The following is a 1153433-nucleotide window of genomic DNA, read 5'->3' on the forward strand; positions in this document are numbered from 1 at the left end:
ACCCCAAAGGCTGGACCTGCTTCCTCTTGAACCAAGGACAGAACCGTGAGTTCCAAAGGCAAATTGGATAGCCTTCTGTTAAGTTACAGGACCGGGCCACAGGAATTAGGAGATTCTGCTGCTGCGGCAATTTTCACGTGATTATGCATTTGTCGCAATTGCCACATAATCAGCAGATTTTAACAAGAAAGCTCAAACAGATCAAACGTTACAACAAACATGGCAATTTGGGTTCCTGCGCACTGGAAGGCTTTCCGCAAAGGTTGACTGGTCATCTTTAGTTGGTTATTGCTGTATTTGGATGCAAAATGTGTCCTACTTAAGGTAAACTCTTTTCTTTGACACTGTACCCAAGTGTAAAATGACAAAATAGTAAAGTAATACTTTCACAAAATGTGCTGCATTATGCCGCATAATTTGCCTTTTCTTTCCACATAAATTAGGCAACCCTGCTGCATAATTTGGTACTCTTTTGCTGCATAATTCAAGTGACCCTGGATATAGGCTAACAAAAAGCTTCAGGAAGCTCACCTTCCTGAAGGGCCAGGCTCCAACTGGACTTGCCCTGGACTAGTTTGTGGCTTCCGCTGGAGTGAGGCCTGACTCCCAAATGGTGTCCCTATGTTCCTGGGGCCCTTGGAGAAGTGTCAGAGTTTACTTCTCTTGCGTAACCCTAAAATCTGCAAGGGCAATCGGATGATGGTGTGTTGCTGCTGGGCCAATTCAGGTTGCTCCCTATCAGAACATTTCCATAGTAGCAAAACCGACTCAGTGGGACGTCGTGGAGAAGCTATCAAGCTTTGTGGAGCTGTTCAGCTACAGCGTACAGCCGTACCCCGCTGGAGGAATCAGAGCTCCAAAAAAGTGACTAAATCCGAAGGTAGAAATCTTTATAGTGAGAAGGCACCAAATGTATCCAATAGACGAGAGACCTACCTTAGGCGTGAATTTTTAATTTCGTCCACTCTGAGTTTTCAGCGGAAAGTCAACAGATTCACTAGGACTTGGTCCGGTGGCTATCCAGCCTTGGGAACCCATTTCTACCACTGTCTGCTGCCTTGCCCCGCTGAGTACCTTCAACTTCCACTTCAGAGACTACGTTATAAGGTAAAACTAAATGGGACGAAATAGGTTACTGTATCCAACCTGTGCTCCATCTCAGTAGGCCGCAACTATTGAATTTGGCTCAGTCCAGTGTGAATAGATACCGCAGTTGGCAGCTTATAGTGCTAGGAAATTCTCCTTTCGTCCAAAGTTTGTTGTTTTGGTGTCTATTTAAAGATAAAACGATATATCATTTTTATAAATTGAAGCATAATGTTTACTGTACTGTGTTTCTGATTTATTAACTGTTGTGTTACAGATAACTGCTTTATACTGGTTTACCTTTTAGTTAAGTCGGATTGCTCTGTGCAACAGCTACCCATGACTGAGGTAATGTTTAAATTAAAGTAACCTAACTGAACCTAATACAGAATAGTAACATTATTACTTGGTGAGGGAGTCTCAACCACTTCAACTAATAATCCACTTTTCGAACAGTATGGTTTTACTTTGTGTTCATTTTGTGGTTATGTCTGCAGGATGGCCTCATGTCAATTTGGATGTCATGAGGGAGCAGACTGGCACATTTCCGGGGCTTCCGCTGTAGGTCCCTGGTGTTCACTACATTTCATTCTACTGTTTTTTCAGATAAGGCACCGGGCTCCATGTTTCTCTATCGTCAGGAGGGTGAGGGCTCCTGTTGCACACAGCAGAAGAAATATCACTTCCGTGTGGATGGCACATCAGACTGGCAAGAATCTTGAAGCAGTTGTAGAAACATGAGCCGGCGAGTAAATACTATTGTCAAAACAAACAGCATGAGAAACTGAGATGCTAGGGTCTGTGTAGTGAGCAACTTGTTGCCCAGTAGAGTATGAAGATTGGTGGCTGACCCAGAGAAGATGGGGGGAGCAAAGGGCTGAGTGCTAAGCTGCTACTTACTATCCTATGTATCTGTAGCCTAATTTTGGGGTGGTGGGTATGTTGGTGCATTCCTGCTAGAGGTGACTGGGGCAATGGAGGGTAGTAGAATAGCTGCAGGTCCTAGGTAGTCATTTACCATAATCAAGAGGTCTAGAACCTACTGTGTGTGACTGATGTTCTAGTGTACACAAGAGACTAACATCCCAACAACTCCCTTTCTTTAAGGCACACTCCTGTTCACCATGTTCTCTATAGCTCCCCCCTGTGGTGGTATTTTTACTGCAATATCCCCTTAAGGAAATGTTTCTTTCTTTGTAACATCATCTTTTGTATATGTTAATTCTGTTCAATAACAGCCTCCAATACTCCCCACCCCAACATTGCAATTGAACCAGTTTTCATTCCAGCTCTTTTCTTATTGTTTCAGACATTCAATCTCATCCCTTTAAGCCCTGGTAGCTATTGATTATACCATTCTACTTTTGCACATTGGGTCTCACTTTTTACACAGACTATTTCCTGCCTCTATCCCTACACCCTCTATCATTTTCAAGGGACACTGACCCTAGTGACTCTCTTAGTAACAGTTACAACAGACTGTCACACATAGGCATCTGGTCTCCTCTTTGACAGTTCCTCTTGCCTCGGCTTCCCTGCACTTTTCTGTTGTAGTAAAAAAAGAGGGAAACAGGTTGTAGGGGGAATCACAAGACTATTTGAATTGGAATACCATATGGGGGAGATGGAAAACGGATTTTAGCTTGGGACAAAAAAGGAGAACGACTCCAACAAGGACCACAAAAGTTAACTGAACTGATGCAAAAGCTGCAAGTTGGGAGAGTGGCAGGCTGAGCGCAACTCCTGCCCAGATACATTTGTAAATAGAGATGTTCTCAAAGTAGCAAGAACACATGCTTATTAGGAGTAACATGTTGTGCCTTTCTAAACATAATACAATCAGCCAGTAGAACATGTAATAGCATATTTGACGGAAAACCTTATATCAAAGTCTGTTTTTAAGGAAAGGGGAAGCATAATATTGTACTTGTATAATTAAATTGTATTTCAGTAGAAAATAGATCCTGCTTCTTAAAGGCCTACAGTACGCTGTCCTATTCCATCACGCTCAGCAAGAAGTTGGACATTATTATTTTTTTTAGCTCACTAAGCAAGGATTGTGAAAACTGGAACTTTTCAAGAAGGTAGTTTGATTAAAAAAAATGTTTTCCTTTTTTGCATTTGGTCAACTAGTTAAGGAGGTGCTCTGAAACCCTGAATAAAAGGGCCAAATGGATTCCTAGATATGTTTTCGTGGATGCCATCCAACATCGCAGAGTAGGGTCCAGACTTGAATGGTCATAGTAAAGAAAGGAACTTAAGTAGGTACTTGGGAGGGGGATTAGGAGGAGGACTCAAACAAAATGCTGACTTGTTTGTTCAGCACCATCTTTGAAACTTTTTTATTTTAGAGCATTTAATGAGGCACTTTCAGGCCCTACTACTCAAAAGCTGCCGTCTTCACTAACTAGAAAAAACGAGCATGATGTGGAAAAATTCTATATTTTTATGTAAACTATAACCTTATATATTTTAGTCAAACATGTTTGGGCGCAATTCGCGCTATTCCTTGGGAAAAGCAGAGCGGAAATCAAAGGAAAAAATAGACTTTCATGATGTCTAATCAATAGCCTTAACTGACATTTAAGTCTGTGATTCAACCACATTTGGTGCTGCTCTGTAACAACAAAATCCAAACAACTGAATTCCATTTTCAGTTTTCCATACTGGTATCTCGTCCCTACACGAGAAAAAAAAGAAAAGAAAAATAGTCTACATACTCTTTTGCCTTTTGTTTGTAGAAATCATTTATGACCTCTTGTAATCGTGAACTCTCAGACTGAATAAATCCTTCTAATTCAACGTTATCCAGAGCTCCAATCTCATCTTCATCAAATTGTTCGTAGAACTGAAAAAAAGTGCATAACCTCATATTAGAAATGCAATCTGCTAGACTTTGAAACATACAAATAAACTAAATTACAGCATTTATTGTTACCAAAACCACTCCATAAATGTTCAGATACCAGGGTTAATCAATTCCAGTCATTACAAGAGTAACGGTATGAGACGCACAGTTAAAGCATCCACAACCTGGACGAGAACAAGCATTTACAATGCAACGGTATCGCCTTTACAAAGTTAGAGCTATTGGCATTGTAAATGACAAAATTGTTATTTATGTGTTGGTTTTGAAAACAGATAAATAAATGGCATTGTCATTTACAATGCCAATAGCTTAATCTCTCACAAATGCGAGACCTAGTAGTAGAGTGAGTAATAGTGAGTAGTAGAGAGTGCGTAGTAGAGTAGTAGACTGAGTACTAGAGAGTGATTGAGTAGTAGAGAGATCGAGGGAGAGGAGAGGGGAAGAGAGAAAGGATTGGACAGGAGAATGGTGGGTGAGTGGGGAGGCCATTGTCCAAAGTGTATGAATGAAGCATGGTGTGCGAAAGAATTGCCTTTTACACAGAGCACAATTGGGCATTACATTTGTATCAATTATGCAGCTTTACTGATAACCCTGCGTGATACATAAATGATAAGACGTGGAAATCGTTTTTCTGTGCATATCTCTTTTTTTCCCTCACACATGTAAAGTGTCTTTTTGTTTTGAGCCTATTAAAATCTTTGCAACAATCACACTTCAGAATCACAAAAAAACTACGAGCTTCATTTGAACTTTTCTTACTGCTGAAATATTGCGAAATATTTTTCAAATTTATTTTGCAAGCATTTTCAGTTTTACCTACCCCTTTTACGCACCTTGACGGCTTGCTCTATTGTAACTGTCATTTCATTTATATAGCGCGTATTACTTGTGACGTCGAAGTGCTTTCAATAATGGTTTGATTTCTGTGGACAATAAATTACATCTGCTCAGCACTGTAGTTTACTCTATAGATGGCACGCAGCTTGTTTTAGGGTGCAAGTATGCTGCATTTAGTACCACACTGTGAGGGCTTCTAATGAGCCAAATTTACCTTTAAAATAGGACGTTTACAGTTCACAGGCAGGTAAAGGTCAATAGACACCAGGATGCACCAATGTGGTATCATATGCTGGTGGGCCGCTTTAATACCCCAGAGTCAAAACAGCCATGGGGTTTTAAGGCACTTTAAATATGTGAAGAATTCTGAAATTGTCTACTTATGTTTTCAATAAATGTCGGAGCCGAACTTGTATGTTTAATATTAGACATACCTGAACGTATTTGCTCAGTAGATGGCTAAACGCGGGCCCTTACCGGAAGTTTAAACAGGATTTCATTTGTAAAATATCCTGCAATTGCCAAGCATGCGCAAACACTTATCAAACTACCTTGGGCCTATTTCCACTCGGAGGAGGATGGGGTGTGCAATTGTTTTAATTGCAGAAATTACATTCTGGCACCACAAATTATACACCTAAGCCCCTTGCCGGGTTGCGATTTGTATTTGAACAAAGAACACAAGCTAGTGATTTAGTTCGTTAATAAACACCCGTTTATTTTTGGGGAGCCCCTGAATATTGGTTGATGGGTGGCGTTCACTTGTCGAAACATATCTCAGAGCCGCCCTGGGATTACTGGCCCGTTCCCGTAAATCTGCCAGACAGCTTGCGCTACACCACAGCACCTGGGGGCTGCTAGTGTGCACAAACGCCACAACTGAGTGAGCAAGTGTGATTCAATGTGTTAAATTACCCGAGTGAGCAACTCAGTGGCTACTGAGTGAGTGGCTGAGTGTATGAGAGGGTGAATGGTTGAGAGTGAGTGCATGAGACAATGAGTGCATAGTAGAATAAGTATATGAGCGAGTGATTAAGTGACCCTGAAACGCAAGGCTATTGCCAGACAGCGCAACCGCTCCAATAGTGCCCACAATTACGCTAATAGCCTCGTGGCGCTTTCAGTCGCAATAAAACTTTCCCACAGGCGCGTCACAATCCCAATGTGCACCGCAAGTAAATGCATAAGGTGAGAGGGGAATGCAGCAGAGAAATCAAGTTTCACTCCCCTTACCCCTCCATCCCACCCGGTCAGGGATGTATGACGTTACAACGCATGCTTTTATCACGCATGCCTTTACAACGCGGTTTTTACAACGCATGCCTTTACAACGCATAGTGCTTTGGGGTGCTGAATAGTGAATAGTTTAATTTACTATTCCAACTCCAGTCCCCGTGGATACTAGGGAAGGTGTTGGATAGTACATTAAACCTATTCCCTCTCCTAGAGCGCCCCCCAGCGCAATGCGTTGTAATGGTTTGCGTTGTAAAAGTTGCGTCGTAATGGTAGTGCATTGTAAAAGTTTTGTAAAGGTTGTTTACCCCCGGTCAGATCATAAACTGCGTGCATCAGGGCAGAGTGGAGGCAGCTGTTTCACCCGGCAGAGGGGGCGGTAGAGGCCTCATTCGGTAAAATGGAGCAGGAAGCTCCCTCCTGTCACACGCAACGTCCCCAACAAATGTCCAAGTGAAAGAGATTGGGTTACGGGTAGTAAGGGCGGGGAAGGGTTCACTGAGGGCTGTATTGAATCACGTCTGAGAGAGGGGGGTGCATAGTTATTTCAATTGCAGAGTTTAAAAGTTTTAATGCGGATGAAAGCGTGTAGTGCGCTGGAGTGTGAGAAGCAGGCAGCGTCTCGGAGGGTGCCGTGAGGGTGGGGGAGGGACAGTGAAGGCTGACGCGAGTGCACCAGTGCGGAGGGGAGTGCTGGAGGGCGAGTGTGTTCCAGTGAGGGCAGTAGTGTGTTCTGGAGTGGGAGTGTGTTCCAGTGAGGGGTTTAATGAGTGCTGGAGGGTGTGTTCCAGTGAGGGTCGTAGTGAGTTCTGGAGTAGGTAAATGAGTTCTAGAGTGAGAGGGCGATGCAGTGAGATGGTAGTGAGTACTGGTGGGTAAGTGAGTCGCGGTAAGAGTGTGACTGCGGCCTCACTTGACCACGATCGCGTTCACTGGCGCTGTGTTACACTGAGCAAAGTGCAGCAGAGCACAAGTGAATGCGGCTGATTTTGGGATTCCGGTCTGGCGCGCACAGCTGGCGCAGGCCCGGTAAAGACGCCTGTAACGCACAGAACATGTGTGTATAGTGCAGGTTCTGCATTCCGCACACACGTGGCGTTGTTTGCTATACGTACATTCTAGCGTGCAGAATATTGGGTACACGAGGGGTAGTCACTGCTATAGAGCAACGAAGCTGCGCAGGCGTGGAGGACACGTGGATTACATGCCATGTATACACTGCCACGACTGTATACAAGTAACAGAAAATGTACTGCTGTGTTCTACTATGGGCGACGGCGTCAGAACATGTTAGTGCACACAGTACTCAGCGCCAGAGGCTCGCTGGGCCGCGCCTTGTGCACAAGCCATGCAGAGTGAGCTAGAATAGCTCAGGATGACAACAGTATCCCTCGGGTACCGCATACTTTGTGGCACAGTACTGGGCGCTGCACGCCGTATGTACTCACCACCACAGTTTACTATAGGCTTGCTAGCCAGGACATTGTGCACACGCGATGCAAGGTGAGCTAAAATGCACATATGATGTATGCTGTATTTCTCGTGGTCCACTATAGACAGAACCAGTGCTCAGTTTGTAAAAAGAATATGTGCCAGGGCTCTCTGTTCTGCCAATGATAGTAACAACATAACTACTAACCATCACACAAGTCAGACTCTTTCAGGCCCCCAAAGCTATAAGAATGGCTTGGGCAGCAGGTAATAGTCATGTCTAATGTATATTGAATTAATAATTAACTAAATTAGACTGACTGTGGCCACAAGCGCCGGTGTTGACAATCAAGTGCCGGTGCCGAGCACCGGAAACCACCGGCTCAAATTAAGCACCGGACGGGACCCAGCAGTTAATGTTAATGTTAAACATCATTTATTGAGCGCTCGTACGCCCGGAGGCTTCATGGCGCTGTAGGAAGGAACAGGGCGCGTCAGTCAAATAGTAGAGAGAAACAGCTCAATGATGTGCCTGAGAAAAGAGCCAGGTCTTCAGAAGATGTCTGAAACTGAGGAGATTATCACTCTGTTTTAGGTGAGGGGGAGAGAGTTCCAGAAGGCAGCTGCAAGGTGGTCGAAGCAGCTGCCTCCGAGGCGCTTCCTCTTGTATGGAGGAACAATCAGGAGGGATTTATGAATGGACGGGAGGTTGCGGGAAGGGCTGTATCTTTTGAATAGGTCCCTAATGAATTGGGGGCCAATATCATGTAGAGACTTGAATAAAATGCAGCCCGCTTTGAAGGCCACGCGTTGCTCAACCGGCAACCAATGTAGCTGTTTCAGGCCAAGTCTGACTGATTGCCTCCTAGGGATGTTCAAAAGAAGTCTGGCTGCTTGGTTCTGAACCAGCTGGAGGCGTCTAAGCTCTCCCTTCTGGAGCCCAAGGTAGAAACTGTTGGAGAAGTCCAGTCTGGACAGGACCAGGGAAATGACGATCTGAGTGAGGGCGGCATAAGAGAAGAAACAGGCAATTTTTTAAATTTTCTCCAGCTGGAAAAAACTGGAGGACACGACAGCTCCCACCTGTTTTTTTAAGGAGAGATCCTCACTGATGAAAATACCCAGGCTCTTGACCGAGGATGACTTAGATGGAGGGGCACCCATGCAGCAGGGCCAGAAGCTGGGATTCCAACTATGTATACTCTGTCCAGGCAAGACCAGTTCTGTCTTGCCTGGGTTAAGTTTCAAATGATTGCAGCTCATCCAACTCAGAATGTGGGACATGGTGTTCTAAAATTCTACCACTGAGTCCTTGGTGTTAAGAGGAAAGATGAGCTGCAAATCATCTGCATAGTTGAAGATGGTTACCTTTGCGTTTCTGAGGGAGAACAAAAGGGGGCGCAGGTACAAATTAAAAAGCAGGGGAGATAACGAAGAACCTTGAGGTACTCCGCAAAAGGTGGATATGGTAGGAGCCGTAAAAGAGCCCAGTCTAACCGATTGAGTTCGGCCAGTGATGAATGGGCGGATCCAGCTCAGCGCAGGACCCCTGAGGCCTGCCTGCTCGACACGGTCGACCAAGATGGTATAGTCGACCGTGTCGAACGCGGCAGAGAGGTCCAGCAGCACCAGAGCCTGGTGGATCCCTTCGTCCACATTCCGCCTCAAGGTATTCTGCACTGAAAGAATGACTGCTTCAGTCGAATGGCAAGGGCGGAAGTCAGCCTGGTTAGGTGCAAGGTACTCTGATTTTTCCAGAAAAGTGGAAATACTATCGCAGACATGAGACTCCAGAAGTTTGGCACAGTATGGCAACAAAGATATAGGTCTGTAGTTGAGAGGATCTAGTGGGTTGGCTCCTGTCTTCTTTATAAGGGGGATAAGGAGGGCTTTTTTTTAAATTGTTTGGGACTTTCCCTTGTGTAAGTGATCCATTTAACAAGGGAAGTAAGCCCTCAGGGATGTGGGTACCCACTTCTTTCAGAATGTGAGGGGGGCAGATGTCATCGGGGGAGCCGGATTTAACCTTGGTAAGGAGTTTGGATAAATTGACACTGTCAATAGGGGGATATGAGTCCAAGGTAGCAGGATTATGAAAGATGTACACGTACTATGAAAGATGCACACGTACTCCACTCAAGAGACTTGCAACGCTGCGTTGTGCACACGCAATGCCAGGTGAGCTACAATGCGCACAAGATGTTGATGGCACTCAGCTGTGCACAGGGTACTCAGTGCCAGAGTTTGTGCCTACGCGCGTAAGGGTTTGGGTCGAGAAATGGTCACGCGGGTCCTTAAGGGAGGTAGGCACACTGGATGTATCTGTGTACACCGTGCACTGCACAATTCTGTGCACACCGATGCCAAGTGCCAGACACTTAAAGGACGTGCTGACCGGTTTCACAAACGTGTGGTCTTCGGTGCTGAATGAGGCAAACAGTGTTCTTCCAAGAGCAGGGTATATGTTGTTGCACAGGGCAACTTGGTACCCACCAGCGCAGCAGGAGTGCAGGTTACATATGTGCAGGCCAGGAATATCGACCTGCACTGGGTGGCACATTGAAGGTACACACACTAAGTACGCAGGAAGCCTCCAGGGAAAGCCCATGCGAGCGTGTGGCTTGCGCCTACCCCCCGCCCCTCGCAGTTGATTGGGGGGCAGGCGAGAAGACGGGAGGGGGAGAGGAAGAGGACGGACGGCGGAGAGAGGGAGAGGAGAAGGAAAGAGAGAGAGAGGAGACTGGAGCGGGGAAAGGAAGGGGGGAGATGAGAGAAGGAACCGAGGGAATGAGGGGAAATGCAAACAAGAGATGACTTTTGTCTTTTAGCCCGTCCCTTTCAGACTGGGTGCCCCGACTTCCTGCTGTGGTAAAAGGTTCCTTATCTTCTTTATGGGGCCATCTGGACCCATAAAGAAAATAAGAAACCTTTTACGCCAGCAGGAAGTCAAGGAACCAAATCTGAAAAGGACGTGGCTAAAAGAGAAAGAAGAACGTCACTAGGACCTCTTTTCCAATGGCTGGCCACCGCTTTGCATGAACGGTGACGCCAGCCAATGGAGAAGAGGGGCGGGCCTTAACCTTGCTAGTAGAAAATACCCTATATCATTAAATCTCGCCAGCTCTACTGCACATGTCTGCGCAGTCTTTCGCAGGCCGAGACCTAAAAAGGGGCTCATCTGCTAACCATACTTCAACACACTTAATTTTCATGTATCTACATTTACAGCATTCAGGAATACACACTTGTCAAGTGTAAGAAAACATAGTCCCTCGTTTGACATACCTTCATTTATTAAAGAAAATCTAACCAGTGGAAGAGACTCAATTAAGATGGAGCTGTGGTAATAATGGAAGACGGTCAGTTTGAACAGGAAAACTTTGTATTGAAGAGTGCATAAATGATTACTCTAAATTCCGCCAACACATATAAAGTTGACACTGGACAATAGTAGCAGTAGCGGTTATGGGTAATGACTTCACAAGTTAAGCATTGCCCTGATACTCCTGGCCAGGGACTGGTGTTGGCTGAATAGCTTTGTACGTAGACCAAGTGGATGCCTTGCACATTATATCTATGAGTACATGTCATTGGTGATGCAGCAGAATCTGCCTTACAACCCCCCCAACCCCCAAAAGAGGACAAAGAATAATGAATCCTTTGCATGTTGGGAGAAAAAGGAGCATATCTGGCTTGAATAACTTGTGTGAAATGTAATACATAAGCACAAAGTGACCCAATTATAAAACAAGCATTTACAATGCAACGGTCTCGCCTTTGCAAAAGTTAGAGCTATTGGCATTGTAAATGACAACATTTTTATTTATGTGTTGGTTTTGAAAACAGATACATAAATGGCAATCATTTACAATATATATCACAAAAAGTAGGGAAGGGTCCAAGGGGAAAGTTATATTTCAAGACCACTAAAACCAGCCGGACCCCCAGTACAACATATAGCAAAAACAGAGACTAGTAGTGGACTATAATCAATAAAGACTGAGTAAGTAGACAGAAGCAAGCACATAAGTGTTAGACAACTGATGTGTGCACATGAAAGGAAATGAATCCCATCAGCCCACCCATATGGCGGAGCCTGCAAGCACAGAAGTGTTAGACAACTGATGTGTGCACATGAAAGGAAATGAATCCCATCAGCCCACCCATATGGCGGAGCAACAGTCTCGCCTTTGCAAAAGTTAGAGCTATTGGCATTGTAAATGACAACATTTTTATTTATGTGTTGGTTTTGAAAACAGATAAATAAATGGTAGTCATTTACAATGCCAATAGCTTAATCTCTTGCAAAGGTGAGACCTATTGCATTTGCACCCACACACACACAGCTGTGCACACACACAGAGCCCCGCACACACACGGAGCCCCACACACACGGAGCCCCACACACACACAGAGCCCCACACACACGGAGCCCCACACACACACAGAGCCCCACACACACACACAGAGCCCCACACACACACAGAGCCCCACACACACACTGAGCCACACACACACACAGAGCCACACACACACACTGAGCCACACACACACACACACACACACACTGAGCCACACACACACACACACACTGAGCCACACACACACACACACACTGAGCCACACACACACACACACTGAGCCACACACACACACACACTGAGCCACACACACACACACACTGAGACACACACACAAAGAGCCACACACACACACAGCCACACACAGAGCCACACACACACACACACACACACACACACACACACACACACACACACACACACACACAGTACAACATGGCTAAAACAATCACATTGACAAAGCCAATAGTTCTTATGTCGGTGAGGCCTACTGGCTTTGCCAATGTTTTTTTTCTGCTGGGACAAGAGATTGCGCCCGCACAGCCAGAGCCAGTCGACCCCCATCAGCGTGCCGGCTCCCCGGCGACACACCCACAGCCACCCTCTGCCCAGCCAGATGGGTCTGCCGGCCCGCCGAACACTCACCGACTCTTCTTCCTCTGCAACGCCACCCGCCAGTGCTTCCTGCGCACGGGTTTGCACAGGTTTACTAACTGAAGAGGAAGACGCGAAAACATGTTTCTAACACAGCCTGCAGCTATCAATATAGTTCTCCGTCCTTGCCACTTTTCCAGGGTAGCCGTTGGGTGACGCTCAAATGAGGAAGGAGCCGGGGGTCCCTAGAAGCCGCAGATGGAACGTGCATTCACAGCAAGTCCTCGTCGTCAGTTGTTTGCTGCTCTGGGGTACCCTGGGCACAACAGCGTGCCCTCTACCCAGGTGGTTCCTATAATGTGAGTCTTCAGAAAACAGGGAAGCTCGTCAGTTAGTCGCATGTGCTGTGCACAACAAAAGAGCTCGAGCCTGGGGTGCCCTACAACGGCCACGACCCAGACCTGCCTGGCTGAGTGCACTTATGTCCTGTGCTGCCATGGCACTCCCGGCCCCTGGGCCCCTATCCCACTCGCTGTCTCACAGCCCATCTCTGGTGCTGTCTGCGCCCACTGGGTAAATCCGGCCTCCACCCACGCCCACCTCTGAAAGGCTTTCCTGTCCTCCCCTACCTCCTTCTGCTCTGCCCTACCCCTAACTCTCCTCGCGTGGACATTATAGTATTGCAATGGCATTTATCTAGCGCTTACTACCGCTGAGGAGGCGGGACGTTGACGCGCTTAGATATTAGAAGTTTCACTGAATGTGAGCGAGTGTACAGAGTTAACAGGATATTTTTCACATTCATATTTTGATGCGGGGTACCTCTCCCGTCCCCCAGAATGGTTAAAATGACGGCAAAATCCGTCTGAAAGTGAGATAGTTGGAAACCGCCCCCTGAACCCGGCTCATCAAAGTCAGCGGCCTGCAAGAGTGAGTTGCTATTCGCTGATGATGCATTGTGTGTTCTGTGAGATATCTTATCTTATTGCTGGCCCCACCGCAGCGCTCAAGTCTATATGCAGGCACAGGTTCCCACTGCCAGGCGACGGGCCGACGGTGCCGCCCGCCGCCTCTGTTTGTTCTTTTCTCGGCCTCAGTTTGGGACAAGTACCGCAGTCGCCATGATGTACACTTTTCTCTCTTGACTTCCTGCTGGCGTAAAAGTTTTCTTATCTTCTTTAAGGGGCCATCTGTTGGCCCCATAAAGAAGATAAGAAAGCTTTTACGCCAGCAGGAAGTCAAGTCAGCCAGTCTGAAAAGGACGGGGCTTAAAGAGAAAGTAATATGTCATGGGGACCTCTTCTCCAATGGCTGGCCACCGTTTAGGAGGCCAGCCAATGGAGAAGAGGGGCGGGGCTTAACCCTCACTAGTGAAACTCACTCTAAAACATAAAATCTCGCGAGCTCGACTGCGCATGTGCGCAGTACGCTACGCAAGGCCTAAAAGGACACAGCAAAGGGCCGGGGAGGGGCAAGCCTCAGTAGCTAAGAGGTTATGGAAAGTTGAACTAATGCCTTCACTTGCTCCGAATATTTCAAACAAAACTCACCTCTAATTAGAACTTAGTGATATGAAGTTTGCATTTCATGATAAAATTGAGATCACTTCTTGCACTAGATGATGGGACGTGTAGATGAATGTGCGTATGAAGGTTTTCATATGGATTTTTCCAATAACTTTTTTACAAAGGTTTAGAGAATCCATAGTTTGAGTACAACACATGTTTTATGCAAGCAATTAATTTATTTTTATTAGCGATGTATCAAAAACGATTATTAAGTGACCCAGGAGGGGTTGCCTTTTGACGAAGTACCATTTGAGAGTGCACAGGACTGACAAGTGTAATGTTCATTGCTATCATATCGGACAAATATTCTGAATGAATTTGTGTAATTATATATGCATTTTATTAAAAATCAATTTTCACAAGAAGAGCGGGGTTACACAAAATTAGGTTCAGAGAATAATAATCTTGTTCGTGGGGAAGACAAAATGCACATTCAAAATAAAGTAAAGAAAACAATTACAGCATGGTTTCTTACCAAACTAAAATGATAACAATTAAAACGACTGTTTGAAAGAAGACCAACCAACAAAATTGAGAAAACGTTCAAATCTCAGATAACAGGTGCTGCACACTATCATACAGATGCTGTGGCAAAGACATGGTTGGGTATATAAACTGATGATCCGATCTGAACAAAGAACACAATTCAATCTCCCTGAAAGGGCGTGGGTGAAGGAAAACAATGTTTCCCCGGCAAAACAGCCTAACAGAAGTCCCAAAGATACTTGCTTTCATAAAGCAATCTGCTTGTGGTTCATGAGGCCACCAGCATGATTCAAATGGAATGCACCCAAGTATACATACCTAAAAGCTCTAGGGATCAACAGATTACCCTCAGCGATGCAGAAGAAGGGTGTACAACTAATCCTTAAATTTGGTGCAGGATGCTTGTAGGCTATGCCTTGGGCCAATAAAAAACTTGAAATTAAAGTCTATGCTTTAACCATATGGTACTAATCCGGATTGTGGTGCAAGGTCTCCTCTGTCTGAGCTTGTCCAAAATTGGCCTAGAAATAAGTAATCGCTATGATAATTGTAGCACAGTTTAAAACGCAAAAAGAGAGTAGGTAAAATTCACATTGTTTTAAGAAGTCAGCTTTCTGGAAAGTCACAATTTGTGGAGAGTGACTGTGAGTGGAAGAACGTTAACAGAGAAATGAGTCCTTCCGGTCGGCACTGACAAGGTTCTTTCAAAGACCCTTCTGCATCTTCACATTTTTCCTTTAGGTGACCGTGGTCAAAGGAAATTTTACATCAAGAATCCCAGGTCAGGGATAGATTATGCGGTGGCTGAGTTGACAAGATCGCTTAATCAGCTAATGATCTTCGAAGAGATCCGCATGCCCATCTTGACAACACAGGAAGGAGCCACGGATTGCAACATTGGAAACCGTTTGTGGTTCATCTACTATGATCAATGGCAGCACTTTACATTGTTGACCCACACTGGAAAACTAACATTATCAATAACAATCCCACACTGTAATGTACACATAGGCATCCAGAACAGTTTACTAGTTAAAGCCACTGAGGAAATACGACACTGCCGTTTCTAAGTTGCGCTCATTAAGATTTGTATATATTTCATGAAGAAAAACAAATAAAGTAAGCAGATAGGTAGTACACCTCAAAATGGAAAAATCCAACTGTTGCTTCGGGACAGACATGGTAACCTTTGCCCAAAGATGCTACGCGTTGTGGCGAAGCCAGGGTACCAAAGGCCTTAATGCAAGCAAGGAAAATGGACCCCTTACCCTTGATAGGTAGCAAATGACAGCAGTACTTAGGGTGCATTTGTTCTCTTACACCCCTGGCTCTTGCATCATTAATAGCTACACCTCACGCTATGTAGCCGTAGCTGAAAGGCATTTGATATTTAAGCTTCAATATGCAGAAGAATTTCATAAAGTAGAATACCGGTATCACTCGTATGGATTCCAGGGAAAACTGGCCAGTTTACAAATTCAGTTAGATGATTTGATAGAGATCCAGGATCACAGATAACATACTTTTGTTCTCCTTCCTCAGATCTGCATTAATATTTATAAGCTTTGAAAAGAATCACAAACTTACTATGGTGGAGATAAGCGCAAGAGTGGAAAGGAGTAGGATCAGTATCAAAATAACCATCATAATGTAATTGTCTTTCCATGGATGCGTAGCCTACCTGTGGATTGGTTCATCAGCCAGAAACATCAGCTGATTTCCAGGCAACTGCTCCTCACGTCATTAACATTGGGCAGTGCTGTGCTTGTCTGGTGTAATTTGAATTTCCATTGAAGAATATACCCTAGAAAGATATAACTATATTACCCAGCGGCAGTCACCACTGGAAAGCTATAGTTTGGATTATGTTTCCAAAGGATATATATATTTTTTGGTATGCTAATGACGTTCGTGCACTTTGGCAAACCTTCAATAATCTTTCCAAAAAAGAAAACTGTCTCATCCACCTCAGGCCCTTCCTGAAATGTTTCAGGGCGATTCGTCAAACGGGGGCAGAGCAAAAAGAGGGTGTCAATTTTCAAAAGAAAATTAGACACTGCTACAGCCAAACGGCTAAATGAATACAATTACTCCAAATTTGCCTGAAAGCTATGTGGAAGGGTTCCCCCACCCACCCGCCCTACCCCCTACACCCCCCCAACACAAATTATTGTAAAAATATTTTTGGAGGTGTCGGGGAGGTTGGCCGGGGGGCTCGGGTACCGGCAGGGCTTTGAGCGCAGGCTAGGGCCAGACCCTGCGGCCAACCCACAAGATGAATGTCTTTTTGTAAGGAAAAAAAAAAAGACTACAAATTCACTTAAAAAACAAAGGTTAAAGTGAGTCACGTCACTAGGTCATGCTCATGCCATGCACAGCTTAAACCCTCATATATTACACCACTCAGGACATGTTCAATGACTGCACTGATAAAAGCCCTAAAGATGGCTGAAATTATATACTTGATAACGCTGTGCATGGTAAAGACACGAGTTAAAGTGATTTTGGGGCATAAATTGTTGAAAAGGAATGTCAGGAATACAAATCCCAAGAACACTATGTACCAAACCTTAAAGTGCATTTTTGTTCATTTTGATTTCTTGGAAGTGAATTGCTGTTACGGAGGGCCTCCACGTTTTTAACCAATGCCAAAGGGTTCAAGTTTCATTTTAAGTTCCTCCATTTCACTGGCTGTGTACATGGTTATCATGTTGTCTGCTTAAATATAATATATATGGCATGTGATTCCTTTGAAGATCACGTTCTAAATGTCTATAGTACGCACAAATGAGCAGCCCACATAAACCAAGAGGCATCATTAATTATGATCTGAGACAGTAGGTGTTGCTGTTAACCATCGACCCTCATGTTTTTGCTGACAAGAAATAATTTGCCATTCTAGTGCCCTAACTGCAGCATCTGCTGATCCTAAAGAAAATTTAGCTGCTTCAATTGATGTCTTTCAGTCAGTCAATGCATAAGGCAATTGAAAATTGGAGTAAAAAACCACACAAGCCTTTGGCTAAAGTTATGTTAAAAGTTATGTTAAAAGAAATTTCTTAAGCGCACTAACACCGATTGGTTTCTTGGCGCTGTCAGTGATAGAGGGAGTGACCAGGGAGACAGGTGGCCGAGATTTATTGGAATGCTTGCTGGAAAAGCCAGGTCTTTAAGGCTTTCCTGAATGACAGAAGGTCAGAGCGGGATCTCCAGAGGAAAGGTGTTCCACAGCCGTGGAGCCAGTGAGCCGAATCTGCAACCGCCCGCACGTTTGCGCTTAAAAGATGGTATCTGAAGAAGGCCTTGATTGACCGAGCGCAGATTTCTAGCCGGGGCATACTTTATAATAAGTCTCTCAATGAATTTGGGACATTTGCGGTGTAGGGCTTTAAAAATCATGCAGCCTGCCTTGAAGGTACTGCGCTGAGCCACAGGGAGCCACTGGAGTTTTTCAGGAGTGGAGTGGCAGGTTGCCACCTGGGCTGATTTAAAATTAGTCTAGCTGCATGGTTCTGCACCATCTGGAGGCGTTTCAGAAGGTACAGAGGCAAGCCCAGATAGATCCAGTTCGCATAGTCTAAATGGGAGATCACAGTGGCGATCACCACCTGTGTCAGGGCCTCCCGAGTGAGAAGACGGCGGACCTTCCGAATTTTCCTCAGTTGGAAAAAGCCTTTAGAGACTACCTGACCAACTTGTGCTTTGAGAGATAAGTCACTGTTCACAATGACTCCCAGTGTCCTTGCTGAGGTAGAGGGAGTCGGTGCTTGGCCCATTTCTGGCGGCCACTAATGCGGGCCCCAATATTTAGCACTGTCACCTGTGAGGATCAGCTCCGTTTTTCCTGGGTTCAATTTCAGGTGGTTTTGGTCCATCCATGCTTGAATGAACCTCAAGGTGGATAGAAAGGTGGATATAGAGGCGTCAGAGTTATCCATTGTGAACAGTAATTGCAGGTCGTCCGCATAGTTGAGCACCGTCACCTGTCTATCTCTAAGAGCTTGAATGAGTGGAAAGATGTAGAGATTAAACAGGTGAGGTGACAGGGAAGAGCCCTTGGGAACACCACATGTGATGGTCTGAGTGGTGCCCATCAGGTCACCCATGCGGACTGCCCGAGTAAGGCCCTCAAGGAAGGACTTCAGCCAGCTGGCTGCCGTGCCCCGGATGCCGGCCCGAGTGACACTGTCGATCAAGATGGTATGGTCGACCGTGTCGAACGCGGCAGATAAATCCAGGAGCATCAGAGCCTGAGGGGAACGTTTGTCTGCACAGTCACGGAGCGAGTCGAGTACCGAGACTACTTCTGCCTCAGTCGAGTGAGCGGGGCGGAAGCCCGCCTGGTGTGGGTCGAGGCACTCCGCTTCTTCTATGAAGTTGGAAAGGCATTTGACCACATGGGCCTCCAATACCTTTGCCAGGAATGGCAATAGGGAGATCGGTCGATAATTTGCATTACAGGTAGGATCCGCGCCAGTTTTTTTCAGGAGCGGTACAACCGTAGCTACCTTAAATGCACGGGGAACCAAGCCGGAAGTCAATGAGTCATTTAGAAGGGTACGTGCGGTGGCCGGGATGACCGAGAGGCATTCTTTTAAAATATAGGGCGGGCACTTATCCGAAGGGGCACCAGATTTCACTCTCACCAGCAACTCCTGAAATTGAGTCGGACTAATGAGAGGAAAGCTATTTAATAAGCAGATAGGATTAGACCTAGTAGAGGCATCTAAAATGGGGTGTGGGTTTTGTGGGATAGTAGGTTTTATAGTTGCAATCTTCTCAATGAAGAAGAGATTCAAGGAGTCACAGAGCGCCTGGGACGGTGCTGCTTTTGGATGGACATTGTCTAGACTTGTTAACTTATTGAGAGTAGCAAAGATGTCTTTTAATCTATTCGTGTAGTTGATGATGCGGGAGGAGAAATAAGCCGCTTTAGTGGCTAAGACATTTTTCATATACTCTTTTCCTGGCCTTAGTGTAACTGACTTTAAGATCCGGGGCATAGCTGCGAGTCAGTGGCGTTCAAGTTGGCGCAAGGCCAATTTCTTGGCTTTGAGGTCCGGTGAGAACCATTTTTGTGCATCCGCACGTCGGGCCAATTTGACCTTTTTAAATGGGGCGTGGATGTCGCTAGCTGCTTGCAGCCATTCAGAGATATTGGTTTCCGCTGTGTTAATATCGGGATGGTAAGATGGAGTGGACATAGCCAGTGTGTGTAAGAATTCCGATCTATCTAAGGAGGTCCATTTTCTTGCATGCCCCCCTGCTGTCACGGCGGTAGGTCTTTTAAAGGCATGAACAAGGTTAAATCTAAGAAGAAAGTGGTCCGACCAAACACACAGGGTGGTACCGGGTGATGTGATCAGTTGGGAATTAGACCAGACCTGGTCCAGCACATGGCCCTTACAATGAGTGGGTGAATGCAGATGTTGTGCAAAATTCAGGTTGGTAAGGAGCTCGGTGAGTTTACGAGAGTGGGGACCCTGCAACAGGTCGTTGAACCAATAATTAAAATCCCCAATCAGGAGAATCCTGGCATGCTCTACGACCAAATTGGCGATAAGTTCACTAAACATAAGAGGAAAATTCGTCATATTTATTGGGGGCCTATACAATAAAACACACACCACTGTAGCGTGAGACATTTCTAATTTTAGAACTAAGTTTTCGGTATCTGGGAGATTCAAGCCAGTCAGGGCAGTGATTTTTAAGTTAGAGCGGAATATAGCCGCAACCCCCCCGCCCTGTTTGCCCGATCCACGGTCAGCATGGATGATACAATAATTCGGCGGGAGAGCTGCGATTATATCTGGGGCCGAGTCAGGGGTCAACCAGGTCTCCGTCAGAAGCAAGATATCTGGATTGTCCATTTCCAACAAAAGAAAGAGGTCCAGCTGGTGTTTGACCATCGATCGAGTGTTCAGATAACATATGGACAAAGGTGGAGACTGTGAACCAGGCTCCAGCCGGTTGAGAGAACCAGAGGACGACTGGTTGAAGTTGTCTATGGGGGGAGAGAGATTAGCTGAAATCCCCAGTCTGTGGCTCCGGTTACGTGAGTCCCAAGGCAGGGAGCCCAGGCCATTGTTAAAGGTCAGCAAGTCCTCGCGAGCATAAGAGATCAAGCCGTCAGCGTGCCCAGTCCCGGGGCCCGGCAGGGCGGGGACGGGCGCAGGCGGGCTTGCCTTTGGCGCACCATCGGCGAGCCGCTGGCACGCCCGCTGCGCCCTTCCACTGCGCTCCCTAGGTAGAGTGGCCATTTTATACCCACGAGGGCGGGAGGGGCCGAGCACTAGACCGCTCACCTACTCCTCGCCCAAGATGTCAGCGTGTGAGGCGTCTAAGGCGATAATCCAGCCAGTGCCTAATCTGCTGCAATCGGGCGATTTGCGGGTCAGAGAGCGGAGAAACCACCCAGATGCTCCTTCAATCGAGCACAGGATCGTGGTGACTTAAGTTCAGGTCAGTGAGTAATTTAAAAAAAAAACAAGCGGCGCAGTGAAGATAAAAACTATTTTTTAACTTGCAAAGCACACACTTCTCTTGACCCGGCTTCCGCCTCAGGACACACACACTATCAATCAGCAAGTAAGAAAGAACCCGCATTTCCTCCAAAAGGAATACTATCATTATTCAAAATAATATACTCTTGCTCGTTCTGCATCAATGGTCAAGCCCAGATATTGGGCAGGTGTTGGAACTGATTTGTCTGGATTGTGGTGAAGTCCAGGGTCTTCTAAGACACTTGCTGCCATCGTAAAATCTTGTAAGACTTTTTTGAAATAGGAAGGCTTCGATTCCCTTTCTTCTACCATACAATAAAACTAATGCCATGCATTTGGAGAACGCCATTGGTGTATACCTTTGACCTAATGGAAGAACTTTGCAATGGAAATGGTTGTTCCTCGCAATCTCAGCCACTGTATTTGTTTTAGAATGTGAATATCTGAATCCATAATCTGAATCCATAATACTGGTAGCACACATCCAACCCCATTGATAGATTTGGGTGAAGTGTGGGGTAGTCGTGGCATTTTGCATTTTTTGTCTCTTCGTCCAGTGTTTTCAGGGGCAGAATGAAGATGTACTGCTTCTTTGGTCCCCGAATGTTGACAAATGAAACTTTGTATAAGGCATGAAATCTTACTCACTCAAAGCATAAATACTTTTCCCCTAGTTCTCTGACAAATAACCAATCTAACGACTTTCCAATAAATAATCTCTACAAAACAGCAACCAACTATGGGTATCACTAGTAAACAGGATTACAGCAGTTATAACCTGGATGGAATACAATGAAGTGATGGATAAGCAGGCAGAAGGAGTAGGATAAAAGTGCTTGACAAACTCTGACACCATGCACACCTATTTCCTAACGTGTAAAATGAAGAGAGCATGTTCTGAAAGCATTTCAACCGTGTGCGATACATTCCAGTGCAGTGTGGGCAGGAGGCTTCTTCAAATGTGTGTGAACCACAAGACTAAACATATGTCAATAATGACGTGCCACTTTTCTGTACATGCTTCAACTTACAATGTTATATTTAGCAAATCTAGAAAATTGAGGATTCAAGCTCTGAAATAATCAAAAGTGACACTGCTGTTCCCCTCTGAACGAACCCAATCTTTATTTCCAGCAGTTTAATGCTGTGAAGTTGCAGCTTTAGAGACTCAAAACTATAGTAAAGAAATAAAGGAAATACAATCACTAGTCAGGTTAATGCCTCTCCTTCGTGGATTTCGACCTCCTGTTCCTAGCCTCACAATTCTAGATCAGACCACTGTTGTTTAGAAAAGGCTGTCAAAAAGGGTCACGTCGGGATGAAACTCAAAAATGTCCTCCTTGAGGAGGGGAAGAAATATGGGAGGAGGGTACCAGAAGAGCTCCAAAAATTCAATTGGAAGAGAGCAAGTTGTGAGTGTGCCAAATATGCACTGAAAAAAAAGCGAAAGTGTAAAAAGGGAAAACAGGAGAAGGAAACACAGACTCTTCATTCTGTATGCACAAGAAACAAGCATTTACAAAGCCAATAGGTGATGCCTATTCACGACCTTTTGGCATTGTCAATGTTTTTTTTTCCTTATTTTAGACATGTTGCACAGCTGCTATGCAACATGGCTTAAAGTAAATAAAAACAAAGCGCTAAAGCGAGGCCAGAAATCACCATGTAATAGCACTTTTTTGTTTAATCCAGGTTGTACAACATCTGTGCTCTGTGCAATATCTCTAAAAACATTATCAAAGCCAAATAACTGCAAGAACTACTTGGCTTTGTTGATGTTGTTTCCGGTGGACGAGAGGGCCACACAGGGTATGGTGGAGGTGGAAAGCAGGAAAGGGGGGCGTATGGTCGGAGGAGAAAGACACACGAGGTGGGGATTGGGAAGGGAGTTGGTAGAAGACAAGGAAAGGATGAAGGAGGGTGGCAGGGCACAAAGGAACAATTTGCCATCCTAGCGAGAAAGGCGGAAGCAGAAGGAGGTCAGTGCAAGACTACAGATGGCGGGAAGTGGGAGAGAGTCAGGAAAAGCAGAGACAGCAGAGGGAGGGTGGATGGGCCACAGAAACATGCAATCTTAGAAAGAGCATGTCTAAAAGTTAAAAAGAAGTATATCAGGAAACGTGTGGCCATTTGAAGGACACTGGCCACAGATCGGAAATTACAGTTATTCCGTGCTCCACTGCAGGGACAGATTCAGTTCTAGTGTGAAGTATGCTGGTGGGGGAACTCACCATTTTAATGGAAGGTGGGGGCCTCTATGAAAATGAGACACATAGCTTTCATGATGAACCAGGACTAAAATCAAGTGACCTTTCCCTCTCCATCAAGGAATCTCCCTTGTTAACTTAGAAGTGAGCAGTAATTCAAATAAATGTTGGTAATACAAAAAATAGACGAGAACTGCAAAAGCAAAACAGCCCTATTACCAGAACGATTACCTCAGCGAGGCACACCTTACACACAAAATATGTTCTTGAATCAGAATCCAGAAAGTACTGATCAATCCCCACTGTTTTCTTCACAGACTTCTAAAACTGCACGGTTACCTATGAAAGTTGTAGTAAAAAGAACTGATGATGAATGGACTGCTGAATAATGCACATTCACCCCCACTCACAGATCTGGGATTAATCCATCAATTTTTTGCTCACTGCACCGCCCCAGTTTGGACCAAGCCATACGCAAATCAGTCTTGACCCTGCTACTCATTTCCAGCCTGAACTTCCAAGCCAGGTCATCCCTGGACTGAAAACAAGCATCCTAGGACTGGTTTCAAGGTATTGCCCTTCATCAGACGTGCTAGCTTAAATCAAGTGGCACAGTACCCATGTACCAAAAAAAGATGTATTCAACCCATGTCTGTGACTGGGGGTGAATGTTTAATTGGCTCAGCATTCAGTCCATCATCTGTTCTTTTTGGTTTTGTCACCCTAAGTGGGAAGGGTATGCCTAGACTTGGGTCCTGTGCTCGCCACCCCATCCAGATTCAAGCCAGACTGGCTGGTGAGGGGGGGTAACCCCAAAACCGGTCCCAGGATGCTTGTTTCTGGTCCAGGAAGGACCTGGCATGGCAGTCCGGGCAGGACTGTTCCCATGGTGAGCAAGGCCAAGACTGATTTGCATATGGCTGGGTCTAAACTGAAATGACAGAGTGCAAAAAAACTATTGATTTAACCCAGATCTGTGACTGAGGGTAAATGTTCGATTGGCTCAGCATTCCGTCCATCATCTGTTCTTTGTTCTTTTTACTTTTATCAAAGTTCTAGTAGCAGCTTAGTCCCTTGTGGGGTGCGCCAAGGGTAACCGCTTAGACTGCAGTTTGCATTTTCAGAACACAATATAACACTAAGCATATGTTCTTATCTGATGTTGTAGTTACTAAGAAAAGCACTTTCCAAAACAGACACAGACATTCAGGCTTATATATGAGATTGAATGGAGTACCCATCATTTTTAGAAGCGAGGGCATTAACGGTCCGATCAGGTGACATAAATGTTTTAATTGGGCAATTTGAATAGATCTCCAGGACATTTTTATAACTGGAACAAAAAGTAAGGTTGTTTTTTTGTTTTCTTCCAACAGGTCTTTATGACAGTGAAATTAAATGTCAGTGAGGATAGTTGCAGACTTGACAAGCAAGTTATTTACCTTTGGTAATGCTCCTTCTGGTAGAAACTTTTTCTAACCGCAGATTCCTCACCCTTTGAATATTCCTCAAGAGTCAGATTGGATCTGGAAATTTTTCATGGTACCTCTGCGAGCCGGAGGGGGGAGTTGTGTAGCTCCCGGCTGATGCCAGTCTGCTCCAGAAGTGACGTGCTGAGTCTATTTATTTTTACATTTTTTATTTATTAGTCTTTATTTCGACCAACCTGATCATAAAAGACCAGAAGTGCGGAGTCAATTTACGCACCACCCCAGCGGAATGAAAGCTGCTTCGAGAATATCCACGCCCCCAGACACACGGCCCAAAACGAATTGATAGACCAGTGTGCACAATCCTAGACTTTGGTCTTCTGATTAAGATTACCAGCCACATATTGCTCACCTTTCAAATAGATACTGAAATAGTACCAATGGGAGGTGGGCTGTGAATGGACTCAAACCAGGTAGTCCTGCAGAACAGAGTGGGCAAAGTGCCCATCATAGTGGATTTGGCTATTCAGACAATAGTGTTTCTTGAATGTATGGAGAGCCTGAAGCTCATTCACACGCAATGCTGAGGTGATGGCACTTGGGGACGCAGTTTTAATGGTGAGAAGCCGCAAAGGACAGCTGTGGAGCGGCTCGAATGGAGTACGCATTAAATATTAAAGGACAAGATTGAGGTCCTATTGGGGTATAGCAAACGGAAATGGGGGAAATGTGTTGTAAAATATCAAAAAATCACATCACAACTGGTGATATATACAAAGAGAGCTGATCAGAAAACTGTAAGAAGGCAGAGAGGAAAGAAAGATAACCCTGAAATGTGCCCAGATCAAGGCCTTGCGGGAGAGAGTCAGAACAAATAACCAAACAGACAGTTTGGCCTGGAGGGAGTCCACTGGTCAGTGTCGCACCAAACCACAAATTCGTCCCAACGGCAGGCGTACACAGTTGTTGTTGAGGGATGCCTGGTTGCCAAGCTGACATCAACCCCCTCCAGAGAAAGGGCGAAGGTGTTCAGCTGCCTCTGCTCAAACTCCACGCACAAAAGGTGTAGGATGCGAAGGCCCACGTGCAGAACCCTGTCCTTTTGTCGCGACAGCATGTGCTCCCAGAGTAGCAGCCTGAACAGAGAACATACAATCAAGCCTAGAAGTTCTGGATACTAAGCTCCCTGCGCCCAATCTAGCACCACTAGGATGACTTGGGCCCAGTCTGTCCTGATCGTCTTGAGAACTTGAGGTAGGAGTGGCATTGGTGGAAAGTCATACAGGAGTCCGGAGTTGCACTTGAAGCAGAAATCATCTCATATCAAGAGGTGCCTTGGAAACTCCAACTCGCAGAAGTGCTGACATTGACAGTTTGCATTGGTGGTGAACCGATCTAACCAAGGCTCTCTCCATTCGTTGAAGAGACTTTGCGCTACCTCCCAGTGTAACTGCCACTTGTGCCCCGCTAGGCAACGATGGCTGTGTTTGCACACCCTGGTGTTCAGTAAACCCACCAGGTGGTTCTCCACCAGGAAGATACTGTGGTAGTCCAGCCATCTCCAGATGCACAAGGCCTCCTGGCACAGGGTTTGCGATAGTGACCCCGCCCTCCTGTTTGTTGCAGTACCACCAGGCAGTGGTGTAGTCCGTGAGCACCTGATCCAGCCTCTTTTTGATGGAAAGCAGGGAGGCTTTTAGCCCCAAGCGGAAGGCTCTCCGCTCCCGAAGATTGACATGGAGTGGGAATTCTGTTGGAGACCAGAGGCCTCTGATCCCCACTCCTCCCACGTGGCTGGTCCAACCCTGAAGCGACACATCGGTCACCATGGTGCCCTCTAGGTGGAAGAGCGGTCTGCCACTGACCCAATCGCTGTCCAATAGCCACCAATACAGATCTTGTGCAGTCTCCTCTGAAATCTGAACATGGTTGGCGAGGTTCCTTTGAAATTGGGCCCATGTGGACTTCCAATCCCACTGTAGAGCTTGCATTAGCCACTAGGTGTGCTTGACCAACAGGATGAGGAGACTACTATGTAGAAAGGCATCCTGCAGAGCCAACGCCACCATCCAGTTTCTAAGGTCAAGAGCAGACGACAGGGGCTGTGTGAGCATTTTGAATTTCTCCTTGAGAGGAAGGCACAGAGATGGTGAGGATCTAAAATAGGTCAAAGACCTTGGTCATTCTGCACCAATGAATAGCAGGAATAACAACCACACCCTACTTCTGGCACCGGCACCCTCTCGACATCTCCTTTAGCTTGCGCTTACTGTAAAATGGAGATGATCCTCCAATCACTGCGGACAGGTGGGACCTGCCAAGCCTCTGCGTACAACTGGGTCCTTCCAATGCAATTGCCTGTCAACCCCGATCGAATCAGTGGATTCTGCTTCCCACTGGACAGCAGTGACTCTGTAAGGCAGAGGTCTTCAAACTGGAGGGTGGGCCTCTCGGGGAGGTGGCAGGGGCTTAATTGATCCCAGGGGGGTGTGGGCGCCATACTCCAGCCAAGAAGGCATCAAGTTGATAACAGTGCTTTGTTTTACGAGATTCAAATGAGCTACAGTAACACCACTGTGTAATGGGCAATCACTAAAATGTTGTCACATATCCTGGCTGGGAGTAGGTAGGTGTCAAAAGGGAAGGTACTCCAAATATCCCCCACCCCTTCCCTTTCAATTTCGAATAATCACACTGTGGATATTTTGGCACTTTAGTAAGGCCTGGCTGACCGGAATAGCATGTTTGTCACTCCTGTATTTGACTGCATTTTAAAAAGAGTAACAGAACGTAACTTCAATGTTTAAATATGTTTAGACATATTTAAACATTGCCAATTTAATAGAATAATTGTGAAAAAAGAAAAGGGCTAGATTTTTTTTTCCTAACAAAGGGGTGCGGATTTAAAGAGTTTGTAGAGCACTGCTATAAGAATACGCTAAATAGATTTGGCTGGTGGGGCTGCGGGCAAGAAGGGGCATTGAACTCGGCGCCACGCTGAACTTAATGCATTTGAATTAATGGAAAAATGAAAACTGAGAAACCACATTGAAGGAAACCAATTTTAAGTTAAGACAGTGTTATGGCAACGCAAATAAATCAAAAAGTAAAGGAAACAAACTAAAGGAACGATAATTTTAAGGAAAAATCCAACATTAAATTAAACTGTGGTGGAGTTTAGGACTAGGGAGAAGGTATTGCGTTCAGGGATGAGTATTGTTTAGGGGTAATCAGGGTCTTTTAGAAATCAGGAATCTGTAGAGTTCATGGATCGAAAAGGGATTTTAGGGTTCAGAGATGGGTGATATTTGGGGTGGTTAGGAGCTTTTAGGGTTCATGGATGAGTGGAGGTTAGGGGTGTTTAGGGCTTTTAAGGTTCAGTGATGGGCAGAGGTTAGGTCTGGTGAAGTTTTTAAGGCTCAGTATTGGGTGGTGAGGATTTTTCAGCATTCAGGAATGAGTGGAATTTACATGTAGGAAGGTTTTTTATGGTTCAGAAATGAGTAGAGTATAGGGGTGGTGAGGGGGCATTAGTGGTCATGGATAGGTGGCATTTAAGGGCAGTGAGGGTTTTTATGGTTCAGGGATGGGTGGAATTTGGATGTGGTGAGGAGTTTTAGGGAGGTCATGGGTGGTTGAGGTTTTGGCATAGAAAGGGCTTTTTAGGGTTCATGAATGGGTGGAGTGTATGGGTAGTGAGGGGTATTATGATTCAGGAATGGGTGGAGTTTAGGGGTAAAAAAGGCTTTTAGGCTTTCAAGATGCATGTAGTGTAGCAGAGATAGACGGTGTTGTGAGGGGTCAAGGGTGGTGAGGGATCGAAAAAGACGATATAAAAGATATAAATCCGAAATAAAGTCCCCAGAAGTAAAGCGCTGGCATAAATACCATCAACAATCAGTTTCAGAAAGTAAGAACAGCAACCACTGTACTTACACCTTAAAAACAAGCACTGGCAAAGTCAATAGGTCTTGCCTATGCAAGAGCTATTGGCTTTGGCAATGTGTTTTAGCCACGTTGTACAGCAGTGTGGCTACTGTTCAGCATGGCTAAAAGTGGGTTGAGTGGGGTAGATTGGAGTAAGGTAGATTGGGACAAAGCAGAGCGGGTAGATTGGACTAGATTGGGGTGGAGTGGGGTAGATTGGTGTGCAGTGGGCTAGATTGGGGTGGAATAAGGTAGACCGGAGTGAGTTAGAGTGTAATGGAGTAGAGTGGGGTATATTAGAGTTGAGTGGGGTAGATTAGAGTGGAGTGGGGTAGATTAGAGTTGAATGGGGTAGATTGGTGTAGTAGATTAGTGGGTAGATTGACTCGGTGGATTCGAGATGAGTGGGAAAGAGTTGAGTGGGGTGGACTGGGGTAGATTAGAGTGGAGTAGATTGGGGTAGACTGGAATGGATAGGAGTGGAGTATGGTAGATTGTAGTGGTATGGGACAGATTGTAGGGGAATGGGACAGAATGTAGTGGAGCGGGGTAGAGTGGGGTAGCTTGGAGTGGGATAGATTAGGGTGGAGTGGTGTGGAGTATATTGGGTGGATTTGGAGTAGGGTAGATTAGAATGAAGTGGAGTAGATTGAAGCAGGGTAGTTTGGTGTGGGGTATTTGGGGTGGGTAGAGTGCAGACGGAGAGGGTAGATGTTGGGGGATTGGAGTGGGGTAGCTTGTGGTAGAGTGCAGTGGGTTAGATTAGGGTAGAGTGGAGTGGGGTAGGTTGGAGTAGAGTGAGATGGATTTGGGTAGAGTTGAGTAGAGCGTCGTAGATTGGAGACGTTTTTGGTAGATTGAAGTGGGGCAGTTTAGAGTGGGGTAGATTGGAGTGGGACTGATGGGAGTGGAGTACTTTGGAGTGGAGTAGATCACAGTAAATTGGAATGGGCCGGAATGGGTTAGTGCGGGGTGGGGTAGACTGGATTAGATTGGGTGATTTGAGTGAGGTGTAGTGGGTTAGACTAGATTAGAATGGGGTAGATTGGAGGGAAGTGGTGTGGTAGATTGGGTGGATTGGGGTTGAATATGAAATATTGAAGTGAGGTAGACTGGAGCGGAGTGGGGTAGATTATAGTGGTATGGTATATATTGGAATGGAATGGAGATTGGAGTGAGCTTAATTGGAGTGGGGTAGATTGGAGTGGAGTAAATTGACTGAGGTAGACAGGGTGGAGTAGACTAGGGAGGAGGTAGATTGGAGCAGAGTGGGGTAGATTTGAGGGTGTGTGATAGATTGGGGTAAAGTAGAGTGGGGTAGATTGTAGTGGGGTTAATAGGGTTGTACTGAGTGGAGTGGGGTAAATTGCAGTGGGATAGATTGGGGGACAGTGGATTGGGATAGAGGGGAGTGGGATAGATTGGATCGTAGTGGAGTGGATGGGGATAGATTGGAGTGAGCTAGCTTGGAGTTAGGGTAGAGGGGTGTGAAGTGGGTCAAGTGGTGTTGAGGGGAGGGGCATAAAGAAGAGGGGAGTGGTGTGGAGTAGAGTGGTGTGTTGTGTCATGGAGTGAATGGCGTGGAGTGGGGTGAAGTGGATTAGTGTAGAGTCGAATGGCATGCTCAGCTATCATGTTCCAGGTTACTGCTCTTTTATGTCGTATACACTTCCCTTGTACATCTATTGTTATAACTATTTAAATTCATACTGGATGTTTCCCTGTAGTATACTCCACCGCATTGGTTGCTGACACTCCAAACTTTCCAGAGCGGTGAAGTATTATGCTAGATGTGCATTAAGGTATGTTATATAGACCCATTGTATACATCTTACAACTTGAATTAGTGACTTTAAATGAAATAAGTTTACATTTTCCTAGCACAATATGCACATGTCTATAATTATATATATACATGTTTACAATCCTTTTTTCCTCTCTAAATATCTGAAATCTCTGCTCTCTGCTCTCCTTTTCTTTCCATGACAAGTGAATTCAAAGTATGGTCATTTCATTAGGGTCCAGTTTTTTTTTACTTACTACCCACCTTTTATTTGTGCTTTTCTTTTCTTGTTATCACCTTTTTTGTATTTTTAATTCTCTTCTCCTTATTCTCTTTCCTGTTAAGGACCATTCTTGTCCGATAGTTACAATGTTACTTATCATTACTGTAATGGTGTCACATGGTTAAGGCCAATTCGCTGATTTCTCCATAATCACTATAAGGTTCATATTAACGATAATCCCCGCTTATAGGGGCTGTCTGTTTTACCATAGGGCTCACATCAAGAAAGCTCCTTTATTTAAGGATGCCCTGTCATTCGGATATGAATGAGTCAGTCACTCATTACCATTACAACATGGCCCCCGCTTTTGCTAGCGTTTCCCTCGGTGCACTTATCCTTTAGTGCCTACAACACACGTTTTTGGGATAGTAATAAGAGATTTAGTGTCCTTATATTTTATACGACGGTCCTTTTACCATATCTTAAACGGTTCCTCCAATCAGGTTTAATACTTGATGTTTCTTCATCGACTTTGAATTCCGTAATTAACGTTATCGACTTCTAATTGCGTAATTATCTTCACATTATTTTTAATATTGATTCTTGGGATGTTTAATCGCTCACTTGGTTCGTTTAGAATTTTTTCCTAAATACAGTGACTAAGTTACGTGAACATATTATTTTAATATGGCCGCCAGCAATACTTGGTGTCATATACGTCCGTATACTGTTCCAATATGGCCACCACAATTATCCATCTCTGGAACGTTACATACACGAATTTTAAATATGGATATAACGATACACAAGTATCCGCCTGGGCATAGTATACGCCGTTTGGAGGTCGTTTTTTTTATGTGTCACCAACAAATACAACAATATTTCGATGTCATTCCTGGACTGACTATTATCAGATATAGTCCATTACACCGTTCTAAGATGGCCGCCGCACGCTGTTTTTCGTAATCAGACTCAATACCACTATTACACAGGTGAACGCAATGAAACAATCTTATGGGGTATAAATACGAGCACAGACATGGTTGTTCTCCATCAGGCGCTATACGGACTGAGGGGATACCACGGCTAGGCTTCCATTTCCGGCTGTTACTCTCTTCACGGTAAGACAGCTTGTATAACGCCGGTTTTCCCTGTTACAACATGATCATGATTTACTTTCGTTAGTGGGAATATTCTTTAATTATACTTGTGTTCTTGAATTTAACTTAACTATTGACATAGTGTCTTTAGGAGCAGGTTTCGTACCCTTTATTTACTTAGACCTTTCATTTCATTGGCTACCCCATGTTTTTGGAGAGCTTTTTGCTCATCCGTCTACATTACATGCTGGTCTCTATGAGTTTTTAGAAAATAACTCACAAATGTACACAAATGGCAAACTATGCACAAGTGGTCTGGCGTTTATCACGAGCACTATTCCGACTTGGATTTTTTTTAGTATGGTCACTATACTTGGGGAACAAGGAACTACCCGTACTATTTACAAGCCTCCCTCCTCCGAAGCAATGCTATTTAAAATGTGCACCCATCTTATCATATTTGGAACTATATCTTATAATACTGCTCTCTTTCCCTTTCTGTTTCATACTTAGAATCTCGGTGGAGAAGTAATGAGAGACCTCTAAATACATTTGTACTCGATACTTGAAGGTTCTATTGGAAATTTTCAGGTGACTTCTCATTTTTTACCCAACCCTACTTGTTTTACATATTCTATGACTCTAATATCTATATCTTACATCGGTGCTTTATCTTTCTTTGTTTAGTTTTAGGTGCACACCTCATGATTGGTGCATCTCATCTATACTTGCTTGTATTTGGATCAATATTGCTCTTATTTTATCGGTGATAGTTTGATTTAGGTAAGCCACAGTTTCCAAGCGAAGATCTGTAATCCATAAGTGATAGGCACAATACATGTATTACAATAGTGATTTGCTTCTTTGGAGCAATTTTCCCACAAGAAAACCGTCATCAATAGTTTTAGGTAGTTCAGCGAGTATAATACATATCATATCTGGATTTCTTATATGCTCTTTTTTCCCTCCTTTCCTCTTATAGTATAATTTCTAGCCCAGTTTAAAGTTCTGGCTAGAACTGTCATTGTGATGGCGGGTGTCTCATCGGTGTGCACGTAATCCCCATCTAAGTATTTAAATAAGGGGAAAATTACAATAGTGGCAATTTTTGTATCAGGTGCATTTCTATGAAGGTTCCGCCATCTACTATGTACTGGCATGCCATAGAGTATTTCAGAGTGGAGGGGCATGGATTGGCATGTGGTAATGAAGTGTTGTACATTGGAAGGGCACAGAGTGGAGTCAAGTGTTGGTAGAGTGGAGTGGTGCAGAGTAGAGTGTTGGACAATGGAGGGGTATAAAGTGGAGTGGCCATTACAGACAACACATTTCCAATTGAGATGACCATTACGTTTGCACAGATATACAGTTTTACTGCTCACAAACAATGTGTGGAAATGACATCACCTAATGTACTGATGTGTTTTGATCATATTCAAATATTTGTTTCTACCACACTTCAGAATTTTAAAAAAATGTGCTTCATTTGTACTTTCTTGATTCTGATATATTCTGAAACATCAGCACAGTTCATCTTTGTTGTGTGCTAGAAAAAAAACACCCTACACCCTCTCCTCACACATGGGATTGTCACTCAAGTTCTCTCACTTTGAAGTCCGAAAAAGAAAAGTAAACACCAAGCTACCTCGACATCTGACCCTTGTCTGTTAATGCACAGCAAATGTGACAACGGAAAAGAACACGATTTAAAGGCTTGCTTACAGAAAACGAGTGCCCAGAAGGATACAGTAAACAAGGGATGCTCTTGGGAGGGACTAACTCAAGCTGGACAGGCAAAAGCAAATAAATGCAATTCAAACCACAAACTAATGGTAAGCAATGAGCAAAATGTATTCCCAGGAAAGCTTTCCGAATGCCCTGAAGATGTCGTTAGAAAACCAGACAGTGGCACAATCTGGTAAGCTTCGACCCAATAAGAATGCAAATGCCAATTTCGAACCAAAAGACGTTCTATGAATTGGTTTCTATGAAATGGTAAGTGCCATTCAGTCTGCAAATTTCCATTTAGGAAAATGGTTTCTCAGTAATTGTATCGCCCGTGAAATCGTTTGTCTATGCAATCACATACAATCCGCTGACCTTGGTCATAGGGGCAGTGGGCAACACGGGCTCTCCTGCAAAACTGCTGAATTCCCTGCTGAAGAAGACCAGACTGACTGTAATGAATGCCTCGTCCAAAGCCATGGAATGAAAGCTGAAATTGTTGATGCCAAGGCCAGGTAGAAAGGCCTAAAGAGCGAGCAGTATCCCTACTCTCCCTGAAAGTTAAAGAGTAGAAGCCTAGTTCCATAGCAAGTGAGTCCTATTGAACGACATGTCCACCATGGAGGACTGGATGTGGCCCGAGAATCCAGTCGATCATAGCCATGCATGACGATGAATGGCAACACTGATGCCGATAACCCTCCCGATGTAGTCGGTAGGATCTTGCCACAACGAACTGTGAACTTGGACGCATCACAACCATACTATATGATAGAACAGGGCCAAGGTCTTCAGGAACGCCTGGGAGGACTTGCACCACTGAGTCCCAAAAGGCATGAGTATTGTGGTCCAGCAAACAGGAGACGTTAATGGACTGCAGGGCCAAACTGGCTGAGGAGAAAAAGCTTTTTTCAAAAGTCTCTTCGCTCTTTGATTCCCCATCAGGGGAGTGGAAGTGAAACTGTTCTGATTGGTCCGGTAAGTGGAAGTTTTCACCACAAGACTCTCTATAGAAGGGTGCTGTGCCAAAAAGGCTGGGTCACCTTGAGTAGGACAATGGCGTCTGGCAATTGCTAGTTAACAGGCAGTCCGGTACAAGGCTTAGCCCAAACACCAAGTAGGGTTTCTGTTAAGGCCTCATTACAGGGGAAGAGAGGCTCAGACGCAGTACGGCCAGGCTGTAGGACTTCCATCAGTATGTTTATTTTCACCTAGATGGCAGAGAGGTGGAGGTCCAGGCATTCCGCTGTCCCCAAACTTGACAATGGTGTAGGATGCACATTCTTCCGTGGCCGGGCCAAGAAGGGAGAAAAAGGGCTTACTCTGGGGAAGTATAGAGCCCTCTATCATGTTGCAAGCCCACATTCAAATTGCCATCGGCATAAGGCTGAGGAAAAATATCACCCTGGTCATAATTGTTATCTGTCTCTGTTCCAAAAAGGGAGTGCAATTACACAGAGGGCTAGACGATACAAACACAATGCATAGACCAAACCTCATACACATTCGGCTACCACACACCCTCACACCACTGAACACAAACGCCAACTAAAGCTCATTAACACTCGCTCAGCAGTACTCCACACACTAGACATTGCAGACCTTGTCATCTACCAGAAGCATGATGACTTAATCCCAGAAACAATCTTCACACTAAACATCCTCGCTCTCCATATTCTTTGCACAGGCTACAGCATGCACTATGTGAACTGTGCACATAGGAAGGAGGTCTTGCTGCCATCCAGATGGCATCTTGGTGCAGCATGGTATCCATTCAATGGACCCACACCACCCTGGGAGTGACGTCAATCTCCCAGACGTCACAAGCCTGGGGAAAATAAATAAAACATGGCACACCCTCCTCAACCTTATCAGCACACACTCAGTGTAGTACAGCACTTCACGCAATCAACATACTCAAAAGGTCACAAACTCAATCTTATCAACATCTCCAACAATCCAATGGAAACCACCTATACCCCTAAGCAGAAACGGCCAACACACCATACCTATTTCACCTAATATTTTAAATCATCTACACGTCGGACACCAACACCTTTCTCCAAACCAGTTTGTTCCCATGGGCACCTACAGGTCTCAAAAGATCCCCATTATCTGCAGAGTCTCCCAGGCTTCCATATTCTCTCCCATCTCTTTTTCAACTCCAAACTGGAGCCCCTTGGGGCTCTTATTTCAGATAGCAGCATAACAATTCACCAAAAGGCAGAAAACACACAACTCTTCTTTACAGTCTCCTTCGCTCCAGACATCAATGCCTCAGACACTGCCTGCACCTCCTCCAGACCACAATGTCCAGTGCCTACCTGAAGCTTAACCCCACCAAGACAGGTTGGGGGGAGGGGTTTCCCGTTTGTCCTCATGTGACTGATTTTTCTCTTTTTTCCAACACAAAGTGCCCTCCTGTCTCGGAACTCCAGAATTTCTATTCTGCTGTTTATTTCTTTTCTCTGCTGGTACCTGCTGCCTGTGCTAGGTAAGTCAAAGCATGGTACAGGTGGGAAAGGGCAGCAGCCTTGTGTTATCAACAGTAAGACTCCATACTGACAATATGTAAGCATATATTTCAAAGCTTCTGCACCAGTGTTCCCCTTATGACGCTGATGTTATTTCCACTTTTAAAGGAAACACTGTTTTTCTTGACAATCTTATTGTTCTTTATATACTCTGACTTTGTTTCTGGAAATTGCTGCAGGTTTTTGTACTGATCAGCCTGATCCAAAGGCAATCGTGATTAAAACTGTTTGAATAGACAAGGCAAACTTAAATGATGTGGACTTGGTGGGCTTTGAGAATTCTGAGAATTCGGACAGGAAAACAGATAGTTTACCATAATACAACTAGTTGTCTACCAATGTGCACTCTCTAGATTCTTCATGTTATTTCAGCCTTAAAACTGCTAGCGGAAAACAATACTAGAAGTCTCTGCAGGCGTTGAAGAGTATGGTCTGCTGCCCTGAATACAATTATGAACTAAAAAAATATCTAAAATGGGTTTGCTTCAGAGGTGATACTGGATAATATCGCAATGAGTTTAATTACAGAGCCTAGAAAACAATGCCCATCTCAGTGTTCAATCTCATAATGGGAGGAGTATGAAAATATGTGGAACTGTAGTAAATGAATGTCGCATGGAGCTGCACACTTCAGAACATCATTAGAATTGAACAAAAAACACCCAAGTTACTAATTTAAATAGAAATTATAAGAAATAGAGTACTGAGGACAAGGGTGATATTTTTGTGAGCCACTGTTTTTGGAAGGTCTAAGATATGATTTGGTTCCTCTTTGGCTCCAAAGGATGAGATAAAACTGGAATCAGAACTACTTGAGTAAGTTGTAATAGGTGAATAACAGGACTCTGAACTGAACTTTGAAGTGCTTTCCATAAAAACCTCTTCAAAACTAATAAATATTACCCCAGAAAACCAAATCCTAATTGAAAATACAAATTAAGCAAAGATCACGAGCCCACTCATTACAACGATTTGAGAAAGAGACCGGGTGCGGTGCCCTGTCTCTTTCTCAAATCATCAGAATGCTGCCATGCTGGCTAGGTACTGGTAAGCATTTCCAATGCAAGAAATCTTGCATTTAGGCAAGTTTGTGCTATTGCCATTGTAAATAGCAATGCTTTTATTTATGTTTTGGTTTTTAAAACATAAAAAAAGCATTGTCATTTACACTGCTAATAGCTGAAACTCTCGCAAATTCGAGACCGAAGGCAGGCGAAGCACTGAAACGCCGGAGCTGGCATGGTTGCAGCTGCTCTGCTGCTGCCTTTGCGATCTGGCGCCACGTCTGCCTCACGGCTCCTTCTTCTAGCCCACTCTGCTGCTGCTAATACACGCGGCTGCCCTCCGTGATTTCACCCAAAGCAAAGAGTCCGTGGCATCACTCCCAGCAACATCGTAAAAAACATCACATGGTTATTTTGTGATGTTGCTGGGAGCGATGCCGCCAACACTTCAGTTTGGGTGTAATCATGGATGAGAGAACGTTATGCAGCTGCCATGATTGTATGTTTAAAAAAAAAAAAACAATTAGTGGGGCGAGCAGCGCACACCAAAATGCGCCGGCGCCATGATTGAATGTAAAAATAAATAACAAGCACTGGCGTTGCCAATAGGTCTCGCAGTAGGAAAGTTGGAGCTATTGGTTTTGTAAATGAGAAAGCCCTTTATGTTTTTAAACTGAAAACAAAAATAAAAGGCATTGTTATTTGCAATTGTAATAGCTCCAACTTTCCTACTGCGAGACCTATTAGCAACGCCAGTGCTTGTTTAACTTGTTCACTGGGAGAAGGATGAGGTCCCAGCACTTGAGGCCACCACGCCGATGTCCAAACCGACGTCACCCTGTGCTCAGGAAAAGACTATCATTACCCATCCAATCATGTGGTTTGTTTACTTTCCCTTGGTCTCGCTGGAATAGACAGGAAGAACAATTGTTACTTACCTGTAAACAGGTGGTTCTCCAGTATTGGTGTCTTTCATAGATTCACATGCTTGAATATTCCCCGTCGTCGGAGTGGGAGTCCCACGGTAAATAAAATAGCAATAAATACTAAATATATAATAATATATAATAATATATATATACATAATAAGGAAAAACACAAAAAATGCATACAAAAAGCATCTGGTACCTAACCAAAAAGTTCCCCATAGGAATGCATGGGGATAAAGAAGTTCCAATGCAGCCTATCCTTGTCATTATGTTAGTCCAAACTGCAGCCAATCAGGCGTCAGCAGCCCTCTAGAACCTTCTCCTCAGAGCTCAAGCCCTCAGATTTTCGTAGCACAAGAGTGACCACAGAGTCCATGAGGAGAAGAGAGCCTCTGAGGGGAGGATGGGAGGGTCGCATGTGAATCTATGAAAGACACCAATACTGGAGAACCACCTGTTTACAGGTAAGTAACAATTGTTCTTCTCCAGTATTTGGGTGTCTTTCATAGATTCACATGCTTGAATATAGAATAGTAAGCAGTCTGTATCCGAACACAAAGTTTCCAGGATGCAATGTATACACCAAAGGTTGGAATCAACAGGTATAAACCCATGCCATAGAAGTTATACAACTATATGTATACATAGAGAAGACATGCATAAAACTGGAAACCATAGGAGGAGGGTAGAACAGAGGCTCACCTTATTGAAAAAGATTACGGAGCACAGCTTGCCCCACTGCGGTATCTCCTTCAGCCATGGCACCCAGATTGTAGTGCTTTGTGAACGTGTGCCTGCTGGACCACGTGGCTGCTCTGCAAATCTGATGCAATGGAACTCCGGCAAAGAGTGCAGTCGAAGAGGCTACAGATCTGGTAGAGTGGGCTCTTACTGTAGACTGTAAAGGCTTTCCCGCTTTCTGATGGCAGAAAGCAATCGCCGAAGCCACCCAGCGGGCTACTGTAGGTTTGGTGACTGGTCGCCCTTTTTGAAAACGGCCATAGGCCACGAAGAGCTGATCCGATTTTCGGAACTGGGCTGTTCTGCTGATGTAGAACTTTAAACATCTTTTAATGTCCAAAGAGTGCAAGCGTTGTTCCACAGGAGATTGCGGGTTAGCAAAGAAAGACTTCAGTATAACAGGCTCATTAATATGGAAGTCTGACGGCACTTTCGGAAGGAAAGTAGGGTTAGTGCGTAAGAGCACAGACTCCGGTTTAAACTGCAGAAATGGTTGCTTGATCGTGAAAGCATGCATATCACTCACTCGACGTGAAGACGTCAGAGCAAGTAAAAGCGCAACCTTCCAGGTGACATACTTGAGGTCCGCTTTATGGATTGGCTCAAACGGTGCAGTCATTAATTGTGAAAGGACAATGTTGAGGCGCCACTCGGGAGGGGGACGCCGAACTGGAGGAAAAGTCCGAAGAAGTCCTTTGAAGAATTGACGTATCAACCTGGATGAGCATAAGGAGGCGGAGCCATCATGGCGGAAGCGTGATATTGCCGCCAGAAAGACCCTTAAAGTAGCATGTGACAAACCCGACTGAGCCAGATGGAGAAAGAAAGGGAGGAGCTCAGCGGGCGTGGCACGCAAAGGATGTACTCCGGCGTCTGCACACCAGTGGCAAAAGCGCTTCCATTTCAACTTATAAGTCTTTATAGTTGATGGAGCCCTGGCCTGAGCGAGGATGTTACGACACTCCTGAGGAATGATTAGATGTGCAAATTCACAGTGCTCAGGTTCCAGGCTGACAAGCTCAGGGAAGAGGGGTCCGGATGGTAGATTTGACCCCTGTTCAGGGAGAGAAGATCCATTCGAGGATGAAGAAGAATGGGTTTGCATTGAGACAGGAGTAGCAGCTCCGAGAACCACGCTTGTCGTGGCCACCTGGGAGCAATCAGAAGGATGTGGCAGGGTTCTCTCCGCATTTTCCAAAGTACTCGAGGCACCAGAGGGATCGGAGGAAAAGCGTAGGCGAAGAGATTCGACCAATCCATCAAAAGGGCATTGCCTTGGGATCCTTTGTGGGGATGCCAGCTTGCGTAAGCGTGGCATTTGCGGTTCTCTGGAGTCGCAAAGAGGTCGATTTCCGGGAATCCCCAACGGTGAAAGACCATATCGAGTGTTGGCTGGTGGAGTTCCCACTCGTGGTTGGATGATCGGGACCTGCTTAGGGAATCCGCCAGGAGGTTGGACAACCCCGGAAGATGAACTGCGGTGATTTGGATTTGATGATTGATGGACCAGTCCCAAATCGCCCCTGCCAGGCGGGATAACACCGGAGACTTTGTTCCGCCCTGCTTGTTTATATAATGCATGCAGGTCGTGTTGTCCGTCTGTATGAGAACTGACTCTCCCTGCAGCACTGGTTGAAATGATTTCAGGGCCAAAAAGATAGCCATAAGCTCCAACTTGTTGATGTGCCAGGTCTTTTGATGCAAAGTCCATTTCCCTTTGACGGACAGGTCTTGGAGGTGAGCTCCCCAGCCCTCCAGGGAGGCATCCGTCGTTAGTGTCAGATCTGGGGTGTTGGACAGAAAAGACGTGCCTGCCGCTAGCTGGTGTGGTTGTGCCCACCATTTGAGCGCCTTCTTCATGGGAATGGTGATGGACACCTGATCGTTGAAGGAACCGGTGACTTGACGCCACTGCTTGTCCAGAGCCTGTTGGATAGGTCGTGCTCGTAGTCGGCAATGAGGAACAAGAGCGATGCACGACGAAGCCATCCCCAGAAAGGACTTCAACAAACGGACTGAAACGCACTTCTTTGCTAGAAGTAGCGAAACTAGTCGGAGAATCCTTTGCTGACGTTCCCGGGAGACAAATGCCTTGGCTAGTTTGGTGTCCAGCGTTGCTCCTAGGAAATCCTTGCAAGTTGTTGGCTGCAATTGAGATTTCTCCAGATTGATGGACAGACCCAAGGAGCGGAATACTGTCTGACAAACTGCAGTATGGTGTAGAAGTTGTGCGCGGGATTGAGATTTCAGGAGGCAATCGTCGAGATATGGGAATATCTGTATGCCTTGGAGACGAAGAAAAGCCATGACCGGAGCCAACATTTTTGTAAAGACTCGGGGGGCCGAACGGAGGCCAAATGGAAGGACCCTGAATTGGAAATGAAGGTGCCCCACCTTGCAGCGCAGGAACTTGCGATGACCCGCTAGAATTGGGACATGGAAGTAAGCGTCACGGAGATCGATGGTAGTCATGAAATCTCCGACTGAGAGCAAACGCAAGATCTCTGTAAGCGTTAGCATACGGAAGGTCTGGTCCTTGAGATAATGATTGAGTGCTCTCAAGTCCAGTATTGGTCTCCATTCTCCGTTCTTTTTGATGACAAGGAAAAAACGGGAATAAAACCCCTTCCCTCTCTGAGACTTTAACACAACTTCCACCGCACCTTTTTGAATGAGAAGGCGAACTTGATGAAATAGTTCTTTGAGGTGCGGAGGTGGCGGTCCGGAAGGTGGCGTTGGAGGAGGTACCTCGACAAATTCCAATGCATGGCCTCTCTTCACAATGTCGAGTGCCCAACGGTCCGTAGTAATGGAGGACCATTGAGAACCAAACAGAGAGATTTGACCTCCAATTCTCCGTTCGATAGACAAGTCATTGACGTTTGTTGGATTGTCCTCTGAAATTAGACTTCCCTCTGTAAGTTCTGGCAGGTTGCTGACGGGAAGACTGCTGGCGGTTACCGGTGAAACGTTGGTTACCTTGGTTGAAGGACCGATATTGACTGCTTCCTCCACGAAAAGTAGATGTAGTGCCACGTCCTCGAGCACCCCGAAAGGGCTGCTTCTTAAACTGAAGGGTACCCAAAGCACGTGCAGTGTCCGTGTCCTTTTTAATGGATTGTAGCGCTTCATCAATATGCGCTCCAAACAATGACTCGCCGTCATATGGCATATCTAGGATTCTTGCCTGAACTTCCTGTCGAAACGAAGTTGAGCGTAACCAACCCTGGCGACGCAGGACGGCCGCTCCAGCGAGTTGGCGAAAACCAGTGCAGGCTACATCCACTGCACAATCAATAAGTTCTTCTGCCGTCCTTTCTCCTTCTTGCAGAATTTTCTGTGCTTCTGCCTTGGAAGCATCCGGGAGTAACGCCACATAGGCGGACATGTCAGCCCAAGCCTGACGGTCATAACGACCTAATATGGCCATTGCGTTAGCTACTCGAACCGTTGTAGAGGACATGGAGGAAAATTTTCGCCCAATAGCATCTAGGCGACGGCCCCCACGGTCCGGAGGAGCAGTGATTGTAGACGCCGGATTCTTTGAACCTCGTTGAGCTGCCTGCGTGACGACAGAGTCGGGCTTAGGTTGACCTGTAAGGCATGCTGGAGATCCTACAGGAGCTTTGTATTTCTTCTCTAACCTCTGCAGTTGTGCTGGCAGAGAGTTTGGCGTCTTCATTAATTTCTCCCCTTCAGACCAGATGAAGTCTATAATCGGGACTGTGTGGATCTGTTTCAAGGGCTGGTTCTTGAAATCGTATAGGAAGCAATCTTCCTCTCGGTGTGCTCGTGGCAATTTGAATCGCTGTGCCGCCCTGTCCATTAACTGGTGGAAGCCTGCGATGTCTACTGGAGGAGAATCCGCTGTTGGCACCTGAGAAGGAGATGGTGTTTGAGCACGATAGTCATCCCACTCCGCTAAATGTTCTTCACCATCCTCATCTACTTCAGAAACTTCACCATCCTCACGCTCTGGAGGATTCTCATCATCATCATCCTCTGGATAAATGGTAGTGTGAACACGAACTGATGTAGTTCGGTGAACAGTTACAGGCGACGCTGGTTGAGGAGGAGCCAGAACCGGGTCAGAAACTGGATTCAGCACCGATGGAACAGCTGTAACCTGTGGCGTTGGTGGGAAACGCCGATTGTAATCTTCCAACATACTTTGGAGGTTCGATATCATTGATATAGGCAACATCGCAGTTGGAACTTGAGGGTGATTTGTTTGATGTTGGCCATACTGATCTTCCTCGTCGTTACTGAATTCTTGGCACTTAATATTCAGATCCGAAAGACTGTGCGCTTGGTCATCAGACTCTTGATCAGAATCAGTAGCAAACAGCGGAGATGGAGGATTAATCATCTCTTGCTCAGTAAAAGTCTCGAACTGTGGTTTGCTGGACTGTAAAGGCAATAGAGGCATTGTAGCAAATGAAGAGGCCGGCGTTGAAATTGTGTCTTGCGTACGCGTCGACGGCATGACATCAGTCGACTTCTGCGATGGAATGGACTTGGAAGCCATCGTCGACGAGGAGACCGTCGACGGAGCAATCTTCATTGGTATCGTCGGAGCCATCGTCGATGGAGCCTTCACTTTCAATGTCTTCGTCGACGGAGTCGTCGTCGACGGAGCGGTCGTCGACGGAGTGGTCGTCGACGGAGTGGTCGTCGACGGGGCGGTCGTCGACGGAGCGGTCGTCGACGGAGCAGATGGCACAGGCCCCCTCGTCGACGGGACAGACGTCGACGGTGCGCTCATCGTCGAGGGCGTCGACAGAGTCGGAGTCTTCAAACTTCTAGTCGACGACGACCGGGTCGTCGACGAGTGGACTTTCTTCGTCGACGAAGATGAAATAGGAATCAAAGAAGACACGGTCTTGGAGCTGAGAACCACTCTCATCGACGACGATCCAGAGGCCAGCGTCGTCGTGACCGTCGTCGTCGATTTGGAACCAGAGACAGCCATTCTCGTCGACGGAGCTGGGACTACCGTCGTCGACGAAGTTTCCGTTTTCTTCACAGAAACACTGGATTTTGAAGCAGAAGGAGCCTGAGAGCTATGTCTCGTGGGCCCAGACGTGGTAGGTAAAGGTGAAGACACCGCAGGGGCCAAAGCGAGGGAAACTTTCCTCTTTTTAAGAAATGGTGAAGGCACCTCCTGCACACTACCACGTTTAGAAGCTGCTTTAGAACGGCCTGACCCAAGACTTTCAGCATCAGAAAGTACATTGTCCTTGTCCTTTAGCCTTTGAAGCCAGACAAGTAAACGGCCTTCTCTGTCCTTTTGAGTTTTCTCTGAGAATTTTCTACAGAGTTTACAGGTGCCTACTTCATGGTCCGGGTAAAGGCAGTAAATACACTTACTGTGTGGGTCATCATGAAATAATCTCAGCTTTCCACAGGAGGAACAAGCTCTGAAGAGAGACTTCTTACTTGAAGACATTTTGTGAGAACTGGAACACTTGAAGAAGAAAAACTGAGCAGAGCTCAGGGAGACTCCCTTACACACGACGTGCGGTAGAAAATCTGAGGGCTTGAGCTCTGAGGAGAAGGTTCTAGAGGGCTGCTGACGCCTGATTGGCTGCAGTTTGGACTAACATAATGACAAGGATAGGCTGCATTGGAACTTCTTTATCCCCATGCATTCCTATGGGGAACTTTTTGGTTAGGTACCAGATGCTTTTTGTATGCATTTTTTGGGTTTTTCCTTATTATGTATATATATATTATTATATATTATTATATATTTAGTATTTATTGCTATTTTATTTACTGTGGGACTCCCACTCCGACGACGGGGAATATTCAAGCATGTGAATCTATGAAAGACACCCAAATACTGGAGAATAAATAATACCAGCCGTGTAAACGCAAGTTATTTTACTGCCTGGAGATCCATTTGTGTCAACCACCCAAATATTGACAGCTAGTCACGTTTTAAAGCTAGCCACAACAGAGGCCGGCGGGCCCAAAAATGTACATGGTAAGCCGAGCAGAGAGTCTGGCTTGACTCTAAGTGTCCTTGCACGAGTATTATTTATAAAGTGCATTTCTTTAACATGAGGCAGCTCTGACATTAATAAGTCACATAATGGGCTAATTGAAAGGTAATTATTAAATGTGAAAACGGGGGATTGGAGAAACATAATGGCCTAAAATCACACAGTTTCGTAAAGCGGAAAGTGGCGAAGCCGAGATTCACCCTCAGGTTTTCTGGTTTCAACTTAATTGTTTGGGCACTCATTAACATGGGCTGTGTTTTGTTATTTGTCGGCACAAACGCTGCCCTTATGCAGACGAAAGTTTTACATAATGATGGTAATGAGAACATAAATTATGTAAATCTTTTATATAACTGTTTTTATCCAGGGATGGTAATCAACATAATACAGACATTCTAATCGTCTGTCCCGTGGCCTATTTTAATGCCAGTATATGCACGAAGGGCCCTGCTGCCCAGTGCGTGGCCAGAGTACTTCGAAGGTCGAAACACGTGGCTTCAATCGCCACGTGCAGAGATGCCACTGGTTCTCAGGGGCAACAGGAACTGACTTTTGGCCAGACTCCTGATGTCACGTATTTTCTTTCCACCACGGGCGGAGACAGGCTGCATTGTGGTTTCACAGTGATGAATGGGAAGAAACCCGCAGCTGCTGGAACCAGAACTTCCTGTTTCTATAAACAGAGCACGAATTAGGCCGATTTTTGCATCCAACAAGCTGGAGGCAAGAATCTCTGGGCTTCTCGTTTCCTAATATTCCCTTACATGCTGTGTTGGACTTTGTTTTGAGAGCACAGACGTAGCTGAAACCGTGAAATACGGATGGTGTAACTTTACAAATAACCATTTGCAAGAGTGTATTCCAGGCGCATCATTTGTCTCACCCGAACCGTCACATCCCGTTTTCCTTTGTAAAAGCGATAACAGTGCGGCCTCAGAAATCTGTCAGCATGCAAGCAGTGCGAGGAAAGGCATGAGCCGGCTTGGAACGCGCACAGAATTGTTAGGACTTTGAGAAGCAATCTTGCATTTCTGATCAGAACAGCAAGTGCCACAGCACGCGCTCTAGGGCGCCGGAGACCTCGGTCTTGACTTTAACTGCAGCTTTGGAGACTCACAGCTGATAATTAGCAGATGCAGACTGCATAAGTCGATGCAGTTACTTTGCACAGCTGGAGATGAAGTGACGCAGCCGCGGGCCCTTACTCAGGCCGAGTAAATGCTCCCGGCCTCCCAGTGTGTGTGTGGTAGTAACTGGGACACAATGGGGGTCCAACTCCCCTGAACCCCGGTGCCTCTGCACCCATTGCTCTTTGTATAGCCGCGCTTCTGTGGTGGTGGCGATTCTAGACATCACAAACATTTGTTTCCTCTACACGACTTAATTTGAAAATGAGTCCCTGAATACCCGCACACCCCTGGCACCTACTTTTTAAGCCACACACACTACTAACATTTGAAACGTGGAAAAATACCAATATGGGTGTCTAGCTGAAGAACTCACAGGCTCATAAAACCATTGCGCCGATTACCCATAGCCAACTCACCCTCATGTATGCAACCCTGGAATGGCAACCCTGGAAAACAAGACGGAGGGAAGGCAGAGAAGGGGAGGGGGGAGGAAAAATGCGACACGGTGTGAAGCAGCAGGGGCCTTTGAAGTGAAGCTAAGCTTCACTTCAAAGGTGTGGGAGGAGTGCTGCTACGGCCTGGGGGAAGCTGGCTGGGGAGGGGGAGGAGAAATGCAAGTAAGGCTGTGTTTGCGGGGAGAGAGAGGGGAGGTGCTGGAGCTGGGGAGCGGGAGATCAGGAAGGCGGACAGCATTGTGGTGTGTCGAGGAAGGAGCCAAAAGGTTATTTTGTAAACAACGGTCATTGCCGTGAGTGGTGGCTCTGGAGACCGATGCTTCAACTGCGGAAACCTGTCTTTGAGCAGGAGTTCGAACACTGGAACGTCCAGTCAGACGTTCATTGTTCTGTGGTCGATAAATGAATTACAAGTCACCTAACAATGTAACCCCTACGACTGCGCGCCTGGATACCCCGAGGAGTAAAGGCGGGCTTTACAGAAATGTGAACTATTAATTGAGTTAGCTTATCAGTACGGTTTACATCTACAACCCCCTTAATTACCAAGTATGACCTGTTATGTCTGATAATCGCATGCATGCATATTATTTTGCTCGCATAGGTTTTATTCAACAAAATGAGCATTGTTATTTTCTGCGGTATTTCGGTTGTTATTCGGGAGTGGACTGTAGTTCTTGTTACATTATACATATATACAACCTGCCTCACTGGAAGAATCGATTTGTTTAAATGTACGCGAGTTCTGGCACAGCAGCAAGAGCGAGATTCGAACCCATGTCTCCACGCATAAGAAAAACAAGCAAATGTTAAATAGCCCAACATTTTGAAAGGAGTACATGACACTCAAAATCATATGGTTCCAAAGCTTGAGTCACTCGAGGGAAGGGACCAGATGTTGTTAGCGGGAGATCAGGAAGGCGGACAGCACTGTGGTGTGTCGAGGAAGGAGCCAAAAGGTTATTTTGTAAACAATTGTCATCGACGTGAGTGGTGGCTCTGGAGACCGATGCTTCAACTGCGGAAACCTGTCTTTGAGCAGGAGTTCGAACACTGACTAACAATGTCTGATAATCGCATGTGTGCGTATTATTTCGCTCGCATATGTTTTAATTAAAAAAAAGCGCATTGTTATTTTCTGCGGTATTTCGGTTGTTATTCGGGAGTGGACTGTTGTTATAGTTACATTATAAATATATACAACCTGCCTCACTGGAAGAAGCGATTTGTTAAAATTTACGCAAGTTCTGGCACAGCAGCAAGAGCGAGATTCGAACCCATGCCTCCAAGCATAAGAACAAGCGGCAGGGAAAGCGTTTGCTTTCACTGCCGATTGAAACGAGCGGTTAATTGCGGTATTTCGGTTGTTATTCAGGAGTGGACTGTTGTTATAGTTACATTATAAATATATACAACCTGCCTCACTGGAAGAAGCGATTTGTTAAAATGTATGCAAGTTCTGGCACAGCAGCAAGAGCGAGATTCGATCCCATGCCTCCAAGCATAAGAACAAGCGGCAGAGAAAGCGTTTGCTTTCACTGCCATTGAAACAAGAGCGGTTAATTAGGGGAGGAGAAGCCACAGAGCGCACGCTGGGCGAAGCCCTTTGATGTGCTGTGCGGCCGTGAATGCGCGTGCTTGTTTGGTCACGTGATCTTAATGAAAACCGCAGCGCAAGAAGCCCTTGGTTTGCCGAGGATTTCGAGCTCTTGAATTCTCGCTCCGCTCAATGCGCTTGCGCGCATTGATAGGTCGCGAGACCTAAAAACAAGTTAAGCGAGCTGCATGCCCATCCCGGGAGTGGTGGGTGTGGCCCCATTGTACAAGCGCAAACACAAACAAAAAGCGGCCCTCATTGCTAAAGCTCGCGTCCCACCAGTGGTGTTTACATTAATTAATCAAAGAGTTCTTGCTAAGGGCTAATACAAGCTATACAGTAAAGACACAGTAAAAGGTCTAGTCCTGATGGGAGGTTACAAATGAAGACAAGACAGTACTAAGGAGGCACCAACAAGCCTATTAATGAATCAGAAGCCAGCGTTTACGAAGGACAATGGCACAAGCCAATGAAAAATATGGGCGGAGAGTGGCCGAGCTTCAAGTCCATACTCCAACACAGCATGCCTCTCAGCGCATGCGCTGGCCAGGCTCGACCTAGAAAAACATTTCCATATATACATGGATCTTATATAATGTTCTAAATTACGTTGTCCTTTCCTATCAAAATGAGTTCATTTTAGATTCACTGTAATTCAATGAGCCGGTAAAGATGACCAGTGACCATACTTGTTAACTTCACCCAGCATTCAAAATCTGATGTGTACAATCCACTTTAAGGGTTTTCCCTTCCTAAAGACTATGAAAAAAGTTCTCACCTTCTCAAACCTTTCATCTAGTAAGGTCAATTGGTCATTTCTTTTCATGACAGAGGAGGTCATAGAGTACTCTGTAAAGCGGCTTCTGGTTTCCTCTTGCAAAAACAGAAACTCCTTTGGTGGTCCATTGGCAGATTCCCCTTCTCCTTCCTCTGACAAAGGACCATCAGAGTCAAAATCTTCATCGCTAGTGCTGCCCTCCTCGTCATCCTCCATGTCCTCCCAGCCATCATCATAACCACCAAAACAAGCCCTGCCAAAAAATATATACCAGTTACTTGATCATTAACATTCATTCCATGGCTCAAATGACTGAGTAACATTAAGGAACAGTACATTTCTTCATGCTCACAAGGTTAATCTTAAAAGCTAAATTAAACAAGAGTCAAGTGTAGTCATACTTCAATCGGAATAACTGAAAACTGTGGGAGGCCGAAGAATAATTCTATGCAAAATCAAGAGGTAAATTCTTAAGGCTTAACACACGATTCAGGCCTAAGAGCTTAATACTGGAAGGATGACACACCTGCCACCACCTCCATCTTGCTCTCCTTCCACAAGGTCATTGGCTTTGATAACAAAGTCATCCTCAAGTTGATTTTCAGGATCATCAAAGTCAAAGTCGTCATCAAGAGCTGCAACAATATCTGGGTCCATGTCGAGCCGAGGCCCTAAATGAAAGAAAACGGTGAGATTCACAAAAGAGTATTAACATCTGGTGCAGAAGCGTATAAGTAAACCTATGAATTACAAATTACAAGGTCATTATTAGACGGGCAAAAGGTGATGCTTTCACTATCAGCTACATACATAGGACATATAAAAAAAAGAGAAATAGGCATATGCAATACAGTAACTTACAAATAATCTGTTTAGCAAGGACATTATGAAATTAAAACTTCTAATGAAAACTCCAAGTGTTCACATTTGGTACAACTATATATTTTCAAAGGAGGAGTACATTAAATCTCTCATAGAGAAAGAATATTAAATTTAACTTGTGAGTTTTTTTTCTTTGCAACCATAAACTTTTCCATGCATAGTCTCAGACTATGCATCATTATACTACTTTGGAGTTCTAGATGAAATCACCAGTCAGTGTTTGTTCATTTTTCACTGGACACTTTCTCTGTGAGTTTAAATAACCACTTTATATGTAAGATGACTGGCCATTTTTCAAACGTGATTGATACCCACTTTCTGTGCACTGCTTTTCTCAGTGGGAGGATTTGAATTTAGAAGAAAATTGAACTTGGGTTGGCAGTGGCTTACCACCTTGGCCCCCAAAGTTGAATGTAGGTACTGAAGTAAGTAATGTGTTCTTTATCTGGACATCTCGGAGAATGTGCACAGTGTTAGGGTGTTGCACTCCAGGCAGCAGAACCTCTGCAGGACTTTTCTGCATCAGGCTGGGACCAGGCCTGTATTTCATGAACACTTTGCTGCTTTGTTCTGTGAGCGATGAGGCTCAAGACTGCCATGTGAGGATATGAGCTGCCCCTGATCACTGAAACACTTGCACAAGGAATAGCTGACTGAGGGGAAGCATGGAAGGTAACCTGAGGACCCCCAGGAGTCATAAAACCCCCACAACTCGTTAGTCTACAACGTTCCATCATGCCTATTCCTTAGTGTGACCATCTACACTCATTCACAGTCTGAGACAGAAGTAGAGGTCTAACATCTTTACACCCCCATTTTGGGGTCATGTACCATCACCTGGAGCCAGTCATTCTGGTTTTCAAACTGTCTGAACCATGGTTCTCGCCACTGCTGCTCCAGAGATATCAAGGTTGAACGTTGTGGTTGGTCACTAATCCTAAACTCCAGTTGCCAGCTGGTACTGGTGAGCCTTGGGATTCAGTAGGTATTCCATGTCTGCCCCACCACTGAAAAATCTGCTTGTGCACCTGCCCTTTATCAGCATTCATTTAATTTAAGATTGCCACCAGTTGGAAAGAAATAGTAAGGGTTGATCCCAATGCAACATTTCTATCACACTGAAGACATTGAAATAAACTGGGTATTTAGCTGCTCTTAAAAAACATGAATAGTGTGCAACCTGGACAGCAGTGACTGGATCCCTGGTAACCCTGTAAGCTGGACACACAGATTCTTGGCAGATTAAAAACTTGACCACCGGCTTTATTAGGGGGATTGGTTTTATGAGATGCCGGCGCTATAAAATAATTTCAGTGGAAACTGAGCAGTTAAGGCTTTTTCCCAACTGACACTACTGAGACAACACATCACAACAAAATTACTACAATGTTTCTTCTGTTCAGGACTTTGTCCTATAGATACCTATAGATAATTAACAGACCAGTATAAGGAATGTCCACCCTTTTCATTGGAATAACAGTAGCGAGGTGACAATCGCAAATGGAAATTAACATTTGCATTGTAGCATTTGTGTAGCACTTCCGTACTCCTAACGTGGTAACAAAGTGCTTTCTTCACGGATGACTACATTACTACTATAATTGCTATTTGAATGAGTAAAATGCTTATTATAATGAGGGAGTTGGAGGTGTCGTTCAATCAAGTGAGAGAGAACTTGTAACAGCGTGTTTTATATGTTGAGCAATGAACAGAATATAAGCCTTTAATGTTTGATAAGTAATTTTATTTTTATTTAGTCTAGGGCAATCCATTTTTAGGGTAAATTCCCAAGTTGCCTCGCTTTTCTTTCTGCTAGTAATTTCTGGGATCGTTTTGCTAGATTAACACATTGAGGGGATATACTTATTTGCATTGAGTTGGAAAAGTATTAACCCCTTATTTGGAGCGGAGGCATTTCTTTTCCATTCTTTTCTTGTATAAGGTGCAGTTACCTCTTAAGTTAGTGCCACTGAGATTCTATAGATAGTACAAGTTAATTAACTAGGGGATTCGGTGTGTTACATTGGATGCTCATAATTAAGAGGTTGAGCTCACTGAGCTAGATGAGCGCCGTGTTTCTTTAGAGAGCACTGATTAATTTATGGGACGATTTGTAAGGTTCGCTTGTATTCAATGAGAAGCCTATTCGTTACAAGAAGGTGGTGTTCGATTTAACACAATATAATGATTAAATAGATATGATGTCATTGCTGTTTGCATCCTGGGGTAAGCCTTCTCTGCTTGCTAGCAGTACCTTGAGGGTGTCACATATCCTATGGAAATAATTTGGTTACTGAATTGGAATGAAACAATTTTAGGCCTCATAATCACCTTATTATTTTAGTCTGTTATCTGTAAACATTACGAATGCTTAGAAACAAGCTAGGTTAAGGTAGTAAGAATACACTGTTCGCAAAGATATTGCTAAAGCATTGTGTGACAGAGCACTGCCATTTACAGACCACACATTTCCATTAAAGTGACCACTATATTTGCACAGACTTTACTGATAAAACTATACAGCCCAATGATAATGTGTGAAAATCTGCATCACAAAGTGTACTGATTTGTTTTGAGAGCATTACAATATTTATTTCCACCACACTTCAAGATACTTTTTAAAATGTATTATATTTGTGCTTTCCTAACTACGGATACATTTTGAAATATTTGTACGATTCATTTATCGGCATTTATATTTTTATTGTGTGCTAGGAAAAAAATCCTGCAGTCTTTCCTTACATTCCCAGTACCCGCACAATTGCCACATAAATCCTCTCGCTATGCAGTTGGAGCAGGAACAATGAGCTCCAAGCTCTCTTTAAAAGGAATAAACAGCTATTTGTCAGAAAACAAAGCCTGACATTTGACCTTTGTTATTGAACACAAGGCAAATATGACAGATAAAAAAAAAAGTTTAAAGGTCTCTTTATTGCTCATTGACTGAACTCCAGCGTAGTTATTTTGGGGGGTGCTTCAGCACGCCCCAATCCCCTACTTCCAGTGTATATTGATTGTGAAACCAAGGAAGAGGGCTGTTAAAGTTCTGCTATTGGTAAACAGCACTGACCAAAATAAACAAGCTTGTAGACAAAACATTCTTTCTCATAGGCAGGGGTGATTGATGAACTGGTAGTGCCAGTGAGAAGGAGAATCATTAATTCAGAAAGATGGGAGGAAGGAAACCTTATAAAAGAAATACAGCACATCTACTGCTTCCTGAACTAGCATACATGGGAGACGGCTGGAAACAAATGCACTCATAGTGTCTCATAAAAATGAAAGAAAAAGAAAGAGTTCCCAGAAAGTAAGCACTCTTGGAAGAATACAAGGAGCTAGTCACGGAGGTAGTAAGCAGGCTTCACCACAGGAGGGACAAAAACCATGCTGGACTGCCTAAAACAAATAAATAGAAAGCAAGCAAATGTGAGTTACAAAACAAAACGCAAATGGTATGCAGTAGGCTGAACGTATTTCTAGGTAAGCTTTCAGCATGTCCCCAATACGTCTTTGCACTAGACACGCTGTCCGGTAGGCTTCGACCTTTTTACTGCAACAGAACCCCAGGTTGCCTTGATAAGGACAACATGAGTGAATTTAGCTCATGCAGTTTGTTGTGCTTGGAATCAAGAGCCTTCTTAACTGCCAAGACCACATGCAACCTCCAGAAAAGTTATTTGATAAAAGCATACCCGCTCAAGATTTAACACTCATTTAATATTAATAATAGCAAGGCAAAATGCACTTGAGGTTGTAATTAAGGGGGAAACAATATAATGAGAAATACGGCATGTGAAGGAGGATATGTTATTCTTGTGCACATTGTAAAATAAATATATATGGGAGTGTATAAAACTAAAAGTTAGTACAATGGAACATTAATAGTTTCCAAGACATTGCCTGCAGTGGTATGGGTGGAATTTAAGCGCTGATCTATCAGTGCTAAAGCTTTGGTGACATGGGTTTAAAGTACTAAAATGGTACCAATATATTTGCTGGAAGAAAAGGTTACTTACTTGAGAGATGCATTTAGCTACAGATTCCTCTCTTAATTAATGAGTCGCAGAGCAGTACCCCCACCCACTTGAAGCTGTCACTGAGTAGTGCTAGTTAACTCCAATTGGGCAAAGTCCCTATCTCTGCATGCCCGAGACCTGAGGCTGGAGTGCTTTGCAAAATCATGGAAGGGCGACCAAATAGCTTCCTAGCAGATGGCTGTAAGCAGAACACCTCCAGATAGAGCTATGGAAAGAGTCACAGCCCTGGTAAAATGACTATGAACCCTTAGCCAGGACTCCAAAGATTATGATACACAGAATGACCCAACACTGCATGATGTGCTTGGAACCCATCTTGACAATCTTGCCTCCAGCAAAGCAAACAGAGAGGACTGACCACTCTTTCCTGTCCAGTGCGGTCAATCCAGTAGGACAGCGCATGTCTGGGGTCCAGTTTATGCAGCTGGTCATCCTAGGAAAAGTCCTTTTCTTGCTCCTTCTAACTGCTATTCATATGGAGCCACATAACAGGATTTTGCAAGCCAGAAAGCATTTTCCAACTAGCAAAATGCCTTGGAAAGATTGCATGCTTGCATTGTGTGTTGCATCACCTGTGATTCTGCCAACTGCTGGCTTTGCAACTGCAGAATTTAACGATACATCAGGTCCCAGTTTCTTTTTTTTTTGATTTCAGGAAAATGTTATTGATAAAGAAGCGATAAAGAACAAATGGAACGAAATACAATACAAGTGATACAATTGGATCAAGAGAAATATACAATCAGGGGCCTAACTTGAGAATTAAGCAAAATAAATGCATGTAAAAGTAGCCTGTTATAAAGTATAGAATTCGATTAGGTAAAAGCTACTATCAAAGCACTTAAACGTATCACTATCAAATCTGGAGATGGGGGCAGGGGAGGAAAATGAATAAAAGAAAAGAGGAAAGAAGAGGGAGAGCAATAGAAAAGATGAAAAAGAGAAGAGGACAGGAAAGAGAAAAAAAGAAGAAGAAAAAAAGAAGAAAAAAGAGGATGGATTCCCACAGGACCAACCCAACCTAGAAAATTATAAGACAACAATTAGACAGACATATCAAAAAGAAACTGAGGAACCAGCCCTTTTGAGGACAACTCCATATAATCATCCAAAGCTTTCCAAACCCCACTAGAAATAGATGGAGAGAGGTGAGCTTGATCCACCGAAGTGTGAGCACTGCGTAAAAAGGAGACCCAAGCCCACCAGGTATGATAGAATACCAAAGAGAAGGACTTCCACTCCATAAGAATAATTTTCACCGCAACAGTCAGGAGAAGATCCATCAATTGTAAGTCCAATGGATCTAATGGGAGAGGAGTGGGGGCAGCCAGTGGGCCCAATAAAACTAAAGGGAAAGAAAGTTGGAACTCAATACCAAAAATAAGAGAGAGATGTTTATGGATGAGGTTCCAAAAAGGTTGAAGCAAGGAGCAACCAAAAAACATATGATGAAAATCGCCTGCCAACAAACCACAACTCCAGCATGTAAATGTAAATGTATTGCGATTTATATAGCGCACGTATCACCCGCAGGCATCAAGGCGCTTGCCTTGGGAACCCGTCCTGGTATTCCCCTGTGAGATAACCCCAGCAGGGTATCCACAAGGTGAAAGCCAGGCATCCCGCCGCGAGGGGCCGTAGTGGAGATTAAGCAAGCTATTGCCCAGAGTCGCAGAGTGTGAACCCATGAGTCGAGTAGGCACCGGAACGAGAATTATCGAGTCCGTGGAATTTTTTGAGCCCAAGACCCGCCGAGGCGGGGAATTGAACCCTGGTCCAGGACCGATCTCAGCTTCCGGGTCTGCTGCCTCTAACCCCTGAGCCACACTTCTCCATAAGTTGTCATCTTTACGATTTAGCGAATGAAGACGCACAGGCGTCCAATGAAGGAGATTTATAGAAAAGAACTTAGACTGCATTAAGGATGGTGCGATTTTATTACGAAGAGAGAATTTACCAATTAATTGCCAAGTATCCGAGGAAATATGAGCAGTAATGGCATGATCAAAATGATGTAACCATTTTTGTTGAGCAACCGTTTGTACGGGGAGTGAGGCAGATGACAAAAATTTATACATTTTGGAGGCGACGTGACCAGATTTAACCCAGATATGAAAAAGTGAGACGGTAGAAGAGGTAGGATGAAGACGAACTTTAGCAAGGGCCACTTTAATTTTAAGAAAAGTATAGAAATCAAGATTTGTTAAAGAATGTTTTTGGGCCAAGGTGGAAGAAGGTAATGGCTCATCAGAGGCATCATATAGATGTTTAACAAGAGAGACACCTTTGTCAGCCCAATAGGACATGAGGTTGGGAGTAATGTTGAGTTTAATTTTGGAATTCCGCCAGATAGATGACCACCGAGTTTTATGTAAAGGTATTGCCACCTTCTTGTCTATCCTCCTGACCGCAGCAATTGTATCAATAATGATAGATCGAGAGAACAGGATATGTAAAGTAGATGCAGTGCAAAAAGAGGCAGTAGGCAAGGGGGCTGCTAATTCTTGTTCTATGAGCAACCAAGAGGGAACATGAAGAGATGGAGGAGAAAACCATAAAGCACCTTGAGAGGCCCAGAAGGCAGTTTGGTATTTTTCCCAATCAGGAAAATTGCAACCACCCATATCACAGGGACGACGCAAAAATTTGTATGCAAGTCTAGCACGTTTGTCATTCCACAAAAATGTAGATGTTAGAACATCGATTTCGCGAAAAAAGGAGTCCGATAATTTTACCGGAAGCATGGATGAAACAAAATTCATAATCGGCGTGATCATCATTTTGAGAGTCTGGAGGCGACCCCACCATGAAATATGTTTGAAACCATGTATCCAAAAGACAACGCACTTTAAGGAGAGTCTGGGATTCATTATAGGCAGTGGTGGCATAGAGAGTAGAACAAAAATAAATCCCTAAGTATAGCCACTTAAAGCCCGCTGAGCCCATATGAGAAGGAAAACAATAGGCATTCAGAGGAAACATTTCCGTCTTATCTTTATTTAGGGTATAACCTGAAACCGATGAGAAGAGGGAAATGGTATTTGAGATAGCAGGGATTGCCAAGGCGATATCATCCGAAAAAATAAGAACATCATCTGCGTATGCAGCAGTTTTAATACAGTGAGGTCCGAAAGAAAAACCTTTAATATCAGGGTGTAACTCAATCAATCGAAGAAGAGGATCAATAGATAATAAAAACAAAAGTGGGGATAAAGGACACCCCTGTCTCGTGCCTTGACGAAGATTGAAAAACGACGACGTAGCGCCATTAACTCTAATGTTAGCTTTAGGTTGAGAATATAAGGACATTATCATATTTATGAAAGAGTCGCCACGGTTGTGTGCGCATAGAACAGCACGAAGAAATGGCCAAGAGACCTTGTCGAAGGCCTTTTCCGCATCAAGGGCCAAGGCCGCGGCAGGAAGTTGAGATCGCTTAGCAGCACCGAGAATATGACAGAAAGTGCGTATATTGTCTCGTGCAAGACGACCTTTTACAAAACCAGTTTGAGAAGGATGAACAAGATGGGGGATAAAGGATTCCAATCTTTTGGCTAGTATTTTAGCAAAAATCTTAGCTTCCATGTTGAGGAGAGAAATAGGACGGAAGTTTTTGGGATCAGAATGATCTTTCCCTTCTTTCGGGATCACTACTATAGTAGCTTCAGCAGCCGTACCAGAAACAGACCCATCCTTAACAAAAGAGTCAAAGACAGATTGCAATTTGGGGACAAGCGCAGGGAAAAAAGTTTTATAAAATAAAATTGGATAACCATCAGGGCCTGGAGCCTTGCCAGAACGAGTAGCTTTAATTGCAGAAACGATTTCCTCGGGGGAAATAGGCTTATTTAAAAGAGTACGATAGTCATCAGAGACCGACTGAATCGGCACAGATTTTAAAAAATCCTGACATTGGTCAAAAGAGGATTGATTAGAAGGAGTATACAATTTATTATAAAAATCACGAAAAACTTCAAGTATTTCCCCTGTTTGTAATTTTTTAGAACCCGTATGGTCAGTAATAGAAGAGATCTGCAAGGACTTAAAAGAGAAATCCTGAAATTTTAATGTAGCAGCTAAAATCTTCCCAGCTCGATTTTTTAGCAACAACTCCTTGGATTTTTGTGCTTGGACACCAATATGGGCTCTTTTAGTAACAATAGTATTATATTTGTATTTTAGTTGTTTTATGAGCTGTAAACAAGATGAATCCTTAGATTGCCTAAAGGTGGTTTCAAGATTTTTAATTTGGGATGATAAATCTGTAAGCTCCTTTTTAATATCAGCATTCCGTTTGGACATACATTTAATGACTTGACCACGGAAAGTGCATTTAAATGAGTCCCATAGAACGATTGGGGAAGAGACAGAGCCTTCGTTTTCATGGAAAAAAGTATCTATAAATTTAGAAATTCATCAACCTGAGAAGCATCATGTAAAACTTCGGTATTCAATCTCCATGAACGAGCGCGCGATTTAGGAGCAAAGGATGATAGCGTAAAAGTGACCGCAGCGTGATCAGAAATCAAAATAGGATGTATAAGCGGAGAAGAAGAAGATGAAACAAGAGAAGAATGAACCAGGAGATAATCAATATGAGAGAAGGAAGAGTGAGGTGAAAAGAAGAAAGAAAAATCACTACCAGTGGGATTATGAAAACGCCATATATCTTGAAGATGAGTAAAGGAACACATGTTAAGCATTTGTTTGTGAGATTTAGGAGGACGAAACTGAAATGCAGAGTTCCTATCTAAAAGAGGATCCATCGGTAGATTAAAATCTCCGCACACAATAAGATTGCCAGAGTGAGGGGTGTCATTTAGTTTTTTGGTAACCGATTTCCAAAAGGTCGGATCGTCAACGTTAGGAGCATAGATATTCATCACATACAGTTCATGCTGTCCATCCGACAATCTAGATAACAGCCATCGACCCTCAGTATCATGCTCAGACGAAAGTATAGATAAACCAGAATTTTTTGAAATTAACGTAATAACTCCATTTCGTTTACCAGAGGCATCAGAACAGCAAACATCCGAAACCCATTCTTTCCTCAAAAACAACGCTTCTCTGTTAGTGACCTTGGTCTCTTGAAAAAGAACCAGGTCAGAAGACAGAGATTTACAGTAATCCAAGACTTTCGACCTCTTCACCGGATGATTCAAACCCTTAACATTAAGGGATAATACATTTAAACCCGGCATGGAAATGCATAATAACAAAGAAAAGACGACATGGATGACAGAAAAAGAACCAACCACACAAATATAAAAAGCCTACCAACAATCATAAGAAACACGAAGGGAGAATTCATGTGGGGAATCCAAGATAGAGAGAAAGAAAGAAAAGAAGAAAAGAAAGGAGGGAAAGAAGAAGCAGGAGGGGAGGCCTAAAAAAGACCAACATCATACTAGGGAGAACGTGGAAAGGCGAGGAAGGGACCCGTACTAGGAGGAAAAGTAAGTGATAACAATAGCCCCAAAACTATATCAAACTGATAGCAGTAAAATAGGAACTGGTAACAATCAAAAGTAGCAACGCAAAGCAGCATAATGATGTAAATAGTCATAATGTAACTAAGAAATTTGTACAATCACATTTAGTTATCAAAGTAGTATTAAGAGACATATCTATAGTAATTAATACTATCAGACAAACTAATAAGAAAAACAAAAGCATGAGGTAAATCATGAACATTAGATGAATGCATGACGCTCAATATGTATATCCTAAAAATAAATACTTAGTTAATGAACAAACAATAACTGTATATAATAGCAATATGTAGCTGAAGTGGAAAAAGTAGGAACATATAAATATGTAAGAAAGGAAAGGCAGAAAAATAGCAAAATAGAAAGAAAAAAGAAAGATATAAAAAGACACTTATCAGAAAAAGCACGGCAACTATTAAAAAGATAAGCATCAGGAAAAGAGAAAAGTGACTTGAAATAAACATTTAGAGAAAGTAAAGACAAGAAGAGCTGAAGACAATCTAAAGAGGAAAAATAAACGTCATGACTGTACAAGAAAATAGAACGGAGAAAAGGCAAGAAGCGGAGTAAAATAGAAGAACAAGAAACCAGTAGAGAGATAAGAAGGAATAATAATGGAAAGAGACCCATAGAAAAAAAACGAACCAGTATAAATCCAAGGAAGAAGGATAGAACAGAAAGCCATGTGGACACAAGAAGAACCGAAAAATTCCATTAACAGTCTCAGAGGTTAAGACCGATAAATAAGCACAACAGGAGAGAGGAGAAAACTAGGCATACAGAAAAACACATTCAGACGAAAGAAGGAGACAGTTCAAGTGCCCGAGGCACCAGGAGTCTGCGATGTCGCTTTCTGAATCTCCATCTCTATCTCCAACTGGTTGTCCAGGAATGTAGTTAAATCAGCCGGCTCATCGAAAATTCTAGAACGTCCTTTATAAGTAATGCGGAACTTCGATGGTCCAGAAAACGAAAAGGGAATACCCATCTCAGAAAAACGTTTCCGAAGATTAAGGAAGCCCTTTCTCCTTATGACCGTATCTCTGGCAAAGTCCTGAGAAATTGAGATTAGATGACCGTCCCAGAAGACTTGTTTAGCTTTCCGCATATGAGAGAGAATCGGTTCAGTGTGCTGATGTCGTAATGGCTTAAAAATGATTGCTCTTGGCTGGGTTGCAGATTTGGAACTAAACGTTGGAACACGATGTGCTCTTTCTATCTCAAACTCTCTGTGGAATGAGATTTGTAAGGTGTCCGGAATCCAATGAGATAAGAACTCTATCATAGATGAAGATGATTTCTCTGAATCTTCCGGCAAACCAAAAATGCGTAGGTTAGATCTGCGATTACGGTCCTCCTGCTCAGTAAGATCTCTTCGCAATGCCGCCATTAAGCGCTCCAAGTGGTTGAGGGATCTGGAATGTTTCTGCATACCATCCTCTGCACAACTAATTCATGATTCCGTAGCAGATACACGAAGAGAGAGGGCTTTAAAGTCATTCCCGATAGCAGACACTTCCACTTGCAGTAAATCTGTATTAGTTTTTGTTGACTGCGCAATATCATGCACTTCATTCAGGCGCATTAATATTGTGTCCAGCGTGGAAGTAGTGTCTGACTGAGCAGACTCAGGCGTAGGAGACACTGACTTAAGCCTTTTCAATGACGTGCCAACATCTTTTGAGTCTTTGTTGGTCGAGGAACGACCCATATTTGCAGCCATGAAGGAGCAGCCACCAAGAAAAAATATATAACCACTTGAGGGGAAGAGGAGAGCAAAAACTGCGCAGTCTGTATAAAAAAAAAAAGATATAGCACACTGAGCTCAATGGGCCCTAATTAAGTAGTAGCGGCGGACTTATATGCAGGGCAAGCAGGTAGCAGAGTGATGATATAGCCACAATTAGAACAGGAGGGCACAGCAATGAGGTCGTAGGAAAAAGAACTACACCGAAATAAGATAATTGCACTGAGAAAAAACAGCGCGTGGGCAACCTAATTTCCAGCCAAGCAGCAATAAAATGACAGAAAAAAGGAAAAAATATTACCAATTGTAGGCATCATAGAAGAAACATCCTGGACAGCCACCACGACCTGCAACAATGTATCAAACCGGCACTTCTGAGGAGAAGATGCCGAGTGTGCAGGAGCGGGAAAATGGCGGCCGTCTATGAGGAACCGAGCGTCTCTGGGTCGTGAAAGAGAAATCCTTCAGCCGGTGACCAAAACGTCAGGAAAACATCATGAAGCAGCTCCTGGCATGTTCCGCTGCTGAAGGCTGCCTTTTCCGAACACAGGGGCAGTCAAGGAACGGAGAAATGAGCCAGACGGGACACTCTCACCCCGGAGCTCAAGCGCGACCCGCCATGCTGAAGCGGCGCGCAAGCCACGCCCCCAGGCCCCAGTTTCTTTTAAATTTTCTAATGTATTCTGGAGAATAACTGTATTTTTGTTCTTAGTCGAAAGTGCAAATATCAGTCACTGTCTATACGAAGTAACTCAGTACATTTAAATGATAGGAGTTAATGACAAGTATACTTATCACTGCATGAATGCATGAAGATCACCACCTTTAAGAACTACTTGAACACTTGATTCATCATAGCGCACAAAGTTCCTACAACAGTTCACAGAGAACTGCTAAGGGTGGCAAAAGTAATCAGATGCCGATTATGTGTTTTCAGGTTTAAATGCAATTGATGCGATGGTCAAGCATTTTGGCTACAGGTTCTGATTTTCTGACATACATGCTTCCACTTTCAAAAGTCAATGATTCAATCCACAGTTTATGAAAGCTCAACCTATTCCCTTTCCGAATTATATCCCTGCATTTATGGTGGCCAGAAAAATGCTTAGAATGTACATATTTCCTTATGAATGCATTTCACACACTCACTTTACTTGCTCTGGTTATTTTCTGTGCACGATGTACTGCTTACTCCTGAGTCACATGTTGCAGAGATGCTTTCCTCATCGCATTAGAGGACTAGAAGTCAACTTTCACAATGACTACCGAAGCAGTGGTCCATAGCCCTTCTGAGTAGGCCATAAAACAAACAGTAATAAATAGAACCAATGAGTGGGGGTACAGGAGACAGACCATGCCTAGGTACGTGAAATCAGACCGATCTGCTGGAAAGGCTTTGGTTAGCCACATGACATACAATACAGCTCAGGCAAAGAAAACCTCAGTACAATCACTGCTCAATGAACGCTAGAACAAGCACAGACACAGGCCTCATGGAACTGTATTACCTTTTTGAATAATTTTGCGGTTTCCTGCACACCTAGGACAGATAACCCAACCGATGACCCATGTTAGGCAGTGGATCAAAATTAAGGCTCCCAGTTTTCCGTTTTTACTGATTTTTAAAGATAAATACAGACAGAAATCCATTTATTTTCTTGTATGTATTTATTTTAAATGTGGAGAAACCTGTAAATTAGGTGCTTTTTGAGTGATTCTAAATACACTTTGCTATGGCTACCAGGCCAATAACCATGTGGATTGATAGGTAAGAGTGTTAAAAAAGAAAGGAATTTTAGCAAAGAGGCTTAAGCAGCAGTAAATATGCACAAGGCTGAAACAAAAATGTGCATATTTTCATATAATTGCATTGACTGATCTTCTGCGGGTGCTCATATTACTAAAACCTGGCAGGCATTCAAGCATGACTCCATATTTATTGGGTAAATAAATGCAGAAATATACCAGTTTCAGCTTTTTTCACAAAACCCATAATAAATATGGATAAATACAGATAAAGTTGTCAAAAAATAAATATGAATAAGTACAGACGGAAATATCAAAAAAATAAATACCATATAACTGGGAGCCCTAATCAAAATACACGAACCAACTCAGAAGAGACAACCCAGAACACATTAAACATAGGTTGTGATTTTCAGACCCGCTCTGTGCACAGCCTCTAAAGAACATTGTCCGCACTAAGCGCGGTGAAGGGATAAGTATTAATCCCTATGTCACAAAGGAAACTTTTCATTCTGTATCCTCAAAGGCACAGACTCATAGTTTGCCAAGAGCTAAGTGAGAAAATAACTGGTGAGCTCTTACTGGCAAACTTTCATGCGAGGGCTGGTATCTACTGGAAGTTCGAGCTGAAGTGCAGTGCTGGAATTTGAAATGGGATATGTTAGGGCTGCATGTGGGTTGAAAAAGTGGTTTAAAAGCAGCGGAAGTAGAGTACTTGGACAAGGTTTCTTTTTATCTAGATGCATCAACGAGATTCTTAAAAGAGTGGTGAGTGAACAAAGGCATAACTTACAGCTTCGATTTATCTGGGTTCATACACCTGTATTTACAGCTGAGGGCACTGTATCAACTGATATTGCGTACAACTGAGTTTTGTCAATCTGGATTACAGCAGCATCATATCTGGTTCTAGATGAACATTCTTGAGGGTTCAACAGTTCTTCAAAGTCTAGCAGTTTTTTTTAAAGGCTTGGATCACAACTGTTCTGCTGACATATTGACTGAGAGTTTCCTGCCCATGTCTTGATGTCTAGACAAGTAGACCATCAAATTTGATGGTCTAGTGTTTGGTAAAATGTTTAACCGTTTGAACGAAGGATAAATTATGAACTAAAGATTTTATTTCATCATTATAAACAACTCTTCTGATTGATAAATGAGACAAGGCTGAACTGTTTATTTGGATTTACCGAACAAAGAACACACAAATTGATGTTGGCAACTAATTTAGAAAGTCTTCGTGTTTCACCTGCAAAATAGAGGTCTACCATGTAAGCCTTAGAACTTATCAACAGTTGTGACAAGACTATCATAACTGTTTGCCACTGTATCTCTCAACAGAATTTGAAAGGAATGTTAGTAGTTTAGTTAGGTCTGCTTGTAGATTAGTTTACATATATGCCAGTGTAGTTCTTGTTAGACCATTCCGGGCCCCTTTACATAGTTTGCAGCAGAGTCCAAAATTATGGTGCCATAGTAGTGCAGCACAAGAACCTTAGAAGGAGGTTGTGTTTAAATGGGTTGTGAACTTTTGGTGCCTGTGGGATTTGGACAACTGTATATGGCCTGTTAGGGAGGGAGAGGTGTGCGCCTATGTGCAGCAGAGGAGATGGACACTTGGATAACGAATATCCTTGTTGACTGCCGGCTAATTCTAATGCTAGTGTTAGTGCTACAACGTGGGTTCCCAGAGTAGAAGGTTGGGGTATGAGTTTGTATTGGTATATGAATAGATAGCTTGTTCTCCTTAAGCTTGAAGGCTTAGTTGTATGGGGCTATTCTAAGACCTGGGTTAATTTACACATTTTACAAAAATATGGCAATTAAAACTGCAGAACTGCTTGCCTGTAATGTAAGGTGTATTAGGACGTTTGCGGTTCATACTGTAAAGAAATTAATTGTTCATCGTGTTATTTTATTGGTTTGTACCCATTCATTTTATTTTAGTGTTGAAGATTGCCAATCTGACCCGAGCAGAGAAGAGGCATATCTAACCTTGCAAGTGTACAAATTATTGTTTCCGTTCTTTGCGCCATAAAGTATTAACTTTAGGCAGGCTTTACTGTACAGCCTCACAATGCACTGTGTGATACTCTGTCCATTATTTTGAAAATGTGCTGTAAGGAAACAGCAATAAAAGTTGCATTGATAATTGATGATTCTCAGGACTAACACTGAAACTGGCACAAGCATATAACAGACTTTATTATAGTTGGTCTCTGCACGCAAGAACACTTGGTATAATATTTACAATTCATACTTAAATTACAATGTGCGATGGAGTACCTGATATTGGAGCTGCCTTATTCAACAAGCCCACATTTTCCTCAAACTCTGATGCAAACACCGAAGAGGGCAAATTAATTGAAGGAGCCTGGAAAAAGAGAAATTTCTCAGATACAAATTGCAAATGGAAACAGCCATTTCATTATTTAATTATTTAAAAAACATCTCACAGCGTGGTATGGTTCAAAGTCTCAGCAACTGGCCTGCTTTACTCCCAATGTTTTTTTAGCAGCAAAGGTTTATTGATTTTATTGTAGGAGATACTAGCAAATGAGGATCAAACACCTTCAATACAGATTAAATCTGGGATCATTTCACCCAGTAGAATCTAATTAGAGGATACAAACTACGACATCCAAATTTCAAAATACAGCACAGAAGGCCCCTCATTGTTTTTAAAGTATTCCTATATTGGTATGCTCGGACACCTTCCAAGACAATATGGTTGGTCTTCCAAGAGGAGACATCCTTATGGCCAAACTTTATCATCTGTGTTTTTCTTTGAAGATATTTAGCATTAATTATGTGTATGATAATGGTCAAGACCACTCAAATCTGCAGATTGCCAGGTAGGGTTTCGTAGAATAAAACAGTCATTAGCAACAGTAAATAGTGGGAAACTAATATTACTACATTTCCAGTAAATACATTTTGCCTTCTTCTGTAACACTGGGATATGTGTCACTTGCAGAATAAAGCATAGGAGTGCCAGTAAGCAGGTCTTTGGAAGTCTACGATCAGCAATGGGAGTTATTTATAAACTGCGACAGAGAGCACCCTGGAATCACACATCCTCATCAAAATGGCTATCAATAGGAAAAGGGTCATCTGCACAACAATTCATTTTGTAACCCCAAAGGGCCTACTTTTCCTAGTGAATGTAAACATTACTCTAGTGCTTCTCTGTGTCCCATGCAATGGCAGAGGGGGGGGAAGGAGGATGATTCTCCTATGTCCTGGACCCTGCTCTATGGAGCTAGCTCCCTTTGTCCATAATTATACTCCAAGAATTCCAACCCTTTGGTTGGCATTGCCAAACTACTTTGTAGACTTTCAGCCGTATTGTTGTATCATTTAGGGCCTTCAAATTGTCTTACCCTGTAAAGATCCTAAACTGGCCAAGCACTAATGTGTAAGTAATGGTAATTGTCTATAGTACAAAATGTTCATCACAGTAAAGAAATCCACAAACCCAAAGATAAAAAAGAATGAATTACTACTAATGCTTTGCATGCTTGCTCCGCTCTGCTATAGAGGCACACCGCTCGACTCAATAGTGCACCTGGAAGAGCAGGGCCACACACATGTCATTGCAGACCTGCACTCAATAGGAGAAGCCTACCGGGATCTGAACAACCTCCTCTTCCACCTCTCCACTCTCAGTTGAGATTGTCCGACTCTGTGGACGAGGCACGCCAGATGGAACCAGTTCGTGGGGACCGACCTCCTTGAGATGCTGCAGGTAGTCATACTCGTCATCAAAGAAGACACCAAACTTCCTTTGCTCCTCTTGCCTCTTCTCAGCTTCAGCCTTGTGATGCAGACAAAGATGTGTACCAAATTAAATACTGTTTATGTTAAGACAACATTTAAATGCATTTCTTCTTCATATTTAATGATTTCTAACAATCTTTTACAGTGACCATGGAGAAATTTGTCAACCTAGAAATATGGCATCTTAAACGGGTATTTATGCAGGTCCAGTATTTTTGTCCAACACACATCGCAAAGGTAATCGCCTCCAATGTTTTGGGCGCAACTGAAGTTGTGGGTTTGGTGCTTCTGAAAGACAATGCTAAGATATGTAAGAAAGCTGTTCACTCTCCACACTTCTGGAAATCAGCGGGATGTCTGCCACGAGTGTGAAATCTATTTTGACTAATTTTTGCAACACAAAGTAAATGAAAAGGAACACACAAATATAAAAAAAACTGCCACATTTCAATAAATATCATTCCTCTAAAAAAAAATCATATTTTACAATTAGTATGCTGCATGCTATTTTAGATTTCGCTCTGCAAAGTAACAATAGAACTTCATAATGAAAGAGTATCACTGACCAACATCGAGACTCTATGGCAAGCCCAGAACTATAACTTTATCTGCATTCGATTAGACCATTGTATGTGTGACTTTTTCGTTCAGGACGTTTTCTGTTCTGGTGACTGGAAACTCGACCAATAGGGCTTTAGTTCACTGAGCTGTCCGGTCTTACAGCCATGGAAACAAAGGGTTAAACATGTCGACGCAAGGTTGCCAAAGAGTATTTGTAAAGTATGAACCAAGACGTTGAAATCCAATAAAAAGGTTTAATTGGTGAAGAGAAAGGCACAGAGCATCCAGGAAGGAGGAGAGCAGGATCAAACTGCCAAACAGGGAATCTGGAACATAGAACCAGGGAGGCTCACGCAGGAGCCAGGTTCTAGTTCCAACAAGGAAATAAATAAATAATCAGGAACATCACAGAAGGGAAATAATAGAATGCAACACATCTCCCTCCTATAAAACAAGCAGAGCTGTACAGAGAAGGGAAATATTAGGACAGGAACCTAGAAGGTAAAACAACAGGTCTGGCATTGGTTTTGACTCTATGAGCCACAGACTGAGAATGTGGAACGTTGTTACTGTCATGATGAGTAGGACTCTGAGCAGAACATTTGTCATGAGGAAGTATCTGAACAGGACCAGGAGGAACAGGCTTACACTTGGCAACCTTTCTAACGTTCCAGGCTCTGCCATCTTGAGTAATGACAGAGTTTCTGAAAACTTTAACAATCTTAATGGGATTGCTGAACTTAGAGAGACCTTTGAGAGTGAACCCAGGTTTCTTGATCTTGACCCACTCACCCACAACAAAATCAGGAACTCTCACATTCATTTTGCGGTCAAACAAAGTTTTCATAGTGTTCTGCTTGGTTACAACACGATTGGCCACTTGCGAAATATCCAAGTGATCAACCTTAACATCTAGCTTCTTAACCCACCAAGGACAGATATCGGAACTAGGAGTTCTCCCTCTTAGAAGTTGGAAAGGACTGACCTCCGTGACAGCATGTGGGGTGATGCGATACATCCAGAGTCTTTCCCTTACCACATCCTTCCAAGACTCTCCCGAAGAACAAGCAAGCTCCACAGCATTTTTAAGGACACGATTGAACCTCTCAACCTGGCCATTTTCCCTAGGTTCATACAATGAGGTAGTGTGATGCTTGATGCCACAGGAGACAAGAAAATCCTCCATGTCTTGGGAGACAAGTTGGACGCCGTTATCAGTAACTAGGATTTCAGGAGAACCCTCTCTAGCGAAAACTTCCCTAAGGAAGGAAATAATAACTGAGGTGGTGGCACAGGAGACAAATTTAACTTCCGGCCATTTGGTGTGGTAGTCAACTAAAACCAAAGCAAAACGAGCACACTCAGGAAGGCGATGGAAAGGACCAGAGATGTCAAAAGCTAGTTTTTGCCAGGGATGATCAGGCCAAGGAACAGGACTTAGGGGGGCAGAGGACACCTTAAGCATCTTATCACTATTGACACAATCCACACAGTCACGGACAGTTCTGTCTACCATCTTGTCAAGGCCTGGCCACCAAAAGTTGGTCCTAATGAGACGTTTCATAGAAGACATCCCAATATGAGACCTATGGGCCAAAGAAAGAATCTTGTTGTACAAAGAAGCAGGAGGAATCATTTTCCCAGCCTTAAACAAAATCCTACCCACAGCCTCAATCTCAGACGAAACTTGACAAAAAGGGGCAAATTCAGGTAACACAGATTTATCCTTGGGCCAACCTTTTTCCAAACAGTCAAAAATAAATGAGAAAATAGGATCTTTCTCAACTTCCGACATCCAGTCAATCTCAGAGATACCCCTGAAATCACTAGAAACATAGTCATTGACCACAGAAACAATATCAATTTCACGATTATCTGGGTTGGAACCAACATCAGGGCAAGGCAACCTGGAGAGGAAATCCGCCGTGACATTACTCCTACCAGGAACATACAAAACCTCAAAATCATACTCCTGCAACTTTGAAGATAAGCGTGCAATGCGAGCAGTTGAGTTCCAACCTCCCCCAGGAGACAAAATTCCAACCAAGGGCTTGTGGTCAGTTTTAAGAATGAATCTGTTGCCCCAAACATAATTGCGAAAATGCTCCACAGCCCATGTGCAGGCTAACAACTCCCTTTCGATGACCGCATACCTCCTCTCAGTGAGAGATAGGGTCCTAGATGCAAAGGCAACACACCATTCTTCTTTGCCAGAAACCTGACCTAACACAGCTCCAAGGCCATAACAACTGGCATCCACGGTGATAATGCACTTCTTGTTAAGAGAGAAGGATCTCAAAGTGGGAGCATTGATGATATCTTCTTTGATAGAAGAAAAGGCAGACTCCTGTCTTTCAGACCACACAAAGTCTGAGGACTTCCTGGTAAGCTCCCTGAGGGGTTCCATTTTCGTGGCAAAATTGCGAATGAACTTACTATAGTACTCGCATAAGCCGGCAAAGGAAAGCAATTTCTCCTTGTTATCAGGAGAAGGGGCTTTTACAATGGCATCAACAAGGGAACGCTTGGGAACAACACCGTCAGCAGACAAGGTGTGACCCAAGTATTCGACACTCTTACAAAATAATTTACACTTGTTAAATTTGAGGGTAAGACCAGCATCACATAACTTGTTGCACACATCCTTAAGATGGAGACGATGATCATCCACATTCTTTGAAAAAAATGAGGATATCATCCTGGAAACACTTTACGAAGGAGCTAACCTCTTTAAAAATATGGTGCATGGCCCTCTGAAACACCGAAGCGGCGGAGGCTAGGCCAAAAGGCATCCGCTTGAATTGAAAAAGGCCAAACGGAGTGATGAAAGCGGTAAAATGCTTTGCATCATCAGTCAATTCGATTTGGTGATAAGCGGAACGCAAATCAAGGGTAGAAAAAATGCAAGCACCATCCAACAAACATACCATTTCGTTTATATTAGGGAGAGGGTGACAATCAGTGATTAAGTTGGCATTGAGAGCCCTTAGGTCCACACATAACCTGATACTTTTATCGGGTTTTTGAGCCAAAACGATGGGCGAAACCCATTCAGAGGACTCCACTTCCTCAATGACACCTCCAAGGATCATGTCGTCCAATAAGATCTTGAGTTTGATAGAGGGGCCTTTTTATCGACCCTGGTAGCCTGAAGGCCCTACATGGCCCTGCGTGATAGAAATCTGAAAACATGCTAAAATAACTAGCTTTCCTCATTAGTAAATAAAGGCCCCAGGGCTCACTATGCTTAAGGCTTAAAAACACACGTTTCTGTGCATTGAACTGAACAAGGTAAAATTAGGCCTTCAAAGATTAGTTAGTTTCATTGCCAGCTTCAAGACGAACACACACACACACAGACGGGTGCCCGTTGGTACAGCTTCCTGAAACCCTTGCTAACGTTATATTTTGAAACATAGCTTGCACAAGTATAAGCAGCAATTTCTAGCAATAAACAGCATCTATCAGGGGAATTCACACTTTCAAAGATGTAGAAATGTGCGTGACAGAAAAATGTCCTTTTTTAGTAATGTACAACATGTAACCATTGTGGTTAGAAAGATGTTCCGGAAATGTTCTCTTTCAAAAGTACAAAATGTTCTCTTTCAAAAGTACAAAATGTTCTCTTTCAAAAGTACAAAATGTTCTCTTTCAAAAGTACAAAATGTTCTCTTTCAAAGGTACAAGACGTTCTGTCCTAAAAATGTACGGAACATGATGTACTGAAAACATTTCCTTCCGGTGTAAACCACCTGGACTGAAAGGGCGTAGGTCAGCGTCATCATAGAACCCTAGTTCCTCAATTTTGGGTATATCAGGCCCAAACGTCAAATCTGAAGCCAGAGCTCTGCTGATGCGACCTTTGCATGCAAGCTCTCCGGCTAGCCGATTGTCTGACTTGGGACTTCAAATCCTCTCTCTCAGGTGGTAGACTTCCTAAGCCAGATAATACTTTGTCTTTTTAAATCTCTGTCCTTGCTCTGTATTTTCCATTCACACCCAATTCCTTGCATTTTTAGGTTCCCTTAAACTACTAGGCCCTGCTGGTATAGTCTTCATAGTTAAAGTGCTTCAAGGCACTAGACTTTATAGAGTGTTCTGCTTTCCCTAACTAATTTCTATTATGCCTTTAAAAAGATCCCAGTCCTTTTTGCACCTTGGATCTCTTTAGAATGTTAAACTTGCTTGGGTAATTCTCTTCAGAAAAGCACCTTTGTAGGCGCTATGGTTTCTTTGAATGTATTCTGAATGTGAACTTGCGTTTTGTTTTAACCCTGACAGATTAAAGTCAGACTTTCAAACATTTCATTGCTCAGGCTGATCAATTAATAAATGCGTTTTCTGATGTACTTAAGACTTAACAAATAAAATGCCACTTTACATGTGATCTTTGTCATCTCATATCATTGCTCCTTGTTCCTCAGTGAAGTGTGCGTCGGTGACCTGTGACCACGGCTCATGACCACAGCAGGGTTGTTCGTAGGTTGTGACTCGTGACCACACCCCAGAGGGCTTTCCTTCCCCCTCAACAGCTGGCGCCCAACGTAAAATCGTACTACGTACTGTTTGCAGCGGATCCGGTGCACATCCACGACAGGTCCCTGAGGGGTCCGGGCTCCGCTCCTTTGCGGCAGAGACCACGGGTAAGACAAGGTTTTTTTTCCCTTGAATCTCCTGGGTCTCTGCTGCCTGAGGGTGCGACTGACTCTTTTTGGACTGTCTCTGGCTGACACCTGTCCCCTGCAGCACTATCTCTAGTCACGATTTGAACCCTCTCTCTCTCTGTCTTTGCGAGGTCACGATTTGTCACTTTCTTGTCAGAGGCCAGTATAGGCTTTTCTGCTGCATATTGGTTCATAACTGTTGTGCCTTCAAGGTTGGTGGTTTTCCTGTTTTGCACTCTTGTTTGCCCTGCCGGTTCCGGTCCGGAGGGAATGATTATAGCATCAATGGTTCTAGGTTTTTGATCCCTCGACAGTTAAGGTCTGTGCGCAGGGTGTCCCCCGGAGCCTCTGTGTCCGGGGTCGGAGTTTGAGTCTCCCCTTCTACAGTTCAAATCTGTGGGCAGGTTTATGATCCCTCTCCAGTTCAAGTCTGTGTGCAGGGTGTCCCCCGGAGCCTCTGTGTCCGGGGTCGGAGTTGAAGGCTCCCCTAGTTCTCCATTGTTGCATTATGGTTTGACGTACAATTGCATTTTGTTCTTTGCCATGTTCTAGGTTGATACCACATTACTACTTTGCATATAGTATTTTCTTTTTTATTATTATTTTTTTCTCTCAAAACTGTTTATTGCCTATTTACATAGCATTTTGTGCTCTTCCTCTGTTCTGGTCTGTTCAGTTCTCATCTTCGCACTTCCTTGTTGCCCATTCTTCTCTCCTGCGCCCTTCCTCTGCCACTTGTGCCCCTACGTTCTCATCCATGAGGGCTGCCTTCACGCCCTTCCATTGTTTACTTTCTTCTCCTCACGATTTATTTTAGCAAGGTTTGGGTGTCCATATCTTTTGTTCAGTTCCACTTTTAGTCTGCTTTACTGACTGGCTTTGTCAGTTGCTGCCGTGTTCTCTCGTTCCGCGAAGGTACAGAAAGAGGAAGTAACTTGTGGTATTTTCAGATTCCCCCCTCCTTTCTCGCCCATTCTTGCACACTGTGGTGCTCCACCGTGTTTAGTGAGATTTAATATCTAGGTCCTTTGTACTGTACTTTCAGTTTTTATGACGCATCTTTTTATATCTTTTTGATTTGTCTTTGAATATGTTGTCATGGTTGATATTTATTTTTTGCCTTGCTGTTTGATTTGTCTTTGAAAGTATTGTCATGGTGGATATTTGTTTTTGTTCCATGTAAACTGTCCATTGCTTTGCTCTGTGTAGTAGTTGTGCTTTGATGGTGCTTCTCTGTGCGTCCAGTGACATAGCGTCTCAGTCCTAGTTGCACCATCTCCCACAGCCGCCAGGTGCCCTACCTGGCCTTCCCTTTCCCATTGCTGTCTGGGTTGTATCTCCCTTTCCTTATTGCAGCCCTGCTAGGTAGGTGGCTAGCCGTCTAAAGATACGCACTGACGTTGCTTCTCCTTGCCTCTGGAATAACGAGGGTCTTTGTCTATCATTAGCCATAGCGACTGATTGCCAAAAAGGGGGGACGTGTATCCAAGTATTCCTCCTAGCCCCTTGACGTCCTCATCACATCCTCTATATCCGTGATGTCCAACACCACCCCACGTACTATAAATTGCTCTATCCATCTGGTACATGACGTCCCTATATCAGTCCATAACACCACTTTTAACACGTTAACAGAGCTTGATAACAAGAGCCGAGAGAGACTAGCCACTGCTTGGGAACTTCTGGGGTTCATCTTCACTGCAACACCCAGGTTCACATCTATACACTTTCCTTGACTGACATATTTGCTGCTACACATACATTATTCGGCCCATTATCTCCAGACACCATTTGCCCTGCCCTACTTTGGCCTGGCAACTCAGCCAACTCGTCTACCTCTGACGCACTATCCACGTCCCACTCCACTCATTCGATCCATTCCGGTCACTCAGACGGCTCAAACTCCACTGTCATCATTGATGGGGAAGACTCAGATTCATCAGATTCTACGCAGTCTGTTGTAAGTCCACCCATTCGTCACCACCAAGACAAATAGCCCCATGCGGACGCTTCAGGCAGAGAAAGGAACACTAGATCGATTCCCCAACTTTCCCAACATCTAGGGTAAAGATACAAGCAGGGCACACCCAAGCAAGCGAATAGCATTTCTCCTCACAGGCTCACAGTGAACAACATAGATACTAGTGTCCCTATGAATAAGATACTGAGTTCTACTAAATATAAGAATACCTACTGACTTTGACATATATTTTATCTTAAAATTGAAAATTGGGAAAGACTGCTAGTTCTATCAAGCTTTTGAACAAAATACCCATGTCAGTCTAAGATTGCCTATGCGAGTTGTGGCAGCCAGCTCCACTACCCTGGTTGCGCTGCTGCACAGAATCAAGAATTATAAGACGGTATATACCTCTGTGTCATTAAGGGTGTAGAAGAGGGACCTATACAAGATCTCAATTACAGCAACTAAGAAGGAAGAGTATAGGCAGAGAGTGTCACACCATAGACCCCCATTAAAAGATTATCCTGCATTTATACATTTAACTGGGGGGGGTTTAACATGGAATGCTTCTAGGTGGGCAATAAATAGCAGCTAAAGCTTCAATGACCCTAGCACCAAGGAAATAGTATGAGGAATAAGGCTCCCAATGCTGCATGATTTATTACTCTAAAATAAGCTTCACAAACATTGGCAAATTCAAAACATTACGCGTTTGGAATATACCAATCTTTTATATCAAATATATGCGTTTCAATTTTGATATACATACATTAATTCAACAAAGCACTAAATAGGTTTTAATTTCGTAAATTGAACTGCATACTGGAGAGCTACCAGTAGCTCAAGAGCTACTGGTTGGAGAAGCTTGTTGCAATCACAAAGCAGTGGTGGTTGACATGAGCATGTAGTGTGTTTTTCATTGTAGGTTACATTTTTAAGTAGTTCCATTGATTTAAGATATTATTCTTTGCATTTTGAATGAGTCTGATTTGCACTCTAGAAATGTGCATGTAAATGCCAAGACTTTGCCAGATGCCCAGTGTAATGTTGAAAACAGTTCTTCTACCATATAAATGAGGTATTTTCTCTATAACGTGCACATCTATTTATGTCATAAATTTGCAAAGCACCCCCTCAAATAAAAGCCGCCTTGGTTTAGTGCCACAGGACCATGACAGTTCACCCTTTCATTGCATTTGTATGTGCTTTAAAATTGTAAATTCGTGCACGGTTAAAATTTCCGCATTTAGGGATTTCTGACTGATTGCTATTGAACTTTTAAATAGTCATTCTAAACTAATAGGTTGTCATGATAGCAGCACCTGTCAGTCAAATGACGGCAGTCAACATACCGCCTGCGCTGCTACAACAGCTCACCATGCAATACATCCAGGCCCCATTACAGCCTGCCATAATATACTTAGAGACCCAGCCACAACAATATGCACAATACGTTCAGGCCCAACGACAGCCAGCTGATCAGTACATACAGCCACAGCCCCCAGTACCATACATAGCAGCACAGCATGCCTACAGAAATGACCAACAAAATTATTATATAAATAACAGAAAGAATGCCACCAGAAAATCAGGTATACAGGGAAGAGTAAATGGAATGGTACAACTGAGGCTCCAATCACAGCCAACACAGCGCACTTGTTATTATTGCCACAGAATAGGTCACATGCAAAGACAGTGCCGCAATAGGCTTCGAGACCAAAGCCAGCAACTTATGAGTCCAGCCCAACAAGGACTAAGCCCCTATGGCCCCTATGAATGTGGCCCAAGTCCAACAATAGTTCCTGTGAATGCACGTTCCCATGCAACAGCAACAATAGACACCTATACACAAAATAATGCCCCAAAAAGGAAAAAATGCTGCAGCACCAAGGTACTAAGTACGAAATAATTTATTCGTACCAGTATCCGAATTCAGTCCCAGTTTAAGTAGGCAAGCAATGGTCTGAATTCAGGAACAGATCGGGGAGGGTGTTACAACAGGGCACTGACAGTTGATGTTCGCCATTACAAAATAGGGTTTTTGAAATTTTGGCTTGCTTTCAAGTTGAATGATGCCACTAGCCTTAGAGCAATGTAGATGTCGGAGCAGATAATAATAAAATAGAAAAATCTCCCACAATTTCTTATGCACAGAAATAGTGAGAGAATAGGGGGATAAAATTATGGAATGGAATATACGGCGTTTACTCAGCATGCACGACATACAGAGAACATGAGCCTGTGTTTAATGTGATGTTAAATATTCTGGTCAGCATAGCCTACAATTAAAAAAGCACATGTTTTTAGATGTTACAAGGTGACAGAAGAGTTAACAGGTTTTGTTTCAGGCTGCCGTTGGAAGTAGCCAACCACAGATTCTGGGCGTTGAGCCAGGCAGGAAATACATTTCCTGTGGTCTGTAACGAGAGGTTTTAGGCAGTTGGAACATCGATGATCGCAGGATCACACAAAATGAGAAATATACACTTATGTATATATAAAAATATATATATATGTGCATAACAGAAGTAATATGTAGGTATATTAATAATTTTATTTCTAGGTTCTTCAAAATTGCATGAAATATGTACTTATACTGTACGGCGACTGTGCTAAAATGCTTTTAAGCAGTACATGAGCCAGGGACTAAAATACTGATTGTGCATTGAGAAAGACAAAAGGCTAACAAAATATTTGAGGCTTACTGGATTTGGCAAGGCTTGTTTATTTTCATGTTGCAAAGAAATGGTACGTCCCTGATTCAGGTAGTTTAGTGAAATGTTTTAGCATTTCGGTTTATGAGCCTGGGGCAGGTTATGAACAGGTGTCACTGTGACAGAGATTTTCAAATATGTTTTACGTAGAGACAAGCTATAGCCCAACATTTTTTTAAGTTCCTTTTTTTAGATAATGGATTCTTCTTTAAAGTAACTTATACAAAAAGGCAATATAATTCCCAGATTCTTTCCTTCATTTTGGAGTTCCCTCCATACCCCAGCTAGCCAACACACAACATACAGCAGTGAATAGCACCACTATTGCCAGGCCGGTTGAAGTACAGTTGCAGACTTCAGATGGTTGTACATATTTTTTACCTGCTTTAAAAGTTTAAATACCCTGGAATTATGACAGTATCATGTTTTAGGTGTTTAGTGTATTTTCTTTTTTTAAGTAATGAATGTTCCAAGGTTTCACAAAATTATTATTTATGCATCAACACAAGTGAAAAATCTTCTGAAATAATGAAAAATATTAAAAATAACAAAAGTTTGTATACACTAACATGCACTGCGAAGTTTCTTTCAAAGTCAGGTTTCCAGGAAGTGGGGCCACATCAGTTCTGGGCTTCGACATATGAATAATGGAACACAGATCTTGGCCCAAAGACTTTTGGAAATAATAGACTACTAACCAGCAGCTGTCCCCATTGCCAAGAGGAAAGAAATAACAGAACAGACTTCAGGGTCAACTCTACAAATCAGAGAAGATTGACTTGTTTCCATTTGACTGTCCAAAAGGAAGAAGGCGGTGACAGCTTGGTCGTTTATGGATTCAGACGTAACCACAACACCTGCCGCACAGAAGTGTCCTATCTAAAGTTATGTATTTTGTATTATAATATTTTGCAATACTGGCAGAAGTGGAATTAGATAGATTGAATTGGTTTTGTTTAAATTGTGTTAATAGGAAGACTTGTATTGCTCATATCTTTGAAGTTGCCAATAGCAACAAAGTCACTTCCAATATATCTGTTAGCACATGGAGTAAATAGCCCTTGCAAGCATGCAGAAAGGTTCAACACCCCCTCTACCAGCACAGTTAGCACCCCAGAATAAGTGTATTTGCAACATGTGTCCTCATCGCCCTCCTCTGATGGAAGTAATAATGCAATAATAAGAAATAGTGCCCAAGCAGCTAGACAGCATCCTGCTCACGATGTCAGATGACAACAATAGGTAGACAGAAGACTAAGGCACTGTTACATGACTCATACACTCCCCATGCAGGGAGAACAGATAGCTTTTCTCACCTAGGAAGATACGACCACAGACTATAGAACACCTCCTGCAGGATACACATTCTAATGTCAGATTATTGAGACCACTGTCTCTAAAGTGTTTATACATAGAACAGGGAGGGACAACTCCTCCACCTCAATGATGCATGAGGTCATCACTGACACATGCAGAATAGAAGTGAAAGCACAAGGCTTTTTTAGATGACTGTTCATGGTATGGCCCATTGTGTAGTTTTTTGCAGCATCAATAGGTTTATGATAGCAGGGCATCTGTTAGACTATCATTGCTCCATCCGCCACACCCTACATTGCCCATAACAGATTAGAACGGCGCTGTTGTTATTCGCAAAAAGTTACGCCCATGGCAAAATTCAGTGCCCGAGGTCAGTTAAGGTATAAAGAAGCGCTCTTAGGGCAACATAGGGTAGACTAGGATTATAAAATAAGATAGACAGGCTGTCCACTTAGGGTGTATAAAGGGCAGCATAGGGTAGACTAGGATTATAAAATAAGATAGACAGGTTGTCCACTTAGGGTGTATAAAATAAAAATGTCCAAAAGCATGAACTGATTTCAAACTAAAAGACACCTCTTCTCTCTTTTCTAGAATGGCATGTTACCTGTGGGGCGACACTCAAATTAAAAACAGCAGTTTTTTTCAGACAATAAATATGGCATCTCTGACCGAATCGACTTTTTCTGGGCCTGCAGAGAATGGCTCTATCTCCAACAGCCCTAACGAAGAAGCAGCCTGAGCTCACTAGGACATTGCACCAAGTCTCCATGATGGTTCCACCAGCAAATATCTCCAACATCGATGCCCATCTCTGGCTCTGTTATCTGGCTCCACGGACAATGGCAGTGTGCTGAGTTCTAAGGGTGGACAGTGTTCAAAGTCCCACCAAAGGAGGTTTGCCAGTTGAGCAGAGTCCAGTTCTTTTCCCTTTACCATCAATGTGATGCTCCAGACTAAGGCTGAAGGACTCTGGCTTCGAAATACCAAGAGGAGAGTATGCCTTTGGATAAGGAGTGAGCTGTACATTACTAACAACGAAGAACATGGCTCAACTGACCAATGCCATCAACAACTTGAACAAGATAGAAAAGAAATGGATTGCTGGAGGAGATGCCATAGTAGAGAGCCACAGATTTGTTGAACTTTGACTGGATACCTTTGTGGCAGTTCTAAAAAGTTTATTTTTTGCTGTTTCTTTTTGTGTTGCATCCCGCAGATGAGTGCCATTGTAGGAAAAGAAAGTTAGCACCAAGATAGTGGGGACAAACTACACTAGCATAGGTATTTACAGGTAGCTGAGTATGAGGACAAAGATCGTGTTCATTGGGATGGGACTGGAATACGAATGGAGATGAGCGAGTTAGCAGTACCTAGCACCCACTATGGAATACAAATAGCTCCTCCACTTCTCCCAGGTAGAGACTGTCTGAGTAAGAGCCCAACAGCAGCCCAATATGAACGCCTGCTTAATGAGCAAGATGCAGAGTATGCGAAAATACTCATTAGGCCAAATGAAGACAAAGCCAATGAAATAGATCAACAACAAGGTAGCTTTAAGTGTGATGTTAATGACATGCCCTGGATACCGCCACTGGCTGAAGGGTCACAGAGATACTCAGTTAAAGGAGTGTTCATAGAATGAACAAGAGCAGGGAGATGATAGAGGGGCCTTTTTATCGACCCTGGTAGCCTGAAGGCCCTACATGGCCCTGCGTGATAGAAATCTGAAAACATGCTAAAATAACTAGCTTTCCTCATTAGTAAATAAAGGCCCCAGGGCTCACTATGCTTAAGGCTTAAAAACACACGTTTCTGTGCATTGAACTGAACAAGGTAAAATTAGGCCTTCAAAGATTAGTTTCATTGCCAGCTTCAAGACGAACACACACACACACAGACGGGTGCCCGTTGGTACAGCTTCCTGAAACCCTTGCTAACGTTATATTTTGAAACATAGCTTGCACAAGTATAAGCAGCAATTTCTAGCAATAAACAGCATCTATCAGGGGAATTCACACTTTCAAAGATGTAGAAATGTGCGTGACAGAAAAATGTCCTTTTTTAGTAATGTACAACATGTAACCATTGTGGTTAGAAAGATGTTCCGGAAATGTTCTCTTTCAAAAGTACAAAATGTTCTCTTTCAAAAGTACAAAATGTTCTCTTTCAAAAGTACAAAATGTTCTCTTTCAAAAGTACAAAATGTTCTCTTTCAAAGGTACAAGACGTTCTGTCCTAAAAATGTACGGAACATGATGTACTGAAAACATTTCCTTCCGGTGTAAACCACCTGGACTGAAAGGGCGTAGGTCAGCGTCATCATAGAACCCTAGTTCCTCAATTTTGGGTATATCAGGCCCAAACGTCAAATCTGAAGCCAGAGCTCTGCTGATGCGACCTTTGCATGCAAGCTCTCCGGCTAGCCGATTGTCTGACTTGGGACTTCAAATCCTCTCTCTCAGGTGGTAGACTTCCTAAGCCAGATAATACTTTGTCTTTTTAAATCTCTGTCCTTGCTCTGTATTTTCCATTCACACCCAATTCCTTGCATTTTTAGGTTCCCTTAAACTACTAGGCCCTGCTGGTATAGTCTTCATAGTTAAAGTGCTTCAAGGCACTAGACTTTATAGAGTGTTCTGCTTTCCCTAACTAATTTCTATTATGCCTTTAAAAAGATCCCAGTCCTTTTTGCACCTTGGATCTCTTTAGAATGTTAAACTTGCTTGGGTAATTCTCTTCAGAAAAGCACCTTTGTAGGCGCTATGGTTTCTTTGAATGTATTCTGAATGTGAACTTGCGTTTTGTTTTAACCCTGACAGATTAAAGTCAGACTTTCAAACATTTCATTGCTCAGGCTGATCAATTAATAAATGCGTTTTCTGATGTACTTAAGACTTAACAAATAAAATGCCACTTTACATGTGATCTTTGTCATCTCATATCATTGCTCCTTGTTCCTCAGTGAAGTGTGCGTCGGTGACCTGTGACCACGGCTCATGACCACAGCAGGGTTGTTCGTAGGTTGTGACTCGTGACCACACCCCAGAGGGCTTTCCTTCCCCCTCAACAAGTTCAGCTCTTATACTGATGAGTACACCCCTCAACTTTTGTTTGACTGGGATGGCACCATTTTTAACTTTGATCCTATGGGAAAAACCTCTAAGTTTGCCAAGTTTCTCAGAAAAAACTTGAGGAAATAGCAAAGGGAGGTCTTTCTCGAAATCACAGACATTCCTGGAAGATTCAGAAGCAATCATACTATCATCAGACAGAAGAGTACCAGTAGTACAGGAAGCAGTGTTGTCCAAAGGTGCAGCCTCGCAAGTAATGGCAACCACAGAGATAGGGTCTTTGTTCCTGGGATTTAAGGTAATACCAAGTCTGAATTGATCCCTCCAGCCCAGAACATTCACACCTTTGATAGCAATGTACATTTTGATCCAAGCACTATTTCCCCTAAACTCAATAAGGACTTCTTTATAACCAACAATATTAATGTAGGATTCATCAAAGTTTTGTGCAACAATATCAGGCTCACATAAGCTAGTTAGATCAACAAGGCTACCAAAAACTTCATTGCAATATAACTTGGTAATAATGGTCCAGGGAGAGCCTGAATCAGCCATAAGTTTGAGCTCCTTTCCTAAAATACTAACAATACAGTCTGGAGAACTTAAAGTTTCTGCAGATTTAGTATCAGTCATATTGCGGATGGAAACAACAATACCATGTTCCAGGTCTTGGGATGACGATATACCTTGTGACACAGTAGAAATTTTGCCTTTAGAGGAAAAGGAAGACTCCTTTCTCGTACTAGTGTCTTTGCACATTTTTGAAAAATGACCAACACGTCCACACTTAGTGCATTCTTTTCCAATAGCAGGACAACGAGAATACGAAGCAATGTGGTTGGGATTACCACATCTAAAGCAATAATAATTTTTAGAATTAGACTGAGTTCTCGTATTAGCATTAGGCTTGCTATTGGAAGATGAGGAGGAAACAGCATTAACATTACCCTCATCAATGCTAGAAGAAGATTTGCTAACAGTACCAGAGGAGGCTTTACTTTCTAGAGTTTTCATCCAGCGCTCAGATTGTTCAAGCGCTTTGGAGGTACTGATAGTCACTTCTAAACTGGGATCACCCAGGATCCAAAGCTGTTCTTGAACTTTTTTACTTCTCACATGTACAATAATCTGGTCCCTGAGCATTTCGTCAGTCATTAACCCAAAATTGCAATGTAGTGACAAAGCTCGAAGAGCAGTAAGGAAGTCATCAAAACTTTCACTTTCTTCTTGAGCTCTAGTATAAAATTTATACCTGTTTAATGCAACACTAGTATTGGGTTTGAATCTATTTTCAATACGTAACAATGCTTCATCATAAACATTGTGATCACCTCCAGAACGCATAGGTGGAAGAGTTCTGAATACATTTTGACCCTCTGAACCTAAACAGTGGAGAAAAATATTTTTTTTCCTTTCAGCAGACATACGTTCACCATCAATGGCCTTTAAATAGGTAATAAACTCTTCTTTCCATCGTGACCACGGAATAGATGGTTCACCTTTAGTCTGTAGAAACTTGCTAGGAGGATCAAATTGCATGGTAAAATAGTATGGTTACACTAACTAAATGTAGTAACTATATATTATAGAATAGTATAAGTAAGTCTTAAAAATAACACAAATAGCAATTGTTTTCCAAAGAAAAAAATGTAAGATGTCAAAAATGAGAAAGTTTAAATGAAGTTGATGTCCAAAAAACGTGAAAAGTTGCTAAAAGTTAAGTAGAGCAAAGGTTTCACAGTCTAGTAAAATTTTGAAGACACGAGTCTTTCCTGAAGGTAGATTAAATACGAATCTTACAATGCCAAAGTACCAACCAGTTTGTAGAGAAGTTGCTTGCTGAGTGCGTAGAGGTACAGAGAAGAACAGGATAGCTGCCGTATAGTTCAGAAACCAGGACAGCAGAAGCGTGTCAGGAATAAACGCTCCCAGCTGAAGCGTGTCAGGTATCAAACGCTCCCAGCTCAAACGCTCCCAGCTTCCGCTAGCGCGGACTTCCTCTTGCACTACACTGCGCGGACAGCAAGACTGGCGTCATACAGGGCCGACGTTACGAGGCTCTGAACGCTGCTTTGTGACGTGGGGCAAGAAGAAAACAAGGCGCATCAGCGTTAAAAACAAGGTGACGCGTTGAGCGCGCTGCGTTGGCTGAAAGAATGCTGGTTGGTGGTTATGGCAACCAGAAGCGCGTGACGTCGTCGAAGAAATGGTGGTTATGGTAACGGCAGTGGCAGATCTCGGCAAATTAGAAGAAACGTAGAAAATTCATAAAATCTGAAGAGTACATACCAGGAAGCTGGCGATCGGACGCTTAAGTAGAGAACTTTTTAAACAGCGGTCCGAAAATGTAGAAAACGAAGAGGTAGGCCGGTTCGTTTTTTTGAAGAGGAATATTTCGCACCTGTGCCTTGTAATGCTGCAGAAATGTTCCTCAGGTTCTCCAATCGTCGCCAATTTGTAAAGTATGAACCAAGACGTTGAAATCCAATAAAAAGGTTTAATTGGTGAAGAGAAAGGCACAGAGCATCCAGGAAGGAGGAGAGCAGGATCAAACTGCCAAACAGGGAATCTGGAACATAGAACCAGGGAGGCTCACGCAGGAGCCAGGTTCTAGTTCCAACAAGGAAATAAATAAATAATCAGGAACATCACAGAAGGGAAATAATAGAATGCAACAGTATTTTAATTTCGCAACTATCTATCTCGTTGACTGGAACATCAAGAGATTGTAAAGTGTAGTAGAAATGTCTGACGAATCACCAAGTCCAAGAGTAAGTTTCACCCTAGGTTATTATTGGCTATAGGTCCGATCTTATAGAAAATAAGTGCCTAGCTCGTAGCACCTTAAAAAGGGTTGTATCATAGGTCACTACCTGAATGTGTTAGAGCAGTCTGGTTTTCTTTGAAGCTTACAACTGAACTGCTTTTTTTAACGTATATGTAAATAAAAATTATATTCTTCTTTAAAGATACATCAGTGACTGCTCATCAAGTTTATGGAGTGTTATGTTCTTTGTAATTCTGCTTCTACGTTTCTAACCTCAGCTGATTTTTTTAGCTACTTGTGGAGAGTCAACTTTTCAAAGGGAGTAACTTGGTTATCCAACTGGAGTGCCACAGTATTGCCGCCTTGGGATATATGCAGGAAAGGTCAGTACCCGCACAGATTAATGCCATGTAACCCCCTATAGCGGGGTCTCCAACTTTGTCCATAATTAACAGCACAGAGGTCAAATCCCTTACTGTTGTTAAACAATACTCAAGGGAAGTGGTAGACTTGATGGTCCCGAAAGTTTTTATCACTCAAAATCCCTTTAACCCCAAAGAAAATTGCAAAGACATGCACAATGTGCAAAAAAAAGCTCCTGATTTTGAACTGATATTGCAATTATGTTCTCATGTTTTGTAAATCATTCATTCTTTTTAGATCTGCAATTAAAAAACAATGGTATATTGTCCCCCAGGATTCAAACATGCACAGTCTTTGAGGGATATTGCTAAGAAATAGATCACTGAAAGACTATCTCCAGTAGTCCTTGACATCGAATTTTTCCATTACTGTTAGCATCTAAAACCACATATCAGCTCATTAATTAATTCCTATGGAGTGGTTCTTCATTAAGGTGTATGGCTGTATTCAACTCCATCCCTTTGTTTAAAGAACCAGGAGTACAGTTTTCTTTCACATCATTTCAATGTTTTTTTTTAAACAACTTTATATTTAACACTATAAAAAGACAAGCTTTACAGACCACATACCTATTATTATTGAGTTCTTGTATAGCGCTTAACTACCCATTAGGTTTCCCAGTGCTTAGAGGACAGGCAAGACAGCTTAGGAAGGATACTTAAAATAACCAGGTTTTCACTCCTTGCAGAAGGTGATTAGAGAGGTGCAACATTTCAGAGACTCCGGGGCAGTGTTCCATAACTTGGGGGCCAGAGACGAAAAGAAGCAGCCATCCACTTGGGTGTGCCTAACTATGAGCTTTACAGAGAGATTAGTTGCTTGAACACAAAGGGTGGGGGGGAGGGGGGGCCTGGTAGGGGGTGGCAGATTTTGCAAGTACTTCGGTCCCAAGTGAGAGTTGATTTTACTCATGTGGCAATGTGCCTTGAAATTAATATGCTTGTCCACTATGAGCCAAATAAAGTCATGGAGGATTCCAGACACAGAAGAATGACGGCAGAGTTCTGACCCACCTGGTGGTGTTTGATCATGGTGTTGCCTTCTCCTAAATATAAGATTTTACGGTAATCTAACGTGGACAGAATCCTGGCTTGGATGACGGTTCTTTGGGAAGAGAAGGATCCACAAGATCTGTTTAAGCCACTTCATAATGGCATAACACGAGGAGGCTACCTTAGCTGCCTGCGGCTTCATGGACAGAGTGGAGTCTAACCAGAAGTCAAGTTTCTTCACATTTAGGGTAAGTACGGGAAAAGCCCCCAGCTAGGTAGGCCAAGGTTGAGGCCCCTAGAGGTGGGGATTCTTATCCAATACCATAGCCTCGGTCTTATCACCATTCAACTTTAAAGAGTTGAAGTTCATCCAAGTGGAGACAAGGCTGAGGCAGGAATTGAGGTCTTCCGAGGTAGCGTCTCGTACGGACAATAGACAGAAAATAATCTGGGTGTCGTCCGCATATGAAAAGAGGGCAAGAACACAGCTTTCCGCTAGGTCTGCCAAAAGGCGGACACAAATGTAGAAAAGCATAGGGCTGAGGGCAGATTCCTGCGGGACTCTGGAAATACGTGAATGTGTGCTAGACGCCACATTTCCTGAAAAGACCTGAAGCTTGCGAAGGAGGATAACCAGGCCAATGCAGTGCCCTGGAAGCCAAATTGTGCAAGCCTTTCAATGAGAATGTTGTGAGGCAGTGCTGAGAGCCGTACTGACGTCTAGTAAAATAAATGCAGTTCTGCCACCCATCTCCAGGAGCCGTCTGAGGTGTTTCTCTGACGCCAAGTACCGCAGATTCAGTGCTATGCTCAGCTCTGAATCCTGACAGGGAGGGATGAAGGGCATTCTGGGCTTCCACTAATGAGGTGAGTTGGGTGTTGACATGCTTCTCCTGTATCTTGGAGAGAATGGGCAGCAGAGAGACGGGTTTAAATGGGAGCACTATTGCATGCTTTCAGCTTTAGGTATAAGCCCCTCGCATAGGGAAGAGTTCAGCAGTTCAATCAGAAGAGAGATGAGGTGAGGACTCCAAGTGCTCACCTTGGCTGGGAGAAGAAGATTGAGTGGGGGACCTGATTTGATGGACTGTGATCGGTCCAGAAATCGCAATGAGTCTAGGGGAGGTAAGGAGGCACAACTAGGCACAATTAATTTTGCATTCACCTGTCCATATAGGGAAATAAAATGCTAGGAAAGAGTAAGCAGGAGGAAACAATACAATAGTCAAATGCGAACAACAGATTTTCTGTGAGCTAAACTCTACTGCCAGTTGGAAACTCAAACTAGGGAAAAGGAGGTACCATATTTTAGAGACAGGGCCCTGGGTTCGAGAAAGGGGAGATGGGGCAAGGTTAGCATTCACTGAGACCCACCAATGAAGGCAGAGTCAGTCAGATGAGATAAACCTCATCAAATGTTTCGGTCCCCAATTAGGGTCAATGTCCCTTAATATAGTCCTATAGTGGGGTTCAGACCTAGATGTTTTTATTGTATGTTCTCCAATTTTAGGAGAGATCTTGCCCATGACAATGATGGACCCTTAGCTATCTCCCACCAGTGGCTCAGTGTGAATTGAGCCTCCCTACAAAAACATGGGGATGAAAAAGCCTATAGGGTATGCATAATGTTTGCTTCATCATATGCTTTCAATGTTTCAACTGCAACGATCCTGGGTTTAGATTTTAGTCATGCTGCTTTTAAGTTTCCTGGATTGTATGGATAGGTGTGGATGAGGAGGGGTGCTGTGCTCTTTGATTATCACAGGCAAATTTGAGGGCTACTGCTGTAACAGTCAATGATTTTCTTCTGTTTTACTCCACTGTTCCTCTCAGATTGGCTTTGGATATTCTAGGTGGCACAAGTAGTTGCTTACTTTTGATAATGTCGTGTGGCCCCTAGACTGGCTTTTATTCATTATACGTTCTAGCCATAACTTAATTTTGCTTGCGGTCACTCATCATTCCTGGATGTCGACCGGACAGTCTTTTAAACTCCTCCCTTCTTCCTCTAACATTTTCCTAATTTCTTGCATACTCCATACAGTGAAACTACGTATCAGTCCCTTCACACAATGCAACAGAAGTCTTGTATTGCTGTATAGGATGTTTCCAGTCAATTCTTTTTGTACCGTCCCTTCCTTCTCTTCAGTTCACATAAGGGACCTCAGTACTAGCATATTTGGAAAGCAGGAAGGAAGGAAAAGATTTATTAAATATTATTTAAGCACTTTTTTCACAGCTAGCCACGTTACTTAAATACCTCGTGTCCTTCCGTGTCACCACTACCAGCTCCGTTTGTTCTCAGACTGTTAGCGGATGGGGCCATTTAGCCTTGAACGCAACTAACTCACTTCAGCAGCTGGGCGTTAGAATTAATAGCAGTGAGGAGAGTAAATGTGTTTTTGTCAAAATGGATCAAGGAAGGAAAAAAGATTGCGTAACCACTAGTAATACAGTGATTTCAAAGGGTGACTGCTTCTAGGTGATGTGTGCTAATTATTTTATGTTAGGGTAAGTAAATGCTGCCTATTAGGTTTTCATTTAGTAGTTTGAGGCACATGAGAGGCACTTCTATGACACAGAGACTTTAGGTGGAGGTACGTTAAAATTTCTAGTGTTGCAACACAGGACTGTGCTCGTACCACAATTTCTGCTCCATTTCGATGGTGAAGGATTCATAGTGGAAAATACAGCGATACTCATATTTCCATTGCCTCAAGCTTATCAGGAATGTTCTGAAAGCAACTTTATCTCTTTTGGTATAATGTAAAGTACCTCTTCCTTATGGTTCCTTTTTATCCTGCAAACACTACATTCGGAGAGTCAGTACCATAAGCAAAGAGAAAAGTGCAGCAGATCCCTGCTGGAGGCTAGGAGGAAATCGAGAATATGAGGTGGAAAAACAGACAAAGAGGATTATAAGCAAGAAAGCTTATACTTTAGTCTATTATGAGAAATAACGACTGTTCACATCATGTCCTATGCCTTCTTCCGAATTTCTCACCTAGCACAGCAACAGAGGTTGTCTTTGGTGAAATTCAGCAAGACAAGCTTAATGAGGCACAGTGCCAGACAAAAAACAACATACAGTGTTGCTGTGAGCTTTCAAATGCCAGGAATCTTCTCTGAAGTTCATTTTAACAATGACATTCGTCAAATTAATTAAGGTTACCCTTATACACAAGACTAGGGCACTCTAACACCCTCATCCCAAATGAGATCAAGATCATAAGTCTCGCTGAGATCAAGATCATGAGTCTCGCTGAGATTAAAGCTGACTTTGTGACATACAAGAGGTTATTAAAAGCAGCCCAGGGGTCTGTGAGAGAGTAGTGAAGAACTGCTGTAGGCAAGAGTAGCAATGGTCTTGTCTCCTGAGACTACAAATAGCCATATCCAGTTCTGTAACCAGATTGAAAGCAAAGTAGTTCACCAAGGGTAGCTGATTCTCTTAGCAGGCAGACTTTTCTTTATTTCACTGAACTCTACAATTGTGACGGAGAGACTTGTTAAAAATAATGAGAATTTTCATCAAAGAGGCTACTTGCATCCAAAATCATTTCATGAGACTGGAGTAACAGATATTTTCACTTCCATGTTCAAAACTCCGAAGACTGCAACAATATCCTGAATGGTTTTCAGCCTCCAGTGGTTAATTGAAATGGGTCCCTAATTCTATGTAAAACAACTGGGCTGCAAAGATCCCACATACGTCTACCTGGTCAAATCCTTTCAGTCTTTCTGTCCTCTTATCACAGGCTGTTGACCTGCTCTCTTGCGGAGCCAAGACCTGGCCTGCAAACTTATATGATAGTGTTGGAATGCACAGCAATATCAATAAGGCTGAAATATTATCTTATTACAAACTGAGAGCTTGATGCAGTAGCTACCTCGGGTTTTAAAAGTTAATGTCTTAGCAAAAAGCTAACAATCTATATAACAAAATCTACGATAATCCAACAATTAAGACAGCTGAAATCGACGTTTGCAATACATAGAGTAAATCTGGAATGAGTAAAATTATTTGACTATTTGGGCATACGTTTTAACGAGAAAATGACCTACACAAGTACTATCATCCGTTTTTTCAACAACTTTGCTGTACGATCTCTTGAACCTGCCATTAAAGTAATAAAGCAAAGGCAATCCCAGCTGGGTTTTACGGGTGAAACTATCAGGTTATAGGAAGGCTGAGAACCACAAAGTAGCAGAGAATAAATTCCTACATTGGCTGATACATCTAGGCAGGGTCCTTGGTGGCAGGCCTTAACAGCGAGTTGGGTCTCCGGGGGCACTGCATCATCAACTCTCATCAAGCCCATCCTGTACTTGGTCATGCTTCAGACGCACAAGACCTTGTATCATTATAAAGACGTGCTCCTGGATATTCCTGCAATCCACGACCACATAAAGATCTATTGGCTAGTCAATGAAGCCACAACCCTAGCCAATATTTGTGTACAGATTTCTGGACCAACCAAAGCTCAATGTCCACTAAGAGTTACAAAACTGCCAAAATGTGGCATCTGGTCGACGTGCAATTATTCGGCATCATCAACGAGCTGCTCACTCTATTCATACTCTCTCACCAAGTCAATCCCAATATTTGAACCAAATAGAAGTTTATTATTCCAGGAAGAAAAACGGCAGCAGGTTTTAAAATTCAGACTTGAAACCCTCCCAGTTTTGTCTTACACAAACAAACGGTCGAAAGACCAGAGATGAATGTAAGTGTAATCATGGTGGCTGAGAGAGAGTTTTCCACTTTCTGCTCATTTACTGCCTCTATGCAAAGGAACATTTTTAGACCATCATTTTTAATCCAAAATAACAGAAGATACAGCAAGGCTCTGTTACTTTGCCTACAGACAGACTCAGAAGACGTGTATAAAAAAAGTGGTGTTTTACATTGTCCGTGCTTGGAAGCAGACTAGATCTAGTCACAGTTATTAACTGGGGCCAATAACACTTTCCCGCTGCTTTTATATGATCCACACGGAAGTACTGGAAAAAATATTTATGGCCTTTTTCTCTATCTTTGTTTTAGACAAATATGAAATATTTTTGAAGCTTTCTCTATTCTTTTAATGTTGCTCTATTTTTATTTCGATTCGGCTTATATGTATGGACTTGAGCTGAAATAAATAAATGGAATGAACATACGGGGTAGAGCAGAGATAGAGTTGTGGAATGAAGGGGGTCATCCATGATATTCAATGACATGAATAAGCAAGACCTAGCAATACAGAAAATTTCCAGCTCTTCCTTTCTAATTCTGCAGTAACTATTGCAAGAGCTCACCAAACTGATAGTTGATCTCATTAAGTAAGCAACTGCAGTAGAATCATCAATAGGTTTGTACAGTACTACCGAAAAGGAACCTCTTGAAGCAAAACAAATTTGTGGAATTAGCTATGAAATCATGAAAAAGGACCTGGAGGAACACTTTCGAGATGTGTTTAAAAAACTCCTACAAGTAAATAATGATTCCAAGTTAATCCTTGAAAAAAACTCATTGCTTATTTTCAGCCTATCCAAAGGAAAAAGCAAAAAAGGCCTCTAGATACTTGCACTAGATTTCATTCCGAGATTCTGACAACAGGCAAACAACTGCGATGACACAATAATTACATTCCATCATATATCACAAGCTACTATGTCATGAAGAAGGGAGTTGAAGGATAGTACAACGCAACGGATAAAAGAAAAAAGTCCGTAAAGATTGGGGTTTTATTTTAGCCTATTCTTTGAACATAGAAATATCAGTTGCGCCCATTTCTATATAGAGACAAGGAAACTCTTTGGCAGGAACGCTTCCTCACCACAGTCTTAGGAGCATATTGTACCTGGCCCCAGCTAAATTAGGAAGGTTGCTGGAGATGCCTGCTACTGGTGTAAACATATGAAGGCAGACATAAGACGTGGTAAAGCGAGGAGCCCAAAGAAGATACAGAACAAAGAAAAGGATACTTGAAGACCGATTCAAGATGATGTAACACATTTACACTACCTAATCATGATGGAAAGCAGCTCCAAGCGAGGGGTGCTTCATCAGTCTGCCACCAAACTCCCAAAATTGGATTTGTTGTTGTTTTTTAGATTGTCGAGATGTATTTTAAAGTACTACTTTAGACTACATATTCGATTGAAAATTTACTTAATTATGTCTGATTAACAACGAGTTGGCTTTAATTTCTTTCTATTGAAGGTGTCGGACTTCAGCGGGGTTTGGAGTTGGTGGGAAGGAAACCTGTGAAATGACTATGCTGTCAATTTGGAGGTGCTGTGTGCCATTTTTTGTGGGTCACATGGATACTTCATTTGAATTTGAACTTTAAGAGAAAGGTGGGGTCATGTTAGGAATTGAGACATCTTGGGATAAAAACGTATAGCCTTACTACTTTAAGATCAATACTATGAGTAGTTCCCAAACTTTTTTTAAAACCACAACTTTTGCGACTCACCTACCTTTGATGGACAGGAGGCTGGGCAGTTTTTGATTGTAACTAAAGCATCATATGGTGGTGCATTGTCATTTACACTCAGCACGCTTTGCACTGAAATGGAAACTAACTTTGCACACACAGTTTTACTGGCAAACCTATATAGCACACAAATGATACAGTGTGAAAATCGACTTTCTTGGAATATTTGTCATTTGTGCATCACCAAGTAAAGTGTCTTGATTTGTTCTGCCCTATTAAAATCGGAATGCATACAGTTCATTTACAGGCATTTACATTTCGTTGTGTGTTGCAAAAAAAAAAATATATATATATATATATATATATATATAGTCTTTCTTTTCACACTCCTTGTTCTCCAGCAAGATTATCACATCTTTCACTTTAAAATATCCTCTCACTTTGCAGTCAGAGAAAGAAAAGAAAAGCCCAACCCACATCAAAAGAATAAGCACCACCGTGTTTGAAGCAGCTGCAAATGTGATAGGATAAACACAAAACGTAAAGGCATTTTTATTTATTGCGTAGACCTTCCAGACTCACTAAAAACTGTCTCTCAACCCAAAGTTTGGGAAAAGCTGCTATAGTGCCAGTTCAAGTAGCAGCAGATATTGTAATGGGTCTTCGGTTTATAATAGTACCTCTTCCATAAGGCAAAGAATTATGGAGGAGTGGGGTCAAACTAACTAAACTCCACAAATGATGGCTGCTTATAAAGTATGTAGAGTTTACTGCATCAGCGGAAAGATGATAATTGGATGAGGACTATTTTGTAAATTCTCCCACTGATTATTCAGTGCTTAACTCCTCTAATAAAACCCTGAGCGATGCTAGCAGGGTCGGCTCCTCATCTAAGGCGGAGGAGCATCGGTCTATTGCTGTCAGAGTAGGACAAATAAAATGATAATAACATTTTATTATCATAGCTACGGGGCTGGGTTAGGGTGGGGTTGGTGTCAGAGCCTGGGGAGAAGTGGTTTGCACACTCTTTAGGCGCGCAAGACGGTTTGGCCGGCCATCATACGCACTTTGCATGTTCCCCACCAGGCTGTAATACACAGCCTGGTGGGGAAACATGCACAGGCTTTCAAGGCCCCTATCAGAGCACCGAACCATGGCACGCAGACCATTCACAATGCTGCTTTGCATCGTTGTGATTGGCTTAGGGGAGCCTGTGAGCTTTCTCCTTCTGGGTTAAAGCAACAACAGAGGAGGGACGGCGGCAGCTGTGAGGAGGAAAGTGTTTTTATTTTTTATATTTTGACCCCTGCCCAACCACCCCCGTTCCCTGCCAGCCGCCACTGGATGTAACCGTCTTTTATTACCTCACAGAATTATGCATAACTTAACCTGTTGAGGTGACGCCTGAAGATGCCGCAAAGAACTTAATGCCAAGGTACAGGTAGAATGTTAAGTTCCACATGTACAAAACACTGGTTGCAAATTGCGGCTAGTATTTTTGCAACCAGTATGGAATTTGAACTAACCAATGTAAAGATAAATCTGTTCACAAAATTACGTATCGTAGTCGCACGCATTTTGGCCTACGTGATCCATATTCAAGAGGTAGATCGCAAATTGTGACTCGCTACAATGGGTGGCCATTAAAGTAATGGTGGCCTACTGGGGTCAACAGACCACCATATCGGTCATCGCTTTTAATTTTATTTAATTTTTTTATGCAGCCCATTTTCCTTGAAGGAAACAGCTGCATTTAAAAAACAATTTGAAAGAATTTAAAACTTGTTTGAGAGGAGACAGTGGTTCCAGAGACACTGCCTACTCCTCAGCAAACTTTTTTTTTACATTCACTAAGCAGAAGGGTTCCCAAGGGAACACCTTATCATTTATGCCTCCAAGTTGGAAGACGGTAAAACTTCAATGGTTTGCAACTAATTTTCGGTTGCAAAAAACAGTGATTTGAAAGGGGTGTTCCATTCAAATCGATGTTTAGAAATAGTCTCAAACTATGGCCCTTCGAAATACCAATTTGCTTCCCCTTCTAGGCCTAATTTGTAATTCTGTAACTTAATCGCGAAATGGTCTTAAAACATTGCAAAAAGCCTTTCTGAAGTCACAAACTCCAAACCCCAGTGTTTGCAACCACAAAAATGCTTTGTGCATACAGCCTAATACCATTTTCGTAATTTTATCTTCAAAGCCAAAAAGCTATTGGTGACCTTGCTCTATAAAGGACTACAATAAAAAAGGCTACAAATACCCTATTACTAAACTGAAAGGTTATGCAAATGCATGTAAAATAGAATTTTAGATTTTGTGTGGTGTTATGCACGGCGAAACAGACTATGGACCTCTAAGGAGCAAAACAAAATGGCAGTGGGAAGGCATTTAGTGCAAGAAAAAAAGGAGAGGAAGAAAAGAAAAAAAAAGTATTTTTCACCCACCACCCCTTTAAGAGACGACGAAATCCTCCATTTAATACAGATTTGAAAAAACAGGCCTTCAGGCAATTTTCCAACATGAAAGACATTCATTAGGTAGGGTCCTGCAACTTTGGAAAGTAGTGCAATTCAAAACATCTTTGGAAATGGGTTTCTACAGAAAGTCTCTTCAGAAGGGGTATCCACTAGATTTTTTTCTACAAGAATACTTTGATCTGAAAAGCATTATAATCACATTTGGTAGTGCAAGGAACATTATATTATAACATCTTGAGATCTCTAGATTATATGGCTCTACCTAGCTCCACCCACATTGCAAAATATCAATGATAGCTAAAACACACCTTTTCAGTAGGCAGCAGGACTCTCTGAGGCGCAGTTTCATCGGCAGCCAATGGATCTCTCTGGCTCCTGTGTACTAGATGGAAGGTTACAGCCTTCTTCTTCTCTATGAATGGTTTCTTCCGGCGATGAGGCTACAAAAGAAAAAGTGCTAGGTTCATTTTCTTATATGAATTATTTATGTACATTGGCAGTCAATGTACAGAATCCAGTGAAAGCAAGACATTGACTCCACAAACCTAGATTATTTGCATTTTCCAAATAAATATCTTGCTTCTCTCTTCTTTTACCCACTATCTATACAACATTGAGGCATCTAGGAACAGAGGGTAGACACAATGTACATCCTCATACAAAACAACCCATAGCAAGTCACTGCAAACCTTCAATAAACCTTTCCTTTCATAAAATAATAAAATACAATTCTAAAATGTAATGCAAAAACATAAGCCAAAGCTCCTTAAATACGCTGTCTTTTCTTTTTGTTCCCTAATAGCATCATGCCGGAGTTTTGTTTTAGCTCATATGTGGTGTGTAAGAGGTCTCCGACTTGACTGGTCCCCCCAATGCAAACAAGAGGCTGAAACACAAGTAGATTGTTATGTTATGTTATTTAGTTTTATAAGGCGCCCAGCTACCCAAGGGTTTCCCGGTGCCACCTGAAAAAAGGTCTGCGAACATACGAAAGATGGAAACCTATTGATTAAAAAGCCAGGTTTTCAACATCCTACGAAACTGCCCAAAGCTAGGCTCATTCCTTAAAGGCAGAGGGAGAGAAATTCCACAAAGTAGGCCCCAAATAAGAAAAGGATCGACCGCCTACCCTGGATAATCTATACCTTGGGACCACAAATTTTGTCTGCTTGGCTGAGCAAAGAGGACAAGGAGGGACATACAATTGAGCAATGGATCTCAAATATTGAGGGGCCTTACCTATTTTAAACCTATACATATAGGTTAAGGTCTTAAATTTAATGCGATTCTCCACTTTCAACCAGTTTAGATCGCGCAAGGAACTAGAAACAGAAGAAAATTTAGGAATCTGGCAGAGCAGGCGAGCAGCAGCATTTTGGACAATATGTAATTTATAAATAACCTCCTTATTGGCTCCAAGAAAAAGGATGTTGCCGTAGTCCAGGCGAGAGGTGACATCCAATTCAGGAGGCCAGTGTTGGGAGCCCCAGAATTCTTTATTTTTCCCTTGGATAAGCACCTCTGTCTTCTCCCCATTAAGCTTAAGTGAATTGACTTGGATCCACTGCATGATTTTACTCAATCCATCTTGAAGAGAAGAGGGCCCGAAGGCTCCTTTGGCAGAAAGGGAGAAGACTATTTGGGTGTCATCAGCATAGGAAAAAAATGACAGTCCTGCCTCCTCAGCAATGTCAGCCAATGGTTTACCATACATGTTAAACAATAAAGGGCTGAGAATCTGGCCCTGTGGCACTCCGTAAGGGGAGGCATGGACTTTAGAGACTGCTTTAGAAGAGGAAACCTGAAATGTACGACCAGACAAAAATTGCGCTATCCATCTCAAAGCAACTCCAGTCACACCAATGGATCGAAGTGTTTGCAAGAGCACAGTATGGGACACCGTGTCAAATGCGGCGCTCAGATCTAATAGTATGAGTGCCACAGTGTCCCAACGTCCAAATGACTACGCAACATTTCACTCACTACCAGAAGTGTGGTTTCTGTAGAGTACCCTTCTCTAAACCCTGATTGAGATGGGTGTAAGAGCTTATGGGATTCCACATAGTGAGTTAGTTGCGAATTCACATGTTTCTCCAATAACTTGGAGAAAACTGGGAGCAGGGAAATGGGTCGAAAATTGGAAAGTTGGGCTGGGTCAGCATTAGGTTTCTTTAACAGTGGAAGAACCATTGCATGCTTCCATTCAGGAGGAATCAGGGCTTTGCCTATGGAGGCATTGAGTAGCCCCTTAATCTGCTCTAGAACAGGTAAGTCCATTTTTTGCAGTATAGTAATAGGAAGCGGGTCCTGAGGGGAACCTGATTTAACACTTTTAAAAACACGATTAAAAGAAATCGTGTCAAACAGAGTCCATTGTTCAAGTTTATTCATGCTGGTCTCCTCCTGAACCTCTAACTGAATTCCAGGATTTGATAAAACAGTAGTGACCATGCATTGTTGTGAAGTAAAAGTCATAGAGATATTTAATCTGGAATAGATCTGCTCCACTTGATCAAGAAACAATATTGCAAGCTCCTTACATTGCGATTCTAATAGAATTGGTTGTGGAGCTTGACAAACAGCACCAGAAAGTTCCTTAACCAAGTTAAACAGGACTTTAGGGCAATTTTGAGCATTTGAAATAGTAGTGCTTACATACTCGGCCCGGGCAGTATTACAGAGAGATTGATGTTCTCTGAATGACTGTTTATATATCACTGTAGATTCTAATGCTTTACACTTACTCTTCACTTTTTGTGAGGTAGATGAGAAACAGGGGGCCAGAGGACGATGGTTTTTTACTTTCTGGGAAGACAGAGGGAGACATATCAACTGAATTAGAAATCCAGTTCATAATAGTCCCTAAGTCAGTCATCGAGGTTCGATTAATGGAGGGCATGGTTTCCATTGAATGATGGTTAAAAAGATCAATATCAAGTTTACTCCAATTTCTAGAATTACATTTATTCCCCAAGTTGGGTAAAATTTGATTAGTCTGCTCTACCATAAGCCTAAATGGGACTATAAAATGATCAGACCAAATGACAGGGAGAGCTGAAACTCAGCGCAAGCTGAGTAGATTGGAAAAAACTGGATCTAATAAATGTCCCGTTACATGAGTCGGTCCTGAGTTAGTCAGCACACAATTCATAGCCGCTAGATCAGAAGTTAAAGATATACTAGCGGGGCAAGACAGATCATCAAATGAATGTTTAAGTCACCTAAAATAATAAAATTAGCTGCACTAAGTAAATGGGGAGTGGCCAAGTCAGGAAGAGTAGAGGCCCACAGGCCAGCAGGGCCTGGTGGACGATAAAGTATTCCTGAGAAGGTAAACTGAGGGCAAGTTTAAATGACATAGCCTCACTATCTTTCCAGTGTAGATTTTCAAATTTGCAAGTATACAGATTTTTTAAAATTATAGTCAACCCACCACCTATTTTACCTTCACGATCTCTTCTAACTATAGAATAGCCAGCTGGAAGTGCAGCCGCTACATCAGGGCCGGAGCTTTCATGGAGCCATGTTTCCGTTAAAATGGTGGCATTTGGGTGTTCATTATTAAAAGGTCAAATATATCAGCTTTATGTTTTGGAAGTGAGCGACAGTTAACACTAAAAAAAGTAAATTCTACATCCTTAGGGAAAGAATTCCTGGCAATACAGTTAGTCTCACGTCTGTTGGTATAAATTGAGTTATTAAAATCAGGCTGACCTTTAGTGGTTGGAAGGGACAATGTAAAATCGCATCACATTTATTGCAATTTCCAGACGCACTATCCATAGAAAAGGGGTGCAGCAAAGTACAATCCATGTGAGAGTCAACATAAAGGTCTAACAGTTGTTTAGAAGAATAAATATAAGGTGTTGGTGGAATTTGAGCAGGGCTTATGGCCCCTAGGCCCGTACTGGGCGGACAGGAGCAGACGGGCTTGCCTTTGGCACGCCTCCGGCGCGCGTCCGCTGCACGTCCGCCCCGAGTCCATTAAATAGATAAATGGGAGGGGCGTGCAAGAGGCATCTAAAAACTGGAGCGCTAACCGCTCAAGACGCGTGGCTCCTACCAATGGTGTCAGGTAGTGGTGTAGAAGCAAGGCATTTAACACACTCCAAACAAGTATTAAAAAAGACCCTTTAATCACCCCAAATTCCTAACACAGTATTCACAATTTCAATAAAAATTAAAAAGAACCTATTTCAGCACACTCGTAATTAGATAGCAGACCTGTCAGGCGCTGCGCGTCGTCCCGAGTCCATTAAATAGATTAATGGGCGGTCAGCGTGCAAGAGGCGTCTAAAAACTGGAGCGCTAACCGCTCAAGACGGGTGGCTCCTACCAATGGCGTCAGGTAGTGTAGAAGAAAGGAGTTTAACACACTCCAAACAAGTATTAAAAAAGACCCTCCAATCGCCCCAAATTCCTAACACAGTATCCACAATTTCAATAAAAATTAAAAAGAGCCTATTTCAGCACACTCGTTTAATGATAATGCTCGATCAATACTACTTAACTATGGATGCTACTGCAATTGTCCCATTAGAGAAGTACTCCAGTGTATAAGTACATAAAGTAATTATGAAAACACTATTGCAGTTAGGTACCATCAATAGTTAAAAATGGTATGTGCAAGCATCGCCGATCACATTCTTGTATTTCGTATATTCAAGGTTTTGCCTAACACATAAGAAAAGCAAATGGAGCTGCCTGTTAGCCTGTATAAAGGGCATGCCTGACACTTCAGAAAGCTATGCTCCTTTTAGAAGAGGTTCAGATACAATTGCATCTCCGTGGCAGGCTGCTGAAATGGAGATGCCTATCGAAAAATAACAAGTATTGGAAATGCAATAGGGTTCGCATTTGGAAAGTTTGAGCTATTGGTCTTATAAATGATTTTTTTTAATTTATGTGTTATTTTTTCAAATAGTTAAATTAATAGCTTTGTCATTTTCAAAGCCAATAGTTATAACTTTCTCAAATGTGACACCTATAGCATTTGTAATGCAACATGTTTTGTATTTACGTGACTTAGATGTATTGATATTACAAATAACAAAGCTTTTAATTTTTTTTAAATAATTAATACTAAAATAATTTATTTAATTTGTAATGGCAATAGCATAAATTTTTGTAAATAACTTTTGTGAAGATTATGTTCAGTGTTTTTTATTGTGATGAAAATCCAAGAACAGAAGTGAAATATTAACATCTTTTTGTGATTTGTAATAAAGCATGAAAACGGCTTGAAACATTGAAAGAACATATTTGAATCAGTGATGCTGTGGTGGTGTCGAGTGATGCTGTGGTGGTGCCGAGTGATGCTGTGGTGGCGCCGAGTGATGCTGTGGTGGCGCCGAGTGATGCTGTGGTGGCGCCGAGTGATGCTGTGGTGGCGCCGAGTGATGCTGTGGTGGCGCCGAGTGATGCTGTGGTGGCGCCGAGTGATGCTGTGGTTGCGCCGAGTGATGCTGTGGTTGCGCCGAGTGATGCTGTGGTTGCGCCGAGTGATGCTGTGGTGGTGCCGAGTAATGCTGTGGTTACGCCGAGTGATGCTGTGGTTGTGCTGAGTGATGCTGGAGTAGCGCTGAGTGATGATGTGGTGCTGTGGTGGTGCTGAGTGATGCTGGGGTGATGCTGAGTGATGATGTGGTTATGGTGAGTGGTACTGAGTGATGCTGGGGTGGTGCTGAGTGACGCTGTGGTGTTGCTGGCGTTCGACGGGTCGCTTCTGACTAAAACTCTGCAGACAAAGGCTCAGCTCATAATTCCTGTGAAAAGGTGAGTGAGTAAGTAAGGGATGGGTGGGTGGATGGATGAGTGAAATGATGGATGGATTGATGAATTGATAAATGAAAGGGTGGATTGATGAATTGATAACTGAAAGGGTGGATTGATGAATTGAGTGAAAGGGTGGATGAAAGGTTGGATGGGTGAGTGAAAGGGCGGGTAGATGGACAAAAGGATGGATAGATGAGTGAAGGAGTGAAAGGGTGGGTGGATGAGAGAAAGGATGGATGGATGGATGAGTGAGAGGATAGATGAGTGATAGGTTCAATAGATGGATTCATGAGTGGATTAGTAGGTTGTTGGGTGGATGGAAGGATGGATGGCTAAGTGAAAGGGGAATGGAGCGAGAAAGGGACTATGGGTGAATGGATGACTGAGCGGGTGAATGGGTGGAAAAATGAGTGACTGGGTGGATGAATGAGTAAGTGAAAGGATGGCTGAATAGGTAAATGGCTGGATGGATGAGTGTATGGATGGACAGGGTGAAAGGGTGGATGAGTGGATGGATAATGGATGGATGAGTAAACGGGTGGATGGAGGGATGGATGAGTGAATTGATGGATGTAAGGCTACGTGATGGATAGGTTTATAAATGGTTGAATATGGACAAGGATGGGCACACAGATGGAAGGACAGAATGAATGCTGGACGATTAAATGATGGACGAAAGAATGATTACACATTGTAAGCCCCATTATCTTCAGCAACATTTCCTACACATTGACTTTCACATTTATATGAGTGATTGTCTCTATATAATGTGTGTTGTAACGCACTCCAACACTCAGTCCTACATACTTGGTATGAGTACCACTATAGAAGAAATTAAATACCCATGAGAGACGGTCTATGTGAAGATGAGGGGGCGCCATTGGAGGATGGTAGCAAGGCCAGACTGGCCGGACCATGCCTCAGGCTTTTTCTCTAGGAGCTGGAAAGGTGGGGTGGGGGCAGCGGTTTTGTTACCACAAAAAGACCTGCACATTTGCTTAAAGCTGCACTCATACTGAAAAAACACGATGTGCACAATTGTCTCAACCTAATATAAACTTATTTTCACTTGTACTTAAGTGGTTCTCTATTTACTTACTTATATACTATTGCGCAACCTCCTCTGATGTGTCTGTAAAACTTACCTTTTGTCCTGAATTTTGACTTCCGGTCCTGAATTTTTGTCCTGAATTTTGACCCTTTGTCCTGAATTTTTACACTCACTGTCCTGAATTTGCACCCATGCCAGTTGGTCACCCTAAAGCTAGCTATAAGTTCAAGATCTTGAGTACCATGCATAGGGGTGTTCTGAAGTGTCCTCCTCATCATATGCGAGCAAGATCCCTTGCATGGACAAATTTGTCAACAAAAATACTTATTATTAAACCATGTGGGATGGGCCATTGTCGTACAATGCCCACATCTATGGAACACCTTCAGCCCAGCCCTTAAATTTTAAACCAACTACCCCATCTTTAATAGAATACTGAAATTCTTTACTTTATAGGAGCATTCAAATAAATGCTGGACGCACGCTAATTCAATAGAACATAAGCTGCCACACTCCGCCAAGACAATGCACGCAATCCAGTCCCGATGCGGTCACCGTGCATGCTTCTGTCTCACGGCCACTATGAAATAGAACACATCGAACTCCACTTCTCCCATTGCTGGACAACCCACCACCCATATCCACGCTACCCAGACTACATGCTGTTGTGTGTGCCATCACTAAGAGAGCAATATAGTAATCAGAAGGCAACATATTTAACCAACATCAAATTTCAAAACAAAAAAACAAAGGCTGCGGGCAGATCTCTGCAATAGGCACACTAACCAATTGAGAGGCCCTTCCCGACTCATGGCTGTAACCTGTAAATTGGCAAAATAAGCACACGGTGTTAGCAGACACATGATGACCTGGGCTATCTTGCTATTGGTCTGAACGGTGGCCTACGGATTGCACACATTTCTCTCAAGCAGGTGCACAGCACACTCAGCTAGCTCACAAGTATGTCATTAAAGGCAAAAGGCATTCTAAAATATTCATCTAAGCCAATAGCACACGAGTAGACGCAAACAAATAACAGCTAAACTGAATCAGAAGTAAAACAATTTGTAAATCATACCCCAAACAAACCGAGAAACAAAACAATCTGTAAACCGTACGCAAGACAAACCAATGACAGTGAGTAAACATACGGAAAGTGTGAACTTTCAACGAGTGTATACATAAATCACAGGCATCTCTCTGGTTTCAGAGGTGAGCATTAATCACAAAAGTTCACAAAAAGGAAGTGGATAAACAACTGAGATGACAACTGAGATGAAACTCCAGGAAACAGCAGTAACTCAGTAATTACACTGCCACCTGCCAAGCTACCCTTCCTTCCCTTCACAGCACAAAAGCCGTCTCCCCGGACGAACTCATCACTGGCGATGTGTATTTCGTTTAATTAATCTTCTAAAATGCCACAGTATAAACGTTTACGCATTAAACGGGAAGCGTTTGTACCCAGGGCTTTAAGTGGGATGAAAAGGTGTGTGGGAGGGTCGGAGGGGGTTCTCTAAAAGGGGAGTGGCCTATATCGTTATAGGCCGCGTGGCTTAAAAACGTAAAGTACATTTCTGGGATTCCCACTGTATGGTACCCAAGCAGTATTTTGCTTAGTCTGCGCCTTCTATTATTGCATCCAGATATAATAACACAGAAACTGACATACAATAAATAAAGGTGACACGGCCTGGCGGCCGTGAAACTGAAAGTACGGCCGGCCGGCCGTGAATAATTAGGGGATGAGAAATGCGCTGGGAGGAGAAATGCAGAGCGCACGCATTACCACGTCAAAGGCTGGGCTGCCTTTGATGTGGTAATGAGAGGCAGGCAGGCAGGCGGCTGGTGGCATTGTGCACGCGCTTTTTAGGGCTTGCGCTTGCGCAATGACCTAAAAAGCACATGCACTGCATGGAATCGCCAGTGGTTAAACTCTGGATAAGCCACTATAGAGCTTCGCCAGCTATGCGCAAGCGCATTAGCAGGCGAGCCCTAAAAATGTTGTCCTGTGGAGTAGTCTCTGCACTTTAGTAACACAGGCTAAAGCATCTTCTTTTTTAATTTCTGTAATTTTTTATTGTATATAAAAAAATATATATTTACATGGAGCATACATGTTCACATTTTTTATTAGGTAAAATAGCCTATTTTGTGAATCAATCAGTATTTGTATAGCGTAGCCTATCACGCCATGGGGTATCTAGACGCTGAGGAGTGGGGAGCCTTAACAAAGAGCCAGGTCTTGAGTCACTTCCTGAAGTCGGCAAGTGAGACGGAGGTTTGGAAGTGAAGCGGGATGTCGTTCCTGGACTTGGTGGCAAGGTAAAAGAAGGAGCAATGCCTGCTGCCGCTCCGCCGGATGTGGGAGACGAGTGCAATGGCAAGTGAGGTGGGTCAGAGTTGTCTGGTCGGCTGGTGGAGAGTCAGGCAGTGGTTGATGTAGGAGAGGAGACACAGGATAGACAATCACTGGGCCACCATTCAAATGAGATACAAAAAGGATCAAGAAGCATGAACAGCAAAAGAAGCATAATTAAGTATACTCAACATTTACAATATCTAATACATATTCATGGTACTAGATTTGAACATGCAAAAAAAGGTACTTCACTCAAGGTACAAGTAACCAGACATGAAACGTCTCCTGAAAATTTGGTTTGGTTCTGTGGTACTTGAGAGAAGAGGCTCTGGAATGCCATTAAACAGATGGTAAATTAGAACAAAAGTGTACTGTACCAAAAGAAGCAGAGGGATCTATCTCTATATCGTGGATATATCTGTGACTGCAAAGGATAACTGATTACTAAAACCCTTGTCTAAACCAATACTTGACATCGGAACTGCGGATACAAATGACCGAGGGGAAGCACATTGGAGGACAACTCCGGGAACAGTTGACACAATGGGACAGTGGTGGCTCAACACAGCAATCCAATTTTGAAAGAAAAGCAAACCAATAAAAATCGATTACATGAAATCCCTCGGAATACAATATCTTCTGATTGCTAATCTCTGGTGAAGTGCATTCCTTTGTAAGCAAATGTGAAATGTAAGAGGTGGTTCTAAAGTTCCAAATGCAAGCCAAAGCTAGCATTCATTTTTCTGGGTACAAATTTAGCTATTGTGTACCAATGTGGGGATACTACCACAGAAGGCATTGCAATGAATACGAGAGGACAAAGAGCATGCAGCTACACTGAAAGTCACTTGAACAGGGACTCAAATAGTGCAATTGTTGAATGCCACCAAGATGTTTAGGGTCTGCTTGACACGCTTCAGTGACTAGGAAGTTATTTATTTCCATTGTCTGGAATTCTAGTGGACAGTTTCACACCTTTGCCACCACCAGCTTCCCTGATGATTAAATATTGGTATGAGTCCTACCACTACACAACGCAGCGTCACACCCAGAACAGGTCAATTCCTATTTGCTTTCCTTTCCAAATGCTTTTTTATCATTATAAAGCACTTCAGATTGTTCGTTTTTAATCATTGATTAAGTGAATCAAAGTATTTGAGAGATTTAGTTTAAATACAACTACAAACATAGAGCAATGCAAACTAACGGGAATGTTACACTGCTTCTTACATTGCATTACTTGGATACACTTGTCTAAATTAAACAATTATAAGGTAGATAAGAGAAATGCGAATTCCATCCTCCTCTTTAATTCTTGGCAGCTGATGTGACCCTTTTCATGACTCCAAAAAACACCTTTCCTCTAGTTTCAATTTTCAGACCATTTATTTACTTTGCACAGAAACAGTTGTGTTCTCACAAGTGTTTTGTCCAGAACTTAGACTTCAACATAAGCCTCAAGATAACTGAATGATCCAAACAGAATTACATCATGTATCCAAATTGGAAATGGCAAAAGTCAGGATTGTGGCGCATAAATGATTTGCCTCCATAAGAATTGTCAAGGCACAGGGATATTTTACTGCAAACCTACAAAATGGTTAGGAGGCTTGGTACACTTAGCCAGAACTAATAGTATATAATCTTGTGTTTTCACTGAACAACTGCATTAACGGCTTCATTTTAGTAGTTATCCCATAGGCTTCACCTAAAAATCCAATGCATCTGATCTGCATAATTTCCATTTTTATACCTGACCACATTAAGCTTTGGTTGCAATACACAGTCACCCCACTTAGACGTGCATCTCTAGTAAAAAAAAAAAAAAGGCATGTGAAATTGTTAGTAATTGTTTTCAAGTTGATAAGACACTTCCCTCACAGGAAGGGCCAATGCAGAAATCTCTCCACTTCCTCCAGAAGACAATATGGAAAATGTTCTCTGTAGTGACTACTGGCTGACCTACAATCTACGTCTACTACAGAGGTCTTCAAACTGTTCCGCGACACCTGGGGTGGGAGTAGGGTTCATGGCATCATTTACAGTGGAGTGCAAACTTACTTAGCTGCTACATCAATTGGCCATAAAGTACAGGCAGACATAGGAAATGAGCAGTGCACCAGTGCTGATGAACAAAAATAGACCGGAAGAGCGACCTGGTTTGTTTGGAGCGTTTGAGGTGAGTGGGGAGGAGAAGATGCCTGAACAGGCCTTGCATGGTATCCCATATAGAGCAGCCCAGCACGAGAACGTTTGGGGGCTTCTGTGTAATGGCACATAGGACGAAAGCAAGGAAAGAAGAGCTCCACGTCATGAATAGAGGCCTTCTTGTCTAAATTGATACTAGATGTTGGCGGAGAGTCTACTGAAAAGTTTCTAAAAAGGAACGCATTGACAGCCTACAGGGGGTGCTATGAGTGAAGGCCCAAGGAAGAGGGTCAGATCTCTTATTTTGATATCATGCTATTTATAGTGCTCAGAAAGGAAAGTGAAAGAGCATTTAGTACTGTACAAAACAAGAGCTATTGAGGGACATAGGTAGAGCCTTCTGGCGCCTCGCACTGAACACCCAAGGGAGCGGGGGAGCTCTTATTTAACAATATAGATTACTTATAGTAGTTTTTAAAAAGCATAAGAGTGGTATGCAGTGCCATATAAAAAGTTTACTAAGCAACCTAGTGATTAGAAGAGAAGGTAGAAGTGCAGTAATCTATTAAATGTGAAACAAGTTATTAAGGACCAGAGATATAGCCAGAGGGGCTTCAGAGAAACGGCCCAGAATAGGTGGTGATGTGAAAGGGCTATTTTATTTTTAAATAACATTTGGTATTTACAGCTCTTAAAAATGGCAGAAGTGAAATATGTAGAACTATATTATTACTGGAAGAATTAAAAAAGAAAGGACTTGAGACATTGCTTCACAAGAAAAAGTCTGTCCATGCAACTAAATTTAGTAAAATCTACTGGAAGAAAGCTGGAATCCTTCAGTAATAAATACTCCTACCTGCTTAGCTCTGTGCACATCGAAGAGAAGGAGCGCCACAGTACTAATTCATTTATGCAAATCTGATAAAAGTTGTAATAACTTTGTTGTGTTCCTTAAATTTTTGAAGTGTGTTCTTGTACTATCTTCTGTTTTCTAAGTTGGTGCATCCACAGATAGTGTGATTATCCGTTTTTTTCGCCAGAGGGACACATTTGAATAAAGTAGTGTTGCTGTTTTGTGTTCGGATATGAGAATGGCTGTATGTCTCTGGTACAGTAGTAACGCACCACTCTACTGCTCACAACTTCTCACTGACTCGGAATGTTTTCTTGCACAGAAACTTGCTTAACAACTCCCCTTGTATGTGCTCCAGGTGACTTTTGGTGCCGTTGCATCGAAACGAACATCCGCTGTAGGACATAGACAGTTTAACACGAGCGACTACCTTCCCATCTTCAGGCACCCGTTATATATTTGATTACGTTTCGTGAGGTAAGAGAGAGGCCTTTTTAACTGCACCCTGGGTTTAGGTAGGATGCCTCCTGTCACTTCGAGATAAATCCTGGTGGGCACGTTGGGCGTTTCTGCATTTGGACAGAGAGCGCCTTCCGCAAGCTGGATGAATTGTATGGCACGTGGCGTAAACCTGCAACGCTTAAGTCCAGCTACAACCTACCAATGCACAAGATGACTAATACAGATCTTAGCAGGATCCTGAAAAGCCAAGAGATCCAAAAGGCTTTGCGTGCACCAAACAAAAAGATCAAACGCAGAGTTCTTAAGAAGAATCCTCTTAAGAATTTGAGAATGATGGTAAAACTGAACCCGTATGCAAAGACTGTACGCCGCAATGCAATCCTGCGTCATCTTCCCAAACCAACACCAGACAAAACTGAGAAGCCTGAAGTTGTCAAAGTACCCAAGGAAGACAAAAAACCCAAGGAAGCCAAAAAGTCCACAGATCCCAAGAAGAAAGTCAAGGGGAAACCCTCCAAATGAGCCTGGGACAGTGTTTCTAAACAATGGTTCAAACTGGCTGTAAAACAGGTCTAGCCATAATAAAGTGCTTAAACTTCAAAAAAAAAAAAAAAAAAAAAAAAAATCCACGTAGTCAAACATGACCAGAGTCTCTCACATGTTTAGGATGATCTCCAGCTGGTCAACTGTTTTTATTCATCATGAATAGATGGGGGAATGCCAAACTTCCCTTTAGACTTTATATAGCAAGTATAAAAAATATTTCAACCAGCTTATTCATTTTTGACACACAAAACAAAAGAATCAAAGACTATATGCAACTAGGGGCAAAAAAGCAATAATTCCGAAACTACACAATGTTACCCCATAATTAAGAAAAAAATATTAGATTGACAATAATGAACTGTTCACTAGTATAAAATAAGAAGGGGGAATGGATGTGTACACCCTAAATGTTAACACACAAAACATATAAACTAAGGACGATCTAACTTCAAAGAATTATTGAGAAGCCCAAAATTCATAACCAAATTATGATACAGCAGATGAAATAATTATGAGAAAATCAAGACTCCCAGTTCTTTAAGTAACCCCCCTCCCTTGCCACAGAGAGTGACAGAGGGTGAGTCTTCTGTACATGAGGAGTTGAGGTACCCAAGGCTGAGGGTCACTAAGTATATGTGCAGCCCATGTTAAACAGTGTACACTTTAGAGATACCTGTCATCTTTGTCTCCATGCACGTACAGAGTGTACCATTCCGTAATTATATATCTCCGCACATCAAGGAGCTTCACTGGCTTCCAGTGGCTAAAATAGAGTTTAAGGCCTTGACATTAGCATTCCGGTCAATACACGATAACTGCCCTAGTTACTTAAAACAAGCCTTGTGTAGCTATAAGCAGACCCAACTGCTGAGATCTAATGCACAAAATCTCCTCTGCACTCCTCAATTTAGAAGAGCTCGGATGGAGGGGGGCAGATCTTTCACGGTTAAGGCTTCTAAACTGTGGAACTCCTTGCTTAACAATATCCGGCATATTGTTTCAGAGCCATTTTTCACGAAAGCTGTGAAAACATGGCTCTTCAGCCGTGGTTAGTATGACCAGGGTGTTTTTCTCTGTTTAGACCTTCCTCTGCCTGCCGCCAATTGCTTTAGTGCCGGGACACCTCTGTGTGAGGTAGCTGGTTGCGCTTTATAAATGTCTCTATTATTATTATTATTACTGCTCGCTATTCCCCCCTCCGACCCCCCACCCCCACGAGCAATAGGTAGTCTAGGTGTCTGTCTGAGAGAAAGACTTCTCCCGTTAGTATCACAGCATGCACCCCATCATCAAGGAAGCATACATATGGGTTCAGATTGGAATTGAACTGTACCTGTGGAAAAACATATTCAATGGTTTAATAGGCCCGATTTTTTTAATGTTGAATCAGATCTGGGTGACTGGCTGATTTGCCACAACCAACACTGCTTCAACATATAAAATGGTCCTATGAGCAAGAACTAATTTTCACAAATGACTTCAAATGGAAGCTTGGTTCACAAAACCAAAGGAAGTCTAGGAAAAGGGGCAGAAAACTTTCTTGACTTCCCATCAGGACTGGACTTGATGACTGAGGACAACAGCATAATTTTGCTGTGATGTGAAAGAGAACAAGGAAAACAGCTCTTCCAGCTGAGCCCAAGAACAGCAAGGGCCAGCTGTTTCAAATGCTGGTATGAGAACTGCTCACAAACCAGCTCCTATCGTACATCATAGGGTAACAACACAAGCATTCTTTGACTCCACCATGCCAATGCACAGAGCAGAAAAACCAGGGGCCAGAGCTATCAAATATTTAAGCAGTCAGAAACACACGGAATAGGTGTTATTTATTTAGTTATACATATTACGTCGCCTATCGACTTCCCTGCTCCAACCCCGCATCACCGCGTTTACCTGTGCCGGCCTCCGCTGTGTTAACCTACTCCGAAAATGGGTTTTTGACTGGATATTAATTCAGTATTAGGAAGGGGCATGTTTTGGGTGTCCCTTCTAAATACCAAATCATAACAGATATATCAATGGTTTGTGAGTGGACTTATGGTTGCTAACCAATTGACTCCCAACTTAGGGTGGTAACTCATTCACAAAAGGGAAGGGGGGGGGGCCTTTGAGAATTGTGGGAAACTTTTTGTGGCAGCTGTAGGCAGTGGCCATGGGAGACCACTGTACAAAGGACACTCACGATGAAAGGTTGAATATATTTTGTATCCAAGAGTACAGTCACTTCACTCCCAGAAGCTGATGTTTCAATAGCTACCGTAAAGTTTAGATGTTAAAAGGACAGACAGCCTATTTGAAGAAAGACAAACTCGTTTTTAAGCTTTCTGACATCATAAGACGCTTTCTTAGGAGTACTGGAGGTTCTTAAATGATAAGGGTTGACTTCATGGCTTCCCAAGTAATAACTTGAAAACTCTCTTGATTTTAGTGAACAACTCGATATGTATTTCTACTACAGCCTAGTTTCAGGGCTCTCCTTTCTATATTGTCTGTTGTTGCTTTCTGTGCGAAATATTTAGGAACACTCAAGTTTGTGTGCCAGCCTGGTGCTCTTGGAACTTGAGACTTACACAATAGAACCATTATCATATACTGCTAAATTAATGTAACACCGATTCTTAACCTGAGGTCTGTGGACTGATTGAGGTCCGTAAAGGTTACTCAGGGTCTCCACAAATGGTCAGAAAATTAAATATACACATATTAAGGTGTATATAAATGAAGAAGCTACATTTTAAGTAGCAGATGTGTAAACTTTTTGTAAATGTGAAGGAAACTGGAGGCTAAAAATTGAGTTAGTATCCACAGATTGATTTGTGGGAGCAGTGAAAGTGCAGCCAACAGAATATGTTGGAAGATGAATGGCAATTCAAATTTAGAAAATCTCTATATTTCCCATTAAAATTAAAATTCTGATTTTATATTTGTGTATTTAATAAAATATTTCCTCACTAATGTATTTGTCTGAATGCTTATTTCCGTATTTTTTGTGCACAGTTTGTGTTTCAAATCACTGAAAATGCTTATGCCAGGGGTCCCCAGTAATGACTCAGGGTCCTCAGATTTCAATAGCGATTTATTGGGGGGTTACCAGGTTCCAGTTATGATTAAGTGGGAGTCCACAGAAGTTAAATTGGTAAGAACCACAGATTTACTGAGCGCTGCTTAATGTTGACAGAAAAATATGAAGTTCACACTTAGGACACCAGGAATGACCATCTGGTCTCTGCCTGTGTGACCATGGGTAACATCCAACAATTAAACTAACTTCTGCATGATGGTAAGCTAACAGCTATTATATTGTGATATTTAAGTGTACTTCGATATGATGCTATGGTAGACGCACGGGCCACCAGGCAGAGCTAAGCCATAATATCACTAAACACTGCAAGGAGAACACCGTGTCACCAGATACAGGCAGAGTAATTAACCAGCATTTAAATTACAGACCGGTGTATGGAGTCACTACAGTTAGGTAGGCCGTTATTGTCACTGATATTAATAAAAAGTTTGAACTTTCTGATTTGATAGTACCAATCGAAGTAACATACCCAATCCTCTCAATTTGTTGGCTATCCAATTATGAAACAACCTGATGTTTTTGGAGAGTGATCTCACCAGCAATGGCACCACCTGCAGCTTGTGCTGCACTTGTTTGAGTAAGGGTGCATCACAGAGGTGGTGTAATCCTTGAAGATGAACTGGAGAACAAGGGTGAAAGGTAATTAGTTTTCTTTTCACTGTCTTTACACACGTCTAACTTGCTGATGATCGCAAATGCACTGGTAAATAGGTCCTTTTACCAAGTTTATTCGTAAAAGATGGTTATGCTAGCCCATTAGCAGGGGGCACTGGCATTTGCATCTGATAGACTATCTCTGCCCTTTAACCACTGAGCCACCTGGTAATTGCCTGCAGCAAAAGAGGCAGAATTCTAAGGACAAAATTTTATTTTGCATATCATAACTCTGTGCTTTGGCACCAAAAAATAGAATCTCATGGTCTATTTTTTTCAACCAACATCGGATACATTGTGGGTGCTGCAGTTTTACTTTTAACAGTTTCATTATGGGATCAAAACCCCAGCATGCAAAGTGTTGTTGGCTAAAATTGGCTGGATGTTTTACAAATGACATGAAGTCAATTCCCAGTTCTCCTTTAATATGTTGCAAAGTCACTTGTATTTCAAAAACTGCTTGCCTCATACGTAAACTCAAAAGCAAACTCTGCTCATATATTTTGCGAGGCACACTCTTTCACTCACATCATGCATAAAGCAAGCATTGGCAATGTGGATTGCTTTTTTTCTTATGTAGAGTGGAAAGTTTTATACTGAGCTTCATAATACAGTAAAGGTAAACATGTACAGCCACAGCACAACTTTGCCTAACACAAACAATAAGTAAAGTGCATCTGGCAGCAGCACAAAGAAAATCACATGATTCTCTCATACATACAGGCAATGCACAGATAACTAACGCACTAGCGAATGAGAGGAGTTCCAAGACTTATATAATTTTAAAAAACAGACAAACATACAGGAAGAACAACATTCCTGCAAGAAACAACTGAATCTGTTACAGAATTACCATACATTCATGTACTCATAGGATGATGAATGCTCACCTACCCAGAATGGTATGCTTCATTTGTGAGTTCTATATCTTGCACTGAGAAGCATTCAAGTGTACTAGTGTCGAGTGATTTTAAAGTTTCGCAGTTATGGGTTCCTCACTTTGGGTGAGGTTATGTCACTTATGCCGACTTTTATGAATTCCTTTAGCTAAACTGTCAGATATTATAGATTTTATGTAGGTGATAGTTGTTTTACTGGGATCTCCCTACTGCGATTTATAACATGAGGAGACCCTTCATCTCTCATCCATCAACATGGTTTAGTGCTTGAATATTGCCCCATTAGGCTAAGGTGTCTTTCCCAGGAATTCAGGTATCTTACAAATATTGTGAAATAAAGCCTGCTTTATAGAGCATGCCCATCAGCCTAAGAAGGAGTAAGGGTAACGTCTTGCAGCAGGCTATTGGTGAGAATGTAAGTATGAAGCATCTGTCCCAGGTTAAGTCAATGTAATGTCAGCCTACAATATGAAACAGACCATGAGACAGTCCATGCTGCCAAGCCACACTAGCAGCTCACTGGGTGTGGACATCGAAAGTGCAGAGGTATTGAGACCACGAACCATACGCCCAACACCAAAGCATCTCCTCCCTCACTGCCATTGCCAATAGTGCAGTCTGGTGTGACAATTTTATTAGGGACTCATGAGGAACAAAAATACAAGGGATAAATACAACAAATTGCACAAAGAACAGAAACAATTGCTCTGGACAATTAAACAAAATAGGCTAGAAGAGTGGATTAAAATATATGAACTAACAAAACCTCATAAACAACGGCAACTTTGGCAATATATAGCTAAACTGGATAATAACAAGGTAATCCGGAGTAATGCTGTTCACGCTGACGCATGGGTGAGACATGTAGACGTAACATACATGGTCAAGGAAGAATGCACTCAAAGTGGAAGCGCCACAATGCACATAGAGAGCACTCAAAACAACTCAGAATATTTAAACCACATAAACATAGCCATGCTCAAAGATCAGGATGTAAAGGCTGTGGACAAAGTGATAAAAAAAGATAAGGAAAGACGGGGCACCAGGATCCAGCGGTCTCCCGGCTACAATGTTTAAGGACGACCCAAATTACTGGGGGAGTGTCCTATCTGGACTATACATCGAATGCCGATTGCACGGCAAGGTGCAAGACTCGTGGCGCGGGTCAATTCTACATCCCATATTCAAGAAGGGTGATAACACAGACCCAAAAAACTATAGACTAATAGCCCTTTTGGGCATTGAAGGGAAGGCGTACGCAAGTACCCTGCTGACAGAATTAACTAGAAGGGTCGAAAAAAATGATATTCTCCCTTTCTACCAAACTGGGATTCGTAAAGGCTGTTCGACTATAGACAACATCACAGCAATATCCTATTTGGGCCAGCAAGCTAACCGCAGGGAAACAAAACCAGTGTATGCCTGCTTTATAGATTATTCAGCAGCGTTTGATGGAGTATCACGCGACAAGCTTTGGATTAAATTGCGCAACTGGCAAATTCCTTCTGACCTTTTTTTTTTTTTTTTTTGGAAACCTTTATTGTGCATAAACAGCAGACAAAATACGGGCCTACAACCACCTGGCCGGCCACAAAATTATGAGCACTATAGCGAGCAATACGGTACATCGGCAGTAAGGCAACATTATAAAGCACTGTATTAAGCCTGACACCAGAAAGGCTGTCAGGACTCTCAGGTGCACAACATAAAACTGAGCGAAGCTCTTGATTCGTTTGACTCTTTTTGTTTATATTTAAACCATTAAATTTTCATTTTGCAAACATTTTTTTTTTTTTTTTTTTTTTTACAAACAATTTCTTTTTCAAAAAAATTCACAGCGTGCATTATTACAAATCATTACAAGTCATAGTCAAAACATAAAGACTACATAAAACTTGAATAAAGATGCTTATTATGAACACATAAGAACCCAATGCATTTCGGGACCCTTGGTGGCCCCTTCGTCAGGGGTCTGTTGAAAAAACAAATATAAACAAAAAATTAGTATAAAGCAAACTATTGCTTTAATGTTTATAAGTGACTCAGTCGTTTTTAACTATTAAATGGTTTTCCTGTCTCTGTATTTGAGATCTAGGTCTTTTTAGGTTGTATCATTACTAAACTTTTCACTGAAATAAGAACAGTCTGTATTGTGGCTAAACTCCACATGATCAATTTGAACTCATTATTCGTTAGACTAGTTGCTGTGACTACATACCGTGTTCAGCGGGTTACTTGGAACAAAAAGAGATGTTCCTATGTATAAGGAAAGATGACATTTAAAGACATTTTTTAGTATTTAAACTTAGCATGTTTAACTAAATTCGAAACAAAAAAGAGAATGGACTAATTTTAAATGATTACCTGCGAGCCGTTGCGTACTGCGTTGGTCTCGCTTTACTTGCCAGTTGGTATGAATAAGTGCTAAGGAAGAAAAAATAAAATAACGAAATTGCAGTCTCATTCCTTAAAGCCCCAAAGGTATTATTTACCCGGCGTTTTTTTAAAAAAGTGCAAGTTACCTGCTCTATCTGTAAAGTTTCAGAAATTCTTCTCCTTGTTCGGTAAACTTCTCCAACCTATAAAAGGTTGAGAATATTGCTTTAACTTTACGAACTTCAAGTCAGATTGGTCATCCTAACGCTAAGGGAAGGAGAGGTTTGCAGTTTACCTGCGGTCCTAGGCTGTGGCGCTTCGGTCCCGCACAGTCGGTCTTGGTTGTAATTAAACTGTGGAAAAACCACAGAATTTGTTAGTCTAGTTACCGTTTAGCAATCACCTTCCTATTTGGCGTTTCTGTATCCCCGTGTAGCGGGGCTTACCTTAGTTGTGTTCTGCACTAGCCTTCACTCGTTCAACTCTGGCGTGTTCGCAATCGCCATTGAGATTTAGTCCCTTTTCTAATTCTTAGGTGTCTAAAGGTTTCCCTGACACTGAAAACGGACTGGAGTTTTATTGCTTTGCTCAATTGAAAGCATTTTGGGGCAGCCATATTGAAGTGTTATTAAAAAACGGTCCAATTGCATCTACGCTATTTCGAATTTTAAAATAATTCGAAACTATTTTTGACTGTGGGTAGTTTAGTTGGAACATTAAGCTACATAACTACTAAATTCTCGTGACCCATGAGCAAACACAAAATGAATAAAAAATAGCAATACTTATATACGGCGTTTAAACCAAGAAACACTATTTGAAACATGTCTCAATAAATTGTCATTTGCAATCCCATTATACAATACCTGCCTATTTACAATCTTTATTTTGGTGGATTATAGTGTGCAAACTAGTATGAATTTATGTCAAATCTAATTTGTGTTGTTTAAAATTAATTTGAGTGATCATAAATGAAATGAGTGCTTCTGAGGATTACTGTATTACATTATCACTGAGGCGTGTATCGGAATTCACTAGGGAGACAGGGTCGTCCATCAGTTCATGTTTTTTACAGAAAACATGCCATCTCAATTTTATCGTTGAGCCCAAATGGGGCCAAAGTCTGCAATTTACGGATCCAGTAGGCTTCTCGCTGGAGAAGAATCTTTGCATTATCGAATCCCAATCTCTGTGGAACTTGTTCTATTATTTGGAATCTTAGTTGCGCTATCGTATGTCTTGCTTCCGTCCAGTGTTGCGCCAAAGGTGATGTGATGTTTTTTGAACGTATTCTGCTCTTGTGTTCCGTTAATCTCACTTTGAGCTTCCTATCAGTTTTCCCTATGTAGAGAAGTCCGCATGGACATTTGATAGCGTATATAACATGTTCTGAATTACATGTTGTGTCATGTTTTAGTTGAATTTTCTCTCCCGTTCTGGGATGTAGTAAGGTAGTACCCAAAATGATGTTATTGCAATTTTTGCAATTGTAACATTTCATTGTTCCTTTGAATGATGTTCGCTCCTCAGTGGTTGCAACCAACTTGCTCGGTTTATTCAGCATCTCTTTTAAATTTTGTGCCCTTTTATAGGCAAACAATGGTTGTTCTTGAAACAATGAACCAAAATCCTTTTCTATTTGTAGTATCTCCCATCTCTTTTTAATTATTTTCTTGATTTGCCAAGATGATGTGGAGTATTTCGACACAAATGCCATTCTTGTATTCGCGTTCTTTTGCTTCTTTGTTAATAATTCGCTTCTGGGGATGGTCTTTATCTTCTCTACATGTGCCTCCAAGAGTTTCTTTGGATAACCTCTGTCCAAATATCTTTGTTTTTGCTCATTAATACTTTTGTCGCATGTTTCTGGATCAGATGTGATCCTCTTGATTCGCATAAATTGCGACACTGGCAGGTTGTTGATCAAATTAGCTGGATGAAAACTCCCATAAAGTAGGGCGTTGTTCTTGTCTGTTGGTTTTTTGTATACCCTTGTGTGTATGGAACTTTCTTGTATTTCCACTAGAACATCTAGGAAAGGCAATGCTTCCGTACTTATATTGTGCGTGAACTGGATGCGAGCATCAATGCTATTGAGTTTTTGGATGTTCTCCATTAATTTCTTTTCTGAATCTTTCCAAAGTATAAAGATATCATCTATATATCTTTTATAGTGTACCAGTCCTTCCTGCCATTCTGGTTTGGTCAAAATGTGATTGTCCTCAAATTTAGCCATGAAAATGTTGGCATAAATACAAGCTCCGGGAAAACCCATTGCTGTTCCATTCAGCTGTAAATAATAATCATTTTGCCATGTGAAATAGCTATTTTCTAAACAGAATTCCAATAGCTTGAGAATCATGCACTTCACTTCTTCTGATTTTTCTCCTTTCAGAAGTGCCCATTCCATGGCTTCTAGGCCTTGCTGGTGTGGTATTGATGTATATAGGGATGTTACATCTATAGTACAAATTATCCACTGTGTAGCGTCTTGTGAATCGATTGTTTGAAGATTCCTTAAAAAATCTGAAGTATCTTCCAAATACGTTGACCAATTTTGTATGAACGACTGCATATGGGTGTCTATGAATATTCCCAAATTTTCAAAAATTGAGGAGCAACCTGAGACTATTGGTCTGAGGGGTGGATTTTGGAGACTTTTGTGTATTTTGGGTAAAAAATATATCCGTGGTCTCCTTGGATACAATTGTCTCAAATAGCGTTTTGTTCTAGTGTTGATCCAGCATAACTCTTCTGCTTTATTTAGAATTTCATCTAAAGCGTGTGCTATTTCGTTAGTAGGATCTCTGTCAAGCTTTGTGTATGTGGTTGTGTCACTTACATGTTCAGTTCCTTTCAATACATAGAACGAGGAGTCCATAATGACTAGACCCCCTCCTTTGTCCGCCTTCTGGATTACAATAGTTGGATTCTTCGCTAAGGTTTGCAGTGCACTGTATTCAGCTTTTGTCAGATTCTTTAGTTTTCAGTGTCAGGGAAACCTTTAGACACCTAAGAATTAGAAAAGGGACTAAATCTCAATGGCGAATGGAGTTTAGCCACAATACAGACTGTTCTTATTTCAGTGAAAAGTTTAGTAATGATACAACCTAAAAAGACCTAGATCTCAAATACAGAGACAGGAAAACCATTTAATAGTTAAAAACGACTGAGTCACTTATAAACATTAAAGCAATAGTTTGCTTTATACTAATTTTTTGTTTATATTTGTTTTTTCAACAGACCCCTGACGAAGGGGCCACCAAGGGTCCCGAAATGCATTGGGTTCTTATGTGTTCATAATAAGCATCTTTATTCAAGTTTTATGTAGTCTTTATGTTTTGACTATGACTTGTAATGATTTGTAATAATGCACGCTGTGAATTTTTTTGAAAAAGAAATTGTTTGTAAAAAAAAAAAAAAAAAAAAAAAAAAAAAATGTTTGCAAAATGAAAATTTAATGGTTTAAATATAAACAAAAAGAGTCAAACGAATCAAGAGCTTCGCTCAGTTTTATGTTGTGCACCTGAGAGTCCTGACAGCCTTTCTGGTGTCAGGCTTAATACAGTTCTATTAGGTGTGGCAGGCATCAATCATAGGTAGCACACAATTATTGTTAAAACGCCCCTACAATTTGAATACTGTGTGCAGTACCCACACACATACATTTTCACTTATCACTCTGCAAAACGGTGGGCACTAGCACCATAGAAAATGTCTTTCGACTCGATATCTGGAATCACGGAAAATAGAGCAAACATCAAAATATACACGACGGATGAAGCAGATCAAATATACCAATTGATAAAGGAAACGAAAACCTTTGATGCAAAAAGTGGCTCAGTCACACAACAACTTAAACAATTGGAGTATCTAACAAAACGTGAATTGAACCAACGACTACACGCTTCAACATTAATCCAATATCATCGCGTGAGACGGATTCCAAGAGGCCTCAGGCTCGCCATCAGACCAATGCTATACAGATTGAATAATAATCCTCAATTTATGGAGAAATGGTACTGTATCCTCAATAAATGCTCACTAGACTTGATCTTGTTACTAGTGGAAGAGCTTTCAAGAATTATCAAAGAACTAGAGGAAGAAATATACAATGTCAAAAAAGAGTTGTCATCTAGAATGGAAGTCGAACCGTGGAACAAATTCTTAGCGGATTTAGACATCAAGTTAGATAAATATGGCAAAGAGATACAGGAGACGAAATTGCGAAAATTCAAACGCGACACAATCGACTACAAGCTCAACGAAGCTTATACTTGGGCTGAAGTTTATGCGAAAAGGAGATACACAAATAGGAAACAGCAACCCACTACATCAGATGAAAGTGGAGTATCTGATAGTGATACTAGCACTACGAGACAACCTTTGCAGAAACAACAAGCAACTCCTTCAACATCAACAGAAGGTGCAAGTGGCACCAATCTAACCTCGGATTCTTTTTTAGTGGAGGGCCAACTGCCCAGCAAACCACCAGATCCAACAGCGCAGACACAAGCGGAAAGAAAACGAGAAGAGGAAAAGGAAAAGGAGGGCATAAGGAAAGCAAGTCTCAGGAGCCAAGCCAAAGCCTCGTGATCAATATATCTCAATATCCTCTGACACAGTTTGAAGTAAACTTACTCAATAAAGGCACAGGTTTTGTGAGAACATATCAAACAAATGAGCTTGAAACAGAGATAGCATTCTTTAAGTTCATGCGCCTGATTAGGCTTAAGCACTTTTTTACTGTGGTGAATCCAATCCAAACTGAGGAAAATGATGATACTAAATTCAAACCCAAGAGCACTTTTGTAGCCCCAATATCGCACAAGACATTGGATACTTTTGAGACACTAGTCAAGGCTGACTTAAGTAAAATTCACTTCAAGAGCAAACTAAAGAATCTGACAAAAGCTGAATACAGTGCACTGCAAACCTTAGCGAAGAATCCAACTATTGTAATCCAGAAGGCGGACAAAGGAGGGGGTCTAGTCATTATGGACTCCTCGTTCTATGTATTGAAAGGAACTGAACATGTAAGTGACACAACCACATACACAAAGCTTGACAGAGATCCTACTAACGAAATAGCACACGCTTTAGATGAAATTCTAAATAAAGCAGAAGAGTTATGCTGGATCAACACTAGAACAAAACGCTATTTGAGACAATTGTATCCAAGGAGACCACGGATATATTTTTTACCCAAAATACACAAAAGTCTCCAAAATCCACCCCTCAGACCAATAGTCTCAGGTTGCTCCTCAATTTTTGAAAATTTGGGAATATTCATAGACACCCATATGCAGTCGTTCATACAAAATTGGTCAACGTATTTGGAAGATACTTCAGATTTTTTAAGGAATCTTCAAACAATCGATTCACAAGACGCTACACAGTGGATAATTTGTACTATAGATGTAACATCCCTATATACATCAATACCACACCAGCAAGGCCTAGAAGCCATGGAATGGGCACTTCTGAAAGGAGAAAAATCAGAAGAAGTGAAGTGCATGATTCTCAAGCTATTGGAATTCTGTTTAGAAAATAGCTATTTCACATGGCAAAATGATTATTATTTACAGCTGAATGGAACAGCAATGGGTTTTCCCGGAGCTTGTATTTATGCCAACATTTTCATGGCTAAATTTGAGGACAATCACATTTTGACCAAACCAGAATGGCAGGAAGGACTGGTACACTATAAAAGATATATAGATGATATCTTTATACTTTGGAAAGATTCAGAAAAGAAATTAATGGAGAACATCCAAAAACTCAATAGCATTGATGCTCGCATCCAGTTCACGCACAATATAAGTACGGAAGCATTGCCTTTCCTAGATGTTCTAGTGGAAATACAAGAAAGTTCCATACACACAAGGGTATACAAAAAACCAACAGACAAGAACAACGCCCTACTTTATGGGAGTTTTCATCCAGCTAATTTGATCAACAACCTGCCAGTGTCGCAATTTATGCGAATCAAGAGGATCACATCTGATCCAGAAACATGCGACAAAAGTATTAATGAGCAAAAACAAAGATATTTGGACAGAGGTTATCCAAAGAAACTCTTGGAGGCACATGTAGAGAAGATAAAGACCATCCCCAGAAGCGAATTATTAACAAAGAAGCAAAAGAACGCGAATACAAGAATGGCATTTGTGTCGAAATACTCCACATCATCTTGGCAAATCAAGAAAATAATTAAAAAGAGATGGGAGATACTACAAATAGAAAAGGATTTTGGTTCATTGTTTCAAGAACAACCATTGTTTGCCTATAAAAGGGCACAAAATTTAAAAGAGATGCTGAATAAACCGAGCAAGTTGGTTGCAACCACTGAGGAGCGAACATCATTCAAAGGAACAATGAAATGTTACAATTGCAAAAATTGCAATAACATCATTTTGGGTACTACCTTACTACATCCCAGAACGGGAGAGAAAATTCAACTAAAACATGACACAACATGTAATTCAGAACATGTTATATACGCTATCAAATGTCCATGCGGACTTCTCTACATAGGGAAAACTGATAGGAAGCTCAAAGTGAGATTAACGGAACACAAGAGCAGAATACGTTCAAAAAACATCACATCACCTTTGGCGCAACACTGGACGGAAGCAAGACATACGATAGCGCAACTAAGATTCCAAATAATAGAACAAGTTCCACAGAGATTGGGATTCGATAATGCAAAGATTCTTCTCCAGCGAGAAGCCTACTGGATCCGTAAATTGCAGACTTTGGCCCCATTTGGGCTCAACGATAAAATTGAGATGGCATGTTTTCTGTAAAAAACATGAACTGATGGACGACCCTGTCTCCCTAGTGAATTCCGATACACGCCTCAGTGATAATGTAATACAGTAATCCTCAGAAGCACTCATTTCATTTATGATCACTCAAATTAATTTTAAACAACACAAATTAGATTTTACATAAATTCATACTAGTTTGCACACTATAATCCACCAAAATAAAGATTGTAAATAGGCAGGTATTGTATAATGGGATTGCAAATGACAATTTATTGAGACATGTTTCAAATAGTGTTTCTTGGTTTAAACGCCGTATATAAGTATTGCTATTTTTTATTCATTTTGTGTTTGCTCATGGGTCACGAGAATTTAGTAGTTATGTAGCTTAATGTTCCAACTAAACTACCCACAGTCAAAAATAGTTTCGAATTATTTTAAAATTCGAAATAGCGTAGATGCAATTGGACCGTTTTTTAATAACACTTCAATATGGCTGCCCCAAAATGCTTTCAATTGAGCAAAGCAATAAAACTCCAGTCCGTTTTCAGTGTCAGGGAAACCTTTAGACACCTAAGAATTAGAAAAGGGACTAAATCTCAATGGCGATTGCGAACACGCCAGAGTTGAACGAGTGAAGGCTAGTGCAGAACACAACTAAGGTAAGCCCCGCTACACGGGGATACAGAAACGCCAAATAGGAAGGTGATTGCTAAACGGTAACTAGACTAACAAATTCTGTGGTTTTTCCACAGTTTAATTACAACCAAGACCGACTGTGCGGGACCGAAGCGCCACAGCCTAGGACCGCAGGTAAACTGCAAACCTCTCCTTCCCTTAGCGTTAGGATGACCAATCTGACTTGAAGTTCGTAAAGTTAAAGCAATATTCTCAACCTTTTATAGGTTGGAGAAGTTTACCGAACAAGGAGAAGAATTTCTGAAACTTTACAGATAGAGCAGGTAACTTGCACTTTTTTAAAAAAACGCCGGGTAAATAATACCTTTGGGGCTTTAAGGAATGAGACTGCAATTTCGTTATTTTATTTTTTCTTCCTTAGCACTTATTCATACCAACTGGCAAGTAAAGCGAGACCAACGCAGTACGCAACGGCTCGCAGGTAATCATTTAAAATTAGTCCATTCTCTTTTTTGTTTCGAATTTAGTTAAACATGCTAAGTTTAAATACTAAAAAATGTCTTTAAATGTCATCTTTCCTTATACATAGGAACATCTCTTTTTGTTCCAAGTAACCCGCTGAACACGGTATGTAGTCACAGCAACTAGTCTAACGAATAATGAGTTCAAATTGATCATGTGGAGTTTAGCCACAATACAGACTGTTCTTATTTCAGTGAAAAGTTTAGTAATGATACAACCTAAAAAGACCTAGATCTCAAATACAGAGACAGGAAAACCATTTAATAGTTAAAAACGACTGAGTCACTTATAAACATTAAAGCAATAGTTTGCTTTATACTAATTTTTTGTTTATATTTGTTTTTTCAACAGACCCCTGACGAAGGGGCCACCAAGGGTCCCGAAATGCATTGGGTTCTTATGTGTTCATAATAAGCATCTTTATTCAAGTTTTATGTAGTCTTTATGTTTTGACTATGACTTGTAATGATTTGTAATAATGCACGCTGTGAATTTTTTTGAAAAAGAAATTGTTTGTAAAAAAAAAATGTTTGCAAAATGAAAATTTAATGGTTTAAATATAAACAAAAAGAGTCAAACGAATCAAGAGCTTCGCTCAGTTTTATGTTGTGCACCTGAGAGTCCTGACAGCCTTTCTGGTGTCAGGCTTAATACAGTTCTATTAGGTGTGGCAGGCATCAATCATAGGTAGCACACAATTATTGTTAAAACGCCCCTACAATTTGAATACTGTGTGCAGTACCCACACACATACATTTAACATTATAAAGCAAGCATAAAGCATTACACTGGATCAAATTATACCGCCGACATTAGGAGGATTGAGGTTAATTTTAAAGGTATATAAAACACGTAAGTAAGAATGAAGTCCAGGATAGCCATAGTTCAGTCCAGCACAGTACAAAAGTAATAGGCAACGGTAAGCAGGCGAGTTTCATGAGGCACAGGAATTTTCATTCAGAACAGCAGCGTCGCAGAGGAAATGGCAGGAGAGACAAGCAAACAATGCGACGAGAGCAAACGCGAACTCACCCAGCTTCAATCCAAACTATAGCCCCAAGGACAAAATAGGACAGAGAAGACAAAGAAAAAGAAGATAAGGCACCATAGAAACGAAAATATTAAACATATAAACCCCCCCACCCTACACGCATGCAGAGGCTACGGCCTACCCCCCCCCCCTTGCAGTGTGTCTGTCGCCCATTACAGTACCCGAAATATAGAAATAAGAGAAGAGTAAAGGAAGTAAGGAAAGAAAAGGGGAACCATCATAGAAAGCCTGAGGAGGGCCAATTATAAATATTCCCAGACAATCCGGCCGTGCAGTCCACCACCGCCCCGTAAATTCTAAAAGCAGTATCAACATCGGTAAAATATGAGAAGGGGCGAGGCATATAAATTCGCACATTTCAACATATATTCGCAAGTGTTCCATTCCGAATCCCCGCCAACCTTTCAGTCCCGGTCACAAAACTCAGTATATCAGCCTTGGCCAGAGCGCGAGAGTCCCCCCAGACTCGGCAACCGAGGGGGTCCAGTTCCACATAGAACCTGAAAGCAAAATGGCCGCCGTCGATGAGGAAGAGGGAAGTGGGGGCAAAATGGACGTCCGTAAGCAGTAGCCGAGCAGCAAACAAGCAGAAAAAGTACCCCCGAACACCAAATTCGAAATCCAGTCCAAAGCTGAAGAAAGGGCACTCGGGAGGCATTAAACGCAAGGGGATACATATGTAGCGACAATGAAGGTCGGGAGCACAACACCAGTCCCAGAAACAAAGTTCCAAGTTCCGCAAAAGACTGCAACAATGTATCCCCATCAAAGTCACCGAGCTGCCCTGTGCTGGAATCGCGGCATCGGGAAACAATCGCCACCTCACCTTCAGTGGCCGGCTCTGCATTCTCCTCCGTGTCTACTGGGAAGGTCGATCCCATACCGTGCCAAAAATCAGCCACACAATCCCGCTTCAGCTGTTGCGCTGCTCCGTCCATCCGATCCCCAAGCCGTACGGAGAGTGATCGCCATTCCGCCCTAAGCTCGACGAGCGCATCAACGATATCTCGGCATGTCAGCTCCTTCTGAGCGTGAGGCTGTCGTTCTGTGCTCGTGGGAGTTGCAATGGAGCCTCCAGTTCACCGTCGGGCAGAGAGATGATACCAGGGGCGAGATCACCTTCGGCGCTGTAGAAGGGGCAGCCGCCATTTCGGTCGTCCAGGGGGGGTTGCACACCAGGAGGAAGCCAACCAGCCCCAGGGAGCTTAGGGTCCAGTCGTGTTAGGCAAGCGAAGCAGGAGTGGTGCACCGGGGGGGGACACTACCGCCACGCAGCAAGCAGGGGACAAGCCATGGGGCGACCCGCCCAATGGCCGCCGCGGGTCAGCCTCAGCGTCGGCCAGGGGAGCGAAATCTGAACCAAACACCGCTCCTCAACACTTCGGTCCCCCGAGACGGGGCTCTCGGGTGCAGCGCTGAAATTCCGTCCCAAGCCCCCAGTACCGGCTCCAAGAAACAGGGAAGATCTCACTCCCAGGGTCTCAGCTGGCGGCAGCCGTCCTGAGGGTCCGCGACGGCAGGGAGCGGCGCCGGTCTCAAAGCGCGGCCGTGGAGCCCAATGCCCGGCACGGCGCTATCTCCGGGAATCCGGCAGGCAGGGACTCCGGAGGAACACCCAGAGTGTCTGTGCGGTCGTGGCTACATTCCGCAGCGGTTCAATCACGGATTCGTGGGCAGGATGTGGGTGCAGAACGCACAAGCTTGCGGAGCCGGGAATCGAGCGTCCGTTCAGGTCGCCATCTTGGCTCCTCCCCCCCTTCTGACCTTCTTGATGATATTATATCTCATAGTAATACCTTGATCAGAGTTAAATTGGTTAACAACATCACAACCAAAAAGTGTTTTACAAATCGGGGCTTAAAACAGGGATGCGTACTTGCCCCTACCCTTTTTAATTTATACACCGCAGACCTGGGTAAGACGATACAAAACGCAAACCTAGCAGTCCCAAAAATTGGGGACAGTAAAATTCTAATTCTACAATACGCGGATGATCCGGTGGTGATGGACCATACGAAAATAGGCTTACAAAAGGCCCTTAATGCTCTAAACGACTACAACCAACAATGAACTAAAGATAAACGCGGGAAAGACCAAAGTTGTGATCTTTGGGAATTGCAAAAGAAAAACAGCCCTAAAATGGCAATTGGGAAAGGATGCAATAACGGTCTCAAAGTTCTACAACTATCTTGGGTCTTGGTTGAGCGACACAGGAAAAGCTAGATTGCACTTACACAAAATGGAATCAAAGGTGGAATCAACAATGTATGCTTTGTGCAAATTACAAGAGAACATTTTGAGCCCCACCACAATTCCAATTAGAAAGGTAAAGCAAGCAAAAATAAGGGCAGTGGCAGGATACGCCCATCAGGCTTTCCCATGCAAAATGTGTACAATGATGGATAAAGCACACTGCCGCGCATATAAACGTGTCTTCAAACTACCAAAATACACACGTAACAGCGGGATTCGTTTAGAATTTGGCCTGGTGCACCAGAGCAAAGAATGCCTAGGAGCACATGCTAAATACTATTTTTCTGTACTTAGAGCGCCGGAAGGGAGCTTGAAGAGCAGGCTAAAACCCATTTACGATGGCTCACCTAATCCATGTCAGGCTTACCTGCAGGAAGCAGTAAAAGTATTGGGTCTGGCAACACAAAATTGGAGCCAGGAAGCCATAACTTATCCAATTGTCAAAAAGGCAATAAACAAACATTGCTATCAAATGTCAAGAGAAAAAGATCTAACAAATTTGGAAAAAGGAAGATGCCAATCGGGGATGATAGCCACCTACAGGGAACACAAACTTCAGCCCTATTTAAATCAAGCATTCGGGAGAAAGGCCCTTAAAAACATCCAGTGGGCCAGACTGGTATCACTCCCAATAAAAAAGCTAAATCCGGGTTGGAAAATCTTGGAAAATAAAATTCAATGTAGAATATCCGATTTTAAAACAGAATCACTGCCACATCTGATGTGCTGTTGCACAGGTCTCTTACAATCCCGGCGGACGTTTCTAAAACCTATATGGTTACGTAAAGGTGTTCGAGCGACAAAGGAAGCAGTTACAGTTATATTCGCTTGCACAGCAACAACAGACCTTGCCAGAATTGGGAGATACATGCAGGAAGTTCGCTCTAAATTGGAGAAAGCGGATGAATCAGATAATTTGCACAAACAAAACTCTTGATCAGTAATAATAAGTCATACTGCGGCGATAAGACCTTCATAGACTTAATGATCTTTTTAACTTTTATACCTTTTTACGATTTTCTATAGAAAGAATTGTGGTATCCTATGTATTTTAAAGAGTGATATAATATAAATGGTTTTAAGTAACTGTACAATAAATTGAATTGCATTGAAATTGAATTGCTTGAATATTGCCCCATTAGGCTAAGGTGTCTTTCCCAGGAATTCAGGTATCTTACAAATATTGTGAAATAAAGCCTGCTTTATAGAGCATGCCCATCAGCCTAAGAAGGAGTAAGAGTAACGTCTTGCAGCAGACTATTGATGAGAATGTAAGTATGAAGCATCTGTCCCGGGTTAAGTCAATGTAATTTCAGCCTACACTATGAAACAGACCATGAGACAGTCCATGCTACCAAGCCACACTAGTAGCTCACTGGGTGTGGACATCGAAAGTGCAGAGGTATTGAGACCACGAACCATACGCCCAAAAACAAAGCATCTCCTCCCTCACTGCCATTGCCAATAGTGCAGTCTGGTGTGACAATTTTAGTAGGGACTCATGAGGGCCACCAGGGGTGGAAAGAATCTCATTGCCTACTCTATAAGCCTGATTTTAATAGATGGAGCAAAATTATAGGATATTAAACCATACCAGAGTTTGTTGTAAAATGTGCATCCTGAACTATTTCAGGGTGCTCTCAAGTGTGGTGATCATGGAAAAGGAGGCACTGTGTAGAAAAGTAATTACCTAGAGTCACGTTGTTTGGTCAAGCTTGGAGGCAGGCACTGAAACCGTGTTTCCTTTTTATGCACTGTGCAATTCAGATCATCAATGCATGTCACATGCTTTGCTCCTCCTCCCCTGATGAAATGTTACTGGTGACCCAACAGGCAAGTCGGTTGTCTTATGCCCGTCATAAATAGCCTTTACTTTTGTCGTAGATAGAGCAAACCTACGACTATTAAAATATATAAAAAGAGGGTTTTTTGAACAGTGCACATCCTGAACTAAATTATTCCAAGTTGCTCTCAAAAGTGTAATAGAAAATTAAGCAGAGGGGAAAAAGTAACTTCCCTGGGTCACACAGTTTCATCAAGCTGGCAAAGTGTGACTGTAACCAGGGTCTCTGGGTCAGGGCCCGCAATTAGTTTTGTCCCGGGTCCAATAGAATCTTCTTACTAGTTTGGGCATGTTAGGAAAGGGCATTCAAATTATCATTTGTTTTCCACAAGATAGATAAACAGCAATGGAAAAACCCTCTTCACTAAACAGCTACAACTTGAGCAGAAGCATTTCAAGCATTCAATCTGTGGAGAATGGGTGCAGCTAGAGATCCATCAGCACAAGCAGGCACAAATTGGGCAACCGCAGTGCAAGCTTTATTTCCTCACAGATAGTGACAGCACGACTGTACATTCCCTCTCTCTCAGAAGGCAGCAAGTGCAATCTTCCATTTGCTCAGAAAATATACAGCATCACTCACAGAACATAAACGTTTAAGGCATAACTGACATATAAGTTACACACATCTCTGAAACAGGGGCTTAACTCAATGGATGGAATGTATAGATAGAGGACTGAGTGAATATGAATTGACGCCATTCTCACTTGGGTGATATTCCACGCCAGACCTGCTGTCTCTCACACCTGCTTTTCATTCTTTGTTTTTCAACGTATTGAGAAATTGCAGTAAGATCGATAGTAGGTCATTTTTATTTGGGAAGCTTCGCCAAAGCCTTCGCAAGTAACTATGCTCTCCAAACAGGCACAGAGCTGTCAACCTCTTCGAAAAGGTTTTAAATGCGCGTGGATCAGGCTGTGTGCATCCCAGTATAGGTGTTTCACCTGTTCAAAACGTTGAGGTCCACCAGTACTCAGCAGAGTCAAAGGGATACATCTGGATATTTGAGTGTGGAGTGGGCACATGCACGGCGAAGCCTTTAAAGGTAGGCCAGTAAAAAAATGATAACATGAACGTCACTCCATACAACCAAAACGACACACAATAGAGTGGCGGAAACTAACCCACGTCTGTGGAGTGCTGGCCAGACATGCTGCACCCGTCAGCCTAAAACAACTGCACGGACTTCAATACCCTTAGGACTTAACGTCCAAAGAAGCCCAATTTGGAGCTGGGGTACCAATCTCGAGCCTCGGAATCGGTTTAATATCCTGTGATTCTGGGCAAATCACTCAACCTCCCCAAACCTAACCATAATATGAACGTGTAGTTGTGTAATGTAACTCAGCAGTGCGGTACGTGCAACGCAAACATCTCACCATGGTGCTATATGGCACACGTGATCACGCGCAGCTCCCTTTAGCGTAGTCGTAGACGAGAGTCAAGCAGATACAGGCTAATGCACCGTTTCCACAATTTCCACGAGTGTTTTCACCTGCCAGGCGCCGCCATAATGGGACCTACCACCTGACCATCAGGATTTAGAGGGTGGCAGGCCGACAGATTTTCCAGAGGCTCCTTGAATACATAAAAACTGCGAATGCACACCGCATCCATGGTAAACTATGAAAGAAACGCACAAATGTAATAAAAAAGAGAAATACTTCGCTGCTAATGCGAAATCACCATATCAAGATTTAGTTCACCCCTGCAATGGGATGGTTTGGGCCACACACCAAATACAGTCAGGCACAGTCAGCTTGCAAGGCCAACGAATGGGTGAGCAGAAGCTTCTGTTCCTCCCACGCACCTTGGTGATGTCATAGTTCAAACAAAGAACTAGTGCGCTAACCTAATTTACCGCAGAGTGATCAAAGTGAGAGGGCCAGGAACGACGCCATGCTACTAGAAGAGAAGTAGAGGTTTTCCGATTTCATATGAAATAGTTTGCAGGCTGCCACCGGTACTTTTTTTTTTTACCGGCCTGTATTTTTAAGTCATGGCGGGTAAGAATGTTAAAATGTAATGAAACCCGATATTTTTTTTCACGTGAAAAACAAACAACGAAATCAGTTAAAAGTATTTGGGAGACGTCTAAATAGTTTAGACATCATAATTAGAGCAAAAAGAGGGATAACTTGTTATAAATGAATCTTGACAATTTTACATCAATTTCTTTTCAGCAGCTCTTGGCTGTGGCCTGCGGACTGAATAAACCCGGAAGTGAACACCTAACAGTCTTCCCTAACCAGCAAAATGTACACACATATCTGGTATGTTTTTTTTTCCTGATAAATGTAGCAACCCTATCTGCAGAGCATGAACATGCATGCCAAAAGACCCAATGCCATAAAAAAAAATCAGTTTTATATAGCACAAGCTCGACCTAAAGGATATTGGAGTGCTTTACATGAGCACCAGTTACATTATGTAAAAGTGCCCCCGCTGGTAAATAAATACACCGTAGACGAGTACTGGTAAGTTTGTAGGATTTATTCTCGGAGCGCCGGAGAAACGCTCTCACTCACTCGGTTCCGGCCGCTAACTAAAATGGCCGCCCTTCCGGTTCCGGTTGCAGCTCTGCGTCAACCACTAGACCGTCACCACATATCTCCCCCTTTATCACCCTCAACACTTAGTAATATTAACATAAGAACAGTCTTACTTGACGCTCATAGTAAAATCCTCGAACTTCTTAGGAACTCTTACAACTCTGCCTGTTCTCGTTCTCACCGTCCCTTTCTCATTCAGTCCATCGCTTACTCTGTGGGAAGTCTCCTGCCAACACCTCTCATGGTTACTTCCTTGCTCAAGTTCTCGATGACTCTTGTTCATCTCCCTCCTGCTTTCCTTTCGGGACGCCTCTTCTCCTGTTCCTTTGTCTTCACCTTCCCTGATGTTATCGTGCTCACTCTCAGTTCTCGACTCTTCCTCCCTTCCTTCACTACCTTGCTCTTCCGCGCCTTCTTCGGGGTATAGTTCTCCTTCCGTTGCCGTCTCCCATTTTAGAATCTTGTTACATTTCGCCATCCGGTCTTGTGACCACACTTTCCCGTCGCTTAACAGTGCTGATCTGGCGTATGGTTCAACGACCTTGAGGGGTGGTGTGAACTTGCTTTCTCCTTTCCTTTTCATTGTCGCTACTTTCACCCTCACCCAGTCTCCCTTCTCCAAGGTCACTCCTTGCACATTACGCCGTTTGTTGTAATGCTCTGCATATACCTCCTGTGCTTTCTCTATGTTCCTTCTCACCACTGCTGGGGACCATTTGCTTTGTACTACCATGTGCCTCCATGCTAAATTGTCCTTGGTGAAAGGTTCTCTTCCTCTCAACACTTTGAAGGGACTGTATCCAGTGCTCCCCGGGGTGATGCGGTATGCCCACAACATTTTGGGCAGTTCCTTTTCCCAGTCTTGACCCGCACTGATTGCTGCTTGGATAGTTCCCATAATCACTCTGTTGAAGCGTTCTGCCAATCCATTCCCGGCCGGGTGGTAGATGGGGGTATGTTTTACCACTATCCCGTTCCGGGCCATAAACGCCTCCCATTTGGCTGACACGAACTGCGGTCCATTATCGCAGGTTATCACTTTGGGGATCCCTTCTTTTACGAAGATCGCATTCAGGAAGGATAGTACGGCCTCCATGTCTACTGTCTCTTTTACCTCCACTTCCGGCCACTTTGAGTACCTGTCTACAATCACTATGGCGTACTTCTGCACACCCTCGATGTTGAGTATGGGGCCTATAATGTCAATGGATACCATTTCCCAGGGACTGCCAGGCGTTGGAAATTTCCCCAAGGTTGGCCTTATCAAGGTTTGGGATTTGTCTGCTCGGGCACACGATTCGCACATACTTCTCAACTTGGGCGTCTATCGCAGGCCACCAGTATGCCTGCTTCGCCAATGCCTTAGTTTTTGTAATTCCTTGATGTCCTTCGTGCAGAATCGCCAACAGGTGTTCCACCAACTTCTGGGGAGGAATTACTTTGTCCCCCCTCAACAAGAACGTGGGATTCTCCCCGATTGATAGTTCTTCTCTAACTTCCCAGTATTTCCTCATCTGGCTGTCTAGGTGTCTTTTGTCTGGCCACCCATGTGTCACATACCCTTTGATTGCCTCCAGGGTCTCATCTTGGCTGTATGCCTCAGCCCATTCCTGCTCGCTAATGACTTGTTCCAGGTCTTGCATTGTCGCCACCATATATCCTTCCCATCCGGGAGGTTTCTGTTCATCCGCTCCCTCCTTGGCGGCCGCTCTGCTTAAGAAGTCCGCAACCCTGTTCCTGGGGCCCGGTATGTACTCCACCTCATACACGTAGTCCAACAATCTTAGCGTCATCTTTGCTATTTGAGGTGCGGCGTGTGCGTTTCCGTTGGAGGTGAGCACCTTTATCAGGGGTTTGTGATCTGTCCGTACCAGGAACTTAGCTCCCCATAGGAATTGCCTGACTCGTTCCATTGCCCATACCACAGCCAACATCTCCTTTTCAACTACACAGAATTTTTCTTCATTGGGCGCTAAGGATCTGGATGCAAAACAGACCGTGGAGACATCTCCTGCGCTTGATTTCTGCATCAGCACTGCCCCCAGCCCTCTGTCGCTGGCGTCCGTGGTTAGTATAGATGCTGCTGATTGGTCAAACCCCTTGAGCGGTATCGCCTCGCTCATCTCCTTTTTCGGAGCATCAAACTCCTCTTGTTCTTCCGTATCCCATTTGAACCTGCTTTTCTCTTTCAGCAGATGTCGGAGGTGGTGGGTTTTTGTTGCAAAGTGCAAGATGAACTTGCTGTAAAATTCTGCCATTCCTAGGAATGACCTGACATCTTCCTTTCTTGAGGGGGCTGGTGCATCTCTTATTGCCTCCATGTTGGCTCTTTTCGGCTCAATACCTTTCTCACTGATTTCATGTCCTAGGTAGGTCACTGATTGCACTCCAAACTTGCATTTCCCCCATTCGGCTGTGAGTCCGTTGTTCTTCAGTATTTCCAGTACTACGTGTAACTTGTCGTTGTGATCTGGTTTTAACTTCCCCATTATGAGTATATCGTCCTGGAAGTACTGTACGCCTTCCACCTTATGGAACATTTTGTGCATCCGTTTTTGGAAGACTACGTCAGCTGACGCCAGTCCAAACGGCATCCTCAAAAATTTGTAGCACCCGAAGGATGTGAGGTGGCTGCATGTGGGGTGCAATGCTACCTGATGGTATGCCGAGGATAGGTCCACCGTGGAAAACCACTTTATTCCTTTTGTTTTCGTGAGCATCTTGTTAATGCGTGGTAGTGGGAACTTGTCAACCAGTATGTTCTTGTTGAGCTCTCTGAGATCCACGCACAACCTCACCTTCTCATTGGGTTTTTGTGCCACCACTAAGGGTGATAGCCATTCCGCACTTTCAATGGCTTTTATTATGCCACTCTTCTCCAGTCTTTCTAACTCTTCTTGTACCGCTTCACGACATCGGAACAGAATGTTTCTGGCCTTGTGGCTCACGGGGCTGGCTCCTTCCTTCAAGTGTATCATGTGCGTGAATTTTGTTCATTTTCCTATGTTTCCACTAAATACCTCCGGGTACTGTCATTTCCACGCTTCTCCCTCATAGCTTTGTTTCGTGTCCGTCAGCATTACCTTCTCTACTCCTCCCGGATTGAGCTTTATGCCTAAGACCCCTTGGTCTTTCCATCCGAGCACCGAAGGCCCTTTTTCGGACACATATAGCTTGTATTCGGCTTGGCGTCCTCTGAATTCGAACATTAAAGGACAATATCCCACCATGGGTATCCTTTGTCCCGTGTAGGTGGCAGGCCTCACGTCCATGGGATGTAGTCCCTTCTTTATTACCTCTTGGAATTCTTCTTCCCACATCTTCCTTTGCACGATCGTGACGGGCGATCCTGAGTCTGCCACTATGTCTATCAACACTCCTCCTATGTTCATCTTTAACACTGGTTTGCTGGAACCTTTGCACTCCACATCTAGCACTTGGTCCTCTATATAGAGAACTTCTTCACCGTACTCTTCTCCACCTTGCGCCTCCTCTTCGTCTGCGCTACCTTGGTCGATATACTTGACCGCAGCTCCTCTGGGCTTCTGTCTGCATACTTTTACGTAATGGCCAAATATTCCGCAGTACGCACATTTGGCTTTGAAAGCTGGACACACTTTGTAATTTCCTGCATGTGAGATGCTTCCGCACCGGTAGCAACTTGCTTTCTTCTCCCAACTCGTTTTCTGCGTTACTCCAGTACTCTGCTGTTTTCTCTTCGAGTATTGGTTTCTGGGTGGTCCTGATTGTTTGGGTTTGTCTCCTTTATTATTCACCATCACTCTAAATACTGTCTGTTTGCTACTCGTGTCCTTCATGGCTGCCTCCGCACATCTTTTGGACTATTCAGCCTTCTTCACCAAGGCCCATACCTCCTTGAGTGGCGCATCCCCGTTAACCCACAGTTTTTCTTGTACTGCAGTGTTGGATGTATGCATGATGATTTGATCTCTCACCAGTTTGTTGTGTAGTGTTCCGAACTTGCATGTTAAGGCTAACTTCTGTAGCGCTGCTACATATTCGTCGATAGTCTCGCCGCTTTCTTTGGAAGAAGTTGCATCGGTCTATGACCACACACACGACTGGCCGATAGTGAGCAACTAGATCTTCTATTGCGTGTTGGAACACGTCCGTGTCCGTCGCTGGCCTTGTTACCTTCACTATGTTATTGTATACTCTTATGCCTTCCGGCCCTAGATTGTGCAGGAGTATCTTCTTACTTCGAGGGCTGGAGTAGTCTGCTTCACTCTCTTCCTCTAGTGCCGACAAAAAGTTGAGAAAGTACCTCTTCCAGTCTTCCCACGGCATTGTTGGTTCGCCTCTCTTTGGCAGGAACGGCACCATGCTGGTGAGTGATGTGGAGGGTGCGGCCATCCTTTCGTTGCCCCTTGGCTCCGCTTGGGCTTGGCCGCTGTTGCTAGGCGGGCTTCCTGGTGCTTGCCTTTCCTCTCTTCCTCTCACCAGGGTCGGGCTGCCGTCGTCACTGCCTGATGCCCCTCGGGATTCCAGGTTTGCTTACCTCCTTTCTCTTGCCTATGTCTTTTTCGCTCTCCTTGGACCTGTCCGCCCGTTTCGCGCCTTTGCTCCTCTCGTTGTGGGGTTGTCTGTGGCGGTGCCCCGGCTCTCCCTTGACTCTGGGGTATAGTGCGTCGCTTAGCGCTTGGTTGCCCTCTTTCCAGTGCTGCCCTGGCTTCCTGTGTCCGGTCGTTGCGTGGGCTTATCTTTTCCCTCGTGCACCCCGCTGTCGCTATGTCCGTGCTGCTTGGCGCCTCACCCTTGTGCGATGGCTGCCCTGGCCTGGTGTGCTGCACACATGCCTGAGTCCTCTCCCGTGTGGCCTGGCGTGGTGCTTTCCCTCTGCTGCGCTCCGAGATATGTATTGCACCGTGGGCTCTTTTACTTGTTTATTGTTTTTTTTTTCTCAAGGGTCCTCGCTGTTTCTTGAATCCCGCCTCGTCGCCATTTGTAAAAGTGCCCCCGCCGGTAAATAAATACACCGTAGACGAGTACTGGTAAGTTTGAAGGATTTATTCTCGGAGCGCCGGAGAAACGCTCTCGCTCACTCGGGTCCGGCCTCTAACTAAAATGGCCGCCCTTCCGGTTCCGGTTGCAGCTCTGCGTCAACCACTAGACCGTCACCACACATTATACAAGGACACATTCATTGTTGGTCAGCAGAGGGAGATTAATGAACTGTCCAGAATCACATGTTGAGCCGACGCCGGTACTCAACCCTGGTTCCCCAACTTCAAAGTCAGCAGCTCTGGCCGTTATGCTAATGGAAGAGATTCAGACGGGAGACTCCCTATTCTGGAACCGAAAATGGCTTTATTGTGGTTGTCTCCTGGCCGAAATTTCCTCTGCTCCAATAGAAGTCAATGGGGTAAACACAATCTCCTGATTTTTTTTAAATCTCCCCCTTTCTTCTACTAAAATGTTGGCATATATGCGAATCAGGTGGAAGACTCGTGATTTTGTAAGCCAAAAATGGCTTTATTTTAGCTCTCTCCCACCTGAAATTGGCTTTGTTTCAATAGCGACAAAATAGAAGGGGATTCCCCAAGGGGTTCTTTTTTAGGATGCTGGCAGTAAAAAATGGGGGTAAGAACAATGTAATAGAAAGAGAGAACTACCCTGCCAGGGGGTGATTATATGGTCCCTTCAGTGAGATCCAGAGAGGAAAGGGGAGGGTGACATAAATAAATGCTTCGGAGCCAATGATATATCAAACACATTCAGAGCAAATTAAGAAAAAGTGAAAAAGTTTTTTGTTTTTTTTACCTCATATATAAAAAAATAATAAACTTTTTTCAATAGCGTTCAATAGGGAAAATAGATTCCCCCAGGTTTTGTTTTCAGAATCTCCTACTTTCCTGTTCTTAAATGTTGGCATGTATGCATACAGGAATTAAGCATTTAAGGTCTATCCTAGAAACATTCTTTAACTGTGCTGTTAAAGATCTATTGTAAATAATAGCGGTGCTTACAGTGGGTTTTGGCCAGCTCATTGCTCACAATTGGATAGCTTTCCTGTCAACCTAATTTGATTGCTTTTATTCACTGGCTTTCCTTTCATCTTCCTTTGTTTGTCATCTCCTCCGTTTCCTCACTGTAGCATCTTTACCATACTTTATATCATAGGACCTGTTTCTTTCACTACTCACATTCAGGGAACAACTTTTTAGGTTGATACTACCAGACAGCCCAGCTGTCTGTTGCAATAGACATAATGTATTGTATTGCAACATGTATATAGTGCTTACTACCCCTGTTTGGGGTGCTGAAGTGCTTGCATGCATGGGCAGCACGCTACACTGTAAAGGATGTGTAGCAGGAAGATTTGTTTTTTATCCTATATGAGAAGTGTTTCCATGTTGTGGTTGATGACCACTGAGGTGTGTTTATCGTGTTGTAGGATTCAGCCTTTAGCAGTGTAATCGATGAAGAAGTGTGAGAGACAACCTTCAGTTTATTGGTTGTTGGTTTTCATTAACGTTGCAGCTTTGACCAACTCGACAGGTTCTTTTATGGTATTTCTTATTTTTATAGGCCACTTAGCTACTGCACTGGGCTGACCTTCTGAGACACGTTGTTCGAAGTTTAAAGTTTCTGGTGCTAAGTAGGCAAAGGTTGGAGGAAGACATGGATCAGACATCTGCTGTGTGAGACTTTTTTTTGGTAAATCTGTTTTATTGATTTTACGTTTTTGATACAAACAGTACTTGCATACAAGCAGTACCTGACTTTGGCGTGTATCTTGGGTATGGTACATGTAAATTCGCATGTCTCAGTTGCACTATCAAGACAGTAGAAATATTATAAAAACACAAGCTTTTTGCGTGCAGTGCTGTGTGGGACTTTGTTACTGTCTTCCCATATCTGTTTGCCATCGAGAGATGTCAAAAGCGGTCGTAGTTAGTTAATTGTGGATTAAAGTAAAATCCTCCATTGGCCAGCGGCATATGGCGGATCTCCTCAGTTACTCCATGTCTGGTAATGTTTTGGGTTTACCAAGAACATAGAGGGGCTTGGTGCCCACCTATTGCTTACTGTTGGTTGACTTTACTCTTACATACCTACAGAACCAATCCAGGCAGGAGACTCAAAAATGTTAAACCACAAAGGGCATAATTTTAGCTGTCTTCCACCTGATATTGCCTTTGCTTCACTGTATGGTAATAGGGAAAATTAAGTCCTGTTATTTTTTCAAAATCTCTGACTTTCGGGGGGCGTGGCTTGGCCAGCTACAATGGCGGTCGTGCTTTAGGCTCGCTCCGACCAGCCATCTCATATCCTGCTTAATATCCTGCCCCTGGACGTCTAGGCGCACAAATTGACTATCGGAGGCGCTGCTGCTCAGCTGTGTGGCCCCTCCGACAGCGTTGGATGCCCGTGTGGAGCGGTGGTGCAGCCCGAGGTGGAGTGACGGCCTGGCAGGAGACGGAGGCCGGCGTGACAGAGGTGGTGTTGCGGCGGAGCGTGGCGCCCCCTATATCCAGGTGCCGGGGGTGGCCCGCTCCCCGCTGTGACATCGGCACCGGAGGGAGTTGAGCGATGCCACCGGTAAGCCCTAGGACGGGTGGATTTGATGTGGCCAGCCAGCAGAGACTGTATTTAGGTTCAGGCGGCCCTGTGGGACGCGGCGGCATTCTTTGTCATTCTGGGCCGGTGGTGGTGAGTCCCCATTACCCGACATAGGAGGTGGCCCGCTCCTCCCCTGCAAGAGTGCCATTGAGGTAGTCGAGTGACGCCTGCTTGAGTGCAGCGAGCCGGCTGGGACAGCTATCCTAGGCCGGGAGGCCGTGAGGGGTGCGGCGGCCATTGGGTTCCCAGTCCGGGCCGGCCCGCAGTGTACCCATTCCTGGCACGGGGATAGCCCGCCCCTCCCCTGGAGCAGCAGCGCAGGAGGGTGCCAAGCGACGCCGCCTGGAGGCCCACAGATGAGCGGATTGGGGGCGGCTGCTAGCGGCGACAAATATCCTGGGCTGGGTGCTCCTGAGGGATGCAGCAGACATCTTCTCTGGCCCGGCCCGCAGCGGTGAGTTCACTGAATCCTGGCGTGGGGCTGTGGGCAGGGGGAGCCACGGAGGTGAGAGCGCCCTCCCCCCACCCCTGAAGAAGATCCTTCAGGGCGGCAGTGACCTTGGACCCAGTGAGCTCGGTGGTCAATTCGGTCCGCGGTGGCAGCGAAGCTGGGGCCGCAGGGACATAATACCGTGTTGTGTGCAACCTGGTCCTGGTGGTATCTCCTGGGAGGTGGCGACCCTGCAGCGGTACTAAGAAGGGCCAACTGTGTGAGTCGGTGGTCAGTGTGGGCCACGGAGCAGGGAGGAGGGGTGTGACCCCCCGGCAGTGAGGTGGGGTTGCTCCTCCAGTGGCCTGGGATCCTTGAGACAGCCACAGACACATCGGGGTCCACAAGGGGGAAATTACTGATCTGGTAGCCGCCTTGTTTGATCCCTGTGCTGCTGTGTACGGTTGGCCTGCCGGGCTGGTGACCCCTGCACTAGACGGAGCACGATACTTCAGGATGACCCGTGATAAAGGAGATAGTGGCAATGCCAAACAGGGCACCCTTGACAAATACACCGGTGCGGGGGCTGCTGCTGGGACTGCGGGATCGCAGAGCCAGGTCCCTGATAGCGCGGCGCTCATGGTTGCCATTACCCAATCCCGAGACATGCTGGATGCCAAGATCAGGGCCGTGGGGTCCGATGTCACCCTGTTGCAACAAGACCTGCGGAATGCAGTAGAGCGCATTGCTGAAACTGAGACCCGCATCTCTGAGGTGGAGGACAACGTCACAACCCTAAAGAAGAAAGTCGCTGCTATGGAAAAGGTACAAAAGGGTCTGGCCCTGCGGGTCGAGGATGCGGAGGGGCGAGCCAGACAGAACAACCTGCGCTTCGTGGGATTTCCGGAGGGATGCGAAGGGGACAGCGTGGAGCGCTTCTTGACCCTGTGGCTGGAGGTGTGGCTCCCCTCGGATGTGCTTTCACACTGCTTTGTTATAGAACGGGCCCACCGCGCCCTTATGCAGAAACCTCCCCCGGGAGCCGCCCACGGCCAATCATCGCCAAATTCATGAACTATATGGACCAGGACACTATCCTGCGGCAGACCAGAGATAAGTCCTCCCTCACCTGTGACAATGCCTCTATACTTATTTTTCCAGATTACACACGCATGGTGCAGCAGCAGCGACAATCTTTCATGGCGGCCAAGGCACGTCTTCGGGACCTTCAGCTCCAATATGCGCTGCTGTACCCCGCTCGGTTGAGGGTTATCTATCGGTCCCACACGATGTTCTTTGATTCTCCGGAAGAAGTCTTTAAATGGATGAATGAAACTGTGGGAGTGCGACCCCACATGCCAAGGGGCATGGACTCAGAATCCTCGTCAAGTGATGCGGCCCGTGGGGGTCCCGGGGCCAGAAGGGAGGAAGTAGGAGGTCCTGGTCCAGGCGTAGATCCAGGTCAGGCTCTGCTCTCTGCCAAAATGGCACGTCGCTGAAGAAACAGCTGTTGGAAAAATTACTTTGTAACCTTCTTGCCTAGGCATTCAGATAGGCCTGTTCGAACTTAAGGCTGGATCCCGCTCATGTAGTCGTGGACGGGACAGGCTGGCCCCCACCAACAGTTGTGGGTATTTCCTTGGGATCCATTGGAGGGGGTGGTGTTTGTCCCCCGGTTGGGGACTTGGCCATGACCCGACCGCGACAGGTACTTCCATGTTTGGGAGGTATGGGGTGAGGGATGCGGGGGGACTGGGGAAGCAGGGAGTTAGGGGGGTTGTTTGATTGTGTATTTGTGCTGTTTGATTGCCTAGATTCATGTGCGCTGAGACGGGGAGGCACCAGCGGGGCGGACAGGGACTCTTCATCATGTCTGACACAGAGGGAGGAGGGCGGGTAGCCCCTGGTTCATTGCGCGTGATTAGTTGGAATATGCGCGGGGCGCTGGATAAAGTGAAGAGAGGGGCCATTCTGCGCTATGCTAAGAGAGCTGGGGCTGACGTGCTTTTGCTTCAGGCAACACACCTAATGGGCACGAAGGCTATATGTTTGCAGCGGTTCGGGTTCAACCAGGTTTACCACTGCGGGTTCACAAGGGGCTTGCGGGGTGTCGCAATTCTGATACATCGTAGGGTCCCCTGCACACATGAGAAGCTCTGGTCGGATGCACATGGTAGATATATCATCATACAGGGCAGGATTGGAGGCGATGTATTGACGATCAGTAGTGTGTATGCTCCACCGCCACTACAGTGGCCTTTGGTGGAACGGCTCCTGACGCTATGCGGGGCCATGCCAGATACCTTGTCCATAGTGGGAGGGGACTGGAATGATGTGATGGAGCTGGGGCTTGACAGATGGAGGAGTGGGGGATTCCTATGTTGGGAGGCTCATCTACCAAACTCCATTCCCTGACTGTGGGTCCTGACTGGGTGGATGTTTGGAGGCACATGAATGGACTTCGCAGGGAGTACACTTATTTCTCCGCAGTTCATGATTCTTTTTCCAGGCTGGATTATATCTTTGTTCCCAGGGGGCTCACCTACAGAATAATGTCGACTGCTATATTGCCTAGAGCCCTATCCGATCATTCCCCTGTAGCACTTACGATCCAGATAGGTCCGGGACAGCAGCCGCTTCGGTGGCGAATGTCGGGTGGCGCCTCCAGGGGGAAGAGTACAGGGAACACCTGACTAAGGCAATAGCGGACTATCTTGTGACTAATGTTAGGTCCGTGGACTCTCCCACAAGTCTTTGCGAGGCTTTGAAACCGACGTTGCGGGGTGTTGATATCTCTTGGTGCGTGGCGGCGAGGAAGGAGCGGCACCAGGACTTGGTGCGCCGGGAGGCTGATATAGAGGCGTTAGATCGCAGGGGTCGGGAAGCAGGTGGAGGTCCAGCGAGGAGACAGTTAATACTGGCCCAGCAGCAATACACCACGATGGATGAGGCGCATCAGGCCTGGCTGGCTACGCTCAGTCGGGTGTATCAATGGGGAGATAAATCTAGTAAGATGCTCCACCACCTGTGTCAGGGCACCCTACATGCCCATCCGCTGCCTCAAGTCCTCGACCTGGGGGGGGGCGCCTATTGTTGAGCCCTCGGCTCTCGCTAGGAGCTTTGCGGCGTATTATGAGGGCTTGAATGCACTCCAGGAATGTCTCCCAGAAGAGACTATCCAAAAGTTTATAGATGATCTCCCCCCGGGCTGTCTCGGACGCGGTCCGGGAGCAGTTGGATAGACCCCTGTCAGACAACGAATTGAGTAGAGCCTTGGGGGAGCTACGCCCTGGGAAGGCTCCGGGCCCAAACGGCTTCCTGAGTGAATTTTTTAAACATTTTTTCATGCAGTTGGGTCCCCACTTTAAACCGGTGGTTAAGGAGGCACAGGAAAGCGGCTCACTCCCCCCGGATTGGAGGCACGCGGAGGTGGTAGTGTTTCTTAAACCGGGTAGGCCTCCGGAGCGGCATGAGTCGTATCGCCCTATATCCCTCCTTAACATTGAGGCCAAGGTGTTGGCTAAGGCTCTGGCTAACAGGCTTAGATCGCATATCACAGACCTGGTGCATCCGGATCAGGCCGGATTCATGCCTCAGAGGGAAACCCGCCATAACATCAGACGAGCACATGTTGCGATATCGTCCTGGAGACAGCTTGGAGGGCCAGCAGCTTTACTACTAGCAGATATGGATAGGGCATTTGATTCCCTGAGTTGGGTGTATTTGTTCGCTCTGCTGCAATGCCTTAACTTTGGCCCGCGTTTCATGGCCTACTTGCGGCTGCTGTATACAGATCTTACAGCATCTGTGCGGGTGGGGAGGGGCAATATCTCGCTCCGTTAGGATCCAACGGGGCATGCGTCAGGGGTGCCCCCTCTCCCCCTATCTGTTCGCTCTTGCCATGGAGCCGTTGGTGGCGTGGGTGCGCCTTGATGCTCAGCTCAAGGGCTTCAGATGGGCACCCGGTATTACAGATAAGATAGCGTTGTATGCCGACGTTGTCTTGTTCTTACTTACTGATTTAGATAGGTCGGGACCGAGATTGCTAGGAATCTTGCAGATCTTCGGAAAGACCTCTGGGCTCTACATGAACCCAAGCAGATCTACACTATGGGTCCTGGACAATAGATATGGGGTGGGGGACTGGGCTTCGGCTCTTCAACTCGCATCTGGGGGGATGAAATATCTGGGGGTCTATCTCTCAGCTTCACCAATTGTGTCTCGGGAGCTGAATTTAGCCTTTGTATGGGAACGCACACGAGAGGATCTCAGGGCGTGGTCTTGCATGCCCCTGACGAACTACGGTAGATCAGCTATTTTTAAAATGGTTGCGCTCCCTCGTCTTCTATATCAATTACAGAATCACCCCTATTTGCTTTCACCACGCTGGTTCCAACAGGTCAATTCGGCTTTGGGTGGGTTTCTTTGGGAGGGGGGGCAGTCCGGGTAGCCCTGCGCACAGGTTTCCTCTCCACATACACCGGGGGGCTTGCGTCGTCTGATGTCCTTTAATATTATCAGGCGGCACACTTGCTGGTGTTTAACAAGTGGTGGTACGGAGATAGAGGATATCCGCCATATGAGGTAGAGCGACACTTTATGGGCACTAGGTCATTACACACGCTACTGAACTCCGCGCCATTGCGACTGTGCCTTCCCTCGGCCACGCAGGTGGTATTTCATGTCAGGCGGCAGACTCAGCATAGGATGGGGTGGTGGAATGTTTTGACCTGGAGACGCCTCTTTGGGGTAACGGCCGGTTGCCTCAGCTGGAGGCGCTGCAGGGTTTCCAGGTTTGGGACTCTATAGGAATATCGTCCCTAGGAGACGTGATGGCAGACCTGACACTTAAATCCTTTCAAGAGCTAAGAGATGAGTATGGGATGCCGTGGTCCCAATTCTTCAAGTACTTGCAGTTTAGAAATGCGCTGACACCTCATCTGATAGGTCTGGAGTCCCTTCCCGAATTTAGTCCAATAGAGGCAAAGGTGTTTATGGGTGCACTGCCAGACCGCAAGATCTCTCGCATATACCAGACGCTGGTCCATCATTGCTCCACTGATCTACAGCGGCTCCGGACGGCATGGGAAGGGGATGTGGGCGATCTGGACGAAGATGACTGGGCAGAGGCTCTGGCAAGTCCGTGTGGAGCGCCATATTCATACGCTTACGGCTAGTACAATTTAAATACCTACATCGTGTGTATTTTACCAGAGTGCGACTGTGGAGGGCAGGAATGATAGGCTCCCCCGAGTGTCTCCGGTGTGGGACACATGAGGGCACACTTTTACACACAGTCTGGGACTGTCTTGCACAGCATACATTTTGGAGGGGAGTGTTCTCCTGTCTGTCAGAGGTGTTGGCTTGGGAGCTTCCGTATACACCGAGACTGGCATTGCTGCATGTACTGGAGGGTATCGGGGGCAATAGATACAAACGCCATTTGTTACTGCTGGGTCTTTCGCTGGCGAAGAGGGATGTAGCCAGGACTTGGAAGGAGACTTGGTCTTCGCCGCTGGCTGCGTGGCGATCTGGGATGGACTTTTGCATGGGGCTTGAGATGGCGATTTTTGTTGCCAGGAGATGCCCCCGTAAGCATTTTAAGATCTGGAAAAGGTGGGCTGACTATCGGGGGCTGGAGCTTGACCCGCCGCCGGAGGAGGCCTCTCTTGTACCTGTCTGAATTGGACTGGAGATAGTGATTTGTAGGGTGCTGGACGGACTCAATGTACCACATTGGTCATGTAATCCTTTAGTTGGAATGGCATATACGCAATTGGGGGGTGGCGGGGTGGGGAGTTGTTTTTGTATATAAAAGTCAACAGCATTATTGTTACTGCATTGATGTGTGCAGCAGTCTCCGGCTCACAGAGCTATGAAATGTATGAGACCTGTGACAAATAAAATCTGTTTAAAAAAAAAAAATCTCTGACTTTCGTCTTTTAAAATGTCGCCAGCCATGAATGCTTTACTGGTACTCTAAATGTCCTTCTTCTCATTTCCTTATCTTCTTATTCGATTGCTTGCCTTGTCTATCTTGTCTATTTCTCTCCAGGAGCATTGCCAATTTACTTGCACCCTTCTACTACACACTTTTTGAGACTAATGTTTTCATTTGTCTTCCATGAGAGTGCACATGTTTTCCAGCTATCTCTCTAGTGTGCTTCTCTTCCCCCTCTGCGCAGCTCTTTCTCACCTGTGTGCTACTACACCACCCCCTCCACGATGCACTTCTCCCACCTGCAGTGCTTCCTCACTGGTGTGAGATCTAGGTTCATGTGAGCGAATTAATCTCAAATGCAAGATTTCTGAAAGGGGAAGGAACAAACCAGCAATTCACCACATAAGAGGCCCTGAAAATGCAGCTTTCCTCAAACATACTTTATTTTTTATATTCACTAAGAGGAAGGGTTCCACTGGGGGACCCTTTCTTTTTTCAAATTTATTACCACACCAACTTGGGAGTCTGTAACATTTTAATGCTTTGTGACCGAGTTAAGATCAATAATCATTTATACATTAGGGAACATAATCAGTATTTGGAATGAATACCCAAAACACTCTCTTCCAAATACCAAATTGTTATTCATTTCTAAACATATTAATAATTTCTGGGAAAGTTTTCCAAAGCGCTATATTTGTTTAGTACTTAAGAAAAAGGGTGATTGTGTTCCCAAATGCCCTGATTTACCGATGTAAAAGAGTTTGTGTTCGCTAATGGCCTTTGTGCATCTGTCCCTTTATAATTATTTATACACACGTTTATAAACAATGCACTATCAACTGTATCTCAGTTGGTTTTGATTATATCAAAATTATAAAAAAATATCTATTTTCTAATTCTGTATGACATAGGAAATCTATTGATGCAAGCCAGACATCTCTAGCCTTGGCAGGCTGGACAGCAAAACTCTCTGAACAGGATCTTTCTCAGATTTTAAGAAGTATTTTTTCAAAATATGGTAATACCCTCTATTCTCCCTTGTACATCGCCATATGCCTATGAAAGGTTGACCACCGCTTTATTCCTCTGGCAGGTTAGGATCATCCACTGAATATTTGTGGGGATTTTAACTGACTACTGTATAAAAGAAACACAATTTTAGAAAATGCTGGTTACCAACATGTGCCCCAATTAAGAGTCTCAATTTTAAGGCTAGGTGAGATCTTTGATCTCTTAGATAATTTGCGATATTTTAAAAGAAGTGATCGATCATATACAGTCAATTCATGCCCACATAACCAATGTTGCCTCACTAATATGTTCTTTGTTGAAAAATAACTTTGAATGCATGCAGAAATGTATGAATATCCAAAAGTTTCATCTGATCATGTTAGACCTGGCACCTTGGCGTGAGTCTCCCTTCCACTTTTTGCTGATGTGCCTCCGATGTTTTGCTGGTTTTCCGATACTCAGGGCACTGCGCCACGGCTGATCCGTGCCGCAGTGCAAGTGCTCCCTACTGTAAATTGTACATACGATTGGTATCCATGATTGGTGCATTGGATTTACTGTTAGTCCCTAGTAAAGCGCACGAGAGAGTGCCGGGGCTTGTAGATGCCAATACTGCTGGTGGGCCTGCAGCGCTGGTTGCGCCACCCACCGAAGCAGCCGTAAAGATGTGTCTGGGAACTGCGACCGCAGAACCCGCGTGCGGTCTCGTACTGTCACGCTAGCTGGGCAAGTGTCCCCACTTGCCAGCACCGACCCTTCCCTTGAATACATATTAGTCACCCCTATGGTAGGCCTGCGGGCAGGGTGCGTTGTAGGTGCAAGGTAGGACAAGCCCTGATGTGCGTGGCATGTCCTAGTAGTGACTTACAACGAAGACCGTATTTCACTACTGAAGGCTACCTGCTCCATTAGGCCAGACTGAGCTGCGAGGGTTATTACACCCTATAATCCCCACAGGCTCAAGGAGCATGGTAGTGAGTCATGTTTAGTATGCCTGAACTCAGGATAATGAGATATTTCTTGTAGTCAAGTTTATTTCAGTGTCCTGGGTTTGCAAATGCTACTTTTTAGAAAGTTAGCATTTGCTTGCTTAACCATTTCAGCCGCCTCTGCTGGTGTGTATCTGACTGTCTGGGATGTGTGAGTGACAGGGCTGGAGGGATGACGGGTGGTGAATGCGCAGATTACACCTTAGTGGGAGGTAGGAGTGCCTCTTGACTCGAGCTGTCACTGTGCTCGACCTCCACAATGCTGGCTCCACCCTCCTGGGGAGCGGCGGATGACTCTGCCGGCACCTGGCCCAAGAAGGGCGAAGCCCCCATCAACAAGGTACTCTGGCCACTCCTGTCCAGACAATGCTGGCTCCACCTCCTGTGGGGCGTCTGATGCGCCTGCCCCTCACACTGAAAGCAGAAGCCGGAGTACACCCGCCGGGGTACTCCAGAACTGAGAGTGGCTATGCAAAGGCCCCCCTGGCCTGCGAGAACAAAAGAATTGGCCTATAAAAGAAGGAGCCCTGCTCCTTGAAAATTAGATCCGGTTTGGGCCACAGAAAGACTCTGCCCTACGAGAAGGACCGTGAGAGACAAGGAAGGGTGCTGACTCTTGCCTGTGTCTGGTGCCTTGCTGCTGAAGGAGAGGAAGACAATAAGACTACGAAAAGACTGTTGTGCTACTTGTGCCAAACTCTGCAAAGAGATCTCCAAGGGCTTGCAACTGAACTTGCCCCCTGACCAGCGTCCCAGGACCAGTGGACGCTACCCCCTTGGAAAGCGACTGCGGGTGCTGACCATCGCCGCAGCACCGACGGAGGAATCTCCTCTAAGGCATCAACATCCTCCCGACCACCGTGACCGGGGCCTAAAGCAACAGCAGAAGCAAAGTGAGGACCAGCCGCCGCTGGCCCGAACACCGTGACCGCAACTGCACCGGGAGCCCGAGAGCAAAGCAAAGGAGGACCCGTCCGGTCCGAGCTATCGAGGTGACGGCATAGCGAGCCATCACTCACCTGCAAAGACGGACAGTTGCCCTACGAGAATCCGCAAGGTCGGTAAGCCTGCCCGACAGCCCAGCTGTGAGCCCACAGCTGCACCGACATTTGGCTGGGTACGTCCTGCACTTGGGGACCGTACTGCCACTTGTCACCACCGCACAGCCGCCGCCTCCAGGGTCGGAGCGGACGACGAGGAAAGGACCCTGCCGCCACAGAACACCGCTGCCCCGGACGACCAGTGACCTGCTCGGCCGAAGAGCCGCAACGATCAGCGACCCCGGGAAGGCAACGCGACGTGGGACAGATCCCCTGGAAGCCGCCGGCTCCACAAGAACATTGAGTAACCCCGGCCTACGGGCCTCAAGAGAACTTCCATAAGAACTGTGGTAACCCGAATTAAGTAACCTGCAACCGTCTTCATAAAGTTATTGACTGTATTCATAAGCCTGCTTAAAATCTATATAAAGATATATATTTTTACAAGAATACAGTCTGGTCTCGTTGTGTGGTGGGTTGGTTGTAAAGGTGTACTGTTGCAAGTGTTTAACCCTATGTGCCCCAAAGATTAGCCTACGACTGCTTAAGCCACACTACCTAGAGGGTAAGCAGAGGTTGTCTGGAAGGTAACCCTCAGCCCTGACGAGGAAGAGAGAGTCCCTGCTTGTCGCTAGTGTTACACTGCGCCAACTAGAGCCTCCCCCTTCCTACATTGGACGCAGCGGTGAGGATCTCGAATTTACACTTGCGATAGTTATACCTGAGCTTCTGACCACTACACAAGGATTACGGTACAGTTACTAAACCACAGACTTTGCTTTTTGAAAGAAGATTCCGAGCGCAGAAACCATGCCTGGCACAAAGAGCCTGGATGGAGCGGAGTCCACGACCTCCGAGGTGTTGGAGATAGAATGGGACGCCGCAAAGCTGGACAAATACTCAAAGATGGAGCTGATGTTTTTCTGTAGGAAACTAAAGATTCCGCACGCTGGTTGCAAAAACAAGCCGGAGCTCTACAAGGCCCTGAAAGCCTGGGTGGAGTCCAGAAAGACCCCGGAAGAGCAAGACGTCCTCGCCGAGCAGAATACGACGGAGGAGCAGAATGCACTTGGGGATCTGATCGATCTCGAGAGGCAAGACAGCGAGCACAGCTTTGGTAAAGGCCTGTCGCCAGAGGAGCTGGTGGACAGGAAGGAAACCCGGAATCACAAAAGAAAGTTGGCAGAATTGAAAATCCAGCTGGAGCTGGAAACCAAAAGAATGGCGCTGGAAGAGCGAAAGCATCAGATGGATTATGAAATCAAGATGAGGGAGATAAGTCTCAAGGAGAGAGACTTGGATCGGCCTCCCTCTGGTGGCAGCACATCGCCAGTGCAGGTAGAGTCAAGAGTGCACATCCCGAAGGACGTAGTTAAGGAGTTCTTTAAGGGGTGAGGAAATATAATTTTTGATCGAGTAGTGTTCCCCAGCGCGTACCCCACCGTCTCCATGTACTAGCTTGCAGTGCATGTGATTTCCCTCCTGTGTCAGCTATGAAGACGCAAATACATTTGCGTCCATCTTTAACATGTCCTCTTTCAGGTCCGCCATGAACGGATTGAATATTCAGTTCCTATATATGCCGTGCCACCGTCTTTTTGTGGTACACTTTACACGTTTTTCAGCTCTGGCGAAGTAGGCCCTGATTCTGCCATTAAACCTTTTTCCTGCTTCCCGACTCTGAGGGCCTCAACCCAGGCTGCCCCTGTACCAGTCACCCCTGCCTTGCTCCTTGCGCGGCTCCAGCCCAGCCTTCTGCCTGCCAAGACTGTATTCAACCTTCGAATTATCTGCTCCACTCCTCGAAAATACATTCCTGTCTCGTAGCTCAAGTAAACATCCTCCCAGCTGCAGGAGCATTGGGCCCGGTCCTTCTGTCTCCGTGCAAGTAATTCCTAGACTCTGTTGCCATGGTAGGCCCATGCCCCCTCACCCCGCATGCCGACACGTAGACACATATACACGCACTCACAACCAGTATAGAGTAGTCTCTGCCCGAGAGACCTTTTCCCTTCCAGATACTACAGTTCCTTAAACATATGATATCAGATACGATTTGGGATTAGGTTGATCTGACATCCCAGACTTATGTCTACACTTGTAGTGCTAAAAGTCAAGTCCCCTTCACCCTCCGGTTACACGTCAGACTCACGTCAAGCTGCTGCGCGCGCATCTCTGCCACATATTCTTGCTGACATTGCAATATACTCCTATGTATCCACCCATTTGTGACCTCATGATAAATGACGTCTCTAGTACACGCCTTCATACACGCCTATTGTAACGCCTTTTCTATGACGTATTCATGTTTTATCTTTCTTTTTCCAGCTATTACGCCTACTGCATATTCGCTATTGTAATGCATTGACTATATATATGAACTTCTGTAAATAATATGTTGTCTGTCTGCCCCTTCCCGAACCTATGTGGTGACGGAATGGTATGCCACCTTGGCTCGAGCCAATAACCCAATTCCTTTTACAGGAATAAAACCCTTTTGAGTTAACCTCAATATCCCGGATTTTGCCTCTTATTTATCTGAGTTATTCTTATTGATTATTGATTCTAAATTATGCATAGGTAATTGATTTTACCACAGTTCTGGCGCCCGAATAGGGACCCCTCCCCCACCCCACGCGCCGGAGGTGCGTTGCAGGCCTAGCCCCCTTCCACAGCCGGACGGACAACTACGCGTACCCGCAGGATTTCCTGTATCTCCCTCAGGCCAACGGAGGTGACTGAGGCTGCGATCGCCACCCAGACGAGGCGGTGAGGAGTGCGGAGGATCCCGACCTGAGCCTAGCTGAGAGAGCAAGATCCGAGGTATACGGAGGCCCACCAGGTTCCGAAGTTCCGAAGTATCTGCGTCACGAGTCGAGTCCGAATCCAGTACGAGCCCAGTCCAGTCCAGGGTTTCCGAGGCCTTCTGTTTCCGTGCTTCCTGGTGAGTACCGTTGCTAGGAACGCATCCTGACGTGCGCATTAGTTTGTGCCGGTCAAGACAGGTTCGGGTACACGAGCCTGGTCTGCACTGTTTAGCAGTGTATCTATACTGTTTAGCAGTATATCTAGTTTGCATCTGTAAAAGGTGTTTCTGTGCCGTTTAGCGGTACATCCTGTTTCACGTGGTTGGTAGGTTTTCATTGTAATTAATTAATGTGGTTCGTTCTTGAAATGTTTTAATGTGTCATTCAAATGTCGTGGTGTGAGTGAATGTTCGATCCTCGTTATTGTGCTTACACGTGTTTTATGTGTAGTGTGTTCATGTTCATATCTGAGTAAGAACCAAGTAGCCAGATTTCAGAATGCCGTTGTTCTCCAAACTAAGACAAATAAAAACCCGAAAAGGGGTTCTAGAAGAAGCTGTTCCCATTCCACCTAGGGATACTCCAGGGTACTTTATGTACCATAAGCACGGCCTAGATGCCGTTTTATTTCTCGACTTATGGGTGGATTACACTAAAGAACTGTCAGAGAATCAGAGATGGCCCGCTGCTGGGACATGGGATGCAGATTGCATCATGAGAGTAGAAGAAGCTTTATGGAAAAAGAAAGCCAGACAGTCACAGAAGGATGCCATCGAGTTATGGCGTAAAGAATCGCATAGGCGTACAGAAAAAGCTCACAGACTAGAAGAAAAGAGTAAGGAGGAGTCTGACAAGACCCGAGAAAATGCATTAGTTGAGGAAGGTATCAGAGTAAATTTAGAACAAGTAGACAGACAGCGAAATACTCTTATGAATGGCATGTTCCCCATCCTGTCAAAGGGCTTGCCAAAGGCCTCTCCGGAAGTACCGAAGGACCTACCACCTCCATTGCTCCCGACTAAAACACACCAGAAGACAGCAAAGGACATTTTCCTCTCCTCCTATCTAGACGATGTAGCTCCCGCATATGTTAATACCGCATTGCCACAAGTGCCTGCGCCTAACGGTCAGAACGATTATGCTCTTCCTCCCCCACAACAAGCCGCTCCTCCCCCGAATCCTCCTGGTCTTCCAGTTTTCCCTCCACCTCCTACTTCCCTTGATACGGACCCGACTAACCCCTTCGGAGCCGGCGCCTTAGGAGGCGCGTCCGGAGGAGCGATAGGTTTCCAGACCCCGCCATCCACCCATCGCATGAGCTTTAGAGAGCTAGCGCAACAGCGTACACCTAGAACAGATATTACAATTCATGGAGATCGCCTTGCAGACTGTAGATATGATCCTGTACCTGGTAGAAAGAATGACGAGAGAATGTTACTCGCATCAATACGTTTACGGCGAGTCACGAACTTCTTAATGACATTACCTGGAATGACAGAATACTTGGATCGAATATATAAGTTTGTACAGACAGGAGTAGGGCCTGACAGTATTAAGGAGGCCATGACCTATCAGAAAGTGGATACTAAAGCCAAGATATTGCGGTTTCTCATAAACTGCTTCATTAGAGAAGTGGATAGGCCGGGTATGAACCCGGAAGACGTAAAAGCACTCCACAGATGGGGTCAGAATATAGCAGATGGACAGCATGACAAAGAGGCCTGTGTAGATAATATGTACCGAAGAATCAGAACTGCAATTAATAAGATGCATGAGAGAAGACAGCCCGTACCGGAAGTAGATTCCGACAAACATGAATCCACGGAGGAGGAGCCAGAGGAGGAAGCCGAGACACCGGAACACACACAATTGCCGGCCAGGGAAATGATAGCTTATGTAGGTAAAGGAAGACCATTTAATAATTCAATGCGCCCAGTGCGCCCAGAAAGTAAAAGGTTATATCAGGAAGCCATGTATAATCCTAGAACACCCGAACACTTATTCCAAGCCACTGACAGAATACTTCAAGAGCGAATGGGGTACCATGTACTCGATTCTATGGATGAACAAGAATTAGCCAGGTCAGCCGTGCAATGGGCTGACAGCTCTGAGAAATATGGTGATGATGCGTTAGCACATACGTTCTTGAACTTGACACCGAGTGAACAGCGTTTAGCTGGTATGTACATGATACAACATCTGCTCTTGTTGTATAAAAGCCAACATTCCGATCCAGGTCCTCTGCCTGACATATTAATAGAACTGGTCACGAACAGATGGAAAGGTCTAAGTACTGATCTAATTAAAGTAATTCTAGAACACCGCCACAAGTATAGTACATTTTTATGTCCGCAAATCAACTCAGCACCCGTCATGGAACGAAAAACCATGTATTATATGGATAGACAGAATCCGTTGCGAGAAGTGCACCCCGTACAGAACGCAGACAGCACGCTTAGACGCGTGTTTGTGTATACACCTGTAACTAAAATTGAATTGTTGGAAATGAAGAAACTAGTACCCAGTCACGATAAAGATCCCGCAGGGTTTCACCGCGAAATAAAAGATATGTTATTAATGGGCGATTACACTTATCCCGATCTTATGAAAATACTGAAAGTATTACTACCTCCAGGAATATACGAGAAACTCAAAGAAAAAGAGTGGGCGGTGGGAGACACAAAGATTGATTGGGCTGCATTACAAAATGAAGAAGATACCCGAGTGCCAGGCCTAGGGCTTGGAGACAAAGTTAAAGTGTTACCAGGTTTATTAGTACAAGTGTTGCCACGTTTATTGAGTACGAAAAAGGAAGATTGGGGTGCAATCTCAGCATGCAAACAGAAACCTGATGAAGACACTAGTGATTTCTATACACGATTCGAGAAATGTTTTGGTATTAATAGCGGTCTGAAAGCAAGTAGCGAGTCATATCCACATCTTTTTGTAACGAAATTAGTCGAGAATTCCTTGCCCCAGGTTAAGAATAGAGTACTGAAAGTAGAAAGCACTTGGCAAGCTAATACTCCTTCACAAATGTTACAAATGTTACAGTACCACCAGAACAGACTTAGAGAAGAACAAGAACATGAACAGAGACGTATGAAAGATACAAAAATGAAAATGTTAGTTGCTCAGTCGGTTCCTGCCGACGGTCAGAAAAAGGGTGCGACCCATCCCAGTAATTCAACAGTTCCTGTAAAGGGTGTATGTAATTATTGCAAACAGCCAGGTCATTATATAAACGATTGTGCAGTTCTGAAACATAATATCGCCACGGGTAAGACCAAAGAGAGGCCCCGTCCTCCTAGACAAGATCAGCCCTTACAACAAGTGCCCCAGAACATACAACATATTGCACCCATGTCAGCCTCCACACAGACCGTAGCGGTACCACAACAACAGCCCATTACCGCAACACAAAACACAACACAGCAGATGTACCAGTATGCGCAGAACGATTACCCTGATTACCAGCGATACACATGAAATAGCCTGGAGAGGGAATTCCGCTTGCCTCTTATTGAAGTTCCTGTAGATCAAAATGGTCCCTATGTACATAGTCAAGTATTAGGGAAAGACAGAAAGTTTCTCATTGATACAGGGGCAAGCAGAACTACGATAAGCCACAACGAAGTACCAGGGGCACCCCTCTCAGGCTCACAGAACGTGTCCCTTGGGTTTTCAGGAAAACCCATTATTAATGAAGTATCACAACCCCTCCCTCTTGCAGTAGGTCCTCTGACACGGACTACAGATTTATTGCTCACGAAATCATGTCCAGAAAACCTGTTAGGCATAAAAACATTGAAAGCTCTAGGAGCTATTATATGCTGTTCTCCGGAGGGAGTACGATTGTTTTTGCGAGATTTCAAAGGCCATTATGTATTGAGAGATATGGATCCCCGACTACAGAACGTCCCTGCACACTTGTGGGCACAGGGCCCCACTGATGTAGGTTGCATGCACATTACCCCATATCGAGTCACACTCAAGGCAGGAGTGGTATTACCACGAATTCGGCAATACAAGTTACCCCCAGATGCTGTAGTGGCTTTACTGAGAATCATTGACGAGCTCATTGCACAAGGAGTGGTTGTGGAAACTGACTCCAATGTGTGTAATTCCCCTATCATTCCTGTTCTTAAACGTACTGACCCAAATGCTCCACCTGTTTATCGATTAGTTATTGATCTGCGCGAATTGAATAAATGTATTGTACCGCAGTACCCCGTGGTCCCAGATATCTCTTCATTACTGACTGCTATTGATTCAGAAGCGACGTTCTTCACTGTAATTGACCTCAAGAACGCCTTCTTCAGTGTCCCTATTGATCCGGAAAGCCAATATTTGTTCGGATTCAGTTTAAATGGACGATCTTTCAAATTTGCCCGCGCACCTCAAGGATTCACAGAAAGCCCCAGCATCTATAGTCAAGCATTGAAAAAGCAACTCGACAGTATCCACATGCCAGTTCACACTGCCCTGCTTCAATATGTCGATGATCTGCTGATCACCGCTCGAAGCGAACCCGAATGTGAAAATGCTTCACTGACGGTTTTGAACTTCCTGGCCGACAAGGGACACAAGGTGTCTCCTTCGAAGCTACAATTCTGTGTTCAGCAAGTTGTGTACCTGGGTCACTTGCTGTCCAAAGTGGGGAGGCAGCTCACACCTGATCGCATTCAGTTAATTATAAATATGGCACCACCCAGGACACAAAAGGAAGTACGGGCTTTCATAGGCCTAACTTCATACTGCAGACAATGGATTCCCCAATATGCATTTCTAGCGAAACCACTCATTCAGTTAACGACACAGGAGGCAGCGACTTCGACTGTCCTCCCTTGGACTCAGGAACATACCCAAGCTTTTGAAGACTTGAAGAAAGCCTTATGTCAAGCACCTGTTTTAGCAACACCATGTTACAGTAAGCCTTTTACACTTTTTGTCACAGAACGTGAGGGTACTGCCTTGTCAGTCCTCACTCAGGAACAAGCAGGTTCACACAAGCCTTGTGCTTACTTTTCTAGCACATTAGATCCAGTAGCCCAGGCCCTTCCGGCGTGTTTGAAATCAGTTGCAGCAACAGCTTTAGCAATCAGACAGAGTGATTCCATTGTGTTAGGACATCCATTGACAGTACAGGTTCCACATGCCGTGGAAGTCCTTTTAAATCGAACTCAGACCCAACACCTGACCATAGCAAGATTGACAGGTTACGAACTGACGTTGTTTCAACCACACATCGAAATCAGACGTTGCAGCACATTAAATCCTGCCACGTTATTACCACTAAATGGAGTAGATCCATTGGCACATGATTGTATTGAAGTTATTACTATCACAACAAAACCCAGACAAGACTTGACAGATGTTCCGTTACCAGATCCAGACCTGACACTTTATGTGGATGGTTCCTGTATGAGAACAAGGACAGGTGAATTAGTGGCAGCCTACGCTGTCACTACAGACACGGAAATCGTTGAAACCAATTGTATTGACACTTTGTCAGCTCAAGCAGCAGAGCTTATTGCTCTGACACAAGCATGTATTCAAGCCAGAAATAAGAAAGTCAACATATATACTGATTCACGTTATGCATTCGGAGTCGTTCACGACTTTGGAGTCCTCTGGCGAGAGAGAGGTTATTTAACTTCTCATGGGGCCAACATCCAACACGGTCCCCTCATTCAAGCCCTGTTAGATGCAATACATCTACCCACTGCAATATCTATCATGAAATGTAAGGCACATACCAAGGTTACTGATATCATCTCCCAGGGTAACGACCTGGCAGACCGAACAGCAAAACAAACTGCTCAGAACCGGACTCATGTAACTGATCAGACACAATTAGTGTTACCATCGCACTGCATGACAGTCAGGGATCCCGCACATGATGTGATCGACATACAGTCACATGCAACACCAGATGAAATTAAGGAATGGACTAAACTAGGAGGGATCCAAACAGACCAGGGTTGGATGACAAAGGGAAAATCTACATGGTTTCTCCCCGACTCTATGGTACAAGTCATCATTAACACGATACATAGTCCCGCACACCTAGGAGAGAAAGCAATGCTAGACAGTATTCAACACATATGGTCGAATAAAAACTTACGGGCAGCAGCCAAACAGAAAGTACGTACTTGCATGATTTGTGGTCAGTTCAATCCAGGTAAAAGCATCCCCGTAGAACAAGGTGGATTTCAGCCTCCCGAACACCCTTTTGAAATACTCCAGATGGATTATATCCAGATGGAACGCTGTCGAGGATTCAAGTATGTCCTCGTAGTCGTATGTGCTCTTTCCCGATGGATAGAAGCATACCCAGTTCCTGATTACACTGCTCCGACCACTGCCAAGCAGCTGGTTCGTGAATACTTCCCACGGTATGGTTTGCCCCGCATCGTGTACTCAGATAATGGCCAGCCATTCTCATCCGAGCTTGTGAAACACATTACACTTCTGTTAGGTTATCAGTGGAAGTTCCATTGTGTCCGGCATCCTGAGGCAGCAGGTCTCGTGGAGCGCCATAATCAGACTTTAAAAATCCGACTTTCCAAGATCTGTAGAGAGAAGGGTGTGGACTGGATAGTTGCCTTGCCGGTCGCCCTCTTCTATATGAGGATGGTGGTCCATTCCCGATCTGGACTATCCCCGTACGAAGTGGTTTTTGGTAGACCACCGAATATGTGGGGGACGCCTATTCCACGAAAAATAACTGATGTTGATTGTCTTATGCTGACAGATTACCTTGCCTCCTTGATGTCTGCACTACAATCTTGTCGTTCACAGGTAGCTGCAGCCTTTCCCGACAACACCGAGGTGAAGCCCCACGAGGTGGTCCCGGGTGACTACGTGTTCACCCGCAACTTTGATCGGAGAAGTCCATTGGAGCCCCGCTGGCAAGCCCCGAAATTGGTTCTGCTCACGACGAGGACAGCTGTAAAGATAGAGGGCAGGAAGGGATGGCTGCATTCCAGCCACATTAAAAAGTTTTACGGACTTCCTTCGGACTTGGTCTCTAAGCCCTGCCCTCCTACACAAACTGACTCAGACTCAAAACTCCCTTTGGTTGAAAAATCCGCTTCTGAAGAATACAGAACGAAATTACGATCTAGCAAGTCAGACAGTTTAATTGTTTAAGTCCTCCCCTAGGTGAATCGGTTAAATTAGTTTCTGACATGTATCCCCTAGATCGAGATAGAGAGAGAGATAGACAAAGACAACATAAGAAGAATGCATATTGTAAATCACTTCGCAGTCGCTGTATAGTGACACTACTTATTATGTTTTTCTTAAGTCTGCTGGTTATTACTGCTAGTGTTTTATTGCACATATATTATCCTATATTCAAGCGTGCACAATCTGCTTATAATGTTACTGCCGAACATTCTTTTAGTGAATTACCCCCACATGAGTTATCCTATAGACTTGCGCTGCGCAATAACACTTTCATTAGTATGTTACATCACTCCCATCAGACTACCAATACTACAAACTGTTGGATATGTGGTCGACTCCCTCCCTACCAAGAAAACAATGGAGTTCTGCCCCTTTTTCCGTACCCGTTCACTCACAATGGCACATGTGGTGCATGGTTCAAAATACTCAATTCCCTGGTTTCTGATGCTGTTATCTTCGAAGGTAACTGGGTTTGGGGAAACCTGAACTTAGTCTTGCTTAAAGTATGCTACCCTGACAAGGAGGGACTCCCCGTAGATACTGGAACTGATCTAGAGAATGAAGTATATGGATTAGGTAATTACACAGTTACATTCATGATTTTATCTGTTGAATCTGAAGCTGCTCCTGTTCTACCTGCTATGGCAGTATTGCCAGTTACTGGTGAACTCTGTGTTCGTAAGAATGGTTCCGTACACTTAGGTCATAGTAAATGTACTACTGTGGTCGATTTCAGTGATTATGGTAGATCCACATTTAGGGCTTTACGTCATTCCTATTTTGTTTGCGGCCATACTGCATATGTCCGTTTACCTCTAGATTGGGATGGTACTTGTTACATTGCATTCCTTCTGCCGCCTGTTTTCCTAGCCCCTCCTGACTACCATAGAAACACTAATCTGGTTAAGCATAGACTCCGAAGAGATCTCCCGCTTGTTGATTATACTGAAACCACATGGGAACAATATACAGATTTTAACAAGGGTTTCTTCCCCTACCTAAGTACTGTTTCTAATAGTAAACTAATCCGTAGATTAACCAGAACCCTCGAAGCAGTGGTACTTGAGACCACTTCAGCCCTAGGTAACTTAACGGAGGAGCAGTCCGCTATGCGGGTTGTTGTTCTTCAAAATCGTCTCGTTATTGACGTCATCCTGGCAGATAGGGGTGGAGCTTGTAAGGTCATCGGGTCAAGTTGCTGTGTTTTCATTCCAAATAACGCGCCAACCGTGTACAAAGCTATTACACGTCTCCATAAAATTGCAAGTTTAATACATCAGACTCCAGGCACCTGGACTTGGTCTGGTTGGTTCTGGACAACGTTATCAGCCTGGGGGTGGAAGATCCTATCCCTCCTAGGTATTGGCCTTCTCATAATACTCAGTTGTTGCCTGTGTCTCCAATGTGGACCGGCGATTTGCGGCCTGTGTGCCACTTCATGTATTCCACATCCAAGTTCCTATTCAAAACACGAAAAGAAAGAAGAGCAAATGATGTTAAGTGAACAAGTTGATCAATTGATGAGAATTGATGTATCATGAAGGGTCCGTGGGGAACAAGGAGGGAATGAGGAAATATAATTTTTGATCGAGTAGTGTTCCCCAGCGCGTACCCCACCGTCTCCATGTACTAGCTTGCAGTGCATGTGATTTCCCTCCTGTGTCAGCTATGAAGACGCAAATACATTTGCGTCCATCTTTAACATGTCCTCTTTCAGATCCGCCATGAACGGATTGAATATTCAGTTCCTATATATGCCGTGCCACCGTCTTTTTGTGGTACACTTTACACGTTTTTCAGCTCTGGCGAAGTAGGCCCTGATTCTGCCATTAAACCTTTTTCCTGCTTCCCGACTCTGAGGGCCTCAACCCAGGCTGCCCCTGTACCAGTCACCCCTGCCTTGCTCCTTGCGCGGCTCCAGCCCAGCCTTCTGCCTGCCAAGACTGTATTCAACCTTCGAATTATCTGCTCCACTCCTCGAAAATACATTCCTGTCTCGTAGCTCAAGTAAACATCCTCCCAGCTGCAGGAGCATTGGGCCCGGTCCTTCTGTCTCCGTGCAAGTAATTCCTAGACTCTGTTGCCATGGTAGGCCCATGCCCCCTCACCCCGCATGCCGACACGTAGACACATATACACGCACTCACAACCAGTATAGAGTAGTCTCTGCCCGAGAGACCTTTTCCCTTCCAGATACTACAGTTCCTTAAACATATGATATCAGATACGATTTGGGATTAGGTTGATCTGACATCCCAGACTTATGTCTACACTTGTAGTGCTAAAAGTCAAGTCCCCTTCACCCTCCGGTTACACGTCAGACTCACGTCAAGCTGCTGCGCGCGCATCTCTGCCACATATTCTTGCTGACATTGCAATATACTCCTATGTATCCACCCATTTGTGACCTCATGATAAATGACGTCTCTAGTACACGCCTTCATACACGCCTATTGTAACGCCTTTTCTATGACGTATTCATGTTTTATCTTTCTTTTTCCAGCTATTACGCCTACTGCATATTCGCTATTGTAATGCATTGACTATATATATGAACTTCTGTAAATAATATGTTGTCTGTCTGCCCCTTCCCGAACCTATGTGGTGACGGAATGGTATGCCACCTTGGCTCGAGCCAATAACCCAATTCCTTTTACAGGAATAAAACCCTTTTGAGTTAACCTCAATATCCCGGATTTTGCCTCTTATTTATCTGAGTTATTCTTATTGATTATTGATTCTAAATTATGCATAGGTAATTGATTTTACCACAGGGGGATGACATAGGACAGTGGTTTAGGGCATACGAGGTAGCCATGTCCTACCACCGGATCCCTGACAAGGATTGGGGAGCGGGGTTGTGGGGAAGGTTCCTTAGCGAAGGGAGAGATACCTTGCTAGATTTGCCCGTTGAGAATCAGAGATCCTATGCCCACATGAAAGAAGCTTTATTAAACAGGTACGGGCTTACCCCTGAAATGTATAGACAGAAGTTTAGGGGATGTACTAAGCGGCCTGGGAATATGTATGTGGAGTATGTGACTTACTTTTGCAGAGCACTGGATGGTTGGGTGAAAGGTAACAAAGTGAATGATTTTCAAGGTCTCTTTGATTTAATTGCATGGGAGCACTTGTCTGATCACTGTTTTCCTGAGTTACGCCAACACCTGATCGATAGCAAGCTGTCCAACCCGAGGAAGCTTGCTGAGGAGGCGGACCGCTGGCTCAGCACCAGGGTCCACAAGGGTCCCGTGGGAGATTCCGCCAAGAGTGGGCAGGGTCCCCAGCAGAAGAGTGGGGGGGACAAAGGGGGAAAACAGAAAGGGTTCCAAAAAGGCCCCCAAAGTAGTTCCCAAGGGAATCCGCAGCAGGGTTCTCAGCCTCCCCCACCCCCGAAGCAGAATGGGGCCCCGACAGGTAAACCTGTTCCAAAGGGGCCCTTCAATTGTTTCAAATGTGGCGAGCCTGGGCACATATCCAGTGACCCCAAGTGTCGCCTATTTGGAAAACCTGCACCCACTGGTGCTCCGCCCCGACAAGTGACTAGCGTTCACCTGGGAGAAGAAATGATGGTCCCGGGGGGTGGAGATCCCGTTCACATGACCCTGGTCTCGCTAGGAGACAGTGAGATGATCCCGACGAACTACCTGCCCTCTAACACTAAGAAATATGGGCAGGTGGTGATCATCAATGGTAAGGAAGCTGAGGCTCTTAGAGACACAGGAGCCAGTGTGACTGCAGTGAGGCAGCACCTGGTGTCTCAAGAGCAGGTTGTACCCCATGCCTACTGTAGGGTTATCAACGCTGATAATTCAGAGAGTCAGTGTCCGATGGCTCAAGTTCCCTTCGAGTGGGGGGGGGGTCTCTGGTACTCTGCAGGTCTGTGTAAGAAAAACCATGCCTGTTGACTGTTTGCTAGGGAACGACTTGGAGCACTCCCCTTGGGAAAAGGTGGAGAAAGCGACTCACCTGCGGATGGTGGGTCTGCCTGACTGGGCGTGCGTGACCACCCGGTCGATGGCAGCCAGTAAGGGTGATCGAGAGGTCCTGGGGCCTGATGGAGAGGCCCAGGAACCGGCTTTAGGGAGAAGGCGCAGGGGGCGCGGGAAACCGGCCCCTGAAGTTCCTACGGTCCAGGAGGAGGCAGACCTTGAGGGGGATGCCCTGGAGCCTACAGGGGAACAGATCGCCGAACTGGGGGACCTGCCTGAGCTGACCCATTGGCAGCAAGAAGGAGGACCCTCCAGGGAGGAATTCTGCAGGGAGCAGAAAGAATGCCCTTCTCTCGTGGGTATGCGGCAGCAGGCTGCAGACCAGGCCAATGGTGTTCAGGCCAAAACACATTACGTATACTGGGAGAACGACCTCCTGTATTCGGAGCCTAAGGCTGCTGAACCTGGGTCAGCCCGTGTGCTGGTGGTACCCCAGAAGTTCAGAGCCTTCCTACTGGGTCTGGCTCACGATGTGCCTTTAGCAGGACATTTAGGGATGGACAAGACCTATGACAGGCTTGTCACCCACTTCTACTGGCCTCAAATGCATAAAAGCTCAGACGCTTATTGCAGAACCTGTCCGACTTGCCAGGCAAGTGGGAAGACGGGAGGGAAGAACAAGGCTCCCCTCCAACCCTTCCCTGTGGTCGGTACGCCATTCCAGCGAGTGGGTATTGACATCGTTGGGCCTCTGGACCCCAAGACAGCCATGGGCAACAGGTTCATCCTGGTCTTGGTGGACCATGCCACCCAGTACCCTGAAGCCATCCCTCTGAGGACAGTGACGGCTCCCGTGGTGGGGCGTGCACTGATGGGAATTTTCTCACGAGTAGGATTCCCTCTAGAGGTGGTGAGCGACAGGGGGACCAATTTCATATCGAAATATATGAAGTCCCTTTGGCAGGAGTGTGGCGTAACGTACAAGTTCACCACACCCTACCATCCCCAAGGTAACGGGTTGGTTGAAAGATTCAACCGAACCCTCAAAGGCATGATAATGGGCCTGGAAGGTCCGATGAGGCGTAAGTGGGACGTCCTCTTGCCATGCCTGCTGTTTGCATATCGCGAGGTACCACAGAAGTCCCTAGGGTTCAGCCCCTTTGAACTGCTGTACGGTCACCCCGTGAGAGGACCACTGAGTTTGGTAAAGGAAGGCTGGGAGCAATCTCCCAGGAAACCTCCCCAGAATGTATATAGCTACATGCTGGCCTTCAGAAACCAGACCAGACGCTTCAGACAACTTGCCGAGGCAAATCTGGAAGCGAGCCAGGAAGAAATGAAGCGGTGGTACGATCAGAATGCCACTCTGGTCGAGCTTCAGCCTGGACAGGAGGTGTATGTCTTGGCCCCAGTGGAGCCCTGTGCCCTTCAAGATAAGTGGACAGGACCATTTGAGGTTGTGGAGCGCAAGAGCCCCGTGACATACTTGGTGGACATGAAGACGCCCAGGAACCCTTTGCGGGTCCTACATGTCAACCGCCTCAAGCCCCACTTGCGAAGGTCCGAAGTGGGCATGTTGTTGGCAACCGATGACGGAATGGAGGAGGAGTCGGAGCCTCTTCCTGACCTCTTGGTGGCCTGTGAGAAGGATGGGTCTGTGGATGGAGTTAACCTCTCACCCTCCCTGACCGCCGAACAACAGGAGGACTGCCGCCAGTTGCTGGGACAGTTTCCAGACCTGTTCTCCCTGGTTCCGAGTGTCACAGATTGGTGCGTCCATGATGTGGACACTGGAGACAGCTTACCGGTGAAGCACAAGGCTTACCGGGTAACTGACAGGGTCCGGGCCTGCATCAAGGAGGAGGTCTCCAAGATGCTTGCCCTCGGGGTGGTTGAGTCTTCCAGCAGTCCTTGGTCCAGCCCCGTGGTCTTGGTTCCGAAGGCTGCTGCGCCGGGAGCCACACCCGAACTCCGGTTCTGTGTGGACTACAGAGGACTCAATTCAGTCACGAAGACTGACGCGCACCCCATCCCCAGAGCTGACGAGCTCATTGATCGGCTAGGGGCTGCCCGGTTTCTCAGCACGTTTGATTTGACGTCTGGGTACTGGCAGATCGCCTTGACCGATGGGGCAAAGGAGAGGTCGGCATTCTCTACACCAGATGGGCATTTCCAGTTCCGGGTTATGCCATTTGGAATGAAGAATGCCCCTGCCACCTTTCAGAGATTGGTCAACCAGGTGTTGGCTGGACTGGACGAGTTCAGTGCCGCCTACCTGGATAACATCGCGGTGTTCAGCGGCACCTGGCCCGAACACCTGCGACACCTCTGGGAAGTGTTGATGGCCCTGCGCAGAGCAGGCCTCACAATCAAGGCAAGCAAGTGCCAGATTGGGCAGGGTTCAGTGGTGTACTTGGGACACCAAGTTGGGAGTGGCAAGGTAGCCCCCTTGCAGCCCCAAATCGAAACCATCCTGGCTTGGGAACCCCCCAAGACCCAGAATGCAGTAAGAGCCTTCCTGGGGCTCACTGGGTATTACAGGAGGTTTGTCAAGGGCTATGGCACGATCGTGACCCCCTTGACAGAGCTGACTTCGAAAAAGCAGCCCAGGAATGTGATTTGGACTGACACCTGTCAGAAGGCTTTCGACACCCTGAAGACTGCCATGTGCACGGCGCCCGTGCTCCTGGCCCCAGATTTCTCCAAGGAGTTCATTGTGCAAACAGACGCTTCAGAGCATGGTGTAGGGGCTGTTCTTTCACAGATGACTGAGGAGGGCTTTGACCAACCCGTAGCCTTCATAAGTCGGAGGTTACTTCCACGGGAAAGTAGGTGGAGTGCAATAGAGCGTGAAGCATTTGCTGTGGTCTGGGCGCTGAAGAAGCTAAGACCCTACTTGTTTGGGTCTCACTTCCGAGTTCAGACGGACCACAGGCCCCTCAGATGGTTGATGCAAATGAGGGGTGAGAACCCGAAACTGTTGAGGTGGTCCATTTCTCTACAGAGTATGGACTTTACGGTGGAACACCGCCCTGGCACCGATCACGCCAACGCTGACGGTCTGTCCAGATTTTTCCGCCTTAGTGATGTGGAACTCCCTGGGGAAGGGTAGTTCCCCCCACATTTCAGCTGGAGGGGACACATGTTAGACCTGGCACCTTGGCGTGAGTCTCCCTTCCACTTTTTGCTGATGTGCCTCCGATGTTTTGCTGGTTTTCCGATACTCAGGGCACTGCGCCACGGCTGATCCGTGCCGCAGTGCAAGTGCTCCCTACTGTAAATTGTACATACGATTGGTATCCATGATTGGTGCATTGGATTTACTGTTAGTCCCTAGTAAAGCGCACGAGAGAGTGCCGGGGCTTGTAGATGCCAATACTGCTGGTGGGCCTGCAGCGCTGGTTGCGCCACCCACCGAAGCAGCCGTAAAGATGTGTCTGGGAACTGCGACCGCAGAACCCGCGTGCGGTCTCGTACTGTCACGCTAGCTGGGCAAGTGTCCCCACTTGCCAGCACCGACCCTTCCCTTGAATACATATTAGTCACCCCTATGGTAGGCCTGCGGGCAGGGTGCGTTGTAGGTGCAAGGTAGGACAAGCCCTGATGTGCGTGGCATGTCCTAGTAGTGACTTACAACGAAGACCGTATTTCACTACTGAAGGCTACCTGCTCCATTAGGCCAGACTGAGCTGCGAGGGTTATTACACCCTATAATCCCCACAGGCTCAAGGAGCATGGTAGTGAGTCATGTTTAGTATGCCTGAACTCAGGATAATGAGATATTTCTTGTAGTCAAGTTTATTTCAGTGTCCTGGGTTTGCAAATGCTACTTTTTAGAAAGTTAGCATTTGCTTGCTTAACCATTTCAGCCGCCTCTGCTGGTGTGTATCTGACTGTCTGGGATGTGTGAGTGACAGGGCTGGAGGGATGACGGGTGGTGAATGCGCAGATTACACCTTAGTGGGAGGTAGGAGTCCCTCTTGACTCGAGCTGTCACTGTGCTCGACCTTCACAATGCTGGCTCCACCCTCCTGGGGAGCGGCGGATGACTCTGCCGGCACCTGGCCCAAGAAGGGCGAAGCCCCCATCAACAAGGTACTCTGGCCACTCCTGTCCGGACAATGCTGGCTCCACCTCCTGTGGGGCGTCTGATGCGCCTGCCCCTCACACTGAAAGCAGAAGCCGGAGTACACCCGCGGGGGTACTCCAGAACTGAGAGTGGCTATGCAAAGGCCCCCCTGGCCTGCTAGAACAAAAGAATTGGCCTATAAAAGAAGGAGCCCTGCTCCTTGAAAATTAGATCCGGTTTGGGCCACAGAAAGACTCTGCCCTACGAGAAGGACCGTGAGAGACAAGGAAGGGTGCTGACTCTTGCCTGTGTCTGGTGCCTTGCTGCTGAAGGAGAGGAAGACAATAAGACTACGAAAAGACTGTTGTGCTACTTGTGCCAAACTCTGCAAAGAGATCTCCAAGGGCTTGCAACTGAACTTGCCCCCTGACCAGCGTCCCAGGACCAGTGGACGCTACCCCCTTGGAAAGCGACTGCGGGTGCTGACCATCGCCGCAGCACCGACGGAGGAATCTCCTCTAAGGCATCAACATCCTCCCGACCACCGTGACCGGGGCCCAAAGCAACAGCAGAAGCAAAGTGAGGACCAGCCGCCGCTGGCCCGAACACCGTGACCGCAACTGCACCGGGAGCCCGAGAGCAAAGCAAAGGAGGACCCGTCCGGTCCGAGCTATCGAGGTGACGGCATAGCGAGCCATCACTCACCTGCAAAGACGGACAGTTGCCCTACGAGAATCCGCAAGGTCGGTAAGCCTGCCCGACAGCCCAGCTGTGAGCCCACAGCTGCACCGACATTTGGCTGGGTACGTCCTGCACTTGGGGACCGTACTGCCACTTGTCACCACCGCACAGCCGCCGCCTCCAGGGTCGGAGCGGACGACGAGGAAAGGACCCTGCCGCCACAGAACACCGCTGCCCCGGACGACCAGTGACCTGCTCGGCCGAAGAGCCGCAACGATCAGCGACCCCGGGAAGGCAACGCGACGTGGGACAGATCCCCTGGAAGCCGCCGGCTCCACAAGAACATTGAGTAACCCCGGCCTACGGGCCTCAAGAGAACTTCCATAAGAACTGTGGTAACCCGAATTAAGTAACCTGCAACCGTCTTCATAAAGTTATTGACTGTATTCATAAGCCTGCTTAAAATCTATATAAAGATATATATTTTTACAAGAATACAGTCTGGTCTCGTTGTGTGGTGGGTTGGTTGTAAAGGTGTACTGTTGCAAGTGTTTAACCCTATGTGCCCCAAAGATCAGCCTACGACTGCTTAAGCCACACTACCTAGAGGGTAAGCAGAGGTTGTCTGGAAGGTAACCCTCAGCCCTGACGAGGAAGAGAGAGTCCCTGCTTGTCGCTAGTGTTACACTGCGCCAACTAGAGCCTCCCCCTTCCTACAGATCACAATCCATTTTCCTTGCTTTTAGGGTCAAAAATATGCAGAGACCTCGCTCCAGATGGATCTCCAGTTGAGTTCTGTTAGTCAACCCAACTATATTCAGATAATGCAAGGAATGATTTTATATCCCATACAATTGGCGCAGCACCGTATATAGTTTAGGATGCCTTTAAAGTTGGGGTCAGAGGCGTAACGCTAACTTATTTGATTACAAAAGAAATTAACTTGCAAAAAGCAAACTAATAATGAATATCAACAACTAACAGAGCTGGAACGTAAAAAAGTATTGCTGGTTGAGGTTAAAGGAGAGCCAGCTTAGTAATAAAATATCTTAAACTCCCTTTGGATAGAAGTTGATGAGACCTCCCAGGTTTAAAATGTTTCTGTCGGTGTCCATGCTGAAAATATTTAATTTCATAAAGTTAACAACCCTGAATGACCACCATCTACTTCTGGTTTTGTATCTATTTATAATTTCAGTTTTGTTAAAATGCAGTAAGGGAGTTTCCTTGGGTCACAGAATCCAGCGGTTACAAAAAAAGTATGTTTTAAAATAGTGAGATCTGCACGTTGTCTCTGGAATGCATGGCTATACCATTTTTAAAATCATGAAGATTAACAGATATGCACCTTTTAGGCATTGCAGGGCCCTTCCTGGAATTTTTAATAATTGTTACCTTGAAATGTTGAAAAGAAGCTTGGATTACACACCAAAGAAAGCTTGTGCAGGTGTTCCCGGATAATATATTTGTCTCCCATTCAAGATGAGGTTCAGTTGCTTAAAAATACTTGCTAGAATGTGTATTATCAAATTATTGTGAATTATTGCATGTATTTTTATTGATGTTTTAACTTTCATAATAAAAAAATAGCTAGGTTTAGTGAACTTTGAAAATTTGGAAAGCACTTCCAATCACGTGGGTGAGCAATGACCCTATATCAGGGATCAGTGTCAGGAAAGTAGGCTGAGTATGCAGCATGAGCAGTTCCTGTTTACAGTCTATGTGAGCTTTAGAAAGATCATTGTAGTTTACTACCATCAACAATTTGGGGTTTTACTTCAGCCTACAGTCATAACAAACAAATGTGGACTCAGTACTCATATAGAAACTACCATCCTTGTCTTCATTAATCTTGAAAAAGCCATAGGCCAGTGAGCCGCAGGAGGCCAAACATGGCTGTTGTTGCTTGTTACATACAATATTGTGTCTAACTGTAGTTCTTGTATCCAGTTGCACATAACTGAGTGATGCACTTGTAGATGTTTCGGTGTCTGCTTTCCAGTTTTTACTCCTTCATATTTTCTGGGATTCGTGTCCCTAACCATGGTCTGCTGAACACATATGACACCACACATATTTCCCCATTAAATTATCGCAGCAATATAGTGAGTTATTTGATGATTTGATTTTATGTATATAAAGAGCATACAAATGTCCAGAGGCGTCTTGGTGCTGCACCCATCAGAGACCAGAGAAATAAAAGAGAACATCGAGAAGTTAATCTTGCCGACACAGTCAGGTTTTTAATGCTTTACTAAAGCTGATGAGAGGTAGCTTTTTTAAATTCCAGTGGCAAGCGATTCCAGTTTTGAGTTATACAGAGGTTGCTACTCCTGCCACCCCAAGAAGTCATTTTATGCTTGGAGACTATTCTATCTTTATCAGAGCTGGAACACAAAGACCTGCCTGGTACATATCATCTGAATTTGTCTTTAAGATACCCTGGTCCAAAGCCATACAGCCTTATAGGCCGTGCAGAGTCCCTTGAAGGTGATCCTTTTCCTTACCGGCAACCAGTGTAAACTACAAATCTCTGACGAGGCTGAGACAAATCTGTGGACCTTCATCAACACTCGCGCCGCTTTTATTCAGCGATTTTTGGGTAGATTGGGATAGAGCCCGATTGCAGTAATCTATCCAGGATAGTACCAGTGCGATGACTACAGTTTTAAGCAAGTAAATGAGAAGAAATGGGCAATTTTCCTTATCATTCTGAGAGTAAAGAACGCACTGGAAGGAACTTTGTTTGCCTGCTCTTTATTTGTCAACCGGTCATCAAGCATAACTCTTAGGTTTTTAACCTTCTGAACTGGATTTTGAAGGGGACCAAGTTCCCAGAGGCCACCATTTAGGGGGCCAAAATGTCGGATTATTTCAGAACAAAATGACTTCTGTTTTGGAGGGAAATTAAGTTTTACACAGTTTTGGTCCATCCAAGAGCCCACTGTCTATGCAGCTGTTGAAAATATTGGTCATATCTGGGCCTTTGTTTGATGAGGAGACCACGATCTGAGTATCGTCAGTATAGGAAACCAACGAACACCCAAATGATTTTATAAGTGCCACTAAAGGGGTAACGTAAAGATTAAAAAGAGTTGGGCTTAAGGATAAGACCTGAGGGACCCCGCATGGCAGCGTAAAAGGTTCAAAAGTAAAATCTTTGTGAGAGACTGATTGAGTCCGTTGTGTCAAGAATGAACTCAATAGATGGATGGCTGACCCCTGAATTCCCAGGTACAGGAAACGGCTAATCAGAAGAGCATGATTGACCGTGTCAAAAGCTGCTGAGAGATCTAATAGGACAAGGGTGGCTTTGCCCCTGCATCCACTACAGCCCTAATCTCTTTGGTGGCCACCATCAAAGCAGACTCCATATTAAAACCCATACGGAAACAGCATTGGGTTTTGTCCAGGAGAGCATTGCTTTCCACAAAAGCAGCCAGTTGACAATTCATTAATTTCTCAAGCAGTTGTGCGGAAAAAGGGAGTCTTTAAATGTGCCTATAGTTATTTAGGTCCTGTTCATCTAAATTCAGTTTCTTGAGCTGCAGGATTATTGAGTCCACCTTCCACTGTTTAGGGAAAGATCCCGAGCTAAACATAGTGTTAAAGATTTTTGTCAGCACAGGTGCTATCACCTCTAGGACCAGATGCAAAATATTCGGTGGACAGGGGTCCAATGGTGAACCAGATTGTGATGTGTGGATATAGTCTAAATGACTTGTTCCACTGATACTGGGGCTAATTCTGTGAAAGTGGATTTGTCTTGGGAAGCTATAGTGTCTTCATGGTTTGTCTGACTCTGAGACCTACTCACAGTAAAACTGTTAAAGATAAGCTCAAATTTCTGTTGAAAGAAACTTGCCAGGGAGTCACAGAGTGACTGACTCCTTTCTGTGGATGTATGGGTTCCTGGAACTGACAGTTTATTCACCGTCTGGAACAGTGCCTTAGAGGAATTCATGGAGGTTTTTATTTGTTCTGTAAAAGAACGCAGTCTTTGCTTTAATGACAAGCTTTTTATAATGAGAAATGCAAGATTCGTTTTTGTCTCTCTCTAAAGCATTGTAATCTTTCCTCCATGATCGCTCTTGTCTGTGACATTTTTGCTTTGCAATTCTCAGGGAGTTATTAAACCACAGAGCTGTGGGATTGTACCGTTTGGCCTTTGTAGGTTTAAGGGGAGCTAATGTAATAACCTATGTCCGAAGCCAACTTGTATAGTTATCCACCATTAGCTCTGGGTGTATGCTAACTTCTGGCTGCTAGTTGGCTAAGAAGGACCTTAAATTCGGGTCGGTGACCTTATGCCAGGCCTGAGAAAGAACCAGTCTATTAGTTAATTTAGAATGTACAGAATTATTTGAAAGCAAAAAGACCCAGAGGATGGCCTTTTGATCCGAGCATATTAATGGTAATATAGAGGGAATGGAAAGAAACGGGAGATTGAGATTTAATGGCCCCAAATCTTCTTTAAACAGATATGAAATCAGCAACAACAAGGGAAACTTAAATTGAAAAAAAAAAACACTTACCTTGTACTCGCCGCATCACCAACTCGGCGATGCGGCAAGTGCAAGGTAAGGGTTTTTCTTTTTTTTTTATTTAATTTTTCCTCGTCACAATCTGTTGACTCACTCCCCACCTGCCCAACCGCTCTTCTCTGCACGGGCCGCTTCTGTATGGAATCCTGTAGAACTTTGTAGTCTTCATTCTATACTAAGTCGCTGAGCTGAAGTAAACAAAACAAGAGTCAGGACATACACATCATTCACCAAACAAAGACTATCAATCACTCAAACTATTTTATTGTTTACTTAATTAAAACCATAACAATATGCCAATAGTCTCAGTACAATACACCATTGAAATATAGCATGAAAAGATTACAATTAAAATACTTGTTGCAGATGTGCCGTTAAAAACTCAGATAGGGGGATATATAAAATAAATACATTTAAAAAATCACGATGAATTAAAAGTGCACATGTGGATCATAAATACACAGGGTATACTGGATAAATAAACTATATGGGACATTGATAATAAAAAGGAGGGGGGAGTGGCTTGGACGCCGGCCAAGATGGCGGCGTAGACCGGGAGCTCCGGCATCGTTCCTCGCCCACATCAAATTTGGGACAGTTTATCCGCGACTTCAGTCACAATGAAACGTGTCCCGCGAACCGGAACGTGAGGAGAGCCTAGTGCCCTCATTGTTTCCCGGCTTCGCGTTTCTACACAGCAGCAGTGAGGGAGTTCCATTTTCGCGGCTGCAGCCGCCATTTTGTGCGCCGGCCGCGATTTTCGGAGGCAGCCGGCTTATATGCTTACAAGCTCATTTACTTCCTCCTCGCTCAGCAGAAGACCCTTGCTACACGGACCACTTCTGGTGAGCCTCCTTCAGCTGTGAATTATTTTCTGAGGCGCTCTCTCTCTCGCGCTTCTCTCACTATTGATTTTGGGCGCCATTTCGCGATTACTGCGCTTCTCCTCACCACCCACCTGCTTCACTTCTTTGCCTTCCTGCATCACAGCTATAAATGAACTAAAATGATCTCTTGCAACGCTTTCCAGCATCTACTTCACCCTTTTGCTGTGCCATGCATTTAAGTACTGCGTCAGAAGGTTCTACTTTAAGGGCTGCCTTCGGGGAGTCAAGCCACGCTCATTGTGCATTTCTATACAGTTTTTCTCATACATGTTCTTGCCTGGAGGATTGACATTGTACTTTTATGAGCTCTTGCAAAGCTGGGTGTGGCTATATTTAATCCTGCTGCTTTCCTTCTCCTACGCATTGTCATCATCAATCATTGCATTTTGTCTCATGACTCATTTGAGTTGCTCTCTCAAACAGACATGATCTTCTTCCCGGCCTAATACCTGCTATTTTGCTGCGTGTTTCTCCCTCTTCTGACCATGGCTTCATGTTGAGACTTTTTATCATTGCTCTTCATGCGCTCTTCATTGTCAGGAGGATTCCATACTGTATATTGACTTTTTGTCTTCACTTTCATTACTCTGGCTGCCTTACATGGGGAAACTTCGCACTTTGAAACTCACCAATTTACCGAAGTTACCTGTTGGTTCTGATTCTGACTCACCTACCCAGGAAATGGAAGAAGGAAAGTCTTCGAAGTCAGACTCTGCCCATGGGGCTATTCCTAAGGCTCCAAATGGAGGGAAGATGCAACCTTCCTTAACCTCATCCAAGCGTCTAAAGAAAGATCCGCCGTCCCCTGGGAGTAACACTTCATCTTCCTCTATGGATCTCATCCTGGAAGAACTGCGGGCCTTCAAGCCATTTATGGAAGCAACCACAAAAAATATGCAGGCCATGCAAGAGAAATGGACATTTCTGGACTCACGTGTCACGATCTTAGAGCAATCCTCGGATTCTTTACATTCTGCTAGCTCCCGCATTCCTTCAATAGAGGCTGAGATCCTTCAGCTCAGGCGTCAAACAGAGGATTTGGAAAATAGAAATCGCAGGAACAACCTACGCTTATATGGTCTTCCGGAACTCACAGAGGGGTCTAACCCTACCATCTTCTTTCAATCTTTCCTTGCGAAGATCCTAGACACTCCGGCCTTATCCTCCATTAACATCCAGCGAGCTCACCGACTCGGCCCTAAGGTAGCTTCCAAGCCTAGGGGTGTTATTATGCTGTTCCTGCAGTACACCGACCTCTTGCAGGTCCTTTCAGCCGCCAAGCTCAAAAAGCAGATCATTTGGGAAGCTGAGATCCTTCAGCTCAGGCGTCAAACAGAGGATTTGGAAAATAGAAATCGCAGGAACAACCTACGCTTATATGGTCTTCCGGAACTCACAGAGGGGTCTAACCCTACCATCTTCTTTCAATCTTTCCTTGCGAAGATCCTAGACACTCCGGCCTTATCCTCCATTAACATCCAGCGAGCTCACCGACTCGGCCCTAAGGTAGCTTCCAAGCCTAGGGGTGTTATTATGCTGTTCCTGCAGTACACCGACCTCTTGCAGGTCCTTTCAGCCGCCAAGCTCAAAAAGCAGATCATTTGGGAAGGCCACCGCCTTGATCTCTCGCAGGATGTCTCCAAGGCCACCGCAGATCGGAGGAAAAAGTTTTTAGACCTACGACCGCAGTTAAGAGCCCTCAATGCTAGATATGGTCTCTTACATCCTTGTCTCTTCAAGGTCACCTATAAAGACAGAACAACCACGTACGAAGATCCTGCGGCCTTGCAAGCTTTCCTTCGCCAGCAGAGTCCAGATGTCATGGACACCTCCAAGCCTGGATGAGAGGCTTTGTTGTTCATTGCCTTATTGATTTCACCACATTGTGGTTCTGCTTTTCTTCTTTGACGTTGCTTGATCTGTTTTCCTTACTGTTTTTGCTAAAATGATTGTTTTACCTCCCTACTGTTTTTATTTTCTATGCATTTCATCTCAGCTCGTGTTTTGTTGTAGACCCTTGTATTTTCCCTAATGTTTCTCTCATTTCTTCAGATATGTCCCTCTTCATCTTCATCCTGATGTCTCCTACTGTTTTCTTATCTTGTCCACTGGATTTATGGAACTAGAGGTTCGATGTCGGCTCTGGTTGTTGTCGTCGTCGTCTCCCGCCACCACCATCCCCATCCCTGTTCTGGATTTTTTCTGTTTTCGTAAGTATGTCTTTCAGTCGTTCGTTTCGGACTTGTACTGTCTCTTTGTTTATTTTTGTCTCTGTCCTCTTTCTCTCTCTCTTACTCTTGGACTCTCTCTTGCATCTTTTCTGGTCTCTCCTTCTTTCTTCTTTTCTCCCTTTTCAGACTCAGTCTTTCCTCTTCTTTCTCAAACTCACTCATATCTCTATAACAGTCTTTCTAATTTTTCCTCATATCTTCATTTCTCCTCTTCATTTTCTCTCATCCTTCTTTCTTCGTCACTATTTTTCCATTTTCCTCAATTTTTTCCATTGTATTTCTTATGCATTAATAAGCATGTTGCACTCAGTTGTTTTTCTAAACTGTTCCGTTCCGTGTAACGACATGGAACGTTAAGGGATTAAATAATCCCATTAAAAGACAGAGGGTTCTCTCACATTTGGCAAGACTTAAAACTGACGTTGCCCTCCTTCAGGTGACTCATCTTGCTGAGCCGGAGGCTCTGAAACTCAAGCGTTGTTGGGTGGGTCATGTTGTTTGCTCTCCTACGACATCTAGAAAGAATGGTGTTGTAATTTTGTTGCATAAAAAGTTAAACTTTTCCTCGATTACTCATGAATGTGATGTTGATGGCCGTTGGCTTATTGTTACTTTACTCATAGATAACATCCCACTCACCCTTTTTAATGTGTATGCTCCTACTGGGATCGATAGATCCTTTTGGCCTTCTATCTCTACCAAGCTGTCTTTCCTTTCTGGGGATTACATACTTTTCGGTGGAGACTGTAATCAGATTGTTGACCCCTTCCTTGACCGCCACTCAAAAGTACATTTTGTCCCCTCTAGAATGCACACTCAGTTTGTAAAATTTTTTCAAAACAATGCTTTAGTAGATATTTGGAGATTGTGTAATCCTGATGTTAGAGAATATTGCTTTTTCCCCCCTCCTCACCAATCCCAATCCCGCATTGACCACATCTTTCTTAGTAAATCCCTGTCCCAACACGCTATCCATTCTGAAATTGGCTCCATCTTACTTTCCGACCATGCCCCAGTTTTTGTAGATCTTGATCTACTCCCATTCTCTCCCCACCCCGGCAGATGGCGATTTAATAATGCTTTGCTTTTGGAACCCACCTTTTGTACCGAATTCACTGCCTTTGCCAAGGAATTTTTTCTATTAAATCAAACCCCTGACTCCCCTTTTGTTGCGGTTTGGGATTCATTTAAAGCTGCTTCTAGAGGTTTTATTATTAATTTTGTGTCTTGACGAAAGAAACTTCAAGAGGCCAAATCGAAGAAAATTTTGGCTGATATTAAAGCTTTAGAACTTGCCTATTATGCATCTAAATCTGATTCTTCCCTTAAAGCACTTATTGCAGCGAACATCTCCTTTAACAAATTCACAACCGACGCTGCTTCTAATATTCTGCTAAAATGTAATTCCAGATATTATGGAGGTAAGAATAAAATGGGGAAGCTTCTCGCCAATTATTTAAAGATTCGTAAGGAATGCACAAAAATTCAATCTATTAAAACTTCTTCCGGCGAATCCACATTTAAGGATAAAGATATCCTCACTGAATTTGTCAAATTTTACGATACCCTTTATAACCCAGAACGGGTTCCAACATCTGATGATCTCCTCTCTTACTTTCATTCTCTCCCATCTCCCTCGGTCTCACATGTCGACTTCCACACCCTGGAACAGGACATTTCGCTTTCTGAAATCTCCCATGTTGTATCTAAACTTCGTCATGGCAAATCTCCAGCCCCTGATGGGTTTACTATCGAATTCTACAGCCACTTTGCTTCTCTTCTTCTTCCTAAACTTTTACTCTTATTTCAATCTTTCTCTGATGCCGGTTCCTCTAGCGGTTCTTTTCAACAAGCTTTAATTTGCTTAATTCCCAAGGAGGATAAGGATCACTCCTTATGCAAAAATTACAGACCAATATCTTTGGTTAACACTGATTATAAAATTCTAGCGAAGATATTAGTTTTACGCATGGACCCCCTTTTACCGGATCTAATTGGCCCAGAACAATCTGGTTTTGTCAAGGGGCGTCTTTCCTCCGATAACTCTCGGGTTTTTCTTAACATACTTAGTAAGGCTTCTACTTTGACTCTTCCTTTCGCAGCTATCTCCCTAGATGCGGAGAAAGCGTTTGATAGGATTGGGTGGGATTTTATGTTTCAGGCTTTACGTTGGATTGGCATCCCTCCCAAATTCATTTCTATTATCTCTTTACTTTACTCCGATCCTCAAGCTTCTATTTTTGTTAACGAAATGTCCTCCGACTATTGTTCCTTACATAGAGGTGTTCAACAAGGTGGCCCCTTATCTCCCTTACTTTTTGTTTTAGCCTTAGAACCCTTCCTTACTAAAATTCGCTTAGATGACACTATCTCTGGTTTTCAATTTGGTCCCCAACAAGTCAAACTCTTGGTTTATGCCGATAATATTCATTTTTTATTGCTCCGATCCTATTACCTCTATTCCTTCTTTTCTTCAGCAGGTCTCTTCCTTCTCTACAGTTTCTGGTTACCGCTTGAACGCCGACAAATGTGAAATCTTGCCTTTGAATCCTCTTTGCCAGAAACATCTTTTTTCATCTACAGGTTTCTCATGGCAACCATCTAAAATCAAATATCTAGGGGTGGTTTGGTTTGCTCCTCTATTATCTGATACTATCAAACTAAACTTTGATTATATTTACAAAAAATGGACACGGCTATCACTCGTTGGCACCCGCTATTTTTGTCCTGGTGGGGTTGGCTTAACTCTATAAAGATGATGTTATCCCCCTTGCTTCTCTGTACTATTTCCATGTTCCCTCTACACATTCCTATTTCTTTCTTTAAAAAGGTTGATTCTTTATTACTGAAATTTTTATGGAACGGTAAACGCCCTCCAATAGCTCCTGCCTCCCTGCGAAGGGACAAAGCTCAATCTGGAGTTTGTTTTCCTGATTTTAAACAATATCACCAAGCTTTTTCCTTAAAGCAATCAATTCGCTGGTTTTCGTCTAATTTGCCTCATTATCCTCCTGTCTGGCTAAGTATGGAATCCTCTTTCATTTCCACTTTTACCTTCAGTGAATTCTTGTCCTTTACGTCTCCTTTAACTCGTTTTTGCACGCCTATTATTTCGCATTCTCGCAATCTTCTCTCTCCCTACTTATCTTCATCTTATCCCTTCCTCCTTACCACTCATGAACAACCGATCTGGAACAATTCACTTCTTAAAATCCGCAACCGCACCATTTATTGGAAAACTTGGCACTCCCGAGGAATATATTGGATTTCTCAACTACTTTCTCAAGATACACCTCTCTCCTTCCAGGAACTTCGATCCCTTTTCTCTTTGCCTGCTTCTGCCTGATCACAATACACTGCCCTCTATCCAGTCTTGATCTCTTATCTTCAATCTCTTTCACCTTCCAACGATATTCCTTTAGACCGCAGATCCACTTCCTTTTTACTGGAAACTTCTCCTTCTGCATCCGCTCTGTATAATTCTTTCCGTTTTACCGATGATAGATTGAAATCTCGCATTGAACTTGCCTGGGAGTTGGACTTTTCTCAGAGTTGGCCTGTACTTTTTTGGGATAAAATTTGGACTAAACTTCAGAAGACCTCTAGAGCTGCTAACACTACCCAAACTTTATACTTCATTTATCACAGAACTTTATTTACTCCACTTGCTTTATCCCGTTTTTCACCAGATACTCCCTCTACCTGCTGGTCTTGCCCTTGCCCCTCTGCTTATCTCAAGCATATGCTGTTTGATTGCCCTCCTACTTCCCAGTTCTGGCAGCTAGTTTGGCAGCGAATACAAACAAATTCCAGTTTCAGGTTCCCTTTTCACCTTCACAAGTTTTTCTAGGCTCCCTTTCATCGGACCTTCCTTATTCTCCCAACCAATACCCTCTACTCGACCTTTTCATTGCTGTAGCTTTTCATATCATCACTTCAAACTGGAAGCAGGCTGCAAATATTTCCTATCAGTCTTGGTGGAATGCAGTCTGTTTTAACCATCGTCTGGATACCAATTATATATCTCCCATCTCCCTAGCTGTCAAACGTGACCTGATTTGGCTTCCTTTGATAACATATCTTTCTTCCTCTGCTCCTGCACATCCCTCTCCTGATTCTGCAACAGTTGAAGTACATAAACCTCCATGATTTTCTTATTACCTGTTTTCTTTTTATTTGATTGCTATAATTATTTAGTCTCAATATAATGTATTTCACTTATTTTATTTATATTCATATGTTATGTTCATAATTCCTCATGCTTGTAATGCTTACTTTTTATGAAATTGTTATTGTATTGCTTTTTTCATACATCTACTTATTGTAACTCTTCTCACCCCCCCTTCTCCCCCCCCTTCTTTCCTCAATAAATCAAACTTAAAAAAATAAATTAAAAGGAGACAAACCTTGGTCTACGCTAGCCGTACTTAGTGCTTTCACGCAATGAATTACATTTTTTAATAAATTACAGTTAAGCTGTGTCTCGTTTGGATCGAGACATTTTAGTATTGCAGTTCTACAAGAAGGAATGCCTCTTATGTTAAATAGTTTCTTCAGCAATTTACGGCGGTGTAGACTTAGAGCAATGCAAATGCATATTAGTTAAATAGAATCCTAATTTTCCCTTGTCGCAATCTGTCGACTCCCTCTCTCCCCAACCGCCTCACCCCTCTTACCTCCACGGGCCGCTCCTGGATGGAATCCTGTAGAACTTTGCAGTATTCATTCTATACTAAGTCGCTGAGCTGAAGTAAACAAAACAAGAGTCGGGACATGCACATATTTCCCCAGACAAAGACTATTACTGCTGAAAGCTTCCAACGTGCCACTCACAATTGTAGAATAGCAAAGACCTCCCATGCTGAGTTGTAATCAAGGCCTTTCAAGGCATTCTCTCCTACTCAACAATTGCAAAGCAGAGCTACCCAGCTGATCACTTACAAAATATTCAGGCCCAAGAAATGGATCAGTGATGCTACATAACTACTGTCATATATCAACAGCAACCAATAAAAAAGAGTAGGGATTTTGCCAACTGCAGATACAGTCTTTCTGAAGCTCATGAATGCTCAGCTACTTAGGTGGAATGCAACGCATGTCACAGAAGAAAACATTTCAAGAAAGTGCTGATCCAGACACGTTGATCAATCCAATTCTTTTACGGAATCCCGAACCTCCATGAGAGAACAGAATGTTGATGACTCACAAAGGTGACAACACCAGGTGAGAGAAATAACAACAAAGTCTATCTTCAATAGCCTTCTCATTGAAGATGACATCACAGAACTGATATTGGCTGTTGACATTGCTAATATAACTTGTTATTTCTTAAATGAAATGGCAACTGCTATTAGTGTGACAACAGACACCAAATTTGACACCATGCCAAGCAAAATTTCTCTGCAGCCCACACATGACCAGATTTATGCACTGTTGAGACATTGAATTCACTGAAATGACATGGCTTATTTTTGAACTGTTCAGTGTCTTATTCATATTGAAGAGATGACAGATTACCCTGTGCATGGACAAAAGAAGCAGAGCAGCGGCTCAACACCCCAGGAGCATACACACGACTAGGTTGACTCCGGCTAAAATCGATTACTTGAGTCATTTCCTCAAAGGGGTGCAGGTCTTCTTCAGGTTTGACCAGGAACATCATAACTAAAAGCTAGTGTAGTTGTCTAGATTTATCACAACTTTTGCAATTCACAGGGACCTTTTCAGGCAAAAGGGTCTGAGGTTCAGTGTACAATCTACTGCCAAAATGCTTTCAGAAAGAAAAACACAAAGTGGATTTCCCGTTGCCTAAGTGACAGTCTTAGCATCCTGATATTTGGCATGTCCCAGCAAGAATATGAAAAAAACCCTATGATAATCTGCTAGGCTCCCACAGTTTCACTAAATCCAAAATGGCAATCCCACAAGCCAAAAACTACTCTCAGGCAGTGTTATGAGTCTCTGCCCATTTGCATTTGCTAGTGTACGGGAAGTCTCTTCCAGACATTATTACCCATCAGTCTTCCATTGATATTTTCTTTTAAGAGAATATAAACAAGCAATACAGTGTAGAGGTATATAAAAACAGCACAGCTGGTCTAGATATAATCATCAAACCATTCTTGGCAACCCCAAGAAAAGCTACTGGATATAGAGAGGAGGTTTACACCTCCAGAACTATCTATTTCGTTTTAGTATAAACCTGTGAAGGATCCAAACTCTACCGACCTCACCGATTTCCCATTGCCTAACTCCATTGTAAAATCATCTACAACTAAAGAGCATCTGCATTATGAGGATCAGCATGCACACCCACTGGTTTTGGATGAAGGGACTATAATTAATTCCATTGCTAATGACCAATACTTTCTGCAGTAATGGATTCCCACCTTTGGATGAACCTGGAATGGTAAAGATGATGAACGGAGGATGTGCTCCTCAGGAATAGAGATTCTTTTGTATTATGCATGATGGGTCTTGTGAGAAAATTGATTATTAGTTGGGGAGGATGGTAGTCCACCACAAGTAATATTGTCACTATTCTTGTTAGGTTTAGTAAAGCTTTGAGTTATTAGAACCAGAACTCAAACACTGGTAGATATGTTACAGAGTAGACAGGTTTAACTTAAAATGTGTAAAGCTTTTAGAAGTACCAAAACAGTTATAAAGTCGAAAATACAACACAACAAATATCCCACTCCAATTTTTAAAAATATAAATTTTATTGAATAAATTGACCTTAAAAAGACAAACATTCAGTTAAGGGGAACTGGAGAAATGATTTTTTAAAGTTTTAAATTAAAAAGTGCCATAAAGCATGAAGTGCCAATCGTGGACAACTGGGCGTGCTAGACTGTGACAAGGGTATGGTTTAAAGCTGACCGCAAAGGAGTACAGAGACCAAGTTTGTCCCAGTCTACATTTTACCTTCTGTCTTAGTCTCTGAAATGGAAGTCAAATATTCTCAGCGGGGAAAAGCAGCAGGCTGTGCCCAAGATGAATTTCATAAGGCCAGGTAGACATTGGACAAAGTCCTAGTGAAAACGCTGACTTTTGCCAGCAAAGCTATAAGTGGTGAACAGTCAAAGTTTGTGTCTAAAGAAGGTCCGAATACTCCTGGCGCCTTTGCCCGTGAAGATTTCTGCCTTCAGACTGACTCATTTTTTTAAAATATAGAATTCCTCCAACGAGGCAGGGCTGCTAATTGTAGACGAATGGGTGCTCTACAGGGCCATATACCTTCTATGCAGAGACCTGCTGAAATGGATTTGATGCTGCGGAAAAGCTCAGAACCAGAGCAAACTGAATCTTTGGCTCAGCCACAACACACCTTCGTCAGATTGCCTTGGCAGGTTTGTCCCAGTCTTCTGTCGGGTTTCCAGACAAAATGTCTTGAAAAAGTTTTTAAGTCTCATGTTTTATTGTAAGACAGGAGGACAACAGTTTGACGCCAGCCAAGGGTTCCAGATCCTCAGTAACAGGACTTGAGGTTTAGGACTCACCCCAACATAACCCAACAGCAGGGTCCTGTGCATTTCCAGTTGAAACTGGCCCACTGGGCTCTTTTGGGAAAGAGGGCTTCTTGCAGCTTTTTGTCCCTGTATCTTAACAGGAGGTCAACCAACTCAGTTTTGGAGTCCACTCTAAGTCCTGGGTGCAGGTGACAACAGGTCCAGCCCTTAGGGTTCTTCTCACAAATTACAGCAGCAGGTGGAGTCCTTCTTCTGTCTTCCATAGGTCCAGTAGTGTTCTGATGAGGGTGTCCAGGGATGCCACATTTCTACCTGGCCCTTCTCTAACCAACAGGGAAAAAAAGTTTCCAGGGGTTACCCTACCCACTTTCGCCGGAGTTTCTATGTGCTCTGCTGCAAACAATTCCAGAATGCCCATCTCTAACTAGATCCAACATAGCAGAACGGTTCTTTCCCTGTGCAGAACACCTATGTCCACCACAGAGGTGCGGCAAGGGAAATAAGCCAACTCTCCCCTCTGATCACTCAAAACTGGTTCTGGGCGCACCTCTTCTCCCACTGTGATTGGTGCATAGCTGGCTACGAGGACAATGAGTGTGGGGGGCAGGCGTGAGCTACATCTGCCTGTGACAGGGCAAGCTCTTTGAAGATTAGTAAGCTGCTGGACAGACTTTAGGCCAGAGGTCTTCAATCTATGGGGCGTGACCCCTAAGGGGGGCATGGAGTCCTGGGAACAGGGTTGTGCATCCCCAGCTTCACTTGTCCTTAGCCAACCAAAGCGTTTGCTTTCCTTTTGGAAAAAGACAGTGGGAGGGCTGATTTAGATCATTATCAGTTACTTGCCTGAATGAAATGCAAATGTGCACTGTGAGTTACTCTATAAGGCAGCGCAAAGTCACCCTAAATGGCTTTGCATGGCCTCATAGATATGGAGTCAGACATAGCAGGGCAAGTCACTGCGTTGCCTTACTCTGTGTCAAGGAGGTGTTCCATAGGCTTTGCGTGGGGTTTCCATGCAACACCCATGGATTATGATGCTGCCCATATTTACAAAATCGCGTAAACCTTGGGCAGGTCCAAAAACGGACGCCTCCGCAGCAGAGGTGTAACAAGGGGAAATGTTTTCATTTCTCCTCATTTTTAGGTCTCGCTGAGCCAGCGCATGTGCTGCTCTGCAAGACATTTAGTTGTGTGCTTACGGTCACGAGCGCGTGCACGCACACAGCCGCCAGCTTTCTTATTTCTTCCTCATACATTTTTTTGTAATCAGAATTACAGGATGTTGAACCGAGGCCGACAAAAGAACCTGGTTCCTCTAAGTACAAAAGGCAGCTCTGGCCATTAGGTCACTTCTTGTCCCGAGCACTTACCCCCATGCCGTGGCAGACCAACACTCCAGCACTGGGTGAGTAATATGTTTACTGAGCTGGCGTGTGTTGCCGTTAGTGCTGTGTCTCAACCAGTTCCTGTGTTTCTGTCACAGAATTTCAATTCAATTCAATTCAAATGATTTATATAGCGCGCTACATACCCAGAGGGTCTCAAGGCGCTTGGAGAAGGGTGGGGAATTACTTGTCGAATATCCAGGTTTTAAGTTGCTTTCTGAATGCTAGGTGGTTCTGAGTGAGGCGAAGGTGAGTGGGAAGTGAGTTCCAGGTTTTGGCTGCCAGGTAGGAGAAGGATCTTCCTCCCATGGTGGTTTTGTTGATGCGAGGTACAGCAGCAAGGGCTTGGTGGGAGGAGCGTAGCTGGCGGGAGGGGGTGTAGAAGGAAAGTCGTGTGTTGAGGCATTCGGGTCCAAGTTCGTAAAGTGCTTTGTGTGCGTGGGTTAGGAGGCGGAATGTTATCCTCTTATTGACGGGGAGCCAGTGGAGGTTTTTCAGGTGACCAGAAATGTGGTCTTTACGCGGAATGTCTAGTATGAGTCTGGCTGATGCGTTCTGGATGCGTTGGAGTTTTTTCTGAAGTTTTGCGGTGGTACCGGCGTATAGGGTGTTTCCGTAGTCCAAGCGGCTTGTAACCAGTGCGTGGGTGACTGTTTTTCTAGTTTCGGTGGGGATCCAGCGAAATGTTTTTTTGAGCATGTGAAGGATGTTGAAGCAAGATGATGAAACGGCGTTGACCTGTCTGGTCTTCGAGAGTGAGGAGTCCAGAATGACGCCCAGGTTCCGTGCGTGGTCCGTCGTGATGGGTGCTTTTCCAAGGGACTCCGGCCACCACGAGTCGTCCCAGGCGGAGGGGGAGGTACCTAGGATAAGGACTTCTGTTTTGTCGGAATTCAGTTTCAGACGGCTGAGCTTCATCCACTCGGCTACTTCTCTCATTCCTTTATGTAAGTTTATTTTGGCGGTGTTAGGGTCTTTGGTGAGTGAGAGGATCAGTTGAGTGTCATCAGCGTAGGAGATGATGTTGAGGTTGTGTTGGCGTGCGATGGCCGCGAGGGGGCTCATGTATACGTTGAAGAGGGTGGGGCTGAGTGAAGATCCTTGTGGCACGCCGCAGATGACTTCAGTGGCCTCTGACTTGAATGGTGGGAGGCGGACTCTCTGGGTTCCTCCGGCAAGAAACGAGGTGATCCATTCCAGTGCTTTTCCTTGGATTCCTATGTTTCTGAGGCGTTGTAACAGGGTGCTATGACAGACTGTGTCGAAGGGTGCGGAGAGGTCGAGGAGGATGAGGGCTACTGTGTCTCCATTGTCCAGTAGAGTTCGAATGTCGTCTGTTGCTGCGATGAGTGCGGTCTCAGTGCTGTGTTTGGCTCGGAAGCCAGACTGTGAGGAGTCTAGGGATTTGTTGGTTTCGAGGAAGGCGGCGAGCTGGTTGTTGACAGCTTTCTCGATGACTTTGGCCGGGAATGGAAGGAGCGAGATGGGGTGGTAGTTTTTGAGTTCGGTGGGGTCAGCTGTGGGTTTTTTCAGAAGGGCGCTGAGTTCGGCGTGTTTCCAGCTTTCCGGGAAGGTGGCGGAGTTAAGGGAGCAGTTGATTACATCTCGGAGGTGGGGTGCGATGACGGAGTCAGCTTTGTTGAAGATGTGGTGAGGGCATGGGTCTGTGGGGGATCCTGAATGGATGGAGTTTATCAGGCGGATGGTGTCCTCAGTAGAGATTGGGTTCCAGTCATTAAGGATGTTCAAGGGAGGTGGGGGTACGGCAGAAGGTAGGGTGGGTTGGTCTCCAGGATGGTTGTCAAAGCTGTTGTGGATGTCTGCTATTTTGTCGTGGAAGAACGAAGCTAGGGAGTCGCAAAGGGCTTGAGAGGGAGTGATGTCGTTGGAGTTGGCAGTGGGGTTGGTAAACTCTTTGACGATGTTGAATAATTCCTCCGCACTGACCCTTCCCCGCGCCACCACCACCACTCCACTCCCCCCGTTACGTTACTTCTCACTCCATGTGTTCTCACCTCCTCCACTTTCAGCTCACGCCACTGGCTTTGACAAAGCTTTGAGCGGACTATGCCGTCGAATGTTCCCCATTAGAAAGGAGTTTATCCATCACCACCGTTAGACTATCGGGAAAGCTGCTGACAGGCCAAGCACTCAATGCGTGCAAGGCATCAGTGTTTGAAACCGACCTAATTACTGTGCATTGAGCTGGGTGAGCGCGTAATGGATGAGAGCGCGCCCACGTAAATTGATACATCGTCCAAGGGATTCTGCGATCAATCATAGTATCAATCATAGTATTTGTAAAGCGCACTACTTACCCGTGAGGGTCTCAAGGTGCTGGGCGGGGGAACCTGCTACTGTTCGAAGAGCCAGGTCTTGAGAATTCTTCTGAAGGTCAGAAGGTCTTCGGTCTGTCGTAGGCGAATGGGGAGTGTGTTTCATGTTTTGGCGGTGAGGTGGGAGAATGATCTGCCGCCGGCGGTCACTCTTGGGATGCGGGGGACGGTGGCGAGGGCGCGGTCTGTGGAGCGGAGCTGGCGGGTGGCGGTGTAAAGGCTGAGTCGGCTATTGATGTACGTTGGTCCGGTGTTGTGGATTGCCCTGTGTGTGTGAGTGAGGAGTTTGAAGGTTATCCTATTGTTGACAGGGAGCCAGTGCAGGCCTCTCAAGTGGGGTGTGATGTGGCTGCGGCGAGGGATGTCGAGGATCAGGCGTGTGGAGGCGTTCTGGATGCGTTGAAGCCGTTTCCGTATTACAGTCTTTGCTGACGAAAGCCTGGGTGACTGTCCTTCTCGTTTCGGTGGGGATCCACTTGAAGATCCTACGAAGTATGCAGAGGGTGTTAAAGCAGGAGGAGGAGACGGCGTTGGCCTGCTTTGTCATGGAGAGGGTAGAGCGAGGATGACCCCTAGGATGCGTGCGTGGTTGGTGGGTGTAGGTGGTGTTCCTAGTGCAGTCGGCCACCAGGAGTTGTCCCAGGCCGAGGGGGTGGACCCGAGGATGAGGACCTCCGTCTTGTCCGAGTTCAGCTTCAGTCGGCTGTTCCTCATCCAGTCGGCGACTGTCTTCATTCCTTCGTGGAGGTTGGTTTTGGCGGTCCTTGGTGAGGGAGAGGATCAGCTGGGTGTCGTCGGCATAGGAGATGATGTTGAGGTTGTGCCGTTGTGCGACTTTTGTGAGCAGTGCCATGTAAACGTTGTACAACGTTGGGCTGAGGGATGAGCCTTGGGGTACGCCGCAGATGATCCCAGTGGCTTTGGAGCGGAAGGGGGGGGGAGGCAGACGCTCTGTGTTCTGCCGGAGAGGAAGGAGGAGGTCCAGTCCAGGGCCTTCTCTTGGATTCCGGCGTCGTAGAGGCGTGTTTGTAGTGTGCAGTGGCAGACCGTGTCGAAGGCGGCTGATAGGTCCAGGAGGATGAGGGCCGTGGTTTCTCCATTGTCGAGCAGGGTCCTGATGTCATCGGTGGCGGCGATGAGGGCAGTTTTGGTGCGGTGATTGCTGCGGAACCTGGACTGGGACGGGTCCAGGATGCTGTTTTCCTTAAGGAAGCTGGTCAGTTGTTTGTTGACGGCCTTTTCGATGACCTTCACGGGGAACGGGAGCAGAGAGATGGGTCGGAAGTTCTTGAGGTCCTTGGGGTCCGCCTTGGGTTTCTTGAGTAGGGAGTTGATCTCTGCGTGTTTCCAGCTCTCCGTGAAGGTCGCTGTCTCGAAGGAGATGTTGATGGTTTTCCGGAGATCGGGTGCGATGGTGCTGCAGCCTTTGTTGAAGATGTGGTGTGGGCAGGGGTCTTCCGGGGATCTGGAGTGGATGGTGTTCATGATCTTGATGGTGTCATCGTCGTTGGTGTTGGTCCAGGCGAGCAGACGGTTGGTGCTGGTGGTGGTTGTGGGAGCGGGGGTCTCAGTTGTTGCCGGGGTGGTGACGGCGTTGAAGCTGTCGTGGATGTCTGCGATCTTGCGATGGAAGAAGGTGGCCAGCAAATCCCGCAGGTCTTGCGAAGGTGGGATGTCATTGGTGTTGGAGCTGGGGTTTGAGAGTTCCTTCACAATGCCATTTAAGAGCACGTCTGATCTCTTGTTTCTACTGCCTCTCATGGCCTCTCTTATCTCTACCTCTAACTTGCTAGCTTGTCATATGGCGTTGTGGCCGTAAACTCTTTATACGATTCTTTAACTAAAACTGCTCATCTTTTTATCGCCGTCAGAATGATGAAAGGGAGAGTCATTTTCCAGGCCTTGAACAGGAGACTCGCGGCGTGGGGATATTCTACAGCTGTAGCTTATGTAAATTATTTGCTTCTGTATATTGCAATGTTGTGGTGCCAGTTTATCACTTCCTTAGCTCCTCTACTCTCTCTTTGTCATCTTCGCGCTCTTCTCTAGCTCTCCTTACCTAGTTTCTCCATTCCCTCTTCTTTTTCTGGCGAAGAGTAGCACGCTTGCACTCATGCACGCAAACACATGCCACCGGCTATTGCACAACGGCAAATAAAAAGATAATTCTCGTCCACAAGTTCAGCTCCTGAATCCGTGCAGTCCTCCTTATATTTTCTCATGTCTATACTTGCACTGGATTCCCTAAATGTCTGGAACCACCGGAAACAGAGCACAGCCTGCCTGGACCCTGGACAGCTGGCGACGAGGTGAGCGCGCACAGGCAATATCCCAGTTGGCACTTTCACACTTATTGCCACAAACTTCAGATGGAAATTCTGGGTCACACTTCAGGCCATACTGTTGGCTGCCACAAAAGTACTGATAACACAGGCAAGAGACGGGGCAGAGCCTGACTACACACTTCATGCTTCTCAGCACAAGTCCTATCAGTGACATGGATGCACACTTTGCCCTCTCCAGTTAGTCCTGAATAGAAACTAGTTGTAGGCCCATGCTTGCCAAGAAGCTGGTGAGTCCTAATACATTTACACAATGGCTACATGAGCTGATGGCTGATGAGGACTTGCTCACATTCTGTTACTGCAAAGGAGTTAAGAGCACTCACAGTTTAACAAATTCACTTCAATCTCTTTTCTGGTAGACAGACTTAGACAGAGCTTAATTTGTAAAAGAATGAGCTCTGGTGCCCAAAGCTTTCCTTACAGTCCCGCAGCCAGCGCTATTGAATGCAAGCGAGCCTAATCTATACTCTCCATACACACCTTGGGGGATATTCTCAAGGAAGTGTTGGAGAGAGGCGTTTCCTCTCTCCGCCACTTCGGAATAGCATGGCTGCACCATATTCACAAGTACATGGTGCAGCCTTGCTATTCCCCCTGCAATGGCACTAAGTTTCAGAACTTAGCGCCAACACAGGCACCCTTGCACCAGAGTGCAAGGGTATCTGCAAGCAGGGAGGTTTGTTTATGTACAGGAAGGTGTCCCTTCCTGCACATAAACCTAAAATGCCAGTTTGTAACTTACATGTGTGCTGCTTCATGCAAAATTTGCATATAGCCATGTCTGAACTGGGGTGGCAGAGTGGGCTAAAGAACGGTGATGGATTAAACCCAGATCTTTTGACTGGGTGTGAGTGTTTGATTGATTCAGTTGCTCCGTCCATCACCACCCCCTTTTGTACCGCTTTTGGCCGCCATAAGTGTGGCAGGGTATGCTCAGACATGAGTCCCTTGCTCACTTTGCCACTGGATTCAAGCAAGCCAGGCCGAAGACGGCTGGAATGCCTGAAACCGGTCCTCGGAAGCTTGTTTCCGGTCCAGGGAAGACATGGCTTGGCAGTTCGGGCTGGAATGTTCCAATGCGGCACAGGGTCAGACTGATTTGCATATAGCCATGTCTGAACTGGGGTGGCAGAGTGGGCTAAAGAACGGTGATGGATTAAACCCAGATCTTTTGACTGGGTGTGAGTGTTTGATTGATTCAGATGCTCCGTCCATCACCACCCCCTTTTGTACCGCTTCATGCAAAATAGCATTTTTAAACCAGCATTGGCATAGCCAATAGTTCTCGCCTTTCGGACTCTATACGTTTTTAGCCATGCAACATTTGATGTTGTTGCAACAAGGATATTGTGCTGCATAACTAAATACTTATAAGGTCCCAGAAGCGAGACCTATTGGCTATACCAATGCTTGTTTCCTCTTTCCATGTGTGCTGCATTCTGCAGCTCACATAGAAAGAGGAAAACTCCTTTCTGGATTGTTTTTGTGAAGAACTGTGCCCCATTCTGTACAAAAGCAATACTGCCTATGTTGGTGCAAAGCAGCAATTTGTGTGGCAATGCAAGGGAAAAGGATAGGAATGCACCGTATATGATATATACGGTGCATTCTTGCCCTTTCCCATAGGGGAATAGGGCATAGGGCAGCGCAGCAAGCAGATTTGCGGCACTGCCCTACACCAATTCCTCATAAATGAGGCCCCTTGTTTTTAGCTACATCTTTGACTATGCTCCCACACTCACTGAAATATTATTTCCCCACCGTAATAATATTTTGCTGTGGAGATTGGGGGCGTTTATGGTTGTCGATGATGAGGAGAACCAGGTTCTAGAAATATTTGTCAGAAGGGGGTCCTTATGCCTAAAAAGGTCTTACAAGGGGGTCTTGGTATCAAAAAGTTTGAAGACCTCTGCTTTAGGCAGATAAAGATGATTTAAAAAAAGTATCTTTTGGAAAATATTTGTTACAAATCCGACTTTACCAATGAATTGAGTGTGTAGAAAATATTTTTAAAAGCCCAAGAATTTACTTTTTTTCTGGTTCCCAGGTGGAGATAACTTTATTTCTTTAAAAATGTTTCTAAATTTTTTCCTATACAACAGCCAACCCTGCTACAGGGAAAATAGCTTTTAGTTCATTGTCGCTGTAAGGACATATTTAATATTAAACCATCCCATTTTCTACTTCCAAATATCGTGCACCCCTGTCTTATGGGCATTTAAGGCCTACTTAGGGGGTGACTTATTACCATTTAAAAGGCCTGTTTAAAGCTATTTTGACAGATCAGATCGATTTTACAGTTTTAAACCTGCACAGAGAGGTTACTGGGGGCAAGCCGGCAGTCATGTTTTGCATCATCACTTTATATTTCACTCACAGGCCCTGGTTGCACTTTGTACCACATACCAGGGATTTATAGGTAAGCTAAATATGCCAGTTAGGAGTATACTAATTGGATATGTGTTCAAGAGTCAGAGCACATACACTGCAAATTTGACAGCAGTGTACAGAGTCCAAAAACCAGCAATAGATCGAAAAAAGGGGTGGGTAATCACACAACAAGGGGCATTTTCCTACAAGTGTGTTTACCATCAATTTAGCCTTCTGCTGAGAGGCACCAACTTTCTTCTTCCAAGTCACAGGAGAAACAAGTTGTGAAACATTCACATCAAAGTCACTGAAGTATTTCTACCACCAAGAGGCTGACTCACCCATAAGTATAGTTTTCTTTTCAGATTCAACTGATAAATGAAATGTTTTCTGTGGGAACTATTTCAATTTTAATTAGGGGTTACTGTGCTCATGTCGGACCAAAATTAGCATTTTACCTCTTCTGGCCTCTGCCTTACTACTAAACAAAAAAAGTGAAAACCCCCTTTAGCTCTTGACCTTCAGGGTATATAGACATAATAGTCAAAGGCTTACTTGGACGTTGTGTGGGGTAGAATCCCTAAATTCAGTTAAGTATGTAAATAACAATAATTCATTGTCCAGTCAGTACTTTTACTTTGGCAAGACAACGCGCTTTAATCTCTACATTGAGCTAAATGCTACACAAAGATTACAGGGATCCAAATAATGCACTATTATACAAGAATTTACAGTCTGGGGTGACTCAGCCAATACTATGTTTAGGCTGCACCCAGACTCTTATAAGCAAGGGTATTGTTATCATTTAATCAGTGTGTGATAGAAAAACTCAAAGTACGCCTCGAGGGGGCCTGACTGGTGCGACACACCTATGTACGGGGCGCGACACAGTAACGTGTCGCGCCACACAGTTTGGAAAGCTGTGGTCTAGACCGAACTGCCAAGCCATGTCTCCCATGGACCGGAATTAAGCATCCTAGGACCGGTTTCTGGCTATCAGCCAGGATAGCTTGACTCCAGTGGCGTAGTGAGCACGGGACCCACGTCTGGGCATACCCTTCCCACATAGGGTGAACAGTAAAACACACGTGACAGTGTAAACTGCACACAAAGGCACTGCAATGGAAAGCCTGAAATATGGTTAAAGGGCTACTTAAATGGGTGGCACAATCAGTGCTGTAGGCCCACTAGAAGCATTTAATTTATGGACCCTGGCTACATGTATTACCACTTTGCTAGGGACTTATACGTAATTTAAATATGCCAGTTGGGGGTGAACTAATATTACAATGTTTAGGGGAGAGCACAAGAACTTTATCACTGTCTAGCAGTGGTAAAGTGTGCAGGGGCTTAATATCAGCAAAAAATAAGGTCAAAGAAGTGGAGGAGGAAGGAGAAAAGTGGAGGAGGAAGGCAAAAAGTTGGGGGGGAAGACCACCCCAAGGCTATCCGGTCTAGCCAGCTGGGTCTAGTGGCTTAGTAGACCAATGTGTTTGACCTAATGGTCACAGGTTCAAATTCCAGCGGGTCCACTCAGCCTTTCATCCTTCGGAGGTCGATAAAATGAGTACCGTTGAGTTCTGTTATTCAGCGCCTTGATACCCTTGGGTGATACATGCGCTTTACAAATATACTTTATGTTATATAACATACCTTAATATGAAATGCCATATTTCAATAATCAATTGCAAATTTCTTTTATGCCTGATTGAAAACCACTAATGCCTGAACATTAGTGCATACTTACTCGCATTTAAAATTAGTTTGCATGTAGTTATCATATATATTGCACTCTATACATTATAGCTGAACTACTCTAATAAGCGTAGAATCATTGTGAAGTTGGCCCATCGAAGTGAAGATTTCAGAATGGAGTCAGCTACTGCGTACAATACATGTATCTTTTCCATCAAGGTCTTCTCGCATTTTTCCAACAAAGAAAGCCTAGCACCTGCTCATTAGTGTCTATCTCTAGGTTTCATTCTAGTCACATGTTCTCATTTCCATTCACTTGCATTAAGAAAAAGTATATAAATGTAGCACCAAAATATATGAATTTTGCATTACTAATTAGAGGTGAAGCTCTGCTCCATTGATAAGGCAACTGCCCTACTTATTTTGAATGTTTGTTGGCTATTTTTCCATTAAATGCATGTTGGCTAGCAAAAAATGTAGGATGGCACTTTAGGTTAGGCTAGGCTAGCGAAAACTGTAGGGTGTAAAACAAAAGCTTTACAGTTTACTATGTATTAACAGTGAATAGGGACGCTAGCCCAAAAACGTAATAGTTGCACCCCTGTTGCAGGGTGAATATTAAAAGGTGAACAGATAAGGACACCTTTAGTAAGAAACTGGGTTATTAGTGGAGGGTGGTGGACGCCAAACTCAGGCAACAACCACAAGCCTTGTCAGGGTGAACTACAGAAGACACAAAATGAACTTGTGCTTAACCTTAAAAAAACTGCAAACACACGGGGTTGTATGGTCAAGATGGTAAACAATAGCTTTAAGTATCTTGGGATACATGTGACGTCGGACCCCGACGAGTTCCGGGCGCTTAATCTCCAGCCACCGCTGCACAGGCTGAGACGTGACATTCGGCACTGGAAGACGTTGCCAGGGCTCATCACTTGATCTAGTGATCTCCAAAGCTGACTCTATTCAGCTTGAATCGATTCTTCCTTGTGACTGGTCCAACCATCACATAATCACTTTCCATATCAAGGAAGTAGCGAAATTACTCTCCATTCAACCTAAGAGAACAAAATTCTGGAGGAGGAACCTAGATAACTCAATCCTTCCACACTCACAACCGCCAGCCACATCCTCTCGCCACCGCTAGAAGGATTAGATAATATACAGGAGTTGACCAATCACTACTTTAATTCTATGAACATGGTACTTGACAATATAGCACCCCTTCAAATGAAAAGAGTCACCACAAAAGATTCAAACCATTGGTACGATGGTAAGCTAAATGAAGACCAGCTGCCCTCCTCAAATTACTAAGGACCACCAGAAACTCATACTACAGAAAGATTAGACGCTCAAAAGCTGACTACATTAGTAAACAATTAGACCAAGCTAAGAATCGCCCCCAAAAACTTTTTGACATAATCAAGACTCAATTAAAGGGGGTATCCCACTCCCCCCAAGCCAGTCCGGAAACACTCCCCAATTGAGGAGTTTGCCGCCTTTTTCACCACAAAGACTGAGAATTTAAAGATAGACCTACGTAACGACCCACTATCCCACACCCACACACACTCTACTATCACGCTGACCACACCTGTGACCCCGCCTAACTGTTCTCCAAAGCTCGACCTCAAGAACAATGCTTCCTGGGCCACCTTCAATCTCTGCAGCAAAGAAGCTTCTTGAATACGCTCATGGCTTTGAATCCCTCTAACCATTTCACAAACCCTCTCCCAGCTACCCACTTAAAGACCTTCTTGCCACAGCTAGTGCCCCTATGGACCAGGATTATAAACGCCTCTCTTTTGCAAGGAACCATCCCCGACATCCTCAAAGCTGGTCAGGTAACCGCCATTCTAAGGAAAGTTACAGCTGACCCGTCAGACCTGAACAACTATCGCCCCATTTCCAATATTTCAACCCTGGCGAAATTGCTCGAAAAATGCGCCCACATGCAGCTCAGTAACTATATGGACCACTTCAATCTGCTAGATCAATTCCAATCAGGCTTTCGATCTGGGCATAGTACCGAATCAGCCATGACCCACATCTTAGATGACGCCCTACAAATACGGGACCAAAATAAAGCCTGTTTGCTAATCCTACTTGACTTATCCTCAGCCTTCGATACAGTGAAACACAGCAACGTACTAAAACTCTTAAATCATAGAATGGGCTTATCTGGAACAGTGTTAAACTGGTTTGCTTCCTTCCTTCAAGACAGAACGCAGAGATTCACGATCAACCAATCCTTATCTAACCCCACCCCAGTCTCTTTGGAAGTTTCCCAGGGATCTTCCCTCTCCCCTACACTCTTCATTTTATTTATGGAACCACTCACTGAGCTTCTCAACTCCTCAAATATCCAATATCACATGTACGCTGATGACACACAGCTCTACATTAAGGTTGACACTATTGAAGACATCAAATCCCTTAACTCAACGCTCCAAAAAACACAGATTTGGCTGGCAACCAACCATCTAAAACTTAACACACTAAAAACAGAATTCCTCCTCATCGCTCCCCCCAAACAAACAGACACGATCGGCGATTGGATGCAGCACCTAACTGCACTAGTTGGTCAACCCCGCATTATTGATTCTGCGAAATCCTTAGGAATAACTCTGGACAATAATCTAAACATGCAGAAACACATCAGCGCTGCAACTAAAGGAGCCAATTTTCAGATGAACACCCTGAGTAAACTGAAACCATTTATACCCGCGAAGGACTTTAAACAGGCAGTCCAAGCGCTAGAAATTCCTAGAGTGGAATATGGAAGTGTCACTCTCTGTGGCCTTCCCAGATTAACAACCGCTCCGCTAAGTGCCTCAATCAATACAGCCGCTAGACTCATCACAGGCTCCAGAAGAAATTGCCATATTTCTACCGACCGTCGTGCCCTCAGCTGGTTACCTTTTGAGGCCAGAATCCACCTGAAAATCGCCTGTATGACTCATAAAGCATTGCACTAAAAAACACCAAGATACCTAGCGGAGAAAATAGTACTATCGGGTGTAGAAAAACAACTAGGTGTTCTGTTAACGTTCTACTTAAATCACAACGTTTCTCCAAGAAAAAAACCTACAATCGAACCTTCTCGGGAATGGCCCCCAGGATTTGGAACGCCTTACCCACAGAAACTAGACTGATTCAGTCCGCTGCTTTCTTCAAAAAAAGAAGTGAAAGCGATCCTGTTAGGTAGATTCACCTGAACTTTTTGATATGTATACTTGTTGATATGTGCTAGTCGCTAACTTTTACCAGGAATGTATTTGCTGAAGTCATTATATTCGTATGTAATCGTCAAATCACCTTTTTGTGCCTTGGAAAGTGTTCTGATACCCGCAAGGGTCTTGTTCGCGCTATACAAAACTGTCAAAATAAAAAATAAAATAAAGACATGCTCCCTGAATCGTCCCCCTTAAAAGACCGACTACTGACTGACTTTTTGTATAAAAAAGCAATCTCCCTCACGTACCGGAAAATCATTAATAACCAGACAGACCCCCTGACACGACTACAAGTGACTTGGCAGGCGGAGGTCGGGGACATAGACGACTCAGACTGGCAGGACGCCATAGCATAACCACGGGAGGTAACGATCTCCTCCAAACAGCGCATCATACAATTAAAAATACTAAATAGGACCTACTATACAAGAGTGACGCTACATAAGATCGGCAGGGCCTCAGACCAGTATTGCTTACCCAACTGTGAAGAAGTGGGCACATTCTATCACACTTTTTGGGAGTGCCCGGGGATCACATCGTACTGGAAAGCAGCAATGGAACCATCACTGAAGTTAGTGGAAGCATAGTTCCGCTCTCTCCCAAGTGATGCCTGATGAACATATGGGAGCCTACAGACCTCAACCATGTAGACAGACAATGGGTAATAATGGGGATGATGGTAGCAAAACGGAACATCGCTCAGTACTGGGGAGCAGCGCAGACACCAACTATCACAGGCTGGTGTAACAATATGGATATGATCATGCTTGCTGAAAAAGCTACGTATGTCCATAGGGTATGTCCCAGGAAATGGGGGAGAGTGTGGGGCAAATGGAATGTATACAGAGGTTATATATGTACTCCCCCGGTCATAGACCATGAATCAGACGATGAGATGTAGTGAATACGAATGTGTAATTTGTCCATCACTATACACTGCAATGCCCAATGAGAAGTTCTCAAAATATTCTTATCTCTATGTGGAATGTTTTACAAATTCTGTGCTAAATACAATAAAATGTTTTTTTTTAAACTGCAAACAAACAATAATAAAGTGAAAACATACCACATAAAAGTTTCCAAACCAATTAAGAAAAATAGAGTTAATTTTAATAAATAAACTGATACCAGAATGAAAAAAATCCAATCCAAAATCTACTCCGTAGAACCAAAGATATTAACTTTTAAAGTTTATAGTAAAATAGAACAAAACCACAAAGCACCAACTGTGGATATCTTTTTGCGCTGGACCAGGAAAAAGTCATAAGTTAAGACCGACTGTAATGGTGTGCAGACCAGATATAAGGACCAAGCCAGTCCCGCTGAGAGTTGTACTTTATGTCCTTGATGGGAGGCTTTGTGTTGCTCGGCGTCGATTCCAATCAGGAACTACATGGTGTTGAGATGCAAAGACTTGCATTGAGTTGCATAGTGCTGAGTTGGTTTCAATCAGGAGCTGTGAGATCTGCGATTCAAGTGTCCGGCGTTGGTTCTGATGAGGCCACCAGTCTGGAGCTGCTAGGGGCTGTGAGGCAGTACTCTGCATCGAGCTGAGTCGGATTTGTTGGAATCTAGAGATAAGCAGCGAGGGGTACACTCTGATGTCAGCCAAGGGTCCAGGACCTGAGGGGCACCTCTTGAGGATCAGGATTCACCAATTTCTAAAAGTGGCATTTTCAGAATTGTAACTTAAAACCCAATTTCACCATTAAAAACGATTTTAAATTGCAATTCTTTTGAGTGTAAGCAACATAGCTCTATCTGTTCCCAATACAAAATTATCACTTATTAAATGTAATAAGATAAGCCGTTGTTAGCCAATGGGAGAGTTCAACCTTACAATAGTGAAAGACAACTTTAGGAGTTTTTCACTTCCAGGACATGTAAAACTTAAGTACACATGTTCTACTTTTTAAGTGAAATGCCCCCTGCCCTATGCGTGGTTAGGGCCTACCTATAGGTGACTTATAAATATAAAAAGGAAGATTTAGGCCTGCCAAAGGTTTTATTTTGTCAAGTCGAAATGGCAGGTTAACCTGCACTACAGGTTGCGGAAGCCCGCACCCTGCCAGGACCGTCACTCAGCCTTTATATCAGAACCCTGCATACCATTGGGAAGGCACCCTTCCTCCCGCAGATCCCCGAGTCCGTTCCAAGTACAAACTGTGTTGTCACAGGCTTACAGTCACTTTTGTCCTGATGATGATCCCAATTATTCCTTGAAAGGGATCGAAACGCCCTCGACTTCTTAAAAACAGCGTACACAAGAATAATTATATTGCAATGTTACGTTAGTAGCCATATATCAAGCTTGTCACACTATGAATACTTATGAACAAGCTCTCCTTCTGTTTCGCCGGCTTGTTTCAAATTTTGTTTTCTTTATGATTTATGTGTTTAAATTGTCACCTTACCACCTTGTCACACCTTATATGAATTGCTTTGTATACAGGACTGTATCCTACTGGATATTGCAACTGTCCATAGACAGAAAATTTATTCATTTATATTAAATTGTCTTTCCGGCTGGGTGGACTGTATAGAATCTATTGCGTTCTATATTTACTTTTTGAATCTTTTTCTTGACAACGACCTCTGTTCATTACAAAAAGCAGGGCCACTAATAGCATTTAATTTACAGACCCTGGGTACATTTTAATAGCATGGGGAGTAGTTCTGTGAGCCCTCACCAATTTTCTCAATTCCTCCTTCCAAGATAAACCATTAGCTAATGATAATAGAATGTTATCCATTATAAGACGATTTATCCTGTCCACCATCCCATTAGCTTGTGGTCTATATAAAGCTACTTTATCATGAGTAATTCCCCATCTTGACATAAACTCTTTCATTTCCCTTGATACAAATTGTAGACCATTGTCTGACACAATGGTTTTTGGAACCCCTTCTTCTAGAAAAATCTCTTCTAAAAACTCTGTTACAGTTTTTGTGTTAATAGCACTAGGGGCCAGATGTAGGTGGCCATTTACCGACCGGTAACAGCCGATTTCGGCAGTTACCAACCGGTAAATGGTCATTTGTGATGTAGGGGTCCTATTTTACCGATTCGGTAAATTTACCGAATCGGTAAAATACCGAATCAGTGTTTTTACCGATTCGGTAACTTGGAGATGTAGGTGGGACTCTTCTGAGTCCCACAGGCCTTACAGAATCGGTATTTTACCACCCAATCCAATTGGGTGGTAAAATACAGAATCCAGGTGCACATGTGTGCATGCACACCTGTGCCATGTGACAGACAGACATGCCCTTAGGGCACGTCTGTGTGCCACATTTCACACGTGCCTAAATTCGGGGTGCTAGAGGGTGTCAAAGTGACATCCCCTGCACCCTTGCAACATTCTGTATTTACCAAATCGGTAAATACCTAATCGGTAATGCCCATTGATTCCTATGGGCTTCAATGCCCATAGGAATCAATGGGCGTTACCGATTCGGTATTTACAGAATCGGTAAATACCGAATCAGAACGATTCAGTATTTACCGAATCTGAAATACCTACATCACCCCCCCCTCCATTTTACCACTTCTTAAATACCGAATCGGTATGATTCGGTATTTATGAAGTGGTAAAATGAATTTACCTACATCGGGCCCTAGATGTTTTATATACAAACCACTTTGTGTGGTAATCTGCAAGAACAAAAATGAATCTATTGGCACTACCTAACTTGTTTATAGGACCTAAAAAATCCATTGCTAGTTTTTCCCAAGGTCTGACTGGCAACTCAACACACTTAAGCGGAGGTTCTCTTAATGTTTTCCCCTTATCACTGTTTGCACATGCATAACAATGTTTAATAACATCTTCTACCATGCTATCTAGTTTTGGCCACAGTAAGCTTGTCTAATTCTCCTTTTCGTCATGCTCCTACCAGGATGTCCCTCGTGAGCTAATTCAATGATCTGACTCCAAAGACTTATTGGAGGTACAATGCGATCTCTTTTCATTATTTTACTATCATTTATGCTCAATTCTTCCTTAATGTTCCAATACTCTTTTATATCCTCATTGGAACTTACACAGGTTTCCCATCCATTCCTAATATATTCTTTTATCTTCACTAGGACAGGATCACTTTCCATCGCAACAGCCCATATTTCCTTCCTCAATGCTGCACATTCATGAATTCTACTTTCTTCATTTTCATTAATCCCAAAATCCTCAACTTCAGTAATTTCATTTCTTGTAGGGAGACGAGATAGACAATCTGCTACTACATTTTTTAGTCCCTTTAAATCAGGGGTCTCCAAACCGGTCCTGGAGGGCCGGATCCATGCCAGATTTTTAAAATGACAACATGTATCTCAATGGGGATATCCCAAAAATCTGGCATGGATCCGGCCCTCCAGGACCGGTTTGGAGACCCCTGCTTTAAATATTCTACTTCAAAGTTGTATTCTAAAACAGACAACAACCATCTCGAAATCCTAGGGGTAACACCACCTTTAAGACCTCTTCCTCCCTTGAATAGATGTATTAGTGGTTTGTGATCTGTCCTAACCTTGAATGGCAAATCCCAATTGGTTGGTTGCTAAAGATCGTTTATGGGTAGATCACCATGCCATTAAGGAGACGGTTTCTGAAAAACAAAAAGATACTGAAAAATATTACAATTTGAGGAAAGGTGTGAAAATACCGAATATCAGTGTTGGAGATTGGGTTGTTACCAAGAAAAGTGGTGTGATCACGAAAGGGAACAGTAAGCTTTCTATCCCCTTAAAGGTGATTGAAGTAAAGAGAAATGTGGTGGTGTTAGAGAATGGGACAGTTTGGAGTATTGGTAATATTTGCAAAGTTTCCGATGTACAATAATATAATTGTTATTTATTGACTGTTCAATTGTCATCACTAAATTGTTTCTGTTTTATTTTATGTTGTCATCTTCAAAATGTCATTTCTTTAATTCTTTATAAGGGGGGAGAAATGTAGGGTTAATGTAACAACAGAATGTTATGAATACATGATGCACTGATTGGCTTGTGAATTGGAATGTCTAGACAGAGTACAGAATGTATTATCTCAAAGATTCTGTAAGGACATTACTGTTGGCAGAACTGAAGAAGAAACTGCTGTGCTGAGGATTTCCCTTTATCCAGAATAAACTACTATTGATTCTTCAATCTGGAGGTGTGATTCTTACATACATGTAGTAGTATTTACTAAGGACTTACAAGTAAATTAAATGTGCCAGTTATGTGTAGTTCAATTTTACTGTGTTTGAAGGAGAAAGAATAAGTACTTTAGCACTGGTTAGCAGTGGTAAAGTGCAGAGTCCTAAAGCCAACAAAAACATACGTAGCAAACAGGAGGTGTGAGGACAAAACCTTTGGGAGAAAACCACGCCAAGGACGCCAAGTCGAACACCTTTTTATTAGAGAACCCAGATGTCTTACATTTTGTGTGTTTGGCTTGCAAGATCAAATCAAAATGTTTAGAGATAATTTCTTTGTCTAACTTGAAAGTGTGTTTGTTGCAGGGAAAGGAAAGGGTTCATCGGCCTCATGTGACTGTCCATAGTACAGTAGGCGATGTCAAAGAGACAAGTTAGTCGGTGAAATTAGAGCCTTGCAGGCTCAGAAGTTCATGTCGATGCAACCTTTGTAGCTGGGCCGGTGGCAGAGGAAACCTGGGATGACAGGCCATCACCATCACTCTTCAGCTCGTCCTTGGCTACTTGTTGTCTACCAATACAGCAGCGCTGGTTCTCCCTTTCTTGACGCAGAAGTGATCAGAGATAGGAAAGGAGAAGGGCTCCCAGGTGGAGTAAATAATCTTGGGCCATGCCGTGAAGTTGCAGCAATGCTCCCCTCGTCCCAAGCAGCAGGTCCTTTCAGCAAGCTCAAAGAATCAGAAATATTAATGTTTCTACGACTTGGAGGAGGTTCTCAGCATGCAGAGCCGATTATTTCCTTATCCTCAAGTTGAACTAAGATCAAGCATTTTGTCTCTGTGCAAGGTTTTATTCCGGACTCTTAAAGTTGGTCAACAAGAGAATTCTCTCTCCTGTCAATTCCTGGCACAGAGAGCGTCACGAAGAGGTGCAATACATGTTGACTCTCTAGGTCAGCTTATATTCAAGGCAGTGAGCACTGGTGCCAAACCAACAAGTCATTCATATCTCATGCAACATTCTCGTGGGATGTATGTTCCCTTCATTCAGGTCTCATCTAATAGGTTGTTGCTGGAGGTTGCAGTTGATTTTCTTGAGCTGGACACATTAATGTGGGCTGGGCGCAGAGCATTTCTTTAGCTCTACATGAGCTAAATCATCATAATCCTGTACTCTTCTTTTGCGTAGGTATTTCTTCCTGCAGGACAGATTTAGTCCTGATTAAACCAGAGGGCTCAAACCTAAAGGGGATACACTCTGCTCCTTCTCTACGCTACACATGCAGGTGCAGGGACAGGGAGGTGCAACACAGGGACATGGAGGGGGTCAAAGGTGAGACAACTACTGGAAAGGTCTACAGCTGCCTCGAAGGCAAACTAGAGGTTGGGGTTCGGTACATACATAAAGACCTCGAGGCAGGGCTGCCCCAATCTTTCATGTATAGGAAATGGCATAATGAAACTTGAGGGGTCCCATTGCAAAGTACATGGAGGGCCCCCCCACTCCGGATTTAATCAGGATGCGTTTATTGCTCATACCAACAAAAAATAAAAATACAAGAGTAACATACACACTAAATCCTCTCAAATAAAAACTGTGTAGGTTGTACTACTTGCTTTAGTCCTAGTTGCCCCTGGAGGAGATATCCAGAGATTTTGTGATATGGTTGCCTTCCTCCTGGTGCTATATTAGTTCATTGGTAGTGGGGACTTCTGAAGGACACAACACTATCACCTGAAAGGCCTGCATACTGTTTTAGATTTAGCCACCGTTTTCATCAAGATCACTGTTGAAAGCCTCATATGTAGTGAACCAGAAGATATCCTGTTATCACTCTCAGTCAGACAAGTAAGATCATTTTAACCATCTCCCATACCCAACATAGTGATCTATGATCTGATTGCATACCAGTGACAGAGTTTACATACAATTATCACAAATGTTCTCCTTGTTGTTAACATTTTTGCACTTCTGTTTATCTGCAGCTCAGTTACCATTTTCAGGGCTAGCTACAGTACACCACCTATGCTGAAAGCTCAATAAAAACACAGCGTCTAGCTAGACATATTATTTTGATAAAAGAATAACAGTTAATACCACTTTAAACTCTCACTATTCTAGTGTCTGTGTTTTCAGGGAAGATGTCATGTCACTTTGGTTACCTGTTTATAGCGTAGAGTCGCACTGTCTGAGACTCAATGCCCTAGCTTTAGTTTATGAGTTTCTACATCTCCGGTAACATGGTGTTTTCATGCACTCTCAGTGTTTTGGTCTGCCTGTTTCAGTGTAGCATATACAAAAATAATCTGTTAACACTACTAGCATCATAGTAACAGTAATGAAAACTTGCTGGAGCCAACAGATTGTGGATTTTTGAAGATCCAGCAGGCACAGAACATCAGGAAATTAATCTGCCTTATTATGTTCCAAAGAATGATGAATTGAGTAAACATTACACATTGTTAGGTGGTAGATTTAACGTATCACATAGTGATAATTAGGCTTTCCGGTTTTCAGTTTCTATATGTTGTGAATTCGGGTGGGCTTTTTTCAGTGTTTTCCATTATTTCCAAAAATGGTAAAAAATCTGTGGTTATCAGTGTTTACTCCCTTTAGCTCCAGAGAAATTGGTGGGCATGTTTTTTCGGTGCTTATAAAGAATGTCTTATTTCCTTCCTTCGTTCATTCCTATTTCTCTTCTCTGTACCTTTTCCTTGAACTTTACTTTCCAAGTAACTTTTCATTATTTCCCACACCTCGCTGCCAGTCTCATTTCCAAGCACTCAAACTATACTTTTCAGCAGTTCAGTCATATCCTATGTCCAGGTATCACATGACAGCGACTTGTTTGCACCCCCTTTAAGATCTGATTTCAGCAAAAAAGGTAATAATGAGGTGAACATTTAACACCTTCCTGCTGCTCAATTCTTCAGACAAATGACAAAGCTAGACTAAATAAAGACTTCTACTTGGGAGAGGAGATATATATTGTGGGATGCTTGGACCTCTGTTAATGCTAACCAGTGTCACATTGCCCTACCAGGTAGGACTGGGCAAATAAATGTGATAGTACTGTCTAATTCAGGTGTGTTCCTGCTCTATATGGTCATCAGAGAGACATCTGCAAGGTATTAATATGCAGATAGTTAACTATACTGTCTTTTAAAAAATATATTTAATTATTGGCATTTTTGTATATTGACAGGTACATAAGTGAAAGAGCATATGGGGCGCAAACTGATCAAGCCTGCACATTATTTTAGGTAAACAAAATCCCTCAGTACATTTCTAATCAGCCAGCCTGTTGCTCTCAAAAAGTAATGCACTATTATATATCTCAGTACTCTTTTTTACATAATGCTATCGGGGAGTCGCAATAATAGGCAAGTTACATACACAGTGGAAGAGAATTAAAACAGCTATGCAGCATGCAAAGTAGATTACACGTTAACCAATATGACATCCAGTGGTTCTATAAGTAAAGTACAATTTTAGGTTCTGTACCAATCCATATTAACTATACAGTCTTCGATGACAGCAAACTCTACTACTAAACAGCTGCGGTAGTACAGAACCGTCATGACCTGTATAGTGCCTTAGGTTCTTCACCTGTACAATTCACAATATGAATGAAGTTTATTTTATGGTCTTGGGCCATGCTTTTGGGATTTTGTATTTATTTGAAAGCAAGCAGAGGTACCGCTAGGAACTGATTTTTACTAAGCATGTGGGATTTGTTTTTTATTTTTTTATTTTAAACTGTGCGGGGGACTCTTCCCTTTCCAAGCATGTGTAAGGACTGCCCAAAGCACTTTACCTTTGTGTTCTATGCAGAATTCACGGTCCTACTGCATCTTTTATCTTGGGGAAAGGAACACCCACAGTTCAATATGATTTAATTAAATAAAGCACCTTAGTGTGTACAGCGGATTGTGTCAAATGTTAGGTCTTCTTTCGACACCAAAGGTTCCAGGCTTCATTTTGAAATGGTGGCACTAGGAATTACAATTTTACTTGGTGATTCTAGGGATACATCATTAACATGCAGGCTCAGAACAGGTCCAAGTTTCAACAAAACCGAGGCACAGACCTCTTTGGGCCTATTCTTGTTAGCACAAGACGTGCATGATCTGGTCCTTGTTCCCTTGTATGATGGTACGCAGACTCTATGTGCCTGCTTTTCAGATCATTGCATTGTAAATCTAAGGCCAGGAGTGTTAGTAACAGTGTTTTATGGGAAAACACGGATTCTAAATGCATCTATATGCACAATTTAGATTTAGATCTAATTGTTACAATCTAGATCCAGAGCTTTTTAAAAAAAAAGCTCCTTTCTGTTCTCAGTAGAGGGGGATTAATGCATAGTGGTGCATCTTGTCCCGTAAGGAGACCCTGACATAGGTCAGCTGTGAACCGGTTGAGCACTACACAGCAGAATTCAGTGATGAACAGTCGGCTAAAGCCATAAGTGCACAGCAAGAACAGCTAGGGCTTTCTGTCTGATCTCTGTAGTAGTGGAGGTTCAGCTTCCACTGTACCAGGTGTGGCCGCTTCGGAGTCTGAAGTTGGAAGAGAGGTTGGGGGATCAGGTGTCAATGGCAGGGATACCAAGCCTACGGAGTGCCCTCAAGCGTTCGACTCAGATGCCACATTCGAACTCAGACGCCTCAAGTTTAGTGTAAAGGTACTTATACATTGCTGTAGCATCTTGACAAAGTTTCTGTGCCTAGTCTCGAGGGAAAGGCCTTTGGGATGGTTACTGGGTTCCGATCTGAGAACTCCAACAACTGCCAAGAGGTGAATTCTAAGCACTTCATTTAATCTCCTGGGTTCCTTCTCTCTTGAGCACCACGTTGGATTTGAACATTTGCGTATGATGTCAGGTGTTGAAGTCCACCAATTCCATATCTTCAACTTTCTTTTGTTACCAAAGATCTGGAGCAGAACCTGGTCTCCAAAGAGGAAGTCTGGAAATACTCAATATCACAAACACGTTTGGTGGATAAACAGCACTAACACAGAAGAGGAAGGGCTACAGCATGATGCTCAACATTAGCTATGTATGGTAACATTGAGGCCCAGTATGCTCAGCTGTTCCCTAATAAGTGCCTACCCAGTAAGTTGAATTTGATGCATGAATTTGCAGATGATGGAGCCATGGGAGAGCAGTGACACTAACGGCATTGAGGCCCATAAGACAGTGCTGCAGATGTATCACATGCTTACATACTTCTCTTGAAAGCTCAAGAGGGCATTGAATTGGTTTTGCTTTACCCTCCACTATAAGAATTGGGTAGATTCTGTAACTCTTCCTCACCAGAATATGAAATTAGACCTCCTGATGCCATTGCAGCTAAAATGCCCTTGGTGAAAAGACGGAAAATGTGTTGGCTCATGAGCAACTTTAATCCATCACCTTTTGAGTGTTGTGATTCAGCCTGTCAGATCTAGGTGTCAGACAAATTATGTTCTGCACCAGAATCACCTGGAATAGACCCTACTCCTGTTCCACTACACTCTTCTGTGTGAATCAATTTACCAGTCCTCTAACAGTAGTGGAACATTAGATGGTGACATTGGCCATCTTACGTATGCAAGGTGGGCATTTTGCTGACTTCTGATGTGTCGCTATTTCAAACACCCACTGGTCCCTTAGACTTTCCCTCAACCACCGTGAAATGTTAACATATTTAACCTGCGGGTGCATCATGTCGGGATTGGCAGCGCCTTGACACCCTTCCGGGTGAGTAGCGCGCTATACAAATGCCATGATTGATTGATTGATTGATGTAGTCATTAATTACTTCAGGATGGTGCTCTGGATCTGGCTTTTCCTAAAGCAGCTTACCATCCTCTGGTGAAGGAGTGGTAACCGGGCCTCTGTGACTGGATTGCTGAGACCGTTGTGTGGATGAACCTGCAGGCAGAAGGCCTAGGTCCATAAAAGTCCTGAACAGGGAGAGATGTTGTGAAAAGAGGCAGGTTGCACTGATCAGCTATGCTTAGCAACACTACCCATCTGCATCAAAAAGATATATCAGAGTTAAGGGGAAGACGCAGAATCTGCATGGGATGGCAACATGAAAAATAATAAAGGTGAATTATGATTACATATTTTGCATGGGATCAGACCTCTTTCAGAGCGCATGATCAGTGATCAACGTTGGTCAATTGGTAAGGATTAAAAAACATACAGTGCACAGAAAGGTTATGTCAAATGGTGAGATTCACACACATTTCACCTCATTTGAGCATCAGAATCTCTTTACAGTCTTCTGGTGCAACAGTATGGTTGGGGAAAAATAAGTAGGTGGTATGGCACAGCTATACCTTGCAACACTAACCTTCAGAAATCTTCTCTAGACCTTCCTTTTCAAAAACCACTTGTCTGACAACATGAAGAATCCACGTGGGATGCCAACATGAAATATAAAATGGGGATCTTTGACAACAGTGTGTTCAAGAGATTAATTTTTTTTGGAGATCATGGCCAGCACGTTGGCGAGTGGTACACATTAGTATTGAAGAGACACTAATTCAGTTTTGGGTTGTTCGTTTCAGCGCTTAACATTTTAAAAAACAGGCTTCAACAGATTTTCCCTTGCAGCAAGGACACATCAGTACTGCTCAGGTGGTATAATGAGGGAGACTAATGTCTTCAGTACCACTTAAGTTCTTACTAGCACAAGAGTTATGTGGGACTTTGTTGCATCCAAGGTTTTTTGAAGGTACCTTTAGTTTAGCTGAATACATAATTAACTAGACAGTGCCCTCAATCACATCTACTCTCAATGGTATGATAGGATAATGGAAACTTCCTAAAACCACAAATTACTGTTCTCTTAGAATCACTATGCATGGTTTGTTTAGCTTAGCTTCTGAAAGGGAATTTGTACATTGGCAGAAACTGCCTACAAGAGCTTCTGGGTATCAACACGCCGAAGAAAAATCCAGCCAGTAGCATCTTCTTTGGAAACAAGACCTTGGCAGTTGCTCTCAAGAAAGGACCATCAAGAATATTTTTTCTGAAGTCCTGTCTCAGTCTTGGCTGTGCCATACTGTGACTAGACTCCATGCATCATATCTATGACCGCCATTACCTTTAAGACTTAGGATCCAATAACTCGGATAGAGGACTGTTCCTCCTTGGAAGGAAAGAGCACATCTCCGTGAATGACTGAACAAATAGAAAGCTTTCGTGGCCATAGCATTGATGGCACCCACCTGCTTTATGCCATCAGGTGTGTATGCTTACTCTCTTTCTCCTCAGTGGCCACCGAGGAGACACCGTGGGTTACAGGAAGCAGACACACAGCTTGTCAATCAAAGCAGGCCTGTAGGCAATAGGGCTCAATCGAGACCTTGTATTTTACTCTTGGTGTAGAAGAGCAGGCTTTGATTGAGATGTAAGAAACCGTGACGTACGAGTTCAAGAGAGGACTCAAACAAACAAACTGATGCTTGCAGAGCAGTGGCTCTCCCTGGGGTATCAAATCCAAAAGAATGAATTAATGAATCATAGGAGAGTAAATGTATAGTATTTATCCAAGGCAGATATCTCCATACAGCAGGTATGAAAAACGTAGACCCAAGTCAGTACCTTTAAGTATCTTAAAGTTTAGGTAGATATGGTGGCCTTCAGTTCGGAACTGCCACGAGCCTGGGCGGCCCCGCCTTACTCCCCCTGTAGGGTCCCCCAATGCCCATCAGTGGCGCGGAGCGGGGCGAAATCTGAACTCTCGGCGGTCTGCCCGTCCTGGGCCGCCATCTTATCTGCGCGGCGCGGTGAGCACTCTAACGGCCAGCGGCCACACGAAGACCTCGCCAGCTACACGGTTATTGGAGAGTCGTGCCCGGCCACATGGTCAATTGCGGTGTGCTGGAAGACCGATCCCCTGGTTGTTGCCTGCCTTGTTACCTGCCTAGACCTGTCCTAACAACCCATTCTGTTCTGCCTGCACGGCCTACATATTGCAGACACTCTGAACGCCGTGTGCCTTGAATGTCGGTTGCCCCATTGCAGTTCTACTTTGCGCATCCGCGCTAGGCCTCTACACTTGCCTCCCGCCTGATTAATTAGCTGCGGCCAACGGCGGGCTTACCCTCGACTGTCATGGGGAAAAGAGATCCTAACCAGCGTAAACTCAGTTTCGATAAAACCCCCCTGCTTAACAGTGATGCTACCATGGGCGCCACGTCGGAAGCGGTGCCACCCACTCAGCTAGACAACGCCACGACACTGGTTGCAACCATGATGTCCGAAATGAGAGCTGGGTTCAAGGCACTAGACAATAGATTCGATACGCTGGAACAAAAACTCGCGGACATGGGCTCCAAAGTACAGACCCATGATCGCTGTCTAGATGTGGCTGAAGCCCGCATTTCGGATATGGAAGACTCGGGCTCTAAAACACTGAAACGTCATGATAGAGTTGAGAAGATCTTGAAGGAGGTGGCCATTAAAAATGAGGACTTAGAGGCGCGCGGACAACGCAATAACATTCGCATTTTGGGTGTGGCGGAATCGACCCAAACCGGCCGGATGGACGTCTTTGTAGGAAAACTTCTCATTGACCTGTTCGGAAGGGACCAATTTACTCAGGGGTTTGTGGTGGAAAGGGCGCACCAATCACTGGGACCACGACCGCAGCCGGGCCTTCCGCCACGCCCCATCATCGCCAGGATCATGAACTTCAGAGACCGAGAGAAAGGTGAAATTCGATGGAAAGGCGACTCAATGTCATTCTACCCTGACTTCACCGCCATGGTCCAGGAGGCAAGACGGAAGTACACCGGGGTAAAGGCCACACTGTGAAATCTGGGTCTGAAATACGATATGCTTTACCCCGCCCGCCTAAGGGTGGAAGTGGCTGGCTGGGCCCGCATCTTTGACTCCCCATCGGAATTGCAGGAGTTTTGTCACACCTATAAGGCCAAAGGTTCCCACAGCTTGAACAACTCCAGGGCGCCGTCACCAGCACAGGGAGACACTCAACAAAGCGTGGATCTGTTCACTGATGCTGGGCATTTCTGACATTTGTTCTCTTAGTTTTGCTCACGCTCTCACATTGTGGTCCATAAGCGTTGCTGCGGGTGACTCACTGGATTGACTACTCCACAATAGTGATTTGATAGCCCGGATGTCGAGGCGTCGCTACCCCCCCTGGCGATCGCCGTTTTGACTGGGGAATTTCTTGTTTTTTGTCTTATGGAGGTTTCTACTGCAACTGTGCTTCCACTGTTCATGATGTTATATCTTTCCTCCGCACGGGGTGGAATGGTCCTCTTTGGGTTTTGCAAGAGGCTGGGTGGAGGGAGGGAATGGGTTTTTGTTGGGTTTTGTTTTGTTTACAGGTGTCCAAAAGTCTATACAGTCACTGTTTCGATACTAACCGGTTCATGCTACAGGTCATTTAGCCCCACTTTACCCCCATGGCCACATTAGGATTACAGTCGGGCCCCTCGGAATTGTCAATAATGACCTGGAATGTTAGGAGTCTGAACAACGACAGAAAGTGCAAACAGGTATTGAACTATATAGCCAGGCACAAAATAGATATTGTCTTCCTACAGAAGACTCATCTGACCACTGACTCCGCTACTAGGGTGGCCAGAAGTTGGGGCACGCATCGCTTCTTTGCTAACTACAACAGATACTCCAGGGGGGTGGCAATTTACGTCCACAAGCGGCTCCCATTTAAACCGCACCACACTGTCCTCGATAAGGATGGCAGATATGTCATTGTTACGGGAACCCTGATGGGACATAGGATCACACTCGTTGGGATATATGGCCCTAAAACAGACACTCCCGCTTTCTTCAATGACATTCTGGTACACTTATTAAACTCGGACCCCGGCCTACTACTGATGGGCGGTGATTTTAATCTACTCTTCGATCCGCCAAGGGACAGCACGGCGACTACCCCAGACGCGCGACCCCACTCACGCCCAGTCCTACGTGACATCTGCACGCAATTTTCCCTAGTGGACATCGAGGCGTTACTGCACACTTCTACACCGGCCTTTTCCCACTATTCGGGGTTTCAGGACACCTGGACCAGAATTGACTATTGGCTGCTATCCCCGGAGGTGGTTGGGTGGGTGACGGACCTACTTACACTCCCGTGCACGCTATCCGATCATTCTCCCATAGTGCTTCGGTTAAGGATCCCGCGGGAGGGGGGTTATGAAAGGAAGTGGCGCTTTCCTGGGAAGGCTTTACTGGATCCAGTTTTCACAGAGGAACTCAGGGAGACCATAGTTGACTATTTTGACTCAAACACGGGCTCAGTAGACACCTGGGCTGTTCTCTGGGAGGGGTTTAAGGCAACCATCAGGGGTGTATGCATTGCTAAACACACTGGAATGCTTCGTGATGTACGGGCCTACTCTCTCACGCATAGAGCGCGACATAGTGGCGCTGGATATGGCACAGCTTCTTCAACACACAGAGGAAAGGGAACGCAGGCGCTTACAATTGGTGGTGGAATTTAGGGAAGAGGCAGAACGAGAGCTCCGATTCTTGACCAGATCGTATGCGGCCAGACAATATGGGGAGGGTGATAGACCTGGCAGACTACTAGCACACCTACTCAGTCCCCCCCATTCCTCTTCCTACATCACAGAGCTTAAAGGACAGACAGGAGACATGGTACGCACAACGCCTGAGATCTGTGACACCTTTCTATCCTACTACACCAATCTCTACACCTCCACACTGTCTGACGATGCTGCTGAGAGAGGGGATTATCTGAATGAGATTGCAATGGTGTACTTAGATAAATAGATGACAGATTTTTTGGCAGATCCCATAATAGCGGATAGTGTAGAGGAGGCCATTGACTCTATGAAGAACTCTTCAGCCCCGGGGCTGGATGGGTTTTCAGCCGATTTCTACAAGGCTTACAAGGATCTGCTAGTTCCCCAATTGGTGGAAATGTACGCCGAGGCGCTCGAAACTGGTTGTCTGCCCCCCACTCTGAGAGAGGCAGTCATTGTGCTATTGCCTAAGTCGGGCAGACGCTACACTCTGCGAATCCTACCGCCCACTGTCCCTACTGAATCCTGATTATAAGATCCTAGCGAAAGTTCTCGCCATGCGCCTCTCGCTCTTGATGGAATCCATAGTTTTGCCTGCCCAATCAGGCTTTATCCCTCACCGCTCCACGTCCCTCAACCTCCGCACCCTATTTTCCGTCCTGCACCAGGTAGACCCCGACACACAGGCGGCTGCGATACTATTGGATGCCGAAAAGGTGTTTGACTCCTTAGAGTGGCCTTATCTAATGTCTGTGATGCGCCGCATGGGAATCCCGGAATGCTTGGTCAACACAGTTGAATTATTGTATACTCTGCCCGTCGCTCGGCTGCGCTTAAATGGTACACTCACTGCCCAGTTCCGACTGGCGCGCGGTACGAGACAGGGCTGCCCCCTATCCACACTGTTATACATTCTGGCAATGGACCCATTGGTCGGTCATTTCCAGGAGAGGCACTTACATCGCGGCCTCCAATTTCGCACAGGCCCACTTCTTGTCTCGCTATATGCGAACGATACCATCCGCTATGTCAGACAACCACAAACCAACCTGGAGCCATTACTCCTAGAAATCACACGATTTGGCAAATATTCTGGCCTTCGTATTAACTGGCACAAATCGGTCATATTCCCGCTAACACCCAGTACTGTCTAATGGCCCAACTCTTTCCCCCTTGCGTGGTGCCGAGATTCCGTGAAATATTTAGGCATCCATATACATTTGGAGATGGATTCCATTCTCAGATTGAATTACGGTACTGCACTGACAGCCCTGGAGGGGCAGGTTGAAAGATGGAATAGACTCCCACTGTCCATGGCTGGCCGCGTCGCTATCATCAAAATGATAGTTTTACCTAGGTTTCTATACCTGTTCAACAATATACCCATACCCCTCATCAAGGTTTTCTTCACGCAGCTCCGTTCTTTGCTCCCGACACTGGTGTGGGGCAACAAGACCCCACGGGTGGCATGGCGCATGCTAACGCTCCCATATGAACGGGGTGGACTGGGCGTCCCTGACTTTTATCTTTACTTTCTGGTGACGCAGTGCTCATACGCATGCCCATGGTTTCATCCTGACGCCAGAATCCCATATCTGAAGCCAGAGGCCGATTTGGTGTTGCCGGGTTCACTATCTACCACACTCCCGTCAGGCTTCCCGAGAGATCCGAAGGATATCCAGATGGTTTCGGCTACGTGCTGGGTGTGGGGGAGACTGGGCCGCCTGGTCGACCTCCCGCAACTGTATTCCCAGGCCCTTCCGCTGCCGAACGCCACTTGGCTCCCGATAACTGGGGAAGCGGTGGTGCGTCAAACGCTGACCAAGTTCCACATAACCTCGATCGGGGATTTATTCCCGGAAGGGCACGCATTCACACTGACGGAGGATCACCGTTTTACCAAGAGGACATTCATGGACTCTTTTGTCCTTACCAGACTACTCTCCTTACTACGCGCTTCCTTCTCCTCGTTTCCCCTCCCCCCTGAGGAGATGACACCCCTCACTTTTATCATTCAACACCCATCGAGCGCGCACCTGGTCTCCAAATTGTACCGAATGTGCTGCGACCTCCTTCCCTCTCGAGATCAGGTTGTACGTGCTGCCTGGGAGGCAGACTTGGGATATTCCATCTCAGATGACCAATGGCTGTGGTGCTGCAGAGCGACCAAAAACGTATCTATCAACAACAAACACAAACTTTTGCATTTCAAGTTTCTGCGTAGGCTGTACTTTACACCAGGGCGACTCCACAGGATAGACTCATCACGATCTCACACCTGTCCCAAATGCGGTGGCCAATTCGCAGATTTTGCTCACCTTTCATGGACCTGTCCTAAGTTACATGACTATTGGTCCCAAGTACACACAACACTCAGTTCCATGCTCCACTTAACCCTGGCCCCAATACCGGAAATCGCTCTGCTGGGATATGTGGCGGAATTTCCAAAGGCAGTGCGCAGACTAGCGGCGCTGGGCTTTCTACAGGCCAAACGAGAAGTTGCGCTGAGATGGTGCGACCGGCGACCCCCACTACACAGCTCCTGGCTCCGGAGAATGGCACATTGCAACCTCAACAGTACTGAATACTCGGAAATGGTCCCTACCGCATCGAGGCCGGTCGACATCTGGGGCCCATACCGTGCATATATAGCTAGCACCGTTGAGAGTACTTAACATGCCCCTGCACCCGAGATGGCCACGGAGGGTATTGGATGAGGGGTAGGGATATGCCCTGTTGTTGGCCACTTGATAGATGCACACTTGGTGGGATCTCCCCCGCTCCCCTTTGGTCAGGTGCCTCGTTGACAGGGAAATTGCTCTGTATAAGTGTACGATTGGTAATGCTGAGTGGGAGTGCTGCCCTAAGTGATCACAGTTGATATCGTCCCCTGACGTGGATTTTTATCCCTATCTTGGCCGCACAAGTTGAGTATGGTTGGTAAATTGTACAATTAACGACTGTGACTAGACACGGTACATACTGCGTTACGAACATTAATGCGGTGGGGGGCACAGTGTTGAAGTGGTTTTCTTCTTTCTTACAAGACCGAAGGCAGGAAGTCTGGATCCCACCTTTCTCCTCCCTCATGCCTCCCACGGAGGTGGGTGTGCCACAGGGCTCTATTCTGAGCCCATTATTATTTAATCTCTACATGGCCCCTCTCGCCCTGCTGGCCGAAGCGGCTGGAGCCATGATTATATCCTACGCTGACGACACCCAGCTTCTGTTCACTTGTAAGAAGGGAGAGGCTCTGGATGGCGACAAAATAAGGAACTGTTTAAGACAGGTCTTTTCCTGGTTTAGCCACAACCAGCTTCAGTGCAACTCCGCTAAATCCGAAATAATTCTTTTTGGAGTCTCGGACCAGGATGCCTGGAGACAGTGGTGGCCACCTGATATGTCCCCCCCCGCAGACCTCGGTGGGAGTAGCCAAAAACTTAGGGGTCAAACTGGACAACACATTGAACATGAAGACCCAAGTTCAAGCTGTGGTGGGCACCTGTTACGGAACCCTGAAAATGCTCCGGAGATTTCTTCCCCTTCTGTCCCTCTCCCACAGAAGGACCGTGGTCCAGGCCCTTATCACCTCCAGGCTGGATTACGCTAATGCCTCTATTTGGGTCTCCCAGAACACCTCCTCGGAAAACTCCAGGTCGTGCAGAACTCGGCCGCAAGAGCCATCCTTATGCTGGGCCCCAGAGTCCATATCTCGCCTCACCTAAAGGAACTGCACTGGCTTCCCATCCGACACAGAATCAAGTTCAAAGCCCTATCCATCGCCTTCAAGGCCTTACACGGTTTTGGGGCCACCTATCTTAGGAAAAGAGTGAGCTACTACATACCTGGTAGAGCACTCAGATCATCTCACCAACATAGACTGAGTGTGCCTAAATTCAACTGGGTCCGCTTGGGAGGGCGCTCCTTCCAAGTCCAGGTCGCGAACCTATGGAATGAACTTCCTATAACAATCAGGCAAGCCCCTGATATCCTGCACTTCAGAAAACTACTGAAGACATGGTTGTTCCAGTAGTAACTCAGACTCTCCCCCGCACCTGTGCTTCCTCCTATTCGCTCTGTCCGCTAGCGCCGGGACACTCAACTGAGTAGCTGTGCGCTCTATAAGTATGTTAAAATAAATAAATAAATAAATGCCAAACGCCACCGGGCCTCCGGGCTGTCGGTAACGAGGCTGTGTCATCCCATCGCACACCTTGTCGTTGCCAATACTGTCATGCTGCCGGCTCCCGGGTTGTAGGCGCAAAAGCGGTGTACCGTATGAAATATGCAATAAACAGTTGAACATCAAAAAAAAAAAAAAAGTTTAGGTAGATATGAAAACTAACACCGTAACCATAATCAAATTCCTTTATTCTGCAATCCCAGAATGTGGGCTTGAGGTGCCTGTCATTGGGTGTATTTATAGGAAGACTTAGAACACAGCCTGGATGAAAAGCTGGATCTAACAACTAACCCTTGCACTGAACTAGGGATTTAAAACAACAGATGCTGCAGAACTTTGAAAGAGTTCAACGTTTTGTAGAAAGAATTGTGCCTGACTGAAATAATTATGCAGTGGCTGTACAACCCTTAAAACAAAAAACAGATGCCCTCTAGAGGTATCAATATAAGTAAACAGCAACTCAAAGGTGATATAAGCATTGACAATGCCAATAGGTCTGACTTTAAAGGAATATTGTATGGTAATATGAAGCATTACAAGTAAATAGCATGGGAATAAATATGTATTTGCGTTGAAGCACAGAACTATAGAATAATATTGGTGTAGGTTAAAGTTCAGGTGAGAGTTGCATTGTCAAGCCAGGTCTAAATATCCATTTAGGTTAATGACTGACCACCTCCCATCTGTGCTGCTGCCAGAGAAAACGCCATAAATTATCTAGTTAGCGAAGACACTTTAACAGCATTACAATGGCATGTTTTTGTTCTTGGAAGCTCAGGCAGCTGGATTAAAAAAACAAACTATCCCAATTGTATGGAGGACAAGCCCTTTTTTGTGGAAGCACACAACTACTGCCTAATCAAAACATTTACTCCTCATTCCCAACATGTTGGTGAAGTCAATGCTCCTCTCTGATGATGCTCACATAATTGTCTGGTGACCGCTGTACAGTCAAGCCAGACTATAATAAAAGACCTGTAAATTCAGAAAAGCACCTTGAGATTTCCAAATTCGTTACAGAAAAGAAGAATTCTGAACTGTGCAATTCTTTGCATTGATTGTTTCTTGTAGCATATTAGATTTGTTTGTTTTACAAACAACAAGAAAAAATGCAAAAGTAAAAAAAATAATGGTTTTGTAATCTCCATGTATTGAAGAAACTGAGCTTGACGAAGAGAGATTCTATGTGTGGATAAAAGTCTACACCACATGCAGGCTTCACTGTTCCAATCTTCTAAACTAGAAAGTCAGATCATGACTTGTGTTACTTCCTCGCTGCAAGACTGTGTGCGCTTTTGTGCTGGGATTTGAGAGGTATTGTCAGAAGTTACTCTATTTCAGACTTCAAAATCTACCCAATGAAAAAAATAATTAATCAATATGAACCCAGGCCAGGAATAGAACACAGGCCTATTATTTTGCATTATTATGCCAAACTATAAACAGCATGCAATCTATAGTAAACATGGCATCTCCTTTCACTTGCTATAGGTTAGTCTGCTAAGCAAAGCGTTTACGTAAAATAGAACATTAATACAATCAGTGTGGGGTGGCCAGCTCCTCTACCCAAGCCTTTAATGTCAACACTACATAGGATTAATGACCTACAGTTAGTCATCTAGTCTGCCGTTCTGAGTTAATGTGAAATGAAAATGTGTGAAATGCCTCCTACAGTTAAATTGTCACTAGGCCCTGATCACCGGTAATGCTGGCTGATCAAGAGACATAGGGACCTAGAAAAGTCGGGTTTAGCATTTGCTTTTAAAAGTAACCAGTTTTGATTGCTGCTTAGACTTGTAGGAGTCTGGTCAGAAATAGACCCCAATCTCTAGCCTTCTGCAATGGAGCGTTCACAGGGCACTTAGGATAGATAATTGCCTTTGCAATATTTTAATGATATTCTGTGGGGCCATACGTTCCTTGCACTTAAACAGACATCTAATCTACCATAATATCCATGAGGCAAACATTTAAATGCCAATCTGGCTGAGAATACATGTTTCCTTCTTGCTAAGGCACGCTGCCAACCAGACTTCCTCATTTTGTGCCATCTGATCATCAGCACTCTTTGCTCCTTAATGCCTGGCTGTAGGTCGTTTCTGTAGTCTATCCTTGAATTTATGACAATTTCACTGAGAATGGCTCTAAGCCTAGCTGGAACATTTAATATTATTTTCAACACATTAGCTAAAAAGAACAAGTTACTTACCTTTGTTAAGGATCTTTCTTGTGGATATAGTTATGGATCTGCAGAATCCTCACTCGTGAAATATCCTGCAGGCGCCAGACTGGACCCAGAATAGTTGAGACAGTTCTCTTGCGGCGGGAGGTGGCACCTGGCTCCATCTTAAGGCCAGGTTACCCCCTGAACATGACATGGCCAGTGCCTTAAAGGGCAACTCTGGCATCACGACGGCAGTTACTCATCCATTTCTGCCACACCCTCAGAGATGGACACTAAGTCAACAATACTGACAAAATGTTAAGACAGTGTATCAAAATCTAAATTGGGATCTTATTATTCTACCTAACGCCATCCTCAGAACATGAAGGCACGCAGGATTAGTGAGTAATCTGCAGGTTCATACTCTATCCACCGGAAACATTTTTCCCTAATCCCCTTATCCATGGTTTGCTCTGTCAGTGCCTTAGAGAGTGACTGAAGACACCGACCAGCCTTATTACTGAAGGGCAACCATCATCGCAGCACTCTGAACGATCTATTGGTTCTTATTCGATTGTTAAGTCCTTTCCACAGTGAGTGTGTTAGCCTGCTACCACAGAGAGGCCAGCACTGCCTTTGTTAGACAGGGAATTAATTAAGGCTCCTGTCGCTAGATACTGAAACCCATACTTGCCTCAGCTACACTCCAGACTCCAAACTTGGAAGACTGATCACTCATCTACATGGTGAGTTCCAATTCTTCGCCCTTCATCCTTATCCACTTCACAGTAAATTTTCCCTCCCTCGCCTGGTTTCATTTGATACAGGGTGCATAATCCTTATGAATTGGAAGACGTATACATCCAGTGATCAGCGCCTATGACAAGGGCTTGAGTGCCCTTAGGTAAGCACCTACCCTCTTTTTATTATCTTGTAGTAGCCCTAACAACTCACACTGCGTTAATCAATATTCATCTTAACAGTCCCCAGAATTCCTTGTCCTGAAGATACCCCCATATCCATAGTGGGGTCGAAATACCGTCGACAACCATTAAGGATTGTCTTGAGAACACTGGAAAAAACCTCGGTCCTAGATCTGAAAATATTTAATCAGAATCCTAGAAGACATCCTTTTGCATTCCAATAAATTGTCCTTTACTCTACAGTCACTTCATGATTTTAAACTATACGTTGGTTATGGTTAGTTCACTGGGGTCACAAACGTCACTTGTTTCTATTCTTCATATGCATTTCAAATAGAAGTGTTTTTTTATAAAGATCGTGTATTTTGAAATAAATATATAGATTACTAATTTCGGCTGAAGTGGGTACTAATTGCATAAACCAGTTTAGCTACTTTTTACTGTGTTAGGTAACTACCTTTAATGTGGAAGTAGTTTAGACATTCTAACTACTGTATTCTCTTTGTTAAAGCTCATGAGAGAGTATTTGCAAAAAATCAAGATACTTGCAGCATTGTTAAACGTTTCCTTAAAAGAAGTTCTTTGTGAACAATTGTTTCAGCTTAATAGCTATACCCAGTTCACAGTTGCTCATGTTTTTTATATACCCATTTTTATGAAGCCTGCCAGGTAAGTGACCAACAACGTGATATTGTGAATCTGTGCCCAAGCTTCAAGGTTTCGTGGCACAGAGAGCATGAGCTCATGCCGCCCTGTCTGTTGACGTACCAAATCATATTCTATTGTCTGTGAGGGCATGAAGTGACTGATCACAATGTATCGGTCAGTTTAGTGGATTGCCTGAAGTTTGACCAAGTTGATATGACATGTTGGCTCCACTGGAGATCAGGCTTCTCTTATCTCCAAATACTCCAGATGTAAGCCCCACACTAGAGTGAAGGCATCTATCTCCACTATGGCCACTGCTGATGGGTGGCGAAAGGGTCCCCTCCTGAAGAGAATCCCTGTCCACTGACCACAAATGAAGATCGTTTGTAGCCTCTGAGGAACTCTGAGCATTTGTCAGTTCACCTTAATGCTGAACCCCGTGGGATTGGAGACTTCCCTGGTGGACGCGCATGCGCCATCAGGCATGTGTGACCAACAAAATGCAGAAAGCTAGGAGGCCCAATAGACAAAGGACCGTTCGTCGTGAAACACTAGGATTATAGCCTGAATGCCCTGAAACCTATGGGGAGCTGGGAAGACCATGAGACACGTGTCCAACACTGCTCCAATGAAGAGGAGGCATTGTGCTGGTTGTATGTGCAACACAGACAGGTTGTCTGATTACTATAAGCTGAATGGAAGGGCGAACGTGGCCCTCAGGTGGACCAAAATCAGCTGTGGTGATTCTGCTTTCAGCAGCCAATCATCCAAGTATGAGAATGCATGTATGCTCACCTTGCAAAGATGTGCCACGAGCACTACATGTGATGGAGCAAGGATTCGCACGTAACGCGACTTGCTCTCTTCATGAACCTCGCAAAAATCATAACTGTACTAACTCTGATTGTTTGTCATTTATTTGTATTTCCCCAACACACGGGTGTCCCTAGGAGGCTTGCCTATGTGTTTTTTCATCATAATCAAGCTTGCACATTAATAAAAAGGCCGCTTTGCAGAAATTCAGTCTGCGCATGCGTCGGTCATACCCATGTGACGTGACGCACTCGCAATCTGGAGGGAAAAGTTCGCACATGCGCAGTGATGTTAAAATGGCCGCTTGTCACTAATCATGCTTCATGCTATCTTAAGCCGCTTTTGTCTATGCATCTTTTCTGCACTAACTCTTAATGCTATAAGTATTATAAAATAAGGGATTAAGAGTAGTTGGTCATGGTGTACAGTGTATTCATTTTATTCTGTGTTATTAATTTGTTTTCGCTTACTTTTCATGTACCGCGTAAATGAGGGCCTTGAACTAGGGATGGGATCCATCTTGATGCTGACGTATCACACATCACATGACCTAAGATCTGGGACGTGCAGCAATGGAACCTGACCAGATTGGCCATTGAAAAGGGGACTGTCCTTTCCAGGCGCACCTTTGCCCTTGAAGACTTTCTATTTTTATTCTGAAATGCGCAACAATGTTGCAAACCTTTTCTTCTCTATTGTACTTTCCCACACGTAGGCCTGGGAACCAGGTGTTAGGGGGAGGGATAATGTCACGTGCAGTATAGGTGGTACCTATGACCAAACCACCTCCCTTGACCAATCAGAAGATGGGACTTTGTCATTTTGCAACATTTATGGGTGGTCTTGGGGATCTAAACTTGTATAAATAGCCTAGCTTAGCTTAGAGAAATTGTCCGACTTGTCCGACTAGCAGACCTGTCACTGACCCTACGAACTCTATAGGTGCCTGATACAGAGTGCTGCGGAGCATTCTGCCTGAAACTTTCCACAAACTCCAAGAGGTGGAAATTAGTCCTAAGTGCTAAGCGAAGCACTTTGCTGGGAGATTCGAAAACCCAATCGGGGTTATTGGCGGATTCCGTGCAGAAGAGGGGGTAACGCTGGCGTTGCATCCGATGCTGTAAGGGGTTGGTCGTGCCTTGGTGAACCCAGTCCTGACCCAGACCTGAGGGGTATCCTGTCCTGACTGTCCATGAGCTGTACCTGCTCACCTTCTGGTATTTCCTGAATCCTTGAGGGTCCTTGTCCCGTTCTTTCCCAACTGACCCGTGGCCAGGGTTAGTCCTCATTCTCACTTAGGTAACTATTGACATAGGTGTCTGTCTGTACTTACTCTCAACTTTCCTCCTCTGATTAAAGCAATCTTGCCTGTGATATTCTCCATATCTCTTTTGAATGTAATTCTATGCAATTGATTATTAGTAAATTGTTCCACTTTTACCCTTCCTATAGGACATTGCTAAACCCGACTGTTTATCTAGATTGTTCCACTTATTCCCTTTCCCTTAGTATGGTTGCCGTGAAGTTAGAAAGATAGCATAAGGTTTAGGAAATAGTAAAATTATTTGGTCACACATAAGTTTTTCCTCACGTCCTTGCCCTAGATTAAACTGTATTAAATAAGTGTTCCTTATGACTCATGCCCTATAGTGTTCCCTTTTACTCTATGATACTCACTTTGATCCAGAGTTACATTCTGGTCCTAATACTAATCATTGATGTATTGCTTTGCATTTGCCTGCTTGTAATGGCATTTTCGTCCTAAACTTTTACTATATAAAACTCTTAAAACCAACAAGGTGTCTGTGGTCATTAGACATTAAAGAAATATTAAAGGTATTAAATGTGTAAATCAGAATTTTCTCCCTTTTAGGAAAACCCTTATCACCTGTCCACTGCTAGCTCCTGATCTGTCAAGAGTAATGTGCCTGTGGTAAGTCAGGTACATGAATAGTATGTGGTGTAAGAGTCACCCAACCGATTACTCATAAGAGCGTGCGTGAAATCGCCTGGTTCACCCCAGTATAAAACGTTAACATTGGAAATAATCACGCAAAGGGCCCAGTGCGTGGAAAAGTTTGGTGAGCCGGGTGACCCGCGCGCTCTATCAGTAATTTCTGGTAGCAGAGGATGGTTAGGACTAGTAAGATAGGTAGATAAGATAGTTAAGAAAATAGACCGTGAAAAATAAATGTGCTGCTAAAATTGTTTTTATTATTGATTATGTTACTTAATATTTTATTGCGCAACTGTTTTTGAAATATTTTTAATTGTTTTAAGATAAATTATATATATGTATTGCTGCTAAATATTATATGTTTTATTAACCAATTGTGTGTGCTTGTTGAGTGTTGTCTGAAATCCCCGGGGAATTGTATAACGGATGGTGAGTAGAATCCATCGCGTTCTGAGGTCATTTGTAGGGAGGAAAGGTTAGTGCATGGTTCAAGTGGAACTGGAAGCGCTAATTAGGTCTTTTCCAGAAAACTGTATGAATGAAAGTAACGGGATTCTGATAGAAACCTTGGTCTGATATCACCTAGTAAGGGTCACACTAAGGGAGTAATAGAGTCATCGGAGCTTGTATGATAGCAAAGGGAAACGCTGACGAACCCCAGGCTTAGTATATATCCCGAGAAGAAGTGGATGAGACTGGGTAATAGCAGGTTTTCTAATGCTTGCGTGAGGGTAGGCAAGAGAAGTCTATCCGAAGTGTATGAAAAGTAGACAGAAGTGGTTTACTTGCAGTAAAAGAAGAACTTTCTATCTCTTTAGAACACTCCTACACAATGGCGAATGTTATACATTGTTGACTAAAATTAACAATAGCACCTTAGAGAAAATACAAAGTTTCCGTTACCTTGTGAAGGAGGGAGACAGTCGAAGGGCTGCTCTGACGTCACTTCGTGCCGCGCTGGTATTGGTTAAACCAGCGGGTGTGTAGTGAAGCCGAAATTGTAAGGGAGGGGTGAGTGCCTGAGCGTGAGAACGCGTCTCGCGAAAAGGCCGCACACCCATTGGTCGAGAACTTTTGCAACCTCTGCACTGATTGGTTGTTGAGAAATTGGAGTCGCGCTAGCATTGGAAGCACAAACGAAGTAAACATTTTCCGCACCGAGCTTATAGGTTGTTACAAGCGGTGTATGTGGTACCCTGATTTTCTGCCTGATCCGCAAAATCTAGGGTGTCATAAAGAGTTGATGAGCAAAGGCAGACCTCACAACATGTACGGAGGAAAGAGAAAAATGTCATTTGTCAGCAAAATAAAGAATTTCTTCAAAACTGACAAACCCGTACGGACTAGGGAAGGTGTGATCATTCCTCCGCCAAATACTCCAGCCTCTTTCATGATGTTAGAGAAAGGGTATCATACCTGTGTATGGTTAGAGAACTGGGTAAAGTACACTGCGGAGGATGGAGTTCTAGCCTTTCCCATTGATGGTACTTTTAACGGGAGAATCCTATTTAACCTGAGGACCCGAATGAATGAATTACATCCCAGACCTAGATTAACCCAGTATGAAGCTTTAGAGGAATGGGAAATTGAAGCTCTAGAGCGAGACAGACCCCGGATGGACAAGGGAGTGACCCGCTGGTATCCAAAAATGGTAAAAGAAACCAAGGAGCAGAAATTGAAACAGTGGAGACAAAATATGATGGTAGAAGGGTTATTCCCCATGTTCGGAGCTAATGAAATGGCGGGAGGGAAGAAATGTACTGAGAAAACCAGACACATGATGCCCCTGGGTGAATCGGAAGATGAATTTTTAGAGGACTTATTTATGAAAGGTCCCCCACCTTATAATGAAGACACCAGATCTCAGAGCTCAACTACTCCATTGAGACCTTCAGGAAGAAGAAGTACTAGTGAAGCCGATTCCACAGGGATAGAACAGAGAAGAGCGGGAGGAGAGGGATTTGGTAGACCTGACCCCGTGGTCCCGAATTACAACCCTTTTGGTGAAGGACTAGTTTTGTCCACTCCATCAGCTCCGAATCTATATCCTTCTCTAGTACCCCAAATGATACAGGATCCCCCCATGAATCGAGTATTACACAAGCAGGAAAGGGATGCCCTGAGAGGACAGCGGAATGATCTCATACATGCCATAGCTCAGATAAATCCAAATCCTGAAGCCCTGACGATTCCAGTAACCATTGGTCCAGTTTTTCCCCTATATGGGGACAGAATGAATACTCCTAAAACTCCAGTCATAACACCGATGATGCCCCCGCCCAGAAAGGAACCACTCATTATTGATGACCAAGCAAGTGAATGTGAGTCCATGGCTTCCTTGATGGATCTGCCTAACAGGGAGCAGGGACCTAGTATGTCTCGAACTGGAACTCAGACTGGGAACAAAGACGTACTAATAGAGTCTTCATCAGGAATTCAGAGGGCGACAGTGGTAACTCCCGAGGAAATAGAAAGATGGACCCGAGAATTAGAAAAGGGAACCCCTCATCCAAAACCACTAGATATTTATAAGCTAAGAATAGAGCTAGAGGAACTAAGCGCAGGAAATGTGGGTTTAGAACGATTGAATGTCCGGGAGGAAGATGAGTTGTTGTTCATGTGCAAACACCTTACTAGGAACGCAAAAATATACTATGACAAATTAATGGACACGGCAGTATGTATGGGAATAGATATCAGCAGATCCAAAGTGCTACAGAAATCCTACAGAGTAGAATTTTCAGACAAAGATCTAGAAAACCTGAATACCGCAGGGAAGAAGACACAGATTAAAGAACTGATAAACTTAGCACAGAAATGGGGAGATCTAGACAAGTGGAAAGCCAGATGGGCAAAGAAAAAGGAGGATAGCAAGGAGAGACCACGGACTGCTGAGTACGTCTTACAAGAAGCTGACAAACCAGAAAAATTATGTCCCATGAGGGAAGTCCCAGGGGGAAAATATGTCCATGTCCCTTGGTCCAGACAAGATATAGTGTCATTTACAAATGACTTTCCAAAATTACGGGAGAAACCAGTCGATTGGTACCGACAGGTCGAACGCTTCATAAAAGTTCAGAAATGTCTTCTGAAAGACCTGGATGGTTTTTTCGACATTGTGGTCCCTGTAGATTTGTGGACCGACTGCAAAATTGAAATTGATTGGCCTAGCGAAGAATATGCGAGAGACGAGATAACAGGAGCTCCCGCACCTGAAGTAATGAGGAAGTATGAGCAAGTCATACAGTACCTCAAGAAGAAGGTGCCCGCAAAAGAAACTGATTGGACCCGCATAGATAGAACTACCCAAGAGCGTGATGAATCAGTCCACTCCTATTATGAAAGGTTATTGCAGGTCTTCAAAACTTACAGTGGAATTGATAATGTGGACCTGAAGGACATGACACATTTCTGTTATCGATTCGTGTTAGGATTGAGACCTGAAATATCCCAGTGGATTAGGGATAACAAAATCAGTTGGCAAGGGAAACCCATTGATGATGTTCTCAAATATGCCAAATACTGCGAAGATGAGATCGAGAACAAAAAGAAAGCCCTAAAGGAAAAGGTCATGTGGGCTCAGGTGAAATTAGCTGAACAACAAGAAAAACAGTTAAGTAAAATGACTAACAGTAATAATGCTCCAAATCCGAATGCTGGGGGTGGAGGCAGGCCCCGGGTAAAGATGAGTAGGGAAGAGGCTATGGAAAAATTCCCCTGTCACGGATGTGGTCACATGGGACATTGGAGAGATAAATGTCCGCAATTACAGGCTGGTAATGCCCCCGTAAATGGTTTAAATCCACAGGTGCAGAAAGAGGGGATCCGAAAGACCCAACAGCAGGTAAATCAACCCCCGGTGCCACGCGCACCTAGACAGAATTATAGGAATCAGGGTCAACAGAATGAAAGGGTCGAAGTGTGGGAAGGAGAGAATGAAAGAAATGCACCCATTCCACAGTACCTGTTAAATGATACTTTTCTCTGCGATGATCAATACTGACGGGGCCTGAGAGGGGAGGACAAGGAGTGCGTGCTTGGTGCCTCCTTGCCGGTAGACCAGACTGGACCATACATTGAAGGAAAGGTTGAAGGGACAGATGTCACCTTTCTGTTGGACACTGGTGCTACCCGTTCCACTGTGAGAACAGCGGACGTTCCTAACCTACCCCTCTCGGGAGAAGCTATCCAAGTAGTGGGAGTTTCAAATCAGATAATCAGTACTCCGGTAACAGAACCTATGGAAATTTCCATAGGAAATTTCAAGGAAATGCACAGATTTGTGGTCTGTGATTCCAGTCCTGTAAACCTATTAGGACGAGATTTGCTATGCAAAATGCGTTGCACCATCTTTTGCTCACCAAATGGTGTTGAAATCCAGACCCCAGATGAAGATGGCCTATATAAATTGATGTTACTAAGGCCCGACACAGACATTAAGCCCATGTCAATTGAAAGTCTACCTGAAGAACTGCAATCGAGCGTAACACCTGAAGTTTGGGATTTTACTGGAAAAGATGTAGGCTTAATGGCAAATGTAGACCCAATTAAAATAACTATAAAAGCAAATGCTGTATACCCAAATACCAAACAGTATAAAATGAGTGCAGAAGTGAAAGAAGGAGTCGCAAAAGAGTTAAACAGATTGCTCAAAGCAAACATCATTCAGGAAGTGATGAGTAGTCCCTGTAATTCACCCATACTTGGAATTAAGAAGCCTAGCGGAAAGTATAGGGTAGTGCAGGACCTGCGCAAGGTAAACCAAATTGTAGTACCCTGCTGTCCCATAGTGCCTAACCCCGCAGTAATACTGTATCAAATTCCTTGGGAGGCGGAATGGTTCACTGTCATAGACTTGTGCCATGCGTTCTTTTCCATCCCATTGCATCCAGAAAGCAAATTCCTTTTCAGTTTTGAATTCAACAGCCAGGTCTATGTCTGGAATCGTGTCCCCCAGGGGTACACCGAAAGTCCATCGATTTTCAACCAGATCCTAAAGAAATGTCTTGAATCCTTAGTACTGCCTAAAGAGTCTGTCCTGGTACAGTACATAGATGACCTACTGGTGGCATCTAGAAGTCAAGACAACTGTGTCACTGATACCATTGCCTTGCTGAATCACCTAGGAAAGGGAGGACATAAGGTCTCACCAGACAAATTACAGTTCTGCAAAACCTCAGTAAAATATCTGGGACACCAGATAGAGAAAGGGATCAGGAAAGTCACTACAGAAAGAATTAAAATAATTCGAGAAATGTCACTACCAGTAACACAGAAAGAAGTAAGAATGTTCCTAGGAGTTGTTGGGTACTGCAGACAATGGATCGTGGGTTTCGCAGCCATAGCTAAACCCTTGATTAACATGACAAAGAAAGGAGCGGAAGACCCAGTTTGTTGGAATGATGAATGCATGACTGCTTGGGTAACATTGCGAAATTGTCTGTGCACAGCTCCTGCATTAGGAATGCCTGACTATTCCAAGAACTTTGAATTGTTCTGTGACACGAGAGACAATTGTGCGCTCTCGGTCTTAACCCAGGAACATGGTCTGATTAGACGTCCCGTGGCCTACTTTTCGGCCGCCCTAGATCCAGTGGCTGCTGGATTACCTGGGTGCCTGAAAGCAGTAGCTGCTACCTGTACAAGCCTAGAGCAGAGTGAGAACATTGTGATGGGACATCCTGTCACTGTATTTGTTCCACATTCAGTTGTAATCTTGCTCACCCGAACCAAGACTCAGTATCTCACCCCTAGTCGGCTGACTAAGTATGAGAGGATTCTCATTGGTGCAGAAAATGTAGTAATTTCCCGATGTAACGTCCTGAACCCTGCCACTCTATTACCCCTTCCTATTGATGTAGAGGCAGGAGGTGAAATTGACCATAACTGCATAGACTTGACTGAATTTAGCACTAAACCCCGTCCTGATATCAGAGAAGTGGCCTTAGTTGATGAAGACCTCAAAATGTTTGTGGATGGTTCATGCTTGAGACATGAGAATGGAGGTTTGAGTGCTGCCTATGCTGTAGTCACATTGGAAAAGACCCTGGAAGCTTCCTATCTTTGGGAAGTTAAATCTGCTCAAGTAGCGGAGCTCATTGCCCTGACAAGAGCTTGTAAAATTGGGAAAAACAAAAGGGTAACCGTTTATACTGACAGTCAGTACTGTTACGGGGTTGTTCATGACTTCGGCCAGCTCTGGTTGCAAAGAGAATTCATGACTTCCTCAGGTTCTCCTATCCGTAATGGAAAACCAGTACAAAACTTACTAGAAGCCATCCAATTGCCCAAAGAATTGGCTGTGGTCAAGTGTGCGGCTCACCGATCTGGAAATGACGAGGTGACAGCCGGAAACAGATATGCTGACCAAATTGCCCAGTACTGCGCCCGACACAAAATGTCCCTCCTAATTAAATTATGGGGAGGTGAAAGCAGCTGCCAACTGATGTTGTTTGAAAGATTGGGAACATGGGATGAATTGAGAGAATTACAACAGACATCAGACAAGAAAGAAAGGGACATGTGGAGGCAGGATGAATGTCAGCCCAGGAAAGGAGATGGTGTTGTGGTCCACAAGACTGGTAGGCCTGTACTACCTGAACGACTGGTTACCGCAATGGCACGGATAATACATGAACCAACACATATTGGGAGGGATGCCATGTGCCGAATGTTTGAAAAGGTGTTCTACAGTTCAAAATTCAGGAGCACAGCGGACAAACTTTGTCAGAGGTGTTTAGTGTGTCAACAGTTCAATGCAGGAAAGAAGACAGTAGTGGAACAAAGTACCATTGGGAGAGCAGAAGGTCCCTTCATAAGGATGCAGGCAGACTTCATAAAACTGCCCCTGTGCAAGGGATATCAATATGTCCTGGTCATAGTTTGCTTGTTTTCCCGGTGGGTGGAGGCTTATCCAACCAAGAAGAATGATGCCCTGACTGTAGCTAAATTATTACTTAGGGAACTGATACCACGCTTTGGAATTCCTGAGACAATTGAAACAGACCAAGGTTGACATTTTTCAAACGAAGTCCTAAAAGAACTCTGCAAAGCATTCAAAATGGAGCAAAGACTGCACTGTGCCTATCATCCAGAGGCTTCTGGAATAGTCGAGCAGATAAACGGCACTCTCAAGTCCAGGTTGGCAAAACTGTGTGACACCACAAAAATGAACTGGATAGAAGCTTTGCCCATGGTGCTGATGAGCTTGAGAAGTATTCCAAACAGAAAGACAGGCTTGAGCCCCCATGAAGTGCTGATGGGAAGAATGATGCGACAGGCATGGGTACCTGGACACAAACTGCTAAGTATTTCTGATGATATGGTGCTAGAATACTGCAGGCAGTTGGGTGACCAAGTGCGTTCTATCTCTCACCAGATTGGAGAGACTGCTGTCGAATGGCCTACCACCCCAGCACACAAGCTGAAACCAGGTGATTGGGTGGTGTTGAAGAAACATACCCGGAAGAGTTGCCTTAAACCGAAGTGGGGCAAGCCTCGACAAGTGATCCTTGTCACCACAACTGCTGTGAAGTGTGCTGGTGTACCAAAGTGGATCCATGCAAGTCACACGAAGAAGGTGACTGGAGAAAACGCGACTGAAGCCGAAGGTGGTCCAGCAGAGGAGACTCCAGAAGAGGGTCCGGATCCCGCTGACATCGAACTACCAGGCACAAGTCAAGAAGTTGAATGGTTTCCTGTTGATGACCAGGTTCTTGATCCAATAAGAACCCGAAAATACTCTTACCTAGGTAGTGAGTGGGACAGTGCAGGTGAGTCAGAACAAGAAGGAGAAGGTCAGATCATCAAAGCCATCATAAAATCTGATCAGGGACTAGGCCAAGTAGGGACAGAACAAGTCATCGACACTCCTCCTCCTGAGCCAGAGGAGACTGGAAAGGGACAGATAGTAGTCAAAGCAGAAGTTCATGCGGAAGAAAATCAAGAGATCGAAGAGCATGAACCAGGCCAGTTAGTAATAGATGAACGTGTTCAGGAAGAAGAGTCCAGTGAATCACTGACAAACGAAGATCAAAAACAATCTACCCCTGAACTAGGTCAGAGTAAGGACCAGGCAGAAGAAATAGATAAAAGACCTGGAACTAGTCAGACAGGTAGGGAAAAGGACACTGCTGAAGCAATAGTGCGACAAAGAAGAAAAAGCAAAAGGGTTCACGAGGAAGAGCAAGTTTCCTCGACTACAAACAGGATCGAAAAGAAGGATGAACCCCGATATGTAAAAAGACTAAGAATAAGAATAAAAACAGTCGAAGAAAAACTAAAGGACCAACAACGGGCTGAAAGTGAAAGGAAAGAAGCCCGAGGAAAGTCCATCCGAAAGGGCGGCAGAGTAAAGAAACAGAACAAACTGTATCGGAGCCCTGAGTGGACCTATCTGGTGTTGGAAGAAATTGATGAGCCCGAAGCTTGTGGCAAGAGCGACGAAGGGTCCATTGCTGATCGGAGTTCTGACGAAGACCCTCCTTGAGGTGAAGCGAAGTAAAAACCTCAGCTGAGAAGAAACGAAGAGGGGTTGAGAAAGCCACCTGTAAGATAAAATGTCTGATTCAAATGTCACTGGAAGGTCCAGATTTAGCTGTTGCAAGACATGCTGTAAAATATGCATCTGTAGTGTAGTGGTACTAGTAATAATATGGATAGGATTAACAGTGTTTATCCCTTTTATGATAAGCAAAGACCCTAACATGTATCCTACAGACTTGACGACACAAGACGCAGAAGTTGTACATACTGAAGAAACACCACGAAGTGTAGAAAGACATGACAATGCAATGAGTCTGAGACATACACGACCTGACTTAGAAGCATCAGATGAGGGAGAACTACATTATCCCCAAATGAAGAACAGGACACACTTAAATGTTTTCGCAAACCTTTTAGTGCACTATGTAGAAGCTATGGAAATAGAAGATTGCTATGTCTGCATGATGCTACCTACTTCAGTAGCTGAAGGCGTGACATATCACCATTTACCCCTGACCTATGGAATTTCCTGTAGTATTTTAGCTAGTTTATTTTATAGAAGCACTTTACAGTATTATTACTCAAACACTGACGTTATCTTTTCAGAACTTCCTATTAGAGGGAATCTGAACCTTGTACATACCCTTGGTGGAGTGACTCGCTACATGGGGGAATATTTCCTGACCATAGGTGACATAGATCTGAATGAAGCTCGTAGAGACAACTTGACGTGTGCCTTACATGCACAAGAGAAAATGTTCTTGAAAATGGCAGAGAAGAGAAGGGAAAAGTTTCAGAAAAAGGCAAATGACGAACAGAACAGAACCCCTAGATGGGCAGAAAACATGGATAACACCTCACAAAGCAAAGTTACTCCTGCTCTGTTGCTGGATTTTGAACGGAAAGGGAAACTCTGTCTTCATAGGGAAAAGACTAGTTATTATAACAATGTATTCATTGGTTCCAGCGAGTGTGAACATAATTACAAGGTAATTGGAGGTTGGGGTTTCAAAAATGGGTCAGAACCTGTGTTTCCAGGAATTTATTATATATGTGGAAACAAGGCTTATTTCAAATTGCTGGATCACTGGTATGGAAGCTGCTACTTTGGCATTGTCTTTCCAAAAATATACCATGTGAACAATGCAGCTGGAAGCAATGAGATTACTAATGGCTTAGTGCGTAGAAAACGTGAAAGTGTAGGAGAAATTATAGGTGATATTTTTAGCGCACTGATACCTGGAATGGGGGTAGCTCTGAATACTCATAGAATCTGCAAATTATCTACAGTAGTGGATCGGTTATCCACTGACACTGCTGCTGGATTTCTGATGATCAATACCGAAATGGTTGCGATCAGATCAATGGTTTTACAGAATCGCCTTGCTCTTGATACCTTATTGGCAAAAGAGGGCGGAGTCTGCAGGATGCTGAGGGCACAACATTGTTGCACTTACATTCCTGATAAAAGTGTTGAAATTAAGAAGTATATAAGAAACATTACTAATTTGGAAAAAGAGCTCAAACCATTAGAGGTTGACAGTGCCTGGAAGAGACTGACTGATGGTCTCTCCTCTGTAGGTAGTTGGTTCTCTAACTTAGGAAAAAGCCTTTTATGGAAAATACTGATGCCAATAGTTGGAATAGGTGTGATTGTTCTGATCATATTCATCTGTTGCAAATGCCAGAAATGCAGAAAATATGTAGTGAATAAAAGAGGAAAGCGAAAAGCTGAAGACTTAGAATTAGAAGAATTAAGAAACCAGATATATAAGAAAATAAAGAACAATCATACACACAGAGAGGCGGAGAGAAAACTCAACAATAAGTTCATTGAGGTTGAGATGGATGAATTTGATGAATGAAGTTGGCATCTGTTTTCATGCGTAGTGATGATAGTAAATATCATCAAAGAGGGGATTGATGGAGCAAGGATTCGCACGTAACGCGACTTGCTCTCTTCATGAACCTCGCAAAAATCATAACTGTACTAACTCTGATTGTTTGTCATTTATTTGTATTTCCCCAACACACGGGTGTCCCTAGGAGGCTTGCCTATGTGTTTTTTCATCATAATCAAGCTTGCACATTAATAAAAAGGCCGCTTTGCAGAAATTCAGTCTGCGCATGCGTCGGTCATACCCATGTGACGTGACGCACTCGCAATCTGGAGGGAAAAGTTCGCACATGCGCAGTGATGTTAAAATGGCCGCTTGTCACTAATCATGCTTCATGCTATCTTAAGCCGCTTTTGTCTATGCATCTTTTCTGCACTAACTCTTAATGCTATAAGTATTATAAAATAAGGGATTAAGAGTAGTTGGTCATGGTGTACAGTGTATTCATTTTATTCTGTGTTATTAATTTGTTTTCGCTTACTTTTCATGTACCACGTAAATGAGGGCCTTGAACTAGGGATGGGATCCATCTTGATGCTGACGTATCACACATCACATGACCTAAGATCTGGGACGTGCAGCAATGGAACCTGACCAGATTGGCCATTGAAAAGGGGACTGTCCATTCCAGGCGCACCTTTGCCCTTGAAGACTTTCTATTTTTATTCTGAAATGCGCAACAATGTTGCAAACCTTTTCTTCTCTATTGTACTTTCCCACACGTAGGCCTGGGAACCAGGTGTTAGGGGGAGGGATAATGTCACGTGCAGTATAGGTGGTACCTATGACCAAACCACCTCCCTTGACCAATCAGAAGATGGGACTTTGTCATTTTGCAACATTTATGGGTGGTCTTGGGGATCTAAACTTGTATAAATAGCCTAGCTTAGCTTAGAGAAATTGTCCGACTTGTCCGACTAGCAGACCTGTCACTGACCCTACGAACTCTATAGGTGCCTGATACAGAGTGCTGCGGAGCATTCTGCCTGAAACTTTCCACAAACTCCAAGAGGTGGAAATTAGTCCTAAGTGCTAAGCGAAGCACTTTGCTGGGAGATTCGAAAACCCAATCGGGGTTATTGGCGGATTCCGTGCAGAAGAGGGGGTAACGCTGGCGTTGCATCCGATGCTGTAAGGGGTTGGTCGTGCCTTGGTGAACCCAGTCCTGACCCAGACCTGAGGGGTATCCTGTCCTGACTGTCCATGAGCTGTACCTGCTCACCTTCTGGTATTTCCTGAATCCTTGAGGGTCCTTGTCCCGTTCTTTCCCAACTGACCCGTGGCCAGGGTTAGTCCTCATTCTCACTTAGGTCACTATTGACATAGGTGTCTGTCTGTACTTACTCTCAACTTTCCTCCTCTGATTAAAGCAATCTTGCCTGTGATATTCTCCATATCTCTTTTGAATGTAATTCTATGCAATTGATTATTAGTAAATTGTTCCACTTTTACCCTTCCTATAGGACATTGCTAAACCCGACTGTTTATCTAGATTGTTCCACTTATTCCCTTTCCCTTAGTATGGTTGCCGTGAAGTTAGAAAGATAGCATAAGGTTTAGGAAATAGTAAAATTATTTGGTCACACATTAGTTTTTCCTCACGTCCTTGCCCTAGATTAAACTGTATTAAATAAGTGTTCCTTATGACTCATGCCCTATAGTGTTCCCTTTTACTCTATGATACTCACTTTGATCCAGAGTTACATTCTGGTCCTAATACTAATCATTGATGTATTGCTTTGCATTTGCCTGCTTGTAATGGCATTTTCGTCCTAAACTTTTACTATATAAAACTCTTAAAACCAACAAGGTGTCTGTGGTCATTAGACATTAAAGAAATATTAAAGGTATTAAATGTGTAAATCAGAATTTTCTCCCTTTTAGGAAAACCCTTATCACCTGTCCACTGCTAGCTCCTGATCTGTCAAGAGTAATGTGCCTGTGGTAAGTCAGGTACATGAATAGTATGTGGTGTAAGAGTCACCCAACCGATTACTCATAAGAGCGTGCGTGAAATCGCCTGGTTCACCCCAGTATAAAACGTTAACATTGGAAATAATCACGCAAAGGGCCCAGTGCGTGGAAAAGTTTGGTGAGCCGGGTGACCCGCGCGCTCTATCACATGGACTTAGGAAAAGGCTCAAAGTGCTGAAATCAACCAGAGTAGGATGTACACAAACTGGAGGTAGGTGAACGCCTCACAAAGAGCAGGTACCTCTTGTCGACTCCAAGGTCAGCATTTGGAAAATCGGTGTCCCAAAAATTTGAGGCACAACATCCAGTTCTCCCAGTTCCACAACCAAAAGGACCTGGGCAAGCAACAGTTTCTTGAATTACCCTATGCAAAGGAAAGCATTGAAAGACCGAAAACCGAAAATTGGACAAAGTCCACCACGAGAACACAGGAGTAACATCCCTGCCAGATCTCATAATCTGGAACCAGCTTCACAGCCCCTTTGCTTAAAAGGGCCAGACTTTCTATTGGGGGATGCTAGTGTGGTCATCTGAAGTAATAGCGGACCAGAGGGATGGGGGTGTTAGCTCGTGGAAAGGGAGGGCAATCCCTTCTCAGTGATCTGTAGGACCCACTGGTCCATAGTAATGGCTTTCCAAGCTCCTAGGTGGTTTGATACCTTCCCTCTTCCGGTTTTGTGGATGCTGAAGGGGATGAGGAGGAAGAAGATGGCGGGGTGGTGCTGGCTGAGTCGGTACTGGAGTTCATCATGTCCTATGTATTGGTGGAGAAAATGGTAAGCCTAAATTTGGACTGAATAGTAGGATTGACATTAGAGGAATGGCAGTAGCCTCTAAATTTGCTGTATTTCCAATGAAACATAGAACAAGCTGCCTACCCCAGCTTAAAGCACTCCATGGCTGAGTCAGCTTTTTCCCCGAAGAAACCGGAGCCATTAAAAGGCATTTCCATCAAATTTGCATTGACATTCAATGAAAAATCTGTAGAAAAAAGCCAGGCACAGTGATAGATAGTCAACAATGACCCACATGACTGTGCCCCAATCTACAAAGTTCTGCCTGAGTGTAGGATTTGCTTCGCCACATCCTGTTCGCTCAAAACAACCTTAGCAGTGGTCCCAGAGGTGGTCTGGAAGGCTCGGACAGCAATCTTGTCCATCTCCTAGAATGCATCAGAATTCTTTGCCAAAAGGAAGGTCGCATTGGTGGATTTGAGCGAAAGACTCTCTGGAAAAAATGCACCTGACAGGTTACTGCAGGGCAACCGATGGATTGTCCCATGTAACAAGCATATGCTGCATGAGTGCCTAATTAAATGGGTTCATTAAATGAGTGCCCCCTAAATCAGGTCGGTGCTCTACAGGTTAGGGAGCAGAATGAAATTAGGCCATCTGTGACAGACCTGAGTGCAGCAAATACCAGTACATCCTTGTCTATAAGCAAGGGGGTAGTACAGAACAACCACAGAAAGGATGCCGCAATAACTCGACTGGTCCTGGAACATACAAATCAGACTTATGTCCCACCAATAATAAATCTACCACCTGCTTCTACCCCTTATGTAGTGGTTCTCGCAGGAGTACCAGTTCTAAGAGAGGGCCTAACGGAAACTCATCAAGAACTGAAGAATAAATGTGTCCATTGGCTAGTGAATCATAGTAACCAAGGCTATGAGATTTCTGATGAGATTAAAACAACTAGAAGGGTGGGCTGGCTAGGCGACCAACAAAAGGACATACAAGGAGATTGCATATTAATCAATTTTAGAAATCCCCAAATAACCCAAAGTGTTTTAGACACAGAGTATGGGAGGAATAAGGGCAGCATTTTACTACTTCATTTAAGATTTTTTTACCCACCGTCCAGGCGCCATCAATTCGACTATCCCCAGGGGAAGGGTAGGAGAACTATATTTAATAACCTTTTACCACTTCAACGAGGACCCCAATGGCATAACCAACAACATTTGTATATCCCTACTGAAAACAGATTCATCCATCTAGAAGGTGTGGACTGACTGATTGGAGTCAGCCAACCCAATGAGGTGAACAAATCCCCTACTTCCCTAGAGCAGGTGAAAAAGGATAAAAGGCCACACCCCCGCTGTAAGGAGGGTCCTGCTAGTAGGAGCATGAGCGGCTCCATTAGTAGTACCAATCCTGATGGAACTCGAGTCCAGTCAGAAAATTCTGAACCCCCTTCTATCATAGAGTCATTTGAGGGGGTTGCTAGTGGTCGGACAAAAGCTCCTTCAAAGTCGCACACTCTAGAGAGGAATGAAATAATGCACATGATGGGCTGGTAACACAGATTTTGTCCTGGATTGTCTATCGCTAGGTGAGTTAAAATTGCTATGAACCTTGCTGGTATTGACCTGTCTAAGTTCCAAGCTCACTCTCTCAGGAGTGCTATGGCCAGCAAGTCATTCTGGTCTGGTGGCAAGTTGGATGCTATCTTTAAGTCTGCTGATTGGTCTAATGCCTATACTTTCGCATATCATTATTGTAAACCAATTGAACATGTTTCTGATGCAGTTATTCAGGGCTACCAACATGCATAATGTAGCCTCCTGTCTTGTAATGAAATTGCGATTCTCCTATTAACATGACGAGAGAATCTGGATTTCATTAAAGACACAGAGGCTAACATTATCCCTCCCGTCCCTCCCTGAGGGTAATTGTGAATTATTATTTAATCTGGTTTACCATTTTTTGATGCTTTCTTACCCTTATGTTTTGTTCATGCTTCTTATGAAAAACTTTTCTGTTCTTTTCGTTGATTTACTTTGTTTTCAATTTCAGACAATTCTAATTGATGAACCTACTTGGAATTCAAGATGGTCTACAATTCTTCATTCAAGTTCAAGCTTCGTTCTTCTGTTTCAACTTCTCCTGTCACTCGAGGCATTTAAAAGAGGCTGATCTCCCTTGGCACCTGGCCTTTATGGTTACTATGATGTCATCTAATTCTTATTCTTACCTTTGTGATGTAAGCGGCTGTGTTTGTGAGCTGCATTAAAAGATTAATGCATAATGTTAGCCTCCGTGTCTTTAATGAAATCCAGATTCTCTCGTCATGTTAATAGGAGAATCGCAATTGTCGCACCCATAAACAACAAGTTGGATGACCCAGATTGGGCATCCTTTATTAACCAATTTGAGGTCTGCGTGTTCCAGGAAAAGTGAGCTCGCGGGGAGGTAACCAACCCTGGCTATGCCACCTTTAGTATTCCAGCTTTATCAGGGGGTGTAGGGAGACAGTCTGGGGGGCTTATTACTTGGATAGGTGTACACCTAGGTTGTAAGGCTGTGCAAATAGAAACAGGTTATTTGGACATTTTATGTGTCCAACTCCTGTTCCCCTCTAAGCCTTCTATTGTCCTAATAAATTTATACTCAAGGCTGACCCCCAAGGGTAAAGAGTCTAACAGGGTAGAGATTCTATCCGCGTTTTTGTGTTCTATGGACACAAACCAAATGGTTATTGTAGGCGGGGATTTCAATTGCCAGTTTAAGCCTCTTGAGGGACTGATCCTTGAAAATATACAGGATGAGGATCGCTGCCTGGCAATTCCAGAATCTAGATGCCTGACAGTTAAGAAATGGTCCCCCTTGGTAATTCAGATGAACAGCCTCGTCTTAAATCATTCATTAAAAGAGTGTATTGGAAGATCGTGTTTGGATTCATCAAATGGTTATACGTTTTATAGCAAGGATCGTGGGTTTTATTAGACTATATCTTAATTGATTCAAACTCCTGGGATAGGATGATTGATTTTAAAATAATAACAAGACTAGATAGTGATCATCATGCCCTAGCAATAGAATTAAAAGCATTAAAAAAACACTATGCCTCCTCTTACAATCCTATCGATTCGGGGCTAACTATCTCAAACTGTAGGAGGAGAGTAAGGTGGACCAATTTTCTTCGGTCACAGGATAGGATGAGTAACCTGTGTTAGAAGAGGCGGAGGCCCATTTTCCACCATGCAGGGCCGACTTGGATCTGGAAGCAGTTGAGATGAACTTCTCCAAGTTAAGGGAAGTTTCATTGGATTTTTTTTATCCAAACAAGCCCATTAAACCGGCCAGGCCACCATTCCATCTGTGGTATAATAGCCAATGTCGCAAGGCCAAAAGGGCACTTGTAATATCCATTAACCCTTTCGATGCTGATGACGAGCTCAGCTCGTCATCACCCACGGGTGTCATGTGCTGATGACGAGCTGAGCTCGTCATGCAAACAGCAAAATGGTAAATCCCAGCACAGGAGGGGGAAAACGCCTAGCAGCCAAGAGGTTAAAACTAACAACTGCCCCAATATAAAAACCCCAAGAAAGGCATATAAACTGGCCTTTCAAGAAGCTAAACAGCAATGGGAAAGGGAAAATTGGGTCACTCTGAAAATTGCTCTGGGGGATAGAGATAGGAGGACATTCTGGGGTATAGTTAATACAGGTTCCTCCACCCCCAAAACAGCGGTTGAAACTAACCTGGATGAGGAGGTATGGCAGGAGCATTTGGAAACTCTTTACGCCGAGGAAAATAAGTCAGTTGGTGATTGAAGGGTCTGCTGTACGAAAGCAGATCGCCCTGTAAGCAGTGAAGATTCAGATTCCGTCATTGATAGTCGTTTAAGTACACATATAAGCCTAAAGGAAATTGAGGGAGCACTGCTAAAAATATCACTGGGTAAAGCTCCAGGTTTGGATAAGATCCCAGGGGACCTTTATAGGAGTGAACGGACCATCTGGATTCCATACTTCTGTGTCCTCTTCAACGCCATACTGCAGGACATGAAGATACCCTACAGCTGGTTAGGAGCGGAGATAATACTAATTTTTAAAAAAGGATCCGCATAAAGTGAAATGGGAGGATGATGTTGGTGACCTGGATGAGGCAAACTGGAATGCCGCAATGGCATCGCCTAGAGAAGCGGGAATTTCAGCAAGATTCCGACTGATACAATTCAAGATACTACACCGAGTGTACTACACACGCACCACCCTACACAAATTCCAAAGGGCAGATCACCCGTATTGCTTACGAAACTGTGGGGAGGAGGGAACGCTGTTCCATACCCTGTGGTCCTGTCCGAACATAATAGATTACTGGAAGCGAGTGGCACGCACGGTCGCCCAGACGCTACAACTCCCGTTCACTCCTGATCCTAGAATTTGTCTGCTAAATGTATGGGGCCCGACCAACCTGACACTGCAAGGGAGGCAATGGGTGGTTATAGGAATGATGCTAGCGAAGCGAGATATAGCGCAAAAATGGGGGGCGCCAGAGACGCCGACTTTGACACAATGGTGCAGAAACATGGATATGCTCATGGTGGTGGAGCGGGCGGTATATCAGCAGAGGGCAAATCCGCGTAAATGGAACAAAATATGGCTGCCATGGAACGCCTACAGGGGGGAGCCTTGTGAACCACTACCGGAAGAGGAAGACGTAGATAGTTCAGAGGAGGAAGATGATGAAGAGTAAATATGGAAGTGCGGGAGGGACAGGATGGTATGGGTGCGGGCTGCTTCGGTCCTCCCACGCCCGTCTGGCGTAGAAGATGGTAAGATTCCCTGTGGGTGGTGAAAATGGCCCGCTGGCCTGACATAACTAGAATGATGATGTATACTTAACATGCTTCAGTACGACCAAGCTATACACCTGAATGTTATTTGTTGTTTAATTTAAAAAAAAAGAAAATGTTGCGATTCTGATAGAATGTGGCGAAATGTTGACGCCGCACCTCTCAAAGACTGAACTGCTGAGTATGTTTACTTGATGCAACAATAAAAACAAATTAAAAAAAAAAAAAAAAAGGATCCGCATTATTACCAATTAATTACAGACCTATTAGCTTAATTAATATTTCCCAAAAATTATTTGCACGTGTTCTCCTGGCCAGGTTACAATCCTGGATCTAAGAAAAAGAGGGACTGTCCCCCCTCCAGGCAGGGTTCAAGGAAAAGTTGTCAACCCTGGACCAAGTACTAAGACTCCAGCTTTTGTACTGGAAGACAATCTGCCTTCAGGGGGTAGTTTATATTTAATTTTTGTAGACCTAAGGTCGGCATTTTTACCTGGTGCCACTGGAAAAATTATGGTCAGTTCTATAGAGAGGACATGCTTGATGTTTTGTCAGTACAGGGTGCTGCCAAACTCCCTTGGTTTGCGCATATTAAACATTTACTGACCAATATGGGCATGGGTGATTGCTGGTCTGAACCAGATCGTGCTTGCCTTCAAACCACAGGGAAACAAATGATGGTCTGTTATGGAGAGTATAGAAGGGCTCAACTCTATTCCTGCCCCAAAACGGGCAAATTATCTCTGGCTTTTCTAGAAGTTAAGGATAACGCCCGCTTTGAGTCAATATTAGATCTCATTAATCCGGTTAAGGCAAGAAAGCTCTTTTTACAATTTAGGTTTGGGGTCCTTCCGCTTCGATGCTTCAAGGCTAAGTGGAGCAACCATCAAAGGGTACAGTGTCCTGCGTGTGATTTTCCTGAAGAATCAGTGCTACATGTTTTTTTAGCTGTTCTGGCTACTATAGGGCAAGGAAACGCTGGTTGATTCAGATTTGTAGGAATATTGGTAGCCGCCACTGTCTTGAAGTATTCCGGATATTGAAGTCTGATCTCAGCACCTTGATTGTGTACTCAGTTGCCGGATTTTGTTCTCTATGTGGTGCACTAGAAGGACGTTATTAAAATCATCCAAGTAGGTTTAGGTCTTGCAATAAGAACTCAATGTACTTTTAATAATCTAGTATTGTGTTGCCCATGACTAAGTCTAGTTGTTCTTTGGACCCAGCTCTTTTTAATGAATATTCTCTGGTTTTAAATTAAATTATTTATTTATTTATAGTACTATGCACTTTCCGATATGAACTGTTTTCATCGCCTAGCTACAACACCTTAGATCAGTGGTTCCCAAACTTTTTTGACCCGTGGCTCCCTTGCCCTAATTGGCAGTTGGCCGTGGCTCCCCCCCATTTTTTTACCGGTGGGTGGGGATATAAGCCCGACCTCGGGAGTAAATCCTGTTGCAGTCTGACTGCCCCCTCTGTCCATGCCTCCTTTCTTCGTGCCCTGAGACTCCCCCTTCTATCCATGCCTGCTCCCTTCGTGCCCGGAGACTGCCCCTTTCCTCCATGCCTGCTCCCTTTGTGCCCTTAGACTGCCCCTTTCCTCCATGCATTCTCCCTTTGTGCCCTGAGATTGCCCCTTCCCTCCATGCCTGCTCCCTTCGTGCCCTGAGACTGCCCCTTCCCTCCATGCCTGCTCCCTTTGTGCCCTGAGACTGCCCCTTTCCTCCATGCCTGCTCCCTTTGTGCCCTTAGACTGCCCCTTTCCTCCATGCCTGCTCCCTTCGTGCCCTGAGACTGCCCCTTTCCTCCATGCCTGCTCCCTTTGTGCCCTGAGACTGCCCCTTTCCTCCATGCCTGCTCCCTTTGTGCCCTGAGACTGCTATATACATTTACTCCTGCGTATAGGTGAATATACCAACCTCGCCCCTCCCCAAGTAACATCAGTCCATTTTTTTTTTATGTCAATGGGTACCCCACACTGTACAATGGTTCTGTTCATCACTTCATGCCACGGGCATAGCTATCAGTAGTGCAGCAGATGAAGTGGCACCAGGGCTCATGTATGTTATACTTAGGTGTGGAATGAAAAGCGGGTAATGCACCAAGGATTTGGAACAATATCCCCATATCCATCTGGACAGCCCGCACACTACATCGTCATGCAGTAACAGACCACCAACCGTCTACCCCTCCTATCAAATGTTGACCGAGTCTTTGGCTTTGGCCCTGTACAGAGGTCTGCAGACATTTGGCTAAGTTTGTGCTGTATTAATACCACATACATACAGGCATAATACACTAATCAAACAAAATTGGGGAATTTTCTTAAATATAGAAGACTTGGAGAGACCTTGACCAAACCCTCTGCCCACTGATTATAATGAAGTATTTCCTCTAAATAGAACTTCAAAATATATGTACCTATTTTATCAAGGTTATGATTTAGACTTTTTATGTTTTTCTGCTATCTTCATCAAGAAGGTTGCTTCTTGCAAAGGAGCTTCGGCAATAGTCAATCGCTGGCACCTCCTGTGATGTCATTGTCTGTGATGTCACAATGTAAGCAAATCAGAGGAGCTTCACTCATTTCCCCCCAGAAGCCTTGGGCCCTTCAGCCGTGACTGGATCCTGGGGTCCAAGGCCAGAGAGGCTTCCTCCTTGATGCTTTACGGGATATTATTAGAAATACAGCAGGAGGAGAAGCTGAATTACCAAGATTATATTAGACAAAACAGCATGAAGCAGACTCCAGGTGTCAGTGGGGGCGAACCATTTTTTCTTATTCAGATAATCAAGTAGACATGTCCATGAAAGAAAAAAAGCCTCTGCTTGGATTTATGGTTGAATATAGGCACTGAGATATTCTATTCGAAGGACTATAGAAGATTAGCAGACAAATCACTTGAGAAAACCAGCTTCAATAATATGCAGCTAACCGCTCTGAACAGCATGTTAAGCATCTAATTACACGAGCTGCGCACCCTACAGCAGTTGTACCACACTACATATCCCAGCATACAGCTCTTCAAAGCAGCTGTGATTCAGACAGTCATCAGCATCTCCTTCTGAGGACCGACCTCGTTCCTTTCACAGCCGGTGCTGCAATCACAGCCCGCCACCGATGTGGCGACCAGTAAGAGGACAAAGCTGACCCTCAGCAGCCCCTCAGCTCCTTACACGTCAAGAGAGGTCTGTGCTCGCGTAGCAGTGAAGGGACCTGACGGGTGCTCCACCAGCACAATGGTTCCTGGTTGTCCGGAGACAGACGGCTGTCCGCTCGGGTCTGTGATTTCAGGCGGCACACAGCTGAGGCAGGAGATCACGCTTCACTGTGAGGGGCACGTTCTTCAAACAAATGCCAGATAAATACGCATGCCTACATCTTCTCAGACAGCAGTAGGGAGCAGAACCAGGTAGCATTTATCCACTGTGATGGTGAAAGGAATGTGCTGTAACAGTGCACTAGACATGCACTCTGAAGAGCATGCATCCTGGTGTGAGACTGAATGCCTCGTGCACACCGGTAACGGTGCACACACACACACACACTGTTCTTCTTGTTAGAGCGCACACACAACCACACCCCAGCACTTCACAGGTCGTTAAAAGACCATTTGCATGTTAATGAGGCCTTGCTGTTGTTTCACCCCTTCCAAGAGCCCCTGCAGCTCCCCCTTTCTTTCCATTCCTGTTTCCTTAAAGCGGCGGATCTGACACAATTATGCAGGTGTCATTTCTAAATTTCTAGCGCTGCCACTGCAATTTCCCACATCGCGGCGCCCCTGGCAACTGATAACGGCGCACCGGGGCGCCGCGGCGCACAGTTTGGGAACCACGGCCTTAGATGGACATTTTTTATCATTATGTATGAAGGTAGCCAGATTATACATTTAGGTATTGTGTATCTCATATGTTCCATATTATCACTTGTTTCCTAGTGTGTGTGCTATATTTGATTTTAGGAGATGTACTTTTTTAGGTCACATTGACCTAAATAAAGTTTTTCTGAACTGAACTAATAAAATGGAAACCACGGCTCAGAAGCTGAAGAGGCTGTCAGGAGAATCTCTGAAAAGGGGTTTGCCTTATAGTCCTCCAAGAAGAGGCACAATCAAGAACCTCTGCAGCCTTTTTTAAGACGTGTGTGAAATGCGCTGCATCCTCCTCTGACAGACGTCCTGAAGGCTACTCCAAGTCCACCCCTGGCTAGGCATTGAGCCCACTAGTATTCTTGAGGGAAAGCTTCTGCCCAAGAAGGAAGGAACAAATTGGCCACTTCACTATTGTCATTGTCATCCTGACTAACTATCTCCCATATTTGCATGTGGTCTGCATCAGGGCCAAAAAGGCAGGCCCGGACTGGCCGTTGCGGGCACCGGGCAATCCCCTGGTGCGCCGCAAGGGTGGGGGCTGGTTTTGGGCCCTGGGGGCCGTTTTTGCAGCATAGCTGCAAATTCGGCCCTGTAACAAAATCGGCCGAAAACCGGCCCCGGCAATGAGCTCGGTCGCACCCCCAGTGGGCCTTCCGAGCACTTTGCCAGGGCCGGTTTTGGTTTTCAGTCCGGCCCTGCAAAAAGGTAGCCCACTATGTTAAAATACTCTGCTTTAGGCAATCGCCTGTAATAAGTCTCCTCCCTGTACTGGGATTTTTCTTTAAAGCTCTGCGTCTGTCTCCTAGAGTGTAAAAGAATAGACTTGGTCTTTGGAATTGGCTCCGAAGCAAGCACAAGTTTGAAGATCGCCCTGGGGCTGAGATCGGTGGGGGCACCAATGGCGGGGTTGTGTCACCCAGGCCAGATTGACATCCAAAGGAAGGGGTCAACTGGAACTGAGGGAGGGTCCCCCAGCAGAAGTCTAGTCAGAGGCATCAAGGATTTCATAGGGCCCAAAGGGTGTGCCAGGGACAACTGGAACAAGGTGGAAGAGCGCAAAATTGGCTAGAGAAAAGATTGGTGCAAAGCAACTGAAACTCCTGGTATGCCAAGAGCGATCATGTGCCTGGTGCTGGAGCGAGGTTCAGAGGTGCAGGCGATACCAGGGTGATATCCACTAATTCAGATTCTGGTGAGGACTTTAGAGCTGGAGTCTGGGAATGAAGTTTCAGACCCAGAGACCTACTACTGAAGCGGAATCGGTGTCTGGACACTGTGTAATCTGCCTTATGGGACTTCCTGTTCTCCTATACGTCTTCTCCTCGACTACAATTTCTCCTGCTTCAAAGACTACTTGTTGAGGGTGTAGAATGGGATGTAGAGCGGGTACTTGAGAGGGACCTGGAGTGAGAATGACACTGAGTCCAGCGGCAGACCCACATCCGTGTCATAAAGAGTTTTGCCTCCTGCTCCTTAGTGGCTTTATGAGTGAATGTGGCCACACTGACTGCACAAGTCATGCTTAGGCCCTAAGAACCACAGGCAGAACTCATGAGGATTCAGAACAGACATCGTTCCATGAAAGGAACGACAGGGTTCAAAACCTCACTTAGTGCCTAAAGATATCCTGCCAGGAAAGCACCACCTACTGGAAGAGGAGAAGTGTTGCAACTGTTCAAGACTCCATCTGGCGCCCTCGATGAGAGTCAAGAGGCCAGGAATCTGCAGGTAGAAGTATCCGTCAGAAAGTCTGTGTATTCTACTTTGGCCTGCACAGAAAGGTTGTCATCTTGCCCTATCCCATCTTTTTTCAACCATATCTTTATATAAAATGAACGAGCCAAACAGTTGAGATAACCATAAAAGAGGGCTTTGACTGAGTAATAGTGTTATAATTCATCTGGAAATTAATTTGGTCCACTACTGGAGTATTTTGTATTGTGGCCTATTTCCCTTAACCTTAGACAGAACATGCCTATCATCAGCCTATGACTGAAACTTTAAATTTTGCTTCCTTTTGTACCTCTTGTAAAAGTTATCAAATAACATGTAAAGCGCTCTGATACCTTCAGGTCTAGCTAGCGCTATATAAAACTCAAAATTATGATAATAATGTTAAAGAGTGGATTTAACTAGATGTTAAACAGGTACAGAGCTCAAGTGAATCCTGAAGCAAGCCCTTTTTTAATTGCTGAAGAAGCGAATTAAATGTACCTAGTGTGACAGGCCGTTATCACAAAAGAATCGTGGTTGTTCTCCTCGCTAGGGCTGACCCATCTCACAGAAGTCAACACTGGTGATTCACTGGTCTGTTATTCTCCTCGCTAGGGCTGACCCATCTCACAGAAGTCAACACTGGTGATTCACTGGTCTGTTAATGCCTCGGGTGCACATGTACAGAGCATCACGAAGAAATTTGATAGAGATTTGTGGAGAGAAATAATTATGCATATTTTCCCAACAGTTTTATTGAGGTAATTGTTTTTCAACATACAGTTAAAATACCTAAACATTTTCTAAGGCACTTTTAGAATTGTGCACAGCAAAAAGTATCTTAATATATGTATTACTATTCATATCACATTTTTTGTTTATTAAATAAGGTTAACACAACATACACATTAATAAAACACAGTTACATTATAAAAAAGATAATACCGATTTTCTTTTAGATAACAGTGGGAAAACTATATACAGTTTATGTGTACCCATATACATATACACACATGGTAAGTTGCAGTACAGATGTAGAGCAAAAGATATTGTCTTATATTTACCAATGTACACTAACGGTGGGAGTTATTTACACTTTGCAAGCACTCACCTTTCTGTGAAATGCCTACAGCATCACATGGGAAGAATCACAGATCAAGGCATCATGTCCCCATTTCATCTCAGATGCCACTCTCACTGCCCGCTGAAGAAAGAGAGGCGTGGCCTACATTGCTTACTACAGCTGCACAATCAAATATTTAAAAGTGAATTTAAACTGAATTTGCTGCTATGAACATCATGTGCGCAGAATGCAGGGTGAGAATGTGAATCTCAACTGTGCTTTTATTTTCCACTCCTACTAAAAATGTGGACGCTGAATGAGCCAGCATGGTCAGTGTTCGCGCCGTTCCTGAAGTACTTTGTGTTTCTGAAAGAGCTGCTGCAGTGTGGTGGTATTTCCCACCAGCCATTGATTTGTAGGACGCCATGTTTACTTCATCCTGAAAAGGTTCGGATTTCATTTCTGTTTACTATTACTAATGCAGCAGGGAACTGAAAGGCATTTCTCAATCACCAGATCTCAGAATCCCAACATGTATGGCTCTCTTGGTTGTCTAGAAAATGATTCTACTGGCATTCACAATATACAATGCTAGCGCAAAAAAAAAAAAATACATTCTTGATACATGAAATAAAAATACTCCAAACTAAATAGGCATGTGGCACACAAACGTTGGCTTTCTCAAACATTTGGTCTACAGGGCCCTGTTATCTCCAGTCATCTTTTGCTTTCTAATTTTGCCCCTCCAACAGTACAGCAAAATGAAACATTTTTAGAATTTAAAGAAAAAGCCCGACTGGAATGTTCAGAACATCTGTAATATTTACCATGTGGGCATAAGCAAAACTCTTCAAAACAAAAAATATTAAAACAATAAAATGTACACAAATTAAATAACTTAAACTACCCTTGCATGTCCATCTCCCTGTTCTGCTTTGTTGATTGCCATTTAACGTGCACATGAATGAGTAAATGTGCATTTAACTCTTCTTTGGGGAAAGAAAGCTCATTTCAGGCATCATCACAATGGTACAGGACCAGAGACGGTGGTGAGCAGCAGCGACTCACTGCCATCTGCATAGGTTGTTTCTTCACCCAAACCCAAGATATGACACTGAATACTGGCACTGAACTTACTTGGGAATGTCTATAAAAGCACATCAAAACGCACCAATAAAAATGTGGTACAAAAGATACGTGTTGGCATTGGGAAAAGTAAAAAAACGATGCTGACTGAAATAGGAAACCCAAAACAAAATCTTCAAAATAGGGAAAAGCTGGAACAACTAACAAAGGATATACCAATGATAACCAATGGATTAATTTGTATTAAAATTACACTTATTATTTATGGCAAACGGCTCTATTACCAAAGTTGATTATGTGTACATTAGCCCTTTTTAGGTCCAGATTCGACTACTCAAACATTTAGTGTCCACCTTCTTTTAAAAAATGTTTTTTTTTTAATTAAATTACAATTTGCGTTTATATTGGTCAAAATGCTTTAAAGAATGCCATATACGTGACATGTCCTGTTAGTCATGCATTTGGATTCCGTATCGGTTATGCTGTCAAAGTCTACAACACCAATACAAGTCATTAGGTCCTTGTTCGTTCTCTGCATTCTGCTCTGGGGAACTAACCAGCATTATAGACACTGTTTACAGTTTGTAGCCTGATAGGGGTGTCTTAGATTTTGTGACTGTAGCCAACATTTTTTTTGCCCGACAAAAATATTTCTTTATTTTACTTCGGGGGTGCAAGTACAGAAGTTTGACTCAGTCCATCAAGCAAATACATGCTTCTATAGTTGTACAAATAAAAGTATCAACATGTTTCTAAACTAAGCCGATTTCACCTCACTGTCCTCTCGGACATTTGTAGAACAGAGTGTTCTGTGTCAAACCATACTGCACTGCTAAGAGCAAGACATGAAACCAAGCCCCACTGAGTATTCAAAGCACTTGAAACAAGCCTTGGTGTCAAAGGCTGGGCGTCAGCATGATCTGCTAATGGGAAGGCCATTGGAGCGGGATCCTATTGTTAGTATTCGTTCCTTTGGGAACACGTAATCTATGAACATTCAAAACTGTCGCAAAATAAACTCCTATAATCCTCTAAGTGCCCTTTAGCGAAAAGGACATTAGATCTTACAATCAGACACTAGTTACATAAAGCAGCAATTGGCAACATCATGACTGTTCCACTTGGGCGGCATGTATCTTTTTCGATGACGTGTGAATTGACGAATGAGCAGAAGTCCTATTTTTTGTATTTTTTCTTTCTTTCTTAAATAACTTCTGTGCTTGTCTACGAGCCACTGTCAGCAACGTAACGAAAGAAATCTGCACGTTCAGGGAGGCAATAATGTAAAACTTAAAACATGTTTTCACACAGCAGAATGTCCTTAGCTGCGATTGATTGTCAGGGTCTGTAATCTCTGGCCCTTTTGCCAGAGGTTTAAGAAACTAGAACTACATGTAACAAATACCCTGTAAAAATGCCTACTTGAGCGCGTTTTTCCACTATGTATTCTTTGCTGTTCGGCCCTCCTTCTCACAACCAGCCATGGCTCGCCCCCCCCTCCACTGGAGGGGTTTTACATGTTGTGAGAAGTTGTGCACAACGCCACACAAACTACATTCTTAAGCTCACCGAGCACCAAAGACTTCTTTCTGTGCTTACAGTTATTCATTTTTCCAGCTGCCGGAAATTAGGTTGCTTTTTTTATACTTCTGTTTAAAGCACTTGAACATATGTTTAAAACACACACCACACATAGTTCACCTTGTTTACACCCACCTTTGCCCCAACGTGTAGAGGTGTATTTGCAAACAAATTATTCACAGCCTGAGCGCGGAGAGTACTAGTAGTTGGCCCTATTTTCAGCTGAAGAACAGTGCCAACCACAAGAGGGCGCCAGAGGAGCAGCAAAGAACCGGTACATACAGTGAGAAAACATTGGCAAGGAAGAGAAGTGCATCTATCTATACAAGTAGAATAAATACATTGCCCGCACCTGGTTCCCTTCCCTGTATCTAGAAGGAAAGGAAGGGCCGAGTCATTCGCCCTGAAACAGCCTCGGCGTTGCACAGTGTGCAAACGCATTGTTTTAACACAACATTGACAAAAGAAATGGCCCACGACAATTCCTTTCTAAACCCAGTGCCCGCTTTAAAGATTGTGCAGCGCGAACTAAGCAGCTCTTCCAAACAAGGCAAATTAACATAATTGTTTCTAGAACATTTTGGAAGTGTTTAATTTACAGCCTACATCTCTACTTCTCGAATCAATATACTAGGGAGAAATGCAGACGCTTACTTATATGGCAAATCTGAACTGCTACATGGAGCTGTGTATTTTATTGATATGCAAACGCGTGACCATACTACAGTCACTGATGCAGGCTTTACTTCCAGTTCTCTGAGCAGCCTGTTAGCATCTCCACCTCTTTCTGCCATGGGTTCAACCCTTCAACCTATAAATCCACTTTTATAAACCATGTCCCAAGCAAAGCATTCAGTAATGCTTGCAATTCACGACTTATGCCACCATTTTAAAATCCACGTTTGTCCTCTTAAGTTCCTGACGATACCAGTATATATTCTATTTACTTAAATAAAATCACAATTACTGGCGAGCATAAATTACTACATTGAAGCAATCTTTCAGATACATTTCGAGAGGGTGGGGATTAAAGCGGCGAGCCTGTAGGCCCGCTTAAAGGCCTGAAGGCGTGTTATGGCGGGTTGCGCCCTAACTAACCAAAATCTAAACTTTTCGAAGCTCTGCTGATTCCTGGGATTTGCAAAAATCCCTGTGAACCTCCAAACACGAGCTGCTGGAAACCATGCTACCTCCCTCCGTGTGACGTCGTCACTCGTCTCCTCCCCAGCGGGACCGTGTGTGTTGGCCGGTCTCGAGAATTGTACAAGGCCGATAGGACTGGGCATCTGTCAGCGTCTGCACTATATGATATTACCCTGGAGCCCTTTCAAGGTCTGACACCGCAGTTCTTAAAATACCGTGCAAAAACGTCATTTTTTACAATAATAAACATTTGCAGCGACAGTGGAGTTTGGCACAGTTTGAAGAGACAGCAGTGCGTGGTGGAAATAAAGCAGTATTTGCGCCCTAATAACAGCCGGAGGATATTTGTTGCAGTTCACTGAACCAATCCAATGTTTTGGTCAACTTGGTGTAGGCCCTGAATTCTAACTGTTGGACTTTAACACTTTGCATACAGGACACAGAGAAGACATGGACAATAAATCACAGGTCCTGCTCACGTGGCAGCGGTTCTATCAACAGAGGACCAGCCTGCAGTGGACATGTGGATACAGAGGCCTACACCTCACCAGAAACCATACCCAATAGCCACTTTCCGCTTTTACTACGTAAAAATGTGGAAGTATCTTCAAGATGCTAACCTTGCTGTGCTAAGCGTGGGCACCACAAGAACATCTGTGGAGAAGGTGAAAGGTTGGGAGTTTTTGGAAAACCATGAACTTGTTTCTAAGCGCTTACCTATGCTTTTATTCTCCCTCTGGAACAATCTGCATGGGAGAATGATAACCTGTCGACACGTGAGCTGCTGCGGATACTTTCATGCATCGCCGCACTAAGCTGAGCTTCATGTCATGTACCGCGAGATGTCTCACCTGAACCTCCATTTTATCATTACCTACTGCAGTCTGACCAGCTTTCGATCGCGATAACGTTAGCTTGTGCAAAGACAGCCTTGGAAGCATCACCACAAGCAATCCTACTCTTCAATCTTCTCCACTTTCATGATCCAATAAAAAATTCACCTCTTGTACAGTCTTTTATAATCCACGCCATTGTAACAGGCTGGGACTGGCGAAGTTAGACTCTCTCGAAAGAAAAAGGTTGCAAATTCAATGTAGTGTTTTCATACCAAGGGCATTTTTAACCGAAAGGTGCAATGCATCCAATCCCTGCTTGATACTTTTACTAGCTTTGCAACCGCGGACAAGTAGGGGTTCCTTTCATTGCACCACCCACTGGAAACGATGGGGTGCGAGTAGGGGTGAGACTGAGGCGTTGTTTTCAACAGGAATGATTTCTCCACAGAACAACCCATCCCGCAAACAGCAGCGGGTTGCATTATTTGTTTTCAAGCATGTGCTGCCAGTCACCTACCCACTGGCTGCAAAGCATGGTCATGTAGGAAGAAAGGCCATTTTACATCCAGCGCTCTCGTGCTTCAGAATGCGGCCAGGGCACATGTGGCTAGTGGTCCTTGCAGGCTCATCAAGATCTGCCAGCTCAGATCTCTAGTGGAATCTTTGTCACAGGAGAAAAGAGATGGGAACCAGTTTGAAGGCAGATCACAGATAGACTATAGTGCAGATTTATATTACTTGAAGAGCAAATCGTCTGCCCGGTTAATGATAAACGGGTGGGCCAATGATCATATCTTCCCCTATAAAGAAGCGATGCCTAACCCAAAGCCCAGAAATGCAATATTGAAATTTAGAGTCGGCCTGAACCCATGTAACATCAATTGGAAGATAAAATCACTTATGTCGAATGACCAAGGTCTGTGCTCTTGTGGCCTGCAAGTAAAATGTAGTAGTCAACATATCTTGTTGGATAGTTTGTGGTTTTTAGAAGAACAGAAAAATATTTTAAAACCTATTTTTATTGTTTATAAAAGTTTCGGTAGGGACCAAGCACTTAGCTTATTGACACATATGAGATTTTTAAATGTAGCATGTGCAATAGGAATATTTTTAATTGCAATACAGGAGTCATTGAAGGAAATGGTATAGTTTGAAACGAATAGTTCTTAGAAATTCGATCTCACCCATGATCTGTGGATTACTCTAGATTCTGTATAAATGTATAGCTAATGTATAAGCAACTCCTTGCTGCCTAGGTGAAGAACTAAGAGTTTTATATACCTGGGTCTCCCATTGTATACTTTAGTAGGTTTTTATTATGTATTATATTGTTTTATGGTGAAACTGTTGGGATAAATCATATTTTAATTGTTTGTAATGTGCTACTTTTTATGGCTAAATATGCCAACTAAAAATATTTTAAAAAGTGAAGTTGTTTGTTCCCTACAAAAAGCAAAAAGTGTGCACAGTAGCTTCACGCAGTAATGTCAGAATTGTAAACAAAGTGCCCGTATGGGCTTGCTCACTGCTTTCTTACATGTGGTTTCAATTTTGTTCCATGCTCATAGGAGCTATAAACTGTACAAGTAGTGAAGGACTTGGAAATGTAACCTAAAATAAATTTTGGAGTTCTAAGAGCAACATTTTGGAGTTCTAAGAGCAAAATGCGCATGCACAGTACATAAACCTTTGATTGCAAAATCTTTGTTTAGACCTTGACGTCTTTTTGATAACAACACTCAATATTGGGAACCCGAAAAATAAACCTGCTTCCCTTCCACAGTGCATAGCCCTTTTTTGAGCCTGCGGCCCGATGCATGTGGCATTGATGCGCACTGCGGCTTGAGACTGAGGTGGATACCTGTTCATCAATAAGTGCTTTAACAGAAGGCCAGTTTTTTCCTTAACAGAACACATTTGTTGATCTGTCGCGTGCTGCATGTTTCTTTGAGGCCCATAGCGCCCTTTATAATAACTTTGCACATGCATTTAAGCAAGAACTCACTATCACTCACTACCAACTTACTGTTGTTTCAAGAATATCAAACATGGCAGACATTCTGCAATTATTTCAAGGCTGTCGATGAACAATTGTTGGCCTTCTGTAATACTTTAACTGTAGCTAAGGAAAGGGTCGAAGGACAGGACCACTGACCTGTGTTATGTTTAGACAGAGATAAAAGTCAGATTGTCAATGCAGTTAGTCTTAGCTCTGAGTTGTGCATACCATGAAAAATTCAGCAAATCAAACATGGACCACCTCCATGATTGCGATACACACCGAATTGTTCTGTTGTTACGAAGTCTCCTTCGTCGCTTGCTCCTAACACAATCTTCTCCGTATGACAGTAAGCTTGTGGTGCAGTGAAGCCCAGCAGATATGGCGCAACCAGTCTTATAAGCTTCATAATGAGGATTCTGGCGATCCACTTACCAAAATGTGAGACCTCGTGTTTAGGAATTAAAAGCAAAAAGTTGAGGCTACAACACCCAGTACTAGCACTGTGTTCACTGGCACCACGCAGGGATACTCAACAAATTCTACTGACGTACTGAGGCCACAAACAAGCAGTAGTACTGTGTTACGGGCAATAAACAACAGCTGTTTGATGCACATATATTGCACTACTTAAAATCCTTGATTGTCTGCAGTTTTAGGTTATACAAAATTAAATGCCTCCTTAAAACATAAAATGCTTTCTTGGAGCAATTTTCATCCAGAGGCTGCCGCCTCTCTCATTTGGGCCAACAGTTTGAGAGGTCCTTTGACTCCAAAGGATTCGTTGTGTAGGCGACAATCTTAATCTCCAGGCCTACAAGATGAAGCCTACTGGACTGTCCAGGGTCTGCTCCCAGCACCATACCCTTGCAAAAAGTCTTGTCCATGTAACGGTCTGCATGATCTTTCCAAATGATCAAGCGGCAGGGGTGGACGCACAAAGATCACGGTGAACTAGCCGTTTCACTTTATTCGGAAAATAATCATCTGCCCTTCAAATTCCGGAGGATCTCCTCTTCAAGTAAGGTCAACGGCATCCGATTCCCTATTAATTACAGATTAAGACGTAGTATATACACACAAGGTGTTGTTTAAGATCCAGTGCAACCTCAAGGCTTTAGGAAATATGATTTCCAGACCATGCTGGGCAGTACTTGATAATAATTCTGCAAGACGTTATGGGCGGTGAAACCTGCAAAAATAAATAAACAGAATTACAATTTGAGTTTATAAACGTATAGTTACACCAACGGCAAGACACTTGTTCTTTATACTTTTATAACTAGATTTCTAGAATGTTTTGTTTACTCAGAAGAATATCATGCCTTCTAACTTTAATAAATGAGATCAAGTAAAGCCCCTTTTTTTTAAAATCGGGAAAACATTATGGAATTTTGCTCTGGATTTGAACTTCCCAGCCACGCTCTCATTTCTTTAAGTTATGCTAACTCGGGCACCTTTCCACGCGCCTTCTCTACTTTGTCAATTGCTTTAAATCAGTTGAACTTAATCACAGTTCGTGGTGGGGAGTGAACTTTACACTCGGGAATAGATTTTTATCCACAGGTTTCATGTTTAAAATGAACGTTTTTGTGCTCAAATGGGTCGTCAATCTCTGCAAAGTAGCTGCTGGTCATTTTTGTCTTTTTGCCTCATTTCTATTTTCAGTATCTTTCTTTTGCATCTCATTCAATGAAAGTGCACTGGCTTGAAAATGGCTTTAATTGAGAGCCTTATATACGGATATTGTAAAACACATTTAATCTAAATATTTATTGTCTAAATATGTAGTCTGTATATCTTGATAATGGTTACTTTCAGACCCAGTTACTGACAATACCTTTAAAAATAATTAATACTCTAGTTCAGAATTGTTTAACATGCAGGAAAACATTAGCAATATAAAGGAAAATGCTACTTACCAGTATGCATCTGTTCTTGACATGTAGAGCTGATGTTCTACTCAAGTGGCAGCTTCTTCAACGCGAACGGAAGGTTTCTCAACGCGAGCAGTAATGTGCGACCGCCCGCGTTGAGAAATATCACCAGGAGGTGGTCTGGAATACGATTTTCCCTGCTCGCCAACCTAACGTTGGTGAGCACAAGTGAGGAATAAACTTCGCTCAATAGAGCAGAGTTTTACGGAACTACGCATGCTACATGGAGCGGGAGAGGGAAAAACTCTGTGAGTGGAGTGGAACTCCATGCCCAGGCCTAGTGGAAACATGAGGAATGGCTGAAATACAAAGAGCTTGTAGGAACTGAGAGACCAAGTATTCTGTTTGCACAACACTGGAGGCCTACTTTTTGTTTCTCTCCATCTTCTTTCGAATCATGATTGTACTGGTTCCAGTAAACATTTAAAATCTGATACAAAGTATTAGTGGGATACCTCACCGTTGCTGCTGCTGGCTCCTTGCAGCCGTTCCTTCAACTTCACGACTTGCGGTACCCGCTCCGCGGGTCCCGCTGCGCTGCTCCTTTCCAAGGGACACCTGGACTGTGATTGTGGGCGAACTGACAGCTAGCTGGGCTGCGAGTGCTTGGGGTCCGGACTTCGTTTCCCAGAAGCCCCAGTTCACCCCGCCTCCCGTCACCTGGCCACTCTCCCTGCTAGCCTAGTCCCGCCTCCACATTTAAAAAGGTGTTTGGAAGCTGCTTTCTTTGGGATACCTCACCGTTGCTGCTGCTGGCTCCTTGCAGCCGTTCCTTCAACTTCACGACTTGCGGTACCCGCTCCGCGGGTCCCGCTGCGCTGCTCCTTTCCGAGGGACACCTGGACTGTGATTGTGGGCGAACTGACAGCTAGCTGGGCTGCGAGCGCTTGGGGTCCGGACTTCGTTTCCCAGAAGCCCCGGTTCACCCCGCCTCCCGTCACCTGGCCGCTCTCCCTGCTAGCCTAGTCCCGCCTCTACTCTTCAGCCCTGTATTTAAGTCAAGTGTAATCCCCGCGGCGCGGGAGCGTCCCGGGAGAAGCCCGGGACAAGTGCGGGCCCTCTGTGGCCCTCAGAGGCCCGGAGAGACTGGACTGGGCATTGCCCCCTGGCCGACAGTTATTCCTGTGCCATTGTAATTGAGCTTACATTGCTTGACTATTAATAGCTGCTACTTCCCGCTAAAATGTCGCTTGCTCCGCCAAATTCTGATTCGGCTATGTCTGATAAGCAAGGGGGTTTGTTAAACAGAACTTTGGACAATTACTTTACAAAACCTGTTGCTGACATTTCCAAGGGAGCCACCTTAGATGAGCGACGAGCGGAACGCCGTCGTTCCGTAGAAATCATGAAAAACAGGCCAGTGATTACTCCATCCCAACCTGCTATTTCAAATGACGAGGGCTGTCAGAATGTTAATGATAGTGTACTTTTGCTGGAAAGCCAGTCACTAGCATTTAAAGATACCATTCTTATACATAACACTTGCCCCACACCGATTACAAATGGTCCCCCCTCTATCAACCATACCAGTACTCCTAACACAACAAAGCCACTGATTGCCCCTGCTCCTATTCTAGGCAAAACAACACGACATAGGGCTAAAAAAATAATGCCTACGCCTAGAATTTATGGTCCACCCCCGAACAAAAAACGGCGGAAAAGGGGGGATTCACAACAAATAAAGTTGAGCCACTCCGACTTTGGTAAAAAGACAAAGACTTCTGTTGAAAATGCTAAGGATTTAATAGCCACAACAGAAGGAACTAGTACTTTACCTCTGCCCCTACCCAATATGCCTATAGATATGGTGGCTAACCTAGATACCAGTGTGACTGACAATATGCCCCAAGTAGTCCAGGAACTCGCTACATTGCATAGTATAGAGAGCTTAATTAGAAGCTATTCAATAGCAATCCTAGAGAGACTGAACAAAGTGGAGGATAGATTAGGGAAAATGGAACGGGAATTAGGAAACAAGGGAGCTGCCATTAAGCCAGTTGTAAGTAATGTCACACAAATCACTGCATTGCCAATTCAATCTATTATAACTGCCCCAACTTCTGCTCCAAATACGAACCCATCTACCTCGAAACCCCCTGAAAGGAATATGCTACTTACCAGTATGCATCTGTTCTTGGCATGAAGGGCTGCTGACATTCATATCTGTGCATAGATCGCCGCCTAGTGTTGGGTCCGGATGATTGCACATTGTTGTCCTGGAAGAGTCTTCGAGGTATCACGAGATAGGTGGCTCCTCCCCTGGACTACAGTGCGCATGGGCATCCTCTCCATCCCCAGATTGTTTTTCGCCATTGTGGCAGAGATGGAGTGTAATACTGAAAATGATGACCATGCCTGAAAATGCTTCTGAGAGCTGCAGCTGCGACAGGCACCGGGGAGGAGGGTGGGCGATATGAATGTCAGCAGCCCTTCATGCCAAGAACAGATGCATACTGGTAAGTAGCATATTCCGTTCGAGGCATGAGGGCTGCTGAATTCATATCTGTGCATAGAATAAATAGCAGTCCCCTCCTTACTGGCGGGTGCCCGTGCTAGCTGCAGCAGTCTGAAAGAGAGTTCTGAGAACAGCCTGACCTACAGCGGCTTGCTGTTTGGAGTGTACATCTACGCAGTAGTGTTTGGTAAATGTATGTATGGTGGTCCATGTGGCTGCTCTACATATGTCCTCTAGAGGAATATTACCCAGGAACGCCATGGAAGCCCCTAACTTGCGTGTGGAATGCGCTCTTGGGGGAACTGTTAATGTGCGTTTAGCTTTTTGATGACAGATCTGGATACATTTAACAATCCACCTGGCTATACCTGACTTTGAGATAGGGTTGCCTTTATGTTGTGGAGAGAATGCAATGAAGAGTTGTTTAGTCTTCCGAAAGTCTTTTGTCCTGTCAATGTAATACAGGAGAGCTCTTCTGACATCTAAGGTGTGCAGTGCTCTGTCTGCCACCGAATCTGGATTAGGGAAGAAAACTGGCAGTTCTATATTTTGGTTAAGGTGGAACTGCGAAACCACCTTTGGCAGGAATTTTGGGTTTGTGCGGAGCACCACTCTATTTGCATGAATTTGCAGGTAAGGTTCCTGAATCGTGAGAGCTTGCAGTTCACTGACCCTTCGTAGCGATGTAATAGCTACTAGGAAGGCCACCTTCCAGGTGAGGAACTGTATTTCACAGGAATGGAGCGGCTCAAAGGGCAGCCCCATGAGTCGAGTGAGAACGACATTTAAGTTCCAGACAGGTGAAGGGGGGTGTCTAGGAGGGATCACCCTTTTAAGTCCTTCTAGGAAGGCTTTAATGGCTGGTACTCTGAAAACTGAAACGTGCTGCCTGTTCTGCAGGTAAGCGGCTATGGCCGCCAGATGGATCCTGATGGAACTGTACGCCAGGTTGCATTGGTACAGATGCAACAAGTAACAGATGATGTTTTGTGTAGACGCGTCCAACGGATCAATGTTGTTGTTGGAGCAGTAAATAACGAACCGCTTCCATTTGGCTGCATAGCAGGCCCTGGTAGTCGGTCGTCTTGCCTCCTTGATGATGTGCATGCATTCTGGAGGCAAATTAAGGTACCCAAACTCTATGACCTCAGGAGCCAAATCGCAAGGTTCAACTGATGGGGATCTGGGTGCTGAATGTCGCCATGGCTCTGCGTGAGGAGCGCTGGGAGTGAGGCGCAGCCGCTGATGAGGCACCACTGAAAGTTCCAGGAACGTGGTGTACCAAGCCTGCCGTGCCCATGTTGGAGCAACCAGGATGAGTGTCATTGAGTGTTGTCGCAGTTTGCGCGCCACCAGAGGTATGAGGGGGGCTGGCGGAAAAGCGTACGCAAATCTGCCTGACCAGTTCATCCATATCGCATTGCCCTGAGACTGCGGGTGTGGGAACCTGGCGGCGAAGCTTGGGCATTTCGCGTTCTCGCTTGTGGCGAAGAGGTCGATGTCCGGATGACCCCACTGTTGGAAGTACGGGCGGAGAACAGACGGGTGGATCTCCCACTCGTGCATCTGATGACTGTGCCTGCTGAGCAGGTCCGCCATCTGGTTGTCGACACCCGGGAGATGCTCCGCCAAGAGGAAGATGTTCCGTTGAATGGCCCACTTCCATATGCTCTGGGCTAGGTGAGACAGCTGGGGGGAGTGCGTGCCTCCCTGCTTCTGGATGTAATACATGGCGGTCATGTTGTCCGTCCGGACTAACACGACCTTGCTGCACAGGTGCAGCTTGAACGCCTTCAGTGCCATGAAGATTGCCATGAGTTCCAACACATTGATATGCATCCGTTGCTGTTGTGCAGTCCATAGTCTCGGCACTGTGTGGTGGAGGACATTCGCTCCCCAACCCTGGAGAGATGCGTCCGTCGTCAGTACTATTTGTGGGACAGGCTCTTGGAACGGTCGGCCCCTGCAAAGGTTTTGTGGGTTCCACCAATGCAGAGAGTTGTAAGCCCGACCGGTCACCAACACTAGGTCCTGTAGACGACCATGAGCCTGATTCCACTGACGGGCTAAGCATTCTTGAAGGGGTCGCATGTGCAGCCTCGCGTGCGGGACAATGAATATGCAGGATGCCATCATGCCGATCAGTTGCATGAAAACTTGCGCCGGGAGGGCCCGCTGAGGCTGGAACCTCCGGATGAGCGCTTGCATGCTGTTGACCCTGGCTGTGTTGGGCTGCGCCATGGCTGACTGGGTGTTTATCGTCGCCCCTAGGTACTGCTGGACATGGGATGGCTGCAGGTGAGACTTTGCATAGTTGAGAGAGAAGCCCAGACTGTGAAGGAGATGAATAGTTCGTGACATGTCTTGGCCGCACTGCTCGGCAGATTTGGCCTGCACGAGCCAGTCGTCCAGGTAGGGGTACACGTGAACCCCTTCTCTGCGAAGGTGTGCTGCCACAGTCGCTAAGCACTTGGTGAAAACTCTGGGAGCAGTAGTGACCCCGAACGGCAGAACTTTGAATTGGTAATGCTGACCGTTGATGGTGAACCTGAGATACTTTTTGTGACTTGGGTGAATGGGAATGTGGAAATACGCATCCTTGAGGTCCAGGGTGGCCAGGAAGTCGCCCTGACAGAGCAGTGGCTGGACTTGTTGTAAAGTTAGCATGTGAAAGTGCTCTGAAAGGATGTACTGGTTGAGGGGTCTGAGGTCTAGAATGGGCCTGAGGGACCCGTCCTTTTTTGGAATCAAGAAGTACAGGGAGTAAACCCCCGCACCCCTTTCGTTGGCAGGCACGAGTTCTATGGCTCCTTTTTGCAGCATGGAGAGTACTTCTTGCTGCAATAAGAGCGAGTGCTCTGCGGACATAGGACGGCTCCTTGTGGGTATGTTGGGGGGGGTGGAGGTCAGCTCTAGACAATAGCCGTAACGGATAAGTTGTCTCACCCACCTGTCTGTTGTGATGTTGTTCCAGAGTGGCAGGAACTGTTGGAGTCTCCCCCCGACGGGTGTTAGATGGTCGGGGGGCAGTGACATGAAGTCACTGTTTGTTGGGAGTGGAGGACCTGGCGTTGTTATTGCCGCGGCCTCTCCCTTTGGCATTGTTCCCACGGTAACCACCTCTGGTGTTCTTATTGTATGTAGATTGCGTGTTGCCCTTGGCGTACTGCGAATGCTGTTGAGCCGGTCCTCTTGTTGCTCCCCTGTTACTGGAGCGACGAAAGGAATTGCCCCGAAACTGCTGTGACTGGAGAGCCCCCATAGATTTTGCGGTCTCAGAGTCTTTCTTCATCTTCTCAAGTGTAGTGTCAACTTCGGGGCCAAACAGGAAGTCCGGATTAACCGGCTGATTGAGGAGAGTTGTTTGGACCTCAGCTTTAAACCCTGAGATGCGCAGCCATGCATGGCGGCGAAGCATCACGCTAGTATTGACTGCCCTCGCCGCAGTGTCTGCTACATCCAGTGCGCATTTGATGGACGCATTGGAGACTTGTTTACCCTCTTGAATAACCATCTCAGCTGCCTCTCTGTACATGTCAGGCATGTGCTGCATCAATTGTTCTAGGGTGTCGTAGTGCGCCCTGTCGTACCTAGCCAACAGGGCTTGTGTATTGGCTATTCTCCAAATGTTAGCGGCCTGCGCCGCCACACGCTTCCCAGATGCCTCAAAGATCTTTGACTCTTTGTCCGGAGGGGGAGCGTCACCAGTGGATTGAGAATTAGCTCGTTTGCGCGCATTAGCCACCACAAGGGAGTCCAATGGGAGCTGGCCTTTGATGTAGGTTGGGTCCACTGGAGCAGGCCTATATTTCTTGTCGATCCGGGGATTGATAACCCTGGCTTTAGTAGGCTCCTTGAAAATGGCAGGGGCATGCTTGAGGACTCCTTTAAGCATAGGCAAAGTCTTGGTGGTACGTTCAGAAATGGAGAAGGTATCAAACAAGAAGTCCTCTTCCACTGGCTCAGCATGCATCTCGATGTCATGGTTGAGGGCAGCACGCTCTAGCAAGGCATTGAACGCAGTAGTGTCCTCAGTTGGTGAAGGTTTCACGACGTAGGACTGAGAGTCTGGAGCGGTGTGGGGGTCATCAGGGTCATCGCCTTGATCTCCTGCTCCAGACCATTGATTGGAGACCTCTTGATCAGTGTCAGTATTATAGGAGAAGCCCATTTGACGAAAGTCTGCATTTATGTCCTCCTCACTCTGTGTAGGAGAGTGAACACCATGGTGTGAGTAGTCCTGTTCCACAAGGACCGGAGAGGTGGTGGAGACCCTCTTTTGTTTGAGGGGAATCTTGTAACCCTCCAAGGGACGGTCAGGCGCAAGCTTCCGTTTGAGGACGGTAAGCTTGCCCGACTCCGAGTCAATATACATTTTTGCCTGGTCGTCATAAGAAGGTTCCTGATAGACGAGCCGTGCCTGGGAGGACACTGTCTCAGTTGACACCTGTAGTTGCTTCGGACGGGCTGTGGGCGGAAGGCCAAACTTAAGCGGCGTCGAGGCCGCGTGCTTCGATCCCGAAGCGCCTGTTCCGGTTTTTTTCGACGCCTGAATAGGCCTCTCACTGGACCGCGCCGAATCGAGCTCCCGGCGCGGTGCGCCTCCATCCTTGGGCGTCGACGACAAAGTCGGGGCGTCCTTGACAGTGGCTTCGACCCTTTTAGCCAGCCCAGCCTTGAGACCCGAGAGGGGCGGCTGCAAGTCCTTTTTCAGCGTAGGTTCCTTGCCCTTCCCGCCATCTTTTGCCGATGACGCGGGCGCCGAGGCGACGCTCTTGTTGACTGTGCCCGGCTTCGAAGGCCCAGCTTTGGCGCCGACAGAAATCTTCGGCGCCGAAGGAGCGTCGACAGCCTTCGAGGAGGTCTTCGACGTCGAACCGACCACCATCTTGAGCAGTTTCGGTTTCGATTTCGGCTCAGTCTGTTTCGGTTTCGATTTTGCAGAATCGACCGATGGCTCCTTCGAAAGGGTCTTAGCCTGGCCATGACGCGGGGCTGTAGACCTCGAGGATGGATCTTGGCTAAGGCCTTTTGGCGACGCCTCGACCGGAGCCGGAGTGGGCTGATTAGCAATGGTAGACCCCGTGGGCGGACTCGGTTCTCCACCGGAGTCGTCATCAACGGCCGCGAGGGCCTGATAGTCGTCCCCTACCTCGACGACGTTCGTGTCAAGGGCGAAGTCCTCATCTGGGTCGTCCACCTCGAAATTGGAGTCGTGTTCCGACGCCGGTTCCGACATCTCCTCGGGAGCGTCGTCTTCAACCTCTTCATCGTCTTGGAAGAGTTCATCGTCCCCGGCATCGAAGATGTTTTCAGGCGCTGGAGTTGACCGCTGGGCCGACTGCCTCGCCGCGCGTCGAAGTTTGATAGTTTTCTTCGAGCGGAACCTGGAGCAGGCGAAACATTTGGACTCGTCGTGGTCGGGGGACAAACAGGTATTGCACACAGGGTGTACATCCAAGTTCGAATATTTTGAATTACAAACGGGGCACCGCTTAAACGGCGTCCTTTCCATCGTCGATGTAGTCGGGGCCTGTGTAGTCGAGAGAATCTTCTTTCAACGCCGATCGAAGAACCGAAAGGGCCAGGCACCGAACGATACAATACCGACGCGAAGAAGGCCTTTTGGCCTTAGAAATCGAAAGAGTATAAGTTATTTAACTGGAGTTAAGATTAGACATCCGAACCCAATGGCGGAAAAAAACAATCTGGGGATGGAGAGGATGCCCATGCGCACTGTAGTCCAGGGGAGGAGCCACCTATCTCGTGATACCTCGAAGACTCTTCCAGGACAACAATGTGCAATCATCCGGACCCAACACTAGGCGGCGATCTATGCACAGATATGAATTCAGCAGCCCTCATGCCTCGAACATAAGATCACTAAACAACACAACCCACCTCCCAAGCAGCCACAAGATAAACCCGATCAGATTCCGGCTGTTCCAGCCAGTAATCCACCTAAGGTCCTGGCAAGCTCTTTAGCGGGGAGACCAACAAGGGTGCTGGATGGTACTAGCAACAATTGGGGGGGACTTTAACGGGTTCCACTCCCAGAACTCCGCCGGAGGCAGTACCTTTTGTTGTAGTTCTTACAGGGGTGCCTGTGTTGGAACCAAATAAGCGGGAGGGTTTTGCACAACTGAAGAACAAGATTATGCATTGGCTGAGTCTATTTAGGCCAATCATAAATAACATCAGTGGCGATATTGGTAACGTTCGCCGTCTTCAGTGGCTGGGGGGTAGACCCAAGGACATCGAGGGTGATGTGGTGGTAGTAAACTTCAGGGACCCAAATCCTGTCCAATATATATTAAACTGGCCACCAGGTAGCACCAACAACCTTATAATTCCCAGACCACTGACATATTTTTATCCAAGATCAGTGGTGTTTCCAGCCCAACATCAACCACCCCAGTTTATAACAACAAAAACCCATCTGAATACCTATCCCTCGACTGCACAGAGTGTTAGGAACCCTCAATATGTGCCCTATCCCACGTTTACCCCAGATCCTTATGGGTGGAATTATGTACCAGCTAGACCCAATAATGCAAATAATAGGAGAATGGATCATCTAAAACCATTCACACCTCTGGAGACCACAAATAGATTTGACATATTCAGTGGCCTAGATGATTGTGATTGATGTTTTTTGAGTTTGGGGGTGAGGAAAGCAGAACACACACCCCTAGTGTAAAGGGTGTTGATAATGGAGTGGAAGTGTTGGGGAACACTGGGCTTTCACCTTTGCTCAATCTGGTCGCGAGGGATGGAATCATGCAGGGGGAGGACAGTAGAATTTCAACAACTGGGGAAGTACCATTGGTGACCCATTCTGTGACCCCAGTTAGAACAAGGGAGCCATTAAAATTGACCCCCGAGATCCTAGCTGGAACAAGAGAGCCTGTAAAATTAGTTTCCTGGAATATAGCAGGAGTCGCAAAAAACTTAAGAGACCCAGAATGGGCAAGTTTCATAGATGGTTTTGACTTTTGTTTGTTACAGGAAACTTGGGCAGTAGTTACACCACACAGACTTGGGTATAAGTCCTTCGGAATAGGTGCTATCCCATCTAGAGGTGGAAGGCCCTCGGGTGGTTTATTAATTTGGGTGAAAGTAAACCTAAGGGTGCAAATAGAGGTGCTGGATACAAATTCCCTTGACATCTTAGCCTTAAAAATAACCACACACGAAGGGAAAATTCTTTTTCTAATAAATGTCTACAACAGACCAACACCTTCATAAAGAGACTCACTAACATTGTCGAAATTATACTGTTTTTTAAGTATACTAGATGGTAGGGAGGATCATGTCATTTTGGCCGGTGATCTAAACTGTAATTATGAACCTATCTTGGGTCTTTGCGATATCTTTGAAGAGGAAGACCAAGCCAACAAAATTCCTGCCTTGGAGAATGCGAAACCTGTAAAATGCTCGGTTTTGGCACTCCAAATAACAAAATTATGCATGGAGTATGGCCTCAGGGCTTGTAACTGACGGTTTCCGTCTAACAGCTTGAAAAGACCAACTTTTAGTAGGAATAAATGCAGAAGTAATTTGGATTTTGTGATCGCTTCTATACCCATCTGGCCGAATATTCTAGACTTTGAGGTTAAGGACAGGCTAGAAAGCGACCACTTCCAGTAAGTCTTTTGATGGAAGTCTCCTTGTTTGAAGGAGCAACTCCCCTTCACCCAGTAGATGGCAGTAATGGTGATAATATTGAGATCCACATTAGCAACAACAGACGTGCACTTAAATGGCCATTTATATTAGACCATGGTGAGATTATCGCAGAAATATACACTCTTTTTGCAGAGACCTTTAGTTCATACATAGGTCCCACGGTAGAGGAGGTTAACCCAATCCATTTTCTGTCACTACACAATTTTTTTTTAATGAATTACAAATTCTAGTTACTAAAATGCCCAAGAAGAACCAACAGAAGACACAGAATCTGTCCCATAGCAAACCTTGGTATGGCAGAACCTGTAGAGAATCCAAAAGGGCTCTTTTATCAGCAATTAAATCTAAGTCCCCTTCGGACATACAAACAGCAAGGAATAACTATAAGTTAGCACAAAAGGCTTCTAAAATAGCCCGGGAGGAGGAAAAATGGGCCGATATGTTGCTGGCGGCTAAAACAGGTGATAACGCAGGTTTCTGGAGGCTAGTTGCCAACGGGAACCATGTAGGGAGAGTGGCCAAGGACATCTACCTGGATGAGCTAACATGGACTAATCATTTTACTAGTCTTTATAAAAAATATGACGATGCTCACATGGATTTAGAAGTCCTACGCTACGAGCACCCCACAGACTGCCTGGATTTTACATTAGGCGAAACTGAGCTGGCAATTAGCCAAATAAAGTCTGGCAAAGCACCAGGTTAAGACAAGATCCCAGGGGATTTATATAAGCACGACCTAAAAGTATGGGCACCATACATAAACCTTTTGTGTAACAAGTTAACCCTTACTTTAGATTTCCCCGAAAGCTGGAGGAGAGCTGAAATTGTTTTAATTTTTAAAAAAGGGGATAGGATGGATCCCTCTAATTATCGGCCAATCAGCCTGATGGACATCCTCCAGAAAATTTATTCACGTCACATTTTACTTCGTGTCAGTGATTGGATGAAGGGAAATGCAATTTTAACCAAATTCCAAGCTGGTTTCCGATGTAAAGTAAGCACAATCGATCAGATATTTAGATTCAGTTGCCTTTATTGGAAATATGTATTAATTAAAAAGGGTCATTTATATGTTGCTTTCGTTGACTTGAGGGCAGCATTTGATTTAGTGCCACGTAATCTTTTATGGAAAACGTTGAGTGCAGTAGGGTTACCAATCAGCTTACTTGTTCAGATAAAAGAGCTACACGAAGGGAATTTTGCGAAAATTCGATGGGGTCCAAGTGGGGAACTAACTCAAAAAATCCCTATCGAGCGTGGTGTCCGCCAAGGCTGTGTACTGGCCCCCACGCTTTTTTCCCTTTTCGTGAACGACATCCCGTCCCATCTAGAGGAATGCAAAAATGACTCTCCAAAACTGAACGGAGAAAGGGTAACATCTTTACTATTCGCTGATGATACTATTCTGATTTCCCAAACTAAGAAAGGTCTCCAGGCACTACTGAATTCTTTTAGCGAATACTGTAGTAAGAAAGGACTGGAGATAAATGGGAAAAAGACCAAATGTATGGCCCTAAATCCAACAAAAACCGACAAAGGCTGTTTATTATTGGAAGGAGTAAAACTAGATTCGGTCTCCCAATTCTCATATTTGGGGGTTACATTAGACTCCAAATTTTCATGGAGAGCACAAATGGAAAAAAGCAAAGTGGCATTCGCTCAGAATGTAAAGCCAATTCTTAGGAAGCAAAGTCTAAGCACCAGCAAAGCTGTGTCTCCGGCGATTGAACTCTTCAAATTTAAGGTACAACCAGCAGTGCTATATGGCGCAGAAATATGGGGACCAGAGTCTAAGGACACCTTTAGTGTCCTGGATAATAATTTCATGAGAAGCCTGGTAAGGGCCTCAAGAGGCACTCCTCTAGTGCCCCTTCAATTAGACCTAAACATCAAAAGAACCGATCACTACACCATAATTCGGCCACTGATGTTATGGGTCAGACTATGGCGGGTGCCCGAATTACACGACTACAGGGACGGGCTAAAAGAAATTATGGAGTTAGATAATTCAAAAACTATCCCATGGCTAAAGCACGTTAAAACCTGGTTTAGTAAAATAGGCCTAAAACACTTTTGGGAGAGTCCAGAGCAACGGCCGCCCAACCCGAAACTAATTGTAAAAAGGGCTTTCTGGAGCTTTATTGTTAACATGATATCAAGTTCCTCAACTGCCAGGACCCTAGTAACAAATTTTCTTAGCTTTAAAGATGAGCCTTTTTTTGAGACCTTTATGGATGAGATAGAGCCCCCTTCTTGCCAAAACTCTATTCCTAAAATTAAGGTATGGGAACCTTTTATTAAAAACAACTTTGGCACGTTGGGCCAAGAGGCCTAATGACCCATCCTTAGTGATTGATGAAATCTGCTCCATGTGCGAATACCATCAGATTGAAAATCTGTTTCACATTTTCTTCTTTTGTCCTGCTTACGTATTGGCCAGGAAAAGATGGATAAAACCACTATGTCTATTGTTGGGTGTGAGATCATGTACACAGGCTTTGAGAATTCTTACAAATAACACAAGCCAAACAATAATATTCAGTGTCAGTAGATTCTTACATTCAATCTTTTTCCTTAGGAAAAAAAAAGGGACAACAGTTGTAAAGAAAGTTCATCCATGAAAATATGAATAATCTAGTAACTAGTGGGGGTTTCTTTTTCCTTTCTTAGTACCACATTGACGTCTGTGCTTCGATTTAATCTTACTATGAAATGTATTTTATCCGATGGTTTTTATGTAATAATGTTCTTAATGTAATGTTTGTGTTGTGACTCTTTTATGGCAACTATGCCGAAATAAAGAACTTTGAATTGAATTAGTGGTTATGATTAACATGTACATGAATTTATTTATACAAAACCTCCATTATTTGAATGGAACTGGTCTGCTTGATTTTATATATGAATATATTATGGAAAAATATTCTCAATTATGCATATACAATTTGTGAATTTGTATTTGATGACTGTGTAGGCAGAGCAGAAGAGTCCATTGGGAGTCAGTGAAAGGGAGATTCTGATATCAATGTCAAATTGTTGTTAAAGTGGTGTGTCCTGTTCCAGTGGCCTGATCTTAAGTAGACAAAGGTAGATTTGAGACAGTCCCCGGAAAAGCTACTAAAATGCAAATTATAGCCCTAATGGGAAAATCTACAGAGTCTGCATATTCTTACTTGTCACTAGATAAAATACAGTCTCTTTATGTAAGAAGAGGAACAATGACACGGAGCAGGCTGAAAGGAGGAGTCTGTGTGCAGAACATCTCAACAGCTTTCTACTCAGATGCCTTTCAGGTCAAAAGATAAGCAATGTACAGTACCTTGTAAACTGTCGACTTTCTTCGTGTACTTCCATTTCTGTGCTTTTAAACTCATTCAGTTCTTTTCGTATGGCAGCCTAAAGAAGAGAATCAGAAAGCAATGGTTAGAGTACTCCCAGTAATTCAGTGTTCAGATACTCAAAGATGGGCTTCTGTTGTGTGTTTTTTGTTGATGTTCAAATCGGATGCTTAGTAAAATGGCACGTGAACCAGTAGTCCATATTTATCCATCTTTTTGAGAAAATCTAGGTATTTTTATTTAATTTTTTTTACAGTTTTATACTGCACAAACTTGGCTCAACACATTGATTGGATCGTTTTACAAGATTACCTTTCAGATGATCAGAGTTTTCAAAGGATGGTGAGCCAAAGCCAGGACTCGCACTTTGTCCCCAAGTTCCAAAGTCAGCAACTATGGTCGTAGGCCCAAACTCATTACTGCAGAGCAAATAACTTCTCATAATACAACTATGGTATCAGATTTTTTTTAAATAAATTGAACCTTACATATAATGATGTATAATAGAAAAAGTACGGAGAGATCAATCAACTTTTTTATTTTTGTACAAGGCACAATCAATTACCCTGTCGTTTACAAATTTCTTACATCTAACTATACATAATTCTATAAAATACACGTCATAGGACGGTGCTATATACAAAGAAAATCAAATACATATACATCAGTTAATTGTTCTTTACACTTTGTCAAGTGTGAGGGTAGCTATAAGTAGATGTCCTAATTGCATTAGGTTTTTGATTTAAATTGATTGTGGGAGGTACCCGTGTCAGGGGTGGGGTTGGGTGTTTGGTTTTTTCATTTTACAAAACTAGGAGGAGTCTTATCATTTTTGAATTTTTCCTTATAGTAAGGGCGCCCAAAGATAAAAAGGATAAGAGGTGTGATACCTCAGGCGCATAGGTGACGTCCTCAGAGTGTATTACTCAGAATAAGGAGTGTACATCTATTCTAGTTATATTTAGGGTTTTTGTAAATGTTGTATATATTGTGTACATGTATTGTTCTACATATGTGGTTGTGATTTATATGTGACTTTTTGTCTCAATATATGTTTTGTATACACTAAGTCTGATGTATATGTATCTCGCATACAAAGAGCACTCAAATTGTAACATATGACGTCAATTTGCTAAATTTGTTGATTCTTCCCCTTAAATTTGGTGGAATCATTTTCAGAACCACCACTTCCAAAACCGAATGCCCTTTTCTTAATGTCTCAGTATTACCTTGGTGGAGATCGAGGATTTAAAATGCAGGTGACAAAACCATACTAGAAGTGATACAGCTGGCCATCTTCTAGGGTACAGTTCAGCCACTTAAATGGAAGATGTACTTTTTACCACTGTGAAACTGTAGTTAATACTTCATTTCTACTTTTTTCAGTACCTTAGGCAGCTGAGGCAGAGCAATCTGTACTTCTTATAGAAAAGGTATACAGTTTGTCCTTATGTGGGCTCTAAATCTCCTGTGTCATTGTCTTCTATTTCCTCAACGGCTGTTTATCACTTTACAACCTGGAATGATGTTTTGTCTTGATTGCACGTCTGCATCGGAATTGAAAACTATTTTACACAACCACTGTTCCATCATGGCTTCCTGTGTGATATGTGTCCTTATCGCAGAGAATTTTTTTTTCAAAACGTCTAAAGTGAGGCATCTTGACCACCTAACAAAACAAAAGCACGCCCTATACCTTTTTTTAGGTCTCGCGACCTATCGATGTGCGCAAGCGCATCGAGCGGAGCGAGAATTCAAGTGGCGAAAACATCTTCAAACCAAAGGGCTTTCAGCCCCGCGGTTTTCATGCAGTTCCCGTGTACATGCAGGCGCATCGCATGCAAGCCCAGCCTCTCGCAAGCCCAGCCTCAGCACCTCCCCCCTCCCACACCAGCACCTCCCCTCTCTCTCCACGCAATCACAGCCTTTCCCTAGCAGCACTCCTCCCACACCAGCACCTCCCCTCTCTCTCCACGCAATCACAGCCTTGCCCTAGCAGCACTCCTCCCCCCTCCCACACCAGCACCTCCCCTCTCTCTCCACGCAATCACAGCCTTGCCCTAGCAGCACTCCTCCCCCCTCCCACACCAGCACCTCCCCTCTCTCTCCACGCAATCACAGCCTTGCCGTCTGGTTTACTTTCATTTCACCACATGCTTTCAAGTCCGGCCTTTCACCCTTCCGTGGTTGATAAACTGTCTGCCACTGAGCTAGCTGGCCTTCTCTGCCTTCCCCTCCGTCTTGTTGTATATTTTTGTTGTACTGTCGATCATTCCATCTGACTCCGTGTTAGATCTTTCTCTCGTGTTTTGTTTGTATCGTACTGCTCGTCCCCCCCCGTTTTCTCACTGAATCCTTTTCTTTAGCGCCATCTTCTTCTCTGTTTCTTCTGTCTCTATCTAACTCATTCTCCCCTCCTCTATCTCGCTCTCTTTGCCCCTTTAATTTGTCTCCACTTTTTTGTAACACTTTATATTCTTCACCTTTCTCTCCCGCTGTCCCTCGTTATGCTTATGCCTCCGTTGCTTGCTTCCTCATTCTCTCCCATGCCATTCTCTCCTCGTCCCTGTTATGTTTCACTTTGCCCCTCTTTCTCCTACTCATATTCTATTCGCCCCTTCTTAAATTGTCTCCCATCTCCCGACCTCTGGTTCTCTCTCACGTAAACACACCTAATATTTCCGTTTCTCTCCCTCGCTCTCGCATAACCTATCCTTGTCCCTCGCCTATGCCTAAAGCAGACACATGAGGGCGGGGGATGTGTTCTGTAATCAACTGCTGAGGAGCGCTGTCCCATTCCGTGGGCTTGCTTTAAGTGTCGCGTTGCTCTGCCCACGTTTGAATTGGGGGTTGTAGTTAGAAATGGATATGTGCGAGCCCAAAATTAAGCGGCGAGCCGAGAGTTTGAGGAGTCAATGTGACCATGCACGAGCCGAGCCCTGAAAATGGTTGGCGCGTAAACAACAACAAACACTATGATAAAGAAAAACTTTTTTTTTTTTTAAGCGTCTTTAACATATAGAAGCTTTTAATCATAGAAGATCAGATTATTGCAGTTGCCACGCAACACCACTCACACACACACGCAAGCCCACTATCACCCATGCAATGCCACACTCACCGAAGCAACGCCACTCACCCAAGCAACACCACTCACACACGCAACGCCACTCATCCACGCAACGCCACTCATCCACGCAACGCCACTCATCCACGCACCGCCACTCACCCACGCACCGCCACTCACCCACGCAACACCACTCACCCGCGCAACGCCACTCACCCACGCAACGCCACTCACCCACGCAACGCCACTCACCCACGCAATGCCACTCACCCACGCAACGCCACTCACCCACGCAACTCCACTCATCCACGCAACGCCACTCATCCACGCAACGCCACTCACACATGCAACGCCACTCATCCACACAACGCCACTCACACATGCAACGCCACTCACACATGCAACGCCACTCACCCACGCAACGCCACTCGCTCACGCAACGCCACTCACTCACTCACGCAAAGCCACTCACACCCACGCAGTGCCACTTTCACCCACACAGCACCACTTTCAGACACGCAACACCACTCACACACACGCAAGCCCACTATCACCCATGCAATGCCACACTCACCCAAGCAACGCCACTCACCCAAGCAACACCACTCATCCACGCAACGCCACTCATCCACGCGACGCCACTCATCCACGCGACGCCACTCATCCACGCGACGCCACTCATCCACGCGACGCCACTCATCCACGCGACGCCACTCATCCACGCGACGCCACTCATCCACGCGACGCCACTCATCCACGCACCGCCACTCATCCACGCACCGCCACTCATCCACGCACCGCCACTCATCCACGCACCGCCACTCATCCACGCACCGCCACTCACCCACGCAATGCCACTCACCCACGCAACGCCACTCATCCACGCAACGCCACTCATCCACGCGACGCCACTCATCCACGCGACGCCACTCATCCACGCACCGCCACTCATCCACGCACCGCCACTCATCCACGCACCGCCACTCATCCACGCACCGCCACTCACCCACGCAACGCCACTCACCCATGCAACGCCACTCATCCACACAACGCCACTCACGCAAATCCACTCACACCCACGCAGTGCCACTTTTACCCACACAGCACCACTTTCAGACACACAACGCCACTCACACCCACGCAAGCCCACTCTCGCACACGCAACGCCACACTCACCCATGCAATGCCACTCACACACGCAACGCAACTCACACACACAACGCCACTCACACACACAACACCACTCACACACACAACACCACTCACACAACGCCACTCTCACAACGCCACTCACACAACGCCACTCACACAACGCCACTCACACACACAACGCCACTCACACACACAACGCCACTCACACACACAACGCCACTCACACACGCCACTCACACACACAACGCCACTCACACACACACAACGCCACTCACACACACACAACGCCACTCACACACACAACGCCACTTACCCACGCAACGCCACTCACCCACGCAACGCCACTCACCCACGCAACGCCACTCACACACGCAACGCCACTCACCCACGCAACGCCACTCACCCACGCAACGCCACTCACCCACGCAATGCCACTCACCCACGCAACAACACTCACACATGCGACGCCACTCACCCACGCAACGCCACTCACTCAAAGCCACTCACACCCACGCAGTGCCACTTTCACCCATACTGTGCAGTGTACAATAGGTCTCGCAGTAGGAAAGTTGGAGCTATTGGTTTTGTAAATGACAAAGCCATTTATGTTTTTAAAATGAAAACAAAAATAAAAGGCATTGTTATTTGCAATTGTAATAGCTCCAACTTTCCTACTGCAAGACCTATTGGCAACGCCAGTGCTTGTTCTTGTTGCCAACTTTTCATTCAATGACTCATCTTTGTTTTTCAGGAAGGGGTTTACTACACCATCTCATGCCACACAATGCATTCCAGGCCTGTCCTTCATCCTTCGCAGAAAATCCTGACAGCAGCAAGTAGGATACTAGTCCGGTTTTGGAAGACCCTAGGAGTGTGCCTAATGGAGGAGTACCTCTTTGTCATGCTCCTGGCACCGCTACTCAGTTGCTATTAATGAGCCGTGGTCGTCAATACTGTGTGTCGTCCATTCATCCAGACACTTTCCATCAGATCAGGCCCTATCCTATGATTTGCTGGATGCCCCTGAAGGTGGTCCTGGCATTCACGCTTCTTAATGGCTGGATGGAGCCACAGGCTTGGTGAGGGGGGAGCTGGAGCCCACCACCGGCATTTCCATTAATAGTACATTTGGTGGTCTTCTGCTACATGGGTATCATTTCATTTTGCAGTGACTGGCTCCCTAGCATTTACTGCTTCAGGCCTTCAACGATATTTACCTAAACTGGTGTAATCATGTTCTTATCACAGTCACCATAAGCAATGATATTCTTTCTTGGAGGAAAAAACATCTATTCATTAGAATCCCGACACTGCAAGTGCCAAAGGGTCCCGAAAAATAATGAATTCGACCAAATTCTTTCTTGACATATGTGGCAACATCACTGCTGCCAACAAACCATTTTGTTAAACCACAGGTTATATTTGCCTGCATATTCCTTAAAAATTAGGAATCTGGAGCCATTATGAATTGCTCTTAATAGTGATGATTGACTAAAATTCCTGGAAACCTACTTTAAACTCATCTACTTTTTTATTATTTGGAATAACCTCATCAACTTGAAAGAAAAAGCTGGACATGTTCCACTTAAGCATTCTTTGAAAAAGTTATGCCCCAACAGTGAACGGTTCAGTGCCTAACTAGTAGGCAAACACGTAAGGTTGCTAGCACCACAACACCTGCACAACTCCAGCTTAAGACGGCTCACCCTAGTGTGTGTGCTATGTATGTCCATTAGCTCTCTTCAGTGAAATAGATCTGCAATTGCTAAATATGTGAAGTTGCATAAAACACAGTCAGTGGAGTTTGCAGACTACATTTGAGTGATTATCTCTTAAGGATTAAGAGTTTGAGCGTTTTCCTCAAACGTGTGAGGCCAGGCACGAAGGAGAGCTCAACAAGAAACCAGTGTCAAATGTGTTGGGGTATGACTGGAAAACAGTTGTTCGAGGGTATGGTCCTACTTGACTTTTTGGGTTTTGACAAAGTATCTTCTAAAGCATTTAAGGTTCAGTTTTTCTGCCTGATCACGGAGGATGTTGTGCTGAATCGTACTATAAATCAGGCAAACTGTCTTGAGACCAGATTGTCCCTCAGCTGGACACTTTAGTCCAATATTCTGCCATCTTGGGGCATTTCACAGCAAGATGTAGGAAGTCAGCATCCTCGTCCAGACAGTGTACACAACTTGCATTAGTTTACCAGTTGAATTTAGCTGATACAAGGGGTGTTCTATGACTATGGTAGAGAAATTTGATGCAAGCTAGTCTTAGTCTGTGTTCTGGGGATAACATTCTAATCTAGCCACAGCAGTACTTAGCCTTACATAATGCCCTAAGTCAATGATATGTGAACATGTCCATAGCGAAGGTAGCAACCCTATCCACAATTGCAGCATATTGAAGGAAATGTCCTTCTGGGAATGAATTGCAAATCGTGGTCACACCCCAGGCAGGGAGCAGGGAGGTTTGTTCACTGGTGAGTTGCTTAATGGGATAATGTTCCAACAATTGTTCTGGAGTATATAGTATGGGACATGAAGAGCGTTTCCTTATTGCGTCCCACGCCAGTTGGGTAGTGAGCCTTGAGATTATTTCTGATCAGCTTCAGCGAGGAGCCAAAGAAGTTTGCTCTGGTGCTGAGAAGGGAGGAATGGCTCTTTTCTGCTGGTGCTGTTGCCCAGTTATCAACATGCAGCTGGAAGGAAAATAAATAAATACATTCATTCAGAGGTTGAGTCTACAGTAATGCCTCGGCAACTATCACTCTGGTACCCCTGTCAGTTGTGGAAACACAGGACATCTTGTGAGGATATCAAGTTGAGGTATAATCTATTTTCCAGGCCAATATACTTAAACGCCTTAAGACACTGCCAGAAGCCAGATGTGTCAGTTGCATGCCCTTGATTGAGGAAAAAAGAGACTGCAAAGCTTGGATTATTTTTTAATCATTTACAAATTACACCATACAATTAGAAAAACCTACGTTTACTTGCTCATTAAAAAAATAAGATCAATTTAATAACAAGGACAATAATAGATTTTGGGAACTATAATGCACTTCTGATTAGAAAAGAAATATAAAACCAAAAAACAACGCAATATTTCAAACTGTACATAGGTCCTTGCCTTATCTGCTGGAGTCAGTCTTGCCCAGGGCTTGTCTGCACGGCGATCATAATCCAGGGAATCAGTCACCTCCACATATTCATTGAACCTTAAAATTCTTCTAGCCACCAATTCTGCCACTGAAGGTCTCAGACTGAGCTGTGAGCAGATGGAAGGGAAAAAGATAAAGGTCACCAGTGAAGAAGATTGAAAGCGGTGCTGTGGGCTGGATTCACAAAGAGCCATGATGATCAAATGTTGGAAATCTGTTAAATTTGGTTTCTCCTAACTTTGGAGCAGATTTATAACTTTTTAGCCGTTCATAGTTTTACAAGAGCACTCTAATGTAAACAAATGTTGAGATTGTAGAGTTTCCACCAGGTGAAAAATTCTGCTGGTGTAACTGAAAAGCATACACGCAGAAGCGCTCGGTAGTCAGCATCTATCAGCAAGCGGTACATGAATAACGAGTTTGTGAATAATCGACTAAGTCACCTCAGGAAGGTAACATTTCACTGATATTTATTTTGTAAAACTTAATTAGTTATGCTTTGATACCATGTTTGCTTTATACTATCTTGATCATGTAAAACGCTCTGATACCTCTGGGTCTAGCCAGCGCTATATAAAACTTTAAAAAATAAATTAAACACATAAATACGTTTGCCAGGTGCTGATCTTGAGCAACTAAATTACTCCTTTTGAGTGCAATGGATTGCCCATCGGTCCGTTCTGCCTACTCTCTCTGAAGCAAATAATATCTTTCACGTTTCAAACAATAAACATGTAGGAACTGTAGAGTAACTTTCTGAACAAAACGCAGAAAACCGGTTAGGGTATAATATAACTAAAGATAGGTGTCAAATGCAGTGTTCATGATTTGGATGTTGAAGATCTCCTTAAGGAAATGCGGAGAGGGCATTAATGGCCGGCTGTAATATTTCCAGCTTGAGCCATGTGGTCTCTAGAACTTAAATCTAACATTACAACTACACCAGGGTATGGTTTTTATGAGATGCCCATACGACATTTATAAACGAGGTTGTCACTGAAAATGCATACAGATCCTTAATTGAGAACTTCTCAAAACAGTGGCATAACACGAAATGATGGGGCCCCTCCCAGCAGAATGTAAGGAGGGGCCTGGCCACTAAGTCTGCCTTACCTCAGATATTCATGGACCCTGGACTGAATAGGGGGGTCGTGAAGGGTTGAGGGCGCCGTGAAGGGTTGAGGGGGCCCGGAAGGATTGAGCATGCCCGTGAAGAGAAATACCTATCTAAACAACTTTGAAAATTAAAGGTGTGTTCTTAGGGCTGGTGAATACTCGGCCACTGCAGGACCGGTACACCTCTATTCCTATCACTACTGCTGTGGCATCAAGAGAATCTGCCCCCCCCCCCCCCAGCATGTCCCTACTAAGATTATGATTATTTTTCACCATCATTGGATCATATCCTTTCTCTGCCCCTCCCACTTCTTTCTGAGTTCACTTCCTATACAAGATTCTGCTACTTACAGAATCAGCCCTGTTGTGAGCCCCCCCCCAAAAAAAAATAGCCATTAAAGACACCATAAAACATTAAAAAATGTATGTCCACACAACACCCTCGAATAAAAACTGTCCCATAGTACCTTTTTAAAAAGGAAAAGTAAGTGCCGTGAACTAACAGGACCCTTTCTACACCCACCCACATAGAGTCTACTGTTTGCAATGTAGTCTTGTGTATGAGTGTAGTTCAGCGATTTGCACGTATTGAACACACTATCAATGTCTTGTGCAGAAAAGACTCTTACAACTACAATTTCATAGTTTAAAAACATCACCCAATGAAATATAAATCAATGCAAATAAATCATCTCTTTATCCCAAACGAAACAAGGGTATTTGTGGTCTCATTCGGTGACAATACAGATTAAACAGGTTACTCATTTACTGGCATTGAACACTTTAAATAATGAAAAATCCTCAGTCTGGACTAAAGTCAACAATACCCAGGTGAGGAGGGAGTAGGCGTCTTAACCACATGACTCAATAAAACAATGAGGAGGACATTTAAGCCGACTGGACGCATGATATCATTTAAACTGCTCTTTTTCTGCATGATTTTACAATGCAGTAACTAAAATTATTTGTTTTCGTCGTTTTCTATAACGAAGTTTTCACACATTTATATTTTCTCTCAAAAAGTGTCATGTTTAGTTTTTGCTCGTCTTTTAAAGTGTAAATGTAATTCCCGCTCAATCAAATACTGAAAGCAAATGAGTAACTACCATCTAAGTGACTCTTATAATCGCAGATGCTAACGACTATCTGAAAATAAAAACAATATCTGCTTTGAAAAATAAGGAAGTCAATCACGCGTTACTAAAAAACATGTGGCAATTACCTTTCTCGTCAGCCTGCGTTTCAGTTCTCTCCTGGCTTCTTGTTCCTCCTCCTCGTTCTTTTCTGTGATAAGAGAAGAAATGTTTACCAGTGGCTCCCATGTCTACTGCAGTTAGCGCCCCAAGAGCTCAGAAGCTCGAAGCACCCTGGAAATTTGAAGGAAGTAGCCACAGGTAAGGGGAGCTGCGCACATTGGACATGGTATATCCACCTCTGAGTTAAGGCAATGGAGATTGACGTCAAGGCTGACCGGAGAAGACGGAACAGTGCTGAGCATCTAATGGCACAATCAGGCTCATTACCCCCAGGTCCCTTATGTCCTCGGCCCATTAAGAACTTATGGAGATAACCATCTTCTAGACAGAAAATAAAAACAAGAGGAATGCTGGGATATCCCTACTGCCCCTCCCCCCCGGGAGTATAAAGGTAGGATCTACCCAGCAGCCCTCCTGTTCTTTTTTTCTGTCTTCGACAGAATGGCTGATGGATGCTGTTGATGTTAGGGGCTGCACCGGCTCCTGCTGGGCTTGAGTGGCGTGCAGTCCTCTTCTTGCTCCTCCTGCCCGGCTGCCTGGCTTCACGGGCAGGGGTGAGGTTCCTGATGTGTCTCCCCCCCGGCCTGCCGGGCTTGCTGGAGGGGATTGACTTCTTTACTGCCGTTGTTTCGGTTTTCCGGCCCTTTGCGGCTGGTGCGCCGCCTCCCGGTTCCTTCTGGGTCACCTTGCGCGTCTCCCCGAGCCTGGCCGGGTGGGAGACGCGCTGCGCTGGATGGTCGATTCCGGATCCGGCTGTTGGTGTGTGGGGGCCTTGCTGGTGCTGCTCAGGCCCCCGCTCCGGGTGAGTCCCGCTTTTGCAGTGTTTTTCCTCTGTTCTGATGTTTGTTGAGGATCGTTGCTTGCCTGGAGCGCTTGTGTTCATACCTCCTGCCTTGGATGTCTCGAGGCTGCCGCTGCTGCTGTGGCCTGCCTGGGAGCGTGGTGCTCGGTCTCCGGCTGCAGTGCCCTGGCTTCCCCCGGAGGGTGCTCGGAGGCGGCATTTCTTGTTCCGATATTTCCATGTGGTGCCTGTGTTTTTGTCGCGTTACAGCACTTGCTGCCAACTTTGGTGCTGGGGCATTGGTTCTACATCCTGTGTTTTGCTGTTTACCATGTGATGTTTTTTCCCTCAGTCGAGCGTTTTTGGCATTTTGACAGGGTTTACTGTGTAATGTCACTCTCTGCTCCCGACGTCTGTGTGATGTTGGCCTGTGGCTTTCTGTCCAGGGTGCGCACTGTACAGATGATATGCTTTGTACTGCCTCACTTATGTGGCTATGCACTGTTGGGAGCGCGTTTACTGCTACAGTTGCATGTCAGCTGGGCCGGTGCTCTGTCCCTTACTCTCATCTGAGGGGGGGGGGGTGCTACCTACCTCTGTGGTGGGGCTGCTCTGTCCCTGACGCTCTGCCTGTCGTGCCCTTTCGGATTGGTCTGACGACTTGGCGGTGGGTGGTTCTGGTCTCGGCGGGGGAGCTCTTCCTCCGGTGTTTCTCGGCGGATCTCCTTTTCTCGGGGTTCCTTCCGAATTGGCAGGGTTCCTCGGAGTCTGGGAGTGGTTGTGTTCTGTAGGCTGCCTCTGCCGTCTTTGGTGCTGCCACCCTTGGTTCGTGCCTCCCTTCGACTCGCCACGCTTCTTGGTGGGGCGCTGGGCTTTGGGTCTCGGTTTCTGGGGTGCTTTCCTGGGCCCGGGTCTGGAGGGGTGTGTGCGCTGCTGCCTGCCGTGGTGGCTGGTTGGGCTGTTCTTTGGCCCCTGTTTTGTTCTGGATCTGGTGGCTCTGTGGTCCTCTTCCCTTCTGGGTGTGCGGTTTCCTTTGGCCTTCCTGTGCACTTGTTGTGCGGGGGTCTGTGTGAGTAGCTGTGCGGGGTGCTTTCCTTGTTCTCATTGCTGCCTGTTCCGCTGCGGCTGGGTGTGGGTGCCTTCTCCTTGTTGTGGGCTCCTCACTGCCGTGATGCTGCTCGTCCGCCTCCTGGGTTGCCTTGGCTGGCGCTTCCTTTTGCTGTGTTGGTGGGCGCTTTGCCCTCTGTCGGTCCTCCGGTCCCCTGTGCGGCGTTTGGTTGGCCTCCGCTCTGGCGGTTTTGCGCCTCTGTTTGGTGTCGGGGCTTGCTTGTGGGCTCTGTGCTGCCTTCCCTTTTGGGGTTTCCTGCTGCTGCTGTTTCAGGGGTCCGCGCTACCTTCGGCTGGCCCCGGTTCTCCGGTGGTGGACGTTCAGTGGGTCTGTTCCCTTGGTTCTCTTCTTAGAGGGTTCCCCTGCTCTTGGCGCCTCTGGGGGTGTTTGCCCTTTCTGTTTCTGGCTTGGGTTCCGGTCGCCTCTGTGGTGGCTGGTTCTTTTTGCTGCTCCTGCCTTTGCTTGCTCGTGGGTTCCCTGTGTGGTTGGGGTTTCCCTGCCTGCTGGTTTGCGCCTTGGCCTCTGGTGCTCTGGTGCCGGTGTCTCTTCTTTTTATGCTTCGGCGGCCTGTTTGGGTTGCCTTCTGCTCCGGGCTCTCTGCCCCGTCTGGTGGTGGGTCGTTGTTCCTGCTTCTTGGGCCACTGCGCGGTGGGTCCTGTGGGCTCCCCTCGTTCAGGTTGGCCTGCCGTCCTGTTCTTCCTCGGTGGTCTTGCCTCCTCTGCGAGCTGGCTGTTGTGGCCTCTGCCCTGCTTGGGGATCCTGGTTCTTCCCTTCCGGGTTCCTGGTCCTATCCCTCCTTTGCCTTGGCTGCGCCTGGTTCCTCTCGTGGGTGCCGTTGGTTCTTTGGGGTGCTCTCTCCCCTCTGCCTCTGCTTGGGTGGCTTATGCTGCCTTGGGTCCGGCTGTTCTGTTCCTCCCGGCCTGCGCCTGTTGTCGGGCGTGGTGGGGGCCTGCTTGGTCCTTCTGGTGCTGTGGCCTTCCCTTTGCTGGGTTCTGCTGTTTCCTGGCATCCCCTCCTCTGTCTGCTGTGCTGTCTGCCTGGGGCCTCCTGGTGGCTGCAGGGTCCTGTCATGCCTCCTATTCTCGGGGTTGGTGTGTTGTTCCCACGCTCCACTGTCTGCTCGGTAGCTTGGTCTGGCCTGGTGGGTTTCTGCCTGGCCTCCTGGAGCTGCGGGGTGCGCTTGGCTTCTTCCTTTGGTTTTCTTCCCTGTCTCTTCTGGTTTTGGTGATGGTGCGGGGTGGCCGTTGTTGTTGCCTCTCCTGGGCCTGTGGGTTTTTTGCTCGCTGGATGTCTGCTGGGTCTGCCTCCCGGCCTGCCGGGCTTGCTGGGCGGCATGGCTTCCTCCTGGCCGGTGTTCCGGTTTCTCGGCCCTTTGGGGCAGGGGCGCCGCCTCCCCGTTTCTTCCGGGTCGCTCTGCGCGTCTCCCCGTTGCTTGGCCGTGTGGGAGGCACGCTGCGCTGGTTGCTGTGGCCTGTGTTTGCTTCTGCTTGGCTTTCGGCCGTGGCTTTCTGTGGTGGCCTGTTGCCTTGGGCTTCCTCCCTGTTGGCTCCTGTTCTGGGCTGGTCTGCCTTCTGTTTGTGCGTCCTGCTCTGGGTTGCCTGGTTGTGCTCTTTCTGCGGTCCTGGGCTGCCTGGTGGTGTCTCTTCTGGGAGTTTCATGGGTGGATTGGCACTTCTTTGCGGGTGCCCTGTCTGCCTGTGGGGTGGCTGGTCCCTGTGTCGTGGGGTTCCGGTTGCTTGTGGGTGTGGTGTGTTCCGGTCTGGTTCTTGTTTCTGGCCGTCACGCTGTTGCCTTCTTGTTTTCCCTTCTTGCCTCTTCTGGGGTTCGTTGGGGCTTCGGCGGGGCTGTGGGCTCTCGGGCCTGTGCTCGGTTGGGGTCTTGCCCTCTTTGTCCTTCCCTTGTTTTGGGTTGGTTCTGCGGGTTGCTTTGGCTTCGGCTTTGGCTTCCTGTCTGTATCCTTGGTTGCGGCTTTCGCCGTGCGGGGTTCGTCCCCTGTGCTTGCCCTGCCTTGGGTCTTGCCGGGCTGTGGGATGTGGTTTGCTTGTGCTTTCCTCCCTGGCTGCGGTTGCTTCTGTGTGGTCCTCTGGGGTGGTTTTGCCTCTGTCTCTCTGGCCTCTGGGTTTCTGCCCCGGTCCTTTGCTTGGGCTGGTTGGGGTCTTTGTGCCTGGCCTTTTTCTGGTTTGGCTTGGCTTTGGTTGTTGTGTCCTTCGTGGTTCCCTTGCTGTTGTCTTGGGTCCTCCGGGTCCTTGGCCCGTCCGGTTGCACTCCTGCTTTGGTGTTCAGGTTTGCCTTCTTCGGGCTGTTGATTCCTGCTCCCGTTTCCTCCGCTTTGGCTGGAGTTCTGTTTTGGGGTTCCTGGGGTTCCTTCGGTTCCCTTTCCTCTTTTTCCGGGTCTCTTTGTCCTGGTTGGTTGCCCTTGTTGGTTCTTCCTGCTCGGGTTTCCTGGAGGTGCTGGTTCCCTTTGCCTTGTGTCCTCGTCTTGCGGGACCGGGTGGCTTGGCTTCCTGGGGTTTGCTCTTCGTTCCCTGGTGTCTGGGGTTTCTCTCTTTCCCTGGCCTTGGGCTCGGTCTTGCCTTCCGGGTCGGGTTCTGGTGGGCTTCCGCTGTTCTTCTTTGTTGGGCCTTTGGTTCCTCTGGTCCGCTTGTCTCCTGCCTGTTCTGGCGTGGGTTGTCTTCTTCTGCCCGTTTCTGGCTTTTTGGCCAGGTGGCTCTTGGCCTTTCTCTTTGTTTGGCCTCTTTTCTGCTGTTGTCTCCTTGCCTGTGGTGGCTTGGGTGTCTGTGCTCTCCCTGTCGCTGGTTGGCTGTCGGGTGTTCCTGCGGTGGGCTGGTTGGCCTCTGTGGTGGCCGGTCTGGTCGTCTGGCTGTGCACCCTTGCTCTTGTTGGGTGTCTGCTGGTCTGGTGGGGGTTCCTCTTGTCGGGGGCTCTGCCTGGGGTTTCCCCGGTTCTTCCTTTTTCCTTCTGCGGTTGCTGCCTTGGTGTGGTTTCCTGGGTTGGCTTCTGTTGGGTTGGGAAGGCCGGCTTTTTCTGCTTTGGTATTTCTCCATAAGTTCTGAATGGGCCGAGGACATAAGGGACCTGGGGGTAATGCTCTATTACTTACCGGTAATCTTCATTACTCCTGGTCCCGTTGTCCTCGGCCCATTCATACGCCCCTCCCTCCCTCCCGGGCGGCCGGCCTTCCTGTCTGGGCTTGTTTGTACAGGAGGGCTGCTGGGTAGATCCTACCTTTATACTCCCGGGGGGAGGGGCAGTAGGGATATCCCAGCATTCCTCTTGTTTTTATTTTCTGTCTAGAAGATGGTTATCTCCATAAGTTCTGAATGGGCCGAGGACAACGGGACCAGGAGTAATGAAGATTACCGGTAAGTAATAGAGCAATACCAAGCCTTTCCCCTTCTAAGGGGACCTGCATGCATACATCTTCCGAATACTGAACAAGGAAGGTAATAGCAGCTTTCAAATTTGAGTGTCACACAATTTAGGAAGATGCACAAAATATGCTGACAATTTTTCCCAGGACTCTGCCAACAAGTAGCATGCAGCAACTTGGAAACACCAATCCATGAGCAAGAATACTGTGATAATCAATCAAGTCCACAAAGAAACAAATCAATTCAGTGACACTGCAAAAACGATTTAGAACAGCGAATGAAACGAGAAACCAGGTTAGGACAGAAATCTCACGTTTTCAACAACAAACAAGCATTTGCAATGCAATAGGTCTCGCATTAGGAAAGTTTGAGCTATTGGTATTGTAAATGACACATTTTTTATTTATGAGTTAGTTTTGAAAATAGCGAAATTAAGAGCTTTGTCATGTACAATGCCAATAGTTTTAACTTTTGCAAATGTGACACCTATAGCATTTGTAATGCAATATGGGTTGTATTTACGTGACTTAGATGTATTGATATTACAAATAACAATGGCTTTTAATGTTTTAAATAATTAATACTTGAATAAAAGTTATTGTAATTTATAATGGCAATAGCTCAAACTTATGTAAATAACTTGTGAAGATTATGTTCAGTGTATTTTATTGTGACGAAAATCCAAGAACAGAAGTGAAATATTAACATCTTTTTGTGACATTCGTAATAAAGCTTGAAACATTGAGAGAACATATTTGAACCAGTTGTTGTTGAATGGTTGCACAGATTGCTGCTGTGGTGGCGCTGAGTGATGTTGTGGTGGCGACGAGTGATGCTGTGGCGTTCAGTGATGCTGTGGTAGCGCATAGTGATATTGTGGGGCACCTGGTGATGCTGTGGTGGTGCTGAGTGATGCTGTGGTGATGCGATAGATAGAGTGAGTGCGATAGATAGAGGGAGGGCGATAGAGGGAGGGCGATAGATAGAGGGAGGGCGATAGATAGAGGGAGGGCGATAAAGGGAGGGAGGGCGATAGATATAGAGTGAGGGCGATAGATAGATAGATCGAGATAGCTAGAGTGAGGGAGATAGATAGATAGAGTGAGGGAGATAGATAGTGAGGGCGATAGATAGATAGATAGTGAGTGAGGGCAATAGACAGATAGAGTGAGGGCGATAGACAGATAGAGTGAGGGAGATAGATAGAGTGAGGGCGATATAGATAGAATGTGGGTGATAGACAGAGTCAGGGCGATAGATAGATAGATAGAGTGAGGTCGATAGATAGATAGATAGATAGATAGATAGATAGATAGATAGATAAGAGTGTGGGCGATAGATAGAGTGAGGGCGATAGATAGAGAGTGAGGGCGATAGAGTGAGGGAGATAGATAGATAGAATGAGGGCGATAGAGTGAGGGCGATAGATAGAGTGAGGGCGACAGATAGAGAGTGAGGGGGATAGATAGAATGAGGGCGATAGATAGATAGATAGATCGAGATAGCTAGAGTGAGGGCGATAGATAGAGTGAGGCGATAGACAGATAGAGTAAGAGCGATAGATAGAGTGAGGGCGATAGAGTGAGGGCGATAGACAGATAGTGAGGGCGATAGATAGATAGATAGATAGATAGATAGATAGATAGATAGATAGATAGATAGATAGATAAAGAGTGAGGGCGATAGACAGATAGAGTGAGGGTGATAGATAGAGTGAGGGCGCTTTGGGCACTATACAAATGACGACAGAAGAATAACATCTACCAGTGCATTATATGGAGTACGTTTTATTTACATGAAGCAAAACGCAGCTGTGGCTTAAAAAGTGAGCCTAAATGTGTTATAGAACCGAAAGCTAATCTAAGCACTTTGCGAATATGTATAGTGAAATAGGCCACGAAAGTCAAGTGAGACTGCACAGGGCATGACAATTGTGAGAAACTGTATATTTACACAAGGTGGTTGATACTTTAATGCAGTGAGTGAATATAGGGGCAGCAATAGTGAAGCAGCCCGGAGGCATAGCGCGCCTTGCGTGGTAGTATGGAAGTTAGAAGAAGCATTGGCATTAGAGAAGTAGCATGGCTGCTAGTGTGCCAGTGTGCTGTCCGTGCCATGTGGCTTTTCAAGCAGTCATGTTTGCCACTGCTTATGCCCCTTGTTACTTGCCATGATTTTATATAACGTGGACAGCATGGAGCCGAAAATGCTCACAGCAACGTTGTAAGTAATATTCATATTGTTGCAGGTAGCCCTAGCGCTCAGAAGTTGAGGTCTGTGGTTAGCGACAGTATTACTGTAGACAGCAGCGACAGGTGCCCATGTACCAATGTTATAATGCATAACGTACAGATAAGTAGTTACAGAAACAAGCCCTAGTGTAAGCGCCTCTGTAAGCGTGAAAGCGTAATGGAACTTGGAAGCTTTCGAAAAGTCATAGAAGCTGTGCTGTGTGCAGCAAATAGTAGCGCCTTGGGCGCTATACAAATGACGACAGAAGAACAACATCTACTAGCGCATTATATGGAGTACGTTTTTTTACACGAAGCGAAACACAGCTGTGGGTTAAAAAGTGAGCATGAATGTATTATAGAACTGAAAGCTAATCTAAGCACTCTGCGAATATGTTTAGTGAAATAAGGCACGAAAGTCAAGTAAGACTGCACAGGGCCTAAGAATTGTGAGAAGCTGTATTTTTACATAGGTTGTTTGATACTTTAATGCAGTGAGTGAATATCGGGGCAGCAATAGTGAAGCAGCCCAGAGGCGTAGCGCGCCTTGCGTGGCAGTAGAGAAGTTAGAAGAAGCATTGGCATTAGAGAAGTAGCATGGCTGCTAGTGTGCCTGTGTGCTGTCCGTGCCATGTGGCTTTTCAAGCAGTCATGTTTGCCACTGCTTATGCCCCTTGTTACTTGCCATGATTTTACATAACGTGGACAGCATGGAGCCGGAAGTGCTCGCAGCAACGTTGTAAGTAATATTAATATTGTTGCTGGTAGCAAATATAAGGTAACTGTTTCCGTCTTTGCATTAACTTTGACTGAAGTAAATGTAAACAGATTAGGCCGATTGGTATGTGGCCACCATTAATATAAAGCTTTGCATACCGGCACTATGTAAAACCATATACACTGCAAAAGGTATGCATTTTAGTGGTGCGCAGAATAATAAAAAAGCGCGCCTACGGTATGCGCTGTATTTAAACCAAAGTGACCAAAACAATTTGCAAACGCTATACTTTATCCGCGCTATATAAATGTTGTGGTTGCTATTATCAAAGTTAAAGACATTGGAGAAAAGACGTGCTGCTATAAATATAAAGCTTAATGTGCGGTGCAGTTACGTGGTCACAGTAGCCTACCAACAACGTAAATCAGCACTAAACTAAACACTGTGAATTAAATAAAGGCACACAACACCAAAAAGAGAGTATACATAATGTTTGTAATGTGCGTGTGCTTTACACCTAATTACAAGGAGATAGCAGCAATCGCAACAATTAGAGAAGAAGCTACACAACAGAGTAAAGAGAGGGCAGACTAAGTGTTTGTGATGCGCAGTTCGTTCGCACCTAAGTAGACAGAAATGTTAGGATGGCACTGTGAAGTGAATGCATAGAACACAACAAAGAGTATTCAGACACAATGCTTATCAACATAGCGGCCATACGACTTAGTAATTCAGAGTGGGCTGTTAGATGTTAGACATAGAAGTGAATAGAGAAGGCTAGCAAGTTAACAAACTAAACGAAAGGTAGACAACCTGTTTGTGACGGAAGCTTGCTTTGCATGTAAGTAAATGGGCATGGCAGGAAAACAAATAGTGTGAATGTAAAGTAAGTCACCAATGTACAAAATATGCTGGACAGCCTGTTTGTGACAAGAGCTTGCTTGCTCTGCCTATTAGTACAGTTTGTAATGCGCGCGTGGTCTGTTTGTTCAAAAATTGAGATTTTTGCCAAATAAAGAATGTGAGCTAAATCTTAATAGCAGTGTAAACACAGGGCACACAAGATAGTTATCAATATTGCCTCCACGTGATTTACTAACTCACAGTGTGTTGCCAGTAACTAGACCTGCAACCCAGCAGTAAAAAAAACTTTAAAAAACAAGCAATCCATGTCTGTGAAGTAAAAAGGATGGTTATCGCTGGAGCATGTCAACATCTGTTGTTTCTGATGTCAGTTTGCTTCCCCCTAAAAAAATGCTAAGCAATGTTGAGTATCTTACACAAACCCATATGCTATTCTTGTAAACAACAAACTCAGCGATAACGTGTGCCGAACAACATCTGAAAATATGCCCAAGTACACAACATTAGAAAAAGTACGAAAAACTACTCGCACTGCTATGAATATAAAGCTTGGGCTGCAGTGCAGTTATGTGCTCACGGTATCCTAAAAAAAAAATCGAAAACTGTAAAAACAGCACGCTCTGTTGCTATCTAATAATTGTAAAGACGTACATTGTAAAGCCCTTCGCTCTCAAACTAAAACAAGCTCTCTGCATTGCTGTGGCGGGGGGTGGGCGAGGGAGCGGCAGCCTTTGAAGTCTGATGCGGGAACGAGCATATGGGGTGTGAGCGAACGAAAGTTAATTGTTGAAAGAGGGGGAGCAGGAAGTGAGATCAAGCGCACGCTGGTGCCAGATGCCAGCTTCGCGCTTGAATGCGTCACATGCACTGGCCATAACCGCATTCCAGAGGTCTTTGGTAGACTTTTCTTTTCCCCTTACTATAATCTCGCATAGCGATTGTTTACGCAATAGCTAGGCTCGACCTAAAAAGTACTAATTAGTGTATTCAATGACATCGCAGGACGTCATCTTTCATAGGGCGCTGACCCACCTGATAGGATAAATGTTGTTCCCGGAAGAAAAGGGATACAACCTACCCAGAATACCCCGCACAGGTGTGTTTTCTCAACACTTTGGCTTCCTGGAGAAATATTCTGATATTGCGGATGGTTTGAATGATGAAAGTGAGATAAGCAGGATGATGCTGGACCCTACAATTTTGGAGCAAAGGTCTATGCTCTTTCTATCCACTGGATCCCTACTATTTCTAACCCATGGATAGATTCAACAGCAAAGGAAAAGGAAAAGGCAAAAGAAAAAGAAAAGCATCAATTTACAGCCGAATTAAGCATTAGCTCCTGAGAAGGCATTCATAACTCAGAATTTGCATAGTGGGTATGGTAGAAGCCTTGCAAACCTCTTCAACAGGAACATAACAGGAGAATACCAGGGATGATGCCAGTCAAGACAATCTGATGAAAGATGCTGACCCTGTAGAGTATAACTATGGGGGATGCGGGGGTGATATGGCAACAGTGGCCTTCAAAGCAGGCTTGTCTGCACCTCGGGCCACAAATAACCGATGCCCAGATCATAAATCGCTCACTCTGGCTAGATGAGGTGGACTGAAAAATGCACCCAAATCAATGCTGTGCAGCATCTCCCCAGCCTTAAGGGTGCTTGGGAACAGAAAGAAAAATCTCCCCTTTTAGATTAAATTCGCACCTTTGGGATGAAGGAAGGTTTGTCCTGAGCTCTGCCTTTTTTATGGAAAAAAAGGTATGTTTCAGAAGAACCTTGTACTTGCAAACATACCTTTCATAAAGCCAAGAGTTATTAAGATTTGCGTGTGAACGATGACTGAAGTTGGTTCAGGTCCCTTATCGTAGAAGAGCAACCAACAGGAGTTGGCAGAACAGATGTAAGAAGTCAATCAAATGGCGTCTGCTGGCCACATTAGTAGAAAAGGAGTTTAATGCGTCTGTGCACAGCCCAAAAGCAAAGCCACAACCTCTTGCAGTGTGTCCATGTGCTGGATTTTCCCCAGAACATCTAGAGGAGCCATAGTGAGTGAAGACTAGATCCCAGAGAACCAGCCACTCAAAAAAAGCAATGGGAGGGGGAAGTGGAGGATCCTCGGTTCAATCAGGATCAGACAGTTATGCCTCAAAATGGCCTCCTCGCGAAGAAAATGCAAGATGTTTAAGGCAAGTCAAAGCCAAGACCAGCAGGATAAATGAGCACCCTGGGCTATAATATATTTCTTCGAAGGAAATATGACGTTAGGAAAGAACAAAAAAGTTGGTATAGCTGCTACCTGTTTCAACTAGACTCTCTGTCTCACTCCTCTGAATTTTACTCTGAATCATCAGAGAACTACAACACAATTTGAATGGAATCAACCTTCACTGAGAGATGGACGTCTAGTAGGAAAACCTGTACTGAAGACGTCTGATGGTAGTGGACCACAGGTCCTGAAGAGTGGCTGAAGGAGGAAGGCCAGCTTTAAGGCATCAAATTCAACCAAGAGAATCAGATGAAGGAGAAAGGTAAGTGGATTCATGTACTTCTAAGTCTGAGAATGTGGTCCGAGAAAATTAAAAGCTCAAACTGATGTGGGCAATTGACTGATGAGAGGACTTTGTCGGAAACCTGAAAGAAGTCTACTTCTTCCACTTTCTTATGGTACATGCCCTCAATTGGCAGCCTCCTCCCTCTCAGTCTTTTGCATCAAAATGGTGTGGAATGTACCCAATGGGGTGGAGGACTCATGAGCAGGACAAGGCAGGCCAAGCTTCAATCAAAGAGTTTGCACCTACAGGAGGAGGCTAGTTTGGGTCTTTAGTGTAATACCCGTGCCACTGAAATGCCTAGAAACTTGGTCAACTGTAAAACACCCAGGGAGAAATAAGATCTTTGACTACAATCATGCCTGTGCCACTGCGCCAAGGGGGCAAGGCAGCATAAATCTCAATCCCACAGTGCAAAGGCTGTCTGGGATCTCAGAGCTCAGATGGACAGAAATTCAACGTGATGATGCACCATGTTTGAGAAGATGTGGACAGTGCATTCGACCTATTAATCTAAGCCAGTACGAGCCTTTCCCTGGTTCTGTGCAACCAAATACAGACATAAAGAGTCACTGGGTACCGATTTTATTTAAAATATGTAACTAATTTCAGAGTAAGGTAGTTCTATCAATTTTCTTCACATTTCCACAGGTTCGCAGCAACTAATGTGTCCATGCGGGAGTGAGAGGGCCATTGCATAGTGAGCTTCAATTCACCACCCACAGTTGAGATGATCTATACGACACTGGATTCCTGAATATCTTTACTCCCTCAATACTCTTCATCATGAAAATAAAGTCAAGTGTTTCCTAGAGGATGAGTTCAGCCGTGCTCCGTGAGTAAAACACAAATCACTTGAAAGAAACTAAAAAAACATTTGCACAGAACGTGCATGCTTATACTGGATGGTTGATCATCAGAGGGCACACACAACAGGGCTGTGGGCCAGCAAATACAAAACAGCTTGTGTCACTACTACACACACAGCTTGAAACCAGTGCACTTCAGCATAGCCTGTTCAAACAAGGAGAACTGGAAGGTATAGAACAGGAAAAAAGAAATTGTAACACGCACGTGTTTCGCCAAACCTTGCGTACACGAAAAAAGCAAGTTCCAATCTACACATTATTTACAGGACGAGTGAGAACCTGTTTCTGAACCAGTTGCTGCTACAGCTGCTCTAGGCCTGGTTTTAAGTAATGTCTTATTTTGTACAATATTAAAGCGCCCAGTAAATACTAACATTGTGGATACAGCATTTGAATGCTTCAAATTACTACACCCTCCTTAGTTTCACAGGTCACAATGAGGAATGAAATGCCTTTTCAGCAACTGCGCTCCAAATTCAACATTTTGCCACTTTGTTAATTTAATTTATAATGCGTACGAATCACCCCGAGAGGGGTATCTCGGCGCAAACAGGTTGCGGATAACGGAGTTGTAAAGTTACAAATGAGAACAGTATGGTTTTCAATAATTTCCTACATTTGGCATGGTCAGTGCACATGCGAACGAACATGCAGCCATTTCCAACCATTTTTTAAAAATCTGACACATTTCATCAGATTTTTCCTGATAAAATGTGTTTAGAGAAAATTGTAGGTGTAATGTGATTATCTCAAAACTCGAACCCATATTAGGCTTAAACTTCTATTTGTACCCCAAAGTGGATTCCTGTGTAACTCGAAATCTGACGACCCTGAGTGAAAGAGAGCTCACCAAATGGGAGTAAGTGAGGGCCTGTAGGGGGAGCGACTAGAAAATTTGAAAGTACATTATGCTACATTTGTGATGTCCCACTGCTTCCCAATTAAAAAAATTGTTTTATTGATTTGCCCAGCAACAAGACCCGAAAGCATTTTTAAATGGAAGAGTAGAGATTCTATTTTTCATAAATTTGAAAGACGGTGGGTGGGATGCAGTGTTGTGAAAGCAACTGCCAATGCATCTTTTGCCATGGGACCTTCTTTTCCCTCTCCAGGAGACACAAGAATTGTTTCACTGCGTCCCTCGAGGGAGAACTGTGTTTAGATTACTTTCTAACTCTGCGAGGGAAATGAACGGGAAATGACGAACAAAGAGCTGAGATCCCGGGCTCTCGTGGAAAACGGAAGTCAGGCTAAGTTCGCAGTAATGCTACGAAGGCGGTACTGGCCTCCAAAGCCGCCAGGCGCTGCAGCCGCCTCAAACAAAGCCCTGGCCGAGGAGGACAGACGGGGAGTCTCCGTTTACACCACATAAAACGCGGCAAATCTAAAGTGTTCTGACAGATATAGCTTTACTGTAATACAACGCCGCAGTCCTGTAAGCTTTGGCTACACTGTATTCGAGGTCAATGCCTGCAGGAGATGGAGGCGCTGTTCAGCGCCGCCTTTTCAAGCCTATGACAATAGAATGCATACACAAATATGTTCATCCAAATATGTTTACCTAAGTTAATGCAATGTAAATCTTGCAAAGGCGGTGCGTCCATAAAGGGCGTTGGGGCGTTGCCCCACCAGCCGTCCGACCTCCCTCGGTTTTTGTGAACTTAAGTAAACTGAACTCTCAGTCAGTTTACTTAAGTTCGGTCGGAGATGCCCTGCCTATGTAGAAGAACTGAACTGACAATGCCTGTCAGTTAGCATGACGTCGGGCCGCCCACCCCCTTCAGAGTCTGAAGGGGGTGGGCGGCCCGACGTCATGCTAACTGACAGGCATTCACATTGTCGTCAGACATGGGACACAAGTGGGACACAAGTGCGCATGAGTGGGCACGGAGGGCGAATTTTTCTCCGTGCCCACGCATGCGCACTAGTGCCTTCTGTGGCTGGGGCAAAGGCTCAAGCCTCCGTTCTCTAATGGGCTGGGCGGGCAGAGAGTAGCTGTGCCCTAAAGACGCCAGGATTGGCTGTGAGGGATCGGCGGTCGGCGGAAGTTCCTGTAGGCGGCTAGGCGCCAACAGCAATCATGGGACCTGGACCCCGGAGCACAGAAGGCGCGGTCGCGGACCTGGTAAGTTTTAAAAATTAAAATGTTTTATTTGTTAACCCCAGCCCTGCGCGACATGACCCATTTTGTTTGCAAAGGGAGAAGGCTGCAGCGTGCATTTAAACTGATCAGGTGATTGTGCGATTTTATAAAGCTTAATCTGATCAAAGTAATTGGGTGGCAGTGGGTGGGGGGTGGTGCCTGAGGTGGTCCACGCGGGGCTCCGCCTGATCTTTGTAAAGCAGATCTTTCTATTTGGATGGCATCCACCACTACCCCTGGCGAGCCTCTTGCGCTCTAAATCTGGTATTAATTTATCCACATGGGAAGGGAAGGCCTAGTCGGCCTCACTGGAATCACGAACCTGGCACCTTCTGGCTGCACGCGTGTCAGCTGCAGACGCATTAACCATCCAGCTGTATCGTACCCTGGCAGCTGATCTCTCTCGCGTGCGCGTGCAGTCTCCGTGCCCCTACTTGGTGCTATGGGCAGCCTTTGGTGATTAGGGGAGTCAGTGTGAGCGCGCAGCTGGGCCTGCACCCTGCGAGCTGGCTCACCCAAGCAGACGGGAAACTGTGGATTGGTAGCGAGTCTCTGGGCTTCGCTAATCCACTGGGCGATGCCTGAGGGGTGGGGGAGGGCACCCAGTTAGACCGGTGAACCATCTGCTGGACGAGTATTTGCCTTCTGAGGGCAGCAGCCAGACCACCACCTGATCCCCCCCCCCTTATTCAAAGACCACCCTTTACCCGCGGAGAAGTGTAGGTCTTTTGCTTCAGAGCATGTGCGCACCCCACTAGATAGAAATTTATTAAAGTGCGTTGAGCATTTGAAAGAACCGGGCGGATGCATTATTGGGGGGAGGTTGTGGCCTTACGCCCAGAACTGCCGACTTTGGAGCTGGGGTACCGGGTTCGACCCTCGGCGTCTGCTCAGTTTCCTGTGATTCTGGGCAAATCATTGAATCTCTCCGTGCCTACCAAGAAATGATTGTGTCCTTGTTTAACGTACCTAGTTCTCATGTAAAGCGCTCCAATACCTTCCGGTCGAGTTTGCGCTACATAAATCTACAACAACAAAAATAGATGCTCCAAGGTTTCCTTTTTTATGTGGCATAGTCTGCACAGGCCGACCCTGGCTAGTGACTTCTATCTTCTATTGCCTTCTTTAATTGGGACTCGAGTACCATGAGTCTTGCTAAGGATCTGCTTGAGTACTGTCTTTCCTAGGGCTCTATTCAGGTATGGCTGGATGAGTTTTCTTGTATGATTTCGTTTTCAACTTAATGTTACAGTTAGCTTCTATTGTTTTGATGTCTTTCTACCTGCCTGGGCTACATAGGCTCGTGTAAAGTTTGCATAGATCATGTTACTAACTTCCGCTCCTCCTCCATGTGGGTTACGTGCAATTTTGACTTTCCATTAGCTGTGAAGGGTGCTCTGTGTCGCGACGCATAGGATTCAGCGCATGTGCGTCAGATATAAATTGATTGCGCGCACTCGAGCCTGCAGCAGTTCATGCTGAGGTGAGTCACAGCCAAGTGCCCCGTGGGTGCCCAAGGCGCTGTAACAAAGCCCGGAACGCAGCACAGAATTACTTAAAAAGTTTAGAATCTGGATTTGTGGCAGGTGAGATGAGGCAGACAAAGGGTACTTTGAATGAAGATTCTGAAAGTGTCAGTTTGTCACACTGAGTACTATTGTGCCTCAAAACAGCTCAGACACGTGAGACACGTCAGTTTAGATGATATGCCCATTCATTTTTTGGCCCCTCTCCGGAGATTGCCCATAATAACGTCATTTTGTTGGTAACCTACTGGTAAAAAAAAATAGCCGTATCCCTTTTAATAAAATATACAATGTTGCCATGACCCCCACGGCACGACCGCGAGTATTGCAAGAGGCTGAGCAGTGTGCCTGTGTGAGTCCGGGGTGAGTGATGTCTGTGTGAGTGCATGGTGAGCAGTGTGCCTGTGTGAGTCCAGGGTGAGTGATGTCTGTGTGAGTGCAGGTTGAGCAGTGTACCTGTGTGAGTCCAGAGTGAGTGATGTGGATGGGTGAATGCTGGCTTAGTGATGTCAGGGAAGGGCGAGTAATGGGTCTATGAGTGCAGGGTGACTGTGCCTATGTGAATGCAGGGAGAGAGATGTATTTGTGCAAGTGCAAAGAGACTTGTCTGGCTACTCCCAGAGATGTATTCGCCAAGCCACCTCTTTCTCAAATGTGCTTCAGAATGCACCATTTGCCCACTCTTTTTTCAAAATGTTCTCATGGCAGAACCCCCCGAACTCACCAAACGCCCCATAGGTGGTTCGGCCTCACTTGCTAAAAACTTGCTCGCCACAGTTCAGTATTTACGCCCCGCCACTTTCAAATGTCACCAGCCACCACTGGCAAACACATTTTATTAGAAACATGTTCGATGTTTGCTGCCTTACCATTCATTACAGTTACACAGACGCATGCCGCTTAATTCACCTAGTATGACCGCCATTTTGATGAGGAAACTTTATTCTGAGCAGTGAAGAAAATACAAAAATTGAAAGGTGACCGAGTTCGCTGGCACCTGGCCATGATGCTGGAGTGCCTACTAACAGGTCTGAGGGAACAGTCTGCAACGTCTACATGCACCCTTCAGCGAATGACCAAGGGCTGCAGGAACAACCACTTTTAAAATAAATTCCAGTAGCGGCACCTCCGCTATGGCGAAGGAGCGTTGCACCCCTGCTTTTGGCAGTGAAAAAAAAAAAAGGAAATATAAAAGGATAATAACATAATTTTCATTGTATTTGTTCCTGCTGCGGCATCTTAGGGGGGCGGGCGGATCTGCTCTGCTTTTAGAGCAGGGGGAGGAGTGATGGACACCATGTAAGTGCGCATGAATGTTCTCCATCCAGGCTGCATTACAGCCTGGGTGTAGAAGAAATGCGTTACTTACCTGTAACTGCAGTTATCCAGTATTGGTGTCTTTCATAGATTCACATGCCTGAATCATTCCCCGTCGTCGAGAAGGGAGTCTCCGGTACATAGAAAAGTAATGTCCTATAGACATATGTAGAGAAAAATAGGCCTAAGGGCCTCACCTTAGTAGCCTATCTATGTCCTTTTGTAAAAAGGACCAAACTCCAGAAGGTAGCCAATCAGCTATCACCTCCCTCTAGAACCTTCCTGTCAGGAGCCTCAGTCTCTCAGATTTTCGTACGCACCAAGCTAGGTAGGCGTAATACTGTTAGAGAAATTAGTGAGTCCTTCCAGGGGAGGCGGGAGGGTTGCATGTGAATCTATGAAAGACACCAATACTGGATAACTGCAGTTACAGGTAAGTAAAGCATTTCTTATCCAGTATTAAGGGTGTCTTTCATAGATTTACATGCCTGAATCAGAGTAGCAAGCAATACAATATGCACATTTCTGATGGAACAGCATATACCAGTCTTTAGATAATACATATCATGTGACTATGAGCCACCAATAAATAACAAGAAATAAGTAAATAAATGTGCATACCAGCGATGGGGGGAAGGAGGAAGGCTCACCTCATTGGAATAGATGGCGAAGCACAGCCTGGCCCACTGCTGCATCCTGCATCAGTTCCGTATCCAGGCAATAATGCCTGGTGAAGGTATGCGGCGACTTCCATGTCGCCGCTCTGCAAATGTTCAGTATTGGCACCTCAGCGAACAGTGCAACTGATGTGGACACAGCTCTTGTAGAATGAGCTCTTACTTTTGAGTGCAATGGCCGTCCGGCTCGGTCGTGGCAAAAGGCAATTGCCGAAGATATCCATCTTGAAATACTTTGTTTGGAAAGCGGCATGCCTTTCCTTGGCCTACTAAAAGCGATGAATAGTTGATTTGTTTTCCTGAACTGTTTTGTTTTGTCAAGGTAAAATTTAACTCCTTCGCTGCGGCGGCTATTCCGCCGCAGCGCTAACGGTCGCGGGCGGGCGCGCGGCTCACCCGGGCTGGTGACAGAACCGTTCCGTCACGGCTCGCGGGTGAGCTGTGCTTGTGACGGAACGGTTCCGTCACAGCCCCGCCCGCTTAATTAAACCCGCCGCGAAGGCGCAATATCAGCGCCGCGCAGGCGCGGCGGCCGGGCCGTGACGGAACCGTCACCAGCACAGCCCACCCGAGGGGCGTGACGGAACGGTTCCGTCAGCAGCATCGAAGGTGTTAAGACACCTTTTCAGGTCCAAAGAGTGCAGAGTTCTTTCAGCTGCAGTGCTGGGATTTGGGAAGAATGATCAGAAGACTACAGGCTCATTTAAATGGAAATCAGACGGGACCTTAGGAATAAACTGAGGATTAGTTCTTAAAACCACTCGGTCCTCCTTAAACTGCATGAAGGGATCTTGCATGGAAAGAGCCTGTAGTTCACGGACCCTTCTTGCTGAGGTCAGTGCCAGTAGGAGGGCTGTTTTCCAGGAGATGTATTTGACGTCTGCCCTGTGGATGGGTTCAAAAGGGTGTTTCATCAATTGGTTGAGGACCACATTGAGATGCCATGTTGGTGGAACCCTCCGTGGCCGAGGAAAGGATCTGTAGAGTCCTTTAAGGAACTGTTTTATTAACCTGTGTGACCAGAGAGAGGGCCCTTTTGAAGTTCGTGTATACCGTGAAATTACCGCCAAATGAACTCTGATGGAGGCATGAGCAAGGCCCGACTGTGCCAGGCATAGCAGGTATGGTAGTGGTTGCTCCGGAGTAGCCTGAAAGGGATGTAGACCTTTGTCCTTACACCAGATGCAAAAGCGTTTCCACTTTAAGGAATAGGTTTTGTTTGTGCTCTCCGCTCTTGCCTTCGCGAGGACATCTTTGCACTCCTGCGGGATGTCTAGCTGGCAGAACTCTCTGTACTCAGGAGCCAAGCAGATAACCTGAGTGATTTCAGATTCGGGTGCTATACTTGGCCGTTGGACATCGTGAGCAGGGATGGATGTTGACACAGACGGATTGGCGGCCGAACTGAGAGACGATGGAGGTCCGTGAACCAATGTTGCCTCGGCCAGAACGGGGCAATCAGAATTGGAGTGCAGTGCTCTGTCTTCATCTTCCTGAGGACTCTTGGTATCAGTGGGAATGTCGGAAAGGCGTACGCAAACACGTTGCGCCAAGCGATGGAAAATGCATTTCCGAGGGACCTTAACTGGGGATGCCAACTTGCGAAGTTGGGGCATTTGGCGTTCTCCCTGGTGGCAAAAAGGTCGATTTGCGGTGTTCCCCATTCCGAAAAGATGTGATCTAGCACCTCCTAGTCGAGTTCCCATTCGTGGGACATAGATCTCTGTCTGCTTAGAGCATCTGCTATGACGTTGTCCTTGCCTGGGACCTACTCCGCTTTTAGCGTGATACTGTGGAGCACAAGCCAGTTCCAAATTTTCTGCGATTCGCGAGATAGTGTGAGCGAACGCGTTCCTCCCTGCTTGTTCAAGTAGTGCATCGTCGTAGTGTGGTCGGTCCTGACGAGCACTGGGGAGTTCTTGATGCGCGGTAGGAAGGCCTGCAGAGCTAGAAAAACTGCCCTCAGCTCCAGGAGGTTGATATGGAGCTGCGTTTCATGGTCCGTCCATTTGCCGCTGATCTGCAACTCCTGGAGGACAGCTCCCCATCCTTCTAGAGAGGCGTCCGTTGTTACCACATGTGGGGCTGCAGGAAGCAGGAACGGTAGCCCTTGCGAGAGGTTCTTGAATGACCTCCACCAGAGCAAGGCCTTGGTCATTTGCTGAGTTGTCACAATGCAATCCTCGAAAGAACCTGTGCTTTGAGTCCATTGCCTGGACAAGGCCTCCTGCAGTGGGCGCATTCTGAGCCGACAGTGGGGAACAAGAGGGACTTGAAAGTACGGACCAGTAAAGTTTTCTTCGAGGCCACTGAGGTGGCCAGAGTGATCAGCTTGTGCTTTCTCTCCTGAGATGGGAATGCTTTTGAACATTCCGTATCCAATGTCGCCCCGAGAAAGGTAAGAACTCGGGAGGGCTGAAGAGTAGACTTCTCGTGATTGAGCGTCAGGCCCAGGTGCTGGAAAAGATTGAGACAGGCGCTGGAGGATTTGGCTGCGCCTGCAATAGATGGTGCTTTCACCAGCCAGTCGTCCAGATATGGGAAGACCTGGTGTCCATGCTGTCGTAGGAAAGCCGCCACTGGAGAGAGGCACTTGGTGAATATCCGAGGTGCCGACTTGAGGCCAAATGGGAGGACACAGAATTGATAGTGTTGGCCCGCCACTGCAAATCTGAGGAATTTCCTGTGGCCTTTGTGAATAGGGATGTGGTAATATGCGTCTTGCAGATCTAAAGACGTCATAAAGTCCCCTTCCTCTAGTAGCCCTAGAATCTCCTGGATCGTAACCATGCGGAACGATTGACTCTTCATGAATGCGTTGAGTGCCCTGAGATCTAAGATGGGCCTCCATTTCTTCCCTTTCTTTTGAATCAGAAAGAAGCGGGAATAAAATCCATTTCCTCTGTGAGCTGATGGTACTCGCTCTATTGCTCCTTTCTTCAACATAGAAGAGACCTCTTGAAGGAGTAATCGTAAATTCCTGTGTTGCATTTTGCGAAGAGGAGTTGTCGGGGGAATTGATTTGAATTCCAACGAATGTCCGAATTGGATCAATTGGAGCACCCACCGATCTGTTGTAATTGATCTCCAACTGTTGAGGAAGTGTGTCAGTTTTCCTCCAAGTTTGAAAAAATGAGATTGTGGATGGACTGGCTGCTGGAAAAGGTCATTGGTGTCCGCCAGTGGTTTTCCTTTGGTTTTTTCCTCTGTAGTTGGACTTTCCATACGAGGTCTGGCGACCTTGTTGCTGCTGTCGCTGTTGGTATTGCGACCGGCCCTGGTTATAGGAGTAGGTGGATTTGTTTTGGTAAGATCCTTTGTAAGAGGATTGACCTCTACCTCTGCCCCCTCGAAAGGACTGGCTCCTAAACTGCAGTGTGCCAAGCGCCTTTGCTGTGTCAGTATCTTTCTTGATTGTTTGTAGGGCCTCGTCGATTTTCTGCCATAAGAGGTGTTGGCCATCGTAAGGCATGTCCAGTACCTTAGTTTGGACCTCTAGGCGGAAAGATGTAGCTTTGAGCCACCCCTGCCTTCGCAAGACCGCAGGCCCAGCAAGCTATCTGAAGCCGGTCATTGCAACATCCATCGCACAATCAATAAGTTCCGATGCTGATGTTTGTCCCTCTTTAAGGAGTGATTGAACTTCCTCTTTCAAGTTGTCTGGTAGCTCCGCCAGATACGGAGCGATATCCTCCCACAATTGCCTGTTGTAGCAGCCCAGTAGCGCAATGGAATTAGCTACTTTCACAGTCATGGCAGACGTGGTAGAAAAGCGTTTGCCAATACTGTCTAGTTTCCTGCCCTCCTTGTCCGGTGGACCTGACAATGGAGATGACGGATTCCTAGAATTTTTCTGTGCCGCCTGGGTAACCACAGAATCTGGCTTGGGATGACCATTTATGCAGGCTGGCGCTGTAGTTGGTGCCTTATACTTTTTGTCCAGCCGTGGCACCACTGCTGAAACTGAGGCTGGTGTCTGCATCAGCTGTTTTCCCTGCTCCCATATGTGTTCAATGAGAGGAATTGATCTGGTCGTTTTCCTAACCGGATCTTTAAAATCATATAGGAAACAGTCTGTTTCATGAGATTCCATCGTCATATGGAATCTTTTGGCCGCTCTCTCCACTAAGTTGTGAAATCCGCCAATGTCCACTGGCGGTGAGTCTGAGGAAGTGGGCTCAGGTGTGGCAGGAGAAGGAGCAATGTAGTCCTCATCGTCTCTATGGTCAGACTGGTCATCTCTGACCTCTCCATCCTCCGGTTCTTCAACTTCCTCGTCAGAAGACGGGATATCCTGCACTGGCTCTCGTTCCTGACGGATCACTAATGGTGATGATCTAGGCCGTGGAGATGGCGTCGGTCCAGAAGCAGCTGGATTTGTTCCCGCTGATGGAGCAGAGGGCACTTCAGGAAATCGCTGCTTGTAGTCTTGAATCAAGAACTGCAAGTCAGAAACTATAGACGCTGGAAGGCATACCATTGGCGTGGTTTGCGTCTGGACTTGTGAATGCACAGTCTCTTCTGTAAATTCCACGTCATCCCCCTCCTCATCAGTGCTTTGGCACTTCACTATTAGGTGTGAAGGACTGGTGGCCTGTCCCTCCAGCTCCTCATCTGAGTCCTCATCCTGCAGTAGGCAAGTTGGGGCGACCTTTGTACCCTACTGGGAGACGTTAAGTCTGGTGTTATTGGCTTTTTTGTGCCCTTTTTTCCCAGAGGGGTTTGATACAAGCCATCTGCTGGTGTTAATGGCCCGGTCGTAGACGGTGGGATCGTAGACAGCTGAATGGCAGCTGTCGACGTTGAAATCAGCTCCGATTGCTTCCATAGTGTGGACGATGATGTTGTCGACGGTGTCGTCGTCGACTGAATATTCATTGTCGTCGACGGTACCTTCGTCGACTGCACCTTCGTCGACGGTGCACTCGTCGACGGTGACCTCATCGTCGTCGATGTCTTCGTCGACGGCACCTTCGTCGACGGTGCACTCGTCGAAGGTGACCTCATCGTCATCGATGTCTTCGTCGACGGCACGCTCGTCGACGAGAGTGTCCTCGTCGACATTGTCGACGAAATCTTTATCGTCGTCGATGGCTTTTTAATGAGGATAATCGACGACACAGGCTTACCCGCCGTGGACGATGGAGTAGTCGTCCTCGTCGATGAGAAGGCTGACGACGCTGTCGTCGTCGACACCGTTGTCGTCGACGTCGAAACATAGACTGGCGACACAGTCTTCTTCTGCGCTGAGGAAAGCGTCGACGAAGTCGGCGTCGACGACGGCGCAGGCTCCTGAATGCAGGAACCTCCTTGTCAGACGTTGTGGATTTTGCCTCTGAAGACTTTTTGGCAGTCTTTTTGGGAGGAACATCTGTAGGGCTAGGGGAAGTAACCCTTGGCCTCTCCAAGGACAATTTAGAGGAAACAGAAGCTATCTCACCGTCCTCTGAAGACTCAAGGTTGTCTCTGGTTTTCAGCCTGTTCAGCCAGAGTAGTAGTCGTCCTTCTCTGTCTTTTAGAGTTTTTGTAGAGAAGGTTCTACAAATTCTACACTCTTTTGGTTTATGGTCCGGAAAAAGGCAGTATAAGCAGGTTTCATGCTTATCATCAATATGGAGCCTCTTCTTACCACAAGAAGAGCAAGCTCTGAAGAGACCCTTCTTCTGTTGATCAGCCATGGTAGAACTATGAAGAAAATACCCAATTTCTGTGAAGAAAAGAGTTTAAACAAGGAAATCTGAGGAAAACTCACGCTTCTGACAGGAAGGTTCTAGAGGGAGGTGATAGCTGATTGGCTACCTTCTGGAGTTTGGTCCTTTTTACAAAAGGACATAGATAGGCTACTAAGGTGAGGCCCTTAGGCCTATTTTTCTCTATATATGTCTATAGGACATTACTTTTCTATGTACCGGAGACTCCCTTCTCGACGACGGGGAATGATTCAGGCATGTGAATCTATGAAAGACACCCTTAATACCGGATAACATGCCCAGGGCTTCCATTCCCTGGCTGAGCACCGAACCATGGCATTGAGACCAATCACAAAGCTGCATTACAGAGTTGTGATTGGCTATAGGGAGCGTGGGAGCCCGGGTGTTTCCTGCGTGCAGTGTGAAGAACCCAGGAAGAGGACGGAGGTAGGTAAGTGTTTTTTTTTATTTTTTAACCCCCTCCCCCTCTTCACCAGTACCTGCTGATGCTTCCCGGGAGCAGCCGCCACTGGTAAATTGCCATGCTCCGTTACCTCTTTCACCTCTACCAGTTGCGGTGCATGCAAACACACACAGGATCTTCAGCATTAAAAAAAACAGGCTCCTCTCTCAGTCATCAAACAGCTACAAATACATTAGATTAAAAAAAACTCTTGTTCACAGTCTCTTTCCTGTCACACTATACTAATGTGCAAAGTATCAACTGAGCTCTCCTGAATGTAAGTTCAGCAGCAGTACAGATGCCCCATCCACATTCTACTCACTGGAACTCGTACATCAAATATCAAATGTAGCCATTATTCTTGCTTTGCACCAGATGATAATATCATTTATACAGGCAAAGTTGTTTCACTATGGCATCTACATGTAAAATCGGAAAGCACATACATTCCATATGGGCTTGAATGCTGCAGTGCAATCTCTTTCCACATTCTACTAAACCACTTCTTGCTATGTCATATCTCGCCAGGCACAGACCAGATGTAAATTCCAACCTTGCAAGTAGGGAAATTACATCTAACAACTTGTTTCTTCTAAGACTAACATTAGGGCAGACCACCAAAAACCATGACTAGGGTACGTCCTTATATAAATTTCACCCCATGAAGCTCATACAAATAGTAACATAGCTCACTTACCATGCAAGTCATATCGCTCATCTAACATTCACAAGGGGTTCATAATTGACCACCGCTGCCCCTTTCCTCATTGTTCACACCTCTTGCTAAAACATTACAATACTGCTTCTTTGCTCAAGGTCAATGCAGACAAAACGCAACTTATCATAACCGTGAGAAAATCTAGGCATACTTATTGATGACGCCCTCTCTATGAAAGATCAAGTATTTGGGTCTTGCTTGGGAATTAAGCACGTTCTGAGGACAGCTTTCCAAAGGCTGCCTTTGCAGTCCTGAAAATCCACCCCAGTCGGGCACTTCTTATAAGTAATCTAGATAATGGAAATGTCCTTATGACTGCTGCAAACAAAGCTCTATCTGCTAAACCTCAGATAGTACAAAACACTGCTGCCCGCCTGATCTGCCTCCCCACTCTCCATCTAAGCCCAAACTTAAATCTCTTCATTGTCTTCTGATAAAAAGGCTCTCCCTCTTCAAACTTCCCTGTCTTATTCACAAGTACCTTTTTGGAAATGGGTCACTTGATTTGCGGAACTAGTTACAGCTCTATACACATAGGCCGAGAGGAGAGGTACAACCATCCTAAGATGGGAGAGAGGCAAGCAAAGTTAGATTGGAAGAAAGAAACAGGGGCAACATCGTGGTCACTTGGGCTTACAATGGGCTAAACGAAGAGATGAGAGGGTGTGTGAAAGGGATCGCTAATGGGTAAACGGATTAACACACAATATGGACTTACGTTTCAGGATATTTCTTTGCTCTAGCTCTTCAGTTGTGGGCCTTTGGCTGAGTCTCCTGTGGTTCAAGAAAAAAAAGAAAAGAAACAGTGGTTACAGTGTACATATATATCACATAATATACCAGGCACAGAAAACACTATCAGTTAGTTTCATTGTGTAGGTACCTCATCAAATTGCCTCTTCTTATAAAAAATAAAATAAAAAAAAGATAGGCATGGTTTTTCTTTGGTTCTTGTAATTATTTTTACCTTGTGGGCTAAGATCGGGTTCTACTTCAAATTGCAAATCTAGTGATTCACATAATGTTAGCTTATTTTTGTATTCCTGCACATTTCCCTCCATGAATAAAGTATTTCCACCCACACACAAAATGGACCCAGTCCCACAAATGGCCCGACTCAAACCATCAAATAAAATAAAAAAAAGCCTTGCAGTTAAGCATTTTGATGTTTGGGACAGCCGGACAATATGCTCTTTGCATAATCAATCCATGACAACAATTGCCGCATCAGCTATTTTTTGTTGTGTAATTTTCATTATAGAAATAAAAATCCGAATGCACAGATGAAAAATCCTGTTTCCTGTTTTGACCAGGTTGGGAGATTTTAGAGACCCAATCTTCACGTTGCACCCGCATTTCTATCCCCATAAACCAGTGGTGCAAAGAAGCAAGATGTTGAGGCCAAATTTCTGTCAGGGCAGCTCGTTTGAATGCCCCCCCCCCCCAAAAAAAAATCTGTACTACTAGAACTTAGTTTAAAAAAAATTATCACACATCCATTTCTAAATCAAGACTAAAGAAACAGAGAAGTGCCGGTTATTTTCGTCAAATAAAGTTTGAATGTTGATCAACAGAAGTGTTATCAGCATAACTGTAAAACAAAAAATACCAAGTTGTTGTAGTAACTCCATTAAAGGAGTCAGTCACACTGAGATTAAGAGGGAATCAAGTCATACTCCAAAGGTCACCGACTACGGTTTCCATGTAAACAGATGCAGGGAAATTATTTGGTATTTATCATTCCAAAAAAAGTGCAGCTATTTGTTGCAAGCCTGCTTTATCCCGGCACTTTTGCAATACCTGAATAATCGGAGTCAAAGTCTCAAGCATGTAGATGACAAGCATTGATGGAAGGTCATTGGCCTCTCGTTCTGGATTCACTTGGCCATTTCACTAGAGTACATATATGCATACATTGAAATCTTGAGCCTGATGCTGGACCAGAGTATTTTCACACGCATTTAGGCAGTCCTGGACCTCCAAGGCCCACTCTTCCTGAAGGTATTTGAAGGAAGAACGACTATTCAAGAACCCAGCCCACAAAAAGACCCATATCTGCAACACCCGAGTTTGTCAGGAGTTAGTGTTTCCCACAGCAGTGCATTCTGTGCTTGCAAGTAATATACTGCTGCCTGATTTGCCTTATTTGTAGCACTGTTAAGGCACTCGAAGCTCTCAGTGGCACTACTAGGGATTTTTCATCCCCCCCCTTTGGGAGCAAGTTGGTGCATGCAGTGGAGATCCCAAGGTCCTCTATATGAAGAATAGTATTAATGTTCAAACAGAGATGAGATGGAATTCATATTTATTCACTCTTGCTGGGACATGACATTGCCATCCATCTTAAGCACCAAATGGTCTGAACTCTCCCTAGCTTAGGGCTTAAAAACAACTTGGGTACGATAAAACATTCTAACATGATCTTGTACAGAAACGTATACCTCACTAGCTTCGTTCCAATTTGTTGCCACTTCTCTTGTCGTTCTTCTTCTGAAGTCCGCTGCAAAATGTTTTTATCTTCTAGTTCCTTCTTGGAGGGTCTGTTGCCAAGTTTGATTGCAAGACTGTCTTTTCGACGAATTTTGCTTGCTAGCGAGCCTAGAGAAAAATGAATCATGCACAACTTCAGGTTAGGTGTTTCAACTAATTGGAACTTGGAGTAACTGTATTTACTCCTTAAGCAAAACAGAGATTTTCTCTTGTTTTAATTCAGGAATATACCTAAGAATTTTTAATAGAAAGTCAATCTAAGCCCTAAATTAATGAATTTCAGATAATAAAACATTTGTGAAAATAGGACACTTAACATATGAACTACTGCATCTCAATATAAAATAATATATAGAAAATTAACTAATGTACATATTTTCATCAGCAGCCTACGATAATAAAAAAAATGAAAAACTCTATGTTAGGACTGCAATGATTAAGAGTTAGAAATCTTTTCTCTTTAATAAGGAACAGACCATTACAAATTACAAACAATGGAAATATCCAGAATTAATATCCCATTTACAATAAAAATACCACTACTCAAAACAAATTATTTAATAATAAACACATAGTCTATGAAGCATTTCTTTTGCACTAATTGATTCATAGATAAGGTAACCATAATTGAATCCTTTTCAAAACCGAGAGAACAAATAAATGCCTCAGGCAACATCTGTCTACCTAACTAATATTGTCTTTAAATATCACGTCCTCACAAGAACATAAGGACAAAGCATCAAACTACGGAAGAGATTTCCAGACCCTCTATGGAAACACTTAGGGGCACATTAGGATGGCGGGCGGGGGTCCCGTGCTTGCCATTAGGATGCGCCCGCCACAATGGCGGGCGCATCCTGCATCCCTAACATTGTGGCGGGCGGTGCACTCAGCACCGCCCGCCACAATGTTAGGGAGGCATGTTGTGCACTTCCATGCACAACATGGCAGGCACCGCGGGGTGCCTGCCATGTTGTGCATGGAACTGCAGGGGGGTACCATAGGTACCCCCCATGTGCACACCCCACCCCCCGGAGTCCTTGGGGGCCTGCAACGAGCCCCCCTAGCACACTACACATTCCTACACGCACTAGTAATATGGCTGGCGGTGTCTGAAAGACACCGCCACCATATTGCAGCCTTTCCGCCCCGGTCACAAGGAAATGCGGCAGATGGTCTTTCCGTCCGTAACGGACCCCCCAGCCATAATAATATGGCGGGGGGTCTTTTCAACACGGATGGCAGGCGAATTGCCACCGCCGGCCCGGCAGGGGTAATCCGCCCGCCATCCTAATGGAGCTCTAAGACATAGGTAAAGTTTTTCACATTTTGAATTCTGTGTGTTGATTTTTTGCCCGATTCGCAATAGCAAAAGTTTTCTACATGAGTAACTGATAGTCTTCAGTAAAATGATCCTTTACTCCTTTAAAAGTGTATCAAAGATAACTTTCTGCTCCACCCCTTTTTCTCGCAGGCTCTTTTTTTCTCTTAGCACAATATGTGTTTTACTACTATTATTATTCCATGATCAAATTCCAGCCCATACTTGCAAAAGGTTATAATGCTTTTACCCTTTGTTCCTTTAGCTAACTGGGTTTTCAACGAGACAAATCTTTATAGCATTCCAAGTCCACTGATTTAGACTTTTGCTTTGTTATAAAAAAGTTGAAAATGTAATACTTAAAATATCACTTTCTGGACTAATCGATTGTAGCAACAGTTCTTGCTATAAGCCTGCCAATTCAAAAGCTTTGGGCAAACAAAAAGCATTTCTGAAGACTCTACTTTCAGACAGTTTAACATTTTGGGGATGGAACTTCACCCAATAAGCTTTAAACACTGGCTTTGCTGCGAAGCTTCCAAATTTCCTGTTAAAGCAAATACTTCCTTTATCACCACCATTTATTGACTAAATCACAACTCTTATTGCTCTTTAAATGATGATTTTTCATTAAAGGAAAAACCAAATATTTATATGATGATCAGAATCACATTGTCAAATTTTCACTGCTATATGCATTTCTTCCTTCTCATATCTTTTACCTGTGGGTTAAAGGTGTTCACGATTAAATGGTTTAACTTGCAATACCCGCGCAATGAATTTCGCTGCCTCTGCAAACCTAAAGGCAGGCAATCGATAATTGTCATATTGCCAGCATAGAAAAGTATATTGAAGTGTCCCCCACTTATCTTTGCAAGGCTGCCATTGTACTTCTTATTTAGAGTTTCAGGATGATCACAAAGAAAGAGAGAAAACAAAGTGTGCGTGCAATCAATAATGTTGCTTCAAATCCACAGAGTATAAAGTCAATAAGTTCACTCTCACTGCACCCTCGCATGAACCGAAGTCCATGTATTAGTATGAAGAGCAATGCATAAGGATAACAGCACTTTTAGGATGCCTCGTTTGGCCAATTTTGTTCATAGTAAAATCCTATTCAATGGCAACAGCAGATTTAAAATCCACAACACAAACAAAAATTGCCCGGGCATATTACTTTCAGCATAAGGTAATGTAGAGAAAACGTCTTTATGGTCATTGATTGTCCACCTCAGAATTTGGTCTGCTCTAAAGGAATTGAGTGCTCTACTACAGCCAAATCCTCCGAGGCTTTTAATAAAATGTTCCCAATTCTTTTTAATGAAATGTCGAGTAGCGATATTAACTGGTATGATGGGGGATCAACTTGGATGCCCTTTTTATTGATGGGCCTTACTAAGTAGCCTTGCCAAATATGTGGAATGCAATTGTAATGTCCAATTAAATAAAAATTAGGGAAAAGATATGTGGCTCACAAATCTGAGTCCCGTTTATACACCACATAAGGTACTGTGGCTGGGCCTATTGCTTTACTAAGTTTTATGTTATTTGTTACATTTTGTTTCCCTTTCCATATTACAGCCTACTTCCAAGTAGCTGGACCTGCCTAGCTAATTTCCCAAAGTCAAAACAAAGTTTGGGATTGAGCTTCCGGATAGAGTCTCTTTATGTACTCTTGGGTATTTGAGTTGCTGGCATCTCACAGGCTGTAAAAGAATCATGAGGTACCATCCTCTAGAACTTTTTTTCAATCATTGATCTAGAACGCAATTTCCATTTCGGTCCATAATTTTCTAATGGCCTTCCCCTTCTTTATTTTAATTAAGGTTTTACCTTTGTTCTGCAAATTTTTAAATCAAGCATCATCTTTACTTAGGAGGTGTCCCAAAGTGCTCCTGATCTTCTTTCATTCCAGTATGCAAATGTTCATCAAACCACAGATTAAGTATTCTACACAGGCCCTCCCTTCCCATACCCGAGAGTAAGTCCAAAATTAGTTTTCTCTTCATAATCAATTAAACTGACACGCCCTCTTTCTAAAACAACCAATATTTGAAAAGTTAAGGTCTTGGTCCTTTTGACCCAGCCAAAAAAGTTACGTGTTCATAAACCAATACATCTGGCCTTATCTTCCTCTTTAATAAGCTCTAATGTGCTGCACTCATTCATAAAAATGTAAGGGGAAGCTTAAAATTGCAATTATGGGGAAATAGTCCCTCCTCTTTCAAGCAAGGACCTCAAATGAGTTAACCTGCTGCCTATGGAAGAATGGTCAATCCATATATAAATAATTGAATGTCTGAGTCTAATTTTAATGTATGATCACAACCCTATTCAGCAGGTCCTCGTGCCAGCAAACCCCTGCAACAGTTATCCTATCCAGCTTGCCCGAAGTCCGCTACCCCTGCCTGTCTACCTGCTGCCCTCTGTTTGTGCCTCCTCTGATCGTTTCTTTGCTGTTTTGCTTATTTAGCTCGTTTTTCTACCCTGTTTTGCCTTTCCTGCTCATTTCTCATCCCTCAGTTTTGCCTTTTCCGCTCGTTTATCTGCCCTCTGTTTTGCCTTTTCTGCTAATTTCTCTGGCCCCTGTTTTACTGTTACGTCTTGTTTTTCTGCCCTGGTCTGCTCCGTTTTGCCTTTTCTGCTTGTTTTCTGCTCTCTGTTTTGCCTTTTCTGCTCCTTTTTCTGCCCTCTGGTTTGCCTTTTTCTGCTAGTTTTTTCCCTCTTCCCGTTGTCTCTCTCCTCCTGATGTTGCCCTCCTCCCACCACCCAGCGCCCCGCCCTCTCCCAGAACCTACTTAAAGGAGGCTGCAGCGCGACCCTGTTGAGCAGGTCCTCGTGACAGCTCCCCCGTGACAGTTCTCCTGTACAATTTGCCTGGAGTCCACTATCCTCTGCTGCCTGTCTACCTGCTGCCCTTTGTTTGTGCCTCCTCTGCTCGTTTCTTGCTGTTTGCCTTTTCTGCCCTCTGTTTTGCATTTCCTGCTTAATCTTTTTGCCCTGTTTTGCCTTTTCTGCTTGTTTCTCTGCTCTCTTTTGCCTTTTCTGCTTGTTTCTCTGCTCTGTTTTGCCATTCCTGTTCGTTTTTCTGCCCTCCGTTTGCCTTGTTCTGCTTGCTTTTCTGCCCTCTGTTTTGCTTTTTCTGCCCTCCATTTTGTCTTTTGTGCTCATTTTCCTGCCCTCTGTTTAGCCTTTTTGTGCTCATTTTACTGCCCTCTGTTTGGCCTTTTCAGCTGCCTTTCCTGCTTGTTTTTCTGCCCTCTATTTTGCCCTCTTCTGCTCTGTTCTGGCTTTTCTGCTTGTTTTTCTGCCCTCTATTTTGTCTTTCCTGCTAGTTTTTCTGCCCTCAGTTTTGCCTTTTCTGCTCGCTCGTTTTTCTGCAACTTATTTTTTCTTTTTCTCCTCTTTTCTTCCCTCTTCCTGCAGTTTCCTCAAGATCTGGCTTTCCGACAGAGGTTTGCACCCCAGTGCCCAGATACCAACAGGGGTGACAGTGGCGCACTCTAAAAATGCTGAATGATTAAGAAGATGCAAGAAAGCAGACTCGTTAAATAGACTTATAATCAGATAGCAGCGATAAAGTTCAAAGGGTTGGAGACAGACTTTTTTTTAACCAATTTCTGTTACGACTGAGGTCACTAGCAGCAACACAGAGCACTAGCTACCAACGAAAACTGGCTGTATGTAACCTGAGTACTAAACTCAGGGAAAATGTAATACATTAAAATTACACTTGCACAACTGTTTACTGGGCCTTTCCCATGTATATATTCAGCCCCGCTACCACAGACAATGTTATCTGGTTTCCATGGAGACCTAGAAAGGGGACAGGGAAGGAACTATTTTAAGACACCAACACTCAAAAACTGCCAAATCTCCGTCTTCTGTTAAAGGCATTTGATAGTCATCAACCCATTATACGATACTAACCATACTACTGACCATAAAAGAAAGGTAACATATTGCTAGAAAGTGGTCACTTTGGCTTAAACCCATTTTTGTATTTTTATCTTCCATCGCCTCTTTTCTGATAGTCCCTGCATAGTATCACCAGATGACAGAAGACTCCACAAACACCTGTAATCAGTGTCTATGCAGAAGGAAAGAAGACATCTGTAATGGTATAAAACAAAGAATTATGTATATTATGGCTAAGAAGCATGCTACTGAGACCCTACAACTAGTAAATTCAATATGTATTTCCTGGCATTATAGCAGGTTACCTTTTTCAGGTAACCTTCCACGTTGGGATATATTTTAGACTAACTGCAAAGGAGGTCTCATGCTATATGTAGCATGTTAATTGTCTTGTTGATTACTCACTGCTGTGTTCTGTTTTCAGGTGTCCAATGTGATTCTGATGTTGTTTGAAAAAAGGGGAAGTGTTCAGTCCAGTTGTTGAAAGGAGGGAAGAGAACTGAGTCACCAGAATGATATATATGGTATATGTACGTGGAATATGTTTAGAACAAACCTAGCCAACAAGCAGCAAAGCGTTGCACAGCCTCAAAGGCAATCACACAGAGTCATAGGACAAATAGCTGGATTCTGAGAGCACAATTGTACTTATACTGTACTGTGATGTAGTGTTTTTTAAAGTCGTGCATCTTCAACTGTTTCCTAAATAGAAGCAGTGCTAGAGTAGTCTTGATAGATAAGAGGTTGTTCCAGATCATGGGCGAAACGATGGCAAAGACCAGTTGCCATGTATTTTTCTTTTTTGCATTTCCTTGCCTTCAGTCTGATGGTGTTGGGCTGCGAGTGTGCCAAGAATCATCAGAAACGTTGAGCTTTTCTGCCAGATAAACAGGGATGCTGGTTGTGATGGTTTTGTGAATGATGCAGCTGGTTGTGAAAATGGTGCGGTCCAGCAAGGGGAGCCAATGGAGTTCAATCAGGATGGGGGTGATGCGATCATATTTCTTTAGAGCTTGGGCAAGAATATGGACTGTACATGCTGCAGAGTGTAGTATGCTTTTAAAGGAGGCCACGGAGAACGGTAGTATCACCATCTAGATGACAAAGTCTGTAGACTTGAACAGCAGTTCCGAAGTCACTTTTAGGAAGAAAGGACTTCACTTTGTTTAGAAGAGAGAGCTGGTATTAGGCTGTATTTAATTTTTTTTACATGTGTTCCATGATGGTGATGTTGGTGTCCAAGGAAAATCCAAGTGACCTAACATTTGGTGAGAGGTGGGGTTCAAAGCAATCAAGGTTAATGTTACTAAGCAAGGTCTATACTATTGCTTGCTTTTTCTTCTTGACCTCAGGTAGGCACTGGACATTCAGGTATGAATAAGGTGCCAGCAGTGTTTGAGATACTGGATGTCTGAAGAGAAACACAATTTCAAGTAGAGTCATATATCCTCAACATATTGATGAATTTTGATAGCGTTATATGTGAGTACAGCCCCAAGGGCTCCTTATAGAGCTAGAAAATGACAGAGAAAAAAACATTGAAGGATGGGAGATTGCACAGGTGATAGGGCTCTTTTGGGGCCTGTTGCTGCTCATGTGAACTTACTGGTTTCGGTTGGAGGAGAACCGGTGAAGGATATTGCCAGTGAATGCCATTCGGGAATCTATGGTGCGGATAAGGGTAGGATGGTCTACTGTGTTTAAAGCAGCTGAGAGGCCCTGCAATATCAGGAGACAATGCTATATGGAGGGCATCATCTATGATTTGTTGAGTAACAGTTTTCATGCTGCTACGTGATTTGAAGCCAGACTGGTTGTTGTGCATAAAATGGCTACAATTGCTGTGATCTTGGAGTTGAGCGTACTTCAATGAACTTGCCATGAAGGTTAGGAGAGTGATGGGTTGATAGTTGGCGAGGTCACCAGGGCCTAATGTAGGTTTCTTTAGGAGAGGGATGATTTGGCCTGTCTTGGAAGCCTCTGGGAAGATGGCTCGCGAGGTGAGAGCTTCATCAGAGATGATGGGAAACTGCAAAAGATCATCCTCATAGGAAGTAGCTTCCATGGAGTTGCGTATGTCAGACACATTTGCGAGAGATGAGGCTTAAAATAAAAACCATTGTGGATTACAGTAGAAGGGATGGGTGTAAAGGCGAAGGTGGCTTGGTGTGGTGAATGTGCTGTTGGATCTTCTGTATTTTTTTACTTAAGAGGTTGATGGCGCTACACATGTCTGTGGAATATGGGAGCATGTAGTGATTTATAATTGTTTTTTCTGTATAAAAGCAGATAAAAAGTTCAACCATTTAGAATTCGGCACAGCCAGAGACCTTGTCCATGAAGGCAGACTGCTTACTACAGAAATATCTGAAACTCGAAAGTTCAAACAATGAGCAAATGCTTTTCAAAGGTGCATTTGAATAAAACAAGTGGCATGGAAATGGAAAAAGCATTGGAAATACCAATAGGGCGCGTGCATGGGAGAGCTACTGCATGTGTTAATTTTCTTTTAGCAGTGTCGTATAGCAGCCCAGCTGCTATGCAGCATGGCTGGAAGTTGGAAAAGAATTGCCATGATGTGGCCAGCACTGACCGTGACGGGAAGTGATACAATTTCCTAGAAGGAGATTTTCTCTGCTTTCACCAACATACAAAAAAATATGTTTATTTATCTAGTGCCGGAACTGAAGATTGTGTTGGCTTCTTAGTACCTTGAAACCCGTATGTGTGACTTTTTGGCGCTTTTTATCGGTGAGGCGAGAGGAAGCAGGCAACAAAGGGGAGAGGGTGGATGGGGCAAGCAGCAAATGAGGAGGGGTAGGGACAGACCAGACAAGCTACAATAGGGAGGGCAGGGCGAGCAAGAATGTAGGAGGGGAAAAGGGTGGAAAGGGGTGCCAGTAAAAAAATAAAAAAAGTGGCGAGCTGTGGAAGGCCATTGACAAGAGAAGCCATACTTGGGCCAATCTCCAGGGTAGGAACAAACATACAAAGAGGAAGGGAAGCCAGCACTCGCTAACCAAAGCTAAGCAATGAAATGAGAGTGATGATTAAGCTAACCACCAGTTAACAATGAGTGGGCTCTAAGCCCCTGTACATAAACAAAATATCTTGCATAGGCCGCCTTAGGTGAGACCTGAAGTATAGGGTGGGGGTTAAGATCAGAGGGGGGACTTGCAAATTGGCGAATGTGTCCGCCAAACATACGGATGTGCATAAAACAACCATCGGTGTCCCCAAAACATTTAGGGGCGCTAGGGTGTGAGCAAGAAAGTATTTCAGAAAAGGACATGGATGAGTCCTACCTTTACATGCAGTCTTTACCAGGAAGGTAAGTATTTAAAAAAATATATATATTTATTTAAAAAAAAAGTGATTTTAGGTTTTAGGGATGGGCAGAGGTAAAGGGAGTTAAAAGTGATTTTAGGGTTTGATGGTTGGAAGTATGGACAAATTTAGGATTCAGGGGTCGGTACAGGAAAGTAAGGCTGAATTTAAGGTTCAGGGTGGGTAGTGGTAAAGGCTGGTAAGGTTGACTAGGGTTCGGAGTGGGTAGAGTTAAAGAGTGGTAAGGATCATTTTAGTGGTTAGTGGTGGATATAAGTAAAGGAGAAACATAAATCATTTGAAATCACTGTGTGCTTTCGATGATGAATAAAACATCCTCTAACTTATAAAAGAGGTAACCAATAAATACATTTGACAGTGACAAATGTTAATTCAGAAAAACACGTACTGTATTGCAACAGTCTTTAAAGAAGCTACTAAATTTGAACATTAATAAAAGTGATAGCCGGTCAAAATGTGTGTTCCAGAAATTGGCCACATGCCACTCAGTTATATCATTGCTAGCTGTTTGCGTTAAGCTCTTGGAAATACAGGGAAGAGCGAGCTTCAACTCTGATGGTTTCAAGTTATCTTGCAAGCAAAAGCATAAAAAGGGACTACAATCGGAGTGCAAAGGAACATTAATCAAAAAATCAACCAAAATTTGGTCCATGTTCCAGGGAAGAAAACACAGAGACAAAGTGAAGCACAATGGAGCTGCCACGTGCTCACCAATGAAAAGGAAGAAAATATGACTGACAATGAAGCCAACCAATGCAATGTAATGGTGGTATGTAATGGGCGAGCTAGAAGGCCCTTTTTAGAGTGCTTTTTAACCCGTTAAGCGTTGCGAACGTTCAGCGGACGTCGCGTGCACTACCTCGCCAGTGCTGCGCACGTCCGCTGAACGTTCCGATTCCGTTAGCGCAATGGAACGTCCGCACTGGGGCGGAATTTGCGGCACGCTTAACGGGTTAAAAACTTATTTTAAAACAATAGATCGTCGCAAGCGACAATGCATGTGCTTACTCAGGAGAGATTTTAAAAAAAGGGGCTTTCAAGAGTTGTTAGGTGGCTGGTCCTGTGAACCAGATAGGTAGAGGAGTCCACACTCTCTTAACATCACAAAGCTGCTGGAAGAAGTGAGCCTTCTGAAAAGCCACTTTAGTAACAGGACATGGTGTGACTCCTTCTTGCAAATGATAGTTACCAGAAAGCAAAGTATGGTATGGTATGGGACACTTTCAGTAAAACCTAGCCAAAACAATTTTTTAAGTTACCAACAGCAAAAGCAGGAGAGTTTGCTATCAAGGCTTAGTCTTTACGTGAATGCTGGACTGCCAGCGGCACAGAGCTCATACACTCGAAGTTCAAAAGCAACCCTGGCATTTTCTTAGCAGAAGGATAGAAAACCTGAAACGAGATAGATTTGCAGGGGCTTTGTTATTTCAATGCTGTTACTGTATTTGCCATCGTGATAAAGGACCGGTGAACAAGAACAACTGCACTTGCATCCAGCTGATTATTGGAAGGAATATTTTCTTGAATGACTGGAACCAGGAATGAGACATTATTGAGGACTTTCTATATGTAGTTTGTGCCCTGAAAAGAGTGCTGTAAACATGGGCATCTTTTAACATAGACCACACCAGCTGAACAAACTGAGTGGAAACTCATCTGCATTTCCATGAGGCTGGCTCTGGCCCACTTACCACCCTGCATGAACAAGGCTGCTCCTCTCTGGCCCATTTTAAATGGATGGATAAGCTGCAATGTTAGCATGTATGCACAATATAGACACTTGACTGCAATTCATTCTGCTAGGTGAGGGTCTGTTGATGTGCCTGGTTCCTCTCCTGCACTCCACTTCAAGTGATAACTCAATGTCTCTCTCCAAAATGGTGATGAACGATGAGACTTTACAGCTGGAGGCAGGATTTGCCACCATCTTTAACTTTTCACTACAAGACACAGGCTCAACTTTAGTGGATCAGGGTAGGCCAGCCAGTTTTATTTGGCTAGATTGAGCACTGGGTTCATGCCTCAGACCTTAGTCTACCTACGAAGTCTTTTAGTTTGTACAGACAGACAGCAACTTTTGGACATCCAGAAGCAGTTTAGAAGAGTTGATCTGAAGTTTAAAGCACATGATACGACAACTGAATACATTTAACAGGTTGCTTTTTTTTGTTCACTATGCAGATGTCCTGGGCAATCAGGACAAAATGCAGGTAAACCCCAAAAGGTACTTCTTTATGGACAAAGTCCTCAAATGGCAGGGCTGTCAACGTTACTGAGGACTTATGAACTTATTAAAGTAGGCTAAAATAGTGTCTTAGATGCTTTTCGTATTTCTGATCCTGAATGCATGAAACAAGAAATATCATTCATTGAACAATGAATGGAATTCATATCCGAAAACGTGAATGCAGTGCAGTCCCTCATCTACATGGGAGACTTTAACCTTCATTGGTCAAACCCAAATGACCAAGCCGTAGCATGCCTCAATTCCTTCTTGAAGGGTCACGATTTGGTTCAACATTGTGTCCAGCCTGCCCACAGTAAAGGGGAAACTCTTGACCTCATCATCTCCAAAGGACATTCTATCACTTTGGATTCCATCATACCCTGCGATTGGTCGGACCATCACGCCATTTTCTTCCATATCAACTTGGAGGGATCTCAGAGTAAATCTCAAACTACTAAACCAAAGATCTTGAGAAGAGACCTCAGAGACATCAATACAGTTGACCTAGCAACCCGCTGTAAGCGTGCCCTCTCTCCTCAAAGTGACTTAGTCGAAGTACATGCACTCAGACTTCTATAACTCTTCAACCTCTAGCATCTTGGGCGATATTGCTTCACTCCACCAAAAAAATGCACCTTCAAAAATATCTAAACCTTGGTTAAATAGCAACCTAAATTCGGAACATCGCAATCTAAGGGCCATAGAGCGTTCCTGGAGATCCACTCCTTCAGCGGACCATCTAAAAAACCTTAGAGCAGCTAGAAGCTCTTATAACAAACAAATCAAAACAGCCAAGGCGGAATATTTCAGTTCATAACTTAACCAAGCGGCCAATCGACCCAAGAAACTGTTCGAACTGGTTAAACAACAATCTGTCATAGCCCCAACCGATCAGCTTCGGATGTCAGTCCTCCCTTATGTGTTGACTTGGCGGACTTTACTGAGAAAACTAGACTTATTAACATTGATCTAGAACCCAGGAGGTCTCTATTAACATCCAACGACCCGGCACCCCCCCTGGCCTCACCAGACAAGGTTGCTCCACTTAGCTAGCACAACGCTTCCTGGGACACCTTTATCAACCTAAATGAAAATGATATCAATAAGGTCCTTCGGAGTATCAACCCATCTATCAAGTGACCCTTTACCACCCACCATCTCCAAAGCAATTAAGGATTTAGTCAGTCAGTCATTAAAACTTTATTTGAGTTATTACAACCATAAAAGTATACACTATACATTTATAAACTTTATAAAAACACGAGTTAAAATTTATAAAATTGCAATTCAGTCATTTCCCGGAGGATAACCCTGGCAACATTATTTCTAACAGTATCCTCCTGAGATGTTAAAAACACATGAGAAAACAGATCTGACTAGACCTTCCAAACATAATACATACATTAGAGGATTCAATTCCCCCCATTTGGACAAAGATCAGCAATGCTTCTCTCTCACAGGGTACGATCCCAGACTGCCTAAAAGAGGCCCAGGTAACACCTATATTAAAAAAACCTACAGCAGACAGCACAGACCTTAACAACTTCCGCCATCTCCAGCATTCCCAAACTAGCCAAACTCCTGGAAAAATGCGTCTAGTCTCAATTATGCGATCAAATTGAAAGTTTCCATCTCCTGGACCAACACCAATCTGGCTTTCGTAGTGGGCACAGCACTGAATCGGCTCTCACTCACGTCATGGATGACATCATAATAATGCTTGACAGGAATGAATCTTGCCTCCTTATCCTACTCGACCTTTCGTCTGCTTTTGACACTGTCAATCACGACAACCTACTTGATATTCTGGAGCAAAGGATGGGCCTCTCTGGGCAGGTGCTGCAATTGTTTTCGTCCTTCCTCCAGCACAGATCCCAAAGAGTTAAGCCGAACCACTCTCTCTCCCAACCATCCCCAGTCACCATGGGGGTTCCCCAAGGATCCTCCTTATCTCCCATTCTCTTCAATTTGTTTATGGAACCATTAGCTAATGTACTAAAATCCATGGACATTGGCTTCCATATGTATGCAGACGACACCCAACTCTACCTGAAAATCTCCTCCCCGGACAACATCAATTCACTCAACTCCACCCTACTGACTACTCAAAATTGGCTAACTGAGAACCCCCTCCTGCTAAACACCTCCAAAACAGAATTCCTTCTCATCTCTCCCCGAAACACTACTAATATTGACCTCTGGATGACCCAACTCACACTCTTCAACTGCTCCCCCCGCATTATTGACTCAGCTAAATCTCTAGGAATCACACTGGACAAACATCTGAATATGAAGACCCATATCAGCAACGTAAGCAAGGGAGCTAACCACCTTCTGAGAACACTCAGGAACCTCAAACCTTTCTTACCTCAAGTCAATTTTAAGCAGGTGGTCCAAGCGCTTGTTCTACTGAGGCTTGACTATGGCAGTGCTACGCTATGCGGCCTCCCCAAATACACGTTGGCCCCTCTAAAGGAATCATTGAACGCTGAGGCCAGATTGATTACGGGCACCAAGCAAAATGCCCACATCTCCCCGGTCCTAAAATCTCTAAACGGGCTGCCCTATGAAGGTAGAATTCAACTAAGGATTGCTTGCTTATCGCACAAAGCCCTCCACTTCAAAAGCCCCCACTACCTGGAGCAAAAGTTAAAACTATCCAGAGGGGGTAGACCGTCGAGGAGTGCGAATTCCTTCCTCCTGAAACCCCAGATCTTCCGTAAAAAGAGAACATGTCAACGAGCCTTCTCGGGCTCTGCTCCAAAAATTTGGAACTCTCTTCCACCGGAAATACAGAGAATCTCCTCCAAGGTTGCTTTCAAACTGGAAGCAAAAAGATTCCTCATGAACAAGTTCTTACCTTCATAAGAGGAGTGAATGTCAGCTCTAAGCGCATCGGACACACTACAAGATAGGATGTCAATCTGATACTTTACTATTGTATTTGCTCCCATTTGTCATTATGTTTCAATGCCTAGCCCCTTATACGCCTAGCCAAGGCCTATATTTGGTCTTTTTATGTGCACGATTTATGCAATGCCTATGTATATTCCCTATTTACCCTCAAATTGTAAAGCACTCGGATATCCTTCGGGATTAAGTTTGCGCTATATAAAACTTTATAAATAAATACGACTATAAAGGGATGAGTGCTAGGTATAGAAAAGACTGGGAGGACCAGAATATCACCAGTAGTTTGAGAGAAAAGACTAATGGCGGCAGAACAGAAGTTTAAAATTATGGTTGAAGTGCAGCTTTCTGATTACAGGTTTACTTTTGCAAGTATCCTCTTTCAGCTCTCAGGTAGGTGGGAATGTACGCGACTAACAGAATTTATCCTGAAAAACTACTTTACTTGAAGTGGAGTTCTAGTCATAATCTGGCTGTAATTCACAACATGCAGTGTGGCAGGCTTCTATAATATGGTGAAAACAATTGTATGTTTTATATAAAAGTTGAACTACACTAACTCATTAAAGTTGAAGTAGCTCATTCATGCATCCAACACAAGTAGGACACTAAAACAGATTTCGAAAAGATTTAAGAAGTGCATGTGTCCACATCAGAATACGTCATTCCTAATCCACATACTTCCTTTTAATCCTTTTTTAAAAATTTTGAATATCATCAACATAACTTTGCACACTGAAGGACCATATGTTGTGCGGACTAAAGTTAAATGCCAGAGAGCAGAAATATACCCATCTCTCAATGCTGAACAGACCAATTACGCACCTTACCTTTCTTACACCGCAAGCACTGCCACAATGGGTCTTTTCATCATTTGTGACATTAAGGTGCATAAAATGCTAGGGAAAAAACTACTAAGCACCAAGACAATAAGCCATCCGTATCCAAAGAATTATAGCCAACAAGCTGAGTGAAAAGAAACCAACTAGCAGTATAAATTCTGAAAATATGTATGTTTTTAAAACCCTCACTAACAAATCTTACTTGTTTACATTTGTTGGTGAAATCTACCCTTTACGGTGAAAAGTTTGGAAAGTGAGTTAATGGGTCCATAGACATAAGCTTACCTCCTGAATATAAGGTTAATGGTGTCGGTCTCAGTACTTGGAAGTCACAGAGGCTCTTAGTCCGAGGCTTTGGGCAGAGGCTTCTTAGTCATGGGGAACAAAGCTCAATAATGAAGAGGCAGATGACTGTCTGACCGACAGCATTGCCGCGAAACCCCTAGCAATAATGGCTTAGTTTGGACCAAATGTATTTCTATGAGTCCAGCTACTTGGCATGCTAACTAGGTGATGGACCGCAGCAAAGGCAGCAGTGTTAAATCCAGAGAAAAATCAACAATGCTCAGTGAGAAAGGGAAAGTGCTCACTGTCAGTCATTATTCAGATGACCTGCACTTTTAGCAATAGCTTCTTGCACACCCCACCTACCTCCTTCTTGGATTGGTTAGGTGCTTCTATGCAGGTATGGTGAGCAGCAGCAAGGTAAGCAGTAAGAGACTCAGGAGGGAATCCAGTATAATGAACCTGATATCCAAATGAGAGTCAGGAAGAAACTGCCTATACAGGTCTGATTCATAGAGAAATCTGGAGGGATGCCTAAGCTTAAATGTCCAGGTTCAGGTACCTGACAATCTGAGAATGTGCAAGGTCCAAACATTTCCCCCAGTCTGGTAATCAAATGAAGCTATATGGCATTACAAGATCTAAAGACCTGGAGCAGAACACATCTACAGTAAGTAGGACATGGAGTGAGGACACCAAGAAAGTGGGATGGGAAAATGAATTAACAGGCTATACACTTCTCAGGATAAGCAAGGTTCTAGCAGAACAGACCTCTGAGAAGTTTTAGTGAATGTGAAATGAGAGGAATCTCCTTTTTGGAATAGGTCGAGGATCGAACAGACTGAAATTCTTTGACCAGTTTTCAGAGGAATTTAGCCTGAAGTTTAAAGAAGCATTGTGCAATTTAAGACTTTGACAAACCTTGCAAGTCCATATCAGGGATGAATCACAAATGGCAGATTGTGCTTTACTAAAGCACCGAATGCTGCTGGAGAAATTGGTTTGGAAGGCAGTCTATATGATTTATACAACTCTGACCAGTAACATCCAAGTAAATCTAAAATGATTGAGGGCCAAGGGACAAGAGAATTGAGGGAAGTAAGATTTGGACTAGGAGGAGACACAACAGTACCCGTGAGAATATGCTATTGAAGCAGACTTGAGGTTATGCTATCAAAGGTGTCACACCAAATCAATTACATATGGACTAGGCCGAAAATGAAATCTTTGCTTCTGGGGTATCATCAGGTGGGATATTTTCTGCATATAGTATGGCTCTTTCTATGACATAAGATTTTCTCGGATTAAGTACACAGGTTCTAAAACACTGCAGGTCATGTTACCCCAAACACCAAACCTGCTTCACTGGCAATATGGAGGATGACAGGATATTTAAATATGATAGGATCCTATATAATTTGGGATTTATGATCACTCATCCAGACATAGCAAGTCCAGAGATCCCGACCCTGGCACACTATAAATCCAATATGATTTGGTGTATATTCGCTGAAAAAGAGTAGAAGCTGCCCAATGGCACACAATAAAATCTAGAGACCGTGAATGAGACAGAGCAAATACTTGGAGATGAACAGTATAGGATGCCAAAGGATACAAATAACCAAGAAATTAGAGGAGAGGAGTGTTGCTCTCCCTCACAAATGCCTGTGCACTATTCTCTGCCCCAAAACAATTGGTCACTGATAATGGGATAACATAACCTGTGCTTTCTAAGGCTCATACATATCTGTCGAATGGGAGATTGGCAGGAAGACAGATGATGTACACAAACCTTGTGCTTTCATTCAAAGCTACCTGTTTGATGTTGATAATAACAATAAAAAAGTTCCCGCCAATCAGGCCGAGCAAGACTTTACTTCAATAAAGAGGTTACTAAAATGTCCCTCTTTCGATAATGCATCGCTGTTGTCACTGCTAAAGTGCAGATGAGCGGTTGCACATTCCAGTGTGGTGCTCTGGTGGAGAAACTTGGGCGTTCTTGTCAAAATCCCTAAAAACATACCAATCAAGGATGGAGAGGTAGATATGATTTTAATTTTGCAACCATTATTATAAAAATTCATGCTTGCGAATGGCTATGGGCAACCCTAAGAGCAAATGGTTTGCAAAGTATTTATTGAGCTCAACTGATCTCGATCAGAATTGCAAATAGTGCGTTCAATGTTTGTGAATATTTTAAATATACAAAAAAGTAAATACATAGGGGTCCCTTCTCTCTCTCTCGCTTATACACCTATTCTACATGGGGCTCCTAGGAGGCAGGCCACGGTACCCCAAAAATATGAGACACTGTTGTGATCACTGATCGTTTGTGCAGGAGACAAGTGGCCCCTAATACAGGATGGAAAGAGAATTGAAAGGTCTTACATCCCAGAGAACACCCATGAAGTGTCCTCGAGGAGCACCCAGGAGACCATCAGGGATCCCATAAACCAATGGCAAAAAAGAAAATGACTAGGCAACTTTCAGGGACTCAGAAAAATGTATGGAGGTGGGACTACCGCACAAGTTGTTAGGGACTTTAGCTTTGTTATACCAAGAAAATGTCATGCTTATAAGTACAGAACATATTTACACAAAAATTGGTTCATCATTTCTTCCTTTAGGGACTTAACCTTTTAATCCTCCGATGGTGCTCATTTGAGGAATGATTATGACTTCATATCTGCTGCTTGCCCACTACGTTTACAGGATGGAGATGCGAGTCAAACATCAGCAATTTCCCCACTGTAAAATGTCCATTCAAACCTAGGGCAGGCCCAATAGGAAGGTAGGAGTGGAATTTCTGGGCTGGCACCAATATTCCTCATTTGACTCAGAGAACAGAGCATTCAGTTATTCAATGCAAACCTGTACCACATAAACCAGGAAGTCTCAGAAGCCCAGATGGAAAGTATTCCCTCAATAACAAAGTATAGAGGTAGAAAATAGTTGTTTGTGCACAAAACAGAAGGAACCCTGTATTGGCCAGAAAGCAGAATATGTTCGCTAGCAGGCACAGTCTACATACAACCCACTTGATGCAGAACTTTTAAGTGTCGGTTCTATGTTATGAAGAAATTGTTTAAACCACACTTTATATTGATTTTTTTCAACATTTTACTTTGGAGAAAGTTTTTCTTTCACCAAGTTTTGGTAGCTACAGTGGCAAAATGAAAATCTGGAACCCTAATCTGCACCAACACATTTTCTTTCACCTATTAATGTTGTTTAACCAATCTCTTGCCCGCCCAACCATGTTTCTCTTCCTCACCACCCCCTGTGGCACCTGTTTAGCAAGCAAAAAGAGGATTGGCTTTTAACTTGTTGAACTCTATCTGCTGTTGTCCCCTCAATTATATATTGTATAGTTTCACTTTTGAAATTGCGAAGTTTACCATTACCCCCACTGACCAACAGAAATTTTTCACAGGCCTAATAGGCGATGACCAGGATATATACAAACAGGATATGTATGCACTTTCACCACTTGCACATTTGATAAGAGTAATTCAGGATTTGGGCCATATGTTGAGGGTCAATGTTTTGTAAATTGGTAGGGATACAAACCATTCAAACTGTAAGAGAATGCCAATAAAAGTAATACCTAACAAACAATCTATCATCTCCCCCTCTGGAATAGTTAGAGCAAAACCTCCTTACTGACTTTAATTATACAGCAGTAAAAACAGAGAAAAATGATTTGGACGATTTGTTGCACCACAGCATTTTTTCCACATTACGTAATTTTGCAAAGGATTGCCTGGAAAAGCAAGATTGAATCATTTCTCCATTGTAATTATTCAGGGACTTTAACCTTTTGATCTTTTATGTGACAATGGAATCCCTATCCCACCAACAATCTCTTACTTTGTGCACTTCCATCATCATCATCATCGTCGTCGTCATCGTCATCTGTGTACAGGATGGGCCCGTCAGAATCTGAGTCGGTGGTCACATTCTCTCTACTTTCGCTTTCACTGTCTGGTGGCAAGGACGCGTCAGAAGATTCATCCGTGGTCTCTTGGCTCACCAGGCCTTCTGCCTCCATTAAGCTCTCCTCGTCTGTGACGCTGGAGCAACTGAAGTGGGAACACAGAGGAACAGTAGATTGTGACATCACTGCATGAGGTGCCACCAAAAATGCTTTGTTAACATTTTACAAATGTAAAAAATAGGAGTTTTATTCAAATTCATGAAGTTTGCCACAATAAAGCTAAACCATAATGGACAGCAAAAGCGTTTGAATTATTTATTCTTTCAGCATCAAGAAAACCCAAAGGGATGACAGTGAACATCATAAAATAGAACATCTGTTAAAAAGAAAAACAATTCATTAAGAAGCTATCAAGTACAAGGGTAGGGCATAATGTCAGCATCCAAGCCAAACCAGCCATACTAACCGGCCATAAGGACCGTGTCCCATCCCCACTTATATTCTGCATTAAAACCCATCACTGGGAAAGGCCACAGTACTTGATCTTTGTCTGATCACATAAAAAAGACAAAAAATCGAGGGAATAAAATTTTTTTTAAAAAATTTGGTCTGACACAAAACCAGCATTGGCAAAGCCAATTGGTCTTGCATTGGCTGCCAGCCTTTTCGGTTTATCAATGCTTGAATTGTTTGTCATGATGTTTGCAAAACTTTATTGTTGGGGACGCTGCCAGGCACTCATCAATCTGACAAAACATCCATTGGCTAACAATAAAAAATTATATATTTTGTGGTTTTAAAAGCACACATTGGCATAGTAGTCTCTGGCACTTCATGGAAATACTTTTTATGTTGTTCTTTGTGAAGAGCAGAACGCTATAGATTCACAGAAGGGAGGGACCCACTGCACCCTTGCGGTATGCTGTAGTGGGGAGAAGAAAAAGGTGAACAACACAAAAACGGTCCAATGTATGAGGAGGGCTGGCTGAAAGCTCCTATAAGTATATTATAGGTAACACTTTAGTACAATCAGAAGGTTGTGAGTAATGCCAGACGTATTAATGCAATACTCGTGAACGTTTCAAAACCAAAAATAAGGGTGATACTCGATACTTCTGCAGTGTGCAGGCCCCATCTCAGCGAATTAGAGAGCAATCATTAATAAAGCAATCGACCCTGAGCAATGCACCCCTTAGTGTATTATAGTTTTTATGTCTCCTAATCAAGTTTCTATTTGGAATGAGTTCTCATGCTAGACAGTCACATAACCGAATGGGAGCAATGGGTTGCATGTTATCAAGCTAACACAGGAAGAAGCTTCAGCTTCAGGAAGAAGCTGAAGACCTGGCTGTTCGAGCAGTAGCGGCTCCCCCCCCCCCAGCGCCTTGAGACCCCACGGGTATGTAGCGCGCTTTATAAGTGTCACTGATTGATTGATTGACACAATTGTTTTTGATGAACCACCACGAACGCGGTGCTGTACGATAAGGAGTCTTTTTTGTAATGCTTCAAGAAGCATTTTTGCAATTTTTTATTCACACTAAATTTCAGATGGTACTATCGCACAGCTTAATGGTACTCAGTTTATCTATGTTTGATAGGCAGAGTTGGCCTTGCTCAGGTTGAAACTTAGCGAGTACTTCATGCACCGAGCCACCGTGTGCCCGGTCTATAATACAAGTCCAGATCATTCAATGTACTGAAGTGCTGGAAACAGGTGCTTGTGTAAGGTGCAAATCAGTTTCCCACCCACAGAGGTAATGTCTCTCAACCCAGTCCTCATCTTTACAGTGCAAGGCGTACCAGAACACTTAATTGGTCCGAGATAAAACAAAGAAACTCTATAAAAAACAAGTCTCTGGATCATATTGGTTAGAACACAAATAGAAAGAATACCATCAAAGCCTTACTTTACATGGAACATCCTATGATTCTCCAGATGTAGCACAAGCTTGCACGGGACAACCTCTATCGCTATCTACCAATGTGAATGCTGGGAAACAATCGCTGAGGACTCACTCCGAGCCCACTCAAACCTGACTTAGCGGATAGACTCCATGGGGCACACTTACAGGGCCTCTCTGTCATTATGTATAGAGTCTGTAGGGTGCTCTTCTTTTCCACCATGTGAGCAGCTTACCACATCCCTAGGTAAGCAATCTCTCACGTTTCGCCCTGACAAGCCCATCTCTCATTCTTCTAATGACAATGATGTTGCACAAGAAGCAAGTAGAATTCAAACAGCAATCACTCTCAAAACACAGATTTGTGTGAGGAGCACTATTACGCATGGTACCCCCACAATCGGAAGAAACCCAACAGCTTTCTGCAACATGAAAACAAAATGCTGGGGCAGCAAAATAAAACGACCATTCATCCGAATGTGGCTTTTTGTTCCGATAGTCACACTGCCAAACAATGCATGATGTGATCGGTTAGATAATGTAAACAGACACCCTTTTACATTTACAACCTCTTCATGTTCTAACTTGCAATAGTTACTACCTGCAAACAACAATTTGTGAACTCTTTTCTTTCACCTCACTCCAGTGTGCACACACCCTGCTCTACATTATATTTCTAAATTTGTGTTTGCTGCTCCTGACTTATGCCTGACCGATTCCATTCCTGAGTTTGTTTAATTTCAAAGCTGCGCATATCTCCACCTCTTTTCCATGTCTTTGCTTGGCCCTCACTCCTCAGCATACACATCATTAAATATTTGTTCTTTTCTTTCCTCGTGCTACCTTTCAAACTATTTCCTCCTCTTGTGCCTATACTTGCCTTATCCTTGCAACACTACCTTTCTGGGAATTCATCCTCTGGTCTTGTCAGACAGTTCTTCCACGTTTTCCCTGCCACAGAAGGCAAGATAAAGCAATAAGGTAAGTTATAATGTGATACTCTATGTTAACAGTACATATTACGTAAGAAAGATTTTATCCTGAGCAATTTTCCAATTCATAACATGTTCACAAATGTGCGGTCGTAGAAACCTTCACTTTATTTTGAAACGACTCAGCGCAAAATTTGACCCTGCCACTTTTTGTTTGTGTTGAGTAGATATTACATGCCTGCTTTCTGTCATTTTGATTTGGTGAATTTTTGACCAGCCATTTTAGTGTTGGTAAGTAAAAACTCAGTATCTAGTGTGCATGCGCCAGTGCTGAGCAGGTCTATAAATATCTATTGATAATTATTCATGAAGAAAGGAAACAGGTAATTGTGCATGAGTGTTCTTACAACCAACCCAAATGTTCCAAACATTATTGGCTACAAAAATCACAATCAACACCATGTAGAAACTAGGTTTGGAAACGCTCTTGCACAGGGGGGGGATCATCAATCAAACCTCCCACAGAAACCTGCAAGTGCCACAACTTAAATTTGATGCAAAAATAAGATTTACTCCAATGTTGACAAATATCCAAAACCTTCAAGAAACTTGCCCTGGTTGAAGCCCCTTCCCTCGTGGGCCCATCTGTCAACAACATTCATAAAAACATACAGGTCACAATTTAATTGGATGAAGCAATGAACACCTTTCAATTTGTGCTAATGTCAAACCAAAACTTCGATTAAACATATCACAATAGAATGAGGAAGCTGTTTTACAGATATATCAATCAAAATGATGCTCACAAGCACTATCTGTGCTTAAAGAGACAATGCCACATAAAAATATTATATATCAAACCAAAGTTGCCGTTGATAAGAACGCCACACACAGAGGGGGTTGCTGCACATCACCTCGCAAGCAACAGCAAGTTGGCAGGCTACTTTTCTTCCTTGTGGCCATACGCGTTTCGAGCTCCCTCGAGCTCTTGATCACTGGCGGCATGAAATAGGACACAGACAGTTTAAGACCAGCTGATTTTATTTAAATGCGAAGTCCCGCCCTTGTGGGCGCACAGGCATGCTGGTAAAGATAGTCCCATATAATGCTGACCGGACTTAAGTGTTCTTTAACCAAGTGAATGCTGTTCCCCCTCCACGTAAATTGATAATCACTGTAGGGTAGGAAAGCAACGCCAGCACTGCCTTCCAACTGTCAAGTCTCCAAGCAGATGAGGCTCCCTCTGCCCTGCGCGCACTTGTGGTTCTGAGCACACAGGAACCGCTATTCACAGTCAGGGCATTCTTGCGGCTGGACCAACCGCTTAAACACCAAACCAAAGTTGCCCTTAATAAGAACGCCACACACAGAGGGGGTTGCTGCACATCACCTCGCAAGCGGCAGCAAGTTGGCAGGCTACTTGTCTTCCTTGTGGCCATACGCGTTTCGAGCTCCCTCGATCTCTTGATCACTGGCGGAATGAAGCAGGACACAGACAGTGTAAGAACAGCTGAATTTATTTAAATGCGAAGTCCCGCCCTTGTGGGCGCACAAGCGGTACAAAAGGGGGTGGTAATGGACGGAGCATCTGAACCAATCAAACACTCACACCCAGTCAAAAGATCTGGGTTTAATCCATCACCGGTCTTTAGCCCACTCTGCCACCCCAGCTCATATATGGCTATATGCAAATCAGTCTGACCCTGTGCCTCATGGGAACAGTCCAGCCCAAACTGCCAAGTCATGCCTTCCCTGGACCGAAAAAAAGCTTCAGAGGACCGGTTTCTGGCATTCCAGCCGTCTTCAGCCCGGCTTGCTTGAATCCAGTGGCAAAGTGAGCAAGGGACTCACGTCTGAGCATACCCTGCCACACTTATGGCGGCCAAAAGCGGTACAAAAGGGGGTGGTAATGGACGGAGCATCTGAACCAATCAAATATTCACACCCAGTCAAAAGATCTGGGTTTAATCCATCACCTTTCTTTAGCCCACTCTGCCACCCCAGTTCAGACATGGCTATATGCAAATCAGTCTGACCCTGTGCCTCATGGGAACAGTCCAGCCCGAACTGCCAAGTCATGCCTTCCCTGGACCGGAAACAAGCTCCCTCGAGCTCTTTAGCACTGGCGGCATGAAGCAGGACACAGACAGTCTAAGAACAGCTGAATTTATTTAAATGCGAAGTCCCGCCCTTGTGGGCGCACAGGCATGCTGGTAAAGATAGTCCCATATAATGCTGACCGGACTTCAGTGTTCTTTAACCAAGTGAATGCTGTTCCCCCTTCACATAAATTGATAATCCCTGGAGGGTAGGAAAGCAACGCCAGCACTGCCTTCCAACTGTCAAGTCTCCAGCAACCCCCTCTGTGTGTGGCGTTCTTATCAAGGGCAAATATATATATATATATATCCTTTTGGGAAACAGTGCCCGTGGAGGGAGGCGCGTTCTCGGCGGAGAAAACCAGCTACAAGATCCACTGCTAAATCCAATACAATTGAATTGGATTTAGCATTGGAGATATATATATATAGTTTGAATTAGGAGCAGTAATTATATTATATTCAAACAAATAAACTCAATGAATATCCCTGAAAAATGAAGGTAAAGGAAAGTTAAGGCATGAATGCCTGCTACAGCACAAACCCTGAAAAAGCACCACGTTCATAAGTGATGGTTCTATCTTTAACGTGGACACCAGTTCCTACCCCTGTAATAACATTGTTGACTTCCTCCTCGTCGATATACTCTTATCGCAGAAAAACATGTTGTTACACACCCAATACGGATCACAGAATTTACCTTATGAGGCTTGGCATCAACAATGTTTACACATGAATAGCAGACGTGGTGTAGGGAGATCTACAAAGGGGGACCCCAGTGCGTGATGCAGTGGAGAAGTGTGGCTCAATGGTTAGAGCGGCTGACCCTGATGCAGAGGTCTAGCCCGGGACCAGGGTTCAATTCCCCTCCTCGGCGGGTCTTGGGCTCAAAATTCCACGGACCTGATAATTCTCGCCTCGGTGCCTATTCCAATCATGAAGTCCCACTCTGCAACTCTGGGCAATAGCTTGCTTAATCTCCACAACGGCCCCCACAACGCTAAGGATGCCTGGCCTCCACCTTGGGGGTGCCCAGGATTGGACGCCTCACAGGGAAAGCCAGGATGGGTTCCACAGCGGTATTCGTACAAGCGCCTTGAGACCCTTGCGGGTGAGTAGTGCGCTATACAAGTATCAATTTACATTTTTACAGTTCTGTTCATTTGCACCAACCTCGCTTCTTCAGTACAGGGCCGCGACGCACCCAAAGACAGCATGGCTTTGTCAGAGCCAGGTTCAACACCACTGAGTCCCCACAGCAATCACGCTAGCCTATAGAAAGGAAACTCCTCACCCCTTCCCATTTGGATCAGTGATTAAGGGCAGTAACAGTGCTAGGATCTGTAGTCATTCTTTGTTTTTGCACGTCAGTAGTGATTTGACGGAGGTTCAAAATACTCCCAAGCAACCGCACCACAGAAAAATACTCACGCCTACTATCACTTTGAACTTGTCTGTATTTCCCAAGACCGCCAGATACCGGAGAAAGTATTTGACTGGTGCAGTGGTGCAGTATGAGCCAGACCTCCTTGCTGCACGTGGTCATCTTGTAATCACAGATGTCACTGCTCGGGGTCTACCCTGAATCATTACACATTTGATTTACTTTTTTGCATTATGACTGAAAGTCAAGTTACCTACAGCAGGAAATCTTCAGAAATCTTTGAGTCGAACCAAATTTTTTCAAATAATCACTGATGTTGCTTGCTTCATGATTATAAACCAAAAGCGGTACCAATATTGCCACACTACTTATGTTGTGGATCACGGGTGATCGCTCGAATCACTGATTAAAACAGTAATTCTCAAGGAATCTTTTTTCAGAATGAATCAAATCTGTTTTATTTTTTACTTAATGCATATATCAAATCAATGTGCACCTTTTTTTTCTTTTTCAATAGAAAACATTTGTTTAGTTCCACATAATAGATCACAATAAACACGAATTAAACAAGGGACAAAAAGAATATAGTGTTTTCACAACAAAACTCACGACTTACATTCAACATTCATACCAAACAACACATAATATCTACATACATGTCAATTTTCTTGTACAAATATTTACAATGTCACAATTTAAGAAAACAAAGCATTGGAAATCAGCAAGTAAACAATGTTGGTATGTTTCCGAGTTAGTCAAGAGTTCCTAATGCTGAGTAGAAGAGGTCTACGCGTTTCGATGACCCCTGGTTATGGGGAAATCTCATCAGGACCATATGCCTGTGAATGGAGAACGAGATTGGGTCAGGTGGATGGACAAAGCCAAACCTCTCAACGCTACAGTAGGGGGAAACAAAACTAATCCTACCTCTCAGTTGCTGGCTTCACTTTTGTGGTTGTAACTGTGAACAAAAAATGGAGTATCTTTGGCCTCTAGTACAAACAAAACAGGGGGGCGTTCACACTATCTTGAAGGACACATTCATTCGTGGGTACTCACATAATTTTACGCCTGCTGCGGCTGGACTATTATCTGGAATGAAATTCGGGTGGAAGTGGATATCTAAAGAAGATAAAAAGGACTGGTAAGGGAATTTGTTGCAAGGACTCGTATCGGTAGTCGTTGTGATTTGAAGATGCGACTTACTTTTATTATTAGCGCGGAAGGTGATCGGGTGTTTGTATCCGCATGAAGCAATGTTGCGGCTTGCTCCGGTTTCCTGAAAAAGGAAAGGAAGCTGGTATCAGGTATCCAGTTTGTTTGTAAAGATCGCCTCTCTTGCGATGTTAGTCTAACACGATGTTTCGGTTTACCTGTTTAAGTTGAATCTGCTGAATCAATCGGGGGGTCCGCGCTCTTCGGTCTCTGTTAGTAAGTCCAGTTACCGGCACCATCCAGTCGGTAATCCTGATCTCGCGTCTTGTGATTTTACTCACTTCCTGGTTCCCAAAGGGTTATGGGGATTGTAGTTTGGATGTCCGTTGTCTTGGAAACGGATCGCGTTTCTGTTGGGCTTGGTTGTGTGTAGCCCAGCTCACAGTCTGTGTGGGAGACAGTAGTCCGAATCACGGTATTTTCATCTTTATTGACATCTTACAGGCGATAGAGCTCAGAGAGTTCATTGAGGCCATTTATTGCTGAATTGAATTTGACTATCAACATGGCTTCATTGTGTGACAATTTCTCTTCAATGTCACCACCTCTGGGGTCTTTCTCAATTTTCGCAATCACTGTCCATTTTAAGTCATCTACGGTGTGTTTGTGGTTTATCCAATGATTTACCAGTGGGGCCGTTATCACATTCTTTTTGATTCGTGATTTGTGCTGGGTAATACGGCATCTCACCTCCTGACTTGTTTTTCCGATATAAAGTTTGTCACAGGGGCATTTGATGCCATATATGACGTACTTCGATTTACAATTTGTAAATTGGTCGTGTTTCCAGGATATCTGTTTATGTTGGAACAGATTTCCTTCTTCTGTACTTGCACAGCAGATACAAGAACCGCACCTGTGGTGACCTTGAATCGGTGGTAATCCTAGCATAGTGCCAATTGTTGGTATATTCTGTTTTAATGCTGCTCGAACTACATGATTAGCCACGCTTTGGTCCTTTTTGAAGGCAAATAATGGCTTCTCTTTTAGTGTCTCGTCAACATTTTCCACTAGATGCCAATTTTGTAAAATTGCTTTTTTGAAAACATTTGCGTTTGGGCAAAATGTGGAGACAAAAACAATCCTGTTTAGAGTTGGTTTCGTCTTATTTATTAGTAGTGTATCTCGAGGGATCCACCATACTCTCTTCATTGTCCTTCTCAGTAGTTTGATAGGGTAGCCTCTTCGTGCTAAATTGTCAGTCAAGTTCGCAGCGTGGAGCATGTATTCATCTTTGAAATGGCAGTTTCTCTTGATCCGCAAGTACTGTCCAAATGGAAGATTTTCTCTCAGATTACGCGGGTGACTGCTATTAAAATGCAAAGCCTTATTTCTGTCCGCCATTTTTTTATATAGTGTCGTGACCAAACCTTCATCAGTCGGATATACTTCGACATCGAGGAATGCCATTTTTACTTTAGAGAAGTTGATACTAAATTTGATTTCCTCCGTTCTTGAATTTAGCCAATCATGAAATTCCTTCAAGTCATCTTCCGTCCCTCTCCAAGTCAAAAAAACATCGTCGATATATCGACTCCAACTTGTAATTTTGTCCCTGAATGGATTTGACTGGTAAACAAACTTCTCTTCATATAAAGACATAAAAAGTATAGCTAATTCCGGTGCGAAAGGGCACCCCATGGCTACACCGCTTGTCTGATAGAAGAATTCTCCGTTAAAGTAGTTTTTCTTTAATGCCAGTGTTGCTAATTGCATAATGAACTCTGTTGGTACTCTGGTGGGTTTTGGTCGTTGGTCTAAGTAAAACTGTATTGCATCCAGACCATCGCTCTGGGGGATCTGGGTATACAGTGAGCATACATCCATTGTTACTAGAAAGTCTTCGTTTTGTTTGAATGGAATGGTTGAAAGTTTGTTAATAAAATCAGTTGTATCTCGAAGAAATGATTTCACTTCTGTCATAAAAGGTTTCAAGAAAAAATCTACAAACTTGGACACTGGTTCGAATAGTGACTCACATCCGGAGACAATTGGTCTTCCGGGGGGGTTCTTTTCGTCTTTGTGAATCTTTGGTAAGACGTAAAATAAAGGTATTCGTGGAGTATTACATTTGAGGTATTCGAATTCCTTCTTTCCAATTATTCCCTCAGCAAAGCCTTTTTCCAAAATTGGGTTAAGTTGTTGTTGCAATTCTGTAGTGGGGTTCTTGCCTATTTTCCTATAGCACCTGGCGTTGTTAAGTTGGCTCATCACTTCTTTTTTGTAATTTTCTGTGTCCCATACGACAATTGCTCCTCCCTTGTCCGCCTGCTTTATTACTACTGAAGTGTCTTTTTTGAGATTTTCTAAAGCACGTTTTTCATCCTGTGAGATGTTGAATTTTGTCCAATTTCTTCCTTCTTCCATTTTGGTTATGGCTGATAAGATTGTTTTTTCGAAAGTAATAACTTCTTTAGCGACTTTATTCCCTGGTGGGCAAAAATTAGACTTTCTTTTCAATCCAGTAACCTCTAATGGTGAATTCACTGGTGTTTGGGCGAAGAAAGATTTTAATTAGATTTTTCGACAAAATTCGAGGGCCTCCATTTTGAGTTTGACAAAGTTGGTATGTCTCCTGGGGACAAAGGAAAGACCTTTTTCTAGAATGCTTGTTTCCGACGTGGTGAGGGCTCTATTTGACAGATTGAAGATCGGCGAGACTACCAGTTCTTGTAGTTCTGCCTCCGTGTTGACATTTCCCATGGCTGATTGCATCGTGGGCGCGCTCGATTTACCGGTTGGCCTCTTCCTAAAAAAGGAGCCGAGGAAGGTCCTGGTTGTTGTTGAAATGCTCCTCTTTTGTTTCCACCTCTCCTTTGGTTGTTACTCTCACTGTCACTATTACTTAAGTCGCATCTTCAAATCACAACGACTACCGATACGAGTCCTTGCAACAAATTCCCTTACCAGTCCTTTTTATCTTCTTTAGATATCCACTTCCACCCGAATTTCATTCCAGATAATAGTCCAGCCGCAGCAGGCGTAAAATTATGTGAGTACCCACGAATGAATGTGTCCTTGAGGATAGTGTAAACGCCCCCCTGTTTTGTTTGTACTAGAGGCTAAAAGATACTCCATTTTTTGTTCACAGTTACAACCACAAAAGTGAAGCCAGCAACTGAGAGGTAGGATTAGTTTTGTTTCCCCCTACTGTAGCGTTGAGAGGTTTGGCTTTGTCCATCCACCTGACCCAATCTCGTTCTCCATTCACAGGCATATGGTCCTGATGAGATTTCCCCATAACCAGGGGTCATCGAAACGCGTAGACCTCTTCTACCCAGCATTAGGAACTCTTGACTAACTCGGAAACATACCAACATTGTTTACTTGCTGATTTCCAATGCTTTGTTTTCTTAAATTGTGACATTGTAAATATGTGTACAAGAAAATTGAAATGTATGTAGATATTATGTGTTGTTTGGTGTGAATGTTGAATGTAAGTCGTGAGTTTTGTTGTGAAAACACTATATTCTTTTTGTCCCTTGTTTAATTCGTGTTTATTGTGATCTATTATGTGGAACTAAACAAATGTTTTCTATTGAAAAAGAAAAAAAGGTGCATATTGATTTGATATATGCATTAAGTAAAAAATAAAACAGATTTGATTCATTCTGAAAAAAGATTCCTTGAGAATTACTGTTTTAATCAGTGATTCGAGCGATCACCCGTGATCCACAACATAAGTAGTGTGGCAATATTGGTACCGCTTTTGGTTTATAATTAGTTCTGGTGAGGCTTGTCCTTATTGCCAGTGAGCCCAGACCCTGTTTTTGGGCTTGCTTCATGATGGCAGCCATACCTTTCGTTTTAAGATTCCCCCCAGTTAACATGGCTGAAAAATAACTGGTTTACCAGTTCATTTTCAGTCAGTATGTGTATTTTCTACTAATACCAATTACCTCTTTACTAAGTGTGTACCATCTCCACAGACAGGTATAACTGGGCTCATACCCTTTAAAGATCTTCCTACTCGGTAAAAAGACGATTTTATGCATGGGTGTCTTCGCTTTCAAGTCTAAATATTTTGTTTAAAAAATATTACGTCAAATCTAGCAGGACAAATTGAATAATGCATTTATGTGCAATTTTCTTTGCATGATTTAAAAAAATATACCGTAATGACAAAATGTTTTTTAAAAGGTCAATAAAATGCTTAACAATTGTTTTTTTAGAATGGAACAGCAAAAGATATGTAGTGCTAAATGTACTATGGTCTTTGTTTTAGTAGGACAGAATATAAAAAGGTGGCCACATTTTTTATATTTTTGTAAATATTTCTATATGCTCGTATTTGGTCAAAGAAATCTAGCAGAGAACTATACATTTATCTAGAAAGGTATACATTCCTTGAAATTAGAAAAAAAGGTGAAGGAAAACTCTTGATTCAGGGAGTGAATGTGTAAACTGTCCAACTTGTCTCTACTTGGAATTCCCCAAAATGAATAAAAATACATTGAAGAAAGATATTATAACAAGTGTCTGTAACTACACACAACCTTATATATAAATGCTTCTATGAAATATAAAGTCAATTAAGATAGGTATTACAAAATAAAAGAAAACCACCCCCATAAGGTCTCCAAAATGGAACACTAGAGATTCCCTAACATATACATGAAATGTTTGCATACCAATATAATGTCACAATTATTTGGCCATTAGTAATGAGTTGGCGTAATCACAAAAATCTTAAAGTGCTTCTATTCTCTCCAGAAAAAAGTTGCAGCCACCTTTTGGTTTTTAAATGCCAGACAACACGTTTCAGCAAACAGGCGCACAGCTCCTTGACTTCATCAGGGTTAACGTAAATGTCAGATATCTTAGAAGGAGGAATAATATTCTAATCATTATTAATTGTATCCTTAAAGCATCCATATTGAGAATTGATAAAGTCTAACCTAAGAAGAGAGTTCCGGACCCAGGCATGAGTTATGTGAAGTGTAAGGGACGTTATGCACAAATGGTTCACTGTCTTTAAGCAGTGGTATCCCAATCAAGTGCAAACATGTATTTGTAAAGCGCACGTTCACACAAGGGTATCTTGGCACTTAATAACAGATGTTTATTGTTACACATCTCTATGGTACTCAGTAAACATCTGTTATTTAGCGACGTAATACCTTCTCCTCATGTCTGCTAGACATGTAAAGTGTCAATGTGCGAGTAACAATAATATGTTCAAATTTACTGCAAAGTATTCCCATGTCCTTTTTCAATGCAGTATACATAACGTAACAAACTCTAACATAAAACTTAAGATCGAAGCCTCCCTTTAAAAAACTTATTATCGAGGTACCTAAAGTGCAAGCCCTTTCTGACAATGTTCTTTTGTAATCTTTTGCAGAGTGTTTATTAAAAAAACTCCACAATTACATACATCGTAGCCATATTCATATCCTAGCTTAGCTTACTTCCCATCTTGGGGTTACATTGTATTTGATCAAAATGAGTTCCAATTTGTGTCTAGGTGTGTCACAGTGCCTGCAAAATTAAGCAGCCTGAATTTGGTCTGCTACCCCTACTATACACTTGCAAGCTGGGGGTATTCTGCACCCTGTCCATTTTAATTCCTCAATACTGGGTGAAGAATTTAGTATAAACCAAAAGAGACTTTTACAAATATCAGAAGAATTTATCACATGCAAGCACTTTTCTTTTCCAAAAGGGTGCCTATTTGTGGAACACAAAGAAAAGGTGGCCATTTTTAAAATCCATATTTCTATTGTTTTTGTAAAATGGTTTAAGCGCGAGAGCAGAGGTATTCATTGAGACTTTATAATTTCCTGTACAATAGTTAGGAAATGTATTTTTTTGTTTTACCTCTAGCTGATTTGTACTCAACTTAAAGGTGTAGCAGCTTTCATTCTGGATGACAACCACTCTATTCCCAAATCCAGTCTCAAAACCACGCTCAGTGTGTAACTACTTTGATTTTAAAACCTTAATATAAGATTTTCCACATAATAATTAAACAAATGCAGAAAGTGAACAAAACTGTGAAGTAGCTTGACCATTAATACAAAACTCTCTCATACAATTGATATGAACATTGATAAATAATATACATGCATTTTATAACACAACCATTGTAAGTTCACACTCAGATGACGCAGTGATCACTTAACCGCGGTAAAGACGGAGAAGAACCGCAAATCAATGCATTGGCTCCTGCCCTATGAGCTCGACCTGTTAACAGAAAGCAACTTCTATTCATTTAAAGTGGCAACACCTGCCATATTTATAGAAAAAGAAGAATATCACTCCAAAACTGGACTATGATTTTTGGGTTGAAGCCTACCAGACAATGCAGCTGTCTGGTTTGGTAAAGACAACTTGGGGACATTCAGAAAGCTGACCTAGCAATGCAGTCTGCCTGTTGCTTACCATTGGCTTTGTGGATTGTAACGCACATTTTCTGATTTTCTATTTGCAACATTTATTTGCTTTAGGAGGTACAGCTTGAGTTTGTCCCTGCCGTTGCCCAAACATTGTTTACTGTATTCTTCCTCAAACTCACTTTCTGTAAACAGGCCTTTAAAACTCGTTATTATCTTGTCACATTTGCTGTACATTCAAAAACAGAGGTCAAATGTCAACCTCTCTCTTCCAAGGGAGCTAGGCGTTTAAGTTTCTTTCTCTGACTTCAAAGTGAGAGAATTTATGTCACAATCCTGCTGAGTATCCATTTAAGAGGAGATAGTGTAGGGTGATTTTTTTTAGCACCCACCAAAATAAATATGAACTGTGCTGCAGTTCCAGAATAGATCAGAATTAGCAAACACAACAAGATGGACACAGAGTGATGAAACTTTTCAACCACTCATCCCCAGTCAAGAGATCTGAGTTTAATCCATCGTTCTGTGCGCACTATGTCACCCCAGTTTGGACCTAGCCATTTGCAAATCAGTCTTGGCCCTGCTCCTCTTGGAAACAGTCCAGCCCGAACTGCTGGGGGTGAAGGTTTGATTTATTCATCATTCAGTCCATCATCTGTTCTTTTTGTTTATGTCAGAATTAGTACAAATGAAGCACTTTTTTTGTTGTATTTCTGAAGTGAGGAGTAAACAAATATTTGAATACAATCAAAGCACATCAATACTCTAGGTGATGACATTTGCACACATTGTCGTTTTGTCTGCAGTAAAACCATTTTTCGGTGCAACTGCAATAGTCATTTCAATTGAAAATGTCTGTAACGGCAGTGTGCTACCACACAATGTGTACTCCACACTATGCCACTCCATCGCACTCTATTCCACAACACTCCATTCTAAACCCCTCCACTCTGAGACATGCCACTCCACTCTACGCCCCACCACTCTAAGACACTCTACGACACGCAATGTGACTCCAAGCCACTCCAATCAACGCTACTCTCTCCATTACACAACACGCCACTCCAGTCTATGTCCCTCCACTCCAATCTACCCCACTTCACCCCAATATACTGCAATCTATCCTACCCCACTCCACTTCGCCGCAATTTTCCCAATCTACACCACCTAATCTACTCCACCCCAATTTACCGACCCAACTCTATCCACCCCAATTACCCCATCCCACTTTAATCCACCCTACTCGAATCCAATTTATCCCACTCCAATCTACCTCAATCCACTCCACTATGATCCAATCAGCCCCACTCCATTCCACTTTAATGTACTCCACTTATCTAAACCAATCAGCCCCACTCCACTCAAATCTGCCACACTCTGCTGCAATCTACCAGTCTACACCACTCCAATGTACCCAATGAACCCCATTCCAATGTACCCCAATCCAACCCACTCCAATCTACCCCACTCCACCCCAATCCAATCTAATCTACCACATTCCACTCCAATCGATCCCAACCAACTGCATTTTATCCCAGTCTAATTTACCCTACTCTAATCCACTCAATCTACCCCATTTCACCCCAATCTACCACACTACACTCTTCCCCAATCTATCTGACTCAAATTCAATCTCGACTCTAGTCCAATCTATAAAACTTCCCTCCACCGCACTCCACTATTCCAATCTACCACACTCCATTTCACTCTAGCCAATCTACCCCACTCCACTTCACGCCAAACTATGACATGCCACCCAATCTACACCACTCCATTACAATCCTCCCCACCCCAATCTACCCTACCCCACTGCACCCCAAACTATCCTCCTCCAATTTACCCCAACCAATCTACCCGTACTTCAATCTACCTGAATCTATTCCAATCAAATCAATCCCACCTAACTCAATCTACCCCACCCCACTCTAATCAACTCAACACAAATCTATCCCACTCCAAACTACCCAATTTCTATTTATCTCTTACCAGTCTACCCCACTCCACTCAAAGCTTTCCCACTTCACTCCAATGTACCTTACCATAATCCACCCGATATATCCAACTCCAATCTACCCACTCCACCCTAATATACCCCACTCCATCCAAATCTACTCCTCTCCACTGCAATCTACCCCAACCCATTGCACTGCACTTCACTCTTTCCCAATCTACATCACTCTACTCCATTCAACCCCACTCCACCACAATCTACTCCACTCCACTACTCCACCCCACTCCAATTTACCCTAGCCCATCTTAATCTTACCCACTCCCCCATCTACCCTACTCTACTCCACCCCAATTTACCCCACTATGCACCTACACCATTCTACCCTACTATAATCTATCCAATCTACCCCCCTCCACTCTACCTGACTCCACTACAATATACCCCAATTCACCCGACTCCAGTCCAATCTACCCCAATATATCCCACTCCACCAAACCCCAAACTACCCTACACCTATCTACACCACTCCACCACACATCTCCCCTACCCACCCCAATCTGGCACTTGCGGACAGGAAGAGATGGCCTAAAGAGGCACCCACACTCCATCCACCAAGCTGCTGCATTCACAGAGCTCAGACTTGAGGTTAGCTCATGTGGAGAGCACAGCATCCTATGTCCTTGCTCACCCTAGTGAAACAAAAGACAGAACACCCAATGGGACTGCCTTGCCACCATTCAAGCCTGAATGTCAACAGCCTACCTCAAACTCAACCCAACCAAAACAGAATTTGGCGTTGTTGCACCTTACCCAAACTGCTGATACAACAGTGGATATACACGAACAACTAGACGGAAACCCCAACCAGTGCAACAAACCAGAAAGGGTGAGACCCTAACAATCATTCTTCCAACCTCTAGAGCTAGAGGACTACTCTCACCCTTCCCCTCACTCACATGAATCTCCACCAGACTCCTTAATCAAGCCACCATTCATGTTGACCATCCTATCAGCCAGAATGGGCATTGACGGATTGGTCTTAAAATGGTGCTAATCATTTCAGACTAACAGATCGCAATTCGCAATGCCCACCCAACGTATACACAGACCAACTAAGAAAAATGGTACAAAGCAAGAACATATACACACACATTAATGCACTGACGATGCCCAGCTGTATTTCAGTGTTGAATCCTCCAAATATAACAAATTGGAAAGAATTATTACAAAAATATTTGAATGGATAGCTACCTTCCTGCTGAAGTTGAATTCTAACAAGACAAAACTGGCCTTCTTCACTTCCAAAATAAGCTCCCTCCTGTTAAAAAAAGGCTTGCAGTTATTCAGCCTACAGAATTTAACCTACAACCACACTGCAAAATCCTTGGGATTCACTACAGAACAGAGGTCTTTAAACTTTGGGGCACACCCCGCGGGGGGGTCGTGGCTGCGTTTTCTTTTTTTCAATTTCCTGTAGCACGTATAAAATAACAGGCTCATGTTAAATAACATTAAATGCATGTTAAAGTAGTAGGTGGGAAATGTACTATTTTAGGTTGTGAAATCTCATTTGGCTAATGTGTTCACTGCCGAGTTCCAGTGTGTGACAAGGCAGTGACAGAAAGTAGTCCTAGTAGCACAGCGGGAAATTTTGCCTGTGTTGTTATAGTGCAGCCGGTAAAAGAAAGCACTGTGAATATGTAAGTCAATATATATATATATATGTATATATATATATATATATATATTACATGTGATCAAGCTTTGTAAAAGGCGAAACGCGTCATGGCGGCGGCAGGCTTGCTGGAGAATAAACACCTCAATTGAGCACTTAATCTGGGTCTGTTCCTTCGTCATTTGGAATCTATGAGCTAGGGCGGCTGCTTCAGCCAGTGTGACGAATCTATATCTATCTATCTATCTATCTATCTATCTATCTATCTATCTATCTATCTATATATATATATATATATCAATCAATCAATCAATAAAAGAACCTCCCCGGTTTCCCCTACTGTGGCTTCTCTTTCTTACTTGTGGAGAAAGTGGACTTGGATGGAGATATATATATATCTATCAAACTTTGGAATAGACTACCCTCTGAAACCGGCACTGAAGAAAGGCGAATGCCTGAAACGAGTCTGTCCACCGTTTCACTGCTGTAAATATTCATGTTGTGCGCTGATGGAACTGGCAAATAAAGTCCCTTCACCTCACCGAGCATGTGTCGGCCCCTTCTGTTTTGGGGGAAGTGGACTGCTTGCGATGTTTATCACGGGGTTGCAAGCACCGAGTACCGGCACGCCCTCTCGTTCAGTAGCTTCGCAACAGCTTGTGAAAATTTGTGGTGAAGTATTGAAAATACAGCGCAACGCCCCCCTGGCAGGAAAGAACACCCACTGTGATCATAATTACTGTTGGGGAGAGAGGTACCCACATGGACTGGGGAAAAGGTGCGTGTTGAAGAGACTTACCATCTATGCCTCCCAATGAAACTGTCCTACGAGTTTTGTGTCCGTGGCTAGTAAGGTGGGGCAACACATGGTGTTCGGGAGCCTTATCACTGTATATGGGTTCCTGCAGCGGCTTCTACAAAACCCGGAGAGGACAGGATCAGGGACCTGCGCCTTCTGCAACCATGGGGAGTGGGAATTACATCTAACTCCAATGGGAGTGGACTACTGTGTATTTAATCAGGCCCCCAGGTGTGATTTTCAGCACGGAAGTGAAACCGGCACTGAAGAAAGGCGAATGCCTGAAACGCGTCTGCCCAGCGTTTCACTGCTGTAAATATTCATGTTGTGCGCTGATGGAACTGGCAAATTAAAGTCCCTTCACCTCACCGAGCATGTGTCGGCCCCTTCTGTTTTGGGAGAAGTGGACTGGTTGCGATATATATATATATATATATATATATATATATATATATATGAGGTACGTGGTGCTCCCGCAAAATATACCAACACAGCAGTTCAGCCGATCAGCAACACAGGAACCAGCAAGACCCATATATTGGTGCAAATATTTTTATTTTAGTTTTTAGCCCAGCACCAGTCCACCATGACGCGTTTCGGCTAGAGATAGCCTTGATCACATGACAAAGTCACGAGGGCTGATCACCCATTTAAAGTGCAAAAAGCCATCACGTGTGATAGAAACAGACAAAATACTTTCAATGTTTCTAACCTTGCAAGTATATCATTACGGCATAAATGCCCGTATAACACAATTTGTCACACAATAATCATCATATATCTTTGGTTAATACCATACAATATAAAAACGTACACAATATTATTACACTCAGGAAAATACATGTTAATACATAGAAATTTATATGGCAACGGCTATAAGAAACTTTTAAAACTGCTATAAAAGTTAAAAGCCAAATAAATAGTTATATAAATATTAAAATATGACTAAAATTGTAGTCAATTCATTTACAAAATTTAATCTAATTGTGTTGTTCTATTATCGAGGGATCAACACAAAATGTAATATGGCCCAAGTGGGCGAGTGCCAAAACCTGAGATGTAAACATTGTATTGTGCAAATATGCTGTTTGTGCAACATTGACTGATGGCAATAAAGTGCTACCTAGTGCGTGAAAGTAAAATAAATCAAAATTTTGAAAATTGATATTGGTCATGGAGGGAAAAAGGGATCAAGTTGTTTATACAGATTGTAAGATCCACAGTTCAACATTAAAAGGTGCAGTTTGAAAAGAACAACTCAGGTCAAAGGGTTCGTGGATGACATGCATAGCAAGAATCACAGAGATATTCAGAGATAGGTGTGGCAGTCCTCCCCAATATTAAGGCCTTGCGGTGCCTTAGTATCTAAAAGTATTATATAGCGAGTCTCAAGTTTCCGTAACAGTGACTCTCTATCACCGCCTCTCCTTTGGGGAGGAACACAATCTATCGCGAAATATCTTAGCAGAGACGCATCCTTTCCATGATTACTTTCGAAGTGCCTAGCCACTGGGTAAGCTGCATCTGCATGTGTGATTGCTCGCAGATGCTGTAGTATACGCTTATGCACCTGTGGCCTAGTGCTGCCTACATATCTTAGGCCGCATGGGCACTCCAAAACGTAAACAGCAAACTCTGATTTGCAGTTTAACTTTTGTTTGATTTTAATTGGAAAGGGCGAAAGAGGGGTAGTAACCTCCGTCTTGCTAATGCCATGTCTACAGGCTTTACAAGTAGAGCATCTTAAAAAGCCTTTGCTGTCATTGAGCCATGACCCAGAAATCACTTCAGGGCTGCTAGACACTAGACTGTCCTTCATTGAGCGGGCTTTACGGTAGGTAATGCTGGGGTTTTTATTGATGGAAGATCCGATAACCGGATCGCAAGAGACCAAGAACCAGTTGTCTTTAACTATTTTATGGATACATCTGTGCTGTTTGTTGTATGCCATAATTAGTCTCGTCTCTACATCAGTATTCACAGGAGCAGAACTAGTTTGTACACTACCTGAGCCCAGGAGTGTAGTTCTGTCGATCTTATTGGCTCTGTTAGTGGCATTATCTATGGTATCTACTTTGTAGCCTCGCTCCACAAATCGGGCCCTACATGCAGATTGTGCCAGCCGGCATGTAGAAAAAGGTAGGGCTAGGACCTTTCTCAAGATTTGCCCGGCGCTAACCGCCCTTGTACCATTCAAGTTTACCAAGCAATGAGGCAGGCGCCGGAGACCAGAAGGCAGGAAACAGAAGTTTATTCCGACGGAGCAGAACACATCAGATCAGACAACAAGGTATCGTCTCGAGGTGCTCTAACAGCCTCTCGGAGGCCTGGCCTCTTATACACTGGTTTATGGCATGTGACCTTCCTTTATTACAATCACAACTTTGTAAGGCAAGAAAAAGACATCCCCGTAATCCTCGTGTTAATCCCACCCCCATATACCTTCACAATGGAGGTCCTCAACCTGCTGATAAGAGAGAGAGTCATCACGCAGCTGAGTGTTTCGTCGAGTCTTAGGATGTGTGCGCCTGATCATGTCACAGGGGGTGGGGAGGCCTGGATCAATAGAGGGTCCTTTGAAGGAGAGCGACCTTATACAATAAGGGTCAGTAAATGATATCTCAGGGCTTATGCAGTGGCCTCGGACCTGTGTGGACAGTCGGACACGGGGTGAGGGGCCATCAATGGAGGGGTATTCATGCTGCGTGGACAATCCAGCGCAGAGGGGAGGTTTATCAACAGAGGGGCATTCATGGGAAGAGAGGAGGTGTTGGTCAGGCGCTGGCGTGACTCCCAAGGACAGGGTCATGCAGAAGGGTCATGCTCATAAGGAGGAGGGAGGGGGAGCCAGGGTGCGCGGAGGATGCTTGCTGGGTCAGAGGGGCACGCTGGCGATCGATCGTGGACAGGGAGACCATGATATCTAAAATGGCTGCCGTGTGCGTAGTACATAGGTGACCTAGAATGGCTGCCGTGCACGTAGTGCATAGGTGACAAGCTGGCGCAGATGATGTTCAGATCGCAAACTAAAATTCCACAGTCCTCCCTTTTAACATGTCTCGCCAACTTGTCAGTTCGGATTTATCCCCATAAGGCCACGTATTTCTACTTCATAGAGGGGGCTCATGTGCTCATTTCGGAAGTCCACAGTCTTTGGGCACACACAGTTAGAAACAAGGCCGAACAAAGGTGGCAGACATTGGATACCTAGGCAACACCCACATAATATCACAACAGGTACCAGCACGAAGGAAAACAACTTCCAACCCCAATTTTTCAAAGTGTCCCAAAACCAGCTCCCAAGCGACCATCCTTCCTGTTCTTGGTGAACCTCCGAGGAAAGTCTGTGGAGGTGTTCGATGGCTCTGTAGACTGAAGGCGAGTTATCTGGCACGTAGGTGCAGCAGCTGGATCCGATGATGCGGCATGCTCCTCCTCGGTCGGCTAGGACCACGTCTAGGACGAGTCGATTTTGAAGGGTCACAAGGCGGAACGCCTGAAGCTCCGCAGTGTTGTTGGCGAGGATGCCAGCCGTGATGTTGGTCGTTGTTTCTACGGCCTGGGTCAGGTGTCGGATAGCACGGCTGTTTGCCATTGGACCCCACAGAGGAACAAGTCCCTTTGCTGCATCCAGGAACTGTGCTCCGGTGGAGTCGGCTTGTCCAAGGTCGTCTGCACGCCTCTGCCGGTGATGGTTGGCAGGGGCTACATATGTGGGTGGAAGAACGAAGGCAATATAACAGGTGCCCTTCCAACCTCTCGGGAGCCAGGTGTAAGCCTTGGTGCCACACACAAAGTACATGTTTGGAGAAGCAACAAAAGAAGGGGGTTCAGCTGAGTCCAATGTTCTGGTGATTCGGCAGGCGCTGTAACCCACCAGCTGCGTCCCCTGGCCTTCGAGACACACGAGACCGGTGACGTTGATAACAGACAAGGCCACGGTTAAAGTGGCGGTAGTTTGTTTTTGCAGATGAGTGAAGATGGTTCTGGCCGGATTGTGGAGCACCTGTACTTCGACTCGTTCTTTGGCTGGAATGTCTTTGATGAAGGCGGCGCCTGCGAGCGCAGGACACAGGGCAGCTGGGGTCTTTCCTGTTTTGTTCAGCCAGAACCCAGAGTAGAAGTGTGACACTGTCCGGCTGGAGGTGGCGTTGTCCCTGTGGCTCTCTTGCATGAGGATCAACCAGGCGAGGCAAGAGCCGTGAACTGAGAAGGGTGAAGGGATGAAGGGGATGGAGTGTCCAGTGGCATGCGGGAGCAACCCGCAGATCCAACAGTTCGTAGCATTTGCAGCAAGGTTGTGTTGGTGCAACAGTTGCACGAAGGAATTGTTCCAGAATTCCCTGCGCCTTTCTCGGAGCTGAGGCGACAGAGAGATTAGGTGATGCTCTTTCAGGGGTGTTGGCTGTGCAGTAGGTAGCAATGTCTCATGAGCCGGTGTGCTTTCCTCCAGAATCCAGAAGGAGGTCATGAGGAGGAGGCAGAAGAGGAAGACAATAAAGAGTGCAATTGTCTTTGATTTGTGCAGGTTGTCAGTCTTTGGATTTCTATACTGGGTATTTCCTGTTGCTTCCATCATCTTCTTATCTGGCGCTTCCATCATCTTCTTATTTGGCGCTTCCATCACCTTCAAGGGGCTCGGTAGTGGGCAGAACCACAGACTTCGTTTAGCTTCTCTCCCGGCGACCCTTGATTGTGTGTAGGTCACCGTTCTGAGATTTAACTTAGTCCGTGGCCTACTTAGCCGAAGCTCCCTCCTTTCGACGCAGGAAATACCCTTCTCTGGATGGCACAGTGGGATCAGAGAATTTTGCAAGTTCGAGTGCCTCAGTATCGGGATAACAGTCCAATATCGGTCGGTCTTTGCTCAGGAGCTCTTCTTGGGTGCTGACGTTTTCTGTCGTGGTCAGGTTTGCAGAGACCTTCCGGCAATGATGCGCGTGCAGCCAGTGCTTCTTCCCCTCCACCCGGAGTGCTGTTCGGGTGGTGATCAGCACTTGCCAGGGGCCCGTCCACCGAGGTTCCAGACTCTTGGTTCGCTGGAAATTTCGTATCAATACGAAATCTCCCGGTTGGATGTCGTGGCCGGGGCCCCTGGAAGCATCGGGGATGGCCTGCTGCACCTGTTGATGAATGACAGACAACGTTTTAGTTAACTTGCACAAATAATCAGATAGTAGGACGTCTGGGACGTCATGAATGGAGGTCGGTTTGGGAGCAGTCCAGAGATTCATCGGTCGCCCAAACACGACCTCGTAGGGGGTCAAATGGTGCTTGGTGGGAGTGGAGCGCATCGATAACAAGGCCAGTGGGAGGGCATCCGGCCAGTTAAGTCCAGTGGTGGCCACTATTTTTGCCAGTTTCAGCTTTAGTGTGGCATTATGGCGTTCCACTAGGCCAGCGGATTGGGGGTGGAAGACCGCATGGAATCGTTGCTTCACCCCCAACCCCTTCAGGATTAGTTGGATAACCTCAGCTATGAAGTGGGGGCCATTGTCGCTCCATAAAATTCGGCAAAGGCCATAGCGAGGGAAGAATTCCTTCAGTAGTACTTTGGCAGTAGTCATGGCAGTGTTGTCACGGGTTGGATAGGCTTCTACCCATTTGCTGAAGGCACATACGATGACTAGTACATACTTCAGGTTTTGGCATCTCTCTAGTTGGATGTAATCCATCTGAAGGACCTCAAAGGGGTGATTGGGGGTCCCAAACCCTCCCCGGGGCACTACAGTTCCTTTCCCGGGGTTGTGTTGCAGACAGATAAGGCACTGCTGAACTAGGCGTCTGGCTGAGTCAGGGATTTTGTCGTTATGCCAGACTTTGGAAATGAGTTCGATCATGGGTGCAGATCCTATGTGTGCGGGGGAGTGAGCCATTGTCAGTATGGGAATCAGATATGAGTCGGGCAGCAACCATTTGCTCGCATCCTTCGTTCGCCAACAGCCCTCCTCATCCTTCAAACCCACCCTTGCCCACTTAGTCAGCTCGTGAGGGGTGCTGGCCGACTGTATGTCTCTGATCATTATCCTTGTGTCACTCCATGTTTCTGCTTGTGACCTGGTCATGTACATGCGTGTCACCGTCCTATTCTCGGCTGTGGTTCGTGCAGTGATGTCGGCCAATGCATTCCCTTGTCCAACTAAGTCTGTCACCCTTTTGTGTGCCTGACATTTGATTACCGCTAATCGTTTGGGGAGGAGAACTGCTTCAATCAGAGCGGAGACTAGATCTCCGTGGAGGATCGGGGTGCCGTGGGATGTCAGGAATCCCCTCTCTCTCCACAGGAGCCCAAAATGGTGGACCACTCCGAAGGCATACTGGCTGTCCGTATATACGTTCGTGGTGGTCCCTGCGGCTATGATGCATGCTCGGGTGAGGGCTATCAGCTCTGCTGCCTGGGTAGATCGTTGTGTGATGCAGGCTGTCTCAACTACTGTTCGGGCTGTCGTTACTGCATAGGCAGCTGAAGTGGTGCCATCTGGGAGTTTGATGCAAGAGCCGTCTACCCATAGCTCTCCATCGGGGTCAGGGAAAGCAGTGTCTCGGAGGTCAACCCTACTCCTAGTTTGTTCGTCCGTGAGGGTCACACAGTCGTGGATGGGAGGAATGTCAGGGTCATTTTCAGGCAGGGGTAACAATGTGGCAGGATTCAAAGTCGTGCATCTCTTTAGTGTGATGTGGGGTGCAAGCAGAGTCAACTCGTACCCTGTCAGTCGTGCGCTAGTCAGGTGTTGGGTCTTAGTCTGGTTCAAGAGGGTATCGACTGCATGGGGTACTAGCACTGTGAGGGGGTTGGAAAGTACAATTCCCTCGCTCTGACGGATAGAGACAGCAGCGGCGGCTACTGCTCGAAGGCAAGCAGGCAAAGCTCTGGCTACGGGGTCAAGAGTGGCAGAGAAGTAGGCACAAGGGCGCTGCTTAGGACCAATTGATTGAGTTAGGACAGACAATGCGCATCCCTCCCTTTCGTGGGTGAAGAGGGAGAAGGGTTTGGAGTAATCCGGCGTTCCGAGGACGGGCGCTGAGCAGAGTGCATCCCGTAATTCCTTAAAGGAGGCTTGACACTCAGCGGTCCAAGGAAGCGGGGAGGGGACATCTTTGGTCAGTAGGGCAAGTAATGGTTTCACAATGAGGCTGTAATTAGGCAACCACTGTCTGCAAAAAGAGGTTAGGCCAACCAAAGAGCGGACCTGCTTTTGTGTTTTCGGGATGGGGGTATCCAGGATGGTTTGGATTCGGTCGGGTGTAAGTTTCCTCCCTTCTTTGGACAGAAGATGGCCCAAGTAAGTCACCTGTGGCTGACAGAACTGTAACTTCTTTTTGGAGACTTTATGGCCATTCTCTGCAAGAAAGTGTAGGAGTTGGACGGTGGCTGTCGTTGCAAGCGGGGTGGTGTCAGCCGCCAAAAAGATATCATCGACATATTGGATCAACACCACTCCCTCTGGTAGCTGGAAGGCATCCAGCTGTCTTTTGAGGGCCTGGCTATAAATGCTGGGACTTTCAGTGTACCCCTGGGGAGCTCTACAAAATCGGTACGAACGGGATTTTAAAGTGAAGCCGAAGAGATAACGGCTGTCTGGATGGATGGGGATAGAGAAAAACGCGTTCTTAAGGTCGATAACAGTGAAGGTGGTGGCAGTGGACGGGATGAGGGTCAGAATGGTGGTGATATCAGAGACCACAGGATATTGGGGTACAACCACTTTGTTAATCTCTCGCAAGTCGATGATGAAGCGGTACGCTTTCTCATCTCCTTCACCTTGCTTCTTAACAATAGGTAGGATTGGGCTGTTGCAGACATTGCTAACCACCTCTTCAACCACTCCTGCGTCTACCAGAGACTGAATGATCGCTACCAGTGCCTTCTCACCCTCTGGCGATATCCGATATTGCGGGAGTTTCGGGAGCGTAGCGTCCTGTCGTACAGTTATGTGAATAGGATCAATCATCATTCGCCCCACATCAGAGTCATTTTTGGCCCACAGGTACGAAGGCAGGGTGTCAAGCAGGGACAGGTCAGCGTCAGTTATGGAGCACATGTGTCGTGGGGGACGGGATCTGGGCATGTCTGGGTTGTCGTACAGGATGACTCGTATTCCATCTGGGGAACACCTAATGGTAGCTCGAAAATGCTTCAGTAAGTCAATGCCCATAATGGCGTCAGGGGAGTTGGAGGAGAGTAGAAATGTCGCGTCAGTAGTGTTGTTTTCTAGGTCAAAGGTAACAGGTACGGACAGGGGGTTAGTGGAGGGCGTCCCATCGAAACCTATCGACGTTATGTGTGAGCCAGACAAGGGTGCCCTTGGAATCAGTCGTTTTGATAACACACTACGTGTCGCCCCAGTGTCTACCAAGAATGGAGACTCTGTACCCAAGACCTTAGCGGTGACATAAGGACCTTGCTGGTCAACACAGAGCTCGACTGGATCCCTCCCTTGCCCCTGGCAGTCCTATGCAAAGTCGGGGGCATGTTCACCTTCGGATAGCTGATATTGGTTCTGTCGGGGACGGTCAAATGTGTTCAGTCTTCCTGATCTGTCATTATTGGTGTCGTTGGGGCTCCCTCGTCCCTGTACTCTATTCCTCGGACCACCCGCCACATCCCTGGAATCCCTATTTCTATTCATTTCTAGCAGAACTGGACACTGGAATTTCCAATGGCCGAGCCCTTTGCAGAAGGCGCATTGGTCATTACTAACGTCTCTACGTCCAGTGTGGGGTGCTGGGGTGTGATCTTTAGGAGGTAGATCTCTGGGGGTGGTTGATTGGTAGTTCCCCCTTTGGTGTTCCCGTCCTAACGCTATACCTTGTATCTGGGCTATCATTACCCTTTCCTTTAAATCTTTCTTCTTTTTCTCGGACGCCCTATCATTCTCATTCTTTTGGTGCTCGTAATACTGAGCCATCTGAAGGATAGCTGCGGGTTTGGAGGCCCCCCAACTACTCTCACTCGTCTGCAGTTTTTGGGAGACTTCTTGTGTTAGTCCCTTTACATAATTTTGCACAAACAGGTGCTGTCCGGTTGCGGTGGTCATGTCTTGGCCACTGTAGTCGGAGAACACGGTCTCAAATCGGGAGAAGTATTCTGACACATCTTCCTGGGGTTTCTGTCGACAGGCCGTGGCTATCGACCAGTCTACTTTTCTTTCCGGGACCAGGGTTTTTAACTTCTGGACCAGTTTGTCTGGGAGTTCCAGTATGTCCTTCACTGGTTTACTCCCCGGCTCTCGCTGTCTATCTAGTTTACCGAGTTGGTCCCAGGTATGTCCAAACAGATCCGTGTGGTCAACCTTCCGGATTTGCTTCCACACATCAGCTGGCAGGCATAACCCAAAGAACAAGTCAATATCTGCTAAAGTCATTATTGTTGAACCCAAGGCTGTGCCTAATTCGGTATAAAATGCCGTCGGGTTCTTTCTTAAGTCGGGCAGGGTTTGCTTAAAGGTTAGGATGTCTTGTCGGTCCCATGGTTGGTAAACCCAATTGTACACAACCCTCCCCTTTGCATTTTCGTTATTAATATCATCGCTCGTTCCCTGGCCCCGTGGCGGGATCCAGTAAGGAGCCGCTTCTCTGATAGGCATCATAGTATTGGCTACTTCTGCCGAGGTTGTTTCAGGGACCGTAACCTTGGCTTCTGGTTTCTGTTCCGCGAGGTGGCGGAAGACCTCAAGCATTTGCATGAAGAGCTCCGTCGCCTCACGTTCAGTCCCATCTCCGACATCAATCTTTCTATACAGTGTTGTTAGTTTAGCGGGACCCTTACTCTGATACCTATCTTCGTACGCGTTCAGGGTGTGGTAGCTGAATCGCAAAATGAAATGCCGTCTGTGGCTGTCGGCATGTGAATTATATATGCTCATTGTGTATTCTTCGCTCTCCCTTCGTTCTACCAATGTCTTTGCTATTTCGTTGATCCCATCCCGCTCATCTTTGCTTAACCTACTTAACCTGGCTGATGATTGTTTGCTAGCCTCGGGGTCGTCTGACGAAGTTGTTAATGTGGCTGGTGCGGAGGCCGTGAGGGCCGGTGCACTAGCACTAGGGTCACCTTCACTCACACTCGGGGATTGCAGGTTTTGTTGGCTGGGAGCATATGGAGGGGGCATGTAGATGATTGGGGGACCTAGCAATAACTCATCGTTTGCCCGTTGTTTGGAGGGTAGTTCAGGGTAGAGCGCAGAGGGGGTCCTAACAGGACATTGGCCTGTTGACCCTGATTCTTGGTTTTGTGTAGCTTCTTTTCTTTCTTTTATTTCCTCTTCTAGTTGCTTTGCGGCTAGGTGGGCTGCCTTTCGTAATTCTTTCCCTATTTTTGCTTCTTCTCTTTTCTTTCGTTGTTCCGTTTCTTTGCGCCACATGCCGATACTGTCGAGCATAGTGGGCGTGGTCTTATTCTTCTGGAGCGCTATTTCTAATGTTTTTATTTTATTTTCACTAAAGGAACCTATCAGTGGCCACTGACTTTCAGGGTTCTTTTTCGTATATTTATGCCATAGTCTAGTGTAAGCTATAGCGACTAGTCCATACTTAGTGAACATGTCCTTATTAGGGGTGCCCTCCAGTGGAGCTGGATGGTTCATCTCTAATAAGCGGTCCGGGCTAAACAGGCTACCAACCAGTGGGGAGAAGATAGGCATGACGGTTTACACCGGGGACAAAAGTCTGCACTACCTATCTTATCACGGCGGGCAAAGACTAGACAGAATATTTCTATTCTCCGTTGTTTGCCGGCGGTGAATACCTCAAACGAGCCAATACCGAATAATCGGCCAATCAAACAATTCAGTGGGGAGAATAAGTGGGCACGAAAAGTTATCGCTACCCACTCTTTCTCTACCTGCAAAGAGAGACCTTGTTCTTCCCTGTTTGCAGACAAAGAATCTCCAGACAATAATCCACGAACGACAGTTCGGGAAACAGTGGGGGAGGAAGATAGGTACGACGGATTACAATGGGGACAAAAGTCTGCGTTACCTATCCTTCACTGCTTGCAAAGAGAGAGCTTGTTTGTTTTTCCCCGTTTGCAGACAGTGAATCTCCAGAGGTTTCAACAAAGCGTAATACTAGTATTATCCATACAAAACAATCTTTTCTCAATTTGTCGTGTTTACACGACCTTACCCGGACCGCATGGACGGTTTCCTGTCTTCTGGATCCAGCGCCCGATCGTCCTCTCTCCTTCGTGATGTTTGCGGCACTCCTGATGGTTCCCAGTCAGGACCGTAGATCACTCGAGAGAGGTCTGTTCAGAACTAGTGAAGGTCGGATGATCGGCTGTCAGACGAGGGTCTATCGGACATGAGCTCTTCCCGATCGTTGCAGTCGTTCACTCTGTCATCGGGACCTCTCCCACTGGATCCACGTGTCGCTGATGGGCCCCACGCTTTGGGACGCCAATTGTAGAAAAAGGTAGGGCTAGGACCTTTCTCAAGATTTGCCCGGCGCTAACCGCCCTTGTACCATTCAAGTTTACCAAGCAATGAGGCAGGCGCCGGAGACCAGAAGGCAGGAAACAGAAGTTTATTCCGACGGAGCAGAACACATCAGATCAGACAACAAGGTATCGTCTCGAGGTGCTCTAACAGCCTCTCGGAGGCCTGGCCTCTTATACACTGGTTTATGGCATGTGACCTTCCTTTATTACAATCACAACTTTGTAAGGCAAGAAAAAGACATCCCCGTAATCCTCGTGTTAATCCCACCCCCATATACCTTCACAATGGAGGTCCTCAACCTGCTGATAAGAGAGAGAGTCATCACGCAGCTGAGTGTTTCGTCGAGTCTTAGGATGTGTGCGCCTGATCATGTCACAGGGGGTGGGGAGGCCTGGATCAATAGAGGGTCCTTTGAAGGAGAGCGACCTTATACAATAAGGGTCAGTAAATGATATCTCCCGGCTTATGCAGTGGCCTCGGACCTGTGTGGACAGTCGGACACAGGGTGAGGGGCCATCAATGGAGGGGTATTCATGCTGCGTGGACAATCCAGCGCAGAGGGGAGGTTTATCAACAGAGGGGCATTCATGGGAAGAGAGGAGGTGTTGGTCAGGCGCTGGCGTGACTCCCAAGGACAGGGTCATGCAGAAGGGTCATGCTCATAAGGAGGAGGGAGGGGGAGCCAGGGTGCGCGGAGGATGCTTGCTGGGTCAGAGGGGCACGCTGGCGATCGATCGTGGACAGGGAGACCATGATATCTAAAATGGCTGCCGTGTGCGTAGTACATAGGTGACCTAGAATGGCTGCCGTGCACGTAGTGCATAGGTGACAAGCTGGCGCAGATGATGTTCAGATCGCAAACTAAAATTCCACAGGCATTCATCATCACTGCTACATATCCTTCGAATACGAAGCATCTCCCCGTAGGGGATGCTGCGTATCAAATGTGCTGGGTGGTGACTCTCAGCGTGTAGCAGCGTGTTCCCTGCTGTGGGCTTACGATATAATCTAGTGTGTAAGCTATTCTCATGGACATATATTTCCACATCCAAGAATACAATGGATTGTTTGCTCAGGGTACTCGTGAATTGTATATTCAAGTTGTTGTTATTCAATTCTTCAATAAATTGAGTCACCCCTGCCTCAGATCCATCCCATACAAAAACCAGGTCGTCTATGTATCTTAACCAAAGTTTTACTTTGGTACCCATGACGGCATATATATATGAGAGCTCAAGTGTAAAACACCAACCACACTCACGGGGCTTCCAGGCAAGGCTTTATTCACGACAGGTCGCTAAATAGCTAGAAAACCGGGAACAAAGTTCATGGTAATTGTCCTGCTTCGTCTTGTATCATGACGCGTTTCGAAGGCTGCCTTCTTCAGAGGAGGACGAATTGAATTGCAGGGTAGTAGCAGGAAATACCCTTCTTTTATGTTCGTGGCACGTCCCTGGATGGGCGCAGTGCCCTGTGGCATTTGTAGTCCTGCAAGTGATGCCTATTCACATATTGTGTGCAAGTTCAAAGTTTTCTTTAGTCGTGCAATGGCCCTGTCCTGGAGACCCCTCGCCTATATATAGCGGCCAAACTTTGGAATAGTCTACCCTCCTCGATCTCCCAGGTGGAATCCTTTCCGGTGTTAAAAAAAACTGCTGAAGACTTGGCTTTTCTCAGTTTAGTCAGCAGCTTCTCATTTTCTTTTCCTCTTCCTGTTTGCTCAGTGCCTTGGCACCATTGGGCTTTAGTGCGCTTTATAAATCCCTATCCTATTCTATCCTAAAACCAGACTATACTGTGCTCCATTTTTATAATTGGCCATTAAAAGGACACACTGCAGACCTCACCTGGTAAAACCGTCACATTATCTCTCAAGAAAAAAAATAATCGTTACAGTTGAGCTCAAAGTGACTCCATCAGTGAAAGTCTATACTGCCTCCCAAGTATTCTTATATATTTTGTTAACCAATTGTACACATTTACCATTCAGGTACCAGAGATTAAATGTTTTATTTTACCCAAAGGGGCAGAAAGCCTTCTTTGTATCTCTAATCTAGGAGTGATTGCCCAGTGGATTGGGCAGAACAGTCAGCCTGCTTCACAGGGTTCTTCGCACTAGACTTGCGTCCGAAGACAGAAAATTCATCTGTACGGGACACAATCCCGATTTATCTCACAACTCCACTGGCAGTGGAGGTTTACATTAAGAAACCGGTTTAATTTTGACATATACACTCCGATAATTTATGACAAATCTTGGACATTTTATTACGTTATTGATTTAATCTTTGGATTTCCTACTGCGAAAGTTCTACAATTGTCAAAACAATTCGGTTCTGAACACTTTATCTATGGTACATGAAATGCAGTATCAATTTTACTGTATTAACCATATTATACTTGAACTACTTATCTTTAGTGAAGTAGATATCATATTTCTCTATATCTGATACATGTCAGGAAAACGAGTGCTATTAATTGATTTAGCCCAAGATTTGCAAGCCTTCTATGCTAATGATGTTTACCTTATGGAGTTCTTGGCCCAGAAGTTTCTTAATTCATTCTTTTAAAAGAATGCTTTAGGTTTGACTTGAAGTATGACTTGAAGTATACAAAAAAGATGGAACAACTGAATTAATCTCAGTCGCATCCTAGCCCATCGTTATTATGCACACCAGACCACCTCAGTTTGAACCTAGCCATATTCAAATCAATCTTGACCCTGCTCAGATAGTCACAGTCCAGCCTGAACTGCCAGGCCAGGAACTCCTACGAACCAGAACACACTCAACCCTAGACCAGTTTCCCATTGTTAGGGTGCATCAGTCTGGTATAGCTTAGTTCCATCGGCACTTCTGGGCATACTCGTCCCGCCTAAGGTGTTGCTCTGAGGTATACAAAAAGGTGATGGATGGAATGCTTGAATTAATCTCGGCCACTGGTAATTACTTAGGGCTGCATCCGAGTCAAACATTATTTTGCACACACACCAAGCCACCTCAGTTTGGACCCAGCCATATGCAAATTAGTCTTGACTCTGCTCCAATGGGAACAGTGCAGCCCCTACTGCTAGGCAAGGCCTCCCTGTATTCTTAAGTTTTACTTGAGTACAAGTACAAACTAATCAATGTATAAAATCAGTTGCAAAAAAATATATACACATGTTCGGGTACTCAAGATCATAGTATTCCTATGGATTCCTCAAGCTGTTGCTACAGGGTGGTGGTGCTTGTTTTATAGTAAATACAATAAACTATACATGAGGGCTCACGTTATAGGGTTAAACAAAACAAACCCACACACCATCCACATCCATTGGTAAACATTTCATGGGTCACCAGGGCACAGGGGTTACGAGTTTCTTCAACTAATTTATCATACACTGATTAAAATACTTTTCACTTATCCCTATTGTCTCAATTTGAATATCCTGATCTACTATTGTTCATTTCATATCTTTTTTCAAAATTCCATTGTAGGAGCAGTCATAGCTCATAACAATTATTTTAAATAGGACATCTAATCTGCTTCCACTCCATGTCTAGGGCAGCATATGGCTCCATTTCAGGCTAGAATTTAAACAGGAAGTGTGGGATCAAGGAAGCCCCTGGTATCAGTATGTATCATGTATGGCAGGCCCTTCAGTTTTCTTATTTCAGCAGTAGGCAATGATCTGTTTTGCTGCACTGTCTGTCAAGTTATATTCCTACCCGTCTCCTATAAAGCAGCTTTGTTTAGTGCCCTAATCTTTTTCCCTAATTGCCCACCTACACTCACCGATTCTTTGACTAGTTTCATGGGCCTTCTTTCAGCAAACCCAAGCCACGATTTTCTGATCATCCCAGGTCATGCAGCATTAGTAAGAAAGTAGCTTCTCCCAAGAGCTCATGACATACAAAGTTCAGAGCCATTGTTTTTATATTTCCCCCTGCCAGGCCATTCTCTTCGACGTTTAGCAGGGAAGCTTTGAATAATTATCACAGAGTGATAAACGGGCTTTTACTGCATTCACAATTGTATCTCCCTTGGACATGTATCAATTTTCTGATAGGTGAACAGCAGATATTCTGATTGATTCTTCCAAACCCCAGTACAATTCCAAGTACCTTTCCAGAAACCAATTACCTGCCACTTCCTATGGCCTACTAATGCCTGTGGCTTCCCCGATCTAGACTACAGAGGACAATCTCAGGAGGTCCATGTTCTCCTCAGAGCTCTGACATGCTCAGGTGTGTCCAGCTTTCAAAATACAACACACTACTAGTGAATTCTTCTCCAGCTCTATACTCTGTACTTTAAATGTGGAACTCTCTCCCACACTGTCTTGCTTTTGAGCTGGAACTAAAATGTATTTTGTTTAATTGGAATTTCATATCCGTTCCTGCTCCCTCTGATGTCCTTTCAGCAACCCAAATGCCCTTAAAGAAATTAAGGACCGTCCCTTTTATACTTGGTATATCCCCTCCCTGCAAAAGACTTATGGCACTACAGAATTTTATACATGCACCAGTAAGAGGTACTTTATCTCTGTTTTTCACTGAGGGTCATGACCATGACGACCAACACCCCCACGTACCTTGCAGACAAGCTGCTCCTCTTTAGTGGTTCTTGTCACACCTTCAGCCAGGGTACCATCAGACTAGAGACTTAGAGTAAAAAAGAAAAACAAGGCCACGTGCCTTTTCCATCTATATAATCATGATCTGGAACAACGTCCCTGGCTCCAACTTAGGCAACATACTCACCTCATTACAGAACACTATATCACTATGATGTAAGTGATCATAAACCTTCTACCTATTCAATGACTTGTTGACTTTATCCTTGTTTTTGACCAAGTACAATGCTCTACTGTCTTATGACTAGGTGTGCCCTATAGAAATGTCATTTGCATACATAAGTTCCTGGATGAAAGTCCAACATCTTGTCCTGTACATTGCTTGTTGAAATATTTTAAATACTCAAATCTTAATGTGCCTTTGCCTCCATTTTACAATTCCGCTTCATTATTCCATAGGTAATTTTGGTATGCATCTCAATGTTTTCACATATACATTGATTACAGGGCATTTTAATAAATAGTATTTGTTTGCTCAGTAAATATATTGTACACACCACCCATCTCTCTCTTTACATATATATATATATTAAACCTGTCCTTCTACTCTTGGACTTCCACTTTTGGAAAATATTCCCATGCCTTACTATCACTTCATAAAAGTGCCCGCATGCCCTTAGGAGCCTTGTGCTTTCAAGAAAACACCACAAAATAAATAGACTAATCAGTGTTGAAGTGCAACCTGAAATCTGTGGCAACTATCATTCATCATCTAACTTACAGTGTGCAAAGATCTAGCCTTGGTATCCTTTCCCCTCTAATATAACTATTACAGGAGTCAGTCGCGCCTCTTAAAGAGAGAGTTTGGCATTGGCACCATCACAGTACATAGGGAAGGGGGCTTGTAACAGAGGTTCATCATAGACATTGCTATTTTCTCCACCTAACTGAAGTGTTTCGTAAATGTGCATGTTTCAAAAAGTGCCACATATATAAATTAAATAAAAGGCCTCTATGGTTGTACAGAAATGGCCATTTTGTGTCCCTTCGACAAGAAATTCCATGAAAATAATTTGCCCATGTTCAAGCTGATCTTCACACCAGAGTAATGAAAGGGGTGGTTAGTCACGCAAATATGTATATCATTCAATCAATACAGTCCATAGCTGAGTAAGAACACAGCTGTACATCATTTGGAGATGTACACATATTGCATACAAATTATACTTTAAATACTTATAATTGGATTAAATTTTTTGCACACACACAAACACATATATATATACCCACATACATACATATGTGATCAAGACAGTGGATACTGTCGAAACGCGTAATGGCGGGCATGCTGAGCGAAAATATGCTTGAATAAACTCACTTTGTTTGGCACCAAGCAAACGGGTTCCTCTCTTCGTCTTTCCAGTCCGGTGGAACGTGGCAGGGCTGGGATAGTTTGGCGATATATATATATATATATATATATATATATATGCAATATTAGGCACAAGACCGTTAAATGGATAGCTTCCTGTACCAGACCAACCCAGTTTAGCAAGTTCCAAGGTCAGCAGCTCAACCTCTAGACTAAATCATCTATTGGTTTACCTCAAGTGGTCAACTTCAGAGTGCTGGAATACATTTATGTAATCTGTACAGGATTGTTTTCCACTACTTATTAATCAGGCTCACAGTGACCGAAGTAATCAGCAGGCTCCATCATCATCGAGACTGTTCCTTTGATGATGAGCAAGTAGAGCAGCATCTCACTGTTGTATAATGACACCATGCAACTGCTCCCTCCTAAAGGAATGTTTTCATGATAGCAGTGCTTTCTAAAGACAAATGGCAGTACTTCTATATGCAATGCAAAAATAACATACGACAGTGACTACCTTTTTAAGTGTGCAAAATGTAATAAATTAGCCCTCTGGAACATTGATTTGGTCTCACTAGACAGCGTGTGCCTGACATGTTTTCATAAAAGGAGTATATTACTCTAATGTCTTGATAATCCTGAAGTCTGAATATTTTGCATAAAATGCCACTGGCTGGTACCTCCCAAAGGTGCCATAGTGATTCGATTGTTGGTTTGCCAGGCTATTTCGGGTCAAGTGACAGGGGAACCCATAAGCCACAACTAACTAGCCCATATTTTATTTGTTTTTTTCCTGGCCCTTCCCGGTGATCTCGTACAGAACACAGTTTTAACTTCTATCATGTTTGGGACACAATAAAGTGAAATCTCCCCACCGCCACAGCAGCAAGATGTTACTCCAGCAGCCAATCATGCTGCCTTTTTCATGAAACAGCAGCAGCATCTGCCTTCAGTGAAAAAAGTATTTTAGAACCTGGTATTCTAACTCTACTCTACCACCAGTGAACGTGACCGTATTGTACAAAACAGTAACTCTGAGTTACTAAAGCCAATCACCACCTTGGTCTCAGGATGTGAACGAAACCTGCTCTTCCAACTTGGAATTCAATTTTTTCTGTTCAAATGCGCCTGGGTGGGTTTCCTGCAAGTATGCTATCCTATACGTAAAAAGGTTGAAGCAGATTCTCCCCAAATTTCATGAAGTGGACAGAATACTCCTGTCTTGAAACAATCCAACCTCGAACACCAAGTTAAGTATTGCGTGCTCAGTCGATCACAAGAATAAAACAGAACACAAGTTAAGCGAACCACGTGACCATCCAGATCCTAACCTCATGTGCAGCCCAACCAGACTTGATGACACTCAAATTACCTTTAGGCCCAGGGAACAATCACACTCAATACACTCTTCCACAATAGTAACAGATCTGTTTCAATACAGATACAGAATACAGTGGGTAAAGGGGGGAGGGAGGCTTTACAGAGACGAACCACGCCCCCAGCTCCATAGTACAGCACTTATCATCCCCATCAAGGTGGAGTTCCAAAGCATAAACAATAAATATAATTATGTATGCACGAATGTGGTATATATAACACAAACCTAGCCAAAAGGCAGCGGACACTGTACAGGGTCAAAGGCAAATAATGAAAAGAGCGACTGCACACCCGGTTGTGCAGGAAATCTGGAGATCGTGTGTCTGATTTGACATAAAGCAAAGCCAATTCTGGTTTATCAAAGAAGTGTTGACACTTTATCGCAATAAGAAATCTAGTTGGGAAACAGATCATATTTTGTTTCTATATTAGTCTGGGTAATTCTTTGGTTATTGCAGATTAGGTTCCTGATGGTAGATACAAGGTTTACCTTGCCAATGTAGTGTAGCAGCAGGAGCGTCACCATCGTAGACCGCACTTTCAGCGAGGCCTGAGAGGGCACCTAAATAACCGTGCTGGAGTTCTGCATTTAAATTCGTTTTTTATCTTGTTACATTTGCTGTGCGTTTAAAGACAGAGGCCTAATGTCAGTCTAATCTTCTGACCAATTGCTCCTTATTCTTTTAACATGGAGACTGGTGTGTGAGGATTTTGTAAAGTAATGTAAATTGTAAATGTAAATTGATACTTGTATAGCGCACTACTCACCCGCAAGGGTCTCAAGGCGCTTATACGATTACCGCTGTGGAACCCATCCTGGCTTTCCCTGTGCGGCGTCCACTCCTGGGCACGTCCAAGGTGGAGGCCAGGCATCCTTAGCTTGTGGGGGCCGTTGTGGAGATTAAGCAAGCTATTGCCCAGAGTTGCAGAGTTGGACTCCATGATTAGAATAGGCACCGAGGCGAGAATTGTCAGGTCCGGGGAAACTTTAGCCCAAGACCGCCGAGGCGGGAATTGAACCCTGGTCCGGGCTAGACCTCTGCATCAGATTCTGCCGCTCTAACCATTGTGCCACACTTCTCCACAAGTGAACTATGTGGAAAAAATCTCGCTGGTGTGAAAGAAAAAGCTGTAGGATATCTTTTTCTTCTAACACACAATTTACAAACCTATACATGAACTGTACAAATATTTCAAAATAAATAAATAGAAAAGCACAAACAAAACACAAACGGACCTCACTGCATGAGCACTGCTGAATGGCCAAGCATTGCATCTGCTCGCTTTGGTAAATGCAGAGCGCACGGTTCGACCCTGGCCGCCTGTCACCAGAAGAATTCAAAGAAGAAGCAATGCCCACGCTGCTGGGTGGCTTAAGACAGGACAGTCAGTAATCACTGCATTCATCCTGAGAGGTGGAGGGCAGACAATGGCAATTAGTAAAAGAGCAGCCTTGGTTAGGAGAGATTACTGGTACTAGAAAAATAGATGGATTTCATTGTTGGTTCTTTCATTTAAACTAAAAAAAATACACAGGTAACTTTAAACAACTTCTTGCCATCCAAAATGCACTTATTAAAACCAGAGGTAGCAATAGTTATCCTACTGAGACCCATGGAAACTGGCCAGAATCACGGAAAACAAGATGGTGCTCCTAAGAGCGAGTTACTGAGAAATGGGGAAATCAAGTAACTGTTATACACAGTACGGTAATAGAGATGGTCGAGCCAACAAATTAAAAGCGAGAGAAGAGTTAAGGGTCTGTGTTGGCTCTAAGAACTTAGGCATAAAAAGAGCCATAGGAACCTTTATCATGGAAATTATGCAACAATTAGTATGCAAAAATATCATAAATTAACTTCAAAATTCTAAATAGTTTATTTCTTTGACAAGTGTTTCACCTTAGTACATCCGTTTATAGCACTGTACTGAGAGGCGTTTATTAAAAGTGATAGCTATAAAACATGAACTTAGAAATACTCATGAGCCCCACCTTCCCTCTGAAGACTATACCATTAGTGAACCAAGAGGCACACCGGTTGACCTGTGCACCCAATATGTGGGATATAGTCTTAATTTAAATGGAGCAACATTATACTCCATTAAGTCAAACAACAAGAGCGATTTTTATACAGCACAAGGTTTTCTCATTTGTAATAATGGAAAAATAGGAGGCATGATAAAATAAAAAAAGTGCCTAGGGTTGCACAGTTTGGTTAAGTGTCCAACTTGACACTGATCCCAGGTTTTCTGGTCTCACATTAAGTAATTCAGCTACTAGATGGGTATCCATTTTCTCGCTCCTATTTGACAACAAAGTTTAATCCATTGTCTTTCATTCTTGGTACATGAGGTTAGAGTGTGGGTAGCAGACAGCAGTAACCAGAAAGCTCAGCTCTTCTTGGGGTCAAGGGTTCAAGAGGACCTCATACTGAACCACAGCCTAGCAGCTGGCTCGAGCCTCCAGTAGCTCACCCGCTGCTGTGCTTTACTCTGGGTATTTTGTGCCTGAAATAAGCTTAAAAGCTTCTGAGAGTGTGATACCTGTTTTGTATGTGAGGATATCTTATCTTGCACTACTGATGACCAACTTGTACCTGTTTTGTGTTTGAAGAGAATTCATACTGCGGAGAGAGAAAGTGTTTATATATATATATATATATATATATATATATATATATATATATATATATATATATATATATATATATATATATATATATATATATGAGAGAGAGAGCGAGAGAGAGTGTTTATCTACACACAGTTTTGGACTGCTGTTGCAGATTGTGTCCATCTTCTGTGCATGCATGGGAAGCTTACATAGTTTCTGACCAAATCGCCAAAAGGTTTACTATGGGTGTGAGAGAAGCATATGCTCCAGCCAGGTACTGTACATGTGCGTGAAAATCATGCTATACCTGTGAGTCAAGCCTGCACTCATACACCCCAGGGCTGTTCCTCACACTTGTTCTAAATATGAAATGTTGCTTGTTTGCTGTATCTCAGAGAGGTGTTAAATGATGCTGACAAATGCCACACATGTTCCATGTCCTTGAAGGAAGCTTGCAGTGGCCCTGCAATACCTCATTTGTTCCATATCTTTGAAGAAAGGCAATCATAGCTGGCCCTGCAGTGCCACACTTTCTCCATGTCTATGTAAGAAGATTGCAATGGCCCTGCAGTGCCACATTTGTTCCATCTTTTTCGATGAAAAGTGCACTGGCCCAGAGTACCACACTTTTTATATGCCTTTGTGGGCAGCCTGCACTTACCCTCCAGTGCCACACTTGTTCCACCACTGGATGAAACTTGTACTGACTGGCCCAGAAGAAGCATGCCTGTCCATGTCTTCTAAGGAAACGTGCACTGGTCCTGCAGTATTGCATGTGCTCCATGTCTTTCAGGGAAGATTGTGATGTACTAGTGCTGTATTTCTTTTGCGTGTGAGCCAAGGACCCCCTGTGCTCCTGCTCCCTGTGCTCAAACTATTTCTGTGTGTTTTCAGTCTGACCAAAAGACTGTTGTAGATGCCTCACCAGCCTCATGTTTTCTCAAAAATAATAATTTTGCTTAGGAAAAAATGGTCCTTATGCAAGCTCACTTCAGGTATTCATTGGAGTGTCACTGACATATTGGTTCAACCCTCAAGACCAGCACACATATACATGGACAGTGGAGCAGCCGTCTTCAGTCACTGGCTTTGTTACCAATGGTTGGCTTTTGCCTAGTAAACAACAGCGGATTCCTTTAGGAGGTCAAGTAGTCTGATTAACAGTACTTTGCCTGCTTAGTCTATGTTACTTTGCATCCAGAGAAGTCCGCCCTCAGGAAATATTTACTTTAGATCATCCCCTAGCAGTTCACCTGCAAATGCAGACTGGTGCTAATGGGGTAATGAGAGTACAAGCAGCTACCCTGCCATTGCTACTGGAACACAACTTTCTTATGAGCAGCACCTGGCATCACTGCTGAAATCTTCAGAACCATTCCACCATCTTAAAACAGTATTCTGCATATTCTATCGTTTTTCCTGTTCCAAGATGGCAGACCTGTAAAAAGCTTTGCTTTTTAGTTTTTTTTATACTGAAACACATGCCCTTCACATTTAGATGACGTTTTCTTTTTTTTCTTGATTTCTTTATTTTAGCATATATAATTGGAGAACAAGGAAACCTCCATCTTTTTTTAAGAATGAAAGTGGGATTTTTTTATTTTTATGGCAAGCCTCTTCACCGCAAGAGTCCACATAGATCAGACTCACATAATCTTTAGTGGTGGTCCAAGTGGAGATGATGGGAGATTAGATACCCACAGCAGCTTTCAGCGGGGGCAGAGAACCGGGCAGTGAGCCAGCAGCAGCGGGTCCGTAGAACTCCATCACCCAGGCTCATTTGCTCCAAACAACCCATGTCACTGGATAGCGCCCGGAGGCGCATTTAAGCTCCTTTGACATCTGCACCGCGGGAGGCACCGGGGAGGTGCCCGGGAGATGCCCAAGGGCTTTCCCGTCATGCGCCCGTCAGCGGGAAGGGAAAATAAAAAGGGGAGACTAGCCAGAGCGGGACTGCCAGCTTATATGGCAATACGATTGTTTTTTTTTTTACTGTGACATCACATCCCCAAGTTACCACTCTAGAATGGCCTCCCTAAAATTGGTATTTCCGCAGAAGTTGGATGCTTTTGTAAAGACTCGGACACTTAAATGTATGATGGTCGTCTAAAACTTAGCTGTTGACTTGGGTAGAGGTAGTATCTCTGTCTTTTTCTTTGTCATATTATTATTTAAAGTTGAAAGTATTTGCTGTAGAATTGTGCAAGGGTGCTGTTAACGTGTGGGCTAGGTACTGGAGCCGCATTAGAGTGTAAAATGGGGACGTGTACATGTCTCCCTAAACGAACAAGCATTAGAAATGCAATAGGGCTCGCATTAGGAAAGTTTGAGCTATTGGTCTTATAAATGATTTATTTTTATTTATGTGTTATTTTTTAAAATAGCTCAATTAATAGCTTTGTCATTTACAATGCCAATAGTTATAACTTTCGCAAACACCTATAGCATTTGTAATGCAACATGTTTTGTATTTACGTGACTTAGATGTATTGATATTACAAATAACAATGGCTTTTAATTTTTTTAAATAATTAATACTTATATAAAAGTTATTGTAATGTATAAAGGCAATAGCTTAAACATTTGTAAATAACTTTTGTGAAGATTATGTTCAGTGTATTTTATTGTGACGAAAATCCAAGAACAGAAGTGAAATATTAACATCTTTTTGTGACATTTGTAATAAAGCTTGAAACACTGAGAGAACATATTTGAACCAGTTGTTGTTGAATGGCTGCACAGATTGATTCTGTGGTGGCGATGCGTGATGTGGTTGCGGCGAGTGATGCTGTGGTGTTCAGTGATGCTGTGGTAGCGCATAGTGATGTTGTGATGCCCCTGAGTGATGCTGTGGTGGTGCTGAGTGATGCTGTGGTGATGCGATAGATCGATTGAGTGAGGGCGATAAATAGATAGAAGGAGGGCGATAGATAGATAGAAGGAGGGCGATAGATAGAGGGAGGGAGGGCGATAGATAGAGGGAGGGAGGGCGATAGATAGACGGAGGGAGGGCGATAGATAGAAGGAGGGAGATAGATAGATAGACGGAGGGAGGGCGATAGACAGCTAGACAGATAGAGTGAGGGCGATAGATAGAGGGCAGAGGGCGATAGAGTGAGGGCGATAGATAGAGTGAGGGAGATAGATAGATGGATAGATAGATAGATAGATAGATAGATAGATAGATAGATAGATAGATAGATAGATAGATAGATAGATAGATAGATAGATAGATAGATAGATAGCGATACGGAGATAGATAAAGGGCGATAGATAGATAGAGGGCAGAGGGCGATAGATAGAGTAAGGGCGATAGATAGAGTGAAGGCGATAGATAAAGGGAGGGAGGGCGATAGCTAGATAGAGTGAGGGCGATAGATAGATAGACAGATAGAGTGAGGGCGATCGCTAGATAGAGTGATGGCGATAGAGTGAGTGAAATAGATAGACAGATAGAGTGAGTTATAGATTTTCTGCTGTGGGTAGTATTCTCTTTCATTCAATAATACCACTAGAAGAATGATTAAGTGGTAGCTTTAATCAAAGAAGAAAAGCACAACCTAGTACTTCAGTGTCAGGTGGTAGAATGGGCCTAGGTACATTCCAGCATTCTAACAGTGCACTGTAGAACACAGAACACCAGCATTTAAAAGGATACACAGGAAATGCAATAATGCAAGAACGAAACATTTAAAGGGAAACACAGGATACTACAGCAGTGTGCTCCTCAGAAGCATTCCCCAGGTAAAGGGAGGCTTTGTGCGAGCCACATTCCAGGCAATATACAGTGACGGGATGACGAGAGAGGCAGATAATGTGATGAGAATTGGCCGACCGCAGGCCTCCGTTTTTACTGATGCGCATTAATCTCAGTAATTAGTCAGCATACAAAGTGATATATTTATCCCCCCTCAGCCGGAGCCGTTGAACCACTGGCTCTATGTGTTGCATGCATTCGTTAACGTGGCAGTCTATTTTGGCCAGAGCCGCACTTACAACACAATTAAAAGGAACTACTATTACCCAATGTAACAGTACTCAATTCATCCACCTTAGAAGCTGGAAGTGTGAGTTGGTCCTGCCAGGATATGAATTGATCACCTTTATTACATAACTGCAGATGTCAGCAGCGAGCGTTTAAAAAGCAGAAAAATCTTGCTGTGAATGTATGTGTGCGTGCGTGTGAAAGAGGTAGCAGTAACAAACAATACCAGATGTGGACAAGGCTTGGGTGGGCGCTGACTGCCAGAGAATTATGGATGGTGATGAACACGCACAGGAACATGAGCCTGACGTCACTGGCTCTTCCCAGCTCTAACAACCTGAGATAGTCCTTGGCCAAACTTAACCTGGCCGTTGACTGACCTTACTCCTACATGCCAGCACTCAGCTCTTCAGTGTAAACTCAAAGCAACCCTAGCAGCAATTAAAACCGAACATAAATATAAACAAGCAATAGTTGCTGCTTATTTATTTTATGCAACTAACAATCACTGACAAAGCCAATAGACCGGACTTGTAGGAATGATGTGATGCACAGGCTCTTCCCCACTGAGCTAACACCCAGTTTGAAACTAATGAGCTGCGGGTTACTCGTAAATCACCTTTAGAAACACGTGAGAGCGTGGAGCTTTGTTGCTGGCATTCACACCTGACCGAGCGACAAGCGGCAGTGCTGCGCAACAGACATGATGACCATGAATGCCATCGAATACAAACTCCAGCTTGAACCTGCAGATTACAACACGGGGCTCTGCAGTATTAGAGGGTCCCTCCTACACCTCCCATAATGATGCGCACGGCCTGGGGGCAGACACGGGAGTGTGCAGACAAACACAAGGAAATGTGTACTCCACGCCGCCCCATTGTGAACCTCACACTCCCGCAGCGCGGCAAGCGCAGCAGGAAATCCTGCGTCGTGAAATGTGTGGCAGAGCACCCACACCCATTGACATTTTTTTTATTGTAACTTTTACTGCGCTCATTTCTTACTTAAGCTATCCTATTTTCCTCCAACCCTGAAACAAAGTTGGAGCAAAAAGGATTCTATTTACAGATTCATTACAGAAACCTAGCAAGCACGCCTGGTAAATAAAACAAGCAGTGAATAATACACATCCATGCAATAAAAATCATTAAATAACACAGTGGCACATATCAGAAGGCTGCTGGAGAAGCAAAGAAAGAAAGGGCATAGAGAGGAACACTGGATTATAAGGACATTGGTGGACTGTGATTGGTTTAATTTTTCCGGTTTCCTCTCCTTTAGGTTCATAGGAAAGGTGGTACTTAATGTTGGTTTGTAAGCTGCTGTAATGAATACAGTGAAGAAAGATTAGCATAATTCTCGCTTCCGAGCATGACACGGAATCACATTTTCTGTTTACCAGGATGTTGCGGGAGAGGATGTGGCCTAACGGCCACAGCAGCAGACGTTGAAGCTAGGGAGCCGGGTTTGAGTCTGAGCGTGAGGCTCTGCATCCTCGGATTCCTGGTAAATCTCCATGCCAAAAAATGTACGTGTCCATCTGTAATGCAACTGGCGCTCATGTAAAGCGCTCTGATACCGTAGAGTCGAATTTGCACTATATAAAACTGCAAAAACAAGCAAATTAAAAACGGGATCCCAGACTGATGTGGAGGCTGATAAAAAACCTGACCATGTTTCTCCAGCACCCGCAATCGCTGCATCGGTTCCATAGCGAAGAGCACATTCAATTTCAAGCATCGGGTCTTATAAATAAACCTTTTCAGGTATAAGCATTGCTCCGATGCTTTAGTCCGCACCCCCTCCACACACCAGGAAAGTTAATCATCGAGGACATTTTATGTCACATGGGCAGACCATGGTTTATAAAGGGCAGCTGGTGAAGAAATACCATGCATGACACGTTCTAGAATGTACTAGAGGCTGCTTTCCTTCAAAAGAAAGAATGCGCTTGAAAAAAAAAATACCCTTGTTCTTTTCTAGAATTCTCATGAACAGTGTGTCCAGTGGATTGTGAGATTTATGCATGGCCAGCACAGCCCTAAAAGGATCTCCTTCTTCTGACTGCTTGGCAATGGCCGTTGAGACAGGCCTTTTGCCACCAAGGTATTGTTTATTTCTCATTTATATAGTGAACCATCACAGTACCTGGAATATTTAGGTGTGCATAATTTGGGAGTGCTCGCTGTATGTTTACCGTTCTACCTGTATGCATACCGTGTAATTAGGATTCAAGGACATTCACGCAGATGGTCAAATCTGTTTGGGTCTACTAGTTATCTGCAGTGTCGCATAAAGAATATGTTTGTTATGGCTGCCCTAAATTATCCACTCATGGAGCTTCCGTGTGAGACAAATTAATGCATTTACATACTTTCCCTGGACGTTGGGTTGGCATGTCTGGCCTGAAATGCATATTCGTGCGAGTGAAATGAAGACGGAGGGAGGCTGAGATTCCCTTTATAATGAAGGGACGTGGAAAGTGAGTGCAGAGTTCAGGCAGTCAGTAAATACATTAGGGTCGAAGATCTGTTCCTTGATGAAGGGCAAAGGCATTTGCAAAGGAGCATTGGCAGCGCGGGCGGGCCGAAAATAAATAATTAAAACAAGAAAAGGAAGGGGCTGCAGCCTCGGCTCCTGGGCTCCGGGCTGGAGCGCTGGAGTGCCCTGTCTGCTGTTTTGCCCGTGGACTGAAGGATAGGACGGGGATGGGGGGCAGGCGTTGGGGGAAGGTCCTGTAAAACAAGTTTAACAAGTTTTAAAAGGAGACACCAGGCCGTGAAACTGAAAGTACGGCCGGGCAGCCGTGAATAATTAGGGGGTGAGAAATGCGCTGGGAGGGCTGCCTTTGATGTGGTAATGCGAGGCAGGCAGGCAGGCGGCTGGTGGCATTGTGCACGCGCTTTTTAGGGCTTGCGCTTGCGCAATGACCTAAAAAGCACATGCACTGCAAGGAATCGCCAGTGTTGTTAAACACTGGATAAGCCATAATAGAGCTTCGCCAGCTGTGCGCAGAAGCGCATCAGCAGCCGAGCCCTAAAAACCACCAACCTCGATTGATAAATTGCTGCAGACAGCTATAGGGGTGGTTAATACAGAAATTGAGCTTACAGGAAGGCGATTGTTACTGACACCTGACCTATGCACTCCATCGCCCGATCCCCCTACCTTGCTAATTCCTTCCCAAACTCCTTTAGCAGATTTACCACCATCATCACCCGAGATGCCTCAATTAGGAAAGCCGCCCGAAGAGGTAGGAACACTACTAGTCTCCCCAAGAATGGGAAACGAAAGCAAATGTCTGAGGCAAGTCCCATAAAAAAGAAACTGTGTGAGGATGTTGCAGTCACCACTGAGGAGGGGGAGGGGCAGGAACAAAACTAACATAGCCTTTTATCCCCCAGAGCAGGCTTGAATTCCCCTCCTTGGCCTTCACACCTGATGACAGAATCATTTAAGAGTGATTATAAGAGAAGAATTGGCTCCTTTACTTAACCATTTAGATAAACTGATAGCAGTTGGGGAGAATATAACACTTAATTCCAACCAAAATCCTTCCTGTTCAATAGGAAAAGGGATAGACATGGGCTGCCAGGCGGACCCTCTTGTCCTAACAACTGTGGACGGGTTGGGTGGGCAAGCTCATACCAGTCCCACCACAACTTAAGAGACAAGGAACTTGAGGGTTAACGATCACAAGGCAAGCATGAGTCCTAATTTTGTTACTGGGACACTGACAATACCTCCCCCTATAAGGGATATGGACGAAATTACACTCCCTTTGCACGGGCCAAGTGGGAATCTGAGTAGGCAGGCACCGATAGATGAGATCAATGTCATATCCGAAACAGCCAATTCGCAGTCTATAAATCTACCCACTGCCTATTCCCCGTATGTAGTTATATTGGTAGGAATCCCTGTAATTACATCTAACAAGAGGGAAACACAACTTGACATTCGAAATAAATGCCTCTTCTGGTTCATAGAGTAGGTTGGGTGGGAAATCGGCAAACACAAGTTCAAGGGGACTGTCTAGTCATTAATTAAAAAAATCCCAATACTGTGACCAACCTACTTAATCAGACTACATATTCTCAGGATACATTGACAGGAATTAGACTCTACCCTCGAGAGTTCTTTTATATCCAGCCCCAAACGCCACCAAGGGGTTATATCCCCTCCTCCATTCCGAGATGGCAAACAAGACCGTTAAGGGAAGGTGAATGGAATGTTCCCCCCAGGCCCTTACTATTTAACATCGCAGTTAATAACAGGTATGGAATCCTGGAGGAGGTAGATTGACAAGAGGCGGGTCTATCGAGGGATAGGATTTCAGGATTGCAGGGGCACGACTCCAGAATGGAGAAGAACAGTGGGTCGAGGCCAGCTACAATAGACAACACTATAGATACAACACAGATGGCCGATTCAAAAGGTAATGGGTTACAAATCATTGGGTCTTCAGTTACCCCACTATTTGCTCCTGTGCACAATCTATCCAGAGATGGTCAGTCTACAGGGCCATTAGATAGCCTCCACTTGACTTTATCAAGGGACATTGAATCTCCTAGTACTAGTGCTCCTAAGGCCCTTGCTGGTAAAAAGGGCAAGACAATAGCTTGAAAATTTTATCCTGGAATTTGGCAGGACTTAAAAATAAATTACCTTGCCCAGACTGGGGGATCTTGATTGACAAGCAGTAATCTGTATGTTCCAGGAAACCTGGGCTAGGGAATATTTCCAGAGGTTGGGCGTTGCTACTTTTTTTTTTTTTTTAATTTTTGAAAACCTTTATTGTGCACGAAATACAGTACAAATACGGGCCTACAACCTTCCGGCCGGCCACGAACTCTCATGTAGCACCAAGGCATGCAATACGGTGACATAGTAATACAGCTGCACATCGGCTAGTAAGCAGGAATCAGACTGGAAATTGCCGCAAGACCATGACACAGGAGTATTTAAGGTTAAGTTTTCAAGTTTTTTTTTTTTGTGCAACTAGTAAAGTCAGGTCGTAGTGTTCCGTACTCGTAAAATGATAAAAGAAGAGCAAGGACCATGCAGGTGGGACATGACAATAGCTACGAATCGCACAATCCACATCTCAACAAGCAGTCCCGACCGGGCAGGATGGCCACACAATGTTCACGTTACAGGGTAGCAATCCCAACCACCCACTCATACCCACTCCGCCACCCTTCACCCAGTATGCCTGAACACGGGCCGAGGAAAAAGAAAAACATAAAAGAAGCAAAAACAGGTCCCATAGAAACTAACAAAAATAAAATGTAACCCCCCACCCTACACACATGCAGAGGCTATGGCCTACCCCCCCCCAGCAGAGTGTCTGTCGCCCCTTAAACCCGAAATACAGAAGAGAAGAAAAGAGGTAGAAGTAAAAGGTGAGATAAAGCAAGAAAACGTAGAAAAGAAAGAAAGAAAGGAACAAAAAGTGAAGTAGTATAACACTTGAATATAGGGAGGAAGAAAAGAACGAGCTGATCTACCACTCCCAAAAAGAAGGAAGCGGGGAGGAGCCACTACAACACCAGAACCCCCGGACTCCCAGTCATCCACAACCCCCACGTCATGTTAGTGTTCCGGTCCGGATCCCCCCCGGCTAGTCAAGTACAGGCCCAGCAGCCACCAACCGCAACTTCTGTCCCTGAGCAACCCGCCCGCAAAATAACAGTCGCCCCATAGAGAGGAACCAAAAATGATGTAATACAATACTTGCGACTTGAGATGCAGGGAGAGGCCAGCGCGCAAAACAGGAAATACAGTACGAAATAGGTAGAAGTCTCACTGAATGCACAATCAACACATCAACAAGTATTTCAGTCCGGGGTCACAACCAGGCGGACAGTCAGTGTCAATAAGGGAAAAGTCATCAGCCCTGTCCCGAACGTCGGAAGCCCACCAGGCAGAGCCACAGCAGAGCAGTGAAACAATATGGCCACAGAGAGAGTGAGAGTGTCGCAGGAACACAAAATGGCCGTCGAGATCCAACAGTAACTCCTTCAACTGTAGTAGTGGGTACCCTGGGAACCTGCAAAGCGTACAAGTTCTTCGAAGTCAAAGTCAGAAGACACAACCCAGGGGCCGGTAATGAGGTCGACGATGGTTTAGATATGTCCCAAGGCACTCGCGATGAATATTTCAACAATGTTGCACTCTCCGGTGAAAGGAGAAACAAAGTATCTCTGATAGAGGCAGCAGGCAGACAATCTCGGGTAACAGTAAATTCGGGAGCGGGCACCTCTGTCAAGTCGGCAGAAGGAAACACTGTATCGCCCTGAAGCGCAAGCGGAGATGAGGGTAGATTTGGCGGGGTCAGTACATTGCAGTCCCGCCGTAGCGACGACGCCATGTCGTCCATCTTCTTCCACAGCACTTGGCAGCCTTGGCGCATATCAGCGCGGACGTCATGCAGGGCAGTCAGGAGGGTTTCAAGAGATATTGCAGGCTGAAGCCCCCGGCTCCCATTTCCCAAGGAAGGCATTCGGGAATCGGACCCCATCGCAGGCGGGGCAACACAGGCCAGTGATAGGGACGGGCGCCCTCCCCCACTCCTCGGAGCCTCAAACAAAGCCATCATGGCGAAAATCCGGGAAAATCACAGGATAGTCGTGGCCCAGGCGAGCGTCCTTGCGGGGCTAAAGCATTACAGAGTACAGCACCAGCGAGGCACACAGCGCGGAGAGGCGCCCCGTACCAGGGGGGTAGCGAGGCGCGGGGCCAGGCAAACACAGGCTATCAAACATGGCCGTGCAACACTCTCCGCCCGTACCTGCCCCAAACAAAGGATCTGCTGCGAGAGGGTGCCTCAGCTCAACGAGCGCACGCTCCTGGCCTCCTTCTGCAATCGCCGTATTCGTCGCAGCACAGACTGTGCATCGTGAGGTCCCACCGGTGTCCAGGTCGTCAGCGCCGATCAGGTATCCCGGCCGCCATCAGGTCTCCGGGGAACGGCAAAGAGCTGTTGTGCAGACGGGCTCCCGGGCTGTGGGCATTACCGCGGCTATCTCCGGCCGCCGGGCAGGTCGAGAGACCAGGAACACACCGCTGGAATCAGCCCCGCGCCGCCCTTCATCCGTTAGTGAAATGCATCAGGATTCATGCCAGGATCACGGAGCGGCGGTAACAGGCTGGCGGAGCCGGGAGCCTACAGGTCTGCTCCGGTCGCCATCTTGGCTCCTCCCTGGCGTTGCTACTTTTAATATCTTAGCCACTTCCAGGGGTAGAGGCAGACCCTCAGGGGGCCTTTCTATCTGGGTGAGATGCATTTGGGCTGTAGAGCCGATCAACTGCCAACCCCCTCGAGCGACATTCAATGTGTCTTGCTCACCCCTTCCCTTCAAAGACAAAAATTGCCCTTATTAATGTTTACTCCTGACCTGTTCCCACCTGCCAAGAATCCGTCCCCATAGACCAACTGGGTCTTTTTATGCCTACTATTGAATTCGCCACATGGTTGGTCGTTGGGGTGATTTTAATTGCCAATTTGAACCCCTTATTGATTCAAGTAATACCTCCCCCAGTGAAGAAGACCTGCAATGGCTAATCCCAGACCCACAAATACAACCTTTTAAAGCCTGGTCCCCGCTGGCATTGCAGCTCAACTCACTTACGTTAGTACACTCTTTAAGTGCATGCAATGGTCAAAGAAAATCAGATACACCAGGGCAGTTAACGTTTAATAGAGTAGGCCAAGCTTCATTGTTGGACTATATTCTGGTGGAAACCAGATTATGGCAAAAGGTCAGTGATTTCTATGTCATCACGAACATGATAGTGACCATAATGCCCTGATTTTGGTTCTGAACTCATTGAATTTGGGCCCCTCCAACTCCCAACCTACTTCGATACCTGTAAATAGTGCATTAAGTTTAACAAAAAAATAGAAGGAAAGTTAGGTGGGAGCAAATCTAACAGTCACCCCAAAAGTTGGCAACAGTTTATCTGGGAGGTAATATCTGTAGAGGGTTCAACGTGGGATGCTGGGAAAGTTGCCATAATACATCAAGAGTTATCATCAAAACTGGCAGATATATTGTTCCCAATATTATGCCGGAGGCCAAATACTCAGTTTAAATGTACCCGGTTCAATTCCATATGCTGTACCGCCAAGCAGGCCCTATTGGACTCTGTGAAGACAAAGGATAACCACGTATTAAACTAACCCGGGCACTGTACAAAGAGACCATTCAGCAGGAGAGGAAAAATTGGGAAGTGGAGAGATGGGATAATCTTAAACTTGCACTATCGAACAAAGACATGAAGTCCTTTTGGGCCATTGTGTGCTCGGGTGACATTCAAGGGAACCAGCAATTGAGCCAAATATTGCCTCTGAAGTGTGGGAGAAACATTTTCTTACTCTTTACACCAGTTATGAAAATGTAACTGAAGCTGCTGTACCTCGAAAAGAATTTGAGTGTAATCGTAGAATCCAAACACTGAGAATTGCGCACACTTTAAACTGAAACAAAAAATTGTTTCTTCACATCTTTTAACATCGAGTTCAATAAATGAAGTTCAATAATTCCTTTTGTAAGTTTACTTCACTTTGTTTATTTCGAAATCAATTCATCCGTGATTAAATGTAAACCATTCTTCAGTTGTAACACTGTTAAATTTCTTTGGTATTCATAACAACACCCAATGCATTTCGGGTCATCAAACACGACCCTTCCTCAGGGGTCTGAAAAGAGGAAAAATACAGGACCAGATCAGTCTCAATTCTGTTAGTTAAACTAATTTCACCAAAGCATGGTGTCATGAAACTAAATGCAAAACGGTACAATATTAGATACATTTGTGTTCAATTCATCATGCCGCAAGTTATGAATACAGGGAAACTGTACTTCATGCCATAAACGAAAATAGGAACAGGAGTGTCTCACGAAGTTCTGTGGGTTAGCAGGTTTTAAAACGACTAGAGTTTCCAATAAATGCATGGTCAGTAAACCAGCTCTGTTAAATAAAGTTTTAACCAACATAAACACGTGATATGTCAAGATTCACCGTTAGGATAGCGAAGTGAAATTTATTTTTAAACAGAGTTACACCTAGACTGCACGGAGCGCATTTTTCACAGCAATGTTTGTGAGCTTCCTAATCTTGAAGGCTGAAAGCGACTGACGAAAAAACAAAAGGTTATGAAATTCCATTACGACACACCAGTACCTGTGACACTAGAAATGTTGTATATGTAATCCAATGCCCGTGTGGAAAGATTTATGTTGGACAGACTGAGAGAATAATTAAAATAAGAATAACTGAGCACAAAAGCAATATAAGACTACAACATTTAAAATCGTCACTCGTCACACATTGGCTGGAGGCAAAACATCAAATATCTCAAATAAAATTCACAATTCTTGAGGTAGTTCAGCAACGCTGTGAAATAGATCCACAAAAAGCAAGATTGCGTGCTGAATTCTATTGGATAAAGAAACTGAATTCGCTACATCCCCTAGGGATGAATGACAGGGTTGAATTTATATGCTTTTTGCAATTATTGTGATGACCGGTTGCTGAGCTATTCTAAACCCCTTAATTCAGTTCATCTATATGCTGCATGTTAACCACATGTATCATGAGGATTGTTCTTGATTAATGTCTTATTACCTATTTTTTTTGTGATTCACCATATATTTATTCCGCTTGGCATATTTAGTGTGCAGATATTTTCAGCATTCACTAATATGAATATTTTTGATGGGTTAACACTTTTATGACACTTATTGACTCGGTTTACACCGACCGTCTTTTTTCCACCGAGCGTATTTTTTTAATTTCATTTAGGTTTACTACACAGTTTTTAAATTAGGGCGATATAATCGCATCCATTGGCTAGTACCAACATGTGACACACAGAGAAGCCAACACACTCAGATCACGTGGGCTGAGTGTTTTGATGAAAACCACACAGTATTGGCTCTTACCGCTTCCCGGCATGCTAAACCAGGATTCCAACCCTCGAACACTCGCGTTTACACATTGTAAGTGTTTTCATAATTTTTTTCATCAGTCGCTTTCAGCCTTCAAGATTAGGAAGCTCACAAACATTGCTGTGAAAAACACGCTCCGTGCAGTCTAGGTGTAACTCTGTTTAATAATACTTTTCACTTCGCTATCCTAATGGTGAATCTTGACATATCACATGTTTATGTTGGTTAAAACTTTATTTAACAGAGCTGGTTTACTGACCATGCATTTATTGGAAAATCTAGTCATTTTAAAACATGCTTACCCACAGAACCTCGTGAGACACTCCGGTTCCTATTTTCGTTTATGACATGAAGTACAGTTTCCCTGTATTCATAACTTGTGGCATGATGAATTGAACACAAATGTATCTAATATTGTACTGTTTTGCATTTAATTTCATGATACTATGCTTTGGTGAAATTAGTTTAACTAACAGAATTGAGATTGATCTGGTCCTGCATTTTTCCTTTTTTCAGACCCCTGAGGAAGGGTTGTGTTTGATGACCCGCAGTGAAGTAAACTTACAATAAGAATTATGGAACTTCATTTATTGAACTCGATGTTAAAAGATGTGAAGAAACAATTTTTTGTTTCAGTTTAAAGTGTGCGCAATTCTCAGTGTTTGGATTCTCCGATCACACTCAAATACGTTATGTAAGTCCACTGTTAGACACAGTGGAACAGATTTTGCAGCTCAAACAGGAATGTGTTAATCAACACTTCGAAAAATTTGAAAATTGGGACAACCTGAGTGCACAGGGATACCATACTTTTTTGTACCTCGAAAAATAACCACGAGTCTTGTTAGGGGGTGGCGGGGGAGATTACTTTATCTGAAGTGACAAACACTATAAATGAGCTCCATAGCAATAAAGCACCAGGCGTAGATAAATTACCAGGGAACTTATTTCGGGAGGAACCAAAAATCTGGAGACCATATCTGTGGACCCTATTTAATGCCATTTTGAATGGCATGGATCCCCCCCCCCCCCCCCCCCCCCCCGATACCTGGCGTGGGGCAGAAATTGTCCCAATTTACAAAAATGGTTGCCCCCTTCTTCCTACCAACTATAGGCCGATCAGTTTGATCGATGTTTCACAAAAACTCTTTGCGCGGGTTCTTCTTGATCGCCTCCAGGTATGGATGGAAGAAGAGGAGATACTGAGCCCTTACCAAGCCGGCTTTGGAAAAAACACCTCAACCATCGACCAGATATTTAGACTTCAACTCCTTTTCTGAAAAACGGTGGCAATAGAGGGTGGCAGCCTCTATTTAATATTCGTAGATCTGAAGTCAGCTTTTGATCTTGTACTCGGAGAGAAACTCTGGGATGTACTTAGAGACTTGGGGATTGCATCTTATCTCCTTACCATTCTAGTGAGGCTCCATGCAGAAAATTTAGCGCAAGTGAGATTTGGGAAACACAGTCAACTTACTCCCCGTTTTCCTGTGAATATAGGGGTACGTCAGGGTTGCGTGTTAGCGCCTACCCTATTTTGCCTATTTGTTAATGGTCTTATTGAGCAACTTAGGAAAGTTAAGGACAATGATGCCCCTAGGCTAGCATCGGGCAAGGTTCCAGCGCTGCTGTTCGCTGATGATACCCTCCTACTCTCAAAGACACCTATGGGAATCCAGCGCATCCTATATTGCTTTGACACCTTCTGTAAGACTTGGGGGCTGGAGATGAACACATCTAAGACTAAATATATGGTGTTCAATCCTGTTAATACATCTCGCCCTAATCCACATTTGAATGGCTTCCCCCTTGACAGAGTGACGGTGCTTGATTATTTAGACGTCACTCTGACTGAGCATCTGGATTGGGGACTGCAGATGGCCAAGGCCAGCCTTAAGCTAGCATAGACAGTGGGAGGGCTTATGAAACAATATAGATCTTCATCATTTAAACCAGTGGGGCCAGTAGTTGAAATCTATAAAACTCAAGCACGGGGTGCTACACTGTATGGGGCAGAACTGTGGGGGCATCGCCCTTTCACTAGTCTGAACAAAGTGGAGAATAACTTAATGAGGCAGCTATTAGGTCTGCCACTTAGCACGCCTCTTATTCCCCTGCACTTGGGAATTAGGCCCATTAATGAGGAGATAGCCCTTAGACCTCTAACTTTTTGGTGCCGCCTCTGGATGACTGCAGAATTGGCCACCTACCGATCTGAACTCAAAGAGCTCTTGAGTATCCCTGTTAATACTAAAATACACTGGTTTAATTACATTAGGGATCTTTGTATACAGCTGGAAAAAGTGGACCTATGGAGATTACCTAAGGAGTCATGTCCCTTAACTTCACGGTTGGAATTGGTAAGAACCTACAGATACTATAGGCTCTCTGCCATTCAGGAAAATACCTCTTGTGGTCGATTAACAGCAGAGTTTCTATTGATAAAAGATTACTACAAACTGGAACTTTTCCTGGACGACATCCAACCAACCTTGGCTAGGAAATTGTACATGCAGCTTAGATTAGGGACTTTGCCTCTTTATGCCAACACAAGCAAATGGTCCATAACCCATACTGGTGGATGCCCTGCCTGTGATTATAAGGAAGAAACCGAGCTACACGTCCTTTTCTTTTGTCCTGCTTATGTGTGACCTCGCTGGTGTTGGCTCATTCAACTCAGTAAGAATTTGGGCTTAGTGCAATGCGCTGAGGCATATAGAGTACTAAAATATGAGTCTCACGCCCCAATTGTCATAGCCGTTTCCCGTTTTCTATAATACTTTTAATAACTATATTTTAACTTACAACCCCAAACAGATTAACACTACAATGATCTATCTTTCAATTCACTCAAGTTACCATGGTAATAAAGACTTGTTTAGATATGGTTTCATTAGGTTAATATTATCGGTCATCAGAGGGCCCTTTCCTGAAGAGACTCTTTCCACTTCTGTGTTACTTCACTGGAGCTTTGCCATATCCTGCTGCATCAGGGCAAAACTGTGGTACAACAAATTAATTGTGGCCACTAAATTGTGGGCTGTCATGCGTAGTTAAGGGCTCAAGTTTGCACAATGAGGGCGGAGTAGAACCTTCCACACCAGATGATTTTGGTTATATATACGTCATTCCATTTATCAATATCGTTTCCAGCTTCTCTCACAATCATAGGTCTTAGGAACTAAATGGTTCCGTCCTCTTCCTGCTTTACTCCCCACTAAACCCATCAAAAAATCTTCCATTTGGTTGATTATGGATGTCAGAGAAATATAACAAAGTCACTCTTAACAGGCAGGATGTGGGTAAAGGTTTTAGTAGTCTCCGGTAACCAGCGCGCTCAGCGGTCAAACCAGAATGCTAGACCATGCACGTGCACTTAGAAGATTGTTCCCAGTCTTTAATTCAAATTTAAATGGCTTGAATTCCATAATGATTTAGGTTGTGGGGATTATACTCCAGTCTTCCATTAACTACACAAATACGTTGAGAACATTGTTTTAAGGTATTTGTACAGGTTTTGATGAACGTTAACAGAATACACTTTTGTACACTCTGTGATGAGTTTTAACAGAATATAGAAGCTAACGTTATCTATTCATGTATATTTTGTTATGTTATTAATGTATTGCTATTTATTAATTGTCATATCATTTATTAATGTATTTATATGGATGGCTTATCTCCTCGGAGTAATAGCACTTCACTGAATTAGATTCTGAAAAGACATCATCAGCACCATTCCGATAAGTGGACGAGAGAGAAAAAAACGCATCAACAAAAAAATACTTTGTTACAGACCAATTACGTGGGTAACTTGATCGAGGGTACAATAAAACATGGGAATCCCAAGAGGAGTACTATATATACACACAATGAAGTGCTTTCAAAGTAATTAATTATTAAAAACAAGCAATATATGTAACATTTGTGTTAGAAAAAGGGGAGCCACGTGGCAAGTTCAAGCATCCCAGTCAGATCTACGATTTCCTAGATGGAAGGCAGGGCAGTGCTGGTTATACCAGTACCAGGAGGAATAAAGGAGCTCCCTCTACAGAAGAGAGGTTTCCAAACTATACATGACTTTTCGGGCTCAGAAGCAGAATCAGAATAGGTTTCCAGACTACAGGAAATTGGTGGCCACTAGTCAATGGGTGCCAGGACTATCCTAATGCCTGAGAGAAACTGAGCATTACCCATTCAGTAGCACCAGAGGTATGGGGAAAATGAAGATGACCAAATAGGCGCAGGGAAAGCCTCAGAAGAACAAGCAACTATATCGGATATGGAGACACCCAAAACACAATAGGTGTTTGGGGTGTCTACAAATACTAGAGGAAATTGAGGCTACTAGGGAGGCCCTCGAAAGCAAAATTGGCTCTGTGGTCATTGATGTGGATTTACTCAGAAATGATCCTTGTTAATAACTGACAGAATCAAGAACACTGAAATTTCCATCTCACTGTTACAACCGCAAATCATTTGGGAAGAATATTTCCAAGGTGGTCCAGACATACAAACTATGAATAATAAGGGGCGCTACACCTCTCAAGTCAAGTCAAGTCAAGCAAGCTTTATTCGACGATTTTCATAAAAGCATATTCCACATACACCTCTGTTTTGTTGACCTCACTAGTGCTTTCGATCTAGTCAACCATTGTAAATTATGGCAAACATTGAAAGAGCTAGGGGCTCCCACTGATATAATTACATACTTATCTCAGATTTACACCTTTTCAACATCTAGGGTACGGTTCGGAAAAATGGGGGAATGTACAACTGACTTTAGGGTCATGTGTGGCATTAGACAGGGCTTTCTACTAGCGCCCCTTCTGTTTTCCCTTTATGTTAACAACGTAGACCCCTTTTTACAAAATCTTAGTGCAGACACCCCGAACGTTTTAACAACGTAGACCCCTTTTTACAAAATCTTAGTGCAGACAATGTGGTCCTAATATCAAGGACAGCGAGCGGCCTGCAAAACCTCTTGAAAATTTCACCCTGTACATGACTGATAAATATCTTAAATTAAATCTAAAGAAAACCTTTGTCATGACATGCGGGAGCAGCAGGCCTAAAAACATACGTGCGCATACATAAGCATACGTGCACAATCTGAGATTCAAGATATGGAACTGATCCTTGAAAAATACTTAAAGCTTGCTGGATAGAATAAATATTAGCTTCCAGAGGGTTCAAGCTATAAAGAGAGTGACTTGATATGGGGGCATTTTACAATGCAGATATTACATATCCATAGTGCTAAAATTATATTTATGAGGGGTTTAACACTGCAAACCCACACTGCACCTACCATTCAGCCTCTCATCCAATCTCTTCTACATTAGCATGTGTAAGGTTCTTAGTCATACCCCCATTTTCCATTTCTGAAAGAAACATTTTAAAGGGAAAAGATTGCCAGTTGCAGCATTCAATTCCCATACCTGAATCTCTTACTCATGATCATTTAGCTACCTTGAGATATGCACCAAGCAGAGGTTCTGTGCCACCCATTCACGGGTTCATGGATATTCTTGGCAAGATAGCTGAATTAGTGAATACTTATTGCTTACATCTGTGTGGGCTGGAAGTCACAAGGTAAAATCCTATGAATGCAGACATAATCCGCAACCTTCCTACGGCCACTAAATTGATTATCATAAAATCGGGTAACAATAACATGCTATTTACAGCACCTACAAAAATCAGAAGTGCAGTATGAAGTGCTGAACATAACAAAAACAATCATCACTGTGGAGTGTCTCTCTTTTTAAGTTTGTTACAATGCTGGGTTGTATATCACAAATATAGACCACTTCTAGAATGTAACCAAGTAAATATGGAATGCCAAGCAGTACTTAGGGCATCTCACAAAAAGTGATGGACTGGCATCATACACCACCAGGTGTCATGCTTCATCATCTCAAGTAATCAAAAGGAGACTAGCTATGAATGGGGTTGGTATGATATTTATATTATAAAAATCATGGTGACTCAGTCAAGTTTTGTCGATTGGGGGTGGCACCTGTTGGGTGTCTTTAGAAAGCCCTCACCCACCAACCTAGTTGGTGGCATGCTTCATCATCGGGCCCACCCAGTGACACCTAGCGTGTCCCGGGTGTGCTACGACGCCTGGTTACAGCGGAGCAGGTATGTCACTGTGTGTGCGGTGAAAGGTGGTGAGATAGTGAGTTTAAAACGGCTTGGCGGGGGTCCCAGTCCTCGAAAAACTTTATTAATTGGGCCTCCGTCAGCGGTTAAAAATAAGGCTGTTGGACGTTGGGGGCGGGTTACGACCTCCCACGTCCTTTAGAGTGTCAACATGTTTCATCCAGTGCCTTATCAATATGCTGGCTTTCTTCAGGACTAAAATAAGGGTGTGAATTAAAATTTAAAAACTAGTGGGTGTGTAGTGTGGACTATGTGTCTACACGCCCTAACGGAGGCCCAATTAATAAAGTTTTTCGAGGACTGGGACCCCCGCCAAGCCGTTTTAAACTCACTATCTCACCACCTTTCACTGCACACACAGTGACATACCTGCTCCGCTGTAACCAGGCGTCGTAGCACACCCGGGACACGCTAGGTGTCACTGGGTGGGCCCGATGATGAAGCATGCCACCAACTAGGTTGGTAGGTGAGGGCTTTCTAAAGACACCCAACAGGTGCCACCCCCAATCGACAAAACTTGACTGAGTCACCATGATTTTTATAATATAAATATCATACCAACCCCATTCATAGCTAGTCTCCTTTTGATTACTTGACATATAAACTGGGGATCTGGACTAGCTTTCTGGTCCTCTCTCTCCCTCTTGATACACGCGCATGCTTCATCATCTGCCAGTCCTCGCCCTCCAGAAACCCCGTTTGGTGGAGGACGGGCATGCACCTGATGACAGGGATGCACTTTCTAAAGTGAGCGGGGGCCCTAAGGGAAAAGTGAATTAAAAAGCCATCAAGAGTTCCCCAATGAAACTTTATTTAGTAAGGGAACCATGTGGGGTTTAAAACCAGAGGTGAGGTGAATAAGAAGACAATCATTCAGTCACCGCCATGTGAATTTACCAATAAACAAGAGGTCAACATGTTTCAGCCATAATGTCCCTGGGGTACATGGCTTTCATCAGGAACGAAAATGGGGCTCCAATCTTACCCTACTGTATAGGTAGTGCCACTCTGTGGATATGACCTATAGTCCTTGTCCACTGTAGAGGTCCAATGACCCATTAGGTGGGAGCAATTAGCCCCATGGGAGGAGAGGGTTGGGGGGTACCCCAGAGTCGCACCCGTGCATGCGGGGCGGTTCCCCGTGAGATCACCTAAGCAGTACCACTCTCGATTCCTCCCCGACGATACTTCACAATGCTGGGTTGGCGATAGGGTTCATCCGCCTTATTTAGCAGGCTAGCGGAGACGCTCAGCTCAGCACAAGGTCTACTGCCAAAGAAATGCCGACAGGAATGTCACATTCATTTTGGCTACTTTAACCTTTCACTAGACTTATTTTCACATTTTACTTCCAGTAGCTCAGCTGAGGACCATTTGAGCGATATGCAATGAATAACCTCTTGACAGAGGCTCAACCATCCAGCTTGCTCTAGTATGCCAGGGCACGTTTCATGCTACATAGTAACACCAGGCTAGCAGCCAACTGCCATCAGTGTCAACATTTATGAATCATACACTCAGTTGGCAACCCCATAATAATAGCATGAGTGTGATGGATGGCTCCTGAGACCGGACTCAACAGACAACTGAACAAGTGGACACAGTATGTCGGTGCTGGCATGCTCTATGGTCACCAGCCAGCAACTCCCTAAGGGTGGTGAATTCCATTCTCTTTCAGCACCTATAAGCCGTTATGACATGTTGGTTGGTGTACAAGATGCCTCTTTGTGCCAGCATCATCAGTCCGTAAAGCCATAGGCATGTGCTGGGCAAAGTAAAGAGGGTGGTGGGTCTGCTTCTCTAGCAAAGTGTCAGTGGGCTTTGTAGGAATTTGGTGGATTAAAGCCAAAGCCCACTAGAATCCAATGCGCAGTGATGAATATTCTCAGAGAATGAGGAAACGGGCTTTGCCGCCATCAAAAAATGGTCCATGGTGTCAGCTTTTGGCGCTCTATTGTCCTAGCCTCCCGTTTATTTTCAGTATGTCGTTCTAAATTAATTCTTCGAGTGAAGGCTATTGTAGGGGGCTTCACTCTCAAGCCTCCAATGAACCATTTGGTCTTCCCTAGCAAGGCAATTGAAGCCTATCAATCCTCACTGGGGTAAGTGGAGCCATTTATGAAAGCTGGACACACTCTAGAAACAGTCCCCTGGCTTACACAAGGACTGTAATTTCCATCAATGTGTTTACGTTGCCACGTAACCAATACATGTCATTGCAATATTAAAGCCTGTGACTGTAGATCAGGATGGCCGCACGCCACAGCTTATGAGGTCAATGGGCATCTCACTCACAAAACTGTTGTCCTGTCCACACAAGATCTGCTCTGAGTGGCCCTTCTCTCAAAGTTAAGCTTTACCCTTTGTTAACCAGACTTGACTGAAAGGAATCATGCAAGCAAGGAAATAAATACAAGGGCAGCTTGAACATAATCGACGGGTTCTGCTCCTTCCACCTCTTAAACAGCAATTCCTGTATTGACGCTATATATTTTGGGTCACTTCTTCTCTCTCACTTCTTGTGCCTTCCTTCCCCTCCGTTGATGTCCCTTTGCTCTTTCCTCTCTTTGCCCTCATCTTCTTTATTTATGCTCCGCTGGTCTCTTAGATCCTCTCACCTCTCCTCCCAATCTTCCTGCGCATGTGCTCCTTTCGCCTCATCAGGAAGGGGTAAAGGAGAGAATGGCAAAACACATTTCACAAGATACGTGAGGTAGAGGGAAAAATTATTCACAACCCTAGAAGCCTCCAGAGGACGGCAAACCTCCAGATATCACCCGAGGACTCAATGCTAGGGCCCTCCACACCTCTGCCATCCCCAACAGACGACCCAGGGATTTCCTTATTTATTTAAACTGTTCATCGTATTTGAGTCTTGATTTCAAATTAATCATCAGAATGCCTTCTCTAAACATTCCCGAAAAAGGAGAGAGCTCTACATTCACCATTATGGTGCAACTGACTGCATTGGTATAATCTTCCAATTGAAATTCTGGTAACTGATGTAGTTACACCCCCTGCAGAGGTCACCTCCAGGGGCTGCTCCTCTGCTAAGGTGGAGGAGTGTCGCCCCACTCCTCGCAGAGCAGCAAAAATAAAATGATGATAATGTTGTTATCATCATTTTATTTTTTGTAGCTGCAGGGCTGGTTTAGGACGGGGTGGGGTTGATGGCACAGGGGGAGGAGTGGTTTGCACACTCCCTAATGCGCATGACTGTTTGGCCGGCCCTCTTTGGTCGACCAAACAGTCATGCACACTTTGCATGTGTAATGCAGCCTGGTGAGGATCATGCAAAGCTTCCCTGTCCCCATCTGAGAGCCAAACCACGGCGCTCAGACAAATCAAAAAGCTGCTTTGTGAATGGCTTTGGGGAGCCGGTTCCTTACTGCCGCCCGGACTGCAGAAAGAAGGAAGCAGAACAAGATGGAGGAGAGTCGGCGGCTGGGGAAAGGTAAGTGGCATCCCCCCAAACCCCCCCTCCTCAAGCCACCTCCGCCCTCCACCGCGTTCCCTGCCAGCCTCTACAAGTCACCTCCTGATACTAGATCAAGTTGGAAAGCCTAAGGAAAACAGTGGCACAGTCGGAAACCCTCAGATTCACATGGGACTTTTTTTCTTGCAGTGTGTCTCACCTGCTATACAAATTACAACTAAATTCAGTCTCACAACCTGTAGATAGCACAAAAACAGACAATAAAAACCCATTCCTTTTCTCCCTTTATCTTACCCCTGTGATTGTTTATTCAGAGCCCCACCAAACCAACTGCAGAGGAACTCTGTGCACAGAACATTCCCCAGGGTGAATTACATTGTGGTGCAAAGTTGTAAAAATTGGAACAGGAAAAACCGTTTAACTGATTCTTACCATATTGTGATTTCTCCATTGACAGTCAGATAACTCTCTTGGTGCAAATTAATTTTGTGGGTATCAGTTTCCGGCTCCGAAAGAAGGAGCTGACCTGAATCCAGAGCCGGCGTGAGAAGGAATGCAGGATTACTAGTCTGTGGATTGTCCTGTGCATCTGACAAAGCACTGAGGTGATTGTCTATCAAAGGATGGGGTTGATCATCTTCCAACCCAGGCTGGTCCACTGGAGACAGAGTCTGCTGCTCGTCAGTAGCGAGCGAGTTCGAATTCAGATGAAGATCCTCTGGTTTACTCTCCTCAGTGTGTATAGCAGGATTGTCTGTTGGCGTTTCTACGACTACTACCACTGTGGGTGTCACGGTGCCCGAGGGCACAGGCAGGTTGGTGTCCTCTGCCGGAAAAGAAAGTTGCTTCGCAGGTTTTTTATTTGACTTTGGAGTCCCTGAGGTGCCTGCTTTCGTCGAGGCGTGATCCTTGGAAGCTTTTGTCCGAGTTGAAGCCGATGGAGAGGACGACGAGGTCTTGCCCACTGGAGCTTTCTTGGCATGAGTAGAATTGGCTAAAATGGATGAACATGACAAAACTGATTACAATGTGTGAAATGCAAATGTTAACACGCTAGTCAGACCAAGAGGGTAAACCATTTTAACATTGAGCTATATCAGCAAATAAGAAATGCAGATTTTCTAATCAGTACTGATTAATCCATTAATTTGAGCAAAAGGTCTACGACACCTATTTGCTACCCTTTATTGAAGGGCTTCAAATTCTATTCGGCACACAAGTAGAAACTGAGAGTATGCAAACATTACACAAGCAACCAGTGCATTTTCAACATTGGCTCCAACAAAAGATAGAATCACAATCTTAAGCCAATACTACGTTGAGCGTCGCGTTGTAAGACACAGGCAGGTATATTTGGAAGAAGTTAAAAAAAAACACTTGTGGGAAGTTAAAAGGGGAGTCTCTCGACAGTATTTAAATTCCCATCCTCCTACTTTACCTATGTTGTGGGGTGGAAAACAATGATGAAGGAGTGAAAGCACGTAGAAAAGAACAGCTAATAACACTGTTTTTAAAATACAGACTGCTACACAAATGTTCCTCTTTCGAAAAGTTGTTAATACAGGTGACACTAGTTCTAAAACTTGTACTCTGAAGAAGTAGGAAAGGGGTTGGGATGGAGTGGTGCTTTTAAATGGGTAATACATAACATCCATAGCTGCAATACCCCGAGCATCAAGGTAATAATATTTCTCCCAAAAGCCACATGATTTCTCCCTGATATATCAGTTTTAAATACAATTTGGAAATTCAACAATTTTTCACCAAACTTTTTCTGAGCTATGAAAATGCACACATTTTTGTCCTAAATACACAAGTTTTAATTTTCTCGTATCCGGGCTGCACACAGGAGAGCTACTTGCAGGTAGCTGGAGTTACTCGTTGGAGAAGCTTGGTCTAGCGGCATAGATATGCCTTAGGAACCACCTACTCAACCTTCTCAGCAGGGCACTCCAAGTATGCTACAACTGACCGCCTCCTCATAGACAAGAGACTGATGGTCTTTGCTGAAGTCAGGAGAGCAGCAACTCCAGATGATGTCCGGCCCAGGCACAGTGATGGGCACCCATAACTGGTGTATCTCATAGTAAGAAGCTCGCAATAGATTTTGGAAATTAAACTGCGTTCTTCTGAATAGCCCCTTGGTGCTTGATGCGGTTGAAACGCTGATTAACGAATACCCGACACATAATGGTACAAAAGAGGTTAAGGAAGAGGTGGGGTGGGAAATGCTTAAAGCATTCTTATAACACACGTATATGAAGAGGCGGCCCAGCTCAAGAAAAGGAGGAAAGCCTTACTGGCTAGGCTCACACATGTACCTCAGGAGGTGAAAGTTAAACAGACATACCATACTAGGGTGAGCTGGGGTAAATTGACAGTGCTGCTGGGCCAAAATACTGTGAGCAATAGAGTAAATCGTATTCTATCGATTTTGGGCATACGTTATCAAGAGGAAGGAATAAAGTATGTAAATGATTCGCTCACAAACTGCGTGCTCAGCAGGCCCTGCCCACACGCTATAAATAACAGACAAGCAAGGGATTTGCAGAGGAGGCTGCAAAGCTGGAATGCTTCAGAATACTCAATCAGTTTTTCTACAAAGCAGAGGCAGCAGATGGCCTGGCAGGTAGGTCACGTCTAAGATCCATTAGCATTCCCAAACTTAGCAAGTTCAATGAGTCCAACTTAGAGGACCCCGTAGTCAAGGCAGGGGTGCTCCGAGCTATCAGAAGCCTTATAGTGGTGATCCCAGGGCTGGATGGTCACCTTCCAGATGACATTCCCCCCCCCCCCATGTTACTGCTGACTCTCCTTACGAAGATCTTCAGTTAATTTGCAGAGCCCCAGGAATAACCCCCCTCTATGGATAGAGCAATATCGCAAATTGGTGAACTGAGCAAGCAGCCAACACACTCCCTTGTACCCCCATTATCTTGGATGTCAAGATTTTAAAGAAAGATTTGTTTAACTGTCCAGATCCAGCACTGTCTGTCTTGATCCATGCCAATCTGACTTGGCTCATTCAGGGACATGGCATGAGCAATGACATGAAAAAGCCCTTTGCCCTTCATCGACATTGCATAACGGAAGGGGAAGAACATAATCTTGCTATCATTAGATTGTGCAAATGTGAGTGATTGCGTTGAATGAGGGGGCACCAATCTGTTTCATAGTTTATAAAAAAAAACAAGATATTTAGATAGTCGACCTCTGGGATATGCTACCTGGGAATTAAGTTAACACCCCCCCCCCCCACCCCCAATGCACACGCTACTGAGAACCTATCGGGCTTCCTAAGAGCAGTCAAGGTCAATCTATCATCATCGCACAATCACATCATATCATGGGTAGGCCAACAGCGGTTCTGTAAATGAAGCTCCTAAATTAGCTACATCAAGACTATACAGGACCTCTGTAACTCTTTGTGTGGTGTTGGAAAGACCCAAAATAAGCCATTGACAATGCAACAACCATACCAGACAGCCTGGAATGCTGGTACCTCATTGTCCGCACAGCTCCAGTTCTTGATAGAGTGGTCCCGGGAGGCGGGGAGTGGCGAGGGCTGGGTGGCGAAATGAGAAACTATGGTGCTTTACTGATCAAAATCTGGCCACTAGCCCCCTAGCAGAGATACGGTGGGAAACTAAGGCAGTGCAAATCAGAACCTATATCGCTAACCAATATTCAAACTGCCTTTAGTGTGTGGGACAATGTATGCATGAAAAAGGGATTGAGGATTACCTTCCTTTGACCACTCTTGCTTCAACTTCAGAAATTCGGCTTTCCCCTCAGGTTTAAAGGGAGCTGCAATGGCAGACCTGTAGACATACTTTTACTAGGCCGCTCTTGTGGGTGCAAGCCCACGAGCAGCATTTGCATTTACAAGCCCTGGCACTCCTGGTGCACTAGACTAGGGACTGACAGTAAACCAAATAAGCCAAACATGGAATTCAATCAATACAGTAATTTTACATAGGGAGCACTTGCACTGTGGCACTGATCAGCAGTGGCACAGTGCCCAAAGCGATATACCAGCAAAAACATCGTAAACAGAGGAGGCAAACAGAAAAAAATGGAGGAGAGACTCAAGCCAATGATGTCAGGTCTAACACGAGCCTAGTTCAAAGTCTGGATAGAAGGCAGGTGTTTGAAGCTGAGAGACTTGATCTGGGGGAAAGAGGAATGATAAATCCTTTTAAGTAATGAAAAGAGAGGTTTCACTCTCTGAGTCTGAAAGACTGAATCATCTCCAACTGAGACGTTGGGCCCTGGAGCCCAGGGTGAAGGTGAGGGAAACAAGGGACCCACACAGTTTGAGAAACTATCACCATCACTTACTTCAAGCAAACATTTAGTTTCTAAGCTCCATAGACATTTGAACTCTGTGCACAATGGTTTCAAGTTTCCCTTTCAGCTTTATTGGTAAAAGGAGCTGGTTATCACACTGGGTGTGAAAATGTGGCAGGGCATCCCGCTCAGGGCTAACACATACGCTAGGCACCAGCACTGCCGAGAGGCAAAATACAAACGCCTGTTCAGGAGGCACTGTACGCCCGTCAGGGTACATACAATGGACAAGGAACATGCTGGGGAGGCGGCATTGGCACTGGTAGAGTCTCACATATTTTATGGAGCTTTCTGAGGTTACCTGGTTTCTGGTCTGAGGATCTAGACGATATTACCCAGGCAAAAGGGAGTGGGGTTGTGGGGGTCCTGTTGGCTCAAACGTCACTGAATCGCATTCCTATGCATTGCACAAGAGGGAAGAGGGTTTTCCACAAGCTACTGGCACTGGAGTGAAATAACTGAAATTGACACTGTTGGGAAAGGATCAGCATCCATTTGCGGACCTCGGTACAAGCGCTGCGACTGTAGCTGCAGTTGACCTATGGAATCTGGCATACGCTAACTTGGATATAAAATGCAAGTTTTGAAAAATGTGGAAACCGGTATCGATCTATTTAAATAAAGACTACAAAGGTCTGACTTGTCCCAAGAGCCTTTAGATTACTGGGGCTCCTATAGAGAGAAATACATAGCGAAAATGCAAAACAAGCATTGGTAAAGTCAACCGGTCTTGCCTTTGGGACCTGCTGGCTTTGGCAATACCTTTTGCCATGCTGAACAGAATCGCCAAAGCTGTGCAGCATGACTAAAAAAAATTTGAAAAGCCTACTGAGTCATTTTGCAGGCGGGTGAACCACATGCCCACGTGCCTACGAAATGGTGAAGCTGCTTTTTCCCTTTTTGTTTACGAATCCAAATAAAAAGAAATAACCTGCAAAAAATATTTTGGGGGGAAATCGGGTAGAGGAAGCATTACAAGAGGGATGGGCTTGCATAAGCAACACAAGGGGCTAATGGGACTAAAGCAACACAGGCCGGAAGTAGCAAGAAAGGCAAGAAAGATGTTGAGGTAGGAGGGATCAACGTGGAGGGGAGCAAATGATCAAAAGAGAACAACGTGGCAAGCATGGGTGGGCGAGAAAAGCATGAGGGCAAGAAAGAGAAAGAACGAGAACATTGTGGAGCTGGGAGAGTGGAGAAGCACACAGGCGAGAAACCTACTCGGGCCAGAGAGCACAATCAGGTCCATCACCTGTTTTGTTTGCAAATTCCGCCATAAGTGCGCTGGGGATGCTCAGACGTGGGTCCCAGGCACTCCACACCACTGGAGTCAAGCTAGCCGGGCTGATGAGAGGTGTTACCTCGAAACCGGTCCGGTCCTCGGATGCTTGATTCCGTTCTGGGAAGGACATGGCTTTTGTAGTTCGGACTGGACTGTTCCCATGGGGCACAGGGTCAGAGCTGATTTGCATATCGCCATTGTCTAACCCAGGGTGGTGTGGAGTGCAAAAAAACGATGGATTAGGACCCAGATCTTTTGACTGGGTTGAATGTGTGACATTGATCCACATTCGGTCCATCACCTGTTGTTTTTGCAAACTCGCCCCAAGAGAGGAACAAGCAGAGGAAGACGAAAGAAAGCCCACGCACACTAACGAATAAGAAGCAATCAAATGAAAGTGACAACTAAGCCAACCAATAGTAAGCAAAGGGCAAGTCCTAAACCCACGCTAAGCTAACAATAAATTTCACAACAGGCAGTTCATGTGCTAGCTGGTAGACGAGATCTAAAAAGTATCAGAATAGTAGAGGCAATTATTTAGAAATAAACTGTGACGAGGTTTCACTTGAGTGTTGTAATTATATACTGAAAATCAAATAAAAAATATTGAAGTCTCGGTACATATGCAACACTTGTAATGTGATCAGTATGCTTCCTGCAGTGAAGTTGGGTTTGTTGTGCACTCTTGAATGTCAATGCAGCCCCATGTTTCATTGCGTAATTCTCAGATCTAGGATGGGCAGCAATGCTTCAGTACACACCGTGCTTGTGAAACATTCCATAGAGGTACCTGTACCACCATGCCTTTCTAGTAACCTGGACAAGTAGATGCAGAACCTTTTTGGCGCTGTGTGGTCAACCCACTAGAGGTGGGCAAGCCACGGAGAGCTGGTGCCAGCTGTGGCATCTGCTATCACCAGTGCTCTAACCTCGTGCACAAAGAATTAAAGACATAGCAGTGACCTTTGATGTAAAAAAATGGGAGAGTAAGAGCTATGCATATAGTGGCTGAACTGCACACTGCAAAATCAGAAGCCCAGGTATCAATCCTAGCTCCTACGCTTGACCAATTTGTGTTATTCTAGGCAAATAGCAGGCATTCTTTTTCTTCATTGTCACATATAATAAACACCTTCTGATACGCGAGTTCAGGATGTGCCCTGTAAAAAACTCTTTTCCTTCATTTAATAGTCTATAATTTCGTTCTTTTTTATAAAAGGTTTCTAAGCCACATAACCGTGACAATTAATTTGGCTTTTAGTTCATTAGTGTCATTGTCAGGGTTAAACTGCAACAAGAATGGAAGGCTTAAATTAATCTTAACCACTGGCAATCGCTTGAGGCCACTTTCTAGTCCATAGTTTTTCGCCCACCATGCCACTTCAGAAAAAGGCCTAAAGCAAATTTGTACCGACTGTTCCCCATGGGAATAGACCTTCCCAAATTGTCAAACACAGCCCCCTCCTGAAAAGACCACAAGCAACCCGACAGCTATCGCCCAACATGGGGCTCATCTGTAGAATGTAGCTTGAGTCCTGTAGTAGTGAGCACAGGACACACAACTGGCATATCTGTCGCACTCACGATATAATCTGCAACAATAAAATAGTGATCGATGGAGAGTGTAAATGAATCTCAGTTGCTGGCAATCACTTGAAGGCAAATTCCAGCCCATGGTTTATCACCCACCATACCACTCTAGACACTTCCAACCATCACCTTATTGAGGTGTTGCCCTAAATGCAATGAGTATGAACAGCTGTGGGGCCTGTGCTCACTGTTTGAGCGTCTCAGTCAGCCAGAATTCAGTTGATGGAGCACTGAGAGCAGAGCAAAGTAGTCACAGGCTACAAGCAGGGCAGGACAAGTGGCTGCTAATTAGGAAATATAGCTGATGAATGGCAGTAAAATGATGGCTCATCCTTGCAACTCCTGCCCTTTTCACCCTGCTTCACACAGGCTACACCCAACCTCAGCAAAAGAGTGAAGACAAGAGCACATAAAAGTGGGAATCCAAGAAACCGAAGGGAAAATGATCAGCCTCCTAATATAATTCACATACCCTGATCCCTACTCCTCCCAGAAAAACAAGTCGCTGATCTTCGGTAGCACCATTTCTGGCAGACACTAACTGCAGATTCCCCACTTTGTGAATTTCACCCAGGCGTCGGAACTGGAAAGTTTAATTGCAATTACCACGAATGTCAACAGGTGGCATCGTACAGCTCTGCGTCGGTTTCGGGGGCAACAACGGTGCAGCTACTACCTCGACCAGCTAATGTCAGTTTCTTTCTGATCTCCGTCCATGTTGTCAGATGTGGAGCCAATGCCCCCAATCAACAGGTGACAAGGAGGCACAAACCTGCTCTAGGGGACCAGAACCTTTAAGTGCAAAATCAGATCATGGAGAGCTCTGTGGTTCAGGCATACTTCAGCCACCTCAACCCCTGCTCCTTTCCTACCATTCTACCGGACAGGGAATCCAAGTGGATGGGGAACTTCACAGAACGCATATTCTCCAGTGCTGCCTTGCAATCAGTTAGTACCTCCTGCAATAGTATTTGCACACCTTTGTGAACCAGAGGGGCATAAGTCTTGCCAGCTGTTCAAGAGGATGTCAGGCAAACACTCCAGCGTCTAAGCCTCGACAGCCAAGATACTGCGAAACAAAGTCAGTTCTGACTTAGACACAACTGACTGCTTGGACAGGGCAGTCGGGACCAGTTTGGTGCTTAGGCACTGTCATATCCTGTGTTTATGTTTATAAGGCATTCAGTGGTCCTCAGCAGACTCCTTACACGTATTATGTAATCTTGTGGGTGTGACTGTGTATGGTTAATAAAGTTGGAGACACAGCAAGTTCAGTTAATGGTTGCACGCTGAAGAATAAAGACGTGCAAACCAGACCTCCGTGCGTGGCATAGTCTGTTACATGCTCTCGGGTTGGGAAGGATGCTACAGGCGCCATGCCTGGATTCCCTAAATGGCTTTTCGTCGGACGTCCAGCAATCTCTGGTAGAAATGACGTTTGATGCTTCAAACCCGTATGGAGCAAAGGCTGACACTGCCCTTGACAAATGTAGAAATTTTAGGAGCGCTGGGCCACCGCTGCTTCCTAGTCCTACCTCTGTCTGTTCAGCACTCACCTAACTACGGCTCCCTTTTTAAAGCTTTGAAAGAGAGTATCAGCAGAGGCAACACCATTATCTGCCTCATTAGCAACAGGCCTCCCCACTCCTTAGGGGTCAAGCCCGGGGAGCCAGCCGAGAGAGTTCAGGTTCCCAAGAGCAACAATCTATCCAGTTTCAGCACCATATCCTCGCAGCCACCCCAAAACCATTTTAATTTGCCAATGGTGGTGAACGATTGCCCAGAAGGAGGCCACCTTTCACTTAACCAGAGAAAGGAGCATCATATCAGACCAATGTGTGCTCCAGATCATAGAACACATATACTCCCTGCCTTTTCTGTCTTATACCCTAGATATGCTACCCACATCGCAACATCCCCCAGAGGACCATTTGTCCATACTCTGTGAAGAAGCTCAAGCTCTTTTGGAAAAGTAAGCGATAGAGAGGGAGCCAGCGCCAGAGATCAGGACTTGATGTAACACCTGTTATTTTCTGGTGCCGAAAAAGGAGAGAGGCCTTTGCCCCATTCTCGATCTTAGTCCCCTGAACTTATCTGTCCAGAAGTACGAGTTACTTACCTTCGGTAACAATGTATCTGGTCGAGACGATTCTAGCCGCAGATTCCTTAAGGTAGAATTATCCCCAGGCGTGAGACTGGATCCAGAAAACTTTTTGCCACAGTATATAAGGATACATAAGTCCCACCCCAGCGCGCCTACATCAGTTTTCTTCAGAGAACTTTTCCATGCCACAACGTGGAGCCATCACAAACAAAACTGTGAGAATACTGGAACAGTGTGCGAAAACCCCCCTAAACAGAAAGGAAGAAACAAATGGTGAGGAACAGCACCATCCAGAATAGAGCCAGGTACTAAGACACCAAGATCTGGAATGAAAAAAGAGGACACTGCTACTGGAAAGCAATCCTGCAAACAAAACAACAGCCTCCCCGGGGACAGAAGCATGTGACAAATACACAGAAGACCAAGAAGTCTGCAGCCACCGCCCGGAACAGAAAGGGACACCAAGGTCAGAACAGAGAGCTATGACCATTCTACCTCGGACAACACCAGCAGGGAGAAAGTCTCCCGAAAGCCAAGGTCGAGACCAGCCAAGGTACCTCAAAAGCCAAAGACAGAGGTGCAGGCAACAAAGGGAAGAAGAGCACGAGCGAACCTCACACTGGAGACCAGGGAGCAGGGGCAAGAAGTACCCATAAAAGTAAAAAATGGAGCAGCAACAAGGCGAGCATCCCCCTAAGGAGGGAGTAAGAAAAGGCACTCACAAAAGACAACCACCCGGAGGTAGGCGAGTGCAGAAGACCAAGAAGGGCCCTCGCAGAACGGGGAGGAAGGGCAGGTCGTGAAGGAATCTGCGGCTAGAATCGTCTCTACCAGATACATCGTTACCGAAGGTAAGTAACTCGTACATCTGATAGAGACTACTAGCCGCAGCTTCCTTAACGTAGAGTAGATACCCTAGGCATACCCAAGGAAAAGGAGGGTCTGTACCAGGGACCTCCACCAGAAGCCCCAGGTACAGGCAACACGAAAAGAGGCCAGGAGCCTATGTACCAGGGACCTCCACCGAAAGCCCCAGGTACAGAAAACGCAGGGGAGTACCGAGGAAGAAGAGCAACCCAGAGACTCCAAGGAGAAGAGTAGAAATGAGGTCAAGAGCCCTCCATCAGGAACACACCAAGTGAAGAGGGCGGCTGAATCCATCACAACTGGTCGTCAACAGGCAAGACAGAACAGCTCCTCAGTAATAAGGCAAGAGGAAGAGAAAAACATGGCCCCACAAGGCTCCTGAAAAACAAGAAGAAGGGGCGCCAGGCCTCACTCCAAGACCCCTGGCCGTGGACCAGAAGAACAGGCGGGCGCAGCTGGACGCCGACAAGCGCCACTAAACTAAATGTCCAGACCACACTGGCACAGCTGGGTGCCAACAAGCAACCAGCTGGAAAACAAGAGGAGAAACAAGTAGGATGAACCAAGTCGTCAACACAGGAAAATAACCCTTCTGGACACCAGACAGAGGACCAGGCCAAACGGCAGACAAAGGGCAGCACAACCCTGCAGCTGTCCAAGAAAACGCACCAGCGACATACAGCAACACCAGGAAGGGCGAGGAACCCGCAAGGGGGAGTCCACACCTTCCCAGTGTAAGACAGGGCTATCCAAAAGCTACAAGTATCCCACAAAGGGTAGGACACGGCCCAGGAAGTATGGGAACGACTCTTAGGAAGAAAATCCTGCATCAGAGAACAAATTAGAAAACCTGTGGCAGAAACTACATAAGGCTTAGTAAGCAGCCAAAAAGAACACTCTTTGCCAAAAGGCGCTGACCCAGCAGCCAGCTGAAGAGGTAGGCCAACCCAGGACCCCGAGGTCACAGCATCCCTCACAGAAAGTGTAACGTTCACCCCAACACCAGAATCAAGGAGCAGTGAGACAATACCTCCCACTAAGACCTGGAGGATCAACAAAAGCACCTACTGAGGAGGAGGAGGAGGAGGACGGAGCCCAGCAAGAAGACGCTGATTGGCGGAGTCTGCATGAGTGTTAAACAGAAGGACCCCATCAAAGGTAGGTCAACCAGACGTTCCCTGATATTTTCAGGAAAAACTGCATCACATAGCCAGGCATGGCAACGGAGAGCCACAGAAGTGGCAATAGCAAGGCCTAGAGCATCGGCAACATCCAAGGCTACACAAAGAATAAATGCGACCAACTCCCTACCATCCAACACATGGCTCCGTAGGTCAGCATGGGCACACTCATGAGAGACATGAGAAAGAAGGGACTCCACAGACTGGAAGTAGCCCTGGTCAACACACACAAAGTTTTAAGCGCCCGCAAGCCAGCGCTAGAAGAAGCGAAGACATTACGCCTCCCTGAATCCAACCACCGGTCCTGCCGAGACGGAGGAAACAACACCACAGGCAAACACAGAAAGGCATTCCGCAGAAGAGAGCTTTGAGTAGTAGGGTGGAAAGAAAGACAAACAGGGTCCTGCAGAGCAGTGTGGTGACAATGCAGAAGTGTCTGAGGCACAGGATCACCCGTGGCAGGCCGCCCCCAAGCCCCCATAAGAAAACTGTGGAGTGACGCTTCAAAGGGAAGGAACATCTCTGTTCACCAGAGCCCTGGTGGAGAATTTTAAAAAGGTTGTCTGTAGGAAACGGAGTGACAGGTTCACCCATCCGCAGAATACCAGCGGGTATGGAAAGGCAACCCTAGCCTCTCTAGGGTGCAGCGGAAGAGAAAGTAATTCCTCCGTGGGCGACGGCTGCAGGCTGAGCCGCGCGTCCCTATGTCCAGGTGGAAGCAGACAGCCCCGGAATAGTGAGGCATCAACAGATGAATGGGGAACCTGAGGAGCCCCAGGAGGTGGAGAGGCCGGGGAAAAGCCATCCACAAGTCACAGAAGGAAGGGTTTGAGTATTTAGGTCGTGGGGATGGCGAGGAGCCGTCCCTGGAAGATGCTGGTGAAAAGGCAACAATACGGCGCCTTGTCTCCGGGGAGGAACACACCAACAGATGGCAGACATCTGGAGAAGAAGGGACCTCAGGGGACGAATCCAGAACCCGACTCCGGCGCGGCTCTGTGGAGTCCGCCACCAGCCCCTGGAGTGGATACTCGTGGCCCCGGGCCAACTTCTGCCCCCACGTGCTCTCCATGAGGATGGGGCGGGGTTGATGCCAGAACGGCGAGGGAGCGGCACCAAAAAGGCACTGGCTCTGCCTCAGTGGGGGCAACCGCCCGAGCCGAGGACAGAGGGGGACTCTGGAAAGCAACCCCGGGCCCTGCCTTCACCCCTACTCTACCGGAGCCGGAGAGGAAGGCTCCCGGCTCCGAAACGGCCCCAGCTCGACCTCTGGTGAGGCAACCGCCTGCTCACAGGACCCAGGGGGAGTCCCGGCAGTCTATTGCGACACCACAGGGAGCCCGTAGTGATTTGCAGCGAAGCAGGGACGCCAGGCGCTGAAGAGGGGAGCCCCTAAGGACCGCACCTTGATGACACCACCCTCCTACGACCTGAAGCCGAAACATCCGGTGCCGGAGTCAGAGCTGCCGGTGACTCCACAGAAGTCCCCGCACGAAGCAAGGGATCCGCGGATGTTTCAGGAGGTGGAGAAAGGGTCCAAGAAGCCTGCAGCGCCGCAGCGTAGGCTGTCATTTGGGCTGTAGTCACCTCTGTGCCTGGAAACGGAGTGTAGGAAGACGACAGGCGGGGACGCATGTCCCGGGGGGAGCAGGCGCCCACCGCGAAAGGAGGAGAAGGCCTCGGAGATAAACTGAAGGACCTACCAGCTGGTGAGCCACGCCCTAGGGACCGCTGCGAATGACGAAGTCGCAGACGAAACCGGCGGTTCCTTGCTTCCGAGGTAGGGGACGGACCCTGGGATGACACTGACCTGGACAAACGCGCCAACAGCAACTTCATCCGGCGCTCCCGCTGTGACTTAGGCTTAAGGTGCTGGCAGATGTCGCAGCTCTCCGAGTCGTGGTGCTTACCAAGGTACCACATGCAAATTGGGTGAGGGTCTGTCGCCAACATGGGATGCACGCAGGAGGTACACGTGTTGCAGCCCGAAGGCATTCGCACAGTTCCACTTAACGCCAAAGCGTGTAAAAGTATAGAAGGCCCGAAAACAGGCCAGGACACAATCCGGATCTGCGTTGCATGCGGAAAAGAGAAAAAACTGACGTAGGTGTGTCGGGGTGGGACTTATGTATCCTCGCTGACGTCACGGACACAGATGACGTCAGGGCGGAGTCACGTGGTGCTGTCGCCCCGGAGCACAGGGATGCTGTGGCAAAAAGTTTTCCGGATCCAGTCTCACGCCTGGGGATAATTCTACGTTAAGGAATCTGTGGCTAGTAGTCTCTATCAGATGGACAAGTACAAAATACTCACCCTGGCCCAAGTTCTGTATGTCCTGGATCCAGGAGACTGGATGGTGGCTCTTGACTTGCAGGACTCATACTTCCACATCCATGTCCTGCAGTCCCACAGACACTACCTGGGGTCTCAGGTAGTCCAAGAGCACTTTCAGGTGCCCGTGCTCCCTTTTGGCCTTACCAGTGCACCTCGGGTGTTCACTGAAGTGATGGTGGTGGTCTGTGGAGGTTGGTTATACTAGTCTTCCCTTACTTCGACCACTGGCAACAGAAGGTGGCTTTGCCTCAAATGACTGCAAATTACCTCAGGATTATGGCCAACCTGTTAACATCATTGGGGTTCTATTTTAAGGTAAAGAAGTCACACCTGACTCCTCCACAGAGGCTCCCCTTTATCTGAGCCATCCTGGATTTATCCGAGCCATCCTGGATAAGGTGCTATTCCTTAGCCTCAACAAGTCCCAGACATTTAGGCTTTGAACCTGATGCTTCAATGCCTTGGGTCTCAGTCAGAGGGAATCTTAGGCTTCTGGGCCTCTTGCTTGTGGACCATGCAAGGAGGCACATGAAGGCTCTGAAGTCACAGTAGGCTCAGCACGAAGGCAACCTATCAGACTCCATCCAGGCCAGGTGCCTACCAGTATGCCTGTAAGAGCCTCGTTAAAAAGTAGCAGAGGTACTTAGGTTGTGGCTGCTAGGTTGAGGACTTCAGTTAAAACATTGGTTTTAAGTTTCTTCATGTGCAGTGTCAAATCAATTGTCATCATCCTCACAGTCATGTTCAGGAAAGTTGTTGGTCTGGAATCAGCCGAGCCTTTGTATCCAATAAAACTTTCGGATTAGTGATTGCATCAAGGCTCGGACCAGTGGCATCGGACTGGGGCCCATGAGAGGTGTTCGGACGTTGTGGCACCGTCTTCGATGATGAAGCGGACTTCAGATAGAGGAAGAGTGGCACAGTCAATCTCGAGAAGCTGCCACCTCTGATCATTGGGGCCCAAAAGCCCTCCACCAGGATCACTGGGGGACTAAAAATTCTCTCTGTGCAATCACTCTCCGCTGGTGGAGTTCGTCCACAGTAGCAGTCCACTCGACGGGAGGTCAGAGTGGAAACGCTGCAAGAGATGGTTACGTCGAGAGACTCCGCAGCATAGTAGTATCCACAGTGTTGCATGACTTTCAACAGAGCAAGTTACAGGACGTTGGAGAGCCATTCCTGGACTCATTGTGGTTTTTATGGGATTTGTGTGGTTTAAATGACTTAACTGAACTCCAGGACCTCAATGTGGAGTTGTGTCGGGAACGACCTCAGAAGTGCAAGAGCAATCGTGCTTTTGACTTAAACCGATATTGAGACTGCTTTCACAACTTCCTTTGGAGTTCAGCAATAACAAACTTAGCATCTCGGTCTTGGATCACTTTGTGGTTCAAGATGACATGACTGATAATGTCAACACTTAGGAAGTGAGACCCCAACTACTGCATCATGCAATGGTACTACGCAATCATCTTGGATAAACTTACTATAAAGACACTGCTCTTACTAAATATAACCTCAACAATAACCGGTGAACCCAATTATCCCCCCAGGAGTATGGGCAATCAACAAGAACTACAAAATTACTTCCATATGAGTTACTTCCATTTACAGTGTTATACAATAAATCAACAACTTATAAAATGTATTCTCAGATTTATACACCGGGTTAATAAAAATAATAATTGATTAGCCTTGAATGATAACATTCTCCATAAGTAGGAAGAGAAATGGCTACAAAATGTATTTTGTTTAAATGGCCTTAAACAGTTTTGAAGTAGTAGGCTTGCTTTATTACAGTTTCTCTTCAACATATGGTTAATAAAAACAAAAAGATGTTGCAGTGGATTATTAAGATTATTGTGATTGAGGAGAAGCTCTGCCTTTACATCAGTTGTGGAATTATATTATCAGTAAACTGATTGCTTAAGTATTCAATTAAAAAAATACTTTGAATGAGGTTTGGGATGTATAAGATGGCTGTTATCTTACAATTATATGTGAGGAGACTCTAATTTATAGTTTGATACACCTCGTAGTATGGAGGCATCAATGCTCTCGTAAGAACACCGGCACTGATGATTTTTTGGTTTTAATTATTTTGAATACGAAAACTTAGACATACATGGACTGACTGGGTTGTTTCAGTTTGTTATAATTCACTGTGCAAGGTCGACTAATATGTCTGCCATTTTCCTTGATTAATCTATTAATGTTTCGTTGTCTTCCTGGTCTGGTTTTTGTAAAAATTAAATTCTACATTTTTTTTTTAACGATTTATAAATAAAAGCCTGAATATTTTTGCAAAACATTATTTGACCTAACTTATGAAGTCCTTAATAAAATAATTGTGTTTTTCTCTAAGTGAATATATCTGGGAATACAGTTTTTAAGACTTCCCTAGAGTAATTTTTAGTTATAGTCTTAATAAAAACCAGACATAACACAGCTTCTTCCAAGAAAAAGCGGGGCACCACAGAAAAATAAAACCAGACCAAAGAGCTAATGGCGCAGGACATATGTCCAACTTCACCACTGGAAGTGAAGCTTGTGGTCGACCATGAGACATGGGCCAAAAGCTTAAGCACATAACAGCCCATGAGCCAGCAGCGCAGTGGCCTTGCCAGCCATTGGTGGAGCTCTGCAGTGGTTGCACGACACTAGTGAGTGTAGATGAGATGCAGTTATGTTATGTTAACTGAATTTGTTGAGCGCACTAATACCCAAAGCCATCTTGGTGCTACCTACAATGTGCTGTTGAAACCAAGGATTAGATTAAACAGAGTTGAATAACCAGGTCTTCAAAGATTTTGTAAAGACAAGGAGATTAGGAGAGGTTTTAATATCAAGAGGAAGTTTATTCCAGGCAGTAGACACTCCCAAAACAAAGATGCAACCTCCCCGGTCATAAGTTTGAATTTGGGCAAGAACACCAATTCGGCATTTGCTGATCTGAGTGGCCTATTGGGAATGTACCATTTGCAACTATTATGCAAGAACATAGGTCCATCCTCAAATAAGGATCCGTAAGCAAAACAAAGAGCTTTAAAGATTATTCTTTGTCTGGTTGGTAGCCAATGAAGTTTCCTCATAGTCTAAGAAACCGATTGGTATTTAGGGATTCTAAGAAACAGACGTTCAGCATAATTTTACAAGGTTTGTAATTTGTTGAGAACATGTTTGTGTGCATTGAGATACAGGCCATTACAGTAATCAAGCTGGACAGCACGAGCGAAGTAACAACTATTTTCTGGAGCTGTAATGGAATGAACGGGATATATGTATGCAGTGATATATGGGATGAGGTAACGGGAGAAACATGGATTTCACAAATAAGGTGTTTTCACAGATTAGCAGGCTCGTATGAAAAGAAAGAAGCGGCTACCAATGAGCAGTCAGAAGTAGGAGGGAACAATCCACTGTTATGATCTGCAGATCCCAAATACTCACACAACTAGCTGGAGATTTAAAAAAAACTCAAGCAGAAAGCAGGCATGTTAGAGAAGAGGAATGTAGGCGTACAAGCTGAAAGTGGGGGTGCAACCTGCTTCCACTGATAATTTTAGAAACTTGAAATACTGCTCCCTTCAAAGTTCCCTGCTGATTAAACACATGGTCAAAAATGGGAAAAGAGAAAACATGGAAAACGGTTACAGGCAGGGTACAGACAGGCCGTCCATTCATACTCACAAGACAGAAAAGGAGAAGACATCAGTAAGACTGTTTCCCAACTGCAATGTTGGGCAGCAATGTGTTGATGAATGGCTTTAAGAGATAAAGCAAAACGACATAGCTCTTGTGTGGCTGTCCCAGTGGAAGAGGGAAGTAGTCGTAGATGGTCTTTCGTTGCACCCATACATACTACAAACTACGGTATTCTCTTTGGGAATAGGGGGAATGATGTTAAGAATTTGAAATGATTTTCACCAATTACAGAATCAGAAAACAATGAATGAAATTACTGAATCTCTTTTGGATTTGTGCTTTCCTCCACCTATATCTCAAGACACGAACATAATGGCTGGCATTGCAACCTAACTCGCTCAGCAGATAATACATGAATTGGAGTTTTTGCCATTTCTTATTTTTGTGAATTATTATTAACATGCAAAATGTGAATTTAATCTCAATTTTATACCTACACATTGGCTTAGTGCCAATTAATGTGAAACAATGTTTTCATTTGTAAAGGTGTGTTTTTCTCGACTCTTGTTAACTAGGCCTCAACTTATGCTCCAACACCAACTTGTTAAAAATGGATGTCTTCCCCTGCACATTCTACTCTTCTGCAGCACACAGTCACGCAGAGTCATGTTTCTTTGCTTTCATTGATGTTGTCCTTGCTGTTCTCAAAGAAAACCTCCCAGTGTGGTCACAATAATGTTTCTTTCCTCAAGGACCTTCTGCTAGCTCACTGTACCCTATTCATTCATAATAGTTTGCTGCTGTTCCTGTAATTAGTTTGTCAATGACATTAGCGTAGAGTGCTCAGAATCAATAATCTTGTAGCAGGTTAGTGATTAGGTGTTAAGGCAATATGATATTTAATAAACTGTGCTCTGATTTGCTGGGAATGTAACACCTTTACTCACACCAGGATGTTTTTACAGTTTTAAATGATTTAATATGCAGAAAAGGGTATATAAACCTCTGATTTTTGGGGGCGAGTCAGAACTTTCCTGAGCCTTTCATGCTGCTGGGCACGCTGCCCATTTCTCTATTGATTTCGATGCTCTCTTGGGACTTAAAATTATTTTGAACGTACTCTGAATGTCTTATTCTGAGAGCCTTAATGGAATTACCTTATGCTTTTTGCATTCATGATTTTTATATCACATGGTTTGAACTTGTGTAATAAATCAGTTACACTTCATTCCTAGTTTGCATTTGATATACTGTGGGGTGCCTTAACTGGGAACACATTGCCTCATAAAATTGAATGTTATTAGTCTAGATTCATCGCACCATGAGTGAGTAGTGGAGATACTTTTGGGCGTATTCAAATTTAGGGTTCACTGAGCCCACACATGGAACGCCACAGAGTCGCCCTGTGTTGCTGTGACCAGTAATGATCCAAAAACTTTTAATGGCACTGATGGAGGAAACAGAAATGGAGGAGGACATTAGGTTTTAACAGAGCATACTACACGTCTCTGCCACCAGATGCAACACCTACATGGAGGGTTGAGAGTACAAACAACACAGTCACTATAGCAAGAGCTATGGGCCATCAAGTAATACTGCAAACTGTATCCTTTCAATTGTGCAGTGCACTGCAAACTTTAGTTTACTCCCAATTTTAAATGACACTGAGATCTCTGAAAAGCCTCTTCTTAATAGAGTGGTTCCTTTCTGCGACTTATCCTCTGCGAATAGCTCACAATGCCGTAACATGATTTAGTTGATAGGACTGGCTTAGGGATATATATATATATATGCTCAATTCAAAATGAATACCAATAGCCAAATACCATTCACCCTTTCCATTGGAGACCTGATGAGGGAAGTCAAGAAGTTAAATAAACCTCAGACTCAAATAAAAACATGCAAATGTGAAAAAGGTTATACTTGATATTGTCTTCTCAGCCTTCTGCTCAACAGTTCTCTATTTTTTAAAATTGATCAAATTAATTCACTTGCTCTGTCAGGCTCTTCCATCCACTGTTGATGCTCAACACACTTGCACTTGCCCTACATCAGTTCACAGATCTTCACAACCCCGGATTCTGGTACCTGGACAAACAATATTTCATCTAACCAAGCTTCTCTTCTCATTCCTGCAGGCTGTTCCTACTTCAAGTAGTATAAGCAGGGAGCAATAGCTGCCTACAATTCATAACAATTCATAATGTTTCTATCACATGACATGGCTACCCACTAATCCTCCATCCACAATCCTCGCTTAGGCCCTCCCAATATGAAGCACTTGAGCTCTAATATTCAGTGACCGCACATCATTTGCAGTTTCCAGTTGAAATACATCTTTATTTCTTTCCAGAAAGCCTACTTATATTTGATATGTTTCACTTTTCACAAAGCTGTCAGTTCCCAGAGTAAACCACCTCAGGTAGATTACATTTTGCCTCCACCTTTCAGCCCCCCATTTACACACACCTGCCTGTAATTTGCAAACCGTGCCTTTCGATCTTATACATCTTCCGAGTTCCCACTCTGCACACCACGTAAGCTTTCACAACCTTGTCAATTTCTAGGTTTCCTTGCCATTTTCACAGCTGCAAACCCTTTTCATTGCAGATACCAAGACTACATGCTCAGGGCAGTTGAGCGTTTTTGCAACACTCAGCTAGTTTTCTTTATCTGCACACCCTTAACCGTTTCCACCGCACACATTATTGGTAGGTGTCAGTGTGTAGACTATTGCTAGACCCTTTTTATTTGTGCTCGGTTTTTACAACGCTGACACCTCCAAGCTTGCCCAACTTAACTTTTCCTTTAGCAAATACTTATCTGTTTCAATCTTGGACCTACTTGTAAATCCCCATTTTATGCACCCTTACTAACACCCAGCTTACCCAGGCTTGAGTTTTCAGCCTGTGCACTCTCTGGGCAGTTTTCAACATGCACAAAAGTCCCTGGAGACGGATGAATGTTCCTAGCGCAGTAGACTGGTGTTAATCCTATGTCCAATTTCCAAATTTCTGATGGACCAGGTAGGTCTTCCTGCACTGGAGAATCATATCCAGATTCCCCGGAGCGGTGCCCTACACAACTTTTGTGAATGTTCCCCTTCAGCACAGAACTGAAATATGTTGGGCATAAGGACGCTGCTTGCCCAGTCTACCAAGGCATGGTACTAGCATACCACAGCAATAATATAGTAAACGAGTCATAAAATCACTCTTGAATTACAATATTTTACCGACTGAGCACATGCAGCGAGCAAATGAAAATGGCAGGATGGCAAAAACCTGCTATATTTCACAGAATCTGCGTTTATACCCTAATATGGTCTCCATTTGCTTATTTGAATGTTGTCAGTTACAGTTTGCTTAACAACAAAAGCACTGTTATAGTCAACCATGAGAAGACTTATTTCAGGAAAAGCACTGTGGTTGTTGCTTTTGTTATAATCACTCAGTCACTGTGGTCCTGCTGGAACACCATTGACCGCGGTCATGAGTACAAACGATTCCTCGCTCTCTCTGATGTCCATTAGTATGCCAGACATTTGGCAAAACAGAAGTCTGGGGCCACTGCCTCCTTGGGCACCATAGAAACGGTGGTTAACAAAAGAGCCTGAAGAATTTCACTGGATGTCCCTGGACCACCTGCACCCCATCTCCCAGTCCGTACCTTCAAACTGTCAGCTCCGCTGCTACCCACACGGCACCTGATTGGGAAAACCTTGCAACTGGACAAACGATAAAATACTGCCACCTTCCACGCTTATTTAGGGTCACTCACACACAAGGGAGTTTTTTGTGCATGAGGACAAGGTTCACAGCAGTGTACTGAACACAAACTGACAACTCAATCGCGGTTTAAAGGAATGCAGGCGGAAGCCATCATAACAACTTGGTTGCTGTCACCTCCAAACAAGGCCGCCTTGAGTGCTCTGACATAATAAAGGAAATAACTGCACAGCCGACCTGACAAATCTGGTGCAAAGTTTGCTTTGAGAATGAAACATTAAGTGTACCATCACAAGGAGCAAACATTCCACAAAAGAGATCATGTATTCAAGTATTTAAGGAGATGTGGATGCCAAAAGGCGCGCCTTTGTTTGCTTCCACTGTACAGTCTGAGAGCATAATGTGCTTGCACAAAAACGAGGAAAGCAAAACCAGGAAACCCATGATCAAATGAACCCTGCAGTTTTCAGGATATGGCGTCTATAGGTTCTGCAAGAAAAGTATACTACCTTTTCCACCTAAGCAGTGAGCGAAGGGCCGTCCCACACCACATGGTAGCAAGCCATCTCCTCTGCATCACAACGTGGGCAACCATCATGTGCATCAGCGAATATGAGATTAATCCCGATGTCCTTGGGTGTCTCGCACCCCTTAATGGACGTCGGCAGTCCAAAGCCTCTAGAAAGCGAGCTGGAAATCTTATTTTTACTGTGGTTTTCAGCTTGTGTTCCCTGCCACAGTGTGATATCGTCTGCTCACCAGGTGACCGGGTGACAGGAGCAGATATCGTGTGTCACACTGTGGCACCGTGTGAGTTGACCGGTATGTGTACACTTTATGGAGTTAAAAGTATTGTGTTAACTTACATCTAGACTTCCTCGAGGTATGAGGAGTAGAATTTAGACCGTTACCCCAATCCATGACAGGTATTGGTGTCCCAATGTCTGCGAACCAGTAGATCGCCTTTAGACTGTTGAACTAGTGCACTGTAAAGCAAAGGGATCAGTCGAATTTTGCCGGTAGACGTACAAATAACCTGTAAGCAGCTGTGCAATAGGGGTTCTGAATGCCAATCTTTTATCTGGCCAGTACCGTAGCCTTTATCAGTCTATATAGCAAAAAAGTTTGCGGCAGGAGCTCATGTTCATGGACAAGCTGGCGAGGCTCCCTAAATGCATCGTTCTCAAAAATAGCGCTCCCAACATATCCAATCCCTTTGTCCCCCAGTCGTGCAATTCTCTCCAGCCACCCTCATGCTCCAATGTGAATAATGCCATAATCGGGAGCTTGCGTGCACATGGAAATCTGCTGGGTGTTCTCTGCAGAACTCTAGACCGAGCATTTCGGCGCGCACTAATCAGAAGCTCTTCTGCACAAGCTTGGAACTTATGAAAAGGATTAACTAATACCTGAAGTAATACATCCTGTGAGGGTACACCAAAGTCGTCCATCTTTTGGTCCCCCAACCATATAGCTCTCCATCTCAACGCACATAATAGCTGCAGCGCCAAGTAATATAGCTCAGTAAGAGTTCGGTCTATTGGGATTAATGATGCCATGCAAGCAGCCATCTAGTTTTGTTGCATTCATCATGTTCCTTGGTAATATACTTGTAGTAATCATACCCTTTTAGCCGTTTTCCTCTTTCCTCATCCAGCCTGCGAATAGAGGTAGGATCACCCTCTTTTGAACATGTTGAGAAGGTGTTCTTGTTTTAAGATCACACCGTTTAATTGTGCCTGGATGCCTGTTATACTGGCTATGCAGTGCCCTCTAACCACAACCTTTAGCACCTCCAATATTAAGGACAATGTTGTGCCCTCTTTCTCAGCAAGATAATTACGAAAGGTAACTCTTAGGGAGTCCTTAAAGACCGGGTCCTCTAAAGCTTCTATATTGAGTTTCCAGGTCGGGATAGGTGTTTTGGGGAAAATCCCAGCTGAGCATCAATAATAATTGATCAGGAGCGGAGTAGGTTGTGGCAAGAAACTCAGCTTGGAGCACCCTGTTAGGCATGCTGCTACTACAAACGAATCCACCCAGCCATACGTGTAGATCATACACTCAGGAGTAAAAAGAATATTCCCTCTGCTTGTAAGATCACGCACTCTCCAAGAATCTTGGAACCCCACTCAAGCATCCACCTGCAAAAGAGTGGAGTGGTTTTATGAATAGGTGAAATGGGAAAAGGGGGAATGTGAACTATCTAGAATAACATCTGCAATTCAATTAAAATCACCTCTGAGCACATTGGGAGACACTGTGACCGGGAACCGCCGGTTGATCAATATTAAGGACATATCTTACAAGAGAAATGTTCTTCCTCTCCAATTTACCACCCAGCTCCACAGATCTGCCTTTTTATAACAATACGTTCTTGTTAGGGCAGAAAGGATGTACCTGCCAATAGCCACATAAGTAACCCTGAGAGAAAGCAGAGTAAGATGTAGAGTACACCTACCTCACCATCGCTTTTGTGAAGCTAATCACTCTACCTTAGAGAGATGAGTCTCTTGCAGAAAAGCGATCAGCACTTTTCCGTCTTTTAACACCATCAATGCTGATGGTATTCCCCTCCTGTGCTGGCCCTTATTTATTCCCATTGTTCATGACGAACTCAGCTCGTCATGAGCATCGAAGGAGTTAATGTAAGGTTTGGAGGTGCTTCTCGGAGGGGAAATCCCGAGCAAAGCACGGCTCAAGCAGCGCATTTGATCAAACTTTTTTTCTTAGCAGAGACACACCCAGCTTCTGGTGCTGTTGCAAAGTGTCTTTAAAGGAGGAGTTGGAGGTCAGCGGTGAGTCACAAGATGATGGTTCACAGACCTCATGGTGGGGCTCTCCCTTTCCTGGGCAATCTGCTTTAGCACTCTTCATTGTTACAATAAAGAGACAATTATGGCTGATTAATGCAGCAATGGCTAAAGCAGCTTCTGCACTTGGAAGGAATTCTCTACCCTCTTGGTAACCTGGCGGTTAACCAAAGTCCTTCCTTGTCAAGAAGGCATACAATGACAAATTATATTGTGTGCACAGGCCATAGCAAGAGGTAGCAAACGCTATATAAAGGCAAACAATGGATACAGAGTTTTTACATTTTTTAAATGGATTTGCAGTGATTCATTGTCCATCAAGGAGACTAGAATTTGTTACCAGTAGCACCTTGCAGTATTGGGGGACGTGGGGTGTCGGGGGAGTGCTTGTGATTTTGCTTTAAATTCAAAGTTTATAAAAATAATAACATATAAGAATGTGCTAAGTAATATTGCACATTGGGGTCTGGGCAGCAGTTCTTTCGGGTGGTTGATGTTGGGTGGCACCAGCATCTATTAGTGGAGACAGGACCTTTAAAAACATGGTCACAAAGCGGACTCTGAGTAAAATATACCTGGCTGTCTGTTATGTCCCAGAGGGAAGGCCAGCTAAGGCCCAAGCTTTGATGTTGGCTGTGACTCTTTCAGGCAGTATTGGTATCAGGGTGATGGCTTGAAAATAACATTGTGCCATAGAGTTACTTTAACAGTCACATAGAAACTCTAACAGCCGTGCAAAGGTAGCGGCAGAGAGCAGCCCACCAATGTGTCTCTACCTCATGACTGATCTGTAGACCAGTTTAGGTAAGGGTGGGGAATGTGTACCACAGAAGACACATACGTAAGGTGCAATTTTCCACTGCGCCAGATGAGTGCTGCTAGGTGCTGACCTCTTACAATCCACCTCACAGAACACCCCTTTCCAGGTCTACCTGGTAGCCGAACATGTAATAGACTCATAAGTGGATCAGCAAGGCAGTGTACATGGACAGCACCTGGCAATATGCCCACCAAAGCATTTTGCCACCGCAGCATGGTGTGCTCCAGACCGCTCTGCTTTTGTTCTCCTTGGTCTTCTTTAGCATCTCTGGGAGTGGTAGTTAGTAGTTGGAAAGCATGGAGAAAAAGGTTTCCTAAATCCAAATTCAAGACACTCACACATTTCAAAAGAGTCAATTGAAACACACCCTGGCTGAGCTACCTCTGGTCATTGCTGTCCCTCCAACTGACTCACTTTTGCTCTTAGCTGTTGCCCACCCAGCCTTCTACTACCCCATGTCAACTTTAAACTGGCACGTGTATTCCTCTGGATTTAAACACCTGCTGCTTAGACATGGTTCAGATGCTTTCCCTCTTTTCAATGTCATTATGTTTTTTTTAAAGCTCTAGCTTAAAGTCAGAGCCAAGAGTTCTCATTTTTCACAAACATGGAACCCACCGTCATAGAGTTGAGGTGTTTAGTCAACCACTGAGTTGGACCCATACCATACCGGAAAAACTGGATCCCCTGCACACTTTGGAAGATGGCATGCACAACCATGCCATATCCTGGTCCCCTGGCCCTAGTACCATCTGTCAATTCACGCCCAGTGTTAAAGAAACACTCATGAGCAGTTAAGATAAAGTCGCTGTTGGGCTCAAATCGAGCCCTCTGGCACACAGGTGCTCCACTATTCTTCCTTGGGGAAATAATTGGAGCCAAATTCAAAATACATCTGACCTTAGAGTTTGCAAATATGTTTACCACAAATCTGACAAAAGATAAAAATAAACCATGCTTAGATATCACACTGCAAGAAAAACCTAGCCAAGGAAATAGGTAGGTAGGTAAAACAAAGAGGCCTTTATCTGGCCAATGAGCCACGCAGGAAAGTGGAAGGTGAGCAAAAGGGATCAAGGAGGCAGCAGTTCACCAGCGGGCCAGAAAATTTTACTCTGAGCCAACCGTCCCACTTTGAATGCTGCTTGCCTTAGGTGGATTTGCGTTAGGCCAGGTCGGGTTGGGTTTTCTTTAGCTTCGCCACCCATTTCCCTAGCTCCTGACAAAAATGTAAATTTTCACACCAAATGGCGAGAATTGCCATTGGACGCCACCTCCTCTCTTCCTACTGATCCCTGCCACAATGACAGTGGCTCCAACATGGAGCACCTTTTATTCATGTTTGCTTTTTGTCTTTGGCTTTTCATCCTAGGCCCGCTTTTTCATTCCCATGTGTTGCATCACATTTTGACTTCTATCACATCCTCCTTAGGCAGTCACCTGCACTTCAGCACTTTTCATCCCACCCTCTGTCATTATAGTTCCTGCTCCCTGATCTTCCTTTTTTGTTTTTCTCCACCTGCCCCTTCTCATTTATTACTTTTGACTTGTGTCTCCTTTTTAGGTCTCGCCTGTCGATGCGCATGCGCATCGAGCAAGCGAGACTATAGGGGCTCATCCACTCTTTATCTAACTGCAAGGAATCGTGGCGATTCCTTGCAGTGCCCGTGACTTTTAAGGTCAATGCGCATGCGCATTAAGCTTATGCGCATGCGCATTGACCTTAAAAGTCACAGGCGCGTGCACGTCCGTGTTTGTTTACCCTTGCCTACTCTCTCTCTCCCCTCTCCGCCCCCGTTCCGCCCCCTCCCCTTCCCGCCGTGTCGCATTTCTCCTCCCCCCTCCCCTCTCTTCCCTCCGGCTTTTTTTTTGTTTATTTTACCCGCCGTGTCTCCGATCCTTTCGCTCTCCTCCCCCCTCCCCTCTCTTCCCTCCGGCTTCTTTTGAAGTGTTCCTGACAGTTACTCGCAAGTGGGTTGGAAGTACGCCTACTCTCTCTCTCCCCTCTCCGCCCCCGTTCCGCCCCCTCCCCTTCCCGCCGTGTCGCATTTCTCCTCCCCCCTCCCCTCTCTTCCCTCCGGCTTTTTTTTTGTTTATTTTACCCGCCGTGTCTCCGATCCTTTCGCTCTCCTCCCCCCTCCCCTCTCTTCCCTCCGGCTTCTTTTGAAGTGTTCCTGACAGTTACTCGCAAGTGGGTTGGAAGTACAATAAATACATGAACTTGCCCTTTCATGTGTGGAGGCTTCTTTATAGAATTGGTGACGATCCCCAACACACTGGACTCATCAGCGTGCAACCCTGTGCAATATCGCTCCACATCCTCCTGCTGGAAATCTTTTGGATTCTCTGTTTTCTAAAAACAACAGGCAAGTACTGGCTATTTTAGCACTATGCGTTAACTAATTTCAATGAAAAATTGTATACCATGGCGGTAAGTACCTTTTGCGATGCTTGCAGCATTTGTCATTATCTAAGATGTATGTGACGGTTCAACTGTATTAACGGCTTCAACCTCAACTGTCACTGCAACACTTCATCATTACGCTTTGGTTATGCGTTGCCTCCATCTTGAGATGACAATCCGAATGCATACAGCGCAACGTTCGGTATACTGAAGCACTACGCAACATGCGTGCTACCATTCTCATTCTTGCTGTGCATTGATTGTGCTGCTCAGAGTTGTGCCTAATCATTTCCCAAAGGTTGGTTATCAGAGACTGCGGCAGTATGCCCACTGGTTTCTGCTTTTAGGTTTGGCTTCCACAGCATTGATTACTATTGCCTTCCTCAGCGGCACGCCCATTGGAAACTGAATGGATTGTTTTATTGGCTGCTTATTGGCTTCTATGGCATTGTTGTATTGGCTTCCTCAGCAGCGGTGTCACGCTTATTGGGAAACGGGTGATTTCCAGTCTCACCAGCACGCTGTAATAAGGCAGCACCCTTTGCTTATATATTAGTGGTACACTGGTCATATTGTTTGGGAAATTGTTGTTGACCGTGAGTGAAAGTACGTTTTGGGCGCCAGCATCTGAATTCTGCAGAGCATATTGTGGTGCTGGAGGTAAACTATTAACAGCTTTGTCCCAGTTCGCTTTCCTTACAGAGACCTTGGCAGTATCGTGTTGTACTTGAGCTGTATGTTTTACTAGATATTTTACACATATACCATTTAACATTCACTCCTACTCATAGTACTGTTATAAGGTTTCGCATTTCTCCTCCCCCCTCCCTTCCCTCCGTCTCGTTTGTTTAATTTAACCCACTCCGCCCCCTCCCCTTCCCGCCGCCTCTCCCTACCCGTCTTTTTGTTTCTTTTCTCCTCCCCCCTCCCCTCTCTTCCCGCCGCCTCTCCCTACCCGTCTTTTTGTTTCTTTTCTCCTCCCCCCTCCCCTCTCTTCCCTCCGTCTCGTTTGTTTAATTTAACCCGCTCCGCCCCCTCCCCTTCCCGCCGCCTCTCCCTACCCGTCTTTTTGTTTCTTTTCTTGTTGTTGTTGTTGTAAATCTAACCCAGTAATAACAGTGGGATGGAAATTGATTTTGGCTGTTCTTGGACGACTCCTAAACCTCCCTAGGTCATCACGGGCAGCTTGAGTGCATTATGATTTGCACGATTTCAAGGCAGGGCTGCCATTTGAAACGTAAGTGCCCTGTATTTTAAATTGATTTCGCTGAGGTTTAAACCCTCTTTTCGGACTACTCAGTCTTGTTTTTCACTTGAATATAAGGCGTGTGTGTGTGGAAACTTTGTCCTCCTGCTTCGATGTATATCTCCAAAAATACGTGGTTACTTGCATCGTTTGGTTCATTCTAGGTATGTTCTTAACTGGGATCTCTTGTGACAGTCCACGCGTTTTAAGTGGCAACCCCCATGCCAGATAGCCCCCTCCCTCTCCGTGACTGTGTTTTTATATTTTGTCATTTGGAAACTACTGCTACTCTTCCTTGATTAGATACATATTTTCTGTCCAAGCCTTTTGGATAAAATGCTTGTATAGCCGCATTTCCAGCTTCTAACCTAATCGTTCATCAATTCCCTCAAACGTTTTGCGTTGTATATTTTCACACCTTTACCTACACGAATGTATGCTCTTAACATTCGTTGAGGATTATCGTTTTACTACATTTTGATTGAGTTCCCAAGCCCATTGCATTTTAGATTATATTTGGGATAGTTGCTAAACGTGTTTTTTGGATGCTTTGGTATGTCCACTTTTTAGAAATGGAACGAGAATGTAATTAGCAAGAAAGTGGACTGGGTGAATGGGTTACATGGGACTAAGTCACTTGAGTTTTACACCCCATCGGATCAAGATGTCACCTAAAGATTTGCATTTGCAAGGTTTGATTGGGCCAAACAATATTGCTGAATTCCTGCTGGAGTATATAGCATTATTTTGTTTCAGCCCTGTTGCAGAATATTGCACTTCTCTATTTTATTAATACCCCCTGTGTTTTGTGGCACAAACATTGAAATTGGGCTGCACACATTTGCATTTTTTTGCAGCAATATTTTGGAATTTTATTTTACTGATGTCCCTTAGTTTACCACAGTTTAAAGCCCCCAAAAAGTTATTCTCCTGTCATTAACTTACCCTGCCATAACCCTCCTATATCACCACCATCCCACTTGTCACCATCCTCAGCAAGCACCTCCTGTGATAGTGTCTTCCTCTGCCACCACAGTCATGTCATCACCTTTCCTTGCCATTCCCGTTATGTCACCACTCCTCCTCCCATGACCTGTCACTTAGCTTGCTCTGCCATCACCCTCCATGCTTCTCTGCCTTTACATCTCGCTAGTAATCATCTCGCTCTGTCCTAACCTCCCTCTATATCGCCTTCACCGTCCCGTTATCACACTTTTATGCCATTGCCAAGCTTTTCAGCCATAGTAATACAACATTGATTGGAACGCACAGTAAACACTTAATATTTTAGCTAATTTTGTGGTAACTCATCTTATACTGCATTCACCTGCCTTTTGTACAGCGTGCGATAACATTTTCTATTTTTATTGTGGCAGCCTATTTTATACAGTCTGTAATACACTGTTTAAACTCCTGGTATGTGTTCATAGTACTTTGTCAGACGGGGCCCTCATATAACCATAGATACACAATGCTATTCCCAGGTGCACCAACCAGGATTCAGATCTGCGACCCTCCGGCTACACTGACAGAAACCTGAACTGATTGCAATAACCAGCTGGGTTTTCCTAGCAGATCACTGCATTTCTCAAAGATGAGTCTAACTTGCATTTGTCATTTTAAAGTGTGTGCATCACGTGCTATATACAATTACTTCTAGGTGGAAGGCCAACAAAATAGTTCCCAAATATTTTGTTTGTGTCTGACCCGCCCCCTTTTGTGTTCAGTATCAGTATCATAGTCCCATACATTTTTTAAAACTCTTTAACCACTGCTTATAAGTTAATAATCAAATTATACACTTTTGTTTTGTGTGTGCACCATATCCCAGTAAGTTAAAATAAATATGCTGCACAGATAAGAGGCGGGTGCAGTGCTTGTGCTCTGCCCAATGATCATTTTAGGAGGGAAGAGGTGTGGAGGAAGTCCACGTCTTGCTTGTCCGACCTGCACGCATACCTGCAGTGAGAACTGAGCCTGTCCTATGCAGGTAAACAGTCTGTAAAATATGAAAAGGCGTGGACATAGCGGCAGCTATGACACTTAGACGCGCTGACCTGCTCCTGCAGAGAGCAAAATTGAAACGATTCTTCAGCCAGTTCCACAGAGGCACACGCGGGCCTGTTATGAAGTGCTTTGTGCAGATATCTAATAGCCTTGTGTCATTGAAAACACGGAACCGGGAGAAAAAAGCCTATCCCCGTGCGTAAAATAGCTTTTTTTTGTGGGTGCTGTCCCTAATCGTTTTTCACATTTTTTTTATAGCTAGCTCGTATGTAGTGTGTGTGTGTGTGTGTGTGTGTAGAGGGGGAGATCTCCCCACACACACTCCACCCACACACTATAATATCAGTGATGTAATATGTGAGGTAATAAGCAGTGCATTGCAGGGGCGTACGTTATACTTGGCTCAAGTAAATAACTGCCAAATGTCTCTGGTTTGGTTTCTCATACAAAACGAGAAACATTTGAGCTAACTATAACGTACGCCCCTGCAATGCACTGCTTATTACCTCACATATTACATCACTCATGACATTGGTCAGTAACATCACTTATGACATCATCCACAGAAGCACTCACCCACCTACTCATACCCCCATACAATCTCTCGTATGCCACCTCACACACCCGTACAACCACTGACATATCCATACTCAGACCTAATGCTCACCCTCACTCACCCTCACTCACCCTCAACACCTCACCCTCACTCACCCTCAACCTCACTCACCCTCAACCCCTCACCCTCAACAACTCACTCACCCTCACTCACTAACGCTCACCCACCCTCACCCTCACTCACCCTCAACACCTCACCCTCACTCACCCTCAACCCTTCACCCTCACTCACCCTCAACACCTCACCCTCAACACCTCACCCTCAACACCTCACCCTCAACTCCTCACCCTAACTCACCCTCACCCTCACTCACCCTCAACACCTCCCTCACCCTCACTCACCCTCAACACCTCACCCTCAACCTCAACCCCTCACCCTCACTCTCACTCACCCTCACTCTCACTCACCCTCACTCACCCTCACTCACCCACCCTCACCCACCCTCACCCACCCTCACTCACCCTCACTCACCCTCACCCTCCCTCACTCACCCTCAACCCCTCACCCTCACTCACCCTCAACCCCTCACCCTCCCTCACCCTCAACCCCTCACCCTCAATCCCTCACCCACACTCACCCTCACTCACCCTCACCCTCACTCACCCTCACTCACCCTCACCCTCACTCCCTCACTCACCCTCAACCCCTCACCCACCCTCAACCCCTCACCCTCACTCACCCTCAACACCTCACTCACCCTCACTCACCCTCACCCTCAACCCCTCAGCCTCACCCTCACTCACCCTCACCCCCTCAGCCTCACCCTCACTCACCCTCAACTCCTCACCCTCACTCACCCTCAACTCCTCACCCTCACTCACCCTCACTCACCCTCAACTCCTCACCCTCACTCACCCTCAACTCCTCACCCTCACTCACCCTCACTCACCCTCAACTCCTCACCCTCACTCACCCTCAACCTCATGCTAAAGATTTACAAAAAAACCCATAAACAATTCTAAAAGCACTAACTCTAATGCTGCGAGACCTATTGCATTTCTAATGCTTGTTTCAATTGCCATTGTCACCTTCCATCACCTGTGCTTCCTTGCTCTTTCTACAGTTCCTCACTACAAGTGTAGATCAAAAGAACATACTAAAATGAGAAAAAAGCAATTACTGTAAAGAGGTTCACAACAAAGCGCAACATTGAGGAAGACGGGGAAGGAAGAGGGTGTCCGAGTTGGAGGCGTTTAGAAGACAATGGAATAGAGATGAGAGGCGAAATTGCAGTTCAAAGCAGGAGTCGAGTGTGTTGCTGAGCAAAATACGAATCAAAGGGCCAAGGCTGCCTAGGGATCAAGAAGCACATTTCAGTGCTTTTTTTTAAATCAAATAACGAAATTCAATACTGAAAGTTAGTGGTGTGGTTTTTTAGGTCTCGCCTGTCGATGCGCATGCGCATCGAGCAAGCGAGAGTATTGGGACTTATCCACTCTTTATCCAACTTGCAAGGAATCGTGGCGATTCCTTGCAGTGCCCGTGACTTTTAAGCTCAATGCGCATGCGCATTGAGCTTAAAAGCGCGTGCACGTCCGTCTTGGTTTACCCGCTCCGCCCCCTCCCCTTCCCGCCGTGTTGCATTTCTCCTCCCCCCCTCCCCTCTCTTCCCTCCGTCTTGTGTGGTTGTCCCTCCCCTTCCCGCCGTATCGCATTTCTCCTCCCCCCTTCCCCTCTCTTCCCTCCGTCTTGTTTTTATTTTATTATTATTTTGCCCAGCGCACACAGCGTCCGATTAACAACATATGTCACTTCTCTTTTTTATTCATTATTGTTTTTATCGTGGCTTACACTATCTCTTACGCACGTTACGTTGACAGGTTGTCAGCACATAACTTTATTATACACAGCACTCGCGCAACGCCATTTCCGGATCTAAACACGCCCCCTTGCATCACACGCTGATTCGACTCCCAACAGCAGACACGGAGTCGCAGGCCAGCAGCCACGAGTGCAGAACCACTAGTTTGCGAATAGGTAAGCGCATAAAATTACCCCTCCTTAAGTCGCAGCACATCACCGTAGTTGCATTTAACACGTATTTGTTGTCTGAACAGCAAGGCGCGCATAACATAAGCGCGTTATTTTCACTGCAACGCTTGTGAACCTATTATACTTCCACCGCTCCGGGCACGTTTTCGCGTGTTTAATTTCATCCAGAGACATTCCCAACCACACGTTTACAGATAATTGCACCTTGAGCACACAGATTTATTTGAAACTTGCACTTGCACTCTTTACGTCATACGACAAATATATAATTTTCACTGTCACTTTCGTGATCACATGACATTCCCATCACTCCGGGTATATGTTTACGTTTTTAATTTCACCCAGAGGCACCCCCAAATACACGTTCGCAGATAATTTCACCGTGAGCACACAGATCACTTTGAAGTTTGCACCCACATCCGGTAAGACCTGCGTTACGCTACACCACGAATGGCAGCATGCGCAGGTGGTGGTGATTTATTAAGTGGAAGTTCCCAATAGTGAAAGTCGTTGTTTACATTTGTTGTAGATATTCCCCTAACGAAGGCCCAGTGCCGAAATGCATAGGGATGGAATCTACACGTAATAACTATGAAGATGTATGATGAAATACTTCAACATGTTTATTTGAAGCGATAACAGAAGGCAAAAAAAATCAAAAATTGATGTTTTGAAAACTAAAGACATATGAATCAACGACCGTTTCCGAGCATCTTTTGTTTAGCCTTGCTGTAATTATCAGCACCAAAACACCTGTGCCCAGAAAGACACTTCCACAGTAGTGAAGATGCTACCCGGATATTGTATGTTACGCTCCTGAGTGGGGAACGATTTTCTAGAGCACGGTATCCCAACAAAATTCAGAAAAACCTACGCAGTGCACGATCTCATTCTATTGTTTATATAAAGTTGGATTGTAAGTCACAATTCCGAACATGCCACTTTTAGAAAGTTGACGTTTTCTTGTCCTTGGTGTCTGCAGCCTGTATCCTGAGTCCATAACTAGGTGTAGATGGCAGTTTGTCTTCGTGTACTGCTTCCAAACAGTGAAATAAAGGGCCATCGGTGTTGGCAGGGGATGAGCCATCTCAGATGAAAATGTTTTCATTGACGGATAAGCAATATATCTCTCAATATAACATTTGCACAACACTATGTACTGTAAGCAGGACCTCTCAAATTATTGTTTCTGCGGTATTTTCAATCTTCTGGATTTATTTTATACTAGCCAATGTATTCCGCCATCTGCTGCATAGTTTACAGATTTCAACAAAACATGTTTCCAGCTCAAAGTCAGTTGCAACACAATGGCAGACCCATAGCAAATATTAGTTGGTTATCTTTTGGTCGTTACAGTCTGATATCAAGCTGTTGCGATGAGATTAAACAGTTACATAGGCAGTAATAATGCCCCAAATTGGTGAAATGTGGACTGGCTTTTTGTCTGTGCTTGAAAAAAACCTTATCACCGGAATGCACATAATAAAAGAGGGGCACCTTTTATTATAAGTGTGCACATAGACTTTTTTGTGCTAAGTGCAAATTGCAACTTTTCAATAAATATTTTACTCTGAGTGATAGAAGGGGCTCTGTTAGTAAAAAGCTGTTACGTACTTTAGGATGCAATTTAATCACTTGTTGAGTAACATTTTAAACCCCTCACCCTCCCTCACCCTCACCCACACTCACCCTCACTCACCTTCAACACCTCACCCTCACTCACCCTCACCCACACTCACCCTCACTCACCCTCAACGCCTCACCCTCACTCACCCTCAACACCTCACACTCACTCACCCTCACCCTCTCTCACCCTCTACCCTCACTCACCCTCAATACCTCACCCTCACTCACCCTCACCCTCACTCACCCTCACCCTCACTCACCCTCACCCTCACTCACCCTCACCCTCACTCACCCTCAACCCCTCACCCTCAACCCCTCACTCACCCTCACTCACCCTCACCCACCCTCACCCACCCTCACCCTCACTCACCCTCAACCTCTCACCCTCACACAGTGCAATAGGTCTCGGAGCATTTGAGTTAGAGCTTTTAGAAATGTTTATGGCTTTTTTTTTAATTCTTTAGCATTGGCTACAGGAAACAAAAATGCTAAAGATTTACAAAAAAACCCATAAACAATTCTAAAAGCACTAACTCTAATGCTGCGAGACCTATTGCATTTCCAATGCTTGTCTAGAGATAAGGATGAATACATAGAAGACCTAAATGAGTTCCTCTTCAGTTGAAATGAGTTCCTGTACATGCAGAGAGTGTGGGGGTCTGTCTGCAGTGGAGTTTATTTACAGATAGAGTAGACCTCTAGCACAAATACAGGTGAGACTCTGCATACATACTGCTGAACCCCTGCACAGGTAGAGCAGAGCTCATGCACAGATGGAGCAGAGCGCCTCCAGATACACAGTTGAGTTTCTTTAGACAGTTGATTTCTAGCACTGAAGCAGAGCAAAGACCAAGTTTCGATAAAGCCAAATCTCTGCACAGCTCTTTCAGTGCTCACTCCTACAAAAGCGGAGTTGGTGTGGGGTCTGAGACCCTCACCACCAGCTCATAATCTGTGGGCGTACCACGGGCCTCTCATCCAGGTCCATCTATGACATGGCCTGCCTCCGATAGGGAGACAGGAGAAGGTGGAAGGGAGGATGAGAGGGAAGGGGTTGAGGGAAGAAAATCTCAAGAGAGGGCTATGGACAGACGAGATAGAGAATTGTGACAAGAGAGAAAGTGTGAGAGAATATTGAAGGGAGAAAGAGGGTGTTAGACCTGACATCATTGGCTTGAGTCTCTCCTCCATTTTTTCTGTTTGGACTCCACTGTTTTTCGATGTTTTGCTGGTGTATGCTTTGGGCGCTGTGCCACGGCTGATCCGTGCCACAGCGCAAGTGCTCCCTATGTTAAATTGATGTATCTAGTGTATCCATGTTTGGCTTATTTGGTTTACTGTCAGTCCCTAGTCTAGTGCACCAGGAGTGCCGGGGCTTGTAAATACAAATGCCGCTCGTGGGCTTGCAGCACGTGTTGTGCCACCCACAGGAGCGGCCTCGTAAAAGAATGTCTACGGGTCGGTCATTGCGAGACCCACGTGCAGCCTAGTGCTGTCACGCAGGCTGCGCAAGTATACCTACTTGCCAGCCCCTCAAACCTTCCCTTGGCTTCATGTTAGTCATCCCTATGGTAGGCCCACAGGCAGGGTGAATTGTAAGTGTAAGGTAGGACACGCCTGACCAAGTTGGCATGTCCTAATAGTGAATTACCGCCATCTTCGTCCTTCACTATTGCAAGGTAGCCTGCTCTCCATTAGTTAGAATGGGCCTCCGGGATTATTAACGCTATGATCCTAGCTGGCTCGGGGAGCATGGTGCAATGTCGAGTTTGGTATCCCTGAGCTCGGGGTTTAATTACGCATCCGTTGGTGTGGATGGTTTTTGGACTCTGGGTTCGAAAATAGCACTTTTAGAAATGTCTATTTTCTTGCCTAACCATATCTGGTTTCTGCCGGTCTTGCGTGTGTGTGACAGGAGCTGGGTGGCTCCACAGGTCTGGATGAGTCAGTGTGGGATGAGTGGGACATTTGCGTTGAGAGTAGGGGGAGAGTAGTTGTTGATAGCCTGCCCTGCCTGGTACAATGCTGGCTCCACCTCCTGCTGGGCGTCTGAGGACCCAGCCCTGCTCAGTGAATAGGCCAGGTGCTTCTGCCTGGCTCCACCCACAACAGACCCAGGATGTTGGGAAATCCCCGGCATGGACAAAGGGATCAAAGCCGGAAAGGGGTATAAGAGAAGGACCCCTGAACCAAGAATTTAGATCACTTCTGACAAGGAACCCTGTAACCAAGGACAAGAGGCCTGCTGATCTAAGGACTGGCTTCCCCTTCTGCCGGTGTGCTGTTGTTGGGGGAATCCTGCAGTGCTTCTTTATTTTTGCCAAGGAACCAGGAGAGAGGAACTAGGTGTGTACTCTCACGCTTGCTAAGAAAATCTCCAAGGACTGGAAGAGTGCCAGTCTCCTGCTGAAGTCACAGGGCTAAAGGACTTCATCTGCTAAAGTGCTATTGGCTGGAATCGCGAATCCAGCACCTCTGAAAGAACCAGCAATCTCGACGCCGACGGACGTCGCCGAATCCAGCTCGACGCAGTGGGTAACGGCCCCAGTGTCTCGCTTCCTCGACGACCGGCCGCCGGGCCCGACCGACGCCAGCAGCAACGCCAGTGAGTGGGAGTACGGCTCTAGCTCCAGAGGACCTTGTGTCTGCACCGCTGCTGATCGCATCAACCGTGTGCCCCTTCGACGCCGTGAGCGCTGCTCACTCTGTGCAACCGCATCATCAACGACGCCTGCTGAGGCCTGATCGACACCGAAGACGCGACGCCGGATTGCTCGACGCCGCTGATCATCGTGTGCTTCATTTTCCAAAGGTACTGTGTTGTTGGGGGTCCGTGTGACTCCGGGCTCGACGTAGCGCTCCTCGCGGTCGACGCCGAACCTTTGGATTAACTTTGCCTCGACGTCGTGTAGCCCCCGTGTGGGTTACCCTGTTGCTAAGAACTGTATTGCCAAGAAGAAGATTTGCTTTGATACTAAAGACTTTTGTGCTAAAGAAGAACCTACCTTTGAACGATCCCTTTTTCCTTCCCCGAGTATTTATTAAGATTGTGTACATTTTTGTCGTTATTTGGTCTTGTGCTAAGCCTTATATAAAAATACTTATTTTTATAACACTACTGTGTCGTGTCCATTTGTAGTGTATTCACTGTATTACTGTATGTGGTCATAATTGCTTAACACACAGCCTCTGAGATAAGCCTGTCTGCTCTGCCAAGCTACCAAGGGGGTGAGCAGGGGTTATCGAAGGGTGTGATCCCCTTGCCCTGACTAGAAAAGGTGTGTCCCTATATTCAGAAGTGCATACCTCTGCCAACTAGAAACAGCCGGTTCTAACATTGGATGCAGCGGTGAGGATTTGGACCTTGCATTTATGACCCATGTACAGTGATTAGTGTGCGCTACATAGTGAAAGCAGACCATAACGCAGTCACAATCTAATTGGGAAGGATCCTATTTTTGGTTCTCCGCTTTTCTGAAGCTTGATTTTTTGAACACTGCCAGTTTTGACCATGAGTGACAACGGAGTCACTGCCCCTGTTGTCGCTGTTGTGGAGGAGTTTGATAGGAAGAAAATGAAGAAATACAGGAAGAAGCAGCTGCAACACTTTTGCGAGCAGTTTCAAGTTCCTACAACAGGCCTCGAAAGGAAAGAAGATTTTCGCAAAGCTTTGGAGGCCTGGTTGGAGTCCAGAGATCCCTCTGATGCGGTGGTGGTACCCACAGAGGAAGGGGATGAGGAGGTGCCAGTGAATGGGCCTGTGTCCTCTCCCGGTAGCAGTGTTTCCTCCAAAGGTCTTTCCCCTGAAGAAAGAGAAGAAAGGGCGAAAGAGCGAGCGTACAACATGGAAATGGCAAGGCTAAAGATAAATGGGCAGTTGGAGTTAGAAAATGCAAGAGGTAGAAGAGAAGCTGATTTGGAGATCAAAAAGTTAGAGTTTGAAAGAGAGAAGTTAGCTTTGGAGCGTGAAGCCAGGTTGAGGGAGCTGGAAATCCAAGCTAAGAAGTTAGAACTGAATCCCTCTGGTGGCAGCATTCCATCTGGGCCTGCAGAAAGTAAGTTTTACTTTCCCAAAGATGTGATAAAGGATTATCATAGAAACGAAGATATTGGTCAGTGGTTTAAGGCATATGAGCTAGCATTGTTGGCCCACCAGGTCCCTGAGAAGAATTGGGGAGCGGGGTTGTGGGGTCGCTTTGTGAATGAGGGGAGAGATACCCTGTTAGACCTGCCTGTTGCGGATAGGATGTCGTATGCTCATATGAAAGATGCTTTAATGTTGCGGTATGGCTTAACCCCCGAGAAGTACAGACAAGCTTTTAGAGAATGTAAGAAGTTGCCTGGTACAACGTGGGTTGAATATGTGTCTTATTTTTGCAGAGCCAGGATGGTTGGGTAAAGGGCAGCAAAGTGGAAAGTTATGAAGCTCTTTATGATTTGTTTGCTTGGGAGCATTTGTCGAATAACTGTTTTCCAGAGCTGCGCCAGCACCTGATTGATAGCAAGATATCTAACCCTAGAAAACTTGCTGAGGAGGCGGACCGCTGGGTCAGTACCAGGGTCCACAAGGGTCCAGTGGGAGACTCAGCCAAAGGTGGGCCTGGTCCCCAGCAGAAGAGTGGGGGGGACAAGGGTAAACAGAAGGAGTCTCAGAAAGGGCCCCAAAGTAATCCCCAAGGGAACCAAGGGAAAGGTTCCCGCCTCCCCCTGAGAAGAAGCCAGGGGCCCCGACGGGTAAACCTGTTCATAGGGGCCCCCTAACCTGCTACGGTTGTGGGCAGGTGGGACACCGGTTTTATGACCCCCAGTGTCCCAAAAAGGATTCGAATGTACCGCCACGTGCACCCCCCCCGTCAGTTGGCGAGTGTAGCCTTGGGAGGGGAGGAGATGGTTGTCCATGGTGGGAGGGGTCCCGCAGAAATGTCCCTGGTCTTGCTAGGAGACATGCAAATGGTCCCTCCACCCCCTCTGCCTAGTAACACTAGTAAATATAGGCAGTGGGTGACCATTAATGGCCATAGAGTGGAAGCTCTCAGAGACACCGGAGCGAGTGTGACAGCTGTCAAGTGCCACTTGGTGTCCAGAGAGCAGGTGGTTCCCCACGCATTCTACCCTGTGATAGCTGCCGACAACTCCCAGAAAGAGTGTGAGGTAGCTCAGGTTTCCTTTCAATGGGGGGGAGTTTCAGGTACTCTTCAGGTTGCTGTGAGGCCCGCCATGCGTGTCGATTGTTTCCTGGGCAATAATTTAGAAGACTCCCCTTGGGCTAAGGTGGAGAGAGAGGCGCACTTGAAGATGTTGGGTGTGCCAGAGTAGGTGTGTGCAACCACTCGTTCGATGACAGCGAGTAAGGGTGTTGATGGGGTCCCGGAGCCTGAAAGTATGGCCCAGGACCCAGCTGTGAAGAGAAGAGGCAGGAGGCGCAGGAAACCGGCCCCCGTAGTTCCCGTGGTCCAGGAGGAGGTAGACCCTGAGGGGGATGCCCTGGAGCCCACAGGGGAACAAATTGCCGAACTGGGGGATCTGCCCGAGCTGACCCATTGGCAGCAGGATGGTGGTGCCTCCAGGGAGGAATTCTGTGCCGAACAGAAAGTGTGCCCTTCTCTTGTGGGCATGAGGCAGCAGGCCTCAGCCCAATCCTCAGGTGATCAGTCAGGATCACATTTTGTGTACTGGGAGAACGACCTCCTGTATAGCGAGCCTAAGGCTGCTGAGCCTGGGTCAGCCCGTGTGCTGGTGGTACCCCAGCGCTTCAGAGCCTTCCTACTGGGGTTGGCTCATGACGTTCCGTTAGCTGGACATCTGGGGCAAGACAAGACCTATGACAGGCTTGTCACCCATTTTTATTGGCCTCAGATGCGAAGGGATGTAGACATCCATTGCAAGACTTGTCGCACTTGCCAGGCAAGTGGGAAAAGCGGAAGGAAGCAGAAGGCTCCCCTCCAACCTTTTCCAGTGGTCAGTACCCCCTTTGACCGGGTGGGTATTGACATCGTTGGGCCCCTGGACCCCAAGACAGCCCTGGGCAACAGGTTTATCTTGGTCTTGGTGGACCATGCCACACGGTAACCGGAAGCCATCCCTCTCAGAACAGTGACGGCCCCCGTGGTGGGACGGGCACTGATGGGTGTTTTCTCCCGGATGGGGTTCCCCAGAGAGGTGGTGTCCGACCGAGGCACCAACTTCATTTTGAACTAAATGAAGTCTCTGTGGAAGGAGTGTGGGGTAACCTACAAGTTCAACACTACTTACCACCCCCAAGGAAATGGGCTGGTTGAGAGATTCAACCGGACCCTGAAAGGCATGATCATGGGTCTTGAAGAACCAATGAGGCGGAAATGGGACGTCCTCTGGCCATGCCTGTTGTTTGCTTACCGAGAGGTGCCGCAGAAGTCTCTAGGGTTCAGCCCCTTTGAGCTCTTATACAGTCACCCGGTAAGAGGGCCTTTGAGTCTGGTCAAGGAAGGCTGGGAGCAATTTCCCAGGAAACCTCCCCAGGATGTATACAGCTACATGCTGGCCTTTCGGAACCAGACTCGGCACTTCAGAGAACTTGCTCAGGCAAATCTGGAGGCCAGCCAGGAGGAGATGAAGCGATGGTACGACCGGAATGCCACTCTGGTAGAGCTTCAGCCTGGTCAGGAAGTGTGGGTCATGTCCCCTGTGGAACCTTGTGCGCTCAAGGACAGGTGGACTGGACCGTTTAAGGTTGTGGAGAAGAAGAGCGATGTCACCTACTTGGTGGACTTGAAATCTCCCAGGAACCCCTTGCGGGTCCTGCATGTCAACCGTTTGAAGCCCCACTTAGAGAGGTCCGAAGTGGGCATGCTCCTAGCTACAGATGATGGAACGGAGGAGGAGAGTGAGCCTCTTCCTGACCTCCTGTGTGCTAAAGAGCAAGACGGGTCAGTGGATGGTGTGGTCCTCTCTGACACACTGACCCTTGAGCAGAAACAGGATTGTCGCCACCTGTTGGGACAATTCCCGGATCTGTTTTCCTTGGTTCCGGGTGTCACTCATTGGTGTGTCCATGACGTTGACACCGGAGACAGCCCTCCTGTGAAGCACAAGGCTTACAGGGTGACTGACAAGGTCAGAGCGTACATTAAGGAGGGGGTCTCCAAAATGTTCGCGTTAGGGGTGATTGAGTCCTCCAGCAGTCCTTGGGCCAGCCCAGTGGTCTTGGTCCCGAAGGCTGCAGCGCCTGGTGCTTCACCCGAACTCCGGTTCTGCGTGGATTACCGAGGACTCAATTCAGTCACGAAGACTGACGCGCACCCCATCCCCAGAGCTGATGAGCTCATCGATCGGTTGGGGGCTGCCCAGTACCTTAGTACGTTTGATCTAACGTCTGGGTACTGGCAGATCGCCTTGACTGATGGGGCAAAGGAGAGGTCCGCATTCTCCACACCAGATGGGCTATACCAGTTCCGGGTGATGCTCTTTGGGATGAAGAATGCCCCTGCCACCTTCCAGAGGTTGGTCAACCAGGTCTTGGCTGGACTGGAGGATTTCAGTGCCGCCTACCTGGACGACATCGCAGTGTTCAGCGCCAGCTGGGAGGAACACTTGCGCCACCTCCAGGAAGTGTTGTTGGCCCTGCGCGGAGCAGGCCTCACAATCAAAGCCAGTAAGTGCCAGATTGGGCAGGGTTCGGTGGTGTACTTGGGGCACCAAGTAGGGAGCGGCAAGGTTGCCTCCCTGCAACCCAAGATTGATACCATCCTGGCTTGGGCGCCGCCCAAAACCCAAACTCAGGTGAGAGCCTTCTTAGGACTCACGGGTTATTACAGGAGGTTTGTCAAGGATTACGGTAACATTGTGCACCCCTTGACTTCGCTGACTTCCAGGAAGCAGCCACGAAACGTGATCTGGACTGATGCCTGTGAAACAGGCTTTGACACCCTGAAAACTGCAATGTGCACAGCACCTGTATGCAGGCACCCGACTTTTCAAAAGAATTTATTGTCCAGACGGACGCTTCAGAGCATGGCGTGGGGGCTGTTCTAGCTCAGGTGAATGAAGAGGGCCGAGACTTGCCTGTAGCCTTCATCAGTAGGAGGTTACTTCCCAGGGAAACGAGGTGGAGTGCGATAGAGAGAGAAGCATTTGCTGTGGTCTGGGCGCTGAAGAAGCTAAGACCCTACCTGTTTGGGACTCACTTCCGGGTTCAGACAGACCACAGGCCCCTCAGGTGGTTGATGCAGATGAGGGGTGAGAATCCGAAACTGTTGAGGTGGTCCATTTCCCTACAGGGGATGGACTTTACGGTGGAACACCGCCCTGGTACAGATCACGCCAATGCTGATGGTCTGTCCAGATTTTTCCGCCTTAGTGAAGAGGACTCCCTAGGTCAAGGGTACTTCTCCCCACATTTCAGCTGGAGGGGACACGTGTTAGACCTGACATCATTGGCTTGAGTCTCTCCTCCATTTTTTCTGTTTGGCCTCCACTGTTTTTCGATGTTTTGCTGGTGTATGCTTTGGGCGCTGTGCCACGGCTGATCCGTGCCACAGCGCAAGTGCTCCCTATGTTAAATTGATGTATCTAGTGTATCCATGTTTGGCTTATTTGGTTTACTGTCAGTCCCTAGTCTAGTGCACCAGGAGTGCCGGGGCTTGTAAATACAAATGCCGCTCGTGGGCTTGCAGCACGTGTTGTGCCACCCACAGGAGCGGCCTCGTAAAAGAATGTCTACGGGTCGGTCATTGCGAGACCCACGTGCAGCCTAGTGCTGTCACGCAGGCTGCGCAAGTATACCTACTTGCCAGCCCCTCAAACCTTCCCTTGGCTTCATGTTAGTCACCCCTATGGTAGGCCCACGGGCAGGGTGCATTGTAAGTGTAAGGTAGGACACGCCTGACCAAGTTGGCATGTCCTAATAGTGAATTACCGCCATCTTCGTCCTTCACTATTGCGAGGTAGCCTGCTCTCCATTAGTTAGAATGGGCCGCCGGGATTATTAACGCTATGATCCTAGCTGGCTCGGGGAGCATGGTGCAATGTCGAGTTTGGTATCCCTGAGCTAGGGGTTTAATTACGCATCCGTTGGTGTGGATGGTTTTTGGACTCTGGGTTCGAAAATAGCACTTTTAGAAAGTGTCTATTTTCTTGCCTAACCATATCTGGTTTCTGCCGGTCTTGCGTGTGTGTGACAGGAGCTGGGTGGCTCCACAGGTCTGGATGAGTCAGTGTGGGATGAGTGGGACATTTGCGTTGAGAGTAGGGGGAGAGTAGTTGTTGATAGCCTGCCCTGCCTGGTACAATGCTGGCTCCGCCTCCTGCTGGGCGTCTGAGGACCCAGCCCTGCTCAGTGAATAGGCCAGGTGCTTCTGACTGGCTCCACCCACAACAGACCCAGGATGTTGGGAAATCCCCGGCATGGACAAAGGGATCAAAGCCGGAAAGGGGTATAAGAGAAGGACCCCTGAACCAAGAATTTAGATCACTTCTGACAAGGAACCCTGTAACCAAGGACAAGAGGCCTGCTGATCTAAGGACTGCCTACCCCTTCTGCCGGTGTGCTGTTGTTGGGGGAATCCTGCAGTGCTTCTTTATTTTTGCCAAGGAACCAGGAGAGAGGAACTAGGTGTGTACTCTCACGCTTGCTAAGAAAATCTCCAAGGACTGGAAGAGTGCCAGTCTCCTGCTGAAGTCACAGGGCTAAAGGACTTCATCTGCTAAAGTGCTATTGGCTGGAATCGTGAATCCAGCACCTCTGAAAGAACCAGCAATCTCGACGCCGACGGACGTCGCCGTATCCAGCTCGACGCAGTGGGTAACGGCCCCAGTGTCTCGCTTCTTCGACGACCGGCCGCCGGGCCCAACCGACGCCAGCAGCAACGCCAGTGAGTGGGAGTACGGCTCTAGCTCCAGAGGACCTTGTGTCTGCACCGCTGCTGATCGCATCAACCGTGTGCCCCTTCGACGCCGTGAGCGCTGCTCACTCTGTGCAACCGCATCATCGACGACGCCTGCTGAGGCCTGATCCACACCGAAGACGCGACGCCGGATTGCTCGACGCCGCTGATCATCGTGTGCTTCATTTTCCAAAGGTACTGTGTTGTTGGGGGTCCGTGTGACTCCGGGCTCGACGTAGCGCTCCTCGCGGTCGACGCCGAACCTTTGGATTAACTTTGCCTCGACGTCGTGTAGCCCCCGTGTGGGTTACCCTGTTGCTAAGAACTGTATTGCCAAGAAGAAGATTTGCTTTGATACTAAAGACTTTTGTGCTAAAGAAGAACCTACCTTTGAACGAACCCTTTTTCCTTCCCCGAGTATTTATTAAGATTGTGTACATTTTTGTCGTTATTTGGTCTTGTGCTAAGCCTTATATAAAAATACTTATTTTTATAACACTACTATGTCGTGTCCATTTGTAGTGTATTCACTGTATTACTGTATGTGGTCATAATTGCTTTACACACAGCCTCTGAGATAAGCCTGTCTGCTCTGCCAAGCTACCAAGGGGGTGAGCAGGGGTTATCGAAGGGTGTGATCCCCTTGCCCTGACTAGAAAAGGTGTGTCCCTATTTGTCAGAAGTGCATACCTCTGCCAACTAGAGACAGCCGGTTCTAACAGAGGGGAAAAGAAATGAAAATGTGATTGATAGGGGAAAAGGGCAAAGAGTATAAAATGTGAGTTGGTAGAGTGAGAGGGGGGGGTGAATAAACATCACTACAAGGATGCTAAGACACACTTTACCGAATATTTCACCCATTCCTTTTGCTCCCTTCTTCATCAGAAGTCTGACTGTCACCTTGTCAGTGGATAATGCCACGTCTGGTAGTGGATGTTAAAGGTACCACTCTCCAAAGAAACATTTTGAATACAAGCATTTGTATCTTTTTCAACAAATTAAGCAGTCGACAGGCGTGTGGGTATTCATACATGACACAGTTACTTGGCTGCCATGTTTTGGAATTGTAAAGGTGGCATAGTCCATTTTGAAACTGTATTTCACATGGGAGATCAAATATTATCCTTGCGCTTACGTTGCCCTTTTATTCAGATTAGGTAAACAAATAAAGATTGACAAGTCATTTTTTGGCTTCTGTAAAGTTAAATGTTTATAAGAAGCAACACTAAAAAAATACCACAGCACATCGTACCATTGGCAGCATCCCTAGCATGAAGACTGGGTACTGATCACATGGCCGCATAAGTAGAAGCAGCACATGGGGCTGTCAACAGACGAGGTACCAAAAGGACAGCAATTGCAAAAGCTTTCCTGCAAAAAAGGTAGAAGTCGAGTAGCAGAAGAAATGTGTGTTTCTCTGTCTCTCGTGGAACAGGTACAAATGGGCAGCAGCAACGCAAACTTCCTGTCCTTGTAGAATTGGTGCTAATAAAGATGGCAGCAGTGCATGTTTTCCTCTTTTACAGATCACCTGCATCCTGGGCAGCAGCAGAGTAAGCTTCACTACATGCATATTGGGCCCCTACAACACAATCTTTCTATTCTCATAGAACAGGTACTCTTTGAAAGCAAGAAACATGCTTGTTTTGCTCGCAATAGGTAGCAATTGTGAAAGCTTAACCTCCAATCAGAACAGACAACATGGCACATGTGGCGCAATTTTTTATCGCTGACAGAACATGTACGGCACAGGTTGTAGGTTATGTAAAGTTCTCTGGAGCAGGTGCTAAATCCATTGAAATCGGTTTGTGTGTGAAAGTGTGGAGGCGGCTGCAACTCTCACTTAGGTGTCATTCTCACATTACGTGTGCAGTCGCATTTATTTACTTAAGATGCTTTTAGAGATGCTTTCGTATTCTGAAACTTCTGAAGCTGTCACTCTGAGACCTTCTGCCACAGCAACTCCTACTTGTGTCATATCTTGGATCCTTGCTGCTATCACGAAGTCTTACTTTCAGCACCTTCAGGTCTTAATGCTGCTGTGCCCTGACACTTGTGCTCTTGTCACTGCAAGCGCCTGTTGTTGCGTGCTGTAGTTACACGGAGTACTGATCCCAATGGATATAACTCAATCGCCCTGCTTCTTCAGCCCATCATGCACAATGCCATCACCCACTGCTGATCCAGCTGTCAGTCCTCCTGCTGTCCCCTCTCCAGGCTTGGTTTGATCAGGCACCCCACAAGTGAGTGGATGGACGAGTGAAGCCTATAGCCTGTAAGAGCAGCTCATCTTCAGGGGTAAACGAGGAAGGATTTCCTGCGGCAGCCTCAGGCTCCAGTAATTGTTCCCTCAGCAGACAGAAGGGAAGGTCTAAGCGTTCCCCTATAAAGCTGGCTATCGCTTCCATCTTCCTGTGAAAGATCATCAGGCATCTATATAGGTGGAACATAAGTTCTCCACCGGCTGGTGGTGCAGATGTCCACCAGTTGCAGTTACAGGAGCCCAGTGTGATGGGTGCCGCAGGTTTATGGGCATGCTCACACATTCCCACATGCATGGGTTTATGCCCAGTTCTCTACATAGCTATTGTCATGAGTCTCAATCTAATTCTGCAGCAGTGTATTGTGCTGTTGATGCACACCAAGCTCCAATCTCATTTTTTCATAGCTTGAGCTTCTTCATAAACTTGGATTCATTTCGATCGGATAAGATAGGACGATAAGGAAGATTCTGGCAACTCACGACTAAAGAGAGAATTGCCAATTTTGCAGCAATTTCTTTCTAAATCGAAATTAATCACTACAACTAAAGCCAAACGGAATTTCGTGAGCACCATTAATTTTGGTTGCTGCTTTGCCTGGTTCTGGAACATGACTAGGTGCCTAATGATTCAGGGTCATCAGTACACACAAAAATGTACATTCTGAAGATGGTCTTATAGCTGCCTTCACACCAGAGACCGAAACGTCGACAACCTGACACATTTTCTTTGTTACCATTCTTTCAGGAATTGTTCATTGTAATGCCAATGATGTTCTTCCTGTTAATTAGTATGTGAAATGGGCTTTGGCAAAAGTGTTTCATGATAAGAGATCTGTAACAAAGAGTGCCAAGCTCAGTCGCTTTTGCTCTCATGTGATCTGTAATCTGTACCCCTTTCTTATAATATAATCTTTTACATAAATTTGAACTTCATTAAGTATACACCCGTGTCGAATTACTTATTTCAGTTGCGCTTTGTTCAGTTTTTTGTTTGATTTGTTGTATAATTAAGTAATTCATTTGGACATTCGATTGTAATAAGCCACTATTTAGGGTTTAAGATAATTCACGTTTTGAAATTACCAAAGACTCAGATACTAAAGAGAATCCCTTAAAGGCATCTTTACCTGATCTTGTATATTACCCAAGCCTCAATGGGTCTATTGGATTGACAATTTCTTGTTTTGTCTTCATAAACATGACTATCAACATTATTTACCATGATGAATGTCTGGTGCAGCATGTGCACATTTAATTCTGGTCATCTTAAGCCAACCCTCTTTCATTGGAAGACATTTTTTTTAACTCATTGGAAGTTTGGCAAAGGCAGGTGTCTATATTTGTAAAAGAAAATTAACCTACAGCTCAGAAAACAGAAACTGGCCTTATAGTTGTAATTTACGATATTGCAACGTTCCTATCACAGCAGTGGTTAGCCATTTCAAGAAAGGATCGCAGGGCCAAAGACTGTTAAAAAAAACCTCATCAATCCTTTGTACACTAACTTAAACATAGAAAATACCACAGTAAAAAAAGACTTGTCCTCTAGACGATGATCTCAGTTCCACTCTGATAGGTATAATGGAGATATAACACTATTAATTACTCATTACATCATTGAGAAATACTACATTTTAATGTTATATGTTATATTACACTTTATATGCAGATATACAAACCTAAACCTTAAAGGAGAGGCAACATAATCAAGGTCCGACCCCTGTATAATAACTACATAGCACAACAATTTGCATTTGATAAACTCAGACAGCATGGGGAACACAGCATAATGCCTATGGGAAAATATCTGAAGAATATAAAGGATTTCCAAGGATTGGTGAAGTTCGGGAGCAATTTGACTACTTACTGAACTCTTAACCTTTTTTTATTTCTTTTTCTACATCAGCAAAGGAAGATGGGTAATGATGCTGTAATTGTGTGTAATTCAAAGATCTCAGCCCCTACTTGATGTATACAGTCTTGCTTTGCCTTCCATCACTCCCCATAATTTACAATGCTTCGTCGCTCCTCAGCTAAGTCTGTGCTGTATTAATACAATCGTCTACATGTTTTGCAGTGTGAACAGTTATTCCACGTATTACACTCCATAAATGTCCCTTTCTTATGAGCTCTCTGTGAAACCCTCTTATTTTGAGAAATCCAGATAGGAGTCGCCATAATTTTCTTTATTCCGGCACATATACCACACCTTTAATAGGGTTCATATAAATCTACTTATCCATCTGTGGAAGCAGTTTCTTGTGCTCATTTAGAGATCGTCCCACGAACATTTTCTTGTTTATAACCCAGCTTATATTGCTTATAATAAGAAAAGACATCTTTCCAATAAGGCATGGCATCAGTGCTTTCTTTTCGGTGTCAGACATGCACTCAGGCCCAAGGTTCTCTCAGTACCAATTATCTTGCAGACATCTGATGATCGCAGGTCTGTCCGATACTCTTGAAGCTCCAGCAGTGCTTAATGTTTCAGAGGAATGCTTTGTCAAAGACAACAGATCAGGCTTTAATGTGCTAAAGCATCAAAATACAGGCATGCGTGAATGCTGGTTGCACGTGTTAGCACATTTAAAGCAGACATATTGGCAATGTGCGTTTTCATACTGGCTCGGAGGAGTTCTCAGCCTCATTACGGGAAGTGGTAGCCCACAACTCCAGCTTGAAGTACTAGAACCCTTCACCCCTCCGCCACCCAAGTTCGGGTATGGTTGCACCCCTGTTGCGAACTGTTATTCTCTATTCCTTTCCCTTCACAAAAAAAACAGTTGACTATTTTATTTATTTATCATTTATAGAGTGCATCGTATTATCCCCAGGGGGATCTCACAGCGCCTGGCCATGACAACAGACAGAGAGCCATGAGCGGTACGGACCCCTAGAACATCCAGGTTTTTTAAGCTTTTTTTTAAAGTGTCCCAGAGAGGTACAGCAACGTATCTCTTCCGGCAGCCTATTCCAATGGAATGGGGCCAGATAGGAGAAAGCCCATCCTCCCATTCTAGCTTTATGAATTCTGCCAGGTACTAGCAGATTTTGGTTACTTGACTGGAGGAGGCGACGGGAACATATGGCCTTGTCTTCTTCCTCAAGCAGGCTGGCCCCAGGTCTCGGGATGCCTTAAACACCAGAATAAGGAGTTTTAAGACTGCTCTTTTCTTTACAGGCAGCCAATGTAGGGCTTGCAGCAGAGGTCGCTAAGGGGAGCGTCTGGGTTTATTCAAGACCATTCTTGCGGCTGTATTTTGCTGCACTTGGAGCTTTGTAAGCAGCTCTTCCTTGGCTCCAACTAAGAGGGTGTTATCGTAGTCCAATCTGCTTACAATAAGCGCCTGTATCAGAGTCGTTCTTGCCCCTAAGGGAATGCAAGGAAATACATTTCTTAACATCTTCAGAATTCCAAAACAGGTGACAGAAAGTGATTTGATGTGATCTTCGGATGACAATTTGCTATCCAGTAAAAACCCCAGATTCCTAACAAGCTTTGCAAAGGGGGGGGGTGAGAATCCCCCAGCTCTGTAGGCCACCAGTCATGAGACCAGAGTCCCTCCGCCTTCCCGAACAGGACAATCTCCGTTTTGTTGGCATTCAGTTGGAGGAAACTGTCCCCCATCCATTTGGCTATGTTCAACATACAGGTCCTGAACTTGACTCTGGTGACAGCGGGATCTGAATCAAAAGGAATAATCACCTGCGTGTCATCCACATAAGAGATGGTGTCAAAACCATGTGCTCTTATAATAGCGGACAACAGGGCCACATATATGTTGAACAAAGTAGGGCTTAGGATGGAGCCCTGAGGTACTCTCTTGTCAAGTGGGGTGACTGATGACAAAAAATGCGTCTAACTTGACATACTGAGATCTGTCTGTCAGGAAGCTCTGGAGCCAGGCCAGTGCCAGACCTCCGACACCAATATCCCGCAATCTGCGGAGCAGGATGTTATGTGATATGGTATCGAAGGCCGCAGAGAGATCGAGGAGCATCAGCATGGTGGGAATCCCTTTGTCTAAGGACATCCTAATGCTGTCTGTGTCTTCTATTAGAGCCGCTACCGTGCTGTGATCTGCACGAAAGCCTGATTGGGCAGGACCCAGCAGTCGGTATTTTTCTAGATAATCTGCAGTTGGTATTTTTCTAGATAATCTATCAAATGAGGCATCGAGTTGAGTACTTCAATCGTTCACGGAAAATGGAGCAAGAAAAAACACTATTCTTGGGAAGGGGCCATCTGTTAAGTGCTGGATAATTCGATGGCACAATTTGAACATTATTTGCAAACTATCAACACTTGAGTCATGAAATATGCCGACTGAACATAGCAGAAATATTTTGTAAAAAAGTTTTAACAGCTCTCTTCAATATCAAGAAAGGCAAGGGCATTTTATATTCTGGAAAACAAGCAGCTTCCATTTTTCACTCATCATTACCCAAAAAAGTGCAACCCACTGACCAAGGAAGCCCGTTTCAGATACCCCAAGCCTCCCTTTATTGAAGAGAGTACCCGTAACTTGCCCTGATGGCGATAGCCAGTAAGCTTCCCTGAAATAAACTTTATTACATAAAATCACTTCACCGCCTTAGGAATAATCTCATTTCCCCTGAAACATATTCAACTATTTCGTATAAAACTAATTATGGGCGAATACTCCACAAAGCTGGTAAAAATATTTCTCGGTTATGATGCACCTGAAATCATTTTTCAAACTTCTGTTGCCTGACATTACCTATAATAGTGACATTCTCTGACACAGTCTTTAACTGATGCCCAAACAGGCCAGAAGTGAGTGCACTTGAGCATGCAGTAGCGCTTGTAGCCTGGAAAATACTCACCGGTCTCCCGCGTCACGCCTCTGCCGGTTGGCTTGGGTGGAGGGACAGGAGGCTGCTTGCCGGCAGCCTTGGCAGTTTTTTTAGTAGGGTTATCCTCTTTCTTATGGCTGGCAGAAGCGGCAACATTTTTAGAAGAGGTCCCTGCTTTTTTGGGCTTAGAGTGGGGCACCTGCGCTCCAGGGCCGCTGTCATTGTTCACTAGAAAGAAGAAAGTGAAGAGAAAGGCCTACTAACTCACATATCGCATAACGTCACCAACAACAAGTTAGACAGAGGTTACTGCGTGCTAGGATATGTTACCGTCAAAGGGAAACACGGAACACATGCAACACGGAATCATGCAGCAACACCGGTCTAGCAAATTGTGCTCATGCAGTAAGGGCAAACTGGCAAATACTCACAAGCTTCCCGAGATACACCTCGATTTGCTGGCTTAGGAGGAGGGGCGGGAGGCTGCTTGCCAGAACCCCTGACAAGCTTTTTGGAGGCGGCATCAGCTTTCTTTTGAGTGCCGGTTGCAGCAGCATTTTTAGAAGGTATTGGGACCTTCTTTGGTTTGGGGTGAGGGACGGCAGAAGTTGCCAATGGTCCTGCACGTTTTTCAGCGTTCTCTATGGGGAAGAAAGTGAAGAAAGAGTGCTGCTATAACACAACCTCAAAATGCACTTGCCAGCAAAACGTGGACATAGTTACGTTGGATGAACCAGTCTCTTATTTTTTTTCTCAGCAAACTGTAAAAACATTTTTTTTAACTTGTTTTGAGCATTATGCAAATGTTTCAGTGAGTTATCTATTTGTTGAGTAATTTGTATTGTAAAGCTAGTGGTTGTGTTATAGTTTGGGGAGCCCTAGGGTGGTTGCTGCTGAGATGAAGTTGTTAAACTGTGGGTCTGCTTTTTATTGTCTGGCTTGACAGCGCAGCTGTTGACAGGCAATTATATGAGCATCACAAAAGTTGGGAATTAGCTCCGCCCATAATTTGGAAGCCAGGAGTACAGGTTTTGATTGGGTAGACATATGCTTCCACAAAAAAAGTGCTTGCTCTCTTCAAAGCTCTGACCGTTTTACTTATTTATCAGCGACCTGAGCTGTAACTGTCAGGAGCACACACATGACACAGTAATGCCATTAAAGTGTCTTAGATCGTGCTTAACTTGGGCCGGTGGATTTTGGTGCTCAGCACTGGCACCTAAATTTCAGCATCAGCAATTATGACAGTTCACCACATTGTGGCACTGTCTGTCTAATTTTGAGACGAGCACAACCACAGAGTATTTAACAATGAATACACATATAAATGAATAATTCCCTCAGCTCACCCCATTCTTGGACCTCTGGGTGGCCTGGAATAGTCTGAATTTGGCACGTGTAGGAGGGTGATGGTCAGTAATTGTGTTAGTACTGTCATTGGCAGTGCTGGCAGGGCAATTGGCAAGGGATCCCACGCTTAGGTTTCTAAAACATATTAAGCACTGGTCCTGGATAACAAGATTATTTATGATGTTTTTCTCTAGCGTGGCACAGATAGGCGGAAAGCAGCCATTAACCTACATGGGTGTTTAGGTCTTGTGAAAGTGAAAGTGCAACTATCACCTGCCCTTCTAACCTACACCAATAGTTATTCCAAAGCTCTTTGTTTCCACACAAAGACATATAATTCCCATACTATTTACTTATAAAGCTTCATATTACCATGCAACATTTATTTATAGTCAGACCTGTTTGGTATGGCCAATGTTTCATTCCTCTGTATGTGGTTCTGTTTACATATACCTAATGAAACTGAGGTAGGCAGTATGTATTGTACAGTAAACGTCTGTTGGACTCTTGAAAAATATATTTTTTTTGTTTCACTGGCATGTAATCACTTTACCTGCTAGTTTTATTTTTCTTATTTATTGTAGTTTGTTCTTTACCCCTACTTTAATTACTATTACAATTACTCAGTTTGATCCTTCTGGAATGGTGAAAGTATTGCACAATTCCACATGCAACTGTTTGGCGTTACAAGTTCAAGTAGCGCGTTCTGTTTCTGCGGGATAATACGCACCTGGGATAGCTTTTCGTATAGTACAACGGTCGCAATGAAAATATTTTATCTAAAACATGCCTTTAACAGTATTTATAAATTAGAACGAAAAAATGTATTAACTCAATTCAAGGATTCTTTATTCGACGATTAAAAATCACCATAAAGCACATACATATATACAACAATTAGCTAAATGTGCAATGAAGAGTGTAAAACTGAAAGTTAAACTCACACACATTTGAAATGTAATGATTCGTGACAGGCAGTCATTGCTATCCATGTTAGCCATAGAAGGGCTATGAAGCAAGCTTTCTTTAACCCGAAATTAACTTAATATTGCTAAAACATGCACCACGTGATTTCGAAGCTTGACCGTAGAGTGACCTGCTTAGAGATGTCATAATTACAGATTGTTCCGGTTCAACAAGTGTATTATTTTCATAAGCAATATATTATTCTTAAATGTCATGAACTTCCCATTTTTTTATGTTTCATATAACATTGAATAGAATAACTTGTACATTTTAAACAATAATGCGCGATTCGTCTTAGAAAGAATGCATTACCTAACAGTGATTTAGCCTTTTAGTCATTAGTTCATTTTTTTCCGCAGTTAAACAAGTTGAGATGTAGAAAGTCGATTGCTGTTTGAGGCCTAAAGGAAACATGCCTGATGTTTCCAGAATTTAACTATGCAAGACTGTCTGTAGCTAACTGTGTGGTAAAAAGATCAAACTGCATTTTTTTCGTGGGAACGGAGACGTTGTACCTGCTTATCGAAGAATCCTGCCACCCGATTGGCCCCTGGAGAAAGGAGCTTGTTACAATCTTTCAACTTGTTTTTTTGACTTTTATATTAGTATGAGTTCCTAGGTAGTTTAACTTCAGACTCTGTTGACCGTTGACGGTTGTGGCTACTGCTGCTGTTGTCCCCCTATGGCTCACTTTGCTATTTGATTTGACAGATCGCAACTGCAACTGTGTGATGATCTACTCAGATTTATTGAGACTCGCGGAGTCTTATGAAGAACGCTTTATGGGAAGTTCTGCTACTTTAATCTGACTTTGAAGCTTTATGCTCCTTTGATTTCACTATTTTCCTTGAATTCAAACTAGTCAGTGGGTTCTTGAAATCTAAACTCTAATCCTGATTTATAGAATAGGGAACTTATTTCCTTTATGGAACAAACTTAATGCAATTAATTATTTGATGCTATATTCTAAACATGTTATTTGATGAGATTTCTGTCAACTTAATTGATTGATGGAGTAAATGAAATAAAGACAAAATAAAGAACTTTACTAATCTCTAAATGAGAAATAAAGCTTTTAAACTACAACACAACTCTCATCATTGATTGAACTTAAAGTGTTAATGATAGTTGATTAGAGATGTCGGTTTTGCACTGTGTCTCCGAATAAAGATTGCAAGGTCCATCGCCGAGATGAAGAAGAAAGATTTAGCGCAGAAAACAGACCTTAACCCTGCATGATGGCAAATTAATGTCAACACAAACATTTTTAGGGCCCAGTCTGCCCTACCACCTACTTTCAATTTGAACTGTTTCATTAACTTTTTTATTTCACTTTCAAACTTGGCAAGCTCTTTGTCCCAATCATACTGTCCTTGAACTCTAAAAATCCGGAAATCAGAAGCAGTTGTTTTTCAAACAGAACAGTTGACTCACAGGAGGCAACGAGTCACACAGGACTAAAGCAGGCTTATAACAGTTTCCATGGACACCATATGTTTGCAAGCAAACAATTTTTCGAACATAAGTGGGCTGTTCAGGCAGACTAAAATTAAGCCACACTTGTTACGGAATAACATGGTGCTGTGCTATGGAAAGGGAGCCCTGCGCAGCTCGTTGGATTGTTACAACTACAGTAATTCACCCGCTGAAGCGGTAAAAAGGTCCCTCCTTCGCTCACTTTAAGGCAGGTAGTTGATCGGAAGATGGTCCTTTATCTGAAGTTTGGTGTTTGGACTACATCTTTCGTATTGTGTTTCTATTTTGTCTATGTTTCTTAAATACATTGCTTGAATAAAAATAAAGGAGTTGTAATTTCTTACATGCACCACACAAAGACGTGCTTATGTTCCAAAAACTAGGATAAGAATGTGCAAGAGTTGCACATCAATTTTTATAAGAAAATATTTCATAATCTCCCTTATATCACTGAATGGATCCAGGTTGGTCACACAATCAAATCTGAATTACTGTCTTTAATCTCCAAGTCACACGAATGGCTCTTATTGTTAGTATGACTGATAATGTGAGAGAAATTCATGGATTAACTGGCTGAATCCTAACCTAGACCTACACAGCTCCAGACGAATACTCGCCCACAAAGAGGGCTGGGATGAGCTGATGTGGCTTCCAGACAGTTAACTAGTTACCAGACTCTGGCTGACCTAACCCTGCGGATCCAGTACATCCTGCTAACCAACTTATCACTGCAGAACTTTAAGAGTAGCTGAGAGTCTCATGGGGAAAAAGATCTGCTGCATGAGTCCCAGAGCGAAGTTGTAAAGCCCGCACTCCATCACAGTCGGACTGAACTTTTGGATTTGCCCCTGTCGAGCATGACCAGATAGCCCCAGTTAGAACTACTAAATTCTAAGCACTGCATTTTGATTTCATCTTGTAGAATTCATAAATTGACTTATTTATGTTGGAATATTATCGTTTTGGTCTTGTTTTACTCGATAAATATTGGTTATTTTTCTAAACTGGTGTGGAGTCGATTTGTGGTGTTATCACTGTTTTACTGTACACAAATAGTTTACACATGACCTCTATAGTTTAGCCTGACTACTCTATGCCAAACTACCAGAGGGTGAGCACAGTTAAACTTTGAGTGTTTACTACACTTACCCTGACTAGGACTGTGGTTCCTGCTTGGACAGGGCACATACATCTGCCAACCAGAAAGACAATTTCTAACAGATGTCCAATGGGGACCCTTTCACAACGGCGGCTGTGGCTGAGCTCCCAGTTGATCAAGCTCAGAACTTACAGTATATCACAATCCAATGTCTCGTCCTCACAGGGTCCATAAGTGGGGCAGGTTTAGGCTTTTCCCAGCCACAAGGGTCACAGAATAATAGGGATCAGCAAATGGTCCATGATTTCCTCAACATGAGTGCTGGGAGCATCATCGGAAATCAAAAAGAAATAAAAACACAGGCGTAAGAGTGTATATATATATATATATATATATATATATATATATATATATATATATATATATATATATATATATATATATATATATATATATATATATATATATATATATATATATATATATATATATATATATATATATATATATATATATATATATATATATATATATATATATATATATATATATATATATATATATATATATATATATATATATATATATATATATATATATATATATATATATATATATATATATATATATATATATCCAAATGTGTGGTCAAAGGAGGAAAAACCAGGGCTCAATCATAGATGCTGCATCTACAAATGAAAAAGTGGACCCTAAACGGGGAAGTGTAAACCTCCACTTCCTAGGAATTCGTAATTTTACCATCAAGCGATTGGTTCCGTTTCCCAATTGGCCTATTTTAGTTACATTTCTTAACAAATAGAATTTATCATTGCAATGTTATGCTTAGATAAGTTTAGAAGTAAGAAGATGATCCGAAACAGCGCAGCAATGCAGTGCAAGTGAAAATAAGTGAATGTAAAGTGAGTCAGTGCTATACAATCTATGTACATACAATAGAGAGTGATACAGGAGGCATAAGTAGTTTGTACTCACTCTAACACAGATTGAAATGATCCAGAATCAAAATAAAAACAGTACACTATTATTGTGTCAAGTCAAAGTTTCAACCCAAAGCATATAATTTAGACAGGGTCTTCATCACAACATAGGTTTAGAAAGCTGCTGCCCAATTGTGTACAATGGATGTGGAGATATTTTCTGAGCGCTAGTGATGCATGGGATGCTTCAGATGAAAACAGATGCATGGGGCTGGGATTGGGGCCCAATCGATTTGGCATGATCCTTAATGGAAGCATGAATGCCCACTTAGTGGGATTCCTTGTTGGAGCCAAGCGGTGCGAGGTGAACTGATCTCCATGGTAGGTGTCTTCAACAATAGAATTGAAATCCAGCAACCTGAGGTAAACGATTGCCTCTAGATGCATGCTGCAATGTCCTTGACTGTGGAACCTCTGGTGGCTGACCTTGAAGGACATTTAGGAATGAGCAGAGGGAGAGAACCTTCCCTAACCAAACGGAGAGTTAATGCCCATCTAAAATGATTTACACAGTGATTGATCCTAATAATAATGGGAAAAGCTAAATCACAACAAGAAGAAAAGCAATGAACTGGCTTGTGTTTGCTATATTGTGTAAAATAGCTGTGGGTAGCATGAAAAACATACCCTCAAATATTGCTAGGCTGCAAAGTAGATCATTTCAAGTGAATTGAAAGCACACCAGACTGCACGTCTGGTTTCATGTGCGGTGAACCAAACGTGCAGACCAGTGTGCTTGACTTGAGACTCCCCTTCCCTCTTATGCTCTCTCCACACTCATCCTTTGACTGTTTATGCTGGTGTACCCAACACGTCACCAAACTCACCATCGCTATGTCCTTTGAGATACCATCAATTTAGGTAAGACTGCTCCATACAGAAGGCTCATTCACCCTCTCTTATCCCTGGCTTCCCTTTCGCCGCGTCCCTATTTCAATCTCTCCAGTATAACCACAACCAGTTGATGCCATCTCATGGTACAAAAGGGGGTGGTGATGGACGGAGCATCTGAATCAATCAAACTCTCACACCCAGTCAAAAGATCTGGGTTTAATCCATCACCGTTCTTTAGCCCACTCTGCCACCCCAGTTCAGACATGGCTATATGCAAATTAGTCTGTCCCTGTGCCTCGTGGGAACAGTCCAGCCCGAACTGCCAAGCCATGTCTTCCCTGGACCGGAAACAAGCTTCCGAGGACCGGTTTCTGGATTCAAGCAAGCCGGGCTGAAGACGGCTGGAATGCCGGAAAACGGTCCTCAGAAGCTTGTTTCCGGTCCAGGGAAGACATGGCTTGGCAGTTCGGGCTGGACTGTTCCCATGAGGCACAGGGTCAGAATGATTTGCATATAGCCATGTCTGAACTGGGGTGGCAGAGTGGGCTAAAGAACGGTGATGGATTAAACCCAGATCTTTTGACTGGGTGTGTTTAATTGATTCAGATGCTCCATCCATCACCACCCCTTTTGTACCGCCATCTCATGGTGGCATTAAGAGCTACCCAAGTGACCAAAGTAACGCTGCTTTCAAATCAGTACACTTTTATACTCTTCGTAAGAGCTAAAACGTCATAATGCAAATGCTTGGAGGTGCTTGTAAACTACTATTGCAGTAAGAAATGCATTCAACCTGGAACAAATTAAATAACCCAAAGAACAAGATTAAGCTGAATAGGGGGATAACATAAGTACTCATGAGAGAAGATGGTGATGACATGCTTTATCAGGAGAAATTCGAGATATTTGAATGGCGATTTGTTAAAAATTGGAAACATAATGTTTGTTTTTCAAGTAATTTCTGAATAGCCTAGGATCCTCTGGTTATGGACCCTGGAAGAAAATCACTTGCAGAAAAGGCATTTCTAGCAAGTGCTCTTTTGTGAATAAACTGCATTCGAATCAGCAAAGTTATATTGCTTTGAAGTGCTCAAACCAGAGCATTAAAGAAAATATAGATCCAGGAGATGCATTTACGTAACCCTTGAGACAAATCAGTACAATTACCACAATTCGACCGAAAAGTAGATGAATAAGGTTACAAAGCAAATCCCTTGATGAACATAAGATATTGCAGATGCCTTGAAAAGTACCCGACTACAAAGATCAATACTGAGCTGCGATAACAAAAGAAGACTGAAAAATGTAACCATCACCAGGAAAATACATTCCCTTGAGAAATACAGTAATGCGGATTTGTGTGTTTGCAGAAACAAGTAGGTTGTTTAACATAACACAAAACCCTGAATTCCTATTGCGTGTAAAAAATAAAGAAACTTTCCTTCATTTTCCTACTGCACACAGGAAATTTGCCTCCAACTACCCAACGTGGCAAGCCTTTTTCTGGTTAATGTTCTGAGTACAAAATAGATGACGTGGAATCCAGGAAAAAACACTGTTACTATTACTCTGTAATTCTGCCTAGTATGTCAGTATTTCTGCCTGTATTTCAGGTAACAGTGGAATTTGGAACAAATAGTTGGAAGATGCCTTCTTTGAATGAAGCCTTCCGATTGACAGCGACCAACTCTCAGTCTTTATCGTTACTCACAATGTTCTTTGAATGTTCATTTCTATGAATTTCAAGTTTTCACACCTTGCCTTTTGAAATAAGAACAGCAAAATAATCTGTGCATATCTGTCTAGCAATAATTCGCCAGTTGACGTAACTTCTTTAGACTTGCATATTTGTTGGAACAAACTGTGGCATCAGAGGGAAACTTGTAACACAATTATTTTCAGTCTTTCACTAAATTTAGAAAAAATAATAATAAACCTGCCATGAGACGGATGCCTCAGAACACAACACGCTTTTCTACAAGCCCCCATTGAGGCTAGTCCCTGATGATTTCTTTATGGTTGAAGCTCAATTGTGCATAATTCAATTTTATTCGATTTTGTTTATTGAGAATTCATATTCTGGTGGCGGCGGGGGGACGGATACAATCTTGGGCTATATTTTCTCTCGCAGGAGACCCTCAGTTGGAGTAGAAAATGAGTTGCAGGAACTATGAAACGGATGTGTGGTGAAGCTGAGAGCTATTTTATGCTCAAACAAGGCTCCCAGCGAAATCTTACATGACTTTTGTTTATGAGGCATGCCCTCACATTCAATTTTCAAGTGAGGTAGTAGGATGCTGCAATTAGCATGATACATGCAGGTTCCAACACATGTTTCGAAAAATAGAATTATGCATTTTACACAAGGGAACATTTCGACATTTTGCCCACACCTAGAGACACAACTATTTGTGGTTAACTTTCTTGGTATGCTGCTTCACCTAGTTCTAGTAAGTCACAATTGTTAATGATTAACCTCCTGCATATAAAACTAACTCAGGTTATTAAGAAAGAAATACAGTTCCACTCGACGATTCTGCTTACTTTGCTGTATGAGTTGAATTAGTTGGAGTAAACACTTTGAAAATCTGATAGGTTTACCTTTGATTGACTTCAAGCAAGTGAGAATCATTCCAGTTCTTCAAAAAAGTGAAAAATGACAGAGTAGAATTATACTGGACTATGCACCATTGTACAACCTTCTCTGTTTTCTCAAGTTAGAGCAGGTTGTTTACAAAGCATGTGCAAGACTTTATTACGCACTCAACTATTGAAACAAACAACGGCAAAGCCAACAGGATTCACCCTCTGGCTTTGACAATACAGACTGGCTTTACCAATTCTCTTTGAAGATGCTGCTCAGCATTAGTTAAAAAAAAAAAAAGAGGAAAAATAATGATGCATACGTGTGCCATCATTTATGAGGGTGTAAGTATCCCAACTACTGTAGCTTCGAGTGAAGACATATACAATTGTGAGAATCACCATATATGGGCCCAAACATCCTGGCACTGTTGTCACTTTGCTTTTATAATTTGCATTAGAATAATTAAGATGTGCACGAAAGCACACTTTGACAAAAAAGCAGCATGGTAGGGGAGCGCAGTTGCTGGGCCCTCCTAAAAAAAAATTCAAAATTCAATTGGAAAAAAAACGGGATGCGGAGGAGTGGAGGAGAATAGAGAAAAATGCGGGTGGCAGAGAGTATGGGACTGGGCCTGGGTGTGAATAAGGAAGCAGCATATAGGGGGTAGAGCAGAAAAAAGCAGAAGCCTCCACATAAAGTGGTAAGCAAAGATCAAAAGGATGGCAAGGAAGCTATGCTCCAGGGGACAGGACAAAACACAAAGTCGGAAAGGAAGGCAACCACCCGCACGGCCACTAAAACCCTCAATAATGGTGTACACAGGAGCGAAGTATTACGAAGGGGGAACAAGAATTAGAGCAGATGAATTAGTGCATAGTAAGAAGCACCAAAACATATAGCCCCCGGAAAAAAGAAAGACGGGGAACCAAATAGGCAGTCGGCGTGGACTGCGTGCAGCCTTGCCTGTTGTAGAAACAAAGCTAGCGAGTAGGATAATAAGTCAACAAAATCCCACAGACTGGATTAACTATATTAGGGAAGTTTCTGTTTCACATTTTCCTGTAGACATTGTACTATGTATGCTGCAGTCATCAATTATCTAAGCAAATCAGTAGGAATCTGATCACCTTAGCATCTCAGACGGTATACTTCTTCGGGCGTGCACTATTTTTCTCTAAAAGAATGGCTAGTTCTAGCTAGGTGTTTCTAGGTTTAGTCTTAGCATCTTCTTAAATTTGGATGTAACACTTTGATGGCTCAATACCAGTTTGTAAGGTTTGACGACGTTAAGTTGAATGTGCTCATATTCCCATGCAGAGATTGAGTTGCCTCAAACTTTTCAGCCGGGCTGTCTCTCTTGAGGGGGACAAAGGACTGAGCTGCATGTGGCTGAACCATATGTAGTGGTAAAGTTATCAAAAAACGATGTAATTGAATAGCACTCAGAGTAGCTACTAGTGACCTTGATACATTTAAGCATTCCACCTTTCGCTTTTTGTTTCTCTTGTAGGGTCAGAAAGGATAAAGAGGAGAATTACAAATGAGAAATTATCTAGGCCCAAGTCCAGGCTATTTCATACATGGCTAGCTTATCCTCCTTCATGATTTAAAATACACTGCGCAGTTCAGCATGTATATTTGCTGTTTCCAGCACTTTACTCCAATTCTGTTTTTTCCTATGACTAATACATGGTCTATGCCTCAACGTGCTTTATCAGCAGACTCTTCCTACCCATATACATGTAAACTTATCCGCATTTGGCAGGTCTCCTGCTTTTGTCATGTTCATTTCCCAGTCACATTATCGGATTACATTTTTCAACGCCTAACTTCACACACACTTGTTATTCAAGAGCTTGACAGATATGTGTATACCTGAATTGTGGATTTAATGCCCTAACTTGAAGAGTTGCAGAGATGAATTATCCCCACTACGCTTAACCACAGTGCCTGTAAACCACTTCAAGATGGCGCTTCACAAACCGTGTCCCCCTACAACCACTATACGCCTACGCTGGACTGAACAATTACTGAACGTCAGCCGAAGCCCTGCGTGACTGGCCCTGCTTCTTGCGCCACTATGTAAACACTGTACTCGATCAACAGCAATGCTTCAAACAAGAAAAAATAACCAAACATCTGGAATCTCGAAATCGTCCCCTCTGGCCATAGCTTTTCCCAGTAGAAGAGGTCACGATTTGAGAAGATGACGGGGTTTCCTTCGTTCACGTATTTTTGCATGGAAGGGGCCTGGTGAATACAGGGGCACGACTTACAACAGTCGCAGTTGAGACACCATGTGGAATGTACCATTCATTTATAGAGCACCCGCTAGTGTGTGCTTGTATTCGTCCAGCTCCTAGCAGCGAGCAAAGCACATATGTGCCCACTCTTCTTAACAACGTTTATGTAATAGACTGTGGTTTATTTTCCTTCACAGTTCCATTAAGATATACGCCCTCATTTTGGCCACTTTAAACGCCCTAGACGTATTTTAAGTGTTAGGAAGCTGCAAATAATTCCACAACGCTTCCCTCTCAATGCACTTCTAGCATGTTGGAGAGGCTTGCTGCGTGGGAGCTCTTTTGGATGGGTGAGAAACTTTCCTTATAATTATTATTATTTTTTTTTCTCCTTATAATATCAAATATTTGTCTTTGTGGAGTAGTTTTCCTTCAAACTGCTCCTGCCTTGGGTTCTATAGATCACTTTGAAAGCAGAGATGAAAACACAGGCTTCCATGTGGCAAAAGGACAATACCAACAGGGCGGCCTCAAAAGGCCACTGTGGCTGGCACTGTGACAAGGGGGCCCTTTTTCTTTAAACACATCGCTATTGAAGCGTTTTAGCCTGAACGATAACCGCGAACACGGTAAATAATAACACAGTTGTTTAAGCCGAAAATTACTCTGGTATAGAAAAGTATTCTCTTTTTCTCTCCCTAAATTCCTCTAACAGAAACCACCCTCGGTTCTTGTTAGAACCCCCGCCCACTTCTATTACTAGTTGGTTGCTTTGTCAGAGTCCTCGTCCACAGAATATGGATGGGCTAAACCTTGAAACCCAAGGGAGCTCTTTGTTGGTTATAGGGGCTCCTGAAATTAAAACTGGCTGCAGTTTACTATATTTCAAGGACACCTGGCAAGGTTAAAACAGGTGGAGACACTTAGTGAGAGCGTTATTATCTCTGGTACCCCAGAGTCAGCATGATTCAGCCAGCACACCTATACCTCAACAAACTATCAAGGATCCCCTGCAGATTCCTATTGCTTAATCCTTTTTCTCTATTTCTGAGAACATGATGTTCATCCAAATTCTTTCTAGCGTGCCATGCCCACCGACCTAGTAAGGTGCCTACATTTGCATTCGTCAGTGGGTATAAGAGAGAGATGTGCTTATCAGAAAACAAATCGTCGTTGCACATCTTTGTGTCTTCTGTGATCACTGCACACAGGTCAAGACAGAAAGTGATTCAAAACAGCAGGTGCGCAGAAAACAAAATAGTCAGTGTACATCTTCGTGTCTTTTGTGATCACTGCACACAGGAAAACAGCAGGTGCGGCTGCAATCAACGGTGTTTTCATAGTGCCTGCAATAGAGCGGTGTGTAGTGTGAGTCTTGTAGCCTTCGGTTTAAAATGAATGTAACGTGCTCTTCACATACTATGCACTTTTACATCATCCTAGAAAGTATTTGTCCTACTTAGTCATTTGTACTTCACTGCTCCATGGGGCTGAAATGATGGGCGGGCCTTCTTATCACGCTTTAGCAGTGGGAAATTTGAGAGGCCGACTTCATAGTAACCATGTTGTGAGGTGCTTGTGGAATCAAACGCAAACCTCCTTTCCCCACTTACTTAGACAGTCTACGTCCAACTTGGCACCTTATGAGTTCCTCTGCTTCCGGTATTTTATTGGAAGACTGTTTGCCAGCATTATTTATCAAACACCTTTCCATTCCTTGTCAAGTGACCATCGTACATCACAGTGTGATGACATATGGGTTAAAATTTCTGCGCGACTGTCTTTTATTAGTTCTCCCTCATGTGTTCCGAAAACCACCCTAATGTTCTTGGAATTATTATCTATGCTCTTATAACAAAATTTGAATGCAATGTTGAAGTCAGAGGGCTTGTTTTGTGCAAATTGACCAAACCTTTTGGTGTTACTTCATTCTCCAGTTTAACTTATGATCAGTTTTTTTGTGAGGATGTATTAACCACACTTGAATTGGCCGCCCCATCATGATGGTATTTGTCCAATTATTTCCTGATATGTATAATAAAAAGACAAAAAGTCCCATCCTGTACATGTACACAATAGGGAGTAGAACATGTGAAATGTTCGGAACTTAACCCTGTGATATTCAGTTGTAAAGATAGGGACCAGCCCCTTATGCTTCTCTTCTGGTAATGTAAATTACCAACAGTTACTGGGAGGAGACTGGCACAGTATAGGAAGTAAATGGTAATGCACCCGAGTTCCTATTTATTATGTCTGTAGAGACCTCCAAAGGATTTCACCATTTAATCAAACCTTATGGTTTGACAATCGGTAAATCCATCTCTGTTCCTTCTCGAATAGAACTCTTTCAGTGTTTTTAGTGTCTTAGTGATTCAGTTGTTCTATTACCACCATTTAGGTCCTCAGCTGTGCGCCCTGCTGTCAGGAAGTGTTCTGATATCTTTGTGGTACTTTGCCCACATCTCAGATTACAGCAATGTTCGCATATTCAGGTCTTAACCATTCTCATTCCTACATACCTGAGGAGGCATAGACAGGTGATAATGTAAACTACTTTTGTGGAATTTCAATTTTTGAAGCAAGCAACTAGTAACCGTAGTGGGTGAGGGACTTGGAGAGAAAAGAGAAAAGAAAGTACTGAGGGGTTCCATCTTATTAATTGTTTTACTTTAATTTGGGAAGGTGAGCGGGCCCCTTGTAATACTTCTCACTCCTCTACGTTGGTATAGGATAGAAAAGTATTCGACAACTGGAATGCACAACCAGGAGCTGCAAGCACTTGTGCTACAAAAACGTACCAAAAGAAACACAAAAGATGGACAGAATGCAAAACAAACCATCACCTCCAGTCAAGAGATCCTGGTTAAATCTATTGTTCTTTTGCTCCCCATGCCACCCCAGTTTAGACCCAGCGATATGCAAATCAGTCTTGACCCTGTTCCTCAAGGAAACAGTTCAGCACGAACAGTCAAGCCCGGTCCTCCCAGGACCAGAAACAAGCAACCGGAGACTGGTTTCGGGGAATCGGCCAACATCAGCCAGGCTAGCATGAATCCAGTGGCACATCACATCAGGGTATACTCATCGCACTTAAGGTGAGAAAGCAAAAGACACACAAGATTCAAGCTAGCCTGGCTGATATGGGGTGACAACCTGAAACAGGTCCCAGTATGCTTGTTTCTGGTCCAGGAAGGACCTGGCCTGGCAGTTTGGGCTGGACTATTCCCACGGGGAGCAGGTACAAGAATGATCTGCATATGCCTGGGGTCTAAACTCGAATGATGTGGCATGCACAACAAAATGATGGATTTAACCCAGTCCTGTGACTGGGGCGTGAAAGTTTTATTTGTTCAGCATTCAGTCCATCATCTGTTCTTTTTCCATTTGTTGCCCTAAGTGGGAAGAGTAAGCCCAGATGTGGATCTCGTGCTCGCTACACCACCAGATTCAAGCTAGCCTTGCTGATGAGGGGTGATACCCTGAAACTGGTCCCAAGATGCTTGTTTCTGGCCCAAGGAGGACCTGGCAGTTCGGGCTGGACTGGCTCTAAACTGGAATGGCGTGTCTTGCAAAAAAATGATGGATTTAACCCAGATCTGAGACTGGGGGTGAATATTTGAATTATTCAGCATTCCGTCCATCAGTTGTTCTTTTTGCACAAAGAAAGTATAAGGCATATACACTGAAGGGCATTCCAGCCGATGCAATAAAAGTCCACAGATTTCATAGGGAACATTTATTACTCCCAATCGCCATCAGTGGTACTTTACCAATCCAAAAGTTGTTATATTTTTCTTGATCTGCTAAAAGCACAAGCCATTTTCTATTCCTCAAGATGCTGAGCAACAAGTTATTAAGTAACAATTAATTTGTCAGAAACCACCCCTGTAAAGATTCAATTTACTCTCCTTGCTAGCTACCTATTGAGCCTTTAAACACCATGGGTGCCGTGCTGGCATTGCACAAACTCATCATGTCAATTAAGGCTCGTCTTCACCAAATCCTAACTATTAGTAGTGACATTTATTGCTTTAAAGCTACCTCAAGCTGACATAAGAGCCACAGAAATCCACTACATTACAGCCATTGTGCCCATAACCAACATTTAAACATTTCTGAAACTAATCAACGAGTACCATTGGATTCGTATAAAAAAGCTTCTTGTTTCACACAAAAAAGAGTGTCACAAAACTATTCAGTGATCTTCTTTAAAAAGGTTCATAATGTGGATTTTTTAAAATTAAAATGCACATTATGTGGGATGACAGCCATGCCGGGCTTGGTTCTAAAAATCGTCTGTATGTGGTAATATCCACAACAGGGCACTTTAGGATCCATATTAATTAGAGAAAACAGTATAGAGTACTTTATGAGCTTAGTAAAATATGGTGGAAAGAACTTTGAGGTGGGATACGTGACTAAAATACAGACTTGAACTGTAAACGAGACACAGCATCAGAGCACCTAAGTTTTAAAGGTGTTCGTCTTTGAGACCACCCAAAGCAGTGGAGACCAGGGATCTCATACAGAATAGGGGAAAACTGAAGTACTGCACAGGCACTTGTAACATCTGGAGATCATGAGTGTCAAAAGCAGGCAGGTGAAAAAGTACACTTAACAGTTCTATGGTCCTGCTCGGACATCATTCTTGGCTAGTGTAGGGATCATACCTACAAAAGTGTGAAGGTAATTAGGGACGAAGATATATTTGAATACGTTTTATAGTGCGGATCTAGCCCTAGAGAGAGTGGAACAATAGAATTAACACTAGCAACAATGAACGAAAGGTACGGAAATAAGGGTATAGTAGTAAACAAAGATAGATAATCAGGAAGGTACAGTCTAAATAAAAGTGATTTTAGATCCTTTCTGAATGCAAAGATATCTGAATTCAGTCTAATGCGATCAGGGATCATGAGCCAACATCTGGTGGCGGCCTATTTTGGTGTTTTTTTCCTTTTGACTTTAAAGGAATAAAGGAGACTGCTGAGAAACCAGCACAGTGGAAGGAATGTATACTCAGCTCCATTATCTCCAAACTCTATATTTACTGCCCTAACTGCATGCTAGCTATCCATGTGCCAAATGGGGGTGCAGGTTGTGATTTTACCATTCTTACCTTCTGTCTTCTCTTCACCACTCGCTGCTTTCGAAGGCACGGATCCATTGCCAGCTTCAATAATATTTAAAACCTTGCCCTCACTTGGGGGGTCGTCGCCGACGATTATCATGTGCCCATTGGAGGTTTCCACATTGGCTGGCACATTCCCATCTGAAAAATGCAAAAGCAACTATTACTTCAGTATGAAATTCTTTTATGACCTTGAGAAATTTCAATCTTAGCTTTGTCCAATTTGCTTAATAGATTAACTTGCAACAAGCCACTTACAGCAATTGGCCCAACAGCGATTTGGGGTGTTCTAGGCAACAGATAAATAAGTTTCGAGTACAAACGATATAACAGTTACTTTGCATTTATCTTAAAGTAACGATGAATTCAACAAGGACATATAAGACTGGCATTGCACGTAGCTATTCACATAGATGCCAAATCGGGGTCGGTCATCATAACACATATATAAAACCAAAGGTAAAGGTAACCATAGATCAGAAACGTTGCTGCAAAAATGCCCGAAAAGCGCGTCACATTGATATATGGATTCCAGCAATATCTGGTGTATGTCACTATTTGTGCATTGTATGAACATAATTATCCAGCCTGGCCGCTTTTACGGACACAATGTTATACTTCAGTGTACAATGTTCGTACCGTCCATAAATATCGATGCATGCTTGGCCAATGTCGCACTCCATAAAACAGTGCCAACATCTCCTATATTGTAATCAAACCTTTGAAGGTGTGTACGTGTACCTTGTCGACAATATGAGAAGTAAGCTGTAGAACCCCAAGTTTACCTAGACTGGTATACCCGCGCATAATCCATTCCTTTCTTGTAGCAACAATCATCCCCTGTTCAAATGTATGTACATTTTCCACGTATTGAAGGTTATGCATCAGAAATATTAATGCCTAAACTGTGCACACCCCATACTAGTACTCCTACTGTTATATTCCTGAGTTAGGCCCATGTTGTGAAGCTGCTTATTTCGAACATTTCCCTAGAAAATGCCATTTCAGCTTTGAACTTTTGCACACATTTGCATTCATGACAACGTGGGATTAGTTTCTCTAAAACTACTTAGTTTACACATTCAGCTTCGGACAACATTATCACGATGCCTTGAACATCATGTACTAGGCCTATCTGTGCACCGGGTACAAAAGTCGTTTTATCTTCATCCACAAGGTGAAAATGCTATCTACATATCCATAACATCACTAGCAAAACACGTACTTCGCGAGACCGCCTTTTCTTACAAATAATAGAACCCCAATAGATTTGTAGAGGAGGTGCAGTGGTGTCTGGAATCAGTCTTGATACCAAGCCCTTAGTATATGTTGTCCAAACAATGCGCAGGTCCTACGGATTGGTAGGAACCACACAACACTTCCTCCCAGGGGCACTGTTCTGTTGGGTGACAGTATGCCTAAAATTCAATATTCATCCATCCTGATGTTTATCCATGTTGTAGCCTAGAATAGGGACAACAATGCCACTACATGTCTGTTGTCACCTTATTGAGTCCCAGTGGGCATAGGTTTATTGCCCATCTCCAGACTCTTACTAATAGTATAGTATAGGAGTTTGTTCCATAAGTGCCCCGTTATCATGATTCACTCATAAACCCACAATGGACAAGGTTGTACAGCCAGAGTTATTGGTTCCACGTCATCTCTGAACATACAATAAATATCTCTTCCCACTAATTGCCATGATAGTGATACCCTTATTGGGCCTCCAAAGGCTAAGTTCCCAGGACCATATCCCTCAATTCAAACCAAATGTAATAAGAAGAGTGTTATAAGATGTTAAATAGAAGAAACTTGGATCACTCAGGTGATATATATATATATATATTATTTCAAGTGCAGCCACTGGGCAAAAAATGTGAAGAAGGCAGAACCTGAAATGCTGTAGTGTAAATATATTTTTGTTCTTTGGTGAGTCCATCTGTGTGAGTCACTTCTTTCTTGGATATTTTATTTCTTTGTGACTTATTGTATCCTTTGGAATCCAGATTTTTGCCCTACCTGGCGGTTTTCTTGTGTTTCTTCATCTTGTGGTATACTGTTTTTAGTATTACAAACCTGTATCCCCCTTGGATCCGACACTCAAGCCAGAAGCAACCACCATGTTAAGAACAAATCTACATCCTAGATATGCACTGTTCATAAAGAAGAAAATCAGTAAGTGGCAATTTACAATAGTACATTTACAAATCTATGAAAAACGTAACTTATATCCCATGGAGTTGGCGAGTATATCTAAGCCAAGTAACTAACTGAATCTTCCACTTCATGGAATATTTTACTGCTAACTCCTCAATAGCCCTGCTATCTGCATCTGTTAAAGTAACTATTCAAAAAAATGCAGATGCTTAAAACCAAGCTACAAAAAGAACTGGAACTTTTAAAGAACACAAAAGTAACTCTGAAGTTGCATGCATACTACCTCCTCTTCCAACTCACCTCTTCATAAATTGTTTTGTTTTTGGAGATTTTCTAGTCAGAGTAAGTCATGCAAGTAAACAGCATAAAAAACCGAAAGTTTATAAGACATAAAAGACTGCATAGCATCAGCTAGCTAATACCATTCCAGACATCAGACCCAGTTATTGACATAACAGGAGGGCCCAGATCACCGTGTGAATTGAACCTCTTGAGCAAAGGCCTCTATTTCTGTCCTGTACCTAAGGACCATAATGTGGCCAACATGATGAGAGACCTAAAACCCCTAAGAGAAGATGCAGACTTGCAGAATACTTTGACAGTAATTCTAATGTTGATCTTTCAAGCTACCTTCCAGATCCATTTAAGAAGTACCATCATCCTAAATCATGGACTCCTCAATGTGGTGAAAATGTTGATATATACATTTATCCGCCAACAAACTCATCAAGCAATCAACACATAAAAGGGTTTTTGATAACATTACCCAAGAAGAAAGAAAAGCTCTCCACCACCTTGAACAGAGAATGGATGTCATTATAAAACCGGCAGACAAAGGAGTGAATGAGACATCTAATGGATACCAACACTTACAAACCTTTAAAAACTGATCCCACAGAAGACTTGAACAAAGAAATTAAGAACTTGGTTGTAAGGTACAGAACACTAAACCTCATTGATGAAACGACAGCAGTTATACTTGTCCATCACAAACCTGGGAGATTTTATATGCTTCCCAAACTTCACAAAATTAACAATCCTGGCCGTCGCATCATCTCTGGCAATGATACAGCCACTGAGAGACTATCTTAATTTGTTGACATGCACCTCCAGCCCATTGTATAGGCACTTCTATCATTTCCTAAGGATAACAGTCACTTCTTTCAAATTAATGAAAAATTAAATCAAATCTACACATTTGATGATGATACTCTTCTGGCTACATTTGATGTTACATCATTATACACCAACATAGCACATGGGAATGGGCTTATGGCATTATCTGAAGCTCTTAATAAAAGGACTGTGAAAAAGCCATCAACAAACTTGCTTACCAACCTTGCAGGAGTTATCCTTAAATCCAACAATTTCATCTTCAATGGTAAACACTATCTGCAACTACAAGGGACTTCCATGAGCACTCGGATGGCTCCATCCTATGGAAATATCTTCATGGGCACACTACAGAACTATATATTTGCTGCTTCTAGCATGATACCACTTGTATGGCTATGATACATTGATGACATTTATAATATGGAACGCAGGAAGTAGAACATTGGAACAATTTACAGCTTATATTAACAGTATCCATCTATCCATCAAATTCAACAGGAAAAATACTAAACAAAAGTATCATATCCCTTTTCTGGATGTGTTACTCACCATTGTTTGACAACTCCCGCCAATCAAAAGCATACTCCGCTTCCAGCTGGCAGGAGCTGTCAAAGTGCTACTGCCCACTGGAGCAGAGATTTCATCCCTTTCCCTGCCCAAGGATAAGAATACAGGGAAAGAGATTAAACAGATTGCTTTTACACACAGGGAGCAGCATTTCCAGCAGCTCCCTTTGTGCAAGAGTAATGATGGCTCCCGCAGGGGGCGGGGTGCCAGCTGAAACCGTGAGGGCCTTGATGCTCCCACCATCCCTGTGGATGGAGGAGAAAGAGGCAAAATAAAGGTGAGAAATGAGCAGAAAGAGGCAAAATAAAGGTCCACAACAAGCAGAAAGAGGAAAGATGAAGGTGAGACAAGTAGTAAAGGAGGAATAAAGGTCAGCAATGAGCGGAAAGAGGCAAGATAAAGGTGAGACACAAGCAGAAAGAGGCAGAATGAAGGTCAGCAAAGAGCAGATGAATAAAGGTCAGAAACGAGCAGAAAGAGGCAAAGTAAAAGGACAGAAACAAGCAGAAAGAAGATAAATAAACGTCAGAAACTAGCAGAAAGGAGCAAAATATAGGTTAGCAACGAGCAGAAAGAGGCAAAATAGAGGTCAGAAATGAGCAGAGAGGCAAAATAGAGGTCAGAAGTGAGGAGAAAAAAATCATAAATCGAGCAGAACCCACTTGAGAAACTCATTCTCAGTCACAGAACAACTCAGACACTCTCATAGCCACTCACAGACCCATTCAAATACTCATGTACCTACTCACAGACGAACTCAGACACATACACCCACTCACTCACAGACCAAGTCACATTCACACACCCACATACTCTCTCACCAACTCTCAGACCTACTCAGAGACTCTTGTGCTGACACACAGACCCACTCAGAGGCTCACACACCCACTAACAGACCCACTCAGACACTCATGCACTCACTCACAGATTGACTGACACACTCACGGAAGCGCTTGCAAACCCACTCATGCACTCACTCACACACCCAGTGAGAAACTCATGCACTCACTCACACACCCGCTCTCAAAGGTTACTTACAGGTTACAGTTAGGAAATTACATTTTTAAAAAACATTAGAAATTCACTAAAAAAGACAAAGGTTACAGGGACATTACAGTTAGGCTCAGATTTCGCTCATACAAAACCAGTGAAATTCAGCAGTTATAGTCAGCTAAGCTAACTATAATTGATGGCCATGCAATGCACTGCTTATTACCTCACATATTACATGACTCATGAAGTGCTCAGTGACATCACTTAGGGCTTGATCCACAGAACCCCGCAAACCCCTTTACAACCTATCATACACCGACACAACCACTCACATACACATTTGCAGATCCATTCAAGTACTCACATAACCACTTACTCATCCATAGTCACTCACACATCCACTTACTCACTCATATAGCTACTCACACAATCACTCACTCACCCATACCATACAGCTACTCAGACAACAAATCACTCACTCACATACCCACTCATACAGCCACTCACACATGCAGTCCCTCGCCCATACACATGCCCCTTTATCCAACAAGAGTCCACAGTTTAGTACAAAAGGTCTACCTAACTGGAGTACTTTGTACTAGCTAATTGGTAAGTGTTTCCTCATTGGGTAAGTGTATAGAGCATATGCTACACTGTAGCTTCGTAATGGACCACGAGGAAATGTCTCCAGTGACATTGTGCACATGTGATTTCAGAAATTAGATTGTTCCTCGAGGTCTTGATCAGTGATAACTTGAATCCCCAGCTAGAGAAATGGACGAGTTTACAAAGAGGTGAATCTCCACCAAACAAGGGTATTCTCTTTTAACTATATGAAATAAGTGAGTCTTTGTTTGATGAAGATCTTCTCATATTCCTCTACATCATGAACACGTCATTAAAACCGGCGGGTAACAGGGTCGGGGGCCTTTCGGTACGCTATCCATCAACGTGTGACAAGGCGGGAAGACCTTTGCATACTGCTAAGGAAAATGGGCAGTGCCAAATAGCCGGACCTTGCAGATGGTTTTGGGCATGTGCATACTCAGGATAATTAAAAGAGAGAATCATGGACTCTGCTCTCACCAGGAGGTAAGGAAGCAACCACTTTTCACAGTCTCCCTAAATTAGATTTCGCTACAACAGATCAACAATGCCTTCACCATCCTTAAGGTTGGCATGGGGATCAGGGCCACAAGCCCCCCCCCCCGGGTCAATTGCGGGCCCAGGAGTTAGCCTGTACCCCACTTACAGTGGGAGCCGGCATTCCTAAAGCATGCAGGAAGCAGCCAAAATTGCTGCTCCCTGTGTGTGGGAGCAATTTTTTCATCTGTTTTCCTGCCCGCTTGACAGCATGTAGGCAAACAGACAAAAAGTCTGCTCCCAGTGGGAGGGAATGAAGTTACAGTGTACTCTTGCTTGTCAGGAGATGTCCAAGCTCCAGCCAAGCAACATCAAACTGCTATCTCCTGAGAGTGGGCACCTTGGGAGATAGGGAGCTGGCCCTGGGGGTGCTGGCCCCATGCCATTAATGGGTCCAGGAAGGGGGGCTGCCCCCTTCATTCAATGTTAATGGCCCGCCCCGGGGCGGTGGTGGTCCCCACAGTCAAATACAGCCCAGGAAGGGCCACCTCCCCCTTTATTTTGTATGTGGTGTCCCAGAGACCCTACTGGGACAAAGTAGGGTGGCTGTGTGCCCCCCTTCAAATTTACTGTTGATGCGCTGGGGAGGTGGTGGTCCCTGGGGCTCGTTCCAGTCTTAGGAGGGGGTCCGTGCAGCCCCCTTCCAATTTAAAAAATCAAGCCCTGGGGAGGTGGTGGTCCCCTGGGCTCTTAGGAACCCCACATTTATTAAAAATCAATGCCCCAGGGACTTGGCCCACCTAGGGGCTGAAATGTGAACAAGCACGGGAGATTGCGCTTTTTAAAAACTTTTATATTTTCACGGGGATTTGCGCATCGTCATGATTTTCGCAGTGAACATTTTAAAAACATTCTTTTTGGCCCTGGTGGGGTCCCTGGGGTACCCCCATTCCCAGGCCTAGTGGTTCAGGGTATTTCTGCCCTGCCCCCTTCTCTTAACATTTTTGTTTGGGACTTGACTGAGTTCAAGTCCCAAGATAGCTGCCAACACTTACTAGTTGAAATGTTGGCAGCCAAATAGATCTCTGCACAAGATTGGTAAGATTTGTGTAGGGTCCACACCTCTAGATCTACAAATTTGTTTTTCCCCTAATATCTCCGAAACTACTGAACAGATTTACACCAAATAACAAAAACTGTTCTTTCTGGACAAAGAGCTAACTTTCTGCCAAATATGGTGTAGTTTTGTCCAGCAGTTCTGGACCAATTCTTAAATAGGTTGTAGTTCATTTCTGTACCAGGATATACTGTGTCTACAATTTTTAATGGAAGACTGTTTGTGAATTTCCAATTTGAATAAAGCAGTCCAGGGCGAGTCCTTTTTAATACGTAGTATAAAATGTATGGTGGTGGTGTCAGATTCAGGCATGTCAGTCACATATGTGCTGTATCTTCTGGTTAAGTCCTGATTTGCTGAGTTTTGATACAGTTTTCTGGTGTTTGGGATTCTCTTCTTTTAAGGTGCAACAGTGATTGTGCTGTTGGACTATAGAAGGGTTTTAAGAATCGAATGGGTATTAATGTTTTAGCTGTTTAGGTTTGGCACATTGGGTGTTTTCTCTTATTTTTCCTTATTTTTTTCTTCTATTCTTTTGGTGGAGGTTAGGGCTAACATAGGTTTATAGGTTTGGAAAATTGTAACTGACCCTGTATTTATTTGTTACAGCCCTGGGTATTATCCTATATAGAAGAAACACGTGTTGGCTGTGTCTTCAAAGAACAAAATTGTGTTTCAAGTACCAACAAGTCTTCTTGAGAGTACAAGATATGACTTTAAGACCAAGGACGAACACTTGATATTATTGTTATATATAGACTAATGATTTGAAATCTAATCATACATTTTTGCTCAGGGAACTGATTTGGTTTTGAATATTTAGCATCTGCAAGTTGCATATGTTATCTAACAACGTGGGCGGTCGTTGTTTTAGTTCCCTTTGATGCAGTCTCTGTATTGTTTTTGTTTCAAATACCAAATCACAGAACCGTGTGCAGAGTATAACTCACTGCCTATCAGTACAATTTGATGCAATAGTTAGGTGTAAATATCGTAATGTCAAGTTTTAAACGCAAAAAAATCTCTGAAATTCACCACTTATAGCTTACTGAGCTACCCAGAACTTGCCCACCGGCCATGTTATGCTTATGACCCTGCATATCACATTACTCATGATATATTCAATCGCATCATCGTTGACATCACTTATGACATGCAGACTAGATAGAGTCTTGTATATTATCCGCATGACGTCTGCTATCTGTAAAAGCACTGATACAGGATAAAAACTGTACATGGTAGGGGCTTATTTTCCTAAGGGGCTTTAAGTGTTTTGAGGCAGTGCTCTATGCATGAAAAGCTATACATAGAAGAAGAGAAGACTGTATGTAGCAGGTAGTTGCCCATCAAAGTGTGCTTGATTGCCCACTAAAGGTCAGCTATCTGCAAAGTATTCAGTACATAGTATATAGCCTTCAACACGTAAGGGCCCCTGGATGTGTAGAGGGAGTGGGCTCTCAATGGAGTGGTTATGTACAGAACAAAAACTGTTGGCAATAGTTACTTTTCCATGACGTTATTACTGACATTTTCACCTAACTATAATGTCTCTGTAACCTTTTTTTCACTGAATTTCATTTTTTTTCTTTTAATCATAAAGTAGCATCTTATAACCATACCAAACTCCATACAGGTGACCAACTATACACCACACACAACCTTAGGCTGTGAACAGCATGTAGCTGGCCATACGGCCTGGTCTGTGTCCAGGCCCTGAGATCAAACGTCCCCACAGGTAACCAACCCACCACAAGTGAACACCCAACACATCCCTACCCTTGGCTTTTTTTTTTTCTTCTTCGGTCTCGTGCTTCTCCTGCAGGATCACACAGGACGTCCACTGGCTCCTGCAGGGGTCCTGCAGGAACATCATTCCTTGTTTTTGTTGTTTTGTCCAGGGGACGGGTGCTTTCTTTAGGACCCTCCCATAAGGCAGAGGTGGCAAAGGTACTCCGACACTTCCCTATTATCTTTTTTTTTCTATATTTTGCAGGATTTGGTGACCGAGTCCCCAAGTCCTGTAATGACAGATGTAACAGTTCTCATGTTACAGTCAGCCAATCACATCGCTCAGACCTGGTCAGAACGCTTCATTTTGTATAAGGACTCCCACCAAACATCTATCACACTAGATAGAACTATGTTTTTTCAAATTTAATTAGACAGATTTATAGCAAGTCTCAAAAAGCAAGCTTTCTGAATAAAGATCTAGCTTTCTACCAAATGTGGTCTAATTAAGTCCAGCCCTTTTTTCTCTATCACTGCATAATTTTCCCTATTGAAATTGTATGGGGAAGAAGCATTTTTGCCCTCCCCCTTTCTCTGTCTCCACATGCCGGATCACTGCAAATTTTTCCAAGAAGGAACTAAGGTGGATGAACTTGTTTTTGGAAAGTTTTGTGAAGATTTGACAAACGGTACCAGAGTTATTAGTGAAGTAAAAAAATTTCTCTTCCTATGCAAAGTCTGACCTAGCTATAACTACATAGTGGTGACCCCCACTGTGTAATACAAATAAATATAGATTACAGAGTGGTGGTAGCCACTTTGTAGTTATAGTTAGGGTTACCATAGATAGGGACTTTTTAAACTTTTGTCCCTTAATAATCTGCACCCATATCGGTCAATGAGGTACTTTTGCGAAATTTCCCAAAACTTTGTGAAACCACCCTGCTGTACATGGCCGTAAACGTATTTAAAAATATGTAAAGAAAGAAAATACATTTCCGTACCTATTACTGCTTTAAAAAAGTGGTAATACATAGGGACCTATTACATACCTAGATCTAAGACCCTAACACTGAACACATCCAAAGTGTAGTAAAAACAATATGGTTGCCTTTTCACTATCTAGAGACAACCATTCCCCGATTATATATTGGCTTGTAATCGTCATGTACAACGGTATACTTCACGGTGATCATGGTATACCATGGCCCAATACATAACCGGGCATTTCTAAAGGGAGATCAGCTAAAGATCGTGAAGGATTAGTCTGACCGCCTTATCTTCATCTGCTCTATGTTCAACTTATACTTCCCCTTAACAACTTCGCGGTTACTCTGCTATCCGGAATTCCAGCGGGGCGACGCTTACCCTACTGCGAACAGATCTAAGACCCCATGACACTGATTCTGCTAAAAGTTGCGGCAGGGCTCTGATTAACCCGGAAGTGTTTTTTTGCTCTCTGATCTGGAAGTGCTGCTGTACAGCGGACTTTGAGTCTCCTGCAGAGGCTATGAACTTGGTGTAAACATATTGTGGACCTGCTACTGTCCAAGAGTCAGAACACAGGACTTGCAGCACTAGATAATCCCACCCCTATTGAATGTTGGTGATAATTAAAGTACCTTTTCTAGTTGTGTTGTCCCTCACTCCGTGATACCTCATCGCCCTGACGAAGGTGCGGCCTAACCAGGGCCGTACACCGAAACGCGCGTCGGTGTTGTCCATGTTGGCGGCAGGACATCTCTTGTTAGATGACCCTTTCACCTCCCCTTGCCCCACACGTTGTTTCCACCTCTACCAATGCAGCACTGTCCACCTTAACTGCATTTTAAGGCTTTGTTGTACCACTGTGATTGCTTTGTATGGATGTTTGATAGAATGTAGGAAAGTTTGCTAAATTCTGATGATATGACTGAGATTTGATATTTTGATGGTTGAGGTGTGTGTGGGACTGTCTTTATCATTATGTTGGAAATCTTCCACATATTTTAATGCATGTAATGCAATGTATATTTAATGGATGAATTTTGATACCATAATAAACCTATAATATAATGATCAATAAAGAAAGTAATAAGAAAAGAAACTAAGGCTCTATGTGATCTGACTGATGCTACCCTAGATCACTTGTTGAACCTCAGGATCCGCTTTTGGACCTTTAAATATGATACAGGCATGGTTTTTGCTCTTTCTTTTTGCCAATACATAACTAATGCCTAGCTATTTTAATGGATTGTGGTACCCTTGCGTCACTCATGGTACCACGTGGGTAATGCAATGCTTAAGTCAAATTTACAAAGGATTACAAGGCCCCCAATTCTCAGCCCTGTGTTGTTTGGTAAATCTGGAGTAACGAAGACAGTGCAAATTGCTGTTTTGCATTACTCTGCACACCATAATCTACACTGCTACTAAATTTCACATACATCTGTATGCCATGCCACCATAGCCACTGCACTACACTCTATTCCACTTTTCACCACGCCAAGCCTCTCTACTGTACGAGACTCCACTCTACTCCACTTCATTCTTCGCTATTATAATCTGCGCCACTCCAATCTACTGTATTCCACTGTATACCACTCCACTTTACGCTACATTACTCTATGCCACTCCAGTGTATGGCATTCCACTCTACATCACTTCATTCTATGCAATTCAATAGGACCGCACTCCAATGGGGTGCCACTCCACTCTATGCTATTACACTCTACCAGAGGCCCCTATACGCCACTACAGCCTAAACCATTACATTATATGCCACTCTCCGGCACTCCACTGTAAAACACTCAGCTGAATGCCACTCTAGTCTTATCTATTACCCTGTACACAGCTCTACTCTACAGCACTGTATGCAACTCCACTCTATGCCTCTTCAGTGTACGCCACTCTACTGTATGTGATTTCGCTATATGCTACTCCAGTTTATGGTATTACACTCAACGGCATTCCACTGTATGCCACTCCAATCTATGCTATTTCACTGAATGCCACTCTACTGTACGCTTCTCTATTCTACGCCACTCCTGTGTATGGCACTGCACTCTACGCTTTTCAATTTGACCCCGCTCAAATGTATGCAATTCCATTGTAAGCTATTACAGTCAAACCCATGCCACTTCAGACTACACCACTTCATTATACGCCACTCAACTCTAAACTATTACATTATATATAACTCCACTTTACCACAGCCCATTCTACGCTGTTACACTGTATGCAACTCCACTCTACGCTTCTTCAGTGTACGCCACTCCAATATATGCCGCTCCGCTTTACGTGATTCCAGTGTATGCTATTCCACTGTACACCATTCCATTGCATGTCACTCCACTCTATGCTATTCCACTGTATGCCACTCGTCGGTTTGCTACTCCACTCTACGCCACTCCAGTGTATGTCACTCGGAACAATGACTATGCACTCAGAGGAGAGATGTAAACTTCAGTGTGCTACTCCAGGGCTCCTGCATCCAACTGGCGGTGATAAACCAGGGGCGCCTCTTCTCTGAGCCAGTCAGCGGGGTATAGAAAATTATTGGGGGAAGGGGTACTATCATCTACTACTGGTACCCCAGTGCCTTGGGTACTTGCTACTTCATCCAACAGAACTGACCAAGTAATCAGTCTCTACAAAGGAAGCAAGGAGCGAGCAGTGAAATGCGTACTCCAGGAGTGAGGACAAGGTTTGAAATCAGACACACAGAAAGGTAAATCTAGCAAGGGCTACACCTTTTGAAAATAATGGAATATGGAGTGCATTTAAGTATGTTAGGGGATGCTCGTGAATTGAAGTAAAATGCAAATAAAACTTGTAAATCCTAGCACTTCTGGCGGAGTTGTGATCTTAAACGTGTTCATTGCGCTTATGAAGAAAGGCCCTATAGTAGAATGAACAATGAAGTGCACAGACAAGGTATTTCGTAGGGGTGTTGGTGACCAGTCTTGTTTAATGAAACCTGGCTGATAGATGTATGTCGCTAGCTATGCCCTGCCTGCCTTTGTCCTAATCTGGTCTAGGTAGGGGGCTCTATCTAAGCTAACAGGGTGGGCCCAATGACGTAAAAGTTTACCTGCAATCCCAAAGTAAAGAAGTATTGTTACTAAGAAAAGTGGCATCACAGCAGGGCCTAAGCAAGGGCACACCCATTCCACCAAGGCCTAAATGACACTGGGGCCGAGGTGACAATACCTGGCCCTCAGCGATGGCCTGAATTAATGTGGTGGCTTGACGGGGAGGAGTCAGGGGGGAAACTGCTGATGGGCCTGTCCGACACATGGGGGAGGGGGAGAGGCGGGGGGGAGGGGGAGAGGCGGGGGGGGGCGGTGTGTATGGCTCAAGGGCCACAGCAACACCTGCCCCCAGCCTGGCTCATGTGGGGGGAGGGTGTGGTTGAGATAAAGCTGTCCCAACAGACACCTCATCTGCCCAGCCTGGATGTTGTTGTACTCTCACTGCCAATCCCACCCACCCCCGCCTCAGTTTCGCAACACTTTGCACAGTAAACATTGTGATTTCTTTTGATTGCAGCTGGATTAACATTGGCTTAAAGTGTTTTAAGCGATCCTTTCTTCATCATTCTGAAAGTTTCCTTTCAATGCCTCGTGCGCTGGGAGTCTTTTTGTCTTCGAGTTAGGGATCCATATCACTTTGCTAATCCCTATTTCAGTCCCAAGGTAAACTGTTCGATAAAACAGTGCAGCCTCGGCTGGGGTGCACACATGTTCTCTGTGTGCAGGAACTCAGGCTGGTGCTCCGAGAGCTGCTTGCATGCTGAGCTCTGGAGGGTCGATCTTGGGAGAAGAGCTATACTCTCGGACTCTTCGCCTGGAGCGATCCCCACACCCTTTTGGAGAATTCCTCCCCAATTCCTATCCCCGTTGCAGCCCACGCATGCGTTTATCGTTCATATTCCTAATGCCAGCGTAACAGTTTTGTGTTTTTAACGGAAAATAAGAAGCAGCCCTCATTTTGACTAAAAATGTGGACATTTTTTACTTTAAACTGTGCAGCACTTTCTGCACCAGAGTCACATCGGTGACCTGGTGATTGACGCTGCAAAAGACCTCGATGGTAATGGAATGTGACCCATAACACCAGGGGACATTTCCTGGAAGCCCATGGGGGAATGGAGGGTATCCGTCAATGCAGAGCGAGGGGAATATTGAAATGTGCATCAAAACCGGTGGGAAAGACTTGCCACACCATCACTCAGTAACTGTTTTCCAGTTATAACTGGGTCGAGGGGATATTGAAAATCATTCACAACAGGATGGGCACCTGTCACATTGTGTTGTAGTCGGTTACTGGAGACGTATTCCTGTATAAATCTGAAATTTACCTAGCATGTTATTTCACCTGATGCAAACATAATCTACAGTATATTAGTATGGAGACTATGCTTCTTCTGATTTTCAAATCCTGGCCCCCACGTCCTCAGGCTATAACCCACAATGTCAGAATATACGAGTTTTCTTTTGAGGCACTTTCTTGTGCAACCAAGTGTGTTTCTTTTATTTTTTGTCAGTTTGCACGTGATGTTTAGCCTGACAATCGCAAGGCTTTTATTGGATTCGTATAAGACACCTCTTGCTTTCATTTTGGTATCCCACGATTATTTCTGCCATCCAGAATTTATGATGAACATGCGTTCTTAAATATTGACAAGAAATGAAGGTGATTATTTTTAGGTTGTTACCTGGATGTTTTAACTTTGATCCCTTGGTTTTTCACTTCTCAATGTAGTGGAATGTGGAGTGATAAGCCACATATATTGTAGGTATTTCCAAATCAAAATCTTATTCTTCCTAGAATGTCCCAACATGCTTTCTTTGTTTTAACAAAAGCAAAACTTATCTTTCCTTAGAGCATTGCTAGAAGAGCATTTCACAGCACAAGAGTTCCTAACAACTACATCCATTGCACATTTTCAGGACTACGATGCATTAGGTTAAATACATTTAATTTATTTTATGTAACTTTATGTGGATGTTCTGAACATCTGACTGTGATTTTGGCCTTCTTCACCTATGGTGGACACTTCTGTTTTACATAATGCAGACTGTCAATCATTATCGTATCTACAGCATTACTGAGACTTTGCTTCCATACTTGGTAATGGGTTGACATTGCTGCTCGCGGTGTGAGACATTTTGACCCCAATAACTGGCCCATTTTCTGCACAGACATTTCTGCACCCACACTAGTTTTTAAACTGGATAGTATGCTTAATATTGTAGCCCCAGCTCCCTGTGCTTTCAGAGCCCAGTGAACAAACGACAGAGACATGCCCTAGTGCGATGTGGAACCAGTTTACACCATGCCGATCGGCCAATTGGGAATCTGTTTCGCAAATGTGCACCAGCATGCACATGACCAAAGACTCACTGATGAAGTATTGTATGGTCTAATACAATAAGTTTGATTTTTTTAAATGTATTTGACTGCTTAAACACTGTACATTCACTGTGTATATGACATGCACTATCAGTGCAGAAAGCAAGCAATAATAAAAGCAAAACGTTCTATAAACACCCGAAAAACACTGTTTCTGTGGTTTTAAATGGCGCGAAAATGTGTAACCACTGATAACCACTGTTTTATTAAGGTATTGGAGTCACTGGAAAACACTGAAAAACCCCCACCAGAATTCACCAAAAATAGAAACTGAAAACAGGAAAGCCTAACTATACCCCACCCATTAATACACCACTCCTGTCTAAACCACTTCACTGTAGATCACTTCACCGTACACTATTACACTCTACGCCACTCCACTGTACGCCACTCAAGCCTACGCTACTCCACTCTATGTAAATCCACTTTATGCCACTCCACTGCATGCTACTCCACCCTACGCCACTCCAGTTTACTCTCCTCCACTCCTCATAACTCCGCTCCACAAAACGCTACTACACTCTTTGCCACCCTACTGGACTCCACTCCATCTCTGTACACTCCACTGTCCAAATTTGCACTCAACTCTATGCCTGTGCACTCTATTGCCAGAAAAAATAAAATGTAGGTAGGAACTGTATTTGAGAGGTCTCTTTGAAACAAGTCTACTATCGGTAAGTGGCATATGCTTTTCCACTAACTTACTAGTAATTGATAGCGTCATCATCGGGTCTTCTTTCCTCCAACCAGGAGGTAATCTCTTGTTATCTAAGAGATTTTTCGTGGGTATCCCCAACAAACTAAGTGCTCTAAAATCACCTCTTGTCTATTGTTCAAAATGTAATAAAGGTTAGACAAAGGGAAGAGTAAAAGAAAGACTGGAAGCTGTAATGGACGGGCATAGTATCCATCACATCCTATAGTGATGTCTAGGTCTACATGTTTCAGCCTCTCTGCGCCCATGAAGACTTGCGGCTTGCTCAGGACCATTCAAACAAAATAATTTTTCTCTTTTAGGAGGATCCCTTAATGTTAGTTAGGTAGGCGGAACGTTATTCTCGTAGTAATCAAAAACAGGTGGAGTATTGTCCCCTAGGTTCTTTGGTAATTTGGTATAGCTATTTGCATCTTATATTGAGAGCGCAATGCCTCCATCTAAAAAACTGAAGAAAAAGAAGGAATGACAAAGGGACAGAAAATCCCATTAAAGTGTGCAGATTCAATGATACATGCATACATTCATCTGCTGATTTCTATTGTGGACACTATTTGTGCCAGTCATTTTTAGTGCGGTAGTGCGATAAGTCTATTACTGCACTTCCAAGGCCTGTTGTCTGCCTTTATTAAAAGCTGTCTCTAAAATGTGTCTTGTGTATGCTCTATTGTACAACACTCAACTTCACTCTACTCAGTTTCCAACACTGTACGGCACAGCACTCCACTCTGTTGTATGAGATGCCACTCCAATTTACAACAGTTTTGTCAAGCCTATACGATTCCACTTCAATGTATGCTACCCCACTCTATGTTAATCATTGTTCCCTACTCCACTCTACGCCACTCCACTCTATGCCATTTCAGTCTATACCATTCCACTTTTCTACACTCCACTGTTCAGTATTTGCCTGTATGATACTCCACTTTACGGTAATCCACTCTACACCACTAAAGTATGCACCACCTCTCTCTACGCTGCTCCATTGTATGACTCTCTACTCCACTCTTTATAATGTCGCTTTATAAAAGTCTATCACACTTTCTCTCGAGTCTGAGGTAATAGAAATTTTCAGGTAGCTAATGTGTCCCCCACTCGCACCCTATCCATGCACCCATGTTCCATGTATGTCGTGTAACTTCTGTTCTGTACATGCTAGAAAGACGCAAATACATTTGCGTCCAACCTTAACATGTTAGCTATCCAGTCATGCAAAGAAATTCCGTTAATTAGGCTTCTAGGCATACGGTGCCAACGTCTTTACATGGTGCACTTCTGAAATTCGCACACGTTTTCTCCATGTTTCCTGGCCCAGTCGAGCTAGACCCTTAAACGAGGCCTCTTTGCCTCATCTCTCCTGTCTCCGAAAGCTGTACGCATCCCTGACCCCTGCCTTACTTCCTGCCAGCGCAGCGGTGCCCGGCTCGGCCTGGACTGCCTACCAAAATCATGTTATCTGCTCAGCCTCCTCAAAAACACATTCCAGTCTAGTGAAATAGGTAAACATATTCCCGGCTGCAGAGCAAAGGGCCCGGCCTTTCTGTCCTCCTTGCAAGTGATTTACTGAAACCGTTACCATGGTAGGCCCATGGCTCCGCACGTTGCACCAAGACACGTATGCACACACTAGCATTCAGTATTGAATGGCCCCTGCCCGAGAGACCTTTCACTTCAGACACTACATCCTCCAAACTTGAGATACCAGATATGCTATAGGTACAGGTTGCCCTGACACTCCAGACACCAGTCTCCTCCACTAGTGCTAAAGTCAAAGCCCCCAGTTCTCCCCGGTTACACGTCATGCTAGTTGCGCGCGCGCATACGGGTCAAGGGTTTCTGCTGATCCTGCAACTTTCTCTATGCATCCACCCACATGTGACGTTTCTTATGACGTTTCTCTGACATGTACCGTGCACGCCCATGTGTACGCCCTTTTTCACGCCTCCTATTACGCACATGTGTTCTTATCTCTCTTTTTTCACCTGTTACGCCTACTGTATTGGATTCTATTGTAACGTTTTACTATATATAATGTGTAATGCTAATAAAACGTTGAATGTCCCTTCCTGAACCTTAGAGGTGATGGAACATGATATCCCATCCTCGAGGATCATTGTCCATTAAAGCCCGTATGACTCAGATACCACGGACTCTGCCTCTCATTTGAATGAGCTGTCTTGTATTGATAATTATACGGAAAAATGCTACGGTAAAATGTATTTACCACATAATTTGGCGCCCGAATAGGTACCCCCCCCCTTCCCCACTCGCCGGTGAAGTCACGCGGCCTTTGACCCCTTCTACAGCCCGACGGAAACCGTGCACGTTTGCGAGTTTTCCTGCTATCTTCCCTCGGGCCCACGAGGGAGACGGAGACTGCGGTCCGGCGTCCAGACGAGGCGGTGAGGAATGCGGAGGATCCCGACCAGAGCCCTAGTCGAGAGAGCAAGGTCCGAGGTGTCCGGAGGCCCACCTGTTCCGAAGCGCATGCGTGGTAGCGTGATGCGTCACCGTCAGATGTCGTAGCAGTCCAGTCCAGTTTCCGAGGCCTTCAGTTTCTTGCTTCCCGGTGAGTACCGTTGTTGGGAACGCATCTAGACGGGTTCATTGATTTGTGCCCGGTAAAGACAGGTTTGGGTACACAGATCTGGTCCTGACGTGTTCACTTAGGTGAATACGGTCCGACGTGTCTCTTTATGGGACCGGTATTGTCTGTACTGTTTTAGCAGTGCATCTAGTTATTCAGTATTATCTCAAGATTTTTCAGAATATGTGTTTTCTGTGTTCTAGGTAATTTCAGTCCGATATGTTTTAATGTATTTTAATGTCGTGGGATGAATGATTGTTTACTGTTTATTACTGTGTTTATTGTGTTCACGTCCGAATCATTCCAGTCATGCCGCTGTTTTCGAAATTACGTCAGATAGGTACTAGGAAAGGGATACTTGAAGAAGCAGTTCCTGTCCCGCCTAGGGACACTCCAGGATATTTTATGTACCACAAACACGGCTTAGATGCTGTGTTGTATTTAGACTTATGGGTGGATTATACCAAGAATCTGGAAGAGAAGTATAGATGGCCTGTCTCAGGGACATGGGATGCCGAATGCATCATGAGAGTAGAAGAAGCATTGTGGAAAAAGAAAGCCAGACAATCTCAGAAAGATGCCATAGAATTGTGGCGTAAAGAATCGCATAGAAGAACAGAAAAAGCAATCAGAAAAACAGAGAAAAGTAGAGAAGAATCCGAAAAAGCCAGAGAAAAAGAGTTACTAGAAGAAGGAGAACAGGTCAGATTAGAACAATTAGACCGCCAAAGAAATGCACTCATTACAGGCATGTATCCAGTTCTTGCCGAGGGCCTGCCCAAGGCGACCCCGGAAGTACCCCGTAACTTGCCACCACCATTGGTTCCGACTAAACTCCGTCACAAACAGACCGCAGCAGACATTTTCCTTTCTTCCTATTTAGATGATGTAGCTCCAGCATATACCAATGTACCCGTACCACCCGCTAATAATGTACAGCAGCATGTTCCGGCTGATCAAGCCACGACCCCTCCACGCCAAGATTCGCTTCCTGCACCTGCTGTCACTTCCCCTTCTGCTGCTGCTGCTACTGGTCCCCCTATTATTGGTCCTCTCAATCCTTTTGCGACAGATATAACTCAGAGTCCGTCCCCGTTACATATACCTTTTCCACCCGCCATGACGTCAGGTCATGCCCACGCTTCTGCTTCAGGAGGTGCCGTAGGAGGTCACCTTCGCACCCCGCCACAGTTACAACGAATGACAATCAGAGAATTAGCAACGCAGCGTACTCCGAAAGCGATGACACATGAAAAACTTAGACAGTATATTACGGATTGTAGATATGATTTAGTACCTGGCAAAAGGAGACATGATGTTAGCCTCGTTACGTCTACGACGTGTTACAGATTATTTGATGATATTACCAGAAATGCCAGAACATCTAAACAAAATATATAATTTTATTAGAACGGGGGAGAAACCAGAATGTATTCGTGAAGCCATGGCATATCAGAAAGTTGAGACACAAGGTTTACTATTACGATTCTTAATTAATTGTTTGATAAGGGAACAAGATCGGCCAGGTGTGGTTCAAGAAGAAATGGATGTACTGACAAAATGGAGTCAAAATATTGCAGATTGTAAACATGATAGACAGAATTGTATAGATGCCATGTCCAGAAAGATCCGTAAAGAAATAGTAGCCATACATAAAAGACAGAAGGCTGAAAAGGAAGCCGAGTCAGACAAGAATGAATCCTCGGAGGAGGAGGAAGAAGCAGAGACTCCAGTAGAGATTGAGGATAAAATAGCGTACGTAGGTAGAGTGAAACTCCCTAAACAGTATTCTTTTGATAGACCTTTTGACAGACCCATTCGTCTAGAAAACAAGAAACGTTTCCTTTCCCCGATACCAGAGCGATGTTCTCTTGAACATGTATTCCAAGTTACTGATAAAATACTGAAAGAAAGAATAGGTTATCATGAACTTAATACCTTACGTGATCAGGAACTAGCCCGGTCAGCAGTCCAATGGGCTGGAAATGACAGTATATATAAAGATGATTTAGTAGTGCAAACATTTTTGAGCCTTACTCCAGAAGAACAGCGACTAGCTGGTATATACATGATCCAACATCTCATTACATTATATGAAAATCAGCAATCCGATCCAGGTCCATTGTATAATTAATTACAAGACTTACTCCTGAGAAGATGGAGAGGCCTAGGTACCGATTTAATTGATATCATTCTAGAACAACGTCATAAATACAGAACTTTCCTGACTCCACATCTTGTTTCTGTTCCACCCCCGGTAGGACAGACATATCACCTAGACAGACAGAATCCCTTACGAGAAGTTCATCCCGTCCTGAATACAGGAGGTACGCTTGAACGCATATTCGTATACACTCCTTTGACCAAAATGGAATTATTGGAAATGAAGAAAATAGTACCTTGTCACGATAAAGATCCTGCAGGATTCCACCGTGAATTAAAAGACATGTTACTTATGGGCGATTACAAGTATTCCGACATTCTTAAAATGCTAAAAGTATTGTTGCCAGCAGGGATTTACGAAAAACTGAAAGAAAAAGAATGGGAGGTGGGAGATAAAAAGATTATTTGGACTGAATTAGAAGACGAGGAAAATAGACGTACCCCAGGTTTAGGTCTTGGGGAAAAAACTAAAGCATTACCAGGATTATTAGTACAGGTTTTGCCTAGATTATTGACAGTTAAAAAGGAAGACTGGGATGCAATCTCAGCCTGCAAACAGAAACAAGATGAAGACACTAGTGATTTCTATTCCAGATTCGAGAAATGTTTCATTACTAACAGTGGCCTGAAAACAAGTAGCGAGTCATATCCACATCTTTTTGTGACCAAACTAGTAGAGAATTCCTTACCCCAGGTTAAGAACAGAGTATTGAAAGTCGAAAGTACATGGCAAGCTAATACGCCTTCCCAAATGTTACAAATGTTACAGTACCACCAGAACAGAATTAGAGAGGAACACGATCATGAGCAGAGACGTATGAAAGACACGAAAATGAAAGTACTAGTTGCCCAGTCTGTTCCAGCAGATGGTCAGAAAAGGGGTAACACGCAGAACACACAGACTAGTCATTCTACAGCTCCTGTTAAAGGGAATTGCAATTACTGCAAACAGCCAGGTCACTTTATAAATGAATGTGCCGTTCTCAGACACAATATTGCTACAGGCAAAACGAAAGAAAGACCACGTCCGCCTAGACCAGAACACGTTCAACAGAATATTCCACAGAATCCGCAACCCCCACAGAATGCACAGCAACAGACAGTAGCTGTACCCCAACCCCAACCCATTGCCGCAACACAACACGTCACACAGCAAATGTATCAGTATGCACAGTCAGATTACCTCGATTATCAGCAGTACACATGAAACAGCCTAGAGAGGGAGGTTGGCTTGCCCCTTATCGAGGTTCCTGTAGATCAAGATGGTCCCTATGTACATAGTCAGGTATTAGGGAAAGACAGAAAATTTTTGATTGACACAGGGGCGAGCAGAACTACCATTAGTCATGACTAGGTTCCAGGGGCACCCCTCTCAGGCTCACAGAATGTTTCCCTTGGATTTTCAGGAAAGCCTATTGTTAACGAAGTATCAAAGCCAGTTCCCCTTGCAGTTGGTCCATTGTCCCGTACTACAGATGTATTGCTTACGAAATCATGTCCTGAAAACTTGCTTGGTATTAAAACGTTGAAAGCTCTAGGAGCTGTTATATGTTGTTCTCCGGAAGGAGTGAGATTATTCCTTCGTGATTTTAAGGGTCATTATGTGTTGAGAGATTTTGATGTAAGATTGAAAAATGTTCCACAGCATTTATGGGCGCAAGGTCCAACTGATGTATGTTATATGCACATCACTCCTTATCGTGTCACACTCAAGCAAGGTGTTGTACGTCCCCGAATCCGACAATACAAATTGCCCCCCGAGGCTGTAGCAGCCTTACTGAAAATTATTGACGAGCTTATTGCCCAAGGAGTAGTTGTAGAAACTGACTCCAATGTATGTAATTCTCCTATCATTCCGATTCTTAAACGAACTGATCCAAATGCACCTCCAGTCTATCGACTGGTGATCGATCTTCGAGAACTCAATAAATGTATAGTACCACAGTACCCAGTGGTCCCAGATATTTCGTCACTATTGACTGCCATTGATTCCGAAGCCGCGTTCTTTACTGTAATTGACCTTAAGAACGCCTTCTTTAGCGTCCCCATTCATCCCGATAGCCAACACCTTTTCGGATTCTGTTTAAATGGCCGAAGCTTCAAATTTGCTCGTGCACCTCAAGGGTTCACGGAAAGTCCTAGTATTTACAGCCAAGCATTGAAAAGACAACTAGACAGTATTCACATGCCTACTGACACTGCTCTTCTACAGTATGTTGATGATCTACTGATCACAGCACGGACCGAACGTGACTGCGAGCGCGCGTCACTGACAGTCTTGTATTTTCTGGCCGAAAAGGGGCACAAGGTGTCCCCTTCGAAGCTCCAATTCTGTGCCCAGCAAGTGGTATACCTTGGACACTTGCTGTCCAAGAGGGGTAGACAGTTGACACCAGATCGTATCCAGTTAATTGCACATCTGCCACAACCTAAGACACAAAAGGAAGTACAGGCCTTTATTGGCCTCACTTCGTACTGCAGACAATGGATTCCCCAATATGCATTTCTAGCCAAGCCACTCATACAGTTGACAACACAGGAGGCAGCGACTTCGACTGTCCTCCCTTGGACTCAGGAACATACACAAGCTTTTAATGACTTGAAGAAAGCTTTATGTCAAGCACCAGTTTTAGCGACACAATGTTACAGTAAACCTTTTACACTTTTTGTCACAGAACGCGATGGCACAGCGTTATCCGTTCTCACACAAGATCAAGCAGGACACCATAAGCCTTGTGCTTATTTCTCTAGTACATTGGATCCAGTAGCCCAGGCCTTGCCTGCGTGCTTGAAATCAGTTGCAGCAACAGCACTAGCTATCAGACAAAGCGATGCAATAGTGTTAGGACATCCCTTGACAGTACAGGTTCCACATTCCGTGGAAGTTCTTCTGAACCATACCCAGACTCAGCACTTGACCATAGCACGACTGACAGGTTATGAATTGACACTGTTCCAGCCACACATAGAAATCAGACGCTGCAACATACTTAATCCTGCCACATTGTTACCCTCGAGTACAACAGATCCAGCACCACATGACTGTGTAGACGTCATTAATACAGTAACGAAGCCCCAACAAGACTTGACAGATATTGCAATAACCGATCCAGACCTGACACTTTACGTGGATGGTTCATGTATGAGAACAAGTACAGGAGAGTTAGTGGCCGCATATGCAGTGACCACTGAAACCCAAGTCATAGAAACACACCGTATTGACACACTATCTGCTCAAGCTGCAGAGCTCATTGCTCTGACTCAAGCCTGTATACTAGCCAAGAACAAGAAAGTAAACATATACACAGACTCACAGTATGCATTCGGAGTCGTTCACGACTTCGGAGTCCTTTGGGAAGAGAGAGGTTTTTTAACTTCTCACGGTACCAAGATCCAGCATGGTCCCCTTATTCAAGCCCTGTTAGAAGCAATACACTTGCCTACAGCCATAGCCATTATAAAATGCAAAGCACATACCAAAGTCACCGACACTATTTCCCAGGGTAACGACCTGGCAGATCGTACAGCCAAACTCACAGCTCAGACAGACATTCCGACTGACACGACAAAGACTGATCTACCTACACTGACACATTGCCTGACAGTTAAGGATCCCACTCTAGATGTACTCGACATACAGACACATGCAACCCCAGATGAAATCAAGAAATGGACTGAACAAGGAGGGATCCAAACAGATCAGGGATGGATGACGAAGGGAAGGGCCACATGGTTCCTCCCCGACTCTATGGTTCAAATCATAATTAACACAGCACATAGTCCAGCACACTTAGGAGAGAAAGCAATGTTAGACAGTTTACAGAATCTATGGTTCAACAAACATTTACGAGCAGCAGCAAAACAGAAAGTGCGTACTTGCATGATCTGTTGTCAGTTTAATCCAGGAAAAGGTGTCCCTGTGGAACAGGGTGGATTTCATCCTCCTGACCATCCTTTTGAAGTCCTCCAGATGGATTATATCCAGATGGACAGATGCCGAGGTTTCAAGTATGTCCTCGTAGTCGTATGTGCTCTTTCCCGATGGACAGAAGCATATCCAGTCCCCGATTACACTGCTGCAACCACTGCCAAACAGCTGGTACGTGAGTTCTTCCCACGGTACGGTTTGCCCCGTGTCGTGTACTCTGATAATGGACAGCCATTCTCGTCCGAGCTTATGAAGCAGGTATCACTCCTGTTAGGTTACCAGTGGAAGTTCCATTGCGTCCGACATCCTGAAGCCGCAGGTCTCGTAGAGAGACATAATCAGACCCTGAAAACACGCCTAGCCAAAATATGTGCCGAGAAAGGTGTAGATTGGATAGTTGCTTTGCCAGTTGCACTCTTTTACATGCGAATGGTAGCTCATTCTAGGACAGGGCTATCCCCGTATGAGGTGGTCTTCGGTAGGCCTCCGAATATGTGGGGGACGCCTATGCCCCGTAAGATTACTGATGTTGACAGTTCTATGCTGACAGATTACCTGGCCTCCTTGATGTCTGCACTACAATCTTGTCGTTCACAGGTCGCGGCTGCCTTTCCGGACAACACCCAAGTAAAACCGCATGAAGTCCGCCCTGGTGATCTCGCCCTTGTGAGGAACTTCGACCGGAAGAGTCCGCTGGAACCCAGATGGAAACAGCCTAAATTGGTTTTATTGTCTACAAGGACTGCAGTCAAGCTGGAAGGAAGGAAGGGATGGCTGCATTCGAGCCATGTGAAAAAAGTTCACGGACTGTGTCCAGAAACTCCGTTTAAGGACTGCCCACTTTCTGACTCTAAACTTCCCCTGCTAGAGAAAACTCCCCAAGAGGAGTACTGTGCCAAGCTAAGGTATAGTAAGTCAGACAGCGTTTAATTGTTTAAGTCCCCCTCGGGTGAAGTGGTTAGACAGGTTTCTGACATGTATAGAATAGACCCAAGTAGTCAGAGAGATAGGCGTGACGAGAAAAGAAAAAAGTACTGTAAAGTTTTGCACAGCGGATGCATAATCGCGCTGTTTTCGATGTTTCTTCTGAGTCTTACGATAATCTGCATAAGTTTACTGTTACACGTTTTTTTCCCTCTTGATTCACATGCATATGCTTCCTCTAATGACACTGTGGAGCACACTTTTAGTGATCTGCCCCCACATGAACTATCCTATCGTTTAGCCATGCGCAACAATACATTCATCCGTATGTTACACCATTCACACCAGACCAGCAATGCCACTAATTGCTGGGTATGTGGCCGACTCCCTCCCTACCAGAAGTACAAGGGAGCTCTGCCCTCTTTCCTTACCCGTTCACACATAATGGTTCGTGTGGTGCATGGTTTACTCTAATGTCCTCCCTAGATAGTAAGTCCACGGTTTCCCAAGGCAATTGGATATGGGGGAATCTGAATACAGTCATGAATAAAATATGTTTCCCAGACAAAGAAGGTCTTCCCCAAAGGACAGGGACCGATCTAGAAAATGAAGTGTATGGATTAGGTAATTTTACACTTAACCTCATGATCTTGAATGTGCAGTCTGAGACTAATTCGGACTGGCCGTTTATTACAGTTTTACCAGTGAAAGGTGAATTATGCGTCAGAAAGAATGGTTCAGTACATCTAGGACACAGTGATTGTAATACTGTTGTCGAATTCAGTGATAAAGGAACGTCTACTTTCAAAGCTTCTCGCCATTCTTATTTCATATGTGGTCACACAGCCTATGTTCGTCTGCCATTGGATTGGGATGGGACGTGCTATATTGCGTTCCTATTGCCACCTGTTTTCCTAGCCCCGCCCGATTATCACAGAAATCCAAACCTTGTACACGTAAGACATAAGAGAGACCTTCCTCCTGTTATCCACTATTCTGAATCATCATGGGATCCGTACAAATATTACATTAAAGGATATTTTTGGTTCATAGGTCCTGTCCAAAACAGTAAGATAATTCGAAGACTAACCAGAACTTTAGAAGCAGTAGTGAACAAGACTACTTTTGCTTTAGGTAACCTGACAGAGGAACAGTCTGCTGTGAGACTTGTTGTTCTCCAAAATCGCCTTGTCCTTGACGTCATCCTGGCAGATAGGGGCGGGGCTTGTAGAGTCATCGGATCCAGTTGTTGCGTGTTTATTCCTAATAACGCGCCATCCGTGTATAAAGCCATAGCGAGGCTCCATACCATAGCTCATCAGATGCACCAGAATCCAGACACCTGGACTTGGTCCAGCTGGCTCTGGAGTGTAATATCCGCCTGGGGATGGAGATTGTTGTCATTCCTAGGAATAATATTGGTCATAGTATTCAGTTGTTGTCTCTGTCTGCAATGTGGGCCAGCGATTTGCGGCTTGTGCGCCACAGCTTGTATTCCCCGTTCAAGTACACGTTCCCGTTCCCGAATAAAGAAAGAAGAACAAATGATGCTTTATGAACAGATAGATGGTCTCATGAATATAGATATATCCTAAAGGGTGTAGTAGGGTCCAAGGAGGGAATGAGGTAATAGAAATTTTCAGGTAGCTAATGTGTCCCCCACTCGCACCCTATCCATGCACCCATGTTCCATGTATGTCGTGTAACTTCTGTTCTGTACATGCTAGAAAGACGCAAATACATTTGCGTCCAACCTTAACATGTTAGCTATCCAGTCATGCAAAGAAATTCCGTTAATTAGGCTTCTAGGCATACGGTGCCAACGTCTTTACATGGTGCACTTCTGAAATTCGCACACGTTTTCTCCATGTTTCCTGGCCCAGTCGAGCTAGGCCCTTAAACGAGGCCTCTTTGCCTCATCTCTCCTGTCTCCGAAAGCTGTACGCATCCCTGACCCCTGCCTTACTTCCTGCCAGCGCAGCGGTGCCCGGCTCGGCCTGGACTGCCTGCCAAAATCATGTTATCTGCTCAGCCTCCTCGAAAACACATTCCAGTCTAGTGAAATAGGTAAACATATTCCCGGCTGAGGAGCAAAGGGCCCGGCCTTTCTGTCCTCCTTGCAAGTGATTTACTGAAACCGTTACCATGGTAGGACCATGGCTCCGCACGTTGCACCAAGACACGTATGCACACACTAGCATTCAGTATTGAATGGCCCCTGCCCGAGAGACCTTTCACTTCAGACACTACATCCTCCAAACATGAGATACCAGATATGCTATAGGTACAGGTTGCCCTGACACTCCAGACACCAGTCTCCTCCACTAGTGCTAAAGTCAAAGCCCCCAGTTCTCCCCGGTTACACGTCATGCTAGTGAGGAAATATAAATTTTAATGGTCAAGTTGTGTTCCCTAGCGCGTACCCCACCGTCTCCATGTACCAGCTTAAAGTGCATGTAACTTCCCTCCTGTGCCAGTTATGAAGACGCAAATACATTTGCGTCCATCGTCAACATGTCCTCTTTCAGACCCACCCAGAATGGGTTAAATAGTCCGTTCCTAAGTATGCTATGCCAACGTCTTTTTGTAGTGTACCTTACACGTTTTTCTGCTCTGGCAAAGTAGGCCCTGAATTTCTGCCATCTAGCCTCTTTTCTGGCTTCTGACTCTGAAAGCCTCAGCCCAGGCTGCCTCTATACCCGTGAACTCTGACTTACTCCCAGCGCGGCCCACCGCGCTGAGCTCAGCCTGCTGCCTGCCAAGACTGACTACAACCTTCGAATTATCTGTTCCGCTCCTCGAAAATACATTCCTGCCTACTAGCTTCAGTAAACATCCCCCTCAGCTACAGAGCCAAAGGGCCGACCTGTCTCAGTGCAAGTAATTCATAGCCTCTGTTACCATGCTCCCATGGAAGGCCCCTTGCCCCCACGCTTCTCATGCAGACACTCAGGCGCATATACACGCACTCACAGTCAGTATAGAATAGCTTCTGCCCCAGAGACCTTTCCCGTCCAGATAATGTGGTTCCCAAACATCAGATATCAGATATGATAGAAGTACAAGTTGATCTGACATGCCAGACTTCTGTCTTTTTCCGTCAGTGTAAATGTCAAGTCCCCTGCACCCTCCAGTTTCACGTCAATCACACGTCATGCAGCTGCGTGCGCATCCAAGCTTCCGATTTCTGCTGACATTGCAACATTTCTGTTAGTGCAACCCCTTTTGTGACACCTACCTGTGACGTTTCTAGCGCACACCTCCAGTTCACGCCTAGTCCACGCCTTCTGATTACGTACTAGTAACACATGGATACTGTTATCTTGTCTTCTCTCAGCTGTTACGCCTACTGTATTGCTTTCTATGACATGAATTAAGTATATAAGCTATGTACTGTCAATAAAATGTAGCGCTCTATCCTTTCTTCCACCCCTGTGGTGGGAAGAACATGATATCTTGGTCTTGACCATTCCTTTTTGAGGAATAAAACCCCTAAGAACTCTAACACCACGGACTCTGGTTTTTTCTTTCCGATTTGAGTTATTATTGATTAAGTACTTACCTGCATAGAAATTAAGACGGTAAATTATATATTTACATCATTTTGGCGCCCGAATAGGGACCCCTCCCCCACCTCACGCGCCGGTTGGTGCGTTGCAAGCTCTGTCCCCTGCCATCAGTTAGACGGAAACTACGCGTACCGGCAGGATTTCCTGCATCTCCCTCTGGTCCACGGAGGTGACGAAGACTGCGATCAGTACCCAGACGAGGCGGTGAGGAGTGCGGAGGATCCCGACCAGAGCCTAGCCGAAAGAAGCAAGGTCCGAGGTGTCAAGAGGCCCACCAGTTTTCCGAAGTTTTCCGAAGTATCGAGTCGAGTCCAGTCGAGTTTTCCGAGGCCTTCTGTTTCCGTGCTTCCCGGTGAGTACCATTGCTGGGACGTATCTAGACGGGTTTGGGTACACAAGTCCGGTCTGCACTGTTTTCAGACAGTGTATCTGTACTGTTTAGCAGTACATCCGTTATTTCAAGTTTCTACACTGTTTTAGCAGTATATCTGTGCTGTTTAGCAGTACATCCGGTATAGAGGGTAGTCATATATGTCTGAAATGTTTTTTTTTTATTAATGTCGTGGTATGAGTGTGACTGTTTTTGTGCATTATTGTGTTCTTGTACAACCAGCTATATTCAGTATTAAGTAGTAAGGATTGAGCACTCAGTATTAAGTAAACAAGATGCAGTTTTTCGACAAATTAAAGCAGATAGGAACTAGGAAAGGGATACTAGAGGAAGCAATTCCTATCCCCCCTAGGGACACTCCAGGAAACTTTATGTACCACAAGCATGGCATAGATGCCATATTATATCTAGATTTATGGGCCGACTATACTAAGCATCTAGACGAAAGACACAGATGGCCTGTTACCGGAACATGGGATGCCGAGTGCATCATGAAGGTAGAGGAAGCACTATGGAAAAAGAAAGCCAGACAATCTCAGAAAGACGCCATAGAGTTTTGGCGTAAGGAATCACATAAGCGTGCTGGGAAAGCACTACGTAGAGAAGACAGACTTAAAGAATCAGACAAGGCCCAAGAAAACGAGTTAGTTACCGAGGGGATCCGAGTAAAATCAGAGCAAGTAGACCGCGCACGAAATAACCTCGTAAACGGTATGTATCTCGCGGCCGAGGGTTCGCCTGAGGCCATTTCTGAAATACCGAAAAATCTGCCGACACCATTAGTTCCAACTAAAGTAATGCATAAGACTACTAAAGACATATTCCTGAATTCCTATCTAGAGGATGTAGCACCCGCTTACACCAACCTCCCTGTCCGCGCCCTGCCTAACGACAGGGACGGGGGTGGTAACCCGCCCCAAGATCATATTCCGCCAGTACCACAACAGAATGCTCCTGTTCCACCACCTCCACCACTTCCTGCACCTAAAGTTGATCTACCGAAACCACTTCTACCTGATCCTACTAAAAGACAAATTCAAGTTCAGATACAGACTCCGCCGAGAGATAATGCCCAAGCTTCCGCCTCAGGGGGTGCGGCCGGGGGTCTTCAAACACCACCGTTAACACGCAGGTTACAGCTCGGGGATTTGCGGAATCCTTTTACGTTCAAGTCACCCCGCCTTGACATATTCAAAGAAAACCTTTCAGTTTGCAGATATGATCCAGTACCCGGTAAAGACAATATAATGATGATGGCATCACTACGGTTAAGATCTGCTACTGATTTCCTGCTGTGCTATGCAGGAATGAAGGAGCGCCTAGATAGAATATATGAGTTTGTTCAGACGGGGAAAGACCCTGACAGTATTCAGGAGGCCATGGAGCGTCAGAAAGTTGACGTTCAAGCACAGATACTACGTTTTTTCATAAATTGCCTAATAAGAGAACGAGACAGGCCTGGGACAGATCAGAGTGAATTAGATGCACTAAACAAGTGGGGTCAAAATATATCTGAAGGAAAACATGATAAGGGGACTTGCATAGCCAGTATGTACAAGAAAATTAGAAAAGCAGTGATAGAAATACACCAAAAAGAGAAAGAAAAGGCTTCCTCCGAGGAGGAAGAAGAACTTGAAGAACCAGAAAAGACTACAGATACTATAGCGTATGTAGGTAAGGGAACTTACCTCAGGAAAGGTATCCGTCCGGAAAGCAAGAGAGTTTTTCTCTCTGCCTTAACAAACCCGAATTCTTCTGAACATCAGTTCCAGGAGACTGATAAAAGACTCCGAGACCGAGTGGGGTACCACATACTCAATTCTATGGATGAACAAGAACTAGCCCGGTCAGCCATATTATGGGCTGAAAATCCGGATATGTATAATGATGACACAGTAGCGCAGACATTTCTGAACCTCTCCCCAGACGAGCAGAAATTAGCAGGTGTATACATGATTCAGCACCTCCTCACGAAATACAGAAACCAACATTCTGATCCAGGTCCCTTACACGAAACATTAGAAGCACTACTCATGGATAGATGGAGAGGTCTCAGTACCAAGTTAATACAAATAATTCTAGAACAACGACATAAATATAACGCTTTCATAAGCTCTGAATATGTTCCCGCCCCGCCCCCAGAAAGGAAAATGTATCACATGCAACGCCTGAGTGGCATTGAAAGTCAGAACCCCTTACGAGAAGTGCACCCAGTTATGGGTGAGGATCATCTCTTGAAACGTGTATATGTACACACGCCACTGACTAAGTTAGAACTGTTAGAAATGAAGAAACTAGTCCCGAGCCATGATAAAGACCCTGCAGGTTTTCACAGAGAGCTTAAAGACATGTTACTGATGGGGGATTACACATATGAAGATATCATGAAAATGTTAAAAGTACTGCTGCCCACGGGCATCTACGAGAAACTGAAGGAAAAGGAATGGGAGGTGGGAGAGAAAAAGATTGTATGGGCAGAAATAGAAGACGAAGAGAATAAACGTGTCCCAGGGGTAGGCCTTGGGGACAAAACTAAAGCATTACCAGGTTTGATAGTACAGGTTCTGCCAAGATTATTGACAACTAGAAAAGAAGACTGGGATGCAATTTCAGCATGTAAACAGAAACCCGACGAAGATACTAGTGACTTTTATTCAAGATTCGAGAAATGTTTTATCATTAATAGTGGTCTTAAACCAGGTAGCGAGTCGTACCCGCATCTTTTTGTATCAAAGTTAGTTGAGAATTCCCTGTTAGCAGTCAAAAATCGTGTATACAAGGTTGAGAGTACATGGCAAGCAAATACGCCATCCCAGATGTTACAAATGTTACAATACCATCCGAATAGAATTAGAGAAGAACAGGATCAGGAACAGAAACGTATGAAAGACACGAAAATGAAAATGTTAGTAGCCCAGTCGGTCCATACCGACGGAAACAGAAAGGGTACGAACCAGACAGGTCACGCCGCAGGTCCCGTTAAAGGGACATGCAATTATTGCAAGCAGCCAGGTCACTACGTACATGAATGTCCAGTCCTGAAACATAACATAGCAACAGGTAAAACTAAAGAGAGACCGCATCCACCTAGACAAGATCAGGTTCAGCAACAGACCTCACAGAATGTACAGCCCATGCAGAACACACAGCCTATCCATGCTACATCTCATACAGCACAGACAGTAGCGGTACCACAGCCCACTGCCGCGACTCAACAAGTTTCCCAACAGATGTACCAGTATGCCCAATCTGCTTACCCTGAGTATCAACGATACACATGAAACAGCCTAGAGAGGGAGTTTGGCTTGCCTCTTATTGAAATTCCTGTAGATCAAGAAGGTCCTTATGTACACAGTCAAGTATTGGGAAAAGATAGAAAGTTTTTAATTGACACAGGGGCAAGCCGCACAACGATCAGTCATAATGAAGTCCCAGGGGCACCCCTCTCAGGCTCACAGAATGTTTCCCTTGGTTTTTCAGGACAGCCTATTGTAAATGAAGTATCTGAACCAGTTCCCCTGGCTGTGGGTCCATTATCACGAGTTACAGACTTGTTACTTACGAAATCATGTCCAGAAAATCTGTTAGGAATTAAAACATTGAAGGCTCTAGGAGCTATAATCTGCTGTTCCCCGGAGGGAGTTAGACTCTTTCTACGGGATTTCAAGGGTCATTATGTCTTGCGAGAATTTGATGTCAGATTGAAAAATGTACCAGATCACCTGTGGGCAAAAGGCCCTACTGATGTAGGTTGTATGCATATCACACCATACCGTGTTACACTCAAGACAGGAGTTGTTCTACCTCGAATCAGACAATACAAGTTACCCCCCGATGCTGTAGTGGCTTTACTGGAAATCATTGAAGAGCTCATAGCCCAAGGAGTGGTCGTAGAGACTGACTCCAATATCTGTAATTCACCCATCATTCCAATTCTTAAACGTACTGACCCCAATGCACCGCCAGTATATCGGCTGGTGATTGATCTTCGAGAGCTGAATAAATGTATTGTACCACAGTACCCTGTGGTCCCCGATATCTCTTCCCTATTGACTGCTATTGACTCAGAAGCAACGTTCTTTACTGTAATTGATCTCAAGAACGCTTTCTTCAGTGTACCTATTGATCCAGAGAGCCAATATCTCTTCGGATTCAGTTTAAATGGACGAAGCTTCAAATTTTCCCGCGCACCTCAAGGATTCACAGAAAGCCCCAGCATCTATAGTCAAGCACTGAAAAGACAACTAGATTGTATTCAAATGCCAGTTAACACCGCTTTACTGCAATACGTCGATGATCTATTGATCACCGCACGAAGTGAGCCCGAATGTGAACAAGCATCACTGACAGTTTTACATTTTCTGGCCGACAAGGGACACAAGGTGTCTCCTTCGAAGCTTCAATTCTGTGTTCAGCAAGTTGTGTACTTGGGTCACTTGCTGTCCAAAGTGGGGAGACAGCTCACTCCCGATCGCATTCAGTTAATTGTAAATATGCCACGACCCCAGACACAAAAGGAAGTGCGGGCCTTCATAGGCCTCACCTCGTACTGCAGACAATGGATTCCTCAATATGCATTTCTAGCTAAACCACTCATCCAGTTAACGACGCAGGAGGCAGCGACTTCGACTGTCCTCCCTTGGACTCAGGAACATACACAAGCCTTTGAGGAATTAAAGAAAGCATTATGTCAAGCACCAGTTTTAGCGACACCATGCTACAGCAAACCGTTTACACTTTTTGTTACAGAACGTGATGGTACAGCATTGTCTGTCCTCACTCAAGACCAAGCAGGTTCACATAAGCCTTGCGCTTATTTTTCAAGTACATTGGATTCAGTAGCCCAGGCACTCCCTGCGTGCTTAAAGTCAGTAGCAGCAACAGCATTAGCAATAAGACAGAGCGATTCGATTGTTTTAGGACATCAGTTAACAGTACAAGTTCCACACTCTGTAGAGGTTCTGTTAAACAGAACCCAGACTCAACACTTGACTATAGCACGACTGACAGGTTACGAATTGACGCTATTCCAGCCACACATAGAAATCAGACGCTGCAGCATTCTGAACCACGCAACACTGTTACCTACAATTATGACAGATCCAGCCCCGCATGATTGCATAGAGATCATTAGTGCAGTAACAAAGCCCCGACGAGACTTAACAGATGTTCCATTGACAAATCCAGACCTGACACTTTATGTGGATGGTTCATGTATGCGAACAAGTACAGGAGAATTAGTGGCCGCATATGCCGTGACCACTGAAACCGAAGTAAAAGAAACACATCGTATTGACACACTGTCTGCTCAAGCGGCAGAGCTTATTGCTCTGACCCGAGCCTGTATTCTAGCCAAGAACAGAAATGTCAACATATACACTGATTCCCGTTATGCGTTCGGAGTTGTACACGACTTCGGCATGTTATGGCAAGAACGAGGTTTTCTGACCTCTCATGGTGCCAAGATCTAACACGGTCCCCTCATTCAAGCACTGTTAGAAGCAATACATCTGCCTTCAGGCATATCCGTCATGAAGTGTAAAGCACATACTAAAGTTACAGATTCTGTTTCCCAGGGTAACGACCTGGCAGACCAGACAGCAAAACATACAGCATTGACTCACACTCAGACAACTGACATGACAAAGACAATAGGACCGACAAATTGTATGACAGTCAGGGATCCCACACTAGATGTTATCGATATTCAGACACATGCTACCCCAGAAGAAATAAAGAAATGGATTGAACTAGGAGGGATCCAGACAGATCAAGGTTGGATGACGAAGGGAAAACCTACATGGTTTCTCCCTGACTCTATGGTTCAAGTCATGATTAATACAGCACATAGTCCAGCACATCTAGGAGAAAAAGCGATGTTAGACAGTTTACAAAATCTTTGGAGCAATAAACACTTACGAGCAGCAGCAAAACAGAAAGTGCGTACTTGCATGATCTGTTGTCAGTTCAATCCAGGTAAAAGCGTCCCTGTAGAGCAAGGTGGATTTCATCCTCCCGATCACCCTTTTGAAGTCCTCCAGATGGATTATATCCAGATGGACCGTTGTCGAGGATTTAAATATGTCCTCGTAATTGTTTGTGCTCTGTCCCGTTGGACCGAAGCATATCCAGTCCCAGATTATACTGCCCCGACCACTGCCAGGCAGTTGGTTCGTGAATTCTTCCCACGGTACGGCATGCCTCGTGTCGTGTATTCAGATAACGGTCAGCCATTCTCATCCGAATTAATGAAGCAGGTTTCCTTGCTGCTAGGATATCAATGGAAATTCCATTGTGTCCGACATCCCGAAGCCGCAGGCCTTGTAGAGAGGCATAATCAGACATTAAAGACCCGTCTTGCTAAAATATGTAAAGAGAAAGGGGTCGACTGGATAGTCGCCCTGCCAGTGGCACTGTTCTATATGAGAATGGTTGCCCATTCGAGATCAGGACTATCCCCGTACGAAGTGGTCTTTGGCAGACCACCGAATATGTGGGGGACGCCCATTCCGAAGAAAATTACTGATGTTGATTGCAATATGTTGACAGATTACCTTGCCTCCTTGATGTCTGCACTCCAATCATGTCGTTCACAGGTTGCCGCAGCCTTCCCTGACAACACTGATGTAAAGCCGCATGATGTCCGTCCAGGCGACCTGATTCTCATAAGAAACTTTGACAGGAAAAGTCCGCTGGAGACCCGCTGGAAATCGCCGAAGACCGTTCTACTTACTACGAGGACAGCGGTGAAAGTTGAGGGCAGAAAGGGGTGGATCCACATGAGCCATGTTAAACTGTGCAATGAACTGAAATCCGACCCAGGCTCATCCACCCCTTCCAAAGACTGTATCGAGCCCAGTGACTTTAAGGTTTCCGAACGAGAGAAAACTCCCCAAGAGGAGTACCGACTCAAGCTTCGATCTAGCAAGTCAGACAGTTTAATTGTTTAAGTCCTCCCCTAGGTGAATCGGTTAAATAGTTTCTGACATGTATCCCCTAGATCGAGATAGAGAGAGAGAGAGACAATTCAAGAAACGTACATACTGCAAGTCACTGCGTAGTCACTGTATAGTGACATTGTTAATAATGTTTTTTCTAAGTCTTCTGATAATAGTTGCAAGTGTACTTCTCCCTATCTATTACCCTATTTTCAAGCGTGAACAATCTGCTTACAATGTCTCTGCTGAACATTCTTTTAGCGAGTTACCTCCACATGAACTCTCCTACAGACTTGCGCTGCGCAACAACACATTCATTAGTATGCTTCATCATTCCCATCAGACTAATAACGCTACAAACTGCTGGATATGTGGCCGACTCCCTCCCTACCAGAATTACAAGGGAGCTCTGCCCCTCTTTCCGTACCCGTTCACTCACAATGGCTCCTGTGGTGCATGGTTTAAAATCATTAATTCCTTAGATCCTGATATTGCTGTTTTCGATGGGGGCTGGGTTTGGGGAAACTTGAACTTGGTTCTGCTCGACGTCTGTTACCCTGATAAGGAGGGACTCCCCACCAGAATAGGAACTGATCTAGAGAATGAAGTGTATGGATCAGGTAATTACACAATTAACCTTATGATTCTTACTGTTGAATCCGAAGCTGCACCAGTTCTGCCCGTTATGTCAGTACTACCAGTCACTGGTGAATTATGTGTCAGGAAGAAAGGTTCAGTACACTTAGGTCATAGTAAATGTACTACTGTGGTCGAATTCAGTGATCATGGTAAATCGTCCTTTAAAGCTATCAGTCATTCCTATTTTGTTTGTGGTCATACCGCAGACATACGCCTACCTCCCGACTGGGGTGGTACCTGTTATATTGCATTCCTTCTGCCACCTGTTTTTCTAGCTCCTCCTGATTACCACAGAAATACAAATCTAGTAAAGAATAGACTCAGAAGAGATATCCCACTTGTCGACTACACAGAAACGGCATGGGAACAGTACACCGATTTTAATAAAGGATTCTTTTTCTTTTTAGGACCTGTTCAAAATAGTAAACTAATACGCAGATTAACTAGAACACTTGAAGCAGTAGTGAATGAAACTGCCTCCGCCCTAGGTAACTTAACCGAAGAGCAGTCCGCCATGCGGGTTGTTGTCCTTCAGAATCGTCTTGTTATTGACGTCATCTTGGCAGATAGAGGTGGAGCCTGTAAGGTCATCGGGTCAAGTTGCTGTGTTTTCATTCCAGAAAACGCGCCATCTGTATACAAAGCTATTACACGTCTTCATAAAATTGCTAATCTGATACATCAGAATCCAGGCACCTGGACTTGGTCCGGTTGGTTCTGGACAACGTTAACCGCTTGGGGATGGAAGATCCTATCCTTCCTAGGCATTGGCCTAGTCCTAGTATTCAGTTGCTGCCTGTGCCTGCAGTGTGGGCCAGCGATTTGTGGACTGTGTGCCACGTCATGCATTGAACATTCCAGTTTCCTTTCAAAACGCAAAAGAAAGAAAGAGGAGCAAATAATGTTACAAGAACAAACTGATCGGTTCATGAGGATCGATATATCATGAAGGGTCCGTAGGGAACAAGGAGGGAATGAGGAAATATAAATTTTAATGGTCAAGTTGTGTTCCCTAGCGCGTACTCCACCGTCTCCATGTACCAGCTTAAAGTGCATGTAACTTCCCTCCTGTGCCAGTTATGAAGACGCAAATACATTTGCGTCCAACGTCAACATGTCCTCTTTCAGACCCACCCAGAATGGGTTAAATAGTCCGTTCCTAAGTATGCTATGCCAACGTCTTTTTGTAGTGTACCTTACACGTTTTTCTGCTCTGGCAAAGTAGGCCCTGAATTTCTGCCATCTAGCCTCTTTTCTGGCTTCTGACTCTGAAAGCCTCAGCCCAGGCTGCCTCTGTACCCGTGAACTCTGACTTACTCCCAGCGCGGCCCACCGCGCTCAGCTCAGCCTGCTGCCTGCCAAGACTGACTACAACCTTCGAATTATCTGTTCCGCTCCTCGAAAATACATTCCTGCCTACTAGCTTCAGTAAACATCCCCCTCAGCTACAGAGCCAAAGGGCCGACCTGTCTCAGTGCAAGTAATTCATAGCCTCTGTTACCATGCTCCCATGGAAGGCCCCTTGCCCCCACGCTTCTCATGCAGACACTCAGGCGCATATACACGCACTCACAGTCAGTATAGAATAGCTTCTGCCCCAGAGACCTTTCCCGTCCAGATAATGTGGTTCCCAAACATCAGATATCAGATATGATAGAAGTACAAGTTGATCTGACATGCCAGACTTCTGTCTTTTTCCGTCAGTGTAAATGTCAAGTCCCCTGCATCCTCCAGTTTCACGTCAATCACACGACATGCAGCTGCGTGCGCATCCAAGCTTCCGGTTTCTGCTGACATTGCAACATTTCTGTTAGTGCAACCCCTTTTGTGACACCTACCTGTGACGTTTCTAGCGCACACCTCCAGTTCACGCCTAGTCCACGCCTTCTGATTACGTACTAGTAACACATGGATACTGTTATCTTGTCTTCTCTCAGCTGTTACGCCTACTGTATTGCTTTCTATGACATGAATTAAGTATATAAGCTATGTACTGTCAATAAAATGTAGCGCTCTATCCTTTCTTCCACCCCTGTGGTGGGAAGAACATGATATCTTGGTCTTGACCATTCCTTTTTGAGGAATAAAACCCCTAAGAACTCTAACACCACGGACTCTGGTTTTTTCTTTCCGATTTGAGTTAATATTGATTAAGTACTTACCTGCATAGAAATTAAGACGGTAAATTATATATTTACATCACTAGTTGCGCGCGCGCATACGGGTCAAGGGTTTCTGCTGATCCTGCAACTTTCTCTATGCATCCACCCACATGTGACGTTTCTTATGACGTTTCTCTGACATGTACCGTGCACGCCCATGTGTACGCCCTTTTTCACGCCTCCTATTATGCACATGTGTTCTTATCTCTCTTTTTTCACCTGTTACGCCTACTGTATTGGATTCTATTGTAACGTTTTACTATATATAATGTGTAATGCTAATAAAACGTTGAATGTCCCTTCCTGAACCTTAGAGGTGATGGAACATGATATCCCATCCTCGAGGATCATTGTCCATTAAAGCCCGTATGACTCAGATACCACAGACTCTGCCTCTCATTTGAATGAGCTGTCTTGTATTGATAATTATACGAAAAAATGCTACGGTAAAATGTATTTACCACAAGTCTTCGGCAGGTCCGCTTCAACTCCTGAAGGTCAGTGGTGAACCAGCTGGCCTTTCTGTCGGTGCGTCTGTTTGAGGGTTTTTTTGATCGTTGTGAGTGTGTTGGCGCATTCGTCGATCCATTGCCTGAGGTTGCGGGCGGCTGTGTGGGTGTCGGAGGTGTTTGTTGGTGGGTGTCGGCGAGGGTGGTGATGAGCTGGTTTTCGGTGACCTTTTTCAGATGCAGTAGGGGATCCATTGCGGGTGGTGGTGCGAGGTGAGTTACTTGAAGGTGAAGTGGACGCTGTGATGGTCGGTCCAGTGGAGTTCAGTGGTGTGGCTAAAGGAAACGTGGTTGCTGGCGGAGAGGATGTGGTTGAGCGTGTCTGTCTGTGTGGGTGGGGGTCGTGACGAGCTGTTTGAGTCCGAGGTTGTCGAGCAGAGCGATGGAGCTGCTTTCGTCTGTGTTCTCAAGGTGGAAATTCAGGTCACCGAGGAGGATGTAGTCTGTGGAGGCAAGAGCGTGCGTGCTGACGATGTCGGCGATGGCATCAATGAACTGTGGCCGGGGTCCGGGGGGTCTGTACAAGAGTGTACCTCTGAGAGTAGTGTTGGGGTCTGTGTGGATCTGGAAGTGCAGGTGTTCAGTGGTACTGGAGGTGTCCGCTGTGCTGGTCGAGACTCTGAGGGTGTTTCTGTAGACGACAGTCTAGTGCTATACAGTGTAGTATCATTATTTGTGAGAACACAGTGCATGGCAAGGTATAGTTAGTATTGTCAGGTTAGCGAGCTGAAAAGAGCGTGCAACAAGGCTGCTACTTATAATAAATTAAAGAAGGTGGATAAACTGTAAATTGAAGTTATAACTATAAATTTAGCAATTTTAATGCTTTTGTAGTTCAAACTTGGTTTGTATAGGTTTTCCTAACCATAACTAAGCTTTAACCTATATATATATATATATATATATATATATATATATATATATATATATATATATATATATATATATATATATATATATATATATATATATATATATATATATATATATATATATATATATATATATATATATATCTCTCCATGGCTTCCTTTCCCAGTAAGAAAAAGATGAGGGGACGCGGCAGGGCTTCACGGGATTCTTCTATTAGTGTACGGCATGACGCGTTTCGGCGGTAGCCTCATCAGATGCCTCCGTTGTTGTACTCCCAAGAATGTCTTCTCTTGTTTTATTCGTTATGCCCCTCCTCTGAAGTAGTGAGGGGCTCACCTGCACTGCATCTCGTACCTGAGCGCTCCTCCCAGTTCATGGTTAAAGACTGCATGCTCCAGCATGCAGTTGGTTCTCAGCATGGAGGAGTGCTCACCACACAGCCAGAGTGTTTTCTATTCTCAATTGAGAGGCTGAGTTGGAGGGTGGTCGGCTTGGGATGGTAAAACTGTGTCGAGTGATTGTTGATTCCTGCCCCTGCAGCCTCGCAGTTCCTCTTTTGGCTCGGCTTGGATATATACACACACACACACACACATATATATATATATATATATATATATACACACATATACATACATATATATATACACACACACACATACCTAAATATACACCATACACCATGTGAACTCTTTCGGGGCAGAGTACTCAACTAACAGGACCAAAAGGAGAAGCTGTCAGGAGACCATGGACTATCAGTTGATTTAGTAGTACAGCTTGCTAGCAATCTGAAAAGTTATTTTATGGGGGTTTTGGGTAAGTGACCGCGACATAGCACTTTGGCATACCGCAACACATTATTCCAGAATCAAGGTATAAGCGAAATCTGTCCTTATTCAAACTTTCATTATGGAACATTCAGTGGCGAAGTCAAAGGGGAACGGGGCCCTGTGATTTGTTGGTTAGCATGGGGAATGAGTCCTTTTGATTGCACATTTATTTTATTTTCAGAGTATTATTTAGCGCGAACAAGACCCTTACCGGAGACCGAGTGGTTTACAATTATAACAAGAGGTATTTATTATACAAACGAAAAACGATATACATAAAAATAAATGTATGCAACTTGGTATAGATACATAAACAAGTAGAATAGAGAGAGAAACCCTTAATTGTTCATAAATAGGGGCATGGACGGAGTCAGATAAGTGTCGGGACGACGTATATAGGTGGGGAGATGAGAAACAGCTTGGAACTCGATGATGTGGACAGAGGTGTGGAAAAATAGAACGCCACACAGCCAGGTAGGCGTCGCAATTGAGGGGAGGAAGGTTTGAACTCAGTGAGAGGAATCTATTGGCTAGTAGCAGTGTTACTTCCTTCCTGAAGATTGCACATGCGTTGAATGCCATTAATGTTTGGTACTGGAAGGACAGGAAACAGCCTGAAAATCCTGCTGCCCTTGCCTGTCACCTCTTATCTTTAAGAAATCTGGGTGCGTCTTGTTGTGTAAAAGTCGTGAATATGCACAACAAAGGAGTCGTTTGTCTTCTTGCTGACAGAAAACAGTGCATACAATGTGCATGTATTGCCACCATTCTCGACACAAGAACACATTATACCAGAACAGCTAGGAAACTAAAACATTATTTTTAGAAATGTAACTTTAGCGCATCTTAAAATCAGTCATAATTATTCTTCAACATTAGTATAGCTAGGTTAAATTAGGAAAGGGTAATCTGTTGTAAAACGCTAATGGGACAAAGAGAGACTTATTTACAATTCTACTGGTAAACCAGGGCCACAACTTATCAGACTGGAAGAAAAGAGGTAAGTCTTACGATACTTCCTGAAACTGTGATTATTAGAAATAAGATGAATGGTAAGGGAGTTAGTTTATTCCCTTATTAATTCGAATGTTTAACAAATGAGGATTTAAAAGTATTTCCAAATATTGTAAGATTAAATCCACAAATGTGTGTGTATATATTATCTTTCGTTCCATTTACGGGTATACCCAATTATGAAGAATTTCGAAATGTGTTTCTGTGTTGGGAGGATACAGGAAGGTAACGCATGTCTGGCCAATAATTCGCAAGGGCACAGATACATGAAGGAGGAAGTGAAGTGTCAATCATGATCTGGTTCAAGGGCAGAGGTGGCAACTTTACAGGGCGTTTAAACCCCCCCCCCCCCCCGCCCCCCCCCCTCCCTCCTCCTCCTTCCCGGAACTTCTGCTTCAGGCTTCATAGAAGAATACGGACAAAGAGACATACACTGTGAGGCAGAGTTCTTCACACTATTTGAAAGGGGCTGGACTGATCTCTGGGCGGGAGTGGGGAGGGAAAGGGGCGAGTTGCCAGCCCTGACCGAGAGAAGCATTTATTATGCCCCTGCTGGAGAACCAAGACAAACATGCTGGAAACAGTGCTGTGTTTTTAGGGGCAACAAGCCACCAGGTAATGGTCAGTCTGCAATATGTTTGTCGCCCAGGTCCTGTAGGTGTCAAAGTAGGGTTGGCAGGGGAGGGGCCTTGGGGGTGGAGATCAAAATACCCCTTGAAATTACTGTGGATACTTTGAGACCTTTAGGGCGACTAGGCTGCCAACAGAATGCGGCCACTCATGTATAATACTACATTTTTAAAAGATAACTAAACAAAACTGGCATGGTTAAATTGTTAAATATGTTCAGAGAGTTATGGCGAGATTTTGGAAGTTCTGATGATTTTTTTTTTATGAGTACTGTAGGAGAGTAGGGTCTGCAATCCTATGATCACCCAGATTTTTTGCTTTTGTTTCACTGGTTTACGACTTTCTCTGGCTGTGGGCCTGCTAATCAGACCCACAGCCTGGCTGTTCTCTTTCTAAATTACGATATGTACCCTAGGTGCATTTACCAATTGGTACTGGGCCACCTTATCAGGCCCTGTAACTCAGGGCATAGGTGTACCCAGGGCCGCCAGGGGCTGCAGCATGTATTATGCCACCCCTGGCTGGCCTCCTAAATTTGACACAACTGGCTGCATGACAGCTGGGGCGAAGTCGTGTAATCACACTTTGCTGTAGATATAGTAGCCCTATATCTAACCATACAATGGACACACGAGTTCCTATCAGTCACTCCTATGGCAGGCCTTGACAATCCTGAAGGCAGAGTGCATGGGCTCGTGTGAACTAGGCTCTGGCCCGAGCCGAGCCCGGTTGCAGCTTGCGGAATCAAGACCCAATGGCTGTTCCATGATAACGCGTACCACATCGGTAACTTCGGTGTCGCGTTATCAAGACATGTCGAGTAAGGTGTCATACGAATCGGGATGCTGCCCTCTCGCCAACTCTGGCGACGAGGTTAGCATTCCGCCCTTCTAGAGGGACACGACATGTACGTAACTGTGAACCCCGGTTAAAGTTAACTAAAGCCTCAGCTCCACAAGATGGATGCTGCCACCACAGACACGAGTCTGACCTCCTGCTGCTGGGAGTCCTTCCAGCGAGGAGCGCTTGGACAAAGGGTTTCCTGTCGAGGGCGGTGTTCGCACCGTCCCAGACAGGGTTTGTGTATTCTGGGTAGGTGGGGCTTTTGCGAGAAGGTGACTGCGGAGTGGCACCCCGGTGCTCACTACGCATCTGCCGGTCAGAACCAGTTCCAGGGGCGCCAGCCCTGGCCTGGGGAAAGTCCGGCAGGGGAGAGGGGTGTAACTACCTCCCTTCCTGGTCCCACCCTTAGGGCAGGACCTAGTCATGTACCCACCCCTTTCTTTAGAATAAAGGCCGGAGCGGGGACCCTTCCAAATTAGATCATCTTTGAATCAAGAACTACTTTCTACGAAAGGACACTCAAGACTCTTCTCAAGATTTCTCCCTTGTGACTAAGGAGTAGTCACCCTGCATCAGCGGGCACCATCTAAGAACTCTGCGGTTTGCTGTAAGTCCTTCCTCAAGGAATCCGACGGCCCAGCTCGACGAGAACCGGCTTCCCTGGCACCTCTGACCTCTACCCACGTCATCAGCTCAGCTGTGATGTGTGGGTGCGACGAGACCTCGAGGGACCGGCCATCATCAGAACCTGCACGCTCTTAACCAGCACGACCATCGAAGCGATTCCCTGGTGAGTGCTCTGGGGTCCGAGAAGCCCCGACCCTGAGCCGCTCCAGCACCGAAGTGCAGTCCCCCAGCATCTCCACGATCTGCGTGGGGCCCTTCTGCTCGCTGCTCAGCACGTTGTCTGGTCACTAGCCGCTGGCTTGTGCCCTTCTGTGACGACATCCGACAATCAACACTGCTGGTCTGGTTGCTCCAGACTGGCCCTTGCTTCCAATTTTGCGAGAAGCACCCCGGACCCTCCTGGTCCACTCAAGACGCCATCTTAGGCCCACCACGTGGCCCTGAGATCTGCCAAGGCTTGTTGCCCCATCCTGGGCCCAGCGACGCCGACAGCATCATCCTTCGTGGGACAGCTCGCACCTCCGCCGTGGTCGCCGACAACGCCTCCTGGTCCGTGAGACTGCAGAGCCTAGCGTCGCCCACTCACCTGGTCGAGGTGACGGCCAACCGGTGCCATCCTGGTACCCTCTAACTACTGGCTAGTAGTACGAACTTGGTCCCCTCTGCTTTCAGGTATCAACAATCTCTGATCCAGGCTTGGATCTCTACGAACTATTCATCACTGGTCGCCGGCCAGCAACTCCTTTTCTTCCGGCTCCTGGCTCGTCAGCGAAGACCCCGACGCCTGTAAGACTTGTGCAGCCGCAGCCCTCGTGGCTAGGTAACTCGGCATTTCGGTGCCTGCATAGCCTCTTTACTCTAGGGTCCCGAGTCCCTCGCTTCTGACTTGCCTTATCGGGTCCGCCCGAGACCTTAAACTTTCCGTGTCCTCGGACACTTGTTTTAATTGTGCACTTGAAGTATTTTCCTAAGAGATTTGGTTTGTGCTTAGTACCCTGTCCTCATAAAGAGTCCAGGGCTGTTGTGAATCTTAATAAATATCCTGTTTATTTTCATAACACTTGTGTGGTGTCCTTTCACTGGGTGTTCAAGGGGTACATGTGTGGTAAACAGCTGGCTTAACGCGCCCTCTCGAGTCTTTAGCCTTAGACTGCTCGTATCCACGCTACTAGGATAGCTGGTCTATAGGTTGACTTACAACCAAACACCATAAGGGTCGTTGGAACGATACATAGCGGTCGCTAGAATAGCGAACGTTGCATATCGGGCCAACTTCTCACAAGTACATTGGAGGGACAGCACTAAAAAGTCTGAAGACATTTGCTGAGATAAAAGTTGTGAAGGAAATATTTGGTACACAGTAGAAATTCAGTAATGGACTTTATGCCTGCTTCACATGCCCACGTCGCCAGGAGTCCTTTAGCTGCAGTTTCTTTTTAGGAGGATCAGAAAAGGACAACACAAAACAGACACTTCATCCACGTGCTGGCGTGCAGAACCCAAGAGGTCCTTGTTTCCGTAGTTTTGATTTTCACACAGTGTCGCAGTCCCTACTGTGCGCAAGAATGCAGCTAGAAATCAAAGTTCAGACATCACAGGTACTCTTTGTACTTCACCATGCTGAAAGCGGGTAGGTTTGGAGGCCGTTCAGTGCCTTAATTAGACACTGGTATACTGCTTTGTGGTTTTGCCAAGGGCTAGAAAAAGTTCGAAGACAAAAACAGGTTTGTTTAATGCTGTTCCCAGATAAATTCCACTTTGTTATGAGGTAAATACTCCCTTTCAAAGTCTGTGGTGCAGAGCTATACACCTGTGCTTTCATAACTACTGGAACGAAGAAGTGATTGCGAAATCATCAGGACGATGAACAGAGGAAGAGATGGGTTCCCTAGCCTTGCAGTCACTTTTCACAGTTTTGGTATAACACATAACAGGAAACGACGTAATTACTGATATACAGCTTTATCAAACTGCACGCACTCTGTGAAGTAAACCAGATGTGGTATAGGGTTACTGCCCCCGGATTCTTTTATGTCAGACATAACCAGAGACTCTAAATTGGTCTCTAATCAAGAGGGGCTATCAAAGGACAACTTACTGAAAAAGTTGGAACGTTGGCCACACTGTAAGGGCAGCAGTGTATGGAGAGAAATCCTTTATGTACACACTGCACATCGGTAAGCAGTAACAAATGGGATGCACCAGTCTAGGACAGTGATAACGGTGCCACAACAAGGCGACTGGTATAACCAACCAAGTTGAAACATAAAATAACAACTTTTACAGATCCATCTAATAGACGAGAAGTACAGATAGCGAGGAAAGAAAAATTAGAAGAGGATTAGAAGACATACCACAAGCAAATACACACTATATGTATCATATCATACCATACTTCAAGGTAACATTCCCAGCAAGAATGGATATTTGATAGGAAGCAGAATGTATGATCAACTGAGGTTTAAATCAGGCTGCGTTGCATTCAGCATAGTCAGTTATATATCATTTCAGACGGTAAACAAACATATAACAAACAGAGTAAAATTATACTTCTAATAACAGTGCATATAACAAGAACAAGGCGTTGTTAATTAAAAAAAAGTTTTTTTGGTCACAACTTATTGTTTTTTAAGTCATGACACTACGTAAAATTGGAGGGAAGTATTTCAGGGTCAATCTCAGCTCTTGAATCTCTTAAGTTCATGTCCTTACCTATAAGGGCAAAGAGACATAATGCCGCCAATGTATTACAGTCCTATAGTAGAGTAGTGATCTGAGATACATGTTGAAATGAAAACGTGTCACTCTTCAACTGAGTTCAGTCAATTACCAATGCATTACAACAATGAATCCACTCCCCTTCCAGTCTGTGTAACATGGCCCCAAGATCCCCTCTTCTTTCCAGTCTGCTCACCATATCGATGCTACAGCTATAATGCTGTTAACTAGTTTAATGATAATAAGAACTGGCTATGACAATTGAATTTAACCATGCTTGAGTCTAATTGCATATTCTTTTAATTAATTTAGAATCATTGATTTTAATCCGTTTCGTGTCTTTGTTCTTTTAACTTGCACTTTTCTAAAACTGATGAGAAAGAATCTTGCTACATTTTCCACTTACGTAACTCTTCTTGTACTTTCACAGGATATTCCTGAGACAATTGATACTTTTCTTGTTACATCTATATGGACATTAAAATGAGAAACTCAACGCCTAACCTCAGCACATGGAACGCTACTTTTGCGAATGGTCCTGTGTGACCGGAACGGACGATAGATTCTCATGACCTGTCCTGGGAAACTATTCCAAAGTATATTTTTCTTGCACCTTGTGAGGGGATGATGATCACATGTTCATCGGGCTATGGTGGAGTGACAACTGATGCCACCTCCGGACTGGACAAAGTATATTTTCAAAAGCTTCTGGTCCACAGCAGAGTGCGGTATCTTCATCGGTGTGGTGCTGTTTTCTCCGTCGGAGGTGGTGGTAGGTGCTTCTTTCTTTCCGCAGACTGGTGTGTGCCCACTTGCCTTCACCAGGGATGCACCTGCCCCTCTTCCTATGCGGACTGATATTCCTTCGGCAGATAGATTTCTTTATTTCCGCTGAAGCTTGGTGTGAGAAGTTGGCCCGATATGCAACGTTCGCTATTCTAGCGACCGCTATGTATCGTTCCAACGACCCTTATGGTGTTTGGTTGTAAGTCAACCTATAGACCAGCTATCCTAGTAGCGTGGATACGAGCAGTCTAAGGCTAAAGACTCGAGAGGGCGTGTTAAGCCAGCTGTTTACCACACATGTACCCCTTGAATACCCAGTGAAAGGACACCACACAAGTGTTATGAAAATAAACAGGATATTTATTAAGATTCACAACAGCCCTGGACTCTTTATGAGGACAGGGTACTAAGCACAAACCAAATCTCTTAGGAAAATACTTCAAGTGCACAATTAAAACAAGTGTCCGAGGACACGGAAAGTTTAAGGTCTCGGGCGGACCCGATAAGGCAAGTCGGAAGCGAGGGACTCGGGACCCTAGAGTAAAGAGGCTATGCAGGCACCGAAATGTCGAGTTACCTAGCCACGAGGGCTGCGGCTGCACAAGTCTTACAGGCGTCGGGGTCTTCGCTGACGAGCCAGGAGCCGGAAGAAAAGGAGTTGCTGGCCGGCGACCAGTGATGAATAGTTCGTAGAGATCCAAGCCTGGATCAGAGATTGTTGATACCTGAAAGCAGAGGGGACCAAGTTCGTACTACTAGCCAGTAGTCAGAGGGTACCAGGATGGCACCGGTTGGCCGTCACCTCGACCAGGTGAGTGGGCGACGCTAGGCTCTGCAGTCTCACGGACCAGGAGGCGTTGTCGGCGACCACGGCGGAGGTGCGAGCTGTCCCACGAAGGATGATGCTGTCGGCGTCGCTGGGCCCAGGATGGGGCAACAAGCCTTGGCAGATCTCAGGGCCACGTGGTGGGCCTAAGATGGCGTCTTGAGTGGACCAGGAGGGTCCGGGGTGCTTCTCGCAAAGATGGAAGCAAGGGCCAGTCTGGAGCAACCAGACCAGCAGTGTTGATTGTCGGATGTCGTCACAGAAGGGCACAAGCCAGCGGCTAGTGACCAGACAACGTGCTGAGCAGCGAGCAGAAGGGCCCCACGCAGATCGTGGAGATGCTGGGAGACTGCACTTCGGTGCTGGAGCGGCTCAGGGTCGGGGCTTCTCGGACCCCAGAGCACTCACCAGGGAATTGCTTCGAAGGTCGTGCTGGTTAAGAGCGTGCAGGTTCTGATGATGGCCGGTCCCTCGAGGTCTCGTCGCACCCACAGATCACAGCTGAGCTGATGACGTGGGTAGAGGTCAGAGGTGCCAGGGAAGCCGGTTCTCGTCGAGCTGGGCCGTCGGATTCCTTGAGGAAGGACTTACAGCAAACCGCAGAGTTCTTAGATGGTGCCCGCTGATGCAGGGTGACTACTCCTTAGTCACAAGGGAGAAATCTTGAGAAGAGTCTTGAGTGTCATTTCGTAGAAAGTAGTTCTTGATTCAAAGATGATCCAATTTGGAAGGGTCCCCGCTCCGGCCTTTATTCTAAAGAAAGGGGTGGGTACATGACTAGGTCCTGCCCTAAGGGTGGGACCAGGAAGGGAGGTAGTTACACCCCTCTCCCCTGCCGGACTTTCCCCAGGCCAGGGCTGGCGCCCCTGGAACTGGTTCTGACCGGCAGATGCGTAGTGAGCACCGGGGTGCCACTCCGCAGTCACCTTCTCGCAAAAGCCCTACCTACCCAGAATACACAAACCCTGTCTGGGACGGTGCGAACACCGCCCTTGACAGGAAACCCTTTGTCCAAGCTCTCCTCGCTGGAAGGACTCCCAGCAGCAGGAGGTCAGACTCGTGTCTGTGGTGGCAGCATCCATTTTGTGGAGCTGAGGCTTTAGTTAACTTTAACCGGGGTTCACAGTTACGTACATGTCGTGTCCCTCTAGAAGGGCGGAATGCTAACCTCGTCGCCAGAGTTGGTGAGAGGGCAGCATCCCGATTCGTATGACACCTTACTCGACATGTCTTGATAACGCGACACCGAAGTTACCGATGTGGTACGCGTTATCATGGAACAGCCATTGGGTCTTGATTCCGCAAGCTGCAACCGGGCTCGGCTCGGGCCAGAACCTAGTTCACACGAGCCCATGCACTCTGCCTTCAGGATTGTCAAGGCCTGCCATAGGAGTGACTGATAGGAACTCGAGTGTCCATTGTATGGTTAGATATAGGGCTGCTATATCTAAAGCAAAGTGTGATTACACGACTTCGCCCCAGCTGTCATGCAGCCAGTTGTGTCAAATTTAGGAGGCCAGCCAGGGGTGGCATAATACATGCTGCAGCCCCTGACGGCCCTGGGTACACCTATGCCCTGAGTTACAGGGTCTGATAAGGTGGCCCAGTACCAATTGGTAAATGCACCTAGGGTACATATTGTAATTTAGAAAGAGAACAGCCAGGCTGTGGGTCTGATTAGCAGGCCCACAGCCAGAGAAAGTCGTAAACCAGTGAAACAAAAGCAAAAAATCCGGGTGATCATAGGATTGCAGACCCTACTCTCCTACATGACCCCCCCCCCCCAACGTCGGAACAATGGGCTAACCTTGACCAGGTGAGTCTTCTTGTTCTAAGTGGAAATATCTGGAGAGCCCATCGGCATTGCCATGATCAGTACCAGGTCTATGTTCCACTGTAAAGTCCATCCCCTGTAGGGAAATGGACCACCTTAGCAGTTTGGGGTTTTCACCCTTCATCTGATTTAGCCACAAGAGGGGCTTATGGTCGGTCTGAATCTTGAAGTGAGTGCCAAACAAGTATGGCCTCAGCTTCTTCAGGGCCCAAACCACAGCAAAGGCCTCCCTCTCAATAGCTGACCAATTCTTCTCTCTAGGGGTCAGCCTTCTGCTTATAAAAGCAATGGGCTGGTCTTGACCATCAAAATTCAGTTGAGAAAGAACAGCTCCCACACCCAACTCAGAAGCATCTGTTTGGACAATGAATGGTTTGGAGTAGTCCGGACTCTTGAGGATAGGCGCCGTGCACATGGCCTGCTTTAGGTCATCAAATGCTTTTTGACAGCTCGCTGTCCACTGAACCTTTTTTGGCATTTTCTTGCTTGTCAGTTCGTTTAATGGTGTCACGATGGAACCATAGTTCCTGACAAACTTCCGGTAGTATCCAGTCAGGCCCAAGAAAGCTCGAACCTGAGTCTGGGTGGTTGGAGGAGCCCAGTCCCTGATTGACTGTATCTTGCTCTCCAGTGGCTGAACCTGGCCTCCACCTACAAGGTGGCCCAGGTATACAACCTGTGTCTGCCCTATCTGGCACTTGGTGGCCTTGATAGTGAGGCCTGCTGCTTGCAGAGCCTCTAACGCTTTCCGCAGGTGGACCAGGTGATCCTCCCAGGTGGAGCTAAAGACAGCAATATCGTCAAGATACGCCGCACAGAAGTCATCCAGCCCAGTAAGGACTTGATTCACCAACCTTTGGAAGGTGGCAGGTGCATTTTTCAGACCAAAGGGCATCACCACGAACTGATAATGCCCACCAGTGGTTGAAAATGCGGTTTTAGGCTTGGCGTCCTCAGCTAACCTGATTTGCCAATACCCAGCTGTCAGGTCAAACGTACTTAAGTAGTTGGCCGAGGCCAATCTATCGATAAGCTCGTCTGCCCTCGGTATTGGGTGGGCGTCAGTCTTAGTGACTGCATTGAGACCCCTGTAGTCTACGCAAAACCTCATCTCTCTCTTACCACCCTGGGTGTGAGGTTTCGGCACTAGAACTACGGGACTAGCCCAAGGGCTGTCCGAGGGTTCAATGACTCCCAGCTCCAACATTTTCTGCACTTCACTCTTGATGCAGTCTCTAACGTGATCAGGCTGCCGGTAGATCTTACTCTTAACGGGCAAGCTGTCACCAGTGTCAACCTCATGGGTGCACCAATCGGTCTGGCTGGGTGTTAGAGAAAACATATGTCTGAACGACTGAAGAACCTGTTTACAGTCGCTCTGTTGACGTTCGGAGAGGCTGCCACAAAAGACAACACCATCTACCGATCCATCGTCAGGATTCTGAGTGAGCAGGTCGGGGAGAGGGTCACTCTCTTCTTCCTGTCCCTCATCTAGGGCCATGAGCAAACTCATGTCCTTCCTGTCGACATATGCCTTGAGCCTGTTGACATGAAGCACCCTGTGGGGGCTCCGGGGAGTTCCCAGGTCGACCAGGTAGGTGACCTCTCCCTTTTTCTCCAGGATGGTGTAGGGCCCGGACCATTTGTCCTTGAGTGCTGCTGGGGCCACCGGCTCCAACACCCACACCTTCTGTCCGGGCTGGTAAACAGTCAAGACAGCCTTTTGGTCATGCCAAGCTTTTTGGAGTTCTTGGCTGGCCTTAAGGTTTTCAGATGCCTTCTCCATGTATTCAGCCATCCGCGAGCGGAGGCCAAGCACATAGTCCACTATGTTGGCTGCAGGCTTTTTGAGAGGTCTCTCCCATCCTTCCTTCACCAAACACAGGGGTCCTCTTACAGGATGCCCGTACAAAAGTTCAAAAGGGCTGTAGCCAACCCCCTTCTGTGGGACTTCTCTGTAGGCGAACAAGAGGCAGGGGATCAGGACGTCCCATCTACGCCGAAGCTTTTCAGGTAGTCCATGAATCATCCCTTTAAGGGTCCTGTTGAATCTCTCAACAAGCCCATTGCATTGTGGATGATAGGGTGTAGTGAACTTGTAGTTGACACCACATTCCTTCCACATAGCAGTTAAGTAGCTCGACATAAAGTTTGCACCTCTGTCGGAGACGACCTCCTTAGGGAAGCCCACTCTGGAGAATACTCCAACTAGGGCTCTTGCCACAACAGGTGCTGTAGTGGTCCTAAGGGGAATAGCTTCAGGATACCTGGTGGCATGATCCACTACCACCAGTATAAACTTGTGCCCTGATGCTGTTGGTGGTTCCATGGGACCGACGATGTCGATCCCCACCCGTTCAAAGGGCACCCCCACCACAGGCATTGGTATAAGGGGGGCCTTTGTCGTGCCACCTGACTTACCACTGGCTTGGCAAGTGACACAGGAGCGGCAAAACTCCTTGGTATCTTCGTTCATATGAGGCCAGTGAAAGTGTGAGACAAGCCTGTCCCACGTTTTCGTCTGGCCTAAGTGACCTGCTAAGGGAATCTCGTGGGCCAAGGTAAGTAGGAAACCACGCTGAGACAAGGGTACAACCAGCCTCCTGGTCATGCCAGGCTTGGGGTCTCTTGACTCAGTGTACAGGAGTCCATCTTCCCAGTATACCTTGTGGGTACCTGTGGCGTTCCCAGCAGCCTCAGCAGCAGCCTGCTGTCTGAGGGGTTCAAGAGAAGGGCAGTCTAACTGGTCCTTCCCCAGGTCTTCCCTTGAGGGTCCCCCTGAACCCAAGAATTCAACTTGATCAAGTTCGAACTCCCTAGGCTCAGTTTCCCTCAATTCCTGTAGGTCAGCCTCCTCTGAGACTTGATCCACGACCTGGGGCAAGGGGGAAGGCGCAGCCTTAACCCTACTGCTCTTTTTCTTGGGAGGTGTCTGGTCCGTTGTTCCAGGATCCAGCACCTGTTCAGTGGGGCATTTCCTGACCTGTGACCTGGTCACAGCGAACACATGTGCTGGCAAACCTAACATTTCCATGTGAGTCCGGTGCTCCACTTCTGACCATTGTGATGACTCCAAATCATTGCCCAACAAACAATCCACTGGGAGGTCTGGACTAACTACAACCTTCTTTTGGCCAGTTACCCCTCCCCAGGAGAAAGCTACAATTGCCATACTGTGATTGGTAGTGACATTGCTTGCATTGGTCACCAGGAATTCTGTACCTGGCATGATCTGTCCAGGGTCCACAAAGTTAGGCGTCACCATGGTGACGCTGGCACAAGTGTCCCTATAGGCCTGAGCCATCTTTCCATTTATGAAAGGCGTCTGTCTGTATTTGCCCAAGGTATTGGGACTTATGTCAGGGGACACGTCCGCGTCCCCTGTACTGACAAGGACAGCCTGAGTGAGTGTGCCAACTAAGTTGTCACGCCCCTCAGAACCCAGGGTTAACCCTACTAAACCCTTGGGAGGCGCACTACCACTGCTGACTGTACTAGGGGGCACAGGTGCCTTAGGGGCTGCAGTGGCAGGAGTCTGCCCTCCTCCTTTCTTGGTGCATTCACTAAACCAGTGAGATTTACTTTTACAGTACTGGCACCATCTTTTGGATTGGCCTTCTTTCTTCTTTTGGGGAGCCTGACCCCCTCCCTCTTTGGGTTGTTGGGGACCTGTCGAAGGCTTCTGGTCATTTTGTTCCCCCTTAGAATCTTTACCCTTCTGGTCTGCTTTCTTCTGACCACCTTGATTCTGGCCCTGGTTCTGTTTAACTCTCGTACGAACCCATCTGTCTGCCTTCTTTCCCAATTCTTGGGGAGAGGTCAGATCCGAGTCGACAAGATGCTGATGCAACAACTGGTTCTGACAATTGTTTAAAATTTGTTCTCTCATCATCAAATTATACAATCCTTTGTAATCAGTAACCTTACTGCCCAGCAACCAGCCCTCAAAAGCCTTAGTGGCACAATCGACAAAGTCAGACCAATCTTGAGACTGCGTTTTCTGGGTATCCCTGAACAGCACCCTGTACTGCTCAGTGGTTAGGCCGAACCCTTCAACGAGTGTATTTTTCAAGACTTGGTAATCGTTCGCATCCTCCACCCTTGTGGTGAGGAGCTTGTCTCTTCCTTTACCTTCAAAGGAGAGCCACAAGATAGCTGCCCATTGACTCTGGGGAACACCTTGCACAGTGCAGGCCTTCTCCAAAGCAGTAATCCATTTGTGGATGTCGTCCCCTTGTTTAAAGGGGGGCACTATCTTACCAAGGTGTTTCGTATCGAAACTCTTTTCCCTATTGCTAGGTACATTGCTGCCACCAGTGGGGACTGCCCCACTTAACTGTTGCTCTCTAGCAAAGGCAAGCCTCTCTTTGGCCAGGGCAAGTTCTTCCCTTTCAATCCTCAGATTAGCTGCCCTTTCCTTAGCTTCGTACACTCTCCTCTGAGGGGACGTCATCCCTCTCTGAGAAGAGTTGTGAGAGCCATTGGTTTGAAGGGATCTGCCAGAGTCTCTTGACAGAGATCGGGCTCGTCCATTCCCAATGTTAAGCTGACCTGATAGTGGCCCCAGGGGTCCCCCAGTACCGCTATCATGTTTGCTTAAGTTGGACCTGCTTAGTCTGACGACTTCTACCTGTCCCTTATCTGCCTCATCCCCAGAGGGATCCTCATCCTCATCCTGCTCCACATCTTCGTTCTCAGTTGCGAGGTGGATGAGGTCAGGATCGTCTCTGGTTCCCTCAAGGGGAGGCATGTCTCCTTCTGGATTAGAAGAGCTAAGACGGGTCTCAGCTTTTCTGGCATCATAAGTCTCCAAGAGACCAATCAGAAAGGACGTGGTGGGGTTAGACCCCTGCTTGATCTTCCGGGAGTGACACACCTGTCTTAACTCCTTGAAGCTCAGCACAGTATATCTTGAAGGGATGACCTGTGGAGGGTCAACTGACACAAGGGGAGACTCAGAGTTTCCTCCTTTGTCCGACATACTGTTTCTAGTGTGGTGTAAGTGATGCACCTACCTACACTACGTGTTTACCTACTGTTCCCTTGCTAAGAGTTGCAGCCAAGGTGTGCTAAGCCTTGAGGAGCTACAACAGCTGGTTCAGTAGAACTCAGAGTATTCTAAGCTTTGGTTATATGTACTAACAGTACTTGTGTGATCTTTCAACAAGATATTCTTAGGATACATGTGGTAAAACAACAGCAAGCTCAAATCCCAACCGCTGCTCACCAATGTGAGAAGTTGGCCCGATATGCAACGTTCGCTATTCTAGCGACCGCTATGTATCGTTCCAACGACCCTTATGGTGTTTGGTTGTAAGTCAACCTATAGACCAGCTATCCTAGTAGCGTGGATACGAGCAGTCTAAGGCTAAAGACTCGAGAGGGCGTGTTAAGCCAGCTGTTTACCACACATGTACCCCTTGAATACCCAGTGAAAGGACACCACACAAGTGTTATGAAAATAAACAGGATATTTATTAAGATTCACAACAGCCCTGGACTCTTTATGAGGACAGGGTACTAAGCACAAACCAAATCTCTTAGGAAAATACTTCAAGTGCACAATTAAAACAAGTGTCCGAGGACACGGAAAGTTTAAGGTCTCGGGCGGACCCGATAAGGCAAGTCGGAAGCGAGGGACTCGGGACCCTAGAGTAAAGAGGCTATGCAGGCACCGAAATGCCGAGTTACCTAGCCACGAGGGCTGCGGCTGCACAAGTCTTACAGGCGTCTGGGTCTTCGCTGACGAGCCAGGAGCCGGAAGAAAAGGAGTTGCTGGCCGGCGACCAGTGATGAATAGTTCGTAGAGATCCAAGCCTGGATCAGAGATTGTTGATACCTGAAAGCAGAGGGGACCAAGTTCGTACTACTAGCCAGTAGTCAGAGGGTACCAGGATGGCACCGGTTGGCCGTCACCTCGACCAGGTGAGTGGGCGACGCTAGGCTCTGCAGTCTCACGGACCAGGAGGCGTTGTCGGCGACCACGGCGGAGGTGCGAGCTGTCCCACGAAGGATGATGCTGTCGGCGTCGCTGGGCCCAGGATGGGGCAACAAGCCTTGGCAGATCTCAGGGCCACGTGGTGGGCCTAAGATGGCGTCTTGAGTGGACCAGGAGGGTCCGGGGTGCTTCTCGCAAAGATGGAAGCAAGGGCCAGTCTGGAGCAACCAGACCAGCAGTGTTGATTGTCGGATGTCGTCACAGAAGGGCACAAGCCAGCGGCTAGTGACCAGACAACGTGCTGAGCAGCGAGCAGAAGGGCCCCACGCAGATCCTGGAGATGCTGGGAGACTGCACTTCGGTGCTGGAGCGGCTCAGGGTCGGGGCTTCTCGGACCCCAGAGCACTCACCAGGGAATTGCTTTGAAGGTCGTGCTTGTTAAGAGCGTGCAGGTTCTGATGATGGCCGGTCCCTCGAGGTCTCGTCGCACCCACAGATCACAGCTGAGCTGATGACGTGGGTAGAGGTCAGAGGTGCCAGGGAAGCCGGTTCTCGTCGAGCTGGGCCGTCGGATTCCTTGAGGAAGGACTTACAGCAACCCGCAGAGTTCTTAGATGGTGCCCGCTGATGCAGGGTGACTACTCCTTAGTCACAAGGGAGAAATCTTGAGAAGAGTCTTGAGTGTCCTTTCGTAGAAAGTAGTTCTTGATTCAAAGATGATCCAATTTGGAAGGGTCCCCGCTACGGCCTTTATTCTAAAGAAAGGGGTGGGTACATGACTAGGTCCTGCCCTAAGGGTGGGACCAGGAAGGGAGGTAGTTACACCCCTCTCCCCTGCCGGACTTTCCCCAGGCCAGGGCTGGCGCCCCTGGAACTGGTTCTGACCGGCAGATGCGTAGTGAGCACCGGGGTGCCACTCCGCAGTCACCTTCTCGCAAAAGCCCTACCTACCCAGAATACACAAACCCTGTCTGGGACGGTGCGAACACCGCCCTTGACAGGAAACCCTTTGTCCAAGCTCTCCTCGCTGGAAGGACTCCCAGCAGCAGGAGGTCAGACTCGTGTCTGTGGTGGCAGCATCCATTTTGTGGAGCTGAGGCTTTAGTTAACTTTAACCGGGGTTCACAGTTACGTACATGTCGTGTCCCTCTAGAAGGGCGGAATGCTAACCTCGTCGCCAGAGTTGGTGAGAGGGCAGCATCCCGATTCGTATGACACCTTACTCGACATGTCTTGATAACGCGACACCGAAGTTACCGATGTGGTACGCGTTATCATGGAACAGCCATTGGGTCTTGATTCCGCAAGCTGCAACCGGGCTCGGCTCGGGCCAGAACCTAGTTCACACGAGCCCATGCACTCTGCCTTCAGGATTGTCAAGGCCTGCCATAGGAGTGACTGATAGGAACTCGAGTGTCCATTGTATGGTTAGATATAGGGCTGCTATATCTAAAGCAAAGTGTGATTACACGACTTCGCCCCAGCTGTCATGCAGCCAGTTGTGTCAAATTTAGGAGGCCAGCCAGGGGTGGCATAATACATGCTGCAGCCCCTGACGGCCCTGGGTACACCTATGCCCTGAGTTACAGGGTCTGATAAGGTGGCCCAGTACCAATTGGTAAATGCACCTAGGGTACATATTGTAATTTAGAAAGAGAACAGCCAGGCTGTGGGTCTGATTAGCAGGCCCACAGCCAGAGAAAGTCGTAAACCAGTGAAACAAAAGCAAAAAATCCGGGTGATCATAGGATTGCAGACCCTACTCTCCTACACTTGGATCATGTAGGTGAGCTTGATGACACTCCTGGTTTACCAGTCCTTGCCCTTTCCTACATCTTACCAATCAGGCTTTAGGTCTATGCAGAGAACTTTACTGAACTGCCCCTTTTGTCCTTGCTAGAGGTAGGAAACCCCACTGCTTCACTTATTCATAGACTCCTTGGATGAATTTTAGATTTCTAAATCCTTTTCAAGGTTAACTTTGTCTATACTTTGTCAAATGTGTGGTTTTATACTACCTCCTAGAACTGCTTATTGAGAATAATGACTGAATTGCCTAAAATACTGATTAGTGCTTCAAATGCTAAATACAATAAATAGTTAAACCAAAACTTTGAGTCGTCTTTAAAATGTATTTTAAATGTTCTTTCCATAGAGACCATGCATACAATGTTTAATTATTAATGTATAACCGAGACAACCACAGATTATTTTTCAAAACATCAGATTCTCTTACTATTGTTCTGCATAGCAACAAGAGAGCTTTTAGTGTGTATGATCTTAGTCCAATTGAACTTCTTTAGGAGGTTTGGTCTTCCTGTTGTCATTCTATATATCTATATAGTATGGTTTTGAGGGTGAATTATCTAAACCTACTGGTCGGCTACCAATCATTGGTCCTCACTGGGTGGCAAACGTCATTCTAATCCTTCACCCCTCAAGGACTTACATTGGCTCCGCATTGACAGTTGTTTAAATTCAAGACCACGTGTCTTGTTTTCTAAAATCAAGCAAGGAACCGCCCCAGTCTATCTTCAGGAGCTTGTCCATCCATATGTTCCTTCTCGGTCTTTACGCTCAGCCACCCAAGGCAATCTTGTTACTCCTAGTTGTAGACGTACCAGAATGGGAGGTCGCTCCTTTTCATTCCTTGGCCCTAGATTATGGAATTCTCTTCCTAGTCTCATACAACATGAATCTCTCTACCCCAAGTTTAGGCGAGATCTCAAGACCTGGCTTTTCTCTCAGTAACCAGCTTGCCGTCCACTTAGTCTGCAGTAGTAGACACGCCTGCGCCGGGAAACCCTGTCTAGGGCAGCTGTGCGCATTATAAATTCAATAAATAAATAAATGCGACGAGCAAGGTCCATCAGAGGACCAAAGGCTATTTGGATGTAGTTTGTTTCTAAGAACCAGTAGAGATGATGAAAGCTGATCAATAAAAAAAACGATTCAGCCTGAACATCGGCGACTTGCCCTTTTAGGTCATCTACTGTGCAGTCATTCTAAAGGAAGAACTTAACAAAAGGAACTTTTGTTACTATGAACCTAATCAGGTTTCTGAATTGTCCTATTCTCATTTACACTTGCTGTGTAAACTTTCCTATATAGATCATATTACTTGGATATACAATATGCAACATTGGTGGAAGTAGTATGTGAAAGACTTGACAACATGTTTTATCTGGTCATGTATAAATGTTTTGGTATTCAATTTAAATTGGCAAACTGCACAACCAAAACACTTCTAGTGTCTCAAAATGGGTGGATGACCCCAAGATTTCAATGATGTGTGTCTCTTTACTTATATTTTGTCTACCTGCTGAGTGGGCAACATGATCGCTTGTGTTCTGGCCATTTTTATAGGCATATAAAGGAATATCTAGAGAGGGTTTCTTGCTATATAATTTGACCTTTTTTCACCAGCTGGCTAGTGTGGGGGCACAAGGTAGTAACAGACAAGCTTTTTGTTAGTTTCCTTGGGTTATGGTCATAATAAGTGTTCTCTAGGTGAGACTTATGCTGGTTTCTTAGATTCTTTGACCAGTTTACTAGGGTTCCTTTTTTCTAATAATAGAGCTAGCAATACCAAAGCTTTTGTGAAATAGGCTAGCTTGTGTGTGCAATTATGCCTCAACTGTAGAAACTGACCAAAGGGGTGTCTGTCATTCCACACTATTAGATGGAAAGCCTAGTATTTTAGTAGAATATTTTTGTAAGAAATTGGATTATTGTTTTTTGGGTGACTATTTGCCTTGAGGTTACTCACATCCCTAGTCAGGGTGGACCGTCAAAATCACTAAATTAACCTTAGCTCAAAATCATGGAAGCTATGGTACAGAGCAGGCCAGCTCAACTTAAGGCAATATATATAGTATTTATGCACTATAAAACCGCAAAAAGGTGAAATGCAAAACAATAAAAATTACAAACCGAATTAGAAAAACAGAGTAAAACAAAATTTACAAAATGACACTAAAATGACAAAAAACCATTACGAGGCACCAGAGATATGCATTTTTAAAGTTGTAAGTAGGAATAGCACCAAGAAGCATAAAGTCCCAATGATAGTGAATGTTCCCAGTAGACCGGAACCTAGTTGCAATTTGATGCTGACCACGATGGAGCACAGGACAGATACACCAACTAGGTTCAACCCATGTCTAATATTTTACCTTGTGGCTTTAGTACTTTAAGTCAAAATCAAGCATCTGAGTATATTTCAAAAGCCCCCCCAGAAACTGGGGTGATGAACTTGGAGACTCCCAAGGTATCAGATAGAGGCCAAACGGCATTGTTCAGTCCAGCTGCCATTGGTCAGCTGTTTAGTTGCAGGGAAAGGCATCTTGTTGCTTTCTGTGTCCCTGTAGCTTTAACATGAGGTCAGCCTTATGACCTTTGAAGTTCCCTTTTTTAGTCTTGGGTACAAGAGAGCAGGTTCAGTCCCCCAGGCCCATTCTCTTGTTGCGTACAGCAGGTTCTGTCCTCTTATGATCTTCCCTGGGTCAAGGAGTGTTCTGAAGTGGGTGCTCTGGGGAGCCCCATGGATGCCTGGCACAATCTAGTGGATGGGAATGACTCCTGAGCATGCCCTAACCAATGGAGTAAAAGTACCTGGGACAAGCTCCACCTACGTTGGGCAATTTCGAGATGGTGAAAGCTTCTGCCACACTAAACATGGGCTCAGGGCTAGGAGTGTTGGGAGTGTACTATGGTAATCATAGTGTCCTTCCACAACCAACACTAAAATTCAGTTTGGGGCCATCACTATACCAACAAATCCAGAGACAAAAGCCTGGAAGAACAAAAGTAGGGAATTCTGCAAAAAGACAGTGGTAAAACACGAATTGCTCTGTCCCCCCGTTTTCCTTCCTTTCAAGTGTGATCCCAGTGTTATATGAAAAATACAACGACCGGTTAAGCAGGATATGACATTCAAGAACTATTTGACACTATAATGTCAAAACTGATATTCACAGCCTGCATATTCTGTCCGGTTCCGAGGAGACATCTCTGAAAGACATTTCGCATCTTTTCCACGTCTGTTCTAATATTTATTACCAGCTGGCAGATGTGGGAGAGCAAATGCAAATTTCTCCTCCTGGAACTTCAGGCAAGGAAAGGGTAACTTTCTAAAAGTTACCTCCCCATATATTTATTTCACCACTAAACTGGGTTTTAAAAGCTATTACAAATGGTTGTTTAATTTTGTTTCTAGCAAGCCCCATTCCGGAGATACAGTATTAGGATTTTTAATCTGTACTCTGTTTTCTACACAGGGCAGGTAGCCACAGTGAAAAATGTAATTTGTGCGCTAAAAAAGTAAAAGGAAAATGTACGATGGACTTCTATGTAATTTAAATTACCTAGTAGTAATATTTGATGATGTTTACAGAGGGAGTACAGGCACTTTATCACTGGTTAGGAGGGTTAAAGTGAACAGTGGTCTAATGCCCGCAAAAATATAGGGTCCAGCATAAGGCTAAACATACCGGGTCACCACACCAAAAAGGCGGCTTTCCTACAGTTTTTAGTCCTGAGTTCCCACCATAAAGTTGTGATCAATCTGCCCAAGTCATTTTTGATAATTAAACCCAAGAAAGGTGTTTGCTAGTTATCACTGCTGCTCATCAATGTTAAGCTACTTTAATTCATATTCAGATACTGTATAAAACGAAGCAGTGTTTCAAATATCCTTGTCCAAATTATGAAAATATTGTCAATCTATTGTTGTCAATGCCCAATACATGATAAAAAATGGTTGGTATTGGAAAACACACTTACAAACCCAAGGAAATCTACATACAGATTCACTAGATTTGGTGCAAAAAGTTACCCACAGAAATAATCTTGCACTGCCTATATTACTGGCCTTCAACATGAAGTTATTCATAGTAAAAGTACTTTCTAGTGGTTTTAATTTAAGGTCAGTTAAAAACCTTACTGGAGAGGGTCTGGTATTAAGAACCTGTACTATGACCAAATTAATTTATAATTGAGGTATAATTGTGTATAATGACGGTCTAGAGTCACCAAAAATTCTGTGAAGCTATCAAACTCAGCATTCTCAATCAGATTGATCATATAGGTGTTGTCTCTTACATTTGTATTTTTTAGGGACAAATGGCCAGATGTAGGTGCCTAAATACCGGTCGGTAACGCCAAACTTCACAGAATTTCTGCGTTACCGACCGGTATTTAGCCATGTGCAATGTAGGTAACACCAAACGCCATCGCAAATAAGGAATCGGTTAAAACAAGGGAAACTAGTTACCGAATCCTTAATTTGCGATTAGCAGACACCGAAACCCCTAAATACCGAATCGGTAAATAAGAAATCCTTAAAAAATCGTAAATCCGATGTACCAAAAATCGGAAATACCGAATTTTCAGTATTTAGGAGTCACTAATTACCACTGACTCAAAGCAGGTGGTAACCAAGTGCACTGCATTTAAACAGCACCAAAATGCAACAGTGTGAACACAATGGCAACCCTCTACGTAATAGCAAGGCGGCTACGTTTGCAAGCAGCGGCACTGAGGGTCTGGAGACGGGAGGTGCGCATGTACAGACTGTGCGTTACACTGTTCCAACTGAGGGAGGCTGAAATCCCTGAGAGGTACATGCTACAATCCCAAACCATCCCAGACCTGATACGGGACCTGCAGCCACTCCTGGAGCATCAGACACCAAGGGCGCACGCTATACCAACGCATGTTCAGGTGCTCTGTAGCCTGCACCTACTTGCATCAGGAAGTTACCAGGGGGTGATAGCTGTGGCAGGTGGTGTGTCACAGAGTTGCCTGTCCTGTTTCTTCGACTCATTTCTGGATGCCATGATGCAAAGAATGCATTACTACATACTTTCCCAGCACACGGGCGGAGCTGCAGAAGACAAAGCTGGATTTTTACCAAAAGGCATAGTTCCCACATGTAATAGGGTGCATTGATGGGACACACATACCAATCTGCCCACCTGCAGCAACAGAGTACATATACCAGACCCGCAAATCTACGCATGCCATCAACATGCAGGTGATATGCGATGCCGACCACATAATCACTGACATTGTGGCCAAATTTCCAGGGAGTACCCATGACTCCTACAAATTCAGGAACAGTGGGATGTACACACGTCTGGCTGGGGGTGAATTTGGAGAAGGATACCTGCTAGGTAAATCACTGTGACATACCCTGATGGATTCCTTGGATGAATGTGTTGGTGACTCTTATTAATTGCACTTTCTTTCTCACTTAGGTGACAGCGCATATGCCAGGCAAGCATTTATGCTGACTCCATACCTCAACCCATCCACTCCAAGTGAGAGAAGATACAATGTGGCACAAAAAAGCTTGCGCAACGTTGTGGAGCGCACCTTTGGACTCTTAAAAAGCAGGTTCCGCTGCCTCCACAAAAGTGGAGGTGCACGTCAGTACCGCCCCATCATCTGCTGTAAGATAATAGCAACATGTGCCATGCTGCATAACCTTTCCACAAAGAAAGGAACAGCAGTGGAACTAACAGATTCTGAGGACGAGGGTGAGGTTTTCCCACTGTCTGAGCACAGCGCAGCAGGTGTGGCAGCAGCACCAGATGAGAGACACAGACGGGCTGAGATCACACGCAACTATTTCTGAGTAAGTAAGTAAACAAAGCCAGTTACTGTAAGTGAGTTACAGTGTTTAATTAGCATAGCACACCACCACAAGATGAAGGGCTAAACATGCCAGGCCAAAATGGAATGCAAATTACAAAAGTGTAATGGTTTACATCACTCATTCCGGTATACCATGTGATGGCTGTCATTACTTCCTGCACCCACGCGCAGCACTGCTGTGTTCCCTTGGCAGTCTGTCCTGTGGCAGCGCTGTGCCGTTCGCTGCGCCTCCTGGACTCTGTTATAGTGGGTGTGATGCTACTGCGACTAGTTGCCTCGTCACTATCCCTCCCATCACCTGCACCTGTAGTGGCTACCTGGTGTGTCTGTAGCACTTCCAGTGCACTGGTCACTGTGGCCAGCCCCTTTGCCACGTCACGGCTGCAGTGGGCCATCTCCTCTTGCATGGTCACTGAGCGCCTGCAGAGCAGAGAGGTGGCAGTGGAGAGGCGGTTCACCGCCTTAGTGTAGTTGTCCAGTTTCTGCCTCTCCCTGTGCCTTGCCAAACGGTCCTCATCCAATTTGCTGCACAGCATCTTCACTGCCTAGGACATGTCCCTCATGCCCCCAGCCACAGTATTGTTCTTGCTACTGATGCCCTTCTCGATTCACAGCATGTGCCCATTCATTTGTATCATCTGCCGCTGGACTGACCTTATCGCTTTGCCTTGCAGACGCTGCACCTTGAGCATGTTCCCCTCAAGACCGGCAAATACACTCTGTCCCTCGCCCTGTGAAGATGGACTGGCTGCCCTTGCCCTGCGGCGTCTGACACCTGTGTGGACACGCTCGGTAGGGGACTGTGTGCCTGCACCGTTGGCATCCTCTGCCACAGTGTACTGTTGGCCTCCCACGCTGGTGGCGGTGGTGATGGTGGTGGGGGGGATGGTGATGATGGTGCTCTGCAGGCAACAGGACCTCCTTCTCCTGTGTCCTCTCTTTCCTGGTTGCCTTTCCTGCCCCCTCTGCAGCCCTGCGCGATGGATCGCCTGTAGAGACAGAAGGTAAATTTGCTCACTGATCTGGCCGAATTTGTGAAATAATAAATGTCATGCCTGCCAATCAAATTGACTGTCCTCTGCTTGCTAATTGCCGATGTGTGTTACATGCCTTTGGGTTCAGTGGACTTACTGCTCTGACATGTGTTACTTTTGACTACATCTCCCATAATGCATTGCTGTTTTTTAGTAAAACATGTACTGGAGTGGGATTCACAATGCCTCATTGGGGATTGGGGTTAGGGAGTGGGGGGCACAGCATGCAGTGCATGCTTATTACATTGTTTGTTGCCAGCTCTGGCTGAGCTGTCTGCATCCCCAATCCCACTCACACTCTCCGGCTGGAGGGTGAACTCCACCAGGTGATCCAGGGCAGCTGGTGCAGGTGCTGTGTTTCTCCCTCCACCTCTCAGGTTGGCTTGCTTCTTTCTCTCTGCCAGCCTCTCCTTTGCACGCTTCCTGAGGTCATACCAGCGTTTTTCGAGTTCCCCAATGGAGCGCTGGGTTACTCCAATGGCGTTGATCTTTTCCTGGATAACCAGCCAGACCTGCCTCTTCTGGGATTCAGGCATGTGCAGAGAATGTTTCCCAAAAAGTTTATTATGGTCCTTTGTTACCTCCTCAATAAGGACCTCCAGCTCCCTCTCACTGAATTTATGTTTCCTCTTGCGTTCAGCTGCCTCCTTTTCCCTCTCCTGGTTGTCCATATTTGCTCTGTGTTCTCAGCAAAAACTTGTAGGAGTTGCTCCTGGCTTGTTTGCTGTGCTTCCTGCCTCTCAAACAGCTTCAGGATCAGTGCAGCTGCATGGGTGTGGCCACTTCCTGGTTGTGAGGTAAAGAGGAAGCACAGGATTGGCTGATTCGACAATTACCGATTTTTTGAAATACCAATTCGCTAATTACCGAATCGATATTAAGGAATCGATGATACCGAATCGGTAATGGGGAATCTGTAATTATTTTTTACTGATTCATTCCGATTCGCAAATTGTTACCAATTATTAACCGAATCAGTAATTTTTTCCGATTTTTTACATACATCGAAAATACCGAGTTCTTAATAGCGAATTGGTAACATTCGCTATTAAGGACTCGGTATTTCAGAATTACCTACATCTGGCCCAAAGTCTCCAGTAAAGAAATCTATATATTTGATAAAGAGTTCTAACACTGAACCACACCTGGACAGTTTTGGTCTGCCTGTTATCAATATCTTTATGGACTTAGTGTAATGTGTAGAGGACCAGTGTCCTAAAGCCTTTTTATTAGAGAAACTAATCTCGTTATGGCCAGAAACCAATCCTCTATCCCCTTCTTTGTGAACTCTGAAATCACTGTCCGGATCTCCGTTAGTTGTCTGTAAACTTCCTTTTTAAAGTTACACATGTGTTAGATAGCAATACTTCCGCCTTAGTAGGTAGGCTTAATTATTATGTTGTTATTTCCTGTAAGGCTGTAGAGGGCTTGTTGTTCCTGGAGACGAATATAAAATGGGGTGAAGGCAAAAGTATTCGTAAGGATGAATAAATCGGTGAATTTCAGATTTACGAAAGTACTTCTGATAGCCTCCCTACATTAGGTGGTGGTGGTGGACAAAGTCCTGGGTCTCATGTTGGTAATGTCACTCTGCAGTGCGTACTCACAACAAGAAAAATAGAATTCCAGTCTTAGGTTACAAGGAAATTGTAGTGCTTTGGTCGTAAGCTTGAAAAAATGTGTAATATTGTAGTGTAGTTCCTAGTTTCCCACTAGGCCCTGCGCATTGGAATAACATAAACAGTAGTATCGACGTAGAAGTGCGGATCTTCCAGGCCTCTACTGACTATGCTAAACTTAATTGGGTTTGTTACCAACTAGCTCAGAGGTCACTGGAAACTTTCTTCTCTGCATAGGAAGTGATCAGCTTCCCTGGCACAGACAAGAGGGGATTCAGTTTTCCAACAACCGTGCAACATGACAACTTTGCTCCTCAGATCAAGAGTCAATCTCTAGGGTCGTGTGAAACAATAGACAGTTATTTTACTCAGTCAGATTAGTGCAGTTTACTTTCACGATATGTAGAGAATAGAGAGATGGGCGTTTGTCAATAAAGGGTTAACATTTTTTGAACAGTCTTTCTTCTCGTACAAGAGAAATGTATTGCCACAATTGCAAGACTTGTTATGATAAAAAGTACGTACAGTAAGATAAGTTTTGTGAAATAATACTGTAAAAGCACTGATATGGTTTCTTAGCCATACAATGATTTAAAAGTAATAAAACATATATACATTCATATATACATTAGGCTAAAATACTCAACTGGTGCTTCTAACTACGCCTACCCCAGTGTACCTGACCTAAGCCTAATACGTGGGAGGGGAGTAAGTAAGTAGCTTTAAGTTAAGTGGGTTTTGCCAAGGTTTGCTTCAAGAATTCTCATCTAAGGGTTTAGTCAACACCATACCTCTGAATAGAATGATGGAGGTCTGGTATCTCCTTCAGGAGGCACTCTGTATCCCAGTCACCCGCGAGGGCAGACTAGAAACGCTGGAGCTGGATTTCTCTGCAGGAGAAAGGCAGCGTCTCTCTTCAGCGCGTCGAGGAGGAGGAGGAGGGGGGACAGCGTCCGCGAGCAGCTTGGCATCTGCTGGGCTCTTCGCAGAGGGACGGCTGTTCAGCTCCTAAGCTCACCACACCATCGTTCGCGCTTTAGCAGCGATAATGGTATCAGTAGCTTCACCAACAGCAGCGGGGCAGCAGCAGCATCAGCGTACTGCATACAGCATACAACAGCAATGGGACACCAGCTGCAGCAACAGGCTATTGCTTAAGGCAACGTTGGTAGTATTTATACCTGACAGGTGCCTGGTTTGACGCAAGTTTGCTGGACATAAGACGTCAATTAAAGATTTCACTAGGAAGTGATAGCTATCAGTTGCTCATTAGAGTTCCATTACTAATCAAAACACAGCAAGCGGGGATTTCCAGGTTTGCTGAGTTTTTATCTTGTTGAAGAACTCGGAGTGTTAATCTAGGAATATCAGATAGTGACTTCTGCTCTGTCATTGCACTAATTGGTTGCAAAGGAAGTGGCAGAGAACTATTCTGGAATGTGGCTCTGTTCATGTGAGGCCAGAGATGACTTTCTGAATATCGCACTTGAACGGTTATGCCAATATAGGGAATAAATGGATTTATAGCCGAATAGGGGCATAAGGTCGCAGTATCGATCAGGAACCTAGATAAACACGCAACACCCACTCCACGTTTTCATGTCCATCAAATTACTAAAACTAGAGCAATAGGATGCATGTGTAACATTGCCCACCCCAAAATACATAAATGCATTTGAAATAGGCGTATAATGTAATACGTGAAATTTAGGTACTGTACGTTTTGTGAAGCATAGAAATCATTCAAAAATTATTGCATATGAAATCAATGAACGATTATGCAAAAAGAATTACACATGAAATATCTCTGAAACAGAAGAAGGGCGAGATAAATCATCACATATAAATGCATTGCAATAAATGTGAGAGAGGCTGATGTAAGTTATTATGTCTCTAGATGTGTGTAGAAATAGAAGTTTGAAGCTTCTGTTCTCTAAGAATATTTTTTACGTTAAGCAAAGAATTGTTCGTGCCAAAAAAGGTCAATATTAAAAAATGTCCAATTCAAAAGAATTAATGCTCGAACGGGGAAATAGAGTTCCAACGCTGTTAGCAGTTTTTGTTGATCAAAACTGAAGGCCGAATTCAGAGTTCATGGGAACGCTGTGTGTCAGAATCTTTCTCCAAAGTTATTATTTCTGTACGGGTGAGAACATCGTATCAGACAGGCTCTCAAAGAATTGGTCTACAAAATCAGGTGACAGTTCAACCAAATTCGATAGTGCTGTAACTTGGCAGGTGTGAGAATGATTGCTGTCATCATAGTCGGGATCAGCAATGCTCACAGAAGGTCGTACCTGGGTGATGTTGCTTTTGTCACTCGCTCCACTGTTACCACCTAGTCGTAGTACAGGAGTCTCAACGAATGCCGTCATCAGGATTGGTAGCCGCTGGGGACAACACAATGCGTGAGCCGTTATCGGACTGAGCAAAGTATCGACGTCCATTGGTACTGCTGATGGAAGTGAAAGACAGATGTCCAACACGCACTCATCTCCGCATAGCATACATCGAAGTACCGGTAAGATACAGTTCTGCCATATAGGTCTGAATGAAAGGAACCAGGTCATGTTTAGATCTCTCAGCCTGGCCAATCCAAGGACGTTAGTTATCCTGTCCCGGTAGCGCATTGCTAGGATTGTCTCTTCCATTCCCATGGGAGCTATGTCTGAGCCGAGGCTTGCCATAACGAAGCAGGACGGTCAAAAATAAAATCCCTGCAACTAGTCCCAAAAATAGTGGTATGCCGCCAAAAACAGAGTGAACAAAATTAGGAACGATTCCCAAAATTGCTTGAAAAGGTGTTAGCAGTCCCGTAAAAATCGTCTTAAATATGCCTGGGATGCTTGTGGCACTAGACATGTTAAGGAGTTGGCTAAGCATTTCTACGAAATGCACAGAGCAATTTGTTGATAAAAGTTCATGAACTTCAGTGGCTGTCCATGCAACCAGAAGATCATACGTCTCTTTTGATGACGTTATGGGCACTGTTGTCTGCAAAAGCACAGACTTCATTTTGCTTAAAGTATCAATTCGTATAGAATAGAGATTCAGACGAGGCCAGATGGGAGTCACTGTGTCTGCAGGCCCACTCGGGAACAATGCTTGCATACAGCATTTGACCATGGATGTTACGCTTACTAGATAACTTTTCCCTGGCACAAGGCCACAACATCTGTGATCCGTTCTAAGAATGTAACTCCCGTTTGCGAGTTGCATAAAGAAGGGCTCTATCTGAGTTGCAGGTGTGACTAGCTGGTGGCATGAAAGGTTGTTAGAATTTCCATCACATGCTCCGTGTAAATTAATACCCTGACACAAAAGTGTACCGCTCAGTGAATGTTTACAGTTGTCACCACTAAGAAATACATTTTTGTCGCTGTCACTATAGCAAGAATGTGTGTATGGTAATTTCCATTCTGATTTTACATATCCTTTACCCAATTGTTCATACTGGCCAGTAGGTATGTATTCAAGGCAATTTTTAAATCGGAAAGTTGTTATCGGAATTGTGATAATTCCGTGTATTATCCATTCAATGACAGGACTCTCTGACATTGTCAATGGTAATCTCTCAAGTTTTTCGATGCTCAGGATTGTATAGTCTGCTCCTTTCTGTGCCAAACTGATCTGTTTATCAGTAAGGTTAAAAATGGAAAATAATGACGTTGTGTTGATTAAACGCCAAGGCACATAGCCTGAACGAAGATTTTGCAGCGTCCAGCCTAATTGTATAATAGAACGTAATTGAGATTGGCCATGTTGTAACATTAGCAAGTCTCTATCTATCACATCAAAGGCAGAGGATACAATATTGTCCAACGAATATATTCTGGAAGACAGAGTCATTAACCCATTGTCCACTACAGAAAGTGATTTTTCCAAATTAATACGATCAATTTCTCGTATTTTTTCTGCTGTTTCAATTTGTTTGACTTTCCAAGCCTCGTTGTACGCAGCATAGATACTGGTCGCTATGAAACGCTTTTGACGCTGTTTGCGTGGTCCAAGAATGAAATTGCGCAAATCAGCACCATCTTTTAGTAAAGAAAAGTGTTGCTTAATTTCAGCCAGTGTGGATGATGTTAGCCATTCAAGGCAGAGTTTCCCTACACTGTATGTTGTTATTATCCCTGGATGTTGTCTCTGGGAATATCTCGGGTCTAGTCTTGTCATTTTTAACCCCTGTGTTTTATTCAGGAATCTATCTTGACAGATGTTTGTGTCAGTAGGCCAGATTAACCACTTTTTCCAATCAGGATGTGTTCTGTTAAAATGTAAAATTTGTGATACGTCTAACTCAATATCTGCAGTTATATTTTCAGGTATTGGCTTTGGAATAGACGGTGTTTTAAGGTCTTTGATCTTAGCTAGGCCAAGACAGGATGTTTGGTGTATTGTGTCATTTAAAAACATCATTTGTTCTGGTATCATGCAGGTTCTAAATAGTGCTTCAAGGCCTTGTACCTGCCAATCTTTTGTACCCCAAATTGTTTTCGTTTCAATGTTATTTTTCCAATAATCAAAACCAAATGTCATCATTTTTTCATAAAATGCTTCTGAATATATTAATTTAGTGTTTGTCAGCATTGTTTTCATTCCTGTTTTATCTAACAGTTTGTAATAAAACGTTTCTGCATCACTGGTGTTAAACCCTGAGAAGTATTTGAATTTCTCAAAAAATGCTTTAGAACTGCTTTTAGGTGGTGTAGCACAATGTTCCCATTGATTATACTTAAAAACATTTCTAGGCTGTGCAGATCTATGCAAGTAATGATCACCATAATGTGTGTAGCAGAATAGCTGCTCATAACTAGACGAACCTTGTAAATAATCATGATCTGTGAATCTAGCTGACATTACTAAATCAGACATCATGTCATTAATACTGTTAAAGTCCCAATCATCAGAGAATGTACTAGGTTTTACAAAGTCACTTAAGGAAACCTTCAGTTGATGAGGATACTTCAGGATTTCGACCGGACCATATATCTCATAGTCTGTTTTCTCCCATACTACCCCACCAGGTATTGGAATTGCTGTGACATTTACTGTAGACAGTTCTCTTTTCTTCACGTGGGATGATCTGTGTGGTTTCAGGACTAGGTTGATGTTCTGACTTGCTGTGTCCATTGTACTATATTTTCCCTCAATGAATTTTCCCAAACACAGTACCATGATGAGCCAAAGTAGGAGGAAAAATACACCTAGACCGAACCAGAACTCTAACCAAGGGGAAATAAGGTAGATTTCCTTCAGTTGATGAAAGAGTTCCGTTGCTTTTTCTTTAAAAGTCTTTTTTGTTTCTGGCATCACTTCGGGGTCGTTTTGATCTTCAGAGAAGTTGTCGAAGTTGATAAAATAACCAGAGGCAGTTCTGTCAATTGATGGGATTGTAGTTTCAATCTGTCTCTCAGTAGCACTTTCTGATGCCACATTAGTGTAGACTGGTGTTGTTTCTTGACGAACTTTTTCAATCTGTGTTTCAAGAGGCACGAGTTCCATGGCATTATTGTATAGTCCTTCACCGTTCACTGCAGGCTGATCGAATGTGATTAGTCTTTCAGTTTGAACCTCTTGGATTGTTGCAAGTTTGGGTATTCTGTTGTTTCTTGGGAGTCCACTGGGTCTACTGTTGATTATAGGCCACATGCTTGTGGTTTTACCAGGTCGATAGACACAACTCTGTTCTCCTTTTTACCAGCAAGGGGCGGTAGTACAACTGATCTTGTTCCGGTGACTGCCAAGACAGGTACTGCTTTTCTGTAAGAAGGCCCAAAATCCTTCTTCACCGCGATCTTTCTCTGACTAGATCCCCAATCTTTGGAATCCAGACAGGCCTTGCTGGGACTGTTGCTTGTGGTGCCTCGTCAGTGGTATCTGGCTGTTGCTTTAACTTTATGTTGCTTAAGGATTTTCTTGTTTCATTCAGTTCCTGTAAAACAGCCAAACGATCTTTGATGTCAAAGTCTGTTGTTTTATCTTGTACCACTGACATCTGACTATCGAGGTCCTGAATGTTCATTCTAATTCCGAACAATAGTTCGTATGGGCTGAAACCTTTTAGAGAATTTCTTGGCAAGTTAGTAAGACTAGTCTGGACACTTATAAAATGTTTGACCCACCCAGCGCCTGAACCTAATACCTTCGCTGTTATAGATCGCTTTATGTCCCGGTTTTTTCTTTCAACCACACTATTCCCTTCGGGGTGCGACAGACAAGAATACCGCAACCCAATTCCCATGCTGGCCATGGCCTCCTTATAAGCTCGAGAGCTAAAAGCAGGACCCTGGTCAGAATGGAACGTGGTAATTGCGTATGTACCGATAAAGACTCGCAAATCTTTTATAACCGTTCTAGCGTCAGCCGAGCGCTGGGGCCACATCCATATGAACCTCGTACAGAAATCCACTGCTACCATGATATATCTATAGTTGCCGTCCCTTTGTAGGGGACCACAGTGGTCCAGGTAAACACATGCAAATGGTTTATCCGAGATAAGAAGGGGTGTCTGCGCTGGTCGTTTTACTGTTGATACTTTTATCCTTTGGCATATGTCGCATTCTAATACATACTGTTTAGTTTGTATTCTCAAGCGAGGCCACCAATATCTCTGTTTTAATAGTGATATTGTTGCGGAAACGCCAGCGTGTGCAGAAGCAAGCCCTTCGTGTGCCGCTTTGATTAGTCCTAACCTGTGTTCCCTGTTTGGAATTACTCTATCCCCCACTCCAGGGATTCGAGCAAAAGGAACATTATTCGTATCTGTTAAGTACAAGTACTTTTCAGGAAAACCTTTTAGGAGTGTTTTCTTATCATTCTTTACTGACGCACTGACAGCTTGTAGAATATCGCTGTCTATTTTTGTTTGTGACCGAGTAATCGCAGCTACGGAAGCCGTTTGCACAGCTGCTTTCGCGGCTTCATCAGCCAATGAATTCCCTGCAACGTGAACGCCATCACGTTGATGACTCAGTGTGTGTATCAAGTGAGTCTTTTGTAGTTCTTTGTATAAAAGAGCTACCTGTTTCCAGAGCAATTTATGCTTTATTGTGGCACCTGTGTCATCTTTGTAGTCGTTTTCAATCCACCTGTGCAGTTTATTGTTGTAAGAGTTGACGCAAAAATGAGAATCGCACACGATAAGTGTCGGGAATTCACGTTCTGCATTTTCGAGCGCCATCTTTAAACATCTGATTTCAGTTCTTTGAACCGAACAGTTTCTTACAGATTCAGTTTTTGTTACTTTCGGTCTGAATTTACCGCACAGCCAACGACCTTTAATAATCGCACATGCTGCATCGTAGGATTTGCTCTCTACGTTGAAATGCTGTACAAATCTATCTGTATAGGCAGAGGATATTCTTCTTCATATTCTAAATCATTCAGTTCTTTGAATTGCGGGGCGAAATAGTATTTCACGTCTTCCGCTCCTAGAGAATCTACACACTGTATCCATTTCGGATCCAGTGACACTGTAGGCAGGTTTACTGGGCTGAATAGCGCTTCGAAGGCGGATTCCGCTGTAAGGATATTAATCCGTTTGCCGTGTGCTAGTTCTCTTTCATTTGCTAATGCGATTTGCACTGCTTTCACAGTTCTTTCTGTGTGACTGAATGTTTCTTCTGCTTGTGTGTACAAGTGAGATTTAATTGAAATTGGTACCTTTTCTCCCTCATTAGAGGTCAGGTATGTGAATCCGCATCTTCCTGGGATGACTCGGATTACAAGATCACGTGTGTTGTCACGTGTCTCTAATTTTGTTTTTGCTAACATGTCTGTTTGCAGCGATCTCAAAATTTCTGTGTGTTTTTGAGTCCAATTGATTTGTTTAAAATCTGGTTTTATTAGTTCGTAGAGAGGTTTAACTCTCTCTGCGTAATTTAGAATGTAAGTTCTTCCGAAATTCAGAAAACCTAGAATGGATTGTAAATTCTTCAGCGTTTTTGGAGCTTGGAGTACAGCGCACTTCTCTAAGAAGTTGTCCGCTAGGCTTTTCCCTTCACTTGATAATTCGTACCCTATAAATAATACTGTCAGATGGGCAATTCGGGACTTTTTAAAGTTGAATTTGTAACCCTCTGCTGCGAACCCAAGTATAAAGGTGTTCACTCTTTTCAAGTGAGTATCCAAGTCGTCGTCTGTGAGATAGATATCATCTACGTAAGATAATGCCTCATCATCATATATTTGTAGTAACTCTGTTACCCTAGCTGAGAATAGTCCTGGGCTGTTCTTGAACCCCTGTGGGAGTCGACAGAATTTTTTCTGCGACCCAAATGCAGAGAAAGCGGTCAAATATCTGCTTTCCGGTGCAATGTTTTGACAAAAGAAACCATTAGATATGTCTAATGTCGTTTTATATTTTTTCCTAACTATGTTATTCATTAGGGCTGCACTATGCGAGTTTAGTACTGCAAAAGTTTTGCAACATGTATTAAGATGTCTGTAGTCCAAAACTAGACGATATGAATTGTCTGGCTTGGAGACAGGAAACAAAGGATTGTTCATTTGAGAGGTGCATGTTTCAATCACCCCCTGGTACTCAAGTTGATCTAAGATCTCCCTGACTTGTTTTTTATCTTCTTATTTAATGGGATACTGCCGTTGGGCAGTTGGTTCACTTTTTAATTGGATTTTGTGAGGAGTTGAGTCCTCATCCCATCCTACATGATTTTTATATAATGCAGGTGCCTGGGCTACTGCCCATTTCCTTGCATAAGTATATTTTTTGTGAATCGGAATGTGATTCGAGAAGGCAGGCATAATCATTTCTTCGCCACGAGGGCACTCCCTGACAAACTCCGGGGGCCAATCTTTTTCAGCTAACAGAATATCATAGCCTTTTGAGAGCTTATCCCAAAATAGACCTCTTATTTTCCTAGTCTTATCACCCTCTATACGCAATGTTATTTCGTATATTTTATGGGGCTCGCTAAGTCTGGTGTCGGCAGTTTCATCCTGAATGTATTCATTCGTGTCCACTGTCTCCAGATGACTCATCAAGATCTTGCGCGCTATACTGATTTCTGCTGCACTGTCCAAAATTGTCAATGCCCACTCCCCGTTTTTCAACTGTGTCCTCAGTATTCTCGGCATGGTTGATTACTCTAATACTGGCTACCTTCTTTTTTGAAAATTGAGATTTTTTACTCTGAGCAGGTTCCTTGTCTTTGGACTTGGTGTGCTCTCCTGGGTCTGACCGTCCTCTTCTTTCCGATTTCTGTGGAAAAGATCGAGAGGGACGTGTATCAATACTTTGATATCTATCAGGTTTTTTCAGATTATCCCTATTTCTAAGGTTATATCTTTTCGCAGAGGTCTCCCTCTGGGGAGACTGGCGTTCTCGAGTCGGAGTTCTTTCCCTCCGTCGAGGAGACCTCCCTCTGGACTGGATAACTTTTTCCTTGGAAGTGGATTGTTTATTTCCATCCCAGCTCTTTTTAGGAGTGTTTGAATTATTTTCAATAAATAATTTTTCAGGATTTTCGAGCAGTTGGGGCTTTACTGGTTTCCCACCCAAGCTGTCTCTACCTAATTCTTCTTAGCATTTTTCTATGATTTTTGCAAGCTCAACAGGATCTTTTATATCGGTTTCCTTCAACTTCTGGCGAATCGCCACAGATGCTGCTTCTCCTTTTATGTTGGCTAATAATATAGCCGAGACCTGCTTGAAGTCTGTCAGTAATTTCATACCGAGATTTAAAGCGGGCTCTGGACCGTATTCATTTTGAATCTGTTTTAGCACTTCTGGTATTACCGCCATAGACGGGACACCGTGTGTTTTTGTGTAAATGGAAGTAAAGACTGTACCCCAAGTGTCGCAGTCCTTCACGTGTGGTGTGATTCCCATAGGAAGGCAGATTGTCAAGATTCTGTGTTTCTCAATAGGGGTAGTATCAGGAAATACTGCCTCTATTTGAGTGATTTTCTGTGCTAACCAGAAAGGAATTTTTCCCGTTTTACGGGTGTTTTACCAAGACATGACTGTATGTTCTGTGGTGTGATTTTATTAGTGTTCCCCTGATGAGGGGTCAGCTGTGGTATATTAACAGCTGGCTGGACTGTTGCAGTCCGCATTACATATTGGACTAATTGCCTATGTATTTTAATTAATGTTTTTAGCTGTACTAACAGCTCTTCTTTAGACATTTTTACAATGTCCGGATGTGGTGTGTAGCCGGCTAGAACCGGCCACGTTGCTCCTGGTCTACCTAGTGGACCGAGCCTGGTAATGTGACCATTATGTTTTTAGGAGCCATTAAACCAGAGCAGGTGCTCTTGAAATTTAAGTGGAATTTCAATCTCCTCGAAAGGAGCGTACTCTTCCGGAGGTTCCTCTATTTTGTAATAGTGAAACTCTTTTGTTGTAGCGTTTGCCGCTGGAAAGTTTATCCATGAATAGAATACCTCTGTCTGCCGATATTCGTGAGCCTCTATCACGAAAATTACTGTACCACCTTGTGGTGTCAGTCCGTTCTCTATAAGTTTAAAAGTTATAGATTTTCTTAAGTGGACCGGGATGATAATTGCATCCGGGTCTGTGTGTTCGGGACCCTGCTGAGTCGCATCTGCTGCGGTCCCAGTGGTTCCGTTTTCTCCTGGCATTGTATAAATGCAGGTTTTGCAGAGTTGGTCTCCAAGGAGACAAAGATTAGGTGCACAATATTTTGGAACACTGTATCCTTCAACGTTGAATAAACCAGAGCTTTACATAGGAATCTCTTCTTACTGAGTTCGGGCGGATTTTAACCTTTCACCCACTCCAGACGTCTATTGGAGTATTTACGGGAGAAAGGGGTCTGTGAAATATGCACGACTGAGTTACTCTAACGTCTTGCGTTAGTTTATCGCCTTACCAAACGGTTGGGCGCCATGTAGTGTAGTTCCTAGTTTCCCACTAGGCCCTGCGCATTGGAATAACATAAACAGTAGTATCGACGTATTTATTTATTTAATGCCATTTATAGAGCGCGTACAATTACCCTTAGGCGTCTCGGCGCTGAAATTGCATTGAAGTGCGGATCTTCCAGGCCTCTACTGACTATGCTAAACTTAATTGGGTTTGTTACCAACTAGCTCAGAGGTCACTGGAAACTTTCTTCTCTGCATAGGAAGTGATCAGCTTCCCTGGCACAGACAAGAAGAGATTCAGTTTTCCAACAACCGTGCAACATGACAACTTTGCTCCTCAGATCAAGAGTCAATCTCTAGGGTCGTGTGAAACAATAGACAGTTATTTTACTCAGTCAGGTTAGTGCAGTTTACTTTCACGATATGTAGAGAATAGAGAGACGGGCGTTTGTCAATAAAGGGTTAACATTTATTGAACAGTCTTTCTTCTCGTACAAGAGAAATGTATTGCCACAATTGCAAGACTTGTTATGATAAAAAGTACGTACAGTAAGATAAGTATTGTGAAATAATACTGTAAAAGCATTGATATGGTTTCTTAGCCATACAATGATTTAAAAGTAATAAAACATATATACATTCATATATACATTAGGCTAAAATACTCAACTGGTGCTTCTAACTACGCCTACCTCAGTGTACCTGACCTAAGCCTAATACGTGAGAGGGGAGTAAGTAAGTAGCTTTAAGTTACGTTGGTTTTGCCAAGGTTTGCTTCAAGAATTCTCATCTAAGGGTTTAGTCAAAACCATACCTCTGAATAGAATGATGGAGGTCTGGTATCTCCTTCAGGAGGCACTCGGTATCCCAGTCACCCGCGAGGGCAGACTAGAAACGCTGGAGCTGGATTTCTCTGCAGGAGAAAGGCAGCGTCTCTCTTCAGCGCGTCGAGGAGGAGGAGGGGGGACAGCGTCCGCGGGCAGCTTGGCATCTGCTGGGCTCTTCGCAGAGGGACGGCTGTTCAGCTCCTAAGCTCACCACACCATCGTTCGCGCTTTAGCAGCGATAATGGTATCAGTAGCTTCACCAACAGGTGCGGGGCAGCAGCAGCATCAGCGTACTGCATACAGCATACAACAGCAATGGGACACCAGCTGCAGCAACAGGCTATTGCTTAAGGCAACGTTGGTAGTATTTATACCTGACAGGTGCCTGGTTTGACGCAAGTTTGCTGGACATAAGACGACAATTAAAGATGTCACTAGGAAGTGTTGAAGAACTCTGTTTTTTGTTTTGTTTTAAATTATTTGTAGAGCGCGCGATGGCCAAAACGGCTTCCTGGCGCTGGGAGCTCTAGAGAACCGAACAGACAGGCCAGGAGGTTTAGCGGGGGTAGGCCAGGGCAAACAGGAAAGTTTTTAGCGCTTTACGGAAGTGTGAAAAGATAGGGATCGAACGCATAGAAAGAGGAAGGGAGTTCCAGAACCGGGGAGCAAGAACAGAAAAACGGGTTCCACCAGTGCGAGATTTGTGAAAGCGGGGAACAGTGAGGAGGGCAGAAGATGATGAACGGAGAGTGCGGGCAGGGGTGTGAGGGGAAATCAAAGAATTGATGAAAGCCGGTGCAGAGTGATCAAGGGCCCGATAAACAAGGCACCCTAATTTGAACAGGGACCTCTGCAAAATGGGCAACCAGTGAAGGGATTTGAGGACGGGAGTGATGTGATGGGTTTTGGGCAAGTGAAAGATGAGACGGGCAGCCTGATTCTGGATAGCCTGTAAGCGGCGGGTTTCATAGGCAGGAATGCCAGCGAACAGGCTATTGCCATAATCAAGGCGGGAGGTGATAAGGGCAGAAATAATGATTTTTAGGGAGTCAGGAGAAAAGAAACGAGAGATTTTCCGGATCATCCGGAGGGAAAGAAAACAGGAGGACACCACGGCACTGACCTGGCCGTGCATGGACAGGTCCTGTCTGACCTTGATGCCCAGAGTTTTAACGGAGGGAACGGGGGTGGGAGGAGGGCCAAGAATGGGAGGCCAGAAAGCAGGGGACCAGGGGCTGGATGAGCCGCCAATCAGGACAAGCTCAGTCTTATCTGGATTGAGCTTGAGGTGGTTGGCGCTCATCCACCCAGAAATAAAGACCATGGTGGAGTGAAAAAAGGATAGAGAGTGAGAAGAAGAGGAAAGATCAAAGACGAGCTGGAGGTCGTCAGCGTAGTTATACACAGAGACCCCCAGCTCAAGAAGGGAAGAGATAAGAGGGTGAATGTAGAGATTGAAGAGAAGGGGAGAAAGGGAGGAACCTTGGGGGACCCCACAGGGCACCGGGAGGGGGGAAGCAGAAAAACCGGGAAGGTGAACGGCTTGAGAACGACTTGTCAAAAAGGAGGTGATCCAGGAGAGGACAGAGCCTCGTATGCCCGCTGCGCTGACACGGTCCAAAAGAATGTTATGGTCGACCGTGTCAAACGCAGCGGACAAGTCGAGGAGGATCAAAGCTTGGGGAGAGTTGACGTCGGCCTTGGCTTTAAGCTCGTCAAGGACGGCTAACACCACGGTTTCGGTCGAATGACCCGAACGGAAACCGGCTTGGTGAGAAGCCAGGAGCTGGTTCTGTTCAACATAAGCAGAGAGACAGGAAGTAACGTAAGATTCAAGAATTTTAGCAAGATAGGGAAGAAGAGAGATAGGTCTAAAGTTAGAGGGAAGGGAAGAATCGAGACCAGGTTTTTTAAGAATGGGAGAAACAATAGCAGATTTAAATGAAGAAGGGACCAATCCAGTGGAAAGAGAGGCATTAAGAAGGGAGAGAGGGGTATCAGGACAGGAAGAAAAAAGGGTTTTAAGAAAGCGGGCAGGGGCACAGTCAGTAGGGGAGCCGGACTTGATTTTAGTGAGCAGAGCTAGAAAAGATTCCAAGGAGAGGGGGGGAAAGAAGAAAAGAAGGATTTAGGCGCAGAGGGGACAGAGTGAAGAGGAGTAAAAGGAGTGACCAAGATGTTAGATTTAATTTTAACAATCTTCTCGATAAAGAAGTTGTTAAGAGAAGAGCAAAGGGCCTGGGAGGGAGTGAAGTGAGGGCAAGCACGATCAGAGGTGGCCAAGTTGTTGACCAAAGAAAAGATTTCTTTAGATTTATTAGCCGAGAGCGCCACTTGTTCGGAGAAGTACTTGGTCTTAGTGGCCAAGATGGCCTTCTTGTACTCCTTAAGAAGAAATTTATATTTGGCCTTGTGGTCAGGGCAGTAGCTACGACGCCAAAGGCGCTCTGAGCGTCTAAGCTCCAATTTGAGAGTCTTGAGCTCCGGGCTAAACCAGCGGTGAGCCTCGTGAGGGCGAATGGACTTGACTAACTTGAGGGGGGCTACTAAATCACATGCAGAAGAGAGCCAGTCACCAACTGCAGCGGCCTGTGAGTCAAGGGAAAAACCAGTGAGGTCTGGGGAAGAAGAGGCAAGGGAGTGAGAGAGGGAGGCCAAGTCAACACGATTCCAGCTACGGGAGAAGACATTCTTGGGACGAAGGGGCTTGTGGGGGGAGCCAGTGGTAATAGAGAAGGAAATGAGAGAGTGATCAGACCATGTACATGGGAGGATGCTGGGGGGGGAAACTATGTCCTGGGATGACCAGACTTGGTCCAGGATGTGTCCAAGATTGTGGGTAGGGACCAAAACATGGGACTTAAGGTTGAGACAGAGGAGAGTGGCCGTGAAGTCCTTGGATGCTGAGTCCTCTCTGGGGTCGCCAGGCCAGTAGTTAAAGTCCCCAAGCAGAAGAACAGAGGAGTTATTAACCACCAGCGTGGTGAGAAGTTCCTGCAGGGAGGCCACAAACAGGGGCATGTTCAGGGGAGGGCGGTAGACAAGGACAACAGTGAGAGGTGCAGACAGATTGGAGGAGCGAGCGACCAGGAAGTCCACTCCAGCGATGGGTGCTTGGGGGAGAAGCTGGAATTGAATAGTGGATCGGACAATCATGGCAACACCCCCCCCCCCGATCTTGTCCGCGGGGCGGTCGGCCCGGAGGACATAAGAATGGGGAAGGATGGCAAGAATGTCGGGGAGGGAGGCCTCCGAAAACCATGTTTCCGTTAGGAACAGAAAGTCTGGGGAGTCTGTGGTTAGAAGGTTAAACAGGTCAAGTTGGTGTTTGCCTGCCGAGCGAGTATTGAGGAGATAGGCAGAGGCAGTGTGAGGGGGAGATGAAGGTCCATTGGGGGGGGAGTCGATGTCCGGCGTAGGCAAGGGAATAATAGGATGTGGAAACACAACACAGTCTGAATGGGGGACATAGATATCTAATGCAACAAGATGCTGCATGAGGGTATGGGAAAGAGGCATCTCAGTGGAGCAGGCGAGGAGTTGTGCAGGCGTATATGACAACAAGAAGGCAGGGGGTGTGGCCCCTGGTCCCGGCCCGTCGCGGACGGGCGCAGACGGGCTTAACTTAGGCGCAACTTCGGCGCGCCTTCGTCGCGCCCGCTGCGCTCGTCCGCTGCGCGGCCGGGATAATAGTGCCATAAGTAAGAAACCGGAAACAGTAGGGCGTGGCAGGGGGGTGGAGGGACAGAGGAGCTGCCCCGCCAACCAGAGAGCAGCCCAAGATGTAAGACACGCCCGTCCCCGCCCTCGTGACCTGCCCGTCAGAGGGGGAGGGAACGCTCAGCGTGGGGCGCTCTGGTGGCGGCAAACAAGGAAGTCCCAGGAGGATAAGGGGTGCGCGGTGTCCTCAGCGCAGCCCCTGAAACAAGGAGCAAGGTGAGTAAAAGTGTCCAAGCAAGGATTAAAATGAACTTGCGCCGCGCCTCGGCAGCGTTGTTGCTCCCGGCGAAGCCTCGGGAGGTCTGACGATTCAGGAGAGCTAGGGCGGGACTCGCCCGGCAGGTAGAAATTGCCAGAGGGGGAGGGACAGAGGAGCTGCCCCGCTAACCAGAGAGCAGCCCAAGATGTAAGACACGCCCGTCCCCGCCCTCGTGACCTGCCCGTCAGAGGGGGAGGGAACGCTCAGCGTGGGGCGCTCTGGTGGCGCTCTGGTGGCGGCAAACAAGGAAGTCCCAGGAGGAGTGTTAATCTAGGAATATCAGATAGTGACTTCTGCTCTGTCATTGCACTAATTGGTTGCAAAGGAAGTGGCAGAGAACTATTCTGGAATGTGGCTCTGTTCGTGTGAGGCCAGAGATGACTTTCTGAATATCGCACTTGAACGGTTATGCCAATATAGGGAATAAATGGATTTATAGCCGAATAGGGGCATAAGGTTGCAGTATCGATCAGGAACCTAGATAAACACGCAACAATATCAGTGATCAAAAAAGACCGACATCTACTGAGTAAGATTTCATTGCGTGATATCATGTTTCAAAGGATTGAAAATGAGGATGTTTGATCTGGATTGCATTGTCATTTCAAATAGTTGACTCACTTCTATAATTCTTACAGTCCCCATCTGTAGTACTTCCTCTTAGTTTACCTGTCTTCTGGATTTTGATTCTCGAATCTGCCTGTCTCGCTTCACTCTCTGTCCTATGGCTAAAACATTGAGCTGATACAATATTCCTGGAACGTGTGCCTTACTGGGGGTTGGAAACGTCAGAGACTGCAAAAGACTCTGAGAATATTTTCACTCTGTTTTTCATTATAATTAAGATTTTATTGATTTTATGATCAGCAAACACAGCAACTTGTACAGCATCCGGACTCAAATACATCATCTGTGTCAATTTCACATACAATCACAAAGACCCCCTCAATCCAGCCCAAAGGAGCCTCACCATTTGCCCCCAATTTGTGTATGTTTAGGAGTACAGCTCCTTACCATGTATATTGGTTACTACATTTTGGCGCACCAGTCCATCTCCTTGTTGAATTCCACCTCTGAGCAATGTCTCTTTTGACTACTGGTGTCCCCATTTCAACCAATGCCCACTCTCCCCGGTTTCCCCTAGGTCCTCCAGTAGAACAAGGAGCGTAATTTGAGCTGAACTCTCAACAGTATGTCCCAACACTTGCATTAAGGCTCGAAAAATAGAGTTCCATGATTTCATTACGGGGTATGACCATACCATGTGGAAAAAGAGAGCTTCCCCTCCCCACATCGCACACAGGCAAGTGTTTGTCGCTTTCTGGCCTGCCAGAGCTTCATCAGCATCAAATAGGTAGCATGTAGATAATGCAACTGAATCAAACAGAGCGGGAAGATACTGCTAGCTCTCCTGGAGCCATTAGCGCCTCTCTCGATTCACTCACAGTCGTCCAGGGCTACCATCCTTGATTCCAATTAGAATTTTGTGATAGACTGGCGGTCTATTTCAGAGACAAACTTTTTAAGATCTACTCTGAATTTCCCTCTTCTATGTAACACAGTTTTTCGATGGAATCAATGGCCATCTCTACCGAGTCAGCTAGGCTCTCTACCTTTCCTCCTATTTCTGAGCAGAAAACAAGGGATCTTTTAATAAGCCTTAAGTCAGGATCCCCTGTGGATCCCTGTAAGCCCAAAATGTTGCAGCTGGCTCCTGACTGCATTTCTAAAACACTTCAGGAAGTACTCAATTATGCCCTAGAAATAATGGATTTTCCCCCAACTTTGGAAGGAAGCGAATGTGATTCCACTTCAAAAGCCCAATGTTGACCCTGATGATATGAAAAACTTTTGCCCTATTTCACTTCTGCCCACACCTGCCAAAATCTTGGAGAAATACCTTAATCAGCAACTAGTGAAGCTCATTGACACATGTGACAATCTTGACCCCTCGTAGAATGGTTTCAGAACTGGCTATAGCACCAAAAACGGCACTTTTTGCCGCCACTGCTGCCCACACCTGCCAAAATCTTGGAGAAATATCTTAATCAGCAACTAGTGAAGCTCATTGACACATGTGACATTCTTGACCCCTCGTAGAATGGTTTCAGAACTGGCTATAGCACCAAAAACTGCACTTATTGCCGCCACTGATAGAAACAGGCATCAGGTGGATCAGGGCGGGCGGCTGTCCTGGTGCTGCTCGATCTGTCAGCAGGATTTGACGCTAACTCAACCTTGAGCCTGGTACTGCATCTTTACCAGGCAGGAGTCAGTGGGAAAGCTCTTAATCTCTGCTATTCCTACCTCACTAATAGGGTGCAAATGGTTAGCTGTGGTGGCTTTAAAGCTAAGGCATTTACTCTCCCATGCCGAGTCGCTCAGGGGTCCTCATTGAGCCCCACTCTTTCAATCTATATGTTGGCCGTCTCCCCTTCCTGCTTTCGAGCACTTTCATATGCTGATGACACAAAGATTATTGCATCCATCTCTGACAACTTGTCCTAAGTAGCTAACAAGTTTAATCTTTACATGACTAGGAATAATACCTGATGAAAGAAAATGTTCTTAAACTTAATACGGAGAAAACTGAGGTGTTGCGGTGTTTGGTGCACAAGAATCTATTTGATCCAACAGTTGATGGTCTCAGGAATGTGGCCCTTTACCTACTCTTGCTAAAGCAGCTAGAAATTTGAGTCACATTTAATACCTCTCTGAATGTTGAGTCGCAGGTCAATCACACCACAAGCACTTGCTTCCACATAGTCAGGACGCTTTTGAAGATCTTTCCGTTTACCCCAGTTGAACTGCTTCACTTGTTGTTAGTTTCCTTCAGGCTTGACTATTGCAATGCCCTCTACCTGTACATAAATGCCCCCTAACTGAATAAACTGCAAGAGGTGCAAAACGCGGCTGCTCATCTCATTCTTAATACCCCAACTGAGCGTCTGTCAGAGAAGGCATTCTCGATTTAAACTGGCTATATGTTAGGAAGCGCATTATCTTTATGGCTATCTGCCTGGTCTTCCTAGCCCTCCATCACAAAGGGCCTAAACATCTCCCTGCCCTTTTCAACTCACATATTCCAGGCAGGTCCCTCAGATCTTCTTCAGGTAGTAAAGTCATCATTCCCTGCTTTCGGAAAGCCAGATGGGGAAGTGTGTACATTTACGGGGTTGAAACCAGATTACGGAACACCTTGCTAGACTTGACACTCTTGTCCTATTAAAAAAATCCTTGAAAACCTGACTTTTCTAATCCTAAACTTTGTGTACATTATTGTGCTTTCTGGGCTCTTGCTCTGTTACATGGCTTAATGCTTAGATACCCTCGGGTTTACTGCGCTTTATAAAATCATTTTTTTACACTGCGGATGTAAGATTTGGTGCTGTATTGGGGCATAAAGCTGCACTGATCAGCATGTACGAACTTGGGGATAGCTCGGAGTAATCTGTTCACCAGCAATTCAGCATACATGTTAAGTTTGCCATTAATAAGTGAAATTGGGTGATTTGATGCACACTCTTCAGGCGGCCTCCCCTCCTTGGTTAGTACAACTATGGTTGCCATGGCTAGCTTGTCAGGCAGATGCCACTTAGTAAGGGCTTGAGTATATATATATATATATATATATATATATATATATATATATATATATATATATATATATATATATATATATATATATTCCAATCACAAAGCCGCTCCTGCTGCAGCGTGGTGACCCGTAGACAAGTGGCGTACACTCCGGCGGAGCCGCCGGAAATTAATGTTCAAAAACAAACAATCCAGTGTAGTACGCTCTCAGGAATCAAAAGCTTAGCCAGAAGTATATTGCAACCTTGGTTTATTCACACAACGCGTTTCGGCGACCTGCCTTGATCACGTGTGACAACATAGTGAAAAAAAGTGTGCTTTTTACATACCATAACATGAAAATCGAGGTAGGACTAAGGTCAAATCATCACCAAACAGTCAGACATATTGGAATGGTCATTCTATGTCATTTTTACATGGTAAAATTACAATCATCGTATAGCTAGTACATTTTATGTAGGTAACATAGCACTATTAATCCCGAAGGTGGGAGAAATAAATCATACGACTAGCAATAAACCAATGTGAAGTAAAACATGGTATTAAGACAGAAATAATCGAACCCTAGGACATATTGAGCTGATCATCATATGTCGACTCCGCGGCACTTTATCATCCAATATGTACAACAATTAATATTTGGAGGGTGGCAAAAAATGAGGGAAAATACACAAAAAGCAAGCATAAGTAAATTCCAAAACTTGCACATAGAGCCGCCCGTCTAGTGTAATCATTTACACAGTAATGCCCGGCGATTGTGAATTCAAATCAAGGCCAGGGCTACTGCTGCCACATAAGTCAACATTTACAGCATTCAAGTTAATGCGTTCCATGGATAATAATATACACAGTTACTGTCCAGCGAAATGAATTTTAATCAAAGCCCGGTCTCATACTGCCACATAGAGCAATGTGTCCAACAGATATCACATCAAACTTTCAGGTACCATCAATAATACCATGGTGGAATACCTCGATGTGAGACTGGAGATCAAGGACAACACTATCTGCACGTCGCTGTTTCGCAAAGAGACAGCTGGTAACAGCATATTGCACGCCCTCAGTAGCCATCCGGAGGTGCTCAAATGGAGCATACCGTATGGTGAATTACTGAGAGCCAAGAGAAATTGTAATTCTGTTGAAGCATTCCAGAAAGAACGGGACATAATATCAGAAAGGTTCAAGGAAAGAGGATACCCTAATTGGGTTATCAAACAAGCAATCAAAAGGGCAGACAAGGTTGATAGAAAAGAAACCTTAATAGAGGCAGATCCTTTAAATGAAGAGTCCGAGGAAACGACCAGGCTGATACTGACCTACAACTCTCAGTCGGCCTCTGTCAAAAGAGTTATTGCCAAACATTGGAATATCCTTCGACAGGACAGGACAATACCATAGGCAATAATGTCAATATCAGACCCAGCATCACATACAAGAGGAATCGCAATATCAGGGATCTGGTCTCCAAGAATGATGTCACAGCTTACCAAGACCTTACAGTCAATGGTCTGCAGGGTTTTTACCCCTGCGGCCACTGTAAAGCCTGTAGCAATAGCGTCTACAAAAATGAAGTTACTTATAACGGTGTAACAAGAAAAATAACCCAATTTCTTACTTGTAGCACAATGTATGTCATATATGTGATTGAATGTCCGTGTCACCTATGGTATATAGGGAGCACCAAATGTTGTGCCAAAAAGAGAATATTGGAACATCGAAGAGCGATAACCAACCACGACCCTAAATACCCGGTGGCACGTCACTTCAATGAGAAACATTTCTCTAATGCCAACCTTTTGAAATATATGCTCATTGAACAGATTTCAGCCAAACCTCGAGGGGGTGACAGACTGTTAGCCCTCAGACAACAAGAGTCTAAACACATTATTAACTTCCAAAGCAAACACCCAGGTGGGCTCAACTGGGACGAGGAGTTAGAAATACACCTGAGGGCTGACTCCTAAACTTTTCCAGTATATGTGCCTGGATTCCAGAGGGTAACAATGAGAAGATTGTACTACAAATATGATAATTTGCCTGTTTTTTGCCGAAATGTTTGAAGTGTGCTAGTATTATTCTTGGAAATTACTTTAATGATTTTATCCTTTTATGTATTTGTTTACAGGTGTACAGCCAGGGTCTCCTGGTTGAATGGACTCAAGATTTGGGCACTACTGTCAATGACACTTCCAGTTTGCACTTCTTCTCTTAGACACCTTTTCACGGTCAGGTATCGTTCACTCACCTATTTTTCACTTTTTTAATCGTTTGTAGGACGCATGAATCATGATCCGAGCACCTTACCCTAGAGTGGCTTGCGACTGGCACTTTTCTCGTCCAACGGACACTTGTCATTAAGAACCCCATTTGAACTATGCGCAGTATTACTTTTTGATCAAGACACCTATGAACTTTTACGTGGTCTTGATACCGCTGCATACTGCACGAAGCACTACTTTCACACATCTGAATGCTTCTTCAGGGATACTACCTGGGGCCCAAGCATGCTTGCCACGTTAGTTAGAGGCAAGAACGCTAGTACTTCATAGGTGCCTTCCGTTTGATTATCCACCGGCACTTGTTATACCCTATGGGATTATGGATAACTTCTGGACAGGACTCATTGAGTCTTTTATCAATGGAATGTAATAATTTGATTGCAGGACACATTGCTCTATGTGGCAGTATGAGACCGGGCTTTGATTAAAATTCATTTCGCTGGACAGTAACTGTGTATATTATTATCCATGGAACGCATTAACTTGAATGCTGTAAATGTTGACTTATGTGGCAGCAGTAGCCCTGGCCTTGATTTGAATTCACAATCGCCGGGCATTACTGTGTAAATGATTACACTAGACGGGCGGCTCTATGTGCAAGTTTTGGAATTTACTTATGCTTGCTTTTTGTGTATTTTCCCTCATTTTTTGCCACCCTCCAAATATTAATTGTTGTACATATTGGATGATAAAGTGCTGCGGAGTCGACATATGATGATCAGCTCAATATGTCCTAGGGTTCGATTATTTCTGTCTTAATACCATGTTTTACTTCACATTGGTTTATTGCTAGTCGTATGATTTATTTCTCCCACCTTCGGGATTAATAGTGCTATGTTACCTACATAAAATGTACTAGCTATACGATGATTGTAATTTTACCATGTAAAAATGACATAGAATGACCATTCCAATATGTCTGACTGTTTGGTGATGATTTGACCTTAGTCCTACCTCGATTTTCATGTTATGGTATGTAAAAAGCACACTTTTTTTCACTATGTTGTCACACGTGATCAAGGCAGGTCGCCGAAACGCGTTGTGTGAATAAACCAAGGTTGCAATATACTTCTGGCTAAGCTTTTGATTCCTGAGAGCGTACTACACTGGATTGTTTGTTTTTGAATATATATATATATATTGAATGGATGTGCCAACAGGGAATACCTGAACTGATGGTAGTACTCTAATGGGATTCCATCTGGGGTCCTGCATGTCCAAGTGTGCAGTGTTCAACTCCTCTGCTGTGAGAGGCTGGTCGAAGCTCCCATGCCAGACTCATACTGGCGCGGCACTGGTTTTTACTGTGACCTGTTGGAATCTTGTATCAGATTGTAGAACTTGTCTAGTAAACAGGAGAATGTTTTTTCTTTGCTATAATTCTTTAGGTCCTTTGACACTGACTGCTTTCTTTTTCAATTCCATATCACTGAACTCTGCAACTGATTTATTCAGCTTTTCCAATGCTTGTTTAGCCTCTGCTACTACGTCAACTTCCAATAGGCTTGTTTCCAATTCTGCAATCTCCTGCAGCTCCTTTTTACTGTGTACCAGAGCAGTCTTCTCTAAACATTTGATCTTCCCAAAAGATACTTGGTACATTGCACACTTGTAACTCTAAGAGTGAAATTTCTGCTTTCAAATATTCTGTTGGCATGATTGTGTATACTTCTGTATGTACATATTTCTTCATGCATTCCTCAGTAGCCTGTTTCGAGTCTATTGCTTTGGGTTTTGTGTGACCAAATGGTGAGAAAGCACTTATAATTTCGCTACACATTGATCTATATATGTTGGAGCTTCCCTATTAGCCATAGTATGTAGAGAAACACTCAAACGGTACAGTAAATAATCCCTATACAGAAGCAGAATAATTTTCTAGCTAGAAGCTCTTGGCCATGCAACCTCTTCCTGTAACCTTCAAACAACAAAAAAGCGACCCGTTTTGCCAGTGGGAACATCAGTATAAACAGTTCAACAGGGACTCGATTAAGAGTAGAAGACTGTTAGACGGTTGACTAAATTACTGGAAACAATAAATGTGACTGAAAGAAAATAAGTCGAGGCGGACTGCTGCCCTAACCGGTGGCCACGGCCTCGGCCACCACCTCATCCCATAGAGCCAAGAAAAGGCTGCAAAGGTTGTTGTAAAGGTTGGAGGGGGTGGCATTTGCCAATAAGCAAGGCCTGGGAGTAGTCTAGGAATTTCCTGTGCTGCTAGTGAAACTGGTAGGCCAAAGACAATAAGCCCAAGAAGCCAGCCATACCAGTACTATCTTTAAAAATGCTCATAGTCCAATTCCTAAGAGCCTGGAGCCATCAAGGATGTTTGCAAGTCTTCAGAGAACACTGTGGCGTGAAACCATGCATGGTGCTGGTCCACAAAATGGTGCCCATAATATGGTCAACACAGTCTGTCAAGTTCAGGTTGATCCTTAAAATGTACTTGGTAGATCTTGTTCATCCTGTACCATCTGAGAGTATTAGTTCAAACACTCCTCTTTTGGATTGGGCAAGATTTTGCTTGCAATATCCCAGACGATATATGTACACTACTCCAAATGGCAAACAGCACTAATAGACCTTGAAGCCAGTTTAGAAGAGAAAACCATGTCTCTCATCGCATTAAAAAGCGTTGATTCCCTAATTCAACAGAGACATGGGCAAAGGAATCAGGTTTACTTTGGTAGAAGCAGTTTGTACTACTAACTGCTGTGTTAGGAAGGCTGGGTTCCCAGGTCACGCCTATGACAGGTAGAAATAGGGCTTCTCACTGGCTGCACTGTGCAAGGATTGGGCAATTCCACAATCAAAGCCTCTTCCCGGGCCTCACTGAAGGGCAGTAAAGGTTCAGAAGTTGCGTATCCTGGCAGCAAAATGTCTGCGTGAAATTTGCTTTCGTTTTTACAACTGGCAATTGCATTCTGCAGCTTTGTGAACCACTACTGTATAAGAGTCACTCTCTTCCTTAGGGTGGGGGGATCACTTCAAGGAACTTCCAATGGCAAGTACAATTCAGTTTCAGGAGAGTTAAAGGCACTAGTATTTTGAACATCTAAATACAGACCACTATCAGGGTAGTGAGGGTGGAGTAAATTGTTTTCTTCATTGTTGTCTTTTCGGTCATGAGAATATGCTCAATGCCTTGCAAATTATCTGAATCAGATTAAAATAGCCTCTAAATATCTGCAATACTGGTGTTGAGGTACGGGTATCATAGGGAAGTCTTCCATTGACCAGAATCTAGCCAAACTTGGCGCCATACCCAAAACTGGCATCAGATCAGATCTGGAACCAGCATGGCCTTCCGCATAAGGGGAAAGTTGTGCACTGCTACAAGTCGTGGTGGATCTACAGTGTCAATAGGCACTTCAGGGTAACCCACAATCGTCTGAAAAAGCTGCAGCATTTTCCCCTTGAAGTCACCAGCCCACTCCAGAGTTGACAATGGCCTAAGGAATTCGGGGCACCTCGGCTCCAGCTGTGTGAATTTGGTGTGCCTCTGGCTCCAACTGTGGAATAGGATCAGAGTGGATGATGGAGGCAGCACTGGGTGCTTGGAACAAAGACTACACAATCTCTCCCTGGAGCTGGAGTAGTAAGAAATGGTGGACTCCTGCTTAGCTTTTTGGTGCGTGCTGCAAGACATATCTTTCGTTTTAGTCTTTAATTATCAGAAGAGAGAGATCTGCAAAAGGACTGAGACTTGAATCGAGAGCGGTCTCTGGACTTTTTAACGTGACATACCTCGCTTCTAGTATCTGGTGACATAGAGGTTGGCTTTATGCTGCCGAATAGCTTTCAGCTGCATTAGGGAGCACTTCTAGCAGTACTTTGAGTCATGTTTTGAACCTAAGCATCAAAGGCGGATGTCAATATGGATCCATGACCAACATTTGCCACATTGTTTTCGTAAGAAGAATTTGGAAATTAGGGAACAACATAGAAAGATTTGGGAGCAAAAGTCTGGATCCCCCTTGGGAGGGTGTGAAGAAAAGTACCAATGTTAGCATGCAAAAGTGACGCCTATGAGACGCTGCATCATCAATTCTGGAGGTGGGGCAGAGCCGCTTCGGACTCCAAGGGTCCTACATGTTGGCATGCCAGAGCTATGGCAGAAAAAAATCTATATCCAATCTCGTGCCAAGGGGAAGTCTAAATGTGAGGACTATGTGGTTAAAGGAAGCAGTGGCGTAGCAAGGTCAGGTGGTACCCGGTGCGGAAAATTTCTTGTCACCCTCCCCCCCACACATTTAAATTATTAAAAGAAGGAAAATTAATATACTTAAAGCTTTGCCTTTCTGTTTTTTTCTTTGCTGCGCACCACTCGTTTTAAATATATATATTTTTTTGATCCCCCAATTTTTTTAAATTATTTTAAAAACACATTTTTGCCATTTTGTCACCCTCCTCAGTGATGATACCCATGGTGGCTCGCACCCACCGCACCCCCTTCCTACGCCGCTGAAAAGAAGTAGCCTTCAGAAACACATTTTAGTAAAATAATTAAACATTATTTTTGAAGCACCCTAACTTCTAATATCTCCAGAAGAGAGGAAATTGGAGTGTCATGATGAGGTGAGATAAACGCACCAGGCTAAATATTTGAGGTAGACAGCATAAGGGTGAATAGTTTGGAAGAAAGCGTGCAGATGTTTTGAGGCATAACAAGTGGAAGAGCTGGATGCAGAGAGAAGACTTGTTTCACTCTCCTTCACTCCTAACCCCCTGTTTTTGGACCTCTTTACTCTCCTAAGAGGCTCAGGTATTTGCTCATATTCCGAATCAATGGCACTTTGAAGCGTACCGACTTGCTAGGTCACAAGTCCCTTCAGTATACACTGAAACTGAAGTCGGTGTCAATGCTCAAATTTTGCAGCCAGCAGAGAAGCTCTCAATTACACTTTGAACACAAAATCGCCAAGAGAGGATCTTGTATTCTATGCAATCTACTCAACATCACATAGTTTATAGCTCTGCACACAAATCTCCCGGTGATCCGTTTCAACCTCCTAGCTCGTCAGAAGCAGATATGTCCAGTATTGTCCATTTCACCAGTGATTTCTCTCCACATCCAATCCACCTCGTTAGTATTCCCTACCACCAAATACCTCGTATTTCTCCATTGGTCTCGTCTCTTCTAGTTTGTTCTTCATTACTGCACAAAGGCTTGGAATCCAACTCTCAGCTAGCCTTCTGAGATCATTTGATTGTGGCCAGCCTTGGAATCTGCCTCGAGCACCAGACAGGGATGCAGCAGAAGACACTGCTCTCTATAAGGGCTCCATATTATTGGTGTTCCTTCTACAGTGCACACTGACAGTGGGAAGGGGGCAAATCCAATCTCTTGTTTGAAGTTTCAAAACTGGAGTGACATCAAACAAAACAGCAAAAGTTGCATAGCGTCACTTACAGCTATTGGTGCTGTCAGTTTTCACATATATGGGGGTATACTCAGGGTCAACTAGCTTGCTGACAATTCTGACCCATTAGCTTCTAACAGTTCCCTACACAGAACTCAAGGAGGCAAATCCCAAATGCCCACTGCCTGGTTATTCCTCTAAATGGAAAGATTTTAACACTTCAGTCGCCTTCTGTGTGCTATCCAAAGTGTTGGATTGTGTGGTATTCATCCAACAAATATATGGTCGACAGAGCAGCTTCAAGGAACTTCAGGGCTTCACTCTCTGAAGAGGCGATCCTACAACAGCCGATTCATCACATGATTATCAATGTAAAGCTAGTAGTGAATTCCCCTGGATGGCAAACCTATTAAGAGCTGAAGATGATGTTCAAACTCCCCAGCAAGCAAAAGACACACAGATGATGGACGAAATGCAGAGCAAATCAAACATTCACCCGCAGTCAAGAGAGCTGGGTTAAATTCATTGTTCTTTTGCTCCCCATGCCCCCCCAGTCTAAACCCCCCATATGCAAATCAGACTTCACCCTGTTCCTCCGAACTGCCAAGCCATGTCTTCCCTGGACCAGAACCAAGCATCCTGGGACCGGTTTCCGGGCATCACCCCTCATCAGCCAGGCTAGCGTGAATCCAGTGGCACAGTGAGCCCAGGACCCATGTCTGGGCATATTCCGCGCACTTAGGGCGAGAAAGCAAAAGACTCATAGATGATGGACGGAATGCAGAAAAAAATCAAACATTCACCCCTAGTCAAGAGATCTGGGTTAAATCCCAGAAAAGGCCGGTGGAGGAGAATGTTGCATTGCACCTCAAGGTAAGGGTTTTATTTTTTTGGCGTACCCCCGACACTGCCACCCCCTCCCCCGCCCTTGGTACATGGCAGCTGTCACTAATATTCCCCAAGCACAGTGAAAGCATGTTTAGCCATTCAGTACGAGAGAACATTCAGTAGTAAATAAATATTCTGCTGGACTCAGAGCAGCAAGACATTCTCTAACAAACAGTACTGCGGTAGTCTCAACTAAGTTTGTTTTGGGGTTACCGGTTTCACTACTTTTTCATGAAAGCGTCCTCACCCCTTTATTGAACCTGCCAAGCACCAGAGACGCCTTTAAGGATTTCTTAAAGGACAAAATATGGAGCGAAAAGCAGCTAAAAATAGTCACCGCCCCACCCAAGACATCTTTTGGATCTCACTAACTAGTGCAGAAAGCAGAGAGAGTCTGACCAGGTCACTTCCATATAATTTAAAATGGTCTATTTATGGGGCATCATACATCAACCAAAGCCGAGCTCTAACACCTTCATCGGGCAGTAAGACTCCTTGCTGTGAATGCGATACATACATTAGTTCACTGACATATTGAGAACAAAATTCGCACAGAGAACGTAGATCAAACTATGCCAGGGGTTATTTACAGTTACTACTGACAAAAGCTATTTTACTAAATAAAAATACATGTATTTAAAATCAGGCCAACCAATATATTTCAAGCTAAATATAATTTCAAGGGACAACATACAACAAAGACCGACAAAGTTCATTGCCATGATGGAAATGCTATAGAGAGAATGGCTGAAGACACCAGGTGGGACTGTTCTCCGCAGATGAAAACTTAGTTATTAAATGACTGCACAACCATACTGCGGTTCCACAACTGAACACTTCAGTATCTTGCAACAATTGCAACTAAACCTTTGCAAGACTGGCCAACTGACCGAGCTAGTGGCGGTTAGTTAAAGTATGCTCTTTTATCCTCGGAGTAAGGCCTGTTGTTTGTGCCTAGTGTCCCAGGCTGGAAGTAGCACCGGGGTAGGATACAAACAATCCTTATTTGGCGAAACCGACACTACATTTTCTCAACTCCAGTTGGGTTTAAGTTAGATCTACTAGTGCCACTTTTTAGGGTGCTGTACAGGTGGTCACACATTCACCTCAGTGGGGTCCTGACCACTACCAAAAAGTGTAGGTAGATCAATTCTTTATTGGTCCTGAGAAATTGCCATCACTTGATTTAAGGCAAGAAACATGTCGACCTATTTCAACAACACATGTCTCCACACACCTTAAAGTGGGAGGGTGCGTCTTTTGCTTTTAACCAGGGCAGTGGCCACATCTCATTAAAATTGTTCTGAGTGGACCACTGTTCCCTGTTTTAGCCCACACTATACCATATCATCACCTACACTCACATTTACACTAAGGGCCCTCACATGCACTGCACCCAACGGCTTGAAAAAAGATATCCGCCAAGTAGGCCCCTTCGAGGGCGCCTGATCGGGTATTGCACCACTGACCCGAGTAGGAGCAGACCCGATGATGAAGCAAGACACCAGCTTGTTGGGTGTGTGAGGGTCTTTTCCTGCAAAGGAGGAATCCTTTTCTCCTGATCTTACATTGCTTCGCACATCAGGGTACATCATAACCCCTGTTCAATCTAACCTCCACCTGCTTTTTTCGTTAGGAACTTCATACTGTGTTTGTTATACTGTGCCTAGGAATTACCATACTCTTTCATGATTGAGTTTAGGACAGGTGCCCTCTCCTTAATTAGTGCCGCCCTTCTCGGTTAGAAATGAAGGGCGTCGAGGCCTTTGCATTGCAGGCCTAGTTCCTTTCTGTTGGAATCAGGAGCGCTGGCGTCGGCAAGCATTGTGTGCTGCGGTGCGAAGTTCAGCGGTGTGGTGCCCTCAGGTCGCGGTGCGAGAAGCGGCTCGGTGGCAGCTTCAGATGGTGTCGTCTGTGAGACCAGGGTTGCGGTGCGAGATGAAGGCGGTGCTCGTCACGGTGCTAGCAGGTCACGGTGCAAGCAGCGGCGTAGTCATTGCTGGAGCGTCAACTGACGAACTGGAGTCGATGGCACCGGCATCAGTAGGCCATGGGTGCGGTGCAGGATGAGGGCAGTGCGTCGTGTGACATACGAGCAGGCCCTTTGCGGTGTCAAAGCTTTGGCGTGAAGCAAGGTGGTACAGAGTGTGGTGCCCACAGGTTGCGGTGCAAGCAGCAGCTCGGTGGCGGTATCAACAGGCATCGTCAGTGAGACCAGGGTTGCAGTGCAGTGCTGGGCAGCGGTGGTGCCTTCTGCGAGGCCTTCAGGACACGGAGTCGGCAGTGGCCTCATAGACGTCGTCTAGTTGGTATTCTTCGGGTTGCTGCACAAAACATACAGTCCCCGGTGCTGCGGGTCGAAGAACTTGAAGTCTTTGCTGTTCCTGAGACTTTGTAAACAGGGAACACGCTCTACCTCAAGCCCTTCGAGAGACTCACAAGTTAGATTGCAGAAAGTCCAGTCCAGGCCTTTCACTGCCCAAGACAGATGCAGCCACTGCAGGTCAGCCCAGCAAAGCAGTCCTTCCTTTTTGTAGCTTCTCTGGCTCTTCTTCTTGGCAGCCTTCTTGATCCAGATGAGTTTTAAAGTTCAGGAGTCTATGACCCAGTATTTATGTCCCAAAATCCATTGATCTTTCAGGCAGAGGGTGTCTATGGCCACCAGAACCAGTTGACCCTTTCTCTGGTGTGTATTCCTGGCAGGAGGTGGAGACGGCATTTATCAGAGGCAGACCAGGCGCTTTTAGGTGCAAGGAAATCTCCTCCCCCATTGTAGCCCAGGTCTATTCAGCCCTTTCCTGACCTACCTTGACTATCTGATGCCCCTCCAGCCCCCCAGCCTTCTGTCATCCAAAACCCAGACAGGCAATCCACATTCCAGCAGAGGCACACAGGATGACTGAGCAAGAAAATACCCACTTTCTAAAAGTGGTATTTTCAAAGGCAGAATGTAAAAATCACCTTCACTAAAAAATGCATCTTTAGGTGCCCTACCTTAAAGATATGTTTGTTTAGTCTCAAGACCGGGGGGTTCTTCCTAGGGACCAGAGACTGGCATCCACTGTGGTAATCCACAAGGAGGGTAAGAGTAAAAACAAACTGTGCCTCATATAGGCCTATCTCCCTATTAAATGCAAAGCCGAAGATATTGGCCAAACTCCTATCAAACAGACTAATCTATTTTGATTAGGTCTAGTGACCTCTCTTCAGATGCTCTTTCTCATACTGAGAAGATGCCAACCCTACAATTCGTTTTTTAGAGCTCGTGAATTTAAGCAACAAATCAGTCCTATTTCTAGATTTGTTCGGTATAATTAATTTATACTCTTTACTTTTTCGTTTGTTGAATAGACATTTTTTGCATGAGAAAAACATTACATTGAACATTACACATGTACATAAATCATAACATTATACATAGAAGCAACATTTCATTCAATGAACATTACATATACATTGCACAACTATTGTCCAGCAAATATTCAATCTTCGCATGGTATTTCTTCACATATATCATTTAAAGGATAAAGTCACGTTCAAAAGGAGATAGAATTTTTGTTTTGACTAAGCGTATTAATCAATATTGTAGTCAGTCCAATAGTTAATTTGCTCCTTTCTGCCGACGCGTTTCGAACTCGTTATCTCATTCTACGGGTTCTTGCTTAAATTCACGAGCTCTAAAAAACGAATTGTAGGGTTGGCATCTTGTTTCTTAAAAAGTATTATATGGTCCACCTGACCCTACGTCCCAGGACCTACCTCCTCAATTTCACAAAACTTTCTCATACTGAGGGCACTGGCTGAGTACATCCATACTTTTTAACATTGGTATTGCATTTAGTATGGAGTTGCATCCCATGAATTGTGTTTCTCAGAGATATAATTCTAAATCCTATTTATATTGTAAATATCTATGTGCACCTGAATTATTAATAAAAAGCATTGGAAGTACACAACTAAAGGCGGGCCGTATTTGCAGCTTGGATTACTGTATCGCGCTGCACCTAGGCACACCCTACAAACCTTTTCTTGAATTAAGGCTTGGGTTGCTCACCCACCTCTACTCAGAGTTAAGGATTCTCAAGTGATTTCGACTCTGTGTAGGGCTGTGTACCTTGAGTGTTGTTTGTTTGGAGCACTGCGCTGTATCTCATGTTAGAGGGTTTCGTGGGCCCTATTATTACCCACTCCGGTGAATCCAGCCTCACAGCCTGGGTCATGGAACTACAGAGACTTTCCGGCTCTTCTATCTCGGGTAGGACAGTTCTCAATCCCGCATGTATCCCTACAGTGCTGGTAGGTCCCCTTCCAGGACATACAGGCAATGTGTAGATTCCCACATCGTTTGAACCATCTTTCTAGCTCTTATGACTCAATAGGTTTAGCAATTTACAGCTGTACTTTTACACCGTATATCCCCAAGTCAAGTTCATCATTGGGACTTTTAAGCCTTTTGATCCAGTGGGTGACCCCAGTCCCATGAATGCTGTAAAATATGGGTCACAACTGATCCATAGGAGATACAGGCCCCTATACCTTGGTACAACTGGGGAACATTACAGTGAGGCTGACCCCCCAGTTACCCACCGTTACTACGGTACTAAAGACCAACGGCGAGGCCAGTTTGGTCCATAACTGGTACCAACAGCATTGCAGCAAGTCACAAGCTCTGAGAAGAAGGTAAGCAAGTAAGTAACACACCTGCTTTGGTGACTATCACATACTACAATATATTCAGAAAGCACCAACAGTTAGTGACAACAATTAATACCCTTCTGTCAAGGAGAGAACTGTGGATACTGAATATTATTCTGTAACCCGTTAATGCATGAACAAACATTACTAACCACACTTTTTTTCAAATGAATAACGTTCTAGCAATGATGTAAGAGTGTGATGATAGCTTGAATGTTCACCAAGTGCACTGCAACAAAGAGAGAACTTTCACAGGGATAAGAAAAAATGCAATACTTGTGCATTGTTGGCTTCATTCTTTTCTTAGTGCCTTATTTAAAGCTAAATTTCAGTCGACTTCCAAATTAAAATAATTGTTGCTGGTAAGTTTAAGCACATTTTTATTGGTCATCAGGTGCATCCATTGCACTTCAAACTATTCTGCAAAGTACCAGGTATACCAGTGTTTTGACATCCACTCGGACCGGAGCTATTTTGAAACTTGACGTCTAAACATTTCGGTATGGAAATTCTCAAATGGAACTGCTTTACTCATGTACCACGCGTGATAAATGACCCCCTCTGTTCCTATACTGAGCCTGTCCATTGTCTTCCTCACCTCTTGATCTTTGGTAAGGCCAGCGAGACACATCACTTCGTTTCTTAGCTGTATAATGGTTATCCAGCTCAAATAACAATAGGTCTCTGGCTTTCCATTTTTTTTCTCCATTTTCTGTTTTGATTATCTTCTGCCCACCCACTTTATTTAAGCTTAGTGATTTTATTTTGAACACTGATTTTAACTGCCTTTGAAAAAAACTTTTGTATTTTTATAGCTTTTATATCGGGCCAGGTTAATCCTTGGAATTAGGCACTGTGCGTTTTTTATGTTTAAATAAATATGAGTATATTTTGCTACTCAATTACAGGGAGCAAAATCAATTATCATTATTAGAAATGCAGATTTCTTTTTTTTTTCACTCCACCACGTTCCTTGCGGCTACACATTTTAAGAACTCGATATATCTTGGAACCCATAATATTATGGTACTGAAAAAATCAGCCAAAAGACTACTATATTTTGACCCGCACAAGGAAACAAAGTCAGTTAGAATACAGCCACACTCTACACATCTGTAGACACTCACCTCACAGCCACATTCTGCATGCTTGCAATGGGCTTTGTGGGGCAGTCGACCGCAGGAAGGTGTGCCACCTCGGGGAGTCTGGGACATGGTGCAGCCCTGGCTGCATCAGGCTTCTTTAGGGCTCTTTTTGGGCTGGACTGTGTTGGGCTTTATCCCCCACGTTATATACGGCCATTTTATAATTTCTGTCATCAATTTGTGGTGACACAGTGGCCATAAGTAGCAGTTAGGACAATATTCCCACCCACCCTTACCTAGATGGAAAAGTTTATAGGGGTTTCCTCAATTGAAAAAGGGGTTTCCTTTGGCTTTAGAAAGATTGCTGGTGGTGCATAGGTGCAAAAAAACGTTTTATTTTGTAATTGCTTGTTGCTTGAAGCAGGTGCAGGCGAGTAGAAATTTCAGTTGCCATGGTTATACATGAAGAGGATGGCTGTGCACATAGGGGAAGCAGGCCAATGGGGGCGGTGGTAATAAAGTTAAACCCGGAGCAAGGAAAAGTTCTGAGTGAGGATACTTAGATAGTTCGATAATAATAGGTGTAAGTCAAAGTGTTTTATCATTGTAAATGTTGACAGTTCAATGCTGGGGTAGGAGTGACGGTTGCAAGATAAGGATGTAAAAGGGGGCGGTAAATTTAGGAGTTGGGGGAATTAGGTGAAGTAATATATAGTGAGGTCTAGTTTTGTGAGGCGGAGGCCTAGTGTAAAATGTATGTGATGTGCATCAGTCTTCAATAATGTCAGCCCTTTTCACACAAGAAGCGAGTATGTGGTCTATGCTGCTCCTTATGGCTCAACCTCCCACAACACTAAGCTACTGTCACTGCCACCACAATTTACAAGCCAGCAGCTACCCAATAAAAGACAGCGACCACCCTCTAACATTTCTGCACCCTCAGCCAATGTCTGTACACCCACCGCCAAGGTCTAGAAAATATCAAATACTTATGGCATTGACTCAACTTCGTCTTTACTTTCTCACTGTACCAAATCACTGCAGAGTGCACAAACTCACATAGGTTCTGCCCTTACTGTCTCTGTCCCGCCTCACTGTACACACAATCTATCATCATTTGTCAAGCATTTATCCTGCTGCTAGCTACGAGTAACTTACGTCCATGGCTTGCCCCATAGTTAATAATTACAAACAAGAATATGAAGAAAAAAAAAACCTTATGTTTGATCTCTATTTACCTTAAACAAGGTTCAGCACCCTCTCAGTCAGGGTCAACAAACGCTCACAGAGGGCTCATCTGCGCATCACTGAGTGATCGAGTAAAAGAACTGGCACAGAAAAGGCACTCACAGGTGATAAAAAAAACAAGCATTGGTATAGCCAATAGGTCTCGCCTTTGGGGCCTTATAAGTGTTTAGCTATGCAACAGTTGATGGTCTTTAGGACCTTATAAGTGTTTAGCTATGCAACAGTTGATGTTGCACCAAGGATATTGTGCTGCATAAATAAATACTTATCAGGTCCCAAAGGCAAGACCTATTGGCTATGCCAATGCTTGTTTTTTTAATGCTCTCGTAGTGAATTTCATTAATTGCTGTGGGCTCAGTCCGTGTAAAGACGCGAAGAAGCAGTGAAGACTGGTATTGTGGCCACTAAAAAAGTGTGCAGTCCATCGTTAGATGCCAAACCCATAAAAAGTGAAAGACAATTGCGTGTCACATAGAAATGGAAACAAAAGGTCCCTAGCAACAGGTTTTACTTCTATTGTACTCTTATTTATATACAGATATAAATCGTGGACGAGCTCTGTCTTTCTCTTCTTGATATGAAACCATGGCTCCTGTGGTCCAATGCACACCGTGCACAGAAGAATGTAAATGCAATTAATTAAACACATTAGGAAATTACACAATTGAAGGCCCATTCATTCTTTGATGAAACGGGGCCTACGAAGAAACACGTTCTCTACAAATAAAATAACATTGTGCTTAAAGTAAAGTTGATATTTGCGTGGAATGGAACAGGATTTATTTTTAATAATGTGGAAGAAAACAACAAAAGAAATAAGGTGAGAGAGGAAAGAAATACAGATAAAAGGAAAGCGAAGAGAAAAATGTAAAACTTACAGGAGAAAGTAAGATAGAAAATATGCAAAATGAAGACAGTGAAAAAGGTGCGCGGTTTGCTCATTTTCAAGCACTGCACTCGTGCTTGTTGCGTGCACCTGCTCGCTCCTGCAAGGTGGATGCCACCATAAGCACGAGTGTGTGCTTGAAAATGAACAGAGCGACGGCTAAAGGCCCTCCTATGCAGCGCATGCATGCTGCGTAGGCAAGACCTAAAAAACTACACGCACACTCCCAGGTCTGGCTGTGGCAATGTATGCACGGATGAAAGGAAAAGAGGAACCTAGAGGGAAAACTGCAGCTAAGGACCCGATATATTGGCAGAATGTGTGCTACAATAAGATCAAAACAAAAAACATAGCACACCATTGTTGTTGCAAAGCACCAACGCACCTAAAACAATCTGTTCCACAAAAGTTGTTTCTGTGTTCAAGTCTCACATTCAAACTCAATCAAAAGCCAAACAAGATCAAAAATTATTGAGTGCTGCCAATCAGTCAGTCATTTAGCAATGGTTGTTTTATTGTTTTCTAACAACACATGAATGCTTTGCTCATAAGTCCTCAATGAGATGAAAGTACCCATGAAAGTACCCATTAAAATTACAATACTGGCTGTCACTCGCTACTAGTGCTCAAGTAACAAGAGGAATGACAGCATTCATGAAGGAACAGCAAGGAGAGACTAATGTAGACAAAAGATAGTCAAGGCAGATGATGTCCAATCAGCATAGATTTCAAAATGAAATTATTTATGTTTATTTTTAGGGTCATCTAAACATGCCTAAAACACTGTTAGACTCCCCTGTCACACCATCTACCCTGGTTTTAACCCAAATGATCTCAATGCACATAGCTAAGGTCCTCGACACCAGAGCTAAAGAGATACCCACTGCATACTCAACCGGATCAATTTTGAAAGCAAAACTAACATTAACCTGGACAGTCATATTCTCTCGCAACTAGACTACATTCTGCTCTGGTCAACCATCATTAGCAGCCAATCACCTCCACGTTTAAAATCAAAATTAGGTGCATCACCCTTAGAGCTGTGTGTAACTTGGATCTAAAATAAATGCAAATCAAGCTTTGGAGAAAGCAGCAAAACAAAGTAGACTGTACTTCGTACTATTTTCATAATGCAATGCACGTGCTGCACATAATATTGCAGTTGCCAATCAAGGTCTAGGGATAATGCTTTTGGGTACAAAATCTGTACTTCAGTATCAGGCGTGGCTCAGCGTCTTTGTTCGGCTTCTTCATTGTTTGTTCTGAATATTGCTTGGTACATACAACTGCAAAATGGATCCCGGAGGACTACTAGAATCTGGCCCCATCTCTGTCGTAACAGACAAGCATGCTCAGACTTTTCTTAGAATGAAGCAAGGCTACATGAGGCTGCAGGACCAAACGTCATGAAAAGTATTGCATCAGCAAAAGTGTTCCAAGGATGTGAATATAGTTGGAACCACATGTGTGGAAAGTTAATCTTTGGATATTTTCCTTGGGCCAAGGAGTGGACACAAGATATTGAGAACTCCCACCTAGATACAATGGCTAACCCAGCAGTCCTTAATTTGTAAAATATTAAGTGCCAGGGCCCTGACCAGGAAGCCACTGCAACTTGCGCCAACCATCGATCCTGTTATCGCTGCCAAAACAACTATTAGCCATCTCTCTCGACAGCAAGTAATACAGTTCAGATTATTCGACGTCCCCAAAGCTAAAGGAATGACTATGGCGGCAGATACTAGTCATTTTTAATGTATATTGTATTCATAAACAATCGTCGTTCTGCTCATCTCTGAATTAGATGAACAGCAGCACCATGTGGCAGACCGTCCTGAGTGGGGTGTTAATTTGTTTCCGGTGCTCCGCACCGGCACTTAATTGTTAAGATCCAGTGTTGAGCACTGGAAAACACTGGTTCAAATTAAGCACTGCTAACCCTTCAAGGCTAAATTTAAGCAATTTAAAACATGTCCATTACAGCTTAGACTCGACAATAGGTGGTGACTGTGTGCCAATTACTTCCTAAAAATGCAGACTTTCTGTTCAATGAGAAAAAATGGCTCTTTCTTATGTTTCCAGATACACATCAGATATGCACAGTTATCAGGTACATATCTTTATGTTAATTGATTCTTGGTTTAGCGCTATGACTTTTCCCGAAGGGACATTCGGCGCTCTGACCGGCAGGTAGGTGAAAAGGCAGCTAATTAAAACAGCCAAGTATTAAGATGCTGTTAAAATCTGAAAAACTGCAGCATGCACAGATGAACAGAGGGAGCCTGCTCCAGTGGTGCGGCGGCAAGACAGGGGATAAAAAGCCCGGCCACCATATTTTGATGTACGAATACGCTGAGAACGTAGGAGACGTTGTTAGGTTTTGACTGGCCATGCGCTTTGCGCATGTGCCAAAAAAACCTCTTGAGTTGTGTGTGTGGCTTTGGGTCGGCCCTCGTCATTGATTGGCTGGCTCCGTAAACGGAGCCTTGCCATTGGACGAGGGGCCTGTCCGTCAATGCCGGACCAGACACGGGGGCGTTCCTGACATTCTTTGGCTTTTGCCGACGTCACGCGATGCCGGGAACGCCCCCGAGTCTGGTCCGGCATTGCCGGCACTACTGCGTCTCTTCTCCCCGTGACTGGCCGGCCGGCCAATCCTAGCGCGGCCGGCCGGAAGTGCCCGCCCCCCGCAGCCCGGGGGAAGAAGGAGAGGAAGACGGCAAGCAGTATGGCGGCGCCCGCGGGGCTCCCGTGGCCTGGAGGGAACCCCGGGAGATGCGGAGGACGTTGCCTCAAAGGATCCCTGGAGGTAGTGTGTGGCTGCCTTCAATTGAAATCTCTTCGGTCTCCTCCTAACCTCATGATAAACTGCTGTGACGACGCTATCGGAGAGGAAAAAAGACTTCTGAGCATGCGCGCGGGTAAATGTATCGCAAATGAAGTAGACTCGGGGTTAAACGTGTCTCTCATCCCAGTAACATCCTTGCGCCGCTTACCTTCAGGTAGATGGTAATATGTGCGCTTGTGCGGGGGCATTTAGCGAACTCCGCCACCGTTTTGTATAGGGAAGCAGCTGTGTGCCTCCAGCCAGGGCCGCGCTGGGATTGGCCCAGCCGGCCGAGCCTCCGCCACGTCATCCGGAGGAGCTCCCGAGCGAAGGAGGAGCCCCGGGGAAAGCCCCAGTCCCGCCGCGGCCCCAGTTGAACGCCATCCTTTTTTTCGGACAGTAAGTGTTGTTTTGCTCATTGCGGTGATGTATTTGTCAAATGCTTGTTTATTACTGTCACCGAGCGGGCAGGATTCGCCCGCGTTCAGAGAGTTATGTCAGCAATTGTGAGGCAGCTGAAAGGAGGCCGGGAGGCCGTGGTGGGGAAGCATTACAGAAAAGCAGGTCAATAGAAACCGAGTGAAAGATTGTGAGGGGGCAAACTCCAGCCCTTGGCGGAGCTGTAACAAACCAGACATTGATATATTGTCCCCTCCCAGCATCCTGCGGGGCTATTATCCTCCCCCTAATGAGCTTGTCATGCATTTCTCTTTATGTAGCCATTAAAATCTTGTCTACATCTGCTGATATGTTTCTGCAAAGGGGGCGCTGGATATTGTTTCTGTCCTGCAATCTGCCCCTGTTTTCGAGCGAATGCCACTTCTGACCTTGTAACAGACACAACTATTATTAGACGTGATTCTATGAGCCAATTCGCCACAGTCTAGAAGGCACGGGAAATATGTTTTCCACGACGACAAGTTCAGACTGATACTCCAGTAAATGAATGTGGAGGACAATGATGGTCGAACGGGGATGCCTCTCTTTTCAGAGTGCACTTATGCCCGTGCAACTCGTTGCACCTGGTTTGCTATGGCGATGCAGTGCTTCTCAGCCAGAGTCGTCACACCAAAAAGTGTATTATGTGTTCATCCAGTCCAAAGGCAACGAAAGAAGACAGAAACTGAAAAGGAACAATAAAGGATTAGACTTTTAATAAAACAAAATAACGCGAAAGATGCTGCAAAACCAAACTAAAGGGCAAAATATTGTGATATAAATCTTGAAAGTGCTGAATTGGTAGCATTGCACACAGCCTGCTCTCACTCGGCAGGTGAATGGTCTTAGATGCTTGAAGTCTCATGATGTCTGAATCCTGCCAGGGTGACCCCCTGACTTTAGGTCATTACAGCCGCTGTTTGTGGGGCTGACATTTTCATCTACAGATGTCTGATTTAAGGTGTTAGTCTAATTTGTTCAATGTAAGCAAAACAAGACTACAACACCCAGAATGCATTATGCTCCCACACAAAAGCTCAGGGCTGGAAGCAGTGTTCATAATGAGCTGGAGTCAGGTGGCCACCTTAAAGCTTGCAGAGTGAGTGAGGGAGTCTAATGTCTCTTAGCTGCAAGCTGCAATCTTCATAATCACGGCCAGCTGTAAATCAGAGGCAGCGACAGGCCTCTAGATGCACCAGCACCATTGGAGCAACTGCTGTGGCTCTGCTTTCATATCAGGCATAACCAAAGGGCCTTCCTTTATACAGCACAAATGCCGAGGATCAGGCACACATAAGTTGGCCAGCTCGTAATACTGTGGTTGTAGACTTTACTTCAATAGGAAATTGTATATATTATTCTGGTTCACAGACCTTGGGAACCACAGTTGGAGGGGTCACATGTTAGGCTCCGGGGCACTAGGCCACATATTGATGTCATTGCTGGGAGCAAGTTTCTCTAAGATCTGGTTATCTGCCTCCGTGCTACCCAAAGTTGCAATATATTTTGTTTACTGTAGAGGACTTTGGCATCCACTCGTTGGTGAACATGGGTGCTGTAGTTTCAACACCTTGCCGACCCCCCTCCACCACATCACCCTTTTGGAACAAAAACAAAGGATGTTATTTAGGGGTTAAAGGTAAAACTACGATTCAGCACTGCAATGTCATTTGCGGGTCAAAGGGCATGTAAGGTCACCTGTTATGACTTGAACTTGGTCAGTCAAAATAAATGCTAATCACTGGGTCTGTGCTTTCAAGGGGTGTTTAACACAGGTCCAGGAAGGCTAGGTCCTGCATATTTTTTTCCTGATAACCGCTGCCTTTGTAAATAGTTTTCATTTACATTATTTCTATTTAATTACGTAAATATATCTAATGTGGACATCCTGAGCATCCTGCAGGAGTCTGGCTGCCTTGCACCTAGGTCGACCCTCACAGGTTTACTTCCAATAAACTACATACTGAATACGCGCTGCTGAAGGCTCAATGTCATTGCGCCCAACAACACTCCAATCATTCACATCACTGTAGGCACACTGACATACTGGGAGGAAGAGTGTCAGAACCGTACCGAAAACGTCATTCCAAACAGCACTACAAGGCCATAGGAAATTGTGGATGTGCACTACACAGATGGAGCTTACTCCAGCGCTTTAAACCAGTGTCTACTCACAGATACCGAGTACATGTATTTTTTTAATTTTAAGGGAAAAGTCCCTGTACTTCTCTGTGCAGGGGTGCACATACAGGTACTTAAGGATAGTGACTAGCGAGTACCTGCACTTTTGTATTCCAAGCACCTCATAATTCTTAACGATCGTCCACATACCAGGAAAAACATAATTGTATTCAGTTTCCAGTTGAGATCTGAAAAGTGCTGGTGAGAGATGTCTGACACGGTGATCAGATGTGCCACCTTTTTCCCTTTTCAACCCCTCCCCAACCCTTCTCAATCCAAACAAGCATTTGCAATTCAATAGGTCTCACATTTAGGCGACTTTCAGCTATTGACATTGCAAATAACAATGCCTTTTATTTTTGTTTTTGTTTTTAAAACATAAATAAAAGGCATTGTCATTTACACTGCCAATAGCTTAAACTCGCGTAAATGCGAGACCTATTGCATTGCAAATGCTTGTTTTTTTTAGGTTACTGTCTGTTAGTCAGAGTGCATTTCACCCAATCATAGTCTTACAATACACACTGCTCTGGGTAATGTGAGCCACAGGGAAACCAATCGTGAGGCGAGGGACCGCGTGTGATCTTCGGCAGCCCGTCACTCACTCTTCCCTTTCACCACACTCTCCTTCTCTCACTGACTCTCTCTCTTCTGCTCATACTCTCATCCCGTCACTCACTCTTCTCTTTCACCACACTCTCCTTCTCTCACTGCCTCTCTCTTCTGCTCATACTCTCATCCCGTCACTCACTCTTCCCTTTCACCACACTCTCCTTCTCTCACTGACTCTCTCTCTTCTGCTCATACTCTCATCTCGTCACTCACTCTTCCCTTTCACCACACTCTCCTTCTCTCACTGCCTCTCTTTCTTCTGCTCATACTCTCATCCCGTCACTCACTCTCCCTTCAACACACTGTTAACTCTCTCCAATGCACCACTTTCTCTCACCCTAATTTGTTTTTCCTTCTTGGCTCTATCTCTATTCATTATCCCTCCCAGACTCCTCCTGATTCTATAGAGCACTTTTCAAAATTTTTTGTAACCATCGTCCATTTGCGTGAGATTACGCTATTGGCATTGTAAATGACAAGGCCATAAATTTATCTGTTTTTAAAACCAACACATAAATAAAACATTTGTCATTGACAATGCCAATAGCTCTAACTTTGTCAAAGGCAAAACCATTGCATTGTAAATGCTTGTTATATCTTCGGTTTCTATCGGGGTGGTATGGAATGAGTCTGTCCTTTAAGTATTTTGGATCTGAGCCATACACAGATTTGTAGGTCAGGCAGAGCAATTTGAACAGTGCTCTCTTTCCAATGGGGAGCCAATGAAGGGTTCTCAGTGTGGGGGCTGACTGTGTCCGTGGAGGCAGGTTGTTCCCAAAGCGGGCAGCAGTGCTTTGACCCACCTGCATTTTGGATACAAGGGATTCATTTGAAGCAAGGATTAGGGCATCGCCATAATCCAGACGGCTGATGATTAATGCCTGAGTAGATGTCCTCCAGGAGCTCAAAGGAAGACGCCGACATTTTTTCCTAAGAAGGCACAGCATGCTGAAGCAAGTGCGGAAGGCGGAGGCAATCTGGTCTTTCATAGTGTGTAGTACAGAAGTACCTGTTCTGCTGGGCAAAGGGACAAAGCCAAGGTCAGCCGGCCACCAGTCATCAGTTCAGTAGAGCTGTGGTTTGGCAAACAGAAGGATCTATGTTTTTCTCCCATTCAATTGGAGACAGTTTAGGGACATCCAGATGGCAGTTTTTCACATGCAGGCTACAAATCGCTGTTTGACGTTCTCAATGTCTTCCTGCCCAAACGAAAGGACTAGTTGGGTGCATAAGAAAGTATTTAAAACCTGCAGGACTTGACTAACTGGGCTACGAAGATTTTGAAAAGCGAAGGGCTCAAGAAAGACCCCTGTTATTTTTAAGCAATGTCTGTGAAGACATGTAAATAAGAGGGGTTCTTTTTGACTGCCAGTATGAATACAAAGATGGTGATGGGGGAAATCTCTGCTCGAATAAATGTTCTGACGTGTCACACAATGGAATCAAGATGGTCTCCTGTCCTTTCAAATATATTTTCACATTTTTTTAGATACTCACTGCACGCTTATGAGCACTGCTTTCAGCAATACACTGCAGATAATTGACCTGTATCTAGTGGTATTTATACATGGAAATAGATTGAATTTCATTATGGTAAATCTTACATCTTCTGAGTGACCCTCCACCTTTGAGACATGGAGAGCCTCTACATTTCTTCATGTGTGGGGCATAAGACCAAACCAAGGCTCTGTAAAAAACCTAGTGATTGTATAATATGCCCCCTCAATGAAGGACCAACCAATGTACTTCAAGTGAACTGCTGTGTGCTTTTACTGGCAAACTCTTGCTTTTTCAGTAAATATTCAAATAGTCTAAGCAACAATTGCCACAAGCCGAATTTATAGCTACTTTCAATACTTGGCACTACCCAGATCTCCACTCAGTCTCTCTACTTCAGGCTATTGGGCATTTCAAATATGAAGAGGCGGCAAAGAAAAGACATCTCCATTAGGCCGGAGAGCTCTCACCGTCTTTCCATTAGAAACAGAAAATAGTAATCCTATTTCAAAGGCTTTTGATTACAACATCACAATGCATTAACCTTCCACAACTCAGTTACCTTTTCTATTTCTGCCTGAGTTTAAGGAAGCTTTCGGCCATGTTCAGTGCTGCGCTGCCTTATGACTAGGTTTGCGCTATGGAAATGACTTACACATAGAAAGGATTCATGATTAATCTTCCTGTGAAACAGCATATTTAATTATGTTTCAAAAACGTATTTAAGATCCACAACTATCATCTGATAATTTTTAAGATTTTGTAGAAAATTTGGAAATGGCGCTAACTGTGGGTGATAAAAGTCTATAGAGTGCCATGCCTACATCCACTAAAGAACCTAAAGAATAGGACACTGCTGATAACTCTTGGAAAGAAATGTAAAACAACTGGCTTTTTTCTATCTTTTTTATTCTGTATGCTTTCTAATTAAGGGAGCACTTGTTGTCAGAGTCAGCCAAGGATTACGTGAAAGTATTTTGAGGCAGGAACATGTCAGCATTCTAGCAATATAAAACAATAAGCATTCATATGCAATTCTTAAGTTTGTGACATAGGAATCACAAAGAATGACTTTTCAATCTAGACTATCCTATAAGGGATCTAACAATATCCCTAGGCTTAACGGCAAATCTCTGATTAAAATTTGTCAGGGTCTCACCATGGTCAGGTATTTCCTTGAGAAGTCCTCTTCTGATCAGCTCTTCTCTACTCTGCCTTGTTGATATCTTCCTCTCCAACACTTGATAAAAAGAAAACATAACATAAGTCAACAAATCAGATACAAAGGTGCAAATATACTAGGACAATACAATACACTGCAGGAAAGATCTACCAGAGAGAGTTTACATGCTTGTGAAACAATGACTATGACCACTTTAGAGTCCCAGGAAGAAGGTCGTAGACCATTCACAATAGGTCAGCCAGCCAGTGACAGTAGTACGAGGAAGAATAGGACTTGATTTATTTATATTTTGTTGACCCTCCATATGTGGTAATATTTACGTTTTCCCACTTAAATCGATCTGTGCACAGGCTGGCCATGACAAACCTAAAGTCTGCTCCATGAATTACCCCCCACAAGGGTCTACTCTAGAACAACATTCTAGTAGTCATTACATCACACAATTATCCTACATTATTCGAACTCAATTAATTCTAGCTGTTTATGACTGTGTGCCGATTTATGAGCACTGTTCATTTTTTCATTTCACCCAGAGATTTCCTGCGGAAAGCAGCTGAAATCTCCATGTTAAAGTCTTGGGCAAAATGAGGAACATCTGGTGGGATCTACTCCATATTTATCAGTTCCATTGGTTATTCCTTATTACTAAGAGAACCCTCGTGATACCACTTGTAATTCCCTGCTAACTTTCCCTCTCTATAGTTACAGGTATCCTTGGTACCTGTAAATGCAGTGTTTGAGATACCTGGTCACTATGTAACATTCTGTAAAGTATAGTATGATTTTCATAGGGCTACCTTACAATTTCTCCTTTTCCAGTGAGATGACATACAAAGAGAGTGAACCAAAATCTAGAGCAGCACATGCTTGCAATCTGGATGGCAGAATGGGTTTAAAATAGCACTTTAAATAGCTTACCCCTTTTGAATACATATGATCATAGTGATCTGTCTATTTCTGAGTTCCTTGCTTTGAGCAACCTAGACACTACCGGAAACCTATAAAGCTGTACAGTCTAATTTCTAGAGCAAACATTACTAATACTCCTAGGCTGACTCTGAGACTTCACTTCTCTCAAAGACAAATCCAGCCTCTCCACCATGTAGAGAATACACCAGGTAACATCATGGACGTAAAGTAAGCAGACTTGCCTTTTGTTGTGGATCTCAGTTGCAGGTCTAGTACCTGGCACAGATTAACAAACCCTTCTCTTGCAGCGGTTGCATGTTACTACAAGTCACCAAGGTATTACAAGGAAGAGGTTGAATGTATTTGACACAATTCCAACTTACTATATTTGTTTTAATACAATTTCAGAACTAAAGAAAGATAACCACTTCTCATGATCACAGAAGACCATGCATTTGACACCCTCTTGATTGGGTCAGAAATTTGGTAATAAATGAGGGTTGGAATCTTCTTAATCTTCTGCTACTCCACCTGGAGGATTTTGGTGCCAACAGCTTTTTCGTCCTCGATAGAGAAATTCTTTACCGGGGAAACTCTCCAGTCTCTTCAATGGCTGGCAAAGAGGCTACCAAAAGAGATCGCTCAACTTTCAAATTTAAATCCAAGCAAGCTAACTCCGTTACAAAATGGCTACCACACGTGGAGAGTCAGGGGAATGAAACAAATCATCTATGTTTTGCAGCAGCACCTTGAAAATGGATATACAAATAGAGGATGGCTGGTTTGTATATGCAAGTATTTAAGTTACACATGGTTTGGTTCAGGTATTCTGTTTAGACGCATGCCATTTATTTTGAAGAGTAATCTATTTGATAATATGCATGTAAGGTGCCTTGTCTACATATAAACTACTCTTTTCGGGGTCTATTTGAAAATTAATAATGTACTGTCATGCAAACGTTTCAAGCAGTGGGATGATGCAAATATTTTTTTCAGCCATTCAGCTTGTTGCAAAACATTAATCCTTAGAAGATTGAGGAAACACACTGGTACAGAAAGGCAATATCCAGAAATCTTTTTCACATCCTGTACCCATCTTTTCTGATTAGAATAAGTACCTGAATTTAATTTAGCTGCACATATGAATATTTCATATTTCTCCTGCCTTCGCCCCAAGCCATTTTCAGGGCAGGCAAGGAGAAAAGTTATTACAAATGTTTACATTCTTCGCTACAGTCACTCAATACATTTAGATTTTAAAAAAACTATATAATTAGCCGAAGTGTTATTTATATGCTTACATACACGTAGTACATGTAGAATTAGAAAGGCACTACATAATTAGCTGAATTGCAATATCAATTATTCAAATGCAAACAGTGCTCATGGCCACAACACAGAGGTACTCAAACAACACATTAATATTAACGAAACTGTGCCATGTTGCAAATTGATTGTATTTCTATTTTTTTTCAAAATAGAAGGCAAATCATTCCTCCAAGTTTCAATGCAACAACAGATTTCTTAATTATCTGTGTATATTTTGCTCCACTTTTGTTTTCACATAAGCTGTCCAGTTGCACTCCCTGGAGGGACAGCCTAACTTGTTGTGAAAGCATATCACACTAGTCCGTTAGCCTGCCACAGCAATAGACCCAAATATATCCTGCATCACAGAAATTAAGCTAAGAATAATGTTCTATAGGAATAGCATTTTATGATTGCTACTAACTTTGGCACCATCTAATGAATCTTCAAGAAATTTCCTCATAAATGTTCATCCTTCTCAGCTCCTCCTGAAAAGCTGTGAGGTGATCCATTAAGTGGGGGCTGAGGGGAAAAAAAGGGGGGGGTCCTAAAACACATTCTCCCCATTAATTTTTCCATAGAAAAATAGAACAGTGTGTGATACACCAAAAACTGCTTAACAGAATTACAACAAATTTGCCAAAGGCTACATCTTGGTCCCAAAAGTGTGCTTTTTGTGATATGGTGCCCATTCATTCAATAGTTTGTGAGATATTTAGGCTGTATGGTTCACGCCGCGGATGATCCGCGGAGCAAAGAGTTCTCAAGTTGAGATCTGATTAGCTGGCACAACATAGATGTGGCAGCAGCCATCCTAGGACTCGGGACATAGTCTATCCTGAAAAATAAGGTTTTAAAAAAAGGTATAAAAACGTTTTTTCTTTCATTTTGTTGTGAATTTGCGGTGGATCTGAAAATCCATGCCAAAACATATTTTGTCTGCCTGGTGGTGTCCTTAGCAGGGTGCCACCAAGCATTTTCTTAATGTTGCTGGGGCTGCAAGAAGTGCACCAGCCCCCAGCAACATTAGCAAACAAAAAACAGCAAGTCTCTTGGGTCTTTAAATCCATTACCCTAGGAGAACTTACCATAATTTTCTTCAGTACTCCTGCTGGAGCTTTATGCTCTTCAGCTGGAGTGCAGAGCCCCCTTATTGTCGCTTCTTTGTAGCTTGATTTCTTTTTTTTTTTAAATGTTGATTTTTTTTTATAAAGTTTTACTCAATTTTTAAATGATAATTACTTTTATTGAACATTGCACTGTGTGATTAATGAAATATACATTTCATTATAATTATTGGAAATTTTTTGACAAATATAGTACATGTGCGTTACATATGTTGATATTCTGACCCCTTCATAAAGACAATAGGCCCATTTTTTACATTTTGGCGTACTGAATATTTGAGATGTCAGTAGCTCTGCCTTACAGAAAACGCCACCCTTATAAGCAGCCATGCGCACCTGTCAATCAATCAATCAATCAATCAATCAATCAATCAATTCATTTCTAAAGTGTGCTATCGAAGAGCCAGGTCTTGAGAAGTCTTTTTAAGGCCAGCAGGTCCTGGGTCTGCCGTAGGTTGGTAGGGAGGGTGTTCCAGGTCTTGGCGGCGAGGTAGGAGAAGGATCTGCCGCCGGCGGTGTTTTTCCGGATACGAGGAACTGAGGCGAGGGCGAGGCTGCCAGAGCGAAGGCTGCGGGTGGGGGTGAGGAAGCTGAGTCGATCGTTGAGGTATGTAGGTCCGGTGTTGTGTAGCGCTTTGTGTGCGTGGATGAGGAGTTTGAAGGTGATCCTCTTGTTAACGGGGAGCCAGTGTAGGCTTCTCAGGTGGGCTGTGATGTGGCTGCATCAGGGGACGTCGAGGATCAGTCGTGCTGAGGCATTCTGGATTCGTTGTGGTCGTCGCAGGAGCTTGGTTGTTGTTCCTGATTAGAGGGTGTTCCCGTAGTCGAGTCTGCTGATGACGAGGGCTTGGGTGACGGTTCTTCTCGTGTCGGGGGGATCCATTTGAAGATCCTGCGGAGCATTCGGAGGGTGTTGAAGCAGGACGCTGAGACTCCGCTGACTTGCTTGGTCATGGAGAGGGCGGAGTCGAGGATGACCCACAGTTTGCGTGTGTGGTCCGTGGATTCCGGGGCAGTGCCTAGCGATGTGGGCCACCAGGAGTCATCCCAGGCTGATGGGGGTGGGTCCGAGGAGGAGGACCTCCGTTTTGTCTGAGTTCCGCTTTAGTCTGCTGTCCTTCATCCAGTCGGCGACGGCCTTCATTCCTCTGTGGAGACTGGCTTTGGCGGTGTGTGGGTCTTCGGTGAGGGAGATGATCAGCTGGGTTTCGTCGGCATAGGAGGTGATGTTGAGGCTATGTTGTCGTGCGATGTGGGGGCGAGTGGTGCCATGTAGATATTGAACAGCGGCAGGCGGAGGGAGGAGCCCTGAGGGACGCTGCAGATAATCTCAGTGGTTTAAGAGCAGAAGGGAGGGAGGCGTACGCTCTGGGTTCTGCCGGAGAGGAAGAATGTGGTTCAGGCCAGGGCTTTCTCTTGTATTCCGGCGTCGTGTAGGCGTGCTGATAAAGTGCGGTGGCAGAGCGTGCCGAAGGCTGCTGATAGGTCCAGGAGGATGAGGGCGGCTGTTTCTCCTTTGTCCATCAGGATCCTGATGTGGTCGGTGGTGGCGATGAGGGCGGTCTAGGTGCTGTGGTTGCTGCGAAAACCGGATTGGGAGGGGTCCCGGATGTTGTTGTCTTCGAGGTAGCGGGTTAGCTGTTTGTTGACAATCTTCTCTGTAACTTTTCCCGGGAATGGGAGCAGAGAGATGGGCCGGAGGTTCTTGAGGTCCGCCTTGGGTTTCTTCAGTAGGGTGTTGATCTTGGCGTGCTTCAAAGGAGATGTTGATTGCTTTCCGGAGGTGAGGCGCGATGGTTGTGCTGGCTTTGTTGAAGACTTGGTGCGGGCAGGGGTCGGATGGGGATCCGGAGTGGATGGAGTTCATGGTTTTGGTGGGGTCTTCGTCGCTGACGGTGGACCAGGCGGTTGGTGCGGGTGGAGGTCGCGGGGGTGGTGGTCTTGGTGGTGGGTGCGGGGGTGTCAAAGATGAAGCTGTCGTGGATATCGGTGATCTTGCGGTGAAAGAAGGTGGCCAGTGAGTCACACAGGTCTTGTGATGGTGGAATGTTGTTGGTGTTGGAGCTGGGGTTGGAGAGTTCTTTCACAATGCTGAAGAGCTCTTTGGTGTTGTGTGCGTTGTTGTCTAGGCAATCCTTGAAGGCGGTCCTCTTGGTGGTCCTGATGAGTTGGTGGTGTCTGCGGGTGGCGTTCTTGTGAGCTGTGTGGCTGTCTGGTGTTCGGTCATGGAGCCATTTTTTCTCCAGCTTCTGGCAGGTGCGATTGGAAGTCCGGAGGTCTTCGGTGAACCAGGCGGCTTTTTTGCTGGTGTGGTTGGTTGTGGAGATCTTGAGAGGGGCGAGGGTGTCGGCGTAGTCGCTGATCCACAGTTTGAGGTTGGTCGCGGCGGTGTCGGGGACGATGGGGTCGGCGGGTGGTCTCAGGGCGAGGGTGGCTGTCAGTTGGTCCTTGGTGACCTTGCCCCAGCAGCGGCGTGGCAGCTGTTGGGTGCGGTGGTGTGTGGTAGGTTTCTTGAAGGTGAAGTGGACGCATTTGTGGTCTGTCCAGTGTGGTTCGGTGATGTGGTTGAAGGAGATGTGGGGGCTTGCTGAGAAGATGGGGTCCAGCGTGTGTCCGGCAGCATGGGTGGGGGTCGTCACGAGCTGTTTGAGTCAGAGGTTGGCGAGGTTGTCGATGAGGGTGGTGGTGTTGGCGTCGTTGTTTTCGAGGTGGAAGTTAAGGTCCCCGAGGAGGATGTAGTCCGTGGAGGTGAGGGCGTGGGTGCTGATTAGGTCGGCGATGGTGTCGTTGAACTGTGGTCGTGGTGCGGGCGGTCTGTAGACAAGAGTTCCTCTGAGGGTCCTGTTGGAGTCGGTGTGGATCTGGAAGTGCATGTGCTCGGCAGTGGTGAGGGTTTCGTCGGTCTTGGTTGAGACTCTGAGGGTGTCTTTGTGGACGATGGCGATACCCCCTCCAACTCCGTTGGCGCGGTCTCTGCGGGAGATCTTGTAGCCCTGTGGGATGGCTATGGCGATGTCTGGTGCTGAGGTGATGCTCAGCCAGGTCTCCGTCAGGAAGGCGACGTCGGGGGCGGTCGAGTCTAGGAGGTCCCAGAGTTCAATGGCGTGCTTGCGAGCGGAGCAGGTGTTGAGGAGGAAGCATCTGAGGTGGTTGGGTTCTCTGGCTGGTGGTTTGGCGGGCCGGATGCTGGTGAAGCTGCAGTTCCGGCAGGGGAAGGGCCCTTGGGTGTGCTTCGGGATGGCCTGATAGCAGGGCTGGTCTCGTGCGGTGTTGAGTGCGTGGAGGGTGCTTGAGTCGTAGTGTAGTCTGGGGTTGCGGCAAGCGCGGGGTCCAGGGGTTCTGGCGCTGGGCGCGGTCCAGGCGCGGACGGGCGCAGACGGGCTTGCCTTTGGCTCGTCCGCTGCGCCTCCGCGCGGCGACCTCCATAAAAGGCGAAGTGGGAGGGAGGAGCAGCTTGCAGGCGGGAGCGGGGCGGCCAATGGGCGAAGGAAGACGGGACGGGACACAGGCGGGACACAGAAGGCAAAGGGGGCGGGCCGCATGGGAGCAGCGGCGGGAACGGGGGTTACAGGGGTTAGAGGGCGCTGAGGGCGGCTAGAACACTGAGCACAGTAGAGGAAACATGTAAAAATTAAAATAGAGGGCCGGGAAACAGGCACAAGCAGTCACCAGAGGCCACAATCACGGGAGCACGCCGGCGGCGAGCTCTCGGCAGCAGCAGCAAGAGGCACGAGTCACTGGGCACACAGGGAGAACCGTGCGGCGTGAGGAGCGGCCTGACCTGCGAGCAGGGTCACGCTCAAGGCCGCGCGGCGACCTCCATAAAAGGCCAAGTGGGAGGGATGAGCAGCTGGGAGGTGGGAGTGGGGCGGCCAATGGGCGAAGGAGGACGGGGACAGGACACAGGCGGGACACAGAAAGCAAAGGGGGCGGGCCGCAGGGGAGCAGCGGCGGGAAAGGGGGTAACAGGGGGTAGAGGGCGCTGAGGGCGCCTAGAGCACGGAGCACAGTGAAGGAAACATTTAAAAATGAAGAAATAGAAAATAGAGGGCCAGGAAACAGGCACAAGCAGTCACCAGAGGCCACAATCACGGGAGCACGCCAGCGGCGATCTCTCGGCAGCAGCAGCAAGGGGCACGAGTCACCTGGCACACAGGGGGAGCCGTGCGGCGTGAGGAGCGACCTGACCTGCGAGCAGGGTCAGGGTCACCTGTTTGAGATTGGGCGCCAGGCCCTGCACTCAACCGCTCGCTGGGCATGTACTGTGCACAACAAGGGGTGGGTAACAGCTGGGGTTGGGCGCAGGGCCTCGTCCATGACCAACCCCACATGGTCAAAGGCAGTGTGTGGCGTGGGGATTGCTGTCTGCGCCCAACCTCACAGCAGGAACCGCTGAAGGCCATGCGCAGTGTTGCTTGCCCACGAGGGGTTAGACCGAAGGTCTGCCCTGTGGCCAATATCACGATGTATACAGTCAAAGGGAATGCGTGGCATGTGGCCAAGCCCTGCGACCAACCCCATGCAGCACCCAGTCGCTGGTTGTGCGTGGCATGGGGTTGGTGGTATGTTTTGTAATAAAATACTACTTTACTTCAATTTAAAAAATATATATAGAAATCCACGGGAAAAAAAGAAAGGTTCAAATTAAGTTATAGTTAGGTAAATTAATATATTACTTTGCATTAAAAAATTATTGAAATTCACTGAAAGAAAATAGAAAATAATAGTACTATTGTAGTGTAGTTCCTATATTCCCAATAGGTTCTGCGCATTGGAATAATATATCCTATAGATTTGACATAGGACTTATGTCTACTAGGTCTCTATCGAGTATATTAAACTTAATTGTGACTGCCAGCTAGCTCAGAGTTCACTAGAAACTTTCTCGAATGAACAAGAAGGGATTAATTTCTGATAACTGCATAAACATGACAACTTTGTTTCCCCAAGAATAAACGTATCTTCAGAGTCGTGGAAACAATAGACAGATATTTTACTCAGTCAATCGTGCATGCCTTGTTTCATTAGAGGTGCAGAGAAATAGAGAGACAGCGTTTTCAATAAAAGGATTTATTGAACAGTCTTCTTTCTCATGCAAGCAAAGTGAACTGCTACAATCGTAATACAGGATATAAAGTATAGTGCACACAGCGAGAAGAGTATTATGAAATAATACTGTAAAAGCATTGTATGATTTCTAAACTATAGATAAATACATACATAAATAACAAAGCCTAAAAGTACTCAACTGGTGCTTCTAAAATATGCCTACCCCAATGTACCTAACCTAAGTCTAATACGAGGTAAGAAGTAAGTGTGGTGTAGCATAGGTTTCGTTTTTTTTGCCAAGAATCTATCCAAGATTTCTCTTAGGGTCTAATCAGCTCCCTACCATGGTTTTAGAATGAAGGAGGTCTGGTATCTCTGTCTCAGGACTCGATTTCCCAACACCCCGCAAGGGGAGCTTTGAAACACTGGAGCTGGATTCTCAGCGAGAGAAAGGACAGCTTCTCGATCATTGCATCAGCTGGAGGGTCGGCTTCCTTCGGCACTTGCTGTAGCGAGTTGCTTCAGGCAAGTAGATAGTCGAGCTGCTCCGAACCACAGTGTATTTGCTAGGGCAAGTGTAGGCATATTTATATCTTGAAGGTGCCTAGTTTGACGTAAAGTCGGGCATAATAATGTCATCAAAGAACCCCAAGAGAATGGTAGTTCTTTGAAAACTCCATGAGTTCTTGGACAAATATATATTCAAGCAAGGGGATGTCCCTCACTGCTTAAGCCGATTTTTCCAAGAAATCGTTGTGTTTTTTTGGAACGGGTGGCCATGCCTGTATTTGGACTGCATGGGCTATGTCTAAATAAGGTTATGATTTCTATGCTATATAAGGGCAATGTGAATTGTACCCATATAAGGGCATGAATCGGGAAATTTTGCTCGGAACCTAAAATGCCATACACACCCACTCCACTTTATTATGTTCGACATTACTAAATTCTAAGCATTTAAAACATATCTAAAGCATGATGCGTAAAACCCCACCCAAAATGCATAAAATGCATTCAAAATGGTTGTACACGAAAATGAGCATTTGTGCCGCACGCATTTTAAAAGCAATATTTTCATTCAAAGCATATAGTATGACATTGGAAATGCTCTCTGAATTAATCATGAAAGAACGTTTATGAAATGGCTCTTAAATACAGAAGAAAAAAGTCGAGACCATTCCATGACAGAATTTATCAATTGTTTTGGTTGTGGGCAAGGTCAAATATTGTCTCTTGGAAGTATTCAAAGAAGTATTGTTCTCTATGAATAGTTCTACTTTAAGCAGATTACTTTGTGCCAAAAAGAGTTCTTATTTGGATGAATGTCAAATTGTAGAAAAATAGAGTTCTAAAGTTAGAGGTTTTGTGTTGAAAAGTGAAGGTCGAATACAGAGTCCCATAGAACGCTGTGTGCTAATTTCAAAAGTCATTCTCGTTGTTTGGAGAAAACATTAAATCTTCTAAGCTGGTAAAGAATTTGTCTACCACAGTAGGTGAAAGTTGGACCTTGTGCCTGTCGATCCACGTATCTCACCGTCAGCAGATTGCGCCTGTGAGACCTCAATGAATACCGTCATCAGCATTGGCAGCCGCTGGGGACAACACAATGCATGGGCCCACAATGAACCAAGCAAAGTATCAACATCCGTTGGTAGAACTGATGGGAGTGTTAGACAGATGTCTAACACGCATTCTTCTCCACATAGCAGGCATTGTAGAACAGGTAAGATGCAATCTTGCCAGATTGGTCGGAATGATAGAAACCACGTGGTATTCAGATCTCTCAAACGAGCAAAGCGCACAATCTGTATCATGCGCTTACGACACTTCATCACCGGGAGAGTGTTCTCTATGGTAATCTGGCTGTCGCTGGTGACCGGACTTGCCATATCGGAGCAGAAGGAACAAGAACAGTATTCCTGCTACGAGTCCCAAAATGAAAGGCAGGCCGCCGAACACAGTGTGCACGAAATTTGGAAATATGCCGAGGACTGCTTCAAAAGGTGCTAACAGTCCCGAAAAAACTGTCTTAAATACATGTACAATACCACTGGTATCAGACATGTTTAAGATACAACCTAACATTTCTACGAAATGTACAGGGCAGTTTGTTGATAATAAGGCATGTATCTCTGCAGAGGACCTTGCAACTTGTAGTTCATACGTCTCTTTAGACGAGGTCAGTATATACCTTTAACACATTATATATATATATACACACACACACACACACACACACACACACACACACAAACACATATATAAATATATATATATAGAATTATTTCACTGAAAATCAAATGTATGTTCTAATTAGGCCGAAATGTGAGTTAAAACATACCGTTTTAAACTAACGAAACCACTGAACTACTGAAATTTACCAGTTATAGTTACTTAAGTAACTGTAACTCACGCCCTAAAGTAACCAATAACTCGCACCTTTGCCATGCACTGCTGTTCTGTGACATCATTGATAAAATCACTGAAACATCTGAAACATCTGAAATGGCATCATTGATGACAACAGTATGCATTGCTGGGGCGCAAGTTATAGCTACTTGGGGATGCAAGTTATAGTTACTTGAGACCATGTGTGTGTGATATGCATGATTTTTAGCCCACTGTAGCAGTATTTGACAATTCATGTTCTGTTTGTCAGATCAAAGGATATTTTATATTGCCTGGAGAATATTAGCCGACTGGGTAATACATTTAGTTGATGGATATATGTAATATCATGTTATTGTGTGGAGAACAATTGTTTCATTGAGGGATACACGCATAGGCCAATATATGTATAATTAAACTTGTTTAAAATTTGAGCTCATTGTTTGATTGTTTTGACACCTGGTGCTTTTTTAGGTTTCGCTGGGGGGCGGAGCCGTTAGGCTCCTCCTCCAGAGAAATCTATTGAGTACAGTAAGCACTATGGAACACGCCCCCCCGTCCCATTGGCTAGCTCCATAAATGGAGCCTAGCCATTGGACGAGGGGCCTGTCCATCAATGCCGGACCAGACACGGGGCGTTCCCGAGATTCTTTGGCTTTTGCCGACGTCACGCGACGCCGGGAACGCCCCCGAGTCTGGTCCGGCCGGGCCGTGCTTGCTGCTGTCCTGCCTTGTGTCCCTCCTCCCGCCGTCCCCACGTTTCCCGCCTCCCTCCCGCCGTTCGTGTCCTCTCCCGCCCCCTGTGTCCTCTCCAGCTCCCCTCCCGCCGTCCTTTCCTCTCCCGCCCCCCCCCCGTGTACCACCGATTATCTCTACTATTAAGCTCTTCAAATGAGGTAAATCAAGCAATGCACCCCCGATTACTTTAGGCGCACCGCGCTGATCAGAGCGCACTCGTCTCAGCCCCGGCCAGTCTCAGCAGCTCTCCGCCCGCTCTCGGTTCCTTGGGGAGCGGCGGGGAGCTAGCTCGGCGCTCCGAGCAGAGACAGGCAGGCCGGGGGCTGGGGCACCTCGCAAACTCCCACGGCGAGGTCGGGTCACTCTTCCCCGGGTCCGGCGGTGATGCGCAGCACTCCCAGAGGTCCCGAGGACGGGCACCAATCCTGTCGCGGCGTTCGGGGCGAGCCTCTCTCCACACCCGGGAGTCAGCCTATGGCAGTGCGGCTCCCGGGACAGATCGGCGATGACGCTTCAGTCCTCGGCCAACCACAGCACGGCAACAATGATGACGCCGCGGCGTACGGGCCAATCCCGTCGCGGCGTTAGCAAGGGGGCTCGGCTCCTTCAGCCAATGGGAGCGCGGCGGCTCCGATCTCCGAGAGCACTGCAACTTCATGAAAAGCAATTATTATTAACCGAGCAGCAGATAGAGAATGTCTCTATATTAATGAATGAAAGCAATCCAAGTCCAACAACTGATTTTGTCCCGGGTACCTAAAATCGTGATAAATAAGTCATCCTCTTTCAGGCCTATTTTTAAAAGTCGATTGTGCTAAAATAGCGTCCTGACTCTGCCACCATCTGAAATTTATGAATTTATAGGTTTGTCAATGAAAGAAACTTCTCAGTTGCTTACTGCATCGGTTTGTGATGCGATGTTGTCTTTTTGCTCGTATTTGTAAAGCACATATATTGGTATGGCCTCGCAGCGCTGTGCGCTGACTGGAATATGCGTCTTGTATGTGAAGAGCTGTCAAAGCGCCATGTTCATCTTTCTGTAATTCGCGTTAACATTTTGCTAGAGTAGCTCACGGTGTCCATTAATGCGCCTCTAAGCGCTCTACTCACAATCAGTGTGAAACAATATAAACTTTGCTGCCCAGTGTAATCGTACGGTCAGGGTGGGGTGCTGACGCCGCTTTTAAAAGTGCGCCACAGTGCCTCATGCCCACGTGACTGGACGGGGGGTGCCGACACCCTCTGACAGGAGGAATCCCAATTCTAGGGTTTCTCAGACTATGCGGCATGGGAGGACAGTGTGCAGCTACCGCATGGGCGCCCTGCCTTGTTTACATAGTTACTCAAATGTTGTTGACAGATAAGAGCCGGAAGCCATTGCCGGTCTGCCAAATTGCATGCTTGTTGCAACACGGCAGTCCATGTAAGGCCTTCAGCGCTGTCTTTGCCCTCACACCATGATTACATTATATACATTGAGCAAACCTTACCTACTCGAGGAAGGAGGGCACTCAAATGCTGAAGTGCAAATCATTTCTTCTGTAGGTCTATCTATGTGTCTCATATTTCCTGGCTCTGTGTGTTGTATGCAGGCACTGGTGTTTGTGTGCGCGTGGTACAATGTTTATGTGGCATTTTCTATCAAAGTTAGGCTTTTAATAGCGTTGCATTCAATAGGTGTCACAGCTGTCTGTGCTAGATATTCCAGTTATCATCCTCAGAAGGATGAAAGGCTGAGGATGCCAGTGACAGCAACAAGCCCTTTATTCACAAAGCTATGGTGCCTTTCGAACAGTGAAGTACAGGCGTAGATTTGGTGTCTATAGCAATATTAAACATGTATGAGAGGCGTTTGGCTGTAGACAGGATATGTATGTGTGCTCACGAAAAGTTAGCAAACTGTTGCTGTGGTTGTAGAGGCACCGGGCAGCAAAATGTCACATTGAGATAGTTGCCTGGACCTTGTATCCGCACTGGGTTCAATCTCAACTTCCTATGCTCACCGAACTGTGACTACCATTTTTCTTGCCAGCCATTACACTACCCGTCTGCACTTCAAAATTGCATCCATAAACAACCTTCTTGATCTGTCAGTGGCGTTTGATAGAGTGGATGAGGCGTTAAGTGGAGCGAGTCCTGCCGGGGCTCATACCTGGGGGTAATTAAAAACGGACTTTGAAACGGGTCACTACCAGTCCCCTTAGGTGTGTCCATAACTTTACAGGGAAGCACACTGATCTACTCCTCCTGAGCGATAACTGCACAAATACTTATGGTAATCCATGTCGGCCATGCAGTCCATTTTTACATTTCACGTTTTACTTCATCATGCATTCCCTAAGAGAATTTGCTTTCCCCAGATGTTGTGTTTCCGTATTTATTCCTACATTATATGACTCTTTTGTAGTGCATACTGTGAACCGATTCACCTCTAAGTTTTTGAGTGAGTTAAAGTTGCGGACGGGTGTATATGACAGAGCATGACTGAGAGCTCTGAAGTTGAGGCTGAAGGCAGCCCTAGTGGGTTACAGTTATTGTTAGTGGGTCGTAAGTGTGTTCAGGTCACATCACGTGCACATCCAAACCGTGGCCCCTCTGCAGAACACACATCTGGATCGTCCAATATGTGCCAATTGGGAAAAGGTGCGAAGGAGGTGTACAGCTGTTGAAATATTGACGGTGGAAAAGTATAAGCAAATGAAGTGGTTACAGGTGAATGGGAGGTTTGTGTGGGGGAGGTGACGTAGAGATGATGAAAGTAAGTACATGCAGTAGGACAGAGTTAAAACACAGTTCCCAAAAATGTGAGATAAACTGAGGATCTGTAGAGAGTTTATTCAAAGTTGGAAGGGGGCGCGTGGTATGAACTGGGGCCCCCACCTTGCACATTTCCAAGCTGTGTGAATAACTTTTCTTCCAAGGCGAGCTTGCTAGTAAAATGTGAGCCTCTGTTGCCTACTTGCGACCCGGTTTAGTGTGTGCCTCTGTTGCCTGCTTGTGACCCGGTTTTGTGTGTGCCTCTGTTGCCTGCTTGTGACCCGGTTTTGTGTGTGCCTCTGTTGCCTGCTTGTGACCCGGTTTTGTGTGTGCCCTTGTTGCCTGCTTGTGACCCGGTTTTGTGTGTGCCTCTGTTCCCTCCTTGTGATCCAGTTTTGTGTGTGTGTGTGGGTCAAATGCAATAGGTGTAGCATTTGAGAGAGATTAGGCTATTGGCTTTGTAAATGACAATGCCATTTATTTATGTTTTCAAAGCCAACACATAAATAAAAATGTTGTCATTTACAATGCCAATAGCTCTAACTTTTCCAAAGGCGAAACCGTTGCATTGTAAATGCTTGTTATACTTCTTACACTTTTCTGAACACTTTCACTTTAAATATGATTGGTTAAACTGCTATCATCTGACCGATGACCGCGGAGAGAAGTCGCCAAAGCGCTTCGGGTTTTGTTTGCTGCAAAAAAAAACATTCTTTATCGCAAAAGAGTGAGTTCTTTCTCTTTTCTGGACCGAGAAGGCTTTGTTTTCTTTTATATTTTCAGGACACACACACCAGAGTACGCGCCGCTATTTTGGAGGACTGGGAACTGTGAGGGAAAATAACTTTTGTACAATTCAGTGTTCACCTGGCTCACCCCTTCCTTTACCGAGAAGACCTTCATGCCATGTGGACTGACACCAATTTCAACACCTGCCAGTTAAAAGGAGGAAACAGCTAACTGATTGGAGGACGTACGGCTGGACCTTTCTGATCGAGTAAGTAGTTTAACTATTGCCAATGGCATTTTACTTTGCACAATAGTGGTACGGAGAGCCACCCGAACAACCAAGGATTTATTAGTGCTGGTATTTGGGGATACAGAACTTTATGAACTATGTGGCCAAGGTCTATGGACACAAAATGGCAGCAGGAAGAGAGAACAAATGTAGGGAAGCAACGTAGAAACTGTTTTCCCGACAATAATTTGATCTGGGACTCGAAGAAGGAGGGGCAAGCAAAGGGGATTCCTGAAGCATCTTCCAAAAAACTGTTGTGTGACAAATTGGAGAAATTATATACAAAAGAATTACCCCCAAATGGTGGGAAGCAGTTTTCTTCGCAGGAGACGGGGAGCTGGCTAGGACTACAGGGGCCTTGAGGGTTCCACCTCCGGTCCCCAACATGCACACTGGGTGCCCTGGGTGCGGCAGGCCCCGGAAGATGGGATCCCCCCTCGCTCAATAAACTGTGACCGGTCCCAGGAGTTGGAGCAGGGGGTCCCTGAAGGTGAAATCTGCCCAGAGAGGGGGGCTGGATAGCCCATAGTCAACAGAAAGTACCCCTCTTTGGTGGAGATTCACCTCTTTGTAGTCTTGTCAACTTCTCTTGATGAGGATTCATGCTATCACAGATTTATGGTTGAAGATCCCATTATCGAAATTACATGCACACAAGGTCACTTGAGAAATTACCGAGGGGTCCTTTACGCAACTGCACTGCAGAAAACGCTCAATGCATTTACCCGAGGTTGCACTTACTAATTAACTGGATGAAAGTACTCCAGTTGGGTAGACATTTTCGGCAAAACTGGGAACTCATCTGGGAATAAATTAGGCTCCAATCTGGGCCTGAAGCGCATTTCACGGGAATTAAACCTCAACAGGAAGGACTTACAAATATAAACATAGCAGGTACCCCAATTAAAGCGTCACCTCAGTAAAGCACAAACGTTCATAACTTTTTAGGCTTGGCGAAGGCAAATCAAATGTGTTTCCTCTAATATTATATGTTGAAAGCAATCTGAAATCCTTAATGGTGGTAAATGCATCATTGATCTGAAAGAGCACAATCTGATCTGTAGTAACTGTGACAAGTGGTTTCTTTCTTGAGGTTGTCTGGTGAGAACAGAGTCCATAGTTCTCCCTTTTAAATACCCTAAGTATGCAAATTGCCAAAATCCATAGCGCCACTGACCCACAAAGCACTCGCACGTCCACTCACAGACCAATAGCACCACTCACAAACCCAGTCACATACCCACACGCCACTCACACACCCACTCACCACTCGCCGACCTATACAGCAAATAACCCACCCATTCTCAAAGTTTACAGCTTACAGTTAGGAAATACAATTTAAACAAGCATTGGAATATGTCTCGAATTTGGTTGAGTTAAAGCTATTGGCATTGTAATCGACAATGTCTTTTACCCGTGTGTTATGGAGTGTGTGTATGTCGTGAGCAGTGGAATTGTGTGGCTTGGATTGGAATTGTGAATTATGGAATTGTGTGTTGTGGAATTGAGTGGTGTGAAGTGGAGGGGGTTTGTGTTTTGGAATTATGTTGCATGGTGTGCAGTGGAAATACTCGGATAGTACTTATGTGGTATTGAGTTTACTGGAATTATGTGGAGTGTAATTATGTGGAATTGTATTTTGTGTTGTGGAGTGGTATGTAGTGGAGTTTAATTATGTGGTGTGCTGCTGAATTTTGTGGCATGATGTGGTTTTCTGTGGTGTGGATTGGATATATGTGGCATGTTGTGTAGTTGAGCTGAATTATGTGGTTTGGTGTCAAATTATATGGTGTGGATTGGAAATGTGTGAAATTGAATTGCATGGCATGGAACAGTGTGGATAGCTTTGCCTTTTTGGTGAATAAAAAACAAATAGGTAGGAGCTAAGCTTCTGATCTGGGTCTTTGGTTATTAAAAAAAATATGAAAAACTGAAGTCAGGACACTTAACTGGAGTCTTTAAATGGCTCCTTGTCATCATGTTCATGGGCAGGGTGGAGTAACAACAGAGGGAATCTGGGCGACCAACCGGAGGAGAGACGTTATTGAAAGAGTTACCACAGAAAGAAAGAGGCAGATGGTCCCACCTACCAGAGGAAAGAAGCTATTGCAAGAAGGCTGCCACAGAAAGGCTGGTGTCCGCAAAGATTCACAAGCAAAATCACCAGAAGTCAGACTTAAAGACTGCAGCAAAATGGTATCAGATGAAAATCAAATGGCATCTATATGGCAGCCCTCCACATACTAAATTAAACACTAAAAGGAAAACCTTTGTTCTCCTTATCATGCAACCATAACCACCACTCCTTGTATATAGAAAATATACAGAAAAGCACATAAGTCTAGATACACCACAAATGTGTTTCAACTACATCAATGCAGAAAAAAACGCAAATAAATAAATAAAAACACCACCTTGAAACACACATGCTTGGAACAAACCTCAAAATCTCAAAAATAGTGGGGTTTTAATGTTGCACAAGTATTACTTTAAGCAAATAGTATCAACAGAGATTAGTTATGCGGTATTCACATCTTTGCGCCTTCACAAAGAAGGTAACCCAGTTCCTATTTTGGACTTTGGAGAAACGTGAAGGTACTTTCTCACAATTAAGTATGGTTAAGGTCAGCACAATGACCGATCTTATGTACTTGATTTACTTAAACTCAGTCTCCCTCTCCGTGTAGGAGTATGTTTCTTAGGGGAATAAACCTACTGAAAAGTACACAGTAAATAACACCGACCAGATATTTTTTGTAAGTAAACTGGAAATGTGTCTACAAGATTTTTGCAGTGTGCCAGTGATACACATCAGCTCTGCAAATTAGTTGCTGGCAGCTGCGTAAGTTATCAACTTTTTTGCACTGGAAAGCAATAATATCACACAACCAAAGCAGTTCCAACTAATTTAATACCAGCATAGATTTTTGAAACTTAAAACCGGACTGAAAATTTAATGCATTTGTCAGTAGTGCAACTGTTGGTCATGTAAAGGGCTCCAATACCTTTGGGTCAAGTTTGCGTAATATATGCATTGAAACTCCTCATATCTTGTTGTTTGTGAGAGGACACTGTATGTAATTTGGTGTTCTCCGGCAGCTAAAGGCATTGCGGGGAGGGGTGCTTGCAAGTGCCTCGTCCTGGAGAACACACTTGTGTGCGCTTTTCAGACTGCTGTCATGCACAAACAGAAAGAGTTTAATGTTCGATATCACTGAACAGCTCATTGAGCCTGCTGCTGTCCGCACAAGGAGCGTGGTTCTGTTAATGATCATGACATGACTGATGTAGTATGTGAGGTCATAAGCAGTGCATTGCGGGGGCTTAAGTTATAGTAGCTCAGGTGACTGCTGAATTTCTATGGGTTTGTACGAGTGAAATCTTAGTCTAATTAGTCTAAAAGTCTAATTAGTCTAACGTTCCTATAACCTTTTGTTTTTTCAGTAAAGAAATATATATATATATATATATATTACCTACTGGCGTCTCGTTATGGGATTTTTGAAAATTCTATGTCTAATAACTTTGGCGTTTGAGGACGGAATCGGCTGAAATTTTCAGGAAAATGGCACATTTTGTTTCTGAGCAGCCCCTGAAAATTTGGGGGGGTTTCGTCAAGGGGGGGCTGAGAAAAAAGGGGGGTCCCAAAACGCGTTTTTCCCATTCATTTTTCCATAGGGCGGTTGGACTCACTTTTAGCTCGAACGGCTGAATGGGTTTGCACGAAACTTGGCAAAATTGTAGGGACTGTTAGCCCGATGTGCCTTTGCTAGGTCTCAATATATGTGCTCCAGTAGTTTTTGAGAAATTAACGTTCAAAACAAGATATATATCTGTAACAGCGCTCTGGGCAGCGATCCGGTCCGCTTTTCGCGAAACGGAACTTTGCGCGCAGAAAGCTGATTGGCTCTCCGGTGTCTGTCAACATTCTAAACAGTCCGGAGCGGCCGCCATCTTATCTCTCGGTAGGATCGAGAGAGAAGAAGAGGTGAAAAACGAAGGGGGAATTTATTGAAAGGGGGCAAGGTATACCCCTCTTGACCCCCGAGGAATGTTGTTGGGGTTATTAAAGGGTCGCGTGGGGAAAATAAAAAAAAAATGATTTTTCACGGTAGAAGCGCTTCACGGGCCGCGAACTGGGCCGCAAACTGGTAGCGAAACGGGAATTCGCCATTTTGTGCTTCGTTTTAATTGTTTAGAGACAAAAATTATCGCCGCACCTCGGCCACAATGCATGAATATCGCTGAAAAGTCAGCGATATTCATGCATTATCCAGCAAATGCTCTTAGCCATGTTATCCACCTTCCATTGGATAACATGGCTAAAAACTGCTGTGCGTGAGCTTTTTTTTTTTTTTTTGCTGCGTGACGTTTGTTAACGTTCGATTCGATGGAAATCAGGAAGTGTTGACCACCATTTTGTCACTGCGAGTAAATATTGTGTTATAAATGAATCCTTATTGATAAACATTGTCTGCGCCATCTTGCGTTTTTGTCCAATGCCACAATTTTGTCGTGCACGGCAGCCATTTTAGATGCCTTGACCAGGGCCACTCTCTGCACGCCGCCGATCCTCAGCATGGCTCCCCACCCTCGCAAGCATCTTCCCCACGCACTGGTCACCCCCGCTCTCTCTCTCATGCATGGGACATATACTTCCCCCCATCTGCGCTGCTCTTCTCTGAGAATCACACCCTGTGCCCGCCCGACACCTCCCTTTCACCCTATTCACTACCGCACCCTCTGACACTCCTCTTCCTCTGTGTCCAATTGTCCAGGCCGAACCTAGGCTATCACCTAGCCCTGCGGATGTAGTTTATGGCCCCAGCTGTAGAGTATCCAGACATGCCAACCCTCCCGATTCAGGCGTGAGACTACTGATTTCAGTGCTAGTCTTTCGCTTCCCGATTCCTGCAAGGAAAAACCCGGGGGCATATTACAAACAACTAGCGGTAATTTTTGTCTCTAACTTGTTTAGAGACAAAAATTATCGCCGCACTTCGGCGAATTTTATCGCACATAAACCTTGCTATTAGCAAGGTTTATCGCAAATGCGTTAAAAAACGGCCGCAATGCATGAATATCGTTGAAAAGTCAGCGATATTCATGCATTATCCAGCAAATGCTTTTAGCCATGTTATCCACTTCCCATTGGATAACATGGCTAAAACTGCTCAGGGCAGGTGTTAGGTTTTGGAGATATTCGCGCTTAGCGTGAATATCTCCAAAAGTTGGTAATAGGAGATAGCGATGGTTAGGGACTGTTTCCAGTCGCTAAAATCTTGTCACGCCCACTTTGCATGTCATTAGTGATAAATATCACTAATATGCAAAGCGGGGCCCAAGATGGTCGCTATCTCCTTTTAGCTGTCACTAACTGGTGTTAGCGACAGCTTGGTAATAGGGAGATAATTTTATCTCTTTTTTTTTGGCTTTTAAAGCCAAAAAAGCGGAAAGAAAACCCCTTGATAATATGCCCCATGATTTCTCGGGGGTTTCAGCTGACAGGGCTTGGTATTGTGTTACGTGCTAATTCTTCCAGGAAACGTCAGAGGGTCGATGCAGGGGTTCTAGAAGGGGTGATAAACCATTTAAGCCTCATGAACAAGCGCATGGTCTTTTAAAGATTTGTGAAGTACTCGGGGCGGCGGTGTGTGTGTGCCCTCTTTCAGGAGCGGGCGGGGGGGCACTGCCAGCAACTTGCCAGGCCAGGCAGTGTTCAACACGTGCATCACCCTTTCTCTGCCTGCTATTGCGCTCCATGCTTCGGAAAGGTAAGAAAAAGAACGTGCATTTGAGTTTGAAATGTCCGATTTTGTAGCAGTACACTTGCAAAGCCCACACATGACAATAACCCGATTCAAGGCCCCATTCACCCGATTTTTTAAACATATATAGCACTCCAACAAAGTTAGATTTTAAAACTTTATTAACATTTAAATATAACGAACGCAACAAAAACTGTAAATATATTTAACCATTTTTTGAAATTAACCAGAACTATAACGATAACAACAACAACAATAATATAACTTTTATGCCTAAATTACGCAAACATTTAGCTAATCTGCTAAAGGGGGGAGTCGCCATTTCTTTACAATAATCAATAATGAAAAATCCACATCAATAGGGTTGTCCGTTTTCTCGATGCAGCACTATAGTGCAATATACACAGCACCTGGGGTGTCAAGAGTGAACAGGTCTTTCTTTGTTCCTTAAGATGTTATCTGTGTCAACCTCTTCCGAGAATGCTGATGCGTTAGGATTTCCTTGTGTTTCTTAATAGCATTGGTGTCTGTACACTTCTTTGTCAATTCTGTCAAGATGATAACTGCTTCATAAACAGACAATATCTTTGTTTAGTCATTAGTGTTAAGTGTGTCTGAAACTACAGTGCCCTTCTGTTTTTTTTTCTTCAGGCTCCACAGAGTTTTGTGTGTTGTTCTTTTGAGCGACAATTATTCCAGAGGTTTCAGGTTCACTTGTTTTGTCCTGCAGTGAGTTAACAGCTTTAGAGAGTTCATGTTTATTTGCTATGTCCTGCTGTTCGTCAACTGCTTCAGAGACGTCAGCCTCATTTGTTATGTTTCAGTAGATCCTGGACCTGCCCGGCCGCGCCCAAAATGGCGCCGGTGTAAATGGGACTCGTAACTGCTTGTTGTGTACTGGTTGCCCAACCTTGATATCACGAGATACATATGCAGTTTTGAAGCACATGGCGGAGGCTTGTCTGCTGTAGTGGGGCGCCCCTTTATCGTTTCAGTCGCCATTCCGCCCGCTTTTGCTACACTGTGCCTTTTCCGCCATTCAGCTGTTTAGCGCCCGCTCTTACGGCTACAGCGTCTCGCTCACCATGTAGTTGAGTTGCTCCCACTCTTGCGGTGCAGCGATAGGCGGCTTCCACAGGACTCCTAAAATGGCGGTCGGCTCTTCGGATTTGGGCCTGGTCCAGTAAAATGGCCCTGGGACACCTTGGAACTCGGACGCTTGTCTGCCAGGGCTTGGGTTCCATTCTCGAAAGCGTCCCCTCAGCCTTGAAGATTGTACAAAAGTCTTGGGGGCCGTCGACTCCCGCAGGCTTCCGGTGGGGAGCGGCTGCCATGATTCCTTGCGGAATGGCCACGACGGAGCTACGAGATGGTGGTGCTCTCATGGTGACACCAGCTTCAGTCTGAAACATCCAGAAACAAGGTGGGGCTTTCATCGTTTGGGAAAAAAAAAAATTTAATCCAATGAAAAGTGTTATTTTTAGGTCACATGACCTAGTCTTACATAATTAGGAAAAGAAAAGTAAAATGAACCAATGAAAAGTTTTATTAACAAGTCACATGACCTGTTATGCTTACGTTACGCGCTGCGCGGCGCGCTCTGGATCGTTTCTGGGAAGCTGCGCCTTGCGCACCGGAGCACTTCCGGGTGCGCTAACGCGTCGCGTCATATGACGCATTACGCGACAATGCAGGTCCAGAATATAGTCAAAATGTCTCCACCAACCAGCGGTCGGAAATCAACCGCTTTCAGCAGTCCAAAAAGTTCGGTTAAATCTTAAGAGCGGGAGCAACTCAACTACATGGTGAGCGAGACGTTGTAGTCGCAAGAGCGGGCGGTAAACAGCTGAATGGCGGAAGAGGCACAGAGTACAAAAAGCGGGCGGAATGGCAACTAAAACGGTAAAGGGGCGCCCCACGACAGCGTGTCTTCAGGTCAAACGGATTGTGGGACAAGGTCCAGAATGGAAGATTCTTCAAAAGGGAAAAAATTCCGCCGGACCCCGGGAGCCGGCTGCCTATGCCGGGGGCGATCTCAGGCCTCACCAGGGCAACACGACTTGGGGAGGGGGCAGGAGCCAAGCGCCCCCTCTCAGTCCGCGCCATCTCACCGCCCCTCGGGGGCCTCCGTCAAGCGGTTTAGGGAGGCACCGTATCACATTGTTTTCCAATGCAGTCAGGTCCACAAATGGACCCCACTTACTTTGAATAGTGAAGCTGCAGCAGGTGCAAATAAGGTTTAAACAGTGTTACAAGAGCTGCTTAGAACTCTGAAGTATGGCACTCAACAACCAGGACTTATGCCATTTGTGTAAGGCAGTGACATGGAAGCAACTCAGGGACAAAAAGCATGAACGAACATTCACGTATGAAAATCTTATTTGGGGAAGGGGTAGAATCCAAACGCCCCCTGCCAGTTCGCGCCACTACACCGTATGTGGAAAATCTGAAGCCATCGTTCTACAAACTCTCAACGCTTGTTATCAGTGCATGAGTTTCATGCTCGATCGATTGAGCTAGCCGGATCGGGCAATAAAAAGTATAAAATAGTTATGTAAATAGTTATTTAATAAAATGTTTTACTCTGTTTCTTTGCTGGTGTGTTGTGTATATTTATAATATTTGCATAGGGTTTGTCGTTATTTTGGGCGGTGTGGGTGGCGGAGTCGAGCTGTTTTGCAGCCCTCATGGTGTGGAGCTTAGTTCATTTCATTATTTTCGTATTTCTCATGAAGGGTTGTTCCTAATGTTTGTATTTTACCGAGGTCAAAAAGAGATCGAATTAGTGGTCTACTGATTTTGCTCGATTACTTTTATTTTTTTACACGATTTTTCACTATCTGCAAAGACTAAACAGAGTATTGCGACTTTGTGCTTGTTTGTAAATAGAGAATGATCCAAAGAGAACCAATTCTAAAACAGTAAATGCTTGGATAACAATCAATCAAATGGAGAGACAAGCAGGCACGACGGATTACAACGGGGGCAAAGGCCTGCGTTAACTACCGTTCACTATCTGCAAAGAGAGAGTACTACTAAGAGAAAAGAGGGGAGGGGGGGGCAGCGTTCAAAGCACATCAGCGTGCATAAATACGAAAATGTTTTTATCTATCACGTACTTGACATTTTAAAGCTTTTCATATTTGCTATTAAAAAACCAATGAAATTCACAGAAAAAACCATAGGTTATAGTGGATATATAGTTAGGAATTTGCATTTACAAAACCTTGAAAATTCAATGAAAAAACCATTGGTTTTAGGCCATATATAGTTAGGGATTTGCATTTACAAAACCTTATTTTACTCGCATAAAACCATTGAAATTCCATATATAGTTATAAGCGCTAACTATATATCGCGCACCCGCAATCCACTGCTGATGATGTCACATATTACATCATTCATGACATGGTTAGTGACATCACTGATGACATCTCAAATGACATCACTGATGACATCACTGAAAACATCTCATTTGACATGACTGATAACATCACTGATGATATCATTCATGTGATAATACCATGAACCTCTTCAGACTCTAATATAACCTTAGATACAATCAGTGTAAACAGACAGTCACAGACTGTCACTCATCCATGGAGTTACTCACACACCTAGTCAGTTATGCCAAAAATCAATCACACCTCCATTTTCTCAACTATACAGTTATACACACCTTACTTATTCAAACATATACTAACACATATTTACTTTACTCTCTTATACAATCTCTGATACATGTTCACAATGATCCATACAGCCACTCACACATTCATTGGCTCTTATGCACAGTTATTTATAGATGTCAACTCTCACATGTACTGTGTTTTACATATGTACTTAATTTGACATGTAGCACTGAGATATCCATTCACTCACTAATACACTCATGCACAGTCAAGCGCCCATACAGCTGTTTCCACATACACTTTTGAATCCATACATATAGTGAATCAACTACTCACACATCTATGTACAGAGTCACACACCTCCCAGCCACCCATACACACACACTCAGTTTCCCATACAAATACTTGGACAACCAATGAATAACCCATACAGTTACTCATATAGCTACTGATCAACATATGCAGCAGTTTGTAGAACAACAGATATAATGATGCACAAATTAAAACAGTTTAGTCACTAACCCATGCACTCAGTGAGACACATTTAATCACTCACTCATACAGTCAGTCTTGCACCTACTAAATCCTTCATCCAGACACTTATACATCCACTCATTCTTCAATATGTAAAACATATTTTAACTTTACAGAAACATACAGTCACTGGATGTTGTAATCAGTGATGTCATCAGTGATGTCATTTGAGATGTCATCAGTGATGTCATCAGTGATGTCACTAACCATGTCATGAATGATGTAATATGTGACATCATCAGCAGTGGATTGCGGGTGCGCGATATATAGTTAGCGCTTATAACTATATATGGAATTTCAATGGTTTTATGCGAGTAAAATAAGGTTTTGTAAATGCAAATCCCTAACTATATATGGCCTAAAACCAATGGTTTTTTCATTGAATTTTCAAGGTTTTGTAAATGCAAATTCCTAACTATATATCCACTATAACCTATGGTTTTTTCTGTGAATATATATATATATAGATATACATACATATATGCACACATGTATGTATACATACAGTTTAATTTGTCCTTTACTTATCTTTTGGCACTGCGCTTCAATCTTTTATCACAGGGGACAGAGCGCATCCTTGACCTCTTCTCACCTTATGAGAGCCAGGCCAAGAGCAGATTTTGCATGGGGAGTACTGGCGGGGCCAATAGACTGCAGGCCTCTACAGGGTAAGGGAGTGAGTGTCCTTCAAACTAAATTCTATGTCAGGAGCGGAGGCTTCTGAATAGGCTGTAACTTTCTTGTTTATTCTACTCCAGCAGCCATTAAAAGATATCAACATTAGTAACAAAACCACATTTCCCATGAGCATCAGGGAAAATTGGAAACAGAAAATGTCCCGCTCGCTGACCAATCCCAGGTCAGGGTTCCTCATAACTTCCCCTCCTGGCGCTCTATCTTCCTCTTTCTTCGCTGCTCCAGCAGCAGACAGATGAGTGTTTTTTGTTTTCTTGTATTTCTTTAACTTCTGACTGAATTGCAGTGCTAGGCTTTTATGCTTAGGTGACGCAGTCTGCCGCGTCTTAGAATTTGTGTGAGGCGACTGCGTGTGTGTGCCGCGGGGGCGATCTCCGCTCCTTACGCGGTGGTGTTTTCTTTCGGCTCTGTGCGCGGGCGGCCTCCGGCAGCTAGGGGACGGCGCGCCTGTGCTGCCGCTCTGAGGAGCTTAACCCTCCGCGAAGCGCGAGTCGTCGAGTACGCTTCGTGCCTTACGTCGGCGAAGCAGCTTAACGGTCTCGCACGCCGCAGGGGAAGATCGGCAGGTTGTATTTATGCAGCGCTAAGGCCTTAATTGTTAAACAGAGCCCCTGCCTGGAGCCAGAACACCCGCGTTTCGGGTAAGGTGTTTGCGAGATTTGGGGACCGGCCCAGGCAGGTTTTCGTGCCTCATAGCGGAGGCTGGTTGGTCCCGATACATATTATATTGACCCCGCTGTGGTTTGAGGACCTCTCTATTCGGGCTTTGTCCCATCATTAACCCCTAACAAGCTCGGAGCCTTGCTGTTGCGCAGGCAATGGAGTATACTGAATATTATGCAGAGGAGGAGGAAGAGCAACAGGTCCTCTATTTACCGGTGGACGACCACTTCTGTAAGGTCATGGATTCCTCCTTGTGGAAAGCTGTGACGCGGGTAGTGGAGCCCCTAGAGAAGAAAATCGACCAGCTTCAGGCACAGTGCCAGCCCCTCGGACACAGGGCAGACCCCTTGGGGCGAAAGGACCCCGCGCCTCCGAGCCAGGTTTCGTCGAATGTCTCAGAGCCCAAAAGAAAGCGCTCTACTGACGTGGGGGTGGATTCTGACGCATTTTCGCGCCTCAAGAAGGCTTTTCTGGAAGCTAAGACCTCTGACGCCCCTTCAACCTCTAAGGAGGTTCCGCCTATAGATCTGGGAGAAGGTCAAGGCGATGCGGATACAGTGGATCCGGACGAGTCTCCCCAAACCTCGGACGGAGATGGGGAACCGGACAATTTGTGGGCCTCTGCACATCCCACCCAATCATCCAGCTCGGATCCCAGTTCAGACATGCTCAACCCGGACGAGCTTCTCCACCCGCGCTCTTCTCACTGGGTTCCCGCGCCCAAAGTGGCCGCCTACATGACGGCCAGACTGCGTAAACCCCTGGATCAGGAGGTGCGTAGTTGTCTTCGCGCTGAATGTCCGCGCCTCTCTTTGGAGGGCAAGGTTACGGTTACCCCGTAAATTGACCCCAAAATGTCTACCTTCATCACTAAATTCGTAAAGGACCCCAAAAAGGGCATCGATCGATCTTGGAGGTCCTGCCAAGATAAACTCTTGGACGCGGCGGGACCGCTGGCAAAAATCCTTGACATGGCTGAGGACGCCAAGGCCTCGGGATCCCTGATTTCTCCAGAGACCCTTTCCGGTTGGGCGCAAAGGGCAATTATTTTCCTGGGGAATGCGAATGTGGCCATCTCCACAGAAAGGAGACTATCTATCCTTATTAAAATAGACCCGAAACTGGGGGAACTGGCTACATCTGAGGCAGATCCGATGGCGGAGGGGAACCTTTTCGGAGACCCGTTCGTCAAGGAATTGGGGAAATTCGTCAATACGTTTAACTCCCTCGACAAGGCACAGTCATCGGTAAAACGGATCTTCACCCCTCGTATTTTTGGGGCAGCCAGCCGAGGAAGGGGCCGCTCGTCTGGCAGACCCTAAACCAGAGGCTCCTTCAAGCAGGGTGATTCCCATAGGGGTCAATACCAAGATCCCGACAAGTTCGGCAACTTCTACCAGACAAGAGGTTACCCCCGCCGCCGAGGTGGAAGTGGAAGAGGTGACGGCGGCTACAGTAATGTCAGAGGTGAGACTTCAGAATGTGACGGGTCTGAGAGTGGGCGGCAGACTGGAATTTTTTCTTCAGGCATGGTCTTCAATTACCTCAGACGCTTGGGTCTTACAGACCGTCGGAGGGTTTCACATAGAGTACTCGGGGCTCCCCAGGCAGCCCGTCCTTCCCAAACCCTTCGGCTTTACGCCAGACCAAGTTTCCCTCATAGACAAGGAGGTAGCGGACCTTCTTCAGAAAGGGGCCGTTGTACAGACACAATGGCATCCGGGGGGTTTCCTCAGCAACCTTTTCCTGGTCGAGAAACAGGACGGCGGCTATCGCCCAGTGATAAATCTCAAGGAGTTCAATGGCTGGCTCGTCTACCGCCAGTTCAAGATGGAGGGTATCCATCTTCTGAGAGACTTACTTCAGGAGGGGGACTGGATGGTCAGGTTGGACCTGAAAGATGCCTACCTCACGATTCCCATCTTTGCCCCCCACAGGCGCTTTCTGCAGTTTCAGTGGGGTCACCGGGTTTACGAGTTTGTCTCCCTTCCTTTCGGACTATCGTCCGCTCCGTGGTGCTTCACCAAGGTGCTGAAGCCGGTGGTAAAACGCTTACGCATGAAGGGCTTCCGTCTCATAATATATCTGGACGATATGCTCCTCCTGAATCAATGTCCCCGGACGCTGCTGTCTCACCTTCAGAGAGCGGTAACTCTTTTGGAGTCCTTGGAGTTCATTATCAACCAGGTCAAATCAGACCTTACCCCGGCACGACGTATGCAGTTCCTGGGTTTTATGATAGACTCAGTGGAGGCCACCTTGTCCCTTCCTTCTCGGAAATTATCCAAGATCAGACACGAGCTAAGACGTACTCTGGCCCGTCCGACGATCCAGTTACGACATCTGGCCAGGGTGGTCGGCCTTCTATCGTCGTCCATTCAGGCGATTTTTCTGGGGCCCCTTCATTATCGGGCCCTTCAACGCCTCAAGGCCCTGCACCTTCGCAAGGGTCTGACCTATTCTCAGGTCGTTCCCCTCACGGAGGAGGCGAGAACGGAACTTCGCTGGTGGATCGAACACATGGACGCCTGGAACGGGCAGGCCATTTTCGGTTCAAAACCGGATTTGGTAATAGAATCCGATGCCAGCGGCCTGGGATGGGGAGCGCGCTGCGGCGCTGTTTCTACAGGCGGTAAATGGTCATCCACAGAAAAAGATCTTCACATCAACTGTCTGGAGTTGATGGCAGGTTCTTTTGCAGTGAGGTGCTGGACGAAAGACAGACTTCAGTGTTGTGTCCTATTGAAGATGGACAACGTGGCGGCAGTGCGCTACATCAATCACCTAGGGAGAACCAAGTCCAGGGCTTTGTCCGATCTGGCCTGTTCTCTATGGGAGTATTGCCTGTCCAACACGATATCCTTGTCGGCGGAACACCTCCCAGGCTCCGCCAATCAAGTGGCGGATTGGTGGTCTCGTCACTGGAGGGACACCAGCCTTTGGCAACTTCACCCAGACGTGTTCGAGGCGATCAAGGACAGGTGGGGTCCGTTCTCAGTGGACCTTTTTGCTTCGCGACTGGACGCTCAACTGAGCCGCTACTTCAGTTGGCGCCCGGACCCGGAAGCAGCAGCGACCGATGCGTTCTTGCAGGATTGGAGCAAGGAGAGGGGTTATGAGTTTCCCCCCTTTGCGATGATCATGAGACTGCCCACCCAGATGAGGAGACAGCTGTCGGATTTGGTGGTGATCACCCCGATCTGGAGATCGCAAGCTTGGTTTCCAGCTCTGATGGAACTTTCTTGGGATTCTCCAATCCCTCTACCCTGCGTTCCAGGTCTCCTCAGGAATCCTCAGGGGGATCCTCACCACCTCCTGTCCACAGGCAGCTTGTGCCTGATGGCCTGGCGGGTTACAGGAGACGCTGGCAAGTCCCGGGACTTTTGGAAGAAGCTGCCGCATTGTTGGCCAAATCCTGGGCAGATAGTACCAACAAGAGATACCGGTCTGCATGGTCTAGGTGGAGTAGTTGGTGTCTGCGATTACAGATTGATCCAATGGGGGCAGACATTGTCCATGTCCTTAACTTCTTAGCTTCCCTAGCGAAGGGGGGCCTGGCATACAGGTCAATCAATACCTTCCGATCGGCCATCTCGGCGGGTCACGTCCCGCTGGACAACCACCCAATAGGAGAACATCCCCTGGTCTGCAAACTGCTGCGAGGGATAAGGTTATCAGTTCCTCCGCAACCTCGCTACTCAGTTTTGTGGGATGACAATACAGTTCTTAACTTATTTCGAGGTTGGCCGTCCAATAAGTACTTGTCCAGGAAACAAATGTCAGCGAAATTAGCAATGTTGCTTTGTCTAATTTCGTGCCGCAGGGTCTCGGATGTGAGAGCCTTGGATCTTACAGGTCGCATTTTGTCCCCAGACGGGGTGACCTTCCACCTTTCTAGGCGTACTAAGTGCGATTCTCGATCTATCTCGTATCCTGCATTTCCAGATGTCCCAAAATTATGTGTGGTTAAGACATTAACGGCCTACGAAGTGGCTACTGTTGATATACGCCCACAGGGTGTCAGACAACTGTTCATTGCTCTTACTAAACCACACGGGGCAGTTTCATCCCCTACTATTGCGCGTTGGGTGCGCTGGGTTATGCAGGAAGCTGGTATAGATACTTCCCAGTTTGGGGCCCATTCGGTTAGGGGGGCAATGGCGTCTAAGGCCTTTTCCCTGGGGGTTCGTCTGGAAGACATTTTGAAAGCAGCAGACTTGTCTTCCGACTCCACTTTCAAAAGATTTTACTTTAAGCCAGTCCCTTCTCTGGCTTCCCTGGTGGTTGACAAGCTTTGAACTAGCCTAATCAGAAGCCTCCGCTCCTGACATAGAATGAAAAATTTCCTAGCTAACGTACAGGAAAGTTTCAATTCTATTAAGGAGGCGGAGGTGAGGATTAGCCCACCCTATCTTCTTCGAACCCTCCCAGAAGTTCTACGTTGAGTCGGTAGGTAAAATCTTTATGGTGCAGCTTAACATACCCATTGTGTTTGCAAGGTCGTTCTTATGTCAAATTGACTTATTAGTTGTTGTTACGAATTCTTATGTTGATTGATGTTCACTATGATATTGTCCATGTGGTGCATGGTTCAATTCCTGGTACCTTACGTAGTCTACTTGTACCGTAGGTGCAGAAGCGGGCAAGCAGGAATAACGGATGAACTCTTGTGGCAGTGTCGCAGGAAGAAAGAGGAAGATAAGAGCGCCAGGAGGGGAAGTTATGAGGAACCCTGACCTGGGATTGGTCAGCGAGCGGGACATTTTCTGTTTCCAATTTTCCCTGATGCTCATGGGAAATGTGGTTTTGTTACTAATGTTGATATCTTTTAATGGCTGCTGGAGTAGAATAAACGAGAAAGTTACAGCCTAATCCTCGCCTCCGCCTCCTTAATAGAATTGAAACTTTCCTGTACGTTAGCTAGGAAATTTTTCATTCTGCTTAGTTGATTAACAGGGTCTTTTCAAAGAAGAGCAATGGAATTCACTTTAGAGCAATCTTCAATGTGCCACTTTTTCACTTTTTGACGAAGTGGCACTAAAGGTGCCACTTCGTGGAGAAGTATGGCTCACTGGTTAGAGGAGGCAGACCCTGAAGCAGAGGTCAGACCTGGGACCAGGGTTCAATTCCCGACGCGGCAGGGTCTTGAGCCCAAATGTCAATGGACTCGATAATTCTCGCTTCGGTGCCTACTCGAATCACGGGTTCACACTCTGCAACTCTGGGCATTAGCTTGCTTAATCTCCACTATGCCCCCCCGTGGCGGGATGCCTGGCTTTCACCTTGGGGATGCCCAGTACGGGTTATCTCACAGGGAAAAAGCCAGGACGGGTTCCCAAAGCAAGCGCCGAGATGCCTCACGGTGATTCGAGCGCTATATAAGAAGACATAACATAACATATATAGAATCAGCAGTCTAAAAACTGCTATTTAAATTCAGTGTCAGATCGTCATGTGCAGGTGCTTACCTTTTGAATCTTTGTGAATGACAAGATGAAACAATATACTGTTATCATAATTTTTTACATACATAATTAATTCATGTAAAAAACAGTCAATAGACACGAGTAGGCATTACGAGTTAAAACCCACTTCTGAAAAAGTCAAACAGAAAAACATAGGTCGTTGAGATCTTGGTGGATTCCAAGGCCTGGGTAAGGAGAATCAGTAGAAGCAGGCCTCTTACAAGGGTGGCTGACGGACAGCTAGGTAAGGATTACCTGTTGGCGGAGCAAGCTGTGGCTCCGCCATTTCAAAGCCTCATGGTTCCCCACCTCTAAATGAGGAACTCACACCGCAAATTCAGTGGAGTAAAGCTCTGCCTGTTGATAGCCGAGTTCACAATAAAGAGAAAGCTAAATGACCATTGAGGTGTTGATTTACAGCATTATAACTATCCACAAAATAATATCAAACAATAGGCACAGTCGCATAAGCAGTGGTTACAAAATTTACAGCGTCAAAAATGACAGCAAAGTAATATAGCCTAACTGAACAGTTCCAAAAGATTACAACAATAGGGATTTGGGGGGAAGCCGACATGAGGAAGGTCTGCCCCTGAGGAGATCGGGAAGGTGGTTCAGTCCATGGGACTGCTATTTTGTGTTTTGTTTGGGCTTCATAGTGTAGCCCACAAATCGCCCACAGGCTATATAGGGTGTAGATGTTAGACTGCTTGCCACCATTTTAGGTTCTGAAGAACTTGGTAGCAGGGAGGTGCATTTATCATAATTTTTCAAAAAATGCCTCAGGGTGTGCTGGTATGAGGCCGCACGAGGAGAGAAGGGAGGACAGAGCGGCCTCGGCTGTAATGCTGCCCCGCTCTGCACCAAAGTATGGGCAGGGCCAAGCACTGCAAACCGCATTGACGGAGGAGCTAGCAATGAAAAAATTATAAAGAAAAGAAGAAAGGCTGGGAGGAGGGAGGGTGGGGAGGAAGAGAGGGAGTAGAGTTGGCGGTTCTAACGCCAACCCGCTAGGGCCCAATTTAGGGGTGGGGTCAAGCACAGTGAGCTACCTCGATGAAGAGCTCACTAATAAAGATAAAGAAAGGGGGAAAGGATGGCGGAGGGGGAGTTGGGAGGAAAAGAGGAAGGCGAGTCGTTTTGGTTTGGGCTGCCTGGGGAGGCAAGCAGCACATAAGGTGGAATGCCAGGAGGGGAAGAGGGGTGGGAGCACGAAAATGAGGTGGAGGGGGGGCCTGAATTAATGACAGGCGTCCAGGGGCTTGCGATGCTGGATTTGAAGAGCAGGAATTAGTGGAGGAAGAGGACATGCCTGAGGATTTAGAACCGGCTGGAGAACACAGTGTGGAAGAGTTTACGACTTTTTGAATCCGGAGGAAAGGAGGTTTGTTGGGGGGGACTGAGTGGCGCAGTTCGATGCAAGAGGGGGTTACTTCAATGCTATAGAGGAGCTCCACCTCAGAAGGGAGATTCGGGGCAGGGAGAAGAGGTCCAAGTAAACAGAGAGGGGAAGAGTCAGCGATGATTCAGGGTTCAGCGTCAGCGTTTATTGCGGCTATGCTGGAATGGAGTGGTGAGGAAGAGGGAGGGGAGGTGAAAAGTTTAAGAAGCAGTGGAAGTAAGAGAGGTGGATGGACAGGTGTAGGGGAAACCAGGCAGGAAGAGGAGGACGGAGGGGACATGTTAATGGCAGGGAACCAGCACACCAGTCCAGCTGTTTATTTAACTGTGCGGCGCATGGCGCGATGAAGCCGACTCAGCAGAGCTGTGAGTGGCTTATTGTTGCTGTGATGAAGAGAGGGCTGGTCCATGAATAGCACGCCCCATATCGAAGGGCAGGACGTTGCGGCCAGCACAGCAGGCCCAGAACGTCCTCGCTGGCCCCAACACCTGGTGGGTCTGGCACGACCACCGGGGGAAAGTGAAGGTCGGACGGCAGTGAGGGTGCTGAAGAGGCACAAAAGAGTACAAATCCCTGGCACAGGGTCGGGTGTGGGGCAGCCAGAAAGGCTCCGCTGCAAGGGGTATACGGGGGCCTGGAATTTAATTTAATTTAATTTAATTGTGGGTTTATATAGCGCTAGAAGCGACTCCCGGAGGAGTATCTCCGCGCTTCGACCGCTGGGGAACCCGTCCTGGCTCACCCTGAGAGATGGTCCCTAATGGGTATCTCTAAGGTGCGACCAAGCATCCCCGGCGGTCTGGGGGGGCCGTTGTGAAGATGAGGCAAGCTAATGCCCAGAGTTGCCGAGTATGGTCCCTGACTGGAGTAGGCACCGAGGCGAGAATTATCGAGCCCGCTGACCCTGGTCCACGACCCTGCCGCGTCGGGAATCAAACCCTGGTCCTGGGCCGTCCTCTGCTTACGGGTCTGCCGCCTCTAACCAGTGAGCCACACCACTCCACACAGGAGGTTTCGCATAGGGCTGAAGTACTGGATTTTGATAAGGAGAGCTTTGAACAAGGTGGGTTGCAGGAGGACGAAGAGAAAGGGGACAGGAGGACCTCTAATGTGTTGCCCAGTGTGTTGCAGGGATGAGCGGAGAAGCCAGCAAGGGCGTCATGGCCTGCAGCGAAGCCAGTAAGAAGTTATGGGGCACCTGGTGAGGTGGACGCATCTTTACCCGGCACTCCACTTGGGGCCAGGTAAGGCCAGGGGCATGAAGGGGAAGCATATGATGGTTTCTATTGGGCTAAACGCTGGGTAGTTGCAAGGACTAGGGGGGGGGACAGATTACATAAAGGGAAGTATGTGTCAGATGTAGGAGTGGGCACTAGTGAGGCAGAGGGTTTGGGGGCACTAAGGAAGAGGGTAGTTCAGGAAATGCGAAGGATGCAGTGGAGAAAAGCATTAAGGGAGATAAGAAAGAGGGCCGAGAGAGTAAGGAATTGAAGTTCAAGAAACCTTTAGGGGCCCACCTGATGCGGACCACAAAAAGCACATATGGAAAGGGGAATATGTAGAGATACTTAAATTGCTGCAGTAGGTTAGATCCATAGTGGGGTCCAAATAAAAGGAATATGAGTTGGCCAAGAGGCTGAAGGTGCCCCTTACGATCGAAAATTGGACGGCAGCATTCCTGATTCACGCAAGCCTGTATTGCGAGAAATACCCAGAGCGCTGCATAGCTCTTTTTAAATATATAGATGTTATCAGGAAGGCTCAAATTATGGGGGAGGTTATGTATGGGCACAATATGATGAGGAATTTAGAGTGAGGCTGGCATGAGACCCTGAAGCCAAATGGGGAGAGCTAGATACGACTTGTGTCAGCACACGATGGGGGCAGTGAAGAGTGGTAAGACAATGTTCACTGTCAGCGGGTTACCCATAGTTTACCAGCCCTTTCAAGGACAACCCACCTGGGGAGGGGTGGGTGAAACAGGGAAAAGTCAACAAGGTGTTGGGGGAATTGCTGGGACTTCAATAGGGCTGTGCATGCAAGAGTACTTACTGTAAGTCCTAGCCTGAACTTTCCAAGTGCAGAGGGCGGCACCCTCTGGTCAATTGTTTCAGGATGGGAGAAGGGGGGATACCACCAGGGAGAAAACCATTGGCAGCAATCCAGGTGATGTTCAGGGGCCACCAGCAGCAGTTTACAGCCGGTTGGGGGGAAAGGGAACACAAGGAGTTGGGCCAAAGGGCTCATACTCCAACTAAGTTTGACAGGTTGGCGTCTTGGGTGGGGTGATACGAGCGACAGGAAGATACAAGGGTTTTCAGGAGGGATTTTGGGAGGGGTTTCAGATGGGCTACACGGGCCGCGGGGGAGGAGGTGGGCAGACAACTTACGCTCAGCCAGAGAACACAAACAGGCAGTGCAGGACAAACTTGACAAGGAGGTGAGGGACGGGAGAATGGCGGGCCCCTTCAATGATTGGCCCATGGATAATTTGATGAGTGTCTCCAACTGGTGCAGTCCCTAAGAAAGAAGAGGGCCAATTCAGACTGATTCAGCACTTGTCTTGGCCGGAAGGAGGATCAGTCAATGATTTAATTGCAGAGGATGAGGCCACGGTGCCTTATTACTCAGTGGACGTGGGCTTGTCACTAGTGGCGACGGTGGGTGCAGGGGCACCGATGGCAAAATGCGATGTGAAATTTGCATTTCGGCTGCTTTCAGTCCACCTGGATGATTTTCAGCTCTTGGGCATCCACTTTGAAGGGAAGTGGTACATGGACAAAGCATTGCCAATTGGATGCTCTATCTGGTGTGCACTTATTGAATTTTTAAACACATTTCTGCAGTGGGTTTTTTTTTGGTGCCCAGGGAACCAGTTGGTCATGCACTACTTGGACGATTTCCTCTTGGTGGGTTTATTCGTCTCCACGGGCTGCCAGGAAGCGCTGGAATGTTTCCAAGAGCTGATGAGTGATCTTGGGGTGCCATTTCTACTGAAGACGACGACGGGCCCTACCACAGAGCTGTGTCATGTGTCATGACTGGGTCAAGCATTGGCAGGAAAGCAGTTACCTCACCATCATGTCGGCTATCAGCCAGGCTCAAAGAGGACTTGAGAATGTGGGGTGTATTCTTGCAGTCTGTCTCCATTGTGTGCCAAATGCACCCCATTGAAAGAGTGGGATGTTCATTTTTTTCTGATGTGGCAGGTAGCCTAGGTTTCGGTCTCTACTGGAAAGGGAGGTGGTGCGCCGAGCCCTGGCAGGCAAACAGGCTTAACAGCAGCAGGAGCATTGTGTTTTTGGAGCTCTTTCCCCTGGTGGTTGCAATAATGCTCTGGGGAGAGGAACTGGCACACAAAAGGCTGCTGTTCCGGGTGGATAACATGGGGGTAGTGCAGATTTTAAATTGCCAGTCCACCCGGGATGAGCACGTTCTGAAATTGATGAGAGTATTTGTACTGGGTTGTGTGCGTTATGACATTGCTTTTAAAGCTTTGCATGTACCGGGTGTGGACACAGACATCGCAGATGCCTTGTCTTGTTTACAGTGGGGGAGATTCCGTGGGCTGGCCAAGGACGCCAACAGAATCCCATCGCCCATGCCTCAGCGGTATGTAGACAACACTGGATGCTACAATTGGTGGTCGCTCATCAAATCCACTAGGGTTACATATATCCTGGCCTGGAAGGAGTTTTGTGTTAGGTGCTCAGTGGCAGGACGAATTGTGGTTGCGGACGTAAGACGCCATTCAATATATACTAGACATGATTGAGAGGGGTCAGAGGAGGGTTACCATTGCCGGGAAGTTAGCTGGGATTGCCTTTATGGGTAAATTGTTATGGACTTATGCCCCATCAGCGGGGGAACTGGGTCGAAGACTCCTGGAAGTTTGGGTGCGGGCACAGGGCTCCGTAGCGAAAGCCAGGAAGCCAATCTCGTGGCAGTTATTGGGCCGCCTGGTATCCCCATTGCCGAAAGTGTGCAGGGACGAGGAGGAAGAATGCCTTTTTTCACTCTGATGGTGTGGATTTTGTTCGGTGCATTTCAGGTGTCAGAATTTGTTGGGCAAAAAAAGGCAAAGGAGTGTCTTGGGAGGATGTGGTCATGCTCTAAGGGAATTTGCAAATATGGTGGAGTTAAACAAAAACTGACCAACAGGGCATGGGTAGATGGGTTCTTTTATAGGCAGTGGAGGCTCCATGTCCTCTTGCGTGGGCATCTTCATGGTCGGGTCTTTGTGGAACACCTACAGGAGAAGTCTTCAGGGATAGCGCGGGGGAAGAGTGACGGCTTATCAGTTGTTAGCTATTCTCCGGGAAGCTCTGTATCGCTTAGGAGTGGATGGAGCAGTTTATGGCACACATTCTTTCCGCAGCATTGGAGACAGGTTGAAGAGGGTGGGCTCAGAACAAAATCATGAGGCTAGGCCGCTGGTCGTCATCGTGTTATAGGTCCTATGTGAAGGGGTTGGGGATTGAAATGTGCACAATTGGCAGTCATTTGTGAAATTGACTGCATTTTGTTTTTTGCAAGTTCAGTGTCTGGCACAGAAGCAGAGGAAATTGCCATTAGGGTGGTTGGACACTTGTTTGTTAAATGGGCTCAAGTGCAAGTGCAGCAGAGTTATTTTGGTCAAACTTTAGGCGTCAACCGTCTGTTTAGGATCACTTGGAAAGGGAAAGGAGGCATGTGCTGGAGAGATTTGGTCCCTTGTTTGAATAGTATGTTTGTGAGCGGACGGTGCCCTTATATATTAGTTCAGCATGTGGGAGAGAATGATCTTTGCAAGGAGAAACGGGTATTGCTCATGCATAGCGTGAAGAAGAATTTTGCCCTAATTAAAGAACAGTGTTCAGGGTGTTTTGTCCGGTGGATGGAATTTGTGCCCAAGAAGGCTTGGAGAGGTGCGATTAAGCCAGGAGAAGTAGATAGAGCACAGAGAAAAGAAAATAACGAAATTGCTTGTTTTTGTAGAGGGCTTGCGTTTGGCAGGAACAGTCATTCAGAGACTCAGTTTGACACAGTGGAGTTTTTTCGGGGCGACAGAGTACATCTATATAGAATGGGTATGGATCTATACTTGTTGGAAATCAGAGAGGTTTTAGCAAGAACCCTGAATGCACTGCAGTAGATGAAACAATATCGGAAGTTAGTGTGAGCAGAAAAGGGTTGTGGGCCACCCCCTTTTTCTGGGTGGCGGGGACATGCAAAGTTTGTCAGGAGTTGGCAGAAGTTTAGTTGGCGTTGAAAGTTAGTGAACCATGTGCAGGGAACGGTTAGGCAGGGAGTTCAAGGTTCACTTTAGGACATTTGGGCCAGATGTAGGTAAATACTATTTACCTATTCTTAAATACCGAATCATACCGATTCGGTATTTAAGAATAGGTAAATAGTATGTAGGTAATATTTCGGTAAATTGTACTGAATCTGTAAAATTCTGTATTTTCCGAATCGGTATTTACCAATTCGGAAAATTGGCATTCATTCCTAAGGGCCTGGGGGCACATAGGAATGAATGTCAATTACCGAATCGATAAATACCGATTCGGTAAAAGGGGGAAACATTGACGGGTGGCAGGGTGTCACTTTGACACCCTGTTGCTCCCCTCAATTGTGTATGGGTGCACATGTTGCAGACATACAAGCCCTAGGGGCATGTATGTGCAACATGGCACTGTTGGAAAAGCAAAAAAAATGCTTTTTCAAAGGTTTTCATTATTTACCACCAACTTCTAGTTGGTGGTAAATAACGAATCCTTAACTGAGGAATGCACTAACTTGAGGGCTCCCTACATCCTGGATTCGGTAATTTACCGAATCGGTATGTTAAGAATTCGGTATTTTACCGAATCCTTAAAATTACCGATTTGGTAAAAGACTGAATCCTACAAAAATGCCACCTACATCTAAAAAGCCCAATACCGGTCGGTAACGGCCGAAATTCGGTAATTTCGGCCGTTACCGACCGGTATTGGGCGACCTACATCTGGCCCTTGGTTATTTACAGTTTCATACTTGCCGGCATAGGATGTGGGGGTTAATAGAATTTGGTCATTTTAAATGCAATTAATTGTAATGTGTTAATTGCAGGGTGGGGGTAGGTTGGGGAATTTAGTGTGGGGGTGGGTTCAGGTAGTAGTTTTAACAAATGTATAGTGAGGTTTTAATTTTATAAGGCAGTTGCCAGGTTAATTTGTTTGAAATGTTCACCTGTTTCAATAAAGCGGCCTTTTTCACACATATTAAGTGGTCTGTGTCATGGCTGTATCCTCTCTCCCAAAGGACATTTGTAAGGAACTTAAAGGTCATCCATAGAAACTGGCACAATGTAAGCCTGGGAATGGTTTGCACCCTAAAGTTGTGAAAAGGATTGTTACAGTAGTGCTTTTAAGGTTCAGAACTATGTCGAGAAGTAGATCATTTTCTCCTTGATCTTTTATTTTTACTTTGTGTCATTTCCTATGATTTCTGATGCATTGCACATCTTCCCTGTGAATTTGACTTGGAAAACGTTCAGAATGTGAGTAAAATGAATTTATTGAACTGTGGGGACAAGTGTTATATGTTCAATGTGTGAAATACTCCGGTGAAAATAAACCTCTACTGCCCTCATTGCGAGTGGCCTCTTAATTCTAATGGGGCCGTTAACAGCTCTTACCAACTGCATCGAAGGAGGAGATACCCGCCCTGGTAATTACTTTAATGTGGAAGGAATATATTTATCTACGTGACTCCGGGCATTATAAAGACAGATGTCCAACCCTTGTCTGGGAGTGCTCTGCCAGGACTTGCCATCGTGGAATCACTAAAAACTCTTCAAAGTAAATTAAGAAACCCCCCCTCCTGCCCCCTCCTTGCCTTTGAATGATCTCCCATTTCGTTCCCTTATTCCAAGTTTCACCATGTGGCTTTTATTTAGTACAACCTACCCGCAAAATAAATCCCAATGGATTCCGAGATAAAAATGGCTCTTTTCTACAACTTTTTTATTTCCATTCCTCTCGCGCATTCCCACAGCACAAGAGCATTAAAGAAATAAAAGGAACATCGGTTTCAGGACAACTGGCTCGTTTTCCAGCATTACTAATTTACCCCCCTTTCTATCGGACTGTTTCCTGTTCAAATAAATGCACCCTCTGGTTAAGTGGCATGTATGGCTTTATTTCTTAATCAGACCTCCAAAACCAGGACAGCATAATAACCAGCCTGGGCATTCGAACGGATTGCAATAACAAGCATTACATCAACAAGTTTTCAGTTTTTAGTGATTTTACACAGATACAGACAGAAAAGGTCTGTTTATGTCGGGTTATATACTGTCAAAAAGTATACGTGCAGAACAACAGTATAGGGAGTTTTAAAAAAGCGATGAGATTTCCTTAAGAAACTACTGATGTTTTTATGTGTTTGCGTTTTCAGGTGGTTTGCTGTCTGTGTATTGTTGTATTACATACAACTGCATATAATTCCGAAACCCAAGAGGTATCCATGTGTGAGAGTACAATACAAGACTTCCCGACAGTTCATAGGCTGTACAACTTTACTGAGGAGTAAGTACCAGGACATCAGAGTACAAAGAGCCAGATTGCAGACTCTTGGAAGCGCTTTTAAGTTTTTCAGATGGATTGGGGCTGTGTTAATAATTTAGCAATATACTGTACATGATTAACAGTGGTCGAAGTGCATTAAAAAAGGATGGGAACTGTGATCCTGAGCCCAATGGGGGCAGTGGATGTAGAGGTGGGATCAAAGGCCTGGCTAAAAAGAACAACATATTCTGTGGCTATTTTGTTAGTATTTCACCCTGAAGTAACTGCACATAAAATAACACACATCTTAAATTAATGATAAATCCAAGTCAAACTAATCAGCGAGATATGCACTTTTTAACATTGGGAAATCTCTATTGGTTAATGCGTTCACTGCAGATACTTTTGTGTGTAACTAGAGAGCCACAGAACTGGATTCTGATTGGTATAGGAGGGAATAGGGGCATGTGCATTTTTAGTGTTATGAGCTCCCAACCTGTGACAGCAAGCTCTGTGACTATGTACAGCATTACACACAGCATAAGATAGGATGCCACAAAGTACAAAAAAAGATTTAGCTTTAAGATTAAAAAAAGTCCTTCTAAAATACAAATCTCAGTAATATGCAGACTGCATCTAGTGCAAACATTTGGTACTCCTATCCATTAAAAGCGCATACTTCACAGCTCAGCTGGTCAACTTACAATTCCTCACAAAAAGAATACTCCACAAATGAATATTTCAATTAAAGACAATACTAGCTCCCAAGCAGCCTTTACCTTTGCATAGTAACCAAAAGCGCACATTTAAATTCTTTTCGGCAGCAGGCACCCTGGAAAAAAGTCATGTTTCTTGTTTATCTGTCAGTCGCTCACTCGACTTCACAGCACTAGAGATTAACCACCCCCCCACCCCCTCTCTCCGCTTGAGTTGCAGCTTGACAAATGAGGAGGCTTGTCAAATGTCGGAATTAAACATCCTGGGACGATTGCCTCTGAACATAGGGGAAGTGCTCTTGTCAAATGATTAAAGTATGGACACGTCGTGCCCCTCAAAACCTGCCCACTTCGATCTCTGATGCTCACAAACATGTTTTAATATCCCTCACACCGGTGTTCCTTTTTTGCCCGCTCACAGTCGCTTTTCTTGTTCGTATTCGAAACTACAGGTGCTCTCCCTACCAACTGCAACACTGCCACTCTTTGATCCACCCAACACATTATTCTCTGATTTCAGCCAAGCATTCCTAGATTTAATTCTCTTCTCTGTGCCCGTCTATTAATCCTGTCATTTTCTCGTTTGTTTTCCTCACTTTTTACTGTTCCTGTCACATTAAAGATGTCTCTGGCTACTTTTTATCATCTCTTCTTACTGTCCACGTCAGTAGCTCTGACTCTTCATCCTGCTCACTTTCTCTTGTCTATTTCGGCAATCTTTCACTTACTTGAATCATACTTCTTGTAACTGCCAATGATTAATCTATTGAAACTTCAACTTTCAACATCTTTTCCTTTTTAAAAGAAAAAGCATTGACAGGACAATAATTTATTGAGTATTGTTGTTGCATGCCAACAAAATTCGATTGCCAGCCAGACCACCTCCCCCAAGTCGGCCTTAGCCTGCTCAGCTTCACTACCCTGAGAGAGTCAAGTGCTACAATGGGGTTCTTGGTTCCCAGTAAAAAGATGGTTGAGTATTTTTTACTGGTGCAGGACTCATATTCTTCACAACTAATAATCCAATTTCTTAAATTATTAAACACAAACACTAAAATACAATCAAGAAATTGCATGCACCTTGTACTATAGGTGCACATAGTAATAGCCTAACCCCAGTCGCACTCAAACTTGAGCAAACAAAAACCGCATTGAAATCTTGCAACAATGGAGTATCTGATTGTGATGTCTCATTTACCCAAGAGCACACCATATCAACCTGTGCGAGTACTGCGCCACTGGAGAATACAGGCAAACCCAACTTTGCACTCACTCCTTCCAGTCCTTTCATAGTCAGTCAACTGAATGTCATTACATAAGGTAACAGTAACAACTGCTATTTACAGTGCTTAGAAGGAGCAGATGTGGTATTTAAAAACCTGATCATTATTCAACATAACCATACTGCTTACAGAATACGAAGCACCGCTGAATTTTTTAACCACTGAACTATTTGTTTCATTAATATAAGCAGTAGAATTTTGTGTATTTCCCATGGAGTAGGTTGAACAAAAAGAGCACAATATGGAGCTTAGGCATATAGGTGGCATGTAACCTTTACCCGCTTGACTTTTACCCTGCAGTGTTCAGCACGCTGGTAAGTGATTTTTATGGGCTTTTACCAGCATCTTTTACCACGTGGTACTTTACTCCGCAGGTAAGCAAATATATATTGTTTAAATAATAATATGTTCATTTTTTTATTTAAAAAAGGGTAAGGTGTGTGTAGTTGTTAAAGGCGTGCAAGGATAATTTTAGGCTTCCGGAGTGGGTACAAGTAAAGGAGGATAACCGTATTTTAAGGTAAAAGGGTGGGTATAGATAATGGTGAAATAGTCGTTTTGGGGTTAAGGGGTGAGTAGAGAAAAGAGGGAGACAAGTGGTCTTAGGGTTAAGGGGTGTGTAGAGGTAAAGGGAGGAGACAGCTGTTTTAAGGTTAAGTAGCAGGTAGAGGTAAAGGGATGTATGGGTGATTTTAGGATAAAGAGGTGGATGGTGGTAGTAGGACAAGTGTTTGTTAGGGTACAGGGGTGGGTAGCTGAAAGGGAGGCAAGGGGTTCATTTCAAAAAAGGGAACGTAGGAGGGTTACCCCGAAAACAGACCAAAAAATGAAAGAGTTTGGGGGTCACACACACAAAACATTAACTCCTTTGAACCAACTCTAATCCATATTTTTCACTCGCTGTCAAGTTTACGAGTATTACTTTTATCTACATCCTTTACTAATTCTATTTCCCCAAAATTGATAATATTACCAAATATTGCTCTGATTCAAGCAGGTCATGTAAAAATATGTACTCCCCCACTGCCCTTATTGGTTTGTATTCCGGGCTAGAGGCTCAGCATTCTGGTATCGATCTACAATTATCATACATCAATGGTGGTCGATCAGAACTAGAATTAAAAGGTAGGGTAGCCGTAAACTCTTACTAGTTCTCCTGCATATGTTTCAATACAACGCAAATTTGCCAGCTTTAGCATAATTTTCGATTGTAGTCTCATGTGCCCAAAGTGGCGTTTAATACAGACAACTCAAGGTATCCCACTAGGCAGGTTTAGAACTTGGCATCATGAACATTTTGAACCTTGATATTATATCCCTGACACACAGGTCTTTGCACCCATTATCATTTAAAATGCTCATGCTAAGTTATAGGCCTTTTAAATTCTGGCACACATTTGGGCATTCTCCTCGCATGCCCCTCTATAAAACTGTCTTGCTGCTCCTATCATTACCTTCTTCAAATAATGTATGTATTCATACAGAGCGACATTCTCAAAAATATCCAATGGTAGGTAAGTGAAAATGCCTTTGTTTCTCCTCTGCAGCACTTAGCAAATATTTGTTCAGATCAAATACACCAACTACATTAAAATGGCCACTCCAACACAAGCTCAGTTTTTAATTTGCCTGCCATCACCAAGGAATCAGAACTCTTAGAAACAAAAGGGAAGTTCATTAACCTACCCAGCTTGATTCCCACCAAAATTCACAAGGCAAGACCGGTTTGAGCAGCTGGTTGGGCCGCACAGCTATCATTGTACGAAGATATATAGTGGCTTACTGATCTAGGAAAATCATGGGCGATTTATCTACAGTCAAAGCTCTGCACAAAGGAAATATCGCACCAGTGGCAGGAAAACTGTTTGACCTCTTATAAGTCTTTGGAAGACTCAACAGACTGACTGAACTGCTTCTGTTGCTTTAAACTGAAGGGAAAGTTGATAGACTGCCATGCTTTCTCAGCGCTGCATAACCAGCTCAAGGACCAGCTACCCAAAGCTGCCACTAGGCTTACAGCTTGAATCCTGGGAGACCAGAGAACTTCACCACTGCCCAACAAGACTCAAAGTACAACTTTGCAGAGAGCACATCACTCACTCATCTGACTTTTGCCGGGGCAGAATGAAGAGAAGATTGCTCGTGCATTCTGCCATGAGTGAGAGTGAAGAGCTCAAACACCTTTGTGAAAACTGCACCATATACTCTTCCTCCTCCTGAGACTAACATTTCCCTGCAAGTCCTGACCATGATACTGGACCTGCCACAATATTTGCATAGTTCCCACCTGGCAGTGAATTCCTGCCATCCGAATGATGTAGCGCTCACCTGCAAGTCTGCTAGAAGAGCAGTCACGTGTCCCAAAATCCTAGGACTGTAGCCATTTCTTAACCCATTGTGTGACACTTCAGCACAGCCCACGCAGGACTCCAACCAAAGTCCAAGCCCTGCTTTAACAGCCAACAGGAGTGCGTAGACGCATTCAACTGAACAGGAAGACGTTTTTCAATTATTCACAGAGGTTTCTAAACTACTGCAGGCCAGATAGTTCATGTGGATCACTTGAGAGAGTTAAACAGTATGCACTTACCTGTGTAGAATGTAGCATGCCTTTGGTGTAAGTGGCATTCTGCTATTCTCATATTGAACCTTTATTGGTGTATAAAAGCATGGAAATAATATATTATCGTGCATCATTCTAGTGTTAACTGTATGTAAGAGTTGCACCAGACACCCTGTTTCAAGAGTAGGCCTAAAAAACCTAAATAATCAAGCAGAAAAGAGAATTTTTTGACAATTAGAGAACTTCCAGGGGAATCTCTTTCTTATAGATTTTGAGCTAAACAGCAATGCATGTTACAAGGAGTCCCGTTGCTCTTGGGTTTTTGGTCCTAGAGAACTGGTCAAATATCCCTCCTCCAAAATATTCACAGTGCCTGGTCATCCGCGAGTCTTTACTTGATGGGTACTAAATCCAGTCCCAGCCTGCCTCTAAGTTGCAATGCATATCCCTGCAACTGGGGAGTACATTCAGCCTCAAGGTACTTTACCACAGGCAATATGAAACTGCTACCACCCCTCCTGCAAACGTATTTCAACATGACAAAATCAAACAGAGCTCACTGCCCAATTTCTGGAGTATCATTATCACGCCTGCAACAACTAGCCAGTCGGTGCTTCAGTGATGTAGACTGTCACACACTGAAAGATTCACACACACACTGACAGACACACATGCACACTGACACGTGTGTCTTCCTTCCCGCCTTTCTATTTTGGGGCTTGCAAGAGAAGCTGTCCTCTTGGCCTTTCCTAACGTCCACAATAAGGATAATGGTAGGAAGTGCCAACTTCATCTCTCATGGTGCATCTCTGCTCTAGGATAAAATTGGAAAATGGGCCAATCTTTGCATTTTTGTGAAGGAAATAGTTCACACGCCTGCTTCGGGTGCAGGTGGCCGAGTCAACAGATCATCTTGCTGTCCTGGGGAGACAGAGAGCTAATCCTATTGCTTGTCTGAAACCAGGCGAGAGATTCGGTCCCTCTTCAATATGGCCTCCTCTTTGCCCTTCTCAACACTCCTGCGGACAGAGCGAGCAAAGCTCCCCAGATAGACCCGGTCCCCACAGCCATATCATGTCTTCCTACCACTAAGCGGGGAATTGAAGAAACCCAAACCTACAGTCCCTTCCGAAATTCTAACTACTAGCAGTTCTAGAAGTACCACCAAATGCCTGCTTGCCTCCTTCCCAAAGACAAGAATCTTATTTTATAAAATATGATATTAATGTACACTGTTACCCAAAATGTCATCTTTTACATCCACCTCCAATGCAGCTCAACAGCTCCCCTTCTATTATTAGAATTTTAACCAAACTCCTGACCAGATCTTGTATTAGTACATTATACTCAAGAAAACATGTTTGGTAGAAGACCAAGAATCACTACTACTAAAGGCCCCAGCTATTTTACTTTGGAAAGGTCCACATGGCGAATATGGCTTTATTTTGCCGTGATGCAACTTGGTTAACTTCGATTGTTAAAAAAAAAATTATATTAGTATTTTACCTGCTGATGTTTCCCTAAATTGCTCACTGGCTTTCTTCTTTCGCCATTTCCAAGGCTTGAAGATTTTTCCGATGGTTGAGAGTTTGCCCTTTCTTTTGAGAGGTGGCGACGGACTTCCGGGGTTTGGTCCATCTGAAGTGGCAATGTGGGGCTTGTCTGGTCCATCAACTGCAGAAAAAGAAAATATACACGATTAGCAAATGAACCAAAACAAGCTCAAATATAAAAGTACTCGGACTGTGTTTTGTCTTTTTCAATGGTTTCTCAGTTTTTCTTTGTTATAACAAAAAAGGTCATTGTCAATAAATGTTCTCAGAAATAGGAGGCATTCGAGAAGTTGAAATGGACTGCATTTGGCCTTAAACTGGTGTTTGAAATCTACTTCTACAAAGCACACTGCAACAAATGATGACATACACCAGCACATATTGGAGACAATGCATTAGTTCAATATTTCACTTGTGCTGCAATGTTCGAGGACGACAATTCCACAACTTGCTGCCAAAATGTTAAAGGGTCATGTTTCAGCCCACTGCTTCCTTCAACTGCCACTGAAAGAGGAGCATGGCTTAGAATAATAATCACTGGTCCATTTAACACATACATTATGTCAATATTCTGCCCCGTATGGTTACTGAAACATTCTTCAAAGACTTATCACATTCTGCATCACCTCTCATCTCCATCACCCTCGTTAACCTTATTCACCTAAAACTCAATCTGAAGAAGCATCAGTACCACACACTATGTCTTTTTCTCTTGGATCACTCTGACAAACACCACCAAGCCACCAACCACATGATTGACAAACCCCTACAGCTAAACCCCACATCTGAGTCAATGTTTCACCATCCTTCCACCTTGGACTACTCCTATAGGACAACACTCTGACACATGAAAGAAAATGGCCTCCAAAATCCGTTGTCAAGACTGACTTATTATATGACACACAACAGCCAGGAAATTATTTGCACAACGCTTGCATGCCACACTGACAGTATGTAAATGTAAATGTGGCGTATTTGTATAGCGCGAACAGTGACCCGGAGGCATCCCGGCGCTTGTACTCCTACCACAAGGGAACCCCTCCTGGCTTTTCCTTGTGGGGTGTCCACTCCTGGGCATCCCATGGTGAAACCAGGCATCCCTTGTGCATCGGGGGCCTTTGTGGAGACTAAGCAAGCTATTGCCCAGAGTTGCAGCGTGGGACCCATGCTTAGAATCGGCACTGAGGTGAGAATATCCGGTCAGAGGAATTTTAAGCCCGAAACCCACCGAGGCGGGAATCGAACCCTGGTCCCTGGTCAGCGTTCTGCATCAAGGTCTGCCGCTCTAAGCATTGAGCCACACTTCTCCACTGAGCCACACTTCTCCTGTCACTAAACAATATTTAACAGCCACGCCCTACAGGAAAAAATGTGTGCGGTGTTCTGCAAAAAGTGGCAAATCCTAAAGTTCTCCACTTTCTTGTACTTTTTTAGTGGTACGGACCGGAGAAACCCACCAGCCTGTTGGTGGTAGGAGGAATTGGTGATGTCAGCTGTTGATCTGCAGTACGACGGTTCTTGGGGAAAACTTGACCGTATACTAAAACAGCCATCGAGTGCACCTACTCTCTGGACAAGAATGTTACAGATTTTAACGAAATCTATTAAACAAAAACAGTGTTTTGAATTATAGCAGAGAATGCCCAAGTGGGCACTAAATTGCATTATGAATTCTGGGTATATTAAAGGATTTCTTTAGTATCAAGAGTCCAAAGAGTTCCCCGAGAAACTAAGAATAGGCAGATAAAGATGGGTCACAAAACATGTTAAATTTTTCCAAAAAAAGGTCTAGAGAGAGCTCGATTATATTAGACATAATGATTCGGCGACAGCATTTATTCACAAACGTTATCTAAGAACTGCACTTCCTCAGGCGGACACCTTCCTGTCCAAGGCAGCTTACATTAGATATTCTTTTGTTATAAATTCAGATTAAAGTTTGATAAAAACCATACATTCCTACATAGTTGTCAATTGAGAGCTTATAATGAAAACATTCCTTTTCCGGGTTTAGTTGGACAGGATGAGACCATGTTACGGGATTACTCAATTTTTCCATTTACAAACCCGGGTGAAATTACGTAAAATGTATCTTTAAAGGCAGCTGCTTTTCAGTCTGTTCACTGATTGTGTCCCTTTGCTTTTTCTGCATGTTAAATTGATCGAGTTCTTTAGGTCACCTCCATATTCATAGGGAGAAGGGGACACGAAAGAGAAAACATTAAAATAAGATATTTAAATAGGGAACGCTCCTCTCTGGCCACACAATGGAAGCGCAGAGTTCAAAAGAAGGCAAAAGCAAATCGTCAACACGTGTTATAACCAGTGTTTTCCCTTTTTCACAGAAGTGGGTTTGAAGTGCAAAACGCCCTTTCCTTCTGACGAAGGTGGGAGATTTGTCGACCGGTCGTAGGCATGCTGTGTTGGTACGTACTGGTGAAGTCAGTGCTTTAAATGGGGAAAAATAAGTCCAGGTACTCATCAAATTGAGCTAGAGGCGTGGCTAGTGGGCGGGGTTAGAGGCGGAGCGAGACATGATGATGTAAAAACACTTCTATTGAGTATTCCTGTTGTCCTTGCATTGTCCTGGATAGTGGTCTAAAACTTTCCATTCCTAAATACTGACGGTGCTCAGACTTAAAGCCATGCCTGTAGGGATAGTTTACACATATGGGGCTTCTCCCTGTTTACCAACCATGCCAGCAGTTATCCGGATTTGTCACCCTCTGTCAGTACTGTGTGTGTGCGCGTATTTGTCCAGCCTTGCCTTTACATCCACCACCCGTCTGGCGGTGTTCAATAATTGCCTAGGCCCATCTGGCTCGCCGTATGGCGATTCCCCAGACTCACTTGTTCCTTCTCTAGGTCCTTTAATTCTAGTTCTAGTTGTCTTGGTACTCCAGCCACTCTGGTCATGCCCTCTCTTTGCAGCGCAACCTTATAAGCCTCATATTCCACTGCTCTAGTCACTGTGGGAAACCTGTTTGCACAGAAAAAATGCAGAGTGTACCCCTTAATGTATGTGCGAAAAGCACCACCCATCAGGCACATTCATTCACAATTTCCACAACAGGATTTTCAGTCTAATCCACCCAGCGTAGAGAGTCGGGATTAGAGGTGAGTGGTCTGACAAATATCTATTTAGGTTGGCTGAGGAAGCATACCAATTCAAATCTTTTGTCTTCCCCAACACATAATCTATACGAGTATATCCCCTGTGTACAGGCGGATATAATGAGAACATTTTGTCTCTCTGGTGATGATGACTCCTGTCTCCAAACATCTAATTGTTGCTGCCATATGGGGTCTGCATGTACCGTTCAGGAGTACACCTAGCGCCAACCACGTCCCTACCCCTCTCCTATGGTTAGAGTGTGTAGCACTGTACAAATTACATAGCTTTTCTACCTCGTTCTATAAAAGGTGTGTTTCCAGCAACATAACTATGCAGGCCTGATACCGTTTAAGATGGTATTCACCTGTTACAACGCATTTTTTACAACGCACTACCACTACAACGCAGGCATTACAACGCATACCATTACAACGCATAGCGCTGGGGGGCGCTCTAGGATAAGAGGTAAGTTTAATTTACTATCCAACACCTTCCCTAGGGTCCACGGGGACTGGAGTTAGAATAGTAAATTATACTTACCACTATCCAGCACCCCAAAGCGCTATGCGTTGTAGTGGTATGCGTTGTGAATACCGCGTTGTAATGGTATGCGGAGTAAAAGTATGCGTTGTAACGTCATACATCCGTTTAAGATAGGATAACACTCTGTATCTTTTGGGTATCCTTTGAGACCACATACATTCCGGAATGTTAGCACATTAACCATAGTCATGGACATGGCCCATGTGAAGTGTCCAGCAGGTTTGGGCCCTGCCCAATTCCCTCACTTCTCCCCCACCCACCAACTCCAGCATCCCACATCAGAAGTCATTTCTCTTTAAACCAGAAAAATGACTTAAAGAGCAGCCCCTCAGGCGGTACCTAAATATCCCAACATGTGGCCCGACGAAGTGTATCGACGAGGCCTTCTGTCTAGAATGCAATCGTGTACTGGGCTGATTCTTCTAGCAGTATGCAGAGTGGAGCTGCAGGGGATCTAAGAAGGGGCGAGAAACAACAAAGCCTCATTAAAAAGCAATTGGTCTTTTAAAGACCTGTGTAGTGCTCGGGTGCGGCTGTGATTGCTCCCTGGAAGCTGTCTCAGCCGGGCTGCCACACGACAGGGGAGGGGGTGTCTGAAGCCCTTTGATCCCAATGGGCTTGCGCGCCTGATGAGAACCTAACACTGCAGGAGCCCCCCAGCGCAGAAATACACAGGCTGCTGCCAGCCAGAGCGGCACCTCAACAAGCACGATTTGTTGCATGTACCCGTACTTCAGGGCGTACCAGTACTCTCCTTCCCCGAAAACTAAGTTCCGGTACTCAGGGGGATTAAACTGAGAAGTGCCGTACTCAGTACCGGTGAGTACCGGCCCATTTAAAGCACTGGGTGAAGTGCATTTCATATTGCTGCTTTCCTAATCTCAGAGTTCATGCACTTGGAAAAGTTTAACTATGGTGCTAAAATATATGAATGAATGAGGAATAGCATACCACCTGCATGGGTTCCACTAACAAATGCAGAATGCGGCTCTGAGGTACTATGCACTTAACAAGCACTATCCCACCATCCAAAAAGAACACAATATAATTAAAACTGATCATCATGCACTGCCATCTCGGAGGGCTCTAAATAGCAGCGGTGTCAGACCTGGCATCTTTTTGCTTGTTTCCCTGTCTTTTTGCCTCCTGACCTCCTGTTTTTGATGGTATGCAGGACTTTGTTTTTTGCTGGTTTAGTGTCTCTGTGCATTTTTTCACTGCTATTCAGTACTAAAGTGCAAGTGCTCCTACTGTAAATTATGTTACGATTAGTTTTCCATGATTGGGATATTTGAATTCCTAGTACGTCCCTAGTGCAGTGCACTGTGTGTGCCCAGGACCTGTAAATCATGTGCTACTAGTGGGCTTGCAGCACTGGTTGTGCCACCCACACAAGAAACCTTTCAAATGTGTATCAGACCTGCCACTGCAGTGTCTGTGCGCCGTTTTTACTCCCATGTCGACCTGGCAAGTTCACCCACTTGCCAGGTCCTAACCTTCCTATTTTATACATGTAAGACACCCCTCAGGTAATTCCAAGGTACGCCCATGGACAGGGGGCAGTGAATGTGAAAAGTAGGACATGTACCGGAGTGTTTTACATGGCCTGATAGTGAAATTCTGTGTATTTTGTTTTACATGGGAAACAGTCGGAACAACGCAAGCAGAGCCACACGTGTTCCAACTTCGGAAGCCTTACGACGCATATGCCTTAACCACATATATGCATGGTTAAGGCAGTGGGCGGTCTAGCTGCTGGCTGGATCGGGAGAGGACCCGATGCAGTGAGCTGAGTGGAGCTGGGGTCGGAGTAAGTATGGTTTTGAAAAGGGGGATGTCAGGGTAGTTTTCAGGGCTGGGGGATTGGGGTAGTTAACAGGTCTCTGGTAGGTTTTAGGGCTGGGGAAGGGGTCGTTTTCAGGGCTGGGAGAGTTTTTTTTGTTTTTTTGGAGGGAGGGAATAGCTTTAGGTGTCATGGCAGGGATTTGGGGGAGCATTTTAGGGCTCAGGGTGGGAGGCGGGGATTGCAATACTTTTTAGGATTTAGGGGGCAGGGTAGTTTTTAGGGCTCAGGGGGATTGGGTAGCTTTTAGGGCTAGGGGGCAGAGAAGTATTTAGGACTTGGAGGAGGTGTTTAGTTTTCAGGAGGGAAGGGGTCCTTTTAGGGCTCGGCGGAGCTGAGCTCGGGGGGTCAAGACTTACCTGTCAAATCTTTACCACGGATAGCTCTATACCATACATGCCTTAACAACGCATAATTTGTATAGGTATATTCGTGGTTAAGACTTTCGTTGTTGAGACTGCATGGAACCTGCATGAATGGTAAATGCATGCATGGTTACATCACACAATTGTTTTTCACTGTTGAAAGGCTGCCTGTTCCAAAGGCTATCATGGTAGCTTAACGGTAACATTTTACAAGCATAATTTTCCACTGGGACAATATAGAAAATTTGAGTTTAGGCTTCCTGAACTCAGAATTTAAAAATACATCTTTTAGTAAAGATGATTATTATATTGTGTGTTTGAAAAGGCCACTTTTAGAAAGTGGGAATTTTCTTGCTTAACCATCCTGTGTGTCTCTGCCTGTTTGTGTTTCACCATCTGGGTTGAGAGTGACAGGAGCTGGGGATGTGCATTCACACTAGACAGACACAAGGGGAAGGTTGAAGTGTTTCATGCCTTTCCTGGGTGATTCATAGCCAGGCTGAATAGACCTGGCTGCATTTAGAGTAGTGGGATGAGTCATCGCTTGCATCTGAATGAGGGAGTAGTTTCTTTTCTGTAACTCCAGTTCTGTAGTAGGGGTATCTCTGTTATAGTCATAATCTAGTGAATAGTCCCGCCCATGTGCGTGGACCCCGGAGCAATCAAAAATAATCTCTTAAAGTGTCGAAAAAATGCAGAACTGCATAGACACTGAAGAGAGAATTTAAAGACATATAATGCAGCCTATAAACAGGCTACACTGTCCAGTACTTCAACTAGAAATTCCACCAAAAATCCACAAAACAGCCAAGCCTGTCCAGATTTCCCTTGCCTTCAGCAAAAACCCCTCTGGAATGATAGAGAGGAAGAGGACAGATAAGCCCCATAGGCTGCCATTATGTGGCTCAGAACAGGATACTGTTCCTTTAAGAGAACTTTCCAGAACTTCACAGTATCCCAGAATGCCCTGCAGGTCCCTCTTACTTTCAGTTCTTTTTGAAGGCGTAACACGCCAGACCTGTAGCATTCCTTACATGAAAATCTCTCCACCGGGGAGGAGGGCGGGCGCTTATGACTATAACAGAGATACCCCTACTACAGAACTGGAGTTACAGAAAAGAAACTACTCCTTCTGTAGTAGGGGATCTCTGTGTATAGTCATAATCTAGTGAATAGAATGGCAAGCCCATCCCCACACCAAAGCGGCGGTGGAGAAAAGAAATCAACACCACTATTGTGCGAACAAATTCCGCAGCGAAGCCTGTCCAACCTGAGCATCCGCCCTGGCATCAGTGTCCAGACAGTAATGCTTAGCAAAGGTATGAACCGACTTCCAAGTGGCGGCCTTGCAAATTTCTGCAATCGGCACATTACGGAGCAAGGCTGTCGTGGCAGCCTTGCCCCTGGTGGAATGAGCCTTAGGCTTACCTCCTAAGGTCTTATTAGCTTTCTGGTAACACAGTTGTATGCAGGACACAATCCACCTAGAGATGGACTGCTTAGAGGTCGCAAGACCCGTCCTGACCGATCCATAATTGATAAACAATTGGTCTGACCTACGAATACCTTTGGTCTTATCCAGATAAAATTTCAACACCCTCCTAATATCCAGGGAATGTAAAGACCTTTCCGCTGGAGATGAAGGGTTCTGAAAAAACGTAGGCAAAGTTATAGTCTGGTTGACATGAAAATCAGAAATAACCTTGGGAATTAATTTAGGGTGAGTACGCATAACAACCTTAGCAGCATGAAATACAGTATAAGGTTCATTACAACACACCGCCTGAATTTCACTCACCCTGCGGGCCGATGTAATGGCCACGAGGAACGCCGCCTTCCAGGACAGGTGCTGCAACGAAGCATTATGAATGGGTTCAAAAGGCTCCTTCATCAAACTGGACAGCACCACATTCAATTCCCATGAAGGTGAAGGAAGCCTGACAGGAGGGAACACTTTCTTCAAGCCTTCCAAAAAGTCTTTGATCACAGGGATCTAGAAGAAGGAAGTCTGTGAAGGGCTTTTCCTGTAGGCAGTCAATGCAGCGAGATGAACCTTAATGGAATGAACATTAAGGCCAGACCGCGCCAAATGCATAAGGTAAGGAAGGATGACATCTTCCTTGCACGTCGTTGGGTCAAAGTTCCTGGACACACACCAGATACAAAACCTCTTCCACTTGTAAGCATAAGAAGTCCGAGTGGAAGGTCTCTTAGACTCCTTCAGTATGTCCATGCAATGTTCGGGCAGATTCAAATGGCCATATTGCACTCTCTCAGGAGCCATGCCGCCAAACTCAAGGACAAGAGGTTGGGGTGCAACATCTGCCCCCCGAACTTCGTGAGAAGGTCCGGCCTGCCCGGCAGCCGTATGTGTGGAAGGAGAGACCGGTGTAGAAGGTCCGTGAACCACCACTGTCTGGGCCATTCCGGGGCAATCAGGATCATCCGTGCCCTGGACCGGGACAGCTTGATGAGTACCGCTGGAATCAGGGGAATGGACGGAAAAGCGTAAACAAAGCTGTTCGACCAGTTGATCCAGAGTGTATTCCCCAGCGTCCCTTGCTGGTAGTACCTGGAGGCGAAGTCTCAGCATTTGCTGTTTTCGGCGGTGGCGAACAGATCTACATCTGGAGTCCCCCAACTTTCGAAGACTTCTCCTAGTACGTCGTCGTTTATGACCCATTCGTGGTTTTCCTGAATCAGTCTGCTCAGTGCGTCTGCCTGAACATTCTGCACACCTGGTAGATGGGTAGCCGTTATCATCAATCCTCTGGCCAGAAGCCAGCGCCAGATCGTCTGCGCCTCCCGAGACAGAGTGCGCGATCTCTTCCCCCCCCTGCTTGTTGAGGTAATACATCGTGGTGGTATTGTTCGTCTGTACAAGCAGAGAGTTGGTCTGGAAGGACGGAAGAAAGGCCTTCAGTGCCAAGTGAACAGCTCTGAGTTCCAGGAAATCTGATGTGATCCGTGGACTCCATCTGAGACCACATTCCTTGAATCGGTAAGTCTCCCGAATGCGCTCCCCAGCCTTGGAGAGAAGCATCCGTCACGATAGTCTGAGTAGGGATGTCCTTGTGGAAGGGAACCCCTCTGAGGAGATTCTCCGCTGAACACCAACCCTTCAGAGACAGAAGAGCATGCAGAGACAGTCGTATCTTGTCGTCCCAAGATCCTTTCCTCTGGTCCCATTGGTCCTCCAAGCACTCCTGCAGAGGTCTCATGTGTAGCCGTGCGTGAGGAGTGAGGAAGATACAAGAGGCCATCGACCCCAGTAGAGAAGACACCGTCCTCACTGTTGTAGATGGAGCGGTCATAAGAGCCTGAGCCTTCCGAAGGATCGATCGTTGTCGCTCCTCCGAAGGAGACACGCTTGCTGACAGCGTATTGATGGTGGCTCCCAAGTATTGAATGCACTGGACCGGGATCGGGACAGACTTGGACATGTTGATGTGCAACCCCAACTTGTTCAAGAGAACACATGTCTTCTGGAAGTCTGCCTGAGCTTCCGAGAAGGAGGAGGCCTTGATCATTTCACACAAAAGATAGAGGGGAGGGCCCAAGGGGATGTTTAAAGACTCCACACTACTATAACCCCTTAATACAAACTTATAACAACAGAAAATAGTAGTGGGTCTATTGAACAATTAGCTTAAATAAGTGTCTGCAAGGGTAGGCAAGATCTAAGTCAAAAAATTGAGCATCTTTCCTGTGTGGAAAAAATACCCATCAGCTGTCGATCCTGGGCGCCCTGTTCATCATTTGGGTTTCCTTCACACCGGAAGGTAGGTTTAAGGCCCATAGTGATGAATGAGATGAAAAACCTTTTTCTTGTTCTTTTGTATCAGGGTTAGGAAGGACAACTTAGGAGCAGTGCATATGTGAAGTGAAAGGGTGTGAACTGTGAATGAGAACAGATAAAATTAGGTAAAAAGAAAGGCAAACAGACTTTAATAAACACCTTTCTATTCCTAGTGTAAAAAAGCGTGCGATGTAAGTGGTTTTAACAAATAGCCACTATATTTTATACGTGGTCAACATGTTTCTGCAGACTTAATTATGGATCCTCTCAGGTATCCTGCTTTCTTCAGGACCTTTTTCGCGACTGCTCATTAAAAGCTAAACAGATGAGAAAACTATCACCTGGGTATTTTAACAATACATCTTTCTCCTACCACAGGGGAGACAGCCCGGAAGGACGTCTGGAGTACCGACTGGATGTGCGGGGCTCCATGTACCTGAGCTGTGGCCAGGTGGGGTGCAGTGATTCTCTCCTACAACTGTGGTAGGAGAAAGATGTATTGTTAAAATACCCAGGTGGTTTTTCATCTCATTCATCACTATGGGCCTTAAACCTACCTTCCCGGTGTGAAGGAAACCCAAATGATGTACAGGGCGCCCAGGATCGACAGCTGATGGGTATTTTTTCCACACAGAAAAGATGCTAAATTTTTTGACTTAGATCTTGTCTACCTTTGCAGACACTTACTTAAGCTAATTGTTCAATAGACCCACTACTATTTTCTGTTATAAGGAGGCCTTGATCAACCAATCGTCCAGGTACGGGTAGACAAACACCTTATTCTTCCTGAGGTGTGCCGCTACCACTGCCATGCACTTCGAGAAAGTCCTGGGCGCAGATTTCAGCCCGAATGGCAGCACTGTGTATTGATAATGGTTGATGCCGACTTGAAATCGCAGAAACTTCCTGTGTTTGTACGCGATGGGCACGTGGAAGTAAGCATCCTGTAGGTCTATGGCCGTAAAGCCAGTCCCCCTGTTGCAACTGAGGATAAATCTGATGCAACGACAGCATGCGAAACTTTTCTCTGCGAATCCACTTGTTCGCCTGCCGCAAGTCCAGAATGGGCCTGAACTCGTTCTTGTCCTTCTTGCGAACCAGGAAGAACCGGGAGTACAGACATCTTACTCTTTGAGACAGAGGTACGTCTTCTATCGCCCTTTTCCTTAACAGGATATCCGCCTCCGCCTGGAGCTCGCGCAGTTGATACTGCGAGCTGACCGGATGGATCGCTGGAGGAGGGCTGATGAACCGAAGACTGTATCCAATGCAAACAATATTCAGCACCCACTTGTCCTGAGTAATTTTTCTCCACTCTGCCAGAAAAAATTGAACGCTTCCCCCCACCGGAGCGGGTAACGGATGAAGGGGAAGTAACTGCTCAGGGTCGAGACCCGGCCGGGCCCTTGTTCGCGGTAGAGGACTGTTGTCACCCTCTACCCTTCTGACGCTTCTGGAAGGGTCTCCGGAACTGCTGCTGTTGTTGCTGCTGCTGTCCCGAAGACTGCCCCCGTCCTCTTCCTTGTGCGCCATAGCGCCTCTGGAAAGGCCTGAAGGATTTCTTCTCTTTGGGCTTCTCCAAGCCCACAGCCGTCAGGGTCTCCGCCTCCGCCTTCATGCGGGCCATCTCATCATCTGCTTGTTTTCCGAAAAGGGTCTCCCCGGAAAAGGGCAGATTGGCCACCCGCTGCTGGGCCTCCGGCTTGAGTGACGTGAGCCGTAGCCAGGCATGCCGCCGTTGATTGATTCCTTGGCAGTAACCATGTGCGGCCAACAGGGAGGCGTCCGCCGCTGCACTGATCACCTGGTTTGATACCAGCATCCCTTCCTTGAGGATCTCCTGGAAGTCCCCCTCTTGTCTCTTGGTAGCAGTTCCACGAACTGTTGTAGGGAGTCCCACAGCGCCCAGTCGTAACGGCCCAGCAGAGCTGTATCGCTGGCAGCCTTCATGGCTGCGGAAGCGGTCCCACACGCTTTCCTACCCGCCGAGTCGATCCATTGACTCTCTTTATCTGGCGGCACTGTGGACGACGGGGAGGTAGAATGCAATTTCCTGGCCGCCGTCACTATCACGGAATCCGGTACCGGATCCACTCTCAGAAAGGCAGGGTCCGAATCCGGGGCCCTCTACTTCTCTAGAAGCCGGGACGGAGCGGCCTTCACCACCGCTGGCGTGAGGAACAGCTCCTCCGCAGGTTCCTTCAATCCAGGTACCAGAGGCAGAAGAGGGCGAGTTAAGTGCTTCTTGTGAAGCGTCTCGAATATCACGGACGTCGTAGGTGTTGGAGCCGTCACCGTGATACCTAGCTTCGCAGCTCCCCTCAGGAGAACTTCCTGGAATGTGGCAATGTCGTCCACTGGAGAGATCCTGGTCTCAGGAGAGTCCGATAAGGTCGGCGAGTAGGAATGGGTTCTGTAAGAGTCCGTGCGTGACCTAGACTCCCGCCTCCTATGGCGACGCCTAGATCTGGTGGAGGATCTATGTCGACTCCTTGATGTTCCTCTCTGTCCGGAGCGTGAACGGGACCTCCTCGGCCGAGGACGATCAATCGGGTCAACCGTAACGGGTGACTTGGGTTTGGACAGAGCCTTCGTTCTAGGTGTACCCTTGGGAGGCGTCGGAAGCTTAGGTAACTAAGTCGACCTCGGAGGAACCGGAGGTGGCTTCTCAGGCAACCCTGACCCATGTTGCGGTGGAGGCAACGGAGGCGTAGTAGGCGTCCTCGGAGGGGAACCCCTCGGTAACGGAGGAGGGGGAGTCATCTTCCCCGACAAGGTATACACCTCGGAATACACCGAGTGCGGCGAACCCCCATCTCTTCCAGCCTGGGACATAGGGGAACCTCCCACGGCGTCAGGTCTCCTTCCACCTCTGTTCGGCGTCGAAGAACGGCGACCATACGGCGAGCGTCGGACCCTGGACGTCTAACGTCTTTTCCTCGGCGTCAAACGCCTCCTGCGCCTCGACGGCGACCTTCTGTGCCTCGACGGCGACCTTTTGCGCCTCGACGGCGAACCTCGGTGCCTCGACGGCGACCTCCTGTGCCTCGACGGCGACCTCCTGTGCCTCGACGGCGACCTGGGCCTCGACGGCGACCTTGGCGGCGAGGACCTCAACGACGACGTCCGCCTCCTCTTCGCCGACGGCGAATGGCGGTATCGCCTCGACGGCGAGCGCCGACGCCTGGCTCATCGACGTCGATCGCTCAACGTCGACGCCGACGAGGAAACAGTCACCGGAGACTTCGAAGGTCTAAGGATATCCCTCGACGTCGAGCCTCGACGTTGTTTCGTCTCCGACGATGGGGAACAGACCGCAGTCATTCCTCTCGACGCCGTAGTGGGCGCAATGGACCCAGGCGGAGAATCGTGACGCTTGCTGATCTTCCTGCCCCTGGGGAGCCCCCCAGGGGCCTCAGCATGGGCAGAAGAAGCCCCTTCAGACCCACCTTGAGCCTTCAGTCTTCTTTCTTCGAGACCCTGAAGTCTGATCTTCTTCCTTTCCCTCAGGATCCTTCCAGAGAAGCCTTGGCAGATAACACACTCCTCTGGAACATGAGAAGCTGGAAGGCAGAGGATACACACCTCATGGTGGTCCGACCTGGCCTTTTTCCCGGAGCACTCCGGGCATTTGTCGAATAATGCAGGCATATTCGACAAAAAACAGAGTGAGAAACCAAGAAGAAAAGTTCCACAGCACAATAAAGTACTAAAACTTCGAAATTAGTGAAAAAACACCAAATAAGTCCCAAAAAAGGGAGAGCTCAATGCTCCAGGGTCCTGCTAGCAGGAGCCGGAAAAAAGAACTGAAAGTATGAGGGACCTGCAGGGCATTCTGGGATACTGTGAAGTTCTGGAAAGTTCTCTTAAAGGCACAGTTCTGAGCCACATAATGGCAGCCTATGGGGCTTGTCTGTCCATGTCTTCCTCTCTATCATTCCAGAGGGGTTTTTGCCGAAGGCAAGGGAAATCTGGACAGGCTTGGCTGTTTTGTGGATTTTTGGTGGAATTTCTAGTTGAAGTACTGGACAGTGTAGCCTGTTTATAGGCTGCATTATATGTCTTTAAATTCTCTCTTCAGTGTCTGTGCAGTTCTGCATTTTTTTCGACACTTTAAGAGATTATTTTTTATTGCTCCGGGGTCCACGCACATGGGCGGGACTATTCACTAGATTATGACTATACACAGAGATCCCCTACTACAGAACTGTGGCTGCCTCTTGCAAAGCTGCCTCCCCCTGTATTGAACCTGGCCCGAACCAGGTGGAACTGGTTGATGTATACCAGAGGAACTTTGTGCCAACTTCAAAGGAAAATGTGGTATAAACATTGGGGCCCGACACCAGGACTTTAGAACTCTTTTGGATTAAGGAACCTGCCCAGAAAAAGAGCTGGAGGAGCTGTGAGGAGAGACTACCGCTTTGCTGTGTTGGCCTGCAGTGGCTAGATCTGTGTGGGCAGTGAAAGGACTGGACTGAACTTTCCACAACTTCTTTTTATCAGTATCTCCAAGGGCTTGAAGTAGACCTTGACCCCTGTTGAAGAATTCTCAGGAACAGCAAAGACGTCACCTTCTTCTGGATACCTGAAAATGGAACTGTGCGTTTCAGCTGCCACAGAGGGACAAAAAGCAACCTGATGCAGTCAACGACGCTGCTGCTGGCCCTGTGATCTGAAGGCACTGTAGAGGGCATCGTAGAGGGCACCGCGGCGGTTTGAACTGCAACCCTGTACTCACTGACACCGCCCTCTACCTCAACTGAGCCGCTGCTTGAACTGCGACCTGTGGGCATCACACTTGGCGCCCCCGCTTCACACCGCCTCCCTGGTCTCACTGAGGCCACCGCTGCATGCATCGTTGTTTGGGGGCCCAGCCGTAAGTTACACGAGGCACCACCTCATCCCACACCACAGTCTTGGTCCATTGACACCAGCACCATTGACTCTAGATCGTAAACCAACGCCGCTGCTTTTCCCTGCGACCTGTTGGACCAGCACACTGCATTGCCCCATCTCGCAGCACAGCCTTGGGTCTACCGATGACAGCACTTCAGCAAAGATGAGGCCGCTGCTTGCACTGTGAACTGCTAGTACCGTGATGAGCATCACCCCACTTCGCACGGCAGCCCTGGTCTCAGCGGCGCAGCTGGAGGATGGTTACCAAGCCGCTGCCAGCACATGAACTGAAGACATCGCACACCACACCGTTCCACTTCACATCGCAGCCTCGAGACCTGCGCTCCAGACTTCAACTGCAAAGAGTTTGACCTGCAACATGTGTGACTTCATGGACCTGACGACTCCTGTATCGAACTCCGGCACCGATGCTGGCTCTTCGGAGCTCCTCCCGAGGTTCCCGACGCCCTCCATTTCTACAGGTACTGCTTTGCAGGTCTTTCCAACAGTGTTATTAGTACGCGACGCAGCAGCTAGCCTGAACCGTTGGATTTATTTGTTCACTACGCCGTGATCGCCCCAGACGGAGCTATTGACTTCAAGGAACTATATTTAAAGTCTATTTTTTCATCATTCATATGTTGGATTTATATCGTTTTGTTCTTGTTTTACACAGATAAATATTGGCTATTTTCCTAAAACTGCTGTGGTGTCCTTTTGTAGTGTGTTCACCATATAACTGTGTGTTATGTAGAAATGCTTTGCTCATTGCCTCTGAGATAAGCCAGACTACTTGTGCCAAGCTACCAAGGGTCGGTGAGCAGGTGTCATTTTAGAAGTGTAACACCCATATCCTGACCATGAAGAAGGGTCCTTACTTGGACAGGGTAACAACCTGCCAACTAGAGACCTCCATTTCTAACAAGTTGTTATCCCCTTATCGATTCGAATGGTGCACAGTTTACTGACCTTGGAGGGGAGGAAGGCTGAGTCAGCCACAATCTGAACATGTGGCCTTAGATAATACTAGATTTTAGCAGTGAGCATTTAACTCACTAAACCATATTGCCTGCGTACACAACACAAAAAAGAAAGAACAATACACTTGTACTGATTATATAGTTATTTATAAATAAAGTGTATACATATATTATATTTCACTGGCAGTTTGAATTGAGGATGTTGTGAGACAAATCCCCTATCTAACCATCTTAAGATGGTGGTCCATTGGATAGGAGTAGGGTAACATCAGTCAAATGTATGCCTAATTTTGTTTTATAGAATTTTTAGAAGCCCTCATGTCTGAAATAAGAGTGTTTCACCGTTTAGTGCCTGAACCGCAAATGATTGGCTACTGAACTTTAGCCGTTCCAATTATTATTGAAAATCAGATCTGTGATGAATGATATCTTCTTCCAAAGGCAAACTTTGTTCTTTTTTTCACCAGACATTGTGCTTGATGCACAGAAACATACATCTAATCGTGGACTCCACCAACAGTCACTGTAGGGCTTATTTAACATGACCCTGTTTCTGTAAGCACAGGACTAACCTGGCAGTTTTATTTTGTCAGACTCTTTTTGAAAGGTCAGTGTATATCACACTCCAGTTATCAAGGCATGCCACTGCCTTCTTGAACACTATCAGGTGGGAGGTTGGTAAGACTTGGTGAGTTTCTATGAAGTGTGGACTCTTAAAGTTAAAAAAAACAGCTGCAGCTTGCTAGTAACCACTTAGTGCATCTGTACACATTACGACAAGGCTTGTACAAGTGTCCTATTCAGGTTTTGCCTTTAGGATTGCATGACAGTATTGGAGGAAACCATCTGAAATGATTCCAGCTCCATTATCCATAAACACAGCCTTTCAAACTCCCCTGATACCAGTGGTGTTACCCTTGCAAAGTACATGGAGGGGGGCCCCATGCTCCAGACCCAGTCAGGAGCTGTTGGGGCCAGGGGCCCACCGCCCATGTACAGAGACGCAGAGGGCTAATGTTACACCAGTGCCTGATACTAAGGTAGCAAATAGCTCTCAAGCGTCTCATAGGGATCCTTCTAGGTATTTTTCACATAATTCTGCAGCCTGCACACAGTTCATTACCTCCTGGCACTCATATGCCACTACCACTCTAATAAATACCTCCAATTTATATAAATATGGATGACAGACAGAATAACAGAAATTGTTTAATTGAGGGATCCTGGAAGACATTAAATGGATGAGAGTGAAGCTTGCCTTGTCTATAATGTGACTCAGAAACCTCCAATAAATCAGTATAATTGCTGTGACTTGACAGTGACCATTATTATGTTTCAGCTGGTTAAAACAACATAACTGCTGTTAATATCAGCATTTGGAAAGGTCTGTTCACAATAGTGGATGGGAATGGTACTAAGATCCGTATATTACACACATTGTATGCACCAATTGCCTGTTTTTGCTGCTCATCGTCATTCACTGGAAGTACATATGGGTATTCAACCTCTTGCTGCAACAACTGTGAAGCTACAAATTAGTCTACTTTGGTGGTCATGAAAAGCTGCTGTCATTTGTGAGGCCTATATTATAACTCTAAATATTTTACTCACCTCGTGCATTTGTTGTAAACAGATTTTCGACTATACAACAGGTCACAAGCTTAAAAGCACGAGCGGTGCACCAAGACAACATGACATATGAGGAAGTTTCATGTAACCTAATTTTTTCCATTTCCATCTTCTGTAGCAACCTCTTAAATGCCTATCAAATCGGAAAGGAAGTGAGAATCAAACTAAATAGACAACAATTCACATTTCCTGCAGTTTGCAACAGATGTATTTTTGATTCATCATTTCAGTTTCCTGAGTCACGGTTTCATCTTCAATGGCACAATATCTGGCTACTTGATCAGGACAGTTATTTCCAGAGTATCCAGATCTTTTCCAGCCTATGGGCAGAACACTTGACAACAGTACTCTCTTTTGGTTGCTGAATTGCTTTCAAGCGATTAAGTATACAGAGACTGTTCTCTTATGCGAGCTCCAGAAGGTGTCATATAACCTCTCTGCCATGACAGTTGACCAAAGTCAAGCACCACAAAAACATCACGCAGGCTGTCTGTATAGATTGTCATTAATAATAGTGGGGTTGCCCTTTGTCACCGAGAACCTGGGTGTACAATCCTACATATATACAGTGAGTTCTGTTGGCAGAAAATTTCTTTGCGAGATTTATGATGCTTGAATCATACACCTTCATACAGACCAATGAATGATCAATACCACATATGTGAATCAAATAAAACTTATGAAAAAGATCAATAAATGATTTGACAAGACACGCAATCTTACGGTTTAGCATGCACAGTGTTTGTTAGTATATTCAATATTAATGAATATTTGTTTCCTTTCTTATAAGATTTCAACGTGTCATTGGAGAATTCGCCAATCTCGCAGAATGAAGAATTAAATAATGGTACTAACTATGGGAAATATTTGAAAATAATTGTACAAATTAAGCAGGAGGTATGTGTGGCTTGAGTGGCTTTATTGGTGAATACAATGAGAAATTAGTAGAAATCGAGAGGGATTAGAAAAATGAAAAGGCTAGAAGAAAACAAATTAAATTAATAATTTTGACTGTCGAACCTACATCCCACTTTGAGAAAGAAACAGGATAGAAAAGGTGAAATGTTTATGGTGTGCTGTGAACCTCTTAAAGGTAGCAAGGCAGACTATTTGGGAAAAAGTAAAGTGGTGATTAGTTGGTCGGTGGAGAGACGTTTCTGAGAGGCATTTATTAAAATGTAAGGTAAGAATGCATATTTTAATGTGTTAGCACAATTAGTTTGAATCTTGATATCTTGGTTTGGTTTCTCCTAGTGTTTATCATAGGAGTAATGTGGATGATGCAGTTAGTTTGACAAGAGTGAAATGAAGATTTGGACAGGTAGCTCTAGATCTATTAGGTGATATTATTCCTCCTATAGGCGGGGCAATTGATAATGTGAAAATTAGACGTTGGCGGCTAGACATGCTGTGAGTACAGCTCGAGCATTACCTAAATAAACTCAGAACTAATGGCTTTTAGGAGCTATCGTGATCAGAACAGCTTAGCATTGGATAACCTTCTTGCGAAAGGCGGTGGTATTTACAAAGTACTAAACGTTAGGAGATGCTGCATTTTCATTGCTCATAACAGTCTTATTATTAACTCATATATCACAAACTCGATTAATATCTCTGGTGAATTTTAATCTTTAAAAGAGTATGGCTTATGGGAAGCTAAAGTTTTCTGGGTTAGGGAGATAGGGATGGGTTTTAATAAGATTGATAAATGTATTGATAAATTGAGTGGGGACCTTGAATATTATACTAACCCATTAATATTTATAATGATTTGTGCAATTGTTTGTTTCTTTCAATACAATTGACTGGGTGTCGTCAGACTAACAATTTTAAGTATTAAAATGAAAAAAGACCATTAAAGAGGAAGTGATCTGAAAATTATTAAATGGGAAATATCAAGGATCGGGTCTACAACCAATTAAAGATGGTGCGGGAGAGTTCCAGAAAGAAGCACAAAATGATACATAATGAATGAATTTCTGATTATTAACTTTTTAGAGATTATGAAATAATGGGAGGCCACCCAGGGCACCCACATTTAAAACGTTGGGGACTGCAGGGGGATCCCCAAGGCCCCCATGGTCTCCGCCGGCTCCCACCTCCTGCGGAAGCCGACGATGCTTTGGGATCCAGGGAGCTGCTGACCTGCAGCTTCCTGGATCCCAACGAAATGACTGTTTCCCTGCTCGCTTCACAGCGGGCAGGAAAACAGACCTGCTCTGCTTTCAACAAGCAAGAGCATTTTGTTGAAGGCAGAGCTGGTTTGCTATGGCTTGGTGGGAGCGTTGCTCCTGGCAAGCCATAGCAAACTGCACTGTGCCGGGGGTGGGCACCCTGGGACATTGCTGGAGCCGGCCCTGGGGTGTGGCGGTCCCCAGGGCCATCTAGGGCTCCAGGAGGGGGGCCGTGCCCCCCTTGGGGAGGTCTGTACCTCGTCACTTAATTTTAATTAGCCCCGGGGAGGTGACGGTCCCCATGGCAAGAGGTTCTGTGAGGTCCCGTACCATAACTCTAAGTAGTGCCGGGGAGGTGGCGGTCCCCGGAGCTGTAGGCGGGCCCAATGGGCCCACCCACATTCATAATTAAAAGTGCCCCGGGGAGGTGGCAGTCCCAAGGGTGTTAAGCCCAATGAGAGGGGCCATGTGCGCCCCCCTCCTATAATCATCATAAGCCCCCGGTACCTGGCCCGCCCAGGAGTTTTTGTGGAAGCCTTGGGCAGGTGACCACAACACCTTGGCTTGGGGGGTCAGGTTATTCCTACCCTGCTCCCTTTTCTTTATTTTCACTTTTTTGTTGGGGGGGGGGGCAGAGTCCCAATTTGGCTGCCAACACTTCCTGGTGCAGCTTCTCTTTTTCGCGCAAGTTTTGCAACCAAAGATATATATATCTTATTCTTCCTAAAGTTCTCAAAAACGACACAACGGATTTGCACCAAATAACAACAAGGAAGAGAGGGGAGGGGGAGGAGAAATGCGACACGGCGGGAGGGGGCGGGCAGGGGAGGGGGCGGAGAGGGGAGAGGTGCGACACGGCAGGAAGACGAAAGAGGGGCTGTCGTAGCAGTTGAGTTCTGTAGCACCGCAGGGCGCAGAGCAGTGTTGTGCGCCAGAGGAGTGCACTGGCAACGCCCACCAAGCAAGTTTCGCACACTGGAAGGATAGACATGCTATGCTACTAGCACTGGTGTGAATCGAATGGCTTCATTGCACTGTGGGCAGTCTGGGATGTGTGCTTCCCTCCAATTTTGGGTTTAATGCAGACTATGCTCTGAGCATCATTTGATGCATTTAGGATTTGTGTTCTGCTCGATCCTCAAGACGGTCATGCGTACCATGTAATGAGAAGTTGTACATTGGGAGCAACTAAAGGAGGGCCACTAGTTCAATCAAGGGAACCGGCATCATAGAAGGGCCCTGCAGATCGCAGATGACGGAAGGTAAGAGGGTCCTGGAACAGTGATGGTTACGGCAGCCTAGCGAAGGTATGAAAACAATGCTCATGTAGTCCTAAAGTGACGAGTGTACACGGTCCTGCACCACATGAGGAGTTTAGGCATAACGCTCAAAAGGCAGAGGGGATTCAGCAGAAGGGTTTGCACCAACCTTATTTTAAAGAAAAGAGATTTGCCGAAAACGTGCAGGCGAGGTGCGACACGGCCCGGAAGACGCAAGGAAGAGAGGGGAGGGGGAGGAGAAATGCGACACGGCGGGAGGGGGCGGGCAGGGGAGGGGGCGGAGAGGGGAGAGGTGCGACACGGCAGGAAGACGAAAGAGGGGCTGTCGTAGCAGTTGAGTTCTGTAGCACCGCAGGGCGCAGAGCAGTGTTGTGCGCCAGAGGAGTGCACTGGCAACGCCCACCAAGCAAGTTTCGCACACTGGAAGGATAGACATGCTATGCTACTAGCACTGGTGTGAATCGAATGGCTTCATTGCACTGTGGGCAGTCTGGGATGTGTGCTTCCCTCCAATTTTGGGTTTAATGCAGACTATGCTCTGAGCATCATTTGATGCATTTAGGATTTGTGTTCTGCTCGATCCTCAAGACGGTCATGCGTACCATGTAATGAGAAGTTGTACATTGGGAGCAACTAAAGGAGGGCCACTAGTTCAATCAAGGGAACCGGCATCATAGAAGGGCCCTGCAGATCGCAGATGACGGAAGGTAAGAGGGTCCTGGAACAGTGATGGTTACGGCAGCCTAGCGAAGGTATGAAAACAATGCTCATGTAGTCCTAAAGTGACGAGTCTACACGGTCCTGCACCAGAAGGGTTTGCACCAACCTTATTTTAAAGAAAAGAGATTTGCCGAAAACGTGCAGGCGAGGTGCGACACGGCCCGGAAGACGCAAGGAAGAGAGGGGAGGGGGAGGAGAAATGCGACACGGCGGGAGGGGCGGGCAGGGGGCGGAGCGGGGAGAGAATGAATGTTGAAGGCGAGCAAGACTGAGAGGCGGATCTGTAAGTTAAAATAAGCTTCTCAGCAGTGGCCGCAGGCTGCCAGTGGGAGGGAACGAGCGAACATATGGCGAGCGGCGGGAAGGGGAAGGGGCGGAACAGGGGAGGGGGCGGAACGGGGGAGGGGGCGGAGAGGGGACATGCACGCGCCCGTGACTTTTAAGGTCAATGCGCATGCGCATAAGCTTAATGCGCATGCGCATTGACCTTAAAAGTCACGGGCACTGCAAGGAATCGCCACGATTCCTTGCAGTGCAGATAAAGTGTGGATAACTCGCTATAGTCTCGCCTTGCTCGATGCGCATGCGCATCGACAGGCGAGACCTAAAAAGCACAATCTGGGTAATAACATCTACCTATCAGCCACATATGGTGTAATTCCACCCAGCAGTTTAGGCTGTAGGTTCGACAACGCGTTCCTATGGGAATTAACATTACAAATGCACCGTTATTTGTCGGTCCCCACTGCACGGATCACCCCCAAACTTTCCATGACACAGAGAACCTACTTTGAGACTTTTTGGGGAACATTTCATGAAGATTGGTCAAACAACGCCAAAGTTATAGTCAAGTAAAAAAATACTTTTCCTATAGAAACTCAGTCTTCACTGTAACTACCTACTCGCGACCCCCAGTAGGACAGAAGGATATATATACATCTAAAAGTGGTGGTTGCCAGAGATAGGAATTCCTCAGATTTTTGTCCCATAATACTTTTGCACAAGTTTGACTAATCTCCCCAAAGCTTTCCAGAAATAATCCTTGTTGTACATTGGCGGATGATAGAAAGTTTTTTGGCTTTTGGTCAAGGGAGCACAAAGAAAAAAGTGGGACCAGATAAGGGTTTTACATAGACTTTTTGTATTGTACGTAGTACCAAAACGAAGTACAGATTTGAATGAAATTTCACAGAAACGCTCTGTATACTATGTAGATGATCCTTTTTCAAATGGCAACTAAATTGGTTGAGCGGTTGTTAACTTATAAGTCAAAACAACTTAGTGGTATCAGTGTTCGCAGTATTTCTGCAGTACATATTGATGACATTACAAAATACGATTGGCCACAGGCAGTTAGTCCACAGTGGAAAGACAGCCAAGAATTAACAAGAGAGGTTTGAATCTGTGCTGTATATTAATATAAAAAATAGAGAGAGAGAGGTTATAAATGTACTGGTATTAGGGTTCAGAAAGCCCACATAACGTTGTAGTGGTAGGGATATGCCATTTAATGTGTGGACTTTTTTATAGTTATCGTTGAAGTACCAATGAAATTTATGTGAACTACAGCAGTACCAGTAAAATTGAAAAAAACGTATTTCACAATATTAAATCATACAATACATAATATAGGGTGGCTTTTACAAGACCCTTTGGTTGTTTGGAAAAGAAAATAAACTTGGATATGTTGGATAAGCTAAAATTTCAGGTTTGAAAGGAAGATAAGTTTTCCATAGGTGGTCAAATGGACACCACCTATGCAACTATGGCATATGCTAATCCACTGTATGCTACCCCACTAAATGCCACCCCACTCCACTATACTCTATGCCACTCCAGTGTACGCTACTCCCCTCTATGCTATTACAGTGTGCACCACTCCACACCACCCAGCTCCACCGCACACCACTCCAATGAACGAGTCTACATCGCCCCACTCTACCACACTATAATCCACTCTATAGCACTCCACTGTACAACAATGTTCTCCTGACAATGCCATTCTACAGCACTCTAGCTTAATGTATGGCACTGTATAACACTCTACTGTACAACACTCTACGCAACTCCTTCAATGCCACTCCACCCCACTTTACTGCACTTGACTATGACACACTACGCCACTCCACTCTACTACACTTCACTCCACTACTCTACTGTACACTAATCCACTCTACGCTATCATATGTCACTTAGCTGTACTCCACTCTATGCCACTCCACTCTACCACACTGTCCCGCACTCTACTTCACTCTATTACTCGAGAATCCACTCTGTGGCACTCCACTGTTGTCCCCTCCACAACACTTTCCAAGGCGGTGCAACATGCCAGACCACAACATTGTATTACAGACACTCCACTCTATGACACTTTACTCTATTGTTTACTACAAAAGGCCACTCTACTCCAACTCACACCACCCTAACTCTACAAAATAACACTCCTCTATGACAAATAACTCCACTCTATCCTACATGACTCAACTTCACTATACAATGCTTTACCCCACTCTACAGTTCTGTTTGACACTCCATCCTACAGCGCTTACCTCCACTCTATAAAAATGTACTACAATCTATGACACTCAACAAGACTCTACTCCACTCTATCCCTGTGTACTCCACTGTAAAACTCTGTACTCCACTCTATCCCGGGACATTCCAATGTACAATACTCTACTCCACTCTACAAGACTTTCTAACACAACACAACACAGCACTCCATTATATTATACAAGACACCACTACAATTTATGACACTTTACTCAACACTACACTAAGCCACTTCACTCTACATTTAAATATCAATGAAAACACCAAACGTTAAAACATAGTTATAATTAGGAAAACGGTATTTATTCTCTATATACAAAGCACATTTAAATGACGCAAACATGAACAAATTCTTAAGTTATAGTTAAAATGTAATTCTGTAATGTACGCACCACATTTAAATTACTTTAACTTTATTTCTTCTTTCTATACAAACCAAACTTAACGTACATAATAAATATAACATTTAAGTTAGTTATACCTTAAATTTATACTTTATGCACCACCTTAACATTGTTATAACTAGCGCTCCTCCATACATACAATTTTCAGCTACGCTAACCACACAATAATAACTTGCCACTCTGTGCTCTTCAGTTTATTTATAATTTATTTCAATATTTCCTCATCAGACAATCATGCATGCAGTATGGGCTGTGGGAAACACTCACACACACCACTACTTACACTTCTAGCTGTAATTGTTCCATTCATCATAAAGAGGGGGTTCAAGCTAATGTCCCACTGATTAATGACTATTTCTCTCAAGTCATACGCAATATGTTGTCTTTAATATGCATCAATGTGGTAGTACGCCACAGCACATACCCCTCAGACTGTCATCCCCATTTAGTCATCCTATCACTGCTCCTCAAACCACCAATACTACTTTTCGTTAGAATCATAGTGTCATTCAATTGAGAAGATCGTTCAATAATCTAATCAGGTCAATCTTTTATCTTGCTGAGTGTTCCTCATAAGTAGTTCGTCCGCCATGGTCCATTCTAACATGTCCTGTATCCATTTAGCTATTTTTTTGTGGATGCACACGAAGCCAGTAAATTGCTAATCTTCTCTTCACAAGCACTACCCCCCACCCCATGGCTCTTAACTGACATTTTCTATCCAGTTTCTCAATTTCTTTTCTCAGGCAGCACGCCCAAATGGCAGTGTCGGATTGTAGGATGTAATTCATGACCTGTACAATGTATTAGTTTAATGTACATCCGTTCAGAAGCCTCCCATTTCCCGACTTCTCCAGGCGAGGTGTAAGAAGCCCGCACCTTCTTCAGGCCAATACGGATATCTGGAAGAGCGCCTCTGGTAAATCTTACGGAGGTTGACAGAGGTTAGAGGTGACATAAGCATAACTGTGTAGCATAACTGTGTCGGATATGTTTAAAGCGGGCATTACTAGACAGCTGCCTCACTCCCATACACACCTTGTCCCAATTTGCATACATAGCAAAGTCAACAGCGACCTCTTGGCTTCGGTCACAGATTCCCAACCTCTGTAGAGTTCCGTCAACTCAGTGAGCCTCATATAAGTAAGTAATCAGCTTTCAGTTTGCCAGACTGAACATTTCAAGCATCACACAAGGATGTAAGGGGGCCTCTCGGAATGTTGGCCATATTTCCCTACCTGTATGCACTATTTTAGAATTTTGCAGAAAATGACCTGTCCCTGTATGAAAAGGCTCTTGTGCATTGGTATAGGTAAAAAATGTATTCCTGGAGTACAAATCTGCCAGAGGCCGACACCCCCCTTGCTTTCAACATGCTGTGAGCAATTCGGGCAAACTGATATATACTCCTGAGGTGCATATCCTGTGTGAACAAAGAATTATTAATACTTTGTCCTATACCTCGGAACCCTAACTTATGATATAAGGGAGGTTTGTTGTCTTCATATGTTCCCTGCATCAGTCTCTTTTCCCAGTTATCATCCTCTGCTAACAAATTCAGAGCATGCTGATGCTGGGCGGCCATATAATACAGTTACATGTCTTGTATCCTCTGCCCCCCCCCCAATCTCTCTTTAGATTAGTCAATTTCATATCAGTTCCACCAGCAGCAAATTAAATTCCATAAACACTCTTTGTGGCATCACGGGCAATTCACCTTGAAAAACAACATCATAACTAAACAATTTTAGCCAGAGCTACTCTGCCCAGGACGGATTGCTGCAGTGTCTTCCAAAAGCGTATAGAGGAGCGAAGTCCAGCCACAAGATAAATTAGTGTGTCATCTGCATAAATGGACCCCATACGAGTAGACTCTCCCGCGTAAATCCCCCATAGCCACAATATATTATTGAGCCAGCAAACCAGCATTTCCATGGCAAAAGCAAACCGCAGAATAGAGAGGGGCCATCCCTGCTGAGTCACCCACTTCAATTCAAACTACAGTGAAATCACTTCACCTGTATCACCCTAGCCAAGGGGTGTGCATACAACAATTTAACCTATCTAACGTAACTGTAAGGTAGCCCCACCCATGTTAGGACCTCCCCATATACTTCCAGGCGTTCTACTGAATGCCTGTTCAGTGTCAAGGGCGGCAAGGGCAAACTCACCCTCTTCCAGTTGGGGTGCACTCATCCCATAATTCAGTTGACAGATCATAATTGTGCTTCTTCTGGAGAGAAATCTGCACTGGTCTCCGTGCAGCAGTCTGGGGACTACCTCAATCAGTCTCGTTGCCATCACTTCACTAAGGACTTTCCCATCAACATTCAACAACAATAGGGGTGATATGCAGAGAGATCTGATGGATCCCTTTCTGGCTTATGCCTGAGTGCTTTAGCACTTCCTGCTTTATTTCGGGGAGTATGTCAGATTCATATGCCTCTACAAAGACCTCTCCAACTTGTCTGCTAAAAGGCCCTCATCAGCCTGATAAAATTCTTCAGGCAACCCTTCCACTCCAGCTATTTTTGTATCGGTCCTAACTTGTATGGCCACTAAATTTCCTCTTTGGTCAACCTCCTACTGCTCAAGAATTAAAATGCAGAAATATAGCGCCGACAAGAGGGAGCCCATTTGCTAGAATTCGCATCCCTGAGGCTGTCTATATAACTGTAGTAGGTTAGTAAAAATGCATATTTTTACCCAATTGGTTCAGGATCTCACCACTTTGATCGTCTATAATTTTGAGTATCTGACAATGTTGTGTCTCTCTTTTTATGAGTCATGATAGAAGCCTATCTGGCTTATCCCCCACTTGATGTAGTTTCTGGCGATGGGTAAGAGGAGTACAGTGATCTAATATGTCCTAAATGTCAGCCAGTGATATTTTAAGGTAGGTCCACTCTGGCATTTTCTTCGGATGCCCAGGGAGGCCCACCTCCACCTTTTCTAACTGCTTTTCCAGGAAAGAGAGGATTTTTTTAGCTGCATTTTAATGCCATAGGTCTTGGACAGACATTTCCCCCTTAGTACTACTTTCATGACCTCCCATTCCATACAAGGGGTTCTAGCCGTTACCCCATTAGTATCAACATAGGACAACAGTCTCTCCCACAGCCAGTGCAAGAACTGGGTATCAGTTAATTCCTCAACCCTTTCCCTCCACAGCGGAATCCTTGGCACTGCACATCTAGTGTTCTAGACATCTAGTAACGGAAATATACATAGATATAAGGTTTATGGTATAACGACATATCTTGCCAAACATGAAACCTCACGTTCTCTAAAAAAGTTATGAGATTGAACTAGCAAGTAGCCCAGCTACTGGCTTGTAAAAGAAGTATTGTTTTCCTGTAGAGTGTAGCAAACGCCAAACGTCAACAAGTTTGAGTCCCATTATAAGTCTTTAAGACAATGCATCATGTTAGGTTTAGTATTTAATTTCGGGAGATGTGCCCATCAAGCACAAAATATAGGTCACCAGACCAAATAATCTCCGACTGCAAGCAGGGAGTTTATATCCTATGGAATCATGTGAAGAACTACCCATCATCCACATTTGGAGTATATAAATTGGCTAATCAAATGCCACAAGCATCAATGGCACCCAACACAACTAGACCTTGGCCCGCACAAATCAACAATGTATCTTTGTGCTGAAAAGGCACAATAAGTAGCCTGCAACTGCTCCCTCCAATTTTTATGAGTTTTTGCAATAGTGTCACCATAAATGTGCGTTTCCTATAGCATTGCATCCCCAACACTGTAAGGCTTTAAACAAGAATGTACTCTATAATGTTTAACATGATTATCCAGTCTCTGAATATTCCAGGCAAGCAGTTTTCATTCTTATTGATTTAAATTTGCCAACTATGATTGATTTATGGTTCCTCTGTTGAGTGTACTATGTGTTCCTTTCAGATTTTCCAAATGTATTTATTTTGGCATTTAATGGCTCTGACAAGTCCGTTTCTAAGACTATGTAAATGCAATAGGTGAGGAACCCATCAGAGCAGTATTTCTTTTTTTATTATTTCTGTCCATTTTGCTGCCAAATAAGCCATTTATTAACATACTTTCGTGTAAGTCTACCGCTGACATCAGCAACCATGGCTCAGCAGTAGTTTCCTCAGTCAGTAATAGGTTAAAGGTTTCATTAAAATAATATTTCAGTCCACTGAGCACCTGTAGTAATTCACTCCCGGGCAGACTGGTTGAAGAGTGAGTTTATTGAAGAGTAGACTACACTGCTGTGGATCGTCACCTGTCATGAACATCCTGGCAGTAGTAAAAGCAGTTACAGAGACAGCACTTTTGATGATAACATTCTCAACATTCACAAGATAGTGTGACATCACAGCATCAGCAGAGAAGCCTCTTACAGTGCAACAGCGCCCCGCGTCACCAATCTCTAAGCCAGTTCCAGTGGCCGTAGGAAAAATAGAAAAGTGTTCATCCAGACCAGATGGCAACATTCAATAAACTAAATGAATGGGTAATTCGGCAAGCGAGGAGGGTGTTGATGTTCAGGGCAACGTGGAAGAGGTCAGGCAACAAGCGAGAGAGCATTAAGAACTGTCCAGTACAAGAAAGAGCTAGATTCATCAAGGAAAACAAAGCCCTAGCATGAAGGATAAAGAACAGGAATCCTGGAAAATACAATAAACCAGCTTTTAATGGTGGAGCTGGGACTCCCAATAGGCACTGAAGAACCCAAAGTTCTTTAACAGAAATAGAATGTTGAACACTAAGGACCATGTCAGGAAGGAAGATTCGCCAAACATGGATAAATGCTCTGGATTAAATCAAGTGGAAAAGTATCTTCCGAAGAAGGGAATGGGAGGACAAATTCTGGGCAACAGATTAGAGAGATCAAGAGAGTATTATGGCAGGTGTGAGGCAGAATGAAGAACTTCAATAATATGGCATTATGATCAGTTAGTGGGGGCTAGTTTGAGGTGCGGTATCATCCTGTTTCGATATGCTGATGTTTTTCTTCCAAACGAAAGAAAATGCATCAAGTAATAACATTAATAGAGAAAATATCTGTTTCACATGTTTGAGATCCTGGACGGAATAATTGAGGCTGGTTCAGACACATGGAACCATCCATGAGGGACTCATGTGAACCTGGGATCAGAGGCTGCCAGCGGCTCAGACAGCCAGCCATGTTCAGTACAATCAATCAATCAATCAATCAATCAAGAAATTTATAAAGCGCACTACTCACACGTGAGGGTCTCAAGGCGCTGGGGGGCTGCTACTGCTTGAAAAGCCACGTCTTGAGTAGCCTCCTGAAGGTCAGTAGGTCTTTGGTCTGCCGTAGGAGAATGGGGAGGGTGTTTCAGGTCTTGGCGGGGAGGTGGGAGAACGATCTGCTGCCCGTGGTCGCTCTTTGGATGCAGGGGACAGTGGGGAGGTCGGCGGAGCGGAGCTGGCGGTTCGGTCGGGGTGTAGAAGGCGAGTCATCTTTTGAGGTATGCTGGTCCGGTGTTGTAGAGTGCCTTGTGTGTGTGGGTGAGGAGCTTGAAGGTGATCCTCTTGTTGACTGGAAGCCAGTGCAGGTCTCTCAGGTGGGGTGAAATGTGGCTGTGGCGGGGGATGTCGAGGATCAGACGGGCTGATGCATTCTGCAAGCGTTGTAGACGTTTCAGGAGTTTGGCCGAGGCTCCTGCGTAGAGGGCGTTTGCTTAGTCCAGACTGCTGCTGACGAGGGCCTGGGTGACCGTTCTTCTTGTTTCTGTGGGGATCCACCTGTAGATCTTGTGGAGGGTGTTGAAGTAGGAGGTTGAGACGGCGTTGACTTGCTTGGTCATGGAGAGTGTTGAGTGGAGGATGAACCCCAAGTTGCGTGCGTGATCGGTGGGTGTTGGTGCTGCTCCAAGTGCGGTCGACCACAAGGAGTCGTCACAGGCTGAGGGGGTAGGCGGAGGATGAGGACCTCCATTTTGTCAGAGTTCAGCTTCAGACGGCTGTTCTTCATCCACTCGGCGACGGCTTTCATTCCTTCGTGGAGGTTCGTTTTGGCAGTGAGGGGGTCCTTGGGAGAGGATCAGCTGGGTGTCGTTGGCATAAGAGATTATGTTGAGGTCGTGCTGTCGGGTGACATGGGCGAGCGGAGCCATGTAGCCGTTGAACAATGTTGGGCTGAGGGATGATCCTTGGGGTACGCCGCAGATAATCTCGGAGGCTTTGGAACGGAAAGGGGGAGGCAGACGCTCTGGGTTCTACCGCAGAGGAAGGAGGTGGTCCAATCGAGAGCCTTGTCCCATATCCCTGCGTTGTGGAGGCGTGTGCGTAGGGTGCAGTAATAGATAGTCTTGAAGGCGGCTTATAGATCCAGGAGGATGAGGGCCACGATTTCGCCGCTGTTCAGCAGGCCCCTGATGTCATCGGTGGCAGCAATGAGGGCAGTTTTGGTGCTGTGGTTGCTGCAGAACCCGGATTGGGAGAGGTTCAGGATGTTGTTCTCCTCGAGGTAGCGGGTCAGCTGTCTGTTGACAGTTTTCTCGATGACCTTCGCCGGGAACTAGAGCAGGGAGATGGTCTGGAAGTTCTTGAGGTCCCTTGGGTCCGCCATGGGTTTTTTGAGTAAGGCGTTGATCTTGGAGTGCTTCCAGCTCTCCGGGAAGGTCACGGTCTTGAAGGAGATGTTGATGGCCTTGGGGAGATGGGGTGCTATGGTGGAGCTAGCTTTGTTGAAGATGTGGTGCAGGCATGGGTCTTACAGATTGCCGAAGTGGATGGTGTTTATGATTTTGATGGTGTCGTCGTTGTTTATGTTGGTCCAGGTGAGCAGGGGGTTGATGTGGGCGGTGGCCGTGGGGTCTGAGGTGTCGGTGGCTGTCGGGCGGTCTGGTTGTTGAAGCGGTTGTGCATGTCTTTGATCTTGCAATGGAAGGAGGTGGCAAGGGAGTCGCACAGGTCTTGCGATGGCGGGATGTCATTGGTGTTTGAGCTGGGGTTGGAGAGATCCTTCATGATTTTGAAGAGCTCTTTTCTGTTGTGTACGTTGTTGTAGAGGCGGTCCATGAAGGAGGTCCTTTTGGCGGATCTGATGAGGCGGTGGTGTCTGCGGATGGCATTCTTGTGGGCTGCGTAGCTGTCCGGTGTCTGTTCGCTGTTCCATTTCTTTTCTAGTTTTCGGCAGGTTTGCTTGGAGGTCTGGAGGTCCGCGCTGAACCAGCTGGCTTTCTTGTTAGTGCGTCTGTTGGAGGGTTTCTGGATCGGGGCGAGAGTGTCGGCGCAGTCGTCGATCCAGCGGCTGAGGTTGCGGGTGGCGGTGTCGGAGTCGGTGGGGTCGGCGGGTGAATCTCGGGCAAGGTTGGTGTTTAGCTGGTCTTCTGTGATTTTGCTCCAGCTGCGGCGGGGAATCTGTTGAGTGCAGTGGTGCGTGGTGAGTTTCCAGAAGGTGAAGTGGATGCATTGATGGTCAGTCAAGTGGAGTTCGGTGGTGTGGCTGAAGGAGACGTGGGGGCTTGCAGAGAAGATGGGGTCAAGTGTGTGGCCGGCGGAGTGGGTGGGTGTTGTGACGAGCTGTCTGAGACCGAGGTTGGCGAGGTTGTCAAACAGGGTGGTGGAGTTGGTGTCATTGTTGTTCTCAAGGTGGAAGTTCAGGTCTCCGAGGAGGATGTAGTCTGTGGAGACAAGGGTGTGCGTGCTGACGAAATACACAGATGAGCACCAAAAGTTAATAAAATATGCATTGGCAAAGTCAACAAGTCTGGCAAACAATGTGAACTCCAAGCCACGCCCATTGGCTCGGCCCATGTTTGTGTGCAAACTAAGGCACCTTCCAGGTGCACTCACCAGCAGCCGCGGCCTGCAGGCATAGGACAAGGCATTCCAGGAGCGCTCAATTGTTGGGATATGTTGTATGTCAGCAACCATTTCAAAGTTGAATGCAAGCATGTGAGATGCTGTTAAAAGTGGCAGTGGTTACTTTAAAAAAAATACCTTTAGGTTTTATATAGTGGCTTTGACAACATTCTTTAATAGTTTCAAAAGGTTTAATCAAATATAGGAATTACAAAATGATAATATCAAAGGGAAAAACATTATAATCCCTTAATTGTCTTTATAGAAGGCTTGTCAATGCCCTGTGGACGCTTCTGTACAGTAATCCTGAGAGCTGCATTCTCAGCCTTGTACCTAATAAAATAAGAATGCTGCAGCACTAAACTGCGGACAGATGATATTATACCTCATGAATCATAAATCAGGCAAACATAGGTTTACAAATGTGCTCACGCTACACTGCACATGAGTAGCGAAAGCCGAGCTTAGCAAGGGTATGAAAATACACAACTAAGCTGTAGTCAACTTGGGGCAGTTATTGCTGGCGTTCAGTATTTTTTGCTAGTTGGGTGCCATTTTTAAATCCTGTGCAGGTTTATGCGATTCTACATACATTTCCAGAAAAAAAATCAAGGCTTTCAAAGATACAATTAAAAGTCGTTGATAATAATCATAGCAAAAGTGTTTTTTTATTTATTTTTCTCAATAAAATTGGGTGGCTTGGGAGATAAAGGTAGAAAAGGACATTTCATCTGTATCAACCAAGTGGCAGACAGACATAAGGTGTACCATCAACAGACTCACGTCAGAGCTCCAAGCAGAAGAACAATACTTCCTCATCTTTGGTGCGAAATCTTTGTATCCAACTGTGCATTTTTAACGTATAGTTTATCTAATCTATAGATTAAATGAACAAAATAGTTAATAAATAGTAAAATTAAATATGGTACTAGGACACTTGTCTTTGGCACTTTTCAAATAGACGTTTTGGCCTTCTGCAAACATAGGTCGACAAACATATCACGGAGGCAGATCTATATTTTGAATACATTCCGAATGGCGTTTGTTACATGGACTCGCCCAGCTCTCTGATGCCACAAGTCTCACAAGATTAGCATAGCCACGCATGCCCACTGGGCTGTTTCATTCTTGACCTCCAAGCAAAAAACCCTTAACAGGGCCAGTCAAGGGTGAGTCAGTTTTAAAGACTATTACACAGAGAGGTAACTAGAGATTATTTCCGCTTTTACCACACTGTATCTACTTCGTTTAATAAACTGTTTTGTTTTACATTGTTTATTTAACTTCATGTAGGATTTTGAGCAGGTGCTTTCATTACCTATCCTAATGTGTAATGGCACGCACGGGACTCCCACAGTATAACACTACCTTGACTAACATTAAGGGCCTGATTACGATGGTCCGACAACCATCGTGGTAATGGAACCGCCTGACATGTAGTCGGCAGTTCCCCCACCAAATTACGATGGGACTGCCGTGTAGGCAGTCAGACAAATGCCCTTTTCCATTGCGGCTTGTGCTGCGCCCGAAAAAAGGACGGCAGCACAAGCCGCAATGTAAAAAGTCATTTTGCAAATATACATGCACTGTGTGCCAGGCACCATGTGGTGACTGGCACACAGTGCATGGATGTTTGGGGGGGCACCACATGTGCACTCCTGGCCTTTTAGTGGAGGCCCACAGGGGACAGGGTCCTGCTAGAAGCCCTCAAAGTCCCATTCTGTCTGCCTTTACATGGCAATCGGACCGCCATGTAAAGGCAGAGGCAAAGGGACATCGTAATCCCTATGGCGTGCCTCCACAGGCACCGCCCCGTTTGTAGGAATCACGGTCCACCCGACACCCAGATATGCTCCTTGAGCCAGTTGAAAGCATCCAACGGCCCCTAAGACCGCTGCGCGCCGACCAACCGCATCATAATGCGGCGGTTGGACCGACATCCTGGCTATCGGGCGAACCGCCACCGAAGGCCTGTCAGTGGCGGTCCGCCCCACATCCTAATCAGGCCCGAAGTGTTACAAGATAAAATTGTTTCCCTGGGTGCTACTGAAACCCAAAGGATACAACTATGCCCCTAACTCAGATCCCCACATGATGATATGTTGCCACTGCATCCATCATATTTCAGAAAACCCCATGGAATTCCTTAAGTTCATCTTTATCTCCTATCCACTTTTTTATTTCAAATCGTTTTCACTGAATTGTCAAGAAAAGAACAAATCAAAATAAACACAAAGTTAGAATGATAATGAACACAAGAATACTGACAAATAATAAAAACTATGAGAAATACAAAAGGAGTAGAAAGCAGCAAGTTAATCAAGTGCATTACTGTGGAAGTCGCAGTGAAGCTGGAAAGAGATACATGTGGTCTATCTCCTATCCACTTTAACAAACACATTCTGCCATTACACCAACTCGTAAGGGATCTTAAAGCATCAATGCATCACTACCTGGTTGATAAACAAATAATTTTAATTTTGACTCGCTCAACGTGCCAGAACCGTGATTTAATTCAAACCAGATATTTTCCCAAAAATGATTTCAGGAATCAAAGTTTCAGTATTTTTAAATCTGCTCAAAAACGAATTCCAATTGCTGGAGGGGGGGGGGGGGGGGTGAAGAGGCATATACCGGAACTGATTACCAATCAATAAAACTTGTCATGTTACCATTTCACTTTGGGTTTAATTTAAAATTTTAGGTGCCACTTTTTATTCATCCCAGTCTATTAAGAATAATATTCATGCAATGGAGGCTTCATCCATATACTACATGAAGGTATTGCCAAGAATCAATACACTGGCTAGCTGAAAAGTACTGAAGCATCCTCAGAGAGTCCTTGCTGGCCATATAATACTCTGGTAGCATCGTACCTAGAGATGCCTCAAACGAATTCAGTAGAAGACCGACTCATGAAAGCTATGTTCAGTGATCATTATATCCACCTAAAAATTTGACTTCAAACACAAACCATAGACAGAACTGTTCATTATTGCAGAAAACACTCCCTCTTGGTCTCTAAGGCACTTCCGGCTTATGCTGGTCAGACGTATTTTAATTTCTGTCTGTGGACTCTCGAATTCCCATACTGACTCAATGCAGGCGACAGAGAATCTAGTTTTCTTCAGTGAACTTGTGAAAACCTACTTGTTAGGAATCACCTCATCTGTTCAGCACTCTTCACAAACAATGATGGCTATATGGTTCTATGGGTTGATGAAGGCTTTGGAGCCAATGTATAAATATGCCTTAATAGAATTAAACTAATTTATGATATGAAAGCGTTTTTGTAACACGCAAACTTAGCCCCGAAGGGCGTCAAGGCGCGGAGACAAACAAACAGAATGTCCAGGCTACCAACTGCATAACCATAGAGCACTGGGAACGTAATCACTAATATGCCTGAGAGAAAAGTCTTCAGGTGTTTTCTAAAAACCGCCAAAGAAGATTGACTTGAGAGCTCCAAAGGAAGGGAATTCCAAAGTTTTGGAGCTAGGGAGGAAAAAGCTCTATTTAAGACTTGCAATTTGTAAAACGGACCACAAATCTATTTTTTTACTAAGAAAAGCAAGATATTACAATATAAGGAAATCAAATATGAGGCTATATCGAACTGAACTCTAAAGTCACTAAAAATCATACTAGCTAATGTTGAGGTTTGGATGTTTCAATTAATATAATTGTCTGCCATCAGAAAGGGAAGCAGGAGAACCTCAAAAGCAAAGCTAAAAGATCAAAAATGATCACGCTATCATAGAACACTGGATTGCAGATTTATAGAAGCTATCATTCACTGAGGGAACTGTATTATTTATATTTAAACCACAAATGAGTGAGGAAATAGGATCAACTATAGACAAGGATACAGGAAGTATGCATATCTGCAGCCACACCTGATGCGCACAGTGGCAGGCGATTTGCCATGGTTAACTGGTCACTTTTCAATTGCAGACTCCTGTATTAGTTACTGAAGTGATGCCACCAGACTGTATTAATGCATGTTAAAATAATTAAACACTGAAATAAATCTGCCACGAAATGTCTGGAAAATTTTCTGTGCAGCTCATGAAAAAAATCTGACCACCAAACGAAATCAAATATAATGCAGAAGCGTGGGTTCGGAGTGACCCTGTGTTCCGGTTATTCGAGTGCTCTCAGTCGAGATCTGATCACATTGCGCTACATGTAGATGATGTCCTCTTCTTTTTAACGGACCCGTGGTTCTCAAGCCCACGTCTCTCACAAATCCTCAGAGTGTTTGGGGAAACTACAGGCCTTTACACTAACCCTGCTAAATCCGTGCTTTTTCCAGTATGTCGAAACCAGGGGCAAGGCACCTGGGCAACGCAGCAATTGCACGCAAAATGGGGGTTTTAAATATTTGGGCATCTTCGTATCGCCCTGTCCAAAGATTTCATGGGCACACAATATTAATCCACTACTTACAAGTCCAAATAATGAAACAACAATATGGTCCACCCTTCTACTATCGTTATATGGGCGGTCCGCCATCTTTAAAATGGTCTCTCTGCCTCAAATGAATGTTCTACATGCTCATTGCTCATGCATATCTTGAACATCTCACAGAAGACGTAACTAAGTCTGTAAGAGGCGATTGCTCAGAATTTACTGTGCAAGTGGAACCAGGCGCTCTTAGATAAAACAAGGTGCATCAAAGCCAGCTTTCCTTTTGAAGAAATGAGCCTAAGCAACGGCGCTTGACGGCCGAGGTGCATCTGTGCGCTCCTTCTTATTCCACCCCTGGGCTCTCATGTACCACTGAGGATCCGTGAACTCACAGCAATTTTTACAAGCTCAAAACCAGCACCGCCATGAAGCTAATTTATCTGCACTCATCACTACACTAGGGCTCCAGACACAGGAGGAAGAAAAAAGAGCAGAGGAAAATGGAAGGGAGAGAAAACTAGTCAAAGTAGACTGAGCAAGAATGATAGAAGCACACGAGGAGCAGTGGCAAAAAACAAGTAAAGGGTATGGCAATTAGATTAAAATACGTTGCAGAAAAAGGACAGCTAGAAAATGTAAAACAAAGCGAGGAATGCAAAAAGTAAAACTGCATGAAAGAAATGTTGACATATGGAGGGAGTCAGAGAATGTAAAACAAAAGGGGTATGATTAGCCAGGTGCAACAGATTGAAAAGAGAGGCAAATCTGCAAAAAACTAAAAGGCGGAGAAAACGAGACTGCAGACACAAATGACTGTTTAAAATAAGGGGCGTGGGAGGAGAGAATATGGAATTAATGAAAATATTAAGCCGCAGAAAAATAAACAGGCTATCTAAATTTCAGGCTAATAGTTCAGTGAGAAGCCACGTGGAATTAGTACCTACTGAAGGCGGTGGTGAGGCTCTGGAGGAGGGTATATATTGCACCTTGATAGTAAAAAGTTGGTGTGCAACTCAAGCCACGTTGGAATGCGAGTAATTAATACAACTAAATAGCTTATTCTTCCAACTACGTCGACCTGGTAAATTCACATATTTGTGCCAGCATTCCATTACTTTGTTCTCTTAAAACGGCAACTTTCCTAAAGCTCCACAATTTATTAAAATCATACTGCACATGAATAACCGTAAATCCCTTTTTGAAAAAAGAATAAGAAAGCCTGGTTTCTTGGGCTCGCTGCTCTTTGTTCTTAAGCCCTTAAGAAACGTGACCTCTTTGTGACAGGTCCAAGCGCGGTAAGTCTTTCTAAAAATGAAATCCAAGTACATCGGTTCATAACATTAATACTAGGTCACTTTGCTACAAAATGTAATTCAGTACAGGTTGTCTACTTTCTGCATATTTCTGAGGCAAAGGCTCGGGAGCTAAAAATTCGTATTTTATCATTTTGTAAAACCCAGTTTCCAATATCAGCTGCAGGTTGTTCCTTTTCTTCTGTCAACCAAGAGTTGCAGACAAGTGCATAGGAAGGCCTGGCAACAATCTTAGTGCCACCCTGTGTCACACAGTTTCGGCTCACTTCACACGGTTACCAAGGAGGAGCCAAAATCACACCCTGGAAGGGAAGACAAGCTGGAAACCACAACATAAAGTGGCTTCCCAACTTGCCTTTTGAGGCTGTAACTTTTTTAGGGGCAGTGGGGGGGGGGGGGGGGGGGGGTGATTAGTGGTGGGTGGAGTGCTTCTTATGTAGCTCTAGCAGTGGTCGAAGTGCAGTAAAAAAAAAGGTGAGGAAGCTGTGATGCTGGGTGTAAGGGGACGGGGTAAGGTGTGGGGTGTGTGGCCGTGGCTAAAAAAATATTCTTGAAATGTTTTCATTCTTTCACCTTCCGGTAACAACATATAAAATAACTCGCAGCTAACATGAAAATTAATATGTTAATCAGTGGGAAATACACTATCTTACAATATGACATTTTTCTCATATTGTAAGAGTAGTGGCTTGTGTATGTTTTGTGCTACAAGGTGATCCCAGTCTGTGACAGAAAGCACTGTGAACATGCAAGTCATTATTTTAAACTTGCATTACACACAGCATAATATTGGCTGCTACAGAAAAAGGTTTAAGATAAAAAGGGTTACCAAAATATAGATTTTTTGCAGGGTGTACATAGAGCATTTTTGGTATTTTTTTAGAACTGTCTTTTAAAAGCACACAATTTGCATCTTAGCGTGTAACTCCCTTATGATACCCCTTAAAAAGAATAAATGTGTGTCATCAGGATGCATTTTGTCTATGGTAACTGCCTTTTAAAAGAACACACTGCACATCTTAGCAGGTAGCTCCCTTACAGTACCTCTCCAAATGAATAAAAGTGTATCACCAGGAAGTTTCAAGGGATTCCAAGAGTTAAAGCCAATTCCGGCTACTGGGCGCCGTTTAAATTTGCAGATTCAGAAATGTGTCCACAATTACACTTCTTTCAGGCAATTAGGCACCTGCCAAGAAATCTTGTTTAGCTGTCTTCCCCTCTCTCGGTTTCACACCTCAGGAGGCTACCTGAGAAACACTTTAGCTGAAGCTTTTCAGCTCCAATACCACCCCGGGACAGTTGACTTTTGACAACAAGCATTTACAATGCAATGGTTTTGCCTTTGTTAAAGTTAGAGCTATTGGCATTGCTCTTGACATTATTTTTATTTATGTTTTTTTAACATAAATAAATGGCATTGTCATTTACAATGCCACTAGCTTTATCTATCGCAAATGACACACACAAACACACACAGAGCCGCCCCACACACACCCCCACACAGAGCCCCGCACACACAGCCCCCCACACACACAGCCACACAGAGCCCCCCACACACACAGCCACACAGAGCCCTCCACACACACAGCCACACAAAGCTTCCTACACACACAGCCACACAGAGCCCTCCACACACACCAACACAGCACAAGCAGGCAACAGGGGCAGACGGAGGCACAAGCAGGCAACAGGGGCAGACGGAGGCACAAGCAGGCAACAGGGGCACACAGAGGCACAAGCAGGCAACAGGGGCACACAGAGGCACAAGCAGGCAACAGGGGCCCACAGAGGCACAAGCAGGCAACAGGGGCACACAGAGGCACAAGCGGGCAACAGGGGCACAAGGAGGCACAAGCGGGCAACAGGGGCACAAGCAGGCAACAGGGGCACGAAAACGGAGGCACAAGCAGGCAACAGGGGCAGGTGGAGAAAACACAATTTTCAACAGCCCACTTGGCTCTGCAACAGTTGCCTTTGAAAAGCAATACGGCGTAATGGGCATGATCAAATCCCGTCCCCTGCATAAAAAAAAACAACAGCCTGAGGCGACTGCTAACACAGATGTAGTACAAGGCATTACACGGCAAGGGTGCTGCTGCCGGCAATTATCCTGGTATTTAAACAAATCTCTCTCTCTCACACACAGAGCCGCCCCACACACACCCCCACACAGAGCCCCGCACACACAGCCACACAGAGCCCCCCACACACACAGCCACACAGAGCCCTCCACACACACAGCCACACAAAGCTTCCTACACACACAGCCACACAGAGCCCTCCACACACACACCAACAGCACAAGCAGGCAACAGGGGCAGACGGAGGCACAAGCAGGCAACAGGGGCAGACGGAGGCACAAGCAGGCAACAGGGGCACACAGAGGCACAAGCAGGCAACAGGGGCACACAGAGGCACAAGCAGGCAACAGGGGCACACAGAGGCACAAGCAGGCAACAGGGGCACACAGAGGCACAAGCAGGCAACAGGGGCACACAGAGGCACAAGCAGGCAACAGGGGCACACAGAGGCACAAGCAGGCAACAGGGGCACACAGAGGCACAAGCAGGCAACAGGGGCACACAGAGGCACAAGCAGGCAACAGGGGCACACAGAGGCACAAGCAGGGGCACACAGAGGCACAAGCAGGCAACAGGGGCACACAGAGGCACAAGCAGGCAACAGGGGCACACAGAGGCACAAGCAGACAACAGGGGCACACAGAGGCACAAGCAGACAACAGGGGCACACAGAGGCACAAGCAGGGGCACACAGAGGCACAAGCAGGCAACAGGGGCACACAGAGGCACAAGCAGGCAACAGAGGCACACAGAGGCACAAGCAGACAACAGGGGCACACAGAGGCACAAGCAGACAACAGGGGCACACACGTGCAAAAGACACCCACAAGCTGACAGCCCAATTATCTTGAGCCACAAAATGTATACAGACCCTTAATTCGGATCACGTTTATTTTAGTTTCAAGTCACCATACCTAGAAAAGACATTATGTAAATGCAAAGATACTGGATCGATTTGAAATATTACGCTGTGCATCTGCACAGTTGAGCCCAAGTACCCACCCAGTGACACCCGTCCATTTCCACACGAAAAATCCACGTAAAGTATACACGAATATTAAGAAGCAGTCTCATCGAGCACACGTCGGGCATCGGCCAGCTCGCCCTCATACAACGCCTTGACCCCAGTTACCTACAATGAACCGCATATCAAAAGACCTAGAAATATGCGGACAAACTCACTTTATCCAAAAGTTTTCCAGCTTCATTCCTCACATGTAACTTGCAGCATTTTCAGTCATAGCAGCCGGGGTGACTTTGCTTTTGGCTACATCTCTCGAGATTGAATCATCGAGTTGGGCTCAGTCATTCCGATCCTTACGACTCGTGGGGGGGGGAGAGGGGGGGGGGGCTCGCGCGGGGGGAGGGGGGGCGGGACTTGGGGGTGGGGGACGACGACGACGGGACTTGCGGGGGGGTGGAGTCCCTCGGTGATGGTCGAACCCTCTCTCCAGACCCTCTGTCCCTCAGCTGCAGGCCTCGAAGAAAAAGCCCTGGGGGTTACACTCTCGGGACTGTCTGAGGTCTAAGCCTGTAACCACAAAACAGAGCGGCCACATTCTCCGCCCATGAGCCGAGCCATTCACACGGGCCACTCCCCACCCAGCGGGACACCAGAAGGGGCCCTCCCACAGAATCCAGAGACACCCCCTCTCCACGGCAGCACTCCAGGGAAACTCCCACACCGGTGAGAGCCACAACGAGGGACTCCCCGCTCCAGTGACAGCCCCAGATGGGACTTCCCAAGGTACCCAAAGAGACCCCGAGAGAGGTACTCCCACAGTACCAAAAGAATGCTCACTCCAGTGACAGCCCAACAAAGGGAGACTGCCACACAAGTGAGAGCCACTGAAAGGCGTCCCCCCCCCACCCGGAGAGGGACACTTCAAACCAGCAAGAGCGACAGAGAGACACTTGGAGAAATGATTGTTACACCCGGAGGACAAATCCCCACGAGGGAGACTCCCTCGCGAGCATCAGAGAGGGGCCCTCCAGACCAGCAGGGCCGTGTCAGAGACAGCCTCTCACGTATAACACCTGCACAGAGCGGTGGTCACTGCCCTTCCAAGACTCTCAGGGGTGGACAATGTACACGTCCCACCGAAATCGACCCTAGTCACATCCAGAGACGGGTGCGCCCCCTGCGGGTCTCCTCCAGGCCCGGGTGTGGGGCCGTGTCCACCTGCTTTGAGGGGTGACGGGGCCGCATCAATAGTGCAACATGATATGAACTGTGTTTTTTTTCTTAAAGGAAAAATAGTTACGTCTTTTTAAATATTTTAAATGCCTGCAAATTGTTTGACCGTTTCTCTGTCATGATGATACTGTTATGGTTTTTATTAACGTAAACAATAAAGCATTGACTATGACAGTGCAACAGAATAGCTGTGTTTTAAACTATGGTGATCTGCGGGCGGCTGCCTGGAGCCCATGTAAGAGGTTCTTAGCACCGCCACTCACACGGGATTTACCCACACAGCCCGGCACACAAAGAGGCAAGCCTGCACACAGTGCACAGTCAGTGACCCTCCCAGCACAGACACTCACCAGCCTTGCCCCCCAAAATGCTAACAGTATCCAACCACCCAGCCCTAGTCCAGACCATTATGACGCTACTCCCGGCCCTGACCGCTTCGCCTACAAATCCTTGGTTTAGCCCAATTAGACCAGTGAAATCAAAAGAAGACGCCAACTCTGAGATTGCACGATGCTACCACACAAGAGTGTAGGGCTGGAAACAGTGTCTGCAGTGACCCAGAGGGAAGTGCTCGCCCATCCCTCAGTCCAAGCTTCTACAGGGTTGCAGTCACTCAGCACAGACACCCAAGAAATGTCGCCCACCAAGCACAGACAGACACCCAAGAAGTGTCGCCCACCAAGCACAGACACCCAAGAAGTTTCGCCTACTCAAATTAACCAGATTGCTTCAACTAACCAGGAAAGACACGCACGGCTGGTTCACCCCATCAACTAAAGCACAGAATCCCGTCCGCGGGGGGGGGGGGGGGGTATTTACCCACACACACCTGGTCGAGGGGGGGCTCGCGGGGGGGGGGGCGGGACTTGGGGGACGACGACGACGGGACTTGCGGGGGGGGGGGGGGTGGACTCGCGCGGGGAGTTAAAAAGTACATTTTTAGTGCGGCTGCAGAGTTCAATATCATACTGATGGCTTCGTAGGCACTTCAATTATCAACAGGCATTACAACTGATAATTACTGAAACCGCAGGCGTAAATGCTGTAATGCAGCGGGAGGGGGCGGGAACGGCCACACACTGACAGCGGGGGGGGGGCGGGGGGGGGGGAGCGGGAACAGACACACAGAACACATCTATTTTTCCATTTCGAGCACTGGGTTTAACAGAGGCTACTTGGGGGCACAGTTCGTACATGGGGGGTATAGGGGCTGTCTTACCAGAGGGAGGCTCAGCCTTACCCGTGGGGACTGAGAGAAGAGTAACTAAGTCAGTCTAGGTAAGAGGAGAGTACACCCTGCACCTCCGAGTAAGAGGTGCACAGAGGCTACCTGAGGGCACGAGCCAGCACATCCTTAGCGAGTGCTCAGATTTACCCGTTCTATGGGTGCTGAGGATGTGACCCGTTAGTGTTTTTGCACCTGTGCATTCTGGAATAAATGGGACTGCAAGTCCCAGGATGCAAAGCAACCTTCTGGTCTGGATAAGCTACACGCGCGCGGAACCGGGATTCTTGAGCGTTCTGTACGCGGGGGGCGGGACACATACAGTACCAAAGGCTGGGAGAGGGCATATATTGGAATTTGTAGGGCGGAGAGCGATTGCACCTGATGGACTAGAGTTGGTGTCCCGGGGAGCACACACTGCGCCCCAGAGAGTGAGGCGTGGCCAGGGGAAGGTGAGAGGCGCTATTGGGGAGGGAGTTGTGAGGTGAATGAAAATGAGGGAGGGATGGTGAAGAAAGATAAAGAACCAGGGGAGTGGGGTACACGGGAGGGGCTGGTGTGCTGTGAGTAGCGGGGGAATGCACAGTGCGATTAAGGGTAAGGGGCAGTGGTAAAAGGGGAGGGAATCAGGGAAAGATCAGTGGGAGGAAAGACATAAGACCTGCTAAAGGGGGTGGGGGGGAGCAAACATTGACAGAAGAGGAGGGGGTTGGATGGAAATTCGTGGCTTGAGGGGAAGCACCTGCGGTAGAGAATGTTCGAGTTTCCGAGCCCATAAGGAAGTTGCTGATCTTGTCTTTGGGGGTTTTCTTTGCATTCGGGTACCTGTGCTCTGATGAAAACCTCGACAACGATGCCAACAAGTTCCAGAATGCATTGTAAAACACTTGGACTGGTTCATCTGCACCGACTTTAAAGGTGAGTCTTTGGTGTGTCACAGAAGGAAGAGATTAGGAAACCCCAAAACGCAGCAAGCACCGACCGGTGCAAGAGTGGTGCACTGTTGGCTGATGCTGCCGATCTTTCGCCTCCGGGCGGGTGCAGCTTTCACGTAGCCTTCTTCGAGGCTGACTGGGGTGATAGTTGGAGCGGCCCGCCTGCAACGGGGCCGCTCTGGGCACATCAACCTGCCCACGGCACTCCCCTACGCATAGGAGCGACCCGGAGCCCGCCCGCACTCACCGGTTGTCTGAGGCGGCGGCGGCTCCTCTCCGCTGGGCTCTTCTGGGTGACGGTGGCAGGGCTCTCTCCTCGGGAGAGCCTCGCCGGAGGACGGTTCCTTCTTCTTCCCGGCAGGAGCGCGGGGTGGCCTCCCGTCCGCTTCCTGGTTTCTCCTCACTCCAGCAGCCAATCACCGCGCAAGTCGCCCGGCGAGCCTCCCGCAGCCTGAACCAATGGTAGCGCGGCTCCCGGGTGACGTCAGCGGTCGTTCCATCGGCTTCTCCGCGGCCCCGGGGCTGCGGCGGTGATTTTCACGGGCAAAACGGCTGTGCACAAAAAGCGCTCAGGGGAAGCACAGCGCTTCGGACTGACTGACTGCCTGCCTCTATACCGGCCATCGCACAGGAGCAGGAAGGCGGGTGCCCTCAATCCCGGACCAGACTCGGGGGCGTTCCCGGCGTCGCGTGACGTTGGCAAAAGCCAAAGAATGTCGGGAACGCCCCCGTGTCTGGTCCGGCATTGACGAACAGGCCCCTCGTCCAATGGCAAGGCTCCGTTTACGGAGCCAGCCAATCAATGACGAGGGCCGACCCAAAGCCACACACACAACTCAAGAGGTTTTTTGGCACATGCGCAAAGCGCATGGCCAGTCAAAACCTAAAAAGTAGGGGAACTGTTTTCCTAAAATTAAAAAAAGTACGGGCATGCCGTGCCCCTCCAAGGTCCTCTCCCCTCCTCACATGACACTTTTTATACGTTCTCAGGTCTGCATATGGAATGAAATTGTTGTTTATCACATAATTTAGTTTCAACACAATGGAATTCGAATAAAACGTGTTGCACAACTGCTGCAGTACTTGTTATAACGTGTGCTCGTTTAAGTATGTGAGAAATGTTAAAATGCAAACAACTGATTTTTATCCACAGTTTATTTCTCTCCGATTATATGCTCGTTTTGCCAGGTTGCACCACATTACTGCAACTAGGGGAGGGGCAGTTGTCTCAGGCAGAATGAGAGAAGCCGCATCACCATACCATTCCCACCAGCAGTCTAACAGAATTTTTAAAAGTATGGAAACTGTGATGCTCTGGGCACCGGAGGCGGTGTGAGTGAGCGTGGGGGCGGGGTCAAAGATGTGGCAAAAAAACTAAATATTCTGTAACTTTTTTCGGTCTTTCACATTCAATTTATAAAATAATGTTCAGCTTAAATGAAAAAATAACTGCAAGTCAAGTTAATCAGTGGCAAATGCAGGATTGTACATTATGAAATCTCAATTAGTTAATGCACTGCAGAGGTCTGTATGTGTGTAACCTGAGACCCAAAAGACTTGAACCATGGTTAGTGCAGTGGATAATAGTGGCTTGTGTATGTTTAGTGCTATGAGGTCCCAGTCTGTGACAGAAAGTACTGTAAATATGTAAGTCATTATTTTAAATTTTCATTACACACAGTATAAGATAGGCTACTACAAATGCGCAAAAAGGTTTACGATTTAAAAAAGGTGTTTCTAAAATATAGGTTTATTAATATCCAGAATGTTTGTAGTGCATTTTTTTTATAATTGTCTTTTAAAAGCACTCACCTCACAGCTAAGCTGGTAACTCCTTTGCAATACAACTCAAAAAATCTAAATTGACGTCATCAGGAAGCTTCAAGTGATCAAGTAAAGCCAATACTGGCTTCTAAACACCCTTTACATTTACATTTCACCTGGTGCGTACATTTACATTTCTTTCAGGCAAGCACGCTCCCTGGCAGGAAGGCTTGTTTAGCGGTCTGCCTTTTCCTCGATTTCACAGCACAGGAGACTCCCTGCTACTTACACTTCTGCGGAAGCATTTTCAACTGTCGAAATTAATTGCAATGGGACAGTTAGCAACTACTTCTGGATAAAAAGCAATGCAGCCATTACTGTATGTCATTCCACATGACCACGTTGCTGTAATCCTTTTTTTCAAAGTTCCTGGTACCATGGTCAAATGGAAGCCAATTGTCACTGGTGGTAATATAGCAAGCTCACTTTTACAAGGACGGCCCAATATGGCATACAGTCAATGTGTGAGCACCAAATAAAAGATACGTTTATAATTTTGTGCAGAAGAGGCAATTACAATCCTTTCACAGTGGCCCAGAAAGTGTATGGCTGGAATGTTTTTGAACATTTTGAAAAATCATTTTAAGAGTCCAACTTCGAACAAGGACACAATATGTGAGCAGTAGAAAGAAAACAAAAATCTTGCTTAATCTAAAAAATGGTAAAGAAGAAATGCTCCAGACATGGGACAAGTACAATAATAGGGGGAAACCACTGAATAAGAAGAAGGAAAGTAAAACAGACAAAAGCTAGCCAATAATGAGGAAAGGGCTGACACAAAGCCCACTCTATGTATCATTGTAATGTAGACAAGAGGCCTTTGATGACAGACAGCTAAGATCCTTCTATAAACGAGACTTAAACACAGGTTTTGAGAAGCTAGGGAATCCAAGTGGTGGATCAGTCCAAGAGGTAGTCTGAAGAGTTGCGTTTTTAAATCCTTAATACAAGGAGACTTGGGTTTAGTCTAAAATAGTCCAGGCTAAAGTTCCACAATCTTGAAACTAGGTAGGTTAATGTCTGTTTGGAGGTTGTGAAGAAACAGAAAAATATTTGGGGGTGAATTCATGGCTAGAAACGATAGGCAGGTTTACCGTCAGTGGCAGCTCCTCTACTAAGGCGGAGGAGCATCGCCCCACTGCTTCTCAGCAGTGAAGTGAAGGAAACATAAAATGATAACTCGTGTTATCATTTTATGTTTCCTTCTGTTGCAGCTTTGTGGGTAACAACCATTACAACGCAGTCATAACACCACATTACATTTACAACGCAGTCATTACAACGCAACTGCCTTTACATAGCGTGCCATTACAACGCAGCCATTACAACGCATGCCACTTCAACGCATGTCACTACAAAGTAGGTCACTACAACGTAGGTCACTACAACGTAGGTCACTACAACGCATGCCATTACAACGCATTATAAGGTAAGTAACAAGGAATAGTAATTTTTATCCCTACACTATTCAACACTTACCCTACTGTAGCACTCACTGGAGTGGGAATAGTAATTTTTACCCCTACACTATCCAACACTTACCCTACTGTTGCCCTAAAACTATTATGCGTTGTAATGGAATGCGTTTTAAATGTAGTTTCTAAAAATGTGTTGTGATGGCATGTGTTGTAAAATCATGCGCTGTAATGGATGTTGCGATGTAAAAACCACGTTGTAAAGGCATGCGTTGTAAATGTTTGCGTTGTAACGTGTCCTATTCCAGCTTTGCATTTGGGGCAGGCTGCTCCGACAATAGAGGAGCTGGGGAGGAGTGGTTTGCCCACTCCTAAGTGCCCTCTAGGCCGGCCAAACATTCATGCGCACTTCACATCTTCTCCATGCAAGGTACATTACAGCCTGAGTGGAGAACATGCTTAGGCCTCCCAGTGGACGTTGAGAATACTTAAACTTGGTAACTCTGAAAGGTCTCATTTTGGTATCGGAGATGTGAGGGCATTGCTTGGACCAGTCGTTGGCAGAGGTCCGGGCTGTTGAGTGCTGTTTGCAATGTGACTGGAGAGTTTTTTTACTTCTATTGAAGAGTAGAAAATCTACATAAATATTAAATAATACAAGCACAAGTAAACACACATACAAGATTATATACTGTGCCAATATACTCGCATGCATCGAAAGAGCAGGAAAGAGGAAAACAAAATTGGTTTTAAAAATCCCTATAAAACTTTAAACAGGTTAGGGAGGAGTAGTTGTGACTACCACACAAACAGTGACCATACCATATTACTGTGTCTGTCGCTTGGCATAAACGTTTTCTTCACACTTGTTCAGACTTTTTCAATTGGCCTCATCATTTATGTTTGTTACAGATGTTTAATCAACTCCATTTCTGCCACCCAAGCAGCACCAGTGACCCCAATACTAGACAATTAGTGTTTGTAACACACTTCTACCAAAGAACACGCAAGATCCAGTAATGTCCACGCCAAAGACAGACCACTAGTCAGAGCTAGCATAGCCGCAATAAATTCACCCATCTTGAAAAGATGAAAAAACAGAATTCTTCCAGCACAGGTTACTGCTACATCACATGGGCTATGGAATGGATTCATGTTAGGGAGTGGACACACTTACCTCAAAATGCATTCAAACACATATTCAACCTCTCTGAAGTATTATGTAGTTGGTATACAACATAATACGGGATACTCATTAAAATAGCACTTGCTGGAAGTTTACAAATGATCTAACTTATGCTACGTCAATCTTCTTTCTGTAGAGCTGCCCACCGGGATCTGCAGTCCTTTTAATTCGAATTTCTTCATGCACACCAAATAAAGTGCCATAAGCATGTGTGATGTGTCCCTTACAGAAGCACTGCCTGAATGCCATTCTATATGTTGCCAATGCAGGCACAGACCTAATATTCATTAAGGGGCTGCACAGCTGATTGTGCTTAAACAAGCATTGGAAATGCAATATGTCTCGCATTAGAAAAGTTGGAGCTATTGGTTTTGTAAATGTTTTTTTTTTATGTGTTGGTCTTGAAAATAGCCAAATTAATAGCTTTGTCATTTACAATGCCAATACTTTAAACTTTTTCAAATGTGACACCTATCCCATTTGTAATGCAACATGTTTTGTATGTACGTGACTTAGATGTATTCATCTAACAAATACAAATGTCTTTTAATTTTTTTTAAATAATTAATACTGAAATAAAAGTTCTTGTAATTTATAATAGCACGCTCGGTGATCTTGGAGACCAAACTCAGGTCATATTTGAGCGGGGGATTAGGTTTTTGGAAGGTTCAGCACTTGTTTGAAGATTCTTGTTATTATGTTGTTCACAAGGCTGTTGTCTTTCCCTTTCTAATTATTCACAACAAAACAATTATTACCCACTGAACTGCTACTGTTAACAATCATTAGCACTGCCAATAGGGCGGCTAGTTTTAAGCATTTGTTAATTGATGTGTGTGATATGTTTAGATACAGTAATAGACAATTCAAAGAGTTGTTCAACTACTACTGCTTGTTGCCTTGCTTTACTCACAAGAAAGTGTCACATAGGCAAAGAACAACATGCTACACAGAGACCTGGGCTTTGCCCAAGCTCTTTCATTCATGATTGTGATAGTCGCTGTGGTGCCTCAACTCTCATTTTGTTGAAAATCATTCCCCAGTAGTGACCAATGATTGTTAAAATTAAAACAAAAATGCACGGGCATTCAGAGTCCACACATTAAACCAGAAGCACTACAGGTGCACACGATCACCAATGAAATAGCTCCAAGCCAGTGAAGAAGAAATTCTTCTCTTGGTTGATAAGAATGATATTTTTCTACCAGCATAAGGTGAATGATGCTCACCCCAAGCAACACATGGTTGAAGTGTGCTGACCCAATGCTCCTCTCTGTGTAGTTATTTGTTTTGAATGGTGTTAGCGCTGGTAAACAGCTGGAGCTGACAGAATATTTCTAGTCAAAATGTACCTGAAAAACCTGTGGGCACTCATACCCAGGCCAAGGGCTTTGGCTCCACCCATATGTTGGGGTCAGATTTACAGATTTTAATTGGACAGACTTTGTGGGCTTCCTTTGTAAGAATGTTTATGTTACAATTGAAGGTGTCTCCTAGCCAGTTGCATAGAATATAAGTTACACGTTTATTGAAGAAGTTGTAGTTAGGTAATATGTTATAAGTTAGATGGCAAATCCCCCACCAGAAGCAGCATCCTTACAGCTCCGCCCACTCTCTCGAACTGACACTCTCACAGGCACTCACCAACATTCCTTACCATCACACACTCTGGCTGAGAAGCTGTGAACTGAGTAACTATGGAGAGGATGCGTTGTAACAACCTCAGGATACAACAGCTTATTGTACAAATATGTTTTCCGTTGTGTCCCCCAGGGGCACTGACCATGTGGTACCAAACCATCCTTCTTTGAATAGTCCTCGTTGAGTACCCCAGAGGTATTGAAGTCCTTGTTGTCCTTCTTTCCTGTTTACATAGCCCTCCCTGCTCATCTGTTATTTTGGTGTCAGTCATTTAGTTTCATTATTCTGTACTTGGACTGTTTGGCTCGCACTCTGTTGCAGTATATATTGGTATTTGGTTAACACAGTGTTTCGCAGTGTTGGGGGTGCGGTAGTGTTGGATAGTGATTGTGTTATTAAGCTCTTCTCTGTTTTCTTCTTCCCACTGGTAGTCGTACGGGGGACGCTGCTTGTGTTTGTAAGGAAAGGAGCCGGGGTTTTGCCTGGTCTTTCTGCGGGCTCATCATTGCACTCCTCAGCTTAGAATGTTGGGGCTGCCTAATGGAAATAACTACACACGTGATTTATTCAGTCCCAAGGGCTTGCCACTGGCATAAACGCGTTTAGCTGTCCACAAGTACTGTTTATCCAGCACGGAAAATAATGACACAGTATGTGTGTATGTAGAGCCATTGGCATAGCAAAGATTCCATAGGACGTAATGCAAGCAAGAAAAACAAGACGGAGGGAAGGCAGAGAAGGGGAGGGGGGAGGAGAAATGCGACACGGCGGGCAGGGGAGGGGGCGGAGCGGGGAGAGGGTGTGAAAGCAGCAGGGGCCTGGAGTGCGGCTGAGGGAACAGAAGAAATGCGACACGGCAGGCAGGGGAGGGGGCGGAGCGGGGGTGTGGGAGGAGTGCGCCTGAGGGAAAATACATGCAAGGCAGGCGGCTGGGGGCATGTGCACGCGCTTTTAAGCTCAATGCGCATGCGCATTGAGCTTGAATTTCACGGGCACTGCAAGGAATCGCCACGATTCCTTGCAAGTTGGTTAAAGACTGTTTAAGCCCCCATAGTCTCGCAAGCTCGATGCGCATCGACAGGCGAGACCTAAAAAGAGGTCTTGAACAGTGAGCTCACCTCCCATATAAATAGCAGAAAGAAGTAAGCCAAGTACCTGCACCGTTTCACTAACACCGTTTACCTTCAATTCAGGGGTTGCAGACCTAGGCGCCTTCAGGAATGTTGGGATTTTCAAGGAGAAATAAAGGTTCCCAAATGTTTAACAGATTTCATATCCATACATCATATTCCTCAAAAAGCCATGCAGGCTATGGAACTGACTAACCTTTAGAGCCTTGGTTCTTTAAAAAGGGAGCATCCCACATAGGCCGAACACCTTAGTCATCTCACAGCCTTAGGGGGTAGTTGTGCCTCGCTCTCGCTCCTTGCTGTTGCTGAACAATGCCACTTTTTAAAATGTAATGTTTATTTTTATTTGACCCTGCATACTTGCACGATAAAATTAATATCTTCTGCTCATTTGAACATTTTCCTTACCTGACCAGCACTCTTCCTGCTTTTTCCCTGGTGCCAAGAGGAACCGCCATCTTGGACAGTTGGAGGTCTAGTTCCTCTCGCACACTGGGATATTTTATTGGCGCTTCTCGGGCACACAGCGGACACACGCAAAGGCGCGCCTAAGGCAAGCCCGCCTGCGCCTGTCAGCGTCCCAGAAGCAGCCAGCACCAGCCATGCTGCCCGGGAGCTTTCAGGGATAGGAATGAGGTACACGGCAGCCGCGTTACGGGCTCTTGACCCCATTTATTATTGACATGCAGGTGCTGGGTTCTGACTGAGTTATCCAATCATGTGTGCTATGCCTGCGGGTTCAAGCTGTTACTGGGTCAGGTTGCCTCAAATGAGACCGGCAATATACCTTAACAGCGGCCACAGGCTTTTTTAATTCAGGCTACTTCCATCAACCTCCGCTCTCTTAGTAAACATTATGCTGAAGTCTTTGAGCTTTTAGCGGATTACTCACTGGACTTATTGTTCCTGACGGAAACTTGGCTTGACCCCTCCTCTGACCAGATAGTCACATTGACAACACCTCTGGGTTATAAAATCTCTGAGTTGATCGGCCGTTGGGGCGAGGGGGTGGAGTTCCGATCATATATAATAATAAGTGGGAGCTCCGCAGGGAAGAGGCCACCTCTTGGGGTAGCTGTGAAGTGCTAGACTTTAGCATCTGGCTGTCAGCGCACTTCACTCTTGGAGGTTCACTGATCTACAGGCCTCCAGGCCCAGCTGGGCCTTTTCTCCGGGACTGGGGTGACGCAATCACTACTAGGGAGGTCATATTTGCCCACTTCATGGTCTTGGGTGACCTGAATATACACCTGGACCAGACAGTTAGTAAGGACACACTAGACCTGCTTGATGGGCTGCAACTGGCCCAGCTTAACCAACATGTCAGCTTCTGTACACACCAAGCTGGACATGTTCTTGATCCTATCTGCACTAACTTTTCAATTCAATGAAAGGACCCCATTCCGGTCACCTGGTCGGACCATTTTATAACCCATTTCTCTTGGGAAGTGTCCAAGGATGAGCCTTTGGCACATCCGAGCCACAAATCAGTCTTTGGTAAAATTGATCTTTCTGCGTTTAATATGGCCTTGGCAGCCTCTAAACCTAGATTGGCAGGAGAGCTTGAGGACCAGGTGGCAGGGTTTTCTAGCTGGGTCTCGTCTGCAGTTGCTACAGTGGCCCCCCCACACTCTACCAGGCTGGCTAGAGAATCACCGTCTAAACCCTGGTTTAATTCCTTGCTTAAAGGCTTGAAGCATGATTTCAAAATTCTTGAAAGGGCGTGGAGGAGGGGTGGCTACTGCCCAATTGACAAGAGCAAGCTTAGAGATAAGCAGAAGTCATATTATGCATCGATCAAGTTGGCCAAAGGGCAATTCTAATCAGCCTGTATTGAAGCTGCCAACAACAACTCCAGGGAAATGTATGCGATTGTCCAAAGTTTCATGTCTCCTGTGGCCCAAGCAAGTGTGATGCTATATTTACCTTCGTGGTGCAAGACTCTTTCTCGCTCTTTCAGAGATAAGATTTTAGCTATTCAATAAACCTTCACGCCCCACAGTACCCACTCAGAGGCTGCTCTGGTGTGTCCCCCGGGAGTAACTAGACGCTCACTGTCTGAATATAGGCCAGTGTTCCGCTGGAATGTATTAAAATTCTTAAAGGTTTAAAATCAGGTTCACCTTCAGGCCCTTTTCCGGCAAAGACGCTGGCAGCTGAGGTTGTTAATGCAGAAGTGAATGCCATCATCAACCTTTCCCTCCAGAAAGTGGTGGTCACTTTGGCTTGGAAGGAGGCTAAGATCCGGCTCTCTTGAAAAATCAGTCACTAGACCCCCTTTGCCCAGGGTATTACCGGCTTATCTCCCTCCTCCCTGCATTGGTAAAGGTATGTGAGAAGACGGTAAATAAACAGCTTACTAATTTTGTGGAAAAGGAGGTGCTTCTACATCCAGCGCAATCTGGGTCTCGCCCGTCACACAGCATTGAAACAGTACTGGTTGAGGTGGCAGAGCCTATACAGGACTGTCTGGACGCAGGCGGGAGGACGGTGCTAATTTTGCTCGACCTCTCAGCCGCGTTTGACACGGTCCTGCATTCATTGCTTCTGTCACGGCTGGCCAGGATTGGTCTGTCGGGCACCGTGTGGGGCTGGTCCGTTCCTTTGGAAGGGCAGTCAGAGCAGATCTGGATCACAACGGGTATCCCGCAGGGTTCTTCCCTTAGTGCCCTCCTATTTAACATCTATACGACTCCTCTGATATATCTAGCAGAGGAGCTGGGGGCTAAGGTGATGGCTTATGCGGATGACACCCACCTGCTCTTTACCTGGGCCAAAGGTGTGGGCTCTGTATTTCAGGCCCAACATTGCCTTTTATCAATTTTTAAATGGCTGGCGGATGCAAAGCTCAAGTGCAATGAAGGGAAATTGGAGATTCTGCTTTTTGGCACATTTCTCTCGAATTTCAGAGAGCAGTTCTGGCCTCCCGAGTACCCACGTCCGACCTCTACTGGGAAGCCAGCAAAAAATCTTGGGGTTTGGTTTGACGAAAAACTTTCCTTTGCAGTACACATCAAGAAGCTGGCCGGCAGCTGCTTCGGCTTGCTTAAATCTTTTAGAAGATTTTTTCCCCCCTCTGTCAGCTGCGGCGAGACAAACAATCACGTGTGCACTGATCCTGTCTCGGCTGGATTATGCCAATGCCCTTTTTGCTGGCACCCCAGGCTACCTGTTGAAGAAGTTACAGGTGGTCCAGAACACTGCAGCCAAATTGTTATCGGGTTTGTCGGCCAGGGACAGTGTCCATAACCAGTTGCGCCTATATCACTGGCTGCCCTTAGCAGCCAGAGTGAAATTCAAATTATTGATCAACACCCACTGCGCGCTCCATGGGTGTGGCCCACTTTACTTGCAGAGGCGTGTTTCCTTCTAAGTTTCGACACCCTCCTTGCGTTCCTCGTCCCTATACTTTGCCCAAGTCCCACGTTTCAAGCGTCAGAGGATGGAGGGCAGTTCCTTTTCAGTTAAAGCAAGGGTTGCATCGAATGCTCTTCCTCTGGTCCTGCGTACCATCCAGGATCCAGTTGCATTTAAAAAAAATTGAAAACATATCTAATTCACTTGAATTCCACTGCCGCACCCGGCTGGTCTCGCGCCAGGACACTCATGAGTAGCCGTGCGCTTAACAAATTCATATAACATAACATCTCTCATAATTTAGCATTGTTAAATTGGGAGTTGATGATTTTTGGGGGATCACCAGATGCTGGAAAAGTTTTAATGTTGCTGAAAGATAGTAATTTTCAAGATCGTCCAATATCCAATTGGCACAGAGTTTTTGTCATGTAACCATTTGTGACTTTGAGCCAGGATAAATCAATATCATTGGCAAAATCCAGAATTTTTGTGGGGCCCAGGAGCGTTTAATTTGTTTAAAAAATTATTCTTAAGCAGCCAGCACTCACCTCTGCCATTGGTGCAGTCCTACTAAGCCCATCCCGCCAATGCCCCTTTACTGACCCCAGCAGCTGTAAACTTCCATTTATCACTTGATGATCTCTGCTGTTCGCTACACCCCCTGACTGATTTCATGAATTCATATTTTCAATTTGTAGTGCTGTTTACTCAGTCATTCCCTGTTCCATTTTTTTTATCTCCTTTCACCTGCACTTCCTTCCTGGTTGGTTTCCTTTCGCCTTCTATATGTACCTCCTTTCCTTCTTTGATGTGTCATAATTTTTCTACAATTCTCCTCCTTTTTTACTTTTTATTTCACCCACTCTTCTGACTTTCTCTCCAAATTCTACCGATGTACTTTCCCTTGAACCCAGCTTTGTTTCTCTCCCTTTTTCCCTACCATTCTTCTACAATCTTCCCTCTTGTCTTTCATCCCACTTCCATTCTTCTTTTACCTACATTCCTTCATTTTTAGCCCATGACCTCCTTTCCATTCCCTTCCTCCAATCTTCTGTGTACACCTTCTGTTAGTTTCGTTCTCACTGGCGAACAAATTTCCATAAGAGACTGGCAGCATGCACAGGCAAGAAAAGCACCGTCATCGACTGGCATGGGAAGAATCCCAGTGTTCCCTGGAGGACAATAGCAAAGATGGTGCCAACTCGGACAGCACTGCAGGCCCTAACTAGGGCTGGGGAGGACTAAGCTCTGCCAATACCCCACTTGCACAGCAGCAGCAGACAAAGCGGGTGGGTTGCAGCACGGCCTGGGTCCCGATTAGTGGCGGTGGGTACCAGGCAGGCACCTGTGCTGGACTGCAGGCTATGGGCCCTACGCAAATCATCACTTCCATCCTAGACTACGGAGGGCGCTCCTTTGCCAAAGCCATGTCCTTGCTTCAGACCCAGCACCAGGGATACCATCAAGGTCACTCTGGTGAAGAGTGGCCTCTTCTGATCCCATCTGCCTTTAGCTGCACAGCTGGTGGTTACTTCGAGAACGTGGGAGGATATGCTGCCTCCGAGAACGGTGACCAACCTCGTGCACAGACAGGCCAAGGACTGCGATCAAGGAGCTGGCCTTTGCTTCTGAACTGGCCATCCTAAAAACCCAGAGAGAGTTGCCACAGACCGGGCAAGCGAGTGCACTCACACCCCTCCTCATTCCAGCAGGCACTTGCAATGCCAGTCTCTGATTCAGGAAATCAACAACATGTAACACAAGCACCACAAAGCAGGATGTGCCATCCAAGCTTGGTCCTTGGTGATGGCAGGTGGTAAAAAATGCCCCGTTTCAGGTAACAATGTGGACTGTGTCCAGGGGGGCTGGCCTGAGAGATTCTCGGGCCGTTAAACAAGTGTTGGTGGAACCATTCGGCCAAAATGAAGCACTGGCCTGGCATCTGAGCTAGCCTACATGCCCTTAACTGGCGAGACTTGCCAGTGGTTAGTGGGAGCAGTCAGCACATTTTCAGGCTATCATATACTGTCTGCAGATAAAGAGAGAGAAAAATGGGGAAGGGAAGTCTTGTTTTGCCAACCGACAGGCAGGTGGCAAAAGAAGTGCTTAATTTGTGTCCGGGTTTTCTGGTGTTGGGTTCAAGCACACATTTTTAGCAGCTTTTAAACATTAGACTTTGAGCCCTTGAGAAATACAACAAGGCAGGAAATGGAGAACGATACAATCACAGTGAGAACAATAGAAAGCAGGGATGGAAAGTAACCTGCAACTATGAGAAAGACAGGAAGTGTTCGGTGGTGGAAGAAAGAAGACTAGGATGGAAGTTCACTATTAAGGGCTATAACAACTGTTAAATCCCCTCCTCCGAAGTCATAGCACATACCTCATGACCATGGAGAATGATGTTAACAACTGGAACAGCCCAAGGCAGAAGTTATATAATGTTATTACAATATTCCATCCACTCAGAGTAGAATTTTAAAAAAATAAATATGAATATAAACGCCAAACAAAGCATTGGAATGCTGGAGCAGAAGGTCTGCATCAGCCCTTGCTGCCCCTGAGCATCGTCATGGTCTTCAATGGAGCTCTCAACATTCCAGTGTTCTACATGTTGTTAGTGACGAGTATGATTGGAAGGTGTCTCAAATCTCCTTATCTGTCAAAACGACGTATGCAGAGACTTAGGCAATTACAAAAAGTATATATATATATATATCTTTTTGTGACCGTGGAGGGTGTGTAGCTGGGTGAACAAACAACCACCACCGTTTGTTCCCATCTCTTAAACCGAGAGTAAAAACCAAGAAGCTGTTAAGGATTTGTGGGTGAGTGTATCAGAACGCAAAGCACCGAAGAGGCTGCACTGTACACATGGCTGATTAAATCCCAGGGGTAGTGAGCAAGTCCAAACCACAGAGCTTTTTACATACCTCATCAACTATGCAAACAGTGCCTTCCTTTAGGCTTTATTATCTGAAGCCAGTGTGCTTTAGATGAGGCTTTAAAACAGCCAAACGGAGCACAGATAAGTGCTATATAGCGTGGAGCAGAATCTGGCTGTCTTCGGGGCGCACACCAGGATAAAGATAACGGAAAGCAGGAACAAGGGGAGGGGCGCATTCCTGCACTGAAGCACTCAAAGTGCTTTTTACAGCTCAGAGGAAAGAAGAATATTTTAAACAAGTTTCCGGATAAGATACTTTACTCTAAGATTAACAATGCATAAATAATTAAATCTATGCAACTTAACCACAGACTATGGTTCTTTAAACGTCATGCAACCAGTCAGGTATTACAAAAGCATCTTGAAACTGCTTCAATCCGGAAGCAAGACTCCTCCTAGGACAATGCATTGTATAACGTGCAGATCCTGCTGTGAGGGCGCCCAGAGCCGGCGTTTGCTCCAATAGCGCCCTGGGCGGTAAAAATGTGCCGCCCTAGCTAGCGCTGGCGAATAAAAAGAAGTAGCGGCCCCTTTTCAAAGGTAGTTCCTTGGCTCATTAGTACACCAATTCAGCGACTTGGCTCTGCACATCTCTGCACCTCCCCACCCATCGGAATCCCCACAACTTCAGCAGGGGTGAGATGGGGGCCAAGGTAGGGGCTGATAGGGTGCTAAAACAGCACCGCCAGTACGTTTAAAATAATTTGCACTTTAAACAGACTCACGGGCGCACGGCCTTTATGAAGACAGTTGTTTTGGTGGCCTGGGCCCAGGTCGCAGTGCCAAAAGCCGGCCCTTTGGGCGCCACATGCGTTCCTAAAAAGGTCACTGGCAGCACAGCTCAGGGAGAAGCGCATAAAGCGATTTTATAACTGCACAGTTGCTGGAAAAAAATGAAGTTACAAAACTGCTGGGAGTCTTTTTAATGAAAGGAAAAAACGTAGATGCTGGCGTGCAGTGAACAAGCACGGGCAAAGCAGTTTAGACTTTTAAAAGAAATGCGGAGCTGTTGGCTTAGCTAAAGCTTTTTTTGTTGATACGAAACAGCCTTGCTAAAATAATTAACAAGCATGGTGATGTGTACATGGACGCATATCATGACACATGCAAGATTAGTGCTCATGGCGTTGTAGCGGCCCACCGTGACGATGAATATATGCACAGACATACCTCACCACGCATGGGCACGCATACAAGAGCTAGAAAAAAAAGAATTAATTCTCGGTTGCCACCCCTGAGCTTGGAGGAGTTGCAGAGTGATCCAACGGTCTTTGGTGCGAAAATCAACCACAAGAAAAACCCCATAAGGGCTTCATGCAAATACCTGTTAGTTTCCGTTTTTTGGGCAGGGCCCCTGGATGAAAGCAAATGGCGCCCTGTTATTCCCATGGGCCGCTGTAAGCCGGACAACTGGGCACTTGACTGGTAAGGCTCTGCTTCTGAGTGAATTATTTTCCTGGACTATGGAGTCCAGACGTGGGATGAACTCCCAAAGGTTCAGTACCAGATGTGTATTCCTGCTCCTCACTGGCTAATCAGGCGGGCAGTCAGCTTAGGTCATATAGTCACTGGCGGCCTTGGACCACCCGTAAGTTAGCCCATTACCTTATCAAATAAACCTATAACATAAAACTTTCTCCAATCAAAACTGGTGTGGTTTCAGTTATTCACCTGCAGACTTTTCCTCAATGCATTTATCAAGTGTGTGTGTCCCTGGCTATGGGGTATCTGCGCTAAGCCCACTATACGCAATAATTTTAATGTACTACGGACAATAAGTGTTCAGCAGCATATATATATAAAGCTGTCTGTAGAGAAGATCTAAAAGTAGGGTGAAAGAACTGGGCAGTGTCTACACCTGAGAAAGAGAAAATAAGAAAATGGGCAGAGAAAGGCAACTAGGAGAGAGAACATTTGGGGAAGGATGGGGTATTAAAACAAAGAATGTGAAAGCAGAAATTAAGTAGGGTTAAAAACAGGGAGGGGAGAGAATGGTGCACAAAGTGGGAACATTTAGAGAGAAATATCTGGGGAGAAAGAAACAACGTATTGTAGAGAGAAACACTCAGAACAGGGAAACACAAAATACTTGTAGGTGGAAAGATAAATAACTTAACAGCCATGGACAAAAATAAATAGTAGCGAAAGTTAAAAAGCCTGAATGATGAGTGCAATTGGAGAAAAACTATAGGAGGTTTTAAAATGAAACTTGTAAAAATCTCAGTTAAGGAGAAGTTTCAGTGTCTCTTCTAAGAGGGTCAATAAACAAGAAAAAACTGACTAACAATAATGTAAGGTTTTACATGTATTGAGGCTCCTGATCCAGTAAAGCATACCGTCCTGGGATGCCAAATCATAGCAAGCTTGGGCCCACAAGGACTGCTTAATCTCACTGTAACTGTTGGGAGATTTGAGGCAGCAAATGAGGCACATGCTCAAGACATTAGCACCACAATTGCCTCAACTCCTCCATCACCACCAACTATATCTTCTTCTCCAAGCACCCTTCTAAATGAAAAAGCCTAGTTCTACCTAGTTCTACAACACCTCCCTATCACCACCTCCCGCAAGATCCCATACGGTCTGAAACTCTCCACCCATCCACCTGCCGCCTTCACCGGTGAAGTAGACATTTCCATCTTCAAGTCTGGAAACATTCTCATCCAAGCCTCCGATCTCCACCTATACACCTTTGAACTCCACTTTCATGCACTTTCCCAACTCCTTTTACCCCATCCTCCCCGCGACCCTTCACCTCTCTCCTCTTCCCCTGCCCCCATGTCTCCTCTCTCTAACTCACCCCAACCCCGGGGTCAATCCCTATCCATGGTCTGTCTCTCCCACCCCCCTCCCCTTCCCCCGATCTCACCGTCCGCACCCCCCATCTGTATTCCTGATTCCCAACCTCTTCAGTCCACTAGTGCCACTAACTCCCCCACTACCCCTAACGCCCAATCCCCCCAGCCCCACTTTCCCCCCTCACAAACTCACCCAATCTTGAACCCAACCTCCGCTCCTACCCCCGCCTCTCCCCTCCCCATACTAATAATGCAGTTTCTTCTACACCCCCATCTCCCTCTGAATTCCTCCTCACCCCACCCTTTGATTAATTTCTCCCTCACCCTCCCCACTTAACATCTCCCCTCAGCCCCTTTCTACTTCCCACGCCCCCCCTCCGATTCATCCCTCCCACACTCCCCTGTTCTCCCATGCAACACAAAAGACACCAGAAACGCCATCCCCCGATCCCCCTGTCCTGTTCTCCAAACCCACCACCCAACCTGAACGCCTCATCCCCGTCTATCTCCGATGACCCCGCTCTTCCCAACGACGACCATCACCCTCATCACAACCCTCCCCCAGGCTATCCCCCCGTCCTCCCTTCTATCTCAGACCCTTAGACCACTCCTACCCCTCTAACTTCATTAACCCTATCGAACCACTTCACTCCTCACTTCTTACCCAAATCACTCCTTAATGTTGAACTGCTATCATCCCTTGCCATTGAACTCACCTCCCTTAGAACTGATGTCTCTTTCCTCACCAAAGCACACTCCTTGGTTCATGCCCACAGATCTATACCCTCACAATACACCATCCCCTCTTCTATACACTCTTCTATACACTCCAACATCCCTCCCCTCAACCCCCCTATTAATTGTCCACATGGCATTGTTGCCAACACCGACACTGTTCCGGCTGCGGGAAATATGGTCATCCCCTGGTCAAGTGCTGGGGTGCGGGAGGCACATCAAAGGGGGGTCAGCGAGATGCAGCAGGCGGTCAGCGGGCGGGTCCTCAGCATGCAGCTGGGACAGGCAGAAGTGATGAGGGTCCTGGGCGCAAGGGCTCATACGCCGGTTAAGGTGGACCGGCTGGTGGCGGCTTTGCGCGATTACCCCGAAGTGGGGGCCGCCGAACGTTTGAGGTTGGGGTTCATGGAGGGGTTCCGTTTGGGTTATGAGGGGCCCAGACGGCAGAGGTGGGCATACAATTTGAAGTCCGCCAGGGAGCACCCGGAAGTGGAATGGAGCAAGCTGGAGAAGGAGGTGTGCGAGGGCCACATGGCGGATTCTTTTGAGGATTGGCCGTTGGAGGAGCTAATTGTCTTCCCGGTTGGGGTCGTGCCAAAAAAGGAGAAAGGGCAGTTTCGACTCATTCAGCACCTGTCCTGGCCCGAAGGGGGCTCTGTAAACTATTACATTGACGAGCGGGAGACCACGGTGTCTTATTCCTCCGTTAATGCGGCCATGGCTTTGGTAGTGTCGGAAGGGCACAACGGCAAGGATGGCAAAGTGCGATATCAAGTCGGCTTTCCAGCTGCTCCCCGTCCATCCAGAAGATTGGGGCCTACCGGGGATTCAGTTTGACGGCCGCTGGTACGTGGACAAAGCATTGCCGATGGGCTGCTCGATGTCATGCACACTTTATAGTGCTTCAGTATGGTTGTTTATGGAACGGACGGGTCACCAAGGTGACACGCACTACCTGGACAACTTCTTTTTGGTTGGCTTCCCCGGTTCCACTGACTGCCAGGAGGCACTGGACAGGTTTCAGGAGCTCATGGGGGAGTTGGGGGTGCCACTGGCGCCGGAGAAGACAGTGGGGCCGGGCACGGCACTTTCATTTTTGGGGATTGAACTGCACTCGGTGCCTATGGAGGCCCGTTTACCAGTGGAGAAAAAGCAGCATATGATGGAGCTGCTGGAAGGAATGTTGGCACGACCCAAGGTTACAGTGTTGGAGATTGAAGTGCTGCTGGGCCACCTCAATTTTGCGTGCAGAGTAGTGCGTGTGGGGAGGACTGTTTGTAGAAGGCTGGCCAGGGCCTTGGCGGGCCGTCACCCGCCGCATCACCACGTCCGGCTGCCCGCGGGAGTGAAAGAGGATTTACGGATGTGCTGTTTCTTCTTACAGCATTTCAATGGCATCCCCATGCAACGGGGAAAGCCTTGTTCTGGGATGTTTTGATCTTCTCGGATGCGGCAGGGAGTGACGGTTTTGGATTGTACTGGCAAGGAAGGTGGTGCGTGGAGCAGTGACCCCCAGATGGGCGGGGGGGCAGGAGTATCGCCTTCCTCGAGCTTTTCCCTCTGGTGGTGGCTGAGGCACTCTGGGGTGAACTTCTGGCCCACAGGAGGGTAACGTTTTACGTGGACAACATGGCGGTGGTGGATGTGGTCAATCGTCAGCAGGTCAGGAATGTACAGGTGTTGAAGCTGCTGCAAATGTTTGTGCTGGCCTGCTTCCGCTTTGATATTGCCTTTCGCGCGGTACATGTGCCTGGGGTCGACAATAAAATAGTGGATGCTTTGTCTCGTTCGAAGTGGGGGAGATTCCGTGGCTTAGCCAAGGACGCAGACATCCCGCCTCAGATGTGGTACGTAGGCAACACAGGATGTTGCAGCTAGTTCTACGGTCCTTGGCGGTGTCGACGAAGGTGACGCACTTGACAGCTTGGGAGGGTTTTTTGGCATCCGGGGCGCGGTGGCAGGCCCCGGGAGGGGAGAGGCAGGAGGACGTAGTTCAGTTCATCCTGGATTTAATAGACAAGGGACTCACGGGGGTCACGATAGCGGGCAAACTGGCGGGGATCGCGTTTATGGGAAAACTCTTGTGGGGTTATGCGCCGTCGGCAGGGGAGCTCGAGTCTCGCATGTTGGAGGGGTGGGCCCAAGAGTGCGGGAGGGGGTGCAGGGTCAGTCAGCCTTTGTCGCAGGGGTTGCTGGACCAGGTCCTGGAGGTTTTGCGGGGGTGAGTTTTGATGCAGGGGAAGCATGTTTGTTTGCCACTCTGATGGTATGGATGTTTGCAGGAGCTTTTAGGGTATCGGGGTTGCTGGGCGTGAGGAAGGAAGCGGGAGTCCGGTGGTCGGAGGTTTCTTTTCGGGAGCTGGAAGTGTGCTTGTGGCTGCGGAAAGAGAAGACGGATCAGAGGGGGGTAGGTCGCTGGGTTTCGTTGCCGGCGGTCGCGTCGAGGGAGGGGGGGGGATGCCCTGTGAGGTGAGGGTTGAGACTGAGGGCGGCAGCGCGGTTGGATGGGGCTGTTTTCCGGCATGCGGACGGCCGCGGGTGTCAGATTTGCACCTACTGGCGGTTCTGCGCAAGGCGTTGCAGGGGCTGGGGCTGGACGGGAAGCGCTTTGGCACCCACTCTTTTAGGATTGGCACGGCGTCAGAGGCGCATCAGCAAGGGTGGGGGCGAGGGGACATCATGCGGCTGGGCAGATGGTCGTCGGAATGTTATCGGCGCTACGTACGGGGCGCGTCCAGCGCTTGAAGAGCACGGTGGGTATGGTGTTCCTGTATTTACTGTTTGTTTCTCTTTTTAGGTTCGGTAGCGGGTCCCCTCGCCAGAGATATGGCGGTTTCGATCGTGGGGCATTCATTTGACATACGATATGACGCACCGGAACTGTTTCAGGGAGATGGGATCATTTGTCCCACCTGGACATGGATCTTTACCTGCTGGAATTACGCAAGGTGTTGTCTCGGTTGTTGGGTGTTCGCTAGAGAGTCGGTGGGCCTGGATGTTTGAGGGAGTGGGGGGGCAGGAAAAGAGGGAGGGGGTGTATCAACCTATCTCTCCTGTCTTTTCCTGGGTGTCGGTAATGTTTTGGAAGATGGCCAAGTTTGGCTGGAGTTTTAGTAGTTAGCCTTAAGTTGGGGAGTTGGTGTCCAGGACCGGGGAAAGGTTAAACAGGTTAGAGATTTTACATTGGAGCTCATTAGTTACAGTTGGAGGAAGACGGATAGGAGGTTAGGTTTTTGGGGGGATAAGAAGGTCAAAGGTTATGGGATAAGATTGTGTATTATGGTGTATTATTTAATGTATTTGCATTTTATGTATTGTATTTTGCAGGTTGGGGGGATGTTTCTATCATGTGGGGATCGTAGGGGCGGGGGGAGGAAAGGCAACTCGAAGTTTAGAGAGGTTTTAGTTTTGTAAGGCGTGGAGTCAGTTTTAATAAAGTTTGTGATGTGCACCGGTTTCAATAAAGCGGCCTTTTAGACACACAAATCGGTTGTCAGTCTGGTTTGTACCCCTCCTCCCAAGGGGGTTTTGGGGGGCAGCCGAGCCTCGAGGTCTACCCCCCGGGCAGATTGGGAGGGGGAGGGGGCGAGATGGCGGCAGCCATTTTGTGTGTAGGGCTGTTTTGGGATAGCCCAAAGACAGCCCAATTTTAAATTAACAGCCCAAGGTTATTTTAGTGGTCACCGCGCTTGCCCAGACACCATTTTAGGTTTTGGTAACCTGGTGGCTGGAAGCGCTGGCAGCTTAGGTTTTCGTCCCCGTCCCCCCTCCCCCGGTTTGGTGGTTTTTGGGGAGTTGTTAGGTTTTGTTTTGGGACAGTTTTTGGAACAGGAGCGCAGGGGTTTTTGAATTGTATATTGTCGCTTGGAACAGGTGCTGGCGGTGTTGTTTTGGAAGTTGGCCAAGTTTGGCTGGAGTTTTGGTAGTTAGCCTTAAGTTGGGGAGTTGGTGTTCAGGAACGGGGAAAGGTTAAACAGGTTGGAGGTTTTACATTGGAGCTCATTAGTTACAGTTGCAGGAAGACGGATGGGAGGTTAGGTATTTGGGGGTAAAGAAGGTCAAAGGTTATGGGATAAGATTCTGTATTATTTAATGTATTTGCATTTTATTTATTGTATTTTGCAAGGTGGGGATGTTTTTATCATGTGGGGATCGTAGGGGCGGGAGAGGAAAGGCAAGAGGTCAGGTAACTCTATGTTTAGAGAGGTTTTAGTTTTGTAAAGCGTGGAGCCAGTTTTAAAAAAGTTTGTGATGTGCACCTGTTTCAATAAAGCGGCCTTTTACCCACACAAATCGGTTGTCAGTCTGGCTTGCCCCCCTCCTCCCTCCCAATATGTCTGGGAAGCTTGTAGCATCACTTGTTCCAGTGTGTCTGTTCTGCTGCTAAAGAAAACGTGCCCTGCTGCAGCCACATTATACCTGTGTTGTGTGAAGGAAGACCACAATGCTTGTTTTCCTAAAACTAGATTGATACAATCACATGGACATGCAAAATACTTCTTCACTAACCATTTTGAACATATGAATTTCTAAGAACTGAAATATCTTCATATCACATTGGAGAGTTCCACAGTTCTATCCAAGCCACTATCCCCAGTGCATTTACTTTACAAACCATGTATAACAATCAGTATCACTCTCTTTCCACTGCTATGACGTAACAGTGGAAACATAAATGTTGTTTTCCTACGGGTGTAACGCAAAAAAAGAACGTGCTTGCTTCCTCTGTGTTGCCCTGCCTCGCCAGGTATCCTAAGACTCGAGGTGAGCGTCGAAATGGCAGCTCGTGGTTTTTCGGCTCACTCATTATCTCCAGCCATTCTCAGGGTTAGACAAGAAGGAGGCGGAGGGCACAAGATGGCGCTCGGCACCCATCTTCTCTGTCAGCCATGGGTGTGCAGAGATCTAGCTGAAGGTCTACACAATCCAAAGGCAAACAAGGTTTCCAGACCGCACATTTATGACTCTCAGTTTTGTCTGGGGAGGGAGAGAGAGGCGCAGAGGGAAATGGGGCGAGTGGTATGACACCCAATATATTTGGGCAATAGATGACAAGACGGGGTTAGTGGAAGTACACCAATACATCATATTTGTAAATATTGGAGGAAAAGAGCAAGAGAATGCGGAGGGTTGTGTGGGAAAGTGGCAAGATGCAAGTATTGTTTTTTTAACTTGATTTATTTATCCTGTACTGCTCTAAAAATAGAGATGTGCGACTGTTGTACCACTGTTGCCCCTTTCGTATCAAATAATTTGTTTTTTAATTGGGAAGAGGAGGTTAAGGTTGGCAGAGTGTAGTAGGCTGGGTCCTAGGACATCAGGTAATGAACAAGTTACTTACCTTCGGTAACGATATATCTGTAAGAAACATTAGTTAGTGTTAGATTCCTTACCTTAGAATATCCCCAGGCGTCAGTCTGGATCCGGAAACTTTTGCGTAGCAGTACCCCTGCGCGTCGGTAGGCGTCGTCTGCAGGCGTCCCCTGCGGCTCCGCGTCCGTCGTCGGCGTCGTGCGCCGTGATGACGTCGCTGGAGTACATAGACGCCGCCTCCGCGCGCTGACGTCAGTTCTTTGCACACAGCTTTTCCGCGCCAGGAGACGCAGAGCCATGAGAGAACCAACACTGGTGCCATGTAAAAACTAGGGCCCTGAAAGGGATGACCTTAACCCTAGGTATCAGTTCGCAGAACGGGGAGGATGGGTGGGTTTGGTAAGGAATCTAACACTAACTAATGTTTCTTACAGATATATCGTTACCGAAGGTAAGTAACTTGTTCATCTGAAAGAAACACGTTAGTGTTAGATTCCTTACCTTAGAATACATACCCCAGCAATACCAACCCCGGTGGTGGGTCTGCGAACCAATACAAAACTACACCAGAAAGTCCTGGAGGACAGAACGGCCAAAGAAGCCATCCCTCCGGACTTGACTGTCCAGGCAGTAGTGCCTCGCAAAGGTGTGCAGCGAGGCCCACGTAGCCGCTTGGCAAATGTCCTGCAAGGGGACTCCCCGGCCCAGGGCAGTAGTAGCCGCCGTGGCCCGAGTGGAATGGGCCCTCAGCCCAACAGGAGGCTCCTTCCGAGCCAAAGAGTAGCACGCTTTGATGCAGAGGACGACCCATCGAGAGATGGTTCGTTTACAAACCGCCCGTCCCTTCTTCGCACCCACGTAGCCAACAAACAGTTGGTCATCCACCCGGAACTGGCGTGTGCGATCCATGTAAAATGAAAGCGCACGTTTTGGGTCCAGACGATGGAGCCGCTCTTCATCCTTTGAAGGATGCGGAGGCGGGAAGAAGGAAGGGAGGGTGATGGACTGCCCGATGTGAAAGGCCGAAACACCCTTGGGCAGTAAAGAAGGTCTAGTCCTCAGAACCACCTTGTCAGGATGAATGGACAGGAAAGGAGGTTGGACAGAAAGAGCCTGGAGCTCACTCACCCTCCTGGCAGAGGTGATGGCAACCAGGAAAGCCGTCTTTAAAGTCAGGAGACGGAGAGGGCAAGAATGAAGGGGCTCAAAGGGAGCACACATCAGGAAAGTTAGAACCAGGTTCAAATCCCACTGAGGCATCACAAACGGAACAGGTGGAAACATGTGAGTGATGCCTTTCAAGAATCGAGTTACAATCGGGGATTTGAACAAAGAAGGCTGATCAGGAAGCCTCAAAAAGGCTGAAAGGGCAGAAAGGTAGCCCTTGATAGTGCCCAGAGCAGAGCCCTGCTGGGCAAGAGAAAGAAGAAACAGAAGAACCTCCGAAAGAGGGGCAGAAAGAGGGTCCACAGCCTTTGCTGTGCACCATGCCACAAATCTGTTCCACCGACAGGCGTATACCGACTTAGTGGAGGGACGCCTGGCTGCCAGAATAACATCACAGACTTCAGGAGGCAAGTCAAATGGCCTCAACTGCCGCCGCTCAATCTCCAAGCATGGAGGTGGAGACTGGACAGGTTCGGGTGGAGGACCGTCCCCTGCTGCTGCGACAGAAGGTCCTCCTGAAGGGGCAGGCGGATCGGGGGACCGACTGACATGCTGAGTAGCTCGGGATACCAGTACCTTCGAGCCCAGTCCGGAGCCACAAGGATAACTTGGGCCCGGTCGCGCCTGATCTTCTTCAGCACTCTGGGCAGAAGTGGTATAGGCGGAAAGGCGTATAACAGACCGCAACTCCACTCGCGCCGAAAGGCGTCGCCGTGCGAGTGCCGTCTTGGAAACTCCAACGCGCAGAACTGATGACATTGCGCGTTCTCTTCTGTGGCGAATAGATCTAACCAAGGCTCTCCCCATTGCAGAAAGAGGCCTTGCGCCACGACCGAGTTCAGACGCCATTCGTGATCCATCGAGCACCGACGGCTGAGTTCGTCCGCCCTGGCGTTCAGAGAACCTGCCAGGTGTTGAACCGTCAGAGTCACGCCCTGACGTTCCAGCCATTGCCAGAGGCGCAGAGCCTCCTGGCAAAGGGTCCACGACCCCACTCCGCCCTGTTTGTTGCAGTACCACATGGCGGTGGTGTTGTCGGTGAACACCTGCACTACACTCCCGTTGACAAAGGGGAGGAATGCCTTCAGTGCCAGACGAATCGCCCGCAGCTCCAACAGGTTGATATGGAGCCGGGACTCCGCCGGAGACCAGATGCCTCTGATCTCTGCCTCTCCCAAGTGGCCACCCCAGCCCTGGAGGGACGCGTCCGTCACGACAACGTGCTCCGGTTGGGGAAGGGAGAGGGACTTGCCCCTGACCCAATCGCGGTCCGTAAGCCACCACTGCAGTTGTCTCGCAGTGCCCTCCGAGATCAAGACGTGGTCGGACAAGTTGCCCTGATGCTGGGCCCACTGAAACTTCAGGTCCCACTGCAGAGCCCGCATCCGCCACCTGGCGTGATGCACCAGAAGGATGCAGGAAGCCATCAGTCCCAGCAGCCGCAGCGTCAACCTGACCGAGACTCGGGATAGCGGCTGAAAGATGGGAATCAAAGCCTGAATATCCCGAACCCGCCGTTCCGGAGGATAAACCCGAAACTGCGCCGAGTCCAGAACCGCTCCGATGAAAAGGAGCTTTTGAGAGGGACACAGGTGTGATTTCGGCACGTTGATGGAGAACCCCAGGTCGTGCAAGAGGTCTGCCGTCATCTGAAGGTGGTGGACGACTGTCTGGGGCGAGCCCGCCTTCAACAACCAGTCATCTAGGTAGGGGAAGACTGAAACCCCTAACCTGCGCAGATGGGCTGCGACCACCGCCATCACCTTTGTGAACACCCGTGGGGCGCTGGTAAGGCCGAAGGGGAGCACGATAAACTGAAAGTGCTCCTGGCCTACCGTGAACCGCAGGTAACGCCGGTGGGCCGGCAGGACGGGGATGTGAAAATAGGCGTCCTGCAAGTCCAACGCTACCATCCAGTCTTGCGGGTCTAGAGCAGCCAAGACCTGAGCTAACGTCAACATCTTGAACTTCTCCTTCCGGAGGAAGCCGTTGACGTTCCTTAGATCCAAGATAGGACGTAGGCCCCCCTTGTCCTTCTTGGGCACCAGAAAGTAGTGGGAATAACAACCACGCCCTACTTCTGGCCCAGGAACGCGCTCGATGGCCCCCTTGGCCAAGAGGGCCGTAACTTCCTCCTGCAGAAGTGTCAAGTGGTCCCCCGACACACGGTGGTTCTGCGGTGGCATGGCTGGAGGAGAGGTCTCGAAGGGGAGGGAGTAGCCCCTTCGGACAATTTGCAGCACCCACCTGTCCGAAGTGATCGTGCGCCAGTGAGCGTGGTGATGGCGAACCCTGCCACCCACTGGCGTCACATGGGGCCGAAAGCACGGACTAGGAGGATTTTGGGGTAGATGCTGCGGGGGAAGGTGTGGTCTGACCCCGCCGTTGTCCCCGACCGCCACCACGGCGGTTTCCACGGCCGCCACCGCGTTGGAAGGATTGTTGCGGCGCGTGGCTGGCAGCACGTGTGGGGGCGCCCCTTCCTTGGCCACGAAAGGGACGAAACGAACCCGGTTGCTGACGCTGGGTCGAGAGACCCAAGGACTTGGCCGTGACCCTGGAGTCCTTGAAGCGTTCCAGCGCGTGGTCCGCTTTGTCACTGAACAGGTGACAGCCATCAAACGGCATGTCCATCAGGGTATTCTGGACATCAGCCGAAAAATTGGCGGATCTCAGCCAGGCGTGACGACGAATCGCCACCGTCGTAGACATAGCTCTGCCCAGCGAGTCGGTCGTATCAAGACCACACCGAATTGAATATTTCGCTGCATCTCGGCCCTCAGCCACAGCCTGACCGAGCTTTGCCCGCACCTCCATGGGGCATTCTGGCAGCAGCTCCGCGACCGTATCCCACACAGAGTGGGTGTAGCGGCCCAAGAGGCAGGCGGTGTTGCAAGACCGCAGGCCCAAACTAATGGACGAGAAGACCTTTTTGCCAAACTGGTCATACCTCTTGGATTCCCGGTCGGGCGGGGCCGACGGGAATGCGGACTGGGAGGTCGAGGCCTGGATCACCAGACTCTCAGGAGTGGGGTGGGTAGACAGGTACTTGGGGTCGTCCGGACAAGGGCGGTGGCGCCTGGCCACGTTCCGATCAACAGGCGCACCTGAAGCGGGCCTGGACCACGTGCCCAACAGAACGTCAGACAAGGCTTCATTAAACGGCAGCAGTGGCTCCAGTGGGCATGACTGCGGTTTGAAGACCTCGGTGAGGATGTTAGGCCTCACGGCCGCGACGGGGAGCTCAAGGTTTAAGGCCTTGGCAGCCCTCATCAGCACCACAGAATAGGCAGCTCCCTCCACCGATGCCACGGATGGAGGAGAGATCAAACCAGGGTTAGGGGAGTCGTCCAAACCGCTGGCATCCCCCAAGTCACCTGTCCAGTCCGGGTCATACTGGCACTCGCGAGCCAGAGGGTCCTCGGACCCCTCCCAACCTTCACCGTACTCCTCATCCTCTCCGTATTCGGAGTCAATGATGAAGACCGGCTCCTCGGGGTTCATGGGCCCCATCGGCGCCGGGACCGGCGTCGAGCGACGCCCGTCCGGCGCCGCGTCCGGCGTCGGAGAAGGTAAGGGGACGGCGCCGCCCGGAGCCGGCGTCGGAACCCCACCGCCGGCCGGAACCGGCAGCGGAGAACCGGCGCCGCGCGGGGGCGGCGTCGGGGGTAACCCCGATGGCAACGGCGCCGGGGAGGCCGGAAGACCAGCCGGCGCCGATCCCGAAGGCCCCTGCGGCGCCGGGGTCGGAGCCGTCGGCGGCGCCGGGGCCGGAGCACCCGACGGCGCCGAGGCAGGGACACCCGAACCGCCAGGGCCCCCAGACGGTAGCACTGGGCCCGAAGGCGCCGTAGGCCCCGTCGGAGAAGCGAGCGCCCTCATGGCCATGAGGAACGCCTCGATCTCCTCAGGCGTCGCACCATGCCCAGGGACCGGAGGGTATGAGGCAGGCCGCGCCGGCGACTCTCGCGGAGCCGCGGGGTTGGGGTCACCCGAGCCCCCGGCCGCATCGCGCGAGCGTCGGGGGGAGTCGGGGGTACGATGACGACGCCCCGACTTCTTGTGCTTCCTACCTGACGAGCCTGACGAGTGGTGTCGACTTCCGGAGCGCCCGGCGCGGCTCCGCGACCGCTCCCTCGAACGCTCTCTCGACCTCCGGCCGGACCGGGACCGCTCCCGGTCCCGACGTGGGGCCGACACCCGGAGCTCCAGTAGCTTGCGGGACCGCTCCCGCCTAGCCTTGTTGGTAAGGGCCCGGCAGTCGACGCAGGAGTCCACGTCGTGGTCGGGGCCCAGACACCGGAGACAGAGGCGGTGATGGTCTGTGACCGACATCGTGCGCTCACAGTCATCGCAATTCTTAAATCCAGGCATCCTATCAGGCACAATAGAGAAAAAGACAATCGAAAAACTTGGTCAAAGACCGGAGTACTGCTCTTCAGATCTGCGTCCACTGGCGCGGAAAAAAGAAGAACTGACGTCAGCGCGCGGAGGCGGCGTCTATGTACTCCAGCGACGTCATCACGGCGCACGACGCCGACGACGGACGCGGAGCCGCAGGGGACGCCTGCAGACGACGCCTACCGACGCGCAGGGGTACTGCTACGCAAAAGTTTCCGGATCCAGACTGACGCCTGGGGATATTCTAAGGTAAGGAATCTAACACTAACGTGTTTCTTTCAGATAGTAATGTTGCATGAATATGCAGGAGGGGGTAAGAGGGGTCTGATGAAGGTCGTGCTATGTGTTATAACTCCACAGTCACTCCTCTACCCCTGAGCTGCTGCCTTGAGCTAGTGAAGAGGTTTTGGACTGAGGAGAATACACAGAATAACATTGTTGATGTGTACCTGTGAAAAAGGGGATGTTTTTCACCTTCTGATTGACATCACAGACAACTTGAGCCTCACTTTTAGAATCCATTTAGTGACTCTCCGAAACCCTTTGTGGAAAACATGTCCGTTATTCACAGCTACCCATCTATATCTCCTTATGTGCTAACATGCTCTTTATCCAGGGTTCTCAAACCAGTAGTGTGCTCAATGAATACACTCATTGTATGCAGATCTATGGCTCCTGGAACCTTTGATCGCTTTGACAAACGGAGTCACAAACAAATATCAAGTATTACGACACTACAATGAGTTCCACATCGTGACACTGTATGACCACACTCAAGAGTACAGGTATTTTTAGACCGTTAAATCCATTAAACTTGGGACGGGTCATGTGACTCTAGGTATTAAACTACCCAAAGATTAAGTCTAAATTCCGTACATTGAATCCATTGCGTCTTACAAGACAAAATCCACAAATCTACGGTTTTTAACAGAATGCCTAACTTTAACCAAAAGAAAAGAAATTAGCTAAGAAAAACAGGTCACTAAATAATGAAGTTTTACTACAATGTCCAACCAAAGTTATTTTACCCCAAGTAGAAGGAATGATATCCAACAGATTGTATATCTATAGTAACCTACACAGCAAGGCAACTGACCATCACTATGAACAAATGCTGAGCCCTTAATGAACCTGGCAACTAACTGTTTCAATTCCTTCCTGTTACTTGTGGAAGGGCGGTGAGGAGGCTTGCTCATTGCAAATGTAGGACAAGGAACATCAGAAAAAGGTTTCCTGATTGGCATGGTAGACTTGAATTGCTTTGGAGTCTATACAAGGATGTACACAAAGGGCCAAGCACTTGGTTAAGGTAAAAACAAGTAAAAGGCTCATCCCCACAGATATCCTACAAAGCATCTATGTGCTCACACACCTTCTTATTGGTAGTAAAAAGTATCACTTAAAATATCAAAATGGAGTGAAAGGTTTAGATGACATTTTTGAAAATCAAACGTATGGGGGAGGGAACAGAAGCAAACAGGAAATCCAATGAAATATGTGACTTATAAATTATGTGAAAGTGATGACAATATTTTTCGAGCTTAATACAGAAAACCTATGCTGTTTTTGTCGATAGACATATTGGTTACAGTACTTTATGTACATATGGAGAGAATGGGTTTTGGGTTGCCCACTTCAGGAACTGGACTATTGTGTTCTGACTCTTTCAACCATTGGTAGGAGACAATGCAATACAATACAATACATAATATAATAATAATAATAATCCACATTTGTAAAGCGCACAATCACCCGTAAGGGTCTCTAGGCGCTGGGAGCCATCAGGAAGATTACGCAAGCTATTGCCCAGAGTCACATGGTGCTGGGCTAATCTGCCGCCAGTGCCGGGGATCTAACCGTGATCCCCAGATTCCAGAGTCAGTCGCCCTAGCCGCGGCGGCACACCACACATATAAGATCAGCTCAAAACTAATTAGCATTCTTACCTCATGCTATTGGATTTTACATAATCCTTCTGTCTCCTATGGACTGCTTACATTGCAGTACAAGAAGTACTATTATAAAAATATTAAGCATCACCCTAGTATGCTCTATTGTTTATACTGCTTCCTGCTCCCAACTTCCTGCCCTTGCTAATAGGTCCTCATTGCTCCCCTCCATAACTTGCTACCCTGCTTTCCTGATGTGCTTCCAGTCCCTACCTGCCCGCCATAGAGCTTCCCTTCTGTTGCTTCCTTCCTTGCTCTTTTTCCACTCACTCCGATGCTCTCTCCTGCTAGCATGAGGCTGCATACAAGTGCTCTCCCGCCTCTCCAATAGTCGCTCGTGTCTAGGCTCCTCGTCAGAGCCTGGTCACAACAAGCCCAGCCACTGCTTGCTATTATTGACTTGGCCAATGTTTGTTTGATTTCTGTGAAAACATTGGCAAAGGACAGCCATCTTGGAGGGTAACTTGTACTTTAATTTTAATACTTTAATAATGTTGTACTATGCCAAGACATCTGTTGTGTTGCATATATACTCCTTGTTTAGATAATGTGTCAGTCATCGTGGAACGGCTCAAAAAATGAAAGTACACAATATAATTCAACATAGTAACTAACAGCACTATTAACTTTGGCAATGCTTGTGTCACAATAATACAACTTTGGTAAAGTCAATACTACCACACGAAGAGGCAAACATATTATTTTATTTTTGTCACCTGGATAGAAGCCCTCTTGTGACGTTGAATGTACACTAAAACTCACTTGCGGGATTTTATATTAAAAATATGCCTCCCATGTTTGCCTGTAGCTATGAGCTGAAGTGACTACACTTATAATACGCACACTACAGCTTGAGGGAGGACTCACTGAAGCAGGAGTCAGCAGCAAATGAAAAACAAATAGGTTTGTAAAGTCTTCTTCAAAAATAGGAGTGGCAGAGAGTATAGTAGTATTTCAATAGGAAGAGACCTCCACAAGCTGGGAAGTTGACAGAGAAAAGCCCTACTTTGGAGAATTTAACCTAAAGGATTGTTAGATGGTCCCAATCACTACCCCATATACCTCTGATAGGGCACAGAAGCATGGATTCTGTTTTTAAAATAGTTAAGGGCCAAGTGATTCAAACACAAATTTCAAACTAGGAGTGGGTATGACACCACACAAAATAAATGTGCAATATCGATGAAAAGAAGAATAGTAAATGATGAGCCCAGGAGTTAAAACATTATTTCTACATAAGAAATAAAAAAGTAATGGGGTTGTACGACTATTGCCTTAAGTCCAAAGCAAACTGATCAAAATGTTCATGAAAAATTTGTGAATCCCAAAAAATGGTAAGAACTTGAGATATTCATTAAAAGAAAAAAACAATAACCTGAATTTCTTAAATTAGAAATATTATATAGAAAAGACTGAAAATAACTGCTGAAAAGAACAGAGTTACACATTCCAACTGAAACCTGCACGTCAAGTAAATCATGTTTTGGAAAAAAATACTTGGTAAGTGCTTCTTTTAATGCTTCAAAGAATGTATACACAATGCAAAACATTTTACCTTGATCACCGCTTTTGTGACTAAGCCTACAGACTGCTGGAGGGGAATTCGCCCAAAATGTTATCGTTGGCATTCTGCCTGCAACGGAAGTGGGGGTATACGACAGTCCTTCACAGCAAAAATTCAAGGATCCAATGAGACGGTGGCCTAAGAATCTAATGCTGAAGGGTTTTCAGGACAAAAAAGAAAATGCAGTCTTTTGCCGAAATCACCCTTATATCATATATCTGCTTTGGATCTAATGTCTGGCCACAACTGTATCCTACTATTGGGTTGTTAAGGTCATAGGGTCTTGTGTTCTTGCATTATGAACTGTTTATAATTGATGTGTTTTTTTATATATATTTTGTATGTTTTTATTGGATTAGCATCCTTCATATAAATTTATGAAGGAACCTTTTTATAAATATTTGTATTAATGTAATTAAAAGCTTGTGTAAAGCAAAACATTGTTTTCATAAAATAAATACAAATTAGTGCTACCTTTTAGTTTCATGCGGATATATCTGTGAGTGAGCAGCAGGATTGGATGTGAATACCTACCCATAATCTAGAGTCCAGGGGAACCTTTTCTTGCTTTCCATGAAGAAAATCGCACAAGACTGTACAAACCAGTGAGAAGAAATCCTTCTCAGAAGTGAGATGGTATCTATCCTAAGCTAACACTGATGAGTACATAAATGGTATGGCATCTACAATTAAACTGAAGCTAACAGTTATTCTTTGACCATCCAATGGATAAGGAAATCAAGACGGTTATTTGCACTGCCATGCCCGACCCAAACATCTATGTTGGTGAATGACTACCCTCCTTCCATCTGTTCTGCTTCCAGCGAAAAATACCATAAATTATCTAGTTTCCTAAGACATTTTGCTAGCATTACAATGCCAAGTGTGCCCCTGAAAATTCAACATCAGGCAGCTCAATAAATAAACAAGCTGGTTACAGCTTTGTGGAGGGCAAGCACTTTTTTGTGGACGCACACAACTTTTGCCCAATAAAAACATGTAATCCGCACTCCTGAAATGTGGGAGGAGCCAAAGGCCCTCTCTAATGGTGGTCACATAATTGTCTGGCAACAGCTGTGTTGTCAAGCCAGACCATAAAAAGCAGCTGCTGACAATCAAGGGTATTTGGATTCCATAAATTAAGAAAAAACAAGCTTGTCTCACAAGTCAAGAAAAGAGACTAATGCTCCTGCTGTCTTTTCAAAGCAAATTTCCAAATAAGCATTGGCAAACCAAATAGGTCTAGTTTTTTAGGCCTGTTTGCTCTGCCAATGACTTTTGTTCATGCTGTATACCACAGTACTAAGAAAAAGGGGAAAAAGTTGCAAAGACATGGATGTGTTATTAAGCAAGCGTGTAAAGCTAACACAAAATGATGCAAGTCCCTTTTTTTACCAAGCCGAAATGGACAGCAAATAAAAAAATGATTTCATTCTTTTTTTTTAAATGTAAGTATAAAAAACTTAAGACTGAATTACAAAATAGGAGTACGTGGTAGGGAGCTATGGGAATGGAAAGCCACAAGGATTGGGCAGGAGAGAGGAAAAGCAGCCCAAAAAGTAGAGGGACACAGGCGCCAGGAGGGGGAGAAGTACATAAGCAAGCAGGAGCAGTATGGAGTGCAGTATAGGAGAAAAAGAGAAGCACATAGGTGAGAGAAAGTAACATGGAGCGCAGGGTGGAAGATGCTTAAAAGGGAGACAACTTAAAAATCCATGCACTCTCATTAAGTGGTTAAGCAAAAACAAGAAAAAAGTTCCCTAAAACTGAGCAACAGAAGGACCCAAGTAAATTAGCTGTGCTCCGGGAAAGGGAGAGACACGAGGAACAAGGCAAAAAATTGAATAAGCAGGCAAATGAGTCATAATAAGGCTAGCCAATGGAAAGCAATGGTCAGGATTTAAGCCCATTGTAACTTTTTGGTAAATTGACAAAGGGTCTTTTTAGGCTCGACCTAAATGTACTCTTCATGTTGCCTAATTTCACTCCTTGCCATCAAAAAGGATACCTGCTACACAGCCTCGGACCTCCTCTCCACTACATAAGACTCATCCCAGCTTGGGTTTATTCCTTAATGCAATAGAACCACACTAGCGGCTTGGGTCGCCGATCTCAAATCTGAGGAACCAGGTTCCAGTCACGGCAAGGACGCTCAACATAATGTGAATCTGGGCAAATCACTAAGGGGCAGATTTATGTTAACTGGCGCATCCCCAGGGATGCGCCAGTTAACGTGCACCACAGTGCGCCACAGCTCCGCCACCCATGGTGCGCCGCATTTATAATGCAAATACAACAGGTGATGGACCGAATGTGGATCAATGTCACACACTCACCCCAGTCAAGCCGGGCTGATGAGGTGTTACCTCGAAACCGGTCCGGTCTTCGGATGCTTGATTCCGTTCTGGGAAGGACATGGCTTTTGTAGTTCGGACTGGACTGTTCCCATGGGGCACAGGGTCAGAGCTGATTTGCATATCACCATTGTCTAACCCGGGGTGGTGTGGAGTGCAAAAAAAACGATGGATTTGGGCCCAGATCTTTGGACTGGGGTGAATGTGTGACATTGATCCACATTCGGTCCATCACCTGTTTTGTTTGCAAATTCCGCCATAAGTGCGCTGGGGATGCTCAGACGTGGGTCCCAGGCACTCCACACCACTGGAGTCAAGCTAGCCGGGCTGATGAGAGGTGTTACCTCGAAACCGGTCCGGTCCTCGGATACTTGATTCCGTTCTGGGAAGGACATGGCTTTTGTAGTTCGGACTGGACTGTTCCCATGGGGCACAGGGTCAGAGCTGATTTGCATATCGCCATTGTCTAACCCGGGTGGTGTGGAGTGCAAAAAAACGATGGATTTGGGCCCAGATCTTTGGACTGGGGTGAATGTGTGACATTGATCCACATTCGGTCCATCACCTGTTTTGATTGCAAATTCTGCCATAAGTGCGCTGGGGATGCTCAGACGTGGGTCCCAGGCACTCCACACCACTGGAGTCAAGCTAGCTGGGCTGATGAGGTGTTACCTCGAAACCGGTCCGGTCCTCGGATGCTTGATTCCGTTCTGGGAAGGACATGGCTTTTGTAGTTCGGACTGGACTGTTCCCATGGGGCACAGGGTCAGAGCTGATTTGCATATCGCCATTGTCTAACCCGGGGTGGTGTGGAGTGCAAAAAAACGATGGATTTGGGCCCAGATCTTTGGACTGGGGTGAATGTGTGACATTGATCCACATTCGGTCCATCACCTGTTTTGTTTGCAAATTCCGCCATAAGTGCGCTGGGGATGCTCAGACGTGGGTCCCAGGCACTCCACACCACTGGAGTCAAGCTAGCTGGGCTGATGAGAGGTGTTACCTCGAAACCGGTCCGGTCCTCGGATGCTTGATTCCGTTCTGGGAAGGACATGGCTTTTGTAGTTCGGACTGGACTGTTCCCATGGGGCACAGGGTCAGAGCTGATTTGCATATCGCCATTGTCTAACCCGGGGTGGTGTGGAGTGCAAAAAAACGATGGATTTGGGCCCAGATCTTTGGACTGGGGTGAATGTGTGACATTGATCCACATTCGGTCCATCACCTGTTTTGTTTGCATTTATAATGCGGCGCACCATGGTGCAAAAACGGCACAGATGCGTGACGCATCTGTGCCAGAAATGTGGCGCATTGCTGGAGTTGCGTCGCAAGCGCGACGCAGCTCCAGCAAGGCTCGGGGGTGCCCCATCTACACAATGCTGCATCAAGACCTACGCCTGCTTCAAGCAGGCGCAGGGTTTTGATACAGCATTGGCGTGAAAGTGACTGAGTGAAATCTCATAGATTTCACTCAGCCACTTTCAGGAGGCGTTCCTACGCAGGAACGCCCCCCCTGCGCAGGAACGCCTCCTTATGGCGCAGGGCTTTACAACATGATGCATCTCCTAGATGCGTCACATTGTAAATAGGGCGCATTGTTTGCGCCGCAGTTGCGTCAAATAAAGTGACGCAATTACGGCGCAGGGGCATCATAAATCTGCCCCTTAATCTCCCAGTGCCAAACAAAAATAAATATGCCCTTGGGTAATGCAATTGGTACTCATGTAAAGTGCTCTGATACCTCAAGGTCAAGTTCACACTACATACAACTCCGGGGGGGGGGACATTGTGCCAGTAGCCATAGATCATGCCATCACCAAGATCTCAATGTGCCTCTTGGTTTATTTCGATTGAGAGCTAGATAGAGACAACTGGGAATGTCTTTGGCACTGAATGGACAAGTTGTGATTTGAGATTGGGTTAAATTTTTCTAAACGGCATGTACACAATATTTCAACAAAGCTTTGCAATCAACAGCACTGTCTTTATCACACTTGCTCTTTGAAAAGATTAGTAGGTAGGCTACACTAGAGTTGATGACTATATTTCTGCACAGTATCAGTGGCCAACAGAGTATTAACTTCGTCTTATAAGCTGAAGACAAAACTATTTTAACTGCCAACCATATTTCAATAAAGCCAATGACTGTGCAAAATTCAAAGGGACTGTCCTAGATTTTAGGATTTAAATCTAATGTTTGGAACTGAGTGGCGTCCAATCTGGATCCAGAAGAGTAGGATCCATCTCAAATTTTGCAGGATATCTTCTAAAATATTAATTTATACACATTGAATCTCAATGCAACCTATTTACATAAACCGTGGTTAAACTGAAAATCTGGGAAGGATGTAGCCTCTCCTGGACTTACGGTTGACACTTTTGTCCTAAATGCTCAAGTAATGGTTAGGAATACTATATGTTTGTAGGCGTGGCTAGCTTTGGCTATTCATATAGGCATCTCCTTAGCGCGACAGTTCACAAAGATGGATGCTAATGGGAAATGTATACTAAAGTTGCTTCTCCGTCTTTAAGAGGATGAAGATATGTCAGTTTATCAATAACTGGTAAACAATATGTCCTGGAAATGGCTTGTTTTCCAAAGCACTAGTATGTGTTTTGGAGTCTGTCCTCATCTCTACCCCTACAACTTATTCAGAATACCAACAATCATTTTTTAAAGAGAGAGATTTTACTGTCTAAAGTCCCGGGTGTAACCATACTCTGCTGCCCGCTCCACATTTCATCATTTTATGATGCACCTGGTATGTTTTCTTCATAAGAGGCACAAATCCTAAAGTGCACTGGCAGGTGCTACATGATTTCACAATCTGAGTGGCTCAAAAACAGAGATCTCTACTTTGCTGAAAATTTAGTTTAAGTGCACCTTATAGGAGTTTGATGTTTAGAAACTAATATCCCATAACGTTCTCAAAGCCCCGTTGTCATGGTAGACACCCCATAATATCATCTGGTTTAGAGGACTCAACTCACAGTCTTTCAATTGGTCATGATTCTTTTTCATTCTTATTTTGCACATCTGACCTCTAGGTTAGGGAATGAGCATTCAGCATATCTTTTACCCACATGCTGCTCTGGCTCAAAACATACTCTTGCTTATAACCCAGGAATAACAACCTGTGTATCTATGGATGCATTTAACCTTCTGCTTTGAAGGTTAAACACATTTCTCTGCAAGAGGAACTCCACCAACTGACCGATCTAGCACAGTGATTCTTAAGCTTTTAACTTCTGCATACCTTAATCCTAGGTGGGAGCCAGGGATCTTCTAGCATAACCTCAATAATATACAAGATATACACAAACAAGTACACACTATATAGACTCAGCACTTCTTTCCTCAGAAATTTCTTAAATGGGAGGGTGACTACACACAGTTATTAGACAAATGTCATATTCACAAATCAATGTGAAATCATCTCTGTCAGCAGAAGTGATGGGGCAGAAACAGCAACTGGATGGACCCTGGTTTAGAATAGACACAGAACAGAAATCAAGCATGGTGCGAACAAAGCTGGAGACCGTGCAGGGGAGTCAAAAGATGACAAAGATAGCTACTTTATGAAAGCTAGAAGACTAGGTGCTCATTATGCCAGAGTATATGCTGCGATACTCTGACTGTGGTAGAATTTTAGCTCTTATGAAAAGTACAGGCAAGCCCCGTTTCAAATACAAGACATGTGGGTACCGGGAGACTGTAAGTGACTGACCATCCAAAGCAGCAAATGGGAGAACGTGCGGCCTGGACAAGCCTGTTGGGCATTCTACCCGTGTGTACATGCTTGGATCGCTAAGCAGATACACATCTATACAGTAAGCCAGTGGTGTATCATCACTAGAAAATCATTAGCAGTTCAAAAGTGTTTTAGTCATAAGCGGATTGCTAGTTCAGATCGCAGCATGTTTGAATGTGAACAGTAACTGTTTGTATCCACGCATGCTCCATCCTGTACTAGCAATTATCTGCTGACTAGAAACTATTTTAAAGTGCTTAGGATTAGATTTCTTTATGGTTTTTATTAATACATATATAAAATGAGTTGGGGAGACCTCCAGTAAGTATCATTGTTACATGGTGAAACTATTGTCCTTGTATAAGGAACCAACTGTATACAGTTCTTTAGCTGAAAAATATCAAAGTCCACTGACATCCGTAGGTCGTGGACCACAGTTTAAGAACCATTGGTCTAGAAACCTACTACAGAAAAATAGGGGAGGGCGGACAGAAAACTGGCCATTTTCCCAATGTGTGTTTGGCTTTATTACAAGCATTTACACATTCTCAATCTTTAAAACCACCACTACTTCCCTACATACTATCGTATGCTCTGCTCCTCTGCGTAGGGCTCTGCCATCAGCTACGAGGTTAGTCTTTCAGGTGTGGAGACAGGCTCTGCGGAAATAGGGTGGTGGGGCAAATTGACGAGGGAAACGCCACTGTGGTCTAATGGGGAATTGCCTCAACTGTCAGCGTTAGTGGGATTCCTTTTTTTTCTTTTTTTTTCAAAATACGATATAATAGAATACAAAATCAGAGTAGTTCATTACGGCGTCCCCCCTCCCCCTCCCAAAACCCCTTGATGCAATCCATGAATAAAAGAAACCAGCAGTGGCGGTTCTATCATAAATAATGAGTGCATCACAGTTTAACCATACATAAGGATTCATTTCTGCATTAGGTCTAAAAAGACATATCTGGCTGACCAAATCCTATCAAAACAGATCCAACAGTGACACAAAGAGAAAAAAAAAAGTTCATGAATAAAAGAATAATCATTTAAATGTCCTGTACATACATGATATCGAGCCACTTGGTTAAGGGTTCCCATATCTCCAGTCCTCTTTTTGTGCATGTCTGCCTTTTTTAGCGTAAATAGCGCTCTCTTGTTTACATGTAGCCAGCAGCCTGCCATTGGGCAAATGAGGGAGGATTTGTGTCTTTCCAATGTGAGGCTATACAGATCCTAAAGATAGTCATAGCAATAAACATTAAAGCACCCCCGCCTTCCTATTAATAGTTTTATATAGCCCCAGCATGATAATTAGGGTGAGTTGGATGTCTGATAATAAGACTACCCCCAGGAACTGCTGCACTTCATCCAATAAAGTTTTAAATTTTGGTCAAGTTGCAAACATGTGCACCAAGTCCGCCGAAAACTCAGAGCATCTAGGACACATTGTACCCCTGCCAGTTCCCCACTTAGCAATCCTACTAGGAGTTATATATAGGAAGAATCCGGTCTTATAAAATTGTGCCTGTAATTTAGATGACAACAAATAGTTTTGTGCAAAGCAAAAGGTGTCCGGGGGGGCATTCAATTCCAGCGGGTTTCCAGTGTTGGAATAATATAGGGATTTTCACCCTTGGTGATGTGATGCGGGGTATAATTCTGAAGTATTTTAGGGATCTCCAACAGGAGTACCAGATGCCAAAGACCCAATTCTATTAATATCTCCAATTTCGGCATGCTATACTCCCTAGTGTTACCGGACTGGAGTCTCTTCCAGAATTTAGCCCTATTGAAGCTAAACTCTTCATGGGAGACCTACAAGATCACAAAATCTACCAATCGCTAATAACAAATAGTCTCACCACGCTATATAAACTTAGGACGGCATGGGATGGAGATCTTGGCCGACTAGATGGAGACGATTGGAACGAAGCGCTGGCATCCACTCAAGGGGCTGCGATTGCAATGCGGCTCAGACTAGTTCAATTTAACTACCTACGCCAGGTGTACTATACTAAATGCGGGCCTTGTGTTATCTCCAATATGTCTACGATGCAATCGGGAGGAAGGCACCTTCCTTCACACAGTGTGGCTGTGTACAGTGCTCGCAAGGTTCTGGCAGGGGTATTTGGCCTGTTTGGCGGAGGTGTTGGGATGGGAGCTCCCCTTCTCACTTAAATTAGCACTTTTGCATATCATGGAGGGGATTGGATGGAATATTTATAAACACCATTTATTGCTATTGGGTCGCATACTAGCAAAACAAGATATTGCACGAAAATGGAAGGCGGAGGCCCCGCCCGCTGTATCTACATGGAAAAACGGTCTTGATTTTAACATGGGGTTGGAGATTCCCATCTTTAAAGCACGGGGTTGCCCGCAAAAGCATCCGAAGATTTGGAAATGATGGGCGGATTATGGAGGCCTTTACCTGGAGCCCATTCCATCCAGAGAGGATACGATCTAGAAATGTTAGCGCAGGACTGAGGTACATGAGACAAGTGGTTAAATGGACATCACTCTCCATTAAGCCGGAGTGGAGATGGTGCCTGAGATGCAGTATTGAGACAGTGCGGGGGGGGGGTTATGTTGAATACATTTAATTGTTTTTAGTTTTTTTTTTTTAAAAGCATATTCTCAAAATGTCAATGTTAATCTTTTGTACTTTATACTGTAGCAGATGGCTTCTTGAGTGCAGAGCTCTGCATTATATCTGACACTTGACGCAATAAAATGTTTTTGTTTTTTTTAAACACCACTACCAGCTCTGCACATTAGAGTGGAACAAGCATTTGCAATGCAATAGGTCTCGCAGCATTAAAGTTTGAGTTATTGGCATTGTAAATGACAATGCTTTGCATTATTTTATTTTTTTATTTGCAATTGGTATATAAACATTGTTTGTGAATGGCAGCGGGAGTCAGAGACAACTACACACGAGAGAGGCTGAGAGGGTCAACACGAGGGAGGGGGCAGATTGGTGCACACAGAGGGACGGAGTCAGGGGGGTGTAGAGGAGCACACAGGAGGACACAGGAGGGCATAGGGAGGCACAGAGGTCACACGGCGGAGGGAGAGAGGATGCTTTAAGGGGCCCAGAGCCAACAAAATAAAATAACACCGGTTTGTCCACAGGGTCAGGGTCCATGACAGGTGAAAAAGCCCTGGATGGTGGGCCCCTCAAAAAAAAAAAGTTGTAAACCCAGATCCCTATGAGGTCCTGGGGCATGGTGTGGTCCTAGGTCCAAAAGTAGCATGTCCAATGTCGGTGATCTGGGGTCTATGCAAGGCTTTGGGGGGCTTGAGGCCCCAGTATTTTTTTTAAATAAATACATAAATAAAGATGGCCGGGGTGTTGGGGCTTGAGGCCCCGTTTTTGTTAAAATAAAGTACACCCAGAGACCGCTTCCCTGCGAGGTGCTCTGGGGCGATCATTGCTGCAGTTGTGTGGGGCACGATTATTAAAAAAATAAAGGTCCCAGAACCCTCGGGCCAAGTGAAGGGCTCCGGGACTTGTGCTGCGGTATGGTCGGTGGGGCTCGAGGTCCTTTTTAATAAAAATAAATGCCCCCAGAGACCGTTTCCATGCATGGTACTATGGGGGCTTGTGAGGCCGTGCTGGGGTTCGAGGCCCTGATTTTTAAAAATGAAGCCCCCACGGAGCCCGCTGCGCTTCATGCGGAGCTCTGGGGTTTTTGTGCGGCTGTGGTGGCTCCCAGAGTCCGCTATGTCCTGTGCGCGGCTCTGGGGGCTCCTGTGGGGTCGGGTGTGGGGCTCGAGGATCCGTTTTTTAAAAATAAAGCCCCGGAGCACTCTGCAGTGGTGCGGAGCTCCGGGGGCTGGTGCAGGACCCGGGGCATTACGGGATGGCTTTGGGCAGCCCGGGGGCTCGAGGCAATGTTTTAAAAGTGAAGCCCCCAGAGCCCGCTTACCGATGGCGCTGCTCTGGGGGCTGATTGCGGCATATACATGGATCCCACGTGGATCCCGATGGCGACGGCTGCAGGGGACCAGGCAGCTCCCCGCTCGTGACTGCAAGGGCAGGGCCCCCCCCTTCCGTGATGTCAGGGGTGTCCCCGGTGACATCACGGAAGGGGCGGGCCCCGCCCTCACAGACACGAGGAGGACGCTCCATGCAGGGGGCTCCCATGTGCCTGCTGTGGCTTTTGAGGTACTTGCAGACCTAAAGGGGGGTGGGGGGCTGTCAATAAATAAATGTTAAAAAAAAGCAGTGGCAGGGCAACAGGGAGCTTCCTAGCAGGCCATGCCAGAGCATGCCCCGCCCCCTCCGTGATGTCAGGGGTGTCCCCGGTGACATCAGGGTGAGGCGGGGCTTGCCCGAGCACACGCGACGAGGAAGCTCTTGGCTGAGCTTCCTACATGCTGGCTGTGCCCCAAAAGGGGCATTCAATAAATAAAAAATAAAAACAAGAGGTAGCAAAAGGTACATTACAGAAGGAATAGACTGGGACCTCGGCGAGAGGGAGGGTGTGGGGGGCGGGACTTAAAAAAAGAGACACAAAACGCCCACGGATCGCATCAAGCGGGGAAAAGAGTAATTGACACACATCTCTTCCAATGGCTAGCCTCCATTTACGAAGCTAGCCAACAGAAGAGAGAGGCTGGTTAAAGCCCCACACTGTTGAAGTCATGAAATCTTCGGCTCCGCCCCCCACTGCTTCGCAGTGCGACGGTAGCCTCGACCTAAAAACTATGTGGCTTTTGCCTCATCAATGAGCTAAGCCAGAATCTGGAGGCTGGTGACATCCCTCTCTCTCCCTTTAGGGGGCGGCAGAGCTGTGGGAATCATTTGTGCAGCTGAACTGGCCAATAAGCTAGGGCGAGCTAGAGGAAGACAAAACCAATTTCTTTTTCGTCTATTTCTTGCACAAGCCAAGTTGTTAGAGAAACACTAAGCTAGATGTATCCAGCCATCAAACAGCTAGCTTGTTGTCGGAATCTCTAACACAGAGTGTATGTTTAAGTATCTGTGCGAGACAGTGTCCAAATGTTAGATCATTGGTTGGGGGTGGGGGGGGTGGTAATAAGGTGCCATTGGCACTGGAACTCGTGGGAGAAAATTGCTTCTGCAGTTTGTAAGATGCTCGTATCTCCTGGTCCTCAGAACCAACCTCTTCTCTAGCATGGATGAGATCAGTGACGCTAAACCATCACACAAAAATGTGAACATAATCTGGCTCATAACAAAAGACTATGGGGCATGGAAGGTGATGAGACTGCTTTTTCGAAACATAACAGTTGTACCAGCAAAATAGTTTTATTACGGTGCAGAAACATATGGCGTTTTTTTGGTGGGGAGTGGTCGTATACGTTTGTAAAATGCTGTGCTAGAGTCCTTATTATAGTTGAATCTATGCTTATCTTTAATTTTATGCTTTATTTTTGAGCCAACGTTTTTCCCCCAATGCCGCCTGACTACACTCACGTGGATTCAGGCAAAATGTTCCCCAAGAGCAAGAAGGCCCTGATTCACAAAACGCTTCTAACGAGTCAAGCGCATATTGTAGATTTAGGACCACATCTGTACAGATTTCCATCTTCTTGGGGAGTCACAATCTTAACCAAGAGTATGTATATAAATGTATGTACATCATAGGTGTTCATGCACATGCCTCATTCATTTGCAGATTTGTGCATATGAAAAATGTTTTCTTTGCGAAGAAATCTATTCCCTTACACAGTCCGGAAATCTGGCCTATTAATGTCTCTCTCCCCCCACAGAGCTGCACATACTCTTTTCCTTTTCAATGTTTATTTTAAATGCCTGGCCAGGTCCAGAAATGGTCTGCATATGTTTCATTAATACCTACAAACTTATGAGCTCTTTTATGCTTCATGCCCTTTGCCTAGCCACCCTCTTGTGCACCCAGTCAAAAACTATTTTCTGTCCAAATCTCTAAATTTAGTACTGCCGAAAATCTGCTTTGCTACAAGCTTCGACACAGTTGTAAGCTCCATCTCTGGACTTAAATATCAAAATCTATGCATCTGCAGATTATCTTTTCGAGCACCAAACTTGGGTGTGCAAACATGTTTGTGAGTCACCCCTTCGTGGTTAATCACATGTCTCAAAAAACTTTCAAAACTGACCTTCGCTTTTTGCCTTGACAGCTCATGGGAAACGATTGCAAAGAGTTGCCATTTCAGTTCCAATTCTTGAAAAAACGCAATTGCAAACTTCACTAGCGACCACTGTCCCTTATCTAGCAATGCCAAACATGTTGGCATCTCAAACCGACAAAAGCAATTTCCTACTTGCAGGTGAAAAGGGGATAAGTAGATAACAGATGAACTGCACAGGACATAACACAGCCCAACAAGTCGAGTATCATAGCCCTACTTTTTCTAACTGATCAGCTGCTGAGCTACATATTTATTTTTTTCATATTGGTAGATTTATGTCCCGTGCACCAGACCCAACAGATGACTGTACTTTACAATGGATCAGTCAACGTGAGGGGAAGTGCTAATGCTGCACACACAGAAAACACACATGTGCACAACTACCAACATACATATATCCAAAAATAAAGAAATTAAGTGTAGATGGGTCACATCAATATCAGTCAAGAGACGTTTACAGAAAGAAATTACAGATTTAGCATTGGCAATTTTGTATGAAGGGATTGTCCAACTAGCCAGTGAAATAGAGTTGCAGATCTTGAGCACACTTACTTAAAAAAAAATACGATAATTTGGTGTTCCGTTGTGTAGCCTTTAGGGATACTGCAAGCTAGTTTGAAAAGACTTCTTGTCTTGATAGAGCAATTTACTAGTGATCAAAACTGGAGTGATGTGGTTGAATTTTCTTACTTCGGTGGCCAGCAGGACAGCGGCACGAAGAGGCTTTGAGAGGGGTTCGGTGGAGCTTGTGAATCCCTGAGTGGAGAGTTGCCACAGTCCAATCTTGATAATACAAGGAATTGAATCACCTGCTTCGGATCTTCCTCAGGCTTGAAAAAGTGAATATTCACAAGAATCAAAGCTGGAGACTAACTGTCTGATCTCACGTGAGGCGCAGGGATTTCTACAAACCAGGAAGAGAAAACTCCATGATCTCGCCATATGCTCGTTAAATCTGCTAAATTCGGTAAAACTGATTTGAGAACTTGTAAGAGCAAGGCCACATTCTAGTTTGCAGATCGGCATTTATTGAACAGTTGAGAAATAATCCTGAAGATCCCACCTAAAGCCACCTAATCCAGCTACGCAGAGGCAAGAGAAGACAGTCACAGCTTCAGATGATCTAAACATTCTTTACTTGTTTGCAATTTTCTTTATTCAAGGCAACAAGGGGCATGCAACCAATAGGGCCTTTCATCTGGAAAAATGAACAGTTGCTGCTTCTTTTAGGTGACAAAGCCAGTCAGTGTGCGTGATCACCCCAGCCAATTTATAGGCAGATGAGCCCTTTGTGAGAGGTTGAGCACACCCGTGCCAGCAGGAACTCTAAGTGCATGTCCCCGTGCCAGCCAGTAGTGTTCTGCATATTCCCACGCTTCATAATTGTAGGGTGCTTTATGGAAGAATCCAAAAGGATTTGGTGTTCTTTCAAATCTTATTTCCATTAGCCTTCTCCACAATTGATCATGTGATGGGAGGTTGAGCTAGTGTCTTGTGCAATAGAAGAATGGGGCTGTATGACTTCCTGCACAAAAAGTGCATCACAGGTGCTTCTTACACTGCACCATGGACTAGATTTACCTGGCCCAGCTTTGATGCTTTATGCAAAGACTGTCACAATATGCACATGCATGCTGTGTACTCATCACTAGATTTGCTTTAGCCTTGCAGCAAATGGAAACTTACCCAACTCATTTTAACAGTGGCTACTGCCCGAGAATGCACCCTTAACCCCTTCCCTGCTGCCGTCGCAAGCACTACCTTCGTAGTGCTGCACACGTCCAACGGCCGGCGCGGCCCCGCCAGTGCAAGAGAACGCCAGCACCGTGGCAGAATTACCGCCGTGGTTAACGGGTTAAACCTCTTTTGCAGCTATATTACTTTTAAGATCTTTTGTGATCGAAATAAAGTTTTGGTGATTAAACTATATTTGATCCATTTACACTGGGAGAATTTGGGGCTCTCAGCTTTCCTGGTGATGGCAGGAATATGTTGAAATCAGAGTGCAATCACGGCCTGTTGCCCTGTCCCGTTTCGTTGTTCTGTTTTCTCTTTAGTGAGGCTCACCCTAGATCTGGACTTCTTCTGGACCAGAACTTATTGTTACTTCTTGCCTATGGAACACTTGGACATCAAAACACTGCGGTGAAGCACTGACCGGAAAACCCGCTCTTGTACGCTTTTTTTCTTTCCTTCACACTTCTGGAGGCATGGTGCTTAATTTGAACATGGGTTGCAGGTGTGGCCCACCGTAGCTCGTTATTGTGGGACAGGGCTTATTTTGATCCAGAGTAAAAGAGAAAAAACACAAAAATGGGACAGTAGGAGGAATAGCGACTGAAAAAACTGTGACAAATGGAGAAAGCATAGATGAAAAAGAACCTGCAAGTGTGATATGAAAAGGTAGGTAGAGTATATTGGTGAGTGAAAGAGGCATGAGGTGAAATAAATACTAGACCAACTTGTCATTTAGCAACTCTGACATGGAGCATTGATCGGCACCGGCGGGCTAATTAGAAAAATCTGGACCCAAACACTTTTCTTCGGCAAGTTAAGCACTGTGAAGGCAATGGGAAAAGAAGGGCTTTCCAGACTTTCAAACCATGTAGACATAACAGGTGCGGTTTAATAAGTACGTTTGGAAAAGCATTCACTGCCCGTTCCCAATAATACGCTTTTGAGTTCAAAGGCAATGGTAGCCTCGACTTCAGCCTGTTGTGTTCACATGCTCTTTTAAGGGTGTGTGACTTAATTTCCAACCGAAAACATCAAAGGGCGTGGGAGAGCGCGTCCTCGGGCAAATGGATACGGTTTCAACCAAGTAATATGTCGGACTAAAAACCAGAAGAAAGATAAGAGTTATGATTTTTTTTTGACGTGCAGACACACTGCATCTTTTTTTTTTGTTACGTGGGGGAGGGGGGGTGGGCGGGGGACAACTTGGTTTGTTACTTGCCCTTTAAAGCACGGATTATATGAATGCGAGTTAGCCAACAAATCCATTCTGTAGATTTCTTGGAGAAGTTCTAGTGGAAAATGACACTCAAAACGGAAAGATAAACATACGCGTTCATGTTCTATTTGTTGGATTCAGAGACCAGTGACCCCTTTCAGCAGACAGATTTCTCAAGAGACATCCCCCATTGTAGAGTGCGTATGAATGCTCATCCCTGACTGGTGTGTTTTTCCCATAAAGGACTTAGTGAGTTTCTGTTCATCACCAGGCCCAAATCTCATGTCAGTTGACCCAAAGAAGCGAGGAAGGGGAATGGACCTTCCAAAGGAAAAGTGCCGAAGTAATTACACAAGAGAATAACTTTTTCTACCCTCTGCTTTCCCAGTTTATGATAAAGTCTCAAAGAATAAAATGCCCCCTGACCTATAAAACAAACGGGCAAGCGCATACTATATCGACTACAAGTGCAGCTAACGGACTCTAGGAAGGGGCTGAGGCAGTCCTGGCTCGGGTGGAAGGGCACGGGCGTGAACGCCTGAAGAAGAAACCTTCAAAGCCTGACCGCAGGAACATGCCCTATCTAAGCGGAGAGTTTGGATAAGACTCCTATTAATGCTACTTCTGTCCAAGATATAAAACTTTGAAGTTCTTCCAACGTCCTTGGCCTTGGTGGTAGAACACAGGTATCACTCCTTGCATGGAAAACCCTATCTGGTACCAGAGGAATGAATGAACATGAGGAGGCTGAAGGGTTGGTCAGACAGACCCTAGGAGTCATTGCACAACAAGTGTGGACACAAGCCTTGCACTCTAGTTAGTAATTTCAAGTGAACCCGGTCACTTAGATAGACCCATCTAACACCTGCTTCTGTGTACCAGTTGAGGTCTCACCAATTACTGCAATAATTTCCTGTTTCTGGAGAGACATCACCAGGGAGCGGGTGTGCCCTAGAGATGAAGAAGAGAAGAAATATTTCTTCAGCAGTGAGACACTAATGTGGGGGGTTTCCTCGATCACTGACCAGCATGGAAAGACTACCTATGTTCCTCTGTTTCAGTGCATAGGCGTGGGCATAATCACACTCCTGAACAGGTTAAGATAAAACAGTCCTTCAGAAGAAGACCGCCTGAGGGAGGTATCTGATGGCTCAGAGTACACAACTAGCTATTTGGGAAACCAAATACTGCTCCAGGAATGCAAAAAATACTAGAAAGGATGAGAGAAAAACTTCAGCGACACATGTATACTATTTACTCCAAAAGCACAACCAACAGGCACCAGAGCAGACTGTGGTGATAACAGGGTTTTGATGCCCACACACACCGAGCCATGCTGATGGGAAGGAGGAACCTACGATGGGGCATGACGGTCTTAGGAAGTGTGTCCCGTGCAGGGAAATGTTAGCAAGAGCAATATTTTGCAGGGTTTTAATTTGGGATTTCACACCTGCTGTTGTGTCCTGCTACAACAAGGGAATGTACTAGAATTTACTACACATCCCGAAAGAGGGGGCGAGTCTAAACAGGGATACAAAGTATAGGTGGCCAACATTATAGTGAGCCACACCCTACCGGATATTCCACATGGGATTTAGAACGAGAGACCACATAGGGACAGTGGACCAAATAAGACACATTCTGTTAGTTAAATAAAGCGCAAACGAAAAGTTTGAAATAAACCTTACATTAGAAACCAGCTGAAAGTTGTGGCTGAACTAACTGGATTTTTCTTCCAGTGGAAAAATAGTGCATGCCATAATCAAATAATTTGATCGCTGTGATAGTGCATCGTTCACAGTTGCCAAGATTCTTTACCTCTGGTTTTTTTTCTGCGTTATCTTCGTGTTAACAGTGTGTTCCTTCTTGAATTATGCCCCTCTCTCGATTTCTGTCTGCCTCCACTTCGCATAACTTTCAAAACAATGTTGCTCTGGCGGTGCCTGGTCCACCAGAGTAGAATTTTTTTTTTCCAATTACTTTTTATAGTTTGCGGAGTGCTTTCATTCTTGCGCACTTCAAGCAAACCCCTGCGTGGGGATCATTTTCCCCTCCCGAGCTCATCCTCGCCGGGAGGCTGGCAGCGCAGCTGTTCATCAAATCCTCCCACTCGGCAATTGAAATAAATCTCCCTGCAGCCGGCGCGCCTTAAATCAAGTCTGCGCCACGGCCGCTGTGAGGCGCGAGCTATCAGGGGCGCGAGCTATCAGGGGCGCTGCTGCCGCAGCTGGGCCGGTTATAAATAGGTTGGTTTATGGAGCAGGACGTCCTGCTCATCCAATCAGAAGGCTCCGTGACGAAGTGTTTCACTATAACACTGTCAGCGTACTCTTACAGTGGAAACAGATGTGGTTTACAGAGCTGGCTGCTGCTGAAACAGGCTCCCACAGCATGGGCAAAACCAATGGACTTCCGCCCAAAATGGCGCTGCAGTGGTTAAATGCATACCTGCACTGTCTGGGTTGGTCTTACGTTCTTGCCATACTTGGCCCGGATTTTGCAACAGATAAATCAAACAATGACCAACTTTACGATGTGTCACACCATCACCAGACAAAAACAAACACAAAACGAGAAATCCGCGAAGGTGCTTCCGAGCATCACCTCAATCTGCACAGAAAATCGCACAATGATCCAAAAAGACGGAGAGACAGGTTAACATTTTCAGGTGGGTGAGATCCCATCACTTAGTCCAGGAAGCGAACATGTATAAATATATAAAACGCACTCAATACATTTTTGAAGGGCCTTCTTAATGACGCATCACCGGATCCAGCTGTGGTGAGACCATCGAGGCGGAGGACTGCAAGCATGGGTCTGAACCATTCGTGAGCTGATGCTTGAAGGTAGGCCTTCATACCTTGCAATCTTCACCTCTACATTCATTCTTTCACGCCCAGGGAAAATTTAGAAAGCATAACTGTGTTGTTAGTCAGCAACAGGACTGGACGGTCCTCTTTGGGCAGCAGCACAGTTCTCCTTACCCAGTCATGGATGCCTATTGCATTCTGAAACATGAGGGACAATACAGTAATACAAAAAGGCTTTAAGACTATTTGTTTGAACAAGTTATTGTTAGTCAACTTAGCTGTATTAATTTCTCTGACATGCCATCTTGAATTTATTTTCCCATCTTTTGGTGAATCAGAGTTGTGTCCTAGCTTTGTTTTCCTGAAAATGTTGGTCCTAGGTGCACCGAAGCTGAAAGTTACATACAAAGTTCATACAAAATAAATCATCACAAAGTGTGATAGGATGAAGCAATTTCTGGCCTATTTTTGGTCTTTCTGGGGCTAATATATCGAGACTTTCCTGAAACTGGAAAAATCTCACCCTGATTTGCAGAGATAGAATCTTCAGATTTCTCAGTCATGCCTGCGGAAGACCAGCAAAGTGTGCAGACACTACCATATACTGGCTGACTCCTCCTGGCCCCCCTTGACCTTGTATTCGCCTCCCTTGGACTTTGTGATTGTTAAATTACTTCATTTGCTACTTCTATGCCACTTTGTACAGTGCTCTGATACCCGGATGGGTCATGTTCATGCTTTATAAAACTTTTCAAATAAATAAATGAATAAATAAAAGTGTGTTCCCAGGGGACAGGAACTACGAGACCACACTCTACTTCTGTTCAGATTTGCCATGCCTTTTCATATCTCAAATTTTAAACCTGGAAGGCCCATGGGTAAGTGGCACTGGAAGAATAAGACGACGCATCGTCCACCCATCTTTTTGTAAGAGGTGTGGTCAGGGCACAAGTCGTAAAAAAAGAAGGGGGACGCTGTCACCGGAAGTGACGTCACGACAGGAAGTGACGTCACAAAAGGTGCCGAGCTCCTCGTCCCAGAGAGGCCAAAGAGTGAAGTCCAGCTGTTTGGCAGGGGGCACGGCGTCCCTCCGGTAAAATAAGTGGGGGGACGCCGTCCACCCGCGTGGTACCCAGACTCGAGCCCTGGGTGTGGAAGAAGGGATATTGCCAACAAGGAAGATGGTGCAAGATGCTTCTTTTAAATTTTGACAACTCGCTGCCTCTGAGCACAAATAAGTAAGATATAGAGAACGTGCATCTTTCAGGGTCTAGATTCCCTGCAGCTTATGGCAAAAAGAGTATTCACAAGAATAGAAGGGGCTGCTATAGTGTTCCTGAACAAAACTCTGGGCAGAGCACACTTATTTCCCCCTTACAGACTGCTGGAGTCTGCACAATCAGAAAGGTGAAAGAGATATTGTTTGTCAGCTGCATTTGGGTTGCCAACATGTTCTGGGTTCCAAGGTTTCTCTACGGACTACTAGAAACCCTAAAAGCAGTAATGCAAATACTGTAAAATAAATCCCCTTAAGCTAAATAAACGCTAACAGGAAATATAAGTAACTCTACTTCACAAGAGTTTGGCTGTGTTATTTTAAATAAACAAATAGAAACAGAAGAACTTTTAACCCCTTCGCTGCGGCGGCTATTCCGCCGCAGCGCTAAAGGGGCGGGGCGGCCGCATGCTGGTGACAGAACCGCTCCGTCACCAGCCGCGGTTGAGCTATGCTGGTGACGGAGCGGTTTCGTCATGACCCGCCCCGCTCATTAGAACGCCCGCGCAGGCGCAAAATCAGCGCCGCGCAGGCGCGGCGGCTGGGCCATGACGGAACCGCTCCATCATCAGCACAGCTCAACTGTAGCTGATGACGGAGCGGTTCCGTCATCAGCAGGGGAGGGGTTAAAGACCATTAACAGAAGCTATTTTATCAAGGAATGCATCTGAGGCTGCATGAGTCAGCAAAAAGGAACATAGAACCATTGCAGACGTTTCCTATAGTTTGTTTTATCCCCCATGGGTATGGGCTCTGGCAAGTGTCATTCAAAGCATCCACCGCTTTTCTGAGTATTGCATTCCAATAGTTTGGAGAAAAACACAAATATGTAAAACTCCGTTTACTTGCTTACACCTTGAATCTTTTGAAGCATCAAATCCAGTCGAAGAAAAACAGGGCTGACATTTTACTTCTCAAAACCTCTTCCATGGAGAGCAATATTTAAAAAGCCGACTCTCTCAGTATTTTATTTTCAGCTGCAGATCATTCACCGCGTGACTGCACGTGTCTTATTGGCTTTCTGTAGAAGACAAGCAGTGTGACCTTAATTGGGCATCCTGAACAGGAACAGGACTGCACGTGCTTAAACTGTGAATACACTGTCTGTGCAGAGTGCACCAGGCCACACTGGAAATGTCAAGCTGTACTAGTCTTCCTGTACATATCCCGACTAATGCAAAGCGCCGCGTGGCTATTTCACAAGCAGCACAGGGTCGCATAGGGCCTATCCTTCATGCTTGGACTACCATAAGGAACCTTGCACCTTGGTACATGGAGTTGCACTGTTTGCAAATCCTCCCTTGGATCAATTTCCTTATAAAAGACCATGTAGCCTAACTTGGGTATCCTTAAAAAAGACACAGAGCTATTCTCTATTAAGCATAGTGGCATGCTCGGACAGAGTTCGCTTCCAACCCGGCTACAATTACCATAGTGAGTAAGAACAGGATCAATGTCTGCCTGCTGTGTCACATATCACTTAACACGTCATCAGGTTAGGTGTGATACTGCGTTTCTTATCTACATTTGGGGTTGGGGATAGAGTTAAAATTGTGTTGATAGGTACAAGTATTTTACTTTTTAACGGTACATCGGTCGCACAAGGCTAAAGAAGGGAGGACTGTGAGGCTATTAGGAAACTTTCTATATAACTTCATCTATCAGATTCTGTTCTTGCAAAAAACCTACTCTGATTGTAGGCCTGCATCACGGCTGACTGCTCCCTACAAAATCAAGGCAAAAAATTACTACAACTAAGACAGTCACAATTTGTTCGTGAAAATCAAGGCTACTACCAGAGAACCAGTGCAGATTGTTTACCTGGGCTAAAACACCAAGTATCACAAACGCATGCAAGATTATCTATATCGCCAATTTCTGTTGGCTTCCATAGCATGGAAGCAACCTTTCACAAGAGTAACTCTTGCAAATATGTATCCTGATGGAAGCTAAGGGAAGCGATACGAAAGGGGATGATGGACGGAGCGCTTGAGTAAATCAAACACTCACCCCCAGTCAACTGATCTGGGTTCAATCAGTCATCATTCTTTAGCTCACTCCACCACCCCAGTATGGAAATCAATCTGAATCTGTGCCTCATGGGAACAGTCCAGCCCGAACTGACCCAAAGAAGCGAGGAAGGGGAATGGACCTTCCAAAGGAAAAGTGCCGAAGTAATTACACAAGAGAATAACTTTTTCTACCCTCTGCTTTCCCAGTTTATGATAAAGTCTCAAAGAATAAAAGGCTCACTGACCTATAAAACAAACGCGCAAGCGCATACTATATCGACTACAAGTGCAGCTAACAGACTCTAGGAAGGGGCTGAGGCAGTCCTGGCTCTGGTGGAAGGGCACGGGCGTGAACGCCTGAAGAAGAAACCTTCAAAGCCTGACCGCAGGAACATGCCCTATCTATGCGGAGAGTTTGGATAAGACGCCTATTAATGCTACTTCTGTCCAAGATATAAAACGTTGAAGTTCTTCCAACATCCTTGGCCTTGGTGGTAGAACACAGGTATCACAGGTATCTATATAACTTCATCTATCAGAATGTTTCTGTTCTTGCAAAAAACCTACTCTGATTGTAGGCCTGCATCACGGCTGACTGCTCCCTACAAAATCAAGGCAAAAAATTACTACAACTAAGACAGTCACAAATTGTTCGTGAAAATCAAGGCTACTACCAGAGAACCAGCGCAGATTGTGATACTTGGTGTTTTAGCCCAGGTAAACAAACGCATGCAGCATTATCTATATCGCCAATTTCTGTTGGCTTCCATAGCATGGAAGCAACCTTTCACAAAAGTAACTCTTGCAAATATTTATCCTGATGGAAGCGATACGAAAGGGGATGATGGACGGAGCGCTTGAGTAAATCAAACACTCAGCCTGAGTCAACTGATCTGGGTTTAATCCATCAACATTCTTTAGCTCACTCAGCCACCCCAGTTCAGACATTGCCATATGGAAATCAGTCTGAATCTGTGCCTCATGGGAACAGTCCAGCCCAAACTGCCAAGCCATGCCTTCCCTTGCCCGGAAACAAGCATCCTGGGACCGGTTTCTGGCTAATCAGCCATCATCAGCCAGGCTAGCTTGAATCCAGTGGCAAAGTGAGAAAGGGACCCACGTCTGGGCATACCCTGCCAACGTAGGGTGAACATGGCGATACCAAAGGGGATGATGGACGGAGCGCTTGAGCAAATCAAACACTCACCCCAGTCAACTGATTTGGGTTTAATCTGTCATCATTCTTTCGCCCACCCCACCACCCCAATTCAGACATGGCCATATGTAAATCAGTCTGACCCTGTGCCTCATGGGAACAGTCCAGCTCGAACTACCAAGCCATGTCTTCCCTGGACAGGAAACAAGCATCCTGGGACCGGTTTCTGGCTAATCAGCCGTCATAAGCCAGGCTAGCTTGAATCCAGTGGCAAAGTGAGCAATGGACCCACGTCTGGGCATACCCTGCCAACTTTGGTATCACTTGGAAGCTAAGGGAAGGCATGCACAAAATGTGACAAACAAAACTTTTCTTAAACCCAAGAATAAATACAAGTCTCGGAAATATATGAACTCCTACTTCTTCCAGCCTCCCAGTAAAAGCTGGAGGGTTGAGTTTTAGTGGAAAAATAATATGGGGTATGGTAATTCTCCTAGCGGTAAGGAGGTTAGCTTTGCAGAACTGGGAATAATTACTCATGACTGAGGAAATCTTTTGTGTGATTTGACTCCAACATATAGACCTGTTAGAACTTGGATTCAACAGCAGCAGATTCTCTTTGCTAATCCAAGTATTTTATGTGGCCAACAGAAAGAGGCAAAGAGAGATGAGGTTGCAAGTTCAACGAAAGGTTCTCCAGTGACTATCATGGCCTGGCAGGTAAAGCAACTAGCAACCTACAGTAGAGTATTGCAACTTTATGTGACAATTCCTTAACTCCACCTCGTAGTTAGTAAAAGTCGAGGGTGGTATTGCAAGAGTAGTGCGATGGAGAGCCAAGAGCAGGATGATGAGGGCATGCCACACCACAACTTTGTCAATATCGTAGGCCTACCTAAAAATACCTTCAGTTCAGGCATGTCCCAGTTTTTGGGAAAATGGCTTAAGGAAAAAGTAGACTTCAAAACCTCTTCTAATCTATATCATGAACTGTGCCTATAAAGAGTGCTGGTGTGATCTCCAGCTCCACGGCTCATAGTGGCGACACTTCTGAATGATAAAGACAAAGATACCTTCCTCAAAAAAATTCAGAGAAGGCAGACTGGTCATAGAAGATAATCCTAACATTTTCCTGTTCCCCCATTACACGACTCTGTCCAATATATAAGGTGGTTGTTTTTAGAAGTCAAAAGGGGGCATCAACAAATGGACTTACAGTATTCATTACTATTCCCAGCAACAAAGAAGATCATTGTGGATGATCCAGTGCAATTTCTTTTTTTACAGAACCAGAGGAGGCCTGGGAGTGGCTACAATTTGGACTAAAATTAATGGCAGGACTCTACCTCTCCCCACCCCAACCACAGAGGACTCTAGGATTGGAGCAACAAATCTAGAAGACTACGGTTGATGATCATCCCCAGGCCAAATTGCCACTACGTAGCAAGAACTGCAGAGGGTGGTCAATGGTTGGGATGCTCTCTGTGTCTCGACTCCTCAGTCGGGCTCTGATGGGGAATCTGAGCGCACAGGACAAGAGAAAGAGGGCATTACACATCCTAGGAAAGGTGACTCCAGGTGAAATATTAGGCTATAGGGGGGTTCCCAAGAAAGCGGGGAGTGCGGGGATCAAGTTTGCTTGAACAATGTCTCTGCAGCTTGTTGAACTCCAAAAGCTCACAGCTGGACTGTCAGCCCTGGTTTGCAAGCCTGTACTTAGCAGGGTAATGGACTTAAATAATATGAGGGGTGTTGTAGTGGTTATACATTTTACTAATCTCGGGCTCCGCGAAAACATTATATTTTATAGCCTAACCCCCATTTGCGGTATCCCCCAATACCTTGCATAGAAGCAATAAACAATGTAGAATTTGTTTTTGAAGCTTTTCTCAATAGGCAAAGAGGTTTGTGCACTAGGTCCTGGAGTAGTGTAAGAGTTATGGCTTGAAGTTTGTCTCACTGAAGAGTAATGTTACTCATAAAACTACTGAGGCTTGTATGGTTAGTGCAATATATCTTTGTTTCAGTCCTATACAATATGGATGCTAATTTTATACTATCAAGCTGTTAAATCATCCAAAGTGGCTGTGGAAGTAGACTTTTGCCAAACAGATGGGGTACTGGTCTGTAATCTGTTGAGAAAGCAACAGGGAGTGGTCAGACGGGACGAGGGAGCAACGGAGGTGCTCGATGCTAAGGGGATCGGGTGGGGGCTAACAGAAAATAGTCAAAAGAAGAGCCAGGGAGCAATGGATGAGTTTAGGTGGGCAAGAGGGGGGAGCAAAACGGAACGCACTTTGAGTGCGGGTATTTGGGGGGGTAGGTAGAAGCAAACATGGGAGAGAGCTCAATAACACATGCACTCTCATGGAATGCTGAAAGTAAAAAAAAAAGTAGCTCCTTGATTGAGAGCGGTGGAAGAATAAAAGCCACCGAATCCAAATGATGGCTAAGGGATCATTCTCCATGACAATGACAAACACATGAAGAGGAAGATAGGTCACATAAGAAGCAAGCAAATGAGAGTGAAAATAATGCCAACCTATGGTAAGCAATGGGGAGGTCATTGTAATTTTTTGATGGTTAACAAGGGGCTTTCCCCTACACAGCTAAAATCTGTATTGAATGCGAGACCTAAAAGCATGGCGATGAGGTAAACATGCTGCCTTGTCACATACTATTCAGCATCTAACCCTTAAGAATGAATCTAGCATGGTCAGATAATTAAAAGGCCCAAACACTTTCAACTGCAACTACTCAACCGTGAATGCTCATACTTCTCGCTTTGGTGCAGAATCTCATGCTTTTATTGGGAGTAAGATTTTACATTCCAAGCTTGTATCTTAAGGCACGCCTCTTGTGGTTCTAACAAAAGGAAAACTTGGCCAAAAGCTAATCACATTACAGCTTCATACCCACCAGTGGGAAGACAGATAGGCACTCACACACACACACCGGCACAGCTGAAGCTTGCCCACTTAATACAAATGTTAAAAGCAGGAATACATTTATAATCCATAGAGGCGTTCAATACGAACAACGGTCCAGCTTACATGGGGACAGTGCCAAACGTGCCGCACGACAAGCGTGGCGATATTAAAAAACACCAGGGTGAAAGCTGCCTCCACTGTGTACACAAAGCTCAACATCTTGGGCCACAGAAAGGCAGCAGCCACCCACCTAGCATTCTGAGCAGGATGACTCGGTGAATTATAAAGGCTGCTTGGATAACGAGCCCAGAAACCTCTGCTAGCAGGAATGCTGCCATGTGGTGAGCCACAGCCTGACAAACTGGAGTGGCATGTCATGCGGGCATCGTCCTACTCAGCTTTTCGTCAAAACAAGAACATGAACACAGCAACAGCGTGAAGCTGGAACAATTTCCCGACTGGGGGTGCTGCCATCGATATTATATCACTCAGGGATGGTCTGGGAACTTAAAAACAGCCCAGGCAAAAATGATAAACTCAGCCCCCACATGCAGATGTGCTAATGCCAGCCGTGGTCCGTGCAGTAACAGCAGAGGGACGATGGGTCAGCGTGGTGGGTATTTCGTGGGACGATGCAGAGGGAAAATTAATTATTAATTTTCCGTCTGCATCGTCCCTTGAAATACCCCCCCATGCGGCCCTAAAGCGGTTACCTGCTCGAACCGCTGCTGCCTAATGCGTGCTAGCACCAGATAGAACCAGAGCAAATCTTTCAAGTTGCTGGCGGGATAGCGTAAGGTGCTCCACCACTTTGAGACTGAAACCCGCCTCCCAGTGTCAAAACCGGCCTCCTGGGGCTCCAGCCTCCCGGGGATTGCCCACTTGCCTTGCTGGCCATTCCGGCAATGATATCATCGAACCCATAGGGATTGTGAAATATCAAAGTGTCTCACACAGGACTGGTGAAGCAAATGAGCTCCGCCCTCTCAGCAGGAGAGCTGTTGGGTTGCAGTATGCGGTTGGTAGTAGGTTTAGGGACACACTGCGGCAAATCTACTACTAAAGCACGAAGACAAGCAGTTCTTGCCTGCTTTGCACCCTATGATCCAAAGCTGAACTGTAGTCTTGTGAAGTTTATGAAGGTGGTGGAAAGGAAAATGCCAAGACTGGATTCCTAATTGCCTTTTAGATAGATTTATAATTCAAAACTGTCTCTATTTCCACTTAAGGTCGCCAAGAAGTATACTTTTTTATGAATTTAAAAAGAAACAAAAAATTGTGATGATATACTGTTTTTACCCATGCAAGTAGATCGAGTTTTAAATCTTGATGTTTGTACTGCAATGGTTTTAATTAACTATGCAAATAAAAATGACTTACTTACTACTAAAGCATGACCAGGGAGCACACTGTCACTTACTGATAGCATAATATCCACTGAAATAGCCACTAAATTTGGCAAAATGCATACAGTTTTACAGATTATAAACTTTACAGCGCACAAAAAATAACATGTGAAAATTGGGTTCAGCGAATATTTGGTATTTGCATATCACCAAGTAACATGTCTGGATTTGTTTGGCTCATATTATAATCTCGGTTTTCTTCACACTTTAGAAATACAAAAAATAGCTTGGTTGCTGGTTTCCTAGCTGCTGCTATTTTTTTTTAATGTTTGTACAAATCATATCATATATATTTTATTAATTTAGACCTCAGAGATCGACAATATAAAAATTACAGTATATGCAATTGATACAACTATTCACAAATTTGCCATCTTCAAAACAGTGGTAAAAAAAGTTTTTAAAAAATGTAAACAGATTATAGCATACAAATTCATTTGGTGAAATTCTTGTTAGGTTGGTCAAATCATTAATTCTAGAGATATTGAACCTAAAATATATAGGTATAAGCGAGCTTCAACCAGGAGTTTGTACAATTAACATACAAGTATTTAAATGTTGGTGTGCGTTAGAAAATGGCAGCCTTTCCTTTTACACCAGCAAGACTGTGGCAGAGTTAATTTTACAAAAGCCTCTCATTGTTCAGTCAGAGAAAGAAAACACCAATTACCCTGTTAACAGAATAAGCAATAATTTGCCAGAAGACAGAGTCTGACATTTGACCTCTGTCTATTGCTCATTCACCTTCAGAACTCCAGCACGATTATTCTGCGGGTACCGCAGAACCCCCAACACCCCCAACTTTCAGTGGGTATGACCGAATGTCTGAGGAAGTCTTCCTTACAAGACCAGCGGGATTCGAAATGTCAAAAATGGTCAAGTTTTAAAATAGCAGAAACTGTCCGAGAGCAGTGGCAAGTACTTCAGATTTCCAATATACATGTATAATCATTTTTACCCGCTACGTGATCAAGTGACATGCCTATGTCATTAAAATATGTGCCGGTCTGCCCATATAAAGTGTACATGCCTCCTGGGCACATAGGTTAACAAAAACAGCTGAGGTTTTTCGGTCAGGCAAGTACTTGGGAACCACATTAGGTAAATAATAACACATTCCTATATGGTGTTAACTAAAATAGGGGCAGTTGCAAAGGGAACGGTGCCAGGGACCCTAAATGAGGTGGAACAAAACACACGACGTACACACCCATATCTGGGACAAGTGCACTCTTAAGATCACAAGCCCTGATGCTCTCGAATGGGGTGGTGGGGGGGGGGGGGGGGGGGTTACGGGGCGGGAGCTGTCTTGACATTTAGAGTGACATGATCTGGATTTGGGTAAGAATGCTTTCTCAGATTAATCAGATCTATCACGTCCAGTAATACTTGTAACCCAAAACTCAAACTAATCTTATTGTTCTATTACTGGCTGCTTCTTTTCAATAGATAACAAAAAAAATTGGAAAGACGCCTCCAAACTTTCATATTTAGCTTGGTGGTATTCCGTTTGCCATAATCATAGACTTGACACATTTTTTGTATTACCTATGTCTTTGAAACACAAAAGATTACTTTTACGGTCTCCGGTAACAACATTTTTGGATGCAAGTGCTAATAGATCCTTTGCTCCAGTACCATTTTTAGGTCTCGCCTGTCGATGCGCATGCGCATCGAGCTTACGAGACTATGGGGGCTTATCCACTCTTTAACCAACTTGCAAGGAATCGTGGCGATTCCTTGCAGTGCACGAGAAATTTAAGCTCAATGCGCATGCGCAATGAGCTTAAAAGCGCGTGCACATGCCCCCAGCCGCCTGCCTTGCCTACTCTCTCTGTCACAGCCTCCCCCAGCTCCGCCCCCTCACTTCTTGATTGCACGGCCGCTAGGCCGTGCCTCCCCTACTCTCCTCCCCCTCCTCCTCCTACTCTCCTTCCCTGCCTGCAGCCGCCTGCCTTGCCATTTTCATAGACATAAACAACTTTTAGGACGGAAAAAAAAAGGGGGTCTACGGAGTAGTGCATCAGATACGTTACACACAAAATATACTTCCCAAAAGTGAGCTACAGCATGCAAGGATGTTGATCAGGCTTCAGGCCAAAAAGCAAAAAACATTCGTACAATATTACACCAACAAAACAAAGAGAAATATGTGGCAGGAAGCGAGGACGAGGATGTACAAACACAAAAGTGAAACAGCCAACTTTTGATTGGGGCAATAAACAAGCACTATTCATCCGGGGAATGGGACGGATTAAAGACAATGGTCAAGAGTTACACAAAAAGCCGTACGCATATAACAATAGCAGTTATTCACACGGAATTACATCAAATATAAGAAACATATTACGCAACTTGGATTCAGCGCTAACAGCATCAATAAACATTACATAGGTCTCTTAGCTTCACAAAACAAATCTGAGCTACAGCATGCAATGATGTTTATCAGGCTTCAGGTCACAAAACAACCTCCCCTACTCTCCTCCCCCCTCCTCCTCCCCTCCCCCCCCTACTCTCCTCCCCTGCCTGCAGCCGCCTGCCTTGCCATTTTCATAGACATAAACAACTTTTAGGACGGAAAAAAAAGGGGGTCTACGGAGTAGTGCATCAGATACGTTACACACAAAATATACTTCCCAAAAGTGAGCTACAGCATGCAAGGATGTTGATCAGGCTTCAGGCCAAAAAGCAAAAAACATTCGTACAATATTACACCAACAAAACAAAGAGAAATATGTGGCAGGAAGCGAGGACGAGGATGTACAAACACAAAAGTGAAACAGCCAACTTTTGATTGGGGCAATAAACAAGCACTATTCATCCGGGGAATGGGACGGATTAAAGACAATGGTCAAGAGTTACACAAAAAGCCGTACGCATATAACAATAGCAGTTATTCACACGGAATTACATCAAATATAAGAAACATATTACGCAACTTGGATTCAGCGCTAACAGCATCAATAAACATTACATAGGTCTCTTAGCTTCACAAAACAAATGTGAGCTACAGCATGCAATGATGTTTATCAGGCTTCAGGTCACAAAACAAAAATTATTCGGACAAGATAACACCAACAAAACAACGAAGAAATATCTGGCAGGAAGCGAGGACGAGGATGTACAAACACAAATGTGAAACAGCCTACTTTTTATTGGGGGAATAAATAAGCATTATTCACCCGGGGAATGGGACGGATTAAACACAATTGTCAAGAGTTACACAAAAAGCCGTACGTATATAACAGGGGCATTTATTCACAGGAAATTACATCCAATATAAAAAAAAAAAAATTCCCTACTCTACAGTAATGTGGACATAAGTCAAAATTATGATAGCAACATGGAGAAAGCATATATAACAAGACAATATTACTTTAAAAATACATCGTAACACAAAGCGGAGACATTGCATTAATTATTAAAGAAGAGGAAGTATCACAAACCACAGCACGAAATTTAAATACACATCAAAATAAAAAGCTATACAAACATACATTTAATAATAACTGAAATAACAGAACGTAGAGATGAAACAATATAAATTATTCACGCAGATATACAACATACTACACAATTACACACAAAAAAAACTGCTCTAATTATTAACACAACTACTGACCAAAAGCAACCATTTTAAAAATTAGATCTGAACAATAGGATACAATGCATTACACACATAAAGAGCCGACAATTCGAAATAAACATCCTTCGTTGCAAAACAAAGACACTACTATGCCAATCAAACTAATAAGAAACAACAAATCGAATAATTCATAACACTATACACACACAAAACAAACAACAAATAACAACTTACCTGTCGAACGATGCACGGAACAGACAACGAAGCCAACACTCCTTACACGGGACCCGCTTTCAACAATATGGGGATTTCCAATTAGACGCGAGTAAATTGTTACGCAACGTGAGAGGATTTTGAAATCTCATTGGCTGACACGGACGTCAATCAAAATAGTACGGGATTCAAAATAACAACTAGAACGCAATAACTTAAATACTTTAATATAATTATGGGACAGTCACACAAGCACACACACCACAATCACACAAATACACAACACACAAACACCCTCACACACCCTCACCCTCACACACCCTCACTCACCCTCAACCCCTCACCCTCACTCACCCTCACCCTCACTCACCCTCACCCTCACCCTCACTCTCACTCACCCACACTCACCCTCACCCACACTCACCCTCACCCACACTCACCCTCACCCACACTCACCCTCACCCTCACCCACACTCACCCTCACTCACCCTCACCCTCACTCACCCTCACCCTCACTCACCCTCACTCACCCTCAACGCCTCACCCTCACTCACCCTCAACCCCTCACCCTCAACCCCTCACTCACCCTCACTCACCCTCAACACCTCACCCTCACTCACCCTCACCCTCACTCACCCTCAACCCCTCACACTCACTCACCCTCACTCACCCTCAACCCCTCACCCTCACTCACCCTCACTCACCCTCACTCATCCTCACCCTCACTCACCCTCACTCACCCTCAACCCCTCACCCTCACTCACCCTCAACCCCTCACCCTCAACCCTTCACCCTCAACCCCTCACTCACCCTCACTCTCACTCTCACTCACTCTCACTCACCCTCAACCCCTCACACTCACTCACCCTCACTCACCCTCAACCCTTCACCCTCAACCCCTCACTCACCCTCACTCACCCTCAACACCTCACCCACACTCACCCTCACCCTCACTCACCCTCAACCCCTCACACTCACTCACCCTCACTCACCCTCAACCCCTCACCCTCACTCACCCTCACTCACCCTCACTCATCCTCACCCTCACTCACCCTCACTCACCCTCAACCCCTCACCCTCACTCACCCTCAACCCCTCACCCTCAACCCTTCACCCTCAACCCCTCACTCACCCTCACTCTCACTCTCACTCACTCTCACTCACCCTCAACCCCTCACCCTCACTCACCCTCACTCACCCTCAACCCCTCACCCTCACCCTCACACCCTCAACCCTTCACCCTCAACCCCTCACTCACCCTCACTCTCACTCACCCTCAACACCTCAGCCTCACCCTCACTCACCCTCACTCACCCTCAACCCCTCACACTCACTCACCCTCACCCTCACTCACCCTCAACCCCTCACCCTCACTCACCCTCACCCTCACTCACCCTCACTCTCACTCACCCTCACCCACACTCACCCACACTCACCCACACTCACCCTCAACCCCTCACCCTCACTCACCCTCAACCCCTCACCCTCACTCACCCTCAACCCTTCACCCTCAACCCCTCACTCACCCTCACTCTCACTCACCCTCACTCACCCTCAACGCCTCACCCTCACCCTCACTCACCCTCAACACCTCACCCTCACTCACCCTCACCCTCACTCACCCTCAACACCTCACCCTCACTCACCCTCAACCCCTCACCCTCACTCACCCTCAACCCCTCACCCCTCACCCTCACTCAACCCCTCACCCCCTCACTCACCCTCACTCACCCTCAACGCCTCACCCTCAACCCCTCACCCTCAACCCCTCACCCTCACTCACCCTCACAACACATATTGTGTTACAATAGGTGTCACATTTGCGAAAGATGAAACGATTGGCATTGTAAATAACAAAGCTATTATTTCGCTATTTTAAAAACAAGCACATAAATAAAAAATGTGTCCTTTACAATACCAAAAGCTCAAACTTTCCTAATGCAAGACCTATTGCATTGCTGTGCTTCTCTCCCCTGCTGCACTCTCCTGCTCTCTAGAGATGTGGCCTAACGACAAGAGCTGCCATCTAAGTCACGTAAATACAAAACAGGTTGCATTCCAAATGCTATAGGTGTCACATTCGCAAAAGTTATAACTATTGGCATTGTAAATGACAAAGCCATCAATTTAGCAATTTTAAAAACCAACAAATAAATAACATATGTCATTTACAATACCAATAACTCCAACTTTTCTAATGCGAGACCTATTGCATTTCCAATGCTTGTTTCAAGTAGTTGCTCAACCCCCTTGAACTCTCTGTTTTTGTTCATCTCTTTAACTTTTACCTGATTTCTTGCAATACTGCTTTAATTGCGTAGTTATGAAGTCTTGTACTTGGTCTTCTCCTCTATATACCCTTTTGCTGTTGTTATTTCTATAATGGATTTCTCTTTTATTATATAATCATTTGCTTAACTGCCATTATTAATATGTTTTGTATCACTAATATTTGATACTTTGATGTTTGCGATTGAATTGTTATTTCCTTTTTTGACATACTGTTAATAAACTTATCTTTTGAAACTTAAATACTTGTAGTTGATACACTTTTCCTGCAAATGAAACTGAGAAGTGTCCCTCTAGGTTCTGGTCTCTGAGACTCTGTTAGTCCTAAAGTTCGCTGACTGCCTGGCTTAGTACTGGCCGATATCGCCCAAGTTTGGGCCGCAATTGCCGGTGCTTTCTCTTTTATTGGTCTCACTGGCAAGGGTTTCATATGCAATGTTTAACGACAACACTGTGACTCACGGATTAAGCTTTCATTGCCACAGGCCTAATCATTTTCCTGCATTTACTCCTGAATTGGCCAATGTGGACTCCTGTTTTGCGTGCAGGGCCAACTAAGTCAACACATCGCTAAATTTTTGTTACTGGATGATTGCAAATCAGGATTCAGGACAGGGCACAGTACCGAAACTGCGATCCTGCACATTGTCGATGACGCCCTACAAGCCCTAGACCGAAATCAATCTTGCCTACTGATCCTCCTAGACCTATCATCAGCATTTGATACGGTAAAGCACGAAGTGCTTATGACTAGACTACAAGACAGGATGGGTTTGTCTGGAAACGTGCTGAAATGGTTCAATTCTTTCTTACAGAACAGGACTCAGCGATTCCTAGTCAACCAAGTAATCTCTTCCCCGAGCCCCAACGCAATAGGGGTTCCACAAGGCTCCACGCTATCCCCAGATCTATTCAATTTATATGTAGAACCTCTCACGGAGATCCTTCAAAAATCACAGGTATCCTATCATATGTATGCAGACGACACGCAATTATACATAAAGATCGCCTCCCTTGAGGATATTGACTTAATGAACAAGACACTAAAGAGTGCTTTGCGATGGTTAACAATGAACCATCTGAAACTAAAACGCCCAGAAAACTGAATTCCTGCTAATCTCACCGACAAGGAGCCAATCTGAAGTCATAGAGTGGACTAAATTGGTGACAGCGCTTGACTGCACCCCGACTCTAGTTAACTCTGCCAAATCACTAGGAATTACACTAGATAAGAACCTCGACATGAAAAACCACATTAACTCAATGGCCAAGAGCGCCCGCTTCCACCTGAATTACTTAAGGAAACTGAAACCCTTTATCACAGAGACAGACCTAAAACTGGCTATACAATCACTAGTCATCTCGAGGATCGAATACGGCTGCACCACATTAGCGGGCCTGCCAAAAACATCAACAGCACCTCTAAAAGCCTGCCTCAACGCAGCGGCGAGACTCATTACGGGAACGAAGAAATTCGATCACATATCGCCTCACTTGAAAACACTAAACTGGCTACCTTACGAGGCCAGAATTCAAATGAAGATGGCCTGTATTACACACAAAGCAGTTCACTACAACACACCCAGATACCTAGCCAAGAAACTTATGATCTCAGGAGGTAACAGAACAACTAGAAGCGCAGGAGATTTGCTATTACGACCAGCCTTTTTCCACAAGAAAAAGACCTACAACCGAGCATTCTCCGGAGCCGCCCCCAGAATCTGGAACTCACTCCCTCCTAACATCAGGAAGATTCAAAATACAGTAACATTCAAACGAGAACTGAAGAGCCACTTGATGAGTAAATACCCTACTTAGAGAAACTTAAGGATCACTGGAATGGATCAACTACGATAACTGAGAGCCGCCCACTTCATGGAAAATGGGAAGATCTTCATCGGACAATGAACTGTTGCCGTGCACAAGCCGAGGCTTGACACATCACTGCTACCTCATATATGTGTGAACTTTAACTATATCTCACAGTCATACTATATAACGTCTATCTCACTTGATTTATTTATCCATATATGTGGAACCTTAACTATCTATCACAATTATTATATATAACTTCTACCACACTTGATTTATTTATACTTATTATCATGGATATGCACTGGAATGCCTTATAACCCTACCTCAACGGGCATGGTTAGTTACCATGACACAAACCAATCCGTGCCTGCCATATAATGTTAATTTGCACAGTCAATATGAATATATATTTTTATTCTTGACCATACAGTATATTGCCTTCTACCTCACTATTCTCTTGTTGTTAGTACTGCTTTTATTATCTATATATGTAATTCTTTCCTTGTTAAGCGCTCTGATACCCACGGGTCTTGTCCGCGCTGTATAAACATTATAAAACATTATAAATAAATGCTTCGTTCATTGCCCAGTGTTTCTGTTCTTCACTTGTCCAGAGTGGCCTATGTAAATGCGGAGACTAGTTATCCTTTTAGGCAGTGCTTTACTAGTTGTTAAATAAATAAGGACAGGGCGCACAGTTTTTTTGGTCTCGCCTGAGCCAATGCGCTTGCGCATTGCCCCGGCTAGACTTATGAAGGGGCTACAGTAAAAGGCTGCCACAGGGCTTTTGAATGCAGATTATGGCCAGTGCATGTGCGCCGGGCGCGTGCTCACCATTTGCTCCCCCGCCCCCCCGCATCAGACTTGAAAGGAAGCTGCTCGCACACCACCATTTGTCTGAGCCTTTATTTACTTGTTTTCATGGTCTGTTCTTCATCCAGCTCTCTCTCTCCTTACCTCTGTTTCTTTCCCTCTCTCTCGCTTTCAACCTTGTCGTTTCATATTGTTTGCCCTGGCTCTTCTCTTCCATACAGGCTCACTTCTGTTGCTCGCTGCTTTTGCTCCTATGAATTTTAGCCTATCTCCAACCTCCTCCCTCGCTGATCTTGGATCTCGGCCCCCTCCTCCTCTTTCCTCTCTCCCTCGCCTCTCCCGCGCTTACTGTTCCAGTCTCCTATCCATTCATCTTCCTCTTCCAATTTACCACCCTTTCTTCATCTCACAGACATACTTCCATTCTTGGCTAAGAAAATCATTGCAGTATTGATCTATGCCTACTCGTCTCTCTTCATAACACATCCCATGCTTTGTTAATCATTGTTATATACATAACAAGGGCACCACCACATCACTCAGGGACACCACCACATCACTCGGGGACACCACCACAACACTCGGGGACACCACCACAACACTCGGGGACACCACCACATCACTCGGGGACACCACCACATCACTCGGGAACACCACCACATCATCACAACCACATCACTCGGGAACACCATCACATCACTCGGGAACACCACCACATCACTCGGGGACACCACCACATCACTCGGGGACACCACCACATCACTCAGGAACACCACCACATCACTCAGGAACACCACCCCATCACTCGGGGACACCACCCCATCACTCGGGGACACCACCCCATCACTCGGGGACACCACCACATCACTCGGGGACACCACCACATCACTCGGGGACACCACCACTTCACTCGGGGATACCACCACATTACTATGGGACACCACATCACTATGGGACACCACCACATCACTATGGGACACCACCACATACATCACTATGGGACACCACCACATCACTATGGGACACCACCACATCACTATGGGACACCACCACATCACTATGGACACCACCACATCACTATGGGACACCACCACATCACTATGGGGCACCACCACATCACTCTAATACACCACCACATCACTCAGCCCAACCACATCATCACTCAGCACCACAACAGCACTGTCCTTGCTTGCTACCAACAAGCATTGCCATAGCCAATCTGACTCGCATTAGGAAAGTGTAAGCTATTGGCTTTGTGAATAACAATGCTATTAATTTAGATATTTTCAAGGCCAACACATATTTAAAAAAAGTGTCATTTACAATACCAATCACTCACACTTTCCTAATGCGAGGCTTATTGCATTACAAATGCTTGTTTGAACAAGCCCACTGAATGAGCTCCCGAATGCTGCGGTTACAAATGACTAGTCTTTATGTTCGCCCCAAAGAGCTTTAAGTGTCTGGGTCCTGCTGGTGCTGAGCACCAACAGTTCTAAAAAGTATGTGCTGAGACGGCCTCCTATCGGCCTTTCCATTTTTGCCCTCACCCTCAGGTTGAATAAAAGATCTTAAGTCTGCAGCAGTACCACCCTTCACTGCCTTTGAAGTAACTTCAAAGAGGCTCGTTGTAAGATTTTCATAGTCTCATCATTTCAATACTAAAGTATTTTCAATATGATATAAAATGGAGGCATAGTTGTTGCTTATTTATTCGATGCAACTAACAACCATTGGCAAAGCCAATAGTCCTGTCTTCTCGTAGCTAGTTACTTGTTCTAAAATATATCTGGATGCAATAACAGAAAAAGCAAAATAATAGTCGGGCGGCACACTATGCCAAGCACAGGTTTGTAGCTTAGGTGTTCTTAAGCCACATCCTTAATTACACAGGCCACGCCGCTTTGAGACACCCCCCTCCCCAAGTGTTTTCATCCCACTTAAAGCACTGCCGTCCCAGGCCTCTTTCTGCTCTCATTCCTACAACCCCCTTTCATTTATCTCAATTTTGCAAGCTCTTTTCCATCCCTTCTTTCTCCCTGGGTCACTACTTTCTCTTGGTCTTCCTCCTCTCTTCTCCCTTTTCTGCCTTTTTACCACCTGTCCTGGGCTAAAGTCTGATGATGAAAATGAAGTCATAGTTCTCCCAAAAAAGTGCCAACCACAGGGGCGAATTAAGCGCTACGGCGAGATTGCAGAATTAACGCTTCACGACAATCCCCAGTACAATTCATTGATCCCGGGGTAAAAATTATGAATTTCTCAATATGGGGAAGTTACAGCCCAATAGGAGTCACAGGCTCGTCCTGCTCCCCTCCACTGCAATGGGGCAAACCTCACTGAGCGTTTGTGCTTATATAGCGCCAAATTATGGCAAGTTATTTTACCACAGATAGAAAGTTATCCCTTTTCTGATTGGCCCATTACAACCGGACTGGCTAATTGACAACTCAACATCTTCCCTTTGATTAGTCAAATACAGCTAATTGATAACCCCTTAGATGCGGTTTTATGGCTCACCAGCTCTTCTTTCAGTGCAGCTCTACTAGTGGTCAGTGGCTACTCTCATAGAGCCTCACTATCATCAAGTGGACAGGCTTGATCACCTGTTGGCAGGGTCGAAACATAGGTCTCCTGCTCCACCCAGCGCATGCGTCATCTTCCGCAGCAAGCATATACTCCCTTGTTGCACAATAAGGTGCAGCGGAGAACAATTATCACAGTAGTGCTTTGTTGTGCATTGTGCCATGTGTTTCTTCCACACTTTCAACCTTAGACACTGCACAGTTCCGAATACATGGTCAGATTATATTACAGAAAGAGATGGAAGGTCTCGGCCAGTGGAAAACACAACATGTAAACCATATAGTACAATTGAGCGGGAATTGGAAACATAACTGTGCCAGACACAAAAACCCTCAATCAGAGAACATCACCTAGTTTCCGTCAAGCAAGCAGACCTGGTTCGCCTTCTGCAGGCAAGACCACATATTTTTGTATTAGAGTACCAGGACTTAAGGAGTGCGCACTAGGTGGTCTCAAAGAAGTGTGGGGGAATTTGGAACGGTGGAGGAACATGGCGGGTGGCACATCCGTGACCGCTTTCTGATGCAATCCTATCACTAGGGTGAGCAGGATTTTTTTTTAGCTGCCAGTTAAACTCCAACCTCGTTTACTGCCCAAGTATAAATATTTACCATCCCCCCGGAAAGACAGTAAATTTTACATTAGGGCCTCCACGGTCTACGCCACTTGGAAGAACTCTCTGGGTCCAAAGTTTAACAGAAACTAGCACGTAACAACCATAAAAGGACAGCTGCGTCTTCTGGTGTCCTCCCTTCTTGTGTAATGGGGCTGGTGCTCGGTTAGCTCATTTTCATTACCAGGTACAAGGATTCTTAAAAGGAATTCTGCCGCTTCAGTCAAGCACCCTAAGAGAGAAACACTAACAGGCCAGAAAAAAAGTGAATGTGTGAATCCAATACTGGGGTTTCATTTTTTTCCTGACGTTTCACTCTCAAGGTTCTGCTAGCGAGTGGGTATACCTAAAGTGCATTTCCGCCAACAGAAGACAGCAGATACTGCTTGCGCTGGAGAGCCTAGTCGTTGGTAGCAGCAAAGGAGAAGGCTTGCGGATAAGAGCATAAGTTAACGCGACAAGGGATGGGGGCATGTTTGGCAGGTGGGAAGGCACTGTAAAACATCTCAATACCACAGTCGCTGCGAGTCACACCTCAACTTTCCTGAAAGGACCTAGAATTCGCATTCACACTTTTGTGAAGCCATTTTGGTGGATCATTTTATCTGCTGGCCCACAGCCAAGTGCCCAGGCCTCTGACTTCTGTAAGTCTGTCCCTCTTTGAAGACATCACAAATAAACTTTGGTGCCAGCGAAGTAGCCTCAGCTTCAATGCTGTTGAGCAAGTGTAGGAGCAAAGCATCTCCAACCTTCATTTCTCCAGGTCTCTGATATCCATCCTCTGTCATGGGGCCGGATGAAGGCTTCACCACTGCCACATGAACTCTCAAGGATCAGCAGTCAGGTCTAGTAAATCATGTCCTCTCGAGAACTTTCCATCACTGGACCTCCGGTGCTTCAAAGTTACACACCCCAGCAGCACAGCACAGACAGAGTCCTCTGTAATTGCTATCCTCTTGCTCTTCTAATTAGCCCACAGGCCACACCAAGTACCTCACATCAGCTAGCTCACCACCACCCACCTGGTTGCAGAAGGTTTACCCTTTGTTTGCTTGTTAGGCAGGGAGTCTTCTACACTTTCTGGGCTCTCCACCACAGTGGTCTATCCAGGGTCTTATGTTCTCGCAATCAGAGGCCCCAAACGCCATTGGCGGGTTCTGCCTGAAGAGATCTAAGAGAGCACCATCTTTGAGCTTGTGTTGCTAGCCCCCCTTGCAGAGGAACCTTAAAAAGGCGAGCCACCCAAGAGGCTTGAGAGGATTACAACCCACTGACCAGAACAGAGACATCTGCAAGAAGATCTAGAACCTACTGGAGACATTCCAGGACTGCGAATGTAGCAAGCTTGCATTGGCCTCACCTGGCTTGTATGGTTTCTGGTTTTGCAACACTTTATATGAATCATCCCGTTGATAGGCCAATGGGAAAATGGGGGCAGATTTTCCCTCTGATCATAGGCCTCTGGGTTGTGTCCCATTGAAGAAGCAATTCACCCCTCCCCCTAATTCCAGAACCACTTAAATCAGCATATTGCTGTCAGCGGGAATCTCATTCAGTCTGCATCCACAGGGTGTTAAATTGTGCTTTTAGGATTTCTGAAATTTTTGCCTAATTGTCAGAAGCCTGGGCGGAAACCTCAGTGTCCCACCACCCCTCTCCTTATACCCAGTGCTGCTGACCAAGTCGGTTAAGGGGCTCAGGTATCAGAATAATTGGTAACATTCACTCTACATTTGTTCCATTGTCAGGAGACTGGAACGATCGCCACAGTAAAAGAGTGTAACACGTAACAACAATAGTCGAGTACTCATGAACCAGCCACACAGGACAACTTTGTCCATAGATGACCATTCTACTGTAGGACTGACTCTTACCAAGTAAAAACAACATTGTTTCGGGGTTATATGTGCACTCCAGAAAGTGGCAGAGTCTGCTGGCAGCTTGTTTAGTTGTTCACCATTTTAATTGCCCTAGATTTGTCATACGTAAATAAAGACTTATTCTTCTTACAAAATACAGCCCTGGATGCATAGTGAATTTCTGAATTTGATCATTGTATCTTCCTGTGTCCAAAACTACTAGCACTTTCGGGAATAGGCCTCGACTGCCTGACTTACTTTAACTTTGAGAATCAAGTGGGCAAAGCAAGTAATTTGGAAAGCAAAGAATAGACCAAGGGACTGTGGGTCACACACAATGGAAAGCAGAATGGAACATAGATCTTGCATTTGTGAGAATTTTAGTTCTTGGCATTGTAAATGACAATGCCTTTTATTTGTGTGTTTTGAAAACCTGCAAGCCGATCGTAAACACACACTTTGTACTTACAGTCTTTGCTTACGAGAATCAAGGCTTGCCTCTTTTACTGCCAGACTAGATTTTCATAACCAAAGACTATTCGTACAAAGTGAGTGTTTACGATTCGCTTGCAGGTTTTCAAAACATATAAATAAAAGGCATTGTCATTTACAATGCCAAGAACTCAAACTCTCGCAAATGCGAGACCTATTGCATTGTAAATGCTTGAGATCTTTTGTCCTCCAGTTTATAGGCAACGCTCTGCAACATGTGCATTAACTCACTGAGCTATCAACATAACTTACAAAAATGTGACCCATAGATCCTGCGAACAAATATCGTTAGCAAGACAATGATTTAGAATGTATACAATACATGCATTTACTGTTTATGCAGCTTTTGAAAAGACATCACAAATAACTGGTGTATAGATGATCTGTTAGATGTTCAACATTTGATTCAATGCCTTTTAGACTCCCCATTTGGCTCTTGTTTCGATTATTGTTTTGGGTACTGGTTATTATTCCTGTATATGATTATTGTATGTACTCCCCTTAGCTCTCTATGTTCCATCGCATAGCCCATTCCTACTCGTGCACTCAGGTTATATTGAGCTGTTATGTTTGTACTTGTTGATTCAATGCCCATTAGATCACCCATGTTAGACTAATGATATAGTTTGCGCTATATAAAACTTTATAAATCAATAAAATAAATAAATGATTGGGTGAAATCCTAGACCTCTCTTTACAAATATTTGTACAGCGCATCAAATTGCTTGCACTGTTTCTAGGCCCTTTAACAATGGAAGCTGCAGTACAGTAAATACATGTGCGTATAAATAACCTATAGTTGTGTATATTGATGTGTTGTATTGCAACATTCGTGCAGTTTCAGTGCCCTGACAGGGCCGCACAGCACCGATTATAATGTGTGGTTTGATTTACATGTGTGACAAACAACTGAATAAAGGCAAGTTGCCTTATTCAGCCACAAGCCATCGGAGCGGTACACAAGGAGGAGATACAATCTAGGTACTTGGTTGCTAATCTTGAGTTAAATCATTACTAATCTTGGTTTTTCAGCTTTGCCACAACGTGTGACCCTGGGAAAACACTTTAATCTGCTCAGAACTCAATAACTCAGCTAGGAGCAAGACTGTGCTGCCTGCGAAGTGGTAGTCAGGGTAGAGGGAGGGAAAGTTGGTGGGTGGCAGGTGTGTGTCTGCATGGTGGGGGATTAAAAGCCTCAAAAGGTTATTTCTACATTTGTAAAACGGGAGCCTCTATTCTGGCTAGGGGCATGTTGTGCTAGCCTGCTCTAGTCCATTCCTGGATCTGGTAATTTCTGGTTCCCCACCCCCGTGCATTATGGGAATGGACATCTGAGAGCAAGGCAAACTGGTGGGGGAGTATCTATAATGCAACCTTTTCGAATAGGTCTGGCCTCCTGTTTGGAATCCCGGGAATGCCAATGAATACAAAAACCCAATGCTTTTCACATCGCTATAAAAAGGTACAGCTGGAGACCGAAGGGGAGGAAAGGTTTCTGCTATTCCGTTTGTTTACAGAGGAGGAGGGGCCAGCCTCGGCTTGTGTTGGGCTCCAGGCTCCAAGATGACCTCGAGTTGAGACAGAGCCTGTGAGGGCTTGCCCACCGCGAAAGCAGAATCAGTGTATTTCGGCTGACTTACAGTGCTCTGTTTGAGACAGACGATAAAAGTGACTCGCACTTTTCTGATGGAGCACTGTCAGCTAGCTGTTCACCAAAGGTAGGACTGGTATCAAAGATAAACAAGAGACGCCTTTCACTGTGTGGCTACTCCTCCCTCTGAAGTAGCCATAGGCAGGCCCCACCAGTGCTTTCATTAAAGCTTGGATTGATTATTCTACCCTACGGAAAGGCACGAGCAAGCATATTATGGCTAAAGTTTAGGGGGTTGGGGGCAGTGAGGACGACAACTGTAAACACTTTACTGTACCGAGGTTTTTCGACTGCAGCTATCAAGTGATTTTGAAATGTTTTAGTTATGCTGGTCATTGTAATGTGTGAGCTAGCAAACAGCGCTCATTCAGTATAAAACAAATGGATGGCGCAATTGTTGACCCGAAGCGTGCCTGCTGTTAGAAAACAAGCAGTTCAAGAGGAGTGGTGGGGGCGGGCACGGGGAGACAAGGGGGAGTGGTGCAGGGGAGACAAGGAGGCACTGCAGCTGCCGCCCTGCGAACCGCTGCTCGCTCCCGCCAGCAAAATACTGTGGGAGTTAACCTTCATAGAAGAGGTGAGACACCCACCTTTAGCCATTTGCAGGCTACAATTACAAAATGACAGACACAAAAGCCAACCCAATGCGTGGGAGGAGTCAGACCCAGACAGAGTAGTTTAGAGTAGTTACAAGAAGCCTCGCAGAGGAGCGCATGTGCGGTGCGCTAGGCTCGACCTAAAAAGGGACTGGACTGGAGTATGACCAGGGAACAGTCAGTATAAAAGGCCAGAGGATGCCCCTAGAAACATGCAAGGATGTGAGGGGTATGGGCGGAGTACAGGGGCATTATTATTTAAATGAAGTAATCCCTATACAATGACTATGGACAACAAAATCTGAACGGTGTGGGTCTAGAGCTGCGATCGGCAAATGTCGCACAGATTTAGATGTACTGTCTACGGGTGGAGGAGGTAGGGCTCAAGGAATTGCGCGCCTTGCTGTGTTGATGCTACGTTACATTTCAATATACGTGCTGCAAAAATCAAACTGTAAAAAAAATATATATTGTGTCGCAAAGCTAAATGAACGTACCCACCACATTCTATGTACAGCAAATATTCACTGCCAAAGAACATAGCAAAAAGACTTACAGACAAAGGTATTGTGGTTCAGGCAAATGCTTCTAGCTACACTCCCGGGGACCTCAGTACAACTCAAGCTGCCATGCAGCTACATTCATTCTCATGCACAACACATAGACTGTGTAACTCGAATCTATTTCTAAGCAGGTGAAAGCACACTCTGACATACATTGTCCCTCAATTCCCTAGTGAAACTCGCAGATTTTAAACACTAGGCTGCCATTTCGTCACCCATCAGACTCTCGATTATGTGCTCCTGCATAGGAAATGACAGACGCCACTCATCAGCTGATTCGAAGTTATGAAATTCAGTGTATGCAACTATAGTGGCATAGCAACTGAATTACACCAGCGGAAGATCTTCCTAGCATGCCTTGGTGCAGTTCAAACGTCTGTGTATATTGAAAATGGAGATAATTTATAGGAAGGACCTACAGTTTCACAATTGAAAGTAACATCTGCAGACAAGACATGGTTCATGTTTGGTGCATTATTCAAAGGATGGATATGTCAGACAGGGGTTCATGGGGAAAGCAGAGCGCACTCTTAGGTTAAAAAGACTTTGAATTATGGTCTTACGTAAAGGGAACCGAAACTTTAAATTTCTCAGGATCACGTCAGAGTTGGATTTCACGCCTAAAGGTGTAGCCTGTCACATGCTGCAGTTTTTCAACAGTTTCCACGCCAGGTGCAATCAGAACAGAGCTGACCAAACCTATAATGGTCAAAGGGATGGAGCATAATGGAACATCAAACTACAGGAATTGTTCTATTTATCTTTATCAAAAATGGTTTTTGAAAGTGAAGGTCAAAAACATAAGAGTGGGCAGCTACTTAATTGAACCATATAGCAAAGAAAAGCCCACCATCGTTCTCAGTTAAGATCCCTAAGGAATCTCGTGATATATTTACCCATTGTCCAATTTCATTCATTATTGCCCATGTGGCACTGTAGATAGAAATGCACCAAGTCACGGAGTTTGTGATGCCTTTTGATACTTCTAAAATCTCTACAACAAACCAACCTGTTTATTGCCTCCTTTAGGGTTTTTCGATACCTTGGATGCATACAGTATTAGATAAAACAGTTGTATGTGATCTATATGAAAACCCAACTTACAGAAAATGGTTCTGACAAATGTATTTAGTCAAAACATGGTTGACGAAGTGTGGTATATTGTATTTGGTGCCATGCATCTTTCCTACTTCCCTGCCTTGCTGCTCAGCCAGAGTGAATGTGTTGTGGAATGCTGGTGCGTGTGATCTAATGGAATGTTTGGGAATGCCTGGTGGATGAGTGTCAGTTGGGAGTATGGGCTGAGCAGCAAGGGAGCTGCTCCTGGTGGGGCTTGCACTATTATCTTCAGGACTCTTTAATACTTGACTATTTCAATCTTCAATAAATACAATCTTCATCTACACCTCGGCATCAATGGAATTAATTTTTTTATATTGCAACATTTGGCAACGTTTTAACCCCTTCACTTAGCACTGCTATTCCGCCGCAGTGCTAAGGGGGCGGGGCGGAAGAGCGGCGGGCGCATGCGGCGGGCGCATGCTGGTGACGGAACAGCTCCGACAAAAGCGTCGGATGCGCTGTGCTTATGACGGAGCGGTTCCGTCATGGCCCGCCCGCTCAATAGAACGCTCAGCGCAGGCGCGGAATTCGCGCCGCACATGAGTGGCGGGCGGGCCATGACGGAACCACTCCCTCATCAGCACAGCGCCACAGCAGCTGATGACGGAGCGGTTCCGTCATCAGCATACAAGGGGTTAAAAAACCTACATGTGTCTCCTGAAGGACTCCTGAAATTTTAAACCTGAAGTAACTCTAAGGTAATGAACTATTTAATTTACAACTACTTTTACGGTTTCTTTATAAATGGCTTTCGCCAGGCTGACGAAACGGCTAAAAGGCATCAACCAGTTGAAAAACATTCTTTTCAGGTTTGATTTTCATTTTGCGACTTTGGAGGGGGGAGCGGGGGGGGCGGGGGAGGGCGGGGGGGGGGAGCATAAACCCTCTATCCATTTTTTAAGAGCCTCTTCTCTGCTTCTTGTAATACTACCCCTACAACTTTAAGCCAGTTTTTTTTAACAATCCCACACTCCCCCACTACTCCTGCTGCACTTGCTTTTTTAAACCACTTTACTTACCCATCCGGCTGTACTTTAAACAAACATGTATTCCCTCTTCTGCTTTACTCCCATTTATTTTCACAATTCCCTCGATCGCACTTTATTCCTTTTCATTTCTTTTTGTATTCTTTTTATATATTTATAACAAACCCTTTATTGCCCATCTACACCACCCGTGTCCATATACTTCGCCTTTTCCCTCCGTGTCCCTTTGGAACACCATCCTCTTCTTTCTTTATCTGTACCTTTTCCAACTGAACATATTTTCGTGGCAAGGGTATTTCTTATTTGAACTTTTGCCCAAAATGAAGTTACAACAGCCTGTTTTCGTCAAGATGACGGATTATGATGGATTATAACGGATTAACATCAAAACAGGAGTGCTTATGCAACTGATTTAGCTATGCGCTCATTTGATTAAAAAAAGCATGTAAGCTTGCTCCTCTTAGAGACGAGAAGTTTCGAGAAGTTTCCGCTCACTAAATAAAGTTTGATAATAAGGAGCTGTATATAGTTGAACAGCAAATCCTCATTTGGTTTCATGGAAAAAACTGTGAGCAGAATCCATGAGGAGTAGTTGAAATACATATTCTAATGGTCTATCTAGCAATACAGGCAGGATTCAACATTTTTACAGAAAAAAACAATATGCAATTACAACGTTGTTATGAAAAAATGGACCACTACAAACATAGCCAGTGGAATCTATGGGCCCTACTTTCTCCAGAGACAAAATCATTAGCATATTTTAGGTCTTGGCTTGACAGCGCATGCGCTGTCTCTTTAAGGCATGTTGTTTCCAATCAGTGGGCTTGAAGGCCGTCCATAGCTTACCACTGGTTAGCTTCCTCGACGCTCTCATTTGCTTAGCTCTCGTTCATCATGACATTTGTGCATCATGTCCTCTTCTTGTTTTTGACCCACCCTGATCCCATTTTTGGTGCTAATTTTTTTATTTGTGTTCAAGCACTCTATAGGAGTGCTTGTGTTTTCACACAATCTCCCACATCCCTGACCATGTTATTTTTTTTCACTCCCACCCACCCATGTTGCTTCTTTCTTCTCCCACCCCTCTGCCCAGTCTGTTTCTTTCCAACCCCCACCCACCAATGTTTCATCCCCCCTCGCCCCCCCCCCATTTGTATTGTCTGTTTTCTTGTTGCTTGGCTTATGTGTGGACAGCAGCTGCTCCTACATGCAGAGGCAGATCCCTATCTATCTACTCCGTTCCGTTGTCGTATTGGCCCTCCACCCACCAAAATAAAACAAATCACTATGACGCGGACACCACCGGCCACGTCATAGTGCTTTTTTACCTTCTCCCCATTTGCCCACCCCCTCATGTTGCGTTGTTTGTCCTGCCTTTCCTTCCAGACAAAAAAGCGATATGATGTGGCCAGTGCTGAGTCATAATACTCTTTTCCATTACTTTAAGCTGTGCTGCTATACAACATGGCTAATATACATTGACAATGCCAATAGCTCCAGAATTGCCGCGATCTATTGACTTTGCCAATGTTTGTTGAAAAATGATGCTCTAGACTACATACAAACGGACTACATATTCCTCTGACTATTTAGCACATGTTGTGGCAGTGCTCAGACCCCAAATAATTATCCCTTCTGCGAGGCTCTAGGAAATCTATATTCAACCCTAGCAGAAACCACACCCTCCTTGAAGAAATAAACAAGCATCTGCAAAGCTAACGGTTCTCACCTTTTGGCCTGAAGGCTTTGTCAACTGTTTTCAGCCATGCTACACAGCAGCCCAGATTCTGTGAAGCATGGCGAAAACAGAAAAAAGGCCTATGACGTATGCATCTATGTCATTTTGTAGGCATATGCATCAAGTATGGGCATGTCTACAAAATCACACAGGCACTCGTTTTGTTCACCGATTGGTAAATTATTTTAAAGAAAAATAACATGTGTAGGAGTATGCATCATGGGAGGTGGCCGAAACAACAGGGAGCGGAAGCCATGAAATCTTGGTATGCGGGGATGGGGAAGCAACATGGGGGGCCGGGTGGCAGAGAAGCAACAAGGAGGGCAGAAAGGGGAGAAGGAAAACAAACAGGTGTGAGTGAGTGAGTGAGAAAGCAACGTGGAGCTAGGGGAAGAAACATGCTAGAAAAGAATTGCGGGTGGGGAAGCAGCACGCAAGGCCGAGCCGATCACTGACAGAGGCAAGGGAGAAGCACACAAGCAAGAGAAAACAACACGAGCACAGTGAAAGGGTGCGGAGGGGGGAAGAGAAATACACAAGGGCGACAACTTAGTAACATATGCACTCTAATAGAATACTTAAAAAAAAAAGAAAGCGCCTGAAAAAAATCAGCAGTGGAAGAACACAGGTAATGAGTCCATACTCCAGTGAAGGAACAAACACAAGTAAAGGAAGTAAATTTGAGTGAGTGACAATAAAGCCAACCAATGATACGTAATGGGTGGGCTCCAAGCCTACTGTAAGCGCACAATAGGTATTTTCCCCTACAGACAGCCTGCTCAGTTTGATAGGTGATCCTCAGAAAAGACCACCTTAACGATGTAGTTGCAGCATTAGCCAGCTAAGCCTGAAGAGCTACAAACTCATGTAGTGTCTGACCTGTCACTCATAGACCTGTCCTCGTTCTGTGGCAATAAGTACCACTATATTAGGTAACACTAACGCATATTGTTTATAACACTTAGAAATGGCAGACCTTTCATATACAGAGCTACATGTATAACACGTTATTTGTCCTGCAATGTTAACTGTCCGCACCCGTACAACAACTAGACTTTTTGGCAAGAGGTAGAGTTTTTAAGAGACATTCACTCCAGGGAGAATTATAGTATTCTGCTTTTGAATCATTTTTGCACAAGTACACCCACAAAGCCAAGTAAAAAAAAACATGCAATGTATCAGAGATTTGTTCAGGCGAAGGAAATGCACCAACCTCAGCAGTGGTACTTGGTATGCACTGCAGCCTTGTTCTTTTGAAACAAACTATATTGATAAATCACTAATGCTACTAGCCAGACATATTAGCGAAAAATAGCATTAAGTACACATAAGTGTTACCAAAGATTGCTTTATAGGATGAAAGTGTGTGGCTAGAAGAAGAACCAAACTTAGCTCATTGGTTTTCATCTTCCATGGAAAGCAGCATTGATTTTTTTAAATCCAGATAAACAGCCAATAAATAAAATCAAAAAAGTCCATAAAAAGTAGGGAATGAATGAAACGGTGCTCAAGAAATATGGAAAGAGCACCGTTTTATCACCTTTTTCCATCCCATGCGACTGTTACCCATTTGAATAAACAATCAAATATTTCCACCACCAAAAATGTTTCTCTTCTGAGAAACGTTTTGCAATAACAAATTGAAAATATATTCCTGTACATAGATGTAGAAAAGGACTAAAAACTTTTTTTTCAGAGCAATACAAGAACCGAGATTCAAACTCAAGGAATAGAAGGTTCAGAACTACAATGGAATATTGGCATTTAGGAATCAACTAGCAGCCCGTCCCGACGTTGTCCGGGTATGAATTGCTGCCGGCCAGTAGTATATTGTTTTGTAGGATTTCGTTTTGATAGCATTTCTTATCTGTGACAGGCCTGTGAAACGCTCCGATTCACAGTACACTGCTGATGCACTTAGGAGTGCGCGTTCAGTAGTGTGTGAACTCGAGTTTCCCTACTTTTTTTTTCCTTGCAATATTATATAGCGTGAACTCGACAACATGGCATGAGCACAATTTACATTACAGAAGAACACATTCATTTGTGGTAGGCACGGGGAGACAAAGCGATTTGCCTGGAATCACAGGATGATGAGCTGATGCCGAGATTCGAACGTAGCTCCCCAGCTCTAAAGTTCGCAATTCTAGAACTTGTGGCGGGAGGTGTGTATAAAAGTGTATTTCGGTGCTGGCCATCAATGAGAGAGACCTGTGCATGTTTCAAACGGGTGGTGAAAAAATATGAGTATGTTGCTGGAGATGTGGGCCGCCGTGCCACCAATGTACTTACCGGGGGAGGGTAAACAGCCATTATTCCGCAACTTTCTTTCCACATACCATCACTCCGCATACTTTCATTACAAAAGTACCATGACTCTGCAATGCCATTATAACGCATGGCATTACATTTTATATGCTTTTGCCACGCATACATTTACAACGAAATTCGTTGTAAATGCATGAATGGTAAAAGTATGGTTTTTTTTCAATGTTTGGATAAGGTAAGTATGGGAATAGGGATATATGTTTTGGGGTACTGAGGTATATGTTTTGGGGTGTTTGGGTATTTTAAGGGTTCAGATATAGTTTTCGGTTATGGGGTACAGGGGTAGTTTTAGGGTTACGGATAGGTATGGGTTTTGGGGTAGAGGGGTATTTTTAGGGTTCAGGGCTAGGTTTAGGTTTTGGGGTATAGGGGTATTTTTAGGGTTCAGGGGTAGGTTTGGGTTTTGGGGTACTGGGGTATTTTAAGGGTTCAGGGCTAGGCTTGGGTTTTGGGGTACAGGAGTATTTTAGGGTTCAGGGGTAGGTTTGGATTTTGGGGTACAGGGTTATTTTTTTGGGTTCAGGGCTAGGTTTGGGGTTTTGGGGTACAGGGGTATTTTTACGGTTCAGGGCTAGGTTTGGGTTTTGGGGTACAGGGGTATTTTTAGGGTTCAGGGGTAGGTTTGGGTTTTGGGGTACCGGGGTATTTTTAGGGTTTAGGGATAAGTTTGGGTTTTGGAGTACAGGGTATATTTATCGGGTTAAAATGGGTTAGTGTTTAAGGGTGTTGGGGTATTTTAAGGAGTAAGGGTGGGTTATGATTATGGGGTGCAGGGGTATTTAAAGGGAGCAGGGTGGGATTCGTTTTTAGGGTGTAAAGGGTAATAAAATAAAATAATAAATAAAAATAATATAAATATTGCAATTTAAAAGAATAAATGTTTTAATTAAATTTAAAAAATCTGTATATATATATATATATATATATATATATATATATATATATATATATATATATATATATATATATATATATATATATATATATATATATATATACACACATATATACAAATATATATTTGCTGTTTTAATACTTTTACAATGTATATGACTTTACCACACATGCATTTGTGTTATAATGGCATGTGTGATAAAGTCATATGCGTTGTAAAAGTTTTAGAAATGATGTCTTTGCGGAGTAATAGTCCCCCGTTATAAAAATTGGGGAGTGATGGTATGCAGGATGTTGGTTTGCGGAATATCATCACATATTCCCGGGGGAGGGAATAGTCCCTTTCTTGCTATTTCCGTGGAGGCGGGCCTTGTGTCCGGATGTGCGTGGCGCGAGGCCTGTGGGCAACATAAGTGGAAAATCTCCAGTGTGCGCTTCAGGCGTCACCGGAAGTTAAGGCGAGATTACATTTCCTGCACAATGGCCCCTGTTTGCACTCCTTCCAGCCCTTGGGAATAGAGACATGCCTGACCTCCATACAGTAAAGCTGGTGCACGTCACTGGGAGCGCAAGGCAAGCACACCCGGAGCTGGAATGTTCAGAACCTGGGAAGAAAAAAGAATGAAATATTGGGCACAACGCTCGCTTTTTTTCCGTAATCCAGCACCCTGCACAAGCCCATGCCCCCAGCACACGCCCACAGCACACAATATGAGACATGGCATGAAGGGCAGAACGTACCACACGCCCCCAGTGTTTGTCACGCCCCCAGCACACGCCCACAGCACAACGCAGACACGCCCACAAGGGACTACTTTGCTGGCACGGTTCTTTTACCTTTTAAATGTATATGGTGGGCGTCTGCATAGCCTATGTCCTTCTGCTGCAACTGCCCTTTCCAACGCTGTATTGGGTGTTGTGATTGGTGCTGTGGTTCCTGAGATTACCCGCCTCAAAGGTTTGGGCTCTCTCTTTATTATATTAGTATGGATATAAACTGAAGGTTAGGAGGCAAAGTTGTAATAAGCAGAAAAGCTCATAAAGTAGATATAAACAACTTAGCCAGGGCTAGAAAATAAACTTGAACGTTAAAGAAAGGAAAATCATGATTTGTTTTTTGATTTGATCTCTTTATTGCATTTTGGTAGTTATATTGTACAGTAACTGCTCATATAACATTACAGAAAGCAATATATCATCCGCTTCCGGTTACAACAGGCGCATATCTGGTATGCTGAATTCAGCTAATGACAGTTTGAATATGAAGCTAAGATTACCGAACGCTATTACCCCCTATATTATCATGGTAGTTAACATTTATATTGTGTAGGCATCAAAACAACGTTCTGACTTAACGCACATTGCAAGATTTTAGTTTATGCGAAGAAGAAAATCCAACCAAGGTGACCAACTGGAGTCTACAAGTACAGTGATATGCAACTGTGTTGTTCTCCCCACCCACCACCAGCGCCGGTACGTGTTTATGATCATGGATTTTAGAGCTGCGCCACCCTCCGGCACGTCTGCCACCAACGAAGAGGCGTGTCACCCCCCTAACGTCTCTGCTATTGTGGGAAAGTGTCTACATCTCTCGGATCCCAACCCTCCCTTCAATCGTGCGTCCCCTCTTCTGGGACCTGTGTCGATGATTGGAAGTCTACCAGTATTGCATCCCAGTTTTGAGCTACTGTGTATTTAAGCACCCCCAGGGCGCTCTCCCTGTGTAGTGCTGTACTTTCCGCCTGCGCCCACACAAGGAATGACTTAATTGGGGAGGGTCTGTGGACTTCCATCTGCGATTAATAAGCCTCTTAGCAGTTATAAAGACCAGGTCAAAGAATCAGGAAGTGATCTTGTGTTTTTTAGTTCTAGGGAATAGATCGAGCACACACGTCTCACAAGTGTTTAATGCAGGACGTCCCATGCAGGAGGATAATCAGGTCGTGACATCGTGCCAATAGGCGTGTAAGGCAGGGCAGTGCCATAACATGTGGAGCAGGTCAGTCCAAACTAGTGCACATAGTGCTAAAGTCCCCGCTCCTCGAAACACGCTAAGGTGGTCCCTTTGCTGAAAAAGCCCACCTTAGATCCTTCGCGGCCAGAGAGCTTCAGACCCATCTCTTTGTCGCCGTATCTGGCCAAGGTGACAGAATCTCATGTTAATTCCATCTTGACCAAATACTTGGAGACTAATGGGATCCTGGCTGAGTCTCAAAACAGTTTCCGAGCTAATCACAGCACGGAGTCCGCTCTTTTGGCAGTCACTGAACAGCTGAGGGCTGCACAAGATCTGGGCGATACTTCAGTCCTGATCCTGCTGGACTTGAGTGCGGCCTTCGACACGGTCTCCCATAAGATCCTACTTAAGCGACTTCGGGAGATCGGGGTCGGGGGTGGGGCCCTGGATTGGTTCGCGTCTTTTCTATCTGACCGTTCCTTCCAGATCCACGCCCCACCGTACTCGTCCAGCAGGCTCCCCCTCAGTTGTGGGGTCCCACAGGGGTCTGCCCTCAGCCCCACGCTGTTTAATGTGTACGTCCGCCCCCTGGCCGTGTTAGCCAGGGAGCGTAATATCAAATTAACAACATACGCCCACGACACACAGCTTATTTTTAACTTCTTCAGTGACGCCGAGATGGATCGAGTTACATTTCAAGGAGATGTACTGGCTGGATGTCAGAGAATTGTCTCCAACTCAACTCGTCTAAAACCGGGGTGCTCTTGGTTGGCCATGATCCACAGAAGTGGGATGAGCATTGGTGGCCCCCTGCATTGGGTTCACCCCCGATTCCAAAACAGGAAGTAAAAAATCTGGGGGTTCTCCTGGACAACTCTCTTGCTCTTGATTCCCACGCAAAAAGAGTGGCAGGCACCTGTTACGGTCGTCTACGCTCTCTCAAGCCCATTTTAGGTTTCTTCAAGCCTTCCACCCGTCAGACAATAGTCCAGTCCATGGTTCTTTCTCATCTGGATTATTGTAATGTGCTCATGCTGGGCTCAAACCTGACAGTCACAAAAAGACTTCAAAGAGCTCAGAACGCTGCTGCCCGCACTCTTCTTGCTTTGCGGAAACACTGCCCCACCTCACAGATTTTACGTCGACTACATTGGTTACCCATCAAACAAAGAATTAAATTCTAAACTCTCTGCTTAACTCACAAAATTCTTTATGGCCATGGCCCTCAAATATTGCAGGGACTCTGCACTTTCTACACTCCCACACGTGCTCTCCGTTCTGCTTATCTCCATCTCGCCCGCACCATTAGGGTGCGTAGGAGTAGAGCTGGGGGTCGCTCTTTCAAGTGCATGGCTCCGAAACTCTGGAACTCCATTCCCCTGGAAGCACGAAATACCATGAACCATCTGCTCTTCCGAAAACGAATCAAAACCTGTCTGTTCTCCTCCTTCTAGTGCCCCCTTCCCGGATATTTACCACTTTCTTCCCTCTCTTTTATGCGCCTGCCATGCCCTACTGTTGGTCCGTTTGCTAGTGCTGGGACGCCCCGTTGCTGGGGTAGCCACACGCTTTACAAATATATTTTACATAACATAACATCGGCAGCAAGCGTCGTCCGTCCGTTGAAAAAAATCGATTCATTTAGAAAGGGAGATCATGATTGTGGAGAAAACTGTTTGCTCAAAAGATTCCGATTACCTTTAAGCTGACATCTAGAACTCATTCCCTACACAGGGCCACATTGGAAATCTCACTCACCAAAGATCAACTATGCAATCCTAGTGCGGAGACCCATGGAGCAAAAGCGAAGGCGATCACAAGGATATGTATCAGATCTTTTTGGACTTATTAATCATCTCTGTCAATGAGCTGTCAGATTTTAATTTATAAGACTGTCAGCGAGGTCTAACTATTATTTAAACTGGAGATATGCAAGGGCTAGGTTGTATTTCCCCTAAAGCACAATTATTAATCCATTTTTTAACCCCAGAAGTCACACAGTTATGTAGCATTAATGAGTTTCAACGCACATTCTCATCTATAGTCTGAACACTTCTCATCTCCAATAAATGAATGCAATCATGTAGGTTAAACACTATTTGTCAAGGGGTATCCACTTTATTTGGAAAGGGCTGTTCTATTTCAAGGTCACAATTTTAAATCTGATTTCAAACAGATTTCTAAAGCTAATGCTTTCAGGCACACTCTTGGTTGTGCTTCACAATTCGTACTTCTTCCACCCCTTCCTTTTAGATGTGTGCTCCCCCGAGGCTGACCATTCCCTAGAGTAATAATGCGACCTTTATTGAGCCCCATCGCATAGGTCTAAAGCTCCTGTGATGAAGTTCGATTTTCGCTCAGGAACTTCTTTGCTTTTCCTGAACGGGAAGGACTCCAGTCGTGGTTTCCAAAGAACTATCTGAAAGATCATTTTTTTTTCTTTTTTCTTTTGCTGGAATGTGCTTTCTATCGAGTCCCATACCGGAGTTTTTATTTTTCTTATTTTCCTTCAAGATTACTTAACTGCTGCATTTCTTGTGCACCACATCGGTGTTTAAAACAGAAAGACATTTTTTCTGCAGCTTTTGAGTTACTATTGATATCTCTGGCCTTTCTTAAACTGCTTTTTCTGGTGGGCTCCTTCTCCATTATTTGGTGGTTATTCGCAGTTTTTCTTTGATGTTACGTTGTAATATTTTGGCAGATTCCATTGTAGTGTTTTAGTGGTGGAACTTGTATCATATGGAGGGGTTGCTTGTATTACTTTCCTTTTCTTTCTATCCAGTTCAACACTGTCTTTTTACCAATTGAACTTTTTTTTGTGTTGAAATTTTTTATTGAAATTTGCAGAGAAAAAGTACCAATGTGTTGACAAAGCAAAATGATATAATGATAAACGGATGAAAATTATCTGGCTCTTCTTTGCAGTGTCCATGTTTAGCAAACCAGTCAGCGACTTTCTGCTGCTGACAGCAGGCATGCTGGAAAAAACAACATTTTGCTCCACTGGTCATGCTTCGTTTGGCTCCATACACAGTCACCAAGGGTCCCCATGTCTCTGAACTGCTGGCACACTTTATCCCAATCATTTTCAATCACCGCTCAGGTAGGTGGTAGTGCTATTTGAATTCTATGCTTAGCATAGTCAAGGCTTTACACTAGCTCCTCTCGTTCACCTGTCATGGTGTGCTCTCCAATTCTCCTTGCTCTATGCCACAGCTGTGTTGAAACCAAGGGTGCACTGCTACAGAAAATAGTGCTCAGAGGCTGTAATTAAAGCCTGCCGAGCAACAACACATTTAACATGGTGTGCCCTCATGGAAGGTTACAAAATGAGACAAGGTGGGGGTGGTACTAAGGAGGGACTACTAAGCCTACTGACCAATAAAAAGCCACAGTTTACAATGGACAATGATATAAACCAATGAAAAAAAATAAGGTTGTGTAGTGGACAGGGCTGTAAGTCCATACCTCAATACAGCAACCTTCGCAGAGCAGTGCATACGCTTCCCAGGCTCAACGTAAAAAAAATTAAAAAAAACAGGCAAACGGCAATCACGCGGGGCAACCACCGCAGGGCAAACACCGGAGTTGAGAGTGAGTTAGCCCCACAGTGAAAGGAAGGTTTGCGCCACTTTGGTGAGCCCCTGGACGACATCTTTTAAAGTTTTTAATTAAATGATAACGGCAAACAATCTACCTTGGTATTGAAAAAAATCATATCACTTAAGACATGCTTCCTATTATGTCACATGCAGAATGTCACATTAAAAATGATGCAGCATTGGGAGAACAATGCTTTAAAATAAAAAAGGTCACCTCTGAAATGAGCAAGGATAAATGTATGGGAATTGGCCACTGCTGGGCATAAATTCTTGGGACCAAATAGTGTTTCTACTGTTGATTCCCCATCTTCCCTACTCATTATAAACGGGGTTTAGAGAGGTTGCATGTGCGTAAAGAAACACGAGGGCCCATTAAATATCATTAACAAATCGGACTGGCACGACCCGCTCTGACCAGCAGAAGTAGCCAGCTCTGCTTGTTTGCTTCTCTAAACTCCTAGGCAGATTTCCACCATTCTCCTGGCATCGGCCTCTGTACTTCAAGTTTTTCTGGCACCTTCCCTTTTTTGTTCCTTTCCCTAGGCATAATTGGGAATCGTTTTCTAATTAGCTGAGCAATTGCAATTTTCCAAGCTAAAAGCATTTTGAATACATCTCAACAAACCGTTCTCTCTTTGCATCGCGGCATACACAAAGGTAAGGATCATATAATGTTGTGATAGTCTTGGCTTCTGAAACATGATCTGAAAAAGATGCCAAGCCTCTCTTAATGCAGGGGGAACTCAGAAGGCGACAGGTTCAAGGAGTACAACTTAATTTCCACGTTTTACAGTGCCAACACTGAACCAACAATTAGATCATATTTCCTGTTCTTTAGATAAGGTGTTATTTATGCCGAAAAAATGCCCCCTCGCCCCAACAAAAGCACCGGGACTGTCATTTACTGCCTGCACTTTCAGACTGAAAACTTAATTACATAATTGTGTTAAAAAATAAAGCAATTCTTTCGCTTGAAACTGGTCCGACCCAAAAGAACTACCCACTGAATTCAGCAAGACACAAGACCCAGTGAAAGTTCCAGCATGGTGGCGTAATCTCGCTTTACGCTTAGTACACCAAATTCTCGAAATCATGCCATTAAGCCATGCTGCATAAATACGTGCTGTTACCAGCAAAAGTATAGCGCGAGTGCCTCGGAACAATCTAAAATAGAAGCGAAGGCGCATTTCACCCTAAAATATTGAAAACATGTTGGCTTTGCTTTTCGAGTAATGATGCGTGATTTTGATTAGGTTATCTGAAATTTTAACTAATTACGCCTGACCAAATTTACACAAATTTCACACACTGCTACGTGACACTACTCACTGTATAGATCCGTTTCAGGCCTTTGCAAGATAAAGGCATCCCGGCACCCAAGCACACACAAGCAAGTGGGGGAGCATTGCTCATAGGAAAAAATTAATAGATGCTGGGTGGGTCACTCATAGTAGCTCTTTGACTGAGAAAAAAGCTGGAGCAAAGATCTCATGCAATTGTCTGACCAATGCATGCTTCCAAAAATATGTATTTTCATATGTCTCTCATTACCTTCTTAGTAGTAATTGTAGCCTTACTTCTCAGTTCTAGATAAGATATGCAAATGTAAGAATGTGTGTTGCATGTACGTTTTTCACACATAATAGGACTGCCAAGTAGTTTCATCCTCTGTTTAAATTTCACTGAGTTCACGGAGTTGGCAAGATGGCTGCCTACTGGGTGTTCTGGTCACAAAGCCCTCTAATTATGCTTGCACGGTTCTCCAGGTGGAAATTAAAACCTCTGCCAATCCATCAAGATTCCTGTAGCATGGGGCTCTGTTGGGTTTCCTTCAATGGACTGAGTTGCCGGGCAAGATCATGGCGCAACTCTGTCTCGTGCTGAGCACTTACCAGTGCCACCGCTCACACTACCTTCCACTTGCTTGCTTTGTAATCCGCACTGCCCTGCTGACTAAAGGATCAGGATGCCATAGAAAGCTGTGTCTGAGTGCACAGTATTCACAAAGGCAGGGAGATAGGTAGGACCCTGTTGTTTAGGTGACTTAGGACCCTGTTTGGGTGGCAATCACGGTTCACTGCACAAGCCATCTCTTAGAACTCTTGCAATTGAATGACCATACATTCTGTGGCATCCTTTGTTGTGGTACTTCAAAAGCATTTCTTTGTTAATTCCTTTTGTCATTCAGGACAGCCTCGGGGATGCTGTGCCGCATGGCTAAAACCACTGGCAAAGACAACAGGTCCAAAAGGCAAAACCTACTAGCTCTGCCAATGCTTGTTGTCACATGTGATTGAATGTGTGAGGTCATGAGAAGCACACTTGGAACGGTATGGTTGTGTAGGTAAGCTTAAGAGAAATTCATAATTTTATTTAGATTTTGGATCAATTACGCTAACATCCGTTTCTCTGGTGATTTTGAAGGGAATTTACGAGGTATTGTAATGCTAGTTAGTTACTGATCTGGGTAATGAACGCGTTTACAGTAAACTAGGGTTTTGTAAAGATTTACTTTAACAAGTGGACAACATTGTCTGACAGGTGCGTGGCCTTCAGGCCTTACTCTTACCCAGGGCGTAATGTAATAGGTCATATCTCATATGCATTCTTTGGCTTTGGGCTGAAGGGGGGCCCTCTGTAGGGGTGTGCCCCCCATCCGTGCCTGTGTTCTATTCCACATTAACTGAAGCATCTGAGAAGCAGGAAATGTGTTTCATGTTGCTGTCCTGATGCTAACTGGAATGCTTGCTATAACACACTGTTTTTTAAAGTGCAATATGATGAGCAAAGGCATTAGCGCTGGGAAACCTCAGGGTAGCTGTGCGCTCTATAAATTTAAATATAATAATAATAATAATAATTAGAAATAAATGAAAAGGGGCGTAGGGCTATTGGGCTGTATAACACTAAGCGCTTGTGGTTCCAGGATTTATCAAAAAAGCAAATCAATATGAAATATTTTGGAATTTGAGAGCAACAATGAAGCACTAAAGAGCTGCACAGAAGGATTTTTGAATGGATGCCATAGACACACCAGAGACAAAAAACATGACGGGTTGGCAAAAAAGGGGAAGCAACGGGTTAAAAAACATACTTTTTCTGTCTAAAGGTGAGGACATTTGCCTTAAGGAGCACTTTCAACTAGGCTACTCTTTGCAGTCATTAACCATTCGAGTTTGTTACATTGTTATGTTTTCCCTTTACCCCTCGAGTGGAAAAGTGCAGATTTGTAGTTCCTAAAGAATGGTATTTGGGGCATATTGTGAACGGGGATGGAATAAGTCCCAAAGTGAAGTTAATGTAAGTGATTGAATATGAGCGAATTCGGACTGGCGGAAGCCTTTTTTAGGTCTTTAAGAACATGATATAAAGTTTCTGACTCACTTAGTGGAGAAACTACCCCACTTAGACGGTTATTGAAAAAGGGTGAGAACTATGTTTGGTCCAAAGAATTTGAAGAGTCCTTCATTTATATATAGCAACGTATAAGAAAAGCACCTGTGTTTAAGCCTTCAAACTCTTGATTCTCATTAGAAGACAGACTATGCATTAGCATCTGTAACAATCACTAAGTACTCCTGTTTTGCAATTAAATCGGGGACAAGAGCAGGTGGTAGTGTTTGCTTCATGAACCCAAAAGGGGGAAGAAAATAGTTATCCATTCATCAAAAAGGAGCCATTAGCCTATGGAGGGTTGCCCATCATTTTAGATTGTACAGGTGGGGCATAAGATTGGAGTTGAATGCTCACCATAACCCTCTGGTTGATGTATTTTCCAAAAGGGGTGCTAGAAGAGACACACCACTTACGGCAAAGCGGTTATTCCGAGTCAGAAGTATTCTTTTGACATGAAATATGTCCCTGAAGTCAGGAATGTCCGTTCTGATTGTCTTTCACGGTTGTCCTTGGATGTGCCAAGGAAGGTTGAGGAGGAAACATTAGTGCTGCAAATGTTCAATTGGCTTCAAGGGGACTGCTGGAGAAAATAAATGAAAGAGTGAAGTATTTAAAGACATGGAATTGGTGAGAATTAATAAACATATTTTTCAAAGGTGGAGGGAGGTGTTTTCTGATGATGTGCTGTTAGGGAGATATAAATTAGTTTGGTTAGAGTTGTCTATATCGGATGAAGTTTTTTTTTTAAGGGATAGGTTAGTTGCACCAATGTCTTTATGATAGAGGGTGATATTGCTTCTTGAGGGCACAGAGGCTTGTCTGCTATGAAGAAGAAGGCTTGCATGAGTTTTTGGTGGCCGGGCATGGACAGTGATCTATATTTGCAGTGATACATCATATGTTGGGGAAAATAAAATGTCTTCTTTTGTTCCAGTGAGGATTCCAGGGGGACCATTAAAGAAATTGTGCATGGACATTTGCAGATCATTTGTCGCAAGATAATGTAGAGGGAGGTTTGCAATTGCAATGGTTGACTATTCTTCTAAATGGATAGAGGTGATGGTAGTGAATGAAAACTACGCACATCGTTTTATCGATGAGTGAGATGTTCACGAGAGAAGGTTTACCAGAGGAAATAGTGCCCGACAACGATCCACAATTTCTTTCTGTCACACATTTTTGAAGAAGCATAGCATAAAACATCACAGGATTTCGTATATCATCCAAGAGAGAAAGGCTTGTTTGAAACATTTGATAGGGTATTAGAAGACTGTTTTCAGATAACTAAGTTGTGGGTTGGATTGGATAATAAATATTCAAGAAGCAGCTATAGAGCTATCTAACTGCTACTCATTCTGCGAGTGGCAAGCTGCCATTTGTTTTAATGTAGGGTAGGATACCCGACACCATGATTTGCCCAGGATGAATGAAAAGGTGTAGAAAGGTAAAGTGTCATGTGGTTAAAACAGTGAGGCATGTGGCAGCTAACTTCCGGCTGACTTCCGGTTAATGCATCACCGGCACAGATTCAATTGGAATTTGGATTCTGGAACCAGCAAATTGCAAGGGAGGGTCAGTATATAAAAGGTATGGAAACAAATAAAAAACAACACTTTTAATCCAATGAGTTGTCTACTCTGGCAAGAAATACAACGGAATCAAACCTCTCATTTTTATAAATATCTTCAAACAGCACTGAAAGAGTTATCGGTACACGAGATTTGGGAAATGATACTAACACCACAATCCTTTAAAAAATCATTAATAGAATAACAAAACACCTATCCCTTCTGAAAGATAAAGCATTATTTACTAAGCGATCACATGCTTGGATGATAGTGGATGAATATACGATCCTTAAAGCTCAGCCATATATAGAAATACCTTGGACAGTACTAACAAGAAATATATTTATTAAAGCAAGATTTGGCTACCTTCCAGGACTAAGGCATGCAATGCCATGGCTGAGACCAACCAAGCAGACTCCCTGCAGACTATGCAACGAATGGGAAGAAAATATTATACATTTGGTTTGTATATGTACAGCAATGAAGGAAGAAAGAATGAGATATTTAAAAAATTGTTTTATGGCTAGAGGTCTACAATCATGTAGACACACCCTGGTAAGTTTGTTTTAAGCCTATAGACAGAATAATGAATGCAAATGTTACCACATTTTTGATTCTAGCGAAAAAAAAGTTAGAAGTCAGTGATATGAGCATAGTAAATTTGGAAGTTACTAATAGCTAGAATAGAATTCTAAAATGCACACACAAATTTGCACATAGTTAAAGCATTTATTAACTGTAAAGTATTCCCATTTTTAGAATTTTGCCTTGTTGACTTGCAATAATGATTAACTAAATTAGTGTATATAATGTATTCTCTACTATTCGCTCGTCTATGGTTTAAGATGGATCTCGGATTTATAGTTCTGTTTTAATATGGCTGTGTATTGAGGATATTCTATTTGTAAGATTTTAATTAATCATGCAATAAAGTTATTATTATTATTATTATGTGGTAGCTAACCGGGAGTGCTATAATAGCAGACACATAGTGAGGATATGTGCCTAAGGCAAGATTTTGAGGAGGTTGATTTGAATCTGGTTGAGTGTCGGTGGAATTGTGAAGGAGGAAGAATCAAACTTTTCCAAACCCTAAAGGATTCTGAAAGTATGTGGAAATACTATGCTGCTTGATAATGAGAAGAAATGCAATTTTAGAAGATTGACCCATTGTAGGTGGAAGTGCTTGAAAGGGGATTTTGATGGGAAGGTTTTTGCCTGGAAGAAGCATTTTATAAAGTATAGTAGATGGACAGGGTAGTTGCTTTATTATGCTGTGTGACATCATTAATACTTATTTTAGATGGGCAATATTTACACTTCTGCTTTTAGTTACACTAATTAGTATTCTCATATTTTAATTTCTTAATTTAACTAGGATATATTATTTTTAGTTTAAAAAAAGAAAATAAAATGTTTGTTGTGTTACGTTCTTATGTTTTCCCTTTAAGTAGAATATATATGCATCATTTGGCATGTTATCTGCTGGGATCTGGGGCAACCGTGGCTCTGGCAGTTCACTCTGTCAGGATCTTCTGAGATGTATACTTTTCTCCATTTTCCTGGAATAAACATCTTAATAGTGGTGATGAATTATTTCAGGGTTGACCCACCTTTTTGACTTCAAATTGAAAGTAATCAATTTATGTTTTGCCTAGAGTTTACGCCTTACTTATTTATTCAAGAAAACAAGTTCATCCACTCTCGGCATCCCAACACTTTCTTTACAATTATTTTTCAAAGGAGTCATACATAGTATAAAAATACCCGCCCTCTGCTGTACATCAATACCTGTTCTTGGATTTCTCCAGGATCCCAGCCTCCTTCTACAAACCACTTCTTTTACCCAAACCCACCTGCACCATATCAACTTGTTAGCACCGCTTCATTCAAACCCTTATTACTTGCAACACTTCCAATGGTAAAAGAAAGGTCAATTAGATCCTCCCAATACCTGTCTCAGTTTTCGTGCTTTTGAGGTTGCCTCCCAGCTATTAACTCTCTGTGAGTGCTCACATTAGTGCCAGTACCTAATGACGATCCTTCGGGGAAATAAACATCTGCCCCGCACCGCGTGGCAAGTGCGGTTCAACCGAGGAAGGGCACTTTTCCTGTCTTTTGAACACATCACTTTTCACCAACTTGTGTTTTTTTGGCACATAGCATTTTTTGGTATATGTCCCATTGTACCGCTGATAATTCTGGAACATGACCCTGAAAGCACTTTTTTGCATATTTGTGTTTTTATTCGTACCTAGCATTTTTTTATATATATGCTCGCATTGTATTATTGACCATCTTGGTATATGCCTTTTTATGGCGTGAAGACTGGGCATTGTTATATTTCTTTAAATCATTTTTGTTGCTTACATATGTAATGCTAAATTGTGCCATGAGAACTAATACTTTGTTGTTTTAATATTTTTTATGGATTTTATTTGTTTTTAAATCGCATTTGAATGTTGCATTTTATGGTGTATCTTTGGTATACCTAAATAAAGATTACTTGTACCTTGTACTTAGTTTATACCTCTGTTGAATGAGAGAAAGATGTCACACTCATGAGACCTGTTGGGGACTTCCTGAGGAATTGAAGTCTCTTTTAATTTTGCCTTTGGCGCAAATCTACCTTAGCTTTGCTTCTATGTAACTTATAATCAGGGCTTTAAGTGGGCCGGGTCTCAGTGGGATTGAGCACCGGCAGTTTTTTAAAGGGGGCCTCGAAACGGGTCTCTATCAGGCTCTGTTTTGTGCCCGGTCACAGGCGGTCCGTTTTTTTCCAGCCTGCAATGACCGCAGGCACATCATGTGCGCGTGCTCACACTCCTCACTTCTCACTAGTGGAGAAGTTAGGGCATGACGTCATGCCAGGTGAGCGTTGTAGGGGTGGGGAAATCCGTTAAAGAGTCAATTTCTCTCTGGATTTCTCTTCTCTTTTTGAAACGCAGGAGCAGCAACATCGTCGTGGTGTCACCAGGGCTTTGAGTGGAAGCTTTTTCAATGTTATATATATAACAAGCAATAGTTGCAGCTTATTTATCTTAAGCAACTAACAACCACTGACAAAGCCCCGACTTGTTGCAGGTATGATGTTACTTATATCATATAGCTGGATGCAATGACAGAAACAGCAAAATACAAGTCGTCCGGCACATTATGCTAAACACTGATTTTTAGCTTATGTGTTTTTTAAGCCACGCCCTTAAGGCCACGTCCCTTTGAGAGGCCCCCTGTTTTTTCATCCCACTTAAAGCCCTGCTTATAAATTTCATTGAACGGGCAGGGCTTTCACTTTAACTTAGAGATGCAAATTCCCCTCTTGTGCAGAGGAAAGATGCTCCATCAGGAAACAGGAAATCCTCATCCCCAAGAGAGTTAAAGCACAAACGGGCTGAGAAACAAATGTGCTTTTGACCTTGGAGAATAACATAATTTACTGTACAAGTCAGCAACCAGAGGGGGCCAATTGCTTGTCAAGAATAGTGCTTCCAGTAAGGGATCTGGGCATTTAATTATGCAGTACATTTGGCGAGCATTTGATTCAAAAGAAACAAGAGTTTTAAGTCTATCGGCCGGCGTTCATGCAAAGGTGAGTTCTGTACACCAGCAGTATCATCAAAGCGCCTACATTTTGATGCTTGTTCGCACTGTGCAGATAGCCACGGTGAACCTGAAGTCAAAAGAGCGCTGAATGACACTAGTCCTTTGGAATCATAGTGTGCTTTTCTGGGGTGCTGGGGGCACGAGGGAAATTATAATTAGGGTTCCCATTTTAGTTTTTATTAATTTTTACAGATACACAGGAAATTCTAACTGTCCATGTTAATTTTTCAATACATAAAAATACAGAAAATAGGACTTCTTTGGATGATTTTTTTCCTACTGTCAATAATGAGTGCCCGTCAGCAGGTGTTCCGACTGAGAGGAAGGTGAGATGAAAAAAAGACAATGGATTTCCTTCTTAAGATTACCTGCAGATCTACAGTTATTGATGCTATTCTACAATTTAAGTGTTGTCAGATAACGCTATTGCACTGCATACTGCTGAAACCTTTTTCACATTCAAATGCAAGTATATGTTTGTCACTTAAATACATGAGGAAAAATACCCATTGCAGCTTTATTTACAGAAAACACAAGACTAAAAGTGGACACATACAGAAAAAAATTAGCAAAAAAGAAATATGGATAAATACAGATGGAAATGTCGTCAAAACAAAGACCTTAAAACTGGGATCCCTTATTATAATTAAGTAATGGTGGATCTGTATTACATCATGTAGGGAACAGAATCAGTCTGCTTTCGAAAGAAACCCATTTAACGTCCACATATACAGCTAGGCCTGAACAAACTTTTCATTATACATGCAACATTAGATTTTTTTTTCGAATTCTGCGGTTTTATGGAAACCAGTCGTGTTAGAGATATTTTCTACTTGACCCAGTCCGTTTATTTACGTGCATCTTGGGTTACCTTTGAATGCAAGTTATGCCCTGGAAATCAATTTCCACGCAAGTTACTGCTAAGTGAACTTTGCACAATTTAGCTGAACTAAGTTACCATTTAGCACATGCCTTTTATACACCTTCTGCTGAAAGCTCCACGTCACAGATGGTTTGTGGCAGTCTTTGCCTAGGTTAGTCATGCAGCAGAGCAATCCTGCATAAGATTGTTATGGAGTATGACAAGCATTGACAAGGGGCACTCTTTCAGCATGGTACTTCAACATGGACTTTTTTCAGTTTTTAAATTGTACATTTTAGGTTTTTCTAATCCCTTAGGTCTGGATAGGTGGCTTTTGTTAGACTGGAATATAGGTTGGAAAAAGGAAAACCAGGACAGCAAAAGTATATTCTGACCAATATCAGAGACTAAACAAGGATTTTCTTCTTGCTGCAGAGGTAAAACCTATTCAACTAAGGGCTACAGTTCCAAAATCCAAGAGTTGTGCTAAGACAGAGTTCACTTAGGCATGCACCTACCCGCCTCTACACTTGAACTCAGGTAAATTCCTCACTGGAGGATTTAGTGGCCATCTAGGTGTTTGTACAAGTTACGCTTGACCATGGATAGATTTTGCAGGATGAACTGCAGAGTGAAGTGTCCACATTTCATTACTTAGCATACAGTAAGTGCTTCATTTGTAAAACTAAGAGGTATGGTACAAAGTTTTTCTGAGAAGCCTGACACCAATGCAGCCAAATACCAGGGTTACTAAATACTGAACTGTGTACATTTCATTCCATCTCATTTACTTATATTTCACTGCCCTACACTTGCTGTTTCTTTATCTAACTTTTATAGGTTCATTTTCATCCCTTTGTCTCGGTTTCCATTTCGTTCTCCTCCTAATTCTTTCTCCGTCCGCGTCCTTTCTCTCTCTTGCTCTAGGTTAAATCCAATGACGGAAAAGAAATCCCGAAAAACATCAGTCATGTGCCAGTCAGATGGACAATAGACATTGAAATGTGACTCTTGATAGGGCCAAGATCATCTGAAGAGCTGCTGAACCCTTTTGCTCCATCGTTTCAGCTCAGTGAAGGCTGGTGCCTGTTTCTAGTTCACAACATGTGAAGGAGAAAGAAGACAACCTGGCTTACCGATTTATGTGCCGCTATTTATTTTGGTGGTCAAAAAAACAAAGACTGTTCATATGTTTTTAGTGTTTAAATCACAGTTCATAACATGTTCCACTCATTATTAATAAATATTTCTCTCATGTCTGAGTTGAATACATCACAGATACAAAACATGTGAAATACGTGAAAAGATACAAAGTGATGAAGGAAAAAATAAATTAATATCACAATTCAAATGTGCTGTCCAATGTCATCATAAGCGTGAAAAAACATAATACAAAAAAATTCAATAGAATTACACCAGCAGAACATTAGTACAACTCGTAATACAACGCTGTTCCAAAGGAGCCCTTTAACTTGGCGTTTTTATAGGAACTGCAACCACACTGGGGAAATGCTACTCAGTGGGGTGCTCTTTACATCATGCGCCCTCTCCAGAAGTCCCGATTTTTCTGAAACCCTTTGTGGCAAAGTACAGGAAATGCCGACGCGTTTACAATCCCGGTCAGTATTTACAGGATTTTTATCAGGGCTAGGCACGGTGTAACCTGAGGGTAAGGTCGTTGCACATGTCGTGCTTTGAATGTTATTCCTTTATCTCAGTTTTCAGGACGTTTGTATTAGCCAAGAAATATGGACTGGTTAATTTTTCTCATTGTCTATGTTGCTCCAGTAATTTGTGTGCAACGTTGCCTCATTGATGGCTTGTGAGGTCTGAAAGCTTAATTAGACTCTATTCAATAACTTTCGACCAGACAACTCTGGGTTTTTTAAGGCTATCTCATACGGCCAAAGTGTGTTCCAGTCTTCTAACCAGAAAATTGAGCAGGTTTCTGGTTTACAGCACAAATTCAATGCCGCTCCCTTACACCACTGCATAAACACAATGTGGACAGAGAATACAATGGAGCACTACTGTGGTATCTTCCATTCCGCCTGGTTAGCCACCGCATGTGCCACCCCTGCCCTCCGTGTCACCTTGGAACGCGCCATGCGGTGACATCACTTCGAATGTCACTGCAGACAGCGTTCCAAGGCGAGCGCCGTGACTGAAAGTTGCCTGGCCGACGATACAAGCCAGCTGTGGCTGGGGTCTTGATCTTCTGACTTTAGAGTATTAATAAACGCTGTAACCAACCTTCCTCCTATGTTTTTGGTCGTTTCTACACTGGCGACGAGGACGACTAAGGAAGCAGAATTGAAGACAGACCTATGAGTGGTGTCTGAAATAACCACAAAAGTTGTCATAGAATTCCTACAAGAACTATTTCTCCGGGAAGGTCTACCCAGTAGTCTCCTGACGGATAATGGGGTACAGCTATGTTCAAAAGAGATGGGAGACTTCCTCGAGAACAATGGGATTGAGCACAAACGTTGTACACTGTACCACCCTGAGACCAATGGAATGGTCGAGCGATTCAATAAGACGCTCAAAGAGAGCATCCAACTTGCAAGAACCAACGGGTTGAACTGGAAAGAGGAGATGAGAAAACGTCTAGAAGCCTACCGCCTGACCCCTCACCAAAAAACGGGGATCACCCCCTTCGAACTACTCAGAGCAAGGAAGCCCAACACAAGACTCTCACCAGGTTGGATGGGGTGGCAGAAGGGGTGGACAAGGCACGCTAGAGAAGTACAAGGGTTGGACAGGCAGCACAAAGCTATGATAGAGAGAAAAGACAGGTTTGACAGGCTACACTTGGTGAAAGAGGTAGGGTTCAAGGTAGGAGACACAATAAGAATCAGAGCACCTACAGGTAGTAAAAACCCAGGAGGGAAGATATGGAACCTAGGAAGAGTGGTGAAGTATCACCTCCCTCCTGAGGTCATTGATGAATAAGTCATGAGAGAAGAACCAACTCGGAGGGGGGACAAACAGCCCACGAGGGTGTGTAGAGGGAAAACCCATACTTCACGCAGATGTGGCCAGAGGGTTGTTAGTCGCCCTAAATATCTGGACCAATATGTCACCAAGTAGTTTCTTACTGTGTTAATTTTCCCTAAGTAGTTTCTTACTGTTTTGTTTTCTGTTTCGAGCAATGCATGTTTCTTAAAGATTGTAGGGTAGGGGGATGTGTGGTATCTTCCATTCCGCCTGGTTAGCCACCGCATGTGCCACCCCTGCCCTCCGTGTCCCCTTGGAACGCGCTGCGGTGACATCACTTCAAATGTCACTGCAGACAGAGTTCCAAGGTGAGCGCCGTGACTGAAAGTTGCCTGGCCGACGATACAAGCCAGCTGTGGCTGGGGTCTTGATCTTCTGACTTTAGAGTATTAATAAACGCTGTAACCAACCTTCCTCCTGTGTTTTTGGTTGTTTCTACAACTACCTTTATGTTTGTGACCAGTGGGGCCGGACTGGGATCGAAACGGACTCACTGGATGACCAGGGTGACGTGATCACATCTCTCTCCCTCTCTTTTCTCAGCAGTAGGACGACTGGACGGTTCCGGATGTACAGCCGAGCCACGAGGATGAAGAAAAACAACACTGTTTCTTTAACTGGGGGGAGTTCGCCCTATGCCACGCCCCACGCGATGACGAGGAAGGGAATTGGCTGGTAAAACCAGGAAGAACAGAGGACAGCACGCTTGGACCCCAAAGAGGTTGGAGAAGCCGAATGTTTCGAGTGCCGACCAGAACCGAAGGAAACCGGAGAGGGGGCAGAGGTGGAGTGTTCACAAAATATACCAGAGTCAGGAGGCCAACGTCCCTGTGTGTCGCCCAGCCACGCCCCAGGAGGAGCGTGGCTCTCGCAGGTACGCGAGTGTGTGACAGGTTTGAGTGGGTAAAAGGAGGAAGCCCCGGTTCTAATTGTAGGGTTCCTGGTTTCTCCACTCCCCGACCCTGCGCACAATAACCTCACGCAAAGAAGCAGAGCACCGTGTGAATCCTCACTCCTTTCCCTTACTACACTGTACATATTGAAGAACTCACTTAAAACACAACCTTTTTCTTTCTCTCACCGCCATTCCTCTTCACGCCGCATCCCCTGGATACAACGTCCTGGAGTGGAGACTGAGAGTGAGGACCTCGCCGAGGGATCGCGTTACGCCAGAGAAAGCCTCAGAACCACCACTACCCTATTATAGACTTATTACCCATAAAAAGCATGTGTTAAGACCAATAAAACCTGCACAAATCTCATCCAGTCTCCCTGTGTATTCGCCTACCTCGCCACAATGTTGTATTACAGGGAAAGGTTATTCCGCTGGCTTGCCACTGTGGCACTGAATATTTTGAATTCTCTATTTCCCACAATATGATCACCACCTTCTGTGGAATCTTTGGGGCCTATTATGATGGAGGTCGGAGGCTTTCCGACCTCCATTGTCGGTTTTTATTCTGACTGCCTGATAAAGATGCAGCCGGTCAGAATTGGAACGGGCCGGTCATTCTTGTTGGCTTCTGACTTGCTCAAGGAGCCCATCGTTCAGTCGGAACTGGCTCGTAATCCCAAAAGGACGGACATTTCTGCCCTTGGGATTACGATGCATGGTTTCCGGCCTGTCTGACATGGAAACCATGTTGGGAAGCATGTTTGGGGGCCCCAAGCAGGGTCCCCTTGGATGCGCGGCTTCGGCCAGGGGCCTCCCCTGTTGATCCCTGCACCATGTGGCAGGCACCTTGAGGTGAAGGGATGAACCACACCTCCCATTTCCCTATGGGAGCATGCATTATGACGGGTTTACGGCTGTAATGCATGGTCTCATAGGGAAGTGTAGGAATGCGACCGAACAATGGTGCCTGCTCAAGACGACAAACTAGATCTTATCTTGAAGGAAGTACGCGACTCCAGGAAGGCGATTGAACAACATATTGGAAGCCTGACCACGGGCCTGAGAATACTCATTCTACTCGGCAGTCATTGACCTGCACACCAGAATAGACAGAATCCTCTGCTCCGATAGCATAGCCATGCAGGTCCTCCAGTCTACATATCTACCCAAAACTCTCTAAGATCACAACCCACAAGAGATAAGCATTACATTGGGTAAAATACCCACCCCGGTCCCGACGTGGCGACTATGGCCACTATTATTAGAAGACTCTGTGCTACGTGCAGACCTCTCACACACCATAGATTGCTACTTCATGGAAAACAGTAACACAGCAATGAGTAGGTTAGTCGAGTGGGACGCTTTCAAGGCGTGATTAGGGGCAAAGTGATAAGTGTAACGGTGGGTGCCAGACAGGAACTTCATAGATCCTTAATGGACACTGAAACTAAAATGGGCAGGCTAGCAGAATTGGCCGCAACTGACGACGCCCACAAAAGGTCCTCTTCAATAGATAAGAATTAAACACGCTGAACTCCTAGAATCCCTTAGGGTGATAGATTACCAGGAGTACACACAACATACGCATGTGGAAGCGGACAAGGCTGGGACTCTGTTAGCTAGATTGCTCCGCGACACCCCTCCCACAATAGTGACTAACGAAATCAAGACAGAAGGAATAAGGGCCTCCACACAGGGTGAAATTAATGAGGCATTCAGGACATACTACGCTTCGTAATACAGCGCACCCATGGGGGTATCCACGGTGCAGACAGAAGCCTTCTTGTCTGCCTTGACTTTCCCAGTGCTAGGACCTGTGGGGACCCATAACATCGCAAGAAATAAAGATTGCTATGAAAGGGCTCCCCCGTAATAAGACCCCCGGGTAGATGGCCTCCCCATTGAATTTTATGCTACGTACGCGGATACATTAGTGACCAGATTGACCGACCTGTATAATGCAATATGGGAGGAGGGCTCCCTACCTCTTACCACTGCTCAGGCGATGGTAATATCACTGCCTAAACCCGGTAGAGCCCATACGGATATGGCTAATTACTGTCCACTGTCGCTGCTACCCACTGAGTACAAAATACTGAGCAAAGTACTGGCCAATAGGCTGCTGCTATTCTTGTCGCGTTTGCTACATATGGACCAGACCGGATTCCTCCCTGCGCGTAGTACTTCTCTAAACATCAGGAAATTGCACTATTTAATGACGGAAGCGCCAAAGCGGTTCCCCCACGCGGGCTGTCTCTTATTAGACCTTTGGCAAGCGTTTGACTCGATCAATTGGGAGTATATGTTCCAGGCGCTGCCGCGCTTTCGGATACCGGAAGGTTACATGGCATGGCTAAGGCTGCAGTACAAAACCGCAACAGCACGCACGAGAACAGGCAGACACATATCGAGATTCATAGAGGGACGAGACAGGGTTGTCCTCTATCACCCCTGATCTTTATTCTGGCACTAGAACCCTTGGCAATAGCAATGAGACAAAACCTCTTATAGACTTCGGTATACTGATAGGATTTACGACCTACCTCTTCTTGGCATATGCAGATGATATTATTATATATCTGCGCGATCTCCGCCAACCCTTAAGACCACTCCATGACCTGTATAAGATTTGAAATTATATCTGGCCTCGCTGTAAACACTGCAAAATCGCATGCCTTTTTCTTTAGGGACCAAGCAACGGACGAAAACATAAGCTCAGAGGACACCCTACTCCAGGTGGCACCAACTACGTTTAAATACCTGGGTATCCAGATTTATAGAGCACACGCAGACATGCTGGAGGGTAACCTTGATAGAACAATACGGTCTTTGAGATCCAGTGTAGTCTTTTGGACCTCATTACCTTTATCAGTTATCGGGAGAGCTGCAATAGCCAAAATGGTGGTCCTGCCAAGCCTGCTATATTATTTCGCTAACCTGCCATTAATAGTGCCATTATCCACCTTCAAAACACTAAAAACTCTACTGATAGATCTTATCTGGGGTACGGGACGAAGACGTATCGGCTTGAAAAAGCTTCAAGTGGGCACCCATGCAGGAGGACTGGGAGTCCCAGACTTTCGAGCAGATTATTACCCCTGCCAGTTGCAATGGTTATCGTACTGGACGGCAGGTCGTAATCTCCAGGAAATAGGATACACTGATGCAGACATTAGCAATGGCACCCTACACGCCCTATTGTTACCAGGACACAAAACCCCGAGAGATCTGCCCCCATTGTTGAGTACTGCGATCACATGTTGGAAGGCGACGCTGCGTTACACAGGTGCGACCACCACATATGCTGGCAACATACCACTGCTGGGTATCCCACTGACTGCTGGCACGCTCACCAAACGCACACTAATGCCTTGGACCGAGGTCAGTGTCACCACGGTAGCCGACGTTTTCAGACACGAGACGTTATTGGACCATGACACCTTTATTAACGAGACGGGCGCCCCGGCACCCCTATATATAACGCATGTTGCATTGGTATACTACATAAAAAACACTGGGCACCACAAAGGTGGGAACCCGAACACAACAAATTGGTTACGATGGTACACTATATGGGGAGGGGGAGACATTTGGTCCGCTGGATATTTACTGGGCTCAGTACACACACTTGTGTCTCCCTAGATTCGTTGAAAACTATTTGGATAGAAGAGATAGGCAGAGACCTCACGGATAAGGAATGGGCGAAAATACTGGAGCATCCCAGGAAGGTGTCAGGAACTCTAAATTTAAATTCATCCAAACTATGATACTGCACCGGGCCTATTTGACTCCAGGTAGGCTGTCCAAAATGTTCCCGCACACACAACACTCATGCCCTAGATGCAAGATAGAGGGGGCGGGTCTATTACATATGCTGTGGTCTTGTCCAACAATAATAGCATATTGGACCATGGTTAGAGAAGTTACCAGTGAGGCGGCACACCATGTGGTTCTAGACACAGTGGAAGAATGTTTGCTAGGTCTACATAAAAATAGGTCAAAATATAAGGTACAGTATCGATTCATAGATATGGCAATAATACTGGCTATCAGGAATATTACTATGCGATGGAAATCATGTAAACCTCCTAGGGTGTCCAGCTGGCATGCGGAAATGCTGAGATGGGGCAGTGCAGAGGGTACAGCACTGCACAGAGAGGAGGCGAGGGGTCTGCGTAAGACGCCGATAGCAATGGAGTGGGAAGTTATGTTGGAGGAGCTGAAGTCAGCGGAACTTAATCCAGATGTTTAAATATGCCAAATGTTTGATGGAGATGTATGCTGCCTCTGCCTTATCATCCAACGTACTGTGTAGATACGGTGTACTACAACGTAAATTCTTTGAATGCGATTATGGTGCCCGTGGTTCGTTAATATTGATATGCAAAGAAAAAGGGACCAAGTTAAATGGGGAGGGTGGATTTCATTAAGGGAAGTTATTCAGTTTGCTGTTACTTAAGATCTATAATGTGCTTCTCCACATACATATATTACATGTAACTAATGACTGTATACGTAGCACAGCGACGATTCTGCTGGTACCGTTGGACACATTTTCAAGATGTCAGATATAAACCTATTAATACGTGTTCATGATGACTTATGATCATACACGCACGCGGTGTTAACTGAATCATAATATGTAAGTAACATTGCACAAATGTATATGGAAATTTGAAACTAAAAATCAATAAAAATATGTTAAAAAAAAAAAGTAGTGTGCTTATGATTGTTCATGGTCTCACTCATACTATTAGCAAGGATGTGGAATTCCTGTAGCCCGACGCCTGGGACATATTGTTTGGGGTTAAGGACAACAAGGTTTCATGTGCATTTTATCCTTGGGACAAGTAGGTCCAACCCCCTTCAGCACAAACCCTTTGGCTGCCAGTTTCCAGTACCACAATATGGATCAGGGAAGGGCACTGTCTGCAGTTAAGGTAATATTTGTGTCCATGTGTTAATGCTGTTCACACTTGTATTTATGGTTCATTAATTAAAAACCTTTATTATTAGGGCAAGTGCTCTAAGTAAACGTAAGCTCTGACTGCACTACTGACTGGTTCCAGTATAAAAAGGTGCACACACACACACGTTTTCAATGTTTAGTAATGTGAGGCTATGTATGATGCTCCCAGAATGCTCTCTGATTTGATGCAAATATTTGCAGACGCTTGAAAGCAACACTGATGATTCTTTGCTTTCAAAATAAAATGTTCACAAAAAAAAGCGAAATCATATCGCTAAACTACTTTAAAATTTTAGGTACCATTTCTCTGCAGCATCATTTAGTAAAATGTGTTGATGTATGCTAGTATTTCCCAAAAATATTCATAATGGAAAATCAGTGTAACCAGTTTTAATAAGATTATGGGAAACCTAACAATAAACAAGCATTGGTAAAGCCAGTAGGTCTGACATTGGTGGTCAGCCTTTTGGTTTTGTCAATGCGTGACTTGTTTTGGCATGGCTTTTGTAAAACCTTAATGGTGTGGGAGCTGCCAGGCCTTGACCATTATAACAAACATTGGCAAAAGCAAAAAAAAAATGTGGGATTCAAAAAGCACACATTGATGCAGTAGTTCCGGGCACTGAACAAAATGACTGTGTCGATATCCTCCTTGTGAAAGAACAGAACCTGTCACCCACAGTGAAGCTAGCTGAAAGATAGAAAAAGAAAGAATTTTAATAAACACAAAAGGTCATGGTTAACGCCAGACCTAAATAAAGTCTCAAATGTGCACCCACGTCCTTGCATGAAGTGCAGATATACGGCTTTCGTGAATTCACAAGACTTTACAGAAGTAGGCCAAGAAATAGTATTCCTAGAAAATATTTGTGAACTGCTTCTTAGCATGAACAAATATGCAGGTGTAGATTTGCTCGTGAAAATCTGAGTGTTTGCAAGTTCACTTTCCCTCCAACCCCTCTATGTCTGCAAGTCGGGAGTAAATTTCCAACCTCTCCAGTATGGGAAAATATTAGAGAAGAGTTGGTGAAAACACTTAAAACATGCAAGTTAGTAGGTGTGCACTGACTCAAAAGGGCATTCCATCCCTGGAACTATTGATTACCATTACTTTCAGCCCCAGCGTGTAAATCTGCGGAAATATGGCAACATAAGGGAATTGCTAGTATTCAAACCCTACTTTAGAGCTCCTATATAAAATGAGATTGCTGCCATAATTTGTCACCCCATTACATGGCAGAAAAGGGACAAATAGATTTTGTAACTAGACAAGTAGATTTATGAAGCAACCTGCCCCATGGACAAGTAGATATTTTATTAAATTCCACACCCCGGTACTATACATATGGCAGCAACTACTGTAGATTCTGTTCGCTGCGATTTGTTTATCTATCTTTCGATGCCAGTTTTCTCCTCTCAAATTGGAAACTGGCATCAATTTACCAGCTTCTAAAACAAAAAACACAAGAAGAATCCGCCCTTCTTGGCCAACTCCGTGTAAAGCATTTACAGACCTATCTCATTGTTACCCTAAGTGCCAATTTGGCAGAGAAAATGGTAAACTCTTAGTCATCCATATTCATTGAGGATAATTTTCTTTTTGTTCCGCTACAAACAGGATTTACAGCATTTCGTGGTACAAAAGTAGTGCTGGTCGCAGTACAAAATGAGCGAAGGTGGATTCTGGATGAGGGAGTTGCTAATCTCATCAATATGGATCTCTCTACAACTTTTGACACTCCGTGTCATGATACGCTGGTGGAGAGATTACAGTGGGTGGGAGTCAGAGGAAAGGCTCTCAATTGGATTAGTTATTGTTTCGAAAGATCGTTCTCAACCTAATTGCCTAAGAACCAATCGTTAGCCTTGTGTGCTTTTGCAGATTCCTTTGTGGGCTTTCAGGGGTCCTAACCTATTCAATCTATCTGCGCAGAGCTCACTGGATTCTTGCAGCTTTCGTGCATGTGCCTAGCAGATTATTTATTGCTAAGTCTTATTCAGATGTTAACTCAGGATGGCACATAAAAAATGTTCAGTCAAGACTTACAGTTTGGGCTAATCGGATGGCCGAAAACCACCTGAAACTAAACTAAGACAGAATTGAGATATACTGGTGGTGTGGGGCCATTCCTTGGTTTGGTCCTCAGGGTAATGCTGGACGCTATGGGCAACCAACAGTCCGCCCCCTTAGGACATTGGGAACGCTAATGGCTAATATTTTATCTGATGCAGATGTGTGTTTTAAAAGCAGATCACCAAAGTTTATTCAACATGTTTTCTCTCCCTCAAAGTTTTATGGACCATTTGATTTTTCTTTCCAGACGACATGCACCACCTCATTCAACAGGTAATTGTTGGGGCTCTAACAGATGATGTCAATGCGTTATATCTTGGTCTGCCCAAAAGTACTATTGCACAGTCGCTCACCTATTTCTAAAAATTACCTTATTGTGTTTTCATCACAGACCACTTCACTTCGTGGTCCCTGCACTGGCTCCCCATACAGAAGAGCATCATATTCAAAAGCCTCTACTTTCGATTCAGAGCTCCTCATTACAGTGATCCTTTCTTCACTAAGAAAATATTCTCTTGGAATAAACCACCCCTGCTGCAGTCCAGCTTATCTTTGGCATACATCAATGAAATAAGTTTGTACTGCGACCTCTGTCACGCATAGATATGGTTTATTCCAAACAGAGCATGCAATAAATAAAGTAAATACAAGCTGCATACTCCTCTCCAAGAGGCAGCTACATTTTAAGACCCTTTATATGTGCGAGCTATTTTTTTCATAGACCAAGAATGGGTAAAACCCTTGGATATAAATCAATATTTAAGATGTGCAAATCTTTTCTACTTTGCAGCTTTGTTAATTTTTGGGAGACTGGGATCTGTGAACTGACCAAGACTGTATACGAAACAAACACACACACACAGTTTTGTGTAAGTCCTCTCTTGCACAACAAAGTTAGCAAACTCGGCATTTCTTCGTGACACTTCATAGAAGAAGTTTAAACTTTGTACCCAGGAGTGGCTTTTCCAGCGTCGCAACATACAGCAACAGTAACGCTTCAGAAAACGCATGACATTTCTCATATTACTTTTAATCTTTCATTTGTTCTGTAGTCAATGCCAAGGCAAAATATTCGTTTTGCAGCAAAATCTTGCAAAATTCCCGTCGTACAAATTTCTCGAGATTTTACTTGTGTGACATTTCGCATAATTTTCGTGCGGGACACTAGTTCAAGCTGGAAATGTCTTGTGGAAATGAGGAAATCATAGTCAGCAGACATGTTTTTCTCGAACAGTCCCTGGCAGCGCCTTGTGTGGCTTTCGAAATATAAAGAATGAATTTTCTTGTACATCTAAACAATGTTTAAGCACAGTATTAGTGAAACAAATGTTGCTAAATTCCCATTAATCCACATTATCTTGATAACAATTTCGACCACCCCAATTTTGTCTCCAATGTTTTACCACCTCATGATCTCTTTCACAAATCTTTACCTAACTATTTAACAACACACTTTGAATTCGTCAAAAAATGGATAAGAGCATTTGGATGTTTCTCATAAGCATGCTAAAAGGTGGGTGAACTCTGCGCGTTGACCAGCAAATCTCTCCCCCCCCCCCTCCCCCCCCCAAACGACGTGTTACTTTCCACTGAGGAAGAACAATAACCCAGAAACACGTGTCCAGTGAAGCACAACACACACTGACTGTGTCAACATGACTCAAGCACAAATATGCCTCCTTTTCACTCATGCCATCACCCAGCATGCAATTACAACGCGGTCGCTGTAATAACCGCATTGTAACAATGCATACCATTACCCCGCAAGTCGGAACGACTAGCGGAGGGGAACGCTGGATGTTGGAATAGTATAATTTACTATTCCATCTCCAGGCTGTGCGGACAGTAGGGATGGTGTTGGATTTTAAATCCAACACCTTCTACCCCCTCCGCAAGTCGTTGTTACGACTTGCAGGGTAACGGTATGCGTTGTTACAAAGCGGTAGTTGTAACAACCGCGTTGTAATTGCATGCAGGGTGACGATTTCGTAGTGACGGCTGTTTACCCTCAAGCACTGCATTAGCAATAATGCATCTAGGAGAAAATGTGCACTGGTCTGGAAGGCAGTCTGCTCCACTTCCACCTTCAAACCAAAGTGAACATACAAGGCAAACAAACATTGGCAAACCCAATAGGTCTAGCCTATGCAGGGTATTGGCTTTGTCAATGTTTTTAGTAATGTTGTACAGCGGTCCTGCTACTGTGCAGCAATACAGAACGTTTTTTTTTTTAAAGGTCTATGAAGTGGCCAGCACAGCCAATAGGTCAACGGTAGGTTGGGGGCAACATTACTGACAAAAGAGGGTCGGCAGGCAGAACAGGGAGAAGTACACGAGGGAGCCACTGAAAAACATGCTCTCTGGTACAGTACTTAAACACAAAAAAATACTGCCTTAAAAGAGGAACAGTGGAAGGACAAAAGGACTGCAAGCCACGCTCTGTAAGAGAGACAAACACACAAAGAGAAGGGAACCCTACCGCAGCTGACCAAAAAGAAGCAAGCAAATGAGTGAATGAGTGAAAATGAAGAAAATGAAGCCAACCAATGGTAAGCAAGGGGCAGCCTCTAAGCAATTTGTCTTGCAATTGACAGCACAAAAGCAGTGTTAGGCAAGACCTAGAATGACAGATTTCTTTGTATCTGAAAACCTGCACAAATTAAAGACCGATTCGCTTTTTTTTTTAGTTTGAATACATCGACACCTTTCCCTGGAATGAAACTAAATCGCCAAATGCAGAATGACAGGGATCATCATTTCACAAAACTGTATTCATTCACCTCAACCCCTACGGAACACACGTCACAAAAAACATCTCATTTGCAATTAACTCTTTTCGCTGATCATTGCTCACAGCAAACAAGTGATAACTATCCAAAATAAGAGAACAGACAAGTTTCCAGAGGGCAGAGTATCCAACCAAGGGTTCAAAATGTATATTACGGATACGAAACACTAAAAAATTTAATCTTGTAAACGTGGGCAAATTTTCAAGAGATCTGTGGCCCCAAATGGGCCAACGCAAGTTATAATTTTTAAGACTCATCACCTGGTAAGAGTTGTAGTTCTTGAAGTATTTCTATAGTATCTATGATTTCAACAAAAACATCAATATGCCATCCACCTCCATATAAGTCTCAGAGTACAGAAGAACATATGAACAGGTATGGGAATGGCAGACCCGGGTGAGAACCTGTGCTGAATCTAGGGCCTGGCTATCTTTCAGAGTATATTGTTGTACCTTTATATGTGGCAAACAAGCATAGACAATAGCAAGACGTTTGGCTTTTTAATTGAATGAACATTGAGACAAACAGGACAAAGGGACACTATACAATACACAAGCATGTAGAGTAAAGCACAATCCTGCAGGCATACATGCACACCAAAAACACCTTCTCTTTTTTATATTTCCCCTCTCTTACCCTCACAGAAATGCCATCCCAACCCTTCAGGAAGTGGAGATGCACAGACTAAGAATGAGCCAGACTACGGTGATGCAAATATTTGTTGAGAAGGGTTGATAAATCACAATGTCATTGAGTGCCAAATACCTTGCAAGTCCATAGATCATGGCAGTTAAAGGTCTATGTAAGAATGACGGAGGCCTCAGCTACATTCTGAAGGGCTGCTTTTGCGGTCTTGATGCTTTACATCCGCATTAATACTGGAAAATATACAGTTTTGGAGTGAGTGCTGTTCACACAAACACAAACAAAAAAAATATTCTGCGTTCTGCTTTTAGCAGACCCTGCGTCACCTGGCCCAGTAATGGCCACTGAGAGAGGACCTGCTAGTCCTTTAACGTCACACAGCAATGATATCGCCTGATCCTATCGGCATACACCAAAATTATTCTGGTCCCTACTGTAACCCTGATGCAGATTAAGGCCAATTAAGTGCTTCTTTCAATGGCTTGTGGTTTGAATTGTATGGATCAAAGATTTGTTACCCTCACCTACAATATGAAGCATGCTTCATCATAGGGTCCATTCCTACTCCAGTATGTCTCCCGTGTTTAATACCAAGTACTCAAATACTAGTCAACATAGCAAATCAATGTAGGGAAGAAATGAAAACTATAATTTCAGACAAAGGTATCCCCAATCCATTTATTATTACTCCCTTGCTTGTATGGCTGCACGTTCTTCTGGTATATTGCTTACCCAATATGATTGGTTTCAATTCTTATACCTACATCTATTGTTATATCATAACACAATTTTCACATTTAAGTGTTAGACCTGGCACCATTGGTGTGGGTCTCCTTTCCATTTTTTGCTGTTTCCTCTATGTTTTTGCTGGTTTTAGATGCTTTTGGGCACTGTGCCACTGCTATTCAGTGCCACAGCGCAAGTGCGCCCTGTGGTAAAGGGATGTATGGTTTAGTGATTCCATGATTGGCTTGTTTGGTTTACTTGTCATACCCTATCTTTGCACTGCATGTGCCCAGGGCTGGTAAATCAAATGCTGCTGGTGGGCTTGCAGCACTGATTGTGCCACCCACCGGAGCAGCTTGTAAAGTGTGTCTCAGGCCTGCCATTGCAGAGCCTGTGTGCAGCCGGGTACTGCCATGTTGACTGGGAAGTGCACCCACTTGCCAGTCCCTAAATCTTCCCTTTTAAACATATTAGTCACCCCTGAAGTAGGCCCAAGGGCAGGGTGCATTGTAGGTAAAAGGTATGACATGCCCTGATGTGTGTGGCATGTCCTGATAGTGAATTACAGCCATTTTCTTTTTCACTATTGCAAGGCTACCTGTTCCCCATAGGCCACAATGGGCAGTTTGATTATAACACCTTAGGATACTAACTGACTCATGGTACTAGGTAGAAATTTGAGTTTAGTATGCCTCAACTCAGAATGATAAAATACATCTTTAAGTGAAGTTGGTTTTAAAATTCGGTGTTTGAAAATACCACTTTTAGAAAGTAGGCATTTCCTTGCCTAACTGTGTAAGCCTGCCTCTGCTAGGTTGTGTATTACTTGTCTGGGTTGTGAGTGACAGGGGCTGAGGGATTCCAGGAGACAGGATGAGTCAGCACAGGGCTGAATAACCCTCCCACCACTCTACATGCGGGTGGGTTAACACCTGGGACCTGAATAGGGTTATGCCTGACTTCCACAATGCTGGCTCCACCTCCTGTGGTGTGTCTTATGTCCCTGGCCTACACTGTCAAAGGAAGAGAAGGAGTCATGTAAACAAAGTGCTCCACGACTGCACAGAACTGGTTTGGAATAGGTACAGACACTCTCTGCCTTCAGAGACAAGTTTTTGGTGTATAAAAGAGGGGACCCAGACCCCAGAACTTTAGATCACTTCTGGGAATCAAGACGAACCTTTGCTGAGGGGAAGAACCAGGAAGCTGAAGGAGGAGACTACCCCTGTGCTGTGTGTTTGGGAGTTGGCCTGCATTGGTTGCTTCATTGCCAAAGAAAGGAGAAGAGGACTGAGGGTGCTTTTCCTCAACTTGAAGAAGAATCTCCAAGGGCTTGAACTAGAGCTTGCCTCCTGCCTGAACTCTCAGTGATACAATACTTCACCAACCAGCTCCCCCCTGAATTCCCTTGCTGAGAATTGAAGTGCCTGCTGTTGTGCTGGGCTTTCTGAGAGACTACGTGTCGCTGGAAGCACGACACAACAACGAGAAGCGTGTCGCCGCCGCAGCAGCTGTCGTCGCATCGACGAAGAAGCGAGCCGCCGCTGTCATCATCGCATCGCCAAAGCGCGATGCATCACCGGAGAAGCGTGCCCCCTCCACAGTGGTCGCCGTTGTATCAAAGGAGAAGCGTGTCGCAGCTCCAAAGATCATAGAGTCGCTGCACGGCCGTCGGGCGGGCCCGCATCGCATCAACGTTGTCGCACCGTAAGCAAGACGTACATTTTGTCGCATCGCACCGGAAAAGAGTATCGCGTCAAGGTGCCATCTTGTCGCATCGCACCTGAGAGCAGTAAGAAATCGACGCATCACCTACCCACACAGTAAGGAAGCAAGCATCAACTCCCCTGCGCAGCAGTAAGGAACCGACGCATCCACTCCCCTGAGTGTTACGAACAGGCGCATCACCTTCCCTGTGACTTTTTTGTTTTCTTTGCGTTACGCATCTAAGGTACATTGAGAGTAAAGTGTTGCATTTACAACTTGAGAGTACTGAACTATTTTCAACCATTTTAAAGTCTATTTTTGAGTACAGTATTGTGGATTTTTGTTGTTTGGTCTTGCGTTAAGTCTATATAAAAATACTTATTTTTATAATACAACCTGTGTTGTGACCATCTGTAGTGTGGGCACTGTATGTGTTCACAAATGCTTTACACACTGCCTTTGAGATAAGCCTGCCTGCTCGTGCCAAGCTACCAAGGGGGTGAGCAGGTGTTATTTTAGGAGTGTAGCCCCTAAACTTGACTAGACACAAGGGTCCCTATTTTGTCAAAGGTACCTACCTCTGCCAACTAGAGACCCCCAAATATAACAGTAAGATTTGATTGCCAACATTTGCTCTTAGATGCTCTTTTAGCGCAGACATTTGACCCTTTTGCCTCCCAAGAGCTTAAAGAAAACCTTAGATGAGTGCAATGTAGACCACAACTTGTCTGTCCCCCTATAACAATATGATCACACAGTCCCACTGGAGATGCTTAAACAGTGGACTGGCACACTCGGACGTCCAATGTAATGCGTCCTTAGCCAAAAAGTCAGGGCTAAACACTTACATTCTCCACTCATTTTGTGTCCTGCTGCGTTCCTCAAGGGTCATTCATTCCCTTTGGGGCATTTCCATCAACATCTTAGATAAGTTGCCTGCCAATTCCAGGACAAAATGTAATCTAAGGTCTTGTGAATCATACACAAAGCACACTGGGGCAGAAGCCTATATCTAAACCTTCAGCACACCATGCACAAAGTGGTGGCCAACATTCAATGACCACTCCCTGGCTCAATCAATGATCATTCAAGAAGAAACCCAGAGTAAGAACACTAGGCACACAAGGGCCTAGACTCTGGAATACCCTCAGTATGAATTAGTGATCCAAACAAAAACAGAAAGCTTTGGAAAAGTGAACTATCTACTCCAAGTTGTGTTCAACTGAGCTCAAGATTAGACAGGGGCGGTGAAGAACATTCAAAATGGTCTACTACCCTCCTCACCTTGTTATTCTGCGTGCCCTGTCAATCATTTGCCAAGCAACCAGAAGTAATCAAAGGTGGACAAGCAGCACTTTCTAAAAGTTGTTAATAAATAAATGTGTAACATCTCAGCCTGTGGTATGAACTCCTGCCTTCCTTCTGTGCAAGGGCTTCGCAAGATGAGCAACTACAGACCCTTGGTTCGGTGATGATCTGATATAGCTTTCTTTGGAGCTGTATGTGCGCTCAACTACTGGGTATTCCTGCTTTGAACAAACAATATGTACTAGTTAGAAGCTGGGATGCCACAGTTAATGGTTGAGGGAAGTAAAGGCAGCATGGCTTGGTAATTCCTTAGGCGATGTAACCTTTGTCTGCTGAGTCCATAATTTGGGAGGATGAAGTGCGACCAAGCTAGAAACCATCTAAAATGGACACAGAGAACAAAAACCACTGACACGAGTGCCCTCACAACACATCAAAGTTCTGGCCAAGTCAAATAAATAAAACTACTTACCACAAACCAACGAGGGACGCCATGCATGTACCATTAATGAGCGTCCCACCACAAACAGTAACACTGTGAGTAAATAGTGAGGGTCTACACACCTGTAACATTACACACTAACATTCTGAGCCTATAATAATGGTTGCACTGACCACAATCGACGTTCTGAAATGTTAAAAGTTGGTGCCGCTACCGCAAACATTCTGAACGTGAAACGACTACCCTCACCATAAACTAATGTTAGGAAAGTGTAACAATAATTACACCTACAACAAATTAACACTCTATTTTCATAACAAGTGTTCTTCTCACAAACTAACGGTCTGTGGAGTGCAACAATAAGTGTCTTCACCACTAGTGAACATTCAGAGCTCCTGACAATGACTGCCTTTATCAAACTAATGTTCTTAGCAAGAGACCCTAAAAAAGGGATGACTACTCAATGAATTAACTAACGTTGAGGGCGTGTAACAAGTGTTGTAATCTCAAATTGCAAATCTGTAACTATCTATTAGTCTGCACTTTACCAACAGCTTTAAAAATTGGAAGTCTTCAATTGCAGAATTATTTTTTCCGAGTCAAATGAAATGTGTCACAAGTACACTGTTCAGAGGGCCAGATGGCTGTGTCGCCCCCACATCCTACACAGGCACAGCGCGTTCATGACATTTAACAGAGAGGGGGAGACCAGGTCTCCATCTCAGCAGACGCCTCTGATCGATGGCAGCAACAGGAAAATCCCTTCGTGATGTTTTTTAACCCAGCTCACGTCACTTCGGCCTTTCCATCTCCTATTTTTGACATTTCACATGTAAACCATTTTCCTCCTCTCTTATTTTCCATAGACATTTCAGAATATAGATGTTACAGAAGAAAGGCACTGACTGACAAGTGACACTAGAGAAAGAAAATAAAACGAAAGGGGAAAAGGGTAAGAAAAAAGAAGAAAAAAAAAATCAAGAAAGGAAGAACCGGAAAGGGACAGACACATAGGTAGAAACTTGAGATATTAGAAGGAAAGGAAGGGGGGGAAGGAAAAGGAATAAAGAACATTGGTGAAAGGAAGGTGGAAAACAGGGGGTGGGGCAGAAAAGGGGAAGAAGAAAAGAGAGAGGAGTGAATGGGAAAAAAGATGGGTGAAAATGAAACATTTATTGAGGGGCCGAAAGAATGTTAAAGCTTCTTGCTACAAGATACTCAGGCAGATGGACCACAGTAAATCAGAAAAAGAAAAGGTGAAAGAGCAAGGACTGGGGTGTGAGAGGTAGAGCGTAATGAGTAAGTGCTTGGAAGAATAGCACCCCCCAGACGCCATGGTCAGGTTCCCGGATCAGACAGGAAGGAAGGACATTGCTACAATCAGTAGCAATGTCGACTCTTTGGGCTTTCAAGATAAAGGGTTCCATAATATCATTTTTTTAAACTAGTGCTGATAATGGTGGTGACTTTTGGGAATGGCAATAGGGTGGGAGGAGAAAGGGGAAGGGGGGAGACGGCGCGGGGCACGTAGTCAAAGATTAAAAGGGATTGGACAATACTGATTTTAATTTATTAACCAAATGCACCTTCAGGAAAAGTCCAGCGCCAAGAATGATGCTCGGGCCTCCATCTTTGATTTTGGAGCAGAGCAGATGCGCAGTGCAGCTCCCTCGATAAACAAGCATTTGCAATGCAATAGGTCTCGTATTAGGAAAGTTTGAGCTATTGGTATTGTAAATGACATTTTTTATTTATGTGTTGGTTTGGAAAATAGCGAAATTATTAGCTTTGTCCTTTACAATGCCAATAGTTTTAACTTTCTCAAATGTGACACCTATAGCATTTGTAATGCAATGTGTATTATTTACGTGACTTAGATGAATTGATATTACAAATAACAATGGCTTTTATTTTATTTTTAATAATACTTAAATAAAAGCTATTGTAATTTTTAATGGCAAAGATTATGTTCAGTGTATTTTATTGTGACGAATATCCAAGAACAGAAGTGAAATATTGACATCTTTTTGTGACATTTGTAATAAAGCTTGAAACATTGAGAGAACTTATTTAAACCACTTGTTATGGTATGGTTGCACAGATTGATGATGTGGTTGCGTTGAGTGATGTTGTGGCGACGAGTGACGCTGTGACGTTCAGTGATGCTGTGGTAGCGCATAGTGATGTTGTGGTGCCCCTGAGTGATGCTGTGGTGGTGCTAAGTGATGCTGTGGTGATGGGATAGATAGAGTGAGGGCAATAGATAGAAGGAGGGCGATAGATAGACAGAGTGATGGCGATAGAGTGAGGGCGACAGGTAGATAGAGTGAGGGCGATAGATAGATCGAGTGAGGTGGCTTTGTGGTGGACGTGGTGGTGGCCGTGGTGCTGGTGGTGGACGTGGTGGTGGTGGTGGTGGTGGACGTGGTGGTGGTGGAGGTGGGTGTGGTGGCGGTGGACGTGGTGGTGGTAGACGTGGTGGTGTATGTGGATGTGGTAGTTGTGGTGGTGGTGGATGTGGTGGTGTACATGTAGTGGTGGTGGAGGTAGACGTGGTGGTGGGTGAGGTAGACGTGGTGGTGGGCAAGGTAGACATGGTGGTGGGCAAGGTAGACATGGTGGTGGGCAAGGTAGACGTGGTGGTGGGCAAGGTAGACGTGGTGGTGGGCAAGGTAGACGTGGTGGTGGGCAAGGTAGACGTGGTGGTGGGCAAGGTAGTGGCCTCGTGGTGGACATGGTGGTGGTGGACGTGGTGGTGGATGTGGTGGACATGGTGGTGGTGGACATGGTGGTGGTGGACGTGGGTGTGGTGGTGGTGGATGTGGTGGTGGTGGGCGTGGTGGTGGTGGACGTGGTGGTGGTGGACGTAGTGGTGGCTGTGGAGGTGGTGGATGTGGAGGTGGTGGCTGTGGGCGTGGTGGTGGTGGACGTGGTGGTGGAGGATGTGGTGGACATGGTGGTGGTGGATGTGGTGGACATGGTGGTGGTGGAAGTGGTGGAGGTGGGTGTGGTGGATGTGGTGGTGGTGGTGGTGGTGGTGGATGTGGTGGTGGTGGACGTAGTGGTGGTGGACGTAGTGGTGGTGGACGTAGTGGTGGTGGACGTAGTGGTGGTGGACGTAGTGGTGGTGGACATAGTGGTGGTGGACGTAGTGGTGGTGGTGGCTGTGGAGGTGGTGGATGTGGAGGTGGTGGATGTGGAGGTGGTGGTGGTGGTGGTGGATGTGGTGGTGGAGGATGTGGTGGTGGTGGACGTGGTGGTGGTGGACGTGGTAGTGGTGGTGGATGTAGTGGTGGATGTAGTGGCATAGACAAATGGTGGTGTGTCACGTGACTGGCGATGTGCACGCGCCTGTCTCACATGAACTGTGTCTAATGCGCCGTTTAGGTACACTTTTCTTTTCTCCTACTATATTCTCGCCAGAAATGCGCAAGCGCATTGGCAGGCGAGACCTAAAAAGTTAATGGCGACAACATAAATTGTTGACAGCAACAGGGCATAATAAGACATTGGGACAGGCAACCCCAGGGCTTGCACAGCACTAACTGGCAGCTTAAAGAGAAGACCAACTCCAACCCTGTGAACTGGACACATTTCACAGTTTACACCTTCGATGGTTTATAAAATAAAAATCGGCCCAGATTCTGATTAACATATACATTCAACAGTATGAAGGCAGAGAGGAGAACACAAAACAGAGCTAGGTTAGTCCTGTATTATGATGCAGACTACCTTACCAGCTAGGAACCCGATCAATAACAAGCAAAGGCAAAGCCAACAGGCCTGGCATTGGCCACCAGACGTTTAGCTTTGTCAATTCAGCTTTTGTTAGGTCAAGGTTTTTGCAAAACTTTATTGCTTGGGATGCTGCTCTGCCCTCGCCAATCTAAAAAAAAGCAAGCATTGGCTAAAAGTTAAAATATATTTTTGTTCTTAAAAAGCACAGCTTGTCATAGGGGTCTCTGGCACCTACTAGAACTACTTTGTGTATGGACATGATATTTGTAAGAGGGCAGACTGCCATCACTCAGAGTGACATTAGCCAATGGTTGAACCATTGCCCCAAATACGTATGTCATTGTGGAAGGAAGAAAAACGTGAATGACATAATAAACAGACAAATGGATAAAGACAAATGGATAAAGTCAGCTGGTTGAAATCCCCTGCAAGTAAACGTATTTATTATATGTATCATATTAGTACAATCAAAAGGTATTGGCTAACGTCAGTAATATAAATTACAAGAAGCCCCTGAAATTACTGATATGGCACGCAGAGCAGGGAAACTAAACCAATACTCAAATAACCCACCAGCTCAATTTGCTTTAGAGAAATACTAAATGCATAATATAAAATGATACAAACAACAAAAGCATATATATATCATGGGAGTGACTGTAGACCAGAATGCAACTTAAAAAGCCAGCTATTCATACATGTTCAGGCGCAATCACACACACATGCTCAAACAGGAATATCCTTCTGACCCACAAATAATCTAATCCTCAAAATGAACAGAAATATCCTCAAAGGACTAGTCACGTTTGTTTTTGTGCCCATATTACCAGACAGTTTGCGCAAGATAAAAGGCACCTCAACCGGAGAAATATCTGAAGAGAAGAGACAGTGCATCAAAACCTTCATCAGCATTTTCTTTTTATTCTTGTGTTTGTAGGTATTTTGTATTTATTCTTTACACAATGTACTTTTTGGAAAAAATTCTTTTTTGAAATTATGATGAATTATGCAGACTGTTAATAGGACTGATATAAAGCAAAAATTATTAAGATATGCAGTAGTGTGTTGATGTAATAGAAAACATTTGTGATTCAAAGATACTGTAAGTTTTTGTTCTGCTCTGCTTTGGTCATTGTACCGTTTCGCATCATGCATTAATTATCGGTCTAAAGCAAGTTGGGTAGGCGGGCTATTTGTGTATTGGCTCAGCAAACACCAGGCATAAAAAGCCCCATCTCCTTTCCTGGACACCACAGACCAAAGGTACAAAACAGTGTTGGAAGGAGGCAAAACAGTACAGCTTTTGCATACAATGGCTTTATAGCACATTGTAAGTCTGAGGTCACTCGCTGCCCCCTTTATTAGGTCGAGGACCGAAGGCTGCGCTTGCGCAGTCTCCGGGAGGAGATTTAATGATTTGGAGTATGGGGGCTTGAACCCGCCTCTCCCCTCCTCTCTCCTCCATTGGCTGGCTTCCTAAACGGAGGCCAGCCATTGGAGGAGACAGGCGTCACTCCAATAAAGCCCCGTCTCTTTCGGATTCGGGGGCGTGTTTTTTTGCGTTCTTTCGACTGTGACGTCACCCGTCACTCAGAACGCTAAAACACGCCCCCAATTCCGAAATTTTCGGAGCTTTGCGTCCGCCATTTTTTTCCCTGTTTGTGCTGTTTCTCCAAACTCATCCACCCGTGTGAGGCTCACTATCTCGTACTCGGCAAGTTTATCCAACAGTTTCGCTGCAAAAGAAGAAACTCCGGAGGTACAACGCAGCGCAGCCCGTCCGCACCGCCACCGCTCCGAGACACCGCACAGCCGCCTCCAGCCTCATCGTCCCGGGCTCAACCCTCGGCAGCGCCCAGCTCCGCCCGAGCCCTGCAGCCAGGGCATTCCGAGCCACCGCCCGTCCCAGCAGCTCAGCTCCCCGTCTCCACCGCTGCGGGCCGGACTGTTTTCTTGGCGTTGCTGCTGCTTTCTTTGCTCCTCTTCGGCGGAGCCCCGCTCCCAGGAATACAAAGTGCTGCAGGGGTCGGTGGAAGGAAGCACCTCCCGGTCCACGCCTCTCCCGCCCTCGGCTCTCGCCTCGGGAGCAGCCCGTCTCCAGCCCCACGGACGGGCCGGGCCAGCACACAGCGCCTCTGCCCCCGGCCGCCACGATCCCAGAGCGAGGTAAGGTTGCTGTGAGCGGGCTCTGCTGCCCTCTGTCGGACCCCAGGGCCCCGCTGCTGGCACAGGCAGTGCCACCCCTGGACACTGGCGATACATGCCTCAGCAGAACTTTGGAACTGTAGTATCTTGTTTCTATTCGTAAGATGTGGTGTTTTTTCTCATATATCAGTTCTGGCCTTGCGAGCACGTAGGGGCAGGCGGGGCAGAACGGACGGGCAGAGAGCAGGCAACCTTGTGATCAGAGAGGCAGGGGGGGGTTGATAGGCAGAGTGGGGCAGTTGTGTGCTCAGAGAGGCAGGGCAATGGCTGATAGGCAGAGTGTGGCAATTGTGTGAATAAGAGGCAGGGGTAGTTGCTGGTGGAGAGTGGGACACTTAAATGTACAGATGCATGGGGGAATGGCTGGTGGATAGGGAGCGATGGGGCACTTGTGTGATCCGAGCCACAGGGGGTGGTCGCTGGCGGACAGTGGGCCACGCGTGTGATCAGAGGGGGGGGTGGGGTGGCTCGGCTCGTGGTGGCTGGCGGACAGAGTGGGGTATTTGTTCGATCAGAGAGGCAGCGTGGACATGGTGAGGCACTTGAGTGATCGGCGAAGCAGTGGGGTTGTTGCTGGTGGAGAGAGTGCTGCACTTTAGTGATCAGAGAAGCAGGGGGTGGCTAGTGGACAGAGAAGGGCACTTAATCAGGCAGAGGCAGGGATCAATTACTGCTGGTCAGAGAGGGTATGTTCGGGCATTGCAGGGGCAGTAAAGGTAGCAGGCATTGGGCACCGGTTGTGGCCCGAGGAAGCACTGAGCGGGCAGAGCTGCCCAGAGTAGGCAAGTGTGGAGGGAGACCGTGTACCTGTGTTGAAGCAGGCGGGGCGCTACGGACGGACCTAAGAAGCAGAATGTGGGCACTTTGGGCGGTGGGAGCAGTCGCTCGTAGTCGGAGCGGCAGAAAACTGGGGAAGACATCCGGCAGCGGTGAGACAACTGATGATTTTGGCTTGAGTGGTCAGATAGGCAGGCGCTCTTTGACAGAGCAGTCACGGGTGGTAAATGGCAGGGAGCTGGGAAGCAGAGCAGAGAGAGTTCATAGTCAAAGGGGCGGGGGGGGCAACAGTTCTTGGCGGTCAGTGTCTAGGAGGAGCCACCAGTGTTTGTTTATGATCGCGAAACAGGCACTTGTGTTCATGACAGTGCAGCAGGCACTTTGACTAATAGGCAGCTAACTGCGCTATTGTTTATAGTAGTGTAGCTGGCACTACTGGCCAGGAGACATTCAGTTGAGGGTAGAATGGCTTCACGGGTAAACCAGCTGACGGTCGGATGACATCACCGCGGTGAATAACAAACCTTGTGAACCGTGCACAAACACCGTGTGTGAACCAGATCAGGGTGTGCATGGGACGGGTGTGGTTAGGCGGCTGCTGGCGGGTACTGGTGGCCATTCAGCTCCTATGGTGGGTACGACGAGGCAGTGTTTGTGCTGGAGGGACATTGGAGGTCACGGGGTCTCAGCAGGTACTGAGGGTATTCTCAAACAGACTGTCAAAGTTTACGTAAGCACTAGGTGTAGCGGGGCATGGACAGCATTACCTTTGTGGTGTGGGTGGCTCTGTATGTGTGTGTGTGTGTGTGTGTGTGTGTGTGTGTGTGTGTGTCTGTCTGTGTATGCCTGTGGCTCTGTCTGTGTGTGTGTGTGTGTGTGTGCATGGCTCTGTGTGTGTGCATGGCTCTGTGTGTGCGCGTGGCTCTGTCTGTGTGTGCGCGTGGCTCTGTCTGTGTGTGTGTGCGTGGCTCTGTCTGTGTGTGTGGCTCTGTCTGTGTGTGTGCGTGGCTCTGTCTGTGTGTGTGCGTGCGTAGCTCTGTCTGTGTGTGTGTGCGTAGCTCTGTCTGTGTGTGTGTGTGTGTGTGTGTGTGTGTGTGTGTGTGCGCGGGTCTGTCTGTGTGTGTGTGTGTGCGCGGGTCTGTCTGTGTGTGTGTGTGCACGGCTCTGTCTGTGTGTGTGTGGTTCTGTGTCCGCGAATACTCTCTACTACTCTCTAATGCTCACCTATTGCCATTGTAAATGACAATACCATTTATTTATGTTTGTTAAAAAAAATGGAAAAAAATGTCATGAGCAATGCCAATAGCTCTACCTTTAATAATGCCGAGACCATTGCATTGTAAATGCTTGTTTAGTGTGCTGGCTCTTTAAGGCTCATTTAGTGTCAGATGTAAATGAGGTCAATGGGCGACCTTGTGCTTCTGCAGCCAGACAACCTCGTTTATCTGCCATGACGACACTAAAATGAGTGCGCGTTCGGTAACAACCCTTTTTGCCCCATCCGAGCACAGTTATTTTACTGTGCTTGATATTCAACCCACGATTGTCTTATTTGGATAATTGGGTACAATATACGATGCAGAAAAGCACTTCTAGATTAACATTCGGGGTGGATACAATTGGCTCTCTGGGCACATGCCAGCGCACTGTTCCTTCTCCGTATAATGATGTTTTCCTTTGAAGGGCGGTGCATAATTACTGTGAAAAAAAAGTTCTTGCACAGATACAAGAGTTCCGTGCTCTTGCTCTCGCCAAAGGCACGCAGTAATGCGATGCAGCGAGAAATCAAAGCTTTCAACACGGTCAGGCCCTGGCGCCAAACTAAGAATGCGGCCTCGCGGGGAGAAGTATGAAAACACACCTTTTGTCGTGAAGCTGCCGTAAGTAACAAGACCGCTCAGCTGACAGACATAGAAAGCTTTTTCTGAAAGTGTCTCTCTCAAGACATAAGTGTGTTACACCTGAATACCCAACAAAGATCTACTAACCATTTTCTAGGTGTATGTCTTAATCCAGGCCACCTTGTGACCTACTAATTAATTTCCTTGAGTAGGACTTGAATATTCGCAGTCTCTGTCAATAAAGATGTCTCACTCTTGGACACGACTCCATGCACAATGCCTAGTGAGCCTGACCGCCTCGATAATCAGCTGTAAAAGGCATTTAAGTCAAGGGTACCACACAATCAATATAAAACACTTTGTGACTCAGGCCCTCGAAGTCCTCCATGCCAGCCCTGCGCCTGATTTGTCAACAAAGTACGGGAGGAACCATATCAATTGCAGAGACCTTATTCGCTTGGAGTGGATTCAATTTAAACACAAATAAAGCAGGAGAATTTACCACATGAATGTTCGGCATTCCAATAAAGGTGGCTGAACATGCTTTAAGATAATAAATCAGAAGGTTCCTAAAACAATCACATTTTCTACTGTAATACATTGCATCAAACGCAAATTTACTACTTTAAACAAATTAACCAATTTTGATACTAACAACATTACCTCCCTCCTGATGTAGCTGCTACCGTGTGTAGGAAGGTGGACATCTGACTATATGGTTACCCTAACTGTTTGCCTAGTGTTTAGATGGTTTTCGACTTAGTTGGCCTGGGATCCTGCTAATCAGGGCCTTATGCTATCTGCTCTCACTGTAAAATGGACTCCATGTACTTTAGGTACATCTCCAATTGGACATTGGGTCACCTTATGAGCTCCTGTATAGTGTACCATAGGTACCCAGGGCATAGGTGCATCCAAGGCCTACCAGGGGCTGCAGCATGTATTATGCCACCCCTGGCTGGCCATCTAAATTGACACAACTGGCTGATCACTCAGCTGGTGCAAGATGGTGTAATCAACCTTTGCTTTAGATATAGTATACCTGTATCTAACCTTATGTATAGACACCTATAAGTCACTCCTATGGCAGGTCTTAACAATCCTGGAGGCAGAGAGCTTGGTTTTATGTGAGATGGTGCTCTAGCATGAGCTGAGCCTCTCTGCAGCTTTCGGAACCATGTCCTTATAGCTGTTCTATGATATAGCCATACCATATACTCTTAAGTGCATTATCATCCTCGCGGTTGAATGCTAACTTTGGTTTGGCTTTATCAAAACATGTCGTGTAAGGTGTCATACGCTTTGGAATACTATCCCCTCGCCAGTTCTGGAGACTGGGGTAGCATTCCACCCTTCTAGAGGGAGAAGACATGTTGTTCCTAGTAATCCTGGTTAAAGTTAACCAGAGCCTCAGCATCACAAAATGGATGCTGCTGCCACAGACACAGGTCTGACCTCCTGCTGCTGGGGGTCCTTCCAGCGAGGGAGGCTTGGACAATAGGTTTCCTGTCTTCGGAAGTGCTAGTACCACTCCAGACAGGCCATAGTGTATTGGGGCAGGGAGGGCTGAATGAAATGAGACACTGCCTGGGGCACACAAGGTGCTCCATGCATAGTCCGGTTGAAACCAGATGCTGGGGCACTCCAGCCCCAGCTCTGGTGTGAATCTGGACAAAGGGAAAGGGGTGTAACCCTGGTCCCACCCATAGGAGGGACCTAGCAGGTAATCCAGCCCCTTTGATTGGTATAAAAGGTAGGAGCTGAGTCTAGAGACTTTAGATTATCCTGAATTGAAACTTGAAACAAAACTCTGGACCTTCGACAATCTATTTGAAACTAGAAGACTGAAGAATCTCCCTTGTGGTCAAGGAGTGACCACCCTGTGCAAACAGGCACCATCCAGCAATCTGCGGTTTGCTTTGTCGACGCTCCCAACGGAGCCCGAGCACAGAGCCCGACAAGAACCATACTTCCAGACTTCTTTGAGCCCGATCCACAGCCACAGCAAAGCTGAGACCCGTGGAGGCGACGAGAGACGTGGGACTTGCCATCTTGAAAAACCTGCACCTTGCTACTTGTGCTGCTTCCGAGGCACCCTCGAAGTTGTGCATTGGGGATTGAGAAGCCCCAGCCCCGAGCACCTTCTACACCGGCGCACAGCCCTCCATATTCCACGAGTGCCGCGTGGGGCCTGCTAGGGTTTTTGTGCTCGACGCATCTGTCCGGTCACTTGCCCGTTGGCTAGTGGCTTCTGTGACGACGAACCTTCGAATCTACACCACTGGCCTGGTTGCTCCAGGCTGGCCCTTGCTTCCCTGAAAAGGAGAAGCCCCCCAGACCTTGCTGGTCTGCAACAGAAGCCATCTTTGATTCCTGCTTTTGTTGCCTTTGTCAAGGCTTGTTGACTCCAATCCGGAAGCCAACACAGCCGACAGGGAGATCCTTCGTGGGACAGTCCGTGCCCAGCTCCTGGTCGTCCTCAACACCTCCTGGTCCACGTGGCTGCAGAGACAAGCTTCACGACATCGCCTGGTTCCTTCCTGGTCACTGGCTAGTGACCCAGACTCTGTCCCCTCTGCTTTCAGGTACTCTTCATCCTCGATCCGCCCTTGGATCCAACCGGACACTTCTCTCCTGGTCGCCTGCAGCATCTTTTCACAGGTCTCCATAGGATTCAGCACCAAAACCCGACACACTTTGACACCTATGCACCCGGCTCCTGTGGGCGAGGTAACGCGAATACTCTTGCTCTTGTGGGTATTGACTATCCTAGTGTCCTAGTTTTCAGTGGCTTTCTCCTAGTCCATCCGGAAGTGTCCTAAAAGAACTAGTTTCCAATTCTTTTGTTCCCATTGTATCCCTATGGTAACTCGCGTGTGTGTTAAGGCACTGTACACGCTTCCCATGGGCCTTCTGCTTCCTAACCTTTGGTAGTACAGCATAGCCCCACCGATTCCCTAGGCCCTAGGCCTATTCCTTGTTCGTGACGTGGTTCTTATACCATTATTTTAGTATATGGTTTTACGTGCCCCTAGGGCTCTACTGTATATTGTGCAACTTATTGTATGATAATTAAGTGTCTTGTTATGTGCTTGTGCCTCTGACCTCACAAAGAGTTCAGAGGGGTTGGGTTAGTAATAAATACATATATATTTTATATATAACCTGTGTGGTGTCCTCACATGCCCTCTTGAGTTTAGCCTAAGACTGCTTTGTCCATGCTACCACTAGGATAGCTGGTCTATAAGGTTGACTTTACAACCATCACCATAAGGGTTGTTTGGACTGATACAGGGTGCCCACTAGAATAGTGGACATCACATAACAGGCCAACTTCTCACACCGTACTCACTGTTTCCACTCACGACTTAGCGCAAGTAGTAACCAAGGCTGTGTAATTAACTAATTCTGCCTGCAAAGCTTCCACCAAACCATCTGGCATCGAACAGAAAAGATTAGACCGGACACCACACATGAACCCAACACAGTACATATAAGGCGTATAACAGAGTTCCACATCAGCATTTTCCAACAGGAATTATCACACGAAATTCAACGCAACACAAGACAGAAAACTGCATGTGTCATATAGTTGGATATCATTGTGCTCACAACAGCGTTCACCTCAACAAACCACAAAACGTAATGCATTTGACAGAATTCTTAACTCCCATCCAACACATTTAATGGATTTTAAAACCAAGCCACATTTAAACCACATTTAGGAACCAATTTTAATGAGGATATATAAATCTCATACCATTAAAAATTCTAATCAATCCTTTTACTCCCAGTATGTTCATTATCAACACCTCAGATGAGTTACTTTTTTCCCTGTCGGTCATAGAGAACTTTAATTTTTTGGCCTTCTTGAGTGCCCACACATCTATTGAAGGTTCATTTATTCAACATTTGCTCATTTCTTTGTTGCATTTCTCAAAGAGATCAATTAAAATCACGATTAAACAATGCTGCCAGTATCTGTCACAAATGTAATTCATTTTCATAGGGATTATGATCTGCATAGACAAGTATGAACTGTGCAAATATGCATCTATTCATACAATGTGAAATGGAAGAAATTTACTGGCTGAAGACACGCCCCCTCAACTTAATTTGCGGACCAGAAGAGCTGGCTAAAATGGTAATTTGTTCTCTTGGTTCATGAATTTTAGAAATATGACATGACGTTTAGGACAGTCAAACACCAAAGAGGCTAACGAAAAGCCGATCTCCTTACTTATCTATGTTGCGTGTATGTTGTAGTGTAATGGTAGCATGAAGTAACCCGCAGAGGGTTCCACAGGCATTACCACGGGCCATCCACTAAAATCTGTGCCTTGGTTGTCTCTAGCACATTAGGCCATTAAATACTTCCATGCATAATATTTTTCCGTTTTTCCAATCGAGAGTGAACCCGTAGGCAAACCATCCAATGAAGCATGTTAAAGAGTCCCAATCTAAGCACTCTGGAAAACGAAGAACAGAATCAAACAGGGCATTAGACAATTTGAAGAGCTGGTGGGGCCCACTGGCACTCATATTTGGACACTGGGACTTATTTTTCATCAACTGACTTTGATCCAAAAAGAGAGAAAGTTGCAGAAAAGGAAAGAAAGAGTAGAGAATAATAGTTAGATGGGGAAAAATCATGGAAGAAAATGAAATTGCAAGTGAAATAAGGGGGCTGTACTACGGACCTGGATTAAAGAGGGTTGAGGAATGGTATTCAGCAACCCTAAAATTCGGCAGCAGGCCTCAGGAATTAACTTTAGGCCCGGGTACTAATTCTTTTACAAATAAAGCCCTGCTTGCGAGTCTTCAAACTTTAAGTTATTTTTTTAAACACCATAAAATATGTTGGAGTCTCTTTCCCTTCTTCAGAATGTTCTGAACAAAAATAAAAAAAAGTTTCATGGACCCAAAAACTATGTTCCACTGAAACAGTTTTCCTAAATTGTGATCCAGTCATTCCCACTGGTTTCCTCATGCTGACCGTGAAGTGTAGTGCAGTAGGTCCTGTACACAGTATAGTTAAGTACGTGTATGAAAAGAACACCAGTGTTATAAGTCAGTTGGAGCCTTAAAAAGAGGTTGGCAAAAGGATTTTTCTTTTAACACATTGTACTCTCTAGGGAAGCCTCAAATAATTAACCAAAATGACAAAGATCATAAGAATAAAATTCACTAATTATATTTCTATATGTCCCATCGACAGCCTAGACGAAGGCGAGGAGTACCGACACACAGAGCGGTTCTCCATTTGTACCTGAGCTGTAGCCGGGTGAGGTGGAGAGCTCATTCCCCAGATTGTGGGTGATATGATTTTGATCACTTAATACACATTTATCAGCAGTAGCATACCATTGTTAAGGTCCTGATGAAGCAGATAGGTATCTTGTGAGCCTTCAAAACTGCAGAAACATGTCGACCTAGATTAGACCTAAGTAGTTATTTGTTAACACTACTTTGCACTGTTTTTTAACCTTGGGTGCGGGTAGGATCTTATTAAAATTCTTCTTTCCACTCCCACAACCCAATATTAACTCACTTGATCACACGCTACGTATAGCACTTTTTGCACTGCTAACTATTTTTGCCCCCTGATACCAACACATAGTTTTCATTTAGACATCACTGCATCCTTCAAATACGATTAGGACACAATCTACCTAATCCACAGTGGACTTGTTTCCACTTCCTTCGGGTGAAGGATCCCAAATGATGTAGGGCGGTACAGGACGGGTATCTGATGGGAACATATTTTTCACCATGAATACCTTGGATTCAGGGATTGTATCCTATCAACAGCACATAGTTGTATAGATGGCTTCATTTTTTCGGACCCGTTGTTATACATAGCACTATAGTTCTGCCTAAAAATCTGTATAATATTTGCCTCCGCCACCCACATGAATGCAAACTGTGGCGTAGCTGTAACTACACAATCTCTATGGCTGTGCACAGCAGCCTGGAAACATGAGCAGTTGGGTTGTAGTGCAGGACCATAAGCCGAGCCTAGCTACAAAGCATATGGCCAAAGATCATAAGCTGCGGGGTCTGGACACATGGGAGGTTGGGAGAAAGGTTTGGCAAGAAGCTGGGTGCAGCAGTCCAACCCTCCAGTGTATAAACATGTAGACATCAATTTTAAGACATATGCCCAAAAATGCCACTGCTGTTTACACCCTATATCGCAGCAGTAGCTTTTGTGCTAAGGCCTATTGTCAAGCCAGAATTATAACCAGAATCTTGTCATTACATTATCCGATTGGGGCTTGTGTTGCAAAAGCCACAAGGCCAAGCTACACCATGTCAGATACACACCTGACGTGCTTCGATACACCTGAACTGTATTCACTGAGTGGGCGTGGAGGGCCAGATTGAAAAGCCCTTCCTGACATTCACACAAGTGTTTATTTCTATCATGTAAAAGAAGAAATTATGTCTTACGCACAATAGAAGGTTACTGTTTTTTTACATAAATGCCCGTTCCGTGGTACCAAATTGCCGCTGTTCAAGATGCATGCCCACCATGTTGAACCAAAGAAAAGCCTTTAAACCCATCACAGATTTTCTACGCAGGCAAATGGTGTCATACTACTGGCGTGACCTGTCTGCCTCAATATCTCCCTGGTAAGCTGTCTTCCTCAATATCTCCCTGGTAAGGGAAAAGGACTATCATAAGGTTTCTCCAAAAAGCCAAACAACTCATGGGAATTCACGATGACAACATGTAGGACACAGGCCGACCTCAGAGATGGCGACGAAGACATGAATTGTGAAGAAAGTGGAGCGGTGCACTCCCAGGAAGGTGTTTCGTCAATAAAGAAGCTTGATCAGTGTCTTCGTTGTATCAATCTTTATTTTTGATAATCCATGTGGTTAATAAAATACATCAGCCAACGCGTTTTGTTCAAGGAATGAACTTCGTCAGGGCGATTCAGATGTAAGAAGGATGGTGTGATGAGGCCGAGAATCCAGTAGGCCCGGCCTGGGCCGCTCCTGGTTTAAGGAATAGAAATCAGCGTCGCTTAGAGTAAGTCCTGGCGAGAGTGAAGCGGCCACCTTGGTAAGTGCCGATAAAGAGAGACCTAAAATCTCCATCTCAGTGTGTCGGCTATCCGTTCAGAAGACATGAATTACCTACATCAGAGGATGAGAGCCCGCAGAATGAATGACATGCCATCCCCAGATGATACGGTTGCAGTGCGAGAAGATGTTTTGAGACATCGATTGGTCAGTTAACCAAGGAGAGATATGAGATGCAAAGGATTGGACTAAGGCTCTCAACAAACAGTCAGCTTATCTCTGGTAGCAGTCACAGCCATCTCCTGGCCAGCAGCAGCATGAGGCATTTTAAGTAGCATGAGGGGAGCTAGGAGGACAGTGATTTGAACCTTTTTGAGTATGGGATCGCACACCGAGAGGAAGTGTGGATTCAATTGAAGTTCGGTCTCCTTTGTGTGTTCTTGGTTTTGTGTCCTTGGTGTAGGAGGGAATATTGGTTTGGTTATGGTTCTTATTCTGGAGGCTGTTGGGTTTAATGCTGGTGCCTGTAACGTCATCATGTACTGTCCCCATCCAAGGTTAGAACTTACAAGGTGTGTCCGCGATGCACTGTCCGCTTGCTAAGAATTCAGAGAGGCTGTTATGTCTTGTTGATGGCAATGAGTCACCTATGTATTTTACCTGTAAGAAACAGAGTGTATGGCAGCCACATTTGCCTATTACTATATCCGCCAACTGAGACTCAATAAAACAAGCTGGTCCTGTTATAGCTACTTTCTGATTAGAATTAACATGAATCCTGTTGCAAATGAAACAATAATGCTGTGATGTACTGAACTATGTTTTTCAAGCATAAACCACATTAGGCCTCCACTAGACCTCAACTCTGTCTTGAATTTGTAGGGTTGCTTTCATTATTCATTGTGGGCTTTTATTTCTCATGGACACTGCACACAGCAAAATGTGCCCCGTTTTGTGATGACATGCTGTTCTTAAAGAACTCCAAAGAAGGCCTTCAGATGCTTTTCAAGGCTTGTGTGGCTTGCTCACTGTAGGCTGTTCATTCTTAAGTCTTTTCATTGTTTATGTAACCAACCATATAGCTTTTATTTTGTACAACACATTTAAGCTTTCACAGCAAACTTGCGCGTTGGGTATAGACGTTCTTTTCGGACTTGTTTGCTGGTCTTCAACCCCTCTTCGTATTTGTTGAGTCTGCGGCGCAAACCACGAGTCTTCCTGGGCCTCAAATCAAGGGGCTTGTACCATTTGTCTTTGTAAAATTTTCGCAGGTTTTCCTTCTGTGTCTGGTTGATGATTGTGAGGACTCTGGCAATGGAATTTCGGACAACCTGGATCTTGGACAGCTTGAATGCAGCTCCACCAGTCACTTTAGCAACCCGGAGCTGCGACAATTCGACCTGGAGGTCATCAAGCTGCTTCAGAAGGTCTTCCTTCTTCTTACCACGCAGATCACGGGCCTTGATTTTTGCCATATTTGCTGCGAGCCGCCACCGGAAACCAGATTTGTTCCGACACCTCCGATGACATTAGGTCAGAGGTGTACTTACTTATTAGTATTCATGTAGGAGGATGGGGTAATATAGGACGTTTAATAATGCTGTACTGTAAACTACCCCTAAAGATAATAGGCAAAGCTGATCCATGTACTACAGAACACCCCGTTCCAGATACCCATGAAATATTTCAAACAACTTGATTACACGCGCTGCACATTTTTCTGGGATGGGGTACCCCAAGAATGGCTCTACCGAAGTTGTAGAGGACAGTCTACAATGGGAGATTGGCACTGCCAGGCATCCGGACATACAACAGGGCGCCACACTTATATTGTTATTAATGAGTGGGGGCACAGTTCGCATGCCGAACCGGCCTATAGGATCGAGAGAGCAGCAATGCGACAACGAGCATTCCTTCATTAGGTCTACAGAAGATAGGCGAGGAGATGCCTGCCTCAGCCAACTCAGGTTACTTTAAGGTCCTGGGATGAGACCACTGCGGCCCTGGGATGGAAAAGGAAAATCACCCTGGCAGACCCACTATGCAAGGGTACCCTGCTGACAGAGACAAGTAAGTTCATAGGCTTTCAATGTTGGGAATGGATCGGGAGTGACAAGATGGGGGATGGGCTGGATAGGGAGGGGGGACATCAAGCTGTTTGAGACACTACATCAGGAATATGCTCTGGCACCCACCCAACAGTTTAAATACACGCAATTACTGCATGCCTTGAGAGCAGAGGGGATCCTGGGAACAGACCTTCTGGAACACAGCCCAGTAGCCTCGTGGGTTCTCTGGGGCGTGCTGCCCATCAAAGCTATATCCCAACTGTATCAAACCATACTTAATACACCTGATAACTTGGGGAAACTCAGAGTAAAGGGGAGGCTGATGTGGGATCCCTAAAGGACTTAGACTAGGAGGCATCCTAATGCATCCCAGAGAGGTTGCTATTGAGCATGCTTGCGGTTGATTCAGTTCAATATACTCCACAGGGCCTCCTACAATGGATCCCGGGTGTATAAGATGGGAAGAGCTCACAGCCCCACCTGCCTTCATTGCAAGACAGATGACGGCTACTTCTTACACACGCTTTGAACTGCCCAGAGGTGAGGACCTAATGGGAGGAGATAATCGCAGAAACTGTGAGTGGACCTACCCAAAACACGCCAATTGATCATACTGGGTGTGAATGAATGAATGTAATCTTGTTAAGCGCAGACTTAGCCCAAGGGCATCAAGACGCTGGTGCGGAGAAAGGAACGGAACACGGAAAGGAATAGAGCTAAAGAAGGAATGTAAGGGAAAGAGACAGGTTTTTAAGGCCTTGCGAAATAAAAGGAGAGAGAGGCCTGGCCAGAGATCTCTACAGGGCGAGAGTGCCCCAATTTGGGCGCAACCGTGGAGAAGGCTCTACCCCCCCCCCATCTGGCCCTCTGCCGCTTAGGGACCACGAGTACTTTTTTGTGAGCGGATCGAAGGGGTCTGCTGGGGGCATAATGCTGGACAAGCGACTTGATGTTTTCTGCGCCAGCATTGTAGAGGGCTTCATGGGTCAGACATAGGATTTTAAAAGTAATCCTGCGATCCATCGGAAGCCAATGGAGGCTCCTAAGCGCGGCCTTGGCAGAACTGTATCTCGGGAGATTCAGTACTAATCTTGCTGCCGCGTTTAGTGCCAACTGGAGCCGGTGTATAAGGCCCTTGTTAATGCCCATATAAAGGGCATTGCAATAGTCCAGTCTAAAGGACACTAATGCCACAGTGGCCTGCTTACGTGCATCGGGTGGATAGATAGTGGGAGATGATACCGAAGCAGGTAGAGACCATCCTGTTTACCTGAAGATCTAAAGAGAGGGCAGTGTCCACTAGCACACCCAGGTTTTTCCCATGGGTGTCTAGACGAGGAAAATTCCCGAGCACGGAGGGCCACCACTCACTCGACCAGATTTCCTGATCCTTCCTAAAGATCAGGACCTCTGTCTTCTCTCCATTTAACTTCAGGAAGTTCTCTACCATCCACTGAGAGACAGCCTCCGTACAATTCCTGAAGTTGAGGGCACAGTCCCTTACCGTATGTGTGATAGAAACCATAATTTGGGTGTCATTCGCATAGGACAACACCAATAGCCCGAAAGATCTCACCACACTTGCAAGGGGGGCCACATAAATGCTAAAAAGCGTAGGGCTTAAGGAGGAGCCCTGAGGGACCCCACAGTGCAAAGGTTTGGGGGGGGGGGAGAAAGAAACTGGCCCATCTTCACTCTCTGTTCCTTGTCACACCGGAAGGAGGCAAGGAGACTCAAGGCCGGACCCTCGACACCTATCTCTCCCAATCTGGAAACCAGTATATGGGGAGACAGTGTGTCGAAGGCCGCGGTAAAGTCCAGCAGAATCAGGAGAGTAGTACGGCCAGAATCAACCTGGGTACGGATGTTATAAAAGACTGCCGTAAGGGCAGTCTCCGTACTATGATATCTCCTGAAGCCATGTTGCGATCTGTCAAGAAGATAATGGTCTTTTAAGTAGGTGCTGAGATGGCGATTTAAATGAGCCTCCAGCATCTTAGCAGGGGCAGGCAGTAGGGAAATGGGTCGAAAATGTTTCAACTCGCCCGGATCAAGGGAGGGTTTCTTTAATAAAGGCTTCACAATCGCTGTCTTTCATACAGAGGGAAAAGCTCCCTGGGAAATGGCAAGGTTCATGACCTCCATAAGATAGGGAATAACAGCTTCCCGGCAGGTTTTAAGCACCTTACGGGGACAGGGGTCCAGGGGAGAGCCTGAGGTATACCCAAATACATTGGCATTCCCCAAAAGACACTGCTCTTTTGTACTCTGGGTTTTCCTGTGGCACAAAAGGGATCTAGTCAGAATTTGGAGGCAGGCACAGGTGCCAACGAGAATCATGTGGTGAGGGGGAAGAACAGGTGTATGGAGGCGGGAGAGTGGTATACGAAAGTCATGGCTGCCTCAAACAATTCGACATGGTGTGGGGACCATGGAGAGTGTGTATCATGGACTGCAGGAGAAGGCAGCTAATGTTCCGGCAGATGAAGCGCCACATTGACTCCCTCCCCCACTGGGTGCTGGAACGTGAAGACGAGCGACCCACGCACTGGGGTCACTAGTGTGCATAATCCCCAACTGGATCATCTGGGGGAGGAGGAAGAAGGTCGGGTTTGGCAGTGTGGGAATGGAGGGATTGTTGTGGGTGGGCCACATGTGCTTTGTTTGCTATGTACGTTATGGCATGAAAAAAGCTAAAATATCCCCCCCTCCAAAAAAAATAATGCGGTTCTGCGATTTGACAATGTACTGTTACATTTGCTCATCTCATGCTGACTGCGATTTATATTGCTCTACATTCTAACATTTATTACAAAAGGCTAGAATTTTGGGAGTGAGATGGACTTCTTTGAGTCTCAACTAGGAATGTCACCGCTTTCTCTATTGATTTACTGCACACTTTTGGCTTAGTCTATTTTTTAGATTTTACTCAATGCTGCCTGTATTTTAAATGCTCAGAGCCTACATGGCAATTTATTTCCATGTCCTAACTAACTTATTTGGACTGACTATATTTTTGCCTTCTGAATTGCATTTTAGTAAACCTTCGTGATTATTCCAATTTACTGATATCAATCCTTTTTCAGTCAGTCCTTATTTATTAACTGTCATTTGAAATGCTGGTTCGATCTTATCTTCAGAGTCATATTGCCTCATCTATTCGCAAGGACAACTCCTTTCCCGGCTCCACATAGGTGCTTCATTTTTTTTTTTTTTCACTAGTCATCACTTTATTGCAAGCCTTCTAACATGCAGATTATCTGAGAGGTGGAGCTCCACTGTCCCATAAAAAATTGGCAGTGTATATGTTCAAAGATTTTCCTGTTCAGCTTATAAAGGGTCCTACTTCCCTAGAATATACAGGGTTTACTTGACTTTCCCTAATAGACTGCTAATGACCCTCAGAAACTAACAAGGCTTTGTCGAGATAGGTAGGGGATGGATGCACAATGATGGGAGACCCATAAACAAACACTTTTTTGACACCTGAAGGCTTTTAGAATGTTGTTTTAGGTGGAACAGGGACAATTTCCATAATACAGCAAAATACCCAAGGTTTTCATCGACTGTGGCACACTTATCTGCAGGTTCCACAGCCATCAAACACACCTGCAACATGCTATATTTGACAATGTCCAAATGGACAATCAATTACAAGAGTATCAGACACTATGCAAGTACCTGCCTTAGAAAAGTATATTTAATGTTGGTGAGAAGCAAATTGGGATAGGACTACACAGAGGAACACAAAGAGTTAGTCCTACTGCACATTAAGAAATCAAACCAGCAATTCTAAACACTGCTTGAAACAAATTCCTTCACAAACACATTACACCCATTACGTTCCACTGGATATACCTTCAAGGCTAGGCAAACGCCCAAAATATAATATGAGGAGGGTGACATTCTTCCATATGACGGGGGTCACCTGCATACGTCATATTGGTCAGTGATGTCAGACAGATATTTAAATGACAGAACAACTGACTAATTTTCTAAGAGTGCATGTTTGTTGGCCATATCTCCTTTTAAAATCAAAATTAAGAAGCGAAAAAATCATCAGCTCTCACTCTGTTGTTGGCTAAAATTAGAATAAATTTACACTGACTGAGCCAAGTACCCCCACCAATTGCGGGATGGACTAAAGATACTGAAGAATGGGCAAAGGCGAAAAGATAAGAATTAAATTGGTCCATACGATCATAAAGTAGCAAATGTCATGTTAGAATGGAGTGTATACATAAAAAACCTCTCCTACCCTCCCATCTAATGTTCAAGGTACAGAACTCATGAAGCGGGAGGTAGGACTGGGAGTGTGGACCTGTTGATAGGGATACTTTTGACCTCAATTGACCCATAAGCAGAACTAACTGACACTACAGGCAGGATATTGTCTGCACGAATAAATGATATGCCACTGTGAATTATAGTGTGTCACCTTTGATTGACACCTGCTCTTAGCTAGCACTTCATTTATTCTATTTTTTTAATTTATAGTTGGAAAGAGGAACAATAAACATTTTAAACTTGAGACAAAATAATGAATATAAAAATTGTTCAACTGCCAATTAAACTATGACCAATGGCCTTGCACTGAGATAACTGAGGCTTCGGCAGCAATGGTCCACCTAGTAACGGGCCCAGATTCCAAGATTTTTCTTTAACTTGCAGTTACTAATTCGAGATGACTCTCTACAGAGGCTCCTCTACTTATGGTGTCATTTCAGATAAATAAGAAATATATTTTAAGTGTCTATGCACCACATCAGATTTCCAATAATGTCGAGCAAAGAGTCTACCATCTTCTACAGAATTCTGTGTTTATTGGTGAGAAGGAATACCATAATTTTAAAGCAGTGCACGCCCTTCTCTATTTTGTCTGCATCAGTGAAAGTCTGACAGGGAACCTCTCCTCTGTGTATATATAGTAAAAAAAAAAAGCGTGTGATGTCAGCTGCTTTGCTCTAAATTGGTTATTAACCCGCCACTTGTTAGGTGAGACCCTTCACAATAAGGTAAGTGAATAACTAGTGTAGAGAACCTAAAGCAGCGTGAATCAACAAATGAGCACTAACTTAGTGCCAGTTGCTGATATTCTTGAATCGTCAGATAAATGTTTTACATATTAATAAAGACGACATGAAGCCTTGTTAGATTAACCTGCTGATACCTATGACGATCCTTTGTACGATTTCTGAAAGTAAGTATTACCAAAAATAAATTAAGAGCAGTAAATGTGAGAGATAATACTGCAGAATGAGGTGCTATGTTGCCTGGCAATCAAGCGGTTAGAATCACAATAACAGTGGAATCCCAAATTCACAAAATAAGAAGTTTACCTGTGTAATTGATTGCACAGCCATCTGTTTATTGCAGAAACAACTCTGAGAACTACATAAACACGAGAAAAACTTTTTGAATATCTAAAGTAATCTATAGCATTGATCAATGTGACTGCCGAAAAGTTGCTCTGTAGTAGTCATACCCGTTACAGATTTTCTTCTGGAGAATGAAGTTAGAAGTCTCTGAACCTCTTTTGTATGTGAGGTCAAATTTCAAAATACCATGATGATTTAGGATACAATTTGATGGTAGATTATAGATTGATTAGTCGTGATTTTGTAGTAGGGTTGTTAAAAAAAATGTGTTTTGGTCTGAATGGGCGTTACCTTACTAAAAATGGATAATACATGCATTTTGTATTAAGGTGCATAACTGTTTGGCATTGGTCAGGGAACTAATACTGCAACTACCAGAATGCATTGGTTTCACAAATAAGTACACAAGACTGGAAATTGGGTCCCCTGGCTGTTGTATCTTAGTGAAACAATTACACAGGCGAAAAGGCATCTTTCCAGCACTCTAATAAATAATTGATGCTCATTAGTCGCATGCGACCACTGTTTACATCCTTTCGTTTGTGTTGAATGCGCTTTCTTCTTTGAAAGCACTTCAGTGATCTGTCAAAAGCTCTTAAGTGGTTTGCAGCGCCCACCTCTTCTCTCAAGGGAGCACAGCCCAGTCCCGGCAGTGTGCAGTGATGCTGTCAAAACAGGTCTGTGCTCTCAAAGGGGACAACGCCACTCCCTTCTAGTAGGTCACATCAGATGACCATTCTCTAAATTACATCTTTACGTGCCTGAGATTTACAGTTAGGCAGCATTATCATTCTCACAATATTCCAGAGTGTAACTCTGGGGTGGAAGAGTCAACGCCGATCACAAACTGTGCCGCTGCAATCATATTGGTAGGAAGGGTAAGCCAGGAAAAGCACAGGGTATTTTCTAAAGGTGCAAACAAAAATACTAAAATTGTACACCCCACCGACGCACATTTCCATCAGTTTCTGAAAATGGAAAAGCGTTGGTCGACATAACATAAAAGAAAAGTGAGATGGTCGAACCAAGACCGTTTATGCAATTCTGTAATAAATCCCATAAGCATGAAAGGTGAAAACAGCAAGGAAGAGAGCCCCTAAAAGCCACGTAGAGCGGAAAGGCGCTGCTTACGTTTCACTGAGAAAATACACGATACACTTTTCGTGTGCAGTCCCAAATCGAAGTTTGCAAGGGTTTCCGGGTTCATTTATGCCCTGTACACTCCGAGAGTCCCACTCACTCCCCAAAACTTTCAGCAGAGGCAGACGATGCTTGTCACAGACAGCCTTGTAAACACCAACCCCGCCAGTGACAGGAAAAGAGTAAAATGCACACTCTGAATCCCCCTCAGAGACTGTCAATCCAAAATCCACACAAAATGCAAACCGGCTTCTCCGAGAGTACCTGCTCTACACTAGGGGCGGGGGGACACATAAACACACAAGTGCCCAGTCGGCCTGCACTCACCGCTTCCTTCTTGGCGCTCCTGGGGCTGGGACAGGGTGGAGACAGAAGTCTGGCCCATCTCCGGCACCAAGTTTCCCGGCGGCTCCCAGGCTCATGGTGTGGTTCTGCCGGACTCCGAGTCGGGCAGCCCTTCCGGCACTACCATTTCCCGGGCGGGGGGAGGTGCGGGTCTGGTTCCCCTCGCTCTAACGCTGGCTTTGAAAGTCGGGGGTGGCTGTGGCGGCTCCTCCCTCCTGTAGGCGCAACAGGCAGTTCCTGCTCGGCTCTGCCGCCGCTACATGCCTGTGAGCCGTGCGCGAGGGGACGGGACTGCAGCAGCAGGCAGCGGGCACATGCCCCTCGCTGCTGGCCCTGCGGCCCTCGGCGCTGGAGGGAGGGTGGCAGCGGCGGACCCTAAACAGCCTGGCTCCGGGCGCAAATGTTGGTAAAAGAACTGGCGCCGCCCCGGAGTGCGGGGGACGGGGCGGGGGAGCCTTCCCCTTTCACTTGCATTACATCAAGCTTTTCCGAAACTCTGCCTCTTGAAGCCCTGTGCAAGTGGGAGTCTCATTCAAGATTTTCACATGAGTAATCTGCAATCTAGAGGTAGAGGGCAGGGTTGGATTGGGATTTAAAATCGGCCCGGGCAGGCTAAAAAAAGTGGCCCACATTTGCATATTGCCTTGCAAAACACTGCTTCAGTGAAATTGTATTAACAAGCATTTACAATGCAATGGTTTCGCCTTTGGAAAAGTTAGTTATTTGCATTGCTCATGACATTTCTTTTTTTTTTTTTACTTATAAATAAATGGCATTGTTATTTACATTGCCAACAGCTCTCACAGCCCACACAGCTCTCTCAGCCCACACAGCCCACGCAGCTCTCTCAGCCCACACAGCTCACACAGCTCTCTCAGCCCACACAACTCTCACAGCCCACACAGCTCTCACAGCCCACACAGCCCACACAGCTCACACAGCCCTCACAGCCCACACAGCTCTCACATGCCACACAGGCCACACAGCTCTCACAGGCCACACAGCTCTCACAGCCTTCACAGCCCACACAGCTCTCACAGCCCTCACAGCCCACACAGCTCTCACAGCCCACACAGCTCTCACAGCTCTCACAGCCCACACAGCTCTCACAGCCCACACAGCTCTCACAGCCCTCACAGCTCTCACAGCCCACACAGCTCCCACAGGCCACACAGCTCTCACATCCCTCACAGCCCACACAGCCCACACAGCTCTCACAGCTCTCATAGCCCACACAGCTCTCACAGCCCACACAGCTCTCACAGCCATCCGCCCACACAGCTGTCACAGCACAGCAGTTGCTCTCAGTGCAAGTGTGCACTGAAGCAGGTACTGTAGTAGAATTGGCCTATACCATGTACTGCACTGTGACATTTACACAGCACTTCATTCCCGGGCTGTGGAGCGCTCTGGTTTGTACGGAGACCCTAGGTGCAAAGGTTTAAGATGGCGCGGGTTCGAGCGGGACCAGTGCCTGTGATGCTGGGTGACGCGTGTGAGGTCTGGAGATGTGGACTCTGCACAAGCGCAAATCGTCCCTCTTACGTGGCTGGTTATAATATACTACTTTGCACAAGCGCAGACATGCCCTGCCTCTTACATGGCTGCGCAGCCAAGTTTTAATGTGCTCCAGTTTTTTTTGCTGTTTCCAAAGTCCTCTTATTCCTGCTGGCACGGAGTGGCGCATCTTCGGCGTTTCACCCTGTGCGAGATTTGTTGAAGGAAGGAACAGATAGGAGAGGGGCTGCTCCATGACACTGTGGTTGCCTTGACAGTGGTTGCTCACTTTTTTTTGCTGGGGGAACGAACAGACTGGCTGACATTGCAGCACGCACACAGAAAGACGGACCTTAGACACTGCAGGCACACAGACAGACAGAGACTGCAGGCACACAGATAGACGGACACTGGAGGCACACAGAAAGACAGACGGACCTCGGACACTGCAGACACACAGACAGGCTGACACTGCACGCACACAGACAGACGGACACTGCAGGCACACACACAGACAGACGGACCACGGACACTGCAGGCAGGCAGACAGCCGATCACCGCAGGCACACAGACAGACGGACATTGCAATCAGTTTCGTCTGAATTAGATCAGAGCTGTGGGAAACGGCACCTCCCAAACACACACTCACGCACACACGCGGTGCGGGCAGCTGTGCTCCACTATTAAGGGCATCTCGCAGGAGCTAACTGCAAACTTAATTACTGTCTAACTCACCACAAGATGCGTGCCAGCATTTACCGTCTCCAGCGCCTACGATTAAAAGGCTCCACCGGCCATAAACTATTCTTGGACAGGCCGACGCGCACAATGATGGCGGCATCCCTAACTCAATTAAAACGCGAATTTCTCGACCATAATCATTTTCAAACCTACTATTCACATAATACCCACCCGTCCTAGAACCAACGGAAGAAAGCATTGAGCCCCTTCCTGTGCTAAATAAAGTGTTCCGTCCGTACCGGAAGGGGCTGAGATGCTCGGTCAAACTAAAAAAAAACGTGCTACCGGAGGGCGGTTCTTCATGTCCACAAAATTCAGACCAGCGATCACACAAGTTCCCTTTGATCGGCTTTACAAGACCAAAGAGTGCCATCAACCCCTCACCATTGCGAAACCCGGACGAAATGGATACAGAGTTTCTACGGATTACTTTTAAGGTAACAGGGATGCCCCCCACAGTAACCCATTCCCAAAAACATCAGGAATTTAACACCCCCCGCGTCTTTATCAAAACTCATTGACTGTACCACAGAGAGGATCCCTTTTCACGCTACCGGAATCTCACCATATGCATTTCAACTCGACTCACCCCATTTTCTAAACAAGCACCTACGACGACACGGGGGGGGGGCAGGGAGAGGACACGGACGGCGGGAGAGGACACGGGGGGCGGGAGAGGACACGAACGGCGGAAGAGGACACGGACGGCGGGAGGGAGGCGAGAGAGGACGAGGGGGGAGGGAGAGGACACGAACGGCGGGAGAGGACACGGACGGCAGGAGGGGGCGGGAGAGGATGAGGGGGGCGGGAGAGGACACGGACGGCGGGAGGGAGGCGGGAAACGTGCACAGGACAGCGAGGGGAGGGGAGACGGCGGGAGGATGGACACGGAGGAAGGCAGGACAGCAGCAAGCACGGCCAAGCCGCACCAGATTCGGGGGCGTTCCCGGCTTTTGGCTGACGTAGCATGACGTAGCCAAAAGCCAAAAATTCTCGGGAATGCCCCCGAATCTGGTCCGGCCATGACGGACGCCTCTCTGTTCCAATGGCTATCCTCCATTTATGGAGCTAGCCAATGAAACAGAGGGCGGATTCCAGAGCCACATACTGTAACTCAATAGATTTCTCCTGCGCAAAAGCTGCTTGCGCAGCTTTTTGCAGCCGAAACCTAAAAAACGAGGAGAAATAATCCTATTACCACATTACAGGCTGAAGATGTGCTTCAGTCGTTGAAGAACATTCCATTTTCAATGTACCCACTAGACTTCCTTCCCACAACTCTTTCATTGTCTTTTTGAATCACTTAATTGCTAAACTACTTGAATAGGTAATGCGCATGCGATTTACCGTAATTTACGCTAATTCTAGACATTCTTTTCGCATTTCCACATGCGGCATTTCGCCCTCATGGTGATGGGACTACTTATATGATGAGGGCTTGGCTTTCACCAATAATGATATGAACCTTGTTCGCATGATCTTGACCCCACTGTCTAGTTCCTTTTCACCACTTTCTGCTTCAGCATACCCCTAATGCAGAAATACAGCCTCGGATTCTTGGGGCATTGTTTCACGCCCTGGGAGTGAGAAACCTCTGGGGCTGTGTTTTGAAAAAGTATGGTACCAGTAGTTCATTTGGCAGAAGCCGTACAGTACCCCAAGGGGCACCTGTGAAGGTTGTGACGCAGTCATTTTGCCCACGCGCTCCTGTGAAGGTTGTGATGCATTCATCTTGCACTCAAGGTGCTCCTGTGAAGGTTGTGACGCAGTCATCTTGCCCCCCCCCACGCTCTTGTGAAGGTTGTGACGCAGTCATTTTGCCCATGCGCTCCTGTGAAGGTTGTGACCTGACCCCAGACTCAGCAGTGCAGAGGGCGCGGGGAAGACGCAACACTCCAGTCACCCCAAGGAAGAGAGAACACTCCTAAAGCAACAAGTGGCCTCGTGCCAGACACTTAATGGAGCATGAAGCGAGGGGAGCAGGGTGGGCGCGCGTGCCTGTGTGTAATAGAAGTGCCCTCTGTACTTGGGGCATCCCCAGAAAAGAGACAACAGTCCAACTGCAGAAAGTGACCACATGACAGATACTTATTGACGAATTTATAGTTGGAAAGAGGAACAATAAACATTTTAAACTTGAGACAAAATAATGAATATAAAAATTGTTCAACTGCCAATTAAACTATGACCAATGGCCTTGCACTGAGATAACTGAGGCTTCGGCAGCAATGGTCCACCTAGTAACGGGCCCAGATTCCAAGATTTTTCTTTAACTTGCAGTTACTAATTCGAGATGACTCTCTACAGAGGCTCCTCTACTTATGGTGTCATTTCAGATAAATAAGAAATATATTTTAAGTGTCTATGCACCACATCAGATTTCCAATAATGTCGAGCAAAGAGTCTACCATCTTCTACAGAATTCTGTGTTTATTGGTGAGAAGGAATACCATAATTTTAAAGCAGTGCACGCCCTTCTCTATTTTGTCTGCATCAGTGAAAGTCTGACAGGGAACCTCTCCTCTGTGTATATATAGTAAAAAAAAAAAGCGTGTGATGTCAGCTGCTTTGCTCTAAATTGGTTATTAACCCGCCACTTGTTAGGTGAGACCCTTCACAATAAGGTAAGTGAATAACTAGTGTAGAGAACCTAAAGCAGCGTGAATCAACAAATGAGCACTAACTTAGTGCCAGTTGCTGATATTCTTGAATCGTCAGATAAATGTTTTACATATTAATAAAGACGACATGAAGCCTTGTTAGATTAACCTGCTGATACCTATGACGATCCTTTGTACGATTTCTGAAAGTAAGTATTACCAAAAATAAATTAAGAGCAGTAAATGTGAGAGATAATACTGCAGAATGAGGTGCTATGTTGCCTGGCAATCAAGCGGTTAGAATCACAATAACAGTGGAATCCCAAATTCACAAAATAAGAAGTTTACCTGTGTAATTGATTGCACAGCCATCTGTTTATTGCAGAAACAACTCTGAGAACTACATAAACACGAGAAAAACTTTTTGAATATCTAAAGTAATCTATAGCATTGATCAATGTGACTGCCGAAAAGTTGCTCTGTAGTAGTCATACCCGTTACAGATTTTCTTCTGGAGAATGAAGTTAGAAGTCTCTGAACCTCTTTTGTATGTGAGGTCAAATTTCAAAATACCATGATGATTTAGGATACAATTTGATGGTAGATTATAGATTGATTAGTCGTGATTTTGTAGTAGGGTTGTTAAAAAAAATGTGTTTTGGTCTGAATGGGCGTTACCTTACTAAAAATGGATAATACATGCATTTTGTATTAAGGTGCATAACTGTTTGGCATTGGTCAGGGAACTAATACTGCAACTACCAGAATGCATTGGTTTCACAAATAAGTACACAAGACTGGAAATTGGGTCCCCTGGCTGTTGTATCTTAGTGAAACAATTACACAGGCGAAAAGGCATCTTTCCAGCACTCTAATAAATAATTGATGCTCATTAGTCGCATGCGACCACTGTTTACATCCTTTCGTTTGTGTTGAATGCGCTTTCTTCTTTGAAAGCACTTCAGTGATCTGTCAAAAGCTCTTAAGTGGTTTGCAGCGCCCACCTCTTCTCTCAAGGGAGCACAGCCCAGTCCCGGCAGTGTGCAGTGATGCTGTCAAAACAGGTCTGTGCTCTCAAAGGGGACAACGCCACTCCCTTCTAGTAGGTCACATCAGATGACCATTCTCTAAATTACATCTTTACGTGCCTGAGATTTACAGTTAGGCAGCATTATCATTCTCACAATATTCCAGAGTGTAACTCTGGGGTGGAAGAGTCAACGCCGATCACAAACTGTGCCGCTGCAATCATATTGGTAGGAAGGGTAAGCCAGGAAAAGCACAGGGTATTTTCTAAAGGTGCAAACAAAAATACTAAAATTGTACACCCCACCGACGCACATTTCCATCAGTTTCTGAAAATGGAAAAGCGTTGGTCGACATAACATAAAAGAAAAGTGAGATGGTCGAACCAAGACCGTTTATGCAATTCTGTAATAAATCCCATAAGCATGAAAGGTGAAAACAGCAAGGAAGAGAGCCCCTAAAAGCCACGTAGAGCGGAAAGGCGCTGCTTACGTTTCACTGAGAAAATACACGATACACTTTTCGTGTGCAGTCCCAAATCGAAGTTTGCAAGGGTTTCCGGGTTCATTTATGCCCTGTACACTCCGAGAGTCCCACTCACTCCCCAAAACTTTCAGCAGAGGCAGACGATGCTTGTCACAGACAGCCTTGTAAACACCAACCCCGCCAGTGACAGGAAAAGAGTAAAATGCACACTCTGAATCCCCCTCAGAGACTGTCAATCCAAAATCCACACAAAATGCAAACCGGCTTCTCCGAGAGTACCTGCTCTACACTAGGGGCGGGGGGACACATAAACACACAAGTGCCCAGTCGGCCTGCACTCACCGCTTCCTTCTTGGCGCTCCTGGGGCTGGGACAGGGTGGAGACAGAAGTCTGGCCCATCTCCGGCACCAAGTTTCCCGGCGGCTCCCAGGCTCATGGTGTGGTTCTGCCGGACTCCGAGTCGGGCAGCCCTTCCGGCACTACCATTTCCCGGGCGGGGGGAGGTGCGGGTCTGGTTCCCCTCGCTCTAACGCTGGCTTTGAAAGTCGGGGGTGGCTGTGGCGGCTCCTCCCTCCTGTAGGCGCAACAGGCAGTTCCTGCTCGGCTCTGCCGCCGCTACATGCCTGTGAGCCGTGCGCGAGGGGACGGGACTGCAGCAGCAGGCAGCGGGCACATGCCCCTCGCTGCTGGCCCTGCGGCCCTCGGCGCTGGAGGGAGGGTGGCAGCGGCGGACCCTAAACAGCCTGGCTCCGGGCGCAAATGTTGGTAAAAGAACTGGCGCCGCCCCGGAGTGCGGGGGACGGGGCGGGGGAGCCTTCCCCTTTCACTTGCATTACATCAAGCTTTTCCGAAACTCTGCCTCTTGAAGCCCTGTGCAAGTGGGAGTCTCATTCAAGATTTTCACATGAGTAATCTGCAATCTAGAGGTAGAGGGCAGGGTTGGATTGGGATTTAAAATCGGCCCGGGCAGGCTAAAAAAAGTGGCCCACATTTGCATATTGCCTTGCAAAACACTGCTTCAGTGAAATTGTATTAACAAGCATTTACAATGCAATGGTTTCGCCTTTGGAAAAGTTAGTTATTTGCATTGCTCATGACATTTCTTTTTTTTTTTTTACTTATAAATAAATGGCATTGTTATTTACATTGCCAACAGCTCTCACAGCCCACACAGCTCTCTCAGCCCACACAGCCCACGCAGCTCTCTCAGCCCACACAGCTCACACAGCTCTCTCAGCCCACACAACTCTCACAGCCCACACAGCTCTCACAGCCCACACAGCCCACACAGCTCACACAGCCCTCACAGCCCACACAGCTCTCACATGCCACACAGGCCACACAGCTCTCACAGGCCACACAGCTCTCACAGCCTTCACAGCCCACACAGCTCTCACAGCCCTCACAGCCCACACAGCTCTCACAGCCCACACAGCTCTCACAGCTCTCACAGCCCACACAGCTCTCACAGCCCACACAGCTCTCACAGCCCTCACAGCTCTCACAGCCCACACAGCTCCCACAGGCCACACAGCTCTCACATCCCTCACAGCCCACACAGCCCACACAGCTCTCACAGCTCTCATAGCCCACACAGCTCTCACAGCCCACACAGCTCTCACAGCCATCCGCCCACACAGCTGTCACAGCACAGCAGTTGCTCTCAGTGCAAGTGTGCACTGAAGCAGGTACTGTAGTAGAATTGGCCTATACCATGTACTGCACTGTGACATTTACACAGCACTTCATTCCCGGGCTGTGGAGCGCTCTGGTTTGTACGGAGACCCTAGGTGCAAAGGTTTAAGATGGCGCGGGTTCGAGCGGGACCAGTGCCTGTGATGCTGGGTGACGCGTGTGAGGTCTGGAGATGTGGACTCTGCACAAGCGCAAATCGTCCCTCTTACGTGGCTGGTTATAATATACTACTTTGCACAAGCGCAGACATGCCCTGCCTCTTACATGGCTGCGCAGCCAAGTTTTAATGTGCTCCAGTTTTTTTTGCTGTTTCCAAAGTCCTCTTATTCCTGCTGGCACGGAGTGGCGCATCTTCGGCGTTTCACCCTGTGCGAGATTTGTTGAAGGAAGGAACAGATAGGAGAGGGGCTGCTCCATGACACTGTGGTTGCCTTGACAGTGGTTGCTCACTTTTTTTTGCTGGGGGAACGAACAGACTGGCTGACATTGCAGCACGCACACAGAAAGACGGACCTTAGACACTGCAGGCACACAGACAGACAGAGACTGCAGGCACACAGATAGACGGACACTGGAGGCACACAGAAAGACAGACGGACCTCGGACACTGCAGACACACAGACAGGCTGACACTGCACGCACACAGACAGACGGACACTGCAGGCACACACACAGACAGACGGACCACGGACACTGCAGGCAGGCAGACAGCCGATCACCGCAGGCACACAGACAGACGGACATTGCAATCAGTTTCGTCTGAATTAGATCAGAGCTGTGGGAAACGGCACCTCCCAAACACACACTCACGCACACACGCGGGGCGGGCAGCTGTGCTCCACTATTAAGGGCATCTCGCAGGAGCTAACTGCAAACTTAATTACTGTCTAACTCACCACAAGATGCGTGCCAGCATTTACCGTCTCCAGCGCCTACGATTAAAAGGCTCCACCGGCCATAAACTATTCTTGGACAGGCCGACGCGCACAATGATGGCGGCATCCCTAACTCAATTAAAACGCGAATTTCTCGACCATAATCATTTTCAAACCTACTATTCACATAATACCCACCCGTCCTAGAACCAACGGAAGAAAGCATTGAGCCCCTTCCTGTGCTAAATAAAGTGTTCCGTCCGTACCGGAAGGGGCTGAGATGCTCGGTCAAACTAAAAAAAAACGTGCTACCGGAGGGCGGTTCTTCATGTCCACAAAATTCAGACCAGCGATCACACAAGTTCCCTTTGATCGGCTTTACAAGACCAAAGAGTGCCATCAACCCCTCACCATTGCGAAACCCGGACGAAATGGATACAGAGTTTCTACGGATTACTTTTAAGGTAACAGGGATGCCCCCCACAGTAACCCATTCCCAAAAACATCAGGAATTTAACACCCCCCGCGTCTTTATCAAAACTCATTGACTGTACCACAGAGAGGATCCCTTTTCACGCTACCGGAATCTCACCATATGCATTTCAACTCGACTCACCCCATTTTCTAAACAAGCACCTACGACGACACGGGGGGGGGGCAGGGAGAGGACACGGACGGCGGGAGAGGACACGGGGGGCGGGAGAGGACACGAACGGCGGAAGAGGACACGGACGGCGGGAGGGAGGCGAGAGAGGACGAGGGGGGAGGGAGAGGACACGAACGGCGGGAGAGGACACGGACGGCAGGAGGGGGCGGGAGAGGATGAGGGGGGCGGGAGAGGACACGGACGGCGGGAGGGAGGCGGGAAACGTGCACAGGACAGCGAGGGGAGGGGAGACGGCGGGAGGATGGACACGGAGGAAGGCAGGACAGCAGCAAGCACGGCCAAGCCGCACCAGATTCGGGGGCGTTCCCGGCTTTTGGCTGACGTAGCATGACGTAGCCAAAAGCCAAAAATTCTCGGGAATGCCCCCGAATCTGGTCCGGCCATGACGGACGCCTCTCTGTTCCAATGGCTATCCTCCATTTATGGAGCTAGCCAATGAAACAGAGGGCGGATTCCAGAGCCACATACTGTAACTCAATAGATTTCTCCTGCGCAAAAGCTGCTTGCGCAGCTTTTTGCAGCCGAAACCTAAAAAACGAGGAGAAATAATCCTATTACCACATTACAGGCTGAAGATGTGCTTCAGTCGTTGAAGAACATTCCATTTTCAATGTACCCACTAGACTTCCTTCCCACAACTCTTTCATTGTCTTTTTGAATCACTTAATTGCTAAACTACTTGAATAGGTAATGCGCATGCGATTTACCGTAATTTACGCTAATTCTAGACATTCTTTTCGCATTTCCACATGCGGCATTTCGCCCTCATGGTGATGGGACTACTTATATGATGAGGGCTTGGCTTTCACCAATAATGATATGAACCTTGTTCGCATGATCTTGACCCCACTGTCTAGTTCCTTTTCACCACTTTCTGCTTCAGCATACCCCTAATGCAGAAATACAGCCTCGGATTCTTGGGGCATTGTTTCACGCCCTGGGAGTGAGAAACCTCTGGGGCTGTGTTTTGAAAAAGTATGGTACCAGTAGTTCATTTGGCAGAAGCCGTACAGTACCCCAAGGGGCACCTGTGAAGGTTGTGACGCAGTCATTTTGCCCACGCGCTCCTGTGAAGGTTGTGATGCATTCATCTTGCACTCAAGGTGCTCCTGTGAAGGTTGTGACGCAGTCATCTTGCCCCCCCCCACGCTCTTGTGAAGGTTGTGACGCAGTCATTTTGCCCATGCGCTCCTGTGAAGGTTGTGACCTGACCCCAGACTCAGCAGTGCAGAGGGCGCGGGGAAGACGCAACACTCCAGTCACCCCAAGGAAGAGAGAACACTCCTAAAGCAACAAGTGGCCTCGTGCCAGACACTTAATGGAGCATGAAGCGAGGGGAGCAGGGTGGGCGCGCGTGCCTGTGTGTAATAGAAGTGCCCTCTGTACTTGGGGCATCCCCAGAAAAGAGACAACAGTCCAACTGCAGAAAGTGACCGCATGACAGATACTTATTGACGAAAGAAGAAAGGGGAGTAGTGTGTGCGTGCGCACCAGGGTGTGTATACAATAGAAGTGTGCTCTGTACTTGGGGCCTCCCCAGAAAACAGACAACACCCCTACTGCAGAAAGTGACCTCGCCCCACGCAGGAGATGCACAGGGGATAAGTGATTACCCAGCGGAAGAGGCAAAGATCTTAGTAGAACACGTCGCCCTGTGCCAGACAGGAATGGTGTGAGCCGAGTGTGCTGTCATCCCATAGAGGTAATAGCGCTCCCCGTGCAGCCTTCAAGGCACTGAATAATGCAAGGGCCGAGGCACCACAGAGAAAAGGCAAAGCACTTATTGCAGCAAGTTACCTAGTACAAGACTGAGTAGTTTTAAAGGAGGGGGGATGCAAGCGAGGCTACGCTGCGGCCGGGTTTTGATGATGAAACGTGGTTTCTGAAAACCGAGGGTGCGTTTGCATTGAATGTGTAATATTTCCAATACGAAGTTCGCTAATTAATCACTAATAGAGGCTTTACACATATAAACACACACGCGTGTATCTAGAGCAACAAAGAACACCCTTCACTGATAAGCCCTCGTTCTCCCACCTCCACGTGTTAGGAATATGTCATTTATGTTACAGCATTTGACAGCCGTCCTGCTATTTTGTAGCGCTCTAATTAGCACAGACTACTTTATCACATGATCTTACCAGTACCCTTTTCACCTCCGCAGGCGGCTCTGAAATGTTGGGAGTGCTACACAAAAGCACATAACGCCGTAAAATGCAGCCCGTTGCTTCATTTCACTGACAGCCAACAGGCTTCAGATGCGACAGCTGAGTGGAGGCCCGTCTCACTTGAGACGGCACCGCCTAAAGAAATGGTGTTGCGGGTCGCCGCCAGTTTGACACCCAGAGGCGCCAGTGGCCCGCATGATCCCTCAAGGTCGCCTGACAGGTCACTGGCACCGTGGTGTAACTTTGGGAACACTCATAAGCGACTGCATTTTATCATTTGCCTTACTGTCACTCTCTGTGCTTTTCTGTTTAGGCTCCAACAACAGATCACCCATCCATCCTTCATTGTTTTCTGTAATAAGGCCTTCTGTCCATTGAGGTAAAACAATCAGCTACCCTTCGGCACTCTACTTTTTTGCCGACGCTTTAATGTCTTTTTTCTTTGTTGTTTTCTTTTTACTTCTTTTCTCTAACATGATTACTTCTCTCCTTTAACTCTTTCCTCTCCTCTTGCCTCCCTCGTGTTTCCTTTTCTTCCATACTTATTTATTTCTCTTACCCAATCCTCTTTCACATCTTTTCACCATTTCACTTCTTTTTCTTTCTTTAGATCTAGTTTACTCCTAGTTTCTCCTACACGCCTTGTTGTAACAGAACTCATACTTAGTTTCCGATCCGTGAAACTCACCTTCTTACTTTGGTCGATGTTTTCACCTTTTCCCCGTATATCCTCGTCCGTAGGTTACCGATCCACTCGCCCGCGAGTTTGGGATCCGAGTGTTAACAATGAACACCTCGACAGCCTCTGGTATGAGATGCCCGCAGATGCTGCGGGCGTGGCATGCCCCTAGTCCCACTCAAGTCTCGCGGTTTATTCTCTAAAATACCAATGCCAGCCCCTGCCTGCAGCGCGCAGTGTACCCTATTTTACACGCCTTGTTGTAACAGAACTCATACTTAGTTTCCGATCCGTGAATCTCACCTTCTTACTTTGGTCGATGTTTTCACCTTTGCCCCGTATATCCTCGTCCGTAGGTTACCGATCCACTCGCCCGTGAGTTTGGGATCCGAGTGTTAACAATGAACACCTCGACAGCCTCTGGTATGAGATGCCCGCAGATGCTGCGGGGCGTGGCATGCCCCTAGTCCCACTCAAGTCTCGCGGTTTATTCTCTAAAATACCAATGCCAGCCCCTGCCTGCAGCACGCAGTGTACCAGATTTTACACGCCTTGTTGTAACAGAACTCATACTTAGTTTCCGATCCGTGAATCTCACCTTCTTACTTTGGTCGATGTTTTCACCTTTGCCCCGTATATCCTCGTCCGTAGGTTACCGATCCACTCGCCCGCGAGTTTGGGATCCGAGTGTTAACAATGAACACCTCGACAGCCTCTGGTATGAGATGCCCGCAGATGCTGCGGGGCGTGGCATGCCCCTAGTCCCACTCAAGTCTCGCGGTTTATTCTCTAAAATACCAATGCCAGCCCCTGCCTGCAGCACGCAGTGTACCCGATTTTAAATGCTTGTATTAAGTGGATCTGGCTTCACAAAATGTGTCGCGGGTAGAGCTGCAACGTCTCATTAGGGGTAGCAAGCGCTATATAAATGTAAATGCAGAAAAAAAAGTTCACTTTGACGTCACGTGATGTTTGTGTTTCAAGTGCTCTCGTCGTCGAAGCCTCGTAGCACTGAAGCAAAGAAACAACAACAAAAATAGACGCATTCTTTGGAAAGTTAGAAGAACTGCTTTTAAAGGACAATGTATACTTTGTTTGGCAACCTATCACATGCGCTAGTTTAATCATGGGTCGAAGCCACGGTCGCAGGACGAGGGGGGCGGGAGAGGACACAAACGGCGGGAGGGGGGCGGGAGAGGACGAGGGGGGCGGGAGAGGACACGAACGGCGGGAGGGGGGCGGGAGAGGACACGGACGGCGGGAGGGAGGCGGGAAACGTGCACAGGACAGGGGGGAGGGGGGACGGCGGGAGGAGGGACACGGAGGAAGGCACGACAGCAGCAAGCACGGCCCGGCCGGACCAGATTCGGGGGCGTTCCCGGCTTTTGGCTGACGTAGCATGACGTAGCCAAAAGCCAAAAATTCTCTGGAACGCCCCCGAATCTGGTCCGGCCATGACGGACGCCTCTCTGTTCCAATGGCTAGCCTCCATTTATGGAGCTAGCCAATGAAACAGAGGGGCGTATTCAAGGCACCCATACTGGAAACTACAGATTTCTCTGGGGGCGGAGCTAAAAGCTCCGTTCCCCAGTCGAAACCTAAAAAAAGGGGTGGGGGGTTTAAAAAAAAATCCACGGTAAAACACCTGAAAACAAGTGAGGCCACTTTTGTGCCCCTGCACCGCTCAATATACATACAATAATGGGCCGGCCCAGCGAGAGAAAGGGAGTGACACCTCTTCCATTGATAAGAAGGAGGTAATGGACACCCATTTACCTCCAGAATGGCCACTCAGACACCCACTGGCCGCATTGAACAACGCGGAAACCACCCAAATCGGCCCCCCAGGCACCTCAAAAAAGCAGCCCACTGCAGAAACTGGACACCGGCCCCTCGGGCATTTCCCGAGTGCCCTCGTTACCAATCCCACGCTGGTAGAGGGTGCCCCATATCGGCGCCGCAATTCTGTATACCGAGTCTAAAGTTGTGGTTTAATACACAACCTACGCAGTGCGACAGCAGTTCGTTGTTTCCTTAAGTCTGGAACCATTTGTTCACAGGAGTAGACGTGTTTAAAAGTCTGTTACTCCCCCACTTTTTGTGTGATTTTCACACTACACTGAGCACTTTCTACTTTTACCCACACCCAGAATCACTTTATGCTGCTCAATAAATAGCGTTATTTGATTGGCATTACAACGAGACATTCGAAGATTCTATCTTTATCTATACGTGTCCCATTTTTTCTTGCTAAAGTTGAGTATATTTGATAACCGACTGCAAAGTGACGGTCAAGGTGTTAGGAGTCATATTAATAACGAGCTTTCTATAGGACACATTTAATATATGTATCAGCAGGGAGATGGAAAACAGAGAACAAGTATACCTTCAAGAAATGCAAGGGCGTAGTAGTTATTCAATAGTGTGATGTTGGTGTTGCCCCCAAGGAAAACGCTGCAGCCACGGTGCTAGTTAACTACTTTATTTAGATTACACAATCCCTAAAGAGCGTCGAGCCTCTGCTGCTCGTACCGGCTCTTCGCGCCACTCATAGCGTGATGCGCGTGCAGCCCAACATGGCCGCCGGCACGTCACGTTGCCTACGTGACGTGCAACCACTAGACCGCGCTACTACATATCTCCCTTTTTTCCAACACAGAAACATACACAGAAACATTTAAACTTACAGTCCGCGGGGGCGGAGCCGGGCCGGCGGCCAAGATGGCCGCACTGAGTCCCGGCTCCGCCGACCTTCTCTCCTCACCGCCTGATCTGCTGCATTGTCCTGTGAGAGCGCAGTGCTTTCTTGCGTCGGAGCGGGCGCCGAGGTGAGGCGTCCGACTCCGGCGAAATTTCCGACTCCGGGGACGGAGATCCGCTCATCAGCGCAGGGCGGCCTGCCCGATGCCGGCGACCGGGACCTCGCGTCTCGCTGCACCCGGCCACCAGCACAACAACAGCGGACACATCGACGCGTGAAGCGCCGGCCCCCGCTGGGGAGCCTGAGAAGACCCTCGATGCCGCCTACGCTTTGTCAGGTGATATGGACGCTTCTCCTGAGCGGCCTGCTTCTCCCCCCCCCCACCCTCCTTTCCCCCCCAGCAATTCTCGTCGACTGCCGGACTCCGAGCACTGCTCTTTGTTCATCTGGAGCCAGTTGCATGTCTGCGACTTGCATTGCCGTTATGTCTCCAGCTCATGGGCGCTGGGGTGAGCACGATGTCAATGTGTCTTACTGGGCTTGGGGGGCCCGCAAACAACATTCAATGGCGGGGGGGGGGGGAGCGCCCTGCTTTGCCCACTCATAGGCAATTCGCCATTTTGGAGTGGAAGAGTCTGAAGACCTCTAATTTTGCCTATATCGCGCTGTGGCGCTGCTTGATGGCGCAGTAGCGATCCTGAGGACTACACTATGGGAGGGCGGCTGAACGTGCTGGAGACCGTGAAATGGTGACCGACTTTCCCTAGGGCGTCGTGGCCCCACAGTCTGGTGCTGGAGAGACATGGTCCCGATTGTCATTGCGCCAATGCTCTGTTGTGTCCGGCTCCTGCTTTTCTCGTCACTTCCATTGTGGTGATGGCTAATCCTATCGCGGCGGAGCTGGGACTCAATGCGAAGGTGACTTATTGATGGCGGCACGGCGTACCTGCTCCCTGGGACGGCTTGCTGAAGGCTAATGGTGGATTGGATACAGGACAGAGTACTTTGTGGATCAAGATCGGAGGTGGCTGAGTGCTTATTCCAGTGACTCTGGGGAGGTTTTGATTGCTCCTGAACTTCCATGACTCTTCCCTTTGGGACTTTGGTCCTGGTCCGGCATTTTGGGGCGGGTGGGACCTGCATCATTGATCCTGATTACCTGTTTGAGTCGTATGTGCTTAGAGCGCCATTTCTGTGGCGGCGGGGTGCACTATGCCCCCCGCGGGACTTGGACCGCGTAGCGATTTATCTATTCTGTTTACGTGGGCGCTCTCAATATTGTATGACAGCTCTCTGATTGTTTTTTAGGGTGGGTGAAAGGGGGGGGGGAGGTTGAGGTTCCCGCACTGGGATTCTCCCCCACGTTTCCTTCCCTATCGTGGGCTTTCTGGTTATTGCCTTTCCTTTCTTTCTTTTCTCCTTATTTCTCTTGTCCTCTTGTCTATATTTCGGGTTCATATTGGGCGACAGGCACGCTGCTGGGGGTAGGCCATGGCCACATGCAGGGGTGCAGGGTGGGGGATGGGGGAGGGGTTTTGCAGTCTTCTTTTTGGTTTCTTTTTCCTTTGTTTCTCTGGCCTTCTTATTCTTGTTCCCTGCTAACTCTATTCTTCCTTCTTCGGGTTTCTGTGGTGGTAGTTCTTAGTACACTTGTCCTATCTCGATTATTGAGGAAGTTTTTGACTGCTTTGTTACGGCGATCGAGAGCTAGTTGGTGGGCGGGCTGCGGGATTCTTTATCAACTTGACTATCCTGCTACCGTGTGAAATCGTTGTCTCCCGCTGCCAGTTCACCTGATTTGTGATCATCCTGTTTATTGAGTTTCCCCTGATTTGTTTTGATCTATTTATATTGCCACAGATCCTGCTCCTTTTATTATTTTAAAATTAAACCTTCATCACTCCTGTTGTTTCTTCACAACACTGCTCTCCGGGGTTGCAACCGAGCATATGCGGGACGGAGCCTTGCACTGCCATGGTATAATTGCTTTGCTCTGTTTTACTCTGTTCCGATGGCTGATTATGATGTTCTGCTTTGTATCGATTGTACCTGCCCTTATCTCCAATAAAGGTTTTCCAAAAATTTAAAAAAAATAAAAAAAAACTTACAGTCCGCCTTGCATATCATAGTCTCTGAACCTAGCTGTCTTGACCACCACTCTGCTCCTACGGGTCAGTCTTACCGGGGTATTGGGGGTCACTCCTTCGCTTCTTCCTCTACCTACTGGCGCAGCCGCGCTTACATCTCCTCCATTCAAACCTTCTCCAACCACCTGCTCCTGGTCACTTTCTCCAGTCTTTTTCTCTAGTCGGTCTTCTCCACTCCCTTCAGGTTCTGTCTCCGGATGTTCCTGTTGGGCAGTTCCATCTCCCTCATATCCTAAGTCTTTTCCGCTTTGGTCCCAACTTAGAATCTTGTTGCATCTCGCCATGTGGTCCTGCGACCATACGTTTCCGTCACTAAGCAGGGCCGCTCTGCCCAGTACTTCCTTCACCTGCATGGGCTTGCTGTATTTACTCTCTCCTTTCCTCTGCGACGGAGGTGTGGTTGATAAGAGAATAACGAGTAGGGCTGGGGTAACCTTCTGATGTATATATCGCTGCGGCTGACATCCTAGTGTGAACCTCTAGTCTAGCCGCTCCAATGGCCTGTGTTGTGGGGCTATCTGATTTGTAGTCGCTCCTGCTGTGACGGATTGGTTTAAGGAGGAAGAGCAGGGCAGAGCAGAGGACATTTAGAAAGGAAGGAGACTCCCAACACAAACTTCGAAGACTCAAACACTCAATCACATTTTGTGTCTAGAAATTGACTATAAGATGCAAGGTCATAGCACCCTAAATTGTCAACTGCCACGCAGCCAGATGGACTGTGCAAGGAGGGGAAGCTCTGTAAGACTTCTTCCTGTGACCAGGGCTGGGCCTAAGGCCAGCCAGTGTCCCAGCTGGGTGAGGGGACATCACCTAGAGAAATACAAGACCACCTGCCCTGGAGCACCAGTGCCTGCCTGCCAGGACCAGTGTGCCTTGTGAGGGAAAGGAGAGTGTTTGAGGAAGCAAGGTTCACTGAGGGATCTGGTGAGTGGATCACTGTAGTGATGGATGAGGAGATAGCTGCTACACTGATTAGGTCATCGCCAGTGTACAATTTGAAGCTGGCGACTCCCTTTTCCAGAGCGAAGTAGCCCTTGTTAACATCAGTGAGGTGCCGATCGGGCCATAGCCCATGAACAGAGTGACGTCGGCATCCCCTTATGCCACTGGTGGCCACTGTGATGAATACTGTTGTGCCAAAAGGGCTATAGCCTGTGCGAGGAGTAAAGTCGGCAACCCCGTATGCCAGAGGCCGCCACCATGAAGATTATTGCAGTGACAATCGGTCCATAGCCAGTGTGTGTAGTGATGTTAGCAACCCTGTTTGCTAGATGGTGCCATAATGAAATGAAGGTTGCTGGTGTGCCAGTTGTGCCATCACCCTTATAAAGAGCAAGGTCGGTGACCCTGTATAACCCATAAGAGTCAAGTGCGAGTTGCGGAAGAACCTTTGTAGGCTGGGCTCCAGGACATCAGGAGTAAAAGGCTTTAATCCCCATGGTTGGGCCTGGTAGCTCCTGCTTACCCCGTGGACCTCTGAAAGGGATTCTGACGGGGGCAATAAGATTGGTCAGATTAGTTGGGGGGGCAGGGCTTAAGCAATAGTTAGGGACAGTTTGTAGGGCCACAGGTGCACTTTCAGGCGCACTGTGGCCCTGTCAGCCAATGTAGGTGGCATTTTCTCTGGAAGTGTAGGTAGTGTTTTTCCTGGGTTAAAACTTTCTGGTCAACTGGATTCCTTTTTCTTTCCTTGGAAAGTATAAGTTTTCAATAGGAGGAAACTGTCTGATAAAGCTGACACGATGTGATATGCAGGCAGGGGGAATTTAATAAGGCTGGGGGTATTATCGCAAGCCCGGTTAGGCCATATCAGGCAGAAGACAGAGTCTGCAAATTGGTCAGTGGGCAAGATTTTGGCCTGCCTAAAGGTTAAAGTAGAACCAAAGGTAAGAACGGGTGTATGGGAAAGGGGAGAAAACCAGAGCAAGTGTATTCAGCCATAGTACATGCCTTACCGGTTAAAGCGGTATACAAAGATGAGCCAGTATCTGTTGTGAAGCCTCAGAGGAAGGCTAGTAGTTCGCCAAGAGAGGTGTGTCCTGATAATAATATGGGAGGACCGTAGAAGGAGGGAGGATTATGCTGGGGCTAGTGAGGGCCGTGTAAGTCCTGCCTGCTGAGAACAGAATGAGCATACAGGGCCAGGAGGAAGCACTATTATATAGTGAGCACTCGGGCTGATGGGAGAAAAATTGCTAATTATGGATGATATGACCTTGTTGACGCAGAAGCTCAGTAGTGGAGAAGTTTGCAGAAGTAACAGCGCCGAGACGCCCACTGGCATTTGTTCGCGCTTTATTAAATGTCATTAATAAATAAATAAATAAATAAAAAGAAAGGAACAATAAATGTGCATAAACAAGCAACTGCTGGAGCTAATGTTTTTTTTTTCCACAACAAATTTTATTGTTGACAGACACAGCCTGCCCAGGTGGTACCGGGGCAGCATTTGTATACATCTCGGCAATGGTAAATATGGCAAAATTTACGATGTACAATTGTCACAGTATGGAATATGCTATATAATGATTAAAACGCAAATAAACATTAACTAAAAACATCAATGTCACAAGGTCCATATGTAACTTGTTGTACAGAGTCGTCAATCGTAGCGTGAGCATACAGATATTATCGTTCACAGAATAAATACCCAACACTTGATCATTTTTGCAGATCTACATTATGTATCGAAGGGGCAATATGTTCAAGATATAGACCCCGCTAATCAGCCCACCTCTTCCAAATCTTCGGGTGTTTCTGGAGACGTCCTCAGGATAAGAAAATTGGTAGCTCCAACCCCATAGAAAAATCAAGTCCCCGTTTCCAGGCCCGACCAATGGCAGCAAAGTAGCTTTCTAATTCTTGGCAATGTTGCGCTTGGCAAGAGTGAGGGGGCTAATGTTTTTGATAATAACAATGAAATGCCTATAAGAAAGTAAGTGCCAGGGAGAAAGGCAAGACTGCACATATTTTCACTGCGTCGCCCACAGATTCCCCAAAAATCTTCACTGTGTTACCGAAAGATGCCCCTACACTGTACCTGAGGGAGGACTTGCCCAAGAGTCCTGTAAAAGTTCTTAAAGGGGAAGATATGGCAGGTACTAATCAGAAACATAGGGTTGAGCAGACTAGCACATGTGCATGGATCTTGGTCGAAAAAGTTAGAGGGTAATAAAGTGGCAGATGTTGAGGAAGGCACCAAGACCACATCTCTCTCAGGTTGGGGCAGCCTACGGGACAATTGTGGGACAAGCCTGTTGACCAAGGCCAGGCTTGGTGAGCTGCCACAGTCAGATCTAGTGCAACTTTGGAGCACCAGACCGAGGGGAGCGAGAAGGTTGGCACAACCCTCCTAACCATGAGGGATGAAAAGGCCAGCAAAAAACCTTTCAGACCTCAAGGGATTGAGTGACGTTCTGTTGATGTGTGTGTGTGGGTAATGCTGAATGTCCAAGTGTGATTGTCAAAGGTGAGGGTATGCAGGATGATGATGAAGAACTGAAGCTGGATATGAGGGGAAGGAAGAGGACTTAGAAGAGGTAGAAATTCTGTTTTGGTAAGAAAAACAAGTACCAGTAATATTGGGCAAAGAAAAGTGGGGGATGGGTTTCTAACCCATCAGAGAAGTCTACTCTTTTGGAGATGCTTAATAAATTGCAGAAGTGCACTGAGAGTCAAGAAAAATTCCAGAGCTGCGTAAATGGTCGAAAGAAGGAACAAGGACATCCCATACAAGAAGATTGGAGAACAAAGACAAGGTGAAAAAGGTTGAAGAAAGGATTGGGAAGGTGGTAAATATAAGGTGGGTGCAACAACTGTTGAGAAGCGACTTAGTATAGATACCGTAGATAAAGATGTGGGTACAGATGACAAAGTGATCAAGGATAAAGATAAGGAAAACAACAAAAGTGTCACAGTAGATGGTAAGACAATACAGAATAAAGGCAAAAGATAAAATGTCAGGGAAAAACTGGCTGATGGTCAAAAACTGGGGTGCATAAGAAATTTCCATATATGGTGGGTGTCTATGCTCCTGGTTGAATATATTCTCACAAGGGCAACCCCTTTTCTGCCCATGGGGACTGGGGTCAGGTACTTTATATACAAAACAGTGTCCACCGTGGGACTCTTTTCCGAAAGATGTGTTGGCAACCCTTTAGTATCAATCCGGGGAAGCCCACCATTTATTGTTACTATGGGTTGGAGTAGTAACATTGAATGGTGGGCTTCCCTGGACTGATACTAGAGGGTTGTCATGCTCCTGGGTGGGCATTTATTGGCTTCAACAAAAGAGAACATTCGGAAAGGGAAGTTTATAGATGTTTGCAAATTGTTACACTGTCACAAAAGAAGGATCCAAAGAGGAAGCATGGGACTTGGTACCTATGCCAAGGGTACCCAACAACATTGACACACGGACATCCCTTCTTTAATATATGTGAGTGTTTATTGTGAGAAATACCCTGATAGAGCACTTTCTATTTTTAAACACATGGACAACATTAAGAAAGCACTTGCTGACTTTGGTGGTATGGCATGGTTGCACTAAAATGAGGAATTTCCTGACAGGTTGGGGCAGAAATCAGATAAACCATCAAATGATATAGACAATAAGCTTAGGCTCCATTAGATGTATGCGGTGCGCCCACCACCATAGGTTCACACAGCGAGTGGTTTGGCTATACAGTTTCAACTCTTTCTCAGGAGGCACAACATGTGGGTGGGGAGGTTGGATCGTGGGTGGGGAGGTTGGATCATGGAATGGGGGCAAACAATTAACTCAGGAGCATATTGTGGCTTCAACAGGGACTGTGTCATCAGAAACCCCTGTTGGTATAAGAATGAATGTGAAAAATCTGTAGGGAAGAACCCAGTTTTGCTATGTTTTGAGAAAGCGCCAAGGATTAAACAGGTTACCAGGGAAGGGGGAGACGCGTGCACAACAACCTGGAAACAAGGGCTTTTCCACCAATGAATCATGAAAAAGTGAATTTCTGGCTGTCCTTTAACCCTAACGTAGAGGTGGCAGTGATGTTGGACTGGGGAGTTCAAAGGTTTTAGACTTGGTTATCAGGGCCCTAGGCAGAGGAGAGGAGATTTGAGGACAGTTTAAGATCAGCAAAAGAAATGCCACAGGTTGTGAGGGAAAATATTTGTAAGGAGGTAGTTGAAGGCAGGATGGCAGATTGTTCCGATTATTGGCCATTGACAGATCTTATGGTATTCCCATTGGAAGCTGTACTGAAAAGACTGCAGGAGGATTCAAAATAATACTTTTGTCAGGGCCTACAGGACTGTACACTAATAACATATGTATTTGTAAAGCGCATGTTTACCCAGCAGGGTAGCTTATCACTGAAAGCTGTTTAATATTACCTAACTCAATGGTACTCATTTTATCGTCCTCAGAAAAATGAAAGACTGATTGGATCCACCCAGATTTGAACCTGTGAGCATTAGGTCAAACAGGGTCCCTGCGGTGGACGCATTAGTCCACTAACCACAGATCCAGCTAAATGACTTTATAGCTAAAGATACAACAGTTCAGTTTTCTTCAGCATATGGTGCTATTGAATTGATCAGAAGAGGCTAAGTACATGCAGAATTGATAAAATGTGATATTAAGCAGTCCTCCATCTCCTCCAGTTCAGCCAGTTGATTTTTTCCTATTAGACATTGAATTTAATTTATTTCGACATGCTAAATATGGAAGATAGATTACCTCTGGATAAGGTGCAAGAAGTGGCTGAAATGCTGGAAGAATCATTTTCAGCTGTGAAGTCACAATTAAGTCAGGTTCAACGGTCTCTCGGGCATTTAAATTCTGCATGTAGAGTGGTGAGTGCTGGTAGAGTCATTTGCAGTAGACTGGGATTTGCAATGTCTGGTGCAAAACTCCCACGTCACTGAGCAAATATATCAAATACGGTAAGGCAGATATTGAGATTTATCTTATGTTCATGTAGAACTTCAATGGAGTGACAATCTGGTCCTTGGATGTGGATTTACATTGTACATTCGTTTTTTTCTGATACTGCTGGTTCCAAAGACTTTGGTTTGTTTTGGGAAAGAAGCAGGTGCTCCGAAAGATGGCCCAAAATATGGACGGAGAAAGAAAGAAGCATTGTGTTCTTGGAATTCTTCCCTTTGATGGTGGCACTTTCATGGTGGGACAAGGAGCAAGCTAATAAAACAGTTACCTTTTGTGATGACAACGAGACAGTTGTAGCTCTTTTGAAAGGTCAAAAGGCTAAGGACGAGAGGTTGTTGAAAATGTTGCGGCATTCATGCTAGGTTGTCTGATATAAAACATTGTTTTCAGAGCTAAGCATGTGCCAGGTATAGACAATAACACCGCAGGCGCTTTGTCTCTTTCACAGTGGCAGAGATTCTGTCATTTTGCACCCGGAGCGGACATTCAGGACACCAAGGCACAGGAAGGGATTTGGGAATTTGTGGCTGAGAGTAATAAAGTTGACAGTGAATTCACTGTCGTCACAGAGCACTAGGGCAGCGTATAGGCAAGCATGGGCAGACATTTTGGCAAGCTGTGCCCAGCAAGTTTGGAGGAAAGGACAGAAGACGTGGTGCACTTTCTTTTTAATATAACTGACAAGGGAATTTCAGCCACAACCAATGCGAGCAAATTGTCAGGCATTTCTTTTAGTAGCACATTTTTCGGGTGGATATGAGCCAATAGTAGGATAGTTGGGTAAGAGAATGTTGCAAGGCTGGGCTAAAAGGACCGAAAGATTGTGGTGGCCTATAACCATGTATTATCTGGTGTAATTGGTGAAAGGGTTACATGCTGTCTCTTATTTCAGTTTTGAAGCTTCAAGTTGAAATTATGTATGTTATGGTTATTCTTTGCAAAAACAACAGTTGATGGACAGAATGCAGAACAATGTCATACATTCACCCCAGCACAGAGATGTGAGCCTAAATCCATCTTTTGTACTGCTTTGTTCGCCATAATTTGGCAGGGTATGCTCAGACGTGAGTCCCTTGCTCACTTTGCCACTGGATCCAAGCAAGCCTGGCTGAAGACGGCTGAAATGCCAGAAGCCGGTCCTAGGAAGCTTGTTTCCGGTCCAGGGAAGGCATGGCTTGGCAGATCGGGCTGGACTGTTCTCATGAGGCACAGGATCAGACTGATTTGCATATTGCCATGTCTGAACTGGGGTGGCAGGGTGGGCTAAAGAACGGGGATGGATTAAACCCAGATCTGTTGACTGGGTGTGAGTGTTTGATTGGTTCAGATGCTCCATCCATCACCACCCCCTTTTGTACCGCTTTGTTCGCTATAAGTTGGTGGGGTATGCTCAGACGTTAGTCCCTTGCTCACTTTGCCACTGGATTCAAACAAGCCTGGCTGAAGACGACTGTAATGCCAAAAACCGGGCCTAGGAAGCTTGTTTCCGGTCCAGGGAAGGCATGGCTTGGCAGTTCGGGCTGGACTGTTCCCATGAGGCACAGGGTCAGACTGATTTGCATATGGCCATGTCTGAACTGGGGTGGCAGGGTGGGCTAAAGAACGGGGATGGATTAAACCCAGATCTGTTGACTAGGTGTGAGTGTTTGATTGGTTCAGATGCTCCGTACATCACCACCCCCTTTTGTACCGCTTTGTTCGCTATAAGTTGGTGGGGTATGCTCAGACGTGAGTCCCTTGCTCACTTTGCCACTGGATTCAAGCAAGCCTGGCTGAAGACGGCTGTAATGCCAGAAACCGGTCCTAGGAAGCTTGTTTCCGGTCCAGGGAAGGCATGGCTTGGCAGTTCGGCTGGACTGTTCCCATGAGGCACAGGGTCTGACTGATTTGCATATGGCCATGTCTGACCTGGGGTTGCAGAGTGGGCTAAAGAACGGTGATGGATTAAACCCAGATCTGTTGACTGGGTGTGAGTGTTTGATTGGTTCAGGCGCTCCGTCCATCACCACCCCCTTTTGTACTGCTTTGTTCGCCATAAGTAGGCAGGGTATGCTCAGACGTGAGTCCCTTCCTCACTTTGCCACTGGATTCAAACAAGCCTGGCCGAAGATTGCTGTAATGCCAGAAACCAGTCCTAGGAAGCTTGTTTCCGGTCGAGGGAAGGCATGGCTTGGCAGTTCGGTCTGGACTGTTCCCATGAGGCACAGGGTCAGACTGATTTGCATATGGCCATGTCTGAACTGGGGTGGCAGAGTGGGCTAAAGAACGGTGATGGATTAAACCCAGATCTGTTGACTGGGTGTGAGTGTTTGATTGGTTCAGATGCTCCGTTCATCACCACCCCCTTTTGTACAGCTTTGTTCGCCATAAGTTGGCAGGGTATGCTCAGACGTGAGTCCCTTGCTCACTTTGCCACTGGATTCAAGCAAGTCTGGCTGAAGACGGCTGTAATGCCAGAAACCGGTTCTAGGAAGCTTGTTTCCGGTCCAGGGAAGGCCTGGCTTGGCAGTTCGGGCTGGACTGTTCCCATGAGGCACAGGGTCAGACTGATTTGCATATGGCCATGTCTGACCTGGGGTGGCAGAGTGGGCTAAAGAATGGTGATGGATTAAATCCAGATCTGTTGACTGGGTGTGAGTGTTTGATTGATTCAGATGCTCCGTCCATCACCACCCCCTTTTGTACCGCATGATTATTCTTTGGACCATTCAGAGTTTCTGAAATGTTGAGCATTAAAAAAAGAAAAGGCATAGGTGTAGAGGACGTGGTTATCCTGGGGGAGGAAATGTGCTTCTGCTTCAAGAAGTCAAAAACTAACCAAGCAGAGAAAGGTACAAAATTGATGTTGAATATCATTGGTGGTATCATGTGTCCGGTGGAGCATGGAAGGGATTCATAGCTGCCTGGGGGGGAGAGGTGTTATGGTTTTTTGTCACAAAGATGGGGAACAGTTAATGGCATCCCAGTCGGTGATGGTCATGAGAAGCATACTAGCGGGACATGGAAAGAAATCAGCAATGCTTGGTACTCATTCATTTATGATTACAGGAGCGTCTGGACCGAACAGCCCGGGGTTCTTTTTGAGGGATACGAAGCATTTAGGTAGGTGATTGTAAGACTGTTACACTATGTTAAGCACGTGAAAGGGTTGTGTTAAATGGTGTTTAACATGATTTTTCTTTGTGTTTAAGTTGTGTTGCTGGTCCAATTGTGACATTGTTTTTTACTTGGATTATTGGACGCTCGTTGATTAATTGGTCTACAAAACAAGCAGACACATGACATTTTGGAAACAAATTGGGTTTCTGGATGACACATTTCAAGATTGATTTATGAAGTAGGAGGATTGAAATTAGGAGAATTGTTGCCGTGCCTGACTGATTTGATGAGTTTTAGGCCTTATTCGGTGTTATTGATTCACCTGGCTGAGAACGACTTGGTTTAGCTGTTGTTTTTAGGTTTAGTAAAGGCTATTTGTCAATGATTGTTAGGGTTTAGTCAGAAACACAAATCTTTGGGATAGCACTAGTTGAAAGAGGAGTTTGGCGGGGTGCGGTGAAGTTTTATCACTTCTGAGAAAGCTAGGTGGATAGTTAGAGGAGATATACTCCGTTTTAGTCAGAATAGAGCTTTTGGAGTTATTTAGCAGATCAATATTACGTAGCAGAACTCCATTTAAATCAGCCGGGATGAGGTAAACTTGTAATTTTGTCGCAGTGAGTTTTACTTACTAGAAATACAGGACAAGCTAGCTAAGAAATGGGCGGTGCTGCTTTGGTTGAGTGTTGAAGGAATTGGCATTGGAGAGGTAGCCCTACATTTTTCAGATGGTATCGGGTTATGGAACGACACAAGGGGTAGAACACAAAACAAAGAAGGGGGGCAGAAAAACGCATGTAATCAAGGAATTCATGGTTGGTAGGCAAGTCAGGGCTTAGGAACTAGGCTAGAACTGTGGGGGCCTTGCCGGATGGATGGGGCACATGGAGCACAGTGGAGAGGGGCTTGTTTTAGGTGCGGAAGGAGGGTGAATGAAACAAAATGGGGATGTGCTGAATTTTTGGTTGTGTGTTTTTCATGTGTGGAGAGGTTTAAGGTGGGAGGGGATATCTTGTTTAAATGTATGTGGGAGGTGTTTTTCAAAAATATATCTTATCTAAACTATAAAGTTCAGCTATATACCTATACTAATAAAGCGTCCTTTTTTCTCTAATAAAGCTGCCGGGTCATTTTGCACCGTTTCACCCTACGTCCTAATCCTTGCCTATCAGCAAAGGGACCAATTAACTGGTTTATTTAACAAGACAAGAACAGGTGCAATAGCATCAGAAGCTTGTATTGAGGAAACAGTGCATCATATAATAGTTGGAATCCTTGAATTTGTTGGCTCCAAAATTGGTTATCAGTAGCTTTTGGGTATTCACAGACACAGAGGCTCTCATGTGTTCTAATAAATTGTGATCCCTGCACCCAGTAATTATCAGCTTGAGAATGATTACACTGCTCAATACTGTTCAACTAGTCAATTTTCTGGAACAAAAAGTTAGAAAAATGCCATGTAAAAACCGGAACATGGTTAGATCAAAAGTTGTAATATCAATAATTATCTTACCCGATAAATTACAAGCACATCGGTGTCATACTTTATCGGTGTGATAATGAAGGTACCACACACCCAAACCACCACACGTAACCACATTTAATGAGGGCCTAAAAGAGGCAACATTCATGGAGGTGAGGTTAGAAAGACCTATCACAGACGAATCAGGCCTCTCCTCTGTAAAAAGTCTAAAACCAAACATAGCAAAATCACACCAAAAGTTTCTATCGAGGGGCATCCTCAGTTGCCAAATACTTTGAAATTACCTACCAGACATAAGGGAAAATTTACTTTCTACATTGTCGCAAGAATTCTACAAAACCTGATATTTCTTGTATTTTACTCTTATGCAGCAATATTGGCATTAATTATTGGCATAATTAAGGCACCGCTCACTAAGCCATCACACCTAACCACATAATTAGGGCCTAAAAGTGGCAACATTCATGGAGGTGAGTTAGAAAGACCTCTCACGGAAGAATCAGGCCTCTCCTATGTAAAAAGACTAAAACCAAACATAGCAAAATCACTTTGAAAGATTCTATTAAAGACATCCTCAGTTCCCTGACATTTTGAAACTACAGAGTAGAGGTAAGGCAAGGGAATATTTACTTCTGCATTGTTGTAAGATTTCTCCAAAAGCTTAAATTTCTCTGCTTTTTCTCTTATACAGGGGTAAAATGGCCCCGGAATTAACGTTCTTTGCGTGTTCTGAGAATAGAATTGCCAGTCGTGTAAAGGTCTTTTGCCTCCACTAGTAATAAGACAGAAACAGTACATGCATGTTATTTTAAAACGGTTTGGTGCAGGCTTCATTTGATTGGTCCATCTCAGTCACGGGCCACAGCCAAGCATAACAAAAATATATCATTCTGCCTTTTTTAACCCTCTGAGCCCATTAGTGTGTGTAAGAGAGACATTGCTTTTGACTGGCTGGCCGTCCTGGCGATATCGCTTAAAATATGTTTTTTCAGTTTGAATTTGTTTATTGAATTTTTAGAATTTTTAAATTTCAGACATTGAATCAGACAACATGGATATCTTAACACATTTTGACACTGATGCATTAAATCACATGGCATCTGACCTGACATCAACTAAACTTTGCAGAATAATGACATGTGTACACAGAATACTGGAAATGCTCAGATAAGCAAGGCGTTAACATAAAGTAACATAACATAGGTGTAAATATCCCATTGTTTCGGCTATGTGAGACAACGATTCATGCCAGCGGTTATATATCACTGCTATATTCCTCCCTCCCCGCCTTCTCCGCTACACCTTTATTGCGAGTTACTCTTATATGGTGCCTTTTCTTGCTTCTTGAATAATCCAGGTCCAACTTGGATACATGAAAGAGGTACACAGTGTCCGAGGCCTTGCACACTTTCTATATTAACCACCACATCTACCCCAACACCCTCTCTACTGTATGCTGTTCGCTAGCTCTTGCACCTCATCCAGCTCTGAGGAAGTGCCCTGTATATCCAAGTACTCCTGCCAGGATTTACAGGAGTCCTTTAGTATCACATCCAACTCTGCCGCCACCGGCTGTTTGCGTACCCCTACAGTGTCTTTGCAGTGAAGCGCTACACTTTCTGCCTGCGCCCCGCAGAGAAGTGACTGAAGCCAAGCCTTCACAATTGGGGGTTCAGGGGATTTCCAGCGCCTACTTAGTAACCGTTTGGCTACAATAAGTCCCAGGTCTATGAATCAAGTTGTTACTTTACACTTTCTAGGCCTCTGGTATAGCCTCAGAATGTATATCTCCCATGTCCAATCCAGCGTGCGAGCTGTGTACTGGGTTCAATGTTTAGTGACCGCTTCCCAATAGGACAATTTTGGCAGTGCAGGCCCATAACATGTGTAGGAGGTCTCTCCGTTTCAGACCACATTTGGGACATTGGGCATCATTGCGACTGAAGTATTGATTGATCTTGGCTGGTGTCATATAGGCTCTGTGTGTTATGAAATATTGGATGTGGCGTAATCTAGCGTTTTGAGGGATGTATGTGGGACCTTTTAGGATACCTCCCATTCCCGCTGTGTGCTAGGTCGCCGTCGATCTGCATTCCAGTGCGCTCGAAGGGATGTCAGTGTAAGTGCTGCGTGTGACCGCAAGGAGTCCGCCAACCATCTAGTGAGGTGTCGGCCTGTGCCCAGTTCGTGTAAGTACTGTATTGGTAAGTGTGTTGCAGGCTCTTACGTGATATCTCCCCATAATGAGCGCAGCGCACCATCATCGCAGCTTGTAGTATAAATTGCCCTTGTGGGAGGTTGAATTCTTCAGTAAGTGCGTCGAACGGCATCAGCTGTCCATCATGATCTAAGTCCCTTAAGGTTTGGATTCCCGCCTCCTCCCATGAGGAAAGTTCTGCTCCCGTGATTGCTTGATGCCGCCTGGGTGTGGTAAGCTTGGGCAGAGAAGGTGTGTATGGGGTGACTGTATGCGTGAGATTTAGACTGCAGCGGAAGCAAGTGTAAGCCACTTACGTTAGCAGCTGGGTAGTTGGCACACCTGTCCTATGTTATGTTATGTTATTTTAATCTTATAAGGCTCACAGCTACCCAAAGTTTTCCGAGCTCCGCCTGACAGGAACAGAAGGAAGAAAACTAATCAATTCATTAAGCAGCCAAGTTTTTAAACATTTACGAAAATTCCCATAAACGGTTTCGTTCTGAAGTGACATGGGGAGGGAATTCCACATAGAGGGACCACTGGCGTTATGATAATTGAGGGGGCCTCCCTGCAAGTTATGTAGAGGGGCCCCTTCCTGGTTCAATTAGGAGCTCTCCGGACAGAGAGCAGTGCCGAGTGGGCCTCCTGGAGCTTCAGGCCCCCCCGCATCGCGTGGGCTGCGGGGGCCTGTGTTAGGCCCCTGAGAGGGACCTACCGGGATGAAATAGCGTTACTAGTTGGGAATGGATAAGGCCCGGCTGCTGCGTAGCGGTGTCCACTAGGTACCGAGCACCTATCCATCGGGCGACTCATTGGAGCTGTGCTGCCAGGTAATAGTGTCCCATAGTGGGCACAGCAAGGCCACCCCGTTTAGTTGGGAGATATAGCTTGGCCAGTGCTACCCTGCTACCCGTTCCATGGCAAATATATTTCCGCATGTCTCGCTCAAACATGTGAAAAAATGCTGGGTTGACATATAAGGGTAGGTTTGTAAAGTGGTAAAGAAGTCTTGGGAGTGTCACCATTTTCAGTAACGCAATGCATCCCATGGTTGCCAGTGGAAGAGTGCGCCAAAATGTCATCTGTGACCTGACTGCTGTGATAGCACGTGTGAGGTTACCCTCCAGCAGGTCTGCTGGGTCCTGGTAGATTTGGATCCCGAGGTAGTGGAATGCTGTCAGCTGATAGCGCACCGGTGGGCCGTTGATGGACAATCTTGGGTCCAGGATTGACTTGGAGAAGGGGCACAAGCACAATTTCTACCAGTTCACATGGATTCCTGATAGGGGTCGAGCAGCATTTTTTCTATTGTTTCGCACTGCAACCTGACATCTCTAAGATATATTAACCCCTCGCCAGCGGTGCTAATTCCCCCGCTGTGCTGGGGGGCGCACAATGCCCTGGTGCTCATGACGAGCTCAGCTCATGAGCATGGGAGGGGTTAACAGGTCGTCTGCATATAGAGAAACATCATGTATGCCGTCTCCAAGGGGGATGCCCCTTTCGTCTTGCGTCCTGCGTAGCGATTGGGCTAGTGGCTCAATAGATAGTGCGAACAGTAGTGGGTAGCGCTCCCAGAATGCACTGCAGCTAATCCTGACGCTGCATGAGATTAGCCTAGATTGGCCTGGGCGCATGCAACTTGTGCTCCCAGGCAGACTGGGAGCCTTTGCCTGCTCTCTCCAGCTTCAGCAACGCAACTGGGGCTGGAGAGAACTTCACAGTGCCTGAGGGTTTGGCCAGCCTGAGATGGCCAGTCTAACCCTCATGCACAGTGAAGGTACTGCCCACCACTCCACCACCAGCAGTGTCACCCCCTGGATCCGTCCCCAAGACTCATCAGAGTCTTGGCGGCAGGTCTAGGGGATTAAGCAAAACGATAATAAAACAGGTTCAACACCCATATTATTATCGTTTTATTTGCTGCTGGTGGTGGGGGGGCGGCGCTCCCCTGCTCTAATGAAGACGCCGCCGAGTGCGTGCAGTCCTCATAGAGCTGTGGTCCTCACGCCATTTGGGTTTGATTGGCTCAATTATTCTTTACTAACACTACAACAATCTTCTTCCGTCCCCATGGTAAGAGCTGCACTGCCCATACACATACAGATTTATTGCATTGCAGCATTACTTTGAAATGAAGTCTGCTAATAAGTATATAAAAAGCTGTCCGTCATTCATCCAATGTAATAATCACTTCCACTACTGAAATATATGGGAACCATGATAATACTGGGATTACAACCATGATTTCCTTCAGCAGCATTTGACAACTTGACATTACAGCATCTACCCCTAAAACTATTTTAAATCCTCTTTTGTGAGGAGTCCCTGTAATTTGATGAAAGTAAAGTGCCCAAACATTTAAGCTTATTATTTTTAATACATTACACAAAGACAATTTATTTACACTTGTTTATATAGCACTTTATAATGAGCCAAGTAGTTTGCTTAAATATGATGTAAAATGGTTTCTGACCAGTCAGCCATTTTGCTTAACTGTCCGCATAATGGCCTATCGAGCCAGTGCTACGTCCTTCTTTCACTATAAAGACAAGTGTTCTGAGTTACAGCTGCTGTCCGTGTTTCATACCCAGCGTCATAGAGGTAAGAATTGTCTCTGAAGGCCAATTATGGTCTTTTAAGATTAGTTATCTCTGGCAATCGCTCAGCAATGTGAACACTATAAAAGAGCTCAATCTTTAGGGAAGTAAATGCTGGTTTAAATTCAACAACACTTTAAATGTTCCCAAAACTGAAACAACAACCTGGTCACAAGTGTTGGGCTGCGTTTAGTTTTGTAGAAGCCTTCTATTGACAAGCATTTACAATGCAATGGTTTTGCCTTTGTTAAAGTTAGAGCTATTGGCATTGCTCTTGACATTATTTTTATTTATGTTTTTTTTTAACATAAATAAATGGCATTGTCATTTACAATGCCACTAGCTTTATCTCTCGCAAATGACACACACAAACACACACAGAGCCCCCCACACACACAGCCACACAGAGCCCCCCACACACGCAGCCACACAAAGCTCCCCACACAGAGCCCTCCACACACCCACACAGAGCCCTCCACACACCCATACAGAGCCTTCCACACACACCCACACAGCACAAGCAGGCAACAGGGGCACGAAAACGGAGGCACAAGCAGGCAACAGGGGCACACGGAGGCACAAGCAGGCAATAGGAGCACACGGAGGCACAAGCAGGCAACAGGGTCACGAAAACAAGCACAAGCAGGCAAAAGGGTCACAAGCAGGAATTGTAATTTAGACGGGGCTGAAGTGGAGAACGGTCAGTAGGGAAGTAGTGCGGCTGGTGCAGTGGTACCAGGCTGAAAGGTGAGAGGGGCTGTCTGCACCCCAGTTTGGACAGTTTCCACTACCTAACAGGGATTGGTGGGAGGGAGGTGTACTTCTTGCTTTCTTTAGGGCTGTTACTTCGGGGATGCAGTGCACGCTCTTGCCTGCTGCCTGCTGCCGCCGGGACACGACAACAGGCAGGGAGAGGACAGGCTGGGAGAGGGCAGGGAGGGGACAGGCTGGGAGAGGGCAGGCTGGGAGAGGGCAGGGAGGGGACAGGCTGGGAGAGGTCAGGTTGGGAGAGGGCAGGCTGGAAGTGGACAAGCTGGGAGAGGACAGGCTGGGAAAGGTCATGGAGGGGACAGGCTGGGAGAGGGCAGGCTGGAAGTGGACAGGCTGGAAGAGGACAGACTGGGAAAGAGCAGGGAGGGGACAGGCTGGGAGTGGGCAGGCCGGGAGAGGACAGGCCACGAGAGGACAGGCTGGGAGTGGGCAGGCTGGGAGTGGGCAGGCTGGGAGTGGGCAGGCTGGGAGAGGACAGGCTGGGAGAGGGCAGGCTGGGAGAGGGCAGGCTGGGAGAGGGCAGGGAGGGGACAGGCTGGGAGAGGGCAGGTTGGGAGAGGGCAGGCTGGAAGTGGACAAGCTGGGAGAGGACAGGCTGGGAAAGGTCATGGAGGGGACAGGCTGGGAGAGGGCAGGCTGGAAGTGGACAGGCTGGAAGAGGACAGGCTGGGAAAGGGCAGGGAGGGGACAGGCTGGGAGAGGGCAGGCTGGGAGTGGGCAGGCTGGGAGAGGACAGGCTGCGAGTGGGCAGGCTGGGAGTGAGCAGGCTGGGAGTGGGCAGGCTGGGAGTGGACAGGCTGGGAGAGGGCAGGCTGCGAGAGGGCAGGCTGGGAGAGGGCAGGCTGAGAGAGGGCAGGCTGCGAGAGGGCAGGCTGGGAGAGGGCAGGCTGGGAGAGGGCAGGCTGGGAGAGGGCAGGCTGGGAGAGGGCAGGCTGCGAGAGGGCAGGCTGGGAGAGGGCAGGCTGGGAGAGGGCAGGCTGGGAGAGGGCAGGCTGTGAGAGGGCAGGCTGGGAGAGGGCAGGCTGGGTGACGACAGGCTGGGAGAGGACAGGCTGGGAGAGGACAGGCTGGGAGAGGACAGGCTGGGAGAGGGCAGGCTGGGAGAGGGCAGGCTGGGAGAGGGCAGGCTGGGTGACGACAGGCTGGGAAGCAGAGAGGGTCTTAACTGGGAAGTCTGCCAGCGCGGAGCTCTCCGGGGCGCAGAGCAGCAGCAGGGCCCAGCAGAGCAGGGCGGGTGGCGGTAGGGGCTCGCAGAGGTGTCTCCTGGGGCAGCCGACCAGGTCCACCATGGTTTGGCTCCGAGCCCCAAGCTCACATGGTGCCAGCCCTCCTCCAGGGCAGGCGCTTCACACCTTTGTGACACTTCACACCCCTTCACTGGCCTCTTTTTAACAGAAGGCTATGGTTGTCAAGCTACGCTCCTTGCTAATAAACTAGCGGGTCAAAAAGGGACATTTGCACCTAAAGTATCGGAGAAACCGATACTGGAAACACACACAAGGGCTGAAGTAATGTGCTTAATTAATTGTATTCAACGCACTCCAATTTAACATATATGAGATATGATCACATTTACAGGAGCACATTATGCATTTTGCGGACCTTCATTTGAAAACATGGACACATAAAAAGTAGACACAACCATGCATACTAAGGCCGAGGGAGACAGCCTGGCATCTGATATATTGGGTATCACCGGTTCTTGTCCTTGTGTCTCGTCCATGCAACGAAAGTACTGACGTTCTCGGATGGGTGTGCGTTTACCTATGAGCAGTATGAGTATAAAAGGGGTAGGCCCTTAGAACTCAGGACCTGGGTCCATGGGTCAGTACAAAAAAGAGGTCGGTCTGAGTTTCAAAGATATCATACAATTCAAAATGGACACACGATCACCATTAAATTTGAAACAAGTCAGAAAAATAGATCAACTTATTCATTTCATTCATTTTGGCATTTTATTCATGCAAGGTCAGAGTACGATCCAATTGCAGCCAAACTTATGAATTAGCGAATTGAAGTATATACATGTAATTGTAACGTCATTACATTCGATATTCGGAATAGGTGCTCTCGGTGAAAAGGGGGAGGGTAAGTGAATAAGTGAGGGGGACAGGGTAAAGGTGTTGTGACATAATTATTACATCCAGATTAAAAATTGAAAAACCTCTACAATCAAGTTAATGGGCAAAGGTTCCCAAAAGTCACATCACACATAGATAACGAGAGTGCATCTCTTATTTAGCTCCTATGGTGTGTAAAATGGAGGCGTAGTTCTACGTTTCGACCCCGGTTACGCTAAAGGGCGATTCGCGGCCTCATGTTGGGGTCTTCATCAGGAAGAAATGGAGAGCCTACAGGGTAATATGAATAAAGAATTCAGTATGTGAGCGGTGAACAAGCGTGGTGATATTAATCAAGAAAGTGATGTGGAAGGTTACCTACATCATCAGACGGTCATCATATGTTCCGTCTGTAAAAGGGGCTCCCTCAAGCTCCAATGATTACTGAAACACAATAGAAAGGTGCCATCAGGGCCCTGAAACATGCTAAATTGAAAATGCCCGGGGGTGGCGAGTCGAGGGACTTACTTTACGTGCTGGTAGTCACACAGCCGTTGGGCACAGGTAGTTCGATCCTCGAAGGGTTTATTTTACTGTAAAGAGAAGGGAAGCTTCATTTAACATAATTGGCCGTCTGGATACACATAGACTTGTAAGTATGGCCGATTACGAGTGGGGGGCACCCGGATCGGATGTCTTTGCAGCCGGGCTGCTTCTAGTTTATTTACCTTTCAAACGGGAGCGCACAGCCGCGCTGCTTCTCCGTCGGCGTCCTGCATCCGAGTGTGCTCGCGGTGCAGGCGCTGAATGCCTATGACTACTAGAAAGGACTCGGCTCGCGGGTCCAATGGGATCAGAGGCCTGACTCGCGTGCTCAAGGGAGCGTCTCTAAAGATTGTCCTCACACCATGGGGAACATTAAATGCTGGTGTATTCTTGATACTGGTGATGAAAAACCTAGCTGGGATAGACTCTATTGAACATAGAAACTAATATATACGTACCAATGCATAGGTATCCACAGTTTTAACATGTAAAAGACCAGACAGAATCAACAAAGTCAAAGGTATTTGAAAATACATTCTATACATGTGACAGAGTGGAGAAACCTTATAAGTGCTTGTTGTGGGAGGGATAACTACACCTATGAGGTAGGTGAACAAGTTACTTTGCACAAGTATAAATACATAAGGAATGTTTGATGCAGAAGGAGAGTTACAGTGTCCCATAGTTTATTCAGGATTGAGTCCCGCCATCTGCGAGAAACTGGCTTCGAGTTCATTCAACCCCTTACTTATTGTTTGAAACTTTTGCATCCATTTCCATTCCCTTGTGTCAAGAACAGCATTTAAATTACCCCCCCGGGGGCCGAGGGAGATTTTTTCAATTATCAACCAGCGGATGGATTCTGGTGGGTGGTTTTTTTCGGTGAAGAGCCGCATATTCCAACATTGTAGCCGGATCCGCTGCACCACTCCAGGGGCCCCTTTGGTAGATCATTTCACCGAAAAAAACCACCCACCAGAATCCATCCGCTGGTTGATAATTGAAAAAATCTCCCTCGGCCCCCGGGGGGGTAATTTAAATGCTGTTCTTGACACAAGGGAATGCAAATGGATGCAAAAGTTTCAAACAATAAGTAAGGGGTTGAATGAACTCGAAGCCAGTTTCTCGCAGATGGCGGGACTCAATCCTGAATAAACTATGGGACACTGTAACTCTCCTTCTGCATCAAACATTCCTTATGTATTTATACTTGTGCAAAGTAACTTGTTCACCTACCTCATAGGTGTAGTTATCCCTCCCACAACAAGCACTTATAAGGTTTCTCCACTCTGTCACATGTATAGAATGTATTTTCAAATACCTTTGACTTTGTTGATTCTGTCTGGTCTTTTACATGTTAAAACTGTGGATACCTATGCATTGGTACGTATATATTAGTTTCTATGTTCAATAGAGTCTATCCCAGCTAGGTTTTTCATCACCAGCATCAAGAATACACCAGCATTTAATGTTCCCCATGGTGTGAGGACAATCTTTAGAGACGCTCCCTTGAGCACGCGAGTCAGGCCTCTGATCCCATTGGACCCGCGAGCCGAGTCCTTTCTAGTAGTCATAGGCATTCAGCGCCTGCACCGCGAGCACACTCGGATGCAGGACGCCGACGGAGAAGCAGCGCGGCTGTGCGCTCCCGTTTGAAAGGTAAATAAACTAGAAGCAGCCCGGCTGCAAAGACATCCGATCCGGGTGCCCCCCACTCGTAATCGGCCATACTTACAAGTCTATGTGTATCCAGACGGCCAATTATGTTAAATGAAGCTTCCCTTCTCTTTACAGTAAAATAAACCCTTCGAGGATCGAACTACCTGTGCCCAACGGCTGTGTGACTATCAGCACGTAAAGTAAGTCCCTCGACTCGCCACCCCCGGGCATTTTCAATTTAGCATGTTTCAGGGCCCTGATGGCACCTTTCTATTGTGTTTCAGTAATCATTGGAGCTTGAGGGAGCCCCTTTTACAGACGGAACATATGATGACCGTCTGATGATGTAGGTAACCTTCCACATCACTTTCTTGATTAATATCACCACGCTTGTTCACCGCTCACATACTGAATTCTTTATTCATATTACCCTGTAGGCTCTCCATTTCTTCCTGATGAAGACCCCAACATGAGGCCGCGAATCGCCCTTTAGCGTAACCGGGGTCGAAACGTAGAACTACGCCTCCATTTTAACACCATAGGAGCTAAATAAGAGATGCACTCTCGTTATCTATGTGTGATGTGACTTTTGGGAACCTTTGCCCATTAACTTGATTGTAGAGGTTTTTCAATTTTTAATCTGGATGTAATAATTATGTCACAACACCTTTACCCTGTCCCCCTCACTTATTCACTTACCCTCCCCCTTTTCACCGAGAGCACCTATTCCGAATATCGAATGTAATGACGTTACAATTACATGTATATACTTCAATTCGCTAATTCATAAGTTTGGCTGCAATTGGATCGTACTCTGACCTTGCATGAATAAAATGCCAAAATGAATTAAATGAATAAGTTGATCTATTTTTCTGACTTGTTTCAAATTTAATGGTGATCGTGTGTCCATTTTGAATTGTATGATATCTTTGAAACTCAGACCGACCTCTTTTTTGTACCTATGAGCAGGGCATATAGGATCTGAATGAGGGGCTCGTGTTTCAGCCCCCTAAAGGCAGTGCTGGGGATCCGTTCCAGAATCCCCTCGTAGATGCGCCGTGCCACCTCCTGGTCCGAGGGCTGAAATTCCCGAATGTAAACCCGGTCCTTGGTCCTGGCATCCTCCTCTTCAGCGGCGACAAAGGACGAGGAGACCGGGGCAGCTGCTGGCATCAAGGGCCACATCTGGGAGGAGGACACGATCTGGGCATCCTTCTGTGTGCTCCCCGGTATGGAATTGTGATCTTCAGCCACTATTTTAGTCTCGCAAACCATTTTGGAAGACGAATACATCCTAAGTCATTCCGATCCTTACGACTCGTGGGGGGGGCGCGCGCGGGGTGAGGGGGGGCGGGACTTGGGGGTGCGGGGGACGACGGGACTTGGGGGTGCGGGCGGGGGGGGGGAGACTCACGCGGGGGTTAAAAAGTACATTTTTTTAAAATAAGAACACTTACCTGACTGCCCGTGTCCGCGTCAGAGCAGAGGAAGCAGCTCTAGTGATGACGCGACTCTTTGCACCTGCCCTCCTCACCACATCTGTTGCCTACAGCCACCGGAAGCCCCTCTTTTTCGTCCACTTCTCACCACATCCAGTTTAGATTACAATTTACAAGTCAAGCGCCTCGAGGCCAGGCTTCCCTCCTCTGCTTGCTAACACCCTTCACAGTTTGCTACACTATTGGTTAAAGCTTTGCTGATGCATTGCTGCTCTCAAGTTGCTGCCAGTGCCAGTTTAGTTGCTCCCTTGGTTAATCATTTACATAGTTACACCCATGTTTATGCCATGGCTTTAAAAATAAATGTGGCCCATTAACACATAACATGTTATTTAGATTAACCGTACTAATAAGCGCACATTCACACGTTACTACTTCGGTGCAAAGATCAAATTAGATGTTATTATCACACTTCAGCAAAAGAAGCAGGAGAAAAACACCTATGTTGCTTCACAGATTGCATTCAACTAATACTCTACACAGGGAAACAACTCCCCTAATAGTCGCCGATATCCCTTCGGTGTGGTTGTACAGTGCTGAACAAATTGCAATAGCCTCTGCATCCTGATTTCAGTGAAATATAGTTACAAAAATAAAGAAAGAAAAGAAACACAATAAAATTCTCCGGCACAAACCATATATGCAGGTGCACAATATATAACATGAGATTTAGTACCACAGTTGAGTTTAGGGAGGGGGGGTCATGGCCTGTTTTACAATGGAAATAAAATACAAATTATATACCTGCGTGTTTATTATATATATATGTGTGTGTTTACACACACACACACATACACACACACACACAACTCCCGCTCCCGAAGAATAATTTATGTATCTCATTGATTTCCTTTTTCCTGGTCACAAGCTGATTACTCGAGTTGACAGAAAATATCCGAATACAACGAACACATCCAAACATGATACCCGGATTCACCACTAGTATTGATGCAATCAGCCTCCCCTGCAAGAAATGTACACAAAACGGGGACATTTCCATTGAAACCACGGACCACTGCAAGCCGAACACTGCAGGAATCTGCGAGGCAACCCTTCACTTCTGCATACAATTGTGCTCATTGTGCAATGTGTGCGTTCATAAAATCTCCCTCTTCTCAAGAGCACACTCGAACATGCCCTGTTCTTGTACCACAGAGAACGGACAGCCGAACAGCAGGTGCAGTATTTGCATTTCTGTTTTCAAAAACATGATCCGTTTTAAAAAAAGGGGCCAAGTATTCCATACCTAGTGTGGCAAAACAATCATGAAATATAAAAAATACATAACGGGTGACAAGTGTTTTATGGTCTAAGGTAGGGATGGACATCTTGTGAGTAAGGGGAGAGCACAGTAAATTCCCGCTTCCTTTCCCCCATCTTCCTTCTCTCCCTAAGCTCTCACGAGCTCTCGAGAAGAGAGAGACACTCGGGAGAGCACCTACCGTGTCACATTCACACGCGCACAGACGGTGCTGTCACAGGTACCCTATGACACAGAGGAGACTGCAGCAGACACTTCCACGTGCCGAGCTGCGCGAGGCCCGCGGTGCCCAGTGTAACATGGCGCTCCCAGTGCCAGGCGCCAGAGCCACGCCCCCGCCAGACTTGTAATTAAATATGTGTCAGCCTCCTGTCACCAGGAAGCTTCTCGGCACCAGCAAGGGAGGTTAATCGCTTTTTTAGGGCAGTGGCTAGATTGCTACTTGATACATTATGGAGCCCCATTGTTAATCCTCCTGGCTGCTCCACTTGGCCAGACAGACTGTGTGATCCTCGGACGCTAGTTTTAACCAAGTGTGCCTCAGTTCTATTCGCAGGATACATGTATTCATACAAGGCAGGCAATGGCTTCCCCAAGGAAGGGGGAAGCAAAACCACGTCCTCCCGGCCCCGCCCACAACCAGGCGGCGGGCCGGACATCTTCTTCCGGTGTTTTAATGCCGGACCAGATACGGGGGCGTTCCCGAGGACAGGCTTTCGGCTGACGTCGCCAAAAGCCAAAAATTCTCGGGAACGCCCCCGAATCTGGTCCGGGATTGACGGACAGAGAAGTCTTTCAATGGCTAGCCTCCATTTATGGAGCTAGCCAATGAAAGACGGGGGCGGATTCCCAGCCACCATACCATTCTCATTAAGTTTTTTCCTAGCACATGCGTACTTCGTACGCATGCATCGCTAGTCAAAACCAAAAAAAAACGACTGGCCCGGGAGATGTGTTTTTGTGTGCCCAATGGCAGTGTAAGGCGATGTCATTCTGTCTTTAACCCTGCACAACCTGAAGAGGCACAACGGTCTGCATTGTTACAGTGACCTGAGTGGGCTAAATATTACTATTTTATTCCTCTCTGGCGCCTGCTTGAGGCCCTAGAAGAAGTTGCGGCTGCAGCCAGACCCGGTGGTGAGGCGGGTGGGAGGGGACAAAAAAAGAAAACCAAAAACAAACAAGCATTTACAATGCAACGGTCTCGCCTTTGAAAAAGTTAGAGCTATTGGCATTGTAAATGACAACATTTTTATTTATGTGTTGGTTTTGAAAATAGATAAATAAATGGCACTGTCATTTACAATGCCAATAGCTTAATCTCTCGCAAATGCCACACACAAACACACAGACCCACACAGAGTCCCACACACATACATACCTACAGAGCCACACACACACACACAGAGCCACACACACACATACACAGACACACACACAGCTACAGACACACACGGCCACACACACACACTTCATCTACCCACTAAGTCCATCCACCTAGCCACCACTCAACTCCATTCATCCACTGACTCCATCCACCCAACCACACCTTGTCAATGGTAGTAAGCACTATATAAATACCGTTACTAAACAATACATAAAATGAACTTGTGCAAGTACATGACACCTTAATAAACCACAATCACTTGCTCTGCCTTGATCCAGGCGTAAAAGCCAGTCGAGACCTAAAAATAACAACAGCTGGTAACAGTAAACCAGTGAATGTCATGGACACTCCCCCTAGCTGTGTTTTTCAAACCCCCCTGAATGTGCGGTCTCTGCCACACAAAGTCTTTTCTGAGAAACCCAATGTTTTACCGCTACCCGGAATTTATTCAGACATTACCCTCGGATTTACCCTGTAGACAATGGCACAAGGAAGACGGGGTCACTTGACGACAACAAGCCCCTTTCTATTGAGGTTACAACTGAGTTTTTCCATGAATAAATATAAACAAAGACTGCTCCCCAATCATAACCCAGATACAATTGAACGTGAACTCTGTGGAGAGGGTGCCGCCGATTATGGAAACCAAAAGCCACAACCCTAGTTTCTTTGATGTAAAATCGTCTGCTTCACGAGGTATGGAGCACGGTGGAAGAGACGGAAACAATTTCATAATATGATACCCAATACCCGATCCGTTGGCAGCCGCAAATTCTAAACCGCATCACCCCACAAAGGGAAACAACCACAACAACAAAAGGCCAACCTAAGCTTAGACACTTACTTTCTACTGAGGAAGGGCGAGGAAAACACTACAGTCAAGATGTGCGGAGCCCTCAGTCAGTCAAGATTTCTGTGCAACGCTCCCTTGAATTTCCTTTAAGCACGTCTTTTATTCCTAATTTGCAAGATCTCAATAAGCAAGGTAAACCATTCCCTGGCAGATACGGTCTACCCATAACGTGCTGGTGCCTTTTTTTAAAATTAGTAATCTGGTAACCATGGGAACACGGAGCCCGCAGGGCTCTGCACTGCTACTCCCCGGCCCGGAGAAGCAGAGGTGGAGCCACCGAGGCTCCAGCCGGCAGCACATTACTCGCGGGGCTTCCCTCAGAGCGGGGCTTCCCTGGACTCCGGGAGCCCCGCACTGCTGTTGGCGGCCTCGGCCGCCATTTCAGATGCACCCGGGCCATCACCGCGGGGCTCTCCCCTCGACATGGGAGCCCCCGCGAAAGCTCGTGCCACTTCCTGCTTCCGGCTCCTCCCCCGATGACGCGGCGGGAGGCTCGGCCTGCTGGGCCAATCCCTGCGCGGCCAGGTTGGGGTGCCGGCGGCTTCCTTTTTCTGGGGTCAGGGAGAGCTCGGGGTCGCTGCGGTGATTTTCGAGGTGTAGGCTCCCTCGGGAATTGAATCATAAAACAGGGCAAATAAGTGGCCAATTAAGGCGGTAATGAGCGGGGTGGCACCCGCGCCGCTCGGCCACAACACGGGGTGACAAATGCCGGGTGGGCACCGGCCAAGGAACATGAAGCGCTCCCAAGCGCTAGGACAGCAAACAAAGTGCTTCCAGGTGCTAGAAGCAAAGTAAAGTGCTGAAATCAATCCCGGCAGCAACAAAAAAAACCCACAGAATGCCATGATGAAAAAAGGGGCGGGACTTAAAAAAAGACCGAGAAACGCCCACGAATCGCGTTGTGACGGGGAAAGAGTGATTGACAACCATCTCTTCCGATGGCTAGCCTCCATTTATGGAGCTAGCCAATGGAAGAAGGGGCGGGTTCAAGTCCCCAATACTGTGCTAACATAAAATCTCGGCCTGCGCCAACACTGCTGCGCAGTGTACGCTAGGTCGAGACCTAACAAAAAAACACTTACCTGTAACAACTGCCGCCACTCCTTCGTCCCTCTGACATCTTACTGCACTCCAGGCCAGCAGCAGGAAGCACCCGCCCTCCCAGCCTCCCCATAGCCAATGGTCTAAGCGCCGTGGGTCGGGGCTCAGACGGGGGCTGGGAGGCTTTGCATGTTCCTCACCAGGCTGCGTAAGGGCGGCATTCCAAGTGCGCAGGACTGCTTGGGGTGGCCTGAAAGGGCCGGGCAAGCAATCTTGCGCACTTAAGGAGTGAAAACTACTCCTTTCCGTACTCTGACAGCCCCGCCCTGCCAGATAGCCACTGACGTATGTAGGAAAAATAAAATTATAATAACAATAGTTATTATCATTTTATTTTTCCTTTTTTCAGTGGGGCGAAGCTTCTCTGCCTTAGTGGAGGAGCTGTCACTACCTGGAAGACCTTTAGGCTGGTGGCACACTAGGTGAACACAGACATACCAGTGGCGTAGCAAGGGGGAGGGGGTGGTGCGTCCCGGGGTGCATGAGTTTTGGGGGCCCCTTTTACCTGTGGCCATCACTGGGCGGCGGCGGCAGGAATCGCCAGCACCCAGCCGTGTTTCGCAAAAGCAGGGGCCGTGAAGCACGGCATAAGGCCTAACTAAGCCACTGTAATTATTAAAAAGTGCTCACCGAGGCAGGTTTTGTAGGCCACATCAAACATCGAAAATCATTGCCAAAATACTACATGCAGACAGAATTGCCTAAAGTTTTTACGTTTACTATTTTGGAAGGTATTTAGCTGAGTTAGTTACATGTATTTAGGTAACCACTTCTAAAAACACACGTACAGTGCACTCACATACACACAACGCAGACACACACACAAATACATATCAGGAGGATATGTATGTCTGTAAGTGTTTTCAGGAATAGCTACATATTTGTTGGATCACTGACATTTCTAAATGTAGGTGAAATGTTGGGTCTGTGGGTGTGTTCAGGAGTGTGTGTCTGCGTTTCTGCATAAAAGGTTTTAGTTAGAGCACGGGTACTCATAGTACGGCCCGCGGGCCAGTGGCGGCCCAGCAAGCCTTCCTTTGCGGCCCGCGGACCTTGCTGACATTGTACCCGTGTTTTTGGAAAAAATGTTTAGAGTGTCTGCAAACACTGAGTGTTTCAGCAGTGCAACTCTTAGAGACTCTGAAAGACTCTGCTGCGGGACCAGGGTGATTCCAGTGATTGAGTCGAGCTGCAGGGGCCTAAGAAGAGGTGAAATGCCAACAAAGCCCCATTAACATGCAAATGGTCTTTTAAAGACCTGTTAATTTCTCCAGTGCGGCTGTGTGTGTCCCGGAAGCTGCCTCAGCCAGGGCAGCTGGTAGGAGGGGTCCTTTGGGAGAATATCGCCGTGCTCCCTTAAAGCCATAAACTTTTTTCATTGAAATGACAAGTGTCTATGAACCCAGGTCACGTAATCAGCACCTACAAGGCACAGTCATAATTATTGTATTCTGAGTGGCAGAAAACCACTCTACCTCATGTGAAAATACAAATGAAAATACATGCTACAAAACAATCACATATTATCATAAGAAATTAAAATGTATATGTGTGTTTATTTACAAGTTCTTAACTAAACATCGTATGACTCACTGGTATGCTTAGCTCCTGAAATATATTCAAAAAGTGTTAAGAGTATATATATATACACACATTTGTGTATGCCAGGTCTGGTGGCTCAGTGGACGAAGGCGTCCGCTGCAGGGACCTGTAATCAACCTCATGGTCACAGTTTTTTTTTTGTTGCTCTAGGCCCGCCCCCTTCCCCACTGACCCCGCCCCCACTGGTGCGGCCCTCGGACACAAACCACACTGTATATTTGGCCCCTGAGAGAAAGTTTGTGAGTACCCATGAGTTAGAGGCTGCTAGGGTGTATTATTATGGTGAGAGTGTGTGTGAGATCTATATGAGTGGTTTGGTGTTTTTGTATATGTTTGTGCGACTGGTTGTGAGGATGTTTGTATTTTTGTGTGTATGTGTGTGACAGAGAGCTTTGCGCTTGTGTCTAGGGAATAGGGAGTGACTGTCGTGTAATCATGACACCTGCATGTTTGAGATTGTTTAAGGAGGCTGTGTGTGATGGAGAGGAAGCATATATGCAAATGTGTGTGAATCGCTTTCTGTCCTAATGACAGGATTATGTATGGGAATGTTTGTGTGTGTTTGATGTTTATGTATGCTACCCTGCGTATGTGTGTGAGAGAAAGACAATGTCTGTATGAAGTATGTCCTTTGGTTTCTCTTTGTGTCAGCGTATGTTTCTGTCTTTGTGTCCCAAAAATATTTTAAGAAATGAATGCAAGTTTGTGTTTTGTGCCACTGCGTGCACTATTTGTGCCTGACAACCCTTAACAATAGATGGTGTGTTAGTTTATGAATGTGTGGATGGGTGTTTTGTATCTTAAAGGCTTTGCGTGCAGTACTGTGTCAAAGTGTGCATATGCTGTGGATATACATTACAAGTATGTGTGTTGTGTTTGAGGGACGTGTTTGCTGTTCTGGCATTATGTCTACATTTTCAAGGGTGTGAAGGTGCTGGAGTGTGTCTTTTAAAATTATATGTTTTTGAGGCCTGTGTTTAGAGTAAGAACACTGAAGGTAGCCCTGCCAGAGTTCCTTCTTCTGATCAAGATGCCCCATCTCCACCTAGTTATTATAACAGCTGGTCATCAGGGCAGGAACCCCTGATCCCGATGAGCTCATAATATAGACAGCATGTGAAGCTCTGGTGTGCAAAGCAAAACCAAAGGGGATGATGGACGGAGTGTTAAACATTGCAAGCACTCACCCACAGTCAATTGATCCGGGTTTAATCCATCATCATTCTTTAGCTCACTCCGCCACCCCAGTTCAGACATGGCCATATGGACCTCAGTCTGACCCTGTGCCTCATGAGAACAGTCCAGCCCGAACTGCCAAGCCATGCCTTCCCTGGACCAGAAACAAGCTTCCTAGGACCGGGTTCTGGCATTACAGCCGTCTTCAGCTAGGCCAGGCTTGCTTGAATCCAGTGGCAAAGTGAGCAAGGGACTCACGTCTGAGCATACCCTGCCAACTTATGGCGAACAAAGCAGTACAAAAGGGGGTGGTGATGGACGGAGCATCTGAAGTAATCAAACATTCACACCCAGTCAACAGATCTGGGTTTAATCCATCACCGTTCTTTAGCCCACTCTTCAGCCCGAACTGCCAAGCAGAGCAATGTTCAACACTCCGTCCATCATCCTCTTTGATAGGCAATGGCCCAGGAGAATTTAAAATATAGTGAGTGTGCTTAATTTGAGCTGGTGGTTTTCGATGCTTGACACTGGCACTTAAATCTCAGCAGCTGCACTAATGACAGTGGAGTAGTGTAAAAATGACCCCACCCGAGAGATGTGTTAGGAGTGCATTATAATCATATGTCGTCTGCACTTACATATATTCCGTGTGACTAATGTTATTAATGAAAGTGGAGGTATTGCACATTCAAATTATCCTTGCCAACTAATAAAATTTATATATGTTTTTAGAAATGTAACTGACAGAATTTTGGTGCTTACACATTAAATTATAATGAAAAATGTTTGTGAATGTGTTCATGGATAAGTGATATAGTGATATGTTTACTAAATGAATAATCATGCCATTACTGTATCAATTACTAAAGTATACGTTGAAAATGTTGATTTATTTGTGTGTAGAGAAGTGCGCCAAATGTGACTTGTGCATTTATTAACTTAGCCTAACTTGTAGGCCTGATATATATATGGATTCAAGCACGTTTCAGTTTAACATTTGAATTTGAATTTATTTTTGCAGTAGAAATGTATTTTGTGTTCCCACTGCAGATGGATAAGACGTCATTAGTGAGAGAAAAAGTGTCTTTGTTCTTAGTCGATGCCAAGGTATGTGAAGTGGCAACTGGTGCGTAGGAAATGCGATAAGATGAGAGGAGAGTTCTCATGGGAGAAGGAGAGACCAGGGATGGTTAAATTAATCAATGTATGGGAATGTAAAGGTGGTACAAATAATCTACTGTATGTTGGTAATATAGACTACTGGATAGAATTTGTGGGACGTCCTTTGAATGTAAGTGATGTTATGGTGCAAGATAGTGAGCGATAGCTAGCGTTCTCACTTAGGATATCTTGAGGTACAGATCTCCGTTTGGCTTTACACTACTTGACCCGATTTGGAGTTTTTTCTACAGAGGACTATGACGGCTGACACCTTTCTATTTTTCCTTATCTTAAAATTCCTGCGTTAGCTTAGGGTTGCCACTTTTAGTGTAGTGTAGGGTCAGAGAGGGGATTCATGCTTACTTTCAATGACAAATTGACGCAATCTAACGTAAAATGTTGTTTCCTCATTACTTGCATAGCCATAATCAAATTAGTTGTTTTCTTTCCGTTATATAGAGTGAATCGCTTCACTATTCACATTTTATTTCTATATAATAATGCTTAGACTAGTTTACATTAATCTGTTTCTGGATTTGGATTTGGAATAAATTTACTAACTTGAAATTTAGCGGTGAACTGAGTTATTGTGAAGACGCATTGGCTAAACTGTGTTTGGAGATTGAACTGAAAGTGTTTTCCTTACCTCTCATGCATCACAAAAAGATCATCGACTTAGTGTTACTGTGTAAACGGCCCAGGCTCCTTCAACAGTCCACTACCTGATGGCACTGTCTGTCTAATTTAACATGAGCGCAACAACAGTGTTTAATATTTCAATATACATTAAAAAATGAATAATACCACACCATTCTTATAGCTTTGGGTGGTTTAGAATACTGGTGGATATACCATCATTTTGCCTATTTTACAACATGAGGAATGTCAGCCTGACAAAACAACATGTTGGAGAAATGCCAAAATGATGACATATCATTTCCACGAATATTATCATGTTTTCATAGAGAAGGCATATGTCATCAAGAGAAGGGCAAGGAGGTAAGACGGTAGGGTGTATAGGATGGGGGAAACGTAGATAAGGTCAGTGGTATTATAAAAGTAAAATAAAAAGGAGTAACATGAAACGATAAAAGGACAAAAGGAATATGGGTATGAAAGAAAAGGAAGGGGCGATAAAAGAATAGAAGAATTTAACGGGGATGGCATCAAGCGGGTGAAAACGTAAATGGTATATGGTGAGTAGTAGCAGTAGAAAAAGTTTTGAAGGATTAAAGCAGGGGGTACTAGACAAACAGGTATTTAAAAAAAGCAAGGCGAAGTAAAAAAGGCTAAAGATAGCAGAGGAAGAGGTTATAGGATGGGAAATGTGGGAGTGGGGGATGTAGTAAAAATATAACAAGCGCTTGCAGTTCAATAGATCTCACATTTGTGAGAGTTAGAGCGGATTGGCTTTGTAAATGCCAATGTCTTTTATCCATGTGTTTGGAGTGGAGTGGATGTATGTGGTGTGGAGTGGAGTGGAATTATGTGGATTGAATTGGAATTGGTAGTTGTGGAATTGTGTGTGGTCGAATTGTGTGGTGTGGAGTGTTTTTTAGTTGTGGAAATATGTGCCATGGTATGTGCTGGAATTATGTGGATAGTAATTATGTGGTATTGAGTGTACTGGAATTATGTGGAGTGGGATCGTGTGTCATGGAGTGTAATTATGTGCAAGGATATTTTGTGTTGTGGAGTGGTATGTAGTGGAGTTTAATTCTGTGGGGTGCTGTTGAATTTTTTGCCATGAAGTGGCATTCTGTGGTGTGTATTGGATGTATTTGGTATGTTGTGTAATTGTGTTGTTGAGTTGAATTATGTAGTTTGTTGTCGAATTATGTGGTGTGGAATTGAAATGTGAAGAGTTGAATTGTGTGGCTTGGAAGTGTGTGGTGTTGAGTGAAATTATGCTGATTGTAATTATGTGGCATGGTGTGGAGTATATTTGTGTGGATTGTGTTACCATGTTTAACAAGTATTTGCAATGCAATAGGTCTCGATTTGTGAGAGTTTAAGCTATTGGCATTGTAAATGACAATGCATTTTACTTATCTGTTTTGATAATTAACACTTAAATACAAGGCATTGTCATTTACAATGCCAATAATTCAAACTCTCGAAAATGCGAGTCCTATTTCACTTCAAAGAAGCGGCCGCCATTGTCCCAGGCTGCTTGGAAAGTGAAAGCATGCATGGAGCGCTGAATGTGGCAGGAAAGCATGTTGTGCCTGCAGTAGGAAGAACTCATTAAAGAAAATACTGCTTACAGACTAAATAAGACATTCAGAAGCAAAAGGGCCAGTCCTCACATGAGGTTACAAATGAAGACAAGGTGGTACTAAGGAGGAACTTACAAGCCTATTAACAAATTAGAAGGAAGCATTTACAAAGGACAATGACACAAGCCAATGAAAAATATAGGCGAAGAGTGGGCGGAACTTCAAGTCCATACTCGAATACAGCATACCTCGTTGACAGGGCATGCGCTGCCCAAGCTTGACCTAAAAATGATTAAATATAATGAAAAAGAAAGGCCGCTTTTCATTGCGCATACATTCAGAATATTAAAACAAGTTGTTTCCACCTCCGCCAAAAAATGTTGGCAACGCACATACATCTCTTCAATTTCAGAAACAAGCAAGGAGGAGCTGAAAACAAAACATACACGTTCAACATGAGCAAGGCAAAAACGAAGTAGTTCCTAGACCAAACACTTCAAAACACGGATGGGAACTTACCAGCAGCTAGGCACTGGTCTCTGGGCGTTAACAAACAACAATAAGATTAACAAAGCTAATAGATTTTACCTATGCAAGAGCTATTGGCTTTACCAATGTCTTTTAGCCATATTATATAGCGCGTGGCTGTGGAGCATGGCTAAAAGTCAAGTTAAAAAAAAAAGCGATATGACGCAGCCAGTACTGGATGGAATGGGCGAGCAAGGACCGGAGGAGGGGGTGGGTGTGACACAAAGGTCTTGGAGGCTTGTAGTTTTTCTGGGGGGTGAACAGAAGTAAAGCAAGCAACAGGAGGGGATGTGGTAAGCAGAAATGTAGATCGGGATGGGGAGATGGCCACTAAACCCATGCACTCTTATGTATTGCTGCAACTAAATGAAAAGTAGTTCCAAAATGCAAGCAGTGGAATGTCACTCGGTAAGGAAGCAGTTCTTGCTTGGGTTCTCTGAGAGAGGGACAAACAAATGAAGAGAAGATTAAGCTAGTAAGCACTGCCCAAAGAGAACTAAGTAAAGAAACAACACACTTGCCAGTGCTGAGAAACTAATTTTTTAAGACATGTATAAAAAAGCATACATGAAAAATAGCATGGACACTTGCTTTTTGAATTGCAACTTTTTCTTTTAATTTTTCAAGACTATTTTAGTTTTTAGTCGTTTTTCTTTTTGTGCATGGAAATACAAAAACATGAAGAATTATATATACATTTATATACAAACATGAAACAGACAAAATGGGTATGTACAGTGATTCAAACAACCTCACAAACAACACATTCTTGGCCAACCATTCATACTATGCCACATTCATACTAGTCCCGGTGTCAAAAGAAATCCTATATATACAAAACGATCTTATTTGTTGTGTTTAACACTTTTCACAGTTGTTTCTCAAAGTTTGGAAAAAGCAAATTAGTTCTGGGATCAGTTGGCAAATCAAGTTCAGTGTTGATTCACACAGATGACCCGGGACCGGGTCGGTCGACGCGTTTCGAACCCTGTGAGTGCCAGGGTTCTCCTCAGGACCAAAAAGAAACTCTACTGTTGGGTCATGGCTCCAACCGTGGTTAAAAGTCAGATGTATTCCAAATTAGGTGGAGCGAAAGGTACTTAGCCGTAATACGTGCTTGTTTCGGGTCGTGTCCCCGACGAAATGGGCTCTGTCGTGTTATTCGATTCCGGCGCCAAAAATGCGTGGCCGTGCTCAACGCTGGTACTCTAAACTTTCTATGGTTCGTGATTCTCCGCTCCTTCCCCTTCGAACTCCAGATGGTGTTCGAAGGGGAAGGAGCGGCGCCGGAATCGAATAACACGACAGAGCCCATTTCGTCGGGGACACGACCCGAAACAAGCACGTATTACGGCTAAGTACCTTTCGCTCCACCTAATTTGGAATACATCTGACTTTTAACCACGGTTGGAGCCATGACCCAACAGTAGAGTTTCTTTTTGGTCCTGAGGAGAACCCTGGCACTCACAGGGTTCGAAACGCGTCGACCGACCCGGTCCCGGGTCATCTGTGTGAATCAACACTGAACTTGATTTGCCAACTGATCACAGAACTAATTTGCTTTTTCCAAACTTTGAGAAACAACTGTGAAAAGTGTTAAACACAACAAATAAGATCGTTTTGTATATATAGGATTTCTTTTGACACCGGGACTAGTATGAATGTGGCATAGTATGAATGGTTGGCCAAGAATGTGTTGTTTGTGAGGTTGTTTGAATCACTGTACATACCAATTTTGTCTGTTTCATGTTTGTATATACATGTATATATAATTCTTCATGTTTTTTTATTTCCATGCACAAAAAGAAAAACGACTAAAAACTAAAATAGTCTTGAAAAATTAAAAGAAAAAGTTGCAATTCAAAAAGCAAGTGTCCATGCTATTTTTCATGTATGCTTTTTTATACATGTCTTAAAAAATGTGTTTCTCAGCACTGGCAAGTGTGTTGTTTCTTTAGTTTCATTTGGCTCAGCCTTGATGAGTATAGGAGTCAAAACCCTTTTTTGCTATTAGACAAAGAGAACTAAGGACATTAGGGTGACAATAAAGCCAACCAGTGCTAAGCAATGGGCGGCTCTAAGCCCCCTATAGGTAAACAAACTTTCTGGCATGCGCTGTCTCAGGCAAGATCTAACTAAAAGCTATTCTGCAACCTAAAGGTATTTAACCGATAAATACAAATGCTGTTATTTAAATAATGCCCTCACTAACTGACCCAGCTGGTGAAGCAATGAAAACAAACCTATATTGATTAATGGGAGGAGTGACATGATGCACATTCATTATTTTGCAGTTTCTTTCTGAAATGCGTAAGTAAATTCGGGATGAATTTGCCTTATTATTTGTAGTCAGTGATTCAGGAAAAGGCTCTAAATAATGCCATGCCGCTTTACGAGGTGCTCAGTAATTGCACACCTGGTTTCAGAATTATGAAATGCTGAACATTCAGTTTTATTTTTTGACCTTTCCCAATTATTAGACCCCTGCTAGATGTCAGCAATCAGTTCTCCGCGGCTGCAGCAGGCTTCTGACATTTGGCTGCAATGCCCTTCAGTTGGGCTCCGTCTCACAGACATTTCCTGCCCACAAGTAATGACGGGGCTCCATTGGCGTCCCCGTTGTGCCTCTTGCCTCAGGAATGCAGGCCGCGCGGCTGCAACCATGAGACACCGGAGGAGATAAGAAGCCTTTATTGCAATTAAGGGTGGGTTGGTTGTGACTGAAAGCATCGACAATCTGTACCTGAAAAGGGCTGAAACACTCTGCATGGTAACTGTCGCGTCGTGGGCCCGAGGCCCACACGCTAGTAATAAGTGCGACATGGACCCCAGTTAGGTAGCGGGTTAGTGAGCCGCGAGCACGTGCGCTCGGCTCCTTTTACTGACTGATGTCACGTGCCTCGTGACATCAGTGGTGGGTGGGTGTTTAGTGTAGGCTTACATTTTTAACCCTTAGACAGTGTCTGCTAGGACACAACAGTAACTGACAGTGCAAGGCTGGCCGGGTTGCCTGTTTCTAGCGAATTGTGCTTGTGGACCGAGCTTGTATTTTATCTGGGTACCTTGATGCTGGCAGTGTAGAGTATCTGACTAAGAAACATGGCGCAAAGCAGGATAGAGAAAGATGAAAGGATGAGGCTTGACATCACAGGCACACAGGAGGCTGACAGGAGCTGCCCTCTGCATCACACCTTTGTTAAACCATAGAAACAATTCTTCACGATGGCACTAGAGCCCATCTGTATTACGTAAAAAACAATAACATTCAACTAATGTCATCTTTACCTCAAAAGAGATGCTCCGGGCCCGAAGATCCAGTTATCCAGGGTAGACAGGTGGGTGCTCATGTCTTTAAATAGTGTGCCACTTTGGCAGGTCAAACATCACCAAATACAAGTATATGGGTATATCAAGATTTAAGAGGGCGAAAGAGTGGGATAAGGGTAGTTAAGCAACACAAACAGGTATCATTTTCCCAAAGGTGAGGTATTTAGAGCTACTGAAATGCATAGGGGAAGGGGGGATTGTGTGCGCGCACATTGATTCACTCATTGCGAATGCAGGGGTCTGTAACTGGTAGTTCATGCATACATGTAAATACAGCAGAACTTGAAATATGCCTGTTTATGTCAAAAGGCCATGTAATATGTAGATTTTGGACAATATGTCGATAGAACTCGTGATTGGTGCGGGCATTTAGCTAAACCTATGCTAAGGTAGTAACGCGCACACCTAACGTGTGTGCTTCAGTGTCAGTTTAAACCCACTGATAGAATAAAGAAGGTGATGTGTGATTTAAATCAGAGATGTAGTAATAATAAAGGCATGCCCACTTGTCGGTGAAAACGTTGTTAGGGCACAAATATTCAATCATAGTGAATGTGGGGGGTTGAAACTAGCAGTTCATGCAAACGTGGAAAAAAAACCAAAAAAACTTAAAGTGCACCTGTCTGTGTCAGTACGCCACTAGGGCATATGAAATCGCTTATGGCGAATACGAATATTGAAACTGCGTGAATATATGCTAGCAATTAGAACAATCATGGGAGTGGCAGTAAAATGATTCAACCTAAAACATGTGCATAACACGTTGGTTAATGCTCAGGTCCAATTTGCCCATGTGGGAGTGTCTGCTTATTTTAAAATCAAAAAATCTGTTAGTGAAACTGAGTTGTTCACGCACCCCAAAGAGTATGGACGAGCATCATGGTAAGGGTACGGGTGTTTGAAATGGTCACCATATTGCTTTCCCTGGAATATCCTCTTTGACTGGCCCCATAGAAATGGGACAGCGATTCACGTCTATAAACTAGCAATTAGAACAAACATGGGTGTGGCAGTAAAATGATTAAACATGTAAGTTAATGTTCGGGTCCAATTCGTCCATAAATCTCTTGGCACACTGCCCATATTGGAGTGTCTGAAAATTTGAACATTGTTAAAGGAGCTCCTCCAAAAACAGTACACCCATAAAAAGCACACAAAAAAAATAATTCTTAGACTATTGTTTCAAATGCTAAAGCAACGGACTGTGTGCAAGCATTCTAAAATCAAAATGTATGTTAGTGAAACTGCTAAGTTGTTTACTCATCCCAAAGAGTAAGGATGAGCCGCATAGGAAGGGTCCCGGCATTTAAAATGGTCGCCTATTGCTTTCGCTTAAATATCCTCTTCGACTGTACCCATAGAAATGGGACTATAATGTTGGGACGGGAAAAAAACCAAGGTTGACATCCTAAAGTGAAAAAAAGACTAAAACAAGCCCTTCCAAAGGAAGCCCAACTGACGGTCGTCATTGAAAATTGCAAAAAAGGCTAAAATAAAATACAAGCAAAAGAGCAGGGGGCAGCACTAACACAACTGTGGCATTAAAAGGAGGTGGGAGGGAGGAAGGCTATATTAAAATGTAAGCAGCTGTGGCACCGAAGCTGAACAGAAGCAAACAGTAACAGAGCAGGAAACCAACAAAAAAGGATAGTCCCCCACAGATCATATAAACAACCATAGCATAATGATACAGTGCTTAATCCATGGGAGGAACTGAAGAAAAAAGGAGAGACAAAGAGGCAAGATTGACCACTAGCAAGCAAGGATTTTTAAAGGACAGCAACATAGACAAATTAAAAGGAATGGCAAGTAGTAGGCGGAGGGCAACTCCACAAACCATATACAACAAGTTGCAATGCAACAGAGCAAGTACCGTCTAGGCTCGACCTAAAAAGAAGTAAAGCAGAAGGGTATAAGAAGTTTGGGTATTAAAGGACATTTAACGGGGACCCATTAAAAAAGAGTGGTGAAACCCTTTCTACACAGTCAAAAAACATGAAGAAACAAATATTTCTTCAAAAACTATTTTTCTCCAGCTCGTTTTTTGTCAAACTGGAGGAACCATTAATAAAGAAAATGTTGTCAAAAAAATCTTCTCTTGTAGTTAGCGCTGCTTTTTTAAATTTGTTGTATTGATTCTTCTTCCAGTGATGGATCAATTCTTCTTCGAATGTGACTGAGAATGAGTGTTGTTAACCATTGATGTGTCTTGATTGAGGTAAAGTCATAAGGGGGATAAGCAGCACACGAGTGAGGGAGCAACCCATCCTGTGAGTGGGGCAACAACCGTTGGCGGGGGAGAAGGACATGAGAGAGAGTAAATAGCACACGGAAGAGAGAGCAATGGAGCAGGAGGGGCGGGTATTTAACAAGGGGAGAAGCACACGAAGGAGAGAGCTGAAAGCACATGGCCTCTCATGGAGCGCTAACCTGCATATAAAAAAGAAAAAAGTAGTTCCATAAAAGTGAGCAGTGAAAGGATACAAACCAGCTTCAAAAGGAAGGCAAAGAGGATATGCTTCGGGGGAGTAACAAACTAAAGAAGGGGAAGGAAGAGAAAGGAATGCCATTTATTCTGAAGCATGCAAATTAGAATTAGAAGAAAGCTAAAAGCTGTCTGGAACATGAAACCTAAAAAGGTCCTGGGGGACTTAGGTGCGCTTCTCAACAGTTAAAGTGTCACCTGGCCCCAGTCATCTCACGCCTGGTGGGATTACCAGCTGAGTAATGGCAAATGTCAGCTTGCCTGCAGGATTGCTGTCATGAGTGCCCTATGAAAGCAGTTTCTGAGGATTTCTGAGTGAAAGCGCACACATCAGGCCATGTAATGGTATTTATTATTGAGCGATTGGATCAGATGGGTCATCCTTTCTAGATGTCCACTTCTAGGACAGGATGACACAGTATGGAACAGAAGATCAATGTTTCAAGCGTAATATTGTCAAGTGCTTTCGTATAAATAGTGAATTACGCATTGTAGCGGTCCACAAGGAATGGTAGAAAATAGTAAATTAAGTTATCTCAGAAAGTGTCTATATAAATTTACATGGGATGAAATGTTCTGAGAAAGCATAGGATATCGCTCGCGTTCCACAAGAGCAAAAAGAATCTGGTAGTCTGTCTATGCCATGACCAATTCCCCAGGCCTGCAGGTTGTTGGCAAATTTGTCTAGGTGTCTTGAAAAAATAAATATGCGACTTAAAAATAGATGGATGGGTGAATAGATCCTTAGTTGGTGCTGAGAAGGCTTCATGTTCACATATTAGTCGAGCCCTCAGAGGGGGAAATCAGGGTCCAGAAGAAAGAAGTCCAGTGTCAATTTCCATTTAATCTAGTTGTGAAAACGACTTTCACTGGGTGACAAAAGACCTCAGCATCTGTGCGCCCCAAATCCTTCATTTCTTTGAAATGACTACCAGGAGGTAACCACGCAGTGGGCGCTGCAGGCCCATTCTCACCTTGGCCCCTTGTCTTACTCGTTTGCAGTGTTATATATCAGTTCTTGCATTCCTCTAGGGTGAACATGTTATATTTGGGTCACCTGATTGCTCCATGCACGTGAATAAAATCTATATTGTAAAGGTCTGTCATTTTATAAATCACTTTTAGCAAGTGTGTTAGTCCACTTGAATCACAAGGAGCAACCGCAGTCTATAGCTCCCAGAAGAATGGATTTGGTAATTGAAAACCCAAAGTTAGAAATATGGGCCCTTATTTATGAGGCCTTGCGTCAGTTTTGCGCCGCCGGTGCGTCACTTTTTGTGACGCACCAGTGGCGTACGAAATGCGCCTTGTAGCGCCATATTTAAAAAGTGACGCATCTAGGTAGATGCGTCACTTTTTAAACCCCTGCGCCACATTATACCTGCGTCAGGTATAATGTATGCAGAGGGGGCATTCTCCCGCAAAAAGCCTCGTAATAGTGACGCAGTGAAATCTATGAGATTTCACTGCGTCACTTTTAGGATGCTGTTGCGTCAAAATCTTGCGCCTGCCTCACAGCAGGCATAAGACTGACGCAAGCCCTTTCACATGGGGCTTTCCCCATGTGAAAGGACGCATTGCTGGAGTTGCGTCACTTTTGTGACACACTCCAGCAATGCGTCACTTTTGCGCTTACAGATGCGTCAGAAACACTGGCGTATCTGTAAGTCCTTGCGACATGATGCATCATACATTAAATATGACGCATCATTGGTGTCGCAAGGAGTGCGCAGTGAAAAGTGACGCATCGCAGTTTTCACACAGCAATGCGTCACTTTTCATAAATGAGGCCCACGGTCTTTAGCAACACGGATAGAATTGAAAACCTTAATTGCAGTTTGCAATGTGCACATATGATGTGTGCCAAGTATCATTGTCTAAAGCAGACTGTCATTTGATCTTTACTGTAAAGTAAACCTCTTAATTTGTCTCGTTTTCCGTTTTTCATACAAGTAAACATGCTTTGGCATAATTCTGTTGTATATTTCATGAAGTATTACATTCTTTTACCGTTTTGGGAATGAAACATTTACAGTAACTTGTGCTTGTTTACATTCACAACGGAGAATGAGTTGCTTGTTATTAATCTTCGTACTGGGGGAGGCTTTAATATTTAAAGTCCCCCAGACAACCCTATTGATACTGCAAATGCAAGTCTTCGAAATGGATGAGGTCACGAAAAAAAACACGTGGGCCAGTCAGCACCAAATCAATAAAAATAGCACAGGCTATTGGAAGAGTATGAATCAAATACTAAACTCCATTCAAAGCATCACCCTGGCAGCTTGACCAATCACAAAGCAAAGAACCCCAACTGGTACACATGAGTTTCTTATCCTTCTGCCCCCAAAATAATTTGGCGCATGACTTCCCCATAGTCATTGTGCTGTAAACTCATGTGGTACGTCAGTGCCCACAGCATCACTTCAGTTTGAGTCTGTCTTAGTAACACTGAAAGCTTTGATTGAGAAATAGACTGTCCTGTTTTTGAAGGGTAGTACAGAACTGTCATCAGCGCGGCGCAAATTTGTGCGCTGTGCTGAACATTCCATTGGGCTTATGGACTCATGACGGAACGGTTCCGTCATGAGCACAGGCCAACCGATGCTCATGACGGAACCGTTCTGTCATGAGCATCGAAGGGGTTAAGATGGACTTGTCACACGGTATTATGTTTATTCCACTTTAAGAAGGATTTGTTTTTCTGCCTTTGACTTTATTCTTATCACTGCTCTATTCTACAATAATTCTACTGAATTGACACATTTGGCAAGTACCTGTAGCGTGTAGATCCTTTGTCCTGCTAGTAAGATGCCTAAGACTTTAATTGCTGATTCCTCTCTGGTTCCCCAGGACTTTGTGGTTCTTCTTAAAATCTTTGTCACCATCTTTGGGAACCATAAGGAGAAGGGTTCTTACCAATGGAGTCCATCCATCCTTTCGCTGAGTGGGTGTTCAGTTCATAAACTCCAGTTGTATTGAATACTCTTCCTCCTTCACAAATCTTTACCCCAAATTACTCAGAGTTTACTGCAAGATGTCATCTAGCACTATACAAAACCCCAAATAAATAAAATAAAACCCCACGACAGGGACAAACCAAATAAGGACTCTTTATGGAGCCACTATAGACACCATAATGCATCACTTAGGTCACTTGTCTTTCAGTGTCCTGGGTCTGGTAGCACATCCTTCCACATTTGTCCATAGTTAATAATAGTGAGTTACCATACAGGGCATGAGGTCGGGAGTGGGGCTTTTGTAAAGGAGCAAGGAATAAGCCATCTCCCTTACCTCTGAATGGGCCGCATGTTAATTCAGTCTAGTTGGCCTGGTCCTAGAGTTCAATATTTGGAAAGTAAAATGTTGGTGGACCAACACCCAAAAATTAAAAACATTGCCTAAAAGGTTCATCAGGTTGCCAAAAGCTCTTAGAAGTATTTAATAAACCATCTCAGACGGAACAGCAAAATTACTTATCCACATCCTTCAATTACCAACTGTACAGCTGAAGAAAGTTCCCTACCAGTATTCCTCAATTATGGCTTGTTAATATTGACCTATGGGTTTTACAAAACCAATACATCCACTCAGAGACACTGTCACGTCTTAAAAACAGGGCAGCAATATTAAAATATGAATGAGACTATTAAATCCGAGGATGAAAAGTGATCTGGGTAGTAAATAAAGATATCGGGTATTGAAAAACGCCCTTTTCTCCCGCAATAGCATGCTCTTCCAATTGGAGGAGAGGGCTGAACCACAAACAGATTGGCTCACCTCCAGGTTTCTGGGGAAGATTCAAAAGAGCCATTTTCACATGGTTTATTTATCCGACAATTGTTTCTATTTACCATCTCCGACCTTCAAAGCTCCAACCCTGGCCGTTGACTAAAGAGTTTTTATGTTTTCTTAATACTTTAGTTATTAATTGTGATTTTTGAATACAATTTGAATTGTACTTAATATGAGTTTTATGCTATATGTCTATTTCTATAACATTTGTCTGTAATTGATGAATTTTTATTCCTATCATATGGTTCGACTTTTTGGTCATTTACGATATGATTTTTAATATACTGATTAAAAATATGTGTTTTATATAAATTGTTATTTTCGATTATTCCTTTGACTACTGGTTTGGCTTCATTGTTCACTTAAGTTTTTTGATGGCCTAGGATTTTTCTCACACCCGTTGACTAAAGCAGTCCTCATTCTGTCATTGTCATGGTGTCACTTTCACTATTGCCTACACCTAAGACTGCCCTTTTCGAACCTCTGTGTACTTCTGTAACACAGTCCCTATGGTCTATTCCACTTTCTTAGCAGCCTCTTCCACTCGGTCTCCTCCTCCGACCCCTCCACTTGGCGAAAATTAGTTCCCACCCATTTTTATGTTGAGCTATTATCTTTTGTACATCTGTTCTTCTCCACTAATTAGTTTCTTTGCAAAGGAGTCTTCCACAGACTTCAGTTTCACCCTCTGCTTTGGCTTTAACCAGTGCTTAATTTTTAATAAAATTAGTGCCAGGGCCCTCGCCTGGAGGCCACTGCTGCTTGCACCTCCCATTGCACCTGCCAGCGCTGCCAATGACAGTGCCAACACAACTACTAACCACCACACTCCTACAAGTGTACAGTTCAGACTATTCCAGGCCCCCAAAGCAATAAGAACAGCTCGGGCGGCAGGTATTGGTTATTTTTAATGTATATTGAATTAATTAATCACTGTTGTTGTGACCATCTCTAAATTAGATAACAGCACCACCACGTGGCAGAGTGTCATAAGTGCTGGTGTTGACAATCAATTCCAAAACAATAGAGGAAGTATCGAGGAATTGATAGAATCACCCTCCTTGTAGATCCACATAAACAAAAAGATTCTATCAAAAAAGTGCAAGTGTTACATTTATGATTTGTGAGGTAGGCTGTTGGCACCTACCTGACCTGGTAGGTGCCAACAGCCCTACCTCACACCCCCTTTTTAACATTCCCAGCCAGGGAAGTGAATACAATTATTTTTTCCACTAGCCAGGGAAGTTTTAATAATTTTTTTTTTACCCACATCACTAGGTCCCTACACTTCACTAATGACTGACACTGCACTAACACATAGTCTTTCATCACAAAAAATAGTGCTCCCGCGTAGCTCGTAGGTCGTAGCACGCCCCGCCCCGTAGAGGGACGGGAAGACCTCTATGATGAAGCATGACACTAAGGGATTCTTAGTGTGTGAGGGGTATTTTAAAAGCACATAGTGCTTTCATCTCACTGGCCTGATGAAGAGCCTTATTCTACACTTTCTTAATAAAAAACTGTAAAAATCATAAATGTAACACTTGCACTTTTTTGATAGAATCTTTTTGTTTATGTTGACAATCAATTGCCAGTGCCCAGCACCTGAACCCACTGACTCAAATTAAGCACTATCTTTAACACCACCACAGTTGGCATTGTCTGCATAGCTATTTAGACCACTGTCGGGCAACTAACTGGTCCAGAAAACACTGCGACGCTTAGGCATTTTGAAATAATTAAAACAGAAACAATATTTGTTAAAAAATCGATCTGAGGGCCATGCGTGGCCTCTTGACACTCTCTCACATTGTTCCTGCTTAGACTCAAATGGTTTGGGGGCAGGACTAGGCATCATCAGGGCTCCTCCCTCAAACTCTTTTCCAATGCCTCTTCACCTTGAAAATAACATTAGATCTTCTCTTCACAAACAACTGAAAACCCACCTCGCTCACCAAGTGTTTGCTCCCCTTAATTCTACTGCATCTCTTGCGCTCTGTAGAGTGATTTGGTCCTATCAGTGCACTATAAAAATAATAAATAGAATATAAATAAAATAAAGGCTGTCATGCTATATTTTTTATGTTCTTCATACAGGGTTGTGTCATGCACTTCCAAAATATACCTTAAAACATGTTAGATTCTATCGCCAGGGCTGTTAGTAATGCATTTCTAGAACCAGGACCAAAAAATCACAAATGTCTTCCATTTAAAATAGTTGTTTGCTGCGTGGTGGCGGAGTAGCACGTCGCGCACCAGATGGCATGCGACTGCTTATTTGCTATCTAGCCAGCAATGAAGCTTGCTCTTTACTTCTTTTCTTACAGAGTAGACAAGAGGGAATGAGGGAGAGCAGGAAAGATAGGGGGATAGAGAGGGAGAGAGGGAATGTTACTACAATCTGAAACTATCAAAGGGGGTAAGGTTTGGGGGAGGTTCAAAGGTTATCATCCATATCTGGAAGGGCTAGTTAATTTGACTTACTTTTATAACAGATTCTCTTTATTACTCAAAATAAATATTGACCTATGCTATTTACCATTTGAATATGCTATGGGTTTTGACTGAATTCCGTTATAAAATGATCTCAGCGCACTCTGAAAGCTGAATCGAAAACTGGTCTTCTTAGATCTAAACCACAGTCCTTGTAGCATTTTGCGATGTGCAAGTTTACCTGCCACCTTGTATCAATAGAAAACAACAAAGACTAATCACTGCAGGGGCGGCCTTAGGCGTGTGCAAGCTGTACACCTGTACAGGGCCACCAAACCCCAGGGGCCACCACACCAATATATAGCCTTAATATAATAATCCTCTGAGGATGGATACATATTTGCGCGGCGGCCCCTGGCAGGGATTTGGCAGCCTCCGGCTCTGTTCCACTTCCAAACACCCTGACCGTCCGCCCCCCACCCCCCCTTCACTGGCCTCCGCGCTCCACCCCGCCCGGACCCCCTCTTCCGGGGACCCCTACCTACGCTCCCTGCCCAGGGCGGCCATGAGCCTAGAGCCGCCCCTGGTCACTGCAAGCATCCTTTGCCATTTTATATTTTTTAGGTCTCACCTGTGACATCGCAAAGGCTATTTGCGCTCTCGCTTACGAGAGATATTGTATGCATAAAGGGTTTGCAGCCCGATCATTGCTTACCATTCATTACTTTTATTGTTATGCTTATTTGCTGCCTCTGCTGGCTTCACTTTCTCTTCTTTCGGCTGAAACATGGACCAAGTACTGATTGCTTCAGCTGGATTGCTGTCTTTCTGCGGATGCACTGGGACTGAGGCACTACTTTATTTTTTTCTTTCCTGTCATCCTTGTTGAACCTCTTGCCATTTGTAGCTATGTTTTACTATGTCACATGAACTTCAAAAAAGCCCTTTTCTCCTTTGAAATTAATTGTTATTGTGACAACAGATGTTATATCCTGACAGGTGTATTTTCACTAAGATATGCATATAGGCGCATTTGCTTTCTACATGTGATAGAATTGTTTGCAAAATATAGTATTTTTTCTTTTTTTTTGTTTTTTTTTTTTTGTTGGTGTAAGACATTTATTATGTAATAAGAGTCACAAGATTACACTGCGTCACGCCAACAACCCGGAGGCAGGCCGCTATAAAGTATACACAACATCAGATGTATTAAAGTAGTCAGTTGTAGCACAACTCTGCGGAACCTCGAGCCCTCAGAAAGAAATACATTACAGTAGTGAGTTAATATTGAGCAATGCAATCCTAGCTCGGAAAATGGTCTTACTTTTATCAGTGCAGAGGACAGGTAGTCAAGGCATGAGGTGATATGGCTGTACCGGGGCGACCAGCAGGCTCCAGCTCCCGGAACAGCGTATGAAACGGGTACGTCCAGCAGCACTGTTTTTCGCCCAACCGTCCCCAACAGACAAAAAGAAAACGTAAACAACTTAACATTGGTGCAATTACAAAGAATCAACCACGCAGTGTCCCACACATACACGGGGCCGCGTGTTCTTGCGCTTGGTGAGTATCAGTGGATTGGAAACTGTGGCAGAGGTGGAGGTGTGGCAGGTAGTAAGCCTCCTCAGTGAAGGTGGAGGGGGGGGGGGAATAGTAGGGGGGGGGGAGAGAATGTCGGAACAGGGCAATACGCCGGGTCCTGTGGTCTCAGGGAGGGCAGATGGTAGAGGACACAGAGCGTGTGTTAAATCAATAGGGATGACAGGCTTAGTGCACTCCATGACCAAGGCGAGCCATCGCAGGAGCAAATCAGCAGAGCTGTAGTAAGTCGATCTCACGTTCAGATCATTCAGCCCATATCATCCGAAACACCCACATCAGGCGACTCCCCAGAGGCGACCGAACACTCACGCTCCCTTGTCCATTGTAGAAATGGCTCCCAAATGTCATTCGGTCTAGAGGCAGTGGGCATAGTCTCCCAGTAGTGTGTTAGTTGTGCATGCCCATAAGCGATATCTCCAAGCCAGTCTGTAAGCAATGGAAGTGCTTTCCTGCCCCAATGTAGTGAAATCTGACGTTTTGCATATAGGAGGAGGAGAGCATGCAATTTCCTGTCACAAGGTGCAGTGTCATGTACATAGCCCAACAAGCCTAGAAGTGGTGAAGGTGTGTCCGTCCTGTGTAAGATTTGGTTGATAGCTGTGAATACGGCCGTCCAGTATTCGCTCAGTTTGGGGCAGCTCCATGCCACGTGTATAAAGGACGCATCCTCCCCTCCGCACTTCCAGCAGGACGCATCCGTACGGATACCCATGCGGTGCAGCAGTACCGGTGTTCGGTAGTATCTGTGTAAGAATTTGAAGTGTATGAGACGTAGTCTGTAGTTTGGAGACAGTGCCGTCAGTTGTTTACAGCAGAACTCCCACATTTCGTCGGTGAACGAGTCTTCCAGATCAGCAGCCCAAGCCATCTTGGCTGTGGCTACAGTGACTGGGGCCTGCTCTTGCATGTTGTTGTACAGTCTCGATACTAGCTTTTTGGGAGAAGGCCTTGAAAGCAGGTTCTGGAGGGCCTCCAGGGGTCGCGGCTCTTCCGGGAATTGGGGCCCCATCTTCTTGCAAGACTCCCTAAGGGAGTGGTACAGCAGCGCATCTGCAAAGGGCTCAGGTTGGTCATCGTCTCCCGCGCACAGCTCCACAAAGGTGCCGTCTGGATACAGATCGGCGAAGGTATGGAGCCTCTGCCCACGAAGCGTAAGAACGTCGCCTCTCGTAGTTAAGCAGGGCAACATCGGGTTTCCCCGGAGAGGGATGGCAGGTGCGTAAAGTAAGGAGAGTCCTGCTCTCTTTTGTAGTTCACGCCATGTCCATCGTACCATTTCCACGGTGTCAACCTCTCCTGAAGGGCGAGAGACTTTCCCGTATAGCGCCACTCGCAGAGGCAACGGGGCAACCGCAGCCAACTCTACCGCCACGTGCGGTTGGTAGGGAGTAGGGAAGGCCCAAAAATGCAAAAATTGTGCCTGCGCGCAGAGAGAATACAGCCTCAGGTCTGGAGCCCCAAGGCCTCCCTGCCGAAGCGGAAGTGTAAGCAGGTCCCAGGAGACCCGTGCCTGTCCTCCGGCCCAAACCAGTTTCAACAACAGAGAGCGAACGCGCTCGTGAAAGTGCGATGTCATGGGCAGCGGAATGTTCACGAATAGATACAGGAATTTGGGGAGGACCACCATTTTCGCCAATGCTATTCTGGCAACCAGGGACAAGGGCAATCTGTTCCAAACCTCGATTTTCCCTTCCAGCCAATCTACCGCTCTCCCAAAGTTTAGTGACCATAGCTCCTGCACATCTCGACTTACCCATACCCCCAAGTATTTAACAGCTTCAGTCTCCCAACGCAGAGGGTAGTCAGGAGCTGGCCCACTGGTCTCATCCGTCAGAGGGAAGGCCACAGACTTAGACCAGTTTATGGATACTCCCGCCAGGCCTTCAAACCTAACGAATTCACGGAGCAACGGGTTCATGTTGTCTTTGGGGTTGATGATGTACAGAGTCACATCGTCGGCATACAGTGAGATCAATAAGCTCCGGGAACTAAACCCGATGCCTCTCGCAGTGTGGTGTTGACGTATCCTAGCCGCAAGCGGCTCCATTGCGATGGCAAACAGGAGAGGGGACAGTGGGCACCCCTGTCTGGTCCCTCTGGTGATATCAAAAGGTTTAGAGACAAGGCCGTTTACGCTCACTCTAGCTCTGGGTCCAGTGTACAATAGTTTTATCAGGGTGATGAAATTGCTACTGAACCCCATTCTGCCTAAAATTTTAAATAAATACGGCCATTCCAAAGAGTCGAACGCTTTGGTGGCGTCCAAGAACACCACCGCTGCCTGCACAGTTGGATGTAAGTAATGAAGTATCGAAAAAATGGTTCGGAGGTTGTGTGATGTGGCCCGCCCCGGGATGAATCCGGATTGGTCAGGTAGCTCAATGATCGGTAGCATCGGTTGCAATTTGTCCGCAATTATTTTGGCATAAATTTTGGCATCCACATTGATCAGGGATAGGGGCCTATAGGAGTCCAGGAGCATCTCATCTTTATCAGGCTTTAAGAGCGTAATTATTAAGGCTTCGCGCATGGACTCCGGTAGGGAGTTCAATTCAAGGGCCTCCACGAACACTGAGTGTAACTTCGGCGCCAGCTCATCTGCGTAAGCTTTGTAAAAGGACGTTGTTAGGCCGTCAGGCCCAGGGGCCTTATTAGCCGGCATGCTTTTGATCACTTGGACAATGTCCTGGACAGTAACAGGTAGGTCCATGTATTGTCTGTGGTTGTTATTAAACCAAACTAGGGCAATAGAGTCCAGGAAGCTGTCCAAAGAGGCCGGGGCAGTGGGCTGTTTGGAGGTGTACAGGGACGCATAGAAGTCAGTGAATGCTCGTAGCACAGCTTCTTGGCCAACGGCCAAAGATCCTTCCTTATCATAGATGGTGTGAATGTGGTGTGATTGTGAGCGGGGAGCTATCAACCTGGCAAGTGTCCTGCTGGGCCTATCTCCTTCTCCGTATCTGCGGGCTTCTGCCTGTCTCCCCAGAAACCGCACCTCGCGTTCCGCCTCCTCGTTAAAGGCAAGCAGTTTAGCTTTAATGGCACCAGCTGTCTCTAATTTCGGGTCAAGGCTAAAAGCTGCGTCCAGACCTCTCAGTTCTCCCTCTAGTTTGGCAAGCATGTCACGAATTGTTCGCAGTACTCCCGCTTGTCTCGCTATGCACTGACCTCTGATTACCGCCTTAAAGGCGTCCCATTCAATGGCTTCTGATGTAACAGATCCCGCATTTTCAGCAAAGTATGTAATGATATCACCCCTTATCTCCTCAACAAAAACTGGGTCCGTAAGTGCGTGTGGGGGAAGATGCCATGTGAATGCCCTGTTGACAGTGTCAGGGATGCGCAGCTCAAGAACACAGGGGGCGTGGTCTGATAGTGATCTAGCTTGTATTTCGACTTTTGTCACCCATGTTGCAACCTCAGGAGACACCAACCAAAAGTCCAATCTGGACCAAGCAGCTTTATGACATGTGTAACATGTTCCTATTTTCGCATTCGGATGTCGAACTCTCCACACATCAGCCAGCAGTCCCTCACCCATCACATCAAGGACGGCTTGGCGCGCTTTGGCATGCGACGGTCTACTCACACCACGTCTGTCCATGTCATCATCCAACACAACATTAAAATCACCCCCTATCACAACCGATGGGCAGTCAAGTAGTGCAATCTGTGCCCACACCTCTCTAAAGAAGTCGGGGTCATCGGTATTCGGACCATATATGGCAGCCAGCACCAACGGTCGCCCCTGTAGGGAACCATGTAAGATCACGTATCTACCATCCGCATCTAGCCTGTGTGCATACTCTCGCCAATCTAGCCCCCTACGCACAAGTATAGCCACTCCCCTGGCATAATTGGAGTAAATGGCCGAATACACATTTGACCACCTGGAATTTTTCAATCTGGGTGAAGGAATAGCGTTGATGTGAGTCTCTTGCAAGTAGCAAATGTCCACGTTATGTCTGGCAAGTGTGCCATGCAGTAATCGGGCTTTTTTGTAGTCCCCAAGGCCTCTGATGTTCCAGGTCCATAGTTTAATCCCTCCCATAGTTGAGGTGCTGTAGAGATAGGCTCGTCCCCATTCCGCCCCGCTCCCCAGTGTCACAGGGCTCCCCACATCTCGCTGTCACCATTCCGTCGCACAAGAAGAAAACCTTAGTAAAAGTCACATTGCACCGTGTCTGAACAAGAAATAACAATTCAATAAACTTCCCCCAATCCCCACCACCCTCAGCAACCTCCCAATTAGGTCGTGATGTACCCCGAAGTAAGGCACGCAAGGCGTGACGTAAAACCAACATTGAAAACAGCGGGAGGCACCCCATGGGGCGTGGTGCGCCCAGCGTTCACCCCCGTGTGAACGGGGTGGCTACAGTTAGGTATAAGGTTCCATGGACTTTGCGGGGCTCCCGTCCCAGGGTTCTTAGAGTGTACCATGACCAATATTCTTGTAAACATTAGGGCACCAGGAATCCCAGCCCGGTGTCCGGGGCTGTGTCATGTTTTAACCCCATCCCCTCCCAGGTGAGGTGCAACAACAATGAACTTAAGGAGTCCCCGTGTACCAGCGGAAGACATGGGGGGGCAAACCTGTAATACCACAAACATTACAACAGCAGATCATTTAATCATTGTCACTTAGCTGGTCCGCAGTGTCTTCATGTCTGGGCGACTTCCTTCTGGCCCCCGCACCGCCGATGTGTCTGGCGAATTTGAGGGCCGATTTCGCATCAGTGAAAAAGTGAGTAGAGTTCTCATGGAGGACTTTCAATTTTGCCGGGTACAGTAGGGAGTACGGCACACCAGCCTGCAGCAACAGCTTCTTTGCCGGTAGGAATTCTTTACGGGCCGCTTGCACCAGTGGGGTAAAGTCTGGATAGAAGGAAATGTTGTTTCCTTTATGAACAATTTTGCCCTTTTCCCTCGCCAATCGTAGAATCAAGTCTCTGTCCTGGTAATTCATCAACTTAGCGAGGATGGGACGAGGTGGAGCCCCTGGTGGCGGTTTCTTCCCTAGTGATCTGTGCGCTCTTTCGACCGTGAATACTGAGGACAGGTGCGGATCGAATAGTTCATGCAATAGCTCCGTCACATAAGTCTCCATCTTCTCTATGTTTGTCGTCTCCGGAATCCCCGTGAGGCGTATATTGGACCGACGGGAACGCGCCTCCAAATCATCTGACTTGGCCCGTAGAGCGTCCAGTTCTCGTTCCAGAGATGTGATGTGCTGCTTGGCCTGCTGTTGAAATTCACAGCATTCGGTTTGCCTGTTCTCTAAGCAGTCCAGTCGAGTTTCATGTACGTCAACTTTAGATTTCACAGATTCAAGTTGCGCAGACATGGCGTCCAGTTTGGTGTCAATACTTTTAAGGCTGGATCTCACCTCCATGATGAGTGCTCCAAAGTCGATATCCGTCGGTACTCCTTGCGACGCCGCCATTTCACCTCCCGTCTCCGTAGCCGTGTTCTTCGGGAGGCGCTTATTATCAAAGCTGATTTTGGGCTGACGGGCCTCGTTCTTCCCCATCGTGACGGTGAGAGCACTGCAATAGGTAGTCTGGAGACTCAGTGTGTTTCCGCAGGTTGTATGTATGCCGACCGGTGGGGTGGTAGTTTCACACAGATAGGCCCTGGGAGCTCTGGACGTGCAATCGGCGTTTCCAGGTTTCAGCGGTGTTTTTGTATGGCGTTCGTGTCGTAAGCAACGCGCAAGTTTGGCCCAACCGTAATCCACAAAATGGCGGGTTCCTTACATATGTCTCTTGGGCGGCCTGGCGCGGCGTTCAGCAAGGCACCAGAACAGGGGGCCAATGTACTATGTTAGGGCTCCAATCCCCGGGTGACACAGCAGCTCATGTATCGTGAAGATTTGGCATCTAGGGGCGGCAGCACCCCTCAGGTCAAGTGGTGTGGGCTGGGGGGTGTCAGCAGGTCCCCAACCCCACTTACCGCTGCTTGCCGCACCTCTGGTGCTCTGTCCGGCGCTGGTATGGGCGCCAAGGCAGGTTCCGATCTGGTATCGCCAGCTCCGGTTCAGATGCGCCAGCTCCGCAGCAATGGCGGGTCCTGCCGCTGCGTTACAGACAGAGCGGGGGATTAGGCTGCTCTCCGTGCTTCGCTCGCCTGCAAAAATCAGGGCTGCTCCAGGGGCTCAGCAGGGATGTCCTGAGGATCGTTTTCGGTCTCCGCGCCGCCGCCAGCAGAATTCCGCACCTCCGGTCGCTGGACCCCCAGAGGCCCGCCAAGCCACGGGCCGCGGTGTATCTCGACGCCCAGGGCACAGCACTTCCGCCCAGGAGTCGCGCTGGCTATCGGGCCGCCGGACCCGCAACCCGATCCGGTTCCTCAGCCACAGTATCTGCGCGCCCCAGATTTCCTCGCAGGGGTCCTGTAGGTGTCCGCTGCTGAACCCCGAGGTATCGGGGCTCCGCAAGTACCAGGATTAGGATAGTAGCAGGATTAATAGTTGTAGCCGGCGGAGCTCACTCACTGAGCGGCCATTTCGCAGCTCGGCTAGCCACGCCCCCCCCGTATTTTTTCTTTTTAATGCATTGGGATATTAACTGATTTGCTCAGAATCACAGGGGTGTTTGCCTAGACCTAACAAGCATTGGCAAAGGCAATAAATAGGTGTCGACTTTGAGACAACTTACTCTGCTATTGCCTTTTGCTCATGCTGTATAGCATGGATATTGCCGACTTTGGCAATGATTTGTAGCCATGCTGCAAGCAGCATGAATGCTGAACACTATGGCTATTCAAAGTCTAGTTTATTATCAAAGTGCATCATTAATTACAACTGTTACACCAAAGCATAATGGAAAAAGCGGTAAAAGCTACAGTTCTGTGAAAATATTCATGATTAAAATACAATATATTTGTTTAATCATTTTTTTTAAAAAGGGGAAAGGTACATTAATTAAACAGTGGATCTAGGCAAGGTTCTTAAATGACTGTGCGTCACCTTAGATTGCATTTTAAAACCAAGTCTGGTGCGATTCTTAGGGATTTAAAGTGCTTTAAGAATGTCCATGTCAAATTAAAGCCCCAAAAGAAGAAAGGTACCTTCATTAAAGAATGGATGTATGCAAAAGTTCTTAAATTACTTTACATAGCCTTAGATTGCATTTATAAACACACAGGGTGCGATTCTTGGGGATTAAAGTGTGTAAACAATGTCCACGGATGATTCAAAGTATCAGTGGATGGTCTAAGGCTTTAAGAGGCTTTGCCAGTACTATATATGTGGCCTCTGTGCCATGGCTAAAAAAATAATATAAAAGGACTATAATACATCCAGCGCTAATGCACATTTCGAAAAAAAAGCACTTTAACCTTGGATGCTTCATAGCGCTTTTTAAAATGAGTTTTAGCCACTCTACATCGCATCTTCGCTGCTGTACAGCATGCCTGTAAAATATTGCCAACAGCTCCAATAGGTGAGAACTATTGCTTTTTACACTTGAGACAATGGAATTTGTTGCACACTGTTGACATGCACATTTCTCATTGCAGGTAAAAAACAAGCGTAGGTATAGCCAAAAGGTCTGGTCTTCGCCGCCAGCCTTTTGTCTTCTTTAATGTTTGTTTTGTCATGGTTTTTGTGAAACTTTATTGTTGCGAACGATGTTGGACTCTCTACAATCTAAAAAAATGTAATTGGCTAAATGCAATAATGTATTTTGGTCTCAAAAAGCACACATTGCCATGGTAGTCACTGGCACGTAGGGGAACTGCTTTGTTTGTGGATGTGCTCCTTGTGAAAGGGCATAATGCTATTCACATTCAAGTTAGCGAATAGCTGAAGTGGGCTGACTCATTGGCCCATGCTGGGTGCTGCAGAGGGTGGAAGAAAAATGAATCACACACTAACAGACCAATGTATGAAGAGCTCTAGCTAAAAGCCCTTATAAGTAAGTATACTAAGCATACAATTTCAGAAAAATCAAAAGGTTAAGAGCATACTGAAAACAAATAGGCAGATCAGAATGCCCCCCCCCCCCCCCAAGAGCCTAAAAGGGAAGTTTGTCCCTTTAGGACCAAAGTAGATAACACCATTTTCCCTTCGACAGATGCGTACACCCTAGAGTTACTAACATGGGCAACAACAGAGCCAACTTAGGGACAGTGGCATTAAATACTGCAAAGGCACCAATAACTATGACTTCCAATTTAACACTGTAATATTTCCTACTGACTTGGGAACATTCAATAAGGACAAACACGACTTCGGTCTTAAAGTAGGCAACCAAAATGTGATTGGGCAACAGTCTACACCCTTTTCAATCAATATCAGCAAAAACTTGGGACTAGACTTTTGGCAGTTGTACGGTTCATTATTTTCCCGACGTGGCAGTAATTTGTGATGCAGATCAAAGTGTCTGGTGTTTGTTTAGTGAGTTTTCTAAAGCACGAACATGACACAATCTATCAGAGCACTGTACAAGGCAAAATCAGTTACACAGTGTATACAAATGTTTGTAGCAGTAATACAATAATACGGATGTATGTCGTTACAATGCATTCTTTTACCACGCATACCATTACAACGCGGTATTTACAACGAATACCGTTACAACGCATAGCGCTTAGAGGTGCTGGATAGTGGTAAGTATAATTTTATATTCCAACTCCAGTCCCCGTGGACACTAGGGAAGGTGTTGGATATAAAATTATACTTATTCCCTATCCTAGAGCGCCCCCCAGCGCAATGCGTTGTAATGGTATGCGTGGTAATGCCTGCGTTGTAATGGTAGAGCGTTGTAAAAACTTCGTTGTAACAGTTGTATACCCAATAATACAGTAGAGTAAAGTTAATCATTCTATACTCAACTGCCCACAGTGTAATGCTGACAGAGATTAAGTTCAGAAACAAAAGTCGATGTAGGAGAAAGGATGAATCATCAATAAATCTATATCTAGATTAATAACAGTGGGCTGGTGGAAATTGCCATGCAAACTTCTGTTGTGTTGACTGTAAGAAGGGAGGCGGTTAATGAATCAATAGCATCTTCCTGTATTTTCCTTGTGAATACTGCGATACTCAAGTGACCAGTAGACCGGGGTGACTTCATAGAGGACAGTGGTTCAAAGTGGGAAGAATACGTTCATCAAAACTGCTTTCACCCGGGGAGGCCTTAGGCATGTGCAAGCTGTGCACCTGCACAGGGCCACCAAACCCCAGGGGCCACCATGCCAATATATATCCTTAATATAATATCCTCTGAGGATGGATACATATTTGTGTGGCGGCCCCTGGCAGGGATTTGGCGTCCTCTGGCTCTGTTCCACTTCAAAACACCCTGACCCCCCTCTTCACTGGCCTCCGCGCTCCACCCTGCCCGGACACCCTCTTCCGGGGCCCCCTACCTACACTCCCTGCCCAGGGCCACCATGAGCCTAGAGCCACCCCTGCTTTCACCTCTTTCTTAAATGGGCCGATGGGTTAGTGCGAATTGCGGTTGGAAGGGTGTCCCAGATTCTAGGGATGAGCCGGAGAAGATTGGAGCTTAGGTTCTACTTTCCTTGAATCTCAAAGGTTCCAATAGAAGGGAGCTGGCACTGTGTAGGGAGCAGCTGCCTACAGAGATGATGCGACTAAATACTCGGCATTTAGCTCTGCCGAGGTGTAGAGCTTTATGCATCAGACAGGCTACCCTGAAAAATGACCCGCAGATTCCTATTTGTTTATGTTGATACTGTATTTGGGGATTGAGTCCGTGCAGGTCGTTAAAATTTTCCCTTAGACCCACTCTGAGAATGCTTCTAGCTTTGAAAGGAAGCCACTGAAAAGATAAGAGAGAGGGAGTAATGTGATCAAAGTATCTGGTATCAGTTGCTGCCCTGAAGGTTGCCTTGAGAGGAGTAAGGTGAGCTTTTGTTGTAACAATTTAAGTTGTAATATCATAGCCCAGTCTAGATGAGGCCAGGGCCTGTGTGCTACAGTCTTGAAATCTGGAAGAGTGATAAACGGTTTGACCTTCTTGAAGAGACTAAGGGCCAGATGTAGGTAATCCAGATTTACTGTTTCTAAAATACCGAATTTTACAGATTCGGTATTTTAGAATCGGTAAATGGGATGTAGGTATTCATTCGGTAAATTTTACCGATTCGGTATTTCCCATTCATTCCTATGGGCCCATAGGGATGAATGGCAAATACCGAATCGGTAAATATTGATTCAGTAAAATGGAGAACACATTCAAGGGTGGCAGGGTGGCACTTTGACACCCTGTTGCACCCCTGAATAGTGCATAGGTGCACATGTGGCACACATGCATGCCCTAAGGACATGTATGTCTGCCACATGGCACTGTTGTCATTTGCAAAAATTTGCTTTTTTTAGGATTTTCGATATTTACCACCAACTTGCAGTTGGTGGTAAATAACGAATCCTGAAATGGGAAAAACACTCATTTGAGTGCTCTCTACATTAAGGATTCGGTAATTTACAGAATCAGAATTTTAAGTAATCGGTAATTTACCGATTCCTTAAAATACCGATTCGGTAAATTACCGAATCCGTAAAATGGCCACCTACATCTCAAAAGCCTAATACCGGTCGGTAACGGCCGAAATTCGGTAATTTCGGCCGTTACCGACTGGTATTGGGCGTCCTACATCTGGCCCTAAGTTAGGAGAGGGCACTGCATGTGGATGTGCTGATGTGAGCTTGAATGCTCAAGTTTTTGTTCAGGATGATCCCTAAAGATTTAGTACATTAGATGTTTACAGCTTTTCATTTGAGGTTGTAACAGTGGATGAACCATGCCTATACCGGTGGGAAGTTATGCCTGGGAGATGTTATGAGCTAATCAGTCTTGAGGAAGTTCATTTTGAGGTGGTTCCGGCCCAGTCAGGCTTGGACCTTTCCCAGAATAGTGATGAGCTCGATAATGTCATACAGGGAGGATATTTCCAAGTACAGCTACGTGTCATTGCGCATGGTTGTTTTAAAAAAAATATATATTCTCAATTCTGCAGAACTCTCTTGAGAGACTCTCTGGAGCCAGCACATCTGCCTGTTCTCAATCGAGACTCTCTTGGGAGCACAAGGGGCCGTGCAGGATCCAGGGACACTCCTGCAGGATCTTGGCACCCTTAAAAGCATTTTTTCAAATTGGACCCCGGCGAAGCTATCCCTACCATAACCCATTATACCTTTAATTATTTTTAATTTTCAGGACACAGGGACCTTGATTCCTGTAATGGTGGCCCAACATTTCTGTTTGTGTTGTGGCCAGTCAGAGTGAGCACTCTCGCAGGACACACAGGAGCCCCTTGCTCCCGCAAGGGCGAGATGGCTGACTGGAACAAATGTTTTGAGCCTGTGGTAATCTCACGTACCCAACCGTTCAGATATCTATGAATTTTGAACCTTAATTTCTCAATAACCACTGATAGATGTACACCAAATCACAAACTGCATGCTTTCTGGATAAACCGCTATCTTTCTGCCACCTTTGGTGCAATTTTGTTCAGCGGTATTGGGTGTAGGGTATCTAAAATTCCGTACCTCTCTTTCTTGGCCCCCACCTGATAGATCACTCCAAACCTTTCCAGGATGGACCTGAGGTGGATGAACATTTTTTGGAAAGTTTTGTGAAGATTTGTGAAATTGCACCTAGGTTATTAGCTAAACAAGTTGCTGCCTGTTAATTAAATAGCTTGGCCATGCCCCGGTATACATATACATTTTGAACCTTAATTTCCCCAAAACGAATTAACAAAATTACACCAAATCACAAAAAGCATGGCTTCTGGGTATTGATTTAGCTTCATTCCAAATTAGGTGTAATTCCACAAAGCTGTTTTTTTCTGAATCGCTGTTTAATTTTCCTATGAAATATTGCTGGGGGGTACGGGTTTTGTGATGCCCTTCTTTTTCTCAGTTCTCGCATGATGGATAACCCCCGAAATTCCCAGGAAGAGCTGGGGTGGAAGAGACTTTTTTGGGGGGAAAGTTTGGTGATGAGTCATCAAACGGTGCCAAAGGTATTAGAAAACAAAAAAAAACATTTTATATAGAAACGTGGTCCTAACTACCCAGTGCCAACATATAAATATGCAGCGGTGGCATGGATGTCCTTTTACACTCTTGTGCATTTTCTCTTCAGGTGTATGTGGTGGTGATGCCTTGCTGTTACCCTTGTTCTGTTAAGCATCAACTGATTTAATACCATCCAGATGAAGTAAAAGTTAATAGTGTGGATTTAACCTTGCAGATCTAACTCACATCCAATTGTATTTATGTTCCTTCTTCCTGAGCAACCTTCTCACCGTGTTGAAGTAGATGTTGCGTGTTTACTGGCTGTGCATCAAGCTCCATGCTGTGGGTCTGCACCACAGTGAAGACCCCTCAATGTTCTAGGTCTGGCACTGAAATGCAAGGGGCCTCATTTACGAAAAGTGGTGCATTGCTGTGTGAAAACAGCAATGCAACACTTTTCAGTGTGCCCTCCTTGCAACACCATGGAGTCTTCGTATTTACTGTATGGCGCTTCATGTCCCAAGGATTTACAGATACGATAGTATTCCTGAGGTATCTGCAGGCTCAAATGTGGTGCATTGCTGGGGTGTGTCTGAAAACAAACAACTCCAGCAATATGTCCTTTTTCATAGATCTCATATATTTCACTACGACACTTCTACGAGCCTTTTCTGCACCTGAAGGCCCACTCTGCATACATTATACCTGTCGCCGGTTTAAATTGTAGGGCTTGGGATTTACAAAGTGGTGCATCCGCCTAGATGTGTCACTTTGTAAATAAGGCGCAGAGTGGCGCATATTTTATACCGCCTTAGCATCACAAAAAGTAACTGAACGAAAGCGTAAAGGGCTCATAAATAAGGACCAGAATATCCACAGTGGAGAAACATACTAGTGGAAGTTCACTCTGTGCTGCTGGCTCAGATCTCCCACAACGTCGCATGTACACTTCAATCCCTCTGTCTCTACTGGAATACCCCGTGTCTCTATTTCCAGTAGGGCTGCAGAAAGTGTAACATAAGAAGGGTGGCAACACAATCAGTACTGTGAGTGGACATTACCTACGTATTTTTGTAACAAGTCTTATTCCTGACAAATTGAATTCATTTTGTAGTGAGGGCATTCCCTAAACCACAAGTCAAAACTAGATGTCCCGTTAGAGTATGTTAGTGTAACTTGCAGTGTAATGAGTTGACTACTTCGTCTCCTACCTGTTACAATTTGACATTTCTTCATTTCGCTCCTTCTACTCTTTTTTTTATTCCGTAACAGTACTTATCATTACTACTACTAAACTCGGCTACTTGATGTGAAGCTTTTTGGTAAGATGAGTCTTTCTTTCCTTTCTAGAGCCACACAGAAAACTTCAAGTTGGTGAAAGGTTGCTGCTCAAGTCTACAATTCGAGTCACCATTTAAACCAGGTGAATGGCTAGTTTAATAAAAAAATACACAAGTGTAGTCTGACCTGATGAGTAAGATTTGAAAAATTATCACCAAAACAATCGAAAACATCAAAAAATATAAAATGTATTACACTTGCGTAGTAGATTCACACTTGCGGCGTAGATTCACACTTGCGGCTCCCATTAAATACTCTTGACTTAGATCCTAAGATGTACCAAAGTCGGAAATCAAATGTTTTTGGTATTGTAAACAACACTTTATTTGTGATGTGTTGCTCAGGTTTATGTGTTTTTGCATCCAGCATGCTGCAGTTTCTGTTCCAGTATCAGACTTCAATTTTTGGAAGAGTTGTATGAATATACAGGCTTACTGTCTAAGTGATTGGGGAGTGGGTGTAGGGCGGGCACTGCATCCTATATGGGGTGTGGCGCAATTGCTTATTTAGTCGGTTTACAGAACACATTCCTGCACTTTCCTTTCATAAGTGACAAGCAGACGTATGTCAGAGGGATCTTTTTACAGGTACAAAGCTCTGTGGCTGGCTCCATTGACCAATCTGCATTGAGTTGTCTTACACTTTATGAGTGCATCTTCACAAAGGTTCACCATCCAGAAAATGCAACTACACCCCTCCCCCACTTTGAATCACACCCCGCTTTGCACTGAATAGTTTCCTTGACCTTTAAATCCACTCATCTATTCATTCATCCGCCCGTCAAAATTCCACTTTTATCTTTCCACCCTTCTCTCATTTCACCCCTCCCTACTTTTAACCCATTATCCATTCTTTAACCATCCATCCAACCAATGACCATTCCATCATCTATCTGTTCCGGCTTTCACAGAACCATATTTCACCTTTCGATCCTGCGTCCTTCTATCGGTCCATTTTTCCAGCATTCCATCCATCCAATGAACATTCTATTCACAAACTGACCCATCCATCCACGGATCCACCCTTCCATCCATCCATCCTATGAACCTATTCATCCTTCTTCCTATTTGTCCAACCATCATTCCATCTTTTCACCAATTAAACCTGTCACCCTTCCGTCCATCACTTCATCATTATATCCATAAACCTTGCACCCTTTCTTCCTGTGTTCTTTTCACCCTTCCTTTCAACTCTATTACCTTCCTTTCATGTTTCCTTTAGCCATTTCGTTATTCATCCTCGCCTTCCTCCTTTCCAGTTCTTACATTTCTCACTCCCACTATCTTTTTAGGATGCTCTGTCATTTTCTTTCAATATTTTCATCAAGCCTTTCTCTCCTTCACTGAACTTGATTTACTTACCTGGCCTCCACACCTCACCCCTGACCTTCTATTCCCATAATTAATTTTTCTGAGCTTCTTTGTCTGCTGAAAGTAGAGCCCAATCTAAACCAAATAAAAAAGGCTTTAGTGCCACCCAGTTTGTCCAGTCATCAGTTCCAGTCACAATCCTGACTCCAGCAGCTAAACCAAGGGAGGTTCTCTGCACCACCGTGTTAACCCATGTTCTTGTATCTCGAGCACCTCCTTGAGCTATCATGGCTGCCACTTCCCATTTTCTTGTTTGGGCCTCCAAAGGACCCATTGCAGCAACCGTGGCCTTCATTTCCTGTTTTCTGGCGCCTAGTCTATGTGAATTAGTCAACATCTCTCTTCTATGTCCATTCCAGTTCAAATCCTGTCAAAGCTGACCCAGTCTTCCATCTGTCAGAGGCCAGTAAATTGAGCACCATACATTAAGTACTAGCAACATATGCAATGGTCACTGCTTAGGAACAGCAGAGGTGCCATATGAAGATCTACACAATAACTAGTCGTTATTATAAGCAAGATTGCTAATATTATGCTGGGATTCAGTACTCATTGTCAAGCATCCTTTCTATGACCAGATATCTGAGTTTACATTGTGAGAATTATCAAAGCTCCGCCCTTGAACCGATGACTGGAATTCCAGATTGCTGGAATAATTTGTTTTGTGTTTTCAAAACTGTGGGAGCAAAATCTGAGGGACCAATTTTGAGAGATGATCACAATGTGGCAGATAACAATTTGCAGGAAAACTGACAGTTTGCATGAGTTCCATACCTGAGTGCCTAAATAGAAAAGACCTGTTGCCTTGTTTTTTTTTACAATTCTTTGTCGCCAGTTTGATGGTGTTTTGGCTGCAGGTGGGCCTAGGACCTCTGGAGAGGGTGAGCTTGCCAGATAGATTTAAAGGGATTTTGAAGACAGTATGTGCTAGCAAAGGGAGCCAGTAGGGATCCATCAGGATGAGATTGATGCAGTATTATTTGTTTAGGCCCTGACTGACTGAGATGTACTGCAGCAGGTAGTATGAGATGTACTGCAGGGATGTATGATCGCACATCGCAAACGATTCCAACGCGTGCTTTTACCACGCGTCAAAAACATCGCAAAGACCATCACACCGGCATTTTTAACAACGCACGGCATTTCAACGCCAATGCGGTGTTTCCTATTGCCAAGTAGAATACATCTCACACTGCAAAAGCGTTCGCCATTACAATGCATATGTGATGCACAATACTTAGCTTACATTTCATATGGTGATTTGACACAATAAAATAAATACAGGATTTATAAAGTGCATTAAATAACCTGTGAGTGTCCCATGGTGCTGATTTGTAGGCACAGGTGAATTAAGTGATTTGCGCAGATGCACAGGATGCTGACGCGGAGGATAAAACCCTCATCCCACTGTGTACATATACTACATGCTTTTCACATGCTCGTGCAAAACACTTATTCGATTTGTGTGCATGAACATTTAATAAATAACATGTTTGGCTACTTTGCATGCGTTGTGGTAAACCGCGTTGCTCGTGCAAAGCACTTATTCGATTTCTGTGCATGAACATATAATAAATACCATGTTTGGCTACTTTGCTGTCGAGCTTCATACACATACATATATATTTTAATACTGAGAGAGTTGTCAAATCCATAATGTCGAGCTTCCTTCACATACATACATATTTTAACACTGAGAGTGTTGTCAAATGATTTGCGCAGAATCACAGGATATTGACGCAGAGGATAAAACCCCCATCCCACTGCCTCAAGGTCGTTGCTCCTACATGCTTTTCACATGCTCGTGCAAAACCCTTATTCGATTTCTGTGCATGAACATGCTATCATATCCAATAAGGAATCCGTTGATTAAACATAATAAATATCATGTTTGGCTACTTTGCATAGTTTCTTATCAAAATTCCGGAAGGAAAGCATTGAAGATATATTTTGTAAATAACTACTTTGCAGTTACTGTTTTTCCCTCTGCTGCTTTCCTTGGGATGGCTTGTCTGGAGGGAAATAAATAACTGTTGATATGGGCTTTCCCAGCGCGAGTGAGCCGAAGAAGAGGAGCGTAACGCGTACGTGCTGGGTGGGGGCGAAAGTGAAGGAGCTTTGGGGAACCACTGCTCGCTGCGTTGTTTATGTGGTTAATGTGATATTTCATAAGAAATTATGCCTCTCTCAGGGAGAAATTAAAAATGCCTTTTGAAGGTATCAAAACACTTATTCGATTTCTGTGCATGAACATATAATAAATACCATGTTTGGATACTTTGCATGCGTTGTGGGAAACCGCGTTGTGGAAAACCGCGATGTAACAGCATGCGTTGTGGAGACATTCGCGATGTAAAATGTGCATTGTAATGCACCCGCGATGTGCTCACATCGTGGTAATGGGTGTTTGCCGTACTGGGATGTATGATCGCAGACGATTCCCATTGTTGTAATGGGTGTTTGCCGTACTGCAGCAGGCAGTATGCTCTTAACGAGGGCCAATCTGCAATGTCAAGGAGCAGGGCATTTCTACCAAGTCCATCTTAGTTTTCTTGTCAGTATGTTAATGGAAGTTCTGGTGGGTGACCTGGTTAAATGCAAGCGACTTTGCATAGGGTGGAAGATGGGGTTTGAATCCATCCATGACCAGATGTCATGCAGACAGTGTTTGAAGCTTAAAATATTAGGATGCAACAAGACTTTCAAGTAAAGTTGTGCATTATCCTCTTATTTGTGTATTTTGATATATTTGGCCAGATCTATGGCAGACCTCCAGGCCAAAGGACACCCAAACTGCCTGGCCCTCAACAGGATACAGTTAAAAACGTGTGCATTAAATTTGATATGGTCCTTTCTTTTCAACCACAAATTCAATCAGTGGTTGGCTCTTGTTTTGGGGTGCTACGTACTTTGAAATCGTGTCTTCCTTTACTATCCTTTACCACAAAAACAAATGGTTAATCAGGCATTGATAACGTCCAGAATGGACTAAAGAAGTGCCTTATACTTGGGTCTCCCAGATTACCTCTTTAACAGACTTGAATTAGTCCATAATTCGGCAGCCTGAACTCTCCTTAACCTCCCCTGAAGATCTCATACTTCCCCACTTAAAGTCTCTGCATTGGCTTCCAATGAGAAAATATTCTTTTTAAAACACTAGTCCTCGTCCATAAAGCACTAAATTCCACTTGGGAAGGTTATCTAAGGGAAAGGATTAAGAGTATGTCCACTAGAGAAATCTCCGATCTTCCACTGCTCGGCTGGCCAGAATCCCCAAGATACCTTGAGCGAGAATTGGGGGCAGGTCTTTCTCCGATCTTAGGCTGGTAGCCTGGAAAAAACTTCCTTTGCAGTTACGCACAACAGCTGAGACATAGGTCTTTAAGAATTTTTTTTAACTTGTCTGTTTAAACAAGAGTAAGACTACTGTCTGCTTGTAGGTAGCCTTGAACCTAGCGCCGGGACACTCCGTGGAGCATCTGTGCGCTTTACAAATCTTATTTCATCATCATCATTAATGTTGATTAGAGCTTCTAGGATCTCCATAGAGAGATTGAAGATGATGTGGTACACTAAAGAACCCTGGAGGACCCAGCAGGGGATTGGGATCTGGTACCTGGAAGTGCCCATGTGACCAAACTGATGTCAGTTGGATAGGTAGAAGAAGAATGAGTAAAGTATGTTGCCAATAAATCCCATTTATGGTTTCAGTGTGGATGAGAGTGGAATGTTCAACAGTATCTAAGGTGCCTGACAGGACCACACCATCTGGGGTGAGTGACCATTAATTTGTGGTCATGATGGTGTAGTTTATGATTTGTAACATAGCTTTCTTCAAGTCAAGTCAAGTCAAGTCATAGAATTTGTATAGCGCACTACATACCCAGAGGGTTTCAAGGCGCTTAGGAAGGGGAGGAGGATTACTTGTCAAATATCCACGTTTTAAGTTGCTTTCTGAATGCTAGGTGGTTCTGGGTAAGGCGAAGGTAAGCGGGGAGTGAGTTCCATGTTTTAGCAGCCAGGTATGAAAAAGATCTGCCTCCCATGGTGGTCTTGTTGATGCGAGGTACAGTGGCGAGGGCTTGGCTGGAAGAACGTAGTTGGCGGGAGGGGGTGTAGAAGGACAGTCGTGAGTTGAGGCATTGTAAATGTAAATGTAAATGTATAGGCATTTATATAGCGCACTACTTACCCGTAGGGTCCCAAGGCGCTTCGACCGCTGCGAAACCCTTCCTGGCTTCCCTGAGAGATGGTCCCTTAATGGGTATCTCCAGGGTGAGACCAGGCATCCCCGGCGGTCTGGTGGGGCCGTTAGTGAAGATGAGGCAAGCTAATGCCCAGAGTTGCCGAGTGTGATCGCTGATCAGAGTGGGCACCGAGGCGAGAGAATTATCGAGTCCGCTGACCCTGGTCCAGAAACCTGCCGCGCCGGGAATCGAACCCTGGTCCCGGGCCGTCCTCTGCTCTCGGGTCTGCCGCCTCTAACCAGTGAGCCACACTACTTCACTAATTCACAGGCATTCTGGACCGATGTCGTAGAGTGATTTGTGTGCGTGGGTTAGCAGTCGAAAAGTGATCCTCTTATTGACGGGTGGCCAGTGGAGGTCTTTAAGGTGACCAGAGATGTGATCGTTGCGTGGGATGTCTAATATGAGTCTGGCTGAGGCGTTTTGGATTCTTTGGAGTTTCTTCTGGAGTTTTGCGGTAGTACCTGCGTAGAGGGTGTTTCCGTAGTCCAGTCGGCTCGTGACCAGAGCGTGGGTGACTGTTTTCCTTGTTTCGGAGGGGATCCAGCGAAATGTTTTTCTGAGCATGCGAAGAATGTTGAAGCAGGAAGAGGATACGGCGCTGACTTGTCTGTTCATTGAGAGTGAAGAATCCAGGATGACGCCTAGGTTCCGTGCGTGGTCTGTCGGGGTGGGTGCTTTTCCGAGGGCTTCCGGCCACCAGGAGTCGTCCCATGCAGAGGGGGATGTACCTAAGATGAGGACTTCTGATTTGTCTGAGTTCAGTTTCAGACGGCTTTGTTTCATCCATTCGGCAACTTCTTTCATTCCTTCGTGTAGGTTAGTTTTGGCGGTGCTGGGGTCATTGGTGAGAGAAAGGATCAGTTGAGTGTCATCCGCGTAAGAGATGATGTTGAGGTTGTGTTGGCGTGCGATGGCCGCGAGGGGGCTCATGTATACGTTGAAGAGGGTGGGGCTGAGTGAGGATCCTTGTGGTACGCCGCAGATGACTTCAGAGGCCTCGGACTTGAATGGTGGAAGGCGGACTCTCTGGGTTCTTCCGGTGAGGAACGAGGTGATCCATTCAAGTGCTTTTCCTTGGATTCCGATGTTATTGAGGCGTTGTAAAAGGGTGCTGTGGCAGACTGTGTCGAATGCTGCAGAGAGGTCAAGGAGGATGAGGGCGACTGTGTCTCCATTGTCCAGTAGAGCTCGAATGTCGTCTGTTGCTGCGATGAGGGCGGTCTCAGTGCTGTGTTTTGCTCGGAAGCCAGATTGTGAGGGGTCGAGGGATTTGTTGGCTTCGAGGAAGGCGGCGAGCTGGTTGTTGACAGCTTTCTCGATGACTTTGGCCGGGAATGGAAGAAGCGAGATGGGGCGGTAATTTTTGAGTTCGGTGGGGTCCGCTGTGGGTTTTTTCAGAAGGGCGGTGAGTTCAGCGTGTTTCCAGTCTTCCGGGAAGGTGGCGGAGTTGAAGGAGCAGTTGATGACGTCTCGGAGGTGCGGTGCTATGACGGAGTCTGCTTTGTTGAAGATGTGGTGAGGACATGGGTCTGTGGGGGATCCTGAGTGGATGGAATTCATCAGGCGGATGGTGTCCTCAGTGGAGATTGGGTTCCAGTCGTTAAGGGTGTTCACGGGGGAAGATGATCAGCAAATGGTAGGGTGGGTTGGTTTCCGGGTTGGTTGTCAAAGCTGTTGTGGATGTCTGCAATCTTGTTGTGGAAAAATGAGGCTAGGGAGTCGCAGAGGGTTTGAGAGGGGGGGATGTCGTTGGAGTTGGCCGAGGGATTTGAAAATTCCTTGACGATGTTGAAAAGTTCCTTGCTGTTGTGAGCGTTGTTGTCAAGTCGATCCTTGAATGCTGTTTTCTTGGCTTTTCGGATTAGTTGGTGGTGAGTGCGGGTGGCGTTTTTGAAGGCGTCCTTGGTGCTGGTGGTTGGGTCTTTTTTCCAGGCCTTTTCAAGGGAGCGGCAGAGTTTCTTGGACTTCTTGAGATCATCGTTGAACCATGAGGCCTTCTTGTTGCCAGGTTTGTTTTGACGTTTTTTCAGTGGTGCTAGGGTGTCAGCGGTGTTGGATAACCATAGGGTGAGGTTGGCGGCGGCTTCGTTAGCGTTAGAAGAGAGGGCTGGGGTGTTTTGAAGGAGCGATGCGGAGATTTGGTCCGTGGTGATTTTGTTCCAGTTTCTTTGCAGGGTAGGTTGGAGGTGGATGCTGGGTTTTGGTTTGTTGTAGGTGAAGTGAACGCAGCTGTGGTCAGTCCAGAGGAGGTCCGTGGTGTGGCTGAAGGAGACATGGTTGCTGGATGTGAAGATGGGGTCGAGTGTGTGACCTGCGATGTGGGTGGGGGAAGTGACTAGTTGTTTAAGTCCGAGGTTGGCGAGGTTGTCCACGAGGGTGGCGGTGTTGCGGTCGTTGATCTTTTCGAGGTGAAAGTTGAGGTCTCCCAGAAGGATGTAGTCTTTGGAGGGGAGCGCGTGTGGGGTGATGAAGTCCGTGATGTCTTCACTGAATTTTGCGCGGGGTCCTGGTGGTCTGTAGAGGAGGGTGCCTCTGAGTGTGGTTTTGGGGTCGATGTGGATCTGGAAGTGAAGGTGTTCGGAGTTGGCGAGATTGACGTCAGAGCTGGTTGAGATGCGGATTGATTTCTTATGGACGATAGCGATTCCTCCTCCTGTGTGGCTGGTACGGTCTTTGCGAGTGATCTTATAGTCTTCAGGGATGGCAATGGTGATGTCTGGTGCGGAGGAAGCATTCATCCATGTTTCCGTGAGGAAGGCGATGTCCGGAGAAATGGTGTCTAGTAGATTCCATAGGTCAATGGCGTGCCTGTGGACTGATCGGGTGTTGAGAAGGATGCATTGTAGGTGGTTGGGGTCGGGAATCTGTGGTGTGGTCGTAGCGGAGATGTTGTCGGTGCCGCTGAATTTGCAGGAGAAGCAGGAGAAAGGTCCATGGGTTAGTCCAGGGGCGGCTTGGACGCAGTTGGGGGCGCGACCGGGGTTAAGGGCTAGGAGGGTGGCGGCATCGTAAGTAATGCGGGGGGGCTGGGCAGCGCGAGGGGCAGGGGGTCTGGCGCTGGGCGCGGGCCAGGCGCGGACGGGCGTAGACGGGCTTACCTTTGGCGCACCTTCGGCGCGGGTTGGGCGCGGACGCTGCGCGTAAACGCTGCACGCGGGAACTCCTGTCATATATGGATGGTGGAGGGGGAGGGGCGAGGGCGTCTCAGCTGGGAGGCGGGTCGGGCACACGAGGACGACAACAAACATGCAAAATGGAGGCGGGGGGAGGAGCAGAGCGGAGCGCTATTGACAAATGCGCAGTCAATGTAAACAAGCAGAAATGAAATCAGTAAACAGGCAGAAATGAAAAGTTACAGCGCTATTTAGGCAAAGCGCTATACAGGCACACAGCAGGCGAAAATCAATGCAAATTTGAGAGAGCTTCTGAAACGGAGCAGCGCTACGATACCAGGTGTCTGCCAGGGAGCGACCACTCCGACCGTGAGGAGGAGCGAGTCACATGGTCTGCAGGGCGAGGAACGCTATTACAAGTTAGTGGGAGGGCGTCTCAGCTGGGAGGCGGGTCGGGCACACGAGGACGACAACAAACACGCAAAATGGAGGCGGGGGGAGGAGCAGAGCGGAGCGCTATTGACAAATGCGCAGTCAATGTAAACAAGCAGAAATGAAATCAGTAAACAGGCAGAAATGAAAAGTTACAGCGCTATTTAGGCAAAGCGCTATACAGGCACACAGCAGGCGAAAATCAATGCAAATTTGAGAGAGCTTCTGAAACGGAGCAGCGCTACGATACCAGGTGTCTGCCAGGGAGCGACCACTCCGACCGTGAGGAGGAGCGAGTCACAGGGTCTGCAGGGCGAGGAACGCTATTACAAGTTAGTGGGAGGGCGTCTCAGCTGGGAGGCGGGTCGGGCACACGAGGACGACAACAAACACGCAAAATGGAGGCGGGGGGAGGAGCAGAGCGGAGCGCTATTGACAAATGCGCAGTCAATGTAAACAAGCAGAAATGAAATCAGTAAACAGGCAGAAATGAAAAGTTACAGCGCTATTTAGGCAAAGCGCTATACAGGCACACAGCAGGCGAAAATCAATGCAAATTTGAGAGAGCTTCTGAAACAGAGCAGCGCTACGATACCAGGTGTCTGCCAGGGAGCGACCACTCCGACCGTGAGGAGGAGCGAGCATGATCTGAATTCAGGTTCCGGTCAGAGGGCATGGCCGGACTGGACGTAGCGGGCACCAGGCAATCCCCCGGTGCGCCGCACGGGTGGGGGCCGGTTATGGGCCCCTGGGGGTTGTTTTTGTTACAGGGCCTTTATTGCAGCACAAAATCGGCCAAAAACCGGCCCTGGCAAAGAGCACAGCCACATCCCCAACCCCCAGGGGGGGTGGGGGGGCCGGCCGAGCACTTTGTCAGGGCCGGTTTTGGTTCCCAGTCCGGCCCTGTCAGAGGGGTGTTACAGCTTTACATTCTGGTCGCCTTGACCAAGGTGTATCAATGCCCATTACAGTCTCCAAACGGGCATTCTTCTTTATAAAATACAATCAAGTTGTCCCTTAAGAAGAAGGTTAAATAAGTAGTGAAGAACACAACATTCAAGCTACACTTTTCCTGGAGAATTCCAATAAGAAAAAAGAGGGAAGTTGTAAAGAAATTTATGAGCGGTACTAAAACTGCAGTATTTAAAAAAATATGAAGGATTTGACAATTACAGTTTGGCACAGACCTCCCTACTTTCTTGAACAGTACTGAACTGGAGAATAATATAAAGCCTCCAATAACCAAAATCTTCAATATTGGACTGTGGCAAACATATCCCCTGCCCATAAAAATGGAAGATGGTGAACTCCACTGGAGTTTGCAGCTAGAACGCTTTTCAGAATGGGGTGCTGGCCTGCGGCATTTGTTCACTAAAATCACAAGTCTTCTATAAAATCTTGATTTTGATACCAGCAGTTTTAGAAACCCCCTTCTGCAACAGAGGATAAGGCCTCATGACCATTTTTGTGTTAAAAGGAGGCCTAGTGGTTAATATTGGACACCATATATTTATCCTGCAGTTTTATTTAGCACAACCATGACCCCCAGGCTTTGGAGTACAAACATGATCACCAGATTACATTCCACAAAGTCAGATTACTTTTATTATAAGCACATGAGAGGAAGATGATTTGCTCAGAATCAAAGAATGATGAGCCAACGTTAGGACTCCAACCTGGTTCCCCAGATCCAAAGTGTGCTGCTCTGGCAGTTAGGCCGCATGCAGATTTCTCAGTTTGTATGTGAAAGTTATTACCAGATCATAAGGTTGTGTATGATCATGTATAAGGAGGACATTCTATGTTGAAATGGCATTGAGAAGTAAAAAAGCAGCCGGAACAAATATTTGAAGGTTCACCGGTATCTTGCTTGGGAACACTTGCAAGGGTTGGTTTTAAAACTGGACTTGGGGCTATTCTTCAGCATCTTTGTACCAGTGCACAAAGAGGGCTAATCATTTTAAATAGTACTTACATATAAACCAGAACTTTCGTGATCCACAATAAAATCGCTGTGCGATCCACCAGTGGGTTCAACCCACAGTTTGGGAAACGCTGCAGTACTTTAACCACAGAGTTAAAACAAAAACAGAGAATGAAATACCTAACTAGAAAGTTGCAAAGTTGTTCTTATGGGTTTATGAAGGTCTGTATATGGCTGAAATGCTACAGCTGCTGCATGTGCTGGGAACAAGATACAGAAATTGTCACGGTGCTTTCTGAACATAAGCAGTGGTTTCTACTGGACCTTTTGCCATATCATGAGCCAATTGAAGATAATTAACCCCTTCGATGCACATGACGGAACGGTTCCGTCATGAGCATCGGTTGGCCTGTGCTCATGACGGAACCGTTCCAATGGAACGTTCAGCACAGCGCACGAATTTGCGCCGCGCTGATGAGGTTAAAGAACACTGATAATTTTGTGTTGAAGTTCATTGGTATTTTTGTTACTAGTCCCTCGCAGTAGCGCTTACAAATGCACACATTTAATCAGTAGACATTTTAAAACTCTCCAAAACAACAATACACTTTATATAGATTTGCCTCTGTCTTTGTATGGCCTTCTGCGTCCCTGACCTATTCACAAGGCCACACATGCAAAATGTCTGAGCTGAAGCAGTAATATATTAAGAACAGGGGTTGTGATCTCAGGCGTACTGTGGGCCATATTTATCAATGTGTTCTTTCTGCCTTGCACCAAGCAAGGGCGGTGCCAGAATGACGAACCACTCAAGCAAGGTTTGTCAAACCATGCAAGTCCATCAAATCTGGAGTACCACAAAGCGGCGCATATCAATGTGATGCATTACTCTGCACCAGAGAGGTGTTCCATGGGTGGAGCCTGGGTGTTTCCATGCATTCACCCATGGATTTAGGTGCATTCCCAGACTTACTAACCCCGGTAAACATGGGAATGTGTCAAAATGCTACGCCTCCCCAGGGGAGGTGCAAGGAGGAGAAATACCTTTATTTCATCCTCATTGTTTCCTCTTTCTAAGTGTGCTGCATTATGCAGCACACTCAGAGAGAGAAAAATGGCTCTGATGATTGTTTTTGTGTAGGATGGTGCCTCTTCCTACACACAAAAAAATTCCTGCCTACAATGGAGCCCCCCTTGCACCATGGTGCAAGGGTGCCTGCATTGGTGTTAGGCAGCCAAAAAGGCACCTGCACAAGGAAAGGACAGAAATGAATTGTAGAATGGTAAATGTGGTGCATTCCTGCCCTTACCCTTTCACGCCGCAAGGTGGCTTGCTGCACTGCATGAAGGCTCGATGAATCTGCCACTGTGTGTTTTAGTCTCTCTCATCCCCCCAACACCTGTCTAATGGTTATAGTTTTGAAGCACAGGGACTTACACTCATGGAAGCCTTCAGTCCATAACAATAAAGCTGTGCCGTAGACCAGAAGTAGCAGACAACAGTAAATAAAATCACAACTGTTGCCCTTTTGTAGAAAGTGACAGCATATCACACATGGCATCTCTGATGTGTTCTGGCAGAAGTAGCTTTTGCAATGGATTTGTTACAAAAATGGATCCCACTGGCGAGTCCTGATTTTGGCACTTCAAAATGGCCATTCTTTAAAAACAATTTGGGCTTTTGTTCAACAACATTGTGCTGTATTATGTTTAGCTAAGAGCTCAAGCAGTGACTTGTTTACTCGGAAATGACCTGCTTAAGCATTTCAGTGTTGAGTGGAGTGCAGATATGCTTACCTCCTGCACCAGAGCTCACTCTGCAAGGCCGCCTGACCTGATTATCGCTTCTTAGGCAGTGGTGTAACAAAACCTGAGGGGACTCTATGCAAATTACATGGAGAGCCCCCCGATGCTCTGGACCCAGTCCGGAGCTCACAGGCATGCCCTAGCACAGTGCCCGTGGGGGCCCGGGAACTTGGGGTCCCCGCACAGTGGGGGCTACAGGGGCTATTGTTGTGCGACTGGGGATCCTGGTGGTGGAATCCAAAGGATGGTCACCCCGCAAGTTCTTTGGGCGGGTGGTGCGTTCCAGGCTACCAAACAAGTATGTTTAGGCTCTGGGTGGGGTTTAGTAACAGTCAGGGTCCATTGTCACCTTCGGAGTGTCCCCAGTTACTCTATGTGGTCCTGGAGGTAGGCTGCTTAGATTTTTGTCAATCTATTTAGTCCAGGGTCAGTTGGCAGGTTGGTGTTAATAATAGGTAGAGAGTATGGCTGATAAGGCAAAAGCAGTGAGGGAGGCTTTGAAAGTTTTATATGATGCTGGGCGCAAGGATATTATTAAACCTGGGTTCCTCTCTCAGGGTTGGGTGGGCTTCGTCCAAGTTCCACAGAGAGTGGTGTTGCTATGGCTGTCTTGATTTGCTCCCTGCCGAATGCCAAAATTAAGGCTCAGGGAGTGGCAGAGGTTGTTTCTGGTACTGACGAGGGTGAGAATTGTGTGAGGAGTGTACAAAGAACCCTGCTTAGCGTTGAGCGTGGTGAGGTGGCTCCAGGGTTAGGAGAAGTCGAGCGTGCATGAGGGGCCCACAGGGTTCTTTAGCAGCTAATGCCATGGGTCCATGTGAGGGATCTCTCTCTGTTAAGGAGAAGGCTTGCACAGTGTCAGCGTCTCCAGTGCGCATGGCAGTGACAGCGACTGCAAGGCAGGGGGCAGCAGAGTGCTCAGGCACTTTGAGAGATGGAGTGGAGCAGGACTATGTTGAAGATGAGGATGAACTAGGGGACGGGAAGATTCTACATTGGCAAGAAACAAAGGAAGATAATTTGGAGAATGAAAGGGTGGGGAGGATTACTAATGTCTCTTGCACCAGTCCTATATTACAGGAGGGATTGGGGACTCCCAGAGGCTGTACAGGATCAAACTTGGAGGCAGTCTAAAGGCAGAAGCGAGCACAGAAGGTTGGCGCCAGAGGAATCCAGATTATGACCTGGTGAGAACCAGTGGTGGAGTAACTGAGATTGGGGGGAAGAGGTTACAGCTTCAGCAGATATAGGAATGGGACAGCGATGGTAGAAAAAGGGGTTGGTACGAAGTAATTGCAAGTGATTCAGGACTACGGTTCAAATTGATATGAACAAATACAGATGGAGAGCAAAGAGAGGAGTAAGCCCAAGAATGATGTGGGGGAAGCTTAGAAAGACAAAGAAAAAAGCTTGGGGGAATATTGGGAAAAATGCAAAGCTGAAGACTTGAAGAGACTACCCTATATGAGGGTTTCCATGCCGCTGGAGTCGTATTTATTTAATGCGACAAAAAAGAAAATTGGAAAAGTGAGTTTATGGATGTTTATAAACTGCTCCACAGGGAATTTCAGTCAAAATAGGGATCCAGGGAAGAAGCGTGAGAGCTAGCAAGGAGGTCCTGTGTGGCTACAATAATTGCTACATAGACGTCAGCCTTTTTCATTTACGTCTATTGTGTGGCGTTTCCTGAAAGATCAGTGTCAGTTTTTAAGTAAATGGACACCATTCATAAAGCCCATATGGAATATGGGATTTTTACTTGGTTACATTATGATGAAGAATTCAGGGCAAAGTTAGTTTTAAAGCCATATAAACCCTGGGGAGAAGTTGACAATGAATTATGGATTATTTGAAGGTATCCCCAAAGACCAACGCCGACCATTCATACCACCAGTGGTTTGGCAGTGCTGTATCGGTTCTGTCAGTGGTTTCCCACTCTGGGGGGTAGTGGGATGCTGGGGCAGAAGTCAGAGCACAAACCCCGGGGCAATTTGGAGTTTCAATGGAGAATTTTGCCCCTGGGGCCCTTGTAAATATAAGCACGAATGTGCATAATTTGGGGGTAGGCATGCTGTATTACAATGTTTTGGTGAGCAGATAATGTTCAACTGAAGTGGTCAAGGCGGAGGAAGAGGGACATAGATGCCTGGGAACAAGGGCTTTTTCTCCAGGTAAGCTGGTGGTTTGGGCAGAATGGCCAGTGTTCTATCCCAATAGAGAAGAAGCATTGATTTTGAAATGGGGTTTTGACACAGGCTCTTGTCTAGGCTACCAGGGCCCCAGCGTTAGGTTTGTGTACAATCTAAAATCTGCTAAAGAACATACCTCAGTGGTAAGAGAGAAGTTAGAGTAGGAGGTAAAAGAAGTAAGGATGGCAGGCCTTTGTGAGCATTGGCCATTGCTTATTTGATGGTGTCTCCTCTGGGGTGGTTCCGAAGTATGCAGGAGACATTTAGATTGAGTCATCATCTTTCTTTGCCAGAGGGATCATCTATCAATGATTTCTTTGTGAGGCAGGATTCAGCAGTTCAGTTTGCTTCCTTGGATGTTGCTAAGGCATTGGTTAGGAAGGTAGGCTCTGGTGCTTAGTTGGCTAAATGTGACAGAAAGCCAGCTTTTAGACTTCTGCCTGTTCATCCCAATGATCTTTCTCTATTGGGCATTCATTTTCAGAACAGTTTGTATGTTGACAGAGTTATTCCCATGGGATGTGCAATATCTTGTCAGCTTTTTGAGAATTTCAGCTGACTTTTGAAATGGTATTTTTTATTCAGGACATGAACTAGTTACCCACTATTTGGATGATTTTCGGTTTATTGAAGAGGGTGGCAGCATGGCATGCGAATCTCTGCTGCAGTCTTTTCAGAAGTTGGCTGGGGAGTTGAGCAATCCCTTGGCACTGGAGAAAACAGAAGGGCCTAACACTTGTCTGGTCTTTTTGGGCGTTAAATTTGACATGGTTAAGATGGAATCAGGATTGACCACTCTATAATCACATAATTACATGGTCACATCTGTTACATTTTGTCGATTATTGAATCAGATCATATTATGTTTTAATATTTGCTCCTTAGTACTGCTCCCTGAAGAAGGGCTGTCATTATGCCCGAAATGCATTGGAGTGGAGTATGCTTCAGTAATGATGTTTGAATACATTTGAACCGTTAAATGAAAAAGAAATTCAAAGAAAATCTGAACAATAAAAACACAAAGAAATATTAGCATAAACCAGTGTGAAATCCTCATTTTTGACAGAGGAGAACGAGTGTGCCTATGGGGTTGCAACTAATGCATCATTAGAAGCACGTTTCTAGTAAAGTTTATCATGGACAATAATGGCAGGAAGGTGTCAGCCACTACTACTTCAAGAGAGCTGGCAGGAATATGCTTGTGGCAAATTATTTTGGGGATATGAACTTTCCAGGTGTGATGGGTAGGCAGATACCAGCAGGCAGGGCAAAAAAACTGAAGACGAAGCAGTACACAAGAGGGCAGGTAACTATGGAGAATTTGATATTGCTGATTAAAGGTATGGTAAGTTGTTGCTATTCTAATTTTGAAGTTGTATTATTCAAATTATATTTGTCTTGGTTGTTCTTTGGGGCGTTGAAGATTGCTGAACTCCTGGGTTGCAACAGGGGAAGGAGTCTGAGAGCTGAACATGTGGTAGCTTCGGGCCTGAAATTTAGTATTTTCTTAACACAATCCAAAACTGATCAAGCAGTAAAAGGAACCAAGATTCTTTTTTACAAGATAGGGGACACTGTGTGCCCAGTACAGGGTTAGCATGATTTTAAATTAATGGGCAGGGCACAGGATGTTTTTGTTTACTGACAGGAAGAAAGAACCAGGCTGACAGATGTACACATTTTAGCAGTAATGAGAAAAATCTTGCAGGTATTAGGGGAGAACCGTCCAAGTTTGGTACACCTTGCTTTAAGATTGGTGCAGCATCAGAAGCCACCAGGCTGGGTTTTTCAATGCGGGAAGTTGTTTAAGATAAATTAGGAATCTAGATGCACTCTGATTATTTTTGGGGCTAGCTTTTTCTTTTTTTTTCAGGGTGTCATGTGAGAGCAATTATGGCAGTCTTATCCATTTGGATTGTGGGGCATTTCTTCATAAAGTGGGCTGCTAAACTTGCAGAGAAGAGACCATAGGGAAAGAATGTGGATTTTCGTTTTGATGGCATTCAAATTGATTGGTGGGGTAGGGGTGGTATGAAGTGGGGGTCAGTTACTGCCTGTTTATCGAATTTCATTTCTGTCCAGATGTTTTGAATGTGCATTTCGGAAAGAATGATTTAGTGCATGAATCGTCTTGGGTACCCTGAAAAACATGAAACAGGCTCTAGATATGATCAGGAGATTGTTGTCTTGTACTCGTGTTTTCTGGACAGCTTTTGTTCCTAGGAGGGTCTGGTGTGGTGCTATTAAGTATTCAGCAATACAAAAGCCAGGAGGAAAGTGAACAGAGAAATGCTGCATTTTTGTAAGGCTCGGGGAGTAGGTTGGATAGAGCATACCATTATTAAAAAAGAATTTAGATTTTTTTAGGCAGAATGGGGTTCATCTCTCTTTTATGGGGTAATGAGTGATATTTGCTGGAGGTTAAAGAGACTTTAACTAGGGCGTTGACCAAGAAAGGGTGGTACTAAAGGCTGTAATGGCAACAGCCCTGTTTATATTGCATTGATTTTATAATTATGTCTTTTGAGGCTGTTGTGGTGACGGCCTATCTACTGATCAGGAGCATAACCATAATCTATGAATGACGTGGGGAACAGGAAAAATGCCTTGTGAGGGATTTTTCCAAGTTTCAGTAAGGGTGGAACACAAGACAGGCTGGAGGGGTTGGGGACTGTCAGGCCTCGAGCGTCACGTGCCATTGCCTGGAATAGGCTATAAAAGAATCGGTGCATTTTGTGACTGGGTGGATAAATTCCTCTTTGTTTTCTGCCCAAGACAATCTTTGCCTCCAGTCCCTTGCGGAACGTTCCCCTTCGATTACTGACGGGAGTCAGCATTTGTTCATATTGTCTTATGGTGAGTTTAAAAACGATTTGCGCCCTCAAGCTGATTCTTGGTCACTGTTCCTTGGATCGTAACCACGGTTCGAGTCGGGGTACCTCGTGGGTGGACGGTGTCCCCCCACTTATTTTACCGGAGGACGCCATCCTCCCTGCCAAACAGCTGAGCTTCACTCATTGGCCCCTCTGGGACGAGGAGCTCGGTGTAGTGCGGTTAGCACTCTAGCAGACGCACGTACGCATCCACGCATCCGCAGGCCAGGCGTGGCCTGCGGGGTCCAATAAAAGAAGGACGCGCGCTCGGGCACGTCACTTCCGAATGAGACGAGTGTGTGGTTTACTGGCTGATGCTCCGCGCTTCCACCCCTGCGCACGTGGCCATGCTGGTCGCTTAGGCCTACCCACACACCCTCACCATATTGGCGACGAGTGGAGGGATACCTACCCTCGCTCCCTTCATCGGGTGGTACCATCGGCACCAACCCGCGGTGCTTACCGCGAGGAGACCAAGTGACCCGAGATTGCCTGACACACGCCGAGGTAACACCACGGTTGGTCGACCCACTAACATTCGGGTACAGCCGCCATGGGGGACGAGGCAGCGGCACCGGTCATCAACATCCCGTTCCAGCATGCTGCTGCTGGAGTGCTGCCGCCTTTCAGCGAAGCGAGTGACCCATCCACAGCATCACCCCGGTGGAAGGTGTGGTTAGAGAGACTTGAAAATTACTTCGTGGTCACCAGAGAAACGGACGACGCAGTGAAACGATCGCTGCTCCTTCACTACGCGGGGGACGAGGTATTCCGACTCTTCAAACACCTACCCAATTCGGTGGGAGTAACCACGTATGCTGCTGCGGTCACCGCACTGAACAACCACTTTGACCCGCAACTGAATGTAGACTTTGAAGTCTTTAAGCTGGGACAAGCCCGCCAACGAGAAGGTGAATCGATGGATCAATTCCACACTCGGGTCCGGGAACTGGCCAGTTCCACGGACGAAGACCAACCCAAGGCCATCAGGCGCCAACTGATACAAGGGTGTCGGGACAAAACGCTGAGGGGCCACATCCTAAGAAAGCCCGGGATCTCGCTCGAGGACATCCTTGTCCTGGCCAGAGCTCATGAACTGTCAGATGCCAGGGCCACGGCCATGGAGCAAGCACTGCATAAGATTCCCGCCAAACCGGAAACGACCAGGAATGAGCGGGCTGACGCAGTACGGGCACGACCACGTGGCCCAGGAAGAAAAGGAGCCCGGCGAGACGCACCACAGGGCCGGTGCGGATACTGTGGACACGAACCCCATGCGGCCAGAGACTGTCCTGCCCAAGGCCAAGTCTGCGGGAACTGCGGAATCCCAAATCATTTCGCAGCGGTTTGCCGCCGGAGGAACAGACCCCCAAACTCGCAGAAATCATGGACAACCGCTAAAGCGGTCCGCCAACTATCCATAGCAGAATCACCTCCGGGGAGGACAGACAAATTCCTACCAACGTCGCAGGTTGAATCAGACTCCGAGGACGAGGAGGAGGCGTATGTGGTCTCCTTCGCCAGGGAACTAAAAATCAGACGACGGCCGCAGCTAACATGTGTGATCCACGTAGGTGAGAGCGAAGTGAAGGCCGTCATTGATACAGGAGCCACCGTCAATGTCATGGGCCTACAAGAATTCAACAAGCTGCGCCCCCGCCCGGAAGTCCTAAACTCCAAGACCAAGATATTTGCGTATGGGGCCGACACCCCACTTCCCCTGAAAGGGAAAATAGTCACACCCATACGGGCTGACGACGTGGAAATAACCGCAACGATCCATATCATTGATCGAGAGGCCGACACCCTAATAAGCAGCCACACGGCGGAGGACCTGAAGCTCATTGCGTTTGCCAACCACATACGGAACCACCAGGTAGAAGAACTTCTGGAACGCTTCCCCGAGCTGTTCAAAGGTCTTGGGTGCATCAAATGCGCACCGATCAAATTGCACATCGACAAAACCGTCACTCCCACCGCTCTCCGCCATCGGAGAATCCCATTCCACCTGCGGCCATTGGTGGAGAAGGAACTGGTGAAACTCGAGAAATTGGGGGTCATCGAAAAGGTGACCGGGCCCACCCCGTGGGTGTCGCCCATGGTCATCGTCGAAAAACCCAAGCAGCCGGGCGAGGTCCGGCTATGCATAGACATGAGACTGCCGAACGCGGCAATCAAGCGGGAAAGACACCTGACCCCGACGATGGATGACATCATAGCCGATGTGAATGGCTCGAAGTGGTTTTCCAAAATCGACCTTAATGCGGGATACCATCAACTGCCACTCGCTGAAGAGTGCCGCTTCATAACCACCTTCAGCACCCACTTGGGCCTCCGGAGGTACAAGCGACTCAACTTCGGAATATCCTCGGCCGCCGAGGTGTTTCAAAACACCATCAGGGAGCTGCTTTCAGGACTGCCAGGAGTCATCAACGTGAGCGATGATATCCTCATACACTCAGCCACGGCCTCCGAACATTACAAGCACTTGCGGGATGTGTTGAAGAGACTCAGTGCACATGGAGCAACACTCCACAAGGAGAAATGCCAATTCTTCCAGCCCTCGATTGAGTTCTTTGGCTACGTGTTCAACCAGGAGGGAGTCCAGATCGACCCGCGAAAGTCGAAGTCCATCAAGGACGCTCCAGCACCCCAATCGCCCACGGAAGTGAGGAGCTTCCTCGGAATGGCCACATATTGCGGCCGTTTCATCCCAGGACTGGCCACCCGCAACGAGCCCCTCCGAGCGTTGACGAAGGCAGATTCCGCCTGGACCTGGGGCCCCAAAGAACAAGACGCCTTCCGGAGCATAAAAGAAGCGCTTCTAGAAAACGCCACCCTCTCATACTTCGATCCGACCAAGCGGACTGAGGTAATCGTGGATGCCAGCCCCGTGGGACTCGGGGCGGTCCTGACACAAGAACATGAACCAGGGAAATGGACCGCCCTAGCATTCGCGAGCAAAGCCCTAACTCCCATCGAGGCTAGATATGCCCAGATTGAGCGCGAAGCGCTAGCTATCAAGTGGGCCTGTGGACACTTCCACCTTTACTAACACGGACAAGCATTCGTCATGGTCACAGATCATCAACCCTTGGTGCCACTCTTCAAGGGCACTGCCCCCCATCCACCGCCACGAATCGAGAGATGGGTGATCCAGCTCCAAACTTATGACATGGAGGTCATCTACAGACCCGGAGCCAAAAATCCAGCCGACTACTTGTCACGGCACCCACTGCCGCGTGAACTGACAGCCACTGATGAGGAGTGTGATGGCTATGTTCAATGGGTGGCTCTCACCTCTTGCCCCCAGTGTATGACTCTAGATGAAATCAAGGAGGCAGCCACAGAAGACCTCCCCTACATGCGGACACTCCAGGCGGTGCAAGAAGGGTCCTGGACGGATTATCTCCGCCCCCCCCCGAGTTGGTCGGCGGCGGACAAGGAAACCCTCACCAAGTATTGGCAGATCCGTCATGAACTCAGCGCCACGGAGGAGGGCACACTCCTGAGAGGGACGCGCCTCGTGATACCAAGGCGACTCAGACATCGGGCCACCCAACTGGCACACGGAGGTCACCAAGGGGTCACCAAGATGAAGGCGCGCATGCGCGAGAAGGTGTGGTTCCCCGCACTAGAAAACACCGTGGACGAGTATGTCAAGAACTGCATGTCCTGCCAGTTAACCAGCGACCCGGAACGACCAGTCCCCATCATCACGGAGGAAGCCTGCACAGCTCCATGGGAAAAGGTCAGTGTGGATTTTGGAAGCTTCCCCGGTGAGGGGCATACTCTGGTGGTCATAGACTCTTATTCCAAATACCCCCTCGTAGAGAAGATACAATCCACGGCTTTTGCCCACGTGGGGCCAGCACTTGAAAAGATGTTCTCCCTATTCGGCCTGCCTGGTGAACTCAAAAGCGACAATGGCCCTCCCTTCCAGGGAGCGGAGTTTGCCACCTTCATGACGACGCAAGGCATCACCCACCGGCGCATCACTCCCCAGTGGCCACAAGCCAACGGGGAGGTGGAGCGATTCATGCGAACACTTAACAAAATGTTCAGGATCGCAGTGGTCGAAGAGGCCGACCCCGAACAGAGACTGCACGAATTCCTGAGAGAGTACCGTGGAACGTCCCATTGCACCACGCTGAGAAGCCCGTGGGCGTTGATGTTTCAAGGCCAACGTAGGGACTTTCTCCCCGTGCCGCCGGGGCCAAGGCGGGAAGATGCGGAACTGGATGAGATGCAGGAACGCGCACAAAGACGCCGGCGCAGGAATAACATGCGGGCGAGCAGCCGCCGCAGGGCCACCCCAAGGCAACTACATCGAGGAGACCGGGTCATCATCAAGAATCGACGACCCGGGGGAAAGTTTCGGACCTTCTATGAACCAGGGCCGTGGACGGTCACCAACACGAAGGGCACCATGGTGACCGCCAATAAGGAGGGAGAAGAAGTGTCAAGGAACTCGTCGTGGTTCAAAATAATCACTCCAGCCGGCAATGCAAGTGCTGAAGCCCAGGAGGACATCCCCGAAACACCCGGAGCGACAGCACCAGAAGCGGCGAGTAGCTCTGCAGCAGACGGCGGGGGCCTCACCCCAGAGCCTGAGGCACCAACACACTCCACCCCCGTCCGGAGCCAGGCCCACCACGGGGATCGAGGCTCGGGCCGCACGCCTCGTTACAGTCTGAGGCCCAACCCCCGCCCCAACCAGAAACTCAATGACTATGTCTGCCACCTGAGCCCCTGAACTCTGCAACCGGGGAGCACGCAAGTACCTTTTCATCATTGTATATTCGTTTCATGAACAGTTTACTGAACATTTTTGAAATTGTTGAAAGTTGGATAGAGATGTAGTGCGGTTAGCACTCTAGCAGACGCACGTACGCATCCACGCATCCGCAGGCCAGGCGTGGCCTGCGGGGTCCAATAAAAGAAGGACGCGCGCTCGGGCACGTCACTTCCGAATGAGACGAGTGTGTGGTTTACTGGCTGATGCTCCGCGCTTCCACCCCTGCGCACGTGGCCATGCTGGTCGCTTAGGCCTACCCACACACCCTCACCACACTCGGCACCTTTCGTGACTTCACTTACCGTCGTGACATCACTTCCGGTGACACCGTCCCCCCACTTCTTTTTTTACGACTTGTGCCCTGATCGTAACCAAGACCCCGCCAGGCTGACGAATCTTTGTTTCTGGATTCCCAAAATGACTCGACAGCAGCTGGCGTTCCCAGACCTGGAGGACATTTTCTCCGGGAGCTGCTGCTTAGTTGACCTGAATTGCCATTGAGCTCCGTTTCCTGGTACCGGGTTCAAGTGCTGTTGCATCGCACAGTGTGTTTCCTTGTACTGGCACCCTCTCTGAAAACCCGTGGAGTGTCTCCTTCTTACCAGCAACGAACCGGACTTCTTGCTCCTTTTTCTCCCCAGGAGATAACACTTACCAGCACTGGAGCACTCAAAGGTCAGTGCACTGTCAAACCTTGTTTATTTATTTTTTGTTTCTTGTATTCTAGTTTGGTATGAGACTTCCTAAATTGGTGACAAGGCTACCTGTTCTGGACTTTTCTGACGAAAGAAAATTCACAAGTGCTAAATAGGCCTTACTGGGAGTGACTCCTAGGTTTTTTTTGCCAACATTTATAATGGGAGAATTCATGGTGAGTGAATCTTTGCCCACCCAAATATAAAATGCACCTTAATAAGGGGTGGTGACGGCAATAGGTTATTGGACTGTTCAGTACTAATAGGTTGTCTCTTTTGTCTATTACAGTTGGGGAGTCAGTTCCTACTATCTGGAGTTGGTGTGGTCCCTCAAATAATCCTTCCCCCATTCTCCTGGAGTAGCCTATGAGTGAGTTATATATAAAATCTCATTGAGGCACTGACTTCGGAGAGATTGGGGGACTACTCTTCATTCCTGTGGATTCTAGCATTTCAGGTTAGTGGTTATTTTGTGAGTGACCGAGACCTTGCAGGGTAGGTATGGCAGAGGGACTAGAGGGGAGCAATGGTTGGTTTGAGTGTGAAAGACAGTGAATAGAAAGAAAAAGGATGCCAAGGAATGAATGTTTGGATGATGGATGGGGGACTGCTTATTGTTGGGAGAGGTTTAAGGCTGGTGGAGATCAGGAATTGTATTGTATGAGTGAGGTTTTGAGTAATGTTTCTAAATATAAAGTTCATAGTCTGCATACCTGTCCTAATAAAGTTGCCTTTCACTCTCAAGCTGGCCTGATTATTTCCTGCCTTTCCGCCCAATTGAGGTCCCAGTGGTGGCATCCAAAGGATGTCCACCCTGGGGTTCTTCAGGCTGGTCGCGCGTTCCAGGCCACCAAGCTACCCCATTGGCTAGTTTAGAATCAGGGTGGGGTTTACTGATAGTTAGCGTCCCTTGTCACCCTGGGTGTAACCCCAGTTAGTCCATGTAGTCCTGGTGGTAGGCTGCTTAGATTTTGTCCCCAAACACCCGTTCCAGAAGTTGCGCTTCTATCAGAGGAGTGGCGAGTTTTTGTTGGGGTAGGTTGGCAGACTATTCAATAGTTCTTGCTCTAGGACAGGTGGCAGAAAGGGAGGCGCTCAAGACAGGCCGGAAGGGTTGGGGCCTTGCTGGGTAGACATCGCCGAGGGAATACAGGAGAGCAATGTCTGAGTTGAGTGAGAAAGACATAGAATGGCAAGAAAGGGATATGGCGAGGAATAAATCCTTGGATGATGGATAGTGCACTGTTTGTGTTGGGGAGGTTTAAGGGTGAGGGGTCAGGACTTTGTATTGTATTAGTGAGGTTCTGAGTAATGTTTGTAAATATAACGCTCATATAGGTAGATGCATCAAGCATTTTTGCGAGCGCAAACGGTGCGAATAGCAAAATTCAGCCTTTTGCACCCGCAAAAATGGCATTTGAGATGCATCAAGGGTTCCTGCACTCGCAATTTAAGAATTTGCAAATAATTGCAAGTTCTCAAATTGCGATTGCATTTAAGGAAGATTGCGAATTCGCAATCTGGGGCCGCTATTTACCGCAAAGTCAAACTACGTGGTAAATAGCAAAAACTTAGAAATATGCACTTTAGTGCATTTTTCTAAGTTGTATGTTACACACACACATGTCCTTGGGACATGTGTGTGCGCAACACCAGTGAACATTACCATTTATGGGGTGCAACAGGGTGTCCTTTGGACACGCTGGCACCCTTGAAATTGCGGCACTTTTGCGATTCGCTAATTGCTAATCGCAAATAAGGAATGACTACCCATTCATTCCTATGGGCCTTTAGGCCCATAGGAATGAATGGGAAAGCCATTCCTTATTTGCGATTAGCAATTAGCGAATCGCAAATAAGGAATCAGTAGAAATCGCAAACAATATTGCGATTCCTACATGCATCCCGTTTTGTGAGTCTTTAATAGCGATTCCTTAAAATTGACTATTAAGGTCTCGCAAAACATAACTTTGATGCATCTGGGGGTTAGTCTGCATACCTGTCCTGATAAAGTGGCGTTTTTTTTAATTTAGATTTTGCAACGCACATAGGTATGGTGTAACAGACATCAAGAAGCACGGTTACAACAGTCTTAAATTGTGCATCAAGAAAAATGGAATAACAAAAAAAAAAAAATACAGAGTGCTTCCATAATATCAATGATGATTCTCTCAGCAAAAGCATCTCGTCTAAATTGCTTGCTGTTCATCTTCCTCATGCTTGATATACATCTCATGCACAGTATATAGCAATTAACACAGCATACAATGGGTTATGCAAGGTGTGTCTAGGCGTTTAACCATCCTTCCCGTGAGATATACTTCATAAATCGATAGCCGACCTTGTACTGGCATGCATGCACCCCCCTCTCTCTTCATCAACTGGTAACACCAATAACAGCAAAGGACAAACCACAGCCCTGCACCATCTCCCCCTCCCATGGATGTACTCATGTACTGCAATACCCATGTACAGATTTCAATAGGTCTCTGGGGTGTGTGTGTGTAAATAAGCCCTCAGTCGTTGCCAGATGTCCTTTGGGCGTGAAGCCGTTGGTTGTAGTGTGGCATATACTTCACATGTGGTGTCTCAAGACACCATATCTCGGAGCCAGGCCTTCAAAGTTGGGGTTTGCGCACTATCCCAATATAGGGAGACCTGTCGTTTTGCAATAAGTAGCGCAATTGGAGTAAACCGCCGCACTGATAAAGTGGCATTTTGCTCTCAAGCTGGTCTGGTTATTTCGCGCCTTTTCGCCTGATGATCTTCGGAGGCACAGCCCTGATATTTAGGCCTAGAAATGAGCAATGGTTATGTTTCATCTTGTTCCGCAGACATAACCGACTTATGTTCTTCTCTTTTAAACCTGATACCTGCCTTCAATAGTGAACCCTGCCTCGTCTGGTACAGGTACATTTACAGATTGATGGGACATTGGGAGCTTACCCACACATAAATCATTTTGGAATTAGATAATTATGGTTGTTCTGTGAAGGTGGTTTCTCGTGTTAGCAACTGGACAACTCTCCACATACATTCATAGACCCGGGTATATTTACAGAAAGGTTTTTCTAGACTTTGTTGCGTGTTATTCCTGGTTTGGTTGTAATGTGCAAGTGAACACCCAAGCCTTATTTCACAAAGCTTTTTGCATGAGTATGTGTGTAATCGTCATTACGGACTTTACAACCAAGTAGAGACCTCCAGAGTGCACCCATAGTCCCCCTGTATCCCAACAAAACTGAACATCTCCATCCCACCTTCAATACCCTCCCCCCCACATCTGTGCGGTGGACTAGCCTTCTGCCTCTTCTTCATCTGAATCATCTTGATCATCTTCTGGCAAAGGATCACAAATCTCTCCCCTATATACATTCCACTTGGTCCAAATTTTGTTCCTCTTTCCCGGGCAGGCACGATTGGAGTATACCGTCCGTTCCGTTATCATTACTTTGTCCATATTCCGACACCATACTGACTTGGTTGGTAGCTCCGCCACCCCCCATTTTTGTGCAATATCTCTTTTTGCTATAAGCAACCCTACTGTGACCCAGATTTGGTCATGTCTGGAAATATCGGTAGGCTCCCACACATTTAAGAGGCACCGTTTCGGTTCTGGCAACAGAGATGTGTCTAGTGTTTGTGATATCGTTCGCAGGACCTGTCTCCAATATTCCTGTATCCGGGGGCAGTCCCAGATGGTGTGGAAAAACGTACCTTCCTCCCCGCACCCGCGTAGGCAATATGGGTGTGGTATCCGGTGAATACGGTGTAGCATTGTACTTACTCGTGTAGTACACTCTGTGTAAAATTTTTAATTGAACTAATCGCAGCCGCGCTGAGATGCCCACTTCCTTAGGAGAGGCTAGTGCCTCATTCCATTCCTGCTCGTTCATCCCACAGGTGTCACCCTCCCATTTCTCCTTCAGAGGCAATGTTGGGTCAGGTAAATTATTAAGTAATTTGCGGTAAGTAAGGGATGTAGCGCGCTCGACCATAAAATCCGTAAGGAGGCGGTCTTCCAGTGGGGAAGACTCAGGCAGATCAGTGTCCGCGGGCAAGGCTGTTAACAGTGCGTGACGAATCTGAACATATCTGTAAAGTTCCCTGTCACTGAGTTCATAGAGTTCTTGCAGTCTCTGGAAGGGTATTACTCCACCCCTCTCCCAAAGATCGCCCACGGTGGAGATCCCTATTGCGTCCCAGTGTGAGAAGCCCTTGCTGTTTCTCATGTTGCCGAGGATTCGAGAGTCCCATAACGGGGTTAGTTTGGTAATTCTACCTTTCCAACCCAGGGTCGCCGTTGCTGTGTGCCAGATTTCTACAGTAAGCCTGGTGGATCCTATTAATGTGCGTGTTTTACGTCGATCATATAATGGGGCTAGTAAACTGTCAGTGCCTAGTTGCGTTCTATCCGCCTGGAAGGCTGGCTCGGTTTGGGAGGTGTGGAATACTCCAAGTTTTAATAAGTAAGCTCTTCTTGCTACCGAAAACTAGTCACAGAAAATGCTTTGCGAATTTAGGGTGATAAGAGGGGCGACTCGTACCGAAGACATGAATTAGACACAAATACACGCAGAAAAAACTTTGCAAATGGTGCCCTGGTGGTTGCAAGCCATTCTTGCAAGTATGCAGGTTTGTGAAGTGGTGATATGTTTATTGGAATGGGATTGTGCAGGAAGGTAGCTGACACAGTTGTAAGATGATGCATCCTTCTTTTTGGTTGCTTTGCTGAAATGTTACTAAGCTGATCACTTTTGCTGTTGGTCTGTTTGCATCACATGTGGTTGGGCCTCCCTTCATTGCATCCCATACGTCCAGTAACCACTCATACTTGCCTCTGATAGGTTTTCATGAAACCTTTCTCCAACTATATCAGTTGAGTTAACTGGAACTCCAATCAGTGACCTTGCCATGGCTCCCACAATGTTATTTTCAATTACACTGGCGTCACAAAGATTATTTTATTTCCCGTTTAACCTTTCCTCCTGCATATTTTCGAAGCACACTAGATTTACTCACATCGTACATACCTTTTTCTGTTCTTCTTGATCAGGCTCCTTATCATCCATGGTTCCTCTTTAAGGATTTGCGCTTTTAAAAACCTTGGGGCGGGAATGGCACAGATTTGTGCTATGACTGGGTGTTCCATGTAGCACTCGTGATTCACTTCCGGGTTCCAACAACAGTGTAGATGTGCTGTCAGCTTATTGCTTCTTCCTGGAATTCAGCAGTTAAGCCATGAGTACTAAAGCAGTAAGTCATAACAATGTTTTTATGAATCGGGTTTCATTGTGCTTTCGTTTTTCCTCTGCTCGTTTAATGGGTTCCTTCACAGTGTTAAGATGCTTAGATCATCCCTGGCACATACTGAGCACTGTATTTAATGGCACTCTGTCAATGTTGAGGAGTTGTCTGAACTGTCCATTGTTGTGTATCGGTGCGTTTTTTTATGGCACTGGAAGAGCTTTTTCAGTGCAGCTTGCATTCAACACAATGTTTATGGTGCGCTGAACAAAATGTGTGCAAGGCAATAGTTTGTGGCATCACAAACACATCACATGTATGGCATGATTCACAAAGACATTTGCTCACGGTGTGCAGGTGGGTGGAGAAGAGAAACAACACTGTGTCTTTCTTGGAGGTCGGATGAAAGCCAGGTTAGAATACATCCTTGAATGTGGAGTACTTTTACTCATGACATCGCCAAGGCGACTCCTCCGCTAAGACAGGGGGGCGTCGCCCCACTGCTTTTGCGCAGTGCAAAATGGCAAATAAAATGATCATAACAAAGGTTCCGGCAGCTGAGTCGAGGGCGGGGCCAGCCATTCTGTTACGTTGACACGGCCGCAGTAAGGAGTGGTGGCACTGCTTCAAGTGTGCATGACAGATTGGTCGGCCGTGAAAGGCCGGCCAAACACCATGCGTTCTTCAATCTCTCCACCCGAGCTGTACTTTACAGTCAGGTGGAGAATAAGCAGAGAGTCAAGAACCCTTAGTGAGCGCCTAACTAGGGCGCTCACACCAATCATGGTGATGCTCTGGATTGGCGTAGGGGATCCTGTGGCATGCCAGGGGTCGAAGAGCAGAAGCCAGAAGAGCACTGACGCTGCAGAATGCAGGTATGCAGAATGCAGGTGAGCATTGTTTTTAAAAAAAAAAACATTTCCCTCCACGCTGTCACCCGCACTGCTCCCCCCTGCACTGCACTCCCCCCTGCTGCCCTACCACTTAGATGCCATAGCAGCCGCCACTTCATAATAGTAGTTTCTGATGGTGGGCTCCTAAACTGAGAAAAATCCTTTTTCTCAGTTTAGGAGTTGTAAAGTTCTAACTTTACTACTCCTAAACTGAGAAAAATCCTAATTTTAAGACTATTGGTATTCACAGAAGGCATTTAGGAGTCCTAAAGTTAGGAGTCCTAACTTTACTACTACTAAACTGAGAAAAATCCTAATTTTAAGACTATTGGTATTCACAGAAGGCATTTAGGAGTCCTAAAGTTAGGAGTCCTAACTTTACTACTACTAAACTGAGAAAAATCCTAATTTTAAGACTTTCGTTATTCACAGACAGCATTTAGGAGTCCTAAAGTTAGGAGTCCTAACTTTACTACTACTAAACTGAGAAAAATCCTAATTTTAAGACTTTCGTTATTCACAGAGAGCATTTAGTAGTCCTAAAGTTAGGAGTCCTAACTTTACTACTACTAAACTGAGCAAAACCCTAATTTTAAGACTTTCGGTATTCACAGAAGGCATTTAAGAGTCCTAAAGTTAGGACTCCTAACTTCTGTGACTACCGAAATGAGTAATTGTCTTCTGTGAATACCAAAATGGTAGTACGTTTGGGATTTTGTCTTAAGTTAGTTCTGTGAATCGGGCCCCTAGTGTGCTGACCCCTCATGGGGGAGTGGGCACAATCCCTAAACCTGATTGGAGGGTACCTGCCATCCGCAGAGTGACGAGCACTGACGATTGGGCTTCACCTCGCCTCCCCCACCTGATGGGTGGGGTTGGTAGAGGTAAACACACCTTCTGGGCTGGTCTGATTGTTCACGTCTGTCTTTCTGCCAAAAAGTGGATGAGAGAGGAATTGGGACTGCTCCTGATAGCAGGGGAGGCTGATGGTAGTGTTATACAGGCGGCAAGGTCTTTGAAGCTCCCCTGCCACAGGGGCTATTCCTGACCTGGGGGAGGTGTGAATACCTCTGCCCAGGAAATGCTTTGTTTCTAGGCTCAGGGAGCGAAGGCTCTCACCCCAAGGATTGAGAAACTTGTCTTGTGGTGGCAGGCTGGTGTTCACCAGCCAGGAACCCACCAGCAGTTGGTTTGGGCCAGTAGTCCCCTCTAGAAGGGACCTGCGAGTGCAGAGAATAATACACACAACACTGGAATCAGTGCAGGTTTATTATTCTGAGATGTTTAATACCAAACCTCCCAGGATTCAGTGAAGCCATTATGGTGCTCAGAAACTTGTAATGACCAGTTTCTAGACTATATACTCAGGATGGCTTTACCGGCCCCTTATAATATCTAAGAAAGGCCTTATATATTAGAGGGACCTGTCGGCTCAGGCAGATAGGCCCTCACATGAGGCATGGTGCACCCTTCCCTAAGGGTAGCCTCCCTAAGCCTCGTGCAGTGCTGGATAGGCCTGGGCGGAAAAGTACGCCATGCTCACGTAGTTTGCGCAACTACATGCTACGCGAATTGCACGTAGCACAGTGCGAAAACGCGCAGCGTAGTTGCCATTTTTTTGCTTGCTCGCAGTCCTCAATGTCAAGTTGGTGATCGCGAGTGAGCAAAATGACATCCCAATGAGACTTTTTCCTCGTTCGCGATCAGAAACATCAAGTTGCCGATTGCGAGCGTGGAAAATAAACCTCCCAGCGAGATTCTCAACGCAGAAGGTCAGGTTTCTCATTGTGAGTGGTCGCGTAAGCTCGCGACTGTTCACAATGAGAAACTACCAGTCCGCGTTGAGAAAGCTGCCACTCGAGTAAAAATCTACTCTAGCGGCAGAAAACGACCGCATTCACTGTGCAAGATGCCGTTTGCAATGATTGCACAGTGCGGACAAGCATCCGGCACTGTGCAATCATTGCGCACAGAATTTCCTTACCGCACTACACAGTTCGCGTGTAGCTTGCGTACTGCGAAGTGCAGTTTGCGTAGCTACGTTTAGCGCCATTACGCGAACTACACCCAAGGTTAGTCCTGGACAGGCATGGCTGTGTCTAGGTAAGTCATAGAATGCACACCAACTTTGTTATCCAGTTATTCAAAATTGCTCTAGGCACAAATAATTTCCTCCAGCGTGCAGACTCGCGGTGCCCTGGCCCCATTGGCACGAATGTATCAATGCCAAAACATTGGAGTGGAGTTGTGACCCAATGCCAGTCGAACAGCGAACTCCTTCATTACTCAAGAGACTCCTTTCTTGAATTAATAATCCTTTTTTATTAATTTTTTTTCAATTTTTGGTCAAATATTACTTCTTTCCTCTCTCCAACCACGTCAGGCGACATGTTTTTCCATGGCTTCAATTGCTGCAGATATGCCTATCCAGGCCTTTTTTAGTAGCATGAGGGAATACAACGTACATCCTTAACAGTCTGATTCGCATAGACCCAATGCATTTCGGGCTCAGTAGCCCTGTGTCAGGGGTAACTACAAAGTTAAAAAACACTATTGATTATCCTACAATAGGCATATAACGTACACTGTACTAATCCCATTCCGTTATACCAAAACATTACCTGCAAAATAGAGGGTATGTATGGGTCAGCCTGAAGTGGTAATGTTGCAACCTAAATTAAATAAAAGACATAACAGTAATGGGTTTGTGTTGGACCATCCAAGAAGAATGAAAGATGACACAGTAGTGGGTCTATGGGTATGAGTCTGAGAGAGAAGCATGTCCAACGGGACAGGATCCCCCTATAGAGTGGATGAGAAGAAGCAATAAATGGTATTCCTGACAAAGGAAGACGTGAGGAAACTGAGGTCGGAGAGGGGGGTACGGGACAGATGGATAGGAGTACATAATGAAAGGGTTTCTGGTCCAAAGCCCTTTCCAGACCAAAAAAGGGAAATCATACTTAACCTACGTGACCTTTATATAGATGCCTGGGTTAACATATTGGGATTAGAGATTAAATAATGAGTTAGGGATAAACCACTACTGGAGTGGGAGGATCACTCATAGGGAAGCCGTAATCACATGATCCGGATAAGCCTAATTGTATTTAGTTGAATACCATCCTTAGGAGGTGGAAAGAAAACCCTGCAGCAAACACATGTTGGAGAAAAAAACACAGGGCCAAAACCACAAAAGCAAGCAGGCAATCTGGCTATTTTAAATAGGTAAAAAACGCACACTTAAAATCAAAAAAACCCTGAGGTAGAGCCAGAGCTCAGTGGGGGCAAATTAGTCTCAGCAATTTCAAACACTGCAATTACAGTTCTGAGCAAAGCAATTTAATGAATCAATCCTGCTCTTTCTCGGGTTACCACTGACCTCTGTGGGCACTGCTGTGCTGGGTCTTTGCTGCCAAAGCAGGAGCTGAAAGAGCTTGAGATATGTTCCAGGTTATGCCATGAAAGCTAAAGATAACGGACACTAGGAGATGCCCAGGTAGAGTCCTGAGGGAGAGTCTCAGATAGGAGATGCCTTAGTCATGTGGTCTAGGGGCTTTTGAGGTGGGAGTGAAACCCTGCAACCATGTACAGTTATGCCAGCGGAAATGCCAATGAAAAGGTGGATGCGGGAATTCACAAAACGTTTCCTGAAGTTTGCCTGGAAAGCTGCAACTGGCCTAGATTTCCAGGAGCAACCCTGAAAAGTTTTGTGAATACCAGAAAGTTATAAAGCTGCATATATCTAGATAGTAAAGCTTTGGGTTCCGAATTATGCCTTTCTTTGTGTATTCAGCCTGGCATGTCTATTTCTGGCTCCCGACTCTATTTGTGCCATTAAATTTGGGCCGACAAGCCCAACATTATTATTTCACCTAATCCATTACCACTTTTGCAGTTGCAGACCCTTGAATTTGCAAAATCACATGGTACGCAACAGCACAGGAGTGTTTTGCAATGTAAAAAAAAACAACACTTTGTGAGCTACATAAGCATTTCTGATTCGTAAAAGGTGTTCTGAAACACTTTCCTGATCAGAGTTTATGAGTGGGCTTGAAATGCCCCACCATAATCAGTAGCCAATATGATAAGTATCAATGGTTTGTGATTATAATTGATCAGATTCAGACACCCAATGTGAGGTGATATCTGAACTGCAAAGGGAAAACTATCTAACTAACTGTCCATGGGGCAGCCTCCCATTTGGAAAATATGTTAGGCAGCCAATTGTTGGTCCTGTCCCTTTAATTGACATGGTGTCCTTAAAAATGTTTTTCCTGTTAAGGAATGCAAATGCAGAATTGGCCCATGCAGGCCGCCATCCCTATAATTGCAGTCGATCATGTGGAGTCACAAACGGCAATCTTCCTAGTTAATTTTCCTTAGACAGCTCAGTTTGCGACACTGCGAATTTAAAACTTGCAATGCGACCTCTTTGCACTTAAGCTACTTTGTAAATTGCCTCTCTGTTCGCAAATGGTTCAGTGTTCAAATTGCACATATCCGCTTGGAAACCGGGATTATCTCATCGGACCCTTTGTTATCTATCCCACGCGCTTTCTTACTGGTCCGAACACCCCCATTCACTCGTCCACTGTTCCGCGCACGCGCAGTGCCTGCTCTCCATTCTTGCCGCCTATTGAATATTAATATTAGAATTTCTAGTTCTATCCGCCAGACCCTGGCACAGAGCTCTCTGTTCCTGCTTCAGGAGGCACGTGCGCCATTTCTCGTCTTATACTGAAGGTCACCCGGGTTCAGTGAGACACTGCCCAGCCGGCCGCACAGTTTATTTTAACTTCTCTTTTTATCGGTAAGCCAGGCCCTCCTGTCCATAGGAGACTGTGGCTGCAGCTCCTTGACAAGGCTTATCTGGCCGTCTGCCCCTGTAGGTGCACTATTCCTGGCGCCTACGTCACTTCTCCAGCTCATGCATTCGCCATTGCTCGTCACCGATAGACCTTTCTAAGAGGTGTCGCCCTCCGCAGGCAAAGAGCGGGAACAGGAACACATTTGCCTGCTTTCCACTTCCGTCGCCTATGGATTACTCATTTATGTCCGAGAGTGTAGGGGCTGCTTTTGGCTCACGCGTTACCCGCCCCTCTTCGGACACCTATGAATAGGCCACAAATGAATCCATTTTTAACAGGGTTGTGTCTGCGAGGGTGTGATGCAAAGGAGGGTGGTTCTTGCGATGGCCTGCACCAGGGGTCATGACATTCAGTGATGGCGGCTCCCTTTCATCAGTAGCCAGGGTGCTCATTAACCTCAAAAAACTTTCGGACACTAAATGGATATTTTTAAATTTCTACCATCTATTCATGCCGGTTTAGCTCATGCTGGACTGATTATTAGATTGTTTGTTTAATGAACACTTGCTTTGCGGTCGGTTTTTCGTGTGTTGACCGCAGATATTATCGACATTGCTTTCTTATCTACCGTTTGCCTCAGAAATAGATACTTGCATATCCTATGTCTCTTGCAAGAAACCTGGGTCTTGCAGAGGAAGGATATGGTCTATCAGCTGCTCTTGCCAAATAATTATGTTGTTAAAGATAGTATAGAGAAATCTCCTTGCTATTCTATTTTTTTAATTGAAACATACAACATGTGTACAACAAAGAGCATCACAGATACAATCACAGACATTCTCGTTATTTTGGAAATAACCTCATCTTCTACACCATTAATAATGATTAATACTATTGGATCGAGTGGTCCCATCTATACTCATCTTTGTTTCCTCCTTTATAGACCCTGATACGTCTGCCATGCCTGCTGTTCTATATTTATTGCTCAGCCTTGAAATCAAAGAATCATTCCTTGGGCTATGTCAATGAACTCTCATACGGCAGAAAAACATGACGTCGAAACCGTATGGTTAATAGTATATGTTTGAAGTACACACTCCGTCTTGTATGTGCATGTGCTAGAAGTCCTAAACCGGTCAAAAAGTTAACCAAGTGGCAGCCTTTTCTCAGTTTACCAGCAGCACATGACCGTCATTTGACACAAAAGCATTGGAGCCACACATGATAGAATGTCTGGCTCAAAGATACACGATTATCAATTGATATTCATTTCAGTTATTTGCTACTTGTTGAAACAGATATGTTATGTGCTGTCACTACATCACTGGTACACTTTGCTAAATATATACATATATATATATCACCTATCTGTAGATTACGCAATAGCGTGTCTGTGGTTAGGTCTGAATTTCCATTGAAAAAGCATTTTTGACAAATCTGCTTTGAACTTTCCAAGAAAAGTACATCTACTTTGGGCTTTCATGGCAAATTAGGTGCAGCTCTGTCAAGGGAGGGGAAGCTAATATTTAGGGACAGGGTTTGCAAAAGTGTCATTTCCTAGCCAAGATGCTGCCTTGAGTCAAGCTTTATCTACATAACAAGTTTGGCGTATTTCGCTCAGCCATTTTTTTATGCATTGAGGAGCAAAGACTAGAGGAACATTTGTGAAGCATTTCCGAGTACCAACATGGACAATAAGTAATTAACATGACTCGAGAGAAATCCAACATCAATTTATAAAACTAGAGTAAATTGTTATCTTAATTTAGAAACTAAAATGAATGGGATAACATACGTACAAGGGAGGTCTAGATTAAATCAGTGCACTTAAAATACATAGACATAACTTGCAGGTCAAGTTACTTGGAACCCTTAAAGGGGTAAGGTCATGTGGGCCCCAGGACCAGGTCACAACAGTCAGATCAATTTTACCTAGTCTGTGGAGTCCGGGTGCAGAGTTGTTCTGGCGGTCCTTGGTACTGAACGGGAGCCGCGGTGTTGCTGTTTTTACCCCTCACACGGTCCTGCAAGCAACAAGACCCAAAAACACAACACGTACACTGATGCTGACATTGGGTGATGATTGCACAATGTTCCCTGTAGCTGCAGTGTCGAGTGTGGGGTTTGGTAACAGGTTGCTGACAAATAATCCTCTGCAGTTGTAAGCACAACGAAAAGCTTTGGGAACTTCACTAGGACCGGGGGTGTAACATAGCGGCCTGAGACTCGTGAGTCTCAGGCCACTATGAGGCAAGGGGCAAGTGAGATTGCAACGCTCACACTGCACTGGACCACCTGGATTTGGTCAATTCCTCAGAGGTCCCGATGGCCATTGATTCTTTAAATCTGGTGAGCGTTTTTACCTGCAGTTTGTAGGGGACTAGTGCCACTTGTCCAGGAGAGACTGAACGTGCTTCTGGATTCCACAAGAATCCCTCTTTTTGGGAGTGTCGAGTTTTGACCAAGAACGCAGGTTGTTCACTCAGTTCCAAGTCTGTTTCCTCAGGGACAAAGTATCAGTGGTGGCTACTCCACTAAGGTGGAGGAGCGTCTGCCCACATGAAAAAATAGAATGATAATGACATAACGTTATTGCCATTTTATTTGTATGGTACTGGGCTGGCACAGTTTTGATTAACGGGAGGGGCAGAACTGTCAGTCAGCAGGGGGAGGAGTGGTTTGTGCACTTAAGTGCGCATGAGGATTATGCACGCCGTCTAGGGCCGGCCAAACCGTCATGCGCACTTTGCATGTTCTCCAGCAATGCTGCATTACAGCCTGGGTGGAGAACATGGCCAGGCTCCGTCTCCCTCTCTGAGCGCCGCGCTACGGTGCTCAGACCAATCACAACGCTGCTATCAGCAGAATCGTGATTGACTAGGGTACATGGGTGCTTCCTGGCCCTTCCTATTCGAAGTAAGAAGACCAGAAGAAAAGTGGCGGCGGCCAGGTAAGTTCAGTTTTTCGTTTTTTAAACACCCTTCACCTGCCCCGCCTTTACCGCCTGCCCTACCACCACCACAGCCCCATAGCAGCCACTACTGAAAAGTAGCCCTCTTTGGCTTTTTGCTGGTGGGCAAAGTTCTGTTGTTGGAGACACAGGTCTCCTCTTTCCCCTTCCATAAAGTAAGATGTTCAGATCTGAGGTTCTGGTGTCGGGGCCTTAAATCGTAGATTTAGGTGAGTTAGGGGTGTAGGAGCTAGTAACCTATGGGGAGCTAATTCCTGCAGCTAGTTTTCCCCTGAGGTGACCACATTCGGTGGTGTAGGCCACCTTTCCTACCTATAACCCACTATGTATGCCCTCCTAAAGATGGCAGAATTCAATTTTAGGTGTGCAGCCAGACTGCCCACCCAAGAGGTGTGACCATCCTTCCTCGGGGTGTCCACTCCAGCAAAGCCGATTTCCCGCCGTGCCCAGTTGCAAGCACACCTGGGGCAAGGGGAGGGCTGTTTCTTCCTTAGGGGACAGCCCAGATGCGTATCAGAGGGGGTGTAGCCTTTGAAGTCACCGTTCTAATGTGCCAATTCACTGGCCTTTCTGGCAGGAGTGAGGTGTGACCTCCTTCCTGCCCAGCCTTTGTCTCTGACTCCTGGGAGTGATCACACTGCCTGGCAGGAGGTCAGAATCTTCTTTTGGCGGCAGCACACGCTGAAAAGCGTGGACTGGGCAGCCAAAACACAGTAAAGCTGTGGGCACCCAGGGGGTAACATCTAAGGTCCCCTATGGGCACCTGCCATGTCACCCAGGGCACAAGAAGCCTGTCATGGGTTTGTGGGCTATGTAAACAAAACAGAATTCTTAGTGACGTTGTAGAGAATCAGTACAGCTTCTGGGACACTATAAGTCCCTCATACTTGCGCCACTTTTCCGTCATTTTGACGGTCATACTAAGAAGTCTGTTTTTTTTTTACATACTCAATTTGACGGTCATACTAAGAATTCATTTTTTTTTACATAGCCCACAAATATGATCCTTTCGAGGACAGGCTCTAGTGCACCATCACCGTTAATGGAGATTGAAGACTAAAACAACCTTTACTACTAAAACTACGTTTGTTGATCGAATAGGAGCAATCTGATCACGTCCAGTGATTCTGGTCAACTTCTCATTACCAATTTTGACAACTTTGGAGCCTTGAGAAAGTCACAGTTGTGACAAAACATGCGTTGGCTGTTTCTCGAGTTCTTCACAAAATAGACTGGACAACTACTTACGTCATGAAAAAATCCTTTTGTTTGTGTTAATAAATGGATTTGTTCTAGTCTTTGTAACTTTTTGTATCAGAAATAAATTAATGACTGATTAGATGACTGTATCCATTGTGTTTCCTGTGTTACGAGGAATCTCTCTTCATTCTTTTCTCTTTGGGTTAGATTGAGAGATTATTTTCATCAATCTAAAATGATATATTGTGAGTGCAAGGGTCTTTTGTAAACGTTTCACAAGTTACTGTTCTTTCTTGTATTATTTACACCTTAGGTAGTGGGGTGTTTTTCCCTGAGTAGCACCAACTTTACTTCTCTATGTGAAGGTCATTTTTTCAATATTGATTTTGTAAGCCTATACACTCCGCCATTTTGAGGTGCGACCCTTGTATGCACCACTACCTTCTATTTGTTTTTTGTTTTATATAATTTGTTTGTGTTTTTTATTTTAGTGCCTTATATGTAACCATTATTGTGACGAAGCTTCTAGACCCACGAGAATGGCCTAGTGCCAAAACGAGTCAGCCTATAGCCGATTAGCCGCTTTTCTAATAAACACAGGACTGCAGCAGCAGAAATGAGTTAGCTTGGTATATTTAGTTGTATCAAGGTGAAACATAGGGGATTTAATAAGCACAGGCATCCCAGGCGGACCACGTTCTATCACTGAGGGTGACAGGGAGATATTGGGAATATTTCTGGAGCAATTTAAATTTCAAACATTTCCTCCTTGTCTGCCCGAAATGTGATTTTACTCTCATGAAACCTGACGTTGCAGGGGAGTGAACAGGATTGCCACTGTTCCTGTACCAGTGACATCCAAGCTGAGCTGGAGAGAAACCATCTCTTGTTGGTGTGCTAGGATGGAAAGAAATGCGATAACTGCACACGTTCTACACCTAAAAATGGAGAACAGATGAGGAGAGAGATGTATGTAGAATACATTATTCAATCGCGGTTTGGGACGAAGGAAAGAGCTCACTGACAAGTATCATGGAAGAGGAGAGGATGTGGTGCTGAGGCCAGAGCTGCTGACTTGGGAGATGGAGATCCCGGTTTGAGTTTCAGCAGCGCAACATCCTGTGATGCTGCACCTCAGACGCTCTGGGTGATAAATTGGGCTATATATATCTGCTAGTTTAATTTAAAGTATCACGCAAGCAGAAAGAGGCAAAACTATATGAAAAAATAGTTTCACCAAAGCAGATGTTAACAGTATTTCTGCAACGGGAAACTGTTAAGAGAAGAATACGAGGAACACGCATTGGTAAATGCATGAAAATATACTGCAGCCAATAGAAATGGTTGGAAAGTAAGTGGCAAGCACAGGAACCAATGAAAATCAAGGGGGCTGGATGTAAGCCCTTTCAAGATTTATATTACAAACAATACATTTGCTATGCAGGCGAAACTTAAACAGGACCTGTTCACTCCTACTGATCACTAACTACATGGAATGCTGCTGCCACCACTGCACTCACGGTACTGAACTCCTGGGGAAGGCAGTAACCTTCCACCACTATGAGGGTCACATTTTGGGCAACTCTTGATGTCCAACAACACCACAATCCATGAGAAAGGCCTATGTCATGGCACACATGCATGATCCGTATTTGTCTATGACAATAAATGTCAGCCTTAGGGATACAGGTTGGGTACTCAGGGCTAGGGTACACGTCCATTACCATGCAGAGGACTCTCCGGCCCTAACAATACTAAACTGAACTATTTACACCAGATATATGTGATGCAAAAAGAACAGTACAATTATTTACGGGTGCGGCGGGCAGTCGTACTAGGTTTCAGGAGCCGATTGCTGATATTCATATAGTGTGGGCCCATCCACTGATCATGCATTTTAGGTCACAGGTGATGGAGATCCTCTTGGAAGTGTCCGGTGAAGTGATAACCCAGGACATATTATGGTTTCTTCTAGGCCAAATACACACACAAAAAGCCGATAAGTAAACTTCCAGGTTTCTGGATCTTGGCCTGATTTTAGCTCAAAGGGCCATTGCTATGACTTGGGAGGCCAGGGTCCCGCCGGATATGAAGCCATTTCTGGCAGATGCCCAGAAATGAACTACAGCTGAAACAACAGTCGTATGAGATACGACCCATGACAGACGTGGTTGCACAAACATTACATAATGGGGCATTATTTTACTGGCAGTACAAGCTAAGACAGACCGATAAACCCCTGTATGCTCTACCGAGACAGTGGGGATTGCAGACAAGGCGACGTAATAATGGAAACTTATTGATTGACTTCATGTCCATTGCACAAAAGAGCACACTTTTATTTATTATAAGTTGGTTGTAGATGGAACCCACCCTTTTCCCTGCTGATTAAATGACCTCTCTTAATAGAAATATATGCTCCCTTCACAATATGATGGCTGCACACTTGCAACTCTCTCCAACACACTTCACCATGTTTAAAGACTGTGAAGAGGCAGTGCCTAATTTGTACCAGTGGTTTCCCATTGTCAGCACCGGCACTTAATTGTTAACACCCGCACTTATGACAATCTGCCGCATGGTTGTGCTGCTTAGGTAATTTAGAGATGATCTGAACAACAGCTGTTCATTGATTAAATATACATTAAAACGACTAATACGTACCTCCAAAGCCATGCATATAGATTTGGGGGTCTGGTATAGTCTGAATTATCACATTTGTAGGAATGTGACATTAGTAGTTGTGTACGTACTGGTGTTAGCAGTACAGGCAAGGATAATGGGTGGTGCAATCTACAAGGGCCTTGGTACTTATGTTTTTGCAAATTAACATTGTCAAGAGGCAACATGTTAACTTCACAGGCGCAACTCTTGGGTCCAAAACTTGGTTTTATTATTATGTTATTATTGTTTAAGGTCATTATCTACCAATGCATGCTGTATGTGGATAGATAGTGCTTGACGATTCGTGTATATTCTCCTTACTCTACTTATTCTCTTCTGTTTGGAAAACTGCGAAAAAGACACCTATTTATGTACATTAAGGTGAAATGGTAATAAATAAATCACATAAAAACATAGTTTCTAAACGTATGCTTTTAGACTAAATTTGCAGTCTTACTCCTATGTTACCTTCTACATGTAAGTAAAATGCCATAAGCAGGTGAGCGGATTATGTGGATAAATGACACAAGGAGATAGGACGGACTGACATAATATTTTGTGAAAATCTTTTTGCACTTTTTGAAACCTTAAAATGCAGTGGATGCAGAGAAAAAAGAGATGAAAATTAAAGACTAGCTCAAATCGGTTCAATTGTCCAACTGAACTGTACAACCTTGTTTTAAATATTTGAGGCTTTTTCAAGGATGAAAGACTTTTCACACAAAATCATTTAGAGCAATGAACACATTTTTGAACAATGTTTTTTTTTTTTTACAAATTAGCAACCCTCAGGGCGCACATGCTTATTTGTTACATCTAAACCTTGTGAATTAATACTACGCACATTTCAAACACTTCTACAAAGTAATATTTGTTGATAACAGTCTTACACAAAGAGCATATTCGGTCGATAGGCAAGCTTCACATCTTCTTGAGAATAAGGCAGATCAATAACAGCCATTTACGCATTAGCCATTCCCTTTGTGATAATACTACACGTTTTACGTGAATCACCAGAGGACCATAAACATTAACTGATAAGAGGGGTAAAATGCCAAAGGAAAAATTCCAGAAAATGTAATACATCTAAAAGCTTGTTGTTGGAATCTGAAGATCTTCCATATTTGACAGATATAGGAAAAGCACATTTTAGGCTACAAAGCAAGGTAGAAATATTAAAAAGTATTTTTTTTTTTAATTTTTGGAAGACCTTTATTTATAAACGGTTGTACACAGATTCCAGCAAAAACAGCCCTAAGGCTTAGCAGTACAATACATAGCAACGCGTCAGTGCACAGAGAATTAGATACATATTTACTGAGGTCAAATTTTAAATTTTAGTTCGTCAGGATGAATATTATCAAGTCACTTTAAATCAGAACATTAGCTCCAACGTCAAAGAATCAGGAGAAATCAGTACACGTTTCGCTTATTACACCAATACCGCAGCTATCCTCATAGACGGAAACATCAGAATAGACATTAGCACATACCGTTTAAACATTGATAAACAAAGAATCAATCCACTATATGGCTTATAGAAAAAAGGAAAGAGAAAAAGAATAGAAGGCCCATAGAACAAAAAAGGAGTAAACAAAAACCCCTCCAACCCCCCACCCTGCACCCCTGCAGCTGGCTACGGCCTACCCCCCCTAGCAGTGTGCCTGTCGCCCCAAAAAAGAGAACCCCGAAATATAGAAGATAAGAAAAAGGTCCTAATCTATAACTACAATAAGAGTAGTGAGAAGCGGAGAGGAGCCCTCCAACAGTCTCCCGGCATCTCCCTCCCGCCATTTCTATATCATCACGGGGTGCAAAATCCAATAGCGAGAACCATTACTATCAAACAATTTTCAAGGCACATAATCGGCATACTACGCTATCAGGTAAATCAGCACGTCGCACATCCGTCTCGGCCATCGGCTAAGGAACTATCAGTATGTAGTAGACATCGTTCATCCTTGTCCCATCTTATCTTTTCTGCCAATGCTCACCAAAGTATCAGTTCCCAATTCAATCGTTACGGGGAGTCGAAGTGCCCAGGCGGGCTCGAACAGCAGCACAGTAGCGTCGATTTGATGCAACCGGACATCGGCCAGGCCCTTTTCCCGCCGGTCCGTTGGCCCCGGCCCGGCCAGAAAGCACATCTTCCACATTTTATACATCAGAGCAGGGCCGGGGGGGAAAGTCTCAATGTCCAAACACAACTGAAGCGGCCCCCGGGTCACTGGAAACATGGCTTGGAGCGAATACTCCTGTCGCGATTCCAATCCAAGGTCTACACATTGTCCCAGGCATTCGACATCATCAACAAGAGACGTCCCGGGGTTAAGGATCTCAAGCCCGCCGGTGTCGCTTAAGGCCGCCATCTTGTTACAGCCAGGCATAGAATGAGGCATTTCGCTGTACTTCCGTTGACCAGCCGTTCTCGATTGCCCCATTGCAAAAACGACCTCATCCATCTTACTCCCCAGGGTTCGGGCAGATTGCTCCAAGTCGTAACGAAGGGCAACAATAGCAGCCATAAGATCGCCATAGTGCAGATCTATCTCGTGCCCCCCTTCGATCGTGCCTCCCTTCTCCACACGTCCCCGATCACTTTGTGGCTCAGTCTCCTCGAGGCTGCACTCCGTCTTGCCCGTTGTGTTCACGGGCAGGGCCACACTGATTCGGGGCCAAGTTGCACGCAGAGGGGCATCGGGCATCATTTTACCACCTTCGTGGCCGCCGAAACCAATATAGTGCAATGAACAACTGCCAGTGAGGAAGTAGGCCCTGCTCGATATTAGGTGAGCAGAAATTCGGGAGCCGCCCGCCGATAGCCGGACAAGGCGCAAACAGCTTCCCAGCGGTGAACAATCGAGGCTCCTATGATCGTGCAATCCACCCCAAGCACATTGTCGGGCACGCCTTGGATTCACACCCGTAGTCAATCAGGATATGCATTTCGGAAGTCGGCCGTTCTTCGCCACACATGATCCGACCGGCACCTCTCAGTCGCTGGCGACCGCTGTTGTTCACTTGGTGACCAGCCTCACTGTCTACTCGAGGCCCCGGTCACAGGGCTGCTGCGGGCCGCAAACTGTAGCTGGATGTTTCTCCCGTTTTAAAGCAGGCGCGAGCCTCGGGATTTCGCCGTCGGTGGTCGGAGGTTTTCGTTTCCGCAAATATGCCGTTTTAGTGCAGGATTACAGGCAGGATGTAAGCGCGGGAGGAGATGGTCTACGGAGCCGAGGGACTAGGCGGCCATCCCGGTCGCCATCTTGGTTCCTCCTAAAAAGTATTTCTTAAATATTTACGACATGTATTGTAGCAGATAATCTGCAGGAAAATATTTAATAAACAAGCTGTAATCTCCTGCAGTGAATAATAAAAAGTTCGTGCATGGATAAGTAAGTGTCTTAGTAGATTTTGGATTTCCTGTTAGAACATGACTACTAAAGCTCTGATTACAAGTGCCCTATTAAAATCCAAATCATTTGAATGGATAAAGAACAGCTGTCTGAAGCTGAACTCGGACAAGACGGAGGTCCTCATCCTCGGCTCCACCCCCTCAGCCTGGGACGACTCCTGGTGGCCGACCGCCCTGGGAGCAGCTCCAACACCCACCGACCACACACGCAACCTGGGATCAATCCTCGACCCATCACTCTCCATGACCTAGCAAGTTAACCCTGTCTCATCCTCCTGCTTCAACACCCTCCGCATGCTCCGGAAGATCTACAGGTGGATCCCAACCGACACAAAAAGAACTGTCACCCAGATCCTTGTCAGCAGCAGGCTGGACTACGGAAACGCCCTCTAGGCGGGAGCCCCGGCCAAACTGCTGAAACAACTGCAACGCATACAGAACGCCTCTGCCCATCTGATCCTCGACATCCCTCGACACAGCCACATCACCCCCACCTGAGAGACCTGCACTGGGTGCCCGTCAACAAGAGGATCACCTTCAAACTCCTCACCCATGAACAAAAGGCACTCCAAGACACCGAACAAGCATAACTCAACAGATGACTCACCTTCTACACCCCTAACCGCCAGCTAGGCTACGCCGACCACGCCCCCGCTACGGTCCTCTGCATCCAAAGAGCGACCGCCAGCGGCAGATCATTCTCCTACCTCGTCACCAAGACCTGGAACACTCTCCCCATCCTCCGACAGCAGACCCAAGACCTACTTACCTTCAGGAGCCTACTCAAGACCTTGCTCTTCGAACAGTAGCAGCACCCCCCCAGCGCCTTGAGACCCTCACGGGTAAGTAGTGCACTTTACATATATCATGATTGATTGATTGGTACTGCACATATCAGAATTATGATATTGACAGCAGGTAACAAGCCCCCCCCCCCACATTTTCCCTCTGGTAAATTTCAGCAAGTCAAATCTGCCAAATTTTGCAGCAGGAAAAATATGCAGCAAATTCTGATATATAATGAATTTGGTGTAGAAAGCACTAATTTTGCATGTGATTTCCATTTTCTTTTTGAGGGTATTAAGAGCTATTTAACACAACAATGAATACCTCTCCCTGGGGTATCTGAACTTACCAAGCCTGGCAAATACCTCATACCAATCTGGGACACTTGTAATTGAGGCCTTAGCGACACACTTTTTACAGAGTTCCATAAGAGCCCAACATCATATAGATGGTGGTGTGTGTGTCTCTTCATTGTGGTCGAAAGGCATGTTCACTTGTGTTCTGTGTATACACAATATACCAACATCACTGTAATGGTATTCACCAGGTGATGTTGGTCAGCACAGAGTCAAGAAAAGCTGCAACCGAAGGGACATATATTTGCATGAGTGTGGTACATTTTCGGTGGCAAGTATAAAAATTGCAACAGATTTGTGTGTGGTATTAAGTATTAGTTATGAACATATAGTTGTGCTCTCCCAGAAGCTGTGTATTGCCCTGCAGTGTTTATACCAGAGGTATGCGTCTGTATTGATCTGTAGACTCGCCATGGTCATTCTTTTTATATGTATTTATTTGATTTAGCATAATGCTTTAATTTGTAGTGTGTATCTATAAATTAATGAAGTAGTAAAAAAGATCAAGTTAATTGTAATATCCTGGTATTTCCCTGGTGCTGTGATGTTGTGCCCAAGGCAACTGCGGCTTCAACTTCTAGAATCCGGATTGTGGACTCTTAGGGGCGGCTCTAGGCTCATGGCGGCCCTGGGCAGGGAGCGTAGGTAGGGGGCCCCGGAAGAGGGGGTCCGGGCGGGGCCCCCCGAAGCTCAGGAAGGTGTTTTCATAAAACGCCCAGAAAAGGTGTTATATGACCAGTACCTGCGGGTGCTCCTACCCTTCCGAATTTGTCTCAGAACGATAAAATTTAGGAGGAGGAGGGTATTGTGACACACAACGTGAGGGACTGGTACAGACGGCTGCAGTGCCAGGGCCATGGCAGGGGCCCCAGACCCACAGCCCCCCCACAGAGAAAGAATCGGTGGCCTCTTTGCCCAGAAACATTAATATCGATACCATATCGAATATGGTGTCTTACGCATGGATACAGCGAGTTGTAGTGTGAGTGGCCTCATACATATGGTGATGACTAGAAATGACAAAAGGCCCACTCTCTGTAATGGCTGGTCATGGAGTGCCAGTCGGGGCTCAACGTGAAAGGCTGAGTGTGGCCTAAAATACGTGTGTCTACTCACAATTATTACTGGTACTGGCAAAGGTTAAAATGGCTAGGTAGGGGTGACATGATTTAAACCAAACGCGGGCGTGCTCGCGTTTCATAAATGCTGGCAATGGTTACACAGTCAAACATGGTCATTGTGTGCGGGGAAGGGGCCTCCTGAGTTAGAGAAAGTTCCCCGCCCGGCAAAGGTTTACAGAAATAGGCACATGCTGTTGCAGTATTATTTAAAGGCGGGGGGCGAGCGCCTCCTGATAAATGAGACAGGGGGGGGTGGTAGGCCATCATCTAATCCTCAGACGGGACAAGCAGGGTATCGTGCAGCAGAAAGAATTGGTAAAAAGCCGGTTCCAGCTATGGGTGTGTGCCTTGTCTGGCGAAGCGTAGGACAAATGAAGAAGAGGGGTATCGAGCAGCAAGCTCGCTTACCTTACAATGCCTGCCGTAGCTCAGGATTGAGAAAACGCTGGTGCCTGTTGAGGAGCCGACATATAATTGGTGTGTGCGCGAGGACGCATGAACGTGCGACATCATAATTTCTCACACTTACGCAGAGTCAGCACAAGACTACAGTATTGGCACCTGGGGTTTGGCGGCCCTGTGCAGGTGCACAGCTTGCACATGCCCAAGGCCGCCTGACTCTTGAGAAGCTGGAGCTTGTAGGTAGTTGCTGAGGAAGTGGCAGACAGACCAGGGGTTGTTGTATCCTTCTTAATAAACCTTCATTTTTATCGTCACAGTGTTCCAACTTCTTAAAAGTGGCGATGAGGATGGGATCTGAGGGTAGAGGACACTTGGAGGGAGGAGGTCCCCGACACATAACTGGAAGCTGGTGCTGGCGGTGCCCAGGCATTGTGTGGATTTCTTATTGGACTCTTGTGCTTTGATGTGAGCAAGGTGAAAAAAAGGAACTGAGAAGGAATTTCAATGTGAACCTTTGCCCATGAGAAGCAACGTGAAGTGTACATTTAAAAATTCAGCGGTTGCACCTTGTAGTCTTCCTTGGGAGTGAGAAGATTGTAGGAGTTCGGAGTCATTTGTTGGGCTTTGGAGTGCAAACGTACCGTAAAGCATCCCGGTGTGAGGCACATGTTGGCTTACCGAGTTGTGGCCATTCAAAATTTCATAGTGCATGCTCGTGACAATTATCGTCTGCTGTGAAGAGCGGCATTTCAATACTAACGGAGTAGTGGATTCCTGCTGTGACATGTGCCGTGGTGTTGTAACCCAGCAATAAGGATGTTCAGCATGAAGAAAGTGGATTACGGCATTCCCCCTGGTGTACTGATTTGTCCAGGCTTCCATGGGTTGTCACGTGATACACGCCTGCTTAGGGCTGAGGTGGCTACTGGCCGTACAATTAAAAGAGACGTTCTGCCGGAGTCAGGGACAGGACAAGAGACACTTATTATCCGAGAGAACAGTGCAAGGTTGGGCTTGTTCAGTGTGGAAGGACTACGGTGTCTACTTTTGCTAGAACAGTTAATATGGAATCTTTTTCGTGGTGTTGGGACGTGCATAACATATTAAGGGGTCCATCAGGATGGCGGGCGGACTTTGTCCGCCCGCTATCCTCCCGTGGAATGGGACTGCCCGCCATAGGTGCGGGGTCTGGTTACAGAGATTAGGATGTGCCCGCTACACTGGCAGGCACATCCTGCATTCCTGACATTGCGGCGGGTGGTGCACTCAGCCCACCACAATGCCAGGAAGGCATGTTGTGCACTTCCATGCACAACATTGCACTGTGCCTGTCGTGTTGTGCATGGGACTTCAGCCCATGTGCACCACCCACCCCCCTGGAGTCCCTGGGGGCCCGCAACGGGCCCCCGCAGGCAGAATCCGCATGCCTTTCCGTGGCTGCAGAAAGGCATGTCCCAACACACATCCAAATATGGCTGGCGGTGTCTAACACACCGCCACCATATTGAACCCTTTTCCCCCGGTCGACTTGTCGACCGGGCTGAAAAGCAGCAGATGGTCTTTCCCTCCACCGCGGACCCCCCAGCCACTGTAATATGGCAGGGGGGTCTTTGCTGAGAGGATGGCAGGCAGATCGCCCCACTGGGCTGGCAGTGACTACCGCCAGCCCGGCGGGGGCGATCTGCCTGCCATCCTAATGGGGCCCTTAGTGTGGTGAAATTGAGACAGCATACATTTTGAAGCTTTTTTGCAGAACTCCTCTTGGCTGTGTTCTTCCAAAATTCTTACTGGTGAGATGGTGCTCGTTTGTCATTCTCTTTTAATTAGTAGTATGCACGGTTGGAAGACTGCTGCATTGTGAAGGTTACTGTATTTGCTTCGCCATATACTATTCCACTTTATGGTACATTGTGTTTGCACATGCAACCCTGATTAGCACAGATTAGGATTGGAGGTGTATGCACTTTAAGACCATAATGGAATATACATGTTAAATGTACACAGTTGTTGGTGTATATCACATGTGCTCACAGTTCTAGAGACTGGGGGTGGGAACACAAGTGTCCGTGAGTATCCCATGATTAAATCACTATCCATGGTGTTGGTCTCTGATACATGCAGTTTGAAGTATTTTAGATCTCATTTTCCTCATGCGCTGTTGAGAACACGAATTGTATGAGGACATGAAGTATATTTGGCTGTGGAAGAAAGTTTATAAGAAATGGATATGCAATCTGTGGTGGCGCTGCTCAAGTTTTTACAAAACCCAGTTGTTAACACTATGCGTTGGGAGGATTGGAGAGAATCATTTGAAACCTATTTAGAAGCCATAGGTGGAGATGTATTGGTTGCTATGCGCAAGTTGGCTTTGTTAAAACAACCTTGGAGTGGATGGGAGAAAGGTTTTAGAACCACCCATTCCAGAGCGGCAGCCTGAGAACGAGGAGGATGCATCTGATTCTGATGATGTGTGAAAAGAAAAGAATCAGGACGGCATCAGTGCCCTAGAAGAAAATGTTGTCAAAAAGGTGAGTGTAGTGGTAGAAAGGCATAAGTTCTTTTCACGCACTCAACTGCCTGGAGAAAGTATTGAGCAGTATGTGTCTGTGCTCATGTCTCTGGCAGTCATGTGCAAATTCCGGGAGTTGAATGAGGATATTATTAGAGACCAACTGATAAACAGAATGAGCAATGTCATGATTTAGGAAAAGCTGTTAGGTCTGAAGGATCCATCTTTGTATAAGACTATAAGTGCAGCACGCTATATGGAAAATATGGCAAGATATGTGAAGGAGTTGGGTGAGGGGCAGCAGAGGGAAAAGAAAGATCTGAATGATGTACACCAAACTAAAAGAGGATTTGGTCCTTCTGCGAGTGGCTCCAAAGCTCAAATGGTGAAAGAAAGATATGTGTGTTATTGGTGTGGTGGGACGGGACATAAAAAGGAGTTCATTGTGTGTCCTGCTGTTGAGGCCAAATCTTTCAAGTGCAAAAGGATTGGTCATTTCTCAAAAATGTGCTGGTCTGTAGGGCAGGTTAGGAGTGATGTCAATGGTGTGCGTGAAGTGAGCAGTGACAATGATGATCATGATTACGTCACAGAGGATGGCGAGATGAAGGTAAGGTTAGTAAATGATAGTGGTAAAGCTGATTTAGAGCGTGTGGAAGGTGAGATAGGAGAAGTACACTGCCCTACCGAGTGAGTTGGGAAGATAAATGGGAATGAAGTGTTGATGTGGGCTGACTCATGTTCACCACAAAAGAGCCGTTCCTAGTATAGTGACCTAAGTGCTATCGTGTACTGGTATTAGTTTGTGAGTGCAGGCATCTCACAAAAAGTGAAAGACTAGTCTCACACATTACCTGGTGTCATGCTTCATCATGGACCAGTCTTCGCCCTCTAAAAACTCGGTTTGATAGAGGGTGGGCATACACCTGAAGACATGGATGCACTTCTAAAGCTAAGTGGGGGCCATTACAAAAAGTGAAGTTCAAAAACCATTACAGTTGTCTACTTATTTTAATGTAACTGGCATCTGTATGGTGTTTAAAAACAATGGTCTTTGTGATGGGGATTTTATTGTCCCCCCACCGTACTACAAGAGGTCAACATGTTTCTGCTTGCTGGCCCGAAGGGTCCATGGCATTCATCAGGACCTATAATGCTTAAGTGGGCTCCACCCTTACCGTATTGTGTTGGTGAGGGTTCCACTTGGTGGGGTGAATCAATTTCACTTGCCACTGTGTATGCGACTACGTTTTTGCGCCCTATCAGATGGGACCTATTAGCCCCATGGGAGAGTGAGGAGGGGAGACCCCTTTGGTCAAGTGTGTGACTGGAGAAAGCTTCTGCTTCTACACCTGCGTCTGATCTCCTCGCTTCCTCACCGGATTCATGTTCACCCTATACCCTAGTGGATAGAGTAGTGTGGGACAAGTTAAGGGAAGTAATATGTCACCTAAGGATGTTAAGCCAGTAGGGTACTGTGGGATGAAACTACCTGTTCTGGGATATTTTGAAGGCACATTGAGTACAGGTGAAGATCTGCATGTGGCAAGGGTTATGTGGTGGAAAAAGGGAAGATTTTATTGGGGTAGAGGGAGCAGAAGGCACTAGGAATAATTTTAGATCCCAGCTGTCCCAACCAAGTGCATACGCAAACACTGAATAAATCTCCTTTTAAATGTGTTCATTTTCCAAAGAGGGTATGGCAAGGGGTGGAAATTGGAATAAGTATCCCTTACAACCTGATGGAGGGAGATGGAAAGTATGCAATGGGGCCCGTAGATCATTATTCAAAGTGGCCTGAGGTAGGGTTCATGAAAGAAGTGAAGATGCCCAATTTAACCAGTTTTTGTAGGGAGGTTTTCAGAAGATAAGAGTGAATGGATTTTGACAGGGAAGGATTCTCTATTTGAGGATCAGGAATTCCGAATAATTTTAGAAAATATGGGAACAAAACATCACTTAACTGCAGCCAACAATCTGGTGGAGTGTTTTGAGCGAGTTTTGAAGGAGTGTGTCCAGTCAGTGGTTGAAAATAATGTTGACTGTAAGAAGGATGGATGTATGTATAAAACGGCACAGTGAGAATATCACGCCTTGATAAAAATGGCAAAAACTAATTATTACTCGGAAGTTATAAACAATAACAGTAATAAACAAAAAGATCTTTAAGATAGTAAATACTTTTATGAATCCCAAATCCTTGCAGAAAGAAATCCCCCCTTCCCAAACACTCTACAATACCATAGCAGATTTCTTTGAGGAAAAAATTCATACCCTTATCAAAGAATTCCCTATCCCTATGTCACTGACTAAAAATGGGGATATTAGGACTGGGACAGGTGTTGCCACTATGAGTAGGTTCTCTCCGATTAATTTAGAGGATACCTGGGCAGCCATACTGGCCTACAGTCCATGGTGGACATTGTCAATCCCACCATAAACAACATAATAAATTCCTCCCTTGACCACGCCTTAATCCCTGCAGAATGAAAGCTAGCAGCAGTAAAACCTCTACAAAAAAAGCAGATAGCAGACCCCGCAACTCTCTCAAACCTGCGACCTATCTCTCTGCTTCCAGTTCTCTGTAAATTAACAGAGAAGTTTGTAAATAAACAGCTAACCGCCTTCCTGGAGGAAAATAATGCCTGGCATCCAAATCAGGCAGGTTTTAGGGCCCAACATTCAACAGAGTCTGCCCTCCTTTTTACTACGGAGACATTGCGAGCCGCAATGGACCAGGGAAAGAATGTCGCCCTGGTACTGCTGGACCTGTTCGCGGCTTTCGATACGGTCTCAGATACCATCCTTGTTGACCGTCTAGCGGCGGCAGGTGTTGAAGGGAATGTACTAGGTTGGATTAAAAATTTCCTGGTAGACAGGTGGCAAGTAGTAACTTTAGGCCATTTTAGATCAGAGGAGAAACATCTGACCTCAGGGGTACCGCAGGGCTCTTCTTTGAGCCCCACGCTCTTTAACGTATATATGGCCCCCCTGATCGCACTGATATCATCCTTCGAGATCAACACCATCTCGTACGCGGATGATACTCAGCTCATCTTGGTGTTAGATGATGATACCACAGAGGCTGAAAACAACCTGAAAAATTGTCTCAAAGCCACCTTCGAATGGATGAGCAATAACCACCTGAGGTGCAACACAGGGAAAACTGAAATCCTGCCCTTTGGCCAACATAATGATTTCAATCCCTCACAATGGTGGCCAGAAGATGCCACCGCGCCCCCAAATACCATTAACTCGGTTAGAAATCTGGGTGTTAAGTTTGATGCTACTCTGTCTTTCAAACAACAGGCCCTGGTAGTGGCGGGAACCTGTTTTAGCATCATAAAAGGTCTGAGCAAATTCTCCGACCTCATACCACTTTCAGCCCGAAAAATGGTGGCGGTAGCACTTATAACATCCCGCTTAGACTATTGCAACAGCGTATATGCAGGGACAAACAGGGATGTTGTTCATAAGCTGCAGATGGTCCAGCATGCAGCAGCTAGACTGGTGCTGAGATGGCATAGGAGGATATCGGCCACAGCAGCAATGAATACCCTTCACTGGCTACCGATCCATAAGAGGGTGCTGTTTAAAGTCCTATTGATCACGTTTAGGGCCTATCATTCTCTAGGGCCCAGCTACCTACTGAGGATGTTTAAACGATACCCTCGCGTAAACTGAGGTCCTCAAATGCAAATCTGCTCACCATCCCTACCTTTAGGCTAAAAACCAAGGGAGGAAAGGCACTGGCGGTTTTGGGATCAAAGGCTTGGAACAAACTCCCCCTGCCTCTTTGTCAAATCACCCTTTAATCAGCCTTTAGGAAGTCGCTGAAAACCTGAGTCTTTAGACTTCCGGACACATTATGCAAAAGTTTAATCTGAAGTGGTAAGTCCCCCATGATTAGCAGTTGAACCCTTTCTTGCTAGTCTTCTCAAAGCGCCAAGATGCTCCGTGGAGTGATAGTTGCGCTATATAAAATAACACATTACATTACATTACATTACATTACAAGGAGGTTAAGGATATGTTATGGCAGTCCACTTTCACTACAGGCGAATCACCTTTCTTTTTGCTCAGAGGCAGAATGCCCTGTACTAAGATGGACATGTCACACAAAGTAAATAAGGAAGAGTGTAAGAAGGAAGGAAGGAAGGTTAGCAAGGAGGTGTGGGGAGTGAAGTTGTTGGAGCATCAAAAGAAGTGTGTGCAAAAGCACAAAGTTGATGAGGGGAAGGTGCAGTATCAAATGAAGTGTGTGATGAAGCGTAGGGCTAGATTAGATGGTGAGCAAGGCATTTTCTTGAATGGTGGTTTGGCAATTTCCTGGTTCCACCAGGAGGTGAGAACCTACAAGAGGAAGCGTAGGAAATCATTTCAGCTCAAAGTCTATGTGTGTTCATGAATATTTCCTGCTATAGTTAGGAAGGGAAACAACACTTACAACGCAACTTTTACAGCGCACTACTTTTACAACGAAACTTTTACAACGCAACATCCATTACAACGCATGTCACTACAACGCATACAAAGTAATGTTTGGAATCTCCTGTACGAAGAAAAACTTCTTCATGAAATTGTTATAATTTAGAAATGCCACTCTAGCTCATAATAGCCATGAGTTGTATAGATCATCCCAATCCAATAATCAACAAACACGAGTACGTGTTCCGGCTCAGATACACGTCCTATGTTCAAACACAGTCCCGAAATCTGGCCAGATAACAATTTTGTTAAGAAGTTTTTCTTCATACAGGAGATTCCAAACATTGAAATATATTGGATTATTTGGACTGAACTTTAACGATTGTTACTTGGGATATTATGATAAGAACGTTTAACTCTACCTTAGGATATTTGAATTAACTTGTTTTCCTTTTACTGTGCAACCATATTATTATGGTACCTGGAATATTTTTTAAGCCCTGATGAAGTCAAAGGTGCATTATTACAATGCTTGACGAAACACATGTTGGCTGCTGAGAATATTATTTGATATGGAGAATTACCAATAAAATCTTACATGGAATTATGACTTGGACTGAATATTGAGCCCTGGTGTCTCTTTACTTCAGGATACTTATCGAGTGGATTTGAACTTGATCAGGACTATCTCATGACCGGTTTCTCATTACTTGGACTTGCTGACATATTTATGTTATAACTTATGAATTACGTCCTTACTGTGGAGTGCTCAGTGAGAACTTTAAAGTTTCTATAGTTCCCGGAGTTTTCTTTGGGTCGTGTGGGATAGTTTGGTAACCTATCCTTCTCACTTGGTAGCACCCTTATTCAATTGTGTTATTACTTTGCCTATACTTATGCTGTGCACCTGAAATTGTACCTGGTTACCATAATTTTGTATCCTCTATATAGCACATTTATATTTTTTTGTTATTTTCATTGGCATATAAACAGTCGCACTTTCTAAAGATTGACAGAATTGAAACCAATTGTTCAACTACAGCACTATACTATGCAAAAGGGAAAAGCATGTAGTTCACAGATATTTTACCTGCTGACTCTGTAAGTTATAGGCTATAAACCCCGCTTAACTTTTTACATTGATTCTGGAGGTGGAAAGAAATACAAAATATATATTTTCTTCGTTTAAAACATATATTTTGCTGCATTTCACGGCCAGATGGAACTATTTTACAAGCTCAACCAGACTGACATTCTAAATACTTCCTCTGCCAACTTCTGTACATTAACCCACCCTTCATCATCCTCTTTTTGATAGACCTGGTTGATCAGTTTTCAAAAGCTAAATTTCAATACAGTTCGTAGGACACATGGCATGCTCCTTAGAAGCCTACCACAGACATAAGGGATTTAGGGGAACATTTAGAACCTGATTGATGAATGTTGGGCAACATAGCTTTTGCACTGGGTGGTCCCAGAATTTTTGTAATCAATTTGTAGAACCCAAAAATTGGAAATAATTTGTGGTAACAGCGCTTGTTGTATTAACATTAATACACAAGTGATACTTAGCCATGCAAACACCGTAGACAGTGCAGTTTGTACACCCTTCCTAAAAGGCAATGATATAAAATGAGTGTAAATATTGTCTGCAACCGATTTTACTCTATTGTAAGGACCTTAATGGTCCAGTCTGAGGAGTGACCTAACAATGACTCTTGACATTGTCAGACAAGATGCTGTAGAGTCACACAGAGACAGAGAGCAGGATAATTTAAGGAGCTCAAGCATTCGCAGACCACCCACTTATCTCAATAATTATGACAGATCATGAATGGTCTTTTTTGTTGTTATTTATGTTTCCATTGTTATTTAGGAGGGAAGGGAATATGTTATGATGTAAGTATCATAGTAGGTCCAGGTCATTTACTTACGTTCTGTGTTCTAGGTTCTAACTAGAGTGTAAGGCTGAAGGAATTCCAGGGTGGGCAGTTTACCCTTGCACCTTGTGGAGGACTGACGCCAGGTTGTGTTCTCTCATTAAAGCTTAATTTTATTATTCACTATTTCAATGTATGGTGAGTTCTTCCCTCAGTACATTTTGGCGACGTTTTTTGAAAAGTGGACAATGAGCGTGTAGGAAGGAGAGCAGACACAGCCTGGGTGGTCCTGCATGACCGTTTTTCTGACACGGCTGAGGACAGACGTCATTGGTTGGAGTGTGGTTGAATCGGAAGTCAGAACAGAAGAAATTCGACTTCTACAGAGGAAAGTATACTCTAAAAAAAGGTACTGTGCAAGTTTGGATGCGTACCGGCACTACTGTGTTTCGAGCGGGGGGTGTTCCAGTTTGGGCGCTCACATGTTCAGGTGAAGCACGAGCAGCCATGACATCTGTAGCGGACACTGGCAGTCAGGCTCATCTACATAACTGTGATCATGTGTCCTTCTGTCCATTAAGCGGTGGAGATCAGGTTTGCGAAGAAGGTGAACTTGGTTATGTTACGGTACAAGGTTTACACTCACCCCCAAGCAGAGCATATGTCCATTGATGAGTTTGTGGGAACTTTCAATTAAGTGTCGCTTTAAAGTGATAACAGACAAGTTGATTAGTGATCATCTCATTGTGCAGTGCAAAGACAGGAAGATCCAAGAAAGATTAAGGGCGGAGAAAGATCCATCTCTGGAGGAAGCGACTAAGATGGCAAAAGTTATTGAAGAATCACAAAAATTTATGAAGGAACTTAACAGGATCGAAAGGGAAGGAGACATTTCAGCGATCAATGTAGATGAGAATGATCGGTGTATGGTATCTAAGAAAAATGATAAAGGGGCACTTTCATACATGCCAAAGGGAAAAGTGAAGGAGTGCTCTCGTTGTGGGAGTATGTTCCACATGGCAGATTCTAAACGTTCTTTTGCTATCAATAAGGAGTGTAGGAAATGTGGACACAGAGGATAATATGCACGCATGTGTAATGGTTACAATGTAACTAGTAACAATAAGAAGTCAAGAGTTAGAGCAGTGGAGGAGATAAGGGATGGTAGGTATGGTGATGGAGGTCATGGGGCTAGAATTTTGGTGGTATGTGAAAATAATACACTGAAGATTGTGTATTGTGTATTAAACACGAATGAGGACTGCAGGATGACAAGACCAGTTGCTAAATGTTTGGTGTGTGGAAAGGAGATGGAGCTCATGGTTGATTCTGGGTCAATGTATACTATCATATCGCAAATTTAATTTAAAGAACTGTGGGGTGATGTGAAATTGAGGTCAAAAGACATCAATCCATGTGGGTTTCAGGCTGAACCCTTTGATATATTGGGGTACATGGAAGGAGAAATTAAATTTGAGACACAAGCCACAAATTGAAAAGTGTACGTTGCGTTGGTGGACCAGCAATTTTGGGTTAGATACATCTGTTTGATCTTAATATCATTATAAACCAGAGAGCAGCAAAACAAGTTATAGTAGTTAGGGAAGCAAGTTTGGCAGATGTCTTGGAAGGGGTATCTTGTGTGTTTGATAATAAGCCAAGATGTCTTAAGGGGTATGTTGACAAAATCTTGTTGAAGGAGGGTTTGGTGCAAAAGCAACATAAATTAAGGAGGGTACCCCTGTCAGTAAAAGTTGGGGTCAAAGAGTTGTTGGATGATATGTTGAGACAAGGAATATGTGAGCGGGTGGAGGCCTCTCAATGGGCTTCTCCAGTGGTGATCACACAAATCAGATGGCCAATTGAGATTTTCTGTGGACCTCAGGCCACGTAACCAAGAGATCATCATGGATATGTTTCCTCTTCTGAACATCGGTGAAATATTGGTCTCAGTGAAGAATGGTAAGTACTTTTCAAAGTTGGATTTGAGGAGTAAGAGAGAGAGAGAAAATCTGTTTATTTAGACCATGGTCTCTAAACTTCGAGTTCATAAAAATTATAAAACATTACAATCCAATCGATGACAATTGATACGTAATGATCTCTAAAATCACACAGTTACTTTTCTGAGCTGCTCTACTTATACATTTACAGTAAAGCCATAAGATACCATTGGCTCATATTTTTCAATATTTCCAATTTAAAAAAGATCAGTAAAAAACATCTGAACTTAGTAAAATAAGCATTACAATCTTTAAAAAGCCCTTTACATACATCATTATTATTTTACAAAAGTTAAAACCATTTGAACTAAACGTACATCGGTCTTTCACATTATCTCCTGCAAAAGTAGGTAAAGAATGAGTCACAATACTTTCTTGAGTTTTTCCCTGGCCAAACGATTTACACCTCTCAGATAATTCCCTAGTGCAATTGCAGTATTCAATGTTTCAATTTTTATCAGTAGAATAGCAGCTTGCCCTCGTGAATTTATGCCATATTTTATAAATAATGTCCGTAAGAACTGCTTTCTCACTTTTAAACTTGTAAGGCAATCCAACAGTGTGTGCAAGATATCACACTTCATCTCCAGTCCACACTTACATCGACCGTCAGGATATAGCATTTCTGCCTTTAATCTCCCCTCCAATAGCCAAGGGTTAATTCCAATTCGGATTTTTAAAATTTCCCACCTCAATCCATAGCTCGGCAGGGTTTCTAAGTATGGATACCATGCATCATTTTCCCATGCTTCTAACATACATTGGACCGACATTTTCTTTCTCAAGTATTTTATGTCCTGGTTTCTTGATAGCTCCCTTCCTTGTGCTCTAAGTAGGCCCTTGGTGAATGCAATTTGTACAGGATTCTGATTGACTCTCACCTTTAAACTACCGGATACCTCCTTTATTTTCCTTTTTGCCTCCGCTGCCCATTTTAGGTTGCTATGCCGGATTTCATTACTGCACCAAAGGGACACATTCCGTCTTTCCTCTAGTAATTGTCGTTTCCAGAACCTTGCCACTGCCATTTTGGCCTGAATGTTCCATGCTATTGTTCCTGTCTCTAATCTGATTGCCTGAAACATCGCTGACTTCGGCAAGGACAGAAGCATTTTCAACACCTTACCTTCCTCTCGATCCCAACCCACTTTGCCGCTGAAGTGGAGAACTTCCACCCCATACAATACTTGGGGAGGGATCATTGCTTCATAAGCCTTTAGCATGGGTTTATGCGACCGGTCCCATAATCTCTATGAAATTTTTTCAACCCACAAATAGAGGATGATGCTTTTGCCATTTGGGCTTCAATAAGTATGTCCCATTTTAAGGAGCTTTCAAACCATAGGCCTAGGTATTTATATTCCTTTACAGTTTCCAATTTTGTTTTGCCTAGGTACCAGCTAAAACTTATAGACCTTTTACCAAAACACAGGATCTTTGTTTTATCCATATTTACTACTAAAAGTTTAGCCTTACAGTAGTCACTAAATACATTTAATTTTCTCTGTAGCCCTAGCTCTGTTTGGTCATCAATTATTACTAGGTCGTCCGCGTATAGAAGGCTTGCCACCTTCCTGCCACTCATTCTTGGACTAGCACTTTTTTCGACTTCCAGTGCTGCTGGCAGATCTGCTAAGAAAATAGAAAAGAGGAGGAGTGGGGCCAGGACACAGCCCTGTCTTAGCCCGTTTGCTATATCTATTTTCCTTGTCAGTGCCCCTTGAGTGTCTTTAACCCCTTCGCTGCTCATGACGAGCTGAGCTCGTCATGAGGCACACCTGAGCTGTGCTTATGACGAGCTGAGCTCGTCATGAACAATGGGAAAACAAAGGATCCAGCACCGGGGGGAAAAGTCATAGCAGCCAAGGTGTTAATTACTTGAGCCCAGTTCTCTCTGTGCAATTCTTTTAGGATTGCTAGTAGTCCCACTGGTATTTCATATTTAGTCAGGCACTCCCATAGCTTCCCGCGGTCCACCAAGTCAAAGGCGGCCCGGAAGTCGACGAAACAACAGAACATGTTCCCCGTTTGTTCCGTCGACTTACGGGCAAGTGCCCAGAGGGCATAACAGTGGTCCACCGTGGAGTGCCCTTCTTTAAATCCCCCCTGTTCTACCGGGACAATTAAGTTCCCTTCTACCCAAGTCTTTAGTTTGGCCAGCACTATCTTAGTAAATATCTTCTCCCCAATATCTAACAGGTTAATTAACCTATAGTTTTTTGGGGTGTGCTTTTCACCTTTCTTATGTATGGGCCTTATTATTGCCCCTTTCCAATTATCAGGAAACCTTCCAGTGTCTAAAATTACTCGGAACATATTAGCAAAAAATTCCGCCCATCAGTCTGTTTGGGTTTTAATTATCAGTGCCGGGAGGTTGTCGGGGCCTGCTGCCGTTGTTAATTTAGGCCCTTTATCGTTTTTTTAACTATAGAGACCGTGAAGTCAAGTTTTATATCGGCTACCAGACCGCTCCAATCTGTGTGCCGATTCTCTTCCCGGTAACTCCCAGGTTTATATAAGTCCTGTAGGTATTTCTCCCAGGCTGCTTCCTCCACAACACAGTTCATTCCAGCCGGCTGATGGTCTGTTGCTGAATGAACTAGTTTCCAGAACTGGCGTAAGTTCTTTGCCTCGATGGCCTCTAATAACTTTCGCCAACAACTTTCTTTGAAGTCCCTTTTTGTCTTCCTGATTAACATGTTATATTCTCTTTTTAGGGATAATAATGTATTTCCACTTCCCTGCCCACCTTTTAACAGTTTACGGCGTACCATTCTCCTCAATTCTCTTGTCTTTTCTCGACATTCCCTTGTAAACCAACCTCCTTGTTTCTCCACCTTTAAACTGTTTCCTTTAGGATTTTTTGGGCCGGATCTCAATCCTTCACTGAGGATTTGGACTACCTCCTCAATTTTCCCTAAGTACCAATCTAGGCCCTGGCCATTTACTGCATCCAGATCTAAATTCTGTTGTAGTTGCACTAATTTGGCCATATATTCTTCCGTTAACCTGGTTGTACGTAGCTTAGGGTAATCCATCCTTTGTTCCATAACTTGGGTACAACATTCTAATTGTACATCAGGGAACTCCAGGACTACAATATTATGGTCACTTCCTTCTCTATTCAGGATCCTAAACCCTGTTATTAGTTGGAAACTCCAGGGGGACACAAATGCATAGTCAATTGGCCAATTTTGAGTGCCCACTTTAAATGTTTTTTTTGCTGGACAGTCTAAGGGGGATCTTCCATTTAGACAGAAAAGATTTTTTGTTCCCAAAAAGTTTCCCAACTGGGTATCCTTAGCACTTGTTATACAATCTGGATAAATAGCTTGCGGTATCTCATAGGCCTCTAATAATTCTTGAAACCAGCAGTCTACATTTTTGGGATGCATTTTATGATTAAAATCGCCCATTAACTTGATCACATCCATACCATACTTTTCACAGATTGTATGTATATCTTCTTTAAATAACCCCATTTCCCCAGCATATTCCTCTACAGTATCCCATTGCATATAAACATTTATTAGCAATATCATATTCTTTTTCATACATCCTGATAACATTATTCTACAGACCAGTAGCCATTTACATTTTACAGTAATTTCTGTCACCTTTCTCACAATTTTGGTTGACACCAAGGTCATTATTCCCCAAGCAGGACGGCCAAATCTCTGTTTCTTAGCCAATCGATTTAGCTGGACGAAGCCATCGATTGTCGGGATTCTGCTACATAGCCAGGTCTCCTGGATACATATAATCTCTGTGTTTTCACCTAATGCCTTTATATTTTTTTGTTTAACTTCATCTCCTAGGCCGTTTATGTTCCAGGAGGCCAATCTTATGCTATGTGGCATATCCTCTACCTATTCCATATCCTCTAGCCATCCTTCCTCACCCTGACCTTCGAAAGCTCTAGATGAGGGACCCACCTGGGCCGTAACCCTGCTCCAATTTCCCCACCAATTTTCTAAGTTTGAGTTATTTGCTACTATTTGTTTATTACCCAGGGAGGTTTCATCATCTTCTTCTGGGTCCCTTATCCTTACCTGCCTCTTTCCCAACCCTGCGTGGCATCTTAGGAAGTTATTTCCTTGCCATCCAATTCCTTCTATTTCTCCCAGTACCGCCTCTTCGGTTAGTAGTCGAATTCCCTAATTCTGTAGGTCGTTTGCTGCTTTCTTAATCATATTTTTTACCAGTTTTGAATACAGCATAATTTGAGTGACCTCTTTCCCTTCTTTTGTTTGGCTAAAGCCCACTTGTCTGAGGTCATTCGATCCTATAGCTTTCAGATTGTGGCATTTGGCAAAGCCCTGCAGAAGTTGTGTCCTATTAAGGGGCAATCTTTTTTCTAATTTCTTACCCCCTTTCCTTAAAGGTATTGGTTCTAGGTATAGCCTCATATCCTCACTCCTCTCTTTCATTATCCTGTTTGGAATCAGAGATTCTGTCCTATTTGCCTTGTATGTTTGAATATTAGGCCTGATGGCTCGCACCTCCCGGGTGACCCATGTCTGCAGATTCCCTTCTAACTGTCTCCCGGCCTCTTTGGTCTGTGATGTAATTTTCTTATTAACTTGTTTCATCTGAGGTGCTGGGATATTATGAGGGCACACATTTTTTTCCTGCTTTTTTAGGGTTCTCTTCTTTATTGTACTCGTACCGGGTTTGGGTCCCTTTATTTTGTTCCCCTTTTCACCGACTTCCTTTTCCACCCTTAACCGTTTCTCTGGAATTTCCCTCCCTTTCCCTAGTGATCTCCTACCTGCCCCTCCTGCTCCAGATATTTTCCCACGTGTAGCCATCTCCCCTCTTAATATTATCCTCATTGGCCACTTTGAGATGTATACCTCGTGGCTTTCTTTAAATTGCTCAACAATTTCCACCTGCGCCTCTGCCCGCACTTCAGGCACAGGGTCAGGATCAGGGATTTGTCTTACCATATCTGGCATGTGGGATCTGATTCCCTGTAGCTCCCCCTCTATTTTAGCTAAATACATTTTTTGAGTTTTCAAGATTACATTGTTAGACAAAGTCACTTCTAAAAGACCTTGAAGAGTTTTTTGTAGCATTAGCATTAGATCCAACATTGAGGTTGCAGACATAGCAGAGCGATCCTGATTTATCTCTGGAGTTAAATTCAGTTCCCCATATTGGTCTGTACTAACATTACGAAGGTCGGGAGAGCTTTTATTTTCGCTTCTTCTGTGATGCAGCTTACCACTCGTGGTCATTTCTTTTTCTCTTCCTAAATCCTCCTGAGTGATCGGGCTAACTTGGGTTCTTCTTTCCAAGTCACTACAGAAAAGATCTCGTGGTGATGATGACAGCCTTGGAGACGCTAAACCCCTATTGTCCGATAGTAGCTGCAACGACTGGTTGACCATATTTAGGGAATCAGATATATGTACTTCCAAGGGTAGGGAGGTATACCCGATCTCTTCTCTCTCGAAGTTCTCATTATAAGATACTGACTCGATGGACATAATTTCTTTATCTTTGACAGGTGTGAATACTTTTTAAAAATGTTTCCCCACAAACTCCTTCATTGAATTTGATGTAGAGGAACCTAAGTTCTTAGTAGCCATTATATTCTTTTTCACACCTTTCCTTCTTGTTTTAACAGGTGTAGACTCTGGGCTCCCCTTGCTCCTCTCCGAGGAGCCCGCTTTCTCTACATTTGCGGAGTTTGATCTTGTCCTCAGTTTGTGACCCTCAGTTGTTTTCATTTTTTTGGGGCCATCTCTGTAGTTACCGATATGACAAACTCCACCAACTCCTCCTGTGCAAATTACTTTACTCTATTTAAGAAAAGAGGAGCCAGCAGCTGGACAATTAAACCAACAAGGTTACCGGCACCAAATCCCCGGCTACACACTCCACACTTCCAGTAGCTCAATATCCAGAATTCAGTATTAGTAATTTGAATGCGGGGATTTCGGGGATAGAAGTAGTAGTTACCACTGTTTGCTATACAGTCCAGGGGTCCTGAGCTCACACCCGTTTGTTATACGGTCCCAGGGGTCCTGAGCTCAACCCGCTTACTCTCTCCTTACTTCATCTTCACTTACCTCTGTCTTGTGCCTAGCGTGCGAGGTCTCTGCCTCCGCGCCCTCGCCTCCGTGCCTTCTCCCTTCAAATCACTTTCCAGTCGCTGTATGCTTTTTAAATTTTTTTTTTAACAGCACAATGCTTCTCCGCCGGCACGGCTCGCAGTCCTCGCGTTTTTCGCGGTTTCTACCGCTTCTGCCGCTTCTGCTTCTGACCTCGTTGGTGTGGGTGCAAATGCCGATACAAACACCGATGCGCCAATACGGTACGAGGGGGAGGCTCTTTCCGACGCTTCTCCTTCTCCTACGACGTCTGAATGACGATCACACAACACGCAAGACGGATGGGCGGACGGGCGTTTAGGCAGGCGGGGCGCTCTCACGCAGTGACACTCGACAGGGCAGCCAGTCAGAGTGCTTTCCATCAATGCAAACTACATGAGGACTCTAAGGTGTTGACAGCCTTCATAACCACCCGAGGTACCTTCCAGGTCGCATGCATTCCATTTGGCTTGGCATTGTCTGCCAGCGTGTTCCAACGAGTAATGGCAAAGGTTTTGGACTGGGTACAAAACGTAATTTATTTTCAAGACGATGTCTTAATTGAGGGAGAGACAGTGGAACAACACAAGGTTACTTTGAGAACGGTGTTGTAAAAATTAGTTGAAGTGGGGTTAACAGTAAATAAATAGAAATGTTCGTTTCTGACTGAGCAGGTATAGTACTTTGGTTATACAATTTCAGGAAGTGGAGTTAAACCAAAACTTTCGTTGCTAGACTCAATCAAACTAGCACCAGCCCCCACAGGATAGGATCAGTTGAGGTCCTTTTTAGGGCTCATAGAATACTATGCAAAATGTGTGGAAACATTTGTAGACAAAACTGAGAGTTTAAGAAGACTGTTACGTAAGGGTGTGAGGTTTGTTTGGGAACAGTCTATGTTTCAATAATATCAAGACAGAGATTTGTGAGGCTGGCATTTTATTATTGTTTGATAATAAGCTAAAATCAATTTTGACTATGGGTGCGAGTGCAATTGGACTGGGTGTGGTGTTATCTCAAGTATGTAGTGGTAAAGAAAGACCAGTTGCTTTTGCTTCTTGGATTCTCACACAATCAGAAAGGAATTACTTGGTCATCGAAAGGGAGGCTTTGGCTGCACCTTGGGGCATTGAATACTTTTGTGTATATTTGTGGGTCTCTTTATTTGTAATGAGCACTTTTCACAAACCGTTGCTGAAGATTTTGTCCTCTGGGGTGGACAGGCAAAGTTTTTGCTAGATTAGCCAGATTGACAGCAAGGTTGCAAGAATACTTGTATGTTGTTGAATTTGTGCAGGGGTGGAGGAATGTGCAAGCCTATTGCCTATCAAGACTGCCTTTAAATTGGGAGGAGGTTGATGGGCAAGCTGTAAGGAATAAGGAAGCATAGGATGCAGTGGCTTTGGGGCAAGATGCTTTACGGTGCGGGTCAGGAGCTTTACTTTGAAGGATTGGACTATGGCGGAGGTTATTTGATATGGCACATGAAGGCCATTTGGGTCAGGGGTTAATGAGTCGGACGTTCAAAGAAGAATTTTGGTGGCCAGTAGTTAATGAACAAATTAAGACATGGGTGGAGGAGTGTTGCCTTTGCAAAGAAAGTGAGAAAAGGTTGAAAGTTGGCAGTAAGAGTGATGGTAGACACATTGAGGATCCTAAGAAGCCATGGCACACCATTTGTATGGATTTTATTGGGCCCATGGTCTACATACCTGCTGGGTTCATGTGTGCGCTGGTAGTTGTTGATGTGCATTCCAGATGGATATGTGTCAAATTCACGAGGGATGTCCCCACAAGGAGTACCATCGCAACATTAGAGAAGACTTTTGAAGAGGAGGGCGTTCCTGTCATTTTGATAATAGACAATGTGACCTAATTGACATCACCTTAAAATCTCCTGGGAAAATGATCTATAGGTTCCCCACTGCCCCTCGGTTTTTCATGTAACAGTTTTTTCAATGTCAGAATGGAGATATAACTGAAATTAAATTGCCTTTTTTTTAAGATGTGCCTATAGGCTATGCACGTTTTTCATGTGAGCACATGTACTGTTTTAAACAGTATTTCTCAAATGTGTAGCATTGCTGCACTGGAAAAAAAAGGATTAGTCATACCCCTGGAAATCAAAAATGTGTAAATCTGCTCAAATCATATAGTTCGGGCCCGATCACAACTGGGCTGCAAAATTCAGGTGCAAATTACGCACCTGCTGATTTCCGATAGCATGGGGACATTAAGTAGCCATTATGCAATGTGAAACCCAATACAGTTAGAGCATCCAAGAAGAGGGGTTTACCCACTAATGGGGATGCTAGATGACATTTTGCATACTTTGCACGGGGTTATTCCTGCAGCAAACCATGGGAGCAGACACCAGAGATTTTTACCTAGATTGTAATTCTGTTTTGGGTGCAAACCGGAGTCTGCACCCCGAGTGAGATTACAGGGCCCATCGTAATCGCGCCCTAAATCTAAGGCCCTGATTACAAATTTAGGTGTTAGTTATCGCACATGATAAATAACGATACCACGGCAACAATATTTATCGTGTGCGATAAATAACACCTATCACGGGTTTGTGGGGAGTAACATGTGGATTTTGATGTTTAACTCACCAAAGTATGCATGGTACAGTAAATCTGTACAATTTCTCCATGTAAATTTCGGCAGGTTCAATTCAATTATCGGATGTTTTAAATAAAGGCAAACTTATAATTCCAACCCATGCGTAAACAGGAGTTTACAGAGGGAACGTAATTTACCAGCCCATAAGGATGGTAAATTTACACTCTTTTTTTGTAATTTGAACTGGTAGATTTTTAGGAGTCTTGCAGACCGGACTCTTGGTGCCAGGACACCAATAATTTCACTGGACGTGTAAAAACAGACTGCAGTGCAACTGATGGTACAGAGTAAAGCATCCAACCAGTACTACATTCAATGCTTGTCCAGGATTTAACAAGTTGCTGGAATATAGTCATATTTCCTCTGTTCTGGAGCATGTTCCTTCAGATCTACAGCTATGAACCATGCCTTATCAATCTTGCTTGAATTCTGCAGAAGGCAGCTTGTTGTCTCTGGAGGCTTGCTGCTAATCACTGTTCGTCATCTGTGCAGCATTAGTTGACATTTTTTCATCATCTACATTCATGAGTCAGGTTTTTGTGGGCGACAGAAGCGCTCCAGATGGCACACTGACAGATACTTCTATGCAGCATTACTGCCTTTACAGTTCAACCTGTTTTTTGAGGGACATTTATGTAACTCTAATTAAGTCATTCGCCTTTTCAATCTTTTCAGAAAAAAAACAAGTGGTTTTGACACCTCATGCTATTTCATATCTTATTTAATTGTTTTTTGCAGGTTGTTTTTTCCAACCTTATTTCTCATTAAAATGGTCATGTTTCTGTTGTTGACATTGTTTTGAGACAGATGCCACATGCAACACTATCAGCCACACAACAAAACCCTGGATATTGTCATGTTAAGGCCCCCCCACTCCTTTCCTCCAGCTGGAGATATTGATACTGGAGCAATCCATACATTCACAGGGCAGAGTTAGTATGGATTAAAGCTAACACCATGAGACTCCATTTAGAAATGAACAATAGTTGGAATCTTAGTGCTTATGGATCCAAATTGCTCCTGTAATTCTTCATTTTGCCCCAGACATTTACCTAGAGATTTTTTGATTTCAACGGAAAGAATCTTTGTGCGATTAACACAGGTTTGCGATGTTCCAGCGGATCTCATAATTCCGATAGGGCCAAAAACTGCAGTTACCAACTCCATCAGAATTAGGCAGCCACTCTTAACGAGAGCCCAAGCACCGGGTTTTGAGTTAGGTGGGACCGGAAATGTCTCCTGGGGCTCAAATTTAGGATTTTCTGACTGAAATTCTTAGATAAAAGTAAACATTTTTCTATGTTTTTGGGCATCTTAAGATAATTAAGTTATTTGTACACCTCCTGAATACCTAATTTTCCCACCTGCAAGGGTGCAAATGTACCTGGTTGCGGGAAGTTTCCTCCAGTGGGAGACAGTCTGGTTGCATATCACAGGCAGTGCGGCCTTTGAAGCTCACTGCCTTGATGCACCACTGTTTCTCACTCCTGAGAGAGTTCACACCTCCTGGCAGGGGGGCAGATTCCTGTCTGAGTGTCAGCAAGTGTGGGTTGGCAGCAAGAGCCAGGGAAACCAGGTAGGCAACCTCTAAAGTAGCCACCTGGGTGCATGCCACATAATTCTTGACACAAGATACATGCCAGGGGTGCTGAGGCGCATTGTTTGATACCAAATACAAACATATTTAGGCGGTACCATAATGGAACTGCCAGCCTTGTGTTTGCCCGAGTGCCAGCCTATATTACGTCTATCACTTCTAGTGTCCTTTAATGGTGAAATCCACTATAGGGACATATACGCCTACACTTACTTGCCCACACCTTTAATATAATGCATCTTGCCTCCTGGGATTAGGATGCCTTCCTTTGGGGTGACTGACATATATTAAAGATAGTGCATTGACTTTGCCACACATGGTGAGGGCAAAGAAGAGTTCGAGCAGTTAACACTGCTCCTGCAGTCTGCAATGGCAGGTCTGCTTTCAGAGGTTTACTTGGGTCACTCAGGGTGGCACAAACATTGCTTCAGGCCCTGGCAACCCCTTTAACACCCACACCCTGGATACCACAGATACCATATAACAGGGACTTACAAGGGGGTTAAAGTCCTTTGCCAATTGGGGTTACCAATTCACACATATCAGTTTTAGGGACACAGCCCTGGCACTGGGGCCTGGGCAGCAGTCTCTGGTGCAATTTCAGAGTTATAACCATCAACATTGGGGCTAGAAGTGGGAGTGCCCATACAAATAGGGCACTTTCCTACACAAAATATTCAAAATTAAGAAGCTTGATTTTAAATACAGAACAGAAAAGTTGTATTGCATAAGCGACTCTCTAGTATATCCACCTGCTCATTCTGTGAGCAGCAATGTTGGAGGCTGGAGTAAATCATGAAAGTCACAGTAATACTCAAAGATTTAAAGTCAAAACTCAAAGGTATGTTCTATGCTCTCACCACCCTCAGTTAATGAATTGCATGTTTCAGTATCTGCCTCCAAAAAGACCTCATATTCACCTCAGCTTTTGCTCTGATAAGGACATGAATATTTTAAGCACTGCATCTTATCCAACCTCACAAATCTTTGTAAAGACAGCAACCTAGGAACTTTATTAGGATCTGTATTTAAAATAGCCAACCTCAATTGGTCAATTGGTCTTTTCAAGAACATTTAGGGGCACATGCATCATTGAAAATTGCGTTCGCAAACGGTGCGAATCACAAAAATTGTCCGTTTGCGAATGCAATTTCAGCTTTTGGGATGCATCATCATTTCTGTACTGTTTCGCAATTTAAGGAATCTCAATTCTTTTGCGATTCCTTAAAGTGGTGTCGCAGTTAAGGAATCGCATATATTGGCTGAAAATGAGCATGCATGAAATTTCGCAAATTGAGATTCCTTAAAAATTCGTAAATTGCAATTCTTAAAATTAGAAGAAGTCAGACCAGGTGGTAAAATGTGAGACACCATCAAAACAGGTAGAAATCATTAGTACTTAAGGGGCCCCAGAATGGCTCAACAAGTCTCACAATGGTAGCACTCTTCATTGTGGCACGGAGGCTGAGGCTGAGGCTGAGAGCAGCAGCAATGAGGAGAAGAAGGATACAGGAGGGGATTTTTACAGTGCGCGTCACCTTACTAGGGCAGACAGAAGATGAAATATATGATAAGTATAGACTCAATGCTGCCACAATCTTGGATTTGATTGCTGAATTAGACCCCATCTTGCAGCGACAGACACACAGGACACATGCCATACCCACCCATGTGCAGGTCTTGTGTTCCCTACACCTCCTTGCGTCGGGGTCCTTCCAGGGTGTCATAGCTAGTGCTGGAGGTGTGTCTCAGAGTTCCCTTTCGCGTTTTTTCAATGCTTTCCTCAAAGCCATGTTGCAAAGGATAAAGCACCACATTACATTTCCCAGCACAACTCAGGGTTTGCTGCAAACAAAATTAGATTTGTACAATATGGCACATTTTCCCCATGTGATTGGCTGTATAGATGGCACGCATGTCCCCATTTGTCCACCGTCAGAAAATGAGTACATTTACCGCAACGGGAAATGTTACCATTCACTGATCATTCAGGTGATATGCAATTCAAGAACTATCATTACTGACTTAGTTGCAAGTTAACCTGGCAGTGCCCATGATTCGTACATTTTCAGGCATAGTGGCATCCACACACGACTGCTTGATGGTGAATTTGGAGATGGATATTTGCTTGGTAAATATATTCCCTCTGATTGTTGCACATCTCCGTACCATGGTGTCACATTGGACTCCTAATTTGTGTCTTCCATCCCATCCCATAGGTGACAGTGCATACGCTGTTAAGTCATTCATTCTAACTCCCTAACTGAATCCAGCAACACGGAAAGAACAGCACTACAACAATGCACACATAGCAACCCGCAACGTAATTGAGAGAACATTTGGGGTACTAAAGTCTCGGTTTCGCATACTACATAAGACTGGCGGGGCTTTACAACATCGTCCTGAAATTTGCTGTTAAATAGTTGCAACATGTGCCATGTTGCACAACATAGCCACTAGAAGAGGCTTAGCACTGGAGGATGATGATGTACAGCCTCAAGTTGATAACTAGCCACAACAACCACACCAAAGACTACGTGGACCTGACGCAGCAGAGGGGAGAAGAAGAAGGACAGAGATAACTCAACATTACTTTTGATGTAGGTAAGGACTACACAACACATCTGGTGCATAACTGTAATGTTTTAATCGTAAATGTGTTAGCAATGATTCAGGGTACTTAAGACATCTTAGCGCATGCAGTGTGCTGACAGCAAATTAAAACACATTTACTGTTCACAGTCAAAGCTGGACAGTCTCTTCAGACGTCCCTTGTTCCAGACCCATATGGGTCACTGAGTCATATCCTACTTCTTGCGCCCACGCACTCCTAATGCCTTTCCTATGTTCCTCTCATCATCCGTAGTTGGGCTCTCTGCACTCATGTCTTCTGCTACTACGGCATCCCCGGCCACAACAAGTACAAGTAGGCTGCGCACATTTGAGCCCCCATCACTCCCACCACCATGCAGTAGGCTTCCACTTGCAGCAGCAGTCTGCATACCCTCTACTACATTTGTGACCTTCATTAGGCCCCTGGCAACATCTCCACAACAGTGGGTCATCTCCACTTGCATGGCAACAGCACGTTTTGAAAGCTGCACATTAGTGTGGCTAAGACGGTTGATTGACCTGGTGTACCCCTGCATGCTGGACATTGCCCTATGATGCCTACGGTCACTTGATAGTTGCTGCGCCTGTAGTGTTTGCCTCCATTGCTGCAGCCACACCGTCCAGTTTGTCAGATGTTGCCCTCTGTCCTTCCTCAATCACATTGGACATGTGCTGAAGACAGTTGTGTATGGCACCAATGTACTGATTGATTTTCCTCATTTTACCTTTCATGACACATGTGTCTTTGCCTTGCAGACGCTGTACTTTAAGTATTTTGACCTCCACAACACTGGCGTTCCTCTCCTCATCATCTGCTGTTTGTCACTGGGAATGTCGCGGCCTGTGCCTGTACAACTGTTGCAACCTACTCCACCTGCTCTGCTGTGTTTGTGGGGTTGCTGGTGTAGGAGCTGCCTGTTGATCTGGAATGTGTACATCCAGGTCATCCTCACTCGCTTCTATGACTTCTATGTGCAATTGTTGGTGATGATGTGGGTGAGGCTGAGTCATCTGCCTCTGGAAAGTCCTGACTGTGGAACTCGGCCCCTTCAATGGCATTACTGTCCTGTTCTGTATCTATGATTTAAACAGTGCAAAAAGTCTGTTACTTTTTTAAATTGCACTTGTGACTATGTAAAATCATGAAAATTACAAATAAACAGCTCCATTTCGCATGACATGTCTCCTAATCGATCATACAAAATGTGCAATGATCACTTTTGAACTCATTAACTCTACTTCACACTAACTTTTGCCTGACTACAACTTCCATGATGCATTGGTACAGTTAGTACATGGGGTTATGGATACTGCTGTTTCATACGTATCAATTACTACATTAGGGGGGTATATTCTTAGCTACTATGACTACCTTAGAGGTCTCTTGCCGTCACAAATGTATGCAATACACATGATGTTGTGCTCTTACCTTTGGATGTGACGACATGGTCTGAGGTGTCAATTTCTGAGACACCAACAACTGCCTCTGTTGCAAGGGTGCCTTCCACCAAGTCCTCAAGTGGGGTATTAGGCCTATCCATGGATGGTCCACCGCCGGTCCTTTTGGCTGCCTTTATCCTGTTGGCAATCCTTTCTTTTGCACAACTGCGCAGATCATACCAGCGCTTTTGTAAATTGTTAATGTCACGGTGCTTTATTTAAATACGATCAGAGACATGGTGGCCTGCTCACCCTTGCAGCAATCCATCCCTGTTATGGCATCAAATCATAGTGGATCTAATTGCATTTTGCGACCTACCATATGAATTCTGATGAGGTAGGTCGGCGTGCGAACCGCTAAGATTCAGAATTTTGTGAACCGAACTATTAGTAGATGGGCCGGTTTGCAAAATTGTTTTCTATTTGCAAAAAAGTTGGTGTGCAATTTGTGACCACTATTTGTGAATAGAAATTACATACATGAGGTCCCTCTGTTCCTCTACACTACGCCAAAATCCTCAACCGCAGGCCCCTTCTGGATTATTTTGGCTATCTAGGATTGGCTACCGAAGGCTTTAGTGACAGATCTGAATCTGTGGTAGCTTCCCGGGGCTAAACTCCCTGATCTTTTCAGCACTCTGCTTGCCCCAGCTCATTCTATCCTCCAAACTTCAGGCACTTCACAGTTTGTTTTACTTGAACAGCTGCAGCCCTCAGTTTTGGTGGTAAGAAGCATAAATATTATAATCTGGTGTGAAGTAGTTTATCAAATGGGTCTTCTGCATTGAGAATCTTTGCTCTGGGTGGTTTTTAGCGGTCATTATTGTCTCCAGTGCCAGCACATGCCAGAGCCTAACAAACCACTTCGCAATAGGTGGCGCTTTTCTTTTTCCAGCGATTGTGTCGCGTTTAGCCAATAGGAGGCCAATGGCCACCAGTGGGCGCATCGTAAATCCACCTCTAGGTCCCAACCCAACAGCTCCATCTTAGGGTCTGGCTCCAAGTCCACACTCATAATGACCCCCAGTTCGTGAAACACAGCCCCCCCCGAATGACCGGACCCCAGGGCACTGCCAGGTGTCAAAAGTCTGCCCCTTTTCTCCCGCATCGCTGACATTGGGAATTCTCTGCAAGGCCATGTCGAAACTGCCTCTCTGGGGTGCATTAGGCCCTATGCAAGAATTTATATTGGATAAGTCTATGCCTTCTGTTAAGAGAGACGGTCCTGGTGCAATAATATTGCCATTCTTTGTCGCTCAGTGGGGGTCCTAATTCGAGCTGCCATTCTAGTCTAACCTTCAGTACTTCCGCGCGCCGGGACTCCTACATACTGGGAAAAAACCTGGTGATTAGCTTGTGGGGTTCACTAACTTTGATGAGAGTGGTAAGGGTGCCCGTTGCCTGTGGTTCGACCATGTCATCACCCAAGAGGGCATGCCGGGCCCTGAAAAAGTGAAACAATGCTGAGCCTGACGGCTGCACTTCTGGCTTTTGAAATGCCTCCAAGCTACCAACCATCCCATTAATGAAAAAATCTATCATCTTTTGAATACCCACAGTCCGCAGCGCTTGCCTTGCCCTGCCTTCTTGTCCCAGGGGGAACCATAAGCACCAATTTAATTGGATCTTCGGAGAGTACAGCAAGGCTCCTGCCTGAATATGTAGCAATGTTTTCTACCCCTGCGACGTGGTGGCCAATGAGTCAAATTTTGATGTCGCCTGGGTGGTGGATCGAATAGTGTCTGAGGCAGGGTAAGCGTGTTCGCTGCTTCCCTCTCCAAGTACAGATAGGGTATGTCATGCGGGCCATGTACCCAATAACGAGCGAAAGTACTCTGCATTGCTCTGTCATATTTCTCCAGGTCTGGGGCCCGTAACCCTTCCAGCTCATAGGGCAAGGGAGGTGAGTCCTATCTTATTTGAGGCTGCTTCCCAGTCCATGCCAACCTAATGAGCTGTGTGCGTAATTGCTTGAATAGAGAGCGTGGCAATGGGATTGGGATGTTTTGGAATTAAAAGATAAACCGCAGCAGGACCACCATCTTCATTATGGCTACCCTCCCCATTAGCGATAGGGGGAGCTTAATCCATCTATCTACATCCTCTGTTAATCTCTGTGCTGCTGTCCCATATTTTTTTCGGATAACTACCTGAGTTGATAAGGTTGGAACCCACAGAGAGAAAGAAGCTGGAACATGGAATGTAACATGAAAGAAATCATGCACTGTAGCAGGTAAGTAAATATACTGACAAAGTAAAGGTAGGACTACATTCATTACACTACAATACAGTGCTCAGGCAGTCTATTAATTTAAGGCATGTTTATACACCCAATCAATGAGATGCCAAGTAGACTCCGCCTGTGCAAGTCCTCACTGATTTGCTTAAGCAACATGGACCAGTTGCCAACCATTCCAACCCTCCACATTTTAGGTTATTTGGAGCCCTAGATTTTGAATTGAGTGTTTTTCCCATCTGAGGAGTGTTATTGAACGATTAGTAGAAAATTGTGAGAAAGATCTGAAGCCACCTAACAGCCTGCAGAATGTGAATGATCTAACGGATCACTACACTACGACAGTAACAAACATAGTTAACACCACCATGCCACTAAAACTGAAAAGAGTCTCGGAAAAGGACAAGAACCTATGGTTTAATGGTTCATTGAATGATGATAGAAGGAAACTAAGAATGGCCGAAAGAAAATGGAGAGAACACCCTGCAACACTAGAACTGAAATCACTCAGAAAAATCAGAAACAAGTACAACAAAAAGATCCTCTGGTCCAAAAAAGAATATAGTAGATCAGAATTGGATAACGCCAAAAGCAGACCACGGAAACTATTTGAAACTTTAAAGAAACATTCCAACAAACTAGCAAAATCGGCCAAAGAAACCACTAAAACCCAGTTAAGCTGTGAAGAATTCTCAATTTTTTTCACCGAAAAGGCCAACAAGATGGAAATAGAGCTCAAGACGGCAGCGGACCACCTGCACAACCAACCACACAGACTGATCACTGCCACATGGACATTCAATCACAATTAAGCAAAAAACAAAGCGCATTGGGATACCTTCAAGCTATATGATCAGAATACCATCGCCAAAACACTAGCGGACATCAAACCGAATAACCACTATAATGATCCACTCCCCGCCAAATATCTACAAAAAATAAACCACATCATCATCCCAATATGGACAAAAATAATAAACGCCTCCCTATCACAAGGGATCCTTCTAGAATGCTTAAAAACAGGCCAAGTTGTCCCGATGATCAAGAAACCAACAGCGGACCCAGCAGATCCTAATAACTTTCGCCCAGTTACCAATATTCCATTACTGGCCAAACTAATCGAGAAATGCGTACAAAACCAACTGAGCCAACACATCGCTAATTTCATGCTGTTGGACGACTGCCAATTGGGATTCAGAACAGGTCACAGCACGGAAACAGCGATCCTACATATCGTCGATGACGCAGTACAGGCCCTTGACCGCAATAGGACATGTCTACTAGTCCTTCTTGACCTGTCATCTGCATTCGACACTGTAAATCATGAAAAAATACTAGACAGACTTCACAACAGGATGGGAATGACATGAAATGTGCTGAAATGGTTTGAATCCTTCCTACAGAACAGATCACAAAGATTTTGGGTCAACCAGACACTATCCACATCATGTCTGAATTCGATCGGAGTCCCCCATGGATCGACACTATCTCCTTCACTTTTTAACTTGTACGTCGAACCTCTGACAGAAATCCTCTGAGATGCAAACATATCCTATCACATGTACACGGACGACACGCAAGTTTACATCAAGGTCGAATCCTTGGAAGACATCAAGTTAATGAATGAGGCTTCAAAAATGACATTAAGATGGCTAACAAGTAATCACCTGAAGCTCAATGCACAAAAAATGGAATTCCTATTAATCTCACCACCAAAGAACCACTCGGAGGCAGAAGAATGGACCAGTTTGATCACAGCTTTAAACTGCACCCTTACGCTAGTGGACTCAGCGAAATCATTAGGAATCACATTAGATAAGAACCTAGACATGAAAGCTCACATCAACTCAATGGCACAAAATGCCCGCTTTCACTTGAACTACTTAAGGAAAGTGAAACCATCCATAGCATCAGCAGATCTCAAACTGGCAATACAATCATTAGTAATCTCAAGGATTGAATACGGATGTACAACCTTAGCATGCCTACTAAAAATTTCCACGGCACCACTGAAAGCATGCCTCAATGCAGCAGCAAGGCTCATTACCGGATCGAGGAAATTCAACCATATCTCCCCACATCTAAAAGCATTAAACTGGCTACCATACTAAGCCAGAATCCAATTCAAAATGGCATGTGTCACCCAAAAAAAGGTCTACACTACAAAACACCAGGATACCTGGCCCAGAAGATTGAGCTGTCTGGAGGAGGCATAGCAGTAAGGAGCGCCAATCTGCTGATGCTGAAACCACCCATCTTCCGGAAAAAGAAATCATACGACAGAGCTTTCTCAGGGGCAGCCCCCAGAATATGGAACTCACTGCCTCCAAATATCAAAAAAATTACAAACACGACAACATTCAAAAGGGAAACTAAGATCTTCCTAATGAGTAAGTTCCTTACATAGCCAAGAAAGGACCTCACCGCCACCACGTACTAAATGTGTCAAATCTGAACATCGAATGGAAGAAAGAGAACATTTCTAATTAGACCGGGACAAGCTTGAGGCGCTTTATTTCCCCAGAACCGGGATGAAGAATACACAGATAAAAGACAATGTTGAACATTTTGTACAGGAATACTACATAAAGATATAGTAGACTAGTAGAGTAACCTGGCAGACGCAGTCTGAAAGTATATAGAAAGGTGTAACCCCGATGTCAAAAACTAGACTATTCTTTACGAATCCATTGTACATATGCTAGGATATGTTCCTTATAGACTTATACCTAACCTACCTCATATCAGCGGGAAATGTTTACTATATAGCTCTATACTTTAGACTTATACCTAACCTACCTCTTATCAAGGGGAAATGTTTACTATATAGCTCTATACTTACCTACCTCACTCACTATATGGTAATGTTATGCGAATTATATCTCTACATCATGTATATGTATCTGTGAAGCGCTCTGATACCCAAGGGTCACGTTCGTGCGATATAAAACTCTCTAAATAAATAAATAAATAAAATAAATAAATAGTAGCTGGAGAGCCACCTCTTCTGCCTGAGACACTGTTAAGTTTAGAATTACTTTAATGCACATTGACTTTAAAACCTTATACGTTCTCAAATTCTGAGAAGTCCTCCATGACTGACTTTAATGAGCTCCTGGGCATTGTTGGGGATAGCAGCACATCATCTGTAAACAGGCAGAGCTTCTGTTCCTAACCTGAAAATGGCATCCCTTTGATTGATTCTCTGAATCTAATTTTTAATGCTAGTAACTTCACCACTAGAGCAAAGATGAGGAGCAAAAGTGAACAGCACTGCCTAGTGCCCTGTGAATAAAAATCCCCCAGGACTCCCACATTGATCTTAATTGCCCTCTAGGGTGTTGTGTAACTTGCCATATCCATGATGCCTATGTTTTTTTAAGACGGTTTCTAGGAACTCCCAACTCAGTCGGTCAAAATCTCTCTCTGCAGATAGCATACCAGGAATGCCGGGAGGTTCCTACTTCAGGCTTTCAAAACCAGATGGTACATATGCATGTCTATTTTTAATAAAACTTGATGCTCTTGGTCAATATGGCTCAGCATTACATTTTACAGCCTTTTAGACATGATCTTTGTAAATAACTAGGCATTGTTGATAAATAAATGTATGGCCCTACATGAGGCACAGCATTCCTGTCAGTTCTCAGGTTTGGGAATGAGGGTTATATCTGCTTCTCGGATACACGCCATGATGCACCTTGCACCGCACCTCCTCGGGAGACCCACTTGGAAGTACGGAGGGAACACACAATGGCAGACCCACTAGATAACACACACACTGGTGACGCAGGAGTCACAGTATTGTCTTGGAATGTGAATGGCCTTGGGTCAAAGATTAAACGAGGCCTGGTAAATGCATATCTTAAAAGGCTAGCGCCGGACATTATCCTACTCCAGGAAACCCACCTTAGAGGCACTCAGTGTGCTTTTATAGCCAGAGGCAGACACGTGGTGTTAGCACACTCAGGATACACAACAGATTCCAGGGGGGCTGCAATCCTCGTTAAAAAATCCACACCGTTCACTACCACTCGTTCATGGCTAGACCCGCAGGGAACCTATGCAGGAGTACAGGGAATATGGAGGAGACGCAGGTACACAATCGTCTCAGTCTATGCCCCCCCAAAACTGCAGGCACGCACCCTCAATGCAGTCGCTGCTATCCTTCTAGATACGGCAGACACGATCCAGATAGTGGGGGGGGACTTCAATGATGTGATGTGTGTCACAAGGGACAGATCGGGGACCCCACACACAGCAGGGCAAGGCACAGCACTAGCCCGGCAGATGCACACCTTGGGACTCACAGATGTCTGGAGATGGCTCCACCCTACACGGGAGGCCTACTCTTTCTACTCCGGGGCCCACAAGGTCTTTTCCAGGCTGGATTATATATTTACTTCCAGACAAGAAATCACTGTCAACGACTTAGCGGAATACAAAGCACGGGGAGTCTCAGACCACTCCCCCCTGTATGCTCACCTGGGGCGGGGGAGGAGGGAAAGGAACATGGAATGGCGCCTTGCAGCCTGGGACCTCCAAACACCTGACATACTGAAGGGTATCAGAGCAGACATAAAGGTGTATGTGGCTGAGAATGAGGGTTCGGTAAAATCAGGGATCACACTCTGGGAAGCAATGAAGCCGGTCCTCAGGGATCGTATACAAAGCAGGTTGGGGGCGGCCAGGAGGGAGCTACAAAATGCGGTTACTAGTGAGGAGGTCTCGATCTTAGCCCTCGAAGCAGAATATCACCATGGGAAGGAAGAAAAAGTACTTAGGAAACTGCTGGACACACAAAGACACTATAGAGAACTTGTCACTGGGGAAGCACGCACACAGGCGCTGGCGACACTCCACCGATTATATGCCGTGGGGGATAAATCTGGTAAAATTTTAGCATGGCTGAGTAGGAAAGAGAGGGCGGCATGATGGGTGGACAGGATTGAATTGGCGGGGAACAGATCAGCATATACGGACGAGGCTATAGCAGAGGCCTTTGCAACATATTATGAAGACTTTTATAGGGCTAGGGATCTGGGTGGCGAGGTTGAAGAACGCCACTATCTGTGCGACATGGAGATCCCGACCCTATCCCCAGAGGACGCTACGGACCTGGAAGCAGAGATTACACTAGAGGACATAGCAGAGGCAATAGCGTCCCTGAAGCCGGGGAAGACACCGGGGCCCAACGGCTTCCCAGCGGAATTCTTCAAGCGAACGGCGGACCTGTTGCAACGTCATGTAAAAACGCTATTTGTTGAGGCATTCCAAACTGCGAGCCTGCCACCTGACCTGGCCACGGCCACAATTGTCCCCATATACAAGGAGGGCAAACCCAGAGACGTATGTGCCTCCTACCGCCCGATTTCTCTCCTCAATATGGAGACAAAGATTCTGGCCACTGTCCTTGCTAGACCCCTGCGGAGGGTAATTTCAGATCTGGTACATGCGGATCAGTCCGGATTACTTCCCGACAGGGCAACCAAATTGAATTTCCGCCGCACACATAATTGGCTGCAGGAAGTCCGAGAGAGGAGCGAGCCCCACTGGTTCCTCTCGTTGGATGCAGAAAAGGCCTTCGATGCAGTCCATTGGCCCTTCTTGTTTGAGACGCTACGGCGGTTTGGCTTTGGCCCTAAGTTTTTGCAGTGGATTCAACTCCTATACTCTGCCCCGAAGGCACGAGTGCGGGTAAATGGAAGGCTGTCACGCGAATTCCACATTAGCAGGGGAACACGCCAGGGGTGTCCACTGTCCCCCCTACTCTTTACACTGACAATAGAAATCCTAGCGATCCGGATTAGGCGGAACCAGGGAATCAGGGGGTTCACCTGGGGAGACTCGGGGGATACCCAAGAAAAAATTTCATTATATGCGGATGACGTCCTGCTGTTTGTTACAGACCCGGATGCCACAATCCCGGTGCTGTTCAAGGAACTGGACGATTTCGGCGCGAGAGCAGGTCATACTATTAATTGGCATAAATCGATTCTATATGACCCGCAAGGCCGGGAGCGAAGGGATTGCCTGCCGGAACTCCTCATCCACACCGCAGAGGGCTTCCAATATTTGGGAGTGTACATAACGCTAGACAGGACGCTCTCCTTTAATAACAATGTGACCCGAATCATGGCAAGTGCGAAGGCAGAAATGGACCGGTGGAGGCAGCTCCCGCTCACCCTATTGGGGCGTGCAGCACTATATAAAATGGTCCTGCTTCCAAAGTTCCTCTATGCCCTGCAAAACAAATATTATCCGCTTCCGGCTACAACGTTGAATAAAATTCATGCAGATCTGCGAGCATTCTTATGGCTGGGGAAACAGCCGAGAGTGGCCTTAGCCACATTGCAGCGCCACCAGTACAGTGGTGGGATTTCCCTTCCCAACCTAGAAGCTTATTATTGAGCAGAACACCTCACCCCGATAAATGAATGGCTGCATGCGGCAATAGATCACCCTACCTATGCGCTAGAGAGGTCGAAATGGTCTACTACTAACATATTGTACTACTTGTACAGAGGACTCGGGGGGAGACACCTTCTGCCGGCCACTAGGATTACGATGACTGCATGGCATAGGGCAACCAAACGCATTGGACGGGACAAGAGGCCCACCCGGCAGACACCACTATGGCACTGTAAGTGGTTGGGTGAACTTAACAAACTGAAAGGCTTTCGACGATGGGATGACATCGGCATTTCAACCATATGGGACGTGATTGCAAGGGGAGAACTGAAAACATTCCACGCACTACAGGGAGACTTTGGCCTACACAAAACTCAGTACTACAAATACACACAGCTAAGACACGCCTGGAGGGCACAAAACATTGCTCTGACAGACATCCCAGAATACGCTCAGTTGGAGGGTAGGTTACTGCAGGAGCAGATAGGGAGGGGAGTGGTATCCCTCACATATAGAACACTGACCAACAATACGTTAGGAAACCTACAAGACTTGCGAAGCAAGTGGGAGGCAGACACAGGGGAAATGGAGGACCTGGACTGGGAGATGGTTCTTATGCACCCGCGTGAGGTAGCGATTAAATCTAGACTCCGCCTCATACAGCTGAAGGTGTTACATAGAGCCTACTTCGACAGGGTACGCCTTTACAAAATGGGGAAGGTCATGGACACGGCGTGCCTTAGGTGCCATCAGCCAGAGGGAAACTTCTATCACACACTTTGGGGCTGCGAAATCATACAAGCGTACTGGGAAGAAATATTTGTAGAATTAGATGAGGTCCTGGAAACTACTCTACCACGTGACCCAAAGCTGGCTCTGTTGGGTTTGACGACCGAAGTAGACTTGGCCCGCCCCTTGATCATTTTCCTAGTACTGGCTTTGGTGGTGGCCAAGAGAGACATTGCACGACGCTGGGGAGCGGCCGAACTGCCAGACTTGGAGGAATGGAGGAGGGGACTCGACCTATATATGGCGGCTGAGAGAGTGACTTATAAAGCCAGGGGCTGCCCAAAAAAGTTTCGGAGAGTGTGGGCAAAGTGGAGGCGATATCACGGGCTAGAGTGAACCCACAGGGGACCTGAAGGAGAGCGCTGGTAAACCTGCCGATCGATACAGGCCCAATGGTGGCGACGGAGGGTGGGCATGTTAAATGCCGTACTGTATAACCCAGTTTTTGACCAGTGGAAGAAATTACATCAGGAGAGTGTGGGAAGACCCCGGGGAGGGGGGGGAGGCGGACATGGCGGTAGCTGTTTCAGGGGTTGTTTTTTCTCATTTCATTGTATACATATTATGAGTTCTGTTGAACCTTTATGTGTTTTCCTGATCTATGTATAATCCTCAGAGGCAAAAGAAAAGTTGCGTACCTGACGGATACTGGCTGAATGTTGAAGCCAGCCCGTGTCCTTATATATTCTCTAGTAATACTTCCAAAGCAACAATAAAAATTTATTTAAAAAAAAAAAAATATCTGCTTCTCGGATTGATGAGGTCAGTCCAGATGTTTGTGTGAAGGAGTTATAAAGGCCAATGACGTAGCAAGGTCAGGTGGTACCCGGTGCGCACAATTTCTTGTCACCCGCCGGTTTGACAAAATGGCAAAAATATGTGTTCCTGACACATTTTTGCCATTTTGTCAAGCCGGGGGTGACAAGTGTCATCACTGAGGGGGGTGACAAAATGGCTAAAATATTATATTATTGCCATTTTATCACCCCTCCTCAGTGATGACACCCGGGGCGGCCCACATCCACCACACCCTCTTCCTACGACCCTGATAAAGGCCCGCCAATTGTGTGCCCAGTTGTCGTAGGAGTACTTTATGGAAGGTTTCAGGGATGCCAGCTATGCCTGGAGCCTTGTTTAAGTGGTTGGCTTTTAGTAGCCTTTTTATTTTTGCAATGTCGATAGGGGTTTCAAGTAAATCTAAGTTCCTCTGAATTTTTAACTAATTCACAGTTTTAATATAAGTCTTCTTTTGAAACTTCAATGCCTCTTTCATATTAGGCATTGAAGTGGCCTCAGAACACTGCTTGTTTGTCCCATTCCCAGGTCACATAAGTGGATATTGGGTTCTGTACTTTAGCTATACATGTTTTGAGTTGTTGCTGTCTGAGATTTATGGTCAAGAGAATTCCGAGTTTCTTTCCCTCTTCATAAATGGATTTTTATTTTTTGAGTGTGTCCCCACTTATTCACTGTATGTAGCTTTTGTCTCTTGTCTGAGTTAGTCTTCCATTAGTCTGCATCACTTCACTCTACTCTAAAATAATCTACAATATGTCACTGCTAACTACACCACTCTACTCTTCTACACTCTATGACACTGCTATCTACGACCCTGTACTTTGTCTCTTTACTCTGCATGACTGCACTCTATTCCACTGCACTCTATTCCACTGTACTCTACTCTGCACCACCCAATTCTATGCCACTCTCCTGCACTCTACAACATTACACTCTACATGACTGCACTCTATGCCACTGCAGTTTACGTCACTGCACACTACCTGCACTACTCCTCTCTATGCCACTTCACTCTACTCCACTCTGCGCCACTCTACACCTCTCCACTCTCTGCCACTGCAAACTAATCTAAACTACTCTACTCTATGCCACTGCACTCTACGCTACTCTACATCACTGCACTCTACGTCAATGCACTCCACACCACTTTACTCTAAACCAATGCACTCCACACCACTGCACTCTATGCCAATCTACTCTGCATCACTGTACTTTAAGCAACTTCACTCTAGGCCACTCTACTACACTCCACTCCACGATGCTCCACTTTATGATGCTCTACTCCATTAATATATGCTCCACTGACACTCTACTCCACTCTATGCCACTCCACTCTTACAGCACTCTACTCCACGCTATGCCATTCTATGACACTACTCCAATCTACGAATCTCTACACAACTCCCTATATACCACTGCAGGCCACTTTACTCCAGTCTATTCTTTTTTTTGATAATCAACTTTATTGATTTTTGCAAACAACTGCACAGTACACTGCTACACTGTGACAGATGACACATTTGATTAGTTCCCCAGTTATTGCTTTGCATTCGCCAAGCCAAATGTATTGCGTATTGAGGCTTCAGGTTACCCACCTCCTGATAAACTGAGTTCAATTCAGCAACCCCAGCCATTTGCCCCTTATGGGTTAATGCTTAGCAGGACATCCTCTCGCCTTGTACACCGGCTTCTCTTGCACGGCGTACCAGTCCACCCCTTTCCGCCATTTGGCGATGGTCGGGGGGCTGGATCTTTCCAAGAAGCTGCAATGTCTTTTTTTTGGCCACCATGATTGCTATTCCTAGGAACGATCTATCGGCTCAGGAGCCGTCCAATCCCTCCATCACTCCCAGGAGAAGGGCAAGGGGGTTAAGTGGGACAGCCCAGCCCAGTATGTTGCCCAGTTTTGCTATTATTGCTGCCCAATAACTGGGAGGGAAGTGCAAGACAAAACCATATGATTGAAATCTGCGGGTTCTGCTGCGCATCTCGAACACCCAGTGGCGGGGAGGAATCCAGCCCGATATAGGCGGACTGGAGTAAGGTAAGTGCATTGGAGGTAGTATATTTGGATTAGGCGGAGCCTGGCAGAAATGGTGAGCATACGGAGGCCATCAGGCCGTCTCTCCAGTCTTCCTCCAGCAGAGGACCCAGCCATTGTTTTCCATTGCTTTTTAAGAGAGTCTAAGGTAGAGGGAGAGTTGTTTACCAGGAATCGGTAGATTCCCTTTTCCCAAGGTTACCCATGAGGATGTTGGCCTCTAGCGGGCTGAATTCCTGGGAGGCAGTATTTTCAGGGGTGTAAGGGCCAATGGCGTGCCAAAGTTGGAAATATTTGTAAAACTGGGTAGAAAGCAATGAGTATGTATGCTGCAGGTCTTGAAAGGAGCCTAGGCGACCCTTGTCCCTGTTTATAGGCAGGTCGCTCCCCATACCGCACAGCCCCAACTGACTGCATCATGTTTCCTGCTCCGTCTGCCACAGCAAGTACGTGCCAGGCCTCTGCTTCTGTTTTCTGCCCATCTACCAGTCTGCCATTTTGTTCCACATTTCTCTTCATTGTAATTCACTTTTATTGCCTTTATTTTCTTTTTTCTTTATGTGACTTTTGCTCCTATCTCTATTGGTTTGGGACTTCTGCCTCTTCCCCTTCCCGCTGCTGCGTCCCCTGCAGCCCCGCCCCCTCGCTCGCCCATTCGCTCCCCGACCCGCCTCTCAACTGCTTCTCCATCCCACCTCCCCTTCTTAATGGCGGCCGCTGCATGGTGAAGAGAGTGACCCTTGACCCTGTTTACAGGCAGGTCACTCCCCACGCTGCACAGCCCCACCCGACTGCGCCCGTGTTTCCTGCTCCCGCTGCCGCCATGAGTTTGCGCCAGGCTTCTGCTTCTGTTTTCTGCCCATCTACCAGTCTGCTGTTTTTTCCACATTTCTCTTCATTGTAATTCATTTTTATTGACTTTATTTTTTTTGCTGTATTTGACTTTTGCTCCCATCTCTATTGGTTTGACACTTCTGCCTCTTCCCCTTCCCGCTGCTGCGTTCCCTGGCGCCCCAACCCCCTCGCTCACCCATTCGCTCCCCGCACCCGCCTCCCAGCTGCTCCTCCCTCCCACCTCCCATTCTTAATAGAGCCGCTGGTGCGCCAAAGGCACTCCTAAGGCAAGCCCGTCTGAGCCCGTCCACGCTTGGACCGTGCCCAGCGCCAGACCCCCTAGCCCCGCGAGCACCATGACGCCCGAAGCCGCTACAACGCCAACCTCCTCCATGCAATCCATGCTGGCCATTCATCCACCTGCTTCCAGGCCACCCCGAAGCGCACCCACGGACCCTTCACCTGCAGAAACTGCAGCTTCACCAGCCAGCGAACACCAGCACGACGTGCCCCTCCCACCAGGGTAGGCCACAACCATCTCAGATGCATACTACTAAACACCCGCTCCATCCACAAGCACGCCGTCGAACTCTGGGACCTGCTCGACTCATCCTCACCGGACGTCGCTTTTCTGACGTTGCCATAGCCATCCCGGATGGCTACAAGAACACCCGCAAGTACTTCATCAACATACCGGGAGGAGGAATCACCTTCGTCCACCAAAATACAAGCACAATCTCGACCAACACCGAAGACACCCTCAGCACCGCCGAAAACCCGCCCTTCCAGATCCACATCGATCCCAACACCACCCTCAGAGGAACCCTCGTCTACAGACCCCCCCGAACCCTGGCCACAGTTCAGCGACTCCATCACAGACGTCGTCAGCTCGCACGCCTTGTCCTCCACAGACTCCATCCAATTAGGGAAGTTGGCTTTCTTCACACAGGACCGGACGAATACGTGGGTGGTCTTCGATTGAAGGTCTCACCCCGCATTACAACCTACGTGGGTTCCGGTCCTCGGCTCTGGCTGCAATGTGCTGTGTGAAGAAAGCCAACTTCCCTAATTGGATGGAGCCTGGCAGTTGACACACACTGCATTTTACACTAATGAGGAGTAGCTACTCTGTCCTCATAACACTGTTAGGATACGGAATCCACTCCTTTTCTCCCTCACATAGGGGGCTTGCTAGCCCTGAAGAAAGTCCCGAACCTTTATGGCCACCGTGGACTGAAACATGTCGGCACCAGGGTCTTAGGTGGGGTGGGCGCTCCTTCTCTTGGAACGTGGCCTCAATCTGGAATTCCCTACCACCCACACTGCGCAGTGAACCTGATCTACAAAAGTTTAAGAAAAACCTGAAAACACTTCTCTTCCACTAAAATCAGATAGCAGTCTCCACATCCTACCGTTCCACAGCGCTACGAGGCCTCCGGGTAGTAACTCGCTTTACAAAACCCAATTTCATTTCATTTCATTTCATTAGGACCTTGATATCCTGATAGGACCCACTTGTATATATTTTATAATATTTTAACAACCCAGACAGACCCCAATAATAAAGGGATACCGGGGATCTATCTGAGGTGTTTTATTTTAGAGCCCCCTCTCCTTGTACATATCAGAAGAGCTTCCCAACACTGTGGTCGAGACCACCCCGACTGTAGGAGTCGGGGTGACCCGATGATGAAGCATGACACAATTAGGGTGTGTGAGGGTAATATAAACAAACTAGTTTCTTCCCCCACATTCATGGTTGGGTTAGACACAACCTTACTAGGCAGTCCCCCTACCTCCCCAGTTCTCTACCTCGGGTACAGTTTTAATTCTCACTCAACTGACCATTACGCGGTCAATTGGAGTATTTTTTTGTGTTTTGTAAACCAAACCATTCCAATGGTGTGTCTAGAAATAGAAAAATAAAACAAACCCCATTACCACATGCAATAGAAAACATGCAATTCCCGTGCATAGCTGCCCCTCATACAATCCTTCACCCCAGGACTAAAGCAAATACCGTGTCCATGTAAATGAGTAACGCCTCTTAATTTATGCCAATGTAGGCTCAGGGAGGCTTGATACATGCCAGATTTGCAGGATAATTGCTGACTAGTTAAATGATTCAATTTTGATTGACTGTATCAATATTTATCTTAAGGGGGTGTCCTGAAAATCTTGAGAACTCAGCCCTCCTGGATCTACGTAAGTTAGAAACACACTTTTATTTTAGATATGATAATTTGACATGTACTGCCGAGTTTGAGCGAGTCAACAATGACAGCAGACAGTAATGTCAGCAGAGAGCAAAAAATAATGGCCTTAGCATTACGATCAAAGGGAGGTCCTACATCAAATTTTTCAGTAATTGAGAAAGAGGCCTTGGTGGTAGTTTAGGCAGGTGACAAGTTTAAGCATTTTTTGTGGGGTATAAAATTCACCTTAGTAACTGGTCAAAAACCACTGTTTGAGATGTTCATGAAAAAAAAGAATATATTCCATTTAGTCTATTATTTGTAAGTAAGTTATTAAAGAGCAGTAATGTACTTTTGGCATAATATACATTCCTGGGGTGCACAATACCCCAGCAGATTGTCTGTGTAGATTGATGTCAGAATGAAAAGAAGATAATTTGATAACTTGTCTTATGATTGAGAGCAGGTGGGAGTGTGTCAAATTACACAAGGAGTTATATCAGATCACAAGCGATGAAGTTCAAAAAGATCAATCAATCATAGCATTTGAAAAGCGCACTACCTACCCGCCAGGGTCTCAAGGCGTTGGGGGAAGGGGGGGGGGATGCTGCTACTGCTCAAAGAGCCAGGTCTTGAGGAGTCTTCTGAAGGTCTGTAGGCCTTGGGTCTGCCGTAGGTGGATGGGGAGGGTATTCCAGGTCTTGGCGGTGAGGTGGGAGAATGATCTGCTGCTGGAGGTCGCTTATCAGATGCGGGGGACTGTGGCGAGGGCGAGGTCGGCGGAGCGATGGTGGGGGTGTAGAACCTGAGTCGTCTGTTGAGGTACGCTGGTCCGGTGTTGTGGAGTGCCTTGTGTGCGTGGGTGAGGAGTTTGAAGGTTATCTTCTTGTTGACAGGGAGCCAGTGCAGGTCTCTCAGGTGGGGTGTGATGTGGCTGTGGCGAGGGATGTTGAGGATCAGGCGTGTAAAGGCATTATGAATGCGTTGAAGTCGTTTCAGAAGTTTGTCCGAGGCTTCCGCGTAGAGGGCGTTTCCGTAGTCCAACCTGCTGCTGACGAGAGCCTGGGTGACCGTTCTTCTCGTTTCGGTGGGGATCCACTTGTAGATCTTGCGGAGCATGCAGAGGGTGTTGAAGAAGGAGGAGGAGACGGCGTTGACCTGCTTTGTCATGGAGCGGGTGGAGTTGAGGATGATCCCAAGGTTGCGTGTGTAGTCGGTAGGTGTTGATGCTGTTCCTAGTGTGGTCGGCCACCAGGAGTCGTCCGAGGCCGAGGGGGTGGATCCGAGGATGAGAACTTCCGTCTTGTCCAAGTTCAGCTTCAGTTGGCTGTTCTTCATCCACTCAGCGACGGCTTTCATTTCTTCGTGGAGGTTGGTTTTGGCGGTGTGGGGGTCCTTGGTGAGGGAGAGGATCAGCTGGGTGGCATCGGTGTAGGAGATAATGTTGAGGTCGTGCAGTCGGGTGACATAGGCGAGCTGTGCCATGTAGATGTTAAATAGCGTTGGGCTAAGGGATGAGCCCTGGGGTACGCCACAGATGATCTTGGTGGCTTCGGAGTGGAAGGGAGTGAGGCGGACGCTCAGTGTTCTGCCGGAGAGGAAGGAGGTGGTCCAGTCCAGGGCCTTCTCTTGGATCCCAGTGTCGTGGAGGCGTGTGTGGTGGCAGACTGTGTCGAAGGCGGCTGACCGGTCCAGGAGGATGCGGGCTGCGGTTTCTCCGTTGTCTAGCAGGGCCCTGATGTCATTGTTGGCGGCGAAAAGATGACATTTTGAAGAAGTTAGGATAGATCATCAAAGGGAAGGAGAGGTGGCCTAAGAACCTGAGCTGCTAACTTTGTAATGGGGAGCTAGGTTCGAGTCATGACTTCACCTCAACATCCTGTGATTCTGGGCGCATCACTTAAACTCCTTGTGCCTAAAAACAGTAAAAAAAATATTTAACCTTGTGTAACATATTCTGCTGCTTATGTAAAGATCTCCAATGCCTTTGGGCAAATTTTATGCTAAATAAAACTGTACAAAATGGCAAAGACTAAAGGTAAGGATTAAAATAGTGTTTAATGCAAACACTTTTAGCTAATTGAGATCAAATTGTCTAAGGAGAGTGGGTTAGTCTTTAGTTCAATAAGACTGGTTTCTCCAAACAGTGTTAGGCAGACAGTAATCGATTTGGCCCACAAAGTGCATATTGGAATATTAAAAATGAAAGAGTGCATTAAGAAGGAATTCTAGTGGCCTGGGTAGGATTTAAAAATATAGAAAGTGGTGGAAGACTGTTAGGAGTGCTCTTCAAGTGATAAGGTCAGGATTCCATCAATTATATGCAGAGAACACCTGGAAAACCCATGGGAAGATGTTGCTTTTAATATTGTTGGTCATATAAATGGTGAAACTGAGACACTGTATGATTTGATCATGACTGGTATGCTTTCAAGAAGGCCAGAAATTTGAATATGCCAATCATCACAACTCAGTCGTTAAATTATTAAGTGAGGTGTGTGACAGGAAGGACTCCTAAAAACTTTGCTTACAAACAGTGGGTTTACAACTATTCACAATAGAGATGGGGACATTTTTAGAACGTGGTATTAAACATAAAGGAAGAGCATTATGCCGCCCTGAAACGAATGGTATAGTAAAAAGGTTCAATTGAGCAATAAAAGAGTGCCTTCAACTTGTAAGCAGCCGTAGAAAATGTAGGAGGAACATGTTGATGGAAAGTGATTCATGATTTGACTTAACATACTTCCACAGGAAAGACTCCTTTTGAATTATTCGAAGACTGGAGATCAAATACTAGCTTATGTCCTGGATGGATTGAGTGGAATAAGTGCACAGCAATGAATGATATTAAGGAAGATTTGAAATTAGGGGGGAGATGAAACAGAGTAAGCAGAAAGAATAGTATGATAACAGGGAGACTGCTAAGCTAATGAATTTAAAGGTTGTTATTTGGTTGCAATTAAAGTTCCTATGGGAAGGAAAACATTGCCAAAATTCATAGCCCTAAATCATGTGGTGAAACTGTGCAGGAATGCAATCAGAACAGATGAATGATGCATTTGGAATTTGAACAGAGTGTCTAATTCCAGGAAGGATTTTAACAGTACTCTTTGTGTACTGAGTGAAGTGGAATGTGTCTCTTCTTTTGACCTACCATTGACCCATGATGAGGTCTACTGTAGTGTTACAATTGGTGATAACACTCTGAGAGGAATACCTGTGATAAATAAAAGGAAAACTTGTAAACCGGTCTATCTCCATGATTATATACTATATTAGATGTTCGATTATTCTCATAATCCTTTGATACGTTTTGGTACATTTCTCAAATAAGTAAGTTGTATTAATTTGCATATCCTTTAGTTTTAGAGGTATCTTTTTAAGTTAACAATATTTTGGATATTCTTAATCTGTAAATTTCCGCTCTGTTGCAAAATATATATGTTTGTTCGAAAGAAGGGACATGCGTGCTATCTCAGGAATGTCAATGTGGAATGATATGATGCAATGGAATGTACATGGAGAGCAGAACAGAGATGCCTTGTAGAGCTTTTGGTGGCTAAGATGTCACGGTCAATTCAAGCTGGATGTAAGATGATTAACGCTGCATGATAGACTGATCTTTCAGACATCTATCTTTTAAATATGTTTGTTGTAAATGATCATCTTTTGTGTGGTATCACCATAGATTTTCCCTCTCCATGTAAATTTCAACATGATGAAATTGAAATACCCCCGATTGGCATATTTAACTTACCTATACGTCCCTAGTGTATGCTATAAAATGTAACCAGGGCCGGTACATTAAATGTTAAAAGTGGACTGCAACACTGTTTGTGCCATTCACTACAGTGACAGTGTACGCATGACTGCAGGTCCAAGCTCAAAAGCCTGGGTGTTCAGTTTCAAACTGCAAGTTGGGCCTGTCAAAATAACCCTTTTGACAGGTCTACACCATCCTTTTAAATAATATTACACCACCTCTAAGTAGGCATCACTGTCCAGAAGGCAGCGTGCATGGTATTTAAAGGTAGGGCATGTAAACGTATAGCGTTAAACATGCCTTTACAGTGAAAAGGCCCTACACGCCTAGTTTCACTGTAGCAAGGTTGGCTGCTCCACAGGCAAGCATTGGGATACAACATTAAATGAAATAAAAGTATCTTCAGCTGGGAAGCAGCTACAATTTTTTAAAATAATTATTACAACACTAATTCACTGGTGAAGCCCGGTTTGTTATAAATATTTTGAAAAGGTACTTTTAGGAAATTGCCCTTTCCCTGCCTAAAGGCTACGGATGCACATTTAAATGAGCTAAACTGTCACTTGACAGCTGCCTAGATCCCTTGAAGAGGTGTAAACTTGCTCCCAGAACTGAGAAAAACCCCTTGTGTGTGGGGATGTATTCTGATCCTCTGGAAGGAGGAGCATCTGGCTGTGCCCATGAAGCTAATTATTTTCAAAGAAGCCTAGCCTATCATAGCTAAATGTCAGCTGACACCTAGGCAAGGTTCTCATCCCTTCCCCAGCCAAACTGCCTATATTCTCAGTGGGAAAAAAGCTACCCCAAGAAATGGGTATAGAGACCACAGAGCAGTGTTTGATCACTTCCATGGCCACACCTCTTGTGTGGGCAAACAGTCCATGCCCATGGGTGAAACTCTTCAGCCCTTGGCATAGAGGGCACTGTGGTATTGTTTGCAGTAGGGCACACAGGAAGTGTTGTAAAATGGGGTAGGGTTGCCCGTGGAAACATTTACCCTGATGGTTAGGGAGCAGATAGGAGTCATCGCCTTCACCCACACCCACAGTCTGGTGCCAGGCATAAATGTGGCACAGATGGAACCCTGCTTAGAACACTTTCTGGATCTGTAGAAGAGCAGAATAGGACTAGACCTGCTGTCTGTATCCTGAAAAGAGCCTCAAAGGCTGGATCTGCTCTACCTCATGTACCCAGGATAAAAATAAATACTCCAAGGAGCATATGGCTAACCTCGTGTTTGAGCTACAGGGACACAACAAGCTACAAGAAGCATTTTCTGCAAATTCCCAGCTGACCAGTTCCAACTTGACCGGCCCTGGAACCCGTTGCTGCCTTCTAATGGAGTGTATCTTGATTAACAAGTGCTGTCCCCAAGTTCCTCGGCCCTTGGCTGGTGTCAAAGTGTACTCCTTTGGACTCAAAAGACTTACGGAGAGTTGGTACTAACCTGCCAAACTGGTCCGATGAAGGTGCATTGCCACTGTGTCAATTATTTAGGTTGCGCCCACTCAGAGCTGTTCCTCAGCAACAAAACCGATTCAGCAGGACCTCGCAGGGAAGGTATCCAGCCTTGTGGAGTCCTTTATGGCTACAGCCTGCAGCCTTGCCCTGCTGGAAGAATCCAAGCTCCAAAAAAGTGACTACATCCGAAGGTGGAAATCTTCACAGGTCAAAGAAGCATAAAGTAGGGACCTTCCTTCGGTGAAAAATTCTAATTTGTCCCACACAGGGATTTCCTGCCAGAAGTCAACAGCTTCACCAAGACCTTGCCCAGCAACTGTCCGACAATGTGGAGTCCTTATTAGCCACTACCTGCTGCATTGCCCCTCTGAGGATTTTTGACTTCCATTTCAGAGATTGGGTCCGAAGGTAAAACGTTGGACCTGGTAAAAACTAATTTCTGTATCCAACCTGTGCTCCATTGCGGTCTGCCTTTACTTGCACCTATGTACCAGTAAAGTAGAGCTATTAGTGCCTAATGCTTTTTGGCACTATTTTCCCATTTAAACTTGTAACTACAAAAGGCTCTATCATCCCTCCAAAGAAACAATGTAGAAATTAATTGAAACTTAATGTAATAAAAACCAAGATAGTCAATTTTGGAAAATCAAACTATTGTGAAACCTGGATGACAGGAGGAGAAAACATAATCCAATCAGATGCATATTTATACTTGGGGGTTTGATGGGACAAAAAGCTTGACATGAAGAGACAACTTCAACCTATGCATAACTGTGCACGATACCTACAACATCTTAGAAAATTGTGTAGAAGTTTACACAGTCTGTCTGGCTCCTCCATTTTAGAGCTCTTCTGGGCAAAAGGTTATCCTTGTGATAACTTATGACTGACTCATGTACAGGGCTGCACTGCACACAGATCTTGAAAGAAATACTCTCAACTGCAGTTATAGAAGTGTCTAGCCTTCCTAACAGTGCTTTGGTTAGTCAGCTGAGATTGGAATTTGGTTTAATCAATCTGGAAACAACAATTGTGGATCATCAGTTCATCAAATATTGCTTCAGATTGAAAACAATTCTCACTAAAAATTACATTTGGAAGGAACATTTGGAGCATTCGAAAATAAATCCATAATACTACTACTACACTACTAATGGTATATTCAATATGAATAAAATATTTGAGGCGATGATGCTGATGAAGGAATAGAAAACAAACAAAGGGTATGCCCAATTCAAATATGCAGCACGACATTCTGCACTCTCATTTGCGAAGAGCATTGAAGCTTTATCTAAATTAGCAAATCAAAATCTGTTGTTATCGTCATTTTCTTCTCCTGAGCCACAGTCGTATAGGACTATACCCCTGATACATTCTATGAGACTAAGATTTCTTCTTATTCCGATCCTGACCTTCAACTATGGAAGTAAACTAAACAAAGAAACATAATGTAATTTTTTTAGAGGCCTCGGACATGGAATGGAATCACTGTCACATGAAACATGTATATGTTCTTTAGTGTTGGATCTGTGCAGGAGGCCCTTGAATCCATGCTTTATTGAAATAAGAGTAAGAACAGTTGATGAAGCTATGTTGACTCGTTTTCAAGGGACTCATCTACAATCAATGTGCAGCCTTATGAAACATATAGATCTAGCAGCAATGGAATTAAGCACTTTAAATGGAATGCACCATTTGGCACTTTGTAACAGAAATCCTTAACCTTTAACCTCAATTTGAAAGTAACTTCTTTGCTGGAGAGTAACTCAGTTAAAGGTTAGCGAGGCTGAAGCAATATAGATGTGCCGCCAAGTCTTTTTAGGTTGTATAGTACATAGATCTGTATGATGGAATGCAGAATTATAAGTGTATAATCAATGCTATATATTAATACTATAGAAAAATATTTGGGAGCCATTTAAAAGTAGTCGCCCATTTTTCACTGTTTGCCTTTGAACTCCTGTCATGGGATCCTAACAAGGGCGCTACCTTTACCAGGTTAGATTGGAATGGTGGCGATTTAAATGAAGGAAGTACAATGTTGGAACTATGACGAACAACCGAATGGGATCTTGACGTAAGGACAGTAGGAGCATACAGAGCTTGAATTTATGAATTTGAAGATATATTATTGCACAAGTCTTAATTGTAGAAATTGTTTGTGTGTTATTCTGTAACCATTTTTATTAATCAACAAATACATCTTTAAATCAATCAATCAATACTGCAAGAATACTTTACACATTGACTCTAAGTTAAGCCTGTCTGCTCTGTGCCATAGCTGTTGGACGACAGGCTCTGGTTGGATTAGTGATGTTAAGGGTGCACCCTGACAATGATTGTGATTATTATTTGAGGTGGATACTCACACCCTGAACTAATACTCCCAAATCCTTATAACGTTCAACAATCACAGGCCTGGTTAGCCCTGTTTTGCCCTCATCTGTATTATTTAGTTGACAAACTAAGAGAATGCTGATGTTCAATGAGTGGATAACACCCTACCAGGACAGTGTTAACGTGGAATATACAAAAGGAGAAATTCATGCAATCAAAATGTATAAAAACAGCAGAGCAATGCACCTCTGAGCCCTAAGGCTACAGCAGCAGTCCCAAAGCCACCTTAACCAACTTTTATTTTCTGTTGATACTCTTTGATACCTCTGTTCAATGTTGCAATTTTGTCTCTCTGCGTGCTTCATAAGATTTGTTGCTCTTCTGGTACTTTACATGTCTCAAAAGATGGGTTGTTGCTCTTGTTTTTTGTATCTGTGCTTGTTAAGGTCGTTTATGGTGTTGTATTCATGCCTCTACCTCTTTTCACTTCCACTCCTTTGTACAGCGCTTTGATACCCGTTCGTGTCATGTTCGCGCTTTATAAACGTTTCAAATAAATAAATAAGGCTTCGGGGGTTGTAGACTATCTCTGCAGCCAGGCAATCAGAGGGCCAGGCAGATCTGTTCCCCAAAATAGCGACAAAATTAGCATTTTGAATTCAGTTCTGTCTTTTCATTGTTCAAAAATCAAAGTCTCTGTTAACAATTTTTTTTTAACTGCGCATGTCAAAATGGCATTTCAGGATTGGTAAAAATAAAATACTGTGCGGGGACAACTGCCAATGATGATATATTCATATGGAGATCAACAGAGATCCGACAATCAAATTAATTTCAATGTGACAGTTGTAAAGTGGGGCAATAACACATGTTAATGACAAGATGCTAATTAATCTCTCTGAATCTGACTAATTCTGGTGTTTTTCTCGTTTGAGTTTCATTTTATGTAGAATAATACTTCAATTCGTTGAACGGTTAGACACATCTGACATTTGCCACTTTTCCACGGTATCTTGTGGAACATGCAAGGGTGGCTTTCAAATCTGCTGCTGAGCTTCACCTGCGCAGTCTCGGGAAATGCATTCTCGCCACTTTAAAAAAAAGGTGCACTTACAGCACAACTTCCCCTTAGCCCTGCAGTAACTTACATACCCATCTCCACGCAGTCGTTTCACTGCACTATATGCATAACATTCTCTGGTCACTTTTTACTGTTCCCTCACAATCATGCACAGCATTCTCTGGTCACTTTTCACTGTTCCCTCACAATCATGCATAGCATTCTCCGGTCACTTTTCACTGTTCCCTCACAATCATGCATAGCATTCTCCGGTCACTTTTCACTGTTCCCTCACAATCATGCATAGCATCCTCTGGTCACTTTTCACTGTTCCCTCACAATCATGCATAGCATTCTCCGGTCACTTTTCACTGTTCTCTCACAATCATGCATAGCTTCTCTGGTCACTTTTCACTGTTCCCTCACAATCATGCATAGCATTCTCCGGTCACTTTCCACTGTTCCCTCACAATCATGCATAGCTTCTCTGGTCACTTTTCAACGTTCCCTCACAATCATGCATAGCATTCACTGGTCACTTTTCACTGTTCCCTCACAATCATGCATAGCATTCTCCGGTCACTTTTCACTGTTCCCTCACAATCATGCATAGCATTCTCTGGTCACTTTTCACTGTTCCCTCACAATCATGCATAGCATTCTCCGGTCACTTTCACTGTTCCCTCACAATCATACACAGAATTCTCCGGTCACTTTCACTGTTCCCTTACAATCATGCATAGCATTCTCCGGTCACTTTTCACTGTTCTCTCACAATCATGCATAGCTTCTCTGGTCACTTTTCACTGTTCCCTCACAATCATGCATAGCATTCTCCGGTCACTTTTCACTGTTCCCTCACAATCATGCATAGCTTCTCTGGTCACTTTTCAACGTTCCCTCACAATCATGCATAGCATTCACCGGTCACTTTTCACTGTTCCCTCACAATCATGCATAGCATTCTCCGGTCACTTTTCACTGTTCCCTCACAATCATGCATAGCATTCTCTGGTCACTTTTCACTGTTCCCTCACAATCATGCATAGCATTCTCCGGTCACTTTCACTGTTCCCTCACAATCATACACAGAATTCTCCGGTCACTTTCACTGTTCCCTCACAATCATGCATAGCATTCTCCGGTCACTTTCACTGTTCCCTCACAATCATACACAGAATTCTCCGGTCACTTTTCACTGTTCCCTCACAATCACACCATTTCGGCTCATTGCAGTCAATGCACATGTTCCACCTTCACAAGTTGGAATGGGAAAGGAAATAGGGCCGGGCACCAAATTAAAAGTGGACCCCAATTTGCTAATCAGATAGCTAAAAACGTGGCTCATATTTCCAAATCAGTGCAGTTTTAAACTTGAAAAGACAATTGTGTATGTGCTTTGCAAGGTATGAGAGCTTGCATGCAGCTGTGCTTGCTGCAGACAACGTTTGTGATAATATCAGAAATCAACAGTTGAAACTGGCCCACCAGACCATAAAGTAGGCCCTACAACAGCCAAAAAGCAACCTTTACACTGACCTGTCAAACCAGCCCTTCGGGTACTAACAGATTGCCTTACAGAACAGTCCAAGCCTGCCACTGTGGCATGCAGTCACCACAAACAGCAGGTACTGCACATCCCACCGTACGTTCACTGCACTCAGTTGCCCCTGCAGTCACTCCAGAGTTTCTCTCTGCAATGGCTTCACAACTGCTTTCAATAACGTCACGCCACTTTACATTCACCACACTATTCCTGACTCTCCACCCTTATTTCTTTACATGATATTGGAACAGAACTTGATAAAATGCTTCCTTAAGTCACAAAACTGTTTCTTCAGCACTGTCTGTCTGCCATCAATGCCCCTGAGTGTGCAGTTCTAATAACCCCATTCACTGCCCTCACCTTCAGTCACAAAATACCCCTTCACCGTCCTCCACAAGGAGCCCCCACATTGCCCAATAGAAGCCCTCTTCAAGCCAGCACTGCATCCCTGCTTCACAGCTCACTAAAAGCAGGCACAGCATCTCCATTAAAAGCCCTCTACCTGCAGCCGCAGCCTTCTCTTTTCACATTCCTTGGCAAGCTGTGTCTGCACTCCCTCATCACAACCCTCTTGCTGCGGTCACCAGTGCAAGGGTGTCTTGATACTTGCTCAGGTTGACAATGGTCTTACCTGACTGTCTGGGGCACCCCATTACCACCCTGGTGGGTGGGTTACTGTCTTTGCTTCACTCAGGACTGGACTTGGTTTTCTTGGTGGGGTTCACTTTTGTGCTGCAGACACATTCCTCCAAGATCTCAGCAGAGCTGAAGAGGGATTGAGGTTCTCCTGGTGTCACAACAGAGGTCCTGTGTTCTAATGGCTCTGGCCCAATCTGAGGATAGGAATGCCTAATACGGGGAAACTCTCTGGTTGGGCCCCGGTGGTCCTGGTGACTACTGGCCTTAGAAAAGTCATATGAAATGCTAGGCTTTGAGCTCCTGCCTGAGCATGTCACCCTGTAATCCCTGGTTTCACGTGACCAGGCATCGTCTCAAATATCTGGGTGCCATTTGCTGAGATTCATCACCAGAAGGTGAGAGTTCATCGGAAGCCCTCAATTGAGCGCCACCCTAGTCTGCAGATCAGCCGTTGCTGCTGGTAGTCACTCAGATGAGAGGCAAGAGAGAGACAATTGCCCCTATGGTTCTCACATCTTCAAAGCAGCTAGAATAACAAGAAGGCATACCGGAGGGTTGCACCGTGCAGCGGTGCTCTAAAGAGCCAGAGCACTTCCTCAGAGACCATTGCCCTCCAGTCAGTGACACTCTGAAGGGAATCCTAGGAGCACAGAAACCCTCAGGCTGCAGGTGTGACCAAACTCTTTTTTTTATCAACAATGGAACCAGGACCCTGCTGGGAGTCACAAATGCCTGTGTCATCTGGACCTCTTGATGACTCCACCTTATGAAATGTAAGCAAAAGCTGCTAAACTAATAGCAAGAATCTCAGTCACCCTAACAATCAGCCGCTCAACAAACCTTCAAGGGCACCAATAAATGTGATAACCACCCATGGTGAAGAAGTGGAAGGGAGCTCAGTCTTGGTTCAGGAACGCTGAACCTAGTGGACGCTGGATCATCAATCGTACATAATTGCATTGTTGAGCTGTGTTTCGGCTAATCATACCAATGATTATCATTTCAATCATGAAGCTATAAACAGTGTTGCTACATCAGTGGATCTCAATGTACACATACAATTTACGTCAGTCTGCGGGAACCCTGTGGAAATCCCTGGGGCTAAAAAAATGATCTTTCACTTGCATGACAACTTGTTCTTTTTTGATTTGTGCTGGTGGTATCACTAGGAAGATTTATTTATTTATTTATTGACATTTGTAGAGCGCGGCGAATACCCGTGGGCGTCTCGGCGCTAATTAAGGGATGGATCAGCAACTGGGGTAAAGAAGATATACAAGGCTATTGGTCAAATAACCACGTCTTTAGCTGTTTGCGGAATGTGAACAGGGAGGGACTTGCTCGGATATGTGCAGGAAGGGTGTTCTAGAGTCTAGGGGCGGCAACCAGGAAACGCCTGTCGCCCCAGGTGACTGTTCTAGTGCGAGGCACAGCCAAGAAGTTCTGAATAGAGGAACGAAGAGATCGGGTTAGGACATGATGGAGAAGATTCTGTTTGAGAAAGTGGGGACCTTGATTATTGAGTGACTTGTAAACAATACACAGCGATTTGAATTTGATACGGCTGCGTATCGGGAGCCAATGGAGATCCCTAATGATGTTTGTAACTGGTGCGAACTTGGGGATCCCAGCCAGCATTCGTGCGGCTGCATTTTGGATTGACTGCATCTTATTTGTCACTCGGACTTGGGCATTTAAGCATAGAGCGTTACAATAGTCCAAGAAGGACAGGACTAGTGAGCTGACCAGTGTTTTCCCGGCCGTGTTCGGTAGGAAAGGTAGTATTTTCCTAATCATTCTCAATTTCATATGAGCTGAAGCCGCAGTTTTATTTGCATGTGCCATAAAATTGAGGCCAGCATCGAAGATGACGCCTAGATTTCTCACTTTGCTAGCTGGACTCGGCGGGGGACCGAAAGATGGTGGCCACCAGACAGGTGACCAGCCCGGGGAGAGGTGACCGAAGATGACCACTTCAGTTTTTTCTGAATTGAGTTTCAGACAATTCGTGGCCATCCAGTCACCTATTGCCATCATTCCTCTCGTGAATCGATTGGCCACTTCCTCCCCGTCCCCTTTGATAGCCAGTACCAATTGGGTGTCATCGGCGTAGGAGGTCAGGCTCATCCCAAATGCTTTGATGACATTTGCAAGGTCCGACACGTAGATATTAAATAGTGTCGGACTCAGATGAGTGGAAGGTTCTTTTTCTAAGCGTGGTGCCCGAAAATAATAATCTACTATATATTTTATTCAACCAAAGGCACTCACGCAAAGGCGGGACCACTGAATAAAACAGAGGGGGATGACCTGCCAATGTGCCTTGTAGTGGGTTATGGCCTGGTCCATAGTTCCAGAATCCAGTTAATTTAGGAGTTGGAGACTGGAAGAAGCCACATAAAAATTGCAGTATTTGTTCTATTACCTAGATAGTGACTGCATTCGCTGGTATTCAATCTGTTTGTCATTCTGATACTGACTCCAATAAGATGACCAGCCTCCTTACAGTGGAGGGACTGGACCATCGTAAGAGTTACAGTTTGTGATGAATGCCTCAATTACAGCCTAGTCCAGTATTTCCTAAACATTTTTGAACCATGACCCAATTTTCAGAATGACAAACGTTTGTAACCTACTTACCTTTAACCCCTTGCATGCTTATGACGAGCTCAGCTCGTCATGAGGGACAGTGGAGCTGTGCTCATGACGAGCTGAGCTCGCCATAACTGCCGCGGCCGGCCCACGCGCGGCTAAATCCCCGCCTGTGTGGGCGTCCTGTGGGAGTGGGCGGAGTCATGACAGGTCCAGCTCGTCATGAGCACACCTCCACTGTGCAGCATGACGAGATGGACTTGTCATGAGTACCGCGGCGCCGCGTGCGGCCCCTCCCTCCCCCGCACTGCGGGGGAATTAGCCCTGTATGGAAGGGGTTAATGGACATGATGCGGGTGATTTTTGAACATAACTAAAGCATTGTGTGGTAGTGCATTGGCATTTACCGTCAGCACAATTGCCATTAAAATTGCCAATAAATTTGCAAAGACATACAGTTTTTTCTAATAAACTATATAGCACGCAAATGACAATGTGTGGAAATCGGTTTTCTGTAAATATTTATAAAGTCAAAGTCAAAGTCAAAGTCAAAAGATTTATATAGCGCGCTACATACCCAGAGGGTCTCAAGGCGCTTGTAGAAGGGTGCGGAGTTACTTGTCGAATATCCACGTTTTGAGTTGCTTTCTGAATGCTAGGTGGTTCTGAGTAAGGCGAAGGTGAGTGGGAAGTGAGTTCCAAGTTTTAGCTGCTAGGTAGGAGAAGGATCTACCTCCCATGGTGGTTTTGTTGATGCGAGGTACAGTGGCAAGGGCTTGGTTGGAGGATCGTAGCTGGCGGGAGGGGGTGTTAAAGGATAGTCGTGTGTTGAGGCATTCGGGTCCGATTTCGTAGAGTGCTTTGTGTGCGTGGGTTAGGAGCCGGAAAGTGATCCTCTTATTGACGGGGAGCCAGTGGAGGTTTTTCAGGTGATCAGAGATGTGTTCTTTACGCGGGATGTCTAATATGAGCCTGGCTGAGGCGTTCTGGATGCGTTGTAGTTTTTTCTGGAGTTTTGCGGTGGTGCCGGCGTAGAGGGTGTTTCCGTAGTCCAGTCGGCTCGTGACCAGAGCGTGGGTGACTGTTTTTCTAGTTTCGGTAGGGATCCAGCGAAATGTTTTTTTGAGCATGCGAAGAATGTTGAAGCAAGATGAAGAGACGGCGTTGACTTGTCTGTTCATCGAGAGTGAGGAATCCAGGATGACGCCCAGGTTCCGTGCGTGGCCCGTCGGGATGGGTGCTTTTCCAAGGGCCTCTGGCCACCAAGAGTCGTCCCAGGCGGAGGGGGAGGTACCTAAGATGAGGACTTCTGTTTTGTCTGAGTTCAGTTTCAGACGGCTGTGCTTCATCCATTCGGCTACTTCTTTCATTCCTTCGTGTAGGTTGGTTTTGGCCGTGTTAGGGTCTCTGGTGAGTGATAGGATCAGTTGAGTGTCGTCGGCGTAGGAGATGATGTTGAGGTTATGTTGGCGTGCGATGGCCGCGAGGGGGCTCATGTAAACGTTGAAGAGGGTGGGACTGAGTGAGGACCCTTGAGGTACGCCGCAGATGACTTCAGTGGCCTCTGACTTGAATGGTGGAAGGCGGACTCTCTGGGTTCTTCCGGAGAGGAACGAGGTGATCCATTCCAGTGCTTTTCCTTGGATTCCGATGTTTTTGAGGCGCTGTAGAAGGGTGCTATGGCAGACTGTGTCGAAGGCTGCAGAGAGGTCGAGGAGGATGAGGGCGACTGTGTCTCCATTGTCCAGTAGAGTTTGAATGTCGTCAGTTGCTGCGATGAGGGCAGTTTCGGTGCTGTGCTTGGCTCGGAAGCCGGACTGTGAGGAGTCGAGGGATTTGTTGGTTTCGAGGAATGCGGCGAGCTGGTTGTTGACAGCTTTCTCGATGACTTTGGCCGGGAATGGAAGGAGTGAGATAGGGCGATAGTTTTTGAGTTCGGTGGGGTCAGCTGTGGGTTTCTTCAGGAGGGCGCTGAGTTCGGCATGTTTCCAGCTTTCCGGGAATGTTGCGGAGTTGAGGGAGCAGTTGATGACGTCTCGGAGGTGCGGTGCAATAATTGAGTCTGCTTTGTTAAAGATGTGGTGAGGGCAAGGGTCTGTGGGGGATCCTGAGTAGATAGAGTTCATCAGACGGATGGTGTCCTCAGTGGAGATTGGCTTCCAGTCAGGCTTGCATCACCAAGTAAACTGCCTTGGTTAGTTTTGATTCTATTAAAACCTCTTCTTCCAACACACTTTAGAATTACAATTGCTTTCCTAAATGCTGAAGGTATACAGTTGATTTACATATATTTACATCTTGTATGCCACCAAAACGATATCTTAGAGCCTTTCTTTTCACACTCCCTGTACTCCAGCAAGATTGTCACAAAATACACTTTACAAATTCATCTCACTTTGCCGTCAGAGTCATGTTAAAAGAGTAAGCAGTAATTTGCCAGAAGCCCTACCCTAATATTTGGCCTTGGTCTTTGAAGCACTGGCAAATGACACAAGATCAGGTCCGGACTGGCCATAGCGGGCACCGGGCAATCCCCCGGTGCGCCGCACGGGTGGGGGCCAGTTTTGGGCCCCTGGGGGCCGTTTTTGTTACAGGGCCGTTTTTGTAGCATAGCTGCAGAATCGGCCCTGTACCAAAATCGGCCGAAAACTGGCCCCGGCAAAGAGCTTGACGGCACCTCCACCGAGCACTTTGCCAGGGCTGGTTGTGGTTCCCAGTCCAGCCCTGCACAAGATTAACAGAGAATTGAAAGGAATGTTTATTGCTCACTCCCAACTCGGCAAGGACCCACCAGTGGGTTTCGACCCACAGTTTGAGCTTATTCTGTCCCAATCACAAGTAGGGAAACGCAGACCAACGTTCTAGAAAAAATAATGGACATGTTTACCTAAAGGCCCAGAGCCTGCTGATTACATATTTGTATTCACTTTCCATAGGAAAACTATATATAAATCGAAAAAATGATGGAGAAGGAGTTTAGGCCAGGAGGTTTGAGGAAATTGAGAGAAGGGGGGCTGAGGCTGTTGGTAGCTGGCATTATTTCTGATTGGAGGGGGAGGGGGGGGTAGCTCCTTCGAGTTCAACTCCGCCTGTTGCGCTACAATCAGGACCAGCTATTCTATTCTGATCTCAAAGAGCGAATTCAGCCTTAGGAGGGGCTGGATCTTCTGTAGTGGATGGGTTGGGGATGTGAATGTGAATGTGAATGTGAAAGGGTTTTTCTAAAGCGCGCTTACACTCCAGGGAGCATCTTGGCGCTGGACATCGCTGTCTCAACAGGGAAGGAAAGTAGGGCGGCTGCTGGGGAGGATCCTAATGATAGAGCAAGGTGTATAGGTGAAGGAAGGAATTAGATTAAAGCTAAGCAGGATGAGTCTTCAGTATTGAAAATCCAAGTTTTGAGCATTTTCCGGAACAGTTTTTCTGACTGTATCAGGCGCATCTGAGGCGGGAGCTTGTTCCAGGCCCTGGCTCCCAGTACTCCGATGGATTTTCCGCCTTTCGTGGTTAGTCTGAATCTGGGAACTGCAAGTAGGTTGAGATTGGATGATCTGAGTGATCGAGGGGGAGTGTATCTTACAAACCTTTGGGACAGGTATGTAGGTCCTGACTGGTGGTAGGCTCTGAAAGTGATGAGCAGGATCTTAAAAAGCACTCTTTTGTGGATGGGTAACCAGTGCAGGGTTTTGAGTGCTTTTGAGGCAGATGATTTCCTGGGTAGCCGTAGCACCAGGCGAGCGGCGGCATTTTGAGCCATCTGCAATCTGTGCAGAACAGCTCTGTTTGTGCCTGCATAGATGCTGTTGCAGTAGTCCAAGCGAGATGTAATGAGAGCTACTGCTACAGTCTTTCTGGCTGTTAGGGGAAGAAGGTCAAAGAATCTTCTGAGACTTTTAATGATGTTGAAACAGGACCCTGCCACAGTACCTGCTTGTTGCTTGAAGGATAGTGCTTCATCGAACCTTATCCCTATGTAGTTGAGTGATGATTTATTGCAATTCAGTCGCGAGGGCTGTGGTTTGTACTTGTGCTTATAACCAATAGAAAATAGAAAAAAAGGTATGGCGAAGCTGCCATATAGGGATAGGGATAGGGATAGGCATCACGCTAGTGATAAGTGATATGTGATAAGTGATGAGTGGCGGAATCGGGATTGCATCAATTGAGCCTCTAGTTGCTGGGGCTCGAATCTTCTGTAGGGTTTTACTGGGGAGCATGGGAGTGATAATAGGGATAGGCAGGTAGCGGGTCATTGATGAGAGTATGTGTTTCTAGTTAGATAGCACTCTCCTTTTCTAGGCTCTGCTGTTTTGTTGTGGGTACTGCTGACGGCTAAAACATTTGCTTGCCACTTTGGAGGTGACACTACCTTTTATTCCTGTCCTTAACGGTTGTAGTTACTGATACATCTGTTCCATATACTTTCCTGTTGAGGTTTATATGTAGAGATTGCTACTGCAACTGTATGCTGATGCTCTTTGGATAATGAGACTTGGCTGAGTTCCATGAATTGCTCTTCATGAGGAATTTTAATACTTAATTTAATTTCAAATCTAATGCTCCTTTGATCTTATGCTTTTCTAGAACTCTTTATGGGTACTATCAGTTTTTGATTTAGACCTCCAGTTAGAACAGGGACCAATTCATTAATGGAACAAGCTTCTCATTTTTTAATCTTGATGACTCAAACCATATTTTTTATTGATACGTTTCTATAAACTGATTTTTCTGACTTACTAATTAAATAAAAAGACAACAAGGATTCTACTAATCTCTTTAAGAGAATAAAGGTTTTCAAAACCAATTTAAAACTCTCATTTTTGACTGAACTTACAAACTGTTAATTATGATGATTATTGGCACGATTTGATTTAGCTTCCAATCAAAAATGGTGGCAAAGATCTGTTGTTTAAGGGAAGATTTGGTGCAGAGCTGGAGCCCATTTGTGTAAGTCAAAATTTGGACTCTTCCCGCACTATCACGGGTTGTCTGAGACATCATTCCTCTCCTGCAGCGTTATTTGAACCATTCTCCAAGATTCTGCTGGAGCCTGCACACAATATTTAACTCTCACTGTTGAGAACCTCCAAACTGAAAACTGGAACAAAAGAAGAGCGAAAATCACCAGAACCTGGTCCGGTCTGTGGTGTCACCCTGGCCAAAAGGCACAGTTATTTGCTGGGCAGAAGGGGGGCCAGACTGTTGTGGGAGCTAGCTTAGAAATAGAGGATGCTTGAATGTCTAGCCTAATGGAAGCTCCAGGAAGAGACATTCTTCCACATTGTGTAACAGCCAAGCTTCTCCTTGTCAGCAGGTCACAGTATAACTTGATTAAGCCTATTTCCAAACTTGCACAGCACCCTACTACCCAGCTGGCAAGAGAAACAGTAGCCCACATTTACCGTCTGACACTGTAGTACAGACTCCAGATTCTGCACAGAAAATGCAGTCATTAAATTCCAATAATCTGTGACTTGGGTGGCCCAATGATCCTAGAAACTGAAAACAAAGCCTACAAACAATCAAGCGGGATTATGGGCTACATGCATCATCGGGTCATTTTGCGATTCCTTATTTGCGAAAAATAGGGAATCGCAAAATGGGATGCATCAATTTATTCGCATAATTTTTGTGATTCAGTGAAAATCGCAATTTTTACCGAATCGCAAGTATTATGCGAATTCCAAATTGCGATTTCGCAATTCCCATTGATTCCTATGGGCCAAAAGGCCCATAGGAATCAATGGGAAGGCATTGAAATTTTGCGAATTTCTATTAGCGATTCGCAAAATGTTAATGCATTCCATGGGTGCAGGGGGGTCCAAATGCCCCCCGCACCCCTGAAATGCATTTTTAAGTGCATGTTACACACACACATGTCCTAAGGACATGTGTGTCTGTAACATTACAGTGTTTAAAATGCAATTTTAAGCATTTTAAAACTTTTTCGCAAATTACCACGAGGTTCACCCTCGTGGTAATTTGCACCCCCTAATTGCGAATTCGCAATTTAAAAAGCAATCATGCATTGCTTTTAAGGAATCACAAATTTGCGATTCCTTAAAAGCAATCGCATTTTTGGAATTCGCTAAAAATAGCGATTTTCACAAAAATGTTTGATGCATACAAAAAAGATATTTAGGAATCGCAAACGGCCGAATTTCCCGATTCGCACCGTTTGCGCTTCCTAAATACCTTGATACATGTGGCCCTATGTCTTTTAATCAATGAGTGGGGTGGACTGTAGGCCTGGATCGTCAAATATGACATTCACATTAAGGATGACACTAGTTTGGGAGAGAAACTGGCGATGGCCCAGTCCTGGGGAAGTAGGGGGTGTTCTATTTCTGCTGCCCACACTGCACCTTTGTTGTCTGTAAGTGAAGCTTGGTAAAAAGTATTTTGACTACATCAAAACCAACATTTAGCATTGGTATTTTATTTATATTTGGATGTAGGCTGCTCCTAGTAGAACAGAAGACTTTGTTGTGTAAATAAAGCTATCCTGAAATAAGCCTTTGTGCTGGGTTCAGTGAAATCTTAATTGTAGCAGTTGATCTCAGCTTCAGTCCTGATCTCCTGATGAATATTAATGGAAGGGGCGGTTTCTGATTTCTAATGCGTAACAATTAGTTTAAATATATATGATATTATGCTGCCAGTATGTTAAAAATTAAAGTGTGTCAATAAGATTATGATGGCAAGGTCACACCTGCTTATAGGGCTATCTGAATGCATGCCATACAATAATACTAATACAGTTTAACTATGCTCCATTTCTTAAAATCGATTACAAAGAGTGGGGATAGTAGTAACCTGCTGGCAGCAGTTGTTAATACTGAAACAAAAATATTTCAATGGTTGGTGGGCTATATCTTCTGCTTATGCCTTTCCTGTGACATGCAAGGAGGTGTGACCTGTTCTCAATTTCATCAGCAGTATACCTGCCTATTCATCTTAATCAAGCAGCAGTTTGTCAGGATGGACTATGTTCTTTTCCTTTTGATGCTTAAATGTATTTTTTCTGTGCATGTCTTCTGCACTCACAATTAGGCAGTGCAAGATAACAATGAATTATTGCTCCCAACCAACTTAGACTCTTTCTCAGCTGATGTCAGCCTGATACGTTTTCTGGATTTCTTTCCAGAGCAAGGCCCGGATATGGGTTTTCTAGAACCTTTGGCACTAAAGATTTAGGGGCTTATTTACAAAGCCGTTGTGCCACTTTTGCGTCATTTTTAACATGGGAAAAGTGGCGCAAAAGTGGTGCAAGGGCCTTGTAAATCTGCCTCTTAGTCAACATGCCGATCTGAGACAGAAAATGCTCTGGACTGCAACCACACCACAACCTACCCCACACCCCACTGGGCATTACTTGATTGAGGTTCGTTCTAGGTGGCTTACACATGAGGGAAACTTAGTCAATGAAACTATCTGCTTTTTTACTTTGCCCATTATAAGCACCTTGGATTTATTGCATTTATATTTTATGATGTCTCTTTGACAGCTGTAAGAAATTGGGTTATATGTTTAGGGGGTGGCAACCCACTTTAAGTAATACTCGCAATCCTTTTCAGGGCGAAACACAACTTTCTCTAAGCTAAATCTGGTAGCTTGGCATTAAGCAGTCAGGCTTAATTTAAAAGCTTTTGGATCACTTCGGGAGCTTTTGCAACCAGAGAGGCCTTGAGATAAATGTGGCTAAAACCAAATATTCTGGGCCAGATGTACGACCCGTTTTTGCATGCGCAAATGGGTTTGCAAACCCGTTTGTGCATCCAAAAATATGTTAGACATGTTCATAGCCCATTTAGCGAGTTGCACATTTTTTGCGACTCGCTAAATAGGTTTTGTGTACTAATGTATTGTACTAATGTTTTGTGACTGCAATTGCGGTTGCAAACACTCGCTATTACCACCTACTTCGAGTAGATGGTAATGCATGTGCAAATGGGAAGGGGCACCGCTGCCTGCCCTTTAAGGAAAACGGGCTGCATATAAAAAAAAATGCTTCATTAAAAATCAGTCTCAGACATCGTGGTCTGCAATCCAGCAGACCACCATCCCTGGGAGGGTTGGCATTCACAATGGGCTTGCATTAATATTAATGAGCCTCGTAGTTTGCGACCCCATTGGGAATTGCAAAACAGTGTAAACACACTGATGTACATTTCATTTAGCGTCTCTCAATTTGCGACTCGCAATGTGTCGCATATTGCGATGCACTAAATTAAAGAATTGTACATCTGGCCCAAAGTCTTGAATCCAGGACATACAACCAGGGCAAATCCAACACTAGTGGGGGCTCCACTTCAGTAAGTACGTACCTTTTCCTACTCGGGCATTACACTCACAGAACATCTCGGGTGGCACAAATATATTATGCAGTGTAGGCTAAAGTTGGAGCTGGTTGTGGGAGGAATCCCCAAGATGATGTTTAACTCGCAGTTTCGTCCTGCACCCCCGGCTTTACAGATATACGAACATCAAGCACCTAGGAATTGCTTCCTATGGTGCAGAGCTGTGGAGCCATATGGATGTGCCTACACCAGCCAGAGTAGAAAACCGGTTCATGCGCCAGTTAGTGGGTGTTCCATTAAGTACTCCTTTACTTTCACTTAGGCTGGACCTTGTGCTTAGAGCTCTCACAAAGAAAATTGGATTAAGATCCATTCTCTATTGGACGAGAATTTGGGCCACCCCAGAGCTCTACTCCCACTGGCTAGGCCAAGAAGAAATACTTAGGTATGTGGGTTCCTGCAATATACCCTGTCTGAGTTATGTAAATGGTCAATTTGACAGAGTTTGAAAAGGCAAACTTGTGGAGCACCCCTGGCGAGTCCGGGGTGACCCCCAAGTCTAACATGAAACCAGCCTATTGGTAATGTAAAGACACTGTATCACATGCGCAGGTCAAATCAGGGTCCCTGGCTGATGCTTTCCTCTCAATTAAGGAACTCTATGATAGAGAGGATTTCTTGGACGAGATTGAGCCCCCATTAGCTAGGCACCTGTATCTGCTTCTCCAATATGAGACTTTACTCCTATATTCGTTTACTGGTAAGTGGGCAAAAGTGTAAAGGGCTGAAGACAGGTAATGCCCGGCTTGTGGTGCTTTTTAAGAAACAACTGAGCACGTCCTTTTCTTCGGCCCAGCCTACAGTAGCAGTAGGCATTGTTGGATATTCTTATCATGTCGGAATATGGGCATTAGAGAACACAAAGTGGCCCTAAGGATACTAAAATCAGATTCCACCAAAATGTTGTTATATGCACTTACTTGGTACCTGCTAGTAATGTGGAGAATCAGACAAAATTCTGTGTGTCGCTTGAGAAATTAGTAAGCTCTGATCCAAGAAGGTTACCACTCCCATTTTTAGCACCATTGTACGCATTCGTCTACATCCTGAATATGGTAGACATAAAATTGATTTGCACTTAGCTATCTCAAAATACTTTTTACTCTGTATATAAAAATGTATCTTTATAAGAATAAAGGTTAACTGAGTCAATGTAGGATGTGTCATATGCTTCCAGTGTGTAACCATAAGGCCTTGGGCAAGTGTGATTTTTACATTTTAAATGTTTTAAATAATGTTATTGCTATGCTTTTTATCTTGTATGCACTTTTATGGCTGTTCAGCTGGAATAAAGTTTAATGCGATGATGATGAATTGACACCAAAATGTTAAAAATATGATAGTAGAAACAAAGATATGAATTTGTATTTGTATAAATATAAATTGCTCTAAAAAGCACAAAGTGGCAACTGTGGTTAGCTGGTTGTGCTAGCCTGGTCAAAGTCAAATGTTAAGGCTACCACAATAGAGAGTGGGTGGGGTACAGGGCCCAGGTGTGTCTCGTGGAAAGTTTATCCTCTGGCTCTGAAATGTTTAAGGAGGGCCCATGGTCCCTAACACCTACTCCAGAACCAAATGTTAATGAACTTTGCCTACTAGATCTACTAGTACCTGTAGTGAATACAAATATATTATGCAAATGGAATTCATTTTAGAACCCATCTCACCACATCTGGTAGGGGTGGGTCTGTTTCGCCAGAAGTGCAGACAACTCAATATTCAACATGAACTTTAACACCCAATCATCACATAAATTGTGGAATAAGTTAGACATACACATTCAAAATGTGAAACCACCATAGTCATGACCCTTGCCCTATTCACAGAAACAGACCAATCAAGATTCTGTTAGAGATGTTCCTCTAAGAGGTACATTACAATACCTATTCAACACCTTTGATACAACCTCCTACAGTTTGGCTAACTACATTCTATCTTCTTTTTCTCCCATTTCCTCCTTCAGTGAAATAATTATCAACAATACCTCTAACATGACTATTGTATAAATATGAATCTTACTTATGTTTGTTAAAGACAAATAATATAACCTATACAAGCTAACCACATTGTAAGTATTATGTATGTATGTATGTTTCCCACTTAAAAAAAAAACTAAATAAAAAACTTTTTGGTAACAAAAATACATTTTTATGTTGAAAAGTGGTATATCTTGATGGTGGGCCAGGGCTGCAAGCTGGATACGGATCAGGGACTGATGACACTGGGTATCTGAACAGCAGGGTCCCGGTGCTGTCATCCGAGGCGACAACGTCCAAGTTTGACACCCATGGAGGCCGTGGGGTCAACCAGTTGCTGCTTAGTTCCGAAGAAGATTTCTACATTTGGGCTTAGAAACATTTCTAGAAGTCAGATCTCCTTCAGTGGGGTAAACCAGCAAGCTGAGGCCAACCAGTGATTTGGTGCTAACGCTGTGAATTCATAGTCAATCCCATTCTTTGTCGGTTCCTCAGGGAGAAAGTTGGTAAAAAGTTTCTAAGTTCCAGCTTTTCCAGTGTGGGCAGGAGTAGTACACTCTAACACCAGTCCAGGATCTAGGACTTGGGTGGCTCCACTTAGGGGTTAGATCTCACTGCTACAGAAGCCAGCAGAACGGTGTAGCACAGGTTCCTTTGGAACTGGTCAGCTGGGCAGTTGCAGGGAGAGAGACCTCTGGAAGCTTGTTGAGTCCCTGTAGCTTAACACAAGGTCAGCCAACTGACCCTTGGGGCTACTTCGGTTCCTAGGTTCAAGGCAAGTAGGTATTTTCTTCCTTCAGGTTCTTCAGACAGCAGGGCAGATCTTCTTCTGATTCTGAACAGGTCCAGGAGGGATCTGAAGAGGGTACATGTGGTGGCACATTTATGCCCAGTGACAACCAGTGGTTAGGGAAACTCCTGGCCACTCCCTGACCAATGGGGTAAAGGTTGCCGGGCTGAGCTTACTCACATTTGCAAACACTATCTGTATGGTTTGCTGTAAACTATCCCACAGCACTCCTTTCTACATAAATCAAACATGGCAGAATCTTTCTTCCCCCGGTAAGAGCTCCTTGTACCCACCCAGAGGTGTGGCGATGATAATGGGCATAAATATGGGGGTTACCACTCAAACAATGATCCTCTCAAACAAAAGGCACATGTTTGTCACCTTCATAGATGATGTTCTATATGTAGATAATTATGCTATGTAGGACATATTAGCAAATTAACTGTTTATGCCAATAATAATGTCATGTAGGTAGTATACATGAATAGTTTCAGGATGCATGCTTATGTTGCACTGATGATCATTTTTGTGATTGAGTCATTTTAGCTGACAACCACTGCTCTGCTCGCCCACAGTTAGTGTCTTTCTGTTGAGTGATTAACCAGCTGCCTGCTGAAGCTAGTAAGAGATTGTGGGCAAGGGTACCTGGTTCCTTGTTTATCCACAAGCGGTGTCATACTTGTGCCAACTAATGGACTGTTTAGTCACAAGTATTGAATCCCTGGCTCACAATTAGCAGATTGCTTACCTCATGGAGCAAACTACCTGTACCATCTATCATATTTTAGAGCCCTGTTCACATTGTGAACACAAAGACAGAAATGTGGGAAGAGAAAAGAAGCTGATGTTGGTTAAATGCAGAACTACCCCATCAGCAGCAATAGAATAGATGATTTGGTTTCATGTGCACAACATCAGATCTTGGTAACCACAAAGGCCAGAGGTACGTGGGTCTTGAGCACCTATTATTTTGCCAAATCAAAATTGTTCTGGAAATTACCTATTGAGACTAAGAGATGGTGTGCTTTGGAAGGTAGAACAATGATTAACAAATACTGCTTTTTTATATTTTGCCTTCAATTTCTTCGAGTACTTCATTGTTAGTGTAGGGGTACTGACAACTATTTATTTAAGCCTTGTTATATAACCATTTCTGGCTAATAAAAGCTTGCTCTGCCAAAAAACATAATCAAATATTTGTAATATGATTCCTGATATCCCCACAAATGTGACTCTGAGTTCTCAGGTATTGCTTTGTGCTCACTAACCTATTGTGAGACCTTAAGAACCCATGACAGAGTAGAACTAAGTAGAATATCCTTGTCTGTCTCTGTCTATTCCCGCTGATGCCAGAGCAAACTACAAGGATAAGGATGTTTGGACATTAATCTGCTCCATAACCCCCCAGCATCCTTAGAACTGCCACACAATTCAGGATCCAATTCCTTTTTTTTAAAACTTTTTTTTCCAGTTTTCAGTTAGAAAATACAACTCACCCCCCCCCCCCCCCCCCCCATGGCATCTTAAAAACACAACACACACTTTTGTTCACAGATCGATGGACTCATTATGGCACATTTACGGAGAATGACGACTTCTGAAATTCTACAAGACAATGCAGTTACACGGTGGAACATCAGCTTACTCTAAAGTTCGTGAGGACATTTGGTCAGGCACAGCATCCTGCTCATATCCCGGAACCCCACCTTGGGCCCCTCCCTCTTCTCCCTCCGAGTCACACTCAGAGTACAATTCCCCGCTCGTCCCCTCAGAATCACTGGGTGACGAGGACCCCTCAGCCGTCAGTCCGGTCATACACATGGTTCGCCACGCTAGCAAATCCTCGTTCAGTTTCTCATCCCTCCTTGTGCTTTGCATGTGCGTTTCCTCTGCCAGTGCCCATTCTTTCACATCTCTGAGCCATGCAACCACCTCCGGGGCCCGCTGTCCCATCCACGTAATGGCAACCCTGGGCCTGGCCAGCACTAGCATCAATTGTAACAGCTTATAGGAAAGTTTCCGCTTCCTTGGCTTCGGAACCAATGCCATCAGACAATGTATGGGCGTGAGCTCTATTCGGAGTCCTGTGGTGGTCCCCACTCGGGCTACCACCTCGGACCAGAATTTCCCCACCAACGGACATTCCCAAGCCAGGTGCAAGAATCCTGCACCCCCATCCCGCATCTAGGGCAATTGTCTCTATCGCTGTCCGAGAAACGACTGATCGACTTCGGAGTAAGGTAGGCGCGATGCAGAAAGTTGAAGTGGATAAGTTTAAATCTCGCATTACAAGAGACCCTCCGTGTGAGGGCCCCCACCCGCGCCCTCTGACTCTGTGTCAGATCCGTTCCCAAATCTGCCTCCCAAGCCGCCCATGCCGGCGGCACCGGCTGCCCAGAGTCCCGCTTCATAGCTGCATATAGCAAAGTTATTAGTCTACACCCTCTTCTGCAGGACAATATAATATGCAACATATGGGACATCTGTGGAATCTCCGGACACTGTGGCCAAATTGAACGTACTATGGTGCCTGGTAATGTATGTATTGTCCGCTGCCTAGGCCAAAGGACTCCACTGCCTGCTCATAGGTCACAAAGCTCTCCAAGGGATACAAATCAGCCAGAACCTCGCAGCCCCCCAGTCTCTACTCCCGAAAGGACATCTGATATTCCAACTCCACTATAGGGGCCAGGCACCAGAGTGGCAGATCTCTGTGGAACGGGGCTGATCGTTGCACCCGTTCTATGACGCGTTGCCAAACGCCCGCCGTGTGTTTGACCACATAAGGCAGTCCTGTGTCAGCGCCTGCCCCATGCATCAGTGCCCTCTGTAGTTCCTGCACTGTTGCCCTTCCTGCCAGCAACTGCGTCTCCCATAGCTCCGCGTCCGCAAACCATCTGGCCGCCGGGAGCAACTGTGCCGCATAATAATAAAGATCAAAGCGTGGGGCCTCCAGGCCGCCTTCCTCGTAGGAGCGTACTAGGGTACGGAGGGCTACTCTGCTCCTCCTACCCGCCCAGAGCAGAGAGGTGAGCAGGGTGTTGAGGGTTCGAAAGATCTTTGTCGGGAGCGGGCACATCATGTTCTGAAGGACATACAATGTCCTTGGCAGCATCACCATTTTGGATATGGCCAGTCACCCCATTAGGGACAGCGGGAGCGTGTTCCAGAAGGACACAGAGGCCCGGAGAGACGCAATGACCCTATCTATATTACGGGCCAGGGACTGTTCCATGGAAGAGGCCACCTGAATACCCAGATAGCGGAAACTGGTATGCTCCCAGCGGAGTCCTAGATCCGGCAGTTCGTCCTGGGGGACCTCCACAAATCCCGATAATGGGAAAAGGAGGGACTTACTCCTGTTGATCCGCAACCCCGACGCCACGCCAAAATGGTCCAGGTGCAGTAGCAATCTCGGGAGTGCCTCTCTCGGAGAAGCCAGATAGAATAAGGCATCATCCGCATACAGCGACAATATGTTGCATGTGTCGCCCACTTGAAGGCCCCACTGCCTCATCTCAGATCGCAACAGGATCCAATTCTTAAAGCTATTTGCATGTGTAAACCCCACATTTGTACACGTACTTGTACAAATGTACTTACAAGTACTTTTTCTTGTCAGTAAATCTCCCAGATGATCTGAGGTTCCAGGAAGCCATGCCCAACCTTTTCCCAAACCATTCCCACTCTGGAAACAGTCGGAGGTACACTCTTGTCAAGAGCAGGATCAACTCGCTTTCCTGGGAGTGTATACAAAATAGACACCACCAAACCTGTTGCAGATGTAGTGGAGGGGGTTTCTCCACTGCAATAGGAAAATCCTATCATAAACTGCCCCCATGTTTCCTGTCATGCCTACCCCCTTCTCTTGCAAATCAATGATCTTAGGTGGGCTAGTCCCATTGATTTAATGAAACCATTTCTCACCTACAACTCTCCAAAAACACTTAGGTAACAAATAAAGAGTGACAGACTCATACCATGAAGCCCCAACAACATTTAGCTAGGAAACAATCTTAGCTATATCTATATTCTTGGGCCAACTGAGTACATGGAGATTTGCCCACTTCTGAAATGCCTACGCTAGTAGAAAATGTCATGTATTGCCTCATACTAATTCATTGTCATGCTCTGTCGTTCATAGGTTTGCAAATCCAAGTTCCTTCGTCACATGGTTGACAATCCACACTGTTTCACTCTAAACTGCTGTGGCTCCTCCAACCAGCAATCTGCTCATGACTCATCATCATGCGTATGTATGTGTCCTCATAACTAGAGATACACCAAATCTAGATAAAAATAAATGATAATCTGCAGAAAAGTTTAACAAATTTATGGGAAAAATAGAACAGATACACTCTAAGAAACGTACATATGGTGCGTATTAATGTTTCTCAATTTAATTCTAGTATATCGAAGTGATCTACATTGAATTCAACTCATTGTGTTCTTTTTTTAACCATTTCTAAATGTTTAGAAAACAAGCAATTGTAGATATTTATGATCTCTGTCTCTCTCATTCAAATACTTATCAACATTCTGTGTTCAGAAAAAAGTTGGATTTTCCAGGATTCATAACTACCACTTAGCATAATGATGATATCATGTGAAATGATGTCACAGCACCTTTAACCCAACTATGACATAACAACTCAATCACAGTGTGAGCAGCTGAAGGACACTAATTAACTTGAATCAATCTCTGCTTGGTCCATGCTCCACAGAAAGGAAAGGAAGTGACTCTTAGCATGTGCTGGACAATTAGGAGTTAGCAAAAAAGAGTGAAAATGCTAAGCAATGGGTGAGCTACTAATCCTTTATTGTAAACAACACCTCTGGCAGGCGAGAATGCATGCTGTGCATTCGCTGTTGCATGCTCGACCTAAAGGGTTACCAGGCGGAACTGAACTGGAAAGTCAGACACTAATGTGACTCTAAACCATAAAGAAGCTGCACTCACTAGATCACTGACACAGCCTCCCTCTCATGGGTGCAATGTGCTCAATAGTAAAGTCATATTCGAACAGCTATAGCACCACCAGACATGGACAAAAGACAGCACAGTGATGCGTTCCAGATACTGAGCGCTCCCACCGCCACCCTCCCAACAGACACATGGCCTACTGGCTAAGCTGAGACTCAATTGACCAAAGTCAGAGTCTGTCTATACCAGTTCATCTGACCCTGTTGCCCATTGCTAAAAAGGGTCATATAGGAGTTTGTGAATGTCAACAAACTCACATGTTTTTGGACATTTACATACTTTCAAGACAGAGTACACCTTGATCCACCCATTACTCACTAAATGAGTGGACTTCGGTGACCTCCTAGTAGTTTAAGGATCTTCTGTTTCATGGCAATCCAAGCAATACTTGCCACAATTATTACCTACTTGCCCATGAGTCTCATGGGCCTCAGTAAACTGGCCTGGCACAGCTCCATAAGTGGGGCGCCTCTCTGTTTCCATAAGTCACCAACTGCCTAGAATACTTGGTAAGATGCAAACCATGACACCCTACAGTACTTTATAAGGATACTGCTTTACCACGAGGAGCTATACATGAGGAGTATATGGGATAAAGTGCACCCAGTGGTACTTTATAAGGATATTGCAAGGCACCGAGGAGTTACAAGACTGAAGGCAGAGTTCCTTTGTAAGGTTATAAAACTTAAGGGTGGTGTGCAATATTCCTAAAATGAACGGCAGAGGGTATTTTATTCCTTTTGTTACATGTGATAATACCATCACCTTCCACTAATACTGCTATACATCCTGGTTGTCTTGACCTTTCACCCAAAAAAATACAGTTGCAGACATGAAGAAAAAACACTGAATCTACTGCAAAATGAAATGTATGAATAAAGCAGTTAGTAGTTTGTTGAGCAAAGATATTAAAATTAGTTTGATATAAACCAGATTACAGAGCTCATAATGTAGTTCACCTTTTCTATAATGAGAGCTACTTCTGATCAATTAAAATAGCTTTGACCATTGTTGCAGTAGTGAACAATACAATCACAATAAAGGCCACACCTTTCATGGTTACTAGTAGTAACCACACAGATGTACGTCATAATGTAAAATGCCCAAATATTGTCATGGAAAAATATGATACCCAAAATATTGACTAGTACAATATCATTAAAATACTATACATAAGTACATAAGTAGGTAGGTACTTTTTTGTATTGTACTTATCAAATCATATTACAATAAATATGGAATCTTTAAAATAAGGATAAACATAAATGTGTCACTTTGGATACACATAACAAACGATCATCATTTAAACAGTAAGGCAATGAAATATATTATATAAAAAGATACGTTGGATAGCTTAAAAACCCAAACAGCTATAAGGGAGATCTACAAATGTTATTAAAACACTGATAAAAGATGGAAATTGGCATTAAAGCAGTGACTGATAGCTTCTCTGATGATTCATATATTTGGTGCACTGAAGAATCTTTGAAGGGATTGTTTACATAACCTTATATAAAATATACATCAATCATAGTTAAGTATAGATTTAAAACGTATCTTGTATATATATATATATATATATATATTCACAGAAAAAACCATAGGTTATAGTGGATATATAGTTAGGAATTTGCATTTACAAAACCTTGAAAATTCAATGAAAAAACCATTGGTTTTAGGCCATATATAGTTAGGGATTTGCATTTACAAAACCTTATTTTACTCGCATAAAACCATTGAAATTCCATATATAGTTATACGCGCTAACTATATATCGCGCACCCGCAATCCACTGCTGATGATGTCACATATTACATCATTCATGACATGGTTAGTGACATCACTGATGACATCACTGATGACATCTCAAATGACATCACTGATGACATCACTGATGACATCATCCAGTGACTGTATGTTTCTGTAAAGTTAAAATATCTCTTACATATTGAAGAATGAGTAGATATATAAGTGTCTGGATGAAGGATTTAGTAGGTGCATGACTGACTGTATGAGTGAGTGATTAAATGTGTCTCACTGAGTGCATGGGTTAGTGACTAAACTGTCTTAATTTGTGCATCATTATGTCTGTTGTTCTGTAAACTGTTGCATGTGTTGATAAGTAGCTATATGAGTAACTATATGGGTTATTGATTGGTTGCCCAAGTATTTGTATGGGATACTGAGTGTGTGTGTGGGTGGCTGGGAGGTGTGTGACTCTGTGCATAGATGTGTGAGCAGTTGATTCACTAGATGTATGGTTTCAAAAGTGCATGTGGAAACAGCTGTATGGGCGGTTGACTGTGTGCATGAGTGTATTGGTGAGTGAATGGATATCTCAGTGCTACATGTCAAAGTAAGTACATATGTAAAACACAGTACATGTGAGAGTTGACATATATAAATAACTGTGCATAAGAGCCAGTGAATGTGTGAGTGGCTGTATGGATCATTGTGAACTTGTATCAGGGATTGTATAAGAGAGTAAATATGTGTTAGTATATGTTTGAATAAGTAAAGTTTGTATAACTGTATATTTGAGGAAATGGAGGTGTGATTGATTCTTTGCATGACTGACTAGGTGTGTGAGTAACTCCATGGATGAGTGACAGTCTGTGAGTGTCTGTTTACACTGATTGTATCTAAGGTTATATTAGAGTCTGAAGAGGTTCATCGTATTATCACATGAATGATATCATCAGTGATGTTATCAGTCATGTCAAATGAGATGTTTTCAGTGATGTCATCAGTGATGTCATTTGAGATGTCATCAGTGATGTCATCAGTGATGTCACTAACCATGTCATGAATGATGTAATATGTGACATCATCAGCAGTGGATTGCGGGTGCGCGATATATAGTTAGCGCTTATAACTATATATGGAATTTCAATGGTTTTATGCGAGTAAAATAAGGTTTTGTAAATGCAAATCCCTAACTATATATGGCCTAAAACCAATGGTTTTTTCATTGAATTTTCAAGGTTTTGTAAATGCAAATTCCTAACTATATATCCACTATAACCTATGGTTTTTTCTGTGAATTTCATTGGTTTTTTAATAGCAAATATGAAAAGCTTTAAAATGTCAAGTACGTGATAGATAAAAACATTTTCGTATTTATGCACGCTGATGTGCTTTGAACGCTGCACCCCCCCCCCTCCCCTCTTTTGTCTTAGTAGTACTCTCTCTTTGCAGATACTGAAGGGTAGTTAACGCAGGCCTTTACCCCCGTTGTAATCCGTCGTGCCTGCTTGTCTCTCCATTTGATTGATTGTTGTCCAAGCATTTACTGTTTTAGAATTGGTTCTCTTTGGATCATTCTCTATTTACAAACAAGCACAAAGTCGCAATACTCTGTTTAGTCTTTGCAGATAGTGAAAAATCGTGTAAAAAAATTAAAGTAATCGAGCAAAATCAGTAGGCCACTAATTGGATCTCTTTTTGACCTCGCTAAAATAGAAATATTAGGAACAACCCTTCATGAGAAATACGAAAATAGTGAGATGAACTGAGCTCCACACCATGAGGGCTGCAAGACAGCTCGGCTCCATCACCCATCCCGCACAAAATAACGACAAACCCTATGCAAATATTAAAAATATAGACAACACACCAGCAAAGAAACAGGGTAAAACATTTTATTAAAAAACTATTTACATAACGTTGGTTTATAAGATGATGTCAGTAGTGGACCGATGTGTGAATAGGGCGAAAGCAGCACAAGGCTCCAAGATCCGGATGGCAAGCTCCTGGATGTTGGGTGCCATAGTTCAGAGTTCTGAGTTTGAGCCTTTTTCAATGCCTGTGCTTTGTTGAATCAAAATGGCGGCTTGACACAAAGCTGACTCAAGCGTTGCTACTGATGCTATGCAGACCAAAACTGGTTTTCAGTTTGTACATTTTTCTAGATTTTTCAATCCAAGTTTGGTTGACTTTGTAGAACGATGGCTTCAAATTTTCAACATACGGTGTGGTGGCGCTGACTGGGAGGGGGCGCTTCGCTCCTGCCCCCTCCCCAAGTAAGATTTTCATACGTGAAAGTACGTTAATGGTTTTGGTCCCTGAGTTGCTTCGATGTCACTGCCATTCTCAAATGGCATAAGTTCTGGATGTTGGGTGCCATAGTTAAGAGTTCTGAGCAGCGCTTGTAACACTGTCTGAAGCTTATTTCCACCTACTGCAGCTTCACTATTCTCAAAGTAAGTGAGTGTCGTTTGTGGACCTGACTGCATTAGAAAACAATGTGATATGTTACCTTCCTAAACAGCTTGACGGAGGCCCCTGAGGGGCGGTGTGATGGCCATGGACTCGGAGAAGACGCTCGGCTCCGACACCCTCCCCAAGTCTTATAGCACTGGTGTAGCCTGAGATCGCCCCCGACATAGGCGGCCGGCTCCCGGGGTCCGGCGGAACTTTTTGCCTTTTGATGACTCTTCAATTCTGAACCTTGTCCCATCCAGCTGAGTTGCGCCCACTCTTGCGGCTACAGCGTCTTGCCCACCATCCAGCTGAATTGCGCCCACTCTTGCGGTGCAGCGATAGGCGGCTGCCACAGGACTCTCAAAATGGCGGCCGGCTCTTCGGTTTTGGGCCTGGTCCACTAAAATGGCCCTGGGACACCTTTGAACTCGGACGCTTCCCTGATAGGGCTTGGGTCCCATTCTCGAAAAGCGTCCCCTCAGCCGTGAAGATTCTACAAAAGTCTTGGGGGCCTCCGACTCCCGCAGGCTTCTGGTGGGGAGCGGCTGCCATGATTGCTCGTGGAATGGCCACGACGGAGCTACGAGATGGTAGTGGTCTCATGCTGACGCCAGCTTTAGTCTGAAACATCCAGAAACACTGTAGACTACCAATTCGATCAGTTCCGGTAGCGCCCCAACATGACCCGGAAGAGAAGAACTTGCCCTCCCCTCTTTGACTGATGGTTCTTGTTGCCTGTCCCCTCTGTTGTCATTTAACAGAACTTTTTGGACTGCTGAAAGGGGTTGTGTTCCGAACGCTGGTTGGTGGAGACATTTTGACTATATTCTTGACCTACGTTGTCGCGTAATGCGTTATATGACACGCCGCGTTACCGCACCCGGAAGTGATCCGAGGCGCGGCGCGCAGCGCGTAACGTAAGCATAACAGGTCATGTGACTTGTTAATAAAACTTTTCATTGGTTCATTTTACTTTTGTTAATTTAATGATGAAAAGCTTGGTCATATGACCTAAAAATTACGCTTTTTATTGTTTTCGAACAATATATTTTTTTCAAACATATGTTATAATATTCCAGGCTAATGTACTTTCCCGGAAAATTTACAACTGTCTTGTAAGTAAAATATATTCCTTTTTCGAGAAAAAGGGCGTTTCTTCCTTCCATGACGGAGCCGTTGAGTAAAAGACATTCGGCCTGCTGTCTTAGTCGCCGATACGCCTGATTATCAGATTCTTATCGATCACTTTATATTGCAGACATGAAAAACACAACTGCCCTTAAGCATTTATCTTTACTGCGTTCCTACATATTATACCTTTTATCCGTCATGTAATTGGACTGCTTTATTTCACTTGCCTTTACTGATTCGAAAACAGTGACTAAAAGTAAAAACTTTACCAATGTAAATACTACTACCGTGTTTTGTTTTAAAAACCTTTATTGTGAAAATGTCAGTATACAAATACGGGCCTATAACCACGTGGGCCGGCCACGGAGCAAACTGAAATCGTATATGATGAAGAGACATTTACACTGTAGAAGAACGTAACGAGCGGGCCATTAGGTTGCAAGAACAAAGGTGTCTAACAGTTGCGGAATCGGTGGACGTACATTTTGTAATTAAAATACGACAGGGCCACTTACAATAACATTTTCTAGATATACATTTGCGGGCAAGGAGTTACGAGTCCCATTTATACCGGCGCCATTTTGGGCGAGGCCGGGCAGGTCCAAGATATAGTCAAAATGTCTCCACCAACCATCGGCCAGACCAGAACCCCTTTCGGCCCTTTATGCTACAAGATGGTGTCTTCCATTCAGAAAATATTGTTGGCAGCATTTTGAAAGGAAACAGAAACAGCCGTTCTCCTAGTGAGTTTCACATTGTTACATTTAGGAAGAATGTTGAAGAGTATTATGTGGAAAATCTGAAGCCATTTTTCTACAAACTCTCAATCAGACTTGGATGGAAAAAAAAAACCTGAAGAATGTACAAACTGAAAACCAATTTTTGTCTGTATAGCATCAACAGTAACGCTTGAGTCAGCTTTGTGTCAAGCCGCCATTTTCATTCAATCAATAGCGTCCCCCTGCACACATTCAGGGACCTGGTCGTGTCTTCAGATGAAACGGATTGTAGGAAAAGAAGCAGAAAGGAAAAGGAAAAAAGTTCCGCCGGACCTCGGGAGCCGGCCGCCTATGTCATGTGCCACCTTTGGCCACACCAGGGCAATAGTGAAGCTGCAGCAGGTGCAAATAAGCTTCAGACAGTCTTACAAGCACTGCTCAGAACTCTCAACTGAGGCACTCAACATCCAGGACTTGCCATTCGGATCTTGGCGCCTTGTGCTGGTTCCGACCTATTCACACATCGGTCCACTACTGACATCACCTCATAAGCCAACGGGGCACCCCACGCCGACTTTCGGCGCAGCATTGTAGGATGGCCACACCAGTGCGGCAACTTGCTGGACACAACATCGGGGCCATCCAGATCTCGGCGCGTTCGACTCACTGTACCGCAAGAGTGACCGCAACTCAGCTGGACACGCCATCTTTCGGCGCAGCATTGTAGGATGGCCACACCAGTGCGGCAATTTGCTGGACACCACCTCGGTGCCATCCGGATCTCGGCGCGTTCGAGTCACTGTACCGCAACAGTGACCGCAACTCAGCTGGACACGCCGTCTTTCGGCGCAGCATTGTAGGATGGCCACACCAGTGCGGCAATTTGCTGGACACCACCTCGGTGCCATCCGGATCTCGGCGCATTGTGCTGCCTTCGGCCTATTCGCACATCGGTCCGCTACTGACGCCGCCTCACGTGCCAACGGATTTTCTACGCTTTTTGTAGCCCTATGCCGCATAACAGGTCATGTGACTTGTTTATAAAACTTTTCATTGGTTCATTTTACTTTTGGTTTCCTAAAGATGGAAGGCTTGGTCATATGACCTAAAAATAACACTTTTCATTGGTTTAGAACATTTTTTTTTCCCAAACGATGAAAGCCCCACCTTGTTTCTGGATCATTCAGACTGAAGCTGGCGTCAGCATGAGAGCACCACCATCTCGTGGCTCCGTCGTGGTCATTCCGCGAGCAATCATGGCAGCCGCTCCCCACCGGAAGCCTGCGGGAGTCGGGGGCCCCCAAGACTTTTGTAGAATCTTCACGGCTGAGGGGACGCTTTTCGAGAATGGAGCCCAAGCCCTAGCAGGCAAGCGTCCAAGTTCCAAGGTGTCCCAGGGCCATTTCAGTGGACCAGGCCCAAAACCGAGGAGCCGTCCGCCATTTTAAGAGCCATGTGGCAGCCGCCTATCGCTGCACTGCAAGAGTGGGAGCAACTCAACAACATGGTGAGCGAGACGCTGTAGCCGCAAGAGCGGGCGCAACTCAGCTAGATGGCCGCCACCTGGTGAGGCCCGTTCACGCCGCCTCCCCCACGCCCCACCCCCCCCGGGGCGCCGCACGCCAATTTTCGGAGCAGCATTGTAGGATACCAAAACCAGTGCGGCAGTTTACTGGACATCACCTGGGTGCCTGTCGTACATGTTGTGTCAGCCATGGGACACTGGACACAGTCCCATCAACATCTCAACGCGTTCTGCTGCCTTGGGACTATTCGCACAACAGACCGCTACTGACGAGGCCTCCCCCCGCACCACCCGGGACGCCCCACGCTGTTTTTCTGTGCTGCATTGTAGGATCCCAAAACCAGTGCGGCACCCAGGCGACATCACCTGGGTGCCGTCCAGAACTCTGCACGTTGTGCTGCCTTGGGACTATTCGCACAAAAGACAGCTTCTAACCATTGTTGCTTTTTGAGTTGAAAAATGTTTAAATGTTTTTAGTTTTTGTTCCCTTCATTATAGTTAAAAGTTAATAAAGTTTTATAATCTTACTTTGTTGGAGTGTTATCTATTTTTTTTAAAACGGGTGAATAGGGCCTTGAATCGGGTTACTGTCATGTGTGGGCTTTGGAAGTGTGCTGCTGCAGGATCGGACATTTCAAACTCAAATGCACGTTCTTTTTCTTACTTTCCGAAGCACGGAGCGCAATAGCAGGCAGAGAAAGGGTGATGCACGTGTTGAACACTACCTGACCTGGCAAGTTGCTGGCAGTGCCCCCCCGCCCGCTCCTGAAAGAGGGCACACACACACCACCGCCCCGAGTACTTCACAAATCTTGAAAAGACCATGCGCTTGTTCATGAGGCTTAAATGGTTTATCACCTCTTCTAGAACCCCTGCATCGACCCTCTGACGTTTCCTGGAAAAATTACCATGTAACACAATACCAAGCCCTGTCAGCTGAAACCCCCAAGGAATCGTGGGGCATATTATCAAGGGGGTTTATCTCCGCTTTTTTGGCTTTAAAAGCCATGAAAGCGGAGATAAAATTATCTCCCTATTACCAAGCTGTCGCTAACACCAGTTAGTGACAGCTAAAAGGAGATAGCGACCATCTTGGGCCCCGCTTTGCATGTCAGTGATACTTATCACTAATGACATGCAAAGTGGCGTGCCAAGATGTTAGCGACTGGAAACAGTCCCTAACATCGCTATCTCCTATTACCAACTTTTGGAGATATTCGCGCTAAGCGCGAATATCTCCAAAATCTAACACCTGCCCTGAGCAGTTCTTAGCCATGTTATCCAATGGGAGGTGGATAACATGGCTAAGAGCATTTGCTCGATAATACATGAATATCGCTGACTTTTCTGCGATAATAGCAAGGTTTATCTGCGATAAAAATCGCCGATGTGCGGCGATAATTTTTATCTCTAAACAAGTTAGAGACAAAAATTATCGCTAGTTGTTCGTAATATGCCCCCGGGTTTTTGCTTGCAGAAATCGGGAGGCGGGAGACTAGCACTGAAATCAGTAGTCACACGCCTGAATTGGGAGGGTTGGCATGTCTGAATTCTCTACAGCTGGGGCCATAAACTACATCCGCAGGGGTAGGTGATAGCCTGGGACCAGCCTGGCATCTAAAATGGCTGCCGTGCACGACAAAATTGTGGCATTGGAAAAAAGGCAAGATGGCGCAGCCGCTGGAAGAGATGTATCAACATATATCAGCCTCCTCAGCCACCCTCAGGAAACATAGGGGATTAGGATACGTCTCCCGCACCCCCTGATACCTAGTAATTTAATTAACGAAGCACAAAATGGCGAATTCCCGTTTCGCTACCAGTTTGCGGCCCGTGAAGCGCTTCTACCGTGAAAAATCATTTTTTTTTTTATTTTCCCCACGGGACCCTTTAATAACCCCAACAACATTCCTAGGGGGTCAAGAGGGTGATACCTTGCCCCCTTTCATTAAATTCCCCCTTCGTTTTTCACCTCTTCTTCTCTCTCGATCCTACCGAGAGACAAGATGGCGGCCGCTCCGGACTGTCACGCAGCAAAAAAAAAAAAAGCTCACGCACAGCCGCTGGAAGAGATGTATCAACATATATCAGCCTCCTCAGCCACCCTCAGGAAACATAGGGGATTAGGATACGTCTCCCGCAACCCCTTATACCTAGTAATTTAATTAACGAAGCACAAAATGGCGAATTCCCGTTTCGCTACCAGTTTGCGGCCCAGTTCGCGGCCCGTGAAGCGCTTCTACCGTGAAAAATCATTTTTTTTTTCTTTTCCCCACGGGACCCTTTAATAACCCCAACAACCCAACAACATTCCTAGGGGGTCAAGAGGGGGATACCTTGCCCCCTTTCATTAAATTCCCCCTTCGTTTTTCACCTCTTCTTCTCTCTCGATCCTACCGAGAGACAAGATGGCGGCCGCTCCGGACTGTTTAGAATGTTGACAGACACCGGAGAGCCAATCAGCTTTCTGCGCGCAAAGTTCCGAAACGCGAAAAGTAAGCGGACCGGATCGCTGCCCGGAGCGCTGTTACAGATATATATCTTGATTTAAACGTTAATTTCTCAAAATCCACTGAAGCACATATATTGAGACCTAGCAAAGGCACATCGGGCTAACAGTCCCTACAATTTTGCCAAGTTTCGTGCAAATCCATTCAGCCGTTCGAGCTAAAAGTGAGTCCAACCGCCCTATGGAAAAATGAATGGGAAAAACGCGTTTTGGGACCCCCCTTTTTTCTCGGCCCCCCCTTGACGAAACCCCACCAAATTTTCAGGGGCTGCTCAGAAACAAAATGTGCCATTTTCCTGAAAATTTCAGCCGATTCCGTCCACAAACGCCAAAGTTATTAGACATAGAATTTTCAAAAATCCCATAGGGAATTAATCCTAACTATATATACCTACTGGCGATAGCCAGTAGGTAATATATATACATATATATATATATATATATATATATATATATATATATATATATATATATATATATATATATATATATATATATATATATATATATATATATATATATATATATATATATATATATATATATCAGGAACACTCCAAACTTCAGCATGCAAGTAAGGCACTGACTCCGTGAAATAGATGATCCCAAATAAGTTTTATACACTCATTAGGCTGCTTGACGCGTTTCGGCGGTAAGCACCCGCCTTGTTCACAACATCTACACAGACTGTGGTTACATTTATACCCCTTAGTCATTGCATTACATCATGCGTGTTTCACTCCTGTTTTCATGCACATTCTAGCTTGTTTTTACATTTTTTCACATTTTTTCAACTTTTTTCTACATGGTCCCCATGGCAACGTAGGGCGACGCCTCAGTTCAATTGACATAGAAGAGTAATTTTCTTTTCACAATCTAAAATTACGTCACCCTCCCCCTTGCGTTATTCTGTTCCTATAGAAACCCTCCGGCACCTAGAGCCCAGTGATTCCCTCACTTTCACTTTGCGTTTAAACACGCTGTTTTGTGGCTGTCAGACCTTTGCGCGCTACAATGTTTCATTTCCCTCAGCGCCGGTGAGTGTTACAATGTATCATACGCGGTGAAGAATATTGTTGGCCGCGTTGGGGCAGATTACTTTGTAAGCGTTTCGCTGTGTGTAATTTAAGGTCTGTCTCCTGTTTGCCGAGTGCGTGCGGATTTTAGTTATCAATGTTTTCCTGTGCCTCCGGATAATTGATGCATAAAATATTAGCGTTTCGTTGTGCATGATTGAAGGTCTGTCTCTTGTTTGCCGAGTGTGTGCGGGTTTTATTTACAATTGTATATATATATATATATATATATATATATATATATTACCTACTGGCGGTCGCCAGTAGGTAGTTATAGTTAGGATCTACTTTCCATAGGAAATCCGCAACATTCTATTGGGAATAACTTTGGCGCCGGTAGACGAATCTTCGCGAATTTCTCCAAGAAAATGGCCCGCTCCGCTCTGTTCCTTCCCTGAAAGTTTGGGGGGGATTCGTCAAGCGGGGGCCGAAATAAAAGGGGGGTCCCAAAACGTGTTTTCCCCATATTAATTTCCATAGGGCGGTCGACTTCACTTTTAGCCCGAACGGCTGAATGGATTTCCACCAAACTTGGCAAAATTGTAGGGACTGGTAGCCCGATGTGCCTTTTCTATGTCTCAAGATATGTGCTCCAGTGGATTTTGAGTAATTTAGGTTCAAAAAAATATATATATCTATGGCAGCGCCCCGGTACGCGCACCGGGGAGCGCTCCGGGCGCGCCACGCGAGGTGCGCACGGAAAGCTGATTGGCTCTCGGGTGTCTGTAAACATTTGAAACAGTCCGGACCGGCCGCCATCTTGTGTCTCGGTAGGATAGAGACACAAGAGGTGGAAAAAAAAAGGGGGAAATGACCATAAGGGGGCAGGGATAGACCCCCCCTGACCCCCTAGGTTTGATGTAGGGGCCATAAAAGGGCCCAGCGTGGCAAGAATTTTTTATTTTTTTTTGATTTGCGCGGGGGGAGCGCCCGGTACGCGCACCGGGGAGCGTACCGGGGAGCGGACCATGGGGAAAAAAGAATGACAGAGTTTTTAAAAAATTTAGCCTTTTTTTATAAATTGGAGGTAGTTCTAAAAAGAACTGTTTTGTTTCTTCTTTTTGTTGTTTTATATTTTTTTATTGTTTTTTTTGAACATTTTAAACTTTTTTTGGGTTTTCTGAACAGTTTTATATTTTTTTTGTATTTTTCATGGGGAGAAACGAAAAAACATGGAATTGAAAATGGCTCAACTGGAGCAAAAAAAAAGAAAAAAAATAATTAGGGATTTTTGGGGCATTTGTGGTTGTCCCCAGCAAGGACGATGAGCTTTACGCTCTGTTCTCCGTAGGAGATGGTCTTCCCACAATATTTACAGAAAATTCGGAAATCTGCAAACCGAGGCTGAATGCAAGGCATCGTCTCTCTTGCCTCTTGTCCCGACGGAGTGTGTTCCTTTCTTTTGGAGGAGGTGCTTGTAGTTTGTTGAGGGATTCTGGACAGTTCCCTCATCGCTGCAGCAGAATAGTTTATTGGATGCTTGCGCTGCATGTGCCTAATCATTGTGTTGTTTCCAAATTAATATTTTTTATTAGGGTTCCCCCTAGAAAGTTCCATGCCACAGATTAGGCAAGTCACCTTGGCTGCATTTACTTTTTTCTTCCCCTCTGGGATCGAAAAAAAACTCCCATATAATGTGTGGTCTTGGCTGGTATGGGGTATTGTTTTCTTCAAGCCATCTTCTCCTCCCCTCCCCCTCCTCCTCCTCCTCTTCCTCCTCTTGTTGACCACCAATGTAATCTTGAAGTGGTCCTCTTGGTGGTTGTGGTGGTGGTGGTGGTGCAGATGCACCAGCTGCTGCTGCTACTGAAGCCATTATATAGATCAAAAAGGTACAGAGAGGTACAAACAGGTCTTCCTAAGTCAAAGGACAAAGTCAGAATAAGGAAAAAAGGTGGGGTCTTTCATCATTTGGAAAAAAAGAACTGTCCTGAACCAATGAGAAGTGTTATTTTCAGGTCACAAGACCAGGGGCTTCATCATTATGAAACCAAAACTGTTATAAACCAATGAAAAGTGTTATTTTCAGGTCACATGACCCGACACGCTTACGCTACGCGCCCCCGGGCGTGAGCCCCGGGTCGCGTCGCGTAAGTGCGTCGGATGTTTACGTTGCGCGATCGTATTCGCTGGAGTGCTTCCGGGTGCGCTTACGCCGTGCGTATCATGCGGAAGCGGCTACGCGATACGTCACGATCACGTTTTCGTTCGCGATATGGGCGCTAACGGGACGCTCCCCGGTACGCGCCCTGGGGCGCTTCATAATACTACGCTTTCCGGGGAGCTCAGCGGGGCGCGCACCGGGAGCGCTCCGAGGAATTTTTTTTTTTTTTTAAAAAACAATATACAAAAAAAAATTGGAAAAATTGTAGGAACTGGTAGCCCGATGTGCCTTTGCTATGTCTCAAGATATATGCTCCAGTGGTTTTTACGAAAATTATTTATATACACTAACTCTCACATACAATGCCTTTGATTTTTGTACTTTGTTGGAGATGTACCACTGAGACATATATTCGCTCACCAACACACAAATAAACACACTCAGTCACCCAAACAACTGTTTCCACATGCGCTCCTAAACCCATACAGCTAGTCAATCAACCACTCACACATCTATGCATAGAGTTACACACCCCCACCCAACCACACACACACTCAGTCTTCCATGCAAATACTCAGCCAACTAATCAATAACTAATATAGACACTCATGTAGTTAGTGACCAACTGATGCAGCAGGTTATACAACAACAGAGACAGTGATGCACACATTCACATTGTTTAGTTACTAACCCATGTATTTAGTGAGACACTTTTAATTACTCACTTAAACAGACAGTTTGACAGGTTCTAAATCCTCCATCCAGACAATTATATATCCACTCAATCTTCAATACAGATTGGTATATATATATATATATATATATATAATACATATTTAAATTTCCATCAAAACCACAATCTCTGGATGATGTCATCAGTGATGTCATTTGAGATGTCATCTGCGATGTCATCAGTGTCACTGACCATGTCATGAATGATGTAATATGTGACATCATCAGAGTGCATTGCGGGTGCGCGAGTTATAGTTAGCAGATCTAACTATAACGGAGGAATTTCTATGGTTTTGTACGAGTGAAATGTCCAGCTAACTGTAACACCCCTGAAACCTACGTTTTTTTCAGTGAATATATATATTTATATATATATATTGTTTCAAAAGGCTCCATTTCACTGGGGGCCCCCGACCCTGCAGGGCGGGCTCTTATTAACAGGAACGGAGAATCCTGTCGTTTCAAAAAGCACCAAAAGACAGAGCCCAACTGTGGCTTGCTTGCAAGATGACATTTATCTGTCAAGTGCTCGTCAGCATCAAAACACTCATTTCAACCTCCTGACCGGTTTTGACGACCTCGCCTTGTTCACAGGTGAGTGTAATTTGTAGCCTCCTAGTGGTCACGTGGCCCATAGTGAAATACTGCAGGCCTCAGAATGCACCATAGTGTGAAGATCAATATCTTAGTGATGAAATGTCAATTCAACTGCAAACAGTGTTCAAAATATATCACAGGCACAGTGCCCTTCCCTGCCAAGCATAAATCAGTTACTTGCAATGCGGTGTCCCAGAGAGAGAAACGCCTCTCTCCTCTCCCTTTCTCATTCGCGTTGCCAAATATCCTCGGTAAATCCTGTGGCTAGCACATAGTGTGAAGATATTGATCTTCACACTATTTTTCCATGGCCTCCATCGACATTACAAAAGAACCACCACATCATGTCAATCATGTACATTATTATTCCACGGATGACTACAATTATGTGACATATGGCCACAATAAGGCCAAGCATACTCACAATATGGAAAGGGTAGCTGCCCTATGCCATGCCTGATCCAAGGATGCCCGTCAAGTTTTACCATTACTATCCCAGTGCCAACATTATGTCATGAATAGTCATTCTTCTGCCTGAAGTAAACCCCTTACATTGGTGAAAATCACATATATTTGGCATTCCCTGACACCAGGAATAGCTTCCAGGGTGAAACAGCGACTCAACGAGGAACACAACACGAGCCACATACAAAACACATACATAATAGTGCACACATGCCTACATATGAACAGAGAAACATTTAAGCAATAACACATGCATACTTGCACACACCACTCCCACCATCTGAAACAAACAAGGCCATTACCTGTCTCCACTCTCAAACCAGCCTCTGCTCTGCTTGGTTAAGGGATGCTAACACACGGTTATCATATACCTCCACTCTGTCACCAGCAGTCCCACATTCTAGTCTAGTGGCTCCACTTACTGATACAGTATGAGCGACAGAGTGGGGTTTGCAGAGTGAGTGACCAATCTCCAAGTGACTTTGCCAAATTGAGAGTGAATACGGGTGGTCCTGTTGCAGATACTGCAGGCTGTCACAGTGTGTGTTTGTGTGTAAGCCTGTGGTCCTGTCTTTGGTTTGCTTTGCTTCCACTCCAAAGATATGGAGACACGCTGCGCTGTCATCTTCAAAGTCACTAGATCCTCAGAATGATATACTGTGCTGGACTGTACTTCAAGGAGCTACTTCTAGAGTATTGTTGAGCGACCATATCCCTGAAGCTACGCGGAGACCTATGATGCAGATAAATGCAGAGGTATTCTAGTTCTTCTGCAATGGCCATTTAGTGTGCAAAATCTCCTTCCTACTCATCACCATTTTTTAAAGAAAATAATGATCATAAGAAGCCAGTTTTTATTTTTGTTGTTTAAACTGCATCTTTAATGATGCTCTTTGACCTTTCACCTTGGCTGCTGGCTCTGGCAGCAGGCTTCATGAAGACACAACTCGACTGTAATGACTTTATACAGTTGAGGAACTGTTGCGTTATTGCAGGTGACTCACAAGTCGCTTGTAATAAGGCTCCTGACTGTCATACACGACAGCCTGCGGTAGCAGCCCTGAAAGACCTGGGATTATTTGCTGTCCATTCATTCACCACTTTTTTACTCAATCGCCTACCTAGCCTTCCAAATATGGGTCGCTTTGAAGAGATTTTGCTTGTTGCAACGGGCGAAGAAATAATCTCTCTTCATTATGGGATCATGATATAGCATTTCGAGCACAAGTTAATCTTTTATAAAGCAAGAACCATATTGTGAATGTTTGATTTCTATGAGCACCGAACTTTACTGTTCTTGTGCCTGTAAGACTGCCTGCCCTTCGCTGCAGTTACTACCGAAATTATAGAAAATGGAGGACTACTAGCATTCAGCCTAGTAAGCAGACAGCGCCCTCTCGTGGTATTTAGAAACGACGATCCTATATTTCCTGTCTGCTTGAAATGCTGATTTTAAACTAGGCTCAACGAAAAAACAAGCATTGGAAATGCAATAGGGCTCGCATTAGGAAAGTTTGAGCTATTGGTCTTATAAATGAATTTTTTTTATTTATGTGTTATTTTTTAAACTAGCTAAATTAATAGCTTTGTCATTTACAATGCCAATAGTTATAACTTTCGCAAACACCTATAGCATTTGTAATGCAACATGTTTTGTATTTACGTGACTTAGATGTATTGATATTACAAATAACAATGGCTTTTAATTTTTTTAAATAATTAATACTTAAATAAGTTATTTAATTTGTAATGGCAATAGCTTAAACTTTTGTAAATAACTTTTGTCAAGATTATGTACAGTGTTTTATATTGTGACGAAAATCCAAGAACAGAAGTGAAATATTAACATCTTTTTGTGATTTGTAATAAAGCATGAAAGCTTGAAAACAGCTTGAAACATTGAAAGAACACATTTGAACCAGTGATGCTTGGTTGGGCTGAGTGATGCTGTGGTTGGGCTGAGTGATGCTGTGGTTGGGCTGAGTGATCCTGTGGTTGGGCTGAGTGATGCAGTGGTTGCGCTGAGTGATGCTGTGGTTGCGCTGAGTGATGCTGTGGTTGCGCTGAGTGATGCAGTGGTTGCGCTGTGTGGTGGGTGCATTGGTGGAGCTGGGTGCATCGGTGGAGCTGTGTGGTGGGTCGTTTGGTGGAGCTGTGTGGTGGGTGCCTCGGTGGAGCTTTGTGGTGGGTGCTTCGGTAGAGCTGTGTGGTGGGTGCATCGGTTCAGCTGTGTGGTGGGTGCCTTGGTGGAGCTGTATGGTGGCTGCATCGGTGGAGATGTGTGGTGGGTGCATCGGTGGAGATGTGTGGTGGCAGCATCGGTGGAGCTGTGTGGTGGCTGCATCGGTGGAGCTGTGTGGTGGCTGCATCGGTGGAGCTGTGTGGTGGGTGCATCGGTGGAGCTGTGTAGTGGGTGCATCGGTGGAGCTGTGTGGTGGGTGTATTGGTGGAGCTGGGTGCATCGGTGGAGCTGTGTGGTGGGTGCATCTGTGGAGCTGTGTGGTGGGTGCATCTGTGGAGCTGTGTGGTGGGTGCATCTGTGGAGCTGTGTGGTGGGTGCATCTGTGGAGCTGTGTGGTGGGTGCCTCGGCAGAGCTGTGTGGTGGGTGCATTGGTGGAGCTGGGTGCATCGGTGGAGCTGTGTGGTGGGTGCATCGGTGGAGCTGTGTAGTGGGTGCATAGGTGGAGCTGTGTAGGTGGAGCTGTGTGGTGGGTGCATCTGTAGAGCTGTGTGGGGGTGCCTCGGTGGAGCTGTGTTGTGGCTGCATCTGTGGCTGCATCGGTGGAACTGTGTGGTGGGCGCATCGGTGGAGCTGTGTGGTGGGTGCATCTGTGGAGCTGTGTGGTGGGTGCCTTGGTGGAGCTGTATGGTGGCTGCATCGGTGGAGATGTGTGGTGGGTGCATCGGTGGAGATGTGTGGTGGGTGCATCGGTGGAGATGTGTGGTGGCAGCATCGGTGGAGCTGTGTGGTGGCTGCATCGGTGGAGCTGTGTGGTGGCTGCATCGGTGGTGCTGTGTGGTGGGTGCATCGGTGGAGCTGTGTAGTGGGTGCATCGGTGGAGCTGTGTGGTGGGTGCATTGGTGGAGCTGGGTGCATCGGTGGAGCTGTGTGGTGGGTGCATCTGTGGAGCTGTGTGGTGGGTGCATCTGTGGAGCTGTGTGGTGGGTGCATCTGTGGAGCTGTGTGGTGGGTGCATCTGTGGAGCTGTGTGGTGGGTGCCTCGGCAGAGCTGTGTGGTGGGTGCATTGGTGGAGCTGGGTGCATCGGTGGAGCTGTGTGGTGGGTGCATCGGTGGAGCTGTGTAGTGGGTGCATAGGTGGAGCTGTGTGGTGGGTGCATTGGTGGAGCTGGGTGCATCGGTGGAGCTGTGTGGTGGGTGCATCAGTGGAGCTGTGTGGTAGGTGCATCTGTGGAGCTGTGTGGTGGGTGCATCTGTGGAGCTGTGTGGTGGGTGCATCTGTGGAGCTGTGTGGTGGGTGCATCTGTGGAGCTGTGTGGTGGGTGCATCTGTGGAGCTGTGTGGTGGGTGCATCGGTGGAGCTGTGTGGTGGGTGCATCGGTGGAGCTGTGTGGTGGGTGCATCGGTGGAGCTGTGTGGTGGGTGCATCGGTGGAGCTGTGTGGTGGGTGCATCAGTATAGCTGTGTGGTGGGTGCATCAATGGAGCTGTGTGGTGGGTGCATCAGTGGAGCTGTGTAGGTGGAGCTGTGTGGTGGGTGCATCGGTGGAGCTGTGTGGTGGGTGCATCGGTGGAGCTGTGTGGTGGGTGCATTGGTGGAGCTGGGTGTATCGGTGGAGCTGTGTGGGTGCTGCATCGGTGGAGCTGTGTGGTGGGTGCCTCGGTGGAGCTGTATGGTGGGTGCCTCAGTGGAGCTGTATGGTGGGTGCATCTGTGGAGCTGTGTGGTGGGTGCATCGGTGGAGCTGTGTGGTGGGTGCATCAGTGTAGCTTTGTGGTGGGTGCATCAATGGAGCTGTGTGGTGGGTGCATCAGTGGAGCTGTGTAGGTGGAGCTGTGTGGTGGGTGCATCGGTGGAGCTGTGTGGTGGGTGCATTGGTGGAGCTGGGTGCATCGGTAGAGCTGTGTGGTGGCTGCATCGGTGGAGCTGTGTGGTGGCTGCATCGGTGGAGCTGTGTGGTGGGTGCATCGGTGGAGCTGTGTGGTGGGTGCATCGGTGGAGCTGTGTGGTGGGTCGTTTGGTGGAGCTGTGTGGTGGGTGCCTTGGTGGAGCTGTGTGGTGGGTGCATCTGTGGAGCTTTGTGGTGGGTGCCTCGGTAGAGCTGTGTGGTGGGTGCATCGGTTCAGCTGTGTGGTGGGTGCCTTGGTGGAGCTGTATGGTGGCTGCATCGGTGGAGATGTGTGGTGGCAGCATCGGTGGAGCTGTGTGGTGGCTGCATCGGTGGAGCTGTGTGGTGACTGCATCGGTGGAGCTGTGTGGTGGCTGCATCGGTGGAGCTGTGTGGTGGCTGCATCGGTGGAGCTGTGTGGTGGCTGCATCGCTGGAGCTGTGTGGTGGCTGCATCGCTGGAGCTGTGTGGTGGCTGCATCGCTGGAGCTGTGTGGTGGGTCGTTCGGTGGAGCTGTGTGGTGGGTCATTCGGTGGAGCTGTGTGGTGGGTCGTTCGGTGGAGCTGTGTGGTGGGTCGTTCGGTGGAGCTGTGTGGTGGGTCGTTCGGTGGAGCTGTGTTGTGGGTCGTTCGGTGGAGCTGTGTGGTGGGTCGTTCGGTGGAGCTGTGTGGTGGGTCGTTCGGTGGAGCTGTGTGGTGGGTGCATCGGTGGAGCTGTGTGGTGGGTGCATCGGTGGAGCTGTGTGGTGGGTGCATCGGTGGAGCTGTGTGGTGGGTGCATCGGTGGACCTGTGTGGTGGGTGCATCGGTGGAGCTGTGTAGGTGGGTGCATCGGTGGAGCTGTGTGGTGGGTGCATCGGTGGAGCTGTGTAGGTGGAGCTGTGTAGGTGGAGCTGTGTGGTGGGTGCATCGGTGGAGCTGTGTGGTGGGTGCATTGGTGGTGGTGGGTGCATCGGGGTAGCTGTGTCGGTCGAGCTGTGTGGTGGCTGCATGTGTGGAGCTGTGTGGTGGGTGCATCAATGGAGCTGTGTGGTGGGTGCATCGGTGTAGCTGTGCAGGTGGTGCTGTGTGGTGGGTGCATCGGTGGAGCTGTGTGGTGGGTGCATCGGTGGAGCTGGGTGCATCGGTGGAGCTATGTCGGTGGAGCTGTGTGGTGGCTGCATCGGTGGAGCTGTGTGGTGGGTGCATCGGTGGAGCTGTGTGGTGGGTGCATCGGTGGAGCTGTGTGGTGGGTGCCTCGGTGGAGCTGTGTGGTGGGTGCGTCGGTGGAGCTGTGTGGTGGGTGCATCGGTGGAGCTGTGTAGGTGGAGCTGTGTGGTGGGTGCATCGGTGGAGCTGTGTGGTGGGTGCATTGGTGGAGCTGGGTGCATCGGTGGAGCTGTGTAGGTGGAGCTGTGTAGTGGGTGCATCAGTGGAGCTGTGTGGTGGGTGCATCGGTGGAGCTGTGTGGTGGGTGCATCGGTGGAGCTGTGTGGTGGGTGCATCGGTGGAGCTGGGTGCATCGGTGGAGCTATATTGGTGGAGCTGTGTGGTGGCTGCATCGGTGGAGCTGTGTGGTGGGTGCATCGGTGGAGCTGTGTGGTGGGTGCATCAGTGTAGCTGTGTGGTGGGTGCATCTGTGGAGCTGTGTCGTGGGTGCATCTGTGGAGCTGTGTGGTGGGTGCATCTGTGGAGCTGTGTGGTGGGTGCATCGGTGGAGCTGTGTGGTGGGTGCATCGGTGGAGTTGTGTGGTGGGTGCATCGGTGGAGCTGTGTGGTGGGTGCATCGGTGGAGCTGTGTGGTGGGTGCATCAGTGTAGCTGTGTGGTGGGTGCATCAATGGAGCTGTGTGGTGGGTGCATCAGTGGAGCTGTGTAGGTGGAGCTGTGTGGTGGGTGCATCGGTGGAGCTGTGTGGTGGGTGCATTGGTGGAGCTGGGTGCATCGGTGGAGCTGTGTGGTGGCTGCATTGGTGGAGCTGTGTGGAGGGTGCCTCGGTGGAGCTGTGTGGTGGGTGCCTCGGTGGAGTTGTATGGTAGGTGCCTCAGTGGAGCTGTAGGTGGGTGCATCTGTGGAGCTGTGTGGTGGGTGCATCGGTGGAGCTGTGTGGTGGGTGCATCAGTGTAGCTTTGTGGTGGGTGCATCAATGGAGCTGTGTGGTGGGTGCATCAGTGGAGCTGTGTAGGTGGAGCTGTGTGGTGGGTGCATCGGTGGAGCTGTGTGGTGGGTGCATTGGTGGAGCTGGGTGCATCGGTGGAGCTGTGTGGTGGGTGCATCTGTGGAGCTGTGTGGTGGGTGCATCTGTGGAGCTGTGTGGTGGGTGCATCTGTGGAGCTGTGTGGTGGGTGCATCTGTGGAGCTGTGTGGTGGGTGCCTCGGCAGAGCTGTGTGGTGGGTGCATCTGTGGAGCTGTGTGGTGGGTGCATCTGTGGAGCTGTGTGGTGGGTGCATCTGTGGAGCTGTGTGGTGGGTGCCTCGGCAGAGCTGTGTGGTGGGTGCATTGGTGGAGCTGGGTGCATCGGTGGAGCTGTGTGGTGGGTGCATCGGTGGAGCTGTGTAGTGGGTGCATAGGTGGAGCTGTGTGGTGGGTGCATTGGTGGAGCTGGGTGCATCGGTGGAGCTGTCTGGTGGGTGCATCAGTGGAGCTGTGTGGTAGGTGCATCTGTGGAGCTGTGTGGTGGGTGCATCTGTGGAGCTGTGTGGTGGGTGCATCTGTGGAGCTGTGTGGTGGGTGCATCTGTGGAGCTGTGTGGTGGGTGCATCTGTGGAGCTGTGTAGTGGGTGCATAGGTGGAGCTGTGTGGTGGGTGCATTGGTGGAGCTGGGTGCATCGGTGGAGCTGTGTGGTGGGTGCATCAGTGGAGCTGTGTGGTAGGTGCATCTGTGGAGCTGTGTGGTGGGTGCATCTGTGGAGCTGTGTGGTGGGTGCATCTGTGGAGCTGTGTGGTGGGTGCATCTGTGGAGCTGTGTGGTGGGTGCATCTGTGGAGCTGTGTGGTGGGTGCATCGGTGGAGCTGTGTGGTGGGTGCATCGGTGGAGCTGTGTGGTGGGTGCATCGGTGGAGCTGTGTGGTGGGTGCATCGGTGGAGCTGTGTGGTGGGTGCATCAGTATAGCTGTGTGGTGGGTGCATCAATGGAGCTGTGTGGTGGGTGCATCAGTGGAGCTGTGTAGGTGGAGCTGTGTGGTGGGTGCATCGGTGGAGCTGTGTGGTGGGTGCATCGGTGGAGCTGTGTGGTGGGTGCATTGGTGGAGCTGGGTGTATCGGTGGAGCTGTGTGGGTGCTGCATCGGTGGAGCTGTGTGGTGGGTGCCTCGGTGGAGCTGTATGGTGGGTGCCTCAGTGGAGCTGTATGGTGGGTGCATCTGTGGAGCTGTGTGGTGGGTGCATCGGTGGAGCTGTGTGGTGGGTGCATCAGTGTAGCTTTGTGGTGGGTGCATCAATGGAGCTGTGTGGTGGGTGCATCAGTGGAGCTGTGTAGGTGGAGCTGTGTGGTGGGTGCATCGGTGGAGCTGTGTGGTGGGTGCATTGGTGGAGCTGGGTGCATCGGTGGAGCTGTGTGGTGGCTGCATCGGTGGAGCTGTGTGGTGGCTGCATCGGTGGAGCTGTGTGGTGGGTGCATCGGTGGAGCTGTGTGGTGGGTGCATCGGTGGAGCTGTGTGGTGGGTCGTTTGGTGGAGCTGTGTGGTGGGTGCCTCGGTGGAGCTGTGTGGTGGGTGCATCTGTGGAGCTTTGTGGTGGGTGCCTCGGTAGAGCTGTGTGGTGGGTGCATCGGTTCAGCTGTGTGGTGGGTGCCTTGGTGGAGCTGTATGGTGGCTGCATCGGTGGAGATGTGTGGTGGCAGCATCGGTGGAGCTGTGTGGTGGCTGTATCGGTGGAGCTGTGTGGTGACTGCATCGGTGGAGCTGTGTGGTGGCTGCATCGGTGGAGCTGTGTGGTGGCTGCATCGGTGGAGCTGTGTGGTGGCTGCATCGGTGGAGCTGTGTGGTGGCTGCATCGCTGGAGCTGTGTGGTGGCTGCATCGCTGGAGCTGTGTGGTGGGTCGTTCGGTGGAGCTGTGTGGTGGGTCGTTCGGTGGAGCTGTGTGGTGGGTCGTTCGGTGGAGCTGTGTGGTGGGTCGTTCGGTGGAGCTGTGTGGTGGGTCGTTCGGTGGAGCTGGGTGGTGGGTCGTTCGGTGGAGTTGTGTGGTGGGTCATTCGGTGGAGCTGTGTGGTGGGTGCATCGGTGGAGCTGTGTGGTGGGTGCATCGGTGGAGCTGTGTGGTGGGTGCATCGGTGGACCTGTGTGGTGGGTGCATCGGTGGAGCTGTGTAGGTGGGTGCATCGGTGGAGCTGTGTGGTGGGTGCATCGGTGGAGCTGTGTAGGTGGAGCTGTGTAGGTGGAGCTGTGTGGTGGGTGCATCGGTGGAGCTGTGTGGTGGGTGCATTGGTGGTGGTGGGTGCATCGGGGTAGCTGTGTCGGTCGAGCTATGTGGTGGCTGCATGTGTGGAGCTGTGTGGTGGGTGCATCAATGGAGCTGTGTGGTGGGTGCATCGGTGGAGCTGTGCAGGTGGTGCTGTGTGGTGGGTGCATCGGTGGAGCTGTGTGGTGGGTGCATCGGTGGAGCTGGGTGCATCGGTGGAGCTATGTCGGTGGAGCTGTGTGGTGGCTGCATCGGTGGAGCTGTGTGGTGGGTGCATCGGTGGAGCTGTGTGGTGGGTGCATCGGTGGAGCTGTGTGGTGGGTGCCTCGGTGGAGCTGTGTGGTGGGTGCGTCGGTGGAGCTGTGTGGTGGGTGCATCGGTGGAGCTGTGTAGGTGGAGCTGTGTGGTGGGTGCATCGGTGGAGCTGTGTGGTGGGTGCATTGGTGGAGCTGGGTGCATCGGTGGAGCTGTGTAGGTGGAGCTGTGTAGTGGGTGCATCAGTGGAGCTGTGTGGTGGGTGCATCGGTGGAGCTGTGTGGTGGGTGCATCGGTGGAGCTGTGTGGTGGGTGCATCGGTGGAGCTGGGTGCATCGGTGGAGCTATATTGGTGGAGCTGTGTGGTGGCTGCATCGGTGGAGCTGTGTGGTGGGTGCATCGGTGGAGCTGTGTGGTGGGTGCATCAGTGTAGCTGTGTGGTGGGTGCATCTGTGGAGCTGTGTGGTGGGTGCATCTGTGGAGCTGTGTGGTGGGTGCATCTGTGGAGCTGTGTGGTGGGTGCATCGGTGGAGCTGTGTGGTGGGTGCATCGGTGGAGTTGTGTGGTGGGTGCATCGGTGGAGCTGTGTGGTGGGTGCATCGGTGGAGCTGTGTGGTGGGTGCATCAGTGTAGCTGTGTGGTGGGTGCATCAATGGAGCTGTGTGGTGGGTGCATCAGTGGAGCTGTGTAGGTGGAGCTGTGTGGTGGGTGCATCGGTGGAGCTGTGTGGTGGGTGCATTGGTGGAGCTGGGTGCATCGGTGGAGCTGTGTGGTGGCTGCATTGGTGGGCTGTGTGGAGGGTGCCTCGGTGGAGCTGTGTGGTGGGTGCCTCGGTGGAGTTGTATGGTAGGTGCCTCAGTGGAGCTGTAGGTGGGTGCATCTGTGGAGCTGTGTGGTGGGTGCATCGGTGGAGCTGTGTGGTGGGTGCATCAGTGTAGCTTTGTGGTGGGTGCATCAATGGAGCTGTGTGGTGGGTGCATCAGTGGAGCTGTGTAGGTGGAGCTGTGTGGTGGGTGCATCGGTGGAGCTGTGTGGTGGGTGCATTGGTGGAGCTGGGTGCATCAGTGGAGCTGTGTGGTGGGTGCATCTGTGGAGCTGTGTGGTGGGTGCATCTGTGGAGCTGTGTGGTGGGTGCATCTGTGGAGCTGTGTGGTGGGTGCCTCGGCAGAGCTGTGTGGTGGGTGCATTGGTGGAGCTGGGTGCATCGGTGGAGCTGTGTGGTGGGTGCATCGGTGGAGCTGTGTAGTGGGTGCATAGGTGGAGCTGTGTGGTGGGTGCATTGGTGGAGCTGGGTGCATCGGTGGAGCTGTGTGGTGGGTGCATCAGTGGAGCTGTGTGGTAGGTGCATCTGTGGAGCTGTGTGGTGGGTGCATCTGTGGAGCTGTGTGGTGGGTGCATCTGTGGAGCTGTGTGGTGGGTGCATCTGTGGAGCTGTGTGGTGGGTGCATCTGTGGAGCTGTGTGGTGGGTGCATCGGTGGAGCTGTGTGGTGGGTGCATCGGTGGAGCTGTGTGGTGGGTGCATCGGTGGAGCTGTGTGGTGGGTGCATCAGTGTAGCTGTGTGGTGGGTGCATCAATGGAGCTGTGTGGTGGGTGCATCAGTGGAGCTGTGTAGGTGGAGCTGTGTGGTGGGTGCATCGGTGGAGCTGTGTGGTGGGTGCATCGGTGGAGCTGTGTGGTGGGTGCATTGGTGGAGCTGGGTGTATCGGTGGAGCTGTGTGGGTGCTGCATCGGTGGAGCTGTGTTGTGGGTGCCTCGGTGGAGCTGTATGGTGGGTGCCTCAGTGGAGCTGTATGGTGGGTGCATCTGTGGAGCTGTGTGGTGGGTGCATCGGTGGAGCTGTGTGGTGGGTGCATCAGTGTAGCTTTGTGGTGGGTGCATCAATGGAGCTGTGTGGTGGGTGCATCAGTGGAGCTGTGTAGGTGGAGCTGTGTGGTGGGTGCATTGGTGGAGCTGGGTGCATCGGTGGAGCTGTGTGGTGGCTGCATCGGTGGAGCTGTGTGGTGGCTGCATCGGTGGAGCTGTGTGGTGGGTGCATCGGTGGAGCTGTGTGGTGGGTGCATCGGTGGAGCTGTGTGGTGGGTCGTTTGGTGGAGCTGTGTGGTGGGTGCCTCGGTGGAGCTGTGTGGTGGGTGCATCTGTGGAGCTTTGTGGTGGGTGCCTCGGTAGAGCTGTGTGGTGGGTGCATCGGTTCAGCTGTGTGGTGGGTGCCTTGGTGGAGCTGTATGGTGGCTGCATCGGTGGAGATGTGTGGTGGCAGCATCGGTGGAGCTGTGTGGTGGCTGCATCGGTGGAGCTGTGAGGTGGCTGCATCGGTGGAGCTGTGTGGTGGCTGCATCGGTGGAGCTGTGTGGTGGCTGCATCGGTGGAGCTGTGTGGTGGCTGCATCGGTGGAGCTGTGTGGTGGCTGCATCGCTGGAGCTGTGTGGTGGCTGCATCGCTGGAGCTGTGTGGTGGGTCGTTCGGTGGAGCTGTGTGGTGGGTCGTTCGGTGGAGCTGTGTGGTGGGTCGTTCGGTGGAGCTGTGTGGTGGGTCGTTCGGTGGAGCTGTGTGGTGGGTCGTTCGGTGGAGCTGTGTGGTGGGTCGTTCGGTGGAGCTGTGTGGTGGGTCGTTCGGTGGAGCTGTGTGGTGGGTGCATCGGTGGAGCTGTGTGGTGGGTGCATCGGTGGAGCTGTGTGGTGGGTGCATCGGTGGACCTGTGTGGTGGGTGCATCGGTGGAGCTGTGTAGGTGGGTGCATCGGTGGAGCTGTGTGGTGGGTGCATCGGTGGAGCTGTGTAGGTGGAGCTGTGTAGGTGGAGCTGTGTGGTGGGTGCATCGGTGGAGCTGTGTGGTGGGTGCATTGGTGGTGGTGGGTGCATCGGGGTAGCTGTGTCGGTCGAGCTGTGTGGTGGCTGCATGTGTGGAGCTGTGTGGTGGGTGCATCAATGGAGCTGTGTGGTGGGTGCATCGGTGGAGCTGTGCAGGTGGTGCTGTGTGGTGGGTGCATCGGTGGAGCTGTGTGGTGGGTGCATCGGTGGAGCTGGGTGCATCGGTGGAGCTATGTCGGTGGAGCTGTGTGGTGGGTGCATCGGTGGAGCTGTGTGGTGGGTGCATCGGTGGAGCTGTGTGGTGGGTGCATCGGTGGAGCTGTGTGGTGGGTGCCTCGGTGGAGCTGTGTGGTGGGTGCATCGGTGGAGCTGTGTGGTGGGTGCATCGGTGGAGCTGTGTAGGTGGAGCTGTGTGGTGGGTGCATTGGTGGAGCTGTGTGGTGGGTGCATTGGTGGAGCTGGGTGCATCGGTGGAGCTGTGTAGGTGGAGCTGTGTAGTGGGTGCATCAGTGGAGCTGTGTGGTGGGTGCATCGGTGGAGCTGTGTGGTGGGTGCATCGGTGGAGCTGTGTGGTGGGTGCATCGGTGGAGCTGGGTGCATCGGTGGAGCTATATTGGTGGAGCTGTGTGGTGGCTGCATCGGTGGAGCTGTGTGGTGGGTGTATCGGTGGAGCTGTGTGGTGGGTGCATCAGTGTAGCTGTGTGGTGGGTGCATCTGTGGAGCTGTGTGGTGGGTGCATCTGTGGAGCTGTGTGGTGGGTGCATCTGTGGAGCTGTGTGGTGGGTGCATCGGTGGAGCTGTGTGGTGGGTGCATCGGTGGAGTTGTGTGGTGGGTGCATCGGTGGAGCTGTGTGGTGGGTGCATCGGTGGAGCTGTGTGGTGGGTGCATCAGTGTAGCTGTGTGGTGGGTGCATCAATGGAGCTGTGTGGTGGGTGCATCAGTGGAGCTGTGTAGGTGGAGCTGTGTGGTGGGTGCATCGGTGGAGCTGTGTGGTGGGTGCATTGGTGGAGCTGGGTGCATCGGTGGAGCTATGTGGTGGCTGCATTGGTGGAGCTGTGTGGAGGGTGCCTCGGTGGAGCTGTGTGGTGGGTGCCTCGGTGGAGTTGTATGGTAGGTGCCTCAGTGGAGCTGTAGGTGGGTGCATCTGTGGAGCTGTGTGGTGGGTGCATCGGTGGAGCTGTGTGGTGGGTGCATCAGTGTAGCTTTGTGGTGGGTGCATCAATGGAGCTGTGTGGTGGGTGCATCAGTGGAGCTGTGTAGGTGGAGCTGTGTGGTGGGTTCATCGGTGGAGCTCTGTGGTGGGTGCATTGGTGGAGCTGGGTGCATCGGTGGAGCTGTGTGGTGGCTGCATCGGTGGAGCTGTGTGGTGGCTGCATCGGTGGAGCTGTGTGGTGGGTGCATCGGTGGAGCTGTGTGGTGGGTGCATCGGTGGAGCTGTGTGGTGGGTCGTTTGGTGGAGCTGTGTGGTGGGTGCCTCGGTGGAGCTGTGTGGTGGGTGCATCTGTGGAGCTTTGTGGTGGGTGCCTCGGTAGAGCTGTGTGGTGGGTGCATCGGTTCAGCTGTGTGGTGGGTGCCTTGGTGGAGCTGTATGGTGGCTGCATCGGTGGAGATGTGTGGTGGGTGCATCGGTGGAGATGTGTGGTGGCAGCATCGGTGGAGCTGTGTGGTGGCTGCATCGGTGGAGCTGTGTGGTGACTGCATCGGTGGAGCTGTGTGGTGGCTGCATCGGTGGAGCTGTGTGGTGGCTGCATCGGTGGAGCTGTGTGGTGGCTGCATCGGTGGAGCTGTGTGGTGGCTGCATCGGTGGAGCTGTGTGGTGGCTGCATCGGTGGAGCTGTGTGGTGGCTGCATCGCTGGAGCTGTGTGGTGGTTGCATCGCTGGAGCTGTGTGGTGGGTCGTTCGGTGGAGCTGTGTGGTGGGTCTTTCGGTGGAGCTGTGTGGTGGGTCGTACGGTGGAGCTGTGTGGTGGGTCGTTCGGTGGAGCTGTGTGGTGGGTCGTTCGGTGGAGCTGTGTGGTGGGTCGTTCGGTGGAGCTGTGTGGTGGGTGCATCGGTGGAGCTGTGTGGTGGGTGCATCGGTGGAGCTGTGTGGTGGGTGCATCGGTGGAGCTGTGTGGTGGGTGCATCGGTGGACCTGTGTGGTGGGTGCATCGGTGGAGCTGTGTAGGTGGGTGCATCGGTGGAGCTGTGTGGTGGGTGCATCGGTGGAGCTGTGTAGGTGGAGCTGTGTAGGTGGAGCTGTGTAGGTGGAGCTGTGTGGTGGGTGCATCGGTGGAGCTGTGTGGTGGGTGCATTGGTGGTGGTGGGTGCATCGGGGGAGCTGTGTCGGTGGAGCTGTGTGGTGGCTGCATGTGTGGAGCTGTGTGGTGGGTGCATCAATGGAGCTGTGTGGTGGGTGCATCGGTGGAGCTGTGCAGGTGGTGCTGTGTGGTGGGTGCATCGGTGGAGCTGTGTGGTGGGTGCATCGGTGGAGCTGGGTGCATCGGTGGAGCTATGTCGGTGGAGCTGTGTGGTGGCTGCATCGGTGGAGCTGTGTGGTGGGTGCATCGGTGGAGCTGTGTGGTGGGTGCATCGGTGGAGCTGTGTGGTGGGTGCCTCGGTTGAGCTGTGTGGTGGGTGCCTCGGTGAAGCTGTGTGGTGGGTGCCTCGGTGGAGCTGTGTGGTGGGTGCATCGGTGGAGCTGCGTAGGTGGAGCTGTGTGGTGGGTGCATCGGTGGAGCTGTGTGGTGGGTACATTGGTGGAGCTGGGTGCATCGGTGGAGCTGTGTAGGTGGAGCTGTGTGGTGGATGCATCGGTGGAGCTGTGTGGTGGGTGCATCGGTGGAGCTGGGTGCATCGGTGGAGCTATATCAGTGGAGCTGTGTGGTGGCTGCATCGGTGGAGCTGTGTGGTGGGTGCATCGGTGGAGCTGTGTGGTGGGTGCATCGGTGGAGCTGTGTGGTGGCTGCATCGGTGGAGCTGTGTGGTGACTGCATCTGTGGAGCTGTGTGGTGGCTGCATCGGTGGAGCTGTGTGGTGGCTGCATCGGTGGAGCTGTGTGGTGGCTGCATCGGTGGAGCTGTGTGGTGGCTGCATCAGTGGAGCTGTGTGGTGGCTGCATCGGTGGAGCTGTGTGGTGGCTGCATCGCTGGAGCTGTGTGGTGGGTCGTTCGGTGGAGCTGTGTGGTGGGTTGTTTGGTGGAGCTGTGTGGTGGGCCGTTCGGTGGAGCTGTGTGGTGGGTCGTTCGGTGGAGCTGTGTGGTGGGTGCATCGGTGGAGCTGTGTGGTGGGTGCATCGGTGGAGCTGTGTGGTGGGTGCATCGGTGGACCTGTGTGGTGGGTGCATCGGTGGAGCTGTGTAGGTGGGTGCATCGGTGGAGCTGTGTGGTGGGTGCATCGGTGGAGCTGTGTAGGTGGAGCTGTGTAGGTGGAGCTGTGTGGTGGGTGCATCGGTGGAGCTGTGTGGTGGGTGCATTGGTGGTGGTGGGTGCATCAGGGGAGCTGTGTCGTGGAGCTGTGTGGTGGCTGCATGTGTGGAGCTGTGTGGTGGGTGCATCAATGGAGCTGTGTGGTGGGTGCATCGGTCGAGCTGTGCAGGTGGTGCTGTGTGGTGGGTGCATTGGTGGAGCTGTGTGGTGGGTGCATCGGTGGAGCTGGGTGCATCGGTGGAGCTATGTCGGTGGAGCTGTGTGGTGGGTGCATCGGTGGAGCTGTGTGGTGGGTGCATCGGTGGAGCTGTGCGGTGGGTGCCTCGGTGGAGCTGTGTGGTGGGTGCCTCGGTGGAGCTGTGTGGTGGGTGCCTCGGTGGAGCTGTGTGGTGGGTGTATCGGTGGAGCTGTGTAGGTGGAGCTGTGTGGTGGGTGCATCGGTGGAGCTGTGTGGTGGGTGCATTGGTGGAGCTGGGTGCATCGGTGGAGCTGTGTAGGTGGAGCTGTGTGGTGGGTGCATCAGTGGAGCTGTGTGGTGGGTGCATCGGTGGAGCTGTGTGGTGGGTGCATCGGTGGAGCTGTGTGGTGGGTGCATCGGTGGAGCTGGGTGCATCGGTGGAGCTATATCGGTGGAGCTGTGTGGTGGCTGCATCAGTGGAGCTGTGTGGTGGGTGCATCGGTGGAGCTGTGTGGTGGGTGCATCAGTGTAGCTGTGTGGTGGGTGCCTCGGTGGAGCTGTGTGGTGGGTGCCTCGGTGGAGCTGTGTGGTGGGTGCCTCGGTGGAGCTGTGTGGTGGGTGCATCGGTGGAGCTGTGTAGGTGGAGCTGTGTGGTGGGTGCATCGGTGGAGCTGTGTGGTGGGTGCATTGGTGGAGCTGGGTGCATCGGTGGAGCTGTGTGGTGGCTGCATCTGTGGCTGCATCGGTGGAGCTGTGTGGTGGGTGCATCGGTGGAGCTGTGTGGTGGGTGCATCGGTGGAGCTGTGTGGTGGGTGCATCGGTGGAGCTGTGTGGTGGGTGCATCGGTGGAGCTGTGTAGGTGGAGCTGTGTGGTGGGTGCATCGGTGGAGCTGTGTGGTGGGTGCATCGGGGGAGCTGTGTCGGTGGAGCTGTGTGGTGGCTGCATGTGTGGAGCTGTGTGGTTGGTGCATCGGTGGAGCTGTGTGGTTGGTGCATCGGTGGAGCTGTGCGGTTGGTGCATCGGTGGAGCTGTGTGCATCGGTGGAGCTGTGTAGGTGGAGCTGTGTGGTGGGTGCATCTGTAGAGCTGTGTGGGGGTGCCTCGGTGGAGCTGTGTGGGGGTGCCTCTGTGGAGCTGTGTGGTGGGTGCATAGGTGGAGCTGTGTGGTGGGTGCATCAGTGGAGCTGTGTGGTAGGTGCCTCGGTAGAGCTGTGTATGTGGGTGCCTCGGTGGAGCTTGTTTATTTTTTGCAGTGGGGGGGATCATTTACAAAATGCATGCTACAGCAAAAAACGGAAAATTCTGAAAAGAGTGGTTGTATAGTTTTCTAACCGTTCTAGTGTGCTGGACACAAGGGAGTGGCATACTTCAAGCCGTAGCGAAAACAATAAAAGAAAATCCACAAAGCGGGGATAGGGTGTGGTACTACAGGCTGTTGCTAGGTGTTTCTCTAGACCTGTATTAGCCACATAAGGTACTGCACCCTGCAATCCTGAAGAATCCAATCAAAAGAATGCTGATGAGTATAAAAAAAATGTGTGATCCTCCTCAAATGCGAAATAATGTAACTTATCCGTGCATTAGCTCACTGGAGGCTGGAGTTCAGCGTTTTGATCTGCTTTCTGCCACACATGGGCCACGCATTATGAAAACGGAATTCTTATAGTTTGATGAGGATTGTGTCGGGAAAAGAATCGCTTACCGCAGTGGTTCCTGCCAAGCAAAAACAAAACAGGCTCTCCATTTATGCTCCCTTTTCTAGGGCTGCACGTTTAGGCATTAGTTCTTTTCTTCTGCTGTTGCAGTCTCTTGGCACTAAAGTAATATGGACGGGGTGTTCTACTGTGCCTGACACAAGGGAGTCTCGGACTCCCAGTACTAGCATAAGCAAAAATAGAAAATACACAAAGCAGGGAAAGGGTGCAGTATCACAGGTTGTTACTAGGTGTCCCTCTGGAGTTTGAAAGGTACCGCTATTAGCCACATAAGTGCACCCTGCAATCCTGAAGAATCCAATAAGAAGCACACCGATGATTAAAATGTCACGCAGTATAAAACAAAATACTGATACTGTATGGTGAGCATCATGTCAGGAAAAGAGAAACGCTTAAATCAGTGGTTCCCGGCAAGAGTTAATGATAGCCCAGGTGGATGCTGGCAAGCAAAGTCTTCCAATACGTCTCTCTTGATGCTGACAAGCTACCCGACTTTACTAACTGTATGCTCGAATAGGAGAGAAAGGCCCCCCCCCCGTGGCTGAGCAGCCATCACACAGAGCTTTTATTGCGGTGCAGCGAGGAGCGGGAGCAGACCCCTCCGTTGTATTATAGTGTCCCGAAAACAATGTAACAGCCTGCACTGAGCAACACTGTGTGCGGGGACAGGTAGTGCACCTCATTGGTCGTATAGTGCCCCTGGGAACCTTCTGCGAGCCTTGAGCACTTCCTGAATAGAAGCGTTGCTGATATTTTTGGAAGCCTTGATTCACTATTCACTGTGATCGATTTATTTGTAATACAAATATGTTTAGTGTCCGTGCATGTGGATTTCAGCCGCACTCGTTATGTGAAGTAACAGGTCTAACAGGCGTGATGTAAAGTACGGCCGGCCGGCCGGCACTGAATAATTAGAGAAGCTGTGGGAGGGGGCGGGCTGCCTTTGATGTGGTAATGCGAGGCAGGCGGCTGGTGGCATTGTGCACGCGCTTTTTAGGGCTTGCGCTTGCGCAATGACCTAAAAAGCACATGCACTTCAAGAAATCGCCAGTGGAATCGCCAGTGGTCGTTAAACACTGGATAAGCCGCATTAGAGCTTCGCCAGGGATGCGCAGAAGCGCATCAGCAGGCGAGCCCTAAAAACGACTTGGCTTCACGAAGGAGTAGGCCTCACAGAAAGCCCCACAATAAAGCACTATGGGCCAGCTGTAGGTAGCCAAATACTGGTCGGTAACGGCCGATTCCGGCCGTTACCGACCGGTATTTGGCTTTTGAGATGTAGGTGGGTCAGAATTTACAGAATCGGTATATTTACCGATTCGGTAAATTTACCACTTCGGTATTTTACTGAATCAGTAAATATACCGATTCTGTAAATCCATATGTAGGTGGCACAGTTTGCAGTGCCACAGGCCCTTAGGATTTCTTATTTTACCACCCAATCCTATTGGGTGGTAAAATACCGAATTCCAGTGTAAATGCACATTTGTACATGTACACCTATGCCATGTGACACACAGACATGCCCTTAGGGCATGTATGTGTGCCACATGGCACACAAGCCTGCATTTGGGGTGCTACAGGGTGTCAAAGTGACACCCCGTTCCCCCTGCCAGGATTCGGTATTTACCGATTCTGTAAATACCGAATCTGTATTTCACATTGATTCCTATGGGCTTAAAGGCCCATAGGAATCAATGGGAAATACAGATTCGGTATTTACAGAGGGCCAGATGTACGTAATTCATATTTACCGACTCTTAAATACCGAATTTTACCGATTTGGTATTTAAGAGTCGGTAAATATGAAGGGGGGAGATGTAGGTAATTCAAATTTAAGATTTACCGAATCGGTAGGATTCGGTATTTACCGATTCGGTAAATACCAAATCGGTATTGCCCATTGATTCCTATGAGCCATGAAGCCCATAGGAATCAATGGGCAAAACCGATTCGGTATTTACCGAATCAGTAAATACCGAATCCTGCAAGGGTGCAGAGGGTGTCACTTTGACACCCTCTAGCACCCCGATTCCGGACTTGTGTGCCATGTGGCACACAGACATGCCCTAAGGGCATGTCTGTGTGTCACATTGCACAGGTGTGCATGCACAGATGTGCATGCACACCTGAATTCAGTATTTTACCACCCAATTGGATTGGGTGGTAAAATACTGATTCTTAAGGGCCTGTGACACTTTTAGGAGTGTCACCTACATGTGGATTTAACGAATCGGTAAAATTACCGATTCGGTATTTTACAGAATCGGTAAATTTACTGATTCTGTAAAATGATGGCCCCTACATGCCAAAACCTAAATACCGGTCGGTAACGGCCGAAATCAGCAGTTACCGACTGGTATTTTCTCTCCTACATCTGGCCCAGAATCGGTAAATACCGACTCTTACAGAATCTGTATTTTTTTTCCTACATCTGCCTCCTTCCAATTTACAGACTCTTAAATACCGATTCGGTATGAGTCGGTATTTAAGAGTCGGTAAATCGGAATTACCTACATCTGGCCCTAGATAGTTAGGCGTACCCAAATAAATGACACTTGTACATTTTTCCCAATGTCCTCAACTGTTCTCCTTGCAAATGTAGACAACCATACTTCGGGAGATGTTTTAATTCTGTAACTATGAGTGCGCACCACCCTTCTACATTTTCAGAAACAAAGTCAGTTTAAAATTTTAAAAAAGTTATTATTTGAAGCTGTGCTTAATTTGTAAAGATAATAAGGGCGGTGCTCAGAAGCCCGTGGCCAGCACTATCATATGTCAGCGTGCCGAATACCAAGGCTGCGCTGTGTTGAATCCACCCATGTCTCTTTAATCCACTACCAGGCACTCACTGTATGTTCACCTTACTCTTGTGAGCTTCTTGCTTCGCCCTTTGTGGCGGTTTTTCTGTCTTTCTCATCCTCTGTTTTTCCACTTTGTGTGTTTTCCCACCATGTGTGTTTTCCCACTCTTTCTCTCCGAAAAAGTGCGATGAAGAAAATAAGTGCATGTTACCTAAAATGAGTCCCGGTGTCCCCCACCGGCAACCAAAGGCTCAAAATAAGCACTCATTGGAAATAAGATGTTTTCAGGTATCAACCATCACTAATTTTAGATTTAACTGGTGGTAGAATTGGCAAACTTTACTCTGGGAACCCATAAATTGGGGGTTACGTTGTTTTTGGCTATGGTCTGGTGAGGAGAGTCATGAATAGCAGCCTGACATTCAACGTATACAATTTTTTTTTACCTCTGCCACTATGAAATGAGCAACAAGTAAAAACTTCATTCGACACATATGCAGTTGGAATGTACACACAGGCATCAATATATATGGGAACACATTGCCCACCACCATAAGACTGCTGCAGCCACACCACCAGTCCCTCTGGAAACTCGTAATAAGGCGATCGGAAGGCCACAGGTGCAGCGGTCACAGACACAGTCCTTTGGAGATTGGACTGCCAAACTCGTAATAATACCCATAGTGTTAATACAGATTACCCTTTTTATTTATATATGGATAAGTAAATGGGTCGTTGCTTTTTACACAGATTTCCTTTTATTACATGTCGTACATAGATTGCAATCCTTCTTATGTAGCATAGTGAGCTATGAACTGGTATCAAGGGTGTGCATGCAAACTGCAAGGAGTGGGTTTAGAAACATATTGTTTTTCTCAGATGGTGATAATTTAAGGCTGCTAAAATGGTTTCATTGGGTAGCATTAAATGAATCTTACTGGGGACAGACAACCCCAAGCATTATGTTACGTTTTAAATTCTGACTTTCTGTTTCTCGTGGCTATTCACCTTTAGCAGGTAATCCCTACCAGTCAAGCCGGTGTGTGACCCCCTACATCCTGAAACCCTCATTGTCATATGTACATGATGTACGCACTTGTATGAACTATTGTCAATGTATAATGTTTGCATGTGATGAAAAGGGCTTTGCTCTACTTTTAGGATAAGCAGTGCCATAGAAGAATTAAATTAAAAAAATTTAGTAAGTGCTATTACAATTTTTATTAGTGTGAATACTGGTATCGATTGATACATCGGAAATTCTCACAGTACACGAACAGTGCATATCCAGGGATTCAACCAAGTCAAAAGCGTGTCTCCAAATCATAGTTTCTCTAAAGAACTTGTGAAGTGAAAAGCTATGTGCCTTTCTTTTCACACCATTACATTGGAATCTAGAGGCATATTACCAACGATTAGCGATATTTATCGCTAACTAGGGTTAGCAACACATTTTTTTATCGCTAAGCATCGCCGGAAATTATCGCTGAGATAACGTGCTATTAGCAACGTTTATCTCCAAAGCGATACATTTTCCGGCGATAACGTGAATATCGCTGAGAATACAGTGATATTCTCGCATTAGCGACAAAATGCTCTTAGCCATGTTATCAACCTCCCATTGGATAACATGGCTAAGAACTAGTCAGAGCAGACGTTAGTTTTTGGTGATAGCGGGAATATTTCCATCGCTACGCCTGCCTTGCTAATAGGCGATAGCGACGTTAGCGACTGCTTTCAGTCGCTAACAGGTTGGGTACGCCCACTTTGCATGTCATTAGCGATAAATATCGCTGACATGCAAAGCGGGACCCAAACCGCTCGCTATCGCCTAAAGCTGCCGCTAACTGCTGTTAGCGACAGCTTTCTAACAGAGCGATAGAATTATCGCCGCTTAGCGGCCGAAAACGGCCGCTAAAGCAGCGATAATTGCCTATCGCCCCCCTTGGTAATATGCCCCCTAGTCTTTAGGCTCCAGATTGCTCCCAGTCAGGATTATACTTGAACAGGAGGAGGGCCGATGACATCTTTCATTCCGCCTTTGTTTTGGGCCCAGCTGAAATCTAAACTAAGAAAGCTGCCTCGACGGCTGCATGTTGCTTCTCCGAACAAGAAAGTAGATAACATGGGGGTGCTACTGAATTGTGTCCTGGTGTTGGCAAATTACACCAGGAAAAAATCAACATATTTAAATGGGGTCCAACGCATCCGTGAGCAGGCTCAATAACAGCTGGATTCCCCCCTAATTCCAGCACTGAAATTAACAAAAAAGTAGAAGCCTAGAATATACGGAAATACAAATGCCTTGAAGGCAATACAACTACGATCCACTTGTTGCAATTGCTAAATTGGCTAGTTCAAATGTAAAGTTTGATCTACATACCAGTTCGTGGACGAAAGCGCCACAACAATTTCTGACCCTTCGATGTATCAAAAACCTCAGGTTCAGGTTCTGCCAAACTCTTTCGAACGTAGATTTTTTTAGTCCTATTTGCTTACTGTAGTTTCTTCACCTCACAGTTCCCCTAGAACCTCAGCAGCACATAACAGATTGTAGAGCTTTTGGGGGCGAACCATGTGACATTAGTAGGTCGAAAAAAAAGCATAACGTAATTTTCGCACCCGTGGGAATACTAGATCCCAGTTCCACCTATAAATGTCTGTAGTGAAAGTAGATGTTTACCAATTTAAAAAATACTTTTGATCACATGCCCCATATTATATGAGAGTTTTTTACAGTTCCTCTGATGTTCTGTCCATGCTATTTAGAGGGTGTATAAATGTATAGCATCTAAATAGGGGGGCCAGAACATCCTCCAATCTTTGGCGTAGGTTTCATATCCCCCAAACTGTAAATACCCCATTGGGCTCAGGCTAAATACATGATAAAAAATTTCTCAAGTCTTTAATTTATTTCACATATTTTACGCATGGTCTTTTAAAGTCATACTGGAGAACACACCTTGATTTTGACAACATGTGTGTGCCAATGAATCAAGAATTGAAGCCACATTTTCTTCAATTTCTTTGATTGATTGTTTTCAACTGTACCTTACACAGATTACTTTGTACATTCATCCTAAGAAGTACGTTTTATTATAACTCTGTTGTGCTTCTGTTTACTGACTTGACTGGACTACATCTACATTTTGTTGTAAGCATGACTGCTTGTGTGGGGGTATGACTGATGTGATGCAATATGTTTTCATTAAAATGACACTGTCCTTCAACCCTAGAAACATGAGTTACAGGGTATTGAATCATATTTATTTTATTATTAGTATCAATCAATAAATACATTGTTTCATGTATACATTTTCACTTGGCCCATATATATTTGTCCATCTTGAGTTATTTATTTATTTAGTTGCTGAGGGTTTCTTTTGTACAATTGTACGAACACACCTGGAGATCCTGCTCCCGGTGTATGTGTCCAATGAAACATTCAGTGTCGGTCGCTGGCAGCTAAAACTACTGTCATCATTGGATTACTGCGGAGCGTTGCCTGGGTGTATCACGGTGTTGGTGGTTGGTGCCATTGTTCAATGGGATAAAGGTTTCAAGTTTAATACTAATCCAGTTATTGTTGTGTGCAATCGGCAACAACAAACAGCAACCTTGTTCTGGTTAAAAGTCAAATGAGTAATTGTGTTTCTTTGTTATTACATTCAGCACACGTACACAAGCATCAAGGGAACATGAGACAGGCCAAAGGTATGGATTTTAATCTTGTCATAGATTTCAGGTAAAGCACTCCACATTGTGACTGAAAGAAAATCCTTGTAAAAGCACTCAACACAGCTGCCTGTATTTACACTTAGCACAACAAATTACCTGAGCAGTCTTTTGTCCACTGTGAGACTGGCATTTCAAAGCACAGTAGAAGCTATTATTATACTATTAGGCACTGTCTAAGCTGGTCCTTCCTTAGCATGCTAAGATCAGGTTGTCTTTTCCTTTTATTTTTGGATCAGCTATAACTTTAGTCCCATTTGACTAATATGGGCGAAACCAATGTGTCCACTAAAGTTGGATCTTGGAAAGTCTACACAGGTTGATTAAAGACGCGAAACGTAAACGGTGGTCTAGAAAGGTATATTTTCTATTCAGATTCCTATGGGCAGTAGTCAATATAGTGCAACTATAGCCCTCCTTGACAAGTCTCCAAATGAAGAGAGGCCAAACATGTGTGCATATATGGTCCGTGGAGCCTAATGTAATCAGGAGTGATTGAAGAAACCCACCGCGGACCCCACAGACCTCAAGAACTTCCGCCCCATCTCGCTCCTCCCCTTCCCTGCAAAAGTCAACGAGAAGACCGTCAACAGACAACTCTCTGCCTTCCTCGAGACCAACGGATCCCTCGACCCCTCACAGTCCGGGTTCCGGGCAAACCACAGCACCGAGACCGCCTCATCGTAGCCACCGATGACATCAGGTCCCTGCTCGACAACGGAGAAACGGCTGCCCTCATCCTCCTGGACCTCTCAGCAGCCTTCGACACCGTATGCCATGTACCCTGATACGGCGCCTCAGCAACACCGGAATCCAAGGAGCAGTCCTGGAATGGATCATCTCGTTCATCGACGGAAGAACCCAGAGAGTCCGCCTCCCCCCGTTCTGCTCCTCAACCACCGAAGTCATCTGCGGCGTTCCGCAAGGATGCTCACTCAGCCCCACCCTCTTCAATGTCTACATGAGACCCCTCACAGCCATCGCACGCCAAAACAACCTCAACATCCTCTCCTACGCCGATGACACCCAGGTAATCCTCTCCCTCACCAACGACCCCGCCTCGGCCAAAACCAACCTCCAGGAAGGAATGAAAGACGTCGCGGAATGGATGAAGATCAGCCGCCTGAAACTGAACTCAGACAAGACGGAAGTCCTCATCCTCGGACCCTCGCCCTCCGCCCAGGACGACTCCTGGTGGCCCCCTGCCCTGGGCACCGCACCCAAGCCAATGAACCACGCACGCAATCGGGGCTTCATCCTGGACTCTTCCCTCACGATGACCAAGCAAGTCAACGCCGTCTCGCCAACCTGCTTCCACACCCTACGCATGCCCTGAAAGATCTTCAGATGGATCCCCACCGAGACCAGAAAGACGGTCACCCAGGCCCTCGTCACCATCCGCCTGGACTACGGGAACACCCTCTACGCTGGAACCACAGCCAAACTCCACAAAAGACTCCAGCGCATTCAGAACGCCTCAGCACGACTCGTCCTGGACATCCCTCGCCACAGTCACATCTCGGACCACCTAAAAGAACTGCACTGGCTTCCCGTCAACAAGAGGATCACGTTCAGACTCCTCACCCACACACACACAAGGCTCTCCACAACACAGACCCGAAGTTCCTCAACAACCGACTCACCGTCGACACACCCACCCGCCAGCTCCGCTCCGCCAGCCTCGCCCTCGCCTCCGTCCCACGATTCTGCAGAACCACCATCGGAGGAAGATCCTTCTCCTACCTGGCAGCCAAGACTTGGAACACCCTCCCCCCCCACCTATGGCTGACCCTGGACCATCTCTCCTTCAGGAAACAACTCAAGACCTGGCTTTTCGAGCAGTAGCGACCCCCCCCTCAGCGCCTTGAGACCCTAACAGGTGAGTAGCGCGCTATACAAATTCTGATGATTGATTGATTGATTGAAGGTTGACTTAAGGTTCCAATCCAATTACAACTTTGCTTTTGAAATTCCCTATATTCTAGACTTTACTTTGTTAAATCTTTAATCATGGTTGTAATTTTAATTTTTTTAATTTCAAATATTTAATTGTTTTTTTTACAAAATAGATTGTGAAAAATAGATGTAGACTAAGGGTTTGCAAAATGTAAAGTCAAAGGTTTGCAATTTTGCACAATTATTCGTTCAACTTCTTTAGCGCTCGAAGTGCGATTAATGGACATTATAAATAATCATAATAACTGAAACAGTGTTTGTGACTTTTAAAACAATATAGATTTTCTTAAACTGTGGTCTATTTAGGCATGAATGTGTTAATGGCCCTGTTAATTAGCAGTAATCTTTATTGCTCTAAGTCCTACCCTTCCTCATCCAAGTCCTGACAACTTGCCCTCAGCCTTTTCATGAAGATAGGATTTACCTGTCCTAATGCATATTAAAAACACTTCAGACCTACTGTTTTTTCATGACCTCTGGCCATGGCTCCACCTCCTTTTGGAACTACCTAATCATCTCCTGAATTAAAATGTTTCAAGATGTCCCTGAAGTCGCCCAACCAAGCAAAGAGGTGGGAAATCAGGACTGGGACTACGAAGAATAGAACTCAGAATTAATAGACCATTTCTTTCCATCTTCTTTGTCTTCCATCTCTACAGCTTGAGATTGTACCAAAGCCAGGAAACCTTAGCAAAATGCTGAGGAGAGAGACCAGAAAAACAACTAAGAGGTGAAATAATGCAGCAGTAGCAGCTCTTACGGGGTAGTAGTAATGTAGAGAGGGGTTAATAAAATGAAGAAAAAATAATAGGAAAAAAAAATTAAACATACCTGCCCACCGCCGCTTCTTCTCCGTCCTCTTCTTCCGTTGAGGCAGGAAGCACCTAGGCATTCAGACTCCCCTAGCCAATCACAACATTGCTGATAGCAGCGTCATGATTGGTCTGCGGGCTGCTCAGATGGGGACTAGGAGCCTGGACATGTTCTCCACCCATACTGTGCAATTGAAGGCATTGAGAAGGCACCAGATGCACTCTGCCAAGTTAAGTGGTGCATTACAGACCTGTTGCATATGCTTTGCCCTTTGGAAAAAAGAAACACAGAATATTCACTTGTCCGAATTCAGAAAGACATGGCTTCTCTGGGAATGCGGTATCCCATTGAAGGGAGCCTGGATCATCGTGAAGACCCTGAGATCAGAGGCCATACCAAATGGAGCATTTGGGATGCACATAGAAATAGACATCCATGAGGTCCAGGGAGACCAGGAAATCTCCTGGAGTGACCAATGACCACTTTACTGAAGTATTACCACCTTGAATGTCAGGTGAATTGGGAAGAGGTTCAACATCTTCAATCTAGGATGAGATGGAAGTGCCCTGAAAGTTCCTGCACCATGAACAGAATGTGAAAGCAACCCTACTTCCATTTTATCACTGGAATTGGCACTACTGCAGCCTTTTCCAGTGAGTCCTGTACCACATGCTGCAAAGCCTGGTGATGGTGTAGCCACAGAAAAGCAGGTGTTGGGTGGAGGAGCCAGCCTGAATCCACCCAGAACTGGATCTAGTGGCCTGCCTTTACAATCATAGGCACCCAAACATCCAAAGCAAAGGAGTTGAAGAAGGCCACCCATCAGCCATGGACGAACTTGTGGAGCAGCGGGTAAGTCATGCTTCTGGAGTTAGCAGAGGAGGATGGGTGGCTGTAGGCTGTAACCAGGACTTGTCAGCATGGATGTATGATGTTACCACGCAATCAAAATGATCGCAGTACATCACAACGCAGTTTTTACAACGCAAGTTGTTACCACGACTTGCGCTGTAGGGTGCTGGATTTAGGAATAGTATAATTTACTATTCCAACTCCAGCCTACGTACAGTACAGTAGGGAAGGTGTTGGAATAGTAAATCTACTATTCCTTAGTCTAGAGCGCCCTCCAGTGCAAGTCGTGGTAACGACTTGCGTTTTAAAAGCTGCATTGTAATGGTACTGCGGTGTTTTGACCGCGTCGTAAAGATTGTTTACCGTCAGCATGGCCCCTGCACAGAATGGGCTTTCTGGAACCCATGTATGAGGCGGAGTTTCAATTAACCTCCAGGAACCAAAGCCCCACCCCATGCCTGAGAGGAAGAACTGGTGATCAGCTTGCAGTCCTCAGCTCACTTTCTAACAAGGTCCTCCAAATGAATGCCCCACTGAAAGGAAGAGGAAGTGGCTTCTGTGAATTGTTTTCCTTCAAGGACGACAGCTAGATGTGGGAGCAAGCAGATAAGAAGGAACTAGAAGTGAATGCCACAGCCCAGGGTCAGTGAATGGAATTTCCTAACAGTAACTGGACTTGTTGGCTCATTACACATCTTGGAAAGGCGCCCTGAGTAATACGCTCCCTTATAAATATCCTCCACAGAGGTCTGGAAGCTCGTGAGGAGAGACTGCACAGCAAAAGTTGAGACTGACTAGGTGTGCATCATTGCAAAGGTAAGTTTCTTTCCTATGATGCACACAGAATAGAACTGGGCAGGAATGATGGCCCCTGAGGGCCAAGGTCTGCTATCAAAAATCCACCATGACAACTAAGATGAATTTCTCACTAAACACGAAAAGAAGGTAGCTCTAACTCTGTGAAACACAGGGCACTCCACTCCTTCCATTTCCAGGCCAGTACCCAATTAAACTGCTCCACACAGAGGAAGAAACTCAGGCTCCTTCCGTTTACAATACATTTTTTTAAAACTTTTTTTATTGCAACCCTGCACAGATATCACATTACATGTTGACCTTGGAATTTACAGTAGGTAGGCTAATTATCAACGTGATATGTCACAGCAGTCTACTTGGGTGCCCCTATTCAGTTTCATTGCTGGGCGCATAATAACTGTATGGTATACAAAGCTTTTCCCACCAAGGAGAAATATGTGCAGCAATACCTATTATGACTTGTAATAAGGAAATAAAAATAAAAACAAAAAGAACCTTGGCAGCGATCAGTGGCGGGAACCCGTCCCACGGGGAATAGAAAACAGTACATTTAGAGCAGGACTATCATGCGGCAGGCAGAGATTTCAGAGGATACAGGTGGCAAGCTCTTCTGCCCTCCAATGAAGTCTATTTCTGTATGTGGAGGTGTATTTTTTTTCTTACCTCCCCCATCGGGTGCTGTCGGAGCCCCAGGTGACAACAGTGCAAACTACAGGGATAGTGACACTAGTCGGCCTCTATATCTAAATGCCATTTGTAGCATGTGTAGGAGGCCAGTTCGACCATCATTTGCCAGGCATGCAGTTTAAGTCCTCAGCCCATCCCAAAGTTAATCAATTCTTCTGTCGCCGGGTCTACGCCGCATCGGGGGAATGCTGAGGAGCACCCCAGATTGAAGCGTGCTAATCTCTGAGGTGTTAAATATGTGCAGTATAGGTAGAAAAACTGAGTGATCTTAAACCTTGCGTTAAGGGCTACCTCACGGACTTGTGCAAAAGCCCCCTTCCATTCGTTCTCGGTGAGCAGAGATGGCAAGTCTGCCATCCATCTGCCTTTTATCGTGGATACCTCAACCGTACAATCCTCTTTCAAAGCTTTATATATGAAAGAGATTAGTCCTTTAGTGGACCCCGGGTCAAGTGACAACACTAAAGTTTGTGACTCCTCATCTAGAAACGAGGTCCATATTTCGCGAACCATGCACATTATTTTCGCATACTGTAGGAAGTAACTGTCTGACACTTGTTACCACTCCCTTGCCTTGTTGAATGATAAGAAGATCCCGTTCCAATACATATCCCCAGCTGTTGTGCAGCCACCCTCATACCATTCAGTAAGATCCATAACAGACAGGATCTGGTGGAAACCGTGAGGCCACCAGTGAAGAAGTGATCGAGCGTATGGAGCCCAGCGGACAATCAGGGTAACAGCTCTGTTTATAATACTTAAATATGTTTTCCTCATCAGTAACTGGTAGGGGAACTGAGAACAACAGGTTCGCTTGGAAGTGCTTAAAAACTTTCTGCACATTGTGCCATTTTTGATCTCGCTCCTCTTCAGTCTCCCCGTACTCCAACTGTTCTCCCCATAAGGATTGCTTGGAAAGAGGAGGCCTCACAAGCCTGCAAGCACGCACAATGGCTCTGTCAGTCAGCCTTTGAGAAAGTTCAGGAGGAAGAAATTCATAGTGTGCCTTAGACAATGCAATTTCCTTGTCTGAGGCAGAAGATTTAGGACAAAGGAGCAGAGCTTTGCAGTGTATGCGCTTTTGGGAGTGTTGCACAGCTCCAGTGGAAAACCAAGTAGCAACTGGTCAAAACAGGATTTTTTTGTGTAATGTTTATAAATAATTAACATTTAAAATTTTAATAGAATGTTGCTTACATTTGAAAGTGAATTTTAAGTTAAATTCGACCTCCCCTCCCTCAAAATCTCACACTTTCCCCATTGTGGATACATTTGGAATGGGAATAGTCAATCTTCCCCACTCCATAGTCCAACACCATCCCCAATGTGATAACATTTGAGTGGGTAAAGTAAATTTAGCTCTTTAAAGTCCAACACTTTTACAAATGTGGTTGAGATTGGAGTGGCAAAAAGAAATCTGACCCCACCTAGATTCCAACACTTCACCGATGTGGTTACGTTTTGAGTGGAAATATTTAATGTAAGTTACAAAAGTAACGTTTAGTTTGTTTATGTTGGTTAGTCAGGAGTTAATACAGTTTTATTTCATGTTGGTATGATATACACTTCATTTTAATATTTCTAGATTTCTATTATTTTTATAGATAGCACAAAAACATTTTATTGGAACTCATACATATTTTATTTTTAAGTACAGGTTTGTTAAAGTTAGTAATCATAAAAACTAATTGTGCACATATAAGTTTGTAAGATTTGTTATAGATATTTACATATGTATTGCTATTACCATTTAACAGATGACTTTTATACTTTTTACTTTTAGATAAATGTTTTATAATGGCATTTAAATAATACCGCAAATAAATTATTTTGCATTTTTAACAGTATTGTTTTAAAATACATTTGTCATTTTTATAACATATTTTTAAACAATGTTTACGTTTATGTACACATTTCAAATACTTTGTATATTTTTTATAAAACAAATACATCATTTACTTTTAATTATTCCATTAGTTTGCATAGTAAGAAAGCCTTACTTTTCATTTTAATTATTGCACCTTTTTTGACAATGTGCTTTATTTTGTAGTCTATTATCATCAGTTTTGGTATGCCAACTGCTATACTGATTAGCGTTTCCTCATTGCCATTCTCTGATGAAGGTAAGTTTAATTTTTATCTATTTTCTATAGTTAATATATCTTTGGTATGGGATATTATTACTAAAATTAGTTATTTAATGTTTATGTGTTTTTTTAGCTTGTAGTAAGTATGTTTTTTTGTAGTACTTTGGGGTGCATACATAGGCAAATGTGTTTTAGCCTATATGTGTTTTTAATGTTAGCTAGGTTATTAAATTTGAACTATTTATTTTATGTACTTGGATATGTTCTTAGTGTTTATGAGTGGTATGTTTATTTTGAGGGTGAGTTTATATTTACTTTTACATCTTGCTTATTTGATTTCATTTTTATTATTAGATTGATAACAAAAAATGCATTTGTCACACATCATAAACAGTTTCCAATCCTCCCTCTCTCCCTTCCATGGTAAAAGTCCCCCAGAGGACCACACCATCTCGTCCCCAACTGGCAACATTAAAGAAACCATACAGCTTTCGGTTGTGTGATTACGAAGTTCTGTGTGTAAGGACAAGGTTTTACGAACACAAGACTCCATTGGCAATACCTCTTTAGTGGCCCAGTCACGCGAGATTGTTTGGTGCTTCGATTGGCATCCCCTTGCAATGGAATCAGGACTTTCTAGGCTCCATCAATGATCCAGTCCTGCTTTCCAAACCTGCAGTTAGGGAGGATTTGAATCCTTCCAATGATGACCAACGTCTCATTTGACAACCAAGCAACAAATCCGCAAAAAAACACGAACTTATATTGATTTCTGTCTAGATCAATGGTAATATGCAACAGAGACATCATGGGGTCCCGACGAAGCTGCTGACCCATTACTTCCCCCAGAGAGCATTCCATCCCAAAACTGAGCAACTACCTATGTGAAGAAAATCTCTAACCTGTCCTCCACATTGTCGGCATTTCTGTGATTCCACCAATCCCATTTTCCGTAATCTATGTCATGTGAGATACATGCGATGTAAGTATTTCAGGTGAATCAGGCTGAACTGAAACGAAATAATCGATTTCCAAGAAGCCCATGCCTCCCTCCAGTCATCTTTGGTCAGAGCAACTAGGCCCTTCTCTCACATGTCATGTGGATCGGAAAAGGAGTCAGGAGAGTAATTCACCAACGATCTGTAGCTATGTGAAGTTTTGTGCTCTTTCAACTCCTGGATAGGATATTGATCTCTAAGTGGGTATTGTCCGAGAGTTCCTCAATCCCCAGAATGTAGGGCCCAAGGGCATGCCAGGGCTGCAGGTATTTATAAAATTGACTATAGTGTAAGCCAAACTCTTTTGTAGGGCTAAAACGACATCATGGATGTTCTTGTCATGACTGCTCCCAGTTTAGAGATCCCATCTGTGTCCCATTGCTGGAACCCTCACAGCCTACCACTGACCTCAGCCAAGTCCCAGCTCAAAGCGGGACCTTTAAGAGGTCTGTTTAGTGAGTCTGTGCTTCCAACCACAGCTTTGCTGCGTCATGCCAGGTCTGAATCACCACCTTGGTAGAGGGTGGGAGGGGAATTTGAGTCATCCCATTATGGAAGAGGTGTAGCACAAAAAACCCCAGCATTACCCATTACTTGGATGAGTAAGCTGGGTTGACCTATACATCATATTACAGTTTGTATAATAACTACCAAGTTGGCCTCCCTGTAGTAAGATGTGATATCAGCGGTCATAAAACCCCCTCATAAGTGGTCATTTCTGGAGTTAATGTGGGGCATATTCTGGTCCTACAGAAGGTCCCTAAGCATGAAATAGACCTTCGTGAAAAAAGAGTGTGAGATACTGTATGTGACAATTCTTTAATTGATAGAGCAATAATGGCAGATACACCATCTTGACTATCGCTGAGTGGCCTAGTAGAGATAGTGGAAGGGCTGTCCAGTATCTAATTTCTTCATTCAACCTATTGATATGTGGTTGTATATTTTTTGTCGTAAACCCTTTAGGTGTCCAACGCTAAATACATTTACAGGTACCTGAACCCTTGTTTGACCACCTGATGGTTTCGTGTCCACACCAGATCTTGGAAAGAGGCATTTATCAGGACAACTGGCAACTTATTTTTGTTAATCTAAAGCCCGGAGAATATACCAAATCTATGCAGATTCTGCAGCACCCCTGGGCCCAACCAATCCGGGTGTCCCAGGAATACCAGAGCATCATCGGCATAGAGTGCCATGTCATCCATCATTGCTGGTGCCCATTCAATTCCCCCTAATCCTCCCAGAACGAGGCTTTATTGCTATGGCAAAAAGTAAAAGGGACAGTGGGCAACCCAGCCTGGAGCCCCACTGGATCAGAAAAGTGTCAGAGATCTGATCCCAACCCTGACGTGCCATCAGATCTGTATATAGCATTACAAGTACTTGCAAAACCTAGGGCCAACATTTATTTTTTCAGTAAGAAGAACAGGTAGTCCCATTTTACCAAATCAAAAGCCTTCTCGAAGTCCACAAAAAGGATTGCCAGTGTGCCATGTAGTTTGCCCGCTAGGGCCAGAGCGTTGTACATTTTTCTAATGTTATGTTGAGTGGCTAATTCTAGCTTAAATCCATACTGGTCAGGCTTGACTAAAGAGGTTATAATTCTGTCTAATAGGTTTGACAAAACTTTGGCTATTATTTTAACTTCAATGTTTAGAAGAGAAAAGAAGAAATAGGATGAGTATCTCTTTTTGGGGATGGCAAGGTTTGTAAATGACTTCTTTCTCCACCTCTTGGAGGTCTGATGGAAGCACCCCATTGTCCAGTGCCTCCTAGACCATCCTGGTAAAGCCAAGCCAATCTAAACATTGAAAGCCCAAAGAACTCTGCAGGGAAATCATTTGGTCCCAGGTTTTTGCCTGGTCACACTTGGTACAGGGCTTCTGCCAACTCCTCTACTATGATGTCCTCCTCCAAAGTGACTCTCTTTTCCTTATTCAGAATCACTATCGGAATATCCCTCAGAAAATCCCCCAGGACATCCAAATTAGGAAGACTCCCAAGTACGTGTTAGGTTGTGTAATATTTTGCAAATTTATGGGTGATTCATAGATCTTCCTTTATCTCCCCGCCTTCCTAATTGCTAATGAATGCTGTGGGTGCTCATATAGTAACATTAGAACATAATCAGTGAATGATTTTTGCTGGACTTATTACTTCAATGATGAACCTTATTCTGAGTGGGTAGCCATGCCTTTTTGGCCTCATCCAATTGTGACTGTCTGAGGAACTCCCGGGCATAAAGTGAGTTCCTGAGCGCCATCGGTGAGTGGGAGGCTAAATACTGCAGGCGAGTTTCACAAAAGTAACATACGCTTTTGAGTAAGTTCACTACTTTTCATTATTCAACAAACTCTGGTTTGATTCATAAAGGTAATTTACACTTTTTAGCAAGATTAACCTTTTGAATAAGCTTTCTACTTAAAGGGAGGAAGCCGAGGACTGGGTTAAGTTGAAGACGTTGAGAAGGAAGCAAAAAAGTCTGCAAAGGGAAAACTAAAGATAACCCTAATACAACAACCAAGGGATACAAGGGACTCAATAGACAAACTTTCATAAATAAAAGTTTGTATGCCCCTTAGATCAGGGGTCTCCAAACTGGTCCTGGAGGGCCGGATCCATGCCAGATTTTTAAAATAACTACATGTATCTCAATGGGGATATCCAAAAAATCTGGCATGGATCCGGCCCTCCAGGACCGGTTTGGAGACCCCTGCCTTAGATGGTGATCTCTCTGTGAGCTGAAAAGGTTTTACAAGAAAGCAAGGAGCGGATTAGTCTCACAGAGTTCTCGAGACACCCAGCAGCTCCAATGGAGAACGAGCACTGAGTGGTTCTCTGTACCAAAGCACAATCCTTGGAGTCTTACTGGCACCCTTGGAAGCAATTAAAATCAAGATAATAATGTAAACACACAAGAAGACAAAGGGGAATAGTGGAGGAAACACAGAAACAGGAATTGGGCTCAGGAAAGATCAGGACTAGAGTACACAGAACATAAAGGCAAAGACAACACAAAAACAGGAACTGGACTCTGAAAAGCAGGACTGGAATAAATATCAGGTTCATGACAGAAATAAAAGGAACATAAGGCAAGGACTTTACAAGTAACAGGACGGATCACGAAAAATGCAGACAAGACTAGGAACAATCACAATCACTGAAACACAGAGGCAGGAAAACAACATAGAAATTGAATCAAAAGGCAAACCGGAAAACACAGCAGCAGGTAAGCAACAGAGCATGCAGAGACTCAACAACCAAGTCAGTTACTCTCTAGGCTCAACAGGCTGAAACAGATGGAGTCTCGGGGGAAGAGTACAGTATCAAGGAGAGGCCCAGGTGCAAAGGAATGACACACGTGGAAGGAATCATGGAACCATCAACGAAGTGAAGGCTAAACCTGTGAAAAGGAGGACCAGGGGTGCCAGGAGACACAAAATAGGAGGCAGGAAAGTCAGGAACAGAGAACAGATTAGAGCCAAGTTAGAGAAAGATCTAGAGTGCAGATATAAAACGGTCAGAATAACCATAAGAGCCAGGACCCCAGCTAGTGAACAAAGGATCACCACAGGATGTGATGTAGGAAGTGGTTAATGACAGGTAGAGTTACAAGGACCATAATCTATCAGGGAAGTGAGACAAAACCTGGACTGGATGGTGAGGAAAAACTAAGTACTCTAAGTAAAGATATGTATATTTTCTCACACTGATGTTATGGTTGGTTCTCAAAGGGCCCTCGTGTGCAACATCTAGTGGCAGGATAGGATGGTAGAATCTTGACAGGTTCAGGTACAGGAACCTGAAAGTTCTGCAGCCTGTGTGGAAAAGCTACCTTGAGACTATCATGGGGAGAAGGGCTAACTGGCTGCTCTTACTGCCGAAGAGGGCTGCTGTTTGTGCACTTCCACGAGGAGGATCATTAAAAGCTGGGCAAGAAGAACAGAAGTTGGCCCATTGTAATTCAGGAAGCATCAGCATTGCCAGGCTAGGTGCCGACGCCTTGTGGTTCTGGTCTGCATGAAGCACGGTAACTTGCCTCCAAGTCTATGTTGTTATTGGACGCTTTTGATTTCCCCTGTCCAGTCTGCGGAATTCTGCGGAAGGTGACCTGAGGCAGCTAAAGTGTTCACATGAGACTGAATCTGTAATGAATGTCTGCAATGGCTTGGTGCTATAGAAATGTGTAACTGCATACAGCCCAAGACAAACAAGCACTTGTGAACAAGATCATCGCTGCAGCCTAGAGTGCCTCCTAATTTGTTTGGATGCTGGATTTGAGCCATGGAACAGAGAAAGATCCTGCAAAGAAGATTTTCCTCCCAAAAGGGGGGCCAACTGAAAACAGCCTCTGGTTACTTGTGCTTTTGTCTCTCCTTCTCATCTAACTCAGTGGCACATGCCTCTATGCAACAGCACTGCTGGAGGGTAACACAAGAGACAGCTGGGCCGCAGTCCAGTGCTGCTGCTCCGCAACAAATGTTGTTGAAGGCACACACAGATCAGTTTTGGCAGTGATGTGACAGTCCACACCATTTACATTTGACAGCCAGGCTGGTTTTTCTCCAAGATGATTTATGCATCACTTAAATGCAAGCTACCAGTGATAATATGACAAAGGCATGGTCATCCCTCCAAGTCAATTCCACACATCTATTTAGCAATGTTCGTGGTTACAGAACAAGATGCATTTCAGGCCATGTTCTGTCGGCTGTTAACCACTTTTATCTAAAAAAGCAAGATGACCTCAACAGTTTTGCCATGTGGGGAAATGTCGTCCATACGCACAGGTTTTAACTCTATTTTCAGTGCCAGCTCAAACATTTCCTGAGTACATAAAATACCATAGGCCAGATCACAAACTGAACTTGAGAAGTGCTATTTTAAGTCACTGTGTGGAACATGGTTTGGGACTGATTGATATCTGCTAAAGCAGCAGAGCTGTAACAGTGGTTTGCTATTACTTTGTAGTGGTAAATGGTTGTTTGCCACTCTAATGTCAATGGCATGTGAAATGGCACAACAAGAACATATCAGCCCACAACAGGACCAAACACATCAAAACAACCATAACTAAATACCAACACAATACTGCAGAATGAAAACAACACAACAGCAAAAGGGTTAACACACCAGAGTACAATAATTTAGAACAACACCACAGCACAGTAAAAGTGCAAAATAAAACCAAAACTCGATATCATAAACTAATGTGGCCTTTTGTGAACCTTACCTTGACTTGATTTCAAAACCATTTGACCAGACTTTGTATTTTAAGTTTAGGGTGGGCTTGCAACCAGTGGGAGAATTGTCCGCTCGCTGGAATATTCCGGTGCAAACCTCTCCCTTTTGTGTATTCTGTATCTCTAGAGTGGAGTCTGTTGCCCACTTTTTATTTGAATGCCCGGCTTACAAATCCCCGGGATCCAGGTGGCTAAAACCATTATGCAGGGAGCTAGGTACCAGACATCACATAGTCGCTTTGCGTATTCTGATGTCCAACACCAGGCCCTTGTATGTTTGTGGTATGTCCAAATACCTAGGTTGGGCTTGGTCGATCAGATTTAAACGACTCAATGTCATTGTTTAATTGTGGTCATGTATTTAGACCCTTTTATGTAATTTATTGAAAAGTACATTATTTTACTGACCAGCCGATGGATTTTAAATATTGTGGTTTTTTAAATTGTTGTTTTATCTAATGCTTTTATGATACTTTTTTATCTAAATAAAGCAGATTGACTGACTGACATAAACTAATACAAGACAAACAAAAATAAAACACCCCCGCAACAGCACTATAGCACAACAAAAAACAATAGAACAGGACACAAATATCAACTACGACAGAAGAAGACACAACTTCATCAAAATACCAGAATGCAACACTACTTCAGTTCATTAACACATCATAATATTAACATACCATAAAGAAACAGCCTAACAAGACATCATTGCTCTTTTGTACTGTTGCATATTTATATTGAAGTAGTAGTATTTTTTTTACTTAGGGCCTGATTTAGATCTCAGCCGACAAATTACTCCGTCACAATGGTGCCAGATATCCAATCTGCCGAAATATAAATCCCATAGGATATAAGGGATTTATATTTCGGGGGACGGGATATCCGTCACTATTGTGTCGGAGTAACCCGTCCGACGAGACCTAAATCAAAACCTTAAATTTATTTAAATATTGTCATTGATGCACAGATCAAGAAAACCATCCCTTATTTGAACTTAGGAATACAATTTATCTTTCAGTTTAAAATGCAGTTTTTTTAATCATCGACATAGCCAACATTTCTGAAATTAATTTTTTAGAACATAAGATTCACTTAGATTTTCCAAATGTTATTGGCCATGGTATGAGCTTTTGTAGCCACAGTTTCTTGAAAGAATCTTGTGACCCTTTAGTAGCATTTTTCAATAAAATAATTGGCAATGAAATCTGGATGTTTAGACTTGTTACTCAATGTATCCTTCCAGCTCTTTCAAATAACCAATGTTTTAATTTCACACAATCTGCACACATATGAGGTAGATTACCAACAGGAGCCTGACACTGCACACCATGTGCCAATGTCTACCAGCCCAACCTTCCCCACTTTGCATGGAGTCCAGTATGAATTCAGCAGTATCCACTATTGATTGTACACTGTTTTTCAGTCACTGATGTATTCAACATTTCCGAAATTCATTTTTGAATAGATAAAGTGAACTTGTGGAGCACCCATGACACTACGCATGAAGGTCAGATGTAAAATAAATCCCTCCATAATTCAGTTGGCATGCTTTATGCTATTGAGTTGGTGCAGTATTAGATCATATTTAAAAATAAGATTTAAACATTATCTTTTCCAAATGCTGCAATATATATTGACACAATGTATAACATATACTGAATAGGAGGATGTCATGTTATGTTATGGCGAACAATTCAGTCGGCGCTGAAAAATATGCATTTGAAATGTAAATATGCATTTGAAATGTAAATATGCATTTGAAATGTACGAGTTACATTAATTTCAGAAAGCCACAGGATTCACCTATTCATTACTGTGTACTGGAAGCCCCAACTAATTGAGCTCAGTCTCCGGAAGCATGAGGAGAACTCATTGCATATTTAGTAAGAAAACAGAATTCTTATAACATGGAGTAACTGTGCTCGAGGCTGCCAGGAAAACACCTGATAGGAACAGCAGTTGCCAATGTTGCAGTTAAACTGGAAACCAGATTGGAAGCAGATGGGAACAAAAAGCTGGGTCTTTCACAGGAAACGAGTTTTGGAGTTTACTGAGAAGTTCAGTACAGGGCTGTCTGCGTTGCCCAGTAGAGGCCTAATAGTAAAGAAGCTAGCATCGGGCTAGACATGTCAACATTTGCCAGCATCCATCAGGAGCCAAACAAGGGTCAAGTCCAGTGTTTGCACAAGTATAGAAATAAAGACGCCAAGACCGAAGTACAGAAAGAAAACATCAAAGCAGATTCATTACAACAGAATACTTTCTGTAGGGATCTATTTCAGATTTTCTTCTAACTAATGTGCACTGTATCTAAATATATACCAGGCAGTGCATCAAGGAACTATAGCCTGTCTGACAGTTTCAGAATGCTTCCTAATAGGTTCTAATCCTCCCCTAATCAGCTGACAAGCACCTTAGTTGGAACAGCAAAGTTAAAGGGTTTATTGCGGTTCACAGAAAATTCAGAGAGAGGCTGATTTACATTACCCGCATGAAGACGCTGCAATCAACAATTAATATCTAGAAACAAACATAGGATATGTTTCACAAGTTGAATTCATTCTCTGAAAAGAAATGTTAATTGTTGTTATAGCCGCAGGTGAGGACTGTGTGACATCTAACCAACAGCAGTTCACATTTGCAATGCACGTTTAAAGGCTGCTTTTCGTACAAGCCTGGAGAAGCTTGTTTTATCTTCAAACTATAAGGTAGGCATGGACTTAAAAACCGTGAGCTATTTGAATATGATTTTTGAAGAACTGAAATATGAATCTCTTTAAGTCTGCTATGGTATATTAATGTCTATTAATTATTGGAATTAGTCGTTTAAAAAAATATATATTTACTTTTATTAAATATTTCTTTAAAATAGAATACATGCCTGCATGTGATACTTATTTATGGTCAGCATGAACATTACAGAATTAATTTATGGGTAATATTGTTAGAATGTAATAGATTATTGTTGTTGAATGTTCATGAAAGTTCTTTCTCCATGACTTGCAAATAAAATAGGTGCTGAAGGTTGGAGATAGAAACACCACATTACGTTATTGAAAATAGCTCAAATTATGCACTTGTTACACTGCATACATGATGCTGCCCGGTTATACGTGTTAGAAGTGCTCAGGTTGACTTAGCCTTGAGAAAATCCAAGAAAGCAAGGCTCTCCTCTCCGTTTGACACACGTACAATGCAATAACAAGGACAATATGATGGTTTTCAACAGAGTAAAGGGATGGGTACAGGAATGTTAGATTAGAATTTCCACATTTTCAGCAAGATAGTTTTAGTTGTTGAAAGACCATAGTTTCTTGAAAAGATCTCAACTTGACCTTGTAGAATCACTGGTGAATGTAACACCCAACTTTGACAGGTGGATGTTTAAATTAGTCACTAACCCCCAGATGCATCAACAACCCATTTAGCGATTCCTAAATAGCGAAAAATACTGATTTGCTATTAAGGAATAGCAAAATGGAATGCATCAAGAAATCACTAAAGAAATAGCGATTTCTTAGAATTCCTTAATTGCGACTCGCAAATTGCGAGTCGCAATTAAGGAGTACCTCCCCATTCATTCCTATAGGCCTAGAGGCCCATAGGAATGAATGGGAAGGCAATCTCAATTTGCAAATCGCAATTAGCAAATTGCACATTGAGATTGTGATTTCAAGGGTGCAGGGGTGTCCAAAGGACACCCTGTTGCACCCCTGAAATTGATCTGTGCACATATGTTGTGCAGACGCATGCCCTTAGGGCATGTGTGTGCACAACATGAAACATGAAACTTTGAAAAATGCACAAAAATGTACTTGATGGTAATTTGCGTGCCCTATTAGCGAATTCGCTATTTTTAAAACTTTCATGCATTGCATTTAAGGAATCTCAATTTGAGATTCCTTAAATGCAAATAATCGCAATTTAGCGATTTTTAAATTTGCGATTTTTGCATTTGGGATGATGCATCCCAAATGCAAAAAAAACGGTCGCAAAGGGGCAGATTCTGAGAATCTGCCCCTTTGCGAGCGGATTTTTTTTTATGCATCTAGCTGTAAATGCACTCTTCTGCGACTTCAAGACACACATTTTTAACGTTAACACATTTCACACGCATATGATGTAGAACAGCTGCTACTTCACAGTTCAGACTTATTAAAATCTGGAAAGTGGGTGATCTTTGCACAGCAAACTGTCTGTTGATGCCATTCTTAGAACATGCACTTCCTTGCACAGCACATTGATCCCAATTTATAAAGAAAAAGAAATTTGCAACATTTTGCCTTTTTTCTCGATTACCTCCAAGGGAATCCACACACCCTAAAGGGTACCTTTAGAATCTCCAACGTTTGGGGGATAATTATGCATATTTGACCTGAATATATTTTGTGGAAAAAAAGTTGTGAAGACCTAAGCACAAAGTACTAGAACATCAACAAGGAGCTCAACACTGGGTGGGGAAAGTCCAAGTACTGAAGTGGTTAAGTTTTAAGGTAGCACAGTAGCCTTGTGCATGTACACTGCCAAACAATGCTGCATGAAACAACGAAAATGACCAAAATAAAGTGGTAAACGTATAATATGTTTTTAATTTTTAAAAGGAATACCATTACTGTTGTGGTTTTTGTCTTTGCATAAACACCTTCACGAGCTTCTGTAGTTAACCAGACACTTTTTCAAAGGGTCAACTGAACCCTCCTGGAAACCTGATTGTAAAGGCAAGTGAAAAATCAGCCCTTTTTATTGTTCCTTTGAAATAAAAAAGCATTTGCTAAGCCCCGGGAACATGCTGCACGATAGCCAAGTTTTTTCTGTGCTCTTTAAAATCTCTCTTTTATGAACTCTTCCCATACAACAGTCTAACACAAAACAAAAAAACATACTTAGCGTTTTCCGCCTCCATTCTTCGCCAACAATTATGTTCTACACACAAAGGGGTTGAAGGGATACATTTTGTGTTGTTTGCTAGACATGCACTTGACATCTTTTTGAATGGGTTCAGTAAATAAAGCATAGGAGCTGCATGCCAATATGTGCTTTTAAGCTTCCTCCAGCACTTTCGCAGCTAACCATCCCAAATCACCATTTAAAGGGCAGTGAGGTGTTGAGTTCAAGGACATAAGCAGAAATATAAACCTGTATAGTGTTCATAATAATCTGTGACACTGTTATGTTAAACTATGCCCTTCGCTGCTGTATGGGGGTAGCCGGTATTCCATGGCAATTTAGCGAAGGAGAGAGAATCATTTTTTGCTGTTTTGTTGGTTTTTGGTTGTATCGGGTCAGTGTTTTGAAATGGTTAATTGATATATGTCACTTGTGGCTCTGATGAAAGTTACAGGGGGGAAATGCCCGGTAAAACAGCTTCATTTGGATGTCAGTGCCGTTAGCAGCAAAATGTCCATGTTATGCCCCATTTCAAGAGCAAAACTTGTAATAGGTATAAATGGCACATCTATTAAAATCCGATCACATTTGTGTGAGGTTTCTTAGGGTGTGATAATGATCGCATCTCATACCTGGCCGCTCATAATGAGGGCCTTAGAGTTAAAGAAAAATGAGTGTGACCTAGGAAACTCTTTGTGGTCCTCTGTATGTGTGTTTCTGCAGGCATGTGTGATTGTGTGCCATCATATGGAACCCTGAGCCCAGACAGCTGTTGTCTTTCACAACAGTAAGGTTATCATTGGTGCAACAGGTGTCATTGTGCAGAAGTGAGTGGAGTGATGTGCCATCTTCACGCCAAATATGGATATATTTTGCCATCCAAATAGGGGGCTGAAGGCCCATTTTCCATGCTAGCATTGGATCCCGTGGCACCCTTCTACACCCTTCTCTTGCTATGTTTAAAAAAAAAGTGAGAGCGAAAAGTTTGCATTTCATTGGATGGCATGACAGACTCAATGTTTCAAAAGATACTGATGATTTTAAGTAACTTTTTTTGTGGTAATGGCGCCTCTGACATTATTTGTTTAAAGTACTGTCTCTTAGCTTTCATTACAGCTACTTTGTAAGCTTTTAGCTGAAGCATATAAACAGCTTTACAAGTAGGGACCTAACTATTTTTCCAATTCCTCTTTCAGGTCCTCACATTTTTTTGTTCTCAAAGCGAATAACTGTCTCACTGTGTGAATTAATTATTGGAGTGGATCATTGTGTTTGATGGAGCTACAAAAAGCCCAACAAGCAGAATTCCATGCCGCTCAATCACAACTAGCCCACTTTTCCTGCAACTGGATTATCCAGGTTTGGGAACACTGCACCTGATTACAAAGGCTTTGAAATCCAGGTGGCAAAATTGCTTTTGGGGAAACATCCTTTAACACGCAACCGTTACAACGCGGTATGTAACAACGTGGTTTTAACAACGCAAGTCATTATGTCGACTTGCACTGGAGGGCGCTCTAGACTAAGGAATAGTGTGAATTACTATTCCAACACCTTCCCTACTGTACGTAGGCTGGAGTTGGAATAGTAATTTGCACTATTCCTAAATCCAGCACCCCCCAGTGCAAGTCGACATAATGACTTGCGTTGTTAAAACCACGTTGTAACATACCGCGTTGTAACGGTATGCGTCGTATCGACATACATCCGGGAATCATATAATACTCTCCACTGCCAGGCATCAGTTACCCCTTACCTCTATCACCCTCACCACCACTCCACATCACCTGCATAGAAGCCCCTGCCCACATTAACCATTTGCTGAAAGCATGTGGTAAATGTGTGCATTTAATCCTTGTGAATATGGAATGTCATGTGAAATCCCAATCGTTAAAAATGGGTCTCCACAGTTATTCCCCATACTGAGTGGTTTCGCTTGTAATTGCACGATACTGGTGGAATATTACCGCCTATACCAGCTATTATGGATGAGGCATTTTGACCCCAGCAGCACTGTTTAACCCTTAACTGAAGCCCAGGTCTGAGAGAGAAATCTTTCTATTTACCAAAACTGACACAAATGTTGGTGCCTATTGCGAATGAGCTTGTGTTAATTTAAGCTGAGAAAGGACAGCAGGGTTGCCCAGCCACGTGAAGGACTAGCCATGTCTCTTCTAGGAATCTTAGGCTCAAGGAACACTTTAATATCCAAAGAGTGGTCTGCGTCATCAGGTGGCGGGGGAGCACTGGGAGAGAGTCGAGGCACAGGGATTATCAAGATTATTTTCATGTACCGGTAAGGACCTCCTTCATACCACATTCTGAGGTCTCCTAAACATTCTGTGATAGCTGAATTTGTATCATCCCGAAACCAGTTTCCAGTGACAAAATGAAGATTGATTTGCTGGGTCTCTCCAAAACCAAATATAGATATCTGGTTTCTTCTTAACTGCAGATTTTGAATAGCATCATACCAACTGGACAAATTCATAGGTCACTAATGTCTTATTATAAGAAGTTGAGGGGGAGTACAATGAAGAAGGGGGGCAGTGAGTGGTGTAGTGGCACCTAAATTCAGAAGATCAGCTTTTCATCAATTTTTGGAGAAGATCGATATGGCTGCATAGTGTTTAAAATATTAGAGTGCTGTCTCTAGCCACTGATCTATAGCTACTGTAGATGGTGAAAATATAATATTGCAGAGTAACTTGGCACAATAATTAAAGGTAGTGCTTTAATGTGTCATGACTGATGTCCCTTTTAGATGATCATGAGCAGTGCATGGGTGAACTCGATATTGCAGATGGTGAATTTCAAGAGGGTTGAGGTTTTGTTTTGGATCATCGCTGTAGACCTGCAATGGATGAAGGTTTTACAATGAACTTACAAATACTCTATCTCCATTGATTTCTTTTAGAGAACACTTGTACAAGGTTGATAACATTCCTTTCATCCTTCCTGTGGCCTTTGAGTCATGATTTTCATTTTTTTGATCTATGTAGTTACGTTTGCAGTGATGTAATAGAGATTTTCAATTTGTGTTTAATAGACAAACACAATGCGCCCCAAATGACTTTGAGGTGGAAATATTTTACTCTCTACTTTGGCATAATTGGAATAAGGACATAGCAGTATTCCATCCAATCAAGACATTGATGTAAGCACACTCCCACCCGCCATTAAAGAAATGGGGTGACAAAGTCAACATCAGTGGGGAATATAAGTTGAGAAGCGGCAGCCTGCTAGTATATGATGACCACCAACGAAAACCACGATACTGCGCAAAACAACAGGTGACTACAAATGTTATGAACTGATAACCCTAAATAGCTCAAAACTGGCACAAGTATGTCAGTAAGTCAACAGTTAGAAACAAAGCTGCTGAAAATAAAATAAATTCAGATACAGAGTCCAGCTGAGTGGCAGGCGGAGGACTGCTGAGTGAGTACTTGCCATCTCAACGTTAAAGAAGTTTGGTTACAATGTGAATGTAAGTGATAAGTATCTCTCCCGAGTGGCAGACTGCTAGTAGATTATTGTAATCAAGGGAGTGAGTTTTGCACTAAGAACTGCCTAAATAACACCTAGGTAGAACAAATATTTCTTTTGTATAAAATAACTCTCACCCACTGATCACCAGGTGTTTTGGGAGGGATGCTGAAATAAAAATGTCTACACTTTATCCTAGCCTTAAATTTAATGTGTGTTTGCGAGGAAAGATTAAAAACAGAAGGGGATGCCTTCAAGCTTCTATAACTTGAGCATATGCTTTGGTCAACCACCTTTGTTTGTCAACTTATGGTCATGTGCCTTTTCTCAAAACCAGTTCAGATCCCTAGATTCCTCAAAATCATTATGTAATGCCTTATTCTATCTGTACAGTTTATTTGTAACACCGGGCTGTTTCCCATTATCAATGTCATGGATACACAGATGTGTAAGCCCAGGAGTGAAATAAAACCAATTTAGAAAAATTGAGTACATTTTATTAAATTATTTCACACCAAAATGACAATACTCCAGTCAGTTAGACCGGATTTATAAATTTTGATAGTATGAGGTTAAAAAAAAAAGGTTAGGGATAAAACCACCTGTCTAACACCATGTCTGTTGGCCTTGGTCTGTCCTTCACTCTGATCTCGTCAAACCACTCAAAACAAAGCAAACAGCATTGATCCATGTACACTAATTATAAAGTTTGTTGCTTTGATCACTTCAGATGACTCAAATCAAAGTCAATCATCTGGATCATTTCAAACCCCTCAGAACAAAGCCTGATGTACCCATTGCTTCAAACTGCACAGACTCAAGACTAATTTTCACTCTGAAGTCACCATCCTCACCAGCGTACCAATCACAAGGGCTGTGTTTTAATGATTTCGTAACACCTTAACTTTGGGCAGCGTTACTGAGAAGATTGACTACCTCTATTGCCGAAAAACACATTATCTTAAGGACTTTGTTTGTTTTGTGCAACTGCACTAAATTGGACTCTATGAGTTGCCCATTGTCCTCATTTGAATACCTGAATACCCATACCACACCATTCACACTGCTCTCTGCGACATTGCAGACTGACAATCTTTTTTACAACCCGATAGCAGGGAGGATACAATCGCTTCTTTGATTGTTAATCAATCATCCATTCCTTACTAGCAGAGCAAAAGTGAAATGTGACCGAGTTGGGGCTATGAGTAAATGTTTTCTGTTTTTTACTCACCGGGAAGGAGTCTACAGATCAATGGAACATTTATTACCATATGTATTTCTTAAGTTATATCTAGGCCACTGCCTGAAAGAGTCCATGAATAGTTGATATACAGCACTGGTGTATAGCACTCTTTTTGCTGCTAGTAGAGGGACATGTTCATGCAGTACCATGAAAGTGTAAGAATATTAGACTGTCATACTAGCCACAACCCCCTCATACACATTACGTAACTAAGGGCTCATTAATTGGCTTATTCCAGGTGTGTGAAAAGAGAGAGGTACCCCTTAAACTAGTCAAGGGAAATGGGGTTATTACAACCCAAAATTTCAAAGGTTCCCTTGAGTCAAAAAAAGAACAGGTTCACATAAACATACCTCCAAATGCAAACAGTACAATCATATATACCACCAATAATATATCAGATTAAAAATAATTTATTATGAATACATTGTAAATAAAAACAATATAATTGGTCTAACTAATCTAAAATACATAAAACAAAACAAGACAATCAATTATGACCTGCACAATTGAAGCTAAGGACAGAAGGAGTAAAACATGAAAATTGTTAAATACAGGTTGTACATATGGACTCCGTTATGTTTTCCATCGATATTTTGCTACTGCAGCATCTGTACGTCAACATCGATGTCAGAGTCTTGAATTGTACCAGAAAAGGCGTTGACGCGTTTCGGTGGGTTCTAATGATAATAACCACCTTTATCAAGACTTGTTGTTTATCTGTCACCATACAGGGGTCAGTAAGATCTCCCCTTATTTCTAGGCAGCAAAGGTCCTAGATATCAAAGTCTGCATGTGTACTGATCCAGAAGTCTGGTCAAAATCGTAAATCTCTGAGAGGCTAGTTCTGCTTCCCTTATAAATCTGCAACCCAGTATTAATTGCACTCTTATAAGATAAAACCGGTATTCCTTCCAGTGGATATTTCAAAATGTGTCTATGAAAATTCAAAAACCAGATGACCTGTAGCGTTGTCTTGAAAAGATCAGCTTCTCCCATATATCAAATATAGTTGTGGGTTAATGCTGTCACACTCACTTGCTGTCAGGGTACTTGCATCTACCTCCTAGGTCTCTGGTAACACCGGCGTGTACTGGGGTTCCGTGATGAATGGTTATTATCGTTAGAACCCACCGAAACGCGTCAACGCCTTTTCTGGTACAATTCAAGACTCTGACATCGATGTTGACGTACAGATGCTGCAGTAGCAAAATATCGATGGAAAACATATACACACAAAACACCTGAGCACACCAATATCATTATTTCCAAAAACTCGGTGATAAACTTTGAAGAGGACAAGATTTTATATATTGGGGCCACAACTATCACAATGATGAATGAGAATAGGAGCACAAACTTACAATATTAACCTGCAAATGTGTTGTCAAACATCCGGGATACTATCCATCCGCCATAGAGAAGTGCACCTAGGAGAATACTTACAATCACAGACTTTTGGAGCAATTAGCAACGAGCCTTGAGAAAGACCTGTGGGCGTCGGCTGCTGTTTTCTTCTTGTGAACTGTGGACATTAAACACAGATCCCAACCTAAGAAGATCTGTTTGGACTACTTGATTTTCCTTTTTGATACTTTCTGGATTAGAACATATAGGGTGCTGAGACGTCATTGGATTGTTTGGAGAAATACCTATATTACTGAGTTTTTGGAAATAAGGATATTGGTGTGCTCAGGTGTTTTGTGTGTATATGTATGACCTGGGTTCGTCTTGAATCCTGGGACTGAATGACATTTTGGTGGGTAGGTGTCACATACCTTAAGAGCACCCTAGCCATAGTTGCTTTTTGTTACTAATAGATGCTTTCCTTACAATTGCCATAACATTGTGATGTGCGGCTCAATCTAAGCAAACCCATTCAATATATATGTACCATCGATGGAAAACATAACGGAGTCCATATGTACAACCTGTATTTAACAATTTTCATGTTTTACTCCTTCTGTCCTTAGCTCAATTGTGCAGGTCATAATTGATTGTCTTGTTTTGTTTTATGTATTTTAGATTAGGGCATTAGATTAGTTAGCCCAATTACATTGTTTTTATTTACAATGTATTCATAATAAATGATTTTTAATCTGATATATTCTTGGTGGTATATATGATTGTACTGTTTGCATTTCGAGGTATGTTTATGTGAACCTGTTCTTTATTTGACTCAAGGGAACCTTTGAAATTTTGGGTTATTCCAGGTGTACCAGAATTTCGTACTGTCCTGATGATGACCTTTTAATAACTCACAAAGTTGAACCCTAACAAAAACAGACCATGTTCCCATTATATTTAAGGGAGGCCTGTGTTATGAAATGTAATCTAAACCCTGTTGATAGGTTTGTGGTCGTTTGCTTCTTTGTACATACACACCTTGAGTCACAACTCTTTTTACACATTATTGTTTGATCAGTGGGGGCACTGAGCACTTGTATATCACATTTTTTATTACTGTTTGTGTTTTAGAAACTTAATGACTGTTGTATATGTTACAAATTATGTTATGAAGATTCATTAAATATTTCTATTTTAAGTGGAGGAGCTAGTGTTATATTTCATGGCAGGCAGAATTGTGTAATTTATCATTTATTTTTTTCAAGTATATGGGGAGCCTTGTGGATGCAAGCAGTTGCGCTGTCTACCCCCAAATCTTTTTGGCCATGTGGCGTGGCACTTCATGGCAGGCAGAGATTTTATGGTAAGGAAAGGTCTCCAGGAGTTTGTGCAGGTGGAGAATACACTGAGGCCTCACATAATAGTTGGATTGTCACTGAGTGGACAGAGCCATCATGGCAAATAGGTGGGGACCTTGGTGAACTTTGTAATTGAGATTAATATAAGGGAAATATAACTAGCAGTGAGGGGGGGCGTTAATGGTTAGCAAAGTGGATTAAATAGTTTAAATTGGCATTTGTGTGGGTAAGATATATGTGGAGTGTGGTTGCTATCTGCTTTGGTGTCTTATGAAGCTTGTCTTTAGCACTTAAGGCATTGCCAGAATGTTTTAGTGAATATGTAGTGCTTTATTAAAACAGCCTTTTCCTCAACTCATGGTTGAGTATCTATGTGCAGTGTCGCAAATGTATCCAGGCCTAAACATTCCTTTTTGATACTTATATCACCTCCAAGGTAGGCCTTAAAGGTTTATAGAGCAGGGTGCATGGCATTTAAAAAGAGGACATGTGTGTTTACGTTTTAACTCTGGGTTGCCTTATTACACTTAACCCCTTCACTGCGGCGGCTATTCCGCCGAAGTGCTAAGGGGGCGGGGCGGCCGCATGCTGGTGACGGAACCGCTCAGTCACCAGCGTCGGTGGCGCTGTGCTTATGATGGAGCGGTTCCGTCATGGCCCGCCCCGCTCAATAGAACGCTCAGCGCAGGCGCGGAATTCGCGCCGCGCATGAGCAGCGAGCGGGCCATGACGGAACCGCTCCGTCATCAGCACAGCGCACCCGCAGCTGATGACGGAGCGGTTCTGTCATCAGCACTTAAGGGGTTAATAAGTGTTAACTTCAGATTAGGGTGGATAGAAAAATTATTCTAACACTCAAATCAATTGCAATTTTCGATCCTCTTTAACTGTGTAGTCAGATTTTAAGGTACAATTTTAAAAATTCCCTACTTTTAGAAAGTTGGCATTTTCCTGCCTAAACCCATTTGGCTTTTCTGCCAGTCTCCTGGGTTATGTGACTATGAATGACTCCACAGTTGTGGGTGGTGTATTGCTTCCAAACAGTGAGGCAAAATAGCCCTAGGTGTGATGGGAGAAGCCACCCGTATAGGTTGGGTGGTGAGGAGCTATACCCAGCTCTGAATACACTTCAAAGAGTCCTCCCTGACTGCAGGACACACAAAGGAACGTAACACTAAGCCTGCCCTTGCCTATGTCACCCTAGTCAGTTTGGAACAAGAACCAGTGGAAGGGCAGAAACTGTCTAGAACCATTTTTTGGGGGTAGGCCAGAGAATTTCTCCACATATAGGCTTGCATCAGGTATAAAAATGGGACTTTCAGAACTTCTCATCAGCACACTCCTGGACCTGAGGAAAATTGAGAAGAAAGACTGAACTCCTGTCTGAGGAAGAGAGACTGCCCTGCTGATCGAAGAAGGACAATTGGACCTGCTTGCCTTGTACCCAGGCTCTCCAGAGTGACTCCAAGGGTCAGTTTACCGACCTCCTGTTTGAGTTACAGGGACACAACAAGATTCCACAAGCCTCCCTGCAACTGCCCAGCTGGACCTGCCTGAGCCCTTTTGCAGGCCTCTGCTGGAGTGAGTCCTGATCCCCAAAAGCTGTCCCCTAGGCCCTGTACCCTTGGCTGGCCTCAATGTGAATTCATACTGAAGAAAAGGTGTAGATACAGAGGTTTTGGGCTACTTACAATTGCGAAGTTACCCCTTTGCGCCGAGAATCATCTGCCAACGTGAAGCTCTATAGGACCTGCTCTTTGCGCCAACAGCAACTGTGATCAGTGATCAGCAATGTGAGACTAGTACATCACTCCAACAGCGACAGCCTGCAACGATCAGCAACACAAAGCTTATTCTTGACCTGCTCCTACCAACCACGGCGACTTCCTCACGTCCCCCACCAGTACAAACGGACATTTTCTTGCAGACTTTGTGAAGGTATCTCTTCAGCGTGTCTAACATGATCTCTGTATCTGAGCCATGCTCCATCTTGGTCGTACCTGAACTTTTGACTTTTCCTCAGTACAGCGTGACCAGATGACAGCAAGTGGGCGCTTTTTGCTTATTAGTGCTATTTTCACCTAAAACTTTGAAAAATCATATCTGCAGTAATACTGATTGGATTTTTGTCATTTTGATGTTATTTATTTATTATGAAATACTCTTTTCTTGTGTAGTGTTTTCACTTCGTTACTGTTTCTGTGCTGCATAAATACATTACATATTGCTTTTAGGGTTGGCCTTCCTGCTTTGTGTGAAGCCACCAGAGGATTAAGCACAGGTTAATTTAGTGACTTTTGTGGTTCATCCTGACAAAGATGTTGTTTATTATTTCAGTGGGGCTTCCACCCCTCTCAACTAATAACCCAATTTCTTACATCGATACATGGATTTTTTTTTTGTGTTGTGTGTTTCATTTTTTGCAATAATTCATCGTTGATTCAGTTACACAGAGTCGCTTACCTACTCTCAACGAGGTACGGACTGTGATCGCTCAATGACTGTTAGGTTAAAATAGATTTCAATATTTCAAAATCAAGCATCACACTAATTCTGATCCCTAAATATGCCTAATACAAATATTCAAAACTGTTTTTTTTTATTACATCATATGCTTCAAACGTCTGGGACAATCTTGCTGTAGATGCACATTTGGGACAACTGGGAGTTAGATGTCCATCAGATCTGTCTCTCCAGCATGAATGACCCAGATAGGGCCCTTTTAAGTAAAGATATATATTCATTAAAGTTTTGGAGTAGTAGGTCATTAACTATAAGTTAGGCTCTAGGTTTTCAGTTTTTACTGATTTTCACAGATACAGACAGAAAACAATGTGTTTCCTGCCTGTACCTACTAAAAGCGCCAACAAACAGTATATTGTGCTTCCTACGAGTGACTCTCCATGCTGTCCTTCATGAATTTCAGGTTAACAGCTGAGCACATAGACAGCATAGGAAGGTAAAAAATATGATGAGATTTTCTTAAATGCAGACATAAATTAACATATATTTGTATATAATGCAAATATTAGGTGTAGTATTTCTTATATTTACCTGCGATAGGCATCATAGTATCAGTGCATATTAATCAGTTAAAAAAAACGTGGAAATATACCATTTTACAACTGCATTTATTCCCAAAACACAAAAAAATGGTTAAATACCAATAAGACGGACAAAAATTAAGTATTGATAAATACAGATGGAAATGTTAAAAAAGAAAATACCATAAAACCGGGAGCCCTAATTATAATCATGTTCCTAAAATATGGTGAAGGCTACAGCACCTTAAAATTCTATGTTTCATGTTTTTATGGAAGTGTTAGCTATAAACAACAGCTGAATTGCTGCTAACTAAACTGTACATTTGGTAGTCTCTATTCTGGCGATGTATTTGGACTGTATGTTATCTTAGATAGTGTATTCAATATTTCTGCATTTCATTTTGTATACGTCTACCGGCTTTAGAACATCTGAGTTTAATGGGTTTCAAATCTCTCATACGTCAGCAAAAAGAACCTTTTTCACTAAACAGGACCATGCGGTTGGTAAAGTCGGCTGGTTGTGGTTCTGTGCAGATAAGAAACAATGTAAAAAAATCATCACACACCAGGAAAAGCAACAGATCAGAGAGAGCTGGGCATCTACTAATATCAATTTCTATAGGAAGAATGTGGCAGAAATTTGTAGTGTATGTATTGTTGAGTTGCCCAATATACAGTCTGTTTGGGTCCTCCTTATTAGTTTTATGGTATTTTTTAGAATTGTTGGTGGCTTTAGAAAGGCTGTGGTGAAGTCTGACTTAATCAGATTAGAGAACCTGAAGGATAAGTGACACTCACAAAACAAGCACACAATGCTCTCTTACAAGCTGATTAATGTACTCGGGGGCATATGTACAAGGAAATGGTGCAGCATGGCAGCAAATTTCGCAGTGTTCGTTGTGTCATTTTCAAAACGCAGGGATGCGCAGTAGTTGCAAGAATACGGCACACTCCTGTTTTTTCCTTGCCCTGCGGATAACAGTAACTGCCTAGCACCAACGCAGACACTCTTGCCACATAGTGAAGGTTACCTGTGTTGTAGGGATGATCGTTTATGTGCAGGAAGGCCCTTCCAGCTTGTAAACAATCAATAATGATATTTGGCTCTTTCGAGGTTTGCTGAAGAATGCAGCTAAAACGAGGGGAAATAAAAGTTTTTTTTCTTGCTGCACCAATCTATTGCTTGCTTTTGCAATGTGTTAGTTTTTGACGCTGCCTCAGATTTACTCATCCTCCTAAATCTGCAAAAAGCAATGGGTGTTGCGGTGGAACACTCACAGCAACACCCATTCCATGCCCCTTTCACACAGAAAACTGCGTAAAAGGGTAACATATTTACAAAGCAGTGATTATTTTATGAAAAGTGGCTTACACTGCTTTGTAAATATGGTGCAGGGCATTGCGCCACCGAAACGTCTAAAAAAGTGACGTTTCGGTGGCGCAATCCCCTTGTGTATATGCCCCTGAGTGCGGGATCCCAATGTTTATTTTTACTAGAACTAATGGACATTTGCTTCACCCATGCATTTTCACAGGGAACGCGATGAGATAAGGAGAAGGTGACAAATGAGTATTATTATTGTTATTATTATTATTAGTAGTAGTAGTAGTATTCCAAAAATATGTAGTGTTAGGCCTTCCGATTCGTTTATGTACTCACTGCTCTGACATTGGAGCAGTGAAAACGAGTTTTGCCTTTCTCTGTTCTGAAGTGAGAGTATAGCAAACCCATGGTCTGAAACTGGGGCTGCCACCTCATCCCGGACGTCAGGGACTCGGGGGAGGAGGTGACACAGTGGCTGATGGTTTGCAGGTTCACCCATCTTTTCTCTCCTCTAGGACACTGCACAACTAGGAGTGATGATGTAATGAGGCTCACCCATGGCTGACATGAGATTTCACTCCTTGGAGCCGCCATCAGCTCAGTGCTGGGTCCTTGCTCCCCCAATACAATCATGGAAAATGGCTTTAGGAGGAGGGTTTCTATCTTTCTCACAAAAAAAATTCAGGCCATCTGTTCACGTTTTAAGATTCTGGAAAGGCCTGGACCTGATTGTTAAGGACAACTTTATATAAAGTCCACTAAATTCATTTTTTGCATGCCCTTTCTGCCTTTCTTTACTTTAATTATCAGTCAGGGGTCATTAGGGCAACGGTCGAACACATTTCAAAGTGTATTTTTCTAACATTTACAGTACAAAGTGTTGCAGGGATTCTGCACATACACAGAACTATGTACAGGAAAACGGGACCTCGGTGTATAGGGGCTATGCCTTCCTACTGCCTCAGTACCCAAAATCCCAGGACCGACTAGCTATAGTGTCTCACTCGCTCTCCTATACAATCACGAAGATGGAAAGGATTAGACATCGCAAAACACAACACGGTAGCAAGACCCTTTCACTCTCTCACTTGTACCTGTCCACTGTTATAGTACAAAATGTTTATTTTAACTATAGTGCTCTATAATGCAGTATATGAGCCACTACCAGCAGCAAAACGCATAAACCTAAAACAGTTAGCATTGTAGCAAGTCCATATATTATAAAGGTGAATGTCATCGTATGTAGACAGTGGATTAAGGACTATAAGATTTAACGATCCTCCCCTTGGTAAGACGAAGTTTTATTATATAAAAGTAGATCTCTGGGCTTTGTCAGAAGACCCTATACCTTAGTGCCTAGATGATATTTCTACATCATAGGAACTGCATAGCTCTTCTCCCTCAAACAGTCCCTCTCCAAGCATGTGTTAAACCAACATGCATCCCCATAATACCAAAGCACTGTGTTAGCATATTTTGTCTAGGTGCCAGGGACTGACCAGAACTTAATAACAAGGGCCATTGTTTATCGACCTTGCACACCGTGTTCAGACTATACTCCAGTAACAGGCAGAGAACGCATAAAGCAGACGATTCTCATGTGAAAGGCACAAACAGAGTCTTGCAAAATAAAGTCATGTAGTAATGTGCGCAAAAGCAGCATTATGGCAGCAGAGCTCATGCTAACTTAGCAATGCCGACAATGACCCTAACAGCCATATGATAAAAGTGTGTACTGATAAGGAAAAATAAATACAGGCTGATTTTTGTGCTGAAAGGGACATACAGCAAGTACCGGTCATGCCAGTTTAAAACTGGCCAATTATAACCCTAGGGACTTCTCAGGCACAAAGGGAGGAAGGGTTTTACCAAGGGGAGTGGTGAGGGGGGAGAAAGTCAGGCTCTACGATTTTAATGTTGGTGGGAGAGTAATCCAGAGGGTGGCAGGTTGTCATTTATTATTTTTTGTATATGGGCGGGGAATGGAGGGTGTTTTTGAAGGCGGTGAAGCAGCCTAGCAGGTATTTTTATTTCTTTAAATGTAGGTGAGAATGAGCGTACTACTACATAGAATGGTTGATTGGCAGCTGTAAATAACAAAGAACTTTATACCATAGGTTACAAGTGGCAACATGTACAGCTCAACATTTGCACATGTTTAATTGATGGCATTTGAAAGCCCTGAGTGGAAAACATATATGGAACATAGTTGCATAAACAGGCAAAAAGCACTACAAATCATGCTATGGAAATAATAGTGTATAACTGTGCCCACATCTAAAATATATACAGTTTGTTGTATTTCCTTTATATTTTATGTGTACACAACACTATAATACTTCATACATAGTGTAACAGGGTCGGGCGGGAGGTCTTAGGACTGGTGGACCCCTGACCCTAACTCCCCTCCTTCCCCGCAGACTGACTCTCCGAGTGCAGAATGGGAAAGCCTTCTTGAACGGGACGATGAATATGACCCCGGCGCCTTTAACTGGGCGTATGACGACCAAGACGAGACTCTGCCCCTGCTGACGTCGGAGGCTCCAGATTGGTGAAAGGGCAGGAAGTACTGTATGCAAGGTGTGACATCACCCCAGAGGTTGGAGAAGGAAGCGGAGAAGAGGAACCGAAGGAAAAGCGAGGAGAAGACAGAGAGGATGGGAGAAACGAGAGCGGAGGAGAGCAAGGAGGCCAACGACCCCGTGAACCGCCGTGCCACACTCCCGAGGGAGGAGTGTGGCTTTCTCAGGTACGGCGGCGTTAGGCAACCTGGGTGGGGAAAAAGAGCGCCCCTTTGTAATTATTGTAAATACCCCTGTGTGTGACTTTCCCGTGTTCTTTCCCATACCCTTCACCCCTCCTTACCCTTCCCACGTTCCTCACGCCACTCCTCCTCCCTGAGCACGAGCACGTTCTTCTTGTATAAAACACGGGTGCTCCCTCACAACCACTCAGGCCCAATTCGGGTAAGCCGGTATCAGTCAGCAAACTAACGGCTTCCCTCTGTTGGTCTCTTTTCCCTTGCGGTCCGGATACGGCGTACCCGACCGGGAGGAGAAGACATCTGCCGGGAGCTACCTCGGCCAAACGACTCCGCCACCACGGACAATCTGGATTTTGCAAGAGAGAGACACACCTTTCGAACCCGGCGAACCTTGAAAATAAAACCCAGTTTGAAGAAATCCTCTGGTCTTCAGCCTGTTACTGTTACCGTGCCCATCTCCTCCTCCCTTCCCACGCCCACACATACATATTGCTTACAATAATAAATCCAATCAAATAAACTGTATGAAAACGGAACAGAAAAAAGGAAGAAAGAATAATTCACAATGATTGAGGTTTGGAATTATATAGACATTGTACATAAATGACACAAATCTGACATGTTTATCAGGGGGTACGTACTTAACATTTTGGAGACTATATTTGTTTTCCTAGTGCTTGTGAGCTGTGTTCTGTCATATGCTGCTAATCCAAACAACCTAGAAAAAACACACACTTTCGTCAACACCTGGCACTAGGAGAGATTTCAAAGTCTATCCTTGGCACCTTTTATAAAAATATTTCCTCTGATGCCAGTTGCCAGACCATTTTAATACCTTCTTATTTAAGGTATCATGCAGTATAGAAAAACACACACAAGAAAGCAGATTATTGGCTTGCATGTCAATGTGCCACGGTCTGTTAAAAAAAATAGGTGTATACGCATACATGACATATTAGAAAAATGTAAGAGCAAAATTGTATATAAAGAGTACAAACGTCAATCAATTGTTTAAAAAATTGTTAGGCGAAACCAGAGGATTCTGTATTGTATTCGAAAACTCCTGACTGTTCCCCTGGGTGGTGGTGGGGGGGGGGGTCGTTTCATTCTAGGGGCATGCATTTATAGTGATTTGGTCCTGCGGTGCACAAAGCTGGCTAGGCGCACACCAAATTGTATGCCAGAGTCTCTTGAAGTTCCATTATTTCGCTGACACTGCTATCCAACATAGACATGATTTCTGGTAACTTTTCTCAAAGATCTCTGCTAAATAGTTTGAGAACACTGTGGAGGTACTTTCGCCAACTTCTTTGCATCTGGTTTATAACTTCCCTCTCTTAGTCTTGAGGATCTGCCTTATCAACCCTTCTACGCCAATTTCACCTTAATCACTGTATTTTCAATTTCACAATCCGACGCCCTTGCAAATTCTTTTAACTTACTATATCTTTCTGGGGCTGAAGGGTGGGTTAGTTTTTACTCAGGACTTTTATGCATGATTCTTTGCTTTGGTCTTTTTTTTGCTTTTTGTTTTGACCTCTATAAGCAGGCTGCTGATTTCTGATTGTCTTGTTGTTAAGGGACATGCATTAAAGCCTTTTGCGATCGCAAAACGGTGTGATTTGCAAAAATCGGCCGTTTGTGATCGCAACATTAGCTTTTGCGATGCATCAAGGGTCAAGGCCCTTGCAATTTGAGAATTCTCAATTAATTGCGAATTCTCAAATTGCAATTGCATTTAAGGAATCGCATTTTGCGATTTCTTAAATATAATGCATTAAAGTAAAAAAATCTGCGATTTTGCTAATAGGGGATTCAAATTACCATGAAGTTGAACTTCATGGTAATTTGCAAAAACTTTGAAAAATGCACGTTTGTGTTGCGCACACACATGCCCTTAGGGCATGTGTGTGCTCAACATATGTGCAGAGTTCAATTTCAGGGGTGCAATAGGGTGTCCTTTTGACACCTTGGCACCCTTGAAATTGCATTCTCAATTTGCGATTCTCTAATTGAGAATCGCAAATTGAGAATGTCTTCCCATTCATTCCTATGGGCCTAAAGGTATTCCTTAATTGCAACTCGCAATTTGTGAGTCGCAATTAAGGAATGTTTAGAAATCGCTATTTTTTAAGCGATTTCTACATGCATAGGCTTTTGCGAATTCTTAATTGCGTATCCTTAAAAATCGCAATTAAGGAATTGCAAAAGCCAACATTGATTCATGTGCCTGTAAGATCATTTTCATGGGAGCTGAATAAGTAGGAAAAGATACAGTAGGAGGGCTAACATCCAGCCTTACACTCACACACCTATCCATCCATACTTTCATTCCCGCCCGCACCCACCCACCATTTCATTTTATTTTTGAGCCTTTGTCTGCCGAGTTGCAGACAAAAGAGGCCCATCAAGACGTTCGCCCTGCTGTAGCTGTTAAAGCGGTGGGTTCACAACGCCCCTGTAGAGATCCATTAGGATAAATACTGGATTCTGAATCTGGTTATCCACTGCTATCATATAGAAACAGTTCCTACAGTGGTGGCCAGCACAAGTAAGAGTAGTGAGGCAGGGCGCTGGGGCGGGACAGGGTTCGGGTAAGTCGGCATATGAGCGGAGAAGTAAAATTAAATAAATAAAACCACTTACCTTGCGCTCGCCGCATTGCCAACTCAGTGATGTGACGAGCGCAAGGTAAGTGGTTTTATTATTTTTTAAATTACATTTTACTTCTCCCTTCGTATGTTGACTTACCCAACCCACCCCGCCTCTACCCTGACTAACCGCTCTTACCTGTGCTGGCCACTACTGATTTCCTCCACCATAAGGAGAAGCACTCACTTCCCTGCATTCACACACCTCAGCAGGGCCGAGATTAATGTTTTGCAAGGGCAAAGGGTGAGGGGAGGACATGCTCAGAAAGTGGTGAAGGTTGCCAGATATGTACTTTTTGTATTGAGGTAAAAATGAGAGAAAACAAAGTATTTTTTTAAAAGTTTGAGTGAGGGAGGGGAGCTTAACTCCTCCCCTGCTGATGACGGAACCGCTCCGGTATCAGCTACGGTTGGGCTGTGCTGATGATGGAGAGGTTCCGTCATGGCCCGGCCGCCGCGCCTGTGCGGCGCTGATTTCGCGCCTGCGCGGCAGTTGTATTGAGCGGGGCGGGTCATGACGGAACCGCTCCGTCACCAGCACAGCTCTACCGCGGCTGGTGACGGAGCGGTTCTGTCACCAGCATGCGGCCGCCGCGCGGCTGCCCCGCCCCTTTAGCGCTGCGGCGGAATAGCCGCCGCAGCAAAAGGGTTAATGCTGTGCGGGGTTAAGCTGGGTGATAGGACACCTGGCTATAAAGGGTTCCCTCCATGATTCCTCTACCTCAGGGCTCATCACATGAGTAGGAGAGGACGTTGTGTGGGCCATACATGACATACAATGGGAGAAGTATAATTGGTGGATTCTCTATCAACATTATCATCAGCTTGAGCATCACTCTCTTTATTTGTCTGATAGCTCAGAACCCCTTGGTGATAAACATCACCACTAGTCACAGTTACCTGTGTATAATTCTATATATATATCTTCAAATATATGGATCGCGTTCATTGTATTATGCACGTTTCTATGAATCTCAATATGTGATCTATCTGAAGTTGCCAAAGATTTGAAGGTTAAATCCAATCACAGTAGAGATAGGTGGGAAAGAGTATCAAGGCAGTAGTAAAGATGAACATGTGAAGACATCCAGCTGTATGTTGTGACAAAGTATATTTTATGTGCAATGTCCGTTAACACATTCAGATCTTATCCCGCTAAGAAAGAGGCTTTTGTATTTACCATCTACTTTCCAAATACTTTCTTGGCCTGCTCAGATAGTTCACATTTTAGGTACAATCTATTTTATGATATGGTGCGCAGTTGATAGTGTTTTATATTGTTGGAGCCATGTTTTTTATTACCAAAACCAGATTGAGAAGAACGAATGAACCCTATTATAACAGCACTGAGCAATTTGCTTGCTTTCACCTTTGCAACTACTACACACTAAAAATTATATGGCTCAATTAATCGCAACAAAATGTGAGCCTCAGTACATGATATGTTATAATATTGCAGAAACAAGCTGCCAAAAGGTTTGACAAGTAAGGATATCCATGAATTTTGATAGTGGAATTAACTTATAGTGCTAAGCACATCCAACACATGATTGCTTTAAATAATGTATAGGAGTGGTTTTAGGTAGAGTAGAATCTAATTGACACAAAGGATAAAAAGATAACCACATAAAACAATTAAGATCTAATAAATGTAGCTACTATCTAAGACCCACTAAACAACCACCTCACTTTCTGAGGCCCTACTTTGGCATTTTACATTTTGAATATGTAACGTATTCACTCACTAACTCGCTTGGTTACTCTGAACAAATTTCAACCATAACATCATCTGTCCTTAAACTAGATTGCCACCCCCTTAACTAGCATGTGTCTGCCTGGTCCAAGTTTGTCTGCAGACAAAAAAGGCTAGTGTGAAATAATTTGTGTATAGGCAGAGCACACCCAATTGACTTGCAGATGGGGTTGTGCCCAACTACAACCCCTATCCTGCCAGTGAAGGCCCATCCAGACACATATAGTCCCTTTATTCTGTAGCTGTCAGGGAGGAAAATACAAAAGAGAACTGCCAACTACACCCAATCATGTGACCAGGAACAGAATGCAGGCCCCAAATAAGACAGAAAAATGCCAACGTTCCAAAGGTGGTGTTTTCAAAATTGTGACTTAAAATCTGACTTTACCTTTGAAGAGGATTTTAAATGACAATTTCTCAGACACCAAATACGATGTTTCTCTCTGCTCCCAATCAAAAGTTAGCACTTATTAAATGTAATATGGTAATCAAATGTTATGATAGGGGACAGGTAGGCCTCACAGTAGTGAAAAACACATTTGGTAGTTTTTCACTACCAGGACATGTCAAACTTAAACACACATGCCCATTTTTTTATTACAATGTAGCCTGCCCAATGGTCTGTCTAGGGCCTACCTTAGCTGTGACATATGTAATCAAAAGGGAGTTTAAGGCTGGCAAAGGGGGTCATTTTGCCAGATAGAATCTGCAGTTTAAAACTGCTGACAGGCTGCAATGGAAAGTCTGGGACATGTATGAATGGACTATTTAAGTGGGTGGCACAATAAGTGCTAGCCAACTATTAGCATTTAATTTACCAGCCCTGGGTGTATGGTATACCACATTAATAGGAATTATAAGTAAAATAAATATCCCAATCAGGTTTAAGCCATGCTTACCATGTTTTAGGGAGTGAACACAAGCACTTTAGTACTGATTAGCAGTGGTAAAGTGCACAGAGTCCTAAGGTCAGCAAAAATTAATTTAGAAAAATAGGAGATGTGAAAGCAAAAGGTTTGGGGAAGACCAGCCAAAGGTTGACAGGTCTAACACTCCCCATAAAGGAAGACTATATAGAACTTCACCACACTAATGAATATGTATAGGGAAGACACACAAAAACATGCACCCTCCCCACAAACACACACACACACCATCCCAATAGATTGTTTCAAAATCCATCTATCAAAAGGATGATATTACACCCACAAATTACTTTTGATAATTTGCAGATCTGGCATAATTCTTTTAAATCATAGATTATTCCCAATGTGAAATCTAGTCTGAATCAAGTTTTCTTTCACCAGTTAATTAATCTCTAGGCATGATAAAAACATTTGGACAACAAGAGAAAATAACCACATGATGAGCGTTTTTAAATCTGCATCCTCTTCATGAAATGTAAATGAAACTTGAAAATTGTAAATAAAATCAGGGTTGGTGGAATTGCAAGTATAACATCTAAAATATCCAGATACAAAAAATGAGAACCAAAAATGTTGAAGTAAACGTGTGTGTGCATAAACTACTCATAGTGGGCATGCCTCACCTAAACACCTGAAAAAGTGTTGAAGATAGGTAACTCAACCTCTGGGGTGACTAAAATTGTTTTCCAGATCTCTATTCTAGCACATGTTTAATGCAATATGGATTTTGAGTCTTTGATTCTGTACCGTGCGAGTGGAGGCATACTCTACTAATTCCAACATTGTGCTCATAGCATGTAAATATGCCTTAAACCATCAGTATCTTTTTCCTCTGCACCTGTCTGAAAAATTAGAAGTTCCTGCCACTCAAAATATTCTTTACAGATTTCCTTCTATTCTCGCCCTCTCACAAGAACAAGTTTAGCCTCTTAATCCTGGGCCCCTGAAATTCACAATCGCCTCTTCCTCACTCACTCCCATGTCAAAAACTCTTGGTTTTACCATTTACATCACCCTATTAATCATAACACACAATAACAGAGTGGTGACATCCCACAAATTACTCCTCCACGAGTAAAGAATGTTTAACATCCTATCTCAACTGATTATCTGTTAGACATGGGATTATTGCTTGGCTGAGGTATGCATCCAGGCCAGGCAGGAACCACCACTCTAGTCAAGGTAAGTTAAATACACACTAAGATAACTTGTGCTCTTCCTCTTGTAACTTGCCACAAAGCAGTCAGGCTCATCTAAAGAGGCAATGCGTAAAGTATTTGTGCAACACGCACACATACGGTAACACAATGAATACTTCACAAAAAGACTCCACACACGTTCAAAAAAATAGATTATATTCTGAACAAGACAAACCAACAAAAATCCAATGGATAGAAGTTGAGATATTGAATTTGAAAAGAATAAATGCAGTAAAGCGCTTAGAAGCAAGTAGCGCTAAGAAGGTTACTCGAGATCGCGCTAGACCGGGGTAAATCCTAAGTTCAGGCCGACTGCGATGGAGGACAGGCTGGCTACAGGACTCAGACAGGTCCTGCTGACAAAGTACCTTGGATCGAGGAAGGGTCGACGTTGAAGGCTCTAGGAAAAGAGTTGAGGGGGTGCTGCTTCGTCACCAATCCCGTGGATGGAGGAGATGCATTGGCGCTAATCCATGCAGTCAACGAAAGGTTCGCTGTTGAGCCCCTCTTTATTGCAGGGCTGCGTTGAGGTCGAGCTGAGCAGTCCGTCAAGGCAATTTCATCAATTAACTCCTGCGTCGGCGTCGAAGGGCAATGCATCGGTTCCTATAGGTGCACATTTGTCACTGCTTCGATTTTGAAGCAGAAACAGCTGCATAATCCACCTCCGAGGATCAGGGCTGGATCGGCACCTCAGACAAGGGAGGACTGACAGATGGCAGAGTCCAGCAGCTGCAGCAGAGAAGAATGAAAAATTTGATGGCCATGAGATTTCAAGAACGCGGTGCAAGCCAACAAGCCCCTGGAGATCAGTTTGGAGAAGTCCAGCACTCCTTCAACAGAGTCAGAGAGCAGCTGGCAGCAGGGCAACAAACAGAAAAGCAGGCCTTTAAGATCAGCAGTCCTGTTGAGTCGTTTAAGCAGCACAGCAGTTCTTCTTGCAGAGCTTCAGTTACAAGTCCAGTAGTGTCTGTTTTTAAGGGGCCAGAAACCCAGTACTTATACCGAAAAGTGCCTTTGATGTGATGAAACTTGAAAAAGCTACTACTCTCTAATCAGGAATTACAGTTTGAAAGTGTATTAAGGAATTCACTAAGCTTGCCTATGAGAGGAGTAGACCTCACAGTAGTAAAACACAAAATGGTCTTTTTGTCACTACCAGGACATGTAAAACATACCAGTGTATGTCCTACCTTTCATGTGAACAGCACCCTGCCCTTCGGTCTACCTAGGGCTTACCTTAGGAGTGACGAGTGTAATAAAAGTAATTTTAAATGCTGAGTCGAAGTGGCAGTAAATAGCACACACAGGCCCTGAAGTTGCGGGCCTGTAAGAGGTTTGAAAGGCTATCTCTGTGGATGGCAAATTCAGTGCTGCGGGCCCACAAGCAGCATTTAATTTACAGGACATGGGTATCTGTTATACCACTTTAAGAGGGACTTATCAGTAAACAGTAAATCAAATATGCCAATCAGTTATACACCAATGTCACCATGTTTAGGGGAGAAGCACACGCTCTTTAGCACTAGTTAGCAGTGGTAAAGTGTGCAGAGTCCTAAGGCCAACAAAAAGAATCACCAAAAACAGGAGGGAAAAGGTAAAAAGTCTGGGGAAAGACCACCCTAAAGATGACAGATCTGACATTATCTGAATATAGTATATCATTCTCCTGTGTACTCTGGGTTGTACGTCAGGATGCAATATTTGCAGATGTTCCACTATCAGCTGTTGCACCACACGAGGCAATACTCTACTCAGTGGCCATTTTAGGTTTAAATCTTTTTATTGAAACATAGTGCAATATGATACATTGTCCACAACCGCCACACAGGATGCGCTTATAAGCATCCAGTGGTCAGTGGCCATTTTGATAATTAACTCAGGCAAATTGGACCACATTACACATACCAATCCTGCACAAAGTCCATTTGCTGCCTTTAAATGCAAGGATCAGTCTCAAAGTATGCTGTCTAGCATACAAATCTGTTAACCCTCAGAGGCCTCTGTAGAATCCAGGAAATGATGAATGCACACTTCGTTAAGGTGCAAATAAACATCCAGTTTATTGAACACCTCAGCTACCGCTGAGCCCCTCACACATCTCTGTCAGTTCCCCTGGGCATCTCCCACTAAATCTCCAAGATTTGAAGGTTCTGATGAGAGGAGCCAATCCACACTCCCAAGGTTCTCTCACAGGCCAGTGGGGTGACCACAGACCAGCCAACGATGAGTGCACAGGCAGAATGCCACAGCCTCTTTACTTATCTAATCTATTATTCATTTCTGGTGGACTAATAGCTTCTATAGTCACAACAGTCTATCTTGCCCGGAAGCGATCCTTCACGGGAGCTGCGACTGCTGCCCGGAACTTTGTAATCGTCACTACTAGATTGCCACAGTCCTCATTGACTTCTGCAAGCCCCTAGAAACCCATTTCTCCTGCTTCATCCCAAGCTAATTACATTTTTCCCGCCAAAATTATCAACAATTTGTTAGGCCTAGCTGTTTTCAAATTCTGATATCCTTCGATAGTCTTCTTCCTTGCTCTCAATCTTAATGCAAAACAGATGTTTCATATTTACTGCAAATATGAGAAAGTCTGTTATATGAAATTTGCCAAAATATTCTACTGTACTGTGGCACTATGTAAGAAAGTTTTAAAAAACGAAAAACAAAAATGTTCCTCCAGTGTGATGGCCATTTTACAGAATGTCATCTTTAGAAACAATATTAAAGTATTTGGAGACTTATGCAAATAATTCATTTTCATTTATGTTGAGGACTTTTTCTGCCCTATGCACGTTATCACATCGTTTTATTTTTACTGAAAACTGTTCATTGTTAGTTGAACATTGCAGACAGAAGGATGAAACCCCTATCAAATATACAAACTAGATGAGTGTAACACAATAAAATATGTCTTGATTAAAATCCTGCCTTATTACCAGAGTACTTACATTTCCTCTTCACTTTACTGCGAACAAACAATATTGTCTTGTTTTTCGATTACTGTTTTCAATAAAACTTTTTATGTCAAAAAGTGTATTTTTCATGTAAAACAACTTCCTCAACATTAATGTGCAGTTATAAAAAATACTTGACGGAGAGCACATATATTTAAGTTTAATAAGGACATTTCAGGGTTTTTGTGACGTTTACAAACTGCTCGGACATCGAACTTCTTGTTTGTTTTGTCACTCAACCCAATTGCGGTTGTGGACCATCATACACAGTACTCTTTATGATACCTCTATAAATAAATTCATATATATATCCATAACGTACGGGCAAACCCCATCCATACACTCCACTAGACACAGATTCCTTCCCTGCTGAACTCCTTTCACAGATAAGGCTCATCTATACCCACTTTTCTCTAATGCATAATTCATCAAACACCAGTGGAATTCAGTGGCTCTGATAAGGTTCACTATTGGGACCTGTTCAGTCCAATATAATAGGGAAAACTTCATTTTGTTAACCCCTTCCATGCGGCCGCGATTCCCCTGGTGTGCTGTAAACAACACGAACAGGGGCGGGCCCTGACGAACCCCAGCCGTCATCAGCACACGAGCACCGTAGTGCATGACGGCTGGGGTTCGTCATCAGCATGGAAGGGGTTAAATAACGCTGGAGGTAATGTTATGACATCATTCTTGATCTTAAATACAAAAGAAAACTGGATTAAGTTAATGAATTGTTTGAGAAACCCTCCTCCAATGTCTCTCCACAGCCCTTTTATTCCAGTACTAAATACCTTATCTTTTTTACAAACAGCAAAGACCACTGTGTGATAATCAGGCACCCGCACACAATCCTGAAGCATACAAAAAAGTCCATGTGGCAGGCTTGAATAAATCTCACCCACTGATAAGTACAGGGCCTGGCTGGGAAACCAAAGCAGTTCTTACAATTTTCTCTGACCAACTCCTGGGGAAGCACTTCCTGGCCCCCAGAGGCTAGAAACGCTTGTTTTCTGCTTTTGTTACTGAGGGCCGATATTGCAGCACTGCTGCAAAAATGGCCCCCATCACTATAAAACCGTCCACCACCCATCCAGCCTCCCGGGGAAATGCCTGATGCCCACTATGGCCAGTCCAGCTCTGGGTAATTACTCTGGCTGCATCTCAGTCCATGGTCACAATGCCACTTCTGGTTAGGCCCAGCCATATGCTAATCAGCCTTAATCCTGCTCCAATATGATCAAATGATCCTGAACATCTAAGCCAGACCTGGCAGTTCTGCCTAGACAGTTCCGATAAGAACAGGGTCAATACTGATTTACACATGACTGGGTCCAAAGTGTGGTGGCTTAGTGTGCAAAATAACAATTAACTGGGATGCATTTTAGTTCTATTCACCACTGACATCTAGTTGACCTACACACACCTCTCTTTTCTACAGTTAGTAAGTTGTCCTCCACTTCATCAGGTTCTGCCCATACCTCTAAATCCTCCCAACACTAAATGTACAGGTACCCTGATTCACAGCTTACTTCAGATCCACCCGGCATTACATCTTTAACAGAGACAATTTATAAGGCAAACAACGCTGCTGTATAACAACCTCCTTCGAAAAGCAAATTAAATGGCCACAATTAGCCACTTTTCCCTCAAATTCCAGATGCATTTTGCTACTTTATAATGGTATGCACAACCAATACCCCTGAGGAAAGGCTACTTTACAATACTGTTTTCACTATCTCTTTTTTCCTTTGAGGGATTTTGTTCGACAATATTTTACAACATTCTTTTATAGTCAAATTGTCTTTCATTAAGAGCATGGCTTGAAGTTACCCTTATTTTACATGTAGAAGTTAGACGTGGATCATCTATTCTTACCTTCAGCTTGCTCCTTAGTTCCAGCATGGCCTGTTTCATTCTGACAAATGCCACTTTTGATCACATGTCCTCCTAATGTAAAAATAAACTGAAGTTGGTAACTATTTTTAGAAGAGGGACCATCCAACAGCATCTTATATCTAAGTCAATGATGAGTATACCAACAGTAAAATAAATTTGCCAACCAAAGAAATTAATTACACTATCCAGTTAGTTGTTTTCCTCTTGTTTACTCTTGGATTATAAACACTGGTCATGTCCCTGATGTTCTGTTGTTTGGTTCCTATATATATATGGGCCTGATTAAGATCTTGGCGGATGGGATACCCCGTCACGATATCCTGTCCGCCATATTACAACTTCCATGGGATATAACTATGGCTCCCTGTTTTATGGTTTTACTGATTTTTACAGATAAATACAGACAGAAAACCATTTATTTTCTTGTCTGTATTTATTTTTAAATGTGGATAAAAACAGGAGTTCTGTTGTTTTTGAGTGATTCTAAATATTGTCAAACAGACCATTAGCTGTGCGGATTAAGAGGCAAGGGGATTACAAAGATATAGGGATTTTAGTAAATAGCCTTAAACAGTAGTATATTTGCACAACCTTGATACTAAAATGTGCATATTTTCTTATAAGTGTGTACTTTACCATCTGAGAGTGTATATATCATTGAAACCTCTCAAACGTTCAAGGACAAGTGTTCATTAACTGGTTAAAAAAAAAGAAATAGAACATTTCAGCTTCATTTTTTTACAAAACCTAAAATAAATATGGATAAATACAGTTAAATTAGCAAAATATAAATATGGATAAATACAGAGAGAAATGACAAAAATATAAATGCCATAAAACCGGGAGCCCTAGATATAATGGAACTTGTAATACAGTGGGCGGGATTTCCATCATGTTTGTGATAGAGTATCCCATCCGCCAAGACTGGAATCAGGCCAATAGTCTTAGACCTGCCCTTCCCCCAAATGTGTTAGGACAAAAATAGTCTCCTAGTTACAGAGTAAAATGGATCAAGCATCGACAAATCACATTGACATGGCTTTTAGTTAGGGGGAGTGTTTGGCACAGGTGAGTGGCTGAGTGTTGCCCTCAGCTGTCATACAAACAAAATCCCATATTGAGGCCCAGTTAAGCTGTACCTTCAAAGAGGAGTGCTACGAAAAGGAGCATGAAGATGAAGTTTACATAATGGCTGTTGACATTAAAAGGTATATACTGCAAAATATTGCATAGTAGATTCGTTAACAAACAATGTGAATGTCATAGTGTCAGCAAAGTAAAAACTTCAAAGAACCACATTGGTACAAGCGTAAAACAGGACTACTTGCTGTCTCAACAAACCTACAACATCAAACACTAATGCAACAGGGCAGCCATCCATGAAATACAATGCTCGATGCCCCATCATTAAAACATAACGGAAAAAATTGAAAAATGTAACCATACACAAAATGCCATAGCTTTGATTGAAAGCCCTCCCAAGCAATGTCAAACCATGAAATCACATGAAAGCTATTGGCTGAAGGGGCTGATACATATGCCATTTTCCCACTGTACTTCTTTCCGTACCTTTTTGAAGAGTTGATGACGAAACTGAAGCTAAAGTTTTCTGCTGCTAGACCTAACATGCCAAACTGTCTGTCTTTAATGTGCTATCACATGCCAACAGTATTTGTTCGTGCCTCTATCTGGTTTTTCCTGTTCATTGAAGCTAGTTCTATTGATATTCATTGTAATATTTGTTAGAATTGTTGCACAATTGGTGATAATATTGGGGGTGGTGATGATAATGATGGTGGTGATAATGATGGCGGTGGTATTGGTGGTGGTAATGGTAGTGATTATACTGATGGTCGTAATAGGAGTGGTGGCAATGGCATGGGTGATATTGGTAATGCTGGTACTATTTTTCAATTATGGCTATAGTAGCGGTATTAATTAGGGTGTAATCGAAGCGGCAGTTATAGTGGTGGTGGTATTAATTATGATGATGTTAATTATGGTGGTGTTAATGGTTGTGGTGCTGAAGGTGGTAGTAATGGAGGCAGTGGCAGTGGCGATGGTGGTGGTAATAGTGTAAATGGTGGTGGTAACAGTGGCATTAATGGTGGGGTTAATGGTGGTGGATTTGATTGTGTGTTGGTTGTAATAACGGTGGTGTTGGTAATTGAAGTGGTGGTAATAGTTATGGCAAAGGGGGTAGTGTTTATGGTAATGATAAAGGCAGTCCAGCTGGGGTTAATAGGTGTGGCCATGGTAATGGTGGGTTAGTAGTTGTGGTGGTAATACTGGGGTGGTGCCAATTGTAGTGGTGGTAGTGGTGAGGCCAGAGGTAGTGGTGGTGGGGGTTGGCATAGTGATTTTGGGAATGGTAATAGTACTGTGTTGGTGGTAACGTTGGTGGTAGTGATGGCGATGGTGTTATCGGTAATAGTGATTGTAATTGTCAGGTGGTAGTCACGCTCATAATGGTGCTTTTAATGATAGTGAATGTCTTTAAGGGTGGTGGTAATGGTACTGGTGTGCTAAGCAGGGCTGGGTTTAGTGGAAAAAGGTCCATAGAGCCATGAAAATAGTACTCGACCTGAAAACAAACCTTGGTTGGTTTCTATGGCCCACCTCAGTGATGCAATCTCTCTCCCTTTTCGCCACGTGTGTTTTAGGTCTGGTTTGACAAAACAGCTGTCTGCTTACCCAATTGTTTCTAGCACTTTAAAACACATAGTCTAGGCCATGGCTCCACCCATAGGAGTATTGCTTGCTTGCCTGTTGCTATTTACTATTTTTGGTCTATTGATCAGCTGTCAGAACTGCTTCCAAAGGAATGCGCAAGAGGCTTTCACATCTGAATGGTACGCTAAATCATCACACCGAATGTCATGTTCAATCGTTCATTTTCTATATGTATTTTTTACAGCGAGCAATCATTTTTGCTACTTTTCTCTTAACATTATCAAAGCCATTAGGGCCAGCTTTAACATGATATGCTTTTGTGACTGCTTGGGTTTACCTACATTCGCACATTAAACCAGATCTATTCGCTATGACAATGCTGTAACATGTTATGTTATATATTGTGCATTTGCAGAGTGTGTTACCACCTGAGGGGGTATTCTGGTGCTGAGCAGGTGAGAGTCTAGTCATGACCCTTACTTAAAGAGCCTGGTCTTCAACTTCTAGTGGATCTCAGAATGAAGGAGGAGGCTCTGATGTGTAGTGGTAGGTCGTTTTGGGGGTGGTGCTTGACTTTCTGACTTTTTTAATGTATGTGTTTCACCAGGATCATGCTTCATTTATTTATTTATTTCATTTTAAATGAGAGTACCTTTCCTACACTATTTACATAACATTGAGATCAAATGATAAATATACTTTATAAATGCCATGTCTTCTCTTCACTCTGTGTAATATGAGTGGTACACAGATTTATATTAGCAATAGATGTAAGGTAGCCGAGCGATCGAAGAAAAAGTTTGGAAAATAACTTTGTTCATAGATGGTAACTACAGATACGAATCAGTGACGTATCTAGTTCCAAAAATGAAAAGCATGATCTATGGTATAGTGGGTACATTTATATTCTCAAAACATTATTTTATCCCAGCTCCCTAGGTCCACAACAGGATCATTCCCTGTCGTGATAGACACACTGTGTGACAACTGGCAGTGGTGAGCTATCTGCATAAATACACCAGAGCCTGCTGTGTATTTGCATCCTCGACTGGGGCCGGCAATGAATTGTGTCTCAGGTGGTCCTGTGGCACTGAGGAGAGAAAACCAATCTGTCCTCAATTTTCATCGAATCAAGCTCAAGTTGGGCACTGCTGATTTGTTGCAAAACAGTGGTCCCGTGATATAAAAGCCAGATTTTTCTCTTGAATGCAGCATGTCATCTAGTCCATTGCACTAGGAGACTGCTCCAGAATAGGTGTCTCAGTGCAATCTGTCTGGTAGAAGAAGCTATCTCCACAACAGGGTCTGGATGGTAGAGAATGGGGAAGGTTTTTGAATGTGCCTAGAGCACTATAAGCTCTGGATCCAAAGACTGAAGCGGGCGAGTAGCTAAAACAAGTGGCATCTTTTAAAGTAAAAATGGAAGATAAAATAGGTGCCTTGAGAAACCTTATATCCTAATGAAGTAAGGTAACCTTGCAACTGTACAGAAAACCTTGAGTGAATCCAAAGTTAGGGGGTGAGTCAACCCAACTAATGTGGTCAGTTAGGGACACATGGGTTACCTGGTACTCTTTAAAATGATAATCATGTAGTAAGCCTCAGCAAATATACTTTGGCTACATGAGGGAATATCCTGCTAAAAAGGTCAGCACATATACATTTTCCTTAGACACAGTTCTGTGGTTGGAAGAAAAAGATGAAGTGAGCCTTATACGTTTAAGTAAAGTATCAGGAGCTGAGGTCCTAGTAATATATGTTGGTTGTCTGTCAAAGCCACCTTTATCAATGTAAATGCTATGCTTACTCATATAAAACAAAAGCCTGTCAGCCAGTGATAAGTATCCACCAAGGCCAAACATGTTCACAAAGAAAATAGTAAAAGTACACTTAGACTTATAAATCTAAGTCAAAGTTTAGGTATACTTCTTACTGGAATTAACTAATTCCAAATGGAATCCCAATGGAAAGCTATGCCTGGCATAGGTTTTCATGAGGCCAGATGGAGTAATACATGAATTTCATTTGTGATTTAATTACCTCTGTGTGGAGTTCTCCATTACGGAATCTCATGTACAGATGCATGGAGAATCCCCTTCACCCCCACCAAGTTTGGCGTGATGTATTTCCTTTTCTATAAAAGTATATACTCCAGTACATACATGAAGGACATCTCCTACCAATTCCAGGCTGGAAAGGGGAATGGGAGGAAATGCAAAAACCCACAAACGTATTTGTTTGTGGACATTCTTAAACTTCAAAGTATAAACAAGCACTTGTGTTTGAGATCTCTGCACAAGGTAATGTCTTATGCCTGCCTGGAATCCCTTTGTCGATTCCTAACAGGTGTAACTGAGATAAGTTTGGCTCTAAACATATGTTAATAACCAGATTTAGCAAACACAATCAGATGATGGACGGATCGCAGAAACTTTTCAAACACCCACCCCCAGTCACCAATAGATCTGGGTTGAAGTCACCATCATTATTTTGCTCTCCTCGCCACCCAGTTGGACTCCCTAAGGTACGGGAAAAAGGGTATACCCATTAAAGTAATTGGGACCTGGGTGTAATACGGTACATGAAGAGAGGGGTCCCAGTACACAATATTATTAAAAAGAACATACATAATAATAGAAATCAAAAGAAAAAATATTGAGAGTTTTGGAGGTACACTGTTATTTTATCACAATGTACCCATTTGTACCATGAATCACAAACAAACATTACATTGTATGTTAGAGAATCATATTGGTGCCCCAAGGAATGAGGGCGGAGCAAAAAAGTGTGTGAAAAAGGCGTGCAAAGATTTAAGGAGGGATTTAGAGGTAAGGTAATTGTCACTAGATCAAGACTTTATGGATAGTTCACACTGGCTGTGTCATATAGCCAGATGAGCAACAGGACAATTAATGTTCATCCGAAGTAAGGTAAAACCATGCTCCATTTGCCCATATCGATATCTTCAGATAATGGCATAAGCTGGAAATGGGGTCCGGTTCTCCGGAGGCTCAATCATCGGCCGCTGGGACTGCGGTCCGTGGTTATGTGAAGGCGCACGTCGGACACGTCCACTTAGTCTTACGCGCAATGCGTGAATAACCATAGTGAAAAGACTTGCCTGTCGTTGTCTACGGACAGTGTGAGACCGAATGTGTAAGCGCAGAGGAAAAAAGTAAAGGATTAGTGAAATGGATCCCAAGGGGTACACATCCCCACATTATTAAAAACAAACGTTGGTAAAGGGAAATTTGTATCGTTGCTTATAACGCGCACCTCTCATGCATGAGGGTGAAAGCGTTTACACTGCATTGTTTGTTATGCTTGGAAAGAGAAACGTTGGTAAAGGTAAATTTTGTATTATTGCTTATAACGCACACCTCTCATGCAAGAGGGTGAAAGCGTTAATCCGGCGATGTTTGTTATGCTTGGAAAAGTAGTATCATGTGAAGATAGACATGTTCCCCTGACAATAGAACACACTGATCATATACATATTAAAAACAAGCATTTGCAATGCAATAGGTCTCGCTTTAGGAAAGTTTGAGCTTTTTGTATTGTAAATGACAAATTTTGTATTTATGTGTTGGTTTTGAAAATAGCGAAATTAATAGCTTTGTCATTTACAATGCCAATAGTTTTAATTTTCGCAAATGTGACACCTATAGCATTTGTAATGCAATATGTGTTGTATTTACGTGACTTAGATGTATTGATATTACAAATAACAATGGCTTTAAATTGTTTTTAATAATTAATACTTAAATAAAAGCTATTGTAATTTATAATGGCAATAGCTTAAACTTTTGTGAAGATTATCTCAGTGTATTTTATTGTGACAAAAATCCAAGAACAGAAGTGAAATATTAATATCTTTTTGTGACATTTGAAATAAAGCTTGAAACATTGGGAGAACATATTTGAACCAGTTGTTGTTAAATGATTGCACAGATTGATGCTGTGGTGGCGCTGAGTGATGTTGTGGTGGCGACGAGTGATGCCGTTACGTTCAGTTATTCTGTGGTAGCACATAGTGATGATGTGGAGCCCCTGAGTGATGCTGTGGTGGTTCTGAGTGGTGCTGTGGGGATGCGATAGAGTGATTGCGATAGATAGATAGAGTGAAAGAGATAGTTAGAGTGAGGGCGATAGATAGAGTGAGGGGCGATAGATAGAAAGAGGGCGATAGATAGATAGATAGATAGATAGATAGATAGATAGATAGATAGATAGATAAATAGATAGATAGATAGATAGATAGATAGATAGATAGATAGATAGATAGATAGATAGATAGATAGATAGATAGATAGATAGATAGATAGATAGATAGATAGAGTTAGGGCGATAGATGATAGATAGAGTGAGGGCAATAGATAGATAGAGTGAGGGAGATAGATAGATAAAGTGAGGGCCATAGATAGAGTGAAGGCGATAGATAGATAGAGTGAGGGGCGATAGATAGATAGATAGATAGATAGATAGATAGATAGATAGATAGATAGATAGATAGATAGATAGAGTGAGGGGCGATAGATAGATAGATAGATAGATAGATAGATAGATAGATAGATAGATAGATAGATAGATAGATAGATAGATAGAGTGAGGGCGATAGATGGATAGATAGAATGAGGGCGATAGATAGAATTAGGGCGATAGATAGAGTGAGGGCGATAGATAGATAGATATATAGATAGATAGATAAATAGAGTGAGGGTGATAGAGTGAGGGCGATAGATAGAGCGAGGGCGACAGATAGATAGAGTGAGAGCGATAGAGTGAGAGCGATAGATAGAGTGAGGGCGATAGATAGAGTGAGGGCGATAGATAGAGTGAGGTGCGATAGATAGATAGAGGGTGATAGATAGATAGATAGATAGATAGATAGATAGATAGATAGATAGATAGATAGATAGATAGATAGATAGATAGATAGAGTGAAAGGCGATAGATGGATAGATAGAGTGAGGGCGATAGATAGATAGAGTGAGGGATATAGATAGAGTGAGGGCCATAGATAGGTAGAGTGAGGGCGATAGATAGATAGAGTGGGGGGCGATAGATAGATTGAGGGCGATAAATAGATAGATAGATAGATAGAGTGAGGGCATATAGATGGATAGATTAAGTGAGGGCAATAGATGGATAGATAGAATTAGGGCGATAGATAGATAGAGTGAGGGCGACAGATAGAGTGAAGGTGAAAGATAGATATAGTGAGGGCGACAGATAGATAGAGTGAGGGCAACAGATAGATAGAGTGAGGGCGACAGATAGATAGAGTGAGGGCAACAGATAGATAGAGTGAGGGCGACAGATAGAATGAGGGTGACAGATAGATAGAGTGAGGGCGATAGATAGAGTGAGGGCGATAGATAGATAGAGTGAGGTGGCCTCGTGTTGGACTTGGTGGTGACCGTGGTGGTGGTGGTGGACATGGTGGTGGTGGATGTGGTGGTGGTGGATGTGGTGGTGGTGGATGTAGTGGTGGTGGATGTGGTGGTGGTGGTGGGTGTGGTGGTGGTGGGTGTGGTGGTGGTGGACGTGGTGGACCTGGTGGTGATGGACGTGGTGGTGGTGGATGTGTTGGACGTGGTGGACATGGTGGACATGGTGGTGGTGGACGTGGTGGTTAATGTGGTAGAGGGCGTGGGCGTGGTGGTGGTAGTAATGTTGGTGGATGGGGTGGTGGTGGGTGTGGTGGTGGTGGATGGGGTGGTGGTGGAGGTGGGTGTGGTGGTCGTGGTGGACGTAGTGGTGGTGGACATGGCGGTGGTGGAAGTAGTGGTGTGGACAAGGTGGTGGTGGACTTGGTGGTGGATGTTGTGGTGGTGGTGGACGTGGTGGTGGTGGTCGTGAACGTGGTGGTGGTGGATGTGGTGGTGGTGGATGTGGTGGTGGATGTGGTGGTGGTGGTGGACGTGGTGGTGGTGGACATGGTGGTGGTGGATGTAGTTGTGGTGCATGTGGTGGATGTGGTGGTGGTGGATGTGGTGGTGGAGGTGGTGATTGTGGATGTGGTGGTGGTGGACGTGGTAGTGGACGTGGTAGTGGACGTGGTGGTGGAGGTGGGTGTGGTGGTGGTGGATGTGGTGGTGTTGGTGGTGGGCATGGTGGTGGTGATGGTGGACGCGGTGGTGGACTTGGTGGTTGTAGTGGATGTGGTGGTGGTGGAGGTAGATGTGGTGATGTTGGTGGACGTGGTAGTGGCCTCATGGTGGTAGTGGTGGACATGGTGGTGGTGGTGGTGAACATGGTGGTTGTGGACATGGTGGTGGAGGACATGGTGATGGTGGACTTGGTGGTGGACGTGGTGGTTGTGGACATGGTGGTGGAGGACATGGTGGTAGTCAACATGGTGGTGGTGGACGTGGTGGACATGGTGGTGGTAGTAGTGGTGGTGGACGTGGTGGTGGTGGAGGTGGGTGTGGTGGTGGTAGACGTGATGGTGGTGGACATGGTGGTGGTGGACATAGTAGTGGTAGATATGGTGGTGGTGGATGTGGTGGTGATGGATGTGGTGGTGGTGGTGGTGGGTGTGGTGGACGTGGTGGATGTGGCGGTTGTGGACATGGTGGTGATGGACGTGGTGATGGTGGATGTGGTGATAGTAGAAGTGGTGGTCGTGGACGTGGAGGTGGCAGACGTGGTGGATGTGGTGGTGGATGTGGTGGTGCTGGTAGTGGTGGTGGACATGGTGGTGGTGGTGGGTGGTGGACGTGGTGGTGGTGGAGGTGGATGTGGTGGTGGTGGAAGTGGTGGTCGTGGACGTGGTGGTGGTGGACGTGGTGGTGGACATGGTGGTGGTGGGTGTTGGACGTGGTGGTGGTGGTGGAGGTGGGTGTGGTGGTGGTGGACGTGGTGGTGGTGGACTTAGTGGTGGTGGATGTAGTGGTGGTGGATGTGGTGGATGTGGATGTGGTGGATGTGGTGGAGGTGGTGATTGTGGACGTGGTGGTTGTGGAGGTGGTGGTGGTGGACATGGTGGTGGTGGAAGTGGAGGTGGTGGTGGTGGTGGTGGATGTGGTGGTGGTGGACATGGTGGACGCAGTGGGGGTGGATGCAGAGGTGGGGGATGTGGTGGTGCCCAATGTTCAGAGGGGACTGGCCCCTTCACGCAACAATAGTTGTGTTTACACAACAGAGCTGCCGGTTGCTCCATCAGTTGTTGTCAATGATTGTTTGGTTTTAGAAACCGGCTCTGCATTGGCATAGCCAATAGGTCTTGCTTTTAGGACCTTATAAGTATTTAGTTATGTAGTACAATATCCTTGGTGCAACATCAACCGTTGCATGGCTAAACACTTATAAGGTCCCAAAGGCGAGACGTATTGGCTATGCCAATGTTATTAATGGTATTAAACTTATAAAGCGTGCTGCTACCCTAGGGTTTCCTGGCGCTGAGTCCTAGTTACCTGGGGAAGACCATGAGCTGATTATTTAGAGAAGAGCCAGGGTTTCAACCCCTTCCAAAGGGAAATGAGGTCTGAGGCATCTCTGAGGTGGAATGGGAGCTCATCCAAGGCTTTGGAGGCACAGTGAAGGAAGCTACGGCCTCCCCAGTTGGTTTTCTTAAACCTAGGAGTCCGTACTAGCGTAGACCCGGAGGAGCGCAGAGCTCTGCCAGGGACATACCAGCTGAGCCTCTGTCTTAGAAACTACGGCCCAATTCCATTCACTACCTTAAAGACCACGACGAGCGCCTTAAATCGAGATCTGCGATCTGCTTGTTGTGGCTTGGACTAGCTTGGATGCAGTGTGTCCTGCTGCACCCAGAGAGCAGGGCAGGGATACACACTTCACTGGCTTGGGTGCTGTGCGTCCTGCTGCTAAAGAGAAATGCGGGGAATATTAGCAGGGTTCCAGGCCAACTAAGTCGAAAACCAGCTAAACACTAGGCAAAAAATCTGGGGTAACCATAGTCAGGTATCCACCTTCCTACAGGGATTAACACTTATCCCTTCACTGCGCTTAGTGTGTTCAATGTACTTTAGAGGCTGTGCACTGAGCGGGTCTGAAACTCACTTAACCTATGTTTAATGTGTTCTGGGTTGTCTCTTCAGAGTTTGTTCGTGTATTTTGATTAGGGCTGCCGGTTATATGGTATTTATTTTTTTAATATTTCCTTCTTTTTGATATTTCCGTCTGTACTTATTCATATTTATTTTTTGTCAACTTTATCTGTATTTATCCATATTTAACTGGTATATTTCCGCATTTATTTACCCAATAAATATGGAGTCATGCTTGAATGCCTGCTAGGTTTTAGTAATATGAGCACCCGCAGAAGATCAATCAATGCAATTATATGATAATATGCACATTTTTGTTTCAGCCTTGTGCATATTTACTGCTTCTTAAGCCTCTTTACTAAAATTCCTTTCTTTTTTAACCCTCTTACCTATCAATCCACACGGTTATTGGCCTGGTAGCCATGGCAAAGTGTATTTTAAATTACTCAAAAAGCACCTAATTTACGTTTTTATCCACATTTAAAATAAATACAGACAAGAAAATAAATGGATTTCTGTATTTATCATTAAAAATCAGTAAAAACAGAAAACTGGGAGCCTTAATTTTGATCCACTGCCTAACATGGGTCATCGGTTGGGTTATCTGTTCTAGGTGTGCAGGAAACCGCACAATGATTCAAAAAGTTAATTCAGTTCAATGAGGCCTGTGTCTGTGCTTGTTCAAGCGTTCATTGTGCAGTGCTTGAACTGAGGTTTTCTTTGTCTGAGCTGTATTGTATGTCATGTAGCTAACCAAAGCTTTTCCAGCAGATCGGTCTGATTTCATGTACCTTGGCATGGTCTGGATGTATTACTGTTTGTTTTATGGCCTACTCAGAAGGGATTGGGACCACTGCTTCGGTAGTCATTGTGAAAGTTGACTTCTAGTCCTCTAATGCTATGAGGAAAGCATCTCTGCAACATGTGACTCAGGAGTAAGCAGTACATCGTGCACAGAAAATAACCAGTGCAAGTAAAGTGAGTGTGTGAAATGCACCCATAAGGAAATATGTACATTCTAAGCATTTTTATGGCCACCACAAATGCAGGGATAAAATTGTGGAAAGGGAATAGGTTGAGCTTTCATAAACTGTGGATTGAATCATTGACTTTTGAAAGTGGGAGTATGTTTGTCAGAAAATCAGAACCTGTAGCCAAAATGCTTGACCATCGCATCAATTGCATTTAAACCTGAAAATACATAATCGGCATCTGATTACTTTTGCCACCCTTTGCAGTTATCTGTGAGCTGTTGTAGGAACTTTGTGCGCTATGATCAATCAAGTGTTAAGTAGTTATTAAAGGTGGTGATCTTTATGCATTCATGCAGTGATAAGTATACTTGTCATTAACTCATATCATTTAAATGACCTGAGTTGCTTCGTATAGACAGTGACTGATATTTGCACTTTCGACTAAGAACAAAAATAGTTATTCACCAGAATACATTAGAAAATTTAAAAGAAACTAGGGCCCGATGTATCGTCAAATTCTGTAGTTGCAAAGCCAGCAATTTGCAGAATCACAGGTGATGCATCACACAATGCAAGCATGCAATCTTTCCAAGGCATTTTGCTAGTTGGAAAATGCTTTCTGGCTTGCAAAATCCTGTTATGTTACTCCATATGAATAGCAGTTAGAAAGGGCAAGAAAATGACTTTTCCTAGGATGGCCAGCTGCATAAACTGAACCCCAGACATGCGCTGTCCTACTGGATTGACCGCACTGGACCGGAAAGAGTGGTCAGTCCTCTCTGTTTGCTTTGCTGGAGGCAAGATTGTCAAGATGGGTTCCAAGCACATCATGCAGCGTTGGGTCATTCTGTGTATCATAATCTTTGGAGTCCTGGCTAAGGGTTCATGGTCATTTTACCAGGGCTGTGAGACTTTCCATAGCTCTATCTGGAGGTGTTCTGCTTACAGCCATCTGCCAGGAAGCTATTTGGTCGTCCTTCCATGATTTTGCAAAGCACTCCAGCCTCCGGTCTCGGGCATGCAGAGATGGGTACTTTGCCCAATTGGAGTTAACTAGCACTACTCAGTGACAGCTTCAAGGGGGTGGGGGTACTGCTCTGCGACTCATTAATTAAGAGAGGAATCTGTAGGTAAATGCATCTCTCAAGTAAGTAACCTTTTTTTCCAGAAAATATATTGGTACCATATGCAATACATAATAGACCAAAGGACGTAAACCAAATTAGAATTGCAAGGAAGGACTACAACCTAGCATTAAGGGATAGGAAGACCTTGATAAAAAGGAAGGCATGGGATAACCTATGCGACGCATCAAAATCAAAGGATCCGGCGGCTTTCTGGAGGGTTATCAACACCCCCCTCCTATATGAACAAAAAGCACGCATGGAAATTGCCATCGCAGAAGATGAGTGGGTGTCCCATTTTTCCTCCCTTTATATGGCTGTGGAACTAACCTCTGAAGCAGGTCAGGAGATGGGGTTGCTAAACCTAGATACATCTAGAACCTTGACTGTGACCCTCCCTGAAGTTACAGCAAGCCTAAAGGCGACCAAGGGGGGCAAAGCAGCAGGCCCAGACGGCATACCTGCTGACCTCTATAAGGCTAACATCGATTTATGGGGGCCACTGTTAGTTCAGCTCTTTAATGCCGTTCTGGCAAATAGCCCAATACCTACCTGGTTTACATCAACAATAGTCCCAATATTTAAGAAAGGGGACAGGCTAAGTTGTACATGCTATAGGCCAATTTCCTTATTGGACTCTTCTATAAAAATTTTGGGAAGAGTGATTTTAGCTAAACTACAAAGCTGGGCCGATGAAACTGGGGTGTTAAGTGACTTCCAATTTGGGTTTCAAAAGGGCCTAGGGACCATAGAGCAGGGTTTGAATCTCTTCACCTTGCAGCAGAAGTATATAAAGGTCAAAAAACAACGTCTATACCTCACATTCGTTGATCTATCATCAGCCTTTGACTGCGTGTCACACACTAAGTTATGGTCAATTATGGCTGATTTGGGGGTAGACAATGCCATTATATGTTTTCTGAGAGAGCTGTATTCTGGGGCCACTGCCAGTGTCAGATTTGGGAAAAACGGTGAATGTAGTAGACAATTTGGGATCGGTCGGGGTGTGCGCCAAGGGTGCGTCCTAGCCCCCTTCCTATTTCTGTTGTACATAAACGGAATGGAAAGGCATCTCGTGCAGGAGGGCAGGGACATGCCCATGGTGAGAGGTAGGCCTGTCCCTGCACTGATGTACGCTGATGATGCTGTTCTGATGGCACGCTCCCCAATGGCTTTACAAAGTTTGGTTACAGCCTTTAATACCTTCATGCTTGACTTAGATTTGAAAATTAATTGTTCTAAAACTTTATCTATGTATTGCGGGTCCAGAACAAACAAGCATGTGAAGCAAATCTTTGTAAACTCCAATCCCTTAGAAAGGACCCCCACCTTCCCTTATCTAGGGATACTGTTCCATGAAAGTGGCTCATGGACTACAGCTATTCACGCTAGATCTCTGTTATTCTCTAAGACTATCATGGCCCTAAAATGTTTTATTAAAAAATTAGGTAAAAAACCCATAAAAGAGATTTTAACTGTTTATAATGCGACCTGTATATCGGTAGCCATCTATGGGGCAGGATTATGGGGTTATTCAAATATTACCTCAATTCAAACCCTGGAAAACAAGTTGTTATGTCACATCCTGTCTGTACCCCAAAGTACTGCAACAATGATATGCCATGCTGAATTGGGAATATCTTATGTCACTGACATTATTAGAATTCAGCCAGTTCTACTTTGGCATAGGGTCTGGACAAATGAAGAATGTGTTGTTAATCGGGCTATTCTTAAGGACATCATGGTATTGGACAACATCAGGGACTACAAATGGATAGGCTATGTCAGAGACTTTCTTGAAAAAATAAGTCGCCCCCAATACTTTGAGGATCCACAATCAATGGAATACATAACTAGAAGAGACTTGAAATATTTGTGTATGACCTACCTCAAGGAAAAGAGAAATATAGAGGAGGCAAGAAAAAAGACTGTCTCTGCCCACCAGGATATTATATGTGGAGAGAATTTGCAGCCATATCTTTCACTGTATATGTCTAATCATGAACGGTACCTCTTGACCCGATTTAGATTGAACATAGTTTTCAGGACACTATCATTCCCCGTGATGAATTGTTGGTTAAAGGACTTATGTTTTTGTCCATGTGATGATGTTTCCCAACAATCGGATATACATATTTTATATTTTTGTAAATTTTATACCTTTCCCCGAAAGAAACTTATCATCCCTATTCTTAAAGACCTAAATGTTTACAGATGCCGCCTAGCGTTTACAGAGTGCCAGAAAATGGATACTGTTTTTATGGTCGCCTCTATTGCAGAATTTTTAAAATTGGTTTTTAAATGTCGTAAATCAATGCAAATGGATTGATTTTTTTTTTATTGTATACATGAATTTAAGACTGTTCGTATGGATTTAATTTTGTTGTTTTTCTTATTTCGTAATTTTAAATGGAAATATACTTACTCTACTTTTTGTAAATTGCACCTTACATGCTACTTTTATGGTTATCTTGTATTTTTAACCGAATAAAGTACTTTTGAATCTTTGATATTGGTACCATTTTAGTACTTTAAACCCATTTCACCAAAGCATTAGCACTGATAGATCAGCGCTTAAATTCCACCCATACCACTGCAGGCAATGTCTTCGAAACTATTAATGTTCCATTGTGCTAACTTTTAGTTTTATACACTCCCATATATATTTATTTTACAATGTGCACAAGAAGAACATATCCTCCTTCACATGCCGTATTTCTCATTATATTGCTGCCCCATTAATTACAACCTCAAGTGCATTTTGCCTTGCAATTATTAATATTAAATGAGTGTTAAAACTTGAGCGGGTATGCTTTTATCAAATAACTTTTCTGGTGGTTGCACGTGGTCTTGGCAGTTAAGAAGGCTCTTGATTCCAAGCTCAACTAACTGCATGAGCTAAATTCACTCATGTTGTCCTTATCAAGGCAACCTGGGGTTCTGTTGCAGTTAAAAGGTCGAAGCCTACCAGACAGCGTGTCGAGTGCAAAGACGTATTGGGGACATGCTGAAAGCTTACCTAGAAATACGTTCAGCCTACAGCATACCATTGGCGTTTTGTTTTGTAACTCACATTTGCTTGCTTTCTATTTATTTGTTTTAGGCAGTCCAGCATGGTCTCTGTCCCTCCTGTGGTAAAGCCTGCTTACTACCTCCGTGACTAGCTCCTTGTATTCTTCCAAGAGTGCTTACTTTCTGGGAACTCTTTCTTTTTCTTTCATTTTTATGAGACACATTTGTTTCCAGCCGTCTCCAATGTATGCTAGTTCAGGAAGCAGTAGATGTGCTGTATTTCTTTTATAAGGTTTCCTTCCTACAATCTTTCTGAATTAATGATTCTCCTTCTCACTGGCACTACCAGTTCATCAATCACCCCTGCCTATGAGAAACAATGTTTTGTCTACAAGCTTGTTTATTTTGGTCAGTGCTGTTTACCAATAGCAGAACTTTAACAGTCCTCTTCCTTGGTTTCACAAGCAATATGCACTGGAAGTAGGGGATTGGGGCGTGCTGAAGCACCCCCAAAAATAACCATGCTGGAGTTCAGTCAATGAGCAATAAAGAGACCTTTAAACTTTTTTTTATCTGTCATATTTGCCTTGTGTTCAATAACAAAGGTCAAATGTCAGGCTTTGTTTTCTGACAAATAGCTGTTTATTCATTTTAAAGAGAGCCTGGTGCTCATTGTTCCTGCTCCAACTGCATGGTGAGAGGATTTATGTGGCAATTGTGCGGGTACTGGGAATGTAAGGAAAGACTGCAGGATGTCATTTTTTTCCTAGCACACAATAAAATATAAATGCCGATAAATTAATCGTACACATATTTCAAAATGTATCCGTAGTTAGGAAAGCACAAATATAATACTTTTTAAAAAGTATCTTGAAGTGTGGTGGAAATAAATATTGTAATGCTCTCAAAACAAATCAGTACACTTGGTGATGCAGATTTTCACACATTATCATTGGGCTGTATAGTTTTATCAGTAAAGTCTGTGCAAATATAGTGGTCACTTTTAATGGAAATGTGTGGTCTGTAAATGGCAGTGATCTGTCACACAATGCTTTAGTATTATCTTTGCGAACAGTGTATTCTTACTACCTTAACCTAGCTTGTTTATAAGAATTCGCAATGTTTACAGATAACAGACTAAAATAATAAGGTGATTATGAGGCCTAAGATTGTTTCATTCCAATTCAGTAACCAAATTATTTCCATTGGATATGTGACACCCTCATGGTAATGCTAGCAAGCAGAGAAGGCTTACCCCAGGATGCAAACAGCAATGACGCCATATCTAGTTAATCATTATATTGTGTTAAATCGAACACCACCTTCTTGTAGCGAATAGGCTTCTCATTGAATACAAGCGAACCTTACAAATCGTCCCATAAATTAATCAGTGCTCTCTAAGGAAACACAGCGCTCATCTAGCTCAGTGAGCTCAACCTCTCAATTATGAGCATCCAATGTAACACACCAAATCCCCTAGTTAATTAACTTGTACTATCTAGAGAATCTCAGTGGTACTAACTTAAGAGTTAACTGCATTTTATACAAGAAAAGAATGGAAAAGAAATGCCTCCGCTCCAGATAAGGGGTAAATACTTTTCCAACTCAATGCAAATAAGTATATCCCCTCAATGTGTTAATCTAGCCAAACGATCCCAGAAATTACTAGCAGAAAGAAAAGCGAGGCAACTTGGGAATTTACCCCAAAAATGGATTGGCCTAGACTAAATAAAAATAAAATTACTTATCAAACATTAAAGGCTTATATTCTGTTCATTGCTCAACATATAAAACACGCTGTTACAAGTTCTCTCTCACTTGATTGAACGACACCTCCAACTCCCTCATTATATTAAGCATTTTACTCATTCAAATAGCAATTATAGTAGTAATGTAGTCATCCGTGAAGAAAGCACTTTGTTACCGCGTTAGGAGTACGGAAGTGCTACACAAATGCTACAATGCAAATGTTAATTTCCATGTGCGATCGTCACCCCGCTACTGTTATTCCAATGAAAAGGGTGGACATTCCTTATACTGATCTGTTAATTATCTATAGGTATCTATAGGACAAAGTCCTGAACAGAAGAAACATTGTAGTAATTTTGTTGTGATGTGTTGTCTCAGTAGTGTCAGTTGGGAAAAAGCCTCAACTACTCAGTTTCCACTGAAATTATTTTATAGCGCCGGCATCCCATAAAACCAATCTCCCTAATAAAGCCGGTGGTCAAGTTTTTAATCTGCCAAGAATCTGTGTGTCCAGCTTACAGGGTTACCAGGGATCCAGTCACTGCTGTTCAGGTTGCACACTATTCATGTTTTTTAAGAGCAGCTAAATACCCAGTTTATTTAAATGTCTTCAGTGTGATAGAAATGTTGCATTGGGATCAACCCTTACTATTTCTTTCTAACTGGTGGCAATCTTAAATTAAATGAATGCTGATAAAGGGCTGGTGCACAAGCAGATTTTTCAGTGGTGGGGCAGCCATGGAATACCTACTGAATCCCAAGGCTCACCAGTACCAGCTGGCAACTGGAGTTTAGGATTAGTGACCAACCACAACGTTCAACCTTGATATCTCTGGAGCAGCAGTGGCGAGAAACATGGTTCAGACAGTTTGAATACCAGAATGACTGGCTCCAGGTGATGGTACATGACCCCAAAATGGGGGTGTAAAGATGTTAGACCTCTACTTCTGTCTCAGACTGTGAAAGAGTGTAGATGGTCACACTAAGGAATATGCATGATGGAACGTTGTAGACTAACGAGTTGTGGGGCTTTTATGACTCCTGGGGGTCCTCAGGTTACCTTCCATGCTTCCCCTCAGTCAGCTATTCCTTGTGCAAGTGTTTCAGTGATCAGGGACAGCTCATATCCTCACATAGCAGTCTTGAGCCTCATCGCTCACAGAACAAAGCAGCAAAGTGTTCATGAAATACAGGCCTGGTCCCAGCCTGATGCAGAAAAGTCCTGCAGAGGTTCTGCTGCCTGGAGTGCAACACCCTAACACTGTGCACATTCTCCGAGATGTCCAGATAAAGAACACATTACTTACTTCAGTACCTACATTCAACTTTGGGGGCCAAGGTGGTAAGCCACTGCCAACCCAAGTTAAATTTTCATCTGAATTCAAATCCTCCCACTGAGAAAAGCAGTGCACAGAAAGTGGGTATCAATGACGTGGGAGGAGCCGAGACGGGACGGACGTGGACCGTCTCGGCTCCCGGCCCGCGCGCTGCTCCGGCCGGGAGCCCAGCGTCCTTGGGAGGCCCCCCGCGACGCACACGCTTCCTGGTTGTAGCGGAGGGTGTGGGGCATCTGCAGGGCTACCCCGATCGCTGCTGGTGCCTGTGGAGCGGCGATTGCTGAGTGCTCCCGATCCCGATCCCCCGCCGAGGACCCAACATGGCGGCCGCCCGTTGCCAGCTCGGGCTGTGGAGCAACAAGGAGGAGGAGCGGAGACCGGGGGCGAGTCGGACGGGCGGGCGCTGTTCACCCGAGCCGATGTAGGGCTCCTGCCGCGTCCCCCGCTGCCACCTCGTTGCTGGTGTCTGTGGAGCGGCGCTGGCTGGCTGCTGTCGATCCCTGCCGGGGACCCAACATGGCGGACGCCCGCTGCCGGACCGGGCTGAAGGGCATCAGGGAAGAGGAGCGGAGACCGGGGGCGAGTCGGACAGGCGCTGATCACCTGAGCGGTATGTAGAGCTCCCACGGCGTCCCCCGCTGCCACCCGCCGAGACTCTGAGGGCATTCCAGGGGCACACCAGTAAAGGGCCGGTAATTGACGGCGGCGCCCCTGCTGATGACGGCGCCGCCTTGAAGCCTTCCCACCGACCTGCTCCGGGGGCCATACACCGCTCTCTCCGCCACAGACGAGCCTGGGTCCGAGGGCAGAGATGTGCCCCCCCCTTCCCCATTGCTGGCCGCGCTGTTTGGCGTCGGCGGTGCCTGACTTCAAGATGGCGCCCTTGGGGACACACTTTCTATGACCGGCAGACGCAGGCTACGGGAACACGAACGCAGAGGATAGTGCCCTGGTGGACTCTGGAGGACTTTTTCGTTGGACTAGTCCCTCCCTCCATACCCTGCATCCTACCCACCCTTCCTCTATGCTGTGAATGCTGCTGTTTTTTCTTGGACAGTTCTCGCTGGACTCTAGCCCTTCCTTCCCTCCAGACCTTTGCATCCCACCCACCCCTCCTCTATGCTGGTACTCGTGTAGTGTTTGCAGCGGTCCTTTGTACTCTCTACCACCCCTATATTACCCCTAGAGTGTTTCCAGTCACATCCCTCCTGTCAAGATAGAAGATAACTCTAACGACTAGTATACTATTTGATTTTTAGATTGTATCCATGTGTATCCCCTCCCTGTGTTAGAATTATAGCTTTTACGACTAATCGCCTGTGGAACTGTTGGAATATAGCCAGGTGTATCCCTTCCCCCGTGTGAAGAGATAACCCTATCCACTAGAGCAAAAAGAAAGGTGTTCCTGAAATGTGTAACGTAACTGATTCTATGTAAAGTGCCTTGTAAAGGGGCAGCTGAAATTCCAGGAGCCTAGTCCCGACAGCTCGACGACTTCGGAGGGCTGGAAGTGGTCCCCCGCTACACGGCGGAGGAGGGCACTGGACATCGAATGCTGTCTTATGTAAAGCGCTCTGATAACCTAATCGGTTCAAGATCCTGAAATGTGCAACGTAACTGATTCTATGTAAACTGCTGTGATAACATGTAACGGAACTGGTGCTATGTAAAGCGCTCTGATAACCTAATCGGTTCAAGTTCGCGCTATAGAAAACTCTAAAAATAAAATAAATAAATAAATAAATATATGCCCATACTGTGAATGTGGTAGCATGTGTGTGTGTTGACCTGCGTTTTGGTGCCGTTCTGTGTGTGTTTGTGTGTGCCTGAGTCTTGTATGCGTGCTTGTGAGTCCGTATAGGTGCTTGTAAGTGTTCTTGCATACTTGTGTTTATTGTATATATAAATATATTGCGTACCATTGTGTGCCTGTGTATCTTTGATGCTTGGGTATGTATGGTGTTTGTGTGTCTTCTATACTTGTTTCTATGAGTGGTTTTATATGTGCGAGTGTCTATGCTTTCTGTGTGTTACTAAGGATGTGTTAATCTGCGTGTCTGTGTTTGGTTACGTTCCTCACATATGTTAACTCCAGCTGTGGTGGACACAGAAACCCCCTTTGTTAGGCAAAATGTAGAAACATATTTTTTTTAACTTTCTCAAGCTAAAACAGCCCCATCAGTAGATAGGTTAATATTATTATTTCTGCAACGACATATTTCTGAAACGTGCAGATAACTAGCACTATACCACAAACACTTAGCATACATTTGCCCATAAGAGTTAGGACTCCTTTTACCAGTATTGGAAGGATGAAAGGTTGGTCTACCCATTGGTAGCTAGTAACATAGTATGGAGAAATAAGTCCTACGACTGTATAGAGTGGTATGTAAATAGGTTCATGTCATGGATGGACGAAATTGAAACAAGTTTTCAGGACGTATAAACAGCCCGGAGAAATGCAATGGGGGTGGTGGGGGCTTGGAGGAGAGAAGATGACAGCATATGCTAACGAGGGTGTGGACTTGAAGAGATGGGAAGATCCTGAGGACTGACTATGTGTTAATGATGGGGAAGGTGAGAGAGCAGAGTAGGAGAGGAAACGGAGAGAGAAATTAAGCAAGGAAATGTGGAGTGGGAGAAAAAGAGAAAACAGAGAAAAGTACAGAGAAGGGAGGCAGAGATGCGAGGAAACAGACGGGAGATAAAATAGAGAGGCGAAAAGAAATAATAGATTGAGAGAAAAATTTAGAGAGGAACTTGCATTTGCACCAAATCTGCAAGCAGCCACAGGTTAGTAAGAAGGATGCATAGCTTGAAAGAGGTGGCAATGCCTGTTAGTCCGGTAATTGCAATCAAAACTATTGATAAACAGAGTGGAACCTTTACCCCTTCTGAACGAGTCTTGCATCATGATCCCTAAACCACCAATGCCAGGCACTCTGGGGTCACTTTTGCCTGGTAAAATGAATCAGTTTATCAGGGAAACTAATAAAGCTGTGGGAATTGCCACAAAATGACTTCTGCACTCAAGGGAGGACCGCGTCATCTGTCCATTCAGAACAACCGTCGTGTCAAGAATGTCCTGACAGTATCAATGCAATCCTAACTGACTCTTTGATGCGAACGTGCCCCAGAAAAGGAGACAATAAACAGGCAGCCGTGCGTCACCTACAATGATCCGGTACATGGACGTTATAGCTGTTTTATTACTCGAGCTGTGACACTAACAGAATGAAAACCACATCCATTAATATTGCATCTCTGCTTGCCTTGAGTCTGCCGAACTACCACTGCATGTGCCAATCAGTTATGATTAGAGAACATTAATTAGCTTGATGGACATCTCGCATCTCGGCATCTGCTGGGTATGAGGAATACACATATTCAACTTGAAACTGCAGCTGCCAGGGACAGAGTTTGGGCAAACAAGGGCATCCTAAGTGGAAGCTCCTCAGTAACTCCTACCTGACCAAGCCCACACACAGAACGGGGGCTGCAATAACAGAGCCAACTAGGTTGGGAGATGGGGGAAGCAAAACCACGACAGCCACAACACACTGAGCAGCAGAGGGCAGTGATGCTAAGTGGCAGAAGGGACACACAGCATAACAAGCATTGGAAATGCAATAGGTCTCGCACCATTAGAGTTAGTGCTTTTAGAATTGTTTATGGGGTTTTTTTGTAAATGTTTAGCATTTTTGTTTCCTGTAGCCAATGCCAAAGAATTACAAATAAAAAAAGCCATAAACATTTCTTAAAGCTCTAACTGAAATGGTCTGAGACCTATTGCACTGTGTGAGGGTGAGGGGTTGAGGGTGAGTGAGGGTGAGGGTGAGGGTGGGTGAGGGTGAGTGAGGGTGAGGGGTTGAGGGTGAGTGAGGGTGAGTGAGGGTGAGGGGTTGAGGGTGAGTGAGAGTGAGGGTGAGTGAGGGTGAGGGTGAGTGAGGGTGAGGGTGAGTGAGGGTGAGGGGTTGAGGTTGAGGTTGAGGGTGAGGTGTTGAGGGTGAGTGAGGGTGAGGGAGGTGTTGAGGGTGAGTGAGGGTGAGGGTGAGTTAGGGTGAGGGGTTGAGGGTGAGTGAGAGTAGTTGAGGCTGAGTGAGGGTGAGTGAGAGTGAGGGTGAGTGAGGGGTTGAGGGTGAAGGTTTGAGGGTGAGGGTGAGGGGTTGAGGGTGAGTGAGGGTGAGGGGTTGAGGGAGGGTGAGTGTGGGTGAGGGTGAGTGAGGGTGAGGGTGAGTGAGGGTGAGGAGTTGAGGGTGAGTGAGGGTGAGGGTGAGTGAGTGTGAGGGGTTGAGGGTGAGTGAAGGTGAGGGTGAGTGAGGGTGAGGCTGAGGTGTTGAGGGTGAGTGAGGGTGAGTGAGGGTGAGTGAGAGGTTGAGGGTGAAGGGTTGAGGGTGTGAGGGTGAGGGGTTGAGGGTGAGTGAGGGTGGAGGGTGAGGGGGTGAGGGTGGGGGGGTGAGGGGGTGAGGGTGAGGGTGAGGGGTGAGGGTGAGGGGGTGAGGGTGTGGGGTGAGAGTGAGGGGGTGAGGGTTAGGGGATGATTGTTAGGGGGTGTGAGCGTTAGGGGGTGTGAGCGTTAGGCGGTGTGCGGGTTAGGGGGTGTGAGGGTGAGTGTGAGTGAGGGGGTGTGAGGCTTCGGGTGTGTGACGTTGCGTGAGTGTGAGTGTGTGTGAGGGTGAGTGAGGGTGTGAGAGGTGTTGTTATGCAGAGGGTGTGTGACGGTGTGTGAGGGTGAGGGTGTGTGAGGGTGAGTGTGAGTCATTGTGAGGTGTTGAGGGTGAGTGAGGGTGAGGGTGAGTGAGGGGTTGAGGGTGAGTGAGGGTGAGGGTGGGTGAGGGTGAGGGGTTGAGGGTGAGTGAGGGTGAAGGGTTGAGGGAGGGTGAGGGTGAGTGAGGGTGAGGGATTGAGGGTGAGTGAGGGTGAGGGTGAGTGAGGGTGAGGGGTTGAGGGTGAGTGAGGGTGAGGGTGAGTGAGGGTGGGTTTGAAAAGTCCTACGTACATCTCCTATTGTTGACCATCCTCACAATAATTCGGTACTTCAATCACATGCCGACTAACACTATGAAGATAAGGAACTTACAGTTACTCGCGCAAGTGAAATCCCGATAAATTTTGGAGGGCGGACAGTCAGACTTGCACGTGCGTATTCGACAGTTTTACCAGCAATAATCAAGCATGACCTGCTGTAAAAATACGACGAAAAACTAACAACATTCTAAACGGACGGCTACTGGTTAGATATCCAAATTAGCTAATTCCGAACTGGACACCAAGAAGATTGTAGTCCGTTCTTTATGTCTACCTTGGTGATTCCTCCTTTGTTTCGCTTCGGGCGGAAGTTTTAGAACGTGTACCGGAAGTAATCCATTGTTTCGTTGACCCCCCTCATACACCGCATCAGGTAGGAGGAGCATTTTTTGTAGGGGAAGTTAAATTGGAAGGTATCCGAGCTTATGCTAATATAAACATGCCGATGTAAAAGCTGATCTCAATAGATGTCCCTCCAAAAATATCCCCGTTCAAGCTTCGTGACACGACTCGCAGCGTTTTATAGCAGAGTAGCTCCTTTGTGACTCCTTGTCACCCGAACACTTTTTCCACTCTTGGGATTTGATACTAGTAAGCCGGTTGCACTAATACATCTGAACGTTAGTACTGGTAAAAAAAAGCCCATAACTGGGAAAACAGAGTCTTGATGACATGTTCAGCCTAAGATTTAAGTATGTGACCTAAGTCCTGCCAACACTGATTTTTGGCTGCACACAGCTAATGTTTTTCCTAATTGGAACGTGACTTTATTTTACCTTTCTGTCACATTTGTTTACAGGTAGTGGTGTATAATGTAAAATATCCTACCTATTGAGAGGGAATTCAATTCTCGTCTTGTCTCGAACAGACGGCGGGCAGGGGAGGGGGCGGAGCGGGGAGAGGGAACAGACGGAGGGAAGGCCAGATAAGGGGAGGGGGGAGGAGAGTAGGAGGAGGAGAGTAGGGGAGGCACGGCCTAGCGGCCGTGCAATCAAGAAGTGAGGGGGCGGGAGAGTAGGCAAGGCAGGCGGCTGGGGGGAGGGGGGAGGAGAAATGCGACGCGACATGGCAGGCAGGGGAGGGGGCGGAGCGGGGGTGTGGGAGGAGTGCGGGAACAGACGGCGAGGGGAGGAGAGTAGGAGGAGGAGAGTAGGGGAGGCACGGCCTAGCGGCCGTGCAATCAAGAAGTGAGGGGGCGGGAGAGTAGGCAAGGCAGGCGGCTGGGGGCATGTGCACGCGCTTTTAAGCTCAATGCGCATGCGCATTGAGCTTAAAAGTCACGGGCACTGCAAGGAATCGCCACGATTCCTTGCAAGTTGGACAAAGAGTGGATAAGCCCCCATAGTCTCGCTTGCTCGATGCGCATGCGCATCGACAGGCGAGACCTAAAAAGAGTCAAGGGCTGAGCCGCCTTCGCTTCGATGTGCACACACTGCATGGGGGCTGTAATGGCAGAGCCAAGGGCGGGGCGCTATAATTGACAGAAGTGACACAGCAAGGAAGGAGCAGTGTAGCATGCACAAAAAGTCAGTGAGGGTGGGGCACATCTTTAAAAGTCATGAAAAGTGCCCTTATGATAAATGGCAGCGCTTGTGAAAATCGCTTATAAAAAAATGCCAAAGTAGTCTCGAACTCTGCCAAAGTACTACAACTCCGTTGTCCATTTAAACACGTGCCGTCTAGCAGAGCATGCTGCTTCTTGGATACTCGCTTATGACAAAGGGCGTAAAAGTTTTATCAGACAGTCAGGCAGTGTAATGGTCACGCAACAACCTGCTGACAGAGCCTGGCTACAATTGGGTGCACCGTCTCATGGTCCGACGCGGTTCTCCACTTGTTCACACAGCCTTGTGGCAAAGATATGCACACACACCACTCTGCTTGAAGAGAAGGAAACTAACAGAACAAGTCATTCAAGAGATGTGTCTGCAGCGTCAGGGACTTGGCGTGACCATCACAGCTCGGAACCCTGAGGGAGGCGGTATAATAGCAGGCGGGGGTAGGGGCTTCACAGAGAACAGCCGGTGGAGAGAATTCGGGATGGGGTGGGAGCAACAGTATCAGTAAAAGAGGGGAAGAGAAGGGGCAGAGTAAGCCTGAAGTGACGAGGGGAGGGCACATGAGCCAGGTGGGGGAAGGGGAAGAGAGGTGAGCAGAAGGACGTGGGACCGGAGGAGAGACATTGTTGGGTGAAGGAGAGATGGGACTGGTTGCAAAACAGTCTCAGACGGAAGAGAAGAGACACAGAGCGTAGGGGAAGAGTGGAGTAGATAGGAAGAGGAGCGTGCAAACAGGGAGATGACACGAGTGGTGACAGAGAGTGTAGTGTCCTGGCAATCAATCAGACAGACACTACAGATGATATATGGTGGTGCTTTATTATTCACGTCTTGCTTCTTCAGGGTCCCTACTCTAACTGTCCTCTTCCTGTGTCCACTCTTCCTCTTCCTCTAGCCCCCTAGCTCCGCCCACACCCAGCTACTAGACTGCACTCCAACATTACATCTCCCCCTTTGTTAACGAAATGAACTTAGCGTCTAACATATTTAGAGTTCCTGGGTCAGCCATACAAGTCCGCGGGCTGTTCGCTTGAGATATATGGACGTATCTCAGTTTGCGTTGTGTGGCCTTCTGCCTCCTCGATGAGAGCATTTTTTATTACGAGAGTACATCTTTGCACTTGCGCGACTTCTCGTGTGATGTGCATATGTTCAGATTCATGATGTTTGTTTCTCAACTTCTGAGTGATCCACTCACCTTCAGTGTCTGAGGTGCCTATGGAGAGCTCAGTTTGATATCGGCAGTCTGTCCTCCTTTGTGACTCTTGCTCACGTGACGCTCGGCCTCTTTTCCGAGGGGATGTTGTTCTGGTTCCCTTCCGAGTGTCTGCATGTATTTTTAATTCCTTTTGCCTTGTCAGGTCAAGAACAACACTGTCTTCCTGTCTCGAGTCTGGGATGCCAGCCGGTGGGGTATGAACTGTGGAGATCATCTTGGTATGGCTTGGAGATTGATTTGCTGTCTCTGGTTGTCTCTCCCACTCCTGCTCGCGCCTAGAACAGGAAAACCCTGGAACCGGCTGGGTATTTGTGTGTTTCGTTCTCATCCGATGATGATTTGTCTCTCCTGACATGTCCAGCTTCCTTTGCAGATCGACTGGTTGGTCCGTTTTTATTTGGGTGCTAATGGCCACGATGTCTGTTTTCCTTTTATAGGACCTTCGAGTCAACCTCGCTGCCCCTATCCGGGGTGACGGTGTAGTATTTGTGTCACGATGCACCTGTGATTGATATGATAGGTTGTCTGGTGGAGTGATCGAGTGTGCATTGACGTTGGTGTGAGACGTGTCGCTCTTGACGGGAAGAGTGTCCCTTGGTTCTCTGATGTGTTCGGGTGCTTGGCGCCATGGCCGTTGTCGGGACCACGACTCCGTCGACTCAAAGGATCAGACCGAAATGCTATCTGAATCAGAGGGGTTCTCTGTCACTTCCCTCTGAGAATGTTCCTTTGGGAATGTTGCGCGTGGCCGTTGTCGGGACCACGACTCTGCCGACTCAAAGGATCGGACCGACGTGCTTTCTGAATCAGAGGGGTTCTCCGTCAGTTCCCTCTGTGAGTGTTCTTTTGAGAATGTCTTAACAGGTGGTCTTCTGAACCGGGTAGTCCGTGACGAGCTGCTTTTCACCTCGGAATTGTCTTTGAAATGCTTCTCCGTGTGTCTTTGTTGGAACATCTTCAATGTTGTGCATTTGGGAGGTTGTTTGATGATTCCGTGCTTGTTCCTTGTGCTTGATCCCAAGCTTTTGCCTCTTCGTCCTTCTCGCCTGAGGTTAACCATCTCCGCTCTGTTTCTTCGTTGTCGCGGGGCCCATGGATGCATGTATCTTTTCTTGCTTGTTGTTGTTGTGGAGGACCAGTCCGTCTTGTGCGATCTGGTTCTCCTTCCCGATTGTTTGGTGCTCTAATATCTCTGATCTGAGGGTGGTGTGTTCTCCTGCCAGATGTTTCCTCGGACTCGTCTTCACTCCTTGGCAACTGATGTTCTGGCATCGATTTCCGGTGTTGACCATTGCGACCCCTTCTTCTATGGTTTGTCTTTCTCCCCCACTTGTTGTGCAGAATGCCATCTTGTCCAGGAGTGCAATCTGTCCCACTGGACGCTCCCTCCTCGTCAGAGTAGCATGTGTCATACTTTGAATGACTCCTTGAGGGACTCCTGGGGGATGAATAACTCCTGGGAGTTGTTTTTTGGATGGTTGACTCTGAGTGATCTTTGGTTGATTCTGAGTAGTCGGACGCTGAGTAATCTGACTCTGAGTACTCCTTGTCACTTTCCTTGTCACTGTGTCTTTCCCATTGTCTTTTTGCTGGTCTGTCTTCCCTCTCTCTCCGTTCAGGTATGTTTGTTTTCAGAGTTCTAGCTTCCCAGGTGTCTTGATGGTTTGCTATCAGGTGCACGTCCTTTGATCTGTCTCTTGCTTTGATTTGCATTCCAATTTCAGCCTTCTTGATGATCTCCTTTAACGACCAGTGCCCTTGCAGGATCTTACGCTTTGTGTCAGGGTTTGCGCAGCCTTCAATTATCCGGAGTCGAACCGCATCCTCATTTGTAAAAGTGTTGAAATGGCAGCCTCGTACCAGGCTTTGCAACCGAGTGATGAAATTTGGCAACGGTTCGCCTGGTCCTGCTGTGCTGTGTTGAAAACCATGCGATCATGATCCACATCTGCCTGTGCATTGAGGTGGGCACAGAGCTCCTCTTGGAGTCTTTCATAGATTTCCGCGTCTTCTTTGGAAAATGTTCTGATTGGGCATCGGCCCCCAGGACCCACCAGATGGAGGAGTAGCACCAGACATTTTCTTTCTCTTTGCTCACCTTTGGCTTTCAGGAAATCCTCCAATGCTTCCAGCCACCAATGTCGTTTGAGATCTGAGATCCAATCATCAGTCTGCACCGCTGGGGGCGTTACTTCAATGTATGGAGTGAACCGCTGTGCTACGTTTCCTCCCGCCATGAGAGAGGGAGATTCTGGTCAAGGTCTTTGGTCTGGTCGTTTGCTTAGAAATTGATAGTCTTTGTAACCATCACAGTATGCGCCGGTGAATGAACTTGGATGGTTCTACTCTCTCCGGGGTCCTCTGTAGGACTGCCCTCCTCTGGGTCTTCTGCGGTTCTGCCTAGCAGCTCTTCTCCCTTCGGCGCTCTTCGGTTTGTGCTCAGCGTCGTCTTTGTCTGTCTCTTGAATTTGCTTATGCTTGTTCCATTGTGCTGTTGTCTTTGCTTGGTCCTTGTGCTCGCTTGTGCTTCTTTACAGACACGTGTTACTTCATTACATTCGCCACTGCACATTCGCTTGCGTTTCTCACTGTTCGCAATGTTCGTGTTTCCACCCATGCTGACATTTGTTTTTGTCAATGCTTGTTTGTTAAGTCATTCTTGTGGTTGCTTGTGCTTGTTAGTTGATTCACTCTCGTGTTTGCATGTGCTTATTCTGTTTTGGTTGCCAAGACTTGTTCATTGTTGTTCACGCACCGTTATCCACGCTTATTTATTTGCCTTACCCATGCCTATTTCTTTGCATTTACCAGTGCTTGTTTATTTGCACATCCCAAGGCTTGTTGACTTGCATGTACCAATACTTGTTTATTTGCATGCACCAATGCTTGTTTATTTGCATGTACCAATGCTTGCTTGCTTGTCTTTGCCAATGTTTGTTTGGTCTTTGCCAATGCTTGTTTATTTGCATGTACCAATGTTTGTTTATTTGCATGTACCAATGCTTGCTTGCTTTTGCCAATGTTTGTTTGGTCTTCGCCAATGCTTGTTTGTTTGTTTCCTTACAGTTATCAATGCTTGTTGACTTTCTTTTGCCAATGCTTGTTTCTTTGTTCTTGCCAGTGCTTGTTTGTTCACTTTTGCCAATGCTTGATGATTTCTTGCCGTTGCCTGACCTCAAGATGGCCGCCTTCCCACCTCACAAGGGGATGTCTCTAACAGCCTGACTTCAGGATGGCCGCTCATGGATCACACAGGGTATGTCCTTAAAACCTGCCTGACTCAAAGATGGCCGCTCGCCTGAAATCTCACTCCTCACAAGACTTGCTTTCATTCAGTCTGCCACTCACAGGAATCTCCCCGGCACTCACCGACAGCCGGTCCCCTTCTAGGCAGCAACTCTTCTTGAGCCTTACACACTCCTGGGCCTCCAGCACATCCAGGTAGGATCGGGGCAAACTCCCGATTATTCTTCGTTACCGGCATGCCATTTCTCATGCATTGGGGATGAGGTTTTCCATCGGGGCAGCACAATTTCTTTCGGCGGGGCAGCGCTTCCTCTCACAGCGCTCTCACAGTCTCCGCTCTGCGTCCTCACACTCAGGCAGCACGGCAAGGTCAGGGTTGGGCTCCCGATCCCTCGCTCAGTCTGTTTCAGCCCTCACCTCACTCGGGCACTTTCAGTTTCTTTTGGCGCGAACAGCGCTCGGTTCAAAATTTGCCCCGACACCCTGGCAGCAATTACCTCAGCTGCACCAGGGGAACTCCACACAATTCACTGATCGCGGAGCACACATTTCGATCGCTGATCTTCTGACGGCGATCATGCTGGGGCTCACGTGTCGCTTCGGCGACCTCTTCGACGCGAAGCCCAGGGACCAGACAATGTTCCTTTCTGGGTTTCAGGATAGCAGGCTGCTAATCCCACCCTCGTCGCCAGTTGTAGTGTCCTGGCAATCAATCAGACAGACACTACAGATGATATATGGTGGTGCTTTATTATTCACGTCTTGCTTCTTCAGGGTCCCTACTCTAACTGTCCTCTTCCTGTGTCCACTCCTCCTCTGCCTCTAGCCCCCTAGCTCCGCCCACACCCAGCTACTAGACTGCACTCCAACATTACAGAGAGGACAAAGTGATGAAAGGAGGTGGGGTGAAGAGCAAATTAAGAGGTAGGAGGGAGCAGGTAAAATGAGGGTGCGAAACGGGAGTCAGTGGTGAAGCTGGAGAAAACAAGCTCTCGACATTGATTGGCGTGGGGGGCGGGGGAGCGGATTCCTGTGAAGTCTGATGGGGGGCGGGGGAGCGGATTCCTTTGAGTCTGATGCCAAGGCTCAGACATATGGTGTGTAATGTGGCTGGCGATGTGCATGTGCCTGGCTCACATGAGCTGTACCTAATCCGCAGTTTGGGTAGACGTTTGAAAGCCTTACTATAATCTCGACAAACAAGTATTGCTAAAGCAATGCTGTAGTCGAGACCTAACAAGGCACATCATCATCATCTAGGGGGCCTGACACATACCTCTCCTGCAAGAGAGTATATGCATCTGGCTATAAGATCTCAGATGGATATTCCAGCCAGTAGTAGAAAAATGTGAAAACAGCTCAATTGTTCAAAGGGCAAAATTACTAGCATAGTATGGCTAATTGGGCTTAACTACTGTCAAATTCGTTCAATCCATTATTGATAAAGTCTAGGATTGACATCCACTTGGATTCCCGGATGTTCAGAATCGTGCTCATATTACTGCCTCTTGGTCCAAGTAACACTTTCTCCAGAACAATCCATTCAAAACTGTCAGGGGCATGGCCGAGTCTTTTGAAATGTTCCACCAGTGGTGCCCCAGTTACGTTGCAGCTTATCAGGCTGCAATGCTGCATTATCCTCACCTTGACCTTTTGTTGAGTTTCGCCCACATACACCAGGGCGCAAGGGCACCTAATTTTTTTTTTTTAAACTGTGTTTTTATTGCAGAGTTAGAAAACGTACAATCAGTTGTTCCAATTGTCTTGCCATTTACAAATATTCTATAGACCTCGTGAAGTAAGCATCACACAGCCATTTAGCCCACATCCCGGAGGTCGGGCGGCGATAGCTAGAAAGTGCTCACCCTGGATCATCAGCAATGAAACGAGGACAGCTGCTTGGCTGGATGATCTAGTATCTGCTATTTTATTTTCAAAAACTAACCCTTCCCCTAGTCCCAACAAATACCCTGTCCCATTGCTCAGAAGGTGAGTACTGGTAGTTACTGCCAGTGTAACTTGTCGGCCCATCTCCAATTATCCCGCCCCTTTGAGTAAGCAACTTATGCAAACTAAAGCACTGTGTACCAAGCGCAAGGGCACCTGATAGCATAGATGACATTCGAGGTGTTGCAATTTGTGTGGGATTTCAGGACAAACGTGCGTCGATTATGTGAAAAATCCTTCGACTGAATCGTGGTAGCACAGGCTTCACATAATCCACATCTGCGGTGTCCCAGAATGGGCCGGAGGTTCCACAAGGATAGCACAGTGACCGGTTCGAGAGGCTCCAGAAAAGAGCGAACAACATGGTCCTTGATATTCTTAGCTCTTTTATATGAGTGCAGCGGAAGGGCAGTCTGTTGTATGTCATCTGATATGAGGGCCCAAAGTTTATTTATGACCTTCTTGATGGCATTACTTCTGGTTGAATAAGTAGTAACGCAAATCATCCTTTCATTGGCACTGTCACTTCTATCTCTGGGTTGTAATAGATTCTCACGTGGACTGAACCAAGCACGTTTTCTTGCTTTCTTGATCAGCCTAGTAGTTCCTGAGACTCAATCATATAGTCGGGCTTCCTAAAACAGTTCCTGTGGATGCGCATGAACTGTCCAAAAGGTAAATTGGCACGCAGGCCTCTGGGGTGATGGCTGTCATATTTCAAGAGGGAATTTCGTTCCGCTGGTTTGCGATACAGTGTAGTATGCAGTTCCTCATTCTCCGAAAATATGGTTATGTCCAGGAAATTAATGCGTTGGTCATCTGATTGCATAGTAAATTGGATGTCTGGACTCCTGTCATTAAGCCAGGAGTGGAAGCACGAGAGCTGGGATACATCGCCATTCCAGATCATAAGAATGTCTTCCATGTATTGCTCCCATAATTCCACATTGGTACTGAATGGATTCTGGTAATTGAATATGTACCTCCTTTCGAAATCATCCATAAAGATAATCGCTAAGTCTGGGGCAAAAGTTGCCCCCATGGCTACTCCTTTTGTTTGCAAAAAGAACTCATTTTGGAAAATAAAGAAGTTTCTCATCATCGCGATTCTCAACAGAGCGATGATGAAGTCAGTGGGTAATGGTACAGGTGCCACTCTCTGGTTCAATACCGTTTCAGCAACCTCCAGGGCATTTAGTTGCGGTATACTGGTGTACAGGGACACTATGTCACATGTAACCAACATTTGTTTTGCACGTTCAAAAGGGCGTCCATCCATGATGTTTATGGTTTGCATGGTATCGCGTAGATAGGCCTGCGTGTTCTCTGAGATGGGTTTAAGGAAGTGGTCTATATACTTGCAAAGGGGTTCCAACATTGACCCACAGCTAGAAACAATAGGACGACTGGGAGGGATAACCATGTCTTTATGTATCTTAGGCAGAGTATAAATTGTCTGTAGTCTCGGATGGCTCTGTTTAAGATATCGAAATTCATGGTCTGAAAGAAAACCTTGGCCCAGACCCATTTGGGTAACTTCTAGAATCTCCAACGCCAGTCTCTTAGATGGGACCGATGGTAACTTTTTATAGCTGACACCATCTGTAAGTCGTCTATAGATCTCATCTTTGTATTTGCCCACATCTTGTATCACTATGGCACCTCTCTTATCCGCGGGTTTTATAACCACTTCCTTATTTTCTTTGAGTGCAGTTAGAGCAGAGTTCTTCAATCTGTGGGGCGCGCCCCCCTTGGGGGGGCGCGACACCATCTCAGGGGGGCGCGCTCTCCACACCAAGATCTTCCCTTTGTTGGTGTTTAACTGTTCGGCGTTCAAGTCTTCACCCAGAGCTCCGGTAACAGAGGATTGGAGAGGGGAAGGAGGGGGGAGGGAAATAGAAAAGGCACAAGGTGCCCGTGCTTTTGTGATGTAAAGAGCTGAGTTAACTGTCCCAAGAGGGGGTTAATTCTTAGAGCTGAAGTGCTTAAGCTGCAGTGGGAGGCAGGGAGTCTCCTGCTAAAAACAAAAGCAAGGAAACAGACAGTCCTGTTCCTTCGCATTTGATTTCATAGCACAGGAGAGTCCTTGCCTCCCAGTGCAGCTGAAATTACCGTCTATCTGTTCCTGGCTTTCAGTTTTAGAAGAGAGCACCACATCCCGCCTCCCACTGAAGCGGAAGCATTTCAACTCTACAAGTTTAACCCCGTCATGGGAGGGTTAAATCTTAGCAAAAGGAGACAACATTTCTTTTAAATTCACACAGGGCTTCAAGTTGCAAAAGAAAAATGCCAGCCAGACATGTGTTGTTTAAACAGCCTGCAACTTCATTGTCCTGACACTAAATATGCTTATAAACAAGTATGTACTCATTAGTAATGTGACTTTTCTGTCTTTGTTCCATTTTATTATCAGTCATGGATCATTCAAACAGCCCTAGAACACTCTTAACAGTGCTTCTATTTATATTTGCTGTTCAAGGTATGCACATACAAGTCCTAACAGTACAGCTTTTGGTGACTGTTTATTTGTTTATTTTTGTGCTTCCTGGGACCTCAAAATAAGGACCTGGCAACGCTAATCATAAAACTGGAAGTTTGTTGTAAGATCAGCACATGTATTTCCCCCACCCTGATCCCTGGTTAATGCCATAATAGCAATAGTTTAACACATCTGAAACCCTGCACTGCTGACAATAGCATGCTGAGTTACTGCAAGTGTCTGGGAATGCACCATGCATTCAGACAACTTGCTCCTCATTCTCGCCCTTCACTTTCATGCTCACCCTGCACTCACATCGATTGCAATGCCCTCACACTCATCCCGACGCACTCACACCATTCATCCGCTTACCCTGTACTCACAGTGATCACTCTGCACTCACAATGCACTTGTGCTGTTCACCCTGTACCTCACCCTGCAGTTACACAAGCACACTACTCACCCTGCACTCATGTGACACTTCACTCACCTGTCCCTCCACTGCCCAATCTGCAATCTCACTCAAATAAGACCATCACTAACCATACATTCATTCGTCCCACTCTGCACTTACATCTGCACCCACATTCATATGTCACCTCCCTCACCCTGCAGTCACTCCTCTTACCCTACTCTCACACTGTTGCATGGCTCACCCTGCACTCACATGGTACTCCTGCCACCACCCACACAGCGCAGAGGGTTAATGTGCCTGCTACAAAGAAAGTGTACCATGCAGATCAAATAACTGAGTGTGAGTAAACAATGAGTAGTGCTATAAAAAAAATGTTTGCCAGAATGTTGCTGTAGAGAGATGAGGTGCATTGTTGGTGAGTGGTGGTGAGGAAATTCATGGAGTAGGAGGAAATGAGGGAGGGGGCGCCAAAACAGACCGTTCCACTGTGTGCGACCAATGCTAGGGCCATCCATGGTTCGGACTGTTCGCCCCCACCCGAAGTTTGGGTCTAGTTGCACCCCTGTACACATGTATGGGCATGTCGTGCCCCATCAAGGTTTTCTTCCTAAATTACAAAAGGACACAATTACATGCACTGCAATGCAGCCTTTCAGGGGCTTCTTGATAGAATCAGCTGTTTTTGCCCTGATTGCTTGGAATAATTCTTAAACAGATACTTGTAAATAAAATGTTGTTTAATTTCTTTTTAATGTGATTGATGTGAGAGAGTTCTATTACTATGTACAGAGAAATTTTTTGTTTTATGCAACAACCATAAAAGCATCCTAGTAAAAACAATTTGCACACATTTTATCATGGAAAATTATGTGTAATACGCCACTGTCATTTCACCACACCCACTCACAAACGTGCAATTTGCTAAACACTCTTATAGTGTTGAACATTATTTGCCGGATATGGCCCATGATATGCCTGTGGCGGTCGATTATGTAGTGTACCAGATTCCAGAAATTTCCGTCAGGTGATGGGGGGCCCAACATCTAAAAAAATTCAGCTGGGGGGGCTCAACCTACAAAAGTTTGAAGACCTCTGAGTTAGAGCGATCTTCTCAATGCCACTTATATTGAATTTGACCTATTTGTGTTCTTCAAAATCTTGCCGACGTCACGCAAGACCACATGCTCAAAGGCTAGTATCTTATTAGTCGTGGCATAGGTTGGTGAGAAGAAAATTGAAGGTACCCTCAGTCCGGTTTGGGAAGTTCTCTGCTCGGTTGTTGCGTTTCTGAAGTAATAGCGTAAACAAATTTTCCTGAAGAATCTATACAGTTCAGCTCTGAAAGTGAACTTGTTCGGAGGTGTGGTTGTTATGTACGAAAGGCCCCTACTCAGGACTTTGATCTCGTCATTCTTCAAGGTGTATGTGGATATATTCACCACTGGATTGGAGGAGGTGGTTACCAAAGGTAGACCTTGCGTCGGGTGAATATCTCTCAGTGGTCCTCCGGTAGAAAGGTGACCTGCTTCTGTGCTCGTCCACGGCCTCTGTCACAGTTCATATTGTTGGGTTGCTGGCCCCGTGGGGGCCCTCTAGACCAGTTGTTGCTGCGGCCCGGGGGTCTCCATTGGCCTTGATCTAAAAAAGGAGGAGGAAGCTGTGGTGGGTACCCATAATCCTGGTAGCTATAGCCCGAGCCCAAGCATGGGCTACAGCTACCAGTATTACGGGTACCCACCACAGCTTCTTCCTCCTTTTTTAGGTCAAGGCCAATGGAGACCCCCCCGGGGCCGCAGCAACAACTGGTCCAGAGGGCCTCCACGGGTCCATGTGAGTTTCCTATGATTCATTGATAAATCTCATCCTTTGGTGTTGTTACCCAGGAAGCTTTGACTTTACTGGAGCTCATACCCTCCCCTTCTTTATATGTTATTTTGCAGATTCATTCCGTTCTCCCCGGATTGGAGCCATTCGACCCAACCGTCCATGCAATATTCATGGTAAATGCACTTTGGCACTTTCCGCGATTTTTTATTCACTGCCTCGCTTCGTTTTCACTTATTTTATCTCATTACTCTAGGTAACCCTGCCCCTCTTCACTTCCCAGTCCTGATGAAGACCCCCTCTAAGGTTATATGGATACCTAGCTCTACATTTGGGGTCGAAACGTCGACAACCTACCCTCCCACCAGCTTACGCCATTATCTGAAGATATCGATATGGGCAAATGGAGCATGGTTTTACCTTACTTCGGATGGACATTAATTGTCCTGTTGCTCATCTGGCTATATGACACAGCCAGTGTGAACTATCCGTAAAGTCTTGATCTAGTGACAATCACCTTACCTCTTAATCCCTCCTTGAATCATTGCACGCCCTTTTCACACACTTTTTTGTTCCTCCCTCACTCCTTGGGGCACCAATGTGTTTCTCTAACATACAATGTAATGTTTGTGATTCATGATACAAATGGTTACGTTGTGATTAAATAACAGTGTTCCTCCAAAACTTTCAATATTTTTTCTTTTGATTTCTATTATTATTTATGTTCTTTTTAATAAAATTGTGTACTGGGACCCCTCTCTTCATGTACGGTCTTCCCTAAGTTGGCAGGGTATGCCTAGACGTGTGTCGCTTGCTCACTTTGTCTCTGGATTCAAGCTACCTGGCTGATGAGGTGTGTGACCCTAAAACTGGTCCCAGGATGCTTGCTTCCGGTCCAGGGAGGGCCTAGCTTGGCGTTTGGGCTGGACTATTCCCATGAGAAACAGGGTCAAGACTGATTTGCATATGGCTGGGTCTGAGCTGGGGTGGTGAATTGAGCTAAAAAACGATGACAGATTAAACCCAGATCTAGTATTGACTGGGGGTGAGTGTTTGAAAAGTTTCAGCGCTCCATCCATCATCTCCTTGTGTTTGCTTTATAACCAAATTAACCCTTGTTGAAGTGTAGATAAAGGCAACTGCTGGAACTGTCAACAGATTTTCATCACAGATTGCAAGAAAGTAGAACTAGGATGCTAATTGTATTTTAGAAACAGGTTTACTACATGGAAGTATTTTTTTTATACAGGAAGAGAGAAGAATGCCACTGCTCATTAAGCCACACTTTGCTTGATACCAGATTCAAGTCTTCTCTGATAATCTTTTTAGGTCTGACTTGACGAGATGCATAGTTACAAATCCTGTAAAACGTAGATAGAGTGGGCTTTCGAATGGCACTGCGGTGTATGACTCCCTCTCATCCTGGGTGCTTGCTGTGTCATTCAGCGTACTTGGAGTGTTAGCAATGCAAAGCATGAGGGGAGTTATTACATCTGAAAAATGCACTCATTCGTCTCAATCCTGTCATGTGAGACCCCAGCTCACCAAACACCCCTCTTTGTTATGGTGCCATCATGCTGCATGGAAGCTGCGTATTGTTTTGAGTTTGCCCAGCAGGTCCAGCAAGCCCCACTGTGCTTCCACTTTTAGCCCCTGTCGGGTACTTATGTACAAACCACAGAACCCGTAACTTGTTCTTTACCCAATTACTCTGGGTGGCTAACATATTTATAATACATTAAGATCCTTTTCCCCTTGCTGATGCTGAATCCCTGTCGGCTCTGTTGAAAGGTAAGAGGTTTTGGTTGGCCTTTTGCCTATGGATTTAGTTTTATCTGGCACAGGTTCCCCGTCCAGCTCTTTGCACATTGATTGGACTCCTACAGACACATTGCATAGCACCCTTTCATGAATACTTCATTAATTGCTTTCTCTTGAGTCAAATCTTTGACATATGAGTCTAACACACTACATTTCCCCACAGGACCTTACCTTTTATTCTCAGACGAGCTTGGCAACATTCTCTGCCTCCCACTACAGTATACATTCTCTATGTTATAGCCCCTCCATGTACAAATGACCTCATTGAATTTTAGTGAAAGTGGTTATCCAGTGTGCTCTTCTCATTGCTCTCTCGCAGTCCTGATGATGACCCATCCATTGACTTAGGGTCGAAGCATCGTTGACATCTTTACGTCATAGAAAGGGCAATTGTTTGAATTATTTTATGTAGAGCAATATTTCCATGACTTGTAATTCTTGCATGAAAACTCTACATAATATATTGTAAATTTACCTCTGCTGTGATTTTTTTCTGAAATGAAATCCCATTTTACAGCCTACATTTTAACCAGCATGGTGTTTTCTCTTTATTCACACAGTTCATGTTTGTTTACAATTTTTCTTGTAAATGTCCATACTTTACTTTGAATATAGTATAAAATCAGACATTTATCCTTTAACAATAGGTCATGTTCTTTTCCTTTATGTACATGTTTTGTACATCCATTTGCTTCACAAATTCACTCTTGGGGGCCGATTCACAGATCTAATCTGAGATAAAATCTTAAAATTACTACTTTTGGTATTTACAGAAGGCATAAGGGGGCATATGTATCAATGGAATGTTTAGTCGCAAACACTGCGATTTGGAAAAAATCAGCGTTTGCGACTAAAAATTCGGAAAACAGGATGTATGAGGAAAATCGCATCGCAAAATTAAAGATTCGCAAAATTTGCGATTCCTTAACTTCGCGTAAGCATTTCAGGAATCGCAAAATGTGATTCCTTAAATGCTATGCAAGAAGCACTAAAGTTTTGCGATTTCACCTTGGAAATCGCAAATTACCACCAGTGTCAAGTTGGTGGTGATTTGCGATTTCTTTCACAAAAGCAATTTTTTGGCATTTGTGAAGGTGCCATGTGACGGCATGTATGTGCGCCATATGCGCACACATGTTCATTTCAGGGGTGCATAAGGGTGTCCTTATTACACCCTTGAAATTATTCTCAATTTGCGATTCTTAAATTGCAAATCGCAAATTGAGAATGACTTCCCATTCATTCCTATGGGCCTCCTGGCCCATAGAAATGAATGGGAAAGTATTCCTTAATTGCGATTTCATAATTTGCTAATCGCAATTATTAAATACTAAGAAATCGCAAAATATTTTCAATTTTTTTTACATACATCTCTTTTTGCCATTCTCAAATAGCGATTCGATTTGAGAATAGCAAACAGGGATTTTCATACATATGCCCCTTAGTAGTAAAGTTAGGACTCCTAACTTGACTACTACTAAACTGAGACAAAATCCTAACTTTATGACTTTCGGTATTCCCAAAGTGAATTTAGTAGTAGTAAAGTTAGGAGTCCTAACTATACTACTAATAAATGCCTTTTGTGAATACCAAAAGTAGTAAGTTTAGAATTTTATCTCAGATTAGTTCTGTGAATCGGCCCCTCTGTATCTAATTTCTGAAAAATTATATTGTAATTGAAACCTGTTTGGACACTGTCTCTGTTCATCTGCGGATAGTGCAGGTAACAGCAGTGGGGCCGGATGGGGGTGATTTCGAGGGACAGTGCTGAGGGAAAATTAAATAAATAACTAATTTTTCCTGGTCATCGTTCATCAGAATCCCCCCCACCCGGCACCACCACTCCACTGCTGTTACCTGCACGGGCCGCAGCTGTCTCTGTTGCTTTCAACGGAACCTTCCTTGCTACTTACCAGGCTGCTGTGAACAAATTCAGCACATCTGGCAGCTGCCCTGATGCTGCCTCAGTGTTCTACCCCATTGAGCCACTTCAACCAGCCAGTACTACCACTATTAAAATCATTACCTTTACCACAACCTATTTTCTCATTTTAGTTCTCATGTTAACTTTTCTAATGGTGCTCTGTACATGTTGTTTTATTACAAGATAGCCTTACACCCATTTTTTTCCATATAGGCATTTAAGCCTAGTAGTCTGCACAGTTAGTTCCAGGATTTCACAATTTCAAAACATGAGGAATTGCTTTATGTTCTGTGCTCTCAAAAAGACGACTCTTCTGCTTCAGTCTAATTAAATCGTTGCCCTGCACTTTTGGCACAGTTTGATTAGCTTTCTGTTTTATTATATAAACCCCGTCTGTGCTGAAGGTGGTAAGAGGTTCCCTTCTGCTGATGTCCTCATGGAACTCTGCTGAAAGATACAGACCCGCTCTCTATGACTTTCATTCTAAGAAGGAAGATATCTCTACCCTCAGAGGTGCATCTGTGGATCCATTGATCCAGACTTCCTAACAGACATTACCAAGGTACAGGTTTGGTCATTCCAACAGACCATGCAGATGGGTACTCCCAATAAGCTCTCTTTAGCATAGAGGCTAGCAGTAGAGAAGAGTAACATTAGTAGAATTAGTAATGTTATGAACAATTATCATGATTGAATTGTTTGTATTCTCACTATTTTAATAGTGCTTATTGCAATAATATGTCTCATCTTTCTTACACTCGCAGTTCATGATTTGTTTGCAAAGATTAGAGCTTTTCCATAAATGTTCAAAAATGCATCATTGCATTTATTCTTTGTGTCACTTTGGGCATGCATGAGAGGCACACGAAAGGGCACGGTCCGTTTCCACAATTTCTTTGGGAATCTGAGAGTCATGTTCTAGGTTACGCACGACATCCATAACCCTGGAGGTTTAGGCTTTTTAATGCGGTACTGTGAGCTAGCCAAATCGATTAACTTCTACTGATTATGTAAAACGACCAGGTCTCTGTATTAGGAAGTTGTGTTCCTCTTAATACATAGTCCTATTAGATTAGCAGGAACCGTATAACAACTAATAACCCTATTATCACTGTTATAACTGCCTCTAATTTTAACTCCATCATTGTCATCATCATCAACCCAGCCAGCATCATTTGCTGTGCTACTTCCAGAAACAAAAGACGAGTTACAAGAGAAGGGAACCAATGAATAATAAAGGTATGAATGGAACAGGTGGAGAATAAAAACACTGGAGCACTGGTGGTAATTTAAAAACAAAGCTTACTGACAGAAATTACTCCATAGGGAATTAAATGCCATTATGAATTCACTAGTGAGGTTGTCAGTGAAATCACTGCACTGAAAACCCCTAGAAACCATTGAAGCAAATCCCAAATTTTTTACCACAGAAGTGTACATTTTGGCTTCATAATAAGACTAGGGAGGGCATCTCAAGCAACCCAGGAAGGGGTGTTTACCAGGATTGGACCAGTTCACTCTTAATACTTAAAAAAAGATGTAGCATACAAAACACAAGAAATACGACCCATTGCAAACATTCTTTGCTGCTGGAATATTACGAATCACAGCCTTGGTGGTTTTCCATCCGACCAACCGCACTTTAGCAAAGACAACAAGCCTGTGGATAGCTAAGTTATAAAATCCACCACCAACAAGAATATCCACAACTACTTCAAGATGTAAGGTACTCTCTTTACTGTGAGTCCGTACAGGGGGTTTGCAACACTAACTAAAACTAGTTGGGTAATAACATTGGTGGTACATTTTACAAAGGAAACTCGTAACTGCATTATGCATAACATTTGGCACTGCTCTGTTTACACATTTAATGATAAAAGTAGAAGTCAAACACATTGAATTCTTAGGTGACTTTGCCTGGTTCCTGTATCATCTAGCCTTCCTTCAACTCCACCAGTCTTTAGACAAATCACTGTGGTACTTTTTCTTTATTCAGTTATTTCCATACAGTGTATCCAAGCCTCTTTAAATGTTGTTTTATTATCAAACTTTATTTAATTATATATTTTTATTATGGTTTGGCTTGACAGCTTAACTGTTGCCAGTCAATTATTTGAGGATCACTAGGAGAGGGGGATGTATGTCAATACATCGCATACTAATACCACGCATGCCGTACAACGCAGGTATTACTACGCGATGTCAATGACATTGCATACCATTACATCACATACTTTTACAACGAGTATGCCTTTATCACACATGCCATTACAACGGAAAGGCATGCGTGGTAAAGCCATACTCGCAGTAAAAGTTGCAAGGTAAGTAAAATCCCTACCCCTACACAACACACTACTCCCACCCCTACACTACCCTAACCCAAAACCACCACCACACTACAACACTACCCCTACCTCACCCTAAAACCTAAATCACTACACAAACACTGCTACACTACCCTAAAACCTATATCACTACACTACATAAACACTACTACACTTCACTACCCTAAACCCTAAAACACTACACTACACAAACACTACTACACTACCCTAAAACCTAAATCACTACACAAGCACTACTACATCACCCTGAAATCTAAATCACTACACTACATAAACACCACTACACTACCCTAAACCCTAATACACTACACTAAACAAACACTACAACACTACTCTACCCTAAAACCTAAATCACTACACTACATAAAGACTACAACACTATCTTAAACCCTTATACACTACACTAAACAAACACTACAACACTACACTACCTTAAAACCTAAATCACTACACTACATAAACACTACTACACTACCCTAATACACTACTGTTAGACCTAGCACCATTGGCGTGGGTCTCCCTCCCATTTTTGCTGATGCCTCATAAATTTTTGTAGGTGTTAGATGCTTTGGGCACTGTGCCACTGCTATTCAGTGTCACAGTGCAAGTGCTCGCTATTGTACATTGATGTATTAATCAGTGGTTCCATGTTTAGCTATTTGGTTTACTTGTAAGACCCTAGTCTAGTGCACTGAGTGTGCCCATGGCGTGTAAATCCAAAAGCTGCTGGTGGGCCTGCAGCACTGGTTGTGCCACCCACAGAATCAGCCTTGTAAAATGTGTCTACGGTCTGCCATTGCAGATCCTGAGTGCAGTCTGGTACTGTTGTGCTGACTGGGCAAGTGCACCCACTTGCCAGTCTCTAAACCTTCATGTTTCTTCATATCAGTCACCCCTATGGTAGGCCCAAGGGCAGGGTGCATTGTAAGTATAAGGTAGGACAAGCCCTGATGTGTGTGGCATGTCCTAATAGTGAATTACAGCCATTTTCGTTTTTCACTATTGCAAGGCTACCTGTTCTCCATAGGCCAGAATGGGTTGTTAGAGTTATTACATTTTATAATCCAAACTGTCTCAGAGAACATGGTAGAAATTCAAGTTTAGTATGTCTGAACTCAGAATGATAAAATACATCTTTTAGTTAAGTTGATTGTAGCATTCTGTGTTTGCAAATACCACTTTTAGAAAGTAGGTATTTGCTTGTCTAACCATTCAAACCTGCCTCTGCTAGGTTGTGTATTCCTTTGTCTGGTTTTGTGAGTGACAGGGCTGGGGGATTTCAAGAGACCGACTGAGTCACCCAGTGGTGAATAGAGAGATCTACATCTAGATGGGAGGGAGGAGTTGCACCTGAACGTTGAATAGGGCTGTGCCTGCTTTCCACAATGCTGGCTCCACTCCCTGGGGAGTGGCTGATGTCTCTGCCCTGCACACTGAAAGAAGAGAAGGAGTCCTGTAAACAAAGTGCTCCAGGACTGTACTTGCCTTCCACAAAGCTGGCTCCACCTCCTGTGGGGCATCTGATGTACATGCCCTGCACAGTGAAAGGAAAGGAGAAGTCTGGTAAACAGAGCACTTCAGAACTGGTTTGGACTGGGCAAAGGCCCCTCTCCCCTCAGAGAACAAAGGATTTTGGGGTATAAGTATTGGGACCCTGATCCCATGAAATTAGATCACTTTGGACTACAAGAAGAAACCTTTACTGAGGAGAGGAACCTGAAGAAACTGAGGAGAGGCTATTCCCAAGCTGAAGTGCTGCTTGGGGGATTGGCCTGCCGTGGTTACCTTACTGCCAAAGGAAGGAGAAAGGAACTTTGTGTACTTTGCTTTCAACTTGTGAAGGATATCCAAGGGCTTGGAAAGAGCTTGCCTCCTGCTGAAGTCTCAGGGACAACAGACTTCACCCCCAGCTCCCCAGAGTTCTTTGGAAGTGCCTGCTGCTGTTTTGGGCCCTCTGAGGAACTGTATGTCGCAAGTCGCTGGAAGCGCAACCCAACGAGAAGAAGCGTGTCGCCGTCGCTGTGCTTGCATCGCAACTCCGAAGGAGGGTGTCGCCGCTGGAACTGTCACACTGCACCGCATCGGAGACATGCGTGCCGCAACGGAGAGGAAGCGTGTCGCCGTCGCTGCTGCTGCAGTCACAATTCCGAAGGAGGGTGTCGCTGCTGAAACTGTCGCATTGCACCGCATCGATCAAGAGCACCTCGCATCCCTGAGAAGCGCGCCGCCGTCGGAGCTGCTGCTGTCACATCTTGGATGTCACCGCTGTAGTTGTCGCATCGAGCGGAAGCTTCACGCATCGTGGGAGAAGAGCGTCCCTGCTGGGGCTGTTGTCGTCGCATCGCAAGGGTGTCCCTGCTGCAGTTCATGCATCGAACCGAGAACCTCTCGCATCCCCGAGAAGCATGCCGCATCTGGAAGATCTTCACGTCTTTATTTCTTTGTACCTGAACTTTGCCGCATTTCCCATCGCTGTGACATTGCTTGTGGTGGAAGCGCAACGCAACCTAAGGTACATTGATGCAGAGTGTCGCATCTAAGAGCTCAACTGAACTAAGCTTAAATCTGCCATCTTAAAGTAATCATAGTGTGTATTTTTGTCATTTATGGTCTTGTGGTAACTCTATATAAAGTCTACTTATTTTTTATATAAAACCTGTGGGGTGTACATTTGTAGTGCTGTCACTGGGTGACTGTATGTGGTCACAACTGCTTAACTTATAACGCCTCTGAAGTAAATCCCTTCTGCTCGTGCCAAGCTACCAAGGGGGTAAGCAGGGGTTATTTTAGGAGTGTTATCCCCTTATCCTGACTAGAGGAGAAGGTCCCTATTTGTCACAAGTACCTACCTGTGCCAACTAGAGATCCCCGAATCTAACATTGGTAGTCAGCAGTGAGGATTCTGGAGTTGCATTTGTGACTCATGTACAGTGACTAGTGAACACTACTTAGTGAGTGCAGACCATAACGATACCACATACTTTTTGGTAGATTCCTTTTTTGGATTTTTGTTCTATTTTTGAAAGATGCCTTATGCAGTCATAGTAGAGAGAGCAGAATCTGTAGCTCTATTGACTGTAAATGGGAAGAAGAGAAGCTAGAAAGCTACAAAGTAAAGCACCTGAAGTATTTTTGAAAGAAATTCAAGGTTTCCACTGTTGGGTACACCAAGAAAGAAGAATTCTACAAGGCGCTGAGGTCCTGGGTAGAAGCAAGGAAAACCCCTGAAATTGAGCAGGGGGATTACCTGGCAATTGTGCAACAGGAAGAGCCATTGGGCTTAGGAAGAAGGAGAGTACCTTCCCCTGCAGGTAGCAATGCTTCTACTTCTAACAAGAACCTGTCTCCAGAGGAGTTGGAGGACCAAGAGAGATCAAATACGTATGAAATGGAGATAACCACGTGAAAGGTGAATAGGCATTTGGAATTAGAAAATAGAAGACTAGATCTTGAGGAAAAGAAAATGCAGTTTGAGCATGAAAAAGTTTTGAAGGAGTTGGAGTTTAAAACCAAAATTTTAGAAGTTACTCCCTCTGGTGGCAGCATACTGTCAGTACTTACGGAAAGGAGAGTGTATATTCCCAAGGATGTGGTGAAGGAGTTTTACAAACATGATGATATTGGTCAGTGGTTCAGAGCCTATAAGGTAGCCATGTCTTCCCACCGGGTCCCTGAGAGAGATTGGGGAACGGGATAGTGGGGAAGGTTCATTAGTGAGGGGCGGGATACACTGTTAGACCTGCCTTCTGAAGTCCACAATCCATTCAGCCACATGAAAGATGCATTGATGTCTAGATATGGTTTGACACCTGAGCTCTATAGGCAGAGGTTCAGGAAATGCAAAAAGTTAGAAAACAGTACTTAGGTTGAATATGTCACTTTCTTTTGCAGCGCATTGGATGGTTGGATAAAGGGCAGCAAGGTTAATGATTTTCAAGGTCTCTTTGATTTGATTGCGTGGGAGCACTTGTCTGATAATTGTTTTCCAGAGCTGTGCCAGCATCTGATAGATAGCAAGCTGACTAACCCTAGGAAGCTTGCTGAGGAGGCAGACTGCTGGGTCAGTACAAGGGTCTACAAGGGTTATGTGGGAGACTCAGCCAAAGGTGGGCAGGGTCCCTAGCAGAAGAGTGGGGGGACAAGGGTAAACAGAAGGAGTTCCGCAAAGGGCCTCAAAGTGGTCCCCAAGGGAACCCCGTGAAAGGTTCCCAGAGTCCCCCTGAGAGAAAGCAAGGGGCCCAACAGATATTCCTGTTCCCCAGGGGCCCCTGAAGTGTTACAAGTGTGGTGACCTGGGTCATAAAGCGAATTATACCAGGTACCGCCTGTTTGGTAAACCAACACCCACTGGTGCTCCGCCCCGGCAGATGCCTAGTGTAGCCTTGGGGGGAGGAGATTGATGTCCAGGGTGGGTGGGGTCCCGCACAGATGACCTTAGTCTATTTAGGAGACTGTGAGATGGTCTCAGAAGCTCAGCTACCCAGGAACACTAAGAAATATGGACAGCGAGTGACCGTCAATGGCCAAAAGGTGGAGGCTCTTAGAGATACAGGAGCCAGCGTGACAGCTGTCTAGTTTCACCTGGTGCCTCAAGAGCAGATTGTCCCGCATGCATTTTGCAGAGTTGTTAATGCCGACAACACAGAGAGTCATTGTCCAATGGCTCAGGTTCACTTTGAGTGAGGGGGGGTATCTGGTACTCTTCAGGTAGCTGTGAGGCCCGCCATGCCTGTTGACTGTTTGTTGGGAAATGATTTGGAGAGCTCCCCTTGGGAAAAAGTAGAGGAAACAACTCACTTGAAGTTGGTTGGACTGCCTGACTGGGCTTGCGTGACCACCCGGTCAATGTCAGCCAGTAGGGGTTCTCAAGAGGACTTGGAGCCTGAGAGGGAGGCCCAGGAACCTGCCGAAGAGAGAAGTGGCGAGGGGCACGGGAAACCACCCCTGAAGTTCCCACGGCCCTGGAGGAGGTAGACCCTGAGGGGGATGCCCTGGAGCCTACCGGGGAGCAAGTAGCTAAACTGGGGGAGCTGCCTGAGCTGAACCATTGGCAGCAAGAAGGAGGCCCTTCCAGGGAGGAATTTTGCTAGAAGCAGAGAGAGTGCCCTTCTCTTGTGGGCTTGCAGCAACAAGCTGCAAGCCAGGCAGCAGGTAATCAGTCAGGGTTACACTTGGTTTACTGGGAGAATAGTCTCCTATATAGTGAGCCTAAGGTGCTGAACCTGGGTCAGCCCGTGTGCTGGTGGTACCCCAGAAGTTCAGCACCTTCCTACTGGGAAGTGTTGATGGCGCTGCGGAAAGCAGGCCTCACGATCAAGGCTAGTAAGTGCCAGATCGGGCAGGGTTCCGTGGTGTACTTGGGACACCAAGTTGGGAGCGGCCAGGTGGCTCCCCTACAACTCAAGATTGAAACCATCCTGGCTTGGGAGCCACCCAAAACCCAGACAGAGGTGAGAGCCTTCTTAGGTCTCACAGGGTATTACAGGAGGTTTTTCAAGGGGTATGGCAACATTGTTGCACCCTTGACAGAGCTGACTTCCAGGAAGCAGCCCAAGAAGGTGATCTGGACTGACACCTGTCAGAAAGCTTTTGAGGCCCTGAAAGCTGCCATGCGCACGGCACCCGTGCTCCTGGCACCCAACTTCTCAAGAGAGTTTATCGTCCAAACAGACGCTTCAGAGCATGGCGTGGGGGCTGTTTTGTCACAGATGAATGAGGAGGGCCTAGATCAACCTGTAGCCTTTATCAGTAGAAGGTTACTACAGAGGTGGAGTGCTATTGAGCTTGAGGCATTTGCCGTGGTCTGGGCACTGAAAAAGCTGAGACCATACCTATTTGGGACTCACTTCCAGGTTCAGACAGACCACAGGCCCCTCAGATGGTTGATGCAGATGAGGGGTGAGAATCCAAAGCTGTTGAGGTGGTCTATTTCACTACAGGGTATGGACTTTACGGTGGAACACCCCCTGGTACAGAACACGCCAACGCTGATGGTCTGTCCAGATTTTTCCGCCTTAGTGAAGAGAACTCCCAGGAGTTAGGGTAGTTCACTCCATTTTTCAGCTGGAGGGGACACGTGTTAGACCTGGCACCATTGGCATGGGTCTCCCTTCCATTTTTGCTGTTGCCTCATGTATTTTTGCTGGTGTTAGATGCTTTGGGCACTGTGCCACTGCTATTCAGTGCCACAGTGCAAGTGCTCCCTATTGCACTTTGATGTATTAATCAGTGGTTCCATGTTTGGATATTTGGTTTACTTGTCAGACCCTAGTCTAGTGCACTGAGTGTGCCCAGGGCATGTAAATCCAAATGCCGCTGGTGGGCCTGCAGCACTGGTTGTGCCACCCACAGAAACAGCCTTGTAAAATGTGTCTAAGGTCTGCCATTGCAGAGCCTGCGGGCAGTCTGGTATTGTCATGCTGACTGGGCAAGTGCACCCATTTGCCAATCCCTAAACCTTCCCTTTTCTTCATATCAGTCACCCCTATGGTAGGCCCAAGGGTAGGGTGCATTGTAAGTATAAGGTAGGTCAAGCCCTGATGTGTGTGGTATGTCCTAATAGTGAATTACAGCCATTTTTGTTTTTCACTATTGCAAAGCTACCTGTTCTCCATAGGCCAGAATGGGCTGTTAGAGTTATTAGATTTTATAATCCTAACTGTCTCAGAGAACATGATAGAAATTTGTGTTTAGTATGCCTGAACTCAGAATGATAAAATACATCTTTTAGTGAAGTTGATTTTAACATTCAGTGTTTGCAAATACCACTTTTAGAAAGTAGGTATTTGCTTGTCTAACCATTCAAACCTGCCTCTGCTAGGTTGTGTATTCCATTGTCTAGTTTTGAGAGTGACAGGGCTGGGTGATTCCAAGAGACCGGCTGAGTCATCCAGTGGTGAATAGAGAGATCTACATCTAGATGGGCGTGAGGAGTTGCGCCTGAACCTTGAATAGGGCTGTGCCTGCCTTCCCCAATGCTGGCTCCACCACATGTGGAGCAGCTGATGTCTCTGCCCTGCACACTGAAAGAAGAGAAGTAGTCCTGTAAACAAAGTGCTCCAGGACTGTACTTGCCTTCCACAATGCTGGCTCCACCTCCTGTGTGGCGTCTGAAGTGCATGCCGTGCACTGTGAAAGGAAAGGAGAAGTCTGGTAAACTGAGTGCTTAAGAACTGGTTTGGACTGGGCAAAGGCCCCTCTCCCCTCAGAGAACAAAGGAATTTGGGGTATAAATATTGGGACCCTGATCCCATGAAATTAGATCAATTTGGACTACAAGAAGAAACCTTTACTGAGGAGAGGAACCTGAAGAAACTGAGGAGAGACTATTCCCAAGCTGCTTGGGGGATTGGCTTGCAGTGGTTGCCTTACTGCCAAAGGAAGGAGAAAAGAACTTTGTGTACTTTGCTTTCAACTTGTTAAGGATCTCCAAGGGCTTGGAAAAGAGATTGCCTCCTGCTGAGGTCTCAGGGACAACAAACTTCACCTCCTAGCTCCCCAGAGTTCTTTGGAAGTGCCTGCTGCTGTTTTGGGCCTTCTGAAGAACTGCATGTCGCAAGGAGTTGGAATCGCGACTCAAGGAGAAGAAGAGTGTCGCCGTCGCTGCTTCTGCCGTCGCAACTCCGAAGGAGGGTGTCGCTGCTGTAGTTGTCGCACTGCACTGCATCAGGAGAAGAATCTCGCAACGAGGTCGGAGCATGTCGCCGTCGCTGTGCCTGCCGTCGCAACTCCGAAGGAGGGTGTCGCCGCTGGAATTGTCGCATTGCACCGCATCGACTAAGAGCACCTCGCATCCCCGAGAAGGGCGCCACCATTGGAGCTGCTGCCGTCGCATCTTGGATGTCGCAGCTGTAGTTTCACATCAAGCAGCAGCTCCATGCATCGTGGGAGAAGAGCGTCGCCGCTAGAGCTGTTGTCGTCGCATCGTAAGGGTGTTGCCGCTGCAGTCCACGCATCGAACCGAGAACCTCTCGCATCCCCGAGAAGCGTGCCGCATCTGGAAGATCTTCACGTCTTTATTTCTTTGTACCTGAACTTAGCCGCATTTTCGATCGCTGCGGCATTGCTTGTCGTGGAAGCGTAACGCAACCTAAAGTAAATTGATGGAGAGTGTCGCATCTGAGAACTGAACTGAACTAAGCGTAAAATTGGCCATCTTGAAATAATCATAGTGTGTATTTATATAAAACCTGTTTGGTGTCCATTTGTAATGTTGTCACTGGGTTACTGTATGTGGTCACAACTGCTTAACTTAAAACGCCTCTGAAGTAAAGCCCTTCTGCTCGTGCCAAGCTACCAAGGGGGTGAGCAGGGGTTATTTTAGGAGTGTAATCACTGTATCCTGACTAGAGGAGAGGGTCCCTGTTTGTCACAAGTACCTACCTGGGCCAAATAGAAACCCCCAAATCTAACAACTACACTAAACAAAGACTACAACACTACACTACCCTAAAACCTAAATCACTACACTACATAAACACTACCACACTACCCTAAACCCTAATACACTACACTAAACAAACACTACAACACTACACTACCCTAACACCTAAATCACTACACTACATAAACACTACTGCACTACACTAAACCCTAATACACTACACTAAACAAACACTACAACACAACACTGCCCTAAAACCTAAATCACTACACTACATAAACACTACTACACTACTCTAAACCCTATCACACTACACTAAACAAACACTGCAACACTACACTACCCTAAAATCTAAATCACTACACTACATAAACACTACTACACTACCCTAAGCCCTAATACGCTACACTAAACAAACAGTACAACACTACACTACCCTAAAACCTTAATCACTACACTACATAAACACTACTACACTACCCTAAGCCCTAATACACTACACTAAACAAACACTACAACACTACACTAAAACCTAAATCACTACACTACATAAATACTACTACACTACCCTAAACCCTAATACAATACTCTAAACAAACACTACAACACTACACTACCCTAAAACCTAAATCACTACACTACATAAACACTACTACACTACCCTCCAAATTACACTACACTAAACAAACACGACAACACTACAACACACACTAAAACGTTTTTTGCAAAACACACACAACACAAACATTACCACACTACTTTTACACTACCCTAAACACCACAAAAGTAACCCCCACCCCATGCGCAAACCCCCTCACCTCTCTCCTCTCCAGCGGCGCCGTCGGATCCTGCTTCCTCCTTCCAGTTTGGTTCACGTCATTGTGAGGAAACTTGGATAGCTGCCCCCGCCGCCAATACACATTACATCGCATGCGTTGTAAAAGCACATGCGATGTAATGGTATGCATGGTTTTACCACGCGTTGTAACATCGCGTGCGTTGTAACGCATGCGATGTAAAAGCAACGCGTGGTAAAACCCGCGTTGTAATGGCTGTTCCCCGGAGAAGGAGCTTTGGCTCTGCCCACATGTTGGGAGCCAAAAGGACATGTTTTGATTGGGCAGAAGGTGTGTGCTTCCATAAAAAAAAAGTGTTTGCCTTCCACACAGATGTGGTTATTTTGTTCATTTATCCAGTTGCCTGAGGTTAAACTTTCACACTTTTTCACACACGCCATTGTATTGCTATTGAAGTGTCATAGATAACTAGATATTTCATGACATTGTTTTCTGGAAGCAATAGGGAGGGGAGGAGGGCAGTCAATAATGTACATACATTTTTAGGTCTGGCTTGACTTATTAGCATTGCCAATGCTTGTCTATTATTTCTTCACTCTTCTCAAAAGAACCAGTGTGCTGTGCCTTACTGTCCTGACATGAGTAGCCTGGTAACCCCAAGTCATTGGTGTTTTATCAAAGCCAGAGCAATCTAGCCTTGTTTCTTTTTTGAGGCTTGACTTGGGAAGACTCATTCTTTAAAGCCCCCTCACTCTCTTGAAAGTGATGAGCAATCACACGTGATCATATTGTCCCAATTGAAAGAAGCTGCCCTTGGGCCATTACTTTTTTTTTACCTCCCTATCATCCACATGAAGTGAGGAAAAGTTAATGTTAAATTGCATGCTAAATGTCAATCAGTCAATCAATCTTTATTCGGCTTAAATAGCCAGAGAAGAGGAAGATAAAACACATTCACAGCATCAATTTACAGTACAGATTACCATATGTATAATAAAATCAATCCGAGCAATTGTTAAAACAATACAAGTTTTCAAATTATCTAAAACAATCTATAAAACTGATCATTCAGGGTATTTGTTATATTAAAAAGGACCCACATCTAGGCTACCAAGAATTCCATAAGAAACTAACGGCCAGATTCATGAAAGACCCGTTTTGCGAGTCTGAAATAGCGAATTATAAGGAATCGCTATTACAGACTCGCAAAACGGGATTCAGGTAGGAATCGCAAAATTAAATGCGATTCCTACAGATTCCTTATTTGCGATTAGCAAATTGCTAATCGCAAATAAGGAATAACTCCCCATTCATTCCTATGGGCCAAAAGGCCCATGGGAATTAATGGGGAGTATTCCTTATTTGCGATTAGCAATTTGCTAATCGCAAATAAGATAGCGATTTGAAGGGTGCCAGGGGTGTCCAAAGGACACCCTGTAGCACCCCTTAAAAGCACTTTTCAACAGGTGTTGCGCACACACATGCCCTAAGGACATGTGTGTGTGTAACACGCAACTTAGAAAAATGCTTTTAAAAGCATTTTTCTAAGTGTTCGCTATTTACCACGAGGTTTGACCTCGCGGTAAATAGCGACCGAAATTTGCGATTTCGCAATTTTAAAATGTTTCAAGAATAGCATTTAAGGAATCTCTAATAGAGATTCCTTAAATGCTATTCCTCGCAAATTTGTGAATTTCTAAATAGCTATTTTTGCATTTGGGATGATGAATCCCAAATGCAAAAATCGCACTCGCAAAGGGCCAGATTCTGAGAATCTGGCCCTTTGCGAGCTGATTTCAGCTTGATGAATCAGGCTGTAATTTCGGAGTTGATAGTCCTGACTCATCCTGCTTCCTTAGTGTAATAGCGATTTTTGTAAAATATAATACTGCATAGCAAGTGACGAACGTTTTTAATCTCTGCAAAAATGCAATCGCTAACTATTATTTCTAATATTTACCTTGTAGAAAATAGGAATCAAATATGAGCAGCGTGGGGCAGAATATCATGTGCAAAAGATTATGAAGCAACATGCGCTTTGAATGGAGATGCTGAAACAGGGGTATGGTGACATATTTCTAAAAAAAAGGTGCCTTGCAAATGAAAGGCTACAATAAAATGCACTGTGTTCAATCTTAAGCGAGTTGGATAAAAACAATAAGTGGAGTTCTTTATAAAAGATAGGTAAGGTTCCATCCCAGAAAATGTATAAATTACCGATTACCTGATTATACTTGGCATGGATGCCGCACATTCCCCCTTTGCTCCATATGATATTCCTGATAACGCTGCTTAATTCCCGCTTTACACGCCAGATTTAAATCCCATGCATTATTAAACAGTTCTTGAGGCTCCAAGCTGATAAAACATTTACTTGACATGTGAAAGCCCTGGTATGTGCTGAGAGTTATCGAGTAGCAAACAATCCCCAAGGAATTCCTTAACAAATCCTGCTTCTTGCTTGGCCAAATAGTTAATCCGTAAAATCAAGGTGGCAAGGCTGATCGTATCTTCCAGACAGGTTAAACCTACTTTCTCATAACAAATAATGGACATAGTGCTTCTTGGGGTCAACCGCATCTGCAGATAAACGTATTTTCTGTAGGTTGAAGGATATCTCCATTACTGTAGCCACAGGTGCCCGCCCAGTATGACCCAACTAGGATGCACTCACTCTTATAGATGTAAATTGATTCCTTAACTGGCTTCTGATGTACATTTTATGTGCATCACTTGTTAGTTTTGCCAAGTTTTTGGTTTCTCAGGGTTAACAGAGGGTTTCATGTGAGTGTTGCATTAAATAAAATCCCCAGATAATTAAAAGTCCTGGTACTGCCTAAGGTTGTTGCCCCCCTCTCCCCGCCCCCCCACAGCCTTTGGACCTTAAGCTTTGTCTTGGCTGGGCCACAGTTCATAACATAAGATTTAGTAAGATTAACCTTCAGATAAAAATCCTCCCAAAAAGATCAAAATAAATCCAGTAAGATTTAAAAACAATTTGCTGTTCTTGAAATGAGGACAGCATCTTTGGCATACAATCGGATGGGAATTTAATGGTTTCCCATCCTAAGCATATCTTTACCCTTGTCCATTAAAAATCTATTAAGATTATTTATATACAGCAGAAAGAGAAACAGTGCCATGATACAACCATGGCGTAATCTCCATGCGTTCTAAATTGAGGAGGTCAATTCACCTGTAGTGCCGTATTGGATCGAGACAGACGTTTTGGCTTGCCAGCGTTTTAAGATGATTCTTAACAATTCTTTTTCTACCCCCATTTTTTCTATTAAATCCCATAATTATTTCAATTCACCAGGTCAAACTTGATCGACAAATCCATAAATGCTAAATGAAGACTCCTTTTATTTTCATCTGCTCAGGCTTTCAAATGGGAAAGGATAACCCTCCCTAGGATCTGCGGACTTCAGCAATTTAGGGAGATTGAACGATAGCAATTGGGCTGACATCTGTCCCCTTCTTCAAAATTGAGACAACAATTGCTGCACTCTAGGAGCCTAGAACAGGGCCTCTTAAAGCAGCTCTTATTACATTGGTTGTTAAGGAGATCCATAGGGAGATATTAGCCTTAAAAAAAATCAACAGGCACTCCATCAACTCCCGGAGCCTTCCCCGCAATACTCCAAGATATTGCCCAGGCCACTTCATTTACACTTTCTTTATTCTTAAATCCTTGGAGTTCAGGTTTGTGTAAAAGCCATCTGCCCTTTAATTCAGGGAGACCAGGCTCTATCTTCTATGTGCAAAATATCAGAATAATGTTTGACCCATGTGTGGGCAGATATTGAAGACTCCACCCTGCACATTGCAGGATCGGTGAAGAATGGGTGATTTACAGGCTCCCAACCCCTCATGGAATCCGTAGCCATACCTGCTTCTATCAGGCCTTCCTAGGCCTTGTCCCAAATCTCTTTCTTATGAGCTTCCAGCGTCTGTTTGTATAAGTGACATTCTTGCTTTATCTACTGAGGATTTCCGTGGTTCAAGTGAAGTGCTGATTTCAGCTGTTTATGGGCTGCCAAACAGGTGGTGTCAAACCATCTAAAAGGTTTTGGCTCAGTGGAGGCTGATTTAAACAATGACATATCTGATATGGGTAGGCATATGTTTTTTAACACTTTCCTGGATGCCACATGGGTCAGATTAGGTCGACAAGCATGTGTAAAGACCTTGTTACTTTTAATAAGATTGGCAATTAAAGTGCCTGGGGCCACCTTATTCCACTTTACTCATACCTTTAGATTTAGAATAATCACAGTTAGACAGATTTCCATGAGAGTCATCCTTAGTCACAGTTATGTCCCAAAGTGCAGTAAGGGGATTGTAATCACTATTGCAAATACTAATAATGTCAAACCGTTTAGAAAGCATACAGAGTTCTGATGTGATCAATACAAAATCAATTGTGCTCATTTTCGAATTTCTACTAAAGGTAGGGATTTCTAAAGTGACCGTCTCATTTAAGATGAATAAATCATATTTTATTACCTTATTTAAAGATTCGTCATACACAGAATGACGAAAATGGTACATTTAATTGTTTCTTTGATCGTGAAAGCCACAAACCACACACTCAATCAAAAAAGTGGTACGGGGTCTTCTTTTACAAATGTTTTCTAAAAACGCATCAAACTGATCTATCAACTCTCCAGAATAATGGCTATAATTGTTATCTATACTACTATAATAAAGGAGAAGAACTTTGCACCTTTGAGGCGGGTAAACTCGGGAACCACAGCGCCAATCCACACACCCGATACATCATTGTAATCGTCAGGGTGTGCAGATGGACATAGGCTATATAAATAAAAGAAAAATATACGTTATTTAAAAAATTGACGATAAAAAAAAGTAGCCCCTTGCAAGTAGCGCCGGCCGCGACCTGCGTGGTGACATCAGGAGTGCGGGGAGGAGCGGCGTGCAGGAGCAGAAGAGGAGCGGCGGACATGGCGTGGGGGAGGAGCAGTGACGAACGGCGGAATGGCGGTGAGGACCGTCGGACAGGCCGGAGGAGCGGTAAGCGGCGAGGAGCGGCGGAGCGGTGAAATGAGCGCGGGGGAGGAGCGGCGGCTGAGGTAAGGCTCCGAGCAGGCGGGGGTCAGGGCAGGCGAGGGACAGGGCGGGCAGGGGACGGGGCGGGCAGGGGCCCGAGCTCCTTGACAATGTCAGGGCGGGTGGGGGGCTGGGCTGCTGCACAATGTCGGGGCGGGCGGGGGTCCGGGAAGCCTGATTGCTCCCTGACAAAGTCGGGACGGGCTGCTAGTAATTAATATTTATCAGGGAGAGAAGTGTTATCAGGAAAACTAGCGAAGACCACTCTTTACTGACATTAATCAGGTTTGATTTAACACAAATAAATGTAGCCAGTCCCCCTTTTGCTCTACGTGCTGGTAAGGAGTTGCATGTTGGAAAAAAGCATACAAACCATTAATATAGAAATCATCCCTCATGCAGGTCTCTTGGTGGCAGATAATATCAAACTTGCTCACAAAGGATAACCAGCCATTATCTGCGAGCGCCAGTAATATTCCAAGAGACGAGGGCTAAGCCCTTCTCCAGCCCTGGATAGATTGGGAAAGAATCAGCACTAAGGTATATGTCATAAAACAACACAGACCCAGTCTGCACTGCTGTATGTAAAAAACACTTTTGCGTCACTTTAAATCATTCAATAAATCGTGCGCTATCATGCAGATAGATTTACTAAATATATTTTTTTCATATAATTATATCATAAATTTATTTATGAATGTCATTGTTTCCCTGCTAAATTACATGCATTCCAAGTTCATTAGGAAATTCATCTCCGATATTACACCAAAACCCCAATGCATTTCTGTTGTGTATTGTTCTTTATCTGGGGGAACATGTACTCATGTGACTATCACATCATAACTGTGAACAGAAGGAAACAGAAATGGTGTCAACACAGGAGACTACGCAAATACACAAACAAGGTCAAATACATGTAAACTCTAGCCGCTTCACCGCGGCGCACATTCCACCACGGTGGGGCGGAATTTGACGCGTGCGCAGATCAGACGGCCTCCGTCCGTTAGACGCACCCGCCCGGACGGCCCGACGCATGGAAAAGGCTAGCCTGCATATTGTTGTTAATGACATGTAGATAAACAGTAGTAGGACTGCATAAATGCAGTATCACAAAGAGAAACGCATGTGGTTGTCGGTGTTGTGGCATCTCTATTTATTAGCCCCTTCGCTGCCAAGCCTCCCCGTGCAAAGCTTTTTTTGGCTATTTGAGATAGTCCACACTTAGGCCCCCATTATATTTCATCCAAAATCCTGAGGATTCTAAAGGTCCCCAGGGTTTGTGGATTTCCATTGAGGGAACTGATACATTTGCCAAAATACAGCTACATTTCGGTTTTGGTGGGAAATAGGAAAAAGTTCTGCAGAAGAAAGCATCTGGTCTTTTCCCTGCAAATGGTATCAACAAAGTGTTTGTGGTGCTAACATCACCCTCTTCCCAGCTTTCAGACACAAGCATACTTTTGTCAGATAACCAACATTTTATTCAAAGTTTTGGCATCTAACTGAGTATAGCCTATTTTTTCTATTTTTGGTGCTTTCAACCTCCTTCCAGTTAGTGGTAGAAATAGGCATGAAACCAATAATGGGTCCCAGAAAGCTATACAATTCTGAAAAGTAGACACAATTCAGAAAAGGGGTCCTTTGTGTAGATCCTTCAAGTTTTCCTATAGAAAGTAACAGTTGAAATAAAATAATTTTTAAATTGAGTTGAACAAAACAGCCATTTGTGCCTACATTTTCACCTGTAACTTCTTCTAAATATGGCAGAGTTTTGAAAGCAATATACTGTTATATCCGCTGGATCATTCTGATTGCGGGTATATATAGAGCTTGTAGGTTCATCAAGAACCCGAGGTACCCTGAGGCAATAATTGGCCTGCACCTTGCAATGGTTTTTCATTGTGTACCGGGTATACAGCAGTTCATTTGGTGAAATATAAAGAATAAAAAATGGATATCAAAGAAACCTATGTATTTATGAAATGGGAAGAAGATATGGAGTTTGGAAGCAGTGGTTATTTGTACATTTCAGAATTCATGGGTACCCATGTGAATTGGAAGACATTTTTTAAAATGACTTCTTTTTTAGACACTGTCTTACATTTGGAAGGCAGAAATTCATAGAAAAACCAATGATAATAACACTTGTTCTACTATTCTTTGTTCCCCTAAGTCTCCCGATAAAAATGGTACTTCACTTGTGTGGGAAGGCCTAGTGCCCAAGACAGGAAACAGCCCAAGACGCAACATGGACACATCACATTTTTCCACTTTAAACTGACCCTTTTTTGCAATGTGTCGAGCTGTGGGTGTTGTGTCCTAGCTCAGCCGGAAGCTATGGAAACCTAGCAAATCAGTTCAGTTTTTAAACCTAGACACACGGAAATCCAGAATGGGTTGACTTGTGTGGGTCTCACCAGGTTCTGTCACCCAGAATCCCTTGCAAACGTCAAACTTTGTAAAAAACAAACACATTTTCCTCACATTTCTGTAATGGAAAGCTCTGGAATCTGTGGAAAGCCACAAACTTCCACTGACCCAGCATTCCCACAAGTCTCCCAATAAAAATAGTACCTCACTTGTGTGGGTAGGCCTAGTGCCCATGACAGGAAACGTTCCAAAACGCAACGTGGGGACATCAAATTTTTCCACAGGAAACTGACGCTTTTTTTTGCAAAGTGCCTAGCTGTGGATTTTGAGCCCTAGCCCAACGGGCCCCTAGGGAAAACCAGAAAACCGGCATATGTTTTAAAACTAGACACCCAGGGGAATCCATTATGGGATGACTTGTGTGGCTTTCACCAGGGTATGTTACCCTGGTGGTGCCCTGTTCGACAGTTGGTTGCTGCCTCCCCAATGACCACCTCTGCCACAGATTCCCTCACCACTGCCCTTTAACAGTGCCCCTCAAGTCTCCAGAACCACTGTCTCTCGCATTCATTTAGTTTTATAGCACCACCTATACCAGTGTAAGGTGTCAGAGCTCACTTTACATCACACACACATTGCACAGAGACAATCATAGGTGTGTAAAACAGTGTATAGGGAATGTTACATCAGACAGGACTACAAGGTGTAGTATAGGAGTAACATGTCATCGATACTGGTAGGCAATATAGTTTAAGAGCCCTTATTCTAGAAAAGCACAAATTCAGAATTTAAAATGTAACACCATTATTAGGGGTTCTGTTTAATAACAAGAATTAATTTCTATCCAAATGAACCCCTTTGGCAAGATTAGGATAATAAAAGACTGGGCAAAAAAATCATAAAGCTCTGTCATATGCCTTGCAGTTTACACGCAGATGTTTGATAACAGTTAATAGCTCAATGTTCTATATTAGGATTTTGGCTTACAAACGACAAGTAACAAAAGGAGCTCTTTTACAGAAGCAGTAACCCACTGAACTATGTACATTGCAGGCACTTTGTTATCTGCATGGTGCACGTTCTTTGCAGAAGGCATTTGAACCCTCTGCACTACCTTTAGATGAGTAGTCAAAACTTCCACTAGACAAACCTCCATTTCTCTACAGGAAGACCATTAATCACCGCAGTTATCTTGACAATTTAATTGATGCGTGAAAATTGCTGGAGGCCAGAAACGTGGCAGTAGGTGCTTTGTAAATGATAATATACTTGCAAAAATGACCGCCCACCCCTAGTCAGCTCCCGGTGCAGTGGCACCGATCGCACCGCACTAAAGCCAGCCTTGTTACCCAGAATCTGTTGCAAACCTCAAACTTTGCACAAAAAAAACAATTTTCCTCACATTTCTGTGATGGAAAGTTCTGGAATCTGTGGGAAGCCACAAACTTCGACCCACCCAGCATTTCCCCTAATCTCCCGATGAAAATGTCACCTCACTTGCGTGGGTAAGCATAGTGCCTGCGACAGGAAACAACCGAAAACGCAACGTGGACACATCACATTTTTACACTGGAAACTGACCATTTTTTTTGCAATGTGCCTAGCTATGGATTTTGGGCCCTAGTTCAGCCGGCACCAAGGGAAACCTAGCAAACCTGCATATTTTTGATAACTATTCACCCAGGGGAATCCAGGATGAGGTGATTTGTGTGGCTCTGACCAGGGTATTTTTTCCAGAATCCTTTGTAAACCTCAAACATTAAAAAAATGTAAGTGGGAATGCTGGGAGGTAGGACATTTGTGCAGGCCTGGTGATCTCACAACTTTTGCATACAGAATTGTGAGGAAAACATGATTTTGTTTAGCTAAATTGGATGTTTACAGTGGATTCTGGGTAACAAAACTTTGGGGGAGCCATGCAGGCCACACCACCCTAGACACCCCCGGGTGTCTAGTTTACAAAAAATGTCTGGGTTAGATGGCCGCCGAGCCTGAGATCAAAAATGCAGGTGACCCCCTTGCATAACCAGGTTGTTTTGTCATCATTCATTTTGATGCCTCTAAAATATATTTTGGGCCCTTCCCTGTCACTGACACTTGGTCCACCCACACAAGTGAGGAAGCAATTTTATCGGGAGATCAGGGGGAACGCTAGGTGGTAGGAAATTTGTGCCAGCCCAGTGATCCCACAAGTTTCCCGCACAGAAATGTTAGGAAACTATATGTTTTTGTCAATTAATCAAAGTTACAAGGGCTTCTGGGTAAGTAAACTTTGTTGGAACCACACAAAACATATCACATATGATTCCCTTGGAGACCAGTTTCCAAAAAGATGAGAGGACAAAAGGTGTTCACTATAGAGAAAGTATGCACTCACAGGGAAAAGCAATAAAAAAAACACCAAAACATTACTGCACACCCATCCACTAGTCAATCCCGGGCATTCTAATTGGATTTGGCACAAGGGTAAGTAAATGGATCATTAAAAAAAACTTTGTTCACCAATAACTTTAAGAAATTCAATCCGCCAAAGTCATGGTTAATAATTTCTGCTTTACAGTCCATTAACATGCCTTTTATGCATCAGACACAGAAAACCATTTACACTACCAGCTGCGGGCCCAACACAATAGAATTCATACTTTTACAAACGACGCCATTTAAGGCCGCATCACTCTCATACGTCAGCAGGTCTAATACACCAGTCTCACCACCAAGCACCCAAAGATCAGACAACTGACAAACACACCTCAAGCAAGTCCATACACATACTGCCTACAAGCCACCAACATACCGCCAGTCCACGCACACCGTCAGCCATGTGCCACTCTACACACACCGCCAGCAATCGTCAGTCCACACGCACCACCAGGCAAGTGCTAGTCTACACACACCACCAGCCAAGTGCTAGCCCACACACATCGCCAGCCATGCGCCAGTGTACACACACCACCAGCCAGATGCAAGTATATGCAGATTGTCAACCGAACTCCACTTTACACATACAAACACACTTTCCCTGGTGTCTGGTGGCTTTCTGCACTTCTTGGGGGCAGAAGGGCCCAAAAGTAAGGCGGATCTGCCCAGGGAGGGAACAAAATGGCCAAAATATTGCCCTCATATTGGGTGTGACCCTTGCCCAAGGGGTCGCTCCCCAACATATCAATACATTCAATCCCTGGTGTCTAGTGGGTTTCTGCCAACCTTAGGAGCAGTTTGGCCTAAATATGTTACCAATCTGCTCCTTGTGGAGCAGAAATGGCAGAACTATAATGCCCCCTAATAAAGGGGCCACTCAACCACATGCCAAAACACATATCACTGGTGTCTGGTGGGTTTCTGCCCCACTCAATGGCAAATCGGCCTATACATATGGCTGATATGCCCCAAGGTGGGCAGGAATGGCCGAACTTTGCAAAATTGTAAAAGGGAGCGACCCTTGCCCAAGGGGCCACTCCCAATGCCCAAAGAAACCCTTGGTGCCCTAGTGGGTGCATCCCTGCAGTGCGATCACCTCCCACCTGCGATCGTGCAGCAGGAATGCACTACAAAGGGACACTGGGAGGAAGGAAATACTCTTTCCTTCCTTCGCCATGCCTCTTTGCTGTCTCCGATTTCCCCACCCAGGAGGAAAAACTTACCTTTTCTCCTACGGAGTGGAAGCAATGGTTCCAGTGCATCCCCGGCCTGCTTTGATGACACCAGCATGCTGTGTGCACAATGAAGTCATCAAATTGCCATAGGGGGGTCGGGTGGTAGGCAGAAGTGCCTCTCCTGACACCCCCGGTGGGGGCATGTAGGTTGGTGGCCCAGGGGAGTGTGCCAGCACTTCTCCCATGGACAGGTGCCTTGGCCCAGTGGTTAGGTCCTCGGCACAGCAGCACCACTGCTGAAGGCTAACCATTACGTCCAGGACACCCAAGGGGTGAAAAGTATCATGAATTGAGCTTACGCTAACCTAAACTATTTTTACACTGTCCTCCCTCTTGAATTGATGTCACAATACATCCTGTGATGATGGCTGCTGTTGTTTACTGTTCTAAATAAAGAAATTCAAGTTTCACATTAATAAACCAAGAGTGTTCTCAAAGACTTTCCCTCACTGTACCTGACCATCCTAACTGTCCTAGGCTGCTGCGATGTAATATATCAATTGATAAGCTCGGATTAACTGCGAGAAAGACTAAAATCCAAAGTAATACTGTCATGAAAGAATATTCAAATGTATTCTGTAGTAACTTTTTTCTTCTTGTTTGTTCCCTATTGGTGCATACCTGAGAACGATGTACCCATGTAAGTTTGTATGAAAGTCTTTGACTAAAGCTCTATAAAAGGATTTTAACTTTCTGTCCCTTATTTCCCACCTTTAGAAGGCCAGCCTACGCCAGATTTCAAATAGAACTGAACTAATGTGTTTGTACTTATGATCTGTATGCCTTGCTACCAAGCTTGCTGATGCAAAAAGAACAATTGGTGTACAGAATGCAGAACAATGTCATACATTCACCCCAGTCCAGAGATCTGGGCCTAAATCCAAAGTTTCTTTAAGCTTCCCATGCCATTCCAGTTAGTTACCCAGGGGCATCCAAATAAGTATTGACCCTGTTCCCCATTTGAACAGTCCAGCCTGAACTGCCAGGCTAGGTCCGCCCTGGACTGGAAACCAACAACCTAGGACTGGATTTGGAGTATCACTCCTCATCAGCCAGGCTAGGTTGACTACAGTGGCATGGAGAGCACAGGACCCACATCTGGGCATACCCGTCCCAGTCGGGGTGACAAATGCAAAAAGAATAATTGATGGACAGAATACAGAGCAATGTCATACATTCCCACCAGTACAGAGATGTGGGCCTAAATCCATCATTTTCTTGCTCCCCATACCATTTCAGTTTAGACCCAGCCATATGCAAATCAGTCTTGACCCTGTTCCCCATGGAAACAGTCCAGCCGAACTGCCAAGCCAGGTTCTCTGTGGACTGGAAACAAGCATCCGAGAACTAGCTTCGAGTACTCACCCCTCACCAGCCAGGCTAGCTTGACTCCAGTGGCATGGAGAACATGGGACCCATATCTGGGCATTCCTGTCTCACTCTGGGTAACAAATGCAAAAAGAACAAGTGATGGGCAGAATACAGAACAAAGTCATATATTCACCCCAGTACAGAGATCTGGGCCTGAATTCATTGTGTTTTCGCCCCCAATGCCATTCCAGTTTAGATCCAGCTATATTCAAATTAGTCTTGACCCTGTTCCACATGGGAACAGTCCAGCCCGAACTGCCAGGCCATGTCCTACCTGGACTGGAACCAAGCATCCTAGGACCGGTTTCAGTGTATCACCTATCATCAGCCAGGCTAGTTTGACTCCAGAGTCATGGAGAGCACGGGACCAACGTCTGGGCATACCAGTCCCACTCGGTGTGACAAATGCAAAAAGAACAATTGATGGGGAGAATGAAGAACAGTGTTATACATTCACACCAGTACAGAGATCTGGGACTAAATCCATAATTTTTTTGCTCCACATGCCATTCCAATTTAGACCCAGCCATATGCAAATCGGTGTGGACCACCCTGTTCCCCATGCGAACAGTCCAGCCCGAACTGCTAGTCCAGGCCCTCCCTGGACTGAAAATAAGCATCCTAGGACCTGTTTTGGGGTATCACTCCTCATCTGCCAGGCTAGCTTGACTCCAGTGGCATGGAGACCATGGGACCCATTCTGGGCATGCCCATCCCGCTTCCACTTGTTTCCAGTCCAGGGAGGAACTGGCTTGGCAGTTCGTGCTGAACTGTTCCCATGAGGAACAGAGTCAAGACTGATTTTCAAATGACTGGGCCCAAACTGGGGTGGCGTAGTGAGCAAACGAACAATGGATAAAACCCAGATCTTTGTGACTGGGAGTGAATGTTTGCATTATTCAGCATTCCGTCCATCATTTGTTCCTTTTGCTTTTGTCACTCTACGTGGGAAGGGTATACCCAGGCGAAGGCTCCCTGCTCACTGCACCACTGGATTCAAGCTAGTTTGGCTAAAGAGGGGTGACGTCCCGAAACCGTTCCCAGGATGCTTGTTTCCAATCCAACGGGGACCTGTCTTGGCAGTTAGGGCTGGACTGTTCCTATGAGGAATAGGGTCAAAGCTGATTTGTATATGGCTGGGTCAAAACTGGGGTGGCTTAGTGAGCAAAAGAATTATGGACTAAACCCAGATCTTTGTGACTGGAAGGGTGTTTTCATTCAGCATTACATCCATCATTTGTTCCTTCAGCTTTTATTGATCTAAGTGGGAAGGGTATGCCCAGACGTTCAGGCTGGACTGCTCCCATGAGAAACAAGGTCAAGACTGATTGGCATATGGCTGGATCCAAACTAGGGTGGCCTAGTGAGCAAACGAATGACAGATTAAACTCAGATCCTTGTAACTGGGGTGAATGTTTGCATTCTTTAGCATTCTGTCCATCATTTGTTCCTTTTTCTTGTGTTGCTCAAAGTGGGAAGGGTATGCCCAGACATGGGTCCTGTGCTCATTGCACCACTGGATTCAAGCTAGTCTGGCTGATGAGCGGTGATGCCCCAAAACCGGCCCCAGAATGCTTGTTTCCGGTCCAGCGGGGACCGGTCTTGGCAGTTAGGGCTGGACTGTTCTATGAGGAACAAAGTCAAGACTGATTTGCGTATGACTGGGTCCAAACAGGGGTGGCATAGTGAGTAAAAGAAAGTTGGATTCATCCCAGATCTTTGTGACTGGGGGTGAATGTTTACATTGTTCAGCATTACATCCCTCATTTGTTCCTTTCGCTTTTGTCCCTTTAAGTGGGAAGGGTATGCCCAGACGTGATTCCAGTGCTCACTGCACCACTGGATTTACTAGTCTGGCTCATGAGGTGTGATGCCCAAAACTGGTCCCTGGATGCTTGTTTCCAGTCCAGGGAAGACCTGGCTTGGCAGTTCAGGCTGGACTGTTCCCATGAGAAACAAGGTCAAGACTGATTGGCATATGGCTGGGTCCAAACTAGGGTGGAGAAGTGAGCAAAATAATGACAGATTAAACTAAGCTCCTTGTAACTGGGTTGAATGTTTGCATTGTTTAGCATTCTGTCAATCATTTGTTCCTTTTGCTTTTGTTGCTCTAAGTGGGAAGGGTATGCCCAGACATGGATACAGTGCTCATAGCACAATTGGATTCAAGATAGTCTGGCTGATGAGCGGTGATACCCCGAAACCAGTCCCAGGATGCTTGTTTCCGGTCCAGGGAGGACCTGTCTTTGCAGTTAGGGCTGGACTGTTCCATGAGGAACAGGATCAAGACTGATATGCATATGACTGGCTCCAAACTGGCGTGGCATAGTGAGTAAAAGAAAGATGGATTCAACCCAGATCTTTGTGACTGAGGATGAATATTTGCATTGTTCAGCATTACACCCATCAATTGTTCCTTTTGCTTTTTTCCCTCTATGTGAGAAGGGTATGCCCAGGTGTAGGTCCTGTGTTGACTGCACCACTGGATTCAAACTAGTCTGGTTGATGAGGGGTGATGCCCCGAAACCGGTCCCAGGATGCTTGTTTCCAGTCCAGGGAGGACCTGTCTTGGCAGTTCAGGCTGGAATGTTCCCATGAGAAAGAAGGTCAAGACTGATTTGCATATGGCTGGGTCCAAACTAGGGTGGTGTAGTGAGCAAAGAACTCACAGATTAAACCCAGATCTCTGTGACTGGGGTGAATGTTTGCATTGTTTAGCATTCCGTCCATCATTTGTTCCTATTGCTTTTGTTGCACTAAGTGGGAAGGGTATTCCCAGACATGGGTCCTGTGCTCACTAACCACTGGATTCAAGCTTATCTGGCAAATGAGGGGTGAAGCCCCGAAACCCATCCCAGGATGGTTGTTTCTGGTCCAGGGAGGACTCGGCTTGGCAGTTCAGGTTGGAGTGTTCCCGTGAGGAACAGAATCAAGACTGATTTGCATATGGCTGGGTCCAAACTGGGGAGGAGTAGTGAGCAAAAGAACGTTGGAATAAACCCAGATCTTCGTCACTGGGGGTGAATGCTTGCATTGTTCAGCATTCCCTCCATCATTGGTTCCTTTTACCAAGCTTGCTGATGGCATATTTCATGTAAATGCATATCAATTCTTTATATAAAATCTCAACAACTTTAGTTTTTCATTCTTTCAAGAATGTTTCAGTTCAGCATTGAATATTGAACCTGATCTATCAGAAATTGTGACAGATCCAAATGAGGAGCACTACAGTCCGTGTAGAGACGGCATTGCTCATGATCCTAGCCATTGGCGCACCTCCTGGACTGGATCTCTTACGATAAGTTTGCAAGCTGACACAGTCATGCCACATGTAACAGATTTTGAGAAATCTATAAAAATTATAATGAAAACACAAGGAGATGATGGACGGAGCGCTGAAACTTTTCAGACATTCACCCCCAGTCACAGATCTGGGTTGAATCCATCATCATTGTTCTTTAGCTCACTTCGCCACCCCAGTTCGGACCCAGCTATATGCTAATCAGTCTGAGACCCTATGCCTCATGGGACCAGTCCAGCCCAAACTGCCAAGCCATGTCTTCCCTGGCCCGGAAATAAGCATCCTGGGACCGGTTTCGGGCTAACAGCCCTCATCAGCCAGGCTAGCTTGAATCCAGTGTCAATCTGAGCTAGGTACCACACGTCTGGGTATACCTGCCAATTTAGGGAGAACAAAGCAAACACAAGGAGATGATGGACGGAGCGCTGAAACTATTCAGACACTCACCTCCAGTTCATTATAAAGAAACAGTGTTTTAGTAGAAGGACCAAAGTGAGTGTAAGCTCAAAAGCTTCATTACAATGACTGTGCCCAGTCTGGTTGTAACTAGACAAAGCCTACCACTCCAGATCGTTAGACAAAGCCTACCAGATCCCGTGGTTATTCTACATAAAACACACACTTAACGTATTGGGCTTCACGGCGCTGTATAATAACCCTTCCATAATGAGGCGCAATCATAAATTACACGTCAATCAGTATACCTTGGACTATCGTCAAAATATTCGCCTAGAATCTGCCCCGGTCAGGGTTTCCATTGTAGGTACGCTGTTATCTCTACAACACAAAGGATTGAGCCATACCTGGGGTGGATTGAGAATCCTACCCACAGGTATTGGCTACTAACCCTTAAACTGGAAACTCTGCATTTTAAATTCGCTTTCCCTACAGCCGGGCCTGGAGTAGGGTTCCCCTGGCATTCCTGGTTTGATGGTTTTTCGTTACCGGGCACCAGTCATTTTAGGTCAAGCATTCGAGACCTCTTGTATAAACTTTAGTATATACTTATATATATGTATATATTTATATGTGTATGTAGTTTGTGAGCTCTAGAGATTAGCCCTAGGACTTGTCTGCTCTGCTTAGGGACTTTTTTTTGTGTTCAACTGCCTCTATTTAACTGTCTTAATATAAAAGGACCAGTAGAGTTGTTTCAGTTTCAGTTCTCTTTCTCATTTTTTTTGCTGTGTTGTGTTATTTTTATTCTGAGATGCAGGTGGAAAGCGCCAGGACACTCTTTTCGAGTAGCCGTGCGCTATACAAGAACGCTGTAACATAACATAACATAACATAGAGGTCTGTAAAATACCAGACTTGCTTTTTGCTGAGGGTCTTTCTTTTTTAAAAATGTTCTTGCAACTGCCTCTATTTAATTTTTTTGATAGAGAACGACCAGCAGAGGTCAGTAAAATACCACAATCACTTTAGCCTTCTCTAGATTTCAGTCCACAGAAATTGTCTTCCATGAGCACCCGTAGCCAATATATATTTTTTTTCATCTTGTGTTTTGAGTGATATTATCACCGAAGGCCCTGATTTTATATTAAAAACAGAGCTTTGGACTATACCATTTCCCGCTGAAAGGCAATATTTTTCTCCATGTGTTCCCATACCTGGCATGTCACGCAGTTTGGTGATTACTTTCCCTCCATGTTAAAGAACAGTAGATGTTTCGGCACCCAGGTTAATGTGCTGCATAGCAAAATACACATAAGGTCCCAAAGGCGAGACCGATTGCATTACAAATGTTTGGATTTTATTCTGTGCCCTTTATTAGGAACCAAGATGGATTTTTTTGGTCCCACTTCTTCGAGAATCGAATCTGAGACTTCATAGACAAGGGATTTATACTTGCAATCTTTAGCCTCGCAGGAGGTATGTTTTTCAATATTACATTTTATAACTACTGCCTTTCATATTTGGAAAAGATATGCTACTTAATGTATTATTCGCTGATTTTGATTCATGTATTTTATGTGCACTTTACATGCACGAGGTCCTTTTAAGACATCAGGACCTTGGATGCTTTTAATCAAATTATGTGTTTTTAACTTAGTGTAATATTTTTATTTCTGTGTTATGCGGTTAAGTCCTCTTGGCTGAATACAGTTTAATTTGACTTGACTTGACAGTGCCTAGTCTGGAAGAAAGTTTCCTGTAGATGTGAGATCTATCTCACATACAGGCAAACATGGACGCTTGAGGAAGCAAGCTGGCTATGGGTGTAGTTGACTGTAGTTTTCACATGTAAAATTTTGGGTCACGTCGCCGCCGTGAGTCACTTGTCGAACAATGTGAACAGAAGCAGATAGGGTGACCAACCGTCCGTAAATTTCACGGACAGTCCGTAATTTCGGCCGTCTGTCCGTTGTCCGTGAAGGAATCTTTAACGGACGCCATTTGTCCGTCATTTTAACAGGGCACCGATTGCTCCACCCTAAAGCCGGCACAGCTTGCCCCCACCTCCCTTCGTCACTCCGATGCTGCACCAAAGCTCCTCAGATGCCCCGCAGCACTGGCGAGGCACAGCGGGATGGCTGCCCTCACACCTCCAGCCCTTGATGACCTGTTAAGAGGTGCTCGAAGGTGACTGAGAGGGAGGGGCTGCCGGGTCAGGAGCAGCGACATCTATTCACATGCAAACAGCCCTGAATGTGTCATGTCTCTGCTATTTAGAGGGGGCTCACACATTCCATTTCTACCCAGGGCCCCAAACATCCGAGACTCGGCCAGATTACACCGAGGCAGCACGTGGTTCTCTTCACAGAGCGTAATTACTGTCACTAAATTGTAAGCAAACCTCGGTTCTTCAAACATGCAGTCTATAATGTAAGAAAATAAAGAAATGGCACAATCGCACCCACACTGATTAACAAAGTATGGAGGACAATCAGTTCAATCAGTTCTCTTAGAGTATCTCCTGTAAGTACTGTACATCACAGTGGGGATGGCATTTTGGACAGAGAGCCTGTCTTCTCGTTGTCTTGTGCAGGAGAGGAGCCCAAGATGATACTAGAATACTGCATGCCCACCCCTGTGTTCCCTCTCCTGTGATGGCTCCTGCCCTCCCCTCAGTGATGGCACCTGTCCCCCCATGTGGTGGCTCCAGTCCACCCCACGCCTGGGATGGCTCTTGTCCCCCATGTGGTGGCTCCAGTCCACCCACGCCTGGGATGGCTCTTGTCCCCCCCCTGTGGTGGATCCTGTCTCCGCCCTGGGTGGCTTCCGTCCCAGTCCTGGAACGGCCCCTGCAGCGAGGGTGAAGTTCTTGATGGGCCTCTTCTCAAAAGGGCTCAGCTCAAAATTAATATGGAAAGGTCGGCGAGTAAGTAAGTGAAAGGATGGGTGAATGTCTGGATGAATTAGTGAAAGGGTGAATGGATGAATGAAAGATTGAATAAATGGCTAATGAGAGAGGATGGATGGATTGATGAGTGAGGGGAAGGATGGAGAGAAAATGTAAATAGCTGGATGTATGGGTGGAAGGGTAGCTGGATGAGGAGAAAGATGGATGAGGGGAAGGATGATGGATGAGGAGAATGATGGATGGATGGAGAGGAAGGATGTATTTAGGGGAAGGATGGATGGATGAGGGGAAGGATGGAGGGATGGATGGAGGGATGGATGGATGAGGGGAAGGATGGATGGATGGATGGAGTGGATGGATGGATCAGGAGATGGATGGATGGATGAGGGGAAGGATACATGGATGGGTTGGATGGGTGAGGGGAAGGATGGATGATGGATGAAAGAAAGGATGGATGAGGGAAAGGAAGGATGGATGAGGGAAAGGATGGATGGATGAGGGGAAGGATGGATGGATGAGGGGATTGATGGATGAGGGGATGGGTGAGGGGAAGGATGGATGGATGGGTGAGGGGATGGATGAGGGGATGAGGGGATGGGTGAGGGGATGGATGGATGGATGAGGGGATGGATGGATGGATGAGGGGATGGATGGATGGATGAGGGGATGGATGGATGAGGGGATGGATGGATGAGGGGATGGATGGATGAGGGGATGGATAGAGGGAAAGGATGGATGGATGGGTGGGTGAAAGGATGGATGGATGATGAGGGGATGGATGGATGATGAGGGGGTGGGTGAAAGGATGGATGATGAGGGGAAGGGTGGATGGATGGATGATGAGGGGATGGATGGATGGATGATGAGGGGGTGGGTGAAAGGATGGATGATGAGGGGAAGGGTGGATGGATGGATGATGAGGGGGTGCGTGAAAGGATGGATGGATGATGAGGGGGTGCGTGAAAGGATGGATGGATGATGAGGGGGTGCGTGAAAGGATGGATGGATGATTAGGGAATGGATGGATGATGAGGGGGTGGGTAGAAGGAAGGATGGATGGATGGATGAGGGAAAAGGATGGATGGATGATGAGGGAAAAGGATGGATGGATGATGAGGGGATGGATGGATGATGGGTGGGTGAAAGGATGGATGGATGGAGAGTCGGTGGGTGAAAGGATGGATGGATGATGAATGGGTGGGTGAAAGGATGGATGGATGATGAGTGGGTGGGTGAAAGGATGGATGGATGGATGAGTGGGTGGGTGGATAGTGGGTGGGTGAAAGGATGGATCAGTGGTTTGGATGGTGGGTGGGTGAAAGGATGGATGAGTGGGTGGGTGGATGGTGGGTGGGTGGATGGTTGGGTGGATGATGGATGGGTAGGTGGATGAGTGAAATGATGGATGGATTGATGGATTGATAAGTGCAAGGGTGAATGAATGGACGTATGAGTGAAAGGGTGGATGTAAGGATGGATGAGTGAGTGAAAGGGAGGGTAGATGGACAAAAGGATGAATAGATGTGTGAAGGAGTGAAATGATAGATGGATGAGTGATAGGATCAATCAATGGATTCATGAGTGGATGAGTAGATGGATGGATGGATGGGTGGGTGGATGGATGGATGGATGGATGGATGGCTAAGTGAAAGGGTCGATGGAGAAAGAAAGGGAAGATGGATGACTAAAATAGTAGATGGGTGGAAGGATTAGTAAGTGAAAGGATGGCTGGATTGGTGAAAGGGTAAATGGCTGAATGGATGAGTGAATGGATGGATGGGATAAAGAGTGGATGGATAAGTGTACAGATGGATAGGGTGAAATGGTGGATGGATGGATGGATAATGGAGATGAGTGAAAGGATGGATGAGGGGATGGATGAAGGGATGGATGAGTGAAATGATAGATGGAAGGATACATGATGGATAGGTTTGCAAACGGTCGAATATGTTTGGAAATGGCTGGGCTTACTTATATACTATTGCGCGACCTCTGATGTGTCTGTAAAACGTACCTATTGTCCTGAAGTTTTGTCCTGAATTTTGACCTCCTGTCCTGAATTTTTGTCCTGAATTTTGACCCTTTGTCCTGAATTTTTACACTCGCCGTCCTGAATTTGCACCAATGCCAGTTGGTCACCCTAGAAGCAGACATATTGGAGTTGGTATAAAACCTAAGTAGTGTGATGTTGGATGGATTCGTGATAATAAGAATACATGCATGGTAGTGCAAATATGCGATGTGGGTCACGGGGCAGCGAGGCATGGATCTGAAAGTAAATGTAGAAGGATTGCTTGTGTGATTGCTGCTGTTGTGTATGAAATGAATCGGTTGCTGTTGTGAGGAAATAATGTAATGAATATTACTGGGTGTATTGAATATTGCCAGAAGAGAACCTAAGTTCACCAGGGGTGTGTAAAAGAATCAAACTTGCATGTCAGTGAGAAGTCTGGTTTCTATCATTCTCATACAAAAGAACATTTAAAATTTCAGCTGAATATATGAAAAATGGTCAACCACAATAGCCAGTACCAAGTTGCATGCTAACAGAAATATAAACATTGTGGACAACAGAATTGTCTGATGCAATTAATAAACCCCATAGGTTGAAGTCACTATACAAAACACGACTTTTCGATCCGGCCATTGAGCCCTTTGGTTTGAAGTATATCTAACCAATACATGCTAAGATTTTAGAAGAGAAAAGTTGCAGATTTTACAAAAATAATCGGGCGATTGTATTTCGCTCATTGACTTCTATTGAAGCAGAGGGATTTTGAGGGGAGAGACAGCCAAAATAAAGCAATATTTGGCTTCAAATGAATAGCACACTTTATCCTGCAAGCTTTTACAATGCGTTCCATTACCCCGCATTTTTTACTCCGCAAAATCTTTTACAATGCAGGCCTTTACAACGTAATCCATTACAACACATTCCCCATTACAACGCAATTAACTATTCTTACTCCACCGGGGCATTACTTTGGGAAATGTGTTGTAATGGTTTGCGGTGTAAAACCCTGCTTTGTGAAAGATTTTGCGGAGTAAAAAATGCAAGGTAATTGCATGTGTTGTAACACATGCGTTGTGTTTACAGCTTCGAGTATCTTGAATCTTTCACCTGAATCTGGTCTATTGGCATATAAAACTTAATCCGATAAATTTCTCTTTGTAGGACTTTCTGGCATGTTCCTCTTGCAGGATATGTATTTGGTATTTCTAATCCCTGGAATCTAAATTGTGTACCCTTTTGTTCAAAAGTGTTGTATGTAATGTGCTACAACTGTGGATTGCACTGACTTGGTACGGATGTTGCTTTTATGTTCACATAAGAGTAGTTTCAATTTTCTTTCAGTCTTGCCAATTTATAGAAACGTGTATGGACATTTCAAAGTGTCTATGCAGCTCATTGTGTGGCAGTCCCTGCAGTGTTTGAGTTCAATGGAGGTTCCCTTGTGGGGATGAAGCACGGTATTGCCCTGTGTGACAGTTACAGCGAACACTTTTATGGCAAGGAAATGTGCCTAGTGTCTCGGAATCCATTTGATGTTGTTATTTTGACTTCTGTGTCACTAGCTATTAAGGGTCTTGTCCCTTTGCATGCATAGAATGGTATTTCTCTGAATAGTGCTGAAAGTCAGCTACATTTTTAGCATTTCCCATCTTTATCTGATGAAACATTTGATAGGGCCAACAACCTTTACAACGCAGTCGTTACACCGCGATACATTTACATCGCGGTCATTAGAAAGCAAGTTGTTACAACAACTTGCGCTGGATGGCGCTCTACACTAAGGAATAGTGTGATTTACTATTCCAACACCTTCCCTACTGTTACTCACACTGGAGTTGGAATAGTAAATCATACTATTCCTAAGTCCAGCACCTCTAGCACAAGTCGTTGTAACGACTTGCGTTGTAATAACCGCAATGTAACGTACCGCGATCTAAATGATTGCGTTGTAACGTCACATATTTGTTTGATAGTGTTTCTGCCATCTGTGACTGTTAATGTTTGCCACAAGTTATTTGTTAATTGTTAATTGGCTTTTGAATAGTGCTGGTTCACCATCAGGTCTCTTCGCGCTTCTAGGGGGGAATATTACAACAGACAATGAGTGTGAGCTAGTGTGAACAAATTATTTCGTAGTCAGTGTCTCCACAAACAAGATAGTCTTGAGTTTTTTTCTAAACGAAAGGAGGACTGGTTCCTTGTGCAAGTTTTCAGGTAGGTTGTTCCAGAGCTGTGGTATCAAGGTGGAAAAGTCCGCAAACACTCAATGAGTTGTGCTTGTTGAATTACAATACCTGATTTCCTGGATATCCAGTCTTCCCTTACTTGACATGTGGGGCCAATTCACAGAGATATTTGCACTCATAAATCAAATGGCTGTATTTATGACTGTAGGGAATTTAAATGTGTATAAATACACCTTGTGAAAAATAAGGCACATTGGCAAAGCTAATGCATTTAGGTTGCACTGTGTGCAGAGCTCTGAAGCCACTGTGGAGGAGCTGCAGGCAACTTGAGCGGACTTGGTGAGAGCAGCTAGCAAGCAGGCTCACCTCTGATGTAAAGCGCGTGCCGGACTAGAGATGCCTCTTCGACTGCAAGCAGATCTGTGCGAGCCTAGTCAGCAGCCGCGGCCGATAGTGGGAGTACCGGCCGGGTGGTGACGTGGGGAGGGGGAGGGGCAGGGTGGGGGATAGTAATGTATGGATTACAGAGTTTAACAGATAAGTAAATATATAAATAAATAAAACAAATTTCGTTGCGTGCACTGCATCGCATTTGGTGATGCAGTGCAAGCAACCAAATTCGTTTTATGTTTACTTACCTGTTAAAGTCCGTAATCCATACATTACTAACCCCCACCCTGCCCCTCCTCCTACCCACGTCACCGCCCGGCCGGTACTCCCACTACCGGTTGCAGCTGCTAGTCAGTCAGCTTTTGTGGGGCCTGGAGCAATGAATGTGGCTTCAATCCCAGATTCCCAACAAGACCGAACTCTGTGACCCTTGGCAATTACTTTCCTACTCTCTCCCACAGTTCTTGATGATCATAGCATGTGGGGGCACATCGAAATAATTCAGTTCAGGGTGCACATTGTAACAACTTCTTCTATCCCCTCCTTAGTTTGTAAATAAAAAAGTAAGTGCCGGGGCCCTTCTCAGGAGGCTACTGCAGCCTGCACCACATTTTGTCCCTGTTAGGTCTGCTAATGACAGTTTCAACACAATTACTAGCCAACACTCTCCTATAAGTGTGACAATTCAGTCTATTCTAGGCCATCCAAAGATATAATAATGGCGTGAGTAGCAGGTAATGTTCTTTTTAATGTATATTGACATATTAAACCCTGTCTCAAAATTAAACATACAGCGCCCCCATGTGGTAGACTGTCATTAGAGCCGGTGCTGACAATTAAGTACCGGGGCCAAGCACTGGAAACGCTCTGCTCAAATTAAGCACTGCTTCTATGCCGTGTAGTAGACAGTAATGTTGCTTCATCTATAACAACAATAATGGGCATGCAAAGGAAAACGGACTTGCCTCTTGGGTCACTAATAAATGGTTATCGGGGCAGACAAGGAAAGAATGCAATATCCATTCAGTGGCCGAATTGCACTATGACGTGTCAGGAAACGTAAATGTAATGTAAATTGATACTTGTATAGCGCACTACTCACCCGCAAGGGTCTCAAGGCGCTTGTACGAATACCACTGTGGAACCCATCCTGGCTTTCCCTGTGAGGTGTCCACTCCTGGGCACCCCCAAGGTGGAGGCCAGGCATCCTTAGCGTTGTGGGGGCCGTTGTGGAGATTAAGCAAGCTATTGCCCAGAGTTGCAGAGTGGGACTCCATGATTGGAATAGGCACTGAGGCGAGAATTATCAGGTCCGTGGAATTTTGAGCCCAAGACCTGCCGAGGCGGGGAATTGAACCCTAGTCCCGGGCTAGACATCTGACATCAGGGTCTGCCACTCTAATCATTGAGCCACACTTCTGAGCCAACCTGCTTTCAATCCCAGCTTTCCATCCTGACCAAACTACCTTCGGCAATCTTCACTGTCTCTCCTTTTTTATGATCCTCACATATAAGAGCATCTTGAAACAATTCAGTTCAGGATGTGCACTGCACAAAAATCTCTCTTGTACGTGGTTTGATCTGACATAATGTTGCTCTATTTATAACAATACAGGCTTATACAGGAGGCACAAGACATCTGATTTGCCTTTTGATTCAGTAATAAAATCGTTGTAGTAATGTCAATAAATAGAACTGTGGCCCTGTGTAGCCATGGCCACGTGGAATGTGGAAAGGGTTCTGGGGATAGTCAGTTGCTGGAAGCTTATAGCCATGAAGCAATCGGACTGCTCTGTTTCGGTGTAATAAATATCGACATATTTTAATGATACCAAAGGCGTCCGCATCCTTACAATCGTCAGCGTGTTTTAGTGTTTCACTAAGTGCAATAAATGCCACTCAGTGCAATTACATGGTTTATTGTGCTAAAGTAAAACAATCCGAAATACAATTTTTTAGAACATATATGTACATACCTCAACTGTGGGAAAAAAAAGTGTCAATCGGAAAAATGTGAAGTGGGGCAGTAGTTCCAGGCTGAGCTAAGAGCTGTTATGCTTTAGTCTCTCTGAGGATGCTCTTCGAGGCAGGATGCAACAAAGGCAGGGTTATGGAGAATTATGGAACCTGGCTCCCACCGCCTCACTACCACTGCCCTGTTTGTGCTGGTAGAGAGATGGGAGATCCTTGGGGGGCAGGCCGACGGTGTGCACCCCCAAGGTCTGTGGGCACCCACTTCCCACACGCAATCAACTGTGAATGCAACTTGTCGGCGTGGGCACAGGCTGTTTCATAAATAAGACTATGCTTACCAGAACTCATGCTGCGAAACATGCCATGAACGCCGAAAGCATTCCGCATAGCGTGCCGCAAAGAGCCTCTTCAAGGAGCAGGGCTTGACGACAATTTGCACCGCCTGTCCCCACTTTCTGAAGGTTGCTGATCAAAGCCATAATATGAAGTCAATGGCATCATGTAACCATATGAGAAATACTATCACCCTTTGTTGAACACGAGTGCCATCAACAGTGAGCTAAACCTGTCTGTGGCTAGATGCTAGAAAGGAAGCTACATGATTTTTCCAGATGTTTTTCGGGAAAAATGTTTATGGTCAGGATATTCTTGCAAAAGTTTTGTGAAATCCCCAAAGACACAAAACTACACTCGTGCAAGGTCACAGAACTGTGTGTGTACATTTCGGACACTGAGCAAGGCTTATGGTGCTCATTTGATGATGCTGATTGGACAGGATGCAGTGGAAATACATCTTGTGACCCTCAACAGGCGAATACATAACCCACGCACACCCTTAACACTCCAGTCACTCAAATGGAGATTGACGACTTACTAGAATTAGCCCTTGAAACTTCTAATCGAAAATGTTAGCTCCTGAACTGAACGTGAAAAATCTATAGCCGTGCTTTAGCGGTGTCTGAAGATGAAAAAACGCACTGACATGAGGATTTTAGCTGACGAAAGGAGCAAAGCTATTTCCTAGCGTAACTTCTGGTTTTGATTACACAATCCAAGACAATAGCAATCTTTGTCAGAGAAGGGAAAAAAGTGTTGATACAAGCATTTACAATGTAATGGTCTCGGCAGCATTAAAGGTAGAGCTATTGGCATTGCTCATTATTTTTTT

At 45.2% G+C, this 1153433-nt stretch overlaps 2 protein-coding genes and 1 pseudogene across 4 annotated transcripts in view; all 3 read right to left on the reverse strand.

Annotated features, from left to right (window-relative positions):
• LTV1 (LTV1 ribosome biogenesis factor) overlaps positions 1–128684 on the reverse strand; it is a 235808-nt gene extending 107124 nt beyond the window's left edge. Inside the window, exons 1-7 of the mRNA XM_086927165.1 lie at positions 128273–128684; positions 93912–94043; positions 66075–66263; positions 64733–64820; positions 49069–49213; positions 48543–48795; positions 3807–3934 (exon numbers count right to left, since the gene is read on the reverse strand). Coding sequence (XP_086783291.1) covers positions 3807–3934; positions 48543–48795; positions 49069–49213; positions 64733–64820; positions 66075–66263; positions 93912–94043; positions 128273–128275 — 938 coding nt within the window. The 5' untranslated portion in view covers positions 128276–128684. The remainder of the gene's footprint in view (positions 1–3806; positions 3935–48542; positions 48796–49068; positions 49214–64732; positions 64821–66074; positions 66264–93911; positions 94044–128272) is intronic.
• A 115581-nt stretch (positions 128685–244265) lies between these two features.
• PHACTR2 (phosphatase and actin regulator 2) lies at positions 244266–797734 on the reverse strand. Of its 3 annotated transcripts, XM_086927166.1 has the most exons (14): positions 797300–797734; positions 612553–612720; positions 565475–565555; positions 454132–454284; positions 437891–438100; positions 437490–437687; positions 386346–386907; positions 322643–322854; positions 303873–304029; positions 302150–302205; positions 276371–276432; positions 274002–274139; positions 266638–266714; positions 250607–252426 (listed from the first exon to the last, which is right to left on the reverse strand). In XM_086927166.1, exons 1-14 carry the CDS (start codon positions 797355–797357, stop codon positions 252411–252413), a joined length of 2148 nt encoding a protein of 715 aa, XP_086783292.1. In that variant the 5' UTR covers positions 797358–797734; the 3' UTR covers positions 250607–252410. The 3 variants fall into 3 exon arrangements, with proteins under 3 accessions (XP_086783294.1, XP_086783293.1, XP_086783292.1); XM_086927167.1 differs by lacking the exon at positions 437490–437687 and having other exon boundaries at positions 250330–252426; XM_086927168.1 differs by lacking the exons at positions 437490–437687; positions 437891–438100 and having other exon boundaries at positions 244266–252426.
• LOC147708483 (large ribosomal subunit protein uL29 pseudogene) lies at positions 789489–789879 on the reverse strand (annotated as a pseudogene).
• Positions 797735–1153433: the final 355699 nt, after the last annotated feature.

Source organism: Lissotriton vulgaris, chromosome 6 (assembly GCF_964263255.1).
Source record: "Lissotriton vulgaris chromosome 6, aLisVul1.2, whole genome shotgun sequence".
NCBI classification, from domain to species: domain Eukaryota; kingdom Metazoa; phylum Chordata; class Amphibia; order Caudata; family Salamandridae; genus Lissotriton; species Lissotriton vulgaris.

Excerpts from the sequence above, each read along its gene's own strand:
- PHACTR2 (XM_086927166.1), bottom strand. The coding sequence starts at position 797,357 with ATGGGCCAGACTTCTGTCTCCACCCTGTCCCAGCCCCAGGAGCGCCAA. Across the intron at positions 438,101-454,131 it reads TGGTGAAGAGAAGACAGAAG|AGAACGCTGAAAAACGTGCA; the intron begins GTAAGAATGGTA and ends TCTTCCCCATAG. Across the intron at positions 274,140-276,370 it reads AACGCAGGCTGACGAGAAAG|CTCAGTCTGAGACCTTCAGT; the intron begins GTAATTGCCACA and ends ATCTGCTCACAG.